Below are 1,153,433 nucleotides of genomic sequence, written 5' to 3'. Positions count from 1 at the left end.
CTTTTTAAAAAGAATATTTTAATAATACCAATGAAGCATGTAACCGTCTAACGAGGTTAATAATAATTAAAAAAAAAAAAGTACTGCGTGGATGTGTGAGGTGGTGAAGGTTGATTATCGAGGAGCAATAGTTTGGTTTTATAATAGGAAACGTAAAGGGGAACAAGGTAGCAGACGGGTGTAAGTGCAGCGAGGGAAGTTTTTAAATGTAAACGACGTGGAGGTGGTGGTGGTGGCGGCGGCAGCGGCGGTGATGGTTGCTGGCGACGGTGTAGATGCCGATCGTGGTTCAACGTTATGCTACTCTATAGTACGCCAGCCAGAAGTGGAAAGCGTGGAAGTAAAGAGACGGCGGTCGGGGTGGTAAAGAGTCGAGAGTATTCTAGGCGGGTAGCCGAGGGCATTTTGGATCAATACTCCCACTATATATTCTACCACCAACAGCAGCAGCATTTGCCGCCGCTGACGCTGAAGCTGAGACTGACTATCATACTCTGTACTCCTATCCACTCTGTATTCAACTGTACTCCTCTACTACGGCCTCTATCCCAAGAGTAAACCTTCCTCATCCACCGCTCTGATATTCTTCGTATCATATCGTACCGTGCAGTATGGTATAGTTATTCTTGCTCTCTATCTTGATGTACGGTGTATATTCTGCTGATCACCAACCTGTCTTGCCAACATAATATAATATCAGCGCTAGTATAATTAATTATTATTAATATTAATACTGCTATCATTTTATTATAATTAATATTATTATGATTGATATTGGGTCTAGCAGTATTATACAAAGAGCTGGGTAGTACCTAACTCCATTCTGTACTCGGTGTTATTCTGTTATTCATGGGGATTGTCCTCGTATTATAGATAGCACTTGTACTTTGGCATATATATTATATTATATGAAATACTACTGGACTGGTGTGGGTACGGTATTATTGTGTGGGCGTAAACGGATACGGAAAAGTACGAGGATCCTGTCTCTCGGCTCTTCTGTGTGTATATATTCAATACTGCTCCTCAAGCTCTTCGTCGTGGTGTTCCTCGTTCCTCTTCGGTTTACGTTGTTGTATGCTACAGTAGTTACCACGAGAGCGTATGAGCATCCCCGCATCGATCGCAGCAAGGACATTGCGCCGAAGAATTACGTTACGTCGATCGACACGTGCTCTATGAAAACTAGATGGTGAACTCTGCGGTGATAGTAAATTTCATATATGTGTATGTTTGTAGCTTTGTCTCTTTTCTTCGGCCTTTCGTTTAATATATGTGTACAAATATGAATGTATGTACACGCAACTGCCTGAAACAATTTTATATTGTTTGTCAATGTGAACATATTTTTTTTGTATACATTTACGTTGAAATATAATTGAATTGTACGTTTTTTTTTTTTTTTTTGGTTTGTAGATAACGATTGCTTGAAACTTGCGTTCCTCTTCCAGCTGATAATGATTTATTGGTTGTAGTTGATTGGTGAACAAATTATATTCAGCGGCCTTGGTGTTGACAAAAAAAACACAACAAGTTAGCCACGATGAGATGAAATGTGATGAGTAGAATGTGATGAGATATACAGATAGAGTAACTAGATGTTGATATGTAATTTCTGCAGTTGTGATCTTGACAGTGACCGACTAGATCAATGCCATAGTCGACTGGAGACACGGCTGATGTATCATTATATTTAATAATTATCTTTATTTATTTCATTGGATTATTAATTTCGATTATTAATTAGATCATGTTCTAAAATAAAATAAAAAAAATAATTAACAAGGCTGCGTACTTTTATGATAATTATTTAAGGCCTTGAAATCTACACAAGAGACAAAATAGTCTTTAAAAGAGTTTTAAGTGAAATATTAGGGGGCGGTACTCTACCTAGAAGCACCAGGGAGAGTAGATGGACTGTGAAAGCATTAATATCGTCCATTAAACATTGTAATTAGATATGAGCTCCAGGGAGTTTCTATGTTCAAACATACTATGCAAGTTTGTATTCTCATATTTCCACTTTGTTTAATGATTTAATGTCATTATGACTATTTTTTGTTTTCACATTTTTTTTTTTTTTTTTATTTGGATGAACATTCCGACGGCTGAAAATAGAATTATTTTATTCTTATCTCTAAGATTAAAAGCTAATTTTTATTTTAATAAAAAATTTGAACTATTAAAGTTATTATTAAATGTCAGTATTGTATTATTTGTACCCGCGTAGGAGCAATTTAATATTAAAGTTAAAATTACCACGTGAAACAAATCAGGGAGAATCCAAACAAATTGGAAGGACAAGTGTTAGTCATAGTGTCAGTGAGTAGGAAGATACTGTTTAAAGTTTACGTAGGTTTTAAGCCGCTACACTGGATATTTTGTAATAATTGCAATAAAGAAATACATAAATCCACAATCTAACTCGTAAATAAATAATCTGTCTATCTGTTTAATGCATTTATCAGCAAATAATCTTTTATAATTCAATTGTTAAAAGACAAATAAGAGTTATTATTATTACTATTGTCAGTGTAGTTCAATTATATAATTAATTAAAAATTAATCCGACGTATAATAATATATTTTTAAAACAATCGTAATAGAATTTAAAATCAGGTGATGTAATATTTAAAGTAGCAATCTGCTGTTTTAAATTGAATTTTATCTCGTCAGATTGAATCACTTGATTATAAATATTTAATAAAAAAAAAATATTTATTTTTATAGACAGCATGATTTAGTTTAATAAAAAATATTTATAAAATAAAATACTCCAATAATGAATAATTGAAATAAAAATAGTTATTATGATTAAGTATGATCATGGATTTAAGTTGACTCTGCGAGAGCAGTTTATTAGATAAAATTTTTGACGTTAAGGATTTATTTATAGTTTAGTTATTATAGATCCTGACACACAAAGTCATAAAAGTTGTTCATCGGTAGAGGTTAGGTATAGCAGCATGCCAAGAGTCCTGTGTATATGAAACAATGTCAAAATACCGTTGACGATATAAAAATAATCATAATAAAGAGCTTGAATATAAAAAAATAAATTAATTAAACTAAATTAAATTAAAATAAAATAATTGTATTAAAATTATGAATAATTAATTAAATAGGCTAACCTTTAAGCTGAGGTAGCTGTTGAAGCTCGACGTCCTGCGAATTGCGGTACCGCGACGAGCCTTGTGATTTTTTCGACTTCTTTTTGAGGGATCGCTTTGAAAATGGATCTATCCGATCAACAAACGTCGCAGATGACATGTTGGTTGTGAGATTTGAGGCACTGCGGATGCTGGATGGATTATTTAAATCACCGGCGTCACGCTCGTGCCTCGAATCCGTATCTTTGGCTGAGATCGTGGCGGCTATACTTTACAATAATAAGGACCACCCTGATGAGCCGGTGGCTGCATTCCTCAAATTAAATTACACTGTAGATAATTAACACCAGTAGTAACCGATTATTCGTAATGTTTATATTATATATTATATATTAATATTATACTATACTATATTATTATCCAAGTATTAATAATTATAATAACAGCAACAATAATAATATTACACTTAAAATGTCTGTCAACACGTTTTATGTACTACAGTGCAGGCTTTTTTTCAACAGTCAATATCTCAATATATTTTCATAAGTGTGTTGCACTAGGAAAAAGTTGTTTTCAATGACTGAAAAATGAGTCCACGATGACGATGACGACGATGATGATGAGCTAGGCGTTGTCACTAATATACAACTGCTGGCGAGATAGAGCGCCTTTAAGATTTACTAGCTCCTCTTCCTCTTGCTTTTCTTTATGTTTTTTATTCCTTTATCTTCTTTTTATATTATCTCACGTGCGTTCAGTATGTGTTTTTATGTCACAAGAGAGGTTACCTCGTGACCACGCGTTCCATCTACAAAGTATAAGGTACTCAATTAAATTACGTTGCAAGTAATAACTTTTTATAATTAAATAACCTCCTATTTGTTGATATTACTTCTAATATTATTTTTATTATTACTATTATTATTATTATTATTATTATTATAAATAATCTATCGAATGGGGTTGATTGCAAATGTTGCTACCACGCACTTCCGTAAGAACACGCTCTCGTTCACTCACTCCTTCACAGTCATCACCGAATATTAATTAATGGCCACGGTGACGTAGACGCAGAAAACCGTACGTTTAATACCGTGTTTTATTGTAGTACGTGTAGAAAAAACCAAAGTATAAGTATTATATATATATATATATATATATATATATATATATATATATATATATATATATATATATATATATATATATATATATTTATATACATATATACACACAATACACGTACGGTATACGCACACGCCCCGTCGTTCACCTTTTTTATTTTTTTTTATTCACTCGGTGAGAATTCGATAGCCGGGACCGGCTACGCGCCCGTCCGGATGCCGGAGTCCCGGAGAGAAAGAGTAAGAATTGCCAAGAGAGAAAATAAGAGTGAGAAAGATTAAGGACAAGTGTATGAGAGTAAGAGAGTAAGAAATAGAGAGAGAAGCACCGTTATATCACGCCTCGTACGGCCGTACGTTCTTCTCTGCTCTTTTTTATTACTAAATCCTTGTCCCTACACACTAGTACTAGGTCCTCCTCTCTATTTTATTACACATATACTTGTATACATACATACATATATATATATATATATATATATATATATATATATATATATATATATATATATGTATATAAGTATTTTATACTATATATTGAATTGTAATAATAATATATAAATCACAATTTTAGTTTAGACGGGTGACAATTTAATATTGTCTAGTTGAATGTGACAGATATACTGTACCAAGTATAGTTATATATACATATATATCCACAGAACATGTATATATATATTTTTTTTTTATCAACAGCAAGTCACTACTCTTGTTGGATGATGAAAAGTAAAAAAAAATCCGATCAACTGATTAAAACGACAGACATGGAGGCTCTCTAGAACAGCACTCGGCCGCCATCAGCTGCTCGTTGCGGATGAGCTTGTTTCATTTTTGTACCGCATCGAGGGCGCCGAGACCTCCCGGGACGCGTTCAACCATTGTCCACCGCGTCTTCTTTTTATTCCTACAATTTATTATTATATATTTTATCAAAACTTTAATGTAATGCTATGCTGCATTAACGTTTCTCTGCACACTGTACTGTGTATGATTATATTATACTCATCCCCTGTACAGACATAGACCGAGACACACATACACACACACAACACACGAGACGATCTGACGACAGAGACGATGGTTTTGTTAAAAACACTTGGTACTCGGTATTAGTTATAGTAATTGTTTCAATTATTCTTGGGGTATTATTTATGTCTATGATTAGGGTATTTAGCTGATACAAGCCACTATTAATGCCTTTTCTAAATTAATTAAACCAAAAAAACTGTAACAGTTCTTGCACACCCGTCGCCCTTCACTTATCAAGAAAAACCCCCGTCGAGAGGTGCCCCTTCTGTGCCTCAAAATAGTAATGTTCACTCGGCAATCATCGTACGAACTTTCACGATCATGCGCAATCATTTAAGATGGCAGCACTGCACGATTATCTTTTAGGACGTTCCAGCTGCGCATATTCCATTATTACGCCGTCGATCAGCGCATGTGTTTATTATATCAAAGAAAACTCTAAATATTTGTCTCAAGCAACGGAGGATTTCAAATTTTTTTTTTCTTACACTCAAGTAATTTATTGATGATAATACAGTTTGACATTTGATTTTATTTAAACAGAGTGATTAATTAATTATTTTCAGCTGATGGTGATAAAACTATAGTCATTTAAAACTCACTTGTCAAATTGACAAAAAATGTTTCACAATAATTATTATGATGATAATAAGTGATTAATAATTACTTAACCTACAATATTTGTTATTCTTCGAAGATAAATACTCCAATTTCGTGTCATTGATTTTTAACTCCGATATGGACGAGATCTGAATTCTGAGTTAACTGTGATAATTGGAAAAATGTTGATATAAAATAATACTGAAGTTAGCAGTCAGCTGTTAATTTAAAAAATTTTTTTATTAAATCAATTACAATAAAAAAATGCTTCTAAAAATTTTCACTTGTAATTTTTATTAATTTTTACACGTGAAACTTTTTAATTTAATTTTTTTTATAATAATTTAATTACTATAAATATCTAAAAAATTTTTTATATCTGTCAACTTCAGTGTCATGATATAAATCACTAAACCTTCGAGAGTTGGTCGATGTATGTCAAAAGCTCTAGGATTGGTTAAATTTTCAAAAAAAAAAAAAAAAAAATAATTATTATGATCTAAAATAATTAAACACAAACAATGAATTTTCTCGAGCGATGTCCGGGTATGTATTGTGGTCGAGAGTTGCTGTCTGATGGAAACTGGACAGACTGTGGTGCATGTCCACGAGGGTTTCGTACAAACTCATCGTCAGCATGTGTACCTTGTAATGAAATGCCAATTTTTTACGACTGGCTGTATTTAGGATTTATGGCATTATTTGCATTAGTATTACACTGGTTTTGCATTGATATGATAGCTTTGAGGCGTAACATACCTAAAGAAGTTATTATTATTCATCTGTCAGCTTTATTTGAGATTGTTTGTGCATCACTGATTACCTTACAAGTGACTAATCCAGTTGGAAGTTTTGAAATAAGATCATGCAGAGCCAGAAAGCTGTCTGACTGGTATACTTTGCTGCATAATCCTTCTCCAAATTATGAAAATTCATTGCACTGTACGCAAGAAGCTGTATATCCATTGTAAGTATTTATATTTATTTAAATTATTATTATTCATCAATAAATCTAATTATTTTTTAGGTATACAATGGTATTTATTTTTTATTCTCTCAGTGTTACTATTATGATATTGATAAGGCCATTAATCGTAAGAAAATTTTTACCTAAGCAAGGTAAATATTCTATTTACGCTGCTCTATATTTCTTTCCTATTCTCGCATTGTTACATGCTGTTGGAGGTGGATTAATATGTAAGTATATTTATCTTTATTATTAGACTGATAAATAATAAATTTTTTTTAATTTTACAGACTACTCATTTCCATATATCACAATCATTTTATCAGTCATATCAAATGCAGCACATTTTGCATTTAAATTAAACCAGGTAAATTATAAATTATTTTTAATTATTATTAACTTTGTTTTTTCAAGAACAAATTAATATTTCAGACTATGAAATCATTATTATTCAGTTCAATATCCGATATGAGAAACATTATTGTAATCCTTGGACACTGGTTGTTACATGGATACGGAATAATGGCAGTAGCAACATTACGTGGTGTAAATATTCATCCTACGATGCTTCTTCTAGTACCTTTACCAGCCCTTTTTTACATACTTACTGCAAGGTTTACGGATCCTCATAAACTTCATGCTGAATAATTTATTAAATAATTAAGAATAGGATTTTATTTATTATTTGTTGTGTTTTTTAAATTAAATTTAAATATATAGATTTTATATCAATGCTGTGATTAATATTTTATTATCATTTTGGCTAATTAAATATACTTGAGCCACAAATTTGAGTAAATGCATTTATGTTGTCATATGGCATTCGAATATTGTTCATGAACACTAATTCTTCTTTTCTGGTACGAATGACAGCACCAAAGTACTCTTCTTGGATAATGGAATCTTATCCGATGGATATTGTGCTCTAAAAAATAATAAAATTATATTTATTTTATTTTAGATCTTTTGCAAATAAAAATTAAATTAAATAGTATATTTAATTACTTACGAAACGTCTATTGAATTTCCAGCGTAATTTGCACTGTAAGCAATTACGTTGAGGTCTGTAGGTATTGTATCCAGCCCCGAAATGTCAATAACTATATCTTGATCAGAGCTTTGATACGCCACAAGATATCCCGGCAATCCAGACCTTACCCTATTGAATTATTTATTTTATTAAAACTTTTAAATCTAATTATCATCGACTAAGCGAATTATATTGTTTGGTGTTAGTATTTATACATTGCACATGCATGTTAGTAAATAAAAAATAAACTCACCCATTCCTAAACCACACAAGGTGCATGAAACAAGGCAAACAAATGATTTATTATTATTAAAATATAACCCTGGTATAGTCATTATCAACAATTAAAATCTAAATAGACATGAATTTTTATCAATAAGTACACAATGATTCTTTGATAATAATTGTTGATAAATCATGAGAAGAAATAACTCAGGATACATCCAATTGAGTCAATTAAATTGATTGATCACGTGATAAGAATAATTTAAATTATCACCGCCATTGCCCATAATCCAATGATATTATTTTGTTATTAAAAAAACTCCACCACCCAAATTAATTAAAATCCAACCAACAACATTAAAAGTACATTTCAATAAGTTACCTGACGTATGCGAAGACTGTTTCATTTATAACATGGCTTGAGAAATTGCCATATAAAAATTGGTCTTCGTATCGAAGGGCTGCTAATGTAGAAAAGTATTTCTTTGCTGGCAGTACGTCGTTTAATTTTAATATTGGTGTCCCTGGTAAAAGTAGTGACATCAATATGATACTGTCTGCTATGTCTGGGTTCATACGGCTCCTTAAACGCTTCTTGCCATTAATCTGCAAAATTAATTTATTTGTTATTTCAATAGAAGTATTTTTTATTATTTTAATTATCAGTCCATCAGGTCATACAGGCATAAATCACATATGATCTTATGCAATTTTAATCAATTAAAAAATAAAAATACTCACATCCCATCCTGGCCAAGAAACATTAACACTTGATATCCACGACGATATGTCAGTCTTCAAAACTTTAGCGCTAATACTGGCATCAGCTTCTCTGAAGAACTGAGAATTCTGTGGTAGATCAATAACCCTCCGGTTTTCATTGAAGATCGTCAGAGTATCATTTTTGACATCATCTGACATTGTGAATAATACATCTTTATTAGTTTCATTAGTATTAATATTATCACGCCATTGCTTAATAACTTTAATATTGTCTACATGGTCTTTAGTACGAGCGTGAGAAAGATAGTTGTAGTCGTCTTCATCAATTACAACTTGATAGCCCCGTTGTTCATCATGGCGATCGGGATCTTCAATCAAGTAACGCGTGTTACCAAGACGGAATCCTTTAATACCAATATCCAGCCAGAATTTAAAGATATTATTAAATTCCTCAATAACTTTAAAATTATTGAAGTTCAGGTCCGGTGTTGATTCGTTGAATTGGTGTAAATAGTATTGCCGACGAATATCATGCCACTTCCAAGCTTTACCGTTATAAACACTTAGCCAGTTGCTGGGTTTCAAAACCTTATTCTCAGAATCAAGTTTACCATCAGCCCACACATAGTAATCAGTGTATGGTTCTTCACGCCTAGCAGATTTTTCAAACCACTCGTGCTTCATTGATGACTGGTTGGGATCAAACTCAAGCACTACATTTATCTCTCGGGTGTTGGCTGAGTCGACCAGTTTTTTAACAAAATTAACGTTACCAACTCGAGGATCTATGTCAATGAAATTCTCCGTGGCACTAGAACCACCCTTCAAAAACGAGGAAAGTGAAATAACTTTGACATGCTCGTGTTTTAATTGATCTAAAATACTTTCGACGTCTTCAAATAATTTTCCACTGACATCCTCTGGCTCCAGTTGAACAATTGGGCTCTTTTCCCACCATTTTTTAGGCGTTGGTGCTTGACACTTTGGAGCCAGCACAATAATTGCTACTGCACCGAGCAACATTGCTACCCACAGCAGCCAAAAAGCGGCAAATAACATCCATCTTAGCTTAACCCAGAATGGATCATCAGTGTACATCATCAATTCTTCTTTACTCAAACCCGCAATTTGTTTTTTCACTTGTTTCATATCGATTTTCGCATCTCCATTTTCAGAGATAAATATTACCTAAAAATAAAAATTTATTTGTATCACATTTATATGTTTTACAAAGCGTTAATATTTAAACTTATTTTTAAATTTTAAATATTAAATACAGATACACTTCTACTTATTTTTATTATTATTATTATTATTATTATTATTATTATTATTATAATATTAAAATATTAGGTATTTGTCTTTGGTAAAAATCATTTTTTTAAAAAGATTTTTTCTGCCTGTCCAGCTTTTTTGTTAATTCCCAATACACTAATATTTTATTTTAGCTCCGCGCAAATTTAAGTTTATTGGTCCATTAAAAATAAAAATAGAGAAATTAATAATCATAAGTCTTATCGAACTTTGGTGATGCAATCAATACAGTTGAACTAAAGAAAATAACCTAACAATAGATTTATAAAAAATGTAACATTTCATAAACTTGAAAAAAAAAAAAATGTACGACTATTGATTGTGACACTGTAAAGACTTCAATCATCTATAAATAAATGTTCAATAAACGATTAAGTAATTAAAAAAAAAAAAAAGGAATTTTTAAAATTACCTCAGATGCGTTTTTCGTCGGCTCAATATTGGATTGTTCATTGAGCATTTTTTCATTAGCCCCATCTCCAACCTCACCTTCAGCATCATTTTTCCCCATAGTTACTGGTGGAGTTGTACTAGAGTTAGTTTTATCTAATTTACTATCGACTACTGCACTATCCTCAGGCAATGCCTTGTACGTGGCAACTGAACCATTGGTAGTATTATTCACCTCAGGCGCACTCTCTAAATTCAATTTCCCTCTCTCCATTATTGTATAATCTTCAAGGACACTTTTAAATGGATATATAAAGACACTGCGCTTCGCAGAGAATTATTTAGATAATAAAAGATTCCTCGCGCTCACATACGTTGATTATTTTTTTCGAGAATAATATGCTGCACTCGCAAGTGCTCTATATCGACGCTCTCACTTACTGCTTACTGCATACTGCATTCTACATTTAAACTGGTATTCATTTTCACTCACTTACTTGCTACGCCAATGAATTGACGGTTAAAATAAAAAGTAAAAAACAATAATTGCCCTTTGCGCAATTTTTAAGATTAGCAAAAAGTATTTATATTTTTCAGTCAACAATTCTTCAAAATAAACAATATTTTTTTTTTCACAGTTGTAAATATAAACCACTGAATTAATAACACTGAAGTTGACAGACATTAAAAATTTTTTTAGAATTTTGTAGCAATTAAATTATTAAAAAAAAATTTCACATGTGGAAATTAATAAAAATTACAAGTGAAAATTTTTAGAAGCATTTTTTTATTGTAATTGATTTGTTAAAAAAATTTTAAAAATTAACAGCTGACCGCTAACTTCAGTATTATCTGAATTTAATGAAAATGAAGTTAGCCGACATCTAAACTTTTTTAGAATATTTTTTTATTAATAAAATTATTAAAAAAAAATTAAAAGAAAAAATTCCACATGTAAGAAATTTGAAAAACTATTTGTGCAATTTTTTAAAAATATTTTTTTATTGCTAATTCAATTAATAAAAAAAAAAAAAATATAAATTTTTCACTGTCGGCTAATTTTAGTTTCATAAGTTTGCCCACATATAAAAATTGTTAGAATTTTTTTAGTTGAAAAAATTATTACAAAAAATTAAAAAATAAATTTTCATTTATAAAAAATTTGAAAAACTGTTAGTACAATTTTTTAGGTTTATTTTAATAAATGAAAAAAAAAAAAATTGAAAACTTTCACTAACTTTAGTATTATCTGAATTAAAACTTTCAAAACTTCCGAGTAACTTGATACTGCCTAATGATTTCGTCGTCGACGATTTACTATTTATATTACTCCATAAATGTAAATTACTCAAGAGGGGGTTATTTGTGTTATGATAAACTTAAAATTTTTCCTGTCTGCGTTTATACATGTTAATCTTTCAGATTGGTATTTGATCAAATGTGAAGTTGATAAAAAAATAGTATGAAGAAATCATAAATAACTCATTATGACACTTGTAAAAATAATTTATATGATTGTTTTAAATTTTAGTTAAAAAAAATGCATAGATAAAAATTTATTCTTTCATTAATTCATAAGATATTTAACATACTATTTTTACTGTATACGTTTCATGGTAATACGAAGAAAAAATTTATTTCTTGATAACTAAAATATAATTAAAATTATTTACTTTTGTTGTTACTCTAATTATTCGTCATCTTCATCATCATCGTCGTCGCTTTTAGGACACATTGTTTGGATTAAGCAAAAATTACTTATTATTAAAAGAATAATCACTACAACTAATGATGACCAAAAGACCCAGAATAAAAATAATCGAAATTTAATCCAACATGGTCTTGCTACAAAATAATCATAATCTTCACCTAGTTCTTAAAAAACAATTTATTAAACATTTATTAAGGAAATTTTTAAATAAAAATTATTTCACTTACCACTTTTAAAAATTTTATACTTTAAATCATCATAACACAACCGATGATCAAGTAAATGAAGTCTTTCGTTATTCCACATATTTGATTATTAAAATTAATATTATTTATTTTTAAAAGAAACTGTTAGTTGATAAAGAATAAATATTTTAATAGTCGGAGAAAAATTTATTTAAAATGAGTTTTATTAATTTAAATTAAAAATAGCGTTCATGGCGCTTCACAATTTTACTAGACACTGAATACACCCACAAAGGAGTATAATAAAATGATATCCTATCACAACATAATGCATTGATAATATGCAATTAAGAATTAAATATTAAAATTTGAATAATCCTCTCAACAAGCATCATCTGTTTTTTTTTAAATATTCCTAACAAACTCTGCCTCACATTGACTTATATGTATTTACAATCAATTATTCATTTATTCTATTACGGTTTGGTAAAAATAGTTATAATCCTTTCCTACGGACGTAAATATACAATCTGTTCTATAAATAATTATTACTTATTTTTTTTCCACTTCTTTTGTTTCAAATAAAATAAAAAAAAAAAAAAAAAAGTATATACAAATATATCATTAAAATTTTATTTTTCTGTTGATAATTGCACCCGCAGTGGAGCTAGTCAATAAATAAAATAAAAGTATCGATTGTTTACTGAATATGCAGTGGCAAAAGAGATAATTCGTTTTAAAAATGAATAATACGTGCATAGAGGTCGACAATGATAACGCTTCTTCATAAAGTTGATTACTTTAAGGTCGTATTAAAAGAGCTTAACTCAGTATAAATACTAAATGTTTAACATTTTTTTCACAATGTAAAAAATTACTTATTGCTTGTCTAAGTTTATCATTGTTTCATTTAAAAAAAAAAAATTCTATCAATTCTATTGTCTATCTACAGTAAAAAGTTTATTGCACCTTTTTCGTCTTAGGCCCACTTATACTTTGATGTATTCTTGGCACAATTTCAGTAAAGATAATAGTCCCTAAAAAGACTAAGGATGTACCGATCCAATGGTAAATGCTAAATGAATTTTGGAAGTATAATATTGAAAATAATAACGAGAAAAATTTACGTAATGTTACGACTAACGTTACTGTCAATGATGAGCATTCTGTTGTCAGCACAAACACCGAGCTGATGCACATGTATCTGATATATTTATTAAAGAAAATATATTTTTGTCATTTGTGTTGTAAATGAAATATGCCTTGTCATAGTGACAATTATTTTCAACGTGATAAAGATTATTACGTAAAAGGATACTGTGTTAAAACATTCCCAATGAGGTATACAATACTCTTTGGTGCAGTTAATCCAAGAATTGGGATCAACAATGGGTCTGATTTTAATGCCAGTTGTGCGTGGTCCCATATATTTGAACTTAGCGTCAAAAAAAATGGAAGAGGTAGTAAATGCTGTAAAAAATAAATAATTAAATTAATAAAAAATCACTCAATAGCAAATAATTGATAATTAAATCTACTTACAGTATAATACAGAGCTTCATATGGGTGTTTACCGTATTTAGCGTATAATTCTTCTTGGTACAAACCCATTCTAGCAGAAATAAACAGTGCGACAGTCAATAATGCGATTCCAACACTCCACCAAAATAAAATTTCCATTTGTGTAGGCGGGATGGCATCCTTAACCATTTTTTGGGTTGATTTAACTTCATTACCACTTACTATTGTACATATTATTATCCCCGTGGTTATCATAAATACTGAAAGGTATTTGCTGAATACGTATTTCTTCTTTAGAATAATTATACCCATTATCATGTTTGCTATTAAGGAACCCTATAACAATATTTTGTAATTATTAATACTATTAAAGTACATGACATTCAAGTTAGCTGTCATTTGACAATTTGTTAATTTTATTCTAAATAATTATTTTTAAAAAATTGCATTTTTAATTTATTAAAATTTATACAAGTCCATTTTTTTTGCCCATCATTTAGTTATTAAAAAAAATTTTTTTAATTGTGTCATGAAATTTCATTGATGAATTCTGGATCCTTACCGCTCTGAATATCATGTGGAGAGGCATCGGTATATTGAAGTCAAATGCATAATTATTGCAAACACTTGTTATAAAAAACATAAAAACCAATATCATATAATCCTTTATGCCTATTCGAGGGCTTACAGTTCCAAACTTTGATGTGAATATAAAACCTTCTAATGATATTAGAAGGAATTGTGAAAATGTTATTAGGTTTCCACTACCAGGATCTTCTCTGTAAAATAAATAAAAAAATCAAACGATTGCTTAATATGTAAATTGCAATTAATCATGCCGTATTATTGTTATTATTATTTTTATATGCAGCATAAAATTACGTCATACAAAAATATTAAACTTCAACTTATTATAAACTTGTAAATAATTGTACTTACTTTACCAATAATTCGAGGAATATTACATTTGTACAACATCCTAAAAATACTAAACTTATTGCAGCAGCTACTTTCATTTTGTAAAAATTAACTAGTATAAAAAAAGTTTAAGTATAAGCTTAAAAAAATATTATAACCTACAAATGACTCGAACACGAAGCAAGATCGCACGAGACTGACGTTGAATGTTGACGTTAAGGTCGTGACGTTAGCTCAATTTTTTTATTATTATCGCACACGCGCAAGTAAGAAAATTTTCATGTAACGAATGATATAATTTCACTTAAAAGATTATCTTCAGGGTTCACTTTGATTTCTTTATTTATTTAATTATCACAAACTAATTAATTGTACAAAATTAACGATGATTATTTTATTACATATTATTAAATTGCATTGATGTTCTAATATCAATTACTTACATTAAATACAATTATAAACAACATTATTAAATACAAAAATAATTAATTTGAGTCAACAATAAAAAAAAAAAACATTACCAACTAATTGTATACATTGTCAATCTAATTAAAGGCACAATTTACTATAAAATATAAAAATAATGCAATTACTTTATTTATTTATCTATGCAGTTCATCACCGAGTGTAAAATTATATTTTTTTTAATATATTAAGCACTTAATAATTAAGAAATTTAAAAAATGGTACAGTAACAATAAAACAAAAATTAATACTCCGATTTACTTATAAAATAACAATATAAATATTATACTTATGGTAATTTAATAATAAATTTAATCCTCTTTCGTTTTAATATCACTTTCAGATATCACGGTTGACGTATTATCATTTTGTCTCGGTGAAATTTTAATACGTATTCCATACTTATTGATAAGGACTATCGAAGAAATTAATCGAAGTTGATCCGGACTATCCACGGATTCAATTCTGTAAGCACGTAGAATGGACAAAATAGATGCTTTAACTACCATGGTAGCAAATTTCCATCCGATACAGTTCCGTGATCCTGCACTGAATGGAATGTATGCGAATGGAGGTGGTTTTTGACTATTTGATAGAAACCGTTCTGGTTGGTATACTTCAGGGTTTGGAAAATATCTTGGATCTCGGTGAAGCATGAATAAGTTTATTAATACTGTTGATCCAACTGGTATGTTATGATTCACTGTAAAATAATTAAATATCCAATAATAGTCCGACAATAATAGAAGTTGACAGATATAAAAATTTTTTTAGATATTTATAGTAATTAAATTATTATAAAAAAATTAAATTAAAAAGTTTCACATGTAAAAATTAATAAAAATTACAAGTGAAAATTTTTATAAAACATTTTTTATTTATTTTTTTTTTTACTCCATATCTCTTCTTCTTTTTAATTGTTAATTAGCTTTATTCGTTTATAACATTTTAAGTATAAAGATAATAATAATAATTGATAAATAAATATCCAATAAGATCAATATAATAATACTTACTTAATTTAATAGGATTATAAATTTGGCGAGCTACTAAAGGCGCCACTGGGTACAACCGCCAAGTTTCTTTGATGCATGCTTCCAGCCATGCTAATTTATTTAAATTGTCCATCGTTAATTCATTGTCGCCAATAATTGCTTCGAACTCATCGATTATTTTTTGCTACCGAATAAAATATGTCAATTAGTTATTTATTTTTAAATTAACGAAGAAAAAAAATAATTTTTTTAGATTACCTGATGCTCTGGATGACGCCCCAATGTATACAAAATCCAAGAAATACTCATCGCAGCAGTATCATGTCCGGCAAACATAAAAGTGTTGACCTGATCACGTATGTCCGAATCCGTCAGGCCGATATTATTTTCTGAATAATCGAGCAGCAGATCAAGGAGAGCTTTTTTCTTATTAATCGGTTGATTAAAATTACTATCACGATTAGTCTTCCATTGAATTTTGCGTTCCATTATTATCTATAATTATTTATCAACATATATATTAACTATAATTATTTTCCAATAATTCGCGTTAAAATAAATAATCTATTACTGTATAATTTACTTATAAATATTTACATTGTCAACAAAGTTGTGAATTGTTTTCAATGCTTTGTCATGTTCTTTGCCGAGTGAAGTTAAATTGAATATCGTATCATTAGCCATCCAAATATTTGTAAACCTCATTTGGATAATTGACGTCATTCTAAATAATATAATTTTATCACATATTAAATATCTTCACTCATTATTTTAAATAACAAATTTTCAAAAGAATACTGACTTCTCAACTGACGAAACATAGTCATCTTCAAAATTAACTTGTGAGTTAAGATGATATCCCATGGTCGTTTCTACAATAAAAAATATTTATAAATTAATTATCTATATTATACCCCATCTTTAGATAAATAATCAAGAAATGACCTTGTTTCTCGTGAACTATTGACATTTTTAAAGATTCAAGCTCATTCCGATGTTGCACTCTTCAAGACCTTTTATTTGAGTACCCACATCAATTTTTCATATATTTATATATTTTATATATATGTATATATGAAAAATATATCAAAATGCATGTAGATACTCATATGAAAGCTTTTGATGAGTGTAACATCGGGATGAGCTTATATTTTTAAAAACGTCGATAGTTAAAAAAGTATAGTGCAATTTAACAAAAGTCATTATTTAAAAAAGCTGCTAGTATGAGTATTAAAATAAAATAAAGATAAAATTTTTTTTTCAGATTATTACCACAAACTATATCCAACGCAGCACGTTTAGCATAAGGTACAACATCAAACACATTGTTAACTTCAGCTTTTAAAGAAGAAATCAGAGTTTTTGTTTCACGTACAACCGATTTCAAATACTGTTGCTGTAATTCATTATGAAATGTCGGTGTAAGTAATTTTCTAAGTGTTTGCCAATGGGTTCCTAGAAAAATAACAATTTAATTAATATCACATTGTTTATTTGTCACAATATAAAATGCAGTAAACAATTTACAAATATAGGAAGAAAAACAATTCAGTAAATAAATTTATTATTTTATAGTAAAATTATCATAATTGTTGTTGTTTATACTGTATTGATTGAGAATTATTTCAATCAAATACAAATTGTTGAGCAAAGTGTGACCTCAATATTGCACGTGGACTCGAATTAAAAATAAATGAACCGATCGCGTGTTGGTAATCCTAGACACTTATTAATAATGTAAACAATTTTTTTTTTTTTTTTAAGGACAATTAGTCTCCGGCTGATTGAAAAAAATATAAGCGATCGGATGAGATTTGAAACAAGCCTCCTGTCTACTGGTTTCAATTCAGGCATTGACTACTACACGCGTGGTCTAAATAAAAAAAAATATAATAATTTCAAGATCACAAAAACTCGATTTTTCTAGATTCGACCAAGCGAGACCTGATTTTTTTTTCTTCGTTGTAACAGTAATATAATGAGGATCAAATCGACAATTTCGCCAGATCATCAACATGATTATTGATAATTTTGGTAACTAAAAAAATGTTTTAATAATAATAATTGAGGTAGCCAAAAAGAAAGCTAGCTATTATCAGAATGTTCATTTGAAAAATTGATATACCGGCATTGAAAATGCCGGTCATTAACGTCTGGACACCTGGTTAACTTCCCTCTTTCTCTGCTTAAAACTCTTTTGCCCAAGGCTACGCAAAATAGTTGTCGCGATTATCTGAATGTACACTTTTGAGGTAGACGAGTCAAAAAGATCCTGATGGACAAAAAATTCTCGCAAGCGCGCCGAAAAATAACCAGTAAATTAATATATTTGAAGGACACTTAACTTGTTGAACTTCAACGGCAATCCGATTGATAAATAAGAATAAATAAATGAAAAAAAAAAAAAAAAATTTATGCATAAATATACAAAAATTTAAACAAATTATGTTTTTAAATTTCCTGCTCGGCAACCAATGATTAATAGCAATAATTCATATCATAGTTTTTTTTTATATATCAATTATCAATAACTACTGTAGACGAATGTTTTTTTTTTTTCTTTTTTCGATAAGTAATCAGTAACCATTTATTCATAAATATGTAAATCGATTTGTCATAAATCAGAAGAAAATTCAATACTAGCTTAAGTAAAATGAATTTTCTTTAAATAACTTGTTGATCAGATCGTTTGAGATAAAATTAATAATAATAATAATAATAACAAAAAGAAAAATAAGTATGAAGAAAAGAAGTTGAAGAAAAAAGAAGCTCAAGGTAATGGAGTATGACAATAAAATATAAACTTACCAGTACTCGTGACAAGGCCATAACCAAGCCAGGGTTTCAGATAAGAATACTCCAAACTCTTGTCAATGTGAATGCTGCTACTCAATAATGGCTGGACATCTTCGACCCGGTAAACAAAAACAAAAGGTCTTGTTCCAACCCACAGTAAATAGATGTCACCAAATTGTTTACCCCACTCGAGGAGTTTCCGAAAAAACTCTGTAAGTAAAAAATTATTATTATTATTAATGAATGAATGAATGAATGAATGAATGAATGAATAAATTGATTGAACTAATAAAAATTTATTTTATTGCAGATTGAAGAAATTAAGGTCTGAATAATTAAAGGAATTGAGGCTTATGGATATTGATAAGATGAAAGTGACATTTAAAAAACTAAGGGTAAAGAAGAAATGCTATAAATATATATTAATGCCGCGTGATGATGGGAACATAAGAATGCATTCTCGCTGCATAGGTCGTTGGCTTAGAATGCCTCGTGCAAGAATCCAAGGCATCAAGTAGGCCTTCAATAATAATTATAATAATAACATCATCATCAAGAACAACCTATCTCTATCACTTGCAGCAATTAGGTGGTATAAGTTACTTGTCTTCCTCCTTGGCCTCGTCGACGGTCGTCAACGCTGTGACGATGACCGACAGTAGCATCACCACCAGTTACAGCAGCAGCTTAGCTATATGTATACTGCACGTGCCATTATTCACTTGCATTCAACAATAGAGAAAGAGATGACAATAATGCAAGTGGAAAAAGGACAGACAGAATGCGGCCATTGACCGAAAAAAATCTTGGGCATTTTTGCAGTAGAACTAGCTGCATCCAAGGTCTATCTATTTTTTTTCACCGCATTTACAACTGCATGAGTTAATTTATTTTTTGTGCCTGAAAATACATTTTATTTATTGGAGTTTAGCCGAGTTTTTAATTTTAATCGGCCGTAGAATGTTAATTACAGAAGACAAGTAAACTTGAAAGAAAAAAATATAATTTTACATACCGGGGAAAAAAAAATTTTTGTGCAGAAACGAGGACACAGAAATTGAAAGTAAAAGTCGGGAGTTGCATTGAAGATACCAATGGAGACTCTGAATGAGAAGAAAAGAAAATAAAGGAAATACTTTGTAAGAAGTGTGTCTCCTCTCTTACACCGATGGTACAATATTTGTCGATGGAGAAAAAAAGATTCGCATTTATGATTACTCAGTAATGCATACCAACCGACCTCGACCTGATTCTTCATCTTATTTTCATTCTTTCTATTATTCTTTTCTTCTTCGTGTCATTTTATTTTTTATTGTCTCTTTTCTCTTTCTTTTCCTCTTTCATTTTTATTTGTATTATCATTCATTGACTCTCATTCGCCTTTCTTCCTTTGCCAGTCAATTATTACCCGTACACGTGTCTCCGCCAGATGACGATCATGATGCTGCTGCTGCTGCTACTGACGATAATGATGATCATGATGGTGATGATGAAAAAGAAGAAGAAATAAAATCGATTGACCCTTAAGGCATGTAATATGAGAATAATATTGGACGGACGGAAATTTCATTGCATCACTGCTTTGTATTGGGTGCTTTTACTCGGTGAATTGGGGCTCATCTCGTTGCAGTACTTACCACGGGTATAATTTTTCCATTTAAAACTTTCACATTTCAATTACATTAAAAAATGTGCTTACTGACTTACCTTCCAGGCTACAATTCAGCTGTACTGCATTTCCAATTAATGGCAGGGCCACTGGTGATGGCACATTTCTCAATGAGTAAAGAAATTTTGTTCTTTTTATAAATAACGACAAAAACACAACTAGTAAACTCAACAATAAAATAAATGTTACCCAAGAACCCGTAAAAGGTATAAATGTACTTATACTCATAGCTACCATATCAACAAAAAAAATTAAACAATTAATTAATGATAAAACTAACCGCAGTGATTACCAATGCTGTATTACGTTTTTTATTTCTCGAAAGTCTCTTCGACGGAAACGAAATTCGTTATCACTCGGCACGTGACAATCAAATTAACAGTAAGATGATTAATCAAGAATCACTCTTTCTTAACGTTTTAATTTATTTGTTTAAAATATCGCAATAAATAACAAACTTTTTGGTTAATTTTTAGGATACTTCCCGACAACACTTGAGAAGAAATAGAAGGTGTGTTAGTATCACTTGTCAAGACTAGACCACCGAAGACTGATGCTACTCGTAGTCTCTTCTCGCGAAGATATCGAGGATACTCTGACTTGGGATTTTTATTATCTTACACTACCCAAGTGGTGGTGTGCGAATGCCCACACCACTTCTCTTGACGATCCTCCGGGCTCTGCTCGAGAGATTGGTAAACTGAGTGAGTTAAAAGATTGCAAAGTAAGTGAGTGTGTGACAAAGACGAAGAGGAAGAATAATAAAAAAATAAAGTAATAATAAATAAATTTATATATCTTATGTATACATATATATATATATATATATATATATATATATATATATATATATATATATATATATATATATATATATATGTATATTTAAGTATATGCACACTTATGGATCAATCTACTAGTACAATATGTAATATACTTCAGCGGATACGTTATTTTGCGATGGATGTGCTAAAAGACTGCCCTTATATACGAAGAAGAAGTAACCCCCCAGCGTAGCTACCGGACGCTGGTTTGCTTCTCCACCAATAGAATGATACACGTGGAAACGATGACCGAGTCTCTGTTGTTTGCTGGTATGCTGTTTGAACTTCCAACGTCGTCGTCGTTGTCGTTGTCGTTGCCGTTGTCATTTGCAATCGCCCACTCTTGAACAGAATTTCCATATCGAGTTTGATTGGTATCTTTTTTGTCGGGTAATATTCATTTTTTATTTAACATCAAATATATATTTCATAATATTTTAAATGTCTATCATACTTTTAATACATAAATTTATTTTTAGGTATTAGAAGATGCAACGGAAAAATTGGATTTAATTTAAGATCAAGTAATTAAGCTTGTGCTAAATTTACCACCGTAGATTCTTTAAATTTGTATTCTTCTTTCGTTATAGGCAATATGTGACACTTGGAAATAGTGAACCGAGGTCGTCCAGTCTCCTAGTGTCCATCTCAAATCACCGTGTGCGTCTCAATAATTTTTTTTTTTATATTTAATACTTTTTATACGTCATAGTGAAGAGACTTGGCCGTTATCTAATTCTCGTAACAGGGCTAGCATAAAAACAAGGGACGTTGTTGCCAATTTTTTTTTTTTTTTTTTTTTTTTTTTTAATTTATTTTATCATATTACACCTGGGTCCACTAATATCACCTTGCGGATCCGATAATTTTCGGGTTTTATACATTCAATACTATAACTATTAAATTATTTTACAGCCAATAATTTAATTTATAATCTTTAAATTAATATTTAAATAACACCAGGGTATTGGATAAACCCATGGCGCCGATATTTTAATCAAGGTAAACGGCAGTATAAATTTATCTGAATCGCATGTTAAATAGTCTTCTTTTAAATTATTTCTTGTATGGAGTTACTCTAATTAGCTGTATTTTAGATACAAGATCCAGAATATAAGAAGAAAGTTAATTGAACAGTGTGAAGAATATAGGAGGGCGCTAGAAGCTTCACTAGATCTTCACTTGACCACGTGCGCGACCTTTCAAGAGCAAACCAACGCACACTTGTCCTGTCGTGTGTATAAATAAAAAAAAATTAAAAAACAATTGGTAAATAAAATGTACGACAGAAAGTCACGCGAATTTAATTATTATTTATCATTAATATTAATGTGTATTGCGTAATGGATAAACTGGTTCTTTTTTTGGAAATACCAAAAGTATAATACCGTCAATTGAGGCACACCTTAAAAATACATCACATGCACAGATGTATTTTTACTGGTACCGAAGAAAGCGGCATGTGTAATTTTCAATGAGGAAAAAGGAAATCCGTTTTATTGAAATAATTACACATAAACTTTTATTAAAGATATTTAATCTTTGGTTGTTTCAATTAATTTAAACGTCATTTATAAATTTATATCACACTAAAAATTTTTCTATTTTAGAATTATTGAGGAAATATAATTATTAATTGCTTTTTAATGTTTGAACTTTTGGATTATATAGAAAGAAGAAATAGAAAATATAAACAAAAATTTATTATTAAATTAAATAATTTTATTAATTTCCTATTTTATTATCAAATCGGTGTAATTTAATGTTTATATATTTAAATTAACGTAGATTTCAATTTTATTATCATACATCAATTAGATTTAATTCTTAATATGAGATATGGATTGATAATATTAAAGTATATAGTTGATATATATCTGAATTAGTGGGTTTGAAAAAAAAAGAAAAAAAAATTGATACTCACTTAAGATGTCTGAAATATTGAATGAACTATTTGATTAAGATTCCACGTGTAGAAAAAAATGAGGAACAAATTTAAACAGTATTTAATCTATTAGTAAGTGCGAAGAATTCTTGACACGTGTTGCCAAGTTTTTTTTTTTTTTTTTTTTTTTTTGTTGGCGGTTTTAAAAATATCCGTATTATATTTCCATTATTAATGAACTTTGATATTTCTTCTTTAAAAAAATTTTTTTTTTATTGGGACAAGACAAGACAACTAATATGTTAATGACGGTATATTATCGATATTTAAGATTAATAAAACCAATAACATTTAATCTTTTGGCTATTTTAGCGAATCCGCCATTAAACTTTAGATTAATCTGACCTTGAATTTTTGCATTCGCTTTATCTTACACGTGTAAGCTTATACAATATATTATTAACAATTTCATCAGATCAAGAGTTAAAAAGAAAAAAATTTGTCGCGTGTTACCTCAAGTATAGATATATAATAATGCGTAATTATATTATTTAATCAGCAGTCATGTGCTCGTACTTCAGGTGTTATTTAATAATTTATCAAAATTTTTGAAGAATATGTAAATTTACTAAATTTATGTAATTTTCAAGAATATAATCACATAATTATGATTGTATTGAGTTTTATTCTGCTATTTGGGACTTCCGAAGTTATAAATGATGTTGATGTAATTTTAATTCCATCATTACTCTTGGAGATAAAACTGGTTATTAAAAATTCTTAAATTATTTTATAGTTTTAAAGATAATGTTAACTACATTGATTGTATTATCAACGAGATTAAATCTTGCTTAACCCAATTATAATACAGTAATTATTCTAAATTCTGATTATAAATTTCATAATTTAATTTACTTTGATAATAATTTAAATTATATGTTAATATTTGTTCATAGCAAATAACAAATACAAAATTTATCATAAAAAAAAAATATTTATATGCGCTGGAAACTTATGTTGTTTAAATATTATGATTTAATAATTTACTACGCACTAAAAAAAAAAAAAAAAAAAAAGAAGAAGAAATATATATATATATATATAAGTATTAATCTATACGTGCTAAAATACTCATCAATGCATTTCATTTTTATTTTATCTGACATGGTTTCGTTAATACATCAAATGACCCAAGACATTTTTGCAATCATCATTCATTACCCCTTTTAATGATTAATTCAGTGTTTTATTACTATAATAAGAAAAAAAAATTTTATATCGCTTAAATGAATTGTATCGTGAGAAAATATAGGTGAAAGATTTCTTTTTATCTTCATAATGCTGAAGTATATAAAGTTGTATTATTTATTTGATTAATTACATTTTTTTTTTGATAATAGTATAATCAATTTGACCGAGTTCTCACGAAACTTTTGTAAATTAAGTATTAACCAGGTTTTCTAAATGGTTCTCAGGTATTTTCGATGTCTCTTGTGCCAATGGAACATCCTCGTGGCGCAATGATAGACAATAGCTTGTAAAATTGTCACGCAATTGCAATTTCCATGGCAGTTTATTGTCCAGTATGTATTAAGAAAGTTTAAATATTAAATTCATTAAAGTCTTAGATAGAAGAAGTTATTATACAATTTTCTTCTCTTGAATTTAATATAAAAATTAAAGTTTCTTCCTTTATAACTTCAACTGCATAAAATTTTTAAGTACAATTTTGGTATATTGAAAAAATAATTTATTACATCGAAAGCATGCTTTACAAAATATCTTTACGCTTAAAGTATATTTAATATTTAATTATACATCTCATGGCATACATGAAGTATCAATAAAGCTCCTGTAGTTATCAGTAAACTTGGTTTATCGCTGTCAATCCCGCCAGCTCGATATTTCCCTGTAAATTACACAATTTATAAATATAAATAATAGGTATTTTTAAACAAACATTGACAGAGCTAATAAGAATAATAAAAAAAAGTACTTTTTTTCAAACTTACACACAGAACCTAAGTATGAAAGACAACAGCAGTCCCTTAATCTCTCGTATTCAGCACAATTATCGACTCTTATTTTACACGCTTGTCTTCCTATTCGACAAGTATGTTCTACAAACGGAAATACTTCTGTAAAAATAAATTTTATATTAGAATTTTTATTGCCATGTCACTTGAAACTTATAACTTATAACTTATAAATAAGAAAATGTTTATATTAACAAAAATATATAAGAATAGGCCTTGTTATGGTTGTATAGAAAAAAAGTTTACGATGTTACATATACACAAAGACCCACTATTCGTACTCACAGTATCACCTTACATGGAGACATTTCCGGTGAAATAAATATCTATCAGTTATGGATAAGCTTAAATCATAAATATATCATGACAATGTAAATTAACGCGATACGATAAAAATTCTATAACATAAACTTAAATAAAATTACCATGTTAAATATTTATTATTTTTGCTAAACATTCAAGCCGTTATATTACTCTGATAGATTTATTAGTCTAAATAGAATTATAATTCTAAATCTTAAACTAAAACCAACAGAAATTAACATGATCAATGATCATCACTGTCGAGTTGGATTGATGTAATGCAAACAGTCGATCAGTATTTCAAAGACTTTTGCATTCTATTCTATTGTATTCTATTCGCGTCGTGGGTGCGTGCAATCATTCGTTTCTTTACATACATAGTATCTGTTCAATATTTTTTCTTTTTATTTCCACTGGGAGCATCTTCAATATGATAGATTTATATTTAAGATAAAGATCAAGATAAAAATAAATATTTGAAATTATACTATCACTTTATCAATTCGATGAAATTTTTATCACAATTTTTTATTTTATAATATCTCGATATCATCGATCTAATTTAATGTTATGCTGATAAAATAATAAAGTAAATTTAGTTAATCCAAATAAAGGCTTATACTTTTCATCGCAAAGAAAATACGCGTGAATTACTTTATCGCATGTAAGAATTTATTTTTTTTTATTTTCTTCAATTCAGTGTTTAACGTTTTGTTGATTTCGACTACGTGATGCTTGAATTGTTTCACGAATAATAGTTTTTCTTAATCGAAGGCTGAATTACAGGCATTAAAAACGTGATATGGAAACGCTTGACTGAGATGTCGAGGCCGAGACATTATTTGTCAATGTTATTAAATTTATATACATATATCTGGATGTAATAAATAATTTCATAAATAATTATTTGATTTTGAGAAAAAATATCTACCATTGTAAGCACTGTCACAACAACAATGATCATTAATAACACTTCCGTCTTTGCAGTAGGTCATCTCTTCGTTCGTGCATGCTTTACATCCAGGTATGGTACCTGAAAAAATATATTTTATTACTTACAATATTACTTAAGCATGTCCTTCGTTGATTTGTTCAAATGAAATAAATATTTCATAATATTTTATACAATCAACTATAAACATATATCTAATAAATTTTATATAATTAACATAAACATTAATTACAGAAATTCAGTTCCAACTGAAATAATGCATGCATCCAAGTTAATTAAAGTATCTAACGATTGCGTAACTTCTATGTAATAATATAAAGACTAAATTTATAGTAATAGATAGAAAAACTATAAAATAGTGTTTGTAAGGACGATCACCTTTTTTCATCCTATCCTTGTGATCATTATTGTCAGAACGAATGAAAGAAGGCGTCGTATTATCTTGACCGTAGCAACACGTGATACTTGATACGTGATTCGAGAACAAGACGAGCATTTACATGGTCCCTTATACTCCAGACTCGACATTTTTTATTTTTATTCTCAAAGATAAGGTGACAACAAAAGACTTAGCAGGTAAAGTCTCAGAAAAAAATTATTTTCGCCAAAGTATTTAAAATTAATTTTTTTCCCACAATTTACCTGTTGGAATAGTAAGATTTTTGGCCAATGCAATGGCTTTGTAGTACGACACCTCGTGCTCGACAACATAATCATCATCTGGGTAATGATCAAAAGTAGTAACTGCCTGAAGAATATCCAAGATCAGTAGAAAGACACAAATTTCTTTCGTTATATTTTTAATCATGCTAGCTGCGAGTCTTCGTTATTCTTCATCCTTGATTTTGATATCGCTGTTATTACATTTGCCTTTTATGATGTACTCTATTGTTTATCATTCATACATATGTAGACATAAAACTGCTCGTTCATTAAAATGCTTCTTCTTTATCTGAAAAAACAATAAATTAGTAAGTAAATAAATAACAATGGAATGGAAATTGCAATAGCGAGAAATTGAATCGCGTAAATAGAATAATAAAAAAAAAAAGTAAGCACAAAATGTTAAATAAATCTGGTGGAATTATCGGTAGACCTGGAAAGAAAACCACCAACGTGATATCGATCCAGACGCTTTTTATTGCGATGATTCATCCCACCCTCAAGTTTTGATACAATCTACCCTACATACTCTATCATTATATAAGCCTTTCAAGCAAAACCCCGAAAAGAGTAGCAATAATAATAAAAGAAATCCATCTCATTTTAGTTACTCTACTTTTGTAATTTTCATTTTTTTCATGTTAAATTATACAGGAAATGAGGTCGCGTGTATATACTTTAAAATATACATTTTCTGTCAATAAAGACGTAAGACTTGCAATGTTTAAAATTCCGCTATTTTATTCACAGTTTCAATGGTTAGTTTTATTTTGTAAATAAATATACCAGCAAGTTTAGACAGCCTTAAAATAACTTATTTCGCAGTAGTTAATATAATCTTTCATACATTCGATCACTGTATATTTATTTTATCATACTGTTTGTATTTTTTTTTCTTCTAGAAAAAAAAAAACTATTCTCGGTAAAACTATTACTATTTTCAACTAAAAGTATTATTTTAATAAAAATAATTTTTAATCTTTACAGTATTCTCGACACACTAATACTAGTGATGACTCACGTGAATTACCAGTATACTTGAGTGATCGGTAATTAAGCTCAATTAAAGACATAAACGATGAAACTTAAGCTTCCGTTGTTATCAACAAAATACAAAGAACTGAAAAAAAAAAAATTAACGATAGTTATTACACTTTTTTCTAATAAAATTTTCTTGGCCAATTACTTTTATAAATTTATTTCACTCAGAGTTAGAAAAAATAGTGATCTAATTAATTAATTTAAGTACTTTTAAATTAACGTAAAAGCGACACTTACAAAAGAGGAAATATCTTATAAAATAATGTTACAAGTCATCCAGAGTCCGAAGCGTTTTAAGCAGATAAATTAACTAAAATATTGAGAAAAATAAACTTTTACGAGCTTACTTGTAATCTTTTTATAAAAAGTGTAAGTAAAAAACTTAAAAACATATCAGACGTGTGAATCGTTTCTTATCTTCACCCGCTAACCCTTGACCCGCTCACTGGTAAATACTCGGTACTTTTTGTTAAAAATATAAATATATACCTCGACACACTTTTATATCAATTTAAAATTCAATTTAATTTGTATACGAGCAAATTAATTCAATTTATAAGAGAATAATTTAATAGAGATAATGTAAACAAATTACCTTTGAGTGTGAAGAATCCATTCAAATATTTATCACATTAATTGACTAAACAATATGATTAAGCAATAATTAATTAGCACAATAAATAACAGAATAAATACTAACTCTGGATTTGAAAAATAATTTAAAATTAAATTAAATAAATAATTATAATAAAGCCGTCAAATGTCAACGATAATACGAGCCGCGTGACACGTGCATCAACCGCCGAAGACTACGAACTGAGTGAAACTGCGCGAGGGGCTGAAAAGAGCGTTACTGAACAGTACATTTGTATATATATATAGATATATAAATACATATATACGTGTAGTCATATATACAGTATATATTGTTATGCCAAGACCCACCACCTCAGACCAGAAAGACTCAGAGTCTATTCAGCGTTTGTGTAGACTGCACGCTTGCAACCAGCTAAGTAAAATTCGTGTCACCTTTTTTATAATCTTCCACAAACTTAATCATACTTTTTTTTCTCATTAGAGATAATAATAAAACCTTATCATTATTATTACCATTATTATCTTGAAAGTATGTCGAAATTTTCCGTTTCATTCAAATCAAATCGATAGCCTGAAGGTTAATTTCCAAACTTTGGTATCCATATCTAATTAGAACAGTAACAAAAAAAAATTATTTAAATAAAAAAATGCGTCGGCAATTAAATACTTACTTATTGTTATTCTAATATCACTCGCAGGAAGTCAAAACGCATAACGACATACGTGCAATATAAATTTATTGACGATTCACGTAACGAGATCCTCTATATATTACTCATATCCCTTTGTTCGCCGGACTATTTCAGTATATCCACTGCATGCAATATAGCTGAAAGAAAAAATAATTATTTTCCTTTATAAATCCCCCGTATAATAATTTTTTTCCTCCTTACTATAACTTACTTTTTTTTTTTTTTCCCCATTTCATTTCATCACAGAAGCGGGTAAATGAATAAGACAACCATGATATGCGATGAATTGGGTCTTATTCGATCACTTTTTCTTTCTCTTTTTCCTTTATGTATTTTTTTATGTGTATTTACCTATACACACACATCCATCAACAAATACATATTTCTTCTTTATCACAACGGACCCTCTTCAGCTCCATTCATCTGTAGGGCACACACGTGTGACCAAGCGGAACATTTACCTTCTACCCTTGAAGGTATTCATCCGCAACTGACGTCTTTGAAGCTTCAATTGTATATATTATATCGTCGAATTACTTCTTAGTTTAGTTATGTTATTATTTATACACAAGTACTCTCATATGTATTGGCCTTTTTTAATTCTATGCATATACCTGGGAACATGAGTCGTCAACGAATCCGGATAAATTGGTATTTTGGTTTCATAGGTACACAACAACTCTTATATGTGTCTTAAATCCTTGGTATCAATGTGTCTAAGCATCTATGAATGTATGTGCAGTTGATACGTTAGTGTAGGTTCATACTTGAGCAGATTAAACAAAATAAAGGAATGGAAGCCCTTGCGCACATGAATTTGTGGTTTTATATGTAAGACTGCATACAAATCCGAACTAAAAACGAAACCTATATAATTGTATGTGCTGTAGTTCTATACAGTTCTCGACCGGTTAGAACCGATGCAAGAAGGGTCTTGAATCCTGATTATGTCGTATATTGATCCAGCGGACGAGATATAAATCCACCAAACAATGTAGGGGGTTCAAATTTTTCTCTGCCGTGTTTACATACGCAGTAACTGCGTCATCAAAATATCCTTGAACAGAAAAAAAAATTTATACGTTTCTGGGTTAAATCTTAGACTCTACATACCTAATTTAACATTTTTATAAGATTATCGCTCTTGTCGATGACATGGGCACCCGCATGATTACTATACTATTAACATAGATAGGTGATTGACCCTGTTTTTTCTATAATTATCATAAATTTTTTTTCATGATAGAATAGTTATGAAGAAACATGTGAAGCGGTATGGTAATGTCTAACACTGATAATGATAACAAGTGCTGCTTAAGTCCATGCTGAGATTTATTATTTTAGTTTCATGTGAGTGATGAATTGCTTATTTTATTAAAAAAAGAAGATTAAAAGTGCTTCTGATAGCTTGTTTTGAACATTAATTTTATTAGAGGACACTCCTGAATCCTTTATTTATATCATAGGTGCGTTTTGGGCTTGGTGTTATCGTAACGCTTCACATATTCTTCTCTGTACACACCTTGTTATAAATATATGTGTTTTATTTATTCTATTATTGATATTTATTACTCCCCTATCCGCAGTATTGACCCTTTGTTTTCCTCTTCTTGACCCTATTTCTAGGTTTTCAATTAATTATAATTATAACGTCTGAAAAGTAAGAAGATTTTATTATTTTTTATGAATTATTTCAAACATTAGCTTATTTTTTAATCTATGTATCATTGCACGTATAGTTTTTCAAATTTTTTGCATATGAAATTTTTTTATAATTTTTTAACAAATAAATTATAGCAAAAAAAAAATATAAAAAAAATGGACTTGTAGAAATTTTAATAAATTAAAAATGCAATTTTTTTAGAACAAATTTTTTTGTTGAAGAAAATTAAAAAATTGTCAAGTGACAGCTAACTTTAATGTCATGCTTACTTAATTTTCATAAAAATAATTACATTTTAATTTCTTCAGAGTTTATTATTTGTTTTAACAAATACTAAAGTCGACTTTGAAGCTGATAAATTTATTGCAGATGAATTTTCTTATTAAATTATTATAACAACAATCTTCTTCTATTTTTAATGCATAATTGTACCCTTTGTCATTGAGAACAATAGTATTAAGATAATAATTATCGAAATTGTGTAACAGATCAATTATTATTTTGTTATAACAATACTCATTATACGCAACATTATTGAAGTTGTCATTCTTCAACGCACATACGCATCAATGCAAAATAAAAAAAAATAATTGGGGAATTGTTGCCTTTGCAAGGATTTTAATCAATAATTGGTAAGTCTGTTTTTGACAGTTGATAATAAAGAAATTTGTCTGTAATATCTTATCAAAAGTATAGGTTAATTCTAGGTGTGAGACTTGCAGAAAATATTACACTATTAAACGTCACTGCTGTAAATAGAAATTTAGTAGCAAGTGTAAATGTGAACGAGTAAGACGCAGGACGTCTTGCCATAAATTTTGTGGAAAAAACACTGCAGTATTCCAACATATAATCTTGAATTTTGAATGAAAAGAAAATCAACCTACTTCCAGCAGAATAAACATATAGATTAATAAAAAAAAATCATGTCATCGCCAATATTTAATCCGGTAAGTTTTATTTAAACATTTGAGTAGATTTAGCTTCAAGATAATATTATGAGTAGCGATAATAATAATAATAATGACAACCGTAGAATTTATAAACGGAAAAATAATAAAATGACCGCCGAGTGTCGGCAGCAGTATTTATATACCGTTACAAGTATCTTTATTAAATGAATACCAATGCCATGATGTTTAATTAAAGTTTCTAGAACGGATTCTCACTGTACTGTCAATGTACCAATTAAAAAAGTATAACAATGAAGATTAATCAAAAGAGATTTTGTATCATCTTGATTTACTGGATAATTAAAATGCATTATTTATTACGCAGGAAATTCCATATGTCGGTGAAGTACCAGGAGGTTTATCACCAGGCAAGATGTTGAAGGTCCATGGATCAATACCTCCAGACGCTGTGCGATTTGCGATCAATTATCAACTAGGTCCAAATATAAACCCACGGGATGATATTGCTATCCATTTATCACCGAGATTTGGTGATGGTATAATCACAAGAAATCACATAAATTCAATGTCCTGGGGGCCTGAAGAGAACAGCGGAGGTATGTGGCTACAACCAGGCCAAGCATTTGAAATAATTATCCTCTGTGAGCCACTGCAGTACAAAATAGCCATCAACGGTAGACATTACACGGAATTTGCACACCGATTGCCTTATCAGAAAGTAACACACTTGGTAATAGACGGTGATGTTGAGATAAAATCAATTTTATTTGAGTCAATCGGTGGCCCACCATCTGCTAGAATTGCTTCTGCTTCGGACATACCAGCTCCTGATTTTGCACCACCTGGTATATCTTAATTAATAATTTTATCATTTTTCACTGAAGATATTTTCTAAAAAAATCGGATTAATTAAATAGTTGGATTATTTTTTAGCTCCAGGAGGATTGTATCCTAATTTAAAACCAGATGCTGGCGGCTTTGGACACTCTGGTGGTTACGGCCCACCTCCAAATGCTTATGGAGGCCCAGCAAGTTACAATCCTCCTATGCCATACGGCAATCAACCGGGTTATGCAGAGCCTGAAGAAGAAGAGGCCTTTGGTGGTTGCTTAGATAAAGTTGGTCTTGCTGTCGGAGGATTAATTGCTGCTGGAGGAGTGGCTGCTGCTATGCACGCATACAACGTACGACTATTAAAATTATTGTCAATTACCTTCAGTCTTCCAATTGATTAAAAAGTAACATCTATTAATTATTTATTTTATTTTAATTTTAATTTTAATTATAGAAAAAGAAGCATGAGCACGACGAGCCAGAGCATGAGAAAACAGAGTCTTCCAAAAATGAAAGTGAAGGTGGATTCAATTTAGGCGCCCTTGGTGCTGCGTTGGCCAGCGGTCTAGCTGCTAACGCTCTTCAAGGTGACATGGGGCGTGGACAGTCTCACGGATATCCTGGGCAAGATACTGGAGGCGGTGGAATGCTTGGATCTCTTCTTGGAGCACTTGGTACGCTTTAGAGATTATCAAAATCAGAAATAATGATGACAGTTAATAATATTAATTGGAAAATTGTCTAACCAGTTTAAGAATGTAAAAATGACGCAATACTAAAGAAATTGAAATTGTAAATGTGTCCAAGGACTTTCTTAACTGCGACTGATGGCTAATCTTCGACTATACACGTCATTATCACTTCTTATTATAATAATTACGAATATCATTCTTTTTATTAGATATTTATAGCGGATAAATAATATATAAATATATTTTCGTGATAACAGGCGGCGGAGCAGGTCATCAACCAGCTCATCAGCCAGCTCAACTTCCACCATTACCAGCTGACCCGATGGGGAGTCTAGGATCATTTTTAGGTGGTGTTTTGGGTGGTGGTGGTAGTCATCACCAGCCTTCTGGAGGATACCAACCTAGTGGCGGTTATGGAGCTCCAAACCAGGAACCAGGAGGGGATTTATTGACCACTCTTGGGTCATCTTTGTTCAGCTCGGCTCTGGACAGTTTCAGTAAGAATGTGAGTACTAAGTCCAAGAAAAAAAAGCAAAAATAACAATTATAACAATAACAATGCTTTATTACCTGTCTTCTTTTATTTTAATCAGATTTTTATTATTTTATTGGCTTTAATGTTTCTACTTACAATATTTATTTCTTATTGCTTATTGCATTAATTATCTTTTGTATAACTTTGGAATTATTTTTATCGCTTTAGCGTATTTTTATTTATGTTTGATATTTATAATTACTTTATTGAATAAAATGCATGAGTTTTTTTTATTACTATTTCTTTTTTCTTCCTTTAAAATATTTATCTAGTTAAAAATGAAAAATGAGTTTTTTTAATTTATAAATATATCCAAAAAATTATCAACTTTATTTAGAAATCTCACGATGATTATCCATCAAACCCACAACCACCACCGCCTGCCTACAATCATAATTACGGCCCTCCGAGGAATGATCCACCGCCACAACCGCAACCTCATTCACGGAGTCCTCCATCTCCACCTGCATCAGGTGGTGGAAAATTATCCGCTGCTGAAATATCCAAAGGACTTGGACTCAGTGATGATGAAGATTAAGAATTGAAAATGTTTTCTTGATTTTTGAAAACATATTATTCTTAATTAATTGTTTAAATTGTGCTTTTATGAATGACGATAAAATTTTAAATCGTTAATGCAAGCTTCGTAAATAAATATTTTATCACGAAAATTAAATAACTAAAAATGCGAATCTCGAATTTTAAAATGATCAATTTACGATTTAATTTATACATAGATAATTTTTTTTTATGAATTTACTCGGTACACACAAATTATTTATTGCTTATATAACAAAGATAGGCTTACAAAAAAAAAATGTTGAAGTAAAAACAGCTAACGTATTTTACAGAGTTAGAATTAATAAAAAGTATACTATATTTTTTTGATAGAATAAATATTGTTACTGAGGCCTTTACAAAATGTTTCGCAAGTTTGTTTTTAAAATATCATATACAGTTTATTATAAATATATTATATATAATAAATAAATATTAAAAATTTTTAAAATATGTCAATTAATGTGAAAAATAAATAAATCAAACTATCGAATATTATTAACATACAATTTTTTTTTATTAAAAAAAAATTACAATTATTCTTTATTATTTAAATAATCTTCACTGACGATATATTTGTTATCACACTTATTATAGTACTTATACACGTTAGTACAGTTTTTAAACATTTTCTTATCATTTAATAGTTAATTATATATCAGACAAAAATATGATTTTTTTATCTAAAAATTTTTTAATAGTATTTCTAATATGTATCAAGGACTTCCGTTGATGAATTCATTTCTAGACCTTGATCTTGTCTCTAAAAAAATAAATAATTAATTAATTAATTACAAAAAATGAAAACCTTCACGTTACTGCATTAAATAATAAAAATTATAAATCAAAACATTATACTAACATTAACATCAGCTTTCAAAGCTTCCAGTTCTTCTTTTTTTCTTCGATTGAAGAACCCTATTTTGACTAACACAATAATTAAAATAATCAATAAAATAATACCAAGGACAACGGAAAATGCAATTATCCAGACAGCGACGGGTTTAGCTGTAGGTGACCCGACAAACATGGTTCCTATCGCTAAATGATCTGAATTATTGTTATTTATTTGTACAATGCCTTTTGGTAATGATATGTTAACATGTCCACTGGATACAAAGTAAACTATATCCTTTTCTTCCAATATATTCTCTACAAATAAAATGAAAGTAATAAACAGCAGTAATTTATTGATACAACTTATTAAATAAACATATCAAGTTACCTTTCAAATTTTTTATTTTCAAGTCCATAGTAAATTTAATTTCTGCAACTGTTGATAAATTCAAGGATGTTTGTAGTACACAGTAAATAGTCGTACAAATAATTAACGGATTTGAACAGTTGACATAGAACGTCCGATCATTCGTAAGAACGTTCACAATATTGTCTTTGATATTAATTTTTTCAACAGAATAATTATCATCGTACTTAAACTCTGTATGATCTTCTATAGTTCCATTCGAACAAAAAGAATTGTGTCTATTAATCATAGTTTTAGGCAACGATAATTCTGTTCGATTAATCGTCGCTATATCAATCGTATTGTCACTGTCTATCAAATGAGTAGGAATCAAAACTTTTAATATTGCTTGTTCAATTGACGTAGCACCAAATTTACGAACTTCATAAATATGATCAAATCTCATTGTATCTAAAGCGTTTTCTGTATCATTAAAGTATGAATATAAGTCTTCTTGTGCTTTTCTGTAAATATAAAAAAATTATTTTTTTATACTAAAAATCAATGACAATAAAGTTAGTCGACATCTAAAAATTTTTAGAATTTTTTTTATTGAAAAAATTATTTAAGAAAAATTAATTAAAAAATTTCACATGTAGAAAGTTTTAAAAAAATCTAAAATTGTTAAACGTCGACTAATTTTAATGTCATATGAAGTTGACAGATACCAGAAATTTTTTTAGAATTTTATGGCAGTGAAATTATTAAAAAAAAAAAATTCAATAAAAAAATTTCGCATGTAAAAATTAAAAAAAAATTATAAATGGAAATTTTTTAAAGCATATTTTAATTGTGATTGATTTGTTATAATAATTTAAAAAATTTACTGCTGACAGCTAATTTCAGTATTATAAAAATCATAATTTTTTTTCTGTAATATCTTACCCAGCAACAGCAATATCAACATCAACGTCAAAGAAGATTGTTAAGTTAACTTGACTATTATCATAATTAATATTTTCACTCTGTGTATCTACACTTATCTCTAAGTTTGTTTGTTTTTGATCACTATTTACCATAACGTCTATTTCCAACAGAACAGTTTGCTAAAAAAAAAAAAATTTATCATCAAACTTACCAAATTTTTCTTATTTCTTTTTATTACTACACATACGTTATCTTTAAGAGGGTTCCCTATAGAGCAAACAATCAACTCTCCATTATTCTTAGTGTGTTCATCGCAATTGAGGGGAACACTTGCTAACGTGAGAAATATTGGTAAAAATACATTGAGGTAAGCATGATAAGCCCCTTCACCATAATTATTAACATTAATTGAAACGTTTATTGCCTGTCGTGTTCCTATAATGTATCTATTGCCCTTAAGATTGGTGGTAACGTCTAAAGTAATATTTGAGCGACAAACATCATCAGGACCGCAATCTACTGCGAATGGAAGCTTAATAATATCTTCAGTTTTTGAACGAAGTTTATTGATCACAGGACAATTATGACAAAAATTATCCCGCGATTCCGCATTCTGGTTTCCAATTTCAGGTGTGTCCAAAATAATTGATGCCTTTATCTCGATTGGGTCGAAGACATTTATCAAATTTTCCTGTAATGGACAAAAAATATCTTATATAAAAATAAAAAAAAATATTTTATAACAAAATTACCTGCAATAATATTTTAAATCTTTCACAGCGAGTTTTTCCGTAGGACAATTGATCAAAAGCATGATACATTCCATTTATTTTACGAATTGTTTGTAGATACGCACGTCTTTCCATTGGGTCAATAGTCAACTGCTTGATAATTCCTATAAATTAATAATTTTTAAGATAAGAAAAATTAATTGATAATTACTAAAATTTAATCTTACTTATAGAATCTGGCGCACGTATTCCGTCGTAAAAGCAACAAACTTTGATAAAAAATGAAGAACTATCAGTTTCAAGCTTGAAATTGTCGTCAAGATCAACATCAATATTAAGATTAATGACGGAGTGTGAGCGAAGCAAAACTGCATGGCTGGATTTAAATGCACCAACTGCAAAATCTGGGTACCCGTTACCGTCAACATCTCTGGGTTCGGAAATAGAAATTCCAAAACCGTTAAGTGTCTCAGAAAATTGATTTCCAGTTATCTTCTGACTCCAAGTGGTTGAAAGTCCCTTCTGCTGGCCGTTGAAAATAAATACAGCTCCATGGTCATTTTCATAGGGAGCTCCAACGGCAATGTCTTGATATCCATCTTTGTCTATGTCTCCTAGACACATCACCGACGATCCAAATCTTCCATTTTCTACCGTTCCATCAATAGAAAATGATAATTCCATGTAAATCTAAAGTACAAGCCAAAAAAAGACATTTATTCGCAGATACTTGACAATTTTTTGAATTTTCTTGACAAATAAATTAAGTGCAAAAAATTATTTTTAAAAAAATTGCAATTATAATTTTTTAGAGCTTCTAAAAATCAAATTTTTAAAATAAATTTTTTTTTTTTTTATAATTTATTTGTTAAAAAATTCTAAAAATTAATAAATATCTGCTAAATTAATTCTCATCTGTTGATGACATACGATTATACTATTAAACATATAATTATTAATAATATTCTTACGTAATATCTATTGTGAAAAATATAAATGCGTCCTTCATCACCATTTTGACTCCAAAGTGGTGCTCCGACAATAAGCTCATCATCGCCATCACCATCAACATCACAAGAAGTAATTGCTGATCCAAAATACTCTCCATGCTGAGTTCCAGTTAATATATTTTTAATAATTAATTTTTTTTTATCAACGTCATAGGAAAATACCAACACCCGGCCTTTCATATCGTCATTCCGTGGTGCGCCAGCCGCAAAATATCTTCTGGATAGTCCAAAATAATGACCGGATGTTACACTATAACCTGCGATAAGAATCTAGTAATCAAATTCTGTGAATAAAAAAAAATTTTATTTAAACTTGTACCTAAGTATTCGTAATTAGTGATGTCGTAAGTTGGAACAACGGATCGGAAAACTCCAGGTCTACTTTCAGTAACCAAAACAGGTGTTCCATACCAACTGAAAGCTCCAGGACTTCCCAGCATAATATTCCAACTTCCATCATTGTGGAATTCATGCACGGACATTCCCAATTGTCCCATACCGTAGTGATAATATACCTGGCCGTTTTTAGCTCTTGACGTTTGTAAATAATAATCTGTCATTGACTTTATCCGGACGTTATGGGTTCGGTTGAATGCATCTGGAGTGCCGATTATCGAGTAGTAACACATTCCATTCAAGTAGACTTCTGTTGACAGTTTTATTTTCCATCTTGGAGCACATACCTGTGTAGCAACAATTTATTTTTAGAAAATTTATAATTTAATAAATTTAAAAAAAAACTTACCACAACTCTGGGATGTATGTGATTTTCTACGGAAATAGTAGCACCCAGCCATGAAAAATCTCTAATCTGGCTACCATACATTCCACTTAATCCAGTATTTGTACTGTCGTCTACTATCCATTCTCGACATCTTCCATCAAAAGTACACTTGAAAACACTTCCAGGCTCTTTGACATGCATTGCACTAACATTAGCTCGAGGAGCTCCAACAATCACCGCTGGATTTTGATAGAACTCATCACTGTACAACGCAACAGAGTACCCGAAATAACTTCCCCGATTTCTGGGACGTTTGAATGGGTCTTTGAAGACTATAGCTTCATCAACATTTAAATTGTACCCATAACTACTTAAAAATAAATAAATAAATATAATTAATAACTTAAAAACTGGCAGTAGATTTTTACAGAACATTATTACAATTCTTTGGTACAATTAGGATTAGAATTCATGCTGAGAAGTGTTGACGTTGAATGACTAGTTAGTAAACTAAGGATGTGGTTTTCTGGAAACCACTTACATCACATACAACTCTATCTGCTTGCCCTAAGACTGAGTGAGTAATCAGCATGAAAAAAATTAAATAAACATGTGTCGTGGGACAGTGTCTCATAAATTAATAAATATTTTATTTCCGGTTAAATCATAACTTAAATTTATCTTGTCTACGTTTATTGATTTTTAATCATAATAAATTTTATTATGGTAAAAAAATTGATAAATTAATTTTTTTTTAAACTTATCATTTATTTTGTTTTATTAATCAATCAGAAGATATATAAATGTATGATTAAATAACGATATTCAGCAATTGAATATTATATAACGTAAAGCAACGACAATTAAATTTATAATTAAAATGTAGTAATAATCGTAATGATAAAAACTAAGAAATTATTTTATCTTATGTCATTTTCTCTTTTTTTTTTTTCTGTAAAACGTGAGATTTTTTCAATAAACTCAAACCAGCTCATAGTTTAAAATGACTCACGTTAAACATATATTCATTAACTATGCACAATCAATCGTTTATTTAAATTGACTGTATAATGAATCAGCGTAAAGAATATCAAAAGAAAAAATGTTGAATATATTAATATTTAAAAAAAATATAATTATAATTAAACTTTAATAATAATTTAATATTAGGACTTGATGATATATATTAATAGCTTTAATGACAGACAAAATATAACGATGATAATTACAATTTTCAAAAGATGATTTTAAAATATTTGTTTGCATTTAAATAAAAATACTTGGGACAATTTACTGTTGAAACCTATTATAAAAATATTCTCGGGCACTTGCACATCCCTATTTTGTATACAAAAAGGGAAGAAGATTGACAAATATGCTCACATAATTTTTTTTTGTTACTTCGATTACTTCAGTGTTTTATATAATTTGTATTATTATTATTTATTTTTAATTTATAAGACGACGATCGGAAGATATATTTTACGATTTATAAATTAGTTTGCTGATCTTTTACGGTACCCTTTCCGGGCAGCATCGATTTTTTTCTTAAGACATTCAAGACGTGTAAAAATTCTCTCATGATCTGGATTTTCGACTCCATTGAATGAAGTATCTGGAGTGGAATCACATTTTTCTACCGTTGATCCACTGCCTGATGAAGCTATACCGCTATCAGGTGTTGGAGGTGGCATTTTACGATTAACTTTTACAGGAGTTGTTAATTCTTCATTTTGCGTATCACTAATATTAATACTATTATTATTATTATTATTATTATTATTATTATTATTATTATTATTATTATTATTATTATTATTATTATTATTATTATTACTACTATTATTTATACATGAATCATTGATATTAATATTATTAATGTGATTATTATTAATACTACTACTATGATTATTTTTAATTTTATCACGACTCGATTTTGATTGTTTACATCTTTCGGGTTTTCGTCTGTATCCTTTGCTAGTAGCTTTCTCGCTGTCGACTTTTAAACAACGACGTTTTTTCGGAATATCTTCAGTATCATCAGAACTGGCACTAGAGTGATTGGATTCATTAAAATCACTGTCAACTGCTATTGTCTTGGCAGAGTAACGTGAACTACGTGAACTTATCCCAGCACTTGTACTTGGTTGTGCTGTATCAACAGCTAAATTATTATTGTTGTTGCTGTGATGATGATGATGATGATTATTATTATTATTATTATTATTATTTTTATGATGATGATTATTATTATTATTATTATTATTATTATTATTATTATTATTATTATTATTATTATTACTAGAATTACTTCTTAGTTCCTTAGAACGACTTTTACTTTTGGGAACACACTCTATATCACTTTCAGCATCACTAACTATTCTCAAAACAGTACATTTTCTTCGTACTTTATTTCTGGTTGACATGCGTATCTGTTTTTGTTTCGTACTTTTGACACGTGATTTAGATTTTAATTTACATCTACTCGTATACTTTCCTTTGCTTTCTCGCATCGTTTGATCTGAGTCAGAATCGTCGGCTCCTGTTAACGCGCTCGAGGGCTTCAATGTTGAACCGTTTTCTAATGCCGCTAGTTTCATCAATTTATCACGACAGCTGCCGATTAAACGAGTAATACGATTGGGATATTCAAATGGTCTCTCGGGTGCAACTCCTCCAGGAAATTTGTGTCGTGATTCTTTTTTAGCTCCTAGTACACTTCTCATTAATTGTGTGTCAGACGCAGTTGAATCTGTGCGTATTAAAATTTACTTCAGTAATAAAATAAGAAAGATTTATAAAAAAGAAATAATTAACGATAAGATAAATACAAACCATCAGAATCCGTTGAACTGTACTCAGGAGGAACAATTGTCACATCTCCAGAGTCATCCGGATCGCGCTGACCAGACGCTGCATCTGAACTCCATCCTTCGATCTCACGCTGTACTAGTGAGTCAAAGAAAGCCATCATTCGCGGATCTTCTCTTGTTGACTGATGGCTGTAATCGTGGGTCATAAATTGACCACTTCGAAGTATCAATTTTATATACTCATCGTGTGTGTATACTTTACGTTGTCTCTCTAATTTTCCATCAAATTTCTGCATAAAAATAAAATATGTTACTATTAAAAAATTAATCAAATTTTTTATTATTAATTTAAAAATATACTTACAGTCAAACTTCCCAAACATCCGTTTCCAAGACTAAATGGACTCCACACTTTGATTATTTTTTCAACACCCGACGAAGCCAGTATGCTATGTCTTGAATTGTATCTTACGTGATTTACAATTGAGCGATGCCCACGTAAAATCATATGAGCTGATTTAACCCAATTACTATCGTCTTTAGGAATTTTCCACATGTAGAGATTGAAGTCATCGGAACCTATTCAATTTAACAAATTAAAAAAAAAAAAATAATTATATTTACAAATATTAAAATTATTAAATAAGAATATAAAAATTAAATCGTTACCTGAGAGAATGTATGATTCATCGTTTCCGGCAAAGCAACAAGACTTCATTGTGCAGCTATTATAATAACCCGGTTGATCAAAATGACACAAGAGTTTTGGCGAATCGACTGCATACAAAACAGGTGGTAAACGACGTTTTAATGCTAACAATCGGGTACCAGCAGAATTAAACCGAACATTCATGCAGCTTTGAGACGGCCCTTCGGCTCCATACCGCAGCAAAGATCTACAAATATGTAATTGGAATTAATAAGAAGAAATTTATTAAAGTAAAATTTTTAAATTTAATTTCTAGTGTATGTACTTTAGTGGTTTTCGTATATCCCACATGCTGACTCCTTCCTCAGCATTAGCAGTGGCAAGTTGTCTCGGTTCCACAGGGTTGAACATCACAGAATGAAAGGGAGTTTTGTATTGCGCCAAACATAGCGATTCAGAGCTACTGTGATTTCTTATATCATACACTAAAACTCTCCCGTCGTCGCAGGCACTAGAAAATATATTATCATCGTCTGGATGAACTGACAATCCATAGACTGGCTTTTCATGAAGGAAAAATTCCAATGGATCTCCACTGGAATTAAATAATTGTCAATTTATTTTATAGAACATAAATAATAAGTAAATAAAAAAAAAAAAAAAAATAGTAATTACGTTGTGAGATCATGGACAATAACTTGATCGTCATTGCCACCTGAGAATATTTTACTGTTGCTACTATCGTATCCAAGGCAAAAAATATTACTATTGTGTTGCGCTTTCATAGCCTTAGGTTTACCCAAACCGTGTAATGCTTGATCAACTTTCCATAAAAGAACTCTTCTGTCATCTCCACCTTTGAAAAGAAAGTAAATAAATATTTATATTTTTCACTTACCATTAACAAATAGAAACATCAATCAATCAATATATAAACATAGCAAACCTGAGACAAGAAGATGACCTTCTTTGGAGAATTCAATTGCGTTTACACAACCATAATGCGACATCAAATCTTTTCGATACAAATTCTCTGAGTTTGAAAATCTTGCGTTGATAAGTTGCTTGCAATAGTTAAAACGGTCGTCAATTTGACGAGACAAAAAACAATGGAGAGGATTGCAATTGCTAGGACGAGCCATTTTTTATGAATTATTATTCGTCCTAATCGTTTCACAATCTCTCAGAATCACCTCCGGATAAAGTGCGTTTTAAAATTTTATTTCTCCTTCCATCTATAACATATACTTCCTATTAATATATTGAGCCATTAAAAAAATAATTATCTGTTTAATAAATATTTTCTCGCGACGTGACAAAATAATTTTGGCAGTAATTTTGTTGAATTAAAAAAAAAATCTAGAATAAATCAAAACATGATGCCTACGTTAAAATGTCTCAATTTTTTCCGACAGCTTTCGAGCTACGATATAATTTATATATTTATCTTTTAGGTTGAGGTTCGACGTTACGTTTAGTCTTAACTGAAAAAAAATCTACACAATAACTACGACTCAATCAGCTGATTGTTAAACTTCCCACTTCACTCAGCTTCGATTCCTGCAATATTTAGTGTATATCATAAAGAGCTTAACTGATAATTGTATACATGTAATTAAACTCAACTGTTGGTTATACATTATTATTATTATTATTATTATTATTATTATTATTATTATTACTTGATATTTTTTTTTTCGTTCAATCAACATCGATAATCATGAAGTATGTACAGCAAACTCTGACATTATGTTCTTTTTGTTGCGTGTTTTTATTTTTGTAAGTAAAAAGATAAATAAGTGAACATATTTTTTAATACTTACATACGACGTTCGCAGCAAACGATGTTTAATTAATTAATATTCATATTTAATGGAAGTTTAAAATAAAAATAGTTTTTTTTTTATATTTTAATATAGATGGATGGTTTCAGGTGATATTATTGTAGAATACAGACATTTAACAGGAGAGAAATAAAACACACACTTTTGGATTATTTTGTTGACTACATTACCACATGTAACAAGATAGACAGGACACCATTGATAATGGATACTTGCGCCACTCAACGGATATCCCGAATACTTTTAACTGGTCCACCAGGTATTTTAAATTTAAATAAATTTTAATAATTAATAAAAAAATACATTAAAAATAATATTACATTAAAGTTAGCTGTCATTTGATAATTTTTTAATTTTCTTTATCAAAAAAATTTTTTCTAAAAAATTATTTTAAAAAAATTGCATTTTTAATTTATTAAAATTTTTACAAGTCTATTTCTTTAATAATTTTTTTTTGCTATAATTTATTTGTTAAAGAAAATTAAAAAAATTGTGAAGTGGCAGCTAAATTTAATTTCAATTTTTTTAATTTTTATAAAAAATCAATAACAAAAAAAAATGCTTTTAAATATTTCCACGTGGAATTTTTTTTTATTAAATTTTTTCATAATAATATCATTTCTAAAAAATTCTAAAAAAATTCCTAATGTCTGTCAGCAGTGTCATTATTTTTTAAATAAAGTTTTTATTAAAATTCTTTATTTTTTTTTTACATGGATTAATTATAATTATAATTGTTAATTTATAGGAATTGGCAAGACAACAATATGCAAAAAAATAGTTGGAATATTTGAAAAACACAATTTTAACTATGATGGATTTTATACTGAAGAAATAAGATCTTCGGATAAATTAAGAATAGGATTTGATATTGTGCCGTTGAAAAATTTTGATCAACGAAATTGGCTTGCACGAACTGAGTATATTTAATGATTGATTTCGTTTTAAAAATGATAGAGTAATAGTTTAATATTTTTAGAGCTTCTCTGGAAGGAAGAAAACCATCGAAAATAAAAGTAGGAAATTATCTAGTCTTTGTGGATAAATTTGAAAGTGTTGCATTACCAAGACTAAAATCAAAATCAGTGAGAAATAATTTTCGATATACGGTTTATTAATTTTTTTATAAAAAGTGAAATTATTCCTTTATTTTTTCAGGATATTCTGATGATCGACGAAATTGGCAAAATGGAATTATTTAGCAAGCAATTTTGTGACTGTGTAGAAGAATTATTTTTAAAAAATTCTTCGAAGACCAAGTTCATCGTTGCTACGATTCCTGCAAAAGATAGAGTTCCACAACGCCATCGCAGTTTATTTGAAAAACTTTATCAGAGAAGTGACTGTAAAATTTATGAAGTTAACAGACAAAATCGAGATAAACTACCTAAAGAAATAGAGAGTATAATTAAAGTAACAATGAATTAAAAATAATTTTTGTTTTTTCTTACAATAATATTGTTTAAGAAAATGAAAAATAAATGGATTACATTATAAACATTATTTATTATTTAACAAAAAACAAAATATCAAATTGAAATTAATCCGTCAATCGAAAACGCGAATTTGTATAAAAGTTAATTGGTATTAATGCGATAGAAGAAACGATTGACGGTTACATTGTACTACATATTTAATTTTTTATACTGAATTCACATACGTATCAAGTATTTTATAATCATAATTAGAATTAATAATAATTTATCCTAATAATGGATAATTACAATCGAATAATAATATAATTACATGATTCGCTAAAATGAAATAAAAATGATAAAGACATACCATTTGTTTCATCCAATTAATTCTATATGCCTTTTTTTTTCTTTACTTACTCAATGAGCCGAATTAGAAAAATAATACATTTAATTTCGTAATATTTCCCTACATTTTAAGATTACATTTAATAACAAGCTCCATTATCGAAACTAACGCTATTTTACAATCGATAAAAAGATTTCTAAAAATGAGAAAGCACATTAGCTCCTTATCACGGCATTATTTTGTTTTTTGTTTGTTTTATCACTTAACTACGTTGCGAAAAATTATTCATAGTCTATCGTACAAACTGATTTTATATTTCTATTATGAACGTTGATATTTCTTCAATTTTTACCTTGATTTTTGTAAAAGTTCAAGCGTGTGTTGCTTTTTGTTTCAATTGTATCAAATATATTATGCACACTTTTATCGATCTACTTGAATTTTTTTAAATTATTATCAATATACTGTTATTGTTACCATTATCATTATTATATTTAATAATTGAATGAATTCATTGTTCTTACTAATATTAATATTATTGCTATTATAAATTAAACTTTTAATAATAGCAGTTATTTCATTAGATCATGAATTTCATCAACGAAGTTGCGTACTGCATTGGCCTAACATTCGGATGAGGCTAAAAAAAATATCAATAATTTAGTAAACTCTTTAGTAAAAATTTATTTTTACTTAAAGGGATAAAAATTGATTTTTTACATCAGATTTTTCAAATATATAATTAAATTATTCAATTGTAATAATAAAAATATTCAGAATCTGGCGTAAGTCATTCAATACGAGACTTGAGCAGAACTTTGATTGTTTTTTTTCTTCAACAATCTATTTTTGTAAGTGTTGATTTAATTAGTACTCATTAGATTGATCGTAAAACTTATTTAGATTAAAGTATAGATAAACTTTTTAGAGTTTAAAAAGAGATCATTAAAAAAAAAATAAAAAAATTTCAATTTTTAATCCCTTTTAAAAATATTTTATCAAAAATAATTAATATTTTATCTTACCACTGCTTCGTAAGATGTAAATTGCGGTTTCATGTCTTTGCCGTTAAGTGTAATGAAGGCACCACGGTTACCCATTGTATCGCTAGAGTAAAAAATAAAATTTTTAATACTTACAACATATTCAAAGAATACAATAGAGATGAATAATAAACGTCAATAAATTTACCAATAGTTGGGAGCTGAGAAGACAGTTATACACTTTCCGTCATGACTAACTTCATAGCCATCATTTTTAACTTCATGGCTTCTGACTATGTAATCAAGACCATTCAGTTTACAGAATTCATGCGTCACATCAGGTCCAAATTGTACTCCAACACCCCGTTTGCTGGGTGCTCGTCCCATCTGTGGTTGAGGATCAGACCATAGCAATTCACACATAACGCCTTCATCCGGAGGCTGTCGATTTCTGTCAGTTTCGCGGATTTCCTGGAGAGTAACATCGTCTCTTGAGAACAATCCACCGTGCATTACGAGAACTCGTTTATTTAGACAGTGGGCTAATGGCAACCAATTGTAGACTTCGGTAAACAATGCAGCCATTTGGTTAGTGTACTTAGCCTTCACTTCACCGTCAAATCCGTACATATGATTCATTATTGCAGACTCATGGTTTCCTGGTAAAAGTCATCAGTTAATATACTTAGAATTATGATTATTTAATTGATAAATAATAAATTTCGGTTTAAGTTACCTCTAGACATAAAGAAATGGTTTGGATATAATAACTTGAATCCAAACAACGTAAATATACATTCTACCGAGAATGAACCTCGATCTACAAAATCTCCATTGAATAACTGATTAAATTAATTAAGGAAAAAGATAATAATTAATATCATAATCATGATTTATAATAATGAAACTAGTAACCTTGCAGTCACTGTGTGGCTGCTATGACTTGTAAATTATAAATAAAAAAAATTTTGCTTTATTAGATAATGACTTTTGTTAAATTGCACTGTAATTTTTTAACTATTGATTTACTTATCATAATAAATTGACTATCGGTGAGAATGACCAATTTTATCATATGACTATCCTGGACACAAAATTTTTCTTATACTTTAAGTAATATAGATGATTCATTATTGTAGTAGAAAAAAAGGATACGTAAGGATTAGTTTCCGATGGCAGACCATTAAGTTCAAAAATATTCAACAGATCATAAAATTGACCGTGAATATCACCACAAATAGTAAATTTATTTTCATCAGGTATTGCAACGTCTATCAAACTAGGTTGCGCCATGAACCAGTTTTTAACGTCTAGAAGAATTTGGTAGGCATACTTCCTGTGTAATTTACATTCCTCCTTATACCATTTGAGTAAATCTTTCATGAAGTCTAACGTAACTTTACCATTCTCTAGTTTTGGTCCATTATAATCATCGTCAATTGCTGAGTAAAATAAAAAAAAAAAAAAAATGATTAATCATGCTACCGATAATAATGACTTAAGAATAATGATTAATTTAATAACTAACCCATTGAATCTAAGTTTATAGAATCAGCAATGTTTTTTTTGTTATCATCAATTGAAATGGCTTTTTCGAATGCCAACTTTTTGACAATTTTAAAACACTCAGTGTACTTAAGTTTAGCATCTTGGTCGTGAGGTCGAGCTTTTGTGACTGTTTCAAAATCTTTAAGAGCTAATTTAAATTTACTTAATGACATGTAAGCTGCAGCACGTCGCCAGTAGCCCTTAACATAGTTTTTATCCAATTCAATCGCTTTGGAGGCATCGTTTAACGCATAACCAAAACACTCCGTTTTAAGATATGCAAAACTTCGATTTCCATAGTAAGATGCCATGTATGGATTTAATTCTATCGCTTTGGTGTAATTCTCGATGGCCTCATCATAGCTCTGTACTGTAAAATTAAATTAATAAATTCAAATTATCCAAGACATTAAATATTATTTCAGAGTAATTAAATAATAAGTATATTTAAATAGAATCACATGGTGGGGTTAGATTATAACCAAACACGTGACTATGAAATAACTAGGAAAATTGATCGTTATGAAAACATGCAATTTTGATTAATAATTTGTTTTATTAATATGTAATTAAAAATATAATAAATTATTAACATACTTTTGAAATAAACATTCGCCGATTCTTTGAATTTTTCCGCCTCTGCGGCTTGTTCAGGCGACACAACTTTTTCTTTTACCGAATTATCACTCATATTGCTGATATTTTAATACTATACCACCGTAAAAGTGGATATTGAGTATTAATTATAAATAATGTTTTAATATATTCAGTAAATAATAAGGCATTAAATTAAAAATACTCGTGATAGGTATATACCTATCATAATATTATATATACATATATATATATATATATATATATATATATATATATATATATATATATATATATATATATATATATTTTACTCTACAGAAATGTGATTATTAAATTTACAGGCGTTCATTTACTTTGAAGTTACTCACTTGTCACTCATTGATCGACCGATCGACCTAAATACAGCTTTCGACTGCAAATGATAGTTAGACCTAACTTCATACAGAAGAGAAATTCGAGATCGATATATCGATTTATTTTTAAATCAAACTGCAGTAGCAGAACTTTTTATTTATTCGCTCCATTTTGTGTGAAAGTGTCAGTTCAGAAAATTTTTTAAAAATTTTTATTAAAACATAATTTATTTCTTGATTTTCTGAGCGTTAAATTAGAAAGTTCGAGTGAAATAATTTGATTTTTTTTAATTTTTTTGCAAAGTACTTATTTGGGTAAGAAGAACTGTGTTTGCTTTTTTTGCCATATTTTATTTGTTGTAAAGATTTTAAAATTATTAAATATGTGCTACATTAATTTCCTTAATCTTCTATATTATTAAGAAAATAAGCAAAATTTTAAATCATATTTAAAAATTTTTTTTATAACTGTTTTCTTTTATTCCTTATAAACTAAAATAATCATAATTTTTAAAAGTAATTTTAATTTTAGTTAAAATTGACAGCTTGGATAAATAATTTTTGAATTATTTATTTAAATATTACACTATTTAAAACAATTCTATACATAATTTATTAATAGAATAACAATAAATACATAAAATTTAGATATTAAAAATAATAACGATTACTCCAGTGGAATTTCTTTTTGCACTACCTGAAAATAAATCAATATTAGTTCAAAATGTCACAGATATAAATTGAAATATCATTAGTTACAGAAAGCAGATTATTTACAGCATGCATTTTAGTAAGTAAGCGGTGTTATCCAGAAGAGGATTAAACTAAGGAGCGTGTGTGAATCAGTCACCTGAATACACGTCCTGAGGTAATCCTGCTCGGACATTTCTTGTGCTTTGATAGGCGGGACTTTTCCCCGGCGGCGCAACTCCTGCTTCGTCTCGTTCAAATCAAATATCGTCACAGGGTCCAGTTTTGACTTGAGTACCAGGCCTGCCAAGTACTCAACGTAGTGCTGCCTGCGGGGAAAAGTGCCTTTTTTAATTTAACTCATGTTTTTACTTGTAAAATTACCTCCGCGAGATCACGACGATAATCCTCAGGATCACGTCGATACCAATTTGCGGGTAAATTTAACCCAGCACGTTTAATGCAAGTCTCTAGATCATCAATATTAAATAACGATAGTGGTTCCAATTTTGACAAACGAATTTTTCTGACTAGATACTCGTTATAATGAATCCTAGATTGTACAATTTTTTTTATAAACCATAAACAATAGTAATCTTCCAAATATTTCCAAAATATTTTTAATTTTTTATTCAAGGTAATGAATAATACTATTTTTTAATTACCTGCATAGTCCGGCGTGATTTTCCACAACATCTGAGTTACAAACGGCATCTATAACTCCAGTTGGTGTTTCTTTTTGCAATTGAACCTTGCATTTGCGATCTCCTGATAAATTTTCGGTGTTAAATTCAATGCCGTGGCCTTTCAAAAGACTTTGGAGTTGAGCTGGTTCTTTGTCACGAAGATAAAAAAGACAATTTCGTGGGTGATGAGAATGAAGACCAAGTTTTGCGCAATAGGGACTGACTGTACACTTGGCACCCATCATAAAAGCTTTTCCACAGCCACAGCAAAATTCATACTTACATTGATTACACGTGAAATGCATACAACCTTTAAAATAACAAATGTATTTACTTTAAAATTTGATGAAGCAATAAACTGTTTGATTTAAATTATTATATCGACGGTCTAATTAATAGTTGGTCTAACTGCTTATTTTTTAGAGGGTGGCTTTTTACCACTTTGATGTAGCAACAGAGTTAGACAATTTGTTAGTTAGAAAGTCGATATGCAGAATATAATTTACCTCCGCGTGATAAGGAATAACGGAATTTACATTTAGGACAATCAATTCCATTGTCTGCTAAATGCTTAGCTAATCCTATTGCTTGATTATCAGGATCATTTTCATTTTTCCATTCTTCGAATTGTTCGCATGTAATACCTTCATGCTGTTTTTCCCACTACAATTAAATAATTAAATACATTAATATAAAAAATTAAATTAGAATTTTACTTCACACAATTAAATAAACAATTTACCGGCTTTCGACAAAATGCACAAGTAACAGATCGACAATCAGGACATATCAATCGTTTCTGATTTGGATTTGCATAAAATCCACTAGAACACTGAAAAAAAATTTTTTCATCAATAATTATTTGTAATTAATAAATTTTTTTCAACAATTACCTGAGCACACCACTTAAAATTAGGATCTTGCATCAAAGTTCTATCTCTCAGCTTCCTCTGAAATAGCTCGTGGATCGGTGGATCTAATAGTGATTTTAATTGAATGTCTAAAATACTAAAGTACTCAAGAACTTCATCTTCTGTAGCATCTTTCAAGTCGGGCTCCTTGCAGAATGGACACACTGCGTCCATTATATTACGATCGCTTATCTGAATGGTGAAATAATTTTTTGCGCAGTCATTACAGCATCGATGAATGCATTTAAGCATTGAGATTATCTGGCTGACAGCAAAACGACCAGTACAGAGTTCACATTCTTGCTGAAGAAACGCTATTGCAGATTCAACGCTTGTGCATTCTTTAGCAGCATGAATCGCCTCATCATCTTGGAACTTGAGACCAATTAAACTTGCTGCTATCTCGGCTTCATCGTAGCTGGACACTCGCCCTTCTGCTAGTAAACGCCGAGCAGTTCTCTGTGAAATAAATTGAATATTTTTTCTTAAATTTTCTATTCGCTGTTTTTCTATGTTGAAAAAATAATTAGAATTTAAATTTAATTAGTTAAATTTTTTACCAATGTCTAAAAACGAACAACGAAACTTAATAACTGATGATATTTTTTACTGACAAAATAAGCGGATGCTTGATAATGAACTGCAGAAAGCATTGATGATAGATCATAAATACCTACCAATTCATTAGAAATAATTAAAATTTTTTCATTCATATTTTTTACTGTAATTAATCTGGCTAATTATGAATTAAAAAATAGATAAAGGTTTCAAGTCGTTTGTAGAAATTAGTGTTTGCCCGATGTACTATCAATGTAGCATTTATTTAATTACGTTCAGCAGACAAAATTCCTATGAAGAAGATATACGTTTAATAACTCGACACGTCTACTGACCTCCCTCTCGTTAACGGGTGATTGGTCTTGTGTAATCTGGACACTTTCCTGTTGTTTAGTTTTCGAATTCCTCCTTTCATACTTTAAAGAATCACCTTCAAACTGCTGAACATATTCGGCGACAATAGAAAACTGTTTACGTGACTCTTTTTTTTTATTTACAACTACCTCAGGTTCAGTAACGCTTACTTTTAATACTTTTGAGTCTTTTAGTCTTATTGTTTTAGACGTACTTTGAGAAACTGCATTCTCTTCGCCTTCTATTTCAGTAGATTTTCTTTTAGGCAGAGTTAACACAATCGTAGATTCAACATCGATGTCATTTTTTGTAGTACTTGGTTCAATAGGATCTTCTGGCAAGTCATTTGATTCAGATAACTCAGCTTCATCACTTCTTTCAGACTTTTGAGAGTTAGAACTAACTTCTTCACATTCTGAATCAGATATCTCTGCTTTAATATTATCTAAAGTTTTCTTCAACATTAATTCTGCATTAGTAAGTTCTTCAGTTGAATTTATTCGACGCATAATTACTGAACTCTTTGTATTCGTGTCAGTTGTTTCGGAGTCACTTAATTCTTCTTCTTCTATTTCTTCTTCATCACTAATTTCTTCAGAACTTTCTTCATCTTCGATTTCTTCAATTTCCTCAATTTCTTCTTCTTCTTCTTCATCATCATCGACTTCTTCTTCATCACTTACATCTACACTTGCTTCAGAAGAATATTTATTAAATTCATCTTTACAATCATTTTCAGGATTAACGGATTCATTAATCTTGGATTTATCAATACCTGAAATATCTTTTTCATCTTTAATAAAAGTCAACCCTCGAATTATATTTTTTGAACAATCTTTACTCTGAGCTGTCTCATTATTTTTTGATAATTTTCCATCATCTCTCAATTTAGAAACACAATTTTTATTTTCTTTTTCACTTTGTACTTTACCATTAACATTTTTGCTCACTTCATTACTTTCATTTCCACCTTCCTTATTTTTATTATCAGCTGGAGGTCCAACTAACGGCTGCAAGATAGGAATAGTTCGTCGTGGGACATTAAAACTTGAATTGGTAGGCTTCAAAACATTAACTTCTATTATTTTTTGACTAGCTACAGATATCGTTTGCCCCGTAACCCAGGGCTTCTTCTGGAAAATCGGTATTCGCGAAGGTAATTTACTTTTCAGAGTAGGTTTATTAATAAAGCTTTTATCTATTTTTAGACTAGACAGATTCATTTTTTTTTCTCTTTCAACCTTTTCTGTCTGAGAAACTAATTCTGGTTTTTTATCACACTCACCCTTTCGATTCACATCAACAACCTCAGATTTCTTAACTTGATTCACACCTCGACTAGACATCAATGATTTGGCCGCAATTTTATCAGTGCATTCTTTAGCTCTGGTCAACGCAGTGTCTTTTGGTACTCCTCCAAAATTAAAACTTTTTTTTGTTCCGACAAAGCACTTACGAGCGGGCAACTTTCTCAACACAAATGATCTCTTCACCGGTGATTTAGACCTCGCTTTCGGCTTGGGAATGAAATAATTAGTCTGAACGCTGTCAGTTTTAACCGCAGATTCGTTTATTTCAATTGACGTTTCTATCTTCGAGCTTGCGGAAAAAATTTCCGGGAGCTCAGCTTCTAAATGTGACAGAGGTCCTGTTGATTCATTTTCTAATATTTCTTGACTAGCGAACTGAAGCATTTCGGTCGTCAATTCCTTCATATCAGAAAATCGTGATAAATTTATTGTCAGCGAGCCTCGAACCACCGGAGGATTTTCTACAGGCGCAGCATCATTAACAATCAACAAGGGAAACTCTGTAATTTTCAGCTCAAATGTTTCAGGTGAACTAGAGGCGTCAACAAACAAGTCATCTTTATCTCCAGATTCATTAACAATATCTATTTCCATTTTATTTTTATTACTATCAATTTTTTCAACATTATCTACTTCTTGATTAATTTGTAAGTTTTTATAATTATTTTCAGTTTCTGTCATTTTTATTTTTAAATCTTGATCTTTTAGCTTATGATTTTCCTCATTAACTTCTACGTCTACGGTTGCTACTAACTCTACATTATTTTTAATATAGTCTTCATTAATTTTATCTTTACTAACCATCAAAGGTTCAATATAAATAGTGCTACGTTTAATATCCCGAGATTCTGCATTACTCAGAGTATTCTGAAAAAATACAGGCGACTCGTACTCTCTTGCAATATTTTTTAAAACTGCTTGATCGTCAGAAGAAGAAGCTGAATTAATAGTTTCATTATATTTATTAATACCATTAATTTTTTGAACAACCTCTTTGTTTGTGGGTGTAATGATAGCAGATGATGTAAATGTTTTCAAATGATTTTGAGTTGAAGCGCAATCATGTGAAATAATTTCGTCATTTAATTTATCAGTATTATTATGATTATTAATTCCATTAGAAGCGTGTTGGTTAATATTGTTAATAATTAAATTAGGATGAGAATAAAGCGATGAATCCATTGATTCTTTGTAATTAACTTGATTGATTCCCATTGACTCTGGTTTCTCATAACTGAGTTTCATTGATGGAAATTTAGATATCATACTCGTCAATCGATTTTTTAATGATTTTAGGGCAGTCATGCGTGATGGAGGCGCAGATAAAACGCTCGGCGTTGCTTGATTTAGTTTTTCTTGGCTCTCAAATTTTATTTCTGATTCAGAAATACGTACCGCTTTATCAAATACTTCCTCGTCTTTATTCTTGGTAATATTAAGAATGTCCGATTTATCAACTTCACTTACACTACTTACAATTATTTCTTCTTTTACAGGAATATTAGTTTCTACAACAGTTTCTTCGGTTTCTAAAAGTTTTTTTGATTCACTAGAAGCATCAATAGATAACTTAACATCTTCTTTACTAGGTATTTCTTTAATTACTTCTTGTTTTATTTCAACTATCTTTTTAGAAGAAATTTCAACGGGCAAATTTACTTCCAATTTATTTTCTTCCTTTACTATTTCTTTATCAACGATTTCGGATTCTTGTGTAGACACTTGAAGAGTTTCAATTGGAACATTTAATACTGCATCAATTTTATCATTAGAAACAACTTTTGGTTCCAATTTAGCCGAAAATTCTTCAACAGGAACTTGTTCAGGCAATTTCGTTGCTAATAATAAATTTTCAACAGCTAAATTTTGCGCAGAACTCTCCGATTGTTTTTTAATTTCTTCAGTTTGACCTAAATCTTTTTTATCTGATTTTTGTTCAGGAGATTCGATTTTATTTCCAATATCTCCATTTTTTTGAAGTAAAATTTTTCCAGATTCTAATTTGTTCAGATCAGTCTTCGAGCTTGGTGAAGTGCAAGGTATGTCGCTGTCTTTAAAACTGTTGGATAAATTATTAGAATTATTACCAATATTTTTGTCATCCGCCTGCTCAACATTTTTCAACAACTGATCGGTTGGTTTTGTTCTTGTCGAATCCTGCTTACACCCAGCCTGCAACTCTGCTAAATTATCAAGTGAAGGTATTACCTGCTTCAGTGCATCCAAATCCATCGCTCCTCCTACGAGTTCACTCAACCCCGCAACTTCAGCTTCATTCGCTGCATCTATATCAGATAATTGAATAATTTATTAAATATTTTAGAGAAATTTTAATAAAAAAATCAATCAATTTACCCTTACGAGGAGCAGCTTCATCATTTTCCACCCCAGCAGGCGGACCCCATATACGCATTAGAAATGGTTTCAATTGATTTTTTTGTAATTCTAATAACGCTAGATCTTCATTGCCTGCATTATTATCAAGTGCTTGAACAACATCAACTAATGAAAAATTACCTTTAGCTTTTATTCCGGCGACCTAAATTATTAAAAAAAATTTTTTTTTTAGTATTTATAAATTTTACTACACTGATAAAAAAATTAACTTGACTCAAGATTTTAGTTCGTGAGTCAAGTTGATTTTTTTATCAGTGTATTAAAAATTTCAAATTATAATTATCATCTTATTTTTAACAAACCTTTTGTTGCCTGAGTTGAATAGCACGAGTGACACTCATCCAAACATCACCTTTACAGGCGCGCAAAACTTCTTTCGCTTCAACAATTGATAAAAATCCAATGTCATTTTTACAATCAGGCATTTCTTTTCTCCTGGTCGAAACAAGAATCTGAACAGTTTCAATGAGATGTGGCCACTGATTTATTAGCCAATCAATAGGATTAACAGCGCCTTGTGCCAGTGCTACTTGAATGTCATCAGCTGAAAATCCTTGACGCTCAGCTTCACGTAAAAGTTCAACAATCTCCAAGCCTTGACGAGTCAAAGTTGATACACTTGGAGACACCGGTCCAATTGTTGGCGAGTCTTGATGATATCTCGATTGATTAATGTCCTGTAACAGTTTTGTTTTATTTAGTTTTAAATACTACTTTACATTTACAAACGCAAAATAATTTCTTTTTAAATCAATCTAAAGTTATTGTAATTATTCTATGATCACACCGAGGCTACGCAATTAAATCAAGTACAAACAATAAACAAAAATTTAAAAAAGCATCTACTTCTGGATTATAAATAAAAAATAAATAAATTATTAAAATAATATAAACAAAAAAGGAAAAAGAGGAATTACAGTTAAGGAAAAATAGGTCACAGTTAATTTTTTACCCTAGAATGAAAATAAAGATGCGTTGAGTCAATAGAATTTCTTCTTGTTCCATGAGACGAAGTCGGTTGATTAATATGCTGATAATGGACTCGAGGATACAAATCTGGACTATTTGTGTATCTTATTTCCTATAATAAAATCTCACTTCCAATATCAATTATAAATATTGCAAATAGTACTCTTTAAATTACTTATTTCAATAAATTACGTACCTCGCCATCACTTTCATCTTGATAAATTCCTCTTTGATCGCGAAATTCTTTGGATTTTTTTCCTACTCCATTATTTTTAGGTGGTACTTCATAAGTCTAAAATATTAATATTTTTTTATTAATATAATTCCAATAAATAAATCAACCAAAGTAATGCAAACCTGAGTAGCGATACTTTGAGGTGGAGGTGATGTCCCCCTTTCTATTGAAGCAATCGAAGGGACGGGTGAAGGTCCAATAGGAGTTTCTGAAGCTCGAATAGGAGTTGGCGACAATATAGGACCTGGTGGAGGGACATTATCTTGGGTTTTTATAACTTCAGAAGCAGTTTCTTCCAACTCCTTAATAGGAGAAGTGGATGTAGATATTGAAGCATGGGTTTTTATGTTCTCATGAACCGATGAATTTAATGCCGATTCTACCTTATTTGTTTGATTATCTTCAACAATGTTTGAATTTAATTCTTGGTCATTTTTGACTATTTCTACATCTGCAATAAAATAAATAAATTGGTAAAGGAAAATATCGACAAATGTAGGATAGGAATCACTTGAATGAATAATAAAAAAAAAAGAAATTTTCTTTGTGTTTCAATTTTTATTCGAATATTTCTTTATTATTCATTCAAGACACGTTACATAGCTTTTATAAATAAAATAAAATGATTAAGAATTTTAAAATAAATTATGATATTTAAATATATATATTAATAGTTAAATATATATATATATATATATATATATATATATATATATATATATATATATATATATATATATATATATATATATATATATATATATATATATATATATATATATATATATATATATATATATATATATATATATATATATATATATATATATATATATATATATATTAATAGTTAATCTTCTGATATTTTTAAAATAGTTAACTTGTTTTAAACTATTTAAATACTTTAGTACCAAAAGAAAAGCTTATTTTTCGTCTCGTTCTACCTTTGCTTTGGGTAGTCGCAGCGCTGTCCCCACTTTCTTCGCCATTGGACATTTTTATGCTGGAAACTTTAGTTGCCGTTTCAGGTGTGGACTCTTGAACGTTTTCTGAAGATTCTGGAGTATTCTCGGGACTGGGAGGGAGCGCACTCCGCTTTGTTTTGCAGCAGACAATACAAACCCGCTCTTTAGCTTCATTTATAAACGTACAATGTTCGCATGCCCATTCTTGATCTTCTTCAGTCTTTTCTACCGTTGCTGGTTGTTGAGAAGTTTCTTTAATCAGAGATATCGAAGATTTCGCTTCATTAATTTTATCTTGTTTAATATTTTCATCAGGCTGTACTTTATGATTTTTCTCTGGAGTTGGTTCTTTTATTGATTCTTTAGGAGTTGATTCCCTGACAATTTCTCTTTCAACTGACTTTCTTACTTCTCTCAAAGGAGATTTTTGTATTTCCCTAACAATTGATTCAGCGCGCTTATTATTACTATTATTATTATTAGTCGTAATTAACTCGCCAGTACTATCAGACGAATTGGCAAGTCTGTTTTGTGTAGTATTTGAATTCGTTTTTTTGTTTAAGACTTCACTTTCGTATTCAGCATTAGACTTTCGACGACTTCGTAATGTCCCATTATTTTTCATCAGTTTCTCATCATTATTAAAAGATTCTGTTTTGCGTCGCAATCTATGATCATCTTCAGTCTCTGAGTTATGTCGAGAGGACATTAAACGCGATCGTGAGTCTGGATTAACACTTGTAGGCTCAGTACGTTTACGGCCACGGCTATCATCAGTTTCGGAATTTTGTCGCGAAGATAAATAATGATCCATTGTATTTCTTCTTCTGCGAAGATCGTCATTCTCTGACTGCTGTCTAGAAGACACTGAACGGAACTCTAAATCTTCATAGTCCAAATTTCGTGATGATGAAGAATTTATTCCGTTGATTCTGTCCTCAGATCTCCAGTTTCTGTAAACAAAATTAAAATATTAATATTAAACTAGTAACCTTGCAGTCACTATGTGACTGCCGTGATTTGTGAACTATAAATAAATAAAATTTTGCTTTATTAAATAATAAAAAAGCTCGATAAAAAATAAATCAAAACCTACCCTCGACGACTTCGAGACATTGTCGACCTATTGTCATCAATATCATGATATCTCGTGGTTCGCCTCGACGATACACTAGGCCTCCGAAGATTTCTCGAGCTTCTAGACAACTGATCATCAAAATCAGAGTCATCAGATTCTTCAGAACTCGCGTCAGTCGAATTCGGTAACCGCCTTACTCTCGACACTACAGATTTTCTAGACTTTTGGCTGAACGACGGCGAAGCAGCTCTACTGCGTCTGCCAGACTTGTAACTTCTCGCTGGACTAGGGCACCTGGATACATTAGCTGACGGATAATGAGGAGGTAACATTGCTTGATTATAACCCATCGGATAACCCCACATTGCTGGATGATTTAAGCTCATCGTAGAACCACTGATTGGATTGTCCCATGGACTTCCTGGTGGTGGGTACCACATCATCGGCATACGCTGAGTCAGATGAGCCATCGATTGAGCCTAAACAATATTAAATGGAATATAAATGAATTTATTAATGAAATTAAAAAATTGAAAATGATTGATGAATTACCTGTTGCATTGCTGGGTTCCATAAGTTCTGAGATGACAAGTCACAAACACTCGACGATTGCATCATTCCAGTTCTTGGAGGTGGCGGAGGTACCATCAAATTACCTCTAGAACTACCAAGACTCACTGGTCTAGGACTTGGAGCTTCTCTCGGAGATTCCGGTGTGGGAATTCTTCTTCTATTTGCATCCTGAGCTCTCATAGCTTCCTGATACTTTCTATATCTCTCCTATCGAATAAATTTAATTCATAATTTAAATAAAGCTAATATTTTATGATAAATATATAAGAAATTAATTAAACCTGAAGTGTTGACATTTTATCCATGCCAGCTCCATTGGGATCATTAGCATTATGAGAATTATTAAGCAACTGGACGGACTTAGATGCAATTAACGGTGATTCTGGCGCTGATGGCAACGGTCTTCCCTGGACATTGATGTTGTTTCTTTTCAAACTTCCAACTTTATCGGAAAACGAGATGCCTCCTGGATCCTGATTAACCGACGGCCTTGCCTAGGCGCGTAAACCTTACATTTAATAGCTGAGGGATCTTGATAATCATAATTAATCTTAATTTTCAAAAGTGTGAAAGCCAAAAAATTGATAACGTAAAGCGTGATCGCCAACATTTACACTCATTTGGTTGTGATTCTTCGTGTCGATGATTATTTAAATTTATTTATGTTTATTGTTTGTAATATAAATTTATATATATAAAAGGGTTTAGGGTTTAGGAATTAAAGCAACTATTTGTGATAACTATTAGTCCTGTAATGTCCGTTCAAGTCGACTTGATTACATAAATTATTTATACAATCAATAAATAAATAATTGTCGCCTCGGTGTGACATAGAATTATTAATATTTATCATCATTATAGTGTGACTCGACTAACTAACGAAACTCTGCGTAATTTATAAAAAATAAAATTTTTCTAAAATAAATAATTTTCACATAAGTTAATTAAGCACACTTCCAATAAATAAATAAATAAAATAAATAATGCAGAATTTCGTACAAAAATATAATATTTACATATACAATTAGACTTCAAAGGATCTAAGTGATCAGGATAGAGCGCATCCTACCTGAGTATTTCTACGATTTCTTCTCGGCGGTGGTACTGGAGGATTCAGTGGAGTTTCGCCTTTTGGTGGTAATGGTGGTCTAGTACGAAAGTTCATCTGGTTATGATTAGTTACGATTCGTCTGCGTACATGACCACGTCGTTTGGGATGTTTATGATTCATGTCGTCGCAAGTCTCACAAAAATTTTCATTGCACGCGTCACATCTTGCGAATAAATTATGCGCGCCGCACAGAGCACATTTATTGACATTATTATTGTTGTTTGTTGATGTTATTCTTGTAAGTTCTAATGCTTTGCTGTTATTATTAGTCCTCGAAGTCTGCTGGGGGTTTCCTGTAAACTCGATTACTTCGTAGTCGGGATCGCCGCAGTCGCCGGTTAGAGATGGTGGCGGGATTTTAGGTGGTGTTGGCGGTCGTCGTGATTTTTCTGCTGATTTTGATTGTTCTTGTGCCTTTTGAACAAAAAATCAATCATTTTTATTATTGTTATCATTAAATTTTTAATTATTTATATTCTATTGCTAATAAATATATAATAAAAAATACCATAACCCAATGAGGCATTGAACGTGCCATTCGCAAGCGTGTTGATGGATTAGAAATGGCCATTGGCCGCCACTTTTCTGCTCCTGACTTCTGTTTCAACAATTAAAATCAAAAGACAGTATCTGATAATTTTAAAAATATGTTACATTATAAAAATTAAATTGCGTTGAATTAAGTAATGTTATTAATAAAATAATTATGAATTATGATAAAAGAATGACGATGATTGTTGTAAGTATTTTATAATAAGATGTGGGAGAGTATTATAGCGACAGAACAGGATGAGATGATCAGAATCTATTTGTGAAACTAAGGAAAAAGCATTGCTCTCGGCCAAAAATAAACTAAGCATCGTGACTACACATTCACTCGTTGAGATCTAGCTTATGGCAATGTTTCTTCAGTCAACAAACAGATCACATCTTAGTTTATAGTCTCAATACATTCTTCAACACGTTAACTTATTGAATAATAAAATATAAAATAATAAACACACAGATTTATATCCATTTTTAATGCTAAAGATCCAATAAAAAAGTATCAAAAATAAATCGAGCTTGATATATATATATATATGGACAAGAGGTATTTTAGTTTTTATAAGTGTTACTCGGGATGGGATTTAAAGAATTAGAAAAAATCTATTCGTAGTTAAGAGTTTTATTATAAACTTACGCTCATGTGGTCCAGGAGAAGTATCCAGGATGGCGGTGAAACTCTAGAAAATTATCCCGACCGCAACCGGTGGAGAAAATATTTTTCGACCGGTCTCTTCTCGTCGGTTCACAAAACTTCTTCAGGGCTTCTAAGCCGCGACAAACGTCTGTTGCACTGCTGCAAACCTCAGCCAGCAGCTAATGTAGCCATTCTATTTTGGGATTCGAAAAGCTTGGATTGCTGCCACCTTCTGCCGAGTATCCGCGATCTTGTAAATATATCGGGGTCTTTATAATCACCCGGAAGTGTCAGAAGACTTTTTTTCTCACTTTGTCTATTAAAAATAAACTTATTGTAATAAAAATGGATGTCTAGGTATACATACAAGTTGGTGGTATATACAATATATCCAATCAATTTCAAATAAAATTTACAATTTTTAATTGTTTATTGTACAATTAATTAGTTTACCTGAAGCCTGCAGCATAATTATTGTTAAATTGTTTGTTTTTTTATTTTTTTACCGCATATGTTTTTTTTTCTTCAATTAATACCAATATGATCTTCATCCAGAAGAGTTTTTGAAAAAAATAATCTTGAGGATAATGCCAGAATAAAATATAATTTTAAATGATCCAAATTTCTTTGTTTATTTTAAATTGTCATATTTTATCAATAATTATAAAAATGTTTTGACACTATTTGAAATATTTGGATCGGTTCCCCACTGTTTGTCTCTTTTCTTCTTTTTTTTTAAATGTTTTCTTTTTACAGTCATAACAAAATAACAAAAATAAACTAAAAAAATCAGTAAATCGATAAGTTACCAGTCGAATTTGCTGGCATGGTAAGAAATGTCACTCTACCAATCGATAACTTTACAATTTTTTTAATTTTCTTTAATAAATAAATTATAGTAAAAAAAAGTAATTAAAAAAATGGACTTGTAGGAATTTTAATAATCTAAAAATGCAATTTTTTTTAAATAATTTTTTTCTCAAAGAAAATTAAAAAATTGTCAAGTGACAGCTAAATAAAATGTCATATAAATATTTCAAAATTAAATAAATTAAAAGATAAATAAATCCAATAGTAAGGCATTATTGAAGACTATAAACAAGAGACAAAACTTTATGTTAATAAAATCAGACAAAATAATTATTTTCAAAGTTTCTAATTCATACTTTGGCCGGTGGTGTCGCTAGAGTACCAGTTTTAATCTAACTGGTGGGAAAAATTCGTGGTGGGAAATGTTGTAAAAGTTTGTTACCGACTCGAATAGTTTTAGTGAGCGTTCAACGTTTTTAATATTTTTGAGTCATAAGAGTTCGGTTTACTGTGTATAGTCTCCAGCAAAGGTACTATAAAAATAATAAAATACTAACATTATTGAGTATTGACACAAATAATCTGTTTACTGTCCTATAAATTTGTACGCATGGAAAAATAATAACTGTAAACTAAAATTATAAATACATTCAAGTAAAACGTTAGAATTTATTTAGTAAACGGCGTCGTCTCAAATCCACTTTATAAACATCGATTTTAATCAGGTCGATATAAAATATTAAATTACGTTCCAGTTATATGTGGATTATTTAAATAATACGCCTACTATTGTATTTTTGTGTTTGGTAAATTTTTTTTGTTTTCAAGTTTTTTGTATATATTGTGTACATTGTAATTATTGTACTGTAATTACACTGGAATTTTGTTAACTATTGTCATATAGCATATTGTATATGTGAGAGAGTGTAATTTTTTTTTTTTTTTATTATATGTTAAATGCAATAATTTAAAAATACTGTGTATTAGGTCATCACCATTGTAGTATTGCAGCATCTCTGTTGGTAGTAATTCTCATCAGTTTTTTTTTTTTTTTTTTTTTTTTTTTTTTTTTTATATCCTGCTAAGATCATTCAAAGATTATACTCAATGTAAACTTACTATTAATTAATTTATTCATTTTATATTTATAAATAACGTCACTATTTATCAATCATCAATATAATTGTAAAATTATTTAAAAAATTGTATTTTGCTTTTCAATAATTTATTTATAGTATCTCTTATTTATTATTTACTCTGGATATCTTGACAGTCATGTTTAATCATCGATATATTTATATTAATTCTTATCAAAGTTATTGTTACCATTAATTTAACGTGTTCTTTCCGCGTTGTACGTAGCAAGATGACAATTTGATTGATAAGTATATTTCTTGATTAATTGACGTTTAAGCATCGATTATTGATTAACAAATAATTATTTCTAATTTTAGTTTTGTAATACCGAATTTTTTTATTTAATTAATTTTTGAGGTTTTTATGACCAAGATAATCGATATTTAATGACACGATTTTTCATGCTAACGCCCACACGCACCGTAATTTATTATAATATTTCATACTGTTTTATAAAATTACTTTATTTCTAAATCTAGCACTATTTAAATTTAAAATTCATTTCTATTAATTAATTAATAAAATTTACTTTTACAGATAAAAGAATACAAAATAAAATAAAAATGGAGCAAGGGTTTCCAGGACAACACACTACAACTACGACGACGACGAGTACGTCGACATTTCAGCAGAATTTGAGATTGGATCTTTCATATATAAGAACATTCCCTGGGATGTTAAAAATTGGGCGAATGGTACAAATTTTTAATATTTAAATTAATTTATAAATTTTTAAATAATTATTATTAATGAGTTAATTATTCGTGTAATTCAGGTATTGGATTTATTGGGATTCATATGTGTATCAGTTTCCAGTTACGTACAATCAAGTCGTGGAGCATGGTTTAATACAGTTGCAATGATGGGATTTTGGTGTACTGGAATTCTTTTAGCTTTTTTCATATTCCACGTAATTGAAAAATTCCACAAGATCCCATGGACCACTATTGTGAGTATTGAATTCTATAAAAATATTTAATTATAATTTTTTGTGTTCACTTTTGTGTTTTTATGTTTCTAAAACACTTGACTTCATTACACAAAATATTTTAAAATAAATGCTGTCATTACACTGTAATCATTTTCATAAACAATTTATTTTTCCACTGGTTTTAACAGTAAGGATACGAATAGTAACAGTCAGGTATGTAAGTCCTCGAAATTTCCGGTATTCATTTTTAATTTCCTGTTATTGATTTTATTTAATAAACTAGTTATTGTTATTATACTTGAGCTCTCATTTAAAGTAATATAATTCATTCAATTTTATACTCTGAATATGAATCATTTATTTAGTTAGTGAAACGTTGAAAATTGCTTGACTTTGACGTGTTGAGATTAAAGCATTACTTCAAACGCATCGCGTTATGAGGTGTGCAATTATTTATCTTTTACTTTAGCAATCAATTTAATTGAATGTTACACTTAAAACCGTAGTATCACGCACCAAAATTTAAGTATGCCTATAGCTTAGTGTAATGAAAAAAATTAATTGAGTACAATTAAGACATTGAATATTTTATTTTACATAGAAAGTAAACAAATTTCAAAAAATTCATACTGATGCACACTAGTGGTTGTTTAGAACCTTCTTATCGATTTTTATATGCTCGTGTTTGATATTTTGAAATTATTTTTAATAAATAAAATTATAATACATCATTTCTTCCACAGGAATTATTTTTCTGCGCTATAATGACCCCGTGTTACCTATTAGCAGCATCTCTGGCTGCTGATTCAGGGCGAGCCATTGAAGGATTTCGAGCTGCAGCCGTAAGATTTTTATTAATGAATTAAAAAAAATATATATATTTTAATAATTCTACATTTTGTATATTTTGTTTTAGTTTTTTGGATTTTGCGCTATGTTATGCTATGGTTATGACGCTTGGCTCAAATTTAAAGCCCGTCGAAATGGAATTCCAGCTCAAGGTCAACATGAATCCCAAAAACAAGTGTCGACAGTAACAAGCCCGGCTTATTAATTGTTAATTTTGCAAAGCTAGAATTGTTATTTTATTAATTTATCGAGAATCAACAGGCCGAAAGAGTTGATTCATTAAAGTTCATCATATACACAACGATATATTATACCTACCTCTACTTATTAGAACATTGCATAATCAAATTCATGAAATGTTACATAATATCAAGTTTATTGTTAACGTTAATTGTTAATTACATTAACTACTGATTGATAATTATGGATTATAGCAGTTACTTTTGTGAAAATTTATTTTGCGTGCTGTTGATAATTGTCCGTTATAAAAATTTTAAAGTAGATGATAAAGTAAAATTAATTCGAAATTAATTTGAAGAAAAATATTTATCATAATGAAAGCAAGTATTAAATATAAATATTTATTTAATATTATGTACATATTTGTATATTATTATGTGCACTTTTTCATTTAATTTAAAATAACTATTTTTGCACGCGTTTCATTGAATGCATGCTTATTGATGACAATACTTGCTTCGTTTAAATACAATAGTATTTTTCTATAATTTATTTTTTATAAAATTGTGTATAGTTGTTGATCATTTAGAGGTATTGTATGATTATTTATACATCATTCATGTTTCATATCATTAATCATTGTTCATCTTATTCACGTTAATCAATTTAAAAGTATTAAAAAAAAAAAAGTTTAAAGTGATATATTTCAAATGTTACACAAATTTATGTTTTTAGCGTTATCATCAAGTTCTTTTTTTATATAATTATTTTACTAATTATTAATTTATAAATTGGAATTAATAAGCTATTAATCTATTAAATATTCCAATTAATTTTTGCCTTTTTATAAATTTGCACTCAGTATATTTTTTTTTTATCGCTGTACTGTTATTTTCTTCATATTTGCTTAAAAAATAATTGTATGTAGTGTAAACTATAAAAAAAAATGAATACACTATATACTTACCTAAAGAAAGCCGATAAATAATACTAATATTTACAATTTACTTTTTTTTTTCTATTCGCGTACTCTTAACGTACGGCAATTTTAATGGACCAAAAGATTTAGCCAGAATCCTTAATATTACAAGCAATACATTATTATATGTAGTAATCTACTAATTATTATGTATATTGATAACACACAATGATAATATAATAATGAACAACATTATATTGTCACGTTGACTTGTATGATGATGAAATAATTTAAAATATAATAATAATTATAATGATAATAATAAACAAACGAAAATGTATGCATTATAGCAATGACAGATGAAAATAAAAAATAATGGAATTAGCCTGAGGGTAGTAACAATAATCAATAGAATAAAATAAATATTTAATTTCTGTAAGCATGCTGCGGTCTACGTGATTGTTTTTTGCCCATGCTAGACAAGTCGATGGTTTTGCCATTGGGGAAGACTAGCTTGTTCTCTTGATAATCGACAAATCCATTTAGATCATCCTGCAGCTCCTCCTGTTCTTGTTCATCGCACTTGATACCAGTAACATATGTGTACTCTCTCTTGATACCATCTAGATCAATGTAACCATACTTACCACGTGTTATACAATCAACACCAATTACTTCTTCTTTATAAGAACCGTCATCGTTCTCATATCCCCATGTTATTGACCCGTCAGAATTGTCTTCTCGCCATCGTCTAACAACCTGCGCAACAGGTTTCTTCTCACGATACTGCGCCTTCTTGCTTGATTGTTTGTTAACTGGTTGTTGTCGCCACTGGTCTGCTTGTGGCCGATATTGCTGTGGTTGAGATATAGCTTCAGGTTGTGAATTTTGCTGCTGTTGATGTTGATGCTGATGCTGTTGTTGTTGTTGTTGTTTTCGGTGTTGTTTTACGGGAGGACGAGTTTCTTCTTCATCAATGGGTTTGCGGAATTTGACTGGCTTTGGCGGCCGATACTGGACTGGAGCAATTATTTCTTCATGAAGATGTTGAGCTAGTGTCGTTTGCGTCACTGGAGATGGGCTTGGTGTTGGAGACGGAGTTGGTGCTGGAGTTGGAGATGATTGTTGTTGCTGCTGCTGCTGCTGTTGTTGTTGTTGTTGTTGTTGTTGTTGCTGGTACTGAATTTGTCGAGGAATGAAAACTGGCGAGTTAAAACCCGGACGATATTGGAATATGGGTTCTGGTTTTGGCGTTAAAGGACTCGAGAATAAACTACCGGTCGGTTGAGGAAATGCATGTAATGAATTTAGTTGCTTAATGAAAGATTGGTTAATATCTTCCTCTTCCTCTTTGGCTTCCTCGCTCACTGGTTTTATCGGTTGGTCTTGTTGCAGCAACTGAGGAGGCGGAGTTGATAGATTCTCCGATTTCAGCGTTGGAAGAAATGTAGGCTTGGCACGTGGTAATGTTACTTGCTGGATTTCATTCGCTTCCGATGTCGGTCGTGATCTATTCATTCATAAAATGATTATTGTTGTTGTTGTTGTAGTGCAATTGAATTATGAGATTTCTAAAATAAATATAGTGCAATAAATAATTACTTTATTATTGGACGACGTAAACGTGTATTAGGTACAATAGTCGGTGTTACTGCACTAGATCGAGCAGCTTGTCGAGGAAGAAAACGTACCGATGTCCTCATAGTAGGTAATCGGCGTGTTGGTGCATTTCCTCTATCACCATCTGGAAATTGAGCTCTCGCTATTTCCACTGTACAAATAAGTAACTAAAAAATGAAAATATTAATAACTTAACTAGTAATTAACGTAATTAGAATAACTAATAGTGTTGTTATTTTTTAATACTAATTTTCTCAGTAATGATTGATAGAAATTACAGAGTGGTGATATTGTTATGGTAATTATTCATAAGAATACTTTCTTTTGTATGTATCGAAGGTTTTAAATTTCTATATAAACATGTTAACCATAAAATATATGGCACGTGCTGAGAAAAATTTACATTACTTTCTCTTAAACTCTCTTACGTTGATTCTAAAACATTCAATTTAGTGGTGACCGACCACGCCACATTCCACTATCACTATTTTACTCGACTTCCAACGCTCTTGTTCTTTCATCGACTACCTGCATCGAGCCAATGAACATACTTGATAAGAATTTTCTCATGAATTATACATAACATGTAGCATAATAATTATTAATTTATCTATTGAATGAACCATTGCATTACATTTATGTAATGAGTAATAATCAGCAAATGGATTAATCTATAATCTTTAAAAAAATTTTTTTTTAGATCATTGTTAAAAGAACAATTACATATTGATCTAAAGACCCAATGAGACATTAACCGAATTTAATATTCGTTGGTGAGATGTGAAAAGTTACACTTTCTCTTTCTCTACGTTGCGGTCACGCAATAAATACAAAGTTTTATTTTTCATTTTTTAATTCATTTTGCTTTATGCATCAAGTATATTCTCGATCTGCTCATGTAGCAAGTGTAATCTCCAGTAGCTTTACGCAGTTAACTCGTTTTGTAAACAAATGTTTCAAAATATATGACAATTTTATAATTTTCATACGACTTGTATGTATTTATGTGAATGAAAAATTGCTCTTTTTGCCGTACTTTTTTAATTACTTTTAAATTACATCACGATCTACTTTACAGCGACGTATCTCTTGCAATCTGAATTAATTGCATGGATACATATCTCGGAGCACTATTATTGCTCTAATCTCTTTTGTTAGTACATTTTCTATTATCTAGAAAAAAAAAAGTAAACTAAGTTAATTAATTTTTTTACAAGTCTACAGCGTATAAATATCAGATTATTAACTCTAATTAATAATTAAATTGCGATTAACTAGAACTTTTTATTGAAACAAAACAATCTACTGATTACCGATTAAGTCATTCTAGTTCTGATATTCATTACTCAACTTTCGTAACTATTGTCATGCATGTTAACCATAATTATTAATTATGAAAAAAAAAAAAAAAAATTAACGTAATTATAAAATACTTACAAGTAATTTTAACAGCACAGCCATATCTTTAAAACACGGTGTAAGACTGGGTGTGGTGTATTATACCGAACTATCTCGAGCAACTCCTTGTGTCCGTGTTCTTATACCTATATCCCCGTTAAATTGCTAAAGCAGTCGATGTTGTTGTAGAGTCCGTCCAACTTTCCTTCGATACAAGAATATTTGTATCGCACGATGCGTGCTGCAGAGTTTTTAAGTAAATCGTCCGCAAGAATAACAATCATTCACTTATATACATTTATGTTAACCAGTTAAAAAAGACTTAATACTATTATATCCTACTTTTGATGTTTTGTAGTTTAAGAATAATTTAAACAAATAGTTTATACCTAAAAATTTAACTATTTAAAATCTTTTATGATTTATTTAAATTTTAAGCAGCTCTTTCAGAAGATCTATTCAGTCTATTCAGCTTGAGAGACTAAATAACACTCTGGTATGATGTATGACAACCAGAGCGCAAGAACAAGAGTAAGGAGTTGCAGTCCTTTTAGCCGCAAGGTGTCAAGCCCCCGAAGATGCTTTCCGACTCCATATATCTCTTGTCTCTCACATCATGCTTCATGTCCTGTCGACGCAACATAACTATTAACCTCCATATCATTTTTTAAAACCGCAAGATTACCTTAATGCGGTCACCAACAATAGTAATGTGTAGACTGTTCATGCAATACTTGAATTATATTAATTTGCGGTGAAATGACAGACAAAAGACCTCGAAGAAATAGTCTCATTTCTTCTCTTACCATCTCAATGTCATATCAAGGTCACTCACGATCCTCGCGGTAATTGTCTTCAGCTCCATGATTATATCTTTTTATTACACCGTGCTTCTCTTGCGGAGTTATTTTCATACCTACAAAAATAAAATAACTACAATTAGCAATTAAATAGTAAATGTAAAAATAACTTCAATAAAAATAATTTGATCTGTAATATTGATCATTTATTACCTTGAAGGTCAAATTTATTAGAAAGGTACTTCAAATAATGATATATACTTTAATTCCTTAGATCAAATATCAAATATTTGGTCTAGTATTACAATTTATCCGTAAATTAAATCCTTTCATGTTTTATTAATTGTTATAACCAATTCTCGCCTTTTAATAAATTGCATAATAAGCACGTCATTTATAATACACGATTATTGGAGTAAGTGTTTCAGTGTAATCAATTCCAATCGGTTGACATTATAGAGATCGACGTAATAAGCCTTAGAGAAAGTTTATTAATAATAATAAAAATTTCATTGTAGATTAATCATATTTTTAGTGCGTCGACAGATTTATGTAGAGAATAGTGTAACAACGATGCAACATTGTTTAAAATTTAGAGTTTTTTTTATTTAAATATAAGTAAAGAAGCTATATTTTTATTACCCATTGTTTAGTGGATTGCCTGCGATATTGAGTATATTCCGCGTGTCTGCGGGTTTTTTTTCTACCGGTGAATATAGATATATAGATATAAAAGCGTATTTGTAAGCAAGGGGGAAATAACAAGTGCAGTTGGCCGTTTTGCGGATACTATTTTGTCTCACCTGCCACAAGTATAGTCGTTACAACTAAACCTGACAAAATTAACAACGAGTATGAGAGAGTGCATAAAACTTTGATGGGAACAGTGTGTGAACTAGGATCTTATTAGCAGGTGTGGCGTTCTGTTTCTTCATTTAGTTTTTTATTTTTTTAAGTTTTATTAATTTTTTTTCTAGCATTCGTAATATCAAAACGTTCTTTTATTTAAAAACTTAAGGTATAGTTTTTGTATCCACCCAACTCTGTATTGAATTGGAAGTCGAATTGAATTGTGAGAAATATTTCAGTAACATATATTTTAAATGCGAGGGGTTCTTTGTTTTATATATACATATATATATATATATATATATATATATATATATATATATATATATATATATATATATATATATATATATATTGTAAACTTTATATTAATTGTCATGCGGATAATGCTCCAGGTGTTTTGTAATCATACGATATAAAACTAAATAATTTATTTTTAATCGCGTAGAATTTTTTTTTTTTAATTTATCATCATCCTGAATAATAAATTATTGATGCGCTAATTCTTTCTATTTAAAATATATGTTAATCAATAAAATTTCTCTGTTTCATAACGATACAGAAAATATCATTTTTAGATGAATATTAATTTTATGTTCAATTATTGCAGAGATAAAAAATGTGAAGCTATGATTTGAAGTCTACGGAGTACAAAGTTATGAAAAGAATATGAATCACAAAAGATAGAAATAGAGAACAATATTAAAGCGTAAGTAATTATTTTTTTAATGACTTGCAGAATAAATTAAATAAATGCAATATTAGATAAAATGCAAAAGTAATAACAAAAAATAGTTTTCCTTTCATATCTGAAGTAAATAAATTGATGGATGATTGTATAGAAGAATTCAGGACTCACAGAAGTTAGCCAGACAGATGATTTTGCCGAGAGGCTGGAACTGCCCTCTATGAAACCGGTTCCTGCATTTTACTTTTTTAACTTTTTTTATTATTTCCTTTTTTTATTCTATTAATTTTATATATCCTTTCAAACTACAATGTAGTCGCTGAGGGCGGCCATCTTTCGCCACCACCAATAGATTCTTTAAGAAGATGTACCAACTATTGTTCTTGACTTTATTCCTTTGTTTAACTTATTCAACTTATCAATTTATATGCTTGACTACTATCCTGCTGAGCGATAATTAATTAAAACATATCCTTACCATAAATACTTTAAGCAATACATGAATATAATAATGCAGTTGTACGTTAAGTATATTTTAAGTGGAAGAAAAAAGCTTACATTTGGTTGGCTGGAAATCAACCAGACGGAAAGCACGGAGTATCCAAGAAGTCAAGGGGAAAAATATAGTCAAGGTCGCTCGCATGAATTTTGCCGGCATACTTTCCAATTCTCCTTTCAAGGGCTCCAATGGTTTCCTTCTTCTTCTTATTTCTTATTATTATTATTCTTCTTCTTTTTCCCTTGTATCTCCTTCTTCTTTTTCTGACCGCCACGACGCCGGCTTCCTTTTCTACCCTGGTCGCTCGCAGCCCTCACACGAGTTCGCGATCGTCGTCAGTGCTAAGCTTCACCTTCTACACTTCAAATACACATCCAACAATTTAAACTTTATCCATCATTAATACATACCTAATACTACTTTTACTTGCTATTATTTGAATACAATACCACCGTCATTCTAATTACATCTATAATTATTGTGCTAACGTACGTATATAATTTCGCAATACGTGTTTTAATGTGAAATAAAATTCTTCATCTCGGTAAGTTTTAAACAAATTACTGCACTTGAAACACCTTAATTATTTTATAGCTGTAAAATTATTTTTCATTTTTAAAGTATAAATTATAAATATTATTTTAAATATAAAAAAATATAATTATAATTTATAATTAATAGATTTCAAATACGAACCTTTATTCTGACTTTCAGATCAAGGTTGTACGAAAGTGAAAATTTTAAATGGAAAGCGAAGACTATATTTTCGCATCCTTATTATACTTATCGTAATCTTCATTATTTACTCAACCATTTAAATGTTTAGCGTTCCATAACAGATTCGTCAGTAACTTCATTTATATTATATTCTTCTTAAAATTAATATTTTTCAATAAAAAATAATTACTTTTTTTTTTTTTTTTTTTTTTCTAACACAAAAATTGCAAACTGGTAATTGAACGATTTATTTCTTCTTTTTCATTATTACGACGATACTTTCGTATTTTCCTGCAACAATATTGTGACAAAAATGATTTAATGTGATTATGGTATAAATGAAAGTATATAGCGCGTAAAAAATGTACAAAGAATCCTTAAGACTCGCTAGACAGCCTTACCTGGCCGCTACACACGCAGGCTCCGGTCAAGGTCGTACGATTGGCGTTCTTTTTTGCACGTTCCACACTACACAGTTCTACCTGGTGTCTCAAGTGTACTATACAAGCGGTACACATAGACGCATCAGAAGGAGAATCCTTACATGGTAACATGATACCAAATTCACTGAACCGTCGAGTGATAATAATACTAATTGTTAATTTATATTTCCAAGAGTATTGAATTTCCAGGAATGAGGCCAACGGGATAAATATATTAGAATACTGAAACTAAAAAAAAAAAAAAAATAAAAAATAAATAAATAATTACTATACACTACAGCAAAGCGTCAAAAATTGGTAACTCCACCACCGTTGGCGACGATCGACAGTCAATGGGGTAAGAGTTGCCGCTTTTTGATACTAGTTACGTCGATTGTACTATTTAATAATTTTTAAATAACCACATATAATAAAATATAATATTTTTGTTATAATTAATAAACGTTTTGTAATAATTTAAGATAATAAATAATTTTTTTCTGTGTTTTACCTGTTTTATCTTTTATTATGGAATATTTTACATAAAGAATGTTATCGCTAAATATTCCATTAATTTTTATTTTGTTCGACTTCTTAATAATCGATTATTTTATAATTTAATCTAATATTGCCGTTATTATATTGACTAATTGAAATATATTAGTAAATATACAAGTTTGATATCTTTAGGACATTCATAGTGTATACTTGACTCTCTTGAGACACTCTGGGTGAACGAAACAGATTAAATTAGAATTACTTTGTATTTAACCTAGTAGAGTAATCATTAAATAGAATCGAGGCTGAGAAAAGATTTCACTGAATTAATGCGACTTGCTTGAAGAAATATTTTAATGGTCGACCTGTAACACAAATTTATATAATTTTTATTATTGCTCATAAAATCGAATTTCAAATTTAATTTTTTTTCTTGTGTTAACTTGACATTTGAGACAATTTTAAAAATTAATATAAAGAAGATAAAATTAAAAAATTTTCAAGCCAGTTATTCGATTCAAGATAATTATCTTTTTTTCTCTAACAGACAGAAGATGAAACATGTAAAAAAGTAATTTTAATCATATAAACTATGAGGTATTTTTCAAAAACAATAAAATTAAAATAAAAAAGAAATACTTAACTCAGATGGACTTTTTTGATGCAGACTGCCTTTTACGATAGTTAGGAAAAAACAAAATTTCTGAAATACCTTCGGTACCGCCTATCCTTGAAGATAAATGTAACTGTATAAGGTAAAGATTTGTTAATTTTTTTTTTTTTTTTTTTTTTACAAATGAATACAAGAAATGAAGTTTTTTTTTTATTACAAATACATGTATTATGAATTATACATGTAATATTGAAGTTAGTAGTCAGCTGTCAATTAAAAAAATTTTTTTAACAAATTAATTACAATAAAAAAATGCTTTTAAAAATTTTCACTGGTAATTTTTATTAATTTTCACATGTGAAACTTTTTAATTAATTTTTTTTTTAATAATTTAATTGCTATGAAATTTTAAAAAAATTATTAATTAATACATCAGTATTTTTCAATTGTTGAATTAAAAAAAAAAAAAAATTCTTGACAACATGACATTAAAGTTAGCTGTCATTTGACAATTTTTTTACTTTTCTTTAACAACAAAATTTGTTCTAAAAAATTATTTAAAAAAAATTAAGTAATAAATAACTTAGATTAAAATTTTTTCATCACCAAGATACAAATAACGAAGCAATACGTGAATTGCAAATATGCTAACGCCATCTCTCGAAAAGCCGGTAATGACACTGCAAGTTTATGATATTGTAACCAACAAACTTACAATTTTTTAGATTTTCATGATGATTAAATTGTTATGAACAAAATGAAGTGAAAAAATTCCACATGTAGAAATAAAAAAAAATTACAAGTGCAAATTTTCAAAAATATTTATTTTATCATAATTAATTAGTTCTAAAAATTTCAAAAGTTTACCAATGTTTACATATAGATTATAGAACACAATAGAGAGTATAATCTCTATACTAATGTATTAATAATAACTAGCATCTCAACCATATAATAGCAATCAACACTACAGACAAAGTATGTGTATTTGCTTATATATTATATTTCAGAAAAGATTATCGGATAGTTATAAAATTCTCTCATTCATTTGTCATGGATAATTAACGTATTATAGGTACACAATGCTATCTTAATGTTTCAACATTTCATTTGTATACTTCAGCTGACATCAACAAATTTTTGAAAGCAGCTGAGACTGAGACTGAGTTAGCGAACAGAAATTGTTTGCAGTATTGAATAAACCTTTGTCTAGATCAGTCCAGATTCTTAAAATTCTTGTGGATATTTTTTGATAGTGACAAAAATATACTGAATTTTATAAATGAATAAGAAGACTTTGGAATGTAAGTAAATCTTTATGATCAATAAAAATATTTTTTATAAAATTTTTATTTTATTTTTGGAGTTTCACTTTCATTTATTTATAATTTTAAGGTTAGATTTAATAACACTGAAGCTCACAGATATTAACATTTTTTTTTTTAATTTTACAGCAGTTAAATTATTAAAAAAAAATTTAATTAAAAAGTTTCACATGTAAAAATTAATAAAAATTACAAGTGAAAATTTTTAGAAGCATTTTTTCATTGTAATGAATCTGTTAAAAAAGTTTTTAAAATTGACAGCTGATCGCTAACTTCAGTATTATTAGATTTAGACTCATTTTTAAGAAGATTAAATATTTATAAGTTTTTTTCATCGCAGCAATGGATATTCGCGAAGAATTAAACAAGAAACTAGTTTTAGAAAAACCAGCTCAGGTGCCACAATTCAAAACCAATAAAAAAAAGAAAAATAAGAATTCGGGTGATAATAAAAAACCAAAAAGTTACGCTAAAAACGAACATGTAAGTTTTATTTACGCTTTAATTAGTTTATTTTTACCTAAATGAGTTTATTGTTTGTTAAATAAATTAATTAAAATTAAAACTCTTCTTTAGTTGTATGAATCACTAGAAAGCGATATTTCTGACTTTGATACACCTGTCAAAATGAAGACGGAAGCCGAAATACGGTCAAAAATTCTTGAGGTAGTTAAAATAATAAAATTAATGAGTTATTAATTATTTCCATTAATTTTATAGATCTTAAACATAAATATAAATATTTTTTCAGATCAACGGTGGCAAACTTGACGATACTGGCATAGTGAAAAAATGGAAGGAAGCCGTTGATGCGGATAGTGCTAACAAAAGCAAGGAAAATTATTACAAAAAAAATCCACTAATGAGAGGATTATTGGACAAAAAAATGGCAAGTTTAAAAGTAGCAGATATAGAATCATCAGACTCATCCAGTGGTAAGGACACAAACAATATTGACGTGAATAATGAAGACGTTCAAATTCCTTGTTTGATGGAAAGTACTGAAGAACCTGATGTTTTTGTTCTGCGTGATACGACAAAGCGTGATAAAGATAAAGATATAGATAATGATTTCAAGTTTTCATATCGAGGTATTAAAAAAACCACGACACCTAGACATTATGCTATTCATGAACTAACTTCAGAGGACTTTGCATTCACTAAAAAGTAATTATAGTATTCTTTGATTTTTAGGAATGTTTTTAAATTGCTATTTTTTTTTTATTACGCCGCTCTAATCAATTGTGCAATTCTATGTATTTTATTTTTATTTATTGATATGTAATTGATTTTTTTAACTATTATTCAATTAAATTCAACAGTATAATATTAAAGACGAAAGAATAAAGATAAGTAAAGGCGATATTTTCACTAGTCTATTTTTTTTGTTCGTAGGTTGTTAATGGTGAAAATTCCTTCGTTAGATCATCTTATTGATCAAGCATTTGTTTTAAACTTCAATCTTATTAATTTGCACTTGATCTCATTTGATTAATTTTATGATCGCAATCAATTTAAAAAAGTGCCTTTAATAATAATAATGATTCTTTTTATTGTTCAAGATGATTATAAATTTTATAGATAAACATATTTTTAAGTCAATCCTGAAGACTGACTTACTTATTAAATAACTGAAATAAATGCATTGAAACAACAAAAAAAAAAAAAAAATTTTTTTTTGCAAGTTTACATACAAAAAAACTTCCCTTCGAGGTCGACTTTCGGTACAAGCCGATTTAAAGAGTCTCTACCAAATGTATTAGTGCCATAAGTACAATTTTTGTACCAAAGAGTATTCTATAATTCAACGATTTTCTATAAATAAGATATTTTATTTCAAAACACTGCAAGAATATATTCAGTGGAAAACGTTTCATTTTTTTTTTTGCTGAATAAACAGTTTAAAAGCAAATGAAGTAATAAATGTTATTTTTTGTATAGTTTTGAAATAAAATAAACAATTTTTTTTAATAAGTATCTCTTCTAATTATAAGAAATCTATAATTATTGTTACTTGTTATTAAAATTTGTAACTATAACAATATTTTTATGTATTCAATAAATATTGTCATGAAATAAATCATTAATCATTTAATTTTATCTAGTAGTATGATTGAATTAAAATTAATTTATTACTAATATTAAAATTATTATTTATGTTGAAAATAAAAATTAACTGATCAATAAATTTTAAATTAATAATAATAATATAATTGAAATAATAAAATGAAATGTATTTTATTAAGAAAACAGAAAATCATAAAGTTAATAGAGAGATAAAGGTTAATTTTATAATTTGCCCAAGAACTTTATCTCTCCTAGACAGTAAAAAAAATATAAAAAAGTTATGATACTATCGAACTATAATTGAATTGTTTTATGCATACTTATAAGTGATATATTAACATAACTAGCGAGAAGAGTGTAAATCCGTGAAAGTTTGGATTGTGAAATGTCAAAGCGGAATCTGGCGTTGGAGTAGTTCATAAAACCAAGGAAAGTGGGAGCGTGAGCTAGCGGCTACTCACAACTTGTTACATTACACGTGAACAGTGATCAGTGAATACAACAACAAGCAACGAGGAAGGAACAAACAAGTTTTTCTTTTTTTATACCTGATAAACCAATCATAATAACAATATATAACGTGATACACTTCTAACCACACTCGACATTTAAAAATTAATCGTTTTCCAGGCAACTCAACAGGACAATGAACACATCATCAAATGTAAGATGACTTTTGTGTCTATAAAAAATTTTTTTATTTACATAATGTAATTATATCATTGATAATACTTGTACTTTTACTAAATATGAAAGTTTTTTTTATCCCGATGTCACCAATGACCTTCAAAGCTGTCAATATTTAAATAATATCACTCATTTTTTTGTGATTTTATCTCATGATTTTAATTTTCAGAATGATCTAGCAAAAGATGATGAGCTGGAGCTTTTCAATAGCAGCTTATTGAATCGTTTACCTAATTTGCCAAAAGAAAATGAACTTTTAGTAAGACCACTACGATCTACAGATTATGATAAAGGTAATTTTATTTTTATTAATATTTATAGCACTCAGTATTGATGATTGTTGTGATAAAAATAATGTATTACGTCGTATTATCAATAATAACTGATACAATTCATCATGCTTTATTCTAGGTTTCATACAACTGCTAGGACAACTAACAGATGTTGGAAATATTACTAAAGACCAATTTTTAAGTAAGTAATGTTCATGCGGTAAAATAATTCTGTTTGTAATTATCAAGAGAAGATTCCATTGGATAAAAAAATAATTTTTCAGACAGATTTTTTAAAATGAAAACAGCTGGTGGCTACTACGTTGTCATTGTCGAGGATTTGAACGGTGGAGAGGTAGTAGGAAGTGCAACGTTAGTTGTAGAGCAAAAATTTATTCACAATTGTGCGTTGGTGAGTATCAATACTATTTATACAGCCGATAAATGATATTTAGTACAATAATATTACATTATTAAATGGAGCAGAGTTATTGACGTTGTGGATTTTAATTTTTTAGAAAGGACGTCTGGAAGACGTAGTCGTAAATTCAAAGTATAGAGGTAGACACCTCGGTAAATTATTAATCAGTACAATATCGCAATTGTCTCGAAGTTTACAGTGTTATAAATTATCATTAGACTGTCGTGATCGGCTTATTGGATTTTATGAGAGTCTTGGATTCCAACGAGAGGTTGGTAACGCTAATTCTTTAAACATGCGGTTTGAGACAACCCCCGAGCACTCTCGTTTATGATAATAGCTATTATTTTTTGTAATTAATAATCACACGGAAAAAAGAAAAATAGAAAAATTACAGTATATAATGTAACGTGGCGCTTCGTGATGAAAACTGAAAAAATTAGTTTCAGATTTAAGTATTAAAGATTTTATAAGAATTAAATTTCTAAAATGTAATATTTACATTGAAAACTTGAATGAAAATTAACATTCAAAGTTTGAATTACAAAAATGTTACTTCGAACTTTAATTTTTCTAGTTTTGAATACGACGGGACACTTATTACAATTTATAATATAATTTTTGAAGTTTTCTTTTTTCCGTGCATACTCGGGGATAACTCAATTATGAAAACAATCGTAATAAAGAGAAATGAATATTTGTACAATATGAGTAATAATAAATTAATGTGTATATTTTTATGCGATTAATAAAACTTGTTATAAGATATTTTTGGATATGTGTAAATCTTTATTTTTATTATCATTATTGTTAATAATAATAGTTCATTTTTTTCTTTCGTTTACATATTCACTAAAATCGAGTTTTATAATACAATAATTAATTAGATTAAAAAAATTAATTAAACTTTTTTAGCGGGAGCAGTGGTCCGTAATTTAGTGGCTCTTTTAGCTTCCATTTGTTTTTGGCGTGCTAGTTTACGCTCTTCGCGTTTTTTTCGTGCCTCGTCAAATTTATTGTTCGTCCCAGTGACTCCTGAAAGATAAATCAATCAGTAATTTCAATATCAATAATAATTGATATTATTAATTAATTAATTGATAACTGTGAAAAAGTATACCTGGTTGCTCTATCGTTTGAAAGTCTTCAAGTACTTGAAATTCTTGATCATCCCAACCGGATTCAGAGCCTTCATTTTTATCAGCAAGGTTCTCAGCAGCTTCGAGCTCCTAAAATCAAATTAATTTGTCATTTACTTTTGATACTTTTGGTAAAAAAATAAGTAAAACTGAATCATTGAAAGCAGACTAACCGGTTCTTCCTCTAAACTTGTCCAGTGGTCATTTGGTTTAGATGTATTAGCTGATGGTGTCACTGTACTAGCGGGTGTCGTGGTCGTTGACGAGGGTTGTTGCTCCATGTCTCCCCAGTTATCAGCTTCCCAATCCCAGTCGCAATCAGACTGAGTGTTTGCGGTGTTTTGCGAATCGTGCTCATGATCTGGATCCAAAGATGTCATGCTTGTTGCGCTGCTTGTTGTCGCTGTGGTGCTAGCGCTGCTTTGTGAGCTACTCGCTTGTTCTAATTGAATAAATATTACATTATTTTTATGCATTTAAAATAAAAAAAAAATCAGAGTAGATGTATCGAGGCAACTATACCCAGAGATGCTGGTTTGTTAAGTAAAATACGAGATGTAGTGTGAGGATTGGAAGACTTTGGTGTATCTGATTGGCTTCGATAAAATTTAGCAGTCATTGTTGTAACAGCCCAGCCAGCCCACGTTGCTGCTGCATTACTTAAGCTGGGTGTTGCAGTATTGACGTCAGCCTCTGAAAGAAATAGTTTATTCATCAGTAAATAGATGAAATCAATAATCTATATTATTGAGAGAATAAGAAAAATTTTGTTATATATATATGTATATATGTATATATGAAAAATATATGAAAATGTATGTGGATACTCAAATGAAAGCTCTTGATGAGTGTAACATCGAGATGAGCTTATATCTTTAAAAATGTCAATAGTTAAAAAATTACAGTGCAATTTAACAAAAGTCAATATTTAATAAAGCAAATTTATTAAGATTATTTATAAAAAATATTTACCCATTGTTTCTCTTAATCCAGGATCTTCTGATACTTTTTCAAGTTTAAACAAAAATCCTCGTATCGTTCTGAATGCAGTGTCACGTACTGTTTTGTCAGCATCAGTGGTAAGAGTACACAAAGCCGGTAAAATACGATTAGCAACTTCTTGCAGTAAATAATACTGCTGGGTGATTGCTAATGCTGATACACTCGCACTTCGCGCTGGAGGAAAAGGATCACGAGTTCCGCGAATAAACGCTCCTATCAGTACCTATAAAAATTATCAATGCACGTTTGTTTCAGTTGTAAAATATGTACATAAAAATATCTTATTACGTTGAAAAAAAAAAGAGACAAAATAATATACCTTTTGGCGAATTTGAGGATGAAGATGTTGAGCTATTTTACCTAAACAAACTGTTGTATTAGTTCTAATTCCACCTTGTTCATCACTTGATTGAAGTTTTGCAAAATATCTCAACACCTCAACATTTAAATTGTTATAATCAAGCTTTGGTGCTAAGTGTACTACTGATTTAATTGTTTGCTCTCGAACCGCCGGATTAGTATCCAAGAAACCTCGAGCTACCTGCGGGAGTTAATTAAATTTATCTTAGTAATTATTGTTACCCTAATGATTATAAACTATGCAAAGTACATTTAACTAGTAATACCTGAGGAAAGATAGCGTCGTTAACAGTAGACGGCTGAAGATGATTAACGAATCGATCGAGCTGTTGTAAGAGTCGTAATCTAGTAGCACGGTCATTTGATGCGAATAATTTAACGACACAAGGGACTACTCGCTTTTGATACTCGGCGTCTGGCAGCTGGTTACCCAGTTGCAGTAATGGAAGCAACACAGCACTGCCTGCATCTCCGAATTCGAAGGCTGCCAGTAGCTGGGGTAGAATTTTGTGTCTTCCAACACCTTCAGGGAAACTGTCCAGTTGACTCGCGAGTTGTGAGAAAAACCTTCCCTTTTCTCCTTTCTCCTTCATCTGAATTTCTTCTAGAAACAGCAGTGCGTCAACCAGGTCGTTTTTGAAGAACCCGCTGTTGCTGCGACACCGGGCTATCACGTCCGCTGGATTAGGTCTTCCATCAGGACTCAAACTCGTCAATTCTTTGTACACTGTCAGCAATTGCTTTGGTATCTAAACATAAATATTTTTTATTTTTACTTAATGTCTTTTGGAGTAATTAAAGAAGTAAAAATATCAAACCTGTTCCATGCTTTTAAGATTGGCTCTCTGTCCTAGTGGCCCATTGAAAGCCTCCCAGATCAGACACCCGAGACCCCACATATCGACTGAGCTGTTCATATTTACTCATCAGTATCACAATTTTAAAACCTAGATATTTTAATATACCAAAATATTTTTTTTTTTTCCACGGAAATTATTAACAATTTTGAACTACAATAATTACCATTTCGACGTCGGTTTTGCGTTCTCCCGCACTTCTGGAGGACTGTAAGTTTGTAGTTCATGTGGCAGTAACATGTATGGCGCATCAACGGTTGTCATGTACTCTACACATCCTAATTTCCACTCACCACTCTCCTCATTTACAAAAACTGAATATAAATTCACATTGTTGTGTCTTAAATTACCGTCATTATTTAAAAAACTCAAAGCCCTCTGTAAACAAATTAAAATTTTCTTCATTCAATTTTATACTTACAATTAGACAGTTTAATAATTATAATATTAAGTTAATAAATAAATATTAAAATAAAAAATTATACAAACAGTAATTTGAAATATCCCCCATGAAAAGTATAATTCTTTTTTGACACCTTCACCGATGTCTATTTTTCGTAATAATCTACTATGCAGTGGCTCTATCCTCTCAGTTGCCAAGTAGATAACTTTGTCAGTCTGAAAAATTATCAATAAACAAAACAATTAATTATTCAAGATTCAATAATCAAACTTAGGTATCGATTATTTAGATATAACACTGAAAATAATTGACAGTTAAAAATATTCATAAATTATTTTATAATATAGATAAAAAGACTTCTGTAAAATGTCCTTTAATTTATTTTATAGATGTGTATTAAAATGGTTATCAAATAATAAATCAATTGTCGATTAATTTTTTTCTCAGTGTAAATTATATCAATATAAAATGATTAAACCTCAAGGCTATCGACGTAAGTGAGTACACTTGGATGTCTGAGAGTTTTCAATCTTTTAACTGCATTCCTTGCTATCTCCAATTGTACTTCTCCACCAGCTTTTATGTCATAAACAAATACAGATACGTCATCTCCATTTGAAGTGCCCTGTAAATAAAAATAAATAAATTATTTATATTTATGTAAATAAATAAAACAATTAAATATTTTTTTTTTTTTTTTTTTTTTTTTTACAAATAAATAAACCACAAGAAGAGGTTACCTTTTTTTTGGCTCTATAAAGAGTCCAAATACTTTTACCATCAAATCCATCAACAACTTCTCCTATTTCGTAAGGAAAATCCTTAGCTGGATCTCGGGAGAATAGCGACCACATGATTTAATTCGTTGAGTATTTTTTATCGAAGTAAATAATTGGAGAATAACATTTCTAGCTAAAAAATAATAAAAAACTTTTATCTTCACTAGTACTAATGACAGCACGGCCACGCATAGACTATACGTCATTACCGACGTCTTTTAGCAACAAAATCGAATACTTCCGATGACACCCGAACAATTAATTATTGCTATTTTTTGAATTTTATAAATTATTTATTATTTACTTACTTTAAAAAATAGTCATTCGCATTCAGACTAATTAATATTTAATAATACTAGAGTTAGCAGTCAGCTGTTAATTTCAAAAATTTTTTTAATAAATCAATTACAATAAAAAAATTCTTCTAAAAATTTTCACTTGTAATTTTTATTAATTTTTACATGTGAAATTTTTTAATTTAATTTTTTTTATAATAATTCATATAAAAATAAATATCTAAAAAAATTTTAAAACACAGTAACTGACAATCTTGAGATTTTTAAAAATTGTTCTTATTAAAAAAAAAAATTGGCGCGCCAAATTTATAGAAAATTTGATTTATAAGTAGAAAATACTTAATTATAAATATTTTTAAGAAAAAATACTTGAAATTAAGGTCTAAAAGTTATAAAAAAAAATTACGTATAAAAATTTTGCAGTTACTGTATTTTTAAATTAGGCAGCCGAGAAATTGAGAACTTTAAAAATAAATTAATGAAATGTTCGATTCAATTTTTATTGTTGTTTATGTACATAAACAAATATATCACTATTGTATAGTATTTATTATTAGTTAATATTAAATTATTTTTGAAAACTTATCGTACAACTGTTTGTTATATACAAGAAAGTACTTAAAAAAAATAAAAAAAAAAATGTGCCAACAAATTGGTTCATGAAACTTTAAACTGAATTAAAAAAAACAATGACTAGAATCTTTAAAAAAAAAAAATAAATTTCAAAGATTTTTGTCCGTATAAATTTCTAGTAGCATAAAAAACGTTCATGTTTCATATTATTGTACTTGTAACATTAATTATTTAAATAAATAACCAAAAATTTGAGATTATCTTTTTTAACTCCTAGTTCCTTTAACATCCTTCTCGTAGTAACCAAGAGCTCGATGAACAACTGATTTGTCATCAGGACTTTTACGGCTCAAGTCATCAGGACTATTTATATCACTACCAGCAGCCACTGTCTCAACAGGTTTTAATTTTTCTAAATTAATTTTTTGCTTAGGGTTTTTAGCGAGCTCTTCAACCACAGTTGTTAAATATTTTATTTGTTTCTCTTGCTCTTGAGAGCTTTCATGTAACGCTTGGATGTCATCTGTGAATTTTTGTACTTGAGCTTGTCTGTCAGCTTCTTTATTAGCTTCCTTAACCGACTGACGGTTGTACTCAAAGAAAAGACATCCTCCAGCAACAGTGAAGATTATAACTTCACCCATTAAATTAGCTCCAAGCTCAATTGCCATTTGTTCGTTTAACTTAGCAACTTTCGTTGGCTTTCCCAAGTTCATCACATACATTTTAGCTTTTACTTCAGCCCAATGATAAACTGCAAATAATAATTTAATAAATTAATTATCTAATAGCAGTTTATTTGAATTTGGCTTTTTTAAAAAATTTTCATGGATATTAATTTTAATAATTACATTGAGCTGGTGGAATAATAAAATATGTCCTAAATACTGGATGATTTTTAGCTTGTGAAACAAGAAGTTTTGCTATTGGTTTACTTATTTGTTTCAAAAATAAAACTCCTAATTTAAATGCTGGAAAAACTCCTACTGCCATGATTGCTCGTCCTCACTCGTTCGTTTTTTCGGTAATCAAACTTAGTACTCTGAAAAGAAAATAAAAATTACATTTTAATAACATACCAAAAAATATTGCAAAGTTCGTGGTTGTGCAAGATAGTCTTTGATTGGTTATATTTGCATATTATTCAACACAAGTCATGTCATTGCTGATATTCACTAAAAATAAATCATCAAAAATAATGAAATAAATTTTTCATAAATAACTTTTTAAAAAATAGAAATTTAATAATTTTGTTTAATAAATACCAATATCAAATGTAAATTATTATTTACCTTCGGAATGTTTAATGACGATACCTCCGTAGAGTCATCAATTGCTCGATTTATTCTCGGTACAAATAAATTGTCAACAAAATATGTATAAAAATAAATTTGGCCGAATAAATAAAAAGTTAATTAAAAATCATTTAATTATTGTTTTACATCAAACTTTTTTATTAAAAAAACAAAATATCCGTCAAGTTGCAATGACTTTAAAAGCGTCGTTCATTGAAAACTACCACTTGGTTTCCAAGAAATCACAATTATTTTTTTTTTTTAGTAAACAAAATATTATAATTAAAAAAATTAAATCCTTTGAACCGAAGATCAATTATTTATTAATTTATTTAAGTTAATTACTGTCAGCAAATGTTAAACAATTAACAATAAAAAATTTTTTTTTAAATATTTATTCCCACCCGCGCGCTCTTGCGCCAAAAAAAGTAAGCTCAATAACAAAATGGCGGGGACGGTGTTCTATCTAGTTTTGAATAAATAATCCTTGACCAATTGCGTGCGCCGTTTTAGTTTGTGCGTTTGTGAGGCGACCGGGTATCGTGTGTGCATCCCATCACACATATAGAACGAATTAGATACTATTTTCCATCGAATAGTCAACATACCTGAAAGTTTTATTTTAATTAAAAAAAAAAAAAAATAATTATTTACATTGAAAAAATCGTTTGAAAAAAGTTCAATAAAAAGTGAAAGTGAATTGTAAAATAAATTTTGAATTTTTTAGACACACTATCGTCAGGCATCCTGGGGTAGCTTGACTGTACAATAATTTTTCGGAAGAAGGTATAGACGGCGTGAGGTTGATAACCAATAATTAGTTATACAGTGGTGGATAAATAGAAGCATAAAGTAGCCCTGAAATAATCTACTGGACAACCGAGTCGTGGTTGGTGATCTTGGTCGTCGTCGTCGTCGTTGTCGGTTGCTGCTGGCTGGTGCCGCCGCAGTCCCTTGGTCCCTCTTCTCTCATGTCGGCGGCGCTGTAGTCCGAAATTAAAATGGCGGTGTTCCGTTGAGCGAGGTCGGAGGCAAGCACTCAGACGCTCGTAGAACACACGACTGTTAACTACGCGTGGACATTATTAAATACCACGAGTTATATCTTTTAAAAACGAATGCTCGCGGCAAACACGTGAATTTTAAACAGTAAGTTTATACATAGTTTTTTTGGTTACTGTTTATTTAATAATAAAAAATATTAAGTTTAACAATAAATAATAAACGCGTGTGTTTAATAACAAAGAGGAGAGTAGTTACAGGCGGCGAGTTTTATAGTTGTAGTTGTAGTAGTACTAGTAGTAGTAGAAGCAGAGTAACCCAAAGGAGTAAAGCCAAGTGATTTTGGTTGTGCGCGGGTCGCAAGACTACTGTGTTGTTGATAATAATAATAATAACAAATAAACATTATTGTTTATTTATTTAATTCATTATTTATTTATTTATTTACTTTGTCACTCAGTTTGATAAATATTTTTAAAAATTTTAATTAAATATTTGATATATTTTATAAAATATAATTAACTAGTGTGGAAAAGTGCTCGGACGACAGTACAACGTCGACGGGTAGTGGGCAATTAGTATTTATAATAAATGGAGTACAGTATTTAGTGTTGTAAGATATACATAATACATAATACGCTGGCGGTTGATATCATACGGCTGCACTCTCGATGTGCCTCAAACAAACACGATGGAGTGTGACACAGTCAAGTGTTGACTCTTATTAAACGTTTATTTCTTCTTTTCTCTCCTCTTTTTTATTCTACTGGATAACCTGCGTTCCTTTTCTCGCTAAACTGTATACATAGTAGTATAAATACGGAGTAGTATTTGTATCTGTAACTGTTTTTGTTTTTTTTTTTTTGCAGCCTCGTGTTATTATTTTTTTTATTTTTTAAACCTGAAGAGAGTCGGAGAAGTGGCCGGTACCTCTGACTGTGAGTGCCGCGGTCGTGAGGTGATACGTGTCACCGGGAAGAAGACGCGTGAAAACTTTAAACAAATACTGGTTGTTGAAGTTGCTGCTGCTGTTGCTGTTACTACTACTGTTGGTGCTGATGCCGTTGTTGAAGAGTGTAAAAAGTGCGGTAATTATAATAACAGTAGTTTAAAAAAAAAGATAAAAAGACGACGACGAAGACGAGAAAGAAGAAGAAGAAGAAGAAGTACAAGGGCTGATACCCCATGCCAATGCCGGCGGAATACCACGAGAGCCACGGGAACCACGAGAGCGCAAATTTCGGGCTCGCGGCTAACGCCGCACAGGACGCCAGCAACATGACGGCCAACATGTATCGGGTGGGAGGTAACGTTCACCACTCAATTATTATTTATTTTAATTAATTATTTTACTTTTGTTTTTTTTTTTAATATTTATTGTAGCTGTTTTTTATAATTGCGAATAAAGTACTGAAGAGTTAAGTAGAATGAAACCGAGAAGCTGCAACGGATTGTTGTATTGTCCTCGTGGACGGACCGGCGAATTATAAACTCGTATACAGATCGGGAAACATATTACCAATGGACAGTCGTCTGTATGACTGGAGTATCCACTCGGCAACTTTAATTAGCCACTAAGAAATTAATGTTTGCAAATGGCATCACGATGGCGTCCCCTGTCCCCATTTTTCCCCCCTGACTGTTCCCCAGCTCTTACCTCTCCTCATCTGGATCTTCCCCCTCGCCCCTCCCCCCTTCTTGGCGTCCCGTACGTCTGCTCACACTCTTATTCACTCACTCACTCACCCACTCACTCACTTGCTCACTTACTCATACACACTCGCTCACTAACTTGTACAGCTATCTCCATCTCTTTCTCTCTTTAAAAGTTCCCCCCGTCGACTCCCTCGACTGTTCGTTTTTCCCAGGTCACCTCGCTCCCCCGTCTCCCCCGTGGTAGTATCGGGCCAACACACAACTTCCCGCGTTCCTCTCTTACCCCGGCAGGTCATACTAATTCTTCGAGCGATATCCATACCCATGGATTCCACCGATCGGCGACACCACACTACAGTACGCTACTATCTTTTACCACTTTCTCATTTTTACATCCAACACACGTATAACCATAATACACATCCATACAATACATCCACACATTTATAATAATCAAATCTCACTTTACCAAATATGTAATTCCAAGATATACAGAAACTAAATCTTTTAACAATTCACTGCTGTACTTTATGGTCATTAAATTCTCTGGGGTTTTATCTCGAACCCGTGAGGTCACTACCAATTCCGTTACAATCAACCTTAGACCTCGAGATGACTCGATATCAAACTGTCTAACATCCGAGTCTTTATATTTTTTTTATTCCGAATTACTACTTGCTGTCTTAAGACTAGTATCGACAAAAAAAAATAATGATAATAATAAATCGTATTGAAACTATAATAATAATTACAAGTGTGTTGTAAACTCTTATCGCGGCTCCTCATAAAGTTGGACACAGTCGTAATTGTAATTACATCGCTAACTCTGTTATCATTTACCTGACGATTGGCTTTGCCTTTTTTCTTAAGCTTTATTAATTACATACTAGATAGTACTTGAGATTAACGGCTAGTAAAAATTTTGATTTATTTTAAAATATTCTCTCCGAGTATGTACATAGAGGCATATTACATATTATATATTTGTATAATGTAAAAATAAAAATAAATATATAAAATGAGGTGAAGATTATGTACATATAAGTATGACTATTGGACGTACATAGCATTGCACATCCTTGTATTTGCTCGGGGACATGCTCACAAAATGAACTAGCGAGAGCTTCTATTCAAGGATAAAATATCTATGCCCATAAAACCATCTTCTCTCCCCTTGTAGACCTGTTTCCCCTTAATGTTATTTCTCTTATTCTTCGTCTCACTTTCATTCCCGCATTCTCGCCCTTGTCTCCTTACTTACTCTCTATACTATATTCCGTACTTTTGTCATTTCGGTGATACCTGAGTCTCCGAAAAAATATTATCTATAGTCGATGCTGAGAGCATTAGTTTTTTTTAAATATTTAATTAACTTTTAATTACAAGCTTAAATTAATTATATCCTCTTCTTTTTGTTTCAGACTATGTGTACTTTGAAACGTCATCGACGTCTCCTTATCAAATACGGAGGATAGAAGAATTGAACAAGGTGAGAAAAAGCTTAATAACATTTTTATTTATTTATTTTTTTTTTATTATTACTCATTGAATAAAGTAAATATTTAAGTAAAAAGATTAAATTATTGACGTTGTAGTGGAACGTAGTAAAATTATTGATAATTGATAGTAATAGTAATAACAATAATAATACTACTTTCACTATTACAAGATAATTAATATATCTATGAACAATTAATAAGAAAATATTTTTTACTAATTTTAGACGGCCAGCGGTAATGTGGAAGCAAAAGTGATGTGCTTCTTCAGGCGGAGGGATTTACCTTCGACCTTGATTATGCTTGCAGACAAGCACCAGTGTGAGTAAACATTTATCTAACACTATGTTGTTGTACTCTCAACGTGTCACCTACATATTGTTCTTGGCGTTATCATAGTAAGCCCAAAATTATTCGTCAAGATGTCAATATTGTAAAATAGGAATTTGAGTTCAAGTTCCTACTCTATACCAGTATTATTATTATTATTATTATTATTATTATTATTATTATTATTATTATTATTATTATTATTGTAGATACTATACATACGCATACGTGTACGTACGGATAGTACGTGTATCATTAATCAAATACCGGTCTTTTATATCCGGTCTAACAATCAACAGTGTCACAACGACAGAATTTTGGTTTCAATAGACTAGAAATTTGTTGTTAAGATTTTTACTACTCGACCGTTAGATTAATTTATATATTATCTTTTGTCATATGAATTGATAATTTTTTTTTTTTTTGATTACCTATTTCAAGTTCTCAAAATGGCGCCGACAAATTCTCACACAATCGAAAGATACGCGTGCATACAAATCTATCTATTCTGCCAGTCTTGCGCACAAAAATACCTAAATATATTTACCCCGGAAATTGAGCTCGCCTCTGAATTCAACTGTGGCGTCTCGTGTCTCGCATATAAAAACCAAAAAAAAAAATAAATAAATAAAAATAACAAACCAGTCACACTATTTTATTCTTTGTTATTTTACTTTTTACAATGTTAGTTTTTATTTTATTATATTATTTGTTTACTGTACTACGTATACAAATATATTTTTTAATGTTTATTTTTGTACCAAAACTGGGATGTATGTTCTGACTGGCTGTACTAACGACAGCGAGTGAAAAAAGTTAACCCGAGTGGAGTCTTAGCTTCTTCATCACTGGTGTGGTAGAGGCAACTGCCGAAGAGTAACAGTCACGAGGGGGAGGGATGGGGGAGACAAAAAATAGAGGAAAGTAATATATGAAACAAAACGTATAGTAATACAAAAAAAAAAAAAAAAAAAAAAAAAGTCAAAGAAAAAAAAAGGTATCACTCAGTTACGCGACCGGTGTGTGCTTACACAGCGTGTAACCACCACCGGGACTTGGCGATACTCTTCACGCGTAAGCGCGTGTATATACACCGTGGGCGTCTTTAGCTCAAGTTTAAATTCTCCATTGAATAAATAACCAACTAAAAGTACTAGATATAAATAAATAAAATAAATGTAACACACTCGTCTACAATAAGGAATATATAACAAGAATAAAAAAAATAAAAGTAAAAAAAAAAACTAGACTAAAAGAAAAACAAATAAAAGAAACTATGCGCACACACAGAGCAGAATAGTAAAAACTAAAAAATAGTGAAATAAAAAAGATGAAAATAAATAAATAAATATAAAGTTGAGAAGGAGAAATGAGTCTGCAATATAAAAGCACTCTCTTTCCTCTTTCTCTCTAGCTGCAACGGGAAAGATAATGAGACGCGAGGATTCGGGGGTGGGATCGTATAATAAGTAAAGTTAGGGGGGTGGGATGTGGGTGGAAAGCGGAAAGGGGGTTGTATCGATCTGCTTGGGGTGGCCAAGAGGGTGGTACACTCTCTCACCCAACACCCAACTCCCAGTCTCCCTTTTCAGTCCACCTTCTCGCCCTCTTCACCCACCGCCACCCACCGAGTTTCCAACCTTCCACCCTTTCTCCTGCTCCTCTCTACCACCTCTGGCTTTCTCTCTCTCTCTCTCCAGCAGAGCGAGCTGGCTCTCTTCTGGCCCCTCGTCCTTCTCCAGCCTCTACCTCCGATGGCTCTGGTTCTACCACCACCACGACTACCTTCACCATCAGCAGCCCACCACCTCCAGCTCTTGCTCCTGCTCTTGCTCCTCTTCCTCTTATTCCTCCCCAACTAAATGAATGACTGACGCAGGGGCTGCACGCGTGTGTGTCCCACGTACACGTACTTGTGAAGCTAGAGCTGGAGCAGGAACGCGCGAGAGACCGTACACCAAGACACAAACGCGGCTGAACCGTTTCATGTGTACGCTCCCGATCCCGATACCGCCGGCCAGAACGACTACTCGCACGGCTACGTATGTGTGTTTGTATTTGTATATACTGTACTAGATATACATATACATATATATATGTCCGGGTAGGTACCGAAGGGTGGTTTAGAGGGTGACCACCCAACGGGAGGGAGTTCCAAGGGGTCCCCGTACTAGCCATCTTCATTTTAAGCATTTGCTTTGCCTCATCCTCGTTCTCTTTCTCTATCACCATCACCTCATCTCCTCTTCCTCTTCCTCTTCCTCATCTGGCCTCTGACCATCCGATCTTCCTTTTCCTCCTCCTGCTGGTGCTCCACAATAACCCAACTGAGCTCTGTGCTGGCTGCCCGGTTTCGCTCGGCTCTCACGATATTTTCTCGCAATTGGAGTAAAGGTCTCTTTCGTCCCTTCGCCGTTTATATATTTTATACAGATATATATATATATATATATATATATATATATATATATATATATATATATATATATATATGCTTGATACTTTTCTATTAAATCAAACGAAACTCAGCTCTGCAAACCGGAATTATATATGTGTACGTATAAAGCCAAAGTCATGTAACAAATTAGTTTCGCACTCTTTAGGAGCCCGTGATCAATTTTACCGTAGCGCAAAGGATACTTCATGTTGATTGGAATGCCAGGGAAAACAAGTTTAAGAGAGCACGCCTGTAGAGTGTGTAGCACGTAAGAGCAACAGTGAATGAGAAAAAGAGACAGCGTATATATATATATATATATATATATATATATATATATATATATATATATATATATATATATATATATATAAATCTACGGATGTGTATGAGTATATTTATATACGTGGGGTGCAGAGAAGTAATAGGTGGTAGAAGAAAAGGGTGGTGTAGAGAGAGGCTCTATTGTTTTGGAGAATCGACCGGCGTCTCGATGTCCAAAGCCGTTGGCGACGTTATTTTCCTCTGCTCTCGCAATCGGACGCCATTTCGGACTATTTTCGGAGTCCCACCGAATTATACGATTTATTTTATTATTACCATTATCGTATAAATAAATCTATCTATCTATACGTATACATATTGCTTTTCTCTAATATTGTCTTTCGAGATATTTTCAGAATTAATCCCCGGTTAACTTATTATTATTATTAGAATTTATAATTGTTAAATTTTTAAATAATTAATACCTCCCACGTCTGGTTTTGGTATGTCATTCACCTTATAAGTAATTATAGTTCTATTATCTTATCCCAAAATAAAGTAATTTAATTATTTATTTATGAAATCATCGCGCGATCTGTTATTTATTTTATTTTATTTGCTATGAATTATTTATTACATTTTTTTTTAATCGCGCTTTTGAATTATTATCAAATGAAACGTGTCCTTCTTTATTATTTATTGTAATTAAAATTAGAATTTTATTATTAATTACTGAAATGAAAAAAAAAAAAAATATACATGCCGTAGAGAATTTTTTCAGTCTATTATTCTGTAATTAAAAAAAGAAAAAAAAAATTACAGTGGCGAGCGTGGAGCAGCAGAGGTCTGAATCCCCTGCGAGCACGCAGAGTCAAAAACTTGAGAATCCAGATCTAACTAAGGAAATGACTAGTAAAGATAGTGGAATCGGACATAAAGTGATGAACAAAGGTCCTGGTAAAGGTGGATGGCTTAAAGCGCCACTTTCAGAGGCACATGAGCCTCATGGTGAGTGATCCTGATCGTCAATTGATCAGAACTTGCGATGATGCTCTTGTACTTGTTGATATGTAGGAATTATTATTTTTTGTCGCTTCGTTTTATTTTATTTATATGTATATATACACATATATATATATATATATATATATATATATATATATATATATACACATCATATTATATTTATTATTATATATCACTGACCACTGATTCGTCGATAAATTTATTTGTTTTCATTTAGCCGCTGGTTTATCTGTTATTTCGATGCAATTATTTATAGCCTTCATTTATATTTATATATTGTGATATTAATAGAGACACCAATGATGATAGAAGGCTACTGAATACAGCAGTAAGATTTTTAAAGATCTTTGTAATCTTGGTGACTATCATTAGTTTTGATTTACTTTCACTGTAAGGCCAAAGAAACAATAATATTGCGGTTTTTAGCTCGAACGTCTGTCTTAAAGATCACGGCCAGAAGACTTGCCTAAAGACCGTACATTTTTTCTGCTCCATTTCATTCAAAAACTACAGTATGCTGGGTTTAGACTTGCACTGGATCATTTTTTATTTAATTTGATTCAATTCATTTATTTATGCTCTGACATTGTAGTTTTTTTTTTTTTTCCACAATTCATCCAATCATTCATCATTCAATCATTTTTTTTTTTTTTTTAATCTAACTGCGCTAGAAGATGATTCTTTAGTAATCTGAGGTGTCTTTTATTAAATATACATTTGCTTTTTCCACCCACGAATTGCTGGTACTATTTTAGTAGTTAATTAAAAATTATTTTCGCTCGTATACTCTGGTAACGTTCGTTACTTTATTATTTATTTTTTAATAATGCATTTCGTTAATTAGTTTCGTTAAAAACCTTAAAATAAAAAAAATATATATTCGTCTCACTGTGGCGCATGTAATTATACAGCAATGATGATTTAAATTAGCTACTGTTGTATATTATTTTTATTAGCGTACTATGTTTAGAAATTAATGACAATTATATTGTACAATTAGACAATTATTAAAATATTTATTTATTTATTTATTATAGAAGTAGTGTAATATATTTCGACACTACTGTAATCAAAAATCGATATCACGCATGTCTGTAGTGCACGTACTGTATTAATTAGAATAAAATGTAAAAAAAAGTATCGTATAAAGATAATTGAAAATAAGTAAATCTGTAGATACGTATGCGTTAATACATAAAAATAATATATATATATATATATTGTTTATTGTTAAATACAGGGGTGGAGGAAGGCGTTGCCAGTGCAGGCGGCGTTGCCGAATTAAGTACAAAGCAACGTCACCAAATGAAACACCGGGAGCTGTTTCTATCGCGGCAAGTCGAAACGATGCCCGCCACCCACATCAGAGGGAAGTGCTGCGTGACACTACTCAACGAGACTGAGTCCCTGCTGAGCTATCTCAACAAAGAGGATTCATTCTTCTACTGTTTAGTATTTGACCCAGCTCAGCGTACCTTACTCGCCGATAAAGGTGCTTATTCATTATTTTTACACCTACTTCCCCTCTACACTTTACTTGATACAAAAAAAAAAAAAAAAAAAAAAAAAAACAATGTCATTACGATTGATGGGATGTAAGAGGGTGCCAATTGATTAATTGATGGTTTTTTTTTAGGTGAAATAAGAGTCGGGAGTAGATATCAGGCTGATTCAATCGTACCGACTGTTTTAACGTCTGCTGAAAAAGAAGCCGATCCACGTAGACTGCAAGATTTAGAGACGCTTGTGTGGACGCCTCGACACTCATTGACGGATCGTCAAATCGACCAATTTCTTGTGGTCAGTAGATCTGTGGGAACCTTTGCCCGAGCACTTGATTGCTCTTCCTCTGTAAAACAACCGTCGTTACACATGTCTGCGGCTGCTGCCTCTCGAGACATTACCCTTGTAAGTATAATAAATTTTTATGATTATTATTATTATCATTATTAAAATGACTTGACATGAAATACATAATTGCGTTTGTTAAACAGTTCCACGCGATGGACACACTACATCGACACAACTACGATATCGCAAAAGCAATGTCGTCATTAGTGCCCAGCACAGGGCCCGTCTTGTGTAGAGACGAAATGGAAGAATGGAGCGCATCTGAAGCAAATTTATTTGAGGAAGCGCTTGACAAATATGGAAAAGACTTTTCGGATATACGCCAAGATTTTCTACCCTGGAAAACACTTAAAAATGTTATTGAATATTATTACATGTGGAAAACGACAGATCGCTATGTCCAGCAAAAAAGAGTCAAAGCTGTTGAGGCTGAAAGTAAACTTAAACAAGTTTATATACCAAACTACAATAAAACACCGGCCAGCACGCCTACGGGGACGACTATTTTACCTTTGGGTAATAGCAATAATAGTAATGGAAAAGGTGTTAGTGTGCTCAATGGAAGTAGTAATGGTAACATCACCGGTGATAACAGTGGGATTTTGATGATGGGAGTCGGCGGTAAACCTTGTGAAAGCTGTCAAAGCACTCAAAGTTCACAGTGGTATGCCTGGGGACCATCGCACATGCAGTGCCGATTATGTCAATCCTGTTGGTCATATTGGAAAAAATACGGAGGATTAAAGGTACATCATTATTCATTTTTTTGTTTATCATTTTAACATCGTAAGATGAACATTTCAAGAGTCTAATATATATAAATTTTTATTATTTATTCAGGTTCCATCACGTATCGATGACTCTGATTCGGACAGAAAACGGAGTAACGCCGGCTCGGACGAAGAAAGTAAAGGGATGAGTGGCGCTCACCGACCTCACCGATGTAGTATCCCATCCTGTGGCAAAGAATTTAAACTTAAAGCCCACCTAAGCCGTCATTATGCCAGTGCTCACGGAGTAGACTTACGTGGTAGCGGTGCCATAGGTATTTTTTTTATTTACTAAAAAAAATTACATATTTCAGTATATTATTACAGACTGCAAATAAAAACTTAAAAATAGCCATGCAAGTTTTTCTATAATATTGTAGGTGTTTTTGGCCCTTAGTCTCCTTGATTCGAACAGCTGATGCCAATAACGCTTATCAATAAAAAAAAGCTTACATTTTAAATTGTTAATGTAATAATTGTTAGTGGTTTTTATCAAACCTAGTTAGATTAGGTTTTTATCGAACCTGCTAGTTAGATAAAAATCTTACTAGCCAACTGAAAAAAAAAAAAAAAAAAAAATTAAATAAATCGGTACTCTTAGGTATAGGCGGTGGTAGCGGATCACCACGACCTGTCATGAAGACACGCTCGGCGTTTTACCTGCGTACATCGGCATTAGCGCGTGCAGCCCGAAGACTTTGCGCCGCGCAATTGCGCACCCGTCACGCTGCGCGTGCTCCACATCAACCAGTAAATGCGGCGCCGTTGCGACACCTCTGTGCATCACCGCAACTTGCCACAAAAAGTGCCGCTGAATTGAAACTGTTGGCACGCGCTGTGAGACCACGGCCACGTCCGCGTGTCACTGACATTGCCACGAGACTGGGAGATCATCCTGTACCCCGACAACCCGGCGATTGGGATTGGCTTATTCTCACCTCACCCGCACAGCGTAAACAACCTGACCGTGTTTCGTTTCCAAGACCACCTAAAGCACCTGGTGGGTACTAGTTAATTATTCCTTATATGTTTTGCTTAACTGCAAAAGATAGATAGATAAAACATCTGCGCTATTGATGGAGGATTTTGATAATCGTCTGCTTATTGCCCAGTTTATATCACTTAGCTTTTTAACTTGACGAAATTCATTGAACTTGACTCGAAAATATTTAAATAATTTAATATCTGTAGAAATTTATCATTTTCTCTATTAATGTAGTCAATTTGATGTTTTTAATGATTAAAATTAAATAATTAATGATTTTTTTAATTTATTTTGTTCAGATGGTAGCCTTTTGTACGAAAGAGTACCAAATAAACCAGAAGTTGACAGACTACCGCCCACGCCACCTCAACCACAGCCACCAATCCAGCCACAACAGACTATTTTGAAACGTAGCAGGCCAGCATTTGAAGAAATAAATGGGTCAGATGGTAAGTATCGTCACAATTATGTCTATTAAAATCACAGTTACGTATTTCCATATTGAATGTGATCTCTGTTTGTTGGCTTCTACTCGGATGTCGATTGGGATGAAGGTAAAATCTTAGATGAAGTCTTTTTAAATTCCGAGTTTATTTATTTATTTTTTTTTTTCATTCATTATTATTGTAAATTATAAAATTACTTGCTAATGATGTGACTGATAAAAATTTTTTTTAATTGGTTTTATAGGTATTGCCCTGAATGCAGGGCTACCAGGTGCTCCACCACCGGCGAAACGAGCCCACCACTCGCAGCAGTTACACCCTAAACATGTACTGGAGCACACACCTCAAACGATCGTTCCCTTGGCACCGCCGCTCAATGGAAGAGCTATGCATCCACATACATTTCCTCACGGAGTCGCAATATCTAGGAGTAATGCACGTAAACAAGTTATGACATGGTCAGACGCACCCGATGATGTTTATTTCCGGGCAACAGATCTTACTAAGTAAGAAACTTACCTTTTTATTTGCAACTAATTATGATTTAAAAACTTTGAATAAATTCACGTTATTAAAACTATTCTTGGTTTTTTTTTTTTTTTTTTTTTTTGATAAATTACAGAAGACAGAGGAGATCCTTGTCTTCAGTGGAGCTACGAAGAGCTGCACGCAAACCATGGCGTAAATTGTCTGTTCCAGTTTATCCCCAAAGGGCGCCTACGACGCGCAATGACGATTCACGTATGGTCGTTATACTTGACTGAATAAAATAAAAAAAAACAAACAAGGGAAATATAATATATATAAATACTATATATATATATAAATATAAATATTATAAATATACTATAAACTTTTTTTTACAAGCGGGCTATCCACGTATCAGTCAATCGATGATAACTAGGATCAGGTCATAAGTTTTAAATTAAAGTTAAAATAAATGTAATTCTTGAGAAATAAATAGCCGGTGATTGTTGCCGATAAGAATCTCAAAGATAAAAATGATGAAAAAAAATAAAAATAAACTAATTTGAGAGTGATATTCGCGATAATCGTCGTGGGCTGTGGGATGGATCTACTTTTGTGTGAGTGTGTGTGTCGTGGTTCGACGGGGATTTTTTCAAGTGAATATTTTATAAATAAAAAAAAAACAAAAAACAAAAAACAAAACAAAACAAACAAACTATTGTGGTTGAGAGAGAATAATTAAAATGAAATCGTAATAACTGCGAGATAATGTAGAATTTTCAATTATAATTGAAAACAAAAAAAAAGCAATTGATAATGAATGAAGATTTAAAAATATAATAATAGTAATGAACTGTCGAAATGTCTCAAATATGATAATTTTGTCTATTGTAATTATAATTGTACGTTGCACTGGTATTGCATATTACGTTTTATCGTGTTAAGGTGAATTTAAAATAAAGCAAGAGATAATTGCGATATTAAGACGATTGAAATTAAATCAATTAATAATGTTAAAGTTACATATTATTAACAAATCGAGTCATTCACCATGAAAATCATGATTTTTTATCGGTATTAATTATTAATTAATAATTATTGTTGTTATTAATCATTATTATTATTATTAATATTATTATGAATTATTATTATAATTAATATTAGTTAAATGTACATATTTAAAAAAGCAGACAATTGAAATATAAGTAAACAGGAAAAATATGAAAAAATAGAAAAAAAAAATGAAAATGGAAAGGACAAAAAAATTTTTAATTTAGTAACAATTATGTACACAAATTAATGACACGGTAACAAAAAAATACACGCATAAATAATTATACTATAGCCGATTTTAAGTGAAACCGTGTCTTTGATGAGTACATAGCAGCACGATTTTTTTTCTTACTGATTCGATGGACTTATAATTGAAAAAATAATAAAACAAATAGCACTGGCGTGTACGCAATTTTGTGGCTCTTGCAGTCATATTTAATGTGTTACTCTAATTAATTAATGAATGAATGCGAGTAAATGATATGGATGTATGGTTTATTAAAATTACATGAGAGATAAAGTTAATTATAATTAAATAATTAGTATATAAGTAAATGAATAAATAGAATTAAAATTAAAGAAAAAAATTTGAATAAGTCAACAATTAAAGTGAACGAAATTCATCACTGTGCAGAAGGAACGATTGAGTGAAAGAAAGCGAGAGAAATATTGAGGAATGCTCATTTTGTGAATATTTTTATTAAATTTTCAATTTTGGTGACTTCCGTCGTAACCATAATAAATAAACATACGCATCGCTCTGAATGTATTTCATTCATCCCTCTTTGAATTTGTAGTTAATTCCCATCCAATTGTGTAAACTTTATTATAAATTATTATTATTTTTATTATTATTATTATTATTATTATTATTATTATTATTATTATTATATAAATAGCGATGAAGATGTAAATTTTAAGTAGTTTTAATTTTTTTTTGTGACCACCTTTATTTCCACCTATGCATGAATATTTTTTTATTTAATGTATTTTATCAAGAAAAAAAGTTTAATAATTACAGTTTGATAAAAATAATATTTTAATGACTTTTTTTTTTTTTTAATTGTAGTTATTTAAAAATCATTTTTTATCTTTTGAATTTTCAATAGTATTTACAAATATTTAAGACAAAAAAATTAATTTTAAAATTCTAGGATTAAAAAATGACACTGAAATAAACAGACATTTGTCAATTTTTATAATACTGAAGTTAGTAGTCAGCTATCAATTTTAAAAATTTTTTTAACAAACTAATTACAACAAAAATATGCTTCTAAAAATTTTTACTTGTAATTTTTATTAATTTTTACATGTGAAACTTTTTAATTAATTTTCTTTTATAATAATTTAATTGATATAAAATTCTAAAAAAATCTTTAATATTTGTCAACTCCAGTGTTATCAATTTTTTGGATTTTTATAGCAATTAAATTATTATAAAAAAATTCCATGCGTATAAATTAAAAAAAATTATGAGAGCAAATTTTCAAAAATATATTTTTTTATCATAATTAATTTATTGTAAAAATTTAAAAAATTGTCACATGCCTGCTGATTTCAGTATCATTAAAAAATTTGTATTTGCCATTTATAGCCGTTAGAGGCGCTGCAACTCAAACTTAATGCTGAAGTTAGCCGTCAGCTGTCAATTTTAAAAATTTTAATAACAAATTAATTACAATAAAAAAATACTTCTAAAAATTTTGAATTCTAATTTTTATTAATTTTCACATATGAAATTTTTTGATTAAATTTTTTTTATAATAATTGCATAATTATAAAATTTTTAAATAATTTTTAATGTCTGCCAACTTCAGTGTCATACTCAAATTCATATTATTATTATTATGTGCAGTTACATTAGCGTTCTGATAAATTCTTCGGCTTAAGGGTGTTTCCAATAAAATTATAACCTCATAGCGAGTATAAACGTTGATGATAGCGTTTAAGTCAGTTTTGTATAAAAAAAACATATTCAATTACTTGATTATGACATTTCATTAAATTTTTAATAACACAATTATTGGTAAGTCTTTTGAATTGATCATATAATAAATAATTGTAATTTTTAGAATTATAAGTGAAATTTTTTTATTGTAGATTTAAAGTGTATTAAAAATTTATCACGATGAGTGATCCGGCAAATCCACTGCCAAGTTTGCTGAGTTTGAAAGTACCAGTACCCTTGGACATGCAACAAAACCAAGCAGCACCACCACCACCACCTCCACCACCGCTAGAATCTGTAGAAGAACAAGAAAACAATGAAATAGTAAAACTGCCATCAGCCCTGGAACAAGCGCTGGCTTTCAAAAATGAACGCGCTAAAGAACTTGGAGCCGATCCTAACGATATTTCCGTACCAGGTACGTCTCCACCGCGTGAGTTGGTCACCCGCGAAGAACCACCAATAGATTTCGTCACGGAAACCGATACGGCTGTAGTTGAAAAAGTCGATAGTAATAATAAATCCAGTAATAACAAAACAGCGAAGAAGAAAAAGAAAAAGAAGAAGAAGAAGAAGAGGTATAATGAAACTACTAAGATTACTAGTTTAGAGAAAGCAAAGAATGCCGAGAATTCGGCTGCGGATTCAGATGCTCCAGAAGTCGAGTATGTCCAGGAAATTCCTACAATAACAGAATTGGAACCAATGTACCGGCAGTTTGCTAGAGTGTTTGAAATGTTCCGAATTGTTGAGCCGGATTCAACTGGCGATAAAGATAAAGATGAAGCTATAGGCCAGTATCCTCCGCCGGTGATGATGGTGCCCAGTAAAGTGCCAATGCTCGACGATTTTGACGAAGAAGGAGGCCCGCAGCAGCAGAATCCAGCCATTGGCGAAAACGGAGCTCCTAAGTTGTCAAAGCGAAAGCTAAAACGTCTGACGCGTCTCAGTGTCGCAGAACTCAAACAACTTGTTGGTAGACCGGACGTCGTTGAGATGCACGACGTAACAGCTCGCGACCCTAAGCTTTTAGTCCAACTTAAAGCACACAGAAACACTGTACCTGTACCACGTCATTGGTGCTTCAAGAGAAAGTACTTGCAGGGAAAAAGAGGTATTGAAAAGCCTCCGTTTGATCTTCCAGACTTTATCAAACGGACTGGTATTACTGAAATGCGGGCAAGTCTTCAAGAGCGTGATGACGGGCGGACTCTCAAGGCCAAAATGCGCGAAAGAGCTCGACCTAAGTTGGGTAAGATTGATATTGATTATCAAAAGCTTCATGATGCTTTTTTCAAGTGGCAAACAAAGCCGCGTATGACCATCCACGGAGATTTGTATTACGAAGGCAAAGAGTTCGAGACTAGACTGAAAGAAAAGAAACCTGGTGAGCTGTCTGATGAATTGAGGACTGCTCTGGGTATGCCGGTGGGTCCTAATTGCCACAAAGTGCCTCCACCGTGGTTGATCGCCATGCAGCGATACGGACCACCGCCGAGTTATCCAAACTTGAAAATTCCAGGATTAAACGCACCCATTCCAGAAGGATGCGCCTTTGGGTATCACGCTGGTGGATGGGGTAAGCCTCCGGTTGACGAGACTGGTAGACCGCTCTACGGAGACGTTTTTGGCGTCGCCAGACCTCTTGGTGGTGACATTATGGACGAAGAAGTCGATCGTGGAATGTGGGGAGAGCCAGAGTCAGAATCTTCTGGTGAAGAAGACGAGGATGAAGATGGCGAGGACGGCGAAGGTGATCCTGATGGCAAAGACGTCGATGGTGATGGCAGTGGTCTGATTACTCCCGGAGCCGAGGGTCTTATCACTCCCAGTGGTATTGCTTCTATCCCTGCGGGTCTTGAAACTCCAGAAACCATTGAACTGAGAAAGAAGAAAATTGAGAGTGAAATGGAGGGTGGTGATACTCCGGCACTGTACACGGTGCTCCAAGAAAGGCGTACTGAAGGGTTGGGTGCTAGCATGATGGGCAGCACTCATGTGTATGATATGACTGGAGCCGGTGGGCAAGCCCCGCCGTCTGTCATCGCTGCGGCTCGACGAGGCATAAGTGGCTCGGCTTCTGAGTCGAGGGTCGAGAAAGATGGCACTGTCGAAGTGGCTCTTGATCCTAGTGAGCTCGACCTCGACTCTGAAGCCATGGCTTCGAGGTATGAAGAAACTATGCGCTCCAGGCAGGCTCATTTACGACGCGAAGACTTGTCTGACATGTTACAAGATCATGTCCAACGACAAAAGGTATTTTATTTATTATTTTATTTTTAGTAAATTTTTTGGAGTAGTTTGAGCTATATCATTAATTTTATTGGTTATTTTTGTTACAGAGCAAACGGAAGCGCCAGCAAGGACAATCTGAGACGAAATCATCCAAAAAATACAAGGAATTTAAATTTTAATTCAGATTTATATGTGTTTGTCGACAATTATTTATCGTGTAATAAGTTCTACTATTGAATTAAAAAAAAAAAATAAATAAATAAATAAATAAAATAAAAAAAAAATCAACAATAAAAAATAAAATTTTTAGGGGGTTTATTGAAGTAAAAAATTAAACTAGATGCTTTTTCAGCGTTTTTCGTGATGAGAAGTCAACAGTCATTAGTGGACTCGAGAGATGGTAGAGAACTAAAAAGAGACATGGAAGTGTTACTGCGATAGCGTAACGGCTTATTGCAGTGCCGATGTCTAGCCAGCTGCCTTGAGGCGTTACGGTAAATATTAGCGGCAATGACAGGCAGTCACCCAGCAGCAAAACGGCCAAGAATATTGAAGATGACGCCAGCACGCGGCTCGCACATCCGACTAAAATCAATGGAATCGCTAGTTTTAATAAAATCAATGCTGACATTGTGAAGGGTGAAAAGAGTGTGATGAAATGTTTGGTCCACATCGGGTCGAATGAACTTATGCTCGCCATGTTTCCTGTTCCGAAAAATGACAGAAGTATGTACAGCATCTGATAGATAAAATTAAGGATTAATATTTTTCTAACTTACGAGAAAAAAAATAAAATTCTTGATTGATTAAAAAATTTAAATCAAGTGAGTCTTTAAAAAGGATACGAAGTACGCAGCTGTTACGGTATCAGATGGGCTCAATGATCTTCTGCAATGCCCAGTTGATTTTAATTCCTCATCATTATTGTCGTTGTCCAGCAGTGTCATTAAATGAATAGCAAGCAGTAAATAAACTTGAGGCTCGTAAGAAGCTGAGAGTAATACCAGTGGGCAAAATAGGCCGTAAGTTACCCCAGTTAGTCTTTTTTTTACGTCATCTGCGGGGTGCAGAAATATACTGATTGGACTAGAAGCTAAAATAATCCACGACAGTCCTGTTCTACCGTCGATATCACCAGTCAATATCAGGGTTGTCAGAGCTAGGCGTAACAACTCAATTATCAAAATGTGGGATGGCAAATTGTGTATAATCAAAGCCACCGCTGCTACAGCCACGTTTATCAGTCTGTAATATTAAATCGGTCATTGAATTTAGTGATTAAAAAATAATCGAGGGATTTAAAATAATTAGTTGTACATACACTATTCCAGTCTGAGGATCTGGTTTCACAATAGGCAATGCCGGATAAATAGCAAGCGCTAAAGCCGTTAAGATTAATAGTTTATCAGAATTTTTAATTGTCAACTTCTGTATTATAGCCGTTATTACCATTGCTAAGCTAAAGAATAATTTGTTAAATAAACCAGCAGACATGGTTAATAACAATAAAACTGTACCGCCGATTATTATTCTTATTGGTTCATTTTTTTTGACATGATATACTGGAACTAACACCAAAGGCGCACAAAATCCAAGCCAGACAAATATAAGCGCTGCTATGCCGTAATATATAACTCTAGAGTCTTTTCTACCTGAAACTAAATTTCAAATAAATTAATTAGCAATTTTTATATTATTATATTATTGTAATTAAAAAAACAAAATAAAATTTGATATTTACAAAAGTGTTCAGTAATCAATGTTACTAAAGCGATCAAAAATGATAAATTAAGTAGAGTATGATATGCACTTTTGACTTTGTAAGTATTATTTAAGTGACTTCGTGGAGTCCCAGTTATTTTTAGTACCAACAAAACAATCCATCCAAGCCACATCAAAGTTAAATAAACAATTAATTGATTTTTTTGGTACTGACGATAATAATATAAATAGCTTTTGCATTTTTCAACAGTTTCTTCTGCTACTCTTATAGCTTCGACTACTTTATTGTCATGTAACAGTTTTTCAACTTTATCTATCATTTTTTCTAATTCACGTTCACGCCAGTTTGAATATGATGAGCCTTCGCCACTAGCAGACAAACGATTTCCTTTTACTTGGTTCAATAATTGTTTTATATTGTTCAATAGAGCACGTGCTCCGTATTCCTGATTGCCAGATTGCAAGTATAATCTTGGTAAAACTCCCTGTAATTAATCAATAACAAAAAATCGGTAATTAAAAATTCGTTTTCATAGTAATTAATTTTAATAGTAAAGGTCATACTTCGCTGTTGACGGGAATGGAAATTCCGAGGAGCGATGAAATAAGAGGTGCAATGTCTGCTTGCTCGATATCACGACGACCTGACAGATGACTAACCCCAGCACCCCAAGCGATAAAAGGTGTCTCAGTTTCGTCATCGGAGCCACTACCATGCGAGCCCCAGTCCGTCATTCCATGGTCAGCAGTGAATATGTAAGCCGTGCGACTGTCTCCAAAAAATTTGTCAACACTTTTTACCACTTCTTTAATTTTCTGGTCGACGAATTTTAAGCACTCTTTATACTCTCTGAATCCAAAGCACAATATAGTCTGTGATGATAAAAATTAAATACATCTATCTAATTGGTAATAAATAATTACAGCTGTACGTACTTTGAATGGGGTTTGCTGGCGTGTCCTGCGGTATCGCAACCAAGTAAATGGAAAAATAAAAGAACTCCTTTTCTACTTTTTATTTTTATTGCATCTCTATCCAGCCATTCAAAATATTTTTTGAAAACCCATGAATCTAGAGTTATAGGAGAATTGGAAGCTTTGTCAAAGTCCTGCCATTCTGCTGGATAGCTGTCACCGCGTACGTTTAAATGACTACCTTTATTTAGAAATAATTTTATAAAATTAGAATTATTAATTTTTATATAATTTAAACATTTAAAAAATTTTTACAAGTATTTTAAATAATTAAAAAAAATAAATAATCTATATTATTAAGAGAATAAGCAAAATTCGAAAATGCTCTATCTTTAAATACATAATTAAGAAATGACCTTGTATCTCGTGAAATATTGACATTTTTAAAGATATGAGCTGATCCCGATGTTACACTCATCAAGACCTTTCATTTAAGTACCCACATCATTTTTTCATATATTTATATATATCATATATATATGTATATATGAAAAATATATGAAAATGCATGTGGGTACTCAAATGAAAGCTCTTGATGAGTGTAACATCGAGATGAGCTTATATTTTTAAAGACGTCAATATTTAAAAAATTACAGTGCAATTTAACAAAAGTCAATATTTAATAGAGCAAAATTTTATTTATTTATTTTTCACAAGTTACAGCAGTCACTTAGTGACTACAAGGTTGCTAGTTTTTAATATGACATTAAAGTTAGCTGTCACTTGACAATTTAAAAATTTTTTTTAACAAAGAAAATTTCTTTCAAAAAATCATTTTAAAAATATTGCATTTGTAGTTTTTTAAAATTTCTAAATGTCAATTTTTTTTGCCATAATTTATTTTTTACAAAAATTCTTAAAATTATCAACTATCTGTTAAGTTAATTTTCATGTTTTTAATTAATTGAAAAATTTTATACCAAAGTTATTTTAGCATTTATTTTTATAAAATAATCAATCAAGTTTGCAACTATTGTCAAAATTTTTCAGATTATTTGATTATAAAAAAATTGTAAAATACCTTTGACAAACATTGGAATAATATCAGGACTTCCCCAAGCCCATGCCATAGAACTCTGATTGAAAACCGAATCAAAATCAACTGGATTTTCCTTCCAGCCTTTGAATAAAGCACTTGGATCTTCATAAAGGCCAGCAGCTATCGCCACATTCCCAGGTCGTGATTCTGTCGGCATTCTTGTGTGAGACACACCCCATGTTCCTTGTGTCTTAATGATGTTCCTAAAAAAAACAAAAATAATTAAAAATTTAATATTTTTCAATGATAACAAAAATAAATAAAAGACGCTCAATACTTGAGAAAAGGTGCCGGCTCCGAGTTGAATGTTCTGTACCGCATTCCATCGGCGACAAATAAAAACAAACGTTTGGCTGGTGCTCCTGAGAGAGGTTCAACTACTGGCAAGTCATTTAATACTGGCGAATAAAAATTGGCATCCAATACACCCCATAAAATTACTAAATGCACTATTAGGCCACATATTCCGAATAAATACCCTTCTGTAGATTGTTTGTGGCCTGTCATTTTTTTAGTTTAGAACTTGTACTCTGCTAATTCGTTGATTACTTATAAATTGACTACTTAAAGCTTTGGTTATATTTTTTTAATTTTTTTAAATACTTTTATATAAATACTTTAATACTAAAATTATAAAATTTTTTTTTTCGATAGTCGGAATTTTGTTTACATTCTATAAAAAATTAATTTAGTCTACTGAACTCTTTCAAGATGACTCTCCTATCGTAATTATTTTTTTATTTTCATAAATTTGGAGCTTTAATGCCAGTAATATCAACATTACTGATAATATTCATTGATAAAAACTTATTTCAATGATAATTAGTCATCATTTTCGATAAAAATCGTTTGAAAATAATTAAATGAGGATAACACTGAAGTTGACAGATATAAAAATTTTTTTATATATTTATAGCAATTAAATTATTTAAAAAAAAAAAAACATTAATTAAAAAGTATTACATGTAAAAATTAATAAACATTACAAGTGAAAATTTTTAGAAGAATTTTTTTATTGTAATTAATTTGTTAAAAAAATTTTTAAAATTGACAGCTGACAGCTAACTTCAGTATTATAAAAGTAAGGTTATTTTGACTAACGTTGTACACTTTTTAAAATTCTCACTTTTTTAATTATTAAAAAATTAATTATATTTATTAAAATTATTATAAATAATTATTTTAATTATTTATTTATTAAATAATTAACTAATAAATTAATTAAATTAACAATAATAACACAATAAAAAATTTTTTTGAAATGTAATTTAAAGAAATGTTTAAAAGACAATGTTTGTCACTTTTAAATAATAATAACAATTAAGAATAATATTAATAATTGAAATAATTGTAATTGACTAACGTAGTGTTAAACGTGGAATAAGTTGGTCGACGTAAACATTTTCACGTGTCAACGCGATTGCGCTTACGTTTGCGCAGATTTAGACGTATGTAGAGAAACGTCACTACAGCAGCTTACTGTTATTTTGTGACACCACCACATCTAGATAAAAAATAACACAACGACAAAAATTAATATAAGAATTGGTAAAAGCCGATAAGTGGGTAAATAGTAAGGAACAATCAGTTGCCGTAGATACGGGTGTACATATTCAATTGGTTCTATTGACCATACGACACGCGAGTGTTTAATTTATCAATCTATTAATTAATATTAAACGCTAATTTATTTTATTGCAATTATAATGGCACCTAAACAAAGAATGCGCATTGCTAATGAAAAAGCCACCAAGAACATTACTTTGCGTGGTAATGTTCCTAAATCATCGGTGAGTAACTATTTTTAATGTATAATAAGTAAGTCTAGTTTTTATAATATCATACTTAACAGCTGGTTGTCATGTGCTCTTTTTAAAATTTACTTTTTTGACTTTTTAGAATTATTTACTATTACTTATTATGTACACATGCTTTACATATATTTTTTTTGTTATTTATAATTTTTTTTTCATTTATTTTGGTTTTTTAAAAGTTAGGTTAAAACTTTAAACAACGTTTGAACTTTTTTATATTTTAATAATAATATTTATTTACTATAATTATTAATTTTTGTAGCTTTTAAAATTAGTTAAAAAATTTTTTTTATATCGAGTCAATTTTCAATAAATAATTTTATGTTGATAAATTATTGGAGTATGTATTCATTTTTATATTTTATTTGGCAGAAACCACAAGAAGAAGGATCACCAGTGGGACCTTGGCTACTCGCTCTTTTCATCTTTGTTGTCTGTGGATCAGGTAGTTTTTATTTAAATATAAACAAAATGGGTCATTTAAAATTAACTAATTTCATAAAGTATTTGATGACACTGAAGTTGAGAGACGTCTGATAATTTTTAGAATTTTTTTTACCAAACAAATCATAGCAAGAAAATTTTATTTAAAAATTTCATCTTTAGAAGCTGTGAAAAATTATAAATTACATTTTTATAAATAATTTTCTATGCTTAGTTCATTTTTCAAGAAAAATCAAACAATTGTCGTGTCTGCTAACTTCAGCGTCATAGTATTTAAACATAAATAAAATATTTATTTTTTTTACGTAAACTTCAAAGATAAATTTAATTGACTTAATTAAAATTTCTAGATTTTTTATAAAAAATTTAAATTATTCATTTTCTTCTAAAGCGTTGTTCTTTATTGTTTTTTTTTTTTTTTTTTTTTATCAAAAATGCATTTAAAGTGATCACTTGAAAATTTTATCAACTTTGTCAATATTTATGTATCTGTACAAATAGTTAATTTATAATGACCAACAATATAAACATATAATACTGTTTATTCATGTGATTCAATAGAAAAAAATTTTTTTCCTTTAAAAACAAGTATTAATTTTCAAAATGAGACATAAGTCTTCCAAGATTTGATATAAAAGTAGAATTATTAGAATTACGAATAGATTTATTGACCTAAAATTTTTAAGTACGGAATCAATAAAATAAACAATTAAATTTAAACTTCGATGGTCGATTAAGTTTGGAGTTATAATTATCGTATGACCTCTTTGATTAATTTTTAATTACATAGCTTTTGATTAGATAGTTTTCTTGTCTTTAAAATATTGAGTAAAAAATTTTTTTTTTATTAATATTTAATGTTATTTTCAAATACTAATAATTTATTTATTAATTTTATTATTTTTATCGTTTACAAAATAAATAAAATACCTTTATTTTTTTTCAGCTATATTCCAAATTATACAGAGTATCCGGATGGCATAAATAAATTATAAATAAAAAAAAATGACGAGCCAACATCGATGTTGACAACTTATAATGTTACAGAAAAGAAAAACTGAAATAATTATTAATTACCTCATTGTAACTCACAATTGACTGGAATCTAGAAATAATATTCATCAATTTTTTACGATTATCAAATTAAGGCTCGTACGATATTTTACTACCTACAAAATTACTGTATTTTTTTATTTTATTTGTTTATTGCTAATAAGCTCAAAGATTTATTTATGAAAAACCTAGCATTTATAAGCGTTTAAATATTTAAATTTTGATGAATTGTCTATAAATTTTTTTATCAATGGAAGAAATAAAGGAGTTTTTTAAACTTATTGAAATATTTAATTAAATCGAAATTATGTATGATTATTTGTAAAATTTAATTTTCTTTTATTTGATTTTTAATGTCTTTAATTCAATGGAATGTGCGGGTTTTTACGAATACATATAAATTACATCATATATCTCTGTGCTAATAATTCTTAAAATAATAATATTCATAATAATAAAACGATAATTGTTACTATTATGTTCATTATTAAGCTCTTCCATTGATTATTACAGCACATTTGTAAATATAAGTATTAATTATTTTTAACAATCCCAAGCATTCCATTTTAAATAAAAAAATTCATGTATTAATTGTGTGTTTATAATTTATTCAACAACATCTCTTTTCGCAATTTACTTTGTAATTACTTTAAGTAAGTAATTACGCTGACTATGTATTATTAAATAAATTATCATTATTACAAAAGAATATTTTGTGTTCCAATTATTTCTTGTCTCAATAGTTATAATAATGCTTGCAATTAATTTTAATAAATTTTATACAAAAATTAATTTTTGAATTGTACAAAGAAATTTATTTTTGCATCAGTTTAAAAGCACAGAAAACTTTTCTATCGATTACCGAGTTCAGCTTCTGATGTCATGAAAGGGAGTTAAAAATATTTTACTCAATCTCTACATTTTCAAAAAATGATATAAATTTATTGATTATTAATGAAGAATATGAAAATTTCAATTTTAAATTCAATTCTAAAATAGTTGTAACAATATAAGATATAAATTTTATTTATTTATCTATACTCCTAAAATTATTCATATTAAAATAAATATTATATTTTTTGTTTGACCTTTTTGTGAATAATAGATCGCAATAATCCAAGATGAGATTTTACTACAATCTTTATAGTGACATAAAAAAATGAATAAAATTTTATTGATAAAAGGGAGAATTTTATTCCTCTAAAATTCATTTTATCTCTTAAATGTTTTATCATCGTCAATGTTACGCTTAAAATCACATTCATTCATAGATTTATTAACAATAAATAATATAATGATAACCGATGTGATTTAAAAAATAAAATAAAATTGAATTAAACGGAAAATATGACAAACAGTAATTGTGTGAGAGGTTCTTGAATTTAAATTAAAATTTATTGTATTGAAAATCACACCAGTATCATTTGAAATTTAAATGCATTGACTATTCGAGTTCCATAATAAAGTGATGATGTAGAGACTGACAGTAGTTGAGGTGACGCGAAATAAACGTGTATGAGTGCGAGTCAATCGTCATGAAACCACTACCAGTATCCCACTATTACCACTATGACATTCATTTGCAGTGTAGTGGTCAGGTGAATATATCTGTTATCGACATCCTCTCTTGATCATTGTTTTGTTCTAGCATGACCTATTATGAGAAGGGCCTCTCTGTCAGTGTGACACGTTGACTTCCAATCGTCGTTCGTTGTTATATCTCGTCTACATTCAATGGGGCTTCCTTTTGTAACGCTTCAACTAGAGAACCCATCTGGAAATGACCACAAGGGCTTCATACTTGATCTGCTAATGGACTTACGATTAAGATCTCAGACTGATAAAAGTTAAATATAGAGTTTTAATCTTTGAGAGAAAACTTTATTAATTTTTGCTCTATTTTTTTTTTATTGTTCATTCCAAAAACAAGTTGATATAAGTCCATAATTCTGGTCGTAAGTTTAACAAACTTCAAAGATATAAGCGTCTTTTAAACTTTTAACACTTACTGAGTAAACCCACACATTATGAAAGATTCTTTAACTAACAACTCCTCCATTACATATTTCTGTAATTTTAGATTTTTCATCAACTTTTTTTTAAATTTTTATTATAAAAAAAAAAGTTTTTACATTTTTCACAGCAAAAATTATAAATATTAAAAATTAAAAACTGATACCTAGGCTGAATAAAATTTGTAAGATTTGTCAATTTTAAAAATTTTTTTAACAAATTAATTACAATAAAAAAATGCTTCTAAAAATTTTCACTTGTAATTTTTTATTAATTTTCATGAAAATGAAGTCAGCCGACATTTCAAAATTTTTAGAAATTTTTTATTGAAAAAATTTCAATTAAACAATTAAAAAAAAAAATTTCACCTGTAAAAAAATTGAAAAACTATCAGTGCAATTTTTTAAAAATATCTTTTTAGTTATAATTTAATTAATAAAAAAAATAAAAAATTTTCAGACGTCTGCTAACTTCAGTGTCATTAATTTTCATATGTGAAACTTTTTAATTAAATTTTTTTTATAATAATTTAATTGCTATAAAATTCTAAAAGAATTTTTAATATCTGTCAACTTTCATTAATAATTAATAGAACAAAAAGAGTACCCTAGATTGTCAATATCATCGTAAAATTGTAAACATAAACAAATCTGCAAATTATTCTAAACCTAAAAAAAAAATTAATTAGCAAAAATAAATTAATTCAAACCAAAAAAAAAAATAATAATAAAACGACAGTATTTTGATGAGAGTAATAATATAACCGCGAAAAAAATAATAAAATTACGGAGCTTAAAAGATTTATTGTATTGAGAAGTTTTATGACAGTCAACATAAACACAACGAACTTTGTCGTCTAAAAAACTAAAATGAGTAAAAAAAAAAAATTGCGCCGGCAGAGTGCGCATTGATACATTCGTTTTAATGCAACTCCCTTTCTTAATCCGGGCACCCGTTCCCCCTAAAACCTGCGCCCTCTGTCAGTACGCAGGCGTCAACCCTTGCGACAGCCAGCTTAACTCGAGTACGCTGCTCACCACCGCAGTTACGCGCTCGCGCTCCACCAGTGACTAATCTTTTGTAATTTTGTCTCTCAGCGTCATTGTCACGCGATATTACGGCAGCTCAAGCCGGTCGTTTGTTTGTTTAGTTTTTTCGCCGTAGTAATACAGACTAACAAATAGCTTTTACTCGTGTTCCAAGTGTTGTGAGTAGTGACTGTTTTTTCTCTGTACTAGTGTAATACACAAGACGTCGAGTTTTGTTTTTTATATTTTAAGTTTTTTCCTTCTATCAATTTATTCCAGTTTTAAAAGTTCAACATTTCAGTGGGATAACTATCGTCACGAGCTCTAGTGGTAAGTTTTATATTTTATGCACAATCATCTTTCTCAATATTTAGTTTTATTTTTTGTCTCCAACTTCCCGCTTTTTTTAATCAACAAAATGGCGGACGTCTTTGCAACAGTACGCGGACTTGTAATTATGTTTTCTTTTATTGCGAGTGTAAGTGTGTAATAAAATGATATTCAAGTTAGCAGACATTATATTCTTTTTCGGGTAGACATTTTTATTCATAATTTAAAATAAATTCGTGCTAAATCCTCGCGTAAATTAATATATTCCTGATTTATGACAATGAAGTTAGCAGACGTTTGAAAATTTTTAATTTTTTTTTATTAATTAAATTACAACTAAGTGAAATTTTTTTTTAATTATTTAATTGAAATTTTTTTAATAAAAAATTTCTAAAAATTTTGAAATTTCGGCTAACCTTATTTTCATCCTGATTTAGTTTTTATTAATAAATAATTTATTATTTTATAATAATTTATTTAAAAAAAAAATCATGTACTCTGATTACATATATTTATATTCTATAAATCATTTGCCATGATTTATTGATTAAAATGAAATTCAGAGGCATCGTGCAACTTGTCGACAGCACGATCGTTTATCTTAAACTTTTAAACAACATATTATGTAGTTAATAATCGTTTTTGCATCGGATATGTTGTTCGCGTGTGTACAGCATAAAGTTACTCAACGTTTTGCCGGTTCAGTTTAATAATTATGGAGGAAAAGCTCTACTCGAGGCTCGGGCCAACTTTAACATGTCATGTCATGCAAACTAAAAGGTAACATTGTTGTTTTTCCGTTTCTGTTTATCTTTTATTATTTTATTTGTATTATCGTAGGTAATGGAGTTCACATACCAGACGCACCAATCGATAAGACGGCTTTGTTGGGTCATTATGCCGCAATAAATATGCTCTCGTGTTTTATTTTTAAACATACAATCTAGCTTATAATTTACAAGCTATACATAATGTTGTTATTATTATTACTGAAGCCGTTAATAATGCAAAGTTATTTTTTCGAGATCAGATTACTAATTACCGGTTTCATTAATCAAATTCAAACAAATATATAAATATTTTAGGGGAGTTAATTTGCGACGAGTTTTTCTCCAAAAAAATTATTGAACTTTTTTGTTCGAGTAAATATTGATAGGGAGAAGGAAAGACAAACGAATTCTGTTATTCGGAAGCTATAAATTTCAAACTATCGTGAGGAAAAAAAGATTACTAACAGTATCGTGTGTCATGCGCTATCACTGAAAAAATTGCGAACGAGAACGAAGTAATCTAAAGCTTTATTTATTTATTTATTTTTTTTTTATTAATATTTCCATATCAAAATAATTAAATGAAAGTTGTAAAATTTTAGCTATCAGATTTTTAGTGTGTACGTATTAATCGTTTAATCAATTTTTTTAAAAGAGATAAATTTAATTAAATCCGATGAATTCGTTTATAAAAAGTTTAAATAAACTTAGTTTTATCTTGAATTAAACCCTTGAATTTCCCTTCTTTTTCGCTAAAATTTCGTAATTAACTTGAAACTAATCTTAGAGTGCTCCCTTATTTTTTCAAAGTCCAATTACTCGGAAATGACATACGTATTTCAATTTTATTAACGAGTTAGAGAAAATTTAAATTAAAACTTTTGTTCCAAATTTTGACAAAGATTTAATTATACTTTAGTTGGCTTTTTAAAATTATTTCTTTAATTTTTTTAAAGACTTAAAATTCAATATTAAATAAATCTAAATACAAGTTCTCAATTGATTATAAAAAAATTGAATACTATTTTCGTATTTAATAAATAAATAATTTTTATTACGTACATACTAGCAACTGAAGGAAACAAACGTACTTCTCACTCTAACGTGAGTGCGTCATACTGCAGATTTACATTTACTACTTAGTATGCTTGATAACAACAATAATCAAAACCAAAGTTGAGGTATTGACCCGTTAACTTAAACTGAGTTTTCTCACGTATATATTCATATATATTTTCATTTATTAATACATTCATATTTAAAATATGTATAATGGAGAAGTTGTCAAGTATTTGACGTTTAATTGAACCATAACATAAAGTTTAACACAAGAGTTTGATGAAGCTTATAAAAGCCAACCAAGTTTGGCAACCTTATAATAACGTCATAAGGGGTAATGAATATTTCATCAAAGAAAACAAGTATTAACCTTATATAATACGATTACACTTTAGACTTTACACTAAAATATATAAAGGCTGAAAATATGTACACGTGTATTTAACACTGGCGGGTACGTTCTTTGCCAGTAGAAAGTGAGTGTTCGTTTGCTGGGCAAATACAGTAGAAAGGTTGGTAGATGAATTAATTTGGCAAATGCTGTTTACTCGTTCAAGCTCAAAGCTCTGTACTTTCTACTTTGTGTATATGTGTATATGTGTACATCTCGGTTGGTTCTGTCTCCCAGACACACTTTCTGGTAAAGGAAACCTCATTTTACCGACTGAAAGGCTTGTCGGAATGAACTGAGATAAAAAACATTAAATAAATAAATAACTAAATAAAATTAAATGAAAAATGTAGGTGAGGGGTGAAATGACTAGGATTAAAATTCTAAAGGAAAAAAAAAAGAAAAGAGCAAGGGTTCACCGTAAAAAGAGTTCAGCAATGAGATCGTGCCATCACGTAAACGAGTTTCTTCACTTTGAATTGTAGAAATGCAATCGTTTTGCTTGACTACGTGGATATATATTGTATGTACACATTACACAGGTACTACTACATATAAACCACTTTAACAATAGGTATATTATTCCTTAAAACGGTTGAGTGTGTAATGAACGTTTAGGATGAAATATTTTATTTAGCGTTAATTTATTTTTCCATTTTTTCAATTGCATTTTTAAAGATCGGTTTAACAGATTTCGGGACTAAGAAATGGTTTTTTAAAAATAACAAATAAAAAAAAGTCGGAGTAAATGAAGTGTCAAGTCCATTGAGTCGTTGGTAAAATTTTTCTATTCCACTCGGCTTTATTTCTCGGTCCGTTTGTTCGTGATATGTCGTTGTCAACTGCTACGACATGTCTCTTATTGTCTCGGACACTTACTGACATTGCTGAGGGGATTCCCTCTCTTGGGCAAGGAGGCTGCCAAGGGTGTGAGTTGAGTGTATAGTTCGTGTGAGTCTGGTATAAGTACGGGAGCTAATGTAATGTAAGGGACGGACTAAATGACGAGACGTTCTACTGGCAAACTTCACCGACTGAACTTGGTCAATTTAATGGTATTAAGTACATTACTCTCGCGAGAAACTACCTTCTAGGTTTCATTCTAATGGCACTATACCATTTCCAACTAAATTGATACTTCCTTCGCTTTGATTTTCAGCTCAGGCTAGAGGGCTAGTTCCTTAGACGCAATATTAATTAACTGAAAGGGACTTTCTTTGGTCGAGTTTAGTTAGTATTGATTCAATGGTTTACTTTCGAGATTTTTCATTTGTTTTATTGATTGCGATAATTTATTAAGTTTATATCAAACAGACTTTTGTATAATTATTGAGAAATATTTAAGCTATAGTTGAGGTTGGAAGTAATGAAAATATCATATGTATAATTCAAGATGTGACAAAAATTATATAATTAAATAAATTTATTGTCTCTATACATGTAGAGATTAAATCAATAAATAAATTTTGAAAAAAAAAAAAATAATTAAAAATAATCATAAATTAATTAATTAATAATTATCAATTACAGCTTGATAATAAAAAGTTGATTTAATAATAAGCTTCATTATTAAATCGAGGTAAATTTAATAAAATGCAATTACTTGTAAATCATTATAACAAACATTAAATATTATTCAAATTAGCTATTATAGAATATATAATTCCTGTCACGAGCAATAACTAATTTTTTTTTGAATTATCAATATTATAGCAGTATAAAAATGTAATTATTACCAAAAAAATAGTAATAAACTTTACTTTATATAATCGGATTTAAAAAAAAAAAAATGAGGCTGATTATTATGTACGATGGTAAATATCACTACTTATTTTCTTCGTGTACATAAATAAATAAAAAGCTATAAATAGAGATTACGTGGATACTGTAAGCTTAAATCTAGTAGGTTGAGTTTAGGAGGTTCGAAACAATGAGTCGATGAGTCAGCTTGTCTAGTGCAGTTGTTTTGGTTGAAAATAGCAAAAAGTTTAGTCAAATAAAAGAGTTATAAAGAGGCGAGTGATAAAAAAAGTGTAATAACAGCTGGTGAGGAAGGAAGGAATCAAGAATAAGTAAAAAAAGGCGTACACTCGAGGTTTCCCTTATGTCCGGCATTCTCTTTTCACACCCTCTCACTCTTCTCAGTCTCAGTTATTTTTATTTTTTTACCCGTTTTTATTTAATTTACCTTTTTTATTCTTTTCTTTTCGTGCCAGCCAACCGTGATGTCTCGTCTCTCGTGTGGAGATAAAACTACACTTGCCAAGTTAATTGCCTAATAAATTTTCACGGCGGCTATCGCGTGCTCTAATAAAACTCATTTTCACTCGTGTTGATGTTAAGAAAAATTTTTTATGTCACCTACATGCATAGATCGTATGACGCATTATAGGTAGAGTTAACTTTGCTCTCAATAATCTTTTAAAAGATTTATTTAATAATTTACCACGACTCGTGTTTTATGTCAAATAAAATTTTATTTTATTTATTTAATTAGTTAATTAAAACTGATGAATTTTTCTCTTTGCGAGTCAAATAATTAGCAATAAAAATAATTAACCCATCTCACAAATTGAAATAAACGCAACAGATGTTCAAACATGTTTGTGATTACCGTAAAAACGTTGGTGAAAAAATTGAATTTTATGATTATCATTAAAATTTAATAAGCAAAATATCCTCAAATGTAATGCACCTTTAATACAGAAACCTCAGACAGGTTTAATATAAAATTAAATTAAAAATTCCCGCTTTCATTCCAGAAGTTATTACTCTGCCGAGTCTTGTCTTTTATTACTGAATATTCAAGATTAGTATTTTCTCATACTATCGATTAACCCGGGATTAATCTCTCAGCTTTCATTTTAAAGAATTTCAGCTCTCTAAAATTTTGTTTCTCTCGTAACAAGTTCACCCAATTATCCGAGCGAATAAAAAATGAAGAAAAATAAACGAAAGTTTGAATGATAAGGGCACCTTGCGTACGATTTTCCGGTTCGCTCTGTACACCTTTTAATTCTCTTGATACCGTAAATTGCAGGACTGTTTACTCAGTGAAGCGTGTTTGTATACCATAATTTGATGTGTTACGGCTGAACAATTACAGAGATATCCAATGTATACATACATACTTTGCTGTGTCCAGAAGTACAAAACGAAGTGAAAAAAGAAACACCAGAGTTTAGCCCTTTTCCGGATTTATTGTAACGCGCACCCTTTTTTTCGCCTCTTTTATCTCTCGTCCTTCCTCTCTACAATGTATATATATCCTACAATACCGCCAGTCACGTTCATCCCTTTTATATCCGTCCGTGTCTGCTATTTTTTAGTTATCATTTTTTTTTTTTTTTTTTTTAATGTATATATCTGATTTTTTCTTTTTTCAAAAATAAATTTAAAAATTTCTTTAACTTCGATTCTCGTTGAGTATTTTAAAAATTAAGATCCTGCGACTTATTTATTCAAGTGTTAAAAAAAAGATAATGAGCTGAAGGGAATAATGAAAAAGCGCGAATAGGAGAAAGGATGTACGGAGACGTGGGTGCTCATTCTCGCATTATAACTCATTGTTTAGACGCTGAAAGGAATCACGCTAGTATAGTTGAATGACTGTCGAGTGCATTACACAATTATTCACCCTAATACTCACTCATTATTAACATATATATATATATATATATATAAACAAAGGTATATTATTGTCAATGGGCTATGTATGTGGTATGCAGAATGTCGACATATATCATCAAATAATTTATAATGAGATTGAGATCTGTTGAAAGGATCCAGATCCAGAATAAAGCGAATGAAGAGCAAGCGAAAGAACTCAGCATCTCGCCTTTACAAGTATCGCAGTACGCGTATTATTTTCATATTTATTATTACGTACAGTAGTAATCTCGAATAGAAGGCTGGCATGTGAGAAGGGTAGCCAGGAAGGGTACAAACTCCGTGAATATGCATTGAATTAATTTCGCCCTCCGCGGAAAAGAGAGAGAAAAAATGGAAAGAAGTGAGCGAGAAAAGTGTAAAGAGAGACAGCAGAGGAAAGGGCGAGGTAAATTAATTAATCCGATTACTAATTGCCACTTGGCTCGTTAGCCACACAATTAAAGTTGCGCTGGTCGACCTCTCGTTATCGTACAAAAGTCTTTTGGCTACTAATACTAGGTCGTTTATTATCAATTGACGAGACTAAAATTTACGCTTCAACTATTATACTCAGATAATTGTATTTCTTTTTTTATTATGGAGGATATTAACTGTTGATTGTAATTTTTGGAGGATTATCTGGCATTACTGCGGGATTTATTTTTACGAATTTGTTTGGGGGGTGAGTGATAACTGATAAGCCATCATAATTTGATTACTTTGACAAGCGAAGGGAAATAATTATTTTTGTATGGATTTTTGAGCTTACCGAGAACGTTAGTTATGAAAATGTTCAGGAAGTATGAGCGAAGGCGTGGGGAATAGTTAATTTTGATAAGCGAGGATATGCTTGTATGGTTACGGAGGAAGTGGCGAAAATAATAACGTGAGTTGTATTATGTTGCATTTGTCTTTACAATAAGAAAAACAATTTGATTTTTATTAAAATTTTCATTTTTATGATGAAACTTATAACTATTATATCGACAAAAAATTAATTTGATTTACCTTACAATTTAGTGAGTAAATTTTTTTTTACTAAAAACTACTATTACAAATTTCAACTGATGATGATAATAAAAAAATATTATAAATTTTGTAGAACCAGCAAAAATAATATTTCTGCTCGATCAACTAGACTGTGAATTAAAATGCAAAAAAGGGAGTATCGATTGATAGCCCGGTCAACATATTACTATGCATAACCCCGAAATTCTTAGTCACGATCGCAGCCCCTGTTGGATGACCTCATCTCCGCAAAATTTAGTCTGGGGCTTCGTAGTTGGTTTTGTCTGACGGGAGAAGACGGGACGACGTTCTGGGGTTGGTTAGAGACGATAAGGGGTGACGGAGAAAATTGAGAGTGAGATAGACTTGGGGCTTGGGATGGAAGTGCTTTAAGGTTGTGAAGGGTGTTACTAGTCGATGACGTCACGTTCTCTGTTAAATTTTATTGGAATACTTGATACGAAGTCAAGTGAAGTTATAAAAGTGATGAGCGTTTCAGCTTACTTTTATAATTCGTTTTTAGTGGTTAAATTTATTTTTGTTGGTTTTTTTTTACGTGAATATTATATTAAATATGTTGCGAATTACTGCTCAGTAGCTATTATACGAGCTGCAGTAGTTGCACTAAAAATGAAATTAATTTGATTTAAGAGAAAAATTTTTTATTCAAGAAAATAATTTTTAAACTAAAAATTCTTTAACAGAGAAATTTTTTTTGGTTTCAGTAAATTTTATTTGGCTTTAGAATTTTTATCTTTTATAAAATTAATTTTTTTTTCAATTCAGTATTGAAATTCAGAGGATGAATTTGAGGAGGCAAAGCACAGATAGCATGTTAATTTTTTGTATAAATATTTGCTTGCAATAATTTAATGGAATATTTAAATAAATAAATTTTGGCGAGGCAGAATAGAGAGAATGCCGATATTGATCCAAGGAGCTCCCAAACTCTGGTAAGCTTAACGCTGAGTTGTATGGTTCGACAGCTTAAAGTGTTGAAGGATTCACTGCACATCGTGTATATATATGTATAAATGTCTGTACATATATGCATACGAACATAGTTTGTGAACACCCGTGAATATTCTTCCTGTTTGCTCATGTCTCGTGTTCGTCGCGTGTTTGACGTCGTTACGGTTGAAGGGCCAGTCGTCGACAGATGCCGAGACACTAAATACATTATTGTCATAACATCCGATTCATGAAGTATCTCTTGGAATATAATAATATTATAATCATATTTATTTATTTTGCGAAATAAAATTTTAAAACTAAATTTTTGAAAAAAAAATTATTATCTAGATGGAATTTGTTGACAAAAGAATATCAATATTTATCTTTTATACTGATAAAAAAGTTAACTTGATGAGAAGAAAAAATGTCAAACCGAGAAAATTTCTCTCTTTAAACGAGTTGATTTTTTATTAGTATAATAATAAGAAATAAAGCAAACTAGAAATTTAAATTGCGCGCTTTACCTGCGTGCTCTAATCCTAAATGAATAAGGAATCCGAACAAAAACAGTTCCACTGTAAAAAATTACGCCAAGTACACGTTCACAACTCTTGATTTACAAAAATGCCAAGGAGAAATTATCATTTTACAAAAAGATGTAAAATAAAAAAAAAACAGACCAAGTAGCCGTTATGATCTTTCATAATTGAAAAAATTTTGTGATAAATTTAACAAATAAAAACAATTTTTTAGACGTACTTGGCGTGCGTCATTGAGTACCCAAAATTTTTTCAGATGAATCGTGATAACGTGATAATACCCCTCAGGTAACTCATTGATGTCAAATATCAGTAGTTCACTAATCGCCTTATCTCCTGTTCTTTCCCTCTTCACAGCATTACTGCATGTCTGATAGAAGTTTGATTAAACATCGTTTTTAATGTACAACTTTTAATAACTTTCCAATGAATGAACTGATTTTCAAGTGGCTGGCAGCATTCAACGCCGTTTTTTAAGCCCCGTAAAGAATTTTTAAGTTCGCATTGATCGAACGTTAAAATTTAGGAGTACTTCCGAAAAAAACACTTTTTTCGGTTTTCTTTCGTTCACGATATCTTTTGAACGAATTAACTGATTTTGACTGGTCAAGCGGCAATTGACGTGATTTTTCGAGATGAAGAGCTGATTAGTACTTGGAGATAATCGACTGAGCCGTTTAAAAGTTATTCCAAAAAAGCAACTTGAAAACAAAAATTTTTCTCAAAATTTTTCACGGTTTTTTTGAGATATCTTGAAATCCATCTATCAGAATCGGTCAAAATTGTATTCAAAATCCAAGTTCGTTCATGTTTTTTCAAATGGGCCAACCACGATGAAATCGGTAAAGTCGTTCATAAGTTATGAGAGGTTTACACACACACACACACACACACACACACACACACACACACACACACACACACACACACACACGCGCGCGCGCGCGCACGCGCACGCACAGTGACACCCTCGTGGGGATACTCATGTAAGTTTTCTGTGACCTTCAAAAAATTTTCAATTTTCTTAGCGAGAAGTTAAAAATATACTGGTGGCAAGAAAAATGATTACTGAATTAATTATAAAAACTGCTTAGTAAATTAATGATCAAATTTCGTGATAAAATCCTGTTTTTTTTTAAATTTATAGTAGAAATAAATCTTACTTTAAAATAGGGCTCCGGTGTTTCTTGAACATTTATTAATGCTATATTTTCTAATGAAGTCAATTTAATTAACAGTTCATTCAATTAATAAACTTATTCATTTTTTCTCGATCTGAACGAAATGCTCGGAAGCTATTTAGTTGTACAAATATCAATCTTATCCGTGAAATAATGAAAACAAGCATGAATTTCAATTGTTATCGATTCATATGGTTGCATCAAGATGATCATCAGTAGGGTTAATGACTTGGTGAGGAAGGGCTGAAAGAATTGTCCGTAAAATCGCTTTTCATATCAGTTCTCTGGCTCAGTTGTCATAAATGAAAAAATTTTGGGTACTCAATGACGCACGCCAAGTACGTCTAAAAAATTGTTTTTATTTGTTAAATTTATCACAAAATTTTTTCAATTATGAAAGATCATAACGGCTACTTGGTCTGTTTTTTTTTTATTTTACATCTTTTTGTAAAATGATAATTTCTCCTTGGCATTTTTGTAAATCAAGAGTTGTGAACGTGTACTTGGCGTAATTTTTATAGTGGAACTGTTTTTTTTCGGATTTTACATCTTTTTGTGAAAATTTTTCCTTTTGACGTGATGAGCACTCGATTTTCGACACACGAGGTAAAACCAATGACTTCACGATTTTTGAAAATCTTCGATTTTCTTAACGGATAGTTAAAAAAATCATCAAAGTAAATTTAAGATTTTTTTTAGAAATTATATTTACATTGAAATTTTTTCTTAATTACAATTTCCGCCATTTAGAAATACAGAAATTACATATTTCATAAAAAACGTTGCATTTGTTCTTTCGTTTTTTACATTCTCACAGAGTATTTAAAATTTGTCCCTTGTAGAGACTGAAAAAAATGGATTTATCAACCATATACATAGGCAGGCTTAGTAGAGGGTTCTATTCATAATTTACTAACAAATAGTTGTTACATACATAATATCTCGCATTTTTTGTTACAATCACATCTTTTACGCTCTTATTCTCGTTGTACTTCACTGTAAAGAGAGAATGATAATAATTACATCAAAGGAAAAAAACAGAAGTCGAGAAAAAAATTACTTACTGATCATCATATTATGCACCATGTAATAAGTCACCGTACAATATTTTGCAAGCTTTTCGTGCTTGGTATATATAACCTATACTCGATATCATTAATGGTAGCCAGTAATTGTTGCGCATGATAATTTCCATCGTTTGTTAACTGCGGCAATTTTTCATAATTCATTGTCTTAATCATATTATTATTCAAATTAACACTCGAGAAATCAATAGCCTTATCCGCAAACGAAACAAAATAATGTGATTTAAAATTGATAGTAAATTTTGATTTGTACCTGGAAACACTTAAATGACTTACTGTACGTAATTTTAGTCGACTTATAACGATACAAGTCATACAAATAGTGTATGTACATCGGTATTAACAAATAATAATTATTATTTTAGTATAGCATCCTTCCCTTTCAAGGAATAAGGTTATAAATATAATAATAAAATTTTGATTGAAATTTGGAAAATTGAATTTTCGCGCGCTATTTGGAATAAAAATGAATAATTTTCTTAATAACTAATAATTTAGCATCCTTTTCTAAACAGGAAGAATTATAATTGCTATTATTATTATTGCAATGATAATAATAAAATTTCATATGAATTTTTAACTTTAAAATTTCCCGCGTTTTTTGAAATTATAACTACAATAATTTATATTAGTCGTCGCGATGTGTTTACTCATAATTCCTTCGACTGAGAGCCGGATGTTAGATTAATTAAATAATAATCTTCATAACTATAACAATAATAATAATAATAATAATAATAATAATAATAATAATAATAATAATAATAATAATAATAATATCTCTATAACAATAATTATGATAAAGACAGAAATATACAAGTATTAAAAAAAATAAAATTATAAAAAGTTTTCTAAAATAAAGTTGTGTTAATTATTTTACAAATACATGTAAAGAAATAGTCAATGAATTTAAATTCAAAATAACAGCTTAATTTTTCAGACATGCCAGGTGCATCTAGAAGCAATACAGCTTACAGCTGGGTATGTATTAGGATTATGTATGAATACAGTAAATTTGAATTAATTTTAATATAATATTTAAAATGAATTTAAATTCGCGCCTTTCTGGCACATAGTGACACCTGCTGGATACATTTAGAAGTATCCCAGTTTAAAGCTGAGAAAGTATGAAAACAATTCACACTATACATTTACATCAAATATCTACAACAAATATTCATTATTATAACAACTTTAAATAATGATAACAATAATATTAATAATAACAATAAAAAGAATCATGAAAATCAAACGTTAAATAGAATAAAATTACAATTTTAAATAGACTAGATTTGAATTAACCGTCTATTTTATCAAACTTTCAATGGGAATGGAACAACTCTGATATTATACAGTAGTATACTATTCTAACAAAATGAAATGTACCAACTTGAAAATAAAAAATCTGGAGCAGAGTAACTATCCGGAGAGGATCTCAGGCGTCAAATGGAAACGGACTAACTCTCATACTCGAAGTGGTATACTATTCGCAGAAAATTGAACAGTAACAACTTCGAAATAAAAAATTCGACCGAAATTAGTAAAATCTCTCGTAGTAACGAAAAACGGGGGAGCGAAAATTTTATAAATTAAGATAACGCTAAAAAATGAAAAAAACTATATAATTATTGCTGTTTTATAGAAAGAACTAATAATTAAACTATTCAAAGCGCGTGACAAGTGTTGACATGTATATAGTAATAAAATAAATCAAGTTGAAAATAGAGTGAGGTTATGTTGACATCTGACTCGAGAATAGAGGCACTGTAGCTTTACGCCTACACGTTCACACACATTTTACGGATGTGTTGTTGAACGTGTACTTGGCTTGAGGCACGACAGTGCCTCCGGATCAGGGTGCATTCTTTAGATTAGTATCGAGAATTTCGATAATAGACAAACTCCATTTGAATCGTCAATTTTATGTTATAGGATAGCTTAAATTAAATTAAATTTTTTGATAAAATGTAATTGAGTCTAGAAAATCACTTTGATACAAGTACAAGCTTAGGTCTTCAAAATGAATTAAATGCAGAAATAAGATTAATATAAATTCAAATAATTTTTCTCTTACAAAGTAAATTATTTCAACAGTTACCGTAAAGCTTGACAAGAAAATAAAATTAAAAGTCTTTTTTTTTCTCAAAAATAACAACTAACAGTGTCTAATTAAAAAGTTGACTTTAGTACGTTAACGAGTTGATTTATCAAAAGCGATAGTACTTATTTACCCTCTGTTTTACACTAATTATTTTATTTTTAGTTGTTATCTTCCTTTGTATGCACTTTGACAATTTATTTTTGAGCTGATTAATATCTTGTCGGCTATAAAGAGCCGGAAATCATCGTACGTAGCTTGGCTTTAATAAAATATTATTTTTTAAGGCTGATAATTTTTATTTATTTTTTTATGATCGCGATAAAAAATTTTATCTGTTATCAGCCTAGTTTTTTTCTAATTATTCGATTTTTTTCGAGTTATTCGATTCGAATGATATTCGCACACCCCTATTATATACCAATCGAATCGTTTTTGCATTCCTTACAAGGTTATTGGACCAAACAGTTGATTAGTTTATTATTTTTTTAGAAATTTAGAATTTTTTATTCTACTTATTCGCGTTTCCGTGCTGCAGCGTGTTAGGCTTTGAATTAAATGAAAAAAAAATTTTTTCCAATACAATTTTTTTTAAAGAGTATTGGTCGTGTATGGAGAAATTTGGCTGCAGGGCTAGTTTTGATATTGTGTTGCTTTGTATTTTCTATTTCGTTTCTGAAGATCTATAAATATTAAAACTTCAAATCGGGATGAAATATTAATATTTGTTAACTAAAAGAGTAAAAATATTGTACACGGTGGGTTGTAAAATTTGAAAATACTATTTGACAAAGAATTATAGGATTGTACAAGTCGTAACCGGGAAAAAGTTTGTGGAATAAAAGATTGGCGATGGTCGTCGGTGCGACGGAAGGAACTCGCCTCCGGCGGGTACGAATTCGTAACTCATGTTTCTCATGAGGGATTTCCACCGACGACATATTTATTGCTCGCCTACACTAGGCGCATCTGAGTTACGAGAATCGTTGTACTTTACAGTTTTGAATATGTATCTTTTTTAAATTCAACATTTTTTATACAATACACAAATATTCAGAACAATAAATAACTATTACCATTACTATTACTATTAGCGTTATAGTACTTGTAAACATTCACGCGTTCTTATAAGAAAAATCTCTTTATTTTTTGTTAAGTAATATATCTCGGAAAATAGAAACAGCGATGAATAAATATCAAATAAAGTAAAAAAAAATTTATTGAAGGCGATTAGAAAAAATAGTCTTTTGGTAATATCAGTGATTCCGTTAAAATTGGTACCAAAAATGTTACTTTAAGCCTCATATTTTTCGTTGTCATGATTGATTTTCAAAAACAGTATCTTTTTCTTTCATGTTTTATCATTTTCATTCTTTTCTTTATTTTGGGTCATGCTTTTCTCGAAAAACTTTTGTGTAACTTCTTTCTCAAATCAACTATACTTTCAAGACTATCTTAAGATTTTTATTTACTTCTTTATTCTCATTCACTTTTTTATTCTTTCGCTTTGATTATAAAAAAAAATATTACACTTTTATTTAAATTGCGAATAGAAGTTTAATTCTTCAAATAAAACTTACATTTAAAAAGCAATCATTTAAGTCAATTTAAAATTTATAAAAAAAAAGTAATATTATCAAAACGACTTATTTGTTATTATTAAATATTATTTTTTTCTCATGTAAATATTTTTAAATATTTGTTAGTAATATACATACACATATTTTTTTTTTTTCACCGTTCGTTTAACTCTGTTCGCTCGGTTGACGTCGGAAAAAATGTTCCATAATTCAGAATATAAATTCACGTAAAAAAACAAATAATATAAAATAAAAAATAGTAAAATAAATATAAAACACAGTATAGTATAAGTCAGCGGACCTGAATAAAATGATGGGAGTGATTTATTCAGATTTTTTTCGTTCATGATACCAAGAGTTAAACTGACTAGAATTAGTCCAATTGTCGTAGGAGACGGCCGATCCGATTTTTCACTGAAAGTTGTGGGGGAAAAGGGCTTGGGCTTATTTGTTATTGCATTTTTACCGGTCGTTTTTAACCGGTCACATTGCGCACACACCCTGAGTGAGTCTGCGAGCTCGTTTTTTCGGTAAAGCAACATACTCGATAATGTATATGTTGCATTGCACCCTCTACCGGCACATTTGTATCCGTATATATACATTTGCTTTTTTCCTCCACTACATATATATATATATCTGTACAATGTACACCAAATAAAATGGACTTACATAATGGTCGTCGTTTGAAGCGGCCAGGTCAAAAGTTCAGAACTTGTTTCTACCGTATCCCTCCTATCCCGCGATTCAGGAATTACCGCATATCGATTTTGAGAAAACGTTTTATATCGTAAATGCATATATAATAGTTAAAGCTGGTAGCCTCCTCCTCCTCTTTGCTATACATGTTTAACGAGACGCCCAGTTGTCTGACGCTGGATACGTCATGTCACGACGACGAGACGTTAATATGCATACGCATATACATATACAATAGTCTTAAACTATTTTTATTTTTACTGTACTGACATTTTATTTAATCAATACGAGGTTATTTATTAATGCAGAGTTCTCGCTGATATTCTATTTTTATAATTTTCCATATTACTTAGTTTTCTTTAGCTTTAATTGAAGTTTGTAACGATATCGACATCTTAATTAACTTCAATTTAATCATAAAACTGAAAAGACACGTTCATTTTATACAGTGTTGATTTATTTTATTGAACAGTTTTTTATTGAATTAAAAAAAATAAATTAATGAAATGAAGTTTTATCTACCGATTTGTTATTTACTTTTTTTCAATAGTCAATTTTATTCAATATAAAAGTAATTGTTGACAGTTGATTTACTATCGGGAATTGCCGGAAAATAATTTGCGAATCAAACGAATGAATTTAGTGAAGAGCGGTATACCAATTGTAAACTTTATCGAGGATTTTTACCCGATATAAAAGTTTCAGAAAGTCCTTATTTAGACATTTTATCGCCGCAATATCGATGTTTAGCTGTGTAATGTGTGTATATTAGCAACTAAAGTTGTGGATAAGCCTGCGCGGGTGTATATATGTATATTGTATAAAAGTATATATATATATATATATATATATATATATATATATATATATATATATATATATATATTTTACAAACCGCGTAGCCAGCACATTGGCATGGTTCGCTTGATATTTTCGATTCGATCAAAACTCCTATAATCGCACATAGCACTTGAAATAGAATCGTTTTGCGCTTAGGGAATCGTTTCCAGCTCTATTCAGTCTAGGTCTGCTTCTTTTGTTTTAATGGCCGTGAAGAGTATTATCGTTTAGTTATAGAGAATAGAATCGCTATTTTTAAAGTAAACTTTATTTAAACTGTGTACTTATGCTATAAGTTGTAAGTAACATATACATAAAAAATATATTTTTTCGGAATACTTAAATTGAAAAATTAAAAGTCGAATGTAATATTATATAAAAGCTTCTTGATTCTAAAAATTTTTAATAAAATCTTCATTTTAATTTATTCTAATGGAAATGTTAGAGGAAACAGTTTTCACATATTCTCGCGTTAGAGACGCGAATAGTTTCAATTCAAAGTCGCGTGTTGAATTCTAAAGTGATTTCATTTTTTTTTACTTACATTTTAGATTTGATTATAATATTTTTTTTATTAAAAAAAATTTATTCTGTCTACAAAAAATTAAACTGTTATCATTAAAAATAATAGAAGTGTAGGTGATTATTATTTAGTACAATATTACTTGAAAATGAGTTTAATTTATTTTTTTAATACCAAAATAATTTGTCAACTTTTTAGCAAATTTAATTTATTATCTCGCTCGATGACAGTTTATTTACTTTATTGACTTTGAATAACAATTTGTTAAAGGAAATCAATATTAATATAGCAATTTTATAAATATCAAGATTTTGTTACTTATCCGAGAATGCACGTTTACATGGTATTTTTGGTTCCTCACAGTCGGCTACGTAAAGAACTCACAAACGGTTATTGACCCTCGAGGGTGAATTTTCTACTAATAAGATTTTAAGTAACTGAGCAATAATTCACCTCTCTCGGCTCAAAATAAGGAGAATTATTGATTTTAGAGCGGTCGATCACCTTAATATTAAATAAATTTTTAATCTTCGTGGATCTGCTTAGCTCGGAGTTTAAATGTCATGATTGTTTAAATTAAAAATGACGTTTAATGGAAATAGATATTTCTTAATTACATTAAGCTAATATATTTTTCATACTATCACTCAAAACTTGATATTGTGTCAAATTCTCAAGATATATGAGTACTAATATAGAAATGCACGGTATTTATTTTATTATTTAATTAAATCTGCTAGAATTTATTTAAGAACGATATCCATTTCCAATAAATCCAGTTGAAATTTACTCGACGTATATAACTACAATTAAATAATAGATTTAATTTTATAAAGTTAAAAGCGGATCGAAAATTTTCCTCACACAAAAGGCTGGCTATGAATAAATCAAGAGTGAAATAACGACAAAGTTAATTGAATTAGCGGAATATTTATTTTTCGGATAAAAATATTTCACTTTGTTAAAATATTAATGCAAAAAAATAAAATAAAATTAGTCGCTCAGTGTTTAGAATGTCGATAAAAAATTGAAATAATATAGAAGAATAAAAAATTGGGGGAGTCCCCTTGGCACAATTTGTCTCTTTGACGAATAAATATTCGTGCGTAAATAATGAGCATAAAGGTATTCAGTAGGATTTTATTTGCTGTTCTCTTAATAGTTTTAAATAACCCAAATTAGCAATATATTATCTAATTAAAAATATATCAAGAAAATACATCTGACGAATTCATAAAATTTTGATTAAAAAAAAATTAATTGAATAAAAAATTTTTGTTTAAAAATGGCACATATAAGAATATCTGGTGTTAAATAAAGCTTAATTCCGCAGTCAGTAAATGTCATTAACTTCATGTATAAAACAATAGATTTTTTTGGATAGCAAAAAAAAATTAAACGTTGCGAAAATAAACTGTGTAGTTTAATCGAACAGTACAGTGGAAAAAAAGTGTAATATCCGTTATGCTTTTTCTCTAACCCGAATTGGCTTGGAGATAAAAAAAAAAGCTTAATACGAAAGTTCGCATATATACCTGTAGTCTATTCTAGTTCATTCTCAGTACCGAAACTCATGTAAACATTGGCTATAAGACTCATAGATAGGCGAAGAAAGTAAATAACCAAATAAATGAAATAAAGTAAAATAAAATGAAATGAAAAATAAAATAAAGTAAATGTATAGTACGAAAGTTGGGAGCGGCTTACTTATACTGTACAGAAATACAGAAGTACTAGTACCTGCCTGACATTTACCGGAATTGAATTGCGTTGTCTACTTTTCGTCTCGTCTTGTCTCACTGTTTTTCTTTTATCCAACTCTTATCTCGACAGAATTTTTCGAGCATAAGATTATTTTCCCCTAGAACACCGACAGTGACAATAATAAAATCACGATGAGATTTAAGTGCGTTTTGGGGAGCGGATGGATGAAGGAGTAACAAAAAAGTATGTAGTATTACAGAGTATTGTGTATACATCGTATCTACTCTTTTACTCGGGTTCGGATAGAGTTTCGTGAAAAAATTGAGTCACTGATACGGGAGAAAATTTCCCGCTGGGCAAATGTTCTCAAAGTGATACTTGAGAATACAAGGCCATGTTTGATTTTATTGCGGTTCCTTCCCCTAAAGCGGCCTTACCATTTACTTTCTTTTTTTATCTCCGGTTTTTTATCCGTTCAGAACTTTTTTATACTGAAGAAATATTAATTTTGTCGGCATTGTTATTTAAAATTTTTTTTTTGATTGTTCAGGAGGGCTTACATTTTTTTTTATGCTGTGACAATTTTTTTAGTACAGTCTAGAGGATGCCGTAAATTTCATTTATAATAGACAATTCCATGCTTATTTTCATAATTTGTGTGGATACTTATTATTTTTTCAAGTATTGTTTTGCTCAAGAGAAAAATTTTTGATTTTTTTTTTTTTTAAATAAACTGTTCTAAAAGTTTATTTTTGAAAAAATTGCATTCAAAGTTTTTACAATTTTTACATGTGGAATTTTTTTTCTCATAATTTATTAACTAAAAAAATTATGAAATTTGTTTTAATTTTAGTAACATTTTGAAGATAATTTAGTTTAAAAAAATGTAGTTTTTTTTTCGAGTTATTACGTTACATTTTTATTCAGAAAAATGTATCCAGAGTAGTAAAAAAAAAAAAAAAACAATACTATATCAAGAAAATTATTATTATGCAGAATAAATTTGTTTGCAAGACTTAAACGGTCTTATTTTTAACGGCTGCATATAAAATAAAATATAATAAAAGTAAAACGCATTTCCAGAAGCTTTATTAAATGACGATTTAATGTTGTTGGTTTATATATATCAACAAATATATTTCTCAGTTTATGTATATGTATAAATATATTTATATTTGTATTTATATGTATTTAACAGTTGAAATATAGCGAAGATCTACATATATATGCATTAGAGTTGAAGTAATATCGTGAAAAATGTGGGCCAAATGAGAGAGAAGTAGTTGCAGGGTCTTGGACTTTTTATTTTACGGTCAGCAAGGAATTTAATATAGTTTACAATGTGCGAAAGCAGCTGGAGATAGTTTAGCAGGACAGGAAAGCTTTCTTCTATTCACCATACAACACCCCTACTTCTACCGGCATTACCACCACCATCCACTACTGCACCCCGGCTTCATAATGCTCACTTGAAAATTAATTGCAGGCTCCGTCGCGTCCCGTTTCAAAAGTAATTTCTATATCTTCTGCTTGGTACCATTCTCCCGTCCACTCTAAATCCGAAATATGCGCTCATAAGAATTAATTACAGTCTTTATTCCCATTTCTTTATGTTCTCCAGGTAATAAAACCCCTTTACCTTATTCTCATCTTCCCTTTGAGGTTCATTATCTGTTTTTTATTAGGCCAAAATTGAATATAAAAATTTTTAACGAGCTGAATTAAGCTCTAATGAAAAACTTATTCTAAATTCACCCAAATTTATTTATTGTTCTATCATTTCAGAATTATTCTTTTATTATACTCTGACAATTTATCAATTTATTTTTTAATTAACTATCCATTTTTTATCAAAATAATTTTCAGCTTTAAAAATTTAGTCCTTTGATTGTTTTTATTCATAAAAAAAATTTAATGATTACAATGTACAAGTATACACTGATAAAAAAAATACTTCTATTAATTCTTGACACTAGAACATATTTAAATAATTATCAAGTATATATTATCTTGTCTAAAAAATTGGTTAAATTCGTAATAATGAAAAAATTAATAAATTAAATGGTTCATTTAAATACATTTTTTTATTTAAAAGTAATTATTACTCAAAAAATATTTTTTCTTCCTCAGTGTGAAAAGTTCGATTTATTATTAACCATTAAAATATCATTATTTGATGTTAAAGCACGTTCTTGTTTTATAAATACTTCCATACATTCATAGGTTCATATACATAGACATCTATATAGAAGTCAAGTCCAATCCATAGTAATAAATTTTCGTAATGCTGCCTCGTCGGCGGTACTCACTTTGCATTGTTGCCGGCCCACTAATTACAGCGATCAATCATAAACTTTCTCTACGTGCCGGCAAGCACCACTGGTGTATAAATGTTGTATATATATGAATATATATATATATATATATATATATATATATATATATATATATATATATATATATATATATATACGCGTGCGATATATGCATTGAGAATAGCTTGGAGAATAGAGATAAAGGAAAGGAAGAGATAAAGAGACATCAAATATATATATATATATATATATATATATATATATATATATATATATATATATATATGTATATGAATGTATCCTCTTCTAACAGAACAATATACCCTGTTCTTGTTCATAGGAGTCGTGTTGTTGTCCAAGCACGCGTACAGTTATTAGTGGCCGGATGTCCTGTGAAACTGTATTATTATAGTGACTGGTTAGGGTTGTCTGGGCCATCTCATCTCGGAAGCTACTGGATAGAAGCCGGAGTCTACTCCTGTGCGGAGAACATCCTTACTATCGTTGTGTCTACTCTGGGGATTATTTCATCCTACATGTTACGTACAACACACATTTATATAACTATAAATACTTATATACTTACATATAGATGTAAGCATACATGATAGCGACTCTGATAAAAAGGTTTGCCGGGTCTTAAAACTTTATTAAATATTAAATTCTGAAAAGTATGCCCATTAAACTTTAATTAAAAGACTGTAATTATAATAATAATCTTTAATATGGCAAGAAGTTGCTACAACATTTTAACGATTTTATCTTTTGAGACCGATAAAATTTCACTTGGCTGCAATTACCACAAACTTCGAACGGGCTTTTTACTTACTATTTGAACGGGGATCTTTGCTTTAATCTCTCGAGAGAGAGCCATAGTAATCTTTAGTAACTCTTGGTATTAGTTAGTAAAATTTTTTTCATTTTTGTTTATAGTAAATTATTATTTTTTATTTGCCCGGTTATTTTATTTCTACTCCTGATGATTGAAATCTGCTATTTACACGATCTTGTTCTGGCATTTTGTGCCCCCAAACGTGAACATAAAGCTCTAATAATTCAATTATGTGATATGATGATAATGATTATAATTCATAATGTTTATTATTTTGGTACATATTTATGATATTAAATATTGCTTTGAATTTATAAATTGAATAATTTAATGATTTGATAATATTAATCCGATAATAACTGACTGATCGCATAAAATACGCGGTTGTGCGTATTACAAATATATTATTGATTATTGAACATAAATTTGATTTAATAAAAGATTAATTGGATAAATGGCATCACATATTTTGTGGTAATAGATACCGATAAATTTATTTTTAATAGAATTGAATTAATGAAATTGATAAAAAACAAAATAATGTGTAGAAAAAAAATGATCGGAAAAGTTGATTCTAATTATTGTTATTGTTAAAATTAAATGAAAAAAAAATAAAATAAAAGTTATAAATTTTGATTTTAAATTTCAAAGATAAAAGCAAAATTTTATAAGTTTAATGTTTATATTTCAAATAATTATCGATCAGTGTTCAATAAATGTATTAAAAATAGTGAAAATAAATGTCTGATCACGAAGTAAGTATTACTACTGTGGAAGTGGTACGAGCAAAATACAGGCTTTTCAATAGATGTATATCTGATAAAAAAGGATCGAATATCGATTGAGTGCATATGCAGCTAAAGTGATAAAAAAGAACGCCGGTATAAAGAGAGAAGTAGAAACACGATAGAGTACAGGATAAATTATATTTATGCGATTACATTCAGCGTGGAACTGAAATTGAGGTTACAGCCTCATACTCTTTAGTTAGATTTATGCTTTTGATATCGCTTTATATATACATATACACATATAATATATATCATTATTATTCTATATACTCATCATCACTTTTGTTCAATCATTTTTTATTTTTTCATTTATTTATCATCCTGTCGTGATTTAAATTGAATATTCATCAACGATAAAATGAAATCAACCTGATTAATATTTTATTTATTACCGTGTACTCTATTTTTCTTTATGAGTATTAATAAATGTAGGTTACATCTATAAAATTAAATGGTAAATAAATTGCTTTTTGTCGTTTGTATTGAATTTAATAAATTATTATTAACAAATTAAAAGAGAAAGAGTGCGTTTTTATGCGGTAAAACTGCAAACGCTCTTGCAATTAATGCTGTGATTTTATGGATTTTTAATTTTTAACGTCGAGTTTTTGCATGAGTGAATAATCACGACTAAAATTTACGGGAAGGTGTTACAATACTAACAATTTTTTTTTTTTATTTATTCAAGACAGTACTTGACTATACAAATAAAAATTTGAGCAATTATTAATGAATTTAAATAAAAGGAAAAATGTTGTTGCTTGTATGAGTTATTATAAATGATTTGATTAATAACTTTGTGGAGATTAGTCGGGAGAAATAAACAAATTAAGGTATTGTTTTTTCTCGGTTTTGTTGTGGAATAATAATTTGTCAAAGAGAATGTTGATAATGGTAGTATGGAGAATTTTTCTTGATACCTCGCTAACGAGGGACAAATTGGAGAGCTGAGTGGATGCCGTTTCACCTACAGTGGGAAAACAGTGGAAAGTAGAGAGAAGGGAAAGGCGAAGAAAGAAGGTGACGTTGGCAAAAGCTCGATCCAACCCGACATGAATTTTCTCCCTTCCTTAATTACACACCCTTTTTCTCCATTCTCAATTGCTATAAGTCGTACAACTATAATCATTATTTTTATTATTATCGTCCGCTGAAATTCGTGTTTGGCATAATGCAAAGCGTAGGCATAAAAACATGGTGAAATCTCAACTGGAATTTTAAGGAAGTAAAAGATAAAGAAATTTTGCAATTTAAATTTAAGAATAATTTATTTTTATTGAGGTTATTTTAATAAATGTTAGGCTGTCATATATTGGGCGTATAATAAAGTGGGATCTTTGAATAATTACGATGAACTTTAAATTTTAATCATTTCGCTAAAAATGAGAGAGGAAGGTAAGTGATGAATAAAATGTTCTTTGAGAAACTGTCTTAACTGTGATTTTTTTTCATAATTTTTTTGTGGGCTAAAGACGCCCGGCAAAAAAGACAGGGTAGTAATTAAGACCCAAGAGGGGAGGACGTTGGGCGTTGGGACTAATTTGTTAAGATTACTAGGGTAAAATCCTTTAAAGTTTTATACAAAATTTCAACTTTTTTTCTTTTTCGTCGTGTCTCTTTTGAGCGACTCCAAAAGAAGTGACCGCTTCTTTTCTTACTTTTATCTTTTATTTTTATATATAGATATAGTCTTAAAAAGTTTTTGATCTTTTGCGTCAGACCTTACGATGAACCAGGAGTTTATAGATACTTTCATTATTCCTGTTAGTTTTATTTTTTATTTTTCTGCTTCCTGCTTTCAGATCCTGAGGAGGAGGCGACCACTTTGGGGTAAGGACACTTGGAATTTTTTTTTACTTCTGTTCACTCGAGTGCCTGAAAACAGTTTTGGATTTGCTACTTGACATCGCCGGCAAGTACTTTGATTTTTTTATCGTTTTGAATCACACTCTTATCTGCTATTCAATATGTACTCTTTAGATCGAATTTATTACAATTTACACGGTAGAAAGAAAAAAAAAATTTACTTGAATCAAGTAAATAATTTTGAAGAATTTTAATAAAATCAGATCACATGTGGTTAGATTAGAAAAGTTTTCTACGAGTAGATTTTAGTGCAAAAAAAAATGACGTGTTTATTAATTAAAAATGAACAATAAAAAAGTTTGCATAAAACGCAATAAAGTTGCTTATTAGTTCCGCTAGTTTGAAAGCTGACAAATCAAAGCGTTGAATTGACTACGTAAATAAAGCGTAACTATGTGTATTATATTTATATATATATTACATATACAACAAAATGAAAGTGTAGAGACTGCAGAAGCGTAGGCATGAAAATTTAATAAGCTCAGCCTCCGGTAGCTGAGTGACTGCAGCACAGTCTAGACTGTCTTAAATTTTTTCTCTCATTCTGTTTTTCTTCCTTCACTTTGTATGCTAGCGAAGTTTAGTATCAACGAAACAAGACAACTGAAATGTAACTAAAAGAGCTGTTAATTTGAAAATGCTCTTGCTATAAATTATTAGAGGGTTTTTATTTATTTATACTCTGGTAAGAAATAGATAACTCGAATAAGGGATATGATACTTAATATTTTATTGATATGCAGCGAATAAGGGATACATCGAGGGGTGAGTGAACTGCGTCGAGTTATTTACTCGCCTCTGGAGCAGTGGGTAGTGCGGGGGTTTGTAAGAATATTGGAAACCCGTACCGGGATGTCGGGATGAGAGTAGTCTACTAGCATAGCAATCTAAAATGGATTATATGATACTGAAAAGTTGTATAGCTTCTAGTTTAGTCGCTGTTTACTTTGTTTTCCGGGGATGTTCGCTACACACATGACGTGACTTGTATCGCAAACTAATTCTGCGCCATAATACTCCACGCTATTCTACACATTATATATATATAGAGCGATATATCTATCGCGCAGAGTAGAAGCATTTACCTCAACTCAAAGACACCACGCGAGATAATTTAATTACAGTTCACCAAGTTGGGTATCAAATATCAAATCCCATTGTTAATCAAATAAACAACCGATTAATCTTTACTTTATTTTAAATTAAAAAACTTACTTTTTCGATTAACAGAAATAAAATTGTTTATTTATTATAAAAAGAAACAAAGTGAAGACGAAAAAATCTTAAATTAGTTTCCGAGAAAATTTAACTTACGACAGGTCGTTGCACTGAAACGAAGCTAAGTAGCAATACAGAAAAAGGTTTTAACCTTTTTACAATTTTAAAATTACGGTTCTTATTACTGTTAGTAAACGTCGAAGTCGCAGTGTATTTGAAAGATCAAGAAAAAAGACAATAGTAAGGAACGCAATATATTTTTATTTTTTACTCCCCGAGAAATGTATTATGGAATAAAAAAATCTGGAAAAAAATGGTGATGAGATCCAATAAAAGGTAATATAGCAAGAACCAAACGAACATTGCGTCACTCGAGGTGATAGGTATGCACATCCAGTTTCAGTTCACGTCCGAAGGCTGGCTTGTAACTAACGCTAATGCGATTATGCCGGACGTGTTCTGCTTCAGAGTCTGATGCCCGACATTTTCTCTTCTCTTACACCATTTTCTCTTAATGCTACCATAGCCTTATCTCCATCGCCCGTTTTCTCATTTTTTCTTTCTTTTACTTTTGTTTTTTTTTTTCCATTTTTTACTTTCTTTAACTCGAAACTTTTCACTGAAATTCTTTATTTGCTCCGCAATCCTCTAATCGATCAGTCCATTTTTCTTCTAGCAATATTCACACTACCACAAAGAAATTTTTAGTCATGAAATTATGGTAATTCAATATCTGATTATATAATTCCATTATAATTTTAGATTTGGTTTAAAAAACTGATATTAAATTTTTTGTTTGTCATTTTTGTTGTAAAAGTACAGAAAATCTTTTTGTGAAAATATTTTAAACTACATTTTTATAGTTTTAACTAATTTAATTAATATTTAACCCATTTAATTTGAATTTCAATTTTTTAGAATTATAATTTCATTCTATAATTAAAAAATTGATTACTTTGAAAATTTTCACAACTAATAATTTGCACTACATACTATAAAAATGATTTTCACCGTGTAAGATCGGATGCTGTTAAAATAGGTCAACGTAAAATCACTTTTAATAATTGGTTAAAAGCTTTTAAATTATACAGCTTCAATTACTTAGCAGCGTGTATTTAATTCAATAAATTATACAATTGATCGAGAAGACAATTATCTAAATTTCATATCTAGATTTCAATTTCACGGTGTCTCGTTAAGCGACACTGTTTTTAATCAATAGTAAAATTTTTGATGACTTAAAAATTTCATTTTAATCAGTACATTACGAATTATCGACTTAAAAGTTTTCCATTTTAGTAATATAAATTTTTCCAAGAATTGAGAATATATTTTTATTGAAGTAGAAACACATATTCATATTCTTCGTATATTTTATGAAATTTAATAGCGCATCAGAAAATTCGCGTCAAGCGTTTTAGATCTCAGAGGTAATGAAAGTTAAGTGCAGCTCGACTCCTGAAATAGTAAAAATAACTAGACACATTACGAGGGTGTGATAAATGTCTTCTTGTGCATTTATGACAGCAGTAGAGTAAACTGAGTCCTGTTACGGGTGAAACGATCGTCGTTATTATTTTTGCATACGATAAAATAGTGGTAGAGTCGGATGCAGAAAAGTGTGTTATTGTACATCGGTGTAACAAAATAACATAAATGAACGAGGAAATAGTCGACAATGGTTGACACATCAAATGGTGTGCAAAGCTTTTAGCCAGGACATATATATTCATATTCATATGTATATTATATGGACGTACATCTGTATATTTATATCTGTTATAGTTATAGGTATATACCCGGGAGTGTCGCGTAGCGGGGATTTTGCGTTTATCGGCTTCATGACCCGGCTCGGTGACTGCCGCTGGGACTCGGTGATGCTATATCCCGGAAGCTAAACGATCTCACTGAATTTGTGAGCCTTCCTCCTATTCCAATCTCGTTATATACAACGTTATCATATTTTCTCGTGTATATTCTTTACTTTTCTCGAGCTCAACTATTTTCTCTGGCAGTTTAGATATAGCTTCATTTACTTTTTATCATTCCTTTAACCTATTTGTATTCTCTTTCTCTCTTTTTTTACGTTATTTAATGTTGCATTATATCTTTTATGCCAGGCAAATTGCAAATTGCGTACTCTGTTATTCTTGACTCACTATTTGAATCAGTTCTTGCTACCGACAAAAGAAAATTGAATACATATTTTTCAGTCAGTGTGTAGCTTATTAACATATTTATTCACATTGACATTCGTTATTAAAAATATTCAATTATAATTGGATCAATTATCATGAGAAAAAAAAGAACAAAGCAAATTTTTAATTACTCGTTTTTCAGTATAGAAGAAAAATAATAATCAAAATCAATTTGATCTTGTTAGTTATCAATTGATTATTAACAAAAAAAAATAGCATTATCATTGAGCTAGTACGATCGGTTTTCTCTATTTTTAGCAATTCTCGTTCTCTGTAGAGAAGAAATTTACCGGGTCAATGGAAAAGTGTCAACCAATTAAATAAATTAATGAGCATTTGAGTAGTAGAAGTGTGTGCTGAATTGCACCGACCTGATTCAGTCCTCTTAAAAGCTGTGATCAGTAATTAGTTTCAATCTGTATTCGCACCCTCTATTTTAACTCTGAATCCTGGCAATATATTGCAGTAAGATCAACATGCCAAATAACAAACCGCACCGCGTTTCTTGACACCAAGAGTGCATGCAACTTCTAAGTTTATAGGTGACTTTGCAAAATGCCTGGAAAACCTACTCAAGAGAAGTAGAAAGAGAGAGCGGATTTCCTAGTGCAGTAAAAGAGACAAAATGAGTAGCAGCTCTAGTGAGTGAGTAGGAAAACCAAGAGTCGTTTTTGCAAAAAGGAAATAATAACGTTTTGCAGCTTCTCGGAAGTTTCTCATAACATTTTCTCTGCATTATTTTTTTCCTTTTTCTGTACTTTTTTTTTTTTTTTAACTTACCTTTCTATTGTATTTTTTTGTTGTTATTTGTTACTTCTGTTCACTGTCGCACTTGTTTCCTCTGCTCGTGGAAGAAGCCATAGTAAAACGTTAAAACTACCACGACATTTAAACCGAGCATTCAATTGAGGCTGGAGACTTGCCAAATGTGTCGGGTTCTGTGTAACAACTGTGTGAAAATGCGTTAAACCGACATTTCTCTTCATGTATACGTGTATAAATAAATATTGAGTACGTTCATACATATGTACATGTATATATGTCGAAGTATATCGGTTATGTATTTTTCAAAGTGGATCGATGTGAGGGTATTTCGCACCCGCAACTTTCGCTTCCCACCGGCCCCTTTTTCCTGATTCCATTTACGATGGGGCTTCTGCGGTTTCAAGTGTTATCGTGGCATTTGGTCCAACACCAAACGCCTTTTTGAACGATGCGATTTAAGGGAGATTTAGCTTCATGTTGGCCTGCTCACAGCCCCATTTATACTTTTCATTTTTATTTTAGCTGCTTATTTATTTTGTGATATGACTTTTAACGAACGGATCTACTTTTTTAGTATATTAAAATAAAGTAAGCTCTGTTTAATTGCATTAAAGCCTTTTAAGTGTCGCTACTTAAAAAGATTAATCTTGCTTACCAGTGCATGGAGAATAATGGGTGCCTGCTTCATAAATAAGATTGTTAAAATCGTTAGTAGTAAACAGTAATTATTGGAAAATAAATTGGTTTAAGATAACCAAGGTTCTGTAATGTTCGATTTTATATTTTTTTTTGTATCTCCGTGGATTACTATTTGTTTTTTCCTCGATAAAAAAAAACTACATTGCGATTAGAAGATAAGAATGCTTTTCTAAAAAAACTGTATCATTACAGAATTTTCTGGCTCTTGGTGGAATTAGCTATAAATTTTTTTTTTAAAGACAATATCTTGTTCAGTGACCAAAAACCCATTTTTTTTTATATGATAACTTTTATTTGCGATGTACCTTGTCATTAAATAATAAACACGGTTGAGTTGTTTAGCTGAAATTGATAGACTCGATGTTATTTAAGACTGATAAATTGTTTCACGGTTTGTAAAATATTATTGAAAATTGAGTAGAGAAAATAAAACAACAAAAACTTGTTACTTACAAACGACATCTCGTCTCATTGAAAAATTCTTTAGCTTGAATTCAAGACACTTAGGAAAAAAAAGAGGTAGTAGTGGTATGCTACAAACTACATTGGATAATATATATTTTTTTTCATTTTCCCCGTGGAATTTCTATACGGTGTTGAGAATTGAATCTTTCTTGAAATGTACACAATAGGAAGAGGTTGCATTTGAACCGAAAAAAAGAATATCGGCCTCTTTTGTTAAGAAAACTATACAACGTACTCCATAGATATCTTCGCAGTGTATTAGTTGACAATGGAGAAATACTGGAGATGCAGTACACCCGACATACTTATTCGTATTACACCATCTCAATTTAGATATTTTTTTCCCTTTATTTTTGAGAATGTTGTTTTCTTCCGCAACTTTGCTGTTTGTGTTATTTTCTTTTCTTCTTATTTATTATACGGTTGATAGTATCTGTTTCTTTCACTGAGAATGTTTTTTCTGCTGAGTTTGCTGCACCACTGATTGGACCGTGGATCTTGTGGAGGATTTTCATGAAAGATTGGCAGTGCCGCCAGGGCGATTGCGTAGAATTAAATTTATAGCTCTTATACTTTTTAAACTTGCCCCGAGTGAGTGAAATGAATCGGAAATAAACCTAAAGGAGACAAACTAGTAGGCAATGAAATAGATATATAATAACTTACATTGTTTTTTTTTTCTACTAAGAAAAAGAGTGTACTCTTACGAAAAATTGTTTATCTTCAATTCAATGATTAGTAAAAAAAAAAAATCTGGAAAACGGTTGACCGTAAAGGCTATCCCTGTAACTTCTCGCTAATTCCATATTTAAGCGCTTAAAATTGCATTTATTTAATTATAAATAAAATTTTTATAATTAAGTTTTTCAATTGTAAATTAATTACTGAAATTCTTGGAAGAATTTTGTTCCCTAGTTCGTGTATTATTGCAAAAATCAACTTTACCTGTGAAGTTTAAATTATTTATTTCTTTTTTATACGAGTTTATTCAAAGTTTTCAATGAAGGACAGGTTCGTGGCGTTGATTGCTTTTCAATCGCAGTATCACATTTGTTTGAGGTGAAGTCCTTTTAATGAGGGAGCCACGCGATTCACGAGACTCGTGGCAAACAATAGCGAAAAGTTTAAAAGAAGTTTTTTAAAACTTTAAAGAAGTTCAAAGATCGCGTTCTTATAAATTCCGTGCGATCGTAATGAGAACGGTATACCGGTGCACGGTACACTTTTTTCTGCTTAGCGTAGCTTTTATTTTATTTTCTTTTGCCCATTGTGCCAAGCCATATCTTTGACTTCCTTTTTCGGAACCTCCTGTCTCAGAAGACTTCTTGAAGTCATTTACTTTTTTCTTTTTCCTACATCATTTATACTCGTGGGGTATAAATGTCTCGAGGCCGTGATTCATTGTCGGCATTTCTCACTACGTCGTTTTAATTACGTACTCCTCATCCTCTTGCTCCTTTTCTGTGTGTACCTAGTGTAGGTCATACGCTTAAAAAGAGGGGAGCTAAATGTGTTGGTATAACCGCATATTCATTTGTTAACTTTTCTTGGCATAAAGGAACAAAAGAATACTAAATTTTCATAAGATTATGTTGTTATTATTATTTATCCCTTATATTCTTTTTTTTTTTTTGGAATTAAAATTTCATAGGTGTTTCATAGCCGGATGAAAATTAAAAAAAGAAATGCTAAATTTTGCATACAAAATCGTTTTCTTGAAGAGATTTACGTAATAAAAAACAGTAAAAAGCTTAGAAGAGGCTATACGCAGTATAAAGACAAAGAGAAAACGGTATATACGCGTTTTCTTCTTTTACTATTTTTTTTTTCTCAAGGATAACATAACCGTTTATAACCAGCGAGCGTATAACTTGTTAAATTTTCTTTCCAAAATTACGGATTATAGAACGGTTTATCCAAGACTTTAAATTCATGACGTCATTTCCCGTACCCTCGGTTTGTGCAGTCACCCTGCTTCCGTTATTTTTAATTTTTTTAATTTTATTTTCTTTTACGAGGGATCAGTTATGACCCGTTCGCCATTGCCTCGCCAAAACTCTCCCAAGCCACTTCAAATGGGATTCCTTACTTGGCTGATGCTTGCCATGAACTTCGAAATCTCCTCACCCTCTTATACACATTACTTTGTGACGTTCTTCTTTTTTTTACTCCTTTATTCTCTGCGTCGGAGAGCTTCGTGACGTGGCAAACGAGCCGGGGGAGAATATAAAAATATAAAAAGTGCCCCAAGTTTAAAGAAAGGGTGTGATGTGATGAAGAAAGTCACTCGAGTTTTATCGCTATCTTAACAACTACCTGCAATTTCCCAATTCATTTTCGGGATTTTTTCACTTTATCAAAATGTTCACGGTATTTTTTTGCATATTATTATAGTTTTGTTTTTTTTTTTCTCTTTTTGTCGTCATTATTATCGTTGGATTTAGAAGCAGGAAATAGGATTTTATTTTTTAAATTAATTTATTTCAATTTTTCAAAAAATAGGGCGCTTTTATGCTTCAATATATTCAGAAGTGGATTATTTTTTAGTATTCGATCTAAAGTTACGGACTTGATGTAAATGAGTTACGATAAAATATGTATCAAATGAGGCGTATTATAGTGGTATTTTTTAGCTTTACAAAATTCGAGGGCTTAGGGATTGAATTATTGAAAATCGACAAAGCATAATTTTTCTCCTTTGAGCGAACACTTTCAAGTGGAAGTAATAAGGATTTATTAAGTCCAATCAATTTGATGGTTACCAAGTTTATTACAGAGGGTTGTAGAATAAAAATAACATTTTTTTTCTTGGTGAAAAAATTTATTTTATGTAATAATAATCATACAATATATAATCATAAACATACTTCTTATAATATATAAAAAAAAATAGATTTTCATAAAATCATCTAAAATTTAAAAAATATTTTATTTATTCGACAAAAAAATCAAGTAAAAATAATATTTATAAAAATATATATATATATATATATATATATATATATATATATATATATATATATAAAAGTAATAATTATTTAGACTGAAACTGGAAAACTTTCGGAGTTTAATTTCCATACGGTTGACCGGCATATTGAATTTGAGGGATTTCACGAGGTTTCGCCAAAAAACTTGTTAAAGTAACCGTGAAACGGAATCTTGCGACTATTGATTTGAATGTATTCACCAACTGTAAAATGTACCATTTTTAAAAAACATATATATTATGCCGCTCTATTGCATCATATGAATCATTTAACTGTTTATTCATTTCATTCTTTCGCGTTATATTTATTATTATTTTTTTATAGTTATTATTACGTGAGTTAACTGCCGCATAAATTTATCAAACATTTTTTTTTTCGGCTTACTATTTTTGCACGTTTACACAACATTTAAATTGACAACTTTTTTAAATATTTATATAGCCTTTTTTATCACAAGGTATTTTTACAACACATTAATTAATAAATACTTTTATAACTTTATGTTCGGTTTAAAAAAAAAAAATGCCGTATATTGTATTTCAGATTTTGACAAAATATTATAACTACCGCGATAAATTAAATTCCATCTTCATTCAATCTACGTTAAAACTTATTATATTAACCATTTACTTTTTTTTATCCATCTTCAATATTATGCAAAGCACTATGAAAATATTCTAACGAAATATGCTTAAATTAAATTTATATATTAAATTATAATTCCAAATTTACTGTCGGTTTCAAAAATTTATCAAAATTATAATTATATATATATAATTCTATTTAATAGTGTAATTAATAATATGATAAATAACCTTCAATAAACTGTTGTGAACAACTGTTTCTAATACTATTAAAGCACTTGTTACCGAACAATTTGAATAATTACTTAATTTGAGAAGTAGTGCTGTGTATTTTGATAGAAATTTTGAATAGTTAAATTAATAATATTCTGATGATTATTTTATGAAACGAATCAGTAGTGAGAGTGCTTGTTGCCCCAATAACTGTCAGTTCCATCACCCTTACTGCGACTTATTCGCTCGACCAATTCCTTGTTCACTTTCTTAAGATCATAAGCAAGACCAAACCACGACATAATATCTATAAATGCTGTTGTTGGATTGAGACCGTAAGCGCCCAATTCAGCTGCCTTGTAGTCCCACGGAAACGTATGCTGCAAGTGATTTTTTAAATTTAGATGTGACATTTTATTGCAATAATTTATTAATCATAGTCATTGTAAACCAAAAAATTTCTATATCAAAAGAAAATGGACTGTAAATGACTAACAACAGTGTCTAGTATAATTTTAATTAGATGAAAGACGAAATTTTAAATTGACATTTTCAAATTAAAAAATAATCATTTAAGGTTATAATAAATATATGTTACAGTAAAAAATCGTAATTAAGAAAAAAAAAACGCTCACATGGTATGAATGCCAACCCTCGCCGAGAGTGAAAAATGCCACTGTAGAGTTCTCCGTGGGCTTTGTTGTTCTGAAATAATTATTTGAAATGATAGTTAAAAAGAGAAGGCGTCAATTCGAACGAGAGTATCTCTAATATTGAATTAAATGCTGCAGTATCCAATATTTAATAGCAAAAGTTTGATAGTTTTACTCTTGAAAGTTATTGATTCGATATACAGAGTTTGAAAGCTATCAGTGATAAGGATCGCTGTGAATCGTTGAAGCTTCATTTAGGTATCAAGGGTCAGTTTCAAAACTAGCTTAGGTATTTACTTGTTGTACGGACGATTGCCGAACATGTGAGCGAAGCTGTTGACGGCGAAGGTTGCGTTCAACAACCAAACATAGCGAATAATTACTGCTCTGAAGCTTATAGACCAGCTTTCATTCCAACAATAAACAGGTATCATCGTCGGCAATACGAAGGCCGCGAAGAGCATAATTGGGGTGTAATACCTTTGCAAAAAAGCGGGTATTATGTTATTATATTACATTACATCATACTTTATTAATCAAACAAGACTATTCATTAAATAATTTTGGGCTTTAAGCTTTCAAAACTACGTACTTGTCAAAAAATTGAATGACTGGGTCGTTTTTAACGTCACTCATGTCTATTTTGCTTCCATACTTCTTCACTGCGGGGTGTCTACGCATCATTAGCCAGCCTACGTGAGAGAAGAAGAAGCCTCGGTGTGAATTGTGAGGATCAGCATGAGTTTCGCTGTAACGGTGATGAGTCCTGTGATCACGGATCCATTTGGACATGTGTGTCTAAAATAAATCATTTATATAATTAACAGAACAAAGAAAATTTTCTGACGGGCACATTTTTATTTTTAAAAATTTTCATGATTTTATATAATTTTTGGTGATAGTCAATTTTTTAAGGAAAGTCTTTGCAGCAAGTTTGAATTTTTTCTTTTGATTTTATAAAGTTTTAGTTTTATTAGTAACATCGAAAGTGAACAAACAAATACATAGAGAAAAATTTTTGCAGTGTCAGTAATTCACAATCAGTTTGATAAAAAACAAAAAAAAAAAGTTTGTAGATTTTCTTTTGATCCATTCTTGGTAAAGAACTGAAAAGTTGATCGTCCGATTTCGCAGGATCTTTCTCTCACTTATTTTATTATCTCTCGGGTCTAGTCTCACATTCGATGAAAACTTTTCAGCTGATTGCGAGTATTCTCAAAACTCGTTATCCGGCGTAACAATTTGCCAAACTTTCTTTACTTTTACAATAGCTATGCAGTATTTGGCATGTGTATAAAGCAGATATCACTTGAACATAAATATACTACACTTCACTTGTGGCTGGACGATGCAACTCCACGATAAACTGTGCGCGTATATTTACTGTGCAAGCACCCAATGACTGTTGGTCAGCCAGTAGAAGTTCAACAAAAGAGAAGCATATGAAAGCTGACCAAGTGCTTGGTAGTCAAGAGAGAAACCTTTCTCAAAATTCGCAGAAGTATTCCAAGAGTATGTTCAAAGCTCTCAAGTGGTTCGTCACATCAAACTCAGGAGGCTTCCACCCAACTATATATTCCAAACTTTAAACCTCAAGAAAACAAAAAGTTTAGAGCTATGATCTGAATTTGAATTATTTACTTTTCCAAATTCCACAAGAAAAAAACAAATTTAAAAAAAAAAAAAAACTGAAGTTGATAAATTTTTGCATCATCGTTATTGCTGCGCTCAATATCTTATTTAATTTCTTTCTACTATTTTATAGAATTTTAATCACAGTATTGAGTAAATATCTCAAATATTTCTTACCATTCGAGCAATAGGTTAGATTAAATTCTTAAGAAATAATATTTTAGTATTAAAGGTTTACTTTGATGAAATATTCACTGAAGTTTTATAAATGTCACTGCCTTTGCGTGTTGCTACGTAATTCTACATAAATTTTTTACGAACGGAGTTGAATAAACAGTATGTTTATTTAGCAACACGGAAGCGTAATTGAAAATGAAATTAATCAACTAGCAGTTACGCCCACATCTGCATTATGCATCAAGGCTATCTACAATCTTGATTACCTATGACGATGGAAATGATTAGTCTATCGTATCTATCAGTACATTGCTATCAGATTGATGTCAAAGATTTGTTCAGTTACTACATACTAACTAATACCCGGTGCTTAATGCTCAGATGTTGATAAATGTCGGGTTATAACCGTTAACACTACTTTGTTTTGTTTGTAGCGTTCTTTACTCGGAGGTAGTCGCTACTGTTTAATCGGTCTTACAGCTGAAGGCCAATTGCTGCCCATACTAAAGAAAAGGAGTTATTCATTTTTTGTAATATTAATTTTGTAGGAATTCTCAAATTTTTTATTTGTTCAATAAAGATAACTCGTCATGTTTGACAACATATTAGATCATTAAATTTGTATCATCATTTTGCTCGATCCAGAATCAATTTGTCAAGCAATTAGTACTGTACAGCTGCTATAATGAGGGAATAGCGACGGTATTAATTCCTTTAGATGCACATATGTATGTAAATCGGGTAACAATTATTGCATCCTCGCATTCTTGATTATGAGAGTGGGTAAGCATATTATATGTCAAGAATAAAAGAGGGATTTGTTCGTGCAGATCGAGTTTATACCGCGTGAGCACACGTAAGCAATTGAGGTAAAACATATCGCGGTTATCCGCCCATAGTAATATACTATTGTAACCGATATTTGTTTGCTTCGACTCGCGAAATTGCACGTACGATACTATGACTCTCTCTTGTTTCTGGTTCTGGTGTATGTGCAGTGTGTTGTATACGTTGGCGTGTACGCCGTTGCTGCCGGGATAATCCGAAGTGGACGAAGGGATGAGGTCCGGTAATTCGCTTCGGTTTGCAACCCCTCTACCTATTTCTGATACGTGTGTGTGATAGTGTCTTACGCCCTCTACTTCCCTCTCTCTTGTCCTAGATCTCGGTCCACTCGACATTTCTTGCCCCGTGACTGAAATAGCCTCCAGCTCAGATACATCTCTACTATTTCCTTCATTTTATTCATGCTACTTTTTTCCTCTTCAAATACTTTACTATACTAGGTTATTTATATTTACTGATGCGCTTACCCACGTATTGCTATTTCAGAACTTTTCAAATAAAGTGTCAAATTACTGCTTCCGCGGTTTGGATTTCAAAATACCTTTCAGTTTAATCAATAAATGAATATTCAGTGTGTAAAAGTTACATTGAACTCCAAACTTTAGTGTATAATTTTGTAAAATAATTTTTCAGAGGTAAACATTTTTTTTAATTCAAAATTAAAATTCTGACTAAAGCGTTGAAAATACGAAAAAATTTCACTTGATTAAATTTCTTACAAAATAGATTCATTTTTAAAAAAGTGTTGATTTTAATTATTAATTTATATAATTTAAACTCTATTTTTGTTTTTTAAATATAAAAATCATGGCAGTATTGATGGGTTATATTTAAAATAAATAGATCAAACGTTCAAGGTAAATATTCTTGATTGATTGAGATTTTAAAGATTACTTTGCATTATTTATTCTTGAATTTAGCGTTCTGAATTTATTGCAATTTTATTGAACAGTCTTGCAGTTAAAATTCTTTTAAATTTGTAACTCGAGCTTATGAAAGTTTGATATTAAAATCCAATGGATAAAAGATTGTATAACCAAAAAGACACCGTGAGTTAATTTTAAAATTAAATAGAAAGATTATTGATTTTTATAAAAATATAAATAAGCCGATGGATGCTATAAAGTTTCTTGAATAACTAACGATACTCTCGATACTCGAGTATAAATTAGTCTCGTGACTGATCGAATATCGATATTTAGCAGGAAGCCTTTAGAAGCACAAGGGAGATCAGGTTACTAAAGTAGGATGAAATTGCTCGATTAGTTTGTGGTTCCAGACATCCTTCGATATGCTTGCGACGAACTTTATACGTGAATGTATGTCAAGCATGTTTTTAATGTAAAAATAATTACTATTAAAGTAATTATTTAAAAAGATTTATGGTATGAAAGAATAAAAAGCTTTGAAGTTATAGAATTTTGATAACTCAAAAACGACTGCGTATTACTTAAATAATTTTTCACGTATGAAAAGATGAAAAAGGAGAAAAGTAGCAACAGATAAAGAAGAGATGGAAAAGCTGGGGAAGTAGGTGGAAAAAGTGAAGTGGGTGGTGCACGTAAAGTGAGATAGGTCGTCATGCAAATCCCAGAGCGGATAATCCAACCGCAGACTCGAGACTCGAGACTCTGGAGCAAAAGGAAAATAAGAATAAGAAGAAGTAGTGGCAGAAGTAAAATAAGTATAAGGAAAATAGGAAAAGAAAAATATAAAATGTAAGAGGATGAAAATAGTGCTTAGCAAACCAATTGAAGCATCACATTCAAATCCACTTTCTATAAAGTCATTATTGGATTTCGTTAAACACCGGATTATCTTCTTGATTACAGTATATAAGTTTTAAGATGGTGAAATATAATAAAAGTTTGAGAAAAAAATAAAATTTAAAACGAATAAAAAAGGCAAAAAAAATGAAGAGGCTAGATGGAGATAATATGGGAATATATAAGAGAACAAAAGTATGTAACTGGAGCAAGTGGCATCGAGATCTGCTTGAAGTTTGAAACTTTCGACGTTTAAAAATATAAGAAGATAGAGATGTGACTGTGACTGGCTAAAAGAGGCTGTATTCGATGGATATAATGTATTATATATAGAGATAAAAGTAGAGGAGAATACACGTAGCTTCCTTTTCTGAAAAATAACGTATTTCACTATTCTCGGGACCACACGATTGAAAAAGTCAAATGGAACTTATTCTTTTAATATTGAATTTTTTTTTTCAATCAATACCTTAGAAATGGCACTTGGATAGTTCTTGAAAAATCCTTATATTTCTTGTAGAATCTATTTTATAAATTTTGAATTATTTGTTTTTTTCTTGTTGAAAAAATTAATTTTTGAATTATTTTATTTTATTCACGAATCTTAACAGAATAATCAGGAAACATTGTACTTCTCTTAATTTTGTAAAATTTTAAACTGTGAGTAAAAGTGTCTAAGCATGACCACCTGGTCCTTCCCTCATATATCAAATTGATAACAGTGTCATAAGTACCCAAGTTCAAATGACCTTCTCACATGACTAAACTTTACACCATTCTCAAAAGTTATAAATATATGAATTAAAATAACTTTTTAAGGTTGTTAGTTAATTATGATAATTGTTAAAGTACTCACTTGCCCAGCCATGCAGTAAAGATATGCCAGCAATATTCTGAGAGGTACTTTTGCCGAGTAACTCCTGTGTGCCCAGAGCCGATGTGCCCCTCCAGTGATTCCCACACCTGCAGCTATTCCCCAAAGAGGACCTAAAAACCATTTCATAAACATAAATCATTTTTTTTATTAATTGAAACAAGCTTCAATTTTTTCCACCAACAAATCTAAATGCCGAAAACTTGAACTAATTTTGCCGAAAAATTTAAAGACATGGAGGTCAATTGGGCAGTTAAGAATCATTATAAAAATTCAAGACATTCTCGGAGATTTTCCAGCTACTCGATCACGTTCCCTGATGGATAGCTGATTGTGAGTATTTACAATCAGCTATCCACGATCTAACGTAATATAACGACAAGGCTTGACCTGTCATTGGCCCACTTATTTTATATTGACGTTCCCTCTAGTTATGGTATCGATCATTGTAACCTCGGTACATAGATAAAAGAAGCGACAATAAAATATTCATCAGTCATACGAGCCCAGCTTTGAATTTCCGGTGAAGCTTTGCATCTTATTTCTTAATAATATCGACGGTTTGCATTATTAATGCAACAATGACGTAAAGCAGAGGTATTCTGATGTAAATTTGCAAAAAGTTTTTTTCCGGTTAGATTTTTTATTCATTTGTTGTATGGATTACTAAACGATCCGACACTGCAGTTATTTATCAGTGTATCAAAGGTTGTTTTTTTATTTTCATTGACGTATATATGATTTAAAAGAATATATTGACAAAAAAAATTTCTTCAAAAACTTGAATTTTTTTCACGCCTTTATAGCACCTGTAACACGATTTGTGTGATGTAAATAAAACATTACCATGTAATTTTGGATATGGAGCCAGACTTTTATTAGTATATATATAATATATATATATATATATATATATATATATATATATATATATATATATATATATATATATATATATATATTTTTTATTCTTAAAAAGTATCTTATCTCAGCAGCATATTATACAGTAAAAGTGATGGGATATTCAAGAGCGATTTCCGGGCTCCATTTCAAGCTCTGTAAAAAAGATATTCGCCAAGATCTAGATGAAGATGGAAATACGGAAATGGCTGGAAAGAAAAATAGATAGTTGAAGTATAAATATAAAGAGCGCTGCTTTTGGTGCATCTTAAAATATATGAGATGAATGTATACATGTATATGTATTAAGATTTTGCGTATGCTGTACACGTACATGTTGACGAGAGTATTGGAAGCCACTGTGTGGAGAGAGCTTGAGAGAGAGAGAGACTCAGATAAGGGAAATTCGTGGGATCAAGAGAGATAAAAATAAGTGTAGATGAGAAAGAGAGGAGGGAGTGATACGAGTTGGCAGCCTCATTTTCTTAAAATGTATTCCTCACGTTCCTCCAGGGAATGATGTATTTTACGAATGCGTTTCTCGTTCTGCCCTCTATGCAGGACTTTAGTCACGTGGACTCAACTGTCTCGGGTTGTGAGGGAAATAAGTCGGAAAGAGTTAGTTTGGATTGATATATTCAATGCTTAATTTTATTTTCTTCCATTGTATCGTGTGTTTACACTACTGGAGAAAATTTAACAAACAGAAAAATTTTACACTGATAGAATAATTTATTTGTTAGTAAATTAACTGTTAATAAATTATTTATTAACTGAAATTTAAAAAATTTTTCCGTAAAGTTCTTAATTTTTTTCCAGTTAAACTATAGTGGACGATATTAATGAGAATAGGGGCAACGTTGCTTATTTTAGTATAAATGTATTAAAGTAATAAGATTATTTACTGAATATCCATGTCTGCCATTTCGCTTCGTGGTATCTAGTTGCCAATGAGTAAATAGCAAATGCATGAAGTAAAAAAATTCCGATAATATTTCGCCAGATTAAAGGCTGCTCGGCTGCTGGTTCATCAACTGCTGAGAGAGTTTCAACAGTGATTTCATTTACAGGTCTCTTTTTCGGAGGCTCTTTAAACTGTGTTACCGTTGATGTGTACACTGAAACACAAATTAAATATAATTAAAAACAAAAACAAAAAAAAAACATTACTATAATTCCATTTAACACGGATATACTTTTCCAAAGTAATTATTCTAGCTCTGATCTCCGCAGAAATAATTGGTTTGGAAACCAAGTTAATTGTATTGCGCGTACCAAACTTTTGAAATTATTGATAGGAAAAACGCGGATCATAATGAATTTTAATAGTTGTTTGAATCAATTGTTTTAAAAAAGTTGAATGGATTATTTTCTCAGAGTAATATCTAAAAATAATTACAGTTTTCTTGTGACTTTTTGAAATAACGACAAAACCTTCTGCGACAAAACTTTATCCGAGGAGTTTGAAATTAGGTTTTTCTTTTAATCAAGGTAAAACCATTTCTGCGAAAGACCGGAAGAGCGGAGGGTGAAAAAAAGGGAAAACTAGCAGTGAACTGTTGGACATTCGAAAAGTATCATAAATTTTAGAGAGCACATAGTCTAACACTCTGCCCGTTAAAGCGTTAACGAAGGCGACATTATGCAATCCCTCGTGCTCTTGCATGCAAGGTCTACACTGTGTAGTTCTGCTTATATTTTACACATACGGATGTCAGCTGTTATGTATTCGTGTGTAGAAGCTGGAAGCTGCTTTAGCCTTTAATGCGCCTCGAGCCTCTACTCACGTTCATCTTTACTTTTCGATATAGATATGTATTATGTACACATATACATTACGCTACGTTATGCTCAAAATGTCGTTGAGCTGTGCCCGGTCTCTCGTTTCATATCATATGTAATCTCACCTACACATTTTCACCCCGAATATTCCTGACTCAAGGGTCTCTGCGGTCTTCCGTCACAGTTTGCCCACTGGGACTAGTTAGAAGTGTTTGTTTATATCATACAAGTATACGTCATACATCTATATGTCTAACTATCTATATGCATCATCACAAATGTTTGACCTTTGGCATTACAAATACTACGGAAACTCAGGACTGGTTAGGTCATGAGTCATGTTTGTCGTTCTTTGTAAATAGTCCTTTCATATTTCACTATTCTATTTTATTCCGTCAATAAAAATTTTATATTTTACTTGTAGTTATATTTAAAAAACATCGAACAAATATTTTATCACTAAACTTTACAAATATTAATTATTAATTACTCAGCATTTGTTCATTCAAGCATTTTTAAACTCAAATTTAATTCAAGAAGTTTTTTTTTTTACATTATATTATATAAATTTTTACTATAAAATCTTAATAGTTATATAACTCGATAGAGTTTTTAATTTTTTTTTTAATTAAAATCGGTACTTTTTATTATATTTGTTTAGGGAACTTATTTCAAGCGCATTTGAGTGTCTTAGCGGGCTTATAAGAATTTTAATTAACATAAAATGCCCGTGTAATGTTTAATAAAACTTTTTAAAGATTGCAGTTGAAGCTCGCATTCACACTGGAGGAATTGGCAGATTTTTCAAATAAAAATATATATTCCTAGAGATAAACACACGTATGAAATCATAGTTACCGGTTTTAGAAAATAGATTAGATTATCAACTAATCTAATGGTTAGTCTGCGCTCTCGCTTAATGTTAGAGTAGTAATGAACCATGAACTTGCATAATTGAACTTCTTGTTCATTGAACTTTGATTGCATCTTGGAAAGTTTATTTGTCTTTACGCTTCGAGTCAAAAACTTTATATTTAACTCGATTTAATTTTATAATATTGCCATATTATAAACCACAGCGCATAATGTTTGCCGTTTAGAGATATCAAATTAATTATTTTGCTTTGTGAATTAATGTCTATCATTTCCATATCTGTAATGTCTGTCATTATCCGTGGCACGGCGCAATTAATTATTAATAATGCAAATTTGCTTTTGTTATATTGCATCATAATTGTTTGCAGTTTTCCATGAAATAATGTAAACGGGATAAAATAAAATCTAAGGTATTGAATAAATCGTTAGTTAAAAAAGTATGATGCTTTGTTATAAATACACCGAGTATTAAAAACCTGGTGAAGAGATAGAAGGAATAAAGTATGAATGCGTAGAAATATAATCGTCAACTTTAAATCCTATCGGTTAACGTAAAATAAATAAAAAAAATAATAATAACGATCGATCGACTGCCGTGAGGTACTGCAAACTGCAAGAGATATTGAGTGAAACAATAGTAGATTATTTAACAAAAAAAATGAAGCGATGATTCGGAAACTCAGATATAAATATGCCTGAATTTAGAACAATGGATATGTCCTTTTATGTGTTTTGCCTTTTTCTTCTCCGATTCTCGCTTTTATGTTCCTTTCGGCATTTACTGTGAATTCGATATGAATATAAACTGGATTTAGTCCGTATGCAATAGTGATATGAATAATTTCAATCAGAATTAAGCGAACTTATGAGTGAAATTATTATTATAGCACAACAGAGATTTGCTGCAAAGCGAGAGTAGATTAAATATTTTTTTTTATCTGCCTAAAGGTTGCATTATTAATATTATTTTCTGCTGTTTTGATTATTTGGCTTTCTAGGATTTTACTTTCGACTGTCAAAAATCGGTTAATAATTTCATCAGTTCATTATATATACTTTTATATTTATATAATTAGCTTTACTTCCTCATTGTATTTATACTTTCAGATTTTTAATCTCTAATCTCATTTTTTGGCTCTGAATTTTTTCTTGCGAGAACTGATTTAAAAATGAAAAAAAAATTAAAGTAAAATTTCTCTAAAAGATCGATAAATAATTAGTACTTTCTTGTTAATTTATCGCAACGATAATGCACATTCATAAACCACAAACCGGATTTCGCACAGTTGAGTGAATGTGTTCGTACGGGAGTTCAAGTTTGCGAACGAGGTTGCAATCTCAACGCAATTTATATTAATCGCAGTCTGCTTCATTCGTTATCCTTTGTGAACGTATTGACACACACACACACACACACACACACACACACACACACACACACACACACACACACACACACACACACACACACACACACACACACACACACACACACACACACACACACACACATATATATATATATATATATATATATATATATATATATATATATATATATGCATATTAAGTCTTTTTCAAATTATTTGCTAATACTAATACTAATATGAGCTAATGAGTTATCAATATATCACGCGAGAATAAAACAAATTGATAATTAATATTTAATAATGGTTGAAATCAAATTAATCGCCAACACCTGGCCCACTTTTACACCATCTTTTTCAAAATATCCGGATAATTCAACTTTCATCAATCTATTGTAGCGACATGACAGTACACGTAATTAATCACATACAGTTTACCAAACTCTTAACCTATGGGCTCTATTATGATCATTATTTCTGTATATTATTATATATTCTATATTGGATATTATATATTATATATTACAGCAGATAGTCGCATTATTATCGTCGGCAAAACAATATCAAATTACGGTGTTATCCGAGCCAGAATGAGTATTTTCATCTCATCAAAATTCGATTAACTCGGCCACCGAATCGAGTATATTCACACACAAGCATACCTCTTCTATAATAAATGTTATCAATCCTTTTGTTTACGTTTGAAATATCTAGTCAGTGGAATCTATTATCGCATAATTTTACATTTTTCAAAATATTTTTTTATATCATTTTCCAATTACTCCTCTGCATGTTTTATTAATTAATTGTCATTATTATTATTTCGTCTTCATTATGCAGTTTTACTCAAAATTATGTCGGAGTGAAAAAATTTTAAAGACGATTGAATAATCATTGTTGCGTAATTAGGTAACTTAAAATTGCTATGATCAATTTTATAGACAAAAATCAATTTTCGAATTTTTTTTTTATGGTTTAATAAATTTTACATTGATAATTCAATGTCTTACTCACATCTTTTAGTAAGAAAATAATTTATTCACATATTAATTATGTACATTAAAAATTATATTATTAAAAAAAAAATTCATTAGCAGCTTTTATATGCGAGATAAAAAATTTTAATTGAATTTATATTGCAAAGAGTTCATTTTACTTCGATACAAATTTTTCTCTGTTTTATTTCAGTATTTTCTTCAACAGTAATATAATTAACCAATTTCTATATGTCAAAATTGAATTTAGTATGCGAATGTTTTAAAAATAACCATTTAATTTAAATTTATTTCGAGGTTTAAGCAATTAATTATACAATCAATCATGCATGCAATGCTTTCTATTTTATATTTATAAATTCGACCTTTTTAATATTAATCCATATATTTGATAAAATAAATACAAAGTAGAATAAAAAAAAAAAAAAATTCAGCAAAGCTGATGGGAATATTATTTGGATCATTTTTGTTGAATTTTATTTTTAATACCCGGTTCTTTTCATCTTTTTTCTCCTGACTGCTCTTTATTTCCCGAGTGCCAAATGCGACGATCAATTCATCCGTGAGGTATCAGATAAAAGAGAAAAAATTCTTAGAATAAGAAAAAACCAAGTTTGTACGATTGATTGAATGCATTTCATTCGCTTTTGTCATTCCGACCGAGTAATGCAGATATTTATATAAAAGAATCCCAACAATAGTCTAAATGTTGTAATTTTTAGAATTCTATTTTTTACCTGTTAAAACAAAGTGAAAGGGAAGTTGAATAAAAATAACTATACTAAAATAAATAATAAATAATATTCATGTCTTTAATCTAAAAAGTTGAGCAACTTAACAATTTAGCCACTAAAATAGCACACATCATTAATTATTTGTTTTGTCAGTGTCAGAAAAAAAAAAGTAAATCGCTGTAATCTGTGTGTTGCAAATTTTACCTTCGCACTTTATTTTCTATAAGTAAACGCACGGTCATTTGCGAAAGCATAATAAATTGCTAGGTATTGTAAATGCCATATTGGTTTATTTATGTCTAGACTTTCAACACCACAAGTACACTTTTAACTATTCAAGGGTAGTTAAATTTTTAATAACCAAACCGCCGTTAAATAATAATGCTTCTTACATAATTTTTTTCTATAAATCTTTCTTAAATTAATGTCAATTTTCTTCATACTTAGACTTACACTCTCAAAAACATTACTTTCTATACAGGCAACATACGGGTCATATTTTTTTATTTCCAAACACTTCTTGCTATTAATACAATTTAATTGCAAAATAAAAATAATTTACTTACGTAACAATTATCATCTGAAAAAATTAACGAGGTGTTACCGTCAATTAGCATCGTTATAGTGTAATGAAAAACTTGAACATGTGTCTTAATCAACCAATTATGCTTCAAAAATTCCAACTTTTATTTTACTAGTCCTATTAAATACATTTTGAATTTTTAGATCGCGATCGAATTTAAATAATTTATTTTTTCACTGCTGTAATAAAAAAAATACAACCCGACCCTTTAATCCGCCGTTTATTATTTGTTGATGCATCAAAAAAAGTAAATTGGTGCAAAAAAACATAAACGAAATAAAATTAACGATAAATTGGTGAAATTTACTTGGAATTGAAATAGGATGTAATCACTCGTTTGCGTTAGTGATTTTTTATCAGTTGATATAGACACAGGGACGAAATGGACAATGTGATGAGCTTTTCCATTGGTTGTCCAGCGGCGCGCTGTGCTCATGGAAAATCACACATTCGTTCTGTCCATTGTAGACACTTTGGGAGAGTTAAACGGATGACGTGAGTATTCAATGAGTATATAGCTTCCTGTTTCTAGGAATGGAAAATAAAAAAATATCCGTGGTTTGCCATTGGATTCATGGTTGGTTACTGCTGTTTCCGTGCGTGAGTAGAAACCGAAGACCAATATAAATTGATTCTTTTTTTTACCTTTTGTTATCCTGATGTATTTCGCTACCGGTACTACAGAATTTACATAAAAAGTTTATTACTCTTAGTCATTTCATTTCCTTTTTTTTTTTTTTATTCATTCTTAATCCGCGCCACAGAAGTTAAGAAAGGACTATCGATTTTTTTCTATGTATCTCATTGATATAATGAAAATAATGAAAATAAGTAATTTATAACTGTTTTATAATGACTCGCTTTTCTTGAAATTTATTGTAAAACATACACCATTGTTAGTCGCGAAAGAACCCATAAAATGTGTCATTAAACAAGACAGAGTAATGGGTGATAAAATGTTATGTTTAGCTTCAGTTTCAGAATTATAATCTCCTATTTTTATAGAATGATCCAGCATCGAGATATAAAAGAAATAAATATTCATAAATTTTTTAATTTAATATTTTTGACGGTAAATGAATTTTCGCTTTTTATTTTATTTTAAGTGGTTAATATTTAAATGTCAATTCGTTTTAATTCTTATGAATAAAAAATTCAGATTGAAATTTTACATTTATGCATAACAATTTTATTTAGTTTTATTTAATAAAACCAATGTGAGCTTTCACGTTAATTCTTGATGGAAATTTATATTATATCATCATATTATATTTAGAGAAGTATTTTAGTTTGATGGCGTGTCGGTCAGTGGGCAATATCTTTCAATTTGGCCAATAGGAACTGATTGAATATACATATCTCTATAATGTAGCTTAGTTGCTAGTAAATTTGTTATTTATACAGTTATCATGTAAAATTCCGTTGATATGGATTATGTTATATATTATCAGTCAAATAGAAAATATATTAAATTTATGTACGGTTATATAAAAAAATGTTTATGCTTGATATAAAAAAATCTGTATCATGATTTGTAATTTGCAATTTTTTTCCGAGCTGGTATTTGGTAAAAAGTCGTATCATGTTTCATGTAATTTTATGTAATGATTAGTGATTAATGATACTGATAAAAGCCGTCATTCTTTAATTTCAAAAAAAAAAAATTGAGTGTAGTTCTCGAATTAAAAAAAAACAGTCTATGGATAACATGTCCGCATTCCTTTAACTTTGTATCCTAATGGAAATGCTTTTCAATCAAAACTACTCTCTAAAACTGAATTATTTTAAAGTGAACTTGGATCGCTTGATTTTTTAAATTAAAAAAAAATAACTAATGTAAAAGTAAAGTCTCTAATCATCTAATTATTTGTATAAATTTTAAAAAATTAATACAGAATTTCTGCGTCCAAACTGTCATCATTTCCATAATCGCTGACATTTCAAATCTAAAATCATTTAGCAATATATTTACTCGTCACTTTGTAAACATGTACCTCCCTTTGTGTACAAACCACATAAAAACGCAATAATGCATTTCATTATTTACATGCTAATAGTTTTTGAAAACGCATATAAAGATAAACATTCAACTTTTATTACAAATGAAAGCGATAAAGTATCTTTTTTATGATGGTCATAATAGTGTTTTTTACATTAGTTGTATGTCAAAGATAGAAATACCGACATAACATAGCAGTGAACACTTATGTCACACGTGCAATTATTAGACTTTGCTTCTAGAGAAATTGATGCTGTAACAAAATCCATATCAATTATGGTATTAATCCCGTTTAGTTTAGTTATCAGTCTAGAACTTTCTTTCATTTTTCATTACATATAATTTCACACTAATAGTGATTGCAGTAGTAGTGGTAGTGGTACTAGTAAGAGTACTTATGATATGACGCAACAGTGATAATAGGAGAAAATCAATACGTGAGAGCAGATATAATAGGGTATGGTACAGATACTACCGACTTAACTCTAGATGAGGATATGGGTGATGGTTGATGGCGATGGTGATGGTGGTTATCATGTTATTCAACACTCGGGATAATCGTGACGGTAACACGATGATTGAGGTTTATAATAATATATCTCCGCCGATTCCATATATGAGAGCGATAATGTCAGTAGGTAAGGAGGAACAGGAAGAGAAATGTATGTACTTTTCTCGGTAGTTAAGTGACCGCAGATTATAAATCCATTGCGTATATTACAGTGAACGTATCGTTCTATATTCGTAGATAACTTTCTTCTCGTCTGCAACCGGTTGATTAAATAAAAGCAGAATTATAATAATGATAATGCTATTAAAAATGTCTAAAAACTGGAGTGCTATCGATAAAATTTTTGTTACGTGATTTATTTTTTTTTTTTACTAATCCGTAATTCTGCTCACAATTATTCTACTTATAATATAATTTTCATTCTGTACATTTATTGTTCTCAAGTAATTGTTTGGGTTTACCCGCTAATTAATATCGTTTTAATCAAGTACACGCGATTATTATTTTATGTCGTGCAAAAAAAAAATAACTAAATTTTTTTTTTTTGAAAAAACGATTCTTATAAATACATTAATATTAATAGTAATTAAAATATAAATTTAGTCACTCAATTTAATTAAAAAACACTATTTTATAAATTTATTGATACTCACTTTTGTACACTATTTATTTTATTTTTCGACAATATTAAATTTTGACACTCAGATCACCACTTTTCCGGCAGTCCAAAAGCTATTCAGAAGTATTTAATATTATTATTACTAATAATATTGTCGAAACACTTGACTGTCCGATGATTTCGAGCATGAGAATATTTTTGCGGAATAAAGCCTCTTTTCCGTCTTATAAAGACTTTGAATCCCGTCCAAGGAAGGGGTATAAGAAATGAATGGGAGAGTCAACGAAAGGTGCTATTCATCAAATATATGTTTATCTAGACTATACTAGTAGTAGTAGGAATAGTAAAATGTATAAGAGAGTTTAGTCAGAGGAGGTGGAGATTTTTGAGGTGATCAAAAGGAATTTTTCATCATTCCGAGGCCGAAAGTTCGTTTTTCTTCTGTTTTCTTACATGAAGAAAGTTACACATTTCAGACTGCTCACAATTAGTGACAGTTTCAATTACTGTATTTTTTTGTTTTAGTTTTCCTCCCGTGACATTACTGTCAACACTGTTATATACGCGGCAATAAAATTATAATTTAATTATATGTGTAGTTAAAAGTAATAAAATTTGTTCACTTATATAAACAGAATAATTAAATAAAATATTAAATACAATAATATGATAAAAAATTAAAATTATTTATATAAATTTAAAGTTTTTTGTAATTTTTACGAGAATTTAAATAAAAATATCACTTAATAAACAAACTTGTGCATAAAAAAAATAAATTATGAGTTCATCGGAGTGTTCATCTGAAGAGTCTGAAGCTGAAGAAGTGCGACGAAATATTGCTGCGGAAGCTGCTGAAATTATCCAAAATTTAGCACCCTCAAAATCTGTGCAACGCTACAGAAATTGCTACGATCAATTTATTAGTTGGAAGGCTTCAAATCATATTAATTTAATCAATGAAGATGTTTTATTAGTATATTTTAAAGATTTATTTAAAACCTTGGCACCCCCGACAATTTGGAGTCGCTGGTCGATGCTGAGAACCATGATTAGTATTAATCATAGCATCGAGATTAAAAATTACAATAGATTGAAGACACTAATTAAGAATAATGCTAAAGGTCATCATCAGGAGAAGGCCAAAGTATTCTCATGGAATGAGATAAAGAAGTTCATCGATGAGGCACCGGATGAAGGTTATTTAATTGAAAAAGTAAGTAACAATTATTACATACAAATTTTTGTGCCTAAAATCGTAATTTATGTACATATTTATTTATTTAATTATTTATAACAAGATAGGTTTATTTACATTTATTTACAAAAACTTCATTCCAGGTTGTTGCGATTTTTGGTATAGCTGGAGCAATGAGAGGTGGCGAATTTCCAGAACTACGAGTACAAGACATCGAAGATACCGGCAGTCTGCTGATTGTTACCATCTTGAAGACAAAAACAGACTATCCTCGTACTTTTGTAATTGGCCCGGAATACCGCAATACAATTTTGCAGTATAAAGCTCTACGACCTCAAAACTCCAATACGGATAGGTTTTTTTTACACATTCATAAGGGTCGATGTGTACGTCAAGTCATCGGCAAAAATATATTCGGACAAGTCCCTAAAAAAATTGCTACATATTTAAATTTACCCGAACCCGATAAATATACTGGTCACAGTTTTCGACGTACGTCAACAACGTTGTTGGCTGATTCTGGAGCTTCAATGATGACAATCAAGCAACACGGAGGTTGGAGATCAGATGCGGTAGCCAGTGGATATATTGAAAATTCAATCCGGAACAAAAAAAAAATTTATGATCAAATTATGAATATTAGTCAATCCTCGGCTACAGTGACACATACATTAACTTCGACAATTCAAACAGCACCAAACTTGCAATTGAAAACTCATCCAATGACAGAAGCTCCTATGATGTATTCAACGCCTATTACATCATCAGCTGTTACAAATACAGTTACATCGACAACAATAGCTCACACAACAACAACAACAACAACAACAACAACAACAACAACAATATCATCATCATCTACTTGTCCAATAAATTCAACAGTTTTAAATAATACATCCAGAGCATCATCGGATGTATCTTCACCGCTTGAAATGGATCATGATTTGATAATGGATTATTTCAATGATGATTTCTCAGCTCCAATCGAGGAAAAAAAGACTGAGCACTCAAAATCCTCGTCAAAACCTGTCCGACCGAATACTCGCTTTTCTGATAGTGGACTGCTTGATGCGAAGCGGAGGAAAAAAATTGCTCTGAAGAATGATGATATCCAAAATATTTTAAAAAGTATTCCCGAAAATGCAAATATCAAATTTGAAAATTGTAAATTTGAATTCCATTTTCACTATCATGAAGACAAAGAGAATTAATTATACTATTTGATTGCATTAAATTCAATTTTATTTACTGTTTTAAAAATTAAGTTCTACTAATTATTGTATCAATAGTAATATTCAATGTATCAAACGTTTAATATGCATCCTATTCTCTTTACTAACAAGTATTATTATATGAAGTATAATTATGTGAATCGTTTAAAATGTTCACATTACTATTTTTGTTTTTTTTTTTTTTTAATTTATTTTAAAAATAAAAAAAATTGTTTTTTTGTTAATTGATATTAATTACTTTGCATTTATTATCTGATTTATCTTTGTTTTTTTTTTTTTTTTAACTTTTTATTTGTTTTTAGCGACTGGGGCCCCCACCCCCGCCGGGGCTCCGCCCTGGACCCCATCGAGATTCTATCCCTAGATCTCAATATTAATTTAAGATTTACTTCAATAAGTATGTTATATAAAAAATATTGAACTTTATGTAAATTTATATATTTATTTTAACCTCATTTGTCTTTATTTATTTTGTAGAATTATTATCGAACTTTCGGTCCTGGTATGATGAAAAATAGTATACGCGCCCAGGGACGATAGTAGAACATTTTCAACCCCCGCTTTTGTCACATCGCGTGGGTTGAAATGTCCTACTTTCCTCTCTAGGCACGTAATGTACTATTCCTCCTGAATCATTTACTCACTTGCTTTTTATTCATTTTGCAAATGAGAGATTTATAATATTACATATTACGTACCGTAATTATTCCTCTGAATTGATTTGAGATAGAAAATACTTTTATATTTATCACATACACATGTTATGTCTTTATCTATGTAATCCGTATAGTATATATACTTCCTGATCTGGAATAGTATGTTAATTATATTATTACATTGCGTTCACTGGAATCGCTCGTGTTATATATTTATTATATTATCGATATTGGAGAATTTTGCTTACATAAAATAATTATTTACTTATATAAATGCGCGAAGAACGAAATTTTAATTACACTTTTAATCTCAGTTTGTCACTTTAGGAAATTAAAAAATTATTTAATCGAAAATCAATAAAGCTAACTTATATTTAAGTTAATCTCCTTTCAATGACATCAGTGTTGCAAACTTGCTTAACTTGAGACAAGAATAATTGAGTTTTATCGAACATCAATATACGAGGTTCCTATATATTTAAAATTATTTGTGAAGTATTGGACAAGAGTTCAGGGCATATAAATGTATATCATGTTTTGAGATCTCTCTCTAAAGATTATTCTCTAGTAAAAACCTTTTTTTAGGGGTCACTCAAAATTAAAAAAAAAAATTTTCAAACTCGTCAAAAATTCAGTTTTTTTATATTTTTTACTTATCCTTGTAGTATTTATTAAAAATTAAAAATTATGTACATTCTGAAAATTTTAAGTCGATATTTTATTCTTCAAGGTCTCTCAAAATTTTTTTAATATTCAAAGTTAGTGTAAAAAAGAATTCTGAACGACTTATCAAAATTGATGATGCGGTGTCTGACATCTAAAGTAGAGTAATTAATTTTTTATTTAAAATAAAATTTTTCCATCCACATTTTTAATGAAACAAACAACAAAAAAACTGTAAATTGTAAACTCGTGTTTACTTAGTAAAAATTACGATCGCAATTTTATTCATGATCTAGATGACTTATTAAAAGAAGCGAACTTTAAGTTCAATGATTCAGGCAGGATAATTATTTTTTGATGATAGAATGTAAATTAATCAACGTCGTTGCGGCATGATTGAATGTTTTTGAAATTTCGTGCGAACATATAATTTATTTAAAATGTTGATTTAATCGGACTAACATTGGTTGGCATTGCTAGGAAAAAATTTGATTGCAAGTAAAAGACGTAATTCATATCTGTGTATTTACACATACAGAGCAACAGGTTGGCACGTTTGTATAAACGGAGCTGTGCCGAAGGGAAATAGACTGAGGTCTAAAAGGCGGGAATGAAAAAGTAAGACAGAGGAAAGAGAAATTAATAGCAAGTATTGTCGGTAAACGATAATTTTATTAATTTTTTTATTTCAACTAGTATTTACGATTATACATGAATTTTTTAGCTTTTAAAATAATTTGTTAATATTCAATGAATTGTTAATTCAAATAAACATTTTGAGAGTTATGTTTTGACCTTATCTTAACCCGGACAATAAAAGATGGCAATTAATAACTTTCTTTTGCAAATAAAAAGCTATTTAATATATCCAACAATTATTGAACTTAAGAATCCATGTTAGAAAAATTATCTTTGATAAAATTTTATTGCAGCTGCATATACATTGATGTAACTATGTATTTTATAGCAATTTTAACGCAAATGCCAATCAAGAGACCATAAAACGCGTTAGAGCCATGACCGTAGCATAAATCATAACTGATATTACGCATTGCTAAAATAAGTCGTTAAGTTCTATAGACTATGTCGAATACTTGGTTATTACCTAACTAATAGAGTATAATTAATTTAAACTTGCAATACATCAAAGCAAAACGATGTATTGAATAAGAAGTTAGTTGGAGTTCCCGGGTATTTTATAAACATTACTTCAAACATTTGTTTTGTTTAGTCACAATCGATTGCTATTCAACAGTCAACATAACAATTATATACTTGCGTTAAAAGCAACACTATACTCCCTAGAATTTCTCTCAGTCAAATAATTACCGATAATATTTCTCTTTATTCAATGAATTTAATTTACTATGAACATTATACTGTTTAAATACGCGATTTTTATGCACTTAGTATAACTATTTGCTGAAAGTTTCATTTCCATTGATGTCTTCAGTGTTTATAAATTATTGTGTATGCTTGACTGATGTATTGAAGCAAAACTTTCTGGTACAATTCGAATCACATTACACAAAAATAAAATTTATTTTGAAAGGTTAGTTGCGATACGAATTCAGAGCTAATTAATCCATCATTATTATTATAAAATTACTTAATACTCACACAGATAGGTAATGATAGGAAACATTCACCTGAGATATTTTTTAATCCAAGAGTAAAACGAAATCAATTTATTATTATAAAATGTAAGCGTGAAATTAATAATAAGATTTCTTTCGCAAAAATGAATAATGAGAGTACTTTATTTTTGAAGAAATCGGCCATTAATTGAACTTTAAAATTAAACGATTTTGGTTAATTGAGAGGTATATAGCTATATTGATAATGATTAAATAATGAGAAGAGCTTTCACTTAACCTAATATCAAGAATATTTTGCTCAACAAAAGTGTATTGATTTAACAGTCGATTTCTCAATCATTCGGCATCGCACTTGGTTTACCATAAACCTGGTGCAATTATTGAGGTAAACAGGTTTCGAATAAATATTTAATCGCCTTTTGTACCCTTCAATATTCCGAGAACTTGGTTCATTAACTTTTTTCTATAACTCGAGTTGTGACAAAATCTAGCGCTAGCATAGGTGTCTTCGGCCAAGCGTAATGTTACGGTACTATGCTTATATTGTTAAATTGCATGGTTGCATATTATGCATACACATTTTATTAATTAGAAGCGAGAAATTACCTTGCTGTTATGACGAGGAAGTGTTTTTTGTTAAAGTATCCGTAAAAACGTATATACGCCTAATTGCACGGGAAAAATGGAGCGTGTCAATCCGTCACGTTTACCTTTTTTCTTCTTTGAGAATATTTGAGGACGGTATGGGTTTAGAAAGTGCCAATTTGCCTTTAACCACTAATTGGCGTCATCAAAATACGAGCTTGCTACTGTTTAATAGTTGCGGTCGGTTCTAGTGGTATAATTTGTAATTTATTTTCCGATATCAATGATTAGGTCGCGCTGCTTTGCTTGCAATTAGTCTGAAGTGCCAGACTGATGGAACGGTTATTGACATTAACCTTCGGGTAAAGATGCGGTTTGGTTTTTAAAGTGTCATTGAAATATTGAGAAATCCAATTAGTTTGACACTGAAAAAAATTTTGTGGTGAAGAAATAATAATTACTAAAAAAAATACTCTATGTTATGTTATGTTAAATAGTATACTTATACTGAAAAATTGTGTTATTTCTTTCATTTAAAGTTAAAAAATTACAGACACTTTCAATTCGATTCATATGTTCATATGCTATATATTCCGTTTTATTAACATTGATTACTATAGAAAGGCTTTTAAATCTTTATGAATAAATATTTATATTAAATTTTTGATTAATTACAACGAAAATAACGTTTAGTTTGCTGACGAAAGTCACAAATACATCGAAAAGAGAAATTACTGTAGATAAGAGTGACAACTGTGGAACTGCGACAAGATTCCTTTTTAGATAATTACGGACGTGATTTGCTAACGTAGTAAGTAATTAAATGTCGCAACGTGTCACCAGTATACGTATTTCAGATCACATAAGCTTCACATACATAAATCTGTAATTTTACAAACACATTTAATCCGTCTGAATTGAACGTTACTAGACTTATAATTTTATCAAAATTCATATCAGAAGAGTGAAGTGTAAAGCAGTCAAGGTTCAATTTAAATGTCAGCGTAATCGATCCTTTAGAAAGGACTTTGCCATCAAGAGCAGACATCCAATCTCGCGCCAGCATTCAATGAGGAGGAAGGGGAAGGGTTTTACTACAACATTACTGAGACTAAGATTGTAATGTAAAGTATACGAGGGTTGCGTTACAAATAACGGTATAATCATGGATAGTAATAAAGGGGGCTCAATTCAAAGTGGTTGGGTTTGCCATTTGTGGGATGGAGAATCTGTTAGAATCGTCTATCTATTGTCTAACTCACTCACTAGATTAATACCCTCGCACTTGCTCTTTTTTAGCATTCATCTTCTCCTTTGCCCTCTGTGATCTCTACATTTTCTCTTATTACTTTTCATTTGCGTCTGTTACACAAGTTAATACCACAGCTCGCTGTTTCTCTACTCCGATGGCTTTATTCATACCCCATTCTTCACACTCACCATCAATAAGTTTCTTCGTTCCATTGATTTCATTTTTTAAATTATTTTCTAGATTTTTTTTTTATTGATGAAAAAAAAAAATTAAATAAATCAACTTTGTCGTTGAATGTTGATCGAGCTCAAACACATATGTGAAAAAAAGCAATTTATTTTATTCTATAAAAATTCGTTGTTACTTTTATTGATTTGACCACTTTCGCGGTGTCAGCAAATTTTCAAGTTGAAATTTTTTTTATTTTACAATCCCTCGACCTAATTCTACTATTTGAGCCCGTGAAACGTGATAAAATAATCAAAAGATTTTTTTAAGTTGAAAGAAAATTATTTTAGTCTTACTCGACATTTTTAGCATCACGATTCTAGTAAAAATTAATCAAAACAATATTTTTTTTTGTTTTTCAAAGACAAAATTGAATTAATTGTAAAATTATTGTAAATTTCTTCTCTAACAAAAAAGCCATCAAGAGATTTAAAATGATTTTTGTAAAGCATACCATAGTATTGATTTGACTACTCAGTGAATGGGTTTTTACAGAGAAAAAAATTTTTCGAATATTTTTAAAATATACTGCAATGCTCGTCACAAAAAACTCGACGCAAGTTTTAATTCTAGAATAAAATTTTTCCACTTTCATCGACCTACATTAATAATAATAAAAAGTGTATATTCGGCACTTTACACAGACCGATTAACATGAATATGACTCTGGTGCAATAAATACATTAGTGGAAAAAAAAAAATGATTTGTAGGTATATATAATTTTTATTCACAAAATTCCTCGGGAAATTTAAATATCGCTTTTGTTGAACGGTATCGGGTACAAGGTACTAAGCTCGGTATCTGCATCTATTTGGGTTGTAAATAATGACTTATTATTACGAAGTGTAGGTATTTCAAACCGCAAAATCTAAACAATGAGCCCGTTCCTACCGTAAATTTAAATGAAACTCACTGAATAATACCTTTATTATCTTCTCGGTATTGTATTATTTAAAAGTTAAAGTATCACGATCATCCTAAGTTAATTTTATTCGAATAACCACAGTAATCTCTAACGAGACACTTGAATAAATCGGTTTTAGTAATTGGGATTGTAATAGAACTTTAATGATTTTAAGCGATACACAAAAAATTATTTGAGAATTTTGATGTCAACGTGCTTTGCAGAAATTCTTTTGTTGATGCAGAGATGAAAGTATCTTCTATAAAAAATTTAGCTAAAAATAATGGGAAAATGATGCGGGTTGTGAAGATCAGTGACAGGCTAATGGCAATACTCGCTCCGGGGTTTTTGTTGTGATTTATCTTTTTGTTTTTAACATAATGCCTGGATGGAGTGTCATCAAAGGAAGCTGCTCTAGTTTTATTTCCAACTGGAGATCCGCAATCTTTATGTACACAAGACCATTCAGAAAATTGGTCAGGTCTTATAGATGCCAATGACAAAAGTAGTAGTATGTATATGTGCAGGTATATATCTGGTCAAAGAGCTCTCGGGGATTGTTTGAGAATGAAAGATTTGCTTTGTGTTTAATGTCCCCTTTCTACACATATAATACGCCAAATGAATCCTAGTCGTGATATATAACCTTTATTCCGCCCTCCCAAGGGTCCAGGGAACAGTATAGTGTCTGAGGAATAATAGAAACGAGGCCAGCGGATAAAAAAATCATAACAATAAGTTCGCGAATTTCGTTGATTAGAAAATCCATTGTTATATTTTTTTATGAGTCTCAATATTGAAGGTTTTATTTAAAAAAAAAAAAAAATTAAATTTTTAATTAAAGACATGCTTACATTGACTGCCTCGTGTTCGGGTTCATTATTCATTCATAATATACCGTAAAAAACAGATATTTCTTAATAAAATGGAAAAATATAGGAATTGGAAGGTGTTGTCAAAGAATAGATTGAAAATTTCAATATTATAATCATAAGTATATAAATTGAAGATCGTTATTGTTTTCATAAATATTTTCTTCAGTCAAGAAATTTTTTTTTCTCAAATGCAATTAATTGATTTCATTTTTCGTTTAAAAATAAAGTTATTCAATAAAACCAAAAAAGAAAGACATAAAAATATGAACTTATACAACATAAAAAAATACTAAATATTAAATTTTTTGAATATATTTTTCCATAACTTATCATTCGGAAAAAAATCAAAAAGTTGTTATACGTAAATAGGCTTATCATAAATTTTTTCGTAAAACGCTAGATTTCGATACCTCTATTGTCAGATAATCTCTGATCCATTAATGACATCCGACCATAATTCAAAATAACAAAGCATATCTGAAACATCACCACGGTATAACCCGAGATTTATATTTATCTGAGTGACCGTATGTGTAACTGCATAATTCACGACCAAAGATCAAGATAAGAAGATAGTCAAAAGCGGTCCATTTTATATCTTACAGTCCTTTCAATAGGATCATTACACCATAGAAATGATACAGAAGATATACTTCCATAAAAATTTATGGCTGAGATTTTATTCGCTCATAGTGGAATTCATAAATGGGGAAATTGATCGATTACGGGGTACTTGTCATCAAGATTACTTCGGGATCAGAAAGACAGAAGACTATCTGTTTAAGAGCACTTTTGGGACATAGTTTTGTTATCTTGTCCGCGTGATCGTCCATCCGAGTAGTTGCGCATACAGAAATGACAATGCTCATCCCAAAGTGTTGAGAAGTACATATAGATATATAGGTATATAGAATGTGAAGTGCAGAATAGAGTAGAAGAGGATGAGGAAGAGGAGAGATGAGAAAGCACTCTTAGATGAAACTAGACATCAGTGAATTGGGTGGGAGTTATATATATCAACTCTTAGCTAGAGTAATAGTAGCTTATCTCAGGCACGTCCTGCTTAACCTCGTGATGATGCTTTACTGGTTCCTTTCATCCTCAAAGCAATGGCTTTTCTTATTTTCTTTCATTTTTTTATTTATATCAACAATGATAACATTTTATGGCTTGGCCTTATAAGCTTTCGAGTGTTCTTTATCGGATGAATCATACCGACAAATTAACAGTAATCCGTGGAAAATCTTATGATATTTCTACACTGAAAAAAAAAAATAATTTGATTCAAGAGAAAAATTCTTGTACCAAAGGAATTTTTTTAAAGCGCTTTATTGTGTTAATTTGAATGGAAAAATTGTTGAGAATTTTTTTTTGGTTCAAGAATTTTTTCTCTTGAATCAATTTTTTTTTTTAGTCCATTTATAAAGGTCTGATATAAAAATTAGTAATATCATAAGGCTATATATATATATTATTTTTTCAACCAAATGTTGTCTTGAGAATCTCCGAGAGATGACGTATGATCGATAGATTGCCAAATAGCTATCTAGGTCATATTAAAAAATTATTCCAGGAATATGTGATTTTTTTCAAAAATTCTCCTAAAAGTTAATCCATTAAGAAGTTTTAAAAAATTATTAATTATTAAATTAAAATAAATTAATTTATCTAAGTGACATGAGATATGTCCATCATGAATAATTTTAATTATAGAATGAGTTTGATACTCATATTCAGCAAACAATTCTATAATAATATTTGTACAAGTAAAAAATATAATTAATGATATAATAATTACCCACAACGAATGTTATTAGTAAAGGAACAAAGTTAAATTTAATTATTCTAAATGAATGCATGGAATTACAGCATTAAAATGATAATAATAAATAAAACAACAACTAATTAAATTAAATTACTCAGTCATCCTCTTTTGATAATAACAAAATTTAAACAATCCTATCCGAATGTCTGAGTACAAAGAGCGTATCTTTCTGTAGGTTAATCGAAATTCATTGTAAATAAACTTTATTTATTCAATCTTATTTTAAAATAACAATGACTGCAGAGTTTTAAATAAATTCCGTTATTGGAATGAGCTTTTTTCCTTCTGCTCTAATCTAACGAATATCAGAAGGAATAAATACTGTTTGTCAAGGTAGACAAAAGTGGATAAGTGTATGTACAGGACTACGAGGTCAAAAAGTTCCGGAAATAAACGAAAGTAAGAATCAGAATCAGAATCAGAAGCAGAAGTAGAATCAGGTAGAAGGATGTAATCTTGACTAGGCGAAGGACTTCCGGAGTAAACATTTTTCATCGTTTCTGTCGTGACACTAGTACTAGAAGCCAGTCTTTAATCTTTGCGATAAGACGAGACTCGTTCATCAACCAAGTGCTCAACGGTCGCTTTTTCAGTTAAAATATTTTTTACTTTACTTTGCTCAACTCCATTCTTTTATTATTATTTCTATCAAACAACGACGACGTGTAACACTGTCTTCGTTTTATCCAATTTTAGACTTTTGTCAACACACTCTTCACTACCGAATGATTATAAATTAAAATAACTCACCAAACTGAAGAATAGCATTGATGCTTTGTCAATAATCAATGCTCCGATTTTATCCCTTCACCAATTCAGTAATATTCTCCCTGGATTATTTACAAGCTTCTGTCAATATTGAACCAGTTTCGTTGACATAATGTTGACAGTATTTGAAATCACTACTCCAGCAAAGAGTTATTTCAATTGATCAAAGACATAGAGCTCTTCAGTAATTGATACGTCATTTATGATGCACCCGAGCTTAGTTTCCAAAATCATTCAAGTCTTTGAGTAACACATTCACCGTAATTTAACCATCAATATCTATTTTTAATTAAACGGAACAGTTTGAGCAAATGTTTGCATATTCTTTCGCTTTCACTTAACGATTTGTGAGTTGTGATTGATTACTAAACGATCTATGTGCTTTTTGGTTGACATTCAGTCTCCAATTAAATACTTGTTAGTTCACCCTTTACTGAGTAAAAAGAAAAAAAGAGATTATTTTTAAACTAATTGAAGCATTTAGTGGGAAAAAATCGCGTGACTGAACACACCCATGAACAATTAAACAGCACTCGTTTTAATTTCTTATCCGACGCGTTAGCTGCTAACAATAAGTAGAGACTAGAGTTTAGATTTAGACACCCGAGTTAATCCAATTGTATGTATGTAAGTGTCGATCCCCACAGCTTACACCAGCAAGCAAGCTATACTAGATTCTACCCTCATTTGTTGCTACGATTTAGCTGTCCCACCTACGAATTGTAAATTACTTCCGGGTTTTTTTTCCTTTTTTTATGGCCACTAAAGGCCAAATCGCGCCGTATCAGAAAACTGTTTTACTTCCACTAAAACGTTTTCGTTTTTAGTTTTATTATTATTGTTTCCGTTTATTTATTTTTATTTATTATTATTTTGACGGAAAGCAGCGTAAAGCAAATCAGATATCAAACAGAGTGTTGTTTTTAGTTTGAATTGTTAAAACAAAAAGCAGGGTAGAAAAAGAGTGGGGATTCGATTTGAATAGTTTGGATTTAATTTATTTAAATAACAAAAAGCATATAGATTTTTGATTCGACGAAATGGAAATGAATAAAAGACAATGCTAAAATTTTACATCAGTTTTGACTATTTGACTTGAGTTTTTTTTTATTTTTTATTTTCGTGAACTAAAATGGTCTTGCCCCGGTTGCATCAATCAGCTGAGTGTCGAGCAATTAAATGTGTGGCGACCGCGGGTGGGTTTAAACAGTCTTGTACTATTTTAACCTGAGCAGCTTCCCTGCAGAACAGTAGCTTCGTCCTGGCCGGATCGCACATCCAGTTGAATAGAAACGACAGAAATACGTCACTAGTTTCGCTATTTCCATTTTGTTGATCCGGTGAAATTGAATAAATCGTTGGCCAACACTGACTGGTACAAGCTCTTTTGCCCTCTTCCTCGGATTCTCTTTTGCCCGCTATCTGTTATTTCTGTCGCTCATATATTGTCCCTGGTGTCAGCAGCACTCGACCAACATTTTTCTTTTGTTCCGTTTTTATTCTTCCCAACTTTTAGATTTTTTTCAATTTCGTTTTAGTTGTTTTTTCATCCGGTTATTTTACCTCAATTTATCATACATGCGAGCAATAATACCCGAGAAAAAAATATTTAAATGAACTAGGATATCAAATTTTAATAAAGTTGCTTTTAATACGCATTTATAAATCAAAAATACGCTTCGGTGCTCTTATTTATTACGCTTTTGATTTTTTTATTAACTTATTGCTGGGTTTTATTGGTACAGGCTCACACGAGCAGAAAATTTTTTTGTTAAGGGCCGAAAAAGTCGTAGACTTTTCAATCAAAATTTTTTTATGTTTTTTTTTTCTAGCTTTTCCGAAATAATTCGAAATTATTAAAATTTTTATGACTTTGTAATTGTGATATTCTGATATTAATAACAACTTCACTAAGATCTCTTTAAAGTAGCCAACTAATTTTATTTACAATAAATTTTCATTAACTTTGATCAAATTTTGGAAGATAATTTTTTTTTTATTAAATATCGCAAGATACTTTCGGTCACGACAGTGATTGTAACAAGATTACTCTGGGATACCAGATAGGGTTGGTGTCATACGGGCAATTTAGTGTTACCGAAGTTGTAACCGTGGCAACTGAAATCAGTTTAGTTAGGACGGAAAATGCCACCAGCAACAACTACCCCGTGGGAGTTCTGACTATCTCTTCTATCACTGTATATGACAATAATCACAACAATACTCTGCTAGCCTGAACACGAAAATACAAGAGCGTAGTCCACTTCCAGCGGTTTGAAAACTTGACACTCCTGAACAAAATTCAACAATGAACTGCAGCAAGTCTAAGCTGAACCACATTTTTCATAGATATAGTGTTATGTCGAAATACCAGTGTACGTTGAACCGAATGAAACATTCATCTTCCATTTAAGACACTCTCGTGTATTATATATACAAACGAATAATTACTTTGTGTAATTACTTGTCGTAGCAAGTTACTATACCAGTCTTGGGTCTTGGTTGGTGTGTCTTAGAGAACAGTAAAGACAACACCGTGTTCCCTTGTTCCATCCACACAGACCAAACACTGCACCAGATGTTAATATATACACCCAACTTGTTTATATATATACAATAGCTACAATGTATATGGCTTTGGATTCCTTACGAAAGGTTTCATCCCGCCGCCAGATGTCTGTTTATCCGGCTGTCTACTTAAATTGCTCAAGTGCTTAAATATGCGTCTTTTATCTTGTTATTCCCTCTGTGCATTATGAGCTTTAATGAAGATTAAACAATTTATACTTTTTTTAAACATGAGTTATGTTTTTTTAATTATGAAACAAGCTAACGTTGTTTTTGTTTTGCATATAATATGACACTCTAATTACTTAAACTATTCTCCAGCTCTGTTATTTTGTTTAAAAATTACCTACATATTTCATGAAAACTGTCTGAAATTTTTTCGCGTAGTGGACTACTGAACTATGTTAAAGTTTTAAAATACCTTTATCGTTACTAATGATTAGAAAATTAGAAACTAGTCATAAAAATTAAATAATTTTACAAAAATTAAAATTTTGGATAATTTAATTTTTTCCTTTCGATCTTTTTACAATTTTCTGTCAGTAAACAAAAAATATTACCTCAAAATAATATCATCAAATTAGAACCTCAAATATCTCTAAAAAAAGAACGAATAAAAAAATCTACAGAAAAGAAACGAATATTCTTAACTAATAAAAGCTTAATGCATTTGAAATTTGAGTAAAAGCACTCGACAGTTGAGCGATACGGAAGTAGTCTCGATTATTAGATATCGTAAGAGCATGAAACGTACTTTGGTGAAGACGCTTTAGCATGAGCATCAGAGCATCTGAGAGTATTCTCGAGAAGAGAACTAGCGCAAATCAATTTATCGGCATCATTATATTAGTGTACACTCCTCATTTAATTAACCGACTACGACCGCGAATAAGATTCTCTGGTTCTGGCTTTAGCTCCAGCTCCAGCTCCATAATATAACCTTTATAGCCGGTCTCATCGCTCGAATTGTGATGCTCTATTAGACTTTGAGCCGAAGAGACCCGTCTAAGAGCCCCAGAGACCTCTTTCTCTGCACAGGACCAATGACTTCCTTCCTTGTTACACTATATACACTCGTATCATTATATACATATACATACACACATATATACGTCCTTGCTGAGCTTATTACGCATCTTGGTGTGGTACAGTATACACTCCGGTGGGTCTTCCTCCTGACGTACCCTTTTCCAGACTATGTACACCTCACTTCCCAATTGCTTATGTAATGAGGCAGACACTGATGATGTTGTCTTGTCCTTCTCTCTCGGCACATTACTGCTTAATTAAAGACTTAATTACTCAAGTTTTCTCATCGGCTTACTTGACATCTACATCCATTTAAACTGTCAGTGACTAAAGACAATGTATTTATAATAAGATAATTATCCTATTTTTCTTAGCCCCACTTTTATTTTTTATCTTAATTAAATATATGCCTTTTCATTTTTTAACCCGAAAAACTGAAGCCCGGGTGTTCGCGTTTTGTATTTTATTTTTTTCGAGCGTTAAAACCAGTATTTACTTTTCTTTTAATTAAATGCTTTTTTAATTAGACGAAAATGTTTTAATTTTCTTTGCGTGTTTTTGTTACAGATGCACGTGCGGTCTGCAGTCGCCATAACCCCATCCAAGGTATGTGTGTATTTTATAATAATAATAATAATAATACCTTATTTTAGATTTTTTTTACAAGGCTGTTCAGAATTTTTAGTAGTTGTGGAGAAAATGGGAATAACTTGGTTATTTTATGAATTTTATTTGATGGTAGATTGTTTTAAATTCTTTTGGATTTTAACAGTCATTCTCATTTTTTAAATGAAATTTATTAATTTTATGTGCAGTACACATTTTTTCGCAATACATTAAAAAATTTTTTTATCGAATAATTTTATTACATTTTTAATTTACAAAATGCTCAAAATATACAAAAATTTGATTCAAGCTTTTGTCAGTAATTTAAAATGAAAACACTTTTGTTTCTCCAATAACAAATTACAAATTACCGTTGACTATAAAAAATCCTTCACATAAATTAACGTTATAAATGCAAACAAATACAAAAATAGCTTTAACAAATCGAGCGAAGATTCATTATACAACATCAGTAGCTGAATAAAATAAAGGAAATGAATGATCAGAAGCGTGAATTAGCTGATGAAGAAAATTTATACAGTTTTCTTGTCTCTTATTTATTTCCTTTTTATTTGCTGCGGCTAATACAAGCTAGCCTGTTATAAGAGTACCGCAAATAAAAATAAGCAATACATACACATATACATATATCTGGTGTATAAAAAGTGTAAATAAAAACTTACGGCAAAGCCGATGACTTCTGTTGGGTTCTCAATGCGCGACGGCAATAGTACTCGAGAGAAAGAGTTTCAGAAGAGACGCTGTTGCAAAAAAGTAATGAAGAGAAACTAAAGAAAAAAACTATAAATAAATAAAAGTTTCAATGAAAGAAGAAAAAAGCTTGAAATATATACGAATAGAAACCAACAGCAAGTGGAAAAGAGGAAGGCTGTCTAGCTGGACGTCCGCCAAAGCGGTCGGCGATACACGTCCGCGAAATATTTCGCATGCGACACAAAAAAATTTCTCTCATCTGCTACCCTATACTTTTGCGGTACATAGCGAACGGGGGAGCTAAGAATTCAGTATGGACCGGGGTGTACAATGGACGTAGATATTTTGCTCCCTTCAACCCCATTTTATACTCTCATTTTTCCTCTTTTCTTCACTCTGTATATTTCAACTCTCTTTCCCTCTTTGCTTCATTCACCTCCTACGAACACAAACACACACTTTTTCTGTTGCCTACCTACAAGATCGACCGCCATTATTGTGCCTGCTGGTGTATTTTCTTTATTTTTTAATACTCTTTCCCGCGATTCGAATCCCGTTAGTAAGCACCCCGGTTTCTTCCGTTCATTCCACCTCTCATCGTGCGATTCCACAAAACTGGACGGCATTCAAATCGAATTTCATTGTTGTGGTTGGGCTTGCTGTTGCATAATGCAATATCAAGGCGAGGCGAGGTGAGGAGTCTACGGGTTTTCATGAATCAAAGGATAGGTAGTTCGAAAAGGCATTGACTGAATTTCGTTGATTATTTTTATTTTCACTTTCACATATTCAACTTTTTTACTCCAAACTCCGTTTACCAGTAGTTATTTTTCTAATGAACCGACTAAAAATAGTACTCGGTTATTCTCGGCATTTATTGGTAGCACACAAAATGCTATGTGTAACGGTACGGAGTTTTAAAAGAATTCAAAGTTGTGGCCCTGTGAAAATGTAACTGACACGGAACAATGGGAACTCTGGTTATTTCATTATCTCGCGACAATCCTGAGCCCTTTTTTTCGCTTCTTTTTTTTTTTTTTTACATTCTTCTCTTTTCATTTTCGCGTTTTTATTTGCTCCTTTTATTTTTCACACACTGCGACACCGTTCCTTCACCCGGGTGCCTTCTATTGTCGGTTTGTCACGTTTCCTACTTTTCTCATTCTGTTCGACGTCTCAGACGGAAATGTGACAGAACGTTTTTCACGTATTTTCGTTTGGGAAAAAACTAAAAATAATAAAAGCTAAACTTTTGGTAAATAACACCTTCTTTAAAACTCATATTTATTTTGTTCAAATATTGGTCACAATTTTCACGACAAAATTTATCGCTATTACATTAAAGTTTCTATAAATTTTGTCATTGAAATCTGAAATACGTTTCAACAAACTGAATTCAATTTCTTTTCAGATGATTGTCAATACAGTGAGAAAATAATTTTTTTTTTTTTTTTTCTAATAATGTACCGAATTAATGTCAAGTTGTCCCACGTGAATTTAGAAGCAGTATTACGACCCGAGTGAGAGAGTTTGTTATTTTGCGAGCTAAGTAAATGCAAAAAGCTCCATCATCTAGTGCTAGTCGTGGTGTTGTGACTCGTAAAGGTAGCCATCCGAGCTCAAGCCGCCTCAAAACGACGCCTGGGCTACTCCGAGTCCGGAAAGGCCCCACCACATCTTCCTGGGTTTGCTGTTCGTGTCCTAAAATATACGAGGGGCTGCCACGAATAGCTCTCTGCAGTCAAGGTTTACCTGAAAACTTGCTCTGTATACTTTCGTTGGTGCATTTCCTTCCTTCCTCTTGTGTTACCTTAGAGCTTTTTTAGATTTATATTATAAATCCTCGACAAAAATGCCCCTGAGTTTTGCAGTAATTATTTCCTTTGAGGTATATCATTATTTTGAAATAATTTTCACACTTTATCTTTTAAGAAATATGAACTGTAAAATTTTATAACAATTAATTGTCAACAATTACTTTCTACACGGAAAATAAAAATTAAAAAATCACATTTTTTATAGTAATAACCTTGACATAAAAAATAACACTCGAATAATTACAACTTAAAATAACATTTTCATAAATTCAATTGTAAACACGGATTTTTTCAGATTCGAAGGTAATTGTATTTAAAAAAAAAAAAAAAGCAATTCTTACAAAATTAAAAAAAATTGTAATTTTTCATTTTTAACATCAAATGTAATTTTATGATTTTTCTTTTTTCCGTGTACGCGAGAAAAGTTCAATCAAAATATGATATATCGGAAGGAATTGACCACAAATCTGGAAAATTACGTAACAAAATCCATAGCTCACTCTTAATTTTTTTTCAAGAAATATTAGACATAGACGCAATATTTATCGCACAATTTTTCGAGGCACACATTCCCCCTGTAAAATAAAAAACTAAAAACAATAGTTATTTCTGAACCCGATTTATTAGGCAATAAAAAATATGTTTGCTAATAATTTGTGTGTATGAAAAACGTCATAATAAAAAACTATCAAAGCGATGGGTTTTATACATAATACATACAACATACCTATGTAGGTGGTTTGGACAGAGTAGACGAGATCGTTGGCGGGAATATTGGAAAAGTGATATAATAGGAAGCAGTGTCTCCTGACCTGTTAATCAATTTGTCCTCTACATTGGTTCTAGTGTCTGTGAGGGGTAAAGCTGATGGTCTACCACTTCACACGCCCGATTAAAATCTCACATTCTATTCTTTTTTCCCGTATCACTATCTCTATATAAATAATTTCAACGCGGGTCTCTGCACTGCTCTGTGGTTTATTCCTGCTCGTATTGCCCAATTTGTGAGATGGGATCTTTTCTATTTCTCTATTTCACTTTTTGCTTTTTTATTCAATTACGGATTCTATAACGAACAAGAAAATAAAAAGTCATTACACATAAAAAACTCATTTGACACTTTACTCCGCGCCTCTGTTACGCCCTCTTTATTACTGCGCTACTATCCATCCACTCGCTCTTTTTTTCGTGTTTTGTTGGTGTCACACAAAACATATATCCACACTGCAATTTATTTTTGACTTTCCATTTCCTTTGTCGTGTGACAACCCGTTCTAAGTGAGTTACAAAGCAAAGCATTAACCTGAAAGGGATCCTTGAGGTTTTACTCTCTGAAACTCGGAAAAACGTCTGCTAAATGCGGATCATTTCAAACAAATGGAAAAGCCTAGTGCTTCGTTTTTTTTTCTTTTGTATTTTTTATTCTTGGAGGACTTGGTTATACAATTTGCTTTTGTTTTCAACAAATTAGTATGTTGTAGTTGATGTTTATGAAAGAAATACTTAAAAATTTGCATAATATTTTAGCATTAATCACTTATGAAACAAAGACAGACTAGAAAGCCATTTAAAATATCACTAATAATTTGTAGTTACTATGTGACTCCCGAAGATTAAAAATAATGAATCAAAAAACTTTGGCTTAATGATTTTTTGATATTTTTAATCACAATAAACATCATTTGGATGCTCTTCATAAAGAATAAAAATCTTTTAGTGAAATAATCTGATTACCTTGGCCAAATGCTCAATGATAAGAAAAGTTTCAACAAAAACAATCAAAAATTGTTTCTCATTGAACAAAACAACATTGTCAGGTCTTTCACCTTATATCTGTGTACCCGAGTCTTTTGAGCGTCAACAGAAACTATTTCGTTTGCTCCTACATTCCTTATCGCACCCGCTCGGTCTTGGAGCGATATTTTGTTGGTAGTGAGCTCTTGGATACAGTCAAGACACCGTAAGGGAATATTAACAAACTCATCAAGCTGCTTATCTCTTCACTGGTTCCCAGCGAATAAGAAAACCACGAGCTCTTTAAGATCTCGGTCAGGATAAGTACTCTAACATTTTCTTACATTGTCGTCGTAGCCTCGTCATTTCCCAAACATTCTCCACCGAGGCACTTGATTTTTTCTGGTGAAAGACTAGGACGTATTATCCAAATATATCTCCCCATAAACGTTTACACACGGCCCCGGTTACCCGGATAAATGTTTATAAAAATAATTCTCTTGTTATCGCACCAACTTGCTACTCGTGAAATATTTAAAACGGTCTACTTCGAGCTTTTCATTCATTTCAAATGACTGAATTATTTCGTTGAAGTTGTTAATTAAATTATGTCAGAGAGCAATTATTCGCAAAAAATAAAAATGTGGAATTTGAAATTTAAAATCTTTTCAATTTTCTCATTAAATTAACTTCATTATCATTAAGCTCACTTAATTTTGTATATGATGAATTTGATGATTAATATTTGCAATTAATAATTTTAATTATACGCTGACACGATTTTATTTGATCAAATTACTATTTTATCATGTTCATAAGCTTAATTAATTATTATTGAAATGATAAAAACAATTATTTGTCTTTTATGATCAAATAAAAAAAAAATTAATTTTATAATTGAAATAAAAAATTATAAATTGCCAAGACAATATAAAATTTTTACACACAAGAGTATGGATTGTAACATAAATAATTAAATCAATAACCAAGCAGTGTGTTGAAATTTACGATGATATTTTCCTGAGGCTAATTGTCAATTTTATAGATGTAATAAAAAACTTTTATCCGTGACCTATATTTTTTCCTTCTTCTTTTTCATCTATGGCTATTAAAATAATATATTAAAAATTGAGTTATTTTATTTGACATTTAATCATAATCAAGGGACGGGTAACCCATCTGTGCAAGAGAAAAAATGAATAAATATTTTATTTATCCTTAGTTTATTGTTTATTTTTTCTTTTCTTTTTATATTATGCCGTTGAAAAATGTTGATGCCATTCGGTGAGCTTTAAATAAGAAGGAAAAAGTATGTTTATTTTTTATTGAGTATAATACTGCCTCGAATAAGCGAACAAGGATATACATTTATGAAAAGAGACGGATGTTGAAGAGCTCTGAGTTACAACGACCTCTGAGAGACTTAGCTCTAGTATTATATAGGTATTCACAAAGATTTTACGATCACGCGTACACCCATTCTTATGCGATATACAACACAACGATGTCGCAGTAAATTTTTTTTACACCGGAAAATTTACATGCGTAGATATGTGTTCCCAAAATTGCTTTTCCTTTTTAGAGAATGGAAGATGTTGAATAATTTCTCTAGATTCATATTTCATATATATCAAATTATTTTACATTATTTATTGAGAAATGAAAAACTAATTTATTTGTCACTTCACAAACTTTTCACTGCTATACCTAAAGTTATTGTTTATGCCTCCAAAATCGAACTCGGGATAATTTTATCCTCATATTACAGTTTTTTAGTAAATATGCCATAACCTTAGACTTTTGTCGCCAATCCAAGTCCAGCAAATTTATATTTTAACATATTTGTGTCTCGCATATCTATTTCACTTGAATTCGAACCAGAACTATAAATTCATCAGTAGTTCTTATTTTGTGCAATGAATTAAATTCAATTATTCCGCAAATTTATTCAATTGGATAATTAATTGATTGAGAGTATAAAGGAAACGATAGCTGCATCTATATACTCTCAGATTGGATAAGAATAGGCAAGAAAGCTAGTCTAAGAAGAGAAAAGCGTGCTAGGACGAAAAAGTAGGATAAAAGCGATAAAGATTCGCGGGCCATTAATCCGACGGCGATCTCTTCCGCACTTTTGCTCTCGATTTTCGCTCTTTTCTTACCCGAAAATCCCCTTGTTAATCCACCTTTCCTATATTTCCCCGTTTTCTGTAGATCTGCCTTCGCTAGCTTGCCTTCCGCTTTATTTCTACTTCAAGTTTATATTTTTTTATTTTATTCTTTCACTTTTACTTCCCGGTCGCTTTTTCACTTTATTTTTTATTCCTATTCCATCATTCCCGCTTTTACTCTCAAACCGGCGTGGGTGCATTATGAAGGCTTACCGAACAACTCTCCTGAGTTTTAATTGTTACGATCAGCACTTACGCAAATTTATACATCAAAGTCTTCATTTTCACTCCTCATTACATTCACTCAAATTTTAAATGTATGATTCTTCCTTCTCGTAAATGTTTCATAATTTGCGCTGTATCATTTTCGCCGTACATCATTTGGCCCTTTAAGAATGGAAAAAAAAAAAAAAAAATACATAAGACTAAAAAGACACGAAAAGAAAAATAATCCCCAGAAGAACTACACGAGTGTCAAGAATAAAATATCATCTAATTTTTTTCGTTTCATTTTTTTTTATTACTTTATTCTCGGGCATATTTTTCATACTTTCATCTCATTTTTGATCATTCAATTATTCATCTATTATATCCTAACCTGAACTTCTTCAGCCGCTTACAAAAAGGTAAATTTATGTATATATATATATATATATATATATATATATATATATATATATATATATTTATATCCGAGCGGATATTGTCTCTGGAATGTATGATGCATTTTAAAACGAAAGTATCTCAAACCAGCGAGTGTCCAGTCAGTGAATTTCTTTACACCAGATAAATGTACGGTGCCGTATAAGCAGCTTTGTAAAATCCGGAATTTTTATTATTTTCAAGGTAAAAGAGGGTGCCTGAGTACTATTAAAGTTGGTAAGCTAAGATGCTTGTAACCTCCAGTAAGCACCAGAGTATAATCGTCTAGCCAGTTCTTTTGTGAATTTTCGCAACTTGAATCTTGGGTGAATATCTTCTGTCTACTTTCAGTCTTACTATTACTATTATCCCCAGTCTCTCATATTTATATTACTTCTACTTCTACTTATACTTATACTGTTATTATCATTATTCTTATTTACGTCCATCTTGTATACTGAAACTTGGTGTTTTCCTTTTAAGCTCATTGTCGTAACTCAAGCCTCATTGTGCTCACTTTTTTTATGCCATCGTAATCGTTACGATGTTCGTTGTTATTAAATTACAAAGATTTTAACTTTCGGGTGAATTTTTCATGAAAATCACTATTAAAAGTTATAAAGCTACCGTGTTGAGACGTTCTGAAGACATCGCAAGATCATTTTCAAAAATATATTGATTGCAATCTAAAAAAGGCTACTCAGCAGCCAAAATAAAAGTAGATTTATCAAAACTACCAGAAATTTTATGAAATGTTGGAATGAATGCATTAGTAAAATTTTATCTTCGAGGCTCTTGAATGGATCACTTTACAAAATATCACGTTTTTTTATTTCTCAATAAATTGGCTCACCTTTACTGTTTTTTTACGAGGACTAATGGACAAATGCAGTAATTTAACTTCTATAAAATTCTCTGAAATAACAATAGGAACAGGAATTAAATTTTTGCCGAAAGAAAAAATGAAATAGAAGAATGAAAACCTCAAGCAATGTTACATTTATATCTTATTATCTCTCCCTGGCTTTCTTCAGCAATCTGTGTCTATATCTCGAGCATTTCTCATTTCCGTGGGATTCTTATATCCGTCGCTTTTATATTGCCGTCGTAAACTGACTCTTACGAGATTCGCTGCATATAACTATTTCCGGTTTTCACCCGACAACGGATATCTCCTGTTCCTGGACATCAGGTTAGTCGTTCGTCTGCTCAAGTCTGCTCCTCACCTATTTTCTCACCTCTTTCTTTCCTACAACTTGCTGTTTGTGCTTTTTCATTGTCTCGCTCAGTGTTTAGTGTTTATGGCAGTACACTACTGGCTGTTATGTGTTTTCTGAACCACGTGCCATGATCGGAGCCCGTTACGAGAGCAATTTCGGTGGAGCGAAAATACCGTGAAATTACTGTCGCCTGTCGCGCAAGCAACCAATACAATACAACATAAACAAGCTTTGGCTTCATCCCGTCTTGTATTCGTTGCCGCTGGTTTTAGGTTCAGTTCAATGTGTTTGTAGTGTTTGTACACAATCTAGCAAACTCTTATCCATTTCTCCTATCGAGAATCGTTTCCACCGTATTAGTCTACCGACACTCTTTTATTCGTTTAATTTCTCCGTTCTTGCGTCCAAATTACTTGACAATTTATATTTGACATCGAATTTAAAGGACGAGAAACAACACAAAACTTTAACAAGGACAATCAAAAAACAAATAAGTAAAAATAAATAAATTTAATTCAAGATAACCAATAATCCTATTTCTATGAGCTGTACGACAAATGCGAAACGATAAAATTCAAGTGCTCAACTCAAGATTTGTAGCAATAAACGTTTGAGTACGAGAGGTCGCTCAGATAATCTTATTTTTTTTTTCCATTTCTATCTACCGTTCGTTCTTTATTTCTTACCAACTCGCTTTTCCATTCTTATTCTTATTCTATATTTCTCATCCTTACTCAACGGAGATAAAGATATAAATAGTCGATAGTTGGTATAACTTATCAGTAAAACGAAATCCGGCTTGAAAATGTCGACCTGCAGCCAGTCCCAAATAAAGGATCCCGTTTAAAATCCCAAGTTTTATTAAAGGAAATCTCTGATTGCGTGGAAGAGTTTGAGGGTCAAGAACTTTCAACCTTAAATATTTTTCTAATCGTTTTTATAGTCGCCTATTTTTTATGCATTTATGTAGATCTATCTACTAGTTTTACGATAAATTTTATCTACCGGAAAGTTATTTTATTATAATATCTTTTTTGCTTCCAAAGCTTTACACGGGAAATTTATTCCAGAAATAGAAGGAAAAATAAAAATAATAAAGTATTTATAAAACTAAAATAGCACCGGGATCGATCCGGCGAGTGAGTATAGCATTGAAAGTAAGTTCAGTGTAGCTCTAGAGTACATAACACAAGAATCGGTGGTTGGACGTACTGGCAAAGCCCCACGTGGCCAATTGTCTCCTTATCCAACCTACTCAACAAGGTACTATCGAGGGTTGTGGGTTGTTGAACTTGATACAAGAGAGTATACCACTACTCAGCTCGCACTTCTCCAACTCTATAGTCTTCTCTTTGTCTTCTGTATCTGTAGATACATCTATATTATGGCAAAACACATATACAGTACATTATAGCACACATATAGATACAGACAATATGATTCTCTTTCTCGTCATGGCGTAATGTAACTTACACATATTGCGGTTGACTGCGTAAACCCAATACTTGTCATGTCACGGTGTCGATGAAATATTGCACAACATGCGAATGCGAAATTTCTACCGAGATTACTCTCTACTCTGCTGATTATTCCGCTTGTGATTACGATGTTTTGTTGTAGATGTGTGAATTTAATTTTGTATGCATTGTGAAACTATTTTTATATGATAATATTATGTTTCTTATGCTTATTATGCTAATTTTATTCGAATTATCGGTAATAAAGTAGCAGTTACAGGAGTAAATATTATTGCCATTTATGTTTAGTTGCTAATTTAATAATTATGTCAAAATTTTAATTCAAACCTCACATTAAGAGAAAAATTTTTGTCCAGACGAAGATTTCTTTTTTGGCTTGAAAATTTATTGAATTAAACTATTTTAATTTATTAATTTTTTTACAAAACAATATTAATATCTTCTTGTATAAAGAAAAAATTTTAATAGGAGTATTTTTAATTCTCAGTTGACTTTATTTAATTAAAATTTTCATCACACACTTGTCTTTTTTTTTTTCTTTTTCTATCAAAATAATCTGATTGAAAGCTTATTTAGATCCCAGTTTGTAATTCGTGAATCAATACCAATAGTTCTTCAATTGGAAATCATACTACGTACTTCAATTTGCCTTCATTGTATCAATTCAAAATACATAACGACCTACTGAACATTAACGCCCTAAAAAGTATATATTCACGATTTCTCTCGATTTATTCTATTATACTATATCTTCAAAAGAGATTTTTGTTTTTAATTTTCGATAAAAGTTCAGTAAAATTAAAAATCCAAGTAAAAGTCACAGCGCAAGAATGAAAAAAAAAAAAAAAAAAAAAAAAAATTACTTTCATTTCCATTAAACTTTTTCAAATATTCAGTTAAGACTTTCCATGACTTTCTTTCTTTACGGGTGCCAGATTTAGATTTACATATCAAACCATTTCTTATGCATGCGAAAAAACTTATTTATCATCTTCCTTACCGAGTTTTTTCTCTCACAAAAGAAACATAGCAAAATAAGTACAGTATAGTAACACTGTAGCACATTCTTCATGTTTATACATCAGAGCTTTTCTATTCTATTCCTCAGTTTCAAAACTTACCCATCTTATTTCAACTTCATCAAAACTTATCTTCATAAATTTTATTAAAAATATCTATAAATACAGTTTTAATACTTAACACCTTAAAATTAACTCTCTTGTTAGAGAAAAAATCAGAATAATATGCCATCTGTTGGAAATTTTTAACAACACGTAAACTCAAAAAATTATATATGAACGATAGAGATAGTTTTTCATAGACCAAGGATAAAGGGACAATACCACATCTTTATTTTTTGCGAATATGTCAATTCCATTCATAGTACTTGAATTCTATACCACTGAACTGACTGACCCGACTTAAAACCAATTTGTCTGACATATTTTTACGGTCATTAAACTTATCAGATGTTTTTATTATTATTATTATTATCAGTTATATAAGCGATTGAAATAAATTGACCAATTAAATTTAAACAAACAATCTTATCCAAGTATCTTCTATCTCCATCCTTATCATTAAAATCTTATAACAATAAGTGTTTGCAGTGTAGAACTCGAACAATATATTTATACCCGGTGGGAATAAAATAAGTATACCTACTTTGTATAAATAAACAATAAAGAAATACTTTTAACGAGGAGCTCGAAATTAAGCTTAATATTTTTCGGTAAAAAATATGCAATAGCTTTTTCCCGAGAAAGCTAGACTTAGACAGACGACGAGCCTCTGTTGGTTATAACGAGCGCTCGTTTGGAAACCGAGATGATGCGCTTCACTATAACGATGCGACACTCAATCTCGGTAAAATCCTGACGGACGTTTTTATATCTCTCATTCCACTTTACTCCACTCAACTCGAGTCATTTCTAATAGCAACCCCGGATTCATTGAACTCAGTCAATATTCGATTATTAACACGAATCCTATTTTATATCATTTTTTTTTTAACATTTTATTTTACGATATCGTAAAATTTTATTGCCGTTTATTAAACCTTAAATTTGTTATCCATCTATCTATCACTGCTTTATTGCTTTTTTAATATCAAAAAAACAAACCCACCTTTTTACTATCGAATAAATAGAAATTCGAGCAAACAGAAATTTTATCATTTTTTATAAGTAAATAAATCGCGGAATTAAAATTGGGAATCCATGTCGTTAGAATTGAATGACACTCATTAAAGTGCTATTTCGACGTCATAATATCGCTAGTTGAATGATAGGTTCTCTAATGTAGGTGTAGAAGTGGGTGTGTGTATTTTATACGTCACTGTTGGCAGAATTCATCTTCGTATGCCACATAATGTATACATTAGCCTCATCACAGAGAAAATTATTGTAGGAAATCTGTTTTGTGAATGTAGGGCAATCGAACATTTCCAGGGAGGAAACGGAAATAAGACGAGATGAGGAAGCTCATCAAACTCACGCTTTTTCATTATTTTCTTTCAATTGTCACCCACCACTTTATCCTCCACTTCCTCAAGCTTCTGTACTCCTGTAGACATTAAATTTTATTCGATTTGAAAATACTGAACCCGGTAACTGCACTAATCTCTCAGTAAATCTACAGTGCACACTAGATTCTTTACGAGCATATTTTGCTGAAAATAAATTTAAAAAATCACGAATAATAAAATTAATCATCCAAATATTATCAGCGTGTATAATAATAATATTCAAGGATTTAAATCCAGTTTCTTACGTACAGTAAATAAATTTTTCCGTTATCAGCCAATCGTTTTACAGCAGACTGCATTACAAAATCCTGCATATATATTTATATATTTATACATTTCTAAAAGTGTGAATAGAAGAGAAAAGAGGCATTTCACAAATTTTATGTTAAACTCTTACTCGTAAGCTCCATCGTGCCTGAGGGAAAACTGAATAATGCATACTGTTTTATATTATGTAATATGGATAGTACAGTATCTATGTAAAATGTATTTTCCAAACGAGCAAGTACAGCTGGCCACCCGTACCTGTTCTACAAGTAAGAATCCTGCCAGTTTCTAGTATTAAAGTTCATCGGCTACTATATAACTACTACATGATGTCCTCAGTCACGCATTCAAGAGTCTCTTGTCTCTTGTCTCTTTTCATTGTTTCTCACGTATCTGTCTCATCTGTCCGACTTCCGACATCCAAACGATAACGACGCCCTACTGTACTCCCTATGTATGTATACATAAGCTCCAGCTCAATTCGCAGGCATTTGTTGCCAAGGTAACCTCTGTGAAATGGAAAATACTCGGGGCTTCTGCACCCCAGTATGCTTTACGTGCGATGACGAAATAGCCGCGATCTCGATAACCGCCCAACTGATGTTCTCGCGAAATAGAATGCGAGAAACTAGAGGTGCTTTGCATGCAGACCAACATTTGGAGCCCATGTATTGTCATAAATCATTGCATAGTTCGGCTGTTCGACTGACTTATTGCTCACCGTTTTCGTTATAGTTCTCGCTGTATCACTGTATACTCAGCTATCTATATTTGTACATGCTCTCTCTTCTATATTTTCGTATACACAAGCTTTGTCTCTAACTGGATGTCGATGTGGTGTTATCAATTTCTGTAGAAGTAATTATTCTAAATTAATTGACGGATTGAAGTGGCTAAAGTGGTGCAAGATGTGATTGAAAATAAAATTGAACCAGTATTGATGAAATTTAAAGAGATTCAATATTAATCACCTGAATACTGATCATGTCAAACCTAACGGATTTAAATCGATCATTTCGAATTGTTATTATCATTATAATAGTGTAGTGTTATGATTTCTATAATCATCTCACAAAACCAAGAATCATAATAATCATGATTTCCATTTTCTGGTGAAGATTATATTAATCCATTCAGATATCTAATCTTTAAAGCCTTATTCGGTCTAATGCGTATGTTAACTCAGTCAATATAACTTGCCAATGCGCAATTGTAGCTGATTATTAGGGTATTAATGAATAAGTCGAGCTTTTAGAGGTAGCCAGTTTCTGTTAAATAAAGCATTATGGAATTAAACCATCCCAAAAAAAACCAAAAAATCCGGAGCAGAGCATTGATCGATTGTTTTAAATTGAGTCAACTATCTTGAGCTCTATGATGGTATGACGGTGCTGGTGGATAGCGCAAAGAGCTGGTGAAAGAACTCAGCGGAAAAGTGATAAATGGGAGATCGAATCACGTCTCGATGGCCCCGTCCATTCGATTCACACTCATCTTCCAATCCTATTTTATTTCTTCACTATTCTCAGTTTTGCTATCTTTATTTCATCATTCGCCCTTTTTGGTAGTCACTTTTGAAACCGTTTTTCTCATCGGGTATTTCAGTGATGTGTGCCAGATTGCCCGGAGATCTTTGGCACGTTTGCTTGCTGTTGATCCTACCCAAGTACCATTCAATCCTTTTTAATTCCATTTTATTGCTTTTTTTATCCAAATATACGTTTCTTTCTTTACTTTGGTAGCTTTTTAATGAGCGAAATAAAGTTGATGAATTATTTGAGTTTCAAAAAAAAATTACTATAATTAATTTTAAACGAAAAAAAACTCAACTACGTCTACTAGAAATTTTCTTGTTAAGATTCTCATGTTCCATGTATACGTAGCAAATTTTTTTACTCGACACTCTTAACATTCTCACAAGTGTACAAGAATGAAGGAATGTAATGAGGTTGTTGAAATTGAATTTTTCTGCGCCACTTTGACCATAGAACTTTATTAGATTTTAACATCCCAGTTCAATCTTAACTTAATAAACTTATATTTCATTTTTATTCTTTTCATACAAGAAATTCAATTCATAATGAAGTTTATTTTCATCTCCTTGGACATGAATATGAGATTCATAGTAACTTTATGAACAAATTTCAAAGAATTTTACATCAATAGTAAAAACTTCATCTGTATAATCCAAAAAATACATAGAATTTTGTCTCGAGCGTATTTTAGTAATAAAATTAATTTTTTTAAGTTATGATTTCAAGTGTCTAGTTTTGATTCGAACTTTTTCCTTCAAATTATCTTTACGAAATTAGGTAATCTAAAAGTCTATCTAAATTAGATACTACTCATTTATATAGACCAATCAAACGATACTTGAAATAGATCCTCAAATTCCAATAATAATATTAGTTAAGTTTCTAAATTGAGTTAAGCGTTAATACCTTTGAGGTTTCGTATTACCAAAAGTAAGTTGAACAACCATCATCAGAAGTGCAAGCTCTGCTATTGCAACGCTAGCAAAACCCGAAGAACTTAAGTAGTAGTGAAGCAAAACAAGCTTACCGCCATACACTTTAAAAGAAGAAGCAATTTTGAACGAGAGATGCCACCCATGAGGAAATTTCACGCGGATACGCATTTACACGACTAGTTGAGGGCTTTCAACCAGGAAGATTCTCAACCTCACATTCTCAAACGTACTCAAAGTATATATCATATATCATATATAGTACATATATATACTATACCAATCCCAATACTAATACCAAATTCTCTTTCTCTTCGTAGTTGGTGTCTTAGTATACCTAATTGAGTTTTCATGCAGCTTGACTGCAAGTTTGTTGATATATCTCGGCTTAAATTTCATTTATTATTCATCACGGTTTACTGTCACGTCAATAAATCGCTTAATTACTATTAATATAAGCTTCAACCTATTTATTTTTTGAGTTATTTAGCAGTTTTTCCAAGAATAAAATTATTTAAAAATATTATGTCACTGCTAGTTAATTGATACCAAATAAATATAAGTCCGCAATTATAAAATGCCATTCACATAATTAATACTAAAACTTAAATTATTTTTTGTGTTTGTAGTTGGTTTCCGAATATAATTTTTCTTGGAAAATAAGATTGTTAGTATAATTAAACAATAAGTTAGTTTTCAAGTTGTGTAATAAATTTGATAATTAGTTGAAGAAATAACTTTAAAATAGTTTTGCTGAAAAGTTTTTATAAATACGACCCAGTTTTTGATTAGTACAAGTTCCTTAACTATCGACTAAAAAAGTAAAAGTTTTCTTTTAATTATCGCAAAACAAAAATCATTAGTAGAGGAATAAAAAAAAAAAGAAAAAGAACAATGATTGCAATTATAATTATAGTCGTGATTAAACCACCGGAAAATTTCAAATTAATTCCATTGTTAAACTTTGTGTGCATTAATTTTGATTATCAGAATGTGGATCTCATATTTGATTTTTAAATATAAATTTTCAAATAAACGCAATATTAACTGCCTCGATAATTTAAAATGAACGTGGATAGCGATTTCACATATACAGCGAGTCGTAACTAAATAATCCAATTGGCATTTGTGGTGTTTCATCAATAACATTTGCCGGTGGTGTATGCTGAGCTAAATTTCTCACTCGGTTTACTTGCTGCCCATAAATTCCATGAAAATTCCGTTTCATCGATACTCAGTGATATAGACGAGTTATAATTTTATAAAACAAACACATCAAGTACGCTATTTATTGCTGTACATTATTTAGTGTTTAATAAACTTGGATAATTTTCATAATCAAAATTCTTTGACCAAGTACTTGTTATTAATGTATCATCATCATTTGGCAAATAATTATTTTTTAATAATTTTTTTTTTTTTTTTTTTTTTTCGTAAAAAAAAATCAGAAACTAACTGATCATTTTTTTTTTATCACACAAAGTTAAAAGATCATAAACTAATCATGAATTGACGCTAGACAGCAAAACTGCTCAAAATTTTATTTTTGAAAATTAATGCATACAACTTTATTTTATTTGTTACAAAAACGCAATAACAAAACTCTAATCTCTTCTTTGAATGTAAAAGGTCTACATGATGTAAATGGCTTCACAACACGTAAATACACTCTACTCAACTAGAATGGTTTGATAACACGCGTTTTGTTCACTCACACGTAAAGTAATGTACATCCTTTGTGCCATTTTTATCATACTTCTACTTCCCTTTCCTTGATCATCATTTTTTCGAGTCCTACCACGTAAAATGAGTTGTCTGCTTCAAAAATGACGTCAAAAAGATCCATTCTTCACCTCAGTCAACTCTCGATCCCTTGAACAAGACCCATTCATCAAAACTTAACTACAACTTGTGTCATTTGCATTTAAGTTGATTCGAAGAAAAAATCCGTTGACAATTTGGCATGAACTCCAGTTGGAAGCTTTGTAGCATTACATTACGAAGTTAACAACAGACTGTTGTCTGGGGAAAAATAAACAAGTAGACAGCTGGAATTTGAACGTGCAATCGATTGGCAATAGCAATAGTGTAGAGTATGTGTATGTGAAGTTAAGTATAGTTACAACGTAATAGTGGGTAGTAAGACATGGAAGAAGGATGGGAACTGTGAAAAGTTGCCAGAAGCTTAAAGTAACGGGGTATCAGTTTGTCCAGCCAAACGTGATGGTGGTGGTGGTTGTTCCGCGCTGTAGAGAAATGGCTGCAGAAGTGGAATCAAAATAAGGGATCGAGCAAAAAGAGAAAAAGTCTAATGGTGGTACTCGTTTATTACCCATTAGCGTGCTTTTCGACGTACCTATCTCACCACCAGTCGTATAATATAATTTAACTAGATAGGGTTCGCGCACGATCAATGGTGCGCGACTAGAACAGGCGACGTAAATTAAATTTCTAGTTTTACACTAAAAAAAATTTTGTGTCAAAAAAGTAGTTAAAAATTAACACACTTTATTTTGAAAAATTTATTTTTATAAATAATTTCAATAAATTTTTATTCAGTTAGATATTAATCATTATTATTCGTATATTGATCGAGAAAAAGGAATGATTTTAAGACACTCAAATGATTAAATTCATAAATCAATATTACATCATCATAACTAACTTATTGACACGTTTGTTGGTGTAAATTGTTCAAATTGATATTTTCTAAATTTAACACCTTGTCATTTAGAATACATCGAGCTCCAATAATTTTTTTACAGTGTATTGGCTAAAAATATTTATTTTTAACGTCATTGTTAAAACTTTATACTCTATATTTTATATTTGTCTTCATACTTCTATGTAGTTTTAAAATTTTATCCATAACTGCCACAAGAAATGTCGACAACTTGATATCAAAAAATTCAGATATAAATCTGTCAAATCCATTCTTGATTCTTGTGTCTTTTTTTATTCAGCTCTACTACCGATGTGGAATAATCTACTAGACTAAACTAGTATTATATAGAGACTAGTATAAGTCTCTTTATATTCCTCAATAAAAGAGTAATTTAAAGTTAAATCGGAACTTATTTTACAGTAGACTGGTCCTAGCCAAAAATCCTTAGCGTACGTTTTTCCAATGATTTTTGGCAATTCGAATCTTCAGTATTCTGCTCATCATTTATCTTTTTATTCTTCAAGTATTTTTACTTCAAACATCCCAGTGAATGGAGTTTGGCTGACTGATAATGTAGGACGAAAAGTGTGGTGTAGTATAAAATAGTGTTATGTATATAATAAAAAAAAACAAGAAACTGTAAATTCAAAAACTCATGAATCTAAAGGGAATAAGCGTGCATGACGAGAATTTTTAACCAGCAAACGCCTCAGGCAAGGCTCTTCACTATTATAGACCTGTACTGGTGAAAATATTTTCACGAGCCCCAAAGTTAAAGCTTTCTCTAACACGCACGTTCGATGGATTCACGGATGGATTTTCATGTCTTCTGGGAATTTCTTATTGGCCTTAGAATCTACTGTGATTATCGTGCAGTCAAGAGAAAAAAATACCATTTATCATAAGGAATACTCTTGAATCATCGTCTTTATTCATTTTTAATGCACACATACATTTTATAATTTTTATCTGTCATTTATTATAAATTATCTTCCAGAATTAAACTTGTAATTTAAATAATTAATTGTTATACTCACAGAGATCAATACTTTTTCATGATCATAAGTCATGACTATTCTATGACTGTCTTTAATAATTAATAATAACGTCCTCCATTATTCACCAATATGCCACCGCTTATTAATCAGAATTTGAAATCGGTTATTGGAATAAAGTTCGTTTGTACATCAAAAATTCAATTCATTAATAATGCCTCCTGATTAATAAAAGAACATGTGATTCTTGGTACTTACATTTCCGTCCTTAATATTTGAGCTTTATATCCTTCAGCTATAATCTTTATATTTCACAACAGCGAAAATAAATTCAAACCAAATTTATTGAAACTATTGACACGATGGCTGATAAATAATTTCAAAATCGTGGAAAATAATCTGACAAAAGCAACAGCAATAACAAACATAAGAACCTCGTTGACTCAGCGAACGCCATAAAGGGTTTCTTTGAGAAAGCAGTTACAAGTGTTGTCATTTTTATTGCTCAAGCCAATCACGATAACACCAGTCGGTCTATTTATTTGTCGAATCTTCTTTCGAACAACATTGATCTTCAATTTAGCACTCCCCAGTTCTTGTTCTCGATGCTGCTGTTGCTGCTAGTGTTGATGTTGTTGTTTTTGCATTCCCGTTCCTTACCTCAACTCGTTCTATTCCCGTAGCTCCGAGCTTTTTACCTCCTACCTTATCAACTGAAAATTTTTTATTTCATCTCGAGACTCATCCTCACACGATTCATCTCCGTCTCGGTTTTTCCCTACCGGACGTCTTTCATCAATCAATTTATTAGCTGGGTTTTTGTATTTATTCCTCTTCTTCCTATTTTTATTCCGCGACTCGTGATCAATTAACTTGTCCTCATCCCGGGTATCAACTTTTGTCTTTTTAGGAAGATTCTTGATTGCCAGCCCCTTCCTCTATCCATGCTTATCTTCCTTCTTTGTAATCCTCCATTACTATCGATTGACTTATCATTCTTTTTGGAATGCCTACATTTTTTTACCAAAATCACTATTATATGATTTGTGACCGCGATCTTTAATTAAATTTCCCCTTCTTCTGTATTTTATCGGCAATATTTTATTATTAATCAATATACTATTATTTTTATCTCCGTCAAATTTTTTTTCCATAAAATTCTTCATCCTTGATTAAATTTCTGCCGACAGTATTTTCCACTTAAGTCTCCTTCCGATTAATCGATTCTTATTTCCTCGATAAACATTATCGAACATGACGTCTTATTGTCTATGATCCTGATATTCGTCTCGAATAATTACACTTTCATGATGATAATGACAATCATTATCATTATCATCATCATAGTCTCCGTGATAAAATATCTCAGTTTTAATGACTTATTCATTAAATTTTTCCTGCTCGTTAGATTAAATTCAAAACCACCCATCACTATTAATCATTCCCGACTTCTTATTATAGTTATTACCAAATGATTCACCAGTTGACCCATTTTCCGAGATGTCCCTAGAGAATTTCAGTGACTCGTCAACTTCATTAAACTTATCGCCTCCACCAAATACTTTTTGTTTCGGTCGTTTAAACTCTCGGTGACCAGATTTATCGATAGTCACGTGGTTCCGTCGTTTACCCTCGGGCTTTCGGTTATTCGTCAGCGGAGTGTCTTCGTCTTTTCCAGCAAACTCCAACAGTGGATGTCCCTTTAGGTGGAGTGCCCACTCACTTGGCTTATCCAACAAGTTTTCTATTACTTTCATATATATTTTCCTTTCTATTTTTCATAGTTATTTTCACTACTACTTCAGAGCTTACCTTCTTTCATTCCTTTCGACTTTTTTCCTTTTCCGCCTTTTCTTTTTCCCTTAGCTTTTTCTCCTCCCAGAGCATCATCTTTTTCTTCGGTTGATCTTTTCAATTTTCCCATACGTAAGGTATTTTTCATCCCTGCATTATTATTGTTATAATTGTTATTTTGTTTATTTGTCATCCCTGCAGTGGAGACATCAAAAGCAGCTGCAATAGCAGAAGGAAAAGAATTTTCGTCATCGTTATTTTCCATTATAATTTTTTTTTTCATCCCATTTAGCAGTACGTCGTAAGGTATTTCCTTCCACTCTGTACTACTACTATCATCCTGCTGTTGGTTCTGGTCCTCTTGATGCTTGTATGTGTTCACAGGCTCAGCGATAGCTTTGACGCCCGATTGGATGCTCATATCACAAACGCATATCCGATTCCGCAGCTCCGTTGACGGTTGAAAGCTTCTAACACCCAGACAACCTGCTTCCAATTGCTTACGGCTCAGCTCAAGGCATCGATAAGGCTGACCCTCGCATGTTTCCTCTCGTACGAGAAATTCAGTCTCAGTTACAGCTTCTATTTCAGTGATTATTGATTTACCGAAATAATTTAAGCGGGTGTAAATGCTTATTGATGCCGGCTCGTTTAACTCCGAATTACCTTTGATGATGTAAGTTTTTTTCATCGATCTAAGAAAGAAACTTTTGATGAATTTCTATTTGAATTATTTTATAAAATCTAAATTATTACCTAGAAATTGGCTCGCGGGGATGGTAGTAAGTAAATAAATTTTTCATCTCCCTACGTTCATTAAGCTCGTTGGTGATTCCCTGAAAAAGTTCTGCTGTTTCAATCTCAACGAATCCTACATAGTGAGATCGATCCATTTCGATGTATTTTGGATTTTCTTTGTACACTTGAATATCGATATTTAGATTGGGTGTGTTGGTGCATTTAAAATCGGCCTCGGGAATAGAGAATACTAGTGATTTACCACGGTGGAAGTTTTGTTCTCTCTCTTCGTTATTGGAATCGTTCGATTGAACGGCTTCGTACTCTGAGTCGAGGAGAGTCCAATTATTGTCGAGTATACGGTACATTATTACTGTTTTTTTTACTATCGCTGAATCGAATACCGTCAGTTTTGGTACGAACAACTAAAAGTATACAAAGTCAATTAAAAACTGGATATAAAGATACTTTATGGTCATAAAGTATTGAATATTTTGGTATTTGTCGAATTTCACTATACTGAAAAACTTTTAGAATAAAAAAAAAAAAAATACTGAAATTAATTGTGTAAAAATAAATAAATAAAGAAACTAACCTTATCGATGACCAACTCAATCATCATTAAATGCAAGTCATGTGAAGCAATTAATGAAGACATTTTGTTTTTAAAATTTTAATAAAAAAAAATATTGACAAAATAAAATATTCAAAACTACCCCATTTTTATTTTGGATTCAAAAGTAAAAACTGTGAAGATTTTCTGCCACAAATAACCCCACAAATTTAGAATTTAGGTTAGCAAAAAAAAATACTAAAAGTATAAAGGTTATAAAACAGTCGTTTGATATTTAAATACCATCAACACTTGATATAATTCGGTAATTAGATTTTCACGGCAGTAATTAAACCGTAGTTATAATAAAAATTTTTATCTCTGATATAATACCGGAGCGATAAAAACGTGAAGCGATACTTGGTAACTGTTCTTATAAGTCTTTTATATCGATATATACATTTGAGTCATTATATTCGCATTAACCGTCGTCACTTCTTAATACTTTTTTATTTTTATTCTCACTGTACATGTAGTGAGGGGTAGAAAGTAGTTATATTTTTTCATTTATTCTTTTTTATTTTTTGCTCATCGACAGACAATTTTCCCATTCTATTCATTCTCCATCTCCAAGTCCAAGTCCGTTCATTTTTTACTTTCGATCTTCTACTCTCGTTCTCAAGTAAATTAACACAAAGTATCTGGATATTTTTTTCCTTCCTTTAATTATATATTCTGTTCATAAAATGAACATTAAGCCTCTACGTCCTAACGGTAATTAAGTGAATAAAGTCTTACTAAGCTCCAACTCTTTGCCCATACTTTTAAAGATTTTTTTTTTATTCTTTTTACATTTATACTTACACTCTCATTTATTATTCTGCTTGAAAAATTTTACTTGAGGTATGATAGTTTAATCATTGATTAGTAATTACGCCTTATAGCTTTGAAAATTATTTTAATAATGTTGAATAAGCATCAGTTAATATTAAAAGTCCAGAATAAAAACTGAAAAAATTACAAATTATAATTTTTACATATTCTGTAATAATTACATTCAAAAATTTAATTTTATTTTCTGTCAAAACACATTTCAAAATTAACTACCAACCGCTCTTAAATGTTACACATATTTAACAATTCAGCGCAATAACTTTCATGCAGGTGCTAAAATCAATATTAAATGCATCCATTTACAAATTAATTTCATATCCAATCTACTAGGTCGTAAATTCATCGGATGATAACTTACTTAGTAGTGAGATGAAGTACATTATTCTAACGCGACATTATATTTTCGAACACTAAAGGTTTATAGCATATACAATCTTCAGCGTCTTACAACCGTAACTCTTCTTGTCTAATTAGTTCTCAGTTCTCTCTAAATTATAAACATAAAATTAATCAGATCTCATAAAATAAATTCATCAATTAAAAGTTTACTAAAAAAATATGAAGCGTGTAAAAACTGCACCGAAAAAAAACGTTAAAATTCTAACTCAGAGGCGAAAAGAATTTAATGGTGTTTTGGATTTCTAGCGAAGGATCCGTTAGTAATATCAAGCCGAGTATGTGGTCGCTATCCAGTTTGGTTAAACAAAAGGTTGAGAGTAGTATCATCAGTATATATGTATGTATACATCCCTTAGAACAGAGTGAAGCTCGTAGCACGTTCATTTGTGGATAACGTTCTCCAGTGGTAACAACTGATGTCCAACCATTGAATGGCCACTTGCTCCACCAGTCGAAGATGTTGAGTGGTATTAAACCTTACAGTAACTACTATTGTAAATAGGTCACCGTGGAGTTCATTTGGTTTAACGAACTTTATCAACTTTATTGTTATCTCCAGCTATGAAAACAATGTATTATCTTTATCTTTATCTTACTGTTTATAATTTGAGTCGAAGATTCCATAGGAAGTGTGTTTATATATAGATATAGAAGCTAAGAGTTGAGATCTTCCGAGAAACTTCAGAAACGCTGAGATTTCAGGAAATACGAGAATTGTCTCCAAGTTCTCATGGCTGTAAAATTGTCTCTAGCAGTAAGGAAGTTGATAAGTCCTGGGAAATTTCATTCTATCCTTTAATTACAGAAACATTTTAAACTGTTTTTAAATCTAAATTACAATAATCATTTCAGAAAAGTATATTTTTGCGATGTGCGAAATAGTTAGATCAAAGTTGTTATTAAATCTAATAGCAAGCTAAACTTGGTGATTAAACAATCTCTTTATAGAATCCAACAAGAATGTTTGCATGCTTGAGGGAGATGATGTGGGTGCGGGAAATTCAAGACAGGAGTTTCGTGTGCAAGTTCTCTGGTATATATCCTGGATATATCCTTATATATATTGTATGGCTATATATTTATATGAAAATTTAACGTGATATCACACAGTACCCGCAGACTTGCATTCTGTTTCATCAAATATAATCCAATGTCTTCCAATCTCATTCTCCAAGACACCAAGACATTCAGCTGTTATCTTTCAGTTAGTTATCTATAAAGCTCATCGCAAAATAAAACTAATTGCTTTAATTAATTAAAACTCGGTTGATTACAGCCTGACTTATTATTCACTGGCGTTACTTTAATCGGGTATTTTATACAAACATTAATTGGGTAAATTGTGTAGATATATAGATATAGGCATACAGATTCTCAATTTAATGGTTATTTAATTAATCGATGCCAATTTAGACACTCTGCAAATATACCTCACGTTGATTAATCATTAGGAATTTATGCGATCATTCTTTTAATCAACTTAAAATTTAATTTATTTCCAATTATATTTACTTTGGTCAGTGGTTTTATCAAGCATATTTTATTAACCTTTTATCCTTCTACCCGACCACTTGAAATCCTTGAAACTTTACGCTATTTTTAGTACGGTTAACAGATAAATAAATGATTATTGAATTAACTATGGAATTGTTCAATCGTCTGAAAACGGAGTTAAATAATAGAAGAGTTTTTTTTAACCAAATAAAAGGCACATTAAACGGCGAGTAATTACTTAAATGCTAATAAGTCTTATTATATATAAAACCAAAGAAAAGATGTCTCATGAGCACTTGAACTCTTTAGCTCAATACTTGTTAAACTCACTCCTGGAATGACTATTCGAGACTTATAAACCGGTACGAGGCTCTTCAGAAAACTCAACTTGAGAGAAAAGGCGACTTCACTAAACAAAAAGAAGACATCCAAAGCCCCAAGTACGAAAAAACGTTTTATCGCCGTGTTAAAAAGAATTTAGCGGCACGAATAGTATAGAATAATAATTATTATTCTATAAAAATTTCAAGTATTGTTTCTGGAGTTTTTATTTTAAAGAAATATCAATGTATTCGATTAAATTTTCAATTAAAATTGTTTGAAAACGGTTTAGTTATTTTTTCTTAATAGTCAATACGTTTAGAAATTTTTTAATTTGTATGATTTGCTTTTATACTCTGTGCCTTAAATTATTGTGAGTATTTGCAATAAATATTTGACCATTAGAAGTTCCTTCATCTTACTTAAAAATAAATTAATAGCTTGAGTCAATATTTTCTTTTATGAATATTCATGTACTTTATTGAATTACCTAGATTTTAATGAGTATCATTTCAAACTGATATTAAATTTTTGTTTCATGTATTAACCATAGAATTTCATTCAATATAAGTTTTGAGGAATAAAGAATTCTTTTTCAATTATTTTTAATTGATTATTATATTTCATACATCTATTCAAACGTCTCAAATTCTTTGAAAACAAAACACTGATTCTACATTTCACTAATGATATTTGTAATTGATCAAAATCAATTTTGTGAGAGTTCAGATTGATGTTAAACAAAGAGATACGCTTTACCAATACATAAATACAGCCAATAACTATATTAATTACCAGAACGGTAATCTGTCGCTCTTTACTTAAGTAACTCCGTGAATTTCTCAATGTTTCAGGTAAGCCAAGTGATTTATCAAGTTTGTTGGCCAAGTAGCTTCTAGAACCGGAGAGTACACACAAAACGAAATTCAAGTTCCTATTGTACTGTGTTGTGATATTCATCTCTGAAATCATCCGAACTACGCAAGGTAATTGACTTCAGGAATGACAGTAGGTTACGTATTTACTAGAATTCTAGGCAATCAGCTATATTGGTCTTTGATGTACTTTCGCTGTGCTCTATACGGAATTACCTTTGCCGGAAGCAACCATGACGTACCTTTTCGCTCTCCTATTGTCTATTCTCTATTCTCTATGCTTCAACTCTGCGCTTTACACTCTGCGTTCTGCTATCTATTGTACAGCTTCAACAGTCACAACTTTAGTATTTTTCACGCATTTTATTCATAAGCTTGTAAAATCTAACACTGATTGCAAAAACTTTCCTAACAATTACAACAACCATAATTGATAGTATCCTAGCATAATTTGAATAGCATAAAGTATTGAATACTGCTTCTAAAATAGCTCAAAGCTATAAAGGCAGCAACAGGCTCACAATTTCGTCTTCTTTAAAATGTCTATGTATGCATTACATGTACAATACCGAGGGCATGTTTGAAATGGAATTTGTTGCTTGTATCATACAACACGGAGTAAGAAAACGTCTTAGAATATAATAGTAGCAGTACAATATAACAACACTCGAGCATACAGTCTATGGATCCTCGAAACCACGTGTAGGAGAGAGACCACCGAGATAAGGAACCAGACTGCCGGCTCTCGCGATATTACAAAAGTTTTCGCACTCATAGTTGGTTCTAGTCGTGCTAACGGGCACAGAATAGAGCTATATATATATATTAGTTTGGTCAGGTAGCACCTTGTGGGAATATTTCGCGTGTTGTAATACAAGTATATACTTTGTTTTCTCTCTCTATTCGCAGACACAACTTTTTCCGTCTTTATTGTCATCCCAAGGATGATTCGGAATATGTCACTGCATATGGCAGCCATGCATGCATGAACATATCCCAGAACATCGGTGAATACCAAACGAAATATGTAACGACTCAAATACGATAAAAGACATATAACAGATATCGAATATTATGCATACATATTGGATGTATTTATTTACTTTGCTGTCGCTATTGTTGCTCTTATTTCAGTCTTCGTTGTTATTCTTTTTATTATTACTGATGTTATGGTTACGATTGAGTAAATACTATTCCAAATTGAAATTTCATAGAACGAAAAATGGTTATTCGGGTCTGTAAATAAAAGAATCGAGCATCCGTGTGTTTGTGGATTTTGAATTTAAAATTTGTTATGTGCAAAAACGAATCTCTTTGTTATTTAAAATGATCATAATTTTTAAGGGATGATTTTTTTGATATACACTGTAGCGCTGGAGGGATTTAGAAGAGAATTATTTATTTGTTATCATGTTTGATGAGTTTTTTTTTTTCTTAAATAGTTAAAGGTACATTTATTTAATGGAAATTTGCGCATAAAACAAAATGATTAACTTATTAGTGGGAAGTTTTCATACAGTTGAAGTTTTTTTTAGTGGGTTCTAGTTTTGGAATTGAAAGGACTTTTAAAAGGCGAGTGCCAATAAATCAAATGGCAAATAGAAGGAACCATTCGATAAATAGCCGTAGAGAAAAGTTGTTAAAGGAGAAAAATAAAGTTTGTTTTATAAAATGTTTAAGAGAAAAAAGAATGAGAATATAATTGATCGAGAGCCAATTTTAGTAGTAAATTTGAGTGGTAAGCGATTTATCACTTTTGAGTTTGTAGGGGAAATAGTTTTTTAAAATAAACAACTAAAAAGACGGGTGTCGAATATCCAAGAGAACTTTAAAGTTCATTGAGACGTACAACTTGAGTGTTAAATGTAAAACTCATTAGTAATTTAATAACGACCTCTTTAGCTAGTTTTAAAAATAAATTTGTGAATATTGTAAATATGAATTTTGTAAAAAAAAAAATCTGCTAATAATTGTTTAAAGAGTAGAACCAATAAATCTGAAAGTTCTAGGACAAAAATCTATACTAAAATGAATATGCAATAAATCTATTTAATGGTCAATTATTTTTTTATAGCCTCGCGTAAGTCAAAAGTATCGCCATAAAAAAGAGCGATTATAATACTTTAAAAATATAAATGATATATATGAAATAATACAAGCGTCCAACACATGTTTTCACTGAGGAGCAGTGTCGATTTTACGAGATCGCATATCCTTTATAAAATAAAATGAAATAATACCATGGAGAGTGCAGCAGAGCTTCACTTTGTCCGCGAGATATATTATCGAAAATTGCGTTCGGAACTCAATAACCGTCGACGTATCGTCAATAAATTCGATTTGATGGCGTCTTTATGAGCAAGTTCTTATCGCAGCTTTCCCGGTGAGACCTTTGTGGGTCTTTACCAAAGGTCTTCCTGCTTTTTTCTTTGCTATCATACCTTCATCTATTTTTTATTTTCCTCTTTCTCTTCACTTATTCTTACTCTTACTCTTATTTTTTCATTCTTCCGACGCCTTTAAAAGACCGCCGGTGAGGTCGACTACGAAACCAACGTAATAAATCCGCGTGGGAGTAGTCGAGCATTTGGGAACTCTAAATCGATAGAGAGATGAAGAGCAACCGTAATTCGGCACGTAATTCTCCGCGCCCCCCCGCTATTGCTGGATCACACTGAAAAGACGAATTTGCTCGTCGTGCCGGATAATCAGTCAGATAAGTACTTAGATTTCTGCCTTCACAATAAGTAAGTTTGTTTTTTACTTAAACTTAAAATTATTCGTACACTTAAAAAAAAAAAAAAAATTATTTTGAAGTGAGGTTTATTATTTATTTTCATTCTAGATTTTCTTCTTACAAGTCGATTTCTTAGCTTGAAAAATTCTACAACTTCTTTTCAGTATACTAAATAAAAAATCAAGTAAAACGAAAAAGAACATCAATTAATAATAACTTAACCGATAGTAAGAATTTATTTTTAATTAAATTTTTTTAAAGAAAGTAGTTTACAAGAATGATTTTTAATAACCATTCACATTTAAATATTTTCTCTGGCTGATTATGATTACTTTAAAGTTTTTTCTACATTTATTTTACTAGATAAGCCTACAAAGAAGGTTATTTATCGAACAGTTCCTTAACAAAGGGCCAGGTGAATAAAAGGAATCCGACAGTCTTCGAGTTTGGTATAAACTGTCAACGACTGATACGAGAGTATAGATTTTGTTAAAGATTTGTTTCTATGGATAGGGATGAAAAAAGTACATAAACCCTTTTCTACTCTATATAAAATAGAACCCAAGTAAAACTTTTGTGATTAAACTCACGGACATACTTTGACGGGTTGATAAATAAATAGTTTTGCTGTTGTTAGTTTTCACAGACTCGTCTATCTGCGCAAATAATCCAGATAATCTCATCGCTCCTCGTAATAAACTCTCCCTTATATATAATACTTAATAAGAAGATATAATGAAGTTAAGAAGATATAATCATATTTATACTACAAATTTTTTGTAACCACTATAAAATATTCCATAAAACCCTTTAAGAAGTATTTTTATATTTTAGGATGAAAAAATTTAGCATCACATTTTATGCTTTTCGCGTGTTATCAACGCACCCCAGAAATTTCTGAAAGCTAATAAATCTCTAGAAAGAATACTCATTTTATTTGAACAAACACTCATAAAGTTTTAAAAAGTCATTATTTTTTCTCAAGTATTTTTAAATGAACAAATATTTTAAGTATAATCACACATTACAAATTAACAATTTATATATTGACAAGTAACCTCAAAAAGCTTTCAAGAAATCAGCATATCGTATTCGTGTATAATCCGCGTGCTTATAATGTATTCGTCGAGGATTTGACGTAAAGTCATATCCGGAATGGCTTTGCGTTACACCCATTATAAGTAATGTGATGTATGAGTTTTCTGTCCTCGCACTCACTTGTAGTGAAAACCAAAATCCTCAGTGCTAAAAAAATTGTAATAAAACATTAAACACAAAAATATCAAGTCGTAAAAGACTCACCTGGATTATGTATATACACAGTAGAAGCATTAGCATACATAAAACCGACAAATTGATGTGCGAAAAAGTCATATGTGTATTATTATAAAAACCAAATTTAGCTTGTGCCATTCGCATATTGCGAGTCGTCCTTCATCCGGATCTTCGCTAAGTTCAATGTACTTTTATGTTTTAAATTCAATCATTCTGGTAATTATCACTACTATAAACTGAGTATCATAAAGTATGTGATAAAAAAAAAAGGGATTTGAATTCATTATTGAAGTATTTCAATATTGATTCACATAAAATATAGAAGATTTAATACTTTGGTTTTTGAAGGCTATTACGTGGGTAAAGCCATAGTTTACGTTTTCGCGATTAATGTATTGTACATTATGTGTTAAAAAAAAGGATTAATGTGCAGAGAATAAAAAGTAGAGGGTGAAATATTCATATTAAAACATAGAACGGAAGGATTTACGTTTTTTGTTTCGGTTTTAAAGAGAGTATAATGCCAGGGCGAAATAATACTTTTCTGTTGTTTATGCTCGTGTGTGTGGTGCCTATGAATCGCGGTGATATCATAAATAATTCCAAGAGGCCGTATAATACGGTACTTTATCAATGGGGTGACATTTTCTCGGCGTTGGTTGCACCTTCCAACGTCCTTAGCTCAAAGGAAACAAGTAAAGACTTGTCTAGTAAACTTGCTGGTGGAATTAGTATTTGTGTGCAAAGATTAAAGACTTATAAGAGCCATTGTTCAGTATAAGTTTAATATGTAGTGTAGAAAGTCGAAAATTTTATTCTATCAGAAATTTGACACCTGGTTTGTATTATTATTGATGAAAGTTGTAGGTAATAAGAGGAATAAGGGTGACAACAGTCGAAAAGGGCTCTTATGGATTTTCAAGCGCAACTTATAACGATTACGACCGTTTATTCCAGATGATTGGTCGCGCTTTACAAAGTAAGTCCACGACTTCACTGACCCAGAATTTCCTTTCGGGGAATTTTCTGAGAGGATTTTAAATTCAGGCACTGAGGAGGAAAATTCGTTTCATATTTTTATCTCGTCTTCGCCAGCTGAAATCTACTTTTTCGAATCTTAAGAGAAGTTAAAATTGAAAAGTCATGTCGTTGATTTTTTTTTCTCCTTCCAATATTTAATGCTTGCAGTAAAAAAATTTATTAACTTTCATACACAATTAGGAATGTTGAATAAAGATTACGGTAATTTTTTGCCATTGTGTAAACCTTGATCTATTCCTGTATTTTAAATAAAAATTCCGGAAAAGTTAAATTATTTTATAAAAAAACTCTTGGAAGCTTTCTCTTCATCCGTGAAAAATGAACCCTTATATGTTTAAGCAAATAAGCTACTGAGATTAAAAACCCACAGTACCTGACCAAAGAGTACAGCAAGTTAATAACATCGTTTATACTAGCTGCTAAAACAAAACGATATTTAGGTCAAAAGGTATCAGACTGGGCTAATAAACACACTAACCTCAGTGTACTATAGTTATTTTTAATGTATATTGAAAGAAGTACTCTCTCAAGCACTAAAAGTACACGTTGCCCCAGCAATTATGCTTGTCTAATCTCTATCTCGAGTTCGCTCAATTCTCAAGTTACTCAAATATCCTTTCGTGAGGAAACCATGATACAAAGTTACCACTAATTGCAACTGACCTGAAGCCACGCCATGTCCTGAGCTTTCATTATACCCATAGTCAATTTGGATTCTCATTTTTTATTGTCTAATGCACTTTAATTTCCTTGTACTACCAGAACATTTTATTTTGTGAGCCCGACAATTGAAAATTTCTTCAGAAGAGGTCAATTTTTTAAAGTAACATTTTAATAATTTGATTTTACCTATTAAAAGAAAAATAAATTACAATTTAAGAATCTAAAAAAATGATTTAATAGCAAACATATCTAAAAAGTAGACGATTTAAAATCGATAAAAATAATGTTGAAAGATTTTGTTATATACACATATACAGGGATATATACTGGTCAAAGCGATTTTCTTCTCTATTCATTGAAAAAAAGTAAATATCAAAAGCAATATCAAATGCTAGAGTATGCACAAGCTATTGGAATCAAGTTATCATTCAAACCAATTGGGTATTACCAAATGCCGAATATGTCTAGCGTAACGCAAAGCCGCGTTCGAGTTAGCTACAAAGCAAACAACATCAATCAAGAGTAGTTGCCAGTAGATTGAAGCACTGCTGTCGGTATACATAATGAGAATGAGGAATGTTAATATCAGGACTCTGATGATACATGATCCCATTGGGAGACGGTCATGCCAGGAAGACGGTATTTCAACTAGAATAATATCAGCTGCACAGGTAAAGTCTGCTTTTCATTGATCCCACAATGCTTGGGTTCACAGCTTTGAATATGCTATCATATAATTTCCTCTATTCTCCCATTACAATGTTATCGGATTTAATCGTCAAGCATTTAACTGAGTATAGGGGTTAATTTTACTATTGTAATACTATTCCCGGTTTGCGATTTGCGTTTCGTAGGTTCAAAAATGTTCAAAAATGTTCAAAAATAATATAAATAATAAATTAGTATAAATGTTCAGGTAAACGGATGAATAGGATGTACTTTCAGGAAGCATTTGTTTGGAAGGAATTAAAATAACTTAGCATTGAATAATGTAGACAATTTATCTCAGGAATACCTACCCGCTGTTGTAAATTGTTGATTCAGGTCGCGTGTACTCTTAGTCCATGAAGATTAATAAAGAGCCAAGAGGAAAGAGGTAAGCTGGATCCACTTCTTAGAAGAAAACGTGTGTGTATAAGTTGAACCTAAAGCTTCAAGAGAAGATGAAGAAGCAGCAACGAGCACTGAGAAGGCGTTACGTTTACCTTCCGAAAGCATTCACTTCAAGACCGATAAGGATGCACGGGTTAAGAAGACAACCCGGAAAGGCTTCCTCGAGAAGGTTTATAATGGACCCAGGAATTTAAGCCAGTATATTTCTAAGACGTTTACACGGTAGAGGTTGGGCAGCATTAAATCTTTTAACTTTCTATATATCCACTTTTCTTAAGATATACTTTCTCACTTACCCTGTGCTTGTTGAGGTTTTTATTTTATAGAGAAGATTACTGTGTTTGTTTCTTCAACTTCCTTCAATCTGGGTCACTTTTTTTTGGTCATGTTTATGGAATATAATTGGTGGAAATTTTTAAATATTGTGAAACTTTTTCTACAGAAATCGACTTGAAGCAGAGGGAAATTTTTTTGACAGAATAAACGGGCCGGAATTATAAAAATTTAACATCAAAAGGACTCAATAAATTGGAAAAAAAAGTACAATAAATATACTTTGAAGCGTGTGTAGTAAATTTTGGATTTTATTTTTATTTGAATTGTCGAATATTTTGCGACGATATTCCGATCATTATCTGTGAAATGGGAATGAATGAAGGGGAGCCGAATATAGAATAGAAGACGCGCTGTCTATCGAACACGTCGAAATGATATAAAACGGCGAATATATGACACCGGTGCTAGCGTAATCCATTTGCTTTTGAAGGCGTTCTATCAGTGATCGATGTGCCCATCGAAGCAAAATATAGCCTCACGCTCATATCCTTTTTTTCCTCCAGCTTGAATATATATACATATTTTTTTTGCTCTTAAAAGCCTTCCTCTCTTTTTAAATTGGCGGTTCCAAGCTCTTTAATCTAATTGGAATGACAACAGCCTGACACCAAGAGAGTTGAGAGAAATTGAATGTTTTTAAGCCGATTTACTGGTACTAAATTTTAAAAGTGATACAATTATCGGAAACGATTGATGTATCGCTGACCTGAAAAACTGACGCATGTATATTGCGTAACAATAATATATATAGACGAAGCTTGGGAAAAATTTGATAGCCAGCAGATGGACGTTGAAAATTATTCTCACCGTGTTACTATCACTATTACGCTGTCCCAGTTCACAAATACTATAAATGTGCTATGTGTTGCGGTTTTTTCCAGTTCCTCATTCTCCAAATCCTTGCTAATAACCGCAAAACTTCGCGAGAATAAATTGAAATGAAATGTACCGGTTTGCTGACTTTTTTTATTAACAATAAAAAATAAAAACACAATATAAAGTATTTTCTGATACACTATTTTCGATATTAATTTATCAATCTCAATTTATTGCGGTTTCTGTAAAAAAGCTTTTTGAACTCATAACAAAGCGAAGCAAATTGAAACGTTGAAAAAAAAAGGCTTGTATTATTTCAAAATAAAATGCTTTACGGTCAGTTGCATTTATTACTAATGTTCACATCAGAAAAACATTTATTTTTAAGCCCTCAAATTTCCATAGAAATATAATAATGAAAAAAAAAAAAAAAAAAAAAAAATCTACAAAAATTTTCTTAGGATATTTTTTTCTTCTAAATTGTATTTAAATTCAATTATTATATTACCCATTGCATCTTCTTCTTTTAAGTGGCGCCAAGAAAACAAATTAAAAATTTATTTATTTGAAGAACTTTTAACCTATTTCTCCGCCGTATCTTTGGTTAAATAGACAAAATGAGTAATCAGGTAGTTTAATGCAGACAAGCATTTAGCATTGAGGGTGTTGCAGCAGGAATAGAGCTAGCTCACGGGGTGAGTTAATGACTTGGTTTTCATCTAGCAAGCCCGTCTCTATTTACTTGATTTTCCGTTTCGTCTACTACTGCGATTATCCACCTTCTCATCTCAACTCGTACAGCTCCTTTTCTTCTCTTACTCCTATCCTACTCTCTACATTTCTTTTCCCGGGATTCTCCAGCTTCTTCCATTCGTATTCCTCCCTCTTTGCTTGCTCCACAGCCTCACACCCCAGCACCCTCCACCGGGACTATAACTATAACTACCTACAGACTTTCTACCTACTACTTAGCTGCATCGTCTCAAGGTTCACCCGTCTCTCCACCAAATTCCAGCTACCTATACTGTCCTATATACTGACTGTCTACCTCGACTCTCCACTGGGGCTAGACAACTATAGTCTAGCTTTTTGCTCCCCGGTTCTACACTTGCCGGCGTTGAGATAAGGCGACGATTTACGAGCCATCCGCCGTCGTTGCTGCAGCCATTGCAACGACTAATTCGTATCCGAGACAAGTCTCCGGCTGCTTTGCAACCTTCTCTTTGATTGCTGTATTTCACTTGTTCTTCTTCTTTTCTTACTCTTTTTATTATCACCGGTTGAGTTTTATCAAAAACTTTATAAATTATCTCCACAACTACCACTTTTTATTTCTCTTATCCTCCAACAACTCGCGCTGTTTAATTATCAAACTTAATTAACAAAACCCACGGGCTTAAGTGCTCAATTTATTCGTAAAATTGATCCGCGAAATATTTTCTCTTCTCTTTTATTTCTAGCTAGTAGTTTATTTAAGAGCTAGGAGCTTGTATATGTTTATCCGTCCTATCCAGTATTTGCTGGGGAAAAGGTTACAGTTCTGAGAATGCAAATTAAAGCCGTTTGTCGGAGCGGATGACCCATCGGCAACCTTCTCAACCTTTTGAGGGTAGAATACGACTAGGGTGAATTTAAGCTTCTCTGTACCTCGGTAAATGTCTCATCAACCGACTTAAATCTCTATAGGATCTTCTTCCTTTGATAATCATCCCAAGCAAAAACCCACTGAGACTAATAAATTTATCAAAATCCCTTGCTAAGTAATTATATATTTTTATTTTTTACTATCCATATTTAACGGAAAAGGTGAAATCTGATAATTTGTACAATAAAATATTTCCGTTACTGGGTCAAAAATTTTTTTGTTCAATATTTGACATAAATTTTTTTAGATTTTGTAGTTCATAAAAAAATTTTGTGATATGGCCATTCCTAAATATACCCATATTGTTGATTGTGATGTATTTCAAGTATTATCTAAAATGATACTTTTATATTTGAATATTTTTATAAAATCTTCCTTCATTAACTGTTAGTGTTTCACCCTCACCATCAATCCAACAAATTCAATTAAAAGCAAATTACCTTGTTTCAAAATCCGTCCAAACTTTTACTTTAAACTGGCTCAACCCACCAGTTAAACAGATATCCGAGCCGTCTAAACGAAAACTTTTGGTAATTTGATAAGTTACTTACCCAGAAATGTTAAAGTACGATAAACATAAATATAAATATTAACTAGTAAACTGTGTGATAAGAGAACGAAAGTGAAAAAAATGTTAGCTAAGCAAATCCTGTAGTTACACGTTTTATTTATTCTGCGTAGCTTTCAGGAAGTTATAATTACAAAAAAGCTGCAAAAGTTAATCGGTACTAAAAGCACGACGGATCTTCATACCTTTGCTGAATCATCAAAGAGCTTCTATATGTATATTCAAACATACTTCTATATTTCGTAAGCTTGTAAATATGTAAGAGTGCGTACGTGAGTGTGTAAGTCTAGGATAAAGGCAGACATGGGAGTTTAAGGATCGATGAAGTGGAATAAAAAGTATCTGACGTCTCTTTTATCCGTTCAAAGCTGGAGTGGTTCCACTGGGATAGTAACAGGAGGAAAAGTTGGTTCACAAGAGGGAGTATAGGCTAGGTTAGTCTTTTGTGAAGGATGAACCTTTACCAAGTTGAACGAGAGAAAATCTCGGCTCAGATTCCAGTGACCGAAGTTAATCGATTGCGTGAACTGCATACTTGTGCCACTTTTAACTCTGAACCACTCGCCAGATTTAGTTTTTTATTAAAATTTACCCCACTTGGCTCATTATTCCTATAACTTTTTTTATTACCTTCATTTACATATCATACACTCAAATCCTCATAATCATGATAATTTCGTAATTATCGCTGTAATTAATGAAATAAAATCATATTAAATGAGTTTTTAGTAGAAAAGGTTCATTTTAATGTATGCTATTCTATGCAATAATCGTCGGCCTCTCTTAACATCTCAATGAATAAATTTGTTAAGTATGTATTATTTTATTGCCCATTAGTTAACTCTCAATTTACATTTAAATTTTAATTCCTTTAATTCAATGTTTCATAGCTCTAATTTTATGATTCCAATGAAAAAGAGCGTCAAATTAGCTCAATTAGAAATTTAACGTGATATTGCATTTTTAATGTCGAAAGGACATGTAAGCCATACGAAAGAGTTCTATCTGATTGGAGAGGTGTAATGTTTTACTGTATATATCAATTTGTAAACTCACCAAGTATAAAGCCATTTTATGACTTCGGGTAAGCCATAAAATAAGGTTTAACTACCGGTAAACCTTTAACCATTGGTAAATAGTAATTCCAAACTATCTCCACAAACAGAATTTATGCTTTAGTATTTTCAATCAATCAAAATAAAAAATCCGTGAAAATTGTCTCTAGTTTTAATTTCTTTAGACAAACTTCTTACTCGACTTACACAGCTCTTAGGGCCTAATAACGCATAAAATAAATTCTCTTTAAACTCCTTAATGTCAGAGCAGGTACCATCTTCCGTAAACCTGCTATACGAGTAGTGATGTTAAAATAAAGAGCAAAGTAGAAACAGAATAATCTTATAAGCTTCATTAATTTAAATTAGCATGCAATACTCTCGGTAACATCATAAAGCTTTTTTGGAATCCACTGAAATAGAGTGAGTCGTAGAGGGCGAAGTTGTAACATCGAGTAGAGCATCATAGTAGGAGAGTAGCATGTTGGCTTTAACGAGGAGCCATATAGGATTAACTACGAATTAAGGATGTTGGGGCAAAAGCTCCGGGTGAAGAAGATGCGGTTGTTGGTAGCTGTTTTGCCACTGTGCTGGTTGCCTATTTTGTTAGGAACCGCTACTACCACTATTACCACCGTCTCTGACACCATTTCTGGTACTACCATCTCCACTCCCTGAGGACTTTACCGAGAGAAACTGCTGGACTAACGAATGTTCATGAACGTTGAACCAAACGTTGTATCTCCGAGACAGCTAATTCTCTCTACTCTGGTCTCTGTGATTAAGCTTTTAAATCTGGTGATCACTCATCCAGGTAGTAGGTACTCACTCAGACGAGGAAATCGCCGGTCCATTAGATAAAGTCTCTTTGACAACTCTTTAATATTTATAATTAATCGTCTTCTTTGTGCTGGGCCTACCTGTGGATCCTGACCCTTGAATTCACTTGAGACCCTTTTGTTAACCATGCAGATTGAAAAAAAAATTAAATTGGTACAAGAGTGAAATTCTTGTACTAAAAAAATAATTTTCAAGTTTTATTGTCTTCATTTAAGTAAAAAAATTCTTGAAGCAATAAAATTTAATTGGAAAAAAGATAAATTGCCAGCTTAAGTATTTATACTTACAACAAGATGATAAAGCTCTTCAAAATGATTTTTTTTATCCAAAAATTTTCCTCCTGAATAAATCTAATGTTTTTTCAGTGCAAAACTTTCAATTTTAATTAATTCCGCTCTTATGAGAGTATTTTGAAAAAAAGTAATTTTAAAACCGCGAAACAGCTGAATGAGCTAGTAATTTTTTATTAATTAAACAGCCCTCTCTTACTCGAGTCGTACCATTTGTTTTCTCTACTATATTTTTAAATTTATGTTTTCGGCTCGGTTTTAATGTTTGCTATGTTTTTTTTTTTTCACAACAAAGGATGTGATAATTATAATTTCAAAGTATTTTATATTTTTTTGGTGCACGTTTTACTTTTGCTTTGTTTTATTTTTATTAGTATTGTGAAGAAATATAAAAAGAATAATGTGTCTTTGTAGAAATAAATGACCTTAATAACGTGAGAGTGTCAATTATCGCATAAAACTACTTCAAGAGAAGTCTTTGTTCATCAGAATCTCAAAGCTCGTTTTATGCTTCTAGATAATTTTTTTTATTTTAATTTTTTATTATAGTTTTATATTCTTTCTATCTAAACAAATTAACTTACAAAAAAAATTCTCTAAATTATACAAAAAAATCTGTAAATTAAATAATGAATACTTTTTTAAAGTGCACAATTTCTTGAGTACGGAAAAAAAAAATTATTTATGTTTATGAGAACTCTTAGCCTGTAAATATTTATTTTCTAATAACTTAGTGGAATTATTCAGTAACATTATTTTTTTATTTTTCTTGTATGATTTATTCACACAATTAAAAATAAATAATAGATTGTTTTATTCGTTACAAATTCTTAAGGAAACAACCGCAGGATATTTTAACAAGGATATTTTTGTACATAACTCAAAGCTTAAGTGGTACTTATATTCCAGTAAAGTGTTTACCAAGAGATAATAAGCAAACTTGTGTATTTACGTGGGCTTATAACAGACGTTAATAAATCACGTCAACAGCGTTGAGTTAGTGCACCTAAATACAACATAAATAATAACAATAACAATGATAATAATACTTAATTCCTGTTTTAAATATAAATAAACTCGCTGTCAATCATCTATTCGTTGTTTTATTATGCTTAAAAAAAATTTGTTATTTTCTCAACTAAAAAAAAATATCAATTATTTTTCTAATAAATTGATTATGAGATATGGTATTAAAAACGTACAATTTTAATAGAAATTGACAAGCACATTTTGACAAAAAAATTTTTATCTATTTTTCATACTTAATATTTCAATATATTAAAATTTCACTAATTTAAATTAAAAAATTAGATAGATTTATATTTTATTATTATGATTATAATAATAATCATAATACAACTATATAGAAGTAATAAAAATTAATCGTTGTATTTAAAATATCAAAGGTTGGTTAAACAAGAGCGATACGTTTGCTTGTCCTCTTCAAAGCTTTAGTTCGTTCTATTGAGGAAGTAGTAATGCCCGACGTTTAGTCAGCCGCGCCCAAGCGCCAGAAGTTGGTCTCGGTCTGCAGTCAGACTGCCGTAAGTTAACCAAGAGCTGAGAGAAACTTCTCTCAGTACAGTGGAAACCGGATTAGGCTAACTGTGGGGATTAGAGGGTCGAAGATCCTTCGTTTACAGGCTACACACTATGACTATTACAGTTCTCTCTCATCGTAACCACCTTTATCTATGTATATACCTGTACATATGCATACATCAAGCGTCTCTACGGCTCTGGGTTACTGAGACTAGTTACCGGGCCTCGGTTCCATCTTGGGGGTTCTTAGAATACCGCGGTCAAAGCGTGGCTCCCTGAGGTAATGCTCACTCTGCCCTCGATCTCTCGCTGAGGTAATCCCACGTAGTGGTTACACATACACACACTTCTTGTGATAGTGTGAGTTAACAAACCACTCGAGTTACTGCTCAGCTCTTACCTCTATTCCTCACTCTCTCAGTTAACAATCCAAGGGCCATAATTTTATTTTCATTTAAGTTCCTGCGACGCTTAAATTCAAAATTTATATTCAAAAATTGTTTGTGTAAAAATAAATTTTACATTTCAACGAATAAATTTTATTCACAACACTAAAATGATTGCATTCCTCGGAAAGTACAAAATAGCAAGTTTTAAAATAAGATGAATTGCTAATCGAAACGCGTAACGAAAAGCTCTTCTTTCATTTGTTCTTTAACGCTTTTTCGTGCATTTATGTTCAAGTATAAAGTATAAACATACACATCGATACAGAAGATGAAAAAATATAGGAAGGAGATGAAAAAAGTATGTTGAAAATCACAGCACATTCGAGTGTGCTCTCGTAGAATCACTGCCAACTTTTTTTTCACCAGTTTTTTTTTTTTTTTTTCACGTACTGAAAAGATCTAAACAAGTATAGTAGGAGTATCTAGGAAAGTAGGATACAGTGTCTGCGAAGGAGACGAGAGAGAAAGTTTGAAGAAAAAAGCAAACCGTACAAAAGACAAAGAGTAGAGTTAAGAGTGAGGTAAAAATAGTTACCAGCGACGAAACTTTCAAATTCAGTTCGCATTTCTCGATGGTTACGTTATACGTAAAAGCATTGGGAATACAACTTCTGATAATTTTAAAAGGGTTCTTGAAAATAGACACCGGTTTCCGATATTGTTGTTGACAATCTATGACTAGTTATCAACTCTGAACATTAACTTTTATCGATAATAACTCATGAAATTTATCGATAATAACTCATGAAATTTTTTGCTATGGCTTAATTTAGTCAGATGTCAGGCTATTTATAATGAGACAATTTAGGAATTATGCACCATCTTTCGGAAGTTTTCAACACTATTGATAGTCAAAAAATTATCTATGGGCATATCAAGTCGTGTCAGGACTTATCAACCCATAGACTGATAGAAAATTTGTTTGGGAGAATAAATTAATTTTGTTCAGTGATTTTTGTAGAATAAGAAATATTTTTCAAATAATATTCGTTAAAAATAATTTCTTAAATGTTGAAAAATCTTTTAAATTGCTAAAAAATCCATCTATTAAAGTATATATTCTGATATATGGCCAATTTTCATATCAGGTCATAATATAGACAGGTTCGAAACTTTTTTTCTGTAAATGATGTCTTGAATAGTCTCATTTGATTTATGGAAATAATAACTCGTGAAATATAAATAAAACATTATTGTATAATTAACTATCAATTTCTGGGAAATTGAGTAAACTGACTGGACAATAAATAAATAGAGCGAACTCTCCCGACAAATGAACCGATCGCTTACAGCAAGGATCCGGGTTATGAAATAAAAAATAATGAAAATGAAAAAAGTAAACATTGTATCAGATTTCAGCAGTAAACTGGGCAGCTCATATTTCATTCCACAGCTGTCGAGCGGGTTTGCCGCAAGCTCCCTTCCGACAAGATTTTCCCAGAGAATATTGACAAGTCTTCCTCCCGCTTCTCATTCTCTCGTTCATTCCACCCGCCCACATTGTAATGCCTACATGAGTTCACCTTCGTTCTCTTTCACATACTGCAGAATCTACCTCACTCCTGCGTAATCACATCAACACAGTTTCGGTTGTCTTGGTTGAGTATTCAGCTTCAATCTGATCCTTTTATTTTATCGATTCGCTTGGAATGTTCGAGAAATAATTTATAACTCAACAGTGGATTGCTTCGTTGAGGAAAGTTATACAAACATCAGCGATGATTACTAACTATAACTACTAAATATTAGAAATTATTATTGGAAAATTAAAATTATTTGATGTTCAATTTTTAACTAAAAAATCACACTGAACTTAAAAAATAAAATAACATAAATAAACTTCTAGTTAGATTTTATTAAATTCTTTCTTCACATCAAAATTATTATTTATTCGTCAGTAAATATAGCAGCATTTGAAGTTTTTATTTTATTAAAACTCAAATTTTTAAATTCTAGCTATGATTTCAACCGAAATTAAATTACGAGCTTTAAAATATAAAAAGATGATGGAACAACTTCACAGAAATTACTTCGCTTTTATGTGATTCCATTCTATGATTTCATTAATTTTTTTCTACTTCACTGCTATTATACTTTCTGGTATGATAAAAAATCTCTGATCAGAAAACTGAAATTAAAAATAGTTTTCGTTCAATAATTGAATTTTTAGATAATTCAATTCCAAGCAACAATAGCGAAGAAATTAATGTTGAATTAGCTCATCAAATTCAATCTTTATTAATTATTCAAATCGTCAGAAATATTGAACATTTTCATCAATACACCTTTTGATTTTCTCCTCATCTGTAAATTATTACAATTTTCACTGTACATATGTTTAAATATTAAATTCAATGAACTTTAAATACAGAATGTATCCCCCTCAATTTCAAGGAATTATTTCGACAAAATATAAAGTGAATTATATCATAAAAAATCACTTAAATAAATTCCTATATTATTAATTTGTTTTTCCGAAGAAAAATCACTTGCCTGTTAGATATCTATTTGTAAGACTAGATACATTTGTCAGTAACAAATAGGTTATGAGATAAGTTTGAGGCTTATTGAATGGAGTGACGTGTACAATATATTCTGACAAATAGACTCAATTATTTTCTCTTTTCCTCTCACAGCAGAAACAGTTACAATAAATACTTTATATATATTTCAAACGTTCCCTTACTATCATTAAATTTCTCTAGTCTTATACAAGCAATCGTTTGCCCTTCTTTAGTTTGTCAATTTGTCTTGCTACATCACTATGTATGTCTCTATATAGATACACTAAAATACTCCCTTCGATTTCGCTTTTCCAACTTTACTCGCTTTTCGCTACTCAAATGGCCGGGGCCACGTCCATTTATTTCTCCAACAAAAATACTCCATTAAGATGAACAGTCTTCTTGTATTGATGTATATACTGTTGCCAAGAATTCAAAGAACTTTGCCTTGTACTCATTATTCAATATACTCGAGTAATTTAACGAACGCAAATTTATTTAAAGTTACTCATTAAAAAGAAAAAAAAACTGGAGAAAATCATACTTTAGTTTTTTTGCACTGTCAAGTATCTAGGTAAGTTTACGGGGCAAGTTGGGAATTATAATGAAAAAAATGATAGTTATCTAAACAATATTATCGAGGATTTGAGAGCTTTCATTATTCATACTGCGATTTCGTTTCAGTGAAGGCAAACACTTGGTTTTAAATGTTGATATTCGTCAGAGAGATTACCATCAATTTTTTTGTTTGCAGTACCGATGAGTAATTGATCTAGATTAGAAGCGATAGGTAAATTTTAGTTCTAGTTTTTAAAAAGTAATTACATTTGCTATCATCGTAAAAATTAATATTTTTTGGCAAATTTCGTCGTTTTAATTCTCAATATCCAAAATTCCAATGTTAACTTTAAAATTGAAATTTTTCATCCATTAAAAAATATTTCTGCGTTTATATAAAATTTTAGTAAAAAATATAATTCCCACATTTAACATTTTCAAATCCAAGGCTTCGCATAAATATAATTTGTTAAAAAGTTATTTCTCGCGTAATAGAAAACGGAAGCGTATTTACATTAAAACATTGTCACATATGTAATAAAAATATGATTTGTCGGCAATTTCAAGCTATTTGCTTATGCATTACGAAATTACATAGGACGTGAGTCGCCTGGTTCCCGAAAATATACATCTGTTGGCCACAATCTCTAGTACCCAACAGAGCAAAGAAATATTGTATGCGGTATGCTCTGCCAAATCAGTCCATCTATGAACTGAAATCTGCTTAAAAAAAAAAAAAATAAATAAATAAATAAAATAAAGCATTAAATTGCCATTTAAAACTTTTCAAAGCACATCTCCCGTCAAACTTACAAATTAGTTATAATTACCATTAAAATTTATTGACTCTTTCAACTATTTAAGAACAGTTTTCGGTGTAAAAACAAAACATGGAAACTTTTCTATCGATATCACTTAAAAATAAAGATCTTTTGAAAACAAACGATCGAAGAGTACAGACAACCCGATAATTCACTAGGTCACAAAAAAGAATTAACGGCAAAAGAGAATAATATTCATTAAGAATTCTTCGTGACATTTCATTAGTCTTTAAAGCTATTAACTTTCTCTTATTTATTTTATTTTACCGACTCCTCCTTTTCTTGCTTCCCTTTCTCTATTATCACCTGTAGATAAATCTTTGATCGACACTTTTAATTAAGAATAATCAGACTTTTATTTACTTAATCCTGAAACAACCATTATTCTTTTAATTTTTACAAAGTAGTTTTTTCCGAGCTTTTAAATAGTTAATTTTTTTCTAGTGTCGACAATTTAAAATACCTAAACTGTATTAAATTTAAAAAATTATTGAAAAAAAAAAAAAAAACAACTAATTAGTTTCATAAGAATGCTCCGTAGAAAAAAAATATCAAGCTGTCCCTTCCATTGCGATTTATATCTAAAAGTCTGTAGAAAATTTAAGTATAAAAAAAAAAAATATTACGCTTTTTACCGAGCTGTCTTTTACGTTTTTGCGGTTGAGATTGCAGGTAAAGTACTCAAAGGAAAACCACATATGAGGTTAACATACTGAAGAATAAAAGAAAATTGCAGTATGTAAGTATTATGCAATATATAGATACAACATAGACCACATAAGAGAGCAAAAAACAAAGAAAGTACTTTCTGTTCTTGCAGTACGCATTTGAGCTGCATAATGTATGGGAGGTTGCGAAATGCAGAATAGTCGCGACGTGAAAAATGTAAAATGAAATAGAGTGAAATGCTCGGTTCACTGTGCCGTTCATTTCGAGTGGTGTAAGGCGGAAAATATAACAGTTCTGAAAATATAAGTAGCAGAAATAAAGCGAGTAAGAAATAATGTTTAAATTGTTACAATAGTAGAGGAGTAGTCTTGTATCAAACCTCCACTCTGGGTACTCTGGTAACGCATTGAGGTGGAAGAAAATATGAGGGGAGCCTTTTTAAATCTTATAAATTATATCATATTATACTACGTGAATTTGTACTTATATAAAAAAGGTTTCCACTTGATAAAACGGGGTCGAGTCTGTTATAAAAGGTAAACTTGGCGTACTTGCTTTCTTGACAAATTTATAAACTACTTAAGATTCGTACTTGTCCTACCTCAGATCGACGAATCATATTCGAGGGTATTTAAGTAAGACAACTCAAATTTAGATTCCCGGGTGAATTTTTCGCGGTACAACTTTATAGAATCAGCTCATGCATAGTAAATACACAAACCGATGCAGTGCAATATTATTTTAAAGTTTAATCATTTGAGTGAAATTTCGAATTTCTAAACTAGTTGTTAGGTAAATATTTGTTCTGCAATAACCTCAAAGACTTTACTTCAATTTATTCTTTTGTTTAAATTCAATTTTCTCCGTGTAAAGTTCCTAAGGTGGAGTGTTGTACTTTAAGTTTGCTTCCGCTGTTAGACTTTGTTCTAATTTTGTTTCTGGTAGGATACAAATTTTTTTTTTAACTTTTAATTTACGACATTTGTTACTATTTTTCAAGATTTAAATATTCAAAGCTGATACACTAAATAAAATTAAATTTGATCCCAGCGGAAAATTCTTGACTAAAAAAAATTATTTTGAAAAGCTTCATTGTCTTAAATTAAAGAGAACAAATTTTTAGCTAAAAAATTACACTTGATTCAAGAATTTTTCTCTTAAACTGTAAAAAAAACTTATTAAGGTTTGAGAGAACTAATTTGTTTTATAAAAATATAAATAGTAGTTTCATAACTCAATAATTTAATTAAAAGCTTACTTTATATTGAAGGAAGTTTATAAACCTCGAAAGGTTTTCAAAATTATTTAATTATTTTAATAGAAAATAGTTTCATTAAAACTACAGTCAGAGAAACAAACAAATAGAAAAGTTCATTCACAGAGTTGGTTACAGCTATGAAAGGAGTTTAATGTTGGTCCTCAAGAGTCGACAAAGTATTTTTTTAAGTTGAAAAAACACATTTGCAAAAGTAAAGTGAAGCTGAAGTGAAAAAAAAAAAAAAAGTATATGAAGTGTGGTTTGTGAGTAAACAAAATAAACTAATACAAAAAGTTGATTTTGTTGGACAATTTTCTTCAACAAACTTTTCGCTTTGACTAAACGACTCGGGAATTCATTAACAGTTCCAGTCGTTCTATTATTAAAACGAAACTCTATGGTAGAAATAAAAGGTACAGGTATATAGGTACGGCAAAATGGGTGTGGGTAGGGGCCAGGGGGTTTTTAAACAACACTAGCGAACGGGCACAAACATTAAAACGCAATAAGGATAGTTTGTTGGTAATGTTTACGAGGAGAGACCAGCTGTTTTCTATTACCAAATTCTCATAATAGAGCGGACAACAGTGCGTTTATAAAATGTTGGAAAACATTAACTGCACGATTCTTGTCCGCTCGGTATTTTCTACAAAATTAAATTCTGTGACAAACATCTTTATCTCCAGCGCTTAAATTAATGATATTTTTGTTTAGTAATTATTTTACTTGCTTAACTTTTCGTATTATTTTATTTAAGAATGAGTATAAATCTATTTAGTTTGTTGCTTTTGTTGAGAAGTTTAACGGTTTCTTGAACAAGTAATATATTTCTGTTCAAATTGATATTAAATACAACGAATAACAAGACTTGAAAAGTACCTTGATTAGATATTTGAAGAGATTCTCTTAATAAATTTTTAAATTATTCACTGAAGAAAGGAATGATCAATGTTTTATATTATTACTCATTGTTTCTTTTTGAATTCTTTGAGATTCCGTAAAGATATTACAACTAAAAAAAAAATCCAAGAACGCCCAAGTTATTTCAAACAAATATTTAACTTCAAAAAAACTTATAAATATTCCCGTTAAAATGTTTAAAAATCCAATTCTTTACTTTTTTGAATCCACAAATTTGATTTCCCTTTACTACTGATTTGTCACATACAACGGTGCATTTAATATATAATTTATTATCAATATTGAAAATTTTATTAAATAAAATCCAAAGCGAATAAATCGAATTTAATATTTAATATAAAAATTTTTTTCATCAAATAAAACGTAAAGCCAACAATGGTTAAAAATTGAAATCCAGGAAATTGAAAAGTTTCTCCGAGGCTTTCGCACTAACGCGAATGAGAAAAAGAGATTAGATTGACAGAAAAAAAGCGTGAGTAATTTCGTAAAGTCGTAAGTCGGAAGTTCACAGTGACGTTGAAATGGTGCTGGACGAATTCGACTGGAATTAATTAAAATTCGGCAGTTCTTTCCGTACCATTAGTTTATTTTCTTTCGTCGAAAATATATATTACTCTACCTTACATCAGACATCAACGATTAACGGTTAGTGTAAAAGTGCAGACGCCTGACAAGCCGAATAACCTCATTGATCTCACCCTTTATCCTGATATTCTTCTAAGATGCTCCTACCATAAAAACGCTGCCAAACGCTGCTTGACTACAGAACCACTAGCTCAGTTGGTACCTATCCGCTTAAATCAATCCTACTAAAGATCCTGTTTGATATGCGAGAAAGCTCATGCTTCGATTACTCACGTGCTCCATTAAACTTTAAATTGATTTCTATTAAAAAAATAAAATAAATTATTGGAGCTCTAATGAAAAAGCTTTTCCATTTATTTATTTTTTAAGAAAAAAAAATAATAAAATTAAAAATAAGGTTAAATAAACTAAGTCCAAAAGGATTTATTGTAAAAATATTGAAAAGGAATGGTTTGTAAGAGGGTACATTATTTTTCTGTTGTCAAAACGTTTTTCCAAGTCTAGTAGTTGGAAAAATACCGCTTAAAAGTTTTACCGGTGAAACAGGACAAGCGTAAAATAAAAATAAAAAAAAGTAACAAGAAATTGCAGACTCTTCTCCTCTTGCTCCTTCTCTTTACTCTAATCTTCTGGTTCTTTTTGTTCTTGTCAGTGTCCCTTGTTCTATGTTCTTGAATCTCTAGTGGATCCGATTTTAGTGCTTTTAAACAGTACAAGTGCGATCGTCCAACAGAAAAATGCTTCCATTCACCGAAAACTAAAATCGATCTTCAATGCTCTTTTGACTTTCTCGTGTCTTTATGCACTTTTATCTTTCTCTGTTCTCTAGTTCGCTGTTCGATTGTCTTCGCTCTTTACACTCTACTGTACCATACTTAACTGGTGCTGCTCTTAAATACAAAAAATATAATAGAAAAGTGTTCTCTACTCGGGTAAAGTCCGGCCCTCTGACTTTGGCTCTGACTCAAAAGTTTAAAGCACCGATTTGTCTTCGTTATTGTTTCACAGTTGTCGGCCCCTCGAGCCGGAACACGGAATTACCGTTGGCTAACGATCCACCAAGTGATAAAAGAAGCTCTCAATGAGATTTGAGCTGTGAATAAAGTCACCAGAAGAACCCGAACGAGATATACACTGGTTGGAATTTTTAGCCTTCTGCTTGGCTGGTGTGAATATTTTTTTGTGGTCAACAAAAGAAAGAAAAATTATTTATAAAAAATTTAAAATAAAATTCTAAAAAAACATATCAGAGATAATTTTTTAAAAAAATTCTTTATTAGTAATAAAAAAAAAATTATTTATTAAAATTTTGAGTGAAATATCGGTGATAAATTTGTATAGAAAAATCCTCTTTAATACTTTGTTTCATTTTCCATCGTTCAATTATCAAATTGCTAAGTTACGAGACACACAAAGCCAAATATAAAATTACAATACCGGATTTTGATTATTGAAAAAACCAGCCAGGGAATCAGAGCAGCAAACGACAAATTAACAAAAGCACACACAATACAATTACCCGGCCTTTATCGTTTTTTGGGATTGTGTAAGATCTGCAATCGAGAAGGATCAACGCCGACGGTTTATGGTTCAGTTAAGGCCAAAAGTATGTAGCTTTGCAGCAAAGTTGCTTTATCCGATTTTATTTTCTTTTTTTTATTCACCTAATTCCGTTATCCAAATCCCGGGGAGCTTAAAAATCCACCCAAGATTATTCTTCACGGCATTTTACATCCGATACTACTGGCAGAAACTTAATTATTTCTACTCACTAATTGGATAGCAACCAGATCGAAAATCCAGTGGTCGTTGCTGACTCGTTAATTCCATCAGATATATTAAATTTTTCAGCAGCTTTAGAATATTTTTCCACTTTTATTCCTCCACTCAATGACCTTAATTGAATTCCTCGCTCGGTAATTTAAAAATAACTCAACTTAATTATTTAATTAACAACGATAATAACCAATAAATTTAATTTAATCACTCTAAAAATCGCTTTATTACTTTGTACTTGACATTAAAATAGTTTAATGACAATAAATTAACATATTTATGAATTTACACCTACTAAATAAATACGTCTGTGTATCCGTAGATCCACTTAGATCGTAAAGCAAATTCAATTTAAATTCTAATACTAGCCACAGGCACATGCACGCGCTTATTCGCCATTTCTCTGAATTCACCGGGCTTTACTTTTACGACATCGCTATTTTACTTTAAGCGCAATTTCCGAATCCCATTAATATCCATCCTCTTCCTGGATTTTCATTATACACCACCCGCCAATATAATAAATCCATACTTACTTCTAGTGCTACTATATACATTACTCACAAACACCGATCTTAGAATCTTCGATACATTCATCCATCTTTGGAAATCGAGTTACTATCGACGTTGATCACTCGACACACTGTACTTTCTCAACATTTTTAAAATTGCATCTTATATTACTCCTACTGTCCCGATCCCTCCACTTTCTTGATAATGCAATGTTATTGTTACCACAACAGCAACTGTTATGATTATTATTTATATTTATGTTGATAAAAATCCTCGAGTATCGATTTTAATCAACGTAAGCTTCTCAGAAACTCGCTCAATCAATCATAAAATTGAAACTACCAATCCATTAGCCCGAGATAGAATGATTTGCAGCGTTTAACTCATGAATGACTTGATGCTCGTGTAACATTTAAATATTTTAATCGAAAATAATATAATTTTTTTTTTCTAATTGTACGAAAGGATGATAATGATAATTCCTGGATTCTGTTGGAAACAAAGCCGAATCGGTTAGTGGTAGTCGAACATCCAATAACTAGAACAATAGACCGAGGATAGACTCTAGAGGCTTTCGAGGAGCGAGGAACGTGCAATGAGGTTTGAATTATGAGATCAGTCTTAGCGATTCCCAAAGGCCATTTAATAGTTCACCGAATGTCCTTAATTCGTGTCTATTACCATACCTATTTCTCGCATTAATGCCTCTGTTCAGAGTGGCAAACGTCCTCGATTATAGCTTCCCGTTCATTCACTCATTTGAAGATCCTCAGTCTCTACTCACTACTCACAGAGAAGGATTCATTTTCACTGCTGAAATTCTCACTCTCACTATCACTTTAGAAGATAGAAGATTGAAACTAGTGGACTTCAGACACTTGACTACTTCAGTTCTGATCACTAGTCAAGAACACTGTGCATTGTTCATCAGGATTCCTCGCTTATTTAGTTAAGTACTGACTTAAATAGCCTAAGTTTGATTAAACTTCATGAGATTGACGTAAGGAATTAAATTCACAAACTCCTGACAAACTTTCTAGGAAATTTATATTATAAATTATTTAATTTTATGCAACGAAAAACTTGTCTCTAGACAATAATATCTGCAAAACTATTTTTTAGAAAATCAAAAATTTCAAGTCGAATTTAAATATTCCATTGATTTATATTTTGGATCAATTAATTAGCTGATCTTATTATCTACAGATAAAATTCTAAATATTTAATTAGATCATACTTATATTAACAAATTCATATTTTTTTTATCTTTTAATCTCATTTTTTAATTTAACGTTTCTACAGCCCTTACCGATTTAAAAGGTCCCATCTCTTTTTAGCTAACAAAAAAATCTCATGGGACGAATTCTATATGAAGGAACGTAAATATTATCCACAGGCAAACAGTGTAGATACAGATACACAATTTATATACATATATTATTCGTCATATACTTAGGTAGTAAATTAATTTACGAGCCAGAGATAATTGTACATGTTCCCGTAAGTATAACTGCCAACGGCATTTCGCAATCAAACAGATGAAACTCCGTATAGTATAGTAGTTTCGAGCTAGCGAAGATCCATCTGAGCTGGTGGTGGTGATAGCGATGGTGGTACTAGAACATTTCATCAACTGGAAGATACGTCGAGAATAGGATGAAACCTCAAGGGGAATCGTTTTCGCGCTATAATTACTCTGATTCAACGACGACATTCACGAATGTTCAAGTTGTCAAGGCGACAACGCAGCCTGCCAGTGAATCAGTGGTACATAGTCTCGATACGCAGATACTTCGACAGTACACGTTCGGTTCAACGTATAAGCAAGTTTCAAATAAGTAATAGAATCTATTTACGATATATATTAATAATAAACATACAATTTCGCGTAAAATGATAATTGATTTATTTCATTGAAATTAAGTGCTATTGTTTTATATTTAATTTTCACCGCATTAATGAACATGAATACTTATTTGTGTACACATGTGTCAGGTGCGCGAATGAATTGAAGTGATGTACGCAATTGTTTTGTTTTAACATTTGTATACTATCCACATGAGTGATTTATTTCATGGATTTCAAATGTGGCTGAGGAAATTCCGTTCCACTGTATGTGCAAATTGTATACATTTATGCAAAATAAGCTTAAAAATTACTCATTTATGATATAATACTGAAGCCAGCAGACACCTGACTTTATTTGAAAATAAATCAGTGCTAAGAAATTCTTTTTCAAAAAAATTACATTCATAATGTTACTTCTTAATTTCTTCGAGTGGAATTTTTAAAAATTTTTTCTCTGAAAATTTTCTGTGAAAAAAAATTCAATTGACGCACTCTTCAGAATGCGTTAGTATGCATTTCCTCTATTCTCTTTTAGTACTTCCTTCCTGGAGCGAAATCAACGACGATCTAGCCTCGACCGTCGACCCGGAAATGAGTGAAATAATCGACTTAGAGCTAGCGCACTCGGTGGGGAAATTAGTACTGATGTAAATGTACTCACTGCTTTATAAATTTGTCGATGTTCTATTCTCTTATTATTTTATGTTCATTTTCTTAACCGCATAGTCATTCGCGAAAATCCGCGATTTCTAAGGACATTCCACCATAAAATCACAACTTTAAACTTCTCGAGGTTGTAAACACTTTTTACTGTCCCATCAAAATTTAATTGTAACATGACCTATTTTAATAGGTCCTACAACTTTGAATTGATTTTCAATATCAGAAAAGTCTCTTCACTATCCTAGAAATTTACTTCTATTTATAATTGTTATTGTTATAACGTCACCAAACTTTAGCAAAAAAATCGTGCGAGCTTTATAAAAATAAAAACTTTTTTTATCCATCGAAAACTTCTTACCTTATATGTTATCTATGTCCATACATTTTTATCAATATTATCCACTGAACACTCGCCCAGAAAAAGGTTTTTTAATTCAAACATTTCCCTCGAAATGAAAATTAAAAAAACGTCCAAAACTTGAATTTAAATTGAAAACATGTATTCCCAGATTAAATTCAGCCGTGATCATTTTCTAATTGTATAAAACGTTGAAAAAAAAATCTTCACTGACAAGAGCGTTTTCCTGTAAATTCATTTCAATCAAAGTTAAGTATCGATTTGCAATTCCTTCCTGGTGGGTATCTAAAATAACAACCGCGCCATTTATAAATCGAACATCGAACATGTTACCTTTTTTTTTAAAGTTTGTTTCTACAAAAAAAGTGAAGTCACGCTTTTTCACTAACGAAATTGACTCAGCAACTTTTCAGCTTCGCCAACTTTTTTTCATTTATTTTAAATAGTTTTATTTCACGTTATTTATAAATAAAAGCTTCCCAACTTAACCTTTAGATCCTTGATCTTTAATCATTCTATTCAACGATTAATTGTCTTTTAAAGTGCTAATTATGTTTGCGTTTAAAAGTAGCGATTCTCGTTAAATTGTTCAAGTGGGTCAGCCAATAATCACATTGCATTATTGAAGAGTTTTCTGCAAAGCTCTTGGAACTATTGAATGCATTCAACAAGTTTTGTTCCTCGGACGGTCTTTAATATTTGTTCACCTCCCGTTGCACATAACACCAATCGGAACAATGTGGGGTTAATACTACAGACATGTGACTTTAATAATTACAATTGCTCGATGCAATTTTCCTTAACTAGCAATTATCTCCATCTTCTATCGCCAATTACTAATTACCAATTTACAAAGCACTAATCTCGAGAATCCCTATTAATTAGAGCAAAATTTATTCTTCACTTGTTTAACAATTAATTAATTAATTAATTAGCTAATTAATAGCGAGAGTGTCACAACTCGTATCAAAGTTGGCGGAATATATCTAAAATTAAATTTATTAAACAACGGGATGTATATACACGGGACTCTGACACACGAGCGGAGTATAAATGCATGATATAGGAGCTTGACATTCTTTACCACGAGGACTACGAGGACGAAGTAAGATACGCTGGCTCGGTACATCCTGTCTGTTGAGTTCAAGTACATTAGCGTGCGACACTTGAGAACAGCTGATATCTCCATATAAATTTTCTCTTCTACGGAGATGGCGAATCGCAAAATCCTCTTCTCTCAGACTAGCTTCAGCACTCAACCATGTTTAGCCTCAACGTTTCGTGACTTTGCTGCCAGATCCGGACAACTTCAAGTGCTTTCACTGACTTGATATTCACTTTAATATTCTACCCACCAGATATATATTTACGTGACGTTCTTTACCACTTACCTGTGATTTAGTTTTAAGCTTCGTCCTACATTCATTTTTTTTGTCATCACATTTAGGAGGTAATTTTTTTTTTTTTTTTTAAGAAAATTGAATTATTTTGGCAAAAAAAGTCCATCGAAAATTTTTAAATTAATTAAATACTAACTGGCGTTATCAAGTTCATAATTTTGAAGTTTTAATTTATAATCCATAGATTTTACCTAAAATTAAAAAAAAAATTTTATTTTCAAATTTGGCTTGAAATTGATGAAATTAATTTTTTTTTAGCGTGAATTGATACCGCAAGATTTGAAGTTATTGTTATTAAAATTTGTGTACATGTATTGCATTTGCGCAAGAGTATGAATATTTTAAAACTATAAGAGAAGCTAAAGTAACGAATGATGTAAACTTTCTACTCATACCTTTTAAAAATTAAAGTGTAAATTTGCAGATTTACTTCATGCTGAAGACTATAAATTCATAAGTATACTTAGACTTTTCAGAAATTTTTGTCACTAAATATTAAAATCAATTATTACGACACTGACTATGTGAAATCCCGATTAACCAATTTTACATAAAACTCAAGCGAAAATGCAATTGCTTCAATAAGTAATAATCACAAATATCTTTTTTCCGTTCTCCCCCTAGTCACGAAATTTAAAATTATTATAAATGCCTTTCCCAGAGACTCAGTAATACCGACAATAATATTTTATCCGCATATTGAATATTTAAATATAAATGAAAAAAAATCCCCGGATTTGTTTCTTTTTTTACGATCAGCGCGAGGGAACGAGGATGTCATTTAAACTAGGACCCTTTATCGTCTGAGCATCGGCAGCTATTTTACATGTGAATGCAAAGCCATGAAACACAGAATACAAGTGTGCCTGTGTAAAGCGTGTACGTATGTGTTCCGAGGGATAACAATTTCGTAGCCCATTCCTAAATCCTCTTTTCTTTTTCCGTCCCTCTGCCTCTGCCATTTAACTACGACTATTTTCACGTTGACTCTCAAGAATAAAAATATTCATGTCTTTTTTTATTTTTTCCGATGACTCGGTGAAAGCTGAAAATACTGAAATCGTTGGATCAAGGATTCCTCGTATTTTTCTAACTAAATGGTCCCGCGGAGATTAGATACCCTACCTATCAGTGAGTTATATTGCTCACAGCTCTATTTACATCTATATCAATAAAACTCCTCCTACGGTTATACATAAATCACCATCTATTTACAGTGAACTAACTCACCGTAATAAATTAATAGTCAAACAAAAGTTGTTAACGTCAACCAGACTTCGATTCGCTCTCGATAAATTAAAAACGTGGAACACGTAATGTGTTATGATTTCAATAATCTAAAACACTTCACAAACAATAAACTTGTTTATAAAAGTGACTAATTTGGTGATCATTACACTTGACTTTTTTTTTTTCTTTCAATATTGAAACTTATGACGTTGAAGTCAGTAGAATAATAATTTTTAGAATTTTTTAAACTAATAACTGCATTTTTTTTTTCAGCGTTGTTTTCAATTTAATCAAAATTTATACTTATTAATTGCATACAGAGAGTAAATTTAGTAGCGAAAATTTAGTTATTATATCCACTTATAAACAGAAATTTCCAGCGATGTTACTATGAAATTCACGTATAAACTTTGTACTTCTAGTTGTAAAATAGTTTAGTTTATTGAGGTCAATTTCTATTACTGTAAATTCTATCACCTGCGGTAGAGATAGCAGTCACACTTGGGAATCGACGGGTAAAGCTCCCAGAAAGTTGTTCCAAAAGTCAAACAATCACCAACGTCTGTCAGTTCCAGTAGCTCTAATTGGCAAGCACATTCTAGTTATTAAATTAATATCATTCATGTTTATAAAACCATTGTTTTCATGTTTCATCATATACATACGGATGATGTAATTCGGTATCACTTATTCCCTGTTTGCGATTCCGGTCACTGAATTCCGAGTTAATTAATAATTAAAATTACACCAGAACTCACTTTTCTCCGTCTCTGATTTCAAACGGCTACATCTTTATAATTTAATACTAAGTAAACATAATTATTTTTTACGCCTTTTAATAATTACCTTCTTTATAAGATTTTAATAATTTTTCAGCATTTTAATTTTAATTTTAATTTTCTTCCAGAGTTAGTAATTTCAAAAACTTATCAAGTTTTCAATAAAATAATTATTTTTATACCAGAAATAAACTTTAATTATAGCTACAATTGTCAACAACAAGATTTTGTATAATTCAATGATTTTTATTCGCCTTAGTTGCAACCTTAAACTCCGTGCGAATAATTAATTGTTGTAATAAAAAGTTTTAAGCTTGATTAGAGAGTCTACAATGTGAAACAAGGATTACAGGAGAGTTTGTAAGTAAAGATAATTTAGTATCTTAATAATTAGTTGTTACTCCTTAGTTACTAACAGTTACAAAGGATAAAACTCGGTCTTCTTGTGGGAATAACTCGGTGGTAAATACCTAGGATTTCTCGCAATCTACAAATGACCTGAAGATGCGGCAAACCACATACTACCCGCTGAAGCCGATGCACCAAAATACCACTACAGTCTCCTCAAATCCCCTCATTGTCTACTCCTAATTAGCTCCTTAAATCACTCTCCTAATCTCTAGTTATGGTTGTATAAAAACATCCCCGAAATATATTATAAATTATAATATAATATAGCCTTATCTCAATTCAGTTAGATCTAACTCAATCCATAAAGTAAAAGAATTGAAATTTAATTCAACATCAGACAAGTCAATAATTCAAAAATTCAATCAAACAGAGTAGCTCTAACTCAAAATTTGTTATTACACCGATAAAAATATATTTACAGCACTTAAACTGCTAACCAATTTATCTTACACTAGACGTTTCTCATTTTATCCGCACCATTAAAATCAAACGTCGAATTGTCATGCGATAAGTCGGTCATACATCTGAAAATAAAACTCGTAAAAGTTGGACAATGATATCCAAAGGGTGATAACTTTTCAACAAGACAACATGCGCGTTTCAACCCCACATTTATGTCTAGATGTCTATATCTATGGAACTATAATATAATGTTATACTTTCCGAGCAGCTAAGAATCGCTTACTCCATTCTCTCACTCCCAGGTTTGAGAAAACAGCGCTGACTAGAACGAAAACGTTCCTGTTTATTTTGCAAGTCAATGCTTCATTCAACTTTTTTTTATTTTTCTTACATTTTCATTATTTCATTTTTTCTCATGCTTTTGTTTTATAAATTTAAAAGTTAATGAAATTTTACTTCAATTATCACGAACATTTGCTACATTTTTTTTTTTTTTTATCAGATGTAGAAGTGATAAAAATTTTCTTTCTGTTTATCGCGTAATAACACCAAAAATTTCCAGATGTCTCTAAATTTTAATATCACAAAATTTCCAAAAATAACCAAATAAATAATAATAAAAAGCAGTCAAATGAAAGTAATAATAAATAATGAGTGTAGCAATTAGCAATTAGTAATTATCAAATGAAAGTGAGAGTATAAAAGTATCATCGGCTTTATTTCGGTTCCGGCCAATGTAATCGTGTAACTAGTAACTGGTAACGATAACTGTATTGTATGACTTTATAACGGAAGCATTTTCCCTCGGGACGTGATAATTGAAATTCAATTTCCCCGTGTGGTTGCGTGAAACGCAGGATGAAACGTGAGATGCACCCGCCCAAGAGGACAAATTTAATTACAGTATGCATGATGTTGTGTAGCGTGTGTGGATTATATGAAATAGGTATGGGTAAATACGTATGGGTACGGGTAAGGGGAAAGATAATTTACAGTTATGCATGCGTGTGTTGTGCAAACGATAAACGATACAGAATCTAGAACCTGTGCCTCAGCACCAGCGAGTGTACTTGAAATAATGTCTGTAGGAAGGAATGTAAAATACTCCTCGAGAAACTGGGTTGGATGGGTACTCTTGTACACATAATGCCTATACCGGGGCTGCGGTTTCCACTGCACGAGACAGAGTGAGTGTAAAGAAGTGAACTAGTGTGGAAGAAAAGCAAAGGAACGCTGAAGCTTGTATGGTTTTAGAGTATACGTGGTAAGAAACGATAAATTGTTCTAGTATCGCGTAATCTTAGCGAGCCAGCCAACTTATACAACGACAGGACGACGACGACGACGACATGGAAGACAAGGACGTGAGGAGGCAAGAAAAGCGAGGCGGAATGACAAGAGGAAGAAGGGTGCGAGTATGAGTATGAGTTTCGGGATAAGGATGAAAGCGACAAGGCGTTATGTATTTTATGCCCAAAGTATTAAAATGATTTTTTTTATAAGTTACGTGGGTGATAATAATAATAATTTTTTAAAAAGTCTATTTGCATTGAAAAGTCCATAAAAAATATAATTTTTAATAATTCTGTCTTGAATCAAGCAGAAAAATTATTAAATCAAATAAAATTACTTGGAGAAAAATTTTTTTCTCTCTATAAAAATGTAATTTAAAAAAAACATAAAAAATATGAGTATATAGCATCTATCACTATAAAATTACTATAAATTATTTAGCACTGTAAAGCAGTAAAAGGAAACTTTATTTTATTCATATATCTGTCCCTTGGTACCCAGAACATCTTCATAACCCCATAAAGGATGATCACAAGTCAACGGCGGTTGTTATATAATAATAATAATGATAGCAACACAGCACAAGCAGATATAAAGATATACATATACATGACCAGTAAACACGTATATATATCTAGACTAGCGTGTCTTTCGTCCGGAGCTTACGCGCAAACTGGTATAGTATACAGTAAGCCAGCTTGCAACTTATGGTTTGCGATAAGAGGCTTGAGGGTGTGGTGGCTTCATCTTCATCTCTATCTCCGTCTGACTACGGTTCACTATTAGCCTTCTTGTTGTCCCCCAACATAACAGCCCTCCTCTATTCTGAACACCTATTATACTATATATATTATATAATCTTGGTATTTATCCGTATATCTATATCTATGCTCTATCCTCTGTCCTTGGTCAGAATCTCAGAACCAACGTAATAAGAGTATTAGTAACTATAGTACCCTTATAGACCTGAGAGACCAGAGAGATTAGACTGGCTGAGTCGTTAACGAGCCCTCAAATTACAATTGATCTTATCTATGTGAATAATGGATCCGTTGTTTGTCACAAGTCTGCATTTACTGGACTGGTGTTACTTTGTACTTCAAGCGGGCTATAAATTGTAAATTTGTTTTATTTACTTACTTTGTAATTTTATTTATTTATATGATGACTCGTTTTGTAAAAAAGTATTTTAATTAAACAAAATCACAAAATTTAGTTTGATCTATTTTCGATAAAAATATTTTCTTTTCCTTTTTTTTTTTACTTCTCATTTTGATTTTTATTCACTCAATAAAATTATAATTCTATTTTATTTACTTGGATAAAATTTAAAAAATTTGAATGAATGAAAATAAATTTTTAATGTTTCAGATGCCGCTGAAATTATGGCTGCCATTATGTCTACTTGTATTACTTATTTTCATCTCTGTATCAGCAGCTCACAAAGTAAGTACAAGTATAAAAATTTTTAAATAAATTCCTGATTTAAAATACAGACATAATACACGGAGAGAAAATTATCATTATTCTACAGTAATAATAATTATTAGTAGAGATAGAGAAGCTTAATTTTCTAAACGATAAAATTACAGCAAATGTTGATTTAGTACTAATTATCATATTTTTTTTACGGTGTAATGTTCTATGAGTTATTAAAATAAATAGCAATTCTAAATGAATATAGATAAAGTATTACCAAAGTTATTAACTAGACAAACAGAGGCTATTTATTAGTTTTATTTGCGTACAGTAAAGTTTAAATATAGTCACTAATTAAACGTGAAGTTTGTATAATTTTGATGTACTCTGACAGTGATATTAATGATAAATGATGTAATAAACAGTCAAATAGCTCGCCGTAAGTAGGGCGAATAACTTGATAGCTTGTTCAATTATACCTTCACTGAAAATTTAATTTAGATCTATAACTTTTAGGTACTAAAAGCTTCACAAGTTAGACAACTATCGGTTTAAAGTTTTTAATACTTTATCATGAATCATGAGATTTATCACATATTTACTGGTTTAATCTGCTTCTACAAACAACTCTTGATATTTTTATCGCTCAAAATAAAGACAATGGTTTTTGAGCGATTAAAAAAAAAAAACAGAAAAATTTTACTTTCTCAGTAGTCGTAATAGCAGTAATATCTTGAGTAAATCTCTGGGTGGATAAGTCTTATTTCATTGACAGAACATTGCCCTAGAGACTCGACACAAGGGCTCAAGAAATCAAGTAGAGGGTTGCAGTGATGCTAGCAGTAAATAGTCGTTAAATGACGGGAATGCCTTAAGAACGCAAAGCTCAACAAAATGAAAGTGCCTGTTACTATAGGATAGGGAGTAAAAAAATCAGCGTGACAGTGAAACCGCATTAACTTTTCGCGAGAAACTTAATCGACTACCAGTCCACGGGTCAATTAAAGTTAATAGCTTGCGACACCAAGTACGAGTGCAGGTATCCCTAGGCTGCATATCGGATCTCAACTTATCGTTTGATTTACTTCAATAAATTTAAAAATTTAAGGAACTTTTGATATGACATTTTTAGAATGAAAAAATTAAAAAATTTCAAACTAATTTTTGTTGATTAAATTCTAAAACTAAGTCGTGGATAAACGTTTTTTATTTTTATTACCAGATACTTGTTTAGTTTGTTTTTCGGAATTATTAAAATCCTCGTCACAAAAAACGTCAAAGATAATAATTTTTTTTTTGTGTTATTATAATAAAAAAAAACTTTAAAACAATAGAGCGAAAATAAGAGCTTGCCGTGAAGCGATGTAAATTCTAATGTACATCGTTTGTATACAGCCTTATTTCTCATTAAAATATGTATTTACAACCGACGAAGGACGACGGTAGTGCTGATGTTGCAACGCATAACTGACCGTTTAAATTTATCTTTTAACTTTTTTGTTCTCCGCTTTTGAAATACCGCCGATATGTGTATACGTGTGCTGTGATTACGCTCGTTCAGTGGGCGCTTTGTTCTACTTGTTTTTTTTGGATTTATGATTTTTCTAGTCAGTACGTGGTGATGAAAGTTTCCGTGATCCAAAAAATAAATAAGGATTCAACAAAGTGTAAAAGTTTGATGACCCGCTGTTTGCTGATAGAAATTTTTTGAATTGGAAAAAAAAAATAATTAATAATAACAGACTACGTTATGGCAACACGATACCTAATATTTTTTATTCTAAGCAAGAAAAAACATATGTACATAAAAAAAATGTAAATAATAAATACAGCAAGCATTATCTTCACGTCTAAGCTTTTTTAGTGTCAAATAAACGTTGATGGAAGTAGAGAAAAATAAAAGATATGTCTGTATAAATAAATATAATGGACAAAAGCTTACAGAATGGTAATTCGTAGAGATGCTTTTAAGGCTTTGTGAGATCCCACCTTTTCTCAAGCTGATGAAACCTACGACCATTATCATTATTATTATTATTTTTTTTCTCTTTTACAACATAGTCTGACTTTATTAACTTCAACTCATGATCTTGTCTTTTAGGTATCATAAAAAAAAATCCCGAATAATGTGATTGAGGTATTAACTTTTTTATTAAAGATTTATATTAATTCTTGGCTTTTCTTCTCTTGATATTTAATTAAAGTTTGTTGATATATTTTAAAACTCGGAAATAACAACTTTTTAGGATTTTTTGTCATTATTGAAACACTTATCTCGGCCCCTATTTCTATCTCTACTAAGAGCTCACATTCATGAAGATACCGAAGTTGAAAGCCTTTGAGATTTTAATAGCTGAGATGAGATTTAAAAGATTTAAATTTCTTGAAAAAATATTTGTACGATTTAATTTTAATATTTGATGCTCTGGAAAATACTTTAGTTGAATTTTTATGAAGAAAAGTTGAGATTACATTTTATTTTTAAAGTAATAAAGTAAAATAAAACATCAAAAAGTGCTGAAAATTTTGAATTTTCTTTGACTATAAATAAAATTTTTATAATTTTTCATCAACTTACTCGCCGCTAACATCGCAAAAATATTTCTTGAGAACTTCATTAAAATTTTACACCGTACTTTTGAGAATTTATTTTTTCCATGTTGAATTTAACATGACTACAAGATAAAGTCGCGGTATTTTACATAAAACACATCTAGATATGTATATTTTTAAATATGTAAACTACCCAGGACAGTGATAAATATAAGATACAATTAGTAAAAGCAACGAGAAAAATAAAAGTAATATAATATTAAGTTTACAAGTAAAGACGACATTCATAATAAAGATGATGTTACAAGAGTCTGGGTAGAAACAGGAGTAAAGGAAGTGAATTGTAAATAGTTAATAGTGAATATAAAGTAGCGCAGCGGGGTCGTAGCCAATATTTCCTGGCAAAACTACTCAACTATACTATGCTATTATCTATTATATACACATATACACATGGCAGATGTAGTCACTAATGTATGTATATACGTTAGATGCGCTCATTTTCCTACATAGAACAATTTAACTCGACGATGTGGACGGACAAGTCTAATAGGCAAGGACGATTCAACTGCACGGAAAATTAGTGAAATTCCATTTTGGTAAAATGTCTGCTGCGAATAAGGCACACCGAGGGAGCTGAAAATGAGCGAGAGGGAACAAAACATTTCAGTGTAGACTTTTAGACTACTACACCCTATTCTATTTTAACTTTATCTCTGTCCACAGTGAGATTGAAGTGGATAAATTTTTAAATGTGTACCGGGACCGGGAGAGGCTAAATTAAATATAAACTTTTAAACTGGCACATTAATTTACATACGAATCCTCCAGGGGTCGAATATATCGGCAGGGCTCACGATAATCATTCTTAATCTACTCATCGCATCAGAGGGATGAAAATTCCTTGAATTCTTTATATATTGCTCGCGATAACGATAAGAAAATTGAATAAATCAAGTAAATATCCTCGAGTCTTTATTTATATTCCTTTATTTGACGTATGTAATATAATATTAGTTACATAGATTGATCGTTTGGCCAAAAACACTGATGTCATCTTTACGAAAAATTTAAATTAAAATAGAATACTGATTACTGTAAATGGAGTTTACTCAGTAGAATAAATCTCTATTTTTGTATTTTCCTGGAAATAAGTGTCAACAGTTTCATCCTTTGTAGTGAAAAGTGTCCCAAATAAACAGAAAGTTGTGAATTTTCGCCAAACCTCGGTTAAAAATTTAGCATTGTATTCAAAGTGTACGGATGACACAAAACAAATGTTTGTACGGATTTGAAAACCAAACGAGGAAACAAGCTACAAAGACGAACATTGTCCGGAAAAATTTAAGTCAAACATAAGTTTATATAAATAGAGCCAACAAATGTCATTCAAAATACTGCGTCATATATTTTCCATTGTTTATTACTTTCTTTCACTGGATTCATTTATTATAAGACAAAATTTTTTTGAACCTAGCCATTGATAGAAAAAAAAAATATCTAAGCAATGTAAAATTCAGAATAGTGAAAATTAAAAGCTCATAGCTTCAATTTTCATATAAATTTTTTTGGGCGCAACAGCTTACAAGTTATCATAGTTAAAAGTTAATTTTGAAATGAAAATTGAATTCAATATTGTCCTACCGATGTACGAGGAATCTATGATATCTGAACAACGCTATTTTGAAAAATTGAAAACGAAATCATAACTTCGTTTGATCATCGATCTCAATTTTTATCTCTATGAACAAAAAATGAAAAAAAAAAAGAACAGAAAGTGTGAAATAAAAAAGTAAAATGAATTAAATTATTAACTATGTATACACGTCATATCTGATGTAACATGCAGAATGGAATAGTAACAATAACAAGAAAAGCATGCAATGTTCCTGAACTAATCCCATTTACAAAGCGTCACGCGTCATTCTATCGCTATCTGCAGCTTGTGATCGATTAATAGTCTGTGTGACACGGTGAGATTCACACGTATCTCACATTAATGAAATTTTTTGACGTTGTCCACGACTCTGGTATAGATGTATTTGTGTAGGCATGCATATAAAGAGAAAAGTGAAGAGGATAGGATAGGTAAACGATTGATCAAAATTCCGACATCAAATCTAATGGACGTGCATCATTCTACCAGCAATCCAGCAATATACCGATCAGAGCTATTTACACTATTTCTATGACCTCTCGTCATAGAATCATAGAAGGAAATTTCTAATATAACAGAAGCAGATCCACCACACGGTTACGTGTACACGATGTACATAATCGATGTGTACCGTCTGTATCTACTGTCCCTTGAATGCCTAATTTGGATGCCATCCCAATTAACCCCAGTACGTCCAAATTAACCGGTCTAATTGTCTCACACCTATTCATGCACGCACATATATGCGCATCTATATGTCTGTAAACACGATGTAATTATTTTGATGGTTATGATAAGCAAATTCAATTGGCAAAAAGTCATTCTATTTAGCTAAATGTCATCTTGGTTTATTTTCATCATTTATTACATATATAATTTAAACATTAGAATCGTCTAGATTTTTTTAAAGACATTCTAGAATTGAGGGAATAATAATATTAACTGTCTTTTAACTTCAATAATTATTTTTTTTTAGTAATTACTATTTTATAACTTTCTAAAACTACTGAAAAATTAGTTTAGAATGTATGTACAAGAGTATCAATCTTTATTAATGAGGGAGCGAAACTGTTAGACTTCAAATAAATCATTTTTATAGAAATAAAAACTTATTAATTATTATTCGATTGAATAAAAAAAAAATAACAACAAAACAAAGCAACCGAACGATGTTTATGAATAATACTTTATTGTTAAAAAAAGCTAACGTTGAAAGGCAATAAATAAACCTCGGGGTAGCGACATTGACAAATGTATTTATTAAAATAAAAGTAAAAGAAAAATGAATTTATAAATAAAATAATTATAAATATTTGTTTTTAGTTTTAGTTGTTTCAGCATTTAAAAACATTTACGAAGGTTATTTATTAACTTTAGTATTTTATATTTACCATGGGATGTTAAAACGCACGTAACGGGTCAGGGTACGAAATTGATAGTCGCTCGCAGTACCGAGTAATTTAAAATGTAAATTACAAATGGCGCTGGGGATTGGAGTATGGAATAGAAGCCAGGAATAAAAAGGGACGCGAATAAAATGAAATAAAAAAAAAATATATAAAAAACGAGAGTAAAGCGACGCCCATGGGAACGGTCATTTTGTTCTCCTACAGAACTATGGGCTTAACCCCTGCGGTACATCTACACACTTGAGCATCCCGTGTGTGCCCACATACGAGATACTGTTCAATGTTCAATGTTTCGTGTTCTACCCGAGCCCAGTTACCAAAGAGGGCGCCGATTAAAGTACATTGTGTCAAGTAACCCCTGGTGCTTCTCTCTTATTCGTTCAAATTGTATGAGTGGCGCGTGTATTATTAATCAACGATACCCTTCACAATCTGATGTATACATCTATACCCTCTCTACCTTCGTTTATTTTGGCTATCTGTTATTTTTTGTTCATTTATACAATGTCAAAATATACTCCCCTTTTTTTCTCTACACAGTTAAAAGGATTTGTTAATAATTAATAAGTCTTATATTAATAAATGATTTTTTAATATTAGATCATTTAATAAGTATTTATCAACAGTGATAAATTATTTATTAACTGCGATTTATTTACAGTTAACAAATATTTATAATAGCTAACGAATCATTTATTAAAAAAAATTTATTAACTGTCTATTTTTTCCTTCGATTGTAATAGTTTATTTACTTTTTTATGATTAGAATTTGAAAGCGCCTTGAAGCTAAAGTAATATTGAAAAAAAAAAATAAATAAATAAATAAAAGAAAAAAGAATGTAATGTAAAGGAAAAAGGTTTCTAGCTATAGCGCGATGACGCAGTACCCGGAGTGGACACTTGTGGCGCCAAAGCTTTACAATATTCTACAACACTATTATATAAAAGCTCATTCCTCCTTTCATTTCCATGTTATTTTCCCTAGTAGACGTCGGACGTAAATTTTTCTCTCTAAAATGTACCAGCAATATGTAACAGTCTTCAACGGTTTTACTGCCGACGCAATCGAGCAAACAGATGAGACGACGTTAAAGTAATAAGAGAAAGGTAAAATAAACAAAATAAAGTAGACACGACTGTGGAGACTTAAAAAAGCTATTACATTTTCTGCTCGGCGTCTTATCGTTACTAATTCCAAGATTTTTCTAACAAATCTTACTAAATTGCCTCATCTTATGTTTAATCAGCGGATTTTTCTCCTGTTGAAAACAAATTGTTTTGTCAATAGTATCGAATAAATAAAAATAGAGAGAAGCATGGTTAACATTTAAATAAATTCAGCCAATTTTCTTAATTTTTTTTAATGGATAATTGTCTATTTTATTTGCTGGCCCATGTACAGATGAATTTTTTTATCTTTCTAGGTAAATATATTCATTAAAACTTTGTTTACTTTTTATAGTAAATAAAATAAATAAAATTAGCTTAAAGTACATTACCGCGTACTCAATAGCGTTAATTTAAAAAAAAAGTGTAACGCGCTGCCGTCATAAATAGATGATAACTTATAATAATAACTTTAATACTAACAAACTATACGAACAATGTATTCCAAATGAAATACATGTCAGAGTTTGTTAAGGCCTCGTGGGGTCGCGGCTACCCACTGTGGCTCGTAAACGAATCCACGTGACAGCGCGTATATTAATACGTACTATACTATCTACATCTCCATATCTCTCTCTCTCTCTCTCTCTCTCTCTCTCTCTCTCTCTCTATATATATATATATATATATATATATATATATATATATATATATATATATATATATATATATATATTTCATTAGCGCAGTATATAATATATAGTGTTGGCTATTATTTTGTACTACCGCCGGAAAAAAGTATATTAACCACATGCACTTATTTACTTGCCTTTTATCTGATTTTAATATGAGCTCATAAATGTATGATTAATCAGTTTAATTTGTAATTCCTGCGTGCTCACAATACTTTATTGTGATTCTATTGATTACTTATTGGTAATTAATATACGGATACAATTCAAATATTTACTGATAAACATTTAAATTTTTACGTTGATATTTAAAATTAATTTTACATAAATAACAACGATTTTAATTGAATATTTAGTGATTTATTAACAATTATTGTTAGTTCAATTAATCTCGGATGATTGATTTTTATTTTCAAGGATTTGAGGATTATTTCATCATTCGTAAAAATAAAAGATATAGTTAATAATTATTTTGCACTGCAGTTTGATAAAATTGAGTGTAGTTGTGTAATGTATGACTGAGTATTTGTGCCTACATATATTTTAGCTTTACTAATATTGGTATTGCGACTGGTTCGACAAATATTACCTAACGGGATGCACGGTAAATATCGACGTAGACAAGATGAAAATGTTGGAGAGTGGAGGGCAAAAAAGAAGTCGGTGCTAAGGATGTCGGGTAAGGAATATATATTTATCTCTATACTGATAGGAATGAAACAAACAAAGAGGTCCGACAGAAAGATGAGCAGAAGCAAGGGAGAAAAAATGAATGAGAAATACTTGCGAGCATTTTGGTTAAGCCATTCACGATCGTTGAAGTTTCTCAGAATTTAGCAGTGCTGGTGTGTTAGTAATATTGCAGGAGCTCAACAAATATTACAGATGGTATTGACAGTAGTCGCTGGAGGAAATCCTACAGATGAATACTGATGTTACAAAATCGTTCAACTTGGTTATCAAAATTTGCATGGATCGCGGACGTTTGAATATAAATAAATAAACGTAAATAAAATATATTTATTTACTTCAAAAGTTACTGGGCATTGTGTACTAGCTACAAAGCATAAATATCAAACATTTTAAACTTTAAATTTTATTCAAGGTTATTTATTTTCATATAAACACCAAATAGTCACTGACTTTTCGCTTCTTATAAAATAACTTTGTTTGAAAAGTCTTGATTTCTTTTGAGCTAAAATATGCTTGATATCAATTTAAAGTTTCAAATGAGTTTTTTTGAGATTGCTTTCAGAATTTTTAAAGATTGCTCTGTATGTATTTCTTTAAAAAAAATAACAATAATGAGGGCAAGATGATTTTGCCTTTTTTTTAGTTGAAAGTTTATTTGATTATTCGATCAAAAAAACTAGGGGGATTATATAAATGACTATGAAAAAGTATGGTGCATAAACGAAGAAAAAGTTGAATATAAAAGTTAAATTGGCTAAAAAGTACAAATATGCAAATATTGTTGTAACAGTACTTAGTTGAAAACGTCAAACGATAATTATATAAAAATAAGTAGACAGAAACTAAATTATAAAACTTTTTAGCTCTGGAGTATTTTGCAAAAACAAATTAACTTCCCGTCATAAATTATATCATTCATTCCTCGGAAAAAGCAAAGATTTGATTATTATTCATTCATACAGTTTTTAGTTGTAAGCCCTGTTCAATGCTTAAGTATAAGACTTTGATCCTCTAAATAATATTTTATTAGCTGATTAAATACAAGTACAAAAAATAATTACATTCAGAAATGGCGTTTTTTATATGTTCAAAAACTTATATTTTTAGTAGAACATCACTTGTCAATTTAGTCTCATGAAGAGAATTCAAAGATAACTTCGTAAATTTGAAAAAACTATTGTATACTTTATGAAAGCGATAAAAATAATAGAAAGCTTTCGCATTTTTCTATTAAAAAGTTTATTTGATTATTCGACAAAATTCTTCAGCAAATTATATAAATCACTGTATAAAAAAAGCGCGGTAGCGATGAAAAGGAAACAGTTGCATAGAAAAAGTTAGATTGGCAAAAATAAAATAAAAATATAAAAATGTCGTTACGGTACATAAAGTAAACAAAACTAAATGATAATTGTATGAAAGTATATAGCAGAGTACACAAATACACACAGTTAAAAGGTTGTGTGGAAAGTACAAAAGTTTTAATGGGCTATTCGGATTCCGGGTATTTCACAAAAGAAAGCAAACTGCGCATTACAACTGACGTCGTCCATTCCTCCTTCTTTCAATAAACTACCACAATTTTGTACACCACCACCATTATCTGGCTGTCCACCCCACCGGTCGCTCCATTTTGTATAGCCATTTTTATGTAGAGATTCGCCTAAAATAGTCACCCACTCCCCCTCCGAAAATAGGTCATGGATTCCAATTAAAGCTTGATCTTCATTCGTCACATTTCTGATTCCGACCGCACGTTTGAACAGGTCCAACAATACCTATTGTAAAACACAAATCAAAATTCACATATTCATCATCATCATCATCATCATCATTAGCAGCAGTGACATATAGCATAAACACATTTGCATGGTGATTAATTGCAAGTGCTAGGACTAGTACTTACCCGCTCCTCAGCGAGAGAATCAATAATAGCAAGATTTCCACCTTCTTCATTACATATCCGTCTTGCGTTGTTGAACGTAGCTCCTCGGGTGTGAAGTTTGTGTGCTCCGATTCCGGGTGTATACTGATAATCATCTCTCTTGTGTACATCATGAGTGTTGAGGTCACATGTGCAAGCCATCCCATGAATCACGACATTGCGTAACCCCTCGAGACCGTTTGTACTGGTACACATGGGAAAAACTAATTGCGGAATGCCACGATGTTCCGACAAGTCATGACACGGTACTGCTGATTGTGAGGTTGAAGGTGTCATTTCCGTCGACTGAGAATTAACTTGTTCAACACTATCCACTTCTCTTATTACCCGATTATTTGGTACGCTTAGAACTATGGGTAGAAATATAAGATAAATTGGCTTTAGCATTGCTCTAACAAAACTAATTACAAAATAATTGAAAAAAAAATCTAATATGTTATTTAACCGACGTACTGTGTGCTCTCGGAATGGAAGACTGACGGGAACTAAAAATGAATTTAGTTTTTGCGGTGGATGAAGCTACTGGAGAAGAGAAAAAAAGAAGCCCGTGAACTACCCCCCGTCACGGACATGAGTCACCGAAAGAACTTATGAATAGAAACTTGAGTCCCACGTGGGCTGAGAATAAGTAAAGCTGAAGGTCTTTTCGTCTAACAACAACATCTCTATTCTCGTGAGTTCTTTTCCCAGTACAGGCTACCTGACTTTTTGTGATACTATTCACCTTTTTTTTTTCATAAGGTTCATTTTTTTTATACATTTTTGTGGAACACTGGTATACAGTACCGGGCTGAAGATATTTATCTTTCGGAATAAACTTGAAGCAAAAAAATACGACAAACTTGAGCAGCCTGAGATAAAATGCTTAACACGGAATAGGAAAAAAAGAATTATAAAATATGTGTCAGGAACCTTTTTTTTTCATATAGATATTTATTCAACACGAAGCTTATTGATATGTGAAAATATTATGTTACAGTGGAACTTTACAAATAAATGGATGATCAACAGTACATGATTCTCGACTAACTAACTTACTTTTAGGATTTATAATTGCACAATTATAAAATCTGTACCCATCTGGTTCTTTTTTCGACCATTTCAAATGCTTCATTGTTTCTACTTCTGTGTCACTTACAGATACCCAGTCTCCCTTAAAATAGTTGTGAATTCCCAAAAATACTTCTTCCCCAGATCCTTTTAGAAGATGATCAATGCACCACTGAAAACAATTGAAATTATCAGTAACATTAATAATTTATCAAGTCTTGCGTAATATTATGCATTCATTAAAATATATTGGTATGAATACAAACTTGAGTTTCTTGTGGTGATTCCATAAATGCTAAATGAGCGCCTTCTTTGAAGCATTGTTTTCTTGCTTCATTCCATGGCTTATGTTCATCATGAAACTTAAACCATCCAACATCTTCAAGTAGAGCGTAACCTTCACTCGGTGGCTTATCAATTGTTGGCAAACACTTGTAAGTGTTTTCATTTCCAACTTTAACGTTGATCTGAGAGTCCATTTGTCTTTTATAAGAAGTATCTGAAGTTTCATATTCCCCATCACAACAACAGCCGCAACAGTCATTACTTCCATTATTACCACTGTTACCATACATGTAGTTTTGTTGAAAAGGTAATCCAAAAGGAGGTAATCCGAAATTACCAGAATCATACATTTTTAATTTTTCGTACACAATTTTAAAGGCCAAATCGGCTGCCCAATTGCTGTTTCGCATGTCTTTAGGCAGACTATTAACAATGTGCTTTGAAATAACGTAGGCCAGTTTAGTTAAATTTCTATCTTCAGCTGGTGCATCTCCATGCGATGCAAAAGGATTTTTCCTTTTTATGATATGGTCATCATCATTACTTTCGGTTTCAGGTGATTGATCATCATTTTGGTGCTTGTCGCAATTTTTCTTCTGAGTTAAACACTCTATCAAGAACTTATCACGGAAGGATTTTTTTCCTTTTTTCCCACGATGCATCCCATGTCTAAGAGCAATTGGCTCTACGGTTGTTTCCATATCTGGTTCCAAATCGATTCTTCCAACGACGTCACTTTGGTCTTCTCCAGTGTCCAGTAAACGAACGCCAACATCGTCTGAATCGCCTTGTTGAGTCTGTAGTTGAAATTTTGATGTGCCAACTTCTTCAATATTTTCTAATTGTCTATGAAAATTTTTATAACAAGGTCTATTGCAACATTTACTATGGGATTTTTTACAATTTGAGTTGGTAGTTTTACAACAGGATTTGTTACATGTAGTAGGACAATTGTTATTGCAGCATTTACGAGGTTTGTGTTTTTGTTTAATAGTTAAAATTATAGGAAATGAGGAATTATTTTTTGGGTTAAAGTTTTTGATTAAATTAACAAAAGTTATTTGGGTTTTAGGATTTTTTGGCTTGGTTAATGTCTCCCATGATTTGTCGTAAGGCTTTAAGATACCATTGTATGCATGTTTTGGTTGGATATCTGCGGCTTTGAAAGGTACTTTTGGTTGGCTTCGTCCTCCTATACGGGGTTCTCTAGGCCTCCATTTTGAAAGTACTGTCATTGGTTTTGTCGTGGTCAAACGTTTTTTAGTAGTTAAGGGTAATTTCTTTTGAGGTTTTTTAGTACTCTTGGGTTTGATTGTGGTCTTTTTAGGTTTCATTGTGGTCTTTTTAGGTTTGATTGTGGACTTTTTAGGTTTCATTGTCGTCTTTTTAGGTTTCGTTGTCGTCTTTGTAGGTTTTATTATGGTCGTTTTAGGTTTTATTATGGTCGTTTTAGGTTTGATTGTGGTCTTTTTAGGTTTGATTGTGGTCTTTTTAGGTTTCACTGTCGTTTTTTTAGGTTTCGTTATGGTTTTTTTAGGTTTCGTTGTGGTTTTTTTAGGTTTCGCTGTCGTATTTTTAGGTTTCATTGTGGTCTTGTTAGGTTTAATTGTCGTCTTTTTAGGTTTGACTGTCGTCTTTTTAGATTTTATTCTTGTTTTTTTAGCTTTAATTGTAGTCTTTTGCTGGGTCTTTTTTTTGCTGTTTCCATTTTTTTTAGGTTGTTTATAAGGCGTAGAACGTTTATTAGTTTTTAGAATTTTTGTAGTGCTTTTCTTCGAAACTGTGTGTTTAAGCAATTTTGTAGTCGATGTTTGCCCTACTTTTTTATGTGTTTCGCCTATCTTAGCTGTTTTAGGAGTGACGGTTGAAATCTTTAAGAATTTGGTGTGGTTGTTCATTAGCTCTAAATTTTTGTTCGGTTTTGTGGTATGTTTTTGTTTCGTTTTACTATGTGTATCGTCTATCTTAGCCGTTTTAGGAGTGATGGTTGAAGTCTTTAAGAATTTGGTATGATTTTTCATTAGCTCTAAATTTTTATTCGGTTTTGTGGTATGTTTTTGTTTCGTTTTACTATGTGTAATAAGTTTAGATGTTGTAGACACTATTTTTGGTAGTTTTGAAACTTTAAATTTATTCATAGGCTTTTTAGTAGATGATTTGTGTGTTTGAAGAGAGCCAGGCAATGGCGTAAGCTTTTCTGAGATGACACTCTTCGTTGACCTTGAATGATCATTGAGATTTTTGCTATTATAATGTTTAGTTGTATGTAGTTGTTTAATTTTCATATGATCAACTTTACGAGTTGTTTTTTTACCAATAGTTGTTAAGTACTTAGAGAACTTTTTAGCATTGTTGTTCCCTACGTGAGATCGAGTGACATTTTTAAGGATTTTATGTTGTGATGATTTAGAGACATTAAAAGTATGTTTAGTCATTTTGATAGGGTTTAAAATAGTTTTACGTTTAACTTCATGAGATCTAATGCGAGATGAAGATAATGTAGAAAGTTTCGTTACCCTCTTTTGACTCTCAATACTCGACCTACCTATTTGTGGTTTAGAATGTGTTTTATTTGTTAACATATGTTTTGTAATGCGATGTTTGTTAGTTACTCGGTACCCTCCTTCGCTATAATCCTTGGTAATTTTCTCCTTAATCACATATTCCGTTTTATTAAATATTTTAGTAACTGAATTGTTGATTTTAGTCGGACCTTTTGTAATTAAAAGTCCATTTTCATATAGTGCTTTAGTTGGAGAATACGTTTTGTTAGGTAAATTTTTAGTAACTAAAGATTTATTTGTATATAACTTGTTTGTAAATGAATGCCCTCTACTATATGATTGTTTGGTATTTGAATGTCTGGCTTCATATGGCTCTTTAGTTAATGAATGTGGTTTTTTACTTGATTTTTCAGTAACTAAATTACCGGCTACATGTGGTTTTTTAGTAAGTGAATATACTTTCTCTTGTAATTTCTTAGTAACTAATGGACCGTTTTCATAAATTTTTTTAGTCGATAAATGGTCATTTTTATGTGATTTTTTAATAACCACATTTCCGTAATTGAATGGTTCTTTGACGGATGAATTATTTTTCCCAGGTAATTTTTTAGTTACTAAATGTCCATCTTCAAATAATTTTTTGGAAAAGGAATGTTCTTTTCCGTGGGACTTTTTAGTAACTAAATTTACATCATCAAATGATTCTTTAGTAAATGAATTTCCTTTTCCATATGATTTTTTAGTAATTAAATTTCCATTGTCAAATGGTTTTTCAGTATATGAATGATCTTTTCCACGCGATTTTTTAATGAATAAATAATCATCTTTATATGATTTTTTAGTTAATGAATCTCCATAATGTGATTTAAGGGTTGTTAAGTGCTTAACTTTATTTGGATTTTTGGTAACTAAATCCCCTCCTTTATGAGGATGTCTAGTTATCAAGTACCCTGTTTTATTCGAATTTCTATCAATTAAATTTCCTGATTTATGGGGTTTTTTTGTATTAACAAAAACGTTTTCATCTCGCTCCCAAATGGTTGAATGTCCCATACTGTAAGGTTTTTTATTAGCTACATATTCGACTTCAGGAGAGTCTGTAATCGAAAATGGATTATTTGTCATATATTTTGCAAATACAGTGAAAAACGGAGTGAAACGTTTTTTTGTTTTATTAGAATGGTATCCTAAATAAGGAGTAGTACGTTTAAGATATTTTCCATTCGGATTAAATATTTTATTTTTTCTTTCATACCATCGGTTTCTAGTCGGTCTTGGTCTTCGTGTCTTACGTGACGTCGTTTTTCGAGTTGGAGGCGGTGGTGGTTTAGTCTCAGGTGGTGGCGTTGTGGGTGGTTTAGTTGTAGGTGGTTCAGTTGTGGGTGGTTCAGTTGTGGGTGGTTCAGTTGTAGGTGGTTCAGTTGTTGGTGGTTCAGTTGTTGGTGGTTCAGTTGTTGGTGGTTCAGTTGTTGGTGGTTCAGTTGTTGGTGGTTCAGTTGTTGGTGGTTCAGTTGTTGGTGGTTCAGTTGTTGGTGGTTCAGTTGTTGGTGGTTCAGTTGTTGGTGGTTCAGTTGTTGGTGGTTCAGTTGTTGGTGGTTCAGTTGTTGGTGGTTCAGTTGGTGGTGGTTCAGTTGTTGGTGGTTCAGTTGTTGGTGGTTCAGTTGTTGGTGGTTCAGTTGTTGGTGGTTCAGTTGTTGGTGGTTTAGTTGTTGGTGGTTCAGTTGTTGGTGGTTCAGTTGTCGGTGGTTCAGTGGTAGGTGGTTCGGTTGTGGGTGGAAGAGTTGGTTCAGGTTTTGGCTTAGGTTTTGGTGGTGGACGTGGAATTGGATGTCGAGGTTTAGGGAAATAAAAGGGATGCCAAAAAGGTTTCCAACTTGTCCAAGGTTTCTGCCAAAATTTTTTGAAAGGTCTAGCAATAAAATTAATTTTTTTTTTTAAATGATGCTTAAGCATTAAAGAACCAGCAAGCAAACAACGCCTGCTAACCTCATTTGTTATCCGCTGTTTTTCCCCTGATTGTAACTCCTGAGAATCTATCCCACCCCTCGGTTCCGTAGCATCTAGTTGATCTTGATTAATTGCTTTATCGGTACCTTCGACTTTTAAGTTATCTATTGGATTGTCATTCTTTCGTCGATAAAAAATATTTTTTTCTCCTGAGTCTAATTCTTCACGTCTGAGTGCCGCGTCAATTGCCGATCTTCGCGAATTAATCTGCTCATTTAACACCTTTTGGATTCTCTCATCAAAATCATCAATTTTGAGATCAATAGTTACCGATTTAGCATAAAAATCCGCCAATGGGTTGTTTTCACTTCGGCGAGTATCCTCATTGTTATTATCCAGTGATTTTACTTCATTGCCATCTCCGAGTGTAATTTTAATGGTCGTCGAAAAACAAAAATTAACAAAAATTACATACAGAAATTGATGACTGTTCATCTTTTTTTAATAAGTAAACAAATAAAAAAAAAAAGTATACTATTTTTAAATTACACAAATTTTTTTGTGAACTTTAACTTTATGAAGCATATCGAAAACTGACGCCTGCACATTCACATTTAAACTACACTATTTTACAGAAAATTAGTCAAAACCAAACCGAGCTATAACTATTAAATGGTTTGTATATATATCACTGTATTGATACGAGATATCATCAGTCACCGAACGTGTATGTGTGTATGAATATGTATTTCATTCGCAACGACATTATGATTGTTGTTATCATTATTCTTATTATTATTATTGTTATCAATATATGTACACACATCCATGTATATTATTTATTCGTACGCATACTCAATTTAAACCGCGTAATCGATAATTTCGAGCATTGAACCGTTAATGCAATAAAACAAGAAATAACAGCATTACTGATTCATCTATTTCAGAATACAATTCAATGCAGATATTAACGTGATAACAGAATACACGGGTGTTTTACAATTAACAATATAAAATTAAAAAAAAAAAAAAATGCCGTAACTACTATTTTATTATCGATACGCCGTTAATCATGACTAATTTTAAATTGTTGAATTCAACAGTCTCATTGCTAGTACATCTGAAAAATATTTATTGAAATAAAATAGCCGTAAAATCGGTAATTCGTCACAGACACACGAATTACAATAAAAGGATTTAATGTATTCGTAAAACATCTCAGCTGATTTAACCTGTTCAATTTACTTTTTATAAGTATTATTCACTTATAATCTTCCTCCAAATGTAGTTAAAAAATACGATCGGATTATACTACAAGAGGAAAAGTTAAACCAACTTGACAATACCGTTTTGTCGTTGTTGATAAACTCATAAAATTGCATTATTTTAACCACGAGAAAAACTATTTTTGTCTCCGCTTCCTGTCTGGCGACTTACCAGCTAAATAAGATAAAAAAGAATTATAATTTAAAAATGACGTTGTTTTAAGCTCTTTAATAATAACAATAGAACAGAAATCCAGAACTTTATGAAACAATAAATTGCAAACGTACCAATATTTAATTTCAGTAAACAGAAAAATCAACCTCTTAATTCCTCAAAAATGGCAAAAGTGATATTAAACGTAGATCAATATCTATAAAATTAATTGTCTTTAATAATTTTCTATACCATCACAGACCCTTTTTATTGTAAATTAAAAAGTTTCCTTGTAATTAACGAATTAATCCAGATATTCATCAAAGAGAACAACCAACTGGTGATTCAAAAGCCCGCGGCAAGACTAACTAGTGATATTGGTTTGTTTCTGATAAGGGTTTACTAGTCCTAGGTATATACTGTCTCTTGTATACAACTAAAATTACGAGCTCCGGGTAATGGATCCAGTGTAATCATTACTGCTTGTAATATAACTACGTGTATCTACTGATACTGATATTAGTCGGAAGATTATTTGAAATTCCTAATAAGTATTCATGCGCGGCCATTTCTATCGATCAATTTCTCATTACTTCTTATTAAACCGAGCCAACTTGCTTCTAAAATCTATAAATAGAGATCTTACCCCCAATCGATACAAACTAATTTGAATTTCTCATATACTCGCCTACTAACTACTGAGCTTTATAACTAATTAATTATTTCATAGACATTCGATACTGTAACCCTTTAATCTACCCAAACTACATCGTTTGTCTAATTATATTTTTCTCTACGAAAACACAAAAGATATTCAAAAATAGGAAACACATTAAATTAATAAATCTATCATCGTGAAAACCTCAATCCAGCTTTGTAAATTCACTACAAAAGACAATGAAAGAGTGATGCGGATGCAGTAGCAGTATTCTTTGTCCTCGATGGTACAAAAGAATGAGAATCAACCCGTGAAATAGAGCATTGAATACAAGAGCTATCTATCTGGCTATCAGCTATTTGCTCAATAGTGTATTGCTTGAAAACGAGGGATGATGGCACCCTTTTGTAAGTGAAAACTACTGCAACAAGATTTGTGTTGTGTCTATGTATAGCCATCGCCGTTCTTTCCCTTTTGTTTCGGTTTCTCTCTCCCAGGGCGTTCAAGCTTTTAGCTCCATGGTGTTAACTCAAAGAGCTTTTCACCTCAGGTTTCTTCTCGTGACATTTTATGTCGCTGCACATCAAGCTGCACCTGACCCATATTTTACCCATATTTAGTTAAAAATTCACAAAGGTAAGCTTCTGTTCTCTTAATCCACGTTTATTCCGGATTAATTCTATCTGGTGAAATTTAACTATAGAATGAAGGGTTTAAAAAAGCTCTGGATCTCAGAATTTAAACCGACAAATGCGGATTATCTTAGCAATATTTTTGTACATATAAGGACTTAAACGCTTACAAGATTTAGGAAAAATGTGTTGCCTTTTGTGGTTTTTAATTCGAGTCTATGAAATCAACAGGTTATAACTATCGTCTCGAAATCGGAAGTGGGTCGCCGTCGCCTTGGTTGTCGTCGTTCTTCGGGTACATTAAGCCGCTTAAGATCTCACTGAAGCAAGTCGAGAGAAAGAGAGAGAAAGAGAGTGCTAGGTGTGAGTGGATATTAATGTGCATTCATCCCTATAAAACCACGGGCATAAAAGAAACTACCACTAGTAACCAGCACTACTTATACTTATACTAATACTACTTTGCTTTTCTCTTACACTGCTACTGTGTGGCCTCAACTATTGCGATTTAGATTTCACTGCCAGTAACTGTAAAGCAAAAAATGTCTGGCAAAACCGAGTGGAAAAAGTTGTGAGGTACAAGAGCCTTGCTGGCAGTTATATTGTTATATATTTTATGTGATATTGCAGCGCTAAGATTGAGATTGAGTCAGTGAAAAATTACCGGCGTTGAAGAATAAGATAGCACGCATAAATACTCAACTGTGCTGTGTGTAAAATAGGACATGCTAGAAAAATTTTGAAAAATAAATAATCAAACACGATAAAAAACGTAAGAGATCGCCAAAGGTGCTGAGTACAGAACAAATAGATAAGCTTAACGAGACTTTTCTACTTGGTAGCTTCCGGCTTGGTTGAGCGTGCTATGCTTCAATCCGAGATTTCATTGCTCTTCATCACGCGAGCAACCTCTTTAGCATCTCAATGTACGAAGGAAAATCAGGTCAAATTATTAAGCGTTTATGTTTTTTAATTATCGGAGTTGTTGAAAAATTTATGCTTCATATTTATTTTCTGATCGAAATAGAAAATAGTTTGGATTTAGATGTCATAAGTTTCACTGCAGTTGTCCCTCGAAAGTAAGTTGAATGTGTTTCGAGTATAACCGTTGATTGCTTCCTTGACTTTGTCACTTTTTTTTTTATAGATGTAGGTATCAGTATGGAGGTATGGTATATAGACAAAATGTTTTTAACTTCAACAACGGAGTGTTACTCCACTCGACCACACGTTGAAAATTTACTGTTTAACTTCTATAACTTTCTTTACAATGTTTCATCTTACTTCTGTGATGAAGCACGTTCTGCAAGTTAGTTTCTTGATAAAAAGAAAAAAAAATAGAATGAAAGAAAAAGAAGTTTAAAATATTGTGATAAACACTTTCGATGAAAAACCATCTGAAATAAAACGAAAGAAAAAATTTATTAAGTAAGAGGATTGAAGAGATGATAAAAAAATGATGACTGATATCATTAATATTTTATAGAAAAAAAAAATGTGATTCAGAATCGCCAGAGCAGTTTTTAAAAGTTACAATTTGGAGTCTGTAGAGAGGAGATAAAAGTTTTGTATGATGGTTGATGGTGTAATTGAAAAATAGTGGGTAATAAAACTACATCCTAGCACGTAAGACATAAAAATAAAATTGATTCAATGTGCATTAAATTGATCAGTATCTAAATGTCTTTTTGAGCCTTGAAGTCACATAAAAAAGAGCGTTAGTTGTTGTTTCCGTAGTTGCTGTTGTCGTGTATGGAATTATGTGAAAATACACTAAAAGAATAGAAAAAAAAAAAGGTAAAGTAACGTAACAAGAAATAAATTTAGTCTATCGGCAGTGAATCCTAGCAAAGTGCCAGTGAGACATATTCAACATAGCTGATAACATTAGTCTGTGTGTGGATGGCAAGGGAAATCCATTTGCTCATGTACAAAATGGTTCTCCTAGCGATTACCAACGTGAATCGATGAAGGTGATCCTCCAAGGAAACTTTTTTATTTCTATTCCCTGATTCGTTTCTTTAGAGCCCATAAGCTCACACTGGAAAACGGATTCAACAGAACCGTTTCTGCACTCTCTACTTAATCACTTCTCCACGTATCCATTACAAAATGTCCTTTTCCATTTCCTTAAACTGTACAAACTAACTAACTCACTAACTAATGCCTGATATGTGAGCCATAGATTTGCTCATTCTGTCGAGAAGATATTATTCATGAATTACGACAATTTACACCACGATTCTACTGCTATCAACTGATTTTAATAGCACTTTCGCTGACTTTGGTATTAGTTTCAAATATATTAAATAGCTTTTTTCATTGATCTAATAACAACTATGGAAATATTAATTATTGCAAGCTACGGTACCAAGATATGGAGCTTAATAAGAACAGACATTATAAATTTCTTCTAATTCTCTTTTTAGCGAACCAGGTGCATAAGTAGGGCGTCTAATTAAGTGCAAATAAAATGGCAAACTTTTTCATAATACCATTTATAAAAAACATACTTTTTTTTATTCGTGAAAATGAACTATTGATCCAATTTCAGCAATAGCAATTTTTACTTGGGATAATCAAGGAAGATCATTAAAATAATTCTATTATTAAGTATAGGAAAGTAGTCTTCAATATTGAGATAAAGGAAATGAGGAGAAAAAATATTTCGTGGGTTTCATTGCACAATTGTGCCCCGTGGGAGTTATTTTATTCATTGAATTTATGCAGTAAAAAGACATTGTGGTCGTGAAGTAGTTTTTTTAATACCAGAACGAAGAAGTGGTTAAAATTTTACAACCAAGGGCCGCTCTGAATTGTTAAACAGTTCAAAAACTTAGTCTTTGTCTTGAAGATAGATGAATAAATTAATAATCGCTTCGTGTTAATTTATCAAACTTTTTTTTTTTAATAAACTTACTAATTACTTGATGTAATTGTTATTGCAAAATAAATTGAGTTTTAATTTTGATTTTAACAGACATTCTTATTAGCTCATTTTTTGCAATAAATATCTCATTTAATATTTTATAGTCATCACGATAATGATCTGTGGAGCATAAGACAAGAATATTAATAATCCTTCAGACCGTAATGAAAAAGAAGACAAGAGCCAATTTATGAGAGAACTCATAGACGTCGATGAACATTATTCGCCGGTCGGTATATAAAGTGCTTTACGAAAAGCGGATTCACGAGCACTAGTCTATAATCGTAAAGCGGAAAACCACCTAGTATTTTCCTCAGGAAGTTAATTTATCGCTAACTAAATTAAAGGACTTTTATTTCCCATAAAATAGAACGGCTAATTTTTATAGTTGCATTCATTTCTTACCAATCAAAAAAAAAGTTTACTGTAATTTCGAACGGAGTTTTTTTTAATTTATTATTTTTATTTCCTGCAGTGGTTTTAATTCAGATCTAATTTTTAATCAGCTGATGTTTAATTAAATTTATCTATTGTTACAGCACTCTCGACGTCATCGGGACTCGTTAATAACTCCAACTGAGTTAACTTCAACTACGACAAATAAGAGCTTCATCGAAAGTTTTCATGATAATTATGAAGTGTCTCCAACTTCTGTTTTCACCGAAGAAAAAACTGTCAAGCGTGGTAAGCACTCTTTTCTCTTTTTTTAGAACTCATAAATATATCTGGTTCTTTTTTAATTGAAATAAAATTTTCTGAACTACATTCTGTAGACAATATTTATTTTTTATTTATTTTCATTTTCGATGAAAAAAAATAAAGTTGCCCTTAGACTTTATTAACAATTATATTTTCTTATCATAAAATCAAGCAACAAAATTTTAATTAGAGTAACAAAAAAGTAATAAATTGAACTTATATTTGTCTGTCCAAAAAAAAGCTTTTCATAAAAATTTTTTCTATAATTGTATGGATTAATATAAAGATTAAATAATTTATTTTATTGAAAAAATGATCCTGCAAAGAAGAATCATTTTGTTTTATATTTTAAAGAACTAAACGGATATGATACAGAGCCTGCGTTGTATCTTTTAAAACTATATGGAGACCTCATTGTCCCTTTGGTGAGATAATGTGCGCCCTGAAAGGAAAAAAAATCGGGGTAGATATCGACTAGTCAGAGAAAAAAATTTATTAATAAATGATCTACTTAACATACCTTGCTACTAGAGTACGGAGTTAATTTAGTACCAGTCCATCCACTTCTGCATGGAGGATTACTTGAACATGAAGATGAAAATGAGGATTTCTTATAAGCTAAACACTCTATACCTTTAAATAGAAGAAATATGTTTTTAATAATGGACGTTATTTAAAATGTACATAAAAAAGTACTCAGATTCTGCTCAAGAATAAAATATAATTCCTTTTGTTCACGTTTTACTTACATACAAAAATAAAAATCGACAAAACAAAAATCAGAGCGAATCGAGCCATGGTAATTTGTAAAAATAATTGACACTTCTGAGTACAAATTGTATTTGCAGAAGCATATTTATAGTGACGGGTCCGTGCTTACGATGCAAATAGTCGGCGAGTGTTGACAAAATACGGAAGTTTATTCCTGGAATTTTCAGTGTGATACCCAATTTATAATCGCTTGGCTTGTTTGGACGAAAATAAGCGTTAATGTTTATTGTATGTTGTTTGAAAATACACTGGAATCTTTTCCGGTAGTATAAAATAAATATGATCATTGAATAAATAAAGCGACAACGAGGTGATTCACTATTAAAGTGTGCTGATAAAAAATTTAATTGATTGAAGAGAAAAAATCTAAAACCAAGAACATTTTGAAGAATTGGAATATCTTGACTCAAGCAGAAAAATTTTGAAGTAAAGTAAAATTTTATTGATCCATGAACAATTTCTTAGTTTAAAAAATTTTTACTTGATTCAAGATAGTCAAATTTTTCAAAATGATGCTCTTGGTTTCAGATTTTCTCTTTTGAATTAAGTTAATTTTTTTATCGGTGTGATACTTAACAATTGACGACTCAAAGGTCCATAACCTTTGGGTCTTCTAAATCTAGAATAGCGTAATGATATTAATCTGTATATTAAAAGTAAAATATTCAGAATTTATTTAAAGGATCGGTTGAGTAAGTTATGTAGATTAAATAATGCTACAGCGCTGATGGCTGTGATTCTATTTTGATTAAAAATAGGAGAAAAAGAAAACTGCTGATAGACTGCGGAATTATTTAAATAGAATATAATCGAATTAAACCATTATTGAAAAGCGAAAATTCGAGTGACATTTAAAGTTATGTCCACGGTAATCAATAACAATTGACATCGCATCCCAAATGATAGAATAAACAGAAACTTTCACTATTAATAAAGGTAGAAATTTAAAAAAAAAATTATTTCTGATGGATACAAAATTAAATTGTTAACAAATTTTAATTAATTTTCTTCATAACTTAATTTTATTTTTAATTAAACTCTTTGTTATTAGCTACTTTACTCAATTTTTTTAAATATTCTAGATAGAGTTTTTTTTACTGAAGTAAATAAAATAATTAAACAAAACATCATCTTTTTATGATTAGTCAAATATTTATTTTTTATTTATAAAAATTTTGAAAATTATATCTGATCATATTTATTCCCTTATTAAACAAAATGATTAGAAAATTAATTATTTTTAATCATATTAAATCAATTTTGTTTAATCAGGGTTATTACAGTTTCATTAATTAGATTGATATTTTTTAATTTTTAAAAGGATTTATTTCACCTGTTTTTAAATAAAAAAAAATTCCGAAATATGATGATAAAATATTGTATTTCTTTATTCAAACAATGAAATGTACATATTTCATTAATTAAAATAAAATTATAAAAGCTCTTAATGCAAAGTGATACTAAAATAATACAAATTAAATTTCAAACAATATCGTAAATAATAATATAATTTATTGTATTAATCATGATAATTATTATGCGTAAATGCATAACTTTCATAATGGCTATAATTTATCCGGCCAATCACAATGTTTCATAGGATTAATTAATTAGTGAAAAGCCTTAACAATCAATACAAATTGTAAATAATAAAAAACAACATTCAAATAATTTTATCGGTGATAAAGTCAACAATGGTATTACGCCATCTTCTTAAGCTTGACACAAAGCAATCGATTTTTTTCACACACTCTTTTGAATGAGGATTCCTTGCGAAGTCTTTGTCGCACCGACAACCTGGACGCAATCGATTGATGCATTGCTACAAATAAAAAATAAAAATTATGTGTCACACGTCTCATGCAGAGAGCAATATTTAATTATTATTAGTTCTCACTATGAAATTAGGGCCTTTCACGATGTCATAACACTGCGCTTCCTTGTAATTTCCACAAATACTGAGGTGCTGATTTTTATCGCAGATAAAGCTCTCTACATCTAGAATAAATCAACCAAGTAAAAATCAAAATTAATAAGTCGCTTTTTAAGTAATTGAAATTATACTTTTTTACATGATTTTAAACCAAAATCTTTTCAAGCAATTATAGACAATTAAATACCTACATGTTAATGTCAACACAGCTGACAAGAAAAAAAATACATATCGAGACATGTTTACCTGCGAAATTAAAGCTGCAAAAATATGTGCTGTGTATATAAAGACACTCGTATCAACATGTATATCAGAAAGTAAAAACTTTATGAGTGACTAAAATGCGGAACTTAATAATTCAAATTTAAATCTTATAATATTCGATATGATATAATTATATCTAAAACTAAAAAATTCTCTTCCTTTTTAAAATCTTTTATTTTTGTTTTTTATCATTTGGGGAAAAAATAATAAGATATATTATAACTGCAATGCATTTATTAATCAGTTGTGCACTTAATTGTACAAATTCTCAAAATTTAGGACCGTGGTTTACATTCTTGGACACATGTACCATCGGATTCTTTAAGGTACCCTTCTTTGCAGAAACAGCGGCATACACAAACCTACAGATAAGACACAAAATTAAAAATTCATATGTTTCTTTTGCTGTTCTACGAAAAATAAATATGAATACTTACTGCTATACAAGCTCCTGGTTGATTAGGCGACTCACAAGTTGGGACGCAAGCACTTCCGCAACTTTTCCACTCCGCATTTGGTTGGACCACAACCTCCGTCAGGATAGGCCATTGTTAAGCAAAACTATTTTTGCTGCTTAGATAAATCTTATTTTATTTTCATCATTTTTAAAAACAAACCTAGAATCAAAACAGTAAATAACACTAAAACCTTGGAAGACATGATGATTTGTATCTTAGAAGCAAACTATGATTTCAAAATTTTACTTTTAAACGCTTTTATATTTAATAATCGCTCGTATAGATTTTAATTGCTATGAACCTATGATAGAAAAAATCTTAAACGTCATATCTTTAATGAGATAAACAAGGCTGAGATGAAAATAAATAATAACAAGCTATAAATATAACAAAGCCATGAGCTGCACAGTGTTTATTCATTCAAATCCGATCTTATCCACTCTTACATAAGCGTGCATTAATTTGCTTATAAATTTTGTTAGTATTATGAAGGATATTAATTTTTATTAAAAAAATTAAGTTTGGAAATATTTAAAAAATGTTTGTTTATTATTATACTTTTTTTTTAAAGTGACTTTCAATTTATTTAAAATTTTTGTGTAATTTGAAAATTTTCTTAGTTATACTTTCTACCAAATTTTTATTTAGTTGATTTTTCAATTACCTGAGTTTCACATCTCCACAAATAATTCCAATCTTACTCGGTCTCGCTTGCTCTCTTTGCCAACAATAAAATTAATGTCATTCTACTCACCCAAGGGGATTCCGTATGGTTATCGTCGAATATCAGAACCACAAAGAAATTATAGACTATAAAAAAAATTTCTTACATTGATAGGAATGAATAATAATGATTGTTTCCAAAATTATTAAATTTTCATGACTAAAAAAATTAAAAATAAATAAAAATACTATTTTTAGAAATTAACATTAATTTTTTATAGTAAATTGTACACCGAAAGGACAAAAAAGATTGCTCCAGATATTATTAAAATTATTATGACTATTTGTATTAAAACGCACATTTTAAAAAAATATCTGTCAGAAATATGTCATTTTTATTTAACACTAAATCGATGTTCTTTTATTATCCAAATATCATTTAATTAATGAGTAGTTTTACGTAAATTTTTCGTTTCAGTAGTTTTGTTTTCTTTTAACTATTACTATTACCTTTTAACAATAACTTTAGAATAATTGATTGCACCCAACATTTAAGGTAGTCACTATCTTTAGATTTTAGCGATTGTAATGGAAAATAACAGTTTCGTTTACTTAGTCATTATAGTTAATTACCAGACCGACAATATATATTTAATAAAATGCTTAGAAATAATTACAAATTTATCTTCTTCTAAAAATCTAAATAAAATATCATTAAATATGTTATCAAATATAGAGCAATTATACTTTTTTTGTCAATTGTTCTTGAACTATCAATTTTTTAATACGATAACTCATTGCGATTTGATTACTCTTATCTATTTAAGTAGACTTGCATCAGTTATGCGACTAAATTTTTATTTTAGTGAAAATATATAAGTTGTTTGAATATAACAGTTGTTATATTCAAATATAAATACAGTTCTATAAACTCTTTAAATCAATTTCAAAATGGCTCGATCTCTGTTGATCAACATTTTTCTTTTGACATTTATTGTCGCATGTAAGTTTATTATTATAATTATTAATATTATTTTTTTTTCTACTACTATAATTTAAAATTAATCAAAATGACATTTCAAAGGTGTTTATGCCGATGAATGCCGTAACAAGTGCGGACAAAACGAAACTTGTAATTCATGCGGTAATCAGTGTGAGCTAAATTGCTCAGATATACATAAAAATATTTGTCCACTCGTAAGTATAATTTACTATCTCTACGAATATTAATTTTTATCAATCAAATTTACAATTTTTTCGTAGTTTTTTTATTTTATCAATTTTTTTAAATCATCCATAAATTATAATAATTTCTTGTAGATCTGCAACTCGGCAGCATGTGCCTGTGACCCGGAATACGCACGAGACAATTTAACTGGCAAATGCATTCACAAACTCCAGTGCCCACAGTACAAATGATTGTTCTTATAATGGCTTATAAAATATGTTATAAAAATATTATTCACCAGATATTATTTTATTAGATATTAAATTCTTGATGAAGTTATGTCATTTTTTTTTTTTTTTTTTTTTAAATAAAAACTTTCCTCCTGCAATTAATTGTTAGCGTCAGGTTATTATTTCTATCGATTATTCCTAATACATTGCCATAACTTATTATTTATTGATTATCCTTATCAATTTGTGTAACTTGCATACGTTATGCAACTGAATTTTCTTCCTATCAAAAATATATAAAGTTGCTTCTACGTAAAATTTTTTCTAACAGTTTTACGAATTCTATGAATAACTTTCAAGATGTCTCGATTTTTGTTAATCAAAATTTATCTCTTGACATTTATTGTCGCTTGTAAGTACAGTTTTGTAAATTTAAATTTTAAATTATCAAAATTATAAAAAAATTTTGATTTTGAAGGTGTTTATGCCAATGATTGCCCGACTGAATGCGGAGAAAATGAAATTTGTGATTCATGCGGTAGTCAGTGCGAACTCAAATGTTCAAATCCTCATCCGCATGTTTGCTCTTTTGTAAATATAACTTACTTACTTTTTTTTGCATAATTGCGAAATTCGGCAAAAGTAAAATTTGAACATTTTGAACTTTTGTGTAGATCTGTCTCCCACCAGCTTGCGCTTGCAGCAAAGATTTTGCAAGAGATGAGAAAATTAACAAGTGCGTTCCCAAAAACTCGTGTCTTCAGTAAAAAAGGAAATTTATCAATAAAAAATTTAATATTTATTCCCAGCACTGATTCTTTAACAAAAAATTTCAATCAATAAGCAAATATTTATTGAATTATAAATAAAATAAAATTATTATCAACATTTTTGAATATTTAATCTTGTTTTTTTTAAAACTCCAACTAAACTGTAAAAACAATATGACTAACAAGTCGATAACAAATACGGGGAAAAAGTCTTATCTCTCTTCATTTATAAACTAATATTTATATATTTGCCATCTATAAGGCAAATTTGAGTGAATAATATCTCAGTATCTGTCTGCTTTTTCAAAAGTAAGATTGTAAGAGCACGAAACTCTTATTTGGTTGTTTTAGTAATTGAGACTTGAAAATTTGAACCAAACATGTCTCGACTTTTGTTGCTCAACATTTTTATAGTGGCTTCTTTCGTTATTCGTAAGTAGTTAGTAAGTCTTCAGTAATGTATTTAATTTTTTTTAATTTCAATTAAATTTTATCTTAATTGATAAAAATAGTGAAAGTTGTCGAAGGAAAGGCTTCCTGTGAGACTGTAAAATGTGCTGGACCAGCATACACATGTAAAGTTTGCCCAGGTTGTGATCAACAATGTGGTAAACCTAAACGATACTGTAAATTGGTAAGTTATAAAAACAATAAATACAAGCTTGAAAAGTAAATAAAACATTGAAATTATTTTTCGTTTTTCTGCAGGATTGTGAGCACATACAACCAGGATGTAGTTGCAGTGAAGGGTATTGCAGGAATTCACAGGGCGAATGTAAGCTGGAAAAAAATTATCCTCACCGTAGCTAAATAAATTAACGTTTTTCATGATCGAATTTTGTTAACAATCATTTTTATTGTAAATAAAAGTTATAATAAAGTATAAAAAAATATATATCATACTTTTGATTTTATCGTTTTTTAAATTACTTGTTGAAAATAAAAATTATCAGTTATATGTAGATTGTTAAAATTAATCTCTTAACAATTATAGTCGCTTGGAAATTTATTTTTGTAAATTTTAAATCTTTCGATTTTAAATTATCGGAATTATAAATAAATTTTGATTTTGAAGGTGTTTATGCCACTGATTGCCCGACTGAATGCGGAGAAAATAAAAACTTGTAATTCATGCGGTAGTCAATGTGAACTTAAATGTTTAAATCCTCATCCGCATGTTTGCTCTTTTGTAAATATAACTTACTTACTTTTTTTTGTATAATTACGGAATTCGGTAAAAGTAAAATTTGAACATTTTGAACTTTTGTGTAGATCTGCCTCCCACCAGCTTGCGCTTGCAGCAAAGATTTTGCAAGAGATGAGAAAACTAACAAGTGCGTTCCCAAAGACTCGTGTCTTCAGTAAAAAAGGGAATTTATCAATAAAAAATTTAATATTTATTCCCAGCACTGATTTTTTAACAAAAAATTTCAATCAATAAGCAAATATTTATTGAATTATAAATAAAATAAAATTATTATCAACATTTTTGAATATTCAATCTTGTTTTTTTTAAAACTCCCGCTAAACTGTAAAAAAATTAACAATATGACCAACATGTCGATAACTAATACAGAGAAATAGTCTTATCGCTCGTGATTTATAAACTAATATTTATATATATGCTATTTTTACCGCAAATTTGGGTATATAATATCTCAGTGTGGATTTTCTTTTTCAAAAGTAAGATTGCAAGAGTACGGAAGTCTTATCTGATTTTTCTGGCAATAAGGAATTGAAATTTTGAAACGAACATGTCTCGACTTTTATTATTCAACATTTTCATAATTGCTTCTTTCTTCATTTGTAAGTACATTCAATAAGTCTCACATCTTACATTTCATTATTTTTATTTTGATAAAATTTGATCCAAATTCTATAAAATAGTGAAAGTTGCCGAAGGAGCTACTTGTGATACTGAATGTGTTGCACCAGCATATGAATGTAAAAGTTGTCCAGAATGTGATATACCATGTGGTAAAGCTTACGCAGACTGTAGTTCGGTAAGTTATGTAAACAATTAATGTAAGTTTGAAAAGTAGATAAAACATTGAAATTGTTTTTCATTTTTTTTTTTTTTTAAGAATTGTGGGCCTCCAGGATGTGGTTGCAGTGACGGGTACTGCAGAAATCCAGATGGCGATTGTGTGCAGGAAGAAAATTGACCTTCTCGTAGCTAAATAAATTAACGTTTTTCGATACAATTTTGTCGACAAACATGTTTATTGCAAATAAAAGTTATAATAATTTATAAAAAAATTTATACAATACTTTCAATTCAATCATCTTTCAAATTGCTTGAAAAAAACAAAAATTGTCAGTCATATGCAGACTCAACTTATTTGAAAATGTGAAAAATAAATAAATTTTTAATTTTGAACTGTTAAATAAATTTACCTGGTTTTATTTGAAATTTTTGTACGTATTTATAAAGTGAAATTGATGTAAAATGAGTAATGACATTATATTCAAAGATTCTTTCATTTATAATGATTGTTAATTTCAAAAAATTAAGTGTGATTATTAGAACTTACCGAATTGGTAAAAACGTTGAAATTAATAAATTTTTTATAACCGCTTCTCATCATACAAAAGAAAAATAACTATATTAATATAAAATTGAGTTTGCTTTGTCACCTACTAATTTTCAATTAACATTTTCCGTATTAAGCAATAATATTAATGCTTCGATTCGACACTGCAAACTTTGCATTGTTAATAAAATATTATCGCTGTATTATTTTTCATTTGATAATGTTTACAAAATGAATAATTAAAAGTGTAACTTTCATTTTATAGCATCAACTCTTCAATGCTATAAATCGTTGATTTCGCGCTCGTAATTGCGAGTCCGCTTTATAATTACAAATACGTCAAAATAATAATAGAATTCAGATAAAAATATATTACTGTAGATAAAAAAGTGCAGTCGTAACTTTTAAATATGATTCATAAAGTTGAAATTGCAAGAATTAGTGTTACTTTAAATTTTTAATCTCGGATTGTCTAAATTAATAAATTAATGAAATCGCATCAAATTGTATATTTGTTGTTTACTAATTTTTATTTTTCTTCGAATATTCAACTAACTTTTGGAAATAAAAGCAAAATTATTACTGGGAATAAAAATCGTCTGAATAACAGAAATCCATTGACATTTTTTTACTCTAAGCCGCTTACTAACATTCGAAAAAACGGTACCGGATTTAAGCGTAAAATCAAGCGAAGGTTACCTTCAAAAAAACCGAAAAATGGCATCCTTGGAAGACGTCACTTGAATTTATTTCACAATTTCGACTTGAAGAAATATCGTGATAAAAATTTTTCACCTGATTTTTTAAACGAAAAAAATTTTTATGACACACATGCAAAATTGAATAAAGATTTTACTAGAGAAACAAGCAATGAACTATATAATGGTTCAATTGAAAATTCTGATGAAGCTTCAACGGAAGAATATGATGAAAGTTTGATGAAAGATTTTGATGAAATATTGTCAAAAGGATCTGAAAAAAAATTAAGAAAAAAATTACGTGAATCAAATGAAGAATCATACCGAAATTTAGATGAAGCAAGAAAAGTATTTGATGAATTTGACAACAACTCAAAGAAGTTAATGGACAGAAAATTCAGTGGACGATCAAACAATGCGATTTTTAAAAAACTCGACAAACTAAAAGGATTAGACAATCCAAAAATGACTTCTGAAGTTCAAAGACGTTGTTTGCTCCTTGGTACCATGATGCTTTTAAATTATTACAACGATGACGAGGAAGAAGAAGAGTATCCAAAAAAAAAACGTCCAAAACCATCGGAGCCACCGAGCACAACAGAACCAATGGATGAACAAGCGTTATCAGACCAACCTATAACAGAAGTTCCAAGCTTATCAGAACCAGTGGCTGGATCAAACGAAGCTATAACAGAAAATCTTACTGAACAAGATTTAATTCCGTCAAAACGTAAACGACATAAGAACTCAGAAGAGTTTTATGATGAAGTTGACGATGATCTAATTGCTATGTTCGATGAATATGATTAGAGATGAACTTGTTTTATTATCATGAATCTGTCAATTAGAACAGCCGAACTTCTGAATAACAGTTTAAGTGATAGTTGGATTTACTAAATTAATTTTTTTGAGATTAATTTCATCATGAAAATAAAAAATGACATGTATAAATAACAACAAATACTTTTACGACAATACTGTATTTTTTAAGTCATAACCAATAAGAAAATTACCTACATATAGTTAAAGCAGTACCTGTAATGATATTTAATAATAAAAAAAAAAAAAAAAAAACTGTCTTTAAATAAACTTAATCGGAGAATAAATTATTATTCAATTATTAAGTATCATTATAATAATTATCTGTACATCTTTTCTATAATTTCCGTCTATTATCCATCTAGTAATTTTTATATTCATATATTTTTATTTTTGATCGATTACACGGCGCCTATAGAAGTTAAAAAAAGATTCAGTATATAAGTACCTCACAATAGATGATAACCCACAGTTTTGAATAACTGAGACATAAATAAATACACTATGTTACGATTTTCACATTTTTTTGAAGTTTTACTCATCGCTTCTTTTTTCATCCGTAAGTAATTTTTTTCTATTTATAATTTTAACGAGTTTTTGTTAATTTAAATTTGTCTTTGGAGATGTTTATGCGGAAGAATGCAGTGAACCATGTAGTGTCAATGAAGAATGCTCACAATGCGGTGCTGAATGCGAGCTTAGTTGTTCAGATACTGGACCAAAAATCTGTCCAGCAGTAAGTTTTATATTTTCTATTGTTATTGTTTTACAAGCAAATCAATATATTTATTTATAATTGAATTTAAATTATTATTTTATTAACTTATTGGCACTAAATATTATAATTTCACTTTCAAAAATTACAACAACAATGATAATAATAATATTCTCTAACTTTAAAGGTTTGTCTTCCTGCAGCTTGTATTTGCCAGAAAGGATTTGTAAGAGATAAATCTTTCGACTCGTGTGTCCGCCCAGATGAATGTTTTTACGATATTTAGATATATAAATTAGATTCAATCCACTAAGTATTGTACAAAATAAATTTCAGCAAAATTAAATTGCAATTTCTCATCATTAATATTTTTTTTTTTAATATTGTTATTATTAATATTACATTTTACAGTGAATAAAATTATGAATATTAAACAGCGTGCGAACAAGATATTACTTAATTAGATTATTTAACAATTTAGGTACATACGTATGGTGTATGCTTTAACTCAATGATGGGTCTCTCGTCTCTCAAACCCTAGACAAACGAAAACGACGATGAGAAACCCACAGATTTCCTCTGGTTTATACAGTGAATTCCAGTGCGGTAGAAACCCATAATTACCTATGCCAAATAAATATTTTTAGAGCAAGCAAAACCTTCAGACTAAATAAAAACATCGGTTGAATACTTCAATTAACATGTGTTGAATAATTCAATTAAGTCACCGTAATATTATCATAAAATAAAATAATCCAAGAAAAGTTATAATTGCTACAATGACTTTTATTTATTTTACAATAATTTTACTATTCACTAACAATTTTCTGGCTCTATACATTTGCCGCTCTTGTCATCTCTGATGTAACCGGCATTGCAACCACACTCTCCAGGACGACAATCCTAAAAATAGTTTATAACTAATAATAATGAACAATTATTTAGTTTTAAACGCAATTCTTACAGCTGTACAAGCCATCGGTCCTGAGTCGCTACATTTTGTGTCACACGATCCACAAGAATAGTATCTCTCATTTTCGCCACATTCTTGAGTCTTTGTAGTATCTGAAAGTTTTTCAGTTATTAACTATTTATTATTATTATTATTTTTTTTTTTTTTTTTTTTTTTTTTAACAGAATATTACTCACAAATGACAAAAGCAATAACGAAAATATAAATTAACGCTTGTGTCATTCTATATTTTATTTACACAAATAAAACTTGTTTGTATACCTCTGCAATTACTCAACTGATAGCTAGACAAACTACACGCGACTTTTATACGTCAGAGGATTAAATAAAAATAGATATTTAATCGCTTTTCAAGAATTGTCAGTTATGAAAACTAAAAAAAATTAACAATAGTAATTATGTTCTATAATTAAAGCTTAAATTTTGAGTAATAACGTACACATATCTACACAATATGATCTTTTATTAATTACAAAGAAACTTTTCCGAATTATTTTTTAAAGTTAAAAAAAAAATTTATTTACTCGATTTTATTTTAAAGAAACTTATTAAAAAAAAAAGGAAACTATTTTATTAATTGTATGATTATAAAAATAGTTCAGCCATGGTTATGATTAATGATACACTTAATTTAAAGGCAGTTGTAACTGTATAGTAATGATAAATAACGAGGAAACTTTTTATTAGGTAAGTTTGATTGTAATGAATCATTATTATCTGCGTTTTTTTTCCTCTGTAAACAATTAGTTGGTAAGGTATGAACAACACCATTATCGTACTTAATCATGTGTGATAGGTGATATCAAAGAATAATGAACAATAAATAATAAGGATGTGCGCCAGTTACTGCAATAAACAACGCGCAATCTCTTCGATCTTTTATTTATCGGTATCTGTCACGAACGCGTGCAAAGAATAATTCCACGCCATTGTCAAGTGCTTCATATTTTTGATCTTAAAATTTTTATTCTTTCGTCAATAATTATTTTTTTTTTTAATTTATTTCATCATCCAGAATCAAATTAATAATTACGAAAATTTAAATAATAAAATGAATATTTTTTATTACAAAAATTATATTGCATCATCACCAATTAAAATAAAAAAAACATTTACCCAAGCGTTGGAGATTTTTTTGTAAATATTATTACAAGTGATAAATTTTGAAAATATTTGAAGTGACGAATCTTTTTTTAAATCTTAATGTTTAAATATTTTAAATACTCCATATTAATAGTAGGATCATTTCTTCGAATGCACTGAACAGTTATTGTGTGAAACACATTTCTCAGTGTGATCATCTCTGTAAAGACCTTTTTTGCACACGCAAGTCGGAGGAGCACAAATCTAAAAACAAAATTAAGTAATCCTTAAAATATTTTAAACTTTTACGTACTGATTATAATCTAGAGTTTACCCTGGGACATGGTTTGGCGGGCCATTCTGAACATTTAATTTCACAATGGTTTCCACAAGGATTGCACATCTCAGGTGCGGCACATTTTCTATCGCAAGTTCTCTTTCTGGCGCCTTAAAAGTCAGAATAAATTATAACTATAAAACATTGAAGTTTGAATTATGTAAAACAAAACTAACAAAAAACAAAATCTTATCAACTCACAGATTTCAACTATTGACATTGAAGCGATTAAGAATATTGATGCTAACAAAAATCGCGACATGGTCGATCTATTAATTACTTCGATTTCTTATGTGTCTATTTTTAACGATGATAGTTTCTTTCCTTCTTGAACAAATAAATTTATTTTTGCCGCTGACTTGGAAAAATGACATGTATACATGAACAATACAACGTTTGAAGAATTTTTTTTTTTAAGCTGCTGACTTCAAATAGGTGAAATATTTTTTTGTTAAAAGTTCTGAATAATATATCTCTGCAATGCTTGTGTAGATACCAATCCAAAGCCTGTATTTATTTTCAATATATAGTAAATATTTACTGATCATATTCCCTCACAGTATTTTAATAACAAATTTGTCGATCAATAAAAACTCGCTTTATAAATTTTAAATATAAAAAAACTATAATTAAAGTTGCCAGCATTTTTAAATTTTCCACTTCGGTTGGAAAAAGAAAAAAAAGTTATTTAAATTATTTTCAGTTATAACATAGTTTATTTTGTATAATAATAATGAGACTAGCTCATATTAACTGTAACATAAATTTAATAATTACAATTTTCATTTATCCTGAAGAACAATTTTCTTTGAGGACACACTTGTTAGTTGATTTATCTCTCATAAAGTTTTCTTTGCACTGGCAACCGGGAGGATTACAAATCTGTGAAACAAAAAAATATTCACACTAATTTATGAACATTTTTATGAATAATTAAACGTACCCTTGTACAAGGTTTTTGGTGCTCATCCGAGCAAAATTTCTCACAATGATTACCACAGGGATTACAGAAGGCATTTTTACCGCAGTTTTTACGACAGCTTTGACCAGCTTCGACATCTTTAAATTCAAAAAATGAGTTATTATAATTATTAATTCAAATCTAATATCAAAATTTTTTAATTACTTACAAACGCCGATTAAGGAAAATATAAAAAATATTTTCACCAATAAAAACCGCGACATTGCGTAAGTAGAATTATTTTGCATTCGCTAATGTTAAATTAACGATAATTTGAAGTTATTTCTGTCTATATACCTTTTTTACTATCAGTTCATACACAAACTTAAAAATAATTATTCTCATAGTTGTAAGTTATAATTATAATTGCTATTTCTACGTCACACCATACGCATACATACGTCAACTCGGAAAATTTATTATGATTCACATTTTCATGATCCTTATTATTACCATCGTATAATTTATGTCACACGGAAAAATTATTTTCCTCAAGTAATTAGAGTACTTTTTTGTGTGACAATTTAATATTAATGCATGATGATATAATACCAAGAATAGTTACCGCGTGGCAGATTAAATTACATTTTTTAATTATCGTAGTTTTGTATTTTTAATCAAAATTAATAATGAATTTGATTTATCCTTTGAGACAGATAATATTTTTGAAAATATTAAACAAAGTTTTTTATTTTTGTCATTAAAATTTTTTTTTATTTCACTAGAATAAATACAGAATTTTTAAATTATTATTCTAACTGTAATAATAATGAAATATTAAATTAGAGAAGGCGAAATTTTTGAAAATAAATAACATTTAATTTTTTTTTCGTAACGGAAATTTTAAAAATTTATTTATTTTATATAAATCTTAAGAAACAATTATTAAAATAGCTGTAAACAAAAACTATATCCCAACATAAAATTGAGATGAAATATATGTGAAGCCAATTTATTCGTAATATTATTAAATTCTAGTTTCATATAAATACAACATTGTATTATTGCTTGGTAGATGATTACTTAGGTTCGAAAGGGCATTGTGATGGGGGCACACACTTTCGGTCGTCGTTTCTAACGTACCCCTTTACACAACCACATTCAGGTGGACGACAGTCCTAGAAAATTATCAATATGTAAAATTTAATACCAATCAATTTATATTTTTACTATTATAAATTTTTAAAATTAATGAAACTCACCATGGTACATATCACATCTCTGTTTTTACAAGTACCATCACAGGCTCCACATCCTTTGAGTTCTTCATTTGGCCCACACTTCGAAGTTCCAGGACAATTTTTTTCCCAAATACAGACCCCATTATTCCTTACGTAACCGCGCTTACAACCGCAAGATCCTTCTCTACACGACTAAAATTTATCAAAAATATTAAATAGTATCAATAATAAATTAATAAAAATAAAAATTATGTGATTATCAATTTACTTGCACACAACTGACTTGAACTCCACACTTACTGTCGCATGCACCGCATCTGTACCACTCTTCATTTTGGCCATTACACTTTGGGCTTGTGTTTGCATTGACACCTAAAAAAATTCTACAAATTTAATATCCAAGGAATTATCCAATAAATATTCGAATAATTTATAGTTAATTTCTTACAAACAACCAGAGCAGCTACAAGGACAACGCTGATGAATAAAAAGTGAGCCATAGTTATTCCTAACTTGAAAAGGCTTATACGAACTTGTGAATAGGTCTGATAGAACAACTCAAGTTTTAAAGTCTTATATACCATTTTCTTCCAAGTAAACAAATTGTTAGCAGCTTTATTTATGTAAAGATAAGACTGTTATTGACATTAGCTAAAATTAACCACAGAGTTGTCCTCCATATTGAGTTTTATCTTGTTTTTCTATGATGTTATTAAGTACAAATATTTTTTTATAACAATTACCAGGAACATTTTTTTCAAAATATTTTTATAAGTAACAAAACAAGCATGTGAATAAATACAATTAAAATTATCATTCATTATATTTTATTATTGAAGCGGAAAAGTTTATTTATTTATTTTATGTAAATTAACATAAACAATTATTACATATAAAATTAATAAAAAAATTGTATTTCATATAAATATGACAGTGTAATATTTCTTGGTAGATTATTTATGACACTTTTTAGGGCACTTTGACTGGGGCACACACTTCTCATTTTTTCTAACGTAGCCCTTTTTACAATCGCACGCAGGTGGACGACAGTCCTAGGAAATAATTACTATGTAAAATTTAATACCGATAGATTTATATTTTCCCTCTTAATAATTCATTAAATGAATGAAACTCACCTTAGTACACATCTTATGTGATTTTTTACAAGTACCGTCACACGCTCCGCAAGGTTTGACTTCTTCATGTTGCCCACAACTCGGTGTTTTAAGACAATGATCCGACGAAATACAGGTACCATTATTTCTTACGTAGCCTTTGATACAACCACATTTAGGTTGACGATATATCTAAAAAATAATGAATACGTAAAATTTAATACCAATGGATTTATATTTTTACTATTAAAAATTCATTACCAGCAAAAATCTCCATGTCGAAATTTCAAATTTTGCCCCAACTATTTTCTTTCAAATGCAAAATAATTTTTTTATAGCCAAAAATAAAAAAATTTAGCGGACAAAAGTGTTGGTAAAAAATTTTGAAATCGATCCCCGTTCGATGCGCTTAAAAATTGGGTTTTTGCGCCCAAAATAGAGTTATTGTTCTCTAGTTGAATCACCTAATAAATACATATACAATGAATGCCTTTCAGCGGTTAAGGTTGTATGACTCTTTAAGCGACATCGAAATTATAATGAAGACCAAATTTTTAGTGAAAAATAAACCTTATTGTCAGTACATACAGTATATATTTGAGTGACAATTAATTTCACCTATTTGTTCCACAAACAAATGGGAATATTTATTCACGTGGTTTGTAAGTGGTCTCTATAGATCCATATTTCAATTGTTGCGAGTATAAATGCAAATGATGTTATTAATTTTGAAAATGTACAGAAATATTCATTGCACTGTGAAAGCTCGACGAGTTAAACTGTACTTGTGAAGTAAGTGCCTCTAATTAATTTTAAATACTGTGCCAATATTTTATTAAGTTACAAAAAAAATTCTATACGTCTTAGTTAAGTGTTACCTTTTAACTAATTGCAACTATTTATTTAAAGCTTAAAACAAACATGGCATCTTACATTGGTAAGCGACCTACCGAGACAAAACCGAATGATCCTTTCTATGCTATGTTTCCCCAAAATTGCATAAAGAAAACGACAGCAATCTGGCTCTTAAGGAATCTGTCAATTGCAAAACCCACAAAGGAAGAAAAATCTATGTCCATTTTGAAGGTATTTCTTCTTTAGATACATAACTATCTTTAAACCTTTACCTTTCTTATTCAAGTTAACAATTTTAATTGCAGTATTTCATGTCTATGGATGAGGAAAATTTCTGATCGGCATTAGACCGCTGTCCCGACTGTACGGCCTACATTATTTTTGAATCACATACGCGGCGCTGGTGAAGGAAAGATCTTCAATCAGCCAACGCGGCTGCCCAAGAAAATGATTTAAACATAGCCATGCTATTTGAGTATAATATGGAGAACCGGCCAGGAATTTTTGGTGGCAGAAAACTACGTCGTATGTGTATAAAGAATTTTTTTAAAGGTAACAAAGTCGTGAAGAATTAAATTAGTCAGTTATTTTACATCATATGCATTTAATTAAATTAATTAACGTTTGTTTTAATTTTTTTAAAACACTACGCATTAAAAATATTCGAGCCATTATCTATGAAAAATCTAATTGTTTTAGTAAACCATCGAGATTCTTTTGAGAACAAAAAAGTGCTGACACTTATTTTTAAAAATTAAAAAATATAATTACTCACAATTTTAAACTTGAACAAATATAAAAAAAACAATAATAAAATTAGCTGCCTAGATTAACTTACGATTTCTAAACGTAAACTGTTATAGCCTCTTTGAGCTCAGCTCTTTCACACAACATTATACATCACTATATATACATTAATTCTTATCACTCATCACAATTTTTCAATTCCAAAGGATCGCACTTGGCTCCGGCCCTTTTAATCATCTCCATTATTTGATTGTCCCTTCGTTCTAAAGCAAGTTGATAGACAGTCTGCCCGGCGTAGTTGGTAGCCTCGAGATCGATACCTGGTGCCCTGCACAGCCATTCGGCGGGCTCGTAATTCCTTTCCCAAACACACAAATGCAGAGGAGTGAAACCACCGAGCCATTCCTGGCCATTTATGTCAGCCCCAAGGTTCAAGACGATTTCCATCATATCTTGCGTATAAAAATCCTTGTTCTTCACGATAATATGGATGCATTGCTCACCATCGTAATCTCTTACAGTCGAGATCGACGGGATTGGTCGATCCATCCACTCTGCCGCCCTCAGAAGAAGAGCTAATGAGCCAGCTTGACATGCTTCGTGAAAGTAGTTTCCACCCGAAGCATTCCTGGGGCTCAGCATTTGTAGAATCAGGTCGAACTCCATCTTTATCACTTTTTCTTCAATTGAGTCTTCAGTACTGATTTCGTAGAAATTCGTTGGGGGAATGATAGTTCAGGCGGGATAGAGCGATATTTATATGTGTTCCTAATCGGGAACCAACCGATAAATAATACATTAAATAGTTGGCAAAACCCACTGCCCGTTTTCCCCACTTTATTTATATTATCTCAATCAGCAACGTTTGGCGTAAACATTAAGCACTTCAATTTATTCTGATATTATGAAGCGAAAATATTTGATTGTTTGTTTGTTTATTTGCATTGAATAGTCTCCGAAACTACTAAGACTATTTAAAAAATTCTTTCACTGTTGGGAAGCTACACTCTCCCCGAGTGACGTAGGCTATATTCATATTCCTAAAAAAAAAAATAGGAATCCTTACTAAAACTCCAATTTTTGTTAAATACCCGTGCAAAGTCGGGGCGGACGGCTAGTAGCTTACAAATTGGTTTTTTTGCTTATTTTCCAGGGTCAAAAAAGTCAGGGATTTTTTTAAATTAACCCAACAATGCGATTGACCCTTCAAGTCATCATATACTTTTGATAAAATGTTTTTTATTTAAATAGTACATTATATTAGTAGTCTATATGGGAGGAGTATATATATATATATATATATATATATATATATATATATATATATATATATATATATATATATATATATATATATATATATCCCTCCTATATCTTCTACTAATATAATTAAACAATTGATAAAATTATAAAATATATTTTTTAACTATTATTTTATTGATTAATCACTTGTAAATTTTGAAGAAAATATCTGTCTTCATAGATTAAAATTCTATTATGATTTGTATGTCATCTTTATAACAGGATATACGCATATTAAAACTAAAAACTATCTCTCAACTTTCTTTTCGAAAATCTCCAAGCATTTTGTAGCAACAAAAAATAATTAAATCCAGCAGAAAAAATTGTCTTTCAAATTGGTTTCGTGTTGCATAAATGCAATTTGTATGACTCACATTTTTTTCTCATTCGATACCCATTAAGCATTCGAAAACGGAACATGATGAAAAGAATAAAATCAGTCGAAAGTTTAGTTTACTACAATTATTAATCACAATTTTAAAATTTAACAAACAAAAATAACAATAGTAAAATGTAAAAAATAGTAAAATATTTAAAAAAAAAAAAAATTAGCTGCCTAGATTAACTTACGATTTCTAAACATAAACTATTGGTCACAATATTTGAACACTTAGCTCCTTTACATAGCTTTTTGAATCACTTAGAACGTTTTAACTTAGCAATTCTAGCACTTTTTCTCACATTTGGAAGTTTGTCCTTAGCTCTGGTCTTTTTCAGCAACTCCTTAAATATAGGATCATCTCGTTCTACGGCAAGTTGATAGGCAGATAATTATTATTTGTGATTTCCTTTGTTAGATTCCTCTCCCAGTAAGACATACTCAATTACTTTGTAGATGAACTTGTACTGCTCCAGGGTGACAACACTCAAGTGTCGCATCTTTCGAATTGCCAACACACTTTCCTGTCCGGAGACTGCTTTAGTTTTTTTCAAGCAATTCAGTGCATGATCGATTGCACAAAATGTTCCGGTGCGGCCAACCCCCGCCGAGCAGTGGACCAATATTGGTCCTGGTTGGGGGGGCAAACTGAAGCCTGGCTCTCTCTAGTAACCATCCTTGTTCCTGATGTACTGTTGACATAAAACCAAGGAATTCTTTCAAGTTAGCAGGAGCACCATAGCTCGGCCAGGCACTATAACAGTAGTGGGTTACCAGCCGCGATTCTCCGTACGTAACATCAAAGATAGACAGTAGCGTTGTTATGAAACCAGGCTCTTCCTTTATCATGAGCGTTTTCACTGTATATCGGCCAAAAAGTAGTTCACAGCCTTCTACAGCGACCCAATACTCGTAGCACTTTCTATCTTCACAATCAATTTGAGTCAGCGAGACTATCATTCGGACATCTTTCTCCCAAACAAGCTTCCAAAAATCGCCAACCGTATTTGTCTTCGGGCCCTGAGTGCATATAAATTTCTTCTTATCTTCAAATCCGTCGACAAAATTCGCATGGATGTACGTTGAGTCGCTGTCTTTTTTTGTCACAACGATACTGTACGAGCCGCTTTGTGAATGATCGTACTCTTTAGTCCCTTGTGAGGTCAAAATTACACAAGAGTGATCCCAACATTGAATGTCGTAGTAACGGTTCTTAGTAACATTTTTATCTTTTGAAAATTCATTAAAGGTACCTTCTAGCGGGACGGTGTTTAGTTGCTGAAACTCCCGGCTGACGAACTCGTTAAAGTTCGGCTGCTTAATTTTCTTTAAGAAATCACTGGGGGTGAGTTTCCATAAGCAAAAGTAGTTAGCCATAGCAATTGCACTTAATTTGACTTAGTCACAGGGGAGGTAAAGGTAACAAGTGATTATCACAACAACCCCAGATTAAAACTGAAATCAAATTAGTGTCAGGGCTTTTTATAGTGAGTCGTAAAATACATTTTATGGTTACCGTAAAAATTTTAGTTGGTTAATAGTTCTTGTAAGTCTATCGACGAATAATCAATAAAATATAGCTATTAATTGAAGAACATTAATTATCAGAGGACGTTTGGCCGTCACCGGATGTTCCTACGAAATACTAAACAGAGACTTAAGAATACCGTTTTTCCTTGAAGCCAATTTTCACATGTGAGCCTAACGGTTTATCCCTAAAACTTTCCGCTATTTTTGAGTTTTTATTTTGTGAAATAGCATCCCTTCATCAGTAATCTCTCAATTTTTTTTAAACCAAAAAATTGAGAAATAAGCCTAAAAGGGCCTATTACAATTATAAAACAAATAAAAGTTTTCTTTTAACTTTTGTCTGACTTGAATATTTGTCAAATTAATCAACTTTTTTTGTGTACTCTCTTAAAATAAGTCAGTAAAATTCTACTAATTTATTTTAATCAATTTTTTTACTCGTGTAATTTGTTATAGTTAATTATTACAAACAGTTTTGGCCTACTATGAAAAATATAATTTTTCGCGGTAAATAAGGCAAAAGCTCCGGTATCCGATATGCTGAGGAATCAGTACCTGCTCACTCTATGTATTTGTATATCTATGGTCACAAATGCAGATATATATATATATATATATATATATATATATATATATTGTACACTTTTGTTATTTTATTGACAAGGAAAACTATTTTAGAATTACTGTTAGTACCTATTTTCCTTATCACGTACTATTGAAACAGCACTTGTGGAATAATACTAAATAAAAGTTTTAAATTAACTCACTTAAGTGTTTCTTTAAAAATTAATTACCCGAGCTTTAAGTCCTTTGATCAACTCAACAGGTTGTTTTTGGTTTCTTCTAGAATCACATATCTCAACACTAAGTAGCAAAACGCATATTGTTCCGGAAGGAAAACACTAGAATGCCTTTGGCTCCTAATTTTGAGAACTACATCACCAATTGAAACTTCCTTTTCCCTATCAAGTTGTTCTAGCGCGTTGTCGATGGCACAAAAAGTTCCCGTCCAGCCGGTTCCGGTGGAACAATGGACCACAATAGGCCCTGGGGTCCGAGAATCGTCTTCAGCTTGCTTCATCAGTCTGGATTGCTCTTCGTTGACTTTATTTCGTAGCTCCAAAAACTCTTCCATACCAGTGGGGATGCTATTATCGGGCCAGTCAGTGAACCAAAAATTGATAATCTTCCGTGAAGCTTCCGTAATCTGGTTAGTGATCTTCACTCGGATTTTGGTGAAACTTAATTCTTCTCTGACATCAAGGATTTTGACGACGAAACTTCCAAAGGTCGCCTCAGAGCCATTGGGGAGGGTCCAAAGATGGTAACTTTTCTCGTGATCTCTGTCTATATCTGTTAGCGACATAATAACCTGCGATTGCTGTTCCCAAATCAGCTTGAAGAAGGTGTCCCAGGTGTCTTTTATCGGCGTTTGGGCGCAGATGTATTTATTGGCTTTTGCGAAGCCGTCGACGTAATTCGCGTGAATGTAAGTATCTGTGTTTCCTTCCGACGTTTCCTCTAATCGCGAAGGATCCCTATCTCCGTCTCCCTCATCAAAAGTTAAGCTTTGCCGCCCGTTTATAATCACTAGCGAATGGTCCCAACACGGAATGATGCTGAATCTATTCTTTTTGGAGTTTTCTTTTCTTGAAGACTGAACAGTTGTGCCCCTCAAAGGAGTTTCCATCACTTTTGCGTGTTCTTGAAGGACGAGCCTGCAGAACTTCGGATCATTTGTCATCTCCAGCAGCTCTGAGGCGTTCAGAGTTTTAAAGCACGAGGTTTTCATCTTAAAAAAGGTGAAGATTGATATAAAATTAAGCACTTGCCGTCGCGGCTATGTCATTACAAATGACTTTGTATTTATTCATCCTCTTGTATATAAAGGACTTTCAATGTTTAAATAAATACCCTGACCCAAGTTTACTTGGAAAGACCAACGTAAGCGTATTCAAAATACAAGGAAAAACCAAGACATTACCTTATTTTACGTCATCATTCTAATAAACTTGTAATGATTCTCATAAAGGACAATTGTTACTTCTCCGTGCAGCTAAACAATAACAAACTTCGTCATTATTTAGATAAGAATTTACAGAGATTTTTCATTTACGGAAAATATTAACGGTATAAGCTGACGCATGAATTTTAAGTAAGAAAAACAAGTTTTGTCATTGCTTTTCTGATAGTACTGATTGGTGTATGTTTAATTAATTAATTCATAATTAAAATTAATTATTTCGAAAGCTCTTAGAACTTAAATTTTATTCGTCATTAATGCTTTATAGATATCACTATTGTAGCCAATAAAATTGCTCTATTAATTCTGTGCTATTCTGATACAATAACAAGTTTCTTCCGTGATTTCGCTGACGACTTTTTTTCCAAGTCCCTTAATTTCCAATTCGCGTACTTTAAATTAATGAGACTTACCGCAGGACAAATCGGATGTGGATTTTCACAAGTAGCGTCACAGGCTCCACATCCTTTGATCTCTTCATGCGGCCCACAAGGCGGGGTTTTAGGACAACTTTTCAACAAAATACACGTTCCGTTGTTTCTTACATATTCCTTCATACAACCACATTCGGGTGGACGACAGTCCTAAAAAATAATTAATAAGTAAAATTGAATACTTATCAATTTATATATTTACTACTATCAATTTACTAAATTAATAAAATTCACTAAGGTACACACTGCATTCGGTTCTTTACAAGTACCATCACACGCTCCACAACTTTTGATCTCTTCATGTAGCCCACAAGTCGGGGTTTTAGGACAGCTTTTCAACAAAATACACTTTCCATTACTTCTTACATACCCCTTCTTACAACCGCATTCGGGTTGACGACATATCTAAAAAATAATGAATACATAAAATTTAATATCAATGGATTTATGTTTTCACGATTATCAATTTATTAAATTAAAGAAACTCACCTTGGTACACGCTGGATTTGGTTCTTTACAAGTACCGTCACACGCTCCGCAAGGTCTGAGTTCTTCATTTTCTCCACAAATCGGAGTCTTCTGACAATTTTCCCGCAAAATACATATTCTCTCGTCATTTCTTACATAGCCTTTCTTACAACCACAAGATCCTTCTCTACATCTCTGAAGAATAAAAAAATTATATTATTATATTAGTAGTTAATAACAATATTTAGAAAGAAATTTAGTTCATTAACTCACAGTGTCACATTTGGCTGCGTAATTACATCCCTGATCGTAAGCTCCGCATTCATAAAACTCTTCATTTTCTCCACAATTCGTGCTTTTAGGACAATCTTTCGACAAAACACAGGTACCGTTACTCCTTAGGTAGCCGGACTTACAACCACAAGCTCCTTCTCTACACCCCTGACGAATAAAAAATTTAATGTAATTATAATTGTGATTTACAGCTACGATAGCCATAAAAATGATTGTATAATTCATAAACTGACTGGGATACAGTCGACGGCAGTCACACCCTTGGTCGCATGCTCCGCACGGCTTGTACTCTTCATTTATTCCACAAATCGGAGTCTTGGGACAATTTTCCTCCTTGATACAGATTTTATTGGAATCTCTTACATAGCCAGTTTTGCAGCCACAAGATCCGGGTTCTCTGCATATCTTTTAAATTAAATAAATCACTAACTTTCAATGTCAATAAGCGATAGTTGTTGTTTATTTTGATCACTGTTGTTAATTAACTTACCAAGGGACAGACAACGTGTTTATTTTTGCAAGTACTGTCACATGCTCCGCATTTTTTCCACTCTTCGTTTTGGCCTTTGCATTTATGGCAGTTGGAAGCATTGGTACCTGAACACAGATAAAAGGCTTACTTAAAAGAAGAAAATCAAAGAGGATTCTTATTTAATTTTCTTCTCTATTTATTTAAGGGTTTATTTTTTTTCAAGTATTTAAAGCATGGATTCATGAATATTAAATCAGATAATGATCAATTTCTTACCAATAATCAGAGAAGCTACGAGTGCAAAGCTAATCAATAAAAACCGAGCCATGATTGAAAACTTGATAAGACGTTTGCGAAATTCCGAAAAAGTATGGCGAATCAACTCGAGTTCAAAAGTCTTATATACCAATTAGTTTAAAGTAAATAAATTATCACCAGCTTAATTTATGTAAAAGATAAAATCGTTATTGATATTAGCCGAAATGAACCACTGAATTTTTTTTTTCTATTGATTTTTATCCTGATTGGTTACGAGTTAAGTAAATATATTTTATTTTTATTAAGACTGATGAAAAAATATTTTTTCCAAAATACTTTTATAAATATCAAGACATCGAGCTTACGAATAACATCAACAAAAATTAATAATATAGGATGTTTTGTAAATTAAGAAAGATAAAATTTTTGAGAATAAAAAATATTCATTATTATTGAAACACATCACTTTTTTTTTTTACATTTTTGTTCTTATAAATTTCTTACAAATAATCAGAGCAGTAACCAAAAAAACGGTCAGTAAAAATCAAGCCATGATTATTTTCTATTTGATAACACATGTGCGAACTTGCGAATAAACTTGATAAAACACCTCAATTTTTAAAGTCTTATATATCAGTCATTTAAAAGTAAACTAATTATTTTTAGCTCAATTTATGCTAAAAATAATACTGATATTAACATGACGAGGATAAAGTTTTCAAAATATTTTTACCTGAATCAAAGTATAAATCTTGCATATTTTTCGTTTACATTTAAATAAAAAATTTTAATCAATTCTGTAAATAATAATAATAATTCAAGTTAGAAAAACATCTGCTCAAATAACCTTTGGACTTTCCTCGAATAATTTATTTTCTTGAACAAACATTTATCTGCTCGGAATTTAAATATATTGAATTTAATCATTCGGTTCAGAAATTTTAAATAATTATTCCAAGTGTGTTACGAAAAATTGCAGCGAAAGAAAAAAACAACAAAATTGATTAATTGGAAATATATTTAAGATCAGAAGAATATTATTAAAAAAACAACAAAGCGTGCTAATAGTATATATTTTTATTAAAAATAAAAAATCCAATCAACATGTTTTATGGAATTATTTTCCAAATCTTGGTATGGAAGATTGACACTCATGGCGATGAACACATTTGTTTTGATCATTCCTCACGTATCCATATTTACATCCACATGATCCGCTTCTACAATCCTTTTAAAGTAAGAAAAACATTAATTAATTTATTAAAGATTCCTACATTGGAAAAATCATTAAATTCAATTATCTTTTTTAATTTCATACGTCTTTAATTGATATACGTACCATTGTACAAGCCATATCTGATTTGCAAGTGCTGTCACAAGCTCCACATCCGTAGAACTCTTCATTTTCTCCAGGACAGTTAAATTCTTGCGCATGAGTACCTTTCAAAGAAATCGAAAACATTGATTAAATATTATTTATCAATTATTTATTTATTACTTACAAACAACAAAAGAAACAATAAGGAAAATGCTAATTAGCATAACTCGAGACATGTTTGCTTTTAAATCGATTCGACGTCAGTTTCTTATGATACTTCAACTTCGAATCAGATAAATCAACAGCTCTAGGATTATTTTATACTCATATTCGCTAGTTAAGAAACAAATAACAAGTGGGCAAGTTACATAAGTTACGATAATTTCTATCAATACTGTCTATAACTCTAACTATTGATAAATACACACATTCTAGACTTAATCACTCCATTGCTCATTTTATTTATCTTTATTGTTATAAAAAGTAATGGCAGGATAAACTTGTTGCAGGCTTGTGACATTTATGTGATAAGATTGAACTTGGTAAATTTTTTTTTTTGTAATTCTTATTTTATTTTTTTTCTAACTATATATAGATTTTAAAAATTTTTTTTATTGTAAAAGTACGATAAATTAAATTAAAACATTTAATAATATATCTGCACAATTGAAGTTTACAGCTCGTATTTTCCTACTAATTATTTTAATTAACAGTAAACAATTCAATTAACAATAATTAACAATTCAATCGATATGTACCATTAAATTGCGTCTCTATTTTCCCAATTTTAAAATGGAAGAATCACATTCACTGCGATGAATACATTTATGTTGATCATTTCTCACATATCCAGATTTACATCCACATGATCCATTGGTTGTTTCTGTACACATTGTGTAAAATTGTAACCGTGGGGTTTTCCCAGGTCCAGTTAGCTACCCCTTTCCTCTTTAGAAAGGGCGCCACTGGGATTTTAGACACGGTGTCCCAGAAACCGGAGGAGCATGAGAAGGAAAGGACAGGGTCGTGAGAAGTCTGAGAAAGGCTGTAAATAAGACTGAGAAAATTATTAGAAAATATAAATGATTTATTCAATCAATCTACAAACTTAACAATTTCCTTAAAACTAACTTAATTGTGAGAACCTCTCACCTACGTTAAATGGCCCTTGCCAATTTTTCCTATAACTAATTAACCAATTTCTTCAACCTCGTCACTCCGACGGAATATCCCAATATCTTAATTTCCTCGTCAACCTGACGGAATACCATAAAATACCAACTAATCACCTCGTCAACCTGACGGAATACCAATTAACATAATTTACCTCGTCAACCTGACGGAATACCAGTTAAAACCTATTCCCGACTGCGCCCCCGACTCGGGCGTCTACGCAGCGGTTTCCTAACTTAATCCGTTGTACCCCCGACTCGGGCGTCTATACAACGTTTCTAAATACTCACTAAATTCCATACAAAAATCGTCCACCGGACGCTAACTTAATACACACTTTCTCTAATTACTCAAATTTCTTCGAATTACTAATTAACTAAATTCCTTGAGTTTTACGCTTAACATTTCTTTAATACAAAATACCAAATTCACTAATCTAATTCATTACCAAAATTTCTCAACTAAATTCTTTAACAATTTTCTCAAAAAATTAATTCACTAAATTTACTAAATTAATTAAATTCAGCCCAACGGCCTAGAATTAATTTTACAAAATTTCAAATTTCAAATTCTACAAGTTTAACAAGCCTCATTAAATATTCAAACTGCATATATTCCAAAGTGACCTTGACTATCTAAATTACACAATTGCTTCTACTATTTCAACTTAATCAAATAATTTTAACTAATTAATTTCCCATAACTAAAAGGCTTGCAACAAACTAATTAATTGACATATGTGAATAAATTACTTATAAAAGAACCTACTAAATTAAAAAGTGACATCTGAGACAATAGCGATCATTAATTGACAAAATTTTATTACAGTTAATTCGGCCTCTCAATTTACAAATTCCAGCTTGGCCTGAAATAATTGTAATAATAATACCTGACTTAACTTTTCCAACTCTCCAAATGTTGAGTGATGTCCTGGTGGAAACTGGCGAAATCAGCGGCTGGTTGGTCTCTTTCTCGTCTCGAATAAACTATCTGGCTCCAAGTAAAGGGTTCCCAATTCCGGATCGTATATTGACTTCCTTCTTGAGGGTCCTAAATCTTGATGACAGAATTTACTACACAGTACTACACTGACTCACTGTTTTGCCAAAAGCCTCACTGTCTCAAAGCGTCACTGGCTTAAAGCCTGGCTCAAAAGATGTTACTTGTTCCAAGGGCTGGCTCAAAAAAGCGTTACTTGTTCCAGGGCCTGGCTCAAAAAGCCTTGATGTTTCTTTTGTCGGATCTTTTATAACCCTTGACTCCGAGTTCTCGAACTTTCCTATTGTCAACCCCGCTTCGTTTTTTGGGGACAGCAGTGGGGACTTTCGATTTGCACGCCCGGTGACAAGTCTGAACTACTTGTCAAAATCGAACGGTAAGGGAAAACCCTCATTTATCGAGGCGTCAATAAAGTGGTCGATAACGACCATGAGAAGTTCAGTTTTCCCTGTCACAAAATAAAAAAATAAAATTAATCAACAATCTATATACGTGATATTAAAATTCTGAAATACATACCCTCAAACAATTCATTTCAAGGAAACACCGACTGTCACAAATGCCGCACGGATAAAACTTTTCATTTTCTCCACATGAAGAATCTTGTGCATAATTCCCTTTTACAAAAATCAAATTTATTAATAAATTCTTAAATTTATTGATTATTTATTCATTACTTACAAGCTACCAAAGAAAAAATGGGGAAAATGCCAATTAATAGAACTTGTGACATATTTACTTCTAAATCGATTCAACGTTAGTTACTTAACATAGTTTAACTTCGAGTTCTGTCAATCATTAACTCGCTAAGCAAGTAAACAAAATCAAATTGGAAAATTACATCATTTAAGATAATTTTTATAATTTTGATTATTTATTTATTTTATTAAAAAAAAAAAAAAAAATTAATAAAGATAAACTTATGACAGCCGTATCTGATTTAACTCTGTATAAAATCGTTGTTCTTTGTTTATGCTTGCATAATAAGACAAAGTTCAGAAAAAAATTTGTTAAAATTATTAAAAATGAAAATATATCGATAATTAAAAAATACTTTCAGACTGTGCGCCCTGCCATTTATTTCTAAGTACCTGCGCACAATGATCTGCATTCTGAGCACGTTTTATTAGTCTCACATGACCTAGAACATTTATCATGTCTTAAGAAATCATAAGCTTTATATTATATTTATATTTATCTTACAAATAAACTCAATGTTGAATTCTATGGAATGTATGTTTACAAACTAAGAGCAGAAAAATCCTCACTAATAGTTTTGCTGATAAAAAATTTGGCATTGTAACAGTTTTTTGTGAAATTATTCTATTGGTGTGTTACAGCAGTATGACTTAATTAAAACTAAATAACCTTTGAAAAGCGCATACATGTGATTACTTGTCATTGTCAATGCATAAAACAAAAAGACGAATTATCGATAATTACGAGGAATTTTCAATGATAATATGGATATCGGAAAAACTTTAAATTTCAATTGTCATCGATAATACGAAAAAGTTTTTACTCTGTTTAATTAAAATTTAATGTTGTTTATTATATTATTTATATTAATATATTTAGTATTGAATTTTGTATTCATTTACCAATTAAATATTTAATAATGGAACTTATTAGAATTAATTGCAGACATTTTAATGACTATTTCATTTTATAGTATAATTTTAATTGGAGCTTTAATTAGTTTTGTGAAAATGTACATTAAATTAACATATACAAGTCAATTTATAGAATCATTAATTATTTTATCACTATCTTGAAAAATTACTTTATTTCATTGAAATATATTTATATATTTAATTTAATTTGATTTAATAAATTAAATTAAATTTTATATAAATATTAGCGATTTTTATAGAGAATAATGTTTTGTCGATAAACTCAGACCGTTAATTTTTTTTTACGCAAGAGCAATTAAACATAAAGTAAAAATTAGTTCTACTAGGTTTTGAAATTGGGCTGCCGTTTAATCTTCTAGAGTATTATTCCCATGTCAGTTGCTTCAGAACTATATTACTTTAAAGGTTAATAATCTTCTGTATCCGGAAACCTTCTCCGGATTGCTCTGTTCTTAAAAATAATAGTTTTCTAACGAAAATTCATCGTAAGTTGTGAATTAGAGTAGCAACATTACAAGTAACAATCAAAATTCTTAATTGCTACTGTGTAACTTTATAATTAAAAAAAAAAAAAAAAAAAAAAAAAAAAAAATAGTTGTGATCATGAACTTGTATTCCTTTATTTTCAAGTAGTTTTCAAGCTTCTTTGGATTTTAATGCGGTTGTTTTATGCAAACCCTTAAAGTACAACGAACAAATAAAAGATAACGGTAATGCGGGTCATGAAACTCGAAAACTATAACGTAGTTTCAAAGTAACTAGCATTAGATCAAAAGTTTAACATTGTTTAATTATTCAAAAACTATCTTTAGTATTTACAGATTTTAACTATGGTATGCATGGCTTAAATTATATTCTACTGTTTTCATTTTGAGTATTAATATTTACAAGAAGCTTACAATTTTTAATCACAACGTACTAATAATTTAAAAAAATTTTAAGTATTTAGAATTTTTTATGAAAAAAAAATTAGCTACATTTTTATCAAACGGAAACAAACATTTTACAATGAAAATTAAATAAATATTCTACATGGGGATGTTGCATTTGAATAAATTTATTTCAGGTAAACAATGCAACGGAAATATGCATACAGTATTCCCAAGAGAAACATTAAATCGATGAAATCATGAACATGGTATGGATAATTGTTCATAAAAAAATATTTATTTTTAGTAGGTGCAATTAAACGTTTGCACCACATTGGGATTCACTGTGTAAACCGCACGGAATTAACAAGTTTCCAATCGCTGTTGAAGGATACGATATATTGTATACTGTATATAGAAGATCTATCATTGCAATAAACCACAAAGCATGTGTATACTAGTAAACGCCTGAGTTGTTCAATAACTTTAGTACATATCGATAGCTTAAACATATAGATAGATAGATAGATATAAACATTCTATTTAATATAAATACCGTACATATCTCTATCAATTTCCATAATTGCAAAACTGCAATTTTATATACGCAAATATATCTTGTATATATAAATACTCACACTCAAATAACAACTCATTTTAATTTTACATGCATCGATAAATTTTTTTTTACAATTTTTGCAAATTTTAATAAAATCCAATTTAAACATTAAATATCACTGACAGAATTATTCATTTATTTTCTATTTAATTTTTAATTTCATGAAAAATTCATTAATTTTTTTTTTTTTAATTATTTTATGAAAAATGTAAGAATTAGTTCATTTTAATTTTTGATTCCCGAAAAATACTTGAATTAATTTTTTTATATTACTTATTTAAAAAAAGAATTTTTTGATGCATTTTTCGAAAAATTAATAATTAAAAAAATAAAAACTATTAATTAAAAAAAATGGATAATAGTTAACTTTATTTAAATAAAAAGTACAAAATCACATGTAAGTAATATAAAACCAACGAAGGTGTAGCATAAAAAATTTTTATCATTCAATATGAAATAAATTTATACAAAACAAAGCTCGTCTTCCACCAGTTAAATAATAAAAGCACCAATAAAAAATCCAACCCTGTCACTAAAGTTAAAAAAAAAAAAGAATAATTGAAAAAAATGATGAAAAATGAATTAATGAAATGTCAGTGAAACGTATCAAATAAATTTTCTGAGTATCGTAATCGGAATCAGAAATATCTGTTACAGAGGTGGTGTAAGTAATAGCGAGTTGATAAGAAAAGATACTGAAGGATCGAGACATCTGGTAGTCACTGGACGATTACGAATTCAATATCAGGCTTGAAAGATATTAGCATAGATATCGACTCTGTGACCTGGACTTCTGGCAGTCTTGCCTAGAAATTCCCTTATACACCATTTATATCGGTACTATATTCTATATATAATACAATACCCAAGAACCGTTTCAACTCCGTCCACTCTTTCTATCACCGATTTCTACTCGGTTTCTATTCGTATCGTATTTTATCGTGAAAAATATATCTCTGCCAAATTGAAATATCGTTTCACCTACTTCTCTCGATTTTTTCGCATTCCCGATAATTCCGACCACGTTGTAGCATTCAAGCCATATACAAGAATTAAATTCCAATTTTTATTTTTTGGTATTTTAAATATCAATACAAACATTCAATAAATTTTAAATTATGGGGTGTTTATCAATGTTTCAGATCCGTGTTTTGATAAATACTGCGGCGCTGGAAGGAAATGCCGACTCTCGCCTGACGGAGGTGTTGCTTTGTGTGTTTGCATTAAAAAATGCGGAATACGACACAGGCCTGTTTGCGGAAGTGACGGAAAAGTTTATGCAAATCACTGCGAACTTCATCGGGCTGCTTGTAATAAGGGAACTCCGCTCACCGTTAGCAGATTGATGAGATGCTTACATCAAGGTACTTTATAAATTTATTTACTTCTATGACTCGCACTTTTTTCTGTTTAAAATCCGGTTTTGATAAATTATTTCCTTAATTAATTCAAAACTATTCATTGAAATAATTTTAAACTAACAAAAAAAGCTGTAATTAAAAAGAATTTTTTTTTTTTTAAATTAACGTTGTTATAATTAAAAATTAAAAAAAAAAAAAGAATCAATCTTAAATCACAATCACGTCTATTCTTGAAATAAAAATTCAGTACACCTTCATGGCACTTGTAATCCGATACATTTGTAACTCTACTCATTTTAACTTTGAGACTTCTTGTACTAACTTTAATTATCTGATAGGGTAGAAGCACCAGTTCATAATACTGTTATAGGTGTAATTAAAATACCTTTGAACGCAATAAGATTATCTTTACTAATATTTTAAAATAAAGTTTCTTTTTTTTTCTTTATATTGAACTTAAAAAGAAGTTTATTACGTTTATACATTAATTAAATTGATAATATAATTATAAAAGCTTTTAGAGATATAAAATTCTTCAAAAGCTAAGAGCTTTTTTGAAACAATGGCTATTGTGCTGATTAAAAATTAACTTAGTGTAAGAGGAAAACCCTTGAATCAAGTGAAATCTACTTTAATGAAGAAAAAAATTCTTATCTGATTTTAATTCAAAATCTTTAAAATTATTTTTTTTCGTTAATCATAATTAATTTTTTTAATACTTTATATACTTAATTATTTATTATCAAGTGTATATTTAAAAAAGACATAAGACAAACAAAGTCTTGAGTGCACATCACGCTACTATGATCACTGAACAAAGCTAATACGATATCAAACAAATAAAAGCTTCAACGCGTTGGATACTTCAGCAGAGCACAATGAACTGTTGATAAATTAATTAATAAATCGATAAAATATTAATTGTATACGATTGAAAAATTATAAATGAATGAATGAAATTTTATTGTGCAAGTGTCATTAGCGATATACATTGAACTTTATTGGAGCATAGAACGTGATTTAGAAGATATTACGTATGATATCTCATTTATAAATCAGCATTATTTCAAACGATATAACTTTGGTATGGCTCTGAATACTGTATAAGGCTTTTGGTGCCTTGAGGTTCGAAGGTTATTATTCCAAAAGTTTCTTGGCAACCACCAGCATAACTCCTGAGTTTCTGTATCGGCTTCAACCGCTACCATCACCACTCCCTGATGCTTCATTCTGCTCTATATATATTTTATATTCAAAATTCGCCAACGGCCATTTATCAAAAAAATTTACATTATCCTACTTTAATTTAATCTAAATTTATTAAACTCAATTTATTATTAAAATTACTTCTATCAGAAACTTCAAAAGCCTATTATAAGTTTTACAAATTTTTATTTTCTTTTTTAGAGTTTTCTTTTAACAAATTCGCAGAAAAACGTATAATCATTTACAATTATCCGTAATAACTAAAATTAATAAAAAAAAAAAAAAATTATAAAATTTTGAACCATCTGCTGATCAAAAATTGGTTAAATCAACTTTCCAGTAAAACAAACGCAAAACAAACAATTAAAACGTTACAAGTAATTTGAAAGCTCTATTAATTAAACAAAAGAGTATTTTATGCGTAAAAAAGGTTTTTTATAGTAAAAAAAGAGAGAATAAAGTCTGTTTCCTTGACGTTTCAAAACATTCTCAGGGGTGATGGCCTCCGTAAAAGTATTATGAAACTCCAGAAAAGAACACGTGGAAGCTTTTTTATTCTTTTCATTTTTCTTTATTTTTTTACTCGCCCATTTTTATTCCCTTGCACCGTTTCCACAGAAATTCACACACATACAATCTACGTAACATACAATGTTTTCTTTTCATAGTCTAGTCTGGTTTTTCTCCGGAGAATTTGGGTCGGTGGTTCTTTTAACCGACGCGTAACTCGATTGGAATTACGAGCGGCAATAGTTTTAAGAATTGAATAAGAAGATGTTGCGATAACGATATCATTAACTTTTCTGTCGCTTACAACTGAGACCACATACCCGAGTTTGGTTTCTCACCTCATTTATCTTTACATAAATATATTGGTGAAAGATAAATATATATTTTTGCATTAAGCCAATGTTTATAGACGTGAAGAAGTGAACTTTTATACTTTATTCTATCCTTCGCTCGGTTAAATATATAATATATGAGTATATCGATATGTATACTTTATTATAATAATAAATTTACAAAGTACACAGATAAGCCTTGTAGATATACGAATAGACCCTGAAAATAGATAAAGTCTAGTTCGCATAATTTTAAATAAACCGAAACTATTGGAGAAACGTGCTGGGGGTTGCACTTTGGGCGATCAGAGTCTAGAGTCTAGAGTTGAGTAGTGTAAGTGCAGCGCATGGCAAAAGAACTCAAGTCAGGCTCACGTAGACCAGATTAAGCTACACCAGGAGAATCAAGAAGAGATGAGAGGGATGAGACTCCGCAGGGAAACAGGCAGAGGGAAGAAAACAGGAAAGGGGAGAAGCAATTTCACAGGAGTTAGATAGTGTTCTCATGTGCGCTACCACTATACAACTTTCATTTCAAAGAATATGTGGTGAAAAATACTTGTTCCCGTTTATCTTCCTTCTCTTTAACTTTGAACTTTTTCCTCTTAATCCCCTTTCTTCTGTATTCACGCTCATTTAACTAAATTCACGGGCTTTATTTTTTAATAAATTCAACTTTTAAAAGTGTAATTATAAATGCACTTCACTTTGCTTGAGCGCTCGAGTTAAATTCATCTGATTTTTATTTTACTGTAATTTTTTTTTTTTTTTTCTAATAGAGCACTAAAAAATTCACTGATTGAAATGATTTTTTTTGCCTACTTTTATTTTGGAAAAAGTAAAAATGAAAGTTAAAATTTTAAACATTTTTTCATATGAACGCAAACAAATAAAAAAAAATTTTTAATTTACTGAGTCTACATTGAAAATTTATTAAAAATATAAATTAAGAGTACTTTGAAGATAGAAAATATAAAAACTCGGTACAAAGTAATGTAACGTAATAAATGAGAGCGGATTTTTTCAGTAAAAGTGTTTTATCGTATAGAGTAGAGTGTAGAGCAAAAGCCGATTAATATGATTAACTTTTGAAATTAAATCATCACTTATTAAACAAGTAATATACAGTACTCGCGCAAAGAGCTATGAAGGATACATACATATGGAATTGCACGGGCAGTAAATAGAGAGGACAGTACTGGTGATGCAGTTCCCAAAAAGGACAGAGTCACTTTGAACTGTGGTGAAGTTTAAATCTCATTTTTATAGCATTAATATCGCTTCTGTCGTTCCTAATGTTGGTGTTGGTGTGTCGGCGTTTGCACTGCCTTATATTTATTATATATATACAGAAGCAAAAATTAACCAACCAAAGAGGAGTGTGACACTTTACACAAGATTTTATTCAAAGGCAACAAAAATATTGACGTTTGAAATTTAATTTACAACAAATTTTAGCTGCTAGTAGTGTATTTACTTTAAATTATATTTCTTATTCCTTTTTAATATTAAATGAATTATTTATTAACTTTTCTTACATTATTACATCAACGAAATTGAAGTTCTTACTTCATACATATTTCAAATTATAATTTAATTGAGAACTGTTACCGTCAATTAATTTTATAATTGTTGAGTTAAGCAGAAAGTATGAAAATTTTGATAAAGTTAAATTGTATAATCTAAAACTAAATAGCCTATCTATTTCATATTTTGTATTTTTTTTTTTAAATAAAAATTAAATTTTATTGTTAGCAAAGGTCATCTGAAAAATTATTAAATTTGGAAAAAACTTCAAGTATTATTTGTACTTTTTAAAAGAAAGAACATTTATAATTCTTAATGTAAGTTTTTTTATTTGTTACATTTAAAAAAAAATTTTTTTTAGGGGAGTAAATTAGATTTGGACAAGATGATTGTTTATCGGGTCAGAAAATTTAAACAAAAACATTCATTTCAATCAATAATGTAGAATAAAGTTTAAATACAGTGTATCATAAATTAATTAGGGATCTAATCAATGATCATACGATGCCGACTGCAGGTGTAATTACTCAATCATTATACGCTATTTGTGTAAATATACATGTATATTCGCAGATAAATACACGGCGGATAGTCTCGAACAATGCGTGTCGCTGGATTAGAACAAAGAGAACATAGGCATAGTATAATTTGGGATAGTATAGTACAGAATTGCTTAGTAAGGGAACAAGGGGGTGAAGAGCAAGAGAAACCAGGAGAGATTAAACAAATATGGTTATGAAGCGTGTCCAGAATAATCCGAGCGAATTACGCAGACTTCGATAACCTCTCGAGAACATAGAGCTGCACTAATCGAAATCCCACGTGCTCTTATCGCGCCTACTGTTCTATATGGTCTAGGGTACACGCGCGATGTATTATATCGTTGCTTATCCGAAGGCCCAAGGCCATCTGGGTGTTCTGAAATGAGGAAAAAAATTTGTGACAATAATGCTTTTTTTTTTTTTTTTTTTACAATATTTGCTAAATCAAAAATTACAAAAATTTATTTTACAAATTTACAGAATGAAAATTTTTATTCAAATTCAGTTGAAATTAATTTCAGTAAATTTATTTAAAATGTAATTTAATTTTTGCCACGTATGTGTTTGAATTAATAATGAAACAATATAAAAAAATTGTTACCATTTTTTTTTTAAAATCCAATATTGACGTCGATGATCGTTCGTTTTTATTTTTTATCTGAAATGCTCATTCTTTTTAATCTAAAATTCGGTTGTATCCAGTAGTGTCAATAAAATTCATTTTTCAGTGTAAAAGCTTCGTATTTAAAGCTTTGATCCCCCGATATCATCGCTCTAATAAAATAAAAGCTAAATACACTATACGAAAAATAATCTGAAAGCACAAGCATTGAACACACTCACGATCGCAACTAATAGGTAGAAAGCTTGACTCGCCTGAAGCTTTCATGCCCGTTACAAGAGAATATTGCAAGCGATTTCCATGGCAAATTACACGGAGTGTACATCCCCGGTGGGCGTGCTGGTAACTTCAGTATACATATAACACATAACATGTACAACTAAAATTTGTCCGCTGTAAATTGAGGCATGGACTCTCTCTAGAATTCAAGCTACTGATTTTATTTCATTTACGTCATTATTCATATTATAAAATTAATATGTATTGCTAAAATATAAAGTACACAAGGTCACCTACGTAATACAACCGCGTGAAAATTATCTGTTAAAGTCAAAAAGCTGAAAAATATCGTGTGTCATGTGGAATTTAATTAAATTGGGAGAAAAAAAAATACCGCGAGCTTTTTTTAATATTTTTATCGTGTCACTTGAAAAAGTTTCAACATGTCGTTAAAAGGTGACGTATGTTAATAGAGGAAAAAAAAATAAAAAGTATATACGTTAAAAATTTCTGGTTTTGACGTTTCTCTGATAACAATAAAAAAGAAAAAAAAACAATTTAACGAGAAAAATTTTATAATAAAATTTATAAACTTTTAATCCGATATATTATGGATTATATATGTATATAAAAGACTCAATACCTTTAAAAGTATTGTACTAAGATTCAAATTAAAATCAGGCAGTGATTCGAGTGAATCAAAAGACCACTATTAAAACTTTTTCATTTATATGTAAATGAAGATTTTTTAACCAATAACCAGGCTTTTTAATTAACTGCAAGCATAATTTTATTTGCATAAATTTCACCTCTCCGTAATACAAACTCGATGAAAAATATTTTTTAATTAGTTGGTATATATATATATATATATATATATATATATATATATATATATATATATATATATATATATATATATATATATATATTCCTCGGGAAGCAAAACAAACACAAAGTAGAAATAAATTGGTATATGTATCAGTCAATAAATAAAAAATAAACATTATTTGATATTATACAGAAGTATATAGTAATAAATGGAGAATCCGATGAAAAACAAATTCGTTTATACGTCAATAATCGTCATAACAGACATCATCTTTTCCAACTGGCTCGTAGACTACACGGGTAATTGCCAGACATTCATTTCATAAATATGTATAGGCCAATCTAGCTGCTAACCGGACGTTGATTCAATCATACCTCCAAATTGTAGCCCTTATCCGATTTACAAATGTGTATCATTCCATCAATATATTCATAAATCTATTTTGTTTATATCAAATTTTATTGAAATTTATTCACCAGCAGAGCGTGAATTTTTCATATCAATTACTTTGTTCATTCAATTGTTTAATTTACTTCCCTTGTACAAATAAAACAAATATTATTTTTGTAAAAATTAATATTTCAATATCATATTTTTATGGTGGAAAATTGGAACGATGGAAATTTACTGTGTGAAGAGAGAAATTATTAGCTTGTTATTTACTGATTGCTTGGTAATAATTAGTAATTGTTGAGTACATTTGTTTCAATTCAATTAATTTTTTATTTTTTATTTATTTTCAATTTTTTTATCCATTATTGAATATTGAATCATGTAATATAAATTTATTTTATTTAAAAAAAATAGTTTTTTATTCATTTTCAATTAAAAAAAAAATTCCAGCAAAGATCAATAAAGATGTAAAGAGTTACTTTTTCGACTAACAATTTTGTTCCCCACATGAAATTGTATCTCTTTGAAATTAACTCCAGGAATTTCAAGCCCTTTTAAAGGGATTCCACCGTAATTATCCTGAAAAATGAGCGCTCAAAGTTCATTAAGGCAAACCGAGAAATTTTCAGAATTCACCACATTATTCAATACACAACAGGCGTGCTCAAATTTCCCACAGATTAAACAGAACAATGGTAGTTAAACTTCTGCAAATCCACCCAAAATAATTTGCAAATTTAAAAATATTCGAAATAACGTTTGTGAATCTACAACCGGTGATAAGCTTTGAAACATCTCATCAAACAAACTCAATTTTTCTTTCACATTTCTATGCTTACAAAAAATTCACGAATATTTTATATTCTCAAATAAAAACTCGGCATGCATAAAAAAGTTTCATTTGAATATTTTTGCTTTCCCAAATAAAAGCTTGGGCGAAATAAAAACCGAGTTTACTTTCATAACTTACAAATTAAATTTTTACTATGGTACCAATCACTCGAACGTATCCCGATATTTTTGAAGCACAAAAACTATAAACTTCAAACGACATATCAAATATCTTGACTGAACACACATACGCAGAAACATTCACGGAAATTTGATGTATACAATCGAAATAGTAAAAGAGAGCAATAGTTTAGTCGGATCTACCGTCGTTACTTTAAAGTACTTTCAGTAAAATAGAAGAACGCGTGTGGAATTCGAGCGGAACACAATATCCTTTCCTATCCGGTATGAGTTTGGGAATCGTGAAAGTTTAGCAGTGTGTGCTGTGATGTGTAAAAAAGCGACAAGAATTTGTCGCGTCAACAGGTGTACTATCTTTACGTACCTTCATATACACTGTACATTCTACATACATCCATACATTTATACATTCATACATATAAACATAGCCCATAAATGTACCACTACCTATATCTACATATCTACATCTACATCTACATATGTACATGTATTTCGACGTTTCGAGAATTTCGCATCTCACGAAGCAATTCAATTTATCGGATCACTGAGAAACCCCTACATATCTAACCCCACATATATGTGTAACTGTATTCTGCATCTGCATCTAGATCTGTAGGGCATTAATTAAAGTAATTACTTATTGCAGAGGATCACCAAGAAACTCCGAAGGCTCTCCCAGTTGGTGAAGCTACTGCACCAACACTGGGGCTCAAAAATGGGATTAATCATCCGGAGGATGTTAGAGATAATCTCGTGGATATTGATGCCAATGATCTTAATGATTGTTCTGCTCAAGAGTATGAGATAATGAAGGTTAAATTACATTTTAATATTTATATGATTTATATTAATTTTTAAACAACTTAATGCTACAATCTGAATTATAGTTTCTCTTTTTTTAAGTATGTAATTTTATTCAAATTACGATTTTTTGGTTTAATTTAAAAAATTAATTTATACGAGAAAAATTTTCAAGTAAGTTAAAAAAAAGTTCTTTTACCATTTTTAATAATTTATCAGTCACAAAAATTATAAAAGTCATAAAAGTAAAATCCAAAAAAAATTGTCAGACAAAATTTTTCTTATTTTTTTAATTTTAATTTTGCAATAAAATTAAGGAAAATCCTCAACAATTTGCAATAAATTTTTCAGGACAACCTTTTGCTGTATAATCATGCCCGACTGATGACACAAGACAATCATAGCAAAGAATATTTAGTTAGCATAATGTTCTCCCATTATGATCAGAATAATAATGGTAATTTGGAGCGCGAGGAACTGGAACAGGTGAGATATATAATAGAAGATAGATGATAGATTATTCAATGCGCGCTATTGAAAATTGAGTAATGTAAATTTATTAGAACATCTATGATGGGGATGGTAATGGTAATGCACTTAACTTGCAGATTGCCGAACGTGAGGACTTGGAGCAGCTGAGCAAGGGATGCTCTCTGGGACATATGATCAGTTATGACGATGCTGATAAAGACGGACGACTTAACATCAATGAATTTTACATGGCTTTTAGCAAGCTTTATAGTAAGTTAAATTCAATTATTTAACTATTACTCTTACTCTTACAACTATTATTATCATTATTATTAAATTATGCGCTGATTTTATAATCTTATAGAGAAATTCATTTATCAAAGAACGTGCTGACTTCGTACAATATTTTATTCTTTTATCGCTTTTATTAAATATCCTTTCATATTCATATTTATGACACTTTTCTCTATTTTATATTATTTATTGCTTATTACATTATTATTTTAAATAAGTAACGTGACTCAGAATACTTGATAATTAAAAAAAAAATTTGTGACAAATTAATAATAATTAATTACAAAATTTAATTGAATCGTTTGTACGTTTCCTGCAGGTGTGTCGGTTGTTTCTCTCGACAAATCGCTGGAGATCAATCACATTTCAGCACGCGTTGGTGATAACGTCGAGATAAAATGTGATGTTACAGGCACGCCACCACCACCCCTAGTTTGGAGGCGTAACGAAGCTGACCTGGAAGCACTATCGGAACCTGAAGTATTTAAAAAATATATTCATTACAAAATGTACTATATATGTCTAGTTTCGATGGTAACGATGAATAAATTTTATTTTGCCTACAGATACGCGTGTTTAACGATGGTAGCTTATATCTGACTCGCGTCCAATTACTTCATGCGGGAAATTATACTTGCCATGCTTTAAGGAACAAAGACGTTGTCCAAACTCATGTATTGACAGTACACAGTAAGTTGTATTGTTTTTTTTTTTTTTTTTTTTTTTTTCATGGAGAGAAAAAAACTTTTTCATTTTCAATTAGGTTGCTGAGTTAAGTCAATAATGATTTCAATTTTTAAATAGAGATTCCTTTCCAACAGTTTTTCGATATGGATATATTAAAATTTTTCTTAATCAAATAAATTATTAGAAAGAAAATTTATATAAAAAATTCTAAATTTTGAACTGATTTACTTTTTTTAATTAATTTATTATTTAAATGAAATTAAAAAGTTGTCAAATTTTTTATTTTAGTTTCAAAAATTATCATTCACTTCAAAATATTTAATGATTTTATAAAAAGATAAATAAATTACTGCAAAAAAAAAAAAAAATTTTATTGTGTAAAAATTGAAAAAAAAAAAAAAAAAAATACTACAATTTTTTTTAATATTTTCATTAAAAAAATCATAATTCATCTATTAATTCCAATATGATGAAACAAAGAATATAAAAAAAAAAAAAATAAATTTTTATTATCACTAAAATTTAAAGTGCTCATTCTCTTCGTGTATTTATTGAGTAAAAATTAAAACCATCAGCATTGCTTATCATCATCTAAAATTTTTTATTTGACAACAAAGCGATACCAGAGGTAAGAGTGACACCGAGATTGCAATCAAAACGTCCAGGCGAGGAAGCGATGATGTCTTGTCACGTCGTCGGAGAGCCGTTACCACGAGTCGAGTGGCTGAAAAACGACGAATCACTTCACGAGGAAGACAAGTACGAGGTTGTTGGCAACGGGACAAAACTTATCGTCAGAAATATTGGATACGCTGACACCGGAGCTTATATGTGTCAGGCTACAAACATCGGCGGACTGACCCGCGATATCAGCAGCCTAGTTATTCAGGAGCAGCCAACCCCAAGTAATGCTCTCTCTTTTTGAATTAATAAACATTACTATATAGGTTACTGTTGGTGAATCAGCTTAAGCTAGCTGTTACAGATTAACGAGGGATTATTTCCAATCAAACCCCCCTTATTGCTGACGTTTATCAATAGACTTCATAATGCGCTTTGTTTAATAGGCTAATACACACTTATTGTCAGAGCCAGCCAGCTCTGCTACTAGCTAGTGAGTAAAATGTTGTATCGAAAGCAATGAAACGCAGCAAACCCACGTTAACCGCAAACCCGGTGATCGATCGATCGGCAGTTCCGTAGTTTTGACTCTTGATCCGATCCAAATTGCGGACTTTGTGGTTATCCGCTTGCCTGTAGCTTCAATTATCCCTTTTCACATCTCACCATTTACTCATCCGAACAATAGAACAACAACATTCAATAAATAGATTAACAGTTTGTGTCATTTAAAGCTATTTAATATATTTTACCGACTTGATCACTTTGTTTTTAAAATTATTCTGCTAAACAGTTTAAAAGTCTAACAGTCCGATAATTAAAAACTAAATTTTAATTAAAAATTTAAAATATGAATTTTTAATTAAAATATTGTGGGAAAAAACTGGACTAAATACTTGTGTTTACTTTGTCCGTTCAAAAAAAAAAAAAATAAATAAATAAACAAATATACTCTGAACGGCTTCATTACGATTTTTTTTTTTTTTTTTTTTTCATTCACGGAGGTGAATAATTAAAGAACAAGTAAAAAACTAAAATTAAAATTTGAATTTTTATTTGCAGCAGCGGCTAATGAAGAGCGGAGGTTCTTTTCATTTCACGAATGGGGCATATCTGTTTACGAGCCGTCTGCTTGTCGACTTTATCATCAAATTCATTCCACGGATATCATCCCCGGGACTCAGGTACACTTTTCTTGTTTTTATATTGGTTTTTATAATTGAGCGCGTATTTGATAGAAAATATAGGGTAGTATTTAATTTTTGATTTTTTAGAGAAGGTTTTGATTAATACTTTCTTTATTATTGTGGTGATAGAAGTAATATAATGTAGATGAAAATGAAAAATATTGTTTGCCTACAGGAATATGTTTGCGGAGAAAAGGATATACCCTGCAGCTGGGGCCGCGCTATCAACGTTGCTAATCGTTATGTATACGTAACACAGCCTGAGAAAGATAGAATTTTAGTTATCAGCAAAATTCAGATGGTCGTTGTTGATGTAAGAACTTGTTTTTTTACATATTATCTTCTCATCAAAGCACACTGATGAATTTTAATCCTGGATTTGTTTTAATATCAAAAAATTTTGATAAGTTTAGAGTCAATCTTTTTAAATAAATTAAAGAAAAAATTTTTTTTCAATAAATATCTTTTATTCATAATCGAAGTCTTTGAAAAAAATTTAATTAAAATATTTCATTAAAAATATATTAAATAATTTTATTAAAAATTTTATAATATTTAATTTTGACTAGACTCTAAATTTATCGCAAGTTATTTGTTTATATTTAATGAATTAAAAATAATTCATTTAAAATTAAAAGTTCAAGAGATGAATTTAAACATTGAAACTTAAATAAATTAAATCTAGTTATAGCCAAACCTTAAAAGCTTAATAACTTAAGACGAAAATATCGTAGAAACTTTTAAGGATGAATTTAAAGTTTAAATTTATCATCAGATTTACGTTTGCCTGCATTCAAAAGGCTAAAAGCATCTCTTACCATTAAAAATTAATAGATTGATAAATGAATAGGAGTAAACTACGATTATTTAAGCTCGCGATAATTTTAAATAATCAGAAATCCAATTTACCAATTTTATTTACACGATCGCGGTTAACTGAATCATTTATAAATCATTCATTTATAAACCAATCTTATTTACAAAACCTCGGTCAAGGTTTTTGCCGTTTGTCCATAAACACAAAAGTTTATATTGATATTAAAAAGTTTTGAATAAATAATCATCTAATAAAACAGACTGTATAAATCGATTTAACCCAGATCGACGTGAAAGGAAAAATGTAAAAAAAATAGTATTTTTTGTCTGCACAGTAGAGAAATAATAATTGACAGTATGTATTGGGGAAAGTTATTTTACCAAAGCTCGCGGCACGGTCAGTTGAACTATCGGGCATCGAATCATACCAGCAGAATTTGATTTTAACCAGAATGTATTGAGCTTGGAAAAGTCGGGTGGTTAAAACTTTTGTTTCGTACAAAATTCACCGTGAAATTGATAAAAGAAAAATTCTTTTAATATACATACAGATTTCACACGTTTGGACGTTGACGTAAAAAAAAAAAAAAAAAAAAAAAAAAAAAAGATAGGCTGTGAAAGCATCCCCATTGAAAACTCAAACAGATTCATTTTTTGCAAGATTAATTGATTGGCTCTGGAGGTTCAAAGTATTGAGTTATCGGGCTATAAATAACTTTTATATTTTTTCAGGTTGTAGCTACAGATAAATATCCAGTGGAGTTGCAGTATGTGCCGGCATTAGATCAAGTTTGGGTATTGAATTGGCGGAGCGAGCGTAACATTGGTATAAAAACAATCCAAGTAATCAGAGACGCTGCGCAAAAAAGAAAACACCATACAGTACACCCGGAACCTATTGACGGGCAATTTGATTTAGTACGCGGTCTCTACATCCCTTATCTACAGGTTAATTTATTCATTCATTACTTTTACAATATTCGTTAATTATTTATTGATAATCGATAATTAATTATGAATTATAATGAGTGTTGTTGTTATTATCTGTAACATAAATTAATCAACGTCCTTTAAAACATTTTACAGGATATCGGGCACATGTTTAAATACGGATACGTCACTCACACTAATCAACGGGGCATGTACAAGCTTGATCTAGCAAACATGCGGTACACCAGAAGCGCCGATCTCGCACCATACAATTGCGTGCCAACCCACATTCAATTTCCAGCCTTGTGTAAGTTACATATTCCAATATTTTCCATACTGTACTATATAATATCTCTCCAGTGTTTATTAACGTGTTATTAATGAACTTCACACGCCCGATGCATGCAATGTTTAATATTTGATTCTCAATGTTTAAAATTGAAGTTTATCAAGCGATTTTTGCTATTAAATAATAAAATTAATTTTTACTATTTTTTTAGTACTTAAATTTAGGGAAAAAATTTTTCGGATTCTTTTATATTGATTATTTGCATGCTAATTGAGATTAATTACAATTTTTCAGATGGATTCGTAATATTACAATGCGAGGAACCAATTACTGGTAAAGCAACCGGGCAACTTTTATTAGATTACTTGACGGATACGGTTTTGTCTCACAAACCCGGGCTTATTGGGAAACCTATGGTATCACCGGATTCACGTCACGTTGTCACGTTGGACAAACAAGCCAGTGGAGTTATACTTGTTGTCCAAGAAATACTACGTAAGTTTTTTTTCTATTTATTTAAGGAGAAAAAATATTAATTTACTTGGTAATACATTCACGTATGCTTAAATGTCACGTCTATAATAATTAAACTAACATGAAAAAAAAAATAAATAAATAAATAAAAAAAACCCATGTAAATGAAAAGTAATATCTAAGTTTTAGTTTTTCTTTATACTTTGCTAAAGTTTTATTAAAAAAATAATTTTATCATTTCTTATTTATTCTTCTTGTCAATAATAAATATTTTTATTTTTTATTTCAGCAAATGGATTAAAGTTTTCATTTGACGTTAAAACAACATTAAATATTAGTGATATTACATTTTATCCATCGCAAACAACTCATGGATATGATTTATACGCTTCCTCGACAGATAAAGAAGACATATTGTTTCTTAATTTAGCTACAGGTAACTTTAATCGCTTTTATTTTTATTAAACTTACTCAAATCATAAAAATCAGTATTTTTTCAATCAATTTTATTTTAATAAATAAATTTTATTTTAAATAATAAATTCTGGATATCATGATGTCCGAAGATTTGGAATTTTTTATACGTATCTAATGCTTGAAAACTGAAAAAATTTACAATGAGTGAAGATATTGAAAAAGATTAAAAAATAATTTTGTTTAAATCTTTTTTTTAAGAAGGGATATTTCATTGTAATTTTTAGTTGTAAAATTATTGCCAATTTTTTTTTTTTTACAATGTATTGAAAATATTGAAAATTGAGTGACTTGATTAAAAAAAATTTATTCATTTAAAACGATTTATTTTTTTTTATCAGGTAAAGTAGAAATGATAACAGGCGTTGGAAAAGCGATGCCGATGAAGTTAACCAAATGGGGAAATCCGAACAGGCCAATTGTCCAAAGTGGTATATTTGGACGTTATATGGTGAGTCCATCGAACGAAGCTCTCTTTGTATTGAATGGAGAAACACGAACGGTTAACTGTGAAATCGGTGGTCTTGTACATCCGGGTCAAGTTGTGTGGGTCACAGTAGCTCTTCATTAGGAACTATCTGCCGTATTATTTAAATAAAAATAATATTTCCCGATAAATTCAATTTTATTTAAAAACCAAACAAGTGGCCTCGAATTGTCTTTTGAAAATAAATAAATAATTAATTATACTAATTCATATAAATACACAAGTATAATTATTTTAAATTATATCCTTTAAAAAAGTAAATAATAAATTATAAAGACGATGAGGATTTAGTAGCGGGAACTATTTTTTGTTCCGAATAAAATTAAATTTTCATAAAATATTAATAATGATAATTGATAATAATAATTAATGTCATTTGCCATACGAGACCATTGCCACTATGTAAAATCGTTCGTAAAAAAAAATACTAAAAGACAAAAAAAAAATATCATTCTTATATTAAATATATTATAATATAAATATTAAGACCCACCGTACACAATAACTAGGAATAAAAATGAATATTATTATGTAATGTTATTAATAACGTTGTTGCGCAATTATTGTAAGATGTAATTGATATAGCATTTTTATGGAACGAAAAAAAAAAAAAAAAAAAAAAAAAAAAATAACTACCCCGAGTATAAATTTCCGTAATTTGTCGTCAGTTTATCCAATAAAAATTTATAATTACGCGTATAAATAATTGTAAACGGTTCTCAACCGTGAAAAATTATTTACAACCGAGTAATTAATTATTTTAAGTGGATTAAATTTATTTATAATTTAATTCAGCTCCTGCTAACAAATTTTAATAATTATTTACATCTCTTTTTACAATTTACTTTGGTAATTTCATTAAAATTGTGTCATCTATTGTATCTAGTAAAACTTAAAAAAAAAAAAAAAGAAGAAAAAAAAATGAATAAAAATTGTCTAGATCTAGTAGAAATAATAATATGTAAAAAGCGAAGAATTATTTTGTTAACGTTGTCCATATCGGGATATGTATTTAAGCTGTTGTGTCGCGAGTAAATAATTTTAAATTAATTACTACTACTATTAATAATAATAATGATAATAAATGATAATAAAAGTAATTTCTTTATAGTAGTTGTTGGGAGTTCACAGTACACTTTATAATGTGAATTATTTAGTGAATGATGAAAGAAGTGTGTTAACACCTGAATAGTTACGTCGCGAAACAACAGTATTAATTAATAAATAAAAATAAAACCATTGATAAGAGATAAAATAATGATATTAAATTAGTACGGCAAAGATATTTAAATATATAATATACATATATTTATATTTATAATGGAAAGATAAAACGTATATATTAAAAAAAATAATAATATAATAAAAACACATAGCACGATTACCCACCTGCTGTGAAAATGTGAAAAGGAAAATCCGATAATAGTATTATGATAAAAAAACGAAACAAAAATATACAACAGTTGCGAATAGAACACATGACTGAACAAAGAAATAATAATAATAATGATAATTTGTATTTTTTGCATTGATTCGCCCCCCTTGTGTCAATGACCAAAAATTTTTAAAATTCTCTCAATATTCGAGATACATTTTACGAGACTCTAACTTAATTATGAACTTACAGAGATGATTTTTAGCTTTTTCATAAATCAACGGTTCAATATTTCATGTATCCTGTTTGCATATGCAGAATTGTTTTAATAATAAAAGTATAAATTTTACAGCTAAAAATTATTAATTGTCGAAGTAAAGTTTACTCAAGTTTGTCCTACGATAATTTTATTCGAGCGTGATTGACTATACAAATAGGGTCAAAGTGATCGGCGTAATAATATCCACGGGGTAGAATCATAGCAAGGGAACCTAAATAAACTCCATTAGAATAATGACTTTCATGCTGGTTCATGTATTTTTTTGCGCTTTTTTTTTTTTTACAAAATATGTAAAAGAAGTTTTATGAATACATAATTTTGTTTGAGATATAAATATTGTTATTTCTCTGATGAAAATTCATCGACAAATTTTACATTATTTTGTTGCAATTATGTAATCACAATATTGTTTTTAAAAATTCGATATTGAGAAGAAAATAAATTTACTTGGTCATTGACGTAAGAAAAAATGAAAATTATTCATTGAAAAAATTGCTTTGTAATCGGCGCCCAGTAGAGAATTATGTCTGATGAAGGCTGAATCTCCATTTCGCATGTCGAAGCAACTTAAATAAATCTAGTCATAATAATAATGAATGAAAAAAAAAAAAAATTTACAAATGTCCCACTATCATCATCATTACTGTCATTTTACTATAATCATTATCATTATCATGCTACCATTTAATCATAATCATCTTTAATAAATTTATAACACTTGGATAATGTCAAATTCACTTAATAAACAAATAAATAAATATATATGTAAATATTTTCGTGTAATTCGATAAAAATGAGACGAGATGAAAACAATTTATGACAAATAGCTATTTGTATCATATATAACAAAACAACAGACACGAAAACATTTTTTAAAACAAATTACAATGGACATTGAATTATTTAATAATAAATATAAAAATTCATCACTTAATAATAAAAATAATTTTTTTTTTTTTTTTATTATTATTAATGAAAATTTTCAATTTGTTTTCATACTTTTTTTTTTTTTTTTTTTAAATAAAACAAATTTAAATCAGAAACATACAATTCATAATAAATATAATTAGCACTTAATGACACAACAATAATTATTGTATATTCGTGTGTGTGTTTGTTGATACATTACTTGTAATAAAAATTCAATATAAATAATTTAATAAATAATACTATAAGCCCAACATTAATTTCCTTTTTTTTTTAAATGAAATCATTCAAGGTATTTTTAATTTAAAAGAAAGAATTAACATACGTGTACTATTATCATCAATTACTATTAATTATTATATTAAATATATATATATATATATATATATATATATATATATATATATATATATATATATATATATATATATATATATATATATATAAAAAAAAAAAAGACGTAACAATTGTTTTTAACAGTCATTTTTTGTTTGTTTTATTATTATCTATTAAAATTACTTTTATGAGATTGATTCTTATTTTATTTTATTAAAAATTCGACGCATTTCCAATGACTTATATTTCCTTTGCACATTACTAATCAACTTATCATTTAATTAATAAACATATTGTTTCTCTTTTCTTTAATTGATTTAGATTAAAAATTTTAAATAATAATCGATTCGATACGCATACATCAATAAAAGTATTTGCATTAATATTATTATCATTAATTAATATTAATATTACAATAATAAGCGAACTTTTGTTTTACATTCAATTAAATTGGAAAATAATAAAAACATCTTTCTAATTATCTTTGATCCATTAGTTTTTTGTTGCGACGATTCGCAGGAAGTATCACATCGATCCAGGCCTCTTGTGATCTTTATTTTACGTTACTTTAATTATGTTTTTTTTTTTTTCCTTTTATTTAAATATTTTATTTAACTAATCACTGAGACTTGAGTATTGTATGAAGAAAAAAAAAATAAAATCTCCATAACAATCAGTGAAAATATTATCAACATTCATGATGATAATAATAATTATAATTGAAAAAATTATCCTAATATTTTAGCCTGAACCAACGCCTAATTATTTTTACACAATTAAACACAGTAATTTATACGAAAAATTTCTGAATTAAAATTTCTCTTCGTTGCCATTAAGTTTTTCTATTAATTTATAAATTACATGGCTTTGAGTCTGTTTCTCGTCGGCTGTAGAATAAAATATACGCATTACTAAAATCTTCTTCCTGTGGCTTCTGTTTACTCGTCAGTTCATCATTGTAGTGATACCACACATCTGTATGAGGATTCTTCGCGTATGCTGTATAATGCCCAGCAGAAACACCTGGAATACAAAAGCATCAAATTAATTTTTCAGCCCTTATTAAATTAAATAATCACATTTAGATGAATAATAAAAATAATTACCTCCGTAATGACAAACGCAAGCATACAGATCGTACATATGCTTGCCTAGACTCAATCCGGCTAAAGGAAATGTTACTTTATCATCCAATTTCATGCTAACGCACTCATGAAATACGAATCTGTTAAAAGAAACAATAGATTAATTAATAATAACTAGCAGCCTGCAGTCACTATGCGACGGTCGAGATTTACGAATTATAAATAAGAAAGCTTTGGTTTATGATTTTTTTATATTTATAATCACACTAATAATTTGACCTCTTTTAAATAAATTTTAATATAGATAATTAAAATTTTTTTTTTAATAAATTTTTAAAAATTACCTTTTAAGATAGACTATGAGGTACTTAGGATAGCGATGAACGGTCAATGTCTTAGTAGCACACTGATTCCATTTACACTTTGGACAAAACCATGGATTGTGTTCATCTAACATTTCACTGTAAGTAAAAAAAAAAGGCCATTTAGGAGTAGATTTTATAATAAATAATTTAAAAAAAAAAAAAAAAAAACAATAGGATCGTAAACAAGAAAAAAAAAGTTTTTAGAACGAATGCAATAGCAAATTTCATAATCGGCATAGAGAAATATGATTTAATTCCGAGACTAAACATGAGTACCAATGCAACAGTTAGATTTCTATAAAATCTACTAAAAATTAATTAAAAATTTTAATCAATAAAAAAAAATGCATTGTACTTGATTAATAAAATAAATTTTATAAATTATTATAAACCTTTGACTAAATGCCTGTAAACAATCATACAAAGACAGTGGATGTGGTGGGCGCTGTTTCCTAACGCTGATATGTTCCATCGGTGGTTCAATGTCCGGTACATTTTCGGTGTAACGTATCGCTAACGTGTCACTGGTTCTGAGGTCAACCATCCCAGTTTCTGGGACGCTGCAACCAGTACAATGGACGTTGTACATACAACGAGAACAATGACGGCCCTGTTAAAAAAGTAATAACATTTATATTTAAATACAATTAAGTATTTAATTGAAAATAAAAAAAAAATAAATAAATAAATAAATAATTACCTGTCCGTCGACAAAATGCACAGTATATTCCCCTTCATGTGGTACAACCCGTCTGACGACTTGATGCAAATTCTCAGCATTGACTCTCGACGGCAATCTGACTAAATGTGGGTATCCAAAGAGCTTTGTACTCTTGCGATTATTCGGCGCCTCGTTGGTGTCGTGCCTTAGTACAAGAGGTACATTGAGTATTCGTATTGCTGGCCTGGGACGACCGGTTTGATCAATTTTAGTAAATGAAGATTTCTCCACTTGTACGTTACACACTGGACACACTCGTGATTCCGTACGGGTCTTTAAGTAGTTCTGTAGGGTAATATACACTGCTCCTTCAGTTCTTACTCTAGCTTATTTCACAAATCTTTTCTTTTAGATCAAACTTAATTTATTTAAAAAAATATATTTTCACTGAGGCCGTAATAATTTTAGAGAGCTAATAATAAATTAATTTAATATAAGACAGTGAAAATAATTATGTTATATTTGTGAAACAAACTTCAATGTAAGTCAATGATTTTTAACACCCGTCACCGTATGATCCAACAGCCCCAGCGTAACAAGCAATTTTTATATTGTTTTAATATATTAATGCAATCATAAATTATTTATCAAGTGAATTTAAATTAAATAATATAGAAGTTAATTAAAGTTTAAAAAAAAATAAATTCCCTCAGTATTGTAAGGCAGCATCAGATTAGTCTGAATTGAGTTCCGGACTTAAAGTACCGGCTTGCAGATTAAACTTATATAGCGGACCACACGAGTTTCCAATTTGACGATCGCCACCTCCACTCTTTCTAAAAGAAAATGAGTATCCCCGGCACAAAGGCAATAATCAAACTATTTCTGGTTCTCGTGCATGCCATTATGACATCACCCTGCTAGAGTGTTAATCGATCTTGTCTCAGACCTTCCCGAGGTTTTTTTTTAATTGATGGCAACATTTTTTGTGCCTTGCTTGTAAACCCCAACTGCTAGATTGACACTGCCTTTGAGTCATCATTGGGAATAATATTTTACCCTTTACAAGCTTCTTAAATAATTAATATCAAATTTTAAAAATACTTAAAAAAAACACACAAAATTAAAATAATAATTATCAAAGATTAAAGGTTAATTAATTTCTTTAAAAAAAAAATTTCTTACCTCTATACAAGGCTCACACATAACAACGGTACAATTATCACCGCTGTGTCTCTTTAAGTCGCCATCCAATTCCTCCAGGCATATTGTACAAGGTCCAATTTCCTCTCCAGAGGAAGTTCCGTTCTGGCATGGCTCGGTTTCAATTACTCTATCAGTATTTCCTTCAGGCGTCGACGTGTAAGCGTCTGGTGGATCCATCAACTCAAATGCATAAATCGATCTATTCGTATCGTTTACACATCTCAGCATCAGATTGTCGTCCTAAATAAATAAAAATAAATCAACCTTTTACTTGAAAAGACAATTAATATTATTGATTTTAATTATTTTATTGTCAAGTAAAATGTAGCCTCGTAAATATAACTTTATTCAACGAGAATGTTCTTCTACAATTTTATTGTTGGAGGGTTGTATCAAAGACAATCAAATCTTTACAATATGTCTACTTCTTGCCCTCCAATTAATAAAAATATAATTATTTTTCTAAATAAATTTTATAGAAAAAAATTTTTTTTATATAAAAAAATAACTCACCAATATTTTGGATATATGATTCTCCAGAACTTCAGCAAATGCAATATTACAACTATCAACATCATCTTTACCCAAAGTCTTCAATAATTCCTCCTTGAGTTTGCCTATACGTGACTGTTTGTTAAATGATATAACGCACCTAACCGGCGGATCATTATTAGCCGGTATGTACGTAACGTTTAATTGTCTCTCCATTGCATGGGGTAATGGTACAGATAAATACATAAAAGGTTCATAGGTCACCGACACATGTTTACATACTGAACATACAACCTGTAAGTAATTAAAATTGAAATTTGATTTTTAATCATCAACTAATTAGCAAATTAAATAATAAATTACATTATATATACAATAAATTGTACAGTACAATGAGCTTTATTTTCTGACTAGAGAAAACAAAGAGGAAATCATACTGATTTTTAATTTTGGAGAATTTTTACGGTATAACCGTCGTGTATCGGCAATACTCCGACGTATATCTCCATTTAATTTTTTTTTTTTATTAAGTACAACTATCATTGAATGATGGGTATTAAATTAATGAAAATGAAATATTAAGTGGATTGTGGATATTAATAGGATTGTAAGCTAATCTGGATAATGTTGAAGGCTGTAGATCGTATATAAATAAATATTATTGAGGATAATTATAGCAAAATAGATGTATATATATATTACCGTGCTTTTGAACTGCCCTTGAAATGTATCAACAATGATACTACGGTTGGATCTTAAATGTTTGGTCCAGTGTTTATCAGCCTCGATTTCATCTTGTTCAGCAATAGCACCATTCTCACAATTAACAAATGTTCGTGAGCACAGATTATTATCACTTGTATTGTTAATATTAATATCAATATCACCATCAATATGCCTATGATTTTTTTTTTCGTGGTCTTCTAATTTCATACGCTTAACATTGCACTTTTCTAAACCATTACTATCACACTCAGTATCCGAGTTATTTGATAGACAATTATTATTACAATTATTTTTTTGCACATTTACTTCTTTAATACGTTTGATACTAAGTGTTTTATTATCGAAATCATGATTTTCAGTTAAATTCGAATTATCTAACGCAGTTGTTCTACGAGGATTATCTTTTTGAAACTTTTGGGAATCATAACATATTTCATTATTGCACTCTTGAGGCGTTACCAAGAAATTAGCGTTACTTGTTTTAGCGTCTTTTAATATATCATAGATACCATGAAGTTGAGTATTTTTTTTCGACAGCTGAGTTAAGTCGAGTCGCAGTGGATTGTTACTGTCGTTCATCTCAGCGTCGTATACTTTGTTATAAATGAAGCTGGACTTAGTATCTAGAGTTTCATCTGAGTCTAATGTTTCTTCATCTTCATTTAATGGTGATCCTGGTGGTGAATTTGCTGAACTATCGAGATCACCCATCGGAGAGTCTAAATCTTTATAAAAAATTTAAAATAAATAAAATAAACTACAAACAGCAGCAGTAAATTTTAGAGAATACGTAATTTAAAAAAAAATAAATAAATAACTGTGCACATAATTATTGTTAAATAAAAAAAAATTAATTACCTTTGGGTGAACCAGCCATTGTAACATTTGGACTATTAGGACAGTCAGAGGATGATGAGTTGTCAAACGTATCCATGTAATCATCATTAGCATTAGTAGAGGCAGTGACGACAATATCATCAGTACTAACAGCCGTAGAACTCATCATAGGCGGCAACGACGGTACATTTTCAATTTTTTTATTGGAGTTTATCGAATTGGCAGTGGTAATAGTCGCTGGTACTTGTTGCTGCTGTAGACAATTTTTAGCGACTTTAGCTGTATTCATTTGCTCATGCAATGAATCCAACAACAGAGCGAGAAACTCCTGACAATCGTGTTGCCGATAATCTTTAAACTGTGAATGATAAGCGCCCAATGTCTGTTTAAACTCCATTGGTTTAACAACCATGTATTTACGCGACCACATTTTGGTTAACAGCGCGCTAAAATGGGTCATTAGTGAACCAGTTGGTAGCAGTTTCTCGTCGCTCTGCTGTACTTCTAGAAAGTACTGTAATACTGGCGGTGTAGCGGCAAGACACTGCAATCCTGCTGCCATAAAACAAGTGTTCCCTAAATTTTTGAGACCACAAACACCCGCCGTTGTTGATGTTTCTGTAATTAACATTTATTATCACATCAGTGATCATAATTTTATAAAAAAATATTTTTGGTCAACTGGAAAATTTTTTTTTATTTAAACTAACCAACAACAGCATCTTCCTGAATGTCCGATGAATCAGCAAATAGATTATTGATTGGTGACAAAAAAGGTCCGTGCTCTACACCTTCAGTATCGCTGATTGGATCAGCTCCTACATCCAAATAATCGTGAACTGGTGGCGGTGGTAGTGGTATCGCGATATTTGAAGCTGGTGTACTCGGTCCATCCCTATTTTTCAAATAATTTAAATTATTATTAACATATTTTACTTAAACGTAAAATTATTTATAATGATTTAATAAATAAAATAAACTAACCAAGTCTCTGCGATACCCATATTCACATCTGCAAGAACATTATCTTCTTGGATAGTAAGATTGTGATCCAAAGACGATGTAAGTGGACTAAGACTAGTTGATTCGGATACTTCCAACTCTGGAATATCTGAAGAGTCATTAATGCTCGGTGATTCGATCATCGGAATATCTCCCACTTCAGCCCCTCCTATTTGGTTGTCCATTAGATTTTTCAACTATCAAAAATAAACAATAATAATAAATAACAATGTTCAATACTTTTATCTTTATTGATTGTTATTGAAAAAAAAAAAAAAAAAAATTATTTATAGTGGATGAAACAATAAAGGGGAAAGAATAAATATATTTTTTGTAAACAAAACTTTTTAATTAAAATGCAATAATATAAACCAAGGAGTCACTTGCTGTAATCAATGAAACCAAGCAATAAATCAAATTCCACTGAACGATAAAAACTAAAAAATAAAGAAAAAAATTTACCAATTGCCTGGACGAGCATGACTTGACAAAAAATATTTAACCCCCGAATATCTAAATCACTGTGAGTCAGATGTGACTCTCGCGACTGGTTGTATATAAATATATATCAAAATGTAAAGAAAATATATATCTATAGGCGATGAAAAAAAAAAAATTTTGTTCGTATCACGCGATGAATTCAAGGAACGCCATTAAGAAAAAAAAATAATCGTCTGACTTTGATGATAATGATTGTTGATGACGGATGTTTTCTTATGCTAATTAATTTTAAAGAGGATGTTTAAGTTTATGGTAATACCTTTTGTTATAAGTAGAGTAGTCTTACCGCAACCTCTTCTTTTTTATCGTAAAACTATACCGCCATTGCGGAAAACGGCATGGCCGGTGGCTGTGCACCAGAACGACCATCGTAAAGTTCTCTTTTTCTCCCTGTCTCCCTCTATTCTTCTTTTACCACATCATACACGAACACGTACACATAAATCTATAGATATACATGCGCTTGTTTTCCCCAATAAAATTTACCGTTAGAAGTAACAGCTACTGACATCTAGATTGCCACTTTTTGTTGTCACTAATTTACTTCGGAATTTTGTCACTGTATGGCGTTGCTTTAATGTTTCATATTTTGAATTAATATAAATATCTCCAGTATTTTATGTTTTGCTTATGATTCTTTGTTTACAAGCTAACTGTTGCGAGTAAAGAAAAAAAACTTTTAAGTAAAATAAAAAAAATTAAATAAAAATGAATGAAGAAGAAATTAATGATATTGTTTATGAAGCAAACAGAAATATAATACAGTTAAAAAAATTATTGGAGCTAACACAAAAATTTCGAGGTATTTAAGCATTTGTTTTTTTTATTAAGTAACTTGACAAATTATTTTAATGATGTAATATTTGTTGTAGTTGAAGCTGTAGAGTTGGAAGTAAAGATATTACAAATGTATAAATCAACTACTGTGAAAGAGCTTCAAGAACTGAAATCAAGAGTTCAACATAAAAGTAGTAAAAAAAAATTAGAGAAAAATGATCTTGAGTTACAACAATCTTAATATTATTATTAAAAAAATTACCTAATTTTGTAGACTTCGGTTGCAATTAATATTTCTATGCTGTAAGATTTGCTGTAAGATTGCTGTAAGATGCTTCAAGATATGTAAAAAGTCTAAGATAAAACTAGTTCATACTATAATTATAAAAAATAATTAATGCTAATTAATTTAAAAAATGTATATTATCGTTTAATAATCTTGCATTTTATTTTCTATTCGTAGAACTAATTGTTTTTCTAATAAATCTCTAAAACTCGTGAAGGAAATTTAAATCATTTTTAAATTAGAAGAAATCTAAAAATAAAAAAAGCTGTAAATAATTGTAAAAAAAAATCATCAGTTTATTCGTAATAAAAAATACATCAAACAAATGTATATACTTCAAATCAATGCAAAAAATAATTTTTTTAAATCCCGTTTTATCAAATTCACATCATTTGATTATAAACCACACTGATAAGTCCCTACTTTAATTTTGATATGTGAATACAATAAATGAGTTTGATCACAATTTAATTTTTACAAATAAAAAATACTAAAATTTATTTTAACTAATTATTGTCTCATTATTGATTAAAATTTTTCAATTACATTGATTTTTAATTGACTAATACAGTCGTTGTTTTATGTTTGTACCGGCAGTGATTTTTTAAATACCGTTTTTGACCGAACTGCGCTCCACAAATATTACATTTATGAATTTTTTCCGTCGCATGAATGCGTTTATGACGACTTACACATCCACTTGTGCGGAATTTTTTCCCACAAATATCACAGCAGTACGGTTTTTCATGTGTGTGAACCAAAATATGTTTTTTTAGCTCTTGACTACGAGGAAAAACACGCTCGCAAGTTGAGCATTTATGTTTCGATGTCGTTTCTGTAAGGTGAAATTTTTTGTGACTATACAGAGCTGACTTTTGTTTGAATGATTTGTCACAGAATTGACAAGCAAATGGCCGATCACTTGAATGAGTACGAAGATGTTCATCTATAGCAGATTTTGAAGATAATACACGACCACAGAGATCACACGGATATTTTTTTCTACCACCGTGAGTTGTTTTATGTCTAGTCAATGCAGATGCAGCCTTAAAACCTTTCCCGCAGGTTTCACATACATAAGGAGTATCTTCAGAATGAGTATTTCGATGCGTCAGAAAATTATATACAGTTGACAATACTTTATTGCAATCTGAACATTTGTAATAATTAATTCCATTAATTATTATCTTTGAATTTAAAATCAAAGTCTTTTGTTCAGTAGTTCGTTTCCCACGAGTGACTTGTTTCTTCTTAATTTGTAATCGCCTTCTACCACTGGGACACCTGAAATTATATTTATCGATAATTATAATTATAATTACTTCTCTAATACAGATGATTCACTTCCGTGGTTTATACGTCTATGGTTAACTAAATAACGTTTTTGACGGAACGATAATCCACATTCAGAACACTGCCACGGTTTATCATCAGAATGTACAAGTTTATGTTTTTTTAATTCATACTTTATTCTAAAAGGTCGATTACAAATATCACAAACAAACGGTTTTTCGCCAGTATGTTTAGTAACATGGACCATAAGCGTCGGACGTGTGCGAAAAGATTGATCACAGTGTACGCATTTGAATGGGAACACATCACTGTGTGTACGATTGTGAACAAAAAGCGACGCCTTTTGCTTAAAAGTTTTTCCACATCTGTTACAAACATAAGGCCGTTCGTCCGTATGAATACGTCGGTGATCAACAAGTGTGCGCTTGGTAGCAAATGTTCTATTACAAATGTCACACGAAAAATTTTTAATTCCCTCGTGTGTCTCGTGTAAATGTCGGGCAAGGCCTTGGTTCACTCTAAATTGTTTCCCACAGAGATGACAACAGAATGGACGTTCACCGGTATGAATACGCTTGTGCCAAAAAAATGTGTATGGTGAAAAAAGGTTTTTTCCACAATCTTCACAGTGATAATAAACGCGACCATCAACTTCCATTCGAGCGTTTTCGATCATTTCTTTATCAAAGCAAGATGGCTTTTTTATTAAATCATCCATTGGTACGTCCGGGTGAATCTCAACCATGTGTGCTTGCAATAACTTTTTTCTATTACCTATAAAACCGCAGTACATACAAGGATATGAGCGAAGTTGTGAGTGTTTTACTTGAGATTCTTTTTGAGTTTTTGAATTTTTATTATTATCTTTTTCTTCCAATTTTCGCTCCATTTCTTCTGAAGAGCCATGTAAGTCTTTATCTTTATCTCCATTATTAACTCGAGCTTCATCTTCGCTAGCACATGAATCATCATTGTCTTCAGAATAATCTTCAGGTTCTTGATTGATTTGTTCAACCATGGGTCTTGGTAGTTCTTCCAGCTTTTCATGACTCGTTATTGAATTTTTTCTCATACATCTTGAAGTTATCCTTCTTGTTTGTATAAATGAAGACCTGTAAAAGATTATAATTAAGGAAATGTCAACAATCATCAATCAAATTTTTGATTTAATACGACGATTTTTCTATTAGTCCATTGACAAAATTTCAATCTTGTTAGTCATTATTTCAACAAAAAGACAATCATATATTTACTTCAAAAATAATTTAGATTTAATATTTCAATTTTTTTCTTAAACTCATGGCTGTGTTCTTAGTTTGTGGCTTACTGTTTATTTCATTGCAGTATTTACTTCTTTCCCGGCCGAATAATTAAAGTATTAGTAATTTTATACCTAAAAAAAAATTTATAAAACGTAGTATCATTTTTTACCAACCTTTTTTCACTAGGTGTCTTTGAATTTTCGGGGATAGGTTCTTTTTCATGCTCTAAACTTTGAGGTACCTTAAATTTCAAACAAGAATCAGTTATCATTTATGTACAATTATAGTTACAATACAAATAAAGACTCACTGGATTACTCTCTACATGGGATACAGATTGTTGGACAGTTTCTAAATCAGATTTGTCGACCTAAAAAATTAATATCGAGTCGACAAGATACTTTAATAAATAAAAATAAGACTGAAGTTGACAGATATTAAAATTTTTTTAAGAATTTTATCGCAATTAAATTATTAAAAATTTTCACATGTGAAAATTAATAAAAATTACATGTGAAAATTTTTAGAAGCATTTTTTTATTGTAATTAATTTGTTAAAAAATTTTTTTAAATTGACAGCTGACCGCTAACTTCAATATTATTAAATAAAAAACATATTTTACCTGTTCCTTCGAAAGTAATCGTTCTTCAATCCCTAACAGCTTTTGCTCAGCATCCAAACATCCTTCTAATAAATCATGCCAAGCTATTAAAGTCGAGGCGCAGTTGTAACACAATTGCAAGGGCAATGTGTCATTTTTCGTGACATTTATTGGCAAATACCTTGATATTTTATTAATTAAATCATGTTGCAGGCCTTCGTCTTCAAATATTGGAACCATATGATTATTTGTGTTCGCACATACTCGACACAAGTCTTGTAGATTAATTTCTTGCTCACCACAATAAATATTCGTGTCATCCAGCATTGTTGTTGAAATAGAATCAGTGATATTTTGTTGATTTAATTCATTATTAAATATTAAATATTTGTTATTTATGTTATTTGTCTCAATGACATTGGTGTAAACAATTTTTTTGACAGACGCAACTAACTCTGTCTCATTACACTGCTGATACGGTATTGAACTCTTCGGTTCCATTATTATTATTCTTACTATTTAAATACTAATAGTTATTATACTGCTATAAATAAATTATAAAAAGAATTTACACTAAATATTAGACGTTTCATATTTAGTGGATAACCATACTTTTTTGTAGAATTAACAAATTGTTTTTTATTTGAAAATTGAAGAGAGCGCTGTGATCCAATGTTGATCCGACATGTTTAGTGCTAAATCTTACAGTTGTTAAAAAAAATTATTTACTCTTAGAAAGTTTTTTTAATAAGATAAATTAAATGAAAAAATTATTGTAATTTTTTGAAACTTATTATTCTTTAATGACATTAAATTTAGCTGTCACTTCAAAATTTTTTAATTTTATTTAACAATAAAATTGATTTCATAAAATTATTTTTAAAAAATTGCATTTTTATTTTTTTACATTTTCATGTCAATTTTTTTTTGCCATAATTTATTTGTTAAAAAAATTCTTAAAATTAATAAATATCTGCTAAATTAAATTTCATAATTAATTGTGAAACTTTTTAATTTAATTTTTTTTATAATAATTTAAATGCTATAAATATCTAAAAAAATTTTTATATCTGTCAACTTCAGTGTCATTCAACTTTAACATCACATTTAAATTTCGCGCAATTAAATTATCACAATGGTGAATAATTTCTCTACCAACACTACGAATGCCAAATGAATTCCTGAATACCTGCGTTCTTGCATTAAAAAAAAAAAAAAAAAAAAAAAAAAAAGCATCGAGAAATACTCGAAGCGTCAAAAAGAGTAGCAGCGAGTGGTTGTATGGTTGTATTGGCAATTGCAGTTAGGTAGATCCTATAGTAAATACTTTTTTCATCGCCGGTCATAATCTGCATTACAAGCTCGTGAGCATTCTGAGTATCACCATTGATTTTTTTTTCTCTACATGCTAATGTAAAATAATAAAAAGATACTATCTGTCAATATTACTAGATGTTTACTAGTGCATTATCCACTATCACAGTTTAGAGTACATCGCATTTGTTGAACGTTGGGACAATTGTGTTTAAAAATCTTATAGGTCTACTAACCACCTAACTATTATACAGCACTGATTCAATACACGCTACGTTTTAAATCGTTAATTAATTATTTTTTATTTACTAATAAAGTAGTTCTTGGACTACTACTGCATCAAAATGGGTAAGAATTGGTTATTGAAATTATTATTCTAGTACATTGTCATTGTATTTGTGTATGTGTACTAGATATTTTTTTTTTTTTGAAGATATCAATATTTTCAAAGCATGTAATTTAATTAGAGTAATTTTAATTTGCAAATATTTTCCTTGGATTTTTATATCTAGCATTGTTTCAAATGTTTATAGAAGATGCAGATACTATTGTTATTGATGACATTAACATGAAAATATTGGATGACTGTGTAAGCGAAGAGGATGAGGATGTTATACCATTAAGTGACAATGATAATGATAAAAATGATAATGAGGGTGATGCAAATGATGTTCAAAACAAAGAGGGTGATAACGAGGAGAATGAAAATGAAAAACAGTCGAAAAACGATGTGGATATAAATAAATCAAATAATGAAGTCGAAGTTATTGACAGTACTGGAGAAACTGATGGCATGGAAAATCAGCCAAATAATAAAGAAGATGATGATGCTCCGGTTATTGTCATAGATGTCCAGGAAAAAATTCAGACTGATGGCGAGGAGGATGAAGATGAAATTGACTTCACTGCTGATGTTAATCTTGATCAGCTCAGTGAGCTTGATGGCATGCGTAATACAACGCAATTGGAGAATATTAATAAAGAAAATGAAGGTTCTGATATTGTTATTTTGAAAGATTCACGTTCTGGTCCTAAAAATCAAGAGGAAAAAACTGGTCCCGAGTGGTATGAAACCAAGGTATGAATCGGAGCGGATGATTATTATTTTTGTTTTATATTTATTTAAATAATTTTATTTATTTTAGCTCACAGAAAAAATGACCACTGCCAAAGAGCGTTTGTCAAAATTATCTAAAGTCTTGAAAAATTCTTATGATTGTTATAAAGATTATTTAGAAAGGATTGAGGCTGCTTCTGGATCACCAGTTTGTCGAGTAATTAATCCATGGCGTTGCCCTTTGGATCGTCCCCATATTAATCGATGGAAATTTGCTTGTGAGTGATGAAAATCATTTTTTTACATTTTGTTTTTTTTTTTTTTACTTAGTTACTTATCAATTATCCTTGAATTGTACTTGTGATAACGAAACTAGTATTGATAGTATAGTTAGTCGAACTGTATAATTAACTCGTACCTCTGTATATAAAAACTGGACGTGGACATTTCGATTGTTTGTACGCTAGTAAGCCATTTGATTATAAAAGTCTAAGTAATCAAATTAATCATGTTGATATAATTATTACTTGGACTTTTAAATGGCACTAATGGGTCAACATTCGTAAGTTTGTTGGTCTAATATTAGTATGTGGCAACACGTGATTATTTTACAATTTTAAATTGATGCATATATACAAGACTAAAGTGTGTTTATTTATTTATACACACTGCGTCTAATCAAGTGTATATGTGATTAGTTAATTCTCAATCTAGTTATATACATACATATTCAAACATATGTTTGTATGTATGCAAGGTACTTACTCGATCAACATCACAGGTGTTGCTTTCTCATAGTATGGCTTAAAAAACCATGATTGTATTTTTACGAATTCGAATCAAGTAGAATTTCTCAGTTAAAAATACAATCAAGTTATTGATGAATTAATAAATAAGTAATGATGATGATAAGCGTTTTTTATAAAGTGAAAAGTTGATAAAAATTTATCTAAAAAAATAATGCACCTATAGAGGTGTTACAAAACACCTGTACATAGGCCTGGAGAAACAAATTTATTAAATATTACATCAAAACTTAATTTTAAAGTACAAGGATCATTTTAAATTGAATGCAAAAAGAGCATAGTATAAAACAAATAATGTAAACATGATTTAGAAATCAATTGATGCTATCCACTTAAATGTTTTTTTTTTAAGTTTATTTTTTATATTTAAAGACTTTAATGTCTGTGGTAGCTTATTAAAATATTTAATTGCTACATATTTAGAGTTTTTGTGTGAAATATTTTTAGTTATATAAAAATATTAAAGTCGAATCATGATTAAGTCTTTGAGTGAATAGATCTTAAGTAAAAAGATCAGTAACTTATAAAACAGTCATGATTTTGTTTTGATTTACCCTTAAAATGTTCCTGAGCATTGTTTCTATTTTTTAACAACAACAAAAAAAAAAAAAAAAAAAAAAAAAAAAAAGCGAAAAAATTATTATAAAATTACTGTGACATGTTTAGGCACCAAAAAACCCATAGAAGAGAATCTGTCCGGCAAATCAAATAAGGAGGATGACAAGATTGATCGTGATCATCGTAATGATAATAAAGAAGGTGATGGTGATGGTGGTGATGATACCGTTAACAAGAAAATAGAAACTGTTTGGCGATTGGAACCGTGCGACGGTGGATCGACTGCGAATGCTAATAATGGCTTCCAAGCGATCCCAGATTTTGTAATGCGTGCTATCAAGGTATATTTATTCATTACCTATGTCAATGAGATTCAGCACTGCGTTACACCTACATTCACTAAATTGTAGTACAGTATGATGTCCATTGTGGACTGATTCTGTTTTTAATCTGCTGCTCATTCATTAACAATGCATATTATTATTAACGATTAAACTCTGTCGAGTTTTAATTGTTTTAAAATATGCTTTAGTTCCATCTGATTACAACAACCAACTACCGGATACCACTTGATGGATTCTGAATCCTCGAGTGAAGAAAATGAGACTTGATTGTATGATTGAATCACACGATCTACTCTTATGGCTGTCATAATATATATACTTAATTTATTAAATATATATATATATATATATATATATATATATATATATATATATATATATATATATATATATATATATATATATATATATATATATATATATATATATATATATATATGGTTTTATGAAGTCATAAAGTTTAATTGATTAATTTAAAGAAAAAAAAAAAAGCAAAAACTTATAAACAGAAATGTTTGATAAGTAATTAATTTATCGGAGTAAAGTTGGATTATTTATTGGCATTTTGATTTTTGTCAATAAAAGTCTCTTGTACTTTTCAGTGATCACTTATCACTGTGGGTAAATTGCTAATATAATTTTCATGGTTCAAGTATCGAGTTTTACATTTAAATAAAATATTTAAAACTTGATACTTCCAGAATTAGTAACCAGAAAAATAAAATTGCGTGAGATAAATACTGTAGTGCGATCGATATTTCTTTATTTTCTTTGACTGAATTGATGAATCCTATTGCTAGTTTTTAATTACTAATGTGACTCTTGGATGAATTTTTATTTTTTCGATATTTATTTTACAAATCGTATGCTTAGTAAAGTAATTCTGTGGATACAAGAGTTGTATTAGTTGAAATTATTTTTTTTTAATTAACATAATTATTTATCATTGTTTACGATTATGTAGGTGTTTGAAGAATTTATTAACTCGACAAATGAAAATCCAGAAACAAATGATAATAATGATGAAGTTCAAGAGATCAAAACATTTGAGAACAAACAAGAAGGAGACAAAGAAAAAACGGCAGAAGCGACTGAGAAAAAGAACGATGAACCAGCTAAAAAGACAGAGAATTCATCAGAAAATTTACCCACTGAAAATGTAGACCAGTGGATGTGGTTATTGGTCCGTAGTAACAGCAAAGATGAGCTCATGTTGTTCGCTGCTGGTAGAGCTATCTCCGGAGACACCATGGAGAAATTGAAAAAATTGTTTGAGTCAGGAAAAGGCAATGAGTGCAATATCAAGTCACTTTACTGTAAATCATTACTGAAGTAAGTTTAATAATTATTCGTGGTCACAAAATTATAAATATTTAAACGTGGAGTAATTTAATAATATTTACTTAATAATTTTTCAGAGTTAATAATCTCCAAACCGCCAACACAACATTTTTGGTAGGAACTGAGGCATTAGATGAAACAGTTGGTGATTTAAAAATACAGTTAGCTCCAAAAACAAACTTCTGGTTAAATACTGATGGTGCGGAACAATTAGCTAAAGCTGTTGAATTTTTATTGTTCCCTAATCCTACTATTACTGTACTTGATATTGGTTGCGGTCTCGGTTTAATTGGACTTATGATGGCATCCGTAAGTTTATATTTTTATTATAACAAATAGAAGCAAAAATATTTTTCTTTATAATCTATATTATTAAGAAAATGAACAAAATTTTGTATCCAGGATAGTCATATGATAAAATAAGTTTTTTTAGTTAAATTTAGTGTAATTGCAAAGGTCTTGATTTGAATTTGTGTTTATTTTGTTTATTTATAGTTTACAAGTCACATAGTGACTGCAAGGTTGTTAGTTGATATTAAAAAAATAAATTAATTTTCAGAAATGTAAAAATGTAATTGGATTAGATGTTTCAACAGAAATTGAAGAGGCTGAAATGACATGTGAATTGAATAAAATAAACAATGCTTCATACATAACCGGTAATTCAAATGAAATGTTGACGACTTTGGCGAAGAAATTAACAGGTTGTCGAGCATCAGCTGTTGTTAATGCCAGTACCAATATTGGTCGCAGTATGTATTCTTAGATTATTTTTTTTTATAAATATATATTTTTTTTTCGTGATATATTTTATAATAAACTTACTAATGATTGCTTTATTTAATTATAGATATTGAAATAATGAAAGGACTCCGGAAACTTCCTAATGTCCGTCGAGTAGTTATCGTAACAACACTAACAAAACAATCAGCTCGTTCAATACTTGAGTTGATTCAACCCGCTACGGATGCTCTAGGTGATCCATTCATACCCACGCGTGCTGTTGTAGTCGATACTCTTGCTACTGGGCCGCAATTTGAAGTTGTAATTAGAATGGAACGTCGTACAATGCGCCGTGTATTGAATTCATTTTTGCCTAAAAATCCATCGTTAGTTAAAAATAATAATACCAATAATCAACCATCTAAAAACAATAATCAAAAATCATCACCGCAAAAAGGTAGCTCACAGAAAGATAACACGAAAAAAGGAACACCGAAAGAAATTTCTACAAAAGAAAGTTCTCAGAAATCTAATATTCCATCATCGAAATTACCCAGAAATCCTCGTAGAAAATTTTTAGCAAATCAGCGAGCGCGTCTTGCGGAACGAGTAGCAGTACCTTCTCCCCGGGGATCGCCTAAAAAGTTGGTTAAAAATCCGTTCTTCGATAAGCCCCCGAGAAAATCTTGGCACGCTGAAAAACTACCTTCGCCGTCTGTATCGCGACCTTCGTTGGACTCCAAGGTACCTAAAACTACTCCAATACGTAATCGTCGACCACGCAATCGTAGATCAGAGCCCATAATTGAATCTAAAAATTCACCGAGACGAAAGCGTGAATGGGAAAATGATGAGTCACGAGCTGGGCGAAGTGGACCTCCCGAAAAAAGAGGACGTGATCAAGATGATGATTTACGTTTTAGATTGTCAGGTAATCGCTCTACTGAGCCTGATTTATTGCAGAAGATGAGAGATCAGCAGCGCATGCTGGAAGCTGCCAGAGTTAAGTTGACTACATCAGCTGATGATGTGCGTGGATCGACAGCTCAGCAAATTCAGGATATTCTTAACTTGGCGATAGAGCATACTAATCAGGTTCAAAGTCAATTGAGACGCTCTGTGTGGGAACGTATTGCACCACCAGATAATGTACGTCGAGATTTGCCACAAAATGAAGATGTTGTTTTCAGAGGACGTCAAGTTAAAGAAATTGGACAGCAGGATATTATAATAACAACTCCAAATCGTGAATTCTTATCGACAAATGAGATGTCACGTCCGAATTATTTGCCAGGAGAATCTAATCAGATGATGCAAAACGATTACATGCCAGAACAAAATCAATTATCATCACGTTACGATAATGACGTTGTTCATCCGCGTGATAAACGTAATGATTCGTGTTCACGAGGTAACAATCGCAAAGAAGGATTACCACTTTCACGAAGAAATTTATCACCACGTTGTGATAATCGTCGTGACAGTCGTAGATCTCCACCAAGACGTTCAATGCACTTGCCACCAAAAAGACAATTATCACCACCCAGAAGACCCATTTCTCCACACAGGCGTCCAATTTCACCACCCAGACGTCAAATGTCTCCATCACGACGCCCTATGTTACCTCAGAGACGTCCAATGTCACCACCCAGAAGACTACACTCTCCTCCAAGGCAGCAACTGTCGCCGCCTGGAAGATACTTTTCTCCATATGACATTCAACAACGTCAAATGTCACCACCAAGACATTTTTCACCTCCACGACGTCCTGTTTCTCCTCCAAGACATCGTGCTATGTCACCACCACGTCGTCAGTCTCCACCGAGACGCCAATCATCTCCCATGCGGATGCCCGGTGATGATTGGGACATTCCAAGCCGAGGCGCTTCTCAACAGCATCCTCACTGGCAACAATCACTCGACACTCGCCCGGCTGGTCCAAGATTCGATCCAATACCACCACCTTTGATGAGTAAGAATACACAAATGAATATTGGAAACGGTAATAATCGAATGAGTGGTGGTGGTGACGCTTGGAACAGTAATAACATGGGAAATATTACTCCCGAAAATCGATTTGGTGGACAAAATAATGATTGGAACCTACGTGAAAAAGAAATATACAATCCTCGTGTTGGTAATTGGGGTGATAGTAATAAGAGAGGTCAAAAGTCACAGATTAATAATTCATGGAATGCTAATGATAAAGATGATTGGAATGATTTGCCGGAAGATGCTAGGGATCCTTGGGGCGATGATGCTACTAGTAGTTTAGACAGAGACATAAGTGGTCCTAACATTGACAGAGGCATGGGTGGAAATGATCGTGGATCATTGGGTAACGACAGAGGTCTTGGAGGCAAAGAAAGAGGACTCTTGAGTGACAGGGGACTCATAAGTAACGACAGAAGTCTTGTGGGTAATGATAGAGGTATTTTGAACAATGACAGAGGTATGAATGACAGGTGGAATTTTGGAGGAAATAATAATAATAATTCTTCACAAAATAATTGGTCACTTGGCGGACCTATTAATCAGAATCCTTCCTGGCAATCTAACTTAGGAAACAACAATCCTTCTGGGAATAATTCTCGCTGGGCTGTACCGAATTCAAACATGAATATGCTTCAAGTACCTGGTAATTTGTCAGGTAATTGGTCAGCAAACAGCACTTGGCGTCCACTTGGAAGCAACATGTCCAGCGGATTTCCGTCTCGTCCTTTCAATACTTTCAAATAAATTTTAAAATAAGCTCATTTATTATACTGCTCTAGCTTTGATGCATTAATTTATCGATATTCATTATTTTTTTATGATTCGATCTTGTGCCAATTTTTTTTTTTTTTCATTCCTTTAATATCGAGGTAATTGATAGTTGTAGTTATATTGTCATATATTGTAATTGCACATTTTTCTTATTAATTTAGTTATTTTATTCATCAAAAATAAAAATAAGTTTTTCTTTTAATATATAGCTTATAGAGTAAATAATATACGTATCATATTAAACACAATAATTGATATTAATTTTACTTGAATAAAGGTAAATTTGCAATAAGCACTATGAAATGCGTTTTTAAATTTAATCTTTTATAAAAATATAGTCATCAATAAAAATACTTTAATTCAAAATGGCTGAGTTTATATTTCAAATCCTTTTTATTTAGTATAATTTTTAAAAATCAATACAGAGCACAAAATATATAAAAAAATCAATCAGTAAATAATATTTATACCCAAATAATAGGTTCAATTGTTTATTAATTAATTGCTGGTGAATAAATAAATAAACTGTCATCAATTATTAATTTTAGAAATATAAACATGAAAAGTTATCATTTATTCACAACAAATGCATCATTTAATATAATTATCATAGGAAGATATTTAATTTACAATAATTTAATATAATATACCCGTGGATTTTAGTAATAAGTCTCTAATCCATATGCACACAGTGCAAAGCCGTCATCTAGACCTTGCCCAGTCTTGAGTGGTTATAATTTTATGATCGATGAAAAAAAGAAGGTAAAAATAGTTAAATATCTCTACGATCTCGTGTATTTACCCCAGATGTGTAACATAAACACCGATGCGATGAACAAAAGAGACATAACAAGAACTGGAACTGGTCCACTGGAATCATATAATGATAATACCATCAATTAGCTATTGTTTTATCTCAACAAATAGTTTTTTAAAAAATAAATTAAAAAATGATAATTACACTTTGATGCCAGGTGAATCATCAGTGTAAAATCTCCACATTCCACCGGAGCTAGTACCAGTGTTGCGGTTTCTAGCTGACGTTGCTGGTGCTGTCTTACGTTGTCTCACTGTACCAGCACCACTTGTTCTAGGTGCGACAGCTCTGCTTGGTGAACGACCTGCAGCTCCAACATTTGTTGAACTCGGTGCAGCCGGCTGTTTATTAAAAAATTTTTTATTCACCAGCATATTAATTACATATGCTTCATTTAAAATTAATCATTTGAAGTTAAACTCCAAATAAATTTATTTTAATTATAAAATAAATTTATCAAATAAAACAAGTAAAAAAAATTCTTACCATTCTAGATAGATATTTATTTAAATGCACTTTAATAAAATAAGTGAACTATTGAATGTCACTGAATGGTTAGCTGTAGAGTAGCACGTAATCCACTGACTTATAAACTCCTAATGTCCAATAGTGTCCAGTTGGAATAAATTTACTATGGAGTTTATTGAGATTTGTCACTTACCGACGCGTTAAATGCGGATGTGTTGGATGTATACCAAAATACACCAGCGAACCAGTGGCACGACGTGTCGATTGTCTACATCCACGTGTGCTCTACTGACACGTCACCATCGTCACCAAGATGCAGCTGGAGCCACAATCAACATGGTTTTTGTTTTTAGTTCATTTATTTTTGACAGATGGCATTTGTTAAGCGTTAAAAAATAAATATTTGGTTGTTGATATTTGTTTACTTTTTTTTTATAAAAGTTTTTTATATAATATAAATAATTAAACAAAAATATTTTTTATTTGTTGGATTTTTAAGTCTAAGAGAAATTATTCAAGTTGACTAAATGCGAAAATTAACATGACACCTTCGAGAGATTTATTAAAACAAATAATACTAGAAATTAATGAACCAGTATTATTTAATGAAATTATTAATCATGATAATAATTGGAATAAATTAGAATTGAATAATTTTATTAAATTACTGGGTGACAATAAATTACCTTTTAGAGTTGGTAAAAATAAAGCGACTATTGTAATTATTTTAATTTTAGTTTATGAATTGTTTTTATTGTTGATTTATTTATTCTGTTTTTGTTTTTCAGGAACCACAGTGGGACATAAATTGTCATGTTCAATCGATGACAATAAATGAATTTATGGAAATCAGTGATGATAATAATGAGGACTGGTTTTATTTTGATTATAAATATATGCATGAGTGGTTTAATGAAAAGCCAGAAATTTTAGAAGCTGTTGATTGGAAGCTGTTTGGTTTTGAAAAGTCTGGGAAAGACTCGACCCTTTGGATTGGTAGCAAAGGTGCTCATACTAATTGTCATCAAGATACTTACGGGTGTAATTTAATTGCTCAGTTACATGGCAGGTATTTGGTGAATTTTTAATGAAAATTAAGTTAGCCAACGTTAGTTAAGCGAAGCCGCGGGTAAAAGCTAGTACTTTATAATTTATTTGATGTTTATAAATAATTTTATTATTTTTTAGAAAAGAATGGCTACTTTTTCCGCCAGATTCGGGTGCTCAGTTGAAGCAAACGAGAATACCATATGAAGAATCAACCATATATAGTAAATATAATTTTTTTTCTCCTACGAAAAGTGACAGAGAAGCGTTTGAGCGGGTAAATAAAGCCGCAAAGTATATTGTTTTGAAGCAAGGCCAAGTTTTATTTGTACCGAAAGGCTGGTGGCATTATGTAGAGTCCTTAGATTTTTCTATAAGTGTCAATGTATGGTTACCATTGGAAAGTGATAATGAGGGTAGACTGAGAGAAGCTGTTACTAAATTTTTAATGTCTAAGATGGACAATGTTCCAGCTGCTGAAGATCTTAGATCTGTTGATTTGAAAAATTTATCTGTATTAGTAAGTAACTTTTTGATGAATTTTTGATGAGTGACAATTATTTATTGTCGATTTTTATTTACTGTTTTAGATGCAGCATTGTGTTGATGAGTGTAAGAAGCTACGAGAAAAGAATGATGAAATTCCTAAAAAAAAGGTTAAAATAACTCCGTTGGTTCTATCAGACTTAGTTAATGAATATCCAGGTGTTATTACAGCAATAGGTGACTTAAATAAAGAAGAGCTGAGTAGAATTATAAGTTTTAAGAACTCGAGATTTAAAAGAGAATATAAAATTAATTTAGATGTTGATAAGAGTTTTAATGATGACAATGATATTTTAAAGACTGTTGTTGACAGGTTTTGTTCTCCAGACATTATTGATGTTATTGTTAATAGTTTGTTAAATGACTAACGTTATTTTTATTTATTTAGAATGGAAGTTTAAATTAAAAATTGTATTATTTTTTTTTTATAATAAAATATATTTAAAATTCAAAAATCATTAAAATTAAGTAAACATTTTCTGTAAATTTTTTATGGAATAATTGAATAGTTTGTTTAAAAGTATTGCAAAATTTATAACTTCAAGATTATTATGTATTTTAATTTAGAGGATTATTTAATAATTATTTTTAATATATTATGTATAAAAAAATAAATATTTAGATAAAATTATTTAATTGAGATAGGATTAATTTGTTAAAAGTTTGAATAATTATAATTTATATTAATGATTTAACAATTTTTTTTTATAAAACTAGAAAAAAATTTAAATTTTATTGCAAGACGCATGCGCGGCTATGGACCAATAGAAAGTAGTTGATTTATTGCGCATCAAGTTTGGACAGGAACCGTTGGTCGGCCATCTTTGCATTCGTTCTCGCTCAGTCATAAGCGCTGCGTCATCATTTTTTTCTCTCCCACAATTTTCATAATTTTTACGTCATTAATCCCTTTTAAAATCTCAATATTGCTCAAAATACTGATATTTACTGAGGAGAATAATAATATGTATGAATTATCGAATTTTATTTTGTAAAATCGCGTAAAAATGTATTTGAGAGAGTCGCGTTGTCCGAGTATGAATCTAACACGGTAGACGCCATTAATCTAAATATGATTATCGCCGCGGTCGAACTCTAGTCTTAAAAAATTAAAAATAAATTATAAAGTCATAATTTCTATTAATATTATCAGAAATAATTTTGAAAAAATCAATAATATTTTACAGTGTTATCATAAAAGCTCATAAATAATAAAACACTTATTTTTTATACTTAAAAAAGTCCTGATAGATTTTGACGCGTAAATAGTAGTTGTATAAAATGTAACATTAAATCGTCGTTTTCGCGATTTCGGTAGTGTAGTGTAAAAGCAGAGCCCCAGATCTTCTGAATTGAAATTAATTTTATTATTATAAATATTTCTATCTCATCGGTAATTTTTTTTTTACACAATAAAATCATATTATTCAAATCAGAATGTATTTAATTCAATTATTTTAGTTTTTTTCTAGAAATTCCTGGTCTCATCTCTATTGATCAAGTTTTGCTGATAATGGCTGAACATCGGTCGGTGAGTGATAAAATGCATGTTTTAATTTATATACTATTTTAATATATATTATAAATTGTCAAAATTCAAATGATTCGAATATACAATGGAAAGTACTCGTCGCGATACCGATAAAGAATCATTAGTTGGCTACGTAGGTTGCTATTCTTACCGAATCGTTGATTGTCAATGACAGTCCTCTCACTCAAAACAAAAACAAAAGTTGTGATTTTAGAAAGTATTTATAAAGAACAAAATTATTAAATTTATTACTAAATGATCGTATAATTATCAAAAATAATGGGCTTATTAACAGTATTAAAGAAATTGAAACAGAAAGAAAAAGAAATGCGAATCTTGATGCTGTAAGTCATTTATTGTCTTTAAAATGTTGAGTACATACTCAATTTAAGGTTATATCACTATCATTTCTCTATCTTGATTTTTATTTGAATGTATTTGCTTAGTAATGCTTAATTTATTATGTCAATTACCAAATAAATAACTGACAAAAACAATTTACAGCGGCCTAGACAATGCCGGAAAGACAACAATTCTAAAAAGATACATTGGTGAGCCCATCGATACAATATCACCAACGCTAGGGTTCAATATAAAAACTATAGAGCATAAGGATTACAAACTCAACATTTGGGACGTAGGCGGTCAGAAATCCTTGAGGTCGTACTGGAAAAATTATTTCGAGGCCACGGATGGTATAATTTGGGTCATCGATAGTGCCGATAAATTGCGACTTGAGGATTGTAAAGCAGAGCTACATAAATTGCTTCAGGAGGAACGTCTTCTTGGTGCTTCTCTGCTCGTTTTAGCCAATAAACAGGACCTCCCAGGCGCACTGACACTCGATGAAATCGCGGAGATACTGGATCTTAAGGTTATCAAAAGCCACCACTGGAAAATTTTCAACACCTCGGCTATCACTGCGGAAAATCTCCTCAATGCAGTCAATTGGATCGTGGATGATATTAGCGCGCGAGTTTATTATGGTTAATTAAAGTCATCGTATTAAGACATTGATCATAAACCTGTCGATTATTTTGTTATATTTTTTTTACAAATTTCAAGTAAATTTTTTAATTTAATAACAAGCGTTCAATGTTTCATAGCATCAAGCTTTATTTTATTTTTTTAGATTGTTTTTTAATTTTCCGTTTCTTCCTGGGCAAAATGAGCGGTGGGAGTTCGGCTGCATCAGGATATTCTTGTAAATAGAATTTTTTCAAAGAGCTTTGATCTATAGCATCCTCTCCAATTTCGAAAACATTCATTATTTCGGTGATTAAAGACTCAGATAATTTGACTTTTGCGGATTTCATAGACTTTTTGAAAGCTTCTGTAATAATCAGAACATTAGAATAAAATTTTATTCAATTTAGACAATAAATTTACCACGAGAAACTATTAGATCCTGCAGTGACATCACAAACTGTCCAAAATTTCTTTTCAATTTTTTTTTCTTCGGTTTCATGGCTTCAAAATTAGCCCTTTTTAAAAAGATCTTTCGCGAATCTGGTCCAATTATCTCATAATTACTCAATATTCCTCCCAAAGTAACATCGAAACCTATTCGGGTTTTTAAATCATCCAGAAATGGTAAGACTTCTTTATCCGCCCAAATATTCTCGAGGTCAATCATTTTAAGCCGCGAAGTCGATGTCAACCCAGTAAGTGCTTGAATAAAAGTAAAAACTTCCTTCGCTTGCACAAAATTATTTCCCAATTCAACTATTTCCAATTTTGTATTATTTATTAGAGCTTCGGCTATTTTTTCCACTGACGTAAAACTGTTATCTTGAATTAATGACATAATATTAAAATTATCAATGATAAATTCATTAATGATATTAATAATTTACCTCGGAGATCCAATCTCAAAAGATGTGGATCAGATGATAAGTATTCTGTTAAATACGGTAAACATTCTCCATTCAATCCATTCCACCTTATAATTAAGTGTTTTAACGTCTCATTAGCGGTCAACCCAATTATAAAAGTCTCCCAAAATTTACTACTGTTTAAATTATTCCAAGATAAATTAAGCTCATACAAATTATCAGACTGCATGAGCATTTTTTGAAGAATGCTAGCGCAGTTTTCACTTAAATTATTGTTAGAAAAATTGACTATTTTCATACTTGGGCTACAATAGATACCTTGAAAATTAAAATACTCCATTATTTTTCTAAAAATTAATTTAAAAAACATAAAAAAAAATTACCTTTGCCTAAGTACTGCAAGCCTTCATCACCTAAATCACAGCGACTAACATTTAAATATTGAAGTGATTCCGCGGAGCTAATTCCCGTTTCTAGCTCTTTAGCGCCCGCTTCTCCGATACGACACCCAGACAAATTAATCTCGGTTATTATGTTATTATTTATAAGAAGATCGTTCAAGTGATAACATGCGTCTGCAGTCAGCCAATTATCCTAAAAAATAGTGGTCATAAAACGACTACTTTAATTTATAGACTTGTTTAAAGTTCAAAGTTATCAGTTCAATGAATCAAACTAATATTTATCTATCACATTTAACTAACCTGAAAATTCAAGATTTTAACGGTTGTATTAGAATTTAATGCCTCGCAAATTATTTTCATGGTTCGTGGATTCAGGCCGTAGGAATTTAAATTAATTTCATAAGTTTTTAGGAACTGAGGAATTTGTCCGATAGGAAGAAGATTTAATTCCTCAGTTAACTCGATAAATTTTACGACTCCTTCATCTCTGCCTTCTGGCAATAGAGGAAACAGGATCCAGGACCCAGGTCTGAGTCCCGCGTCTTCAGACATGTTTATATCCGAACCACTTTGTTCTGATTGTAATTCATCGCTGAATTCTGAATCTTGAGGAGTTATTTCTGTTTTTAATAATTCATTCGACTCTGATTTGATTTCATTAGACTGATCCTATAAAATACAATTGATGATAAAGTGAAATTAGTTAAGTATCAAAATTATATTGACACTAATTTAAAAAGTGGCTCCTGATTCCTTATTGGTTCAGGATTAGAACGCACGCGTATTTGAAGTCCTAGTAATTATTTTTAAATTAAATTAATCATTTGTTAAAATATAAGCAGCACAGATTACCGTATCTTGAAAATTAGCAGACGAAAAAACTTGACATAAGGTTTCTTCCAGCAAATACTGGAGGATAGAATGAGTATCTTCTGCTTCGTCATGTTGATAATAGTCTCCATATTCGTGTTGGTCATCATCATTATCATCTTCTGGGTTTAAAAATAGTTGAAATTGATTATCAAGTATCTGAGACTCCTAGAAATAATTTCACTAGTTAAATTAAAGCGGTTCAACAGAGTTAATTACTTCGGTCAAGCGACTTGTGCTCTTTAATATAAAACATCCATCTTTCTCTTTCTCGGTCTGTCGGTTTGTCTTTTTCAGCGCATCTATACACATCTGCATGAGGGAGTAGAGTACTTATATTACTTAGTATCTGAATAATGTCGTCGACATTGCTAACCCGAGTGAACATTAGAGCCGACTTGAGTAGTATGAGCTGAGCGGGAGACAGAAACGGAAGGCAATTCTTTTTAACTTTATTACAAACGGCGCTCTCTTACTCCGCGTGAATCATAGGACTTATATTACTACTTATAGTCGCTGTCATTAACAAGCTCCGGACGTTTGTCGAATGCGGAAGAGCTTGAGTTTAACATTTGCTCTTGTATATACTTACACGATTATCCACGTTCATGTCTTTAAGACTTTTTATTATTCATCATTCAACTAAACTCATTAATTAAAATTGTTCTTTGGTCACATAAAAAATTTTTACAATACTAAAATTTGTTTTATAGTAATTTATAATAAAGGTTATAAAACTGACAGTTATATTAATAATAAAAACACTTTTTAAATTTACGAGGTATCTTTCGGTTATGTTGCATTTTTCTGGTATGAAGTAGCGTTATCAGAGCACAAAACTGGGAGAAATTATTTTTTCAAATTAACTTTTATGACTTTTACTGAAAAAATTAAAATTAATTTATATTATGATTAAAAATTTTCTGAGAAAATTTAGAAGAAAATTTTTTTATACAAAATTAAATGATTTGTTAAAAATTTTATTTATGACGTAAATTAAAATTTTTATTTATAATACAACGGTTTAATATCTAGAAAAAAAACATCGAGTCGATTAGATTTTCTTGTAATGCCTCAGCTTCGCAAAATGAAAACATCTAGATAATTACAGGTTGAGCTTTAAAAAAAATAATAATTATTTCACGTTTAAAATAATAATGAAGGTTAATTATTTAGTAACTAAAAAATATGAGCATCCTGACTTAAAGATCCTTTATGTCTAAATTAGTTACAGAGTCTCTTGTATTATATGCCTCTGCCAGATGACGGTTGATTTAAATCTTGCGGTGTAGTGAGATTTACTATAAGCGTCTCTCACAGATATCAACATCAGTGATCCCGTTAGCAAGTGAATATAAGAAACGTGGTCATTATGAGACAACCGTGATGTGTCTAATCGGCTGTCCTTACAGACTTACGGCACAACGAGAGACAGATAGTGAATAAATAAGAAAATTTAAAAGATAAATTTTTATCCACCACCACCACCATCATCATCAACAATATTACTTCACACATTTTGACTATCTCGACGCATCGAGACGTTCGTTACTCATTTATATCTACGTATAATAATAAAATAAACTATTCGAATCACGCTACATTTGAAAGTCGTTGCGTGACCATCAACCACAAAAGCAATCTTTTAATAATAATTCACGTATTAATCATTAAGGAGACATCAACAACGTTTAATGTAACAACTTATGCTTAGGCTTTTTATATACCTTTATATTATACCGTATTTGAATTTAAAGAATTTGTTCTTTACTTTGACCAAACTCTTTGATTGGTTGGACATTGCCCGTGCGCGTATGTCGACAATAATACAATTAAATAAAACTTTTAATGTAACCTGTTCACACGAACTGATGACTCATCTCCTGGATATCATCAGCCGAGTCAAGTTAAAAGATCACTACTCTATTGTATTTTAATTTAAAAACTCTTAAATTAACAATTATCGTCCTCTGAATGCCCTTTTTACGAATAACGAACGGTACCGGTGCTGGATTCTCCCTTTTTTATTTAACTATTTTTATCCTTTCCTTTGAATTTAAGCCGAAGACTCACTTGGTCTATCTATCTCCCGATATAATGCGAGTCGCGTCTGTCTCATATGTATAAATATCCTATGTATTTATTTTATACCGTATGTATGTGAGTGATGTTGTCGTCTCACGGGATAGAAGTTGATGAGCCCGACCTGAGCAGAGCTAAACTCAAGTCTGAGTGATGGCATTGCCGACCGCGAATTCGTCTCCTTCAACCTGTACTGGCGTTTGCGTCCCTTGTCTCTCTGTTCAAGGGAAAAAAGACTCGTTCACGTAGGTAGAGAATAAGAACCGCGACTACGTGCCCGGGTGACTGTTGTTAGTCTTTTATTATTATTCTTATTCTTATTTTTGTCATCATTATTATCGTTGCTATTATCATTATTTTTGTTGTTGTTGTTGTTGATGTTTTCCTTTATATGCTGCTGTTTTATAACGTCATACAGCTGCACTCAAGTTATTTTCTCTTCTCTTCACTCCTATCCCGGAAATCACGTTTTACGAGAGATTCCGCGATCTCTGTGATTTGAATGCAACAGCAGTTTGGCTCTGGCTCTTTTCCTCTCAGACCGACGGATATTTAAAGAGAAAATATAATTCCGCGTTCGTGGTAGGATAGGACGAGCCCTTTAAAAGATAATTTATTTTTCAGGTGAAGAAATAAAAAGTCAGCTTAGTTATTTTTATAACTTTTTTATTTTCATAATTGTACTTTTTATTGAAACTTTTTCATCATCGTTTTACTCTTTAAACGCACGGGATTGTGACGGGATCGTGTGGGGGACAACGATGGGAACTTATTTACACGCACTCTCTCTCGTTAAAATAATTCAAGACAGACACAAGTTAATTTTCAGACACCTACGTGGTGATGTCGTTTTATACTCTATCTACTATCGTCATCATTATAATCATAACCATAATCATCATCATTATAATCATCCACCAGAGACAATGATTCGACAATTGTTTATTTATTTTTGCTTGCACATTTAAATTAACGTGAGAATAAATTTTTATTGCATGGTTAATTGCCGGTTTAAACTTTTTCAATGAGCTGTTGATGAATCATTGTCTTTGACAAATAAAAATAATTATTGGAGGCAGTAAAAATGATATAATAATAATACAATAATCTATTATAATTTTTATCTTGTTGAATTTTATCTAATATATAAATCCAAATAATATTTAATTGTTATTTGTGATTTTTTTTTCTTGAGTGTTTTTAAAACTTACAAGTTAATGAAATACGGACATAAATCTAGTATAAAATTATAACGCGTAATTTATTAAAAACAATTTTTTTTTAGACCAAATAATAATATAAAACGTTTAAAATTGCACATACATTATCATATCAATTATTATTTTTTTAATTATTTTATATTTATTATTATTTTATAATTATAAATGATATATAAAAAGTCACATTTAATTATCATTAATTTTTTTATTATATACAATTAATTCGACACATAATTTATTAAAGTATTTATTAATCATAATTTTTAATTCAATTAAATTTTTATAATTTGTTTTAATTGAGAGCTTAATATTATTATTTTATTTAACGTAAAATTTACAAAATTTTACGAGTATTATCTTCACAATTATTGTGAATATTTATTTATAAAGATTAACTATTATACAGTACATAAAAATCTTTTCACTCGCTTCATTCTATTTATTTATTTATTGAATTAAACACGAGCCATTACAATCAATCATACATTAATTTATTTAATTTAATTAATTATTACATAAAATAAAATAGTAAAAACAAAGTACAGAATATAAACGCATAATAATTATAAAAAAAATAATAATTGTAATAATTTTAAACACATACGATATTAATTATCATAATAATAGTAATATTTATCTAATAAAAATCAATTAATTAATAATAATAAAAATAGTAATAATAATTAATAAAATAATAAACTGTCGTACGTGTGATTTGACGGTAAAATGTCATCGTACATGATTATCACAATGTTGTCTGGAGGAATGTACCGAACTGCTGCTAAACGTTACATTATCAGACGTATATTATGTCATATATTTATATTAATATATATATATATATATATATATATATATATATATATATATATATATATATATATATATATATATATATATATATATAAATGTGAATGCTTGAGCGTATCACAACCCTAGAGCCTATAGTTACGGTACGTTAATCTTAAATAACTAAAAAGTACCCTTAAAGTTTATTTATATTTTATAAAATGTTCATTAAAAATTAATTACATTTTCATTAAAATTAAAAATTATAAAAATAAAATAATATATAAAATATCAAACTAAAAAATTTCTAACTATGAATTCTAGCATTAATATAATAGGAATGGAAAATAGTAGTATATAAAGGTTCAGGATACCTTCCAGGAAGACAATCCACGCTTAATAAAATTAATAAGTACAGAATATGTACATATGTACAACGATAACAATTGTGCATTATCATTATCATTAATTATAATTGTGTGAGAGTTGAGTGATTTATTGTCACGTCTTAGCGTTTTATCGGCGAGTATTATTACACCCTACGGCACACCGCGTGCTGTAAGGTACATTATACCTTTTTGTCCACTATTTTATTTTACTGATATATACTTTATCATTATTTTTATTTCTAAATTTATTATCATAACCATTATTATTATTAAATACGATTATCATAATTATTATTATTATTACTATTTCTGTTATTATTATCGTTATAAATTTGAAGTACTTTCTTGGACATGCTGGTACTCTGTACTCGGATTAAATTGGGCGTATCATTCACTCTCCGATTCTGTGTAACGTTAAAACAAGTGTCAGAGACTTATTAACCACTATCATATATGCGCAGTGCAATATTATGTAGAGGAAGCAGTACACTCGGCCATAAATGAACAAGTAAACCCAAGTACAACACGACAGGCACGCGGCAACGGGAATATTGGATGATGTGTCTTGTAGTTAGACCCCCGTGACACAAGCCAACAAGGCCATCCTTTTGATATAAACTTTTAAATGTGCGTACTTTCCTTTGTTGTCTTCCTCTCATTTTGTTTTATCATCTCATAATCTCTCTGATGCTATCATATATATCTCTTATATCTTATACCTATATATTTATTTATTTATATATAATATATTCATATATTTATTTATTTATTTATTTATATATTTATATAGACTTCTATGTATAAATTTCTCTGTATCGTTCATTTTTTTATATTATTAATACTAAAATCTATATATTGATGGTCGTTAACAGTCGTACCTTTTATTAATTACTAATACAAGGTTTAAAAGGTTGAATTGAGGGCCAAGCAAGTCTTTTATTATAATATATACGTTGAGGCGCGACTGTGGATCCGGCCACTCGACTACATGTCATTTCATATAAATTCAATCACTCGGCATTATAAACACCTCGGCACGATGCAACAACCTCAAATATATTACAGTCGTGCGGGAATAATAATTCATCATATATATCATATAAAATCACGATACTCTTGACTAAATCATGAAATAAATGTCTGATTAAACGTGTACAGTTAGCACCTGTCGTGGAACTATTTGAGCGCTCGTCCCGGGTTGCTGTTGGGGCGTTTGTTGGTGCGAGTAAGCCGGCTCTTGAAGACGCGGTTTCGTGTAGGGTTTATGGAGGCTCTCTTCATACGAGAAACTCGCCGTGTTATTTCTCGCCTCGGCGCTCGTCGGTTTGTAGAGAGGCGGTAATCTATGTCGTCCTTCCTCAGCAACCATCTCCAGGCTCTCTTCAGCGGGCCCCAATGTACCCAAAGACATTCCGGACAGGGGTCTCACGATAGACACCCTCGGTTCTCCAGTATCCGAATCCTTTAGAGGGTTCGCGTATCTCCTGAGGTTTTCTTCGTTCTGAAGATTATTAGACTTTTCATCCAAATCGCTGCGATGCCGATGCAGCGACGTTTCGCTGCTCGTGGTAGCAGTCAGTCCTGATCTCTGTCTCGATCTCAAGTACCAGAGACCGCCCAAGAGCGCCAGAATCAGAACGGTAGCCAGCGCGCCTCCAAGAACCGCGACATATCCGCTGCTACCGGGACTGTTTGACGCAGTTATTGGATCCGTCAGCAAAGCCGTCTCGACTTTGACTTCTAGCACTGAGGCCAGAGTCAGAGGCCTGTTTATGGGTCTACTCAGAGCCTCCCCTAGGTCACGAGCCGCCTCTACGGCTGCTTCTGAAAATATTGTCACTTCAATGGTGTCGTTATCGCCGGGTTTTAGGTCACACAGTAGCACTAACGATTGCGGTCTTCGCGGGTCTGCTAGCAGCCTTCTCAGTTGTCTGCACAAGAGCTCTACGGAGGTTCCAGGAGCCAGAGTGTCTCTTCTGAGTAGAATAGTCAGTCGAGAGCAAGTTGGTCCCGGAATAGCTTGGCCAGGCCAGCAAGTAAGTGGCGCTGGAAGAGCAGGTGGACCAACTCTCCTGCCAGTTTCCACTGGCCGACATTCGCCCCACGGAGAGCAGGGAGGCGCGAGACAGCTCTCGCCTGGTGATGGTACACAAACTTCGTGAGCCAAGCAGGACGTACCGTTGAGACAATTGCCCTGGCCACACCAGACATTGCTGCATTGATTTTTAGCGTTGCGACACTCACAAACGTCGCAACCATTGTCCCACGTAGTTGCATTGCAACCGGCTCCGCTGGCAGTCCTTATTTCACAGTGAATACCTGTTCTACCGGGTGGACATAGACACGAGTAACTGGCGATACCGTCGATGCATGTAGCTCCACCCATACACGGATCACTTGCACACTCGTTGACATTAATCCGGCAATCTGGTCCGGTAAATCCTGGAGCGCACTCACATCTGAACCAATTAACACCGTCTACGCACCGACCGCCATTCAAACATGGTAATGGTTGACAGTCATCCACGTCTTTACGACAGTTCGGACCTTCGAAGCCCTCGCGGCAGATGCACCGATAACCCCCGTCCGCGGTATTTACGCAGGTGGCGCCGTTCTCGCACGGAGAACTAGCGCAGGCTGGGGAAGCTATGTGACATGCAGCGCCTTCCCATCCTGGGGGACAGTGACACGTGAACCCATCACCGTGATCTTGACAAGTGCCCCCGTGTTTGCAGGTTCCTGGCTCGCAGTGACCGCCTCGGAGCGTACAGGTCTTGCCTTTCCAGCCGCCACGGCACTCACATGTAAAGTCCGCCACTCCGTCTATGCAGGTTCCATTGTTGCGACAAGGCGCGTTGGTACACTCGTCGACGTCTGAAATATATAAGGATTATTATTATATTGGTAATTAATATTTATTTGAGTGGATGGAAAATGTGTCAGTGCTAATTGGTCACTTATTTTTTAACGGGCTATTATTTTTATTAGCAGGCGCGAAAAGGTGAGCGTGAAGAAACCGGTCAAGGGTCAGCTATTTATTGTAGAGTCAAGAAAAATAATTGATTATTTTAAGTTATTAGCGGATTTTTTAAATGTCATTACATTTAAGTGTTAGGTTGTTGTGAAAGATTGAGTGATTTAAAATTTTTTTTTCTTTTTACGTAAGAAATTGATCGAAAGTAATTGAACAATTAATTAATCTGATGTTAGAATGTTAATGAATTGTGTTTCGGATTTTAATATACATAATAATAGTCTTGACTTATTTTAAAAATTAAAAAATTTTAATTCAAGTTTTAAAAAACTTGATTAAAAAATTTTCAATTCATAATTATACTTCAGACACTTTTTAAGAAAGTGTAAAAAATTATATTATGATAATGAGTATTATGCAACATAAAAACTGATGTAGATAAGAGCTTAAGAAAGTTGTAAAAGATGAAAAAGATAATTACCTTCATCGCAAAGGTCACCGGTCCAACCTTCTTGGCAAATGCACTGGAACGAATTAATGAGATCTACGCAGGTACCACCATTTAAACAAGGATTCCCACGACAGTCGTTGATATTCTCATGGCAGCGTTGACCGGTGTATCCAGGATCACAAATGCAAATGCCGTTGCTGCATCTACCGCGTCCATTGCAGGGCGTTCCTTCACTCCCACATCCTGGACTCCCGTCGTCCGGTCGAGGATTGTCTACTGCCAGCTCGGAGCAGTTTTTACCCTGCCATTGCACTGGACAGTGACAGTAATAGTCACTTTGAGTGTTGAAGCACGGAGATGAATTTCTGCAAGGGTTGGGGGTGCAGTGATCCTTTACAATTTCACACTGGTGGCCCGTGAATCCCACGGGACAAACGCACTCATATGTGTTGACAAGATCTCGACACTCGCCGCCGTTTTGACAGGGCTTGGATGCACACTCGTCGATATCTACGTCGCAGTCCTTCCCAGAGTAACCGGGGTTGCATGAACAGTGATAGTCGTTCACCAAGTCGATACACAGTGCTCCGTGTTGGCATTGACCCACGCAGTCGTCTATATTTTTCGTGCAGTTTTTCCCGGTAAATCCGCTTCGACATCGGCATCTAGAAAATAATTGTATGTTTGTAGAATCGATAAAAAAAAAAAAAAAACAGTCAAGCATTGAAATTTTTGCATCAACTCAATTAATTAAGTAAAGAGAATCAGTTTTAATTAAAACTGATAGATCAAATCTTAATCATCAATTTTTTGACTGTGTTTTGATGTGAGAATAAAAAATTAATTTAAATAAATAATAAATTAAATTTGTAAAGTAAAATCATTTCAAAAAAACGGATCACGTTTAACAAAAAATATTTTTGTAATTTGCATAAATTTAAAACAATTTTCTCACGACTATTAAGCAAAAACAAAACAAAATAATATATAATAATAAATCGTAAAGTTTATCAAATTAATTACAACTAATGAAGGATAGTTAATTACAAAGGATAAAATGATACTCCAAGAACAAAATAACAGATAATGATTCAGCGGTTATTAATTACCTGTAATCTCCAGCAAGGTTGACGCAGGTAACAGAGTTTTTGCACGGTGACTCTTTGAGATTACACTCATCAACGTCAAATTGACATAGTGTCCCTTGCCATGCAGCCGGACAATGACAAATGAATTGATTTTTCTCATCAACACAGGTACCGCCGTTCTGGCAAGGCTGGGACGCACATTCATTGACATCCGTCGCGCAATAAGGCCCCGAAAATCCCGGGGCGCATTGACACTCCGCGGTTTCACCCAGTTCGACACACGTCGCGCCATTTAGACAAGGATTTGACGCACACGGGTTGTCAACTTTTTCGCAAGTTGACCCGGAAAAACCGTCCGGACACGTGCAGCGATACTGATCTGGAGCAGTGTTCTCGCACGTCCCGCCGTTCTGACAAGGCTCGTGTGTGCCGCAATAATTTAGATCTTGATCGCAGAGGATTCCTCCCCAATTTGTGTCACATATGCACTGCCAGCTTGACCCATTGCAGTACCCGTGTTTACATCCCGGGTACGGTGTGCATTGGTCGCAGAGGTCCCCGCGCCACCCATGACGACATTTGCATTCACCACTCGCGTTACAGTGTCCGTGAATTGGATGACATCCCTCTTTGCATACCGCTGAAAAATAAAACAAACACTTGTTAAAGTTTGCACTCCTACTATTCCTTGAATTAAGATTTATTACAATTGTTACAATTTTTTCATCAAAATAACAATAATTTTTTTATTTGTTCAAATTATCGGATTGCTTTTATAAGATCAGCCAAAAAAAAAATTCGTGGGAATATTTAAGCGAGAAAAAAATAATATTCACGAGTGTCGGTTGTTTCTGTTGATGAGGATTAGCTCAAATTAATTCATGACTCAAGGGTTTAATATATTAATGAATACAACGGTAGTTTTTTCTTTCTTTCTTCAGAATAATAATAATAATTATTATTATTAATATTATCATTTATATGAATACAGAAATGAGATCGTCGCGGCGGTCTTAGACGTCTATAAATTTTGTTTTAAATTTATATACGAGTTTTTTTTTTCTTCAAAGAATATGCCTGAAATGATTCATAAAAAGCTATCATATGTAGAAGAATTTATCTCTACGCTTAATAAGAGAAATGTAGTTGATAATAATAATTAATAATAATAATAATCATCATCATCGTCAGGTATTTAATAATAATTAATAAAAAAAAGTATTAATTTGAGAGACACATTAAATTTAATGTTTATTGATATGGTTGTCCGTGACATGAAACTAAGTTATAATGATTATCAGTATTAGCACACTCGAGCAAGTATATAAGTGATGATTTGTACGTAGTACATATTCTTGGAAAGAGCATAAACATAAACTATTATTTTAATGAGGTTACTTTTAACAAAATAAAAATATAATGCTAATAAAACAATTGGAAATAAAATAAAAGTCTATTGAAAGAAAAAAAAAAATAACAAAACCCGTATAGTTAATTTCGCAAGACTTTAAGGTTGAAGGTTCGAGTCATGAAACCAAGATTAGAGTCATCGTCAAGATGAACGAGAAACATTGACGTCAAGTAATAAACAATAATGCTTTGCCGTCCTCTATCCGTGAGATAGAATTAAAAATTATCATCGGCAACTTAGCTTTGCTTTTCATACACAACTTCTGAGTTAATAAAAATCTTCGTTTCAAATAAAATACACTGAAAATGATAAATAAATAAATAAATAAATAAATAAATAAATAAATAAGTAATATATAAATGTGCTTATAGATATTTATAATTTACAATTTATATATATTTATTTAATTGCAAATAAGAAATAGTATATACATGTGCTCTTTTTACCGTTACATCACATGCTTTAGCAGCGCGTCTTTTGATTAATAGTACAGCCTCTAAATGCTATATACTATACACCAGGTATTTTTTTATCTGGATAACAGACATTTACAGATATTTATACGACTGCATAGTGAATACCCCAGTCAAGGTAAACTAAATGACGGTGCATAGAAATTTAATCAGTGGATATTATAGCTTTAAATTTCAGATGCCTTTGTGTCTAGCTGGATATTAACTATCAACTAAACGCACAGTCCGAGATCCGAGAATCAATCCCGTCAACTTTAACCTTAGTCCTCTGGTATTTGAATATAAAAGAAGTGAAAAATAGGAGAAAATAAAAAAATAATTAATCACTCATCACACTCAGATGCTCCACATTCGAAACCCGGTTGGGAGATCCATTGGTAGATGGTTTACGGTTGATGGCTGATGGAATGAACTAGCCGTAGATCGTAGAGTAATTTGGTCCTTTCGATAAAGCATTTATAAATGCCGAGACATATAACAAGTGAACGTTGACTAAGACCGACATCAAGATGACAGAAAGTGATAAAAAAAATAATACAAGAAATAAAATGAGCGGAGATGGGAATAATCCTTCGTCATGGTATCTATATTCTATATGTGTGTATTATTATTCTCATACGATCTTTATCCCCACGACTATTAAAACCGATTCAACGTTAAGCGACGAACGGCAAGTGTTCAGTCTTCGATTCTCATAGAAGTGAAACTGCAAAACATACAACATACAAACATTTATAAATATATATATATATATATATATATATATATATATATATATATATATATATATATATATATATATATATATATATATATATATATATATATATATATATATACACATTTATATATCAGCATACATTAGTTGATAGTTTGCTAAAGTCATAGCTGAAACCGTGCGAAGAAGATGGCTGTTGTGGTGCGCTGTTGAAAAGTCGTGGAGTGAAATTTACCAGCGACCTTTCAATGACAAAAATGCTGAAGCCAGTTTTCTCGCTAGGTACATTATGTGTATTTATATACCATACCGTGGTTTATAAACATTGCTCTCTAGCTCCTAGCGAGAGGTAAAGAAATATATGTATACAAAAGTATTGAAGATTTTCCCTTCCCTTCTCTGTACCGACTGTCTTGCCCTGCCTTCTCTTCTCTTCCCTTCCATTCCATTCCATTCTCTCGCGTTAACGTTATATGTCTGTGTATTATACACATTGTATGTACGTATAATATCATATACATAGTAGTAGATTGAAAGGACGATGGGAATCTTATCCATGAACCCCCGGAGCTATGAAGAAGGTCTGCTAGCCTACTTAAAAATATTTTTAATGTTACAACGCTTACAACTTTTAAGTATGAGCATCTAATTGTGAGTATAAAAGATTTTTCATAATCTTCAGCTTGATGACCATCATCATTATGATCATGATGGTTACGAAGGTTTTTGCTTTAGCACAACTCTTATCTGGAAAAAGTATTGTAGAGACAAAAGAGAATAGAACAAGAAACAGCAGCTGGTGCGTGATGCATTTACGAGGAGCCGGAAGTAACGATTAGCAAAAGAAGAAAGAGCTTTTATATTGAATCATCGTGGATGGCCCATTGTAACTTTACTTAGGCGTTGGTCATGTCAGACGTCGTTAGTTTAGTTGTCGTGCATGGATATCACAGGGCAGCATGTTATGTAGCGAGTATGCTTGAGGTCTGTGGTGGAAAGACCTCTCATCTCGCGTGATACGCACGACGGTCAGCTGACCTATACCTTTATATGTTGAGAATCGTACGATATAATATATCGTCGCTCTACTAACTCTTATCTCCTTCTATTCATTTTTATGAGGCTTATCTTTATAGATGATATATATTTGATACTGAGCATTAAGATACATACTAGAACACATGTTTAAATAATTCATAGGTTTTACGAGCGACTTCTTTTTGCTTGGTCGTTCTTCTTATTCTTTTATATTGCTCATGAACGCGGTGATAAATTTTGATATTTACGTGTAATAAAAATTAATGAAATTTTATTGCAATTATTCTGCTGTCGAAATTAGAAACTTTGTTGAAGAAATAGTAAAAGATTAAAGAAATGAAAAATGGATAACCATTTATTTGATTATGCACATAATATTCATATCAAGGAAGACAGATTGAGATTAGATGGTATGTGAGATGAGTTTTCTTTTAAAAGTGAAAGGTCAACGGGGGATTTGGTATTTTTTCTCACGCCGACGGCTACCGTTAAGCAATTTCTTGTGAGAGACGTTAGTTGCGCGATCTGACAGCTTAAACTCACGTCTATGCTAAATATTATAATAATATCAGCGAGCTACTATGAAGGCCAGGCGTTCTCTGGTTGAATTACTCGCGTTTTAGACGACATTTAGGATTCTCATATTATCTCTCAGTTTAATTATTATTTTGTTCTTCTCGTGACAAAAGTAATTATTATCAATTTTTACTTTATTCATCACAATCAAGGACACTGGTTGAATTTTTTTAATTATCGCAAATGACTGGTTATCCCGAGAAATATATTATTATTTCTTGAACTAAAAATGTAAACTTTAGTCTAAAAATAAATTTTAAAAATAAACTCACCTGTCTCGCAGTCGGCTCCTTTCCACCCGTGTATGCAGACTTTATCACCGTTTTCGTCGCAGGTGTAGTGCCCGAATATGTCGTCGCGCGGTCGACAAAATTTGGTGCAGGTTGCATTGTAGTAATGATCTGCGCACTGAACCCTTAAACGATAAGTTAGATGTGCATTTCGTCCTTGATGATTTAGGGTGTGCCACGTAGTACCAGGAAGGACGATTCCGCTGTAACTGGCCTCTTCTATTACTCCGCCGTTGGGCTCGTCTCGTGCCTGAAGAATCAGCGTGAATTGACGCTGAAAAAGGTTAAGATCAATTAGCGGTAATCGATTATGCCCACTTGGGAATTGTCGTACAAATATCTATATTTATTTAGTATCTGTTATTTAATTTATTTCAAATGTCCTAACATAGTCAGTGTCCAAGCATGGAAGATACAGCCTTCCAAAAATGGTAACTGCTGTAAAAAAGTGATACATATGTTATGTTATTTATTTTTTTTTTTTTATTTGTCTTCTGGTTACAGTTTAATTATCACAAATCAACTAACTTTTATTATATTATATTTATTATTATTTAATGATTCGTGTTTAGTATACTATGTAGTAGGTATTTTCACAATCACTACTCATTTCTGTCTACTTATTATGTTATACATACATATAATCTGATACGATAATGTCAAATGACAGATAATGAAGCAATCTTAACTTGACAGTCGCTGACAATTTAACTCAAATAAAAATAATTATAATTATTTTTATTTTTAATGTTTGGCTTGTAATGTCAACAGTCAGTCCCGCGGTTAAAAGTACATTCAATGCCGGTATGAGACAATACATTTGTTTGCAAGTAGCATTCCGTACTCCATGAAATACCTATCTGATGATACGTTGAAGAACGCATTGAATTCTTGAGTAAGGAGTTCCGGATAATGCCTTTTTATAACATTATATTATATTATATTATATTATATTATACTTGTACTACAATACCTAATATTTTTTATTATTTATTATTCTGAGAGGTCAATGTGTGAATTTAATAGTATTATATCTACTGTAGACTGATACATGAGTGAAAAGCAAAGACTGGTCAAAGAGTCGAGAGTATAAAGAGTGAAGAGAGAATAAAAATAATAATAAAAAATAAAAAAGAATGAGCGACTTGGCGGACGTTGAGACTTTAACGACCAGGTTAGATTGCCGCGCCTGATCGAAGGAGCTATGAGTGACGGTCGGTTGATGCAATAAATAAATACCGATGGTGTGTGTACGTGTACATGCTCAGGATGTCTTTTGTGTGGTTGGCGTCGGCGGGAAGATAGGACAAGCCGGTGTAGCAAACATCGTATATCGTACGCAATGCGTTGTTGCTTTTTTCGCGCATTAAATGCTACGCGAATCCGTCGATCCGTGGCTGTTTGTTTCGTTTGAATTTGCAACACAAGTGAGTATTGGGACTGTAACTGGGACTCGGATTGGGCGGCATGGGGCATCAATGCGATGATAAATACTCTTCCGAGCTAATGTGGGTACTGAGAATGTGAATAAGATACGTGATTTGAGATTGGAGTTTTAGTCTGGAGTTTGCAAAGACGAGTCGGAGTTGAGACTGCAAGTCTGAAGCAATCGCTAGTGGGAGATCTCTGTGTTCTCCATAACGAGTCGAGAGGAAGTAAACTGCGGATTCGGTACTCTCTGGATAGGATAACAATCGAGAAAGTAATGTCGGAAATTTCAGACCGATGTACGATATTTTATGCGTGGGTGTTTACTTATATACTCAGTACTCTGTCTATATAATGATGATAATACACAAAGACTTTGTTTAATGCTGAATGTCGGTAGTCAGTAGTAGTGGTAATGCACGGCCAGACAGACGAATCACTATAATATGTATGTATATGTTTAAATGTATAAATGTTCGACAACGTTGTCGCTGTCGATGAGCACGTAGAAGTAGTAGATGAGAACTAATTGGTGTTAATTGGTGGCTCGCTCGAAGCTCGGGTTTCCCACGCCCGCGACTTTAGCGCTCCCATTTATTTAGTTGTTGCCTTTTTTTCCTGCTTCGTCATACCCATTTACTTCTGCTACTGTTTGAGCTTTCTTTTTTTATCTTCACACCTCGTATGCTTACATGTTAAGATTATTCTAATTTATATTACTTATTTAGTTGTGACGCTTTAGAACTGAATGGAGAAAAAGAAGACGCAAGAGTATAAAATAAAAACAAGAAGGACAAAGAGAAAGATAATAAGAATAATAATAAAAAATAAAAGAAGAAGAGCAAATGTAATACGTTATGTAGTGAGTAGTGTGTTTGAAGAATGGCTTTGAAACGCGCCCGGTTTCGCTAATGTAACCCAAACGATAGCCTTTGTCGGTCCGGCAATTTCTCTACCCTTTTTCTCTCTTGTCTCTTATTCGATGTTAGTTTTATTTTAAGCCATACACTAAGGCTGTACTTTCCAATACACCGTGTATCTTCTATAGTATCCTTATCCTTATTCTTATTCTTATATTAGACTCTCGACTCTACTCTGTCTTAGCGAGAGGAAGAGCGCAGTGGGCGGTCGCGATCGGTGTACGACACGCTCGTGAGCCATAATCGAGACTTAATTTTTTATCGTCTGCAAAAATTTTGACTATACATAATATACATCATTGATAAAATATTGCCCGTTGTTTTTAGTTTTGCCCTTTTTATTTGTTATTTATTTTTGGTTCTTGGGCTTGAGTATATTTATAGAGAGATGTTTAGACGGTCCGGGAGGTCGCGGAAGAAATTCCCAGTGTTCCGCTTCCGTTACTGCAAGATCTGCTGAGAATACTAATGGTTTGGGTTTGTTGGATCTCCCGAGGCTCATCCGGTTCTATTGCGTAGGTACAATACAGGAACCGTAATAATCAGCCGTTTAGATCGATTGTACTATACGCGCAAGTTCCGGCGAAAGCCTTCCTTCATTCTATTGCTATTGCTATTGGTGTTATTATTGTTTTTATTTGCTAATCTACCTCACCTCACCACTTGAACGTCTTTTCGTCTTTTCTATAGAACTCTGCTCCTCTATTAAGGACATATTATGCATGAGTGTCTACATATTAATGCAAAAAGAATATAATGAAACAACGAAAAGGAGACTGGACTTTTGCCTGAGAACAATACGGAGCAACTTCCTGTGCTAGTGTACATTTTTAATTGTTACAAATCAACAATTCTTAAATTCATTCTTATATTTATTTATTTATCTTATCTAATAAAATTAATCATTTATATTTTGCGTTACATGTGTGATCTAATTAAAGTTTGGAATATTTTACCGAGACGCAGTTGTAGGAAAAAAAAAAAAAGAAAAAAGAATACATAATAAAAAGCTAAGTGTTTAGGTCATTGCATTTAGTTTAAATGAATTGCTTTTGAGTTGATTAAATGAGGGAGTGCTACTTTTGTCAGGTGGTTATAACGAGATTGTCGATGTCGCCGGAGGGAGTAGTAAAAAATTGTCGCGTCGTCGAGTCAGGCGTCAAGGCACGTAGCTAATACCTCATCGACGACGGTATATCCACATAGTCTACGGTCTACCCGTAATCCGGAGAGACCAAGATGACATGTTGTGTGTGCGTGAGAAGCCTGATGTGTATGCCTTTTATTTATATATGTATACAATATACAGTATTATATATAAATATATATACGTCTTGCAGGCTGATGACTAGAACACCGGAGTTAAGAGTAAGTCTGAGTCTGAGATCTCAGTCTGTTGTCTCTGTGTCAGTCAGCAAGTGTGGAACCTCAGCTCACGTTTCGCGGAAAGGATCGGACAAGTTGTACGTGAGGACGCGTACAAACTCTTCTACTACTTTACTAACACTGTGTTTATATTTATTTATATATTTCTTATACGTGTAAAGTTGAGGCCGATAGGTAGAAGTATAGAAAGACTCACGTCGTGAAGGAACGATGACTCCCTCAAGCTCTCTTTTTTCCTTTATGGCGTCCTAAATCTTAGCCGCGGCATCATCGGAGATTCAAACGACTTCAATCAACACAGAATAGAGTTGAATAGCTAATTTAAATTTAAGGAAGCTCTTTTAATTTCTCACGCCGTTTTTTTTTTTTTCTCCTTAATTCGGTCTATTATGTATTATTTATAAAAATATATAGTCTATTTTATAGTACACGAGGAATCAGATCCCCAATGAATAATAACAATGATGATGATGATGATGATGATGATGATAATAATAATAAAAAGGCAGAAGGTCGATGCTTCAGCTACAAAGGGTCCAAGGACGAGCATATCTTCTCTACTCGGAGGTCTCTCGAGAGTTCTTCGATCGAGATGATGCACACGGGGATTCTGAGAGGAAGAGAAGAAATGAAGAATATAATTGCAAAGTTGGATGAGCTAAAATGAAGAAATTTTTTAACCGCTTTTTTAAATTAACAAATTTTAATTACTAACTTTAATAGTTGTGTTTCAAAAATATTAACAACTCGATCGGAATGAATTAACTTATCGTTTTTTAGTTTGCAGTGATTTAACATTTAATTATTTCGCGGAGGTAATTATTTTTCGCTTAATTTTTGTCGGAGCTGGATAGCGAGGTGGATATATATATATATATATAAATATATATATACAGTGAAAAAGGTTTACGTGATTGCGTGTACTTAATACTCGAATGTTTAAAGACAAGTAATATAAAATACGGGATGTATATTATATATGTACAATGGAAGATAAAATGGTGAATCTTGAAAGTTTGCTCGGAGATGCGAGCTTAAAAGTATTTTATATACATTATTACATTATTATATTAGTCCGGTTCAGGTTCTTGTCTGATGTGAGTATAAGTTTGAGTTGTAAAGAACGGAGAGCCTCTGCAATTCTCCGTTGGCTGGTCTTGGTCTTAGTCTTACTCTCAGTCTTGGTCTTGGTCTTGGACATATATACTGACGAGGGGTAAGGCGAAAAGCCGAAAAGAGGTTTGGTATGCGGCTCGCGGAGCAAGTTCACACACGTTTAAACCTGAGTGAGGTAGAATGAGACTGCGGAGGAAGCAACGGAGAAAGAGAGTTTCTCTGTTAAAAAGATGTAAAAGAGTAAAAAGGGATAAAATGAAAGAGGATAGAGATTAATGTATTGAATACATATAGTTGTACATACAATATACATAGATACATACACACACCAAAGAAAGGGAGATAAGACGAGAAGAGATGAGAGTAAAAAACAGAGAAGCCGTTGCCTAAACCGTGGCGACATATCTTCTCATTTACATACGCCATTATACACTTGTGATGCACATCTCTTATGTATACAATACACACGAGTATATACATGTATGCAAATATACACACACTCACCCACACAGTATTTAAGCGTATGCATACGTCAAGTGGATGAAAAAATATGTACAACTCGTACTCTTTACATATTACGTGTGTACAACCTCGTCACTAATGTTCCGATGTGTGTTTGTGGATGTAATGGTTTTACTTTTTATTTATTTTTTCTTCATTATTCTGGTTCAGGTGCTTTTCTTATTCTTCAACTAGATTTTTGTTTTCAATTTATTTTTATGTCTACCTTTTAAATCCGTATTGTGAGTCGAGTATGTATTGTATTTAAAAATTTACAAGTTTTTATTATAACATGTTGCCTTTATAACATTTTTCTCACTTACACACAAATCTCATATGCCACGATTTTGAGCGGAGATGCAGGTATGTATACACCTGTTGGAGCGTGAGTCACTTGCTCCCCTGCGGGTTCTCAAGAGCTCGTATGGTTAAAAAATAAAATTAACAAATGTTTGAAAATAAAAAATTGCAACATAACACAGCATCGGAGATAAAAAAAAAGGTTAAATCCGGTTTTGTTGATACTTAAAATTCTTCTTTATGTATTATTTTGTTTCGCTGCATGGATATTAATATTATAACGCTTGAGATTTTGGTTTTAAAACTACCGTATTGATGATATTTCGTTATTATAGTGAATAGCGGCGGGTCTTAATGAAGATGCCGATACAAGTGGAACCGATATAATATGATATCGGGATTTGAATTTGAATTGGGAATATTATTATTATCATCATCTATATTATATAGTACAGTAAGTGTGATATAAAGGGTTGGCGGTGTTTTGAGTACTTTGTTTATGTTTATGTGGCTGGATGCATGTGTGTATCTGGCAGTGCGCCACACATGTGCTACGGCCACGTGGGTCCTCGAGCGTGACGTCATATCATTGATAGAGGCGCCCACATGCACGCATGCAACCCGCACATATAACACGAGACCAACTTTTACTACATATCTTGTGTTACTGTTACTGTTACTGTTACTATTTTAGATTTATCTATTTTTATTTATTCACTCAATATTTCACAGCAGTCACTTAATTGTGCAATCATTTTAATTATTGATTAATTTCATAATTTCTTTAAAATATTTTTAATCCAATAATAATAATCACGACATAAGAATCAAAATCAATTAGCAGGCTTATATTCAAAGCAAACAACTTAGCAAACACAAATATTTATAATTGATACAAAGTAACAAAAAATTTCAATTAACTGCGTTACAGAGGCATGCAACTTGTTTTATTAGCATTATCTATACCAGTATCTTAGTAAGCCATCTAATTACCGATGATTCAAACAACTATTTTCCCTTCACCTCAATTCTTCAAGAAAATTCTTCCATCAGCATCAATATCAACATCACTCTGGCATTACCTGTACCAGTAACAGCAACAGCACCCCATTGCCGTTAAATCCATCAATTTAATACATTAAACATGACGCAATTGCCATAATATACTTAATGTAATCAATGCGATTCGCGCGGGTCTAATATCATACACCTTTCAGCCCATTTATCGACACAGTCGTAGTAATAGATAACTATAAATACATATGAGTACTGCGGAAGCAGTACCCATTAAAGAAGTTCTAGATTTTTAATTTATTTTATCATTAAAATACCAAATTAATACTTAATTCAAACAAGCTACGGATTTATATGAAAATCATTAGTAAGAATGATAATGAGGGATGTGCATGAAAGTGATAAAAGATAAATAAAGGAATGCATGTATGGTTAAAAATAAATTACGGTATGCAGACATTTAGTCGTCATGATTTAGATAAAACAATCTATTATACCCTAGTTGTTGATGCATGTAATTTTATAAAAATGACCGATAATAGATAGAAGATGATAATTTGAATAAATGATAAAGATAAAAATGATAGCAGCATAGGTGAGGGTATTTATGTAAAAGAACAATGGATTATTTTAGCTTGGATGAAATATAAAAGATTTAATAACGTCAGTGTAGGCGTATACTGTACATAAATAATAAATATAGGTGTTTGTAAATGTATATGTATATATTTGTAAGAGAGACTGTAATGTAAGGATATGGATTGTGCAAAGTTGTATGGTATCCTCTCACCTATCGTGCATTCTATTCCCTCACGGCGTTTAATTCTCCCAATGCATAGCTTACTGAGTAGAGTACCGATGTAGATGCGAGCAACAAGTATAGCCAAAGACGAATGAAAGAGTCTCGACAAACTTTATAATACTTGTCTTCTTTGCGGAGATACAATATTGCATCGCATTGCATTCGGTTTTAAGGATAGAAGCATCGCACGACTCTCTTTACGAGAAGAGGTATACTATTAGACATTACCCACTCTTGAATTCCATTTGTATTTGTATGTATAATATTATATGTATGTTTCTATACCATCATGTCATGTAATGGTGAAATGTAACTCTCAGTACCAGCACAGATGCTTTTGCTCTAAACTGTACTTATACATATATATATTATATATATATAGTGTAGTTTTATGTGTATATAGAGATAATATTCGCGATGTAATGGAGAACGGCACCGTTTATACAACCGCCGTGTTCCCCATGTGATTCGGCACGCTTTTTCGCTGATGATGTTTAAGTTGCTATTTCTCTATATTATATTGACTTTTATTCTCTTATTCCACTCGTTTTATCTGTAGTGTTACATGCTTTTAGCTACTCTCTGACTGCTGGCATCTGGCTGGCGTTTAACGCGCGCTCTTTCTCGTGGGAGCCAAACACCGTTTATGAAAGACATCACTGAGATGGTTTAATGAGTTGCCGAAGGCGCGGGATCAGGTTAAACCTTTGGGCTAATTTTTTTTTATTCTTAACGTTGTACTGACCTTACTCACTCTTAATTCAAATTGTTTATCCATTCTTTTCTTTCAATTATAACGCAAGTATTGATCTCATTTTTCTTGCTAAAATGAGCGCGTGAGAGATTGAGAGTAGTTCGATTTTTTTTTTTTTTTTGAAAAATTAGGTTGATTGAATAAATAAATTGAATATGATTATGATGCAGGAAACACAAAGAGAGAAATGACGAGTTATTATAAGTTGATTATATCCGGGAAAGCCGGCGTGTGGCGAAAGGAAATTCAGTAAATGATGTTGATGAGGATATAAATGAACCGTGTGTGAATTTAGTGTATTGATGTGTGAATAAGGTAAGTTTGTATTAATATGTGTCTCTTGTGTGCTTTGACCAGATAGCTAAACTTCCGGATGTTTACTATCAAGCAAAAGAGTATCACAACGAGCTCGCGGATGAGAGCATGAGGCGCTCAGAAGGGAATATATATATGATGTATTAAATAATTGTGTGATTTTATAATATAAAATTCATGACTAAGTTGAAGTTGGTTAGTATCGAAATATATCGAAATATCGAAAAAATATGGTCCCCGATTCCTTATTGGTCGAAATTAAGGCGCGCGCGTATGCGCGCAATTTGAATTCCTAGTATACATGAATGAGCATGGTATAAGAAGAGTTGGGAGTAAAGTAAAGTGTGTAAAGAAAAAAAATGTAAAAGAGAAAAGAGATGGGTTTGAGGAATAAGAACCGGAACATACAAGTAAGCAAAGTGTGTTTACTTTTCATAATCAAATTTAGTGGTGTTTAACAACTATGAACAGCTTGAGACATTCATAATTGAATTAGCCTCAAGGAACGCTAAACGGAGGCGAGTCCAAGACGGTGTTTTAACTCTAAAAGCCTAGACTTTATCGTGAGAGTTTTTGCTCTACTCCAGCTTACTCTATGTCCAACTGGATACATAATATAATTAATATAATAATAAAAATAAATGATAATAGCAAGTAAAGAAACAATTTAAGGGCTCGAGCTTACGGTTTATGACTCGTGTGTTTTGTTTAATTTTGCTGGGATTTTGTTAGATGGTGGATTAGAGATAGTAACGGAAACCGAGGTTTAGTACGGAATAAAAATAATGTTTCAGTTAAAGAGTTTAATTGGTGGAAAATAGTCGGGGATTGAGGTTATTTATAGAGAGAGGAGGGAATTAAAAAAATGTTTGAAGAGAGGACAGAGGAGATGAGTGATGTAAAAAAATTAGGATGAGAATAAAAAAGAGATAATTTAATGGTTGCTGGCACTTGATGTTAATGAAGATGATTGAGGCAGGATGGAACCTCTTGTATGTCCACAAACGAGTTTAAAAAGTTATGAAATATGTTTGTATATATATTTATAGGTGTTCATGTACATATGTGTGAGTGTGTTTATATATATAAACATTTAAAAGGAGGAGTAGGAGTAGGAGAAGGAGAGCCCACTAGAGAACATCTTCAATAAGTACTTGAACGTTTTAATGTACTCGTTTATCTTACGGTACACATCAGGTACTAGAGAGAGTTAAGAGTTTAACATCGCACAATTAACTTGCGTCTTTGTTCGAGCAACAGCCGAGTCAGCCGTAGCCACGGGTTACGGGTTTATATAAAACCCTTGGGGTATGTGTTTACGCTAGGGCTTATGTATTTATTTGGCTTAAAATATAATAATATTATGTTTATGTATTATGTATGGTATATAAGAGACAAGAGACAAGAAAGGAGAAATGAGGAAAAGAGAATGGATGATAATATGAGAGGAGGTGAAATGAGATCCCTGAACAGACGATTGCACAACGCGCATGCACACAACACGGGTGACAGGATGTGTTGTCGGATATGCGTGTTTAGGACATGTGTCTCGTCGAAAACAAGGTAGAAGGGGGCCAAGGAGGAACAACAATCTTGACCGAGGTATTTTGGAATGAATGATGCTCAGTCTTTGGAACGAGACTGAATTGCTGAAGAGCAAGAATACGTAACCCGACTAACGAGCGTACGATCGTCGGAGCGGAAATTATAAGTCCTATTTTCTCTGCTTCAAAAGCTTGCTGCTGTGCTGGTTTGGTCGAACTTATATACTACCGATCCAGACCCAGACAAGCCGGCATTTTCACGTTTAACTACCCTGGAATATTCTACGCGCTCCAGAGAATCATCTGCTATTTCAGTACTATATGGCATTTCAATACGAATAAAACATGATTTTTATTTTCGAAAATTTTATACCACTCCGAGTTTTTTTTTTTTCTGCTTTTTATAGGCTTTTAGTATTCTCGGGTATTTTTATAAATAGTTTTAGGTTTGGAAACTATTTTGTTTTTATTGTGTTACAAGTTTTTTGTAAAGATTTATGGGAATATTTTTAGCATTCATAGAAATGGAATAAATTGTTTTGGTGTTTTTTAGGTTTAAATTTAAATAACACAGACAGACAATAATGATAATAATAGTAGAAAAATTTTTCTTTGGACGTGTTTATGATTTCTTGGGGTCTGAGGAGATCTAAATAAAAATTTAGAACATTAATGAGTGTTTTATTTGATGAATGATTAATAAAAATAATTATAGTAGACACTTACCGTCCATCTGAATGTGAAATGAAGCTGAAGTGTGACAGGTTCAATAAGAGTAAATGTATTTTGTCCAAGCACCTGACTAGATACGTTGCCAAAGCTACAGGAGCCGATGGCTGTTACATTTGACTGATACTCTTTAAGACACAGCCAAAAAGCTGTTGTGCAAGTTTGAGAACAAGGGGGAAAACCACCCCGTCCGCCGGAGTCACGTCCCCCACCGCAACAACGACCGTCCACCAGTGTGCCCCTGTTGTTTGTTAACGACAGTATCTGCACCTCGAAATATCCGCTACCGGTTGTCGCCTGTCAAACATTAAACACAATAATTATATCCTTTATGTCTACAGCCATCATAAACATACAATTACCGAGCCAAGCATAATATATGTTTATGTATGCTTAAAAAACTATATATATAGATATACAGATACAGATATAGATATAGATAGTACAGTAATTGTAATTGTATATTAGGAACGTAAAAAAAACTCCAAACAACCTGGCGAGCTTTCGAATTATCATTAAATCCGGCACGTGATGATATTCTTATTTTTTAGTGATTCAATATTTTTAATCCTTCCATAGATTAATTTAAAACTCGCAAGAAAGATCCCACGTTTTCTAATTGCCAGGCAAAACGATGTTTGACCGGTTAAGCAATTATGGAATAGAAAAAAAAGGCACTTGATTAGCGAGTCTTATAATGGCCTGTGGTTTATACAAGTCTAATGACTATGACAAAGAGTCACGTGACATATTATATTAAAAGAGAGATCAAATTAAATTAAATAAATAATTATAGTAAATAATACTATCAAGATATTGAGTGGGTTATTATTCATTTTTTTATTGGCCTTTTTTAATTATTATCATCATCACTGATTGACCACCAACGTCAATGCTCTATACATTATACATATTTAAAAAAAGTGTGTCGTAGTAAAAATTAAATCCAAAATTTTTAATTAAAATATTTCCTTATAATTCTTACGATAGAAAATTCAAAATCATCAATTTGTGATTAACCAATTAAAATTTATTATCATTATTATAATTAAATAAAAAAGAATAAAAATCGTTTCTTATTTTCTGCAAGTGATTAATTTTAGATTAGTTTAAAATCTCGGCTGCATTTATTAACATTTAATTAAGAAAAAATGATGTGAGCCGAGCCGAGAATACAAACTCGAGTACGGTTTCGAAATAGCTTAATATACTCCTATCATATCCGTAATTTTGTTTTATTTTAGTGGTGAATTCTCTAGTCGTCTCGATTAGGACTAAACATGTAGATATATATGTATATATCTGCGTTTCCCGTTATTCGGTTTACGCGAGTTCATGTGGGTTACCCACACATACGTATATAAATAAACATATATTTAAAGTGTATTCATTGAACAGAGTAAAAGACTAGAGACTAAGGACTACGGAGTGGAGACCAGAGACTACTAAATAGATATACGGAGTTGAGGTAGAGAGGTATCCCCGCATCAGCAACTAACTTTTAAAACGATAAAACTCTTTCGGAATACCACCATCCTATGTATATTGAGTCGCGGTTTTATATATAAACATCAGTACTGTAGTACTGTATGTAGATAATACTTAAAACTCTTATATAGAGTCAGAGTTAAGTTGGACTCGCAGAGTACCAAGCACATAATATAATATGCACGAGCAACTTACATAGCCTACATAATTGCCGTAGAGGAGAGTGTAAGATCGAAGGTAGAAAGCGCAGCTAGAGGATCGTCTGCTGGCCTTTGCTTTTCACCACAAAGCCAATATATATATACATATATAATATAAATAAAATAAAATAAAGAAGGATATATATTTACTTCCTCTCCTTATTCTCATTCTCTTTTAAATTTATATACATATATATTGTAAGTCAGTTTTACTATATAAGTTATATAAGGTGATGGGTGATATACCCTCATTTAACGAACCAGTGACATTTCCCCGAGGCCGAGAGTTGAGCTTATACTCAAGTAATTGAAACGACCGTGGGTATATCGACAGGATCGATCATGTACTAGAGAGTTTCCACGCTTATTATCATCACTATATATATATAAATATATAAATATATAAATATTAATATAAATATATTAAAACATTTATATAAAACAAAAAATATAATCGCACGCTCTTTTTCACGTAATTTTTATTTATATTAACATACAAATCAATTATGATGTTTGTATGTATGTTTTTAAAAATACTAAAGGTGAATATATAAATATTAATGAAATTTTTTCTAATGGATGAATAATTTCAATTAGTAATAGTAATAATTATTATTAACAATGATATAATACTTTGAAAAGTTTATTTTTATGCAAGATTTTATTTAGATAAAAGTAAATTCCATGAATTATTTATTACTCAAAATAATTATTTTAATAGTTGTGTAATTTTTAGTAATTGCTTTTCTTTATTTTATTTTTTTTTTTTTTTAATGAATGTTGACGTTTTTTTCGGTGATGAAAAATTCGCTCTGGGGAGATTAAAAGGTCACGACAATTTTTGTATTAATGACGATAAATTTATCACTTTAAGCCTCGAGTGTTTTGACATTTTATAAATTCAATGTTTTTGTATCTTACATTAAATATAAATATTGGAGTGATTGTATTTATTATAATTATAAAGTTATATAAATTTATATCATTAACTCTAATAACGCATTTTCATCTAATTAAATAAAAGTAACGATGACTGTTCGATTGTGGTTTATTTAAAGAACGTTAAAAAATAAAAATATCTCCGTCGTAATTATCCCGCTTTAACGTCTTATCTTTGAGAAGTCGTATAATTAGAAAATGTACGCGCTAATGTAGATAAGAGAAAAGCTTCTAATTGAATTTAACGGATCTCATGGCAGGTTCCATGTCCGATATAAATTTCTTGTAGATTTTTTTTTTATTTATTTATTTAACAAACTACTAATTCTCATAGGCTCTTCTCGGCAGTGTACATACCTGGTACATAGTGAGGCAATAATGAGATTTTATGCCGATACTGCTATACATAACACTGAGCTATTAGCTGTTAATTTTATTTTACATCTCATATTTTTAAAACTTTTATTGCTTTATTGCAAGTAATTAAATAACATACACCTACAAAACGAAAGAAATAATTTATTGGGATTGTGACTGGGACGGCACGTGTGATGTTGCTGTTAAGAGATCTCCATTAACTCTCATTTCTCATTTTGGAAAGTAATAAGTTGAGTTTTAACTCCATACAACCATATACATACCATACTCAGTCCAACAACTTAATATTCGCTCAAGTTAACGCGTATGTCCACATTTAGATCCCAGATCTCTCAGCAAACAGAAAGACTAAAATGTTAATCGCTGAGTAATCGAACGTGCTCGACCAACACGACAAAAATTACCAATAACACATAACAGAGGAGCTTAAGTTTGTACAACTGAACAAAAATAGTTAATCAAATAACAAAAGATCAAAGAAACAAAAAATAATGAAGTGAAATAATGTAAAATAAAAGGAAGAATAACTAAATACTATTTGAAGTTTTCATAGTCTCCTCACGTGTTCAAGTCGAATTACAGAACAGAAAAGAATGACTCTTAGTATCGCTGTGTGATGTTATGTTTTCAGTACGGTAATATAAAATAAAAGACGAGGAATAACGATCCATGAACTGTTTTGTATACTGTAAACATTATATTCTATTCTTCCAAATTCATGAATGTGTAAAGCTCAAATCGGTGACAACACGCGATGAATTTTTTACGACAACCAAATTTCAAATTTTAACGTAACATTGGGCAATATAATCCTGGATTTATTATTATCGTATTTTTGTCTGTATATTGTATGATATTGTACATTTAAATGGTTAGGGAAAATGGCCCATTGAATTTTTATTGCTTCAGTATATAAAATAAATTATCGAGACGCACAACAATTTTTTTTTTATCGGAATAATAAAAGTGAAATCAACTACAAATTAATTATAAAAAAAATTTAATTAACTAGCAAGTGCTAGAAAGCTTTTTTTTTTTTTACAAATCATTACTCTTTTAGCGTAATAAAAATTCATTACTCGCTTTTAATGAACCAATAAAAAAGTATTAGCGATAAAAAATTCCTAAGTATTATTATACTTATAATTATAATTATATAGTTATTTACATATCGTGCAGTAGCGGTAAAAAGTGAAACAAGTTGCCTTAAAAAAAAAAAAAAAAAAAAAAGTAACTAAATAATAACAAATTTATTAGCCTCGTTAAATGTATGATAAATACACATCTATATATGTAGAGAGAAGACAAATCCATAAACTACTGTCGTGGAATATAAATCATTACGAAGAGTGAGTTTCTCACGCGATGAGGATGCATAAGCAATTCGTTCCGGGCAGTTCGTCAATTGATTTCCGGACTGGAGTCACCAACGACGTTTATATACGCGATTTATCCATGGGTCGCATATAAACATTATTTCTTACAATGATAATAACGTACTCCAGGGCGCTGTTGTTTATACCACACCGTGTGATATGCTGCATCTTACTACCCACAGAACATAACTTAGAAGTACTCGTAGACACTAATAACAACAGCAACAAGTACAAACACAAGCACATGCGTGTAAAGATAAAAATAAAAATAAAAATACATTTATATTATTTATATCTGGTATCTGTGGATGCTAAGTAAAAGAAGAAGACGCGAATAAGTAAGGGAGTTTGTTGTAGAAGCGTTGCCAGCGAAGAATAGGCTTTCCTTTCCGCATAGTCAAGGTGCAGCGAGCCATACCTACTCGCTAGTTTCATTCGCTTATATACGTGGAACTTACCGTGGAGTTAATATGAATAATTTGTTGGAACAAAAAAGACCCGTCCAGCATAATCTTGAACGAGTCTACCGTGTCCTCCTCCTCCTCATCCTACTTCTACATCTACTTATACTCCCTCGCTGCCTCCACCTTCACCCGCATCTTTTTTGTCTCTATTTTTTATTTAACTTCTGCTACTTGTACTCGTCTCATCTCTGTCATAAATAATTTTTTTAATCTCTCCACAATATACAATTCCCTTTTATTCTAACTAAACAACGAGGCATTTTAAAACGCGTGAAAGTTTTATTCGTGGAATTTAAAATTCAATAAAAGAAATGAATGTACGTGTGTCTATGATGCACATAAATTTATTGTATCGTATGTGTAAAAGCAATAAATATAATTTATAATATTATATGATATGATGAATGATAATGTCTTTTTTTAAATGCTTTCAGGTAAATTATTTACGAGATGTAATTGTTCGAGGATTTTTGGATGGTACCAATCTTAAACATCAGAATAAGTTTCAGGAGATCTGAAGACAAAATTAGCTGGTTGGAGCTAGGTGAGTTTGAATTGATAATTGAAAATTGAAAATTAAAAATTAGTGTGTAAGGAAATGAATGCACCGAGTTGTGTAGATTTTTAAATAATGTATTAACTACACGTGATTCACACGAAACCCACGCTAAATTCGCGTGAGCAATGAGGCAGCTGCAAGAGTAGAGCTTCAATCAAATTATTATAATCGTTATAGACGACTGGACAGAGCGAAAGGAAGAGAACGAAATATAATAAAGATAAAATGAAAAAAAAAAAAAAATAAGTAAAGAATGAAAATAATAATGATAATGATAATAAATATAAAGAAGAAGACGGGGTTCGGAAGAGCGAGGCGGGCTCTGGAGGTCGAAAGAGATCGGAACGTCGTTCCAATTCTCCTGGCTCTTATTATCTTAATCTGACGAGAGCTGACCACTGTCATGTATGTAATATATGTGTATATAGGTATATCCAGTATATATATGGTTATCGAGTGTGTCTTATTGCGAGTCCCGTGTTGTAAGCTTTAATTTTTTGTATACGTCCAATGGTAAAATGTTTAATTTAATTAAATTGACACATACGTACACAGGCTCCGGTAGGTACGTCCGTGAATTTTTGAATATAAAATCATGTCATTTTTTTATCGAGGAATAGTATGTAAAAAATTATATTCTTGATTCGCTTGATATTTATTCGAATTTTATTTAAATTTGCCGTGAGAAATTAAAAGTTTTTTTTTTTTTTTTTATAAAACAAAATTATTGATCGTTTTCAAAAGAAAAAAAATTCTTGATTTAATAACAAAGTAAAATAATTACTGTAGTTTTAATTAGTTTCTCCGTTTATCGTTTATCGCCGATTGTCTCATAAATTAGAGACGGACAGTGAGTTCAAATCGAAAATAGCTCCGCGAAATAGTCTGCGTTGTTTAAAAAAAAGATAATAAATATATATAAATAAACCGAAATACAAAATAAGTAAAAAAGGGATGAACGGCTGGGAGAAAAAAATAAACGACGCTCGTAAGTTTTATCTTCTCTGCTCCAAACTCGTCGCAGGTAGTAATTACCAGTGGCCGCTACCTGCCGGAGTGAAATAGACCTGCCGAACGCCATTTAATTTTATATCATGTGGTACATGTACATATATATGTGTATATGTGTATGTTTTATATATTCTTCCTCTAAATTGTGTGTCGGAGTACGTGTGAGTGTAGCGACTAATATATAATCTAATCCTAGGCTTGTGCTAGTCGCACGTGTAGACTGCTTCACTCAATAACCGCTTAAACGGGTTACTCCAACCACATATAAAATATATAATATATAATATACAATATATAATATATATGTATGGATCTTTTCGATTCCATATATACACCAGCTTCTTTACTGTATACTATATGTTATATACTGTCTTGACTGGTGGCAAAACCTATACTTAATATTTACTATATGGGCATCGATTCGATGTGAACTCACCGCCTTCGAGCTTCGAGCCATTGCTAAATTACTTAAATAATTAAAAATTCCGGCTTAACGAGATGCGTGGGAAGTTATAATCGAGATAAAGATTTACTTGTGTGATTTGTTACGTGATGTTAATGACATACGCGTCACTGCTATTAATTTTTGCATACACGAATGACGACTACCGCCGATTTAATGTGATATTTTTTTTTTCTTATTTTGATATTCAAGAAAACAACAACAGAAATAAAAAAAAAATAATATAGCAAAAAATAGTCGCTTAATGAAATAGTTGCATGAAGACGATTCTTGGGTACGCCTACGTGTTTTAGAAGGGTGTAATTGTGGTTTATAAAAAACTTACTGCGCTGGACGAATGACACTTTTGCGGTCAATTTGTTCTGGTTCATTAATCTTAATATCTTCTTCAGTAGACGGTGAAAAATTAATTCCAAAAGTAGCTTTACATTATAAAATATAAAAATTATTATTATTACTATATTATTGAAAATAATAAGCTGTCTTTAAATTTGAAACGAAATTCTCATGCTTAAATATAAAATTGTAGATTTAATTTAAAAATGTCTCAATACAAAATTAACTTGTTAATTTAAATACACGATACGATAAGAACAGAATTCATTACTAAAATTATCACGTATTCACTTTAAATTAACACCTAATTTATATTAATTTTAAAAAAATATGCAAAATTTAAATTACAAAGTTACGCGCGCGGTGTATAATAAAAATAAAAATAATTAAAAAAAAAAAATATTTAAGAAGAAAACGATTCTTGTCTCATGATATCTCGTGGCAAAAAAGAAAGGTGGATAATTTTCAATATAATAAACATACTTGCGAGTTGCGAGGGAAATTGAGTTTGCTGGGTAATGAGCCTGCCCCTTTTTCACCCGGTTTAATGAACTCATTTCTGGCGCCGTTATCAGGGCCATTATGGACGAGTTATACTGTGGCTTTATATTCGCGTATAATGTTATAATAATCTGAGTGCATATTTAATAATAATAACAATAATAACAATGATATTAATAAAAATAAAAATAATCAAGGTGTATGATTATATCGGGAATCTCGTGTGAGATTATTGCGTAAATGGTGCACGTAAACAGACGGTGAGATGACGATGACGGTGAAGTTGATGGTGATGACGATACTCTTCCATTCTTCAGATTATGCCCATGGGCAGCTCACTCTATTACCGTAATATATATATATATATATATATATATATATATATATATATATATATATATATATATATATATATATATATATATATATAACAAGGCGCAAAGTGTCGTATAAATAAATTAAAAGGCGGGTAACGAGGTAGAGTAGTAGGGACGATCACATAATATAAACCGAGTGGATCTCAGCACAGAGCACTCGGCACGCGGATAATGAGACGCTTGTTTGATCGCGATTGTGTAGTTAAGTGTGTATGTATACATTACGCCCCTATATATCTTACGATCATTACCCGAGGGCGATGTAGAGTGAGTCAGGCTACTGCTCGGTCTCTGCTTGCCGATGTTGGGTATATGCTATATAGTAAACAGGGAAATATTAAGATCAATCTCAGTCCCTAGCGATGACATGCTTTTTTTCTTCTCCTCCTTTATCCATATTTTTTTGCATCGGCTTAACTGACTCGTGGGTAACCATGTAATAATTTTTATAATCACAATTATCTCCCAGAGGATCATTTTGAGTATTTTGAGTCCAAAAATTAATTAACGAGGCTTGCAGTTTATTTACTTTTTTTTTTATAATTGAGACTTTATGATTATGAACATTATATGAGCTGGTTACTTTTTTTATGTTAGTTACGGTACTTTTATGAATGAAAACACTGACTTGTTTAATTTTTATAGGCTTAAATTTTTTTGAGAATTAAATTTCAATTATTTGATTTGAATTTTTATTGTGCAAAACTTTTTAATGTCTCTAATTTATTAAATTTTTTTTTTTAGTAATTACTTACGTATAAGTCATTGGAATTATGTAATTTAAATCAATGCTCGGCATAGAATAGCAGTTGGAAGATAATAAATTTATAAGTAAATTAAATTATATTCATAATTGATTGTTTTAAATCAGAACAATCATTCTCGATTTGATCCGTCATTCAAGTCAGCATGTTGTATTATAGAATAAGGAGTCGTTTCAAAACCAGAAGCTTCAATAATTGATTCGTTAACAGCTACCCAAGTAGCCATACGTCTAGCGCTTTCGTAAGCACAGTGTGTGGCTCCCATGATATGTGCTTTGCAAGTGTTATATATAACTTTGTTATCATCAGACCAGCCTAAATTCTCTAATACGGCTATCGGTTGGCGATCACCGATCAATTCTGTCAATATAGCTTTAGCTTTTAGGGTACACACATAAATACCGGTGGTTTTGAATAAGTCGTCAATGATTGCGGGTATTATAGCATTAAACTCCGTGACACCATACTCCCATGCAATTCCATGCTCGGGAAATCGTTCTATATAAGTTTCTTGAAAATCGGGGTCTAATAATTTCCATGAATATGGTGGTCCGAAAGTGTAATGTGATGAATACCAATAACCATCTTCACTTTGAAATACATTCCACATGGCAAATTCTTTTAGTGCAAATGTATTATTTGGCAAATCGTATGTTATAAAATCAACAGTAACAATCATTTTTGTTTTTTTACAACACTGATTTTATTTATATGATACTCGTTTGCTTCTAATATATATGACTAAATGATTAAAAAAAATTATTTTTCATTCTAAAGAATGTAACATTTTTTTCTGTACAAACTTTATTTCTGTTGACTAATTAATGACTTTGCGTCATTAATTAATTCGTGTGACTAATATTTTAAATTGTAAAACGATAAATTTTTCAAGACTTTTCTGAATAATTTTAAAGCTTATATATAAAAACTGAAATATGTCATAAAATATATAATTGGTCACGGTTTGACGTAAATCCACTTGAATTGTCAAGTAAATTAGACATGACAAGTAATAAATAACCCTTACGAACGTAAGTAGATCGCGAAATAAAAAAAAATTAGAGAGTTAAACATTATGACTAATGTCCTCAATCAAATAATGTTTTGTTTGGTATTCGGCGGAAGGTTAAAAGTTACCTGGCAAAACTCACTGACATACTTATTTTTTTTGGTTCTTATTTTCAACAATGAAACGCAATACCAAGCAAATCAGCCACGACCGCGTTTCACTGCACCTGCTTCAAATGCGGTTACAATAAAATCTTTGTCATATTTTTATATCGTTAAACTTTTTACTTAAATTACCGCTTTGTACTTCTCTTAACCGCTAATATTCATCATACTAATATATTAATTCTATGCTATCAACTCTAAAGTACTTGTTCATATAATATGATAATAATTTTCCAGTACATTTAAAATAGTATAGTATATAATGAACAATCCAGCCTACAACGGTACATAAATTAGACCTTGCACTTTTAATTAAAATACCTGGCCATATATTATCCGACTCGATAAATAAATTATCGAATACTTTATTAACTTGAGAATTTATTCTGGGAACTCGTAAACTGTAGGAAGACGAGAGTTAAGACTGAAAGGAAGAATGAAAGCCTATTGTATTGCATAGTGTTTTTTTATTATTTTATTTGTGTTGTATTGGTTGTGTCTGGAGCTAAAAATCCTGTCTAGTTTTTAGGAGGTCGCACCTGTTTATTTTCTCAGATAAATATATATGACAATTGACCATTCGAGAAATAATATTATCCTAGAAAAAACTAGACTCGAGTTAAGTCCAGTCTGAAAAAGTCAAAGTCTGGCATATAAGTACATATATTAAGAGCAAAAAAAGGAATCAAGAGTTTAAAGATTTAAGCACACCAGTGAAGCTAAATAACAAAGCCAAAGTTAAGTCGTGAGCAACAAGAAGAAGGGCCCAGTAATTTTTACAGTGAGTTCGCGTGACCGGTGTCTAAACGTTGTACCTTCCCGCCCATAAGACTGTAAGACTGCGCTGCTGTTGATGCTGATGCTCCTGCTTCTGCTGGTTCTACTGCTTCCACAGCATTATATCCCGTCTTCCGTATTTCTGAGGATTCTCGTCTAATTCGCTGCACGCTAGACCCACCAACGGGACCACAACCTTTGCGAAAACAACATTTAGCGTCTTAAAACTTTCTTTCCTTTGATAGTTTTTTTGTTCTTGTTCTTCTTTTATTATTAATATTCCCGCAAAACAGCTTTTAAAATCTCCACCTGATCCTAAACTCGAAGAAAATTAAAAACAGCATTTACATGCAAAAGTTTACCGTTTAATGATCCCAGTTTCTTTACCCGATCAGAATATTTTATTATACATATATAAATGAAAAAAAAAAAAAAAAATTAAAAATTAAAACACGTGTGGCACTCGGGGACTGCCTGCCACGGTAAAGCTATTGCATAGCTTTTTTTATCAACTTATGCAATTATAATTATTTGTTTATTTTATTCATGCAGTATTAAGCTATTTTTTTTTCTTTGATATTAATTTAAGTTACACTTTTTGAGCGTGGTGACCGATAAGAAAACAAATTTTTTTCTTTTATTGAATAAATGAGAAGTTAATATTGTTCAAAATATTTTTATTATCTTACAAAATTTATATTCATAAATTTGAAGTTGTTGGCTGTGAAATTGATTTTCTTGTAGCGTTACATTTTCTATATTTTCAACAGCCCTACATTGCACGACATTCTTTTCATTACTGTCCAATTTTTGTGTTTTCCTGTGAAAAAAATGAAGAAATCGTAAAGTTGAATAATATTAAGGCATATATTACAATTTGTTTTTAAATATTATTATTAAATCAAATTACATATCCACGTAAGATTTTTCTGCATTACGTTGACGAAATTTCCTTTGACGTTCAGCATTTGATTTTGGTACTGGTTTTTTTATTTTTTTTTCATTTTTCTTCAAATCTTTCTGACGCTGATAATATGCTCTTTGACGTTCACAATTTCTTTTTCTTTTCAGCTCTTTAAGTATTTCTTCTCTATAAAACGAAAATAGCTAGGTATAAATAATAGGTATAAATAATTAGGTATAAATAGTGTAATTACATACCAAAACAATTATTCATTCAAAAAATTTGAACAAAAAAAACGATACTTTTAAGAGTTTGATCATCGGATTTCGCGCGATGAACATTTATATAGATATAAAATATCATATATACTTTCTCTGTGCGGCATTAATGTGTATTACCTATACACAAAAAACAAAGGTACTAAATTAAGATCGCTCATTTTAATATCAAATATTTTTAGGTTATTTTTATAGCAGTATTATATATAAATTCAAAAAATACTGCCTTTGTGATTATAATAAAATTTATGTATATAGAGTACTCACTCATTTTCTTTCACTATTTTTTCATCACTTTCTTCATTAATAAATGCACTTTGTTTATTCATATTCAAAACAATTTGTACACAAATTTTACGCGTACAGCTATTCACTGTTGTACATAGATGATAGATACCTATACAGTGTAGACTCTACACGCATACGTATAGTCGCACGCACACAAACACCGTGCCGAAGTCTACCGAACTGAAACGACGTTAGACGATTGTTAGGTTTTTTTCGTTACGGAATTTCTTGGTTCGGTCGCCGCGCTCAAAGCCCGCGATAAAAGCTATGCAATAGCTTAAAAAAGATAAATATAAAGAAACAACTTTTTAAATTTCCATTTAAATATTCCCAAAGCACGTTAAAGTCTTAATCATCGGCATTATTATGTAAATTATAAACAAGTGATGAAAGGAGAAAAATAAAAAGCGAATGCGCATTGTCAAGAAGAACTCAAGTGTCTAATGTACAATTTATATATTTGTAATTTAACTTTTTTTTTTGTATTCATTCAAGCACACAAGGTGCGACACACCACAACGCAGGGTAATATTTATACGTGTACGTGTATACTTGTTAGAGAGTGAAAGAGAATTAAGTATAAGTGTGTACGGTGGGAAATATCGTCTTTATTATTACGAACATGTGTGACGTGTCCGACAGAGTTGTCGTCGCGTGGATTATTATATTGGTTGTATTGAGTAGAGTATATACACCGTATACACCATATACACCATAAAGACCCGACTGGTGTTGAATTGAGTTGTGTGTGTGTGTGTGTGTGTGTGTGTGTGTGTGTGTGTGTGTGTGTGTGTGTGTGTGTGTGTGTGTGTGTGTGTGTGTGTGTGTGTGGTATTGAATCAGAGAGCGTGCTCGTATCCAAGGTGTGACTCACAAGGGCTGAAGTAATTCTCGTGGGAGAAGGTGCTCATTGACAGATATTGCTCATATGTGTTTACAAGCTTCATACTAATATAAATATATACGTATAAAACTTCAACTCTGTAGACAGCAGACTCGATTATTGTATAAAGGTTGAAGAAAATAAAAAGTAAAATATAGTCATTAAAAGAGAAAGAAAATCTGATTGATTCCGAGAAGTTTGCAACAGATTTGCCAAGGCGTGTACGGCTTTATATTCCGTTGATAGTTTTTTGCAACACGGTTAAATAAAAGTATTCGGTAGATCTCGCACCCTGTCAGCGGGAATCCAACTTTATGGTTCCTTTTCCCGTGACTGGGGTCTCTTTCGCTTCACTCATGTATCCTTGCCAGTAAACAAACTCGGTGGTTCTCTGTCGTCCTCAGAAACCCCCGTCTATCGTGACCAATCACCGAATTAAAGAGCTCTACTCTGCAAAAGGGAACAAAATGAACTGAAAGAGAGAGGGAGAGAGAATGCGGTGCGATTCATCGCGAGGGCACGTCCGCCTCGGGTAATTAAGCCGCCACGGTAAAGGATGAATTATTACTCGCCTGCCGATAAAATTGCTAAAAAGAAAAGAGAAGAAATAACGTATAGAGATAAAGATTGAAAGCTTTAAGAAGCTACGGGGGTATTATATATAGCATATAGGTATGTATGTTGGTACGTTAATACGAGCTGTGGATGCTGATGAGAAGAGCCCTTGATCATCAGAATGAGCGAGAGCCAAGTAAAGGTGGAAGATGCAAAAAGATGAGAAGCGCAAGGGCATTTGAATAAAGAGTTTCCAGGCTTAAACGATACGGGGTATGGGATGCAGCATTGCCAGCACAAGAGAAACAAGGAGATCGATCTGAATTACTTGAGCACGTCGTAACGGATTCACGATAATTATTGTCCGGCATCCTGCAATTTAAAGTTGAATACTTAAAGCTCTCGTTCATCGTCGTCCGTCGTTTTAAACCTGATGGCTCTCTGGGCTCCGTATATATCCTCAGACTACTCTGTCGAGAGTATCGAGAAGTGGACGACAACTGGAGTACAGGACAACGATCTACCGCCACCGCGGAAGTTAAATATATATATACATATATATGCATGGATAGATAGATATTTATATACCGGCATGAGCCATGACTTTTCTTATTTACGTCTTTTAGTTAACTTTACTAGTGATTCTAGTCCATGTATCCTTATAATGCTTGCTATCTGCTTCTTGAAACAACAACTGTACGTATGTACTACTAAAACAACTTGAGAAATTCCGTTTATGTATACATATCTTTTGAGAGCAGCGACTAATAGCGACTGTTACTCTTGGGTATTGAACGGCTAAACAACAACAGCAACAGCAACAACAAAAAGAGAAACAAGAATGAGAAGACGAAGAGAAGAGCGGACGGAAAATCGCGATGCCCACGCTATACTACTTCTATTCAATTACCGACCACCGGGCTCTTCGATCCACCGTAAAATCCCTCTTAATTAAAGTCCAGTGAGACCGGTACATAAATGTACTATGTGCTAGATGGTAACATCATCAGAGTTTACTTATAGAATTACTTAGTTGTTGGCTGTTGCATGTGTAGGCGGTCTAATGAAAATTACTCAAGCTGTATTTTACATTATTGTGAATTCCCAATAAATATACCCGGGACTTTTTAGCCTGACTTTTGTATACTATACACTACATCACAGATTACAGATTGCAAGATAAATTACAGCCTTTTATTGTTTTGTAAAATCAAAAATATCTTAACAACACTTTGTCACTTTCGATCCTTGTCCATTGTTCTCACTACTCTGTCACCGTGGGTTTAGCATCCTGCTTAACGCTGTTTTGTAGGTGAAAATATTGAAATTATTATTCGATTGTTTTGTAGTCTGCTATTCTTTCATTTTTTTCATCGAAGGTTTATTTTACTCGAGTTGATTAATTGATTGGCTTTTTTACCTCTGATGATTGCGTGTTATGCAATAAAGGTATTACTGAATGAAGACGGACGGTTAAATTAATGTATTTCCATCATATCATTTTATTTTATTTCTTTGTTACTCAAGCTTGGTGAAGAGTGGCATAAACAATGCTTTTCTTATATTATTATATTATTAGTATACGACTTTGAAAGCATCCGACAATACGTTAACCGTTTATCTGGAGAGTTATTCACAGAATGGTTTAATAACACACTAGAATAAATGTTTGTGAGAGAAATAGTGGCAAATGTTTTTGTAGGATAATGTCTAATATAGGATGTAGAATACATTATGTTGTTATTCGAAAATATCTAGTCGCTTAAACGCCGATCATAACTCGCTCGCAACTAAAAACTATTTTATATTTCTGCATCAACAGATATTACACGAACATGCGTTTATTTTGCTATAAAAATTTCAACTCTTAACATTTATATATATATTAGAATATGAATAGAAGAAGAGTGAGTTATTTTTATTCATCACTTAAGTTAAAGTTTTAATAATTATGTTCAACAGTGTTGCCCATTTTATGAATATAATTAAAATATAATACATTTAAGAGTTTAAAGTCTAAAGTCTAGTAAATATATGGTTCTAGCGTAAAGCTGTATTATGTGTAGTCCCGCTTATTTATTGTAGTGTATTAAATATATTTAATACGATAATAAAAAAATGAAATGGTGGGTTATTTTCACCATGACACAGAGAGTATGGAGGAGTCTGATGTAGCTCGACAGCTCGTTAATTTTATGGGTTTTAAGCGATGTATTCCGCGTGGCTGTCCGTCACATGAGAGAAAGTTTCCACCGGAATATAATAATGAGGAAGAAGACTCGTCTATTGCTTTTTGCTTTTACAGGCTTACTGATCCTCCGTAGGAAAGATTCGATCCTTGTTGTAGTAGCCGAGCTGGTTGCTTTATTTACATTTGAATTTGTATTTGTATTCGTGTTTGTAGAGATACTTTACTGGTACGGAGAAGGATTTTGTTACTGATCTTGCATGAAGATTATATTCGTTCAATCGAATCGCCGATCGCTGTCTTAGAAAGTTATTCATCTTTTTTAACCATTTTTTTTTTTACGCGCAGTCTATTTCAACATTTTTTAACGCGGATATTTACTGGAATTTCTCAGGCTGAGGAAAAAATAGGCTTTGAATAATGTTTAGGCTAGTTGTTAAGTGTTTGAAAATCGATTTAGAACTCTGATATTTTAAACATTCATTTTAATGATCCATAAATTTATCAGTAATTAATAAATTTCTTAATAGAATTTTTCCGTACATAAACTTTAGTAATTTATTGATGAAATTAAATGTTTTAATATTTTTAATTAATGTCGAAAAATTTTTCACTCATAAACTAAGATGTAAGGTATTGATAAAAAAATACTGCAAGAAACTTTTAATAATAACAAATGATTCGCTGATAAAGACATAGAAACTTATAAACTTTTCCATTGTATACTTTTTAAAGTTAACCAGCTTTTAAACAAGTTTGCTTACTGCAAAAAATTTGCAGAGTCGATGATTTTATATTCATTCGATCCCTCGGGAGTGAAACTAACTATCAAGAATTCAAAAACTATGAAAAATTGAATTACAGTTTGGTAAAGTTAGATCGAAATGTTTTTACTCAAGTTGAAAGGAGACTTCTGTGAACCGAAAAACTAAAAATTCACAATTTGCTCCAATTTACTGATGATTTGTACATTTAATAATGAAAAATAAATAAACGCTCTGAAAAATTTGTTGGATGAGAAAAATACCGGTGTATGTATACAAACATAAAACGTATTATTATAACCCATAATTCAGGTACAATTGCTTGAGTGTACAACTCGTGAGCCAACGGGTTATGAAATTGAATAGACTAGTCCCCCACAATGAAAAATAATAATGACAATAAAAAAATTTCTACAAAAGCTAAAATACAATAAAGAGTAAAAAAGATTAAGTATAAGTATAAAGTATACCTGTATGAGGTGGGCAAAAAACAGGACGTAAGCAGCGGCAGCCCTCATGGCTTCCCTCGTGAATCTCGCGACTACCGCATCACCACACTTGCCTCACCTCTGTTTTATTCAGCCACTTTGTCACACACAAAGTGCAACAACGGCTATTCCAACAATCAAAACTCGATGTATAATATTATATTCTCACTCCTTATTTTAAAATCCACAGTATAATTTTATATCATCTAAATATGTATCCTCGTCATACACAATGCGTTTAAATCCACTATTATATATTATATTATATTATATGGATCCTGATTAACCACTCACTTTATCACAATAATTAAGATAATAATTATTATTATTACTTTTATAAAATTTATTTTTAAATAATCATTTAAATACACTCGACTACAAATCACTAGTTCTCACATGATAAAACAATAACACATCCAAATAAATAAAAAATAATAATAAATAAAGACAGTACTTGGTCTTTATCGTGACTTTCGTACAATTAATATAAATAATTGCTAAATATTTTAAAAACAAAAGGGTGTCACGTTGGCTCGACAGGTGAATTACCACACAAACTTTTGTTACAATACATATACAATAAAATGTATATGTAATGTATGTCCGTTATAATAATACGTACTCGAACTAAAAATTAAAAAACTTTTATTTACTTTTATCCACAACAATTATTTAACAATTTATCCAGCACACAAAGAGATAAACACACACACAATGAACGATAAAACAAAAAGACGAGCACTTTTAATCGTATAATTGGAATAAAATGTCGTTTCTTATTTTCGCACGTCAACAGTACAGCCAAGACGACTGTTTTGTATCCTCGCCGACAATTTTGCGTCTTTCTTGGGATGGAACGCGTTTAATTATCTCCCAAGCTCAAGCCCGAGTAGTCCAAGTGTTACTTTACTTAACGTTTTTTTTACAATTTGCAATAAACTGGTGGCTCACAGACACAGCACACTAAACTCAGGTCGGTAAAAAAGGCCAAGTAAGCCCTGTAATTGATGGACATTTAAGGACTATGCTCTTTTATGCACAAGTTACTTTTTTAGCTCCAAAAAACACGTGCGATCACCACGTGCTTTTCTTATTTTATTTCACTTCAATTGATCAATAAATAATTTAATTAAAGATTTGTTATTACAAGTACAAATAACAATTCAAATAACAATAAATAGTTTATTATTCCCAAAATTGACTGATGTAATCACGAGGTGCGGCCAAGTTGCCGGTTGTAAGACGATGCATCCGACGCGACGTGAGCATGTGCATGGAAAATCTCGTCGCCAATTCTCTCCCACGACCTGCTGGCTTTATCACTTGCTTCGCTTACATTTTTTCTCTTGTGTCGTCGCGCATTGCCGGTTAAACGACGGCACAGCCTCCAGGCTCCACTCAAGAGAGAGTTATTCGGATTAACCTACAAATAGTCCTTTCCGCAATTGTCGCTCTCTGATAAAACATTAACACCAAAAATCGATAAAAGCTCACAGTATTTTTCAATGAAAATCAAAGTTTTTTAAATTTAAAGCGAAATAATATCGGAGCTTTAAAAAAATAGACACCCCCGAAGTTAGAAAAAATAGACAACAGAGGTTGTCGACCGTTTATTGAAGATCTCTTGCGTAGCACACACCTGGAACTTCTTCTTGTTCCTCTTCTTCTTATTCCTTCTACTCTTTCTACCCATCCACGGCGTCCTTGCCGCGGGGACTGTGGCAAATAATCGACTTATGATTTTAAACTCCTTTTTCACTCATAAATATATTTATTCACCTCATCTCGTCTCATCTGAGCGATACACACATTTTTCTGAATCAACAATCACTCCAAATAATAAAATTCACCAAAACTGATAAACCAAAACAAACCAACAGTAGAGTCAGCTTGTCAATAAATTATTTATAAAAAATAAATTTAAGAAACAGTTTTATTTATAATTTTATCGGCACAATAAATTATTTCCGCGATGGCAAGTTAATGCACGAAGGTATTCCACTTGATATTTATTTGAAAAGTGTACACGCGCGCGAATAAACTTTTTGAGTTTGTAAAAGCTCGGGCACTTGCTTTGAGTACACGTGAGTCGGTTGCTTCGGGGATACTGAGCTAGAGCCGCGGGCCGGCCTTCAGGCCTCCCCCCCTATTCTCGCGGCCCCTACTCTGGTGCCCTCGTCCTCTTCACGTTATGTGGACGACGAGAAAAAGATAAAGAGAAAGAGCCTGAGGAAGAGAGACAGGTAGCCGGTGAAAGAGTATGAGCAAGGGAAAGAGCAACACCGCGACTATTTATTGTGGATAATGTTGCCGAGAGAGAGAGAGAGACCGCGTTCTAGTGATTTTTCAGGGCTCGAAAGAGAGGAGGCGAACGAGAGCAACAGAAGAAACAGAAGAACAAGATGAAGAAAGAGAAAGAGCTGAGAGTAGACCCCGTGGCCCTCGGGCTACCCTCTAGATCCCCTTCGCTCTTCCCGCCTACCTCCGGGGGATCAAGTGATGCCCTATCCTCTTGCTTATGTTACTTATACACATAGGTAGCAACCACCATCAGCTTGATCCTTGTACACCCGTGCCGGTTCGGTAAGGTTTTACCTGTGTTATGTTATGTGTTTCTGGATTTTAGAGTCTGTATTCATTTCTCCTTTACACACATGCATTACTTATACCTGTGTGTATTGATTGTGATGCTGTATCTGTACCTGTTCTGTATGAATAGATCGTCGAGTTTAAATGTGAGGAGATTCTCTTAGAGACTTTACTCAAGTTATGTTAGCGATCTTCGGATCCAGAGTCCACCTCTAGAGGCCCCTCTCGTTACACCTATGGACACTATCCTACGCCTTTCTATACACTCTAACACTATACAGTATGTAGTATATAGTATATAGTGTATGATATATAATACAGTACAGTGTTTGTACACTTGCACCAGCCTGGATGCTGGCTGGTTATGGTATCTCACCAAAGATTTAGCGCGGTGAATTTTATTTTTTATTGACCGTGTAAATATTCCGCATTGCTGTTTAAATATAATTTTAGCCGCTTTTTACTTATATTACGGAGGATTTTATAATTCAAACAGCCGAGAGACGAGTAGAGAGCTTTATCTTCAGCTCAGCTGAGGATTTACTTGCTGAGAAAATTTTCTTTGTTTAGTATTATGTGTATACACACGCGTTATTAGATTTAACCACGAAACCATCTAATGTAACAAGTCAATTTAAATTTATCCAAGGGAAACTGAGGATGTAATTCAGCGTAAAAAATTATTACTCAATTATGATTAATCAATTGGAAAATTGGAGATGAATTTTTAAATTGAAGGCTCATTTTGAATTCGAAGAGCTTTTTTTATAGTTGGTTATGTAATTATATGCACTGTAAAAAATTTTACAGTACAAATGTGGAAATTTTTTCTACATACTTTTTAAACCGTGTTATTTACAAGCCAAGAAATTTATTCTTCACAAATTAACGAAATCATAAAACTCTCTTAATCAATATAAAATCATTAGCACCAAGACATTCATACGTTTAATGGTGTAAACATTTGAATATACATCACACGGTATCCATTAAATTTTTGACAGTATATGTCTGTTTTTTGTTCATCAAGATTAATTACTCATGAGTACTCATTTAATTACAATGAAAGATAATTGATAAATTTATGTCTGATAATCTGACATAATTGAAGTAATCGGTTATTTAATTGTATCAGCACGATGATATGACGGGGGCTCATTGACAACAGACGAGCGATGAGTATCTGAGACTTCACTAAAAGATCCTCGCGACAAATAAATGTACAAGCGTAGAATATAATATCTGTCTGCGGGTATTTTCATGGCTGTCAACGTCATGCGTCGAGCGTAATGGTTATTGAATCGGTGGTTGATAATGAACTCCGGGTCTCATTCGTCGGATAAAGGATCTTGATGAAGAAAAATGTGTTTGAGTACAGTCTTAACGATAAAATTCATCAATATGTCTTGCTGCGTACCCTCTACTATCGTTCCCCTTGACTTTGTTATTATTATTAGTAGTATTATTACTTATTTTAATCTTTTCTTTTTATCCTCATTCTCATTTTATTATACTTTTTTCGGAGCTCTTCCGCTCTGGTCTCTGGTCTCTGTTCGCCGCTCAGAATAAATATGTGAATTCAAAGGCGAGGAACAATTTGGTAGGACATGAATATAAAGGCCCCAGAGAAATAAGATGAGGGAGTTTGTCTCTCGAGCTATGAATAATGGATGCTGGTTCTGTCGCGTGTCTTTCGCAATTATCAAAACCCATTGCTAAAATCTTTCATCGACAAAATCATTCAATCTTATCCGTTATTTTAATTCAAATTAAACAAAACAAAAAAAAAACATTTTATCTTTTCTTTGATCACCAAATTATTATCGTTTTTTTTTAAATTATAATAATAAACCAAACAATTAATTTTACTTTGACTTGTTATGAAATTTTTTGATCACTAGAAATTTTTATATAGTATCAAAAGCAATGCAATTAAAATTCCTGATAATTCATATTAAAATTTATAAAATTATAAACCATCTCAATAGCAACTTTATTTACTGAAGGCCGAATAAAATGATATCATTGACAATGGGGGATGCAGTAACGAATGAAAGAATAGCAGCGATATTCAGTATATCGATGCGAAATACGAAGGAAATAAAATAATTACGAAACAAAGCAAAAGTAATTACAGTGACCTGAATTAACGTATTAATAAAGAATTGAATAGAACAAAGCAATTGCCGGACGGGTTTACTCTGACGCGCAAATTGCCCACCGCAATCTACTCCATTTCACGAGTAGAGTTTAAGTACAGGTACTATACGAGCAATACGTACAGAGTAAGAGTAAGAGCTAAGCATGTACCCCTCGGCATATCTATCGCATAGGTGGTGGCTGTTATGCTCTCAGCTATACAAGAATACCTACTCTCTGACGGACAGCCCCAGTCCCACAGTAGTGGGATGCTGGGGGCCTCCTTTTTATTCTCCTCGCAAAACAAAATTTAATCTTTCTTTCTCTCTGGTTATCCGGGCTCTTGAGCTGGAAACTCACTCCCACTCCCACTCCCAGCCCCAGTACAAACACACCAGCACACAGATAATAAGATTGGCAACACCAAACACTAGTGGTGCTCAGCGTCTGTCTTCGTCTGGGCCTCAGGGTCCGGCTACTCAGGGCCCGCCGGGCATCATGGTGGCTACTCAACTCGACTCGGTCCCAGCAGCAGTCCAGCACCACCACCAGCAGCTAAGAGAGTCAGAGAGAGGCCTCGAGGGTCAAGGAACTCCCTCGGGAACAGGTTCACCGTCTTCTCTTTTCCCGAACCGTATATATGTATACATATATATATATATATATATATATATATATATATATATATATATATATATATATATATATATATATATATATATATATTTCTTTAGCTGCCGCCCTACGGCTGCTCCCCTTGGGCCTCTGAGGCCCCTCCAGCCATTTCTACTGTACTTGTGTACTGTATACTGTATATATATATTTGTACATCTTATATACCTCGGGGCTCAACTTATTTTCTCTTATTACTCGCGGGCATGCACCACACTACCGCGGTACCAATAACACACGCGGTCGTCCCTCAAGTCTAAGAGTTGGCAACATCGGACGAAGGATCACACCAAGCGTTCGTTGGTTGGCCCGTCGTACCGTGTACTGTGTGTTATGTAGTGAGTGCGTATATATGCTATACATATAGCTAATATAAAGTACGGATCTCGTATTTTTATACTTTACTTTTACTTTGCTATTCCTTTATTATTCTTGCCTCTTCACACTTTACACCTTACTTTTGTATTTTGTCTGCCTCGTAACTTGTAACTTGTAATTTATTTTGGTTTAGTTTTGTAAAAACATAGAATCTTATCTGGCGTTATTGTTGGTCACAGTACGACTAATCTGCCACTTTACCCCGATCAACTTTTGTTAAAACTAAGCAGAGGTGAGGCGATTAGGAAATCCGCAATCTCTGATACATTATCGCGACCAAGAATGCCGGAGAGATTAATGTCCGACTACTTGGCTGATGGCTCGTGCATGTGAAAAATAGCTAGTATTTTGTTGAGAATTTTTTTTATAGTCTTTTTGCTTTTATTTCATTGGTTGATTGTTTCACTCAAAAATACATTTTTTTTTACATTATATCGGAAAGAAAAAAATTTTTCAATTAGAATAAAATCTTAGATCAAAATTTTTTCTTTTAAATCAAGTTAATTTTTTTATCAGTATAGTGCATGGAAAAAAAAGTAAAGATTGTTTGTCGATGGTTATTTTTTAGTGGTAAATATTTTTTAGTTTTATGCAGGTTTCGGGGTCGTCAAGTTGCTGAAAGAGGTCAAAGACGAGCTTACAATCCACATAACAGTGTAGTGTATAGTAGTATAGCGATAGGATAAAGATTACGCGGTTTCGACAGTATACGGCAAACTCCTTCTCTTCTTTTCCTTTTCCTTTTCTAACTCTCTCGCAAGATAAACGTCGGGATAAAGAGAAACAAATTTGCTTTGTAAGGCTTATAAAAATTAAGGATTGCAATTAAAATAAAAAAAGTATAAATTGACAGTAAGATAGAACATAATATACAACACATAGAACACGAAGAGGACAGCCGGGATTTATTATTTAATAACTAATAGTTATTAATGAGGATAAAAAGTAATAATTAACGTGGAATAAATAAAAATATAAAGATAAAAAATCAACAGTTATCTCTTAACACGAGACATTAAAAAACGTATTTTTTAATTCGTTAAAAACTCTTAAATAAAATAAATAAGAGTTTCATAGCACGAGGTTAATTAGTGTCAGAGAAAAAAGCGAAAGCTAAGATAAGCCGTCACGAGTGCGCGTGTGCGTGGATAGGAGCTGCCGGCCAGCTCGGAAAGCATCGCACGCAGATCTTCCTCGTATTCATACCATAAGGCCCAATGTATGTACAGAGAAACACTCCACACTGTATACTATATACAACTAAACCAAATAACCAACAACTCCGAGGACTAAAACAACATACCCCAGACCCAGCCGTAGACGATATGTATCCATGTGTATCCAGACATGCAGACAGAGTCAAAGAGCTCTGCAATTACACAGAATAATCCTCGCACCGATCAGATATGAGAGAGTAAGAATTTGAGTCAGCTCTCCATCTGTTATCTAATCGAGTGGGTATTGGTCCCTACACTATAACAAATATCACACCTTGCTCTTTATTTTTTGCACTCTCCCCTTACCAAAGCCCCTATCCTTGCTGCCATTAAACTTGATCCTGCGCTTTATTTTCTTTTTTTTAATTAAAAAAAATCTAATTTCCTTTTTTTTCAATTCTTTTTCTAAAAAAACATAATGAGCTGTTTTGTTGATATAAAAATAATTATGTGAATTTTTGGATAAAATTTTTAATTAATTAAATTAATTTTTTACTAATTTTGAAAATAATGGATGAATGTCTAGGATTCTTTTCGAAAAGTACGATCGGTGAATGTCTGAATTTCTGTATAGTATACATTTCACCAAAAATACTGATAACTTCAGCAATAATTAACAGACAAGATGTACACAATGTTATTTCATGAACCTGGTAGAAACAGTTTATATAATTTTTTCTCATGTTTGTTTATTTATTTCTTCTGAATACAACTGTCTTCTGGTGGGAAAACCAGTTGTACAAGTTAAAATTAAAAATCGTTAGTTAAAGTCCCATTAGTAAAAATGCTTGCTGACGTGTAGGACCATCAAGATGTCACCAAAAATGTCATCATGATATATTGAGAGTGAGAGTATAGCAGGACCCACGATCTTTTATTTTCGGTATTTATATATACATGCCCGGACAAGTAAAGGTAGAGGTGAATGTGACTTTAAAAAGCGAGAGCGAGAGCGAGATAGCTATTGAGAGGGAGACCAAAATCGAGAACGAGTAGGTTTATATTTTAACGACAAGGCGGTAGAATAAAATAGGCAGGAGTGAAGAAGAATAAAATTATTTTTTAACTCGACGGACAGATTAAGATTAAAACAAGTGGGAGTGAGACAGCTGAGGGAGATGTATCATCGGCATGGGTGAGGACACTAAACCATTTTGGGTTTCAGGTTTGGACCGAGATTTGTGTTGGTGGGTTTGGGCAGTACCACGTACCAGTCGACAGTCGAAAGTCAACAGGTGTGTAGATGTGCACATAACAGAGGACAAGTGACAAGACAACGGCGCCTTACACTAGATTTATCAAAATCCGTTTAGCGAGCGACAGAACACTGGGTTCTTTTTTACCCATACCCAGAAATCGTCAGCTTGAGCTTCACCTTCACCACCACAGACGCTGCTATCTAATCTAATCGCGATACTGTCAATTAATGCACCGAATAAGTCCAAAATGATATTCTATGGGTTCGTTTAATTTATTTTAGGGTTATTGTCGATTGTTATTTGTTGAATTTTCTCTGGGGATAAAATTATAAATTTATTAAACTTGTGTTTTGGTTGATTTGTTTTGTTGCAAGCCCGGTCTTTTTATTCCCGAGGTTTTTAATTTAATTCCGGTGAGGGTGAATTTAATAAGCGGTAATTGTGTGTGTGCCTTCGGTATTAGTAAGTACAGATATATCGAGGCTCCTATTAATATATCCGAGAAAACAGAATTCTTGATTCTTATAAATACCTCGAGTGGTACGTACGTGAGGAGAATATCGAAGGCGTCTCAACGACCACTGTCATCAGGCACCAATCAAAGAATTCCATTAAATTGCAGGAATTTCTTGCAAACCTCAACCGGATTTTTTATCCCACTCTTTTTCACTCATTTTCTCTCTATCCTTATCTTCCTCTCTCTTAATATTTATCTCCATTACTTTTGTACAATACATACATACTAGGGTGGGTCAAAAAAATCGAATAATTTATTTTTGATTTTATACTCTGAAAAATAGGTTCGTAGACACCTAAAAAGAATTCTCTCCAAGTATAAGCTCTTAATTATAACGGGAAGGTCCTCCGCTTTGCGGGTTTCTATTTTTTTCGAATAATCAGATAAAAAAATTTATATCTCGCTTCCAACTGCTTGGAAAAATATTCCGTGGCATAGATTTTGTGAGAAATTGAATGCTTTACAAAAAGGTCTCTTATGACTTTTTCAAAAACTCAACCGATTAAAAGATATTCATAGTTGAAGTTTGGCTATTTTAAGGAAAATATTCGTTTTTATTATGAATTTTATAAGTCGATGAAAAAAATTATTTCGGATTGCGGAACTCATGATTTTGTAGGAAATTTACTGCTCTACAAAAATGGTCTCTTATGATTTTTTGATTAAGTGAAGCCGTTACGAGATATTCATCGTCAAACATTAACGAATATCAATATTTCCAGTTTTTGATCAATAATTCGATAAATTTTAATTTAAACTATGAGTTTCAGGAAAATTTACATAAATTTGAGTTTCGATCGATAAAGAAATGTTATAATAAGTTAGATAAAGAATTATTGGAATTATCATTGATTTTCCTTGGAGAAATGCCTCAAGAAAAGATTTCTTTCAAACGTCCTGGTGCTGTTCATCATGCTAGATGGATGGCTAAGGCCATTTATAGTTTGAAAATGTATCTATTCAGAGATGAATTCAAACTCTCTCAGAAAGAATTGCATGGTCTTCGTCATTTCTGTATTTTTATAGTCACATTGTATTTAAAAGCTTGGTTTTCATCAACTTCTGCAACAACTGCTGCTTATCATGACTTGCAGTTTATGAAAAATTTATTGGAGTACAAACATATGAATCCTTTGATTTCTTCAGCTACGTGTGAAAAAATGATTTCGCACTTATGGTATTTGAGCGATGAACTTGCCATTTTATCACTGTTTGACGATGGCGTTCCATTAGAAGTAAAAAAAGTATTGTTGAAGCTGTTAATACTCGTGAAGGTACAGATTCTAAAGCTAAAAGATTTGTAATTGCTAAAAAGATTTGAATTCATTGGCGCAGAGAACTCTGAGTGACTTTGTGTCTAAAAAGTCATTAAATCTTTTCAAAATCTTCGATCTACCGTATGACTTTCTTGATGTCGATGTTGAATTATGGCCTACTAATGAGAGTTATCTCGAAAATAAAGAATACTTTCAACAACTAAAAGTTGTCAATGATTCAGCAGAGCGAGCTGTTGCATTAGTCAGTGAATATAATCAATGCTTGACAAAAATGAAGAACAATTCCAGTACTTATTGCAAGTTGTCAAAGAACATCAAAAACATTCCCAAATTGTAATAAAAGAAATTATTTATAGTAATAGCGTACTGTTATGTTAAAAATATAGACAATTATATTGCAATTGATAATTCAATAAAAAATTTATCTATAAAAAAGTTAAATACTGGTTGTTTCTCACTTGATTCAATACTTTTCATATTAAATTTGACAAAGAAATATGTCATTCACTTCAAATTAAACTAATCATTGGCTATATGTCGAAAAAAATGCTCTAATTTCTTGTTTTAATGCAATCAAACAAGCTCAAGACTGAAAACAATATTAAAAAAATTGTTTATAACATTTCTTTATCGATCGAAACTCAAATTTATGTAAATTTTCCTGAAACTCATAGTTTAAATTAAAATTTATCGAATTATTGATCAAAAACTGGAAATATTGATATTCGTTAATGTTTGACGATGAATATCTCGTAACGGCTTCACTTAATCAAAAATCATAAGAGACCATTTTTGTAGAGCAGTAAATTTCCTACAAAATCATGAGTTCCGCAATCCGAAATAATTTTTTTCATCGACTTATAAAATTCATAATAAAAACGAATATTTTCCTTAAAATAGCCAAACTCCAACTATGAATATCTTTTAATCGGTTGAGTTTTTGAAAAAGTCATAAGAGACCTTTTTTGTAAAGCATTCAATTTCTCACAAAATCTATGCCACGGAATATTTTTCCAAGCAGTTGGAAGCGAGATATAAATTTTTTTATCTGATTATTCGAAAAAAATAGAAACCCGCAAAGCGGAGGACCTTCCCGTTATAATTAAGAGCTTATACTTGGAGAGAATTCTTTTTAGGTGTCTATGAACCTATTTTTCAGAGTATAAAGTCAAACATAAATTATTCGATTTTTTTGACCCACCCTAATACATACATACATACGTACAAACATAGATATGAATGTGTTCTATGCTTTATTTTAACTATCTGTTAATAAAACACCCATTAATACTCATTTTCATTTAAATGTTTTTCGATACTGTGACATTTTATTTTACTGTCCAAGGAAAAATGTTTGAGTGAATAATCTTTATTATACATGATTTTCGGTTTTTAAATTAATTAAATATTTTTAATACAAATGTTTGATCAAGTATTGCATTCAAAGTGAATATTGATTATAGATAATACACTAAAAAATTTTAATTGGACAAAATTAAAATTCAATTAATCTTTACTGATACTGAATTTTTTTTTACGATCTTTGGTACTCAAGCTCGTATTCAGTGGAACATTTTTGAAAATAAAATAAAAGTTTAAATTTTAAATAAAAAATTTTATAACTAACGTTATATTAAATTCAATCTGACAAAAACGGTTGATGAATAATATTTTTTTATTTTTATTTTCCTCAACGTGTATGTAACTCTTAAATTTTAATAAAAAGTCTATAAAAATCAACTAAGAAAATAATATACTGACTGCAAACTATAATTTTATGCAGGCAAAAAATGAATTCTACGAATATTTTTATAAATAATAAAAACCCAAACATCTTTCTCAGGCATAAAAAGTGTCGTCTTAATCTGAAAATAATTAAATTTAAAAAATAAATCCATATATAATAATATTAAAGATACATTATCCTACATAATATATATATATATATATATATATATATATATATATATATATATATATATATATATATATATATATATATATATGTATAAATAAATGTATACAGAGTCCGGTGTAACTTGATTTTAAAAATGTACCGTTGAGTGACCGCAGAGTAAGATGAATAAAAAGGAAACATCCAGACAAAAGAATACAAAAGAAATCGCGGGGCATTGATGTGACAATGTTACAGACACACGACTTGTTCCGTGGATTTTACGACGTACCAACGTCGTCGTCGTCGTCGTTGTCATCGTCTCTGACCGTGGTACGTCGAGTGATCCATTGAAGGATTCAAAACCCCCACACTGCACACTAAATAAATGTTTGCGAGTAGAGTTGAGACGAAGAGCGTAAAACGAGGGCTAAAGATAAAGAAGAAGCGGTCAAATAAAAGGAGAGTCACGTTAAAGTGTAGAATAAGTATTTGAAGTTGCGTGACGTGCATTTGGAACAAGAGGATCTGATTCTTGATCTTGTCGAATCTCATCGCCGGTCCAGGAATTCATTCCGCGGTTATAATTGCTCTTCGGCATTTATTTCAAGTACATCAAACATACGCGGTGGTCCTTTATACTTAATTTTATAACGTGACTCGATTGATATAATAAGACTGCCGATCGCCGGGAATCAATGCACTCGTATATCAGCCAAAAATTCCGGTAGTTGTCTGACATCGCTCATTTTCACTACTACCGCATCAAATAAATTCCACGCGCTATAATTATTTATGACCATGATTACTTATCGCTTTATTATTTTATAAAATATTTTTTTGGGGTAATACAAAATTTTATTTCAATGCCCACCACATGTAAAAGTTATATTTAAACAAAATTTCACTTTTTTTTCTACGAATTTGATAAGACTTTTTGTGGAAGAAAAAAACATTTATTCATTATTCTTTTTTTCACTCAAATCTCAAGCAAGCTTCCTCCGTCTTACACCACCTGTGAACGAAATTAAAGAACGGGCTCATTGTCCTGCATATCGTCGTACGTGATCTCCTTAGATACTTATCAAACACAAAAAACCATGTAAAAACAAAGTAAAAAAGCACTCATCGATCAATAATTACATAACGACGGTTATAAGAGATAATTGCCTCCTTTTGTTTGTATCGCACGGATCTTCCCAAGCTCGAGGCGGGTCTTTACTGCACGCTGGTCACGTCAGTGGTTCCATTACTCCCTTGGCCTCTCGCTCGCTCCTAAAGAGACGCTCTGTTGAATTTTGCGTGCACTTTATATTAAACCAGATTATGTCATGAGAATGCGCGGAAAAAATTCATTTTTATACCCAAAAAAAAATCTTTTATAAATCTTATTTTATGACGACTGTGTTATGATTGATCATTATAATTAATAAGGCGCTAACTTCATTTTGAACAGGTGATTTTTTTAATTACCAACTCGCGGAGGAATTAAAAGGAAATGAATCATTTTTTTCATTAAATTTTAGCAATATTTTTTAATAATTACTCCATTTTTAAGCTCGTAATTTATTTTTAATTTCAAAATTATCCAGACTCATAAATCATGACTTTTTTGAATAATTATAATCCATTTTTTATTAAAATAAACGGTAACTCTTAATACTTATAATTATTTTTACAAAAAAAAAATAATAACTATAATTAATTATCTACTGATTAATAAATTTTTATCCTTGGTCATTGATGCGTATAAAATTATCACTTGTCCCTATAATTTTTCTCAACAACTAATTACTCGTATTTACCCGACAAGTATTTTCAATGCAACATACATCTATAAATAAAATATAAACACACATTTATACTATGTGTATTTATTTGTAACATATTTAATACAAAACATGTACTGGATGCATTGCAACGGAAGTAATTGAGTGTTTTTCATCGGTATTAAACGTTGTAATCCGTTCACATATTGCCAGTACTACCGAGAAAAGAATTACCACCGGTCAAGTGACTCTCCATTCAGATCGTATTGGTTGCCGATGGCAAGCCTTTACTTTTATTTACTCACATCAGCATTAAACACATTTTTATATTTATGATTCTTAAAATAACTTACGAGCAGAACAGAACTTAATATTAAGCTAAGTCTGAGAAAATAACTATTTATATTTTAGATTTTATATTCTAAATGGGTGGTATTTTCAATGTCTACATTAACGGATTTTAAAATGTGATAATTGTTCGTTATCCACTGGCATTAATGGAGCAATAAATAACGCAATAGTCCACACATAACATCATAATATACATACATACATACATTAACTCATATTAATAATGTTAAATTCACGGGCAATCACATAACATCAGACGTAATTAATAACCTCGGAAATGAAGTGATTATATCGATCTATAAACCAACAGCCCAGCGTGAACGACATCAACAAACTGCTAACAACCAGACGTGCCAACCAATGTCGTCATATCGATGTAATCGACAGTCTCTATATCTGTTTATTTAATAACATAGTAATAGTAATAGTTAGAGTCATGAAGGCGCGGTTTCAATACCAATTCCCGCGTTATGTTATGTATATTATAAATTATGACTTATAACTCTTTACTTGACCAGTTGAGTTAGTTGTCGGTAATAAGAGACCAGGGACTCCATCAAGACTGGATAGTTCAAGTTGCAAGTATTAAATTTTATATTGGACTCGGTCTACTATACGGTACAAGGATCGTTTCACACAATTCTTCGTGGTCTGTAGTATTATATTGAGTAAACGGCAGTGGCAGGAGTAGTTAATAGTGAAGACGACCACTTTTTGTCTCAATTAATATTTCGTCATGGTGACTGAACCTAGAAAACAAACCCATCAACCAATTTACCGATCTTTAAATATTGTTATTAAATTATTAAGCTAAACCGATGTATAAATAACTGTTATTAATCGCTAAGTAGTTTTGTCGCTCTCTAAGTAGTAGTATTTTGTATTAATAATAATAATAATGATAATTATCTAGTGACAATTTATCAATTTATATATAAAGTATATCTCTATAATATATCTGTATCTCAATAATTATATAGTAACAATCTCATCCATAAATTCAGACTCATAAGCCGATGACAAAGTGCCGCAGATATCAAAGCGATTTTTAACAAGCTAGTTTTTAAATTTTTTTAATTCGTTTATAAGCAGCAATTTACTGGGTATCTGAGATACCTACGCCTTTACACTGTCATTTTGAGTATAATAATAATAGCAACAGTAGTAAAGCCTGAGATATGAATAAATCTAAGCCAAGTTGGAGTCTATCTAGAGCAGTATGTGTGTGTGAAATGAGTGCCAGATTGGATTATAAACGCGTATCATGTCGGAAAACTAGTTAATCAATGATTAAAGTCGCATCCACTCGTACAAATAGATTCATTAGAAACTTAATCACTCTTGATTGCGGGACATTCTTTCTTAGATATTAAGAAAAATATTTTTACCGCTTTTAAAGTCTACCGTAGACATTTGTCTGTTGTATTAGTAATATCTCACGTCTATAGAAGCTTCATAGCCGGGTATAGGTGTAGCTATGTATTTAATAAAATATACACGTGTGTTATATTTATTTCTCGTAGGCGTTTTCACCAGCGAGCAAAGTTATTACCGGAGCCTTAGATCAGATGAGAGAACTTTTGCCGGCGTTCAATCGTCTTTTATTTCTCCAGCTCCTTCTATTCATAAATTTTTTTTCCCTCGAATAATAACAATAACAATGATAATAAAGCAAAAGCAACGTAACAAAGTCGTTCTTGGTCTTGGGTCTTGGTTGTGAGTTTACTCCGGAAGTCGTGGAGGAGAACAACCTGTCGCCTTGGGCACTTGTCCACCCGCGTCTCTCGCAATAGACCCGAAGAAGAGTGATCTGGCGAAGAACGCCCGCTTGTCTATAGTTATAACTATACCTGCTTCTATAATACCTGTATGTGCTCATGACAGCAGGACGACTATCATTGTGTAGCTCCACACGTACAACAATCTAAGACTACTTATACTTATACTTTTGCTGTGTAATAACGAGTGAGTGAAGCTCTGGACTGATGACTGTCAGCGCAGAACTTGGTCTTAGTCTTGGTCATGTCGAACAAAAAGCGTAAGAGTATAAAAGATGAGATCGCACATACAACTACCCACTGGAATTGTTACAGGTACACAGTAGCTACCGTCCAGAGTGGACGAATATAAGTACAGCAATATAAGTAGGAGTTTTCTGGTGTATTTGAGGTAGACATCAAGCATCAGCCATCAACTTGTACATATATTGAGCAAAAAGAGATGCGTATAGCACCGAGTTGGGGTATTTTTTCGTGGCTGTACCAACTGTGTAAGTGTAGTAGCTATCCAAGGGGAAATAAAGAGGAGAGGAGAAGAGAGGGTTAAGTAATATAAGCTGAGGGCCTTAACTACTGAGCCCTCGGGGCCTTACACACGTCTCGAACGAGGTCGCCGGCTCAACCAGTATTGTACTCCATTTTATATGTTATATATGTGATGTTTTATACTAGTTTGTAGTCGATACGATGTTGTGTAGGATCTAGGATATTCAATAGAGAAAATCTAGTACTCTAGTTACCTGCTCGATGGCTCCGAGTGTTTGTGCTCACCTATTTACACACATGAGAGGATTCTTACTCATGTGTGAACATAAGACGTAGATATGTGCTGCCTATGTCGGCTTACAAATGCAGTTCGCGATGTATTTATGTTACTTGCTCTAGGCGCTCGCAAATAAAGAGACTGCATTTGAATAACAAGTCATTCCATTGCAAGACCTTTTTTATTTGTTTTGATAAAGAATTTCTAAGTCATTAATTTATGCAATGATTTTTTTTTAATTAGACTTTTTGCATTTATTCACTGGTATTTTTTGTCCTTTGTCATTATTATTTTTATCAAAACCTGGGATTTGTATAGGTCAATTTAATTGCGTGTGAACAGGTATTTTTTGCGGATTAATTTATTATTACCTTTTGTCCGGTTGTTTGTCACAGGTGACCTGGCCACGGTTTATTATTGCGCCATACTATCGTGTCATTTACAATAAGTTCGCTCGCGAATCTTATTAACATCCCGGCTGTTTTCTCCTTTTATCTCACTTATATAGGTATTTATATGTGGATACATTTATATAAGACGTGTATAGATATAGATATAGATACAAATATATAGTCCTTTCTCTATTTAACTGGAGGATCTTTAGCGGTGTAATCTCCCACGCTCAGAGCTCCTCTTTTTTATTCCGTATAATATATATCTGTATCTACATATATATATATATATATATATATATATATATATATATATATATATATATATATATATATGCTAGCATATTGACCGAGTTTTTATTCACATGTTCTTTATCGCATCATCAGTTTTTTACGCGTCGCGATTTTAAAAAGCACCCGGGATGAGATGAAACTAAATTCGACATTGAAGTTAATCCGTTTTCGTTGAAATTTCAATCGATAATAAAAAATTCACATGAAAATTTTTATTATTCTAATTTGAGGAATTTTTAAACTCACTCTAGTTTATAAAGATAATACTTTCATAAATTTATAATTAAATCACTAATCATAAATGTTGGCAGCAAGGTTAAAATAAAACAATAGTTTTAATTTTCAAGGTATTATATGTAAAGTGTTGTATAAAACTTACGTAATTACCTATACTATAAATTCTTTATAACACATGTAATTAATCGAAAGTATTGTCTCGTAAATACTTGAGAAAGTTGAAGTAAAATTAGAACAGTGAAATTAATTAATTACCAACAATAATTGGGTTCTTATATTTCGACTTTTCAGATTAATCAAATAGTTTTAATAATTATGATTACAATTTTTGGACATTGAAAAAATAAAAAAATTAGCAAGAGAAAAAAAGGGGTTGGAGCTGCAGTAGGTAATTAACCAGGCTTCTGAGCTGTTGAGTTTAAAGATCAAAAGCGATGGGGTGAGATGATTGGAGCAGATGACAATGACGATGACGACTTGTCACGGTTTTAATGGCTAACGAATTGAGGATTTGAATTTGCGTGAAACACGTTGGGAGATCTGGGATCTGGCAGAGGTTCTTAGGACACTGGGAAGGTGGTAGCGTGTGGTATTATAGCTCTGCAGTGAATCGAGGATTGAATAAGAGGATCGCAACAGTAAGAATAAGAATAAGAAGTTGAAGAAGTTGAGGAAGAGTTAGTGCTGATGGTGACTGTGTGGACGAGAAGGATGAGGAGGATCGGGTAAAGACGCAGGTACTCTCATGGAACTACACCAGAACTCTGAGAGCTCGGCAGCCTTGAGCCAGTGAGACTGTCTTCTGTTTTTGCTTCCATATAGTTTCATCCTTCGAGACGCTTCGGTAGTCCATCCTTCTTCGATTCTTTCTCACTTTTTCGCTGATGCTTTCCTGCCCCTCACCCTCCGTCTTTTCAACCTGCCTCCTGGCTCCTCTTTTACCTTCATTTTTTGATTACTTTTTTGATTACTTTCTTTCTCCCTTTCTTTCTTTATTTCGGTTTCGCGTACGTACAATCCCGGATTTCTTGTCGCACTACTATTCCCTTAACGACTAAACCGCCAAAAAAAATTTTTATAAAACAAACGACAACAATAACAATAACAATAAAGTATAATTAAAATTAACCAAGTTGAGATAAATAAAAGAGTTTTCTCAAAATAAAATGTCCCCGGGTTTTAAATTAAACCCAATAGATTTTCTTTCAAGATAATTCTTAATTAAATAGCGGAGAATTTTTTGCGAAACTCCTCAGTTGAGATGTGTTAAAAGAAATTTATATTTAAATGTATAATATAATGAAAGATATGCTTGAAAATAAAATACCTAAATGAATGAAATAAAAAAGGAAGGAAAAAAAAATAAATAATACAGTATAATATAATAAAATAAAAAATTATACGATACAAAATTCACAGATTGTAGATAAGACAAATCTAGCAGCGGAAATACCTAGACGATCTGTCGTCTGAGATTTTTAATTGCGGACCACGCAAAAGGTCCTCAGGGTTGACGACGCACTAAAAATTCCTCAGAGTCAGGCAAGCCGCGGCAAACTTCTTGTTATATACTTCTCTACCTATACACTGCTATTATATTTAATTTTATATAGTATTAGATGATGGCAAAGTGAAGGTGATGATGAAAAAGGATAAATGTGGGTATATATATGTAAGAATAAACGGTGACGACGATGGAGTGCCATAAAAATTTCTTCCGGCGTTGAATTACCTCCATAGCTTTACATTAGTTCCATTTAAGAATTCTCTGTCAATCACACACTCGCTATACGTGTTTTTAGCCACACATATGTGGATATTAATGTATTTTTGCGTTTTTACGCTCTACCTATAGCTCTACGTAATATATTATATTATATTATATTGCTTTTTATTAATAACCGAGGAGCTGTTGCTGGTATTATTATATCGGTGTTACTGTACCTCCAGCGGCGTTAACTACGGCTCTCGCTACAAACACTAATACCGATAGTAATAAACACCCCGGGTATAGTATTCTATATTGTATATTGTATATTGTATAGTGAAAAAGCATGTAGCAAATGTGTACCGCTTACACACAAGTAGACTCTTATAGACTCTTAGAGTCTAATTCTTAGAGACTAATAATCAGTTTTATTTATTTTTTTATTCATTTAAAACTTGAGACGTTGTAAAATAAAATGCCAAGCCTAAATTTTGACTCACCAGCCTTTTCGGCGTCTAATAATACCAATAAAACCTATCATTATACCCATTTCTTTACAATAAATGACAATAATAATCCCTCCCTAATGAATAATTAACGTGTCACCTCAATACAATAAAAAAAATCGTTAAATTTTATTTTAAAAAAAAATTTTTCTGTTCCGCTTTTTTATGATTGAAGAGGCAGCCTCTCAGGAGGGAATTTAATTAAAATATTTTTATTCGGTAAATTTAGTATTTCCGACTTGGGATCTGCCTCTGAAATATTTTATAAAATATCTGGTCACCAATCGTCTCGTAAAAGAACATCAAAAAGAAAAATAATTTCCGAAGCTTCAGGTCGGATTTTCCAAAGATCCTAAACTAGGAAGTTTACAAAACTGAAAACTCTAAAAAGTAGAGTCCCGCAAATACAAGAGGAGTAAGATTGTATAGAGGTCGTAGCCCTGGGTAACATTATACCTTGACCTCTGTAGGTACGAATGAACGATTTCCCTCTCCTGATCCTTGGTCTTTTCTTCGAGCATCGTTGTCTTGCTTTCTTCCTTTTTTCACTTGCCAGTGCTTCGTCCTTCTCTTTTTTCACTCATCCATTCGTTTATTCCATCCCTCTCTCGCTTTTTCTCATCCTTAACTCGCTTATTCGTTCATCGTATCGTCCGTCCGTCCATCGTTCCTCCGGTTCGGTGGTATCTGCACACGCCGGACAGGTTGGCGCTCGTATCGTATCGGGCTTTTTCTCTTTCTCCTACCGACAACTTTGCTACTCACATTCATATATATTTATACATACAGATACGTATATATATAAATATATAGATCTCACACAAATCCACGCATTCCAGATTCTTCCCTTGCTTCTTTTCTTCACTCGAATATATATTGGGACACGATCGTTCATACTCCGTCTTTTTAACCCGCGACGTGTGCGATCTGACAATAGAAACGAATTACAACCGTGACTAAATTTCATACCCAGTATATGTATTAATACATCACATATAACATACAATAATAATACACATATTTAAAAAAAAAAATAAAATAAAAAAATAATATACACTTTTGACGAATTATCGGTGCTTATCCATGGATAACTTTATAATGAATTAGCGTGAGTTAATTGGAATAATAATTTTACGGTGAATGCGACCGATTTAAAAATAACGGGGAAATAATCAATACACCAATTATTCATATTCATTCCTATATACACATCTATAAAATTAATAATATAAAAGTAGGTATTCCTTGAGAAAGTCGCCGGAATAACCATTATTAAAGGATGACGGTACGGTTCGCGGTTCAGTTGAACGGGCCTATGCAAAACAGTAAAATTATCTCTTTCTACAAATCTAAAAAAAAAGAAAATTATAAAATAGAAAAAATAACAACAACCAAGTATTTAAACTCTCCTGCGTATCAGTGGCACGCGGTAGCAATTGCTCGTGGTCTGCAAGCCATTTTGGCGTAATATATCCTCGCTCATATCACATTATATTTTATATTAAAGAACGGGCAAAAGCAGCCTTTAGCCGTTTTTCTCCGAAGAGAAATTCTCATATATAAATTAGCATCTGTACGATAATCGAACGCAAGGTGAATTATAAATGTGTATATATGCATAGTATATAGAGTTGAGACTTAACTTGATACCGAGCAAAGAGTTGGAACCAAGAGTGAGTACCCAGGAGTAATAATAGTCGGGTAATAAGTATAAATGTGTGCGTTATTTCGTAATGGCTTTTTTCCTACCTCCAACCTCCTACCTCATACTTTTTAATGTTTGTTTATTTGCATGTATACATATATACATATATATTGTATACGAGCATGAATAGTTGCAATGTAAGTAGCGAATGAGATCTCTAAATGGACGTATTTTGCTTATATTGACTTCTTGTAATGTGCAATGATCCTCTACTCCACTCTTTACTCAGTAGGACGTGTAGTAGATATGTATGTATTATATATTTATATATCTACAAGTATATACGCAGACGTCAAGAAATATAGTTAGTTTAGAGTTTTATTCACTTATGAACTAGCTTTAGCTGTTTAACTTCATCCACTTCCTCTTGTCGACACGTTTGAACATGCATTTTCGCGATTGGTTTCGTGTGATATTAAATATTGTAACGGTTATACACTCGTTACATGCTGACTATTTAAATTAAACAATTATTTATTAATATATCTGTATCCATATCTGTTTATTTATTAATTATAAAAATATATTTAGGAGGCAATTTGTTGTTCGACGTTGGGTTAATATTTAGTAGCTGAATAAAAATTGTAATTAAAAAAACTCCGCTGTATACTGGATGGTTGGTAATAAGAAAATAATGATAATAATAATAATAATGATAAAATGAAATGAATGCAGAAATAATTTCCCAGCTAATAAACCAGATATTTTATTGAGATTTCCGAGTAGGGGGCTTGCAGAGGTGAGGCGGCCCGAGTTGTTCTCGGTGGCGTGCAAAATATCTTCCGTTATTCGCGTTGGTACAATATCGAGACTTGAAACGCGAGCCCGATATGACGCAACATGAGAAACCAAAGGAGTAAGCACTGTGCTCTCGGTACCAACCAATCTGTGGCAATCGATGATTTCAGCTTTACTTGTATTGTATCATATATATTTTATGTATATATATTGGGCCTACACGGCTTTTATTTTTAAATAAAACTTCCCTGTTTTATTTCGTGAGTTTTATATAGAGAGCACGGATTTATGTAAACACCGCGATAATCGATTCAGTTTTGAAATCGAGACAAAATTTTTATTATATGGTAATGATTTTTTTGTTAAAATCGAGTATTAAAATTTGATTTTTATTTTGTGTAAAGATTTTTTTATCGTGTGTATACTTATCGGTTAAATTTGATACTTTTTTTAACGACCGATATTCAATAACTCGAGGTGTTGAGGATTACAAATGAATATGTTTGTTTTCTTGACATTTCTCATTTACTTTTTATTTAACTATAGTGTCATAGAAATAAATTTTTTTTAAATCGTCACATTCGATTCTATTTTTGGTCATTTTTTCGATAAATTATTTCTTAATAAATTTATGCATCAATGACCTGAAAATTATAATTATTTTTATAAATATTCATTGAGTAACTTCACACTTAAAAAGAAAAAAAAATTCATTTTAGTTGTACTAAATATTTCTTCTATCTATTTTCTCTAATCAGTTTACATTTAAAGTCCCGGTGTTTAGTGTCTTTTAACTTAAATTTCTCCGAAAGAAAAAAAATTTTCTCCGATAAAGCAACTCCTTTAGAGATTTTTATTTACAATCAACTAAAACAAATTTACGAGCCCATCGGCCTATTAACGTCAAACTAAATCCAATTAAATAAAATACAATCTCGAGAGCAAAATAATCTCTGAGTATAACTTAATCTTGAAATTAAAAAAGGGATTTATTTTAGTGGATGCACTAAATTACAACAACTCATTTACACACGGGATAAAAAAACGGTTAATATATAAAAAATAATGACTACTTACACGGTATCTAATGTGTCTTAATGAGACTCGAATTAATCACAGATGTATACATATATGTCTGACTGCGGGTCCACCCAATTATCTCCATTTTCTTGGGGCTACCCTCCACCTCTTTTCCATCACATCTCGTGCATTAATTAAGTTATTCTGATTAACGATCCAATGCTCAATAGCATTACGTTATCCATCTCAACCGGAAGCTCAACTCGCTGGTATTATATAGGAGATGTACGCAGTAGACATCATCTTGTCTCCGCTCTTGATTAAATACCAACTTGTATTCTTTACTCCACATACATCTACCTCGCGCGCAATTAACCATACTACGTGGGAACCAAACGTATTAACTTCTTCAATTACCATTCCCATTAACAATTATTTATTTATAATTTCGTTCCGTTAAACCATCAAATAGGTTAATTCAATTAAACTCCGGTCAGTTTACATTTAATACGCACTCCAAATAAACCTTTTCACTTCAGCAAAAAATTAGTAATGTGTATTAACCATCGGTTTCATTTTTGTATACTTTTTTATGCCCGTCGAGAATCAAAAGAACCAGACACAACACCGTAATATACACCGTATATACATGCGTGTATAGTTATCAAGAAATGAAAAGAGTAATTTATATTCACCAGCGATCGGAAACAATTAACACGTGAGAGTCAGACTCTATCTGGGTTTTATTTACCGAATTAAGCTGAACCAGCTAGTGAATCTGAGAAAAATAAAAAATATTAAAATAATAATTGTCGGACATTTGCAACACTAACTATGGTCGAAAAATTACAGTCATAAAAAAATTAACTTGATTCAAAAGCCAAAATCTTGAGCCAAGAATACCAATTTGTAGAAAATGATTTTTTTAAGTCAAAAGAATGAATTCTTGAGTTAAGAAATTATTTTTGGTCTAAGAAAACTTTCTTGGTGTATAAATGAAATATATGACCAAATCAGACCATACATATGGGCTGATCAGAAAATTCTTTCATGTTAATAGAAAAAATTTAAAAAAGATTCACAGCTTATATAAACTCGGTCTTGTATACATGTATCGATAAAAAAAAGTTTGAACAAAAATATATTGAAGTAATATTGTAACATAAAAAAAATAAAGAGATCAAAAAAAGGGGTACGATAATTAACGCCCCGACTTTACACGTCGGTTCGAAGAATTATAACGGTATGTCGGAGTGGATAAGGATAAGGAGGTGCCGGGGTATATTCTCGTTAGCTTGCGGGTTCTTTTGTCTTTTTCTTACTTATCCAATCGAGAAGTTATGCTCTCCTCCTTATATTCATTGCACGTTCAATGGTGATCACTTAATTCTTATCTTGACATAATTATTCATTCGGGTTGTAGTTATTATTTTTATTATTATCACAGGTTCGCTTATATATATTGTATATCAAATTTTCCGGAAATGTTACTTGTTCGTTAATAAAGATTGACCTTTTTAATCGGATTAAAGATAATAAAGTGCCGGGTAGTGTTGGTGTTAATAAACCAGCCAGATAAAAATTAACTCGGGTAGTAATTATTTACAGCAGATGCTTACTTTATATATTAAATATCTTTTATATGTTATGTTCTTGGTATTATAATATACAGAAAAAGGATGTGTGAGAGTTTAAAAGTTAAAGGTATGGTTATATTATATCTGTTGTAAAAATTTTTGGTTTTGGCTTGTTAGAATAGATAGTTGAGACCGCGTATTTAACAGCCAGCAGCTGAGTATTTGTTCTGGAGAACAACCTGGACATACATGAATTCCAACCGTATAAAATATTATTGTATTGGGCTGAACCGAAACAGAAACTGGTCATTCCCTTCCCTAATTACTGATGAGTGTATCTTTTAAATTTATAATTTTAGTGGTTAGACAACGGGCCAATATCTTTTAACGACCATTCAACACGTCATTGATGTTTCTAGAAATTTTTTCGATGAGTACGATTATTAGATTTATATATGAGGATATATCTCGTGAGCCGAGTAGAATGTCCCTGAAAGAAGACACATTCTTCTCAACTTGAGAGTAGACTAAAAATCTCTTAGTCATGCTTTGCAATGAGCCCACAATTTTAAATCCCTGGTGGGTGTTCTCAATATATTTATTAATATCTATATATCCATCTATATCTCTATACATCCATATAAATTTATAATCTTATTAACAAATATAACGTCTACATCTAAATCTCTGCGTCCATACATTGTAACTATGTTTAATAAATCCCGAGTAGAGAGTGTCAATTGAATAATCGATAATTGTAAGCCCGGATTCGGAGAGGGTTATTAATAGAAGCCCAGATTTATCATCGGGAAATGAGTGTTGAGTTGATGTTTTGACCGTAAAAAAAAAAAATTACCATAATTTCTATTGAGGATTCTACTAAAAAACCGCCCAAGTAAAAAACAAAATTTTTCTTGTGAACTACTAGTAGGTATAATCAATTCTACGAATGTTTACATTATCTAAAATGTTATGATAAAGTCTCTTTAATATAAAAATTTTTTTTGTTCCGACAAAATCTCTAATAAATCACGTGTGGAAATTTGTATAATATATTAATCCATTAATCAATAGTTGAAAGCTTGAAATATTATTATAATCCCGAAGAATAATAAATAAATCCAGTAGTTGTGTAAATTTATTCCATATGCGTCCCATATGTATTTTAAAGATCCTCCAGCGGCCCACTCGAGATGGATGAAAAAAAGCAACTAACAAAAAGCAAAAAAAAAATAATAATAAAAAACCAGTGCTGTGAAGGGTCACGATAAGCTTCAGTGTTTGCACTTTTATGTCAGCAACGGTGTTTTCAATGAGATGATAGAGAGTAGATGCGTGGGTTTTAGAATTTGTGAATGAATAAGTGCTGATGAGGGGCTGCACGCACGTAAGAGCCATACTACTAGTACTGCTATGCTATACATTTATGTTTGTATAATATGCATGCATGAATACTTATGTGTAAGTGCGTGAATACACCACACTGCACCGGTACATTCTCATTCTCACCAGAGGCATACACTAAACATTTAAAGAGGGTGCAAAGTGGTTTTAAAAGACCGCATCTGTCGCAATCGGCGGTATTGTCATCGGGACTCTTGACAATAGTGTTGAGATCCGAGGCTTGTTGAGAGGTTCAGGTCCTTGTCGACAAGCTTTGTACTCGGTTTTAGGTGTCGATTTTAACAGACCAGCTGAGGACCAGTTGGAGAACCATAGAAATCACTCATAGCACGTGCTAAAGATGTACATCCTGCCCGTAAAAATTAATTAAAATGTAACCTGAGATCGAAATTTACCCTAGGTGTTTTTTTTTTTTAAGTTTTATTGTATATCCTGTCCCTGTCTAGTTTGGTGGTGCTTTTGCCAGCTAAAACTTTTGTCTTTTTGCTTTGTACTTAGCTGTAGGATTTTCGTCATCGTGTTCACGTTTCAGCATCTCGGTGGTAACGATGAGTATGAGCATGAAATGTTATTAGAGGCCTACTCGGTATGACGGGACAAAAACTCGCGTGGATAAGTGTCGTGACATGAGAGTCTTTTATCTTAAGAGTACTTTTTTTTAAATTCTGAAGTAATGATAATAATGATAATGATGATGATGATGAGAAGAAAAAATTTGCTGTAAGGGAAAAAATGACTGTGAGTTGATTAATTAATTATTAATTAAAAATGGAAATGAGAATTGGAAGAAGGAGGAGGTGTAAACCCGTAACGAGATTTAGATGAATTTTAATCCCAAGCATAAGTAATTGGATTTAATGAGCTGTGACTGTGATTTTATCGGCAGCTCGATAATCGTGATTATAATGCCTTGTAATTGATAGTTTAAGATATATATACTTGTCGAATATTCAAAGTGATTAATAACAAATAAAAGGATTGTTAAGTAGGAAGTGATAGTAGCGGTTGTTGCGCCGGTGTTACTTCGTGGTTGGATGAGCGCGTACTCTTGATATAATATTCATGCGTATGAGAAAATCTAGTTCTTTATTTTTAAAAACCTAAAAATTTATTTCTCAGTTAATAAATTTTATTTGTAAACATAAAAAGCTCAGGAAATTACATACTGCATAACTAGTCTAGTCTATAATTAACGCTTGTTAGATTCTGTACTATTATATTATCAAAATATTTTACTGACTATGTAGTTAGTTTGAAGAATTCCACGAGATCAGTAATTATCATATTTTATTACAATAAAATTTAAATTTTTTCTATAATATGTATTTTCTATATTTAATTATAAAAATATTTTATATTGATAAAAAAATTGAATCAAAATAATTTTTTAGTTTAAGAATTTCTCTGATTTAAGATGATTCATGTTTTTGGTTCAAAGTTTTTTCCCTTGAATCAAGTTAATTTTTGACTTTGACTAATTTTTTGAGAATTGACTATATAAGTCAATTCTCGCCAGATTTTTAGCATCCATAAACGGCTAAAGCCGTTGGAATCAGATTTATAGTTAAAAAGTCTTTGCACATATATCCATCTAAAAATAAATAAATAGAATTAATAAAACTTAAAGAAAAACAATTTAACCAAACACAAAGTAATAATACAAAAATAATTTATAGCGAATAAATATAAACATAAATAGATATTCCCATAGTAGTTGCATTATATTGTCTGACTTTAGCTGACCATGGCTTGAGACCTCCCGCCAGAGTGTGAGATAGAGGAGCCGTGAAAAAAAATAAAAATGTATATATTTTCGCTTCCGCAATGCAGCTCGGCAGCGACCGTGACATCGGAATAGCACACCACACACTACACTACTACACCAGAACTCCATAGGGAGCAAAGCGCCAAGACGAAAGAGATAGTGCCCATCAATTCGACCTGCCGAAGTAACGACGCGTGAACCCGGAAAACTATTCGTACCTACTACTATCGTAACGGAACACCATCTCAGATGATTTGTTTTCTCGCTCTACGTTTCTACTCCCCATTACACTTATAGGTATATATAAATACCCGTAACCCGTACCGCGAGAACAAGAACAGGAACAAGAACAAGAACGAGAACGAGCAACTAACAAACTAAACAGAATAACTATAAAAAATCAAAACTAAACATTTTAAATCAAGTATACAGATGTTCATAGATAATATATAATGCCGCTGGATTATCACGCGGTATATACATTTACATCGACCAACCTTGACGTCTATTACTCTGTATACATCCTCAGATCATTAATTTCCTGTGATTTCCTCAGCGGCAATACCGAATCCATCATAATCCGTGCGCCGGATCCCGACATTACCTTCCAATAATTTCGCTCCCCTATCGCTTTTGCTCGTTGATCTCTAACTGATGCTCTATTCCTCGTGCTTAGTTCCATTGCAAACCATCAACTGAAACACATCCACTGTTCTGGCCAGTCTCTCACGGGGGCCTTGTAAATAAACATACATATGCCATCATATCATCGATTATCTAACATAAGCGGGATCCGGTAATTCTATAATAGAAGCCAATAATCATTGGCCTATAAGATAATACAAGAACTTATGTGTGTATAAATTGTAGATATAAGAGTACTACTACTACTACTACTACTACTACCAGTACTAATACCGCTAGTTATATCACAGAAAACAGTGGATTATTGAGAGAGAGAGAGAGAGAGAGAGAGAGAGAGAGAGAGAGAGAGAGAGAGAGAGAGAGAGAGAGAGAGAGAGAGAGAGAGAGAGAGAGAGAGAGAGAGAGAGAGAGAGAGAGAGAGAGAGAGAGAGAGAGAGAGAGAGAGAGAGAGAGAGAGAGAGAGAGAGAGAGAGAGAGAGAGAGAGAGAGAGAGAGAGAGAGAGAGAGAGAGAGAGAGAGAGAGAGAGAGAGAGAGAGAGAGAGAGAGAGAGAGAGAGAGAGAGAGAGAGAGAGAGAGAGAGAGAGAGAGAGAGAGAGAGAGAGAGAGAGAGAGAGAGAGAGAGAGAGAGAGAGAGAGAGAGAGAGAGAGAGAGAGAGAGAGAGAGAGAGAGAGAGAGAGAGAGAGAGAGAGAGAGAGAGAGAGAGAGAGAGAGAGAGAGAGAGAGAGAGAGAGAGAGAGAGAGAGAGAGAGAGAGAGAGAGAGAGAGAGAGAGAGAGAGAGAGAGAGAGAGAGAGAGAGAGAGAGAGAGAGAGAGAGAGAGAGAGAGAGAGAGAGAGAGAGAGAGAGAGAGAGAGAGAGAGAGAGAGAGAGAGAGAGAGAGAGAGAGAGAGAGAGAGAGAGAGAGAGAGAGAGAGAGAGAGAGAGAGAGAGAGAGAGAGAGAGAGAGAGAGAGAGAGAGAGAGAGAGAGAGAGAGAGAGAGAGAGAGAGAGAGAGAGAGAGAGAGAGAGAGAGAGAGAGAGAGAGAGAGAGAGAGAGAGAGAGAGAGAGAGAGAGAGAGAGAGAGAGAGAGAGAGAGAGAGAGAGAGAGAGAGAGAGAGAGAGAGAGAGAGAGAGAGAGAGAGAGAGAGAGAGAGAGAGAGAGAGAGAGAGAGAGAGAGAGAGAGAGAGAGAGAGAGAGAGAGAGAGAGAGAGAGAGAGAGAGAGAGAGAGAGAGAGAGAGAGAGAGAGAGAGAGAGAGAGAGAGAGAGAGAGAGAGAGAGAGAGAGAGAGAGAGAGAGAGAGAGAGAGAGAGAGAGAGAGAGAGAGAGAGAGAGAGAGAGAGAGAGAGAGAGAGAGAGAGAGAGAGAGAGAGAGAGAGAGAGAGAGAGAGAGAGAGAGAGAGAGAGAGAGAGAGAGAGAGAGAGAGAGAGAGAGAGAGAGAGAGAGAGAGAGAGAGAGAGAGAGAGAGAGAGAGAGAGAGAGAGAGAGAGAGAGAGAGAGAGAGAGAGAGAGAGAGAGAGAGAGAGAGAGAGAGAGAGAGAGAGAGAGAGAGAGAGAGAGAGAGAGAGAGAGAGAGAGAGAGAGAGAGAGAGAGAGAGAGAGAGAGAGAGAGAGAGAGAGAGAGAGAGAGAGAGAGAGAGAGAGAGAGAGAGAGAGAGAGAGAGAGAGAGAGAGAGAGAGAGAGAGAGAGAGAGAGAGAGAGAGAGAGAGAGAGAGAGAGAGAGAGAGAGAGAGAGAGAGAGAGAGAGAGAGAGAGAGAGAGAGAGAGAGAGAGAGAGAGAGAGAGAGAGAGAGAGAGAGAGAGAGAGAGAGAGAGAGAGAGAGAGAGAGAGAGAGAGAGAGAGAGAGAGAGAGAGAGAGAGAGAGAGAGAGAGAGAGAGAGAGAGAGAGAGAGAGAGAGAGAGAGAGAGAGAGAGAGAGAGAGAGAGAGAGAGAGAGAGAGAGAGAGAGAGAGAGAGAGAGAGAGAGAGAGAGAGAGAGAGAGAGAGAGAGAGAGAGAGAGAGAGAGAGAGAGAGAGAGAGAGAGAGAGAGAGAGAGAGAGAGAGAGAGAGAGAGAGAGAGAGAGAGAGAGAGAGAGAGAGAGAGAGAGAGAGAGAGAGAGAGAGAGAGAGAGAGAGAGAGAGAGAGAGAGAGAGAGAGAGAGAGAGAGAGAGAGAGAGAGAGAGAGAGAGAGAGAGAGAGAGAGAGAGAGAGAGAGAGAGAGAGAGAGAGAGAGAGAGAGAGAGAGAGAGAGAGAGAGAGAGAGAGAGAGAGAGAGAGAGAGAGAGAGAGAGAGAGAGAGAGAGAGAGAGAGAGAGAGAGAGAGAGAGAGAGAGAGAGAGAGAGAGAGAGAGAGAGAGAGAGAGAGAGAGAGAGAGAGAGAGAGAGAGAGAGAGAGAGAGAGAGAGAGAGAGAGAGAGAGAGAGAGAGAGAGAGAGAGAGAGAGAGAGAGAGAGAGAGAGAGAGAGAGAGAGAGAGAGAGAGAGAGAGAGAGAGAGAGAGAGAGAGAGAGAGAGAGAGAGAGAGAGAGAGAGAGAGAGAGAGAGAGAGAGAGAGAGAGAGAGAGAGAGAGAGAGAGAGAGAGAGAGAGAGAGAGAGAGAGAGAGAGAGAGAGAGAGAGAGAGAGAGAGAGAGAGAGAGAGAGAGAGAGAGAGAGAGAGAGAGAGAGAGAGAGAGAGAGAGAGAGAGAGAGAGAGAGAGAGAGAGAGAGAGAGAGAGAGAGAGAGAGAGAGAGAGAGAGAGAGAGAGAGAGAGAGAGAGAGAGAGAGAGAGAGAGAGAGAGAGAGAGAGAGAGAGAGAGAGAGAGAGAGAGAGAGAGAGAGAGAGAGAGAGAGAGAGAGAGAGAGAGAGAGAGAGAGAGAGAGAGAGAGAGAGAGAGAGAGAGAGAGAGAGAGAGAGAGAGAGAGAGAGAGAGAGAGAGAGAGAGAGAGAGAGAGAGAGAGAGAGAGAGAGAGAGAGAGAGAGAGAGAGAGAGAGAGAGAGAGAGAGAGAGAGAGAGAGAGAGAGAGAGAGAGAGAGAGAGAGAGAGAGAGAGAGAGAGAGAGAGAGAGAGAGAGAGAGAGAGAGAGAGAGAGAGAGAGAGAGAGAGAGAGAGAGAGAGAGAGAGAGAGAGAGAGAGAGAGAGAGAGAGAGAGAGAGAGAGAGAGAGAGAGAGAGAGAGAGAGAGAGAGAGAGAGAGAGAGAGAGAGAGAGAGAGAGAGAGAGAGAGAGAGAGAGAGAGAGAGAGAGAGAGAGAGAGAGAGAGAGAGAGAGAGAGTTTGAAGTAGCCTTGGAGCTTTCGATAACTAAAGCCAGTATTATTAATTATCGTTATCTCCTGTTGGCTAGCGCGGCTCGCTTTGTTCGAACTCCTCAGTACTGACGATAAGTAGCTTGTATGTGTAAGTAACCTGACGGATATTATATTATATATCCTACACGAGGTGAGTTCATATATATGTATCTACAGATGTATAAGGATACCGGTAATTCCGATGGTGATGCTGGGAGTAGTAGATTCCGAGTGAGTAGTTCTTGTAGGAACAAATGTTGGGAGTTTAAACAACGCAAACGGGAATAGAGAGGATTCTATACTTATAGATTGATGATGAGGCTACTCGGACAGACTTTACATGAATTATACACGTCACTCCTATCGGGTTTAATCATCGATCCATCTTGATTTAGTGCCGGTGTATTTGTACTGACATCTAACAAGCGAATTTTAGATTTATCGGGGCTAGATAATATTTGAATAATTGAATATTATTGCTGGACTCTACTGGGATAACAGTGTACTTGACAATGGTACTGACTTTATCATGACCTTGTTTGTATTTTTATTTGTATTTATTTTTAATGAGTTTGTGCACTTAAAATCTCATCAAATGTCTTCCATGTAAAAATAGTTTGAAAACTCAATAAGCTGGAGAAAAAAAAATAAATAAACTTTTATTGAAAGATTTTATCACAGCATGAGTAATGTACAATGAACGTCAGCTCGGGACTATTTAAATTAATGAGGAAAATAATTACAAAGTAATCTCTATATTGATTACAAACTGGCGAGCTAAAAAATGACAATAAATCTTCATTGAGCAGGCTCCGTAGGGTTTTATTATAATACATCATGATATCCACGATGATTCACGTCCTTGGGGACTGCACGTCTACAGTAGGGTGTGCTGGGGGCGCGTACTGCTCTCTGTGGTTCACCGCATGTCCAACATGCTCAGTACGCGCCGCATCCCGTCGGGCAGAACCGTCATTACGCTAGTATATACAAGCTGATCTTACATCTTGAGTCGGTTAGCTTGGTATAAAACCCAACTACCATTTTACCAACACAGGTTTACCTTTACTTTAACATTTTATACACACATATAGTATAGGTATTTATATCTACAGATTGATCCAAACAATGTATGTACACGATACACCATAACCTTATGTATGGTGAACCGTGACCATCGACGAGAAATTTCCGGCCATGTTTCCGGCTGTTTCCAAGACAACCACTCGATTCCATGGTTAAGGATGCGGTTCATCATCGATAGTAATCTTATACACAACAATTCTGTGTCGAATAACCGAAGAATACACCAGACTTTGTGAATGGATCACATATTTTCTTGTTTTTTAACTTTAACTTTACGATCGCCCAAAATGATTAGAGAGATATTCGGGCTTCGATACCCTTCAGAGATCATCGATGTTTAACTTAATTTTATCCAGAATACACAAATTCGAGATCCTTAAGATTAGATTGAATTATTGAAACTTTAGGTATTTAATTAGAATTAGCGATTTGATTAATGCTATAAAAATTAATTTGAATTTATTCAATATAATTTAGATGAGGCCATTAAATGGCGCCGATTATACTGTACTGATAGAAGGGTTTGTTAAATATTTAAAAATCTTATTAATTAAATTCTTCTATCACTGTTACGTGGAATCACGAGCAAAATTAGCGGCAAATTCACGGCGTTAAATTGGATATTAACTTTTAGTATACGGGGTTTTTATTTTAAATTGTTGAGTCTTTTGATGACGAGTCACGGGTTTTGTTCTCATGTCTTGAGGCCTCATCGATCTGACGTTCAATAGAATCAGCGGTGCCTTGGCTCGAGGATACACGAGACATTAATCAATAAGCCTTGATGCCCAAAAAAAGTACTCGGCTTTTAGTAATTCATTTTGGTTTATTATTTTTTAATAAGACCAAGTGTGAAAAAGAATTAGCAGCTTGGCGTATGCGAAAATTGGCAGTTTTGCTCGCCCGATTCTGATGGTCGGGAGTGAAAAAAACGAATTAACGAATTGTTATTGGTTATTGACGTGTAAAGGTGAAAATTTAATAAAAGCAATGGGTTGTTGTTATGTTTTTTTTTTTTAATTTTTTTATTAATTATATTTATTATGATGGTATTATTTTTTTGCTAGCGAATAACAGCAAGAAAGAACCCGTCAATTACTGAGTGAACTTCTTAGTTCCGAAAATTAGTCACGGCGGGACCTTAACTGTTCGCTGTTAGATACCCACCATGAGCGTGTCATTTGTTCGATTAACAGCAAACGTTTTTTATATATTTAGCTGATCCTGTATACAAGTAGATCGCCCGAGTTTATTAATAACAAATTGAAAAAAACAAAATTAAAATAAAAAACATTATTGCGGATAAGTTAAAAGATAAAAAATAAAACTAAGGAAAAGAAGAAGAAGAAGAAGAGATCGGTGTCTATCTTAAAGAAGTGTTTCGAGTCTCTTATTCACGGGTGATGTAGAACAATAAGCCCGCCCACCACGAAAACACGTGAGATAAAACGACTGAGAGAGATAAAGGCGAATAAAATATAAAATAAAAGAGTCCCAGAGTCGCGAAAAATAAAAAGGTCATATACCTACCTCGAGACGCGTACAACAGATTTAATTGGACTCCCGGACCTTGCTATTGTCGTCACGAATTTATCTTTTCTTCCTCTTCTCTCTCTTTATATCTCTTATTGTCGACTACATTTGTCTATTTGTATTTTTCGATCAATTAAATCTTTGGTTCTACACATTTTTATGAAAAAGAAATCCAACGATTTGAGGTGTTCATCAGGTATACTATGTTGTCAGTTAAATATAGGCTAACTGTTAATACAAACGGTGTAAGTCTTAAAATTTGAAAAAAGTTAGAAAAGAAATTATCAAAAAACGTTACCTTTAAATTTTTAATTACTATCTTATCTACATTGACAAAAAAATTAAGTTGATTGAGGAAACAAATTCTTTAAAATAATTTTCTTGATTTAAGGATTTTCCTTTTTAATAAAGTTAATTTTTTCATCAGTGCACAGAGCTTTTCATTGTAGATAAAAAATAATTCTTGTCCACGGTGCAAAAAAAATTTTCCATAAATAATCTTTGAATAGTGACATTTTTAAAAATAAAATTCCTTGGTTATATTTATTGGAATAAATTTAGCATTGTCAACGTGATTTATCGATAATTAGATGGTAAGGATTAATTAAGGCTTCTGCGTATACAAAAAGCTCGCAAAGACCCCAGTAAAACTGCCATTGAGAAAATCTTGGCTCGAGAATTGTAAAAGATTCAAATGTTTCGCGATGTTGATAAAGCAATATCGTTATGACGCGGCATAATGTAAGCATATAACCGCACAAGAGCCCTTTGATTTATTGTCCCGGCTATTTTTTCGCTGCTTCAAAGTATTATCGTAAGCATATGCATTTGTATTTATGTATGTGCGTATTTTAAAGCGGATAAAACTAATGCTCGGCATCTTGCTGTCGTTGGCGATTTTTTTTTTTCACTTCATATATTACTCAATGAAGAATATACATATGTATGTAATAAATGTACAATAAAATAAAATAATGAAAGAGACAAACTGAAGGCTGTTAGCTCGCGTTAAAGCGCGATGAGGATGATATAAAACCGAATAACGAAAAAATATCGAGACGATGAAAATAAAGATGAGGATGAAAAAGGAGGTCATTCGTCGTTTGTTGGCTGTGCCCGGAATAAATTGCGGAAGATGAAAAGCCACTGGACAATAAAACTTTTTCTTATCCCCCTTAAGCTTTTTTTTGTAGTTTTTATTGGTGTTGATCTTGTTGTCGTCTTTTGTTTGGAACCTTAAGATTACTCAACCCGTCCTTAGTAAACTCTCAAGGGAGTCTCGAGTCCAATATATAATAATAATAGAGTAAGAGGTAAGGAGTGAGGTGAGTGGAGACAAAATAAAATATATATAGGCGCTGATTGGAAATAAAACAAGTTGGGTTTGACGCGGGTAGAAAGATTAATCCTTGACGTCTTTGTCAGTCTATCTTCAACTTTCGGAATATTATTCGTTAATAATGTCTGGCTGTACTGTGTGCATGATCAATAAAATCCCGTACGCAGTATTATATATTGTATACATGAAAGGAAAATTAACGGACAAATAAAATAATTAATTATTATTTGTTGTTGTAATTTATTATAAATGACGGAAAAGGAAATGTCAATGGTGAACTCAAATGATTTTTTGAGAAACAATTAATAACTGAATTTTAAAAAATAAAACTAGAGAATGATAGTGATAGTGCTAAATAGTTTCCTCATTGATAAAAAGTTTGTATCTTTGCTACCAAATAGATGGCAAGCTCATCCTTCCTGTCGGTGTTACGATAATATCTGAAAAATAGTCGTAAAAATGATATAAATTATTAACAATAAAAAGCGTAATAAAAGATATAAATAAAAGAACCGTTGAAGCGATTAATTAAATGACAGCCCGAAAATACCTGTTCACGCGACACTTTCTTCCTCTTTTATAAATGACCCAATCGACATAAGACATTTATATACAGATGTAAATCCTACGTTTTCGGCATTTGTTTATCATTGAGGATAAAAACCTGTACAACTCACGCCGCAGGTAATCGGATAGATTACGATGTCTCTTTTATGATTATTATTTTTTTTTTTTTTTTAATATACATACATATATGTATAATATTTATTTTTATTTTCATCTTTATCCATCAGCGAATTGACTTCTCATTAAATAGTTACAAATTATACTCAACAGATACTAACGCGTCAATCTTTTATCATTTAAATACATAAATAAATATATACTTATACTCATACTTGTATACATCTTTATTTATATATCTATATGGATTTAATCTCGTATCAATTCTAGTCTCCACGATTAAATCGGTAATCCATAATTATCGAAAAAATATTCACCAAATTCTCCCCGATAACTTTATTTGCAGATAAACGCCTGCTAAAATAATATTTATGCTTCTGAGTAATAATTAAGAGCTAAAAGACACTATTTTTATCATTATTATTATTCCTTGAAAATGTTAAAATTTTTTCGATGGCTTAATTTAAATGAGGCAAGCCCAGTTACTGATGAAATATATAATTAAATTGATGAGATCGGCATCCCAGTAAAAATAACACACAAAAAATGATATTATAAAAACGAGAATCTTATTTTGATATTTATAATAATAATCATAATAATAGAAGTCAAAATATTGAATCAGAAGTATAAAAATAATAATATTAATAATAATAGGTATAGGTATTATGAAAATTTATTTTCAAATTCGAATATTAAATTGATGATCGCGTATTGTCAAAAAATGCGTGGGACCTTGTTATAAAAATTTGATAGAAAAAAAAAATTAAACTCATAAATTAAATATTTAATAATATATGTATTTGAATATATATTTGTTATTATTATGAAACTGGTACTTCCGGCTAGAGAAATCGCCCACAGTGATCACCCGAGTTGATATACAGCAATCAAATCAGGGCTGTCAGTGTCACTGCTGATTGATATATAAAATATTAAAATTGTTCAAATTTTAGCTCGTCTGTATATTTTAGATATTTAAGATGTAAAAAAGATCAAACGGAGGATTTTTTAGTACCCTCGGGCTCTTTTCATCTCGTTTAAGGTACAGATCTAAATTATTTGATTAATTAAAATTACGTGTGCTCGAGAAGTAAGTTTTGATCGGTAGTTATATTTAAATTTATAATTGACAATTGATAATTATGGAAATAAATTGAGCGGGGGTTTTGTTTGACAGTGTAGTTGGCGGATCCGAGAAGAGATCGAGAGTGAGAGGATGAACTAAACGCAGGAACGAGCGTCAGCGTTACCGAGATTTGATCAAGGGACGGTAGGTGGTCTGTCGGACTCTTGTGCTGCCAGTTAACTCGCACTCTGATATCGGGAGTGAGAGAGAAATAAAAGTTGAGCATCTTTACTCTTTACCGGTTATCTTTGCCAGGAGTCAGAGCCCTTGGTCGTTGTCGTCGTCGTCGTCGTCGACGTCGTTGTCCTATTCTTGTTGCTCGGGTACACGGTCCCTCTTTTCATTCTTATTCTATAGACTTACACTCTAGCCCGTGCATCCTGACAGTTCCGTGTGTTGCCGATGAGTTTGATTCTGCTACAGCAGGAGCAGACCCAACAACAACAACAACGGCAACACTCCACCAACAACAGCACTCGGTCCAATCTCAGAAGCATCTTAGTGAGAATAAACCACCGGGTATCTTTTGTTGAGCTTATTTTATTGTTTGAGATTGTGTGAATCATTTGCAATGAAATAATAGAATTTACATTTAACATTTTTATAAATTTTTTTATTATTTATTTACAATAGATGTTTTATCTTTTATGTGTGTCTTTGATCTCGATCAAATTTTTTTAGCACAAAATTAATGCAAAGGTCAGTGAGCTAGTTAATTCAGCTGGAACTTGATTTCTTAACGGTTTCTGTGTGACAATTTATTGATAAAATGTCGGTCGTTGAATGAAAAATGACACTTCTGGATTTGATCATCACTACCTCATGAACCAATTATTCTGAGGATAATAATATAAGATGTAACTGGCGTGAAAAAAGAAAAAAAAAGCAATTGAGTAAAATATCTCAAAAATAGACGATTTTACTTTTAAAGAAAGAAAAAAATTTTAAGTTTAAATGATTTTATTTTGGAATGTTTCAGGCATTAATGACCGCCTAAGATCAAAATAGTGAGCAAAAACGGAGGAGCAGAGGCGACTAAAAGGTTAGTGACACTAAAGCATCAATTAAAAATTTATTTAAACTGTTAACTGTTGATCTTACCACCGCCTATAAAATTCTCATTACCGATGTCCATTTAAAAATGAATAATTGACAATCCGTTAATTCAAAATGCCCGTTACCAAATGTCTTATTCATATATAATACGCGTTAAAATTGATGAATAGTTAAACTTTAATTTATAATAAATAACAACAACAGCAATAACAAAAAAGGTATTAAGAATTAATGACTGTGAAAAATGTTTGCACACTTGATGGGTTAATGTGAAGGACACTCGACTGCGGTAGACAAAGTTCGAAGGGATAAATTGATCAAACGAGCTCAACTCGGGATACTGAAAGAAAGAGATTGACTTTTAAAATAAGACGATAAATAAAATAAAGAAGTTGACGATGATTAATGATAGACTCAGGATTATATTTACTTGATTACGTAGATAGACAGCCGGCTTTTATCAAGATTTTCCTGCGTGGTCACGAGTCTCGTCATCATCATCAGCATCATAATCATAACCATAATCATAATCATAATCATAATAACAATAATCATAGTCCAGGTCTTTAGCCAACCTACACTTTTATTCCCCGAGTGAACTCCTGAAGCTAAGCGAGAAATCAACTGACAATTGTCCCGCAGCGTTATCCTCGACCGACTTACTACCCAGTATTATATACATTACGGTTTAGATTTACATTCGCTTCACATACTTGCTCACCGGGCAATAATTCAATCCGGCTATAAACTTATAAATCACCATGCATAGGTATATTTTGAATCTATGATTATTCGGCTGTTTAAATGAAGATACACCTCTAACTCTAATCCTGGATAAAGACGTTAAATTAAATAAATTTATCGCAAAATTCAAATATAATAATATAATATTCAGAATCACGCCTTTTTATACATATTTATTTATATTATATACAAATATTCTCAATGATTAAGTTTAGACCCGGCGAATCATGACCGGGTCCGGTCTATCAGATCGCCGGCTACCAGAAACCGTCGAATCGATTGAGGTTTTTGTTGAAAGGAAAAAAAAAGAAAAGAATAAAAAAAATAATAAATCCAACAGTATTTCAAGCATTTTAGATTTTTATTTTAATTCAAAGTTCTCAAGCCGAACACCGAACATAACTAATCGAAAGGGAACCAAACCTAGAGAGTAAGAGTTAAAAGTGTGGATAGAAATACCATGTGGATAAATATTCTCTTATGAATCATCCTAGAATGCCTGATGCGTATTCACACTCTCATTTCTCTTTTTTACAGCATATATACAAACTATCAGCTAGCCATCCAGCTTTTTCTTGCTCATCTGGTTCTGGTTCTAGCAAACCGAGATAATGCCGACAGTGTAGGGTTAACTTAAGTCTAACCGGGTCCAAGCGGCAGTTTACTATCGGTCTTGTCTTGTCTCTCAGTGTTGTTATGTATAGAATTATACAAATAATAATATAATATAATACATACTAGTTTTATAGAAGCACACACCTCGTGCTGACCAACAACACTGAGATACTACACGTTGAAGGACGATCTCTGTTAGAACAGCATAGAAATAGCCAAGGCGGCCCTGGATTTGAAAACATGAAAGTTCTGGCTTGCTCTCAGCTAATATATTTATATTTTCGAGCTGAGATCTCCCGGAGAATCGTCATCCCGAGAATGTAACACAAAGTCTACCTCATACCCATACCTATTTTATAAAATTAATCAACTGCCACCGTTGTGTGCTGTGTGTCTGTGTTTCGGTTCGTTAGTCGTTAGTTTATCTTCTATGTATGAGTTGAGCCTTTTTTTATAACCCTATATTTCAGTTTATAGGTCCCGAAGCGTCAACAAATGTGAGAAAACAAAGAGTTCAAGCTGTGATGATTCACTGAGGCAGGATCTCACAGTCAGTCGTAAATGCTAGATGAATAGTGAGAAATCAGGGTATAAAAATAAAAAATTAGGATGAGAAATTGTGATGGTGATAATGGTGGAAAAAATTGTTACGGATGGCACGAGCTGTTGAGGCGAGTTTCACGCAGTATCTAGCAATTAGTTTCAATCGATTTATTATTAACCACGTACAAAAGAGAATAATGAACTCTCATCAGCAGTATTATCTGGTGGGCAGCACTTGGTTGTTATTATACAGCTTACCGATCGATCGCCAGCCCAGAGCGCTCTTCTGAAGGAGTTTTTTTATTTTGTCGGTTGTTGCTGGGCATTAGTTCTTGTAGGCGATCGAGTTCCCACCCTTTCTGGTGCCCTCTACGTGACCGTATGTTTGAGTTTCTTGCATTAACCAACTCTTTCACGGTAGTTATAAGTTGGTAGGATGTAAGTACCATCAGCAATAGGCAGAAAGTACTAAGCAAAAGGCAGAAGCAGAAGGCATGAGTAGATAGGTAGTTCTAGGTTCTAAGCAATTGAAAAGATGCTACTTGGTTTTACGTTTGTTTGTGGTCATTATATGGGTACATTGAACCCCGGTAATTCTTGACGACCAAGACGACTCGCGCTAAGACCAAGACGACAAAGAACCAAATGGATGAAGGACCTAAAGAGTATAACCGCTCACCTACAGTTCAAGAATGAGAAAGATTATGATAAACGAATAAGTCTCCAAACAGTTATGCCTATTCACCTGTTGTGGCTGAAATGCTTTCGTAAGAATACGCTCCTTCTTCTTCTTCTTCTTCTTACTTCTTTTCTTAATAATTTTAATCCAAACAAACCTTTTTCGAATAATCATTTTGTGTCTTTCAATTCAAGATTTTTTACTTTCCCATTATTTTTTACAAGGCTTCAACAATAAAGAACTCACTAGTAGGTACATATAGCGCCAGCAAAATGTTTATCTGGGTTATCGATAAAACCGTACGATCAATGCAACACAACGACTCTGAAGAATTCGCGTGACACGGAAGAAGCCTACGAAGATACTAAACAAAGTCACGTATACTTTAAGAAAATCACGTGTCTCAGCATATATATTTTCTCCAGCTATTTTATAACATACAGCAACAATAACAACAACATATATATGTTGTATAGATATACATGTGGAGTGTGGAGGCATTGTTGATGCGAAAAATATCCAGCCAATTGACAGAATTACCGGCTTAGCTGCAGAATAATGATTCTGAGGAAGAATAATGGAACCGTGAATGGGGTTATCGATAAACATATTATATTATAGAATTGATTGATTGTCAGCAGCGTATTCGAATCCTGCAGACGGCTGTATCTTTCTTGGTTTATATGGATAATATATGGATTTATTTGTGTATATATAGATCTCGATGCTCAGATTCAGATAGATAAAATCCTTTTTGTTGGTTTTAATGTATTCCAAGTGACTGGTTATAGAGACAAACTAGCAACTTTTTCGACAAGGGTGATCTCTCAGGACCAAGAAAGACGTAGACATTTTTAAGGGGTGAGAAGTGAGGCACCGGTTTGGCACCATGTAGCGATCGTTAAACGGAGATCAGATTAGAACAAAACGATCGAAATTCTTTAGGTCTCCGGATCATCGTAACAGAGAACTTGTCGTTCAACAGAATACTGAATTTGGTTATGGTTACTGTATCCAAAATCTGTTTCTGGTGGTTCGCTTGCTTCTTCATTGTCTATTAATAAAGAAGATAGTAACAACATACATGTATATCGAGGAGAAATAGGTTATAAAGCAGATTATATTGTATATTATAGACTATAGATATGTAATTTATTAGAGTTTTAATTGTTACATGATCGAGTAATAATGTACTCATTGTAGTACATGAACGGAAGTCATGATTATTAATAAATTCATTTCGAATGAGACAGATCATTAATTCTCATGGGGATTATTAGTTTTAAGGCTTATTCGCGAGGATGAAAGGCGTTTCGAGTGGCGAGTGTGCCTGTAGAATTATATATATATATATACATATATATAAGTGTTAGTAGTCTCTGATATATGTATATTATTGTAGAATATATAGCATAGGCGCGAATAAGCTAAAGAGAACGATTAAATAAAGAGTCTGATGTGGAAGAATTAGTATATAGTCGTCGGAGAGTTGAAAGTTGTTTTTGATCGTTGTACAATGATCATCATATATACACACAATAGCTCAATATCAAGTCGTTTCACTTGTCAGGTTAACTCATAATTACTCGATTAATCATCGGGTCATGGATTATCATTATCATTATCATATTAATAATAATAATTATAATAAATATGATCATGATGAGTACATTTATTCAGTTATTCAGTCTCTGGGTTAATGAAAAATTCAATACCGCTGATAAATGCCTTTTCAATTAACCTTCGTTTATTAATTCAACATATCTATTTGATTATAGTCTTAATACTAATAATAATAATAAAAAAAAAATAATGATAATAATAATGATAATGATGGTGGAGTATCAGGCAGGGTCTTTACGTATAAAAATAGATTTGGATTCGGAAAGCGAAAGGAATTTGTTAGTCGAATGGAATTCAAAGGATCTCTCGACATGATCCTCTAAATTTCTCTTTGGTAGTCGTTCTTTTCTCAGTGTTTAAGCTTTGTCTATGTGGTAGTAATACGAGCATGATGACAACGACCAAGAAAAGGAGCATAAAGTCCGATCGTTAAACAAAGATCAGATTGGAACTGAAGGATCCGTGGAATTCGCAAACGAGTGAGTTTTCGTTTGGGACTTTTGGGTCCGGATCTTTCTACTTGTGAGATGGGTCTCTCGGAGAATGAAGCCAAGTGAGATGGAGATGGAGATCTCGAGGATTCTGACTCTCAGACAGAGGCTTAAGTCTTGGTATAATGATTGTATGAGTATTGGTGTTGGTCTGTGTATAAGTATAAATATATGGAGTGTGTGAATGAGAAGGTGATGGTGTTTTGGTGACTGTTGCCCGCAACCGAAACCGAGACAGCCGATAAATCGCATTCAAACGAGACAAGGAAGCCGAGTGAGTGGTTGGCTTTGGCTTTCAAAGGGGGTTAAGGGTTGGTAGTTGAGCCTTAAGGAGAATGAGGATCAGTTTTGTGAAAAGGTAGTAAAAGGGGCTTTATAATTAATTGCGTTTATCGGAGTCGGTAGTCAAGGCGTGGCTCAATGTTGCTGAGGAACGTCTTTTAGTTTGCCAATTTCTTATTTTTTACAGTAGGTCTCCGCTGCTCTCAGCAAAGGGAAGATATATATTAAGAAGAAACTTTCGGGGATCACATTTAGTCTTTGCTAAACTACTATTATACTTTTATACTCACCAATATCACCATTATCTTGACTAATACTTGGATACTCACTCGCTCGCACACTTTCGATTCAACGAAAAACTTTTACGAGTCCAATCGTGCTTAATTATTGAGGTCTCTGCTGTGGCCAATGTTGCACAAAAATACCGGTTTTCTTAAGTCGAATCAACGCACCAGATATATATATATATAAAGATTTATATACGATTGCGTGTGTGTGTGTGTGTGTGTGTGTGTGTGTGTGTGTGTGTGTGTGTGTGTGTGTGTGTGTGTGTGTGTGTGTGTGTGTGTGTGTGTGTGTGTGTGTGTGTGTGTGTGTGTGTGTGTGTGTGTGTGTGTGTGTGTGTGTGTGTGTGTGTGTGTGATTCTTCTATCTTTCTTCGTTAATCTTTCTCACTTTTTCTTTCTAACTACGTGGATCAAGCGAACCCTCTGATTGTTAATGCGCGGTATACTTTGTGAGGATCCACATCCTGTGTGTGATGCTTCAATGCCTTGTATAATTGTTTACAAAAAATTCAACAACCATTCAGCTGAATTAAAGGCAATATGAAAAGGTATTTATAGAAATGGTATTTGAAAATCGATGATAATAATGATAATTGCGATGATGGTAATGATGATGATGATGATGATGATGATGATGATGATGATGAAATAAAAAAATAACTGCAGCCGGTAGGTAAAGGCAACGTGCAACGAGATCTGGGAATAAGTTAAAAATGTATTATGGGAAAAATAATTTAACTGGTACGGATATATATATATATAAGTATATGTATATATATATATATATATATATATATATATATATATATATATATATATATATATATATATATATATATATATATATATATGTTTGATGGATTCTGAAAGAGCCGAATCGAGAGAAATTGCTATGGGCAGCTTGACTTGCCGGTTGATAGGTTGGTTAACTGTTTGGTTGGGTTGCTTGCCGGTGTAGATTGCAGGAGAGTAGGGTTATGACCCGCGATCTCGATATTTCGAAACGATCACAACGATCGGGCAACACGAGAGCAAGACTACTCTTGAATCCGGCGCGCCTCTCTTTCGAAATTGCCAACGAGTGAATTTTGCACCACGGGATACCAATAATACATTTCTTTTGTATGTAAGATGTTATTGGTTATTAATTACTCAAAATAAATCAGAGTTGACGTGAAATTAAATTACATTAAATTCACATAAAATATTAATCATAATAGTTTTTTTTATAGATGTACTCGGTATATTCAAGTGGTATTATTAATAATAATTACTGTTTAGCCTCACACTGGCTAATCATTTTTTTCTACCTCTATAACTTTACCGTGAATCTCGCGATCAACTGAATACACGTTGAATCAATTTATTCATCATTCCGCAGAGAATTAGTCAAAATTAATTATCATTTTTTTTTTTTTTATTATTCTCAAGTTTATAAATAATTTTCTGGATAATCGGGTCGATAAATTAGAATAACATAAACGTCTTCTCGATTTGTTTGAATTCTCAATGATATCGATGCTGGTGCAGATGTTAAATTGGAAAATTGTTACTGCATATAACGGAATTGCGTTTTAAAGTGAGAGATAAAATAAAGTCAAATAAAAGACCGAACCAAGGAGATGAAGAAGAAGTAGAAGAACAAGAACAAGAAGTAGAAGACGGAGTACAGGAGAAATAAAAAGGGGAAAGAGTTGAATAAATTGATACAGCAAAGTCTCGGTGGCCTCAAGGTCCAATATATACCCTGGCTGCTCGTAAGTACAGCAGCTCACGGATAATTGGTATCGTAAAACTTAAAAGAGTCTGCAAAGCACGTTGTGAAACGGGACAACACAGTGACGTTGAATAAACTTTCTCACCAATGAATTTATTATTTTCAATAACATATATTAGCATTATATGCCGAAGCTATTATCTAATCTACCGTTTTTTAGTGTAATGGTTAAATTAATCGGTATCTTAGATGAGGACGATTAAAAAATACCGGGTACAAGGGATGGTGTGAGAAGAAATAATTAAGAGTCTAATTAACGTGGAATATTTGTTGTTGGGTGAATTTTAGTGGCGTCCTACAGAGTTATCATAACGAGGAGGCAAGAGCCAACTCGGAAATGAGAATAAACTTATGTTAGTAGTCAGAATGAAAAGAGCCTTGGCCTCTTCGGGTTATGCAGCAGCTTCTTCTTCTTCTTCTTCTTCTTCTTCTTGGTCTCGCATTCGACTCATCTTGTTCTTTTCCTCTTTCGCCTGTTCTTCAGCCACGATTTATCTCTGGCTCTCTTATACCCGTTTTGCTGGCAATCTCGCGTGCATTATTTTTCTTCTCTTCACTCTTTCCTCCTTTGCCTTTGCTTTTATTCCCTTTTACTCATCCTCTTGAAATATATTTATATACATATATATGTAAGTATGTATGTATTTTTATCTGAGTCTCTCTGTCTTTTTCCCGTGATGGTGCCAGTCGCAAAAGGCGCGGTGAGTGTACCTGCTGTCTACTTAAACCAGCCCTGCTAGCTGTACAATATTACATTTATACCTACTGCATATTCTAAGCCTGTAAGAGTCGTGTTGTCTGTATCTATACTAAAATCGTAAAACTAACTTTTACGAGCCGTCTCGGAAATTAATACATGTGTCTCAGCCCGGTTGAGAATTCGGTAACGATGTTTATCGTCGTTATACGATCGATCTTCGTTGCTGCTTTCTTTTTAATATTACCACGTTTTGTTTTTTTTCTTTTTTTTTTAATTTTTTTTTCCATCTCATGTCATTTTTATCTTTTATACTTTGTGCCGTATTTTTAGATTCTCTCTAACAAACTCCTCGCCATACTTTGAATTCTTTACAACTTTAATTATTTAAATTTTTTAATTAAAAGCATACTTTACATAATAAATAATTCAGTGTCTCAACCATTTAAATAATTAATATAAATAAATATAAAAGACCACCAAAGTACCGTTAATTGATGACGAGAAAAGTAATAACGCCTTGATTGGATAATTATCAAAAAATTCAAAATCTCAGCCATGCGTTTGAACTCTGCTAAGAATAATATATATATTTAATATCCAGATACAAATGTATGCCCGAATAATAATAACGTGGGGCCTCGTTTGGCGTGCGTCTCACCCAAGGATATATAACCGATATAAGAAGAGGTTATACCTCTCAAGAGCATACCCGACGTCTATAGTAGATTGTATCGGTGGTAAGGATCCCTGCTGGGCGCCCATGATGTATCGATCCCATACGCTCCTGAGAGCAAAACTGTTCTTCTTTTGGTCCTCTCAGCCCTCAACTCTCGAAACTCCTCTTCTATATACTCCTGACGACCATCATCATCATCATCATCATCATCATCATCATTATCATCATCATCATCATTATCATCATCATCATTATCATCATCCGACCCCGCGGACTGCTCACTTAATTTTTCGGTTAAGCCTCGCGGGTACTTTTTAAAAACACGAATCTCAACACCTGGTCAAAATTTTCGAACTTCTTGATCTCTAAACGATTTATTATTTACTTTTAATACTTTGGTACAGAGATTGAATTAAAATATTCATTTACTTCTTATTCTCTCTTAACTTAAGTACATCCATAATGGAAAGTCTCTACAATCAAATGTTCTGCAATTGAGCTGAGAACAAGTAAATTTCTTCTTTAGAAAGTAATTTGGCCAAAGTAATCCTCAGACCTTAAGTTCACCAAAAAATCACTGTATTAATAATCAATAATTACAAATAATAACAATAATTAATTCGGCGTAATATAAAACTTAAACGGCCAATTAAATCAGCAATTTGATCGATTCACGAGACAAGACCCATCTGGTTAAAAAAATTATGTAAATAAAAGCGTGTTCCCACCGTAAAATGGCTTGAACAATTATCATAGCAAGTAGTAGTATACCAGCAACAACTGAATATTTAAAACAAATTTTTAATTTATAACTTCTTCGAGATTTAACCAGTGTGTACTTAAAAGTATAAACGGAAAAAAAAATTAATAACAACGTTCTGAAAAGCATTAAAAAAAGTTAAATTCCACTCGGCAATTGGCAACTCCTGGGTGCTAATTATAACGAATTATCCAGCTTCCTAGTGAGAGTAACAAGACCCGTCGTTCTAAGACCCGTCAAGTCCGGAGTAGAGCTGCTGTACTGAAAACACCACCGGTACAGGATTTATTCTTTACTCTTACCTATACCGAGTAGAGTACATACTTGGCCTCTGAACAACATCTCTAAGTGGTGTACAAAACACCTATACATCCTCTTACATACTCACACACTCAGACATCATATGATGTTTAATACGCCACCAGACGTAGACGATCTCACTACCTCCAAGAGAGTAAGTAGAGGAATATGATAAATATATATATCGCCCGAGAAAAAAGTGTAAATCTGTGGAGCCCCTTCCAATTTCCTCCAGCCGTTTACGCAGCATTTTGAAACGCGATGCCCACGGTAGTCACGCATGGTCGGGCCTGCTAATGGCACGCTAATAGGGCCCGTTTCTCCTAGCTTTAATTTATTGCCAAGTTGGCAATGGCCATGATGACTGCGTCGCGTTACTTGCTGGTCGTACTTTGCCCAAGTGTACGTAATCATATACTCTTACACCTCCGATTTATACGTGGATATTACTATATATGTATTTATAAGAAGCAATACGATGACGCCAGCACAAACAACCTAAGGAAACACATGAGCACGTGAGTCGGCGTGACTCGATGAATTTGTCACGGGGCTGCGGCTGCCGCGTGACCATACCCCTTCGTTTTGCGGCTACTCACTTATTTCACTTGTGTTGCTGTTATTGTTGTTGCTGCTGTTATATATTTCGCAGGCCAGCTTATACTCGGGGACAATATAAATTCCTTGGGAGCGAATCTGTGCAGAAAGGGAATGAAGCTCATGCTAATTTCATCTTTAAGCTCACAAGGGATTGAAAAAGTCAGTGTGAGTTTAAATTTTGGGTTGAGGACCATCAAGTGTTATGAAGAGTAGATAAATCGATTAATAATTAAATTTTCTTGTCATAGAGACTCAGGCCAGCTAAAGACACTTAGACAGCTCAACAATGACTGAACAAGTAGACAACAGACGGCCAAATGGCCAAGTGTTAAGGCGATAAAAAATAAAGAAAAAATTAAAAAAATTAAAAGGAAATAAAAATAAAGAAAAAAAGGTGGCGCGATTTTTCAGAAGCAAGGGCATGCGCGAGAAGCCGCACTTAATCGTCGGTTTTACGCTTTTTATACAGCCTAGCCTTCTTTTGCCCTGAGATCATTTTCCCACAGCCGCGGGTCTCATCGTCGATTGGCTTCGTTCAAGTATCTCTCCCAAGGCGTCTCTCAGCTGCTCACTCTGAAACTCTGTCCTGCTCTTGCATTCTGATCTCAACAGCACGTCCTCCATCACCAGCACTACCACCACCAGCACCAGCATCACCTCCAGCTATACCTTCTTCTTCATCTTCGTCTTCTTCAATGCTCACCTTCTGTTTCTTCTTCTTCTTCTTCTCGGATCGCTTCGGGCATCGCCTGCCGGGATCGTTCCGCTCTTCGCGATTGCGCACGAAACCACGCCAGGGGCCCGTCGCTAGCTGTTGCTCCTGCTCCTGCTTCTGCTCCTGACGCTGCCGATGCCCTCTTCTTACTGATTCTGCATCGCCACCACCACAGACAAACTTCCAGTTCGCTGCATCAGTCGCCCGTATACTCTGTGATAATTACCAATTACCTATCCTTCGATAATAATGATAACGAGGTACTCTAAGAGTATACACTACCCTCTGCACTAAATTTCTGTTCCTGTATCTCAAATGTGCCATAAACTCATATTTTTTTTTAACTATTTCTTATCCGATTCATTCTTCAGAGATTGAAGAGCGTCAGCGACATTAAGAAGAGTTTCTTTGTACTTAGGGTTTCTGAAACTTTTTTTTTGATAGATTTTTAAAGCGCTTAAAATTAAAATGTCCATAGAAAATATTTTTCAATAGGTTAAATAAGTTTTAAACTATTGAATTATTAATTTAAAGATGGTTAAAAAACCTTAAAAGTCTTGCTTAAAGAATGATGTCTAAGAAAATTATCTGGGAGCAATGTAAATTTTGTTGGACTTACAAATTATTTAAAATATTTAAAATTTTTTATCACCATTTTAGCATTCAAATTTTGCGCTACAACTAATTTTATTTTTTCTCAAGAAATAATTTTTTCAATATATGCATGTATCGGTATTGAACGTATTTTCAAGACTCGACATCTAAAGTAAAGGATGTAAAAGTATTATATAGAGAGTATGAAGAAACGTGCGAAGCCCTGTCGCGATAACAACGCTTAAGTCAAAGAGCTGAAGGTACTTCTCATGTGTATTTTCTTAACATCCACACCCGTATCCTTATCCCGATAATACATTCACGTATACCAGTCGAGGGTGGTGCTGGCCAGCACACACTAAACGATGATATAAACGCGATGCTATCGTTATTGGAGGAGGTTCCGTGTAATCTATCCAATTATCGTCCGATCAGACCCGTACTAGAGGCTGCCAGCGCCCTCTGTACCGGGTTAGCCTGCGGAAGTATATATATATTACAATACAGTGAATACCAAGGCCCTGAGAGGTGGCCAAACCGAGGCGTACACGGAAGAAGGACTCAAGTAGTTTCATCGTTAAGGGCCAAGTGGTAGAAGGGCGGTTTCAGCCAGACAACGTTTACATACTCTTTAGATTACTAAAACTTATTACTTATAACTTATAACTGGTAACTTGGAGGACTTATGATTCCTACTAGTATTTCTCCGATAGAATAATTTATTCTAGAGTTATAAACTAGAGTTTTTCTTTTAATTAAATATTATTATTCAGCCAATCTTTTAAAAATTTAATAGTTAGAACAACAAAAAAACAAACTGATTCGAAAGAGAAAAATTCTTGAACTGAAAAATTGTAATTGATTCAAAATAATTTTTTTGGTTCGAGAAATTTTTTCAAAAATCAAATTAATTTTGTTTTCAATTTATTGTAGGATTTTTTCAAACTTGATAAAGTCTCAACATTTATTATAAACACCCGTAATTCTTTTTATTGATTAATTATTATATTCTACATATATTTTTGTAAGTTCTTCTATCAATGTAAAATGTAAAGAGAATTTAAACACTCGGTAACTTTATTTTATGATTAAAGTTTACCACGATCTTTGCGATTTTTAAAATAACAGATTATTGCTTCGAATTAAACGTTCGAGAACACGATGAGTTTGTTTGTGATGTTGCTGTTACATTATTTAGCAACAGCGAGTCGGTGTTTAGCAAATAAAAGGAATAGGACGGGCTGAGATGAGTAGAGCAGAGCAAACCAGAGAATAATGTAATACCTTTTTAAGAAGATTAAATAACAAAATAATAAAAAATAGGAAAGGGAAAGAGGATGATAAAATAAAAATAAGGAGAGTAAAGAGCGCGGATCCATCGGTGTATTGCATACTGTATATTGGTGGTTGGTTCTTGACGAGGAGGAAGGTACATAAGGCCCATCACGAGTGGAATAGCCGCGGGCCTTTCACCGGGCGCTGGGCCTTCGGGCTACGGGTCGTGACCTCCCAGTGGTCCACTCCCTCGCTCGACTTTTTCCCTTTTTACATCTCACTCCTTTTTTCATCCTCTCCGGTCAGCTCTCACTTGCTCGGTACTTGCACCTCGTCTTGCTCGCTTCAGTGCATCTCCAGCTTGAGCTCGTCTTCTTGCTTTCTCTCTTGAATTTTTATCGCCTTATACTTGTACTATTCTATAACTGAACTACAGTAGGTCTTTCTTCTTCTATTCGCTCAGCTGAGTCCTTATAGTCCTCGCTCCCTCGGATACTCCTCTGACCAGTGAGAAGTACGCGCAACTCCTATCTCCGACAGATACCAGATAGACGGATGATCACGATCCTTGTTACACTCTATACATTCTGGTGCATAACTGGCCCCTCGCGATCGACTTCTTGTATATTGCTCCGGATTCTACCGATGTATATATATATATTTATACACAGCTCTACTCTCTTGTGATTTATATCTTTGATTTACTTTTATTAGATTCATCGTCACGACGAAATTGAGATACTTTTTTTTTATTGTCATTACCACTGTTTTATTCTCATTTTTATTTTATTTTATTGCTGCTGTTTGATTTTATTCATTTTTTTACATACTATCTATCAATCACTCGCTTCGCTGGGCTTGAGTTTAAATTTGCTAAGTAAAGATTTCTTCGTAAAACAAAGAATGAATTAATAAAAAAAAAGATATCTTCTTTTATCAATATAAATATCAGCTCTATTTTATGATTGAAGTAATAAAGTCAAAATAGGAAAGTGACGAAAAAAAAATTTTTCCAAAAATAATATAAAATTTTCTCGAGAATTATCAAATAATTCACTTTCCAGCTGATTTTTTCTGTTTCGCCTTGAAACTTTATTTTCAACCTTACCTTTTTTAAGGATACCTTGATTTGTCCCCCTCTTATCCTAATTCATTAAAAAATAATTTCATCCAACAACAAACAACAAATATATACCCCGGTGACAGTTAATTAATAATTAATTATCATAAACATTGATTTCTTGTGAGTCCAAGGAGTATTTATTTTAATTACAATAATGAGGTCATGAAATTGATATAACAATATTTAACAATATAATTTAATTACTTTACAATCAACAACAATGAATCCATTTGATTGGATTCCCATAAATAATTTATAATTCATTCATAGTTTTGTTAATGAAATCAATGTAACTATAAACACGAGTGTATGTATCTGGATATCCTATCCCACAGACTATTGAAAACGAAACAATGCCAACAACAGTTCCATCATAAACCAAAGGACCACCGCTATCACCCTGAAAATAAACATGTCATGTTAATTAATTTCCTTGATATACATTCAATTAGTTTATTATTTAATTGGATAATTAACTAATTGGTTTATAAAACTTACATTACAGAAACCTTGTCCGCGACCATTGAATCCACACAAATTGGTTGGCAGAACATCAGCACCCCTCTTATTACACTCTTCGTTAGAAATTACATGAACCATCATTTGTTGAAGACGGTCTGTCTCTGCACCTCGCAAAGTTGTTTGTCCCCATCCACCTAGTATCGCTATTATTTCACTTGGTGTGTCTACTGTTGGCAAAGCTATAGGTTTTTCATATGGACTGATCGTTATGTTTTTTTTCAGCTACAATAAAATAAGGGCAGTTGTAAATTTTTAATTATTTTTAGTTAAAATTATTAAATTTATCGATACAGTTAAAAAAAAAAGTACTTGATAGAGAAAAATTTTGAAATTAAGTAGAATTTCTCAGTTCAAAATTTTTTCTATACTTAATCGAGTTAATTTTTTTTTTAGTGTATACTTGAAGTTTAAGTGAAAAATTTTTAAAAATAATTGATATTTTTACTCCAATAAAAATTTTTAAAAGCCTCTTTTACCCAAAATTAAAAAAAAAATCACCTTCACAACAGCGATATCATTGCGCCATCGGCTCTTAGTCCCCCTTTCAAAACCACTATGAGGCGTTACTTTTTCAACCTCATGCATTACTGCACTATACCGATTTAACGCAGCTTTTCCTACGACCACAAGTCCTTCCGTATACGGTGGATCAGCACGTCCAACGAAACAATGAGCCGCGGTAAGAACATAACACGGACTGATGTAAGCCCCTCCGCAAATATGTACGGTCCCTCTTATTAGCGACACCATATACGAAAACTTTTCCGGCTCAGCATCAGTTCCCTCCAATATTTTCGCCGGTGCTCGTCCGTCTACTCATTAAAAAAAAATTATACATAAATACACTTATATTATTATTATGATATAATAATACAAATTTAAAGTAATAAAACAAATAACTTACCGGCAGTATTGATGGTAATAAGAGCAAAAACCAGCAAGTTAACAGTAGTCGAAATTAGTGATACCATTTTGAATTCCCACTGTCGTAAATATATCTGTATAAAATAAAAATTAACAACAGATTTTTATATACACAATTTTCATATCAATGTATATCTGTATATCCAATACGGATAAATATATACATTTGTGATATAATTTATTCAGTGAAATATATCACCTAATTACAAATGTATAATGTAGTATACGCAGCTGATAATATGTTTGCTCAGCAAATTAAATTAAAATTTTTATTTTTATTTCTTTTCATATACCTGTCATCACGATTCTTATCTATTAAATTACTTTTTAATGAAGTATTACATTTAAATATTATTACAATCATAAATCGTTAAATTGTTTTACTTAATCAAACCTTAACTTTGCCAAGTTATAATTTATTACCATGCATAATCACAATAACAATAAAAATATTATCAATATTATTTTATTCTGACTTAGTACCAATTAATTTTTACTCTCATTATCAGTATTACTATTTTTACTTTTTAATAAAAAATTTTTCAATAAAATTCAGTCCCTGCAATCTCAGATTTTCTGATGAATAAAAATAAAAATAATAATAATAATAAAAGTGGAGTAGAAAGCAATAATACAAGACATTTTGTTTATTTATCAACAACAGCATACATATTGATTTATATATAAACCATAAACCCCATGGACTATAACACAAAACAATCCAATACAATACAATAGATGACACATCGATTTCTGATACGTCAAGTATAGGAATTGACACGAGTTTATTATATATATCCGGGCGATAACCAGCTCAGCTATTGCAATTGAAACAGTTTAATCTTATTGGCCATTGGCTTACGCACTTGTATTATTACGGCATTACTTGAGTACATTTATTCGCACTCACATGTAATGCCGATCCACGCACCGTTGTACATGTAATATCGACAGCGTATATAGCTTAAAGCCAATACATCACTGTAACGTGTAGTTGGTATGGTATATGATGGAAAGTTTTATGCAAAAAAAAATCCCAGTAGAAATTTAGATTGAGAGAGACCGAGATAAAATAAACTTTTGGTAAAAATAAGTAAACAACCGTGAGTAAGTAACTAATAAACGGTAGACGGTAGGAAGAATTATTGCCAGGACCAATTGAACAGAACACCATTCACCGTTTACCTACTTCGGGGATCCTAGTTTCGTACGGCATACGGCATACAGCAGCGGGATAAGAGTAATAGTGTATATGTATTTATATGTATATATATAATAGAGACTTTTCTCTCACACAAGACACAAGACGCTTCATACCCGTTTACACGATAATAACAAGCCACGATGGCTAGATCTATCTCTTTGGCGTCGTGTGCCTCGCGGCTTACCCCACATCGCAGTATATTTACGCTCTCGATTTAATATCGTGACTTAGCTTCATTAACTTACGTCTCTCATCTTGTTCTACTCATACTGCACCGTCTCTCTCTCTCGCTCTCTTTTTCTCTTCGCCGGTCCTCTCTATAAAGAATAGATATATATATATATATATATATATATATATATATATATATATATATATATATATATATATATATATATATATATATATTAGGGTGGTCCTTATGTTGGGTTTTTTGAAATTTTTTTTCACGATAGTTCAAAATCGGTTCAAAATCTATAAAAAAAAAATCATGCCAAGTTATAGCTCTTAATTTTAATATTAACCCGCGCCCCCCGACGGTCAAAGTTTTAAAGGAAAATAACATGGGAAAAGTTATATTTTTACTTTGGAATTTTTTACGTCATAAACTAACCAACAAATCACATCAAAAAATATTTTTTCTAATGCAAAATTTAACGGTCTACAAAAAAGGTCTCTTATCATTTTTTGATAATTCTAACGGTTTTGAAGTTATTCGAGGTCTAAATTGAAACTATAATCTTTTTCATAGTTTTTTCTGGTCATTTAATAATTCAACAATCATAGACGGGTTATTATTCATATTAGATTACTTTTTTTACTTATGCATATAATTTTGAACTATAATTTACGTGAAAAGTATTAATCAATTAAAGAAGTGTATTATTAATATTTTAATGAATCGAAAATGTACAAACATTACCATTTTTATTTTTAATTACAGATACTTTCATGAAGTTTTTACATTAGTTTTTTTAAGTGCGTCAGGAAACATTTGACGATGATCTTTAACCAATTGTAACACGTATTGCATTTGTTTTTCATCCTTAGTATAACGATTACAAAAATCTTGCACTAGTTTAACTCCTCTTTCAGCACAGTCATTCACAACCGATAGTTTTTTAGCGAATCGTAATGCAGTTTTATAGTGTTCATTATGAACCCATTCAGAAGGATGAATCTTTAAAAATTCTGTTTGTAACTCGAATCTATTGAAAAAATTGATCGATTCTGCAGTTACGAAAAAGTCAATATCATTATATAATAATTCAATTATGCTCTTAGTTTGAAAGCGTTTAACACTATATTTTTCACTAGTATAATCCAAGTCTTCTTCCGGAATATCATCAATCACAATTGTTTCTTCTTCTTTACGCAGCTTAGCGACAATTTTTAATTTTGTTTCTTGTGAAACTTCCTCATCAAAAATAGCCATGATTGCTAATTCTGGTGATAAATACCACAAGTGATTCATAAATCTACTAATTGCCACAGTAGCAAGATTACTGTTGATTGCCTTAAAGTTGTTGAGTTCTTTTATAAACTGTAGATCATGGTACGGAGCTTTGACACTATTTGACGACGTAAACCAAGCTTTTACATAAACCATTGTCACAAAAACACATATTTGCCGTAGTTTATTATCTTCACCTTTTTTCAATGACAATTGCTCCCGAAGCATGTACATTTTCAATATATAAATAGCTTTTGCCATCCATCGTGCATGGTGACAAGCTCCTGGCTTACGAAAACTAAATTTTTCGGGGATGACACCGATAAAAACTAAAGTAAGCTCTAATAACTCTTTGTAATCATCACGAGGCAGTTTTGATGCAAGAGTTTCAGTTGCAAAAGTTCTAATAGATTCAATTTTTTCATTTGTCAAGATATTATCATTTTTCGGATCATCTAAACCTGTTTTGTAACTGAGTTTATTTAAATCTCCCCATTGCTTTTGGAATCGGATAAAAAGTGGAACATTAGGACCAACAGTATTTGGAAAAACAGCTTCGAAGACATATCTTAGGACTATTTCAAATATATGATGCCTACATGGAAGATACAACAAATCTCTTTCTAACAATTTTTCCAGTAATGCAGCAGCACCATTACGAAGGCCTAAATTTGAAGGAGTAGTGTCACAGCATATTGCTTTTACAGATATGTCGAATCCCCAGTCACATAATGTCTTATGAACTACAGAAGCTTGTGCCATTCCAGTTCCATCTTCACTCGTTGGTACACCTAACATAATTTCTTTACTTTCTGAAGTAATTATTACAGGCAATCGATGAACAATTTCTGTATTTAACAAATTAGGTAATAATTTTCTATCCCAATGTACAACAATAGATGATAACTTTAAGTCTTGGAAATGTTTTTTTATTTCTATTGATTTTGACTCTCGCATAGTAAGCCGACATCGGCGAATAGATGATCGATTGACAATAATGGAATTAATATCCACTTCTAATAATTTTAAATCGATAAGCGACTGACAAATAGCTGTAGTTATAAACACAGCATCTCTGTCGCTTACTTTACAACGGTCAAAAGTAGCTACAACTCTTTCGTTGAGAATATTGTGAGTTCCTCTTATATTTCTTGATTTAAATTGGCCGGCAGTAGTTGGAATGTATACTTCTCCACTAGAGACTGATTGAGCACTTCCTTGGCTTGATAAGAGTTCAACGTTTTTGTCTACAAAAAAGGATAATGATAAGACAAAAAATATCTTCACTATAAAATAATAAAATATCAATGAGTAAGGTGATTATTATAATTTACCAAATAATGATTTTTCTTTTTCACTTTCCAATTTTCGTTTTTCGAAATCCAATTGTTTCTCTAATTTTTTAACACCAATTTCATCGTCATCGTATGTCGTCTTAATATTTGTAATAAAACCAATTCGTTCATCTGATCTCTGATTATTCAAGAATTCTTTGGAATTTTCATCAACCATTTCAAATACATTTGACGGTGCGATGTCAAATAATTTTTTTAATGAACAGGAAAATTCATTTTGTTTTTTCACAGCAACTTCACTCCGATTTCTATGTTTAAGAAGTATGCGCCACTCATCATACAGTTTTTTCAACTTATCTCGACATCTTTGCACATCTTGAACGGGAATTCGAGCTTTCTTCCAAAACACAATAATTTCATCAATCACTGCAGCAACACTATCTGTGATAGTATTATTTAAAATACGTGTATAAAAAATAACACTTTCAAAGCTTGCAATTTCGATGGTAATTTGTTACCTACGATTTGAACGTCAACATCACCAATCAAAAAATGTTTTGACGTAAACGTGATAACTCCATATTTAACTGATTACTTAAATATCGGATAAATGAACTCAAAAAATTTATTTATATATCAAAAAGGCATCAGTACTAGTAATTGAACGATTTTGATCAAGCTGAGAAATAAATGTAGGTTATGAGTAATCTGAGAATTAATTTTAGTGTTAGAGATTGAAGTAAAATCTAATAGATGGCGGCATGATCGGTTTCTAAAATGTTTTTAACCAGAAATCAAAATTTGAAATTGGAGTTTGCTGATATTTGTACCAATAACAATAAAAATCGAAACAATAGGCCCCGAATTTCTTTTGTATCCAAAAAAAGTTAAAAATCTTTAAAATGTTCAACAGTTCAGGCTAAAAAAATGAATTGGTGTTACTATTATTCCAAAGTTACAGTTACTTTGAAAATTTTCTAAACAAAAAAATCCAATGAGATTATAAAGAATAACCGGTTCATGATTTATGAACTATTAAATGACCAGAAAAAACTATGAAAAAGATTATAGTTTCAATTTAGACCTCGAATAACTTCAAAACTGTTAGAATTATCAAAAATGATAAGAGACCTTTTTGTAGACCGTTAAATTTTGCATTAGAAAAAATATTTTTTGATGTGATTTGTTGGTTAGTTTATGACGTAAAAAATTCCAAAGTAAAAATATAACTTTTCCCATGTTATTTTCCTTTAAAACTTTGACCGTCGGGGGGCGCGGGTTAATATTAAAATTAAGAGCTATAACTTGGCATGATTTTTTTTTTTATAGATTTTGAACCGATTTTGAACTATCGTGAAAAAAAATTTCAAAAAACCCAACATAAGGACCACCCTAATATATATATATATATATTTGTATCAAAGCATAAGACGAGTTTTAAATTTTTATTTAATAGTTTTCAACTCCAATTTAGTCACGACAATTCCCGTATCCTCATCGAGTGGAAACTTTAATGGCATAAAATTAAGCTGGTGAATATGCTCGCTCTGCTGTATGTCGGTCTAGCTAACCCGAGTAGAGACCCCGAGTACCTACATAACAACACAACATCCCTCTTTGTACACTTTCAAATAACTATAAGTACAGCTACATATGTTGCTGTAGATTTATTTATGTTTTATACACCTATATATTTATAAAAGTATGAAGCGCATGGTAATAAAAAGCATTGAACCGATCGTGCGACCGGACATACCGGTCTCAGAAAATTGAAAAATAATTCGAGCGAAGACACGAGAAGGAGCCATATTTTTCGTACTACCGTACCGGCAAGCTGATGTAATGCTTGCCGTGCAAAGTTATTCTTCTTCTTTTTCTTTTTCTTCTTGAGTTTCAGCTTCTGCTCTTGCTCCTGCTTCGGTTCGGTGTGTAAACTCTCATACTTGAGTTTATCGTACCAGTAGACTGGTACTCGTACTCGGATAATTCACGTTTCTTGCGAGTGTCTTGTCAATCTGCGGTTACCTGCGCCAACCGAGTGAGCTACAGACTGCACATTATATAGATTATTAAAGAATGAAAGAGAAAGAGGTTAAAAGTACTCTGCTGAGGATATGTTATACCCAAGTATAAAACTTTAGCATGCATCCAAACCCATATCTTGGCTACCTCATTAATAAGTACACAGTCCCGATGAATCAAGTATAGTACCACACACACTAATTTACTCCACACATGTTTTTTCTTTCATCTTTCTTTCCCTCATTTTCAACCTCAGCCTTTCTTACTCTTGCCAGGATATTTGAGTGTGTATTAATGTTAATATGAATAAGGATGTGGATCCTAGTATGTATACATGTAGAGAAGAGCGCACATAATAGTTCGCATATCCCTTCAAATTGGATGAGTAAAAAATCACATTACGCTTGCGGATAAGTCTCAAAGAAACATGCTGATGATACACCTTTGCTTCTTTATTCGTATTTTTTAGGTTGTACCTGTTGAACCTGTACCGGTGCATTTCTGCTGGTTCTGAGGATGCTGATGCTTAGATGAGTTCGCGGAACAAAATTAACTTAAATTATTTTTCGCTCACCGCAGGGAAAAAAATATTTGTCTCAAGTAAATCAATTTCTTCTTACATTTTTTCAAACTCATATTAGTAACAATTATTTTTTTTTTTTTTTCAATTTCAATATTGAGGAATTATTAAATTAAGGAATGTCCAGACTAGTAGAAAGACCTTCTGTAGATGGAAGCAGAAAAGGGAATTATTTTCGTGTTTAGTCATGGGATTCAATGGAACATTTGTGTAGTATTGAGCCAAGAAAAGGTAAAAGCTGCATCGGTATGTAGGAGACGCGGATAGTAGTGTCTTATTCTTATTATTCTTTATCGTAACCTTCTTCGTTCTTCTTAGTCGGTCTCCTCCAAGTCCAAGAGCCAGCATCCCAGTACCGCTATCGCCCTCTGACCTCACTTGAGAAGAGCAAGCCAACCAGATACAGAGCCAAAGCCTTTGCCTTATAGAAGATCCTTTTCTCTTTATCTCTCTCCTCTCCTTTCTTTCTTCTCATCCTGGTAGTCCATGGAGATACGGTAATTCCTATTTACAGCTTCCTGGTATGCTTTTGTCTCCAAATGTAGATCACTAAACGTACTCGAGTTATTAATTGTTTGGATTAATTGTTCGGATGCTCATTCGGTATCTCTAAAAGGTATGCAATGCCGATTATTTAGAATCGGTAATGGGTGTATTGTGTAAGTGGGAAATTTAAGCTCGATTACTCCAACGGTAGGAGAAAATTATTTAAATGGCGTGTTACGTGTGTTTAAATCGCATTTATGGTTCGTTACGTATTATGGATGCTTTTAAGTATTGTATTTATTTTTTACTACTTAATATTTTTATTTTTCATCAAAATTCTATGAAATTTTTACTTGGAAAAAATTTTTAAAAATAACGTAAAATAATTGCATTAATTTTTGCCATTAGAGAGATAATATACATTTGTATTTGCAAATAGTAAACACCAAGTACTACGATATACTCTTTTAGTGTATGTATATAGATATTTATACCTATAAAAAGTAAAGAGTATTTCGTGCGACGACACGGTGATGTAGAGGAAGAAATAATGTCGTGGGATATAGCTCGGTGCACGATGAAAGTTTCACCACGGCGTTGAGCTCTTCTCTGTTTAGTGTTGTACGTACTACACATTACTATAACCTATAACTATAATACCAGTAATGGTAATAGTAACAGTAATAGTAATAGTAATAGCAATAGTGTACACAGCCCGAGAGGATAAGCAGTACAGTGTAAGATGTAATGGTTGATGGTATTATATAGGTTTTTAGCGTGGCTGTTACTGTGTTTAAGTTGTCGTATCGTCCCGTTGACGACAGGAGAAAATCGTTTCGTGCGAGACGAATTTGGGTTAGGATGCAAACTTGCTGTTGAGTTGTAAATGTCGAGCTATTTAATTATCATATATTATAAATTATAAATTATAAATTACAAGGTAAGCCAAGTTTAAGTAAATAAAAAAAAAAAAAACAGAGGAACAAACTTGTTAAAAAGCAAACATATTAATTAAATAAATAAAATCGTCATTGATATTAATTCGATGGAGCTGATTTCAAGGAAACTTTTATTCAGCCTCCAATCCTAAAATTTAATCTCCTCTCTAATCTCGTCTTGCTAATTAATTAATGTAACATATAATATATAATATATAATATATAATATAAAATATAAAATACAAAGTTTTATAAAATGAATCATCGGGGTATAAAATACTTTTTCCAGTCGGATGGAGGCGATTGTCAGCAGATGTATATATTTAAGGTGGCATATAAGTTGGACTGCCAGTCTTTGGAGGCTTTGTCTCAACTCCGTTGGGCCGCTCCTCAACAACTACTCGAGAAGCTAAGGGATCGATTCGTTTTAATCGCTAATCACCAATTAACTGAGCGTCCACCGTCCGAAACCCCCAGAAGCATTTTAACGAGCCGCCGTGTCGTCGTACCTCGGAATTTAACTTCGGCTTTTGCTTCCCTTTGCCACCAATTCCAGATGAGCCTTTACTGTATACTTCCAGTCCATACATCCAAGTATTTTCGTACACACATGTGTATTATATACATTTTTGTCTTTTATTTCTTCTTCAAAACTTTTCTAGCTAAAACTTTAGCCGGTCAATATATCTCTTCATAACAACATTTCTCTAAATTATATAATATATCTGAACAGTATAAATCCCGGGCTATATGTTTCATCAATAAGCCGGTACGCGTATTCGCGTGTTTCTTAGCAAGGGTATCGAGAGGCCTTACCTCGTACTCGGCTGTCTGTGTCCGAGTGACCGCACCAATTAGTGCATACTTCAGCACGTCGAGACGACTGTATACATACTCATTCAATACATATGTGTGTACATATGTGTCTTTTTGTGTGTCTAGCCTCTTCGTGTATTTAAAGATTCACACACCGGCAGTCAGACACACAAATACACACTACATACGTGTAAATAAAATAAAGCGAGAAAGAATACCGGAGTAATGGCGGCAGGTTTTAGGTACCAGCTAAATCTCCCAGAAACTTTTAACTTTCAAGGTGACCCTTATTTTTAATTTTAACATATAAATTTATACTCTTATTTATTATTATTATTATTATTATTATTATTGTTGTATGATTTATAAATTAATGCGCGGATTTTGCTTCAGAGACAGTTTCATATTTATATTTATATTTATATGTATAATAATAACTGGAACTCGTCTTATATTAATCGGAGAGAAAGAAATCTGGTGAATCTTGGCCTAAGACTAAGACTCCTCTGGATCATTGTTGTTATTAAATTTATAACGGAGCATGGTGTTGTGTACGCCAGACTTGCTGATCGCGGGTACGGGTTAGATCAAGGGGACTATAGGTATAGGGAATAGAATGTAATGTGTACAGATCTTATAGCTGGTACGGTGAGACTTCGAGCGAAGAGTCGTCTCCTCGTAACCTGTCGGTCGTGCCAGAAAGAATAAGGAAACCTTGATCGTTGTCTTTTTCTTCTTATCCTTACATTATCCATATCTATATTTAACTCTTCTCTTTCTTATATTCTTAGTCTTCAGATTGCTATTATTATTATTATTATTATTATTATTATTATTATTATTATTGTTATTATTCTGATTCTTGGGCTTTAACTTAAATTAAACGCTCAACTGGTGTATGTATGTCGATTGATAGGATCTACTTGCCCGGGTTTTTCGTGAGACATCGATCGCGCTTAGCTGCTGTTGCTCCTATCCAATGATTCTGATGCCGCTGTACTGACGTTAATATTCAAGATAAAAACATCCTACTCTATCTGTAAGACATGTATTATAATATAAAGATTCACAAAAAGAGAAAGGGATGCATTTATGCATTAGTGTTTGTATGTGTGTGTGTATGTGTGGAGGTTTATTGATAAATACAAGAGATGGATCATCACCGTGTGATCGATATTTCTGACGAGAAAATACTTTAATGTTAAGCGCGTCTATTTATTATGTTGCAATTCAATATTAAACTTCATTACTGTTATTATATTTTATATAATGTATGTACTCGTAAATGTCTTAGAGATCCATACCATACCATACCATGGATATTCAATTTCAAAACCCATAAGCAAGAGTTTTATTTTATTTTACTTATGCGGAAGGATTATTCATATTAAAGATTTCTTTTTTAACTCACCTTAAAGTTGAAGTCATTTGTTTTTTTTTTTTTTTTTTTTTTTTTTTACGTCAAAATTTTATAAGTCTGAGGTTATTAATTATTAAGATAGATAAATTTTAATTATAAATTATAAAATGGAAAATATAAAAGAAGAAATATTATATTTAATAGAAGTAGGTGTCCATGATTTAGAATTAACGAAAGAAAAAATTCACGAGGCGACAAACAAAGATTTTCTAGTAAAAATAAAATTTCTGTCATTGCCGGTACTTGTAATGTCACTGAATGACTTTGAATCTATTTTAACTCCGAGTGAAAAAGAGAAAACAGACGATGAACAAGGGCAAGTGCAAGAACAGAAAAAGCAACGTGAGACTGAAGATGGGAACACAGTATTTATATACGAATCCGGTAAATCATGTGTCTTTGGCAAACGACCGCGTGATCTTCTCCGTGAAATGCAAACGACGCCGCTGAGAATCGGTGTGTTTTGTAATTGTGATATGTATCCGATTGCCGAGACGACTGTACTATTTACCGGTTGCATATGCGATCAATTCGCAATGTCTATGAATGATAGCAAGCATATGCCAGAACCTTATGCGCTAAATGGCTGCTGGGATCTAAAAGATCCAGGTGGTAATCCAGCTGGCAAAATAAAAGTTGATTTTAAAATTACCTGTAAAGGTAAATTTATAGTTACAAATTATCAGTTGAAAGGAAAGTATTCGTCTCCTGTTCTTATTCCGTCGGTCCCTCAGCCAGATCGAGAGGAAGGTCAGACAGTTGATCCTGAAACTCCTGAAAATCAAGAAATTAAAGTCAAAGCCCCTCGTAAAAGTAAGAAAGAGAAGAAAAAGAAGAAAAAGAAATAAATATTCAACAAATAATATCTTAGTTCGGCTCTCTAAAAGACAGCTCGCGCCTCATTGAGGCAAACTGAGGAACCAATTACTTTTTTCACGGCTCAGTCGATGCTGCAGAAATCTCGATGCGTTGTCATGACAACTGAATTTAAATAAAATAAAATAAACTAAATTTACAATAAAAATATACAATAAAATTTTAAAAAATGTCATAAATATTGTAACCTCTTTTGTAAAAATTAAACCATGATAAATTATTGTGTAAAATAAAATAATGAATAATGAATAAAAAATTATCCTTCACTCCCGATGAAATAAAATTAATAAAGTCACTGTTTAAAGTACCAGAGGCGCCAAAAATCGGTATAAACGATCCGGAATTTGAAAATCTAACGGAAGCTGAGAAATTAAACGACAGCCAGTATCGGCGTCTAATTTATCAGTTGTATCCAAACGAGCGAACATGCGGGTGCTGTTCACCCACGAATGCGGAACGGTATGGTGGTTGGTGCAATAGCAGTAATAATAATGGGAATATCGATAGTCGCAATCACAAATCCAGTGAAATACGCTCGGACTTCCCTGTTCGGTGTGGTGGTTGCGCAAGTTCATGCTGTTCTAGTGCGTGGACGACTAGATGGCGACAACGACAACAACAACAAGGACAACAACGATTTGAAACACCAAGTACTGTTGAAGAAAGAAAAAAAAAAAAAGGCTTGAACAATGGTAACGATGACAAGGTACTACACTTTATGTCTCGCTATTGTGTTGAAAATCAACCAAGCAATGAACTCTACAATGGTACCTACTGTTCAGACGAGAGAATTAGAGGCGGCGGTGGCAGTACCAGAGAAGAAGACCCTGGTAAACCAGCCAGAGGTGTCGAGGAACTCAAGAACAGTGAGTGGCCAGGTCTAGCATTGAATGAATGCCCCAAGAATTCCACATATCCAATGAGGTATGACGATATCGCTGCGAGCAATCAAATTCAAACTTATTATTTGTCTTCAAGGTTTAAAAGTACGTGCCCAGGGTCCAGTGACGAGAGGAATATTTTGAATTCACGTAAGAGCACCAAGCATTCAGATACATGCAGACGGAAAAAGTGCCCACACATCGACTGTCTCACCAGGGCATTTGAAGAAGCTCAAGAATTTGTGGATTCACTGGGCAAAGTCCCGGGTCTACCGGGCCTGGGGTTGATGGATCCTTCAGCGAGTCCTTATTATCGCGCCCCACGAGATTTTAAGAGGGTCAAAGATGAACTGCAAGACGAAGGAAATCCTTACACATCAGCGTCAACGTTACCGTGGACTAAAGCTACACCTTTTACTATTGCAGTGTCGGGCAGAAATGGAATTGTTCGTGAGGCAACTGTATCTGATAATGATAATTATAATTATAAATATAATTATAGTAGATATAATTATGGAGAAAAAGATAAATGTAACGACGAATTAAATACGGTTGATGTGATTGGTCCTTGTGGAGAACGTCAATGCAAAGCGAGGCGTAAAAAAGTTCATCGTGAGACTGTAGTGACTGAAGGTATTGAAACTCCCGTTGAATATGCTGATGAACCGAAGAAGAAAAGTTATCTGATGAGAGCTAGACATCAAGATAGAGATAGAGATAAAGATAGGAAATATAAATTTAACAGACATAAAGCTTACCATGCGGGTCCTCGAGGTGACGGGTTTAGAAAAAGTATCAAGAAGCCCAAGAAGAGAAAGATCAGGAAAAGAGTTAATCTTGATTTTGTAAGTCGTTCGCACTCGGAACGGCTTTACGGCCACAAAAATTGTAATGATCGGTTAAGGAGAGTTCCTGCGCACATGGGCTGGTTCTGGACTGAGTATCAACCTACCGGTAGACTGAAACCGAGAGTTGGTTGGAGACCTGGGGCGATTTCTAAGCAAATTCGGGAGATGATTCAGGCGGCGAAGATTGGGCTGATTGAAAAACGCAATCGACCTGCTTCAGTGCCTTCTGCGATGAGAATTGGAAAGAAATTGAAGACCAAGAGTTCGACGATGCTGAAAAAAAAACAACCGAGGAAGTTTGACTTCAATGCGGATTTCAAAGCACCTCCAACGTTGTATATACAGAGAAGGGATGGAATTTATTACTGTACGATGTACCCGGTGAAACAGGAGAGCGAAAACACGCCTGTTCTAGACGAACCCATGAAACCGCTACAGTTAAAAATTGCTCCGAATAGAGATGACGCTTCAGGTGCTTCTAGCTCGGTGGCTTCTGATATGGATATTGAATTTTCACCCCCCGCGGCTCTTAATCGGGCTAAGAAAAAACCAGATGTTGTTCATGTTGACACTCAAGTTAGACAGCAAGATATTTTAGATGCCTTTCAACCGTTAGTTCCGGAGGTTAAGAAAGTTAAGTCACGGAAAAGTAAGAAGAAAAAAAAGAAGTGAATTTATTATAAATTAATTGCTTTAATAAAAAGGCTGATTTTTTTCGCATGTATATTTTTTGAATAAATTTTCGATGAATCATGGCAATTTCTTCTTTAATTAATATTGATATTTATTTCTTAAATTTTTATTCAGGATTGTTTCAAATGAAAGTTTTCTTTCATCGTAAAAAAAAGTTTGATAAAAATTCTATGTGTAGAAATTTTAGAAAACGATTAATGTGATTTTTATGAAATGTTTTTTTCGGTACTTATTTATTTTTTAATAAAATTAAAAATCATCAGATGTCTGCTGATATTTGTACCATTTATTTAATTTTTTTTTACATTTCCCGCGGAATTATTTAATGACAAGTTGTAAGTTTTTACCGCTCGCGGTGTTATAGTAAGGCCAGTAGAGGATGCTGTAATAACTAACCTAAAGTCTCTGGTGTTTTAAAAATTTGACAGTGTGTGGGGTGTGTGTATCGAAAAACAATCAAAAACATCGTGACAGCTACATACATAGTCGTCAGGGCAAAAACAAAAGTATAATATAAAATATATTGTATTATATAAAAAGTAACATTGATTTTAATTGACAATAAATTAAGTCATAAGTTAAAAAAATGTCGGACAATAAAACGCTAGAGGAGCGTAACACTGTCATACGCAGGAAAATGTTAGACATGCAAAACTTGAAATTAGAGCCAATGCCCGCGGATTCGCCGTGGCTAAGACCAGCGCGAATGAGCTTTTACCAAAACGGCGAGAAAAAAAATTGGGACCTGTCACGAGTCCACGACAGCGTGTCAATAATAATATTTAATGTAACACGAAAAAAACTTGTGTTTGTACGGCAATTCCGTCCAGCAGCTTATTATGCTAGTCTACCAGAAAAATTCCAAGATATTGACATTGCTAAGTACCCACTAGAACAGGGTCTGACCTTGGAACTCTGTGCGGGTATCGTTGATAAAGATTTGCCGCTTATCGAGATTGCGGGGATTGAATTACGCGAAGAATGCGGATATGAAGCACCATCATCAGCTTTTACTCACATCATTACTTACCGGTACACGGTTGATTACTTTTATCCAATTTAATAATCCATAAACAATCTTTATCTTTTAAATATTTTAATTTTTATTTTATTTTATTAATAAAATTTAATTTAATAATTTATTTCTTTTTTACAGTGACATCGGTAGTACAACTGGCAAACGGACGATATTTTACGTTGAAGTGACTGACGAAATGCGTAAGCATCCTGGTAAGTTGTTTTAAATTTATAATTATTGAATTATTAATTATACATTTCATTAATTTTTATTTTTACATTTCAATAATTTCCAAGAAAAAAATTTTTTTGGGAGTAAAAATTTTTACACTCTTATTTCATAAAAAGCAAAACTAGCTTTTAATTTCATTATCAAAAAAAAATCTTTTTCTTTAAAATCAACCCATTAAATTTAATAATGATAATTTATCTATAAATTGTTATCATGAAAGTAAATATGAAACGTCATAAATGATTAGTGATTAGGATTAGTTATCAGTCTGTGAGCGATAGTTGGTGTTAGTTGATTGTTTGTTTTTTTATTCAATGAATCTAAGTATACAGTGACTGCTGATGTCTGTCGTATGAGTAGAATGTTGATGAATTTAATTAATCGAGGTTGAAGGTTAATATTATTGGTTTGATTTTATTTTCATTTTCTGAATAAAAGGCGGAGGAGCTGAATCAGAAGGCGAGTTAATCGAAGTAATTGAAATGTCTCCGGAGGAAGCAAATGCTTACATATCGTCAGGTGAAGTTCAAAGTCCAGCAGGTTTTCTCTATGGTGTCATATGGTTTTTGAACGCTAAGAAGGATCGTTATAGTTAGAGCACTCTCTATACAAGCTAAATTTTTTCTGATAAATTTTCTTGTTAAATTAAAATAATTACTGTTTTTTCAAGATAATTTATTTACAAAAATGTTTATTTATTTACAGAGGCTTTGTAAAAATTAAATATTTAAAGTTACTTAAGTTTAAATTACACTGTAATTAATATTTAGCAATAATTAATGCTCAGCCTCGTCTTTTGAAAATTGCGAGCTGACCCAAGCCAGGCCCCACTTTAAATTCGTCAACAAAAATTTTAGTGCCTTGGTCCACTGCTCTTCAGAATTGAATTGGATTCTGAAATAATAACAATAACAATAATTATTTTTAAATCTAAATAATTTAAATACTAGCTCGTAATTTAAGTTAAATATAAATAAAGTAAGTTTCTTCCAATAAATTTATCTTTGCAATAAATAAACAGCAATGATTTAAATTACTTGACAGAATATGAGTTTCCAGTAGCCGAGTCCTCAATTTTCCCTCGATCCATCTTATAGGGCAGACAAAATCCACTGTCACCTTTTTCCACTTGCTCCTTGAACTGCTGCAAGCAATCCAAGAACGCAACCATAGCAGCGTCAAACTTGGTGTCCCAGAGAAATTTAAACCCTCCGCTTCCATAGAGTGGTAACTCCTTTTGCTGGTCAAGGACCTCGATGTAGCTGTGGTTACCGAAAGGCACCAGACGAAAACGTTGGAATGTCAAGTTCATCTTTCTTGCGAGTGCTGAGAGTAATAGTGTGGTTTGACCCCAAGCAGCGTTTATTTCGCTCCAATCTACAGGTGCACTTGGCAAACGACCCAATCTAAATGAATTAATAGTACCAAAGTGACCTGAATGCCAAATGTGAAATGTGGCATTGAATACGTTCATTTTTTTCAGTCTTTCTAGTTGGGATGATGCATAGGCTAATTGACATTCCAAGCTATAATTATAAAAAATTATTCATTCATTTTTTAATTAATTTTTTTTTTATTTTACTTTTCTTTTTATTAAAAAGTAAATATAATTTTAAAAATTATTTTTAAAAAATTTATTGAGTGATAAAAGTTTTTGACTTTTTATAATTAGTTTATAAATTTTTTATAAACAAAAATACGTCAACTTTACAATTATTACTAGAAAAATTTTTTAATAACTGAAAAAATAAAAATTTTAATAATTACTTAATAAATTAAAATTGATTATTTTTTTCCATTTTAAAAAATAAATAATAATTTTTTACTCATAAAAAAATTTCATTAGGTCAAGTCTAAAATTACTCAAAGTATATATCATCTCATAAATACCAAAATTATTTATAAAATCATAAAAAATGTGCAAAGGTCAAAAGGTGGGTCGTCTATACTTCATCGTAATTTTTAATTACTCAAACAATGAATAAAGAAAATAAAAAGAAAGATACCTTCGACATTCCTCTTCAGCTAAAATTAAATCTCTCCTGTGCCTGGAGTACTCTTTCCAGTACCTCTCCTCCTCGGTCTCCAACCTCTCGCGCTCGGATTCCTGTTCAGCGATAGCATTTATCGTGGCAGCTTCTTCCTTCCTCAAGGCCTCTAACTCCTGGATCATACGTTCCTCCTCAGCTTTAACATCAGCCAGCTCCTTAGCCAGCATCTCCAACTCCCCGTTATCATTGTTGAGCTGCTGCTGCTCAGCTTCAAGCTTCTTTAGGTACTCGTTGTAATCGGACCACTCGCCCTCTGTCATCCGGAGCTGCTGGTCTATTAGCATCAGGAGACTGTCAGTGCATTCATCGCATAGAGGATGATCTGCAGCGCTGCTGCTACTCAGGATGTCGAATAACGTCGCTCGCACCTGGAATCATTTTCTCCAATGAAGAATTTTTTGTTTTTGTATTTAATTGTTAGGATAAAATAGTTTGTAGTTAATTATTGTCATCATAAATCAGTAATAAAAATTATAAATAGTTCTAAATAAAATATTAAATATTGAATTATTTTATCTATCATAATATTGACAAATTTACCCTCAAATGATGACTAAGACTTTCGGTTTCACCAGAATCCCCAACCAGCATAAAACCATTGGTACCATTTGCTGATTCCGTAAGTCTAAATGGTGGTACTAAATTTTCTAGGCTACCACTTTGTGGTTCTATTTCACCTACAACTTGTTGTTGAATTGGAACTAAAAAAAAAAAAAAAAATAATATAATAAATAAATAAAATTACTACTGACTAAAAATTGAAAAAAAAAAAAAAAAAAAAATTTTTTTTTAACAATAAAGCATTAAAATATTTTTTTTTTCTTGAAAAATTTTCATTTAAATATTTTTACTTGGTAAAAAATCAATGATCTATTAAAATTATTTAAATGAACTTGATAGGGGAACTGGATACAGATAATTAGAAAAATTAATTACTCATTTTTTATTATTGACATTAATAAAATAAAATTTTTGCATTAACAAATGAGTCTAAGCAAAATATTTAATTCGATAATATACAATCGAATGAATGTTTTTAGAAGTTTACTGTTTACTGTCGAAAATAGAAATTACCTACGTGATAATTCAGCTAGTGTGTGTTCACCAAGGTGATCAAAACTGGGATCAAGTTTTAGTGGTTGTAAACAACGTTGACACGCAAAACTAATATTTGTCTTGATATCAACCATTTTAATCCGCGTGATTAGCTAGATACTGAGCTAAATAATTTTTTTTTAACGCTGTCACGTACGAACCTTTTGTACTCAGAGCTAAACTTGATAGCAATCAAATGTTTTTTATTATTATTATTATCACTTTTTTTTCTTTGTTTTTTGTTGTTATTTGCGTAGTACAGAGGTGGCGCGCGCAATAGATGAGCAGACAACTTTTTTTTTCTACGTATTGTAAATATTACTAAGAAATGTATTGGAGTGGTACCTAGTTTGTACGGCTTGAAAGACTTGGTAACTTGGTAGTGCTGAATGGTAGTCATGTTTAGTTTAAATTCCGGCGCATGCGCAAGGTTATTTTAGTTTGGGCAACCCAGCAAGACTCTTGATCTCTGAACCAGAAATTTTAATTAAATTTTTATCCATCACATACAGCATCACACAATTTTTGTCTTTTTCTTGTCGTTCAATATTTTGATACTTAATAATTTCAAAAATCTTCTAAAGAAGTTTGAAAATTTTTTGAAATTTAAGAAATTATTGCTGTCTGACCAAAATCATTCTAGCTAAAATAAAAATTGTGAATTAACTTGAAAATAGTTATTGAAAAATATTAATATATATTGTTAGTTTTCAAGAATTAAAAATTTTTTTATGATAGAAGATTAACATTTAAAATTTATTTTAATTCCAAGTACAGTCCTAAAATAATTTGGATCACGCTGAAGGTAAAATCATTTTAGATATCCGGCAAAGTAATTTTCTCTCTTCAAAATTGCACCGATAAAAAAGATCCCTCTGATCATTAAGGAGCGCAAAACATTTTACAAACCTTCCAGTTCCTCTATTAACCCCCAGATGTAGTTGCAAAAATAGCGACAATCTATTCAAATTAAACTAATACTTTAATAAAATTAACATACAGAATGATATTTGATTAGATACACATCCGAGATCAGGTTTTATTTACCAAGAACTAATTTTATCTTAATTTACGACAGTATTTGTTGGTTAATTATATAAAATGGTTTCTTATCAATATCTACTGATATTATTATCACACTTATTAAAAGGAATTTCACTATGGATAATTAAATAATTTTAGTGTAATTAATGTCAATGAAAAAAATATATTTAAATCAAGTAATTGAGTGTTTGACTGTAAACTGGGAATCAGTGAAGTATTCTTAGTTTAAAAGCTTAAGTTCAGCTGCACATTGAGTAGCATCAACACATGCTAAGTAAATTTTTTGTTCGAGTAAAAAATGAAATATCAGTATGTCATCTGAAGGCATGAAGAAATGAGCGTAAAGGAATGAAGGAAGAGGAAACTAGAGAATGTTGTCAGTGTGTAAGTGGCAGCAACGTGTTAGCAATATGCGGTACAAACGGAACCCACATCCGTATCGCATTATTCAAGCACTCGGAACTGTGAATTAGTTCAAGATCATCATCTCCAACACCATCAATTCACCCATTACCATAACCACCACTAGCGTTTTAGAAAAAAAAAAAAAAAAAAAAAACTATGCATACATAATCTGTCTAACATGCATCAAAGGGACAATTTATAAATTCAAGCATTTTAAAAGGCAGCTGACGTGTCTGTAGTGTCCAAAATGATTGATCAACTCAAAAATGTGCCGACATTATACTTAATGTCCCCTTGACAGTTACATCCCCGTGTGTATAACTTTGTTTCACATTCGTCTACATTATGATAACTGTCATACAAATGTATCATCATTATCATAATCATAATCATGAACATGATCATCAAAAATACCCTAAGAAATAAGAGCAAACTCTATTCGCAAGGAAAAGAAGAAGAAGAAGAAAATAAAGGAGACGATGAAAAAAATGGCATTTTAACACTATACCATAAGAGCAGACAATCGAAGAGATCTCTGGACGAGTTTAATGTCTCGTCTCAACCTGACACTATATAACTGACTCTCGAATATTTAAAATGACTGTAAATCCTATATCTCCACATACAATCTCATCAGAAGGATCTTTCGAGCACATTGGTTCGGATACCTGCGGATACATCTCCCGCGGTGCTCTGGCGTGTCCACCCTCAATGGCAACCCTCGGCTCGCCGATACGAGTCATTCCTATCCCGGTATCCCGTACACGTATACGTACTCGAGAATCTTCAGAGCCCGATCACCAGAAGCGATCGGTTCCAAAGTAGACCAAAAGATCCCCTTTATCTCTTTGAAAGATCAACTCCTCGACATTGGAGATTCGAGGACGGAAGAATCGAGAATCGAGACAGAGAGATGTAGATGGACGAGACAAGTTTAAGCTTCAGGGGACTCTGATTCCCCGGTACTCCAGTGTATCACATACATACTTTGTATATACTCGCTCACTGTCTGCACGGATATTAAAACCTTCTTCGTTAAATATTCACCCGAGGTTTATGCTAATGTTATCAAATGTTTTATTCCGAGATATTTCTCCGGAGTTACGGGCAATAATTGTGATGTACGTTTTATTTTAGATGACTCAACAGGTGGCGCTTAATCTTATTGGCTGTTCGTCTCACTCTCATCATCTTCTCTATCCTCTACTATATCTGTACTATTTATATTTATACATTACTCACAATAATAACATAATTCAAGAACCGTAACCAGTAGCATTTACATGACGCGTCTTGCTGCCTCTACATTCTTACACAATAATACTAGCTCCGGATTGACAGCATGCAAATTGAATATTAACACCCGTTACGTTTATTACTAAGACTCTATAATAGTCTACACAAAGACTATTGTCTTATAGAGAAGGTACATACGACCTGTGCCCCTACGTCTCATAAACATCAGAGTCTACATCCATAGAGTGCTGCATTACGCTCACGTTAATTTTTTCATGATTTTGCTTTAGCATCAGCGCGTCAGGGTATAGAAGAAGAAGAACATTATATTATAACGTACGGAGTGTATATAATGCTACTTCACCCTCTACCCACGCATCTGCGGTTAATAATATGTATGTCCTGTATTCCTGATGCTGGATCTGGAAAAACGTACTATGAACTGCAGAGTATTAGTGTGATATGCTTGACGAATTGAATACGTTATGCATCAGCCGAGCTGTCATATTCCAACGAAACATTTTGCACCCGCGCCCTCTTACTTCTCCCCATCAAACTCATACTCATGCTCACGTTTACCAGTTAGCATTAAACAATATAAGTGTGAGCATAAAGCGTGGGTTTGCTGATGCAGGAATAATCCTTCAAAAGCTTCGTCAACAGATCTCAAATTCAAACTTTGACTACAACTGATATGATGTGGTTACGGTTCCTCTCATCCTTTCGTTTTCATTTTTATTTTACATTTGACATTAATCCCGGGGTGGTTAAAACCAGTTCGATTAGCATCTTAACAACAAAGTATATACTTACACTCGGGATTATTGTCACACGAAAAACGATTCGATGATTTCATCGCTGCATTTGAAATTATAAATCCGATCTGCTGATGACTGTCTTATTTATTTCTTCTTATTGCAGCGCCTTATCGGCTATCTGGTGATTAACAGGTTCGGAGTTTGAGAATTTTGACGGGTGATGACGCTCATTGCGTATAAGAGCGATATGATAGGAATCGTGGTAATGCCATGCTGCTCCTTGTTTTCACTGGGTATCGTATCGTATTGCTGGATGATATGATATGTACATCGTATCGGGTGAGCGTGAGGGTGAATGCGTGGTATCAGTTTGACGTTTATGTATGTATGGAAGGTTGGTGAGGTGTACATACGCATAGCACGTGAGACGTTGGAAAGGTGAGAGCGAGGGTGGGCGGCAACCGAGTCAGGATCGGGAGGAGTTGCCGTGGGCAATAAGTGAAGTGAGTTGAGTTTGAACTGTGGCTGAGTGAAGCGCGGGCGTCACGGCGACGTCGGCGTCGCGATTTGCCTCCGCCAATCCGTCCCTCAGCGGCCATGTTGCTCGTGTTCCTGGGGCGGAGCACACCAGCAACACTCTTTTCTTCTTCTTCTTCTTCTTCTTGGTCTTGGTCTTATATTCTTCTTCGTACATATTCGGTGATAGTGGAGAAGCTAAGATTCACTCTTCCAGGTCACACTTTTGCATTTCAGTTATCTTCAATGTTGAGTTACAACAATTTTGCTTGGTCTAGTTTTCTTCGTTTCTAGTTGATACAATTTAAAGCCTTGGCTACAACCGCTGACAGAGCTTTGAGTGACAGGTTGCTTTACACTTTGCACCTGCGGTTGCTTTCATACTAAACTTTCTGGTCACTGATATGTGGATTAGATCATATTAATGAATGCATATCGATTTTCTATACTCCGCTTATTTCGTTGGTATTTTTAGAACTATTGATTAGTGTGAAGTTATTTATTAAAGACTTTTTTTCTTCGTAATTTTTATACTGATTTTGTGACTATGAAAAATTTACTCTTTTTTTAGAATTTGAATTATCGTCAATACTCATGAAAACTTGAACATTTTTTGTGTGATCTAAATGACTTGATAAAAAATTTCAAAAATAATTTTTAGTCGAATAAAATAATTCAAACATATTACAAGACAAATGGTCTTGTCATGTACTCTTCATTATATTTCATAAAAATTTTCGTTAAACTAAAAATTTTCCATTATTTCCCTACAAAAGAGCAATAAATTATCAAAGAAATAAATTTATACCAGAATATATTATAAAAAAAAATTAAATGATTGACACAGTAACGTATTTTACATATAAATTATTTTTTATGTTCATATACATATATTTGTTTGTTAGCTGTAGGCGACGGCTGTCATATACCAAATGAGTAGATTTAAATGTTTCAACAAATTTACATACCAATGAATATTTTCCGTTAGATAGAAAAAAATTTCATTTAACTTTTTACCCCAAGACTAAAATTTAATAACATTGATTTAAAATAAATTATATATCCCCGTGTATAGTTCTAGAATTTTATTATTATTATTATTATTAAAATGCATGAGAAAATAAGATGCGTGACTAGTGACAAAATCCAAGAGATCGTGTACCTTAATATAGATATGCATCCTCTACTGGGAGCGACGAATCTTTTCTCTAATTAGTCAGCTTGCTAATTTGTCTATCTCACGCCTTAAACGTGCGAAATCGATTCGCCGAACCGATCGTAAGAAATAAATTTAATGCTTTAGCTCCTGCCTGTATAATGTATAACGTATAGTGTGTATAATACTGTATATAATCTCAACACCGAATGAAAAATAAAAATTAAATAAATAAACGTGTGTCGTGATAATGTTGACCGTATTTCAATCTCGATACACACATAAATCATTGATCGAGCGAAGACGCACAAGTGCTAAATAAGTCAGCCCGTTAATAAATGCATCCAAATAAATATTTAATCTATATATTGGTATACCAATGTGTGTTCTACCGATGCCTACATATTTATTTATTGATTCATTGAAAATTAAAATTTTAAATAAAAAATAATGTACATACATTCATACATATAAATCGTACATGTACTTACTGTGTATTGGAGTACATATTAATTTAGACATTATTAATTGATATTAAATCTTAAATCAACTTCTATGTTGGTTGCAATTACAATCAAAGGCGGTTTATCTTAGCAAATAAAATAAATATTTAAAAACATAAATTAATACTGAATTATTATTATGATGAGTATAAGCACTGTAATGCAGATTAAATAAAGTGATTTTATTTTTAAAAAATTAAATCGTGCAAATGCAATTCGTGTAACAAAGTTGTGCTGCAGCTTCTGGCAATATCAAGTTTATTTGAGGTGAACTTGTATGAAAGATCGCGTACCAGCTTTCCCCCCTGTATACTGTATATATATGTAGTTATACATATATAGGTATATACAAAACATCGGTATCCCGTGTTTACACCCAGAGTATTTATGGGATCTGATCCGCCCACGGTCTATGGAATTTCAGTATATATCTCGATGAGATTAAAAGGAATCTTCTATTCTCTCAACACACCAATTTACCATTTCATTTCATTTCTTTTATCCTTGTTGCCTTTTTTAACTATGTAATTTCAACGTTGAATTAAAGAAAAAAAAAAATTAAAACTGTCATTATAGAGATAGAGGGGTCAAAAAATAACATTTAATAATAATACATTGAATATAAATATATAAATGCTAGCTGCAGGTGCTGGATCACTGTGTTTTATTTAATATGATACTATTTAATTCGTCGCTCGATGTTAAACGTTATAATTGCATGTACCAAGTTACGTGGAGAATAATTTCCTATTCAAATTTCACTGATAGACTATCTAGACTATCTTTCAACTAAATTATGGTGCTTATATATCTAGCATATATTTATAGATATTTCTATTGCACTTTACGTTTTTTGTTATAAAAAATCTTTATTAAAAAATTATTTAGTTTAAATTCATCAAAAAAAAAAAAATAAATAAATAAATAAATAAATAAAGTGTCAAACTATAAAATCACAAATTTTACAGCATCAAGTTAATAAAAATAAAAAAAAATTTTTAAGGTGAATAAAAAAGATAAAACTGATTATCATAAAAATAATAAACCAGCTCATATGTACGTCAAATAAATCCCGGCTAGCGTATTTGATAACAAACAGAAACAATAACGCGTATAAATCTACACGAGTAGTGCAAAACGAATTGTATAAAATCTAATCGTGATTTCATTTGATGGAAATCCGTTTCAACTGTGCCGCAATGGAAATAATTAGCTCGGTACAAGTGGTGAGACACATGCTACATACCTTTACGACGATATAATCTAAAAGTATAATCTTTTAAAAATCGAAATGCCAAGTAGTGTAGTAAGGAGGAAAGAAATAAGTAACTTTAAAAAAATAAAATAAAAAAAAAAATTTGTCGGCGGTTTCCTGGCATCACGTCTGCCATCAGACTTTACGATGCTGTGCAAGTAAATCCGATTAAACACTGAATACCAGTATACCAAAAAGATGTCGGTTAAATCGCCAAGGGTTTAATATTATATATTACGCCATATATACATCTAGTATAAGTACAAGTACAGCACTACTTTACCGGTTGCTTATACTTGCACTTAACTCATAATCGCCTAGATACAAAATAATAATAAGAAAACAAGAAAAATTATTTTTATTTACACTTCTGCTCTACGGGACGTGAGTTTCTAAATAAAAATAATGATTACCATTGCCATTGCAAAGTATTACATTGAACATTGCATGAACGCGTCCAATAATTTTATTAATATATGACTACTCTGTACTCAGTACTTTAGTATGAGAATACCGAGTGTTCATATATAACACTATTAAAATACTAGTGTAATAATATGTCGCCGTTCATACACTTCATCTGATTCACCAGTGATATAAAGAACAAAAATCTTCTTATAAGACTTATTTATCGGTTGACAATCGTTCGAAAGGAGTGAGCATTCCGCCACGGGAGTTCTCTCGCCGATTTCACAGTTAATTTATAGCCAAAAAAAAATAATGACAATGATAATAATAATAATATAATATTAAATCCTTGCTTGGTATCTCTTTTTATTTAAAAAAAATAATTTTTATTCTTGTTAATCTTCATCCTTTTCTATAAATATTGAAGCGACAAAACGACGAAGGTCGACCCTTTCAGGTAAAGTTTTGACATCGATGTAATCGATACGTAGCATACTTCAAGTCCTACTTAGATCAATGTATATATGACACTGGATACCGGTATGAAGATACCGGTTAGTCCACGGGCTTGATCATATTGCTACACAACATACAAATAAATATATAAATAAATAACTAAGAGCATGTATTTATATATTTATATTATAAAGTAAACGGTATTGAACCCCACGGGACAAAATTCCTCAGTTACAGTGCATTTAATAAAATAAATAACAAAAGTTGCCTAAGCTTCATTGGCACAAGGAAGAGATACAGCTGCAGATATAATTATTACTAAGTTGACAGCACTCAAGACGAATGTTTAATATATTTGCATGAACAGTTGGAGTTGGAAGTTACAAGTGAAATAAATGAAACGAATCGACGAATGATATGACCATTTAACCATTAAAAATAATAAACTTTTGTAAATTCACTCCCAAGATATAGATATTCAAATGTGGTATATGTTTATTCGATAAAATTAAATAAAATAAAATGAGAGGTATTTTTCATTAGGGCAATTAAAATAAATAAAATGTTGTTTAATTGTGTACATACATATGCTTACTTTATTGCACTTTGCATCATTTTATCGTTACTGTGTATTGCTTCCTCAATGTTTTATTTTTTTTTTTTAATTACATACACCGTGTATGGGTCTCTAATGGCTAAAATACACATGCTAAATATTCATACACATCCGTGAAAATTTTTTTGTTTACTCAGTATCACATTGAGATCATTTCAAATAAATTTCTAAAGAAAAAAAAATTAAAACTACAAAGGTATCAATTTACATACATCTTTAAATTTTTTTGGTGGTAATTTTAAAATTTTTACATCACTTAAAAAATGACATGTCTTTTTCATTTCAAAAAGTAGAAAAAAAATAAATATTTTCACCATTAAGGACGCGACATATATTCGTGTAAACAGCTGCGTCACGGCGATCGTCATCGAAGAAATTACCATTTCTTTATTTCTTAAGACGATAATCGATATGTAAATTATCATTCATTAGTGCTTAATGTTCGGTTAACTTTTGTCATAATTGTACGGGTCACTTTTTTATGGACAAAAAATAATAACTAATGCGGGTGATCCATTTATCAAGTATAGTTTTTTGCTCGATCTTGATTCTAGTATTACATATCATCGAATTAAGGTAACCGGTAATTTAATCACTCATGATAGTTTATTATTTTTCGATTTTGTTTTTGTTTATTTGTTGTCGTGTAATGTACCTCATATGTGTTATTGAATATCACCATCATCATCATATGTATAAATTTGAAGAATCTTAATGATACGGGCATTATTAACGTATTTATATCGTCCATTTAAATTTAAATATTTCTACGCACGCAATGCAATATTTATACTCGATAAATAATGAGATACGCACTAAAAGTATTAGGCTGGAATTTATTGATTGCCATTGTAGAATCAACAACGCGAGGACTTAATTGAGCATTTGTCACAGAATTGTCATTATTATTTTTGATATGAAATAAAAAAAAAAAAAGTAATGATAATAATTAATAATGAAGAGTAATTGGCGTGAAAAAGAGGTTGATGAGAAGAGTAAATTAAGAGCATAAAGTAACATCGGGCACGAAACTCGGATCATTTACACTCAACACTCACCTGTCGTCGTTAGCGCATCAAACAATATAATACTTTTTTCTTCGTTTAGTTGATGGCTATTCAAAATGAAAGATGTATATTGTATGAGTATGAGTATAAGTATATATCCTGGGGTATCGCGCCAATGGAGTTGTTTACGTCACGACAAATAGCGGATGACATGGCTTTTCAGTGAATCTTGTAGGAATCATTAATCACCAGAGTAGAAAGTATTTTAAAGATAGATGATATAACTCTCTTGGTTATTTTATATGTCTATTATACATGCTAAGTATTCTGTTGTATCACTTTTGAGGATTATAATTTTTGATTTTATATTTATTTCAATATCTACAATTTTGAGTTGATAAAATTGTCAATTCTGAACATTAGAAACTTTTTCAGGATGGAGAGAAAGCCTAAACTTTTTTTTATGAATTAAACGAAAAATTTGAAGTATTTTAATCAAAATTTTAGATTTTTTTTTAAATTTAACTGATCAAATTTAATAATACTGTTGAAAAAATTATGAACCAATATTAATGGTACAAATATCATTACCTAAGAGACTGTAAATTATTTTTTTATAATTAATCATGGACAACTTCAAAACTTTTAAACATTTCTCATGTTCTCATCACAGTGAAAGTCCAAATATTTTATAATGAACTTAATAAAGAATTCGAACAATTCAAAATACGAAATATTTTTTCCAGAAAGTATTATTTCAATAAATAAAGATCTTAACTTGTCGAAATATTTGAGGATAATTTAAATATTCCAAGAATATATACAGCAAGAATTAAATAAAAGAAAATATTTAGGTATGCAGAGGCACGAGAAGCGTGGGTAAGTGTTAACGGGGTTTTAGCAAAAAGAATTTAAGTCTAAGTCATAGTTTATAATGAAAGGATCTTTTTCAGTTGTGCATGGCATTATAAATCTAAAGAAGAGGCTCGGGATAGAAACAGAGTATTAGTGAAATTTAAGGGATAAAAATTGTTAAAGCCAATAGAATCCAAGACTCGGCAGGTGAAATTTAGATATTTGATGGTTGTGGGTTAGCTTTGGCCACCTCTGACTAAATCTCTCCATTTCTTTGTCGCTCCTTTTCCTTTATATTCAAATATCCTCATCCTGTTTTCTCATACTGTTCGGATAGCATGATGTATAATAACAAAAAAACTAGGGAGAGAGTGAGAGTGCATGGCAAAGAGCAAAGGGTGGTCTCCGGCATTTTACCGGGCATTATTCGGCCCCGCGGGTGATCGTCAAACCTTGTACACTTTTTCCCGACTAGGCTTTTTCTAGTTAAGTCGCTTCAGCATCTCACCTCGAGGAAAGACTTTTTACTTTTTATTTATTTATTTATTTTTTTTTTTTTTTTTTTTTTCGAGCAGAGCCTTGTATCCATATATCTGTATCTATATGTCTTTTATATTATAAAAGAACAGAACAGCTCCACACTCTAAAGTAACTCGTTGTAGCTTCCATCGCATTCCCTTCGATTATTCTCATCCTCATCTGGCCTTCTACAAACAGCCAGAGCATCTTGGATCACTGATCATGATCATGGCTTGCTGGTTGATGCATTCACGGCATACACATATAATAATAGAAATTAAAATGAATATCAAAAGGAGATTCTTATTCTGAATCAAGGCACGAGAACTACGTCTTAGTCTGTCTGATACATTTATATATACTTTCGGCAGACGTAAATCAAAGGAGCTGGAGCGACTAAAATATATAAAGTATTCATCGTAGGATTAATGCTAGTGGCGTGGAAAAAATTAAGAGACCATGAATAAAGACTCTAGATTAAATAATAGAATCTTTTTTTTTTTTTTTTTACGTGCTCTTTTTTATTTGGACATAATTGAGGATGCTTTTTTATATGATTGATGCCGTTTTACTGCGATTATCATTCCAGAAGATTTTTATTAGTTGACTCTAAAGCACTCCCTCAACCGCTTTGCGTTATGAGGCGTGCAATAAAATAAGCAACAGATACACTTCAATTTATTCGGAATAAATGAGATTATTTTACACTCAAAAATTCTCAATTTAATATTCAAAAAAGTAGTTCATTACTCCCAAATAAATCTTCGGTTACATAAAAAAAAAAAAAAAAAAAAAAAAAAAAAAAAAAACACTTCGTTAAAGTAGGATGAGGACGGGACGGAATAGACGAAAAGGTCTCATCTATTTGATTCATCGGTGCTGGAACCTGTAATTAGAGATTACATGCCGTCGGGACGGTAATTTTGACGATTCGTTTAATGCTCCTCACTCCAGCTCGATGTCTAAAGTATTTTCTTCCTTGTGGCTCTTGGACACCTGTTGAAAGTTTGCCGCCGAAGTGTCTAGAAGTTATATATACACTTATACACTTGGAATTTACTTGGATCTATTATATATTATATATTACACATTGTATTTTATCAAGCGGGGCTACTTCTGCATTCTGCTAGATCGTAACAATATAAAACGATGAAGTGAGGATCTACTTATGAAATTTCAGCCAGTCATCCTGTGGAATGAATCATCCTAAATTTTTTCATAGTCGATTACTGTTAAGTCATCAATGACGATGTCTCATTACTATTGATTAATTCTCAAGAATTTAGTAACACTTATTTATCAAGATTTTTCATTCTTGTTATTGTAATTGTTCGGCTAAATCTTTTTCCTTTTTTTTTATAATAAAATATTTTTAGTATAATTGAATTTTAATTTAAATTTATACGTTTCATTAGAACCAATGAAAAATGAATTTTTAATTTAAATAACAAAGTTAATTTTATTGTTTTTTGTTATCATTCTTATCAGAATAATTATTAAACACATTAAATATACTTATCAGAGATTCAAATGTGAATAATAAATATGTGTATATTTGTATCGTTAGTTAGAGCCACTAGTAGTATAGTTTTGAGCTTATCCACTTAAAATAAATTCACTCGATAGCAGCTTTACACGTACGAAGCTACGAACAAAACTATATTACATATATAGGGTACGTATGTATATCCTACTGTGTGGTGTTTGTTGTATCTGGACTGTTTTTGCGAACTGTATATATGCATATGTATGTGTATTGTGGAGCATAAAAGCAAGCAAAACCCTAGAGGATATAATATGTATTCAGAAAACTTATTACAACCCGAGTAAAGTCATATGCACGAAGAAAAGCCGTATATGCGCCGCACATTTACCCCAGTTAACACACACTACACACCGTAATCAATAATAATAGAACGTTAATCCATTTTATAATTCGAATTGCCAGCTCTACTCCCTTTAATCCGATATCATAAAGTTAAATTTTTAGACTCACTGCATATAGTTTACTTTTACATTCAAGGACAAATATTGTATTACAGTAATAATCATTATTATCTTCATTGGGAATGATTTTATTTATAATATAGTAAATATTATCTGATGATTTTATAAATTGATATAAATAATTTTTTAATTTGAGTAAAAAATGAGAAAGAAAAATTTTTTTACCAAATAAAAATCGTTATTTTCATTAAATTTATAATTATTTAAGAATTTTGGAGAAAAATTTATTATTATTCACTGTATTTTTAATTAAATTTATATTCATGAAAATTTCTGTCAATTATGCAAAAAAAGATCAAACTTCTCTTAAGATTAATTTATTAAATATATTAAAAGGCAGCAAATTAAATTTTGCAATATATATAATTAGTTTTAAAAACAATTTACATATAAACACTCTAATCATGCGACTAACAGTAAATACATAACCATTTATTCTTACATAAGTTCTAATGACTAGCAGGTATTAGTAAGACTTGAAATAATTACAAAAATTGTGCAATAGTCACACTATGTGTATTTTAATTTTAAAATCAATATTATTGATTACGGAAGAAAGATTTCTATATATTAATATATGAAGTTTTGTTTGACGTGTGTACCAGGAATGAATTATTAAATTGTGTGTATAAACACTCGGTGGATATCGAAGTAATGAATGATGTTTACGTGTTCATACGCACCTTTTAAATAAAATATAGAACAAGTTCAAAGTCGTGACGGGTGACAGCGTCATCAGAGGGGTTGTCACCCAAAAAAGTAAAATAAAAAAGAGCAGCAGTAGTTTGTGCTACGACAGAATGCAACCCCTCTGATGTGTGGGGATCCCCGGAGAGAAAATGAGAGAAAGAATGGTTTATATATTCTCCACGCGACGAATTCTCTCAGTTATTCTTCTCTCAGTTCTTCTTTTCCTATTCGCACACACTACACTCACCCCAAGAGACATTCAGGACGACACGATCGATCAATCAAGAAATACGTAACCATGAGATGAACGCGTGAGAAATTTCGGATGAAATAAAGTTTGCATCTCGAGTTTTCTGATACATACACTGATTTGTTTCATAATTTTTATTTTATTTCGCTTATACACGAAAACGAAAAAACCAATTGACTCAATATGATATTTAGGAAAACGAAATTTTTTCTTGGCTGAAGTAATTTTTTTTTTTGACCAGAAAGATTTTATTTCAAAACAATTTTTATCTTTCTAAAAATTTTTTTAAGTTCTATTTTTTAAGTTCTATTTTTTTAAGGCTATTACTCCAAATTTTGATTGAAGATTTCATAATTATGTTAGAAGTTACTTAATTTAAAAAAAATTCTATTTCCATTGAATTTAAAAATTGAAAATGCATTTCAATTTTATTTATCATAATACATTGATTGATTTATTTACTTCAATTAAATCTACAATGAAATTAAGATTTAATTATTCAATAACCATTAATCTTAGGTGTCAAAATCAATGAAATAAATACTAAAATAATATACTCGACATTAATAACAGAAAGAAATCACATTAGAGTTTTCCATCTGACAGAGAATTATATCTCGTGATATCATGTGGAGTAATATTCTACAGTCGAGAGTTTGTTGCTCCAAGGCTAATGGTTCTGGTAATCGGCAGATGCGTCGTTCAATGAGGGTGAATTTCTTCTCTCCGCACGAATACTGATGTCGTGTAGCAGTGCTATGAAGACAGAGAGACAACATATCATAATAACAATAATAACAATAACAATCATAGAAGGACGTAGATTTGAAATTACATTACTATACACCACGAGAATGTGTGAGATAGATGAACAATAAATAAAGATAGACGAACCGCTCAACACATACTCCACGGTGGATTTGGACTACTGATGCATCTATCCGTCTATATATCCACAAAACACATAATTCCGCCTTTTTCAGAGTTCCCTTTATTTCAGAATAAAAGCGGTGGCGCAATTTCGTTCTCTCTTTGCTCAACTTATTTTGGTCCGCTCTCTTCTGTTCAGTTCGATTTGGTTGATCCTGCTACTACACTCCATTCGAATGGTCCTCGGTCTCGCCGCGCGATCAGTTTGATTAATGGTCCACGAGCTACGAACTAACGTTATCGCTAAGGGGACAACGTCGAGGTAGCGCCGAATCGCTTTGGGTTTTCGTTTGCGGGGCAAACAAACGGGGTTGCCAAAAGAGAATACGTACACAAACACTTACACATTTACAATTCATACATCTGTCTCTCTTTAATCTATCTTTCTTTCTCTATTTATCTTATCATGAATAATCGTGACTTTGCTCTGTTAGTTCTCTTTTCATCAGAGCAAGCAATTTTATTTCTTTATTTAATCATTTTTTTGGGCTAGACATATTAAGACTAGACTACAACCAAATAGGGATCTAAAAATTTATATAAATTCATCTCTGCTAGGAATTCTTATTCATTTTTTTTTTTTTTTTTTTTTTTATTCGAAACAATTTTATTTGATAAATATTTTTATAAATAGGGTAGAAGTATCACTATTGCGTCCAAATTAGCGTATCAATCATTTTAAATGCATAATAATGTTATAAATTAAATTCATATTGAAAAAAAAAAATGAATTTTATAAATCCAAAATATTTTAAAAATAATCTAAAAAAAAATTTATAATTTATCATTTATTCAAATGAAAAGTTTTTATTCTCAACTATAAAAAATACTAAAGTAGGTGTTAAAAAATTTTTTCAATTTTTTTATTGCTACATATAAATATTTGTAAAAAAATTTTAATAATTATTTTTTACTTGTAAAATTTTAGCAAAAACAGAAAAAAAAATTCTGTACAGTTAAAAGTAAAAGTATTTAAAATATTTATAACTCTAAAACAGAAAAATTTGCTTAGTTTTCTTTAAAATAAAATTAAGCATTCATATTTTTCGGAAAAGTATTTTAAATATTTTATTTCCCAAGGCCACAGTTCTAACAAAAACCTTTACTTATTTTCATCCAGTTATACGGGGTTTAACTTAACTTCTCAAGTAAATAAGTTGTGAAAAAATTTAAATATGCGTGAAGTATGAATGTATTTGTGAATTGTAGGACTTAACTGCAAGAGTCAAGGTTTTGGAAAAAATATCCGGGACACAACACATTTACAAATCGCATGAATATCCTTATCCTTATCCCTCAACAGCCGAACCGACTTCAGGTAGCAGATCTGCATATTAAGATCCTTTTTGTGATGACTTGAAGCTAAATTGTAAAAACATGAGTACACAAAATAAATACAAAACAGCAATTACAAAGTTCTACTGGAATCTGATATATCGGTTGTAATTCAAAAATAATCCCTAAATTTTTCTAATGTTTGATCATAGAAGTTTACGATCATGGTAACCCTGTAGAAAAATTTAAGTCTGTAAACTCATAAAATTAAAAACTCAAACTTATTGTTATGAGTAGGCGATGTTAACACAAATGAGCCCTCAACTTCAATTTTAAAATTTAAAATTTTAAGCACTTTACAGTGCATTTATAGACAAAGTCTTTTTATGGACTTACCTAGAAGATAATTCTTTGTGTAAAATACTTTACTTTGAATATTAAAATTAAAATTTCCAAACTATACTATCCCAAAGTAATAATTAAGATGTAAATAATATACAATGTGTTTACCCCTATACATAACTCAAATTTCATACTTCTAAAACATGCCATAATAAATTATTTTGTTAGAAATTTTTTCTTAAAATTGTCTCTTCTTTCCCGATACTTTGTTAAATCGCATTTACTTTTACTACTTCTACTTTTACTACTACAGCTACTGCTTTTGCTACTTCTGCTACTGCAACTGTACACGACGACAGAGTGCAGCTATAAATAATTCAGCCAATGCAATGACATTTGCTTATACGCTTCCACAAACTTCCCTTCTACAATTGAAAGTCAATTATGCAAATTACTAACTTATGATTATTGACTATTATTATACGCGTTATTATTTATTGCTGCTTGTAATTCCACTTACATATAAGTTTGTTTATTTAATTACACCCCGGAAAATTACTTCAGTGTTCTTGCTGGTTATTTCTCAAATTTTTTGAGCCATAAGAAAAATTATTATTTTCAATAACTCAACATAATGTTTTTACTCCTCTGTAAATACAATATTGCTTATTATTACAAAGAAAGAGGCAAATTTTTGGTGAGTCAAGAATTTTACGACATTTGTCAGCAAGGAATACGGGCCACCGTGGGTTGTGTTGGGGCAACACGCGCATCAACACCGCCAGGGGTCACATAATTTTCTTTCCCAGTCACACTGGACGGCACTATTTCGCCTCAGGCTGTTCAATTTTATTGCGGGCCCTTGCCCAGGATAATAGTCAAAGTTTAGTCGGAGCTAATTTAACATTAGGGTTCACATTGTCAGATAGTTGTGCAGAAAAAAGCCTACTCCTTTCATTTCTTACGGTCAGGGTTACACACCATTGTACAAAATGCCCAGCACAACAAACTATGTTATTTTTACCATTCGAGCTTTCACAATTTACACACGATTTGTCAGGACGATTACAGGCTCATAAATTATCCAGACGACGGTACTTAACAGATAGGCCACACGTTCCCGAACGTCAGTTAAGTGATAATCTTAATATTAAATCGGCTTCATCATCATGCTTCATCACCCATTATATAAAACATATTCATTTTGTATCATGAATTATTATACATATAGATTCATATGTACATTCCAGACAAATTATAATGCTAATAATAATAATTAATATCAATTCATAACAATTTAATTTTTAAAGCCAAAAATCATTTCGTAATTTAGGGACAAAATAGGGTACCCCAAAATTTTTGTAAAATATTTGTTTTCTCTCAAAAGTTTCTAAAGTTTTTAAAAATTTATTTAAATATTTTTTTTTATTATTCGAAGAAAAGAACAAATTTTTCTCATTATCTCAAAAAAAAATTTTTTTAAATATTCCACGTGGTTTTATTTTTTTATAATTCAATGAAATTCCCGATGCCGTATTTACATCACGGATCATTTTTATACGCTCGATTAAATGCAGAGTGAATCCGACTTTTTGTTTACTTTTTATCTCAATTGATTTTTTTTTCTTTTCATTATTGTTGTTGTTATTGTTGTTGTTGTTGTTGTTGCTTAGTCAAAGGGCACAAAAAGGAAAACAAGAGAAGTCGTGGTTTGAGGGGTTACAGGGTTACTTTCTTCTCGAGAATCTTTTTACGCTTCTTTTTTCTCTGGTGTCTGTACACATAACTCGCCGTCAAGTCACGGCAATTGGTCCCGGGTCACGGCTGTCGCACACCACGGCTCAGTTCCATTAAATTCCAGCTTGTAGATGCCTGAAAAATCCCGAGATTTGGTCTGTGTCCTGAGAACAGTTCCAGTATCAGAATCATCGACGAAAAATCCTGAGTTCAGGACGTTGACTGAAGGGCAAGGGTAAAGTCACATAGAAGTATGAAAAAAACAAAGAAACAAGAGGATATGGGTATGGGTGTGGGGTGGAATGGGTCATGGGACGAGATACCATGGGATCGCACGCATGCGTCTTGTCCGGGCCAGCGGGTGGTAACCGTTTTCGTTATTTTTTATTCTAAAGGAGAGAGCTCTTTTCTCCCTTACACGTTTGAGTTTTAGAATTTTCTCTTCTCTCTTCTCTCTTTTCGTTCAACATCGGCTCCATATCCACAGCCCCAACATCCTCTCATCTTCTCATCTGTATTGTATGGTTTACTCAACAGTACAAGTACATACAAGACACCACATATACTCGAATCCCTCACCAATTTCGGGCTATCTCAGATTTGCTCTCCCGCCGTCTGCTCCTCTGGCAACCGATCCCGCCTGCTCACATCTCACATCTCACATATCCTTCTCTCCGTCGTCGCGGTTCTTGGGATCTCGTTGCCAGTCTAAGTCAGTTGTGCTGCTTTTTTATTTTTATTGAAACGTTTTTTTCTAAACTACTTCCCTCCTACTTATATATCCATTTCATTTTTGACCAACCATGTGTTGCTGGATAAAAAAAAAATACACCGCTGAGAAATTTATAAATTTAACTAAATATCAGATCCTTTTATACTTTTAATTCGTCATCTCCGATATGGATATGGATATGAATATGGATATGGATACGGATAAATAAAATTTATATTTATTCATTTCTGAGTTTCTTCGTCACGGATCGAGACAAGTTTATTGCGTCTGAATGTTTCTCAAGCTAGACAGAAAATAAATAAAATAAATTTTGATAAATTCAAATCAGTATACATGCCTCTTGAATCAGTTGAAATTATCAAAAAATACATGAAGAAAACAAAATAGTAATCGATAACAGTCTACATAGTAATCGTCCTTATTTTTTGACAAGATATTTTAAAAATTACAGTACAAAAAATTGACGATGGGTTTTTGAAAAATAAATAATTTAAAAGTCATTGAATTTTTTTTACTGAAAAATCAAAGTAATAATTTTCATTGTACATCAAGAATATTTCAAGAAATATTTTATTTTTTTTATTTAAATTGTATCAATTGAAAAAATCATAAATTTCTATGCTGAAATTTTTTTTACTAAATTCAAAAAATAAAAAAAGAATTGTAATTATTCAGCGAGCAGAATTTATTGAAATTCACGATCGATATATTCCGTCCAGATATTCTACGAAGGCGTGGGGTCGGAATTTAAAGATCGAGACCGCGTCGTCGCTGATGAAGTCTCAAGTCCGGTAAAAATAAATAAAATGAGCTACTACCAAATAAAAATAATCCAATGGAACTAAACAGAAGAGATTCAGCGACAAAGGTGTGAGTCGCGGCTTTTATCCAGACACGACACACCAGGGACTGAGTAAAGGACTGAGGACTGAGGACTGAAGACCGGGGACACTATAACCGACTCAAAATAAGACCAGGACAAGCATAATTCAGAATTACCAAAAAGAAGGCGGTACCTGTCCGACATATATCATACCCTTGGTACCCGAGGGTTTATCGGGGTTAAAGAATGAGTATCAAATAAGCTTCTGATATTTAGTTATCCATGCACGACAGAGATATACCTACATATATGTGTATATATTTATGTATAATGACGATCGGATAGGAGAGGAATAACTGGTTGAAAACTTTCACCGAACTTTTACCACCAAATTATACTTTATCCAATAGATCTCAGTCACTCTTCGCGGAGATATTTTATTTACTGACGTAACTAAACCAATAATGTATAGTGGGTGTATGGTTACAAGCTTCTTCCCAACTAAAATCGTAAATCCCTCCAGCAGGTGTTACCCACCACCTGTCATCTTGAATTGCGTACTTCTTATCTCCATGTTGCTTCTACGAGCTGCAGCTAAGTTGCGCTTCATCCTCGTAATAACTAAATTCATAATAAATGTCTGTAATATATGTAATGCAATGCTTCAACATGTGCTAAATAATTTCAACATTGCTAAATATAAATTTTCATAGCTTGACACTTTTGATCATTTTAAAAATTCACATTTTATAGTTTATATTTCAGTGATAAGAAAAGAATCTTCTCAAGAGGAAAAAATCGTGAAATTAACTTGATTAAAAAAAATTTCTCAATTCAAGAATTTTTCTTTAAAATTACATTTTTGGTTGTGGATTTTTTCTCTTTAATCAAATTAATTTTTTTTATTAGTCAACAAGTGATTTTATTTCAATTACAGTACTTAAAATGTCTTTAAAAAAATTATATTTAATCCACTTGCAAGTATTTATTATCCTAATTAATCATCACCACGATAATTGGTTTCTTTACATTGAATTAATAGCGCAATTAATCAATATTAATTTATCATTTAAAATTATATTATCAGTCCAGAAAAGTTATATCTCAATAAGCATTAAGCAGTTACAGTATTTAGTATAAGTACCCCGACTTGGAACTTGTAAGTAAATACTCTATTAAAATAAATATATACATATCCATTAGACGTTAATAAAATAATATCAAATGGCTCATAAATGTAACCGCAGATTTTATTTTATTTTATTATAAAAACTAAGAATAAAAATTTTATACGTCACAGTTTGTTAAAAGTTTAAAGCGCTTAAAATATTGATCCATAAATATTTAAAATTAGCAAATATTAAGAGTATATAAGCCCAGCAAAATCACTTAAACGTTAGTTATAAGTTGTAATTATAATTTATATTAAGACTTTATGTATAGTTTAATGTTATTGATACTCCTTATTGTTATTGATATTGTTATTTTTATTGTTATTAGTATGTACGATTTGGTAGTTACAGTAGATGTTATAACATAATACAAAGTTGAAATATTGATAATTAAAATTGAAAAAAAAAAAAGACATTAAAGGGAAGGGGAAATAAAATACAACAACACATCGAGTTGCAGAGGAGAGTATGTTGATACGTGTATTCTTTGGTACTTAAACACACACGCGGCGAAGCAAGTCGCGACAGTTTTACAGCACGTTGTAAAACAAACGTAATCCCCCGTCGTGCTACCGTGCTCTCGCTATCTGGACGGTTATTTGCACGTGGGTTGACGCTTCATATGTGGTACAGATGCTTCTTGTATTTTATACTACCGTACTATGTTACACAAACTTAAACTCTTTAATTCAGCATCTTATTAATACGATTAGTGTCAATCTATTCATTTATTCGTGAGATGTCACATTTTTAATTATTCTCTCTCATATTTATAATAATATTTTAAATTATTGACTACTTTATTCAATAATTCACATTACGATTCCCATTTTCGTAAATTATTGCTAATTAGCTATTAATTGAGTGTCCGAAAATAATATTTCTAGCGTTGATAAATTAAAATTTCTCCATCTCATTATCTTTTATTGAATTATAAATAAAAATAATTTTAATATTCGATCATTTAAATACTGTATATACATTTGATCGAAATTTGTTCAGAGGATTACGAGAGGGATAAGTTGTCGAGATTTATAGGTTCGTGAAATGAAGTAAAAAAAAATAAACTAAAACGTAATAACGTTGAAAAATATATATAAAGAAATAAAATTAGCGTTTAGTTTGTTTCTTTTCCGAAAATTTATCGCTGAGGATCGTTAAAAGTTTGTTAAAAGCTCCTCGGTTAAGTGATAATTTAGCTAATTGCACTTGCCCATTGCGGGTTTCCATCAGTGTAATCGCCTTCGCCTCATTATTCGCCGCGCGATTAAAGAGAATAACGATCTATTCTATTCCCGCTGTCGCTGTGTTTCACGATTCCAACTACACTGGCATGTACTTTTATTCTTTCTTTTACTCCTAACTACTATTTTTCGCTCTATTACTACTCTGGGATTTCTTTCAAATCTATTTATTTCTTGTATTCCTTTATCTTTATTTTTATTTAAAGACCAAGAGATCAGTCTTCCCAAAGCCCCTAGATACGTGCGAAACTCCCGGGATTAAAACTTTTCACGAGCAGCCTTTCCTTTTTTTTTTTATTACTTTATTTATAATTCACACTTTTTCGACCCAATTGTCCTTTTTTTTATGCACAATTTAATAATATCTATTTTATACATCATATTAAAATAAAAATATGTTAAAGTATATCAACAAGTTTCTTATAAGAAGTGAGAAGAGCTTCCTGTCTGACTACATACATGACAGACCGATAGCCTTCGACGTTACACGACGTCCAGGAATTTGCACGATTAGTATTCTTAAATTTGCATATTGACGGGTTTTGTAAAATGTTATGAATATTTTACGTCTCCCGCAAGCTTATATTATACACATAAGCATATTATATTTCTGATATCCCTAAAAAATATAAAATAAAAAAAAAAGAGAGACAAGACCGCTCATTTCAAATGCCTCAACATTTTTTTACATATCACAATCATAATTTCTAACCTAGCTTTCATATATTTTACCATAAAAAAATCATATGTGATTGAAGAATAAACAGTAACTAATAATTAATTAATTATACATGAAGAAGATTATTTTTATGCCATATAAAAATAAATTAATGTGCCTATATGTAAGTTATAGTTGTCTAGCAAGTGTTTACATTCCGTTTGACAGAATTTAATGTTATCCGAAGCTGATATATCCTGACGGCCCGTTGACGTTTGACGCGAGAGATGATATGTTGTTTCTTATCAAGTTATCGCGATACGGAAAGGATCATTTGGGAAAAATCCTCGCAGTGATAAGGTCGTTTTCATCGAGTTTACCCTGATAGCCAGCGCTTTCTCAGTAAGTGTTGACTTCCAGCAGTTACGGTTAATTTATACATCAAGTTGGCGGTAATTCTTCTTTCAACAACAGTTGTAAGCAAATTGACGGAAATCTACGGCCGCAACTTGAATACAAGTTAACAATCAAACTTGTAGTTAAATTTCCTTTCAACTTTACTACAATTTGACTGAAATACTTGTACAGCAAGTTTTGACGTCTATTTGCAGAGTAAGTTATAGGTAACTAATAGGTAATCGCTCGCTTTGCCAACTCTTTCCGTCAAGTTTGCTTCAAATTGCGGACGTAGATTGACAGTAAGTTATAGGTAAGGTGGTTATCAGGGTAGTTGAGGCAAGCTTGTTAAGCGTCAATCCGCTACTCGATGCCGACGGTGGGATTGGGTTAGTTTTGCTTCGCGTCAATAGATGGCGACTTGTGCTCTCTTTTCAGGGTGAAGGTGTGATATACTTTATAAAAATTGTAAAATTCAGTTCAATTTTTTTTATTAATTATTTGTTTTTAAAATTTGAATCAAATGTTAAAAATAAATTCGTCTAGATAATTAATAAAATTTTCTCTATTTAATTGAATAAATTAGAAAAATAATTTAGATTGTATAACTCGCGGCAACCAATAAATGTCTTAATTACCGATAATTACGGAATTTCATTATCGAACCCGTAAAATAGCTATTACTTATAAAAGTTGGATTAATTAATGCGAGGAATAATATATATGTGTGCAAAGAAGTACGAGAAAAAGAAGAGTTGAGAAAATATATATAAGTAAGAATCAAAGTCTTTGCGAGCTGAAACTACGAGAAGAAATTTTATTAATAAGGATTGGGGAATATTATCGTGTGAATGTATGTAGCTTTTGGAAAGTTGAAAGCGATAATTATTAATGGGACTTTCTTCTTTGTCATTACCGCGGAAATTTAGCTGCCCCGTAAAAGTTGCCAGACTTTGAGATGAATTTTCACGGGAGACTGAACTACTTTGCTCTTTATCCTACAATTGCCTGTTTACTGATGTTAGAAGTAGTGGTAGTAGTAGTTATATTCTCAGACACACCCGGAAATACGTCTCCAGTCGATAATCTTAGCAGCAGCAGAAACGCTGGACGTCAATTAACGAAACAGGGTGTAATCAAGTTCCGGACTCATTGTGTCAAATTAAAACCTCAGAGATAATCGACCGGCTCTCAAGAGTGACTACCTCATTCACTTTATAGACTTTATGTACTCTATTCTTCGGTAAAGTATTATTCTATTATTTTTTTATCTGCGATTGATGCACTTTCATCGGATAAAAGGTAAAAAAAGTCCCCATTGTTTTCCGATGTTTCAATAGTTGGATGAAATAAAATAGAAAATAATCAAAGAAACTGATGATAAATAGTGTTAAAAAATATACAGATAAATTTTGGCCAAGCTTTCTATTTTTATTTTTAAACTGATGAAAAATGTTTATTTAAATTCACTATCAAAATTTTTAAAATGATAAAAATTTGGGATGAAGAGTAGATTGAACCAATTATGTCTTATTTATTTTAAATTATGTTAATTTTTTTCAGTCTATAAAATTAAAATTAAACGTGATAACATTAACTATTGAAAAAAAATTCAATCAATGTCAAAAATACACATACATGAGTAATGAATCGTAATTTACGTAACTGGTGTAACACTGAGGCACGTGTTTATGAAAGAAAACTGCTGAGAAAAGAAATGGTTGCTGTCAATATCAGTTGTATCATCCCAAACAAAATACAAAAATCATCACTACATACAAAACTATTACAAAAAAGCGATGGATTGTCTGTTTAAAAAATAAAGGGATTGAACTGACTGATGAAAAGGGTTCGTAAAATGCCCATTGACGTGAGACGTGACAAAAAAAGTTAATAATTTATATTATATTATATATTATTGTAAATATAAGATGAAATATGACAAAGGCATCGCGCGTGCCTCGGCGGATGGACGAGTTTCTCATTGGACATTAATTGCACCCAAAGGAATCAACGTCAACGGGTAGAGGAGTATAGTACAGTAGATCAGAGCTGCGTGCAAAGACCAGAGCCCAGAAACCAGAGAATACAGATATATTGAATAATGAAGAATGAAGAGGAAATTAAGTTAAGCAGCAAAGACTCTCAAAGGTTGGTCGCACGACTGACGTCAGATTATTTCTCCGCATGACTCTGCATCTTGGTGAGCCGATGTTGGTGCACTCGGACATGAACGACGTCGATCTGATTTGATTCACGGGATAGGAATAGAAGCTGAGATCAGTACAGGTAGTCTTGGATCTCTTAAAGGACCGGTAGACTCTATGCATAAGACCAGAGAAAGATGTAACACGTGTTTATATGTTATATGTTATACATTCGTGGATGTAGATAGAATGTGTGAGTGGAAATAAAGACTCGGAGGTTCTGAGGTTCAGGGCGGAGCAAAGTCCATCTACCTGCTGCCGATGGTGACGGTCAGACGCATTCTATTTTAATAATTGTATGAGAAGCTTTTAAAGGCGTAGAGAAGAGTATTGGAGTGACTTCTTAGCTGAGAGCGGAGTCAGGGGCAACAAGGCGGAGAACAGCTCCAAAGCGTCGCTAAGATAATAATAACAGAATAAGAATATCTAAGAATATCGAGGAATTGGAGGAGCTTAACCTTAGATAGCCTATTATGAACACAGCAGGCCGCTAGGTTCAGTTTAGAGATCAAAACATGTAGTGAAGTTACATAGAAGACGATACATTGATATACTAAACTACCTGGGGTGGTAGATAGATACAATATGCATATAGACTAAAGATCAGAGGAATAGAACGCCTTTCTAAATTTAAGCTGCTCGGGAAAAAAATTTTTTGATATGGCCTGATATGTGCAGATATAATTTTTTCATATGACTGTATATGTCCTGATATGTCTTGATCAAAATAATTTTTATATCGAGACATAGATAGCCATATCAGGATAAATAATAATATATCAAGACATATCATGCCATAAATAGTTACATATCGAAATATCAATTCATGTCATAGGGCTACTTTCCATATAAATACATGCCTGACTATATATGGCATGTTAGACAATTTTTTCACGGGTGTATAATAAATGTAAAAACAATTGTTATATGTATTTAGTAGACACATCTAGATATTTTTAAGATTCCTATTAAGGATTAGCTCTGTTGTTGGTCATCGATTTATTATTTTAAAAAGGATCGATCTGAACCGCTACGTGAACCGTGGCGAAGAGTTAACTTGCTGAAAGCCGGCTGTCGATGTTTGACTTGATAACGTCTCACCACGTGTGACCAAGCGCGTCTTGACGGCTCTGGGCTTACTCTGACTAATGTCGCTCGACGAGTAATAGGCTTACTTGTTCATGTCGGTATGGGTGTAGTGCCCGCTGTGATCACCAAGGAAACAAAAGTTTCGTCGATTTTATCGGGACTGTTCTTCTGGCCTTAACTCGAGATCTACATTTCATTTACACGTATGAATCCAGATCGGATTGATTATGATGGAATTAATTGGTGATCAATATCAATGTTTGATATGATGTGGAGGTTGGTAGACTGAATAGAGACTTGAGGTTTTTATTAATTTCTCTCTTCAAGATTTATTTCTTGAATCAAGTTAGTTTTTTTCAAAGTAGTCAACAAAAATATGTGATGTTAAGAATTACTTTTCACCCAAAAATTTTTTTTTGGTGATGATTCTTTCAATATGTTCTTTTAATATTTTTATCCTTTTTGAGTGATAAGCAAATATTTAAAAGAAAAAAAAGTAAAAAGGCATATAATATTTTTTTATCCTCACGGTAGTAGAACGATGATTTATATCTAAAGAAAATCTTTTGAAAAAGCCACGGGTTAATGTTTAGAACAGTAACTTTCAATTTTATCTCTATGAAAAAAGAAAAAAAAACGTGTTTGAGTGAATGATTAGAAGCATTGGAGCCGTTTGTGAATAATGGGTTTTCATGACGCATCATATTTTTTGCGCGGGGTCTAAGTAGAGTCTAGTCTAGAGTATAGGGTTTACTTGTTAACTGTGAAGGTGAGTAAATATATAATATAACAGTGAAAATTATATATGTATGGTGTATTATGACTGGAAAATTTTCCCCTGTCAGGAGTGTAGTATGTAGTTAATAACTACTGCGTCTAGTCAGGGTAGTGTTGCTCACGCCTATTCGTATTCATAATTCTTGCACTAAAATTACAATTTTCACTACAGACTAGTATCAAAACTAAACGTTTGACGTCGCTTGTATGCCAGCTTAAAAACCACTCTTTTTTCCTCCCCTCACACTCTCTTACTTTCTTACTATATACTTTCTTCGGATTATTTTAGGACTTCAGGTAGTCGAAGGCTCAAATTTTAAGGGTCGCTGACGTGTTTCGGGGGGAAATTTGTCAACCTTACCGCCCTATTTAAATACACTCGACTCTTCTTGCCTTTGACTTTTCTTCGTCAGTCATTGTCCGTTTGGATCCGTAGATACTTCGTCGGTTCTTCAGACCCGAAAGTTTTTCCGGTTTGGCACTTACAGTTGATCTATCGGTGCTAACGCAGTAAATAAAGTGGCCGTAATTTTACTTATTATTTTCTTTTTTTGGTGATAGTATGATTTAAGTGATATTGTGATATCGTATTGGTGATTGTGCGATTTAGGTTTGATAGTTGATATCTTTCATTAATCATTTAGTGTATCCTGCCAGATTTACTTTCTTTCATTGAATTGAGAGCTATCGACTATGGATCGTTGGAAAATGGAACCACCACTATCAGGCGATGGAAGCTATGTAAGTCTTATTTTTTTTTTTATTCAAAATTTGAAAAAATTTTTGGATTTGAATGAATACATTTTAAATTTTTATCACAAAACACAATTTTTAATAAAACAAAATCTACCAAAAATCTTACAATTTTTTGATTTATTCAAAGAAATAAATTATTAAAAAAATTACTGAAAAATTTCACTTATATTTTTTCAATTTTTGCAAATTCTAGCAAAACTATGAGTTTTAATAATAATCAAAAAATAACTCAAGATAGAGAAATATTTAAAAATCATTGATTTTTTTTAAAAATAAGTTGTGAATTTTTGCTATTTTATAATCATTGCTTATTTTCATAAATTCATAGAATTTTCTTAATTAAAAATCTTTGAATATCTTATTATTTAAATTATGTTTGATTAAAATAATCTCCCCTAATTATCGATTACGGAGTCGAGTTGATAAATTCACGACTTCTCAAAAATAAATTAGTAAGTTTATTAACTAAAAACAATAATAAAAATTTAAGTCTTAATACAAAGTTGTAAGGTCATAAAATGTAAAAAATATGTGATAATTCCCGGTTCTTATAATCACTAAAAAAAAGCTTTAATCTAAGGTAGGCATTGCATTAGCTGATAGGTTAAGAATATCGACGCCACGCTTAGAGTTTAGCGTTCGATTGATGGCGACCTAACCTCAAACGCGTGTCAGCAAAAAACTCTACTTATTTTGTTGTTAAAAAAACAATACCACCAAAAAAGATATTTATTCTCTCTGCACACAACTGATATACACATTTGTGTATCAATACGTACTTAGAGCACTAGACTCTCGCTGAGATTCGTGAATGCGAGTGGGATTGACAGTAATAATTCACATGAACGAAAAGAATCGGTATCGAAAATCGCTGATCCACAGTATCAGCAGGAAAAGTATACTCGACGTGCTTTTCCTCTTTTCTGCTTTCTCTTTTCAGCTATCACTCTCGTTCTCTCTTGCGCTTCCAACTTTTCGCGAGTCTCCTCTCTCGGTCGGCTCTTGTATGGTCGGTTAGTTGGCGTGGGCACGATAAGCGCCGCGCCATAACTCTCTCTCACCCCTTACCCTCTCTTTCTCTTTCTCACTTACACTCTTTCAGCTCAGCTCACTACCCTCTTCCATCCACGCCGCTATAATTACAGGGGTGTGTGTACGTATACCGCGGATACTACTCTGCACATGAGTTGCTACCTATCGTTGCCTCGCAACTCGCAACTGTTGTGTTATAGTATGTTGGCCACCGTGTACTTACAATCAAATTCAAAATCATCACGCTAATCAGTCCACTTTTATTACCTCTGGATCACATTTTTACTTTGAAAAATTTGATAAATATATATGATGACAAAAAAAATTTTTTTCGAAATTTTTGCACTACAAATAAGTCAAAAAAAGTACCATTTCTAAATTGCAATAAATAAAGTTAAAATAATTTATTATTTTTATCTTAAAAAAACAAAAGTATACTTTTAATTTTTTAAATTTAAATTTTGAGTTTAAAAATTTTATTTAACTAATTTTCTAGCTAAAATTTCACATGCTATAGTATTAAAAATTTCAAAAATAAGTTCAATATTTTTATTATAAAAAAAAAATTCTGAATTTTACAGATTTAATTTTCAGTTCTTTGTTTAACTTAAAAATTTTTTAATAAATATCTTACAAAGAGTAAAAATAATATAAACTTTTCAATAAAAAGTTTCAGTTGTTTTTATTAATTTAAAAAATTACTTTGCTTATAAAAGTGCTCAAGGCGCAGATGGATATTCAGATTTACCAATTTTTTATTAAAACAACCAATGACTTTATACCTGAATCTTAATGCTTGTATATACACATACACACATACATATATAGAAGCATTGGTCTCCCTGGATAAGGCGTCGGATAACGACGTCAGTTATACTCCGTAATGGGATGTCTCAGGAATGTTTTTCTTCTACACTTTTTGAATGGTTGAACCGACCGGGCGCATTTGCATCGCTAATGAACGAGGACTACGAGCTATCCAACTGGGTTCATGATATCGAGCCAATGGCACATTTAGATGCCCATCATCATCATCGAAATCAAATTATATCGTTATGATTATTTGTAACCATCGCCAGGTTTACCGTAACATCCAACATTAAACCGGATTCTATAAGTTTAACATTGAACCGCGTTTATTAAAATTAAAATTAAAATTAATACCTACAGAAAAACTTATTTTTCTCAAATAATACTACTTAATTTAAATTATAGGTATTTATAATTATTATTACCGTTAATTAACCTTTATTTTTCTTGTCTCCGACCCTTTTTATCTCTTTTCATTTGTTAGAAGAAAAAAAAAGTTATTTTCGTTATACTATTATTTTCCACCGTAATCATCCAGCAACACCCGGGCAGATGATGCATCTACGTCTTTATACTACACAATCTCGCTCTAAAACCGTCGGACTTTTGAAAAATAAAAGAGATGTATAGATATAACATAATATAAATACATAAATAAAAAAAGATTCTACGAAGGTGATACTGTAGACCGCAACCCCTCTATAAAATACCGCCTTACACGCAACCCAACCTGTCAATCATCCACGGACTTTAGTCACCGTGGAATTTTCTTCAGAGATTTACTCAACAAAAACTCTACCATTTATTCTTATACTATGCCTTACATATTATATTATATTTTTACAAAGATTCCACAGCTTTACATACATGACCTACCAACTAATAGTCAGATAATCTGACTAGGCTCTTAATGTTATTTCTATAAATATAATTTTTCACTTTACATTAATATTATTTTTACTCAAATTCTGCTTTAATATTGCTGTATTTCTTTTTAGTTAGTAGAAAAAAAATTATAATATTATATTATATTATTAAATTATTGAGTACGGGCTCGCGACTTGCTCTGTACGGTGTCGCCACCTCGGGACGGCTAGTCTTATCTCCGCACAATATTCAAGCGATTGCTGTTATGTACTGAGTATTTAATTCAAAGAAAGCTAATGTGATCAAAGTCTGTAAGTCTGTATATTGTGTATGTATTATAATATAATAGTACATTTTATATTTGAGTATTTCTACACTTTAACAGACAATATAACTAAGCATAGCACATTTATTCTAAAATTTAACATCTGGATTCATACATAATATATATACATTTATACAAATAAAATCAATCATCATATTTCAACGCATGTCATACCCGATTAATTTATAAGTCTCACAAAAGATTTTAGTTTTTTATGTTTGATAATAACAATTATCATTATTCGTGGCTAATGATACCAACTGCGATCAATTTGCCGGTAAATTTTTTTTTTTTTTTTTTTTAAATAGAATTTGTTTTTTTTTTTCATCAATATTCGTACATTAATGGGACTTAAGTATTGAAAAGAAAATTTTATGAAGATTAATTGGAGCTTAACAATTTTTGGATGAATAACAATATTGCATTTTTCTTAGTGGAATAATAGACTGATAAAAAAATTAAGTTGAAACAAGAAAATTTTTTCGGTTTAGAACTCTATCTCTTAAATCAAGAGAATTTTTCTATCCTTACAGAAAATTTTTTACTTTAGATAAAAAGCAAAAATTCTTTGGTAGAACACAAATCTTATCTCATAAAAATTTTTATGATAACGAAAATTCTCTTGGCTTAGCCAAAAAATTTTCTTCTTGCTCAAAAACAATTTATAGGTCTTCCAAAAAATTTTTTTTTGTGTAAGTAAATTTTTTTTTCCGTGTACATAAATTGTAAAATGTAAAAGAAAAACAATTTTGAGCTTTATATGCATCATCCTAGCAATTTTTCATCTACTCAACTGTTTATTTTTCTCCAAGAACGTATTACAGTGTAATCGTTAAGTTTGATTGCTCACAATTTATGAGTGAATATTGAACATCTGGATGTAGACGGAAAGGATTGTCTCAGCTGAGACGAGCGATGTCTGGAGTATTAGGCATACATAGCACCGCACTATCAGTGAAAGACAATGACAATAAGCACGAGGCTAGGATTGAGAGAAAGACGAAGCAAAGTAAATTGAGAGAGAGGGAGAGAGGAGAGAGGACAGTTTCAGCTGAAGCAGCATCAGCAGCAGCATGAAGAGAGGGCTCAGCTGTTTCGGGGTCTAGGCTTTACGGTAGGTGCGCGCATGTCGACCGTAAGGGTGGCTTAATGGGGCGCGGATGTGTGCTCCTGGGGGTGTCGCATTCACCGACGGTGATCGATCACGGTACATCCACCCTTGGCGTCCGTTATAATAGCCAAGCTCCTATCCGACGTATAGACGACGACAACGACTATAACGTTCTCCTTGAAATACTACTACGCTCCGCACATTACACATTGCATGGATGTATGCTAGCACAAAACGCAATCCACTTTTCTTTACGCCTACTCGGGTCTGTACGCGCATATCTATCAGTTTGCCACTTGGCAGTTCTCTTCTCTTCTCTTTTCTTCTCTTCTCATCACGGCTCTACTCGTCTAAATATAATATTATTATTCAACACGCTTCAATCGCAATAATATTTTTAAACCATTGATATGTCTTCGGGCACAAAAGCTTCATTATTCTCCGGATAGTATATATATCCACTGGAAATATAAGTCAGAACAGAAATAAAACTGCGTAATATTAGAAATAGTAAAATTATTAAATAATGAGAATGAAAAAGAAAACCCACTGAAAATAAATCAGTTGATTCAATAAAAATATTCTCTCCAAAATCTTACTCTCGTTTGAATTAATTCAAGAAATTCATGGTTTGAATCAAATGTATAAACTATTAGATGAAGATCAATTATTTTTTATTCAAGAATTTTAATTCTAAATAGAGCACTTTACTAATTCCCCTGCAAAATAATTTATATTTTTCTCAGAAATTTATATGTATTCTATTGAACGCTGAAGAAAAAAAATTAAACTTGATTCAAGAGCAAATTTTTGCATAAAGTAAAAATTACTTAAATCGAGAAAAATTCTCAGTTCAAAAATTTTTCTCTTGAATCAAGTATTTTTTTTTCTAATGTGTGAATGTAAAGAAGCTCGTGTCTCTAATAAAAGCTGTTACAGATGAGTATTGTTGGTATATTTATAGTGTAGAGTCTCTTGGATCGTCGGGCAATCGACAACCGCCTAAAATGTAATTTCACGCGACTGATTAAGGACGTGGTAACGAGCGAGCCGTGAAATTCACGAATTCTCGCGGCGTTATATCGATTCGCCTGGTGATAATGTTTCAGAGTTGAGCGATGTTTCAAAGGCGTTTATAACAATCATGGGAAATTCTGGCTATCGACTCGACTTTGCATGAACAAATATATAAATATAAATACAAATATTAATTTAATCTCCAGCGGTCTTGAAAATTAAGGTCGTTAAAAAATATTCGTTCCATTTATCCATGGAGCAGTTATTCACAAAAGCTAGAGTTGTGTCTGTTGAAATTCCAATCAACACAAAGCTATCCGGTTTGTTTTCTTTCTCACGCTCGCATCTTTAAATATTATTATTATTGTTATTATTCTATACTGATTTAAATGTTGAATATATTTTTTTGTTAAACTATAATAACAATTAGAACAGTCATCTATTTCAATTTAATATTCAAATTAGCCGATCTTACTTGATCGTAAGCGTTTACTTTATTCATGCATATTAATATAACTGTAACACACATTTTAGCTGAAATAAAATTTACAGGTCGCTTTGAAGCCTTTTAATTGGCTCTCAAGTGGTTTTTAATAAAAAAAATAACGATACTGAGAGTTAATACGCCAACATTTGCTATATACGGAATACGGGAGGAAAAATAACAACTATTGGTGTGGTCGCGCTCGTTAGCTTCTGAAACACCCTTATATATAATTTATATAAATATAAATTAAAAGAAATGAAATGAAATGTTATTTTTCTTGTTGGCATGTGAATCAAACCTAAAAAATATTTTTCAACAGTAAAAAATAATTATTTTCCAAATAATAATTAGCTGTAAAAGTAAATTTACTGAAAGTAATTTGAATAAACATAAATATAATTAGGGAAATTTTCGGACAAAGAAACTCGAGGAATTTTAAAATTCAAAATATGCATTAGCCATCAAAGAGTAACGTTTGATTTCAGTATAATTGTCATTGACAAAACATGCTGGCAGTTATTATAGAATTAAGATTGTCTTAAAAGATAATAAATATCTATAATAGTAGAAGATATGACTCATTACTAATATTTAAATGAATTATAAATTACGCCCCTTGGGATTTAACTTTTGAGTTAAACATTAAACTGGAAAAAGGTTTAAGAGCTACTTATTCATTACAAATAATTTTAAATTTCCATTTCTTTTGTGCATTATATTTACTTAGCTATGTGTTGATTGTGTACGGTAAAGTATTATATTTGTGATTTATAACGTAATAACAGGGTACTGTATTTGTTCTTAGGTAGCCGAACAGATGACCCTTGTCTCCTCATTCTATTTCTTAGTCTGTAGACCTTGGTTCACTAAAATCTATCCAACAAAAGTTTGTATAGATCAGGTAGAGCGTTGAGCGTACCCCTATAGGGCCCGGATCGTTCAAAGTTAAGCCTAAAGTTAAGCTTGCTAATTACAAGTCAAAATGTGTTTCATTGTCAGCCTAGTCCATTTTATCTGCTAAAAATACCCACACTAAAATACTCAACTAAACTTGTTGTGCCAAACAAAATTAAATATTTTTTCATAAGTACATAGATTAGATCTATCTAATGCCCTATGTTATGACAAGACTCGGACCATAAGTAGATCACTTGCTAGTTAATTATTTCCCTAAATGCTCTACTTAAGTGCTAGTGATTGTCACCTTCGACTTACAATTATCCATTGTTAGGCTCAAATAATTGGTGCATAAATAATGCAGAAGGTGTTTGTAAATGATGAGTCTGACAATGTTTCCTCAGTAGTAAACCAGACCAGACTTTGTGTTAGATAACTGTAACTATAACCATAACTATAACTTTGTATTTGTATGCTCATATAATATGTTGGTCTAGTATTTCTGCTCGGATATTGAAGAACGTAACTCAAAGCCCCTTTGCTCCCTAAGAGCTGGCGGGGTGCCTTATTCGGGTGACTAGCAGGACTATTATTCACCCGAAACTCGAATACCATTCAAAGTTCAAAACCGCACGTTCGCGACCCAATTCTCTCGTCTATATCTCGTCCAATCACCGAACCTGCAATACAAGGAATAAGATACCCTTAAGTGAGCGATTTTCACCAAGATCGAATCAGCTGTTTTAATGTTCCAATGCATCTACACACGGCTGATGCTAATGTAATATATAATATCTGTTACACAGTGTAACATAATGAAGATTGAATGGTAAGAGGTAAGAGGTTATTGTTATGGATTATATTATATTATGTGATATTTATGTATGTATGAATATATATATAATAGAATATAATATGTATAACATAATGAAGAACCCCATGTAAGACAGACAAAGTGAATTAGAGCAACACTTGGATTAATCTGTGTAGACAGTCTGTCATGTACTGACATGGAATATTACAAACGTGTAAAATGTTCCTGTATATTAAAGAAGACATTAGACACGGGAAATTATGAGACTCATCCAGTAGTCCGTCGGATAAGTCTGAACCCTTCTACACCTTTCACTCTTATGTGATGATATGAAAAAAAAGTTTGGCTGAGCAAAAAAAAAAACTTTGGCATGATTTTGTTTCTAAAATTGTAATAAGCTCGGAAAAGCAAAAAGTGGAAAATGAACGGCGGCAGATTTTGCCCGAGCGGGAAAAGATGTACCCGAGATGAGAGCGCCGGAGCAAAATCGGAGCCGAGTAAAAGCAAGCTCACAATCAGTTTGGCTGGTAGCGCGCGCGAACCGTGAGTACTACGCACAACCAACAGACTGGTAGAGGGAGAACCCGGGAGAGAGTGGCGAGTGATACGAAAGCTCGGGTGGGGGATATCGGATCGAGGAGTGAGTGCTCTTGATTCCTCAAACCGCGAGTCGAAGAAGGATGCGAGCTTGCAGAAAAAGAGAGGGAGAATAGAAAGGATGAGCTTGTGTGTGTGTAGCGATGGCGGAGGTACTGTTAATGCCGAGCGCGGCCGTCCGCGGCGCTAGCCGCGTTTGGGCGGATTGAATGCGGATTGGTTGGCTGAAGGGGGCGGGGCATCTGGACCTCCCACTCTCTCGCGGAGTGTCCGCGGTGATTGACAGTTGGCGAACGACTGCGGACCGCGCAGGATCTAAACGCTAGGCGCTTCCACGTTCGCTCGCTTCTTCGGTTGCTCGACGGCGTATGGTCGCACGCCCGGTGTTAATACTTTTTATCACTGAAAACGTTACACGCGGCATTTTTAATCTATTGTTGTTGTACTGAGCTTGAAATACACCCACTGTTAATTACCATCATCCGCATTTTTTACTGTTTTAACTGTTTGCTTCACTGTTTTGGAGCCGTCAATAAAAGTTTAAAAAGGAAATAAATATAAATATTTCTACGGCTATTTTGCCAACAGTTTTGTTTTTGTTAACAGTAACGTAACGCATTCGAATAAACGCGCGCCAATCGGAGTGGTAAGAAGCGCTCAGTTTTAAAATCAAAAGTTATTATAATTCCCGCGTTTTCGGATTTAAAAGTGTCTCGTTTTCGCGCGCGAATTTCGAGAACTCGAAGATATTATGTGTGTGTTGATTTTAGTTTTTGAAGAGTTTTCTATACTTGGTAGACAAGATTATTATTGAGACAATAAAATCCAAATAAAGTCCTGGATAAAGTCCAGATAAAGTCCTGGATACTCGCATACATACTTACATATTTATATATATTTGTGTATACGTATATATATACATATATATATATATATATATATATATATATATATATATATATATATATATATATATTATCAGCAGCCCCGCGTGCTCAACCGGCTACTTAAAGCCAAGGAGTATCATTCCCCCACCATTGCAGCACTACTATCGACAACGACCTCAACCCCCCTCAGAAAAGTTAGTTGTTACACATCACGGATCCGAGGATGTATAATAACTCGTGCACAGTGACATCGTGATCTTTGTAATATATATTTGGTGATGAATGAGTGAATAAATATATTTCCTCGCGTTTAATTATTTTTATTATTATTATCATTATTAATTATTATTATTATTGATATTTTTATTATTATTGTCATTTTAATTATTATTATTATCTTTATTATTATTATCATTATAATATTTATATTTATATTGTTGTTGTTTTTTAATTTGAGCAAGCCAACATTGTTGAGCTTGTCAATAAGTTTGACAGGTAATAAATATATATATAAATTAATAAATAATAAATATACAAGTACGGTGATTAGTAGTGCGCGGGACAAACTTTTAACGTGTGATTTGTTAAATGGAGTATCTCTCAAACGGTCCAAAGCAATAAAATAATATTACCATCCACGATATCAAGCATCTGATGGTGTCGATAAAATTATCTATTAATTTATTGATAATTATTGAGTTTTAATTTTGATCTGTCAGTGAAACAAAGTGACAGGTGTGTTGATGCGTGAAACTGAGATCGATTTACGTTAATAAAGATTATTTATTTATTTGGAAATTCGGAAGAAATTGTTTGGAGTGGCAAGGATGAGACACCACGGGAATACTGTCGATAGTAAGTGTTCGACGCACTGCTGACGTCGGCGGCCCTATCAGCCGTCAGATTAAAGGTCAACCATTGTTTTTGACAAGCTTTGAGTCAACTAGTCGAGTGTTGCTGCCCGGAGGAGGGCGGGATCGCGCGGAATATCTGCCGCGAGGATCTCACTATCCTGATAAATCATTTCTCTCCTGGTCATCAGTATCCAGTGATTGACTGGTCGAATATCATCATCGGTTTGCTGAGATATCAGTAAAAGCGCGTTTTGTTGCTAGACATTGTTATTTATCACGTGGGAATTTTACTCGTTTGGAGTACTCGTTACTAGACAAAATATTGCGGGAAAATATAAGAGAGTAGTGTGCAGGGAGTGTGAAGTGTGAAGTGGAACTCGTCTTTTATTGTGAGAAAATATAGCCGCTACGGTGGCTCAGCACGCAGAGTTCCCCGGCGCGGCCAGGGCGTTCATGGCGCAGCCAAGGGTACGTTTCAGTACTTTTATTCTTAGTATTTTTTCAAATTTTAGTCATCAATGCAATCTTAAGTATCAGTCAAGAGAGTTTTGTCGTTCGTAAAAAATATTTACGCCTTTATTTTATAAATACAATGCGGGTATTTTGTTCCGAAAATTTTTGAATGGCAAAAGAGGAGCTTAAGCTATTGTCTGTTGGACAAATTTAAACAAATTTTATTTTGAAGAACTCTAGATGAAAAAATAATAAAATTATAAGTTCAAATATAATTGCTTCAAATTTCAAGGATTTGAAAATAATTTTAGAAATTATTGTCTCAAAAAAATAATTTTGAAAGCTCTCATTTTTTCAATTTTACGTTTGGAGTAATTCATTACAAAAAAAAAACCATAAAGTAAAAAATGACAAGATATTTTTTATAAAATATTCAGTCATTTATTTTACAAAAAGTGTTTTTCTACATAAACTTAAAAAAATGTTAGTCAAAAAATTAAACTTTTGATAGTTTCGAATTTACACTCTCAACACTTGATAATTTAATTAAAAATCAAAAAAAAAATCTCTAGATATAAATACACACCTTATTTAACTTACATAAAAGTTTGTTCATTGAACCGTCGGCAGACTGGATGTCACTTGACAGAACTGCAATTAAAAACAAAATTGTAGCGCTTGAGTATTTATTAAAAACAGATGGTAACAACAATTCGTGTAAATAGTTTGTTGGTATTCTAACAAAATGAAACGTTAAGCGTCGTATATTATTATCGTCCTCATATATTAATGTTTTTTTAATGCACGATGATACGGGCGAGTGAATATGAGTTAATAATAGGAATTACAATGTAGTGTGGTTTAGAACGGTCTTTAATTTTAAAATGCTGTGTTTATACGACAGATTCATTAAAATGTGTTATTAACATCAGTCGTACGTTTTACAAACTGCTAATAAGTACAATGTACATATTTTATTACATTTAATACTGTATTACGTTTTTTGGATTAGGAATTGGTGGTATAAATAGTTAAAGTAAATTAAAATGGACAATGGTGCTTACAGACGCACGTGCTTCCGTTTGCTGTTGTGAATATGTCAAAAAGAATTACACGCAGATTTTCAATAAGACCCGATCTATTATCATAATCACAATGATAGTCATCAATCATTAATGAGTACATATTTTTCTAATCGAGAAAATAAAATAAAATAAAAAAAATTTTTTATTACTCGCAAATTGAAGATTCTTTTTTATTTACGAGGATTATCGAAATGCATATCTGATTTAGTGTGCTAATAAAATCTATAGTACGTGTTATGTGTTTAATACACTGATAAATTTTTATTATAGGCAAAGACAAGTGTTGTGATGATAACTTAATACAAAATATAAATAATAATAAAATATGTGTAGTGAAAAATAAGCTGAACCGATTATCGACATTTGCGATTCACTGCGTTGGATACTTGTCATTGCAAGCACGTTTTTACTTTGCAAAATAATTTAATTCTTGAATCGCGTTTTAAAACTTAAACTCTCTGGTTGTTGTTCGTTATACTCTGCCTTCTGTCGATCCTGCACTCACTTTTATCATCGAGAGTCGCGTTCTGAGTGACGGGAATTTATAAAATATAAGGATAAATTTAATATATAATATTGTCGAGGGAATACTCGCCGATCGCTTGCCGTCGCATCGTGAAACCTACTGTCTGATAAAAGTGAACACCAGGTTCTTCGCAGTTGCTTTATTATAAATTTTTTTTTTATTTAATTCAATATTTTTTAATAATTTATATTTATTGTAAATAATTATTTATAAAAAATGTGAGAATTAAAATAAATGACGCAATAAATATAAAAGACTACCGATATATGTATATACTTACAAGTAGACGATGTGAAAAAAGTTATCGTGGTATGTTATAAAAATACACACATTACATGCTTACATATACATTTATACTGGCATATGTGATAGTATATCAGACATGAGCGTGATAAAAAAATTTACACAAAATTATATTTATCTAAAATCAATGATAAGACTGAATCTTTTATTATTGACGAGAGAAAGACTGAGGAAATAATAAAGATGAAAATTGTAAATTGTATTTCTATATATTATTGTATTTGTTATATTACATTTATTATTGGATATATGTTCGATAAAATTAGTAAACAATAAATTTTACGTCATCAATTACGTGGATTAATAATACAAAAAATATATATGTGATCACTAGAGTCATAGACTAGAATCAATATAAATACATTTATTTACGTTTCGTCAAGTACGTTCATAAATATGAATGAATATTTCTTAGTTTATCTATTATTATCTCAGTGTTTGATGTTTGAAGACAATTATTGGAGCAGCGGACAAAATATTAGTACTAGTGCTAGTGTTAAATAGTAAATTAAAAAAAGGTGATGAAGATTTGGTCTAGTTTGAGAGAGATAATAACCGCGATTAACGAGATCATAAATCAAATGCTGTTGGGACTGAATTTATTGTCGAGTTCGATCGTCATCGCGAGATTCCTATTCTGTCAGAAAATTGTTATTAGTTTTTTTTTTTTCACTTAACTCATGTTTTATTTATTTGTTTATTTATTGGTGCTAAAAATTGATAAGTCCGAAACTATTTTTGAATTTGGAGTGATAAAATTTTATTACAATTTTTTAATGACTATTTAATCTTTTATGTAGTCATAAATTATCTGGTCATAAAATTACTAAAAATTTTTCCAGTGAAATGTGAATATTTATTTTCTTTCAAAGAATTAATAAAAAATTTTTTCGTATCTTACCAAAAGATTTAAAATTGTTAAAAAGTGCCAAGTGTAATTTTTTTCACCACCGAGAATAATTTTTCACATAACTTAAATAAATAGGATTTAAATTTCTAAAAGATTGAGATATCAATATTAAAATAAAAAACAAAAAAAAAATGAGCAAAACATTTTCTCTTTGAAATGAAACTAAAAGATTAATAGTACAGCAGTAAAGTATTTGACACGAGTCATTTGACATTGAAGATTTCACCGCTTAATTTGGAATCCCGTTGGAAAATATCTCAAAACGTTCCATTACATACTTTTATATACACTCCTATATATATAAATAAATAAATAAATATAATACACTTAACTTGTATTACGTGTATTTGTGGTTTAGTTTCGAGCGTGCGTGTTGTATGATCTCGCGTGTCTGTGGTTTTACGGATTTCTTCTCAGTATTAGAGTCTGAAACCGGGCGAATAGCCATCGAACGAAATGTGTGTATACCCTGCGGGATAATCGCCAAAGTTTTTAAAAATTTATTATATATCGCATACCATGCCATACCACATACATTCACAAAAATACACACACATACGTATCCAACTATCCATTAGATGATAATATAAAGCTACAGGAATAGCCGGTGTATCTTGTAGCATAAACTACAGCATCAGCCACGAGAGTTCGATGTACGTGACAGCTCCAAGCTGAGACAACTTCCTTGCACGTTCTTATTCCGCAAATCCAATGTATCAGTATAAGTATGAGTAAGGAAACTTTCGAGTCCCTTTTATTTACGTACAGTGAAACCATGTCTCTAAGCGTCTTTATACATTACACTACAAATAATGTCCAGCGAAACGTGTACCATTGATACAATCCTAAGCTAAGCTTGTGTCTGTTTTCATTTTTATTATTATGAAGAAGATAAATTTATAATTATTTTACTTGTTGTCAGTGCATTTTAATATTGGAATATTTTATAAAAAAATTATTGGTCAAAATTTTTTTCTTAATCTACAAATTGTCTTCTCTAAACTTTAAAGAAAAAGTCAATTCTCAGTAGAAAAAAATTTTCTCAGCTTAAAAAAAAAAAATAATACAATTTTTTTCTTCAAAAAAATTTATTAAAGCAAAATAAAATTTTTCTTTTAAATTTATTAAAGCAAAAACTATTCTGATCTTCCTCATTGATTTTTTTCGTTGAGAAAAAATTTTTTTATCTCTTGTCATACATGAATATAGAAAAATTTCACAGCTTCCGTCGGCGGTCCATTAATTCTTTATATCACTTCAAACATAAAATATATATAAAAAATAAAATACTTTTGCATCGAATAAAATACTGAATTTTCCAAGGCTGATAATCATTAAAATTTTCATTTAATTTTCGTTAAAAAAATATTGAAACATTTACGACAAATACACTGATGAACTTTCTCGCTCGCTCCAATGGCCAGGCCCCTTTAAAATATTCCACTTCATGTGTAGTAGTGGTGCCAGTTGACTGATATATCTCTATGTCAGTGACCATGTGAATTATCTTTAGCAGCTATTTATTTTTATTCCGGTATCGAATCTCTCGGAAGACTTTCGGGCTTTTTATATTAAAAGATTCATAAAATATTTAGAGTTTAAATAAAAATTAACTGCAGACCAGCTTTCAGCTTTCAGTTAAGTGCAGTCCTCAAAAAAAAAAAAAAAAAAATATTTAACGACAATCATGTGTGCATGTGTGTATTATGTACATAACATATACATGTGTGTTATTATCCGTGGTCACGACTATTAGAATCCGGAATGATAATTAGCATCACGCCACCATCAGAATGTTATTCCCGCATCTATGCGTCTATCCGTCAAAAGCTCTTTATGCAAATATGCACATCACATATGTGTATGTATTGCCGCAAGAGACAACCAGCTAACTCGATGCCCGTCTGTGTCCAGACACACAAACTAAACACATATATTACACAATATGTAACGTCGAATTGTTCGGTAGTTTGTATCCTGTTTAACCAAAATCCGTTTGCAATCTGAACAATTGACATAATTCAAATAACCATAATTACCGTAACCAATACAATTATTTAAGTTGATAGCTGTCAAGTTTATTGTTGCGAAATATTTAACATTTACGTTTTTCTTATACGCTTATTAAATTAATTAATTCATTAATTACTCAATTAATTGGTGCTATAATATTAATTGTATTAATTATATGTAATTATTACTTAAACAGCGATTTCAAAATTTATCGGATACAGCAAAACGGAAAATTCGTTTTACGTCAGGATATTTTTTGGTCTCTGGCCACCTGTGGGTCGAACAATAAGCAGCAGGAAAAGGAAAAGGAGTTTTATTTTTTTCGCGTATATAAAATACATATCATTAATTCGGATGTCGGCTTGTATTAGCAAACTACAGCGGATACTTTTTGTATGTTATTATTTAACGTGTGACAAGGAGGTAGACGTTTTGATGTCCCATGTGTTGCGTCCGTGTGACCCAGTTTGGATCGACATTCACGCTTACATATCGCACACAACACTACTCTATATTACTATATTACAAACTACGGTGATAATAATATCGACTGACTCAAGTGTCGTTTATGAAGAGAGCATATCGTCATTATCATCACCGTCTGTCGCCCCACGAACTTTGCCCCACTATCTGTCTTGCGACTCCGAAAATCGATGCTTCAATAATTATTCATTCAAATCTAAAACTCTCAATTAGAAATAATTTTTTAGTTTGATTAAATAATAAATAATAATTGTTATAAAAATGATTTCAGTATGATGATGGCGGGCTGCACGGAAACTATCTCGAGGGCGCCGGGGGTGGTGCAGGTGCAGGAATGTACGACCCCCACGGAACCGGGCGAGGGATCTCAAGTTTGCACCACGGCCCTCACATGGGTATGGCAGGAGCACACCCTCAGTACCCGCCACCTCCGCCCCAACCACCTCAGCACGTTCTTGCAGCGGCAACAGCATTAGCCGCCTCGCAAGTGACTGATGTTCACAAACGTGACAAAGACGCCATTTACGGGTAAGTAACATATATGTTAAATATTATATGTTCATGTATATCTTTATTATGTTTCCGTTTGTCATTATTTGATTAATACCTCCGACTGTATAATAAAAAATAATAATAAATACCGTGCAGTGGTAGCGTGTACCACTGCATATATACCGCCCAATCCCGCAAGGTACTCGAGTTAACTTCCGACACGAATGCAGAAAACTATAACTATAACTGAGACCATCTCTGCTCTTATTGGCGTACATTATTTCATTTGTATTATTACATATTGCATATTAAATATTACATTTAGTATTTCCCCCTTAATTGTTAGTCGTCCTTTGTTCGCTTAAACACCCGCTGGTATCAAGATGGAGGAAATAAAATGGCAGTTTGTTTAATTCATTAATCAAGTATTGTAGATCGTACATATTGTATGTCGTATGGGTAAAGTTTAAGTATAGTACATTCATTACTTACATGAGAAAGATTAAGAGTAAGAGTAAGATTAAGAGTGGCTGAGAAATATATATATGTATGGGAGGAATGGAAAGATAATGAGGAGAAACGAGTAGAGTAAAGTAAAGCGGCCTCTGTGATTTAAAATGCAATAATTAATTCTTCAGCAGAAGCGTTAATTGACTTTTTTATTCTCCCGCGCTGTTATGTGTGCGTATACGGGTGTGAGTGTCATGATGATAGAGACATCGTGTGCCACGACGACAACTACTAAGACGATGGTGTGATCCCTCAGACGAGCGGACATATCACCCATTGAGGTGAGTTTTCTAATAAGGTATTTCCCCCCGTACACGTTGTGTTAATTAAAAAATTGCACAAAAAATTTATATATAACATTCCAAATAAATATAAAGAAATATAATATAGATATATTTGTTGATGTGTGTAAATGTATTTATGTGGATAAAGAGAATGCAGAGGGGCATCGCGTCCGGTAATCTGCATCCGAGCGTAGATCGACTTCTGATAAATTAATTTTTCAATTAAAATTCCTACTTGTTTGCGCTGGATAGATATATTTTTATCCATGGTAAGGTATGTGTAGGTATTCATTGTATATACGATGCGTAATTGAGAGGCTACCGGTGGCCGCATGAGTTCAGACAAGGGCAAATTCGATGCCTGTGCACCTGGCGCAGTGAAAAATAAGAGCACACTTTTGTTTTGTTATTTTATTTTACTTTTTTGCTACTCCTTTATTTGATGCCAAGGTATTATATTTTATATACGTTTATGTGACGGCAACTTTTTCTTTGGGCTGGCTGCAGAAAGAGATGATATGATCGTCGTGATGAGTCGAGAATAAGATGAATTTTATGGATGATTTTGGCCTTTTTTTTTATTTTGTAAAAACGCGACATACTTAAATTGAAAATTTTAAATGTTTGAGGATAAAATTTCGTGATTTATTGATAGAGATCTTGGGATCTTCCCTCTATTTTAGTTGTAGATTATGATAATATATAATATAGTATTATATGTGACCCTCGCGAAACAGGAGCTTATAATTTTAAAGGTAAACCTACAATTTGTCCAGTCGTGTGCCCGACCTCGTAACTGAGTTTATTTATTTTTTTTTTTTTTTGAAGAACGCCCGAATTTAAAAAAAGCAATTTTTCAATAATTTTATTTTCCAAATATTTATGCTTTTTTTAATTAAGTAATTAAAGATAAACATAATAATGTTATCGATAAAACGGGTAATAGACGGTTAATTGAGGTAATTAAAAAAAATTAGTGAAATAATTAATAACGAGAATGAACGATAATTATCGTGAGATAAGGATAAATTGTTGTATTTGGATTTTTAATAAATAATTTATTTATTCAAGTGAAAATCGATGATCGATTAAATGAACCGTAATATGTATGTGAATATTTAAAGTGAAGGTAAAAATTTCTCTTATTTGGTGACCGGCTGGCGGGTAATTTTGTTATTATTATTTTTATTTTTTCTATTTATCTTTGGCTGACTTTGTGGCTAATGGAGGTATCGGTCCATGCTCGAGAGATAATTGATAAGCTTTGTGCAGTTTGTACCGTGATGAGCATTCGTCTCTTTTATTTAATTTTTTATTACAAATTTAGCTTTTTCGTTTTCTCGTGACTCGAAGCTGTCTGCTCCGTGAATTTATATCCTTTGTCCGACAATGAATCCACGGAAATCATTGTATATTGATTTGCTCGGGTGCCTCGTGGCTTCACGGCTGTTTTTGCGATTAAATAATATTTTTCCACCCAAATACGTCCATCTTAATCCACAGCATTGCCAAACTATCTTTGGAAATAAAATTTTTTTATAAAATTCAGAACAAAATCTCAACATTTACCGAAACAATCTAATAATACGCGTGACATAACAGGTAAATATCATCAAACAAAACAGACAGGGGGAGGACAATAATCCAGCCGATGAATTGTACAGAGCACTGAAAACCGCAAAACCGCATCATTCCCTAAATAACGTTCAACAACCAATCATATCATTACTTCTGCGGTCGTATTACTGACACCTTGTTTATTTACCAACAAAGGTCCTTCGTTTTTCTCTTAATCCATGAAAAAATTTTCATACAATGCTATGTTTCAGAATAGAACAATAACTTATTATAATTTTTCATTTTTTCTAAAAACTTTTTCATCAGTTAACATATCATTTTAAATATAAATACCAGTTTTATATCAGTGATAACATGCCCTCTATTGGAGTTTATTTTCATAGCAACAATTATTAATTAACAATTTTCACCGTAAAAAATAAAAATGAATACAAATCCTTGCATTACTTTTTGCTCGAAAAAAGTAACACCACAATCCAAGTGCGCAAAAGAACCATCTAGCATCCAAAGAGTTTTTAGCCGGCAAAACGCAAAGCGCCTTGATACAACGAAGAGTATAATAGCACTGGGGGCAGTATTGGTAGTAAGGTTTTGCCATCCTCCAGCTCATTTCTTCGGTGTTCACTGCTGGTACGTCAATTTGTCGACATTCGTTCCGAATCGTTTTATGCCCTGCCGCCACTATACTCGTGAAGTTACCTACCAGACCTTTACTACTCACCAACAGTAGTGAGCCAGGGCTTAAGGATCTTTGAGCACATTACACATGCTACCATCCGCGACTTGACCCCAAGTCCTCGTTCTGATTACTTGCGGGTCACTGATTAAGATTAAGATTCTCTGATGGCGAATCGCAAACATTCTTTTTACTATTTCTAATATTAGATTTCTTCAATGCATCTGTATTAGAATAGGAAAGCAAAAAAATATGCATGCAGATTTTGTCCAAAGATTAAAATATTTCTTGTTTTTGTTATTATTATGTATTTATTTGTGAGAAGATTGATTGTGATATTGATCTGTAAGGTCGTTGCACTGTGTGCGATACTTCACTGGTGTTATGAAGATTCAAGTTACGTTCAGTTGTTATATTATACATGATACACATATGAAGCTCTGAACGCGTTGCATCGAGGCTAATCTTATCTTATCCCCCAATCCTCTCTAGGGTACTCAGTTCACTCTCTTTATTGCCTTTTATTTTTTTGACTTTATTATATTTATCTACAAACGTGATTCTTGTTATAGTTATATAACACATTAAAGCCCTGGATGATGTTCAAAAATACCTTGGGGAGAATTTAGGGGAGAAATGATTTTATTTATAACAAAAATAAATATTTACTCTGTTATTTTCCATAGATATTTATGAGAATCAGAAAAGACTTTGGGATTTAATTTTTTTATAGATATAGCATTGTAGTGAGATGAAGCGACATAGCTAAATACAAACGGCAGGTCAGATATAGAGGACCAAACGATAAACAGCTGCTACAATATTCCTCGGAGCAGCCTGGCCAAGAGTGGCTTCCGTCGGGCCGCGTAGGGTCTCCTATTCTCGACAACTTTTAGAAAAAAAATTTATGTATTAGTATTTATGTGAATATGCGTGTGAGTATGAGTATTTATAATATAAGCGGGCAGATACAGAGCAAGAAGTTTGAGAAGAAAAAGTTCTTAGCAAGAAACTAAGAAAGTTTTTCGTTCGGATGCTTCACGCTAGATTTCATTTCTTGCGCGATGGTTGTCCGCGTTTTAATCGTGCCCGCGTTGACCTTGCTGATGTAGATACCAGGCAAAAACATCCGGTGTTTAGAAAAAATTTATTCCACTGACTATATTAGATTATGTATCATTATTTTATAAAGATGTGAAGAAAATAAATTTAAATGGATTTTATTTTTCTTTTTCAGACATCCGTTGTTTCCATTACTCGCATTGATTTTCGAGAAATGCGAATTGGCAACATGTACACCCCGAGAACCTGGAGTAGCGGGTGGCGACGTTTGTTCGTCTGAAAGCTTCAATGAGGACATTGCAGTTTTCTCTAAACAGGTAAGAATTTTTTTAAGAATATTCAATTGAAATTTAAAATTCAAATCAGTGATTTTTATTATCATGGAACACTTGAATTCTCACTAGGACACTCTCGAGTCCTGTTAAATCAGAATCCAATTCCCTTATTTTAAATTTACTCGCTACATTTTTAGTGTATCCATCTTATTCTATACTCTATACAGTATGCTATATCTAGTGAGCACTCCACAGCCTCTCGGCATTATTTCTCACGTAATCTTTTACTACTCGGTTTTCTATAAGCTCAAACTCTCTTGAGGTGCTCCCCAAGGACACGTAGGTAACTCGAGCTCCTCGCCGTGGTTTCGGGCTCTTTTTAAAACCTATACCCATTTTTACCGTCTACATTCCAGTGAGCACACGTGGCTAAATCACGCGTTTACTGAATCCATCAGAATGCAAAAAAAAAAAAATATATTAACTACATATGTACGCTGTAAAAAATTTGTGTAGTGATGATTTTTAATTGATTGTATCCCTTACTTCAAGAAGAATTTTATTAATACTGTCAATAAAAAAAATTTGCGGAATAAATTCTTTTTTTTTTTTTTTTTTTTTTTTTTATTCCATAAGATAAAAATAATAAAATAGCTGTTTCTTTATTCTTTTGGATTGAAATCTAAATTTACTCGTCATTTTTTACAGTGTATTAAAAACAATTATTCTTAAATTAAACAGTCATAATATTTATTATTCACTTTATATTTCGTTCAAAAAACGATACTTATTTTAATATCACACCCAACATTAATAATTATCATCAGAATTAAGAGATGCAATCAAGAAGTTTTATTTTCATTATAATGACTCATGACGCGTTCTAAATCCACATAGACACTCTGTAAAAACAATAGTACACATATATATATAGTAGCTCGGGGGTAATTATCGTTAGATGATATGTACATAAAATCTAACAAATAAAATAAAAACTGATGTAATTCAGGTAGCAGTGGTATGACTTAAATTATAGAAGAAGGTAGCATCGTTGTTTGATAATAGTGATAAGACCCACATCACTATCATCTCACTGGATTACTCATAATTACATTGTTAATGTGTTTTTCAAAGTTTATTGCTGGTGTATCAGAGATGTTATTGTTGTATAATATACATTCACATACTCACATTCCCATATACTACATACATAGGCACAAATGTTTATTAGAAGAAAATAAAAGAAAAAAAAAAAAAAAAAAAAATAAGGCCACGAAAAATAAAGTTCAGAGCATGGCATGGCATAGCAGAGCTAAGTTATAACGAGATTCTCGTTCTGTCTAATAAAAACACCCAGGCATATTAACCCAAAAATACCTGAGAGACGCGGTGACGAGAATTCAAGATAGACGATATTCTTCAAGGCACAATATATAATGTGCTCGGAGTTCAATGGGTCCGTAGGAACCTTCACATTATTTTATTTTATTTATTTAGATTTTTTTTCCCGTTTTTTCTCTCGTTTCTTCTCGGTTCTTTCTCAGCTAGCCCGGGACTGAGACTGAGACCGGTACCGGTACCTACTAGGGGACAGGTAGAAAATTCTCATCAAAGGGTTTTAGTCTTCGGCAACCACCGGCTGTATCACGTTGCTAGGACCTCGCGTCTTTTACTCTCCCACCGAGAAAAAGCAAACCTCAATACAATCTGCCTGGAGATAACATTACTGTTGGATATTTAGCGTGTTTTTGATGCCCCTTGTCGCGGCTCAGCAAACGGACACACAAACACCCGTCTCTATAATTGCAGACGAGATTCCTATCCGTCGATATCTTGAGCTGAGCATAACTTTCCTTACACTTAACTTTGCATACTAACATGGAGCATTTGACCCCAACAATTATTTATTGCTCTCACTGAAAATAAAAGATTTTCTTGCATCCATCCCATCTCCATTTGGTGTGTATGTACGTCGGTGATGGATTGCCGGGTGGTGCTTAACACATTACTTGGATATTCCAATGGGCATCCTTTTCTTGGCTCTAGCTGGTAATCGTCAGCTTCTTAAATGCTATCTATACATCATCAATTTGTCATATTTTCACAAGTACCTATCACGTGTAGAGTGATGGCTATTTATGTTTATATAAATGGCATGTACATTCAAAGATAAAGGAGTAACAGGTGACAATCCTCTTGCGGGAGTTTTTGGATACCGCTAATCCGTGGGCAACACAGCAGAACTCTTAGTTGGCACAACGACTAAGAGAACTACTCAGTTCTCAAATGTATGTATTCATTATTGTATTATTGTATTATAGAATAAAATACAGCAAGCATTTACTGTGTAAACTGTGTACAGAACGCGTGATAAAGTCGACGATGGAATATATGAGATAGGACCCTAAGTTGATAGGACAAAGGGCCGCATGCTGCGGACGGATTATTTCGCGCGCACCAACTGCGCACATCCATACGTCATGCATACATATATTTATTTGTATGTACATAGATTTGTGAGGAGAAGGACAGAAAGAGACGGTGATGGGAGTGCAGTAGTTGCGATGTTGTCGAGAGGGAGACAGACGGGTGATGTGGAGAAGGGCGATGCTCATTTTGTGCCATTGTAAATTGATCTATTCAATAGGCTCTACCATTATCCCCCACGATCCTCATACTTACCCGTGCATTCTACATTCTACAGTCTCCATATACATATATACAACGTACAGGGCATAACACAAGTTTGAGACAACGCAGGAGGGCTTTAGGCAACACACACGATTCTTCTTTCACGGCATGGAAACTTAACTTGGTTGGTTGGTGCATCGTGCCGTGCCTAAAACGTGCCACGGGTGTATCCTGCTGGGTCCGGCGGCTCTCATTGTTGGGGCCCTTTTTTTCGTATCTTTATTTCCACTCTTTTGCCCTCTGAGCTCTTCACTCCACTCGTTTCAGCTTTTATCTTCCACTTCTATGCTGTTCCACTTTAAACTCGCGGTTGTACTGCTGTTCTGTTCCAGTCTTGTGTTTAGCTAAGTACCTGATGGGTGGCACAACACTTTTAGGTTAGGTTGCCAAAGCCGCTGCGGGATCTCCACGGCAAAGAGAGCAGTCTATTGTTGTCCATTTTCGGCCTCTTTGTTTACGGGATGCACAGCAAAATAATTCGGACGCCACCATGCGGAGGGAAAGTTAAATTTTAATTAAAACAGAAGAAGTTGTCTTTTATCGAATCGAAACTGAGTAGACTGGAGTTTACAGGTTATAGTTATAGTTATAGTGGTCTACACTGGAGATCTCGAGACATCTTTTTCGGTTTGTCGTACTACCTGCGAACGGTTGTAATGTCGCTGGCCTGTTGGGATTTATTACGGCAATTATAATGCAACTTGGGGGCATCAAACCCTCATAAAACGTTATAAACCAAAATGACAAGACTCTCAGGGAGCAGATGGCGCGCGCTTATCCTTATATGTGTCTCACGCGTGTGGATTTTACTTTTTACAACTATTTCATTTTATATTCATATTTATCTCTACATCCACATCCACTGAATTTATATTTTTATTTTATTTACTCAAAACTGTCACGAATTCCCGAAACTCGTTGAGTGAAAGTAAAATTTGATGTACATATTTCGGAGTAATATAAACTCTACTACAAAACTTGTCCGCGTTTTGATTCTCGTAACGATAAGAAATGACCTCTTCACGGCCTTTCGATTTCGTTTCACATTTATAACTCACATTTTTCCTCCCAACCGTTACCGATTAATAAAAAGTGCTTCTACTACAACTACAATTTATTCTTTTTATCGTTGTTGATTTATTTATTTATTTTTTAATTATCTTGAGTCTTATAAGAAGAAGGCATCAAACAGCAGCATCTGTTTCTCTCAGTTTTTGTTACTTGATGCACCAAGGCCAAGAGGAGGCAAATGTTTATGCTAAGGAGGCAGGTTCGTTACTCGTCAATTTTATGGGGTTATTTCTTGCGGAACGCGTTTCACCGTTAGAGAAACTGGCCAGTTTACATTTGTATATATTAATATGTCTGGCTTTACTTGCAAATGTCTACATATCCATATATATATATATATATATATATATATATTTGTATGTATAATCAGAATGTTATGTTATGTGGAGGATGGATGGATGGATGGATGGACGGTAAATGGTTAATGTACACATCCACAAATAATACGTATACAGATGATATATAAACAGATGACAGAGATGGAATAACCTTTCGGAAATTAAATTGGGATTCGTGGTAAATCAATGATATGACACGAGAATTATAATAATAATAACAACAAGTAAGAAACAAACTACCAATGTTTAGTATGAGAGATGATAGAATTTAAAGAGCACCAACGCTGATTATCATGGCTGTTGCTGTTTAGTCGATCCAGTAACCAGTAACCAGTTTCTTTCACTCATCACTTCTGGCATATGACGTCACATCCATACATTCCCCTCGTATTATTTTATTACAATACGAGACATTAATATTTAGTCATAGCAATGTATGACTGGTTCAGTTATAGGCTATATTGCCATTAGTCTGGCTGCTGTGATCAAATTTATATATCAGTATTTCCCCGTCAATCATCGTACCACGCCAAGAAAAAATAAATGTCTACTGTCAGAATTTAATAACAAAAAACAAAATAACTTAATCTGAATCCTCACTTTATTTTGTTTTATTATTTTATTAGTCATTACCAATGAATCGTAATGATAACAACAATGATAAAAAATTGTAATTATTAATAACCCTACCATTAAATAGTAACAATAATCTTTAAACATTTTAGGGTTTCGGTTTATTACCACTACTGTTGTAGTTTTTTATTGTATTTATCAAGATACTTATACTGTATAACTATGTTGGGATGCCTGTCATATTATTTTATTATATTGTAGCCAGCGGTGTCTAGTTAAAAGATAAAATATTACTCATTTTATTTTATTTCTAAAATTACAGGAAACTATTTATTAGCTATTAACCTGGTCTTTAAAAAATCAACGTTCTGTTATATACTAATATTACTTTTGACGATTTCATTTTGTTCGTTTGTTGTGACATCTGACAACCCCGGAAATTTATGAGTTATGACTTGAGTTTTCGCTGAAGAAAATTAAAGTGAGAAAATAGGGAGTACTGTAGACGATTCCGGTATTTTTTGAGATGAGAAGAAATAAGTTACCGGTGGTGTGCGTTCTCCGAGGGGAGCCGGAATTTTAGGGGATACGGACACGCTGAACACAATTGAAACTTTAAAGTCAATGAGACTATATACTGTGACTAGTCGAACTACCATGGGGAATAGAAACTCTATTTATATTTCTGTACCTATAACTACACCGACACTTATACCCTTGTACGATATAATACAAGACCTTTATGTTAAGGTCCTCTCAAAACAGTAAAACTTTTTTGACCTCGAGTTTAGATAATTTAAATTTTTTTTTGTTTTCACAAATACCCCAGCCTTCAGCAATCCGCTCCTTTTTTTATTGCGCTTTTTTTTACAGGAAAAAATCATCTGCTGTTATTGCTCCTGCAAATAGTTAAAATTTCCGTCCTTAAGGGTGCTGTAAAATCGACGTAACATTTCTTACTGCATTGTACTCGGAAAATGTTGTGTAAAAAACAACAACCAGCTTACAAAAAATGTGCCTCTATATTTCCTATACACAGTATTAGCAGAGTGCAGCGTATTGCGGGTTTAAAACCTCGCTGTAAAAATCGCTTTTTATTTAACTCAAAAACTCAACTCTCGAGCTCTTGGATTTTATTATTATTATATTTTATTTAAAAAAAAAAAATACAATCCGAATTTACTTTACTTTGTTCATCCATGTGCTGATCCTGATGAAGGGGTAAAAGTTTAGCAGTTTGTGTATCGAAATGAAGGTAAAAGCCTCATGGTCTTGCTGCTTTTAGTGCAACGACAGCTGCTTGCGTATATCTTTCACCAAGATCTCTCACACATCGCGTATAAACCCGATGATATCCGTTTACTCGTATACTTCACTACCCTTTTACTTAACTTTGGTACATACTTGTACTTTACTTTTACTTATACAGCCACATCCTCTAATAGAAATACATATGTACAAATTGTATACAGAGGATTACATTTATTTTTTTTTTTTTTTATTTAATAAACTGAAAATTTTTGAAATTTTATGTCAATATTAAATGTATTAATTATTAATAAAAAAAAAAATGTCAAATATGCCCAGACATTTGTAGTGGTACATTACAAATAGCTTCTCGACAACTCGAAACTTGAAAATGATTATCTAAATATTATCGGATATTATTTTTAACATTTCCTTGACTTATACAACGAATACATTTCACCAAGACGTCATAGAGATACACATTTATATATCTAGTATGTAGTATGTAGTATGTGCGTGGAGTTTATTATTCTTTTCCTTGTTTCTTATTCATCTATTCGTCTGCCTCAACATCCTCGTATCGAGCAAATAATATTTCTGTAGCGTTTAAATCAACACTTATAGTTTTGAAAAGGTATTTATACCCGATATTTATAAATCTTTATTATTAATTTATCATTTTTCTTATTCTTATTCTCATTTTATCTGGCAACATTTGTTAGAACAAATATTATTACCACAATAGATAATATTTAGGAAAGGCATTAATTAACGAAAGCTAATATTTGGATAAACTTTTAATTTTCGAGCTAGTTTTAATCTTTACTTGCATTGCCGTAGAACACCACAATTATAAATATATACAAGTCTTATATACAATATATAAGATCGAGCTGTTTACAATTTGTAATCGGGATGTCTACCTGCTTGGCGCTAGCGGTCGCCGCTCGGGGACCATCGAAAAACAACAGTTGACCAGAATAAGAGGAGGCGCAAGAACTAGTCCTTCTTCTCTTTTCGTCTTTCCTCACTTCTGCTCTTGATACTCTTCTTAGTGGATTTCTTCTTCAGTGAGAATATCACCAATACAAATACAAATACCAGTACCGATACCCGTTTTATCATCGTCTATACCCTAATGCTAACCTCAACCTCTTATTCTACTTTTTATTTATCTTACTTGTCTCACGGTCAAGTTGACAGTATTTTTGTCTGGGTTTGGTACACGAGACACCTTCATTACTATACACTGGATACTACATACCTATATCTATATTTATACCGCGAGAAGCATGAGGCAAAGGGAAGTACCTCCATTCAGAATTCAAACTCATGAATACCCGCTTCTCGCTTTTATTACATTAACTACGAGCATACATACGCCGAGAGTTATTCTTTATATTCATGAAGGATACATTGTACTGACCAATTGATTTTACTCTTTGTATTTAATTCTGTTACTATGACTATTACCGTTAGTTAATTTATCATTTTAACAATACTGTAAACCCTTCTCTGTTTTTTGATACAGAAATTTTTTATTCAAGGACTAAAAAATTTTTTACAAGCAGATTTTGCTTAAAAAAATTTAATTAAAAAATTTTAGGAATTTTAGTTTGATGAGTTGTAAATAGTTTTGTACAAATTTTAATTTACTAAACTTTTGGAAACAAAACAAATTTAATAAAATAGTATTGAGGAAGTAATAATTGCAAGGAAGCCCTGAATTAATTATTAGAATGACCCGAAAAAAAGTATACAATTTAATAGACAATATCAAGTAATCCCACTTAGATTTGATTATCTTCCGGCGTATTTCCGGGCGATAAAGCGGCTATCTGAGTCTTGTCTAGCAGTTACACCGAGCTATACAGACATAGAGACATACAGACATACGTAAACTCAATCTCAATCTATGCACGTACGAAATCCGAAGGCGGAGGGGCACACCAATTAAGTAGAGGCACGCGAGGAAAATCGTTTAAACCACTACCGCGATGCTATCATCCTTTCCACCCCCCTTAGTACTCTAATTACCGGTAGATCTAATTATTTAAGTATTTATGTGAATTTCTGTTGGGTGTTTCAGATCAGAGCAGAGAAACCTTACTACATTGCTGACCCGGAGGTGGATTCCTTGGTAAGTTTTTTTTTTTTAATCATACTGCTATTCGTTTTATTAAAAATTAACAATTACTGGTCTTTACAAATTCAAAACTGGCAAAATGACATCTGTCATTAATTAATTTTTTAAAATTAAGTATCATTCGGTTTTTAATAACTGTCAGCTTTGTGTTTCAAAATTATCATTTATATTCAATTTTATCAAAAAAAGTTCTTAAAGTTTTCCCAAGACGTGTTTTTTACTATTTTCTAAGAAAACTTGATCGAAAATTCTCTTTGAGTATTATTTTTACTGCGTATTACTTCAACTATACGAAATGTAATTTTTCAAGTGAGTTTTTTTCCGTACTTCGGCTGCTTTTTAACTTTCCCCGATATAAAATACCGGGATATGATTTAATACATCTTGAAGTTGGCTCGAGATTTACGGCGGCCATTCTTTTACCGTACTATAAAGTAGTTTGGTACTGAAGAAACAAAAATAATAATAATAATAAAAAAAATAATAATAATGTAATACAACTAAACTAAGCCGAGTATATATAATAGTAGAAGAAGAAATATTATATATTTAAAGATCTTCTCGAGTGGTTCGATCTAAAAGATAACGCGTGGGAAGTGGGCCTCTTAGGTTATATCCACAGGTCCTTAGACTTTATTTTGACTTCGTCATCTCCTCAACGCGGGTCGTATTAATTTTCGACTGATTCAAAAAAAGATAGATTGTCTTATCGGCAGGATACTTACACGAACTGGGATCTCGTTAGCATTGTATTGAAAGAAAAAAAAAAACAGATGAATTTCGTCACGTTTTTAGAAACCTTTTTCTTACTTTTTTTTTTTTTTTTACTTCGTTCGGTGAAACTTTGTGAGGAACCGATGAGTCTGAACTTGTGTCGCCCACGTGAGATAATCTTTGGTGTGTCACGACTGTCAGCAGCTGCTCGGGACATGAGAATGTCGGGGCTGTAATAAATAAAATGAACTAAAATAAAATAAAATGTTAACAAAAAACAAAGCATAAAACATAAAACAATTTATAGTCAAAAAATAAATAAATATTGTGTGATTTGCCAGCGTCTTACTTATGCTCAGGAATATGTTTACCATAATGCATCTGTACAGTGCAATATATGTATAAGTGATGCGAGATGCGAAGATGCCACTGGCACGTCTAAGGAAAAACAGATTCCATCTAAATTGTAAAGAGAATAACAGAAAAGAAGTCCTGGATCTGCTGAACCGAATACGAACCAAGTGTCGCGTTTGTTTATATAGAGAAGAAGACCTAACCACTGCACGGAGAAGAAAGAAGAAGAAGAAGCAGAAGAAGATGGAATCTCGGGGTTTTTATATTAACGATTCGAGTTGAGATAAAGTTAACTGGTCGAGTAGTATTCGAGAGAGAAACATCTCAAGTAAAAGTATCAATAACTGGACACTTATGTTCTGATATCGGACATTTAATGCCGGGTATATTCGTACATTTTTAATTGCATTCATTATAAATTGACGATGATGATGATGGTGAATAAATTGATACGAAATACTTATCAGCAGATAACTTTTTAAAACCACTACACAGATATAATCCATTATAAAAAAAAAAAAAAAAAAAAAAAAAAATCGTTTTACGACTACTTAAAAACATACTTTTATTTGCCGCTGTAAATTACTATTTAATTTTAATGACTAGTGTGACACAATATTGCGACAAATTTTGACCAGAGTCAAAGTCTTTTTTCAATTATAAAATATAAAATTGTTATTGGCTAATAAAGATATGAATTAGCATTTAATTTATAAAGTTCGAAGATTGTAAAAAAGTAAAAAGTGAAATAGGTATAATATGAATGAATGAACAAACGTAGAAATAAAATGGTTTTATTGTAAATTTTAATGAGATATTGAGACATCTGCTGGGAATGTTAGTAAAAATATAATGAAGAATAAATTCCGGGTCATAAAAATTGCGCCGCTGACGAATTTTAAAGCTAATGTTTTTTAAATGGAGCTAAAGTACTTTTTTAAAAGTGTAGATGTGTACCGGTGGTTGGTTTCATTAGCTCCGTGGCAAATCGCAATCTGCTTGCAATGAGTTTCTCTATCGTTAAAAGAAGGAAGAGTATGAGCCACGTAGACGCATTTCTGCCTTTTTTTTACCAATGAAGTTGAGTATTCTTCAGCTCAGTGCTATACCTATCCCAACACTAACCAGTGTGAGTGCACCGAGCTTGAGAACTATAGTGGTGAAGCGTGCAGCACACCTTTTCATCCTCCATCTGCTCATTTTCTTCCTGGTATGACCCCTGCTCTCTTTTTCTAGAGGCTCTCGCTCGCCGACCTTGTTCATTTCTCTGGACTCAGTAATACGAGTGTCACGCCAATCGAACAAGAACAACTAAACAAGAGCTACTAAAAGACAACAACAAGGATACCTAAAGCTAAGAGTGTATAAGAGAATAAGATTATTTTTTGCTCTATTATTTCGCGGAATGGAAAAGTCTACCGGCAAGTAGATTGCTTCTCCGTTTGCCAACTGATCCTATTCGGAAATCCCATTACAGTATGTGCCAGTTGAATTCCTGGATTCTTTTACGGACACTCACCAATACTTAACTCATCTTCGCTTTTCTGTACCTCCACCACCACCAGCATCAGCACCATCCAAGCTATTTTAGTTTTAGTGTAACTTTTTTTCAACGAATGACGCATGAGAATATCTTTTGACCAATATGGTGTCGTCGGTATCGTCGTCAGCAGCGTGACAACCAGATCACGCTGGATAACTTGTTGTCGATTTTGTCAATAACATCTTAAACTTGTCAAACAAAATAAGCATCAATGCAACAGCTAGAATGGATAATAACTGATCAGTAATTTCAAAGATTTCGGAACTTTAAATGTCACTTCCCTCCGACTTGACTAGCACGCGGTGAATCACACATCAAAGTTAACATTACACCACACTAGTTTCAGTCTGCAGTATGTAGTATGTAGTGTGGTTTTAAGTATAAGCTGTAACAGATGAAGCTGGCAGGGTCTGTGGCCTCACGAGGATGGTACTCGAGGCGACACTCGACGTGGGCGTATAAACCAAGTCGTCTTACTTCTTGTTCTTGTTCTTGTTTTTCCTCTTGAGGTTCTTTCTCCAACTCGTAAATACATACACATGTGGTCTCTTTTCTCCCATAAGTAATTCCTCTCTTCTTGGTCTTTTCATCCGTGTAGCGACGTCGTAAACGAAACGAGGGAAGCCGCCAGGAAAGAGCAAAACGATTGGGACACACACAACCTGGTATCTGGTATCCAGATCCTCAGTGCTCAGAGAGACCGTCATAGTAGTAAAATAAGAGTTTACTTGGATGAATAACTAAATAAAACAACAAAAGAGCTCGTCTTAAATAAGATTCCTATTAGCATACGCGAGAAATTACCCAATGAGATGCTAATTGTCGGTCTTAGGCTGTAAAAATAATTGATCCTGGGACCTTCCTCATATCATCATCCTGATAATATTTCTTGCTCATAAAATTCTTGTAATTAGTATTGTCATTTAGATTTTTGTTAATTTTTATTTTCTTAACGAAAAACTGCTTTTGATATTAAATTTTTTTCAACATATTAAAAAACTGGTTGTTGATGACGTTGACGAACTCTGGGTCTGGAATTCAATGTAACTATCCAAAACAGATTTAAGATGCTCCTCGTTAAATTTCTAGGGACATATCAATTTCGATAATTGACCTCTGACTGTCTCATAAATCAGTTGACGTCTCTTCATCCAGACCTCTTTCATTTACATTATTATGATCATTATTATTATTTTTTTTTTGGCTCTCAACTTTCGATTCTTGAATCTTGACTCTTTAGAGTATACGGTCACGGGATACCAGGGACAAAAAAATTTAGTAACTGATAGAGAGTCACAGTAACTTGTAACAGTATCCTCACACTCAAGGATATTCAAGAGCCGGAATAGCCACACATACGTGTGTAAGATGAGGGCGATATTGATCCAATGAGCAGCACGACACAATCGGTTTTCACCGATTCAAAAGTGTATGTATCGGATGAGTTTCAGTGTCATGGTAAAGGCCCAGTTCCTCTCAGGATATATGAGTAAGAGTATGAGGATGAGCCAGAGCCAGAGCCACCAACCAGCAACTGATGAGAAGGAGATCGATGAAAGACCGCGATGGACATGTCGAACGACAACTCGGGTGGTCCTCGCGCCAGGACTCGTTCTTCGGTCGCCTCTTCGCCGAGAAAAAACGCCTTGGGATTCGTCTCAGCTGGCGCAAAAATTAACGTCTCCGTCTTAACTTGTGCTGCTAGCTGATAGACTCTGCTTATATATGTTATGTGTGTTATGTATTACATTAAGCTGCCCGGGACGTCTGCTGTCTCTTAACTCTTATGTTTTTCTCCTCTCATTTGCCATTGGGACCATCGCAAATAAAAGATACATGGATGCACAAGCACACACATATTCATACATTCAAGCTAATGAGCGAAATCAACGAGTCTCCGGAGTAAAGGGTGGTCCTCACCTCGGTTATAATTTCAAAGCGACGGTTTTAGTGGCTCTCTTTCTTTTCCATCAACCATAATACATATTACTTTTGGCTTAAATACTCGAGGGCTTAACTAGCATAACTAGCATGCTGAGTGCAGCCGACCGAGCAGAGGGAAAGAAACTAAAGCCTAAACCCGTACCGGTTTAGGTTATGCACTGCAGAAACTGAAGAAAACAAGTAAAGAGACAAGAGACTTAATTGTGTATGTAGAAAACAACTTGCACAAGAGTACCAGGAGAGTCTCCTCCTTTTGGGCTTGTTATGGCCCTCGTTAAGACGTTAATGTCGCCGAAAATATTCATAAAAATGCAGGTGCATACCACACACATCCACGTGGTTCATCAGCGTCTAGTGTTTAGTTGGTTTATTTGAGTACGAGTCTCTGCGCCATTCTTTTTGAAGCTCCGTTCGTGGCCCGTGTAATAGGCGCGAAGATGCTTCCTCTTTTCTCTCTTTCAGCTGACGCTTTGTACTTTATTTTTTATTATTTGAAATCCAAAATGATGCAGCTAGTCTCACAAGCAGAGAGGAGACTTTATGACCATAAATCTCCGGCTATTAAGACACACTGCTAGACCGGGGCTTGATGGCCCGTACAAATTACCTCATGTGGCGTGTGTGGCTTTCTCCTTTACGCTCAACATTCAACGTTGCTTCAGTATTAATATTCGGATTCCCTAATTTCGTGCGCAAGAGTTGAGTTAAATATTAACTATTGAAGTAATAATAGACATATGCCGGTACCTGCATTGCAGAAAATTCTCTTCGAGAAATAACTTGTGCAATACGAATGATTATTATTTTCCGTGCTCATTTCAGTGTATTTATAGTTATAAGAATGAGTATGTAAAATGAGCGTTATTCTATGTATGTGCAATACAGACATAAATATTGAGTATCGAAGTGTAGCATAATACAGTACAGAATACAATAAATATAAATGTGAAATAATATAGAGACGAGGACAAGGCAAGTCGTAAATCACCGTTCATCGATAAGAGAATAGTGGTCGTGGCGATTCGCGCGAGCCAGTCACCCAGCCAGCACTCTCTACTGTCTCTTCCTCATTGATAATTGATACAATTAACGTTCATTCATTAAGCGACGTCTATCTCGCGCGGCCACGAACGACCTTTTCAGCCGATCGTATAATAACCGGCTGAGAGAAGACTCAGGCACATAAACTTTCAACCGTCTCTTTCTCTCGAGCTAATTTACAGACTCTTTTTTCCACACTACTATACAACTATTGCTTTTATATAATTATGTACATATATATCTATATATACAGATGTTAATATCAATGTGAAGGTATAGTACACAGCAGTAGAAATCGCTTAAATAAAAATTAAAACATCTTATTTATACTGTAAGGCACACGCGATGTGCGAATTTATTGCGCGATATTTAAGCTCGAATCGACACTCTGAGGAAGCTCGTTAATTATTATATTATACTTACTACTACTGTAATAGTTTATAACACCACTTATATAGAGAAAGATTTATTTATTAAGAAGTGAGACAGTGAATAGAGAAAACGACAAATGAGGAGCGTTAATATTAAATAATCCAGCTAAACATAACAGCAAATGCCACTCGTTGAATTGGCAAATTGGTTTATCTGTAATCGATTTTAGTGATTGTTTTTGCCGTATATAAATAAATATAAACCGATAGCCATTCAAGCTCAGCTTACCAGTTTATTACTGAATCAATACCACATATTATTTTATTTTATTTTTTGTTTTTGATTAATTTTTCATTCAACTATTAAAAGACTAGTGCAAGAAATAAATATATATTTATTATCGCCTATTAGCGCTAGTTACAACTATTATATTGATTCTGCGGAGTTGCCTGAAGATGGATTTACGACGTCGTAGATTTTCAAGTGTCTAGAAATCGTACGACGTTCACGACGATGCACTTATACTTAATACATGGACATACACATTCATTTATGTACATATATGTGCAAATATATTTCAATGAGAGTGTATAAGTATAGAAAATCATCTAGCTGTTACCAGTGCTCAGATCAATCGACAAGCGTGTTAACGTATAAACATAAATACTGAGTACAAAGTATTGTAAAAATAAATAAAAACGCTCAGACATTGTATACAATTACAAGCAGAGAACGCTCCAGCTTTCATTAATTGCCACACATCTCACCTATCGTGTAATTAACGATCAAATCGATGTCTATTGCGCGACAATAGACGGCGTTCTCCAACACCCGTATATAACATTTTTATTAAAACATAACATCGATTTATAAATATATATATCTGAAAGATATGGACGAAAAAAGTGCCAGGGGGAATAAATAAATAAATAAATATTGAATAAAAATAAAATAAAGCAACAAATTGACAAGAAACATGACACATTCTTCAGCTTACACGTCAACAAAAATATTCGCTCAGCGTGACTGGTAGGCCTTATAAATAACACCATCTTAATTTTTATCTTTTTATATTCTCTCTTCTTCACATCTTCAGTTAATTAATATCACGTGATGACCGATCGTGGCAAAACCTCTCGATTACGCCCGGGCGCCTTCTGTTCACGATTCACATACTTCGATATACATTTATATATAGATATATGTATGCCTACTCATACAATCTAATAAATATACATGATTATGTGTGTATATTTATGCACATACGAGATGCAATACGCCCCCAAGTATACGAGAACACAGTGAAGACATTGTACTCGATGCATCGAATAATCTCGGCTCGAGTCCCGCCTGATTCGCGCCTCGGAGAATTCAATATTAAACTATTTTCATTTACGACGCGAAAGAAACACTGTTTGTTAATTACGGGCATATTTATGTGCCATATCATAAATAATATAACTATAATATCATTGGGAGTGTAAGAAAAATTATGAGGAATAGAGCATACATCAAAGTCTTCGCGGGTGGTAATTCTTACAGCAAGTACTTTTTGAATTAGGCAATCGAGTTGATCAAGTGGGATATCAGGGTTTATGTTCCTCTTGATAAATATTCTATATGTTTTGCCAATATAAAATACAACCGACTACTGGCTGCATTTTTAGTGATCATAATTATTTTATATTACATACATTATAATGGTATGTGTACTAGAGACGTTGGATATTAAGGATAAATGATAAACAAAATATACAAATATACAAATGTGTACTTGCTAATTGATAATTAAGATAACTGGCGTCTAATTGAAGACTGGGATTGGCTGGGAAAAAAGCCAGCACTAATGTCTCAGGTCTTATATCGAAGCAAACTATGTTGTATAAGATAGATAATGACTCTGCTGAGCAGAGTAACCACCAAGACCGGTTAGTTATTAAGCAAAGGGTGAATCTCGACTTTGCTATGCCTTATTAAACGTCACGGAGAGTTGGAAAATTATGCAAGTTATTTCTCTGCGCATAAGGATACGCCAGTTTTGTTTTATAATTTTTTTTATTATTATCATTATTATAATTTTTTTTTTTTTTTTTTTTTTTTTTTTTTTTTTAGGAGAACATACATGTATGATTCTTCGATACATGCGTATAAGGATTTTGTGTGTACGTGTGTGTGGAGACTTACGCGGTGTCTTTGTTCTGTTTGGTAGCAAAGCGTCATGGAACCGTATCGGGCATTCCGCTCGTTCTTTCCGGCGCGGATGCGAAGTCAATTAACGCCGCGAAAAGAAATAAATCGGCAGCAGCGTCATATTTAAGGGGTTTTAAATCGGGTAAAAAAACTCACCGACTTGTATTGGGCTAGCACAAGTTCGGCTGAGAGAGAAGAAAAATTTGTAAAGACCATAATTTTTTTTATTAAGTTTAATTTTAAAAATAATTTTAATAATTGATTTTTTATTTTACAGATGGTACAAGCTATCCAAGTCCTCCGGTTTCACCTCCTCGAGCTTGAAAAGGTAAATTAATAAACTAATCAAATAATTAGCAGTAGTAATGATAAGAACAATAGGACTTTGATTCAAGAGGGCGTCATGTGCCTCGTTAATCTAAAACAGATCGTAAATTTATCCTCAAGAGATTAGACTACCACCTTCGGACGTAGATTGCACTAGTTAAGCGTAAACTATACCTGATATCTCGGAAATATCTGTGTTAGACATGCATTAAACGTTTATTCCCCATAACTATTATAGTGGAATTTTTATTTCCGAAGAATTAGATGTAGGAAGTAGAGTTGACTGTAAGGACATAGTCTGAATATTTGTAATTTTATTTGGTCATATACGTTGGTTGGTTCTATGGAAAATGAAGAAGAGAGAATATCGCCCTCGCGACGTTTAACACCTGGGATTACTGTTCAGACAGAGCACCATCTGTCATGACCAGCAACTCATGAGAAAACTAGTAGAGAAGCCATTTTCCGTAATAGCAGTGAAAGCTCCCGAGATTGAGAAGTTGTTGTTGGATGCTAGATGTTAGATCCTGGATTTCACAGTCCACCTAAGTCTAACTGTTGTGTAGGCAACTCAACTCTTTCGCTTTAAGTGCTGTGATTTAGCTGTCCAATGCCCGGCAAAGAACTTAAATTACTTGCATTACTTTGGATCAAACATTTTTATTCAAGTCGGCTCACATTTTTCCGTATTTTCTCCAACAACTTTATAAAAAAACTTCCGCGAATCTGAAGACTATCACTATGACGATCCACCAAATACGGTAGAGTTACGAGGAATGATTGACGGGTTTCTTCGCTCAATAATAATGATTTAAAGCTGAAAAAAATCCCGTAAAATATTCCAGTAAATTAACATACTCGTACATGTTTATTCGTCTATAGATTACACTTAATGGATTGTTATTTAACAATGAATAATGTTTATAATGTATAATAGAGACCCGGCTGTTATCTATCGCGTTTTGATCGAAAATAATGAAAGCCTATCTACTTGTTCACCGCTACAAGAGTTTAATCATAATAATAATCGAGAGTATCGAGAGCAGCACACACTGTACCACGAAAATAAGGATATATAAGGCAGGATATGTAATCGACAAAGCAGCGAGCGGGGATTCAGGAGAGACAGGCTACTGGTCAGCCCGGTTTTATCAGCCAATTTCATACCAATTTTCCTCATTCACGGTGATTATGTTATAAACTGGCGCTGATACCCGCGGCTAAATTCTCTCTATTCGTTCTCTTTCAACCAGCCAGCCAACCGGGCAGCCAACAGCCAGCCAACCGATCGACATCCAGCCTGACAGTGAGGGCCATTGATGGCGATGAATCTATGGGTTGGCTTTCAAATCGTTTATATTATATTAACTTTATCATTGAATTACCCATTTCCCATCAAATTACTCGGTACCTATTCTATTGCATAGTACTCATATTTCATCACCCGCTGAAAAATATCGCAATATACTGTAAAATGTACATATATCTAACGGATAATAATATCTACTGGAGTGATTACCGATTATCATTAAATTCACCGTACAGTTCCCACGTTTTTAAATTTTTGCAATTCGTAAAAATAAGGAAACTTTCTCATTTTGTCTATTATATTCTTTGTCCTTCGTCTGATTGCTGAGTTAAATCCAACTGTCTAAGCAATTTGTCACCGTGACTCAGGACAAATAAGGGTAAATTCAAGTCGATAATCCAAATAATAAAAATGAATTATTTCCACTCAAACTATCGACAAAATTTTGATTTATCCTGATTGAGAGTTCACAGTTTGCAATAAAAATTTTTAAATCTTGGAACTGAACTACGGCGTGTAGCGTAAAAAAAGCACCAATCAGGATTGGTACGTGTCAGTCTCCCCTTTCGCGATAAAAATGGTTTTTTCCGAGCCAATAGTGTATTAGCATAATTACATTTGACCGGTACTAACCAAGGGGAGCGCCGGCCACGTCGATGCGCTCCAGCGACGTCGTTGGATACTAAGAGAACTTTTGTGCTCCTGGTTGTTCTGATGGGCTCCACAGACCGTGCAAATATCAGACTTTAAATTCTCTGGGTTGGGCCGTGACCGCCCTGCCGTACAACGCCTCGTCACAAATACTGGACTCTTATGAGTATAAGTACAACTATAACTCTAGAAACATTAAAATTATTAAAGTATTTCAATTCCTCAGTTGGTCATACCCGGGACGGATCCAGACTTGCTTTGGAGCTTAGTCCAGAGAAAGCAAGAGATATTATTTGCTTGAAGACCCAAGACTTGAGAGGCTCTACTTTACTTAACTTAGCTCATATATACAAATACAAACACATATACATACGTGTATATACACTTCCTTCTCTCGGTCAGTTCCGCGATGCAAACAAACCGGTTTTTGATGCTAAGTCTCCTCTGCAATTTTGCGGTTTACTGTTCAAATGCATGCGTCACGGCAACTCGATCTCCTGGAAAATCAACCGTAACCAGTAAATTTGTACAACAATGTTTTACTTTTTTACTCTCCTGATTTATCAGTCTTACATTTTTTCCCTGCTTAATCCTGGGGTTTCATTTTTTTTTTTTTACGTTTTTTGGTTCCAAGCAAAATTAAAAGTAAAATGGTTGAAACATCAAACTGTTGGATCATTTTTATAGCGTGACAGAAATTTTCAGATGATTTACTTCTTGCAAAAGATATCATGTGTCCTCTTTGCCACTATGTGTCGGTGTGCGATCTTCATACTGTAGTATCGGCTGGACTTGACCAGAAGCCATTGGGGGTGTGTAACAGAGAATGCATAGAAGATCCGGATCGTGTAACTTAAGGTCGATACTATCGTATCATAAGTATTGAATGACGAAATAGTAAAGTAGTCTATATTACACATCGTCAATACACTTTACTTTAGGCGCCAGAAAAATTAAAAAAAAAAAAAAAAACTTCATTGAAATAAAAAAGTAAATGCATGTCTTAACATTGACGAAAATGAACATACTTCTAACAGACAGTAAAGTAATATTAAATATAATGAAAACTTTGGATTGGTAACAGTCTTAGACAAGATGGCCGACCTCTATTATACATAAACACCTGCCTAATAAGAATAGCGTCGTAAGTAACCACCGTTCTACATAGGTAGCGGATAAATAATATACATATTATGTATATATATATATAGACATACATACATACATATATTTATACATATTATATATCTAGAGTTGCATATGCAACAACAATCGACGTGGACGAGTACGCCAAGCGGCGGCATATCATATACTTTGAGCCTCAATCGACTTTGACCAATTTACATATAACAAGATACCTTTTTTCTTTAATAATTTTTTGTCTTTATGTAATAAATTTATTTCTAAGCCTCAATCGAGCTCTCCGGCTGTTGGACGAGGCCAAAGGGACGAAGGCGGGTCGAAGTCCAGGGATATGTCTGTATATATTCGTTCTATAGGTTCTGCTTCGCTCATTTGCATACATAGCATTATGCTCGGCTGGACACCGGTCAAGCCTCTGCTCCTGCTGTTAGCTGCTCTTCTTCTTTTTCTTCCTTTTTTTTAGTCTTTCTTATCCTTACCTTGTTTGCCTGAATTTAAGTCCTTCTTTTTTTTATTCGGGAGAATATTTATATATATATATATATTTTTTTTTATTAAATTTGGAGACGTTGAATATGTTTTTTTGTCATTTTTGAAAGTGGCTATTTTGACTTCATAAATTCGCAAGGATTTAGAGATTAGTTTTCAACTTTTTCGGGCAGATCATCGAGCAGTAATTATTTTGTTGATAAAATAGGTCTCTAAATCACCGAATTGAACATTTAATGATGAAACTTTCTCAAAAATTGACGATGATGATCTAATTTTTTTTTTTTGTGTGTGTTCTAGGTCCACGAACTGTGCGACAACTTCTGCCACCGGTATATCAGCTGTCTGAAGGGCAAGATGCCGATCGACCTGGTAATCGACGACCGAGAGAGCTCGAAGCCGCCAGAGCTGGGAAATGGGCTGGATGGCGGACCCCGGAGTACAGCAGACAGCACTAGCCACACAGACGGTGCCAGTACACCAGACGTTGTGAGTACCTCACCATCGTCAACATCTTATTATCCGCACGACGCGATCACCCCCCACCACCATCACAACCACCATCACCATGCCATCGGCAGTACCACCCCCTTGCAAATGAGCCAAAACCAAAGCCAAAATCACCCGTCGCAGCAGTCGAACAACAATAACACCACTACCCCAAGTAGCGCCGCCACAACTCCCAACTCCCATAAGCGTTCGCACCAACAGATGATGATGGCAGCCGCGATGGCCACCTCGCCGCACGCCACCTCCGCGCCCCCTGCGCATTCGCATTCGCACGTCGCCCTGACCGCCTACTCATGCCACTCTTCGACCGTTGTCTATCCGTGTTCGTAATAGATAATTTTATACTTTTTATTTATAATTCATTATTACGTCTTACATCTTGGAATATTTTATGTTAATTACATCTCATTATTATTATTATTCTTTCTCAACACCGTCTTCATAAAAAAAATTTTTTGTTATAACTTGAACACTCAAAAAAAAAAAAAAAAAAAAAAAAATTAACTCGATTCAAGACTAAAGAATCTTGAATCAAGGAAAATTTCTCAGGAAAGAAGTTTTCTTTTAAGTTAAATTAATTTTTGTTTCTCAATAAAACAAAATTCAATACAATCTGCAATCCTAAATAAATAATTACTTATGATAAGTTAAGTCATTTTATGATTAATACGTGAAACTGACGCGGTACAAATCGTACTAAGAAAAATGTTTGCAATTGAAACATTAACAATTATTCACGTATTAATTAAAATAAAAAAAAAATTAACAATGTTGTAACTGAATAAAAATTTCTAACTTTGAACATCTTGCAACAAAATGAAATTTTTTACCTCAAAATATGATTTCACAACAAAAAATCGCTGCATATGTATTTCCTTTGTTAAAAATTCAAGTTATGACAAAAAAAAATTTTTCATTCAGTTTTGCTTTACATAACATTTAGCTTTTTTACATCTGCTCTTTTATTTTCAAAATATCATGTCTACTTTTACGTCTCTCGGGTGTCTCTAATCTTTTTCTCTCTATTTTTTATCCTCTCTCGCTTACTCCTGTACCAATTCAAAAGCTTATCAACGCAACCACAAACCGAAAAAAATTCACAAAAAAAAAATTATCAATTAAAAAAAAAAAAAAAAATTAAACACGGTTGCGTTAATAAACTCTTGGAAAAAACCTAATTAATCACCAATCATGACCATCATAAATTATCCCCTGATTTTTATTTATCCAGTAATAACTCCTTAGATAAATCCTGCTACAGTAAAGCTCCCAACAAAATCCATTAGTATCTATTATATACCTACATCTTTGTCTGCTCACTGGCGATTGCATTCTAAGCTTAGATCCTGTCTCTCAATACTTGACACTATTTTTATTAAAATAATATTTAAAATAAACAACAACTGGTCATTATTCTTGTCTTGCTCAACAGCTGAAAGGTAGTCACGGCATGGAATGAGATTATTCATTAAACCATTATAAATCTTTTAATTATATTTTTATTATTATTATTATTATCATCATCATCATTATCACCACTATTTTTATTATTATTATTAATAATATAATATATCATATAAAAACAATAATTAATTATCAAAACATAATAATTGGTATGGGGCGGTCGTGCCGCGTTGTTAACAGGGTGGTAGTTGATGAGGCGTCGGCGGGAATTTAACAATTATTTAAATATTTATAAGACGGTCGAACGCGTAGGAAGCATCGAGTCTTTCTTATATGGGAGTATATTATAATTAAATACATATATTATCAATCGAGCAACGAGTTTGTTTTATATAGACTTTGATTTTGTTTTTACTTCATTTATTATTATTATTAATATTATAATTATTGTCATTATTATTGATCTAATGAATATTTTAACTGTTAACGATCTCTTGATTATATTAACAACAATTACTGAATTATTAATTGGTTATTATTATTATTATTATTATTATTATTATTATCATGATTATTATATTCTAGATTGTTAAAGTTTATATATTATATATGTTAATAATTTAATGTTAAATTTCGTTGCTCGGTTATTTATTACAGTCGATAAAATTATCAATTAATTTTTTGTGTATAATTATTAATCGTTGACGGGAATATGGAAAATGAAAATAAAAATAAAAATGAGTGGCGAGTCGATTGACATTTTAAAAGTTTTATAATAATGAAAATAAAATTTCATAACAAGTGTTTTGAGACCTAGAGGCATAAAGGTAGACATTATTAATTGATAAATAAATAAATAAATAATTATCATTATTTATAATACATAGCAGATTCCGTTGCAATGTTCACTACCACGGTTAGTTATTTTTTTTTTTTGCAACGCTGCATAATACAATATGACGTTCAGCTCAATAAGAGACGCTTTTAAATATATAACCGCTGAATACAATCGTCTGGAATTTAATTATTAAATTAATTAATTAATAAATTAAAATCCACTTTTAATTAGGTAGACTTCTATTCTGTTAATACCAAAGACGATTTTCAGCCAATCGTGATCAAAAATACGTAATAGATTTAAGATAAATAACGCGTCAAATAAGTAAAAGTTAATAAAAGCTATTTTTAAATAAATGAGACTCAAGATAAAAAAAAATATATAAATAAATATATTGAGAATGAAAGAGAAAAGGGCCACTGAATTATTTCTATAGATAAATTATTAAGTGATTAGCGTTACCAATTAATTATGGATGAATAAAATGAATGGTTATCTTTATGAGAATGTTATTTTTCTTTATCCATGTGGAATGAGTGGAACGAGAATAATCAAAATGATTTATAAATATAAATATATAAATATAAATATTTTATTTTAAAGTAACTAAATAATTAAAATGACATTGCATTTAATTTTTTTTTGTGTATATATTTATCCTACAAATAACGATACTTAACTAAGAGAGAATTGCGAATAAATAATGATTGTATAAATTAAATAATAATTATAAAAAAAAAAAAAAAGCGGCCCGAAACTGCGTATCCATAAATGTTATTATACTAGGTCTCGGTACTCGTAACTAGGGAGTTGTGTGAGGTACAAGTCCTGGCCGGCAGGGCGCGCGAGGTCCACCCCCTTCCCCCGTACTTGAACCCCTTGACTTGTAGAATGAAATCTAAATAAAAAATGTATATTTAATTATTAATTAATTAAATATTGCTGAAAATATTTAATGTGATGCTGCCAACCTGTGGTGCCCCGTGGTTTATTAGATAATTATTAATGGTAAATAATATATTAATTAAAAAATATCAACCTGCACCCCCGAATAAGTTTCCATTTATTTTAAAATTATTTCATAACATAAGCTACTTATATATTTTTACATTTAAATACTATTGATTTGTTTCGATTTCAAATTTATGTGGTTAAATTTTGAGCATGCTCCTTCATGTCATGGAGGAATTGTTAAATAAATGGGGTGCAGGATTCGGGGTATCATGGAGCAGCAATCAGGGGATCACTTGCGTCTATTTATACTTTATTTATAAATATTTTTTTTTTTCTATAATTAATAACTAATTTAAATGAGATAATTGTTGTTTATTAATTTAAACAATAAATATCGGTAAAGCAATTGCGACGCAAGGCCCCGATTTCTACGAGTCGATGCTTGGATCAAGTACGGTGTTGACGGGGTGAATCTTGGGCCTCTGGAGGCTGGAACCCTAGTTACGAGTGCCGAACCTAGGGCCGAGATTCGTCTCGGTTTGATGTTTTATTAAATTTAATTTTATTATTATTATTTTTTATTATAATTATTAATTATTATACTTGTAATTAAACTTTATTTAACCAAAAGAATGAAACTTACAGCGAAGACCGATTAGACTGTGAATAATTCACTTTTTATTCAATATTGTTTTTATTTTATTTATTTAAAATTATTTGTAACATCGGAATTCAAAATTTAATATTTAAAAACTAAATTTTATCTTGTAATTTTTTTTTGTTTTTTTTTTTTTATATTATTAATAATCGATAACATGAGTTACGTAAAAATGAGCGCCTGCAGCGACGATTAAATGAAAATATTAATAAAAATACGTGAATACTTAGTGCCATAGGTTGCAGTGGGCATCATTGCCAAGACTGTACTTAATTAAAATTAGATATTGCGATGTTTTAAGACGAGAGAACGGTAATTATGTTGTATATTAATGATGATTTGTAAATCGTAAAAGTGATACGCGTACAAACTTTGTTTTGTTTCCAATCACATTTAATTATTATTAATTATTTTCATTTTTTTTTTCTACTCGTTCTCTCGTCTCGCATTGTTTTACCTCTTCACTCAGTAACTCGCTCAATATTAATAAAACATAAATAATTTTTTAAATGCATTTACACTTATTGCTACTTAATATGTGCAGTCGTGAACTGTTATGTGTTGTATTTGTAATGCAAAAATATTTTACGAGTGAATTGGACGAGTCTTTTATCTTAAAATATATTCAATATTTTTTTCGTTATATCAGATGAATTTTTTTTTAAATTTACTTCTGAAAAATTTTGAATTATTTTTAAATAATTGATCTCGAACAATGCGATACAATCCGTGATATTTTTTTTTCTTTTATTTTAAAAAATATTCCATTTTAAAATCAAAAGTTTTTTTTTTGGAGCTGTGGATATTTTTTAAAATAATTGGTTACATATTTATAAAATTTTTGAAGAATAAAAATTTTTAAATAAGAATTATATTTAAAAAAAATTTTATAATTGTGTAACCAGAAAAAAAAACTTAATTAAAAAAAAATTAATGGTTATCGAAAGCATTTGTTGCCGAATTAGTTAACGTTATTTTTTATTATTATTATTATTTCTTGTTTCGTATAGATATATTGTTTGGATAATTTGTTATAATGTTTAATAATAATAATTACAGTTAAAAATAAAATATACGTAAGCGATTAATTAATAATTATTATTAAAGGCTCACATACAATACGTGATTAAATAAAATAATAAGTGAAGAGATTATTATAATTATTAATTATTAAAATTTATTCATTAATTAATTATCAATTGTTGTGACCGTACTTCCAGGCTCTGGAATAATTTATTGCTAAATTTAACATGATGAAAAAAATTGATAAATAATAAAATGGATTTGCGGATACCACGAGTAATAAGGACTCGAAATAAATAAAGCTAAAACGGGAAATATAAGCGTGAAAATTGTACATGTGTGTGTTATATACCTTAAAATTTAGTCGTAAAAGATAAGATAATAAAAAGCATTATAACAATAATAAAATAAAAAAAGGAAAATTATAAAAAAGATAACTATTGAAATAACTCACTTGGACATTGTATACGACTAGGATCATAGTGATATAATATATTACCTTAATAATAAAAATAATAATAATGTTTAAACTATTGTCTCAATCAACCTATTTTCATTATTATATATAAATAAATGTTAGCCTTGTTGAGTTAAAAAAAAAAAAAACAAATGACTACTTACTTTATTTTGACAATCGACCGCACTCTCATCGTTATAACAACGTTTCCTTATTCATATATCCTGTTGGCATGCAATATTTGTATACATATATATACTGATTCGCATTACTAATTACTAATTAGCATAAGAGTCCGTGATATTTTTATTATTTATTGCTTTCTTCTTTTTAATTAAAACTAAAAACTCAAAAGTTATCTGTCATTTTTAATCCCAGGGGCTTATTTTTACTTTTTTGGTGATTAGCGATCAGTAATGCGGATTTTTAATTAAATCATAAGTTACTTTTTTAATTACTTGCTAAATAATTTTAAGTCAAAAATAAATGAATTAATAAGTGGATCGACTCGTCAAAAATTCTCAAGAAAGACTTGGATGCTCCTACTTCGTAATTTTGTTGTTGGCTGAACTCGCATTTCAAATTTTAATCCATAAATTAAGTTAAAAATTTTTATTTATTTATTAAAAAAAAGTTCATAAATTTTTGTCAAATCTTAAGATGATCTTGACAAAGTTTAGACTTTTTAAAAATAATTTATTTGTAGATATTTTAAAATAATTAACCGACTGCGTGTGATTCCCCAAAGGTACTAGGGACTAGGTGAAGATTTTAATAGTTTTATATTTTAGCTCCGGACTTGGCAATTCCGCGGCAGCGCAGCGCGGCGTGTAGCCGGCAAGTCCGTCCATAAATCTCGGTTAACCCTCATCTAATAAATATTTAACCCTTTAAATTTGCAACAACCCTTAGCGTGTAGCCATTTGCATAGGACTTCTATTTCATTTACACATCGCATAATTGAATATTTAAATTCAATTGCTGCCCGTTACGCGCTCGCAGTTTTGAGCCGCAAAACTGCAGTAAAACTTGTTACCGGGCCACTTTCATCCTCAACAGCGTAGCGCCGATACTCCCGAGTACTCTCAGTCTTTTCTCCCCCGGGTTTTGTTATTTCGTACTACACAGTATACACACCAGCTCCACCACCGCCACCAGACCAATGTCTTAGTTCCGCGCCCCTTTATATTATTTTCTCATTATTTTGCTTCACCTTTACTGGTTATTTTTTTAATTTTTATTTCAACCCCCTCTTCGTAAAATCGAGAACTGTCGCTTATTCTTATATTTAATAATAATATATATCACATATCACATGTTTTTTACGTTCACTTCAATGGGACTCAAGACAATTTTGATTAAATATTTACACACTTGCCTAATATTTGTCATCACATACTAAACTTAATGTTAATTTTTTCAAATCAAGAGATCATGGCTAAAATGAACCTCGGAAATTAGAAATCAAACCTCATATTTGAGTTTTTTTAACTTATTGACGTCATTGTATATTGTCCAAAAAAAAAAAAAAAACATATCTTAACAATTTAAAACATTTTTTTTGAACAAAAATTTATTTAAAAATAAACATTTAAAATTATTGTAATTTTTTTAACTTTAAATAATTTCTGCTTACTAAATTTTGTCTTTATTCTGGTGTTAATGTTAAGCCACAGAAAATTTGATACATGTAAAATACTTGAAATTTTATAAATAAAACATTCTTAGATTTTTGATAATTTAAACGATTTTTTGTTAATAACCCTACTGAAAAATTTGACTGATTAATAATACCGTATTTTGACCATATTTTGAAGACCATCTTCAAAACTAACTACATTATCAAAAATAATTTTGATCCAGGGGCTAATAATAATGAAAACAATACCTATAACGTAACCGCTAATACCTATCCGATTATTGCTGTGTCACAAAATCAAGAAAGTCATTGTGCGAGCGACATTACTGACAGGATAATAAATTATCCGAGCGTGGATGGGCTGTATTATATACATCAACAGCGTGTTATACACGATATTAATAAATCGAGGATGCGGTTCCGTGTCTGTCTTACTCATTAGGAAATTGCCATAAACATATATCCATATCAATATTAAATAATAATTAGATATTAAAATTTTTGAAAATTATTTTTCTCAAATTATTTGATCGGCCGATGAGGAGCGATTATTATTTCTGATAGTGTAGACATATTTTAACATCTGAAATATATAATATGTAATATATAACGCCTCAAAGTCTGGCAGTATTCTCACCCATACATGGATGGGTGTACAACCAGATCGACACAAAAAGAACGTTTAATCGACGTCAATGAAAAAATAAATAATTATCTATAAACATGAGGTGGTTTCTTTATAAAACCATATTTAATATGTCAGCAAGTTATTCTAGTCTAGTGTCATCCTTATTCTCGATGAATATTTAACGTTTAAGTACACACGATAATAATAACGGGCACGCTATTATTGGAATAATTTATTCCTCTCTTAAACATACACTCATACACTTAAAGAAATTTTCTTTAAAAGTTACCGTTAAATTCATGGTAATTGTGGGACGGATGACACGACCTAATCATTTGTCGATAAGTGAAATAATTTTTAACTTTTTTTAACAAATTTTATAAGATTTTCGATAAATTTAATAAAGTTTACAATAAAATAAATGAATTTTTTCGTAACTTTTATTTAAAAAATGGTAATGAATAATAAATAAACGGACCGCATTTTGTCCCACGATTACAATAAAATTAATGGTAATTTTAATGGTACCCATACACTTATACTTATCTATTTAAGTGTACGTATATTACTACATTGATACATAACATAGGTTCAGTGCAAAATTTTATAATTTTATTCAGCTTATACATTATATAAATAAATATCCAGCGTTAAAAATTTTAATAACTTTTTTTTACCTCTACTATCGGCGGTGCCGCGACAGCACATACTCTTCTACAGTTTGCATTACACATAGTTCACTGAGTAACGCGATAAGTGTAACGACTCAGCCAATTGGAGGAAGCGATATTACTGAGTGTAAGACCGCCCATTTGTGTATTTAATACCGCCAATGTGCTTCGTGTCTCAACCACCGATTACGTGTCTTTTACCGGCACTTGCTAAACACTTACTGCCTTATATGCACAATATACAATACCATCTATAATCTAATACTTTTTTTATATTTATACTTAACTATAAACTCTATTTGCGTCCATTAACAATCAAATCACTGTTTTATCGCCCTCGTTAAAATAACACTTACGCTAAAACCTGAGATTAATTATTTTTACCGACCAGTCTTGTTATTATTTACTATCAATTCCCACGGTCTAGTGACATGTTTTTCTGTTCGATTATTTATCGAATTTAGCTGTTATTACTACACATTGCAAACACAAATATTAAGATTTTATTTTATAAATGTAAATATTAAAATTATGTGAATGTATGGTATTTTATTTTACTTGCCGGTAAATAGGAAAAGATATAATAATAAAAATAATTATATACAGTCAAAACCGGATATAACGACATTGAAGGGACCGTATACTTCGGACGTTATGTCCGATAGTTGTTATAAGAAATATACACATATTATACACAAATTATACACATATTACACACACAAGTACATAGTCATAAAAATAAGTTTATTAATGAAAAAAATAAAGTTCCTACAATACAGTTTACAGAATTCACTTAGTTTTTAAAGTAATCGGTCATTTTAGTCTGTTTTTTTGTAAGCTGAGTCTCAAAAATATTTTGGATTTTACGTTTCATTGTTGTCAAGGTATCATCAGTACTTGAATTGTCGTCAAAGGCAAAAAATTTTTGTAAAACTGTTATAGCATTAAGAGCCTCGTATATTGTTGTTGGTTGAAACTGCTCTAGACAGTCTTGCTGGTCTTCATTTTCTTCGTCAGCGTTACGATTGTTACTTTCAGCTTCTGCAAGAATATCTTCCTCAGTAGCTAAGGCGCACACGGCAACATTGTCATCTATTCCAATAAAATCCTCTATTTCAAACCTTGGTTCTGTAGCAGTAGATCTGTGCAACTGAGCAACCAACTGAGCTAGTGGTACGTTGTTATCTTCATCTGTAGGAGATTGTATCATTCTCGCTAGCGAAATATCATCATCGTCCACTGCTTGCGATAAAGAAAGATCTTTAAAACCTGCATGGCGAAAGCAGTTGGCTATAGTGGTCTGTTTGACGTTTTCCCAAGCTTCTGATATCATTAGAATTGCATCTAGAACGCTAAGACTTTTTTTACCTTCGCTGGTTTCAATATTCTGAAGCATTTGTAGTACTTGAAGCTTTCTGTACTGTGATTTTAAAGATTTTATCACTCCTTGATCCATGGGCTGTAAAACAGAGGTGACATTGGGCGGTAAAAACAGAAGTTTTATGCATTTTAGATTGGAGACTACAGGGTGAGCGGGACAATTGTCTACTAGGAGAAGAATTTTTTTTCCTCCAGATTTCAATTCTGCATCCCAGGACCGCAGCCATTTTTCAAAAATTATCGATGTCATCCAGGACCTAGTGTTGTTTTCATATGTTACAGGCAACGAGTGAATGTTCTTAAAGCAACGTGGTTTTTTAGCTTTTCCTATCACTAAAAGTTTTTTTTTACACGATCCAGTCATATTCGCAGCAACCAATACTGTAATCCTTGTTTTAGACAACTTTCCACCCTTGCATTGCTCACCTTTGAATTTAAGTGTCTTGTCAGGGGTTAAATTATAAAACAATCCAGTTTCATCCGCATTAAAGATTTCTTCTGGTTTGTATCCTTCGCAGATTGCAGGCCACTTATGAGAAAGCCACTCTTCAGTCACACCTTCAGGAACGCCAGCCGCCTCCCCGCAAACTTTTCCTGACACAATATTATGACGAGCACGGAAACGTTGCACCCAAGACGACGAGCACTCAAAATTTTCCTTCCCCATAAGACGAGCGAAGTCGTTGGCTTTTTGTTGCAGGATCGGACCACATATTGGAACATTATTTGCCCTCTGATGTTTAAACCAAGTTAATAAAGCCTCTTCCATAACTGTTCAGATGTTCAGATGTCCTCGATCGTTTAATTTTCAAAGAGTTGGTCTCGAAAAGAGTTTTTATTTTATCTCTATCCTTCCAAATCGTTGATATCGTAGAGTGTGAGACTCCACATTCTTTTGCAATTTCACTATTTGACTCGCCATTTTGTAATCTCCATATAATATGTGATTTTTCTTCAATACTAAAGCCTTTCCTTTTTCTTTTTTGCGACATAGTAACGCGTAAACACAAAATCTAATACAAAAGTTTTAAAATCAACCTGTAATTCACGCGGTCAACTATCGCACTGAATAAGTTATAAAACATGAATGGTCAAATGGCAAAGAGTGGGAAATCGGTTCGGATAAGGTAGAAGAATAATCCTTCTTAGGCTTAATAATAAGCCGATAGCAAAATATTCTTTCATATTATTTGTATAAAGCTGAAAATTGTTCGTAATGTTTTGTTTTGCTAGAATAGGTACACGTTTGGTCGTTATAACCGATAAATATCGATAAAGTTTCGTCATTTAAACGTCGTTTTAAGCGATATGTCGCTGTATCCGATGTCGTCATAGGCGGTATGTGTACTTATTAGTTGATATAGAGATTCGGCCGGGACCTTGCCATTCGGTTGTTATAACCGATCTGTCGTTATAAACGATGTTGTTATATTCGGTTTTGACTGTACAAGGTTTCGATTATATGGAAACGAAAAATCTTTATCAAATATTTACTTAATTTGTTTTTATTTATTATAGATATTGCTTAAATATATTTAACAGCATTTAATTTATAAATATAAATATATAAACATCGGTCAGGGTCACTAAACTATTAACACTTGATAAAATTGAATTAGCAAATATTATTACCGCAGCTTTACTCTGATAATAAAAAATTAAAAATTAAAAAAAAAAAAAATAGGAAGTTGTTTTTCATAATTTAATTGGCACCGCAACCGATGGGGTGGTATATTTTTATAATGTAATATCAGTGTACCGGGTATAGAGTAAGGGGTGTCTGAAGAAACGGAAAGAAGGTTAAATTTTCTTGAAACATTATTATATATACGCCTATACATATATTTATAACAAACCCCCGCGAAAACACGAGGGTAGATTCTTTAGTTGAAGCGAGAAAGAAATAAAATGGAGGGAGGCTAGCGTGGAGGGTGTTTTGCTGGTAATTGGTGCCAATTTAATCCTACCCCTCGTCTGCTATAGTCTGTATTAACGTTATAAGGGTGAATGGTGTGTGTCTATAGTTTCAGCGAGGGTGCTTTTCCGTCTCTGTACTTATATGCCACTCTTTGTCCCTCGCGTGGACTATTTCCCTGGATAATGCGCTCTCTGTCATTCTTTTGCAATTTCACACATTTAAATACAGAAAATTGACGTATGTATGTGTATATGGAGTCTCATGCTGGATAGAAGCTACTGAGACATCTCTTCTATTTTCATACAGCGAAAAATACACATATGATGTGTAATATGTGAGCGTGTGTGCATAGTACACTAGGAAAATATAATTAACGGTAATCGTTCGCGTATATGCTCTGGATTAACTTCCTGGCCAGGGGAAAATACGTCACGGCCCTCAACGTCAAATTTTTGGGGGTTATCGGATCGAACCGGGACACGTTTGCTCCCTTTACCCTCGAGGATTACCACACACACATACGTATTAACATTGGCTAATAATTTCGGCAAAAAGACCGTGAGCTGGGATGTAATTTCATTCGATTAATTTTTTTATGCTTTAATTATCACAATTGCTTTTTCGACCAATATATTTTTTTTGATATTTAAAGATAAATTTAACGTCAATCTGATTTATCAAATTCAAATTCGGAATGTTGTTTTAAAAATATAAACAAAAAATGTCGATATAAAAAATAGAAAAAAAAAAAATCTTGTATGCAAATTCCTATGCGCATCTCCGTGGGATCCTACTGAGGATTAACGGTGGTCGGCTCTCTTGAAAAGATTTCGCGACCAAGATGGACATACCAAGTGAGAATGTCAAAGACGGAGAAATGTTGAGCATATATATAGAGAAATCGGAATAAGGGAGACGAGGATGAGTAGGAGGAGAATGACAACCACGACAACGGGCACTACGAAAAAGAAGAGGACGAACGAAAGATGGTGAAAGACTTGATGGTGAGCACTCTTTCTTCTTGGTCTTGGGCTTGGGCTTGTTCTCCAAAGCGGTTCGATTGGTCGCCAAATAAGCCCGAAGCCTCCGATCCGCAATAACGCGGTGGAGAACAAGAGACAGGAGACAAGACCGAGTACCAGAGACTCGAGAATAACCTGGATGTGGATGTGGATCTGGATGGACGCGAATCACCAGAAATAAAACCAATACAAGTAGTATGTTGTCTGTCGCGTTGTAGGAAGGGAGTTGAGACTCTGTATAAGAATAAGAATAAGAATAAGAAATGAAAAGCAGCTCGAGAAACTACGGGGACCTGAAGCTCCAGCGGGAATGGACCGAGAAGAATTCCATTGCTGCATCACCGATTTTGTGGAAGGAGAAGGTTTCAAACTCTTTTCTCTCTTCGTCTTCTCTCTCTTTATATATATATATATATATATATATATATATATATATATATATATATATATATATATATATATATATATATATCGGTATATAAATACATTTGCAGAATGATGATACACTCAGAGCAGAAACGACGTGTAAAACCGAGCAAACTTGAAGTAAAAGTAACAGTAAGAGGAGAATAAGAAGAACGACTGAAAGACGTTAACAACGAGGACTTTAAAGGACGAGACGAGTCAGGTAGGCGCGAAGAAAACTATTTGCTCGGACATTTTTGACGATCAACGCGATATACGATTACTAAAGAAGTCATGCCGTACGTGATTCGAGTACGAGTACGAGGACGTATCTCGGAGTTAAACTCTCATAGAAATTTTATCGTTACCGCGGCAGCCTATAAAAGGACTGTAAATTAAAATTTTTAGCGTATTTTACCTTGTTTTTTATTATTAAATTGCGCTTTACTATCCTTTTTACTTGTCCGGTCCTTATGACCATTACGCGGTTTATCCAGGTTCTTTTGTCACCACTCCAATTACCCCTCGTTCCATAAACTCTACATACATCTGTATCTGTATAAAGTAGAGGAGCTAGTGGTGTGCGTGTGAACCCGATACTGCTCAATAATAAACAGCAATAAGGGTGCTTGAAATTAGCGCGGTAAACGTTTGCTGAGCGTGGGTGCTTCACTCGGATCCTTCACTGGAAGTAATCGAGCTCATAAGCATAAATCCTATTAGAGGATTAGAGGGAAAGCTACAAGTATTGTGTGTACACTGGGAATTTACTCCGTGTTAAATTTACTCTACCAATCTTATTCATCGCTATATACATACTATTCTAATGTCAACGTCGATGTGAGTATGTTTGATAGTGGTTCGCGAAAAGCTCATGCAAATATTTTCTACGGTCCCTATTATTTGTCGACACCCTCGTCTGGTTATTAGGACACTGCCCTAGGCCGTATGACTGACTATTTACCAAACAGTTTTATCATTCAATTCAATTCTATACATTTGATATATTTAAATTTGAACTTTGAGTTTCAATTTAAGCATCACAACAGCCATTACATTCTTATAAGTTTGTTCCAGTCATAAGATGTCGAGTTTAAATTTATCAGAACTGAAGTAACCCAAAACAGAATAGAAAAAAAAAAAGACTTTAATTTAATTTAAAAATTTTATTTATATCCACTAGATCTTTCACCCCGTGAATATCGATCAGAGAGAAAAGTGTTGGCTAGAACAGCATAACTGGCGTGTCTCTGGTGGCGATACATCTGAGGGCAGAACGCGAGTGTTAAATACGTGACTGGCCTCTGCGTCGTTCTGTCTTGTTTTCCACGACGTATAGCCTTTGGACGCGAGCAATGTTTCACCGGGTAGAGCAACTGGCACTGTTCTCTGTGTAACTATTATATGTATATGTGAACGGTGACATCAGCAATGCCAGCGGCTCTCATCAGCGAAGTGCGGGCCGATTACACACCAAAAAGCACCAACAACTAACAAACAATCAAAGTGCGTCTGATACTCGGTACCCGGATGCTAACGTTTGCGCTGCATTAAACATTTGATTGCACTCAAGAGTAATTAGTCAGTCGGCAATTCACACGCGTCTTATTTAGCTTCCGACTCGACAAAGTCGTTTGAGGTGCTCAGTTAATGATATGAACCGATGAGCGAGTAGAGTCGAGTGATTATCTCCGTCATCGGAATGATCAGGAGCGAGGGAATCCGCGATTAAACTCATCCATGCATTCACTGCATCTATGTACAGTGTGTTGAAAAGTTTTGTCTTTTGTGCATTGCTAAAATTCAGATCCCATCAACGGGGTTTCTTTGATTTGTCATTCATCGATAGAGTTGACTGAAGACCACGAGGAAGACCCACTTGGGTGGTCCTTGTCGTCGCGTCGACAAGACTAGTGTATATATATATCTATATATCTATATATCTATAGTGAGTGCTGGTGGTAGTGCAGGCGTTGAGGAGATGTTTGGAATATATATAGCTAATGTAAGAAAAGACAGCTTATCTTTCTCGACAATGGCTCGAAGATCTATACTATACTGCTATACCTTCTTCCTTCTTATTCTACTGGTTCTCTTAACTCTCTTATACGACATAGCACTCCGCGACATAACACTGTCGCCAGAAAGACCCTCTAATTCGAGATACTATCGGTGGTTCCCACATGACATTCTTTTACGACCATAACTCTGTCTCTGTCTGACTGAGAGATCTACTTCAGCATGGATTTATAATTTCAATCTAATAGTACTCTCTAAAATTGAATTAGTGAAAAATGTCTAATTGATATCAGTTAATTTTTTACTTATTAATTATATAAAAGAAAATAATTCATTTTAAAATTACTTTTCAATTTCCTTAAGTAAAAATTGCACTAATTTAATTTTAAAGAATATACTGCAGAAGTATAGAAGAATTAAATTAAAAATATTTAGACTTTAAAAACAATAACAGTAACCTGTTAGTCTCTGAGACCTCAAATGCCGGGCAGGTGTGCGAACAAACAAGCTAAAGGCGAGAGAACCAATGACACGCGTTCTTCCTTTCTTATATTTTCGCGAATCTCATCACTCTGTCCGGCTGTGCTCGCCACATTATTTTATAGGTTTGCACCCGGTGAAGATTTAAGTTTGTTAGCTCTAGAGAAATAAACTTTCATTTGTCGTCAAGAGCTATACATGTTAAGAACCTGCTGTTTGGGTGGCTGAGACGCTAGCCCTGAGATCATTGATAAGACTTATTCCCTGCGCAGTGAAACATCCGGCAATTTAACTCACGCTTGCCAGAGCAACTTGCTGTGACAATCGACGGCTCGTTTGCCCCAGTTGTCTATTCATGCTGTCTCTTCTACAAGAAGGTTGCTTCATTATTTAAAGTCTAGTGTCCGTTTGTTGTCGTAACATTGCTGCTTTTTGAATCAATTTAGATGGACTGTAGCTCATCTTGGGACTTTCGAGCATTTAAAAGTGAGGTTAGAAAGGGAAAGTGAGATGACGATTGCGGCATAAATATGTTTCAAACTCGCCGAAAAATGATTCTCTCATCTATATCTCGGGCATCTTTCTCGCTCATGTCAGAAATAGTGGCACTTCCCTGTCTCCGCACACCAGCTAAGCGTACCAATATCTATTCCGGCATTACAAAACAACATCTTGGGAGCTAACCAGCATATATAGCGTGGTACACGCGCTTGCGCATTCAAACCACAAACTCTTCTCAGCTCTTAGATGAGCACATAAGGGAGCTCAAACTGTAAGCACTCTCTCATTTTCTCTTCTCTCTCTCTTCTCACACGTAAATGTGTATGCGGGACAAGCAAATGTCGGAGAAGGCTATTGGATTTATTTATAACCCCGGAATTTGCTTGTAGGGATTCAAGCTTTGGGATATACTCAGACGTTTACTTTTTTTACTCTCGGAAAATAGCTTTTTCAATTTTTAATGCCACCATCACCATTATCTATTTTATTATCTTTTACATCCTCTGAATGTTTAACCTACCTCGACTCGTTTTAAATTTATCAACAGTTGTACTTTTAATCCTCACTCCTTTTTAAAAGTTTTGCGCTAAAAATTGAACTCTCAAATTTAGCCTCTAAAAAAAAAAAACACTACCTCTGAAAAATTTGAAAATCAATGTCATCAATTGAATTGAAAATAAAAATAAAAATAAAATCAATTGTTTTTTATCAACTCGTGATGGCAACACTCGCGATGCTCCACTTGGACGTAAAAATATCCCGACAGTGTCATCATCCTCGCGGGTACACTTCTCGCTTTTTGCGTCGAGTTTACTTTGCGTCACATGATCTCGCGTTAGATCTTCCAAGCTTAAAAAAAAAAAATTAGTTTTGCATACATTAAAATTCAAAATTATAAAACAAGTAATACACGTACTCGATACACGGCAGAAAACAATGTGGATACGTAGATATTTAACATATAACCCGGTTAAAGTTATGTTCGTCATAAATCATAGGGACAAGGATCGACGCTCGTAAAGTCATCGCGATTTCCTATCGCATATAATAACCGAAGAATATATAAAATATGTATTGCATTGAAAATGTATTAGAGTATTTATTATTTTTGTTTTTCTTATTAAACACTCACCTGACCGAAGAGACGACCGATCTTCAAAACAAAAAAACATAATTAGACTCAACAAAACAAAACAAAATTCATGAATAAATGAACATTGACTAATTCACACTAGTCACAGTCATTAAACCTTGGGTATTTTCGCGAGTAATTAATGTTTATCGTCACAGAACAGTAGCCGAGTAGATTTATGATCAACCTGAGATCTGAATGAATATATAACATAACTATGCATCAAAACCTAGGATTTTATAATCCAAGAGAATTGTTAGTTCTCATTTTTTTGATACCCGTTCTGTGAACAGGCATCATAGATTTTATATTACATTAACGATTTATGATTAGCGAAAAGACTTAACATCTTTTATTTTACTAATCCGAATAACGGACGGGATTGAAACCCATTAATGAATCGTGTAGATGACAGTGCTTTGAATTTAGATATCTAAATATCTCCGAGAGACCTATCGCTAGATTAACCCGCGAAATAGTATCTCTTTCTTTGTCAGTAATTCTCATGACGCCAAACTCTTCTCTCGAAACTGTCTTGCCTTGCCAACGAATAGTTTAGCATCAATTCCTGACTACGACTACGACGTCTTATTATATCGTTATTAAAATAACCGTACTACTCTCGTCACTGGTCATCATTTTCTTCTTCTTCTTCTTCTTCTTCTTCTTCTTCTTCTTCTTCTTCACTTTAATACATTAAATATAAATATAATATAATGTAACATAGCATAAATCTTGCGTAACAATAAAAACACTCATCATCTTTCTTCAATAAACGTCATCAAAAATTTTTCCGTTAAAAATTTCACCAAAATTCAAATTTATAAAAATTATTTTAACACTTGCAATATAATAAAACTATTAAAATTTTTTTCATTTAAATTTTCCTCTGTGTAATCGCTCGGTGTTGTCACCCGCGATATTGTATTACGGTGTTGAATATTTAACGAGTCTGGCGAGGCTTCTTTGTCAAGGTTCACTCCTGAGGATAAGGGTGTACCTCATGTTTTCCCTTACATTAACCGTCTTCTCAATACAATACCTACCAGCTAATGGGATAAACTTTTTCAGTGTGATGATCACACCCCCTTGATCCTCGGTACGACGATTTTCGTCGCGAATAACGATCTTCCTGAGACGATAAAATTTTCGTGATACAACGCCGTATCCACTTACCACAAGATGATAATGTCTTTTTATACATTCATATACATATGAGCGTATATACATTACATATTTATAAAATTTTTTTAGTTTCCTAGCTCATATGTTTCACTTTCTACCCGCGCATTTTTGATAGCACGTGGATGAAATTCATTCCATGCATTTATATATATGTACGCAATAACATTAGACCGGAGGAAGCGAAAAAGGATTAAAAAATGTATTATCGTTTACAAGATTACGAGATTATAATAATAAATAACCAAAGAAAAAAATTTTAAAGTAAACGAAAATAGTTTTGGGGAAAGATTTAGAATCTCAGACTTAAAATAGAGGAGAAATTTTTAGCTGAGAAAGTTCCGAAGAATGCGATTAGAAATAATAGCAATAATAATAAAAAATAAAAAAAAAATGAATGATGAATGATGACAATGCCAAACCCAAAGTATTGAAAGGAAGGACTTGTACCTGCTACCGTTGCAACATCCCTAGACTCTGCACTCACTGCAGCCTTTCTATCCATTGTTAGATTAATAAAAAGCGAGGAGCTCCTATGATAGGTATTTGAAAGAAAAAATATAAATTTTATTCTCTGTTTGATTTATTCTGTAGAATGATTTATTCGATATTCAAAAATGTTTTTATTCAGCTTTTTTCCATCATTCATAAATCACGTTTGAGTAATTTTATTATGACTTTGTGACCTATTTATAGTGCAAGCGAAACGATTATACACGAATGATGAATCTGAGGAAATTCATGAATGTACCTCAGCATCCAGTGTTATTTAATTATTTATATCAGCTATCAGATATTTATCTCACCGGCGTGTCGAACACCTTGCGAATCCGTCTACTATTAAATAGTTAATGTTTTCCGTTGACTATACTCAACCAAATTATTTCCGAAATAACTCATCTTCATCTCCATTGCAGAGAAATTGTAACAATATACATATTTCATCGTATTTTCAAATATTTATTTTATAAATGCTTGTACTTCAACTTCCACTGAACTTTTTGAATAAAAATAAAAATAACAATGATTGCTGATTATTCACGATTGTGGTTTTATAGTGGATTGTACTTTCAGTATTTAAATTTAACGTCACCCGCGCATTTAAATTGGCATAAGGCAAATCTTAACTACCGAGCTATTGTGCGTTGTCATTTGTACCAACCACTCTTCATTTTTTTTTTTTAGTCTACTATTCTCATTATAATATCATAATAAAATTTTTTTTTTCAATGCTGTGATGTATAGACATAAATTTTAGAACATAATGCTTCAGATCTGTAGTTGGTTTAATTTAATTCGTTCAGCTTTCTTCATCAGCGCATAGCAGTAGTCACAATCACAAAGTAAATGTACGCACAGGTAATGTGTAGAATGGCTCTAGTCGGTTCTGGGTGAATGTAGTTAGAGGACAAAGCGGGCAAACAAAGCCGAGAGAGGGTGAAGTTATGGGGTGAGTCCTGCCAAATGAGAAGGAAGATCCCGATGTAATGTAAAGGTGGTTGAAAAAGCGGGACAAAATGAGCGTGGGTGCAATACTGAGCAGAGGTAGAGGTTGAGGTGTAGTATTACTCATTCAAATGATTCTCTCAGCTTTACAGCGCGCTTTTAATCCAAGCAGCATTCAGCCACGGCTTAAATAAAGAGTAGTCGTAGTCACCGTTTACTTGTTGTATATAATAGTGCTCCCATGGAATACACACATACGTCAACTCTTGGTCTACTATTTGGAGAATAAATGCCGACTCATACACGTGGCGAGGGAGTAGTTTATTTTAATGAAAAGAGAGGTTAAGGAGCAAAGAGTTCTAATAACTTTCGAATAGAACAAATTTCACCCCTTTAGTTTAGATTCTCGAATTCGGGGTGGCCATACAAATATTTCATTTCAAATAATAATTCATTTCTGTTTGTCACTGTGGGACTCAATCTTTTTCCTATTATCATCTGTCAGTCATGCAAGTGTGCAAGTAATTTTCACTTTAACCCATGTGCTCAAAAATGGTAAAAACTCACATCTCAATATAAATACAAATTGAAATTCAAGGTTTAGAAAATTAAGATTTTTTGTGATAGCAATAATTGACACTTTTTTCGGAGTTAAATAATTTAAATTTTTCTCTGAATTTTATGGTTATTGTACCGCATGCAATAAACAAAAATAAAAATTCAAAGACAGAATAGGATTTACTTTAAATCTCATGATTTAGATTTGTAAGTTAAATTTTCGGGATAACTTTTATTTCGTTGACATTCAACGTCACAACACACTCAGAGTCATAGTTTGTTAAAACTGACATCAAGAATCGTCAATCGACAATCGACGAGCTGACCAAGTACTAACACAATAATAGAAACACCGACACGGTTATTGGTTCACCTGAGATCCTGAAAAGCTTTTAAACGGATTTAACAAAGCGCTAATTCTATTGTCATCAATTCATTCCGAGTCGGCAGCTTGCTCCGGATCCATAATAATGCTTGCAAAACTAAAAACTGGGAAAATTACTAAGGAAAATATAGCTGTCCTTGTTATATGCTAGATCTGAGGAAACGACCTTCTGAGCAAACACTGTTGCCGTTTAAAATTCTCAGAAGGACTTTTATTTTTTCCTAAAACCCTAACTATGACTGTAGTCACAGATATAGACCCAGTGGTCTAGTCTTCATACAAAAAATAGAAAGAGAAAACTGAGTAAAGAGCCTTTCGGGGCTTATAACTGCATACCGAAATCTCTTTTGCTTTTTGGGACAGAGCACCGCCCTGCTGAGTTTTCCTTTGTTGTCTAACAAGCATCAGGCAAACCTACCATTTCCTCTCAATACTATTACGCAGAACACACACATAGACATGGGCATATACATGCATTTATACTAGGAATAGCAATAGAATATAGAATATAGAATATAGTGTACCGTTACCTTGTGACGCTCTAGGACAACTTACACTAAACAGTGATACATAACAGACCTGGCTCCATAACCCAAAACCTATAAATGGAATCTACTCTTCCCATCACATCCCTCCAGTTGATAGAATCCATCACCGTTTCTGCGAAAAGGTTTTTTCATTTCGAATTCCCAAAAATTAAATTATCCATGGAAATAGAATATTTTCTAATCGCCCGTTCGCATCGCCGCTAAATGAACAAAATAGAATTTTGGTTAAGGAATTTCACTAAAATCACAATACTCGGTAAACATTTGGACTCTTTGTTGAAAATTTAAAATTTCTAGCATATGTATGCGTGTGTGGTTAGATAACCATAAAGCATGCTGGTGATGGTGTGCAGCGACTATTGTCGAGTGAGAAATTACGGAAACGCAAATTGGCCGGTGTGACCGTGACGGGTGTGGACTGAGGCCACGTGCTGTTGCTGCGGTTGTGTAATCAGAGTATTTCGGGGGTTGAAAGTGAAAGGGACTGACTAGCATGGTGACGAGCGCGAGATCAGGGCGGGTAGAACGCATTCTACCAAAACTACTATGTGTAATAAAACTTAAGCTTTTCATTCAACACCACTCGTTTGCAAACACTATTTTGATTAACGTTTCCATCCAATTCACTGGATCTGCAATGACAATCATTTCCGATTATTATTTTCTTTCCCATTAGCTACCAAATTAAAACATAACCATAAAAATAAATGCAGAACCGGTTTGCTCGCTTATAAAGGATGGACGTGAAAAAAAAAAAAAAAAAAGAGTTACCGGTTTCTTCAATTCAATTCTTCTGGATCAACTTTTGGACATCGAATTTAAATATTTATGCAAAGCCAGGGCTTTTATGCAGCCTTGTATATTCATTGTCTTGTTGCCAGTGTTTACAGAAGTCACCACCAGATGACAGGGGTGCTGCGTAAAACATTGCAGTCGCTTTCATCAGGACAACTTTCATTGTTGTTATCACGGTGGTCCCCCTTTTCTTTGGTATTCAGCACACACATCCATGGGATGGGATAGATCAGCACCCTCTTGGGCTCCAGTAGCTCGGCCACCCCGCATTGTGGCAACTTTTCAGTTCAATAATCCAAGCGAGATGCCCCAAAATTTATCCATACAAAATTTGCTGTTTAAAAGTCGTGCCCTTATTTAAAGGATTCGACTAATAGGGATTCACATTTTGCTTCCAGCGTTGAGCATTGATGATCAGAATGCTTCATCCGTAATTTATTAATATTCGTAGTATATTGTCCAAATCCAAAAATAACAAAAATATTTATATTTATATTCTTAACTCTAATCTGTTTTATTGGCTCAATACAATAGTACTCAGTAGTTAGAGCAGTAATAGCGCATTTAGCTTTTAACATTAAACAACTGAGCCCATAGAACACAATGCCAGTACAGAGAATAGAATTGAAGAGAAAGTCAATAGCGTTCGAAACAATAATGAACGGATATATTTCGATTGATGCGGTTAGACGAGACGATAACGCAAGACAGGTTAATTCTGCTGATTATCGATTCGAGTATTGCAGACACTAATTGCAGACTATTGATTATCTTGCTTTCCCTAATGCTTCTCAGTCAGTAGTTATGTTTTAGTGTTATATTTTTAGCGTCTAGCCTCATAATGGGTATTTACGACCCACTGACTAGAACAAAACAACAAGTAAACTCTTAAGATCTTAGTGCATAGCAATTGAACCGATGCGAGCAGAACAAGAGTAAGAGGTTCTTAATACAATCTTGGATGTATTGTGACCGAACTGATCGAAATAAGCGGCTCTGTTACGCCCACGCAACCTTTTTTCACCAATACTTACAACTTCGGATTGTACCTTCCTGTGTAAGAGTACTTGAGTCGCTGCAAAGCAGTCGGCAACATAAAAGCGTGCCGTGAAATAAGTACGATTGTGCTCCTGAGAGAATTTAAACCAACATAAGAAAGAATAATAAAGAGCAGTACAGTAATACAACTGAGAAAGAGATTAAGTGAGAGGCGAGAGGGCAGTTATGTTTTTACAATACAGTCTATACTAGTCGATATGCGTGCATTATTAAAAGGACGGTTTGTTTCATATCACCACGCTGAAATGTCCTTAATTTATTTCTAATGATATCTTTGTTTAACTTTATTTATGTTATAAGTTATAACAATTGTTAGTCAGAGGCTCACAGTTGAATAATTGTGTCCATTGTGCAGCTCTGGTTCCGCGAATATATTAATATATCAAGTATATGGCAAGTTTTTATTAAAATAAGCTATATTATCTTTCTAACACCAAAAAGGTTCGTTTTTTTTTTCTCTCGTTCAATCTGAAATTATTCCAAATAGATGTCAAGATTTTTTTACCATTAGAGTCGCAACACAATAGAAGAAAAGAAAAATTCCTTTTCCCTTCAGATATGTTTTGGCGTGGAGTATTTATGTCCTGATTTTTAATTAAAGAATGTAATATTATAGCTGGTACGTTAACGTTGATTTATAGCGACTACATTTATGCTGTTAAAAAATAAACATTAAAAAGGACGAGTCCTTTATCCAGTAGCCGCCGTCGAAAGGGTTCTCAATCTTTAGGCGTTGTGTCCAATGCGCAATATCAAATATATATATTATTGTTTTTGTTGATGTTGGTGCTGTTGTTATTATGAGTAGAGTTAACAACAATTGTCTTTAGTTTTAAATCACCTAAAGTATGACGTGACTGCTAGGGAATGCCGGTTGTCGTGCTAAGAACTGTAACACGATCACATTATACCGGATATAAAATAGAAAGAGTAGAGCTAAAGTATATATACATATATAAAAGGAACCGTAGCCGTTGACCACTGTGCTATCGCCCACACGTATTTCAACTCCGGCTGCGCTGGAAGTACCTTTGCACCTTCGTCCTGCTGGGTCCTACCGAATTAAGGATGAAGAAAATAGTTAGCGGGTTGTAACTGTATCAAGTTGACCGTGACACGACTCTGCATAAATCACTTCTTCTCATTTCTGACAGTCATTGCTAATTTACTGACAAAATTTAACTATTTTTTTTTTTTACTTTGCTAATTTTTTTTTACTTCACACCAGTTAACTAATAATCAACTTTACCGTAGATGTCTTATTCAAATAAATTTTCGGATCGTTCAGCCCAATTTTAAGATGATTTATCTTGACGTTTTTTTGCGGTCAAACGCCCTTTTGCTTTACGTATTTAGAAAAATTACATATTCCGGATTTAAGATTATAGAGGGACAGAAGAGGGTGATGGAAATCCTCGCGGCTGATTCAATCATGATAATTCCCCGAATGAAATTTACCGGCAAGCATCACGCACGCATACTCCAGACTCGACATAGGATTGTATGAGTGTGGTTGACGTAGCGGTTCGGGGATGCCCGGGTAAAGCCACTGGTTAGGCATAGCAGGGGTGCCAATCTAATAACGTCAATTGACTCGAGCCGACCAGCAATGCAAGCATGAGCACGAACGCTCGATTTGCGGTTAACTTACCTCGTACCTTATTCAATCCTCAGTAATGTTGACTTGAGGATACTTTTTTTTTTTTTTATGATTTCTTTCGTGTGAATATCACCCTCGACATTCATACATATATAATAAAAAAACATTATTAAATTCCTGTTTAAAACACTTTGAATTCCTGGCCCATTCACTCGAAAAATTAGTTCATCCTCTGTATATTTTTACAACAGTCAAACTACAGACACATATGTTTTAACGTTCCTCAATACAATGACTTTTCCCAGAAGCACATATGCATATCTACTAAAAATTACGCAACATGTCATAGTTTTTTTTTCTTTTTTTCCAATTCGCCGTATCTTATAAAGTATATTTTGTAATATTTTTTATTATCCATATGACTTTGTGAACAAACATGTCAAAAATAGACACATGATTCGCCGTTACACACACACACACACACACACACACACACACACACACACACACACACACACACACACACACACACACACACACACACACACAACTAACAATACACACAAGCTAAGTTCAGAGATCTATATTTGGACAGGTGATGTTTAGACGCGTCGTCATTAAATATAACCATGTAACGAAAAAAGCAAAAAGTATCAATTTACCGATTAATATCTCCTACACTTATTAATTGTATTCACCGATAAAATGAATACTTTCTTCAAATAAAAATCTGTAGCATAGGGGATGGTTAATTTTGTTTAGCATTATCTTGGAGTATCGGTTGCTAACTCAGCATCAGCCAAAGGGCTTTTGATTAATTTCCGCCAGAATCACCCACCATTCTCACTTAACTTTGGCTCTGGCCGTGTAACACAAGAGTCTACAGGGCTATCTGTCCTTATGGCGATAGTGACGGTGATGCTCAGCCCCTTATTCTCAGCATATTGGACTCATTGTCAGCAGTAAAATTGAGCTGACTGTAACAGGGTACGGTTGGATGGACCAGCCGAGTGCCAGATGGGTGACTGATGCGACAGATCCACTCTGAATGCGTCAATCAACACACTTTTCATCAGAATCCCTTAAATTTTTATTCATACCCAGCAGTCACACCAACACAACTGCTTCGAATTTCTTTATTCTGTATCCAGTATTTCGTCCCGCATTATCCGTATCATAGACCGAAAATTAAACAAAAGTTGCGAGTTAACCAAAGCCGAGATCCATATCCTGCACAAAAGTACAAATTGTCCAGGAATTACGCCTTGAAAGTGTGTAAACCAACACCGGTACAAAGATAAAGCTTCAAGCAACGAATAAACTTAAAAGAGGAAACGATCAAGTAATAAAGGGCGCTTCTAAGTCCTCGCTTTACTTCCCCAGTTACAGTGCAGATACAAGGGCAAATAGAGCTGAGAGCAGAGGGTCCTAAAGTCCTGAATGACGCAACAATATCAGCCACTGGCCTATAAAAACACGTCATTGTAACCGTCAGTAGTCACCATAACAGCAGGATCTGACTACTACTCTCTATTCTGCAGATATAAAGCCTTTCTGCCCCATATAATATCATCGACAGTCATCCGAGTTAACGATGTTTTCAGAGACAATATTTCTCGTCAAACAACGGCCCACTTGCGCTGCAAATATGTCTGATATTAGGCATAGATGCTTGTAATATCTTTTGAGGTAATGATGATGATATTTATTCGCGGTAGAAAGTCGGGTAAATCAAGTAGTCAAGATGTTATGACTTAGTTACAAACGTATTGCGGTTTTTGATCTATAATCTCTCTGTTGTTATACGCTACATGCTGCACACTGTTGTTATGTATACTGTATTTGATTTTATTCTAAATCCGGCGCAACAAAAGTGCAGGCAATTAATTTTCAGAATGTGACGTGGGTACTTGAGCGGAGAAAGTAAGACTGCAATAGAGTGACGTAAATGGTTTTATACATGTCCATTATCAATTTATCATGAGGATGATCATCGTGGCAATCATCATCATTATTAATAACCCGTAGTTGAGAGAAGCGAAGCACAGGTGTCCTTTTGAGACAGAGTGCATAAAATGAATATACATTTCACGTAGTTAAAACACAATAGACGTTTTTTATGTTTAAGAAAATCCGACATAAAGACAACGATAAACGTCGCGTTTACATTAATTTTCCAGCTATTTAATCGAGTAATTCATTACTTTGCGTACGTGAATTTATTTATTCTTTAGGATTTAACTTATTTATATTTTTTCGGTCGTTGTGTTATTCATAACTTGGTTTTAAATGTATGTATAACGAATATACTTGCACAAGGTGGACGTGAATCGCGTGTCAGTGATGCGAAAGCGTGCTTCAGGACATTGAAGCTGGGCATTTAGTAAACAGGCCAGCGAGCGAGCATCGTCGTGAGATGGACTAAGATTGAGTGAGACAATGACACGTGATATGAATAATAATTACTCTTGAGTCTTAAGTCTTGACTCTTGTTTATTTTTACTTATATTTTTATTTTTTATATATCTTGCAAAACTAAATTGCATTCATCCAAAGTTCTCACGATTTTATTATCCGTATTTCATACTTAGTACTTTATTTTTGTAATAATATTTTACTACCGAGTTATAAGTGGTAATTATTGATATTTTGTTGCATTGAGATGTTTTATATAAAATATCAAGTGGTTTAATACCAAAAGGCCACACACGTTGCCGTAAATAATTTATCTTTTAATGCGCTAACATAAAATGAGAATGTTAAACTTGAGGCATAATAAAATTTGGATTCCAGTGATCGAGGAGTATAACTCCTCCAAGAGTATTACAACTACGGTATTAGTATTTGTGTTAATGCTAGTATTGGTATGGCTTCACTATTCTATCCCCGGGTGATTTTAGTTTTACGCAATGTGAAAACAAACGTTACATATACAAACTAACTTAAACTTTTATATCCGCGCTCTTCGCGGAAGCTGTTCTTATCTCGGCCATTACATTCCCGTCTCTTCGATTCTAGATCAATAAACATTTATCCCAGATTATCTCTTTTTCTCTCTCTGTTGATTTATTTTTAAAAATAAAGCTATCAAATTGAATGAATGAAAATCAGATTAAAGTAAAGATACTGAATAAAGGAAAATAACCCAAAAAATGTAATCAAAAATAAAAACATGATTGTAATAATTATTCGAGCCAAAGATTTATATTAACACAACATAACATAAATATATATTGCATAAACCGTGTTCGATGTTCGATGAGACGGTGGAATGCGCGAGCAGCGGCACCAAAATTGACGCGTGATGATTTATGATGGATGAGTTATGCTGCTGAATTATCAGCGGGCCAGTAATTTTATTAATATTTATAAATTTATGTTTAAACTTTCAGCTCACATTGAATTAAATATTTATATTTGTTACGGTGCATTATTATTGCCTGTAATAAAATGGTACGGTTAACGCATGTGCGAGTTCTATAACTCGAATTAAATGTCAGGCACGCTTCAAATACAAGTAAAGTAAACCCAATACACAGCTAAACCCGGGTACGCCATAAGAGTGCTTAATTCGTGCGGTGGCCGCGTGTACTATGTAACTATGTAACGGTTGTGGCTTTTTTCGAGTGTAATAATAATGTAACCAACGCGGTTTTATTTTTTGACAATAGCGTACCGTCCAACATTGTTGCCAGATCCCCGCGGGGTTTCCCTGCTTTTATATACACATTAAAAGACACACATGTCTGTACCAGCTAAATGAACAATATCATCAAATTTCATTATCGATATTATAATGCACGGTTGATTTTTTCGGCATTATCTCGCGTTGGAGCTATCATACACCCTTGTGATTTCATTCATATTCACTCCCTCTCTTTTATGATGCGCATTTATTTCTACGGCAAAATTAATGCTCTAATTTAAAAAAAATTCAATTATAATTTGAATTTAAATTTAAAATTCAATAACTTGAAACTCGGTAACTTATTGAGTTAAATAATAATTAAGCAAGTTATTATAATAATAACTGCCTTTAAGTAAATTTTAGAGCAAGATTTACATATTCAGTATTCCGTGGTGGTTATTAATTACAGTTAATGCAGAGAAATGAATGAGAGAAAGAGAAAGGGATGGAAGTCTGTAAGAAGAAGTGTTATAGTTAGTTGTGGTGGTAGTTTACAGACGATAAGGTGGAGAAAATTTAAAAGGGGGATGGAACAAGGAAGACAAAGTTAACCCGAGGAACTGTTGGGACTGTTTGCCTTTAGCCTTATTGCAGCCCCAGAGGCATTCTCATGCTTACACACGAGTAAAGATGAAGTAGTGTGGTCTCAGCGGCTGTCAACCAGGCATCACCCTTGAATAAGTATTACTGCGTATGAATAATCATGTCAGCCAATCTTATATTCATATTCTGTGGAGCTAAAGACCAGGGAAGGGTCTCTCTTTCCTTATTCTCATACTCATGCTGATAGACATTGCTATCCAGTGTTTTTCTCGATTATTCATGATCGCTTAGTACGTCAGTTTACTTCCAAAAAATGTATCACGATTTTTTAAAGAAAAAAGTCTAAAGTTATGAATCAAAAAAGTTGAGAGTTTGGTGAATGGTCCTTACCTTGAAAAGACAAAATCCCAGTAGACTAGAAATCTTCAGCTGCTTTGTACTTCTCGCAAATTCAACCCTCGGGATCATCCAGTCCTACTGCGTCTTCATCCATCTGTACTGAAAATAAAAAAAAAAAAATTATATAAAAACGGATAGGGAGCGATTGTAAGCAAAGTCCCGCATTGCTGTTTAAATTGATTCATCTCAGTTTTTCCGGTTCAGGTAATTCCTCAAAAGTGCTCTGTAGAAGATATGTACATACACTAATGCCGAACATTTGTCAACCAATTTTTTAGTACAGGGCCACTTGAAGAGTCTTCAACCCGTGTATGTTTTTAAACATGAAGAATCTGTTGTTAAATATTTATTCTGAAGCTCAAATTCTTTATTAACGATTTCTAAAATGATTGTTGGGAGTATAAAATTATTGTGAAATTTAGAGTCATAGTTGTAACTTATAGTATACATATATTTATTATAATATAACATTAACTAGTGTGTCCTGTCTTCTGTGTGCTGTGTACAAACTCAAGGTTCAACAATTACTTGTCGTGACTTGCACTTTGGAACCCCAACGACACTTTGAGTAAACTGTACAGCAGAGGTTATAACCTACCCTCGAATGAGTCGCCGGTGTTCGGGAACAAGGAGTACGTGTGTTAGCAGAATGAATAGTTGGGAGCTCCGGACAATTTCTTGTACTTGGGTCTTCCTGAATTTTGGTAACATGAATTGAAACACTGTTGAAAATGTTATGTCGGGCGATCCGTTCCCTGATAGCCAACACCGTGTTTTCCCATCCGCTTGTCACGCACAATGACTCGCCTGCTTTTATCGATCCTTGTTTCAGGACCAGGTCCTTTAAGTAATTATATAAATAGTATTATTACAATGATGTTTTATTTTTTTAGTAAATTCAATTAAACTAATGTAATGTATTACCGGATAAATTTATTTTATTTTATTTTAGTGAAAAAATAAAAGTAATCACTAACAATAATGGGCTTTATAAATATTTTTTGTGCAAACAAAACTGCGGCAAATGCCGTTAAAATAATCAAAATCAAATGATGTGTTCAAAAAAATGTTCTGAAATAATTCTCAAATTTTTAAGTTCAAAAATAAAATAATCGATCAATTTTTTAAATAGAAAATGAGGAAAAAAGCCGTCAGAGTCAACTTACATTCAAATTTTTTTTATTTTTCCAATTATTTTTATGCGTTAAAAATATCAGATAATCTTAAAAAAAAATCACAAACTTTTTTGATGTTTAAACACGGCATATTCCCCTATAAAAATCTTTGACCTGGGCCTGGGACAACATTTTGATTTTTTAAGACTCGAGTTTATATAAACGAGTAGAAGTTAATGAGCCGTAAAAATTTTATCGCGTATATAATTTTCCTTTCTCCGGGAATTCTCTCTCCACTTAGTATTTCCTTACGTTGGTACTACTGTGTGCAGTAAACTAAAACTACTGGATAAATTGTCAAAATATCGGATCTTTATGTGACTTTTACAGCCTGACACTCGCTCGCCGTTCGCCGTTGCCCTTCGATACGTTACGAGCAAACCGTTAAATCCAAAAGCTCTTCTCGTGTTCTAGACAATTTTATTATTTTATTGTCGACTTATTTCTTTATTTTTATTTATAACAAACCTTCTCCTGAGAGAACATTTTATTTTTGGCTTTTCGCTAGTTACTCGAGATTGAGGGACACATTTTTCTAGCACATGGGAACTTGTGTGACCGACACATGCTTTCTTAGCTGCTTACCGAGTACAAGAAAGCGCTTGATTTTACCCCATAAGTGGACCCCACATGCCGAAGACTACACATTGCTCCTAGTATTTTTCAACGTCAAAAAAAAAAAAAAAAAAAAAAAAAAAAAAAAAAAAAAATTCATGCACGAAAGAAACAACTATAACGATTCTATTCCTCTCTACTCGTCAGTTTAAACGTCTCCGGTTACTTTACGCTTCCTTCGCACATCAGACCAAGAAAATAACACACCGCTAGCTTAACTTTTTGAATTTTAAATACTAGACTTCCTGGAACGAATTTCGATGTCGCTCAATGCTAAATGGTTTCAAGTTACATTTTAATTTGGAATTAGAAAAAAAAATATCCTCACTTCCAAAATTATAATTAATAATCAAATAGTTAAATAAAAATAAAAATATATTCTAAAAGCAGGCAAAAATTTAAAACACGTGTTAGGCAAAAACGCGACCAAAAAATAATAGAAGAGAAAGGGTAAGGATTGAAGACCTTCATCGGTGCAATTTTGGACAAACTACAAGGCAACACCCCCAAGAGTATAGTTAGACAACTAAAGATTTCATTTCTTCTCGTCTCTGGTTAAAGTTTGTTGTATTGTAGCTGATCATGTCGGGTTTCATTTGTGGTCCTGTTCAGACGGCGTGTGTCGGGTTTTTGCGAGCATCCCCAGTGCTCACTGACGGACCACAGTCTACATATAAAATATATAAATATATATATATATATATATATATATATATATATATATATATATATATATATATACACTTACATTGGATCACTGTTAGTTGTTTTCGTTGTGGAGTAGAGACCTGTTATTATCGCGTGACGGCGAGTTCAGCTGAGAGACATAAAGTCGTGGCACACGACATCACTGAAAGAGTACACAAGGTCGGTCCATGAACTCGTTAAAAAAATACATTTATTTGGTATTAAAGTAATGAAAATAAAAATAAAAAATAAAAAATAAGCGAATGAGAAAAAAATGAAAAGATATTTAGGATTTTAGTTAATAAAAGGCTTTGAAATCGAAACGTCGAAGCCTTTCAGGACTCGATTAGCCACGCAAACCGATTAGATAAGATCCGACAGGTGAATAGTATTCATTAAAAAGTCATTAATCCTTCAAGGTTGATGAACGCAACATTAAACTCTTTTATATTTATTACCACGTGCCTCGTCGCCTTTTTTGTTGTTTAACTTACACTTCTGTTTTTTATATTAACTTAAATATTACGTAATAGTAATAATATAAATATATGATATATATTATTATCTGTCATCTAGGTTATTTATATTATATTGTATCAGTCTGTCGAGACTCATTCTTTAGAATTATCATTACTTCCTGGCGTATTATCATTTTTTTGTTAATAATAAAAATTTATTACTTTTCGTTGGTTCACATCAGATAGGATCCTTCTGTTAACACCTCGCTGCAGATTCTGAATGTCCTAAAATAAAAACCGAGAAAACGAAAATACTCTCTACTGGTTCTTGCGTCGAGCATCTTCAGTATAAGGAATATAACAAAACTAAACGGGGAGTCTAATGAGCGAGGAAGCAGTCAAGGGTTCAATTATCTTGATGAATCTTTAATTATAGTTAGCCCACTCTGTTTTTCTTTTTCCTTTTTCGTTTAAATTAAAAACTACTGATTACTGGTGAGTTGAGTCAAGCGACTACGGAAGTTTAACGGCGTTCATTTATTTAATGAGAAAAAAATTCAATTTATATTTCCTCAATGTTTTTATTTTTTATTTTTTTTTTTCGTCCTGGTTTTAATGAAAGACTCATTTTTTGGGATTGAGGATATTTTTTATCTATAAATCACTTCACGGTGACTAATAAATTTGTTTGGCTGTGTGGAAGATACGAGATGTGAGAAAAGTTTTGTATGTATAGATGTAGACAATAAATAAAAAGGCTACTTGAAATTTAAAAGTTATACTGCTGATGGAACCAAACGACCTCATGCTAATCGCACATCAAATTCATTTTATAACGTGCCGTAAACGTTTATACAACGTTGAGACAGGTGCTAGAGCTCCTGCACGTGCTGTCCGAGTCCTTTATTACGTTAGACTTTATTTTATTTTATTTTTAATTGTTATTTTTTTTTAATTCAGAGTTTGAATTGATAATAATTTTCGAATTTTCAATTTTGAGAATCTTTGACTATAAATTAATAAAAAAAATTGTGGAAAAATTTTTCAGACAAAATTAATCATACATTGCGAACCCTAAACATTATTAGAAAATTTTTTTAATATAAAATTTTCTGGATTATTTACTGTAAGCAAAAAATTAGTCATTGAAACAACATCATTTTTTTTTAACAACATTACGACTAAACTAAGAAGAATAAAATTTAATTCTAAAACAAGATACGCGATGATTTAATAAGTAAATACATAATAAAACCAGGCGCCGACTCTTTGGTAATATTAAAGAATTTTTAATTATCTAACATTAAATTATGACGTGTTATTTTTTAATGGATTATCCTGCAAATATGCAGTTGATAACGTTTATAATTTTAATTTAATAAAACAGAGAGCTAATAATAGAGCAGAGTACTTGTTAATTATTTAACTTGAGTGAGACATAAAAGGCAATTACTTTATTTTTAAATTATTAAATGATGAGTAAGATGTTAAAGTAAAAGAAAGATAAATACATAACTGAAAAATGAAGTTTATTCTCTCAGCACTCGCAACTTTCCGTAAAGTACTCGATGGCTCGTTAGACACCGCTTTTTTAATGATTTCTTTTTTGTGACAGCTGTAACTGACAAAAACATTATCGTCATGAGCATGACTCTTGTATTTATATTTATATTTATATATTTAATTATAAATAAAATGTATTTATGCATGAATGTCTGGAATGGGCAGACGGGTGAACAAAAATCCAACGGTAAGACGGCGTAAAAATATCTGAAAAGAAATATGTACTCGTGTGGGTAAAAATAAAACTATTAATAGAAATCACGTTAATTTGCATCGCTCATTAAACAAACAAGCTTTAGCTTTTGCGGCTCTAATGACGGTCATACCCGCGGTTTTCTGTGTGTGAAGTACTGCCGAGTATAACGATTATTGTGCTGGTGTTTATTTAAAACGAGACACCGCTTTAAGATGAACTCATGCCATGCAAAATGTGCATAGATACTTTTAGATATGGACAGTATTAACCAGAGGTTAAGAACTTTTTAAATGCATTTTTTGTCTACTCAATTGCTCTGAGGTTTGAGCTTTAGACAAGCTCTTTTGCCCCCCCGAGTGTCTAAGTACATCACATTAGGGTCATTTTCCACACGATTTCACTCTTAGATGCAGTAATTACAATAATAACAGCCTACAGGTCAGCTCGCGGGGTTTTCGCGTTGTGAGGCCGCAGTATTATAAAAAAAAATTATTAACTGAATTAAAAATTTTTTTTTACACCATAACAACAATTTAAATTGAAAATATATGTTATGAAAATATATTAAAAATAAATTTATTTTTATATTTTCATATTTTAAATAAATTCATTCATTAAAAATTTTTTTCATGAAAATGTTTTACATTATTCATAGACGATTAATAACTGTCATAATAAATGGTTTAAAATTTTTTTACAATTGAAACTATTCAACATTTAATTACCGTGAAGTAAATTTTTTTTACTTATTAATTGTTAACTTCATTTTTATCATCAAATTTAAATCACGATAAACTTCTTTGATAAAATACGCTTTAAATGAATTAATGATTTAATTAAAAAAATAATTGTCTCATTACAATGTGTGAGAAAAGTGTTTACAGAAATCAGTATGTTGTATGGGAAAAAAGAATTCCTTTACCGGATGCAAACTATTACAGAATTAATAGAAATGCAAACACTATAAAAAATATACACAAACATAAATAAAAAAAATATTGTAAAGAATGGTTGATGTAATGACCGATGGCCAACCTCCAGCGTGTCATTTGGCGTAAAAAACCAACAACTCGGAACGCGTACCGCCTCCTGACTTAATTCTTCGCGCCCTCTTCATACACGTATTATAAATAATAAATAATAAATACATATTTTCTTTATGAGGCAGTGAGGGTAACAAAACCCTTATAAATAAATTAATACCTTCGAAAAAGGTGTACTTTTTGAATAAAATATAAAGGCAGGGAAACGGGTAAGTGCTTCCTTCGGACCCTGTCTTTACACTCACACACCTTACAAGTGTAATATAAATTAATATACATCTATATGTGTATATAATTAATACTTCATATCCAGGAATACGAATAAACAGAATGTATGATTGTAATAATTATTATGTAAGCTTCGCGACCGTCATGCTTTGACTTTGGTGAATTCAGCCGCAGGTTAATATATGACACAAAAATAATTAAAAAAAAAAATTAATATTCAAATTTATAATCAATAATTGAAGATTTAAAATTTTTTACTTTTTGTTAAATTTCACAATAGAAGAAAGTAAAAAAATGTAAAAACTATACAACTGCCTTAATTTGATAAATTTTTATAGAAAATTTTATTATAATCCTTATCAAAATTTACGGTATGAGTTTTTGAAAAATTACCAGTACATATTAGGAAAATTCAGAGAAAGAAAAATAAATTTAGACACCTGTCTACACTGGATTTGTTACTAACAAATTTTCCATAAAAAATAAAATTTATTATTGCTTAATGTAATATAATGAGCTTTCACAGAAATGAATAAAAGAACAACATGTTCCAATTTCATTTTTTCCATATAAGTCTCCTTATTTCGGCAATGCTTGAGTCGCCAACGATTGTCTAGGTAGTATTTCAAATCCTCAAATACCTTATACACACTTTATCGAGAAAATCTTTCCAACGATTTGATATTTATTATTACAATTAAAATAAGCTTATATGAAAAAGTAAAAATTAAAAAAAAACAATTAAATTTGTTTAAAATTATCAGCAATCTACTGGTAGGTACTATATTATACTAGCACAAAAGCACAGAATATAATAGCAGTAATATAAACAATTAAGCCTATGCGTGTAGTTAAACATCGAATGTAACGTCATTTAACCGATACAAGTGTATGATACATGAGTATTCATCGGGGAGCGCCGAGTATGATAGATCTGTTATTAAGATTAAAGATTAAAATCCGCGTAGTTCTCAATGTCATTATAATATATGCATTCATTACTCCCTCTACTCTTTCATATCTTGTTCTTGCGTTTCTTGCTGTCTGGATACTAAAAATTACAATAGACGTTAATTGGATTTCGAGGAGCAGAAATGATAAATCGAGCTGAATTATATTACAAATCCAGTATCTAAAAAAATTAGATTCAATAGAAATTTCAATACAAACAAAAAATATAAGTACAAATAGAAATAGAAATACAAATGTGGTCCAGGTGGTTACTGATGTATACAGCAATTCAGCAGCACAGCCTTCAGACGGCGTTCAATAACCGGAAGTACATTACTCGACGCATCCGCCCAACCGTCTAATGCGTACGAGCGTCCCCCAATTCCATCTCGATTATTATTTGCCTGTATACTGGTGACGTTCTCGATTACGAATTTTTTTTTTTGACATTACAACACTGACACTCAGAAAAAAAATTATTTTGATTGTAGAAAAAATTTGTTAAAACAAAAAAATCAATTTGAAGATTTTTTTTTTTTTTTAATCAAGACAAAAAATTTTTAAAACAAGTAAAATTTGTTTCTATCATGAAAATAAATAATCTAATTTTTATTAATACTTCTTCTGATTTTGAATTTCACAAAAAAGAGAGAAAAATTTTCTTCACTTAAAAAAAATATTTATGAAGATAATAAATTTTTTTTTTGGCAAAATTAAATTTTTTTGAGCAAAAAAAAAGTAAATCTTTTTTTTTTCTGTAAAAGTTTTTACAAAATTTTTTGTTAAGTACTAATTATTCTCTAATTACAAATAGAAACCGGCTTATTAATTAAGAGTAGTAATTATTGGTCACTATTAATTCTCCAGCACATTCTCTCTGCTAATTGTATGACCTATTGAGCATCACGATTTAAGCTGTTACATTCTCATGATCACCGGAATCTTTGTAGAACAGACATGACTCTGATCAAGCCGCACCTTTATATTTATACATTTTTTTTATAATATAATTACGTTGAGTGTGTGCAAATACTAGTGTGAGTACATAGGGTAAGCTAGATAGAGAACTAGACTTAACTTTACTTAGCTCGCGTGTAGGCGATCGATATAAATTGTGTTAAGCAAATTAATTGTACACAAACGTTTGTGGCACGTAAAACCCGGAATAGAATTATTTTAAACGTTAAAAAAGGTTAATGGTAATAATAATTGATTTATTTTTAAACGCCGCTGGTATTGTTTTTAATTAAGACCTGCCGGTAATGCTTTTTTAATTCGATAATTATATTGGATAACGATCATTCCTCAGTAACATAACATAATATAATGCCAAGCGCGACAAATGAATAGAAAAACCGCGATCTTGTGATAAGTATAAAGTGATAAATATTTTGCTTAAAATAATAAGACTGACGTGGCAAATGTTTCTCTTCCTGACATATTTAGGCTCTTTTTTTTTATTGCACTCTTCATTTTCTGTAATGGAATTTTTTAATTTACTGTATAGTGATTATACGGTGAATTTATTATATCTAGCGATGGAAAAAAAATTAATTGAATCGTGGCCTAGTGGTTTGGTGTCATTGGGTAGTTGAGGCAATTCAGTAACCCCGGTGCATGACCTAAACTGAACTGACCGTTTACGCACTCACGTGGTAGTTCACTCACTTGCTAGTAGTACATAATATGAAGGTTTCATTTAATTATTAACTTAATAAAAAAAAATTTATGTGTGGAATTATTCTGGGCGAGATTTAAAGTCGAGGAAACGAGTACGAGTTAGCCGCGCGTATCAAGAAAACCGTCTAGTCCACTAAGAACATTTACTAATGAGAATAAAGAGACCGTTTTAGCGATTCAAGGTTGTGCTCGTCGATCCGTCTTTTATTTGTAGTAGGTGATATTTTGTCGAGTTTTAATTACTGTAAATTTTTTTTTGTGAGAAATTTTGTTAATATAATTTTAGTGAATGTTAATTCTTTACAAAAAAAATTTTGTAATATTTTTTTCACACAGAATTTTAATTGAAACATTTGAAATTTTTTTTCATCATCAGATTTATTGTAATTTTCTATTTTTATCGTACCGTCAGGTGTAGGATTATTTATGCACACCTCAAACCGAGGCAAAAATTTTTAGCGAGTACTAGAATGGATTTAGACTGAGGTAAACTAGAGTATCGTGGTATGTAGTATGGATCTGAGTGAACATAAAAAATAAGAGTGAAAAATACTGGAGAGAAAGTAAGATGGAAAAAATGGCTGGCCCACCGACCCGCAGGGAGTGTAATAACGACGTGGCGTGCGAGTGTTGCGTGTCAGAAATGACAGACGCATGGACAGGAGGTAAGCGAGTCGGCTTTTTTACTCGGTAAAAAAATTAAATACAACAAAAACAAAGAATAAAATTTATATCGTTGAGTAGTCAAAATAACTCAAAAAATGTATAATACTTACCTTAGGCTTTGAACTTGTACTCCTTATTTATCAACAAATTATATTGAGGATATAAATATCTCTAATGATCGTGATGATGAGTTATTTGTCAGGAGTATTTTTTAAGAAATTATTATTTAAATGAAACAAAAAATTTTTAGTTTTATTTTTGACATGAGACATGACGAATAGAGCTCGAGTATAGAGTATGAGGTTGAGGATTCCCCATGTGGAATACCGTGACCTAAAAATGACTGAGAATTGGCTTCTATTCGCAGCAGCGTCAAGTCCCTAGAGCTTTAGTTGGCAGCATGCAAGACCCGTTGTGTTGCGAGTTGAGAAGACGCGAGACACTTTCATCCCGTCCCGAATATTCGACGGCCACGTGGGCATATATATTTTTTATCACACATGGGATATAATATGCGGTGTCGAGCCGAGGAGCCAATATTGCTGATGGCGTGTCCCCGCGCTGGGTTCAGGAAAAAAGTTTACGGGAAAAAAATGATAAATAAATATGTGTAAAATATTTAAAAATGAGAGTCAAGTTCGAGTGGATAGGATCGAAAACACGAGGGACCAGTAGAGGGAAAGCTGAGCAGGCACGACTAAGCTTTCATAACAATTTGCATCTGCGAGGTTTCGTCATCTAGCTATTAAATATGGATGCGTTTTATGGCCAAAGGATGAGATGGGATGCTGGTACGTTTTTTTTTTTTTTTTAGTTTTTATTTTTACCCTTGTGGTTTTGTCAATCATCGGTGACATATAGACACACGAGGTCGAATATTTTCATCATTTTAAGGAATAAAAAATCGAGGAAAAAATTGTTCCTTTTTTTTTTTCATTTTCTATAATCTGGGCTTTGAGTTATCGTATGCGGAATATAAAAAATATAAAATAAAACAACATCGTCTGGTTTCTCAGCGGTTCTCATCGCGTTTAATTTTTTAAAATCAAAAAGGTACGAGTTGAAATATTGAATTTTAAAAATAAAAAAAAATTGTCGTCAATTTTTTAAATAAAAATTAACAAAATTAAAAATCTCTTTAAATAAATTTTGCAAGAGTTCAAAATAAGATTTATAAAAGTTTTCATGTTTATTCTGGAAAGTTTTCAAAAACTGTTGCAGAAAGTGATAAAATTAAGACAAAGAAGGCTTTTTTTAACATTAAATAGATTTTTTTGAAATTAAAAAACAAAATTAATAAAATATTAGAAACATTTCTAATCAATTTTTAACATACTAGTGAATTTTAAATAAAAGCGACCTAATTGTCTTGGGTGACTCGGTAAACTTGACTCTTTATATAATCCAACGTCAAAAACTCGTTTCTCGATTATATTACTTTTCACTAATGAAAACATGGACTGGGCGTCACTGTTGGCTAATGCGATTGCAGCTCTTGATAAGAACGCGAGCGGTGTACATACTACTGTACGCGGTTCGGCTAAATTGTCAGCGTTATTTTTCCGCGTTCATTGTATTGTGTTGCTACACAACTAAACACAGAATAAGTTAACTAAAGTTCAAATATAATATCCATAGACCCAGCATATGAATGTGTGTGTATTGGTACCAAGTCTCAAGTCCCTTTCATTTTATGTTTAAAACATAAAATATATTACCTTCATCACATCATTTGCCGTTGACACGAGTGTTTGTGGAGCAAAAAATATAATTGAAATAAAAGTACAAAGCCTCATTAAAGTTAGATATTTTTTTCCGAATAAATATTTATTTATTTCTTTGTCGTATGTCGTATCGTATATAAAGTAAGAAACGGGTGTGCTTTCAGTCAAACATGCATGTGTTACACGAGGGTGATAGCCAGGATATCATCCAATATATTTATATGTATATATATGTGATATAAATAGTGTATGAACGAAACGAGTGTGCGCTGAGAGGTGAACCGGTGCACCGGCCTTATCCCTTGGGAGCAGAAGCAACACGGGAAACCAATTAGCCAAGAACGTCGTCGCCACCGTGGCCATCATCGCGGGATATGAGTGGTCATCCCATCTGTTAACGCGAGTCTTCTCTCTGCGTTCGTTTATCGCCAATCGTACGGTCCCGTTTCTCTTTCCTCAGCGTGAATACATTACGCTCCTATTTTTTATCTTTTTTTCAAAAATTTATCAACCAGTAATCAATATAATACAATACAATTAAATTAAATTAAATTCAACATGAAATTGCTGTTCTTTCACGAAATTTTCTAATAAATTTACACGTAAAATATTTTATTTTTTCTTCAACTAGTCTACTGTAATACAGAGTAGAGTGAGTAGAATAATATATATGTATATGTATATACTAGTAAAGTTATTCATAAAAAGTAGTAGTAACTCTTGCAAAGAAGCAATGTCGGCGGCATGTTTTTGAGGGTCGTGATCATTTGAGAGTCTAATTTATCGTGCGAGTAAATTAAAATAAATGCGGGAGTGAGATGCCAGTGAGTAGACACAAGACTCAACACTGACGACTATGTATATATATATATATATGTATATATATATATATATATATATATATATATATATATATATATATATATATATATATATAGATATATACAAATAAGACGGCAATAAAACTAAAACGAGACTATGAAAGAGAGTAAAAGTGTTGTAAGTATTTGTAAATGTATGTGTATGTATTCATCTACTAAACTTAAATTCTTACTCTTGGAGTGATGCTTTGGAGCCAGTGTGATTAGGGAGGAATGTTGATTAGATCCATCAAACTAATAAGAATCAGGCCCTTTTAACTTGAACTCTTAAAACTCAGTGAATAAAATTTGATCATACGATATTTTATTCACTTTTATCAAATATAGAAAACACCAAAAAAATTTTTATGCAAAAAAAAAAAAACGTTTTCCCAAGATGTCTAATACAAGATTAAGATTTTTTTTTGAATAATGGACGTGGTAGTATGCTGATAAGTACCGAGTGTTTCATTGGAGTATTGTATGGCGCATTAAAGTCCATTGATGGACATTTGCACAAATAAATGGCAGATGTATGCCGAATACCAACGAATTCTGAGTAAAGAGTAACGACATGTCGTCAATCGAGACATTGCTCGCGTCATCGCTCAGACTTTTACGTAGCAGACTCAACATTACGTCTCACATTTGGCGTAAACTCCACTCTGGTTATTCTAAAGTCTGGATACCTTCAGTTTAAGTAAAATCGTATGCCGTCGATATACGTAATCGCTCTGACATTTGTCACGCGTCACGGGGACTTATCTCCCTTGTCTGTCTTGAAATCCATTTCCCCATACACCCATCCAGCGCCTACGTACTACTTTCAAGACATGCACCAACGTTATAATATAAAGATGTGAATGTTTGTATATATGTACACACTTCTCAACTCCAGTGCGACGTCATTTGACGGGTAGGACGCCTGAGAAAATCTAAAAGGTTATAGGCCCGGAATTTTTCCTCACTACTTCAATGATAATAATAATGATAAAGTATCAAGTATGAAGTATAAACCATAAACTACAGATAAACATTTTAATATTTAAATACGAGCCACGATTTCTCACGTGTGTAGAATTGTAAAAGGAAAAGGCTTGAATTTAAATACTTTCTCAGCAATGAGTCCTGAATTATTGCTGAAGTTTATGATTATATTTATGTTTGAAGATAAATAAATAAATAAATTTCACTAGTATTTATCAATAGATTGTGCTACATGTTCTTGGTAAATATCAGAAGTCAGCGGGAATCGAGATGCTCTCCTGAGTCTCATCAGTGATTTGTCCTTTACTTGGAAGAATCAGAAAAAACTCTTGTATCATACAGAGCTTTTTGCTTCAAGAATTGAACAGCTATCGACGTAATTGCTCTCGTACTCGATCTAGTAGTCATTAGACACTCATTGAGAATCTAAACGGCGTAGAAATCTCATGGCAATGAAATTTATCTGTAACTACTTGTCAATTTAGATAAATAAATTTTCTAAAAATTTTTTTCGAGTGATTCGCGAAAAAATCGTTGAAATTTAACCAAAAAAGCAACTTAAAGATTCAATTGTAGATCCAGCCATTTAATTTATCTTCAATGTAAGAATTTAATTGTCTCTCTTTCTCAAGGCGTCCTTCTTATGACGGACATGTCTACGTGGCAACAATAAGCGAGTCCAGATGATGAAACCGTGAATGCTTTCGGCGACCTTGAGCAGCTACTAGACCAGGGTCTTATTCATTAAATTAAAAAGCAATAAAACTAAATCTAAATATACATCTGAGAATAAACTAAATTCGAGGATGTGAGTGTGAGTGTGAATGAAAAAAGGGAATTTAATTGCCTGGAAAATGCAAATATAATTATACCACGCTGACATAACAGTAAGATAATCCGTCGAGAGGCGCTGTCTCAGCAATAAATCGTAATTTATGGCCCTGGAGAACCCCTTAGCCTTAGCCTTAGCCTTAGTCTGTGCGGTGGTTTTATTTATATTAGTATTATATACACAGTAGTATATTGTAGTCTTCTTTATATCCTCCGGCTGATGATCATTGTTTGAGAAATTCATTAGATACAAATGAAACTACTGCATCGATTTTCAATATTAATTTCTGTAGCTGTTATTGTGAATTTGAGATAGAATAAAATATTATTTACTGTATAGTATTTGTGTGGGCAATCTTACTACTGCTGTCTTATGTCTAGATTATTTGGACATTGGCTCTCTATCACACTCTCGTACCTTTTATTCTCTTCCTCCTCTGTATCTTTTTCTTTCTCTTTCCCACTCGGCATTACATTACATCGACTGCTCACTTTTGCACGACTTATGTATCAATAAATTAATTGCTGAGATTTAACGTATCACGGCCGTAAACCAGTTAACGCTGACTACTCACTATCCCGTTTGTACTAATTGCATAATTACATATTACGTTTTATAATAAATATCAAATTAATTTATTATTTAATTTATGTCTGCATGTATAGTCTGTATGTTGCATTTTATGTATGTACTACAGACAATATCTGACGATTAGTCATAATTCATAATCTTAATGCAATTTTAATAAATATCCGATCTTTTCACGTGAATATGCAATAAAAAAATAATTAAAATTAAAACGATGTATGGAATAATAAAAATAAAAATAAAAATAATAAAATATGTAAATGTATTAGAGTGTGAGACGTGTGAAAAGCTAATAGGCTTTTTCACACGTTTAACACTATTTATATATTTACACTTATAAAATAATATAAAAGCAAAAGTATTAATAGGTAAATATCTCCAGATATTTACGACGATCAAACTAGCCAGAGCTGTAGTAGCTGGGGGCTTCCATGTAATTTATTGTCTTCCGTCGTTGGATGACGGCTGGCGCACGCCTTACCACTCTTTCTCTCTCAAGTCATCCTCGTAATCAATTTATTATTCTTCTAACACGAATTATTCCCACGCATTGATTTATATGTCTCGTTAAATATATAATTATTCGATATCTTCCTCGATCAGGCTATTAAATTTTTTTCTTCACATTTTTATGATTTATTTGTTATTTTTTATTTTTATTTCAATCACAGTCAGTAATTACTATATCATCATTAGCACTAGAGCTTAGATTAATATTCACTGAATTTATCGGCGATGAAAAATATGACCAATGCGGGCTTGTTGTATATTATAGTTCAGTTGATTTTTAAGGGCCCGGTACCAGACATCCGGTTTTAGCTTAATGTGTCAAACAGTGATTTGAGAGCTTAGCTTTGTCGAGTTTATTGTAAGTGTAATATGTCTATAATCATAAGTGTGACTATTAAATGGACATGAAGTTATTAAGCCTAAATAAAATAATACAAAGACTCAATACTATTACATTAATAAACACCGAGTTTGGTTTTGTTGAGTGGTAGGTACTTATAACTCATAATCGAGCTTAAAAAGTCAAGCCTCTGGTCAATATAAAAAATAATAATAAGTAATAAGGATATGCTCTTGAATAAAACTAAAATGTTGTATTGAGTAGATATGAGTGTGTATGTGTGTGTTGATTGTACAAATTAAATATTAAGACAAAACTGGCTGTAATTTGTGCTATACCAACATAACATGTAGATGTGTGATCATATATGAGCGTACGAGTTTAGTTGATGCGTCAAATAACAGTTTATCACTGCATCGACACAAGTCACGTAGCAGTGGGACCCCCTGACCACTTAAAAAACGTTGATCCAGGCGTTTAGTAGGAAGTGACGTCAGTTGTTCAGATCCGCGGCGGTAAATAGATGCTCGAGCCCACGCGTTGTCTATGTCTGATGCTTGATATCAAGGCCACTGGGATAAGACTGTCACTTTTATTTCATTTTTGGAGTTTAAAGTGTATAAATACATACATTACAATATAATAAGTCTATCAATCCATTACATCTTGATCTCGAAGCTCACTCAACACAATCGCGATCGATTATTCACTCATTTGCATTCCCCGGTTGTTTAGCTGATTCAAGTATTCTGCTTTCAGTTCAATTAAATCGCGAAACCGCGACACGTTTTCTTCGGATAAACGTGCTTTGATACATATGTTGGTACAGTTATTATAAACTGTAAGTAGAGTAGGCTAGTTTACGATCAAGACCAGTTGAGGCTGAGATGAGCCAGACTACTGTCTGCTAATGTAATGCATGTGTGGGAGTATGTCACTCATTGTTGTTCATTCACGCGAACCTCTTCCCTTCGAACTTTGTCGCGATGTTTTGTTCCTTAACGTCATTGTCGTCTTTTAATTTTATAATTGATTTTTTAACTTAGAGACAAGAGATACGATAAAATTGATGAGAACCTTTTTTTTTTAGAACACTAAATTTTCTACAACAAAATATTCTTATAATTTTTTTGTATTCTCGATACTTGATCCAGAAGTTGAACTTCAAAGTTTTATAAATTGTAACAATGTTTATATTTTCGGGTAATTAATATTTCAGAGTGTAACATTGCTCAAATGTATACACAAACAGCAAATGAGCAAGTAAGAAGTGGTACGCGTGCGACATGACGATGCTTTGACTCTCGTAAAGTGATGACGAATGAGCTGAGCTTAATAATATATTTTATATTCTAAATGTATGTTTAATTTTCGTTACAGAGGCCACCGTCCTCCTCACTTTCGTATCCCGGAGCGGGCGCCAATGACGACGCACGTAGTCCAGGAAGTGGCGGAACACCTGGACCACTCAGTCAACAAGCACCTACTAGTTTGGACTCATCCGATCCTGGTAAGTAGTCTTTACAATTATCATTTATCATTAATCAAGTTAATCACACATGCATGAGCAGTATGAAGTAGATGATAGATACTTTTGACGATAGCAGTTTAAGATTGAGTGATTGCTGTTACTCTAGTGAGATGTTTCTTATTCGCGGAACAGTTGATGACAGTTGATACTAATTCACCTTTTTGATCTTATTTTTTTTTTTGTGTTATGATTTAATAATTAAACAAATAAAGCAGACTCACATCGAGTTGGACGTAAACATTAAAGTTACTGTCGCGCTATCGGAGCTAATGAGCGGTTTGTATCCAATGGACATACCAGTGGCGTCGATTTATAAATTATATACTTTAAATATTCTCATGCATATTCATTAATTACTCCAATTATTTTAATCCCACGGGATTATTAAATCAATATGTTATTTATTGGTTGATGTTTTTTAATTTTCAATCCCGATAAGAATAAAAAAAAATTTTTATTTTTATCTTACGGAAAAATTATCGAGTAATTGAGTGGGCAAGTTTTGCTGAGAAAAATACACAAGTGTTTATATAATTAAAATAAAAAAATTACATACCGGTTAAGTTTAAATGGAGATTGCGCCACTGGTCAGTAGACAGCCTGTCCTGTCGAGATGAGATGAGAGTTCAGTCAGTCATCGGAGGGAATACAAGTTCACGACACTATTCTATAAAGATTCATTAAGGCCTTCACTCGGTCATGACACATTATTATGATTTTTTATCTCTGATGGTGCAATGCTGTAACAGATAAAACGTTAATTCATATTAATATTTAACTAAGCTTATATATTTTTCTCGAAAAAATTAAAACTCATTCGCATTTTAATAAGTTGAGTACCACGGAGTAAAATGTGCGATCAACAAATCGAGTTCGTGAGCGATAAAATCAAGCTCGGCATGCTATCCACTCGTCAATTCTCAATTATACTATTATTTATATTTTTTAAAGATCCTCGATGACGGGTTCACCACACATTTGTCGGCTTATCTGACTGTATACCGTGAGCAAATTGTTTGCTAACTTTTACACACATAATACAATGAGAAAAAAAAATTTTGTATAATATGTAATTTTTAAAAAGTCGCCGTACTATATCGCAAAACAGTACTTTCGACTATACCCTATTGCTATTACCCATTATTATTGTGATTATATATATTGAATAACCAAGGTTAGTCTGATGTGAAGATAGCGATCGATCGTAGGGTTGTCATTGCGGCATTTCAGTCTTTATTACACGCACGTACATTTTTTCTATCAATAGAACGTGTAAAAGTTCACCTTTCAAAAGTGAGCCAAAGGTAAACCTCGATGTTCTAACACACACTCCTACTAAACTTTTTTTATTCATACAATACATACATACAGACATACTCGCACACTTGTTTTTGGTATAATAATAAGATCCACTCCCTCTTGCGCCTGAAACCCTCATTAACGCACTAGCCTGTTTGCATCAAGATAACTATCTGTCAGTCTCCGTTTACCCGCTCGTGTTTGGTTTCAGTTATAAAAAATAGCCCGGTCCTTAAGCCTTAATTTTTGTATCTCTGGTACATAAAATAGCATAACATATAATGGTATTATTTACAAACGCATTTCCGTTTATATCATGGGAATTCTTATCTGACGTGAGAAAGAAATAATTTTTTTTTGTATATAAAGTTAATTAATTAATTAAAGCCTTCCATTAAAGTGCACTTGTACATTAAAAATGCAAAGGAGACAAATTTGGAGGTCACTCGAGGACATTAGTGAGAATCTGGACGGTCAGTCGCCGAAATCGCGTCCCACGCGACAACTTTGGCGTCTCTGGGTGCCCTGACTTGTGAGGAGCAGCTGTAGCTTACTTTCTGGGCAAACGGGACGAAAGATCATGGAGGAGGATTCCTGGAATCGGCGGGAGGTTTAAGATAGAAGTAATGAGGCTGATTCCGTGTTTTCAGTGTTTCGAGAGTCCCCGTATCGGCGGGTTATCGGCAGACTCTTCTGCCCCTCGGATCCCTCATTCTTCCTCAGAGTATCTGTTCTGTTGCCGAGGTATAATGAGGCCTTCATGTCATGAACTCCCTCACCTTGTATCACCAGATTTTTCTCAGTTTCTTTTTTTTCCATCTTAGCTTCTACATTTTTTTTTTTTGATGCTTTGTTATTTATTTGTATATTTTTTGTCGACGGGTGATTTTCGCCACGAAGGCGCGTAAAACGTGGTAAGAACAAGCCACGGTCGAGCAACCGGCACCCTTTATTGGTAATTTTGTGGCTACGCGGACCACATTCTCCTGGTGACAACTTTCGCACGTTATTCTCTTTCGCGGATTTCTTATTATACTTAACTTAATAAATTTTATTATTATTTTTTGTTAATCAGTTTTATTTTTATTATTATCTTTACTCGGGTATTTTCGATCCCTGCACACACTGATTTTTATCAGTTTGAGGTCGTTAAGACCGTTCGCTGCTTCTCAATGGAACATAAAAATAAATTTTATGATCTTTTAAATATTTATAGTAATTAATGTCCCGTTTTCTTCCTTTTTTAATTAAAATATTTCCATTAAGATCTCATTAGCTTTTATTTTATTTTATAATAAAACCACGAGCATCTATTAAAAATATGTTTCCCAAACAATTATATATTTTATTTTATTTTGTTTTATATAATCATTTCTATTGCTAATTATTATTTTATTTAAACGAGTATGCATATGTATATTTTTATTCCGCAAAACAATTAATCTCGAAGTCCATTGATTCGTCTCGGTCGAGTCTTATCTCTTCGAGATGATTAGCTTCTTGTTAACATGACGTTATACTCGATATAATATTGCCGCTAACAATCCGAACTCAAGTGATTGTTAATAACATAACCTCCGCAGATACCCTACATCTCGCTATTTATATCTCCATTATTCTCTCAATTATTTTATTCGATGAAAATATAAATAAAATAAAACAAATTAATACTTTTTTCACGTCAAATACATTTCATCGTTATTCTCATAAATGTCAGAGTGCGTGGGTGATAAAAAATTGACCATTTATCTGCGTGATTATTTTCTCTATTTATTTAACTGTTTAATTTTTTTTTTTTTAATATTTTTATATCGTCCAAGAATCACTGTATTGTGATAAAAAATTTTTGAATAAAAAATATTATTTTGAAGAAGCAAAAAAATTTTTAACTAAAGTAAAATTTAGTCAATTAAAAAAAAAAATTTATTACTGAATTAAAAATGATATTTTTGGTTCAAAATTTTTCTTCTAAAATCAAATTATTTTTTTTTTTATCAGTATATACATTCCGGAGCCTCATAATCATTAGGTAATTTAACAAAAAATCCAAAGGAATGTTAAAGACTTGACCATTATAATTTACAATAACACAAGCTCAACGTCCTGCTCTATTCTAGAAGATTAAACTTAAAAGAACTAGATAATATGCACCGACTCGTAGTAAATACAATATAAAGGAAGAACGATTGTGTAGTGGCCTCTCGGATCATCGCATGCTGTAAATTTCCTTGTGCAGGTTAGCTTACAATTTACAGCTTACATTTTACATTATGCTTGAGCTAGCTGGATGCCAACTGGATCACGCAAATCCAAACATTTTTATTTTTTTCACTTTGGTTTTTTAAAATACTCCTCCGGGTTTTCGAGGTCACTTATCGCTCGCATGATACCACGGAGCATCAAGCGTTAGACTAAAGCTAGCCGCAAGCCTACTACTATGATGTGTGTGATCTTTTATTATATATTATTCATATTTATTTATGCTATTATACACATTGTACATCAACAATCATACCGGCAATGTTAATGTCAGACTCAGCTCCAATTTATACAAAATATAATGCAAATTATTTTTCTGTCTGTAATCAAATGTTAATTTTGAGTCATTGAGCCATACAATGTATAGAGGAGAATAAATAATGACCATAAGGGCCTCAAAAGTTGAAATATATATAAATTAAGACGACACCAGTTGAGAATCCCTGATTGACAGCTGTTCCGAAGCACGTATACTATAAAGTAAGATAACCTAAACTTCACTCAGCCATTACATGGCTTATGCTACATATATAGTTTAGTTTGCGTGTATTGTGTAAATATATATATATATATATATATATATATATATATATATATATATATATATATATATATATATATATATATATGTATACATATAATGTTGCTGAGTAGAGTAGAGCGTTTATATTTTTTCAACCCGTCCATGCATAAATAACCCGTGCTTGCTCTAGAGCTCACTCGAAGATAGGGATTGGAAAAAAATGAGATAGTTTTTAAAAAAGTTTCTTCCTTTGGTTATCTTCTAAGAATCATAATTTAATTCCGCCGTTTTATTATGTATTTTAGCTTCTATTCTATTCCGTAATCCTCAGCAAAATATACACAATTCAAAAGCTTGAATTATTGCCGAGAGAAAACTTAAAAGTTCTTTCAAACGGCATCTTAAAGACTGTAAAAAAAAATAATCATTAAATTTATCTGAATTTATCAGATTGAATTTTTCACCCAAAAACTGAAACTCCGAAACAAAAGTCACCGGATAAAATCGATAAGGAAGATAGTTTCAGATAGTCTATGCTAGAAGTCGCAGTCTTTTATGCTCCAAAGACATAGAAGCTAAGAGAAAATAAAAGATACTTTAAGTTTGGAGGAGTGCCGCCGTAAACACCATTTCATCCGACGAAAGTCTAAGTCTCGGAGCTTTTCCGCAAGGATTCACCATTTACTGGTGTATAGGCGGAAAGCCACCCCTTTCTAGCCGTCCTAGCAAAGAACAACCAATACAACTCTACTCTGACTTTAATATAACGGGTGGCGGTGAGTAGAGGTATATAGAGGAATCTTGTAGCACTATCCTTCCATCTTCGTGCATTCCTTGGGGTATTACGCCCCTGAATATTCTCCATTTTGAGTCTAGAAGATGCTTCTTCTTCGTCGTCTTCAGCTTTTCCTCATTCTCATGCTCATGCTTATACTTAGACTTATACTTTGGTTCGACAAGAATAAGCTACACGAGGGAAAGTAAAAGTCAAAGGGTCTTTGACGATTTTTCCCTCCAGCAGAAATCTCCGTTTATAACAACGTTAAACCATCATGGATTCATCACATACAATCGTTCGAGCAGGGTAATTTTTAATTCCCAGCTTTTTCCACGAGCCGCTTATCTTATCACCCGCAACACTTTTTAACCACATTATTAATAGTCATTGATTTTCTCTTTAGAATTTGCATCGAACTTGTTGTCTTTTCACTCGATATATGATGAATAATAAATTAAATATCACGATACTTCCCGGAATCGTTCAGAGCAATGATTCCACTCTATTAATCGTGAATTTACGATAAGTTAGCAGTGCAATATTGATGTATTCGATGTAATGGAGCTTTCGTTAAAAATCGATTTCAATTTTAAAATGCATTAATGTTTTTTTTTGTCTGTTTGAAATAATTTATTAGCTATTTTCATTAAAAATACGTATTACTTAAATTAAAGGCTGCATATTTTATTTGAATTTAAACTTTTCCAGCAAACTGTTAAAGTTGACGTTAATATCCAGTACGAAAAGAATGTAAAAAGTTAAGATTCAAGAGAGTAGTCTTCGCTTGGGATGAAATTGCTCTGCGACATTTCGGAGGCTCGGTTTGGGTTTTCAGAGAGAATTTAAGGATTTTCGGAGTTTACTCTGAGCGAGAGAGAGATAAAGAGTAAAAGGGATCCATCTCCGGGTGTTGCGACGACGATGGAAGCAGGAAAGTGCAGTCATCCGGAATAAACGAGGAGGAGAGCCAAAGTTCTTGGTTCAAGTTCGAAACCCGTGGGTTGGGAATGAGTTTGCGTCGCGTCGGTGATGAAACTTTCCCGTGACAAGAAAGAGGGATTGTCACACCGTTTTCCCTCGCTATCTCCCGTAAAACCGCCATGCCACACCCAGCCCCCTTCACTCCTTTCCTCCCTTCAATTCGCTCATCATTTTCGCAACAGAGGCCGCACTTTGGTGAAACACGAAAAATTTTATAAAATTGTGTCATTTTTTGTCTTTAAATCGTATAATTATTTATTTCTAATATAATCGGCGGGTTAATTTATTCGAGCGTGTGTTAGTTGTGGATGAAAGATTTCTGGCTCGAGACTCAAAGCTAGCCAAGAAATGTTTCAGTAGTTTACAAACACCGATATAATAAATGCTTTAACGAGAGAAGGCCATCGGGGTAAAAGAACACATCTTACATATTTCTTTTTATATACAACCACACAAATATGCGTATATATATTCATATTATATGTATTTATAAAAGATAAAGATATGAGGGCTGTGACATATTTTTGCGAGTGCCGTGATGCTAAATATAACGCGTGACTCAGGGTGAGTGAAGAGTTGTCGGGGTAAAAATACTTCGGAGAAGTAGTAAGTGGTCGACAGAGAAAGTAAATTAGACACGTTCGCATGCGAAGAATATGTTACCGAACTAACGTTTAGTTATCATAATCATTAATGTGATAAATTAATTTTTACATTATACATTATATATTATATATTATATGTATTTATCACAAAAGATTATCAATCATATTACAACTACAAAAAACAACGAAAGACAAAAATCATAATTAAATCGGATATTTTTTGGACTCTGATATGAATTTAGGCTGTGACTGACGAAGCCATCGCTGGAAATTCGAGGACCGGTCTTATTTGACGAGGAAAGATTAAAAAAAAAATAATATTATATATATATATATATATATATATATATATATATATATATATATATATAGGGAGAAAAAAGATAAAACATAAAGTTTGAGTGAAATAAAATATAAGAAAAGACGAAAGCAGAAGAACGTGAAGAGATGTCTTTTTTTATTCTGCCGGGACGAACAGACTTTGCTCTTGGTTTACAAGCATGTGGTCTACAAAGAGGTTGCCACGTTGTTAAAATAACCACGGTGAAGCTCGCGCACGAAACCAATCTTTCTCTTTTCTTCATATCTCTCTTTGTCTCTGTCTATCTCGTCTCTCTACTCGCTTTTGAATACATACTTTTGAGTTAGATCAACCTAGTTCAGAGACCAGAGCTCAAAAGTGACGTAGAATGTAGAATGCATCTTTAATGTATTTTTGAAACGCTTAAAAAAAATTTTTTTTTTCTTATATCATTTAAATCTTTTGAAATTTAAGACATTAAAACATTCTAGGAAATTAATTTGAAGAGAGTTTATTAGTTTACATTAACGAAACAGTAATGTCAGATAAAAATTGTCAAATTGTTGTTTATGTTGTACTGCAGCAGGCAGAGAAAATGATAAGTGTATCCAGGCGAACTTTAGTGCGTAAATTTAACCGCTAACTGGGTAGCATTTGATCATCATAAAGCTCCGGTAGCCGAGAAAATTTATCGCGCTCGCGCGAGTTTTCCTTGGACTCGCGACAGGTGCTGATACTTGGACTAAACGAACCAGCTCACAGAAAGTCATTTCGCTTCTTCCTCAACAATATTTCTTCTTCTTGGCTAGTACGGTCTATTATTGACACAATACTAAGTACTCAAATTGTTGTTTTACTATCATATTACTTTGACGCACTAGAAGAACCTTTTCAAATTCAGCAAACAAACATTAGCACACTTGACACATGTTCTTTACTTTTTTGGTACTTTTATTAATATAAACTTTCAGTCATACCAGATGAGATTTAATGCGCTTGCTGTACGCGACAAAGTTAGTTTTATTGCGCGTGCCACGTAAATGCGTCGTTAAACGTCGGAGAGTTTAATAATTTACGATAAGATTTAAAAACGGCTGAATATCGAGAATGCTTTTTATAAATAGTTTATAAAACTTTACAGTGTGTTTTATTTTATTGTCTGAGATTTATTTAATTCTCACGCCCACGGATTTGTTGCTAATATAAATAACCGAGGATTTACGATCGAGCAATAAGTAATAAGTGATTGAAATAAACTAATAGACGTCGTTGTTGCTGGTGACTAATGTCCCGCCTGGAGGTGCCGCTTGAATAATTACGTTGTCAAGAGTTGTTAATAATTATTAGTTGTCGGTTCTTGGTGTCTTGTGGATTTGTATGCTCCGTTAGTTTTAGAGTCATTGTCAAATGTTTTATAGAGTGGGTTTGCAATTGTAATTATTTTGATATCAGAAGTTGCCTAGACTGTAGTTTGTTCATATCACTGTCATGGACAATGTCAAGGGTAATATAAGAGTATAAATATTATTTAATATCCTAAATGTTTTATAAAAAATTATCATTTTTTTTTTTTATAAAACTAAATTGAATTTTTTAACATTGATCAAATTTTTAAATATTGAAATAATTTGTTAGAATAAAGAAATAATAAAAATAATTTCTTTCTCCGCTCTTTCTCTCTATTTTATCTAAAGGAATAAAAAAATCGTTTAATTTATTTTTAGAATCGAATGATTTTTAAAGAGACCGGTATTGATTACTTACGCAAAAGTTGTTATTACGGAATACAGCAAGAAGTTTCAGGCTGGGAGTGAAATAAGTTAAGACGATTGGGGATTTGGGGCTGTCGAAGAGGTAATGGCGAGAGTAAAGATCAGTTAATACAAGACTTAGTATATTCTATAGGTATAGTGTATAGGTATTGTATAAACGACATGCTGTAAGAGTATAAGAGTATGAGAGAGAAAGATTGTAAATAAGCTGTGGTGAAGTGGAATGCCTTTAAATTCGGTAATAATGAAAGTCAGTGATGTGTATGATTGAAAACGTGGGGAGGCAATGGAATGGCTTAAAGGGTCGTCGTTACTAGCCAAGGGAGAACCTCGATTTGAATTGAAGGCTCGTCCTTTTTTGATGACACCTAAAATAGTTAACGTTACTCCATATGTGTCCTACATACTCTCCTTTGTGTTGCTATTTTAGCATTCGAGGGGTGAATCAGATTATGGAATACACAATTCATCTACCAATTATGATTAAAATTAAAATCACGATTAATTATTCAGGCTTGACATATATTTAAATAAATTTATAAAAACCTTAATGCTGGAAATAAATTGGTCAATAATATAAATTATCGAAATCCAGTAATTTGTCGGTAATTCGATTCACAGCGGAATAAATTATTTAAAAATATATATCAATGTCATTTAATGTTAAATTAACCAGATATTAATACCGTTAATCTCACTATTTTTTAATAAAAACTACATTTCATTTGCATCACTAAACTAATTAATCACGGTTTACTTTAACCCAAAATTATATTATATTATATCATTATGACAGACGAGGAGGCATTTATACCATGACAATGCACGTAATGAAATCCTCAAAGTTGACGGACTGTTAATGGGATAAAAATCCATAAATAACCTCTTCGCTTCTCTAAATTGATAGGTATCTAAATCATTAAGCTATTATTACCAGTATAAAGACAAATTTTGTTACTATAAATTATATAAATTCCAGTAAAAATAAAACATTACTTGGTTAGTTCGTCTTCATCAGCGAGTATATTTAGTTGCTGTTGATGATGATGATGATGATGAGCAAAATAAAACAACGAGACGTGAAATCAGGAGTCTGTAAATCTGTACCAGGTTATTATACTTATACTTATCGAAATAAACTCGCGGTTATAAACGAGTAGTCCCGTTGATTATCTTCTCGTACAACTAAGAAGCCGGTTTCAACAACTATAACGTAACTATTTATTATTTAGCACACTACATTATTACTAAATCTTTATTGTTATGAATTATTGAAAATACCACCGTATTATTAATAGTGAGATACATTTTTGATTTTGATTAATGTTAAATTCCAAACTAAAATATTTTAAAAATGAATTGAGCTTTTATGATTTAAATTTTATATAAATATTATCATAAATATGGATGCAATTTTAATTCTAAATCTCAACCGTGAGAAAAATAATTATTGACATATTCTCCCACGATTAAAATCAAATCAACAGATAGACCACTGCAGAGATATAATATAATATGATATAAGAGACAGAGATCACTCAAGAGCTTCGGTAACGTTTACGTTCTCTCGTACTATTCAGAGCGATCTCAATCACGGGGAAATATAAATAACAGATAAAAATCCCACCGAGGGTTAAAGCTCTCCCCTGCTACGTAATGTTAGTGTTGGTAGTTTAAGTTGAATAAGTTTGTTTTCTCAACATAACACGGCTGACCAGAAAAATCCACTTGAACCGGCGATGCACGCGGCAGGCAAACATATTACATCACCACCATTCTCAAATCCAAATAATAAAACCATTGCTTTAACCGGTTAGGCTCTCAAGTGTAATTTATAAACAGATCTGCCAAGATAAATATCAATTATAACTTTCGAGCAATCTTTAATCTTAAATCTAAAATTAAAAATCATGTTGAGATAAAAATAATTTCAATTTATCTCGCTCAGATTTGATCTTTATCCGAAAATTCGTTCACCGGTAGAGGTACGTGAATAAGGCCAAGCTTTGACAATCGTTTCGCTACGCAAACCGACCGCAAAATCGGGAGTGAATGAAAAAATGACAATGCGAGACACAGATACACGTTTCGAGCTCTTACATGTTTCATTTTGTTTTCCTTTATATTTAGCATTCTAGGGTTTTTTTCTCGCGACTCCTGTCTTTATCTTCCTCGCTTGCTCGGCTATTCATTGATGTTGAAAAAAATGAAAATAAAATATAAAAAAAAAAAAAAACAGGTCGGTTTAAAGAGCGCAGTGATGCGTGTTGTGTCCGGACAGGGTGGCTCTGTTGTCTCTCCCCTCAGTCACATTGTGTCGTGTGTATATTCCACCCCGTGTAGATTCGTGTATACGTCCATAGTATGTAGGATAGGCATAGAATGGTATCTGCCTATATACATGGCGAATTGTTGTATACACTTCTGCTCTATTCAAACTGCAGACGATCCACACTAAGAGTCACGGATATACGCCATTACAACAATAAAAACTATAATAATCAAAGTACAAAAAAATAACTATTCTATTCTTCAACAATTGGACGATTCTATTGCTACCTTGATGCACACAGGGTTTCTGAATTATTTTAGTCTTCATTACTTAAGTAATGTAGTTAAAAAAATTTTTATCAAATCAATATTTTTTTTCATTATTTTATATGTTGAAATAACCCTCAGGGAATAAATATATAAAATATGGATGTATATTTTTTCATGTTTTTTTTTTGGTAGGATAAATTGAAACTTATTTTCAAGCCCTCGAATTTTTTCATAATTTATGAAAATTTCTTAAATAAATTTAATAAAAAGTCCCTTTTGAATTAATAAAATAAGGATAAAGTAAATGAGCCGATGAAAGATGTGTTTACAGTTATAGCAGTACCGGAAGCAACCGGGTGAATCTCGTTGACAATCTCGATCTTCATTTACACCCTTGGCCTTGCTTCTATTCACCAGTGGAAGAAGCTTTTTCCAACCCGAATAGACTCTGGTACCGGTGTGGGCTGTATACACAAACCACCCTCAGTGCTTCTGCACTTGCTCCCGTGCGCTCCATCTCCATCTCGATCTCGATCTCCATCAGCATCTCTATTTCCATCCCTTTCTTCATCTACTTCATCTCTAACTCGAGAGTAGAGTGTAGCTCGGTGCGGTGCTTGAGCGATAAGAGTGAAATGCCAGGGTACAATGAAGGTGTCGTTGCAGGAAATTATACAGCAGTTATAAGAGCGTCTCGCTCCGCTCACTGAGCAATTGTCTCTCCTATATACCGTACACCATATACTATATTCTGGCTTTCGGGTATTGTCTTTACTTTGTACCTTGTCTCTTGGTTCTCGAAACTCGAAGCTGCGAGACGAGTTCACTCATTTACTTCTCTCTCATGAATACACACACACACACACACACACACACACACACACACACACACACACACACACACACACACACACACACACACACACACACACACACACACACACACACACACACACACACACACACACACACACACACACACACACCACTTGGCTGACACCGCTAGCACAATAAGAGAGATCTAATCGCGGGTAAAATACTTAATATCTTAAGGTCGCTCCTCCGTTCATACAAGACACGAGCGAGAGCGAGCATAGACACTTTGCTTCTATTCCGTCAAACCACGACTTCGGTAGAAAAAGACAAGGAGCGTTATAAGAGGGTGGATCTTCATATCGTTGTGTATCTGCATGACAGTAACGCGAATACGTCTTACTTACGCTCTTTATACTCGATTTGAATGCCTTTGGTATAAATGGTTAAGCTCCTTTATTTGGCAGAAATTAATATCCCTAAATAGTTTTAATAGAGAATGAATTGCTTATCGTTAATGCAAGCATTCATTATCAATTTTGAAAAAATTTTCTATTCAGGATATATATGATAATATCAGAAAATTTTTCCAAAGGTATTATGAAATAAATCAAGGTACGACATCAATACAGATAAATATTGAATAATGGCCTCAGTAGAAAGCAGTCCAGAATATATGAGTATCTTCGGTAAATATGAGTAACAATATAAATAAGTAATCGAACACTGAGCACTGAGTAATGAATAATAATGACTTGGACTAGAGTTTTCGTTTTAGCGGTAACTGAGAAAGTACACCCTTAACTTTTGGGGTAGCGTTTCATCCCATTATGTGTCAAATATCGAGGCGGAGTAACTGGATAATTCTTATATTATTTTTCTCCCGACATTTTTCATCTCGAGCATTACGTTATTATTTTTTTTTTTTTATCACCTCTCACCTCTGCTGTTTTTCCGTCTCCTTTGTTGCTTTTTGGTCTCGCTTGGTTTAATATCACCCAAACACAGTTTATATCAAGCTAAGTATATAGAAAAGCGGCTTGTCTTGGCTACCCTTACCCTCACCTTAAGGATATGAAATCGAGGCTTAAATATTCCATGGAGTTGTGTGTCGACGGGATACTACTTTCGTTTCGCGACAATGCCATTTCACGTCGTTATAAACCATCGTTACCGCTACCAAAAGTTATTATTGTCATTATTGTTATTATTGTATACTTTATATCGCTGTTATAAGATCATTCCCTTCTTATATAATACAATCTTAACTTTATTAACGGCCTTATAACACGGGAGAGCTCTGGAAGGATGAAAACGTATTTTCTTACTTCTTCATTTTCACCTTCATCTTACACCTAAAAAAAGTTACCATTTTTGCATTATATATTTATTTAGCAATTCAACAACAATTTTTTCTTCTCCATCACACAAAACTTTTTTTTTTTTTTTTTGTTAGCTACCTTTTCAAGCGAGTTAATTTTAAATCTAAATGGAGATATATATTGTGTCGCAAGGCGTCCTACGAATTCATGAGTTTTCCGCAGCAAGTAATTTCTTTATTTACCTCTACTGTGACTCTCATGGGATAGAGAAACAGAGAACGTGGAGACACTTTTACCCTTCCGTTTTTCTGCACCTTATACCTTATACTTATATCAATCTATCTACAGAGTACTTTTGTTTTCTCACTCTCTCTGTTTATCTCAAGAGCCATTCGTTTTTATCACACAACTCCCACGGGACAGTATAGTGGGGATGTCACCTATCTCGACTTGAGACTAAGACTTATTTTTCTCAATGTATATATTTGGTCTTATTTTATTTATTCTTATGCACATATACTATTCGCGCCTCGAGTCCTGCACCACCCACGGGATGTACTGAAGGATAGCTGTTCCAGAGACAGTAACAGCCCAAGAAAAAAATATACATTTATGCACGCATGTCACACGTGACACCTTGTGATTACGTTATTTCCCACAGACACCCTTTCTATACTATACGCTCTTTTTTAATATTTTTCCCTACATTATTTGTAGTTTTTTACCGCGACTCAAGTAGCTAAGTTCATTCGTTATTTAGAGACCTGTCGCAAAAAGAAGTTTCTATTCCTCGCTCTATGTCAGATAATATTTTTCATTTCATTTTTTATTTCTCTATATCGCAGAAGGGGTGAATTTTTTCGTATTTTTATTATATTCCCTATACATAAAAAAAAAAAATAAAATGAGAATTTGATATCTATTTCTTGTACATACTGTAAAAATTATTAACAATCAATACCAGTTTTCTCACGACCTATTTGTTATCCAGAATCGGTGTTGGAAATTAAAATCCTTTGGAGTCTTTTATCTAAAGATTTTCTCTCTGTACCCAGAAATATATATGTATAATATACATTAAGAGGGTGGTAGGATCGAAGTCGGGTCCATTAGGAAGCCCCGAGGGCCCACGGAGTGAGTTGTGCAAAGCGAAAGAGACTTTCCCTTATATTACTATCTTAAGAAGTGTCACCGATGATGAATAGTTGGCATGAACAAAAAGAATACCAACCGCTTCTTTCTCTTTCTCTTAGTTACGTTTTTAACCTAAGCCATTTACATCTCAGTATCTGGATACCTTCTTCTTACCAGCATTTCTTGATTCCGAGCATTACCCTTGATACTTTTAAGGTAATATACCACGGTCTCCCCTTCGACGTGCCCCCAACTCTTCACGATATCATCTTAATTAAAAGTTACCAATTCATTTTGCTTACTTTTTCACACTACGGCTCCCCGCTTTTTACATTCTTTTGTTTTATTCTGTCACTTAGGAAATGGATAAAGAAAAACGTCAGCCCTCTAAAACACACGATCCAGAAACGGAGAGATAGCCAAGAAATTGCTTACGTTTTCCACCGAGAACGGAGAAATTTAATTTTATCTCGGCTGTTGAAAATTGTTTCATTAGCAGAAACACGACAACATTATCGTGTGCAATTACTGTAATCATACACTGACATTATTTTTCGCGGATCCTTTGCTGATATGTCTAATCAGCAGTGAAGATTTTTCTTTCACTCTGTTCTATGCTATTCGGATAGATTTGTAGTTTGTAACAATGCGGGTTAAGGTATCTAGCTTAGTTTCTTCCTTTGCGATTGATCTTGAGTTTAGAATTATGGGTACCCGCACTCAATATCTATTTCACGTATGTATAGTCCATACTATATGGTTTCGTACAGTATAGTATAGTACAGAATGGTTCTTCCGATATTGCCCTGATATTATTAGTCAGCATACTGCCGATCGCAATCGATCCTGGCTCATACATATGCCAGGCAATTATACGGTTCTCTCCGACGACCGGTGTTTATCTGAATTTATAACGAGCATTAACCACCGCGTCTCATTTATATTCACGCTGCTGTCAGCCTCACCAGTCTTTCCAATTTTGTTTTTATTATTTCATCAAAATGTACATCCATACATACATATTTATATCATCCACATAGAACCTACATGCCTATATATTCATGTAAAAATCGTGTTCAATCAATTAAACCAGTCTTGTATCTCCCCGTTAACGAAGCTCAAGACCGTGAATAAGTTTGCTACATACTCTTACATTCAAACAAACTCTTGACTCTTGGCCAACACCATACTTATATTTTTTTTTCGATTGTTTTATTCATTCGATTGCTATTTTTTCTATACCAAAATTAAAAATTTTTTTTACTAATATTTGAACGAAAGCCGAGATATGAATAATAGTTTAATTATCGTTTTTAAATGTCGGTAAAAAATTTCTATCAATAGACTACGATTAAAAATTTGCATGATTGTTAATCATTAATCATAAAAATTCAATAAAAAAAAATATCTATTTTATCAGGCTCGGAAATAATTATATGGATATTGCAAGTTGAAAAGTATCTCGCTCGTAAAACTGATTCCTGTATAATTTTCAATCGTTGGAGGATTTGACGAGCTCGTCATTGAACATCACGTCGGACTTACAGTAACCCTCTTTACACTCGGTCTTATATTGCAAGTGCTGCTGTAAAAGATAAGAGTGGAATGACGAGGTCACAACGACCGGTAAAAGGTGATCTCTTTTGGATAATGCTCGTACTAGTAGAAGTGTAAGAAAGTGTAAGATCCCGCGCATAAGATTTTCTAGGTATAGGGAGAGATAGTACAGTAAAACACGGAAAAAAGAAGAAAACAAATATAATAGCGAACAAAGAGGGTAGATACTTGCTCGAGAACAGACCGATCTCTGTGAAGGCCGTAAAAAGACAATACCCTCCTCACTCCCTTTCCATTTCCTTCTGAAAACTCTTTTTTATTGAAGAACCTTTACTCGGCTCTTTGAAAGCTATCAGGGTACCACCAAGTGTACCTACAGCTGCTTTACCAATTGTCTTAAAAACATTTTCTTACAATAGTTTTTCCATCCTACGCTTTACTTATTCTTATTCTATTCCTATTTCTTCAGTATACTTCTTACTTCAGTCTATTATTGTCTTTCACCGAACACCCAGGGAAATTTTATTTTTCTTTTTATTTGACGAGGAGTAAAATTTTATTGAGTACCGACTAAACTCCGGTTATTATTACATTTTATTAAATTAATCTCATCCTTCTCCTCATTGTCATGAATTTAAAATATTCTTGTGATAATTCTGATTCTTATTGACGTTTTCGAATGTCTGCATCCGTTTCTATACTCGATTACCCAATCATCTTCACGTGAACTAAAGTAACTTTTGAAGTAGAATTAAATAACTAGCTCTTAAAATAACCTTTTTATGGTTATGGTTATCATTATCCTCTCACCACTCACAATCACCACTCTAATCAACCAATCACGCAGCAGGTCATCAAGTCTTAAGTAATGATACTTGACCTTTAAAACTTCTTCAGAGCTTCACTATCTTTTTTTATTTAATAAACCTCTTAATTGCTCAGGTAAAAGTATTTGCGAAACATCGCTGTTAATGCTAATTTATCTACAGTCATTTTTTAATAAATTCATCGACTCCTGAAGTTTAAAATTGTTTTTTTATCTCACAATAGTTATAGCTAACCCGAAGATTAATAATTATTATAATTTTATAACAAGTAGATATTTTTAAAATTTAACTAAATTCTCCAAATTTTATAATTTTTTTGGAAAAAAAAAAAAAAAAAAAAAAAAAAATGTAAAGATTGAACAAATAAAAAAAAAATTTAATTCTAATTGACTTTTGGAAAATTTCAAAGTTTTTTTCATTTTTCTGACACTAAGAATTATATAACATAAAATTATCTATAACTTTAGAACTAAATAATTTTTCATAACATTTTTGTTAAAATAGTAGATTGGATAAAAAAATAATTATTGTTTTTTTTTCTATATTCATATTTGCTTTCATGTTAAGTAAACATCTAAATTTTTTTGTGGGAGTCATCGTATCGTCTAGCAACCATAAGTTAAATAAATAACCCCAGAATAATAAATAACGATATAAACAACAAGTAAAGTAATAAGACTAAAACTAAGACAGAATAATAAATAATAAGAAGTGATCGAAAATAATGACAAGAGCACGACCTCGATCGACCTCTGTTTGTCACCCAAGATCGATGAGCTCTCGGCGCGTCGTTAGAACCAGAACTTCGGCGTATATCTATACACACTTAATTCTTTTATTTCCTCGTTTCAATCTAGAGTATTACAGTTGATGCAGATTTTCCGAGGTCTCTAATGTATCTCGGAAATTAAAACGATTTAGCCACCCTCGAGGTGTGGCTCTGAGGCCTTACACCCCTCCCGGGAACTGCTCAATATACTCAGCGTTCAACGTTCAGCTCATCGGGGGTCGACGATCGTGTTTTACTTCGGCACGCATCCATTGATTTCATTAGTCGATACTGCTTTCTCTCTTTTTTTTTCTCTGGTCTATTCATCGAGTCAGGGTGTGAAGACGTTAAATTGCGAGGGGAGGGACTAAAACTTGCGTCTAATATGCAAGTTGTCTTGTGTTGGCGCTGGGGAAAATAAAAACCTCCAGGCTGCAATATACATTAATGGGCACTATAATGACGTCTAAGACTCTGTCTCTCTGTCTGGGTGAGAAAACTCTAAGTACATTTCAGTACTCACAGTTGTTGATAAAAAAACACATTATTCACGCAATACCGCGATAATTACGTGGGCTCCCGGTGTAAGCGATTGCAAGAATTTGAATTACTTGATGACTTTTATCAGTGAACTTACTTATTTTTCATACAAATATTTCTTTTAAATTATTCCTTAATGACTGTTTACTGAGTTACTAGTTGGCGAGTAAAATAAATACAAGGATAGAACTATCATAAAACCTCAAGAGAAATCTCTAGGTAATCATCAGACAAATTGATGTCTTACTTGCGGTCTAATTGACTCAGTAACAGAGTAAATAAAATGATAATTAATAGATATTAACGAAAGTATTTTTAGTGAAACATGGCATTTAAAAGTGCTAAATAAACATTTAATTGGTATCACTTGAAAGTCTGATGCACACAAACACATAACACGTAACAGTCTCAGGATAAATGTATATGCATTGAATCGTAGCTCATAAATAATTCCAGATGAAATTGCCTCAGACTCGTCTGCACCAAGTGCTAATTTAATTAGCGCGAGCTTTCTCGAATCGAGTTAATCCTTGAATTATCGTTCCACCAGTTTGTAGATTCAAATATCGTATCGGTATCTTATCTTCGGCTTGGCTATAATTTAATTATACTTCCAAGTACTTGTACTTGTACTCATACCTTTGGTTGATCTCTATATCGTACATCGATTTTTGATTTATATTCCACTCGATCATCGCTACTGTGTCACCAAGTAAACCCACAAAGAGAAGATTCCGTCAATGATAAGGTACAAGGTATATTTATATGCAACCGAAACCAACCCATCAAGTTGACTGCTATAAAGTGAAGATGCTTTCAATTTTAATTTCCACGGTTCTACGAACTACCGATCTTAAGCTAACTTATCCTGACCCAAATAACCTAAATTAAATTTCCATCGATCAAATTACTTAATTAACGTCCAATACAAGCATCAACTATCAGCTCTTCCAATTAGTCTTCCAATTGTGCTATTTTTTCACTCTCAATTACACGCTCTTATTTTTTTTTTTTTTTTTTTTTAAATAAAAGAAGCGGAAGAAAACATAGCCAGTAGTTACTCAACGTCAGATCTATCTTAATCCACAAGTACCGGTATTATCAGAATATTGGGTCTTAGTTCCCCGAGTCGTAGACCTCAGCCACATTTTACTTAACGTCCATACACTACCAGCCACTGTCTAATGTATAAATCGGAGAAAAAAGATAAAATAATAATAATAGAAATACGTGATTCGTCGACGGGGTAGCGCTAGAAGACGAAGCACATATGTCAGGCTTGCAGAGTTAATCTGACTCCCCTAACAATGTGCACGCGTCGGAATCTTCTTACATCCCTTGGTTGCTCGCCCTGCGTATATACAAACAATATAAATATAAATACAGATATAGATATTTAGATAAGGACAGGACGATTCTGTGACCGCGTTTATGTTGGTAAGGACCGTAACCATCCTCTTGATTGGTGTGGGTATATATGGATTTTGGATTTGCCACCTCATGTAACCAACAATCCAAACGCGGATTCACGTAATCTCTTGCTAATAACTGCGATTTATCGTTTCCCTTGTATTTCGTCTCGACTTACCGGATACTTATGGATCAACTGGGTTTTTCTTTGTCCAAAAATGAGGCTAGTTCGGGTCGAATCGAAAAATTCAATCTAAAATGTTTTTAAGGTTAAATAATCTTGCTTTGAACTTTTGATAAAATTTTACACTTTTTTGGTAAATAATTTTATAAAAAAAAAAAAGTAAAATTAAAATTTATTGTTCGAAAAGTTTTGATCCTTAACATCAATAAAGACAAATTAGATTGAATTTTTAGATTATAGTTTTGATAATAAATGTTTCCATTTTTTTTAAAGATATATAATATTTACTAGCTGTTGCCCGCCCGCTCCGCTGGGCACTTTATAGAATTGTAGTTTTAGATCTAGACTTGAAATTCAATTGGAGTATTATTTTGACTTGCACAGGTTCCACATTCCATCGAATCAGAAGTAGAATTTATTGAAATCCGTATTGAGATGATCTCTGCATGACAAATAAAAGATCCGTACCAAATTTGCAGCTTTTTGAAGCTATATTTTAAAAATTATGATTTTTTATTGTTAACACCCACCCCCGCGATCTTTATTGGAGGTGATTCGGTGTAAAATCCATTCTTAGATCATTTTTGTATCACATGTAGACGACTTCTATTAAATTTGGAGTCTATAGAAGCTATAGCTTGGAAATTAAAAATTTTCATTGTTAATACCTACCCCCGCAACCCTCTGTGGGGTGAGATATCGTAAAATTCATTGATAGATTATTTCTACATCTCTTACAGAAGATTCCTACCAAGTTTGAAGTCGATAGGAGCTATAGTTTAAAAACGGGAATTGTTCATTGTTAACGCCCCCGCAGACTCCCTTGTGGGTGGAATCTCATAAAATCCGTTCTTAGCTGACCTCTACTCCGTGAAAGGAATATTCCTGCTAAATTTCAAGTCTCTAGGTCGTATAGTTCCAGAGATTTCGTGATGAGTGACTATATCTATAGAAGTAGATTTTGAGAAATTTGAAAAAAACTAAGAAAAAAAACATTTTAAAAAGTTGTTTTTTCGAAATAACTTCAAGATAACTCAACTGATCACTTCCATAAACTGATTGGCTCTTAACATAACAGAATTACGTTGATTAGTGCAAATCGGGTCAAAATCGGTTGATCCGATTATGAGAAATAGTTGTAAAAAGAAAACCAAAAAATAGTTTTTCTTACATAACTTCGACACTTCTCATCGGATCGTTTTCAATGAAATAGAATAATTTTTAGAACTTTAAAAATCGCGTCGATTGCCGTCAAAAACGTATAAATCGGTTCATCTATTCAAAAGTGATTGCAATTTAAAAATTCAACATGTGTGTTGGGAAGTATGTAAACCTTTCATCACTTCCGAACGGATTTACCGATCCGATTATAGTAGGTGGCATTCGAAAGAGCTTCAACAAAATAAGATTTCTTAAAAATTTGGATCGGTAGAATTTGAGAAATTTAAAAAAACTAAGAAAAGAAAAATTTTCAAAAGTTGTTTTTTCAAAATAACTCCAAGATGACGTAACTGATCACTTCCATAAACACCCCCGCAACCTCTCTTGTGGGTCGAATTTCGAAAAATCCGTTCTTAGCTGACCTCTACTCTAGGAAACAAATATGCATTCCAAATTTCAAGACCATAGGAGTAATATTTGAAAAATTCAATATTTTTAGGTTAACACCCCCGCAACCCCGCTTGTGGGTCGAATTTCGAAAAATCCGTTTTTAGCTGACTTGGACTCGGGGAAAAGAATATGTATACCAAATTTCAAGTCTCTAGGTCTTATAGTTTCAGAGATCTCGTGTTATGTCAGTGTATTTAATTTCTTTAGGTTAACACCCCCGCAACCCTCCTTCTGGGTGGAATTTCGAAAAATCCATTCTTAGCTGACCTGGACTTCGGGAAAGGAATATGCATACCAAATTTCAAGACCGTAGGAGCAATATTTGAAAAATTTAATTTTTTTAGGTTAACACCCCCGCAACCCCCCTTGTGGGTGGAATTTCGAAAAATCCGTTCTTAGCTGACCTAGACTCGGGGAAAGGAATATGCATACCAAATTTCAAGTCTCTAGGTCTCATGGTTCCAGAGATATCGTGATGAGTGACTACATACGTGAGAATCTCTTATATATATATAGATAAAGATGAACATACTCTTGTTGTTTTACCTTTACTTGTATTAAATTAGTCAAACGTCTAACTAAACAGTTTTGACAATATTGTAGTGTAAGAAATCAAGTGCGACGCAAACAGAGATTAGATTGTGACATCCTGGAATTACGGAGAAACAGGTATGGAGAGGAAGTGAACGAGATACTACGTTATTATTAAGGTGTTTTATAAAAGAAGGCTATTTATTAATTTAAGCTTCGTGAGATACTTCAACATTAGTTAGTATAGCACAACATTACACACTGGTTGTCATTTGAATTAACCTGGTCTGCTGTTTAACATTTAACAGTGTTATGTGTTTAAGATAACACACGGGTTCCGGTTACAAATATTTGACTGGGTAACTGACTGTCTTAAATGTTTATCCTGTTATATTACTACAGTTCCTCAGTACCTGTGTCACTCTTTTACGGTGTTCGCACGCGCGTTAAACACTTCTTCTCTTTGTTGTTCAACAACCACTTTGCTTGTAAAAAATGTCCCTTTAAATTCACTTCAAATGTCGAGTTTGCTTACCGGTTTAACATATAATAATATTTGTTGTTAATTAATGGAATATTTATTTCAATAATCATTATAATTAGCTTCCTCATTTTTTTACGGACGATCCATGCTAGGTTTACTCACGAATTTGAATAGCAAAAAATTCGGTTTTTTTAACGGAAGTCAATGACTTGTGTAGGTAGCCAAAAGTTGACTTATGTAAACTAAACCAATGTGTATAAAAGTATATATTTATTTTTTTAACTTAAAAAATTTATCATATCTTCTTATAATTATTAAGAAAAATTTTGAAACATAAAATTTCAATTTTTTTTTGTCAGTGGAAATTTTTTTGAACAAACATAAAAAAACGATGAATTTTAACGACTATAATTAGAAGATATAATTGCTGAATAGGAGTAAAATATTTTTGGACTGAGTAGACCTTGCTCAAATCGGTAGCTTATATTTAGTTATTCACGAGCAATAACTTTAGACCGTGTATACACATATACATTCGTCCAAGTAAACACATTTATTAAACACAAGTAACGTCCGTACAACACATAGAAGACAAATCTTTGTTAGTTTAACCCACCAGCATCTCCCAACACAAGTACCCTCTAGCGTTCTTCATATATACATACATAAATATCCTACTCCTTTGGTTGGCTCTCAAGAACGCGTTGAAACGTACACACGGGTTGAACTACCGTAGCTGAAGCTGGTGTGTACACAGGTCTCGCGTGGGCCTCATCAAGTGTCTGTCCATAGGTACACACAATATTTCATTGAGTTAACAGCTCGAGCAGCGAAACTGCCACTCGCGCTCTTCTGCCAATAATCTTAAGCAAATTTGGGCAAAACCAAACCAAAACTCTCATTATACTTTTTGCCCAAACATCTCCACATGGATATTAAAAATAATACGACTGGATAAATAAATTCCGTTTTATTCGTATTAGTTTATAAACCATAAACCGATATTTGAAGTAAGTTCGTTGGTAATAAATAAAGATGGAATAGAGCGGAGAAGTAAGAGGTGAATGGAGTATAACATATAACTTATAACATTTAGCCGAGGGTTGGCCGTACCAACCTATCTTTTAACACTCACCTTAGCAACTCAGTATATTTATATACTTAAATATTAAACCAATTGAACGGATCAATAAACATAAAGCATCACGCACATGTACCATTAGAAACGACACCTCGTTCATCGATACCTTAAATATCTTTCTCGTCTTTTACTTACTACAAAACTCTCTAAATTGCTGTTCATCACGTCAACTAGAGTAGAGTAGTAGGTGTCAACCGTTATTATCTTCAATGATTAATTGATTTCGAGCGTAACCACAACCTTTGGACATCTGAATCTATTTATGAACATGCAATCAACTAGAACAACTATCATGATTAATATTAATAAAATATGTTCCTCACTTCTCTGTTTCCACATCGATGTCCAAAAAAAGATAAAATAATGGCTCCAACCACGCCCCAATTAAATTTCCGATATGAGGTTGGAAAAAACTGTTCCCAGCACAACATATTTATGATGAGACTGTTTGCACCTGCGTTGACAGTCGTCCGCCCTTTTCCTTCATGTTCAGTTTGGTCTCTCTTTTGTCTTCCTTTGCTTGGTCTTCTGTTTGCGAGCAGATATCTCTCTCAGTATGTACCCAGTGTTTGGTGTACGATATACGGCATATAGACATATACAATTCGGCAGAGGACTTTACTCTCCCTCGCTATACTATCTGAGTGTTTTATGGAGCGTAGATAGCCTCACGCACATCTCACCCGGCATTAGCTGAGCCAGGTGATATACGACGTGTATATTGCTGGCTGCTGGAGAGCAGTATATACCGATCTTCTTGGGAAATCCACCACGTATATTGACGCACACGTGCTTCTTGCTTGGTAGACAACCAAGAAGGGTATTGGCTGTTGTTGGGGATGAAGAACGGCTTTAAGGTCTTGCTCCATGCTGATGGATATTGGTTACTACTATATACTATACGCTGCACTGTGTTGGACAGTGGATGGGATAAAATGAAAAATCTTACGTGTTGAAGGAAAATTAAATTATGGTATAGAAAAGTTGAGAGTTATTTCTTTTACTTGGGCTGGCTGAAAAACGTCTAAATGATTTGATTCTTCAAAATTCTTCATCTTTGAGGTGTTACATCATGTCTGATGCAAGTTTATCAATGCCAAAAGTGAATTATGTAAGACGCCTGAGATTATTTTTAATATTATTGTAAAGTATAGCTTTAATAAAAAAAAAAAGCTGACTGATTTTTTGAAAACTTTTTTATAGTAATAATCGAAGTCTTTGCTGATTGAAATTAGGGAAAAATATACCTCCATCTACTATTGAAGATTTAGTAAACACTTAAGTTGAGTTAACTAGCCAACTTTCAGATTGGGCAGTATCAATAAAATTTCTCTTAAGGTTAAAAAAAAAAACTAAATTACTGGCAGTGTCACTGATTTAAATGTCTGATAAATAACAAGATTGATAGTTAAGTTTATTGTAATAATTTGATTTGAGAAACGTGAGACTGGAGAGTCCGCCTTGAAAGTCGAGTGGGTGTAAATATACGATACACGGGGGATTGAATTCCAATTATTAGATTTTGTGGGACAGTATCGTGTCTGATGGAAGGGTTTCATACACAACAGACTAATGGAGGGCTATAGAGACAGACTCGAGTGGAGTATCGAGTACATATATATAACAGTGTGCCAAATATAATACCTAAGTGGAATTAGCTCGAAAATCCACGTTACCGACCAATGAATCACGCAAATGCCGCCGCAGGGGTAACTCTCGATATTTTCTATCCTCTCGCTTATTGGAATGGATACATTATAAGTTACGATTCGATTTAGAGCAATCGTACCTCTTGTATGCTATACTAAGCAATCCACTGAGTTTTATCATGCCCGAGGCTGATATCCTCTCCCGCTCTCTCTCGTTCACTCGCGGGTTTTATCTCTCGCTTTAATCGTATTCAAATGCAATGTTGTGGAAAATTTCATTTGAACGGAGGATTCGACGTACAAACGGGGGGTAGTTTCAGAGATAGAAACAGAATCCCGCTGTGACTTTGTCTCCTCGGCAAGCCCCCGCAGTGCTTCAGTCGCTCATCCTGATCCTGATGCAAGAGTTATACGCTGCTCTCATATATTTGCATAATTTTCACGCACACACGCGTCATTTCATTTAGTTTATTTCATTTTTTATTGCAGTATTTCTCAACAGTAAATTTTTTTTTCATCACGGAGATCCTTCAGTTAATAATTTGTAATTTATTGACAAAGTAATGAACTTGTATTGATTTTAATCCAATAAAAAAATAATATTATTATATTTAAAATTAAAAAATAGAAAACTCTTATGTTTGATGAAAATGAAAGTCGAATTAATTGACTTAGAATTCCGGACTCCTACAGTACATTTGTACATACTGAATAAAGCTCCGTTCCCATTTACATTTACATTTACCGAGACCGATTGAATCTTGATTGGAAAATCCACTTAATTAACGATGCGCCATTATGTTTATTGCCCCTTGGATCGGCCACAAGTGGGTTCGCTTGCGGGAGTGCCGCGTGAGCTAGTCGTTTCATTTCTCCTCCATATTATACACGTTCATTTATACATAGATTGGTATTATATCGCGCATGTGTGATATTTGCCATCATCCAGCTATCTCGCGTGCCCCGATGTCTTTCAGTCCACTCCACTCCAGTCGTGGGAGTTAATTGGTTACTAATGTAACTTAATCGATCAACGAACCCTGAGGAAATAAATCAGAGGGGTCTTATTTATTTATAAAAAAATAAACGGAAAATATCGGTGATTTAATCATCGTGCCCGAAATCATCAAAATTTTTCTACCTTTGGATAATTAAAATAATCTAATTTTAATTATACATTAGAACTTGATAATCAATAATAGAGATTATTATATTTTTTAATAAAAAACAACTCGTACTTGTTAGATAAAAAATAAGCAGTAGTAATAAACGACGTGTGAATAAAATATATTATCAATAATTAGTCTCAGTAATTACATCTTAACATGACGCCACACCCAGCACTGAATAATCTGCTCATCACTTCTTATTTATTTATTTTTAATTATTATCATACCGTGGATGAATTTACAGCTAATAATAAATAACAGATAATTAATAGAAGTGATGAGTGAAAAGCTACGCGAGCGATTACGATTTAACTTTGAAATAATAATAAATATAAGGATACGGATAACGCGGTATACATCGGCATTTTATCGAGTTCTAAATTGCGTCGTCGAGTCAACAGCGCAGCAAGAAATATGACAGCGGATCGGTTCAATCGGAATAAAGAATTACACAGGTACGGCGGAGGAGTTGAATAAAGTTGAAATGAAAAGACATATAGGTGGATTCACGTTCGAACGACAGGTGGTACGAGTAAAAAACATTCACGGTCTTTTATATATACGCTGCATTTTTATTTGTTTTAAGTATTATTGCTACACCAGGTACAACAGAGACGTTTGTATTAATACCAACAACAACAACAGCAACAATAACAATAACAATAGTAATAATATATAATACAATATTGAATCATATATAAAACTATTGCCATTTCCATGATCCACGATCGATCGTAAGATTAAACGACACAAGACAAACTAATGACTAGATTTTATCGTCAATTAAATTTTCATCGACAAATTAGGACGACCGGAGATTGTACCAACATTTTATTTACAAGATAAATCATTTTTAAAAATGTTAGTTTATAGTTTTCATGATGCTGGAAGACTTTATTTTTATTTTTATTTTTATTGTTATTTATAATCTGATATAGTCAAGATGTAGTATTAGTGTGTAATAACTAGTAGTTTTAACTAAAAGTAAAATAAAATAAATTCAATAGCAATTCAACTTTACATTACTGGAGATGCTGTATGTTAAATTTTAACTTGTTAAGATTTCCGGGTTGTGTTGGATTTTATTATTCAATTCGTAGATCGTGAGTATGTCGAATGAGACGAGTGAACGTCATGGTTAGAAAACGCGAATCATGGAACCAGTCGCATTTACTGTACAATATACAATATATAATATATATATAAATGAATGTATGTATGGATGTATGTATGAGACTCAGACTAAAACGAAAAGGATAAAGATGAGGATGAACGACGAACGAGGATGTATACAAGTGAAGTCGTTTGGGACCAACGGCCGCGTTAGGAGAAAGGCATGCATGAGAAGAATCCACCACGTATATATATATGTATATGTATATATATATAGATGTGTACGAACAAGGTACCCCAAGTCCACTCTTAGGACTTGGCATGTATGATTGGCTCTGTAGATGTCATTCGTTATGTAAATGCCCAAGTGTTTACGAGCAGACACCTACGATAACTAGGCTCTTGTGAGGAGAACTCTCTCCGTCTCAGTCTCTCCCAGAAGTTTTAAAAATCTCTCTGCTCGTTGACTTGCTATCCAGTTTAACGATCCGAGATACAATCTTATTTGCTAAAATGGGGAACGGTTTTAGTTTATTTTATTTATTTATCTGTTTAGTTTTCAGTTATTTTTATCTAGAAACACTTTTTAAAATTAATTGGCTGAATTAGATAAATGTTTAGCCGTTTTCTGAATAATTCCACCTGGCATTTACTCCAGTAGTGAAATACATAATGCAAGGCACTTTTACAGTTTAAGTTGTTCTACATGCGCTAAACCACTCGATCCTCTATTGTTTTAATGTCACTCGATTATTTACGGCTGACCAATTATGAAAGGGCTCTTGATACTATACACCGCTGCCTTGAGAATAATTATGCAATGCTATGGACTGTATACATATATACCTATAATAGTAATAATTAATTATTTAATTCAATTCATTGATCTTTAATTACATTTAAATGAGGCATTTTTATTTTTACTAAGGCTTTAGTGGTTAATGATATTTAAATTCAGTCAATTTGAAATTTTATTATTTAATCAATTAGACTCGACATTAACATTCAATATTCAATTAACTTTTTTGTCCTGTGTAACTTTAATCGTATTAATATTTATGCAACAAGAGATCGTAATTATAATAACAAAAAAAAAATCATCGTGGATCAGATTTAAAAATACCTACTCAACTATAATTATTGTTAAAATTATTAGAATGATATTTAAAGACTAGCTCGACATTTCACACCATTCAAATTACTCCTTACTCATATAAGTTTGAATAAATTATGCAAACCTTTAACTATTTATATCTTCCACCAAGTTATTATTAACCAGATAATTTTTTTGGTTTATTTATCAAGATCAGCGACCGCGGTGTCGAATTAAATATTAATTATCAATTCACGAATGTTTTTTGTCTAATTTGCAGCTATTGCTTGAATATTCACTCATTATTGATTTATTTAGAAGCCGTAAGTTTAAAATGTCTGAGAAATGTTTTAGCAGATTGAACAACAAGCAAAATAAAATAAAAAAATAAATAAAATAAGAGATGATGCTTTTGAGGCAAGAAAACGAACGCTATCTTACACGTATTGTAGCACTGAAGCGAGACTGCGTCTAATTGCGTTAGATAGCACTCGGGCTTATTAATAACTTGAGATTTCAAGCCCTCCGTATAAATATATACATATATGTTCGTATATATGGTATGGTGAATTTTTAGCGGCTGGAAAAGGCCACGACCGATATCTCTCTCACCTGACTTTAAACTAAGGATGGGAAATATTTTTATACTTATACACTTATTCTACAACTCTGTGTATAAATATACGTTAATAGCAGCATATTTATATTCATATACATCCAACTCTTGTACGGTAAGCACGGTACCATACCAGGAGACGGGGGAGGCAAGACGCGAGGCGTGTATGTCTGTATATGAGAAAGAACTCGTCTTGTCAACACGAGAGAGGGCAAACTAAAGCGAGAGGCGGAAGATAGTGGACATGGCATTTCACTTAATGATAAGACGAGACTTCTTTCGCGATGTCCTCGTCTCTTCTCTTATTCGTAATGTTGTTAACTTCTGACGTAGGACTTTTTCACTTTATCAGAAGGTTTAATCTCACCGACGCCGGTGAGACAAAAATATTAAGAGACTATGTCTCACTATTTTTACCTTTTTTAATGCTTAATATTTTTACTCCCGTATCAAACATGTGGGTTGAAAAAAAAAATCGATACTAATTCGTACAAAAACTCAGAAATTTACTAACATCATTTAAATATCAATCAATATTTATAATTCAAATTCAGAGTGATTTTATCGGTACGATAGATATTAAATACCAATAATTTCCATCTATATTATTTTTATTTATTAAATGTGGCTTAGTAATACTTAAACCGAAAGTAGGCATACAAATGGTCCATTAAAAATCGTACATAAGGATGTGTAGTGTATTAAATATATAAAATAATGGAGTAAGATCAAAACTCATATCATCGTAATGGTATTATTAGGCGTACGATTATATTAGGCGTACGGTTAGCGTACTGGTGCACTACTCGATACTTCTAGCCTCTTATAGCTTATAGATATAAATATTTAGATGCTGGATAGAGACAGTTGCCCTCATGTGTGTTTTTATGATGATAAAAAATCTCAGCAGAGTTTTAAATAAGAAAAATATCTATGCTAAGGAGAAAATAGTTCCGCGTACAAAGAAAATTTTTTGCTCAATAAAAGACCAACTGCAATATAAATAGTATGGTCATAAAATGTTGAGCAAGTTTATCACGGAAGATCGCGTGGATTTTAGATAAAAAAAATACCGTCAAGTGATTGTAATTCACCGGTGCTCGACTAAGCTCGAGATTAAGGCTACGGCTTGTAAATGTTAGAGAGAAAGAGGAATGACGGTGCAAGTCGCGATGACCATCGGTAGCTAGACAAGTACACACAAAGTCAAGACGTTATATTGTGGATGGTAGTCAGAGAGCTCAACATGACGTCGTTTTATTTTTCTGTACTATTACTATTACTATTGCTGGATCGTCCATAAAGAAGAAACAAGTCGAGTGTGTAGTCTGTATTTGATTTTTAGCAAACTCTATTTATCTCTTTTGTTTTCGGACATTAATGTGTATAGGTATGTTCTCGCTTACGTGGCTCCTTTGGACCACTGGCTATCTGGCTACCTTAACTTGACTGGCATACTGCTGGTTGCTTGTCAGGAATGCCTTCGGCTGAAGAGTCAACCAGAGCAGTAGTATAGAAGAGTAGCGAGAGTAGTAGACTCGTCTTTGGAATGCCGATATGAAAGTCCCCGATTAAATCAACAACTTCTTTTGTATCGCCGGTCAATTTACAATATTTCAGACGCATATTACTGCTCGCTGTTTATTCATGTGGAATATTTAAAAATTGAAGGCATGCATATGGATACATTCATATGTATTATATAGATTATGTTCAACTAAATAATTCCACGTCTGTCGGCAACCAACTTTTTGCCTTCTTTCTATTCATTTCCTTTTCATGCTTTTTAGTCTTCAGTATTTGCTCCATCGACATTTTGAGAGTCATTATCATCCTGCTGCTCCATATTAGTCTAGTCAGATAGCTGGGTTATTGTCGCGAGCATCCGTGGGGGCTACATCAATGTTAACCGTTAATTTTGACTTTTAACCGTTAATTTTGACTTGGTCCAGGAGTTTTAATAATTCAACTCTAGTGTCTGTGGCTTTGGTTCGATTTTTGGACTTGTGATCTCAAGACTTGTGAGTGAATATTCAGAATACGAAATTAAACTGGTGGGATGGAAATCAGAGAAAAAATGATGGCCTCCCATCGTGATACAACTTTTGACCTCGTCACGATTTAACCAGCTCGTGATGTTATATTTTTGTTGATAATGCAGAAATGGTTGGTGAATCCAAATATGCATGCCTTAAGCACGTATTTTAAAAAAAAAAAAAAAATATGTACAACGAATTTAATTACTATAATAAATAATTTTTCGACCTAAATCAGTGTCATAAATATTCGACAGGTGGCGTATGATCGTTAAATTCCGTCTTTACAAGAGAGATAACTTCTAAAATATATATCTGACATTGATTTTTAAATTTATCAATTTTTATTTTAAACGTCCTATTAATTAACGTAAATATTTTTTAACAAAATAAAAATTATAATAAATTATTCTTCATCTCATCATAGCTTAATATGGCAACATATGAAAATTTTTTCACGTATAACTATAAAGAATAAAACGAAAAAAGTTACGAGCCTCGTTCTGAAAGGACACAATTATGGTCTAGCTTATTTAAGGAACGTAGAATGAAATGCATTCTCCTGAGCTAGAGGTAGTTGACTAACAACCCCGCTGTCTTATTCTCACCGGAATATTTCATTAAATAATATCGAACCTAAATGCTGAGCATACCTCGAGCCTTGAGAGCGAAAAAGAGCAGAGAAAAGAGAACCAGCACAGGTTTTCGAGCAGAGAGTGGAGATAATCGTGTGGAATTAACGTGTATGTTTTCTCTGGGTGTCGTATCATCATCCATGTTACCCATCTTGCCTCCTCATCTTTCAGATGTCTGTCCCACAGATCGTACGGCTATATATAATGTATATTCTTTATCACCAGTGGGCAGGTTCCCAACCTCTAAGCACATTTAGGCTTAAAGATATATGGCTGACCTGATGAAACTGATTTTCCGAGATAAAGAGTCCCCGTACTAATGTAAGCTGCACCTAATCTCCTTGTCGTTGATCTTCAACCCGGCTCAAAATGCTGTTTCGTTGGACTTGTTTGCTTGGGATCAACATCTCTCAAATAAAATTTATTAAAAAATGTCTGTATATATCTGTAGATATGGATATTTAAATGACTAAGAAGAGTATAACGTAAATCCGGTCGTTATGTTCCTTGAGAATTACCTGCACGCAGAAACCATCGACTTCGACATTTCCACCTGCTTTAGTGGGATGATGATGTAGCAGTATCCGGTCATTTCGAAATATATATTTATTGATTTTAACAATAATAAATATGTTTAGAAACAACGGGGTATTTATTTGTCTATTGATAAAATTTATCACTGATCTGGAGGATTTTTAAATGGCATATGTTAAATTTCATGTAATTTTGAGTTTTAAAAATTACTTGATGGAAAAATAATTACTCTTTTTTAATAAAATAAAACTAAAAAAAAAAAATCAAATGATAGAAACATAAAACGAATGATAGAGAACTATTGCATTTCTGATCGGCGAAACACGTAGTAGCACGGTGTTTGTGTCACGCACATACAAGACCCAGTGGAACGTGTGTCTGCGTCAAGTTGAGGACGCTCTGGGAACGGCAAAAACCATACTGAGTTAATCAACTATTTTATAATTAAAATTCCTGAATGGAAGCGACCGAGCAAGGCTTTCTTTCTCTTCCATCAGCAACTTGACTGCACATTTAAAGTCTCTTGTACACGGTCTCAGTCTTTTCGTCTGGTGGTTCTCGGCTCTGGTTCTGAATCCAAGTGAGTCTCTGCAATGTCGTTATAGTTATAGTTAGGTGGTTCGTTCTTCTTCAGTTCACTGATAGAACCAGAGGAGCAGGAGCTGAAGCAGAGCAGACAAACGGAATAAAACGAACCGCTAAGGAGAAGAACTTGGAGAATAAGAAGAAGCGGTTGTTGGTACTGTCTCTGTGTCTGGTGGCTCGCGAATTCGCGGTAATCTCCTTCGAATTCATAGAACACCAATTAACCACTCGACGCCGACAATCTTCTCTCTTCACGCTTTAATTTCTTTCTTCCTTCTTTAGAAATGCTACTACACACTTCTGTCTTTCTTTTATTTAATGCTAAAAAAACTATCGACCTAGTTCGCCAGACATAGTATGCGGATGCTTGCCACCTGTCTTTTGATCTTTTCACTTAAGCCTACACGACACCTCTCCTCACACCCATTTATATTTAATTATTCAAAATTATACTTTGCTTTATATATTTTTTATTTTTATATGTATTAGCTTAAATTATTATTTTCATTGCACAGAATTTAAGGAAAATTACTTCTCATATGCTAAAATGAACGTGCTTTCTTGTTCAATGAGGAAGTCGTAATGACAATGTTACCCGGATATTTACGTTGGATTGCGTGACTTTTTGATAAAATAGCTCCAAAGTCACGCCATTTGTGTAGACCTACATACAAACATGCATAAGTTTCTCAATTAAATATTTCAGTCAAAGTATCTCAAAGAACATGTGAGCTTACAGTCAAAAATTAATTGCTGATATTTATTTATTATCTTAATAACACAAATAAATTGACTTGATATTTTCCATAATGATCGAAGATCAATTTTCGACGGAGATAAATTTCTAACTACCAGAAAAACCCAAACCGGAATGTCAAGGTCCCGGTCTTCTCCAGATACGATCGCGTCTATTAATAATAATTAGCAGTGATGTAGAGGAAAAAGCATTTTTTGCGATACGCGGGCGGTAATGAAGCGATAATGCAAGGATTCCATGCACTTACACCAATCGCCGATGAGACTGTTGTCATGGCCGAATGGACACGTTGCGCAGAAATCGCATTAATAACGCGTATTAAATTAAACGTTAGTTACTTCCCGCGAAGTTATTACCTACCGTCCATACGAGAAAATAAAATAATTTATTATTATAATTGCTACTTTATTTTTTTTTATTAACTCTGCATGTGTAATATAATCTGATGCCTGACGTACGTTATACGTTATTAATTCCGCTGTCGATCATCATCTTTTTACGTCTTATTTATTTTTTTAATTATCTCTCTTCACATCGATATCAATGCAAGTGTAAATTTATTGTTAATTTATTTGCTAATAAAAAAATCGATTAGATAATTTAAATGATAATAACTATCACCAATCAAAATGTAAGTTTATACAAATATTAAGCAAGATGAAAATTAAGAAAAATTTATAATAAATAATTTTGTGAACAGAGATTGAATAAAACTAAAAAGATACGCAATGAAGTTTGAGTAGATGAACGACACGAATTCCCTTTTTCGAGTAAAGACGCGACATGCCCAGTCACCAGTCTTTGCAGATAAACTTAAACTTTTATAAAATTTTTTGTCCTTATTTATTTTATTTGTCGAGTGGACGAAAACCTCCAACGATTGCGGTGAATTCCACCGCTGCTGTTGTTGTCGCCGTTCTCCCGAGTTTAAATTAATTAGGTAGGATGTTTTATCGCGCAAAAATCGTGAGCGCAAGAACAAGACGAGGAAGAATGAGACGAGCAGAGAAAAGAAGTACCAAGATGGACCGTATCAGGCTTGGGGCTCTACTCGGGGCGCCGTAACGATGCCGCCCAAAGTACTCACTAACTAACCCTCTTTCCTCCCCCCACTTAACTCTCTCATCACATCTCATCACACCAAGAACGTGCTACAAATTAAAGTAGATCCTCCCAAGCAGAAACGTCTCAAAACCTCATATTTTTCGAACCCTAATTTTAACCTTAACCTTAGCTTTAGACCCACTGCAATATTTCTCGGGAAACAAATTACTGTTTAAATTAAAAAAAAATATAATTAGATTACTGCAATAAATAACGGTGACTGAGCAATTCAACACCTACGTGGAAATATTTTATTAAAATCAATAATTATTTTTATTTTTTCATGTCTGGTAAGACTAATTGCATTTTTTCTCCTGTCTGGTATGTTCCGATCTAGACTAGATCGGCACGCAGCAGTGCACTGCGATTATTTATCTCACCGGTGTTGAACAAAAAATATATAAATAAATAATTTAAAAAGCGTGTGAGTTCCTCACAGCTCTGGTGTCTGCATTTAGATTTATACTTGCGTTTATATATGTACATTGTATATAAATACATAAATATAAAAGACAGTGGCGTTAAAAGTAACCGCCTAAGAAGTGATAAATAGAGATAGACCAGGAGAGATACCCTGAGCTGAGTTGCCAGGATAGCTGAGAGCTGAGAGCAAAGAGCTCAGTGCAGTTCGCTGTATAGTGCCCACGCCATTAGATTATCTCGTGAAATTATGAGGGAATGCTCTTTCTACTTGGCTTCCACATATTACATAAAATACATTACTTACTTACTTACTTACTTACATATATATTTATAAATATAAATTGGCGTCTTTTTCCCGGTTTAAGAGTGCACGCGCTAAGTAGTCAACGATCCATGAAATTTCTTCGCTTCACTTTTTGCTTGTGTGTGTATGTGTAAGTTAAGATACCTATACCTATACTTGTATTTGTATGAGAGAGAGTATTTTGTCTGTGTAATCGCCTGACGCTTAAATTTTTAGACTAATAGCACAGACATTTATGGTATGTGTAGTGTAGAGTAGTGTATATTGTGCCGGTCGGGTACTTTGCGTGACGCTAAACTCTCCTGTCGAGACTAACACATTCTGTCTTTCTTTTCTGTTTCAGACGCCATGGGTAAGTTTGCTTGATGGTAGTGAACTTTTGGGTTATTCATTATTTAAGTGAGATACACACTTGTATAACCGCGGTAAGATCTATCATGGGCATCAAATATGGACCTTTTTAAATATATTAATATAAATGTAAATATAACTATGAAAATTTACGTGAGCTTTATCTTGATCGACTTAAGACTAACTACTAATCTGGTGTAAGATGCTAATGTTAGAAAAGCGCTATATTATCAATGCTGAATAATTTTTGGCATTCACACCTTGGATAATTGGCTTACGGTTTTGTTATTTAAACTCATTACTTAACTAAAGATACAGAGCGTATCGTCTGCGTGATTATTATATTATAATTTTACAATGTTTTAAATATTTATTCTTCTTATTTTTTCATAATTAATTAATTGTTAATTATAAATAGAATTCATTTCATCAAACACGTTAAATAGACCTAGAAATTTTTTTTTTTTATTTTTAACGAAGAAATCGGGACAAAGATTTAAAATTAGTGTTCAATATAATTTTTATAACCTTGAGAATAATTATTGAAAACTTTTAAAAATTATAAATTGAATTTTCGAACGAAACAGTTGCGGTTGAAGTAAAAAAATAATCTAATAATTTCTAAGAATAATAATGATTTGAATGCATTTCTGTTGGACTCGTTCTGGTGTTTGGCAAAAGGTAAGGTTGGACATCAGCTGCACGCCGTGAGGTAGAAGTGTCTGGTTTACCAGCCGACTATTGGCTCGTTTAAGCCGAATGAGAAAAGAAGGTGAGCAAAAAATGATCGTAAGAAATAAAATAACAAAATAGTGAAAAATAAAATGAAAAGTGTGAGACCAGAAAGAAGAAAAAAAATATATATATATATATATATATATATATATATATATATATATATATATATATATATATATATATATATACTGTAGTGTCGGTGCGATCTTGAGCACACGGTAGAATATAAAGAATAACAAGAACAAGACTTTAGTAGCTTAAAGGCATATATAGATATATGTATGCTCTTATTTTTTTAACAATATCTTCTATCTCGCTTTTTGCACAACTCTGAAAAAAGTTTTCCCTCGAGAGTTTTTACTCGTTAATTAGTTGCATTTTTTTACGATCTGCAGCGAAACAAGACCGAGTACATCTGAGGAAAGAAAAAACAACCTGAGCTAAAGTCCAAGTAAAAAAATTTATATGTATATCTATATATCTATATAGTCTGCAAAAAATTATAAAACAGTCAGCTAACTCTTGATCATCGCGCGAGTAAAGTAGAGGAGTTTATTTTCAAATCTACTGGTATATAATGTTAGCCATTGTGCTATTGAGGCCTCAAGAGCCTTAAACACATGTAGTCTGACAAGAAATTACATACACGTTGCCGCGAACTATAACTAGCGCTATGTTGTAGACATTCATCGGTACGATAAAGACCTAACAGGATTTCTATTTTTTTTTTTTTAATTTCAACAATCGACAATTTTAAATTTCAAATCAAAACACCTAATTTTGATATTAATATCAACATAAATTTTTTTAATTCAGTTCACGTAATAATTTTGAATAAAAAAAATTCAGATGTGACTTAATTCAAACTTTGTTATAATAACAATTAGAATGCAAACGTCCACAATCTCACGGTGGTTGAATATTTACACGCACCCGTCTTTTAACATAAGACATAATACAAATAACAATAATATTTTTCGTTTTTCTGCCACCCATCTTCAGTAGTTGATGGTTCGTCTCCTGCCTACGATCTAGCCGGATGGCCCGGCCCGCGAGATCTGCGTTAATGCGTTTTCGGTCCTGGAAGCGATAAAGCGACGCCTTTTATAGCTCGTTATTCCGCGAAAACCAATGAGAATGAGCATGCATGAATGACGTAGCTTTTACATACATTTAAAGTCAGCTCCTGGTCTCATGTCATCCTTATTTATATAATACATGCATGCAGACGTTACATCTACCAGTACGGTGTAATAAACATTTCTGAATAATTTAAAACGTCAACAATCAGCTTCCGACATAAGAGCAAGCCGACTGGTTTTGAAAGGTTAAAAAATGAAATGAAATAAAATAAAATAAAGAAACAATAGATAATAAAATAATGCAAAGGTAAGAGTAAGGGTGGAACACCCTCAACAGTTCCCTTCGTAATTCACGCCTTATAGCTACCCCGTGCGTAGAAACGCGAATGAAGTTGCACCCGTTGCGGTCTCTCGACAAATAGATTACGTGCTGCCGACTAGAGGGTTTTCGGGCACCCTCGACACACTCCTCGGTCTCTTTTCTTCTCTATGTCTGTCTTTCGCGCATACCAGGCTCATTCGCCCTCATCCTTTTGGAAAACCGGGTAGTGGTGGAAAACCGGCCTCACGCATGCCACTCACGTACTCATCCACCGAGTCGAGCTCCACTCACGTTTCTCCTCATCTGTCCTCTTCTCTCATTACCTTCCTCTGAACTATCTGTCCTTAACGCACCCCCAAATTCATATATATATCTCCGGTCACATATAGATACAGATAAAATAGAATTTCTGGTAGAATTATCCTCTTCATGCCCCTCGGAATCGCGTTATCCCCTGTTATATTTATTCCTCCGCGAAATTGTTACGCGTTAGATATCCGACCCCCGCTGAATAGAGAACATGTATGTCTGTATATGGATGGATACTCTTTCCCTTTCCAAACCATTCTGTTATCAAATCTACGTACGTATTACAGAACCGTCGACTTTTAGGACCCTCCGGGAAGGAAGTCGAAAGACGTCATTAAAATTCCTCCCTCGTAACATCCATCAGAAAGTACTACCGCTGCTACTTTGTCTGCATGGGAGTATAAGCTAGAAAAGGGACATCTGAGAATTAAACCATAGAAACTATCGTCGTTAGTAATTAATCTTTGTACATCTAACGTACAATCGTTAATTTGTGTTTAACCCAAGTGAACCAGTGACCTGAGGGCTGTCGGGCGAAACCCAACCACAAAACACGTTTAAGATTTCCATTTGTGATTTTGAGATCCACTCTCAACTCGGGTCCTGATTCTGATAATGATGATGATGAAAAAAGCAAAATTATTAGAATAATTTAGGTACATTTATAATAAATAAAAGAGACGATGATGGTTTCTTTGTGATATCATTTGGATGAGTAAAAAAGGGTATACTCCCTGTTTGGAATTACTCTTTCAGAGAGTAGTCTCTGAGAGAATGTTCTTCTATCGCTTTTACATCACGATCCCAATAAGTTAAGTCTTGTGAGAATGAGGAGCATCATCTTACCAGCGGATATAAAGAAACCGATTCCGATCCCGATCCAGAGGATGCGCGTGACGAACGGGTGACTAAATCGTTCCTTAAATGCTATCACCCGAGATTCAAAGGTTCTTGCAAGTTAGTCAGAGATACCACAGCAGAGGTGTACAACTTGGGGGAAAAAAACTCACTAAAACTAACTCTGTGTGATGTTTACCGCCGCGGTGCGAGGATTTAAAGTTGTTTATCTACTTATTATGTCAGAATCAGCTAATTGGGCATATTTGGGATTGGTTATTTGCCGGTAGTAGGGTATAAGCTCCAATACCAAGAGCTTTTGTCTTAACACACATCAAATGTCTCTTTTTATCAATATTATCCCTTGTCTTACTTCTTTCCTCTCTTGTTTCTTATTTCTTACTTTATCATTCTTTTTATTTCACTTCGCACCGTTTAATCCTCTTGGTGGCATCCAAACTCGAAGGTCCTGAGTCGACCAGCCAGCCAGCCAACCCGGAGAATTACTCTCTGCTGGGATATAATATCCGTTCACAAGAAAATCCACATAACTCTCTAGTCCGTGACTTTCATTCGTCTTTAGGGAACTCTATCGTGTCGTCAGACATCACGTTTCATTTCTCACTCCATACAATTATTTCATTGCATCCCATCATCTCATTCCATTCCATTCCTTCCTTTAGATTTAATTCTTTCTCTCAACTCCTGGATCAATTTTATTTATATACCTACACATACAATATCTTAAACACATATCACTTAACAAAAGATACATTGCTTAATTTAAAGCTATACTTTTGTTGAACGACCAACTAAAAGATCGTTGTCTTTTTAAACAGCTTTAGCTTGCGGTTTATACACTTTTAGATCTCGACATCCAGCCGAACGCTCAGGATCAATTTCCTACTTATATTATACACAATAACAAGTATCTCTGCAGTACACTTTACACTATTACACCCAACCATTCACTTACTTATATACTTATATCCACACCACACCACACTGCAGACATACAAAACAAGTTAAGTGTAAGAACGGGCCATCAGGTCTTACAAAGAAGCACGTGTCTGCTTAAGATGTCGTTTGACAGACTTTCGGATGCCAATTCCTTCCAAAGAGTATCAAAGGAGCCGCATCTTCTCAAACCTTATAGTCTTTGACTCCATTTAAGTCCATGAATTTTCATAAGAATTCCCTTCCAATCGACCAGTTATTAAGTTACAATCATATATTAAATAAAACTCCTATAAATCGATCAATAAATATTAAAACTAAGTACATAACTGTACAAATTAAATACTCTAGAGAATATTAAGTACTCACTTAATCGAGCTTTCTTAGATAATAAATCCACCAGGAAATAAAGTCAAGTCGGATCCCAACGAGTGTTTACGGGTCGAGTGCATAAAATGTGAATGGTTATGCTGGCATAAAAATCCTATTTATATTTATACTTATAATTATATTTATTGAGCATACAGATTGCATATGAGGTTGAAGAAATATTAAGCTTTGGCAATTTGTTTAAAGCGAAACCCGATAAGGAGTTGTTTCTTAGTAAGTGGCGCCGGATGCGCATCAAGCGCTCTTTAGCTCGCAATTTATTGTACAATTAACGCTGTTTATTCTAGTACGGAACGAATAACTTGAGCTATAATACCCGACCGGTTCGATAGCACGCGATGTATCTCTTCATACTCTGAAACGGGAATAATCTTGTACCATATACCGATGTTAACCATCTGAAGATCGGTAACTACTGAAGATCGACACTTACACTGATACTTAAACTTACAATCATTTTGCTCGATGCTCATACTGTCTTCATTTTCATCCTCATTCTCATTACAAATACGACACTTTTTGCCGGGTTATTTTCTCTTCATTAATGTTAATGCTGATGTCAACGTCGATCTCTGACAATTGCATCTTTATTCTTTATCCGGTGTGACGAATTGTCTGATTAAAGGTTATTAAATATTAGCAGTCTATTATGGACAGAGTTGCATGGGACAGGAAAAAGTTATAATAAATTTATGTGAAAGCTACTACGTGTATGTATATCGCGTATGTACATATAGGATAACATTTTAACAGACATTGACCGGTGAGTGGTCCATAGTTGTTGCACGTAGTAGGGTCAGATCCCAAGGAAAGTGCTGGAATACCAAATTACTTGCTGTTCCATGCAAGCATGTATTCCCAAAGATGCCCGACGCTGCTGAACCCAGCCCGGTCTCGATGTCACGTCATACATAAGGTATGACCGGTGGTCAGCCTCCCCCCTCAATTGATTTGTTCAATAGAAAGAAAGATAAAAGTAGTGGTGATGACCCACTGGGGTGAGCGACGCAAATTGAAAATATCCTGACGCTTATTTATTTATATTTTTATTCCGGTCAATTCCTTGCCCGTACTGGCAGCCCAAAGTCCCACGGGAGTCAATTTACCGCGTTTCTGATCAAAGGCCAATGAAAATAATATTTCACGGGCTTTGTCACGTGGTCTTACGGGAAATTGTGCAAGGGCAAAGGCTTTGCCGATATATATATACACATATATATAAATTTGTGTGGTACACATACATGTGTATTAATATTTTATAGATGTATGAGGACGGGGGATACAGACAGGAAAACGCTCTGGTGCTAGTATAATTGCGGAAGACACGATTCCCGGTGTACACGCGAGGCAAAAGATAGTCTACGGTTCGGTGTAGAATACACAAGATGGTTTGCTGGTTAAAAAAATATAACGCCGTCGACGAGGTGTCCGTACGGTTCAGCACCCTCCAGACAGGCTTATCTTCTCTATACTTTTAGTGCCTGCACGAGAGATCATTCTTTCTTTCTCTCTCTATTTCATTTTCTCACTTTTTTGCCTGGTTCTTCTGCTCCTTGCTGCTGCTCTGTACGAAGCGCGTACATGTCGAATAAATTGCACGCATCGAGTACGCCCGTGAATAAGAAACGCGGCAATTAACGAAGGTCGTCCTGGAGCACTCACCAGTTCAACCAGAACTCACCAGTTCCGCCCTTTACTTAATGCTGATTATCTTCAATTCGTCTTTATCTTTATCATTTAAATAATATATAACATTTGTCTAAAACTATTCCTCGGGTGCTTGCTAATAATTTATTGCTATTAGATACTCGTGTTTGAATTGCTCGTTTAAAACTGTACTCGTACTTAAATTCAAATTAATGTGTATTTACTTGATAATGATAATAATAATGATGATAATGATAGTAATGATAATACTGGTGCTGGCGTGGAAGAATAAAAGCGGATGACAGAATAGACGACGGGATGCTTTAAATTCTCCGACTCGCGGAATTCCAACGGTCTTATGCATAAATCAGAAAATAATGAATGAATTGCTCGGGAACGAGTGTAGACGCGAACCGTATCAACTCCACTCCGTATAATTGCAATAGTAGGATACATATACCACATTAATTACCATCTAAATCGTATTATATTTACATTGTTTTACGTAAGTTAAATGTTTGACTACACTGTTTTAAATAATTGAAAACTTTGCTGTAAAAAAAAAAATTAATAATATTTTTTGTGTATTAATTTGAATTTTAAAATTTGTTTTAAATATCTACCAAATTTTTCATAGCTTGATTTAATTAGAGGGGTCTAAACCAGGAGTAGAATGATGATTCATATTTATAGAAAACGGAAATGAACAAAAAAAATTACAATATTAGAGATGGGGAGAAAAACAAAAGGCATTAATGATTGATGTTAAGCCTGGCTGGTCTAGTTAGAGACAATAATCTCGTGTGCAATGACATTATATCCACGAACAGCGTTGTTTGTATTGAGTATGCTAATTAATTCGATGGAGATTGAGCTGGCGATAAACATATAGCATATATAGCTTAACAGCGTGTGTACGCTGAGTACTACTTGATACAATACCATTCGAGGGACCGAGAAAGTCCTGGGTGAATATTTTTCGTCCTTCACCAAGTACAACGAACTACCGTCATGCTAACTTAATTACACAGAATTTTATAATTTTTAAATTTTAATGTCATGCCTAGATAATATTCAACTTGTTTAGACTAGCTTTGTAATTATTAAATTTTGTATCCTGTAAATCGAGATGTAATTACGCGTGCGCTGACTATTCTGTTTCTCCCTAAGCTATCTACTGTGCTGGTACTGGTACTTGAATTCACCGACCATAATTAGAATTAGGTTAATGTAAATGTCTGATGCACGTTCGATCGGCGTTTGCATCACTGGTGTGCGGCAATTGCACTGAGTACCAACAGCAGCAGCAGCATCAGAAGCCTTCCTATCCCTATTCCTATGAGTGTTTAGTAACTACGTTATGTATGTTAATTACTATGGATGTTGTATGTAGTAAGGTAATGGTAATCGATCGTTTGCCACGTGGAGATACTCAATACTCGAGTTTAATCTTTTTACCGACTAATAAACGCATGATTGCTTTTTTATCATTCTTAATTGCATTAGAATTAATTATGAATTATTAATACTTTGACAAAAAAATTTTGTTATCATTATAATATTATCATATAACATAATGTTATATGATAAAATAAATAAAGAACAAAATTTATCCCTAGAGATTGCTCCATTCACTCAAAAAATAATATTAAACTCGACTTTTATTCTCTTCTCTTATTTTTATCTTTTCCCTGAAGAATTTCATTTAAATTCATGAAACTCGTGCAAGTCAACGCTGTCCGGTCTCTTCTGTCTACCCTACACTCAAGACCTGGAACCAGAGACTTTTCTACGCGGTTTAATATAAAATACAACGAGTCACTCTTCAGACAAATTTTTATTAAAAATCATCAACAAAATTAATTAAAATTGATTGCAAATAAATGATAGTATAAAATTGTTATTGGATAAATTTAAAAGTGGACCGAACCAACTGCGTTAATATAGCGACGTCCATTTGCCTGGACTTCCTCGTTGAGATAAACGGGACTCGGGCTTATATATTACTGTCCAGGTTCCAGGTATACTCAACGATAGGTTAAATTGCTGTCATCAGAGAGGTCTTTTCTCAAATAAAATCCTCGAGATTGAAGTGCATTCGGCAATTCATTTATTTTTTGTTGTCTTGTATATAAATTTAAACAAATGTTAGGAGTAATGTTGAGAGTCAATGCATTAAAAACGCAAGAACGGACAACCGATTGCCGTTTAGTAACAACCGTCGAATGCAAATGACGAAAGACATATCTCTGGTGAATAGTACTACGCTAGCAGTACAAGGTAAGAGATAACTAAAACCATCAGACTCCCACGATGAGCATCGCCGGTTGATGACGCAGCAAATTTCTGCATAAATATAATATAGATACGTCTATCTTTATCTCTTAGTCTCTCGTTTTTCTACATACTACATACATATATAAATATATAATAATAAATATTCTCGTTGTTAGCTTTGATGAATCCCAACATGGTGAAACGTAAAGACTCGCATCAATGTCCAATCTTCTCTCTTGTCTCCGCGCTATTTATTAAACCAAGTCTGCCGAGTAGAGCTTGTTACGCAATCTCCACGATACAAAAATAAATATCTGATGATCATAAATATAAATATACCTTCATATCACATAATATAACTTTCAGTTTTTTTTAAATTTTATTTATTTTGCCCGCATTATACTGATGTACACTTTTTAAATTCCGTCGATGTGCGTGAGATCGATAATCGCGTGGAGAATCGATTCCTAAAGACGAGCCTACCGAGAATGGTCCATCTAGTGCTAGACTATAGTAGAATAGTCGAATACATATTATGGGCTTATTTATATGTATATGTATAGTAGCCTTCGTAAATTCACGGCGGACAAACTACGGCGAGAATAGTTCGCATAATTCTTCAAGGCCTACCAGTTTTGACGGCGGCGTCAGGCGGCCTATCTCACCACAATCTTCATCTCTTCTCCCGCGTACTCACCTTCACCAACTTTAACAGTATCCCTCATCCTTATTCTTCTTTATTAAATTATTTATTATTTATTATCCATTATTTGATACATTTATCAAGTTTCTTTAAATTTTTAATAAATTGATAAATAATAATTAATAATTTCTAAACTTAGCAACACAAGTTGGCGCCACAGTAATTTCTCTTGGGTGCATAATTAATGTACAATTAAAGATCTCGGTGCATCGACTCGAGTTATCGCGTCTTAAGATATGCTAAGTGATTTTGAGTAACTGGAGCCATATTATGGCATATGGGTGTGCGTATGTGTGTAAGTGTGCAAAAGACTAGAAAATGAGAAGAGAAAAGAATCCGTTGGATCCGGTGTCACTGATTGTGCAACCAGCTGGGAAAAGATCTTACTGTTAAATCTATACCAGCCGATCACACTCTCTGAGAACTAGGGTTACTTTTTATTTAATATATAAATTATTTTTATCCACCGATCTTTTTATTAGAATTTAAATTCCTCTATGGTTGGTTATGCATTAGGAATTTTGTACGTAAAGTAATCGCGCGTAACGACATGTGTACCGAGCATTTAATTATTTATATTTATATTTCTCAATTAATTATTTTTATTTTTGTCTGTTACATACTACTACTGTTCATTATTATTGCTATTGTTATTACATATTATTATTATTACAGTAAAGTTAATTCGTTTCTCAAACTATCGTTAATAATATTTTTTTTAAATTTTCTCATCGCCTCGACCGCGAAACGGCACTAGCGCAGGAAGCACCATGTCTAATGCGTAACTCCCTTGTTATTTTCTCACCGTATTATATTTTGTGGAGTGCATCTTTCAAGTCATTCGTTGTAATAAGTCTCAAGATTAACAATTAAATTAAATTTTTAATTGCAAACCTGATTTGGAAGGATAAATTTAAATTTTATTGAATTATTTAACTAAAAGCCTCAGCTTGATAATGAAAATATTCGATAAAAAGTATTTTTAAAGCCATTATCTATTTAATGGCAACTACTGGAGTAGCAGTTTAGTTCTCATCTCTCAGCTTCTTGGATCTCATATCCACTACTAATTTTTTTTTGTTTTTTATTATTTATTTTTTGTCTTCTCTTGACCCCCACCCCTTTTAAAACTAAACGTATGTGCTCCTGTATGGCTCGGGATATCCCAAGATCATGGATAACAGTTATTAGGGGTTTTTTATAATGTGCATGTTCTTCCTCTCTCGCTTTTGCGGCAACCAACCAGCCAACCAACCGGCTAGCATTATACTGTACGCGAATAAAGGTGCCTCTGCTGTACCTAAGTGTATATAAAGAGGACAGAAGACAGAAAATACTTGAATGTGAGTAAAGTCGAGAGGAAAGAATGAGACAAGTGTTGTTTTATGTTGTAGGATACCGACTATCCAATGTAAAATGTATAATGTATATATACATATATAAGTATAAGTATATGCAGAGGACACTCCCTGGGCTTTTGATTATATGTAATTATCGGGATTTTAATAGCTAATCATTTTAAAAGTTCCACCGTGCGCCAAATTGAGGAGGAGGAAGCATCAACGTTGCTATAAAGAGAAGAAGGAAGCCGGCTTCTGAGAGTCTATATATAAATTCAGTCGCTACCGTGTCGCCATTTGTGCTTTATGATTATCATTTTATTTCTATTATTATTTTTATAAAAATCTCTTAAATAAAAATAATAATAATTAACACAGAATTTGTGATCAATGATGTGAAAAATTGTTATTAATATTAGATCGATTATAATTATTATGAAAATAACTAATAAAACAGTAATTTTAATTAGTCTTGAAACAATAAAAAGAAGATAAATAAAATAGGTTTAAAGGGTATTAAAAAATAAATGTTGGTTCTAATAGCCGATTGAATGGGCAATTATTCTTGGTTGAAGACAAGCAGAATCCTGAAATTTTCTCGCACCCTCAGCTCTCGCAAATATCCCCTGGTAATTAAAAGCTATCGATTTGTCGTAAGCCGGGTAATTGCACGAGTTACTACGCGCTCGGAATAATCGCTCGCCTGTGCTCGTTCTATTGCTATGCTGCTGGGCTGCTCTCGACGGTCCAAACTTCGGGGGCTGCTATGCGGCGGGCAACCGGTGATAACGGAATATTTACATATTATCACGATGCCACCTAAGCGCAAAAGAGAGTGAGAAGAACGACCGGGAGCAGAGAAGTAGAACTCTAATAAGAGCAAGAGTAGTGAACTATACGGGTTTTAAAATACCAAGAGACGTAGACATTTCCTATTTGAGCAAACTCAAGAGCGACGTTAGACATTGAATTCCATTTGAAAACTTTTCAAAACTTTCGAGATCCGTATAACTCGCTAAAACTTTTATCTCGTCTCTCTTTTTTTCATATATTTATATTTTCTGTGAACGGGACTACGTAAATTGTTTTTTTAAAAGTCTCTTGGTACGCTCGAGGCCCCCTGGACGCTTTCAAGAATTTCCATTTTCAACTATATACACTCAGATTTTTTTATTTTCTTTTAAATTTTGTTTTCCCAAGCGGCTAGTTCTCCTTACACCACAATACACTCGGAATATCTTTTGAACAAATAAATAAATAAATATATATATATATATATATATATATATATATATATATATATATATATATATATATATATATATATATATATATATATATATATACAAGTTAGTTACTTTGTTTTCTAACGCTAGATGGTTTCTTATTGAGAATAAAGAGTAGACGTGCCCGAGGCCCTAGGGAGATGAGAAGAAGCCGAGTGTTGTACCGAGAAAGATGCCTGTCGCTGATTAGACTACCTCGTCAGTAGTGAGTACAGGAGTCAATGTAGTTTCTCTCATTGCATACTCTCTTATTCTTTCCATACCGTATGATACTTGTCTTTTCCACACATAAGACTCGGTGGTAAAATCGACTCGTGGCATCGCGTGACTCTCGTTTATTTTTTCATTGCACATAACACATCAGCCGTAGAAACAGAGCCGAGAATAAGGATGTCTTTGGTATCCACAATCATGTGGTCAATGTCTTGGACTTCCATTACCTCGAGCGTTAGTATATGGCCCTCATTGTCTTCGTCTTATTTTTTTTTTTCGACACTTAACGCGGTACAATGTACACATATTTGTGTCACCGCACGTACATGCACTTACAGCCGACATTTAAAAAGTAAATTACGTTTCTCTATTCGCACATACGTGAGCATAAACATAAGCATAAGCTTTAACATGAGATCAAAGTCGGTGATCCAAAAACTTGCACGTGTGCACTCTCCGAGAGATCTTTAATAGATAATATACGCATGCTTGGTTAATGTAGATTGCACACCGATTATTTACTACGATTTTAATCATTCAATGTACTTATTAGTACAATTAAGATACCGCATAGTTTAAGTATGTTTTTTCGCGGATGAAAAAATTGAAAAATATTTATAATTAATAGATTTAATTCCAGAGTGAAGGGTTCCGCAGATAAATAATAGCAATGCAAATAAAGTTTATGGTAAATTAGCAGTTTAGTTAAGGCACTGAAGGAAAGGAGCCGGATCAATTTACATATTCCTTAATGTCGAAAGTCCTTGGAGGGATCGAGTTAACGGTCCATTCAAACAACAAAGTGGCCCGAGGTTTATGAAGCACACGGTAATGGTTACGCGATGCAATTGAGGAGTTAAGAGGGTTATGGAGTTGTGTATAGTTTGTTGGTGAACAAGAGAATGTTTTGGTTGTATGATAGACCCAATATCACCCTATCCACCTCCAAAGGAAGAAAAGGAGACGAGAGTATAGTTTGATATTGAGTGCTCTAGTACTACAACTCTGAGTACTCAAAGAGGGTATTGACATATAGACAACTAAACTCAACTATACTCTACTCTATATATGGGAAATTGAGAAACCAATAGCCTGGACTTCCCTTTTATTGTGCGCTCATTCCTTCCTCTATTTATACTATTCGTATAAATAGTTGTATTGGTACTCGCATCAGGGACATAAATTTAAAAGCAAACTTAAATATCACCTCACGTTTTGTCGTGAATTTTATATATTCACGCGGTTAGGGATAAGGATAACTTAACGTACTTTTAAGTTAATACATCATCGCGTTACACACTCACGTGGATTTCGCGGAAGTTTTAAGTGACGGAAGGGAACAAATCATTTGGCTGAGTGAATGCAATTTTGTTTTTTATTCTCGGTGATTTGTATCTAAAGGCGCCACGACAAGTTTCTAAGGCGATAATGATAAGGAAAACAAAGAAGAATATCCAACGTTTATTATTATCACGTTTTTTGTATATAAAAAAAAAAATAAAATAAAATAATAAAGAAGTCGTTTTTCATGAAATCAATTAGCGAAAAAATGATTAAATTTTCCGGCTCTGTATTGGATGTCTGGTCTGAAGACAAAGTAACAGAAGATCCTACGGAAGACAGGGACTGGAGCGAGGGGTGGTAAATATAAGCACTAAGCCATTTTCCAGACGATGAGGCGTGAAGCCCCGTTCTCTGTCTTTTAGCGTGGATAATCCTTATCTCACTATGCTACACAAGAAACAGTCTACATCTTTATGTGTATATATATATGTGTGTGTTAAACAGAGCAGTGGAGACCGAGAAGCCACTCTCAGGTATGAGCTCAGGGGCTTCGTGTTGCTCATATTTAATACCCACGTCTTACACTTAGTTATTACGTCTCGGACACATTTTATCTTTGAGATTACGTCCGAAACATTTATGAAATTAATTTACGGTTTAATAAATAATCCATCGATTTTTAGTGTTGATGCTTTTTCTTTCTATCATTTAATTACTTGCACGCAAATGATATTTTTATTGTCGTGACTGCTTAATGTATTTTTCATACTTCTATATAAATTTTTTTCATATGGACTATCAGCAAAAAAATTAAATATAAACCAACAACAGTTAGCTATTAATTAAATATACAAAAATAATATGCTGACTATTATTATCTAATTATTTTATAAATATTTATAAATGAATTTATTAAATAAATAAACGTTTTATAACACTGGATACATTATCTATCATCAAACGACTAATTTTCGCGATGAATATTTTACGGCAGCCATTATGGATACGCGCTCGCGCACATCAACAATATATATACATATATATAAATATACAAAGCAGGAAAGCAAAAGGATGAGTGAACATTTGGAACAGAGAGAAGGACTGGTGTACAAAGAAGAGAATGAGGAGGCGTTGCGGTGGTGAATACCCTTGAGGGACGTACGAGCTGAGAGAGTGAATGAAGGGGGTTAAAGTTGCTGCCGTTAAATTTTGGCTCCCGCTTGCGTCATTATACAGTTTAAACGACACTTTCCTCATTGAAATCTGTTTAGGTACTGTTTAGGTTATGTGTATTGCCTACGTATATACAAATATACAAATATTATTGCAGAGGATGTTTCTCCCGCGAGTATAGTATTGTAGTCTCGAATCAAGCATCAAGTAATGGTACCGAGCACGCGACACTTGACTGCTTAATTATTTTTTAAAAGTCAAATGAACCTTTCAATTAAATAATCATCAACAGTGAGATTTAGATTGAGAAATTAAATAGAGAATTGTTGTTTCGGGTAATTAATTTTGCAAAAAGCAGGAGCTCGTTGATCAGACAGGTGCCAGGCCTCGAAATGGCGTCACCAACATAACAACTAAAGAGCATAGCACAGCGTGTGGTGTTATGGACGTCGACCGGTCGATTGTCGCGGCCGCGGCCTTCCGGGCACACATAATAGTGTCGTTGTGTCGCTACGCACCATATTACGCCGCGCTAATTACGTGGCAACGCTCTCAATGACCGAATAACGTCTGTTTAAATTAGACTAATGGTCAGCAACGTGTTTCCCGGACCTGTGCGCTCTATTACTATACCTACAAGCCTTTCGCGACTCGCTGATAGATGAATTGTCTGTTAATCGAGTCACAAATATTTTATTTGCTAAGTAATGACAATTATTACCTGCGAGTTTTATTTATTAAGTTTCTTACTTGTGAGAATTTAATCATTAAGATTTTATTGCTACAATTTATTAGAAAAAAAAAAAAAAAAAAAAAAAATGATTAATTTGACTCAAGAGAAAAATTCTTGAACTAAAAAAATTTTCTAGATTTAAGTAAATTTTACTTGGTTCAGAATTTTTTTCTTGAATTAAGATAATTTTTTTTTTTTTTTTTTTTTCAGTATTATAATAAAAAAATCATAATAATTTTAATAAATACGATTATGTACAAAAGAGAAGATTTATTCAGCTTGATAACAATTGGTAGCAAGCATAGGTATATATGTGTTTTAATTTTTATTGTACATTCATTAAATGCTATTAGTATGTAAGTGTTACATTAGTAGATTGTCGAGAGCAAATGAAAATGAAAATGAAATGGTAGGTCACGCGAGGTAGGCATTATCGGATTTGTGTTTCGCGACAACTACCGTACGGTATTTATGTCTAGTCGCTCGGGAAACGTTTCATCGGCGCGAAATCGGAAAGGGATCGTTTCGGTAACGGCGACATCACGACATTAACACTCTCTACTTTGATATAATACGATGACGACAGTAACAACTTGCCGAGTAGAGCTGAGGATTGAAGAGGGCGAGATCGAGACCGAGACCGAGACCGGTAACCTACCAAACGGAAGTTTACTGTGAGGTATTATCGCACATTTGTGTCACTCTGATGTAGCTTTTCTCTTCCTGATAAATTTCTGATAGTGTCGTGCATAAATTCTTTCCATGTCTTACTTGATTTTTTTTTTTTTTATGTATAATATAATAATATCCTTTTTACTTTAATTAATTCATATATTAAATATATTATTTAATATTATGCCACCGGAAAATTCTTAATCTAATTATTAAAAATTCATTAAAGTTTTCAAAGTAATCAAATTAATTTTAATAATTTCCGGTCGAACGATCGTCAAGTAAATAAAATAAAAATTATTAAGTCGATGGATAAATAATTCAATAAATTGAAATTGAAATAGACTTTTATTTACGAATGAGAGATGAATAAAATAAAATATTTATTTACCGTTATATATTTGTAACAACAAATCGACTTTCCTTCAAGTAATAAAATCTTCAATTCATTTATTTATATTTAAAGAATAAAAACTAAAAACCGTATTGGTAGGTATTAAATTATCAGCGACTGTCAACAATGTCAACGAGCTATTGACTTTATCCTTCATTTAATTTTATTGCCGTGTTTAATCGATATCGTATAATCAATTAGGTAAATCCTTTATAGGATGAAGGGACAAGGGAATACTCTCATCGAGACCCCGAATTCATTGATCCATAAAAGAGTATCAAGACAATAGACAATAGAGACTAGACAATAGCCGCCGTAAGTTAATTGTCATTTTATTGAAGAATGTGCTGTAAAATAAAAGGGACGTCATCAAAAGGACTAATTACGTCATTACATTGCTAATTTGTTTTACTGAAACAAAATAAATTACTATCCTACAAGTAGAGCTACGAGATGTCGACGAATGACGTAGAGCTCCACCAGAGGAGGCGTTGGTGGCGCTGGGTTTCGGCTTCCACTGTACTGGCTCACTGGCAGTTGTATCGATTCCTCGATGTTCAAGTATACAGAACATAATCCCCCACGCTTTGACCAGCCTCTTAAGTCACCCCCGGGCTCAGGTCCTCTACTCGCCTGCGCGTCTATGTACTCGACGTTTCCTTCATTCTCTTATCCCTTTGTCTTCATCTTCGTCTTTGTCTTTATCTCGGGCTTTTCGTCCTATTTGCTTTAGCTTTAACTTCAACTTCAACTTCACCTTCGTCCTTATCCTTATCCTTGTTCTCACCAGAAACTCGTCTCCCATCTGGAGCGTTATTCACCCTCGTGATCCACTAGAGAACTTCCCAGATATGAATTAACAGAGTTACGGAGCTTTCGCGGGTGAGTCCGGAGTTATGCGGCTTACCAACTTGAAAATGTCTGCGCGTCGTACAATCTACGTCGACGTTGATTAGTCGACGGGTGTGTTATCTTCATTTACTTATATATCTGTCACTTATTATTATTTTATTTTAACGTCAAATTAATACTTTATTATTTAATAACAAACTTTTATTAATATTGTTACGTTAAAAATATTGTTTACGTCGCTGATTAATCACCGTTGAGAATATCAAACCAAGTACATATATTTTTTTTTTTATTAATTTTTTTGTATTGAAAAAAAATTTTTATAAAAAATGTAAAATTAATTTATATTATTTTTGCGTAGAATTTACTGTTCTATTAAAAATGCCCTGGTCAATTTGTTTGTATCTTTGATATTTTACTCAAAATTTTAGAAAAAATTAAAAAATTCCGAAGTTCATGTGTAAATTTTTAATATCTAAAATTTTTTACAATCACTGTCAATGGCTGAGGGCGGAAAGTGAAATTCGATAACTAAGGTTATAAAATTAGACGGCAGGAAGATTTAATAAATAACAATAATGTTACAAACTCGTAACAACCGACGCGAACGAGAGTAACCGAGGGGCAAAATGTTGTGAAAAGAGACAGAGGGGAGTATTAAATCATAGACCCGAGAGTAGAGCGCCTGCCGCCGGTTTACTGTCGGATAAAACGCAGTGACTGTTATGTTATGGACCACCTGTATGCCTCAGCGACCGTGAACTCGAGCCCCCACTGGAAATCCGCAAACCCGAAAATTACGCGTCCCACTCCTTGGTCACGCTGTTTTTGACTTCCCGTGTTAGTGTATAGTACACATAATAACAACATGATTAATAATAAATTTATGAATCGACAAAATTGATACGGGATGATAGACGTATAAGAATCGTCTTCTTATGTTTATTACCTTACTATCCAAAGAATGAAGAGGAAAATAAAAAATAAAGGAAGCGAAGCAAAGCAATCGGTTCTGCCTTGGAGGTATATCTAAACTCATGCTCATGTACGAAAGCCCACGTATCTCTGTACTGAGTACTTGTATCGAGTAGAGACAAGAGGCAAGAAGAGTCGGGCTTATCTCTTTACTGCAGTGTACCGAGAACCCGGTTCTTAAACTGCTCAATGACGAATTAATACAATAAAGACATTAACCGATGAATTAATCAGATGTTTACTGCATCCGTGTTTAAACATTATCAGTAACACGTATGTAAATAATTCCTATCATCTCTATCTTTATCTCTTCATTTTTAAATTAGGAGTATTAATAAATTTCTATTATGTCACTGAGGAATTTAACTATAAATTTTTACAAGTAATATATTTACACGCTAGACTAAAAAACTAGTATCATTAAACTTTTCACTCCGGTGTTGACAACGAGTTTTGCGCTATCGTGGTCAGTTAAATGTCATTATCCAATTTAAATAGCAGCTAAGTAAGCTAATTATCTACAACCTATTATTACATATTATCCACAACATATTGTCGCTTAAAATTGACTAACATTGTTGATTACTAAAAAGAAATTCTGCCGTTTTAAAAATTTTACGTGACAATTTTAAATACAAAAAGTGGAAATTTTTAAAATTATTATTTAAGTAATAAAATGATTTAAAAAAATTTTTAATTTAATTATAGAAAATTTTATTCGATAAAAAAAAAAATTTTCAGTTAAAAAATTTTTTACTAAAATGAAGTAAATTTTTTTATTCTTAACAACATATAATAGGAGCTTTTGAATGACATTTATTTTCATTAAATAAATATATCGAGTGGAAAGAGAGATCGCGACCTGCCCTAACTAGAACGTTACTGCAAACGACATCATAAATAACGTACGTCTTAAGTGTGTAGCAAACCCCTTAGTGTACTTGAACTATCTAAACCCCCGCGCAATCAACCCTTGTACATTTCTCTCATACACCTACTAGTATAGTAGCTACTAGCCAGTAACGAGACTCATGTACCTTAAAGATTAAATAAATAAATATTTGTTAACGTTTTTTCCCTTAAGGGGATGTACAAGGTGAATTGAGAGCGTTATCGTCTGTAGAGGGCGTAAGTTGAAGAGGAGGTGATGCAGGGCGTCTCGACGTCTGTCAAACTCCACGGCGGTTGGTCGACGAGGTCAGCAGTAGACGTACGGGGATCTCTTTACTCTTTACTTGGTAACTCATACACTCGCCCGCTCGCTCACTCACCCACTTGGGCTCAGGATGAAACAGGACAGCCAGTAAATCGGTGGTAGAGCAGGGTCAAGGAAACGCGCAGACGCGGCTTTTCGCAACGTACATCGTCCTCGTAGTATTAGTTCCCTCTCAGCAACGAGGGCTCCAAACAGCACCAGCAAACCCCGTGAATGGCGACCCGTCGCAAACCAATCGTATTCCCGATTTCATCCCTCTTACCGTCTAACTTTTCTCTTTGTCGCGACTCCTTCATTCTCACTCTCTTTGATATTTTTTTTCGCGAGTCGATCCAAGAGAGATTAATTTGTAAAAAATAATTAAATATTTATTTTTAAAATAATTTTAAGATTTTATTTTTAATCACTTTAGTTCGAATTAATTTAATTTAATTGAATCTAATAGACAACAGATTGAATTTATGTCTTTAAATTTGGAGTCAAGCTAATTTACTTAGTTCAAAAAAATTTTAATTTATGCAAAATATTTTTTTCTTTATAAATATCCTGTTGCTTCATAAAATTTCAAAGTTGCTCTATATACTCAAATAATAAAAAGTAACATATATTATACGCTAATAAACTTAGTATCTTGATATGCATGTCGACACAAACGGTCAACGGGCCACAATTTAAAATTATCGTTTGTGCTGTTATCGACTACGAGTAGAGCGACGTCGCGTGAACAAACTGATAGATTCGTCCCGGTAGCAACTACGGTCACCTCATATAACATATATCAGACATATGGACATACACACATATGAATATGGAGTGCACACTACATTCTACATATGTAAGCTTTTGCATCGGACTCTGTTGCTCATTCACCTACGACTCTCCTATTAACATTACAGTAACTCTTTCTCTATCATCGTCTCCCGGAGTGTCTGTTCACGCAATATAACTGTATACACGCGGTGCTCACGTGACGCCCGTTTCCTCAATCGGGAATAGCAACACTTGGCGAGACCACCGGCTATTATCGGTGTATTATCTTAATTACATGGAATTCCGCTCATTTTAAACGTTACGACTTTACACATTTACGTTTCTCTCAATACTTGCATCTAATGTTACAACTTCCCAATATTATATTATCCTATTTTATATTATACGATTACGATTAGGCAACTTATCATTATCAATTAATATATTAATGCTCTACAAGACACAGAGTACCGCCGAGGTTCGCGATTGCCCGTGACCACCCAACTGATAACTAGTAACTGATAACCGATAAAAAACCAAAGTAACTGTTAGATTAATATTAGTATTAAATAAAATCTATTGATTGTCGAGTAGTCGACGGGATTAAAATCGTATTGAGTGAAATCGGGCAGGAGTAAGAGCATGTATATAGATATATGTATAAAATAGGGACGCCAGAGTAGAGTTTCCGGGCAAGAAATAAAGAAACGAAGCGCGTCCCCGGGACAAAACAGCTGACGCCATGGCTGCCGAGTGGAGACCGGGAGAACCTACTCGTTTCGTTTAGTTCCTTCTACATTCTGTATTCTCTATATACGTACCCACCGTCACCCATTTCTTCCACCCTCTACAGATATATATGTATATATATTATATATAAGGTATACTATGTACTGTGTAGGTACTTTTTTCCTCTGTTCTCTCTTTTCTCTTCTCTTTTCGCTTTTCTCTTGGCTCTTTTTCCGTACACAGTGTACTGCCGTCAGAGGGATTTAAAAACAATTCGGTAAATTGCATCTCAGCGAGGCGAGGGAATGCAGTCGGACGCAATATCTCTTTACTCTCTGTGCTCGGCACACCGGCAATGCCGTACTGCCGTACATACACTCTCACCAGAGCACGCTTGGGTAATGTTAATAACGTCCGGAACTACGTGCAAGTTCCTTCTTTTTATATTTATATTTTTAACATTTTTTTTATTCTTTATCCTACCCTCTCTGTCTCACGCTGCTTACTAAAATATGAAATAAAGCTGCACTGCACATTGTACACTCTACTTTTGTTTTCCCCATCCCTTTTATTTATTTTTCTATATTTTTTTTTAAAAAGTAGAGTATTTGCTATGGAACACGGGCAATATGCGAGCAGAAAAAGTAACAAAAAAATTGTTATCATTTTTTTTTCGTTATACATATATCTTTTTTGAATAAAGAGGTGAATATAGTATGTAATGTATGTAACATATATGCATGTACACAGTACGATTATAATAACTAGCGCGACGAATTCAACTTTGAGTACGGGTGGGCCTATATACATACACATAATAATACATATAAATGTACGATATAAAAGAGTACAACAGTAGCCGTGTGATTGCAACAGCGGCTGCCTTTGAGTCTCGCGTTTTAACAACCTACGGTGCATAAATTAATCCAGAAGTCTGATATCGTTTGATTCGCCGCCGTCGCGCGCTCTCATTCTCATTCTCATTCTCATTCTCAGTTTGCGCCCCTTGCGGTATGTGTATTAACCGATACCGATCGTGACACAGGTCTTTTTTTAAACGTAGGTGCAAGCCTTCTCACTTACATACACACGCAATAAACACGCACACACACAGAAGAAATATAAATCTAGTGTGAGTCCTTTGGATTCATTCAATCGCAAACTGATGCAGGAGAGCAAGGTATGTACTACACGCCTTGGCGAACCTTGATACACACTTTTTACAGCTCAATGGTGCTATTAATTCCCTTTGACGAACCGACAACCGCGACACAATCTCACAATGTCACTTATTATTTTCTGATCCCATAGAGACTGTTCAATTGTTATTATTTTATTTTATTCTATTCATTTATTCATATGAAAATTTATTCCGCTGCTAGTTTCGATTATTTTACGCTCCATTTAGTGTTTAAGCTGTTGAACTTTAATTTAATAGCTTTTAAATACTCGTGTAATAAAGTAAGAATTAATTTTTTAAGGTAAAAACAATTAATGTTATTGATAATTTTAGTTATTTATTTATTTATAAATTTTATTGAATAAGTACCGCCTTTTTCCCTCCTCTACGCGCAGACTTTTCTACTCTATACTTAAGTATCGCGAGGCGGGAGAAAATTTAGAGCTTCTCTCGCGAGTCACCGAGCGCCGCCACTATCAGGTTCACGGAATTATCCCCGCAAGTTGCGTATAGTTACACGGAGATCCACGAGTTTGCGCCACCGGTAAGGCGACTTTTCTTCTCTTGCGTATTGTTCGTATGATCTCGATATTTTAAAGTTAAAATTTAAAACTTTCAACTTTTTACAAAAATTTTATTTTTCAACACTTTTAAAATTTTTGGCAGCAGTACAACCGTTCCAAGTTTAGATACACTCATCAGCCGGTTATTTTTTTTTTTTTTTTTTTTTTTTTTTTTTTTTTTTTTTTGGTTAAAAGACACAACGGTCCGCGAATAAACAAATAGACAGGAGACACGAGACAGGAGGCAAAAACACAAAGTTTATTACCAAAAATAGTATTATATAGAGTTAAAATAAAATGTCGTAACGAGGGTCTAAAAAAGACGTTGGGAACGTCGATTAACGAATTGAAACGATGCCAAGCTTTTCTCGGGTCTCGGGCAACCTCTGATTAATAGCTCCACATTTTCGGAATCACAAAGGACTAAAAAATTTGTTGTATTAGACGTATGGATTTTTATAAATAAACCAAAACTTTCAACAGTTTAAATACCAGGGTCAAAATGTTATGCTCAATTACAAGAGACTAATAATAAAATTTATGTGTGTTTTATGGAAAAGTTTGATAAAAAAAAAAGAAACCTACACATACAAACTTTAAATCCGTACGCAATATATTCGTGGGTGTCGTAGAATATAAATTGAAGCACGTTAATAATTTGGCATCGGTCATGCGTTATTTCGATTCCGATGCAAAATGCCCATGTAAAAATGCTATTAATGCTGGATAATCATGTTTTATGCATTTTTATGGGGCTATTTGTAACCAAATCTCTCTAGGGGCAATTGAATGGTGTTGGTGAATAAATGTACTCAATGTATACCCAATACATTTGTACATTCATACTTTCATACATACTCACTGAGCTTGAAATATAAACAGAGTGTGTATTTGCATATTTTCTGGATTTAATTAGCACCGATGCTGCGCTATTATTAATTGGATAAAACGTGGGTGGTGAGTCGTGTCCCTTGCCGATATAGCTAGCCCGATATTTACTATTTCTCTTGTACAGATAACTCGTCGATTTAGCTCACCACCGGATTTTCCATGAGAATGGAGAAATTAAACGGCAATGAAATTATCTTTTACCCTTTTAGTCATTTGAACATACATTCGCTCTGCTTCATTCCACACACATGAACACATTTTTATTATTATTATTATTAACATAATAAAAATAATAACAACAATTATCATGCATTTTTTTGTAGTACAGGCATAGATATTTATCATTTTAGCAGAATCGCGTACGTGTAAACTATTTTTTCTGTCATGTACGCGTAAAAAACATGGAAAAGTTTACCGGTCTTGCGAGTTCGGGAATTCTTTACCTCACGGCAGACTTTGTACGGTGGTTCATGCCATTAGTTGTTGTTTTTTTATAAATTCTTTATTTTTTATTTTGGACCGTAATTCAAGCTGGCGTATGGGTCAGTTAAACGGTGAGACGGGGACGAGCCGACGAGATAGTTTATCATCATTTAGTTCCACGACCTGCCCCAACATTTTAAATCTCTCCTATCTCACAGTCGTGTCATGGGTTGCTGGTTGCTGGACGTCCTTCTTTCGCCGGCAGCTTTTATACCTATATCCATACCTATACTCTGTACATACTCATACTCATACTCATATGTGTGATATTTATTTAGTATTACACATATATCGCATACCGTAGACTGGAATCAAGCTTCAACTGGACACCAAATCCCTGTATCCGGTCAATATTCATGCGCTATCTAACAAAATATTCCATTCATTTTTATTTAAAAAAAAAAAAAAATAAAAAAAAGAAACTAAAAATTCACGATTAAATACATTACACGAATGCAACAAGCTCTAAAAGCTTTTACTGTCTATCTCTCAACACACGGCGATAAATAATAAAATTAAACGCTTACATATGACCGAGCATGATTCGCGTTCGCAAATTTGAATCGGTTTAGTCAGGAATTTACGCTAAGTGCACAGTGCAGTCAGACTGTACGGATCGGTAATTCGGAGAACGTGGTCTCGGGGTCACAGGGGTTGATAGGTCGCCCGGCAGTGTGCCAGAAAGAGAAAGAGCTTTAGGCGTACCCCGGTACGTGGTTACACACATACGTCTCGTATTTACCTCTAGTTATTCTCAAACTCTCTCTCTACACATACATACAATGTATACAGTATACAATATACAGGGCTCACTCGATATCGACGACGGAGGTGGAGCTCGCGCCATCACCCGACGATTCAGTATTGTAGCGCTAATTAAACCTCACGCGTGTCACGAGTCACGATTCGCCTGCCAGTGACGTCACACTCGTGATTTCTGTATCCGAATACATATCTACTGCACAATACATTCTGTACATATGTACAACAATGTTACATACTGGCACCGACTCACCCAATCTCTTGTTTCTCTCAGTATCAATCTATACTGTACATACCTACCTACAATACACAATGCTCAACAGTCTGCAGTCTACACTACATAAACCAAACGAACCCATCAATCTTTACTTGCGATGACATTCTCAGCTCAAACTTTTTTTTTTTTTTTTTTTTTTTTTTTTTTTTTTTTTTTTTATAAAAACTTTATTCGCCGGAGAGGACTTTTATGTAATTTATTATTATTCAGAATTTTTCACACTCAAGTTAAAGCTTGGGGTGAATAAATAATTATTTAGAGTTTTAAGTATTTGTTTTTAGCAATGACATGTTAATTACATTAACAACGGGATAGGAAGTTAAAGTGACGGTTAACTTATACAATTGAAGGGTTTTTACGAGTTTTAAAGGCTATTTTAATACATTGTGTGTCGGGCATATCTGAACTGGAGATCAGATGCCAATCATTGACAAGCGCTGAATAAATTACGCTGATGTTTACCGAGGATATTTATACATGTATTATGTATAATGTTGTATGTTGTAGATTGTATATTATATATTATACAGTATAAAGAATCAGACAATGACATTGTGAGATTAAACCCGAGGATGAGAAAAGATGAAGAGCAGGTGCAAACTTGGTCTGTCAGGAAGTCGCTTACAGCTTGAGGACAAAAGCATCCCCGGGGACTCGTGTATGCTCTCTGTCTCTTCTTCCTCTTTAAGGTGAGAAACAACTAGCAAAGAGGGTAACCACCCAAGAGTAGTTGATAGAGGATACTGGAGGAAAGCTCCAAGCTCTATGTATATATTGTATACAGTGTACAAGAGACAAAGTTAAACAAAAAGACGAGGGATGTGAACACGAGTAACAGGGTGTCCTGTATACGTTCCTACTGGTCTCCTCTACGAATAGGAGTTGTCGAGCGGAGGCAAAGCAAGTCACTCCCTCTCAAGAACCACGAGAGGTTATTGATTTATTTATCCTCAGACTCAAAGTAAATCTTACAAGATATTGGGTTGTTGAGAAACTGATACTTTTTAAAGTGAAATAGACTTTATCTACAAGATTTAAAAATAAAATAATCTTTTTAAAAATTTGAATCAATGTTAATAAAAAAATTAAATTTTTTGAAAAATGTGATTAATATTTACCGATTTGAACTTTAAATAGAATTTTTAAAGTATTTGTTAGTAAGTTGGCTTATAAAACGTGTTTCACTAAAATAAAAAAATTTAATCTTAAAACATGATGGAGTTGAAATTCACTCCCGATTTTTTTACAGTGTAGAAGCAACATGGAAGATAATTGAGTTTATTATTATATTATATGGTAATTTTAACAATCGGTATGCAAATGAAATTCGTGATTATGATTGTAATTATTATTGTTTCTTATGATTGGCTGGATAAAGAGAAAATAATAATAAATGTGGAGTTTTGAATAGAGTTGAAATGGGCGGAGTAATATACTTCAATTTATAACTGTCAACAGTGTTAACTGAGTTCAAGGGAAAAAAATGAAATAATACAAAAAGATACAAGTTGAGAAGAGCGAAGAAGAATATCATAATATAAAGCGAAAAAGAGATAGGTATACACATGACACGGTCATCGTATTCACCGTTCAACAAGAGTATGTAAACGTCAGCTCGTTTTACAAACATCTTTTTTTAATTTGTTTTTAGCTTCTAATTCCTTTTTATTATTTACTTTATTTAATACTTGTCAGTTAAATACTGTTACGTTATGACAACTTTAAATTGATTTTCTCATTTTTATTATCCTGATGAATTATTTCGAATTTAATTAACTTTACCATTATTATTATAATAAAGATAGGGAGGAATATTTTTAACTTTTAATTTAAAACTATTGTGTTAATTTGTACGAGGAAGTAAAATTAAATTTCTAGAATTATTCAAGGAATTTATGGAATTTGTTTTAATAAACAACTTGTTTTAATTCCCACGGTAAATCAGTGATACTAAATTGACGGGTTGATGTGTTTGATTACAACCTGTCGCTTAAGGACGATAAATCGTCTCTACACTAAATAATATTACACGACCCACAGAAAACACAATCCTTGGTTATTTTCAGAGACTAGGATCCAGGTATACACTTTTATAAATACATATTCGATTATCTAAATGGTATAAAATGAGACAGTTATACTTGTTAGTCATATTTAATTGAAGATATACGGTAATATATATTTATAATTATAATAATAATTGTAAATTATGTACAACAAAATGTAGTAATTTAACCGTCATTGAAAAAAAATTTGATATATATTGTTTTTTTATTTAAATTTAAATTTAAAACAACAAAAAAATATACAAACTTTTTGAGCAGTTGTCATTAAGATAATAAGGGTTATTCCGGTTAAAAAAAAGAGTCAAATAAAATGGAAGGAGAAGCGAGAAACAGCGAGAGAAAAGTATAAAAAGAGCGGTAGTTGAGATTACAATGATTACGCGGGTATTTACTTATTTTGTAAGTTTTTATCGCAAATTAATGGACCGAGTGGACACTCTCCTCACTCGGGTTTGAAATGTGAAATGTGGAGTGGATTCGGTGTTGGTGTCTGTCTCAACTCAGTCCTTTTACATCGAGCGTGAACGTGTAGTGTAAGGCATCTCTTGGGACTGGTCATAATTCATTTTTTACGAGAGCACAGTTTCAGGAACCGAAAAGAAGGTAAAAGGTACGCGTTTGATTTATAGAGTAACGATGAAATGCACCCGAATGGACAACTCAAAAGCCTTGGGCTATATTATTTGACAAAGTTGCTAAAGTGACATCTAATTTTTATTTATGGGAAGCTACTTTGCATATTTGTAATTACAAACTATCTTTTTAAGCTATTAAATACATTTTACTACTTCCTTTTACTCGGTATTTATTTTAAAAATATTAAACTATTTTATTACGGAGAAGAAAGATGGAAATAGAGTAATAATTACTCACTGGTATCGCAACAAGACAAACATCTGCGACAAGATAACGACAAAAACAACAAAGACAATCTTTGAGAATATAATTTTCTCAGCGTAAAATTCTTAAGGACTATGCTGGCTGGTTACACCCTCAGATAAGAACTTGCCACGGTTCTACCTACAGTCTACGGCTACATACTTTTTTTGTTATTTTATTTTAGTTTCTTTTCGCATCTGACGGTTTTACTCTATTTTTCCGTTACACATGGGGCTTTTCCATCCTCCGGGTTCTACGGTGCTCTGAAAATACCCTCGCTCACCCGTGTGAAATTACTTCGCTCGGCGGCTTACTCAGATATCCCCGGCTCCCCGTGTATCCTCATTCTGTTGGGATCTTCGCCGAGAAATAAAGTAGATACCTTTCCTATTTTCGCATCTGGGAAATTGCAATACTGCCAGGACCGAGTTACCTTTTTTTTTTAGTATCAGACACTACGCTATATATTACACTATAATATACAGTGTACAAGAGACTGAACCGCTTCAGCAACAAAATGGATTATGATTAATAATTATTGCATGCTTTGACGGATATACTCCAGGTTTTTTAGATAGATTTTTTTAATGTTTGACTCACCGAATTTTTTTTTTCTTGTATTCGTAACAATAATTATGATGATGCTGCCGCTGGAAATGATAATACTGCTTCAACTGAATTTTCAATTTTTTAATCTAAAAATTAATAACATTAAATATTATTATGGAGTTTAAAATTTTGATATCATAATATTATCATGAGTAAAAACGTAGTAGACATGAGATAATTTTTAACAATTATATATTTTACTTATTTACTTTAAAAATTTTTTAAAATAAACAACGTCTATTATCTTTGTACTTATAATTATGTAAATTTGAAAATTGGTTGGTGTTTATTCAATTAATAATATGTTTTGATAATAGTTGAATCATTCTAAGAAGGATTTTCAACTTTTTATGTGTTTATCTTATCAAGAATAATTTAATTATTAAAAAGAAAAAAAATTGTGAGATGTCTGCTCCTTTTTAGAACTAAAATTATGACTTGTATAATTATTTAGTTTACTTACGCTTCATATTTTTACTCCATTTACTTCGAATTATTTTATATCGAAGATAATACTATGACACAAATACTCTGAAACAAAATAAATAATTAGTACATTCTATTCAATGAAATTTTGAGGTTATGTTGACAACTTGTACCTGTTGATGTTCATGACAGAATGATGAATCCTCTTGGATCGAACTGATTGAAAATACAGGACTTAAATCACGATAAATCAATATGTTGACTTGTTACTGCTGATATCACTAACAATTTCCTACCCAACTCTACACTGCACTTAACTCACTACTAAATCTAATATCTACAACACTGACTTTACTTTTTTTTATAACGCAATTTAAATTTGTACTCATCACGAAATAAAAATTAAAAAACGAAACAAAATCAAATGTTTACTCCGCGGTCTGACGTACATTCAAAGACAAAGACAGTAACCGGCCGTCACACGTTGGTTACAGCGACTACATAGATCGAAATACGACACCGTGCGAGTTCCGCGAATTTCTTGTTTCAACTCTTTCCCGGAATTTATCGATTGGCTAAAATATGTCCGACAGTTTATTTATTCCATTGTCCCGAATATTACTGACCAGTTTATTTATTTACCGCACTTTATTTTTACTTTTTTTTTTATATCAGTATTTGTCAGATAGACTTTCGGACGTTGAATTTTATCAAGTCAAATTTAGATGCAAATAAAATATTTAATGAAAATAAATTTAACAGATATTTAATAATTTTAGAATTTTTTTTTAACAAATAAATTATGGCAAAAAAATTAGAAAAAAAAATTGACATTTAGAATTTGAAAAAAATTAAAAATCCAATTTTTTTTAAATTATTTTTTAGAACTAATTTTTTTGTTAAATAAAATTTTTAAATTCTCGAGTGACTGCTAATATTTACTGTCTCTTTTTTTGGTATTTTTAATTGTTTTTATATTTAATCGACGATATTTTTAATATTTGTTATTTTTTTCAACGTTAATCACTAATAATTTAATAATTATTAGCAAGTAACTTTCTGAGCAACAATGACGCCGCAGTTTTAGAACAGTGTGAAGTTAGCAAAAAATCAGTTCCTTTGTTCTTTATCCAAAAATTCTGATTAGTTGAAAATTTCCCTAGGACCAATCAGATTCAAAGTTACCAGAATTGATTAGCCAATAAAATTCAAATTTTAGATCCTAGCTCAACGGTCAACCTGCGCAAACGCTACCTAACGGTCTTACTGACAATCAAGCTGAAGTTAGTGTCATGAATCAGTAAATTTCCATTGTCGTGTCGTAGTTCTTCACTTTTCTCATTTTTGCAATTAATTATTGAAAAAAAACATTAATAAATATTATTATTTTATCCGGAATAATTAAATAATTACTTAAAATAATAAAAGAATGTATTTAAATAATTAAATTAAATCGGACAGTGTTTAAATTCGTACGCAAAAAATATGCCGGCCAACGACGTAAATAGTAAATAAACACATAGAAGCTAGGTCAGTAATATTCTGTTATACAGACAGTGTTTACTTTCGAACACATTGTTTTTTTTTAACTTGGAGGTATGCAATAATCGAGTTCGTCGAAAAATTGAGAAAAAAATTCCGGTGTCGTATTTCATCCGTGAATATATATGTCAGTTTTTTTCTTTTATTTTAGTTTTATATTTAAAGACGCGTTTAAAATTCCGTGTACTCGGTTTATTTTTATTGTTTTTTTTTCTTGTTATTCGTGATTTAGATTAAATTGAACAAAATGTCGACAGAATTATATTTGATGTAAATTAAAAAGTTTAATCGATTATTTTAAAATAATAAAACGCATTCAAGAATATTTGTAATGTACAAATTTAAGAATTCAATAACTTCAAGATCATCATTGTTGTCAGTCTAAGGCAAGTGTCAAAATATAACTTCAAAATTCATTTTTTAATTGGATAATAATTGTATGATTTAATTTTGTTTCAGGTATTCTTTTAATTTTATTTTTATCATCATTGTTATCTAAAATCATGAGTCAAAGGTTTTTGAGTAATTATGATGATAATAAAATCAACAGAGATTGGGTAATTTTGGGATTTTTTTCAATAAATCAATATTGATAGAAAAGTATATTCACAAAATTCGATTTATAGGTTATGAAAATTTATTTTTTTAAAAAATTATTTTAAAATTTCTACAAGTAAAATTTTTTTTTTAAATAATTAATTTGTAGAAAAAAAAACTGAAACGTGTCAAATTTCTGATAATTTCAGTTTTAATCGTAATTAAGATATAAAAGTTAAAAAAACTTCTGATAAAAAATCTGATATTGAATTTCATGAGAAAAAATTTAAATATTAATGGATTTAATTAAAAAAAAAAAAAAAAAAAAAAATTAAATGACGATAAACGATGAGTGCAAAAATATTCACATTTAATTGCAAGATAAAATAAACGGGGCAAATAAATATTTATTACACATCATGATCATTAAACATCATTTACCAGATGAAGTTACAACAAACTTCGACTTCTTCAGAAACTTACTTCATTTCTCAGAATCTATTTCTTATCTATCAATATAAATAAATAAAAATTCATGACTATAAACTCGGAATAGCCGCTTTTTTATCAACATAATAAATAATTACAACTTACAACTAAAAACTAAAAATATTTATCATCACGCAATTCTTATCCATTGCGATTTCACATTAACAATCTCAGCGCACTCATGTCATCACATTACGTTGACTCGATGTGACAGCAATATATCCAAACAAACATACAAACATGGATATATACATTTTTTATTATTTCAAATTTAAATTTAAGTGCATACGATATTTTACCTCAATTCACGTGTTTGCATCCACACAACTATTTATTATTACATTTTTATCAACATTTTTTGTTGCTTGCAAAATTACCATAATTGTGCAATTATTTCCGTCAAGTCAATATTAATTTAAAACAACAATAATGACATGAAACAACCGTTGAAATGTAGCACGCGATACCAATCTACATTTATGATTGACATCTATATGCAAACTTTTATTTTATTTTTATTTTCATCTATAATTTGTTTATCAATATTCACCCGTGTATATTCTCTCTAACAATTTATTAAATGAATTATTTTCATTTAATTTTACAGGTAAATGGTGTCAGCGCAGAACGGAGTGGAATTCGCCTCCAGATGCGCAAAGAGCGGCAGCAACAGAAGCTGCGCGTCGTGGTGTCCTTTATTCCTCGGTATTTCTCGGCAGTCCTGGTAAGTCTAAAAAAAATAATTAAATAAAAATGAGAAAATCATTTATTATAATAATAATTCTAAATGCATACATGATAAATATCATATCTGATAGTTTATTTACGACATGTGTAGCGTCAAAATAGCGTGTACTGAGGATGAAGAAACGTGTATGTTTACACGTGAATGAATGAATAAATGATAATAATTATGAGTGATGTATGCGTGTTTGTAAACGTTTGAAGGCCTAATATTCGTTATTTGAGCGAGAATAGTCTAGCTTCACTCCAATGTGCAGTCTGACTATCATACATACATCCATATGTATGCATCATAGTTTGGTTGGAAGAACGTTTATAGCATAAACCACTTTTAATCGTACCCCGGGTATTCGTCGCGTTGAATAAATATTGATATCGAATGACGCGTCCACCAATCACAATCACGCAACTCTATACGTATGTTTACTCTCCATAGGTATATATATGCATATGTACATATATTTGTACACGATTGGATGCAGGCATATGGTTGTTTCAGGCGCGAAATGGAACAACAAATACAATTGACGTTGATTAAACTTTGTTCACCAAAAAACCATTTTTTCCGAATAAACTTTTTTTTTTTCTTGATTTATTCCAACAGGAATTATGATTATGATGATTGTCACTAACATTGACTAAATAAATAATTATAATTATTTAGTAGTAGAAGAAGATAAAGATGAAGAAGACAGAGCAGGAGAAATATACTGGGAGATTGGCGCAAGCGAAATAAAATGCGAACGCCGTAGAGTATCCATAGTAACGTGGTGAGGCGGGAATGTGACGGTTTCCATGGTAGCGAGTAGAGATTCTCTCTAACCTGTCCATCCTCTTCCTACCTCCGTTCTGGTGTCTTCCACACATGTCCTCTGCCTTCCGCCCACTCGACATATATGTAACATGTGTGGATTTTTTTAATTCCACAGGTAAAAAAAATGAAATTCAATTTTTTTTTTTGGTAAATAAAAAATCAGTGAAAAAAATTGGTTTTAGATTTGTGAGGAAGGCAGAGGTGTTGAGGTTGAATTATGGAAATAACTACGAGTTTAACAACCGGGTAAAATAGAGCAAACTGGTATGCTCAATCAGACAATCTATCAAATAAATATGTTTAAAGTCGTTATCGGCAACCTCGTTGAACTATCTTGATGTATGTCTCTTTCGATAAATCACCGTGCAGCACTCTGTTGTACTGTTAGTTTATATAGATTTATTTGTATTGTATGAATGTATCTATGAATTGCTGCTTATGAAGCCGTCATCGTTGACTTGCTATTTTAATAATCGGTCTGTTCACACGGTGGATATCATAGACACAGACATAGACTGAATACCGGTATTCAATGCGCAATTACAATCAGCATTCTTTTCCCATTTTATTTTTATTGCTATTAAATAAGAAATAGTTTTATTTAATTGAATAGAATAAAGTATTCCATTGATAACTATACATAGAAAAGCCGATAAATATTTTAATTTCATTAAAAATACTCGGCTATTTAAATGCTAATAGTGACATAATTTTTCGCTTTGATAATTAATCATAAATATTCATATAATTTAAATACATGTATAAAATATGCAGTGATACAAAACTTCTATAATACAATTTTTAAAGCTAAATTTATATTCAACAGTTGATCTCTTCAATGACTCATCTCATCAATTTAATGGTCAATCTTAAACTATTAATTAAATTATAAAATAGGATCTTTTTTTTTTTTTTTTTAATATTATTTAAAATGAAATATTAAATTACACGTGTGATTGTGAGTGTATGCGACCGTGAATTAAAACAAGTCACCGTGAAGCATTATAAAGCAGGTTGACAGTTGTGGAAGTGCCGGTACGAAAGGAAAAGGGAGTGCGAAACAAATTAGTAAAACGCCACAAACAAATTTGCTGAAATTTTCTCGAGTAACAGATCTCGTTACTGGACACAACAGCTTACACATGTGAGCCAAGTAGATGAGACAGACAAGAGAAAGAAGTATAAGGACGAAGACAGAGACAAATAGAAAATAGCAGATACCAGTGAGCACCGGAAAATGACTATGTAGAATACAGACCGACAGAGTTTACCGTACATAGACCTGTACCACACCTAACTGGCAGTAAGGGTCGTTGGAATTCGCTTAGTTTGGTTTTTCGTGGATCGCACGTCATCCCTTCACCTCTATTCCTGTCCGTTTGAAATTTCTCCTGGTCTCATCTATACTCTCGTACACATACTAGCTCTGTGTAAATGTATATTATATATACTTTGGCTGGTCTCCCTCGATTCGCGCGTAATGTAAGGGTTGCGCTTGGCGTCCGTTTCAGAGGGTGAGAGTTTAAAACCCCTCGGGGCTTGAGGTCCGGGCCGGTTAGATTTATCGGATGTTTTGGTTGGCGGCCATTGTTAACCGCCCTCGTGTATCTCTTTCTCTTTCTACTCTCTTTTGGTTTCTCTTCTGTATACACTTGGACAATTCACCGGCATGGCGTAAGCCTTCAAGCCTCAAACCACTATCACTACCTCCATCTCCTATATTTCCTATCCTGGTCATTGTAGAGCTGGAAACCTTTTTCGGATTCGCATTCCACTCCACCCTGTGCTGGCTTTTCCAAGCCCTAAACTCTTACCAACTCAAACAAAACCAAAATGTTCACTATGTTGATAACTTTCAGCCGTTGTACTCCATCTCTCCAACCGTACAAACTCAATCACACACTTGTACTTGTACTCAACTCGACACATAATATAATACAATACAAAATCTTAAATAAATAACCGGTACCATTTAATGTCACGTAGAATAAAATCTAAATCCATTATTTATCAGAGAACAAAATCCAGCACATTGGTATCCAAATTTATGAGCTTTTTTTTTCTTTATTTTTTTTTTTAAATGAGGAATGCAATTGTTCAGATGGTTGCCAGGTTTCTTTGATGTTTGAATTACACAATGGCGGATAGGAGCGAGCCTCAGACTGGTACTCGGAAGAAAGAGAACCCGTACAGTATATACAAAAAGATAAAAATAAAAATAAAAAAATAAAAATATAAATGAAATGAATAAAAAAAGTAAATAAGAGAGGAGAGGATTTTTTCTTCGCCACAACGTGTTCTTCGATTAGCGGGCAACCGACCCGACCATGACCTCCACTCTCCTTTCGTCTCATATCCACTGTCCTGTATAGTAGTATACTATACACGGAGATGAGCCAGTCGAGCCGCCGTAAGCATAAGCCAGAGTAAGAGCGGGTCCACTCACTCCAATCCTGGCTAGGCGTACTCTTTCCTCATCCTCATCCTCGTGCTCCATCTCGCGGCACTGATTGGACGATCCATCACCTCGGCATCTCTCTCAATCTCTCGTCTGGCTTGGTTCTCCCTCGTTCACCTTCTCCACCTCATCTCATCTCTTACTCCTCTTACTGTACTATAGATATATACACTCTGATATTCTTTTTCCGAGTCCTGTCGTCCCCTCGATCCGAGCTAAGCTGGACACATCAGAGTATCTCGTGTCCTCACGCATCGTCAATTTTTTCTACTCCACCTTCTTCACGGATAATTGCTAAGTCGATTAAGAACCACGTATCCAAAGAAACAACAAATTCCATTCAATTTTACTTTTTCAATTATCCAGAAGGGAAAAACTTTTTTTAATTTTTCTGCACTTTTTATTGTATATTATTATTTAATATTATTATTATTATTATTATTATTATTATTATTATTATTATTATTATTTAGAACAAAAGAGAAAATGATGGACATGATGAAACACAATCCACAAACTGTTAGCTGATAAGCCGTACGTTAAAAGCGAAAAGGAGGGAGCGAGAGAAATAATGTATGTATGTATATATGCATTAGTTTGGCGAAATATAACGCGCTTTGGTGTATACATATAGTGGCGGGTTCGCGCAGGTATATTCATTAGTTCCTTATTCAAAGGCAGCCGAGAATAGTTCTGGAGTTACGTATATAGACATAACTAAGGAGTGAGAAAGAGGGATGAATAAAATGATAAAGAAGGAAAGAGAGTGTTCCATAGAGCACACAAAGCACAAAGCTTCGTCCTGGAACAATGAAAGCCGCAGATTTCATGAAGCCCCGCGAGAGCCCGAGATAGGCACAATGGTTTAGCCAATGTACGTGGATGGCTTTCACCCACCACTCTTTACTCTACACTCTATACACCTCTTTCTCGGTTAGCTTCTCCTTTGTCCGCCTCTACCTCTTCTGACTCTACCTGCGAGCTCCGAGCCTCCCTCTTCACTCTTCCGAGCCTCTCACGTGTAATATTCATGTGTGTTGAATATATTAATGCCTAGAGAGATATGTAAAGCACCGGTATCTATATTATACATAAATGTATGTATATAGTATATAGTATATAACTGCTGCCGCCAGTGCAATATTAGTGAAATGTGTCTCTGAGCGAACCATGTGCGGCACCAATATTAAACACCACTCGTCGGTGCATCTGTGACCTTTTATCTCGTTTTTTCAATTCCGAAAATTTTTCCATTTCATACATTCACACAAACACACATACATATATCCGTATACTAAACTCTTCTTCATACATATCTCGAGCAACTACTGTAGTACCTATACGCCATGTATGCATGCATGTACTCTTCATATTAAACCCACGATATTTTTCAATAGATTAAAAAGTATTTTCCCTCATATATTTGATGGAATAAATTTTTTAAACATCATTTATACTTATATTAATACTGCAAATAAATATTCAATATCCGGTGCTCGATGAAGGATGAGTAAAAGCGTTTGAAGGATTTTTATCCAAGTTTTTTACTTTCAATAAATTTTGTAATTACTTGAAAATAAATCCTGTCATCAGTGTAGTCCTATTAGTAGAGAAAAACAAAATAATAGAAATGGTAACTAACAACAAAATAAAATAGAATAAAACTAAAACGATGGAATAATTAAAATGCGGTATATTTACAAAGTAGAGAAACGGGAACACCCGCTGGTTACGATATGGCTGTTACGGGGATGTAGATGAGGATACCGTTTGGTAGAGCAGAGTAAAAAATGAGAGCCAAAAGAGTGAGGGTGGAGTACGGTAGTTTAGGGTGTACATTTATATATGAGGATGATGACGGTGAACGGGCATCAGGACACGACACGGGGTTACAAGGGGAAATGAGATAGACAAACAGTGAGCAGTGTACGGCCGAGTATAAGTGAGGAGTATATACGGGGTATAGTAGGATAGGATAGAGGGTGGCTCACGATGCTGATGCTCCCAGTAGGTATTATAGAAGTAGTAGTAGTAGTATACGTGGGTATAGCCATATTATATCTCTCTTCTCTTCTCTTCTGGTGCGGTACTATACCCGGTACGTTGGAGTTTCCAGAGTAGAGCCTAGGTCCTACTAGCAGCACAACCCAGACCCTGCAGCTGTCAAACGCAGCCAGAATCTTCTTCTGCTTGTGACAGCCTGAAAATGAAGATAGTGCCCCGCGTACCAGCGTACCACCAGTCTATCCTATATCGTTTCTCTATACTACGGAATCATGCTCTTCTATATCTATATCTATATATGTATGTATATATGTGCGTGAAAAGTGTGTATTGGTTTTCAGATACGCACTTATATTGAGTCTGGTATCCACGTGCAAGCAATTGTCTCGTGTATTCCCATTTTCTCAGGCATCAATGTTAAATTTTAACTCTCATACGCTCAAATAACTATTGTCCCACACAATGGAATCAAACTAACATAAAACTACTATAAGTACAACCTATTATTTTATTTTTATTATGTTTAACTTTGCTTGTTCGTTTACACACCTTTATTAGCTCAATTATCGCCTTCACGAACAATGAAACGTGAAACTATAAGATGTGCCATTGAAAAAGTCTTAGATAAAAAAAAATGTAATAACACAACTCAACTTGGTACAAAAGACTTTACTTTCTCGGTAATAGTAATAGAAATAAATAAAACAATTTAACTTGATTGATCAATTATAGCTTGAGAAAATTTAATAGTGCTTTTACGATTTCTCGTCAATACCTTCTATTTACTCATACTAATACTCGTAGGTATACAAGATTATAGTATGTAAGGAAATGTATGGTAAGGATTTAGTACTTTTTTTCTTTTTACAAAAGTACATTGTGCTAAAACTCGAACAGACCGTATAAATATGTACAATATTTTATGTGTACATTGAGAAAGAGATCATAAAAAGTATTTTTTAAAAACTCACCCGGTCATAGTCGGGTATTATAAATTACATAAATTTAGCGTTTGTCGCTTTGTATATAATAGAAATAAAATAAAAGAATAAGAGGTAAATAAAATGAGGAGAGTTTATGTAGCAAGCATAAGCATAAGCTTCAGGCAATGTATGAATTTATATGTTAAAAACATGCCGAATGTCGCGAACGTGAGAACAGCCATCGATTCGTTATCCCCGACATTTGCCTAAGGCTGGTTACATTATTATTATCATCACTGCTGGTCGCTGGTCTATATACATTATAGATATGACTATTATCATTATTAGTTGTAGGAATAATAGTGTTATTTAGCGATGCAACGAGCGTATTGGACCGGTTCGATCACCTTCTTATTCACTTGTACTTATGGATACAGTATATACTTATACGTAAATCTGTTTGGTTCGGTTCATTTTGGTTTGGTTAGCTTCTTCTTGCCTTGCTTCAGATGGTTGTATTGCTACAGAGCGGTACATCACCGGTGCGTCGAATTGTGGGACTCGGGCAATGGCAATGGCAACGTCTACTTCACGTTGTTGGCATTATATGGAGAGCTCTTGTATTGTATACCAACCCGCAATATGTCATTCGTTCTCTCTCTGCACATCGTTTCCTCTTCCCCATCTTTCTCTGTTTCGGGAGAGAAAGCGAGAGAGCAAGTACAAAGAGATATGTCTATTAGCCAGTTCGCTTTACTTGATGTGTTCGCTTTACTTCGGACTTGAGACTTGTGGTTTCATTCTCTCAATATAATTCTCGATGTGGTATTATGTTGCCCATTTTTGTGCCCGGCTACACAATATCTGCTAATATAATGTAACATACAACATATAACAGGTTAAACATTGTCGTAATAATAATAATAATAATAATAATAATAAATATGCAATGAATAAAATAAAAAAAGTTATTCATCGTCGAGTTATAAATCGTGGTAATTAATAAACCGCTAATGAACGTCTGTAATTTTAATCAGAGGAAGTGAACAACTATAAACAGAGGAGGGAAATTTGGGTACGGAGCCAGCCGAACTTTAAATAATTGAGATGTCTTGGGAGTTAAGAGAATGACACTGGCACAAATTATTATACCGGACCTCCGGGGGCCGTGCTCTTATCTGTTAGTCGGCTTGTTTCTTACTCCGCCTATTAGTTCCTGTGTCCCGAGAATCGCTATTCTTGCTCGTCCTCTTGACTTCTACCTACTTGAGAACGGGAACGGAAACGGCAACAACAGGGCTATCTACGGCTACGGCAAACTACATCTTACCGTGGTTATTCTCTGATCGGAAGCCGGCACGAGTATCGGGCATGACCCACCGGCATCTCGTGAAATACTGCGACTCGATTTTAACACCTTACAGCTCGTTAATTAACACTCGGTCTCTTAAACAGCGACAGTGCCTATAAGAAGTTATCCTCTTTTTGCTCACCTTCGAATTAATCTCGCGATTCTTTGAATCTGCTTTTTTTGTTCTTCAAACCAACTTAAGTTTTTGGTTTTTTTTTTCAACAAATTAGTTATTATTTATGATCTATAAGTAGAAAATTGATCAAAAAAATTTTTTATACACCTAAAATTTTGTATATCCTAACTTCAGCGTGATAAAGCGGTTTTAATTAACGGTGACTTCAATTTCCAAAAAATTTTTTTTTTTATCAGGAAAATTTTTACTTCAAAAATCGACAAAATTAGGATAATTATTATACGGCATCTGTAAATATAAATATCCACAAAAATCCATTTGAGAAATTGACGTTTTGACGGAAAAGATGTCAGGGAATGACGGTCCGGGTGAATACCACCATACGCACTAATTGTCATTATTATATAGACTGTGGATCGAGATTAGGGCGTAAATACGTAACGCGAATAAAGGGGTTGTGTCTCGAGGGTGATTGAGAAGTTCAAACACTCTCTATACTCTATACTCTATATTCTGTGCCGTATAAGCAATGGGGAGAGACACCAATGAGTGGTGTAGAGCGGGATGGTGGAAGGGCACACATGAGAATGCTCTCAAGCTGAGAGAGTCGAGTGCCCACAACAGATTGCCGCGACCAGAGAAAACAATGCGATACTACTACAGAGCTCTCACTCGCGTGCCCACAAGTACACACTTACTCTACATATATAAACACACATGTGCCGCAAGACGAGTTGAGTCCACTCTACTCACGGGAACCCTCTCGAGGGAATTCACCCAGTAAAGGGGTTCCGAGTCGAGGTGTTGAGATTCTCACTGGCTCTTTCTAAACACTTCAACTCACAAGCTTAACACTCAACTTTACTCCAACAATTTATTTATTCTCAATCCCGATCCCAATCACTTTACCTTCTTCACACTTTTTTTCTACTCTCGTGTCCTTCTATACTTACTTTGTCTTTTATTTTATTTTATTAAAAAAAAAAAAAATCATATAAATTTAAAATTACCGATAATCGGGATTAAAAAGCCCAGAGCGTTTAATTTTCTCTGAATCGTGCGAGAGCGAAGAATTTTATAAAATTGCATTGGCAATAGATGCCTCCGGGGTATCAATCACTTATATAAATTTTTATATCCATCAGTACCGATCAGCTCTGGGATGGTTGGCAGTTTTCATTGGATTTTAACAGTCTGGAAGACTTTTATGTACGCGTACGGTAATATGCAAAGTATGGATGGATATTATGTATTTATTATAAATAATGCAAGCGTATCAGAAACAGAGTTCGAAGAAAAGGGAAAGAGGAAAGGAGATAGCAACCCCACGTGTTTATCGATCCATACATGTACGCAAAGGCTTCTTTAAGACGAATGAGGAAAAGGATAATCAATTTATCACTGCAGGTGCTCAACGCATTACCATACTCGACAAGTCCTCCATCGTGTCTTTTATCCAAAGCGTCGTCGACGTCGCGACGGTTACTGTATTTATGTACAGCACATATAAACAAGTAGAGTAACTAAACTAAACTAAACCGAACTTAACTATATAAACAAGAGAGATCGCGTGTTATGTCCGAGAATGTGCGAGAATACAAATTGCAACAAGACGACAGTTCAGGGACCATCGTACGTCTTTCTTCTCTTACTTAAACTTGGACTTAGATTTTCTCAGTAGGCTCTGGATTATCTTGTATGTCTTACCGTCTCTGCACTTCCGGTTCTTAGGATTTAATACCAAGACACTAATTGCTGCAAAATAAAACCATTTATTTTTGAGCTTCTGTCTGTCTCCTTGAACTTAATGTTTTTATAATACTAAATACTTAACTTGATTAATAAACACTAAATACCTAGAACAAGCAATATATTATCTGGATTATAATCCGGATTTAAATTTATTAATCGATATAATAACAATAGCTATAATATATTTTGAATGATTTTGACTTTGAGGATTTGCATAAAAGGTAGTTTATGTTTCTCATTCTGTTTCTTTTTATTTTCATGTTTTTAGTTTTATTTCATTTAAATAAATTACCGGGTGATGGTTTCAGGAGATTGAAAAGTCTTTGTATGTGTGAGAGAAAATGTTTAGGGGAAATATGCTGATGAGATCTATCTATATCTATATAGATATTTATACTGTATATAAGCAATAAAAATAAATATGTAAAAGTATATATATGTATGCGTTGGTTGGCGTCGTCGTCGAAGCAGCTGCTGCTGTTTTGTCTGAGCTTTATAAGAGATGTCTCTTCTCGCTTTTACGTTCAATGTTACAACTCTAAATGCCTTTGGGATACGCTATTTTAGTTGTGTTAAAAATGCATCCATCGAGACACGTCAACGCACCTATTCACCACTCGCGTTGCGATGTCGAGGACGTCAGTAGTCAGTATTAAGGCGCCTAACTTCAACATAACAATATTTTTACATTTTTTCATTTTATTTTTTTTCCATTAACCATGCATTTACCATTTCAAACTCAAACACTTTTACTCTTCATCTTATTCCGCGCTTTTCCTTTATTTATAAATTACCCTCAACAGTACTAATTTCGCTTCATATCCGTCAAGTAATTTTCACCAGTCGCCAAAAATCACAACATAACAACAGCGCCAAAATAAAGATAAAAAAAAATACAAAAACAAGAGGATAAATTATTGAGTTCTCGAGTTTCGGGTCTCCATTGCAACGTGCCAACCAACACACCGTCCGTTCATGCTGGTGTCGATTCTCCTCCTACGTAAAAAATAAAGGTGCTCACAAAAAAAAATTTTTTAGCCTTTAGAATTTGTTTTTTACTACAACGAATATTTTTTATTCGTGGTCCTTACATCTCTTCGGCGAGAGAGCAAGAGGTGATACAAATCAGTGACGTGATAGCGAGAAAGATAAGCGAAGACTCTACTCAGCAGAGTTAAGCCCGGAGGGTCAGCGGTTGGATAAGATGGAGGCTGGTTTGATGGAATGTTGCTACCTCCGTCTCTACAACGTCTGACCCCTCAGACCCTCCTATCCCTTCCCAGCCCTTTGCTTTATAATACAACATACAACATAGTAAGAGACTGATTCTTTCACGGTACATATTACGTCGCCTACGGGCGAGCACGCGTGTGATGCAAGATCTGCGAAACTGGAGGTTGAGGTTGAGATCTAAAGAAAAATCTGTTTATAAAATAAAATTTCCATAGATGGATAATTTTAGTCATGCATCCTTCTACAAATGATTATCATAATCTTGATGGATAAATTTCCTTACTAAGTAACATAATCTAGCTGGATATTGACCAACAGCAACAGCAAGAAAAATCCATTTACGGAGTGGCTTATACTTTGAAAAATCCCGGAGTTTTTACTATAAAAATTCAGTCAATCATTATTTACGTAATATTGCACGGCTTGGGCGATTGACATAAAGAAGATGCGATTCAGTCGAGAGGGAATTTAACTCGAGTAGAGAGAAACGTGACCGAGGAAGAGCAGGGGAAGATTTAGATTTAGAAGGATAAGATTGCCCGGATGATGCATCACCGTCGATCGGGAACGATCGATGTGTGTTCCTGCGGTTCTTTTTCCTCGCGATGTCCCGATAAAATAGTAAGATAGTGACACTGCTCCTATTCGATTTGACTGGTATCGAACATCATCTCACTCTGATCGGCTGTCGAATCTGAGTCATTATTTCATATAAAAATTCCTTCTGGTTGATGTCTTTGTCTCTATTTATTCGTAGCAAATTTCTTTTATATTTTATTTTGTTGTTTTTTTGCTGGTATATATGGTAAAAGTTTCCTTAAGAGGCACCGCGAGATCTCGGTCACGCCCTCTTAGCACACCCTTCGCCCTGAAAGATGTAAGTCAGCGGAGCACTCAAGGCAGGGTGGCGCCGGCTCTAAATAACTTGAGTACGTCGAAAACCAACTTACACACTCCTGTACACAACTATAACCCGTATACACACTACCTACCCTTTTTCTTCCTCCATCTCTTGCATTCGTTCCTTAACGTGAGACCGATCCGAGATCCGAGCCCAAAAAATATATAACTTGAATAAAAAACTGAAAGAAAAAAGAAAAAGTTTGTTTCAAAAGAAGAAAAGTTTCACCCCACGGAGCCTGGTCTTTCCACACGCGTTACTTCATCTTCTCTTCTCTTCTGTTCTATTTATTTCGTCTTACTCAGCTTTAGCTCGTATCGCCCATTCTACCACTCGTCGCAGCAATATTTCTACTCAGCACGTAACAACTTCCTTGTAATGCTGCTAAAACTTTTTTTATACAATACTTACATTAACAATATTTGCAAACATGCAAGTAAGTAACTAACTAAATAAGTATTCGTGCGTATAAGGATAAAAATAAGTTCATAGTATATAGTATAGCGTAGTAAGATATACGCAATATAAAATAATAAGAAATAAAAATGGAGTGAACCTTGTGCCAAGTTGTGTTGTGTATGGCATGCACGAGTATATTATTACCGGTGTCTCATCTCTTGGTCTTCTTTTTCTCTCTATCTCCAACTTGATTTTCATCTGTCTCTTTTCAGGATGACTTTCGATGGCTTGCGGTTCTTCCGTTCGATCCACACAGCTTTTTAGCTCTTGTAACGACACGGTTCGTTGAGTCCGTTTATACTCGCCAGCGGAATACCCGAGTTCTTGTAGGCAATTCGCCGTTCCGTAACGCGAATCCCCGTTTTCTATTCCCAGGAGTTTAGCTCAGCCTCCTTACTCTTACTTCTTATTCTTACGCTGCATCCTTCACTCCTTACTTCTCTCTACTTCGACATACATCAACATCAACATCAACATCAACACAGACCTAAACATCCTCTATCCACCATCCAGAGCTCCGTCTTTTCCCTTGACACAATCAAGTCGAATCGCGTTTACCGTGCCCGTCATCGATTAATTTATCGCTCGTTTCCATCGTCGTTATCGCCACTACACAGCACCAGTTGATTGAGATCACTACTCGGTGATTTTTTGCAGCACTACGTCAACACACTGCCCAGTGACGCACCACTCTCCAGAGAATTTAATGGAATAACATTAGCAACCCTCAACCGTGTAAGAATACCGTCTGTACTCAGTAGGAATACTCAACTCAATTCAACTTGATCCTTTATTTTATTTTAGCTTTCTCTCACCATTTATATTCCTTGACGCTTTTTGTCCAGTGTGTGTATTACAACACGCTTGACCGATCGTATCGTGGAATGTACTTTACAGACGAATACCTGCTTATACTTACGTGCATTAAACTTGTTGCGATGGATTATATATACAAGACAACGTACGTCTCTCTGTAATATGTTTGTCGTGCTATATACGAAGTGGACTTAGCCGATCACCATCTCCATAAGTCCGGTAACACTCGGTAAAAAGCATGTCTGCATACACGAACATGTTCGTGTCCATCAAAGAAAGCCTCAAAGCCTCCGCTCGCTCATAAAAATCCAATTCACACAATCTTTATGCTCAATAAAATAAACATTCAGCATCAAAATGAGAAGAGCTTTCGTTTAATAAATTCAAATTCTTCACGCGTTTTCTTATTAATAATTAGTTTGGATCGTAATGTTTTGAACAACGTCATTGAATAGAGTCGATATCCGCAGACATGCTGGGTACAGTAGTCAGAGGGTGGTTTTGATCGTGATTGCCAAGCGGCGAATTTGTCGCCACGTGTTTTATTGTATGATGAAATTGAAGGGTGAGCTTCTAGCCACCCGCCGGCAGCAGTACCAGCAATAGCAGCAACCAGGAACTGCTGGCTGGTGGCGGTCGCGACTAAACGGACAAGCTTAACTCACCGTGTCACTCAACGTCAACCACGGGGTTCGTATATTTTGTATCGTATTATACTGGATACACGCATGTGTATATTTCTATACACATACATATGTGCATACAGATATTATGGATCTCAGCACTTTTCTGATTCAATGCCCTCGTTGTTGTGGTTCTTCGGATAATATTTATTTCAATTACGCTCAATTACATTTGCTTAACACCTACGTGACATTAATATTTAAATATTGTAATTTTGTTTTATGATAATTTGAATTTCTCGTGATCCAAAGTGAATTAATGAGCAATGCTCAGTTCATTTTATTTTATTTTTAATAAGTTTATTTTTAGATTATGAAATTTGAATATTATCAGTGATAAAAAAAATATAGTTTTGTATTGCTAATGATAATGATAATGATAGAAAAGGTAGAACGTAGGATAAAAAAAGTAAAATGAAAAAAGTGCGTGAGTTGACACGTCGAGTGCGCATGAGTAATGTCTGCTCATTATTCTCCAGCGGGATTTATCAGGTTGCTAGTAGCGATAACGCTTTTCGTTCGTTTCATACCCCAGGGAGATGCGACGAGCAGATAGTGCCGTACATTTATGCTGCATCGTTGTTGGTATCCCATGCCTCTGTGTAATCCTCATACTGTGGCCTGGCGATAGAGTAGAGAAGCATAGAGTATGGTATGAAACAAGAGAGGAAGAGAGAGAGAGAGAGAGAGAGAATAACATTCGCCACACCATCATTCATTTCTTGTATTTTTAAAAGCTCTTATTTGGATGAGATGTAACGAGTAACGTCTCGAGCAATATATAATCATCTGTGTGTTCGCGTTTCTTAAGTCTTGCACCACGGTCTTGATGGGCTTCATTGCTACCAACTTGATGCGATATAATAGCGATCTTATCACTCTTTAAAAACAAAATAAGAGACTATGTAGTTACTGATGATGATAATGATGATGACGAAGGTTAGCTACAAGCGCTAACAAGACAGCAATTTTATTAGTGAGTTATAGGAGCCATCCCTATTTTCAACCAGCTAATTTCATTCCACCCATACGTATCTTAGCGTGACAAAATAATTATTAAATAAAATAGTATCTAAATAAATTACTAGAGCCAACGGTTGTCAAAACCTCGGTTGCCATTTGCTCTAAAATTTTTTTTTTTCGTTCCTAAAACAATAATGAGGAATAAAACTAATAAGACCAAAAATATGGCTCTTATTTTCTTAAAATATCCTGTAAATTAACGCACAAAAAAGCTAAAACTATTTTTTGTCGAAAATGTTTTTTGCCGGGATGACAGTATCGTATTTCCGGCAGAGATTTTAATTACGAAGTAAACGAGAGGGAGCGTGAATTCTCCGGGGAGTAAGAGGCGGTAGCAGGCCACAAAAAGCAACATCCTACCCGCAAGCTGAGCACGCAGAGACTCGTTTCGATACTAATATATACACAGGCACGTGCTCATCACATGTCGACGAGGATAAATAAAAAAGTTTATTAAATAAAGAAAGAGCTACGCAAAGTATACATATACAACATCTACAATGTTACTTGCATGAACACGAATCACTGTTACTGTTAGTGCTTCCATTAACCCTTCTGGATGCTTGTGCCACTGGTAAGAGCCATTTTATTGGCGCTTTCGCGCGTAAATGTCATATCTTGACGACCCTCGACACTCGTTAAATACGCGATCATCCATTAAAACGCCATGAAATCAATTGCCTGTCCTTTTATTTTTAACAAGTCTATTTAAATTTGAATTTTTATAAAAATACTCAGATAAAATAAATTTATAATAATTAAATCTCAATGCACATAACATGTACCGTCTAATTAAGACGACTTCTCACGTTCAATAGCTACAATTATCATACTAACGGCGACACATCACCGAGCATACATAGCAGAGCAGACTCAAGCTCTGGGTTTACCTTTAGCACGATGGACCCAGGACGATGGCATTAATTAGCACAATCTTGAGTACGTGCTCTAGCAACGTATACATACATAGACATGAACATGAACATCTACACGATACGGGATATCTCAAGCTCAAGGCCTGTAGACTTTGGTTAGCTCCACCCGGGCTTCCCTCCACCTGTCTCAGTAGCCTTAGCCATTACAGAAGGTAAGGCAGGTGAGCCTGGTCTTAGCGTTGATGGTATGTTGCTCTCTAGCCCTCAACTCACTTGGTTATACCTCTTATTTGCATAGGACGATAAATTGCCCGCTCGTGTCGCGGCCTCCTCTTTTTATCCCGCGATATACCACTCATATGTTATAGTTATAGTTCTAGTTATAATAATAACATCGTGGTATGTTATATAGAAGTTTGTCTTCCGGTTGTAGGTGTCGCGTAACAAGAGACACATTTGACTGAGACCGAGCCAAGCTTCATGACTGCACTCTCTAGCATATAATGTAGAACATATAGTACATTTAACTGCAAACTCTGTCCTAGCATCCACCAGTAGTCTCAGCACTAAACTCTGCTCAGTATAAATGACACACGACACACAACAGGGGTTTAAATGTCAACGCGAGTCAAAGGTGCAGCTATAAACTGTGTCGAGACATCAGTCATCTGCGCTCGTGTCTTTGTTTCAGTATTAATGTATAGAGTATTCTATATTGTACACTATGTATGTATGGAGATAGATATATAGAGTACAAATAACTCCGTGGCGTTATTAATTGTTACTGTCACTGAAATTACTGGCCGACTGTTATTTTGTATGACAAACTGTGGTGAATGGTGCAGAGAGTATATTACACGGTAATGAGAAATTATAGACTCGTATAGAATCTAGAGTAGACATCATACATCATACATCAGACATCAGACATTATATTAGTATGCATGCATAAGTTAATAATGGCTTAACAATTAGATTGTTAATGTTTCTGCGGGTGGAAATAAAAGACCAATAAAACGATTCGTATCGCTCTTTGTAGATAATAAATTATGAATATACCAACTAGATCTTAATAGTAATTGATATGTATGAATATGTTTACGTATATGGATCTAGACATCTGTGTACTTATTATATTACATATGGAGCGAGTATGATCTTTCATTCGCTTCGAGTCTTTGTCTCAGTGCTCAGTACCAGTTAGCAGGCGGCTGGAACGTTGCTTTAACCGTTTAGCCTGTGTACTGGCCCCCGCGGATCGATCGATCTGTATTCATAGGTCGTACGGCATTAAATACACTCGCCATGTCCATGAATCAGATAACTGTCACGGGTACTACGACGTCTCAATCATCGGCAACTTCGTCTTGCTTATACTTATTGTATAACATGTTCGCTTGCTGGAGTGTTATTATCAATTTTTTTGACAATACTTTAATATCCAATCTGATTTTCAATCTCTGCTATTTATTAATAAGCTGTTTTATTTATCTGTAATATTCAAATTAATTATCCATGACATGTTTTTCCCACGTTATATTTGAAATATAACGATCGAGGTCTGAATTTTTAGCGTGCAAAGAGAAATAGTTATTTTTATTTGATGTATATCGTTTCCGTGGTGATGTAGATCGGTATTTCGGTCTTTCTTCGCCTTGTCACGGCGACACGTCGTGCGTCATCGGGATTACGAGAACCCGATGGAATGTGGGTAGAAGTTAGTGATATTTTGTTAGCGGATTACCCGAAGAAAAAAAGGTTACAAATGAGAACGACTATAGTACAAATGGAATTAAAGATGAGCTAAAACTGAGTTATGTACATCATCGTCATCACGAATATTCTATCGATCTAGAGATAAAATATTCAGAAGTTTCTTTTCTACTTTATTTATTAAAGTCCCTTCTTCTTCCCCTTCTTCTCTGTCTTTTGTAATCTAAGCTTCGAAAATTTTATTCATTCTCTACGATTTATTTCTTATTACTACGTTTATTTTTTCTTGTCTCTGTTTTTTGTTGTCCTGATACCAAAAGGATCCTACACTATAGCATACCTCAGCCTGTTCTAGTAGTACAAGAAACTTTGCGTGTCGACCGCAAGCCGACAGTCGACAGTATAGCCAGTACAGTGACATCTCCTGAGTAATGGACAAGTGTCGCGACACTATAAAGACCGTCGATTGATCGAATTGAACCTCCACGGCATAAATATACGGCATAACCATATCATACCATGATATACTGTGTATTTATAGTACAGGGATAAAATACGTCGGGCAGAGTGTCTTAAATCAAGTGTAATCAAGTGAATGGATAAAAGCTTGAAGAAAAATGAATAAAGCGCTGCAGAAGGGGTGATATTTATTGGCTGGTGAGCGTAATAACGAAAATGTAACTAACCGCCCACACTCTCGTCGTACTGCCAAAGGTTAAACGCATCGCACAGCCACCCAATCGGCATCAGAATATATATTTATGTGTAAGATAAAGAGTTATATGATTATGATTATTATTGAGATGACGATGATGAGAATGAGAATGGGAATGAGAGAGAAAGAGCAAGGAGCCAGCAGAGACAGAGTGTGGTGAGTGGAGACCAGCCGCGTACTAAATCATCGGCGTCGCGCGGCTCATTTGTAAGACAAACTCGAGTCGTGGTTTTGCGTACTCTCTTCCTCTCTTAGCGCCGTTATACGTTTATCTGTTTGTTTGTACGTATTGTATGCAGCATTTTACAGTCATATAATTCCTCAGAGTCTCCCTCAGCGAGCGTAAGATACGCAGAGAAAGAGTATGAGTCGAAAAATGCCCTGCTGTGATTATAAAGCTAATTCACTGCGGTCCATCGCGCCCACAATCATCAATTAATCTCACGGCTAAGTAGTCCGCGGATTAAATAGATGGAGAGCAGTTATTACGAGTATTTGTTGTACCCAGAAGCTGAAACATCAACACCGAGGTGATATAGGGCCCGGAGACTTTGTTGACCGGTGTATATCACTCGTGAGAGCAATTTACTTGCAATTGTTTTTAAAAAGCAAATAAATTAGGGGTGTATTTATATTATATGTTCATGTTATTTTTATGTTTATTGAAGTATGAGTTCAAGACAGAACGAATGAGCGAGCGAGCGAGTGAGCGAGTGAGTGAGTTGTTGTATATTCTCAGTGGGCTGTATTTCATCGCCAAAAATAGTTGGTAGAATCGTCGAAGAGGCTCCGGCACTCTGCGGCATCCCGACACCACTCACGGTTTGGTCCAATGACCCTCGATCTTTCTCCCACTCTCTGTCTCGCTTTATCTTTTGCTCAAAGAGATGCTGGTGTTATATGTGGTGTAGTACTCATCACTTATGTGTAGGGATACTCTATACTTTTAAGACATTGCGTGTCATGATATCCTCTCCATCGGTCCATCTCCATCCACGATCCATACCAAGCAACCATGGATTATGGCTATCAAGATTGCTGCAGCATCCAAATTCCACGGCTTCGACTCTGTGAATCCTTTCCTTTCATTAGCCCACTCTATCAGTGAAGACATCACCATTTTATTTTATTTCATTTTCTGTTTTTTTTTTCTTACATGTTTTTTTGTAGGCGTATGTATTTTTTGCTAGATTTTATTTTTCAATTCGTAAACCTTCTCTATAATTTATATCGCTACACTAATTCGTCGTAATTGGTGAGTGTCACGCGAATCCACTGTTGTGATGTCTTATTTTTTTTATTTATTTATTTATTTTTTTTTTCGTGAGGCTAATTACCTAAATAAATTAAATGCAATATTTATGAATATTTTAAGGGGGTAAATTACGGTTTATTAGGGACAATAACTTGAAAGATGTACAAAATAAAAGTGAGTCATGTAGAAAAATATTCAGTGGTTTTTAACTCGAGTTATGTGAATTTTTAATTTGCAACACATTCTGTCGCAAGATGTATCTATCTCTTTATTCTATATATTTTATTTGTGTATTTCTCTTTATACATCCGCGGGTCCAGGAGGAACAAAACGTCCATCCGGTTGTCACTTTATTCTTCGCCATCGTGTTTTTCCTGATGGCATACTCGGTCTAGTAGCTCCGCATCTCGCAGCTAGTGCTTTCAATTTGAGTCTCTATTCGCCCGGAAAGTGTCGCTGTGAAGAGTGAGCATTAAAAAACAAAAAATAAAAAAAAAAAAATAGCGTAGCTGAAACAAACAAAAAAAAATATAAAGTACCGAGAGACGTCGCGACACTCACATGACGCCGGACGGAATTTAGTAAATATCATAAAGTAAGAGAACTACTCTTATTCACGCTCGTGAAACGTGATACAAGCTCATCCTTCCCTCTTATCTCATGCTTTTTCACAACACACTTTTTAGTTTTTTACTTTTCATTTTTTTCTAATATTTTGTATTTGGTATATCTTGAGTATGAGCAGCAAATAAATGCCATTGCCCACTCTTGCTTTCTCAGTATCTGGTGCGGAGACTCCGTGTGTATGCAGACTGACTTCTGTAAGTTAAGCATTATAAACGCATGTTTCGACATTTCTTGATGCCAACGACGGAAGGAGGGAACACTAAAACCAAGGGTGGATATAACTTTTATTTTTCTTAACTTTTTAAAATCCTCTTCCTCCAGTCCCTCTCAGACTCTAGACTCTTATACTCAGTTTTAGTTCGACGTGATGAGTATAAGGAGTTTATTTTTGGCTGCCATATGCGAGGTTATTTCGACTCTCCGAGATCCCAAGTCGTCGAGAGCAAAATAAAGAGAATGAGAGAGTAAAGTTGAGGGACGACAAGACATAACCTTAAATAGATACTCCGTTCCAGCGGCAGTATTAGCCGTGGAAAAACGATTCGGTGGATGACATTGTCAAAAAAACAATACATTTCCATTTTGGGATTTTTGGTTGTCAAAAGCAATCATCTTGATTGAAGCTTCTCTATTCCCTATTAATGAATAGACAATAATTCATATTCCCACAATTAGAGTGTTATCTTACACGGGAATAGAATGGGAATAGCACACGTGTACATTGAGTTGGCCCAATGCCTCCTCTCCACATTGGTCGACTATGTTCAGACTTCGATTTTATTTTGGAAAATAAAGAATAGAGAATGAAGAGAAGAGAATACACCGGAAATCCATGGACCAATCTCGAAATAGCTGATCGTCATCTTTTGAACGACTTTTCTCGGCAATCTCCATCTTTATCTTAATCTTCTGGTGGATCTTTCTCTCGCTCACTCACTATCTCTACTTTCTATAAATAATATCACCATTAAAAAGCATCTCGTCTATTCATCGTGTATCTTAATGTTTGCACATGTAGGTGTTTTTAGCTGTTGAGCCAAACGTCCGCTGAAAATCTTCGTGGATGTTAAGACGGTGGTGATGTGTGTGAAAGCGAATCTCTACAAAAAGAGCAATAATGATAATAATAATAATAAACAATAAAGTAAAATAAAAGGTCATGAAGATATAAAGTGAGTAACAGACGTAAATGAAAGTGCGAGTGAATAGTCATGGAGGGCAACAGAACGACACATAAACGTATAATTGGGTGCACTTAAATCTCTATAACGCAGCAGTAAAAATGCGTATAGCGCCACGTAAATCAACACAAGTATGATATGCCACCCAGTTTTCTCGCTCACACCATCACCACAGCCCCCTTTTAACTATTCTAAATGCTGTCGTAAAAATCCCTCAATGGGATTTTTCAACGTGTCACCCGGATTATTACACTTCCCGGATGTGATGCTTTTTGATGGCGCTCTTTAAATTAATCTCCTCGTCAATTTTCATAGCATTATTTTTGCACCACAATTGTAATTATAATTATTATTACTCGTGCTGAGCATATCGTGATCATGATCACCGCGTAGATCATAGCAGAGCTTAAAGAGTCATTTTAACACACGGTACATTAACCCGGTTTATCGGAAATTAACTACAATCAGAGAAACGTTCCGGCAAGCCATTACGACAGTTCAACTGGACCAGTAGCCTCTCGACTCTAGCACATTAAATACCATCAAGTAATGCCGCTTTTTGTCTCTTATCCAGTCTTTATAGATATAGACATAAAGAACCACTGGACTCGAAGTCGAAAATACTGACTACCGACTGGCCAGATGAAAACGGCGACTGTACAAAAACAAAGACGCCAATGTTCTTCATGCCCGGAAGCATTTAGCTTTTTCAAGCTCATCCTCATGCTGGGTTTTATATTTTGACTTCATTTTTTAGATCAAAAGTTAATCTACACTGGTGATGTTCAGGAAGGTCTTACGTATAAACATAAAGAAAGAAAATACATATACCCCGAGGCAAGCTGTCATCACGAATCCCTTGAGAATGAACCCAGCTACTTTACTGATCTCTCTTCTCGCTAGGAACCTTCCGGCCTTCGATAAGATTCGGGTCATTTATAATCCGACCTGATTTTTTTTTGTTGCTCCCAAATGTACGTCCGTGGATTGAAGTAAAAAGCTGAAAAAATTGTCATCGTTATCCCGTTGATGGTCATCCGGATTTTACTTCAAGTATTTTTGTACTTTCGTTGAATGAGTGTGTGACTGGATGAAATAAGAAACAACCGAGATGATGGAAGTCTCTAGATTAGGGAGATAGTGAGAAGCATGACAAAGTTGCGGATAATGTTTTGAAATTCAAATTACTATTTTAGTCACACAACTAACAAAAGTGAGGAGCGTAATGTAATATAGTGGTGAGACAGAGCTTAAGACAGAACTAAGAGATAGTAAGTCATCTTAATATCGCTTATTAACGTCGCTCGGAGCTCCCCGATGCCCATGGGAGTACGAGAGAGCAAGCAATTAAAAAAAGTAAGATTGATAAATGACGGAGAATTAATGCGCATGGGGATAGAGTAGGGTTCTAGGGTACTGAAAATTGTAGACTACTGTGAGGGCGATTGTGGGTGGCTTAATGGTGTTTGTATGCATAGGAAACTGCTGGTTGGCAAGAGGGGTGAAAGCTAACCCTTGTTGACGTCACATGTACCGCGAATGGATCCACTGAAGGGATCACTAAAGATTCATTCCATCTCTCTGCAATGCCATTATTATTATCATAATCATTATCATAACAATTAGCATTAGTATTATTATCAATTGCGTAAATCTATTGATAAACATTTTCCAATTAAAACTATTATTATTGTTTCAGGGGATGCGAGTAATGCCAGTATCGGAAGTGGTGAAGGTACGGGAGAAGAAGACGACGATTCGTCGGGCAAGAAGAACCAAAAGAAGAGAGGTATCTTCCCAAAAGTCGCTACCAACATCCTCAGGGCGTGGCTGTTCCAACACCTTACGGTGAGTTTTTAAAAATTTTTTTGCATGAGTTGAATTTAATGAGAAACAATTGTCCTTTCTTCAATTTCCAATCATAAAAAATTAATTTTTTAAAATTAAAATTATCCGTGATAACACTTGTGATGCAAAGCTACAAAAAGTGGACAGAGATGTAATCTCTTAATGTAGAGATAAGGAGCTAGTGTTCATACATCCCCCTCAACTGGCAACTGTTCTCCCCCTTATCCCGTCTAATGATTCACGGGTAATCTGAGCTGCAAAAAGCACAACGCGATTAGGGACCCCAGTCTAATACACCAGCGCTGGTGATAGTGTAGAGTGTATATATACATTCATCCAGCATCCTTGTTAGATCGTCATCCTGATCATATATTCGTCGTCGTCGTTGTTCCTTGGTTTCTGCTATCCAACAACTTGGTCCTAGTTTAGATTGTATTGGGTTCTAGCTCCTCTTGACGTCGTGCGCCCTCGGTCTACTAGAACTACTGGCACTACATAGTAATAGAGCGCGTTAGGGTGTGATCGGGTTACCTTGCCAAGCGGTAATCATATTGCAGCTCGGTTAATGCCATTACTGCGTTCGAGGAGAGATTGACACCCCCTTGCGTGTGTTACTTCCACCATCCCGTCCTTCCGTCATCGTCCGTAGGATGTGGATGGGGAATCACCATCATCATCACTAAAACCACCTCCTGCATGCCCAACTGTATGTGTTGTGTATTGGATATGACGTTGGCATAGTGGGCTTTACGGTTCGATGCATGAGTTCCGTTAACCACCAAACTTTTCTCATTCATACTCCGTGTGTTCTACACTTCTACCGAGGAAAAATATGAACCGAGGAAAGAAAAAAAATATAACCAAACGTCATCCGGAGAATATCGACCTGACGGAAGCAAAATTTGAGGGTGAAATTTTCGATAGGGGTTCTATTTAGATTCATTCAAGTGCTATTACTAATTTTTTTTTTACTATTATATTAATTAAGTTAATTTTTTATGTATGTAATTTTCGTGATACGTAATTATTCGTCATGAATTGTTTTTTATTTTAACCCTGATATCTTTTATTAGTTTAAAGCTATTGATTGCATTGGATTTATTGCTGTTATCAGGGTTATATCTATAAAAAAAATCGACAAATACAGACATTATTGACGATTTTGTATCAACAAATACGATTTGTCCATAATAATCTGACGATGACACTACAAAGTGTTTAATCGATACAACCGCTGACTTGAGGCATAATTTCTTGAAGTTGAGTGTATAAAGCTTTTATTTTTGTCGAAACGGAATGTCGTGATGTCTGCCAAGATATATCAACACCGAGCATTACTCGTCTGCTGTTAGTTGTGTTTAAGCAATGAAATAGGATTAAATATGTATTTTTTTTTTGGTATCCGTTCAAGCGTTTAAATGCTTGAAATGAGCCAAAGAATTAAACCGAGTGCCAATATGTGTTGTCGTGTGGTAACATGCCGCTTTCCATTAGATTTGATTTGCTTGCCGTCAAATAACAAGGACGAGTTTTAATTTAATTGGAAATCCACACTGGCACTATCAACAAGCATTTTTAATTTTGTTGTTGTATAAAGTAAGAGCAGAAGTTTAGGGTGAATGGAAAACAAAAATATTAAGTATACCGAAAGTATCTACAACCACATCTCGGAATCGTGTCTGACAGCTAGATATAAATTTAATTAATTTGATGGAAGTGAAAATCCGGTGGTATCTATCCGAAACTACTACAATTCTCCTCCCTAACGCCAACGTGTGTGCCTGCATATTTGCGGCTGTGTTGTATCTATCCGACACACCAGTTTGATTAAATTTCGTTCCAGTTACGCGAATCGCTCGCGTCGACGGCAAACATCCAATATACATACAGACATCCATACATAGATCCTTTTATATGTGGAGCTTGGATGTTCTTGGGTCAAATTCCGAGGAAACCCACACAGTGTATCACATTGTCGAGGCATCAATCATGCCTTTAATTTTATAAATTCTTTAAACCATTAGCCACATACTTTTATCTAAATGATTGATACCCAATTTCGTTGATTTATTTTCGAATGATTATTTATTTTCTGATATAATATGATAAGATAACCTAGTTATCCGTTCAATATAAATTTAAAACATTACTTTTTCCTGCATATGCTAAAAATTCAATGCACTAGATTCAACATTTTTATTTCCACCATCAAAACTTTCAATTTAATTTAATTCTCTGGAAATTATTGTCGTCTGTAATAAAGATTGATAAGTTGGTAAAAAATGAGAATATATCTGGTAGAAAAATAAAGATAGAGTTTGACATATATTTATAATCCATTTTAATTTAACGTTGAAATATATCCAGTTTATAGTTTCCAGTAACATGCCATCCATTGCTTTTATAGTATCGAATCCAAGATTACCTTCTTTCATTATTCCAACTCCTTTGGCACTACTTCATTGGCTTTTACTTTTCATTTCGTAAAAGATAAGAATAATACCCACTAAAATTTATCTACACGCGCTTTTCAAAAATTATTGTTACGTTTCTATTAAATTAAAAATCAAAATTTATAGACGATAAATTGAAACATTATTTGCAACATAAAAATCTTCTTTCAATAAAAGATAAACGATATATTTTCAGTAGTTGAATTTTGATTGATATTACGTGTACGTAGTACGGTAAAAAAGTAAAAAATCATAAAGGTTTTATTTTTACGATTCAGCCATTTAAACCCCGAATCCTCAGAACCGATTTCAACAAAACCGTTACGGTCTTTGAATAACATTGACGATCAAACGTAGGTATCTGGCTCGTTGGGGAAAAGGGAAACGCGTGCTTGTCGTCGTTTGGATATCTTAAACAATTTGCATAGAAAATCGTAGTAGCAGTTTTTGTCGGTCATAAAGGATCCCCCAGAAGGGGATTCTCAAAGCATTCAACTAAACTCGAGTCACCTCACCTCACTTACATTTACCCTTACCCTTATACTTGTTCAGAAAAGCACATCTCGCCTGGCTATGCTGTATGATACTCTTCTTATTCGTCTCCCCTTTTACAGCGGGCATACCGCGGAGCGTTTTATATGACAATAACCATAGTATGGCCCACTTAGATCCACTATCTTCTTCCCATCGGGACTAACACCAACATCCGACAGTTTCTCAAGCCCCTTGATGACTCCTTGTCTTTCACTTTCGTCCGTAACTACTGTAGGTCCACTTCATCCTTCCTACAAATAGAGACATTTAAATTGATCCATTTTTCAGTGATGTTTTTTTTTCTTTTTTTTTCGAAATAAATAAGTAAAACATCCCTATTATACACCTTGAAAAAAACAAATTGTTTTTATACTCAATTGAAGAGATAGGAAAAAGATTTCAGTCAACTCTGGCGCTCGTTGTCACCCCATCGACTTCTAGTCGAAAAAGCTAAAAAGAAAAAGAAACTAATGCCATAGAAAACGTTTGCATACATCGAGTGACAGTTTTCCGCTCCGACAAATCCTTATGGCATTTTTATTTCCACGGCAAGTCAATTCCCTCACGACCTTCTTCTTCTATCCTGTCTTACGTTTTATTTCTCTCTTATTTTATTTTTATCTCCACCTAATTTTGTCAAAGGATATAAAAAAGCTCATACCGGTTGAAACAAATAAAAACATTACGAGTTATTTTGGATTTTCAACAATTTCAGGGCAACTTTGCGTCAAAAATTGCCGTTCTATTATATCTTAAAATTTTTTATCATCATTTCACAGACTATCAGTCCGGTATCAATATAATACAATAATTTTCAAAGGATGCAACTCAGCTTGGACTATGGCGCCAGGTCTTGGTGCATTTGAATATAATACTTGGCCGCAAAAGCATGGTAAGCGAAGCAAACTGTAATTATGTTGATGCTCGGCATTGTGCGCCCACGCCATCAAATTGAGAATCATCTAAACTTTTTTTGGTTCTCCGTTCTCAGCAGCATTCACGTCGCTCATTATTTTATTTTTTAATCTCATTATCTTTTTCTCTCTATAAACTTTTCTTTCCATGCTTGGTTTCAAACTCGGAAGAATCCTCACAAAAATTCATTTAGCTCATCCATAAAATCAAGCGTTTACCGATCCGCGAAAGTTTATGCGCTAGGTCTCAAGTTAGACGGAAGGAAACTCGTACAAGTTCCATCGACTCTCGAGCAAAAGCTCTTTCTCACTATCTCTATCCGTTGATAAGTTTATGGGTACCTAGGCGGCGAAGAAGGAAATAAACTGTGGTATATGTTGTAAGGTAATTAAAATAAAATTCCTATCTTACCGAACTTGGAGCTTCTGGATCCTCGATACGAAAATTTATTAGTGTAACTTCGCGAGTAAATACATTCGGTTAGAACTATTTGTACTTTTACTTTCACAGTCCACAGACTTTAATTACAATTTTAATAATAAGAATAATAATAAAACCAGAAAAATATCAGAAGAAATGTTGATCGATTTCGTAGATCGGTATGTTCGCTTAATATATAAAAGAGTTAGAGTAATCCTGCTGTCCGACGAGGATCATTACAAAAAACTTGAGAGCAGTAGCAGTAACAGCATCATCGCCTAGAATTTCGGATACTCTGTAATATTACGGGGGTAAGAGCGGGTTTCCCCGGGATTAGACTGTCGTCCCGCCGACAGTGTAATCCCCTATTTTTGCGAAATTTATCGCCGTTAATCCAACGTCCCCGTGCGCTTGTGGAATCTATCCTCTTTTTATTCCCAAGGATTTCACTCCCTCAGCTTTTTTTCTCTTTTAACTTTTCCTTTTTTAATGCGACTGCGACATTCCCTCGTCGATATTAAAAATAATAAAATTCAGCACCGGACCCGGGCTCGGGGAAAAAAAGTTTCACTGAGTTGAGTGCGAGGACGTGAAACCAGACCCCCGAGAATAATGCTGAGCTAGGAGCTGGGTTCAGTCTTTTTGCGTTACTCTAGTCAGTAATCCAACCCGGATTTAAAATATTCGTATCTTGAATATGCATTCGTTGGTTTACCATTTAGATCCACCAAAATATCTCGTCAGCTCAGACCTCAGCTGGACTAAACTAGACGTCACTCCGACACCGCACGATCTCAGTAATTACAATTACCATTTTAGCTTCGTCTTTTTTTCTCATTTTTAATTTACCAACACACAAAAATTTTATTCAATTCAAGAAAAACCTATTGAAAAATTAAGCAAAAAAACTCGACCCAGTAAATCATGAATCATGACAATTAAAACTGCTCAGACTGGTGTTTGGTGTTATATAATATCAGGGAGCTATCCAACCGCCCTTAGTAGTTGTTGGCATTTGAATTAATCCAATTACACACGGTAGGGGTATCTCACGGGGTTGGACATTAGCGGTACGACTTTCAGTCTAAGCCTTAATGGACGTGACACTGCTACATCATCCATATGCAAAAGCAGTTGAATGCATTCTCGTGTGTGTCGAAACCCCGGAGGATTATTCATGGTGATTTCACAAGATCATCGTCAGCCCAATGTACTCTAATGTACTCCTCGGGTTTCTCGTTCTTGTTTTCATTCTGTCTTCCTTTAATAAATCCATACATCTCTCTTCCATTAGACAACTCATCTCCTCCAAAACTTACCGATCACCATAATAGAGAAACAAAAAAAAAAAAAAAGACCAACTTATTTTCTCAATATTGTTCGAAGAAGCAATCCCATTACTATTCCCACCAGAGCACTAAACAAAACTTAGATATTCGCGGGTGAGAACCGAGTAACCGAGGATATCGGTAGCACCCCATTAAGGAGAGTGCCGGACATCTGGGTGCTTTATGCCAAAGTACGAGCTGCTCTTTGCTCTACCTGCTTTGCTACTACACCGTTACATATTCACTTACTAGTACAAGTGTTATCTCCTCGTATGTGTGTTCCATACGTATACATACGTAGGGATCGAAGTGCTAGTGGTCACCCGAAGTGGCATCAATACTTGATGGGCTCCGCCCTCGTTTCTATCTCTCTTGACTACACCCTGGACCTACATCGCTGGAGTTCGCTCAGTTTGTCGTTCCAAGTCGGTGGTCCTAAGGGTTCTTTGGGATGACTCGCGGATTACATTATTCACAATACATTGAGCACTTTCACAGTGGCCGGCGAATTTAGGGTAGAATAGGGAAAATTCTCCGGGAAACTCTTCTTCCAGTCTATTTAAATTTACAAAGAAAAACTTCAACTTTTTCCTCTAAATTATATTTTATTTAGATTAAAATAATTATTATCAAGTAATCGATCGCACACTTAATATGTCAGGGCACGCGATACGCCCTGGCGATATACACTTAAAAGACGAGTACATTAGTATGATCTTGGGAGCGCACCTTATGTACACAGTACATTCACCCCTGGACAGCGTCGTGACAAGGTTTGCTTTTCCTTATTCTATTCCTGGCAGCTCCTTCTCCTTCGGACTCGTCTTTCACTTGAGTAAATATTTGTAATGTGCAAATGCATTCCGGGTTGTGTGATGTCCCCCTTTTCACTGTCGGCCTTATATTTGAAAATACACTAGATCAACGAGGTGCGGCACACTCGGCCTCAGCCTGCACTTCCTTCTTCCTTATTTCTCATTCCTATCCGCGCCCTGCTCTGCATTTAACATCTCCCATTCCCTTTTCCTTTCTCATTACCGCTATTTCTATACTCTTACTGCTGATTACTAATCAACTGACCTGTTTTCTGTTCTCTATTTACATACATCTTACTCTCAACAAACAAACAAACAAACAATCCATCGATCTCTCAATCGCCATTAATTTACAACAGCTAATTCATTAACCGCAGATAGCAGCTGAACAAAGAAAAGAAAAAAAAATAAATTGAATCGATATCAATAATCCCGAGGTTTCACATTTTATTTATAAGTGCATCAAACTTAGGATCAAAGCAAATGGCGCGAAGTAATAATTTATCCTTTGGGTATTATCTCTTATGGCAGGATTACTTGACCATCGAACCTCCCGGTGGCGTTTAATAGTCTCTCGTGAGGGGTAGGATCCCTTATACGTACATGTATACCTACATACAATACAATACTTGGTCATCTATATATGGCTATCGAAGTTTCACAGCAGCAATCGGTAGAATCTATCGCTTATATAACGCTTTACCCGTGACAGGATCAGTTGTTTCTCTTTCTACTCGGATATGCGATGCATTAAATGCGATTGAGATCGCCGCGATAAATATCTCATAGTGGTCATACCCGGTAAATATTTAAAATCACTTCTCGGCCAGCTCATCCGTTCCCAATAGCTGCGGTTTTTCGCTTATATTCATCTTCATCACTCATACTAACATCAAATAAAAATACAAAGCCTCGGGTGATCAAAATGTAAAAATGTACAAATATGTGATGTAAATTCAAATGTTTCATAAAAAAATTCTTATCTAAAAATAATAAAATTTTTTTTTTTTAAAAGCTACAATTTTGTGATGTACATATAAACACATATGAATATGCTCACTGACAACACAGCAAATCGGGAATAATAAATGTTTTTGATTGGGTAGACGCACACAGTGATATTGATGCGTCGATTATGTCTAGTCGGATTCAACGCGGCTAGTTCGCCTAATTGACGTCGGCTAACCGAGCGAGTCATCTTTATCGGCTGTGTCGCTCGATAAAGATGACTCGGTGCGTGAAACGCGTCGATTGGGATCGCGATCGAATTACTCCCCGTTCGCTTCTGGCTTAATTGTAAATCCAACGGAAATTGCTCTGCGTCAGGACAGGAGCAATCAGCGGGAAAGGGAGAGGGGATTGAAAATAGAGAGTATGGAGGTTGAAATAAAATAATGTGATTTAGTGGAAAAATATCAATACAATACAATGGAATAATTATTTTTTGAATTACACTATCACAATTGGCACTATCGCAGCTCGGTTTGTGCTGTGTTATCTGTGAAATATCAATTAATTTTTAATACACGTGGGATAATTAATCACTCAATCTTTCGCACACGGTTGCCAATTGTAATTTCCGTCCATCCAATACAATGTTAATTGCACACTTTATCATCAACAACATTATAAAAATTTATTTATAAATTTTAATTATTATTTTTTTTTTTTTTTTTTTTTCATTTATTTGCAATATTTATGTGACACTGTAATTTAATATTTTCATTCTAATAATTCGTCATTGAGTTACAATGTAATCGAACGTTAAATTTTCATTATATGCAATTCATTCAATTTAATTTTTTTGATTACTGACCTTATTCATTCAAAAAAAAAAAAAAAGAAAAGAAAAAAAAACAGAATTTATTGCTACCAGCATTTTGAGTCCATTATTAAAAAAGCAAGAGTTTTTTTTCTCGATAAACCGTCTAGATTCTAGACCGAGCTAAAAAGCATCATCGTGTATTCCGTACCCGAAGAAACGCTCTCTTGGTTTCCAAAAATGTTCTCGGGCATCTTTCGTGAGAAACGAGTCTCCTGTGGCGCAGTCTCTTTCTAAATTTTCTGCTTTTCTTCGTACTTCGTACTCGCAGTTTCTCATTCTCAGATAGAAGCACAAGCCCAAGTAAAAGTAAACTCTTCTCCAGCGAATAGCAAAGGAGATCTTGGATGTTCCTCTGTCGTTACATACAGTAGCAGACGCTAGACTACTTACTTCAACTTCTATCCAGAAGACGGTTCAATTGGTTCAAGAGCAAAGTGAGTAGCGTCTCTCAGCTGAGAGGCCGGCGCGACCCGACCATCCTTTAATTCAGGCTGACAGGTGGACCCCATCCCCTCTGGTGGGTATCCCTCGGGGTAAGATAGATCCGTTCCCGGAATTTCCTACGGGATCCTCAGATCTTATATCATGGATAGCCATCTCTATCTCCATCTCAGCTCACATACATTCATATATATCTATGTATACATCTATCCTCTGTCCTCATACATTAATACATATCCAATCCTCCATCTCCATCTCATTCCATCTCTCGTTCTCTCGTAATACCTAATGCCATCTACGTATCCTGAAGTCTAATGACCGAGCCAACATTAAATAGCATTTTTATTCATAACATAACATTACATGCTAAGCACTTAAAGTATTTGAATAAACTTTCATTATAAATTATAATTTTCCTGGTAAATAAATTGCACAACATCTTGAAGAACTTCGATACGAAATTTTTCTATGCAAATTCAATATATTGAAGTTCTTGGCTACTATAACTAGAAACCTGACTCCGTATGATATGTTAGGATATGATATTAATATACAAGCGAATAGATAAAGATCTACCGAGGATTAAGATTTAACAAAGTGCTTTTGAGATTATAGTGCAGATATACATTAAACCTGAATAGACATGCTAGCAAAGAGTTTATATCGGTCTTGCACGCGCGGCTCGGGAACCATTAGTCATGATTAGACCGTCGATATTGACACTCGGTACGCATCAGCCTCAGTCTGAGCCGACCTGGACTAAGACTACGACTTCAACTGGACAGATCGGGTCCTTTGATACTCGATCTCAATCTTTTCTTATCTACCTTTCTTGGCTTTATCATTCCACGTCTGTCCAGCTTTTAACACACTTAGCTTTCTTCTCCGTAAACTACTCCAACTTTTATAGTATTACTATAAACTAATGCAAAAGTATAAATAAATAATTATAATTAAAATCATTTGTTTCACATCGAGGTTTAATTAACAGATTAATGATCGATTTATAGCTATTGAATTATCCATGTTTAATTATAAATTTCCAGCGATTAAAATCTCTGTAAGTCTGCGTAATGAGATTGAAAATGTACGGCTTTTATTTTTTTATAAGATTCATTTAATTTCTAGACTGACTTTGGTGCGCTACTTAACTTTTTTTTTGCGGCAAGAGATATTAGAATAACCTCAGGTTCAACATTAACCGCGAGAACTCGCGGGCATTCAATTACCCGTGATCGTTACGCACGGAATATCACTTGGCAAGTTCCAACGTCGATTACGCTCCATCGTTCATCCCTCGCAGAGCGTAACAACTTCACGTTTTTTATTTGTTTTATTTTCATCATCATCATCAACATCATTATTATTATTATTATTATTGGTATATTTTCTTGCTCGTGAAAATGCAGACAAGCGAGGCCGTGATGTTGATGTTCATGTTGATGATAATGATGATAATGACAGAGAAGCGTTTCACGCCGAATAGGGTAGCAAGTAAAAATGTTGTAATAGTTGGGACGATTATGTCCTCGCACATATCTCAAGTGTCCGCGGCTACTTGCCACTCAGCTTCAATTGCGGTGTTCCATATAAGGTTCAATAAGAACGTTCTATCTTGAAGAAATGTTACCGAGCAAATGAGATAGACCAATGGGCATGGGAATAAACATAAAGATATAGATATAATTCTCGGATTTATCCAAGCCCAGGCGTCTCTCGGAATTGACATACCGAGATTGACGCTAATGAACCGTGTATTAATGACTAGTTAATTCTCATGGGATCATTTAAGCTTGAATTTATTTTTATTAAAACGTCTAATCTTAAACCTCTGATTAGTAAGGACGTGAGATTGTATATTTGTAAATTAATTTATTTACAAGTTGTGCACTTTCTAATGGTAATCTCATGCATAAACAGATCCTAACCCGTCGTCTGTTTATCTGGGATAATTCTAAGCTAAAACGAATAAATTCAACTCTTGACTCTTAACTCCTGATTTACAAGCATTGCAAGTAAACTCTTAGAATTTTTATTTTAAAATAAAACGAGCTAGTAATTCTATACAGTTATACACACTCGACACTCTTTTTTTAGCTTGTTTGATTATTCATCGTCTTCTTTTCCGTCTCAGATTACCAGGTGATCGGTGTTATTTTACCTCTCGCTTCCTCGTTCATATAATTTTGTTTTTACTCAAATGGTTGTATGCTTGTTTAGTTGATTCGAGCAAGACAAGAGAGGAACAAAAGTGACAATTTTTTTACGATCTTATAGTGATAGAACCCAAGTTGCATTCCGGTTGCTCGGATGGTGAGAATGAGTTCGAGTAGATTGCAAGAGAAAACATTCAGGAGACGCGCCGGCTCATCAACGCCTTGAGGACCCCACCAAACTCATTGGCGCCCTTGACAATGCCATCTACGCATTCCGATCTTCGCGAACAACTTGCTGAGTGCCGACTACTCTGTCTTTCTCGTCTTTGGGTGTTTCTTACCATCGAAACGCGCTTAGACCGCTTTTTGCGAAACCATCATCTTGATGATTATGTGTTCTCACATTTACAGAGAAGATGGGTAGAGATACCAAAAAATTAATTAAATTAAATAAAGAATTAAGGATAAAAAAAAAGAAAAAGAAAATTTCTTAAATGTGATAATAATTAAATTATTAAAAACAAAAACGTCAATTAAAAATGATACGTGAATTGAAATAAAATTTTAAAGAAATAAATAAAACAGGAATGAATAAAAATAGGCGAATAAAAGTTTAAGCAAAAAGAAAAATTGAATAGAAATGAAGAGTCGGTTGCAGAATACGGGAAAAGGCTTAGAGGAAAAGGAAAACGAGGAGAAATGTTGCTGCTGGAGGATAAAAGAAGAGGTCGGAGGATCGAAGAGAGCTGGAGGGAGTGTATGCGGGGGTGGTCGATGGGTGGGTGGGCGAAGGGATGGGGCGCCCGCAGAGATTTATGACAGGCGTTAAGCAGTAATGAAATTGCTCGTTGCTCGTTTCTCCTGGGGGGTGGGAACTTGGTACACCGAGACGAGAACAGAGAGCAGAGAGCCAGAGGACCCGGAGCTGAGAAAACGAGGATGAAAGAGAATGTAGTAAGGAAGTCCGTGGTGAAGAGACCCACGGAAAAGGAGAAGAGAATGTACAGACGAATGGCGAATGGCGAACAGTGGATAGAAGAGACTAAGAAAGAGAAAGAGGGAGATATAAAATTGAGGGAGTTGAGTGAATGAGTAGAATGCAAGCAGAACATAAAAGGGTGGAGAACATTGCTGGTGGTACTATACCAACAATCACGTGGCGCAATTACCTCTGCCAGCTGTGTAACCTCGCTTACAACTCGCGATGGCGGCATCCTCTAAAGACTTTTAATCATTTGGCATCTTTGTTGTTCGCTTGTCTTAGCGTCGTTTAATAAGAGTTTCGATCTTCGATTCTTCTGATGACTCGTCACTACAACGGAGTACAATAAAATTTACAACAACAACATTAACAATCTTGCTTTTGTTCTTTATTATTGTCTTTGTAAATTAAAATAAGGAAAGACAAGCAAGAACAATGCGCGTCTTGATTGTCAAGTTAAATCGAAATCGACATGACAATCTAATCACTAATCACGATAAAACACCATCCAGTTCCAACAGTCGCCCTCCGGATATCAAAAACTCTTGTGGTTAGGTGAAAAAATAACAAAACTCATACAGACTGTTACAAAAAGAAGCTTGTAAGCGATACATAACGTGTAAACGAAAAAAAAAAAAAAAATGTGCCAAACGAAATACATATCCGTATCCGATCGCAAGCTCCCATTTCCGGTGGCTGCCGTCGGAGGCCACTATATTTCCTGGACATTTATCCCAGTTTATCCTGCTGGTCCAGGGTATAGTATAAAATCCAACAGAGCTGTAGAAGAACTACGGAAGGGGGCTCTGGAGACGCGACGGTCGATATGAGGATGTTTAGAGACGCTGTAATAACATTCATAGCGATTTTTAATTTAAAATATAAGTTCTGGTTAGATATATAAAGATATCTCGTTTTGTTGATAATTTAGTACGGGTGTTTTGCATGAACAACGCGTTGTCACGAAACGTCTACGATGTAGGAAGATAAATTATACCGCTAACTCTGAACACTGGGAGGGAACACGCGGAGGAATCACCAAGTTATAAGATAAGAACCTCTACACTAAGATATAATACGATATGTGTGATATGTGATACGGGAAAATTTTATGCATCGATTTAACACGGGAGCTATTCGTGTGATTCTTCGAGAAGTACAGGTGCTTTTCGCTTTCTGGTATGGGTGTCTCAACTCGACACGATCTTGACTCCGTGACTTGACGTCTCCTTTTTATTATCTCAGTTGTGAATTTTCTAAACTTTTATGCTTAATGTAAAAAAGTTTCGTCTTTTAAAACTTTTGAATGTATTCATTCTGATTTAAATAATTTTGAAATAATAATAATAATAATAATTAATATATTATTAAATTGAAACAAATCCTATCAGTGTCTAGTTCACACACAGGATAATAAGATATATTGGATTATAACAAGGGAGCTTTTTATCGGGAACTAGCTCGGCAGAACAAAATACAAGAGAGCTAAGAGGAGAGAAAGCAATACATGGATAGGAATATTTACAGGGTGGTATTATTTAAAGGGTCATCGGCTCTAGATAGTTACCGTATATGTTTAGTGTTAGATACTGTAGGTAGGAAAAGGAAAGCCGGGTAGGCAGACTGAACGAAACGAAACTGTCGAAGACGCGGGTAGTGTTGTAGCAAGGGTCGTCGGTTCCATTTTGTTTCTCTGCCAGCGTGTGGCGGCGCGATAGCAGCAGCACTCTGTCAGAGCATGACGTTATCACGCCACCCCTTCTCTACCTAGCTCGGAGGGACGGGTAACCACCCAACCTCATTGCTTTCTCTCTCAATTTTATCCGAGCTCGGTAACTCTTTCACGCACACTCACCAGTACCCAGAACATGGAACAGAAGAGAACTGAGTGAGAGAGAGCGAGTAGAGAGCAGAGCTACCCTCTGGGGTAACGGGTACGTGGATCAAGACTTGCCTGACTGGCTGCTATACTCGCTTTAGCTTGTTCGCTCTCTGCTCACTGCTATCGGTATTTTCTCTTCTATTCGCCACTGGGTTGGTGGTTGCTTTTATTTCTCTACTCTTTCTCCTGAGAAGGCTTACATCCAAGAAAGGAAGGGCGAGTCACGGCAGAACGCCGATAAGATTGCGCCCAACCCGAACCCAGGAGTTACAATATCTCAAGAAGTGAATTGTGGAAAATGTTTGCATCTCAAGTTAGCTAAAGTTTAAAGTTTTATTTTTCATTTTATTCGAGAATTAATTTGTATATAATTGAGAGATAAGTAATTGGTAAGGTGGCGAAATCACTGGTAAATTGCCGGATTAAATATTGTTTTGAATATGCTCCGGATGGAAGCCAACAAATATTTGATCCAAGTCGCAGTAGCTTGAAAGCAGGTATGCAGCGGGTTGAAAATAAGCAGCGACACGCCAGCAACATTAAAAAAAAAAGAAGAGATTCGAATAGTATAGAGGGAACCTTTGTGTTTTACTTTTTTGCCAGCTGGCAGACTTTTATAGCGGCAGATGATCTTTGAATTTAGTCTATACTCTACCGGCCTCTCGGCCATCAGCCATCTTAATCATTTTCTTATTCGTATTTTTTAATGTTTCTACTTGTGGTAGCCAGCTAGACGCCCATTTTTCTATTCCTCGTCATTTTAATTTACCGTAGCATTCTTCATTTACATTTAATTATTAATGTTTTATTTTTATTATTATTATATAAATATATAAAAATATATCATGGGAATTATTGATAATTTTGATTTTAAAAACGGATAAATAATTAAATTATTGTTAATGATAAAAAGCATAACCGTTTAGTTAATTCGACTTTTACATTTTAAATTTTATCCGAGGATTTTTTTTTAGAAAATTTTAATAAATACTTGAGACAAAAATAGAAAATATTTTTGCCACAGAGTTATTTCTATAGTAGATGGTTTTTATTATTGATTTGATTATCATAAAAATTATAAAAGAGGATAATAATTTGAATTTGTAAATTAAAATAACTCTGATGGATTCGTTGGGTCGGATCGAATAAGTAAAGGGACAGCAAATCGACCGCGGTTGTAAATAATTATAATAATATGTATAAAAAATGAAATATATTGAGTCGAAGGACACAAGAGCGTCAAATATCGTCAAGAATAGTGTTCCGAGAAGTAGTCGAATGAGACGAGATGGGCTCGGGAATCGAGAATGAGACTTGAGTAGGAACCAGGAGACTCAGCCGTGGTTCGCGTTTGTTAGTTTCGAGGCTCAAACCGAAATAATTAATCAGTCGGGCAGTCCTGCCGGCGTCTCCGTCGTCCGGAGGTATCCATTACATTATACATCACCGCAGATACTCGAATTCTAATTTATTCACGGTTACAAAGAGAAAGAGAAAGAGATAGGAAAGGAAAAAGAGACCGAGAGTTTGGATAAAATGTTACTGAGAGCGAGAGGGATTGATACTCAAAATAATATATAAGGGAGAGATTGAATCTCTTTCATCGGAGACACAAAACTTTTGTGAGCCATCAGACTCCTCTTTTCCTATAAATCTTTCAGGCATCCCGTAATTGTCGCCGATCTTCTTCAGTTCTTAGGGAGAATTTAAACTATACTAAAATTATACTACACCCGCTGTTTCTCCTCGATCATTGTGTACTTTTATGCTCGAAATCTCTCTATATTTACCCAACACACCGCTAATATTTTATTTTACTCTTTATGATATATATATATATATATATATATATATATATATATATATATATATATATATATATATATATATATATATATATATATATATATATTTTTTTATGGTGGGGTGAAATTTAGAGTCCTGTGGCCCAGTGTCTCTTGATACTGAGCGACAGGTAACATGTCGTTCCGGAATCGAGGATACTTTTTAAAGACATCAAATGTCCGATTAACCTTTGTCCAAGGGGTGGACTTAGTGATGTTATTCCGTCATGACTAGACAGCTGAGTGATTTAACTTTTGTAGAACATCATTTCCAGACATAAACACTTTAGTATGCTGAAAAAGTAAACGTTTGTTCCAAATCATCTCGATATTTAATAAATTTTTCAATCGCGCGTATAGCCAGAAGTTGTAAATAAAATAAATACCTAAATTTTTTACGGTTTATTGTCTGAATTTTGGATAAAAAAAAAATATTATATTCTCCAATTTTGAGAGCATTTCCGATCGATATTCTACGACATTTTACATGCGTACGCATTTGATGTACCTATGAGAGAAATAAATAAGTGTGTGACCGGTGAAATGCACACAAGGTCGCACGGGTGTTCGCACACGGAAATCCGGATTGGATCGGGCTACACGGTTGAGCACGCGCATCGATGATGATGCACAAGCTCGCGGAAATTCGGACAGAGAACATTTCTACTCCGCGTGGAAGCATTTCCCGCACGTGTGCTCGCGTACAAAGCTGCGAATCCGCTGGCACTCATCCCTCGGTGGGCTTCCTCCTGGCTCCCGTGCTATCAACTACAACACACCCTCGCGTCGTGATCAAGGCCCCCTGCTCCTCTCTGCATCGCGTACTCGGTCTCTGTTGACCGCATCGGTCGTTTGAGCGAATGCGAAACAAGCGGCGCCCGGTACGCTCGGCGGTAGCCACGTATATCAAAAGCCCATAATAAATACAACCTCCGATATTAATTCCGTTAATTGTAAAATGCATTTGCCGAGTGGGTGGAAATAAAAGTTGCCCGATGGTGTAGGCGGCACAAAAGGAAGGGAAATATTGCGCACGTGGTTTACTGTATATATGTCTACTGAAGCGGCGTGAATGCTTTTCCAGAAATATATATGTTCGTTATATGTTATATATCCACATATATAGAAAGAGGTTCGTATTACGGGCTAATGGGTGCCACTACCAGGGGTTACTGAATACCAGCCACCTAAATGAGAGAGATGAAAGCGGTTTTCGTTTATAAAGAGGGCATGGGAGTTGAGAAGAGTCTGGGTTGTAATTAAAAGAGAAATGTTAATTACTCTTTACATTACCGAAAAACGAGTTATATGCCATTGCTGGTGAAAAAATTGTTATGGTTCTTTCTGCTGTTATTATTGTTGTGCTGTGTATGCTGAATATGACATTCTTTTGAAAAATATTATGCTAAGAAATAATTACATTTTAAAGTCTCAAAGCTTTGCATTTATTGTTCCGGTAAAATACTCAATTGAAATTGACTTATTAAAACTTTGCATTTATAGTTTTTTTCTATCCCTAAAAATGTGATTTTTTTAATAAATAATTTAGTTGTATGAAAAAATAAAAAATTATCCGATATCTGCTGATTGCACTATCATACCTAAAAAAAAAAAAAAAGTTTGGTATTTTAAAAAAAAATTAGTATTTTAAATATTACAAGTCACAACATACACAAATATGCAACCAATAATTATGATAAATTTTTCCGTTAGATGATTCAATTACATATCACGATCATGATTTATGCATCTAGTGCGGGTTGAGAAGTTGTCATCAGTAGTATCAGTTATAACGCAGTAGGTACTTGTATGGGTTACAAAACTCGTATTGCTTAACAAAAATTAGATACACATAAAAGACAGGGCGTGGTTTCGAGACTTATTTGAAAGGCTCATAAATACAAGGTAACTATTTTGAGGGACTGAGAATGATTTATAGAAACGTATAACTTCCCTGAGGCCCGCGCAGTTTGTTGTTTGGGACTACGTATCAATGTATGTATATATACAGACATTTTAGCTTACTTCGCAGCCTCGGGTTCGCGCGAAATCCGACGACTTTGTGTCTATCTCAGACTTAACATGGCTACAAACTCATAGTGAGGCTCGAAAAAGAATAAAAATTAAAGAGAACAAATAAAATAAAATAATAAAACAAAATGTAGAGAATGAAACGAGTCCCAGTGATTCTTAGGAGCGAGCGTCGGGCCCGAAGCCAGCTCGGAGGGCCATGGCCCCTTTGGAATATTTAATTACAGCTTTAACGTTCCAGCGAGAAGAAAATAACGCACACGAGAGCTCATTTTATTCTGAATAAAGCCCCATTGGCTGCTCGTGAAGGGATAAAGGGAGAACCGTTGTGAGTATATATACTTATATACTCACTCTGTGTTTACCTCAATACTTCTAATTGCTCTCTTGGACCTGGGGGGGCTCTTCTCTGTCGGTCATTACACGCCAGACCAACCGGTAGAACTGTTTAACTCAACCAAGCTCCACACAACTGAGCAATCCACAATTTGCAAAATTCTGATTATTTCATTCGATTTTATTTAAATTAATGTTTGAAAAAAATAATATTTATAATAAGATTAATCTTTAATATCTTGTGCAATCTCCTCGTCATCCTGCATTAGCTTTTTGTTCTATAAATATAAAAAATCAATTATTTTATTGTTGATTTTCTGACAAGGAAACGCATTCTCATTCACCTCAATTAATGACCGCTGGGTGGTTGATTGAAATTCCCTTTCCCTGAACAACAGTAGGCTCTTGTATTTGCTACTCTTGCCTACGATCCACCGCAATACTATTTCCGGCATGATTTTCAAGATTAACCTTATCGACCGAATTTCTCATTGTTGTTTGCACCGTGAGTGAGCACAGATATTACAAAGCTTGCCTCCCTACACTATATACTATATACTACATGCTGAGAGATCTAAAAGGAAAGTAAAGGGTGAAAAGTTGCCGGATGCATTCTATTCGGGGAAAAGAGTGTATAACACACTCACACATAAAGTACCGGCCATGTTGGCACGAGGTGGCCAATGGCGGGCGGAGCACCTGCCTCTGATGGGTTCTCCTCGCGTGCTGCTTGTATCGTCCGACGGGTGGTTTGTGTGCATTTCGCGAGGCGTACACTACGTCGGAGGAAACGCATGGTTGAGCATCGTCTGCTCAGAAAAGGGTATATAACATATATATACAATATATAATAATAAATATACATGTATACCTAAAGCTCATATTTACATGGAGTATGCAAAAGGCGGACATTTGCGGGGCGTATCTGCTTGGATTTAGCTACTGCAGAAATCATCGACTTGGGCCCTTGCATTATCCATTATCCATTTATTACTCGAGAATCGATTGAATTTTCATTAACACTTGATTAAACGTTTAAAATTAATGTTATGTACTCTTCCATCCACTTGTATTATATTACCGTGGAGTGTGCAATGTGTAGTACGAAGTATGAGCATGTATGCATGTGTGTGTGATTAATGCAGCAACGAATTGGTTCAGGTGTACGGTATATCTTAAATCGTGTGAGTGTAGTCACGAGTTGGTGAGGAATAATTAGAGAAGCATTATCTCTGTTACTCTCTTTGAGTCTTTCCATCTCGGTGATGCCTTGTCTCTAGTGTGTGATGTCCGCCGCTCGATAATTATGCGAGACGAAAAGTGCACCACCAGTCGATGTTGAGATATCGATGTGCTGCCTCGGATTCACCAAGGACGAAATTAAAGAAAGAAAGACGCAGGATTCCGATGAGAAGCGTCTGAATATCAGTGGTAAGAGAGCCCTGCTGACAAGGACGACCTCCAAGCGATGACAATCGCCTGGCCTCGATGCCTTGTGCCAATTATCCAGCAATTTATGCATCTGGTTTCAATCCTCCTCCTCCTCCTCCTTCTACTCCTGCTCCAGCTCCTTATCTTCTTACTCTCCTTCTCGTGCTCCCTTTTACTTTCTAAATTCACACACCGGATAATATCAACTCGTTTAAGGCTTCAAACATTCTTGACTCGGTTTTGTCATTGAACATTGAGCATTACTTGCAGACCTCCCTATACAAATACCGCGATCCGTCCAAAAGAAATGAGGAAAACAAAATAAACAACTGCTGGCAAATGTGTGGGTACAAGTTTAAAATCTTCATTGCGGTGAGCCATTCTTTGGCTAAGCGCTGCAGCAATATTCCTTTAGCTCTTAACCCCGTCTTCATTTTCTCCTCCTCCGCCTCTTTCATCGCACACTTCAGCTCATTGCAGCACCGAGTACCACCCAAGGGCAGTGATGCGTGCATGTGAAGGTCAAACTCTTCCTCTTACTTTATTATTTATATTTTTATTGCTCATTTATTCTGCAACAACTTAAATGTGTATGAACACACATGCTTTGTTGTGTATCACAAATTTCCCACGATGATGATTATAAACGCGTCTCGGGGTTACGTTCCACCTTCATCATCCTTCAGCGTCATCATCATTATCATCATCATCATCGACATTATATTTCTGTTCTCATTTCTTCTTCTCCCCCGCGATCTTCACAGTCTATAAAAGTGTACAACTCGTCATCCTTATGGCTATGGCTCATTTTCTTTCTTGGAGGAACGCGAATTCCAGAGCCTCAACGTAACCGGAGGACAACTCTGGACCCACAAAAACAAGTGGCGTTCCGAGGCGTTCATCCTTCAACGCCATCGGCAATGCCAGTCTTACAGAGAAGTAAAGAGAACAGGACAAACCGTAACAAAGCGTTGTCATTTCACAAGTCTTAACCAACCCAAGTGGAAATGCTTTTTACATCGACTCATTCACTCCTGTTTATGTTGTTTACTGGTATCCATAAGAGGGATTATTTCTTCATACACCTCAAATAAGAGTGAGTTATTTCCATCGTATCGGCTGGTCCGTCATCGTCGTGTTTCCGTCCACCATAATAATTCCCCTAGTGATTTTTATTTAGTCGCGTTTGATTGCTCAGCGATGGCCTATGGGCAGTCGGCACGGTATGTTATTAGCGTCTGGTGATGCTCGTCGTTATTGCTCTGGGTATATGCCTGCCTTAAACTCATATACGTATTCACTCTCTTCCATAACATTTTGCATGAGTATCCTTCTTCCTCTGAGTCTTTTACTGCTTTTACTGCTGGGTGTGTTGTATGCCTATATCTATCTATCTATATATCTGCAGTTGGTTATACACGGCGTAGTGTTGTTTCACTCGCGCCAGAATTGCTGGTTGATGGTCGAGGTGGAGAAGATGAACAAGAGAATAAAGAAGAACGAGAGTGATTGGACGAATGGGAATTCATCCTGGAGCGAATAAGAGACCGCCATACTGGTGTGCTGTGTATTGAGAAGAGTTGACTGAGTTTGTTCTCCTCTGGCTTACTTATACGATCCTTTTAAAGAACCATCTCGTGAATATTCCTTTTTCTTATTCTTTATACATCCCACAAAACTCGATCCCATCTATAGATGAAATGAATAAACCCGCGATACTGACGACTGACCCAGAGAATACTTTGACTCTGCGCTTCTATCCATCCAACTCGTAGTCAGTCTCTTTATAGTCCCAGTAATCTGAATAAAATTTCATCGGTCTCAGACCAAGTAATGTCTCTGTTTAACGGTCCTATTAAAATTCGATTTAATTACCTTCAATTAGGATTCAAGTGGGCGGGTATCTGTTTCAGAGAACCATAAAAAATAATGTTTATATACTGATTTATAATTTTTTTATTTTCTTTACTGCTACATCCAGTCCATTACCGTTTTTATGTAACGAAATCCGATAAATTTTACGAAGAGAAAGAGAGAAATGTAAGTGAGGAAAAACACGTGCTGCATGTCTCCACAAATCAGCTAAAAAAAAGCTCGTAAAGACGGTTTACTACCCTGTTGGCTAACTCTCGTCGTACGAGAGTTACAATACGAGAGACGCCCAGTGAATGAACGAGTGATTGATACCCAGGGATTGTGTGATCATTCGCCATAACTCCAATGGAGCAAGGCTTACCATCTTACCGATCTACTTGGAATTGTGCCTGTTACTTCATCAATCCCAACAACAAGAAAAGACCTTGACCGAATGACTCACAAATAACTTTTTCATCAGTGCCCATTTTACCTTCGGCTAAGAATAGCTTTCTATTTTTTGAGCTTAGACATAAATGATTATTCGCATTGCACAAAGGGCTTCAAAAATTTCTAGTATACTTTGATATGTGTCTGAATAATTGCAGAGTTGCATCTAACGCTAGCTGGCTCGCTATTGGGAAGCTGGGGTTCAGTATTGCGGTAGGAAAGGGTGTCACCACCACCAACACCATCATCTATACCTCTACCTCCTCTCGGTGTTCGTCCCTTGTACCACTAATCAAATTCAAATGCATATACCCAGCTTCCAGAGCGAGCCAGAGCACACATGCTCGTCGTTGATGAAATTATGGTCTACTACACACTCTCACCCTGCTGTGTGCTATTCTCTATCGTTTATATGCTGGTTTAATTGTGTCACCGGCTGAAAAATAGTAAAGTCACGTGAAATATATTCTGCTTTGCGTAAAATTTTCATGAAAACGAGTAGACTAGGTTTTATAGGTAAAATATGGCTTATGACCAGTAGATATCAGCGCTGAGTAGACGCAAGCATGTAATAGAGAACATGTACGAGACATGCACTTGCCGCAGGAGCCAATTATTCGATACCGGGGCCTCTGGTACGTGCCATCACTATCTCTCGAGCGCATCGAGTGTATAAGCCCTTGGCTATTCGCATTTCGTCATTTCTTCTTTGTGCTGTTATCCTTTCTTCTCCTTATCTATACCTCTGTCTTTTTGGTTCTTTCGCATATACACCAGCGGTTTGGAAATATAGAAACCGCGTGTGGATCCAAGTCTGAAGTCTAACAACCAACGATAATATTCCTTTCTATCCACCGATCGATCCTAGTCGAAGTTTTACTGGTGTTGGTGGATATATTCTGAACGACCAAGCCAGAAAAAACTAAAACAAAGTCTCATGGTCTGTCCGCAAGAGGTGCGCGATGAGACGGGGCCATTACAATACCAAATGTCCGGTCGATCGGCTGGACAATGGCTAAAGCCTTCAAATTGTATTGAAATCCCGAGCGAACAAATGTGCAGCTAAATTCGTCAATAAATCTACAAGTCAACCAGTCGACTGCTGGTACTCCGAACTCCGGGCCGACTCCCGACTCTCACTGGGTCCACAAACCAACAAAACACATTCACAACCAGCATCACCGTCATCAGTGTATAAAATCACTATCATACTTTATGATACGAGAAAATGTTTAAGAATCAGCGTGAAGAATTCACTCTTTTGCGCTCCTGGGCCATTTTTGTACTCCCTTATACCGCCATTTTGGCCAACGTTGAGACGCCAATTTGCTGAGGCACCTGGTGAGCGTGCAGGCCCGGCAGGCACCCGGTTTAGTTCTTTACCTTCTCATGCTCATCCTTATACTCCTTATACCTCTTTCGTTTAGTCCTGAGTAGTGTAGCGAAGAACGGGCTGCTGTAATTGAGTAAACGAAACAACCAAGCTCGTTCCAGATCGCGAATTATAAGGACGACTGTAATTGCAAAGGTATTCCTTCAACGATCTTCTTCACTCAAGACCAAGACTAAAACAGACTCACTCATACTTATACTCATACTCGTTAACTTAACTTGCTTCATTTTTATTTTTCTTTTATTACTTCCTTTCTTCTCTCGCTCTTTTTCATCTCTTCACTCATTGCACCAATCGCCATTGATTGCACCAGCCATCAGACATCAGCCATACTGGGACGTTAAATTTAAAGGCGTCGAAGAAGGCTCGCTAAAAAATGCATCGCTGGTAATCGTTTAAATGTGTCCGGCAGGACTCGACCTCTCTGGAGATAAACAGCCGATCGTTTCCTAAGAGTTTGCTTATACAATTTTTATGATCATGTCTCTCTTCCCTCAGTCTAAGAATCGACGATTCCTTTTTCCTATTTCCTTTCCCTTCATTTTATTTTAACCCACACAGAAATTCTTCGATGCATCCACAACCCACCTGTTTTCTTTCTCTCTTCGTATCTCCACAATATTCCCGGCGTTTCCAATCATTGTAAAACCCCAACAGAAATATAAAACCATAAACCGATCAACCAAACGATATGGACTCATATATAATGCACAGTCAATACTTACACACACACACACAAAATACATCGAGACGTAATGGCGGTGATGGGTTATCGAGAAATGGTTTTACAAGGGCGACATCCCATGGCATACATAAACTTAGCATATTTCATGAACAAAAACCAAACCGCCCAAATATAAGTATCAGTATAAGTGTAAGTATGTTTTCTATAGTCAAAAATGTTTATTTTTTTGTCGTTTTCTCTTTCCTATTACAAATCTGAAATCCATTCAACTCACACCCTGTTCCCTGTTTGGTAATGGTAACGGATCCGCGAAACGACCTTGCAGTATTTCTCAACCCCATTCTTTACAAATAACTTGGTGTGTCGTTTCCCAAACCACGAGCGGAACAATCGCTCCTTACGGACGCGTAAAAATGTCGAATCTTGCAAAGCATACGGGACCAGAGTGTGCGAGTATATTATAGGAAACTTTCAGAATGATATATCGAAATGCGAACGAATCTTGTGGGCAATCGACTTGCATGAGTTACTACTCAGTAGCTTTGATTTGTATTTCTATAGGTACTTAAATCAAATAGCGTTGAAACTAAATCTCAGTGGATAGGCCATTGGACATATTCTTTTTGTTTTTTGTTTCTCGCTTTGTATCCTTTTTTAACCGTCACAAATCACCAGCAGACCACAATGACAACGACAATGGTAACAACTAACTAGTTTATGATCTAGTTGTGTGTCGTGCATAAAAGTAAGAGGCTGGTTGATTGAATACGAATATTATGAATACATATTATGAGTACAACCACCACCACCATCAATGTGAATGGAAGAATGTACATATCTCTGAAAATAGAACTTGACTGGAGAACAAAAGGTGATCAATGATATTAAAAAAAGTAGTAGCTTATCACAAAGCCAGTACAAAGCTATACTCCTCGGTCGGTTGGTTGGTTGGTCGGTAGTCTGAGTCTGTTGGTCGGATGATCTGCATGTCGTGTCATCCGTTTCCTTCGTTTTGCTTCCTGAGGAATGAATAAGCCGGCGTTACACCCTCTGACTGAGCGAAGAGACACCCTTCTTCCTTCTTCAGTAGTCCTACAATAACAACAACAACACCGGCAACAAAGCCTTCCTATAGAGAACCTCGCGACACCGGAAAGTTTCCGCGTCCACGACGACGCGTCTAGGTGACTAGTGTTGCTTCGAGAAGTTACACAGCACTACACTACCTTCTGATTTACTGATGTACTTTAGTCTGTCCTCTAGCCTCATTCATTTCTTTACACTCCACACTCTTTTGCATAATCCTTTTTTTATCGCCATTTTTAACTTAAACTTTAAACAACTCTCCCGATCTTCATAAACTCCTTTGTGCTTTTTTCCATTGTTTCTCATTTGAATTCAAACATCTCAATAAATAATCATTTTTATTTATTTCACATTTTACCGTTCTCAGTTAAGACTTGTCATAATGTTTTTTTTTATTTTTTGTGTTACAGGTAAGTTATGATCTCATGAATCCGTAGCAGATATTTTAGCAGAAGGATGAAAGATGGATTCCGGGTGTTTTAAAAAACAGGGAATTTTAAAAATAAAGAAAATATGTCAGAGGAGACAGAGAGGTAATCGAAAAAATATCCGATTTTATGTGACACCGTAGCGGGCGAAAAAATAGTGCTGAATCCATATTTTTTTCTTACTATCACGGAATATGCAATCTAGGATGGGAATGAATTTTCGTTGGGAGGATTCTGTATAAAATAAGGTATACAGGAGCACGTCTATCAGGTTTATGTACTTTCAACTCGGGTGGTTGCCTGTCGGGATATTATTATATGGAATAAAATGGGAAGGAAAGCGAGTCGTATGGCTGAACAGAAAGAGTAGGCCTCGGAGGCCCATAACCCCATCAGGTTAGCTCCCAGGGGTGGCATAAATGGGTATTCCCGAACCGTTGTGTTCCAACCCGATGGCTCCTGCGGTCTCGGTATCATCCTCCACGTGTGTCTTTCTCGCAACCCACTCATTCCAATCACTACACCCACACAACCCCGCCATACATCTATTTCTACATTATATCTACCATACGCTTGGCAGATACAGATACAGATATAGGTATAGATATAGGTTATTCCAAGGAGGTACATGAGGATTGTGGAGATATCGGCGTAGAGTTATTCATGAGAATAAAATGAAATCGTCTTGTCGTTTGGTATCTCCGGCACGGTTATTAACTCCCTCCCGTCACGAACAAGTCATGGTATTCACTGATGCATTTAGTCGGCTGGCTCGGATGGTTACTTTTCTTATTTCTCCCTCGCACGCCATCGCCATCGCGTATACCCAGTCCTCCATCTTCCGGATTCTCTTTGATCCACACTAAAACTCAGACACTATCCGAGTCCTCCTTTTATAAATTCTCCTCACTCTTACTCTCTCTTTTTCTCTAATTATTTTCAGATGCTCGCGTGTAAACTCACAACTCAAGTGAATTATTTTTTTCCATTCGAGTGTACCGACTATAAGATGTAAGATTGTAAGACTGCAAGACTTGTCGGGCTCGAAACTTCAGACAACCAACGTTACATTTTTTCACTTTGTTTTTTTGTAATCCTCAAGCGTATCAAGGCGACCATTTTCGGCGTCAAGTGACGAGTATAACGAGACGAATTTCGTAGTTGTTGTCGCTTATTTTCATATATACATTTATACATACCCACGTGCAAAAGCAGTCTTCACTTTTGGGTCCGTGTTTGAGCCGAAAATTGTCACCGGTGACAATCGCGAATCCTTCGTTAGTGCATCGGCGATCCAAGATGTCGATACGATTGATAAAAAATCGGAAGATTTAAATTACACCGGGCCTTGTCATAAATTAACTTTAAATTTTGAATTACAAAATACTCGTTAAATCCACTTATGTATAAAATAAATACACGAGAGATGAGAGACTAGAGTAGTTACGTGAGCTGTAGCAATTTTTTTATTAAAACCGCTTGGGCTTGACCTTTAACCGTGAGGTTAACCCCGATCGGTGAAGGAGTACTGTACAAGAGACTGAGGGTGATCAAACTTACGAAGAGACTTGATTCCAGACTATCAAGGTCGAGTGCAAAAACCTTTGATCGATCGACTTATAAATATCACGTGCATTTAATATTTTATTTTATTTTTCATTTTTCTTAATATTAATTATTGAACATCAAAAATAATTAGCTTCAAATATTTAAACGTGATGATTTAAAATTACATACTGCAACTGAATGGTAAATAGTGGTGCTGAGTTGGGGATCGGGTATAAAATTAGTTTATTATTGATAGCCATCATCGCAGGAATCAGACGTGATGATATTTGATTTACTCAGTATAAACTAACACGATTCTTTTTTGGTTTCCCGTCAACGCGATCTCGAGGATTTGGACCGCGTAAACGCAACGTCGACATGATTAACGGGCATGTAAACAGATATGTTAAAACACGATGCGGACGGTGGTGACACGACTAGCCAGCGTGTCGTCGCAATGCATCAAGACGTACACGGTCTCCTAGCATTATAGATGACAAGTTAGAGTCCGGGCTGATGAAATCTTGATATTTCCGGTAAATATTTTCATTTCCAATCTTAACATCAATCGAAGTTTGTTAGCAAAAAAAAAATCATTTTTTTATAAAATTTAATTCAAAAGATTAATTTTAAAAAAGGCACAGATAGAGCCCGATAAAAAATTGACAAATCCATATAATTTATTTAGGTAAAAAATATTGGTCGATGCATCTCTTTCTTTGGTTCTCACGTCCGCTCATCCTCAGCGATCATCCGTGAATGCCTAACGAACCCGACGTCCACTTAGGCCGTGAAAGGATACCCTTAACGAGACTGCAGCTCGAGACTGCCCTTTTTCAATTCTTTATTTTATTTTATTTATATTTTATCTTCTCGTCCTCCCCCACAGGATATTTTAAAAGCCATAATCTTCTCTTGGAAACCGATAGCACGTAGAGTCAGGCCTACGAACAACATTCTGCGTGGATTTATTATGCTCGGGGGTGACCCAATATTTTAATAAAGAGCGCGATGACTGCTCGTCGAGGGTAAACGCTGTCGCGATGATCTACGGCCAATCAGCTGCATTAATGCACAGCATGCTGCAGCCAAACCCATAAACTATACATTTTTGCCAGCAGCCAGCTTGACATGTTGTATTTTTCTAGTTTTATAATTATCAATGCATCACCGTCTCTTTCTCTCTCTCTCTCTTTCAGCAAATCAAATATTCCGACTCAATTATAAAAGCGAACTCGTGTTTTCTGCACTCAAATCATTAAATTAGCCATCTAGAGATTTTTATATTCACTCCCTTCGCTTTGAAACAAAATTTACATACCAGGTACACAGTGATATAATAACCATCAATTCAAATAATTTAATGCCGTGCGTTTATTCTAAATTGATAATCAATAGATGCCCATAAAATAAATCCAGACAAATCATATTTTATTTTTCTTCTATCTTCCATGTTAGTTGTTTTGTTTTATTATTTGCTCTTGTTTGTTTATTTCGACGCACGTAACGCGACAAAGTACACTGACTTTATTAATGTGTGTTGAAGGTGTGACAGTATAATTTTGAAATAACCCACGATACCAATCCTGATTGCATCTGAATGACACGCCGAACCAAAGCCAATCGTTGTAGATAACGCTAATCACACTGAATCACACTCTGTCTATTTATACTTCCACATATATGCAGTCTTCGATGCATCATGCAACGCGGGGGTTCATATCCTATCCACACACACACACACTCACATATGTATAGATATATATGTGGATAAATATATAGCTAAGAAACGTGTGTGGGCCCCATTGAGATCAGCGCCGGCGCTCATGTTCTGTAATACACAACCACATGCATTATTATTCATATATTCTATATCACGTCTGTTGGTACAAACCTACACATCGTGTGAAGCAAGTTACAAACTATAACACCTCAAGATGTATATAAGTCAGTAAATAGTTTCAATACACGTGATATAACCACCTTATTTATTAACTCAACATGTAATATTATATTTATATCAATGATAATTGATATAATATCTATTCACATTTTTTTCTTATTTTATTTATAGCCTATTTCATTGTTTCGTATTTATTGCTCGCACTCGATATTTGATAAATTGTTATTGTAGAATCATGAAAGCCTATTTATTTTTCCTATTAATAATTCAAAATTATTCATATTCTAAATTCTTATCTAAAAAAAAAATTATCAAATTTATTTCGAAACAAAAAAAATTTTTATTTTCCAGTTTCATTTTTCAAAGACTTTTTTTCTTCTAAAAGTTTGATTATAAATCATTTAGATTAATAGTACTAAAAAATTTTCATTTTCTCATCAAACAAGTAAATATTGTTGAACATATGTATATTGTTGCGCAAATAATTGATAGCTAAATTTATTACCACAAACGTAAAGCTGATAAATCAAACGCATCCATCAGACTGGGAGAGACAGAATTCTGTCTAGAAATTAGAGGCTGATCCCAACAAGTCTCGAGAGGTAATAAGATCAGCAAAATGCATTTGTGTACGACGTGTGAGGGTGAGGGAGTGGGTGTGATGCAATACGATGCTACGAGACCAGAGAATTGACGTATATAACCAGTATATATATTCTGTTCTCCATTCCCATAATTGCTCTAGTGCAAGTGCAGAGTCTGTCTAGGCATCAAGAGCTTCAATCGTGCGTGCTTCTCAGTAGTCAGCTTTCGATGAATTAATAAAATATTCCGGTCTTGAAATTAAAAAGACAAAATTAATATGCGACGCAACCATAAAACAACAAACGGATTACACCAGGGCTTCACATACAAATATCTGACTGTCAATTTCAGGCTGGATGCGTTGAGTTTCTATCGACCTATTTCTCCACACGTGTGTAGGTAGATTTTTTTTTTGAGTTAAATTACGGGGCCCGCGCATATTTATCACAGAAAACTTTACGACATGAAAGATGATTGAGCCATTTATTGCGTTCATTCAGGTAACGATCTCAATCTGTATCGAGGAGGCTTTTTAGCAGCCAGTTCCATTAGCTAATTTCGAGTTATAAGTTATATTAGTAAGGGCAAAAACCAACTGGGACCTAAACCGTGATATAAACACTTTTTAAGTAGCACTAGGACGCGCTAATGACGAGATATTAAATAACGATAATGATCGGATGTCGTTTTATGGTTCTTAAATTGTTTTAAATGCGTGTGTCACATCTTTTTGTGTTAGCTTGTTTCATCCGGTGCCGGCAAGCCTACTTCACTTAACTTACTAACTTATCTCGTCGTCTGAAGATTGCTCTTTTTATTTGCTACTAATAGTAACTCTACTCTGATAAAAAATTATAATTGCACAAAGAGTTCCTGAAATTCTTTGAAAATAAATATTAAAAGCGTAATTTCATAAATGAATACTATTCCAATGATAAATAATGAATATGTCAAACTGTTGGACTGTAACTCGAGGGTACTTTCAAATTTTTATTGCAATTTATAATAATTGTATCTCAATAAATGTTGTGAATTATTGGGTTGTTAGCCAGTAGTTTAATTTGAATATTTAAGTACGCGAGAGTATCAATGGTAGTGAATTATTTTTAATTTATTTTTAACTTTGTCAAAAATTATAATCGGACATTAAATTAGTGACAGATTGTTTGATTTTACAGGCCACGGGGATGAATATTATATTATATTACCATATTATTATAAAACAACGAGTAAAACGTGTTATCTGCACGATTTCGATACGTTGAATTTTGATATCTCTGTAATGACAGATTTATTATCATTATAAACATCATTTTATCCTATTTCGTATCATCCTGTATACTTAAAAAATGCTGCTTTTCTGTCACTGACAATTTCCGATACGCAGATATAAAATGAAAAATAAATATGTTACGAATGATGCTTAATATAACGATTCCTTCAATCCTAGTTACCCTTCAGGTAATAATGTATAAATAATTGACTGCCAAATAAATGAAATAAAATAAATTAGTATTCAAAAGTAGGCTTAGAATATTTCTAAACAAATTATCGTAATTTTATTATAAAGCAACTGCTTTAACCGTAAAATAAATAAATATATAGTCATTGAAACTTTCTGTAACGACAGATTTATTTACGACGGAATCCAAATTTTCCTAACAATAAACTCCAATCATAATCGATTCCTTCATACCCGCGGGCAGTTTGTAAACGTTAATCATTCTTGTGCCAAGTTATTTTATTGCAAATAGAAATTTCTGTTGTTCATACATTTTATACACATAAATGTCTATTCGCGGTACACGAATTTCACAATCTTTTGATTAACGTACTAAATGTTATTTTATGATCGCAATAGAATTACAATCTGCCTGTCACTCTACCTAATAAATAAAAATCAAACGGAATGCATAAATTTTATTAAAATAAATATAGTTGTGACAAAATAATATTTATTATATTAATTACCGAGAATAAATAAATAAACTATATTTATTACATATAAAAGACAATAAAGAATGTAGAAGCAATATGGGTTATAAGTATAATCTTTGGATGGCGAATGGCGGATGGCGGTCGATCTAATAATCTCTGAGCCAAATTGCCTGGTGTCGGGATACCAGTCTCTCGAAAGATTTTCCCATGTAACGTTTCCGTATATAGGCTATTTGAAGCTCGCCGATCTATAAACGAGTAGGGGTGAGATAGTCTCCAAGTTTATTTCATTCCAAAGGGTGTGTTGTAGGGTTCTGTGCGTCACACGAGGGCGCGTGTGGGGTTTACAAGACAAAATAAATACAATATTATGCAAACGGGCGGTAGAGCTGATCGTACCAATTGGAGAATGGGAAAAACCTTGGGAATCTCGGAAATCCCGAATAAATTGACACTAAACGGAAAGTCGAAGGTGTGAGTATGTGGATATTTTTTTTTGCTCCTTTTATTGAGGAAGAGGGACAAGTGTGACGGGAAAACACTGAATATGTACTGATCGTGAAATTCCGGACTCTAAGGTGTGTTGTGTGTTGGAAAAATGTATGTATATAAAATAAAATAACATGCTGTTGGTATACGCATCGACGATCCCTTTACACGCCATAGTCAATATCACTAGCAGCTATTTCTTTTATAAGGGTTAAGAGGGTTGCTGATCGTTTTTTCCCCAATAAGGCGAGGGATTCACCGTGTAATAGGCATTTTCATTTCATTATTTTTACGAGGTTATTTCTGACAACTTAAATATTCACATATGTTGATGATAGTCTCATTAAAAAAATTTTCTGTTGAAATTAAATATTTTTTAAATCATTTTTTTTTTTTTTTTTTTTTTTTTCAGTCTTTTTAAGATTTTGAGAATACCGCAATTGCAATAAAATGGCAGCTTTGTCAAAAACCTTGTTTCAAACATCACTTGACATGAACGAACAAAATTTTTAAGGAAAATCTAGACTTTTAGTCACCAAACTAAACAGTTTAAAACTAAAACATACAAACAAAATGTAATAAGATTCCCACGCTAGAAAGTTTATGTCTAAGGGTTTATGTATCTTCGGAACGTGCGCTCACCCCTATGACGTACGCCGTGTAGAAAATTATACGCTCTAAATGGATAATTAAATAGTACACAACAGAACTGACTGAAAGACTGACTGGGGATGATTGCTAGGTTCTGGCGTGCGAGCATGAGTTCGAGAATAGCTGCCGCGGGCAATCGTACTCGGCACTCGGCACTCTCGACTTGTCCGCCCCGTAACTAAACTACTTCGGACGTTATAATTATCTCGATTCCTACAATTGCGGGGCGGCGATGTAACTCGATAGAGAAAATTAAAATTACAAGGAATACACTAAATAATAACATTTACTTCTATCTTTTCCCTTCTACCTTCGGAAATCATCTTATTCCTTTTGTCATTTTGCTCTAACAGTTTGTTTCTCCTATTCTCATACAAAAGCGATACGTCTAATTTAGCCGATGACAACTTTTGTATCTCCTCTCTCCAGAGTGCAATAACTTATCAGCTTTCGTCCTCGGAGTGACCCTCGGTCGTTTCATTAGTGCGGCACAATCGAACGCCGGACCGAGAAAGAGAATGAGGACACCGCAGGATAGTAGACTGGGAAAACAACCAAACCGAGATAACGGAAACTCGCGAGCGAGATAAGAGGGCGGAAAGGCCAGTCTAATCAATGAAATTGGGAGACAAAGCCGACAAGGTCACAGATCCTTGATAGCGCTGTAGATCCTCGTCTTTGTCTCACTTGAGATGCCGACTCCTATTCCTTCGAATTCGCAGATCCCACATCTTGCTAATCCGCCTGGATGAACTTTGGTCAACCGGAAACGTAATGATTGGGCGTCGTTCTCCTCCTTCTCACATATACACAGTGAGGATGTCAGATTGGAACACAGATTGTCATTTAGGACTCGGAACCTCAAATCGTCACGACCCGGTATTGGGTTTTGACCTCCGACTCGTCCATAGTCCATACAGTAGTCAAGCTAGAGCCAGGATCGCCTGGTATTCATGTAGACGCTGGATAGACAGGGTCGCGTGATAATGACAGCTCTGGGCGTCACGCGGTGATTGAGGTGGCCGTGTCATAGAGACTGGGTTCAACCACGCCCTCGATCTCTCTATTCTCTCCTTCTCTTCTGGCTCTCTCTCTCTTTCACTTTGCTGAAAAATTTTCAGTAGCTCACATATCATGCAATCAAATTTCAAGGGTGTCTCTGAATTCAAAACTGGTTAACAGTGAAGACCATGACGGTGATGATGATGATAACAGTGTTTGAATCCAACAATTGATATCTTGAAGGTACAATGACGAAGCACTCGGTTTATCAGTGATAAAAATATTTAAAAAAGCTAAATGTAAGTGTATTTTTAATTTGTTCCCTATCAGCCGAGTCTGACGACCATTAAAATGTTTTAGGAATATGGGATTAAAAGGTAACTTAACGTGTACGCAATGACGCGGCAGATTCTCCGGAAGATAATGCCGCCGACAGATGGAACCCGGTCTCGGCTGGGTGACGAGTTAGGATCTCTGGTTGGCATACCATCTTCGAATACACGTAGCTGTTGCTTATCTATCTCGTATCGAGGCAAACCCTCGGGCGTGTTGGTACGCATACCGCGTGGCATTCCACCATCCACATATGTATATCCACATGCATACAATACACATATCTGTATCTACATATGAGCCTCACAATCTCAACTTGCAATTACACACTACACCCGTCTCGAAGCGACTTAACTCATGAGTTATCTCCTCAACCCGAGACGCTCATTGTCATTTGTAATGAAAATTATGTTTATAAAACAGCATCAATCATTTTCATTTCTTTTCTGGCATTCGAATTGTGAGTGCTCAGTGAGGTTATTAACTGTCTCAAAGAGGCTCCTCTTGGATATTTAAGCCGCTCATTGGAGTACGCGAGAGCTCAAGCGAAAAAAAGGTTCTAAAAAACGGGGAACCCATTATCATCCCTCTCGTTACTCAAGTGACGGTAATAACGGCATATTAGAGGATTTTACCGCGAAAATTGAATAACCACAGGGTAATGAGGTTATTGCCTATGGAAATGCTCGATCCTGATGGCAAGCTTGTGCCTCTGGAGCTGCTTCCGACGACGACGAAAGAGAGGACAGACGGAATGAGGACTTAAGGGTGAGTGACATGATGACGGGTCTGCTCTAGTGCATCCAAGTCCTTGCTCATCGTCAGAAGCTAGCTTGCTCACGAGCTCTCTTCCGTCAAATCGCTCGACCAAGGCAATCCCGTTGAGATCCTTTCGGCGGAGACAACCCCTAACTATCAGAGTGCTCCTCTTGTCTTTATTCCTCCCTAAGCTGGTGTTCCTTTATCAATATCTCAACGTCTCTCACTCTTTCTCTTCCCTCGATGCTTTATCAAGCATATTCGTCTCAACTCCCTGTTCGCATCCCTTTCTGGGTCTCGATCGAATGTGGAGGCGCATGATGACTAGGCGCGATCTCCGGTGGCGCCCACGCCCCGCTCGTTAGTCGTTACTCGGAGTCAGCAGTCGTCGTCATCAACGTGTCATTCAGCGCGGCATGAGTCCTCGTCGCGTTTTGCCTTCCCATCATCCCTGTTCGGTTTTCTCCTCCACCTCGTTCCATTTATCCTCAGTCCCCTTTTGTCCCCGCGGGCTGCAAACGTGCACCACCAATACCCATCACCCAGCCCGACATCGATGTCCTGACACAGCAGTTGAACTCTGCATCGCTAAACGATTCTCGCAAATTGACGTCGGCCCACCCATGTCGATAAATCGCTGTACGTCAACAGATTTTTACCCACTAAACTGATGATAATAATTTTTGTCGAGCGAATACTCTATTACATTCGGTGGAAAAATTTTCTGATATAAAAATTGGCCATATCAAGTTGGATTGTCAGACATTTTTTTCACAAGACTTTTCAACTACAGTTATAAGTAAGTTAAGATAGAAATTGAAGAGAAACAATAATACATACATTTGATTCACAAATAAAATTATCCAAATGATAGGACAGTAGGCGTGTTAAGGTTTAGTTAGCGATCTGCGAATAAGGGTAGTCGTCTAGCAGGCAAGCAATCGAGCTAAAGTACAGACTTATTTACACACTTTGCCACATTCACCCAACCCTCGACACTCATTTTCTCGCTTCCACACCACCAGAGTCCAACCTAACCCAACCTAAATGGTTTTCATATTGTCTTTTTACCGCTCATTTTCCTTTTATCGCTTGTTTAGTCGACCACCCTTCTACGACTATTCAAATAGGTTAATTTTCTTTCCGTTTTCTCTTCAGCCTCTAACCGTATCTTCATATTCCTTCCTCCTTCTTTCTTTTTCTTTACTCCTCAATCCAAAAAAAAAAAAAAACAAAGCATACACCAGGCTTCGATTTCAAGCCCAATGCGCTAGATATCGACGAATATCTTCTACTAGGGTTGAATCTGATTCCCCAGAAAGCGTCGACGTCGCCGAGTACTAGCATACCAGCACTTAAGACTATTGTTTTCACTGTAATTGGATAGCTCTTTCCCTTGCTTGTTTTCCAAGCCCTTTCTTCTCCTTCTCCATCTCCAACTCTGTCTCTCTTTCTCTCTTACTTCGGACATTGTGTATTCCCTGGGGCAAGACATACCTCGTGCCTCTGGGGCAATGAGCCTTCGACAATTATCTTGATTGTTTTATGCATACAACAGAGCATGGTGCCTCCAGAGACGGCTTCCTCTCTAAACTCTGGAAGCGTTAGTTCAGATAGACCAGCCAACGCTTACTTTCATCGTTACTTCCGTCGAGTTTACAAGTTTGGCACACCTGCGCGTTATTTACTGCGTCCAACTTGCACCCCGGCAGACTTCTAGCTCCTATATATCGGACCTAAACCCCAAAGTCTCCGGTCTATAGGTAGAGCTAGAGGTTAGGTCTCAGGGCGAGTCCAATGCGAGCTATACGACAATGACAGTTATACGAGTGTTGACCCAGTCACCTGTTCCACTTAACCATGATAGATCGACCTTTATCTCTCAAAGAAGAAGATGGAAAAGAAAAAGGCAATCCTTCCGACAAGTACTTTCTCGTAACACTATATCTATCTCCTGACTCCCTTACGCGAAAATAAAAATGAAAAACCAGTTGACGTTTCAATTATTCAAAGAGCTTTTTATTGTACTTTATTTTTTTTAATAAAACACACAATAGCTTAGTCTGATTTAATTAGGATAAGAATGCCGTTGCGGATCAGATCGTTCTGGTGTAATATAATGTAGACTGCTGCAAAACAAGGGAGTGGATCGTATACAGTATCCTGTATAGAGTGTATTTACCGTAGTACAGTAACAGGGTAAAGAAGAGTGGATCCAGACAAGCTTATACACATTTATAATCCCTTTGTATGGATGTATGTGGGTATAGAGAAACAGAACCGATGGCGATGACTAGCGTGGCTCGCCTCCAAGAAACATGATATACCGGCGCTGGGGTTTTGTGGGCTGCGGCCGTAGCCGCGGTTTCCAAAAATACCGCAGGGCTCTCGGACAAAAAGTCGCGCGTCGCGCGCCACCGGCAGACCAACCGTTTCCCCGTCGACAAAGGGTGTAGTGCCAGCAGTGATCCTCGGTACTGGAGAAGGAGGAACCTAATACTCACCAGCGCCACGTGCTAATTATGCAAAAATATTATGCGGTACCGACACGGTGGTCGCCGCTTTTATGTGGCCGACGATCCGCCCGACTGCTCGGCTTTTCCGACTATATCGGTTTCCCTATTTTTGTTCCAGTTTAGGTTTGATGGTATTTATTTTATTACATCCCTTTCCGTTATCGAACTATTAGATTTTTGTAAATAAAAATCGATTTTGTCAATTTTTAATACGACCTGTGGAACAAATTATTTGTCATAAATTTTTAATTTTTACATAAATTTATTAATTTCAATTTACATTTCAAATCAATTGACAATTGGTTTAATTATTGATCAAATTAAAATAAATAAAATCAGGCATAAGATAGAAGACCCCACTTTTACCTTATACCATCTTATTGGAAAATTTTTTCACGGGGAGTAAATTTTGTCAAAGTTTGAGAAAATGTAAGCTAATTAATTATTCTTATTTTATTAAAATATATATATGATACGCTTAATTCGATAAATTTTATTGGAGTATCGTGATCTTTATCGCCTCAAGATACCGAGAGACTGAATATTGTATACCCGGTTCCATCGATACTGTCATCGCAAAGTATCATTCGATCCTATCTGTTGTTGGACGTAGACACTATTCATAAAGAGACAGACTAAGATGACTAGTTGCAAGTAAAGGAGAACCGTTTGTTGGAAACAACAACCAACCTACATCTGCGCGATGTGGTTTCCTGATAAAACTCAGCTATACTCATATTTTACTATATTATGTATAGAAATATTTTTTCACCCTTTTATGTACACATACATATACATAATAATATTTTTTTTCACTATTTTCTGTCTCCATTTTCTCGGCATTTTACTGACGACAACGACGACGACACATTCACTCTGGTGCACTCGTTTTTCCCGGGCGATAAATAATATTTCGCAGGTGTGCTTCGGGTATACAGCGGGCTTGTAACGCCGCGAACATAGTTCCATCTATAACTATATGGGCTATACAACGACGGCTTATTTTATTTTTTATTTTTTTATTTTTTTATTTTTTTTTCACCTGTGTGCAATGCCATATCGTGTCAGAGAACAGTGGTGGTGAGCATGCTACCGCAGTGAAATACGGAATCCACCTCTATCTCCACTTTTGCGCCGCATTGCCGGCATGCTATGTACATCAGCGGTGTTAAATTAATTTCATACGCTTGTCAACGTTTTCGAGATAATTGAATACTTTGCTGAAAAAATATGCTCTTCTATTATATCATTAAATTTTTTTTTATTAAATATGATAGAACATAAATATCAATTAGTAATAATTTTATTTATTTTTTTCTATTTTTAGCATCCGTATCCCTCGGAAGATCAGAAGAAACAGCTGGCACAGGACACGGGGTTAACAATTCTTCAAGTCAACAATTGGTGAGTCTTTTTCTCTATATTTTTTTTTAATAACTGCAAAAATAAAAAATTCGTGGTGCAAAAATGATACAGATTGTAATTTTTAGAAGTATACTAAAAATGAGTTAAATTCACCAAGTATAGAAAATCTCGACGCTATCTCAGCTCGATTAATTATTACACATACCAGCAACAATTTAATTTTTTACCCGCGAAACTTGTAAGTCGGTGAAACACTTTCAGATAGCAGACGTGTAAACATTACAGAGGCACTTTATGCTCGGCTAATCTCGGGTTGTCTCAAGTGCCGCTGCGTACACACGGCCAGTGAGAAAGGGAATAACTTTGCTGGAAGCCATTATATTACCGAGTTTATGATTTTTCGTATATATCTGGACCGAAAAAAGTTTAATAAAGTCCAGAAAATCACGAGCTGAGATCTCTATAAAATGATAATGCAGAGAGTTTATTTTCTCGATTAAACACAATTAAATAATTCCTTCAATCGTTATCTTATTGCCGATATTTATACTTAAGATTGTTGGACATTCTTTGAATTAATTCATGAGCTCTCGTTTTACATTCACGGTCGTTATTTCGTAAATGTAAGACACTTTAAGTGTAATAAAATGTATAAATATCTGCTATAAAATGTTGCTTTCGATGGTGTAAAAAATCGTGCAAAAAAGAAAAAAAGTTACCACTGAAATATATTAAACACGAGTCTAGAGTCTTGAGACGGCTGTCACTAATCCTGTGGATTCAGTTGTAGTTTAGGAAGTGGAAAGGGTTAAGATGAGTCTGGTTAAGAGCTTGCATTAAAGGGCTCTTATGTTAACGCTGCAATACCAGTACAAGTACTATACCGTAAAAGAGAATTGTTCGAGTTTGTTGATCCATTTGAGCTTTTACTATCGTATCCTGATTAATGTTTTCTCGCAGCACCTGCGTCATCATGACAAAATTAAACTCAGACATATTTTTGTTCATTTTCTTTGTCTCTGCTCTATCTTTGTTTACAATTTTTTTTTTTTTTTTTTTTTCGTAAACGGGACAATAATTTCTCGGGGATTTATTAAAAATGTTATTCTACGAATTTAGCCAAAGGATGAAAATGTTTTCGGTTTATTTTGTTTATCATTATAGAAATGTCTCGTAAAGCATTTCATTGTTTTTTTTTTTTAATTTTTATTTATACTCGTATTCTTATTCTCATTCTTGTTTTATTCTTATATTCTCGTATCTCTGGGTTTTCACGTGGATTATTTCACGCGGATATAAAGCAGCGAATGGATGGCCAAACGAGACAGAAACGTTGCGCCGGGAGAACCACGGGTGGTTGGCGTATAAATAAAATTGTGACGTTATGCTCCTCCTCTGCGCTTCTCCTTATACTTAGGTTTATAATAAGAGAATCATCGACGCTGAGAAAAGAAACTGGCAGTCGACATGGAGGCAAGAATGAAGAGGAAAGAGATGCAAGTATTAAACTTTCCGACGCTATCTTTTACAACAGAGTGAATAGAAAGAGAAAGAGGGATTTAAGAAGAAAGAGGTAGATGCTCATACGCGGGTGGATGAAGGCCGACCCAAGTAGATACGTAGTAATTGAGCACAAATCAAGTTTAAGGAGAGCTCCTGTGTCGAGTTAACATCCCTACGGGATTTGTGATCCTCCATAGTATACTATGGGTTTTTGTTTGTTGTTTAACTGCTGCTTGGTTGATTCTCTCTTGCTTCTCCTCACCAAAGTTATTCGCCTACGATAGTCTGCAATTATCCTCACATAAGATCTTAATTGCATCAATTTTACAGTTGTAATCTTCATATATATTTCACCGATAGGTAATTAGGATGAAAACAAAAGACCTTACTACTCCAATAGTACAAAAGGGATTCGCAAAGTATATTGTAGTAATTTAAATTTTTAACTTTTTAGATTAGATGAGACTAGACCATTTCATACCATAAATACCATTCAATTAAACCGTATTGTTTGCAGTGTTTGGAGAGTCGTTGCAATTTCTCGGTCGAGCAGTTTAACTCGTATTCATGAAATATTTCATTACAGAAACTCATGTTTCTGTAATGCAATTAGAGCGTGTGGGATGTGTGCGTTTAGCTCTAGTGTGTTGTTATTTTTCGTGTGAATATGAAGCTAAATAGAAGTAAAGAATACCAAATCACCGCGGACGGCTTAGAAATAACCTCGCTAATTGGACAACTCGTATATAGCAGAAAGAAAACAAAGCAAAAGATAAAAATGAAAATAACATAATTTACGGATAAAATAATTGCGAAGAAGCTCTGCTCATTTCCATGCATGAGTATATGGTTGCATATATTTCCGATGTTATATATCTCTAACGCAAATTCCTTATTGCCAGGCTTTCGCTTTAAACCGCGGTTAGCTTTTCTCACTCCTGCTCGCTTTCGCCTACAATTTTCCGTCACATATATCAACCGAGACAGTAGTTAGAAACGTTGCCAGCTTGTTACCCGCATATACCCACTACCCAGTACGATGTAAGTTAAACATTGCACGTGCTCGTTCATGTTTATCCGAGAAAATCCCGAGCACTCGGTACTTGAATCAATTTTCTTGGAATACTCCTTCATTTTTATCATCCTTCGTCAACTGTTAAGAAAAACGGGCTTTTGATTGACCGAAACTCATAAATTTTTTTCTAAATTACTCTTTTTAATATTTTTTTTTCTCTTATTTTTAATTATATTTTTATAAAAATATAATTCGGTGCAAAGAAATGCATCAATCTTATCAAGTAAAGTGTAAGACAGTAATGATTCATCAAGACAACGGTGTATGTTATTTGATATGTAAAGGCACTGGTGCGTTTTGCAGATTCAACAAGCGAGAAGCTGCAAATTTGTACTAATACTCTTGGTAATTCACCCCCGCGATCTCCAAATGTCATCCTCAGACGTAGTAAGCCGCGGGGCTAATAAACCAGAAGTTATTTATTGGCATACTGAGCAGTCTGCGTCGCGATACTTGGCACAGCATCTACGGCAGGTGCCATCTCTTCATCTTTTCGCGGATGAAAAATATCTTCACGTCAGACGGAAAACGTTTAATTGATTGAGCTCTTTCTCCATAATGATACACTGTATCTCAGCGACATACATTCGTACATAGTTATTCCCTTAACATGTTCGCAATTAGAATGTCGGCAAAAAATCGGCATCTCATCTAGTAAAGAGAAAATAATTTCTTTAGTGCAGAATATTTAGCAGGGTGACGTACGTCCACCAAGAAAAGATATGAAGTAGGTAATGGGTAATGCTGCCGTACAAGTTAATGAATCGCTCAATCAATGTCGAAAAGTGTTCACGCACAAAGACAAACGATATCGGGGATTGAAATTCTTCGGTAGATTCTTCATTCTTTCTCACCAGAGAAACCTCAGTGTGCTCTGAAACTTAATAGCGAGTAAAATAGAGCTCCTGGAGTTCCACAAGAGTACTAATGATTTAAAGACAAATTACCTAGGGCTATATTTTCTCATTTTCTCGCGGATGATATTCTATGTTTGTTGGTTGCTAGTTGCTGCAGGAAAATTGCATCTACGTGTTGTTGTAAATGTATGTGCTCCAATGGGGAGTTCAGGGGGATGTAGTTCGCGGCCGCAGGCACACTGTTACCTCAGCGCTCGTGAGAGCGTATTATGCAGTGTACGGTATATAGAGGATATAGTGTAGAGTCGTTAACATCATAACTGTGGATCCCGGTGTAATTTAGATCGTTGTAAAACCACGAACGATGGGACAGCAGGCACTTGCGCACGCGCAAATCACCCGATGTAACTGACTTGCTAACGAGACATTCCGTTTTGCAAAATCACATGCCGAACTCACCGACAAGCAAAATACCGGTTGTAAATTTTATCGTCAACCGGATATGTTGTTTATAAATTTACAAAATTGCTAGTCATTACAGTTTAAGTGATGCCTTATTTCGTAAATTAAATTTTTTATTTATTGATGTATTTAATTTCAAATAATAACTTTAACCAAAAAAAATTTCAATTTTTGTTTGCGTGTTATTAGTTATTAACGCTTGTAATAATCAGAGAACTGGACATCAATTTTTTCTACTTCATCAGCACATGTTGCCACTCAGAAACGCGTGTGCTTTCACCCACGATCGCACCTAGGCTTAAGCATTGTTAAGAGGAAAAATAAAGAGAAAATAGGACTAAGCTTATTGGTTAGTTCCGTCAAACAATCTCATTTGCCGGCACACTTCTCTCGGGTGCTTTCATCCCTTTACCCAATCGCCGACCCTCTTTCTCTTTCCTATGTGTGTGTGGGTATTGGTAAGCCCTAGAAACTCCGACTGGTCCCGCAACGCTAGAATACAAACCCTCAGAGGCCTCCAGGGTAAGAGTCAGATATCTAATTAGTGGGGGCTGATCGGTAATTACTACGATTAATCAATCCGTTTTCCATTTGTGCTCCCTGCATACAAACCCAGATATAATCCAGGAACAGAAACGTACGGGGAATTCGTGAGCAATAATTTGAGTAGATTGAAAATGTAAAAAAGTAAACAAATAAACAAAATAATTTAGTTTGGATGGTCATCTTCTCTTATCTCACAATCAGAAATTGTACACATTCAATGGGATGAGAATCGAACAGATTATTTAACGTGTTTATTGCCAATGAGAAAGTCAACTTGTTAAACTCGTTATCTTTGTAAGCGATTGGCGAGGGCGTACCCTATTTTTTTTATTCGGCATCCGGCATTTGCATTCGAATTACACCATCAGAAACTCACAATAAGAACAAGTGAACAGTAAGTTGGACAGCAAAATCGGACCGTACGACACTGAGACTTACTTGGATCCCGGGAATCGAATTAAACACGTTCCGGTCTGCACCTACGTATCTCTGCGTTTCTTTTCCTCCATAGGAGGATCATCACTAGTAGCGTTAGGCACAATATACATATATTTCCGACCCACTCGGTGCTCCAAAACAAAGAAAAAATAAAAAAATAGCATCACCGTGCTTGCACACATCTGCTGACACGTAGTTGCCTCTTAAAGTTGTTTGTTTGTGTGTCCCGTGGTATCTGCTCTTCAGCTCACTTTAAGCTCGTTGAATATTCGTATTATCACACTTCAGCGTAGGTTGAAACAAGTTTGTTCTTCAGATAATAAGATTACCGAATAAATTTGCTAATAAAACACATTTTGTTATTACCATTACCCCATGAAGGGTATCAAACTATTCTAAATCAATTATTATTCCCTAATATTGATCATTATTTTTTTCTCAGTAATATATTATTTAATAATAACGGCTAATAATACTCTGTAGAAGAAAAGAAACAAATTTCGGGATTAGCTGACACTGCGTGGAGAATCAGGTTGGTGGGTTAATGCAGCTCGCTCCGACGAGGATCAGAATATAAGGGAAGGCATATGGAAGCTAAATCTCTTGATGCCATTAGCCCCGACTTTGTAAATAGTTTTCGCCGAAGGAATAACAATCAAGTTGTGCTCGCCGTAAAAGGGGAACCATAACCCTAACGCGCTTTTCCACTTTCTTATGTCGGTCTCTCTCAGTCGAGTGTTGGACCGTGTCAGCACCAGATCGGATGTTGGCCTGGTGATGTCGTATTGGTGTTCACCCTTATCCGTAATGACGAGCAGCGACAACGAAATGAGCAGACGATGACATGGAACACACACGAGCCCACTCACTCTGACTCTCGTCCGAACCCTTTAGTCAATCATGATCGATCATTGGGGATTGCGTCGGCAAGAGTTACCCTTTTGCCCCTGGACACAACAGATATCCGGTATTTATTTAGCGTGAGCGGATTATTCTGTTGATTATTGCTCTGGCATGAGTCAAGGGTCGGGTGAGCTAGTTGAGTACTTCTGTATAACTGTATCTATGAAGGGCCATTCAAGAGCAACCAAAACACTTTTACTCTTACAGCAATTGCGTGATACAAAAGCTCGGAAAATAGAAATTGAACATCGCCCTAACAACAGAAGCTGGTGAAAGAGTCTTTGCTCAGAATGAACCAGCCTGTCGTTTTCATCTTTCAACGAAAGCACTGTCGGCGCTTCCGGGAACGGAATAGAAGGTTTTCTTAAGCTTGAGTGCAACAAAGAGGCGTCGAGCAAGTGATTTTGAGGTTCGTGGGCGCTAACAACAACAGAAGGAACGAGGGGCGACGTCGGTTATCGTCGGTTCCGAGATCTTGGGGGTTAAAAAAATGAGCCGTCTTCTCATTCGGGGGAAGATGCCCTTCTTTTCTCTTACCTCTAGTTGGAGCCTCCTTCTGTTGAGCTGGGACAATGCTTTCATCATTGCCGCTCTTTATTTTATCCAACCACACCGGACTCCTTTCTTTTACGGTTTTTGTTCAGCCAAAGGATCTATTGTCGCTGGATGTAGGTCCCCTTCCTCATTTAACGTCAAATGGGGTAACTATCAGAGTTCCTCTCATGCAAAGGGATGCCTTTACTCTGCTCACAACTCTTTCAATCTTCTAGGACAATCTTTTTCTCTGTTTTCATCTTCTTACAAATGAAAATTTTTACACTTTGATCACTGTGCTCTACATAAATAAACACAAACTCATAAACATTAATCTCCATTGTCGGTATCATCATTTATAAAATATATGAAACAAAAGATCTCATATAAAAAGTAATGTTTAAATAAACTCAGTTATATTATAGGCTTACCGATGACTATATATAAATTTTTTGATAAGAAGTCCGTAAATCCATCTTGTGTCATGTGGTGACAGAAACCCAGCATTTCTCTCGTCTCACGAGATGGAGACATCTCTCGGGGCATTACCTCGCACGATTGTAGGATGATTGTCGTTTGGGAAGCCCTGCGGGAGGCTGCCAGATGTTTTGCTGCGACCTAATCAGACGACCCCCGAAGCGGTATGCGTGGTGTGGCGTCACAACGACAACTTTGTACGACCACAACTAAGCTCTGCCATCAACACTGTATAAATATATCCATACAAAGCCCACCCTTGTTTTGTCCAAAAAACACTCTGATGTTCTTTTCGTGTAGAAGCATATGCGTACCACCAAACTCTTGATTATTTTTCGCTCCACCATTCAATCCACCACCAGACAGACTACAACCATCAAAAATTCCATCAAAATCTACCCAACAATGCACACCATCAATCAATTCTGAACACCATCAAATTTATCAATTCCAAATACATAATTACAATGATAAACCCTCAAAATCATTCACTCAGTTTTCGTCTTGTCAAATTATTCCGTCCTTGAAGGCTCTAATGAAATGATTATCGAATTTGGGTGCCATAAAACCAAATGGTCCAAATTACCGGGAGGATACCGAGGGGTAAATAAAAGGATATGAAGAAAGCTGTAAAAGTAAACGAGAGGAAAAATGCGTGGAGCATCCTGCTCCAAATATGGTGCGTCTTAGTAACACCATTCAGGACCGGGTTGATGGCTCGTATACTCTTTATTGTCTGGAGTTCTGTAACCACACATCTGATAAGGACGCCGACCCGAGAAAATAGTTAAAAACCATCCGGTTATCCAACTACCTCTTGTTAAACTTTACTGCCTGGACTCTGGACTTTCCGAGGACGTTTTTTAGTAAATTTTTTTTAGTTATCAGGCCTCTGTTCTACTTGAGCGATATGGGATAGGTACAAGTAGGTAGATAGGTAGGTAGAAACAACATAACATGCCCAGTCCAACAATTACTTGAGCCGCTCGAGATAGTGAGACGGGGATAGGGATAGAGTTTGTAAGTAAGTAAGTAACCAAGTCTAAGTATAAGTATAAGTAAGTGAGTGTAAGGGATAGAACAAGCCGTAACTAACTTTTTATTAGGTAGTATATTACGCGAATGCTATAGCTTCCGTCTCGGCAGTGTCTAAGGTAAACGGATAATCGTATATTTCACTGTAAAAAAAGTAAAAGACCTCCTTACCTTTCCTTCTTTTCTCTTTAGCCTCGTCTCTCCCCTCGCTAGCATGATCATCAACTTAACTCAGCTTACCTTATTCCATTTTACTTTTAAAATACTTAAAGCTTCGCTAGTTGATGTGCCTTTTCCTTCGTATTTTATCAAAAATAACTGGTTAAATTGATGTTACACTAGGTAGTGGCAGTAAATTGTAATTTTAATTTCAATCATGATATTAATTGTAATTGTAATTTTAATTGTAATAACAGAGTCAAAAGTTTTTGAGGCAAAGGGTAGAAAACAATTCACGCTAATTACGACGCCTGGCTAATTATACAGCCACGACCTATTCCTTTTTAGAGAGTACAATGATATAAAGAGAAGAAGGAAAAGGAAAAGGGTTTCCATTTCCAACAGCTTCCTCAATTTCAGCTAGTCAGGATTTTCAGAGGCGTTATAAGCGACTTGGCCAGCACGAGAAACAGGATTTATAATTCATGAGGACTAGAAAGCTTATGTACCACAGCTCTCTCTTTCTCTCGGTTTCGGTTTTCTCGCCGGAGGTATTCCAGATTCGAGTATAGGTTAGATATTTCACCGGAAAGATATATAATTCTTGAATTCCATGTTCCTGGTCACGACCCAGTTTCACCCTTTCAATTATCTTTAAATTTTAAAAGAATTCCTCACCTTCATTCCATTCCTATCTCCTCTTTTCGGTTCTTTAATCCAATTCCATCTTCTGGATTATAATTTTCGAGTTCGAGAATTCAAATAACTCGTGAATTAATTCCTCTAACACTTCCTGGTGATAGTAATTTTCGATGATTAAATTAAAAAAATAAACAAACCTGACAGAGTTAACTCGGTGGATAGTGTCTATCGATCCCCCGACGATAGGATCGAATTATATTACACATATCGCTCAGTATATCGCACGACACCCCACGTGACATGGATGTAACCGGAGATATGCTCATGTTCCCTCGGGAGTCTCCTCGAATTCGCGAATCTGAAAAATATTCCAATGCAAACTATAAACTCTATCCGTCTTTGCCTTCCCTTATATTTTGTTCGCTCCCGTTTATAATAAAACACAATATCCGGGGATTTTCTTAAGTTGCATATTCAATGATTTCCTCAGAGACTTCTCATACTGAAGGGATACCGTTGAATTGGAATCTGAATCGCTCGAAAGCGAACCATCAGTCAAGATTCGTCAACCGGGTGGATAAAAAAAGCAAACATTAAATAATATAATATAATATAATACAAACATGAAATGAATAAAATGATCATCCTAATAAACAATGATGATAATGATAAAAATAATTTATAAATTTAAATTGAACTAAAGTGAAGTTCGTAAAATATTATTAACAGTTAGAGTTAGTGAGTGGTCCCTCTTGTCACCAGACAAAACAAAAGAGAGTGGGTGGCACCGGATCTCCAATTGAGACTGCTACTGCTGTGATAAATATTTAAGCATTGACGGTCTGGACGGTGTTAAACACGCTCATCATCACACTTTCGAGGTGATCTTTTATTTTTTTCACCAGATGTAGCTATCGGGTTAACTGTCGACAATAATAATCATTATGGTTATGATTATAACTTTTACGTTTGAGTGAGTGATGTTCTTTGGGTGCACGCGCGCCTCCTGTCACTGTTCAGATGCCCAGGCGCAAAGGAGAATAATGATGACATAATGACATCGCAGTGGGCGAGCAATAACTAACATCCGCCACCAAATATTCTAAATCATGGATCATGATTGTGGACCACGGGCGACTTATTTCCTCAGCTTCCTACTTACTCAGATTTAACTGTCTGAGCGTAAGCAGAGCACTTCTACTTGATTCGTATCGGGAATTAAAAATTATTTGCTGTTAAATATTAATGGGAGATTTCTACACGTTTGCGTTAAACTTTTTTTGATGATATAACGATCGTGAAGCGAAAGGAAAGAGCGAGTGAGTTTTTTAAAAATAAACGCGCCCTTGTGAAAGCCATTCCCGTTACTCAGAACAAGGGTGAAGTCTATGAAAAATAATGACGTAGCGTTTGTGAAAGAAATGAAATCCGAGACTAGAGAAATAAAAAGGAAAACGAAGGCAAAAGTAGAGAATGAGTTTGGAGTTTTTTAAAAGAGTTTTAGTTTTATTTTTATGCTTTTACCTTTTTATTTTATTTCCTTTTTCCATCGGAGCTTCATCTTTTATCGATAAAAATACCGGCTTTGTTGGGTCACCTATTTTTATGAGAAAACAACTAAATTGTCTTGCCCCTGAGCGTAAATATCAGACTACAGAATGAAAAAAAAAAAAAAAAAAAAAAAAAAAAAAGGAAAAATATTACATCAATTTTATCGGTTTTGATTGCGCAAATAAATAATGATTTATCTATCGATCATTTAATTTAAATAAAATAATTAAATCAAAGCAACCTTCTAGCTATAAAAGTGGAAATTCAAAGTTTTAACCTTGTCACTTGGTCCCTCTTTGGATAGGATCGCAGTTCGCATTACAATGAGTAGAGAGGCACGAGTTTATCCGACAAATCGTTTCTCCTCGGGGATCATTCTCTCTTATCCTCTCTCCGTTGATCTCCTGGCGTGAGTCGTCTAATTCCCCGGAATGTTTTCGGGCCGGTCTCTCGCTGGGCCCAGCTTGACTCCCACTCTATAAAGCACGCGATTCCACCACTTTTTTTTCCTCCTATCTCAAACTTTTTTTATAAATTTCTGTCAAATGGATCCCGTATCTGATGCCCGAATATATCTCACTTAAAATTAATAAATAGATAAATTTTTCACGGCTATTCCTTTGTTTACACAGCTGAAAAATTTACAATTAATCATATACACTGAAACTTTTTTTTTTTTTTTTTTTTTTTTTTCATTTTATATTTATTGATAAAATAAAATTTCACTCCACAGTTTGATTTTAATTAACAGAAAACTTGTCCAATAAATAAATAATTTAAAAAAAAATTGTTGGTTGAAAGTCGTAACGTCAATTAATTTTTAATACATTTATCATCCTCGAGGTCTTATGAGCAGTGCTCAATTTTCGCTGACTTGTAGCTGAAATCTTTTGTACCAAAGTTATTTCCTCTAATAATTACCTTCGATAAGAAAACTTTTAGGCGGACGGACAAAAGTTGTTACCTGAATTTACTTGAGTTTTTTTTTTTTTTATTTTATTTCTCCCGAGCGTTTCTCTTTTACCCGTTTATTTCCGCACACAGAGCATGGACTGAGAACAATGCTTCTAGCGTCAATAAAAAAACTTTTGCTGAAACTCAAAAAAAGTATCATATATTTATACATATAGGTCCATAAAATGAAATAAAATAAAAGTAAAAAGATAGATATAAAAAGAGTTTTAAAAGCGAAATAAAGACAAAGAGTGAGTGAGAGACATAATAGTACCCTTACAGTTGTCGTCTTCCCCATTTTCATTTCCCGTTGCTATAGTTCATTAAAAAGGTGTTTCAGGGGCAATTCTGTGAGCTATTAGGTAGCTTCTATCTCCCCCGCGGGGGCTATTTCTACCCCCAACTAGAAGCTCCGTACCGGGACTTCGGATTCAGCACCGACATTACAGCAGTTACCAGACCGCCCATTCGCGAAAAATACTTTCCAGACCAAAGTAACTGTCTCTATAATCGGTGGAGCCTTTTTTCTCCTCGACTTTTATCTTTCATTCTTTCCAGTTTCCAGTCTCCAGTCTCCAGTTTAGTTCTTTTTCTCATTTTTTCACTTCAGTTCTCCTATCTTCTGTTCTGTTGCTTTTACCTCCAACTCGGAAAATTACCGGTGATGTGATGTTGTGACGTCGAACGGAGCTCCCAGAGGGTGAGGGACGACGGATCGTCTGTCCGGGAAAAATGAGGTCGCCGAGATGAGAGGCCAGAGATAGAATTCTCAAAGACTTACCAGAGACTGGATGTTCCCATAAAAGACACAAAGAACTTTTAAACTCAAAACCCTACAGTTGCTTTGCTTTGCTTTACTTTTATGTGATACAAGTACCGTTTACTTCGACGTGAAATAAATTTATTATCCTCAAAATAAATAGACGCTTAGCAGATAGATAGATGGTCAATAATTTTTGAAATTAATTTTCAACTACAGATGGGTCAAACGGGTGGCATATGAATTTATTTAAAGAATTTTGTAAAATTTTAGCCTTAGGCAGGTTGTTATTTAGCCGAGCAAAAGGTCGGAAGGATAATTATACGGTAGCTGGCACGCGGCACTTCTGAACTCTCATTTTCAAAACTTGTAGTCTCCCAGCTACTGGTCTTGTTATTTTCTACATCCTTATAAACCAAGGATAATGATAAAGAGTTTTACAAGCTGTCATAACTCGTCCTTTGTAAAATTAATCAATTTCTTACTTTGAAACGTTGATGGTGATGGTGGTGCTAAAACCAGACATTTTAGCAATATAATCATAATTAGTAGCCATTATATTACTTTAAATAAAACCCGTCGTCATTCATAATCATAATCATAATATCGAAGATTTATGTTGTGACTATGTATCTCTACACGAAAAAAAAAAAAAAAAAATATATATTTGAAAAATATGAAAATGGTCAAAATTACATTTTATGGAATATTTATAAAAAGTAACTGTCAAATTAACTCGGAAAGTAAAATTTATATAATTGTGCAAAACTATATATTAAAAAAATTTTTCTATAACTCTGACAGACTTTTTTTCGTGCACCTATCAACTATCTAGAGGATTGTTTATTGACCTATGAAAAAATATAAACATTTGATTGTGAGATCTGGCGCCAAAGCAAAACTAACGGCCTCATCACAGCACCCTTGGGTCTTCCGTATTGTTGTTAACTATTTCCGTCTCTTGTGATCACTTACGGAGGAAACGTGCAACAGCTGCACTATCTATCACCAACAATGATTCAGTGATCGTGAAACATTCATCCGCGTCTTGGTTTATAAAGTATAAACATCACTAAATGAGAATTGTCGGTATGCCATCAGCTCTGTTTCTAAAAGTTGCAATCACAAGTTTACTGTAGACCAAAGTCCTCTGATCTTTCTCGGATATAGATCCCGAGCTTTTATATTTACCATGTTATACTAGCTCTTTGGCTTCAAGCCTTTTCATCGGCACCCAACCAGAGACCGAGAAACATTTACAAGATCCAATGCTTATCAATCATCCTCCAGTCTGGCTCCTCGCTCAGCCGAATAATTCACCGCTGTATCACGAAAATAGTAAAACATTATACTTTTGCTCCTCTGACACTAAAAATCATTTTTATTGCACAAAGACAACGCTTTAAAGCTTCTATTCTCTTTTCTCTTTATGAGTCTTTATGACGGATTTATACAACGAAAATAAAAGGTTTAATCCGCGTCTGACCATGCAATGCTCCCGCGAGTATCTTGTTTTTACAAAAAAATAAATAAAAAAATAAACCCAAGCAAGGAAAAATAGTTTGTAGATCTCACCGGCATTATATTCTCATTCTTATAATAATATAAAATAAAGACACATATTTCCGGGCGACTTTTCTTGGTGTCTTGTGATAGTAAGCTTCTATCTAACTTTGTGCCTTATAAACCGGCAGTTTAAAATGCTTCTTGTGTATGTACTGGATACTTTATATTTACATCCACTTTATATACTTCCACGGAAAATAGTACTACGTAGACTATTTGTCTCCTCTACTCGGAGTGCAGTTGTACTCCTAAAGCCTCGTAACCTTCAACTTACTCCTCGAGGATAATAAATAAAATGCTTGAAGTGTATTTCCGTAAATATTATTTGACAGATAGTGGATACTTGATATTCAATATGTACAACATCTGTAAAATATATGGATTTTAAATTTAAAATTGTCAAGTTGTGGATATTATTTAACGCAATACGACGAGCTGGGACAGAAATGTCAGGTTGGAATTTCTTAGTTCTACATTTATATTTTTTTGTTCAAAAAATTTCTTGTTAGTTTTAAATTTATCTCAATATTAAAAAATTTATAGGAACACTCAGAAAAAAAATTCTACTACGAAAATTTAAATATATTATAATAATTTTTTTTTAATTAAAATTGAGGTATTAAATGGTTCATCTGAATAAATCATAAGGCCAAGAAATCTTTGTCTAGACGATAATTTTTTTTCTCTCAGTGTGAATGATTAAATGAATTTCATTGATAATATAGGTTAATTGTAGCGTCACTTGTTGTTGACATTTTGAAATTTGTTATAGATTTACTCTAAAATGTCAATTACCCAGAGAGAATAAGAACAAAAAGGATATTGTGACTGCTTATTGGCATTAATTTTTATTTATGTGGATTGAACTTTAGTTATTGTAAAGTTAAAACAAAAGTGATAATGAAGTTTAAAGTGCTAATGTATTTATTGTCAATGTACGGGAATATATTTCCAATGTATTTTCTCTCCACTTAACAGTACATAATACTACACTAGAAGCTTTCATGTCACCCAGAATAAGATTACGTAATTTTGTTTGTGTTTACAATAATGACACCGCCGCCTCTAGGCTTGACATTTCAGTCTCGGTTTTCTGTTCGTCTCTCTACACAGACGAAATGGAATAAAGCGAGAAAGTGTGTCATGGATGGATGAATTAAATAGAGAAAGAGGAAAGTAATATACACAGGTTTTAGTAATTGAGTAGGATTGGAAAATTGGACGCGAATAGAGATCCTAAATTTGTTTTCTCTGAATTTAAAACCAGATGTGGTTTGTTAGCTCGATTATTTCCGACTGGAAAGGAAATTGATAGCGAACAGCGAGTAGAAAAAACTCATTTGTTCAATAAATAAACTGGGGTAGGAAAAATAAAAGCATTCCAGGCAATAATAGGAATTGTAATCGAATCAAATCTCCTGTGTCTTGGGTCAGGATATCAAAGATTCCACGTGGCCTTTCATAAGGATGTAAACGCTATCATTACGAGTCTGTACTGCGGTCGAGGGTACTTGTGCTTGTCTCTTGTTCTTGTTGTTGTCTCTTGTCTCTTCTTAAAGACGACGGCGACGTTGCGTTTTTGCGTAGACCATGCTCTGTGAACAAGGACTGTGTGGTTTTACACATGGCAATGAGCTCTTAGTGACCGAGAGAGAGAGAGAGAGAGGGAGAGGACCCTTTTTATGCTCACTAAGTACCGCCCGACCGCATTGCAACCGTCAATGGACGAGCGCTTTCACAACCGCAAAGAGGGAACTATTCACGGGCTATTTTTTACAGGTGCCATTAGACGTTTTATGCTGATATTACAATCTGATTGTAATTACCGTCATTATCATAATTATTTTTTTCAATGGGTAATAAACTTACTATTAAGAATATTTAGTTCAATCACTTTTCATTTTAACTTCTCTATTTATTTATCGATGCAAATAATATTGACTTTATTATTTATTAAAAAAGAAGCATTTATAGTTTTCAAATTTATTTTTTTAAATAATTTTACCATGGAAATTTTTTTAAATTTTAGAAAATCATAATTAAAAATAAGTAATTAGGATGAGTAAATATAAAAAAGTTGATAACCAGTCAAGATATTAATTTTCATCATAGAAAAGATAAAGTTTCATGGATAACTATATACAATCGCTGTGTAACCGCCATAACTCTAAAGTTATGATGCACTTTAAGAGATGCATAATCGCGTTCTCTTCTTATTCTTTTTCTGCTTCTTCCTCTTCAGCATCTCCATCTTCATCATTCTCTTACTCTTATTTTTCTCGCAGCAAAATACAGTATCCACCAGTGGATCTGCAGTGCAATCTCACCACGTTGCATCGGAATCCAATCTCATCCACCTAAAAGACCGCGAAAAATTGATTCATACATACAAAAATTTCTTAAAGAAATGAATAAAAATAAAAACCGCGTCCTGATGCAGCAGGAGGTATCGCTCTTACACGGCGTTCTGTGTTGTGTTAAAATCACCCTCTTTGGTTTGGGTTCTCACCTTATATTCGCCTTGATATCCATACCCAGCAGAGACGAGGCGTCTCATCAATAACCATTAGGCTCGCGTGTAATTATATTCTTATGTTATGTTACATTATATTCGCGGTATCCGTCGCTTGGACGAAAAGGATATTTTAAAAAATGAGGAACAATAAATATAAATAAATAGAAATGCAACAGATGTTGTTAATGTGCGTAGCATTAAATAAATCCCACCAGGTTGTGACGTGTGTCCACATTTAATGTTTACAAGCAAGACAGAAGGCGAAGGCTTTTCTTATTCTTCAGTGATGGGTTTAGAGGTTTTACGTGGGTGAAAAATTACTTTTTTTTTCTTTTCATACTTTTTTGTCACCGGTACAACAGTGAGACAAGACCAAGCGAGTAAGCTAACTCAAGGTCGTGGGACGAAGATTCTCCAGACGTGTGAATCATCTTGACTTGCCGGAGGCATTTTTAACGTGAATCATGGTATTTATTGTCTTTGGATCATAAACTTTAGGTAATGTCTTTTTACGCGACAAACAAATCAGTTGTAGTTCATGTGAATCCTGGAAAAAGTTCGTATTCATTGCATCAGTAAATAAAAATTCTGATCATTTTAATTTTTTTCAAAATTAACCCAAATTTAAGATTTACGCATAATTTCCCGTTAAAAAATTTCTAATATGTATTTATCTGGTCATTTATGACCATATTAGTGGTTGTGTGCCCTCTGTCGGAGGTTTTCAACACTACTATTGATATTAAGACACATAAAGCTATATCAGGTTATGTAAAAAATTATATATGGACACATCAGACCACATCAAAAATTTTATCATGGGATTTTATTAACAAATGAACGTATTTATCATTAGAAATTAATCCGACTGATTTGTTGTGTCCTTTTGTGAAGGTATCATCATCATCCAGTCTCGAAAACACACATACACATAAATACACCCATGAAGATATTTAAAAAAATTCTTTTTGTTAGAACGCGAACCTGGGGAACAGTAAGCATCGTTAATAAAGAATACCATAGCACGCATGCCTTCGGGTTCCCGAGCATCTCGTTATTCGATATTAATAACGAGCAAGACTGGTCTTAGAGAAGTCAGAGAGAGATCTGTGATGTAAGAAAAGGCCAGACCGAATAAAAGATATTATATTATAAAGATTAAGGGAGTCGAGAAGGAGAAGAGGCTGATTCGAATCATTATAATGACTCCGGCTGGCTACTGCTCGGACAAATTCCTCAGGTACAAGAATGAAGCTCGTGTGCTGTGTGCTAGACACTGAAATTCTCTTGATAAAATTCTTTTTCCTCATATGACGCCAGCCGGCATTATAAAATTATAAAAAACTCTGATAAATTCTCATCGGCGTCTTGGCGGTCACTTAAGGCCTAAGCTCCGCGATCACAAGATGTTTAACATCCTCGGTTATTCTGTTTGAGAGTAACCACAATGATCTTCTCTTGTGCGACTTGTGACTGTCCACAAGGCAGAAGGTGCAGATAAAAGGGTCACATTCCTTTAAGCATTATTTTCCTCTTTATTAAATATATTTCTATCCTTATCGTTCTTTAGCTTTGCTTTTATTTGCTATCAATGTGTCTCAACCTCAACAAAAGACTCTTCAATCTTTGTCTATAAAATTTCTCGTTAATATCTCCGTATTCATTTCTCTTACAATTATTTTTATTGTCTTCCATTGAATGAAAGAATCGATGATCTTCGCGAGATGAAAGATCAACTGTATTAACGATCATTTTAGCGAAACATTGTAAAGCATTGTATCGAGGAACTAGAAAGAGTTAACCAGCGAGTGTTTAAAGCCCGACGTGAGGCTTAATGACGAGCTCGTGGGCCCAGAAGTACTTTGAGCAAGGGGTACACCCACACTGTACAGCAACGGGGGGTCAAGTGATTTGTGGCTGCCCAGAGAAGTCACACAGCGGCTGATATATTTAACGGTCAGTTCTCCACCTCCGCTCAGCTGGTGTATCATCACCACACACTCATTCTAGAGACTCAGAACTCCCAGTATCACGACACCACAACACTGTCTCAGTAATTCTCAAATCAAGCTTCAGAGCTATTTCTGTGTAAGTGATGTGATCAAGAATACGTATATACAAAAGAGACACATCAGCCAGCAGTATATACACGGTCAGTCGACTTTACACGAGCCAACATCGTATTTACATGAGGAAGGAGTCGTAAGCTTTTTGCCGTTTGAGTGAGTCCTGCTTCTCCAGAACGCGGTGTAACATCACCACCCCTTCCCCCATCAGCCATCACCTATCCGAGATCCCCTCCTGTGTAAACACGGCTCATCATTATCGCCAAGGGAGACCCGATATATCTCGACGTTAAAGTTGAGCTCTTTACGCCTGTCCCAGTACACTGAATTTCGACACGCTCTTCTCCGCGATACTCGGATCGAATTCACTCGAGCTGCATTATTCTTACCTTGAATACGTCTTCTTTCTATAAAGAGGTTTCAAATAATTTAAACAAAAAATTATTATAGCCGCTCCCTGATGGTTCGATTCGCTCTTTACTTTTTAAGACTGTGTATTTTAACGCGACATTTATCTTTTGCAACGTTAAATTCATGATACGGAGATTCTAGAAATTACACATAAAAAAATTATCACATGTGTAAAAAATTGTTAACATTTTTTTATTTTTTTTTTTTAGCAATTTCAAAAATTTTTAAGACTTCTATTTCTAAAATTGTAGTTAACCATAATCAGGCTCAATATGGGCATACCGAGTCATAGCAGGTCATGCATAGCGATACCTAAAAATTTTTCCATGGATTAAGATAAAGATAACACTCATGTGTTTCTTTTTTCAAACTATTCAACCCTCCGGTAAAAAAATTGAAACTCTGTAGCTTTAATCAGACGTGGCTGGATAACAGAGAAGTAAGAAATGAAGTAAGAAAGAAATGGAGGTATTATCGGTGGTTATCTAGAGGGCAGACAAGTCCAGGCAGAAGACAGTGTTGGAAAGACAGGTTGGTCGCTGCGGGATCTCCGTCGATGTGCATGGGAATGAAAAAAATAAGTAAAAAATAAGAAAGGTAAAAAGGTACCTAAGAAAATAAATAAAAAAGGTAAATAAATAAAAGAGAAGAGAGAAGAAAAAAGAAATGAACTCGAAGAACCATCGAGGGATAAACGTGCGTGTATATGCACTTGCATTTTGCCTTGGCGCTTTTTTAATGCTTTCATACCCACCGCGAGGAGCTATCGAGGATCTCGCGTCGTAAGTCTAGAACTTTATGTCCGCGCGGCTAACCTTCTCCTTCGCCATCACCCTAACTTACGATAGCCCGACTCACATGCCTTCACTTATTCGCTCCCTGCTCCCTCTTAGCTCCACCAGCGTACCGTTCATACTTAACTCCATTCTACCACTACACGGGCTGGCTTTTTACTTTTATTTTATTATTTTGATTTCTACCTCGGTTGAACTCTGCTGCTTGAGACGTCTACGTCGCAGCGATCCTGCCCTGCGCCAGAGGAGCTTATCTTATTTTCTTACTCTTAACTTTTATTTTTTAAACCTCTTTTTCATCCGCTCAGATTTTTTCACTCGCTGAAATTTTCTTTCAAGCATAAATTCACCTTCAAAGTCCGCCATCTTATTCTTCATCGCACACAAAAGCCCAAGTTGCGGTTTCTTTTTTAATCTTTATTTTTTTGCCGAAGGTAACCTTTTTTTTTTTTTATTTTTATTCTTCTTAAAACAATTCACTTATCTGCAACTCAACTATTAGGTACAATAATGAATAAGTCGTTCGCTTAGCTGGCTATTCTACAATACATCCACACACATTTATTTATTTATTTATGTATTTTGATAACGAGACGGTTTAAATGGCTGGTGATTTGCCTTGGATGATTTAGCATCGTAGCAACTTTGTACAAGACTCAACTATATGACAACTCTCAAGTCGTTAACTCTTGGAATGCAAGTAATCCGGGAACGTTGATACTCCTATATCTCTAGAAGCCAGCCTGCATGGATATGTGAGTCTAAGTCCAAAGACTTCTCAAGTGGTGCTTCTGACTTCTGGGTACCGAGCAATAATTATTACATGAGGCTAGGTCAAGACTCTCAGGCATGCTAATAATTTATAAGCTCCATTCATTCTGAAAGCTCAAGTGTCTTCTCTTCCCTTCATATCCTCTCTTCTCTCCATGTCTGTCTCAAACTCATCCCACTCAAGTCCTACTCCCATTACATTTAATTTGAGCTCTTTCTCTTTCTCTTTACCGGATCGAAATAGAATGAGAAGTAAGCCGCAGCGACGCCTAGCTGTAGACTCTGGATATCGATATCTCGAGAAGGCTGGAGGCTAGAACGAAGACCAAATAACTTGCGGATCTCAAGTCAGCCCACTAATGTATATGTAATTGATCTATTGTGCGATGCATTAAGCTTCTTCCCAGGAACCGAGAGATATACCGACGAATTAGGGGAGCCGAACCACCGACACCAGCCAATGAAAATGGATTCTCTTATTAACTCTCTGCGGCAGATTAATTCTATGGAAATCCAATCTCACATTCATTTCACTCTCTTCACATCCATTTCACTTTCATTTTTTTTTAACATTTCAAACCACTCAAACATAACGCACTTAGCTTTTTCTGTCTGCTTATTTTCTCTTGCTTTAAAAAAAAATAAAAGAAATATTATTCAGTCATATAAATGAATTTAATCAAGCAAATTGAGCTCTGCTCATCAACTTCTCGTTGAGACTTAATATACATAATATATAATACATAATACACTTGAGTATTTAGTTTACACTCAATAAAGCGCCGGGTCGTTATTACAGGTTACCGAACGATAAATACGAAAGCAGAACTTCCGGGTGTAAGGCCTTTTATAATCAGAGTTCCTTGTCGTCACGTCACTTCGCATGACCATCGTCCTCACCTCAAACACGACGTGTCTGCCCTCGTAAAACACCAGCGCAGCCCCTTTTCTAGCCCGCCACCAGCACTCATCAAGTTATATCACGCGGTTTACCACAGTCGAGCCATTGACATATTTTGACTTAGCTTCTTCGTCAATTTAGCTCCTCTTTCTCTCTTTATCGTCACCATCATCATCATCATCATCATCATCATCATCATCAAAATCACCACAACTGTCGCTGTTATTACTTCCAATTATTTTTTACTTCCTCTGCGGTTTAACGGCAAATTGCCCAAAAACAAGTGCAGCATTACTTCTCAAAAATATTTAAATGTCTGCAAACAAAACTTTCATGTGATCAAAAAATTTGACTTAGTTTCAAAAAAAAGACAATGCTAGCTATTTTTATTTTTATTTATATTTATAAATATGTTGGCTTGATTTAAGATTAAAAATTTTTTATTTCATAATTTTTTTTTTTTTTTTTTTTTTTTCATTGATCCTTCAGCGAATATAAGTAAAATTGCATATCCCGTATAATGTTGATCATACACAATAGAATGTAATAATAAACCCGGAAATAAATTCTTGGACCGCGCCCTGCTGTGTGACTAATTGTCTTGGTGCGCTGTACGAGATTGCCTAATTATTAGCTCGCAGCGATTCCAATCTTACATGTACGTGTATTATATGTATATATAATAATAATAATAAACATCAAGATAGACCTTGACCGATGACCTGGACGAAAGGATCTACTCCTTCATTGGATGAATGCTCGGTCTATCAATCATTCCAGGATATACACCATCTACTAGATACATTTGTATAAAGAGAAATGAAATGAAATACTCGTAATGTATGTGTATATAACAGAGGCCTACATCTCTTCTAGCTGATAATGGTAACGGGCAATGAGAGTTACCGAGGGGTCGCGTGCGTGCTGCACCTTATATTAAAGAAAACTATTATCCCCCTGATTATGATTGCATGACTGTGAAATTGCAGACGGCGATGAACGCAACCAATGTTGTATGCACTGTATCGAGCAGAGGTAAAACCAAGGGGAGTTATAAGTTTGCTTCCGAGTGGTATGCATGTACGAACAACAAATGTGTTGCATGACTCGGTAAGTTTCTGGAGAATCGTAACTAAACTAGCTTTCGGTGATTGTTGGTATGCCCCTAACCCCAACTGACGAGTGTTTGATGATAATAAAGGGAAAAGGATTTAGGATTGGTGCCAAAGGATGGAAAGAAAGAGAAAACACACGTGGGTCTTCCCACGTCAGATTGAGTGACAGCCGGCGAGCTCACTTGACAGCCTTAAGGACGGAAGAACGAGTGGATCTACAGACCGGTGGCTTGTCGTTTATTCAACCCTGACGAACAATTACTAAACTCTCAGGTGGTTCTTCGTATTTTGAAACACACGCATCTAAAACTATACAGTCTTGAGGAGTATGCTTGATGGTGATGGTTTTTGGTATTTTATTAGAGCTCAGAGTCCAGAGAATGCACCCGAGCAGGATAAGTCATCGAGGATAATTACGACACCAACGATGCGAGACCACCGACGGCTTCCTCTACTCTATGCTTCTTTGTCATTATCTTGATTGCAGATCCGGTCGCGGGTTCTATGATGTTAACGATACTTCGAGTTTTATTTTATACTTGCGGGGTATATGTTTCGAAATTATAGTATGCAAGAATTTTATTGAGAAAATAGCTATTTTTTTGTAGTTAATTTTAATTAGAAGTAATTATATTGTGATGAAGAGAGAAATTTTAATTTTTTAATTGTAATTATCAAGAAAAAGTAAATTTAATTTTTTCATACTTATGATTTAATTACATCATTCAGATCGGATTTATATTTTTAGTCTGTTAGACTCGTTAGAGTTCCAAAATTAGTCTTTTGTAAAAGCTCGAAAAGAAGAAGTGAATACTAATAGTAGGGAATGTGACAAATATTTTTTTATTTCCCGGAAACTTTTGTCCTGACGAAACGCGTGTCAGAGTTGGTTTAAAATTCGTTCGGACGACATTAGCATTTTCTATTCTTCGGGCTCATACTCGTCCTCAGGTTGTCAAGATGATAATAAAGACCCGAACAAACGTCGGTATACATAGAATATATATATATATATATATATATATATATATATATATATATATATATATATATATATATATATATATATATGTAGGTGAGCGTAAGTACATGAGCTTAAAAAAAGTAAAAAGCTCACCCCCATTCTTACGTCTCGGCAGATCTCCATCCTTAAACTTCCTCGGTGCTCCCACATCGCATTCTTCTATTTCATTGTCGAGAAAACCAATTTCCTGGTACCTAAATTACGCGCCGGCGAAAAAGCTCTCTCACTCTGTTCTGGTTCTCGTTTTCGCTCATACACTCCCACGCTCTCACTGGGTGCACTCCCACCGGCAACCCCCACTGTAATAACGCAAGTTTCCTACCTCACATCTACTCTACACTCTCGGCATACCCAGAACGAGAACGAGAACGAAAACGAGAAGCATACCCGGTGTATGCCAGCCAGTCATCCCGAGCGAGGGCTCACCAAATCAAGGGATGAGAGAGCGCGAGCTGCGCAAAAACGTTAATTTGAAAACGTCACAGTTTAATTAAAAATTACGTAAGTAGGGGGCTCTCTCGCCCCTTTCTATCTGTCTAATCGCCGCCCACTCCTCACTCTTCACTTTCTCTTCACTGTCTGCTACTTTTTTACTCTTCTTTCATTCCGTCATTTTTAATTTCATTTTCACGCAATTGAAGTAATCTTATCCCCGAATCCGAGCCTATGCGTCTTTTTTCCTCTCCATCAGATTTATTATAATTCATTAATTTATTATAAATTATAAAATATAAACAGCAACAATAACAACACAAGACATTAGTTCTTACGAAATCCATCTATGAGAATGAGAGGCTCAAAAAGAAAGAGCCCTTAATTCCGAGAATGAACGTCGTTACTCACGATCTTGGTCGTCGATAAAGAGTGAACGAGGTTGCGCATAATGCTAACCGTCAGGTCGTTCATCTCTTAAGTTATATATCGTCTTTGCCCATCGACGTCTTTCAAACGCGTGTTACGCGACCGATTACTTCCAATGAATTATTACTATTATTGTAATTATTATCATCATTATCTTTAGTCTCAATACTAACTTATTCCAGTTATTCTTAACAATCCCAATTCCACGTACTCGAATGGATTGAACTAACAATCAATTAAACTCGCCATTCAACTTACACAAGTCTTGAGAAAATTTTCGAGTCATAGACCGAATTATAAATAATATCTCAACTTGGTGAATACTTAATAAAACGTCAAATTTTGATGAGCTATTAAAAGTTATCGACTACATTAACAAATTCGAGGTAGCAGAGAAACTTTATTTGCATTTTAATATATTTTAATCTGACTACTTCATTGTATTATTTTTAAATTGATGAATGTAAAACCTTTAAATCAATGTTCAAGACTAAAATTAGCTTCTGCTTTTGAATTAAAATTTTTTTTTTTTTTACTTTTTATGCATTTACATTTACATCAAAATACGTACATCATGTATCGCTATGAATATAATTAATTAATTCGTTTGTGTATGAACCGTTGGAAAGTGATAGCCAAAGCAAACATGTTCTTTATCCTGAGCTTGAGATCTCATCTCGCTGGTGGCCCTCCAGGGTTACTTACCTGGCAAACCAGTTTTAATATTTCTAAAGTACGCGTACAGGGCGCGATAAATTTTCAGGCAAACACAGTTGAACGCGCACGACATAAGTCTTGGGGTTTCTTGGCGAACACCACCAGAGGCGTCTCATGAAATAAAAAGTTACATTTTTACACCACGAAATTTTCACTGCAGTAATAAAGTGAATTATTAAAGTATAAAATATGATGTTAATTAATTTGTTTTTTTTTTTTTTTGTTTTAGGTGAGTACCCAAAATCATTGGACATAAACTGACAAAGCCTATCCACGAGTATTCGGTAAGCTCTTTGATTTAAATCTTGCGTCCATCTGCTGAGGAAAAAAACAAAAGAAAAAGAAAGGGAGGAAAAAGCAGAGACTTGATGGTCTGCAAAGAAGGATTTATGAGAGTAGAAGGGAATAAAAAGGGAATGGAAAGAAAAAATTCAACTTGTCTGTTATGTCGACTTAGAGAAGCGGAAAAGACTGACCGGAAGAGGTGCTTTCTTACTGACCACTCGCTCTCAAAACACGGGTTTTTCTATTACATCCTGCAGAGCAAATCGATCCGCTATTTTCGCCTTATAACTTTATCCCTCTGTTTCTGCGCTGTCTCAAGAGACTCTACATCATAGTTTACTCACTATTACCTTAATAGTCCCTAAAAAAATAATAACCACCGGAGAAACTTTCTCGATGCTTCCGAGTAAATATTTCCTCAAATTAAATTAATTTTTTTATCATTCTTCGCAGTAATGGGTAAAATAAGATAAATCATTTAAAGAATTCGATTGTCTTGATTTATGGAATTGTTTCTTGGCTTGAGTAAATTTAACTTTACTCAAAACCCTTAAGTCGTTTTTTTTTCTTTAAGAATTTTTTCCTTAAATCAAATTAATTTTTTCATCAGCGTATGCATAAAAACATTAAACATCTTCAAGTTCTATGTCTTCTTGCAATAAAATGTATCCAAAAATGACGATACACACATATCATACGTGTATCTCAACAATAAATGATTTGACAAAATAACCGATGACATGTTGCGGAAACGATCACCAGCACATACGGAAACGCCGGTTCGACAACGCTGCGACGATGCGTGGAAACAATATTCCATGGTTAACCACTATTCTTTCTCTCTCGCTCTCGCAACTTGAATTCACAGAAATATATGAGAACCAATATATCGCGCAATGCAACAATGATCGTTTAATCGGCCGTGTATCAAACAATTGCCGTCCAATGTCCAATATCTACCCCGCCTTTCTCGCTGAACTCACATCCATCCTCATTCCTCATATGGCTAGCGCACGGTGTATATCTGGACCAACAGAACTGTAACCGAGCAGCAGGCCAGGCAGTTTAAATCCACGGATTGTGCACCGAACCTCGTTTCGTCTTCCGCAGAGACAAATACCACGTTACGCTTTTGCGAGCATTTGATTGTCCGTGCTATTATGACTGACGTTTTCGCGGTCGCCTCACGCTAGATTATATAATCCTGATTTCGATGCTGATGCCAACCTCACTTTCAAATGAATCAACAAATAACAGCGATAGATGATAGATAATGCCTACTAGATAATAGATAAACTATCGGCCATTAAACTTGACAATAACCCAGTGGTTCAACCGCCGGCTATATACAGCTATATATAACTCAAACTAAAATTATTATATGAGAAATTACGAAAACGGATTGTCAGCTCTTCCGACTGGTGTATCGCCGCCGTCAACAAACCGTCCTCACTCCTCACCTATCGAAGATATTTATCATCATTGATATTAATACCTCTTCTCTGCTTTGTATGCATGCTCGGTTTCTATCCGCTGTTTCAATTGTATCGTAATCTTTTGGTGTGATGAATTAGCTGCAACCAATTGCTTCAGAGTATCCGCCAGATTTACTAAACATACTCACGTACGAAATTCACCAATTCATTCTATATATATATATATATATATATATATATATATATATATATATATATATATATATATATATATATATATATATATATATATATATATATATATATATATATATATAGTTGCAAATGTGTTTTATAGTTTCGCTGGTGGCGCGAGTTGAATACGCGGATCGACGATGATTCAAAGATATTTATGGGGTGCGGACAAGAGTTGTGCGGTAAGAAGGCAAAACTACACTGGGTTCGATGCATCACGATTTTTCTTTTCATATGTATGCAGAGAGTGGAAGATATGAGAGATCTTTCGCGCACGCACGGACAGCGGTAAATCATTTCATCTGAAAGCACAGTACCACTGACGATTTTTCAGCTCCATCTTGCGAAAATGGAAATCATTTGATAAATCATTCTCCGGCTTCTCAAATGTAAATATAAACAAATTCCGGCTAGGATGTAAAGCACCGAGTTTTAAAAACTTGACGGTTATGATGGAAAAAGGTGAATGAATAAATGATAATAATAATAATAATATTGTAAAAAAAGGTGACGAGAAATGGCAAGAGAACTCGAATTGGAGAGTTCTTTTATCGACATTTTGATACAAAATGGCTCTTCGCGACAGGGAGTCGCCGCGTAATCTCTCTCGATTCAAATTAACACACGCAGCGCACGACGGGCGGTCCATGGCACGCTATATATAAGAGATAATATCATAGCCGTACGTTTCGTTGGATTCAGTGTAGTAATGTAACAGTACGAATGGACCTCAACTTTCATCCTCTGCTCTCGGTTCCCTGGTCGTTTTAAAAAGCCCACCGGTGAGAAGACTTCCCTGTCATCGTTTTGCATTTTGTTCCCACTTTATCTTCTATTCACTTACTCAATCTTCAATTACTGTTCCCTCTACTATTAACAACTCATTGTTACATTAGTGTTGATCTTGCCTCGATTTAACTACCATTTAATTTGCATAATCGAAATTTTGGACATTATAGTTAATAAATGACACTACATTAGTTTACTGAACATTAGATTAGGTATTGCGCTGGAAATTATAAAGCTGAGTAAAGCCTCCAAGGGAAAATTTTAAATCCCTCGGTGTACATTTAATTATCAAGATAAGTCAGAGGTTATTTATATTTCTCAGGCACTATTTTCACGGACTCTATCTTATGTTTTTCAAACAATGGCAACAATGCCAGCTTACCACTAGAAGAATACAGACAGAGGACAAAGTCGCGTGCTCTTCAAATATTCCCGCGAAACAATGTTTGTATAAATCTCAACATTCAGCTTTACTTGCTTCTTTCATACTCTAGTCAGCGTCTCTGTACTTTATTATTTCTCGCCTACATTGAGTGCCTCCGTAGACCACTAACTCAGACTACACCAGTTCTGCACAGCGTCTAAGATAAAACTGAAACGTATGGTCGCGTAAATATCTTTATTGCTATTTTATTTTATTTATTTTTTGCATCTTTCGAGACTTGAAAAAAATGTGAATTTCTTTAATAAAAATGTCAGAGCATAAAACTGTCGATAAGTCCGGTGACCCAAAGTGTAATTTTGTCGCCGGGAATACAGCGTCTGATTCAAGGAAACGAAATAAAAATAAATAAATAGAGGGAATCTGTAAAAAAAATTCCATCTAAAATGGAAAATTTAAGCTCAGGAAAAAATGAAATGCCAGAAATAAATAAAAATAAAATAGTAAAAAAATAAAATTGAGAAAAGAATGCGAAGCGAAAGGGAAGAAAGCTCAAGGAATAAGGGCGAGTAAGATAGCTGAAAATTCTCCCGTGATGTGCTCGGGCGCCTCTGTCGGGGTTATATGGAAATGTTGGTCAAATATATCATTCCGGCTTGACAGTGCAATTCTCTTATCTGCCGTGCGCCGCCTGCCGCTACCCCGAGCCATCCCGGTTTTCGGGGAGAGGACTAGACTGGCTTGGGAATGGCACGGGGGTGAAACCGTCCGATAGAGGATCTGCAAACACGCTCCCTCCTACCCTCGATTCTCATCCTCATCCACCTCTCTTTCGAGACTCGTTCTCTCTGCTACTCCTGCTGCTATACCCTCTGCATCCCTTTTGGTCCACAATGACGAACTGCCGGCGAAATAGAGACCGGAATTCTCAAAGAAACATTTGAATAGAATTGTGCAAAATTTTAAGCGAAAATTCCTATTTTTTATTAGAAATTCTTACAGAATTAAAATTAAATTTGTTTATCATGAGCTAAATTTCGGCTAAACCCTCGGTACACAAAATATACTTAAATATTTGATCGCGTCTTCCAAGTGAAAATGTCTTGACACGTGCAGACACACGTCCGTCCGTTCAGATATTGCTAAAGGGTGCTGAAGCGTGAATAAAATTCTCTAAATTTGGAATCCTCCAGGGTAACTGTTATTCATTTAACTTTATTTTTATGCATTACGCATATTTATTCATAAATAGTGTGTGTTTACTTTGCCGATCATTCAACATTGCTCATACAAAAGCTAATCCAAGCTGTGCCCCAATAACTTGGTATTGCATAGCACTAGTACTAGCATTCGGTATCACTGTATCGCCAGTATTTGCAAAGAGAATATGAATACAGCGACGGATAAACCGTGTCGACGTGCACGTCCATCAATCAGAGTGAAACCGTTTCTGCAATAAAATTATTGCCCAAAAGAATAGTCACCAAAAAAAAAAAAAAAAAACAAAAAAATCTCTTGATTTTTTAGTTTATTTTTGTCCGTAAATATATCCAATAATTTTTCCTCGGGCATTTTCCAGATGAAATTGGTGATCCAGAGAATCTGAAAATGAGAGATAAATAAAACGAGTAGAGGAAATAAACGTCTTTTCTTTATTGAAGAAAGATCAACTTTTATCAGCTGCTCGGTATCTGGTTTTTTGCTACCCCAATCGTCCTATAATTGCTTTCTTTGCTAAGATTCGGAGATTCAACTGTTTTTTTATAGTACTTCCCGGGCTCTTCTCGGTACTCTCCTGTCAACGGGACCAAAAGTCGCTCGGAAAATTTAGCGAGATAAGAAAAAGAACCGAATGCAATGAGGGGTAACAATAAATACTTTTTCTTTTTGTTAGAAAGTACGCGGTACTCGCAATCCGATTTTTAAATTGGTTCTTATAACTTTAAATACACCCGAGAACTCCAGGGGCGATCACGAATAAGAATCCCCTGAAATAAAATCAAAACCATTTTAAAAGTTTCTTTCTTTCAGCGTTGTCGCGCTTATTTTCCCTTTCATTTTCTCAACCACCTTCTATCTCAGTCGTATTTGTATCTTATATTTTCCCCTTATATATCTTATCATTGTTTTTCATCTCTGGTGAACCAAATCTCGCTTAATTCTATCAACAACAAGCTCATTATGCAAACTAATAAATAAATATCATTCCAGCAAAGCTCATTCGTTATTACAAAAGCTGAAATCTTAAAGCTCCTCTCAAGGATGCTTTACAATTTAATGCTAATGCCTAAGTACAACGATAATTTAAAATAAACAAATAACGCATTGCTGAATGGCATTAAAAGTAGAGAGAATGAAAAAAGCTCGATAAGTAAAAATACGTAGGATTATTTTGGCAGTATTTTACCAGCTAAATCCCAACCCGGATTCCAGGAACTATCGTATCGATTTCGAGCGGGGTTCAGAAAAGACGAGGGTGGTACTGTGGGTGGCGACGAGGGCGAGGACCTCCGGCTCGGCCAGGCGCTTTTCCTGCGATGCAATCTTTGAAAGGAGAGCCGCGTCATTACGTCTTACCGGTGGTTCACGGGTCATTGCCCTCGCACCCCATCTCCTTCTCGATATTTCTCGAATCGCCATCATACATGCTTTTTACTTTCACCCCCTTCCCCCTTCTCCATTGCTTTTGCTTTCTACTCCAAGCACTCGCGTCCTTACACTAAAATGTATACACTGGTATTACTTCTTTCATTTTCCTCCTAGTGCTAGGTAATGACACGTGACGGGAAACCGAGTGATTGGTTCTTTTTAGTTTTAAAAAATGAGCAACGTAAAATTGACGATCCTTGACGACAGTTTTTGAATTACTTTCAGCATAATCATAATTCCAGACTCTGACATTGTTTGCAAAAAATTCGAAGGCATCTGTTGTTAGATTATATAGGTCGACCCTCACCAGGGCTCATATATAAAACCAGTATACATATATAGAGCAAAGAACAGCAAACCCAATCGGTTTTGCGTTCCCGGTATCTCGGATAACTTAACTCACCTACACATGTCGGCGTAATAACAAAAAACGGAGGATCAGCCAAAACAAAATGAACGAAGGGGTATCGTATCCCAATACGCCTGTACTTGTTTTCACAGTAATTCAATGAGAAGCCATTGTGAAACGGTAGCGCCGGGCGATTTATAGTCGTAAGTTATAAAGTAATACTCGGTGGCAAGGACTATTTTATTATGTTCTTTGGTTTTAAAGCCCGGCCACGCGCTCAAGCTTTTATTTTCGATAATGAAGCCGAGGCATATCCACAACGTCTCCAGTTTCTGGGTGGTAGAATAGCTGCACTAACAAGGTCCACTTGGGTGGCAGGATCTCGCTTGAGTATCCATTGCACTCGAGTAATATTACCATCCTCAGAAGTTACTGCTGCAGAAAATGAGTGTCGGGCTTTAAGGAGAGAGTGCGCGCTATGCTATGTTGTAAAAATCGTTGTTATTGAACTTGTTTTTGCACAAGTTTTTTTTTCTTGATAGTTGGTACTTTGTATACCGTAACGAGAATCTTTTAGTCTTGTTTTTACTGGCCTTTTTGTTGGGATAATTACTTAGTGAAGATGAAGAACTAGATGATGAAGGAGGAGAAGAAGAAGAAGAAGAAGAAGAATAAGAATGAATATATTTTAAGTGGAAGAAATACATCTTGAGTAGTGATGTCAGGAGTGTGTTGGTTGTATGAGAATGGGTTTATTACCAGGCCTAGGTTCCCAATTAAGCGGCAGCAGCTGTGAAAATTAATGGAGCACGGCTTTTAAGATGTAATTGGGCACATTAATAACTCAGGGGAGGTGAAAATAGGGTCTACGATGGAACCCAGTAGCTGTAGAGAAGGTAGCTTGTCGGAGTATAGACGGTCTGAGGATCTACCAGTAGTAGTAGCAGCAGTAGTTTCACCAGAAGTGTGAATAGAAGGAGTGTGAATAGCGAATAAGGACAGAGTCACGCAGTTCAATGAAGAAGGGTAGTTGTTGTAGAGAAGATACACTACTAGGCAGTGTGTTGGTTATGTTACAGTCCAGTTCTATTCTATTGCAGCGCCTAGAAGAGCAGGATACTAGAAGAGCTAGGGTAGTAAGATAGTAGCAAGTTGAATCCGTGAGGAGGACGTAGATAGTGAGGTTGTAATAATACCAAATGACGCGTCATTTCGCTCAGCCCTGAAGCCTGAAGGGTGAACGAGAAAAAGTGAAGGAGGGCTAGGATGAGGATGAGAGCGAGCAGAAGAGAACAAAAGCATGCCTCCTTCAGACGCTCGTAAACATTTCGTAAATTTGCTCCACAGGTGTGCCATCGCGACTACTAAGCCGTCCACGCCTCGGCGAACTCGTCTATTTACTCTGAGGTTATAACAACCCCTTCCAGTAACTACGCTCTAGTATTATTATTATATACTCTGGTGAAGTTGTTTACAAATAACACTTATGAATTAAGTTTACGAGTTTGAAATATCAAGAAGAAGAGCTTTTAGTTTTTCGGATGTTTAGGTCTTGATTTTTTTATGCTTTGTCATTTGAGTGAATGCAAATGTCGAAGAGAATGATTTAGTTTGTAATTATGCTAGAGAATTAACAAAAAAATTCAAATAAAACCAGTGTAGCATAAACAGCAAACCGAATTAAAGAGTAGCGTCAATGAAAATGGTTGACCCTCGGCGCTAGAATGATGAAAGACATTCGTGCCCAGGCTACTGGTTTCCGGTCGGGTTCTTGGCCGATAATCTCGATCAGTTCACCACCTGCGGTCCCTCTAGCATATAATTTCATCCTGGTTAGCTGCCCAGCTCATCTTCACCTAACAATCTCAATCCATCTCATTATCTCTTCCTCTTGCTCTTCACTCTTCATTCTTGACTCAGTGTTCTCTATTTTCTTCGAGGCTGATAAAAACAGTGATAAATCGAAGCTCAAGCAGATAAATTCCCGTCAGTTTATAGAGATTCTATGCAGCTACTAAGGTAATTAGAGTCGCCGGGATATATATATGTGGGTGTGTTACGTGTACTGGTTATAGCTTACAATAAGACGAATAACCTGGAGGTGAAACAGCGCGACCAATCTACCGATTGGTAATCCCTCTCCAGATTTGTCCGTCTTAACTTTCAGTGGAATCGCCATTGAGATACACTTTTGCAGCAGTTAGTTTGCCGAACTTCTGGTCCGGGGGTGAGAAACCAGAGGAAGCTCGATGAGAAAGGAGAAACACGCGGTATGGAGCAAAGAGTGGAATCGAAACTCTCTGGTGGAGCAGTATAGTACCGCCCATAAAGCCACCGAGGCCCATCCATCCGTTGTTCCCTCGCGGGCTCTATTAGCAAAGTGTGATGGAGTTTTGCGAGCCCGATTATATTCGAATGGGTATTACCCCTCCTCCCCAGATAAAAGAAAAGGGGACGCAACCCTTTTCGCGTTACACTCTGATGATGTCTATTTTTGTTTGTATTGCGTGTTGCTGTTACTCATATACACAACTTAATATCTAGATCAGAATGGTGGTGGTGTCCTTTATCCTCTATTTACTAATCTCGTGTGTAATAATGCCCGAGCATTGCTTTCGCGTTACGACAGCTCGAAAATTACTTTACAGCTGAAGAAATTACAACCTGATGAAATAATGGAAAAAGTTCAACGCTAACGTTTATTTAATTGTCCATCAAGGTGTTATATCTTCAGGCTATCATCTATTTTTTACTTTGTTTTCAAGCATTAAGATACATAATTCTGTCCCGTGACAAATCGCCCCAGATGATTTGGAATTAAAGAAATAGGTATCAAAAAAATAATGAAAAAGACCAGAAAGTAATAAAGGAATCGAAATGGCTTAATGCATAACTTGAGTTGAGTTAATTTGCGGAGCGTATGTACTTTATTAGCAGGTTATATAGTGACAATCTGTGGTGCATAGAAACGAGGGTTAAGTAGCCAATAAAGGCAGTTAGTGGATGGCTGGTGAGTCCGAGCTCATTGCCCAATTTCATCAGATTCCGGGAAACAGTTGTCGGTAGGAAAGTGGATAGAATAGGAGTCTGTTGACTGTGCGGTAGGAATCAACAAACAAAAGCCGAGAGATCGACGGCTTACATCCAGTCCAATCTTTGGTCTCGTATTTGGTCTCGGTCTGCTCCTCATGGAATCACCCACCTGATATTGTTACACCCTGTACGCTGTATTTAGTATGTATGTATGTATGCCAGAGGAGCTCTCTTTACAACCCTGTGGCCTCGTCCCCCATTAACTCCCTACGTGCTGTGGCGGCTAAATGCGCCCCTTTATGCCGAGATAATGAAAATTACAAATAGCCCCGCCATAGTTGAGCACTTTCTAGTCCCCGCTAGTGAGTTGTGAGTAGTAAAGGAACGTGTGCGTGCATGGACGTGAGTCCTGGATTTTCTGCTCCAAATTTCGCTAGTCATCTTTGTTTCTTTGGTTATATATTTTCTTAGGGAAATACAACAATTGACTGCTGTAATTCATTTTATCACAATATTATCATTGCTGGGCCATGAAATTAATTACTTTTTTATCAAAACAAAAGAAACTTTGTGGATTGATAATAGGATTGCCTAAAAACAGGGGAATGTTGGTTAGGAGATTCAAATCATGAAATGTACGGTGTGATAAATTGCTCATGAAAACTCGATGCTCTTCCGGGAGCTCGGCATTGAAGATGCGAAAGAGAGGAGGAAAGATATAACTGATGCACGACTAATCATCTTTCCCAGCTTCAGCCTCAGCCTCATCTTCTCCCTTGCTGATGCTGTTGTTGTTTCTCCATCCATGCAGCAGTTCAGGACTCACTTTCTACTGGTTCTGCAGCAACAATGCGTTCAGTTCCCTCGTTCTTGTTCTCGTTCCTCGACATCAGCCAGCTGAAACCCGCGGGAGCCGGAGGCAACACACGCGCTCTCGCGAAATTAGTTTTCCAGATAATCATCGCCAGGGTATTGTGTTACCTTATAGCAGTTTCTAGGGACGCGGGTATATACACAACATTGCTGGTAGGTTCGTTCGTGTTCTTGTTCTCGTTGTTTCTAACCGAATGTATACGAGTATAACGTGCACGTGTCATACCCACCACAGATCTAGCGTGTTACATACGACGCTCTGTTCTCTATATTACTACTTACGCTTTAAATGTGTATTAATTCCACGTTCTCGTGCTCAGGTGCGTTATCAGCCGATTTACGAGGCTGTTTCATAATTCTCAATATAAATATGAAATAATTTCAGTAATTTTGTTGTACAATTTTCTATACATCTATTATCACAGTATAGTAGAGTGATAGTAACTATTGATTTTTTTTTTAATTTAGTAAAATATTACAATCTAACGCTTTCGGTCTTTAATTAGAATGGAAATTAAACTAAAAAGTAGAAAATAATTTTTAATATATTTAAAATAAGAATATTGGTCATAAAAAATTTTTATTTTGTGATGAATTTGTAATCTCTAATTTTTAAAATTTCCACCAACAAAATATTTACGCGATTATTAATATTAAACACCCTTAGCTTTTTTTAAATAAAATAAATTTTTTTCATTTGGTTATTTGGTTTTTAAAAGTATAATTTATTATTAAGTGAGTGCATATTTGGTTCAACTTTTTATCATATCTAGTCGATGCAAAAAATTGACAAACTCAAGCTCAGATGAGTATAAAAAATACAGTAAAATAAAAATAAAAATAGTCTGGTTGTAGAGACATTCAGCGACGTCCCCGGCTTTCATCCGGGCCGACACCCCCCGGGACTCAGTGGGCCGTCGGTGATTAATGTTGCCGAACAAATTGTCTAGAAAAACATGTCTCCCTTAGCGTCCCTCATGCTCAAACTCACGCTTACGCGTACTACACCCTTTATCTGGTCGGGTCGTGCGCCCTTATTTTCCCGGGAGCGTCCTTGCTCTTTCGGCCACCCGCTCAAAGCTCCCAGCCCCCATTACATTCATGAGGCCAATACACATTCGCACCAAAAATCCCTTGTACACGCATCCGCATACATACATTACAGGGATGATATCAAGTAATCCGATTTACTTCGACTTCGCTATCAACGTTTCGGATTCACCCACTCGGGCAATTATTCCGTCGGTTCTGATCGTTGGCAGTCCGCCACCAGAGATTAGGCCCCCTTGATTAGAAATTAAACCTCCATTTATTGTTTTCCAATCACTCTCTATTCCCTCGTTTCATGTCACTGACTTTAATGCAAATATCGACTTTTAAAACGCTTTTTTTTTTTTTTTTTTTTTTTTTTTTTTTCAGTTCTTCAAATAATAATTATGGTGATTTAAATTGCAAAAAGTAAAACTTTATTTGAATACTCGTTATTATTTTCGGTCTGTCGTCCTCAGTCCTCAGCGTTTTTCATATTCCACGCGTTTTGAGAGCTTCGCCAGAGATACGCGGAGAATAAAAACCGTGAATATATAGTGTGTAGTGTAGTAGATGGTTCACAGTAAAAGAGTTCAAGTTGAGGAAGGAGGGAGTAGATATAGAATAGAAGGAACAAAAAATAAAAAATCTGGTTGCGATTTTGCAGCATTATTTACATCGCGGTTGCTATATAATGCCGAGCACACTCTTCTGGTTATTTTTATTCCTACACACATTTATATATTTATCAAATCCACCCACCCTTATTCCGTTGCATATTGTGCAAACACTTATATATATATCTGTATTTTAAAAACTCACAACCAAACAGGTACGTTTACCTCTACCTCTATATCTGCATGCCCGACTGAGTTGTCGCATAAAGCTGAGATTTTATTACGAGCCGATTCAAATTCCGTACACCACGACCACGACGTATACCTGGTATACATATATATATATATATATATATATATATATATATATATATATATATATATATATATATATATATATATATATATATATATATATATATGAAGCATGTATGTGAGGGTATGAGGAAGGTAAAAGAGGTAAAAGACTATTCCTCGGCAGAAAGTGGTTCTACAAATATAAAAGATCTCTGGACCCTCCGCTCGACTCACCTCTCAAGCATTCTCCTCTTCCATATCTCACTCCACATCCTCCCCTGAGTTAAACCCATAAACCACGGCATATTCTATTTTAGGAATAAAAATTCCGATTTTTTATCGCTCCTTGCGCGAAAAAATCACGAAAAATATTAAGTCGTGGAGAATGAAAAATAAAAAAGAAACAAATGTTTTAAATATACGGATTCGTGAATACGAATGCGCATGTGAATGTGAGAGTAGAGCTGTCCAAGAATAAGAAATGTTAAGGGAGAGATTTGTTGAAGATCTCGTGAAGATGGTAAACGCGACGCTTTAGGGCCATCCAGCGTCTGAGCGGTCAATCTAAACGACCGTTATCTAAACCAGAAGAGCCACTTCCCGGCGAATCTAAATAACGCAGTTAGTCCTTGCCTTTTTACTGGCAGTTTACTTCCGGCATACCCTACAGCCCCGGTGGGGATGACAGCTCAATCATTTTCAGGGCTCAAGTAAAAACTTAATCCAAAAAATTTAACACGATAAATTCGGTGGAACATATCCATTTGCAAAATACCCGTGACAAAATTTTTATATATGACTTCATACGATCATATGTGACCATTTCGGTGGATTGATAAAAAAAGTTTATAAAATTTTTTTTTAAAGTTTATAAAATTTAATTAAAATATTTGAACTTACTTAAAAATTTTTTACGTCAATTTATTAGACCATTTTTCTGAAATTTAATTCTTGAACATTTTAATTTCTTTAAAGCAAAACAACTTTGACCCTCGGAAATTTTTAATACTCTCTCATCAAAAAATTATACATGACATTTTTCATCAGAAAATTTTATCACGAGTAGAATAAAAACTTAGCTATTTTCTTAAAAACAAAAGTAAAGTTATTTATTAAGTGATACAGTGATGATACATCTATCACGAGGCGTTAATACCCTTGGTTGAGTATATAAAGCGGTGTAAGAAGTAGTATACCCTCGACACTTAATAACAGCGTCAGCAGTTGGTACATATAATACCGTAGGTTGCGATGGAGTTTAAGAGACTCCGGTACAAGCTGACGCCAGATGAGAAGTGTAAAGAGACGTGGTTCCCTTCTATTCCCGTCTATTCGAGGGTTGCTGCCGCCGTTAGTGCAGGTATGAGGGAAATGGAAGCACAGCTACGACTAGGACGAGATGAGTCTGACCCCGGGGGCAGCCCAGGAGGTAGTAGCCGGTGACAATCGACTGTTGCTACTGCTACTGCTCTTGCTACTGCGACAGCTGTGGACTCAATAAAATAACTTGCTTGGGACTTGAGCAAAGAGAACCAGAGAACCAGATAAATGTCGAGAAAGAGGGTGAGAGTAGGAGAATACGATTGCTCTATTACGTCACGGTGGACTAGCGAAATTAGTTGGGTAATAGTAGCGCAGCCTGCGCGACACGGGCTCAAACATCTCAAACTCTGTTTATCTAACTTAGTGTGTTCATTCTGTTGGGTGTTATGTTTATAGTAGTTGCACTTGTACTTGTGTGTAAACTCTTTGGTCTTACCGCGAGAACGGTATCTGTCGACAACCCTTCACACACACCCTTGGCCTTCCCTTCTGTTCTGGCGGGCCTTTCCCGCTGTCCACCAATCATAATTTTCCCAGGGCACATTCATCACGCGGCATGTGCCGGTTATGCACGTGTTGCCCTTAATTATTGCTAAGCGTTAAATGACAGTGACCTGATACCTACTGCCACTGCATCAATGCTTGTTTAATTTTTTTTTTTTTTTTTCATTTAATCCGGTGCTACCAATTCGCTGGAAAAAAATCGCCGTTTTTGTGAGCGTAAATTTAATTTCCGTGGCAGGTTTGAATAAATAAAATGAGAATGTGAATTAAAAATGAAATTAACTTTAAATTTGGAGGTGGAGGATGAAAAGTCACGTTTAGTTTTTCATTTTTTTTTTTTTAGTCGGTTGTTTTAAATAGTCCATCAGATTTTTCCATTTATTGCGCTCCTGGTTCACGAGGACAAGTGCAAAAATTTAGTGTCAGTCTCATGCAAAACAATTATATAAATTGCAGACCGGAATTTTAGACAAAATACAATAAATAAATATTTATAAAAACAGAGTGCTGGTCGTAGATTAAATCCATGACTCGCGGTGTTTGTCAGTTCGATCACGAGTATGTGAATTTTTTTTTTTTTTTTATGAAAAAAAAAATATTTTAGATGCAAGCTCTCATAAACTTGATTCTATATTAAAATTATGGATGTTATTATTCTGGTAGATGAGTTTATTATCATTGCGACATTGTAATGAGGTTATGATGAAAGAGTGAAGAGGATAGAGGAGAGAGCGAATGAGGGAAAGAGAGAAGAGGATAGAGGTGAATAGATGGAAATATATAGAGCTTAGATAGATATACCGGGAGGAATATCGACTACTGTTAACTAATGGAAGCTCTCCGATAATTACGAGCCTGGTACAGCCTCGCCGAGTGCAGAGAGTACAGAGCAGACTAAATGTTCTCTACCGAGCGACAGTAATCATCGTTATGCCGACGCACACCCGTTCCCTATTTACGAAAAGTTATTTAGTACACCGTTGTTCGACGGACGTGTAGCCCTGCGCAATTTTCGTTGTAATCAAAACAAAGATTAATACCCCCAGCGAGTTAAGTTTATTGCGATAGATACGCTGGTAATATCTGCCTCGTAATTATCTTCCTGTTAAGGAGTTAGAGTAATGAAAAAATTACCTTGATTTAGGAAAGAAAATTTCAAACCAGAAAAATTATTTTCAAAAATCCTTAAATTGAGTAATTAATAATTTTTATTTCAATTGAATTTGTTGTTTAATATAATTAAAATTATTTAATAAATAATAAAATTTGTGTTCGCTTTTTGAGAAAAATTTGTTGAATTTGTGGTAGATGTTGAGGTAGTAAGGGGAAGGTAGTAAACGATCCGTTGATAATTGAATTTTGTAAAAGGAAATTTTTACTCTTATTATTATTTCTTTTTTTTGAAAATAATAAAACGCGATAAAAATGACACTGCGAATTTCTTTATCCTTAGGCTTACTTGAAACCGTTACTGTAGGGTTATTGTATGGCCGTAGGTCGTAGTACTCTCTTTTATAGAATAAGCTTGTATTAATACGAAAGTGCATTAAAAGGATGATGAAAAGTGTCGGTCATCGTGTTGGAGTTGACATAAAAAGAAGTGTAACGTCACGGAGAATTGATTAATGCCGATGCCATTAGATCCGCCGATTAAGGCTACGGACTCGGTTAAATAATTCTTTGTAAGAAATAATGCTTCATCCTCTCAATATCCTTTTTATATTATTTTCATCTTGATAGCGAATTCAAGTTTTAGCTGTGCATAGACTTTAATTTAACCACTTATTTGACTTTCCCAAGAACATTTGCTGGCCCATTGAGGCTCTGTTTCATTGAAATGGACCAAGAAAAATTGAGGCTAGGGAAGCGAGGGTAGAAAGGTTACCTCTGTGAGGAGAAACTGAGAAAGAGAGAGCCGAGAGAAGAGAAAGAGTTGGGGCAGATCGCTGATGAAGGGGTAAGGGAATTGTGTGTATATATAGCGAGCAGCCATTGTTCGGGTGATATTTTAGCCATGGGGTGGCTTGCCGGCGAGGTGGGCTGGGGGCGGGAGTCAGCTGGCTGTGACATGCCGCCTACACCGCCAAAGGGGCAACCGGCAACGCTTAGAACCACCCGAGGTTGGAAAGGGACCTCACGTTTGCCAATGGATATTATACATATACATTATACGTTTTACCTACAGTATAATATACTTGTGTATATGCTAAATTTATTCTCATATGGACTACTCTTTCATCTAATGATATCATATTTGAGGCCTTGACTTTGAACATTGAGTTTATTGATTAACTTATATGCTTGTTATTTTCTTTAGTCTTTGTGTTTGAAATTCATTCGACATTTGATTTGAAATATTTTAAATCTTAAAATAAACTCATTTTAAAAAAAAAATTCACTATAATATTTTTAATAACTTCCATAAATCTTATGCTACAAAAACCATAATCATTACCCAACAAACAAAAAAGAAAAAAGAAATTTAATAATTCAATCAATCGAGGGGTGACCGAATATCGGTGAATTTAATCAAAACTTTTTTATCAAACACTCGGGTGGAAAAATAATTTTTTAGCAATAAAAATTTATTTGAAACTCGGTACAGTACATTTGGCAAGTCCATCGACACTAATCTGCTGGGAAGTTTCTTACCACCCCGTTAGACAAATTCTCAAACTTACTACCAGTCCTCACACACACACATACCTAAATATATATACCACGATGTAGATGTAAAAGTAGAAGCAAACCAGAATTCTTAGTCGTGCAATGGTATCGGCGTGTGGCCCGTACGCGGGAGAGACTTTAATAATTATTATTCATAAGACTCTCCCGGGAGTCGGCCAGGCGTGAGACTAAGCAAGAAAGATGTGCCGCAAAACAAGGGTCTCGGTTCTCAGTTCTCGCGCTCGAAGCTCCGGCTCTCACACCCCCGCTAATGTAAGTAAGTCCTGTTCCCGCTGTACTGGTAAGAATCTTCTTCTTCATCGCTCGAGCAAGAGCAAGTCTTGAATCGCGGTTATATGAGAAATATAGTACCAGCTGAATAAGAAGCCCAAGACCAAGGCCAAGACGGAGTTGGAGGTGGAGGGTAAAAGCGAGGGTGAGATACTCGAGTCAGTCGAGTAGAAACCCAATCACTTCCGGCGTCTGCGCCCATTAGAGCGCCGCGACGCTGACGTCGGCTGACATACACTTCCCACCCTACTTTTCGATTTTCTTCTTCTATTCTTGCTCCATTCCTTCCTTGTTTCCTCGACTTGATGCTAGTTCTGTATCTCCTTCTTTCAGCTTCAGCGTGTCCATGTCCATCTTAGATTTTTTCGGTTCTTCGTCGTCGTCTTTAGCTTCACCCTCTTGCTCGTGCTCCAGACTCTAGACAGGCTGGAACCAGACGACACTGGAACCCCTTGGTCTTGGATCTCTTACTACACCGCAAAACAGACCACGATTCTATTGTTCGATAAGCGCTCGTCCATGAGCGTTTCTCCTTCATCGGAGTTAATGACACGTCACCATCGACATTGTCCGTACGAGTGTTTTCTATTCGTTTCCGCCCTTATTATTTTCGGTTTTTATCAACAGCAAGAGCTTACCGAAAATTTCCGATTCCAAATAATATTATCTAATTATCTTGATTAGGTTTGTTTTGAATTGTCATTAACGTTGGTTTTTTAATTGCAGGTTCATTAACGCGAGACGCAGAATCGTCCAGCCGATGATCGACCAGAGCAACAGAGCTGGTAAGTCAAGATCTGAGTTACAGAGTTCATTTTTACACTGACATAACAGTTTTATTTTTTATTTAAATTTTAAAGAACACTGAGAAAAAAAAATTTTTTTAATGAAAGAACAAATTCTTGATCAAAATAATTTTTATTTAATTTGCATAAATTTATTCGTATGATCAATAAGAAATATAGATATTTTTTGTCAAGATTAATTAATTTTTAAATTATAAAATCATTGAATAATATTTTTTTTCCCAGTGTAAAATATAAATTTGATTGATAGAAAAATTAATATGCTCGAGAAAAGTAAAAGATAATTGCGTTAATCACGAGAATTAGCATCATTCAACTGTTAGTAAATCTCCAATAAAAGTCAAATGATCATGACTCGCGACTCATGACATATCAGCATCAGTAAAGTTTGATGCATAACGGGCCTGTCATTTCAGAATATCTAAAAAGTTAAAACTTCACAAGTCTCATTATCTCATCGTGTGAAATTATTTTCATTTGTAACAGAAATAAAATAATTACTGCCGTACATTGTACGTCGAATTAGTGCTGTCCATTACACAGCTTATGTGACAATGTCATATAATAGTTTAAAAATAATTTTAATTGTCTATCACATGGAAATGCCAAACTAATTACCGAAGACATTTATTCCCGCGTTAAAACGATTCTATTTGTCAAGATAATCTTTATTATCAACGGGATAACATTTATTTTACTTCACCAACATCTTTATCTTTATCTTTTAATTCATTTATTCAGCAACTCGTCTTTTTGCTTATAGTTCAGATATCTTAATAATTCAACTAGTCTATTTGCAAGAAAAGTCATTGAATCTTTACAATGTTGCCAAAGTTTTCATCAATTAATCATCAATCATCACGGCTATAAACAAAATTAAATTCAATATTCATTTAAATATAAATTTAAAAAATTTTATCTAACTTTAATATTTAATTTGATTTAAAAAAATTCAATGTCACTTTTCGAAAGTAATAAAAAAAAATTTTATTTTAATTCAAAGACTTCAATAACTATCTTAATCAGTGATGACAATTAAGCTTACGATAACGTTGGAATTAATGGTTTTATTTGTCCACATAAAAGAGTCTTTGTTCCTGGTTAAGAAGTCCGTGGCGTTTTACGACTAAGGAATCACTTGGCTTGCAGTAAAAGGCGAGAATAACAGCAAGGGTGGATACGATTGCTAACAGGGTGTCTGATGATGTCGATGCGGGCTTGAACGGGGTAAAGGGACCCGGATAACGTTCTGGATAACGGTCGGATAATTGGTACCGGTGATCAGACTTAGTTTTACGATCTGCCGACACGCTTCTTTTTCAATACAATGCTTCCTTCATTCACAGTGTCTCTCTTTTCACTCCTTCGGAATTCGCTTTTTCTCACTGTAGTCTTATCGAGAAGACCCGCAAGCTCTCAAGGAAACAAGCGTACGTGGGTCCAGCAGAGGGTTGTCCAGCCCAATAGCCGAAACAAGAGGTGATTCGCGTACGGTTTTACGACTCGACTACTCATAAACACTCACCGAGTTACGGGTTGTTTGCTACCAAATAACTAACCCTCGACCCTCTTACACCTTCCTTTTACGCAACATTTACTCTTTCCATTAAAACTTTTTCTAATATAAATAAAATACTGCTTTTTTTCTTTTTCTTTTTTCTACAAAGTAATATTTTATCGATCGGTAGATTATATTAAATACGACTTGATAGATTTGATGATTTTTTCGATGACGTGTACAGATTATCAATTTACCGAGTGTATAATATAGACACATATGTGGGCTAAAATATATATGAGATAGCTAGTGGACACGAGAGAAGAGGGCACGACAGATAATGTGCAGCAATGTTGTGTGTCTCTGGATGGTTAAATGTCAGTCGGGTAAAGTGGAAATTCGTGTCCATTCGATTATCATCCCGAAGTCAATCCTGATCGCATTTACACCCTTATAATTTACTCAATATCTAGTTATCTTTGTTTATTCAATATTTTTTATTTTAATTGTAATTTTTAGCTTTTTTGTTCATAAAACAAACAATTTATAAATTTGAATAAATTATTAAAATTACGGAATTAAAATAACCTGATCAATTATGTTTTTAAAAAATTTAATAATTTTATTATCATAAATTTCTACGAGCTTTAATATTCATTCAAAATATTCCTTATTAAAACTGAACAAATAAAAAAAATTTTATAAATTGTCTCATAACAAATTATATGTGAAATATTGAATAAAAGATAAGATTTAATAAAACTCACAGATAAAAAATAATAAAATAAAAAATTTATTATCAATATCTTGAAATATTTATTAGACTTTTTATTCAACTATTAATTACAATATCAATAAATAAAATAAAGTATTACGATCAGTTTTAACTTCAAATAAACAGGATAAATAAATACTAACAAGTAGAAGATAAAAAAATAGATAGTTATATTTTTTATAAAGCAAATTAAACGCGATATCTTTTTATTTCATCATAAACGTCTCGTTAATTTATTTAACGGCTACTACAAGAGATTTAACGATAAAATGAAATAAAAAAAAAAAAGGAATGAGATTAAATGGAAAAAGGAAAAATATATCTATATATATACATGTAAGATATGTGAGGAATTATTTTATCTTGCAAATAATTTAAACAGTGATTGACGACAATTAACTGTTGACAAATCATAATAAGTAAGTACATCCTCGGGACATTAAACATTAGTTGTTTAACATTATTGTCTCATATTTCTGGGTATATGAATCCAGCGGTGTTTCCTCGCTATCTCGAGATTACATTAGTGCATAATGTGTTTAAAGCCGACATCTACTGTACCCCTGACAGCGTCGGTACTAGCAACAGCAACAGCAACAATGACAATGACACCAAGAACAACGCAACGCAATGCAGTGATAATAATAATAATAATAATAATAATAATAATAATAATAATATACACGTACGAGGAGGATCGCATTCGGCTAATGATGCCCGACCCGTGTGCGTCATCAATCACACTTTCATTACATGAATTGCCTACAACTCAAGTGTATACTCTACGCCCACTGCTATCTTGTATTTACACACTCTACTTTGCTCTTGAGCTTTTGCCTCAATTGTCTTATTACTTATTTTTCTATGTACAATACTTTATCAAACAGTACTGACAATTAAAATTTTAATGGATTCTTAATTTTTATTCACATCTTACTATTCCTATTTATTATCTAATTTCTCATGAATAATAATTACCATTAATAATTTAATAACAATGAGATACTGCATTGGAGATATTATATTAAAGCAAATCATTTATTCGTGTAACTTGAAACAGCAATTACATTAAATAATAATTGTTTGCTAATAAGTAAATATTTTACATAAAATTTAAAGTTATATTGTAGAAATTTCTTTAACAATTTATGATAAAAAAAAAAAATTATCATTTACTTTGTGACGTTCTATTTAAAACTTTTTCTTTCTAAATCAAATTTCCTCAATGTTTTAATAATAAGGATTATTTAATTCACTTATAATTACAATTTTTATCATTGAAAATATCAATTATTTATTTTTATTGTTGAACACTTAAACAATTCTCAAAAAAATTTTAAGTCATGAAATAACTGATTAATTGTTAGATTTAATTCAAAAAATTAATTATTGTTAAAGAAATTAAATCGATAATTTTCTAAAATTTTCAGTATCATTGATTAAATTTGTCAGTTAAAGTTTTAAAAATAACATACTAATAATTTCTAGATAAAATTTAACCATCATTAAATTAAATCTAAATAATTACTTCGAGCAATATTATTCGATAAAGTATTTACAAAGATCCCCATCAAATTAAATTAATAATGTCACCTAATCCTAATAAAAAAGCAATCTTTTTAAATTCCCCTCAAGCAAACTGCTCACCAGTGCTCCAACTATAAAACTATAAACTATAAAACTGGCAGTGTATCATTTTATGCGGGCAAATTTACTGCTGTCTCTTTATCCGTCATCAATCCCGAGTCTTTACAATCCATAGCGGTTTTTTTATCGAGTAGGGCATAAAAACAGAATCTTCAAACTAACCCGTTGCTTTCAGTACAATTAATCCCCAACTAGTATAAAAAAAAAAAAATAATACCTCCAACAGGTATTCAGGTATCCTAAATACTAAGTTAACTAAATAAAAATTAAATAATTATCGAGTCGTTGAGCAGTGGTCGATGAAGCCGTACTAATTTTATTTACAACGGAAAAGCCTCTCTACTCTTTCCTGTAAGCGAACTCCAGCCACGTCTTTTCACCACAATCTTCTCTGCTTTATCATAACATCCGAACGCAGACATACACAGACACAAACGTAGACATAGTCAGTAAAAGAGCCATAGACATTTGTGAGCTCAAGAGGGTACACAGCTTCGGTAGTTGAAATCGCCTCTTGTATTTCCAGAACGACGTAGTAAAAGCATAACAGCGCCCTGAAGTACCGTAAAGCTGTGTGACCGTACGCTGCATCCTCGCAATAAAATGATACTACGATAACCTGGTTGCCTACATTTATTAATAATATTCTTTATAAAAATTTAACTCTTGAATTATCTCTGTTGAACCTTCTTCGGTCTATTAATTTTCCGACATCTCATAAAAGGCAAATCTTTACCTCTATCTTTACCCTTAAAACAATCAAATTAGAGATGAGATTTTAATTGTAATAGTATTTGGGTATTTTTAAATAAATAACCTCTGGATGCAAGGAGGCTGTAAATAACAGCGGTCGTGTAATCTTAATAAACATCGGTACGCGTATATCTCATCAGCAGCAGGAACAGCAGCAGCAGGTTGAGCCTTTGTGAAGACCGAGTTTTATTGCGCTCTGTGTGAGGCATCTCATTTGGCTTTGGCTTTCTCTTAACAACGCCACCAGTATTTCCATCTGTTACAACATAACGGAACGTCATAATTGTTGGTGAGGTTTCGCTTATTACCCCGACATTCCACGGTAGCAAAAGGTCATTTCGAGATCACTGGCTGTAGATCATCCGGATGCGGCTGCGTTTGAACTGACACCACTCACGACCTTTTCTGTAACTTCATTTTGCTATCCATTTACACCACTAAAGAGTTCAAAATCTGTCAATACTGATTGATTGTCAATACTGCCCGACAGATGGCACACAATCGCCAAATCTTCTCACTATGAGAGAGTTAAGTTTCAGGTGCTAAGTTCTAAAATATAAATCATTTTTTTGACTCTCCTGATAGGTTTATTTGACATGACAGATCAAAATAAAATTCACAATAAATAACATGAGAAAAACACAATTAAGCTAGCAATAAACGACTTTACATCGCGTAAAAATCAGTAATCTGATTTCTGAAGTAATATAACTTTATCAGATGACCTAAAAAAACAATAAAGGCGAGACAAATAGCGGTTGGGTAGGAATAACCATCAAAATATCCGATAAAATCCAATCGTCTTAAAAATAAGATCGTGCTATTTTTTTAGTTATTTGTCCAGCGTTTTTTGTTGATCGAATATTCGGTGAGATTTCGCGACGGACCATTCGTCACTTACTTGCTGAGAGTCCTGAGTTCGATAACGCGATCCCTTGGATCTGTAGCTCGATAGTCAAGAGAAGACTACAGTTTCAGTTTAGGTTGGATGAAGGTTCGCCTATCTCTGACCGTAGCAAAAGAACGGGCTGGTACTCTATCTCAACTCTTATTCCCTAGATTTCCAGGACTGGCTGATACTTTTCTTCCTTGTAGATCATCTGATCCCCCGGCAATCCGGGAATCGAGCTATCTCGCTTATTCTCTCTCAGCAAGAGTACTTTTCCCCTATTCAACAACGCTGGCCATCAATCAAGCTTGTCAATTTGTAATGGCGATTCTCAGTGTCCATCTTGGACCAGGGCCTGGCACCCTCGTCGCCCCGTACCACTAACTTATCCTTATACTTATACTTATACCAGTAGTACGAGTACAGACTTTTATTCCTTCCTTTTCTAACTCTAGTACTTTACATTTTCGACTTGTCTTTCCTCTTGCTCTGGTTGAAGGAAAAGGATCTTTCTCAGCAATATAACGGGCTTGAACCACGCTGATGGGATATCACCGTAAAGCTACCGAACGCCCGCACCACCCTCTACTCACACACCACCACCAGAGTCGAGTGTATATACGTACAGACAAACTTTAACGGTCCCGATGTCTTTGAGCTAAATAAAATAGATGTCCCGGGGTCAGAAATTGGGAGAAATTGCGCCAGAGAGCAATGTTCCTGCTGTGACTATTACTCAGCTCGTTTAGAGAAGTCCAAACAGCACACCACCAGAAGAAGAACTAGATAAAATGAAAAGGATCATTCCTTTTTACCAATCTCTAGAGACTCTTTCGGAATAGCTCTGCCCATACTCGGGGTATTAAATTTTCAGCTGGGAAACTATAATGCATGCCCGAAAAACTACTGATTTATCGGTGTAGTCTACTTTCGATGTAATTTTAAGCGGGTAAAAGGGTGTCGACAAAGAGGTCAATAAATTATAGTTTAAAAATTAACTTAAAAGTAGAAAATTTTTTTTAATGTTTTAAATTTTTTGAGAATCAATTATATTATATTAATCAAACGTCTTAAAATTAGTAAACATATCTACAAGTCAAACTAATAAAAGTATATTAAAAATGTACAAAATTCACAATATTTCAGCGCAAACAAAAATATCACCCATAACATATTTTTACCAAAATTTCAGATGTTCAGTGTAGAAAAATAATGCATGTATCTATCGAAAAAATCACATAATAAAATGATTTACCGGGTGAACTTTGGATATTAAGCGGATAAAAGGGTATCGACAGAAAAAGGACATTTTTCTAACGTTATAGTTCTTTGTTATTTGGCAGCCCTTAACCCCTCGACGGAATATTGTGTCCGAAACTCACGTCACGTAGCAGTGATGTAGAGTTACTTAGAGTGCCGATCCCCGGCGCATTACAACTTAGCTTTGAAAGGTGCTGCCACTTGGATCCTTGTACGGCATAGATCATACGTTAATTGAAATGGGGCACCCTGGCCACGTCCTCGAATACAAACGACCGACTTATAGAATATTTCACCGTTGTTATCATTATACCGTGCGGATGGATATTTGAGGCGATGTAGAGGATATTACGCGATCAGTAAAAGTAAAAGTATAACCGAAGTTTCGACCTGGGCTTACTCAGGAAATTGCGTCTCGTCCCCATTACCGTTCCACATGTGAAACACACACATTTAATACATACAAGACCAACCAGCAGAGCTTCTTCACGTGTTTATATCCTGGAAGAGGGACCAAAAATATTATGTCTCCTGGATCTGTATACTTTACTCCACAAACATGGACTTATCGCCTCCATTGACGTGGGAATGGTCTCGGGCTGTTGGCCGTTGGCTCGTGGCTGTTGTCGCAAGACAGTATCGATTTTCCAACCCATCTTCTGTCCAATAATATATATGGAAGGCCTACCTATAGATATACATATTATATTAGATATTACCTATACATACATGTAAACGAGAACCAGAAATCAGTATCGTCCATAAAGAGAGAGAGAGAGAGAGAGAGAGAGAGAGAGATAGTGTATGGTTGTCGGTTCCGTCTCTCTCACACCAGTGGGAAGACTATATAAATAAATTGGTGGTTATTCGTGGTGGGCTTGCCCGCGGAAATAGAGTCTCGCTCACGATCGCCATCAAACGATAAGCTCGAAGCTCCTTGTATACCAGTGAATATCTGTGTATCTGTATATCTGTAGCGAAGACACCATAAGAAGACTGGACACTGAAGTAAGGACGGTGCTCCTCCAGCTTGGAATGATCTCCGGCAGGAACGAGATTTTTCATCGAGAGATCGCGTCCGGTGTATCAACCTCGGGCTTCGGGCTCTTAGAATCCCACAATAAGAGGGTGGACCTATCTTATCGTGCCTCGTGCCTCATAATGGCCCTCTCTATCTCATCTTCTGACCAGTAACCTTCCCCAAAGGTTTATACCCTCTTCTCATCTTACGCCTTTATCTCCTTTATTTTACTTTAGTGATCGAGTTTAACAAACTTTTTAGCGAGACTATAATTTTTTGTGAATAAATTTATTTTTATATGAGTAAATTTGAAAATTGATCTCATTTTTTAAGGTTTTATTTTATCGTAAAATTTTTAAGATTTTTGGTAAAATTATTGAGATCCTAAAAATTTTTTTGCTGATACGAACTTTGTTAAAATTTTTTTAAATAGTTATAAAATTTTTTTATTTTTTCTTAATTTTAAATTAGTCGATAATTTGCTAAAAAAATTCCACCATCATATCAAATATTGAGTATTTATACCTCTATACTATGCCTTTAGTCTAAATCTGACACAAGCAATATAATAATATGCCTTAGGCATAAGTTGGAGTCACGAATGATAATCAGAGTACATACCAGGCTGTTTGTATTCTTGATAGAGAGCAAAAATGAATAGCTGGGGGCGCCCCCCCCTCAATTATCATAATTTATAGCCGATAGGTTAATTAAAATATCTAAATACTATACGCGCAAGCCTTATAAGTATAAACTCGAAAGATTCTTTTGCTTTTATCATTCACTCCGCCCAATATACAAGTGGCTTTTATGTTTATAAATGTATATATATATATATATATATATATATATATATATATATATATATATATATATATATATATATATATATATATATATGCTCCTCAAACCTTATAAATATTAAGTGGTTTATGGACTGCTCTCATCCATCTTTCTCTCTTTCTCAATCATTAATTATTTATCGCGTCAACGTTAAGAGTTGACTGAGAGTCAGGTTCGGTTCGATTCGTCCACCGGCTGATGGATTTTCGTCAATCTTCTCGCGTCTCAAGATCCTCAGGCTCTCGATTCTTCATTTCTTTCTCCAGTTCTCCAGTTCTGGTTGGTACTGCATGTTATACACATACTTACACCCCTTTCCTTAGACAGGCTAATATAGTATAGGTACTCGCATTATAATTTCATCTCATCTTATTTTGTACCCGCTGGTGAACTCCTGATGTATTTATGTGACGGTTGATTAAAAGGGGGATAAAAAATGCATATTATATACAAAATGTAGACTGAAGAACTGGGTTAAAATATTCATGGCTTAAATGCTCTGACAAAGCCGTTTCAGAATAAAATTAATGTACGTTTTATTTAATAAGAGATACACATCCATAAATGTAGCAACTTCTTATTGTCTGTCTGCTATTGCAACTTTTATTTACGGGAAAACAAATTATTTTTCACATTCCTTTGCTTAGGGTCTCAATTTTAAATTGTTTTGTTTCTTTTAAAAATTATAATTTTCTTTTCAAGGATCTAGATTAAAATTATCTATCGGATAAAAATAAAAAATGTGAGGTCAAGTATAAGTGCTTTGGCTACAAAACGATATCTTAAATCAATAATTTAAACTTTTAAAACTAAAAAAACTCTTAAAAATAATTTATTACAAATATTTTTCCTCAAGAAAGTATAAAATAAAAGAAAGTTTTAAAAAAGTAGTAAAAATTACTTATACATACTTATACTTAAACGAAAACTTTTGAAAAGTCAATGAAGTGGTCAGCATTGATTCCCGATACTATTCAACTGCTACTCACCAGAAGGATAGACGTTTCCAAAAATATGTACATATATAAGATAAAGTAGTGCACCGATTGTGGAGTAAAAATAGTAATGGAATATAAGAACGGAGCGTTAGCTAGCTAGCTCTATTGGTAACTTGGGAAGGGCAAGTTGGTTGCTGGAGACAGCGGAAGAAAAATAGCGGAAGTCATCGACCTCCAAGGGGCGATATATCACGGGGGTTGTAGAAGAACCTAGATAGAATAACGCCGAGCGGGGTTTGTAAGAGCGGACAAGTGGAAGTTAAAATAAGAATAAAAAACGTAACCTGTACTATACTGAGAAAACGCGAAAATGGTGAAAAGTGTATAGTATGCTGGGTAAAGTAAGGAGAAATAAAGTATGAGAGACGTCTGTGAATTTAGGACAGTACAACGTGCTTTATCATACACGTTAAATGTTTTACGGGAAAGTTACTTCGGGGCTTTTATTTTCTTGCTCGAAAATTAAGTAATTTTTAGATTAAGTTAAATGGTTTTCATCTGAAGGTTATGGGCCCGATAAACAGAAGATTAAACTCTTTTTCTATTAAGTAGAATTAGGTTCGAATCTTGATAAAGTCAAATTATTTTTGAAAGACTTTTTTGCCTTCCATGAAATGATAAAAAAATATATTTTGTATAATTGTTTCAAACGTAAAATTTTTGATTCGTTTTTTTCATATAACACAACTTTCTCTGATGAAAAGTGAAGCTGATGTAGAAGGTTTATCTCAACTATAACACCGAGGACTTAGCGAAGCTTTTAGCGAGCTTGCTTCTCAGCTCGTCTGGCCTCCTCGGGGAACCGAAGCAACGTATATACCTGATTGATTAAATTCACGCGATTACACTGCTGCCGTTAAATCACCCAGTGGGATCACGGTGCTTACTAATGCCGGCTTTGCTGGTTACACTTCTTGCGGATAGGGACATAGACAGAAATGACTCCTTGTGGGGTCGCTGAGAAACGAGCCTTGGACTTTTGGAATCCGGGAATAACTCTTACATAAATGAAGCTCGAGCTAGAAAAAAAAACTAACCAGATGAAAAGACAGACCAGAAGCCAGATAAGATGAAATGAGATCGAATCAGGATTAGGAGAGCAGGCTTAGCCTTAGATCTAGTATCGGACCTACAGGAGGTACAGATGTAGACATTGATAGAGACGGAGACGTATTCATTGAGACAATCAGGGTCGAATAAAGCTTTAGGATAGAGAATGAATTATGAGATCCGGTGTATCCGGTATTGCGTCGCGGATGACCAATAGTTTCATCGAGGGATTGTTGAAGCTTCCGGAGCACATTTCCGTTTTCCGCAACGGCGGATCGACGTCTTGGTATCGGGGGCTGACAGTGTCGTCCTCGTCGTATTCGTTGGCATCCTCGCTCTCCGTTTTCCATCAAACTGTAGTCGTAGCTTGTAGTCGGGTAGCAGGGCGAATATTCTCAGCAAGAGGATGAGGGCTACACGACTTCCATCACCCATCACGTTCCCTCTTCTATTCGATATTACTCTGTCTCAAAATTGCCTAGCGTAAATGATACTGGAAGATATTACTCTAGACCCTTTCTACAGTAGTAGGTTATACTTACTGTTACATTATATAATATACCGTGTTATATCTAGGGATCTTTTACACGTAATTTAGCTTTGGATGTTTGGATAATTGTTCTGTTTGATTTATGGTTAATCATCATTTTCGAGGACTGTTTAAAATAGAATTAAAGGAGAAATAATGATCTACATAATTTTTCAATTAATTAAATTTAAAAAATTCTGAACTAAAAAAATATTAGAAAGTTCGAATTTTTTGAATGTAATTTCAAACTTTTATAAAGACTAATTTTAAAGTATCGAAAACTTAAATCTTGGAATGGTGAAACGTCAAGGTTAATTTCTTTGAAACTTTTAAACTTATCAAGTTTCAATAATTAATTTATAGAATAATAAAAAAAAAAATTTACTCTAAATTTACAAACACTCGGTCATAAAATAATTCGTAAAAATTATCAATGTAGTTCTGAAATTAAAAATTTTTAAAGGTTTTTAAATATTTTTTATTGAAACTTAACACGAAATGAAAAAAACTTTAACAATTTTATTTTTAGCTGAAAAATATCTTGCGGTATAAATTTAAGGGTGACTAACGGTTATGATTTAATCGACACTGTACTTGTAGGCTGTCTAATCTAAAATAAAGATCTTTCTCGAGGCGTTTTATCACAAGACATCTTATATCTAACATTAGTTGATCCCAACGCCGACATTGAGCATATCCTTATCACAACTCTGTTATCCCCGGTAATTAAACCGTCAATTTAGCAAGTCGCCGCGGGGAAAATTAAACGTACAATAACTCGACAACAGTTTGCTTAAAGTCTAAGTCTAAGATGTTATAAGTTTAGTAAACTCTACTCTTATTCCCCGAAAACTGATGGCTGGTGGTAGTATCTAGACTGTTGGTATCTATCACTCGCAAAACCCGAGTCTAGTTATTCAGCTCGAGGAAACTCCGAAACTCGCGTGGTTTAGGTGAACTGAGTTGAGAGATTAAGACAGGTAGACCGTAGGAGCAAGGAAAGAGGAGTCATGGGGGGGGGGGACTAATGTAAGGGAGAGAGCCAACTTTGGCCCAGTGCACCAGAGTGTAAAGAAAACACAGAGTCGGTATGTCGCCAACTAACTTTGAGAGTGCACACGATGGCTTGAATCTTTAACTGAAATCCTTCTGTACAGTGTAAGCGCATACAGAGTTGAGGCTCTGCTCTCATGATTTGACTTGGCTACACTTACTTAGCACCGGCTGGTGCCTTTGCCGGTTCTTCGTGGCCTCCTCTTAATGCCAGCCAAGCCGCAGCCATAAGTTACGCGTAATGTTGTTCTCATGTTCGCTGGTGTTCTCTCAGGATCTGATTTCCTCTTTGTGTTATCTAATTTTAAAATTTAATTAGCTGTTCTAAATTGGCTTATTAAACTCTCAAGTAATTGTTATGTCTCAATTTAATTTATATTTTAATTAATTACCGTAAAAATTCTTAAGTTGCATCAACACAGCCCAAATTTTATTTAGTTTTTATTAAAGTTAAAAGGGTAAAAGTGATGATAAGTAGCTTTCATTTAATTATAACTTTCATCAATAATTCAGGCGGCTTATTGATTATATCCGAAAGTTAAAAGATACTTTTAACAAGATTTCCGGAGATTTATCGCGTCTACATCGAAATTCAGTGAAAATCTGTCGTTTCCATAGTTTATAAATCTATAAATAAAAATAAAATAAAAGCTTGAAGCTAAGTGAGGACAGGGAATTGGTGGGATTCAGATGTAAAGTTGTCACGTGAAAGCATTTTAAAATGGTTGGCGTACCTCCACATGGAGTAAATACTGTTGGTCGGTTGTTCGCCAGCTGGCAAATGCATTACCGTAACTTGGCTTTTCCCGAAATGAATCTTCTCCTCTTTAATTCGGCTTTTCTCATTCTCTTCGCCCCGGAATCCATCTCTATGTCTATATCTATGTAATATATTTCATTCCACGCAGGAAAATCGTTCCTCAGAATTACATTTTCAATGCCCATGCACGTCTACCACGCATTATTTCAGTAAATACCGGCTTGAGTGAACCGTAAAAATTCCCATCATCTTATCGTTCTCACACGCCCTAATTTCGGCGTTAAAATATCCCATCGGTGCTTTTTCCGAGTTTAGCACTCGGCAATTAACCGGTAGCTTGCCCTCACTCGGTAAATAAATTACCGGAGCTGGGTTTACGAATACCAGACCAAAGGTTCAATTCGAAGGCCCAAGGGTTCACTTTTAAGGCTACAGATAAATTGAGAAAACCGGGATCAAGCCCTACAAGAGGAAAATGTTTTACTGAGTTTATTGCATTACACTCTGTTTTTCCTGTCCTATCCTTCTGGAGTTGTCCTTCTATTAGTGTAGTGTTGGGGTTTGCCTCCTCGTCTCGGTCGTGTCCAATTCACTTTCCTGTCCATCTTACTCTTTATTGCCACGTGTACTACCTTTTTAAATATTCAATAGCTTTAAAAATCTAAAACCACACACTTTATTTTTCAATATTAAATTTTCATTTTTATAAAAGACATTTCTTAAAAATTTTTTTTTCAGAAAATAATTTTCAATGTAAATAATAAAAGATGCAGCAATATTAAAAAAAAAAAAAAAAAAAAAAAAACAAGTCGAAAAATTTAATTATAAAATAACGGCATAAACGCTAATTGCATGAACTTTAAAACTCATTGCAGTAATCAGTCATCCCACACTATAATATCATAAAAGTACAAGCCTAATGAAATGAAAATAAAATAATAAAAGGTTAAAATAAATCCCACAATGAAATTCCTTAATTTCCCATATAATACTAGCAGTGCAATCCGGACCCCCGGTGCGCAATATACCGAGGCTTAATCACACTACAAGCACATCTCTCGTTAGCGAATAACGCTCACAAGTGGCCATATAATACGCGACTACATTCCACAGCGTGATCTGAAGAGAATATAGCGGACACTCAAGAAACCCGTGTAATTTTTCTCCGGATACTTTTAGTCTCCAGCAAAAGGAATATACCATCCACCATTAGCTCTCTTATTTCCTTCTCTCTTTTTCTCTCGGTGTAACTTTTATTTTTTCCTCCTCTTTTTACCGGACCCTCTATTCTTATAAGATACACTAAAAGAAATAAAAGAAAATAGCTACGAAACTATATAGTCTCATGGATTGTTCCTGAAAAACACTCTTAAGGGAGGGAACGCTGGCAATAATTGTGATTTACGGTCGCGGTCCCTGTAGAGTGGGTAAAGCTAAACGCGCACGACTTTTCGTTCTTATTACTTACTTTTTTTCCATTTATACTTTTTATGTTTTTCATAAACGGCACTGCATCGGCTCTATATTTTACTGGAAACTCTGCCCTTTTAATTATTGCTAGAAATTTTTTTAAGCTGAATAAACATCCATGCTTACTTGGCTAATCATCCATTTCTTATTACTCGTAAAAAAATTTTCTAAATAGGGTAATTTTCATAAATAGCTATTTATGAGAATTAAAAAAAAAAAAAAAAAAAAACAATTTTCATTTAAAAACTTATTACCTAAAATTTGTATCTTCTGTAATGAGAGTATTTAGCGATCATGCGCCTTCTGTTGGAAATTTCTAACACTACTTTCAATAAAAAAATAATGTATAACTACTTCAGACCTAATATAGGTATATTAAGTCATATCATGACGTATCAAGCCTTATCAGACAATTTTTTTCTCAAGTAAATGAATAAATAAAAAATTACAATTATCATTATAATAATAAAATCTAAAAATATCGATATAATACAATAAAAGAGTACGTAATAAATTTATTCAGAGTGGGATAGGAATATCGAAAGTATTGAGTAAAAAAAGCATGAGTCGATCACGATTGATGGAGTTTAGCATAAGAAAGGCTTGGAGCCATTGCATAATGGCTATATCTCTTCTCCGGTTGGCCCCTTCCTCTTCATCTCCATTAGGATCTCCATCCACCTCCAGCTGAACCTCCTTCACCTCCTCCTTTGGCTTTAACTTCAATACACTTTATCTCTCTTTGGCCTTTGTACTCGTCTGTTTGCCCTTGCAGTACACAACACTGGGGTCTAGCGTCGGCAGTGAGCATAGTAGGGTGGGATGCAATCAGTGCCCTTGATTTATCGAGGCAATATACATTAAGATACCAACATTAAAACTACCGCGGGGTAGTTCCCCTCCCAATGCGGACGGCCGGCTCCATTACCGCCCTGCCGATGACAGAGTCGAGGATCGATTGAGGAAAGCTGCTCCTTTTACTTTTTTCACTCTACTTCACTCCGGCATAACTCTAATCTCTCGATCCAGTTGCTGGACTCTACAGCTAAACTGGAATTAAAAACAGTTATAAATTTAGAAATGACAGATTATTTTATCGACTTTTTATTATTCATTTATTTTATTTTATTTTATTTATTTATTATTTATTATTTATTATACACACATACACAGCTCGTCAAGTGAGTGCCTCCGAGTGGGTGGCGCAAAAAGAGTTACTTGACGAGCATGTCGCATACTCGCTTGCCAATTATGGAACAGAGTTCTAACCGTAATAACGTGTAGTGTTTCCGCCTTTGTCCGCAGGTCCAAGCGGGGCTTACAGTCCAGAAGCTACAATGGGTTACATGATGGACGGACAAGCCGCCAGCATGATGCACCGACCCCCTGGTGACCCCACCTTCCACAACCAGTATCACTATCCTCCAGAATACTACGGCCATCACTTATAAAGGTACATTATTTTCATTTTTTTTACTTACAAGATTGTCCGATGGTTCTTTTTAACAGATAAATTTATTTTATCTTCATTTTTATTTTTATTGTAGTTAATAATTTTGTTCATTAATTATTTTACTATAATTTTTTTTTTAATTTACATTGAAGACAATAAATTTTTTTACAGACGATAGATTTTCAAGTGAAAAAGCCTGAATTTTGTCAGCCATCAGACAATCTAAGTAAAAAAAAATAATAAAAGAATTTAGAAAATTTTTTATACTTCAATTAATTTTTAATATTAATTATAACTAGAATTAAATAGTTTTTTTTTTTTTAATCAAAATTGTACTAAGATAATTTGTTTTCACTTGATTATTTTTAATATTGTCATAAAATAATTTCTTTGTCGTCATTAATTTTTTTTTAATATCAATTGTAATCAAATAATTATTTTTTATTGTTTAATTAAAGTAATATTATTAATTGTATAAGCAAATTTTTTTAGAATTAATTTTCAATGATTTTTTATATTAATTTTATGTTAAAGGAGTTTTAATAAAAAAATTTTCTAAATAATAAATAAATTCATAATCAATGTAATGATTGTTTCGTCAAATAAAATTAAAATAAACGAAAAAAAAAAAAAAATTATTTTTTGTCAAAATAAAAAAATCAATTGTCAATATTTATATTAACAAATTGTCAATTATATTGCAGTTGAACGCCTAGATAAATGAAAAGCACCGTGAGCAAAGTAAAAGAAACAACAAATAAAAAAGGAATAATAGGATGAAACCTGGTATCTATCGATCGACCGGAAATGACGCACGTCTCAGGGGTTTGTTAAATCGAAAAATAAAAATACGAGAGCTTGATAAAAAATTAGCGACTAAAACAAAACACAAGAAGAGAATGAAGAAATAAAAGAAGCAAGCCAAAACTCAATTTACCAGACCCGAGAAAATCTCAAAGATTGAGACAAGATAGACCTAAAAACATAAACATCAACTCTTGGTCTACTATTCCGAGTCACATTCAACGATAAGATCCATTCACTCATCCAAAATCTGTACACGAATGGAACATCATCATAGAATCGGAGCGTCACAATTTGGCGAGCTTCGAATCTTGAACCTTCGAGATTAAAAATTATCGACAAAAGTGATGTGTTGGTTCGTGGGAGGAAACTTCATGTGATTGTTCTTTGTACAAATATTGCGGTGTAATATTGTAGTGATTCAAGATATTAAATTAAATCTTTAATTTTAATACTATCGCAATCGAGAGACTATACAACTAATTATAAATAAATATAAATATAAATATATAAATAAATATAAATATATATATATATATATATATATATATATATATATATATATATATATATATATATAAATATGAATATATATAGGCAATTAGCGGGCATGTACATTACCTGGTGTTCGCACGAGATATGTCTACGCTCGTGGTCGCTTTGAGTGTTGCGTTGAGTTTATCTGGAAAAAAAAAAAAAAAAAAAAAAAAAAATTAATAAGAACAATCATTAAATCGATTAATTAATCAATCAATTAATTAATGATGATTATGGAGATGAATATTGATAATAATTGACATACTCGGCGTTAATAGTAAAAATATTAAACCGAGCGTCGACATTCTCAAGACTTAGGTGACATTAAAATTTGTACAGATTAATAATTTTAATTATTAATATTATTGACATAATGATTATTATTATTACTATAATTAATATTATTATTATTATTACAATTATAACTATCGATAATGGATGAATTATTATTATAATAATGGATATTATAACTATTAATAAATAAATAAAGTAAACCGAAGTAACTATAAATATAAATACGCAGGATCCTCTCGTTGTAATATATAATTGATAAAATGATGAATTTAAAATGATAGACGGTTTTAATAAGGAGCTAAGCGAACGCTTGGGTAGATTAATAAAAAATTGAATGATTATAATGATTATTATTCATAAAAATTGATAATTATTAATAAAAAAAAGTAAAGCTAAATAATAATGATAATAAAAATGAAAATGAAGGAGGATAAGCGGTTATTAATTAATTATTTGATTAATAAATAAAGGCTGAAGGGAATAATAATTCCCGATCGTCTCGGCTTCCGACTCAGCTAGACGAAACAGCAGCCATACTGCTCGTCCTAGAAATAATAAATAATTTAATAAAATAAATGGATAATTAATTAATCAATTAATTATTGTAATTTTAATTATAATATATTGTGTATAAATTAATAGTTAATTCAAATTGAGCTCGAGGCAAAGATGACGCGTCGATGAATGATATAAAATTATAGAGAATGAGTTTTAAAATTTATATTAAATCTGAGCGATTATCATTTTAATTATTATGATGATGATAATTAAATGAAAAGCAGTGTGTTAATATTATGTACGAGTGAGCGGTGTGAAAGTAGTGTTAATGATTGATGGTTGATGATAATGATTATAAATGAATAAATGTTTTGGGCGAAATTTATTCGAGAACGTACAAAAACATCATTCATTATTCACGAACGATCCAACGGATATTTTACGAATTTAAAATTTTTTATTTATGATTTTTTGGATTTTAAACATTTTATCAGTAATTGAGTATCAAAAACCGGCATATCGAAATTTTATTTAACGTATGAAAATTTTTTAATAATAATAATAATAATATTAGTGTTCGTCCAATACAAATCCGATAAATTTCCTACATTTGCCCAATCACAATCCGTTCCTTAATATTATTAACGATTATTATTATTATTAAACAGATTTCTTCTCGCCTCAAAGATATCCAAGTATTTGTATATTTATATTTATAATAAATAAATAAGTATAATCATGCATCAAGATATACGTAAAGAAAAAAAAAATTATAGACGGAATTTAAAAGTTTTAAAAATTCTACTTAAAAAAAAAATTCGCTTATTTATTTATCGGTATAAATAATTTAATAAATTTAAAAAAAAGTAAATTTATTCTTCATAAATAGTTTTTATATTTTGATGTTCGACTTTTGTTGACGAGTTGATATCAGTACACAGAGAAAATGAATATTTTCAATACGCCTACATGACAGGAATTATTAGTATAAAGTTTTAATGAGAAATATGAATCAATAATATAAATATAAATATATAATTAAATGTTTTTAGCCGACGGTTTGGTAGAGTCACATTTTGGACTTTATATCGCTGATTTTTATTAGTCAAATTTTTATGGAAAAAATTGTGTTCTTTCCAGATTATCTTCTTTATTCTGTGTGTTTGTCTACGCGTATACATGTATATTATTTTATCTGGATATTTATAGTATTGACAAGAACGCTCGACTCTGCGAAACCCGTCGGCGCTTTAGTGAACTAAACAGATACCCCCGTATACTAAAAGACTCAGGTGCGAATATCTATAACACTGCTCATGGTTTTTTGATTAGTTGGCGTTAATCGTGTCCGTCGTTCGGGTCGTCGTCGTTATTGTGTATGCCGATTTATTATGTTTTAAAAATAGTTGCAATAAATTTAATTATTGAGTTTTTAATTATTATAAATAACTAATAAAAATTATTGTACTGTCAAAATTTTCTTTTTTTTTTTATTTACAAATTTTACTCAAAATTTTTTTAATTTAGAAAATAATATTCCCAGATTTTTCACAGAAAAATCCAACAGTTTTTATTGTTTGAAAAACAATAAAGTAATTAATTAAACAGAAAAAAAAATTTTTTTAATATTTTAAAAGTGAGTATTTTTTTTTTTTTCAAAGGTTTTTTTATTGTAAAAAAGTGAAAAAAATTTTTATTCAAAAATTTATGGAGTTTAAATTGATCTGAATAATTTATAAAATGCAATGTTTATAAAAAAAATAATAAGTTTCATCTTATTGTCAAGTAACAAGAATTGACATAATAATTTTTTACGAATTGTATTTGTTGATCAGTAGATTGTTTAATTTTGTTGAAAGTTCACTCTTGCGTACTTGTTCAATGACATGATACTTTGAATAATAATATCATTTAACAATGATTCAAAAAATTGTCGGTCATATTTATAAAAAAAAATCGTAATTTTATAAACTTAAAATTCTCAACTCACTGTAACTAATCATAATCATTTAATTTATATTACGCGGGAACTTGATGAGTGTCTTGCATAATTTTATATCGATAACTTTTTTGAGATTAATTGTTATTAGACTTAGCGATCGAATCTAGTTGAGCTGCTAGTCTTCGAGAGTGCGTTGATGGATTTTGTGCAATTGATACGGTGGGTTGAGAATTTTTTCGGCTAAAATTAAGATCAGGAGAAAAATATCGACCGGCAATTTTTGAATTAAAAAACAAAATTTATTTCATTTGATAATTAATGAATAAAAAAAAAACCGGCATACCCAGAGACGAGTGAAAAAATGTACGCTCGACACATTGGCTGTTCGTTGATAAAAAAATGAGTTCATACGATTGAATCATCGCCTTAAAAATGTATACGAAATAACAAGTAAGTTATTCTAAGTAATAATCACGTTAGAGGATTTTAAAACAAGTATAAAGTTTAAACCGAGTTTTTATGCGCCGCGATCTGACCGAACAAGCGAAAATGCACTTGTATATGTATATGTATATGTTTATGTATATGTATATGGATGTATGTACTTTGATGTGTGTAAGTATGAGAGTAAGTAATAAATAAAATATTTGCTTGTACTGATGAGGATGATTTTAAATAGTAAGCACGCGTAAAAGATGATAATGATGATCATGAGAATAATGTATAAATAATTATTGTATAATTACGAATGATGATAATATTATTATGAAGTTTATGGTAATAATGATGATGATAATTATTATTATCGTTATTGACACAATGATTAATGATAACGATGATGTATAATAAGCTAAAATTTATTGTATCGGTATGGAATCAGATTTTTTCCACTGTTTGCGCATTGATGACTATTGACACCTAAGTAAAAAAGAATGGCAAATAAATTAAAAAAAAAAAAAAACCATCTTTTTTTTTTTTCCATTATTCACTAACTCATAAGCACTGAAATATATTTATACACAATATGCAATATAAAATATCGAGATAAGAGGTGTACTAACGATTCAGAAAATCATTTTTTTTTTTTTTAATTAATTAATATTTGGAAAATTATTTTTCTGCCCAAATTTTGAACCATTTCCTTTTATCTTTTCCGTATCACTATCAATTTATATTTAACATTTATTCTTGATGACGAAGCTCAAAAGAGAGAGAGAATAGGGATGAAACAGATACCCGAATAAAACTGAATAGTGACTGGCGCCATAAATAATATCGTTCAAATATTTGCTTTAAAATAGACGGATTTTTATTTTTTATCGTTACTTCAATAATTATTAATTAACGGGATAATTTTATTTTTTATTTTTGACGTTAATTATTTTTGATATTTTATTTATACAAAACATTTATTCAGATTGGTGATTATATCACAAAAACGGGCATAGTGTACCGTAAAGTATTTGGTGATGTGATATCTGTCAGTGGGCGGAGGATTGTTAGATATTAAGCTTTGTTATTCATCCCCTTTTAGCTTGGTGTAGCTTGCAAAGGGTATTGTGGTCTCTGTATAAAACACGCGTTTGCTGCACGCATTCTCGAGAGCTCAGATCGTTCTCTATTATATATATATATATATATATATATATATATATATATATATATATATATATATATATATATATATATATATATATATATATATAATATACACGTATACGATTTTGGTCTTTCTTTTTCATATATACATATAGATGTATATATACGCTCGGTCTCGGTCTTTGACTTGGCTTTGGTGAGCATTTTAACAGGGAACCCTGAAATATGATAGGTTGGCAAGGATAGCACGTTGCCCGGGACCGTAGGTGCCAATTACCACTGATGGTTATTCCATGGAAATGGACCTTGTTAACCGGAGTCGAGAATCGGGAAAGACACCAATTATTTTCGCCGTCTCGATCCTTGTCAACCTCTCGTACTTAACGATCCTCGACTCTGTGTAGCTCGTGTCATACTAACGCATGATAAAATTTAATTTGTCCATTTTTTTCTCACACAGCCTCACTCCTTAGACACAACTGTCTTAATTCCTATTTTTGTTTCTTAATAAGTTATAAAAAAAATTGTTACTTAAATAAAATTTCTATTGGCTGGCTAAATTATTTAAAAAATTAAATTTCTATTGGCTGGAAAATTATTTAAAAAAATATGAAAGTAAGTAATAAGAAAAATGTAACTAATAATGAAATTGGATGAATTAAAATGCCGAGCTTTTGCTGAAATCAGTTCACGTCATGTACGAGGCGGAAAAAATCCAACGAAGTAAGTAAGTAAGTAAGTAAGTGTGCACCCATATAGATATATCGACGAACACAGCTGAGCAAAATGAATTAAAGATTGAAGGGAAAAAAAGTTAGTGAGTTTAGTGGAAATTGACAAGTCGTGGGATAGCGGCGATATATCACGCAGATACGGTGCCTACGAGCAAACAATCTCGTAATGGCCAAGTAGACTGACTGGTGGTTACCAGTAATGAGATATTAGAGCTAGGTGCTGCTGCTACTCCTCGAGGGAGTGCCCACTTTAGGGAGATATACAATTGTGTGCTCCAATGAGTATAGTGAACTTCATTCTGCCTTATATTTTAGTCTTTTGAGGTATATATAGATACTATTTGCTGTTGCTGTATTAGTGATAGTGTAACACACTATCGTTATATTTCCTCACGCAGGGGGTGTTACGAAATACCTTCTCAGAGTATCATTTTCCCTCTTGGGACGTTATTATAACCATGAATATCATCTAATGTATCTTTTGAAAAATATTTCTGGGTCATTATTATTACCGATATTTTTTCAAAAAAAAAAAAAAAAAAAAAATTCATTAATGAGACTTATGTTAGAAAATTTCATGTTATGGCTTTTTATTCAAATTGTAGGAAAAATATTGAAGATAGACAAAAATTAACTGATAGAAAATTAAATTTTTTACAAAAAAGGCGCCCAGTGATTTTTTCGTATTTTTAATATTTTATCCAAAATTTAAATTTTAAATTACAAAAAATTTGTTTTTGAGATGAAAGCTTTGAAAAAATAAAAAAAAATTTTTTTTGTGTTTAAAATAACTTTTAGATAACAAAAAAGTATTTTTATGATAATTAAAATGATCGATCATTGAACGAAGATATATTTTAATGATAAAATTCGGGTGGTAAGATAAAAAAATGAAAAATATTATTGTATTGTATTAATGGTTATTCACAATCAGAAGTGCAGTAGGCCAGAAAGTAAGTCCGAGGACTAGAGAGTAAGGGAGAAAATGAGTAAGAGCACGTTGGAGTAAATGAGAGAAAGACGGAGTGAGTGAGAGTGAGCACTTGGGTTTGGGTCCTCTCGCACCCCGAATGGACAAATGGGTGTCCCTGCATATGTAAAAGCACCGTTGTTCAGCTCACCCTCGGCCGGCCATTTGTCAATGTCAAGGCGCGAGCGCCGTATCCATGGCAACACCCCCGGGTACGAGAGCGAGGGTTGCTTGGTGCCACTACCCCCGAGCCGATTCAGTGTCTACGCTCGCGACTACCCCTTCTAAGAGCTCGAGGCTTGGGCTTGCGCTTTCAGGGCTACGGAGCTTGCGCCTCGGGTCGTTCAAGCTCTGGGGGCGCCTCCATACGACTTTTGCTTTTCTTGCCCGCTGTATCGCTTCACCGGTCGTTTCTGTTTATATATATATAAATATATTGTATAAAGATACGGAAAGATAGAGTTGTTTTTTTTTTTTGGTAGAACTTTTTGCTGCACTTTTTGGAGTAGAACGAAATAAAATTCTCCGTGGAATTAAAGTTCATTGTCTAAATGGAATCGATACTCTGTGACGCGTGGGTTCGTTGCCAAACCGGCTGATAGAAACTTGATATTTCATATGATTTTATGGTTAAGATATTTATAATTGCATTGAAGAAAATTTCACGTGTAAGAAAAATATTCAATTTTTTTTTTTTTATAATTATTTCGAGATCATGAGCGACTATTTAAATTTATGCAATTAGTGAAATCATCTTTATTGAAAATTTACAACATTTAATTAAATTCAACTTTTTTTTTTCTCATAATTAAAATAGAATAACAATATGTTAAATGTAAAAAATTTTTAAATGAAAAAATCAAATAATAAAAGCATAAATTATGAAATTTTTTTTTTTAAATAGTCGATTGTTATTTTTTGAAAAAATAAAACTCAATGATAAAAATTTTTAAAGCCAAAAAAAAAAAAAACTAAAAACTAATTTGTCTGAAATATTCTCAGGTTGTAATAAAATTTTCCATTACAACAGAGCGACAATAGGCTGTAAATTTACAGGAAAAAAAGTTTCTACAACAATGTCAAAAAAAAAGTCACGTATCTTCCACTATAAAAGTAACAAATTTTTTATTCTGTGGTCGTGTGTTCTGAAAAATTATATCCGAGGATCGTGTCATTTCCACAAAACGACTCATTCGACTTTAGTTGACGGGAAAAAGAATGTAAATCTCCCGGCGGAGTTCCCAGTGTCTCGTTTCAATGGGGAAGCGCAAAATTCTTTATCACGAGAGAGCAGCATAAGCAGGAACAGCAACAGAAGCAGCAAGTAAAGAGCAGTAACAGCAACAGAAACAGAAGCAGTAGCAGAATTTGCTTGAGGGGATGGACGAGCACGAGGATAACAGGACACAAGAGAAGCTCAAGCGAGAAGTATCTCTACTGGTCTTCTCTCTCTTGGCGTTGTCAGTGTAGTGTTTGCTTCTATTTCTCGATTCTCCAGGTTGGTACTGTTGCTGCTACTGTTACTGTTGCTGTTGCTGGGAATATACTTACGCACCCATGTACACGTTGGTGTAACGATTGCATAGCAAGACAGCTCGCTTAAATATGCAGGATGGGCGGAGGAGGCGAAGGAGGCGGCATTGTAGCGTGGTTGTACCACGACGTGTGCAAGGGGTGAAATTCGCAACTGAGGGAAATGAAGGCACTAGCAGTAGCAGAACCAAAAGCAGAACCAGAAGCAGAACCGAGCGAGCGAGGGCGAGGAAACAAGCTGGGAGTAGGTGTGAGTGGGTGGCTGTAGCGATCGAGGATGGTGGTGGATTTGAAGGAAAGGACGAGCAGAGAGGAGACGCCAGAGGAAATTTAGAGCTTGTACTACTCTGTCCTCTATATTTATATACATTGTTGGTACGAGCGCAAGCGCAGCTCGTAATGATTGACTGGCTCACTGGCAGCCAACAGACAGACGTTCACCCAACCACCTACCCGAGGACTACCGCCCTCGCTCAAAAAGCTCCCTCACGATACAATGCATTTCGCTCTCCTTCTTCGCGATTGTAAGCTCTCACTTTTTTTTACTTTTTAACTTTTTTATTTTAAACTCTTTTTTTTTTTGGACCACCCCGACGCCGGGCCTCAAGTGTCCGAATCTTTTTTATTTTAGTTACGAACCCTCGAGAAGATGTATGTAGTGCTCTCGTCTCATATCACGCTATTCTTTGCATTATATAGCTCTTTATCGGTTGAGTCTTAGCTCGCTATCAGGCTATCGCTGATTGATCGAACTTTTGGGGAAATTGAATAGCAGGGATTTTTAATTAAACTGATTTTGGAAATAGTATAGTGGGGAGAAATAATTTATTTTCTTAGAATTAATAAAGTTAAAAATTGGAATGAAAATTATGAAAAATTAAAAATAATCACATTTTCTTTAAAGGAATTTTTAAAGATATTTTTATTGAAATTTTTTTAGAAAATTACTGTCAAGTTCAAATTTTATTTTGTAAATTTTTGGACAAAATTTTCGTTACTGAGCGTCACTTCTGTCCACTTTATAATTAAGGTGTATTATTTTTGAAAAAATTATCAAATAATTACACCATTTTATTAAAATTTGAAACTCATCTCAGAGGATAAATTTTATTAATACCCGAAAAATTAATTAAAAACTCGAAAAAATTTAATAACTTTATTAATTTTTTTAATAAATATAAATTCCAAGCAATAATTATTGCCCGACGCAGTTATTGAGTTCAATTACAGTTACAATTTAATGGGATATTGGTAAATTTTATCGATTCTAATAAAAACTGATGAACGATAGCAGGCGAGTAATGTGAAAAAATTTCGAAATAAAAATTCTTTTCACGGCAATTATTCACCAAGGTTTTAAAACTAAATACCACGATGTCCATTTCCGTTGGAGTGTTTCTGGTCTTCTGTCAGCTGGATAGGAGCCTCAAAAAATTTTTCCGACGTTTAATCCAATAGCGGCCAGGCGTCCATCAAGGCAGACGCGAGGTAAAGGTTTTGTCCGAGGCCACCGTGCTCTATCTCCTTCTCTCTCTCTCTCTCTCTCGAGCTTATAATTTCAGTGCTTATGAATCTCCATCCGCTGTTTGTCCTCTCTTTTACTCTTTCGCTCTCTCACTCTCTCTTGCCTGGGTTCATATACCGTAAATTTACGAATGCGCGTGTTGTGCGCGTCGCATAAAGCGTGAAACCAACGTGAATTACGATAGTATCGTGTTGCATCCCTCGTGGCAGTTGCCGTTCGACAATTCTCCGTGTCCTTTGACCTTTTAAGAATTTATTTCATTTTTTTGCTTTTATCTGCACTGACAATTTCCTACGTGTATTATCACATTCTCTATTTTATTGTGGCAGTTCACTTATTGATACTTTTGTTTTATTCTTTCAATAAAAATAAATGTTTGATATTATTTTTAAATTTAATTGAAATTGAAAGAATTTTTTTTAAAAAGACAATTTTTTTTTTTTATCGTAAAGTTTTGACATTTTTAAAAAATAATACAGAAACACTCTAACAAAATTTGTAAGTTAATAATTACAAAAAGTATATTAAAATCACTTTTTTTTTTTTATTCAAACAATTTTTAAGATTGATCAATTACACAGAAAACGAGATTTATTTGAGCTAAAAAAATTCACAACGAAGATCAAAATAATTGATCCAAATAAAATTTTTTTTTGATCAAAAAAATTTTTTCTTCCGAGAGTTTTATTGTTTTTAAATTCAATAAAATTTTATTCACTGCTATAGAATTGTTATATTTTTCTATAAATTTATTGTTTTCTTGTATGTAAATTGAACTAATAAATAGCAAATTATTTTATTAAAAAAATAAATTCAAGCCAAGTAATTATTTTAAATTTTCACTTCTATTATTCATAATTTATAAAATGAATTTTCTAGAAAGAAAAATCAGTGAATAAGTGGAACGATGGAGACATTTGTTCATTAATAAAACGTTACCCCTTAATTATTGAATGAAAAAAGGAAAAGGGTTACGTCTTGGGCAAATAGAATCTGAACATTCTCAACGAAGCAAAGATCTTTTCCTTGTCGCCATTACAGCTCGTTCCTAATTGCCATTAGGTTGGCAATGGCTTTCAAGTACATAGTATCAAGAAAAAAAGAGAGTACAACCACTGCTATTACCCGTATATATAAATATATTAAACCTTGCACTCCTTGCTCTCGTACACGGAATACACGTCCCGTGAGAATGGAGAAGAGATGTTGAGGACAATTGGTTCCTCCTCCGTCGCTCTTTTTCAACTAAGGGAGAATTAGTTAACAGGCTGAAGAAAGAGGAGGATGTCTTGCCATGCTCTCGGAACCTCGAGGACACACGCGAGCTAACTTAGTTCCGTGTGTGTCACGATGGGGTTGCGACTCTGTTTTCTGCATTTGTATATTTGTATATTTGTATATTTGAAGGTGCAATATATACGTGCGCCACTGCTGATATAAATTTACAGAGGAATTTAAGTGTGAACAAATTTGTTGTGCACGCTTACACGGTCAATGGCATCACAGCTATAAATGGCAGCACATATACATACTTGTATAGCTCGTGCTATAAAACATTAATTAATCACTTTAACATTACACCCATTTATATTTATTTATTTCATCGGTTTTTAATTTATCCATTTTTTGCTTGCTTTTAATTTATCTAGTTCCATCCATTAATTACATTTATTTTTAGGTGGACCACAAGTTCATCGAGAAAAATAATTAAGAAGCTATAAATACATCATTTTCGAACACGGTAGGGACCCAAAAAAAAATTATTATTTCCTCGAATGGCGAAAAATTTTCATCTCAGAATTTTATTTATATCAATAGCTAAAATTTAAAATTATCTCTTGAGTATAATTATTTTGATAATCTCAAAACTTCCGCTAAAAAGAAACATCAGACCGACATAATTCAAATAAATCAGCAGCAGTTGGCCATAAAGATGAAAAAAAAAAAAAACAAAACCAAAGTGACAGGCGAAAGAATAAGAACAAATGAATAGGAATAGGAACAGGAATAGTATCACTATTGAGGCAGATGGTGCGTACCGCAAAGCTCAGTTCACTTGAAGCCACAAAGTCTTGGGTGTGTGATTACCCGAGAGCAGTCTGGTCTAAACTAGAAGCGAACCTTCATCAAAGTGTATTTTCCAAACATACATAACAGCGGCTAGGCACTAACTGAAAAGCAACAACAACAGCAGGTGCCCGACACCTCTCAACAGCCTCAGGCAATAGATCTACGGCTACAAGCTACAAGCTACAAGCTAAGACTGTACGCAAGTCTTTTGTGTGGCGTTGAGTAACACTGAAATTCTCCGCTGCGATTCCAGATAGATTCTGGTTGTAGGTCCGGTGGGATCTTTACTGCCCGTGTAGTGACTGAGAACTTAAACGTAGAAGCCAATCTAGTTTCTGCTCCCTTCTCGAAAGAAGAGACGGACAATCTCAATTCTAATGTTACGTCGCGATATTACTTGGATCCCATATGTTTCAGGTTCACCCCTTTGCTTCTATTTCTGTCCGTCGTTATCCGTATGCCCGCTTCCAGCTCCGGCTACCAGCATTTGTATTAATACATATGTAAAGTTTAAAGTATATGTCTATGTCTATGTCTGTACGTACGAATGCTGTACTGGGGGACATATAGAAAGAGACCGCGAGCGTAAATTAATGGACGAGTGTTTGGAATAATCCCATCGAGAACGAGGACGGTAAACTGTACAGGCCCAGGCCCTTCGCGATTCTTACGCAACGATAAATAATGATGTAAGCTCGCCGGGATCTAGCCCACGGCCTGCGTGGATTATCTACCCCCTGGTGTGCTCACGCTCACGCTCTTTTCCGCTGGGCGATGCGATGCTACTGCTACTGCTGCTGATGGTGATCCTCAGACTGAAGGTACGAGGGGTAGTCTACTGGATAGTGGATTCACCTCAGCTCACCTCTCCTCACTGAAACAAAACTTCACTCTGAATCTCATTCCCATCCCCCAACAGACCCTTCTCTACACCGACAACTACTTCTCTTTCATTATTATTTTTAATCGAGAATTCCCTTCCTGTTGTGCTGCGTGCTGATGAAATTTACCACCTATGAAAACCACACGAATCTCCTGGATTACTTTCATTTATTTTATTCTTGTGTTGTGGAGTTTAATTATGTTTTTAGAGATAAATTTTTTTTAAGTTTTTATTCTGGATAAATTTTGAGGAAATTTATGAATTTTACGAGATGATAAATAGACTGGATATGGTTGGTCTCGATTAGAAAATAAAATATTACAGAGAACAAGGTTTGAGAATTTAAAAATTATATTTAATGTTTGAAAAAATTGTATCTGCATAAAATTAAAAGAAAAAAATTACACTATCACGAATAAAATTTTTTTGAAATAAATTTCAACGTATTTTATATAAATTTTTGTCATTAGGGAGTTTTTATCTAAGATATTTTTTTAAAGGAAAGTTTTAATCATAATTCACTTTTAGCTAAAAATTGAGTAATTTTTTAGCCAAATTTTTTAGAAAAATTAAATAAATAAAGATCTATTAAAATTAAACGAACAGATAATAGAGCAAATTTGTCAGTACCCATTTGAAAATAAATGAAGTTGGCGGGTACTTGAGACGTAGAAAGATTGAGTAGGTACTAATGAAGTCTTCATAAAGAAAAGAATTACAGATGGACTCTTTATTTACTCGATAGCTGACACGAGCGAATCTTGGAGACGATTATGTCATTTTGGTAACGAGGATGACGGCAGGAGGTCGCTGGAGTCATTTGTAACGTGACTCGACCGAAATCAGAAGTGACGGACGGCTCGAATCACCGAACCAACTGAACGGGAATCGTATACTGCTCACACAACATATAACACAACACACAACACACAACTCATCACCCTTTTGCCGTGCTATACATACTGGGAGTACCCAGTCCAGCAACTGATGCTATTAGTGTCATTGCCAGATTTCATATGTGCTCAGTAAATATGTAGATATCGATTCGCTGCCCAAAGGGTTGAGTTATTATTTCGGGGTCCGCTCTCCACTCTCTCTCTCTCTCTCTCTACGGTATCGTGTAATGTGTAATGGAAAAATAAGAGTCTTAACTCGTATTTCATTTCAGGAACAAAATACTCCACAGTGTAAGTATGAGACGGCTCAGCTGGTTTAGGTTTAGTTGATTAAACTTTAGTAATTAATTATACCTACTTTTATTTTTATATTATTTTTTATTTTAATAGAAAATGAAGACGGTGCTCCGTAAACTGTAAAGTGCATTTAAAGTAATAGGTATTTATGGGGATTGTGGGATTACTCGTGGGAGAAACTCTTTTCTGGTGAGTGTGTGAATAAATGAAAGAGCTGTAGAGACACCACTTTGTTATTCTGACTGCAGACAAGAGAGTATCAGAATGGTAAGTAACGTGCCCACCATTAATCACGCTTATGGCGTCGGAGCGACGCAAGTCACTGTGCTTAGCAGAAATGGACACGCGTGTCGAATATTCTATTGTTGGGAATCAACAGTTTCAATTGTATCGACTGACTCTACTTTTAAAACTCTCATAATCTACTGATAAGTAGTATCAAGTATCAAGTATTTGCTTTTAAATCAAAATTTTATACAGTTATTAAATTAAGGATATTATTTTAATTTTTTACTAAGGGAAGATAACTTTTAGCCCTTCTAAATATTTATAGGAATAATATTATTCGGTATGAATAGTTTGTAATTAATTATCAATTTTAAACTGAATATTAAGTAACTTTAACATGGTCAGAACGTTAGAAACGGATTTAAATAGAAAATTTGATCCTTTTAGAAACAAAGATAGTACCAAAATTTATAAATTTTTAATTTTATCTACTTTGGATTACTTTACGGTACATAATTTTCATTTAAAATTTTATTAGATTAAAAATAAAGTTTGCTAATTATACGATAGTAGAGCAAACTATATTTGTGAGTTAGTTAATTTTTAATTTTGTTCCTAATTTTTTAATAGTTTCAAATTATATATAAGTTGATAATGTATTCAAGTAATTTAAAAAATTTATTAACTAGTTTTTTTGATACCCAACCATATGTATATAAATTATATGCAATCCAGGTTCTAAAATTCTTGCAATCTAAAGCGTGAAATATTACACGTGATGCTCGATGTCATTCTAATATTATAGGGCTGTCAGTCGCCGCTTTGTCGAGGCGTTAAGACCTTGCGCCACTTGTTTTATTAATAAAAATTCATAGAACACGTCAGTAGTGACTAGTGACTAGTGACTAGCGACTGGTTCACCCCTCACCAGCAGCAGCAACGTGTCGTAGCTCGCGAACGAGGTGAAAGGGCGGATATGGGGATGTGGGGCGACAAGCTAAAGTCAAGGAGTGTGAGGACGATTGAGGATAAAAAGAGAAAAAAGGAGAGGAGACTCAGATGTTGTAGTCGTAGGACTATAGAATAACAGTGCGACAACTCAGATTCAATAAAGCATAATCTCTGGACCTTGTCGTATTCTTGTTTTGCTGGGGGAACGACCCGGGGCTTTAGGCTTTAACATTGATACCAACATAAATCACAATAGGAATTTGTATTACTGTTACTGAGGCTAGTGGATGCGAAATAAGGAATGTAATAAAGAAAATGAGCGAGGGATACTTTTTGGAAGGGCAGACTAACAAAATAATGTAATAAAAATGAGATTCTATTCATATATAGAGATGTTAAAAGATTTTCATTTTTTACTGAACTTTGTTAATTATTTATGATGAGACGGTCAAAATTTAGTGACAAAAATAGAGATAAAATTTATATAACTTTTTTTTTTAATAAATAATGCATTAATGTAGAAAAAAAAATCTTGATCAAGAAAATTATTTTGAAGAATCTTTCTCAATGTTTATTTCAGCAGAAAATTTAAAATTAATTTATTTTCACACAAAGTAAAAATTGTAAATCTCATACTTTAATTTTACCAAATTTGAAACAAATACATGTTAAATATTTGTTTTTATATGCTAGGTAAATTTTGAAATCATTTCAAATTTCATATAATTAGATATAAGATTTACACCCACAAATTTGATTTAGTGTAAAAAGAAGCTAATGTTAAATCAGTTCTAAGAATCTAAAATAAAAACAAATTGAATGATCGAATTAAAAAAAAGGAAAAAAACATGAAATTAAACTTATATCACGGTAAAAGCTATCAAGGATAGCGGAAAAAATTAAAAAAAATCAGAGCAGCATTGAATCGGTCCCGCGACGACGGGTATTGCAATTCGATTGCCACGAACCTCTACTGAGTATCAGGTATATACGAGTATATATAAGCCTGCGGTGTAGTATCGTGTCGCCGTGCTCTCATATGTTTTCTATTTTTCTCAGGACTTAGCTCTCGTATCCGTGGACTTTTCCTCCGAAGGTATCCTCTCTGCTTGCAGTTGCTGGTAATCCCTTGGGCGTACCGTCCAATGTTTTATATTTATAAAAAATAAAAAAGAGAACAAGGAGAGCAGAGGACGGCGCGACCTCATATATAAAGATTTATAGTGGCTGAAGCCTTACGTATCCGTATATTGGTTCTGGACCATACCGATCTTGTTCCATGTTACAGTTCCCCCGATTCGAGATTCATTAAATCTTTTTGTCGCTGATTGTCAGTGAATGTAAGTTGCGCATTAATATATTGCAAATTTAAAACCTTGAAGATGTATCTATATGTATATATTTTATTTTATTACACAATAGCTACTGATGGTAACCCTGTGACATCGCGAGTGTCGTTTTACCGGACTTACATTCCTTATTTGCCATTCCGATTATCCAGTGGAACGCGTTTAACGGAACGTGGAATTTTGTCAAGAAGGGATTCGACGATAAACGAGCTGGGAGGTCGAGAGTGCGCTACGTGTACGGGAAATCGCAAATTCCTGGTAGGTGCGGCACCTACTACTCTTCCCGGTCTCTCTGCACTTTGACATTCATGAAGGAGTAAGAGACTTACACTAACCAACGAGCAGGGGAATAAGGGACTGAGTGTAAGAGCAAGAGTAAGGTGGATCCGTACCTACCTACTACCTACTACCTACTACCTACTATTCACTGTCCGTGTATGTATGCACTCTAAGCCAGATATACATACTCGGTTAAGCATTTACTCACGGCAACGTCGTTAGTGGCATACCTTATCGTTTCATGCACACAGAACATTCCAAATGTGTAAACATACACTTGCTAGGACATACGGACCAGTCACTATTGCTTCTATCTTGTATAAGTTAGATCTTTTCCTGTAACAGTCATCAGGCTTAATGACTGTCTTTTAGTTTTTAGCATTTTTTGAGGAACAGAAAGTAAAATTTTTCACAACTTGAAAATAAAAATTTTGAGTTAAATGTGACAGAAAAAAATTACTATAAGTATTTTTTTAATCTTACATTTTCTAAAAGTGCATTTAATGTTAAGCTTTATATCTTTAATTACATAAAATTAATAAAAATATATAGTAAGAATTATACTTTTCAAAAATCATAACAAAAATTTAGCATGAAATATTGAAATAAAAAAAAAAAATTTTATTTAGAAAAGAATTAAAATTTTATTATTAAATTAATAAAAAAATAATATGAAATACAAAAATTTAATTGAGATTTGAAACAGAAGAATCATAAAGTTTTTCTCGGGATTTGCAGAACAAATCGCTCTAAAGAAATCTTTTTTATAATTCTTTCGATTACAAAAAGTATTTTTATTGGCATTAGAGTATCAGTATTACCCCGAATCGATGAACAAGTACCGCGGGGGTTGATGATAAGCGACTGCGCAACAGGAAAAATAAGGATTGGGAGCCCGCCGGTGTAAAGCGGCTTTTAGTAAAGAGAGACTGGGTTCTATCGCAGTTCGCGAATTCCGTCCTGTCATTTGTAACTGTCAGGTTGCTCATTACAATTCTCCATTCCTCGTCGTCTCTCCCTTCATTTCGCCCATTTCCCATCCCGCTACCCGTGGCTTCTCTCTCGGGCGGGTCTCTTACTTGTATCCCACCTCAAAACATTTTACATCTTTCTCTCGCAGTCTCTGTCAGCCTGAGCTTCATCCTGCGCCTGAACCTGAGTCTGAGCCTGAGTCTGAGTAACGAAGGGTTGTTGAGTTCACATTTGCGCTCTTTCGCGCACGGAACCCTCTTGTGTAACAACTTTTCCCGGATCCCACAAAAGACAGAAAGCTAATAAAAGTATTCATTCCGTAATTACAATCGCACCATTTTATCCTCTCTTTTTAAAACTCTACTCCCGACACTCTATCAACTTTTCTAATTTTATTTCAATCTTGATAAAAAAAAGTCTTTTATAATTGATAATAATAATTGATAGCAAATCTCGCAATTAGATTCATCTAATTGTTCCATCTGAATTTAATATTCAATCGATTCAATTAAGCCATAGCTGTTAGAATAATTTGAGCTGGTATAAATATTTAAGAGAGATCTATTTTTCACTCTTTAGTCTAATGATATTCAAATTAACACGACGTCTAATAATTTATTTCACTAGTCAAAGTTACCGAATAGAGCGTACAATGTTTTAAAATACTTAACATTTAATTATTAACTAAAATCATAATTCATTAATTTATAAAACTGCTTTAAATTTTCTAATGTAAATTTATTCAACGTCTTACATAAAAACCGATAAATTATTCTCTAGTAATTTAATTATAATTCTGCCGTATTTAACTTTTCTATTAAAAATTTAATAACTACTGTATATTCAAACTCAAAATAATAAATTTGTGACTAGATCAGCTGTCAAATATTTTTAATAAATCAAAACTCAAAGCTTTATAAAACTTTAAGGTTGTTGTTTGATACATATTTATTGTCTCTTATTTACTTTTACTTATGAGTATTTTTGTAAAATTTTACTACACAGAAAAAAATGATTTTTAAGAAAAAAACATTTTTTTGTTGGCTCAATAAAATATTTATAAAATCAATAATTTTTTTTTAAATTTGTAGCTAGTAATTAAAGTTAATTTTCAGAATAATTAACACTCTAAATGAACAATAAATTATTGGAATAATTACCAAAATATCAGAACAACAACAAATATGAAACTAGACTACCATTTTGTCCGGAAGTGTCGGCACACAAAACAACGGGGAATTTTTGGAATGAGAAATGATCGGGCTGTACAAAACGGCGTCGAGTACAGCAAATCGACATTGCAAAAATCGGGACAATAATTATCGTGAAAATGGAATATTTTGGAGTGGATTCTCGTGTCTCGGGTAGGTGTTGGTAGAAGGCACTAGGAAGGAGGAAGTACGTAGGGGGTTGTTGGCAACCGGATGCCATTGCCGGTCGCGTCGGACTCTGTACTATACATCTCTGCGTCTATATAAAACACAACATATATATGAAAAGAGAGAGAAAGAGAGAGAGAGAGAGAGAGAGAGAGAGAGAGAGAGAGAGAGAGAGAGAGAGAGAGAGAGAGAGAGAGAGAGAGAGAGAGAGAGAGAGAGAGAGAGAGAGAGAGAGAGAGAGAGAGAGAGAGAGAGAGAGAGAGAGAGAGAGAGAGAGAGAGAGAGAGAGAGAGAGAGAGAGAGAGAGAGAGAGAGAGAGAGAGAGAGAGAGAGAGAGAGAGAGAGAGAGAGAGAGAGAGAGAGAGAGAGAGAGAGAGAGAGAGAGAGAGAGAGAGAGAGAGAGAGAGAGAGAGAGAGAGAGAGAGAGAGAGAGAGAGAGAGAGAGAGAACATATAGAAAGCTTTGGCCGCCGCACGACGCGCCATTGTATTCGTTATAATTAAAAACGCGATTTGAAATTGCAAATTGGAAAATGGGGAAGAGCAGGAACCGGTCACACGGCGAGCGTTGTTTATGGCCAGTTCATTGATTTTTATACTGAGGAAATTAACGGTCGTCGCGATTTCATTCAACTCATTCCCGAGTCCCTTCCACCCCAAGTAAATATATAAATAAATATGCATGGATTGTTATACAAACACGTATTAATATTGATAATAATATTAATATATTTGAAAATAAACGGAAGTGGATGAAGCATTTTATCGTTTGTCTTATACCACTGTCTATTTTATCCATTAAATTTTCACTGGTTATTAATTGTTATATTATAATTACCCAATTATTTAACTCGATTCCCGTTACCGACTGTCTGCTGGATTTAAATGTTAAACGGAAGTTTAAATATAAATCTCTGTGTATAAAAGTCGTTATATATCCGCGATCGACATATCGCGATGAGCTAGAGGTATAGTCGAGGTAGAGGCGAATGAAATCCATGACTGGGCAGGGCTGGCGGATTGGCGGGCTGGCCAGACCCCCGATCAGGGGCTGAGGAAAAGAGAGCGAGACGAGAATTCTATTCTAGGGCGAATTATATTGGAAAATTGAGAAAAGAGAAAAGAGAAAAGAGGAGAGATAAAAAATAAAAGAAGAAAAGCTTCAGACCATTATAACCACTCGACCGGTAATGCGATCGCGGCTAATGGCTGCCTTTACTACGCTGATAGCCACTAAATAACTCCCAAACTGCACCTAATACGTATACGCTCAAGTGTGCAACGAATTTCAGTCTTATCAATTCTGTACACTCATTCTATTTTGTCATTTTTGGTTAATTCTTCTTTTTCCTCAGGAAGTTATTAATTTTAGTGCTTGGAATTTTAACGAGTGATTCAGGACATTTTAATCTTAAACTAAGGAAATTATCGTTAAGTTATTGTTAATGTAATAATTTGAAAAGTGAAGTCGATTACTCAGAGTTATAAAGAAATTTAATTTTAATGAAATATATTGAAAATTATAAAAATAAAAAATCTTAAACAATTTTGAATAATTTTAGGAAAAAAAAAAGTTATACTGTCTGAACGATTTTAATTTAATTTTAAAATTGGCTAAAAATTTTATCAATAAATTTACTGTCATGATTTTACAACACGAATTTCGTTTAACGGGAAATTTATCAAGGTAAAATGATTTCGATCTTAGCTAATAAAGATTTATGATAACCTTCATAGGCTAATCAAAAGCTAAAAGATCTAAAATTTTAGAAAAATTGTTCTTTGATAAATCATTTCATAAAATAAAAATCTTATTATTCAATAACATATTTATTAGTGAAATAAAATAATCTAACGGGACCCAGAAATAAAATGTCACTGAGTATTATATCTCCTGACGTCTATCAATCGAAAAAGCCATAGGTCAGTCTGGTTACGAGGCTATAAAGCAAGTCATTGCCGGATGGCACTTGGATTCTTTTTGAGTCCCTCAACTCTTGATCTCGAGTCCAGAAGATAACATGAATCCACCTTAAAACACACATCATAGTGAAATGATCAGTAGTGTCCGTGTGGGTCGAGAGCTGGCTCGCAATCGTAAAGACCGGTCATCCGTAAGACGTAAATTCACAAGGTAATGCTTGGCCTATGCTCACGTGGAAGATGTTGAGCGAAAATACTATTTGATGACGTATACAGAGGCTTGTTTTCTTGTACTTTAATACCACTAGATACTCTTTACTCTGTACTCTGTGCTCTATCTGGGAGTTGAGTTTAACTATCAGTATCCACCATACGTCTTTTATGACATCGTTTGGATTTATATATCTTGGGATCAATACCTACACTGTGTTTGTATTTCGGATTGACCATAAAACACCCTTCAAATCCAGTCTAATAGAATTTTAAATCCATTGTTATCCTTGCGAACAACCATCGTTTAGTTGACGGAATTTTTATCTTGTAATAATTAGTCAAATTCGTTAAAGTCAAATTAAAATAATTTCTTTTTACTCTCAAATAAATTAGATCTTCTGAAACATTTTCTTACTTTAAGTAAACTTTTTTCTGTATCGATAATTTTAATTTATTAATAGAATATAATTGTTGATTGTTATTATTAATTATTTTAAAAATAGAGATTTTTTTATTTTTATGTCTGAATGTCGTATAACTTGAATATTCCTTAAAGACTCATCGTCCCTTGGCGTGGACATAAACCAGTGTTGAAGAGTCGGACTGTACCAGTGTTTATCCAAATTTATTAGCAGTTTGACAGTAAAGTTTACAGAGTAGAGTAGAGGGTAGAAACCCAAATAGAGAAGATAGGAGACTAAAGGGAAAGTACGTAACGCGAGAAAGTTTCCAAGACGTGACCACTGTGATAGGAATTCTAGTGGCAAATGTCCCGTGACGGTAAACGGCTACTACCTCCTATCCGGCGGTACATTTATATGTCCACCCCTAAACAAATTTACGTCCAGCAGTACGACGGATATACGGATATATATGTATACAGAGTGTGTATAGATACCCAGAGTCCTCGATAACGCACCCACCAGCTTCAGGGAAGAGTATAAAAAGGAGAGTATCCGGCGAGGTGCACCAGCCATACGATCGTTTACTCCCTTTACTTTTTTTCCAATTAAAGTCTCTGGATTTTTATACCGAGAAAAAATAACATACCACACCCTCGGTACTGTCGGTTTAAAGTTACTGCATGTGGAATTTATCGCCGGGAATTTAACAATTGATGGAAAAAAAATTATTTATTTTTTGAATGGTTAAATGGGAAACCCGTAAATTACGAGATCTTTAAGTTCAACCCGGAAAATTTGGGCACTGTCCAAATTTTTTATGCATAAAAAAATAGTCAGTTGATTTTAATTTAATTTAATTTAATTGTTATTATTATTATTATTATTATTATTATTATTATGGAGATTAAATATTGCAATATTTTATGTAAAGGCTCGGCGTGTTTATGAGATGACTCGAGGGAGCGAGATCAAGCGGTTGGTGTTTTCTCTGGTATCGAGTACCCCCTGCAAGGAATTATTTGTCCAAAAAAAAAAAATCTTCCCTCGAACCTTTATAAATTTGTATTTACTATGTATATATAATATATACATATAATATATTGGTAGGTCTACTCGTTCTCATGACGTCACCGCGAAGATTTGTTCGTGTTTAGCGCGAAGATTGCACGCCGCTTAATAATATTCTCACATTGAGACGAATTGCCGTGTCAGCGGCAAACTCGATGAAGACGGGTTAATAAAAGACTCCATTGACCAGATAAGGTATCGACGATTAATATAAAAACTTACCAGGGGGGCTCTCGCTATATTCTGGCATCATGCCCTTTCGTATTATCATACATATACCGATATATAGATATATTTATATGTATAAACATAAATATTTATATTTATATAAAAAATTACATGATTTCATGACTATCGTGAATCTTGTAAACGTCATAATTTATCATAAATTACTTGTAATATGGAATAATATTTTTTATTTTATGCTTTACTCATTCATCAATGAAAAATTTTTTTATGGATAATGAAATTAATTTTAGAAGAAAAAAATCTGAATGCATATAAAAGGATTTTTGCTCAAATTTTAAGACTACGTTCAAAAATTTATTTTAATAGCGAAGTTAGTAGAAATTATAATTAGAAATTAAAAAAATAATCACTTCCAATATATAAAAAAAAAAAAAAAAAAAAAAAAATACAATTATTTACTTTTAAAAGAATTTTTCGCTTGGTCCATGAAGTTATTTATTTGAGTGAAAGCAATTTGAAAAATTGACAATTCAATAAAACATTTGTTAAAAAATATTTCGACAAGTTGACATAAAAAAAAAAAAGTAATAAATAAATAAAAACTTCAATTTTTTAGACAAGCTTTTGAATTTTCTTTCATTTAATTGATAGGCTATCCTCGAATCTAGGCAGTAGACATTTTAGACTGACATAGTAATTATTATTGAATCAAAGAACCTTTCAGAATGTAAAATAAAGTACATACATAGCCAAATAATATATATATATATATATATATAGATATAAATGTATGAAAAATGAAAAGACACCACTTTGATGTATCTTTGGCCTGTTAAAAATCCGACGCAATAATCCAGGCAATTTTATTTTCTGAGCCAGTCCTGTCTACTCCGGTTCTTTCACTCACTCGGTCTACAGCAAAAAAATTTAGTTGTTTTATCGTTTCGTACTCTATGGCTATGATGAATTAATTAAATCTTTGTCAAGCTGATTTTTCAGAACGACGGTAGCGGTAGAGGCATACGCAGAATATAACTAAACGTGTAACGTATAACGTACAGCATGATGTCGGTCTGCCGTCGTTCTCGTGAAGTCTCACATCACAAAACCCGCACTACTATTGGAGAATTTTACATTTCCTCTGTAAAATTGAAAAACAGCCCTTTCGTTCGCGTTTTAATAATGACAGCTGTCTACCGCCAACATTATAAAGGGCTCACATCACGGCTAAACGTTTTTAAATCTACGATATTACTGTAATAATAATAACTAATCCACTTCATTTTATTCTATTATTATTTATTTTCTTCTTTCATTTACAACCGTGTAAATTTAATTTGGATAATACTATTTTTTAATAAAAATTTTAATTAAATTTTTTGCTTATAATTTGTACTTTTTGATTAATAAATAGAAAAGTGTTACTTCCATAACTGAAGCAAAATATCAAAAATTTGTTTTAATAAAGTTTCATAACTACGAAAAGTATTAAAACTTCTTGTAGTAAAGAAGAAACTTTACGGAGGGTAAGAATACTTCACTGATTATGAAATTATGTTTACTTGAATTTAAATAAAATTAATTATAATTTTATTAATAAATAAATAAAGTACCAGCGGATAATAAAGCTTAGCTGACACAGAAAAAAAAATAAATTATTAAATATGCTCGGATTATATCAAAGTAATTATTATCCATTGATTATTATTTATTATAGTCTATTTTTTGTTTTATCTTGAATCAAATAAAATTATTTGACTTTAAAATACAATTTTTTTATTATAAGTATCTCAAAAAATATTTTATAAAATTAAAATCCACATTTTGACGGTATAAAGTAAAAATAATTGATCATTTAATTTCACAATCCAGACAAAAATGACCAGCAATAATGTTGTTGTATTTACAACTTGAGTAGTAATTTTATTTATTCATTTATTTGTGTTTTGATGAGAATAGGAATATTTTACCAAGAATACGAAAGAAAACTTGAAAATTCGTCACATGCACAAGCTACCGGGAAGCAGAGTCACGTTTTGCATCGCGATGCAATTGTCCGCCGTATGTCAATCATCCCGATAAGTAAGTGAGCTGCATCTGATCGTAAAGTACATCTCGCGCGAGCTGCATTTCATATTACATCAAACAAAACTCCTCTTTCTGCTACCAGCAAGTAGCAGCAACAGAAGAAGCAAATGTTGAAATAACAATAAAAATAAAATAAATAATAAACGTTGAATATGAAGTAAAGGCGCTTTCGGTGATGGAACGGATGATGGAATTATCTTTTATTTACATTACTGGAGCCGGTGTTTCCCGCAATATAAAATATGTAATATACAATAAAGAATATAGAATACAGAGAGCAATAAAAATCCTTAGCGCATGATGCAGCCAATAATAATAATTTCCTTTGTATCCAAAGTAACTCGCGCTAAAGGGAGACACAAAGCGGGCTGCACTAGTCGAGAGCCGGGAATGAACAGAAAGGAGAACGAGTATGAGGAGGACACTTGTATTGATAGAGAAAGAGGACTCGCGGACCACGCAAACGTTGGAGATGGTATCGGGTTGCGGGCAAACGGAACGTTGTTACATTCAAATTAGAGTGGACGACTAAGACGGTATGCGTATATATCCAAGCCTCCTTCTCAAGTCTTCCTCGTCGTCGTTGTCGAGCACCGTCTTGGCTTATACGGTCGTATCGTGGGACAGTCGACGCTTGGATCCCGGTATTCAAAGCAGCGGGTGGGAGAAAAAGACTTTAGAAGAAAAGGAATATAATAAAAGACGTTAAAGAAGAGAAGGAAAAAGCAGAAGAAGGAAAAGGAAAAGAGGTACAAGAAGACAGATAAAAAATAGTGAGCATAAAAGAGAGAAAGAAAGAAAGTATCGAACCCGTCATACGATCTTGTCCTTCCACAACGAGCTCACGTCCTCGTCGGCTCAGTCTTCTTCTCCTCTTTCCATGCGGAATTTCAATACACTCGTATATTTAACGAACACTCGGGCGAGATCGGATCTCGTGTTGCTCCTTTTAGTTAATTTTTTTTATATTTTAAAAAGCACGTCCTGGTCTTCTTCTTCTTCTTTTTCTTCTTCGTCTTCTTCTTTCTCTTCTTTTGGGCACTTTTTATCTTTTTTATTTTATTCGGAGTTGTTTTGTCCTTTTTTTCCGGTTACAGGGCGTATTTCTTCCTTTTATATTTCCACGACCGCGAGAAACGGACCGGGAACCAGGACGGGTCCGACTGGAATCGGGAATTTATCGTTCCTCGAACTTAAAGAGAGTCCTGAGGAGGATGTACGAGGAGAACCGATTCCTCGTAGCTCTTTTTACTTTTATACTTATATATTTATTTATTTATTTTAGTTATTTTGGTTCTTGTTCTTGTTCTTGTTGCGTAGCTGCCGCCACATTGATGGTGCCCCGCTGATGCGGCGCCGATCACCCACCGGCTCTATCTACTGCCAAATCTGTCCCACAGTTTAATTTCTTTTCTACTTGTGTTACTGCTCATGCCAATCGTATTTATTTTGATTGATTCAATAAATTAGCTTGAGAATCAGATTAATTAAAAACTGAATCATCCTCATATAGATTTTGTTTCATTTATATAATAATAAATAATAATTAATTAATTGCTTAAATTTATATTATTTTATTTTATCTCTGCGGTAATTATTGACGATTTATGTGAGTGTTTGTTTGTCTATTCGTCTGGCATAAGTTGTACAGTAGGATGATGTTGTCTAGGACGGAAACTAATCAGACGCCGGACGTCATTTACCAGTAGACGGAACGTAGTCTGCAGGGTGCACAGACCTGTACAAACGACCTTGTCGAATAGTGAGATTCTACCCGCGTAAAACTATTCGCGGAAACTTCTCTGTGACCGCACGTATGGTATCTTCGCGACGCAACAACAATGAGATACTCAATTGCCCGAAGTACGCGACAGGAATTTTTTCAGATTCACTGATCTATTGTATTGTATTGTGTAGACGTAGACAGTCTTTATATTTTTTTTTTTTTGATTTTTTATTTTATAAATAGAATCTGATATAATTGATTCTAAATTTAACTCTAAAGCTCGCGCTGTGTTGAATACTAATTTAGTTGACTTTTACTAAGTAAATTGTATTTATACAATTAAACATATAAATAAACTCCTGAAGAGAGAAATTGGTTTAAATGAGTTCAAATATTTTTTTTTTCATTCATAAATTCTAAACTTTTTTTTTCTAGTTAAAAAAAATTTTAAAAGTTTTAAAACAAATTTTATTCTAAGAAAATAATAATTTTTAAATTAATTACAATAAAAAATTTATTTGGCTGAAAATCAACAATTTTAAATTGAGTTTTTAAGTTCAAATATTTTGCAGATTAAAATAACTTGAATCGAGAATAAATATAAGATGAATATGACGTCAAAAGTGTTTACACATCCCCCGATATTAAAAGTGCAACTTGTCATCAATAAAAAGGAAACCAATAAGAAAAGAAGCCTCAAAATAGTTGGTAAAAAGTAGCGAGCTAGATATTTTTGGATACGTTGAAAAATAGTTATTGTCCAAGTGGTTGAATTTATGTATTCGTTAAAGGGAAGGGTGTGATACGAGAATAGTACGAGGATCCCGATGAGGACGAGGACGAGGAGGATAGTTTGGGGTTGCTGGTGATGGAAGTGGTGGATGAGAAAGGTTTGCGGTTGAGGGAAGAGGGCTTGGTTCGAAAGCAAAGAAGCGGAACTGCGGCGAAGGAAGAGTGACGCCCCTCGAGTAAAGTACGACTCTGTTTACCCGCGAGCTAATGGTCGCTGGATCGAGCTTGGTCCAGCGTGTAACTCGAATGACTCTTCTAACCCTCCGGAGGTACTAACAGCGGAATCAATACCGTTCAGAACAAGAACAAAGGAGGACACCACGTGGTACTGCTCTAAGTCAAGTGCTCACATTCAATGATAACTTTTATTTTTTAGCAAACTTAAATTTATGCCAACCAACGCCGTTTCTACATACATCAAATATTAAATTTCATTTTTTATTTTCATATTTATTTATTTTAAATGCTTCTCTTGACATATTTATAAGTCTCGGTACGTGGCTCTCGACTTTATACACTGATTTGTTGGGTAATAAATTGAAATTAAAACTGATTTGTTGAAAATAATATTTTTCGCGATGAGAAAATATTAAATTTTTTTTTTTTTTTTCATTTGAAATTTTTTATTGACATTGGATGATTTTTTTCTCAGTTCGTCAGTTTGCGACTGGAATAGCGAATACAAATGAAAGTATTATGAATAAAAAAAAATAATAAAATGCAAAGTATTGTAATTTAAAATAGACCTTAGTGATCACAGCGACTCTTGAAGAAGTATTACTGTCGCGTGACGAGATGCATCAGGATAAGAATGATACGTGTCTCATTTTCGTCATTGGCTCGATAAAAATGTACGACGGCTCTTAGCTGTACGCAACAGCAACAAACAACAAACGCAACTCTTAATTATTCTCAGCAGAAGCAGAAGCATCAGTACCACGACATTTAGTTTCATTCGGGAGTTATATAGCAGAAAAGAAGAGATAGCAATGCAGTGGTATTAGTTGTTGGTAGTTGGTAGTCAGTAGAATGAGATGGTATAATATAACCCACAGAATGAAAGTTAAGTAGCAGTGTGCGAGACACCCTTTTGACGCCGTCTGACATTCTCGAGGATCTCAGCTTCAATCTTTTTACCGAGACTGACCGTCGTAACGCCTAATCGAGGAGAGCCCCTGCTAATCTGATTGAAATAAAAACCCATGGTGGTCCTCATTTGCATTTAACTTTCCTCAAATGATAATAAATAAAATAGTATAATAAAAAATTATACATACATTTCTTCTAATTAACCGCGGCAATAAATTTTTTATTCCCTTATACCTTAAATTTAATTCTATTCCGCTCGGTCCTATATTTTAAATTAATTGGAATTATAATAACTAATTATTTAAATGATATTATTTTTTGCTGTGGAACTTTAAAATGACAGAAAGAATTTCCGAGCAGGTACGAGTAAAAAATTTTAAATAAATGAAGATAATTAAAAAAAAAAATAAATGATGTATATCAAAGGCTAAGGGCTCGGTGATTTTTATGTGAACAAAATATACGGAGGGCTACAAGGACACGATAGTGGCAGAGACAAAACGAATGAGAGGAAACAGAGTCGCTAAGAGTGAATCAAAGGAACTGTTCTCCAGTGAGTGGAGCAAACTTTAAGTATAAGGTATAAAGTATAAGGTAAAGAGGTATACCTTATAGCTCAGGAAAAATAAAACGAGCAAGAAAAGCCTCGAGAGCGAAGGAAGGATCGGATATAATGGCACAAAGCCTCTTTGAATCTCCAGGACGTGCCGCCAGCCTTTGCTATCGGGGATCTGCTGCATCGTATGCAAATCTTCCTCCTTATAAATACATCAGCCTCCTTAGATCTTTAGGTGCCTAACTCCTCTTGTCCCTTCTACACACCGGAGATGTCACGCACTTACACCGGTCAAGTTCTCCTTTGACTGGACAAATAAAACCAAAACCAAAACCAAAACCACAAATAAATAAATTTTAAAAGTGGCAATCGGGAGATCCGCTGCACTGAGCAACCCAACCAACGTAACATGCTTTGTATAAAATGACACCCACATACACACACAGAAATGCATGCATGCATGATGCACATGTTGGTCAGAAAACAAAAAGACTGGAGTAGAGAAGAGATGCACTTGTGGATCTTGTTTTCCCCGGCGGCAGTCTATGGCAATTAAGACTCGGCTAATTAACGAGTGACACTAAGGAAAGGAGACGTTCGAGAATACAACCGAGCGCCCCTTTTTAAAATAGCTCACCCGTTTATGCCGATCAGCCGCCGATCATTATCCGTAGCTTCTTCTTTCTCAAACCTAAACAAACTCTCCTCGATTGGCTTGCTAAAGTTTCCTCTCGTATTTCAGCGCACCGCCTCCCTGTTACGAGCTCCTTAAGCCTTACAATTCAACCCCCTACCGCGGATGCATTGTTAATTGTTTGATCGACAAGATTACGCCGCGTCTTACATGTCCCGGTTACATCCCCGGGCTGATCATCACTTCCTTTCTACAAAGCCGCTATCAGCCTCCTGTTTCCTACTTTCAATCACTCCATCGTACAAAAAAAATAAAAAGTGGCAATAATAAATATGTAAATAAAAAAAAATTGTATTATTTGAAATGAAGACTAGAGACTGAAGACACCTGGATCTGGATGCAAACATAATTAATCGCCCTGCCGAATAAATTTAATACGCCAATTTAATATCCTTGATAGATAAAGTCCGGGAGTAGTTACTTTATACAAAGCGTACGGTCAATTAAGTGGAGTGGCATTCGCTGCACCTCACTCACTCATTAAGATATTTCCTGAGCCGACTATTTATTTATCCTCATTTTATTATCCCTTATCTCGGGTGAAGACAGCGTTCACTCAACAATCAGAGCAGTGCCTTCGTGTTGTCAATCACATACTCTTCCACTCTTTCACTCTTTAGGGTCTCTTAGCCTCTATGAGCCTCATTCACTCACCCTTGATGTCTCGTCTCTTGTTTCTACAGTCTTGACTCCTCACTCTTCACTCGTTATTTATTTAAAGCCTTTTATTTTTCCCTTGACGTTAAAAATCTCCAGACAGGATAGATCGTATCTACCACATCTAATCACCGAGTAATTGATACAGATAAAGATATCCCACTTGTCGTGTCTCTTGTTCTTAAAGCCTTCATGTTGCCTCCAATCCAAGTAGAATTTAATTATATTATTATTATTTCATTTTATATTATAATAGTTACAGTTGAGGAAGTATGAGTAAAAAATAAGCAAGATAATGAAGCGGATTCTTGTGAAAAGTATCCGACGAGGCAATTTAATATTCCAAGACACTGAAAAGTTTATCAGCTAAAACTTTGGTATCGAACATGACAGCTTAGAGGAAGTAACTGATGGTCAGCCTGAGGGAGTTTCCGAAGATCCGAACCAAGGTTCCAAGAGTTCCGTTCTGTTGTCATGAAAACTCCTCACCTATAAGGCGTAAGTAAGCCTTACGCCAGTCAGTTATCAGAGCTGCAGAACAGGGGAGCTTAGTTGCATACCAGTTGGAGCTCCTGCTTTCGTTTATGGCGTCACATTTCTCGAGTTTGAGATCAAATCTAAAGTAGCTAACTAACTATACACAAGTTACGGCACCTGAGCGGCGTGGATGAGCAAGAAGAACCAGAAAACGAGGGTGCAAGGAAGGGATAGAACTGCTGCTACTAGCTCCTACAGTATACTTACTGCCTACCCCGTACGGTACAGTTGGGAAGTAGCGTCGAGACGCCGTAACTTCTGGCACCCAGAGGACCAAGTGTATGTACCAGTAGTTAAAGGTGTGTACGTAAGTTTGCTCCCGGCGACACGGCACTCTCAAGACGACGGGTTCACCCCTTTCGTCGAGGAGCCACCGGTGTCCTATCATATCCCATCTTATCCTATCATATCACATCGTATCCCACCGTGTCATACTTCGTATCTCTTCGTTCGTTATACTTTTGCTCCCTAACCAAACTCGAATACCCGCCATACCACTCGCAGTAGATCCTCAAACTACTTCCAAGCCCATTCTCCTTCCGGCGTTTCGCCAAGTCACGAGTTATCACTGCCTTACAGGAATTACTGCAAATTGGCTTGAGATTTTAAGACTTTATTTTTTTTTTAAGTTCTTCTGGGGCGAGGGGCTAAATTTATCGATATTTTTATCCCTGACTCCACGCAGAAGAGAAAGCGCTGGACGTCTTCGGAAAATTTTAACTTTTTGATAAGAAAAAGATTAATTAATAAGAGAATTTTTTTAACTTGATTCAAAAATTTGAAATTTTCCAAAATTTGAAAAAGTTTTTATCCAAGGAAATTAATTTTAAAAAATTTTGTTTTAAATCAAGCAAGAAAATTCTTGAACTAATAATTTTTTTTTTGATTTAAATAAAATTTTCAGAATTTTTTATTCAATTGAACATTGAAATTTTTCAAAATGATTTTCTGAAATCTATTTTTTTTTCTATCAATTTTGTAATCCACTAAATGAAAGGCGAAAATATCTTTATGATGATAATGTTTACGTGTTTCAGTGAATCCCGTCGTGTGGTCAGACATATTTCGATTCGTAAATAAAGTTGGCAAGGGCCAAACTGCGATCGTGCACGCCCACGTAACTTTCATAATGGCGCAACGATTCCGGACAAGAGTAGTCTCTACCACGAGGAGTAGTTTTAGTTGAGCTGGTAGTGGGCGCACTACTCCCGAGGAGGGTAAGAAGAGAAAGAGATATTGCGGAACAGCATAATGATTGCGTGTCTCGGAGCAATGAGCTGGCTAGTAGGTAGTATAGGTAGTAGGTAGGTTGGTAAAGTCTTCTTACAGCGATACTTGGCCACGCACAGCTAACCGAGCTCGCGTATCGCAAGGCAACTTCCACTCAACAAGGCCCGTTACTCGGCAAGGATCTTGCCGAGGGGTGTCGGAGAATAAAGTGGGAAAACGGTGCCGAGCATCGTACCGGCACAAACCTCATCGCCTGAGGGTTAACCTCCTGCTGGAACAAACTTTATTCACGATAGCGAGCCTGGACATCACGCTATGTTCAAGTTTTTGATATTCATGCTCACTCTTGTCTTGGCTTTTGCACTGAGTCCAACTGATTTAAGTCATATGGATAAATATGTAATATCACTATAGATGATTATGTTATTTTACATTGTATATAAATTTGCTGGATTTTTAATGGATTTTATTACAACTTTGTCCAAAAAAGAAGAAAATAATTCTTCAAAAAATTTTTTTTGATGTCCAAGAAAATCTTTTTTGATTTTTTTACAGAAAAGTTTGAAGAAAGCAGAAATATTTGTTAACTGAAAACTTATTTTAAATTCAAACAAATTTTATTTGATTCAAAAAATGTTCTGCTTGGTTCAAGATGACGTTAAAGGGTCAAAATGTTTTCTTTTAAATTATTATAATTTTTTTTTATCAATGTACTGATAATTTTTATGTTATTAAATAAAATTGACTCACCCAAATTGTTTCAACCGAGTCCCAAAATTTCAAGCTCGTCTTGATTCATCAAAGATCTAAATAAACAAAAAAATTAATTTGAAATTAAACAAAATTCTTATAAAAAAATTTGAAATAATAAATGTGCAAAGCATTCAATTAGAACTTCTAATATTTCCTAAAGATTAACCTAGCTAAGGAATTAATCGCGACTGTTAAAACTCCTCTCAAACGATATAACACTGAAAGATAAGATCAGAAGTGATCGCTACATTCCAGCTCAAAAGGAAACGTCTCTCGTCTCTAGACTCTGCACTCGACATGATAGGAGACTTTGAGGAAAATGCGAACCAGGTGGTGTGGAAAGAAGACCAAGATAATAACCTCCCTGTAGTTATAGGTGCGAGGAAGAGAGTACGTGAATTTCTTACACAGTCGGGTACATCTAGTAGAAGTACACTTAACTATGCCAGACTGCCGGCTACACGGGTTATATATAGGGGTTGGACTAGGTCTGACTATTCGAGGCACGCGAAGGACCCGCTTGTAAATTCTCCACGAAATGAGAGTGTCACCGCTCGCTCTCCTCGGCTCTAATTCCAACGGCCGTACCCTCCTTCCTAAATACGTGTGACGGTCCCGTATATCAGTAAGCTAAGATTATTATTGAGGCCACAAAGTCGAAAAATAAATTTTTTTCGTATTTAAAAAAATTATTATCCAAATTAATTTTGTTTAAAAAATATGAATTAATTTTATACTCATTGGAAACAATGATCATCTAGAAAAAAATTTTAAGGTGTCGGAACCAAGCCAGGATTTGAACCAGGATCTTCAAGACTACAGCAGTCCCTTTAATTAAAAAAAATTCTCATATAAATAATTTTATTTCCAAAAAATAGCAATTGAGATTGGAGAAAAATTTTTAAATTTGAATTTTTTTAAAATTGCTGAAATATAAGTCGACTTTCGATGCATATACATCATGTTTGTATATATGAATATTATATATATATATATATGCAGCATATAGATATATAGCTACATAGATGGTGGAGAGATTCAGTAGATGGTATATAGGAAAGCGAAGACGCTCTTTTGCAATTTCAGCACATATCCTCCTCGCGATTCAGTATTCCCGACGACTAGAAGCGGGTATGTGGAACGAGCAAACAAGTTTCTCAAACCTATTTCCCTAACTCTTGCCTGGTCCTCTCGGAGGAGTCATGGATCACCGGGCTGCCGACACGTGCTGGCGTAGTACTGTTTCAACATATATATATATATATATATATATATATATATATATATATATATATATATATATATATATATATATATATATATATATATATATATATATGTATATTTATATATTCCTCTACTCCCAACTCCCAACTCGTGATTGTGTGAGAAAAGAGATAGAGTTTAATGGGGAATGGGGATCGAGAGTAAGACCCGGCTGGCGAGTAAGCGAGAGAAAAAGGGAGAGGGAGAGATTCATCGGGGTTAATGCTCATGTCGAGAAACAGAACGAGAACGTTGCGACGCATAATTGTGAATCAACACGCGCTGTGTGCAACCAACTTGATAACACACTGTGATGAATGTTCTTGCGTGACACTGTCAAACTACTTTTTTTGGTTTATGTTTTTTAGGTTCAATACTTATATACATGCGCACTTTCAGAGGATTATCTGGTGATAACGCTAAATTACCAGGTGACAAAGTATTAGGAGTTGTCAAATTATTTGGTTCAAGTCAAATGCTTTTATTTTATATATTTTTTAATTTAATTGTTATCCTTAAACATCTTCAAAAATAGTTTGATATTATAATTTAATATGTTCTCAAATCAAATAAACTCTCATCTTGAATTAAAATTAAAACTACCAATACCAGTAAGAAATCCCTTATTTAATCTCAGTAGATAAAATCCCATAAACAAGGATAATTTGAACCTGATATCAAAACTCTTTATCTTAACAACTAAATGAAACTTTTCCACTCCCAAGCAAAAAGCAAGTTGAGTCTACTTGTCTACGTCTACTCCATATAAGCTAACTAACCAAGTATTCTTGTACGTAGCTCGTACGCATATCTTCTTACCAATTACAAATAAAATTTATTAATAAAAAAAAAAAGTTCAAACTATTACACAATTTCTATCCTAAATATAAACCACACAACAAACTTCTCGAATGAATAAATTAAATTATCGAAATGAATTCTCAGTACGATGATTAGGATTGCAAGCCCATTACAAATGCATACACATAAGCGTATATAATAGACACCCACACACATCTAACTATATATACGAGGATGCAAAATGGTTATTCAAGATACAGAGTATGAACATCCAATAGCACTTTACTCGCAAATGGATTCGCCCGGACTTGGTGTGTTAGGTAGCTGAGCTCCAAATCAAATTCATCTCTCGCGACGATCCATTATTGAGGGATTTCTCGGTCTCTGGTATTCCTACACAGTAATGTAAGTGAAATAAAGCAAAATAGGTTGTGCGAGAGGATGCATGGAGAAGTAAGAGATGGAGGAAGAAGTAAAAGGGGTTTTCACGATCGTGTGGCGCCTAGAATGTATCTATACACACATATTCAGGTAGCACACGTCCTGACTGGAGATGTGCCATGCATTATGTATAATACATCACGTTATTGGTTCCCTCAGTGATTCCACCCTCTTTGCACCCCTTATCGTGTACTACCGCGGTACAGCCCGGCCTAGTAAAACATAAGCATCGGGAAACGATAAATAAGGGAAACGTGGCCCGCATGCCACGTTTACATTTTCTCATCTCCCTTATACTCATACTCGTCGCATCCGATGCCTCAAATGCTGCCGTTACTGTGCTTACACTCTACTGTTTTCTGTTTTGTTTCACCGATAGAACGAGTAGAAACTCCCTCTGTCTCTATTCTACGTGTTGTGTTATCCGATTGACGAGAATGTTACGTTAAAATATCCGAAGATCCAAAGCCCTCTACATTTTGCTACCTTTTATTCACGTATCCACCCTCACCGCTCACATCTCACGGATTCGAGCCGCCTCCTGCTGACTAGCATGCTCACATATGAGTTTTTTTCTGTTGTGCTGGGTGTAAATATTGGCTGCCGGGGTGAAAGCTGAAGAGCAAAGGGGGTAATATGGTATACGGTAAGTGGGTGTGGGTGCGATATATGTCTATAGACGTATGTAGACACCCCCTGATCTTTCGTCTACCTACGGCAAATTGTTTAGCTTATTTATATGGATTTACGCGCATCCCGAATCAACGATTGATTTCCTCGGATTTTAAAGAATCAAATAGGCAATAGAAAGTCACGACCTGCACCATGTGACAAATATTCTCGCCGCTAGGCTGATGAGTTGATAAATTGGAGATCAAGACTTCACCCGTGGTTATATATATATATATATATATATATATATATATATATATATATATATATATATATATATATATATATATATATATATATATGCAACGATACTGGGAAATAGAATTGATAAAAATAGAGAGAAATAATAAAAAATTTTGAGATTGCTGATTTTTGTGTAATATAAAATTTTCTTGCAGTTTAATTGCTTATTACATCGTCTTCAGGTTACCAAATAAGATTTTACGAGAAACGTTAACGGGCCAATCAGGAAAGATTTAAAGGAAATAAAAATCGATGTATCAATTAAGAGGTAATAGAACCATTACTCTGTATTAAACTAACTACTTAGATCGTTCATTTACTTCCGGTAACTATCGGTTTTTATGTACTCTGAAAGATTTACTCACTTTCCTGCATAAACTATCAAAAGTAAAAAAATGAATTAAAATTTGTCTAATAATAATAAAGAATAATAAAAAGTTAAAGCTTGTAAAATATTTCTACGCGTCACAAAATTTGTTATAAACCAGAGGACATCAACGTCATCAAAGTAAATTTTGAACAGTATCATTGCTTGGTTGGAAGCTCGTTTTTCGTGTTAGCTCTCGCTCCCTTCACCATTCAATAATAAATGCGAATAGTTACGAACAGTACTCGCAATATTTTAAAAGTTGCATCATCGTTTAACTCGTGTACACGAGTATGTACTGCAGACAAAAATTAACCTCGCATTTTTTATTTTCAGCCTCCTCTCACCTATCTCTTTTGTCCTCACTCATCTCCTGGTTCTGTACATACACCATACTCTGTATAACTCACCCGTTTCATTTTATATATCTGTTTTACTTTGTATTTACATTTTTATTTTTTAAATTTTATTTTTCCTCTTGCTCTTCTGTATACTATCGGTCTTTCGCAACGCCGTGTTGTCGTTTACTCTCTAGTCGTGCTTGGAATCATCAGATTGTTGCCTCAAGGAAATTGAAACATCCAAATGCCGCGAGCCCAACAGAAACCATGATTTAGCGAATGCTTTAAATTATGGTCTCTCTTTTATATATAATATTCTTATTATATATATATATATATATATATATATATATATATATATATATATATATATATATATATATATATATATATATATATATATACAACTGCACTACATATACAAATATATCCATAAATGTGAATGGCAACGGAAATATACTTTCAGTGATGCAAAAACTATTTTAAGTCATTAATTTTATTCTATTGAATCTCAATTCTACTTTTTTTTTTCTATATTGAAATTATTCTTCACATTTGTTTCATACTCTTCCAATCTTTGCAGAAGAAAATATTATTCAAAATCACGATTTCTATCTTAGGTAAAAAAATTAATTCGATTCGGAAAAAAAAAATCTTGAACCAAGCATATAGTATAATTTTGAAGAATTTAATTATTTCTTTCTTTCTAGAAAATTTTTTCTTTGCTTAAAAATTCTATAAACAAATTTTATTTCTATTTTAAAATAACGCCAGAGTAAACATCAAATTCCTTAACGATTTTGACAGAAAAATCAATATTTAAAAAAACAAGTTCAGATAATTAATCTCCATGAAGAAAATAAATTCCCATAAAAAATTTATTGTCAAGTGTTTATCATTTAGAAGAGGATCATTAGTGTAAAGAGTAGACACTTTTAATCGGTATTATTTATTTTACCAAAAGATGCGACTCAGAGCGAGTGTAGTTGTACCAGCATTGGGCTTTCAAGTCCAGAAAAAAAGTAAGAGAGCGTAATTATAGAAGATTGCCGGCAAAAAGGTGGACAAGGGTGTGGAAGACAAGGGACTTTCGTTATAAGGGGCTTAAGGGGGTAAGGGTGCGAAAATAGGACTAAGAAAAAAAATAAGTTGCTTTCCCTTAGCTAACTAAACCGGGAAGCCGAGAGTTTTCGCGCTCGGGAAACACAACCGTTTTTTCCATTCCCTTGATTACTTTTTCTCATTTCAGTATCTAAATAAATAAAATATTGGAATAGCACTTTTCACGGGGAAAAATAAACTAGAACCTAGAGCGGAGGTAGAAAAGAGTGCAGAGAAGACGTACGAATGTTCTGGAGAAGACTGTCTCAAAGTTTTCCGTCCGTAACCGACAGATAAGGGGGTAATGGCTAAAGCACCAGACGACTTTATTTAATTACAGTATCTGTTATCCTTGTCAAGACAAGATAAAAAAATAAAATTATAAAAAAGACAACTGTTCTACTATCTACAAGTTCACCGAGAATTTTTTTTTATTAATTTTTTTTTTATCAGTTTTTTATAACTTAGTTTTGTGCCATTTAATGAGTGTCATGTACTTATTAAAGTGTTTTATTTCAATTTAGATTTTAATTATAACTTACAGAGCTGACGAAATCGTTCGATGTATACTTTAGCAATCATTTAAAAACTTTGTCAAACATTAAATTAAATTTCCAAAGTTATATTTTTATTCAATCAGTTTTAAATTAATTATTACGATCGAAGTCTTTCTGTTCAGTCATTAGCTATTCAGTTGAATTTTTAATTTAAATCTCACGCTCAAAATTGACTCGTCAGATAAATTATCGATGCAGCAGATAAAATTATTAGTTAATAAAAATTAAATCACGTGATTTACGTAGTACTAATAATAATTTTTATTAATTGACAATCATATTAATAAATTATTATTTCTATTGTTTCTCAAAATAAATTAAACCGATGATTAATAATTAAAGAAAAGAAAATCTAAAATTTTTCGTGAGTCTGATAAATTAATTTATGTTAATATTTAATTAACTACCATACTGGCTCATCGGACGAGTAGTTTCTTGTGCTATTCCGAGACAAAAAGATGCACACCGATGTGGAACTTTTCATTAGCTACAGTGATGCATTCTGATGTGACAGGTTTTTAATGTTGTCGCGAGGCGTATAGAGTTCGCACGGTGGCTGAATAAATGAGCAAGTGAGCCAGCCAGCGAATGAGTGAATGAGTGAGTGAGTGAGTTCCAGATACAGAGGGTGAGACTTGCCCATAATATAAGAGTGAAAGAACTCACGAGTGACGAGAGAGCGGGGCCAGGGGGTCGCTAAAGAGAGAGACATTTTTAATTACCAGCCGGAGGTACGCGCCATATCAGCTGCCAAATATTTCCGGCCCTTGTCATTCTGATGAGTGCTCACTGTGGTTACACTGTATATAACACGCAGGAAAAAGAATCGAGTGTAAAGTAGAAAAGAGTGCATCTCTGCATTCATACTTTTGCTATTTTCTGTATAATACCGATCTCACTCAGCACTGTGCTTATAATTCCAATGTGAATATAAATATCAATAGGTTCTGATTTCATTTTATATTAATTTCCGTCAAGAAAGTTATAGATAAAACTATTTTTTAATGTTATGCTATTTTTATTATGAATAAAAAATATTTTGATTTTATCAAAAATCATCATAGAGAAAAGAAAAGAGTTAATTTTTTAATTTTGAACTTGATTAAAGAACAAAAATTTTGAATCAAGAAGAAGAATTCTTTAATCAAGTAAAATTTCTTCGCTCAAGAATTTTTTTTCTTGATTTAGATAATCAAACTTTTTAAAATCTAATTTACTCTTTATGAGGCCTTAATTGTGATCTCTATTTTACATAGTTTAATTAATTATGTTTTATATATTTTTAATTCGATAAGTAATGTTCTTGAGTCATAATAATTCATTTAAATTCATTTCTTTGTTATTTAAAGTGAATAATTTAATCACTTAAACAATCGATCAATAAATTTTAAGAGCAAATAATAAACAAATGTGGAAACTATTGAGATCCGAGGTATGACATTTAAGGCCAGGGTCAATGAATAAATGCAAATTTGTGACGTGGATGACAACTGACGAATTTAATACCCGATGGACCGCGTAGAAAGAGAAAAGTAAAGTGTGTGGGACATGTCCAGAAGTAGCATTAATATTTGAAAGCTAAAACCACCAACATTGCACTCCACAATTCGCAGCTAGGTTTTGGGTTTTCCATCTTTCTCACATCAGTTGTTCCAACATTTAGGTGTAGATATATATAAATCGTGATCCTCGTTTGTCCTCTCTCTCTCTCTCTCTCTCTCTCTCTCTCTCTCTCTCTCTCTCTCTCTCTCTCTCTTTGTCTTCCATTTTATCATCTGATTGTGATACGAAGGTCTCTTCTCTTCTCGTACTCTGGTGTGACGCAGTGACGTCAAGTGACACGTCACGGAGCTGCGAGGAAAACCCATTTCTCTACCCATACATCTACGTACCTATGTATGTGGATGGATATATACCATGGTGTGGTTTTAGAGAGACCAATCTGCCATTATTTATTTATGGGCAAGTGAAGTGCAAGTACCCGTCGTTAATTGATGGGCTCTCAGTAGCCGCCAGTCGAGAAAGTGACGTCTATCATTTTAATTTAACGGCAGGTTATTAATTCTTCCTCTTTCGTCACATACGTATTAAGATAATCTTAGTTATATTAAACGCTAGTTACTTTACAAGATTTTAATTTTTTAAAATGTTACACTAATTTTTTTCATATTATGAAAAATTTTATGATAATTTAAAAATAAGTAAAATTTTAATAACAAAATTATCTTTGTCTGAAACCCGTCGAATATTAAAATAGAAAATTTATTCATTTATAACAAAATTAAAATGGCTATTTATAAGCAAGTATTCGCGATCAGACGTTCGATCGTGTCACGATTGATAAATCTGTCAATTATAATGAAAACTGATAATATCAAATCTTTGAATAGATAAAATGACACTTGTGGTATTTGATGATTTAAAAGTAGTTTTCGTATCGAGCAACCACAATAAACTAAATAAACCTCAAATTTTATTACTATTACTACTTTTATTATTATTATTATTATTATTATAGTTATTTTTAAGCACTAGCATCAAACATACCTATTTAAATGATTAATTTTTGTTTATCTGAAATTCACACCTGCGTCATAAATTAGCACAGGTGTATCTCTTTAGACTCGAGTTTCTGGCTCGACGGCTCTCGTAATTGTAACTCAAATAAATTTTACGTTCTTGGAAAAACTTAACATAATTAATTAAGCATATATACATTTCACAACCAATTGAGACACTTTTGATTAGAGTTTCTCATCTAAATCAAACTCAGCTTAATTAAACATTAAACTTTTAAATTTCACGCAATCTCTTTTGTTGAAATAATAAAAGCGATCGTTGTAATTTTTATTTTAATTACAATTACAATAATAATTTAAAATTATTCTCAAAAATTTTGAGTACAGTTTAGCTGATAAATAATTTCGTGTATAAATTTTTCATCATCAATTTTTTTTTTTCAACAATGAATTTGAAAAAATATACACAAAAACTAAAAACGAGCTTTAGTAATAAAGAAAATGGTTTAACGGGTGGGTAAAAAATAAATAAAAATGGAAGAACCCAAACTCGTGTAACTGAGCTCCAAATAGAAGTTAGAGTCGACGAGAAGAGAATAAGGAAGAAAAATGTTAAAAGAGCGTATAGTATGAGCAGCAGCAGCAGCTACTCGAGTACTTTTTAGAGAACTCGACAGAGAGGGCTCGCCCAGTTGTTTTAATTACTTTTTAATTTGTTTCTTAATGGCGAGAGGCTCGTGGCTCCATAATTTGCCCGGATATTTCTCGTTTTTCATAAAAATATAAGCAGAGAGTATAAGTACCAGTAGCAGTAGCTCGGATAAGTCGAGAAGAGGTGAGCTTGAGCATGAAACCAAAACTGCATCAAAAGGTGTATTATAAAACAAACATACCTCTGCTAACTGAGACTCTGGAGGCAAGTACATCACTGTAAAGTTCCTCTTGCGAAATTAGTCTAGCTTTTGAGCAGCACAAGAAATAAAAATGAACTGAAGGGAGTAAAGAAAGTAGAATAACAAAAAACGGCAACTAATAAACTTTGAATAAAAACAGTGGTAAAAAAATGAAACGAAATAAAGAAAATGTTCTCACCCTCGCGTTAAACTCCTTAGTCCTTGTTTTAGTTCCCTTTTAAGCGGAAGAAAAAGAGGCAATAACTATAATTAAACTCGGAAATATTTCAACCGTACTTAATTGAAAAATCTAAGGTTTCACTCAGCTGTTTATGTTTTTAAGTGCTTGTGTTTGTGAAAAATAGAATTAAAATGTTTATGGTCGAGAAAAAGAGAAGGAATAAGAGACGAAGAGAGAGAGAGAGAGAGAGAGAGAGAGAGAGAGAGAGAGAGAGAGAGAGAGAGAGAGAGAGAGAGAGAGAGAGAGAGAGAGAGAGAGAGAGAGAGAGAGAGAGAGAGAGAGAGAGAGAGAGAGAGAGAGAGAGAGAGAGAGAGAGAGAGAGAGAGAGAGAGAGAGAGAGAGAGAGAGAGAGAGAGAGAGAGAGAGAGAGAGAGAGAGAGAGAGAGAGAGAGAGAGAGAGAGAGAGAGAGAGAGAGAGAGAGAGAGAGAGAGAGAGAGAGAGAGAGAGAGAGAGAGAGAGAGAGAGAGAGAGAGAGAGAGAGAGAGAGAGAGAGAGAGAGAGAGAGAGAGAGAGAGAGAGAGAGAGAGAGAGAGAGAGAGAGAGAGAGAGAGAGAGAGAGAGAGAGAGAGAGAGAGAGAGAGAGAGAGAGAGAGAGAGAGAGAGAGAGAGAGAGAGAGAGAGAGAGAGAGAGAGAGAGAGAGAGAGAGAGAGAGAGAGAGAGAGAGAGAGAGAGAGAGAGAGAGAGAGAGAGAGAGAGAGAGAGAGAGAGAGAGAGAGAGAGAGAGAGAGAGAGAGAGAGAGAGAGAGAGAGAGAGAGAGAGAGAGAGAGAGAGAGAGAGAGAGAGAGAGAGAGAGAGAGAGAGAGAGAGAGAGAGAGAGAGAGAGAGAGAGAGAGAGAGAGAGAGAGAGAGAGAGAGAGAGAGAGAGAGAGAGAGAGAGAGAGAGAGAGAGAGAGAGAGAGAGAGAGAGAGAGAGAGAGAGAGAGAGAGAGAGAGAGAGAGAGAGAGAGAGAGAGAGAGAGAGAGAGAGAGAGAGAGAGAGAGAGAGAGAGAGAGAGAGAGAGAGAGAGAGAGAGAGAGAGAGAGAGAGAGAGAGAGAGAGAGAGAGAGAGAGAGAGAGAGAGAGAGAGAGAGAGAGAGAGAGAGAGAGAGAGAGAGAGAGAGAGAGAGAGAGAGAGAGAGAGAGAGAGAGAGAGAGAGAGAGAGAGAGAGAGAGAGAGAGAGAGAGAGAGAGAGAGAGAGAGAGAGAGAGAGAGAGAGAGAGAGAGAGAGAGAGAGAGAGAGAGAGAGAGAGAGAGAGAGAGAGAGAGAGAGAGAGAGAGAGAGAGAGAGAGAGAGAGAGAGAGAGAGAGAGAGTTGACTAAGACTTAGTCCCACAAAAGTCTCGAGTAGTATAATCAAAGTTGTCGCTTCGGGTCGAGAGTTAGCCTCCGTAACGGAGTACAGAATTGCTGTCCTTCGCGGCTCTGTTACGATGATGGCCCGAGGGGTGAGTAAGGACTAAGGGAGTAAGGACGTTTTGGAGTACACAGTAACAGGGGTTAACTCTCTGGTGGTCGGCATCGCTACGGGAGAGAAGATACGACGAGAAATGGCTCTGTATCTGTACATGTACCTACGGCTCGGGATAGAGGACGCTCTCCGTCGGCGAGTAAGCTCTAGATTTATGGCTGCGTCGCGACGTCCGTCTTCACTCGCCGTGACGCCCTTATAGGTATATACCTATCTTCTCCTCGGAAAGTCCAAGTGAGACTGCTCAACTTGAGAAAACGCCGTGTCCAAGTACCTTCACGTTCTGGAGTTTAAATTCTTAATATACTAGAGGCTTTGTCACTCTTACTGTCTTCGTTCCTGTTCCAGTTTACTCTTTCGAGCTAAATATCATTCGAAAATATATTTTCGACGGTTTATTATTTCAAAGTTGCTGTTGTGAAAAATATTGTTCAAGAATCAATTAGATATTTAAAAAAATCATATTTTGTTTCTCGATCCTGGGGTTGAATTTTGACATATGACCTTATCAGCTATTCAATTTCGGAGAATTAAATGAAAATTTATACGCCTGAATTTGAAATTTAAAGTGTAGCTGAGAGTCTCTGTATCGAGAAGAGGAAAATATTTAAATAAAGCATTGGGCTTTGAAGAGTAAGAATAAAATACTGTAAAAGTTTAAGTCTTTGTCGGGAAGGAACTCGTGAATGTTAAGAGTCATAAAATCCTCGGGAGTCGCGATCTTTAGTAACTCTATGGGAATAGAAGTATATCTCTCGGTGAGGAGAACGCAGCAATGAGTTGACTGCACCTAAAGATTCACTTTCTTGCAGACGATGAATTTCTGACTTTCATGAGATACCATTTTACCGTTATACATCCATCTACATTCCTTCCTCCCGTCGACTTTGTCTTTCAGGACATAACACTCCGCCGTCTCTTTTACCTCCATTTACTTCTACTTGTACTTTAGCTCATACTCTATCGTGGTTCTACTTGACATATATATCACATCTCTACTCTACTCTTGTGTTTTCTCGTGCGAGAACATTTTTTCGCGTTATTTCCGTCGAAAAATAAAAGCAACATTATATTATTTTTTACCTACCACCAATACAAATATATATGTGTATAAATAAAAACAAACGTGTTGACGAATTCTTCATGTCTGGTGCTTTGGAAGAGCAACCAGCAGTATATATATCTATATGTATACATATTATACATATATACGAAAGGATATCAGTATGCGAGATGCGATTCGGCCACATCTCGCACTCATCCCTCGACTTATTGCGGCTTAACTCTCCCTCTACACCTCAACCGTATCCTCTAGCACGGCAGCTTCTCACCCAGGCTTTGCTCGGTCTCGTCCTTACAGTCGAGCAGCAGCCACCCTGGATCCTGAACACGAAATCCTCCCTGCTGTCCTCGCCCCTTCACTCTCCTCACCCACCTCTACTTATTCTCATCCAGTATCCAGTATCTCGGCTCGTATACACACATTTGTACCTAAGACTTGTATATATAGATATATACATACAGTACTGAGTGGTACACACCAGTGCGACATTCCCCAAAGCCGCTAAATTGTTTCCGTCATAAGTCCAGATACTCTTGGCGCATATAGCCCAGGATAACCCGGAGCCTCTACTCCTGACACGAAAGGTAGGCGGGTATGAAATACGTCGAGTCTTTTGCGCCATTAACCCAACGATGATAACGTTTCATCCAGGGATGAAAGGCAAACGAAAAATAAGATGCGACAGATTAAGAAGGACGATTCTTATATACATCCCAGGTATGTAGGAGAGCTTTTATTTATACTTTTAGAGCTCGGATTTTTTTTTTTTTTTTTTTTTTTTTTTAACATTTAGTGGATATAGTGATTCAAAGAAATTAACTTGATTCAAGATAAAAATTTTTTACCAAAAGAATCATTATGTAAAATTTTAACATTTTAAATCAATCGGAAAATTTTCAATTGATTTTTAGAAAATTACTTTTTTTGTAAAATACATTTTATTCAATAAATGTCTCCGAATATTTCTCAAAGACTGCGTATTAATTTTTAAAATTAAAAAACAAATATTAAATATTTTTTTAAATACTAAAAGAAATTTTAAAACTTTTTTACAAAAGTTATTAATTATTAAAAATGAAAAGCGAAATATTTATCATCATAAAAAATTACTGCAATCAAAATTCTTCTCACTAAATATAAAAAATGTACATAGATAAAATGTAATTGAACTGTTTATGAATGAATATCTTTTTATTTACAAATTAGCGTGGGATCTTGACGAGTCAGACGTAACGTAAAAATATAAATATATATAGAGTACAGGGATAAGGTTTAGTACAGAACATCATAGTCATAGCAAGGTAGATTTCAAGAATCAGATTTGCGGTAGTGCAAACAATACACGTTGTAGGCAAGCCATGTCCATGCATAATTCAAATAGTCGCACAGCCATCCGTAGAACCGCGGAACCGAGCGAATTCTCTCTTCCGTTCAGCTCGCTCGTAGTAAATACGTAATCAGACCTCGGTATCATCGTGTACTGTGTACACCTCATGTGCGTCTCAACCCTGTACACCGCGAACTCTATTCCATTTTACTCTTCTGTGTCGCTTTCTTCACCCGTCTGCTCTCCAGTTCGTCTCTTCTCCTCTTGGTACTGCACTATACTACACTAGACCAACTGCTAGCGAAGACTACAAGACCTCCACTCACGAGTTTTGCACGTCGACCTTCATAAAACGCGTATAAGATCTTGTGTACCGCAATGCGACACTTTGCTCTGCTATCTGCTGCCTTAACATAAGTAATCTTTAAATTTGTCAACCTGCATTTTGTACAAGCCTCCTAGATCCTTTTAACGGCACTTGAAACATTTTAATCTTGTATCTTATTTGTAAAGATTTAAACCATGGCTCCAGACCCATCAATTTTTTTAGAAATTGACTCAGATGAAGTCAAATTTTTTTAGAGAAAATTGTCCTAAGTTAAAGTAATGTTTACATTTATTAAGACGATTAAGGCTTTTGTGAAAATAAATTAAAAAAATTTTTTTTTGAGTAAATTCTCTAGAGTTCGATTTTTTTTTTGGCTTTTACTGATGGCTTTTACTATAAGCTATAGTTTTAAATAAATTTCAACAATTTAATTCTAAAAACTATAAATTTGGTGTTAATAATTGATGCTTTTACTTAAATTCAAGAGCAATTTAAGTTTAAATAAATAAATTAAAGCAAGTCGAAAAAAAAATGTAAATAAAGCATCTGAGAAAGGATGCAATGGCAATTTAGTAGGATCCTTATGAAGATAATAGTCAGATTACCGAGTTCTAAATCCCATTAAAACGCAAAGCAGACTGTGTAGCTGGAGAGGTTACCGAGTGGAGGTGAATTGGTATATAAGGATATGGAAAGAGGCCGGAGGAGGGCTGCCAAGGGGTTTACTTTTTTTTAACGAAGACCAGAGTAGAGGGTTGGCGTCATCGCGGGTGCTGACTGCAGGGATGCTACCCTAATTACATCGAGTCCGATAAAAAGGGAAAAAAGTAAAGCTGGTGTAGTAAGTAGATAGGTGGATTGCGAGAGATAAAGAGAGAATAGAATAAAAAAGTAGACAAGGAGAGGGCGAGGGCGAGGGCGAGGAAAAAAAATGAATTAAAGAAAAGAATGAGGCGGGACGAGGGTGGGCTGTTCGTGACAGCCTGCTAATCGGGGTGTTTTTAAGAGTCTACACTGATCGTCAGGGGCCTGCTCGTTAAAAAAATAAAAAATATAGTAAAAGAATGGGAGAATAGAATGAGAGCGTGAATATAAGAGTCAAAAACGGAGGACGGAGACGACGACTTCTAACGTATTTTTACCGCGATATAATGGGGGAGGGAGGGGTGGTGTGCAAAAAAAAAGTGTCAAATCTTGTGCTATGATTTACGACTAGACTCTGCTCGGTTGTGAGAATGGAAATAAAAAATGAAGATCGTTTTCTTATTTTGCGGCCGAGGCTCTGCATCCCCGGTCGGGTTTCGGTGTTCGCGTGTGCTGGAATAGAACTTTGAATTGAGAGGGAGTGAAGAACCAATCGCGAGGTAATATGCATCGTTATCGAACAAGTTGAGGGGATGCCGCTTGTTCGAACCGATATGCTGTAACGAGCTAGTGGATCTCAAGGGCGGGCTATTTTGCTTCCTCAAACACTGCTACCATGTTTATTTATACTATTATCTGACCGGAAGACATTTATATTCATCAAGCTAAATATTTATTTATGTTATTTTATTATTATTAAATTTTTTAAAGGTCTAAACAAATATTCATTAACAGTTAACAAATATTTATTAACTAAAAATAAATATATGTTAACTGTTAATTGAATTATTTATTGTAAAAAAATAATTTAAAAACAATTAATAAAATTTATAAAATATTAACAAATCCTTCAGTCTAAAATTTATTAATTTTTTAGAATTTCATTAAAAATTTTTTTTTAATTTTAACAGAAAGATCAAAATTTTTTTAAAAAGTTTTTCAATAAAAATTTTAATATTTAATTATCTTAATTATTAATAAAAACGCTTTTTAAAGGAAATTATACTAAGTTTAGATGTGCGAATCATTCTAAATAAATAAATTAATCGTAAATAGACAAGCAACGCAGACAGAAGGCAATTTATTCAGGGAAATTGAGCAAGCAACAATTATTTGGAACTAGTAGTAGTCCAAGACATGACGTCCGTCAAAGTCGACATGTCACACAGCTGACAAGGGGTTGAATGAGCAACGATAGTGTCCTCATCTCTTCCTACAGTAGTTTAGTTTAGTCCAGTGTTCAGTAGAAACGTAACACAATGGAATGCATTGCAGTGATAGTGCAATGTATGGTACAGTAGAATATCGGTGAGAGCGAGATAGGTGTTCATGTATCTACTCACAATGTCGGGTGGTCTGTCCTCCCGTAAGTAACCCGTAACGTTGCCCGTTAGGCAACCACCCTGAAACATTAGGCCAAACGTGAATGATGCAGAGTCAGTAGTGACGTCATTAGCAATTCCGATCTCGTCGGGCGGAAATTATGTCCAGCGCGACGCGAGTCGCTCTCAATATCCTCCCTCAGTCCTTCATCATTACACTACTGTACTCTAAACTATCTATCTGCATGGTATGGGTGGTACAGTGTGGATATAGGACCACTAGATGTTGCTCTCCACGATCCACACTTCCACACTTATACTCTGGTAGCAACGTGCCGAGAATCCGACTCTGTCTCTGTGCAACGCGCCTCTTCCACGCTAGCCCCCGGGAGATTCCTTAACTTCCGGTTTCCGGCGCGGAAACGGCTTCTCTGTGATTGGCCAGAGTCAGCTGGACACCCGAGTAATATCACTGTCTCGTCGAGAAATGACGATGTCTATTCTCAACTTGCGGAAGTTTTATTGTCTTTCGCTAATTAGAACCTTTGTTTGTTGTACCAATGCCTTTTGTTGTAATTTATAATTTATAATAACATAAATTAATAATATATATTATAATTGTTGATTTTCTACTATACTGAAAAAATATGCGTACTTGAACTAAGAGAATTTATTTAGTTTAAAAAATTTTACTTCATCTAAGATAAATTTTTTCTTTCTAAATATTTCCTACAGCCAAGAAAATTTATACTAATAAATATTTTTTTTCGTAATAATGACACATACTGTTACAAATTGAGCTTAAACCGAATTTTTTTTGGAATTTTGAATTTTTTTTTTAATTTATAAAGTGGATTATTTTAATAAATATCATTTTACCAAATTTAGATTTACAAAAAAAAATACCAATTCAATACTTGGATTATCACGTGATTTAAATAAAATCTTTTTTCTTGAACAAAAAAACTAAATGACTTTTTTTATAGGAAGTCGACGATTCGGCTTTAACTTTTGTGATGTTATAAAAAGAAAAAAAAAATAAAACTGCGTATGTCGTGACCTGACAACGGATCGCACGCGATAAGAATACCTGGTGTTAAACAAACCCCCTTTTTTTATTCCTTCCTTAACATTTTATTTTTATTTTTACCCTCTACTGCTATTATTATTTGATCTATAACGTCGCTATTTTCACACCTCCAAGGTCGTAACTTACCAGCAATATATATTTTTCTACTTTTGTTCTATTTACATCTATTCAAAGACAAATATTGTTATGAAATAATTAAATTCGATATAAATAATAAAATAAAATAACAAGAATATTCGTTTAATTTTATTTGAATTGAATTATTATTTTTATCGAGTAGCGAATATCTCCTTCTGAACGTTTTCTTTTTTTTTTTTGTACAGTTTTGTTCTTTCTTTATCCTTTTCTTTTTCTTTCCCTGGTCGATGGCGCCGCGTTGGGCCAGGGATGGCATGTTTAATCATTCGCTAGATTGAATTCAAGAGCCCCGATCTCTCGACGGTGAATATTTTTGCATGGTACGTTCCGCGAATCACCGGGCGACGGAGACCGATGGACCCCTTGAGAGTTTTCCATCCTCACGGCGAGGAAAAAAAGAAGGATGAGTGGAGTTGAGTGTAGAGAAGCAAAGTCGACGGTATCAACAAAAAATAAAATATACCATAAAATAAAATTATTTTAAATAAAAATATCTTTTTACGCATACAACAAATAATATAAAAAATTCTATAGTTGCTGAGATTTTACCGAACAGTTTCATCATTTTTATATCTTCTTTTCTTCATACAAATATATATATCATGATTTTTACTTTTTAAAATACAATTTTATATAAAACAGAGAATTTAAATAACAAAAAATGCGTCTCGCTAAAATATCTGATGCTATCTTCCCAGCGACGGAAATAACCAATTAAAAGTTTCTGCTGTACAAGTTACCTCGAAACGAGTAGTTGGAAATGAAATGAATTTTTTAAAATATTATTAAAAAAAATTAAATTATTATAATGATTATAAAAACGACGAAAAAACAAAATTTCTTCGAAAAAAGAGCAAAAAGTCAAAGGACATAGTGAACGGGCAAAAGGTCACGTATATCTCAAGCATTAAAATTTTCTTAGGTTCTCTATATCGTACTTACAATTTGTGCATATAAGTATATGTATTTGTTGTTGTTAGTCGTTTTACTTGAGACTACACGCAGTAGGAGCCGCCTGTTCGGCAGCGTGTTTCAAAGCATAAGCTTCGTGGTTTGCTCGCTCGCGACCACAGCAGGATGTCCTCTAATTATTTACATAACATTAAATATTAATGAATACTATAATGTTAAGTAATTGTGATTCACCTGGACACAAAAACGTGATTTGTTTTTCTCTAGAGTTTTTTATTTGGAAGAAAAAAAAAAACCGATTTATGCTAAACCAAATTTAATATTTATCATTTGTGACTAATTATTCTTACTTTGAATAATCAATTAATTTATTAAAATCCCCCGTCCTTTATCATGTTATTGCGTAAATTTTTCTCGATTATTAATTTATGATTGATGTTTTAATGGATTGATACAAAAATAAACTCATATGTAAATCTTAAATAAATCTTTCGCTTTTTTTTTTAATGAAAAATTTTTTTAACCTATCAAAGTACTTATTTTATCTTCATTTATATTACAGACTTAACATAAAATGTATATATCTATGTGTATGTAGATATTTATACATCTGGGAGGCATGGATCGACATCCGATTGTCGGATAGTTAGCGCTTGGTCTTTCGAGACTGTGAATGCATTGAGTTACAACTCGGATAGAAAGAGAAAAACCCCCAGGTATTATTATAGTTTATATATCCGAAGAAAGCCGCGGAGCTGCTGAAGCGGCAACAGCCGCCACCGTTACGCTGCAAGATTCTATCCGCAGATTGCTGACTAATCTTTTATCTTCCCTCTCTCATTTTTTAGTCAATAATTCTTGAAAAAATTACCGATTAAACGGAGTAAATAATTATTAAAATGATTTTATTTAAAATGAAGTTAATTTAAAAAAAGTTAAGATATATTTAATTCCATCTCAACTTTAGTAGTAAATGTATATATGTATATGTATTTAATACTCAGCTAAAGTTTGTCTACCACACAAATAACAACAACAACAATAACAACCGAGTGTTTCATGACGGCATCGTGTTCGCTTACAAGATTCTCGCGGTTTTAACGCGGAACGCGAGTCCCTTGTACCATACGTTACATGACACATTGAATTACACAACGAGAGTGTGGCAGAGGGATATGCGATGGGTTACATGGGAAGCCTCGTAGAAGGATTTGCCAGGGACGTGTTCAACGATGAGTATTAAATTTAAAACAATTCATTAATTTATTTTCCCCTATTCTTTTTTTTTTTATTTTTTTTGCCTAAGTTTATATTTTTGATTATAAATGTACCCCATACATGAAAACGGGTAAAATATTCATGCGAGAGGGCCTAAAATTCAATCGGGTAGTTTTCGTTAAATAAGACACAAAATGAAATAAAGAATAAAATGTCTAGCCTCTTTGAATCGGCACTTCTGGCACTCGGACCGTACGTGAATACATTTAAATGGTAATCATTGAAACTCTGGAGCAGTCTTGCAAGATACCAAGTGAGAAAAGCCACCATCAGCTACCGCCAACCAGTTTTGCATTGAGAGCCCAAAAAAATAGGCAAAAAAATAATATGAGGAATAAAAAATACGAAGAGCAGAAAAAGAGAAGTAGAAAGAAAATATTTTATAAGGTTTATAACAAAAGGAAAAATAATAATAAAAGAGATCTACCGAATCGGCAGAAATGAAGACCGCGCGCACAAGTGATAGCAGAAAGAGGTTAGATAGAAATGAGAGAGGATGAGGTGACTTGCGGTGGTTGCTAAAGATGACTGCTAAAGAAAAAAAAGAAGCAAAAAGAGGTGAACCGTATGTCTTACGAACTGGAAACTCGAAAGCTCGGCAAGAACACGGTGAAGGCGGAGGCAGGAACACCGTATACAGCTTGCTGAGTAAAAGAGATAGAAATTGAGGTAGAGGTAAGAAGAAGTTAAGTAAGGGAAGAAAGAGTGTTCTAGTGGCGCTGGTGGTGGTGGTGGTGGTGGTGGTGGGTAAAAGATGAGGAAGAGAAGAGCCAACGAAGCGCATTCTCGTAGAGACGCATAGAACTCGATCTAACTGGAGATCTTATCGAGGTAAATGCAAGTGACTCGAAAGAATCTACTGGAGAATGAACGAAAGAATGAGCTTGTGTGGATACATATGTGTGCTATAGAGATATAGAGTTGAAGATGTAGGATGGAGGGAAAAAAATAAAAGGGTAAAAATAAATAAATATAAAGAAGCATGAGAAAAATAAATAAACGTAACATCCTACAGAATTAACTTGACTGAGCAATATTGTACGAGAATTGTACACGCTTGCTACACGTCGAGATAACGTGGATGCGGGTTGACAAAGTCGTGTCTCAAGGTGACAGAGGACACGTTGATGCTGATGCTGATGCTGAAAGGAAAAACTCATGATGTAGAAGAATAAGAAGACAGTATTGCTTGGTTGGTTATTAGTTGTTACTTTTTTTTTCAGCTACAAGTAGACGGATCGTAACTTTTGAGTACGTGAAACGGGAATTGTTAAAAACAATGAATTTAAACTACTGTAAATTTCAGACGCCTGAAAGTTATTGCTCACTTTTGGGTTCTGAAATTTTGAAATCTGATAAATTTAACGAAAATGGGTAATTAAAAGTTTTCAGAGCAAAAAAGTATCAAGTTAAAAGCATGTGATTAATATTTTAGCAGTATAATGCTGGGAAAAGTTGGGTCAATATTCTCAGGACAACGGACAGGTTTCAAGCCCAAGACTAATTTCAATGTTTAACTTAGAGGGACACGCTCGTTTTTGGACGTTATCGTCCAGGCGCCAGAACTCGAGGAGAAAACATAACAGTTTCGAGGAGATCAAGTAAAGGAGAGAGAGCCCGCGGCAGTAACCTTCTCCTTGCTGACTCCTGAGATTTACAATGAGTTTCCGGTACAAGCTGAAAGGAAGTTTGCTCGTGGCCTCTACTCGCCATGGGAGAACACTCTAGACCTCCGCGTCTGCACCAGCTACGGCAATGGCTAGTGTTGCCCGCTACAGAATATTAAATACAGAACAGGGTATACTTAAACTAAATGGCGAAACGGTGGTACGGGTAGCTCTGGTACACATCCAGTCTTATCTCCTCGTATCGCGTATTCGAATCCCACGTAGACTTCCGTTGCTAACCCAGACCGAAACAGTCAAGTTTAAGATTCGATAGTTTACGGAAAGGGATGCCTTTACAGTAAGTACTAATATTTTGGGATATTTATGTCTTAAAGTTTTGATATAAATTTCGATCGAGTTTTGTCTTATTGAATTTTTTTGTTTTTGAAAAATTGATAACATGAAATTTGTAAAGAAAATATTCAAAATGTAAGCAATAAATTTTTAGAAATTAGACTTCACTAACAAAAAAAAAAATTTTCTTGACACAATAAAATATTTCTTAATAATTGTCGAGAATATAATTTTTTTCCTAAAACATAAAATTGATTAATATAATCTTTATTTAATAAACTGAATGAAGCACTTTAATAAATTCTTAAGCTAAAAAAATTCTTGTCTCCATAATATGTCTCGATAATTCAATAAAACAATTTTCTTATTATCAACAGCTGTTTACAGACACTTCTGTATCCCCTTAGTGAGTAAAAATGTAGTCATCTTTTAAACGACAAAGATCTCACGATCAAACTATCCATGTTACCTAGAAAGCTCCCTCGTTGAATTTTATTGAGCAGAAAAAATAAGACGACTGTTGCTTCACCGTTTTTCCCTTAACAGTTGACAAGAAACACAGCATGACGTCTTCAAAGCATCGATATCAAAGGGGTTTTATTTTATTTTTATTACTAACTCATACTCATAATATAACAACTCCTAAGAATTGTTTACTGCACATGTACAGTCCAAGTGCCATAAAAAAATTTACGTAACATCCCATAAATAAATCAGTGGCTCTATAAAGTATCTGACCCACTAGACCGATAAAATCTAGATGAAATAATTTAAAAATAATTAAAACAGAGATAAATAACTAAAAATTTTTATTTCATCAGTTTTGTTAAGCACGGCCTGGGTTTGTGTATTTAAAACTGATAATTTCCAAACTGATGCCCATTTATCGTCTGGATAACCCCAAACAACAAATGAATGCTAGTTATTCATTGGTTGATTACAATTTTATACGCTTGATTATAACAACCACACACAAATTTCATCAGATATATATATATATATATATATATATATATATATATATATATATATATATATATAGACGCGCATATATATTCGGCACCTCTCACTCTACTTGATTTGGAAATTTATATATTCAACAAAGGCCTCAACATTGCACCCAACTGACAATGAATATTAAACCATTCAAACATATTCCGTACATTTTGTTTGTGTTTCGTGCCTTCATATCCATGCTGCTTATCAAATAATCAATGAACCAATGTTTAATGTTCTTCTCTCATCCACCTCTCGATTAATCGATTCAAAACACTGCTCTGTGAGTTTTTGAATTATTAATTCACCCATTCATACCCTCACTGTCTCACGTTTGTACAGAATAATTAGAAAAAAAATAAATTTAAAAAAGAAGAAATAATAAATTAAATAAAATAATTTAACGGGCGTCTGAGTCGTGTCCTGGAAAACCGCGCGAGGAGACGCCTTGAGCTTTTACGAGTAATAAAACCAGTCATGCTTCTCACGACCTTCACAGGAGAGCGTTATTCTCGTTTTCTAGTCTACGATCTCTCCCTCAAAGTTACTCTTATTCTTTCTCGCCCCGTTGGAGGCCCGCGCTGCGAGCTAACTGATAATAATGCCACTTTTATTGTACAATAACCCTTAAACGGAGCGATAAAAAAGCCTTTTATAGCATTAAAAATGAAATAGATATTATAGATATTATAGATATATATAAGACGAGGATGAGAAGCAAATAAAAAGTATCAGTTTGACTTTTCCTTCTTGTGTATTCCCCGATACCATCTTATTGCTATTTCTATTCTGTGTGAAGGAAGAAATACAACTTGAAAGTATTGTGTTTAGTTTTACGAGAATAGTCGTGTGAGAAAAGATTCACAAAGAAGACATGAAGCGACATCTGACGCACAACGCCTGAATCTCGTCGACACATGCATTGAATTCGATGAATAAAGCGATGGTTGGCTCTACTACTGCCGTAGTATTGTAGATTGTAGGAATTACATCGTCGCCCTTTTACCATCAGTGATCGAATTAATTTTATAATTGTTCCAATGACTGACTATTCGGCTACATATATATGTGTACCGTACAATCTAATTTATGCAGTAGCTCCGTTAATACGTAATGAATATTAATTATTCGCCGAGGAGTTCCAGACCGGGTGTATTGTAATTTGTAATTCACAATGTTTTAAAGTTTTTACCTTGTTTTGTTGTAATTACATCAATCAAACGCACACGGTCGTTGAAAATTTTATTATACATTAATTATCATCGTATTTTTAAACTTTAATTAAAAAGTTTTGATTAAAAAAAAAAAATTATAAAATAAAATACGTTTGATGGGTAAAACTTTTCAGAGTTTGGCTGAAATAATAATGGATTATACCTCATGAACAATTACTGAAATTTAGTATTTAATTCGAGCTTCAGCTGGTTGGAAAGAATAAATTTTTTTTTTTCATCTTCTTGCATTTGATATTTTTTTCGGGATTCTCTTCCGTTTCAAACTAACAGACAGCACTGGAATAGCATCCAGTTCCTAAATACTAATCATCTTGCAACCAAGAGAAACGCGTGTGCAGAAAAAGGCCGAGGGAGAGAAAAAAAAAGAAAAGAGATGTACAGCTTAACTGTTGGAGCTCAGCTGTATTTTAATTACACACGGGCTTGCTGGAAGAACCTCACACAACCTCGACCAATCTCGTTTTATCCACGATTCTTAGCTTAGCCCTCGGCCTCTCTTACGCCCTCCAACCCCGATCCTCTCTTCACTCTTTCAGTCCAATATGTAATGTCGAAAAGCGAGTAAGGAAATAGGATAAATAAAAACAATAATGAAAATAAAAGCCACGCAAACTAAATAGGCGAAAAGATAAAGAATTAGGAGATAGAAACGAAGAAGAAGTTAAAGAAGAAGATGTAAAAGGAAGGAAGAACGATTTACAACCACCACTTCAGTTTTACTTCAGCCCCCAAGCGCTAATATCTTTGTTCCTTCATTTGTCTCAACGAAAAAATCATTTCTATTTTTAACATTTTTACTGCATTTGTTCTTTTTTATCAAACCTTCAAAAGTTATTTTTTTTAACGAATTATAAAGTCCAAAAATTATTACCGATTTTTATACAGTCGAAGGTGATTTTTTATAAAAAAACTTCCTAGAATTGGACACTATTTATTTGAATTTATTCGCTTTTGGTTGGTTATTATTTTTCGTACAAGAGGTTTAGAGGGCTTTTTTCCAAGCACGTAAAATTGAGAACGAGTGACAGGCTACAAGAGCAAAACGGCTTTGAATTTATTCTGGTGAATATTGTCAATTACGACGCGAGAAATTCGATATGTTATTTATTTTTCAATTGTTAAGACCATTATATTACCAGAGTTACTAAATATGCAGCCCTGAGCGCTGGCACTGATACTGATACTGATACCGATATCGATACCAAAGGTATTTTTTCTTTGAAAAAGGCAAAAATAGACAAACAAGTTAATGATTTTACTTACTATACACCGTTGCCAGAGGTAGAGGACAGTGCATACGAGTTTAAACGTCACACGATTGAAAAGTACATGCTGATATGAGTATCAATTACGGCATGATACTCGTCATATATAAATTGTTTAATAGCCGGTTTGCAGTGTAACTTTTTTTTCGGTGCTCATGTTGCTGTTGTTATATTGTTGTTACGTCCGCAGGGCTTTTTGTTACACTCATATTAAGTGTAGTTTTACGATCGACAATTGTTATTTTTTTTTTTTAGCCCGACAATAAATATGGATTTTATTGTTGTATTTTTATTTTTATCTTTTTAAAATCACAGTACAATTGCCCGTTACATTATTTAGTGCTTTTTATTTTAGAGTCTCCTGTCTGTCAGCGAATTACAATTTTTATAAAATCAATTATCGTCATTTGTATGAAGGGTTTAATTATTTTATTTCCATTCGACGTTAAATTATATTAAAGCGCTGAAAAATAACTAAATAAATTATTCGAAGTTCTATCTTCAATGTTTATTTATAATTTTCCTATATCATTTTTTTTTTTTTAATATTTACTCAGAGAATTTCAATTTTTGTCTTCGATTTTTTCAGTCTAAAATTATTCAGAGAAATGTGAATAATTTATTTAATTATATTTACAATTAATTTCTGTTTTGAAAGTAGCGCGAGTGAGCATTAAAATAAAATCTCGTATGATTAAATTAAATGGATTATAGAAAATAATTTAAATAATCTCCATGAAATGTATTAACCTCAAGCGCAGCAGGCAGCTCTTCATGACAGACGGAAAATAAATTTACTTTGAGTTTACATCAGTCGAGGTATACTAAGCATAACTACATCTACGGCAACCGAGATTTCACGTACATTTTATAACTTATAACTTATAATATAATATAATATAATACAAACAAGTAAAGAATAAGATATACTAAATAAAAGTTTGCCTGAAGCATCTTAAAAGTTATTATTTCACTTTTCTCCTGCATGAGTGCATTTTACTGACACTTAACACGAGCACATGAGTATATCGTCTATTCTATTAACACACTCATACGTCCATGTCATCATAGTCATACAATATCAGACATAAAATATGCATGTATGTATTTATTCTCTTTTAATACTTAATACACATTATTATTCCCTTGTTGTCCAGAACTACTTGCATTAAATGCGAAAAAATAGTAGACGTGAACGAAGTCCATGACCAATAAGACGTCAAACGCAACTTCACCCCTCGGACTTGACAAGTAAGTCTTGTTTACCCACGTACCATGCACGTACTTCATACATGTTACATATGTGACTCACTATCTAAAATCCATGACTAATTGCGTATGTATTTTACTTTATGTTATTTTATTTTTTTATTTTATGTTAAAATGATTATGCTCCGTAAAAAATACAAAAATTCAATCAAGTACTTATTACGAAATTTCTATAGAAAAAAATAATAATAAAAATAAATTATTTTGTTCATCAAAAAATAAAATATTTTGTCTTGTTTTAATTGCCAGGATTAAAAGATCAGATTTAGCGATCAATAAATTTGATAATTAATCACTCGATTGATTTGCGTGCTACTGATAAGTGATACGCTATTTTCCTTTAACGAAAAGAGATGAAAAAATGAAGAGATGTTACGCGTAAAAGAGAGATGAAATGCGCATAAGGCCAATAGGTTTTTGACCAGAAAAGAAACGGTTACGCCCTGAACGCCTCCTGTCTATCTCCGTTGGCTTTCTTCTCATCTTAAAATTTTTTTATTCTGGTTATTTCATTGTTTCTTTTTAGTGCACTACTTTGTTCGTTTCTACCTGCTGATAATTATCGACGGAACGCCCATACAAAAGTATACATTCAAAATAAGATTTAGTTTCTTGAATCGTTTTTCCGTCTGTCGCGAATTCATTATTAAGAAAAATATTTTTCACACTTAATTTTATTTTTTTTTTTTTTTTCCAGGTCATTTAGAATTTTAGGATAATTATCGCGGGCCGACAAAGGTTCAAGTTATTTCAGAGTTTAAATTTTATTTTTTATTCATTTCGGTTCTTAAGTTTTTTTTAACATTTAATTAAATATTTTTTTGGTAAATAAATTAACCCAAGTATTTAAATAAAACCCGCTGATTAAATAACTCGAAGGTAATTCAAATTAATAATAATCATCAGTGCAATAACAAGTACAATAAATTTTTATATTACAATAATAATTTAATCTAATCTATAACAAGATAAATGTTTAAAGTACCGTTTACAGAAATCTTTAAACCGTATAATCAACAATGAAAAAGTCTTGAAATAATAAATACATACACTACTGGAAAAAATTAAGGGATCAAAAAAAAATTCCAAATTTTTCGGTAGTTTTCAACAGGCCGTAACTTTGAGAGAAATGGTCGTACAGGAAATAAAAAAAAATGGAAATTGTAGCTCCAAGTGTCTAGTTTTTGGATTAGAACTTCAAAATTTTGTAGCCTCCGCGGTTTCTGAGTAATCGTAGAAAAACCAGCAACAAAAAAATTCTCAAAATTTTTTAGTTTTTTTTTTTGGTCTACGGGCGTGGAAAAATTTTTTTAGCTTAACCACCATAACGATCGGATACTTTGTTCATTTAGCTTTAATTTCTTTTTTAAACACCCTGATACGTCCACTCCTCGCTGAGATATCGGTCTTCAAATGGAAAAGGATCTTTTTGTCTTTGATTATCGATATCTCAGCAACCAATGATCGCACAGAAAGTTAAAGGTGGGTTTCAAGAACTTGAATGAATTCCCTTAACGACTGTCCATTGTTTTTTCGAAAAAAATTTTTTCTTTCCGTCACTTGAATTTGAAAATGCAACAAAAAAGGGCTTTTAGTGGTTTTTTGGAAAATCAAGCGCTGGATCGAAAATATTGAGGAAACCACTAATGTTAAGTGTGCCTTTTACAGTTCAATATGTCCACAAAAACCCTACAAAGAATCAAATTAATCCAGCCAGCCGTTTTTTTGTTTCACTTGATCGAATTTTTGAAAAAATTAAAGGATCACGTTTTTTGCTCTGAAAAGCTCATAATTTTTAAAAATGAGAAAAAAAATTGTTTTTTCGAGCTTTTTCCACATTTTCGTTCCAGAAAGTGCTTAAATTGAAAAAAAAAAAAAATTAAAAAAAAAAATTTTTTTTGAAATTTTTTCTCTTGAAAAGTTTAAGAAAACAATTACCGCCGGCATTAGCGTTATCCAAAGCGTACCACGTGGAGGTCGCGCGGTCGGATTTACGCTTCTGTGTGTGTCTGTCTGTGTGTGTGTGTCTGTCTGTGTGTGTGTGTGTGTGTGTGTGTGTGTTGTGTGTGTGTGTGTGTGTGTGTGTGTGTGTGTGTGTGTGTGTGTGTGTGTGTGTGTGTGTGTGTGTGTGTGTGTGTGTGTGTGTGTGTGTGTGTGTGTGTGTGTGTGTGTGTGTGTGTGTGTGTGTGTGTGTGTGTGTGTGTGTGTGTGTGTGTGTGTGTGTGTGTGTGTGGTATTTCAGGAGAATTGAGACCCGGTGGCTCGTCAGTTCCACCGTATTTAATGACTCCAAACTCATTCTCTAAAGGTTTTTGTTGGTTCAATACCGGGTATTACCACCCCTGTTTTCAATAACGGCTCTCAAACGTTCAGCCATGTTTATGCAGACGGTAATTTGAGGCTGCGGAATGGTATTCCAAATGTGCTGAAGCGCGCGCTCCAAAGCAGCTAAGTTCTGCAAATTTGGATACTCTCTGCGCAACCGACGGCCCATTATGTCCCAAACGTGCTCTATGGGGTTGAGATCTGGACTCATTGCTGGGTGTCGCAACAATGTGATGTCATGCCGCTCAAAGAAGCGCCGGGTAATGTTGGCTGTGTGTGGACGTGCATTATCTTGCATAAATATGAACGACCTCAGATGTTGTCGTCTGCGCAGAACAATGGGCCTTAAAATTTGGTCGATGTAACGTCTAGCTGTCAAATTTTCGCGTACAATTACCAAAGGTGTTCTCCAATTTCGTGAAACGCCGCCCCACACCATAACTGATCCACCGCCGTAGGCAACGACTGGACGGACAAAGTTCTGGCGAAAACGTTCTCCACGACGGCGCCAAACGAGAGGACGTCGATCGTTGCCATACAGATTAAAACGAGACTCATCAGTGAATAAAACATTTGTCCATTCCCTCAAGTTCCAATTTCGATGATCGTAAGCATACGCTAAACGAGCTCGACGATGTCTTGCTGTCAACAGGGGTACACGATTAGGATGTCGTGCGTGTAACCCAGTTTCACGAAGACGGTTGATGATTGTTCGAGAGCAAATGTTTCGCACTTGATGCCGTCGTCGCTGTTGCTGTTGTTGTTGCTGTTGTCTGCGATTGGGGAAGTTTCGAGCGACAATATTCGCATTGACGAAAGGTTGTCGTCGAACTTCTCTAACAATTGTTCGATCATCGCGGGCATTAGTGACTAGATGGCGACCTTGTCCGGGGCGACGATGATATTGATTCGTCTCTTGGTATCTGGTATAAGCTCGAGATACGACAGATTGACTTACACCCATCCGGATAGCAACTGCATGTTGAGTGTAACCTTCGTCGATAAGAGTCACTAACCGAGCGACTTCCACCTCCGATAAATGTCGTCTAACCATGATTAAGAATCAAAAGTCAGAAATTTTCAATTTTGACCAAAAAATTAAAAAAAATTTTTTTTAGCGCAGAGGGATTAGTTTTGAAAAAAACTGTTGAATAAAGCGATTTGCTAAGGATTCACAAAAAGAAAAGAAAAAAAAAACTCCGAAAAAAATCGAAATTCGATTGGGGGTATTAACTTTTTTTATTAATTTAATTAAAAGGAGATCAGTAGAATCAAGGAATGCAGCGGTGGAAAGGTGATAAAAATCATTGGGCGATGGTTTTTTGAGTTTCCTTAACTTGTTAAAAAAAAAATTTTTCCAAAAAAAATTTTTTTTTTTTAATTTTTTTTTCGAAAAATTTTTTTTTTTGAAAATTTTTTTTTTTGAATTTTTTTTTTTTTGAAAATTTAAGCACTTTTTGGAACGAAAATGTGGAAAAAGCTCGAAAAACAATTTTTTTCTCATTTTTAAAAATTATGAGCTTTTCAGAGCAAAAAACGTGATCCTTTAATTTTTTCAAAAATTCGATCAAGTGAAACAAAAAAACGGCTGGCTGGATTAATTTGATTCTTTGTAGGGTTTTTGTGGACATATTGAACTGTAAAAGGCACACTTAACATTAGTGGTTTCCTCAATATTTTCGATCCAGCGCTTGATTTTCCAAAAAACCACTAAAAGCCCTTTTTTGTTGCATTTTCAAATTCAAGTGACGGAAAGAAAAAATTTTTTTTCGAAAAAACAATGGACAGTCGTTAAGGGGAATTCATTCAAGTTCTTGAAACCCACCTTTAACTTTCTGTGCGATCATTGGTTGCTGAGATATCGATAATCAAAGACAAAAAGATCCTTTTCCATTTGAAGACCGATATCTCAGCGAGGAGTGGACGTATCAGGGTGTTTAAAAAAGAAATTAAAGCTAAATGAACAAAGTATCCGATCGTTATGGTGGTTAAGCTAAAAAAATTTTTTCCACGCCCGTAGACCAAAAAAAAACTAAAAAAATTTTGAGAATTTTTTTGTTGCTGGTTTTTCTACGATTACTCAGAAACCGCGGAGGCTACAAAATTTTGAAGTTCTAATCCAAAAACTAGACACTTGGAGCTACAATTTCCATTTTTTTTTATTTCCTGTACGACCATTTCTCTCAAAGTTACGGCCTGTTGAAAACTACCGAAAAATTTGGAATTTTTTTTTGATCCCTTAATTTTTTCCAGTAGTGTATATTCTCATGTATTATTATAAATGCATCAAAATATATATATTTTCTTTCAAACCAAAAGCAACGAAGATCGACGTACAATTTTTAAAAATGAGAGGTTGTTCCCCGTCCAATTTTAAAATCCTAATAACAACTGTTATTCTCGTACTCGTATTATATAGATATATCTGTTATGTATTACATTATTACTATATCAAAGCAGAAAGCACGTGAACATATTTTGAAGATGAGCATCTACAGATAGAGCGTGCAAAAGAGATAACTACAAAAAAGAGCCAGAGGAAATGAGACAAGGCAATTTGGTAGGATGGTAGGCACAGCTGTGCTCACCAGTTATAGAGTCCAGCTCACATTTTCAAACGTTTTTTCGTGTACCCGCGTGTAGTGTGTGCCGCTCGCCATAACACCGTCTACATCTCTGCCTCCATTCGATAATGCGTAGGTGTGGAAATGAATCGTAGGGTCGGCTCAGTCATTAACGAAACTTATGGAGCAAAAAAGTCTAAAATAAAATTACCTCAACAAAAAAATCACAAGTATTGCATTAAAAACTTTATCATTTAATGATTTGATGTTTGTGTTGAGGGTATTTTTGAGTAATTTCATATTGATACGTTAATAAAAAATAAATTTAATTCATGAACAAAAATTTTGAAGAATTTTTCTTTTGAATCAAGTTAATTCATTATCAGTTTAAAAGCTTTAGTCCCTTTTTTCTTAAAATTAATGAGAAAAATAACAATATATTTATAGCAATATTTTAGTCTGAACTCGATCTTGGTGTATTTGATCTTCTAATGTACCACGACAAATAATCGATAACGAGGCTATTGTGAATTCTCATCTACGATAATCTAGATATTAATCTTTCATCATGAATTCCGTATACCGGGGAACGAGATATCGAAGAAATTTCATGATTGCATTGTATGATCATTGGCTTGGTTGTAGAGATCTCGTATTTATATCAACTCTTTTTACGTTTAAGGTCTTGCTCAATGTATCGTTTACTCTTCTTTTCATACCTGAGGCTTTCTTACTATATATATACGTTATACGTACATTAGTTTATATATTTATGTGGAGGATGAAGGATATAATCCATGTATAAAGAGTAAAGTCAAAAGTCTATACAGTGTATACTTATAGTGAGTAGAGGTATATGTAACAAAACTGTGCAGATCGGTTTCTTTTAAAATATACCGGAGTAAGAGAAGGATAAACATTACGTGTGTGTATGAAATGGTACGTATGATCAGGTGCCGGCGGGGGATCAAAGATATTCAACATCTAGAGATAGAGAGAGAATAATGGAGAAAAAGACAGAGAAAAAAAAATCGAAAATATAATACTGGCTTTGGTGACTATATGTATGTATATAACATAAGCTTGGGAGGTGAGGCGACAACCCATGACCAATCTGACACTAAATCAACTGACGTTCACCGCCGACGCTCTCTCTACCTTGAAACTTTTTCTCTTGCGGCGGATTCGTAACGCCACATTATGATTACATTTTGCATCTTTCTTTTCTCCTCATGTATGAGTATATGTATGTATATATGTATATTTTTTTATTATTATTAATATCATCATTTTAAATATAGTATGGTGTAAATTAAAAAAAAAATTATTGTTTTTATACGAAATCAAATAAAATGATAATTTTTAATGCGTATTTGTCTCAATGTTGTTTTTCTATTGGAAAATTATAAATGAGAGCCAATATTTGTGCTCATAATTTGGAGTAAAAGTAATATTTATTATTTGACTTTCCAAAGTGTTATAATTTATAAAAATAGTGTACGATGCTAAGTAATTGTTGCAAGTTATATTTGTTGACTATTGTAGAGCAGTTGTGTGATGTTAAATATAAACACGTTGATCTAATAATTACATAAATAATGATAATAATTAAAATGAAAAATAATAATAAATAAATATAAGTGGGTTAAACAAACTAAAAGCTAAAATATAATAATACAAGTGCAAATACACGATACAATATATGTATATAGAAAAGTATAAATCGATTTTCATGCTCGTTCAATCGACAACTGTGTAAGTATTAACAACATTTACAACAGAGATATGATTAACGGTTTATGTTACAAACCCAACATCGGTCCATCGTACTTATACTGTATACGCTGAGCTATATAACGTATGAGATACGACCGACTAACGAAGCATTTAACGATGACAATGACATTAAATTAAAACGATTTCGTTAGCGGGCTCTTTTTGTACACGTATGCACCTCGACATGAAAGCAATAATGATAATGATAATGATAAATGCAAAATAATAATGTGCATAATAACTGCAATAATGTATGTAGGTACCCACGAATGCAAGACCAAGAAGTTAAAAAATATATAAGTATAAGCGTAATGTAAGATAAAATAAAATATTACACGAGCTTCGCGGAGACACAATCATACGACACATATTCGATGTACTAGATTTGTTTTACTCATCGACATGTTCACGTTCACACCTGAGGGAGACAGATATATTATGCGATAGAAAAACACTGTTTTCACATCAAACACTTGGCAGCGTGAAATTCTCGGAATTCTATGTATCGACAGGTGAAATAACAGAGTGCGAAATGAAACGAAATTTTACATACACATAATAACGTTTAGCGTATGTTTATTTATGTATATATATATATATATATATATAGATATGAATATAAATGCGGAGGTGTGTGTCGGTATATGTGGGTGTATTGGAGTATATGTACAAAGAAATTTGCTATCAGTACGATCCAAAATTGGTTATTCGTGTGTGCATACGAGAACGATTGTTACGCTTGATCGATAGCCAAATTAATTTAGTTCCTTTTGATCGTAAATCAAGACCGCGGTTTCAATTAGACATGGAAGGAGAGCACAGCCGAGTTTGTGTCACCGTAGATTCTATACCACACTGAAAGTATTAAATTCAAGTGATTTATTATGTTCTTTTTTTTTTTATTTTTAGCTTTAGTGTTTTGCTAAACTACATGTGTCACTCATCACGTTAAAAGTTTCAGTGAATTTTAAGTTTTTAAGCTACGGATCATTTTATTTTTATTTTTTATAAAATTTTTTGGATATTTTAGGGAAAAAAAAATTTTTTTAACTAAGAGAAACGAAATTTAATAAGTAAATATCGATTGTAATTTTATGAACAAGTTTAAAAGTTTTCAACTCATTAGATAAATTTCAACTAACAGTGAACTATTTAATTTTTTTAATACAATTTTCAGAGTTCGATAAATATTTCAGTAATTTAAAACTTATTAGAACAAAATTGTAACTTACTGAAATAAAATTAAAAAAAAATAAATAAAGAAAATTCTGACTTCTAAAAGCTCGTCATTTACTACATTTTATTATTGTTGATAATAAAAAATATTAAAGTACACGCATTAAAAAGCGAGATAATTTTTTTTTAGTAAACGCGATATTTGCAAACTTCAAGAGGAAGACTCGACAAATTCTTAAGCAATTTCGACCAGAACAACGAGTCCTCATATGATATTATCTTCGGATTCTGAAACACGATAAACAACATCAGAATGTATCCACAGACCTCCTTCCAAGGAGTTAGAAGTTAAGGCGAGCCCATGGCTGCAACGCGTCTCATAAACATCCCTCTTTATTACCATTCCTCGTGTTTCCAATCCGCTTTTATAATTTCCGCTTGAATGAGAAAAAAAATTACAAAAAACAAAATTCCTTTTTGTATTCATTTTCTTGCGTCTTACAACTGTTTCAGTTTTTTCATTCTTTTTGTTTTTGTTACTCCATCACTTTTTGTTCGTCTAAGTATCTTTAGTCTTCTTTTCGATTACATAAATGTATTCTCAAGGTATTTTAATTTACATTTGTATATTTAGAGGTATAATTTTGATTTGTAGAATTTTTATTATAAATTTTCTCGGTGCTGCTGTGAAGTTGAATTTCAAGGCGAGAAATATTCATTGAATCGCTACGGGGCGTGCCGACGGTCAAATGCACCTGCCAGGAGCCCTTTCAATTCAGCTATCAAATGTAATCTACCTCGGTTCACCGTAGATCGAGAATGTGACTGCGATACAAAGAAAAAAATTAAAAACAAAGAAGTCTAAATGAAATGGAAAAAATATAAAACAAAGAAAAAAATAAAATGAAATAAAAAAAAAAAGTAACTAACTAGAAAGAAAAGAAAGAGACAAGGAATGGTATATATTTCTGGCGCTACCAGCCGTCGCCTGGAGCACTTTCCAAGTAACTCTTCATCGTGATCGATGCGCCTACACCGTTTACTCCTTTGGGACATGAGAGACACAAGTGTCCAACAGAAACTTCTTCATCTTGCCACAAATTCACGGGCCTTTAAGCATCTGTCACATGAAGAAACGATACACGACTTGATGGATTTCGACTAAATCAGATTCTCGCTTACTAATTGGTCAGCAAATAAAAAACTACCCAACATCTAAAATAACATCTTGAAAAAATAAATCTTAGCGAGTTAAGCTCACAAATTTATTCCCCATTCCCTGTTTTAAAAATAAATTTCCCTTATTTTTTTCAGTCCCCTTTTATTTTATTTCGTCTCTTCACTTCAAATCAAAATTTCGGGCGTTCAATCCATTTTAATAAATAATCCTACAATTAAAAATTTTTATCGTTTTGAAAAATTATATTAATTGATATTTTTAACTTTATAACTACGGAAAATTAAAATAAAATATCAACATTCTGAAAGTTTTCTCATTTTTGCGATAGTGTTAAAATAAATAAAATAAAATATTTAATGCATCAAAAATTAAAAAGAAATAATTTTTCTCATTTAAATAAATAATAACAAAAATTGTTTTGCTTTCAATTTTATAATTATAGAAAATTAAAAAATATATTTATACTGGAGAAATTTGAATTAAAAATTCCAAAAATTTTTCAACGATCGCAATATTGTAAAAATAAATTAAAAGAAGTATTCAATGCATCAAAAATGAAACAAAACATATTTTCTCATTAAAATAAATAATAATAATAAAAATTTTAATGGCTGATAAATATTATTAAAAATTGTCGACAAGTTTCGTGTTAATTATCTGCTAATTGAAGTGGTGAAAATCGATGACCCACCGCATAACGATAAGTCTTTGATATATTTCATATTTATGATGTTGCCCAAACGTATAAAGTCTCGCGAACTGTTTTGGGTTTAATGATCTTTCTCTCTACATCCGTGTATGCTATGGTGTATAGTTGACTACACACACATACACATATCCACGGATATTTATATATTTAAGAAGTATATCCGATATAGCAATGGATTAACATATAGAAACGTACGGTTGGTTTCGAAATAAAAAGCACGAGTTAGTAAATCAAGCGATGGTGAATCCTCGAAGAATATAACACACCACACGGTTAAACGCTGATGCGGTGGTATATAAACTGTTGGCAGAAATTAATACTCCGCCTTCGGTCTAACCTGATTGAGAACTCGCGAATATGTGAGCATATAGCATACAAAGAGTCTCATCCTCATCGGAGATTCCAAGTCGGCCTTCGTTAGTCTTAATGTCGCTCATTTCATCTCATCTCGTTTCGTCTTGTCTATACTCCTCTCTTTCGACTCATCTACTACACTGTCGTTATACATACTAACTAATATAATAAAATTGGGCAACTTCTCAGAACCGAACGATACTTTTTAAGCTTAAGTCTCACTCTATATCTGTTTTTATATCCACATGTACACATATTGTTGCAAAGAACCCCATTGGCTTATTAAGTGTTCACATTATGACTAAAATTTTGACGACTTAAAACTGTCTGCTGTGAGGTCAGAATATATTTTTTACGACGATGGGATATTACATTAACGGTTTAAGTTTTGATTTTTTATTATTTTCATTTATTTATTTTTTTTTCTCATCACTATTAACTTTCAAAAAATTCATTATATATATTGACGGTGCAAAAAAGAATTATAATAATAGTTCCCGTAAATTAATTTTCGCTGATGAAATATTTTTACAGCCTATTGAACCACTGAAATAATTAAGTTTCTAAATTAGCCCGGAGTAATTCAAAATAAAAAAAAAAAAAATAATAACAAATCTGGCAATTAAAAAAATTTAGTTTAATTGAAAAATTAACAAAACCTAAAGTGTCAAAAAAACAGCATAATTGTATTGAGCAAGAGTCGAGTCTGTAAGCGAGCCGAGGGCGGATATGAGTCGAATGATAAATGATATAGGACTCGATCGAGTAAGGCCGGCCCTAGACCTGAAGACCCACCGACCCACTGGCACTCGCCAGAGAAAGACCAACGCATCATCAAGAGAAACAAATATACGTATATAGCATATACATGTATAGATATAACCCATATTGTGAACCTTGTCTCACCAGCGCATATTAATGGACAAACATATAATCCCCGCATATATCGCAGCGGGTATCATCTTCCTCGTCTACCTTGTTCCTCCAGGCAAGTCCAAGTCCAAGTCCTCGCAATCCAAGTCCGCAGTTCTTCATTTGAGCCCGAATAAAGACAATCTTACTTAACTATTAAACCTTTTTTTCTTTTATTTTTATTTTTATCAGTACAGTTGATAATAAAGTGATATGTGAAAAAAAAAATTTTTGTATTAATATATATAATAAGTGAAGTGAATAATAATAAAGTCAATTGAAGTGGTATGAGTCAATATTTAATTATTTAAAAAAGTATCAAACGCTACTCTGATATCTCTTATTCAACACTTTAATTACCGAGTACATTGAACTCTACTCATCGTCAATAAATGATAAAACGACCTGCCGGATTAATTCGACGCGGAAGACGGAAATTATGGCGGCTTCACTATCCACTTTTAATAAATAACTGTCTGATTTTAATTTTATAATATTGATCTATTAAAGAATATCGAATATCTACAATAAAAATAATTATATTGTTATAAAATAAATGGAAATAAAATACTAAAAAAAAAAATTATAGATTGATTTCTACTTGTCTGACTTTTACGGATTTATCTACTAGCATCAGTACTACTTGATGCAATACAAAATGAGTTTTGAATAAATAAAACGTAATTATATTGATAGCAAAGTACGAAATAATAATGAAACTTGAAATATAAGTAAATGGCAAGTGCCATTTGATTACGTGTTCACTATCAGCTTCAATAAAGTCTCGAGAAGGCGGCGTTAATGCCGCCTCTTGGATCCGCCCCGGCCTCCTGTCCGTCGAATAATCCACCTTCTCCTCTACTCAACTCAACTCAACTCATACAATTTAACTCAGCTCAACTCTTTTGCCCGCCGATAAATGAGTATATACGATATACACATATGTGTATAATGCAACGAAGATAATATAAGTAAAGTGGGCTTGGGAGTCTTGGGCGATTGCTACTATACCCTACAACCAACAACTGTGAGCTAGTGTTATGTATTATGTTGTGTGGTATGGATATATTAATGTGTACCTGGCTGGTAGTCAAAGGTGTGCTACTACCAACGTAGCACAGGTAGTGGAGCCACACACGTACCACCACTGCCGCCAGTAACACACGGGCTTCGGGCTTGCAGATAAACTCAGCGGAGAAAGAGATAAAGAGAACGGGGAATAGAAATGAGAATGACCGAGAGGGCTAATGATTGAGAGGAAAAGAGAAAGAAAGACAGATCATCACTTACACCTACGATTAAATGAGTTTGCGAGAGAGAAAGATGTATAAAAACGCGTGCGTGAGTGTGTGCATACATGCTTTAATGGTACCAGCTAATGACTATTGGCCAGCAGACCTGGGCGGGACTATACGCTCGCTAGTTTCACCAACACACCACGGAATATTACATATGAGATATTTTTTTACATGTCTGATACTTGATGCTAAATAATCACATGATCTTTTTTTGTTAGAAACTTTTTTAGTTTTTATGGTTATTCAATTATTTATTTAATTTATTAGTTTTGAAATCAAATGAGTGAAATTAAAATTAATAAACGAATTTTGAAAAAAAAAAAAAAAAAAAAGCTAAAAAAATTGTAAGCTTATAATATTAAAATGAAATAATTTTCATTGCAATTAGATTTTAATTATAAAACTTGAAAATATAACAAACTATTATTGCATCAAACCAGATTGAATAGATTGAAAAATTTTTGTAAATTATCACAATAAAAATTTACCAGTATTTAAATCATTAACGATTTAATTAAAAATGAGGCGGGTTATATTATATAAAACTTAAATATTACTATTTTCTTATCCAACACCCAAAAAAATTATTAAGATATCTCGTGTATTTATTGTTGACATTTTAAGAGACTCTTTAAATTTCCTATGCCTTCACTCGGATATTCGATAACAATACAATATTTAAAAGGATTAAATTAAAAAATGACGAAGGAAACAACACATGTTTCTAGTCTGGCACACAGGGTCAGTCGATTGTTGAATATATTTTTCAACGGTCGTATATTTTATTTATTTTACGAACTGGGATGTTTCTTAGCTCCCGCGGATTTCGCCTTGTTCGGGTAAGCGCGACGTAAATTTGCATAGAATGGCGGCAGCGAAGCCGCATTAGGACAGCGGCGTGTCGGCGATGTGGCTGTTGGGCCCTTTTACCTACTCGTAAGTCAGTTAATGCAGGAGCAGAACCACCAGTAGAAGAGCAGAAGAGAAGACACCGAGCAGACGCTGAAAACATCCATCACCATGTGTTACAGGGCCTACTATCTTGAGACGCGGATCGCGGCCTCATAATTACACTCTCGCCAGGTTCGACTCTGCTCGGTCTTGCTCTTGCTCTTCTTCCTCACAATGTACAATACATTACATTACTTTTATCTGCACTACAAACTTTAGCTTCTGTCGAGTCTTGACTTTTATGCATCTTTTGTTGGAAATCGATTGACGCGATAAATATTCAAGATTCCGATTTTATTTCGTCGTAAATGCGCAGGTAAACTGACGCGGTGAAAATATTTTATAAAATTGAATAATAAAATATTTATTAGTTATATTTACCGACGTTATTGTGCGATTTGTTGTTTCAAGAGCACTTTATCGAGTTCATTAGGGTCATAGGGTCGAATAAAATCACACAGCATGCCACGGGTTGATCAATTATAAATCGATTAGGTCACTATTGTTGACCCTCAGAAACATCATCCATCATTTATCCCATGATCCGCAATCTTTCATTTATTTATTTTCTCCTTAGAATCATGATAAATCAACAGCCGGGATTAAATAATTAATTTTTTGTTGAATTATAATTATTATTTTTGTTATCTAAGCACGTAATTTAATTAATTAATTAAATATAAAATAGGATTCTTAATTGAATTTTTAAATGAAAGCGTAAAATTTCTTATTAAAAATGTGAATTGTATTAATATTTATTTTGTTTTATTCAAGTGGCGTGAGCGGCAGCCATCGTGGGTCTTGATGAGAGTCCATACAGAGCTACACACGAAAAACGAAGGGGTGCAATTTTTATATTTGCAAGAATATTTATAGCCGTAGGGTAGATTACCATAAACAACGCCCAGCGAAGAAACTCAAAGATTACTGTATTTAAAAGGCGCGAGAGGGAGAATAATTACCAACGCTACGAGACTACTACAAGAACACCAGATTGGTATTCAACAGCAACAACAGTACAGCAACAACTGAGAAAATAAAAAGACGGTGAAACAAAAAATAACAACAACCGCTAAAAAGCTAAGATACATTGCCAATATGTGCAATGTAAGAGTTGTTATAAGATACAGAAACCTAAAATATGTTCCCCAACAAATTAAGTCTTTGCAAAAAAATTTTAACAAAAAATAAAATAAAGTTTATCTCTCGTGATTCAAAAATTCATCAATTATTTTTTTCATTTTTTTACCTTTATATTTACACAGTGCTATTTTATTTTATGGAGTATGTATAATACTAATATGTGAGAGTTAAACTCAATTAAATTGACCATAATGAGTTGGATAGTCGTAAAAAGTTTAAAAGTTGTATTTATGTATTTATTTTAACAACACTCTTGATTTCACGACGATGATAATAACGAACATCAATGGATTATAGTCTACCTTAGAGCTTGATTTATATTTATAAGTATTTATTTGTCTCATAGAATTCAAAATGATGTTTAGTACTGCATAATTACAAAAATATTATGAATAATAAAAATAAATTTTTTTGTTTTTATTGTCAATAAAATTAATTTAAAAAAATCTATTTGATGAGACTTTTATTGATACTCAAATTGAAAAAAAAAAAAAAAACTAACTTTAATGATAAAACTTAAATTTAATTGAAATAAATTTTTTTTAAACGCTTAATAAATTATTTTAAATTAACTTTTAGTGTTAATAATGATTACTCTTATTATTGTTGTTATTAATTATTAATTGCATAGAATTGTATTTTGTGGATGAAATGAGGTCCTTTGTCCGGCATAAATAAAAATGAATGTATCAGGAAATCAAATCGAAAATTGAATGCAATTAAATTGGAAATAGGAGATTGCAAGTGAAATTTTTGAAAGCAACATTCTCTCTACTCATTTCCATTAGTATCCTATTGTACGGCAAATTGGTCGTAACGAAATTTAATTAAAAAAGACAATGGTAGCTGTTGAGTACGATTATTCACGCGTATATGGAACATACTCTGCGTATGTAGCTTTTACTGGCATGGGCGACAGCCGGTACTAGTGCAAACATAAATGTGTCTAGCAACGGATTTTGTTTACTCCATATCGCCTGGATAACAAATCCACGCTCACTAAATAAATGGAGTACACGCTGATAATTATTCGGCGGATGTAAACAAATTAAAAAAGCTTTTAAAAAATTTTTAATGCAAATTTCAGTTAAATCGATTCGAAAATTTCAATGAAACGGTATTACATTGCATTGTTATCCATATATATATATATATATATATATATATATATATATATATATATATATATATATATATATATAGTCAAAAGAATTAAAGCATGAGAGTAGAATAAAGAGTAGACAGCAGAAATGTCTAATGTAACAATAGAATCAGAAAGTTTCTTGCATCTTGTCCTTTAGAATCTCCTTTTCACGTCAGAGCTTACACGGACTCAAGTTAGGATAATAAGCATCCTATCCCCCGAAGTCTCGTAGGAACAATCTGAATCATCCGACGACGACATCGCGATTTGTATAACGGACGGATTTCGAACTCTGCAGAAGAGAGAAACCGAGGAGGCTACGGACGTTATATTAGTGTACATACACAGCAGCGTGAAAGCTTCGAGACTGGAGGAATGTAATCATAGGATTCCCTTGTGATCCTTCGTAAGTCTGTTGGCCATGTTGAATTCTTAGTCTTCCACTCATTCTATTCAGGCCGTCACCCTTGCCACCCCGACCTAGGAAGAGCCTGCAATACCCCTTACATCCGCTCACCCTTTCCTCTCTTCCTTTGCTCTCTCGCGCCTTATGTATATTGTTCATTAAACGTTGACAGTGACGACGTGGTTGCTGGTACTTGAGTATTTCTAAGCTTTTCCTTCTTCCGTATTCTTGTTCTCTAACTCCCTTCTCATTATATTTTATCCTGTCACCTTACATTTTACGATCAGCATATACTAAATGAAATATAAATTATTTCACTATCAAAATCATATTTTTATATGATTTAAGTTAAGTATATTCATCTCAAGCCTAAGATTAATGTTCATGAATAAGAATTACACATTGTAAAAATACTTGCAATACTCGACAACGAATGATGAACCGAAAGAAAAAAATACCCACGCATTTGAATACCGAAAAAAGGCGACAAACTTGAGCCATAACTCGCCGGATTTTTCGGCGATCGTTAAGGCTCCTTTTCTTACAATGTCCATATAATCCACCGGTTGTTCAATTTTTTTCTTATCCCGAGCCGAGATCCGAGTGAGAAATACCATTTCACGGGGCGATAAATTGTTGCCGAAAATCAAATTACTCAAAGTTTAATTGCAAGCATAATTTTGAAAAAAAAATTATAAAATAAGAAGAATTAAAGAATGAAAAAAATAAAATTACTCGGTACGAAAGTTTTATACTAAAATTGTTAGAATTGCCTCGGCGAAAAGTTTTGATGATAAGGTATGCAAAAAGAGTTTGGGGTTTATATTGCCGGTGTCAACGATAAAAAAATAGTAGTCCGTCTGTCTGAAAGCGTATAGCACTGACATCACGAGTTAAGGGACTGAATCATTTCGTTGTTGTCTTGGTAGTTGGGGCGCGAGAGAATTCAGCTGTGAAAGTGTAAACGGTTACGATAAAAAGTACAGTCGTTCATCTTAGCCCTCTACCTCTACCTCTACCTCTACATCTACATTTGACTCTATACTAGTGTGTCTTAACATTGTATTTGAGCATACATGTATTATTTGTGTGCCGATGTTGAGACAGAGCCTCTGGAGAAGAGTAAGGCACGTGCCTCGACTTCGGATAGTATCGCAATATTTTTCAGCAATTGTAGCTTAGAAGTTAACAGTTTATACTTGTAACAAAGTATTCGACCAAAAAAGTTTTACAAAATAAAACAACGAGTATATCAGGAAGAGAAGTTTAGAGTTTTAGAAGAGAACAGAAGAAGAAGTAGACCGAAGATATCCTACGGCGATTCATAACGGTAACAAGATTAGCTGCACAACCCCATCCTGGTCTTATTGTTTAAACAGAGCTTCTTATCCCTACTTCCTAACCTTCGACCCTCGTTTCTTCTTACTTCTCGAGTATATATTGTTGCCTCTCTCCCCTTCACCCTCTATACATTCTCCTCATTACCCTCCCGTCTCCCAATCATCGTTTATACTCCCTTTCACCCCCTTCTTCCTCCTCCTCCACTTCCTCCTTATTCTCCTGGTTGCTTACTCCGACAAGAAAACCCTTCTCGAGCCTAGCGTTAATTAGTTTCGCTCGAGTTAATGACTTTTTCCCTCCTAATCAGGTAATTCCGTATCTCTTTAAAATAATCTAGCCGCCCCTACGGCTAATGAAATTCCGAACTCGTTACTTACACTCGCGGCGATGGCGGCTCTGATCTCGTTACAACTTGAATAAAAATATAAATTTCATAAAAAAATAGTACATACACCTTATTTTCCCGTATACTTGTATATTGTTTTATTTTATATCAACCTGCTTCAATCAAATTAAAAAAGTAAGAGAGAAAAATTAAATTCAATTTTTCCAGCTAATTTAATTTAAAAACAATATTTCTTTTTAATTATTAATTTAAAATCCTTTTTCCGTAAAAAATATTGCTTTTGACGATCGTTGATATCAACATTGTTGGTAAAATAGCCTGGTATCAAGTCATGAAATCATCCAATGAGCAAATATGTAATTACAATTCGTGCTTAGTGCGTACAGCTACTGAATAAGTAATTAACAAATTTATGTACCAGCTGTAAACAAGTGTATAATATATTTATGAGCATATTGTAAGCATATTAGAAGTAAGCTTGAACAGTATATGTCGTGTCATTACTAAATAAAATATTATTATTATTGATAATGATGATAATGATAATAATAATAATAATAATTGTTATGATTACTATTAACATATGAAATGAGAATCTGTAAAGCGTGTCATGTTTTGAGTATATCGTAATGCAACGGGAGTAACGACATGAACGATTACAGGAGCTACAGGCTACATGAGAGTTTTATCTTTGAAGGGGGTTGGAGTAATTGTTTTTATAATTAATTATTTACGCATTTAGACTAAAGTATATATAATATTACAGCATTAATCATATAAATACTGCTAATGAGCGTTTACCGAGGATGATAATTGCGTTTATTTATTATTTATGTTGAAGAAAAAATAAATATATATGTACGTAAAAAAATATGTTCCGTTGAGTAATTTTTCTTCAACATAGTATCACACGTATTCACGCAGTATGATAATCTTGGCAATAAAATTTTGAATTTATTGTTAAATTAAACATAACCAGTTTGGCGGCTTGCTCATATGTAAAATAACTGCAGCTTGTGATAAATAAAAAATATTAAATAAATAAATATTTAAGCATTGCTGGATTATTATGATACTGTTATATGTTATATATGATAAATATTGTTATTTATATTTATTTTTTTATTTTAACTTCTATTTAAATAAAAAAAGTTATAAAAATAAAAATACGTTTAAACGGACTGTCTTGAACTTAAACTTTAGCGTTCTGGTTCGCGTGACTTGGAGTGTGTGATCGATACAAAAGTTGCTTCGCGGTTTCATTTCATTTACTCGTCTGATGGTGTTTTATATACATATATCTGTGCATATAACATCGCGGTGAACTCAGCGCAATGTGGTATGCTCGTTTATCGCAACAGCACGTGGGAAACGAATTTAAAAAAAGTAAATAAAGTAACAGTGAAATAAAAATATAATGAATGAGATAAGAAATGTACTGTATACCTTTCGCTATCTTAAATTCAACTTCCGTTAATGCTTCAGTAGACTTCATCATGTTAACACGATTAATTACATAACTTACTTTTATTATCAAATTCTTGTCTATATTGCACAGAGTCAAACTAAATAAAACTATTGTAAGTATTTGTTCATAATAATTTTTTTTTTCGTCTTGATATCTGGACATCTGCTCGGAATATTTTTTCCACATTTTCTTCGTTCTATCTTGTCTAGATTTAAAAAACATTCCAGCCGCAAACCGACCGGCAATAAATACGCGTCCGTCCGGAAAGTGGGTCGTGAAAAAAAAGAGATTTATATTCTACAAAATGATTCGCCGGCCGCGAATTCTTTGGTGATGCATGACAACGGAAAAATCGATCGATATTTAACAAAAATTCCATTATTGTACCTTGTACCGCTCATTTTTTTGTACACTAAAATAATTTTTTTTCATCCTCAAGTTTAAACGCAATTATAATAAAATAAAGCGAGAATAAGCAAAGACAATTAGCTAAGTGATTCGTTTTTATTAATGTGATCTCTTAATAAAAATCGTATACAATATTTAAAAACGAGACAGCTTGTACAGTAGCAAAGCGAACGCAAGAGATATGAGATCCCTCAAGAGTCTCTTTTACGATACCAGTCACATCGAGAACCAATAAAACTCTATTTAATACTGGACATAACATTTTATTAGCGGACTTTTTCGATAATCCTACAAAACGTTTGTGACTTCATTTTACCCAGCGGAGTACTCCCCAAAGTCACCATAAAAATAAGACATATCATCGTGAATTCGTGAAGTATTTTTTTGGCTAAACGTATTGCTCCCATGATATTTATCTGGCTATGAAACTCGTAAGAAATAAATTAAAACACTGATCTACTATTTATATTTATATTCATTTGTAAAAATATTGACCTGTATCCTGTCAAACAAATTAATCCTACAAAATATCTACTAGCATAATAGGCAATTCTGTGGAAGTACCAACGAGCTACAGAGCACGTAAAGGTAATATATATAAAGCACAAGAGAAGTAGCGCGGAATTTCCCGGGAACGAATTCCGGGATTCCATGACGACGTCTTCGGCGACACGAAGAACGGCTCCTCTCTCTCTTTCTGGTCTACTCTGATGTACTGTACAACACGTAGTGGGTACGAGAGACGCGTCCGGAATAACCGTTTACCAGGTACCAGGTTAGCAATATATCTATATAGTTATACGTCAGTATAAGTACAACACCAGAGAGTAGAGAGCAGAGCTGGCGTACCGATATGTGCTCGTGTATATAGTGTGTCGTGGTCCCGAGAATGTTACGAGCCGCGTGCCCAGGAGAGACATGCGGCGAGGAAGGTAGCCCAAACACGCCGAACTCATGCAAGAGTGTTGCTACTCTGGAAGTAACCGAGTAACACACGAGGCCGGATATGCCGAAGAGACGCTCGCAAATTATTCCTCTGGTGCTCGGGCCACTGCTCCTAGTTCCACCATGCTCTAGAAATTTCCCAGAGGGCTTACCGCTGGCTACCCCTCCAGAAGAGGGTGTAGTATGCATGCCGGCCACACGCTCGGCATACCGAGAACATCTAAGTAACACCCACGGGGCTCTACGACTTCGGGCGACTCATGACGGCGACTTAACACCTCTTACTCTTACTCACACTTACTCTTATCAATCACACACCCTTGCTCAAGCTCAAACTTAAGACCAGACCCTCCTGTCCTGCCATTGCTACTGCTAAAATGTCCAACATCACACGCTCTAATATTTCTGGTATGTCTTTAAGATGGATCTCTTGTGATATGTCCGCTGGATTGCTAACATTTTAGACGATAATTTATTCTTGCCTCGGGTTGCTCCTGATGCAAATATACGGGGGAAAATTTTTAAGGTTTAATCATTGTTGCAACACATGCTCGGTGGATATTTTTTAAAAGATCGATAGAATATTTTTGGACAGAAAAAATAAATTTTTTTGAAATTTTGAACTTATATGAGGTCAAAGATCTTGAAAATATTGTTGCATGAGAATGAATTATTTAAGGCGTTCTTAAATGGATGACAATGAAATTACGAAATGAAAATAATGGATTTAATATTATAAAATATAAACTTCTTTCTTATTAGACCAATTTTTTCTTAATCTAAGAAATGTCAGTTGCTGTGTTCAACAAAAACATTCTTAAGAAAAAATAAACAAAATTTTTCTACAATTACGAATTAATTTATGTTAATTCCTTTATCTACCTGATAAACTCGGAGTTGCATTTTATTAAGACATAAGTTTGCAGGATAAAAAAATTACGGTTGAATTTTATTGATAAATACCAAGAAATTTCGGTGGCACACGGCTGGATCGAGATAATCATTTAGGATTTTGCGTTCAACTAATCGAGGCGAAGAATTAGATGAATATCTTACCTGGAAATGGCGAGTGACTCGAGCCTGCCCTGACTACTCGGCGGCTTCTCTACTATACTACTATACGTAATATAGTGGCCGGTTCGATCGCAATAACTTACTTTGAATAAATGAATGCCGCACAGCGGTTTAGTCAACAACAGCAACAACAACAGTAGTCGCAACGACATCGACCAAGTGAATTTAAGGATAGACAACAGGAGCAAAAGAACCTAAAGATACTCCTTCAAGATGTTTAGAAGTCAACTAAATAAACGACATAGACTGAGCGTTCCTTCTACTCTGATACACGTCCTCGAAGAAAAAGGAAATGCCGACGTGCTTTTTTATTTACATAAACAATCCATTGCCTTCCCTTTACCATGCACATCTAAATTTATAAACAAATGACTATTTTTATAATTTTTATTTTTTCTTACATTCAAATAATTCCGTTTGGTCTTGGTACTAAAATGGGTATTCTACAACATCTAGTGTTAAATCAATGGAAAAAATAATTTCTTGAACAAATAAAACAATCGTAAAGGTTTCCTTCAAATGATAAGCCACCAGATAAAAGAGTCACCTGAAAATTTATGCCGGAAAAATCGTATAAGTATCAAGGCAAACAGAACCAGTACGTCCGCGTTTGTATATAGCAGTAGTAAAAGGATTCATCGCTTCAGTCCACGATCCGTGACGAAATCACATATACGTATACGTTTATTTTAAGCTCTAGCATCTCTTTACCATTAATGTAGGATATATCAAGTAGCAATGGCAGAATAAGAAAATACAAATGAAAAAATATCTTCAAGGCAGTATCAGTAGCATTAACATCAATATCACCATCAACAAAGCCTATATACATACATAGATATTATATGGGATATAGTTGGGCCACTATTATACATACAAGAGGGCATATAGTATGCATAGTATACAGTAACATTTAAAACATAGTACGTAGGAGAAGTAGTAACAGGCTGGCGGTCCGTCCACCGACACGGTTAAATTTACGAGACAACGGGGCCATCTTTCACGCGGTCGCAAAGTCCGTCGTTCCCGAGTGGATATTCGAGCCCCCATTGTATCGGGGAGCGAAGCCTACCTTTGACAAGTCGGAAGCACGCTAACGAACGCCGACACCGCTGACATTTTTCACCGGCCCCAGGAGTCACTATCCCGTCGCTCTTCTCAGCTATAATACCCTTTCTCTCTTTCAGTTATACCCACCGATACCCTGCAGACCCCCGCCCTCTATCCATCGGCGACGTATACCCAATGTATACCCGTACCTGTACCTGTACCCGGTACACGGGATTTATAAACACGGACAGAGACACACACAGCACACAGATGCCAATGAAGAACATGCTTCTTGAGCTCGGCGTCCTGTTGTGTACCTCCGACGGGCGTCACCCCGTGTCTTACACACCAGTATCATTCGTACGTCAACGTTTATTTACGTCTTTTCAGTGTCCCGAGTCATTCACCAGAGATTTATTATTTTGTCTGTGTTGTCTCGGGCCATTTTCAATAATTACCTTCCATCAACAACAAGCTACCGGCTGGTAGAGGTGCTTGCTGCATAATAATAAAAGTACATCAACAATAAGATGCTTTATTTACGGCTACTTTTAGTTTGTTTCTTCTAAGAGTCATTTTTTTAAATATAATTAAAAATAAAATAATCATTAGCTTGTGGCTGGAAGATCCGCTATTTCCAATCAAATACTTATGTCTATTCAATTAAAGTTTGTTAAAAAAATGACTCTGAATTTAAATTGCGCGCGCTTGACAAAAGTGATGAGGACAAGAGTGATTACGCGCTGAGCTGCTAGAGGTCTTGGCTTGCTCGCGGTTATTAAATCACTTGCGTCGTAAATATAAGCCCGCTCTTGTGTGTATAGACATTAAAAGTCACGGGATTTCTTTTATTGTGGATCACGAGTAAGAAAAAGAGAATTGGTCCTGCTCACGTATGTATAGATGTATAGCTTAAGACTTGAGGCTTTAAAGTGCACATTGGTATATCTATAATCGCGCAGAGTCTCGTTCCCTTCGTTGCTAATTATTTTAATTGGCCGGCGCACATTCAAAAGGAGATCTGCGACGTGAAGACTGCTGAACGAAACAGAGGGAGGGTCTATATAGTCTTATACAACTGCCGGCTATAGACGATTGTCGATCATCTCGTTTTTTCATTTATTTCTTTCTCTCTCTCACTTATTTTTATCTTTCTTGTGTATATACATATCGATTCTCTCACTCACTCGCTCTTACATATTTTTCGTTTTTATTTATTATCATTATTACACGGATATACCGCGGTTCTGATATCACGTTTTAGCATATTGATTGGCGATGACGAGACCGTATATAGTAACTCTATATCCAGGTGAATCAAAAATCTCCAATCAATAATTACTTTCTATATTCTTATTTATTAGTCTTTATTTTTGGTCGTTTATTTAATGTTAATCGTGAATGTATAATTTTTTTTTTATTAATTATTTATTTATTTATTTAGTATTTAAGATGAGTTTTTTACTGATTAAATCTGCCATGTAATTACAATCTTTTGATTCAGTTCACATTTCTCGTCTTTTATAAATATTTTATTTTTTATATTAATCTTTTGTAAGTCATTTACTTCTCGGGGATAAAATAAAAGCGAATAAACTGTACAAGTAACTTTACGCGAATTATTACGATCCTTTTCTGACAAAGATGAACATAACCACAGACCACAACAGTGTGTCGGAAGGAAGGAAAGCTTTCGAACAATAATTTTATTATTATTATTATTATTATCATCATCATTATAATAATAACAATAATAATTGTTATTATTATTATAGTTATGTATATATCTGTAAGAGACGACAAGAAATAACAACCAGGACGGATCACCATCATTATACAAAACCCAACTCGAACGAAGCTCTCCAACCAAGTACTGTCATTATTGCCAGAGCAATTTAACAGTAGTAAACTTAAATTAAAAAGAAACATATTATTTGGCCAGGTCAAAAATACCTTAGGGCAATCAAATATACCTTTTCAAACCCGATGAGTTTACTACTGTCTCACATAATATTTTAAAACCCACACTTTCTAGATTTCTCTAAACCTTAACAATTTAAAATTCCATATTTCTCTCGCATTCAATTATAAAAATTACCCTAAAGATTCGGATAAAAAATTTAAATCCATTTAAAATAAAACAAAACTAAAATAAACAACGTAAAAAATAAAAAGAAAAAGATTTAAACCAGAAAATGTCAGGCTTCTTTGAGGATTCGGTCTCTGACAGAACAGCCATTGAGCCAAAAGAGTAGCCAAGTACTTAAAAAAAACTAAATATAAATCTCTATGTATACATATATATCACGGCTTCTGTTTCTCGGACAAGCAAAAACATCAACGTGCGCATAGTAGCCTTTATATCGCATTCAATCTCACGCAAACGTCTGAAAGACACCGGCATAAATCTCGGTCGGATAGAAAGACGACGGGGAGGAGGACGAGTACGAGGGCCCGCGGAAGACAAGAAAACCCTTAAGAGTCTTTGCTAAGAAGAGTAGAATGGGGTCGGCTCGCTGCTCGCTCCTGGGACACATCAAGAGGGACGACCAGGGGAATCTCAAGAACACGACGACCAAAGACGCAAACGAAACGCATTTGCCTTTTGCGGTGAATATAAACGACAATAGAATAAAGCTGCAAGTGCGGGTGACGAAAGGATACAGCAGCAGCAACCACTACAACAACAACAACAACAACAACAACAACAACAACAACAACAACAACATCAACAACAACAATGTATAGTAGAGCGGAGTTGACTTAAAAGAGGCTAAGGAGAGCCAATAATAACAAGGGTGACGAGGGAACGACGCTCCGCCTACGGACGATCGTCGTCTTATCCGTCTTTTCTCTTTTCTTAAATAGTAACTGCACCATCAAAGGCCTTTCTTACAAGCAAACCGTCCTATCTGTATTTAAGGAGCACTAAATATCACTAGTGAATTTAATTCCTCCCCTTTAATTCCTATCAACAAATCCACGAGCAATAGAGGAGTTAAGTCTGACCAAAAAGCTCTACATTCAAGTCTTGGCTGATTCTTGCCGGCTGTTTTGTCTCCTTCGTCTGCTTGTTCCTTCTCAGTGTCAATTAATGTCCCTCTGACCGGTCGCTTCCTCCCACCTACTTCAAGTCCAGATTGATCGATGGTACCACGCGATGAATTGGCTCCGCGCGTGGTGTCGTGGTTCCTTTGTATTTTCTGTTCTTCCCCGAAACATTGGATAATATGGTAATACATTACTCGAAACTTTTTCTGGTGCATTAAACTTTTTCTGATGTTTGATGTTAATTAATGGGAATGCTTATTTGTATAGGTATTTTATTTGTGTTATGATGATGATGATGATTTTAATTAAGTCGTAGCAGCTTTGCTTTGGGGATGAATTTGTGCTTGAAATAAGCGGAGCGATGACGCATAGAGCCGGCATCGGTCCGCACGATTAGTTTCCTCACCTCGTGTCGGAAGTGTACAAGATAGACGAGGGTTTTAGAAAGTAGGTGGTGGTGATGGGAGTGCTGGTGGGAGAACTGACTTGAAAGTCTCTATCCAACCGGGACTTTACTCCTGGGCTGTCTTCAACCGACACCCGGTTCTCCACCTAGTGATTTATACCCTCTGCTCGTCCATAAATTCTGGATACTTGAGAAAATTCAAAACCCTATCTTATAGATATATACCTATTTATTCATAACTTTACTATTGATAAAGCGCGAGTATTGTTGAATACCGTGAATAGAATTGTGTTATCAAAAAATAACGATAATATAGAAATAAATAGCAGCATATTTTATTATATAACAAAATAAATTCATTTATTTGTTTATTTATCGAATAAAAGTATTTTCCTTGCATGTTGATGGTCTGAATGTCGATTACTTAATCATTATGAGAGGGTATAGTTCTCCTAAAATCTAAGATTGACAGACTGGGCGAGAAAATACGACAGAGATCTTGTACCGATGCCAAAGACAAGAAGTTAAAGACAAAAAAGCTAAATAACTAAATAAAAAGGAAAAGAAAGAAATGAGGCTATCGAGAGTTACATTCGCGAATAGCCGAAGGCTAATGAGGCAGCTCGCCCAGCGTCAGTCCCGGTTATATTTCTCTTTGACGCAGAGCCCCGGGCTGTCGGCAGAACTGTCCTCCATCCATCCGTCGTCCTGCTGTTACCGCAGATCCACGGTGGTGTAGTATAGATGCTACCACGAATGAGAAGATCCAAGGCACTAAGATACTGAGCAGCTCAGCGTCGAAGAGATTGACGTGGCACGCTGTCCCCTTTGACAAGAATGTGACAAGAACCTAACTGACCTTACTACTTTGCTGATTTTGTTTGCCTCCTTGTATTACTTTTGTCTGATTTTATACCCCCGTTTTCGATTCCTATATCTTTCTTGACGTACATTTTATTTATGTGTATTTAAACACTTGTCAAGGAGAATGCTTTTTAATTTTTTATTTATTTATCCCTAAATAACTTTTAAATTTATCCCGACATGGATAGATTTTCAGAATAAATATTGAACAAGAAATATAAAAATTAATTAATTTACAAAACTTTAATCTAAATAATTTTTTTTATAAAGTTGAAAATGATACAAATAGTTCTATTCTTTTAAAAGTAAACGAAATCGATAAATCGATATTTTTTGTCTCAATTTGGTATGAAAAGATAAATTTATTAACATATTTATTTATTTATTAAAAATAAAAGAAGAGGTATAAAACGCCTAAACCCGAAAATGAATTAAAATTTTTTTTTATTAAAAACAAATCAATCTTTCTCTTACGGATGAGATTAGAATCAGTATCCAAGGATCATGTTAAACATCCCTCAGAATCAGAAACTATGATCCTAAATCGTTGAGTGTCAAAAGTCAAATGATTTCGACATCTTACAAACATTATACCGACATAATTCTTATTAATCTTAAATCTTAATATTTAAGTTTCTTTTTATTTTTATTTCCTTTTGTGAAGAGAGTGGTCGCGGTAATATTTCTAATGCTTATAAGATAGCTCGATCATTAGCTCAGTTCGATGAATCAAGAGATTGATCTCTGACAAAGATCAACCAGGATACCTATCTCTAGTGAGAGATTAACTGACAGATCGACAAGGGAATCTCATCGTCATCTTACTCAACGAATCAAGGATTCCTCAACGATGACGTATCGATTTATTATATAAAAAAAATTAATTTTCTTTTATTAAGTTAAATACCTTAATAATAGGTAATATAAATACTGTACTAGCCGCATAAATTGTTTCGTTAATAGTTATTTCTATATATCTTTAAAAGCACTATCATTATATTTAAATTTCTTTCTCAATCAGTGAAAGTAACATGATAATTTTCGACAAGCTATTAATGATGAGTAATATAATTTTATCTTCATTCAAATTTATAAGTATAAATATAAATATAAATATGCTTATCTGTAATACATGTGTGTATATATTTATATATAGACTGTCAGAATAAAAATTAACATAAGAGTAAAATCGATTAGTGAATATCGCTGAGAAGTGAGAATGGATAATCCTACAATCTGATGCGAATTCATCACATATATTATAATAATATACATTAACATCAGTCATACATCCATACATGTAAATGCTCATATTTATGATATTTGAGTTTAAAACAGGAATTCATGAATCTTGATTTGATTCTACCCAAGCTAAAAATGAAATAGCGAGAGCATGGAGAAACCCGTTTAGTTAAAGTTGGGCCTCATCATGTCTATCGTCGCGAACCGTATCAAACAAGTTTACTGTCACTTTGTATTCTATCATCCGTCCAACAACCCACTAGCTAAAAATCTGATTATCATTTTTTACTTTTCCTTTCTCACAACATTGTCAATTAAATTTACACCTAAAAGTAATTCCAAAACAAAAAAAAAAAAGTCAACAAATTAAAAAAATTTTTGCTTTTGGTTTAATTTTTTAAATTAGCCAATTATTAGATGAAATCTGATTCGGATAATATGAGCGACTTGAGTTGTTTAGTGTTTTAGGATTGGTGGTAAAAGATAGACCGAGTATCGCGAACCGTCCAATGGTGATGGGTCGCAAGTGATTACTTTGGGTTCGTCTGATCGCTCATGCTAATTTTCGTAACAACAGCCCTTGCACCAATGGGCTTCCTCGTTTCGTGCACGAAAGCCCGGCAAATGTGAGGGAAGGATCGGGTTTAAAATGAGCGAAAAGGAGCAAAAAAAATCAACAACTACAACCGCTTGAGCTAAGGGCCAATGAAGAGAAAGAGTTCTCAAAATGAATAGGTAGATCGTAAAAACGAGGATTGGCGTAAAATGGCAATTAGAGTCCTCTTTTCATTCTCAATAATTTCAATTCATTAAAACGGTATATTTTTAATGAAAAAAATAAATTTTTGAATTAGGGATTCATGAAACCGATTATGATAATGATAAAATAAAAAAAAATTTTAATAATCGATTCAATGTAAAATTAGTAATGGAGTAAAAGAGAGAAAATGTATCTCATCTTGGTTATTTAAATGTCTGTCTTTGTTTAGTGCTTGAGCTCGGGGTATTAATTTGAAGATGAGACGGGACCAAAACAACAACGTAAAAGACCATCTATGAGATGAGAAAATAATAATAAAGTGGAAATGAGGAGAGCCCGTCCATAAATTGCTGCGCTCCTTGTTAATGGTCTGGAGCCCGAGGGCGACCTCGGCTAAACGCGCGGCCTGTTCTGACCCTACTGCTATTCCATCTTCTCTCTCTCTCTCTCAGCTCGTTCACATTGTACCGTGTCTCTCTTTATCGTATTCTCATTCTATCATTCTGTTGCGAGATGCCTCGCCCTCGGCAGTGCGTCTACTCGTCGAGCCGCCAGTCTCCCAGCAGTTGAATCTGGTTGAACTTGTTCCAGGACGCCTCGCCTGGAAGCCTCGTTTCTGCATCTAATGGACGTCTAGCGATGCCCACCGCAGCTCTATACCACTCACCCGGGCTATATACAGGCTCACTTAGCCGCATGCACACCAGACCAGAGAACTATTATATATACGATTCTCTCACAGAAAGAGTATACGGGAAACAAAGGGATGTGTGGGAGATCCGGGTGATTTGCGACCGACTGTAGTCCTATTTACTTTCTCTCTTTTTATACACTATTGCTCCGAAGATACGTTTCATTTACGTTTATTGAAAAATAGCCTCATCAGTTTACATTATTAGAGACTTATTAGCTAATTACTTCTTTCAATCTTAATTATTTTATGAAATTGATACTAACCAGAAAAAAATTTTCAATAAAATTACAAAATATATCGCACTGAAAATTGCAACTGCCTCAAAATTTTTATTAGAATTTTTTTTAAACTAAAAAAAATCTAAATATAAGAATTTCACAAAATTATTTATGAAAATAATTTTTAGAATTAATTTATTTATCAAGAAAAATCAAAAAATAGATGCCTGCAGATGTTAATATCATAAAAATATCCGAATTTTTTTAAGCAAAATTTTTAAATTATTAAATTTGAATTTTTTAAAACACAATAAATGGATCAAATTAAAAGAAAAAAAATCATAATATTAAAATGATCAGAAACTTCGTATATTTAAATTTGAATAAATCGAAATTGGCGCTCGAGGGCAGCACTTACAGCGCATGATAAGTAGCGCCACCTGACAATAACCGGCGAAGCTCAATACCACATCGACGCTAGCTAACTGACGGAACGAAAATTTTTACTATTGCGTATTAAAGGAAACTTTGTTGTTGACTCAAGGCAATACCGATATTCTAGAATAATCTTACGGGACTGTACTGACATTTGAAATATTTTTATCATGATGCTCGAAATTAATAATAATGATTTATAAAACATGCAACATATATTTGATGTTTGACTTACATTTGCTGCTTTTGCTATCTCTTTCTTAACATACTGCATGTATTCACATCTATATCTTCATCCTGAAAAATTTTTTCATGTCAATTTTTTCAAAGTACTAGAGCAATTATGAAGAACTCAGTGCTAAACGCTGACATTATTCAAAAAAATTTATACTTACACAAACAATTTTAGTATTATTTTTCATTAGGTGTGAAATAATACCGCGAAGTAATAATTATGGAAATCGCATAAACGAATTTTTTAGTTATATGTCATTTTACTATTACTGTATTGTTACGTCGCATTAACGAAGTAATTATTATAGATTTTTAATTAAAGAAAATTGAAAGAGTTGAAAAATAACTTTAAGCGATAGGTATTATGAATATTTATTAATAAAAGTGAAAATTTACTGAAATTAGCACGGACGACGCGGAAATTGAAGAAATTGATGTTCACCCAAAAAGCGAGAGTCATCTAATGGCCGGCCGGTCGGTGTAACGCGCTGGCGGGCTCCGAGACGCGAACCGCCGAACTTTCCCGAACGCTATTTTGAATTTTTTAGCGCGTAATTTTTAAATCATTCTTGAAGGGAAAATTCGAATTGTTAGAATAATACTATAATTTTGATTGGCAATTTAAAAAATATTGAAAAATTTTTTTAATAAATTAATCCAAACAGTTTAAGTATCTAAAATATTTAGTTGATATTTCGCAATTTTATTTTTAAAATTTAAATGTCGATAAAACAGACAATAAAATTCACCTCCGACAGATTGCGCTTTGCAAAGTACAAACTTCTCGATTAAAACCCTTTGAGCACGTTGCACTAGCGTCTTCATCTCATTCGCTGAAAAAAAATTCTCCCCCACAGCATTGCAATTGCCAAAAATAAAAAAAAAAAACATCCCCAAAAAAGAAGTGTATAATAAGAGCGGAGCAAGATTGATTTGAAAAACAATATCCTCTTCTACAGAATTATACATTATTAATGGTCGTATGTGTAAGTATATATATATACACATGCATACACATCTATGTACTATACTATCAATAAAAATTATATACATTGTGCTCAATCTACACTGCAACAGCAATACCTATACGTCCTAGACTCAGTTAATCGTTAAAAACAGGCGTTATGTACACACATACAAACTCATGTACATACTATTGAATCATAACTAAAAAAAGTGTACGAGGATACATTTTAAACCTTTTCAGTATAACATACTGATATTAATACTCATTATCAGTTCTTAATTTTAACAAGTGAACAACTAATATCAAATGTTAATCGATTACTTAGTAATACAAAATATTATGTGGTTTTAAATTTAATAGCTTGCAATGTTTTGTGATAATAAAATAGTGCAATCGTCTGTTAGGTTAGTAGAGCGACATTTATGAGTTTCATCCCGTCGACCATTGAAAACTATCGCGAATAATTTTTTTATTTATCTAAATATAAATATAAATATAGATAAAAGTGAAGTATAATTTATCAATAATAATAATAACAACAGGCCAACAACTATATCATCAGAGATAATTCACTCTGTGTATAATAACAATGTCATAAATGGATTTAATGACTAAAAAATAAATATCAGTATTAAACAGCATCATTATCAACATAGTTGAAAAAGTGCAAGTTGAAAGTGGACATTATTATTTATTAGTGAATTTTCTTTTTTTTTTTTTAAAGTCATTTAATTCTCGGCATTGCGTGTCTTCAGAAGCCTACGATATGCAATATCTATAAGTATGTGTTGCAAGGTGTTGACCATCTATATATTGTCATCCATCTACGCATATATATCTACTTGTAGTCATAAAGACCGCATACACTAAAGACATTTTAATAATTGTTATTTCAGGGCACAATTTAATTGGACAGGACATTTTAATTTGTTACTTTGTGATAAACATATTTTTTGCACACTATCCACACATAAAGCAAATAATATATATGACAACGCATATAACCAACAAACAACAGAAAATCAATAAATACATGATAAATATCAACACGCAAACAGTTAAATAGACACATGTTCAAATTTTTTTTTCATAATTTGTTCAGTATGTTTTTTAGTTTTTTATTTTATTTTAATCTACAGATAATGTCATTTATTAATTAATTATATTATCTATTAATTTGATTATTTATTTATTTTAAATGATTAGTAATTTTTATTTTACTTTTCAGATCACTGAAGAAAAAAAATAATAAATAAAGAAGAAGTATAATGATCTCAAAATCCGAGTTCTATCAACAAATGTGCAAACGTTTCATTGATATGCGATGAGTGGTGGTGGTTTTCGAGGACGAGGATTTGGACCACACGGGGCACGTTACTCCAGTCCTCAGCAGTCTAGCAGACATGATGATCAGAGGAATACGCCTCGAGGACGTGGTAATTATCAGCGAAATAACTTCAGTAGTTCATCGAGACGAGATGACAATTGGCAGCGATCGTCACAACCGCAAAGATATACGCGCTGGGATCAGGCATCTCATTCTCAACAATGGGGAAATTCACGTGGACGAAGTGAGCACTTTCAGAATTCTGTAAGATACCCGTATCAGCAGCATAATTCATCCTACCAGCAAAGAAATAATCGTCCATATGGACATGGCAGAGGAGGAAATAACGATGGTTACGGCTATTCCGGATCACGTGGCTCTTCAAATTTTTATTCCCCTTATTATCCTGCTCCATTTAGAGAAAGAAATTATGACCAGCCGTTTGAAAAGGAGTCAGAGGAGCCAGCAGTGCCTTTGCTGGGCTCCGAAGAAGAACGTCAGCAAAAGATAACAGAAGCTGCTGACGAATTAAAAAGAAAATTATTGTCCAATCGTTTAAATTCTCCGATTGAACCAAATTGGTATGATGATTTTAATTTAGATACCCCAAATAAAGACGAGGATGAAGAAAATGTTGTAAAAGCAAAACCTGAGCTTAAACATGGTCCACCCGAACTAGATTTAACCGTCAGTGAATTAAAAGACATCGGTAGAGTAGATTTTGATAATACAGTTAACTTATCAAATGCGTCCGATAATAATTACGATGAAGCACCAGTTGAAATAGTGGATGACTTAGGCTCATGGAACAATCTGTCAGCAGAACCGCATGGTGATGTCGATGAGCAACCAGCAATTGAAGATGACTGTATTGGTGCTTCTGAAACTATTGATGAACTGTCTGGTACCATTGTTGATTCATTCGATGATTTTCAATTGGATAATTTCGAGATAGCGACTCTTAAAGTTCGTGACCCTCTGACTTACGACGAATCAACAACAACTGCGTTATCAGACGCTGCTTATACAACAGATGCTGCAGTTCTGGAGCCAACAAGTGTCACTGACACTTTAACCAGAAATGATTCATTGAATAATTTCGGTGATAATGATGTAACAAGTGATAAAAATGAAACAACGCCTGATAAGAGTGAAGTAACGGATGAACTTAATGACTCAATGCAATATACCGTCCAAATATCATCAATACAGTCACAATCACCAGAGCATCATGAATTTTCAACAGATAATACAACTCGAAAATTATCTGAGACGATTGAAAGTGAATCGTCAAGTCAGTCGAAGTCCAAGACTAAGTCTAAAAGAAAACCGATAGATGTTGGTCAAGCGCCTCTATCTTCTCCATTGCAATCACCTAAACTGACTAACGACTTAAGTCATAAAGAAGATAAAGTTGATGAACCTAGTTTGTCAACAAGTTTTGCAATAAATGATTTTAAAAATGACTCGAATAAACAAACAAATTCGCCAATTAACAATAAACCTGGAGAAAGACAACAAAATAAACAACCGGCAAAACGTAGTGGAACATATCCAACTACTGGAGCTGAAGAATTCCATTTACCAGCTGCATTTGATCCAAGACGAAGCAGTAATTTATCACTTTCAACGATGGTACCGGAATTCGATCCGCAATTACCTCCACCTATGTTAACTCACAACGCTCATATGTCATCAATGCCAATGATGAATCCTGCGCTGAACATGCAAGCTCCGATGGCTAGTTTTCCACCACCACATTCAAGCTTCACGCCAATGGTACCTTACGCAGCGCCAATACCAATCTCATATCCACCTGTAATTTCACCAGTTGAATATTCATCAGTTCAATTGTCTCAGGTACCTTTACCTCTTTCACTGGCTGATAAAACAATCGATAATCAAGCTTCTAATAAGCCAGATTTAAATGGAGACTCTAATGTCAGTGTTGATGATTTACTCGGTGATATGCAAAAAGCTATGGAATTTGCTGAGCAGTGTTTACATAGTAACTCAAATGATGCTATCGAATTTCCTACTTTACCAAATCTGCCGGAACTACCACCATTGCCGGAATCAGAAGCGCCAACAACTAAAAAGAAGAAAAAGAAAAAGAAGAGAAATAAATTTGAGCCACCTCAAAATTATGGACCACTTCAAAATCCCAATCTTGATGGTAATAATTTAATTGTTGCTAACGAGGAAACTGTGATAACAACAGAAATTCCAATGGAAGTTTTCACCACTACAACAGAACCGATAAAAGCGATAACAACGCCAATAACTACCGTAGCAGCAATTACGTCAGATACAACTCCAGTGACAAATTCTCAGGAATCTATGACGACATCCAAAACCTCGATAACATCTAAAGCACCTTTAACATCAAAATCATCAATCACAACAACAAAGGCGTCAATAAAAACCACAAAAACTCCAGAAACAACAACAAAGACATCAATAACAGCTCCAACAGCAACAACAAAAATTCCAGGAGCAACTACCAACATAACAACCACTACAACAACAACAACAACAACAACAACAACAACAACAACAGGAACAACGAAAACCTCTATAACATCATCAACAAAATCTTCTGATAATAAAACTACAGATGAAGACGTAACAGATGATCTGAAAAGACGAAAAGTTATGTTTAATTTAAATTCAAAAATTAAAAAGATAAGTAATAAAGCTGACGATTGGTTTGGTAATGAACCTCCAGAAGAAGATTCGAAAACAAAGCTCAAAAGACTAAAAATTCTTTTACAACAAGAATCAGACGCTGATATCATGGCTACAACACTCACTACTCCAACTATTGCTGATAATGATTCAACTGGTGGTAATTTTAAGTCAAAACAATCATATCATGAAAGTGATAAAGTAAACAATAAATCCGGAAAATCAATAAGTGAATTTAATGAACGTGATCATAAAAAGTCTAAAGATAAAACACGTAGCAAATCAGACAGGCGTGAAAGTCGTAAAACTAGTGACAAAAGTGAAATTTCGCCAGATAAAAACAATAAACATGTATTGAGAAAAAATAGTAATGATAACAATTGCAAAACCAGCTGTAGTAATAGCAGTAGTGCCGGTCAATCGAGTACGTCAAAGCCTGAAAAGGTGAACGATCATAGTCATAATGATCAGCACAATACACAAATTGAAAGTAGTGATTCGAAAACACCACACGCGTCGTTATCAACTTGGAAAAATCGTGTAATAACTCGATTTTTACGTATGAGTAAAAACGACATACAAAATATGATAAATAATTCGAGCTTGCGTAAATTTGACATTGCGATGCAGAGTCTTGTTAAAGAAAAAAAGTCGTCATTGTCATTGGAAATGCGTTTGAACGAGGATGAAAAAATGAAGAATAGTACTAATGAAACTTATGAAAATGAAGACTTTATGAGCCAGTTGCAGGCAATACTTGATCCAGCAGCAACAATAGACATTACCAACTTGCCAACAACATTTGTTCATCAGCTAAGTGAAGTTCTTCATCTAGACCCACTGCCTCCTGACAATGATGAGTTAAATGATAAGGCAAGTTTACGTTTGGCATTGAACCTAGATAACCCTTCGACGTCAAATAGTGAAATCGATTATAATGCAGCAGGTGTAAGTAGTGGTAGTACCAGCGTCAGTGAATCGTCACGATTTGCGGGAGCAAATACACCTGCTAACGTTGCTCATATTACTACAGCACATGATGTTACAGCAAAGCAACGTAAGATCGATAGTAGGGTGAGTAAAGACACAACTAAAAACTCAGTTAACCCAACGAACCCCACACTATATACTATTCGAACTCGTGCCAAACGGACTGATGTTGATCCAACACCAAGTGGTCAACAACATTATAGCAATACTCCTTCTCCGTCACAGCCAGTGTCAACATCATCATCAACATCGACTTCTAAATCAGTTCCAATTTCTAAATCAGTTCCAATTTCTAAATCAATTCCAACTTCTAAATCAGTATTAATATCAACATCTAAGCCAGTGTCAACGACAAAATCATTCTCTTCAATCGTGCCAGCAGTAACAGCAACAGCTTCAATTCCTACAGCTCCATCAGCCATATCAACGATACTGACAACAGCGCCAATATCATCGTCAAAAGTAACGACTCACCATGCAGAAAACTTCAATATGAATGACCTAGATGATATATTCAGCGCTGGTATAGCACGTGCTAAAACAGTTAAATCACAAGCGGCAGTAGCAGCACAAGCATCGACTGTAAAATCCGTACATCAATCCAGTACTGAACGTTTAATGCCAATTGCGGAAAAACAACCAATACTTAGGCGAATTGAAACGCCAATTGTTGAAAGAGTTGAAAGACAAGCAGTGGAATTGGATAAAATATTTACTGCTGGTATTGCTAAAGCTAAAGCTGCGTCTTTAAAAAACGCGGCTTCTTTTGCAAATATGGTTGATGATCTACACGATATGAGGGAGTACAGAACGCAACGTGAATCTTCACGTGAATCAAGCAGCAATTCTGGTGGTGTGTGGAAACGTAAAGTTATTATTGACGATCCCGACAACTTTCGTAATTTAACTAAAGAAGAGTATGAAGCTAGGCACGGAGAGCCGCCTTATGCGTCTTACTACGAAGACGAGTATAGAGATTTTGCAGCAGTACGGGCACGCAGACTTGCAATGAACGAACGTGAGTCTATACCACCGAGTTACGGAGTCGATAATTCTTACTTTAACTTTTCACCTCAATTCGGTAATTCACAACATATATCCAATCCAGATGAAAGCGAAGACGATGAACACAGTTTGGCGGGCAGTGAATCGAGCAGTTGGAGCAGTTCAAGTTCCGGTAATGAAGACAATGTTGAGTTAGATGTTTCAAAAGTTTTGAGGTTTATAAAAGAGCGTGAAAAAATCGCTAAAATAAAATCAATAAATGATGAAATAAGGGACGAAGTTAATGCTGAAATTGAAAAGAAACGTCGAGAAAAAAATGCAAGACACAAATCACACAAGTCGCGTTCCAAGAAGCGAGATAAGCGCAAGAAAGACAAAAAAGGTAAAAGAAAAAAGCTTAAGAAAAAGAAGCGACGTAGGAGCCATCACTCATCACCAGTCACTGATAATCCGGAAGAACGCCCGCTCTGGTTATTACGAGAGGATGAAATTAAAAAAGAACCTAAAGAAGATGAAATTTTCACTAAAGAACTCGAACCACCACGTGCTGATAGTTTTCCCAAACAAACAGTGACAGCAGCAATAACTAAAACAGCTCCACCAGTGAATGTAAATAAAAATACACGAGCACCAGTGTCTGTATCTGCTGATATAAATGTACAAAGCTCATCAGCATCTACGCCTGCTTCCATGACGGCTGTAAGTAAAAATATACATACCTCATCAATATCCACGGCTGTGACTACGCGAATATCTACATCGATAGCTACCTCGACAGCTAAATCTGTTTCAATTCCAACTCCTTCACCATCACTAACAACACATAAACCAATATCTACTGACTCTCCTGTGACATCATCATTAACGAACTTAAGTTCTGGGGTTACGAAACCTACTACCTCAGGTCTTATTAAAACTGCATTGACAACAACTTCTACGACAACATCTCCATTGAGAGTAGTTACAACGTCTTGTACGTCATCTAATACTAGCTCAGCACAATCTCCAGTAACGTTCACTAAAACAAAAGCTCAGCTTAAGCAAATGCCCGAAATAGTACAGCAAAATAATAAATCAACATTATCATTAACTTCAATAGAACAACCTGTTGTACACTTGACCTCTGACAATGCAGCGACAAGTTCAATAAATTCAACAAATGTACAAACACCATCGCCAGCGTCTTCAACTTCTTCAATGTCGTCAACCTGTAACACCACGACGACGACGACGACGACGACGACGACGACGACGACGACAACAACAACGAGTAGTTTGAAAACACGCAAATTAGACATTAAAGCGTACAAAGAGCGGGCGTTACAGCGTAAAATCAAGGAACAAGAAACAATGAGACGTGTTGCTGAAAATCCGAGTCAATTGACGCAGAATTTACTTAATTTGCCAACTAAAAAGAAGTCCGTAGTCATAGAAAATTATAGCCAAGTAATTCCTCAGGTAAAACCTACTGTTACTTCAGAAGTAAATGTTACTCAACCAACTAAAGTCAGCAGTTCAACAGATATTGTAATTAAAGAATCAATTAATCCTGAGACTGATACCAAAAATGCTAAAACTTTGATGTCACAGTCAAAAAAGCAACCGGTTACTCCAGAAAAGCCGGCAGCTGATGCTTCCAAACCTGTTATATCAACAACTCCGCGTAAACTTAAACGCAAGACCCCATTGATAACAGACAATCCACCGTACGTAGAACCCGTAGTGTCGGGAGAGGTTAATAAGTTTGTAAATATAAAATCAGAAGGTGGAAAAGAACTTAAATTAAGAGAAAAAGTTAAAAATCGTCCGTCAAAACCAGCAGCTGCTGATACACAAGAGGTTGTTCCTAAAAAAATAACACCAGCTGCGCGTAAAAAGCGCAAGAGTTCTGCGAATTTAGCTACTGTTATACCAGAAACGACTGCAGATGAGTCAATGAAAAATAATCTGAGTGAGAGCTCTCGGAAAACAACACAATCGGCGGGTCCTGAAACCATTAAACCATATGACAGCGATGCTATTGAGTCTGCTAAATCTGATAACACTGAATCAATTGAAAAGAAAAATGCGTTGCAGCCAACAAAAGTTTCTATAGACACAAAGACAACTAATAAACGTAAAAAGTCGTTAATAAATATTGAAACAGACGTATCGAGTGCAAAACAAAAAGTAGAAGCTGAACAAAAACAAGAGAAAAGCGGCGCTTTTCAACAAGGAAAAATTAATTCATTGAATATTAGCGCTGTTGATAGCTGTGAGTTAAAAATAAACAAAAATCCAATGGCCTCATTCTCACACTATTTCAAACCATCAAAACATCTAATGAAAGATGATTTACCAAATTTAGTTGCTGCTGAAAGAATGGAAATAAAAGATAAATTAACCGTAAATGCAGAACCACAATTATTAATTACTAATAGTGATGATAATAATTCAACAGTGAAAACGGATGTTACTTATGTGTCAGAAGTACCAAGTATAAGTAAATCGATAAACATTGAATCACAACAACCTGTTGAGAGTACGGTTAACTTATTGCCTTTGTCAGATAAACGGATAGAGATAGAAATTTCTGGTGTAAAGGAGACGCCGAATAAAGGAAAAATTTTGAGAGAAAACGAGTTAGCTCTTGGTGATGATAAAAAAGAAGAAGCTACCTGCAGTGTTACTAGTGCGGAAGTGCCTCCAATGAATGATCAAATAAGTGACATAGATGGAAAGGTTATTTCAACGCCTGTAGAGGAAATTAATCAAACGAAGGAAGTCTTGACAAAAATCGATAAACTTGGAGATGCAAGTCAAGGTACAGTTAAAATAAACACCGATTCAGATCAAGTTGAGGACCTTTTTGGTGACAATTTACTGAGTAATCATGAACCAGAAGAAGATGTTAATTTTGTGACCAGTGAATTAAGTAACGACTTATCAAAGACAGAAAAAATAGAGGCTACATCATCGGTATCAACAGTATGCCGTACATTGACGCTGATTGGGGTAGGTTCTTCATCTCTGTCAACTGAAAATCTTACTACTATTCTTTTAAATCCTCAAGAAAGTCCTGTAAAATCATTAAATCCTGATGAAACTGAATGCATATTGAGATCCAATGCTGCTGCAGTTGATCCAATGGAAAGTATTGGCGACGTAACAGGCGCAACTTTATCAGAAATCTCAGAGGACTCATTAAATTTTGAAAAATCATACTCGCAAGGTTCATTGGCAGATGTGGATCCTTTGTCTGAATGCGCAAATAAGTATGACAAAATAGACGTTATGAGCTCTAAAGAACCCGGTGGTCTATGTATTTCTAATTTATCAGGCGATGTTTCTCTAGCAGATCTCAAAGAAGGTAAATTAAGTGGAAAATTAACAGATACTTGGAATATACTGGACAATACGGATGAATTGAATGAAGAAGGACTTGGTTCTATTGGTGATACTGATAAATCATTCATTTCAGATCTACCACTTGACGCTCCTTCGTCGCCGGCTACTGACAACTGTTTCAAAGAATACTCGTCGCAGTCGGTGGTTCTTCATGATCAGGTGTTGACAGCAGATAATCCAAGAAGTTCATTTTTGGAAGACCCGTTGGTCTTTTCAACGACTAAAGACTTTCCTACTTCAGACGGACTGGAGTTTGAAGTTCTTGAAGACACTGGTGTTATGGTAGAGCCTATTTATGAGAATCAATTGGCAGATACATCATCTATTGATGCTATAGAGGATGTACCGTCTGATCAACCATTCGTTGAAGACGAAGAAGTTGGAGGTGCTCTCACTCTGACGGCGCTGGACAATCCTTGTCTGTCTTCTGTGCTGGAAACGGACTTTGTCACTGACCAAAATACTGCACAAATAAGCATTGAAGGCAGCGTGAGTCCTTCGATTGCTGATAAAGAACTGATAAAGGTAATCGAAGGAACGTCTCCTGAACGTTTGCCGTCGCCGATATTACAAGGACAATCCTTTGTTGAGGATGAAAATGACACTCCAGCGATTGAGGAAGCTCCTGTCCCAGAAGTCTGTGATGAAGCAGCCAAAATCGTTGAAACAGCAAACGATCAACCTGCTTTAGATGACAATCTAACCGAAATTGATACTGAAACATTCAGATCATTAAATAATCTTAAAAATTCTATTGCATCTGATGCAACCGTGACTGATGATTTTAATTCGGTAAGAGACAATTTAGTTTCTCAGCTAGATGATGATGCAGCTGCATCTAAAGAAGATACCACTACTGTTGCTGAAGCAACTGTTGAAACGACTGAAAGTATTAAATTAATTGAAACTCCAGCTACTGAGCAAATAGATCTTAAGAAATCATTACCTGAAACTTCAACTCCCAGTTCATTACCAAAAGAATTGCCAGTAACAAAATCCGACAAAGACGAAGATAAACATTCATCAAGGAAAAGTAACAGCAGTAAGTCATCAACGCCTCCACGTGAACACAGGAAACACAGAAAACACCATCATGAACGTAAAAAACCTAAAATAACTATAGAGAAAGTAGAAGAAGCGATTGCTGAAAATATTGTAAAATTAGTACCAAGACCAACAACTAAAGACGAAGTGATGACCAGAATGCAGGAGATAGATATAACTATTCAAGAACTGATGAACGAGAAAATGAGGCTTTACCAAATGTTACAAACTGACAAATGGCCCATTACTCAGCCGGCAGCTCCAGGACCTAAGTCTAGTAAATTAAGAGCTCAAGCAATTTCCAAGAATGCAAGAGTAATAGTTTCAAGACTTACGGATAATAAAATAAAACAAGTCTCACCTGAGACATCACCACTTAAACAGGACACTAGTCCTTCTAAACCAGAGACCACTTCGACGACATCCAGTTCTGCAACGACTCCTAAGACATTAAAGATGGATGATAAAAAATCTAAAACTGCTGACGAGAGCTCGGTTGTTAAATCAGGAAAAAAAAGAAAACACCGGGAAGATAAAGATCACGCTAAGAGTAAAGAACCACGGCTGGAAGTAACATCAGAGACAAACAAAAAACGTCATCACTCTGATGCATCTCATCGCAAGCAAAAGAAAACAGAGCCTGCTAATGTGGTAGCTTCTGCTGCCAATAAACAGCGGGAAGAATCACCACGAAAACATGTTAAATTAAGTCAAATACTTAAAGGCGATGTGAAGCCAAAAAGCAGCAAACGCAAATCTCCGAGTCCCGTTGAAGCTCATCCAAAAGAACAGCCAGCTTCAAGCCGTAAATCACGATCAGTCAGTGCTGAGAAAAATGTACAGAAAGATCTGAAAGCTAAAGTTGATCGAGAAAAATCTCCGATTGATGATAATGCTAAAAGTACTCACGCTGAAAAAATAATACCGAATCATATTGAAGAAACACCCTTGAAGTCTCATATTATTACGGGACTTAAAGATCAAAGCTTAATTTATTCTGATGACAGCACTTGGGATACATTTGATAGCGCGATGAAACATGAACGACCAACTGGTTTGATGCTGCTGGAAGAAAGTATGAAACGTGAAAAAGCTGCTAGAAAAAACAAATACATTGAACAGAAGAAGAAACAGTTAAATAAGAAGACTCTGGATGCCCCAGCGCTTTCTGAAGAGGAAGAAGAACTTCCTCTTGCTGAGCTGATGTCCAAGAAGAGGTTGCAGCGCAAAAAAATGCAACAGGCTGTTAAAAAGAATGTCAGCAAGGCTAGTGAATCTTTAAAGAACGAAAATATTGTCGATGCTAACAAAAATGTCAGTAGGGTCGAAGAAACATCTTTAAAAAATAGTAAAGATGATGTTCCAAGTAAAACAAGCAGCATTAGTGGGGTTGAAATGTCTACTAAGAGTAGTGATAATTATATTAGTAATGAAGAAGTATTTTCAAAAGTTAGCAGTAGTTCTACTGCCCAAATATCGACTACTCAAAGTAAAAGTCTTAATAGCAATAAACCATTAAAAGATCATCTACTCGAAATTATTGATGCTGTTGCGGAGAACCGTATTGACGATCTATCTGACAGCTCGAAGAAATCAAGAAAAGAATTAAAGCAAAAAGACTCTGAGGTAGAAGATAGTGTGATTGTAGCGGATGAAAAAGAAACTGTTGCTATTACGCCAAAGAACGATAAGATAGAGCAGACTGAACCAAAATCGACATGTAGTGTTAATCCTGGTCCAGTTGTTGACTCTTCGGGATCATTGCCTGAAAATTATGATGACTGTGATGCTGAAGAAAGTATTCCAGAGGAAGCTGAATGGACAACGCTTGATTCTATTGGATTTGTGGACGAAGATAGCCAAAATACTGCTTCAACTGTTAGATCTGTTGTTAGTGAGCAGGATAAAAATAACAAAGGTGATGGCGCTTCTTTGGATACTGCGAAGGAACATGGTACGAAAGAAGTAACGGTCAATGATGACAAAGAGAATCAGCAGGTAAGTAATTTTTTTGTTAAGATTTATAATAAAAGTAAAAATAAATTAATGAGTTGTATTTTATTTTTTAAACAGAAAAAGTTACTTCAAGACTGGGACGAATTATCAATTATTTCGGATAAAGACTTTGATAATGATAACTGTGATATCAATAAAAAAGATGATGAGTCTGAAGAAATCATCGATAAAAAGACTGGCGAGAGTACGACCATGAAAATTTCAGGTGAGGATCAATCCATGACGACGGAGGATCTAGTGCAGAAGGAGAGTAATAAAGACTCTGCGATGAATAAAATTGATGATGATTCTTTACCCACGCGATTTGATGAGAAGGTTGAAAGGCCAAAGTCTACTGTTCAAGAATTGTTGAGATCTAAGACTCCTCTTCCGACTGTCAGTCAAAAATCTTTATTGGTTGATGATGAAAAAGACGAGGATAATGTTGAAGGTCAAGTTGAATATGATAAGAATGATCTGCCTGAGGAAAAAGAAGAAGACAGTGTACAGACAATGGATAAAAAATATAAGATAGTTGAAATTAGATTGCAAAGGTCTAAATCTATTGTTAAAGAACCGCTGAAATCAAAAATTACGGTTAAAAGTGTCTTGCGAAATCCTCTGTCATCTAGTGATGAAGATGAAATTGAAAAAGAAATAATTTCCAGTAAAAAACACAAACGAGTAGAAATTGAAGAGAGACCGAAGTCAACAGTGAAAGAATTAGAGAGACCGAAGTCAACAGTGAAAGAATTGGAGCGACCAAAGTCAGCAGTGAAAAAATTGGAGAGACCTAAGTCTACTGTCAAAGAACTGAGATCGAAAACTCCAATACCTCGAAGGTCTTTGATAAGTGATAATGAAGATGATGAAGACGAGGATGATGTTGAACGTGAAATAATAAATTATAAATCTGAAACTGTCGAAATAAATGAACGACCGAAGTCAACAGTTAAAGAACTTGGAAAACCTAAATCTATAGTAAAAGATTCGTTGAGGTCTAAATCTCCAATGCCAAATAACAATCAGAAATCTGTATTGCATAACGAAGGTGAAGATAATGATGATGCAGATGAAGACGAAATCGTATTGAGTAGAAAGCACAAGAGGGTAGAGATTGAAGAGAAGCCGAAGTCTACGGTGAAAGAACTAGAACGTCCTAAATCTACTGTTCCAGAATTTTTAAGATCTAAAACACCGCTTCCGAGTCTTCATCAAAAATCTTTTTCCGACAACGATGAAGACTTCAATAATGATGATAGAGAAGAAGAAAAAGAAGAAGATTATGATGACGATGAGGATGATATTGATCGTGAAATCGCAGCAAGTAGAATCCAAAAAGTAGTCGAGGTTGAAGTAGAGAGACCAAAGTCAACGGTTAAAGAATTATTAAGGTCCAAAACTCCAATGGCAAGCGTCAATTTCGAAGAAGACAATGAAGATCTTGAAGATGAAATTGTGTTAAATAAAATACACAAGAGAGTGTCAATTGAGATTGAGAGGCCAAGGTCAACAGTCAAAGAATTGGAACGACCTAAATCGATAGTTAAAGAATTATTGAGATCTAAAACTCCAATTCCAAGTATTGATCAAAAGATTATGTCATATGACAGCGAAGAAGATGATGTTGAACGTGAAATAGAAAACTTAGGTGAAAAGCAAAAAAGAGTAGAGATTGAAGAAAGACCAAAGTTAACTGTTAGAGAGATAGATCGACCAAAATCTACGGTGAAAGAATTGCTGAGATCTAAGACGCCAATAAAGAGCCTTGATATTCAAAAGTCTACAGTTGATGATGAAGATGAAGAAGAAGAGGAGATTGTACAAGCTTCGACCAAAAAACAAAAGAAAGTAGAGATAGAAGAGAGACCTAAGTCAACTGTTAGAGAGCTAGAAAGGCCAAAATCCACGGTTAAAGAATTGCAAAGATCTAAGACCCCAATAAAGAGTCTTGATGCTCTAAAATCCATAGTTGACAATGAAGATGAAGAAGAAGAAGATGAGATCGTTAAGGCATCAACTAAGAAACGGAAAAAGAACCTCGAGAGACCCAAATCAACGGTAAAAGAGTTGGAACGACCTAAGTTTACGTTAAAAGATTTATTCAGATCAAAAACTCCAATGCCGAGCTTCGATGACCAAAACTCTTCTTTCGAAGATGATGAAGAAGAAAATATTTTTGAACCAGTAACTAGGAAACGCAGGAGAAATGATAAAAATGTAGAGAGACCTAAATCAACCGTACGAGAATTAGAGAGACCCAAGTCGACGGTGAAAGAGTTACTGAGACCTAAAACTCCTGCTAAAAGTTTCAATGACGAGAAGTCTTCTGCACCTGGCGCTGAGGACGAAGATGAACCAGTGACTAAGCGACGTGGTAAATTTGCTAAGAACAAAAAAATGGCGTCAAATCAAAGAGGTTCTCGACAGTCTGACGACAGCAATAAAACATCATCTCGTTCCAGGCGTGTTGGCAAATCACCCAGTTCTCGTGACGTTTCTCCGCCTCCTGAAATTGACACTGCTGCGACAACGATAGCTACCACGGCGTTAAATAAAAAGCGTCCTACATCTGGTGGATCTTCTAGCTCAGTGAACAGTAGAAAGCGAGGAGCAGCTGCATCACCAAAAATCCAACAACAACTAGATAATAGTCGTTCTAATCGTCGTGGTCGAAAAAGAAGAAATAATAAATTAAATTATGATCCAGCGGAAATGATGAAGTGTAAAGTGACACTTGTTGATTGTAAACGTATTTGTCTGAGACCTGAATCACATTCAGATTTTTTACAGCAGTATGGTGTTACCAAAATAAATATACGTAAATTATCAACGTCATCTTCTTCGTCGGCGTCCTCGAGGGAAGAGGTTGATCGAGTTGTTGAGGAGCAACCAGAAACAGTTTGCAGCAATGATGACAGTAAAGTAGCCGAGGTTTGCAATCTCAATAAATCGGTTTTAAGGAATGAAGAAAAAAATTTAAGTGATGATGAAAAAATGAGCGATGAGGATAAAACACACAGTGATGATGACTCTATGGAATTTATAAGGGTTGAAGAGACCGAAGACACTTTAGGGTCATGCTTGAATATTCAAGACTCCAGGGGATCTCGTCTTTCGTCGATGAATGATTTTGTGTCGTCACCGCATGAAAATGATGAGCTGCCGGCATCTGACTTTGAGGTCATCAATGACGACGATGACGACCACGAAGCTTCAGACATCGAAGTTCTTGAAAAAGAAATTCCAGTACCTAGCAATACCATCCAGCCCTCACCCTCGTCGTCTTCGTCGGTGCCCGAAGAAAAAGAAAGCAGCTCAGAGCCTCGTAGGACACAGTACACCGTTCACAAGGGACCTATTCTTGACATAAAGGTAAAAATACTAAAAAGAAAAAAAAAATAAATAAATAAACAAGATCTCAAAGCTAAAATTAAATAATTAATATTAACTATATAATTAATAAAAGATTAACACTTTTTTATGTAATTATAGTGTGCAATTAAATCATAAATACATTTAAAAAAAAAAAAAAAAAAAAAAAAAAAAACTTGATAATATTTATTACTAACAACTCATTACTATTCTTATTATTAATTTATTTAGTCTTATTAATTTTAAAATAAAATTAAACAGTTAAGAGAAAAATTTTATTTTAGGTTTTCGGTGATTCATTTTTGGCAGCAAGTGAGGATGGGGCAATATATCGTTACAGTCAGAGGTCAAATGGTATATTAAATATCTATAAAGGTCATGAAGCGGCAGTGACATGTCTCTATGTCCACGAGGTCCCAGTTCCTGGCAGTACCAATAAACGATGGAATTTATTTTCTGGCTCACTTGACGCAACACTCAGGTGTTATGATATTATGAGCGGTACACTAGACCGAAACGTTGCTCAAGTCGGAAGCCCGGTACAATGTATGGATGAAGCATGGGGAAGTATATTCATCGGTACAAAGTCTGGACATATTTCACGCTATGACATTAAATCTGGGTGTTTGCGTGAAGAAAAATTAGACTTCTCTGACAAACCTGTGCTGGCGCTTCGCGCATCCACTGAGGGTATCAGAAAAGTTCTGATTGTTGCGTCCCGTAACCAGCCAATTACTATTAGAGATGCACAAAACGGTTTATTTTTACGTACAATATCTGGACAAAGGAACCACACAGTTTATAGTTTGCTGAGAGATCGCAACCTTGTTTATTGCGGGACTAGTAATACATCTATACCCGTTTTTGATTTTATTGTAAGTTTATTTTTAATTTTTTATTTTTTAAATAAATATAAAAAAGTATTTATTTATAAAACAATTTTTTTTTTTATTTTCTAGAGTGGAGAACAAGTAATGCAGTTCACTGCTGGTGTTGGCATCGTTTGTATGCGTCTTTATAAACAGTTGTTGTTCGCTGGTTGTTATGATGGAAATATTTATGTCTTCGATACAAAGGTAATTTGATAATTGATAATTTAGTTTGATTAATTTATTCAATCTTAATTTATTTTTATAAAATTTTTTATTTTAGGAGCCTAAATTATTATGTAGCATTCCTGGTCCCGGTAATATGCTTTTAAGCATGGAAATTGTAGATGACGAGGTAAATTTTTTTTTTTTTATATTAATTTTACTCAAATAACTGAATAAGAAATACTTATAAATTTTTTTTATGTGTTAAACAGATAATAGCAGGCAGTAAGGATCGACGATTGAGCGCATGGCAAATGCCAGAGCAAATACGAGTAATCGTCAGCGAGCGTACGTAAAATTAAAATGACTGTGAAAGAAAAAAAAAAAATATACAAACGAATGCTCCCATCAAAGTGCCTGGAACATCTAGTCAACAAACGATCACTCTTGTTCTTTCTCATATTGTAATCATTATTACTTTAAATATTCGTACAAGACGATCTATTCCGCAAATAAGTGAAAAACTAAACTAAGTAATACAAAGTGTAATATTGTACATAAAAACCTTATGCACATAAGACATTTTAATCTTTGTACAAAAAAGAAAACAAACGTGTATAAAAAGTTTTCTAGAGAAAACTAATTTGACCCTAGGACAATTTTATCAACAATCAGTTGATGCAGTATTTGTTTTCAACATTGTTATTTACTAATTATTATTAATTAATTCCGAATTACTCTCGTCATAGAATTTTTTATTATTATTATTAATGTAATTGATAACTGTGACTATTATTACTATTACAATAATAATAATTATTATTATTATTATTATTATTATAAAATATTTAACAGTTTTAATTGTTTTATAAAGTGTAATATACTTTCTCTTTGGCAGTAAGTAGATTACAAAGAACATAAATAATTAGATAATTTAAAAAAATATATAAGAACAATAGTAAAATTTCTTTAAAATATTGTTTATATTCTTTTTCTTACTACAAATGCGCTTAAATATGACCTATTTGATACGTAAATAACGTACAAATATTGTTTGATCGATAGAACAATGTCCTCGTAAGATCTTTAATGCTGCTGTATATTTACTTATGCAAAATTAAATTATATATTTAACACTTTTAAAGTAAAAAATATTTTAAGATAAAATAAATACAATTATGTGTTTGTGCCTTGGTCCCGCTAAGTCTGGAAAAACTTTACTGATGAAAAGATTGCAAGGTGATGAAAAAATAGACGATGCATCTCATACTGTACCCACTAATGGAGTTAATCTTTTTACAATAAAAAGTGATGATGGACATTTTGATATTATTGTTAGAGAAATTGGGGGCAGTATGGCGCCTATTTGGCATCATTATTTTGACAGGGTAAATTGTTTATTTAAAATATTATTTTAGTTATAATTTCTACGGCACTAAATTAATAATTAAAATTTTTTTAAATTAAAATTTAAGTCATTAAAACTTGTAAAATTTTTTCAATTATTAAATAATTTAAAAAATTGCTTTTGGGCTTAAAATAAAATTAGTGCTGTGGAAAAATATTTAAGGTTGATATGAATAAATTAAGGAAAAAAATTCAACAGGTACATAAAATTATTTATGTAGTAGATGCAAGTAATTTATGTCAAATAAGCGCAGCCGGTGTACTTTTATATTCACTGTTAGTGGAACCAAAGCTTCAGCACGTTAAAATTTGTTTTGTACTTGGCAAAATGGATTTATCATATCGACAAATGCGTAATGAGGCATTGTTAATGCTACATTTTAATCGTTTAAAACGTGAAGTGAGTCAGAAGATAACGGTAATCGAAGCTAGTGGAATGACTGGCCAGGGTATTGAGCTTTTACGCAATTGGATTTTTGATCCAGAAACACTGAAAGCCGTTGGATCAACTGGTAACGCTGCAGCTGCGGCTGCCGCTGCAAATGCAGTTTTTACCACTAAAAAATAATTATTGTATTATGTGATAATTTTATAATTATAAGCAATTTTCACCTTTTAATAATGAATTATATGCTCAATTTTAAGTAATTAATTTTTTTAATTTTTTTACAGTTTCTATAAGTTATAGAAAGGTATAAAGCTAATAATATACCTTTGTACCAACTTTGTACAACGGTCTTTTTTTTTTTTTTAATTTTTCTGACTTTTTTTACTCACAAAAACAACATAATCATTTATCACACACCTGTCTTTTCAGTTTATGTTCTCATGTTTTTTGTTATAAAAAAATGTTATTAAATTTAGTATTGATTTTTATTGTAATTAGAGGCGTATCCACATTTTTAATTAAATAGTTTATTTTATTTTATTTTTATTAATTAACTTTATAAACTTATTTAATTGAGTCTTCAATGTATCCTTGTCAAGTCTTCGACTATTTTTACCAAATCGTCTACCGTTGCTTCTTTCTTCATTCCACTGCCATCATCAATCTGTAAAAAATAAAAAATAAAACAATTAATAACAATAATATATATTAATGTGTAATAAACCCGTACTATGTATAAACAAAATAACTATGTTACTTAACAATTTATAAATTATAAATATAAGTTAAATAATTAAAAATAAAAATTTTACATAGAAATAAAAAAAAAAATTATCAAACTAGTACACTGAATAATTGTTATAAATAATTAATTTAAAAATTTACCGTAAGACCCATTGCTACTTCAGCCATTTTTTCTTGACTTAAATCTAAGAAACTTTCAATCAAGTCACCGTCAACAAAACCTTCGCAAGCTTCAACTTTTAATTCAGTATTGAAACTCCGCCAAAAATTGTGTTCTATTTTTCCTACACTCTTGATAACAGTCGTCAGTTTGTCCTCGAGATTACGTAGAAATTCGTAAAAACCGGGTGGTATTTGTGTTACCAATCCAATAGCCCCGCAGACGGTGCCAAAGAGAACGCAGCCTTGAGTAGGTGTGCTGGATTCCCCAAGATGTTGCATCACAAGCGAACCATGACGGAAAACATTCACCATGTCCCCAAGATGAAACTGTCCAACCTCTTGCATCTGCTGTCGTTCCTCCTCCGAAGCCGCAGCACTGTCTTTTTGGCAAACAAACAAGTTATAGCTGTTTTCCGCACCCAGGAAAGTATCATCGTCAAGGATTTCAATAGCAGTCATCCAGTTAGGATTATAATCTCTAGCAATCTCTTCAAAACTGCCCTCCATTGTTTTATACTGCAATAACGTGAAAGATCTCATTAAATCTCCGACTAACACAAAATCGCCTTTAGTCTTTAAAAACAGAGCGATTATATTATTGAAATGACTGCACTCAAGTCTTAATTCTTTCTCCGCAGTCCACTCAAACAGTCTGACAGTGCTGTTGATACTCGCAAGTAATTTCCCATTGAATTCAACCAACGAGTAGCAAGATCCTTTTATTTCTTTTTCAGCTACTTGTTGTAACTTTCCATCATTCCAATGATACATTAATATTCTGCCCATCTTAGGTTCTGTTTCATCAGGATTTACAAGAGCAGTTCCTACGATAAAGTACGATGTAGGATCTTCACCCAATTTTGTTGAAAGCAGCGACATCGCGTATTCATTGGGTATCAAAGTATGAGCATGAAGAACCTCGAAAGTGTGTTGATCAATAATCAGAAGATTGTGAATTTCCACATCTTGACCGATTTCACTCGCTGAAGTATGACCGGGTTTGTTGTGAGGCACCACGTGGTTGCTGTTTGACATCGAAGCAGCTTGAGTAGAAGCTGACGGACGTACAATACTCACACCGTTGCTTTCTTGAACGTCAACACGCATTGTCACGACACCGAATGTCTGGGAAGACTCTTGATATGTGATTCGTCTGGGGGACTCACCTAATGGGACTGTTCTAATATGTAACTTTTGAATTTCATCGATGGTGCCAATAGTAACAGTACTGTCGGTAGCCAGAGCCAAGCTGTCTGGATAAGACTCGGCATTTAGTGAACACATGTGATTAACTTCTTTCAGATTGACATTACTGAACACCAATTTGTGGTTCGACGAGTAGATCACTGTAGGACGATCAGAGCACGCAAAGACATTAGTCGTTGAAAGCGATCTAAATGTACGCAGTACTGTCGGTTGGGTACCTAGTGTTACTTTCTTCTTGTCTGACAGCAAGCCTGTGTCCTTTTGCAAGGTAAAGTAATACATACTACCATCACCCAGAGCACAAAGTAAATAAGTGTTTCCTTCGAAGCAAGTCATTAAGACAGACCGAGGAATTATTTCACCGCCCAATAATTCCTTGTTAATCTCCTCCAAAGCCGGCAGCGTCAGAATTCTTATTGATATATCCGTCCATAAGCCGACAGTAGCAATAGTGGCTTCGTTGCAGCCATCCAGTGGTGAAATATCCAGACAAGCAACCTCGTGCTGCAAAGTACTGAAACCTTTGGGTATTATCTTATCGTTAACTATTTCCATGTAAAATAAGTCATTACCAGTCGCGCAGAGTACTTGTCTGCCGTTGCAAGCTACAACGCTTATTGTGCGTTTATTTGTAGGCTCCCACTCAGATACCACCGACTTGGACTCACTGGAGATGAGCCGCGCGGAAGATGGAGTTATCTGGATAAATAAATCATTTGAAACATTTCCCGTGTGGAATGTCTGTTCATCAGCTACGAAACCAGGTATATCTGTTTCTTCAACTTCTTCTCCATTGAGCATCAATATTCTCGTTTGTCCGACGAATGAAAGAACCAGGGTATTATCAAAATTACCACCACCGACTTTCAGCGCCCACATCCCTTTTATACCTGGCAAATCGATGCTGGCGTGCTCTTGAATACCTATACCATTTCTGATAATCCTCAATGAACCCTCTTTAAAAGCTCCCGAGCAAGTAACCATTTGACCCTGACCTTGGCGTTCCAAGTCGACAATAGCCATGTCGACAATCGGCGCCAAGTTGGTAAATGTCTCCATAACGACACAGTAAGAACCATTTTCATCGGCTTTGGTGATTAATTTAATCAATTGGGAATCACCCATTCTGCTGCCAACGAAAATGACTCCGTTGTCAAGATAAGTTATGCAGTCAGGTATACTAACTTCACCCAGTAACTCAACCTTGAGATCTTTAATGACAGACGTACCGTCTGGTCGTTTCTCTTGTTCTAAAAATAACATGAAAAGGTGACCAGCTAAATCACCAAGTAAATATCTCAGTCCTTGCGCGTCGACTCGTGCGTAGCAAGTTATTGTGCTGTATTTAATAATTGGAGGGACAACTGCTACATAAGCGGTCCCGTCGTGGTATAGGATACTTTCCTGTCCTATAACAATAGCCCCACAAATTGGCGATGGTACAGGTATAACCATCATTGCTTCACGCTCAACATTGTCCTGTTTCCAAGGAGTCTTTACGAACTCTTTATCTCGCAATGATATTTCGTGGGTTTTAACGTGACAACCGTTGATGTCCTGGTGGATTATAATAAGCGTTGGATTGGCACAGCCATGCAAAAAGTCCAGATCTTGTACACTCTGCTCGTCCATTCTAATTGACGAAGCTTTTAGCTCGGGATTATCCTTGTCCAGGGGAATTATTTTAAACAGCCCATCGTAGAGTCTTAAACCGATTACTCTTGCCTTTGGGTCAATAACAGCTTTTATTCCGGTGTCTGATGGACGTCCTATTCTGTCAGCTACGTTTCCATGTGCTTTTGTTATTATTTCTATGTCCTCGCCTGTGCCAATGCATTCCAATATCATCGCATTGTAGCGATAGGTTAACAAAAACAATAAATCTTTCTTTTCATGCTGGAAATAATAAAAATAAATATTTAATTAGTGAAACAATTTGCGAAAATTGTTATTAGTTATTTAGATTTGATAATTGAGTTTAAATAATAAAATAAAATTACAGGAGGACGAAAAAATTTAATCTCTGCAATTTTGCCATAAATTCCGACTTCCTTCAGCGGTCGCAAACCTTCTGGTGTTACTAGATAAATCTCCAGTCGCATATTTTTTGCGAGAATCAAATTTAAATCTGTTGGAGATGTGAAATTGCCTGAAATAAAATAATAATAATTTAATTTATTGTCATTAAATATCGTTGAAGGTAAATTGTATATAGATATAGCTATTTGAATTGAAGGTTATATGGGTAATTTTTTACCGGTAACACAAGCATTTACTGCTGTGGGTTTGTGTGCAGTCACAACGTAATGATGAGCCATGGTTTTTTTTTAAATAATATTTTATTTATTTATTTCAAATTATATTTTATTAGAAAATTATTATTAAAAGTAAACAGCCGATTTAATCCACTTATTCACTTTGTACAAACTGTTATGTATGGGTTAGTAATTATGTAGGTAGGCGCTACTCGTACACCACATACTTTGAAAATACACAAGCTACGAAGTTGGTTACGATCAAGTTTCGGAACACGCGCACGGCCAACTCAAGGAAATAATAATATAAAAATTCCCACGTGGTTGAAAAATATTACAACAAAAATTTATGACAATTTCTTTAGCAGATCTTTGATCATTTTTTTAATAAATAAATTATGGCAAAAAAAATTGAAATCTAAAAATCTTTTTAAATTTTAAATGCAATTTTTTAAAACAAATTTGTTTTTTAAATAAAATTAAAAAATGGTAAAGTGACTGCTAACTTTAATGTCAAGAAAAATTTTTCAACTTAGAAAATTGCTGAAATTCCAAGTTCTATTATTTTAAAAAAATTTTTTAAATTGACAGCTGATCGCTAACTTCAGTATTATGACATTTTAGTGTAAATATCCTTACTAAATTTTTTTAATGAAAATCTTAAATTATTTTAATGATTGATTTCTATAAATTTTACATTATTTTATTTAATTTAATTTTTATAATATTAAGTACTATTCTATGATAAAAATATTTATTTGGTTAATCAGTGAACTATTTCTATTTTGAATTTCATCAAATAGCAAACTTCAGGGCGCTATTTTGTTAACCTCAAACAAAGCGATGAAATTATTCCAGTCTCAGAAATTTTTCCACATTGAAGTTCAACAGGAGCGAACTTGTACATGTTAATTATTATCATAAAAAAAACATCTGTCAAATTTATCATCCAAAAGGTAAATACAGTAAAAAAATTTTTTTTGTTAATTATAATAATTCATAAATGATTTTATTTAATGATGGATAAAAAATAAAATTCTAATGTTGTTATTTTTTAATTGTCAAGTAGTGATTCAAATTTACGTTTTATATTTAATTTAAACATACGTATAAACTCTTATCTGTGTAATAATAACCTTATTATATTACAATATTAATTATACTCATTATCAATTAGCTTGATATATAATTTATTTTTGAGTTAGTTTATACGAAGATAAACTTGTAGCTTTACTCAATAATTTTGTATGTCTATTCAACAGGTTCTCGGAGAAAGTAAGCTGTTTGTAAAATAAAAAATATACCGCAATATAATATAAACAATAATGGATAAATTGAGGAGAGCATTAAGTGGTCATGATCAGTGTGACGAGGAGAGTGGAATTATGACTCAGGTATGAATATTTTATTTTATATTTTTAAATACTACTATACTCTAAAAGTGTATTTGTATATTATAAATTGTAAATTTTATGCTACTAGCATGAAAGTGACTATCTGGTGAGTTTTTTTCTCCATAAATTAATAATTATTTATTTTTAATTTATTAAATTATTAACTTGTATATATTTGAAAAAAAAAAACTGTAATATAATAAAGTATTTCATTTTTAGATATCAGATGGTACTACTTTAAGTTGGTCTACGCGAATAAAAGGATTTGCGATATGTTTTGTCATCGGTATTCTCTTAACTCTTCTCGGTTCATTTGCCTTATTTTTACACAAAGGCTTGACTGTTTTCGCTGTTTTCTATACACTTGGAAATATTGTTTCACTGTTGAGGTAAATTATATAATAATTAATTATCATAGTAATTTAAATATTAAGTATCAATAAGTCATTATCAATATTATCAGAAAAAAAAAAAAAAAAAAAAAAAAAAAAAGTAAGAATTTCCTTGTTGAGCAATTAAAATTAGAAACAAATTTTACTTCATAATTTTTAATATTTAATTCACTGTGTTAATGAATTATTTTTTAAAAAAATATTTTTAATTATTTCAGTACGTGTTTCTTAATGGGTCCGGTGAATCAATTAAAAAAAATGTTTGCATCAACAAGAATAATAGCTACATTGATAGTATTTATATCTTTAGCGATGACACTATATGCTGCTCTAAAGGTAATTAAAATAAAAATATAATCTAATATTAATACACAAATTAAATAATATATAAAAGACTGTTTGATAAATAACAATTTTTACTTTTTTAAATTTACAGCTTGAGAAGGCTGGATTAGCACTTCTGTTTATAATTATACAGTCATTAGCAATGACATGGTATTCATTATCGTACATCCCATATGCCCGAGATGCTGTCAAAAAAACCGTCGAATCTTGTATCACGTGAATTTAAAATTAATTCTATTCATTCATTTTATTACGACGATTAATTATAATAGTTATTATAGTTATAGGATACGAGATGCTAAAAAATTTCACCTGAATAGAGACAATAATTATTTCATAGCTAAAAAAAGTCGATAGTAAGTCTTAAAAACTTTAAGAACAACATTAAAATATAATTCTTCGTATTAATTATAGTTAACTAAGCTACAATACTAATAGTTAATTGAGAAATATTTTGCTTTTACATCACAAAAAAATAAATTATATTTCTTGAAGTAATTATATTCTGAGCTGTTAGTTTATTAGAGCAAATTCAAAATAACGACGTAGATACTTATTGTGTAATTTTTAGTTAAAATTTATATTTAAATGTTAAATTAACATTGCTTCGATTTACGCACACAGATAGGATATATTATAGTACAATTATAAATTTTTAATAACGTATACTTATTTTGATCTAATAACTATAAAAATATCAACTACTGTGCCTTATATATATTATATTTTGTTATACAATTTTCTTTGCATTTACTATAATATTAGTAAAACAATTACAAATTAATAATTATTAATTTTTCAAAAGATTATAAAGTTAACGCGGCTTTATATCAAATTTGACTTAAGTATGTTTAATATAAATAATTATTTTTTGATACAAAACTAAGTTGCCAATCTTTAAATCAATGTATTAAATATTTAAAGTAATTTTTAAATACAAATCCTTCTGAATTGAGTAATTAACTTTTTCTATTGTACAGTACTTACTAATTTATAAATAATTTACCGACTTCAGATATTTTATGAAATATCAGATGTCTAATTGTATTGTTGATTAATATTTAAAAAATTATTGTTTAATCATTAAATACTCATTTAAAAATTATTATATATTAGTTATAGAGTAATTGTAACGATTTACAAATACCAATAAAATATTTACCTGAAAAATTTACGTCTGCTTAATTTTTATTTAAAAAAAAAAAAAACATTAATTGAAGGATTCATTTTTCCAGATTAATGAATTTGTTCTAAAAAATTGCATTTTTTTATACTATTTCTTCTGTAACAAATAAATTTTTTAGAAATTATTAAAAAATTAATAACAATTAAGTTAGCTGACATTTTTAATTTTTTTATTTTGATTAATTTATTAAATGTAAACTAAAAAATATTTTTTTTTAATTGCACTTATAGTTTATAAACTTTTTGACAAGTGAATTTTAAAAAAAATTTTTTTTATTTTTTTAATAAAAAAAAATTATGAAAATTTTAAAATGTCGGCCAACTTTATTTTCATAAAAAATTACCAGATGTCTGCTAAATTCACACTCATAAATGATAAATTTTATTTTTAAAAAAATGTTTTTTTTTTTAGGAAAAATTAAAAAATTTTCAAGTGTCTGTTAATTTTTCTGTGTCATATTAATTTTACCACGCGACTGATAGTTATCCATCTGGTTTATGAAAGCGAAAGTTCTAAAAACGACAGATGCGCTGCTTCATAGTATAGTTTGTGCAAAAAACGGCTACAACAGGGATAGAATAAAGTGAACTTGGATATAACGCAGAAAGAGTATTTAGTAAACGGCATTTATTTTTACTTCTGACAAAAATTGTCTCAAATAACGTTATTTTGTCAATTTACAACAAATAATTATTCATCCAACAATTTAATTATTTATTAACGGTAAATATTACTTAATCATCTTTTTATTACATCATACTACTTATTATAAAACTGCATTTATTAACGCACAATGAAACGTTTTTTTTTAAATCATGGTCATCGTGTCAACCGTTACAAAATTCAAAGATTTTTCTTTTTCAACTTTAACAAAAAATAAATATTGTTTTGGATTATTGTTATACTTGGATCTATTTAAACAATTTAAACTAAACTAATTATTAATTGAAAACAATTAATTTAAAATTATAAACAAGTTTTGATAATTGAAGAAAAATCATCAATGTAAATTTTTTGTTACATCGAAAATTATTTTGTTAATACTTGTTGTTATTGGAGTTTTTATCAATTGATGTCATACTTTAAATAATAATTATTTATTTTATTTTATTGAAATGAAATATAGAAAAATATAACCTTACAAAGCAGACATTTTACTTATAATTACCCAACATACACACAGACATCTTAATAATATAAAAATTGTGTAGGTATTGTTGCCTGAATTTCACGATGCCAGCTGCAGATCAAGATGCCATGAATGCCAGCCGCCTGGCTAAATTCAAATATCACAATAAGTCAGAAGTAAGAATTAATATCTATTATTAAACTATTAATCATAGTTTTTACATTTAAATTAATAAAAAATTTACAAAATTAATAAATAATAGTATCATGACTTGATTATTAATTTATTATAAATTTTCAGGATGCCAGACGTAGGAGAAATGAAGTGTCAATTGAGCTCCGCAAAGCGCGTCGTGATGATCAGCTTCTCAAGCGTCGTAACATCACAATCGAGGCTATTGAGTCATCTCCGAAGTCTCCAGAATCATCAGTACAGTCGCCAGTTGGGATGACAATTGAAGAGATTGTCAATGGCATGAACAGCAGCGACCCCCACTTACAGTTACAAGCTACCCAGAACTGCAGAAAAATGCTGAGTCGGGAGAAACATCCGCCAATTGATACTATGATCAACCAGGGCATTGTTCCACGTTGTGTTGAGTTTTTGAGTTACAACAACAAGTATGCCTATCGACATTCAATTAATTCATCCATTTTATGATAGAAAATTTATTTTTTAATGTTTATTTAATCACAGTCCAGCGCTCCAATTCGAAACAGCATGGGCATTAACAAACATAGCATCTGGTACATCAGAGCAAACTCACATTGTAATTAATAATGGCGCCATCCCAAAGTTTATTGAGTTACTTAAGTCGCCAGCTCAAAACGTAGCTGAACAAGCTGTCTGGGCCCTTGGTAACATCGCTGGAGATGGACCGACTACTCGTGACCTTGTTTTGCAAAACGGGTGTATGCCAATTCTTATTTCGCTGCTCAAACCTGAATCTGGAGTACGTATAAGTTTTAATTTTTATTATTACATTTATTATTTATTTAATAATTTTACTAGCAGCCTTGCAGTCACTATGTGACTGCCGTGACTTGTGAACTATAAATAAATTAAATTTTGCTTTATTAAATAATGATTTTTGTTAAATTGTATAGATGACTTCATGAGAAAATTAATTAATTTATTACTGTTACTCAATTACAGCTAAGCTTAATCAGAAATATCGTCTGGACTTTATCAAATTTGTGCCGAAACAAAAATCCACCACCACCGTTCGAGATTGTTAAAACTGCACTGCCAGCTTTATGCGCACTTTTGGATACTAGAGATACTGATGTTCTTGCTGACGCTTGCTGGGCATTGTCATACTTAACTGATGGAAGCAATGAAAACATCCAAACTGTATTGGACAGCGGAGTTGTTCCAAAACTCGTTAGATTGTTGGGTTCGGATGAAGTTACCGTCCTGACACCGGCATTGAGAGCCGTAGGAAACATTGTCACTGGCAACGATGTACAGACAGACGCTATTATTCTTGCTGGTGGATTGGAGAAATTGTGTGCTCTGTTGACCCACAAACGCTCCAACATCGTTAAAGAAGCTACCTGGACAATTAGTAACATTACTGCTGGAAACTCTAAACAAATTCAGCACGTCATTGATGCTGGTATAATTACACCATTGGTTCACGTTCTTGCTTATGTAATTAAATTTTTTTTTATGTTTTCAATTAATTACTATAATACTAATCTAGTTTATCTAATATTCATCAATGTGTGCTTATGATGTAAATTATTATAATTTTAGGGAGATTTTAAATCTCAAAAAGAAGCTGCCTGGGCAGTTACTAATTTGACATCCGGTGGAACCATAGAACAATTAGTTATCCTAGTACAAAACGGCGTGCTTACACCATTCTGTAATTTATTAGATGCTAAAGATTTTAAAACTGTTATGGTTGTTCTTGATGGATTAACAAACATCCTCAATGCTGCTGACAAAATGGGTCAGATTGAGAGCATCGCAATTATGATCGAAGAAAATGGTGGACTTGATAAGTTGGAAGCACTTCAGAACCACGAGAATGAGAAAGTTTATCAAAAGGCTGTAGCTATGATTGATGCTTTCTTCAATGAAGGGGTAACTAATTTATTTATTGTGTTATTTATATTTATTTATAATTCGTATTCTAGAGGTAACTTAATAATTGTAATTTGTTACAGGATGATGAGAACCAACAGATTGTACCGCAAGAAAATGGCAATCAATTTAATTTCCAAGCATCCGAAAGTGCACCACAGGGTGGTTTTCAATTTTGATTAGTAGCTAGTATTAAATAAATAAAATTAATGCTACATAAATTAAGTTTAAGATATAAATTTTACGTTGATCGCGATTTTACACGTTTATATCGTAATTTTTAATGAATACAAATACGAATAGTTAAGTAAGAATAAAAGTTTAATGCAATGATTGATTCATTGTATTTCTTTCTTTTTTTTTGTTCTGGTTCAGTATAGCTAACCGTGATCAAGTACTTTCTCATGTTTCCATTAAAATTTAAATTCACCGACTTATCCCATCTCAAGTTCAATGATTGTATTTCTTTTTAAATTTCTTAATTAGCTTATATTTTTTTTTTTCTATTATTTAATCATTTTATGTCATATGCCATCTATCATAATCATTGTACTTATAGATTTTTTTGATTAATAAATGAAGTTTTTGATATTCGTCTGTGTTAAATATTTTTTTATTTTAATTAAATTTAATAAATAGTTTGAGTATTATTTGTTGCTCATAACTTCATTAATAATGGTTCAATCATTTTTTTTTTTTTTCAACATACTTTATTGTATGAACCAAATGAAAACTTCAACATCTGGTGTTTGAAAATAATATTAACATTGTAATACATTACTCCGATATCATGTATTGTTCGATATGATTTTGTAATTCATGACATTCCTACTTTTTCAGATGCATTTTAATATTGTAAATTCTTATCTTCGTAAACTCTATTCTGTGAGTGTTTTATTATTATTATTATTATTATTTCTATAAAACGTAGTATTTATAAAATTTATAAATACTACGTTTTATAGAAAATTTAGAGGTAACTTGTCACATAAATAAGGTCGATGATGAGCAAGTGACCTCATTTCTTTTTTAGTTCTTCATTAAATATCATCAATAGTTCCATTAAATTTAAGCATCAAATTCAAGTGATACTACTATTTAATTTTTTTAGTAGAATTTTTTTTATTACATTTTCTTTTTATAGTACTTACATTAAAAAAAATTTCTGACGTTTGTCAACTTCAGTGTCATTATTTATTATTTTTTTTTTACTCAAAAAATAAATTGTCTAATAATGTAATTGTGTCAAATAAAAAAAAATTTTTTTAAAATTATTTGTTGTCTGTAAAAAAAAAAGAAAATTATGACATTGATTTCAGTATCAAAATTTGAACAAAAAAAACAAATGGTTGCACATGACAACTGTAATAATTGTGAAGCCTTCTCGATTTCTCTCTTTAAAAAAAAAAAAAAAATTTACAAGTGTCGTACTTACCAACTCATGATAAGAGTGTGTTGAAATAAAAAACTAATAAACATAAGAAATAAAAAGTTTTTTTTTCATATATATATATATATTTATTTATTATGTCAATATTTTCAATGATTACTTTACACACATTTAACCAAAAATATTTTTCTTACGGAAAATTCCACGAGTTTATTAAGTTAAAAAGTATTTTGTTACTTGCATAGTGTGTAACTAAAAATTATATAAATAATATTGATATAATTATGATTGGATTAAAATGACGAGAAAAAGTGTACAACCATAAAATCAGTGAGGGTTTAAAATACTCCTATTTTTACCCGCTAATTAAACGTGTTTATTATGGCACTCCAGCTCCTGTCAGAGTTGTGTATTAAACTCCACGTTATTTTTGGTTAGAAAAACTATTATACAATTTTATAATTAATTTATTTGATTTGCAAAAAACTATTACTTAATTAGATAAAATCTAATGACGTTTACCAGTAAGACGTCAAAGTATTTTACACTGAGGTAATATTTATTTCAACTATTTACGTATATTTACTGTTTTAATTAAAAATCCTTAGTCGTAAATAAGATTTAATTTTCATTCATTTAAAATAATAATTAATATTCTTTTATTATTTACAGATTAAAATGTCGTTGTTTAACATAGCATGAACCACACCTAGTCAAATTATTTTTACTGTCCAGGTAAGAAAAGGAATAATAACAAGAAGATAATTAAAATATATATTTTAAGAATATATATTTATCCATTTATAATAATATTACATCAGTTAAATATTAGTGAATAGTGGATTATTGAGAAATAATAATACCAACAATGGCTTCACGTGAACAAATATCAATCGTTCAATCAAAATTTACCTCTGGTGAAACAGTAGTAATTGTATCCTTTGTTTATATACATACTTATATACTTACGTTAAAAAATTTTAAACCATTTATTTATATTTTTGAGTCCTTAATTCACAAATTGATGTTTAATAATAATAATAATAATAAAGACGATGGAAGCGTCATTGATGCAAGGATGGGTTAAAGCTTCAAGACTTCTGGCTCTAGTCAACAAAGGACCTACTCACGCTTTAGTTATTTTACTTACGTCTAGAAATCCACCGCAAGTTTACAGTGATCTTACTATTGAACGAGTGCTTCCAATTGATCAAGAATTCAAATGTGATATTGGTAAAAAATTTTTTATTCTGCAACATAAAATTAATCATTCACGTATTTTACATCTATATAAATTTGAGTACTAATTAGTTAAATAATTTAAAATAGACACTGGAAGCCAACAGCAGGAAGGATTGGATGTGTTTTTAAACGTGTCCTCAAGGAAACAGAGATTAATCTTTGAATTGAAACCAGGAGTAGGAACCAGTGCATTGGTTTCAGAAATATTTCGTGCTATCGAAGGTTTTTAATTTTTTATTTTACTGTTTGTTTAAGATAGTAACTTGAAATTAATAAACCTAATAATTTATACAGCTGACTCAGTCAATAGCTTATAGTATAGTATGCTACAGTAATTTTGTAACATTCGCTACAAATGATTACGCGGCTAATGATGAAAATTTAAAGCACGTTGATAATGATTAGTCATTTAATTTTTTTTTTTTTTAGTTTATCAAAAAAATAAAAATTCGGTGGTTGATTTCTTGTGGATACAAAAATTGACGGGTAGTACACGAAGCTTAAACAGCGGTGCTGGTGATTTACGCGAAATGGCTGATCCAGTGAGTAATTTTGCTTATTTTGTTGAGTGTTTATGAAGTTATGTCTAAATGATTTATTTTTACAGTTAGTAGAACTCGAGAGTCCAGATTTGGTAGTTCCAAGAAGAAACATTGCTAGTGGTAAAACTCCAGTAGCAGCGAGGGAATCAGTTGTGCGTTATCAGATGGCATGCAAGGAAGATGATTACACGTACACTGAAACCTTGAGGTATTTATTAATTTGATAATCGGAATAAAAAAAAAAAATTGAAGTTTTCACTCAAACTTTTGAATTTATAGAATTTTTATTGGCACATGGAATGTAAATGGACAATCACCAAATGATGTTGCATTAGATGAATGGCTGAGTAACGATCAAGTACCACCAGATATTTATGCTATTGGCTTTCAAGAATTAGATTTAAGTAAAGAAGCTTTTTTATTTAACGATACACCTCGTGAAGAAGAATGGAGGTATTTTATTTTCATTATAATTACCTATAATTATTTAAAAAATTTTAATGGATAAAATTTTTTTTTTTTAACAGACAAATTGTTACCAAATCTTTACATCCTAAAGGTGTTTATAAACAAATAGCAATAGTACGTCTTGTCGGTATGTTGCTAATTATTTTCGCTCAGGAAGCTCAAGTACCATTTATAAAAAGTATTTCTGTTGACACTGTTGGTACAGGCATAATGGGAAAATTGGTAATTATTTTTTTAAATAATTTGATTATTTCAGAAAAAAAAAAAAAAAAATGGTAATTATTTACAAGTGGGGTCCACCATTTTAATTCTCATTTTTTTGAACGAAATTTCTAGTTGATTTTATTAATATGTATATTTTTTTTTTAATAGGGTAATAAAGGTGGAGTAGCAGTGAGTTGCTTGATTCATAATACATCTGTATGTTTCGTAAATGCTCATTTAGCAGCTCATTGCGAAGAATATGAGCGGCGAAATCAAGATTATGCTGACATTTGTACCAGACTTTCATTTTCAAATCACGTTCCAGCGAAAAGCTTTAAAGATCACGAGTAAGAAATAATCTACCGCGTAAGGGTTTAAATAATATTATTTACTAAGTGAAATAAATGTTACAGTCAAATTTACTGGTTGGGTGATTTAAATTACCGGATAACAGAAATGGATGTTTTAACAGCTAAGCAATATATAACCATTGGAAATTATGCGCCAGTATTGGCGTTAGATCAATTAGGACAGCAGCGTAAATTAGGGAAAGTACTTCAAGGCTTTAAAGAAGCTGACATAAAGTTTAAGCCTACTTATAAGTATGATCCTGGTACCGATAATTGGGACTCGAGGTTCGTGACAAATTTACTTAAAGTCATAAATATTGTTGACAAATAATTTACGTAATCTTTAATTGACGCATGAATTACTTTAATTTAAATAGCGAAAAAGGTAGAGCGCCCGCATGGTGCGATCGTGTACTTTGGAAAGGTGATGCCATTACATCCATTGAATATCGTAGTCATCCAGAATTACGTATTTCGGATCACAAGCCAGTTAGTGCTATTTTTGATGCACAGGTAAAATAAATTTTCATTTTTATTTATTTATTTATTTAATTAATCTATTGACTAATTTTATAAAAAAATATTTTTTTTTTTCAACTGAAGATACGTGTTATTGATATGACAAAGTATCGAAAAATTCACGAAGAAGTTATGAAAAAATTAGATAAATTAGAAAATGAATTCTTGCCACAAGTCATGGTTGATACTACGGAAATAATATTCGACGTTTTAAAATTTCTTGAGCCGAGCAGCAAAGAACTTATAATTGCCAACACCGGACAAGTACCCGTACAGTTTGAGTTTATTAAAAAATTAGATGATACCAATTATTGTAAAGATTGGTTACATATTGAGCCTTATACTGGGTTTATAAAGCCAGGTATTTACACATTACACTATTGTAGTACAATGAGTTATAATTTTTATTTTTTAATTTTAATTCAAATGTTTATTTCGTTCAGGTGAAAAATGTGATATAAAGTTAGAAGTTTACGTTGACAAAAAATCAGCATGTAAATTAAATTCCGGTGAAGATAAGCTTTACGATATTTTAGTTTTGCATCTTGAAGGTGGTAAAGACATTTTTATCACTGTGACTGGTGTTTATGAGCGAAGTTGCTTTGGTTCTTCCATGGAAGCTTTGGTACACATACCTGTGCCTATCAGAGAAATTCCTATTGGCCGTATAATGGAATTGGTATTTTATTACTATTGATTAGTAATTTTTGGAAAAAAATTTTAACGATAATAATTTCAGGAGAATAATAAAAACCCAACTCAAGAACCATACCCGGTGCCCAAAGAAGTCTGGTTACTTGTTGATCGATTGTATCGGCATGGTATCAAAACTCCTGGATTATTTGAAACTCCAGGATTGCACAGTGAATTAATTTTAATTAGAGATTGGTTGGATATCGGAAGTCAAGATCCTATGCGTATCCTTTATTATAAATAATTTATTATTGTATCTTATATATTCAAAATATTTATGTCTTAACATTATTTAATTAGCTGGAACTGTACACTCTGCAGCAGAGGCTTTATTATTACTTCTAGAATCAACTGCTGAGCCTTTAGTACCATACAATTTACACAGCGTCTGTTTATCGGCAGCTACGAATTATCTCCAGTGCAAACAAGTAAACAATTAATTTAAAATTTTATTATCAATATTTATTTCTGAATATTAATTTATTTTATTACAGTTAGTTATGCAATTACCTGAAATAAGAAGGACTGTATTTCTATATATTTCGGCCTTTTTGCAAGAACTTTTGAACCATTCGCAGGACAATGGATTAGATGCGAAAACTCTTGGTATGTATAAAAATATTTATCATTATGATTCTATTAATTAATACTTTTATTTTATCATTTTAGCCACATTATTTGGCTCAATATTTTTACGTGACCCACCGCGCAGCAGAGAAGATCGTAACCAGAGAAATCGCCTTACTCAAGCAACATTTGATCGTAAAAAAGCAGCGTTTGTTTATCATTTTTTGGTAAATGATCAAAGTGATTTTCTTGGACGATAAATTTTTCCATATTATCAATTTGCGTCGGACTTTATTAATTAAAGTCATTTTTGACGTAAAAAATCACGATATTGATTATTTAAGTTAACTAGTGCCACAGTTTGAAAACGAACCAAATTTTTAAACAAAATTAATAGTTAAAGCTTATAATCGAGTGCATTTTCAAATGAAAGTATGTAATCTAAAGTTTATACCTCATAACTGCATAATATTTAAGTACATGCTTAGATTAAATCATTCAATAACCAGTATAATAATATATGAATAGAAATTTATGTAGAGCTTTTCAGTAATGTTTTTCATTTTTTGATTGTTAATTACTAAATACCACAAACAGGATTGTAATTTTTATTGTTTTATTGTTTAACTTATTAGACTAAAACAAAGAATCTCAATCAAGTAGTTGGATTTAATCTCCACAATTAATAAATAAATAATTAGCTTAATAGTTTATTATAGTAAATTATATAATTTTATTTAATGTAAAATTTTTAAGGATAAGTCTATAATATTTTTATAATTTTATACGAGAGTTAGTGAATTGCAATTTTAATGATCTTACATACATTTAATTTGATTAATTAATTAGTATTTTGGGCAACGCCATCATTGATGAGATTTAACAGTACAATTATTATTTATATACATTACACTTATTATTTTTAATTAATTAATATGTGCGTTAGAGTGGAGTAGACATTTCTTCTATCATACATGATTAATTTAATTATTATAAGAATATTGTTAGAAATTTTTGCATTCTTTTTTTCGAATCAGTTGTCTTAATTATGTAATTAAGACCTCTTTAATTTTAGTTTTGACTCGTATGAAAATTTATACGAAAGTAAATATTGCTTATAGAATGTTAGATGCAATTTAATCTGTTAATTGTGCCAATTAAAAATGAAAATGGCTTGAAATTAAAAAAAGTAATGTTTAGATAGTAAAGTTAATAAATCTGCATAAGCAGCAGAATGTTAGAATATGATTAAATTGCATGTTAATGTCAGATAAAAATTGTTAATATGTCTACTTTGTTATTTATTATTAATTATTATTATTATTATATGTAAACTAAAATTATCTTTATATTTATTTGTGTATTTATAACTGAATATTAGTACGCAAACTATTTTTATCTTATAATTAATTAAAATAAAAATTAATTAACATAGTAAAGTACCAAAAACTATTTATTAAACAAATAAATTTATAAGTACATGGCTTTTATAAATAAGATGACCCGTCCAGTTCAATAATAACTTAAAGTAAAAAATTCCTTGAATTTAATTTTTTTTTATTAATTTAACACTTAAAAATTTCATGAATTCATTAATGTAATTATATAGATTAATTGACCGTAACGCATGCAACAATAATAATTTTTTATCTATAATTAAATTAGAAATTATAAAAATCCTCAAAAGTAGTTTATATCTAATTATTTGCCTTAATCTTTTTAAAATTTAACTATCTTTACTTTTTTTTTAAACTTTTAAATACCACTCGAATCTTTTGATAATTATTTTCTGAACATAAGTACATATTCGGTAAATAAAAAATATTTGTTTGAAAAAAAATTAATTAATTCTTTATTTATCAATAACTATGTTTTACATAGATTATTAATTTTAACGATTGTAAGTAGTACATAAATTAATAACTATTTTTAAGCTCTAAAAACTCGGAATGTAATGAATAATGACAAAACTTGACAAGTTTTGACGACTTGGAACAAAATAAAAAATAATAAAAATTGTAATAATTATAAAAATAATCATAATAACTTCAGTAATAAAAGAAACTCGGAAATGAAGTAATAAATGGTTAAGCCACTGTATGAATAATTAAACTGCTTCTTCATATCCATAAACACCTTCGATTTCAATTTGATCAAAGCTCGAACAAAAACTGCTTGCAGATCCTGGACGTAATCTACGTGAAAGTAGTATGTCATTCTTCTTGTGTTTCATTTCATCCACTGTATGGATTATGCCGCGTCCTGCTCCAGGAGCCACAACTCGGTTGAGGTTTTGCGAATTCAACACTGAAGACATTTTAGAACGACGAGGTATCGGCAAAAATTCATTAGCTGAAGGTACAGTTTTCATTGGCGAATTTTCTGAAGGCTTGTCTTTAGTTATTTTCGCCATTGTGCTGTAACTTGATGATACACTTGATGGTGTAATTGTTGTAGACACTAAAGTAGATTTTTCACTAGAATCTCTCAAAACTGGTTTAACCTTGGGCTTAGAGTCAATTAAACTCGAAGCAGATGCGGGCAAAGGTTCATTTAATTTAGAATCATCGTCAGACGAAGCCAAGTGAGAAAATTTAGACTTTTTCAGGGAATCAATCATATCAGCTGGTGATAATCCAATCATTTCTATAGTTTCAACTGTTTCAGGTGCTATCTTCCACTGAGTACATTGCTGAGATGAAGAAACTTTTTTAGATCTTGTCATTACTGTCCACGGCGTTGATTCTGGCGTTGTTGAAGTTTCCCTGAGTGTAGCGACTTTATTCCACGATGTTTCTTCATGTGCTGGTGATATTTCTCGAGAATTACCATCATTCAGCGATTTTAATTTTAATGTTGATGGTGCCTCTTTTTGTGCAGCTACTTTTGGCCAATCTTTGTGTTCTGATGATGGTTCATGTAATTTTTCAACATTCAATTGTATTGATTCAGTTGTTGACAAAGGTTCTTTTAAATCATCTAATTTACGCCAGGATTTAGTTTCATGAACTGATGATGAAATTGACTGAGTTTCAGAGCTCAACATCTTTTTTAATCCAGTTGCTCTACGCCAAGCAACTTCAGGGATCGGCGAAGATTCTCGTGATGTTTGAAGTTTTCGAGTTGAATCTAATAAAGTTGATCCTTTTCTTGACCGAGAGACAGTAGTCCACTCTGATGAATTTTTTTCAATCGAAGGAGTTTGAGTCGCTAATTGTGCTACAGGTTGAAATATTGGATGATCCACAGGAACTTCCGCTGGTTTTGATATTGAGATGTTTGAAGTGGTTGAACTATTCGACGAATTTAATTTACTTTTGGTAACAACATTCCATGCAGATGATTGAAGATGAGATGATAGTTCGAACGCTGCTTTTGGAGGGTTGTTAGTTACAACATCAGCTAATTTTACATCAACTTCACTTTTAACAGGAACAAAAGATCTTTCTAATCTCAGTGGATAACTTGGTTTATTAATCATCGAATCATTACTGTTGATCTTGAAAGGATTTCTATTATCAAATTCATTACTTTTTTTTTCTGAAAGTAATTCGCTTGTAATTCGGTTTTGAGTAGCATGTTCCGACATTTTCTCCAATAATGCTCGTCTTTGTCGTTGAATTTCATTTTCTTTCTGAGACAACAGTTCAAGCTGTTTTGCAATATCATCAATGTCATTTTCAACTGATAATTTATCGAAATTACTAATGGGATTCGATGATTTTTTTTCGATTGTTTTATCTTCAGTTCCATTTTTCATCTCTTCTTGACCATTTCTCACTTTTCTTTTTTGTGCTTCATTTTCATTCATGCTTCCTTGAGGACGCACATCGTCATCAGCTTTAGGATGATCATCGTCTGCACAAGCGGCTAGGACACTATGGCTTCGAATCGGTTTGAGCTCACGCATTGGACGTTCTTCTTCTGGTGTAGACTGATTTAAATGTAAAAAAAAAAATGAATGTTAAATAAATAAACAACTGTATATTAATTCTAAAAAAATAAAAATTCGTTTAAATAAATTACCTCAACTATTTTTTTGCTTTTTTCAGCTTCAATTGCTGCAATTCTTTGTCGCTCTTTGAAACGAAACTCTTTTCTCTTTGATTTAGACTCGCAGTTGAGAGTACGGAAGAGCGGATTGTCTATATTAGCTTGAATCGGATCGTAAGCTGGGGTATCGATGGTATGCTGTAAGTAATATTTTAGTTTAATTATCAAATCATGAAAAAAATAATTATTACACAATTATTAGTCTTAATAAAACGTACTTTGTATTCAACTTCGTTACTAAAGGAACCAAAAGCTGCTTCAAGTTGTCTCATTGCTTCTTTTTCGGAAATAACTCCTGAGAAACATTTTTGGTCGTTCCGATCAAATCTCTGGACTGCGATACTGGCGTTACTTTCACAAACAGTCATGTGGTGCTAATAAATATGAAAAACAGGGCTAGATTTAGAATAAATAATTATATAAATTCAAATACACAAAAAAAAAAATTTACTTGAATCAAGTAAATAATTTTGAAGAAATTTATCTTCTTGATTTAAATATAAAAATTCTTAAACTAAAAATTGATGTCTATTGATTTGCGCATCACTAAGTTGTCAGTTGGTTACTAATTTTAATATCACACAAAAGAAAAATAATGTAACTTTACTGTCATTTCATTAGGGTAAATTATGTGCAAAGGATTGAATGGACATTTTATTTTATCCATCAGCTTGTGATTCTTCAAACATCTGGTCAAATGACACTGCATACGGCTCTTACGAATACGATGGACCTCATCCAGTGGGCACGTTAAGTACGGATCTTCAAATCCAGTTGCCATTTTTCTTCAATTCCCTAAAAATTATAATTATTTATTTACAATTATGCATTATAAAAATATTTACTAGTAAATTAAGTCTAATTATTTACCTCAAACCTTCTAAGAAGGTAGCTGTCCTCACGAAGAAATACCACGGTCCTTTGTTCTTTTATTTTTAAACAGACAATGCTGTTTTTAAACTTTTAAACACAATTCAAATCTTTTTTTTAATTATCACAACTGAGAATTATATATTTTCTATAATTATTTAACAACACTACGTAATTGCAAATGATTTTAGACAATGAAAATTGTAATAAAATGGCTGCGACGCAACTATACTTTCCCGGTGACTTAAGACACATGAATACCATGCGTAGATGGATGCCGATTCGGAAGAAGTAAGAGCACATTGGTCGGTCTCCCCACAACACAAACACGAACGAGTATACTGATCACGTGACTTGATACCGGCGTTTCGTCTCAATACTTTGGACCAATAAAATTTAGAGACAATCTTTCAATACTTCCGGCGTCTATTTCTTTTTATGTGTATCATGGAAGCACTGTAAAGTAACAATAACAACAATAATTAGTAAAGAATAAAAGAAAACCGTATGTATGTATGTATGCAAATAATTCGATATTTAAAATTACTTAATTGTTAAACTACAATGAGTCAGATGATTTATAACTTTAAATTTTATCATTAAATCTAAATTTTCTAGCATCTAAAAATTTTTTGAATTTATACAACAAATAAATTTTTATTAAAAAAATATTTAGGGCCAGTTTTTCAATCTAGGATAAAATTTTATTCAATGATAAAATATATCTATATATTTCATAAATATAAATATACTGGCAATAATAATAATACTTTTATCCTGGATTGAAAATCTGGCTCCTAAAAATGTTTTTGTGATCACCTGATTGGATTTTGTTTTTCAGCTTTTACTAATTACGTTTCTATTTTTCATTTACAACCCATAATTAGCAGTTATTGAATTCCGGGATTAGAATGAATGTAACCAGTAGGTTGACGGGCATTTGGTCACGCTTACAAATTTCAACAAGCAGGTAAACGAATATAATTACCTTAACAAAAGTTTGGGTTTACTAAAATATCCTCACTATTTTTGTTTTGATTTTCATTTTACAGCTTAATGTATTTTCTAAGTATTTAGGATTTCCTTGACTCAAGGCTTTTGTATACGTGTCAAGTGGTTAGTTTACAAATGAAAACTTCAAATAAATGTCCTTGGACTGTTCATGTATGTAAGTTATATAAGTACATATTTATACAAGTATTAAATTATGATAGTCGTAATGCTGTGGATGCATTGTTATTTGACACCCTGCTACGCTTATCTCATCTTCGAATATTTAGACTATGAATCGTTCGTTTCAGCTGTTGAAATTATTCATGGAATAATGAATCTATTGATAAAAATTTTTATTTATTTATTTTACAAACGTATTAAATAATTAATAATTTAATTATTGACATAAATTTCAAACAACGAATAGAAGGGAAAAAAATAGAAGGAAAGGAAAAAAAATTGTCTGTTTAAATGAGAATTGAAACAGAGAACAAAGCGAATAGTAGAATGAAAGAAAACTGAGAGGAAAGTCCAAGTAAATATCTTTTTATTTAACTATACTCTATTAATATTTAAAAATTATTAATATTTTAAAATTCTAAAGCCTATAGTTAAACAACCTTGCTTGTATACACGCAATAAACGCGCAAACTATTTATAAATTGTCAGAGTCCGTCGCTAGTTTTATTATCTCAAAATAAAACACATGAAATATGAACCGGTCAGATTTAAAAGTAAAAATTATTTCAAATAAATTACAAAAAAAAACTGACCAATTTTAATTGTTATTTATTATTATTATAACTATTAATAAATGTATTTTTTTTAGATATGAACATAAAAATGAAATACAACGAGAAGGCATAAATTCACGCGGATTGTTGACGCAAGTCAATAAAGTATACATTCCAATAGATTTTAACTCCAATACAACGTTGGAGGCTTTAAAGATAAATTTATACTTTTATAATATATCCAGAAAGTGGAAAGACGTAGACGTTGAGTGCACCAAAGAGTTTAAAAGAGTGAGTCTTTTAAAAACAAATATTATAGTTTTATTTCAAGCGTTTCTTCGCAATGTGTTCACATCGCGAATTACATATCTATCTTCACTCATACTCCAGTTACTTTTTTCAGTGTCATAATTATTAATTATTCTTATTTCTTTTTTCTACATGAATAAAGCGAAGTAAACGTCTAGAAGAAAAATTTATTACAATTTTTTGTTATCATTTAATTACGTGATATCCATAAAATCTATCAATACTTGTGTCGAGTTTTTATGTTATTATATATTTGTATTCTGTCATAAATGAGTGGGGATCTTGAAAGAAAAAGTGGCAATTATCACACTTGGTAGATCTGTTTTAGTTAATATACATATGACTTTGGAATGAAAACATTTTAGTTGTGCCACCTCATTTAATTTATTAAATGATTGATTTTTAATATTTACTGTGAGTGGTTGTTTAAATTAACTAATTAAATAATTAAATGACTAATCAACGGGACTTATGATTTATGACTAAGTGAATTAGTCAAGATGCACCGTGTTCTGAGTTTTCAAATGGGACGAGGTTTTGGAGAACCGACTGAATTTATAACAAAACGCATGTGTTGCTCTTTATTATTTTCCATAGGATTTTTATGTTTACTTTGTGGCTTTCTCATTGGACGTTTTGCCGCAGGACAAGTATTTGAAATACGTGCTGAAAAAAAAAAGATTGAACTGTTTGGCAATGGCCTTGAAAGTCGGGATTACTTGAGAAATGAATTAGTGCAGAATTTAAAAGATTCAAACTTTACTGAATCTTCCCTTGATGTCACGTATGTTTAATTTTTTATTGAAGGTTTGCATTTATGTTTCATAACAAAATTATAATTTTTATTGTTTATTTGTTATTTATAGACACCTGAGGAATAATAAAGCCTTGGAGACCGTTGAAAAATCACTCTCAGGGTTGAATATTTTTAATAAAGTCACCGGAAATGATAGTTGTGTTATTGCTACAGTGCGAGGATCTCAAGAGCCAGGTATTATTACATGTGATAAAATATTTATGTGCATATATACATGTCACCAATTATTATCTAGTGTACATTAATTATTATTTATATTCTATTAACAGATAGATATGTTGTATTGGGGGCTGACAGCGAAAACATTGGTATTGGAATATCGATAGCTAAAGCATTTCAACGCATATATAATGAGCACGAATGGATACCAAGGAGAACTTTAATATTTCTCATCTCTGCTGATTATATGGACTCTTGCTTTCATTCCCTGTCGAATTATGATCAATCAAAGATTGTTGCTTACTTGGCAATCGATAAAAATCCTATTGATGGTTTGTTAACTAAATTTTATGTATTTATATAAATTATAAATTAACATCTAGATATAAGTAATTTTTTTGACGACAGGAGACGGTTTTTTTCAAACTTCAGGATCTGACATGGTACTTACAACTGTTCTAGAAGCATCTCAGGATTATTTAACATTTAAAAATAAAAATAATCATGTTAAAAACCTGCAACGTTTAAAACTTTTAATTCCACATACTTTGTTGTCATTTCATCGAATTGATAATACCTCAACTTTAAAAGACAATGATGACATCAACAACTTGCATCGTAGAAATTTAGCCCAAGTTTTGAGTACAAGTGTGTGGAGGCTTTCTGAAATGACAATCTTCCAATGGGATCCACTAACTCTTAATACAAATATAAAAACTCTAGACAAATTTGATTCACCAGACTCACAAGTGTTAAAAGGTAGATTTTATTTAAATAAATTAATGATTTTATTTATCAAAGTAGTTTCATTTATTTTTACTCAAATAGATCGCATCAAAAACACAATTAAAAGGATAATTAACGGTGGAATTCTCCTTAATAAAAAAATTGACAATCTTGATAGATTAAAGTAAGTATAAAAATTATTAAGAATAATATTGTACAAAAATTAAGTTAACAATTTATATTTACTATAAAATTATTTGTTGTAGGTCATTAGATATACGAATGATGAATGATTTTCTAAAAGATTTAGAACAAGCTTTACTGTGCCCTGACAAAAATAATCAATCACAAACAGATATAGCATTATTAGAACAACGATCAATAGTTGCAAATAATAAAATTGACGACTATTTTCAAGCTATATTAGCATGTTATGAAGACGCTGATAAAATATTACAAGATATGACTTGATGAAAAAAGTAATTAATTTAAATAATTAATAAAAATAATTAATTGGTACTTTTCAACAAGGCACCTCAATTGACTTATCACAATTAATTACTCATTAAAATAAATAATAAATAAAATTAACATTCATCTGGAATGAACTGGTACTCCAAAGCCCATTTCTCTCTCCAACTGTTCCATATTGATAGTACCTTGAATTGCTTCACAGTTTGGATTAAATACAGAATAAGCGCTAATTTCACCCTTTTTCTTTGGTCCTGATCGTGTGTTTTTCCATATAAAAACTAACGCTGATAAAATAAAGTAAACTGCACCAAATTCAAATTGTATTGCCACCATATACAATGTTGCCCATAGTAAAAAATACAGAAGATAAATTAGTCGGGTCATAACAGGATTTTGTGGAGGTGATATGTCAATACTCTCTTCAGAGGTAACACTCTCAATTTCATCCTTGTCCTGAAATCTTTTAATTCTTAATGTTAAAGTATATTTTAAAGGTATTATCTAATTTTGCAATCCTTTGTTTTTGCATTTTATCAATAATTAATTAATTATTTATTTATAAATAGATTATTACCTCACGACGTGTTAAATAGGCACGAGATTTATCTTCCCAGGATGTGAGAGTTTGATGAAAAGTTTTTTTAGCATTCTCAACCATTGCTTGACGACGTTTTTGTAATCTGTACGCCGCAAGCTTTGCCTCCATCGGATATTTTTTTAATTACTATTGTTATAATATTTAAATCATGACATGTTTACAATTCTCTTATTCGTAGCAACATTACAACAGCTGTTTCTTTTATTTTTTCATATGACAATGTCATTTCAAACATGTAATGCCATCTAGAATTTTTTTATGGAATCAACTTGTTATCAATTTATGATAACGTGCTTGGTGCTTCTTCTCTAAAATATTTATTTGTTCATAAGAATTTATATGACACTGAAGTTAACAGATGTTAAAAATTCTTTTAGAATTTTATAGCAATTTAATTATTATAAAAAAATATTATTAAAAAGTTTCACATGTGAAAATTAATAAAAATTACAAGTGAAAATTTTTAGAAACATTTTTTTATTGTAATTGATTAGTTAAAAAAATTTTTAAAATTGACAGCTGACCACTAACTTCAGTATGATGAATTAATAACGAGAAATAAAATAAATATAAATAACAGTTGATGTAAATTGTTAAATTAATTCTAGTATTAAATTTATATTGTAAATCATGTATTAAAAAAAAAAAAAAAAAAAAGGCGATGTATATTCGTTTCGCTATTGATCAAATATGAAAATTTTAAAATTACAACTAAAAACATTCAAAGGTTTAGAGAACAAATTCAATGAAGAAATTGGAGTGTAAATTTGATACTAATGATAATTAATAAAAATAAAAAAAAATTAGTAAGTAGTATATTAATTTTTTATTATTTTTTTTTAAATTATTATGAACGTTGGAGGATTTATAAAAAAAAACTAGCTATAAATATCATGAAGTCAAAAAATTACTTATTATAACTAACTAATTATTTGTAATAAAGAAACAAAATTATTACAAATATATTTTTTCAATTAATTATAGAATTAATAAGTTAAATTAATTCACTCAAGCAATACTAAAGCGTTTAATTCCTTGAATTTTTCAATGTATGTATTCACAATGTTGGAATGAAGAAAAATGTCAATAGTTATCGGGAATAACTAATAAAAATACTGAATGTCAGTTGTGAAATTTAACTTTGTATTGATCCCGATAAATTGCAAGAGGTTAAGTGTCAATCTTCATCAACTACATGACACCTTCGACTTGTGACTTCTCACGTATTTATAAACAATAATAATAGCTGCATAAATATTGTCAATTTCGTTGATAAGTTAATTTATTTGAACTTTATTCTTTATTTTCAGTGATTGCGAGAGGAATATTAATAATTATTGTTTATGGGTAATGAAATCAAAATGATGTTAGAGTACACAGTATTTTAGTCTAGTGGAGTAGCATTTATTCACAGTACAATTCTGAAAATAAACCGAAAATCTAATACTGTACATACTTGTTGATAATTGCGTCAGTTAAACTGAAGCCGGCTAGTGTTGAATCGTTTAATGTACGGTCATTTATTTTAGTACAATTTAAAGAATTTCTTATTTAGCAATAAAAACTTCAATTAATTATTTTGAAAAAATTGTAGAAATTAACAGGTTTTTTTTTTGTTTATTAATTGTTAATTTTAAATTGAAGTATTGTGGAAAAATTAATTGTAATTGAGTAGGAAAAGTGATAGAACAGACACGTAAGTACGATAATTAGAAAGAGAAAGTTTTCAGTTTTATTAAAAATGGAATGCGGGAAGTTGTAAAAAATATTAATAATTAATATTTTAATTAAATTCGGTAACAAAATAGTTTAATGTAAGTAATAACAATGTAAAATATCATTTTGAGTAATTTTAATTTATTTCATTATCTTTAATAAGTTTATCACCTGAGGAAATAATATGTTTGATTATTTATTTAGATAAAGATATCATACGTGTTCTATTAAGTATAAACATAAATTACGACGCATTCAGACAGTTTGAAATGCATCATATACTTCCTCGACCCTAACTTCTTGATCGATTTTTCTAATTCTTGTTGAACCATGCGCGATGTTATTTAAAAGTTATTTACAATTCATTTCAGCGCAGTTGCTTGTATCGCGTACATTGTAATAGAGAAAATATTTTGAATTCAAATTGCGATTGAAGAAAACTGATTAAATTTGTCAGTAATTGAAGAAGAAATAGTAAAATGAATGGAACAAAAATAGTATTGAATAAAAGTGAAAAAATAAATCAAAAGTCCCTTAATGGACACTTAAATCATATTAATGGTGAACATAAACCTGAAAGAAGAGTTTTAGTTATCTACACAGGCGGTACTATTGGAATGATAAGAAATCCACAAGGAGGTAAAGATTTTTTTCAGAATTAAATTTTATGAAAAGTTCTTTATTAAAACCATTTTTTTAAAGTTCTAGCACCATTACCTAATGCGTTTATTGAAACAGTTAAAAGTTATCCTCATATGCATGACCGTAATTATGTAGAAGAATTTTTAGGATGCTCGGACTCTCTGGTACTGCCGTAAGTTGTTCAATTATTTATTTATTTATTTTTTTTTTTTTATTATTAACAAACAATCAAATCTTTCCTCTTTATAAAATTAGTGTAGATTAAATTTTATTCTAGATTGAAAGGTACAGATAGTCGACGAGTGATTTACAATATTGTGGAATATTCACCTCTTTTAGACTCTAGTAATATGACAATGGATGATTGGATAAAAATAGCAACTGACATAAAAGTAAAATTATCTTCTTTATCGTTTTAATAATCTACAGATTATTAATGTTATTTTATTAATTTTCCTTTTATTTTTATCTCAGGAATCATATGAAAATTACGATGGATTTGTCGTGCTACACGGCACAGATACACTGAGTTACACTGCGTCAGCACTTTCATTCATGCTCGAGGCGCTCGGAAAAATAGTCGTGATAACTGGCTCCCAACTACCGATTTTTGATACGCGCAGTGATGGCCTTCACAATTTTTTGACTTCTCTAGTAATTGCTGGTACTTACAGCATACCAGAGGTTTGTGTATTTTTCGGTTCGTATCTTATGCGAGGTAATCGCACCAGTAAAGCTGCTGCTGCATCATTCGAAGCATTTACATCTCCAAACTGTACGCCGCTCGCTGTCGCTGGTATTAAGATCGAAAGTAAATATTTAAAGATCTGACGTATTGAAAATAACAAATTATCTTTCGATGATGTAGTAATTATCATACTACTGATAAATTAATTATATATGCCTATTGATATATTTCAGTCAATTATCAGTCAATCTTTCGACCTTGCGCCTTGGAAAAATTTAATGTGCACAAGACATTAAACCGTAACGTCGGGTTACTTAGAATTTTTCCGAGTATTACAACTGACTTAGTAAGGGCATTTGTTCAGCCACCCATCGAAGGAGTTGTTCTTCAGACTTACGGAGCTGGAAATATTCCAGGAAATCGCGAAGATATACTTAATGTATTACGAGATGCTACAAAACGCGGTGTTATTATTATTAACATCACTCAGTGTCACAAAGACGGGGTTACAGATCTTTATGAAGCTGGAAAAGTATTACTTGACGCCGGTTAATAATTTAGTTTTTTACAATTTACAAATAAAAAAAAAAAAACTTTTTTTAATTTAAAATTTTACTTAGGTGTAACTTTGGGCTATGACATGACACCAGAAGCAGCTTTAACGAAGCTTGCATACGTATTATCAAAAACAGAATGGGATATTGTCACCAAGAGACGCATGATGGAAACAAATTTACGTGGTGAAATCACAACTCATCACAGTGTCAGGATACAAAATCGCAAAGTAATTATGCGTATGCTTGGCTTAAATTCGGAGGCTGAGCTTGATAAACTCGGACCGATAATATTTCCTGCGCTGATGATTGATGCTGTAATTAGTCAAGATATAGAAAAAATCGCATCATTAAAAGATAATGTACTTACAATAAGTGGCTTGTATTAAAATAATATTGCAATTATTATAAATATAAATTTTATTTTTATATGTAGGGTGTCGATGTATCTCAAACAAACGGAGACTCTCGGACAGTTTTACACATCGCTTGTTGTGAAGGCGACATCAAATTAGTTAGAGTTTTATTAGAAATGGGTGCCAATGTTCATATAAAAGATAGATTTGATCGCACTCCACTTACTGAAGCTGTAGAAAATGACCATCATGAAGTAATTTATTTTTTTTTATCATTTATTAAATCAATAAATTTATTAATTAAATTCGCTTTATCATTATAGATAATTAAATTACTTCGCCAATGTGGAGCACACCTTCATGAGAGTCCTCTATTAATAGGACAAAAATTATGCAATGCAGCTGCTTTTGGCTGCCTTAAACGTCTCCAGTCATACAATATAGCTGGTGCAGATTTATCGCAACCAGATGTTTCCGGTCGTACGGCCCTTCATAATGCAGCGCTTCATAATAAATCCTCAATCGTACGCTTTCTAATGGAGCATGGAAGCGATCCTGAGTCTACAGATATGTTAGGTCATACACCATTTGTGCTAGCAAGGATTGTTAGTGCAAAAAATGTACTTAAAATTTTAGCAAATACCAGTTTTACAAATAATTCTAATAATATTACGACGTAGCATAATTTTACTGATGATTTTAACATTAATCTAATAACAAGAGAAAGTAAAAAATTTTCTTGACAATTTCTCGATGCGTATCTGGTGTCTTTACGTCTCTATAGACTCCGATGATAAGACATTTTTTTTTACGCTGTGCGCATCTGAACAATGAAAGTAAATTGTCATGTCGTTGGTGGTTATTACAGAAGTTTGTTAATATTACTAAAAAAAAACTGATGTAACAACTAAATTTAAATAATTTATAATTTTATTTATTTTTAACAAAGTTTATAATCTTAATTATCCTAAACTAATATTAATAGTAGGTACATATTTTTAATTTAAATCAGCAGTTAAATGTGATAGTTAATACTATCAATAAACTCCTAACTCATTCAACATTGTCTCAAGAGTATCTGCAGGCATTTTGCATCCTTTAAACAAATAAGAACACCCAGAATTGGATTGTCGGCCTATATCGATCGCTTCTTGTATCGCTGTACCATGGGTAACGTTTTTAAACCACCCGAGGCTGTTAAAAAAAATTAATTAATTAATTATCACTTCATACTGAGATTATAGTAATATAATTTAATTACTTGGCTATTCCGTCAATTATTTTATCACTGCTTGATAAAACTCTAGCATGATTAATTTTAGCAACAGCACTACAAACTGCGTATTGAAGACACGGTGTCACATAATTATTTCCCAACATTAATTCATTGAATGCTTGGCCCACTTCTTTTAATCCAAACTCATCGTTCCGGCCTGTACTAATTTAGAGCAGTAAAATAAAATGTATTAAATTAGAAGTTACAAAGTATAAATTAGATCAAACTCACGGTACCGATGTTCAGCGGAAGGTTTGTAGAAAAATAATGGCAAAATAAATGCCGACACTCCGGCTAAGACTCCAGCAATAGCAACAGATTTCAAATTGACATTTACCAGAGGTTGTGGACCATCTGCTCCTTCTTCGTGATTTAGAGGTATTGATAGAAATGGAATTGATAAATCCAAATTAATCTAAAATATTATATTATTAATTTAGCTATTAATTACTAAACAAACTTAGTACTTACATCTATTTTTCCTTTGTCAGAATTAAATGAAATGAAGCGCGGTTTTCTTCGCAGTAAATCCGGAGTGAGCTCTGCCAAGGACATTATGAAGAAATTATTTAAAAAAACTAATAATAGTATTGTTAATACTGATGAACTCATGGTTACTGTATGTTTACTTCGGTAAAGAGCAAAATTTTGCCAGTTTTAGAGAATAGCGAACAAGAAGAAGTTCAATGCAGTGTGGGCTCTGCAAAAAAATTTCCGACTATGTATATAATACCCTCCTATACTTCCTCGGAAATAAGAACATTTTTTTCCGTGGAGAAAGGTGATAATCATTATCAGTAATGTTCACCTTGTTTAAAAGTAAAAAATTTATTGTTAATAATAGCAAAGTAACTCCCCTAGTTAATTAAGTAATGGAAGTATAATCTTATGGATGGTTTATTTCCGTTGTGCAAAAAAAAAAAAATAAAAGTGCTCGGTGCTTATGGCTTTCGTGACATTTTTCTTAATCAGTCGGCAGAACGAATTCCTTAGAACACTCGACTTTTAACGATGGGATTGTTTTCCAACGCTCATTATCAAATTTTCCTTTTATTGCTTTAAATTGAATGTTTACTTTAGATTCTAATGAGGTGATTCAATTTAGAGAAGAAAGTTTTTTAATTTTATTATGCTTATTGTTTCCACATATGAAAAATAAATAAATTTAAATGTTACAAGATTATTTTAAGTGGTGTGTAGTAAAAATGTCACTTTCGTTTTTTTTTTTTTTTTTTTTAACTTTTATAATTAATTCATATAAATGAAAAAGATTGCTAGAAACAATAATTATGTTTATCAAGTTTGATTAATGTGAACAAAGTAGTATATTTAGTAATTACGCTCTTTATTTTTCAGCTTTGAGGATTTAGTCTACTCTGAAGCGTTGAATAGTAAGTACGCGTATCAAAAATAATGTGGAGGTCGCAAAAAATCCCCCAGAAGAAGAACAATGAAGAAATAGGTTATGATTTTTAATTAAAACTATTAGAAAAAATGATTTTCTTAAAAAACTAAGCTGTTGTAATATTTTAATACTTATTTTAATTGTTTAGTTTAGCTAATTTTTTACTAAAAAGTCTTTCGTCATGACACGCAGGACCAAATTTTTATTTGTTCAAAATCATTCTTTAGAAGATGAGAGTAAAAGTCTTTTGGCATGTGCGGAGGGGATGTCACGGGCTGCGACTTTGTTCTATGGAAATCTACAAAGACGAAAGCGAAACTAGGAGAGCAATTATCTTTGACCGTCGTCGTCATTACCCTCAGTACCTATATATTTACCCGACACGTACTTTTTACTTCAGTTGGAATAAATTTTTCACACAGACATTATATTTTTGGAGATCCTCATAAATAAATGTCAAGGTACGTACTTTAAACTATAAATATTGTTTCTTTTCATTTCTTCAGAAGAAATTTTATATTTTATTAAACTTTTTTCAGATGAATACTGTGAGCTTCAAGATTTTAGCCTTAATGGCTGTTTTTTTAATTAATAGTGTTTATTGTTCACCAAAATACGACATGGGAGGGTAATTAATTTGTTTTATTTCTATAAAATTTAACAATAAAAATTATTGATGATTAATGATAATAAATATTTTAGATTTGTACCAAGTTCTATAGACTATCTTGATAAAATGGAAAAATCTCAAGATCAAATGGCCGTCGCATCACAACAGAAATATCAATCACCGTCGCAACATCGTAGTGAAAACGCTTCTTCAGTATCCAGAAGTTCTTCTGGACCTGACGGATCAAACGTTCTAATTGACCGCAATCAAGAACCAAGATTCGGATTTACTGGAGTCGGCACAAGCTCTGTAAGTCAAAAACTTAACAATAAAATTCTTTTTATCAATAATTTACTAAAAATAAATTAATACTTATCAGGGCTATGGAGTATCTTCTTATGCACCAGGAAAAGTTGATCTAGGCGGTTTAGTACTTGGCGCTGTAATTGGAGTGGGAACTATTTTGATTATTCCAAAGTTATTACTTCTTCTCAGTGGAAGCTATGGACAATATGCAAGAAGTAACTACTCAAAATAATATATTTATTTATTTCTTCTTAAATAAGATAATTATTCTAAATAATTGCTAAATTTTTCAGGCGACGAAGGAGGATTTGTTAATTCAATGACGAAAATTGATGACGTTTTAATTCGTCACGGAATTGACACCACAACTTGTATGCAACGAGCTGTCTGTACTTACTCAAAAAGAGCTGCCGAAACAACGCGGTCAGCTAATGACATTGACGATGAAGAAAAAGTGTCTTCATTTGACCGATTAGTAGATACTGTAACGACGAACCAGGTATTCCGCACTGCAATGCGTGGAACAGCTATTCAAGAAGCTATCGAGGCAGGAAGAAAAGGACAAAATTGTTCGAGACTTTACCGACAATGTGGCTTTTCAATGGATTCCATAGCACGTCTAGTTTCCAATCTTCTCACTACTGTTAACAGTCCAGATTCTCAACCTACTGCACCATCGGCGGCTGCTTAATTATTTTTTATCACTATATAATCAAATAATATAATATAACATAACAATGATTTATTAATTATTATAAATAGTTGAAGTAATATGATACAATAATCTTAAATGTGCCCTATGCCATTGAAAGCCATCGAATAACAATATAATATCCACTTAATAATCATATTTCTCAATATAAAAAATAAAATAGTTATAGATAAATATAAATATAATTATGAAAAAAAATCTACTCATGAATTATTATCAGTTTGTGTTTATTGAATATATAAATATATACTTCTTTTAATTATAAACTTTGTCTAATAGTCGATAGATTTTTAAATACAATAAATAAAAATAATTCACAGTATGAGAAAAATATTTAATAAATAAATATTCATTGGAAGATAATAGTCACAATATATATATATATATATTAATATTTTTTTATCTTATACTTTGTGCATCAAGTGTATTCTATACAAATATAAAGATATTTAACATCAGCACACAAAAGTGTAAAATATACTTATTAGATCACAATAAAGTTTGTGTAATTTATTTATCATCTCAAATCACAATTATTTATATTTATATAAGAGTGTTCATCACTCTCATTCATCCAATGCTTGTAAAAACGAATCACTCAAATCACATTCTTGATCAAAATCGCTGACAACGGGTGAAGAGAATGCACGAATAGCTTCGTCGCAAGACTCATAATCGTTGTCCAGCGATCTCCGATACTATTTCATATGTTTACGCTTAGGAAGAAGTAAAACCACACTCAATGCGATGCAAACATGCCAAAAACTGTGAATAATATGATAATTACGACGCGTCTGAAGAAATGCGTAGCAAATTAAGCCGACAGAAACGAGACCAAGTCCAGTTGGAAGATAAACATTGCGGTATCTTGATGCGGGGTATCCAAAGTTTCGTTGTCTTCGACAGCGTAAGCCCCAAGATACTCCGATTAAAATGGAGCCAGTGATAGCAGGCAGCAGAAAGACCCAGAGAGCTGTACGATCTAACTCAGCACCCAGAGCAAGGATAATTGCTCCACTAATTTGACAGAAAGCCGTGAGCCTCGGTCCAAATGACGCCATCGCTACCAGAGTCACCCAGATTGACAAAAGAGCATTGTAAAAATCGCAGAACTGCAGTACGCTGAGCTTCGTGATACAGAAACTCATAATATTTTCTCCGGCTTCGCAAGCATGATAAAATGTTGAGAAGAACATCACCGAGACGTAGACGACAGCTTCCGTGTAGTATTCTCGGCGGAACGCTACATAACTTGATGCTAAAAATGCTAAATTACTCAATGTGAGAAGCAATAAGCGCACAAGAATACTTCCACCAGTTAGAACGTAAGTGTCATCCGCGCAGTCGAATCCGCGATATCCACCATTGCAATAACATGCTGAGAATACAGATCCACCGTTCATGTAATGAAGACACCGACCATTTGAATTGCAATGTCCCTCGATGCACGGTGATGAAGCTATATTGGTTTCTACTTTCGTCGTCGTTTCATTCATGCAGCTGCATAATTTACACCCAGTTGTACGACATTCTTCAGAACAATTGCACTTAGGTTCTACGTAAAAAGCTTTCATACTCAGATGCCAAGTGCCGGGCTCTGGATATGGAATGTGAATAATTGTTGGTTTTGTATTGTTTGACCACAAATCGGCGGCTGTTATTGAATTTTGTCTTATACATCCTCCGCCTGCCGTGATTCCTGCATAATATCCTGAAAAAAATTTATTTTAATTTAATTATACAAAGAAGAGATTGAAGATTCATTTGTCCTAATTATAATCACTGAACCTGAACATAATTTAAAAAAGAAAAATAAATACCTAAAGAAATGCATCCGACTACAACAATATTGTTGATTTTCTTAACTAATTTAATACCAATAGAAACAGTACCGCCGACGTCATAAACTGGTGCTACTTGGTAACTTAATACTGTTAGCTTGTCAACCGTAATATTAACGGGTGAAGGTTTACTAGAATTACCCAATAAATGCTCATAATCAAATAAAAAAAAATCTGGAAGAGATTTTCTTGTCAGCGGTACTTTATTCACAGCCACAACGTCATCGTTGATGTCATAAGCATTGTCGCTTAGTGATAAGTCGTCCAGTGGTAATGCGATTGAAATGTTAGTTGCATTACCCGATAGAAGACGAAGAGTCAAGTAATGTAAAGAATTAACATAAGGCTTAAAAACTAGAGGCGTTTCAGATTGATTAATCAATGCACCGGTTAAAGTTTCCTTCGTGATAACATTAGCAGCAACTTTACACTCTTCACATGATGAAATCAACGAAATATTTACTATTTGTTGATCTTCAGGTACAAAAAATTGAATAATCGCAGTATCCAATGACTTATCATTTAATGTTACTGTATTGTCATCGTTTTTCTTTGCAAATAACGACTGCTCTACTCGTTCTACAAATAATTCAGCATCCAGAACTGTATCGCATGCTGTTCCAATACCTTGAAATAATTATTAAAATAAATTTACTTCTCATTTGGATGTTACACTCATCAAGAGCTTTCATTTGAGTACCCACATGCATTTTGATATATTTTTCATATATACATATATATAATATATATAAATATATGAAAAATTTTGCTTATTCTCTTAATAATTAAAATTACTTCAATAGACTACTTATTAGCGCCAATAATTGTTCTGATGAGTTTTACCTTGTTGAGTAATTTTTTCAGAGTCAGGATCGGTCCACGATCTAAATGCAATAGCGTACCAATCACCCGAAGCCGGGGACGTTGCCGAAATTTCATATTGATCGCCAGCGCTTGTCAAATTAAGCTCATAAAATGATCTTCGGTTTTTTAACAATTCTGCGCTAATTTTAGAGCCGTCCGGATGAACTAATGGAATACTTCCGGACTTTAAGTAAACAGAAACATCTCGCGGCGAACAATTACCCAATCCTCCAGTCTTAGCTTCTTTAGCAGTGAACCTGTAAAATAATAAATTATTTTTTATTTTTTTTATTATTTGTTTGATAAAAATAATTATCATCTTACTTGAAGACCGCTTTGATAACATTTTCCGGTATAGTGAAGTGAATAATAGAAATATGACGATACCCGAAGAAATCTTCAAGGACGTTAGATGGTTGTTGCGAAATTTTAGTTAACTCGCCGCATAAAATAATATTAATAAGTGACCAAATAATCAATAGTAAATTTATTTTACGCTTCAACATATTAGAGCAGTTTAATTCAGTCTCATTCCACTTTACCAGAAGTATTTATTTATAAACCCAAGGTAAGCAGTACATTTACCTGTAGCCACGTTAAATAAATATATATGATAAAAATACAAACAAATATTAAACTATTTTTAATTGATAAATTACCTCAATTTATATCGTGAGCTGCATGGTTGCGAGGAAGAATACAAATTCATTCAATTTATTTATTTTGGAATCATAACTGTGCATTTTAAAGTCCATTTCACCGACAGAAAATCATCTTCATAACAGATAATAGTGTCATTGAAACCCTGGAGGTATAAGATAACTTATCAATCAGTGACGCATAAAGTCAAACCGATATAAATATAAATCTAGATATAAAAATTAGGATGAAAAGATAATTGCATGAACTTCGGAATTAATTCGCGTGAAAAAAATAAATAAAAATTTAATGATTTAATTGATATAAGCATAAACAATTTAAATAAATTTTAATCCCAACAGTTTCAAATTTCTTTTACTCTATTCTAAATCCAAGCGAGTCATAGAACTGAGTGTTAGATAGAACTCCGAGCGGTCTATTCATTGAATTAATTTTTTAAAAGTTTTATGAGATCATCCGTTGCGTCACTTTGACTGCATCAGCTCAATATACTACTCTAATATATTGGATTCAACACTTACCTTATAATGTTTTTTTAATATTCATAAATCGTCAATATTTATTGTATTACTTTTTTTTTTAGCTGATAGAATGACAAGAATTTTTTTTTCTTATTGATTAAAGTTAACTTTCCAAAGTAGTTTTTCATTACTTTTAATTGATCAATCAATTATTTGAAACATGACGTAAATAAATTTAGTTATTTTAAATTATTAAACGAAATTAAAATATAAATGGGAGAAAAAAGTGGACAATTGATTTTGAATAATTTAGTGTATTGATTCGCGCAAAATCACACGCGACTGTCACTGTGAATATTTACCTAAAAAAAAAAAAAAAAAAAAAACAAGTACCACATTGGTTTGTTGTGGTATTAACTGGTTGATTCTCAGCTTCTTACTGTTTTATTTAGCTAGTGCTGTTATTCTCTTTTTTTTTTTTTTTTTTTTTTTTTTTTTTTTTTTAATCAGTACACAGCGTTGAGTATCAATTTAAAACTTGTTAAACGCACGATGACCCTTTTTTCATTAACTATTATATCAGCGCTAGACTTAACTTGTGACGTTTAAAACGTGGACACTGCTACTAATGAAGTTCCAGCTAGCTAGCAACAACAATCTACAGCTGATACAACTTTGCACCTGCGCGTCTTTTCATTGAACTTGACGTATATTATTCGTCGCAACGGATCAATTGATTTTTTGATACATTTATTTATATTTGTTTAATGAGATAGAATAACTCACGTCTATTCACATTCTATAGACTTAAATTAGAGAGAAGAATTGTAAAAAAAGTTATTTTATTTCTTTTATAAAAGTATAAAATATAAATTAGATTTATCAATTTGTACCTATCTCTTCAATAATCTCATAAATTTTTTTTTTTTCATTTATAATTTTTTTTGTTTAGAATTCCCATGAGTCGAGCCAGCGTAGCCCAAGCATAGGATTAACGACAGAATCCGAATTTGATCCGTCCATTCCGTAAGCCAACGGCGAGAATAAATAGAAGCTGAAGAATAAAGTTATAGATTAAATATTAAACATTACACTCTTCGGAATAAAAGAATATAAAAAAAAAAAAAAATAAAAACCTGTAGATAGTCACGGAAGTAACTGTTCCAAGAATAAGATGATAAATAGTGTTTGCGATTCTCTGTGGGAGTAAAAAGAATAGCGAATCGATGATAAAACTTATCGTTATACCGGTGAGCATAGAGCTATACATTAAAGCCGGGAAGTAATGATGAAAGTATAGTACTCGTCCCATTGCCCAAAAAGGAACGTAATGTAAAAGCCATCCAATGAATAACCAGCTGCCTGCTGTTTTTAATTTATCTATTTCAGCAACAACTTTTGGGTCATCTTCGCAGCCTCTTTGCTCTCTTACTGCAGTATATAAATATATCAGGGCAAATATAAATAGAAAAACTATATTTCCCCACCATATAATTGGATTTCCTAGCAAATAAACTCGATGATTATTTGCTGAGAAAAATTGCCCCTAGAAAACATTTTAAAATTTATTAATAATCATAAAAAAACAATAACTACTATATTATCATATTATCATAATTGTATTTTCTTACTCTGTAATTAATAGGCCATTGCCAAGGACGAGAAGTAACTTCACCCTCTCTAACTTTTAATTCTGAATTCCCTTGAAGCATTACCGCATGCGATTCGATAAATCTAGCAAGAAATCCTGGTGCGTATACTTGAAAACTAACGTTAGGTAATTTAGGATACCTATTATCTTCAATATTCCACAAGGCATTTTTGTCTCTCATATTAGGATTACATGAGACTTCTTGTTGACTGTAAGCCCACTTAGGTAGAGTTTTACCACTACACGTTAGTGCACAGTGATGGAGATAATGAACGAACTTGAGTTTACTGGTAACTGTCTGAATAATATCACCATCTTTGCCGTTAGATATCAAAATTTTCCATACGTCATTAGCATCACCTGTACCATTTTCACCGTAGCCTGTTACTTGATAGTGTTTTTTTGAAACTGGAGCTATTTCTTTGTGCGAGTGTAAATTGCGACCTGTGATAACGTGCTCCAAACGAACGAGGTCTCCGTGCTTTACCAGCTCAGGTTCAGCCGGTAGTTTATCAGTATCAAATTTCTTGACAAGCCATAAATTATTGTCGTCTTTATGGGAGTAGGTTGTGATTTGTTGTTGTCGAGCACCAACACCTTCTGGATACAGATGCCAGTGCGAATGTAAATATCCACCACCTGTACGATGATTTTTTAGTGAAATCGTAGCACCGTATGAGAGCTCTCTCGGCATGGAAGCGTTGTGAAGTGAATTGCCTTGTAATAGAGACTGAAACTCGGAGCTGTAAAATCCATCACCACTTCCACTCTTGTTCAAAACAATCAGATGGATGAAAAAGAAGACCATGTATAAAATAATTGGCAAGATTATCAAGCACAAAATCCTTGCTAGTAAATGTTTGCCTACATTTGTAACAGGTTGTGACAAATCACCTAGTTCTCTCCAGAGCTCGCTTATTGTAAATAAACCGACTAATAGTACGACAAATAATCCGACAAATTTAACTCCCATTGTACAAGCTAGGGATATTCCAGTGAAGGACAACCAACCCCACCAGATTTTTGTAAATGCTTGATCCTTCAGAGAACTGACTCGCGCCATTCCCCAAGTTACTGACATCATAAAACACAATAACAACGGATCCAATAAAATGTATCTGTTCAGAGTTACCAAGCCGACGTCTAGAAAAATAATTATTGATGATTTATAAAAATCTTTTGCATTTAAAAATAAATGATTGGAGATTCTTACCAAATAAAATAAACATTGCTGATAATGCAGCAGCACGGATTGATTTGGTTAAATCCCATATTGTTAAAAACGCTAAAGGTACAATCGTTGCTCCCAAAAACGTACAGAACTATAAATTAGTTTTATTTATTTATAAAGTTACTCATAAAAGTATATTTGAGTAATAAAAAGAATAAAATAATTTACCACTCGCATTCCTGCGTATTTAGCATCTCCGAATTTATCTCCAGGTTTTTCAAATGGAAATGTACCATCATATCCGGTTAAGTATCCAGATAATGCAATTAACATCTATGTTTTAAATAAAAAAAAATTAATTATTTAATTAATTTGTCAATAAAAAAAAAAATAAAACAAAATACTTTTCCAAGAGGTGGATGAACATCAAAGAAAAACGTTCTGTTGATATACCAGCTTCCCATTTTTCCAAAATGTGTCTCGTCCCAGCTGTAATTAATAATTATAGCATTAAATTTAGTAATACAAATAGTAAAATTATTATTATTACTGGTAAACATATTATTTACTTACCAAACATGTTGAGGTTCAGTGACATTATAAAATCTAGTTATAAGAGTAAGAAGAATAATTACTCCAAAAACTAACCACCATCCTCTGTAAATAAAAGATAAATAATTAATTATTTATTTTTTATTAGTTTATTAAATTTAAATAATGTACGTACGTGTCAGGAGATTTTTCCGCATTATTCTTTGATTTTAATTTACGATCAGGAGTAAGTACTTTTTTTGAATTAACATTACTATTAGAGCTTGTCATGCTTATAAACTATATAATTAAAAATAATAAATAAATAAATTATCATAAAATATTTAAAAAGTACTGTTTTCTTTCACATAAATTCATCTTGGTATACACTTTTTTATTTGAGTCTAACGGTACATGATTAGACAACTTGTTGACTGGTTTTTTTAACTCTTATTACGTGGAATGGAATGTAAACGTCAAAGTAATCAAACGGTAACTTACCTACAGGTACGACTAATTACCCAGGTGAAAAATTCGAATGAAAAATTAATGAAAAAAATTTTTAAGTAATTTGTTTGTTAAAAAAATTGAAAGTTATAGTTAACAAAAAATGATCCAACAGAAATCAATAATTTTTTTTTGTTTTACACTTTTTGCATATTTAGTATAATTAAAAATTACAATTAGTAAATTTTTATTTCAAAAAGTTCCATTGCAATCATTCGAAATTCATATAATTGTTTTTATTATGTGTCAAGTGCAAGAATAAATGAATAACTACTATATATACGCCATCTTCAGTTATGAAGTTTGCTATGTATAAAAAAAAATCATAACAAACCGAAATGTCAGTGTCATTTGTTGTGTACTAGCAGATGGATGCCGAAAATCATAACAAACCTGAAAATCAATGTCATTGACACCATTGACTTAGTAAATGAATATTTCAACTTCTAAACAGTACTCCGCAATAGTTATCATTCAAAATTTGTTGTTGCTATTCGATGTTTGTGTTAACTCATTTTCCAGTTTTACTCGATCTTATCCAGTAGAACTTTTATCTCTCTACATGTAAGTAATTCTTTTAAAATATTTTTATAAAATAATGATGACATCAAAGTTAGCTGTCATTTGACAATTTTTTAATTTTCTTTAACAAAAAAAATTTTCTTTTAAAAATTGTATTTTTAATTTATTAAAATTTCTACAAGTTTATTTTTTTAATAATTTTTTTTTGCTATAATTTATTTGTTAAAAAAAATTGTGAAATGACAGCTAAATTTAATGATATAAAATAATGAAAAAAAATTTTTAACTAACGTTTATAAATGATAATTAAATCATTTACCTTTATTCATTTTCAGAATTCAGGATTTTTGTTTGATTGTTGCTTTAACATTGTTGTTGGTCAATTTTTTCGCTACGTATATTTTCCAGGTAAAATAATATTCAATTTCACTTTACTCTTAAGGAGCTCAATCAATATTAATTTTTTTTAGACAGGACTTATTCAACTGTTGTACGTCAGATTTCGCACAACTTTAGTACTATGTGTTCTTTACATAATATTGAGTATTATTCTCCACATATGGCATATGACCATTCATTGGAACTACCCTCTAACTCATTATTGGACCAGAGGTTTTCATTGCCTTTATTCAATACACAGAACAGGTAATTTAAATAACTATCACGTTAATTTTACATAATTACCCACCTTTTCACTCAAAAATCACTTGGAATAAATTCACTAAAAATTATTCTATAACAGTTGCAGTAATGTACTATTACTTTTACAAAAGAGCGTCTCTTAGAATTGGTGATCCAAGATTTTACGAAGGCTCATCTTGGATGGAAAAACAACTAAATCTCACTTGAAAAATTACGTACAAAAAAAAAACCAAAGATTAAATATTAGATTAAATTTTTTATAAATTAACGTATGTCATAAAAAATTACTTTATACTTTTGACTTCTGTTTAATCAAATGATTAATTCTGTCTCACATTTTCTATACAAGTAAGTAAATTATCTTAATTTTTAATTCTTTTATTTCTTAAAGTAGGGTCAAAAAACAAAATAATTTTCAGTACAGCCAATATATTTTTAACTTGAAAATTATTTTATATTCTTCAAAACACTGGTTTACTAAATCTAGTTATTAAAAAATATCTTAAATATATTGTATTATAATGGTATTGAATGAATGTGTCGTAATTTTGACATAAGTTAAATTACAGCAAGTATTTAAAGTGTTAAATACTATAGTTTATATTTGTACAATGTTGTATTAATAATTTAATCTTATCATAAAATTAGATAAAGGCGATCATTGAAAACGTAGACTTTAAATTTAAATAGATCTAGTGTGCAAGCAAAAAAATGTATCGATTCATGATTAATCTATGAACTTACCAGTATTTACAAATAAGCATTTTCAAATAGAAAAAAAAAATAAGTAACAATTATAAATCAATTATTGAATAAGATACTCAATCAACTTAGAAAAAAATTTCTCAAGAATACATTTGAGGATATAAAATAAATCAAACACTTGGGCTAACGGTGTGATTGCAATTAAGAAAAATCATCTTATCAACAAGATGAGTTGGTATAGCCGCGCGTTTTAAATTATAAATAATTTGTGCGTCTGGATGAATGCGTGTTGACGGGGCACAACAAACTGGTACACAATTATAATGTGTTGCGAGTTTATAAAGGTATGGACACTTGGCTGATAACTTTGTCCACCACCCAATTGGACATGATCCCAATGGTTCGCCGGATTCACCTTGATACTGTACCATCTCCAATTCTGCTTTATCCGAAATCGTCGTTCGCGTTTTCTTTGAATTAAAATCCTTGAAAAGATTCTCCATGCCTGAAATTATTTAATTGAAATACAATAAATGGAATAAATTATATAAATAATATGACAAACTAATTAAATTTAATTGAGTATTACCAGATAATCTACTCTTTTTATTAGCCGGTTCTTTACTCGCTGATTTTCTCTCATCGACATGAATATATTTTTTTATCGTTTCTTTAATTTCTTTCATTGATTCAGCTTTTTCTTCTTCACTAGCATACGGTAGCTGTTTAAATCTAAAAATAAGTGTTTTAATTACTGATTTATTTATTCCTCATGTGAAATAAAAATTATTAATCTATCTTTTTTACTTACCTTGGATCCAAAGTAGTGGCGATTTGCAACATATTTATTATTTCACCGCTTTCATAGCGATCATTGAGCTTTTGACTAATTTGATATTTAAAACCTCTTACTAGACTACTGTCTGATGGCTTTGTACCCAAATGAACCGACTCAAGTTGCCATAAAATAGGTTTCAAAAGTGAAATCATAGGAATTCTTTCTTCAACTAGTGTCAGTATTATAACTTTTAATGGCTCAAGAGCCATTACAAGATCTTCCATTGTACTCCAATCTTCAGGAGCAAACTTTATGCCCGTCCAATCAAGTTCACCGCCTTCCGATTCACTTTTAGACACCAGCAATGTCTCAATGTAGTTTTTCTTCGCTATTATTTGCTGCAGCATATTGTGTGTTGACGTCCAAATTCCTGGGTAATCCATCGTCAATGTATTTTCCTCAACTTGCTATAAAAAAATATATCACCGTTATAATTTTTATAAATTTAACAAATAAAAATTAATTTTAATGAGCTCATGATTATAAATTTACCTCATAATACGTTTCTTGTTCTTCCAAACTCTCTTTTTCACCACCACCAGTTTTTGCAGTCATAACTCCTACGATTATTCGACAAGCCACCAAGATCTCTTTGACTCTAGGGTGTTCAAAGCATTCTTGAGCACACTCTTGTAACGTATACAGTAAACAGGGTATCAAAATAAACCCTCGACTGGTTAAAGCATTGAGTAAATCTTGAAGTGTCGTCGCAACAACAACAGCAGTTATTTTTTCTTGCGTTAAATTCCACTCGTATAAAAATAATTCAATAAAATTGTCCCACTGACCAGTCCCCCATTCTCTGGGGGCATGTACTGTCGTTAGTACTTTTGTTTCCATCGCAGCTTCTTCTGAATTCTGATAAAACATTGAGATAGTTATAAAATACTCATCATTGCTTGACTTCCATTCTTCTATAGTCAATCCTATGTCTGTCGAAACTTTATTTAAAACATTGACTAAATAATTTTTATATTTATTATACATGTTGGGTATTAATTCCGTCTCAAGTTTGCTTTTACTAGGAATGTCATACGTAGAACCAAGCATAGTCATAAACCTTGAAAATCCAGGTCCCTCTACAAAATTCGGTAATTGCATGTCCATCACAGCTACCTCGGTCATTAAATTATTAATATCCCTGCTTTCCGCGTGCTGTATGTCGCCGTCATCTGAAATAACATAAGACAACTGCTGCTGTTGCTGTTGATCTTTACTAGTAGACGCATTTTTCATTGCTATCCTGAGCGGTGTTTCAAGACTGAGGTCATCTTCTAAACTAGCAAAACTAACATTCGGGTCGGTAACATACTGCAAATTACCATCAATCTGTACAGTACCATCAATGTTAGTTGTATGAATATACGTCGTCGACTTTAACAATTTTTTCTGCGCTCTTCTCTCTTTCATGTTCTGCTGAACGTACTGCTGTTTGGGAGGCCTATTAGCCTCCAATTCCATCAGCTCCGATGAATGTTTATTTTGCAAATGCATACGCAGGTTGCTGGTGTTACGGTTGTAAGCAATTTGCGTACGACATAATATACAGACTATTTTTATTTTAGTCAATATCTCACCTTCTTTAGTTGCTGGAAAACCAAAATATCTCCAATACTGACTTCTCATCGACATTGGTACGACGAGTTTTTTATAAGTGTAAGTATGTTTTTCTTCCATGCTGTAAGCCAACTGTACTTCATTATTTTCCTCTTGTTCGTTGTCAGTTGCTATCACCTCATATGATATTATTGGCTTAACACCGGCCATATTCACGCCAAATTATTTAATTTTATTTTTATTGCCTGAAAAATATAAAAACATATAAATATTCATTGACTAAATATTTTATTTGTTTACTTATTCCATATATGTATGTTTATGTTTATATTTATAATTATTCTACTTTTAAAACAGAGGAAGCAAATAATATGTCAACAAAATGGAGGTGACGCAAATTAAACGTAGAATACTTACTTTGAGAATACTTGTTTTCCTGTATATTGTGTAAATATTTAAAACCAATAATACTTAATAGTTGAAAAACAAAAAAAAATAAAAAACACAAACAAACAAATTTGCCGCTATTTGCAGCCGATATCGGATAATCGACCGTGATCGAACTTTATTATTCAGAGATATATCGAACTTGAATTTCTCGTTTATTATAACTTTAGAGTGTATATAGCGTTGTGTCGTAGCATTAGCCAGTTGGTTATCGACTTTCTCCTTCCTCGAGAAGTGAGAATAATCGATCTGATTCTCCGTGGTATAATTACACACATATATAAACTATACTAACTACATATATTTACTCTTCTTTAAGTAATTCATATTTTCAACTAATAGGAATGATTTGTTTTTAGTAACTATATTTTTGTCACTAAAAAGTTAAACTCCCTTGAATCTTTGTGCGCGGTAAAATTCAAAATTCACTCAGAAAACTGATGCGCATGCGCGATGCATGACAGTGAAAGAGGTTATAATTAAAGAAATTATATCTACTCTCAAGTTGAAATAAATAGCTTATAAAAAATAAATAAATAAGTAAAAAAAATGAATTTTGCAAGTGTTCTTAATAATTTAAAAAAATCAATCAGTCCTCTTTTGAACAAAACGCCAGGAGTCGTAATCCAACAAACCAGGGTAATTATTTTTATTTTATGCACATAAATGTGTTTACATTGACTTTTGTTAATAAAATTACTGATTTTTGAATTATAGAACACATTTGTACTGAAACGACAGTATCAGCTTCCTCATCTTAAAAAAGGGGCTAGAATTAAAGAGTGGAAAAATCGATACTTCATCTATCAACTAGTTGAAAACCGAAATGCTCGAAAGAGAGAACCCATTGATGTTATTCTGAAAACTTTTGTTGAAGGGCTTGGTGTCCGTGGAGATAAGCTGTCCTTGCCTCCGTATTATGCGTACAAGCACTTACTACTTCCCGGCCTGGCAACATACGCTACGCCGGAAAACATTAAAAAGTTTCAAGAAGACATTGGTAGTCTTCAGCAAACGTACTCTTCGCCGTTTGTACCACAAACTATGAGACTTCTCGGTGAATTTTTACTCCAAGTTAACATGTCAGCTGATAATCCTTGGACATTGGCTACTGAACACGTATGGTCTGCTTTTCGTGAGAATACAATTCATATGAGCCGAGACAGTATCACGTTGCCCGAACGACCGATAAACGGTCCGGATCTTGAGATGGAAAATAAAGAATTTTATGTAACTGTCATGATTAATCAAAGGGAAAAGGTTAACGTTAGATGTAGAATTAGATACCGCAGTAATGATCCAAATAAATTGATGCCAGATCCTGATGCTCTTTTCAAAAGATCTGAGCCAATTTACCCCGAATTTAAAGCTGTTTTGGACACAATACCCATTCATTCTCAACTAAAGCAAAAATTACAACAGGATTCTAGTACCCTTAGTACTCATAAGAGAAAATAAATGTATTTATACTTTTGTTAAAATAAAACTTATTTGTAAAATTTCTCAAAATTTTCAATATTGTTTTGTTCTTTAAATTATTATTGTTATATATTTCAAAATAAGACTTGAATGTGTCAGTAAATCGGTTGGTATGTATTGGTACAATCAATAGGTAGCTGCAACTTCATTTGGAACAACTATATATGTGTAAACAAATTTTAATTTTAATTTTATTTTTTTTTAAATGCAAGAAAACTTTGAAGAGGATGTACATTTTGTGTGGGATGATTTTCACAAAGAATTGGCAATGTTTGGGTAAATTCATTTTATATTTTTTTATAAGTTTTTTTTCATTAATTATTTGTGATATTTCAGAGCTCATGAGCAGGAGGATCAAAAAATAAAATACCGAAGACAGAGAAAGAAAATAATAGATAAATCAAAAATTTATTGTCCCCATGCGTATTTAATTTTGAGTTTCTCAGATATTTTGAATTCTAATCAAAAAGTATAAAATTACTGAATTTTACATATTTTAAGACATTTATATGAAATACTAATTATTAAAATTTAATTTCAAGTTAAGATACCGCAGGCATTATCTTCGTAAAGTAAGTCCTAATGAATCAGATGTTATAATTCTCCAAGACATAAAAAATCTTGTTTTGTACTTATTGACAACTCCAGTGAGTCTTCAGTTTATAAATTTTTTTCACCTTCGTATCGTCGATCGTCTACTGCGAGCACTTATAATTTACTTCCAATCGTACACTCAAATATGGGAAGAGAAAATAATAAAAAAGCGAACTGCAGTGATTAAAAAAGCACGCAATCAACTAGCCAAAAGTAGCAGACTGAAAAAAGCTGAGGAAATGAGTGCTCTAAGAAGTATTGTAGCTCAGGAGTACTGCGAACTGTTGGTTGGGTGTGAAGAAAGTGCCAAGTATCACCATATGCTGGCTGGTTCGTCCATTGAGTCTCATGGAGAAAAAGATCTGAGAATTTTTGAAGCGTTTATCCAGGTTGCTCATCGTGTAGTTTGGATTGCGTTGCAGAGAAAATATTACAATTTGATTGGTAATATACTTAAATCAATATCGCTATTTATATTCCAGATTCTTGATCCTATTTTAAAATATTCTATCTAATAATATCCGGCAAAAGTTAAAACTTTACGAGTATTAAATTATTAGACAAAATATTTTTGGAGAGAATCAATAATTGTCTAGTTCTAAAAATATTTATGGATAATTGATTCAATATTAAATTTTGTTTTTAGAAGTTGAACTCCACAGATTGCTGAGAACTGATGCTTACAGTATAGCTGATCGTAAAACTGGATATGAAACCAATAAAGGGATGGATGAAGAAGAAAAATTTATTCTCCATGGATCTAAAATGTTACCACGTAGAAAATTATTAATCAATTCACCATTGTCTTATCAATTACTTAATGAATTCAATGACTATAGACTAGTTTCTTTGGGTAATAATAAAAAATTATTATTGGATAAATATGGCTACTACTAATTATCCTTTGTTAATTATAGGACTGATTAATTCAGAATCAAAAGATCCAAGAATAAACTATTTAAAAAATGCACTCCTTGCTGATGAAGAAAATTTACAGAAATTAAGAATTAAAGTTGGAATTTTAGGACATCAGCGCTCTAACTATGACATTACTTTGGTTCCAATAGATGGTGAAAATGAATTAGATAGAGAGGATTTATGGGAACGACGCAGAAGCTCATTGTCTGATAAACGAAGAAAGAGTCTAGTAATAATAAAAATATTCTGAATACTTATTTATGAATCTCATTGCTTAAATAATTTAATTGGTATAATTTCAAGAGTCTGGAGCAAGAACCATTGGAACTTCCAGACAATGGAGACGACTTAGAACTTTCAGATGTTTACAACTTATCAAAAGTACAAGAGGTGAAAGGAAAGTATGATAAATATCGAGAGGAAGCGAGGAAAAAATGGATAAAACGGGAATTGAATCGTCAGTCTTACTCGTCATACTCAGACGCAATCTCTATTATTACTACTACTGATTAAACGCTTATCATCGTTATTATTTTTTCTTACAAAATGTGTGGGATATATTAACATTATGAAGTAGCTAAAAAAAAAAAAAAACATTATATAATTTACATGAGGAGATCTTATACATGAACTGGCTATTAGGTGAGATAAATACAAAGAGAGCACTAGAAGGCAATGTAAAAAATATGCTTAGTATAATTATTACTGCCTAATTAATTAATTAATTAATCAAATAATAATAATAATAATAATAATAATAATAATAATAATAATAATAATAATAGATTGATAATTATAATAATAATGACAATATTTTACAAGAGCTTACACAAATTGGACATTTACAAAACAGCAATGCTAAACGCCCAAATTACTAATTATTTAGAACTTCGCAAAACTCCTAGGCGAGTTTACTGTTTATTGAACTTATTTGTGTTTGTTGTTTTTTTTTCTTTTTTGGTTTTTATTAAACATCTTAATTTTAAATCACCAAATTTGCTGTTAGCTTTTTGAATCTACAATTTAAATCATTAACTAGCACGATTAAACAGTTGTACTAGCAGATTATTTGTTTGTTTTGCACTTATTTCTTAATAAAAATTCACTTAAATAATTTCACTTATTATGAATGAAATATTTTTTTTTTTGCTTTGTTATTATGTTTAAAGAATACAATCAGTCAACTTTTGTCTATAAACTTATTATTGTTCGTGTAAAATATACCCGATGTCTACTCAGGTGTAAACTACGCAGGTGATGTTTTTACGATTATTTCAATATTTTCAATGCTCTTTCTTTATTATTAGTAACAGTTTGTTCGTATTTATTAATATATTTTTTTTTGCAGATATATTATTTAAATATAATTTTTTTATGAACAATCAAACGCGAAAAAATTCTACCATGAACGACAATAAAAAGTTGTTACCCATTCATTATATTATCATCGTTACGTAACTATAATTTATATGTATTAAATCAGTAAAATTTTGTTTTGTATTTTTTTTTGTTTTCTTTTTTTTTTTTATCGACCAGCAATATTTACAAAGCGACATTCAAACGTACAGACGACAAAATTTCCACTGAAATACCAAAATTTTTCTAATTTAACATTTACAAATCAATTATTTTTTTTTTTACCTTTTTTCTTTTCTTTTTTTAACTTATCATTAAATTATAAATTAATTGACGAAGTTCCTATGTACTCATTATTCAATACAAAATCTCAACGATCTTAACTACTATCATCAGTTAATTCAATCAACTAAATGGTTCAATGACTATTACTGTTATTAATTATTTATATTATACATTATTGGAAAAAAAAAAACATCCAATGACTTTTCTTCGAAACCTTAATAGACTTTTGTCGTAGTTATAAAAGTAATCACAGTGCATTTTTTATTTTGCTTTTTCATTTTAAATTTAAAAGAACAATGTACAATATCGCGAAAATAATAATAATAATCATCATCATCATCAATAATAATAATAAGTGCTGTTTTTATACATCTACGTTGAATATACGAAGCAACTCGCATACTACACGGCAAAAATATTAACCCAGTATATCTTTAAAATAATAAACTTAATTTGTTTACATTTACCAATTAACTCGAAAAACTAATGTTTTTTTTTGTTTGATAGAAACTTTTAACTTAATATCATTTTGTATTTTTTTTATGTTTCATTTGACCTAATAAATCTTAAATTAGTATATTATTACAATTACTTTTTTCGACCGATAAACATTTTTTTTTTTTTTTACTCTAAACAAAAATAAATTGAGGTAAACACTCAGCCAATTGGTTCAACTAGCAAAGTTGTCTAATTTTGACTGATAGAAAATTTTCTTCAGTTCTGTGCGGACGGAGGCTACGATGCAATATCTGACATCAACTGGGCAAGAAGAGCTGGCTCTAAAAGGCCGTGAGTCGGTTCTAAATTTCGTTCTAGGAGACCGTGATTCGATTCTAAGTGTTCGAGATTACGTCCTAAGAGACCGTGTGTTTGTTCCATTCTTTCCAAATTACGCTCTAGCAAAGAACGGGTCTGCTCCATTTGTTCAAGACTTCGCACATCTTTATCAACTTCTTCCAAAGCCCGTTCTAGCTCCTCGGCTTCCTCTTTTGAGGGCTGTTCATATTCACCATTGCGACTTTCTATAAAAAAAAAAAAATTCCAATAACATAAGCATGAAAATAATGATGAATAAATATATTTATGTAAAATAAAATACTTACCTAAGAAAAGCTCATTAAGATCAACAGGTAGAGTATTAAGAACATTATTAAAGTCATGTTCATTTGGATCAAGAGCTGCAAATACTTCTTGGTCTAATTCAACTCTCAAACCTGTATTTAAACCGGGGCCAAGACCCAGCGATCCAAGTCCCAATGATCCAAGATTAAGGTTATTAGTTATTGGATTAGTTGGCATACTTTGCGCCACAATATTCAATGTCTTGTTATTATTACAGATATTATTAACCGGTATGATTGTCGGAGTGATTATTTGACTCGAATGATGATTATCTAAATTAATAGTCTCTTCTTGCTGTTGACAATGTCGTATATTTACATTAGGCTTTATGTCAATAGGTTTTACAGAAGGTGGTCGTTTTCGTTTTTTCGGACGTGATTTACTACTGCTACTGGTATTCTTGGATCTTGGAATGCTACTAGTTGGTGATGTTGGTTTTTTACGTGATTTTTTTGGTTTGGATTCCTGAGCTTTGCGATTATAGTTATCACGTTTACGTGCGTGCTCTGGGCACAATGGTAACTCGTGGGCTACATCAAATACAGGCACACAGCACTGAGTATTGTCGCTAAACTTGGCAGTACAATGTTCAAACAACAGTTGATCACCATTAAGCATTATGTGACGAGAACAATGACGTGTGCTGGGTAGCGACATATACTGACAGCCTTCAGCTAGACAGCGACTACCAACGAGGAGATGATCTGTATTGTCTTTTTTGTGGATACTTGGAGATGTCAAGTGTCCTTTCAACTGCCGTGAATTCCTACACGCTGCTTCCAGTAGCCGTCGAGTTCTCTTATAAAGAAGCGTTTCAGACTCTTTGCCATCTTTGTGAAGTTGAATTAAACGCCGACGTAACTGTGATCTCAGGAGAGTCAATCTGGTGGCTCTTGGAACGTTACTTGTATCACCGGAAAACCAGTGGCGCTGATAAACTCCTAGTTCATCGCTACTGCTATCGCTGTCGGGAATTTCATCGCCAGCGCGTGGGTAGTAGAGAAGAGTGTGATCTCTACTCAATCTTCTCACTGGTTCTCTGCTAGGATCCTCCTTGACTCGTGACCCATGACCGATTCTAAGTTCAACACTCCTCAAGTTGCTATTATCTCCGACTAATCTCGCATTATCCAAAACAGATGCAACGTTTTCACTAGAGCTAGCATTGTTTTCAGCTTTGATTCTTTTTCTTGAACACTTTCCTTTAGAACCGTTACTCTTACCTCCACTCATTCGAGAATTCTTGATGGACTCGGCATTGTTATGTTTACCCGCACCGTGAAATGGCTCTGGTTCACTGAATATATAAGGATCGATGTCTTGACGTGGGTCTGTTTTCAACAGAGCTTTCAGACGATCCGAAAATTTCAATTTATTGTCCATCTCAAAAGTCTCCTCGGCCGGGATCTTCATCGATGACAGGTTTGACTCCCAACTGTTCCACCTGCATTCTCAAAGTCTTACAAATCAACTTTTAACAAAACACCATTCTACTACAGTCATACTTATTACCAGGATTCCCATTATTTACTTATTTTACTTAATTATTTATAAAAAAAATTATATAATAATTTTAATTATAACAAATTTTGTATATGAACCCTAATAACTTGTATTAAAATTTCTATTTACAGTCATTTACAATTATTTTATTAAATAATTATTCATCAGTATTAAAAAACGTATAAATCAATATGATATACTCGTTTATAGATTGAATTACTTAATTAATAGTTCAATAAATAATGAAACACAATCTATCTGGGCAATCAAGGCAATCAGCATGACTGAATATTATTAAATCAAGGAAAATAGTAATCCTTGCCTTGTGTATCCATTCATTATTAAAACCAAATAACCACAAAATCAAATTTTCATAATAAACTAATTAAATAATTTTATCTGAATCAGATACACGTGACGTAGTGAACATTGGTTTATTTATTTATCACTCCAAGTTGACAAACACCAGCCAGATATAAATCAGCGTTGTGGTTATGTTTGATCGACATCCAACCTCTAAAATAGTATCAATTCAAGCATGTTTCATATCAAAATATTTAACTAAATAATGTCACTTTTAAACGACGAGTTATATTTACGGAATTTAAATAAATCAATAAGAGTATCAATGCATTTTACTATTTAAATCACTTAATTACATATCATCTATTTTTCTGAACCCTAAAAGCACCAAGCACAGAGGTTGGGTTAATTGTTATTTTTTTTCAGCTTCGTTTTTTATTTTTATTTTGACGTACCACTAAATATTGTTAATAATGTCCAAATAAATAATAAATATGTGTTACTGTAATTTTGATAAATATTATTGTCCTACTATTGTATCGGATCACATTTAAATCCGTTAATAAATTATTGATAATAATATTAAAAAGACATGTCAGTTGCTTATAGCAGAAGATGGCGGCTGCTACACACAACAATATATACTATATACGCCAAATACAACTTCATATAATTGCAATGCATGCGCTTCTATACATACACACCTATAGTTATGTTACAGTCTTCTATTTACACATATATGTAATTCGTGTACATATATATCGGATTAAAGTTGTATATCACGAACCGATGAACCATTTGAGGCGAGAAAAATTGAATGATCACGCAAGTTACGGCATTAATTTACAGTTATTATTATTAATAAAAACAATCATAAAAATTATTATTATTATTAATATTGCAATAAATAATTATTGTTGTTATTATTATTATTAATTATTATTATTATTATTTGCAGTCTTGGAGTGTTTATATTATTGCTCACACGATTATTTGAGTTAATTTATAAAATTTTATGAGGATGAACAGTCAAAAAAAAATTTAATTATTACATGAGGTTAAAACACGTCTTGCCCAAGACACTTCCTTTGACGTATTTGATTCCCACGCTTGAATCAACTCCCACGAAATACCTGGAGCTCAACAATCTTGCTTCAATTTATATATTATATGTGATTATTTTTCAAATAACTATACACTATTATCTAACTAACATTTCCAGGTCTTGATATATTATTTAAACCACTTAGATCTTTTTATGAATTACGTACACTAAGCATTTATGATTCGTCAGAAAATTTACGTACCACTTTTATCATGAAGAATGATTCATATATTTGTTAAAAAATGTATATCATTTTCAGCATCACGTGTAATTATTATTATCATCACTAATAATTATTTTATTGTTGATTGATGTTAGCTTGTTATTGTGTGTTATTTATTATTGAATGAACTATTTTCCCGCTCTTTTAAATTTAATTTAAAAAAATCTTTTTAATTTCATTAATTATTTATTTGATTATTTTTTGATGGCCAATAAAATATTACGTATAATTACTGTAAATAAATAAAAATTGGATTAATATTTTAAGTACAAATAATTAATAAAATTGCAATATTTTGTTGGATATTTATATAAATAAATAAATCAACAGAATAATAATAATTTAATTTTTTTACCTAACTAGTATTGTCGAGGATATATTTCAACAGATATTTTTAAAAAGTTATTAATAAAATTGTAAATATTTATGTAATTTGATAATAAATAAATTTATATAAACATATCAACGAAAGGCAATAATCAATCAGCTGATTTTGACAAGTAAGCAAACATAACCTGAAAAGTTATAAATTACATGAATACAAAAATCAATGACCTCTTATTATCATCTCAGCAGCTTTTGATATTGATTAAATGAACTTATAACTGTATGTAAACAGATTAAATATTTTTTCTTCCGATATTTATAAAATAAATCTAATTGTTACTTTACACTTTGCTTTATCAACTAACCAGTTACGAAGAGGAAAGGTAAATTATCATTAATTAAAGAGTCATGAGAATGTTACTGTGAATATTTATCTTTTAACAAGACTCTAAATAACAAACAGTGTAAACAAGACACTTACAGGCTCAATATTATGAGCATTTACAAGTATTGAACCGCCCGAACTTGTCGATTTCTTATTTTTTTCTTTGAATTATTTATTATTGTAATCAATTACTTTTTTTGTTTTAGTTATTTTTTTTTACACACCAGATATTCCAGATGACAAAATAAACTACCGAAATACTATTATAAAATTTTTTTACAATTAATGTAATGACAATTACATGTTTTTATGATTATCATTTATATTATTATTATTAATATTATAATAATAATAATTATTATTACTATTATTTATATATCTGGTGAGATTTCAGTCGTTAATCATGATGGAAATACATTTTTTTTTTCGAGAAGCTCGTATTGAAAATAGATATTGGGTAATTTGTTAAATTTATATTTTAACATTGAATATCTATTGTATATCTGACAGAAAATACAATAGTATTTTTAATAATCACTTCAATAAATGCTGCTTACTCACAAACATAATCGTCAAATATACATATATTTATCCTTAATAATATTGTTATTATTTTTTATTATTAATATTATTATTATATTAAATGTTTAAAAAAATCTCCAGGTATTTACTAAGTATTGTTATCTATCACTTGTAGTTTGTATTCATAATTTAATAATTTTTATTTTCACATAAAGGATATACTTTTATAATTTCCATATTATATTGCTCACAGTATATTATAATCAGTATATCCTTATAAATATAATTATAATTATTAAGCTTATTAAATTAATTATAATTTTGAAAGTTGACGATCAGTTTGCATCGTCATATTATTGCATCGATGATACGTATTTACGAAATACAAATGTTTTATTTCAGTGGTCTAAATGTAATTGAACATATTAAAGTTTAATTTTTTTTTATTCATTTATTTATCAATTTTTTTTCATTTTCATTTTTTTTTTTCGGAAATATACCGTTTATATTTAAAAAATAAAAAATTATAAACAACTGTAATAAAAACTTTTTTTTTCCGCAATAATTCTATAGTACATCGAGGCACACTCAAAATTATTAAATTTTTAATTGAAAAAGGTTAATTTCCATTTTTATTAATTATTAATAATTAATAATTTTATTTAATTAAAAAGGGACGGTGACTTGACTTATTGACAAAAAACGCCAGAGGTGAGTGAACGAGGTGCCAAAAAGGAGAAAAATGATCAAGTCTTGTCAGAAATTATTTACATTTTAAACGGTCGTTCTTCTTTGAGGTTTTTGTCCTTTCACCACTGTCGGTTTATTCTTGATTATTCCCTTCTTGCGACGTGTCGTCTGAAACATCAATGCCGGCCCCCCCAAAATTTTAACTACGCTTGAAAATAATATTTTGTACTTATATTTGATTAGAAACGATACGATTATAACGTTAAAACAAAAAAATAACAATAATTATTTTTGTTTGTTTGTTTTCGTTATTATTTTTTTTTTTTTGGTTTCTTTTCTTCTAAACAAACAAATAAATAAATTTAATCAAATACAAACCTTTTTATTGTGGTAGGAACTCGTTGATCGTGCAATCTTACGTTCCGATAATGGAATCCTGGGTCGATTGAACTCATTAGGCTTCTTCACCCTATAAAAATAAATAATATGCTGTATAATACGACTTCACACTAACACCAACACTTGTTATCTAATTGACATTTACAGTACAACAATGTCGTACCCAACAAGCTTCTGTTTACGAAATATAAGCAATTATTATTACCTGTAAATTCTTACGAGCCAATGTTCAGTAGTGTAGGCCTCATCGAGATAAGTTAACTTGAAATTTTTATTTCCTATTTCAGCTTGCCTCGTACGATCAAATCCAGCTGACATGCGGTAGTCCAGTACTACTTCGCCAAAACGATAATAACTCAATTTGTACATAAGACAATTGAGAAGGGTCGGTGAACCCTCGGCATCAACTCGAAACTCTCCACGCTCAGTAAAGTAATCACTCTCGCGAATATCTTGAGGATGCTCGCCTTCAGCAATACGGACCATCCATAAAAATTTGTTTATATCATCGCCTGAATAACCAATCATTCCTCCAAATATTACTAGAACATAATCGACATCTAATGACGTCATTATTTCGTAAGCCTTTGGTTCTGTTGAGCTCATAGCCTTTCCTACCAACGCAATATGAGAATTGTTCCAAGTATTATTGTCTACGAGTGTCGTCCTGTTAACAATAAAAATTTTATTTAAAAATTTGATTTTTATTGTTGATTACAAAATAAATAAATCAAAAATAATCTTTTAATTTACCTATTAGCCATTCCGGCTATTTGATATCCGTAATCCCACCAGCTCATTATTCTAGCGTCAGTTGGAGTATTTTGTGCAAGCCAATAATAAGCTTCACGGAAGTCATCAAGTATACTGCGGCCACCGTCATGAGTGTAGGAAGCAAGAACAATAGATGGACTAGAGTATGCATTGCTAGTGACCCAAGTGCAGTGAACCGTAAACATCATTAACAGCATTAAAACACCAATTACAACTCCGTTGCGAAGGTTTGAGCCAAGTCCATCTCCGTTGCCTTTAGGTTTTTCGTGTTTCATTCGCCTTAATTTTCCCGCTTTGTCGTAGAGTCCTCTTCCTGGACTACGTTCGCCATCAGTTTCACTTTCGGCCTCGCTACTGTCCACATTTTCCCTGTCACCAGATTCACGGTCTTCATCTTTCAGGTACATTTCTAAAAGTCCGCTGAATGCGACACCAGACAACATGCATACTACTGGAGTCAACGTCAGCATCAGACGAACCATCACACCAGCGAAATAAACAGCGCTCAACGCGTAAAGGACTATGAAGACGCGCTCATCGTTAATTCGCTTGATACAGTACCATAAACCGACTGGGAAAGTCGATACGAGAATATGAAGATCGAAGAAGAAACTGAACCAGGTTGTCGGTTGATGCTCAGAGACCGATGCAATGATGGGAATGTGAATTTTGGCGTACCCAGTATCCCAAAGACTGTAAAATCTTCCACTCCAGGGCGCTACGAAACCCAGGTACGTTAAAAGAACGAGTCCTAGAAGAAGAACTCCCGCAATTATGACGACTATTCCTCCAAAATATTTCATCTCAGATTTTGTGAGTATTGTTCGTAGGTACCTAGGACAAATAAATAAATAAATATAGATCAAAAAACAATTACTCATTTATGTATAAATTACAAAGACTTTTCTCTCGTTTTTTCATTAATTAAATTCTAATTAACTTTTTTTTAATTAATGTTATTTAATTTTAAATACTTTCTATTGATGTATATTGCCGATGGGCGTACGTTAATTAATAAATAAATTTTAATACTATATATTAATTTAGGTAAATAAAATTAATGAAAGGTTTTAATTACCTCAAAGTTCCTACAAAAATGAGTAATGCAAAAACTCCACCAGCTGCCATATGTTCAGATGTTCTTATTGGTTGAAATCCTACAAACGGAATCTGCATACTCAGCAGCAGTCCCAATATATAGAAGGTCGTATAACTCACGAACAACCGATTGCTGAATCGATTCATCAAAAGAAGCAGGAATACGTGCAACGGTATTAAGTTTATAATAAATACATAGCCACCCCAGGCGGAGACCATGTAGAAGTACGACAATGCCGTCAATGCAGCCCAAAATATAGATCCTTTTTTTACAGACTTAACCCATAAGTAGTAAGTAAATTGTAGCGCAAATATGGCTATCCCCTCGTTATCATAACTACCAGCTACTGATCTCGATATATATCCGGGTACGATGGCGATAAAGCACGCTGCAAATAAACCTGCACCTGCGCTCCATAATTCTTTAGTTAAGAAGTATGTTGATATTGCGGTAAGACCGCTGAAAACTGGTGCCAAAAATACACAAATGTCCCGAATGTGTACTGGAATGTTTAATGAATGAAGAATGTAATGTATAGAGCCAGATGTTATCATAAGTCCTGGATAAACGGTTCCACCGACGATTCGGCCAAGTGGGTACCAGGCTCGCTCGTCAAACCAGTTGAGAAAATTGTAAAATCCATGCTGGACCATGTATGCTGTCGCTCGGTAGTTGAACCTGTTAATAAAATAATTTATAAAAAAAAAAAAAAATTCACATTATTTTACTACAGCACATGTGCTTTGATGATGCTGTATTATATAATGTATACGTATAAATATGTTAGCAGATAGAGAAGTTTTTGTCTTTACCATGGATCAAATTCATGAATGATAGATTCAAATCGTATAATCGCAAAAAGCCTTGATGCGAATCCCGATATCCATGCCAATAATAAAATAGTGAAGGTGATTAATGAGTTGAGACCAGCAGCATTTGTGATCGTCGAAGATTTCATTTGTTTTGAGGAAGATGATGACGACGATGATGGTGGTGAAGACTTTTTATCAGGAAACATGACTTTCTTAGCACCCGTGTTACTTGGCTTGTTGGACTGCATTGTTTTACTTTTTGTAAAACCGGCCAAAATTATTAGGTTAATTTATTATAAACCTTATTATTTATCATTTGCTGTACGTTTCAGAACTATTCATCACTGCTTACTGCATATCACACCGAAAGAGGAGACACGTAGCAAACTTTATCACAACCTCAAACAACACCCACCACCGAGTCTCCGTCTACCGCACCAGCTAGGCTAGGACACGTCAAAAGCCGGCTGCAGATCGCTCAATCCAGCCAACCAAATACTCTGCAATTTAGTTACATTTTTTATAGTGATTTTGTGGTTGGTTACTTTTTGTAGGAATATTTATTTTACGCGGCAATTTTTAAATTTATTTTTTCATCACCGAGATTAATTATTTTATTAAAACATTACAATTATTTATTTATAATTCTATTAAATAATTTAATGTATAAATAAATATTATTTGAGACATAATAAAACAATTGAATTATAAAGACTTGAGAAATTTTATTAATACATTTATAAATAAATATTAGCTTAAAAATTTCTCAAAATTATTTATTTTAACTGTTACTAAAATAAATCCCTCACCATTTTATTACATTTAAGAGTTATAAAATGTAACGTAACTCATTCAATCAATCAAGACCTTTTTTTTACAATAAAAATTTATAAACTACCAGTTGTTAATTAATTAATATTCAATACTAATTAATATCACCATACTCCAACAGAATGCCCTATTTTTTTTTTTGGACTTTTAAATATATAAAAAAATACTTATTCTTTTAGTTTTTACAATCGTTAAATAAGATGTACACAGTTAATAAAAAAAGTCTAAGTGAATCTTTGAATAGTATCACGATCTTGTACCTTGTGCAGACTATTTAAATTGTCCCACCACAAAGGTAATCTATGTGTAAGAATTAACTGAAACCAAGGAGTAAGAGGTGCGTGACAATTGTTGAGGAAATTATTGATATTTGATTTAGATACCCAGCGTATTTCGCTGACCTCGTCGGGATTTGGATCTAGTGTTACTTTGTTTTTTTGTAAAAACAAGACATAGTCAATCTCATGTTCACCCCACGTACCATCGCCTAATGCATGGTAATGAATTCTCGTTAAATAGTAAAATTCATTCAAGTTTATTTCACTTGTAGGAATTCCTAGTTCATAAAACAAGCGACGACGAGCTGCTCTGCGTACTCCAATTGCATCAATCTCTTCATTTTCACCAGGAATTTCCATCAGTGGATGACTGCAGCATGTATTTGTATAATAATTGGGAAATGTTATCTGAAGAATAATTTATAATAAATTATTTAATGAATAAATTTGCAGTAATTAAAAATTAATATTAATATTTTTACCTTATTCGCAGATCGTTTTTGTAACAATAAATCTCCAGAATTATTGAATAAAAATACACTAAACGCTCTGTGGAGTAGTACATCTCCATCAGCATTTACTTTATGACAATTTCTTTTGGACGCACCACCGATAGGTTTATCAAACTCGTCTACCAAAATACAACGCTCTTCTAAAGCAGCTTCTTGTAGTGGTGCCAATTTTGGACTGGCATTTCGACCTGATGACGACGTCAGCATTCTCACTGCATTCTTTATTCTTGCTCCAATTTTAAGCATTTTTATAATTTTTTACAATACAACGTTCAAAAGAAACTCCAATCCTCCTCCAACACCTTTGTTAGTCTCTTGAAACTTGACAGTTACAGAAAAAACTGCAAACTATTTTTACTACAATACTATTCTTTGCGTTCACCTCAATCTCCATATTAATACTAACATTTTTGAATGCATAATCTGAAACAATAATTATTCAGCCACGTCAAATAACTTCCAACATAACAAAAATTTACGCGCAATAAAAATTATAAATATTTACATTAAACGTTGTTTTAACAATAATAAGGAATAAAACCACAACTTAATAATATGAAGTCACTAAATAATATGAAGTTACAATCTGATATATCTCACATAAACATTGGATACTTACAGTCTCAAGGTCACCAGATCTATGTCAGAATGCAAAGAATTTTCGTCAGGTGAAAGTTGTTAATATATGTAAGTATCTATTTGCAATCTTTAAACAAACTGCAACAGCTGTGATTAGTTGGTTTTTATTTCAATGTTATGAAATTAATATCCCCAGAGCTCCTAACCTATGTGTCACTACTCACATAAACCTATAAAATAAATTGATTCATTTCAACACTTGTATTTTTATTTTATATTCTATAATTTATTATATACCAACACTTACTTACTTTCAAAACATCCAATCAAATGTACACACTTTCAATTAATTCAAATATTAAATTGTATTCTCTGTTTTCTCTTTATTCAAAAATCATTTCTTCAGAATGAAGCATTATATTTTTCTAAATTATAACAATAATATTTGTTGACTTAGAACTAATAAATTATCATAATTTCTTACATTATTTATTTTATAATTATTTATAACTCATCAATCACTAAGCACTGTGTAGTTCACCGTGCTTTGGTAAAGCACAAGTAAACAGTGAAGAGTACGTAATAAGTTTATTACCTGGAGGTACTTATGTGAAAATCTAGTGAGATTAAATTAATTTATAATATTTTCAACTTTATTTGTTTTTTAAATTATATTTTATTCAACTATAAATTATCTTATTTTAATTAAAATTTATAATGCTAACAATAATAAATTCACGAGCTCTCTCTTAGCACTCATATTTAAAAATACCTCACAAACACTAGCGCCGCCTAGTAGCAAAAAGTTCACATTCGATGTCCTGTTGTAAACAGCAAACAATTAAATAAAGATGTAATTTGAATAAACTTCTTAATCCTAAGATTCTAACCAAAAAATTCACAGACTGTATAAACACAAATATATATTTTTTATTATTTAGAAACATGACCACAAATAAATTATTGTAGTATTTATAAATGTTTAAACTTTACTTTAATTTATTTATTATAATTACTATAAAATATTAAATATCATCGCAAATTGTGTCTTAAGTTTTAATTTTTTAGTAAATAAATAATTGATATAAGACAATGGCTGAATCAACATCAACATGTTATGAAGACATGACTAAACAAATGTCTCCTGATATATTCTCTGATTGCGAAGATAAAAAAGAAGAACCACAAAATATGAGCGAATGTAAATGAAGTTTTATCAACTAATATATTTATTAATAATATATTTTAAAACACATGACATATCATTTTTTTAGCAATGTCTATTGAAAAGCCAGAATCAATTTATGATAGTCTAGGATGGAAGGGAGCAAGTATGAATAAAATTTTCGAAGGCCGGAATATTTTTTTTCATAAGCATCCACCAATCCGTTCATCTGAGAATCACGCCGTATTATTTAAAGTAAATATTAAATATACAATATCATTTGTATTTTTTATTAGTTGGGGCCAGTTTTTCAATCCAGGATAAAAGTGTTATTATCATTGCCAGTATATTTATATTTATAAAATAAATAGATACATTTTATCATTGGATAAAATTTTATCCTGGATTGAAAAACTGACCTTTAGTTGTTAAACTTGAGATAAATTTTTTTTATTATTTTTTTAGTTATCAATTCCTCACAGAAGACTACTAAAACCGTTTTCATCTCAGTTCGTTGATGAATGGTCCGAGCATTATGTGCGAATGCCACACTCACCAAAAAATTTTTATACTACCCAAAATGTAATCACTCAAACATTTTCTAAAATCTTAATATGTATTGACTTAAATACTTATAATATATTCATTTCAATTTTAATTGTTCCGGAAACTAGAATACTGAAGATCCCAAGGTCCGAATTAAATGGGAAGTGATTGAACAAGCATTGCTACAAAATTTTAAATCCTCTATGCAATTAGAAGCAGCCATTTTATCGTATAACAATAAATATGCTTCCCAATGGAACTTCGCTGCTTTACATTCTTTTTTTGAAGAAGTATGTATCGAATAATTATTTTTTCTATTGAACTCATTATAATTCAAACATTTATTTTTCAGATAGATGATGAAGAAACTAGAATTTTTTTTGAACAATTACTTCCTAAAATAATACGACTGGCTCTTGAATTACCAGCACTTGTAACATGCCCAATACCTTTATTAAAAAAACATTCAAATCAGTCAATCAGTCTTAGTCAGCTCCAAGTTGCCTCATTACTCGCTAATTCCTTTTTATGTACGTTCCCACATCGAAATGCTGTTACATCGAATTCAGAATATGCATCATATCCTTTCATCAATTTCAACGGGTATACTATTAAATAAACATGTATTTTTTTGCATCTACGGATGGATGACTACAAGTTGATTATTTTTTTTTCAGATTATTTTCGGGTCACACTAGAAATCCCCGTAAATTATCAGTGAAAATTGAAAAGTTAAAGTGTATAATCCACTATTTTCGAAGAGTTACAGCCTCTCGTATGTGAAAAAAATTTTTTAACAATTATTTCAAGTATCTATATAATTTTGTTATGAATTATGTTGATGATTTTTTCCTTAAGTAGATCCAGAAGGAACTATTACTATTCAGCGACAATCCATTTCAAGAAATGATTGCCCAAGATGGGATAGAGTAAAGTGTCCATTGCCTCTATTGCACATAAATAGTGAAGGGACCATTGAAGATCAAGGCGCTGGACTTCTTCAAGTCGACTTTGCCAACAAGTAAATAGTTATTTTTTTTATATAATTAAATTTTTTTGAATTTAATAACTCTACTATGCTATTCAAATTTTATAGATTCGTCGGTGGGGGAGTATTAAATAGCGGTTGTGTTCAAGAAGAAATTCGTTTTGTAATCTGTCCTGAGCTTCTGGTAACGATGTTAGTAACAGAAGTACTCGATGATACAGAAGCATTAATTGTCATTGGAGCTGAAAGATACTGTAATTACAAAGGTTACAGCGATACTTTTAAATTTGCGAATAATCACGTTGACAATACTCCTCGTGATAGCAGTGGAAGGCGTAAAACTTCTATTGTTGCCATTGACGCTTTATTTTTTACTCATGCATATCGACAATATCAAGGAAGGAATATTATTCGCGAATTGAATAAGGTAACTATGCACAAAGCTATATATATCCTGTATATCCTGATCAAATTAAGTAATCTCTTATTAAAAAGTTGATAAGGGTTAAATATTAATGAGTAAAATTTATAAAAATATTGATTAATTAAATTGTCGATAATGAGCATTTTGTCAGAAGCGCGCAAAGCGCGTTCGATTTTCTAGTATTTTTAAATTTGATTTTTTTCATAGGCATTTGTTGGATTTATCCTGAAGGAAATGTCTAATACCCAACCGCTTGGAATAGCAACGGGCAATTGGGGATGTGGAGCATTTCGAGGTGATCCATATCTTAAAAGTTTAATTCAACTAATGGCTGCGGCAGTTAACCGACGACCAGTTGTTTACTTTACTTTTGGTGATAAAAAACTCCGGGATGATATCGCTGAGATGTATTGGCACCTTGTAAAGCATCAAGTCAACGTTGGTGAGTGGACATCAGTAAAAATTAATAACTTTTTTTATAAATATATTTATACATATATATTTTCTCAGGTCAGCTATTTACTTTACTTCAATCGTATGAAAGTGAAGCTAAAAAACATCAAAGTCTTTATGATTTTTTGTATAAGCGTGTTCAAGTAAAACCCCTTTTGAAATACTTTTATGCGCGATCGCCAACGTCGAATAAACCACAAACAAATTCAAAGAGAGTAATGCCCAAGAAATATGATACAAAGCCCACAATAATGAATAAAAAAAATGTAAGCAGTCAAAAAAATAAATCACATGAATTGACGAAAGAAGAAGATGTACGAGATATATTAGAACAAGGTCAGGATGATGATTCTCATGAGAAACAGAATACTAAATATGACAGTGAATTAATTGCTACATATATCTCCGAAGAAAAAACTTCTGAACACTTGGAGAATAAATTGAAAAAAGAAACTGGTAATAATAGAAAATCAATATGGAGTTATTCTGCTGAAAGAGAGACTCAAGATGATAGATCCCGAATTGAATCTGCAAGAAAAAGGCGATTTAGTTTTGAGGAATTTAACAAACGATCTGGATTTATAGTTAAAAGTGAAGATGGGTTAACGAATTACATTTGGACGTCTGATTCCAATTATGAACTTTCAGAACCTTTTGAAAAACTAAAGAATGATACGACAAATAAAAAAACAGATCGAATTGCTGAGTCACTTGTTAATAAACAAACAGACACTGGCAGTGAGTCAACTAACACTACTAACAATCCTCAAGTTAATAAATCTCCAAGTCTACAAAAATCTGAAAATGAATTTAATCATCGAAAGGGTGTACAAAGAACAATGTTTGATTTTTTTCAAAAGGTAAGTTAATTATTAAAAAATCATTGTAATATATGGTCGTTAAATTAACAATACAAATTAAAAATAGTTGAAATTACATATATTTTATAGTAATTAAATTAACTTCGCCTTATCTTTATTTTTAATCACCCATAGATGTTTCTTGACAGCAGACAATGGTATTCTTTCAGAACTTTGTTTCTTGACAAGCTGTAAAAATAAACATTATTTGTACAATTTAAAAAAATTTGTAACAGTCATAAATAAACTAATTTAAAAAATAACGATTAATAGTTTACCTTAGATATAAGATCTCTGGCTTCTGGTGTAATATGAAGAGGATATATTATATCAGCCGTACGAATTTTTTTATAAGTCTCGTGTTGATTATCGCTCAAAAATGGTGGTTCACCAACCAAAAATTCATAACACAAAATTCCAAGGCACCAATTATCAACAAAAATGTTGTATGATTGTCCATTTATCATTTCTGGCGGTAAGTAATCTAATGTTCCACACATAGTGTTACGTCTAAAAAAAAAAAAAAAAAAAATGTTCTAAGATTAATAAACCCAGTACAATTATATAAGATGAATTAAATTAAACTGATCTACTTACTTTGATGTTGGTGCATGTACTGACCATCCAAAGTCGGCTAATTTAACATTTCCATCGAAATCTAGCAGTAAATTTTCAGGCTTCAGATCTCTGTGAATTACATTATTTTTGTGACAATACTCCAGAGCGTCAGCAACTTGGTAAATAAATTTAGCTGACCTATAATAAAAAATAATCATAAAAAATTTTTTTATTCAAACTACGCTCAGGGTAATTAAAATAAAATTGTTACATACAGAGGCTCATTGAATCTTCTACCTGGCTGTTTTTTCATATAATTGTACAATTCACCTCGAGCTGCATATTCAAGAACTAAATATATTTTTTTTTCATCCGAAAAATACGTCAACAATTGTAGAATATTTGGGTGTCGGAGATGGGACTGAATTTCAATTTCTCTCAATACTTGTTTTTCTACGCGCCCTTGAATTAATTCAATTTTATATAATGTTTTCAAGGCAACGATATACTTGGTCCTCTTTTCTCGTGCTAAATAAACCCTTCCGAATTTGCCACGACCCAAGGGAACTCCAATATCAAAGTCTTTGAGAGACCATTTGTACCTTAAAAATGAAAATACACATTAACAAAATATGACCCATGATAATACTGAAGTTAGCGGTCAGCTGTCAGTTTTTTTAACAAATTAATTACAATAAAAAATGCTTCTAAAAATTTTCACTTGGAATTTTTATTAATTTTCACATGTGAAACTTTTCAATTAAATTTTTTTTTAATAATTCAATTGCTATAAAACTAAAAAAAAAATTTTAATATCTGTCAACTTCGGTGTTATGACCTATGACTAATAATTAATTAAAAAAACAAGTTAGTACCCATTAGGATGACTTTCAACATGCTCCTCCATAATATTTGTTGCCTCTTGAACACCACTTTGAAAATCAGTAGGAACATTTTTCGGCATAACCATAACATTGTTTATTTTAGCCATGTTACTTAAATTATTTAATTAACTATTTTTTGCAATACGTTTACTTAAAAAACAAATTAACTTCACCAAAATCAACTGACGCCTCTTTCCCGGCTTGAGCCCGCTCGAAAAATAAACGTTAAAATGTTTTAAATTTATTTACAAGTTTAAGGTTAGTTTTTCATATACGACTGTGTCGCCAGTTGTGGTTAGACTTAAAAAGTTATCAGTATGACGTCTATATTATTTTGTTTTGATATTTTATAAAAAATAATTAAAGACAAATCAGTAGTAAAAATAATTTTTTTTAATTCAAATTTAATAAAATGTTTTTAAAAAATTTACTTCATAATTATCTCTTGAGAGCGAATAAAAATAATCCATTGGTCAAACGAATCTCAAGATGCGTTTAAAATAACCAATCAAAAAATAGCTTTTATTTAAAAGTGGACGTGACGTCAGAAAAAGTGAAAAATATGGAGACATTTGACACTTAGGCGCCCTCTTTTACAGTGATTTTATTTCCGGGCGTGGAAAACGTCTTTCACAATAACCTGCCATGCGAATTGGCTAACCACGGGGCAAAGTGAGTAATGTGTGTGTAGGCTCGGCCTTTGTATACTGCGCCTCTAGTAAATAACCGTTGAAAAATCATCTAACACACAATAAATCATAATTTCTTACAATAATTATTTCTATCCAATCAACTGATAATGATTATAAACTTTTCTACTGACTGTGATCTTGTTTAAAAAAGTGCAATTGTTCTAAAGTACATTGTTTACCAATTCAGTTATCTTGAGGTAAGAATTTTATTTACTACTCGCGCGCCAATACAAGTTGACGAGGCACATTACGTGAGGTTGTGAAATCGCCTTTTTTTTTTTTCTTTATTATTATCTAAAATGTCAATGCATCTAGTGTTTATGTGTTGTAATATGTATAAACCTATATAAGACACGTATATATTAATGTAATTGTTATTTACATTTTTGTTCAGGTGCAAAAAATAAATTTTAAGTGATTTTCGAGATGTTTGGACAATCAGGCAACACGTCCTTTGGTATGTATTATAAATTAATAAAATTATTATTATGATTGTGATTATTTTTATTTATTTTTTTTTTTTTATAATAAAAAATAACCTATACGTATTATAATTGTAATATTTATCAACAGGTGGATTTAACTCTGCAACCCAGAGTAGTCCTTTTGGTCAATCAGCGTTTGGTAAGCCAATTGCCACAACAAGTTTTGGCACAGGATCAACTTCTGTCTTTGGGAGCAATAACACCTCATTATTTAGCGCTAAGCCTGCGGGTACTACTACCGGAGGTTTGTTTGGAAACACAACAGCTACTCCAGCATTTGGACAACCAGCTACAACACAATCATCTTTTGGAGGTTTTGGAACTACTGGAACCAATACTAATTTATTTGGAGCTCAACAAAATGCTAATACAAACCTATTCGGCAGTAGTAATACTACATCGGCATTTGGTCAAGCAAACAAACCAGCAGGCTTTGGTTTTGCTTCAACTAGTGGAACTAGTCTTTTCGGGCAGTCCCAACAGAACATACAGCAAACTACGCCATTTGGACAGACAAATACTACTGCTAATACCAGTCTATTTGGTACTCCGGGAGGATTTAGAACAGGCACTAACACTGGGTCAGCTATCGTTGGAACTCCGATAAAATTTAATCCACTTGTAGGTTCAGATACCATGGTTAAACAAGGAGTTACCCAAACCATTGCAACTAAACATCATTGTATAGTGGTGATGAAAGAGTACGAGAATAAATCATTGGAGGAGTTGCGTCTAGAAGATTACACCAATGGTATGAAAGGTCCGAGTCAAACAGGTCAGACAACCAGTCTCTTCGGAGCTACGGCTCAGCCGTCACCTTTTGGCAGTACTAACACCATCGCTAGCACTGTTTCCAGCGGTTTTGGGTCTATGACAACGGGATTCGGCACAAACACCCAGTCAAATACAGGTGGAGGTCTCTTTGGTAAGCCAGTAACTGGTTTCGGTACTCCAGCTACCACTACTAGTGCTTTTGCGTTTAATCCCACAACATCGTCAAGCTTATTTGGCGCAAACACTCAACCGAAGCCATTTGGGACGGCTGCTCCGACAACTTTATTCTCCAACACAACTACAAATCAACCCGCAACTGGATTTGGAACTATGAACAACACTCAGACTCCAGGATTCGGAGGTTTTGGTACTGCGCAACCGAATCAAAGTATTGGATTATTCAATCAAAAACCAACGACGTTTAATATGGCTCCAGCTACATCTAATACTGGTTTTGGTAGCTTTGGGCAGACTGCGCCAGCAAATACCACTACTAACTTATTCAACAAACCCATTACTACAGGTTTTGGAACTGGTTCAGCATTTGGCGCCACACCAGCTCCTGCTTTTGGAGCTAACACTAGCTTTGGTACTACCCAAAACAATAACGCTTCATTATTTAATTCGTCATTTAAACCCGCTGGCCAGACAAACACTTTTTCATTCGGTACAACACCCACTGCTACATCAACTCTCGGTGCCAACGCTAATTTGAATTTAGGAGGAACAAATTCACTTTTCGGAGCACCTAAACCTGGCGGGCTCTTTGGTAATACCAATACTGGTACGACATTTAATAGCTCAGGAACTTTTGGAGGTACTGGAGGTTTTGGCACCAACACAAATACAAATACTGGTCTGGGATTAAATTTACTTGGCGGTGGAGTTAATACAAATCAAGCTCAGCAAAATTCAAGTTCAGTTCCCGTTCATCAGCAAATTTTGGCATTAGTGTCAACTCCATTTGGTGATTCGCCACTTCTCAAAAATTTGCTTCCTGCGTCCGGAAAGTCTGAAGAATTAATAAAACCAGCCAATGCAGCATCAAAAACTCTAAATGGATCACAATTTAAAGTATCCACGTCTAATAACTCACCAAAAGTGAAGGCCCGAGTAGTAACACCTGTACAATTATCGAAAAAATCGCTATTCGATGGCCTAGAAGAAGAAGATCCGACATTACTAGAAGCATTCCAACCTCGTCCAAATGCAAAACGTTTAGTTTTACGCCCGAAACGACGGTCACTCAGTCCTACACCAAGACCTACCGAAAATGGAAAAACCACGCAGAATAATGAAGCTGTAGAGAATATTGAAGCCTCTTCTTCCTGTAACAACAACATCGAAGCAGTTGACAAAGAAAATAAACAGCAAAGCAATCGGCAGTCCATTGACAATAGAAGATTATCATCGACTTCTTGGTTGAAGACTCATATTCCTCGATCAACAAAAATGCCGGAGGAAGAATTCGATGGTCAAAAATCTCCATTTGATTCTTTGGATATTCCAGAGGAAGCTTTAGACAATACTGTAAATGATTTTCGTCCTCATGGAGGAGTAAGCAACAGTCCAATTGCCAAGTCAGAATTGAATCAAAGCGCTTCGCGACAAAGGCGTAGCAACAAGAGCGCTAATGATTCCATGACATTTAATGATTCTAGCCATGGATTACATGAAAGTTCAATGTCAGTATTACAGTCTGATGTCGAACCAAACTTAGCTAATGTAACATTGAAACGTGTCGGATACTTCACAATTCCTCCACTGGACCAATTGGATAATTATGTCCGTGGTGAAACTTGTATTGTGCCTAATTTTACAGTTGGCCGAACTGGATACGGTAATGTCTACTTTGCAGATTCGTTTGATATTTATGGATTGAATTTAGATGAAATCGTGCATTTCCGTCATAAGGAAGTAATTATATATCCTGATGACGAGAAAAAACCACCAGTTGGTCAAGGATTGAATCGCAAAGCTCAAGTGACACTAGATCGCGTTTGGCCACATGATAAGACTCAGCATGAGCCAATAACTGATCCTGAGCGTTTGATTGCTATGGATTATGAGGGCAAATTACGACGAGTTTCAGCAAGACACGATACACGATTCCTCGAATATCGTCCTGAAACCGGTTCTTGGGTTTTTAAGGTTGATCATTTTTCTAAATATGGGTTGAGTGATTCGGATGATGACGATGAAGTACCAAAAGATCAACAGGTTAAAATGGGATTAAGAAAAACTGCTGATCGTTTGAATAAGTTGGAACAGAAGGGGAAGGAACAAAAACAAATTTCTGCGAATGAACCGAAGGCTAAAATGCGAGCATTCAATGGACCAGCAACTGAAGCTGAAAAAAATACTGAACAAAATGTATTTCGCATGGACGAAGATGATGAAGATAGTATGAGTAGTAATGAAGTTCAACTTGAGCCGAAGGGTGAAAAACAAACAGCCCTGAGCCCAACCTCTGTGTACGCTCGTCTTGTTGGAACAGACAGTCACAAACTCCAATTGATGAAAGCTAGTTTTTTTGATGAATGTGGTGATGATTACAATGATCAGCCTATGTATGGGAATTCTGAAGCACCACTAAAACGTCTGCAAAATTTTGAAGCTCGTGAAAATAATTTGAATAGTTTAAATTACTCTGCTAAATTGCGATCGAATTTTACTGTTCATGATATGTTTACGTTACCCAATGAATCTTTCTCTAGCGGAAAAGAAACTAAAGTTAAAAAATCTCATCAAACTAAAGTTGAAAAAGTTTCAAGTATTAACAAATTTTTTCCATCACCAATTATTAAGCCAACAACTCGAGTTTTGAAGTATCGTTGTGAAATCATTCCACTGAAAAAATCTATTTGTAATCGTTTAAAATTCAATACAATTGCTGACATAAGTATTCAAATGGGTAGAAAATTTAAAGCTACTTGGGGACCAGGTTTAACTTTAATTTCACTATCTACTCAAGAACAAGCATCTGTAGTGCCATTACAAAATAGATTCAGTCACATAGAAACTTATATCTCTGGACGGTGTAAGGACGAAATTTCACCATCAAATGTCATTCAACGATTACAAATGTTGGGAGGTAACCGAGCAGATCGTGATTACATTTTAGAATTCAAAGAAAGTATTGAAGAGCACTTAAGAATTCAATTAAATCACTGTGTCATTGGAGAAGAAAATAACTGTCGTTGGATTCGTGTTGGCGCAGGAGAAGCTGGTATCTCCGCTCTTCATGACCACTGCGGTTTGTCTCAAGAAATCGCAAATAATTTAACTAATGACCACTTGTCATCTTACGCAGCTGATTTATGGCAACTATGTGTCGTTCTTTGGGGCAACTTACCTGCATTGCAATCTGATTCAGATAAGGAAAGTCACAGCCACGTTATGATAAGAAAGGAAGCGTTTAGTGATTGGTTAAAAACCGTTGTAGAGGAAATTGTTCAACGAGAATTATCAGAGATCAATAGTGAGGATAAAATTATGTTTTCACTTTTGTCTGCAAATAAATTGGAAGAAGCTTGTGAGATAGCAAGAAAAATTGGCGATTATACACTCGCGATATTCATATCACAGTTGGGTGGTTTCTCATGCGTCAAAGAATTAGCACGACAAGCTATTGGCCTCTGGCAATTAACTGATGTCGTAACAAATATGTCAATGTCTAGATTGAAGATTTACATGTTAGCTGCCGGAGAAGAGCTCATTAACTTAACAAGTAACGATGATATTGTTAACGTTTGTGAAAATTTAGATTGGAAGAGAGCTCTTGCCGTTCACTTGTGGTATTTATCAGAACCTACAACATCTATCACTGATGTTTTAGAACTCTACGAAGCTTCATTCAATGGAGATCCAGCAGATATTTACGCTGCTGCGCCTTTACCGGATTACAAAGAAGAAGATTTTGAGCCTGAAGTTCTTGGAGACAAGAAAACTTACGATCTCTGCTACCATCTATTAAAACTTTATTGTTTGGGTAATCATTCTCTTGAACAACTTCTTAATCCGCTGACCCACACCGCAGATCCATTTGATTATCGACTCAGCTGGTTGCTGCAACAAGTAATCGTTGGTCTTGGATATTCTCATCTATCCGAACATGTATCTTCAATGACTCATACAAATTTTGCAGCACAATTAGAAGCTCATGATCTATGGCATTGGGCTATATTTGTAAACTTGCATCTGAATAATACAACGATTCGACGAACAGCTGTTACGGATTTACTTGCTCGTCACGTTCAAATTGACGAAGATCCGAATTATGCTCAGCGAGAAAAGTTCTTATTGGAGGAACTGGGCATTCCTTCCAAATGGATCAATGAGGCCAAGGCTATCAAGGGCTGTGCTTTTAAGAGATACGGTGAAGCTGCTTGGTATTTACTTCAAGCAGAACAATGGAATAGAGCTCATGAGGTCATAATTGAGCATCTAGCAGCAGATGCTATAATTAATGAAAACTATGATTACTTGAGATCTTTGTTGAGTCGATTCGTTCCACCAGAATGTAATGGTCTTGTAAATGGATGGTCATATCAAGGACAGTTACTCTGGGATTATATGGAAATTGCTGTGGAGATTGAGTCATTCTTGAAGAATCCTGATTACTCTAATCTCGGATACAAACTTGAACTTCTTCAACCACAAATAAGTTCACTTTGCGCTAAAATTAATCAATTCCCATGCCCTTCTGCGAAGCACAGGTAATTACTTTTTATTTAATTTATTTATAAATGCTTTATTACTTAACTAGCTATTCATTTAATTATTGATAATATTTTTTATATTTTTTTTCTAGATTATGTCAAGCTGAAATTGCCAAACGAACGTTCAATCTCGCAAAAAGTATACTTTTACTCCAACCAAATGAAGAAAAATCGACATCTGAAATTTTAGTTCGTTTAGTTACAATGTTACCACTTCCTGAAGATTATGCACAACAAGAATTAAGACCCATTATTAATATGTGCGCTAATGAAATTATTGGCCATTGATGTTTGAAAAATAAAACATAGGCAAGTTAATATAAAAATTATTTGAGCGCAAGTTTTTTTTTTTTTTTTTTTTTTTGTTATTTTTTATAATATTTGTATTGTACGCATATAAAAAAAATTTTTAAGAACTTTTTTTTCCGTAAATATAACATTTAATACTACTTGTGCTTAAATATTTTCAGTAGATATAATAATTATTAATTTTATATATGCATTAAAGTTAGTTGTTAATTAGAATAAGGCAGTAAAATATATTCTTAAAAGCAAAAAATGTTAAAAATCCAAAAAAGTTGGTAAAAAAACGTGATTGTGTTATTTAACGTTCGAGACAGATTAGACTAAATGATAAAATAATAATGAAAATAAAATACGGATTCATTTTTTAATTAATGTAAAAAAAAAAAAACATGGTATTTATATTAGTTTCTGTAAATAATAAATAACTGAATATTAACATTGCATAAATTGACACTTCATTTTGTGATAAGTATTAGTTAAAAATAAATAGTTTCTGATAAAGTGTTTAATAAGTATTTACTCAAACGTGATTTCTTGTAACGAGAATAATAATAAATAACTCTATGTTAAATGTAATAATGAAAATTTTTTTAATAAATTAAAACAAAAATAAATTTTTACAATAATAATTATAAGATTAAGTATCTAAACAATAAGCAATTAACACTTGTTTATTTTATAATTTAATTTAAATGTACACTAAAATGACTGTCACAACACATTATGCTCAATTAATTAATTAAAATTCTCATTATAAAATATTACAAATAATTCTCATGCCGTTAAAAATTTTCAAAAATATTTAACAAATTACAAATAAATTTACGATTTTAAATTTTATATACTTAAGCGGGTTGCTTCGCCTGTATTAGGGTCGACAATTATTTTTTCAAAATTATTACCATTTGTAACAGGCAGTGAATTAGTAATAGCGACCGGTAAATATTTTCCATCATCACATTCGCGAAATATAAGTTCATTTTCTTTATGTTTATCATCTTTTTTACTAGTAGATATTTTTTTCATTGTTAATGATAACGAATCAATAACTAAATAAGATTCTGGCTTGTAAAGTCTAGTAAAATGTACTTTAATATGTTCACTTATATTTTCGTCTTTACGTGGCACATAATTGCAATGTGGACAAGGCGGTGTAAGTCTATCAATACCATGCCGACGTTTATGAGCATCAACTGTGTCTTTATCAGCTGATGAAAAAGGGCATTCTGTACAACGTATGAGCGTCAATGGTGTTAATGTATTGCCTTTTTTTTGCATGAGTATAATCGACTGTTTATCTTGATTAGAAACACATGAAGCAGCATATTCAGCGCCAGAAGCATTATTTGCTAATGTATTTGAAGAAATTGTTGATTTTCTACGTGACTTAGAGGTACTCATATTCAAATTATCTTCATTATTATCGTAATCCATTGATGTTTCGTCTTGACGTTGTGACGCCTGAGCTTCAGCATTGGCTTGATGTTTTTTCAGATGTTGTACGTAATTTGCATAATACTTAACTGAATAATCACAAGTATCACATCGATATCGTTGTTTAGCACCATGTAATGACAAATGTACTCGATACTGTTCACGTTTTTCGAATCCTGACGGACATTTATGGCACTTGTAACGCTTTTCTTTCATTTTTCCATTTTTATAATATGACTGATAAATAAAATTCGGATTACCCTCCATTAATGGGCTGTACGACGGATCTTCATTTAATTGTAATAAAGAAGCAGATGGTTCATTTATTTCAGTTTGTCTTCTGTGAACAACTTGATGCTTCATTAAATTTTGTCCCGTTTTCGATGAATAGTCGCATTCTGTACACTTGAATCGATTGTTAGAACCGTGAAGAGTCATATGATACTCAAGTGCGTCTAACTTAAAATAACGTGCTGGACACTTTGAACAAGTAAATACTTGATTAGTTAATCGTTGTTCTTCTTTTATTTGATTAGAAGAACTTCCCACAGAATCTGATATTTGAACAACAATCCAAGCGATATTTTTCGCAGTATTTCCAACTTGGCTGTTTGTTTCAACACATGCTGTTCTAGGTGGTGGAAACTTTTGCGAGTGACCGTATAAAGATAATAAATATCTTGTACGATCTTGATATTCTGAAGTATGTGCTCGTTGATGTGCTGATAAATGAGATTGTTGTCTTGAGCCATAAGAACACCACTCGCATGAATACGCTAAATCGCTTGAATGATATTTCATATGAATTCGTAATTCTTTATCACAAAGAAAACGTGCTGGACATTTGTTACAGCAATATACCAAACGTGGGTCATTCAAATCTGGCTCTGGGCCCAACAAAGGTGTTCTAGGTAAATCTAAAAGAGTTGTTAAATCATCAAGTTGTTGTGCGTCTGAACGGCCATCATCTACGAGACAGTGAATTGTTCCCAATGATCCTCGATGCATATCTGAATGAGCATCCATTGTTTCTTGTAATAAGCACCTAAAACTGCAGTCTGGACACGCCATTTTACAATCATTTATTGAATTCAACGTGTGCATTGTTTCGTGATCACGAACCTCAGCACGACGAGTTGACACGTGGGGACAATGACGACATTTCAACATTTTTGCAAACGATCCGTCTGGTCTTGATACCCAGACAAGCGGTGTATCTGGTAAAGCACGTGTATCTAATAGAAGTGGTGGCGCAGTATCTTCATTAGTTCCTGAAATAGGTGATGGAGCATGCGATACTTCTTCCACAGAAATATCTAATTTAGTTGATTGATTCTCAAGTTTCATTTTAATTGGTGAAATGTCAACATTTGAGTTTAATTTATGCTCAACAGCAAGCTCTTGGCCATGTAAATGCCCGTGCTCCAAAAGTTCCCTGTAAGTTATTTCACCATTAATTAAATAATTTATAAGTATTTTTAGAATTGCAGATTAAAAAACAAAATAATTACGCTTTTGTCCGAACATAATACGGGCAATGATAACATTTGAAGATTTTATCTCGATCTGGACGATGATTGACTTGATGTATTGCTAATACAGCTGTATCTTCAGCTTTGAATGGACATTCGTTACATGAAATTACATTCTATAATTAAAAAAAGATTACAATTAATTTAGCTTATTTAAATAAGTTGAGGAGGAAGAAAATATATAAAAAATTAATTTTACTTTTTGACTACTTGATTGTTCAGCAGACTCATAATGAGTTTTAACGTGTTGCAAAACCTTATCCTTACTACTGTCACGAAAATTGCATCTTTTGCATTTCCACAATGTTCTTTTAGACTCTTCTACTGAAGCAGAAGTCGATGCTACTGAGTTAGGATTCGAAGCATATATTGAAACGGCAAGATTTGGATTATTAGCTTGTGGATTTACTTTTAATAAAGATTGCCCTTGACTTCTAGCTGCTTGAAGTGGAGGTGGTGGACGTGGAACACTACTGATAATTGCAGAATCAGATTTTCCATAGTTGTTATAACTACTGGGAGCTGGTGTTAAATTTTGAGGTGTTGGATAATTTTTAGATTTACTCATAATAATTAATTTCTTTGATGGCTCTCCTGAGCTAGTGTCAACGACTCCATGATCTTCATTTAGATCATGTGGAATTTGGTGATCTATCTGAAATTACAAACAAAATAAATAAATTAATTTGAATATTATTTATTAATGAGATGATTTTAAATGATTAATTAAATGACTTACTTGTGCTAAATACTTATTATACTTGGAATAATTTCTTCTACCAGTTTCATCAGTCATGAGAACTCTGGCATTGGCATGAGCTGCATCTCTAGCTGATTTAAGTTTAATATGTTTGGTGATGTCCCATCGCCAGTTTGATCGGTATGCACAAAAAGAGCATTCGAATGGTTTGCGATTTAAGTGACCAACTATGTGAACATGAAAACGGCTAGCTGTTGATGCCCAAAATGGACAGTGGGGACACTTAAATACTCGACGGGTAGATGGCTGAGTAGCTCCATCAGCCTGTAGATAATGACGATTATTTTTTAATTTATCTTAAAAAGATTAATTGTTATCATATTTTACACGCGAGCTAAAATATTTCAGAGGAATTGAATTGAAAGAAAAATAAAGAAATAAATTAATAGGAATGTAAAAAAAAATAGATAAATAAGTAGTGAAAATTAAGCAAAAAATATAAAATCATAAAATAATAAATAAACCCCGTACCGACGATCCGGAAGAATTCAGCCCACCAACACTCCCTTCCCAGTCCACTTGTAAAGGAAACTCAAAATCATCACAGTTGGAGGTGGCTGTATAATTTGAACTAATAACAGTGTGCTCCTGAATGTTATTGCTAAACATTAAATTATTGCTCGGTGATGAACAAAATTTCATGTGCAATTCAAGATCTGTCGAACTTTTACAATTTCTTTGACAGTTTGGACAACGCGTTATACTACAAGTTACACTGAGTGCAGTATGATGAGTTTGTTTATGTTTAGCCAATTCTTCAAGGCTGGTTGCTTCAAATGTACACCAACATTTTAAATCCTCTCGACTACTTACAGCTACTTGTGATGAAGCTGAATTGGTACTTCCTAACAGTCTTTCCTTTAGTCGATCAAAGAATGAAGCGTTCCTTTTTTCAAATGATTTTACAGACACTTCTTTCTTTCCAGTCGTCTATTTTGTTTTCAACAAAACAAAAAGTAAAAAAAAAAAAAAAAAAAAAAACAAATAAACTAAATCGAACAAATCATAATTCAGTTAAAAAAAAAAAAAAAAAACATATTAAAATAACATATACCTCACGATTATTAATTAACTTCGCGATTTCAGTATCTCGTGCAATTTTTGCTAGCTCTGGGCGCACTCTCACCCGAGGAACTTTGAGTGTGTTAGTAGAACCGTTGGGCATGCTGTTATTAACCTTGCCTTCAGAACTTAATGGAATGAGCATTGGCAATGGTTTTCGGGCTTTATTTGGTAATTGTGATGGTCCATGTGCCTCGATCAGGTGCCGCTGCATTTCAGAATCCCACGCAGTAATAAACTGGCAGCCTTTCTCGTCACATTTAAGAGCTATACACTCCGCGTCAGCAATAACTGGATTTGGAGTTTCTTCCAGTAAATTTTCTACGATATCGGATGCTGGAGATTTTGATGGGGTTTCTCTGAAATCACTTGCGCCAACCTAGACAATGAAAAATCAGCTTTAAGATAACAACGTTAAATTAATTTTTTTTATCGCAAAATAATTTTAAATTTTAATATAACTACCTGATTGTAACGTTTCGGACCGTTTCGTGGTTTACGATCAAGAGGATTCATTTTTTTACTGCTAACTCCAACAGGAGGCTCATGATGATTAGTTTCATGTACAGTCAAACTCTGGCGTATCTCAGCAGTAAAATTACATGCTCTGCATTGAAATGCTCCGCCTCCATTGTGACTGCGAGTATGTCGATCTAAATTCCACTGGGAAACAATAAAAAAAAATAAATAAATAAACAATTTTTTTTTTTAATTACAAAAGTAAAAAAAAAATCAATGTTTTTTTATATTTTCAATATTTACTTTGTATGGAGTACGAAAGTCACAATCGTTACACTTGATCATTGGCATAGAATGATACTTAACGTGTTTAGTGTAACGTGCACGTACGTGGGTCATGTATGAGCACTTGGTACATCGAAAGAATCTTCGTTTGAGGGGATAAATTTTTTGATGGCCGCCTAGGCCGGATTGATCGGAAACTAAACAAATCATATAATAATTTTCCATCAATTATCCTCATTAGTTATACAAGTAAATATATTACCTTCTATGTCCTTGTGAATTGATAAAAGATGACGTTCCAATCGCTTTGGATGTTGAGAGATGAAATTGCAATGAGGACACTCGTGGCACTTGGGCTAGAAAAAATATTTTTTTTTTTTTATTTATAGATAAATAAAAAAATTTTAAGTAATAATAATAATTATTATTAATGCAATTGTAAACCTTTTGATGATGTTCGTCCTTTAAATGTTGTAAATATTCAACCAATGAAGGAAACTCAATATGTGGTTCACATGATTTACATTCATAACCGCTTTCGGAAACAACTTTTTCATCCGTTATATCATCCTCGGGTTCTTCCTTGATAGTAAGTCTAGGTTCATCATCATCATAATCATCATCATCGTCATCGTCGTCATTATTATTATAATCATCCTCGTTAATATTTTCATTATTATTATCATTATCATCTTCACCTTTCGAATCATTTAAAGCTCTTAAATCAGAAACGTCACCTATTTCACTTGTTTCGCCGTCCACTTCTTCTCCTTCTGACTCTTCATTTTCCTGTTGTTTTTTACTTGATCTCACTTTATGCTGAGTCCTTGGCCTCAGTGCCCGTAGAATAGGTGAAGCTTCAGACATTTTGTCTCGTTAATTTTAAAATACTCCAATCATATATACATATACATACACTTGAATATATGCATATATTTCCTGTAAATTTTATTTACTTGATTTACTTTTCACTCCAAATGGTAATATAAAATCACATAAATATTAAACAATTATTTAAAAACAAAAAAACAAGTTTTATAGTATTGTTTCTTAAACAGCGAATTCAACAGTTAAAGAAGTTAATTGATAAAATAACTATGAATCATTTCTTCATCATCTGCGTGACGACATTGAAGTTCTTTACTTCCGTCATAATTTTTCTATTTACTAAAAAATTCTTATCTTAAAACTACCACTAAAATATCAAAGAAGAAAAGAAATAAACTAACAGTTATAAAATTGATAATTAAATATCAATATAGTAGGGGTAAATTTTTGATGAATTATTTCTTTTCCAAAGTACTAGAATAATCCCCCAGACTTCCGGTCTACAAGACCGTGAAAAGAAAAAAAATTGCAGATAACATTAGAACTCACGGTTTCAATAATATCATAAATATAAATCTTAAAAATAAAGAGACACGTAGATACAGTAATTAAAACAACAATATTGATATTAAAGAGCAAAATTATCAAACCTCAATTGTGTGTTATCCTCGTTTCACTTCTTATCATCTAGAGCGACAACAGCCGGACGGTCATCACACACCAGCAGCAATGGCGACGTACACACTAAAAATCTTTTAAGTATAATATTATGCTCCTTAACTTCTTCTATTCTATTCTCTGTACAACTGCTGTCCGTCGCAACTACTGTGCTTATTACTCTGTAATATGTAACCAGTAGTCAATAGGTATATTTGAAATATATGTATACAAGAGTAATAACAACACGATGACGTATTTTTTTGTTAATGCCGGGGCTGGCCTGCTGTGAAACAACACACACGGCACAATAAAGTGTGCAGACTAGTCAGCAGGGAATAATATAAGCAAAAGTAAAATATAGGCAACAACAGTAGTAGTAGCAGCAGCAGCAGCAGCAACAGCAGTAATATACAACCAGCTATTGCGACAACTGCACGAGTAGAGTAGAGTAGAGAACCAGCGTTCAGAGTTGATATTGGTATATAAGTATAAGTATAAAGTATTAAAGACGAACGGGCTACGGCTACGGGCGCACAGTCACCTCCTCTTGTATAATATCGGAATAGAGAGTGGTGTGTGGCGATGGTGGTGGATACAGCGAAGCAAGCGGAGTAATTCTGAACCACTGCAGGCGGTGTACTGTTTGGGGGCGACGAAGAAGTCTCCTCCACGATGACGATGACGATGACGATGTATATCCAAGATTTTCTCTTCAGTTTTCTTTTTATCTTGTAATATTTCTGTATCCTTATATTTTTTGTCTTGTATCTTGGTCTGCTCACTAATAGTACACCCTAAAAATTATTTATTAAAAAAAGAAAATTATAATAATAAATGACATTAAAAATTTAGCTATCACTTCACAATTTTTTTAATTTTTTTAACAAATAAATTATAGCGAAAAAAAATTATTAAAAAAATGGACTTGTAGAAATTTTAATAAATAAAAAATGCAATTTTTTAGAACAAATTTTTTTGTTAAAGAAAATTAAAAAATTGTCAAGTGACAGCTAAATTTAATGTCATTAATAATAATTGTTATATTGCGTGAAAATTTGAGAGATTGGAAAGAAAAATTTTACACATTTATTTCTTACCTATTAAAATTTATTTTTTTTCATAAATACTAAAATTGTCGGATCTCCGCTATTTTTAGTATCATGTAAGTGTGTTTAAGATATTTACCTGCACTGCTGATAAAGTGCAGAAATAAGATAAGCCTTAACTGTTTTAATTAAAGGCAAAATACTAAAATAAGAAATGATGTACTCCAAAATATAGATAAGAGCGAAGAGCGGTACGAAGCACCGATGATGATGGTAATGACTAATGGAATAAAGCAGATTGAAGCAAAGAGAAGATTTAAAAATGAAAAAATAACAACAGATATAATATCCGGTCAACCAGGAGGCAAGAGGCCAAGGCAGAGGTAGAGGAAACAGAAAACAGCCTCTCCCTCCGACCGGATGATATGACTCGATTGGTGGCCCCATGATGTTGATGTAGCGCAGTTAAGCGCCATCTGCAATTCCAATTCTGATTCTGACCTCTAGTTTCTCTACCTCCCGTCTTTCCGCACTGCCGCAAAATCTGTGAACCACTTCCCCTACTTCGAAGTCGCAAATGTAGCATACATCCCTCTCTAAGCCGAGCTGTTATTCTGTCGCTGCACACTTCGACACTTCCTTGAGTGTACCCCTCCTAATGGAAAACCAAACTTTTGTTCCTGTCGATGATGTCTAGGTTTTATAACCTCTTTTTATTGTTTTTGTTCTTCGTATTGAGGTAAATTGTCTTCTTTGGTAATAGTAACTGCAAATAATTGCAGAACAGCTCCTTTCTCTTTAGATCTGCAAGAATGATACTGAAATTGACTTCTCTCAATTTTTTCGACTTAATTTTTATTTCAATTATATGAAAATTAAATTAGCCGACATTTAAAAATTTTTAGAATTTTTTTTTTAGTAAAAAAATTAAAAAAAAAATTACACTTGTGAAAAACTATAAGTGCAATTTTTTAAAAATATTTTTTAGCTCTAATTTAATGAATGAAAATAAATCAAAAAATTAAAAATGTCGGCTAACTTTAGTATTATTTAATTTATTATGAAAAAATTTTAATATAAATTCCAGGTCTAGAAATAAAAAAAAATAATAACAAATGCAAATTTCTTAATAATAGATTTGTAATAAAAATTTAAAAAATTTTTAGATGTTTGGTGATTTGAGTTTCATCTGCAAGAGACTAGGCTTCCAACTTCAGTTGATGATTTTCAAAGAGATTCGTATTGATTTTGAAGCTACTATTGCTCTGCTCTGGGGTCGAGCTCTCCTACTCCGTTACTTCTTGCATGTGCGCATCAACTGCTTTCTTGTGCTGTGTTATTCTTACATATAATATATATGCTCTATATTTTTCAGGTAAAATAATATTTGAAGAAAATAAATGAACGACTCTAATAACTAGAAATCCGATCTAGTTAATGGTTTTATTTTGCAATAAGTCAGAGGTGATATTTTATGTTTGTACTTCCGGCAGATTAAGATATGAGTAATCGTAAAAAATTAAAACCAACAGCCACAGGGATTTATATAGAAATTGTTGAGTAAGAGTAAATATGTTTTTTAAATATTCCTTGGCATGGTATACTCTATACGTACGAATAAAACTCATAATTATTAATTTTATAAATATAGCTACATATGTATACAGTTGATGAGTGTATAAATATTTCCAATAAGTCTTGGGATGTTATTCCTAATAAAGACTAATGCCTCTACGTCTGTATGTCAATCTAGGACACAGTCAATAGATCCGAAGACCTTGTAGTTATATAGAGTTGACGCGTGCGTCCAAGTCTGCTCTTTATGAGTAACGCTAATGTCCGTGTAAAAGACACTCTTTTCCTCTTGTAATACGATGCTTCAAATGATATTTATGCTTTTAATTGTCATCCTCGAGGTTTATGCTTATACTTACTAGAAAAGGAAAAAAAAAAAAGAAAAAATGTTACAATATCTGGCTGTTAAATTTAATACTTTTATGATCTGAATCTTTTAACTCTATTTCCGCTGTATTAAAGCCACAGAAATATATTTATTTTACTCATCAAATATTACTATCAGCCATTGACTCTAATTTTTATGCTGTTTCGTAATTTATATATACATAAGTGTCCGTTTAAGTATGTAGATCCATATATATACAGGTATACAAAATAGTAGAAGAAAATTTTTACTGTATGATATGTAAAGATAATTTTAATAAGTATACATTTAAATGAAATTGATTATTTGACTGTACTTGTAGAAAGTAAAAAATCAATATAGTAAGTATATTATTAATGAATGTGATTATTAATTAAATCTTTGTAAAATAACAAAAATTTCCACTTTTTTAGGGTATGGCTTTGTAGTTGATGTTTTATTGAAAAAAGATCATTTTAATAATTACATATTATGTAACGAAGAATGATTTGGAGTAATAAGTCGATAAATAAAAGAACTACTTTGTAATGTAGCTAGGTAAACGCTAATCACCGGAGCGACTTCAACAGATAAAAAAAAAAAATCGAGTAATTGTCAAAATAAAAAAGCAGCATTAAAAGAAAAAGAGAATAATTGCTGCTATTATCTTTTCCAGCTCTTGAAACAATAGCAAATCATGGATCATGAAAAGACCCTCAATCTTACTGCTGAGCAGTCATCCTTGTCGGCGATGACATAAAAAAGAATCCATCAAGAGGCATACAGTGTTACCAACTTGTTGAATTACATAATATTTTTATAATCATTATTTACAAATTGTTGCTAATTATTTACATAATTAATGACAGCTGTTTATTTCTTGTTTTTGTAGCTGCGCCTGAAAGCCAAAATATATTTTTTAATCATCATTATTGTACGGTTTAAAATTTTTATTTTTTTAGTGTCATCGTACCAATGAATGAGATAAACAAAAATATATTATAAACACGTGGTTTGATGTTGTCAAGGTCAATTATCTTTAAGATTACATAGGTATATTGCTCGATGGCAGCTAGTGGCCGTGGGATGCCGCCAAGTAAGTATTCTAGTGACAAAGTAAAAAAATAATATGAATAAATAAATAATGGAAAATATGCATGCAATAATTCAAGGATCTATAAATAAAATGTAAGGTATAAAAATTAATTAAGAGTGTGTGACAATTTTTTTTTAAAGGTCATAAAAATCCAAATATTGTATAATTAGGAAGTTGAAATTATCACTAGTTAACTGGTAATTAAAAATAATAAATCGTTTTTTCAGTTTAGATTTTATTTGCTAGGAAAATATGACAACTCAAATCAACTCTGAGGCCTCTGACAATTTTCTTTTTTTTTTTTTTTATATATATATTAAATACAAGTATTAAGCGTGATAGCGCTTTCAGTAATATAACCATTGTCTCTTTAATGCACAACAGAGTTTTACATTCAATATTTATACTAAAATTCGTTATAAAAAAAAATTATTTATTATAAAAAAGAGCGCTTGAATATTGCCTGAATTATATATAAAATACACAATAATAATTGTATTACATTATAATAAAGTATTACAAAGTCTTAATAATATACAAAAAAAGAAACTGACCATTTAACGACTGTCTAAAATTTTTACAACACTAGGTAAACATTTTTTTGTTTTATTTGTGCCACCATATTATCATCAATAACATGTTTATATTGATAATAATAGATATTTTTTCGCAGTACGTGTATATTTATTTTTTAGTCAGTATCATCAGAATGGTCACAGATTATGAAAATGCAGCCATTTAATTCAAATAAAATTTCAAAATGAATAAACTCAAAATTTAAATAATAATTTAAAAAAAAAGAAAAATAATAAGAAATAAAAACAAAAATCAGGAGCAGTGACTATCGTGACTAGAATGAATCACAATTCACTTTTATACTGGGGTATTACTTATAACATTACAATAATACAAATAATAAAAGTAACGTGTAATAACGAGTAAGCTTTGGTTTACAGCGTTTTTGTTTTTAAAATTCAGAATACATTTTTTTTGCTGTTGTTGTTTTTGTTCTCTATTTTTACACACAAACTGTTCATGGCTACTCCAATGATCCGTATTAAATTTCGATTTTTTATGGCAGCAATAACTACTAATATTAATTATTAATTTATAATTAATTTTTTTTAAATTACAAATTAAACTTCAAAATTTGATAAAACTCTCAATTAAAATTAAAAACCCGATGACTGTTAGTAATTCAATTAAAAATCAAAGTTAATTTTACATTTATATATATAACTTATTCTATAGTTGTAAAATACAAATTAACATCTGTGAATAAATGCACTACTTTTACTTATAAAAAAAATAATAATGATGATACACAATCAAGTGTTAAGTGATGTGTGTCAATAGCTTGATTTTAATCAGTCATATATGGCTTATGAGAAATTTTAAATAGATGACTCGATAAATCTCTATTTTAATAACTATTTGATCTAATTTATTTATTTTTAGATTTATATCTCTTCGGCACTATTTCATATAATTCTAAAGGTTTTGGGAAGAGCACCAAAATTCGATTTTTAATGGCTGATATTCTCTATCAATTAATGTTCAAAAGCTATTTAATAGACACTGGTATAAAAGAAATATCCACACTTTGAATAACTAACTCATTGCTTACTATCAATATGGGAATTAAAATTAATTATAATTTAAAGAGAAAAAAATATGTAAGTGGCTTCAAAAGCCAAAATTCCAATAGCATGTTTTTTTTTTGTTATAATTTAAGAGTTGGTAGTAATTAATTTTTTGAAATGTTATTTTTCAATTGAAACATTAGTAACAGCCGATGAAATATTGATTAAACATATTGGAATTCAGTATACACATTTTCTATGCTACATTATATACATTTAGAACGCATCATTGTGCCTTAATGAGTTGTCTTTATAATATTATTTTTGTTATTTAATTTTTTCTTAACTCTTTTTCTCATCTTTATAATGAAATTTTCGATTTTTAATTAATTTGATTTTATGTTTATACATAAGCAGCATAAGATTTTATTTCATATTTGATCAAGACAAACATTTAGGACACAGTAGTCTTTTTAATGTTTGCTTCTATAAGTTTTTTCACTTGATTTACTTCTATTTTTTTGTTTTAAATATAAAAAATAGTATGTTTGCATTACAGGTGTATTAGATTACTATTAATTATAAGGTACCTGAAAAACTATCTCGAGCTTTCTTCGTCAATACACTTTAGTATTTAAGTTATTGTTTTTTCTTTTTTTCATTTTTATATTTTTTTGTAACAATAATATAATGTCTGAGCTCGGGTTCTAGCAGAGACCATTGAAAGATTATTAAATCAGATGAACTATTAAACGAGAATTTTCTCCAAATCGTTGTATCTAAACGTAAATTATTGATATTGTTAAAAAAATGCAAATAATTTACTTATAATTTAGAATTTAATCGTTGTTTAGTTAAATGTTAGATACAAAACCCAACGAGAGATTGTCTCAAGACATAATATTTTGAAATTAATATCTATAAAGTTAGTTATTTATAATAGTAATAATCTCAAATTGTTCGAGGTATTTTTTATGGTGCTTAAGTAATAATTAATAATATAAATTTTTAAATGGTTTGAGAAGTGTCAAGATATCTTATTGACAAGAATTATTTACGTTGTAGTAGTCATTTGATTTGTATGATTTTCTAATATACATTACTTGGCAGTTATGCTCATCCAAATACAGTCTTTTTTTTTTCTTTTTGTGTATTTTTTTTTTTTTTTTTTTTTAAATACAAAATCAATGTTCTAAGTAGAATTTTCTCTTTCAATTCACTTTATATGTAAGTAATAAATAATATCGTTGAATATCATCCAAGACATTTAATGTTTGATTTTTTTCTTCATTGTTATGGCACCTAGTAATAAGGATAAGATTTGAGTTCGTCGTCTGTATATATAAAAAAACTTCAACTTATGGTTGCATTGAAAAAAAAGTAACATATCAAACAAATTCTAGTGAACTATCGATCGATTTTAAGCGTCGTATAAATATATTTAATATATTAGTTTCGTTGTGTACGAAACTCATATTTAATAGTTCATTAAATAAATAACGCGAGATTCTGAATATCATTGTGTAAAGTATAGTAAAAAATTGACTATAATAAACTTTTATCCAGTTCTATGTGCTTTAATGCCTAAGTTAAATTAATAAGATATATACCTGAACGATTTAAAATCGTATATTAATATCATTTTTATAAAATATTAATAATATTGAATTATAAACTGTTTATTAAACTAAGATGAATCAATTAGAAATAGCTGCCGAATTTAATTCGAATTAAATCATGCCTTAAACTCATAAAAAAATTGTATAATTATTCTTTGTTGTTTCTAATATCGATCAAATCATTAAAAATTTTTAATACCATCGTTCTCTTTTTGATATAAAATATGCTAACTTGTTTTTTGTGTGCTTACTCCTCGTGTACCTTACAGTAGGGTACATCTTCTCTGACGACGTTTCTGAGGTTCAGGTCGCAGTACGGCACGTATTGCTTCATCAAAAACTTGTTTTAAACCCCTTTGCGTCAACGCTGAACACTCCATGTATTTGACTGCTCGTATCTAAATATTATACATTGATAATATATAAATGGTTATATTTAGAGATTAAATAAGCTTAACTAATGATAGTAAGAATTAATTTTATACCTTATTAGCTAATTTTTGTCCTTGTTCACGCTTGATGGCACTTAATCCTTGTTCAGCAAGTAAAGTCAATGTTTCACGATCATCACGTAAATCAATCTTTGTACCAACAAGGATCATAGGTGCATCAGGACAGTGGTGCTTTATTTCCGGATACCACTTGCTAGTAACATTTTCAAATGACGATGGACTTGTTACCGAGAAACAAATTAAAAATACGTCTGTTTGTGGATATGACAATGGTCTTAATCTATCGTAGTCTTCTTGTCCAGCAGTATCCCACAGACCTAAGCTGATAGGAATTCCATCGACTACCATTGGTGCTGAGTAATTATCAAATCTGAAACAATTAAACAATACATTATGATAAAAATACTATCGTGAATTTTATTGTCATGGTTTTTTATTATACTTATACAATCTGAGTCTACTTGAATATAAATTATTATATTAGAATGGATAGGATTCAAGTGTCAGTAATACTGTAGCAAAATGACTATTTATTAAAAAAAAATAAAAAAGGGATATTGAAAAAAAAATTTCCTGTGAGTAGTAAGATGTTCTTAGTCTGTAGAACTATTATTAGCCACCCTAGTTTACTGTTCTTAAGAAGAATTATGAGACACAAAAAGAAGTTTACTATATCTATTTATATCAAAGTTGTACTTACAGTTATTAGCATTACTTTTTTTAATATGGATAAAAAACTAAAGATAATTATTGATATTTTTAATAGCCAATGATTGTTACTTACACAGTAGGCACATATTCACCAGGAAAACTATCTGTTGTATAAGATATCAACATACAGGTTTTTCCAACTGTCCCATCTCCAACCACGACACACTTAATTGGCCTACCTGAACTCATAGTGCTCTTTCTAAAATGAATAAAAATAGAATAAATAATGATTTAATTAAATCTATTTATCATTCATATATTTAAAAATATTTCCTTTTAATTATTTACATTAAAACCGAGTAAACAATTGTTTAAAAACCAGTTTTCAATTGACAATGATATTTAAAAATAAAAAATAAATTATTTATAAAAAAAAAGCTCATAAATTTAATGTCAAAGTATTAATATACCGGGATTATTTTAATTAAAATAATTTAACAAAAAAGAACATTTAAATTATTGGAAACATTTTAAGAAATGTCGAAACAGTTGGTGAAAAAAATGAATCACTCCAATAAAAACGAATTAATTAAGTCCACTTACATTTAGGTTAGAGAAAATTATACAACACTCAACCGCGACGTTAGAATATAGCCTATACAGTACTCCAATAATTTACACCCAATAAATAGAACAATTGCTTCAAGTACACTGATAGTAAATAATATTTGAACAGTAATTGTTGGATTGTAACGTTATCAATAATTATATTATCGAATAGAATTTAAATGTTTGCGCATTGGCGATGATTTATTTAATGTTATTTTTAATTAAAAATTAATATAAAAAAAAATTCACGCAAGTTAGTTCAGTCCCATCGCCATGATGGTTTGATCACAGTTTTCAAGAACGAAATGAACGTAGCCCCAGTTCATGACAGATGTTTCTCGACAATCAAGCATTTTCTTTTTCCCCCTTTGCCGCCGCCGCTGTCGTTATTGTTCCTTTTTGTGGTAGTGGATAGTCACCAATTGTTGCCACCACACATCAGCGTCAGAGCAGTATTCATAGTGTTGAATGTACATACTTTAAACAAAAATCTTACTATAGGTAATAATAAAAATACCTCATAATATGGAGCAGTAAATAAAAGGAATTACATATAAAAATCCCCTACTATTATCATTGTTAGTGTGTGCGATTTGGCTTTCTAAGTGCACCAACAAACTGAAAACACAACCAATATTAATAAAAAATTCTGATCAAACAATAGCGCCGGATAAAATAAATTGCTAATGATAATACCAGTGCCTACATGTCTCTGTATGTATGTATTAGTACTTTGATGATCTTATGGTACATCAGATAATTATTTTGGGATTATAAAATAAATTTGGAAAAGTAAAATAAATAATGTTAATGACTTGTTGGTGTGTGAGCGAGCGCAGTCGTAGATCTTATCACGGATAAATTTGATAGTACAACTACTACACACGGTACCGTCATTTAGGCTGGATAGTTTCGGCTTTTTGTTGCAAATTCAATACACATCTGCAAAAATAAAAGCATTGAGAGAAAAAAAGTGAAACACTGGTGAAAAGATTGTCATTAGCAGTACGACACTGTACAAAGATAAATTGCCTGAGAAAATAAGGAAAAAAATCTAAGTACAATAGTTGATAATCATTTGTATTTGCTGAGTTGCCATGAGACTTGGACGCAACTTCGTTATGTTAAAAATTAAAAAACACATTCTATAGCCTTACCTTGTATTGCAATTTTTAGTTGTCAGTGTTCACTGATAGTGATATATGTATTTAAAGTAATAAGTGTACTTTAGGACAATGGCTGCTCACAAGACAGGTGGGCAAAATGCTCGGAAAAAAGTTCAGGTATTTACCATTTATGTATTTTATTTCCATGTTTGCATTTCTATCAAACGAATAAATATAATTATATTATTACTCTATCATAGTTTCAGACAAGTAACTCTATTACATTGATAACAATGATAATTAATTTGTTATTTCAGGTATCAATGGTTATTCGTGATGAGGTAGAAAAAAAACACAGAGCGGGTGTTAATTCTCTTCAATATGACCCAGCACTACACAGGCTTTATTCTGCCGGTAGAGATAGTATTATTAGGATATGGAACTGTAAAAACATGAACGAACCTTTCATTCAGTCGATGGAACATCATACGGACTGGGTTAATGATATTGTACTATGCTGTGGAGGAAAAAATTGTAATTATATTTTTATGTTATTATTTACATCGATGTTAATATAAGTTTTAATATAATGTCTTATTTTTTAGTAATTTCGGCAAGCTCAGATACTACAGTAAAAGTTTGGAATGCTCACAAAGGTTTTTGCATGTCAACATTGAGAACTCATAAAGATTATGTAAAGGCACTTGCGTATGCCAAAGACAGAGAACAAGTAGCGAGTGCTGGGTTAGATAGACAAATTTTCTTGTGGGATGTTAATACACTGACAGCTTTAACAGCGAGTAATAATACAGTCACAAGTATGTATTTTTTTATAATTATTAAATGAAGAGGGATAGCCACTGTGAGGATCGAAAAAATAAACTTTGATTTAATAAAAAAAATTTTTTTTTTTTTTTCTTTCAAATTTCACAGTGGCTATCCCCCTTAAAATTTTAAATTGTGAACATTGTTATGTAAACAAAAAATTATTTTTCTACAGCATCATCTTTAGCTGGCAATAAGGATTCAATTTACAGTTTGGCGATGAATCCTCCAGGCACAGTAATAGTCAGTGGCAGTACTGAAAAAGTATTGCGAGTATGGGATCCAAGAACTTGTAATAAATTAATGAAATTACGTGGCCACGCGGATAATATTAAAGCATTAGTATTAAATCGTGATGGCACTCAGTGTTTATCAGCAAGTTCTGATGGTACGATTAAATTATGGTCCCTTGCTCAACAATTGTGTATACAAACATTCAGAGTACACACTGAGGGTGTTTGGGCGCTTTTGGCAACAGACACATTTAGTCATGTAATATCGGGTGGACGTGATAAGAGGGTTATTATGACAGAATTGAGGAATCCAGAAAGATATACTGTGATTTGTGAAGAGAGTGCGCCGATATTAAAAATGGCAATGACACCAGATCAATCGAGTATTTGGGTAGCTACTAGTGAATCGACAATTAATAATTGGTGTATCAATCAAAGAGACTGGCAATGTGGTGATTATAGTGTTGAAACAGCGGGTAGTGGTAATAGTGGAATGGTACCTAAACATACAGAGCCTGCTCAAAAAATATTCGGTGGTCCAGCAATCAGGCATCACGTTATTTTAAATGATAGACGTTACGTTCTTACGAAAGATACTGAAGAAAATATCGCGCTTTATGATGTACTTAAAGCCTGTAAAGTAGAAGATCTTGGATGCGTTGATTTCGACCAAGAAGTTAAAAAAAGAAATAAAATGGTTTACATTCCAAGTTGGTTTAATGTAGATCTTAAAACTGGTATGCTGACTATTCATCTTGGACAAGATGAAAACGACTGCTTTTCGGCATGGGTTTCCGCAAGAGATACTGGGATTACTGATAATGATAATGTTGATCAAAAAGTTAACTATGGTAATTTATTGTTGCAAGCGTTGCTTGAGCATTGGTGGAAACCTATGCATGCTGACGATGAAAATGAAGGTAACAGTAATGATGGAAGTGGTCAAGCTCGTGTCAGAGATGGAAATCTTTATTTCCCAGTACCTGGTCATACACCAGTTATATTCAGGTAAATATCGATGATTGTTGTTTTATTAATAATGTAATTTTATTAATTATTAAGAAAATATTTTAATCGTTCGTTTAATTTATTTTTACAGTGAAGTTGGTGGAAAAACACTGTACAGACTATTGGTACGAGACGCAGTTGGTGAAACTGAACGAGCTCTTTTAAATGAAACAGTACCTTCGTGGGTTGTGGATATTGTTGTTGATAAAAATCTACCTAAATTTATAAAAATTCCATTCCATTTATCTCCACACCCATCATCAGGTTTTAAAAATTTTAAAAAGTATGCTATCATTTTTATTATTATTATAATCATCACAAATTAAATAATTATAATGCTTACTCAATTATTTTAATTTTCAGAGATCGATTGATTGCTAATGATTTTATTCAAGTTCGCAAAGTTATCGAGCACGTATATGACAAAGTTTTGGGTGCTGGAAGTGACTCGGGATCAGTAGCTGGTGGTGGAAATACAGTATCAAGTGGCTCACCAGCAGGTGATCGTGCTAATACGGACTCAAATGCTGATAATTCATCTCTAGCTGAGGAAAAAGTTGAACTTCTTTGTAATGATCAAGTATTAGATCCTTCAATGGATTTAAGAACAGTAAGAATCATTAATTAATTAAATATTATTTTAAAGTTATTGGTACTTATATTATAAAATAAAAATTATTTTAGGTGAAACACTTTATTTGGAAGAACTCAGCGGATTTGACACTTTACTATCGACCTGTTAAATAGTTAGGGTTTCGATTAACAAGTAATGGACCTCTCAAATGTGCCTGGTTTTGTGCCGCGGCTAAATAAACTCGTCCTCACGAAAAAATGTTATTTATAAAAATTCAATTTTATTGCGCCTCAATGCTACGTTGCCAAAAAAAAAAAAAAAAAAAAAAAAAAAAACACCATTAGAATGATTGTAAAATGTGGATTGAATTATAACATATAATTAATGAAATGAAAAGTAACAAGAGTCGGTGAAACGGGTTTAATTCACAGAATATTGATTTATTTTTCACGAATGTTTTGATGAGGCTACAAGATAAAAGATAAGAAAATAAAATAAAATAATACATTTCGTGTAAATGTATCAATATTAGAAATGATATTAGGTGATATTTGATTATGGCATAGTAATAATATTTCCATCGCCAAATTTCATCGTATATATTTATAAATAAAGATGTTTTGCCGGCTCATTTCATACTTATAAAAAAAAAATCATTCGTACGTCAATGATAAATATTTTTATTTTAATTAGTTCATTCTTTGTCTTCCTATGTAAAGAGGACATCAGTAAATATGTCACGACAGCATACTGTTCATAAAAGTAATCAAGAGTTTTAATTTGTAGATACCTCAATTGATTGTATATGTATATGTATATTTAATGAATTTCTTTATAACTCTTGATTGTAAAATTTAGTTGAAATGAATTTTGATTGTTGTTTAATCTTATGTTTTTATGTTAAACTTATTCTTCTCATTAATTTTATCCTATATTACTTGGTTACTTTTCAAAAAATAATTTTTCTGTAGGTAAAAAAATATGCGATAATATATAAATTAATTTTGATATTCTTAAGTGTAATTTAACTTAATCAACTTATACTTGGCCTAAAATTTTATTTTAATGGTAATGACTTTCTTATAAAAAAAAAAAAAAAAAAAAAATTGCTTTAAGTAGGAATATCGATTTGCCGTTAATTAAATATTTTGGTCTACTATTTAAATATTAATTACACTAACTTTATACATCATGTTCATCCATCTAATAATAATTATAATTACAAATAAATGAAAATGTATATACATAAAAAGTAAAAATCCCTTCAAATATATCTGTCGTCTTGTAATCCACTCATATAATAATAAGCGTTGTCATATTTTCACTTAACGATAATTGGATTATTATCGATCAAAATCATTTATAATCCCAGTACAAGGGGTTAATTTAAAACTTCATTAATAAATCAAAATGTATAAATAAGTAAATACCAACCGTATAACAATTATTTAATTGTTAGAAATGTGTGCAGTTATTATAAATATAAAACTATTTCAAAGCTGTATAATAAATTTTAAATATTCTATCTTATTTTTTCATTTTATTATTTTTTTCTACACTAATAAATTAAAAAAAAAATATAGAATACAAGCTTTGTTATAAATTAAGATAAAATAATTGACTCTTAAATTCACATTATATGCTATAGTTTCTTATACTCTTTATATTATTTGCGTATGTATAAAAGTTATAATTTCGGCTTTAATAAGACTTATTAGGAAGGTGCCAAAAAATTTTTTAATAACTATAATAAATTAGATAAAAAAAAACTAATGGCATTAGTATAGTAATATAATAATTATATTTTTTGTCAACTATAAAATAACTAAGCAATCATTAATAAATAAATTAATAATGCATACGTAAAATATAAGTGTATTAATAAAGATGAATTATTATTTTAATAAATTAATGTGGATTAAATTAAATTACTTTTCTAGTCAACTTGAATTATAAAAAAATTAATTTGTTTTAAACATAAAATACATACATATTCATTATTATTTAATACCCAAGTACTTAGTAAAAAAAAAAAACCGATTAATTCGTTGGAGCAAATTATTCTCATGAACAATAATCATTGAATTTGATTGACAAGTTTAAAGTCAGTTGTCAGTCTATGTGTAAGTAATAACTAAAATAAGTATGTAATGACACTATCGTAAAATGACCTATTATTGTAAAATAATGTTCAACCTATTAACATTTAAATAAAATATTTAATTTATTAAGTAAATATTTTCAATACTTGACTTAGATAAAGTTATAATTATACTTAGTTAGTTGATCTTGAAATAGTTTTCCAATTCATTTCATATATAATTTCATTGACAGCTTCAACAAACGATGAAACAACTTTTGTTGGTGGTGGTGTTATTAGTTTTTCATCGTCAGGACGATATTTTCCAGTTTTTACAAGGATACCCCGAATTCCAACAGCTTGTGCTCCACCTATGTCATCTCTGATATCCTAAAGAATTTTTTATTTGATCATAAAATCTAACATGATATTAAATTGATAGAAAATAAAATCAACTAACATCACCAATCATTACTGCTTCGCTTGGACTAATTCCATCTAAAGCAGTTGTGAAAAATTTTTCTGTCGGCTTACCAACTACTTCTGCTTTGACATTAGCTGAATATTCAAGAAGCTTAATAAATCCACCGGGTCCAAGAGCTAAACCATCTGGGCGTTTATAATAGCGGCCTTCATGAATTGCTATTAAAGAAGCTCCTTTCATTAATAGTCTACAACATCAATAAATTATCATTAAATTCATGACACTGAAGTTGACAGACATTAAAAATTTTTTTAGAATTTTATAGCAGTTAAATTATTATTAAAAAAAATTAATTAATAAGTTCCACACGTGAAAATTAATAAAAATTACAAGTGCAAATTTTTAGAAACTTTTTTTTATTGTAATTGATTAGTTAAAAAAATTTTTAAAATTAACAGCTGACCGCTAACTTCAGTATGATTTAAATTCTAATATTTTAAACGTGCATAAGAATAAAAATATTTACCGAAAAGCTTCGTTTAGTTTTTCATAATTAAATTTATCTGGTGCTAATCCAACCACTACGGCATTAGATTCTTCATTAGTTTTAATTAAATCTTCAAAATCTTCCATTGCCGCCGGGTCAATTATTAAAAATGGGTTTAGTTTTTTGGCAATAACAAGTTCTCTTGCAGCAGCGAGAGAGCTGAAGATTTCATCTTTCTTTATATCGAAACCCAGATTAATTAAACGATTATGTAAAGATGATTTTGATTCTTTTGTCGTGTTCGTAACAAATTTAATTTTTGCACTAGTACTTCTCAACCTTTAAATAAAATTTAAATTAAATATAAATATCCGTTCATATGCGTATTTTGAAACACAAAAATAGTTGAAATTTTTTTTTTTTAAACTTATTAACTTACTTTTTTAACGCTTCAATAGCACCGGGAATAATATTATTGTCAATGTGGATTGTACCACTTAAATCTATAAATACTGCTTTAATTTTATTAGCCATGATAATTATTTCAACACAAATAAATACTGTCACTGAGAATTTTAGAATTTTTATAAACTTACAGATGACAACAATAGTAATGGAGTGCGAAAATATGTAACTTCCGGTGAAATTTAACTGTAGAGTAAAAGAGAGAGAGAGAGAGAAAGATAGTTGTGGTGATTGTCATCTATTGTAAACACGTGTGGTATGGCTCTTTTAGCTAAAAATGAAAATTTAAAACTTGTACCATGGTTTTCTCTGTAAGTAAAATAAATATTTTAAGAAAAGTTCAATTAAAAAAATTTTTTAATTACTGTATTTTTATAATTTTAGTGCGGAATGGCATCAAGTTTACAAACAAATTTACTCGAACGATACCCAGGCACAGACAAAAGGTTATGAGACCTTACTTGTATGGAAAGCTCGGTAAGTTATTTTATGAATTAAAATTAAATTAAATAATAATAAATTAAACATTAATAAAAAATTATTTAATATTTTAGAATGCCAAAGCTGCCCGTCGGAGTAGATTGCACGCTGTCATTAATGCAAGTTTGTCTTCGTGACAGAGATTGGAGTCCCAAAATAAACAATGGAGAATTGCCACTCTCTTATGAAAATGACTTGTGTTTGTTGTACTCGACGACAATAATGAAATTTTTAAATCACATTGCTAATATTGGCAATACAAGACATACTTCGTTGTTTAAAATTGCAAGACAATTAAATATTCCTAAGTGGATTGTTCATTTACGACATAATGCTGCTCACGGTCATGAACTTGCGTCAATAGAGTTACTGAGAACAGCAGCTAACGTGTTATTAAGTTGGGTTCACGATGAATATTGGACAGCTCAAGGAAAAAAAAGTATTGACCAGCAATGTTCCAGAGATTTTGAAATTCCTGACAGTGAAGAAACAGCAGAAGCTCGAGTACTTGTTGATCTTATTGAGTTGTGGATTGCAGTTGGTCTCTATATGGCGGTAGATTATCATTCAGTGTCAGATTTGCCTGATGAGCATCTTCGAGATACATTGAATGATTTAAAAAATTACTCCAAAAAATCACGGAATAATTTAAATGAGAAAAAAGATAATAGTGATAGCGATTATCCTTTATCCATAGCACGTTTATATTTATTGACTGATATTTTTACAATTCTCAGTCGTTATAAAACTTCATATGACAAAACACAAGTCGTGTTGAATATTTTATTCAAAAATGAGGCTTTTTTACCAACGTCTGATTTTCTTAACTTGCTTATTAGCAAATCTGAATCGACAGAAACTACTGACTATTCATGTTTACCAGAGGTAATGATAAAACTTTGGCAACCCTTTATTGCTATGCTACATGAAAGAAAAATGCTTGAAGCTTTGACATTAAAATTAATTGACTTTACAAATTCATCAGTTGATAACCATAGGAGATTGTGTGCAGCATTGTGGATTAATGCTATTGCTCAAGGATTGATCAAAATAAAAATAGCTCAAGATAAGATACAAATATTTGAGCATTCCATGTTGAAGAATAATAAAAAAGTTAATCCAAAATTATTGGAAATGAAATTGAAAGAAGAACTCAATAATTCACACCCAGAATTGGAGCATGCTTTGTGGTTGAACTTTATGTCTGATATTCCACCGATGTTTATTAATATTAATTTTGCTTCTGATTTGGCAATTAATGCCAATGAATTTACTATTAAATTTATTGAACCAATTTTAGACTTGGTTGAACCACGTATTGATGCTGAGAAAAAGACTCAATTACTATCTATAATTCGTATTCATACCAATACTGACGTTGATAAAATTGATATTGACAATGATAGAAATTCTCAGCATAATTTTAGTAAAATTTACACGATTGAAGATATTAAGAAAATTACTGGGAATGAATTTAATCATATTGGTTACAGCAGTAAAAATAATGTAACTTGTGAAAAGATAGATTTAGCTGATATGAAAATTCGTAATACAAATTGGGAATTGGCTTCAGATAAGTATAATTGGAAAAGCAGTGATTTTGGTATTCTGCCATGGCAAATTGACAATTTAGAAAGGATTGAATCTAAAGATGTTACTCCAAAATTACTTTATCCTTCAAGAGAGTCTGATATTATTCCTGGAATAATTGACAGTAAAACGATAATGTCATGCAGTCAGATTGATTGGGATACAGTTTTACTAAAGAAGAAACAACGAGTGAAACGTAAACGTAAGAATAATGATGCAGATGATATGATAAATAAAGCCATTGAAATTGTAAAAACAAAAAATAATAATTAAATTTTTTTTAAATAAAAAATAAAAAAATATTTTAATAATTTAATACAAAATTTTTAAACATTTATAATATATATTTGTTTTTATTTTAATAATTATAAACTAATAATTGCACCCCAGATATAATTCTAAACTAAATACTGTAATATGTCGTTACTAAAGATTAGCTAATGGTATAAAAAATATTAACTATCACAATATGTTCTATACGCACCATAAATTAAATTTAACATTTTTATTAATAGATATTTTTATTATATTTTCGTCTGTAAGTTTAAAAAACATTTCAATTTAATGAATATAATTTTTTTATTCATTAATTTATTTAACGTAGATTGGACGGTTATTCGTTGTGAACGTTAGTATGTATTTAACAAAGGTAAGTTCTATTTTTTAAATATTTTTATAGCAATTTTTTTTAGTGAACTAATTATTCAATTTTAAAATGCATTCAATATTTATATCTTGACTTCAATTCTTTGGTTTCAATCTTTAAATATAAGATTGAGTTGGACCCTCATATATTTACTTTAAAAATTCATACCCTAATATATTGTTAAGGCTGTCAAATTGCTTTTAATAATAATTATCCGATGAGTACCAATATTGTTTTAATTTTTTTTCTTCTGTATTTTTTTACGAGATCACTTAACGCTTTTCATGATGATAGATATTATTGATTAATTCAAAAGAAACAATACCAGATTAAATTTAATTAATGTATATCCTAGTATGAGTATGGAAAATAATCTGTGGTATTAGTTTTTTTCATTACTTCTTGGAGATGTTTAGAAGTTTCCAATCCAAATTGATCGAGAGGTGTACGTGACATCGCAGCCACTCTATAACAATGAATTGATTTTAATTAATTGATTTTTAAAACAAAAATAAATAATTAATATTGTTACCTTCCACCAGAAATAGAGCACAAAAATTTCCAATAAGATCCACGTAAATTTTGTGGTTCAATAATTGCCACGTGAAAAAGTATAGCTGTACAGAAGCAATAGAAGAAAATATTAAACCACTTTACTTCTGGTAATATTCCATCATCGACTCCACTGTTCCACAGAAGCTGAAATTAAAAATATAATAAATAGTAAACGTAAAAATAAAAAGTGCTACATTATATTTTCACATACTTGTAAAGATTTCCACATAACATACAACGCTATTGTATTACTCGGATACATCGCAAATGATACACTTGCTAATAAACTTGCAGGTATAGCGTGAAATTTCGAATTTTTATTACTTAAATTTCTCAATAAACATGATACTAACTGTTGGAAAAATAAATCAATTAATTTCATACACTTTTTTAATTATTATATTAATTAAAAAAAATTACCCGATAAATTCCAGAAAATCCTCCAACAAATAGTGCCAAATTAAAAGTACTTTTCTTAAAAAGCTCTTCTTTTAACAAACTAGGCTTTTTCATAAATTTTCTAAACTTAAATATCAAATTCAATCCTAATTGAATAGATAATCCAAAACTGAACATTTTACAACTACCTCCTAGAATAAAATGCAAACAGCTGTACGGATGGGGACACGAATTGTGTCTAGCAGTATTTTTAATCCAGTTTATAAAATTTTGATAAGCTCGTATTGATTGTTGTATAAAATTGTAAGAAGACTTTTTTTTACTTCTATCAACTGAATTTTTTATTTGACTATTTATATTTTTGCTAGTTGATGGTTCAGATATCAAAACTCGGTGCTTTGCAAATTCAGGATCATCATAAGGACTAACAACAATTCGTAGTAATTTAAAAATCGAATCTGTCTTTAAACTTTTGCTCCGATAAAAATAAATCAGTGTGGCCATACTAGCTGCAAATATATAAACATTTCCGTACGGTATTGGCTTAACAATGCCTCGCCATTCAGCCATCCGAAAAACTGTCTCTGTTGCCTATTACAAAAAAACTACTTAAGATACCGTTAAATATTTAGTTATTTTTGCTATGTCTTATTAACGGATACATACGATATTGGCGACATACAAACACAAAAGTGTTCTTCTTGAAGGCCTTTCAATTACTATCGCAGCTAGACTCGAAAGAAAGGATGGAAGAAAAGATACTGTTATAATATTGAAATTTCCTAATAGTTTTCTGTAAAATTAATCATAAAGTTAAATGATTTATATGTTTGATAAAATATATAGTAATGTACCTGAAAGTACAAATAAATATTGGATATGTATAAGCGCTCCAAGATAAAAATGCAGTTGATTGTAAAATACCAAGGATCGCTTTTAGTACATCGTTTTTTGAAGGTACTTTTCCTCTCATTAATAATGCTCCCTATAATTAAATTTGAATAATATTTATTATTAAAATTAAAATATTAGATATTTTATATTATACATAAATTTTTTTTTATATTGTAAGAAATATAAATTTGATATTGACATATAAATAAATAAAATAAAATGAAAAAGAAATTAGCAGACATCTGACAATTTTTATAATTTTTCTTATTAAAAAACTTGTTTAAAAAAAATTTAACTTGTAGAAGATTTGAAAAATTACAAGTGCAATTTTTAAAAAATATTTTTATAATTTTAACTTAATTAATGAAAAAAATTTTTAAACGTCTGCTGACTTCAGTATCATGAAATAAAATAAAAAACAATTTTCAAAACTTTAATTTTACAGTAAAAAAATAACATACCAAGTAAACAGTTGAATATATTTTAAAGGATTCTTGGAGAGCATGAAGCCCAAGTCCAACTTGTGCTGACATACATGAATCCGTCCAAGGATGTGTAAAATCCTTACAATTATTTGTGTTAATAGCAAATTTACTCAGTTTGGAAGGCATCTTCGATTATTACTAAACCACTTCTTAGAAAAGTATTAAATATATTTCTTGAATGATTTAAAAACGTAATATCATGACATGGAATGTTAATTAATTCGTTATTGTGCAGTTATTTTAATTATTAATTAAAAAACCAATCAATTGCACCTGTATAAGAATTAAAAGATGAAAACTGAGTCCCGTGCAAAAAAGTAATAATCTTTTTCGTACTTTGACCGCTTCCTGTGAGTTTCATCCTATGTATGATAATTTAAATGTTGTTATCTGTCTTTTTAACATTACGCAATGAATTCAGACTGAATAATAAACTGGTTTTTGATATAATATATATTGAACAGTGTAATATGGCCTTGTTTCAGTTCATCGTTTATTATTATTAAATAAATAATCCAATAATCCATACGTCAATCCCGTTCAATTTATTTCTTTTTTTTTATCATAACAATTATTAAATTTTCTAAAATTAACACTGACAATTTATGAAAATCCACGTGAGCTTGGATTACCTTTTCATTTTATCATCGATTGTATGTATACATACATATATGGTTTATTGTCAAGCATGAATCAAACAACTGATCCAAGAAAACCAAATAAAACAACTATGAAGTTGTAGTCCATTTTTAAATACCTCCCCTACCTTCGCGTAGATTTAAATGGCGCGAAATATTGAATTCTTTCACACATTAATAACATTTCTCATATTAAATTTATTTTTAATTTTTAAACAAAAAATCGTTAATCAAATTTATTAAAATAAGACATCAATAAATATTTATTAATTGAATTTATTATAAGATATTTTCAATATTTAACATTAGAATTAAAATTACTGCTTAATGTTTAGTTAATTAAAATATACATCTGTTAAATGTCAACACATTAAGAAAAAATAAAATTGTGTTATTAATAATTAAGGGAAAAAAATTAAACATAAAGTTATATCAAATTCAAGTCAATATTTTATTTATATATTGGTAATATAACATTCATAAAATAGATTAACTAAAATAAAGAATGAAAATGTATTTACACTTAACGTGAAGAAAATCAATGAAAATACTTTTTTTTTTATAGTTTTTAAATATCATGTCGATACCAAAATATCTCTACACAGGTAAGTAATAATTATACCTATAATAATATTACAACCATATTTAGCATTTAGGAGTATTAATAATAAAAGAAAAGTCATATATTAAAGTAGTTTCAATAACTAGAACGAAAAATTGTATGTACAAGGTTTTTGTAAATAATCTTTACGTTTTAATAGCCTAATCAATAGATTTTTAACTATCTATTACGTCAGTAAAATAATAAAAATTAAATTAAGCTTTGTTACAAGGTAAGATAGGGCAATTGAGTGGAGGAGGAGGAACTAGTAGCGGTAATGGAGTGGGAGGCGGTGGAGCCTGGATACTATTCGGCGATGATGTTCCTTCAACAGGACGTAAAATTGCGCTATAAGCAGCTAAATAACTTGGCCAAAGATGCGGAGGCGGTGGAGATCCTGGTGGTGGTGGTGGAGGTGAACGATCATCCATATCGTCCGAATCATCCATCAACATTGATGTCAATGGTGTTACTTTTGGTTTCTTTAATTTTATTATTTTTACCTGAAAATAAATAAATTTTAAATAAAATTTCCCTTTATTTATACTAATCTTGAATAAAAAATAATAAAAGTTATTTACCTTGACCTTCTTCTTAATTTTCAAAGGTTTGGCACGTTTAACCTTCTTACGATTCTTCCGAGACCTTGATCTTCTGATATGTTCATGTAGAGGATCATGTAAAGAAATGGGGTTTGGTGGTGGTGGAGATGGCATGTCACCCTCACAGCCACTTGGACTCGTACCTTCTCCTGGTTTTATACCATCAGCAAACTGCACTGATTTGCGTGATCTACGTTGTTTTGGTATCCGTAATTTTTTTTCCTCTGGATCTACTTCAGTTGATTTTTCTTCGCTTACATTTGCTATTGATGGTTTTCCACTATTAGCTTGTACCACATCAGCAGTACTGGAAGCAGTATTAGAATCATCATCCAACACACCGTTTGCTAATCTTTCATCCCATAGACCAGGAGGAACGAGAATTCCTTTTCTAGGTGGTGGAGGCAATGGTGCCGTAAGATCAACATTAGTGTCTTCATCAATATTTTCATTAACAGTAGGTACATCAATGTCAAGTGGTTGATCACTTAAATTCACAACGCGTGATTCATCATCTTCAATTTCTGGCTCAGGTTCTATTTCTTCCTCATCTTCCTCTTCATCGTCTTCTTCAACATCTCCTTCGTCATATTCTTCTTCTTCATCTTCGTCTTCCGGAGGATTTTCATCTGATTGCGCAAGCGTCGGAGGGATTTGATCATCAATATCTTCGTCATCAGCTGAGTGTCCAGGCTGTACACTAACTGGTGCATCTTCTACTTCAACTTCGACAGTAGTATCAGGTTCAACGGGTGATTCAGTAGTTACATGACTACTAGACTGCCCCAAAACACGTTTAGCACGGCGATGCATTTTTTCCAATTTTTTACGTTCTTTTTCACGACGTTTTTCGTCACGCAATCGTTTTCGCTCTTCTTTTTCTTTCTTCCTAACTTCCATGATAGCTTCATAATTGTAAATTGGCTGAAGAACCGGTGGTGCTTTTGGAGGTTCAAGTTTAGGAAGTGCTGCCATTTGCGTTGGTCTTGAAATCGGTTGAATGTGGGTGACTGGAGGGACTGGAACGATCATTGGATGCGAAACTGGTGGTACACTTGAAATTATCGGCATTGGAACAGGAGTTGGCATAGGAACAGGAACTGCCATTGGCACGCTGCTCATTGGTAATGATGATGTGGATGGTATTGGTGCTGGTGGAGGTACAGGTCCACTCCAATCTAATGTTGTAGATGGTACAACTTGCACGACATTGCCTACACGTACCAAACGGTTTGGATTGTTATTACTAGTTGACGATGGTGGTGTTGGCATATCACTTCTGATTCCGACAGGAGGAACTGGACCAGTATATTCAGCTGGTACGACTTGTAGAACATTGCCGACTTGGAGCACTGTAGGCTGTTGTGGGCGTGCATATGGACCATGAAGAGATGTTGGAATACGTGGTTGAAGAACTGGCACTACCGATGTTGGTGGATATTGCATGGTTTGTGGATTATACTTGGGAAGATGGTAAGGATGAGGCGGTGGTGGTGGTGGTGGTGGTGGCGGCAGTGATGATGGTAGAGGTGATGGTAAAGACTCTTGACTTTTCTTAATTCCTAGTTCCAATTCCAGCCTTTCATCCAGAGAAAGACGTTTTGGCGATCCTGCAGGTGGATTTATAGTCACAGCTGCCATAGTCGGCGTAGTTATAGTGGTGGTCTCTAAACGTGGTGGATAAGTCAAGTTATTTCCTGGATAATACGAGTATTCAAACTGTTGAGTAGGCACTGGTATATTATTCGAATCGTTAATTTGTGAAATACTTTGAGGTTTTTGATGGGACAATGAACTTATTCCCGGCGGATGAATGATTGTTTCTATTTGTTGAATTTTTTCTTTACTAGGGCTTCTTCGGTAACCCATACCACCAACTGTGTTTAATTTTCGTTGTTCTGGAGAAAATGATCTTGAACGCCGGGATCTATCTAATGATTTTTGACCACGATCCGAACTTCTTAATCCTAATCTTGACCTTGATCTTGAAGATGATCGAGATCGCGACCTAAATCTTTGCATTGACCGTGATCTTGAACGTGAGCGACTTCTTGATCTGGATCTAGTCCATGATCGAGATCGAGAGCGACTTGAGTATCTACTACGTCCAGATCTCAGCGGAGAACCTCTTGATCTCGGAGACAGTCGTGATGATTTTCGAGTGTCCAAAGATCTGCTACGAGATGAGTCAGGTGATTCACGAGATCGATCCCAATCTATATCACGATTCCGTCGTTCTCTACTTCTACTTCGGCTTCGGCTTCTACTTCTGTAGCGAGATTTATTTAAATCACTTGAAAATGGAATGTTAGTATCCAAAGAATCGAGAGGTCGATCCAAAACAGCTTGTCGTTGTTTATCACCACCATGAGCAACACCTCTTAAAATTTCCATAGGATCATAAGCTTTCTCGCTAATTTTTTCATGACTCCAATCTCTGTCACGACTACGATCACGTTCACGACCTCTTTCGTTTTCATTGCTTCTATGCAATCTTCCTCGATGATCTGGACTTCTTGAAAATCTTTCTCGTCTATCATCAACACGACCCACACGTTTTTGACGGTCCCATGATAATTTGTCATCTCTTTTAGAAGGAGTCCTACTGCGACTCCGGCTCCAACTACGGCTTCTACTGCGACTTTTATTCCATGAAAGTGGAGAATGGCGTTTTTCTTTTAAGCCGCGATCAATGAGAGGACTAATCTTCTTTTGATCAGCACTAAGGGAAGATCTTTTTGAGTCTTTATCATCAACTTTTTTACGATCTCTAGAAGCGTCTTTGACTGAACCTCGACTACTGCTGCGATAGCTTGAACTACTTGCTCTGTCTTCACTACTGCGAGTTTTAGATTTGTCAATTCGGGTAGACGAAATTCGCTTTGAATCTTGTTCTGGAGATCTTGAATATGATCTAAGTCGTACTTCTTGGAAGCTTGCCCGGAATTTTCCTTTTTCTACAACAGTATCTGACTCACGTGTTTGGGTAACAAAACGAGTATCTTCGAATATTGGTACGGAGATATCCGCAGATTCACCCGACTTGACTTCAGATTTTGCTAATTGTAATTGTTGAGGACTTAATTTGAATGATGATACGTTTGAATCGATTTTCTGGTCTGAAAGTTGAGAAAAGTTGTCTGTAGATTCACGTGTCGCAAACTCAGCAAACATATTCATACGTAATTTCTTCATTGCATCAGTTTCTACAGCCGGACTTGAATTTTTAGATTTTTCCAAAGAATTATGCTTTCTTTTAACATTTTCAGTATCACTATCGCTACTTTCGCTGCTACTACTAGAGTCACTACTATCACTACTACTCTCACTAGATTCTTTTTTATTCTTTGATGTCTGTACTGATTTAACACCAGTAATTAATGATGACTGGTTTTCCCAATCAATTTCTTCTTCTTCCCAGTTTACAGGCACAAGATTATCATCTTCCAACTCTTCTTCTTCTTCTTTTTCTTCTTCTTCTTCTGTTTTTAATAAAACTGGACTAGGTTCAGTCCATCGCGTCGTCGTCGGCATTTGTTGTTCAGGTACAATTTCTACAGCATTATTTTCACACTCTGGAATATTTTCTACCCAGTCTAAAGATTTTTCTTCTATTGAAGTTTTTGCTGCTTCGTCTTCTTTTTTAACAAAGTCTTCTGGAATATCATCAACCTTTTTCTCTTCTTCTTTTTTCTCCTCGATAATTATTTGAATAGGTGATGTAGTAGTTTCAATTTTCGGTTGATTATCCGCAACTTGTAATTCATTCTCAATTTTAATTTTTTCTTCCATCAACATTTTCGCTTCCCGTTCACCTTCTTCCTCTTCATCTTCCCAAATTCTTAATGAACAAACTCTATTAATCTGCTTCTTTTTATTTTCTCGCTGAGTTTTGTTCTTTTCAACAGGAATATACATATCAGATTTACTGTCATATAATAATGCTTTCTCTACTTTTTTATCAGATTTTTCTGTAGGTATTTCTTTTGTCGCATTTGTAATGAATTTCTCTACAGCATCCATACTGTCAACTTCCCAATCATTGATAATAGGTAAAGTTTCAGGATTCTCTTCAAGTTGTGTTAAAGATGGAAAATGTAAAACGTCAAAATCCAGTGATTCTGTTAATTTAGCACGATATTTTTTAAGTTTTTTAATCAACTCCGATTGACTGGGTGAGCGTCGCTTTGAGCGACTTTTCTTTTTCCGTTTTTCACGAGATTTCTTTTTACTGCTGACATCGTCCGATGATTCACTGCTATCATCGCTTGATGTGCTAGAAGTACTAATACTGCGACGTTTCTTTTTAATTTTTTTTGTCTTTTTATTTCTTGAACTATCTCTTTGACTCTTTTTATCACTTTGATTATCACTTACTGTATCAGTAGTTATTTCAATAACGTCGGTAGCTTTCTCAGTTGGTAAATGATGCACAGATTCAGTGTTTTTGATAGATTTTTCTTCATCTTCTACAGCAGTAGGATTTTCATTCACGACTTCACTTTTTTCACTTTGCAATTCTTCAATTTTGGATTCTTCTGGCTGTTGATCATCAAGCGGCTGTATAATCTGTGAATTTGAGCTGTTGTCCCATACTTCATAAAGCTTTTCAGCTGTCGCTGCTTCTATGATTACCTGTGGAATTGTTTTATCTTCTGAAAATTCTTTAATTTGAGCAACTTCAGGACTTACTTCAATGCTAACATTAGATTTTTTAACTTCAGTTTCCCAGTGTGGTGATTGTGACACATCTTTTTTAATAATAACTTCGAGATTTTCGTTTTCTATCTTCTCATTTTTACACTCATCAGCAATTTTTATTTTTTTCTTCTCAGCAGACTTACATCGTCTTTGTTTAGATGTTTTACGATGTTTTGAATCTCTTCTTTTCTTACGCTTACGCGTTAATTCATCAAATTCATAACTTGAATTTGAAACTGTACTTTCCTTTCTTGAACGTTTCTTCTTATTTTTAATTCGCAGTTTCTTTTTCATTTTTCTTCTCCTTTTCTTTTTCTTCGATAAATTAATACTCTCATCACTAGAAGAAGCATCACTGTCACTACTAGAACTATCAGAACTTGAATCTCGTGTACGTTTCTTCCTTCTCTTTCTTTTGCGTTTTCTTTTACGTTTCTCAGCTTCAGAGTCCGATGAACTAGATGAAGAATCACTGCTTTCACTAGACGATACTTTTTTTCTATTTTTCTTCTTTTTACGTTCTCGTCGTTTTCGGGATATCGATGATTTTCTATGTTTTATTTTTTCTTTAATATTTTTCCAACCACCTAATTCAGAATCTATTACAATTGTTCCATCAATCTTTTCAATTTTAGCATCAGTAATATCTGAAGTATTCTTAGAACGACTTAGAGATTTATTTTCCTCCACAGAATCTATAATTACTGGAGTAATCTTAGTGTCTTGATGGGTATTTTCTTCAGTAAATTTATTAGTTATTATTTGATTAATAACCTCTGGCTCAACGTCAACTTTGATCACTGAAGGATTTTCAAAATTTTGATCAACAGCTATAGAATTTTCTTCCTCTTCATCATGACCAACCATCTTCAGAAATTCTTCATATTCTGATACCAATTTTTTTCCAACTTCAACTTTTTTAATTAAGTTATCATTATCGTTATCTGTAACTAATTTTAATGTTTCAGCTTTTATTTCACTTGATAATTCTTCAGTAGGTGTCCCTTTTTTTCGTATCTCTTCATTAGATACTAATAAATCTGATTCAACTTTATTAGATAAGTCTTCCTCGAGTATTATTTTATTTGAACAAGAAGATTCAGAAGTTGAGTCTAGTTTTTCCAGCAAAATAATTTTTTCATCTTCAGCTTCTTCGTCCTCTTTCTCCATTTCTTCATCCTCCTCATTTTCCTCTAGATCTTCATCTTGTACTTCTTCTTCTTTTTGTATATCACCATCTTCTTCTTCTTCTTCTTCCTCCTCTTCTCTGGTTTCCAAACATTCTTTTGTTACAGATTTTACATCTTCTGCATCGTCTTTCTGTTGTACTTTTGTGACTTCATTTTCTTCATCTGAATGTTCTGAATGAACCTGAGAAGAACTGCACGAAGGAACTTCAACTTTTGCGATAGCCTCATCTCCACTGTCCCATTTAGATTTTGATTGTTTCGACTTACGTACTGAAGACTTAGATTTTTCAGTATCTTTAACTTCATGCGTTGCATCTCTCGATCTAATCCTGTGCAAATGTTTGTACCATGTCCGAGGACCTTGATCGTATTCAACTTCCTTTACAGGCTCGGCAGTTCCATCGGCTATTTTTCGCATGTTATTACAGCGATCTGGGGGAAGTATTTGATAAAGTTGCTGACAGGGAAGTAGAAGAGACAGTTTCGGATTTTCACTGTAAAATAAACTCGGAACATTAAATTTCTTTGTAACACGAATAGATTCTGGTGGGTACTGTTTTTTAACATCATTTATTCCATCAATAGTGACACAATTTCGTTTCACATGATGATCTCCAATCATTAACATGTGTTCCAGTTGTGCATTATAATCTTGTGCTGTTTTAAACTTAACTTCTCTATCTGCAAAAAAAGTCGAATCTTTATTTATTTCTAACGATAAAGATCTTTCTCGTATTCGACCATTTTGCGCTTTAAAATTTTTCCAGGGAGTTCTTATTTTCCGCTCAATGATTTCCTCTTTTTTCTCTTTTTTATGATCATTATAATTCCGATTTTTGTTGAAATGCTTATTGTCGTGTTTGTGTTCTTTCATTTTAAACTGCTGATCCATATCGAACAAATTACGTCGAGATTTTTCTCTGTCCTCTCTTTCTCTTTTTTCTCGATCCTCTTTTTCTCTTCTTTCTCTACTTTTAGAACGATCACGAAAATGTTCATTGTTAAATGTTCTTCGTCTATCATTAAATTTTCTGTCACCATAATTTTGATTGAAATTACCCCGTCGAAAATTGTCATTTTGAAAATTTTGACTACGACGATTACCCCACTGCTGATGCCTTCCAAAACTCTTATTGCGATCACTTCTACCATTATTACGGGGTAAATCATCAAGATTATTTTCTTCTTGTTGTTGTCTTGCTTTTTGCTCACTTAATTGCATGGCTAATAATTCTTTTTCTTTAGCGGCTTCACGAATGATTTCCTCGATAGCCGAAATTTTCGGTTCAGCTCTTTTTTTAGTTTTTTTACTTGATGATTTTGTTTTTAGTGTTACTGTTATATCAGGTTTAATTTTTTCGGATAATTCAAGCTCAATACTTGTTTTATTTCTCGCTATATTTTCTCCTCCCATTGAATCTTTCAAACTGCTTAATTTTTTCTTATTTACTTGGAATGAATTTAGGTTACGACTTTTAAAACTAAAACCTTTATCAGGACTCTTTTGTATTAATGGTGCAGTAAACTTACTAGCAAATGCCATCAATCGTTTCTTAGCTTGAACTTTTCCGAGAACAGGTTTTGTTATTTTAGGGCTGTCAGCCGCGGATTCATCATCAACAGGACCACGATTGCTGTCTGGGGTCTCTGATCTATCAACATTAGCAACGCTGCTTGAACTCTGAGACATGTCGTCTCGAGATTGTTGTGGATCACTCAAGCCCGGTGATTCCATGGTGATTATTTTCCAATACTTAGACTATCTTCTACTTCAACACCTAAAAATTAAAAAATATTTCAGTAATAATATAAAAAAAAAAATTAAGATTAAATTAACGCAAGCCTTATATAAATACATATGTTATTATTATTAAATATATTTACCGGGTGTACTTTTGTAATAGTATATTATATATTTACAAAAATATATACATACAGTCAACTGAATGCATTGCACTCCACGTTAAATATCAATTTTTATAAACTTTAAAAATTAATCTATTGTTTACAGCAATCACAATACAAATTATTATAATTTATGAATATAAAATTTGGCAATACATAAATACGACGGTCATTTTGGTTAAACTAACTGTTGCCAATATAATGACCATAATTTTTTTATCAATGGCGGCAGCACTACTACCAATTCGAACCGGGAAATTTGAAATTCGAAAAAATGAAATTATAAAATTCAGTATATCATTTATTTGAAAATTAATTATGATAATTAATTTAGCAGATATTTGGTAATTTTCAGAATTTTTTAACAAATAAATTATGGCAAAAAAAAAAATTGACATTTAGAAATTTTAAAAAATTATAAATGCAATTTTTGAAAAATAGTTTTTCAGAAAAAATTTATTTGTTAAATAATATTAAAAAATTATCAAAATATTTATCTGAAAACAGTTTTTTTTAATAAAATTAACAAAAATGTATGTCAAAAATCCATTTTATTTTTATTTATTTTATTTTTTATACTTGTACAATTAATACTTTATATTTTATCGACTTAATATTATTAAATGAAAATTTAATCATCTAAATCTTCAATTTCGGAAGCATCTCCACCCATTGCCTTCCAAAATGCTGTTACAAGTTGTTCCGCCGCTGCTCGACGATTACTTGGAGACAACGCAGCCGCATGTTCTTTCATAGCCATTAGTTGGCCAAATAATTCACCAAAATCTGTATTTTCTTCTCCCATAATACCATCTAAAATATAGAAATTAATAATTGAGAAATGTTTATTAAAACTTAGGATTTAATCAATTTCAAATGATCTAATTTTATAATACCTAGTACACTGTTCATCAATAAATTATCTGTACCATTACGTGAAGCATTCAGTTGAATATTTTCTAGCTGATCTTTTATTTCATTTACATCTGGCTCAGTTGATGTTGAAATTCTACCATTAGGAATACCTATGTACAATATTAAGAGATATTAGTTATTTTTTAATAATCAATGTATGTGTGACAAATATAATTTACCTTTCAATATTCTATTAGGCCAAGTATGAGTATGCAATGCTTCAATAAGTCTTTCAATACCAAATTTTTCCGGTTCCAAGTCATTGTCCATTGAATCCGATGTTGCATCAGAATTTGTCATTTCAACTAACTCAAACTTATGAATATGACACCATTCAGTAACTAAAAAAAAAAATTCATTTAATAATTAATTGAAATCAGTATTAGAGCAGCAAATTTATTTAATTTAAGCTTAAAGAAATGATATTCATTTTTTATACCTTGATCTTTACTATGTGCATTGGGAAAAGCTTCACAGGCCAGCAAAAAAATATCAGCCTCACTGAGAGACTGAATCAGTGAAACGTACTGTTCCAAATGCAATGGTTCTTCTCCCTGAGTCAATTAATTTACATGATAACATTTCAGTGATAAAAATAATTATTACTAAGTCCCTTAGGATTTTTAAATAATAAAATTGCCTTTGGTTCATAATGAAGTATCACTGCTTCGACTCCATCAACTGGTATTCCTAATGGTAATTTCTCTGTAGCACATAATACTACTTTTGCTGAATAATATTTATTGTCGACATCCCAAGAAAAATATTTAATATCGTCATCATCACCCATAAGCTGTGAATCTAAATCTATGTAACAATAAATAAATAATTTCATTAATTATATATTTAAATAATCGAATAGAATACTCACTTTTTAACCTATAATATTTTGATAGTTACCTTTAGCTATCGCACTTGCTTTACCACTTTCGGTGCTTAAAATAAGAACTCTTGGTAAATCCATTTCTATAAAAAAGTTTTTTTTTTTTTTTTTTTTTTTTTTTTTTATTTATTGTAGTATTTATTATTATTTAATATACAAGTAATAGTAAAATAATGAAAGTAATTGTCAAAAAAAATATAGCATCAATACAAAGTGACACTAGCGTTTTATTTACTAAACACGCATACTATATAATATAAAATTAAGAAGGGAGAAGAAATATTGTGTTTTGAAATAAATTGCAAAAAATTTTAGAAATAACTAAACGTCAAATTTAAAGCAAATATTTATCTTTTTTATTTGTATATAATTAGTTATGACAAATTAAATTTTCCACAGTACAGAGGGATGTTGTAAGTGATATCAAAATTCGAAAAAAAAAATCATGATTGAAAAAAAATGTTGAGACAAAGAAAAAAAGATTGAAAAGAATTGATTTTCTAGTCGATCCAATTTTTTTCAATACTTTTTTCTTTGTCTCAATACTTTTTTTTTATTCAGAGAAGAGAGTACATAAGCGTCTACATTAATAATAATATTAATAAATTATTTGTAAAATTCATGTTCAGATTCGTCTTTCTTAATATTATTCTTGTATCCTTTCTCAAAGTCTTTAGTAAGAACAATGTAACGATTTTCACGTACAGCGTGCATACCGGCTTCTTGACAAATAGCATTAATGTCAGCACCTGAAATTCTATCAGGTCGTGCGACGTAGTCTTCAAGATCGACTTCCTCACTTAAATTCATTTTAGTAGTGATTGTTGAAAAGATAAGACGTTTTTGACGACGATCGGGCAGTGGAAATTCAATTTTACGATCTAATCTACCAGGACGCAAGAGAGCCGGATCCAAAGTATCAGCACGATTAGTTGCCATGATAACTTTAACATTAGTTGTTTGATCAAAACCGTCCATCTGGTTAAGCAATTCCAATAGAATACGCTGAACTTCACGGTCAGCACCAGTTTGAGCGTCAAAACGTTTTGTAGCGATGGCATCAATTTCATCAACGAAGATAATAGCTGGAGAATTTTCCTTAGCAAGACGGAAGACATCTCTCACCATTCTTGGACCTTCACCAAGATACTTTTGGACAAATTCAGAGCCAACAACACGGATGAAAGCAGCTGTTGTGTGTCTAGCTACAGCCTTAGCAAGCATAGTTTTACCACAACCGGGTGGTCCGTACATCAGAACACCACGTGGTGGGTCAATACCGATTTGCTTGTATAATTCAAAGTGAGTCAGTGGTAATTCAACTGCTTCGCGAATTTCTTGCTTCTGCATATCCATACCTCCAATATCGCTGTACTGAATGTCAGGCTTTTCATCTAGAAAAAAAATTATAAAATGAAATTTCGTTAATTTGAAAAAGTGGAGTGAAAATAAAAAAATATTATCTATTTAAATTTACCAGCTTGAAGCATGGAAATGCTAGAGTCAGCTTCGGGTGGCAAGACATCGACAAGAGCATTGCTGTGCTTATGAAGAGCAACACTAGCCGAAGGCTTCAACAACTCGCGGTCAATAGTTGACAAGATACGCACATAATAATTAGATCCTGTTGTTGAACCAACGATACCAGTATTTTGGTCAACAGCCTCCAAAAATTGTCCAATTACAAGCGGCACACTCTGGATACGCTTAACTTCTTCTTGAGCGTGTAAGTATTCTTTTTTCAAATTGCGCTGTTCATCTTTAATGTATTCTTCTTGAACTTGAAGAAATTCGAGCATCCGTTGTAATTTCTAGTAACAGTTCAAATATTCATTATCTATATTATTAAGAGAATAAGCAAAATTTTGTGGCCAGTGTAGTTTAACATAAGTCATTATTTAATAAAGCAAAATTTTATTTATTTATATTTCACAAGTCACAACAGTCACATAGTGACTGAAAGGTTGCTAGTCATTGATAATGTAAAAATATGTCTATTCATATTACATATTTAAGAATTAACAATATAAAATTACATGGTAAAAAAATATTCTGAATTTGACTTTTAAAAATTCTTTAAATGAATTGTTACCAAATTTTTCTTAACATGCATTTAATTTTTTTTTTTTTTTTTTTTTTTTTTTTTTTTTCAAACAAAAAAGTCGGATGTTTGGTACTTTCTATATTATCAATAAAATTAGTATACCTTATATCTTGTGTAAAGATCTTCAACATCTAAATCATCACCAACGCCTGAGTAATGGCCTATTGCAGGCTTAACATCAATTTCAGAGACATCCTGTTGAAACAAATAAATAAATATAAATGAATTTCATTAATGAGGATGGTTATCAAGTAGCTAATGACAATGGAGCCTAGATTGTGTCAATGCTGTCATTATTTCATTTAAATAAACCACAAGCCCAGTGTTTATTAAAGAAATCATTTAAAGTGAAAATATTTGTTTAATTTATTGATTACTTACTTTATCGGGTAAAATAATTCCAAGTTCTTCCATTGTTCTATCTTAAATAAACTTTTAATGTCCAGCCAAAATAGTTTTTGGTTAAACTGAATGACTTGAGGAATATTCACTCCCAACTTGAACTATATAAATTGATTTGAGAGATAATGTTAGGTGTCACTGTGTGAGTTGTCCGGTTGATAAGAAAGAAATTTATGTGAAATAATTATAATCAATACAGTCACTAGATGGATCTGTTGTCGTTTTAACTGTTGTGAAAAAACATCACCCGCAGGACAAATTTACAGGCGCAAAGCCGAACTTTTAAAAAGTTTATTTATATTATTACAAAATGTTGATATACGATGTTTCGGATAAAGAAAAAGTGATAAACTCAGTTACAAGTCAATTACGTAATTTAGGAATAAAATCACGTATTAAAAGACACGTGAAAAAAGTTGATAGCGATGATAAACAGTGCGAAAAATTGAAAAAAGTTTTCAATGTGCCGTTGCTAAATCAACCGTTGGATGTTGTACAATTGTCGTCTGGAGCAATTGTACAAGTACCAATATTTGTAAAGCATGCTATTGTTTTTATTGAAAAACACATTAGTCAGGAAGGTTTATTCAGAAAAGCTGGTTCTCAAGCGCGACAAAAAGAGTTAATAAATCGGCTAGATAATGGCAATGAATTAGGAGAAAAATATCATCCACTTGACGTTGCTAACTGTTTAAAAAAATATTTTCGCGATCTTCCGGAGCCAATAATACCATATGATTACCATGAAATATTTGTACGTTGTTTTATGCTCAAATGCTCCAAAGTTGAAGCAATACTGATGGCTTGTTTATTATTACCGTCACTTCATTTAAATACACTGGCATTTTTTATGGATTTCTTAAAGAACGTATCCCAGCATGAGGGTGATAACAAAATGTCTAGTGATAATTTAGCTAAAGTTATTGGACCTAACGTCATGCCATTACGCGAAACGACGATCACTGCCATGCAAACGAGATTGGAAGCACATCTTTTTATCGTCAAGGTTTATAATATTTTTTTGTTTAATTATATAATTGCATATTTTTCAGGGATTATTGATTAATAATTATCATTTATCATTAATGTCTTTAGGTTCTGATCGAGAATGCCCGTTGCATAGGAGTTCTACCAAAAAATTTAATTGATGAGCAAAAAGAAGCTTACTGTATGGATATTGACATTGATCGTGGTATTGAAGATCGTTTAAAGGAAAAAAGGAAAAAACATCGGAGTGGAAGTCTTACCCGTAAGATTTTTTAATTAAGCCATATAGTTTATTCGAATATCAAAAATATTGATTAATTTTTTTTTTTATTATTCTATAGGAATGTTTAATGGACTTAAAAAAATTGTTGGCAAAAATGGATCACCTGAGCCTGTTCCATTAAATGGTAGTCATTCGAAACTTATGCCTTATGATTCATCTCAAGTTTCACCTAATAAAGCTGCTAAAAAGCGACGAAATGGCGATGAAGTATCTGCGCAAGCAGTGAGTTCAAAAAAGAAACGAAACTCATTAGACAATGATTTAAGAGCTACAACTTCAATTCCACAAGTGGTTCTAACTTCACCAAGGGATGGAAAATCATCCGATAAATATTCAGCCTACAAATCATCTAAAGTTCGTAAATATTTGACTCATACTGTGCATACTGGACACAATCAGAAACCAGAAAAGTCTAGAAAATTGGGAATAAGTTTGGATCGTCTTGTTTCACGCAGTAAGCAAAAAATAAATGAACTTGAAGCAACAAAAGAAGAAGATTATCCTGATTCTTCAGTTGAACGGCGTTGGAGTACATCCAGTGAGGCCTCTTCAAAGAAGAGTCTTAAAAAACAACGAATGCAGAATTGGAGTGCTTCGTCATTAATGAACTCACCATCAGTAGCGTCGAAGCAAAGAGAACGTTTTGTAAAAGCTACAATGGGTGATCAATACGAAGATGTATTTAGAAACGCAGATGTAAACTTATCCGATGAAAATGAAGAACGTGATGACATTAATTCAACTAGTCAACGTCGTAGATCACAACGTTTATCAAAGATGAACAAGAGTAATCAATTATCTGATGATAAAGGTGATGAATCATCCGAGGAATATGTTAAAATACCGAAAAGAGAATACGAAGAAATTAAAAATCGAGTATCGGCTATTGAATCGCGGATTTCCCAAGAATTTGGTATGGACGGTATTATTGACCACAGTGTAAGTAAAAATATAAATAAAAATTCTGTAAATGATGTACAGAATGAATACGAAAAAACACTTGAAGAAGCTAGTATTGAAAATATTGTATCAGCTGATCATTTAGCAAGACGTTTGTCCAAGGAATTGAAAATAAGAAGAAGTTCAGAGCATAAAGTCATAAGGTCACCAAGTGCTAGAAGAATAAGTAGCTTACGAAGACGTTCTCAAGAAAAGCCTGTCTCTGGACGCCGGCGACAAAGTCTTAATTCACCATCTTGGCAAGTTTCTGAAAAAAATAAAACAAAAAATTCAACTACTAAAACATCTGAGAATAATAATGATGATGCTACTTCATTTTGTAGTGATGAAACAAATGCGCGGTTGATGTATCTGCAACAACAATTAAGCACACTGATTAGTCACACAGCGGAGCATACTGGTGCTACTCTCAGTGACGATGAGGCAGCATTAAATATCATCAATATGCCAAAGTCATCTATAACTGGTGTACGTCGTGCTTCATCATTTCATGGCAATGAACTTGTCAATGAGACTCTTCAGTTCAACAGTCGGATCGATAAATTGAAAAAGACTAATAGCCAGCGAAATATGATAAACGATCAAGAGCAAATTACGCATTGCAGTGATTCAAGAGTGCTCGAAATAGTTACAGAGAAAAAAATATCTTGGAAAAATGCGAGCTTTTATTTTGAATGTGAAACTCCGGCGAGAACTACTACTGCAGCGGTTCAAACTGCGCGAGCGTCTATAGCAAAATTACGTACTCAGAATGCGGGAATGGTGTTGGCTAAAGCAAGGTTATTCGATCTCAATGAGAATAAAAATTCCCAGGAATCTTTAATGGAGCGACAAAAACGGAATAATAATAGACAGCAAGAATTAAAAGATTCTAAATCATTGCCAGTAGATAATAATATACGTAAGAAAAAAAGCAAAAGCCCAAAGAGTGTTGGTTCTCGACCAAAATTATCTAAATCTCCAAATGAAATAACTGTCACACCAAACAGCAGTCGTCAGTCTTTAGATAAACGTACGATTCGTCGTCATAGTTTATTATCTGATCAAGAAAATAGACAGCGGGTTGTAGACGATCATCAATTTATATCTCCAAGTACTCGAAGAGAAAGTGGTAGACGTTTAAGTTCATCAACAAATGCAGCAATTCCTAAAAGTGAAAACGATTTAGTTAATCACGCGGCTCAGTTTGTAGATGTGAGTACTATTAATACTCCACTCATAAAGAAACCACTATCTACAAAAACACCAAAAAGCGCACGGTCCCTGGTACGAAGACCTGCTATAGATTCTCGAAGGACGCCGCTAAAAGCCGTACCACCGTCTTCCGGAACACCAAAACGTCAGAGTCCACGATATACTTTAAAGACACGACAATTATCTCGACACGTCAACTAATTAATTATCCCTTTTGACACTCTATAGCATTGTATTTTTAACCCGTTTTATTATCATGAATTAAAATGATCTCACGAATGATCACCTTGATGAATATTTATAATATTGATAAATGAATTGATTTTTTATATATATTATTATAACTAAAAGTAATAATAAATATAGTTTTTACAAATAACTGAGTTTACAACAATTAATAATAGTAAATACATTTTTAATTGTTATAGCAGTTTATTTTCATTTTTTTAAAGGTTTAGAGTACATAGGCATTTGTAGTTCATTCTTTATTTATTTCATAATTTTTTTTTAATCTTGATTCATTGTGTTACTCTTATTATTATTATTATTATTATTATTATTATTATTATTATTATTATTATTATTATTATTATTATTATTATACATTTTACGTAAGATCAGAGAAAAAATTCAGGTTACAATATATATATTTGTATAGTCTATAAATAAGACTATTAATCAAAATTTATTTTTTATTTTTATTTTTAAGAACCGTGCTCAGCACTTTAGTTCATATTTGCCCGCATCCAGTGGAACAAACTCCTCTCTTTTAACACCCTTTAATTTTTTATTTATTTTCATTTATTATCAATTTATTTGTCTACATTGCTACGAAATCAATTAAATTTTAATCCGATTAATTAATTTTTTTTTGTTCAATATCTACAATTATTCACAATCTGTTTTGTTTTAATAAAAACGAAATCTACTGGAATGCATGGAATTTGTATATTAATATAAATATATATTGTATATGTATACATATATTAATTTTTTTTTTTTTTTTTTTTTTAGTACACCTGATAAATCGTAGACATTCACGTGTTGTACAAAATCGAGTTTATCGTCACAATATACAGTACCGCAATCGATATGTTTCTGTCAAAGTAAATAATCTTACAATTCATTGATTAAGACAGCTGATAATTCTATATTGTTTTTTTTCCGCTTAATTAATTTTTTACTTTCAATTAACTATTTTATTATCAATTAATTATTAATATTAATTAATTGGATTGCTTTATTAATCAGTACGCAAAAACAGAGCGGATGCTTAATTACTCGAGAAAGATAAAATACGTGAATCTCTACGGTAGCGCCGTTTATTTAATTTGCCTATCTTTTATCTTTTATTTATTTTTTTTAATCCTATATTGTTTATTATATATTAATCTTTTTAATTAATAATTATTGCAATCAATTTTCATCACGAAAAATATTATTTGTTTTTTATGAAATATGCATCGCAATTTTAAAATGATTTACTTTGTATTGTGAGGTGTATGTATACATGTTTGAAAATGGAAAAAAAAAAAATACTTTATAATTATAATAATGAAAGTGAAAAATAACAATTGTTTGTTTAAAAACATTTATGATTAACAACATAAGTATATGATGTATTTTGTTTTTAAATTTAATGATCAATTGACCATTCTATACATGAGATAACAAAATTTGTTATCGAAACAACATTCCTCACATTCCCTCCAGTAATAATCAATCAACCGTGCGCAACATCCAAAAATTTAATTTGTGCAGATTTTAATCAATTATTCACTATACGTATTACAAGTAAGCAACTGTATTATTTGCAAATTTATATATAATATTAATTAAGAAATTAATCTTTTTTAATCGTATTTGTTTGACAAAAATCTAAGTTTTCAATAATAATAATAACAACAAAATATATCGCAATACTATTGGCGATAAATTTGTTTTACAATAAATGCAATCGAGATTTAAAAAATATTTAATTGTATTAAATACATATTATCTATCATTCGTTTGGATATTATTCCATTTTATTTATTTATTTTTTTTTTTAAGTTTACGATTTAATTAAGTAAAGTAATACTGGAATTATTAAAGATTTTTTTAATCTAGCTACTGAGTAATTATTAAGACAAAAATATCTAATTATAAATATGAATTTTTTTTTCTGGATACTTCTAAGCTAATTAAAATCTCGAATTGCACATTGAGGATATGATTGATGATGCAGAGAGCGCGTTGAATAAATCCAATTTATTCGTACAGATTAATTTAGCAAAAGGCGGAACTGGGGAATAAAATAAATTTTATGTATGCCGGAAATATTATAAATATTTATTTTCTTCTTAGTCAGCTTATTTGAGTAGCTGATGTGCTCGTTCGTTCGCCACTTGTATTCGGGTTTCATTAGATTCACCCTGTGAAGAAATAAAAAATTTTTTTTTAGTAAAAGAACAGTTAATAAATGTATCATAACGATAATAATTTTAATTAATAATTAATGTATTAAAATGATAACATTAATTTAAAAAATTACCTTTCGATTAATCCTATCAATTTGGCGATTCTGATTTTCGAGCTCACTTCCCATATCAATAGCCATATTTCTCAGATTACCAATCATTGTTGAAACTTGACCCATATTATCTTCCATTTCATTTTCACGTGCGTCGTTATTAATTTTTGCAATGTAGCCACCCTGAGGTCCAAGTCCGTTACGGTCATCCATTACCCGTTGTGGTTGATTATTGACAACTTTTCCATCATCATTGCCCTTCCACGTTCCTTCATCCTCCTTGAAACTTGCTCCCCTTAAAATATCCAATATTTCATCATATATATATATATGGAAATCACTTTCGTTTTATTATATTTTTTGCTGTCGTTTCATTATCCGTTGTATAAAAAAAAATAAAAGAAGGATAATCGATATTGTTCCATTTATATATAGATATAGATATATGTTTATATGTATATTAAAAAAAGTATTAGATAAAAGTATACTTGTTGCAAGGCAGCACGCAAATGCCACAACATTTTTCCATTCCCGTGAGATTCTTCTCTGCTTCTCGCATGTCTGCATTTATCTGATCCATCCCCTCCTCGATTCGGTCCAATTGCTCTGTTAATTGGCAAAAAAAGAATAAAACAAAAGTAAATAAATGATCCTTAATTTATAGGTTTTTAGTTTAAATTAATTGCCACTATTATTGAAGTATTAATGAAAATTCATGGCGTTTTTACACTACTTTATACTTTATACAAGTCTACATCCGATTGTTCAAATGATTTTGTTTAATTGAATTTTAAAACATAAAAAATGTTATTTTAGTTTATTAATTTAATCAAAAAAAAAAATTTTTAATTGTGATAAAACACAAAACAATTAATGATAAAAATACTAGCAAAAAATAAAAAATGATAATGTCATGATTGTTAATATATTAATATTACATGACTGAGTTATGACAAAAAACGTTGTAAAAAAAATGATTGATGATTGGGTTTTAATTTTTTAATACGTACAAAATATATATTTTTACGTTTAGTCATAAAAATTAGGACAGCATGTTAAATGAAAGCTGTTAAATATATTATTCCAATTTTATTTGGTGCTCATAGTTATTGTCAAGGATATATATATATATATATATATATATATATATATATATATATATATATATATATATATATATATATATATATATATATTAATTTACTTTCAAAACAAATGTATCGTTATTTAATGAATATAAATAAAAAATATTAGCATATATGTTAATTTGAATATTTTAATAATTGTTTTAACAAAAATTTTATTGTAATTAGAGTAACAGTTCGCTGTTATAAATGCGACTGTGTTACACTGTTTATTGGGCGGTTGGTTGGCGGACTAGATGATTGGTTATTAGTGGGCATTTGTTGTTATTACTTACTGCTCTTAATTAATCGATAAATAAATTAATTATTAATTACTAGTGTTTTTTAAATGTAAGTTGTTAGTTTAACATATATATTTTATCTACAATAATGTTGTTATAATAGGCATTATTAATAAACGTTTAAAGAATAGTCTCTTCGTCATAATTGTCTTAGTCATACAGTTTTATACATTATTATAAATAATAATAATTCCTGTATCAGATGGTCAGTGTGCGATGAAAATATTAAAATATTTCATTAAATAATACTGTATGGTGTTGTTTCATTTTACATTTAAGTAAATGCTGGTATATATAATAAATATAGATCGTTATTATATCTTGAAAGTTGTTGAATATAAAACTCGTGTCGATTGTAACTATAAAGTTTTGAATTTAATTTATAATTTATTGTTTAAGTTTAAGTTATGATCTAGTTAAATGGCTTACCGCCTTGTTCGTCCAGCATAACAAGAGATTTCATCCCGACCTCGTGGCTCTAAACAGGCAACCGTTCAATATAAAACAAATTTTATTAACAACATATTGTATTTATATGACGATAAACCGTTGCTGCCGCCCAATTACCGCCGCTGTCTTGCATGTCTCTCTTTCATCTATCTAAGAATTAATTACTATAAAAATAATGGCAATAATGATAAATAATAATAATAATAATAATAATAATAATAATAACAATAACAAACGGGCAAAAAGCACTTCCATTCAAATCCTTGATTGAAGAAGTGAACTGAAGAAGCTAAGCGTCGTTGATGTTCAGTATCTGATGGCGAGCGGGCGGACGGTCAGCTGCACGTATATTTTTTAAATAAAATAATATACATATATCTATATGCTCATTTTATCATTATCATATCAACATAACTAATCAAACGGTTCAATTAATCTTACATTACTAAATTTATCTTTACTTTGTTTCATCTTTAATTAATAAACGATCGATAAACATTATTATTTATTAATTTACGACAGATGATCAGCGCGAGGACGCTACGTGCGAATGCTAGTACGAAAAAAAAAAAAATATATATATATATATATATATATATATATATATATAACAGCAATGACAAAGCCATCGTGTATTTTATTGCGGTATATAAAATATTACTTTTTACAATTAAATTCAATAACAAGCGGCACGACGTCTTTTTTTTTCCCCGAATGTGCAATACATATGCGCATAATTAACACGGACATACATCAACTAATCTATTAATTAATTTATACCATACAACTATAAACTAACGCATTAGTGCCTAGAAGGATTGCTGAATATGGTATTTGTAGGTAAAGTTGGGAAAACTATATCTCTGTTGTTAAACTATACAAGTGTCTGCTCCTAAAACTTTTATTTCAAGTATTTTCTTATTTTATTTAAACTTTGGCTTATATACTTATTATTTATACGAGTTTATTGTATGTTTGTGTTGTTTTGTTCTTGTTAGACATAGTTTGAGTGTGCTACTCAAGTTTCACACCATTTATTTATGTGAAAATTTCGATCAATACGCTGCACTGATTTCATTCTATTCAATAGAACAGCGCGCGTAAATTTATCAAAATATTCAATAAATAACAGGTGTATAATTAAATTCTTGAGTTACATTTATCAAGTGTCTATTAATTAATAATTCAGTATCAGTCCATCGGTCTTTGAAGTAAATAGAGTCAAGTAAAATTTAATTATTAAAACGAGAGTTAAAAAAAAAAATCTTAATCGGTTGAGAAAGAGCTTACCGCCTTGATGATCTAACATCATCAGAGTATTTGCTCCAACGTCCTCGCTCTAAGACGCCAACGATGCAACCGGAACGAAACATCATTCAGTGTGAGATTATACTGCGAAATGAATGAAAAAAGAAACGCCCACCGTGCTGTATGCCCTGAGGGATATGTTTTGGCCAATAACCCGCCCAATAAATAGGCCAATGTAAGTAGTAAAGGACCCGAAATTGAGTTATATATCTCATAGGCACAAGTATTCATACCAGAAAATTTTTAAATAAATAAATAAAATAAATGAAAATAAAGTAAAAGGTTAATTGAATGATTAATTAATCTATACATAAAATTTATATCATTGCAGTGTATACATTGTGCACAGACACAATCTAAGCCCATCTATAAATATATTTAATAATGTATATATACAAATTTATAATAACTCATTCGTTTAATTGCGTCCCTCATGGCAGCAAGCACAGTGGTCAAATAATCAGCCATCAAGACAAATTATTAAGTTTCAATAAATATATAATAAGTAAAACACGAATAGTTATTACTTTGGTGCTAATTATATCACGTAAATAAAACATTTATCCATCACCGATTATGCATTCCCATAAATAGTTTTATAGTCAGACGAAATAGTTTATTTATTTATTAAAGTTTTTTTTTTTTTTAATTAGTATTATTAACATCAACACGATTTCGAAGACATCTAGTTAAGGACAACAATTATTTTATGCAATGACGATACGATTAAACCAATTATGTATGAGATAAAAGAAGACATAAAGCGCTTATTCCGGATCACATCGATTTATTAAAATAAAAAAAAATAAATATTTATAATAATAATAATTTATATATAAATTATTAACAGTAATAAGTAGTATAGTAATTATAGCAGTTATAGTAATATAATAGTATATAGTAGTGGTAGTAGTAGCAGTAGTAGTAGTAGTTATAGTAGTAGTGATTTAATAGTAAGTATGTAAGTCGTAGAATGATAATTAGAGGTATATATAGTGGATAGAGTATATATTTTTAGGAAACTAGTGATGCAAACAAGAGTAAGGAAGGGCACCTATTTAATTTATAGATACGTAGACAGGCAGGCATTATTCTGACAAGCACAATACAAGTAAGAAAAGCCCGTATATTGTATTTATCACGAGAATTTGCGACAAATTAAATTCTCGCGTGTGGTATTGCTTGTTAATATATTTTTGATAATGATTTAAGGTACCAGGGTGCTAGCACAGAGTTAAGACTACAATACTGCCATCATCTTTAACATTTAATGTTCCCGCTATTTTATTTATGAGTTTCCTCCGGAATTTCCCTCTTGTAATAATAATAAAAGAAAAATTTTGTATGAAAGAGTGAAAGAGAAATCAGAGGATAAAGTTTTGTGACTCAGTCAAGGTTTTTTTATCAGCAAGCATCCTGGCCCCATTTTATGATGCAAGACGACACTTTTGTTATATATAAATATGCATATAACAGTGAATAGAATATTGAAAAAAAAAAAAAAAAAAAAGATGGTACTTGTCGAAACTAAAAAAAAAAAAGATATGTATTTTTGAAAATAGTTTTTTTTTTTTTTTTTTTCCTAAATGAACCCGATATTTTGTTAAAAATATATAATATGTATATATTTAAGGTATACATAGCAACATTCAACTACAATACTACTTATATTACGAATTGCACGACTCGTGAATGAGTTTTATTAATATATAAAAAGCGAGACAGTTAAAAAAAAAAAGCTCGTTTTTGTAAGCTTTATTTATAGTGAGCATATAAATAATTGTCGACTGTATACATTATGTTAATGTTATAAAAAAGTGAGTATATATAGTTATCTGTTGATATAATGCCCGTGTATATATAATAGAAAAAAAGAAATAAAAGTATATATAATTAAAAGAATTGAGAGATACAGTGGCGATATTAGAAAATAGAGAGCACAGAGATGATTTATGTATTATTTATAATTAATTTGATTTGTTTGATCACTTAACAATAAATCTAAATCTATATTTAAGTTTATTATCTCGTTTATGTTTGTAATTTGAATTTATAATAATGTATATGCTGAGCATTTATCATGAAATTTATTTGCATAGGGTAATGTCGGGTTAACAATCTCTATCTATAGATTTATCTGTTAACTACGATAATAATAATAATAATAATAATAATAATAATAATAATAATAACCACAACAAATAATAAATTATAAATAGATAAGTAATTACTTGTATTCAGCCCGATTTATCCTATGCATCCATCAGAGAGCTGTGTGATACTTGTATTGTTGAATATATATATTAATATTTTATCGTTTAATTATCCTGTCTAATAGATCATCAATTTATATATATATATATATATATATATATATATATATATATATATATATATATATATATATATATATATATATTTTTTCTTGTCAATAATTATTTATAAATAAATAAATAAACAAATAAATATATATATTTTTATCAAGTTAGGGTGACAGTGGAACGTGGCGTTGATAGTGGTGTGGTGGTGGTGGTTGTGGTGGCAATAAGGATGGTTTAAGGAACTTGGAGGTCATGGTAAAACCAGTTTATATAGTCATAAAGGTTTAATGAAACTGTCACACAACAATACAAAAGCGCAATCAGTTTAAATCGTCTCTAAATAATATGTATGTTGTAAACTATGTTTTTACTACCCATTATTATTTTAATAAAACAAAAATAATAATAATATTAATGACCCTACTTCTCTTTACTTGTTTTTTAATAGTTACATTTTTTTTTATCATTATTATTATTATAAACTATTTTCTTTCTTAAAATTTAACCCACCAACCAACCTATGGACCAGGATGACAACAAGAGCATTTTTATTTTTTATTAAAAGAAACTAGAACGCGTTGATATGTATTTTTTTTTTTTTATATACCACATTCTTTCTTTATAATAAAATCTTACCTGACCGTTATGACAATAGCTTGAGTATACAATAATAGTAATAATAATAATAATATTTAAATAATTGTGAATGGATGTTTTGATAATGTTTATGTCGAAAAAAATGACATATTTTTTTTTAAATATTAAAAAATCTTGATTAAAACAAAATATGAAACAATCGGGGAACAATCATATTTATGATTACAATGTTATATTTAATAAAGCATTAAAATGTATGGTCTCATGACGTTTGTCGACTGAATAATACGGTAATTAAGCATTAATTAATTAATCAATTGATACATAAAAAAAAAATAATAATAATAATGGAATGTTATATATCAATCATATAAAAATCGATATTAACGTATACGAAATACATTATATATTATAAAAAAGTGTGAACGCGAAATTAATGACTTAGTAGTAGAGCAGTTAACTCACCTCCCTGGTCATCGAGAGCGACCAGAGTGCGGATGCCGGCCTCCTTGCTCTAATCGACAGACAGAGGCAGCACAACACACACAACCACCACGAGTGTTAAAGAGTCGGAGTATTAAATGGTTTAGTATAACAGTATATTTAGTATTAAGTATATATAGTATATATTGTACATGATACATGATAAATAAATGGATTTTTAATGTAATGGTAGTTTCTTTAATTAATTAATTTAATCAATCAATAGACGCAATGTCAATCCAATTAAAGTTCCATAGGAATTTTTTTTTTTTAGAAGAAATTTAAGTGATATTGATTAAAAGTATTTTTATTTATCATATATCATCGTTAAATTGAATATTATTTAATTTACTTAAATTTTTTATTTATCGTTTTATTGCTTAGTTATATTATTGCATGTATTTATATGTTATTAATAGTAATATGGTTAGCGAGTAGATATGAAAAATCAGATGAATGTAAAATGATTGGAAAAAAGTAGTATAGAATATAGACACTGCAGGAGTTTTTAGTAGAGAGGCAGTAAGGGGGTATAATGTAAGTTTAAAAGTATTTAAAAACGGTGTATGGAATTTGCAAAAGATGTTGCTTAGAGGTTTTTTTTTTTTTTTATTTTAAGTGAATTATTATTCCATGCACATTACCCACATTTAATATTTTAAAGTGAATATATTAAATTCTTTTACACATAATTAATTTTTTAAGGTTGTGACTCGTAATTAGTTGATAATTCTAAAGTTCAATATATATTAAATATATAGATGAAAATTTATTATTCCATGTAATACAAGAGCAGCCATATACATTTATGTATAGATTACAGTGTCGGCGATGTGCAAGCTCTCGGGCAGCCAGACAGGCAAAGTTAATAGACAAATTATATATGTATAGAGACAAATCGTAGTATAGGTATACAGACAGACAAACAGACAGAAAATAGACAGACATATTACACATACGAATTACATGGACCACGTATTTGACACGCGCAAAGACAGTAATATAAAGCAAGCTGACAGAGACTGACAGACAGATAATACAAAATATTAACAACATTCATAGGACGGGCAAACGATAATAATAATAATAATAATAATCATAATAATATATTTATTTTTAATAAATATATATGTATATTAATTGACAACATTCAAACTATTTCGTTAATATTCGCGATGCATCAGGAAGTAAGCATTTTACAATCAAGAATTTGCTGTGCAGCGTAGTCGATACTTAAACTATATAGACAGTAAGTACATATATATATATATATATATATATATATATATATATATATATATATATATATATATATATATATATATATATATATATATATATATATATATATATATATATATGTTAATATATAGATATATATATATGTACAACAAAAAGTAATATTCACGGATTAGCTCAAACTTTTTTTATTATACATATTTATTTTATTTTATTATTTTTTTTTTTCCGTTTTATTAAAGGCAAATAAAAAAGTGGTTAGTGCAAGGATACAACGAAATTTTTTTATAACTTTTTTTTATCATCATAACCATTGGAATGAATGTCATAGCAAGATAACTATTAAATTATATAATAAAACGCTCGGTAGCTTGACCAAAAAAATAAAATAATTTTTCAGCTACGTGCGTTGTTTTATTTACCTCGACTACTAGTTAAGTGCATGGGGCTTGAAAATTCACATATTTAAATTAAACGGGAGTCACAAGGATAACTGGGTCATCAAGAGAAAAAAAAATAATAAATAAATAAATAAATAGACCAAAAAGTAATTAGTGCAATTAGTACACAGATTTCCATCCTTGCTGCCTCAACGTCGTTGCAATGGTTTAGAAGTCGAGAATCGACTTTGAAGAAAAAATGCAATAATACCTTTTTTATTATTACCAATAACATTACTATTAACATTATATCTTGATGAATATATATGTACAGAAGTCGATTACGATCGAGGGAACGTAGAGTAATTTTATTAATATAACCAACGCAATGACAGACCGTTACAAGGGGAGAGAGAGAAAATAAAGAATATATATGGATAAGAGATTAAAGAGGGTAGAAGTAGTCACGCAAACGATTTTAACAGATATGGATAACCACTTACCTCCTCGCATAGCGCTAACATACGCCTAGTACTCTCCAAGGACTGTAACATAAAAAAATCATTATTTAGAAACAGATCTCTCTCTAATTTCTGTCATTGATTAATCTAGACATTAGTAAATTTATTAAGTCATTCTTATAAATGTATATGTAATATAATGATTAATAGTTATTTGAAAGGAAAAAGTTAATTGACTTGTTTGAAAACGATCGTGATGATTTAATGACTTACTTCATCAGTTGTCTGATCAGCCTTTAACTGTAATTCCTGGAGTTCGGTACGAGGTGGACCAGCTCCTTCTGCTGGTCCAGCTGCATCTGCTGTTGGAGCTGGCATTGTTTCCTAGTTTTCTTCCTGCCTGAGTTTTACCAAAGGACTTCTAGTTTTCTCCGATTGTCAGTTCACTGTTTCTGGAGCCAATAGCTCTGGGTTGAATATTGTCCTTGAGAAACTGAAAACATCAAGATACTTTTGTCAATGTCATATGTGATATATTTATATATATATATATTGAGTATACATATATATATGTAAAATTTCAAATTATTGCACAATTGAGATGAATTTTAAAAAAATATCTACGCGTAAATATTTCTCTTGTAAAATCACGACAGTGAGTTAATGAACGATTTTGAACAAAACAACAAATTCAAATTCAATCAGTGAGAATAAAAAAAAATTTTACCAATAGTTTAACGGGATGAAAAAAATGTCAATGTCACCACGACTCGATACGATTGAACATCAGACAGGGACTGGTCTGGTTTTTCCCGTCGACCGCCAACAGTAAAATCAATATAAGCGAGCATGGGTCATTACGTTGCTGCGCCGCGGAAGATATCATGCGCAGCTACCACCTAATAATTCTCGTTAAACGATCTACTTATATATCTATATATTAATATAAATAACTGACATTTTCAAGGCTGACAACTGCAGGAGTAGTAGGATTTGTTTTGATTCACCAATCACAACATATATACACCATCATTAGCTTGCATTTTCCGTATCAATGCAACAATTGATCTATCATTTATTAATAACTTACGTAGTATGTAGATATAAAAATAAATGGTCTGACAGGTCCGAAAAAATTTTTTAAGTTTTTCCTATCAATACATTGTCTATACATCTAAAAGTATATTATATCATTAATCGATTTTTACGGTGACACCAAACCTCGTGACGACAATTGTTATGTCAGGTTCTTTTTATAGAATTGAGTAATTAATAATCACCAACCTCGTTACTGCTGTCTTTACTCCTTAGGCAGTGTCCTAAATATATAGATGAAGTATTTTTTCAATTTATTTTTCGTTTAATTTTTTATGTAGTTTGCACAGCGGTAAGTATATACAGTTATACGGTTAACTATATTACTAACTACTTACTAAATGCTATAATTACTTGTTAAGTATATATAATTACTTTGAACTTACCTCTGATATATGTAATTGATGACTGGATCCTCCGAGAAAAGTTGGTTTGAATAATTTTGTTGTTCTTTCACTCGATATGTTAAAATGTCAAATATTAAGCAACAGAATAAACTCTTCGTTCTCGTCAGAAGAGCGTTCACGTGATGTGGGCGAGATATAAGCTGCTGATCAAACAATAAGTTTTATCCCGCTCTGATGATAAAGTAAATTTTACCGAGTGTCTGTAAGAACGGAACAGAAAGTATTTGTGGCCGGTAAGAAAGGTTGAAAATTATTGCAACTTACCTAGGCAGTTGGCGTTGTTTTGTTGTTACTAAAAATTTCAAATCGAAGAATAAATAAGTTTTTAGACTCGTACAACTAATTATTTATAATTGATAAATATAAATGAGTGAATCCAGCAGACAGATAATTTTTTAGAATTTTTAAATTAATTTGAACTTAATGGTTGTAAAAAAAATCTAAAAATTCATATTTATTATTGTTAAATTTGAGTTATTGCGCGCTAGAGAATTAGTGACGTCATATTCCATTCACACTGCCCAAAAATTCAGGAACAAACACAACGGTCGGTGCTTTGAGTTATTGGTTGATATTTTTGGTTTTATTGTTGTTGTAATGTCTAATTTTTTTTGTTTTAATTAAGTTTTTTTTTTATTAATTCAATAATATAAGTTGTTATAAATTATTTAGAAAATTTTAATTAACAACATAACTACGATATCAGTTAGTTTGTTTGAATAGAAAATAGTTGATGATGTTCGATACGTTCATCAGTTTTGGAGTTGTTCCGAATTCTTAAACACCATCGTCGTTTAATTATTTCGAATAAGTAGGGGCATACTATCTGACTATCAATCTAGAAAAAAAAAATAAAAAAATTATTGATCTTAAAATATGCACCTGTAGATTTAAAAATTTTCTAAATCTGCCATTTTTTGCTATTTAATCATGATTTAATAAAAATTTTTCGGGGATAATTTTTGAGTATTTGTAAAACAGAGTATTTGTAAAACAATAGCATTCATTTTTTTTTTTTTTTTGTTAAAAAGTATAATTAAAAAAAAGTTTATATTTTTATTTTTACGTTTTAGGCTCTAGGAAAATGTTCGTAAGTATCAATGCGTATTGTTGTAGCCAAAGTTGGTGAATAAGCGAGTTGATGATGACAAGATTATTAAAAATATAATGATAAAAAATGTTTACAGAAACAAGGATAAAAGTTTTGGAAGCCACAACAGGGTTTAACTAAATTGTCGCGATGCGATGCAAATGATTCAGTAACAGCTTCCCCTCCTGGGCATCCACTCTTCCGCCGTATTAACAATGTTGGCGCTGGTTTAACTCAAAATCACTATACATATTTTAACACGGGCGTAACCGCAAGAAAATTGCCTATTACGTATACATATAAAACGATATGTATATAACTCTGTATTTACCACGGACAAGGGTATAAAATCATCAACTAAACGCCAGCTATGCGGTATGTATATTTTTGTTTTCAAGCCATTACTAAAAAATAAAGGTAGCAATTTAATTTTTTTTTTCTTATTTTAACAGGCATAAAAGGAATGAAGGGCTTCTTCATGATTTTATATAACAAGTGTTGGAAAGAGGGTAGCCTCAGGCAAAAGCTGAACGTTGCAGAGGCATATTCGATAGATAAATCAAAAGGTAAAGTAAATGCTCGGTTACACCAGAGGCGAAAACTTTGCATGCTAATGGATGTGTAGATGCATCAATAGAAAGAAAGAGTGAGACAAAGTTTACTATTCTGATAAATAATAATTATGGCAGTACTACTACTAATAATAATTACGGGTCAAGTTTTTATCAGTAACATTACGCAAGTTAAAAGAGATAAAATAAATGAAAATTGATAACAGGAGAAAAAAAAACAACTTAAGATTTGAGAACTCGATGAAGAATAATTAAGAGGCCCGGTCGTTGGCTTAGCCTCCTCTCTGAACAAGTGGTTTCGGTGTTTCTTGAGCGTTCCTTTAATTTTACAACCCAGCCTGTTTAATTAAACTTGTAACTTGTATTTCCCAGGATACAAGCGCAAGTGAGATACACTCACAATCTTGTTATGCGTCTGGCGTAGAGAGTGTGCTTTTACTTGGTCTCCTATCACGCGCACGATCGTAAAGCCTGATTGCCGTACCAGTTTCTCCGTGTTTCGTATATAAGTGTATATAATACACCATCTACGAAGCGTGTTGCATCTTTGTATATTCCTGCTTCTTGTTCTTCTTCTTGTTCTGCTTCAATCTTACGCTCTTATACTCTATGTATATCTGTATCGAAATTTATATAGGGTATAATAATATACAGTGCTTTCTTATCGTCATGTGAACGTGAACGTGTCATCTGCTTTGGCTAAGCACTCTATATTATATAACGGTGTACTCTTTATCTTTCTCTTTCAACTTTGCTTTTCATAGACACTTAAACACGGTAAAAGTCAACTTGCCAAGACATTTATCGGTTAAATGAAATTTTGAGAAAACAAATTGTTGAACTAGCTCTGAGTTTGCGACCCTATCGTATAATGAGGCGGTTTCAATGCGGCCCCCAGGCGTCCACGCGAAGGATATACATATTCCATATATAGATATATATTTATATTTATTATGTAGCTGGAGTTTTGTAGGAGAACTTGAGATGAGCAAGTTTGAAATAATAAAAAAAAATAGTTCAAAAGAAAACGTATATAGCTATCATTCGAGTTCGAGATTAACGGCGATTGTGCTAAAATGAATGTTTGCCGTTATTTGAAGTGAGGCAGTTTGGCTAACTAGTTTTCACAGGTTCTTTTACAACGTAGACAATGTATAACCATCGTTGAACTACTGAGCTCCCGGGCATAATCACCGAGCGGCAGTTGTAAAACGATCCATCGTAAATGGTCGTCGAGAAAATTACTTTATTGCGATTATTGGTGTATGACTCGTACATAGAGAAAGAGTAGCTCTTTGATGGCATTGGTATAATAGTCGTGGTATATACATGCATGTGACAATGAGTATGTCCATTTACTAACCCCGCCAGAATGTCGGAATATTGGCGTGTAAAAGAGAAGAGTTGCTGGGACGACGACGACGACAACGACGACGACGACGACGGCAACGACGCCCATCGCTTCTACGAGAGGCTTTTAGAGATTGAACCCATCTATTCTGTTCCCTGTCTCTCGATCATCTCGCCGACACTTTAACCCAGTACCCATAGATATATTACTATTATTATATATATCCTGTATGGTATAAAACAATCTCAAATCTCGAGTGTAAGTATATAATATAAGTATATCCATGATATATAAGAGTACGGAAGTAATCATAATATAATAACAATCACTGTTGCAATATCTTTTAATTCTGTAATATTTTATAGGAAGTCAGAATGACTGTAAGTGTGAGTACTAATTGAAATTGTGGCTTATCAGCTATTTCTGCGCGATTGCATATCAGGATCGGCAAGTAAAGAGAGAAGGTTATATTATGATGACAGTAGAGAGCGTTGGCTTATCGCGAACAAGAAGTTATACAATTGGCGAATCGGCCCGATGATTCTCTGATGCCCTGAAACTCGCTCCTCGGGTAAATAGAGAGTAAGTGGTATAAGCAGAGATTCGCGGGCATGGATTTCTCTCACTACTACCGGGAGTATTTTCTCAGATTGAAAAGCTTTTGCTCTATGAAATATGGGTCAGAGATACGCGATGAGTGAGTGTAGTATAACGGGGAATATACCAACCCTTCCTTTCTGCCGGTGCGGCTATAATGGAATTAGTATTTAATAGTCGAAGGGGGACTTGCGGATAGTGAGATGGAGGAACAAGGGCTCTAAAAAGTAAGTGGATTCGGTTCGGCCGATTTCACTTATTTTTTTACTTTTTTATCCTGATGAGTAGATATAATATCTTCTCGCTACTGTTAAATTATCATAATAACTATTGTAATAATGTAAATTACATTAGAATAATAACAATGATGTATAATAATATTAATGACAATGATATTAACACATGAATAATAAGAATGATAATGACTAAATAAATAATTTCTAGACGTGGAACGAGTCGAGTTGTCGCTTCAAGAGATAGTCTGCACAGCTTTACGTACTCCGGCACAAGAGCCCGCAGGAAGCGTGTGCTTTGCTAACGATGACAAACGACGGCCACTTCGTCGTGCAAGGCGGAGACGATATTTATGCTAATCCAGTCTCTCTCGTGCGACAATAACCGACAAGAAAACAGAGAGAGAGAGAGAGAGAGAGAGAGAGAGAGAGAGAGAGAGAGAGAGAGAGAGAGAGAGAGAGAGAGAGAGAGAGAGAGAGAGAGTCATATAACTTTACTTATGTAAGTATATATATTTTTATTCCACGCAGCTTAAAATAAAAGATTTTTTTTGGCTTTTTCTTTCACATATCACACACACACACACACACACATATTTAATGTTTACGTTTCAATTTCAATGTAAATACATTGTCATGGTTTAGTCCTAAGTAATAGGCATTCTAGCAGTGGTCCATGTATAATCAATCTCAAGAAAACTTGACAAAAAAAATTTGTTAGATTGGACGATACACAGTTTGGATAATTGATACATTCACACATAAATCTAAACTACTTATACATACAGATATGTACGTCATAAATATATAGCTATCGTGGGTAAAATGAGAATCGTAATCGTCACTACCCTTCATTCTTCGACCTACGTTCTAGTCCCCCATATTATAGATATATACTACTGGGTGTAGAGGAGATGAGTGTCTCTCATCTCAACTCTCCAGTCATATACACTTTTTTTCTTTATCTTTCAGATTTCTCGGTTATGTTGCTCGTAGCTGATATGAGAGAGTGCTATGCCGCACCTACTGGTTTACTACTACTGGATAATACTGTACAACTCAACTGTACTACTCCACGGTAAGCTGGCACAGCTCTATTTCCCCCTTGCCAAGAATATGGATCGGTTCTATAACAATATTGCCGTACGCGCCTTGGCTACATCAATATGATATACATATATATTCCATTGTTTCCAAGTTTTCGGGATCCATTTGTAAGATTAAATTTGTAATGCTGAGTTACTCCGGCTGTTGTGTGCTGGCATGAGACGACGTGTCCCCGGCAGTTGCATATGGCTGCTTGGTCAATTTTCTACCCGGCGTTATAATAAATATATGTGTGGTCACTAAGAGTTTTCACCAGACACTTTTAAATAATTATCTCGGTTCTCCATATGTCTTGTGTTTAAAAAGGTAACTGAAAAAATTTATATAAATATTTAACATATTAAATTAAATTAAATTAATATTAATAATACTGTATAAATTATTCAGCAGCTTTTTATAATATAGCGCTAGGTGATAAAACATATATAACAATAAAATTATCATCATCATTATTATTATAACAATAAATGTATCTGTATTCAATTTTACAGAGAATTATAAAAGGGACCATTTCATAGAAGAGCTTCCGGTCCCATGGACGCCACATTTGTCGATAACACACGGGCTGTATAAAATAAGCACATCGTACGTCTAGGGACCAAATCCGATACAGTTTATACCCGTTCGACCGCATATAGTTTTCTCTGGATCTTAACGATACGCTGTACCCTTTTGATATGAGAAATGAGTACGAAAGAGACAAGAGAGGATACAGAAGAGCAAGTAACCGTATACGTACCAAAAGGTATACGTAATGTAAGCATTATATGTATAGAGAGGAACAGTAACCAAGCCCGTGTAGCTCTCATCCCCATGAGCTTCACTTCCCGAAGGTTCCTCGCATTGTTCGTAAAGTTTTCCCGTAACTCGCTCCTTTGTACTGCGATTACCATATGAATTAAAATAATGTGAATTAGACGGGAGGAGGAGTGTGTTCGTGAAGTTGAGTGCAGACCGCTTGTTCGCTTGCTTGCCGCCTGCTACCGGGAATCGTCGATTGTTCAACTTGTCCACCAGCATAGCACTGAAATTACCGCACGTCCTGTCTATTTTATAGAATTTTTTTTTATTTTTTTATTTTTTCATTTCATTTATTCTTTTTACTTTGAATTAAATGTTTTTTATATTGGCCTGCTAATTACATAACGAATAAAAGTTTTGCGTTGTGGTGGCTGAGTTTTAGGTGGTTATAGTTATGTCAGGTATATAACTCGTGGTCACGTTTATTTAGTGGTCCAGAGGTTAAAGAGGAGGAGGAGGAGGAGGATGGTGATAAAGAGAGGGAGAGAGAGGGACATGTTAACGCCGTTGTTATGCCCCATTATATCGTGTCCCATTCTCCGTGACTAGTGTACGTGGGTACGAAGGGGACGAGAACATGAATTCATTCTTTTCTTTATGGTACATGGACGTATGTACGTATATAGATATTCACACACGCTTTCTCAACACCTATTACATTATTTGTAACGCCCGATTTGAAATTAGATATCGAATTACTATTATAAATGAGCTCGTGCATGCTGTATATAAATAGAACGATATCAATCGTTTTTTTTTTTTTTTAATTTAAATTTTTATTTTTCAGTTTTGTATTATGTTACATTATATATGCATCGAGGTTCGGGACGAGAGGATGTTTATCGGTGCACCATACGAATCACAGTGAAAATTGATAAAATATCATTTAATCCCCCTCTTCGACTATGGCAGGCGCGTACGGAGATAGCATTACTAATTTATTTAAATGGACTTATCTTTACGAAAGCCCCCGCGATAGGAATGTAAATTGGAATGACTCTCACCGCATCACCCCCTCCCACTGTACCCCCCAAGGCGCCCCCTCTCACGGCGAATCAAGGGGTAATGGCACGAGCAAGATAAAGGTATTTTATTGCCTTTGCGGTTGGACATATTTGAGCAGGCTCAAAACTCACTCGCTGCTTTTTTCAGTATCATTTATCTCTCCCTAAGTAAGTGTGTGTACGTATGTATGGGTGGATGTGGGTGATTTCATAAGAGATTTTATGTGACGCCTCACTCATAGGGTTACTACTGATTTCTTTTTTTATATTGTCACATGTCCTCTCTATTATGCAGATCTCTCGAGTTTTGTAGCAACCGCGATTTTTGTTTATTAATCTCGACTTTGGTTTATACTACATTCCCGCTAGAAAAAGAAAAAATTAAACAAAACAATCGTCAGGAGATATATTTACGCGGAGCGGGCAAATAAGTGAGTGAGTGAGTGAGTGAGGATAGGCTCATATATATAACAGCAAAATATTATAACGAAATGAAATGTCAAGCCCATTGTCAGGCGTGTACCAAGTGAGGAAATATCGTCCAGTAAATCAAGGTGCTTGCGGTAGAGGTGTGCTCTTCCGTGTCCAGTAGTACAACACTACACCGAATAGACGCGACGAGTACTTCCGTTTTTAATCACTCCACGGCGAGTTCACACACCCACGCTCTAGTATTTACCCTCTTTTATACATACCGTACATATATCTATTATATTCTATAGCGTAGGATTTATTATTATATTGCCGAGCTAATAAATAAATGAACCAAAATTATTGTATGCCAGTGACTTTTGGTTCTAGCGTGACAAAAGTGACTAAGTACGTATGAGTAGTTATCTATAGATATATAGAGACATATAACATGTTATATTCACTGTACGTAGATATGTAGGTTGTAGAAGTAGGTAGGTAAAGTTTGTACGCTGAGAGAATTCAAATAGAGTCTAATAAATATGGCATGAAGATCTATCAGTTACAATAGTGTTTTTGGCTTGTAAAAGTCAAATCGGTGAGTTTACGGCGTGCAGTATGAAAGTTAATGTTTTGGAACGGGCGCCATATTAGCATGTCCGCATCCAATCCTCTTGGGCACGTGGCCTGCAAGGCGAGCGTAGCGAATCCCGGGCCGGGCCCTGGTGACATCGTCATTATTTCGGCGAGAGAAGAAGCATGCGCGATTCCCAACAATTCGATACACTGTACGGTTCGCGTCGTCAACAGTCACGATGATGTGGGAAAAAGTGTTCTGATGTGTTCATGTCTTCCTCGGTTTATGTACTCTACTACGTTGGCTTTAAATCCCTTTTTCTTCCAGATCTGTATTACATTTTACATTGTAACGTGGTACAAAGCTAAATTCACTCGACAATACATCTAACTGGTTCACGAGACTATGCTCATTGTTGCCTGTCAACTCTTTTCGTTTCCACTTATACTTGCCAGTTTGTCTGTTTAACAACAATGTATATCTATGTACAGCTATTATATTCGTGGCATAATCGGGTTGCCAGGATGCAAGCATGTCGGGGGTGGCAGGAGTGGGTAGAGGGGTCGCTTCATCTTATTTATCTTTATGGAGCACGGCCAGAGGGTAAGTATACTTACTCAGAGGCCAAGCTGAAGCTTACTAACCGTACCGTACTCCATACTACTGTCCTACGCTTTCAAGTGGACCATATACTCTTACCCCGAAAAGTATAACATAAATGTTCAACATTTGTTGCGGTCTCAAAGCTATATACACCACTCATATAAGATTAGATATCCGTTTAGTGGAATCCTGTTTAAACGGATTTTTTTTTCAACACGGAGGATATTTCTACCCACTTGTCCTCCACATTTTCAAAGTTAACAGCACTTGCGACAATTTATTGATATAATAATTTTTCTTACCAGCCTTCAAGTTTCAATATTTAATCGAAAAATTTTATTTTTAAAAATCTTTTATGCCCTTTTTTTATCTTTCTTTTCAGAGCCAATAGAACCACAAGCACAAGCCCGCAAAACGGCACGAAGAAGATGGAGAATGGTCAGAAATTAATATCTGCTTTGGACGTAATCGGATTGTCGGTGATTTAACGGTTCGTGAGAGAACTGTCGTCGGAGTATATAAGAGTTTTTATTTGTGATTTCTTCTCCTTTAACCGAGGTACAAAAAAACCTTTTTTTTTCTTTTTATTAACTTTTATTGTTATATTGGGCTTAAAATATATATATAACAAATACTCTAACTTGTTAGTATCCAAAAAGAAAACGAATTAATTATATTTAATTATTTATCGACATTTTTATTTATTTTAAATTAATTAACAATGAAGATTTCTACATACATACACAATATGTTTAATTATTTACAATGTTTATAGTATTTACATTAAAAATTTATAATAATAATAATAATACATAAATGGTTAATGTCATATTAATCGATTGAAAAATAAAATATTTATAAATATTCAACAAAAAAAATATAAATAAAAACAAAATAAATACAATTGATGTATCTAACATATGAATATACGCTACATAATATTATACCTAATTAATAGTAAGTAGATTGTGTCGATAATGTTGAGGCGATGACAGCGATTGGAAAAGCGACACACAGTCGGAGCGTGTGATAAATTATAAAGGTAATAGGAAGTCACGATTAACTACTCACATTGAGTATTAAGTGTTGATAGTAGCCGATAGAAATGAGAAAGATAATGGAGAACAATAAAAGGGAAAGAGAGAAAGGATAAACATGCGAGGGTGCAGCAAACAGGGTCGCAGAGGTCGGTATACGTATTTAAAACGCGAAGAGACCGAGTAACGCAACGCGGGCCGACCGATTCAACGTTTCAAGTTAAATGGGGTGCGAATGGCAGATAACAAACCGGCACTGTTTCCGATTACGGCATTCATTGTTTCCTACCATTATGCGTACTCGGCTGGTTTACGTGTGACGCGGTTACGCTTTACGATCAACGATTTATCGACGTTGTTTAGATTGTCCCGCGTGCGCGACGACCGGATACTCAGTGCTTCAAATTCTATAAGAGAGAACCCGTTTTGATGGACAATACATTAATATTTATATCATTCATTATTAATTTAATTACTATTATTTCAATATAATTGATATCTCAACTAACATTTATATTATATTAATTATAATTTTAATTTTAATTTTAAATGCTTTCTTATCCTAATATTGACTAGCGGGAGAATTCGCGCTTTTGTATTATTTTTAATAATACAGTCCGTAAAACTAAATAATAAGTATACACTATTAACTGCAAATATACTGCATTGATGATCGTAGTACGTAATTATCCTTATTGATTAATTTATATGTGTATGTGTAATTTTTTAATTTATTAATTTTATTTATTTCAAGGTCTTGTGACGGTCTATTGCTGAATAGAGAATGACGACGAGACCTTACGTCGTCACTTAGCGGCTCCGTGGACCATAGACCCACCAGTACTTCTTTTGACAGCTGGTAGCGGATGAATTTGTGGTTGCTGCTGCTGCTGTTCGACAATAGCATCGCTCTCCTTGTCTTGATGTGCCGTCATATGTCTAGTAAGATGATGTCGCTCGCGGAAGCTTTCATCGCACACTGGACATCTAAGTTTGTCTTCACGGCGTCGTCGTGCCGCCTCACCGACACTTTCATTCTTGTGATGTGATCTCATGTGATAAACGAGATCAGAAGTCATGCGGAACGATAAATTGCACTTGGCACATACATTTTGGGCTGGTAGACTAAGCGCAAATGACGGCGGCAAAAGCCCAGCAACACCTGTCACTCCAGATACGCCAAGAAAGTGCCGAGGTCGGACAAGAGCTTCAGGCATCGGCGCGGGAAACACGGAAATTGGTGAGTAAGACAGATTTGAGTACACTGCTGCAGCTGCTGGTGATAATTCATTAGAAGCTCGGTAAGCTACTGATGATGATGATGATGATGATGATGATGGTGATGGTGATGACGATGGCTCGATTGTCGTGTTTATTTTTCCCCCGATTTTGAGATTTTCTACTAACCCGGTCGTGGGGATGCTTGTCTGGACGACAGATTCACTGGGGCTTGTCGAACTTACGAGGAAAGGAAACGGTGTAGTCACAGCGGCTGCTGCGGCGGCTGCAGCTGCAGCGGCAGCGAAGGTCCCGTACTTGAAGGCTTTGATCGGCGGTCCTCCGGGTGGACTGACGCTGCTCCGAAAACTTGGACGGTCTGGCGAGATCGAAGATCGTGGAGATGTTTCCGAGACGTGTGAATCATCAAAATTGATGCAGCTGACCTTGGTAAAAGCACTTTTTGGCAACGGACCAAGGGAATCTTCTTGATGATGAGTCGACGAATGAAGAGGTCGATGTTCTTGGAGATGAAGAGAGTGTCCGAGTCTTCGAAAAGCAGCAGGTGGGCTTGCTGATGATGAACCTGGACTTGATCTATCACTTCCGGTAGGCTGAACAGGCTGCCGTAAATCAGCGATAGCTGCGCTGGCCGACATATATCCCGGACTTTGACGATTTTCAATGCTATGCCTGTGATCAATCACTAGTTGTGAATTTTGGCGGCGCGCTAATTTTTCATCTGGTGCGACCAGAAAGGCCACATCAAATGAACGTTTGTTGGTATTTCCGTTTCGACGAATTGGATATGATGCGTCTGAGGGTATGACATCGGTTGATGCCGTTTTTAATTGAGTTGTACAAGGATGAGCGGTTGATGCTGCACCGTCTGCACGATCGATGCCTGGTCCCGAACGATCTTCCATTGTCATTGTGAGGCCAGCACGTCGTGGCGTGATAACGTTTTTACATGCGTAACCTGTGGCAAAAATTAAAAATTATAATTAAAAAATTGAAAAATTTGATTAATACTGACTAACAAGAAAGTTGAAAAAATTTTTTTTTTTTTTTTTTTTTTTTTTTTTTTTTTAACTTTAGAACTAGAAAATGATAAACAAATTTACCTTTTGATGGACAGGACACTACAGGTAGCAGATGTCAATAGATAACGTGGAACAGTTTCACCAGCTCCAGCAAAAATGTAATGTATATGCTGTACGACGTTCGACCGCGGAGAGACCACGTTCGAATGCTGGAGCGCGCTCGCGCAGCTCAGTATTTAGCCGGGACTTTGGCCCTTTCTCTCTGGAATCGGATCGCGGTTTCGTAGAAGCGTCAGGTGGAGGCGGTCGAGGGTGGCTCAGACCAATAGTAGCTTCACCGAGCCCACTCGAGGGTGGAGCGTTATCGGGGGGTGAACATATTCAGCAGTCGAGATGCGTCTGCTAGCTCCAGGAGGCCACGCCTACATATTTCAGGTTCGACACATGTGCAACCACCAGCTCGCGGAATTCATTGCGCCTTCTATGCTGCGCAACGAAATACTCTATTCGTATACACTTTGCCTTCCGGCTGCCCGATGAAACACACAACTACTTGTTCTCATCTCATTCGATCTATTATCTCACTTTTGCTCATAAACTTCTCTATATACTGGTACAGCCTTCTTGTATATTCTCTCTCGAGCACCCGGTCTGCACCCACTCGCCGAATCCCATATTTCATACTGACGAACGATCGAGAATATTTTCATCGTTGCTCCCGGCCACCCGAGCGACCGACCAACCGAACCAAGCCAGCCAATTTTTTTATTTACTTTTTTTCCATACCGCGTATTAACCCGATCGTATTTGCTATTCCCAGCGTAATGTACTGTTGGCGTTTGTGGTCATCATCACGCGCTCAGTGCAACTCCTGTCAAGTTTACTGGCCCTTTCCGCCAATCAATCATTCTGACTTGTGGCACACATCAGAGTATCAGAGGAAGAGAGAAAGATTCAAATAAACTACAACACACTGCCCACTATTCTTTTTTTCTCATCCTTATTCTTATCATCTTCTTTTTCGTCTGCTCTTCTTTGATTACATATACTCATTTCTTCTTCTTCTTCTTTCTCTTATTCTTTTTTTTCTGATAGCCTCGAGGCTAAAGCGATCTCTGTGGGGAATAGAAAACACATCAATGTCTCCGAGTGATCGGTTACAAGTGGAAAAACTTTTAATGACTTAAACCCGTGAAATCTGATGAAATTTTATCCCAAGTAACATTAATTATCTATTCTCATCAAGTATATTTTATGTAACTTATATAAGTGTAATAATAAAATCAAGCTCTTACACTTATATACTCGGTTAAAATAGTTAAATATAATTCAAGCTCTTACAATGAAACTTGAGTTATAAGAACATTAAAGTTAATGTGTTATCTTAACCACGGAGTCGCGGTTAAGTGGAATGATATTATTATGCGTTGCGTGAACGCATAATAGCTGCCGTGTACCAGCTAATCGTCTATCGTGAGTGAGTGGAGGCCGCGCGCAGTGGCACGTGCTCCCGATTACAATGTAATGTGAATGCTGTATACATGATTGTACTCCACTTACTGACGTAAAGACAAACACAAGGAAAATTTAAATACCAACTGGGAAATGTTAACTTTGGCGGTAGAGCTCACATTGAAGATAAATACACGGATACATGTGCTTATATACATACGGAATATTCGTGAATTTATAAATATATATATATATAAATATATCATACTGTATTATATACTGTATATCTGTATCTTAGAGCGCCTTTGCGTGGATATGAGAGTCTGAAAGTTATTAGAATGTCCCGGAAAAGATGGCGTAGAGTCGCTCCGTATTTTTATACTGTATGGCCGGTGCTTTGCATAATCCCGCACTTAGCTCGCTCGTCGCGAAATGCCGCCTGCTCTCACTATGCGGATCTTTCTCCTCCGGTGAGCAACACCCTTCCTCTCTTCGGGTGAGGCCACGTCGTTGCTGTCGTTTCTACCGACCGTGACCGCGCGTTAACTCTCCGGGCCAACTTTAACAAACCCAATAACTACATACATACAAATTTATATTTATATAAGTATAAGTATAAGAATAAAAATAATACAAGAACAAGAACATAAAAAATATGTAATAGGTGTAGAGTGAAGAGAATTTTGGTAGTCGTGACACTGGAAGTCGTATCACAGCCCGATTCGCGTCGTCATCAATCTTGTAACAAATCGATCGGGGCAACGCTCGTCTCTCCTGCGACATCCTCCGCAGATGTGACTTTGATTTTCTCTCGGAAAAATCCCTCGAGATATCGAGACGCTGCTCGATTAAGACGACTAAGACTTTAACTTCCTCCTCGAACTTCATCCTCGTTCTTGTCCCTCGACATTATTCCAACTTATATACAGCAAGCAACTACTATTTGTTATTTTCCCTCGATTTTTCTAATGCTATTTATAATACACTATTTATAATAGACTAGTGCACCTGATGCGTCGCTTTGATCCCGAAAGCCGATTTTGTATGACAATAATTAACCTGCTATTATTAGTTCATTCACTGTTAACTTTTATTTTTTTTTTTTATCCTTTCAGGTCAAAACGACCCCCTTGGAATCATTTGTGGAGAGATAACCGGGGGTGAAAAACGCATGGTATACATATACACGGCATGCGGCTACGTCGGACATATGGTCGTTGGTCCCCAGTGATCCAGACAGAGTCCTCATGAGTTTTCAATGAGATTAACGGGCCATCTGTGCAATCCGGGTATAAGCGTATCGACGGCACTTTAACAAAGCAACCTGTTATTAAAGGTGTATACGCAATATGTACTTACATATACGATATATAAATTACATGTAAGAATAATTGTGTATAAACAAATTTACTGGCGGACTAACAGGTATTTACAGTGTCACGGCGATTAAAGGTGTGCTGATGATAATAAATGTTGCAGGTGACAAATGGAGCTGGAGCTCAAATGAAAGCAGAGTAAATACACAGTGAATTGAATAGAAGGGGAGCAAAGTCGATCATCATTGATTGTATATGCGTACATATATCTAACTCTCCGTTAGGGCTATCGGTGTGTATATTTGAGACCCATATGGAGCCTGCCGTCCGCGCATATGCCACGACAACACCGCTAACGATCACACTATGACCGAGATCTAAGCCTCAAACTGTATCGCAAAGTCGATTAATATTTTCAACAGTGGTGAGTTTTTTAAAAATTTAATTTCGTTTTATTTTAACAATGATTTGATGCAGAGGAAATGCTGCGGACAGCTGGCGATTTTATTTAATCTACTGCTATTATGTATTTATATAACTGCAATATATCATCGATTCACTTGATATTATCAGGCTGTCCCTGAATTAATCTTGTTTGTTAAATCCAGCATTTAATCATCGCAACATTTTCCGTAAATCCTCGAAACAGATTTCGGTGTGATATTAATTTACATTTATTTTAATTAATCATTTTTACTGGTACACCAAGTACCACCATTAATTATTTAGCTAGCGTGCAGACACCGATTGCGACAGTGTGATGTGATGAATTTATTTATGTGCGAAATAAATAGTAAGGAACAAAATTAAATGTTAATATAAGTAAAAGAGTAAGTGAACGTGGGTATAAAAAAAAATAATAAATGAGGGTGGGACACGGGTCGAGCTAGTGCGTAGCCTTTGTCGTGGCAATCTTCATTGTATATGACAAGGGTATGGTATAGGTACCCTTATATCCACTATACTACTACTGTGGTGCACTTCGCCCCAGCTTCTCGTGCATCTGTCCTCAATCAGCGAGCCACGAAAATGGGATTTACGCTTACAGACTGTCGAAAAATTATTGACCCTGCGTCAATACAATACTCATTATAATTTATTTTTTAAATTTATCTCGTAAATACTTGAACAAACTTTTTATTAAATATTCTAATTATTAGAATTTGCATAAAATATATATCTTCGGTATAGTATTTTTAGTGACGATGGATGAATTCATTGGATTTATATGACGACAAGTGAAATTGGACAATAAAATTCCCGGAACCCAAGAGCATACGGGGGACACAATAAGCAAAAGTAGTGGTAACGCGGTCGAAGCATCGAAAGAATAGAATGGGCGCACACTTAACTCGACGCTGATGCTTAAACAGTTGTTTGATCGGCATTATGTATTAGCATGTGGCTGGTGCCAGGGGTTATTACGATAGAATTGTTGACGAGGTGAATGAGTATAGTGCCGACGGCTCTTTAAAATAATTACAAAATAATACTCCATACTGGTTTATATGAACATATCATATGTATATCTTCTATTATACAAGATCGTTTTCAGATTTGATTTCTATTGAATTTATTATAATCATTTTTTTTTTTAATTCTACGATTTTTTAAACTTTGGTGATTTGAAAACTAAAAAATATTCATAAAAACTACCGTTCAGATTTAAATAAAAATTTAGATAATGAAAAAAAATAATATACTTAATATTTTCAATAATTTAAAGAGATTCAGAGCATGTCATAGTAATAATTAACTAAAAATTAAAATTGGGCGCTCTAATCTCAACCAATAAGGAATCGGGGTCAATTTTTTTAATAATTCAATAATTACAATACTAAATAACTTCAACTCAATCATGAATTTTATATTATAAGAATAAATAACGAATTATTCCTCTCTCTCTTTCTCTGTTGCTCCAATGCTAATTTGGATTGATAAATCTACTACATAAATCACACAAGACTATATTTGACATTTGTAAGAAAATTTTTATGTTGAAAATATATTCAAGAAATACGAGATTATTAGAGCAGGCTGAAATTAACTTAAATAAATAAATAATACACTTAAAATTTGACAAATTTTGTATGGACAGTGTTATCTTAAATTCAAACTTGGATTAAAATGTGACTAAAACGGTATTCGGAAAAAACTATTTTAATGAAATAATATGAATTTTTCATAACTTTAAAATTTTTTCCGGGTCTATTTTTTTCGGGATTTGACTAAAACAGATTTAATTAACATTATTTATATCAGAAGACATTAAAAAAATCAAAATTTGATGCATTGTCTATCTCAGCATTGTGAAAACTCGAGATCTTAAAATCTAACTTGAAAATTTGTAATAAAAATTATCTTTGAATGATAAAATCGACATTCAGTAAAGCAGACAAGGGTACTGCTACTTACTAGATATCATGCATGTATGATATATATATATGTTTGCAGTAGATATTACACATTAGACATACATCATCGTGAATGAAGCTATGAAAACTGTTAACTAAAAAGTTTTGATTTATGTATAGGCTGGAATTCGTCGCAGTGGATATGGGAATCGCTTTTAAATCGGCTTAGCATTAACCAGTGGCACTTTAAGCTGCCTGGTGAAATGATTATCGGTAGTAGCCAGTCCGTTGGGCCCGGCTAGTTAAGTCGTCGAGTAGAGAGACGTATAGAGTAACCTACTACTCCTACATATATATAATAACTCTAAACTATATATATATCTATATAATATGTGGTGCGAGGACGAGGAAGGACGAAACTGTCCCCACAGTCGTTGATTAATTGTTATGCAATATGACGTCACTGGGCCGCTAGGATTAGAGCTCTATTCCTATTTCGTCCTCGGATGTACGCTAGGGCGTCAAGTTTCTGGCTAATCCTCGAATTTGCTCGAGCCGAACATAGGACGCTGATGAATATTGATACAGCTGGTGAGAGATACTCTCTCTGTCTCTGCTATGCAAGCATCAACCCGGAGGATATGTCTCGAGAACTTACACATATTTTTACCTACTCATCTCTGTTTTTACTATATCAATTACTTATCCTATTTCTTATTAATGGAATTATTTATGAGGGTAGAAATAGATATTTATGTTAAGAAGCTTTTGCTGTTAATTGTGACGTCAATAGGTTTAGTTTTGTTTCATGCCTACTCAAAAGTATTCAATCGTTGATTTGAGTAGTCGAAAATATTCAGCTATGCTAAAAAAAATTAACTTTATAGTTAAAGGAAAAATTAAGAAAATAATTTTGAAGAGATTTATCATCTTTAATACAGGAAATAAGTTCTTGAATTGAAAAATTCATATTGATTTAAGTAAATTTTTGTTGATTAAATAATTTTCCGCCTAGATTGAAGACGATAAAAAAAAATACTCTTAATAATTATTTTTTTTTAGTTCAAGAGAAAAACTCTTGAATTAAATTAATTTTTGGTAAATATATAGAACTGGGACTCCATTTATTTTAATATTATTTAATAAATTTATTAATATTATTTTGCGGATTAAAAATATATTTTTTATTTTTCAAAAAATTAAATTTCATAAAGATTTTTATATTTTAAAATTATTTTTATATTATTAAACTTTTAAAAAGAACTAAGAGTATTATTTCAATTTATAAAAATTTATTTTTAAACAATTTTCTAATGACAATTATTTTAACATAGTTAATATTGAATATTTATAGTTCATATTAATATAAATCGATTTTTCATACAAAGAAATATTTTAACTAAAGAATTTATCACATGCTCAGTATAGTGATGCATTTTTTAGCCTTTTAATTTTTTTAAAATGATAAAACTGTTAAATTTTTAATTTAATGTCTTGAGATGCAAAGTAACGAGAAAAAAAAAAATAATAATAGTAGCCGAGCATTGTCATTCTAGTGACTTGATTTGTCAATGTCTAAAGATAAATATAAGAATTTAAAAGGCGAAAAGTCGAGAATACAATTGCCTGGAAGGAAATGATAACAAGAAGTTTATACAGATATGTATATATATATATATATATATATATATATATATATATATATATATATATATATATACATAAATGTGTGTAGGTTTGTAGAAGAAAGTTGTAATAATGCATAAATTTAGTTGAAATCGGACACTGTCCGGCTTTATAAGACCCAACACCTGATTGCGTGATGCCACACATTGTGACAGTAGCGGCAGCAAAGCGCGAAGATGTTATCACTAAAATTGGATTCGATTTTTTGTGGTCGGGGGGTGACCGCTCAAACGTATAAGCACTCGATAAAATATTTTTTAGAGACCCTCCGGCAGGCTTGACGATGATGCCGCCCATGCGATTTCCAAGGGATTAGTTTTATGGTAAGATAAAGATCGGTGAAAAAAAAAAAAACCCAGTCTATATAATACTATCCTCTGTACCACGGAGGCTATCCGTAATTGCCCAAGTGACACTGTAGCTTCGTTCCCACATTATTTTTTTATGCTCACGATACGATACGATATATCCTTATATTTATACTCAGTAGTGTCCCAGTGTCCCCTTTCCCTTCTTTTAATATATACTGCGAGATATATATATCGGATATAAGAGGCGCTAAATTTTATTTCCCGGGGCTTCAAAAGCCATTCTACGTAGACCAATAGATCAATTGCCGGACGGATTGCCTTATTGACGGACAAAGTGGCCGTCTGACGGGCAACACTCACCGGAGGGACACTTTCGTATATAGTCTCAGATGGAACGCGAAATTGAGTTAAGCCCTCGAGAACCGAGTGCTCTCTGATAGTTTCAATAACCAAGCACACCTATATATGTATATGTAGAAGAAAACTGATGATTTTTACTATGTTTTAGAGGGCGAGTGTCGAGTTCGATAGAAATACTAAATAAATGTAACATTTGACAGCTATCAAGTAAAAACCCTGAAGCTAAATTTTCAACGACAAGTATGTGACAGTATACAGCGTCTTAAAAAAATGCTGATTTGCAGGTATTTAACTCTATCATTACTTTTATCAATTTTACAAAAAAATTTGATCTAAATTTAACGCCAGCGTGAATATGTGCCGCTGCAGATGTTATAGGCCACAATAAAATAATACATACAGTTGATATGATGTAAGATGATAAGATATAGAAGACTAGACAAGAGGCGAGTAATGTAAAACCCTTAATCGCGTTTGCTGCATCGAATCGCCTGCTGGATATAAAATCGTTGAGCATATAAATTTATCACAGTAAACACTCTTAGATGTTACAAAAAATATTAATTGAATTAGAATCAAAACGATAATGGTTTTGCCTCGATCTCCTCATCCATCAGTTTTACACGCGGTGGTGCGACCGCTATGGCAGTGTCGTGTAAGGGGAGAAACTGAGCGCTGGCAAGTGGAAGAGACAAAGAAAGAATAGTCCAATAAGAGGGATGATAGAAAGAGAGAGAGAAAACAAGTAGAGGGAGAATAATCCGGGGCGAGTGATGAGATTAAAGGTTCCAGCAGCGGAACGTTACGGAGAACGGTGGACTGGGGCCAGCACAGCTCACGACTCGCCGTCGTACACACTGCTATTCCGGATGAAAGAGGCTCAAGTGCATCGCGCCGTAAAATAACATTGTCCCACGAATCATGATCGCCACAACGACAAAACCCTCGCGTTGCTCTAAACATCCAAAGTAAAGAGAGAAGAGAAAAGAGATGAGAGATGAGATGAGTGTGATAGGATATTTTATTGGAGAAAAAGAGAAAGGAAAGCGTGCTCTACTCTGTAAATGAGTTGAGGTAAAAGAGCATCAGAGAGAGGATGGGAGTATTATAAGAGTGGTCGAGAGTCGGCGCCGCCCATCAGGATTGCAACTTTTACACAAAAGCGAAAACTATATGTATAGATGGATATTATATTGTGCGGTAGATACAGAGAGTATTATTCTAGGGGTTGTTCGCGGTACATAGCTTGGACAACTTTTTACATCGAGCGAGACAAGACTATAGACTCTATCTAACACAATCACCGGCACTACTGCCGGGAGTTGAGAGTGTCAGAGTTACTGCGGTCCTGGCGGGTCATAATGCTCGAGAAAAGAGACAATAGCGATGGCGTGCGGGCCGATGGGGATTAGCGAGATAGAGCAACGCGGTGGCGTTGTTCCGTGAAATTGATACACGGCTTACACACAGAAATCGCAGGTACACGGGAGAATGGACCACAGAAAGAGAGAAACGCTGAGAATTGATGTACATACGAATATGACGAGAGCATTAAAAAATTGGCAATGACTGTAAGCACACAGTAAAACGATAAAACGAGATGTGAAAAGAACCAAAAAATAATAATAAAAAGAAGATGGAGAAGAAAACTAACCGAAAGAGAGAGAGAGAGAGAGAGAGAGAGAGAGAGAGAGAGAGAGAGAGAGAGAGAGAGAGAGAGAGAGTTAGATAGAACTGTGGAAGAAAAAGATACGCTTATTTTTATCGGCCGTGACGGCAGTCAGTGCTCGCTGCATATATTTTCATATTCGAACAAAACGACCTGGGAATATTGTAATTTGCATTGGAGACGGTGGAAAGACTCGAGAGTCACGCTCGGTGAGGAACGGCCAAGGGAGCAGCCGATTCGAATCGTCGTAATATGCAAATCTATCGCCCATACTAGGCTTTCTATATTTTTACTTTTACCGATTCCACATCATCTTACTACTGACAGTGCTCACGCAAATAACGTAAGATGGGGAACGTATTATTCACATCGTCAATCGTTAGGAGTGGGTGAGAATCAGAATAAGAACTAAAACCAGAAGAAAAAATAAAAAAAAAACGATTTTATTAATTTGGCGAAAGACTATGTCTGATGAGCGCGTAGCGAAAATAATGTTAGAACGTGGATCATGAGAAGTAACGCGTGATTCTGATATACAAAACGATGTGTGGCTCTACTGCGTAATAAATTTCTAATCGAGAGAAACACACACTCAGCGCGCGATATATGGCCGCCTTCCGGAACGTCGACGGCTTTTACTAATAACCGATAGCAGCGAACCATGGAATATTATAATTGATTTATTGCATTGAGAGATCCGCCAGTAGTGCGTGGCGCGGAGGTAGAGGAGGTGGGATGGCCCGAGGCCGCGATCAAGGGGAGAAGGGGGAGGAGGAAGAGGAAGAGGTATGGTGTATGTTGTACCAGCGGATTTATCAGAGAACACGATCGAACAGAGGATATTTAGCCATTTTGCTTCCGCCTCGAAGTAGGTATAATAATAACTATCACGACACAGACAATGGCACTCTGCGTCGTCGCGCATACACTCGTTCATTCGATTGGGAGGCAAGGGCTGGGTAGGGTGCACCATCGCTATAATATCTATATAGACATTTATATATTGTATGCATATTTGAGAGTATGAGTTAACCCGAACCCGAACTCGAACTCGAACCCGCGAAAGGCTTGTCGCCGTTTGCTAAAATTGTTGGGGACCCAACGAGAGAGCTTGCAATCTGTGATTCAGCCCCATTAACCCGGAGATTCGTCCGGACTTGTGCTCAACTTCCCCTTTCTCTATCTCATGATCCTGCTTGTGTATCGTCTACGTCTATCGTCTCTACGACTATTTTATCAATTAAAACTACGAAAAATTATCGATTTTTAGTCATAAATTCTGTACCGCTACTCCAATCAAAAATTATTGTGTTTCGGTTGACTCATCAGTATTTAACGATTTGTCTCTCGTTACTCTACTCCCTTTAGCACAATAATTATATTAGAATAAAAAAGTTAAAGAAGAAACACCGACTAAATCTGTATCGTCATTATCGTTGAGTATTTTATTAAATATTTTACAGATCGGTTGGTCATTCCGTTAATGAGAATACAAGTAGATAAGATAAACGATTAGAGCCGGATGGATTAACTTGGGACTTGGTCATCTTCTTCGCAAATCCGTCTGGCCAGCGGCAGGATCTCCTTCTGAATACCAATTGACTATTCGTAGTGGCATATCGACTGGACACTCGAGGGCGTGACACAAATGCCAGATGCAATCAGGCAAAAGAGGAACGTGCAGTAAAAGAAGGTTCAAGTGTAATGCCAAACTCCCACTTGCCGTCAGCAGTACTACTACACACGTCTTTAGGAAAAAAAATCTTTTTCCCTTTTTTTTTCTCTCTCTCTCTCTCTCTTTAGGGGTGGACAGATAAATCCATGGCTAAGTGTAACGAATCTTCTCAATTTTAGTTATAACAATCATAACATAAATTATATATCTTTATAGATAAATATCGATGAAGGAGCCGACCGCACAAATTTTATATGATGACTAGCTTGGGTGCATAAATATGTTTAGTTCGTATGCGTCACTCAAATATATCGGAGGGGCCAAGCAACACTTCCGTTTCACGCATAATCATCCCGATACATTTGTACAGATGTAACTTATCTTATATATATAAAGATATTTATGTAACCCCACAAAGTCTTATACATCAGCACTTGTTCTATCTTAAGAGTGGTGGCCTTTGAAAATATTCAATGAGAACCTAATGCAAAAGATGGCTTTTATCCGTGTGAGGATAAGTGTCTGATAAATTAAACTAATAAAATATATCACCAATTCACACAGTCAAGTAGTATAAGTAGTTGAAAAGAGTCGTCGTTGTGGTTGAATCCTCAGAATTTCTTGCTCCTGTGTAAGGGAAGAAGAATCTTTTGAAAGTTGACTACCTCATGTGGGTAAAGATATAGAAGAAAAAAAAATGAAGGAAAAGGAAAAAAAAAGAGGGCGAAATTACGTCAAAAGTCTGTAAAATTTATCGGCGCACTTTTTAAACTCCGCCTTTCCCTACAGGATTAGCATATTATTTCTATGGAAGATGAGCGAGATCGAGTCTGAGGTGTTGGTAGTCGTTGCAACCAAAGAAGAACTATATACTACTAGAGCGTATTATATGTATTATGTGGTAAAGGAGTATAAAGAAGAAAGAATAAAATTGAAAATGAAGAAAAAGCAGCTATATGCTCGCTTTTATAACGCTCAAGACCATATCAAACGCGGTGATAAATGATTGTTATCCAAAAGTCTGAAAATTATTCAACGCTTATCGATCAAAATCATGTAAATATCTTCAGTATATTTTAAAAAGAATTGAACAAATATTTATTTACATATTTGTGGCAAGAAATTACACTGCGAATACATAAAAAGCTAACGGAAATGTATCGATTTCCGGTAGGTCAATCAGACATTCGAGTTCTTTTGTATCATTTATATACCTAGTTACAAGGACTGGACAAAGAGATGTCATTGTTTGAATCCTTAGATAAAAGGGAGATAAAGTTAATTTTTCGGGCGGAAGGATGTCTAGTGTATCTATATCAATTTATCCAGGATGCAGGATATCAGTAGTCGGAAAAAATACAAAATATAAATTTTGACGGTGTCGACTGCGACAAGAGAGAATGGCAGTAGATAAGGTACCAGTTATAACAGATTCAACGTTTGTACTACTGCCGGTAAAAACGTCACCAGCGTTACCCCGTCTGAGCATGCAGCTCACACACACACACGCACACATGCTCACATACGAAGGAGGAAAAGAAGGACATGAAATGAATAAAATAAAGAACGCAAGCGTATGTGACAAATATATACATCGACCTGATATTTATAAGGAGAAAACGTTGGATGTACATTTGAGGGGACTCTTATTCTTTTCCCAATCAGGAGTTAGAACGTTCGGGTAAAAAGAAAGACAGAAAGAGAGAGAGAGAGAGAGAGAGAGGAGAGAAAGAGAGCCTTGGTTCTTCCCGTTTAGGATGTCACCGGTTGATAAAAAAACCACCTGGCAATGGGTATCCGAGCAGTTTGATTCCCAGTTGATGCATCAAAATACAGAACATACAGCTCTCTCGAAGCTTCAATATACAATTTCTCAAGAAATATATAAAGTAAAGATCCATTTTGACGTATAGAAGAATAAATATATTTGTCCATTTAATCTTTATTATTTTTTCTTTCTTTTGTTGTGCACACAATAGACGTAGTTATAGACGCGGGGGTGAGAAATATAAGCGAGAGTAAAGCTTTCACTGAGGGTAAATAACTTATTCTCATCCCCCAAAGAGAGTCGTCTCGATTGGATGCGGACGGCGCCAACAATCTTTACGATGTCGGAGAGTTGACGACGCCTGGCGTCGTCGTGGTTTCGCGTCGCCGACGCCGACGCCCGTAAAAGTCCAAGATGAGTTCAACCGGGGGAATAGCACTCATGGTTGCTGTTGTTATACGATGGACGTGTGTTACACATGGACATAAGGCCACACACTACGCATCAGTTAAATAAATCGGTGGCGTACACATAACACAAATATACATACACATAGAAATAGAGATACATCAATATGGACTTATGTGTGTAGAGGCATAGTTGTGGGTGCGACCGCCCGCCACACTCTGATTGTCGCGATAACAATTTCTTCTTCGGTAATCACCGCGACCCGACGTGAGGGCATAAGGAATCGTAACGGCGCGTCAGAATAAAAATCAAGTAGAGTAAGGAGTATCATATAGAGAAGAAAAGAAATACAAACTAAATCCATACTATCCAAATCAGAAATCTATATATTTTGCTCTCTTTCTCATTCATCTCTCATCTCTGATACTTGTGGCTTTATTCTTTCTCGTTACCTATCGTTCTCTTTCTCCCATCATATATCTCTCTTTATACATATAAATATCTTTTTTTATTTTCCCCTCGCAACTTTATCCCTTTCTTGCTCTCTGACAAAGTTGGTTCGCGAGTTACCCAATATAGCAGGCAGGACAAATATCCTTTTAAGGCTCAATACCATTGGCGGAAGAGGCGCGTCTGAACTTGCTGGCGGTCTGGCGCGAGCGAGTGCGGCATCAACTTTTCTATACGAAGTAGCTCGTACTGTGTGCATCATTTCTCGTCATCCTCATCGTATCGTATCATGATGATGATGATGATCATCATCATCATCATCCAAAACTAGAGTAAAGATGAGCAATAACACATTGCCATATCATCAGGACATACATATGTGCATATTCAAAGGGAGTTGAAATATATCCACAACATTTATACATATATATAATATACAAGACATCAGTAGCTATATAGATGCAAGTATGGATGTATGTGATGAAAAATCCATATAAATAAAGGTGTACAGAGTAGAACATGACGGTAAACGTGGTCATCATCGTCATCATCGTAGTAATCGTATTAGAGGCTCTCTCTTTTCTTTCCTGGCGGAGCGTACAAAAGACGGTACAAACACGATGATGCCGTTGAGTAGCAAGAAGCTCCTTTGGCAAGTTTGGTTGGCGCGCAAAATGCAGCGCGACAACGAAAGGAGATCACGCCAAGGAGGTAAGCCCTTGTAAAGGCAGTCGGTAGGCTCTTGATATGTCGCGCTACTCTTTTTCTCATCTCGATTCCCGACCAGCTACGATGCACCGATGCACGCACGCATGCATGCACGCACATCGCCGAGACGAGTTTAGTGTATACACAACAAGTACTCCTCGTATATCGGTAAGTATATTATAGTAACAACAGTAACAGCTAGCAATAGCAGTAACAGCTAACAGCTAACAGCTAAAACAGCTGTGCCCGATGATATTCTCATTACTCCCACGTTTTTAAATTTTTTCTACAGACCAACAATTACTTGGACAAGTATTCGCAATAGTATCTCACGGTAGAAGAGATACGTACAGAAGCTGCCGGTGTTTACCCGAATTAAATCAATTGGGAAGGAGACAGAGCCGTATGCTGAGGGGCTGAGGATCGAGGGGATGCAGTTGCCATCAGGAGAGCAGCTTTACACTTATATGGAGTTATGGTGAGTTCGCCCTTGTATTAGCCTGTTCCAGTAGTACATTGGAGACTCCAGAGGTGTACCGCTACCCGGTACAGAGCCATTGTTTTGTGCGATCGTCGTCGTAGTCGTCGTAATCGTCGTCGTCGTCGTCGTCCTCGTCATCAGTATTAATCCAAAGTATAAGACCAAAGACGAAGAGCTCGGCAAAAGCAAATCAAGTATCAAGAATATAGTATATACCCCAAGGCAGCCAGAAGTAGTAGCTGGTAGTTGGTAGCTGTGTCAGTAGCAGCCGCTTAGAGTCCCAAAGAAAGACCAACAGAGAAACCACCACAGTGCCGCCGGTGACTGCATTAGCAATTCAAATTGGCGGCAATTTTTTGAGTGCATTTTTGACCTCCTGTATCAACGTTCCTCCCTGTCCCCCCCAAGAGCCCCGCGGGTTCCCTGTCCCCTTTCATCCCGAGTCTGATCGTTGGATCCACGCCGAAAGTTTGGCTCCTTATTAAGCCCGCCCGCCCGCCCGCACCATATTAAGGACTCCTTTTTCAATCGATAGAATAACTATACTAGCACAATCGATAAAACCTCCACACATCGATCCGATCTTAATCATAATATATTTAACCGACAGACACATGTTTATAAAGAGGTATACGATGAAATTGTTACTCAGCCAAACGTCTGAGTCAGCCGATAAGTGAGTGGGACATTTATTATTTCGGGGTTGGATTTAAGAGTAGAAACACAATTTAATTTATTCTGCCGCGATTAAATCATAAAATATATTATTTTATTTTATATACTGTTTAGCTGTAATCGAAGAAGGCATCAAAAAAATATATATGTATACATATAATCATAATCATAATCATAAATATATTTAAATTTATGTCTTTATCGATCGGCTAGCACTCTTTTAACTAAATAACTCTGACTAATGTCACTTGGCTACTGCTACCTGAGACGGTTTACTAAATTCTGATACCTGCTATTAGCTGTATTAATACCTTTTAATCCGTTCAGTAGAAAGGATATTATTGGTATGATAAATATATTTAAGTTTAAATGAACTTTAAATAAAACAACGTATGTACACATAACAGAGCCGCCGATAAATGATTATTTAACGAATGAATAATGGAACCGATGAGTCGATCACCAACACAACTCTCCTATTCTTCATTAGTCTCATTTCGCCTCTCAACAATGAGCCGTGTATTTGTATCTGTGTGCGTATAAGTATATATATAAATACAAATACCGTGCACTTCTATTTTTAAATATGCATTCGCAAGTGGCACGCGGGTGGCCGTCGTGTTTTCCTAAGCTGGCGCAAAATTACACACTGGCTGCTTCGCCAACCGCTTGGTCGTCTTTTACCCTATATAAACTTTTTGTTATTTTGTTATTGTTTTTTTTTTTTTTATTCTTGATTCTGCTTTTTTTCACATATTCTTGCTCGACTTTTTACCTCATTTCACATTTTTTGTTCTCATTTTTTCCCGCTCACTTGGGGACTATATTTATGTATATAGACACGCAAGTGTATACTACAATATGTAAACAAAATCGTCACTCTTTATATATATATATATATATATATATACATATATAAGAGATATATAAGATATATTTGTGTATGTTGAAGCAAGAAAAGAAGCAGAAGAGATTGGTTAGTATGTAGAGATAAAAAAATAAAATCAAGTATCTCCAAAAGATGTGGGTTTTATTTTTCAAGCGGACCTTTATAGCCCTCATCCCCTTGTACGGTGCACCGGCGAGGCGCCTCAATCAAAAGCAAGTAAAACGTAAAAAATCAGGCAACAAAATTCGCGGAGGGGCTTTTACTCACGGTTCGAGAGAACAACCAACAACGAACAACGAACAACCAACTAAAATCTTCAGCTCCTTACCTCCATTCTGTCGACTATTGTTTCCTGTCTCCGTTTATCTCACGCAACAGTTTCCAACCAGTCGATCGTTATATTCCCTCGCTCTTTTAACTCAGCTAGGACACGTTAACGAGCCAGTAAATATGTTGACTGGTTGACTGAGCGAGAGGCGTTTGGCTTCACCAAAGTGTATATACGCGCCCGAAACATAATGATTATAATAGTAGTTTGTTGGTAACCGAAGAGAGCTGCCCATTTTAGAGCCTGTGTAAGCCGCCGTGTAATTTTCCACCCACTAAAATAGCCATCGGGCCGGCTACCCTCCGGCTCGAAGCCCGAGCCCAAGCCCTCAATCCGACGGTGATTATCGGCAAATAAGGTACAGACCGAGCTACAAGTATTATATTCAAACAAACATTATAATAAATAATAATTTACAATAAATATAAATAATATTATTATTAAAGTAATTTACAAAGTTACAAGTTAAGTAATATATAATATGTATATAAATATTTGCTGGAGCTTGAGTGGGTCAGGTGGCACTTGTGTTAAATCATGGGAACTTGACCTTTCGCGCGAGTTTTACACTCGACGACTACCGACCCAAGGTCGTGCTCTCCAATCTATTCACATACACTTATCTACTTATTATACTTATTACATATGCTTGCACCTACTATCTCGTAGTCTCTCGTCTCTCGTCTCTCGATTCTCGTATGCGACAGGCCTAGGGGGTGGTAGCGGGACGGGCGGGAGGGAGAAAGCTGCGTAGGTAACATGATTCAACGTGGTATAGGTCAGATTTAAGCCGCCTTTGATATTTAAATCGGCCGTGTGAGTCTCCCGACCACACGCAGGAATTTACACGTTTTGTACCTTTCTATACGGCGTTCGAACACCGAACGCCGAACACCGCCGTCTCTTACTCTACCGTGCATACGCATAACATACAATAACTAAGTCTAACTAACTTACACACCAGCCAATATTTTACCTGCTAAACAAAAGATAATAAAAGTACAAGTATTATTTATATTTATATTATTATTTATACAACAAATAAATTTACAAGGATACTTAACGTATTTTTAAAAAAGAACTCCAACAGTCTTGAGTTTTGAGATAAATTAATGAAAAAAGAACAGGACAGAGTGCGTGTATGTCAGCCAATCGATCCGGCAGTTATTATCCGCTTGGTTTCGACACACGCTCCAATATTATACATATAGAAGATTTTTATGTACCTGAGAGGAGAGATGCCCGATTAACTCATCACTCCATTGACTCGGACAAGCTTTTCGCCTGGATTGTATTGCTAATAAGGCATAGGCAGTTAGTGCGAGAGAGTAGCCAGGCCTGATCGTACCGGTCATGGGACGGAGGGGTGAAGGGACCCAAGAGGCAATAAGACCGCCTTGGCCACAAAACTCAACTCAGCTTAGCTCTACTCGGTAAGACTGCACACAGACCGTTGGGTAACGCTCGCGCGCCAAAAACTCAAACTCCTCTCCTCGAGTTCCCCGCGTCCCTTCAAAATCGCGGTAGGCAACTCCTGAGTTGGACCACCCGAGTTCCGAGGTGAGTGCCGGGTACCCTGTAATCACGTGCAGCCGAGCCGCGAGCCGACAAACCAAACGAAAAGAGATAAAGATAAACAAAGATTCGGACCGGGCCCCCAGCGAGTGACTCCCCCTGCCCCCGATCACTCCCGGGTCACTGCATCAGGCACACGGCACACCTCTTCCCTTCTAGCTAATTCTCATTCCAACTGGGACAATTCCGTCTACTCTCATTATAATTACCATTTATTCGAATCCGCTGATGTTGCTATGTTGTATGATGGTTATTATAACTCTCAACACACTCAAATAATTTTGTATTGCTCAATATAGTGTTATTATTATTATTATTATTATTATTATTTAAAACTTTACTGCAACGTACGCATGTATGACGACTATAAAATATGGGACGGGGTTAAAGAAAATGTTTGAGATTAAGAGAAAAGAGAGCAAGAGAGAAAAAGAGTCAGTTTAAGTAGGGAAGGGAAAGAAGGAGCATACGCGGGCCCACGGCACGTGCATGCACGCGATACGGAAGACGAGAGTCTCGTCTGATGCCCTGGCTGGTGCCCTCCACCATCACCACCACCACCACCACCACTGGCTGCTCATACGTGGACTCCACCGAGCCAGTAGACTAGACGGCGCGTGCCAGGTGCTCGAACACCACAGTACACAGTAACAGTCCCACACTCGTCGACCCAGTTGCATGCAAGCCCCTTCAATTGCTGCCCACTATTTCTCGGCTCTCAAGTGAATGAGCTTCAAGATTCGAGCACTTGCAGTGATATCAGATAGAGATTAACACTGATAGATACTGATGTTATACATATTAGTTGGTGGCAAACTAAAACTCGTTCAACTTGTGAAAGATCGAGAGATCAAGAGATCGAGAGAGGCTACTGGATAAAAAGTTACTGGAAATAAATAGAGGGACTATCTTACTCTGATTGCTGCACCAACGGCAGTCCAGTATTTTAAGTATCAGTATAAGTAGTATAAGTAGTATAGTGGATAGTGGATAGTGCCCGTACTTACTCCAAAAGAATTTACTTAGAAGGAGAACTCGAGTGATAAAGAGCGTGAGCCAGATAAATAAGAAACGCGAAGAGGGAGGAGAAAAGAGAGAAAGAGATTGAGAGACGGAAAAGTTAATACGTGACGGGCTTGCCGGCGAACGGACGAAGAGGAAGGATGTGCGCGCGCAGAGCCTCGACCGGCGCCCACTAGGAGTCACTGTCTCTGTGACCGAGCTCTGTAGTCTGTAGCGGTACGATAGCAGCTTGCTCAGTGCTCAGTCTAATTTGAACCGCCGCGGAAGTTGTTCGACGCTCGAGCACCTCTCTCCGACGTCTCTCAGCACGCCTCTTATTATCGTGCTAGATTCTCACCCTTTTAGCGGCTTAACCGAGTGTGTATGCGCCAGGAGGGCTAAACACATTGGAGGCCCGGAGACCGAGATCCAGAAGAAGGATAAATAAGAGAGACGATAACGCAAAGCTCCTAAAAATAAATCCCAAAGTGTTTATTCAGCGCTAAAAAAATATCTCGTGCGATATTTAAAATAAAAAAAAAAAGGCATCATTTTTTGCCATCGAACATTTACACTCGCACTTTACAGAATGTGTATTCTTTTATACACATACGTACACACTGAAAAACAGAGTACTGTAAATTGGAGCAGTAAATGAAAGCTGGTGACTCGTGACGAGCTAACACACGAGTTTTGCACACGGTTAACGCGCGTATTGACGATAAGAAATGTGGCGAAGGAGCTCGCCACGTGGGCGCCTGTGTTTATAAATCAACGAGTGTGTGTATAATATATATCTACCAATGAGAAATCTACAATGATGAGACTTTATTACACCTGTTTTCAGCAACAGCAAGAGCAACAGCAACAGCAACAGCAACACCCGCACCAGCTCCAGCTTATAAACAAACTTGAGCAGCAACAGCAACAGCAACAGCAACAGCAACAGAACCAAAACCAAAACCAAAACCACCACCACCACCACTACTACCACCATCACCACCACTACCAATACTATCATTATCATCAACAGCAGCAAAAATATCATCAACTCGAATTTGACCACTGTCACCGCAACTATCATAATAACTCACAGAAATTGGAATTCACGAGGAATATTAAGAAAATTTTTATCAACTTTAACGAGGAAAAAAACAGTGTCAGTAAAAAATAAAAAAGTACGATGGAACTTGGGATTAATGTCTCGGTGTCAGGCAGTGTGGTTGTTCATCGGCTCGTTGACAACAACGTTATTGTACCGACATTTATTTGGATTTGTTAAATGAGCGGATACAGAGTGACGGAACTTAATGGCTCATTATTGTCGGGTGTCAGTGAGCGGATCCAAGGATGCTCGGATCTGGGGCTCCCGATTCCGAGCCAGCGATTGCTGGTAGACGATTGCTGGTAGTGTCACGGTGCGGTGCTGGTGATTATGAAAAGAACAAGGTCCCGTGGAGTCCAAGGCTCGGGGCCAAGACTACCATCGTCAATCGGTGATGGGAAAGGGATGGACTGAATCCATTGAAATAACTGTTACTAGACTTGAACTAGTGTCGTTTTATATTGATATTTATGGACGTAAAAATAACGAAATAGATATTGATATTTACGTGAGAGTGAAGACCCTTGAGATCCTGATCCTCGTCCTCGTGTCGGCTTTAGCCTCGTTTAAGAGGAGAGAGACCTGGACGAGCGAAGGGGTTACTGTGGTAGCAGATCGGATAATGCGGGCTTCCTTTATTTTATCGGGAATCCTTACTGGCTGGTGGTGCATCCTCACGCTCATAGCGGCACCCCCAGCCATCAGTTTACAACTTCAAACGGGACCGGACAACAATTTTTATCCAAGAACGAGCAAGTGGCTGTCGCTGATCGGGACCGGGCTGAGACAGAGCTCGCAGCCAGAGGGCGAATCCTTGTCTTCTGGGTCTCCTGGATTCGGGAGTTTCCCCGCGAGCCTCAGAGCCAAGTCCAGAGCCGGGAGGTCCAGCGCTGCCAGTGCCGGTCGCAACAAAAAAGACTCTAAGCGGGAGCAACGAAAACGGTGCCGTCGAAAAAACGGAGCCCCTTGTCACTCTCGCAACTGGTGTCCGGACATTGACGTGGGGAATCGCGCGTACTTGGCGCCCACCATCTTCGAGGGCAAGGTAAGAAGCATGTCGTCCTCAAGGAGTCCCGGCTCGAATTACGCGGTGACCTTTGAGGTCAAGCAGATTTACAAGAGTCAGGCTGGATTCCAGCCACTTCGTAAGAATGACAGTGTACGACTACATTTTCGCGACAAGTCGGGTAAGAGAACAGGGGGAGGAGGAGGAGGAGGAGCTGGAGCTGGAGGCACCAGAGGAACAGAGGGAGGAGAACCAGGTGGCAAGTCCTCGTTGTGTCGTAACGAGGGAACTAACGAGCATCAGCAGCTACACGAACTGCGTCAGCGTGATGACAATGCTCGAGTGGTGCGCGCCGATATTAAACGCGGTAAAGTGTATCTAGTGTTTGTGAATCGTGTGGGACCTAGAAACTTTACAATCCTGGGTGAACCAGTGATACGGAGCAAGAAAAACGAGCAGGCGGTACAGGCAGTCATTCGACCCGATTACGGTGAGTCAACTAAACACATCCATACATTTATATACATACAGTCAACTATTTTATTCTCTTTTATTCCATATTTTTCTCATATAGAGTGTCCCGTCTTGGCTAGCACGAATACCAACACTTGATCCAAAAAGCTAATCGGTACTTTGCCGATAATCTCCACCAAATTTCTTCATCCGAATAAATAACCCATTATAAATTTATTTAATTGTATCTATCATCGTATACTTAATCCTGCTAATTTTGTTGTTTCTGATTATAAGAGATGTTATCGTTAACGTAGAGCCCGGGTTGTCTTTATTGGCTGACGTCACCTCGAACATCTAACATCAAACTCCCATCTCGTGAGCCGATCAATTATCCGAACGACCAATTAATCATTCTAATTACGATTAATCGTTTGCTGAGAGTCGTTATATTATATATTATACTCGAAAGTATAAATTTGTGTGAGGATGACGTTAGTTATATTCTTGTTTTGTATTTTATAAGACAGTGCACTACATATAAACAAGATATACATATATATGGATAGTATAAGTATATAAGTATCTATATCGGTATGTGAGTAACCCAAGCACGTACGGCCCGTGACCATACTGGGCTACCGGCGCTCAGTGGGCTCCCGAGGACAGATAAGACTGGATCACCCGCAGATTGACGAAATGCAAGTGGGACTCTCTCATCGTAAACGACTACATGTGGATAAATAATAATAAGTATATAGATATATGTTTGTTTGTGAGTGTGAGTGTGAGTGTCTACATACAAGAAGAAGCAAGGGGGCAGTCAGTAGACAGCACGGCGGCTCACAAACCCATCACCACCGAAGACCAAACATCCAAGATATGTAATATAATATAATACAATACAAGATAATAAAATCGAAGGAGTAAATTATAACGATCTAACGATTAATAACACCCGAGGGTTTTTGGTACACTCGTTGACCGCTTTTATTAATTAATGCAGCGATAATTATGAGAGTCTAACGCTCAGTGGGATACTGATTGCGGTGGTGGTTACAACTTGTACCAACTTAACCAGCATTTAAGTGCCAAGAGTAATTAGCTCTCGTTATCGCGTTGATCGCGTCTCGCAACAACATTAACCGAGTTTACCGGCCATAGAGCAGTTTGCCGATCTTCGCCGACGGCTCTCTTCCTCGAAAGTTCGTTCCGCGAACTCGACGACGCACGATGCGAGATGCCGGTCACGATCTCTCGCATCATGGACGTTTTTCTCCCTCTTTTACCGCCGTTCTCTGCTCTTTGTATTACGCTCGAAATTCATTCCGAGCAAGACGCGCCGTGCTTTTCGATTTTTTTATTATTATTTTATATATATATATATATATATACATGAATATATACATTTTTTTTATTTTTTCATATATATATATATATATATATATATATATATATATATATATATATATATATATATATATATATATATATATATATACGTATGTATATATCTACATATGAGAGAAATACTCGCGACGTAGAGTCAGCTGAACTCGAGAAATGCTCAAGGACACGCATAGCCAGCAAGTGCAGCTGGAATGACGATTTTTCTTCAGAAAAAAAAAAATATACACACATTCGCGTATATATATATATATATATATATATATATATATATATATATATATATATATATATATATATATATATACTTGTATGTACACATATGCCCCTTTTCTCGTTCACATGCCTGCGTTTACCAGCCGCTTAACTCGTTACTTTCTTTAACGGCAAACGCAGTAAACGCTCGAGCACGCCTGCTTACTCACGGTGTACCGAATCGTATAAGGGAAAAACGAGCAGCCGGATTGGGCGAAGACCAGCGGGATTCCGTCTCTCTCGATCATGTCGCTACGTTGCCGTTTCATTTCGTCGGTTCATCTACTACGGAAGTACCGGGTAGCTAGATCTCTCTAGCTCTAGCTACTACTCTGTAATGCACTCTATATATGTATCTATATGGTATAACTATATAGATACAACATACACCATACACCATTCTCCTTTTCCTCCACCCAGAACCCAGAACCCAGAACTGCGACTATTCAACTCGTTAAGATCTGTTGAAACCTGTTGATACCTGTGCTAATACTATTGCCACGGTTGTCACTCAACAAAACTCTATAGAAAACAAACTTACTATTGCCACTCACTAGCTCATTTTTTAACTCGATATTCAGCTACATGACAATTTACAGCCCAACTATCTGACTGTATAACTTAACGTTACTTGCCAGAGCCAGATGCAGCTATTTTATCACAAATACTATTTATTTTATTGTGTACTAACTATTCAATCGTTTAATCATTTCAATGCTATTTATTATATCACATAACTGTGTAATGTACGTAATTGATTGATTGTTGTTATTTCCACTTTATCATTATTCATTAATATTATTATAAAGCTCGGTTATATCATTATATCATTGCGTTATAATATAACTTTACCTAGCCGAGTTGAATTTAAGTGTAGCTTCTTCTACAACTTGTACTACTATTTGATGACAAAAATATTGTATGTATTTCGAAATTCTATTTGTGTCTACGAGCAGCCAGCAAAACGAGAAAAAACGTTCGAGAACGTTGACAACACTCGGTTTAATTGACTCACAACTCTCAATTACCATACAAACTTGTCCTAATTTCTAAAATTTTATTTTAAATACAGTATTTATTAATCATTTTTACAAATATAAATAAATGTTATTTAACTCGTCAACAATAATTATCTATAAATAAAATAAGAAGATTAAAATTTAGTTTTTTTTTTTTATATATAGATAGAATTTCAAATAAATTAACTTGTTTATTATTTTTTCGTCGCGAAAAAAAATTGTCGTGAAAAAATTAAATTAGGGAGTGCAAATTGGAAGACTTTATGGACGAAAACCGTCAGATAAATTTCCGCAAACTATTTATAGATATCATTTTCGTAAATTTTATTACGAGCGGCTGTGTTAATAACATTGTTACGACCAGTTATGTTATCTTCTTGATAAAAAAAAACCCATTATTTCGATTATCATTATCGAACAATAGACATTGCACATAACACGTATCAATTACCTTTACGATAAAATTTAACGACTGCAACTTTGTCAACGTTAATCAAGTTCCGTTAAATTTTTTAACTAAAAATACTGAATAAAAATCTCCGCAATTACAAATCAAAGATTTTATAAATGATAAGCCAAAGTATCAAGATACTTTTTAAATTTATTAACCAGTCGCTGGTCCATGGCCGCTTTTTTTTTTTACAAATATATTATTAGTATTTTTATCTAAAAATCCCGTTAAATAAATTAAATAAAAAATATATGTATTTGATAGAGTATGTAACAAAACATGATCCATCTAATAAATATTAATATAACGAAGTGAAAGATTTCCAAGTTTGTATGGTATGCTACTGCCGTCTCATTGCTTTCTACATACCGAACCAAAGGAGCCTCAATTCGAGCTATTTTTTTTGGCCCGTCTCTAGAATGACAATTAACTTAACACAATGTATCCTCGGTTGAAATCCAAGCCAATTCTTCGTGTGTAGGCTGAATCAAATATAATCGATTACACGATGTGTCTATACACCGATATCACTTTCAATATACCTACATACAATCATACAATATAAACACTGTATTAACTTTTAGTTGTTTAATTTTTTTTCTTACTATTATTATTATTATTATTATTGTATACATATACTCTCATACTATTACCAAACAGCGAGCACAAAGCATCATCTTATTATTGTTGTGACTCGTCTCTCATCCGGTGTTTGATTACGTGTCTTGTTATTATTATTTAAACAACAATTCTAGACGCCAGCATCCATCCCAATGCGATCGATCTAGTAAATAATTTATTGTCAGATAGAGACGTTTGCCCTCACTCGCGGTAAGTGTGATAGATGGTATTATATATCGAGTCGTGGATGAGAGATAGCGAAGCTTAACAAGTAGTAGTAACAGTCTAGAGTCAGACATACTTGACAACATTCCCTTTACTTAGTCTTATACTTGTACTTGTACTTACTCAATTTATACACATATATTTTTTGTTCAATTTTTTATTAGTTGTTATTATTATTATTATTATTATTATTATTATTATTATTATTATTATTATTACTACTATTGCAGTAATAGTAGTAGTAGTAGTAGTTGTAATAGATAGATTGAAGCTGATAATCTTAATGTGACCTTAATCGAGCAATTATAAATTATATTTAATTGACCGGCACAGATACGTTAGTTATGGTGTTTTTTGATTAGCGACGGCAGTTAAAGCACAATAAGGTGTGATAGTCGTGTGTATCGATTGAGTAGTACCGAGATGATCTAATTATAGTTAACGCCTTACCATGACTTCTCAGTGTGTAATCTACGAGAAGTTAAAATAGAACGACGAGATGCGCTTGTTCATCCTCGTCTGTGTGCTTTTCTCTTACGTTAGTAGTAACACACTCCAGCGTTAAGAGTGTCTTAATTTTTCTTAACTTAACTCAACGTTTATTTATATATTTAACTTGTTATTATTATTATTATTTAAGACTTAATAATATTTTATATTTTTAATAATAACAACTGTTGGATGTTGCAGTACGAGAAGTTACGTTGACGGAGCTGAGGGACTCGGTGGCAAGAACGAGGGAGCGAGTTAAGCTTGTGTGCAGAACAAGAGGTTCGCCACCACCGAGAGTCCACTGGCTCAAGGACGGTGCGCCGCTGTATCCACGACGGGGCCTGAGAATTCAGCACAAACGGTGAGAACGATTGTGTCGAGATTTTTCGGGTGATTCTTTGAGAAAGAAAGGGCGAGTAGAGTTTAAGCTGAGACAGAGGCGGTGAGAGAGCCGAATAAAAAGATCAGAAAAATAATTCTTAAAGACGGTGGACCGAGGACCGTGGATCGGGATCCGGAGAAAATAGAGAGAAAGATAAATAAAAAAATAATAAAATAAAGTTAAAAAATAAATAACTGAGGCAACCACAGTCGACAGTCGACAGAGTTTCTAATTTGGTGCCGAGGAAAAATCGACACTCCGTCTAGACTAGCGGCACTCTCGGCTCTCTTTTTCTCTCTCTCTCCTGTTCATCTTAAACTTTATTTCTATTTATATAATCCACCTCGTTCATACAACTCGCTCGTTTTTCGTTCTTTCCTTTCATCTCGTTACGTCTCTGCTCTCTGCCTTAAGCCTCTCTTATTCTCTTCTCACCACATTGGGGATGATGATATATCAAGTACTAGACACACTCATCCGTGATTATCATTATATATATATTTTATTTCATCTATTTTTTTTTTCTTTGCAGAAGACGATCCAAAGTGGTAATCGCGGCAGCGCGCCCCGAAGACAGCGGTAGGTACGAATGCGTTGCCCAAAGTACCTCCGGCTATCGGGCCTCACTTGCGGCCCAACTTCTAGTCGTTAATGACATCAAGGTTCCTGAAACCAGTAAGTTTTTTTTTTTTTTTTAAATTAATAAATAAATTAATAAAATTTACTTTCAGCAACAGTTGCGTGGCCTAGACAAGAGCAACCGTGTCCCATAGCAGGAGATTTTTGTATGAACGGCGGTACCTGTCTCTTCTTCGAGACCGTCGGCGAGCCAGCATGCAGGTGAATAATTTACTCTTTCAATTGATATTATTTAACGATAATAAATGTAGTAGTTATGTTGTACCGATTTAATAATAGATAAAAATAAAAATAAATCGAGATTATTTTCGTCTGGAGATACCACGTGAATAATCCAGACGACATTGAAGTGGCCAGTAGTACACATGAGACTACCAGCCATGTGCCAGCAAAATCCCTCGGTAGTCAAAACATTGACTGAAGACAGCGACAAAAATGTCGTGGCCCGCTAAAAAAGTGACACCTGGCAGGGTCAGAAAAAATATTAACGGATATTGAGAGCTTTTTGGGCCACTGGCCAATAAAATATATGTATATATATTTTATTTGTGTGAATGTATGAATAATGCGTGGTGTGTTCTATGTCCTCGAGTCGCTGAATCTCTGTCACTCTTGACTTTATATATATATATATATATATATATATGTATATATATATATATATATAATAAAGTCTCAAACATTAATATTAAAATCTGGTAAATATCAAACATTAAGTGGAGAACAGCTCCAAAGATGCTGAAAAATTTTCGCAACACAACCGTCGGACGAGGTTGGGCGTAACGTTAGCTAGGACATCGCTCGCGCACTACACGCGCACCCAAGAGATTCTCATTTCGAAAGCTTATAAATAGAACGACCAAATTATTTTCCAGAGAAGCGTCTCGAGTTCCGTGGCTTACTCGTAAGCATAAGAGAGAGCGATGAATTGCCTCACAAGTCGACTCATACTATACGACTGTTGATTAATATATATATTTATATATGTATAATATATATCTATATGTTCTTGTGTGTGCGTATACGTGTTTTGAGTAGCTATGTGAATATGAAGTAAATTTTATAACATAATGATTATGGTATTACAGATGCGCGGAGGGCTTTACCGGTCTACGATGCGAGACCAAGGACGTAATCAGCACCGGAAGTGTGTACAACCGTCATAGAGCGCCATTTTCATGCAAGTTGGGTCTTTCGACCTCGTATTACTGCTAACGATAGTGACGCGGAACCCAATTTGGTAGCTGCTACTTTTTTTGGCGTTCCCAACTTATTTTTTATGCCACATCATCATTATTATTATTATTATTATTATTATTATTATTATTATTATTATTATTATTATTATTATTATTATTATTATTATTATTATTATTATTATTATTATTATTATTATTATTATCATATATCATTATTATTATTATTATTATTTTAGTTGTTATTAATTAATATTATTATTATTAATGTCATTATTATAATTATTTTAGTTATTATTAATTATTATTTCTATTATTATTATTTTTAGTTTATTTTTCAATTTACATCAGTTTATCATTAACATTCACTTACCATTTTCATCGTAAATGATGTTATTACAATTATGATTTACAATAATCCATTTATCCTTGCCTAAAACTAGACAACTTGCACGAATTACAATTGCATTTTTTTTTTTTTTTTTTTTTTTTTTTTTTTTTCCTTTAACAGATATCCATTTTTATTAATAGACAGGCACTCGCTCGCTTGCTCTCTCTCGCTCTAATTTTCTGTCGTTTTTATTTTTATTTTTGTTTTATTTTATTCTCTGTAGGTATACGAATACATTCTATTTATATATCTAGATAAATATCATTGATAATACTTTCAACAGCGATCCTTCATTTTTTCCCGTGAATTATACCAAAGAAGTGTCTTCCAAACACTACCAATCACCCGAAGAATACACTTAATATTTTTTTTATTTCTCAATAACCAAATGCTTTTAATGTTCTTATTATGATTATTATTATTACTATTATTATTGTTAGTACTGCTATTATTATTGATATTATTATTACTATTCTACTGAGTAAACTGAGAATAATTAAAAGCATCTCTAAGATTAACGTATCAGTAACTACATTGTAATAATAAATACTCAAATTATAAATATTTTTCTACCAAAAAATGAAAATAAAAAAAACAAAGTATTTTTTTTTACGTGAGTTTTTTTTTTTTTTTTTTTTTTTGAGAACGTGATCAAAAAAATGTTGACTGATACGTTTGTCTGTTTAAAAAATTAAACCACTCATTGACACAGAGAGAGTATAAGTGCCAGGCTATGTCTATATCTTGAAAATCTATTTGTTTTATACAGTAATTATGTTGTTATTAATTATTATAATTATCTTTAATAATATTATTATTATTATTATTTTATTTTATGTATAATTTTAACGTGTACATACATGTATACATTCACGGATTTAAATACAATAATACATGTATAAATAAATTATGTATAAGTAGAATGCGGTTAACTGCATTGAGCTTTAAAAATGAATTTTTATAATAATCAAATATATATAAATTAAATTAATCATAAAAATTCATTTTTAGCATAAATAAATTTTCATTTAATTTTTTTTAGAATTCAAACAAACTATTTAATTTATTTATTAATTATTAACCGTTTAAATTTATTAATTTGTAATTAAAAATCATCTTTATCATAGCATTTTATTGTTTCATAATTTTTTTTAATTACTATATTTTTATTTTTATAATTATTATTGTTAATTATTATTTTGTTGTCTTTTAATTCCATTTAAATTAAAAGATAGTAGTACAACCAACAACTTAAACTCGTTCCTCGACGACTGAATCTATTTTTGACTACATCTCCCGCGAAAATATCGAGCACACGAGCTATCATTCAAGAATTAAAATACTATTATTTCTTTAATGATTAATTACTGAGTTTTATTGTACAATATTTAAACAGTTGCTATTGTACATACATCGATATGTGTAAATATTTATGTATGTCTAGGTTTATGGTATATATGTATGGTATATATATAAATACAAATATAAATATATATATATATATATATATATATATATATATATATATATATATATATATATATATATATATATATATATATATATATATATATATATATATATATATATATATATATATATATATATATATATATATATATATATACATAAGTATAGAAAGTAGTTTGAAGTCACTCTCGTAGTAGCTTTGACGCTTGTGTCCGGCTGGTGGCAAACGACGTTGGTGACGGTAAAATCGTGCAAGATAGGTGAACTCGGATGATTCACGAGAGTCGGAAATAGAACTAGAGCCGTTTGCCCTCAAGCGACTCTTACTCCCGTCTCTTGATTCAACTTAAGCCGAGGAATTCTTGCGTAGCACTTACTTTATATATGTATATATTATAAATGTACATATACATATATTGTAAGTGAGTTAAATACTCACACGGCTATTTATTTAATTTAGTAAGATGGTGTGTATATACCATATACAACACTAAAATATAAACGTATAATTTACAATATTTACAACTTATGAGTACTTGAGATGCTTGTAGATGCTAGTTAATAGCTTGTAGTTTTGTTGCATCACGCTGGAGGAAGTAGTGCAGCTTGCCAAGTAGATACGATGGCCATGTTCTCGCTTCAGTGGTTGTTTAAATTACCACCGCATATGTGCTGTTATCGTTTACGTTTATAAAACTCTTTTTTTTCTTAAGATATTTTTTGTGTATCGAAACTAAACAGCGATACACTAGTTGGCGGACCAGGCATCACCCCAAATCCGAGGTAAGTTGGTTACGTTATAATTATACATGTGAGGGGACGATGCACCGTCGACTCAAGACGTCGACCTCGATAAAACACGACGCTTCGCAGTAGTCTTCGTCGTCATACAAATTATCATCCTCATTTCTTATTCAAATATACTGCTGAATCAAAATTTTGTATTTTAGCTAACATTATTAATAATTTAAAACTAACATTTATTTATAATTATAATACTTAACTTGATGCATGTATTTTACTTATTTTTCAGCAGAAACCAGCAAAGATGGCCACCAGGGTAATCGTCGTATAAAGCAATGATTATACAGGAGAATATTAAGTATGCAATACTTAGCCACAGCGGCTCAAAGATTGCCACTGAGAAAAAAAAAAGGTCTCACCTCAAAGGGTCGATGCTGAAAAAGTTGGCGAACAGCCGGGCGCCTCGACAACTAACCCAAGACTTGGCGACGAATTTTCTCGCCCGCGCCAAGATAAACCTAATGGTTTAAAGTAATTCGAGACTTCCGACAGTTAATACGAGGGCTCCATCCTCTTGGCCATTAACACCGCTGCTTTTTAAGATTAATTACTCCAATAGATCTCTATTAATTTTCTAACGCTGATTTTTTGATAATTAAAAAAAAAAAAAAAAAAAAAAAAGACAAATTTTTGTTTCACAAAATATAAATTATATTTGAGATTTACCAAGCTTAAATAAGTACCAAGAATATTGTGCTAATCTTATATAAAAAAATGAATAGTAAAAAAAAATAACTATGAAAAAAATAGACATCATAATTTGTAATTAATGACTCACAAATATTTTTACGTATTTCTATAGCTCACTATTGTATCCATTTTATGTATAGACGTAGAAAATGATCTTAACTGCACTTCTTGGCTGTTAGCAATAAAGACTGGCTGAGTTTCATCCCATTCCTTTGGTATTCCACAGTCTGGCACGGTGTAAGTTAATATATCAAAGGAGCAGAGACAGTCCAGAAGTGGTAGAAAGCTTACAGTACCTATTTATAAATAACAAATAAAAAAAACGTAAATAAATAACTTTGAATAAATACCTAGCTATGTATATTTTAAAGTCAAATAAAACATTATTGTCATGCCTGTTATTTGTCGGATAACTTCACGAATCTCCTTCTGTATACTAGGTACATCTTTAGTTCCAACCTCAGGGAGAGCAGATGGATTATTCCCATCAGTAGACTCAGCTTTGCCCTCGTAGTCGACCTTGAAATCCCACTTCTCCAATACTTCCTTGGTATTTACATTTGTAATAACAAGAGTCACTTGCTGTACTTTGCGTTGGAGCAGCCACTCTTCCACTTGAGATAGAACCGTATCGAGGAAGGTCTTGATCTTGTCATCGGTAGACATCAAAATAAACATACCAAATTGTTCAGCGGGCTCGAATGTTTCAGGAGGATAGATACCCCGTTGATAAAGTATACTATTAACGCCGTACTCTGAAATACCCAATTTTATTAATGATATTTAAGTTAGCTGTCACTTGACCATTTTTTAAATTTTATTTAACAATTTTATTATTATAATATTTTTTTTTATAATAATTAAACTGCTATAAAATTTTTAATATCTGTCAACTTCAGTGTCATTGAAGTTATTAAATATCAGCTAAATTAATTTTTATATTTTATTATTATAATTTATTAATTTTTTTTATCATTAAATATAATAAATGTGAAAACCACTCACGTAAATATTTTTTAACAAGTTCAGCGGAGCCTTTCAATGTAATGCACTTAGCTTTTTGCTGTGTTCCCATTGTTAACTTTAATTTTATAAATTAAAAATAATAAATTGAATCATAAAAAGATTTAATTTAAAAAAGTCGACTCAGTTTCTATCAAATTGTATTCACAAATAAATTTTAAGGTTATGCGTTGCTCGTGTTGTTCAATTTCAAAAAACGGTTGAATTTAAAATGATGACAACAGCCAATCGGAAGTTACTTCAGTTTAAGCGTTTAATTCGAATAATTAGTTCATAATAATTGCAAGTGAGGGCAGCACTTGACAGATTTATTGCCGCCATCTGAATGAAATCGAAAATAACTTGGGAATAAAATAAGTATGGGGTGCCTCTTACGGGGAGAAGATATACTACAGTTTGCAGTCTATTGCATTGAAGTTTGCCACTATTCATTGAAAAAAAAGTCTTCCGTAGTTTCATTCCAGTCTCTCTACTTCGCCTGCATCCATCATGGCATCCACGGACGATTTCGTTATTTCTACCTTGGTTTACAATTATTTATTGAAGAAAGACTCGTCAATTGCTAAAGTATTTCAAACAAAAACACATGTGGTAAGTTTAATTTTTTATTAGAACATTTATTGTAAATTAATTGTAATTAGTACGATAGCCCGCGTAAAATGCCGGATCCATGCCACGATTTTCCCACGTGGTAATGGCTTCGTCGTAATTCGAAACTTCTTAATAATGATTTTTAGCTAATGTTTGCTCATAATGAGTAATTTTATTGTTATTCATTTATTAATTAATTATTGTAAATGTATTGTTGAAGCATCAACAATTACACTTGTAAATATTTTGATTGGCTGGTAAATATTCTTAACTGGATATTTTTTTTTTTTTTATAGAAAACACGTGCTAAAATTATAAATTAATATTCTTTTCGCTATTATGTTTTTCTAATTAAACATTTATTCCAGGTTAGTTTTTTAATTTAACCACAAGTCATTATTGATAATAGATTATATTTGTAAATACACGTGTACTCATGAGAATTTAGAAACTAACCCTTGCAAATTTATTAAAATTTAATTTTTAACAATTGTAAATTTTTTTTCAACGAACTAAATGAATTTTTATACTCAAATAATTTTAGCATTAACATACAGTATCGTTTTTTAAAATAGTTGTTGAATTTTCAATATTTTAATTATTATTTTAATAAAACTCTTATTGTTCTACGAATAAAATAAATCCAAATATTCATTTAATACTCCAATTTTTATTTTTTTACTCAAAAATTTAATTGTTCAATTACAGAATCCATTACCAAAAGGATCACCAAGCATCGAAGAAATTGTGCAGCACTATCAAAAAAGTTCTCCGAAAAAATTAAACATAAAAGCTCCAGCTAAGCCAGCTAAATCGGATTCGAGCTCAGATAGTGAAGAGGAAGAAGTTGCAAAGAAGCCATTAGTCAATGGAAAAGCTAAGGCACCTGCAAACAATAAAGCTGAGTCTTCGTCTGATGATTCAAGCTCAGAAGAGGAAGCTAAACCGGTTGCCAAAAAAGCTGTAGCTGCTTCAAAGGCCACACCAGCTAAAGCTCCTCCTAAAAAAGAGGAATCAAGTTCAGAAGAAGAGAGTTCTGAAGATGAAAAACCTCAAGCTAAAAAACCTGTTCCAGCAAAGGCTGCTGCAAAAAAAGAATCAAGCTCCTCAGATTCTGATTCTGAAGAAGAAAAAGCCAAGCCTGTTGCTGCAAAGGCTACTCCTGCTAAAGCTCCGGTAACCAAAAAAGCAAAGTCTTCAAGCGAAGAAAGCTCCTCCGATGAAGACGAAAATGAATCTAAGACAAAAGCAGTCACTGCTAAACCAACACCAGTTGCAGCTAAAATTCCAATGAAAAAAGACTCGAGCTCTGACGATGACAGCAGTGATGAGGAGGCACCAGTGAAAACTGTTGCACGTAAACCTGCTGCTCCGGTTACACCGAAAGCTGCTCCCAAGAAGGCAGAGTCCAGTGACGACTCCGATGATTCCTCAGAAGACGAGAAACCAGTTGCCAAACCGGCTGTAGCTAAAGCAACACCCGCGAAAACACCCGCAAAGAAAGAGTCCTCAAGTGAAGAAAGCAGTTCAGATGATGAGCCACCGGCGAAGAAAGCTGCGCCACCAAAACCAGCTCCAGCAGCCCAACAAAAGAAAGTAGCTGCGAACAACGGGAAAGCACCCAGTAGCAGTGAAGAAAGTAGTTCAGATGAGGAAGAGTCACCCAAGAAACCAGTAGCTAAACCAACACCTGCTAAAACTCCAGCGAAAGCCAAGGAATCGTCGAGTGATGATTCAGATTCCTCTGAAGAAGAAACTAAACCCACGGCTAAAGTGACACCCGCTGTAAAGAAACCAGCGGCCAAGTCGTCGAGTGACGATTCCGATAGCTCTGATGAAGAAACAGCTAAGCCAGCAGTGAAAGCAACGCCCGCAAAACAGGCTAAGCCAGCCGAATCAAGCGAGGACTCTTCCTCCGATGATGATGAAGAAGAAAAGAAACTGAAACAAGCTCCTATTGCTAAAACCCCTGCTAAAAAAGAATCTAGCTCAGAAGAAGAATCTGACGAAGAAGGAGAAAAACCAAAACCTAAGCAGAAACCAGCTGTCGTAGGCGAGAAAAGAAAGCGCGAAGATTCTGAACAGAATGGAGTAGCGACACCGGCCAAAAAAGCTAATTACAGTAATTTTGTAAAAGCTGGCAACGACGGAAGCACAGAAAAGGTAACGTGATGTTTTTTTTTTTTTTTTTTTTATTTTATTGTTTATTATTTTTTTAACAGTCCTTAAAAAGATTAAAAATAGGATTTTGAGAAAGCATTGATCATTAATGTACACTTTATACTTTAGTCACGAACAAATATACCTTTCCGACGTGTCAAGGATGAAGAGATCAAGTTGAGTCCACAGTTGGCTAACAATTCATTTGAAGCTAAGGTAAAAATGAAGATTGAATAGAAAGATGCAATGAGAAATACAGGTCACTCACTGCCCCGTGAAAGTTGATAATAATTAAAAAAATTCATAATTACAGAATATTCCATACAGCGATGAATGCTTTTTCACAATTCTTGTTAATTTATTTATTTACTAATAATATGATACTTTTTTTTTTTTTGTATATACTTTCACAGAGACAATGATTGACCTGTTATTTCTCTTTTGTGTTCTAGGATGGAGATGGAGAATCGAGTAACAACTTTGATAAACAAAACGGCGGAGGTCGTGGACGAGGCGGATTTGGTGGTAGAGGCGGCCGCGGTGGATTCGGCTTCCGCGGTGGCAGAGACGGCGATAACGGCGGATTTAGAGGCAGAGGTGGCGGATTCAGGGGTAGAGGAGGTGACCGTGGTGGTCGTGGGGGTGATCGCAGCGGTGGTCGCGGAGGACGTGGTGGTTTCGATAACAATAGAAAGTCTTGGGATAACAAAGAGGGTGGTGGATTCAGAAAATCATTCGGTGGTGACGGTGATAGGCGCGGTGGTGGCAATAACTTCCGTGGCGGTCAACGAAAATCATTCGGAGGCGAAAGTAACAAGTCATTTAATTCAACACCGGCTCAAAATAAAAAAATAACATTCGACGATTAAATAAATTAGCCGTAAATTAATTATTGATCAATTAAGATAAAATATATATAGATTGTAATTTTTTTTTTTATTAACTCACAATTCTCCTCGTTATACTAGAACGCAAAAGTCATTTTGTGTTTAGTGACATTAATCTTTATATATATATTTCTATAAGTTATATTTTTTTTAATCATTTTATAAATATATATATGTTGTTTTTTTTTTCTCACACTCAGCGAGGAGCACGAGGATCATGGGGAGAAAAAGCAAATATAGATTTGAAACATACGAGAGGTAAATCATTTCGTCATGAAAAAACTAAAAAGAAACGCGGTAGTTATCGAGGTGGACAAATAGACATGGCTGTAAATTCAATCAAGTTTGATGACTAAGTTTGTAATAATATAACTTTATACATGACTTCGATGACGAACACAATAGCAACATTAAAAATATTTTTTATCACTATCTATTAATTTAAATTAAGTGATATAATCTTTTTTTTCTTTTCTTTTACTGATAGATACTTTATTACGTATATTTAACAGAACTTTATAAATATAAAGTTGTCTTAGAATTAAATTTAATTGTATTAAATAATAAATAGGATTTTGCATCTTCTGTGACTACTGATGCAACACATTCAACAATTTTATAAAGTTGTCAGTAATTAAAATATTGTAAGATTATTCGTTTGTTTGTTAAGTAATAGTAATAATGAATAATTATAACAATATTCTTATCTTAAATGCATCTTATTAATTATTTTTGTAATAATTTTCTCAATGAAAATTTTATTTAAAAAAAAAAGATGTTTGAGAAAACCTAACGATGACTATAAATATGAATGACTTATACATTATAAAGAAATTACATTAAATATAAATAAAAATAAAAAAACAAATATACGAGCGTACTATAAATAATAAATTTCCTTTTGTTAATTTAAGAATTTAAGAGGGTAATAAAAAATAAAATAATAGAATGATTTAGTGCAAAGAATTCTTCGGGAGGATGCATCGCTGGAGAAAAAAGAAAGGTAATATAACAAGAAGTGATATATCCTGCCAAACTGCAGAGAGTTGATTCCCCTACTATGACCATCCTTTTTCACCTTGATTCTTGGTAGCTTTTTCACTCACACAGTCGTCGAGAGATAGCAACCACGGTGTTCCTTTACTCACGGCCGATCCTACAGTCAACCTCTGAGTATCCACCTGCACGGACGGAGGTGCTCGACCTCACGGTGATATCCGGTGTAGTGACATGAACGGCATTGCGTGATTTTTAATTTGTTTTATTGCCTTTAATTTTGTCAGGCATTAATTGTTCTCAACTCTAATCATCTTTAATTTTTTACTGAATTTTTATAAATTTGTTAATTTATTATTTATCAGATTGTTTCATAGTTGGTAAAAAAAATTATTTATGACAATGTTATATTTAACGGTGAGTTTAATATTTTTTTAATATTAACATTCATATTAAAAGGAATAAAAGCTAATTTAACAAAATAAAATCCAAGTAAGTTAAGACAGTTATAAATATGCATGAAGAATAAATTTGGGAACTCTCGCATAAGAATCTAAAGAATGCGGGGGAAGAAGAATCAGCGCAGAATTTGAGGGTGGGTGGTTTTATTATTCACCAGTAAAAGTAATGACACGGTTAAAGTAACTCTTTAAAATATTTGACTAATATTTTTTACTTGTTGGATAATTTTTTAAAAATATTTTTGAATATTCAAAAAATTAAAAAAAATATTTTGATGGTATCCCGTTAGAAAGGTGACCCGTTGATTCGAGTTAAGAATTGTCTAGTCGTACCGTTAGTCGTTTTACTTACGGCCACGTGATATAAAAAAAATATAAATAAAATGACTAGTTTAAAGGGGCGGATAGTTTCTGAAGGATGTAATAAGTACATATCAAGTTAAAAAAAAAAAAAAAAAAAAAAAAAAACCCGACATATAACAGCTCTATGATTTTTTTTTACAGATCCAGAGTTTGCTCAGGTTTTTCCTGTTTGCTTTAGTATGCGGGTGTTACACGCAAGCTTCGAAAAAATGTTCTGGTGGAGGACTAGACCTCAAATACGTAAGGGGAGATGCATTGATCGACTCTGCTGATTGTCTTGGCCCTAATAATGCACCGTATCCGTCGTGAGTAAACAAGATATATAATTTTAGATAGTTTACTTGTTCAAACTATTATATCAGTGATAGTAAACATAGTACCCACATTTATTCTTATCTTTGGTATATTTTCATATTGATTCGAAAAACTTTCTTCCTATGTTCTGTTGTTGATATTTCAAATTTAAATATTTATTCATCATTTTATTAATTTATGAGTTATTGCAGTTTTTTGTTAATAAAAGGGTTACTTCATAGGCGAAGAAAAACTTCTACAGCAATTTAATTAAAAAAAATTTTTTGATTCTAAAATATTTGAATTATTTCAAGTTCATTGACCTTTTTTATGATTCAAATATTTAACTTAAAATACTAAAACAAAATTTTCTATAAATTATTTATTTATTTATTTATTTAAACGCTAATCGGCATTATATATCAATTAAGATATTCTTTAAATTATAAATTTTTAAATTCTAGCTCGAAATTGCTCAAAAATAAATTCTTATTTAGTGATGCACGGAAAGAACAAGATGACACTAGATATCATCCCAGATTATATTGAGTGAAAAAAAATTTCAGATAGTAGCTAGTATAATCCAGATTACAATGAGTATAATCCAGATATCACCCAGTATAATCCAGATATCACCCAGTATAATCTAGATATCACTCAGTATAATATGGATTATACTAGTTACTATCTGAAAATTTTTTTTACTACGGATATCACTGAGTATAATCTGGGATAATATCCAGTATCGTCTTGTTTTTTCCGTGTGCCGAGTAAAAATTAAGAGTATTGTTAATAATATTGCAAAATTTGTTTTTTGACATTGGTGCGGAAAGTCTGGTAAGAGTCAGCAAAAGAGTTCACTGAGTCATACAGAGAGTTCACTAAGTTGGATATTCTGTTAACTTTTTTTTTTTTTTTTTTTGTAAATTTGGAAGAATACATAAAAAATTATTTACAAATATAAATGTTCACTTTTCCAAATTTTTTAAATAGAATCAGTAATAAAATATTTCTGACTCACATTATTTTTTAAAAAATGCAAATAATTTTATTTAATTTCACGCTTTTTGACATTAATGAAGAAATGATGATACTGCAAACTGCAGATGCTTGACAATTTTTTTTTTCTTAAAATAAGTGAAGTAACTGTTAATAGAAAAAGCCATTTAAAAATATAGATAAAAATTTTATGAATCTATTTAGATGTATTTTATCAAAGTAATGTTATTTTTTTTTTTTTCTTTCAAAAAAATTATTGAATATAGTCTAATACAAAATTGACAAAAAAATTTTTTTTGAATGAAAATTCTTACAAATTCTTAAAACTCTAAAAATTATCAGAGTTCTATAAATAGAAAATGTTTGTTTAGAATTTGTATAAAAAAAAAGCCATACATACTATTGATACAAATAAAGTAGGGTATAAATTCAATGTAACTATCTATTTGCTGAAGGAAGTAATTTTATTTTACTGTCTTAGGACTTTTCCGTAAGATACGGTGAGAAAGAAATAAAAGTAAAAATTTTATTACAGAGCAGCAATTGAAAAAAGTTTGAAGAGCTTCTGGGGAGGAAGCAGCCGAACCGGAAGGGCATATCATCAAAACCGAGTAGCAGATCCCGAGTTGACTAGACAAAAGCTCTTACACAATTATAAACTATCTCACGGTGATTACACCGTCTCCAGTGTGCGGAACGGTAAGTAAAGCAAAATAAAGTAAAGTAAACTCGATGAGCCAGGATGACTCTGCTTGTACGTAACGGTATTGCCAAATAACCAAGTGATGTTTGCTTGATCGTACGTACCAGCTTACTACACACTACAAACTACATACTACTCTCAATACACATAAGCAAAGTATTATATCTTGGCAATACAGTTATTAACTCGAATGCTGGAGTCCCTCAGAAAATAACGGGATGCATGAGCTGATGCTGGCTTCTGTATTCTGTATTGCTATTATGAGTTTGCTTATCCGACATATCATATGACAGCTAATTAGAGAACATACTTACCCCATTAAACACATATAATTACTGTATTAAATAAATAAAGAATAATAATAATAACAATGGGGGTTATTTTGCAGGTCGGAGCTTCAGCTCAAAAGAAACATGCGGATCACCAGGTCGGCTTTGTAAAACCCGGTACAATACAACAGCACCGATGTACGGGGTCAGTCTCACCAGCGGACAACCAGTTACCATTGTACAAAAATTTCCCGACCTACTGCAGCAAGTTGTCTTCGAGGTTTGCGAGTAAGTGTGCGCTTATTGCTCATGTTCCACTTTATTTTTACTTTAACAACCAATATTGAGATTCTTATCGTGGATTTGCATTTACATTTGCTTATAGATCCAAGGAATGTGACGTGGTACATGGTGAGTGTACTCAAACTTATGTCCCATATTTGTTCTTGGTGATACCGCTTGGCCCGGTGACACTCACGGGTCAGGATTACGTGCTCGTCGAAAGTGGTTGCGTGTGCAAGCCCAGAAATTCATTGACCACCAGCTCCGAAGCACCCTTAGTACCTAACTTGTAATATAATTTATTAATTACTAATATTATTAATTAATTAATAATAATTATTATTATAAATATATATATTTATAATTTTAAATTATTTAAAAAAAAAAAAAAAAAGACAAGGTGGCAAAGGCCTTTCTGTGAAAGGGACACTTTAGTTTTGACAAAGGCTGTTTTTTACTCTCTTTTTCTTTTCTTCCCTAATCTTGAGATGATTGCTTTTAAATGGTCGCGCTTAACTAATGTCTTTGTTGGTTTACAACAATGTTGTGTAGTTGTTGATGACTATGATGATAGTCGTAATGATAATGATGATGATGATGATGATGATGATGATGATGATCTTGGTGATAGCGAAGCGCGGTTCTTGACCCAAACAATCTTCAGAAGGAGGATCACCGACGCGTATTTCCCACGTTAAATTTACTCCTCTATGAATTGCTTTGTATTATAACTTATAACGGTCCAACCGTGGAAATTGCAGCGATAATTCGCAACAATATAAAAGTATAATAATAATGATGATAATAAAAGACCATGGGAAGGTCAGAAAAAGAGAGAGAGAGAGCCATTATAATTTATTTATCTTTGGATTAGATGATTCTTGTAAATTCTAAAATGAGATCGCATAATTTTAGTGTTGAACAAAAGTTAAAAGGAAGAAGATGAAGGAAGATATGAAAAAATGGAAAAAAAAAAAAAAAAAGGAATAGAAGGAATGCATGATGGGTGGAATACAATTAAAGGTGATTGAATAAGAAAACGCTGAATGTATAAAAAAAAAAAAAAAAAGGTAAACAAATAACAAGACTGCGATAGGTAAAAGTTGAATTGTGTCAATAGTATGGACAAAATCATCAAGTCAGGTCACATGTACGCTACTGGCCCGGTTATTCTAAAACCGGATAGTTGATGAGAATGCGGGGGGACTATTTCTTTAATTGTGTGACGATACCGCGCCTTTGAACATTATTTATTATAGATTATAATAAAAAGTAAAGGTATTAAAGGTAATAATATATGACTAGACATGTGTCTCTTCTGTGCCTCTTCATAGATTTCTGTGTAAGCCTCGAATGAATACATATCGTACTACGAATTCCAATGAATGTAATCAACCGTTAGTTTGCTACGGGATCGTTCACCTTGACTTACGCATCAATGCGATTCTGTGAATCATCTGGAGAACGTGACATTCAAACAATTATTAATATTTATAATTTACAGCTCATAAATATATGTAGTCCACCCTATACATATATATATATATATATATATATATATATATATATATATATATATATATATATATATATATATATATATATATATATATATATATACAGTTTATATTTGATACTTTTATAAATTTCTTTTTGATGTATTGTATTGTAAGAATTAATTTAATAATTAATATGTTTATTGTCTAATTAATAGAACTATAAAACTTTTTTTTTTTGTAAGTATATTTATTGTATTGTTGCAAAAACATGAATTTATCTTTTTGCGATATATTTATAATTAAACGAATTAATTGTGCTGGCGTGTTAAATTTTTCATCGTAATTATTTATCATTTTGCACATTTAGTATAATAATAATAATAATCATAATAATATTAAGAATTAATTAATTAATTAATAATAATTATTAGCTAAAATTATAATTTCAAATACGTTAGATGAGTACTTTATTACAATCAAGACTTCATACAACTTTTGATCGAATTTGTTTTTGTTTTATTTTTGTTTTTATTTATTTGTTTTTTTAATTAATATAATTAATAAGCGATACTTTGTTCTTCAAACGTTCAGGGATCATTAATAAAATACTATTTCGTACAAAAATGTAGTTATGATATTATTGATATAAATATAATTTTATATATTCACCTAAAATTTTAATGAACATCAAAAGTAGTTATTATTTTTATTTTATTTTTCTTTAAAGTAGTTATCTAATCAGTAGCGTCTAGTTTATTGCGACAAATTATGGACTGAATTGATTATTCTTCCTTTATCTCAAGTCTAATTTTTTTTACACAAAAACGATATATAAATAAATAAACATGGTACAAATATTATTAAACGTTTTAATTAATATAATATTAAATATACTCAACGGGATATAAATTGACAGGCAAGTTAATTTTTTTTCTTTCATAATCATATAAAATTAATAATGAATATAGAAAATAAAAATAGAAAATAAACTTGCCAAAGTCGCACCTAAATTGTTTGAACAATAATAAATCTATCGGTATAATAATAATAATAATAATAATAATAATAATAATAATAATAATAATGACAATTAACAATATTGAAATACAATCAAATGCAACAATTAAACATTCGCGATTACGCGCGCGATCGCTAGTATACGAGTCCAATGACTTATATAAATCTATATATATAATATTAATCAATAATAATTAATAGTAATTTAAAAAAAAAAGTGATAACAAGCCTCGTGTTTACATATTAGCTCTATAATTACATCTTTGGAAAGATAATAATAAAACGCGATTATACTATTGAATATAACTGGCTGTCGATTAATAATAACACCAACGACAAATTGGAACCACAGATTTACTTTTTTGAGCTGCCTTTGCAGTTATAACGAATAATAAAACCATAAATATTGATATACAATAATATATATATATATATATATATATATATATATATATATATATATATATATATATATATATATATATATATATATATATATATATCGATTCCGTAATGTACGTGTACTAACATGTATATTAGACTAGAATAGTGTTTGCTATTAATTTAATATAAGTTTAACTGATAATAACGTGTCGATAAATAATTTATCGGTGATGACTAATTTAGCTTAAAAATAAATTCAAACAAGTGCTGATTTTTTTTTTTACTCACCAAAACAATATTACGTTGACAGAATAATATATCAATTAAACAAATATATGAATAATAGTAATAATGTATAGATAAATAAAACAGATAAATTATTATCTGCTATTTGCTTACATGAATCCTATAGTAAGTATGTATTGTACACGTACAAATGATAGTAAGTGCTAGTATATGATGATATATATTATAAGATGATGGTAGTGATATTATTCGCGTCGATTATTTAATGAATATTAACTGACAAATACGCCCCAATAAATTTTTGCACCACTCGAGGCACGTACATGATTACTAATTATCGATCTTCTATAAAATTAATTTTACGTACTCGTTTATTCTTAAATCTATTAGAAACATAATCAATGTATAATTAATAACTAATGACAAAATTTGAAACAACTCGATTCACTATTTACAAAATGATAAACACTAGAAACTTAATAAACCGTATGGCTTTATGAGAAAAAAAAATAAAACAGAAATATAGTTCATCATGGCACTTAGACAAATGAATATAATTATTTTTTTGAATTAATTATATCATTAAATCCGCCTGCAAATGGCACAATTTTAATGATACCATTTTTTTTGCTTATTATTTTTATTATCATTATACTGTATATCAGTTATCACTTTCAGCATAATCATCGCTATCTCCGCTGTCGTAATTTTGATTTTTCGAATCACGACGAGATTCACCGGTGTCTTGATAATTTTTAGTGTAACTGTCACGTTTCTTATTTCGGTCATTTGACTCCTCTGGTAATGTATTTATAGTTGTAAAACCATCTTCATCTATTCCGTTATCATACATCCTGTAATCATGAGAAATTTTAGATTGTTAAATAATTTAATATTTTTTTTTTATATTACAAATATAGAATAAGATAATTTACATTTGATCGTTTTGTTCATTTCCGCTTTCCTCAGCAACCAGTAACTCATACTCATCAGCAGCAAATCGATCCCAATCTGAGAGCTGAAGACAATAGAAAAGATAAGAGATGAGATAAGAAATGAAAAGATATTGATTATTTTTTTTTTATCAATGTTGTATTAAATGTTCTTACTTCATGGCCTTCAGCGTCGTGATCTCTCGTTGAAGCAAAAGGATCTCGTTGTTCATGATCAAGATATTTTTCGAGATTAAAGAAGGTGTCAAAAAATATCGAAGTCATTTTACAATTTTTTAAGTCACTCAATGAAATTTTTCCAGGAATTTTTGGCTTTATCATATCGAGCATCTAAAATAATTGATATATTTATAGGATTAACATTAAAAACTAACAATAGTCAATAAAATTGATAATAAATTTGGGGACTGTCCGAATTATTTTTTCATTTACCGAAAAAAGTTACACTGAGTAAAAATATAGTATTACGTAAAGTAAATTACCTGACAAAGACAATCTTCAAATGGTAAAGTTTCCAATCCAATGGCCTCCATACGAAGTAATTGTTCTTCGTAGAAATACTCAAGTTCATACATAGAAAGGTATCCATCACCATCCAGATCCATACATCTATTGCAATAAGTCAAAAATAATAAAAAAAAATTTATTATAACACTCTGTTCTTGTTTGCTCTATTTATTACAATCTATTAATTAAATAAAGTTAAAACAACGATAAATACCTAAACCAATATTCGATGGCAGTAGGATAATTTTTATCCTCCTCACTAAGTAGAAACCATACAAACTCGGTATAACTCATTTTTTCTTCTTGCAAACGTACTTCACCATTTTTGCCTCTACCTCTTGTTACAGCACCGCTAAATATTCTTTCTATCAGTCTCGTTGATAATGCTTTAAAATAAATAATAAAGATATCATAATTTTATTCATAATAGCATACTCAGATAATGTCTACTACAATTACAATAATAAATGGCAATGTAATCATACCGTGATCATTGTGCCGAGTTAAGTCCATTTTGTTGATAAATAAATCGTGGTCACGATCAAGTTCCCAGAATTTGCAGTATATAACGTAAAAGTGTTCATAGCTGAAGTAGGACGTCACCTGGTTTATATCTTCTTCGTGTTCTAGAATACCAATAACAGCTAACAAGTTGCTACGTCGTAATTCCGTAACGGATATTTTCCCGCTCCAACTACGATTTACACAGTAAAATATTCTAGCAATTACTGTGTGGACATAACGAGAATGAAATTCCGTAGCTTCTTTAAGGAAAGTTAACCCTGGATGAGTATCAACAACATCTTGTACCATAGCAACAAGATCTTCTGGTAGGATATAATTTCTCAGACCACGTGTGGTTATTCTTATAAATTTACTGGCTGGGTCGTGATACGATTTGTTAATTCTAAAAAATTACAAAATATTCAATGAATATAAATATACTTAATAAATATTAAAATATATACTATTGCAACATTAAAATAATAAATATTCTTACTCTTTCCAAAATTCAATGAAATTATTCATTTCAACAGAAGTTGTTGCGTCTCCACCTGCTGCTAAGAAAAGCGGAACTTTCAAGTAAAGTGGCAGTTCACAAGCTTTTGTAATAATATTAAATTGTGAGCGTGAAGCACGATGTCCTGGGAGATTTTCAAAGGCTTTACTTATTTTTGCAATCGTTGCTTCCAGTTGTGTGGGTGGAGTAGGCTTACCTCCGGGGAAATAAAATCTGCATGAAAGTAAATATTGCATTACATCTATTGTATAACTTTCATCAAAAGAATAAAAGATAAATAGCTTATAGAAAAAAAAACAATTACCTGGGTATACGGACGTTTTTGTTAGCCTTAACATGCCGCTGTAGAGTTGTATGAGGTGGCAAGGCTCTCAATTGTTGTTGTTGTATTCTCTCACGCACATAAGAAGACTGTGGTTTGCCATCATTGGAATTGTATCTCGAAGACGGGCCTCCAGGCTGTCGTGGACCACGTTTATCAAGTAAGAGTTCACTTGGACACTTTTCAAAAATCAAAACTCTCTCCGCGACGGATCCTCGAGTAAGAAAAGGTCGTACAGGATTGGCATTGTTTCCCGCTGAGCTTGAAGAATCTGTAGCCGCAGCGGCAGCTGCAACAGCTCGTATGTGTTGCTTTTGTTGGTTCGTGAGTTCAGGATGAGGTACTTGATCAATCCTAGGTCTGGGTGACGTGATCCGGGGACCCCATTTAGACGCGACTATTTGAACTTCACGATCTTCTTTAACATCCTGCTGGGACTGTCGTTGTTGCTGCTGCTGCTGCTGTTGTTGTATAGAATGTTTTTCTATTTTTTTTACTACCGTGTTGGTAGTTTTACGTTCGTCAATTTTTTTGGCTTGTTGAATTTGCTGTATAAATTGCGACGTACGCTCAAGAACAACACCATTCGTCATGAGCTTAGGTTTTTCTTTTTTAATAGCGGGTTTTTGTCTTACAGGAACTGGCGAACTTCCATCCTCATCAATAACAACTCCTGTCTTCAAGGCATTAATAAGCCTCTCTTCTTCACGCGCAACTTCATCAAGATAGGAGGAAGCTACGTTAGCTTTGGAGGCATTGACCCGCGCCACTACGGAAGAGTCGGTAAACAATTTATTTTTAAGAGGCCAGGTCGTCAAACCTGAACTTTGATTCGGCCTAGACAATTCTCCGGCAGCTGTATTGGTGGGCGTTGTTGTATTTAGTAAAACACTTAACGGACGTTTTGGCTGGTTTGTTGTACCATTTCCAGGCAAGTCTGCCGGCAGTATAGTTTCAATAGTCTCGCCAAGCGAGGACGGTGATGCCAACGACGACGACAAAGACGACTTAGTAGCTATTTTCGGTCTTGTCTGCTGCTGCTGCTGCTGCTGCTGTTGCTGTTGCTGTTGTTGTTGCTGTTGCTGGTGTTGCTGCTGCTGTGTATGCCGAATATTATTTGTCACATTACCAGGTGAATTACGCTCAAATCTTTCCAGAGCGGACTGTATGGAAGACGGAAGATTCTTACTTATATAAGAGGATGTACGTTGTTGCCGTGCCTTGTCCTCAACGACAAAATTATTAACTAATTTCTCCAGAGTGTTATTGTTATCCAGTCTAGGTGGTGGCGGACTGTAAGACTGTCCGGCAGCACCTACTTTAAGAATATTTTCGAGTTGAAGTCCTCGCGAATTCGGCGACAATGTCGGTGTCAACGCACTATCAAACTCGTCAGCGGCGGTCGCGCTGTTGTGACAATTAAATATTTCAGCGGGCGCAAGTCCACGACTCTTCCACGACTGATAAATCGCTTCTGCGTGATCACTTATCTGTTTAGCAATAGCAGCAATGTCTTCTTCACCCGAGGACTCGCCCGGAAATTTTTGTCTTAATTCATGCTTGGCTGTTGCAGCCATTCTTTTATTTACGTTATCAATTAGTCTCGATTTTGAGCAGCGGTGCACTCTCTAAACCGATACGGAGTTGCAGTACCGAGTAACTGGCATACTCGCCAGTCACTCCACGACGAGGACGACGACAGCGTAAGCATCAACAATGACGCGTTCATTGTCTGTTTCATTTATTGTTGGTAGTTTTTTTTCTTTGCTCTGCTTAAACAGCGCAAACAGCTGTCCCACTCTGTAGCAGTCTATTTGAGCAGCATCGTTATGGACCTTTAAGCTCTTTCCTCATTTATCATAATATCTGAAACATACAACAATGCCATATTTTAACTAATAGTCAACGCATACCAACACACTATTACCTTAACACTACATTACGTTATATTAACTTATAGTCTTTACAAATAGTATCTTTACAGATACATGGCCTCGCCTCAACCTCAACGACATATATATAAATATATCAATACTAGAATGTGTATGTAGTAAAAGAGTGTCTATACTAACTAAAAATAGTACTCTCAACTATTCGTTCAAGCACCGTGTGAACAGGCAGATAAAATGGTGCAGTTGCAAGTCACTCAGTTTTTGTTATTACTATTGTTATTATCATTTTGTTATTGTTGTTATTATTAACATTAAACATAGCAACTATAATACATATATCATGAAACCAGTACCTAGTGGTACTACTTGTTTTCGTCAATAAATTTAGCCTTCCTTTTATTTATTTTTTATTATATCTGCCTACCATAAAGTATACGTTTATGTATTATTATATTTGTGTAGGCAGAAAATTGATCGCTGGTTAAATTATCATTCATGTTGACGTGATATCTAACTCTTCTCTTTCTGTGTCTTTCTAGAAGTATATACACAACTACTTGGTTAAATCCAAGAGGGAACTTATGTCCGGGCCAAATTTATTTCTGGACGACACTCGTGTTTAGTTTCTTCTTTCTTTGACCCCGTCTTTCTTTCCGTATTGCCTTTTTAAACATTTTATTTATTATTTTTATTCTATCCACCACGTGTCTATCAACAAATGTCTAACGATAGTCAGACATTCTCAAACATGTATATATTGGGTATGATTTATAAGTCATAGAGTAAGTTTTTATTATCAAAACTCATTGATATTCCCGCAGTGGCAAGATGGATTTTCGCAAGCTAACTATAATATAACGTGGGTTGATATATGAAAGAACCTTTTACTCTATACTGCATAAATATAAAAAAAATATATATATATGTCTTCCTATAATAATGTATACATTTATATATTATGAAATATTTAATTAATATTAATAATGTTAACCGTGGGTCACTGTTATTTGCAATACGCAGCGAACGTGGAAAAAAGATAGAAAGTGAAATTGATTACCAAGTTTGCTACATACTTTTGCTTACTTTTTTTGTGTTAAAATTTAAAAAGAGGCTTTCCATTTCCTTTTTAAATTTAAACAAAAAAATTGTAACTATTTATATTGTCGTAATTTTTTATTATCTGTATCGTAAGCGGGATATTTATTATGCCTAGATGGTAAAAAACCTCGAGAGTGAATTCCCTTTCTTCGTATATACTTCCACCGTTATGATCATGTATAATCAAGCAAACAACTCGGCAAACTCCGTGTAACGTCGCTCGTTTTCGAGCCTCCTGTCTAAGAATAAAACTACATGCCGCCGTATTTGGCAATGCACGATACGATGTTGAGGCCAGAGTACCATGCCACTGAGTGCCACAGTACAGTAGAGAAAACCAAGAGTCACGTCGTCCCCTTCATACTCGTTATCATCATCAACAGTAGTCACTCACTCACTCTGTTTCTATGTCTTCTATAATTCTATATGCCTATGCCTTCATCTCAATCTTTATCTCCATCTACATCTACATCTACATCTATATCAATATCTAAGTTTACATCTTTATCTTCATCTTCGTCAATGTATCTGATCTAGAAGATCTTCACATTATACATACTAATACAATAGACCACTAACAACATTATTTTCAAGTGAGCATAGTTCGACAGACTGACAATAATTGACATCTAATGTGGATTGATACATAACAAAGAATATACACGATAGAATAATACTGGTATGGTATAGATTACAAGTAAAGAGTAACACCATCAGGCATATAGCGGCATTGATCAACGTGTTGAGGGAGTGGCTCTACTCGGGCATCGATCGACTGTCATTTAATGCCATTTAACAATTTAGTTTCTCCTTACTCAACTTTTTTATTAATCTGAAAATAAAAAAATTTTAAATTATAATAAATCTTTAATTTGTCCTTAATATAATAATGATATAAAACTGAGCGTAGTAAGTAAATAATGTAAAATGAATGGGCGTAGAGAGCACACGCTGTTGGATCAATACTCCTAGATGCATTGCTGATGAGATGCTAAGGCCAAGGCAACCAGCAGCTTCTTGTTTATTCATAACAATCTCCTTCAAGGCTTATACCTTATGCCATACCTTTTCGTTTTTTTTTCTTTTCAGTGTACTTGATGTCTACTGTACGTCTTTCACTTTTTAATCTTTTTACAGTTAATCTGAAATTACTGAGATTTTGAGATATTTAATTGTTGTTGTAAAAAGTTGCCCTCGTATGGAATGATGATAATAATAATAAAGATACAATAAATGAGACTTGACAGCCTCAACCTCACGTTTTCATTGAAGAAGTATAAAAAGGTATAAAAGAATGTCATTTGCCATATAGATGAGAAAGTGAGAGCTTATTTTCTCGGCGAGTTTTGTTACGTACATACACAGTAAAAAATTTTTCGTCAATGTGTAGAGTGTTAAAATTTGTGTATAGAATTTAAAATTTAGAATGTTAAATTCTACATACTAGTGTGTAATATTTTACACATAAATTTTAACACTCTATACAATGACGAAAAATTTTTTTCCTGTATACGCTTCTTTTTTATATACGTACAATATTTATGTGTATGTAAGTATGTACATATTATATTCTTGTTATAGAAAAAAATAGCGAAATATATAAACGACGAGTGAAACGGAGCTTGCCGAGCTTTTTCGTCAAACGACGAGAGAACCCATTATATTACATTGAAACATTGGGATCTTGCCAATTTTATAATCTATCTCTCTTCTTGTCGGTATCTTTCACATAGATTCAATGTTCTATCGGTTTATACAGCCAAACAGTATCTATATAAATATATAATATATAATTTATCAGCACGATTTATAAATTTATTTTGTTATTTGGCCTTTTAGTTTTGTCATCGCTAAATAGGACAGAAATAAATTATAGGTGTAATTTAAAGATGATGATGATGATGATATTGATGTTGTTGTTTTTTTTTTTTCAATAATTATCATGATGACGATCAATTTTTTTTAAATCTTACGTTGTAATTGGATGTTGATGAATACGTATTAAAGTCGTACAAGTATAAATGTTAATGATCCGAAACCAGTTTGTAATCATTATTAAACTAGAACTAGTTTTATATAGGTATAGGTACGTAAGAACAGACAAGATATGTTCTAAGGCTCCTGCAAAAAAAATCGATCGCATACAATTCTACTTGGAATCTTGAGATGTTTAAAGAATATCAAATATTTTTGACGTAAAGTTTCAATAAGACACTGTAGATAATAAAAATTAAAAAAAAAATGAAACAATAAGAATTAAAAAAATGAATATATTAATAAAATAACTTGTGTGACAGAGTAAATTGATAGAAGCTTATTTATACTCCAATAAACTTACCAGATAATAATTAGAATAAATTTCGATGATGGTGAATTTACAACAGCTAACTCAACAAACTAAATCGACGATGTCACTGTTTAGTTAAGTGATTAATTAATTAAAATTCACAAATGAGTTTTTAATAGAGAAAAAAAATTCACGTGTAAAGAAATAAATTTTTAATTTCTTTAGTTTAAATAAATAGATATTTATGACACTAAATTATTTTAATTTAACACAAATTTTATTGATAAATATTTAGAGAGTTATGTAAACAAAAAAATAAAGTAAAAAATTAACAGGAAATAGAGTTGATTAGATTATGAATTTATAAACGTAACGTGTAATATAACAAAGTCTCTACAAACGACACTGGTAAACTGAGAAAACCGCTAATGGTTGCGAAGCGCGAAGCTCTTTCTCTCGCTCTCGCACGTAAAAGAGAATCGAGGGGAAAATCGAGACGACCAACCGCTACGACTCATTGGCTTACGAGATTCCAGTTGTACTATTGGCTCAAGTATTTGGCGGCTTTTAGAGTTATTTTTTGAAAAGGTACACATTTTTATGACACTAAAATTAGCAATCACTTGATAATTTTTTAATTTTTCTTTTAAATCAAATTTTTTCCGAATAATTATTTTTAAAAAATTTTTTAAAAATAATTTCTTGGAACAAATCTTTTTGTTAAATAAAATTAAAAAATTGTCAAGTGACAGCTAACTTAAATGTCATAATTTTTTTTTTTTAATTCAATAAGTAAATAAATCTGATTTGTTTTTTTTTTCTTACCATAATATTTATTTTATAAAAAGGAAAGGGAAAAAATGGATATTTAAAATTTATCGATTAATTGTAGAATATGTTGTTGTTCTGTTTCTCTCCACTCTGCATCTCCTGCTTCACCGAGATTTCCTGCGTACTCTGTAAAATAAAATAATAAATTATTGTTAACATTTTTAAAAGACTAAGTTTTTTAAAATCAAATTAATTATTTGCTAACTAAATACCTCTCATTATATGCCTGATTGTTTTAAGGGATGCACGACGTTGGGATAATATTCGGGTGACACGTTGTTTGACTGCTGGAAGACAACCGGCACAAGCTTCTAATAATATATAATCAACTAATTGTAATGTATATAATCCATTTTCTAATCTTTTCAAATAAGATTCTTCTTCATCGTCATCTTCCTGAAATTCATTCATTTTTATTAGTGGACATTAATAATTAAAAATTTAAAAATAATTTTTAAATAAATAAAAACTTACCTTGGCGTTACTTTCAACTTCTTCAACTTTTTCCAAATATTTAAAATGTAGTTCCATCAAACGATCAACTTTTTCATAATCATTTTCTGTAAATTTACTGAGCAATCTTTGACGTTGCGGACCTTTACAATTTTTTAACATACTTGCAATTATAGAAACAACATGTTCTTCGTGTTCCTCGGCAGTAAAAATTTTTTTGCGATTTTTTGAAGGCGTTTTCATAAAGAGAGGAAATATTGTGCGGAGGCCAAGAATATCAACGAATTTAGAACAATTATCTTTACCATCTGGGCCATTCATAGCGTGATCGAGAACTTTTAATGATCCATTACGGGACAATTTTTTTTCTCTTAACATTAAATTCATAAGCTGTAAGCCCTCACCCCGTAGAAATCTGTCTCTATTAACAGTTTCCATCAAACTTGAGCATAAAACATTGAACAGATTTTCCATCATTTCTTGTTCTTCGGCTGTTTGTGGATCATGGCGCTTGTAATAAGCCAATTGTTGTAGTAAAACATCGATTCCATCAAGATCACCCAATAATAATTTATTTTCAGAGCTATTTTGCAACAGTATCGATAATATTTCACTGGCATATAATTTATTAACATCAAATGGAAGTTTGGCTTTAAGACGGCGAAGCAACCATTGCAACAGTCCTTGTTTGCCAGCATCGACACACAATTCTGGCCTGAATTCCAAGAGATTCTCAAAAATAGCTGCAAGGATATTTTTCTATTAATATTCTATTGCTAATAAAATTCATATATAAATTACGACATTAATAAATTACTCAACAAAACACAAGTAAATAAATGAATTAATTTATAAGTAAAATTATTACCTAAAGTATTGAACACGCCGTCACCCTCTTCTTTAACCGTTTCATCAAGCCTATCGAGATTTTGTACCAGCAAAGCAGAAACTTGTTGGTCTAGAAGAGCATCAATTAATGCATCAGCTCCTTCTTGGCTCTCCTGTAAAACATCAACGTCCGTTAAATCTTGCAACAGATCAACTACCCCCACAGCAATGTCGGTATTTTCATGAGACAGTAATTCGAGTAATGAAGGAATTGCTCTCAGTTCAACCATCATTGGATACAAGTCTGGGTTAGTTGAGACTATATGAAGTTCTTGAAGTGTCTCGTGTAATTCAACTTCCGATTCCATGAATCTAAAAAATAGAAAACCAAATTAAATACTGTATAATTAAGATAAAAAATTTAATTATTTAAACGCTTTAAGACCATATAATTTTTTCAGTATTTTTTTTTTTTTTTTTTTTTGTATTCTCAAAACATTAATAAACTCCTTTTAAAAAAATTTATACTAAAAATATTTTTGGTTTTTTATTTATAGCACCCGAAAAAACACCTCAAATTCGTGCTTCTACACTCGAATACCCCCTTAATGGCTTTGCTATAGAATTCAGTGTATTGTTTAAAATAAAGAAATAATTAATTAATTACTTTTCCGGTTGATCGGGAAATTTAACGCGCATTTCCTGATTTCTAAACGCTCGTTTTTCAAACAGTAGAACCATCCGTTTGAGATTGGTTTCATCAAGCGCTTCAAATTCTGGGGTTTCAGTCTCAACAAGTTTCAGAATTTCAGCTTTTTGTTGCTCGGTTAATTCAGGCTCCACCATCTCCTTAGCATTTGATTCTCCTGCTCGTGATGGATTACGCGTCGGTGTAGGAGGTTCAGGTTGACTTCTCACAGGAGTCAGTTCAACCTCACGAGCATAACTTTGTCGTGGATGATATGGAGTTTTATTTATTTTTTTCTTCTTGCTATTTTCCCACTCATCTTCATCTTCATCTTCGTCTTCATGATTACGTTTTGTCGTTGACGGAGGCTGTAAATTATTAAAAAATAATTATCAACATTCACAATTAAGAGGTTAAGTATATCGGCTTTTTGTTTTCAATAAAGAATAATAAATTACTCACTTTATAAGACAAGAGTTCTCCTACGTCCATTTTAGATCAAAATTATGTATGGAGTAATAAATAGCGAACGTAAAAATTTGTTGTAGCACTTTTATTGATTGTGAAAATGATTTGTTTTTCAATTGTATATAAAATATAATTGTTTTGGAACTTAAGAGTAAAGAATAAATACAACCAGCTGTTTTTCAAGCTTTCATGAAATTCCTCAAGTTTAATGATGGCGCTATTAACGTTTGCTCCGACTGCAAGAGCATGGCAATAGATAGATAATATTACACGTCACTAAAACACCACCTTATTAATTATTTTTTAAGTGTGAATAATAAATTAAACTTTTATATTTAGTAATCAATAATAAGCAACGAAAAATGGAGGCACTTTATCATCAAACAAATAAATTAATCCAAGAAACTCAGCATTTATTCACGCAGCTGGACAGACCTTTAGCCAATGTTGATGTAAATATCATTGAAAGTGATATACTTGCTAAAATAAATTTAATAAATAGGTAACTAATTATTATTTATTTATTTACTTACATCTAAATAATTAAAATCATTTAATTAATAGTATTTATATGTTTATTATTTTTTTTTTAACTAGTAATTGTGAAAAATTGGACGTACTATGTATGAAAGGCCCAATAACCCAACGACAAAATGCTAAAATGAGAGTAGATCAATTGAAATATGACAGTAGGCATTTAAATGCTGCTTTAAATTCATGGAGAAGTCAACAGTATCGTCGTAAACAAGAGGAAGAAGAAAGAGAGGCACTTTTATCGCGTCAATTTACAACCAATGATCATATTGATATTATGATTGATCACAATATTCAACACAATGTTCAAGTTAGAAATGCAAACGAGGGTATTGATAATTTAATTCAACACGGTTCGGGTATTCTAGAAAATTTAAGATCACAGAGAATGACTATCAAAGGTGCACATAGACGTTTAATCGATATTGGTAATACTTTGGGTTTATCAAATACGACGATGCGATTAATTGAAAATCGTGCACGTCAAGATGGTTTTATCTTAGTCGCTGGTATTATTATTACATGTATAATAATGACACTTGTTGTATTGTATATGACATGAACTTTAACTTATTAAATTAAATATTACCACTATTATTATTATTATTATTATTATTATTATTATTATTATTATTATTATTATTATTGTTATTTATGTATATTATTGACATTCCTTAATTAAATTATAATCTTTGTACATATTGCATTAATTTAAGAAGAAGAATAAATTTAAAATGATGAATTTTTCATCTGAAATTTATACAATATATTTTTATATTATGATTGCTATTTAATGTTATTGTTATTATTATTATTTTATTTAAGTGTATGAAATAAATAATATTTAATTAAGTTTTTTGAGATTCTACCGTTAATTGTGCAAAACAGGGAGACAATTGTTCCTGCTCATTTTCAGTTTGACAGGAAGTATTTGGATCACAAATAATCTCGTCTAAAGCTCGACGCACCTGTATTCGTAATTGATTAGCGATTTTTTTAACAGCCAAATGATTCTGTTTTATTTGAGTGACGCAGGTGATGAATCCATCCCAAGGTGACGCCGAGGTGTGGCTTAAATACAATTCTTTCCATAAATTAATACTGATTGGTGCTACACTAGGCCAAATAATTCCAAGATTGGGCTCGTACAATGGATTCATCCATTTTTCCAATGACTCTGATCTATTTATATAAGTCCAAATACTGGTAGTACGTTCAGCTAAGCGTAAACTTACTCTATCTGATTCACAATCGCCTAAAATAATTAATTCAAAATTTTTAAACAAATTCCACTAAACATTACCAACAACTATTTTGATAACTTTTCCTTACCTAAAAATGTTCCATATCCAGAAAAGTAAGCATGCTTGAAAAGTTCAATAAGCATATCAGTCGTATACTCAAAACTAGATTGAAATTGATAGTGCAATTGATAAAGACAGTCAAGAAAGAGAAGGAAAGTTGGAGCATGAGGTGAATGTTGTGAATTTGTTGGGTAATACGCTCCATGTCGTGTTCTTGTATAAAAAGGATGTCCTGCTTGAAGCCACTCACGTTCTACAAGAGCCTCAAAGCCTCTTATAGTTCTACAATCAGGATTTAAAATAATTTGTGCTATACTTGTAATAACAAGAGTCGAATCACGACCAGCGCCTCCTAAAAAATTTAAATCAGTATTTTTATGTTATAATAGATTAAAAATTATACTACAGATTAATTTACCGTGGACTAGCACAGCTGCTAGCTCTTGATGAAGGCACTGCGCGGCAACGCAGGCAGCATTCATAGCACTCTGAACAGTTGATAACCATCCACTACTTTCTAATCTAGACAGCCATTGACTAGTAGAGCATGAAATATCATTACAAGCCTCTATTAATTTGCTAAGACTTTCAGCCAAATCTGAAAGACGGGGAACACTTTTGAATACTTTTCGCCATTGGGGATAAGCAGAGTCTATTTCTGTTCCTCCACCTCTTGCTCGAGCACTTTGCGCTTGATTAGAGGATCGTGTGTCAATTATATATCTAATAAAGTAAAGAAAAGATAATTAATACTCTTTGATAAATCAACAATAGGAGCTATTAATTTACAAGAATAGCAAACCCGCGTCTTCCAGCACCCAGGACAACATTTAACAGCCTCTCATCTTCTTTACATCTCTTTCCTGTAGCCCCACACAATGGTTGGCCACTTCTAAATAGAATACTCTGTAATTAAATAATTAATTAATAACATAATTCAAATATAGGTAAAATTATTAAATAATAATTTATAATAATACTGAAGTTAGCGGTCAGCTGTCAATTTTAAAAATTTTTTTAACAAATTAATTACAATAAAAAAATGCTTCTAAAAATTTTCACTTGTAATTTTCATTAATTTTCACATGTGAAACTTTTTAATTAAATTTTTTTTTATAATTTAATTGTTGTAAAATTAAAAAAAAAAATTTTTAATATCTGTCAACTTCAGTGTTATAATTTATAATATGAATAGATAACATACTCCTCCCTCATGTCTGTAACACAACACTGGAAATCTTCCTCCTTCTCTAAATGCTGCTGATGATATTATCATTTGATCGTCAATTAATCGAGGTACTACCATTGTCGATGGATATGAGTTACATACTTTATAGTCCCGATTAAGATAACTTATTCTCCATTCATCTCCATGAGATGCCAGTAATCGAGACCATTCTGATACTGGAGTAAACGCTGTCCAACCATTTTCACTTTGGTTTTTATCGAGATTTAGCATTTGTGGGCGAAAAAAAAATGGATATTGTAATGTTTGATCTTGAAATAAAAATAATAATAAAGTACTCGAGATAAATAAATAAATAAATAAATAAATAAATAAATATTTACCAAGTGATGACAGTTTTTCTAAAGATGTTGCGATATTTAATAAATCATCAGTAGAAATAAAATCAAGTTGTAAAATTCTAAAATCTTTACACTTCAACACAATACTACCACCAGGGATTTGATTGTTAGTTTTTTTTTCAATAACGTCAATATTACGGTAGAGTAACCAAAGGTCTTTGCGAAACTCCTCTCTGAATGACAACAGAAGGTGGTGATCACTAAGACAAAGTGTTCCCTCAAGTCTTGATTGCTTTTCATTTTTTTTTTCTGTCAGTACTACACAACCGACTTTAGGGACGGGTATCATATCAAAAAATTCCATCTTTTATAATTATTATTTTTATAAAATAGCCTTAATTATTACTATGTTAATTTATTTAAATAATTTAATTTATAAACACACATTGACAGTAACATTTAAAATCATCGTTGGAATCAAAATATACAAAAAGTAAATGTCAATATTTCCTTCGATTACACACTGGCCTGCTTCTCTGACAAAACATATGCGGCAAAGATTGACAAGGGTACAAGGGGAAAAGAGAGGAAGTATATATAGGTATAGTAGTTTAGTTTTCAGCAAGATATTACCACGGGTACATTATTTTCGTGTGATAAAACAGTTTTACCTAATACTTACTAAAAGATGGCAGTAACTGTGCAATTAAAATTGCCGAGACAAATTTAAAATAATTAAATTTTAGCGGGTATATTTTACCCATATCTCGATGATACATATTATTCATGGGATATAAGTAAACGATACCTACTCTTAAATTTGGACAAAAATTTTTAATTGTTAATTAAACAAATATTACTTATTGCTGTAAGCATATTTTCAATGGAAATTTTATTTTATGAAAATTAATAATAGACAGAGAGCCTCCGAATTTTTAATTAAGAGAAAAAGTACTTAATAGATAGAAATTTTCATAATTAAAGTCATTACATTAAACATTATATTTAAAATATTTATAGATGTAAATTTTTTATTACATTTTACATTTGAAACGTTTCTGTTTTATAACACAACAAGTCTACAATTAACATTTAAAATTATGTAAACATATTCATTACAATATTATCCCTTTTGTAATATATGTCGTTTTATTACTATTACTTAAAATTACTTTATAACAAGATTTTATTATTTTAAATTGCGCGCACTTGGTGAAAAATACATCTCTTTTTTTTTTTTTTAATAATTCCTCTTTATAATGTAAGTATATATATGTATAAATATAATTTTGCATTGTAAAATGGCCAACTACAATTTTTACCAATTCCAATGATTAAACCATTTTATAAATAAAAATTTATGATATTAATATTAATGCGCGAAATAAAAATTTTTTTTTGTTATTTTTTTTAAAAAGCAACATTTTTCGAGTTCACTATTAGTGTCCTTTTTTTCGTCATTTATACCTTATTAGTTCTTACCCTTTTAAACAATTATAATTTAATTATACTTCAAAAACAAATTATATCAGGGCAAAAAACTTAAATATGATTATAGTTATATCAAATTTAAATTATTCACCCAATTATCTGTACAATGGAAATGAGATAGTTAACTAGTTGGTTATTTAATTAACTAATCAATAATAAAAATAATAATAATAATTTTATTGATTAATTCTGCGGAGATTCATTAGCATTTCGAATCTACGGTTAGATCTAACTCCTTTCAATATCGTCCGCTTCTCTGTTTTTTTCTCTTCACTAAAATAAAAAAAAATAATAATAACAGCAATTCAATAAATGAACTACAGTATTTAATTTCTTATAATAAAAAAAAAAAAAAAATATATATATATATATATATATTTACCTAGTTTTAGTCGGCAATTTTTTATTGACTATTTTAGTAGCTTCTTCCTTTCGTACTTTATACCCAAATCTATTGAATACACCATTAACGGTATCACCTGGACTAATACCTTTGTCTGTAGCAGCTGGTGCTTTTATCTGCCTACTTGCCGTTTTTAGAGTATTAGGTGTAACTAGCTTAGAAACACTTGTCGATGCTACTTGAAGATTGTTTGTCAAGGTATTGTGACGAGTTTCAACTCTTTTCTTGGCATCTACAACAGATTCCATTTGCTCAAATTTTTTCTGATGTATTTGAGCAAAGTTTGGTACTTTTCTAGCAGACATTGGTTTTACTTCGGGTTTTTTATCCGATTGCACTGAGTGTCTAGCTCTGCTTAGCCTATTGACTGATTCATTTTGCAATGCTTTCTGAGCAGACCTGGACAAATCAATTGTCGAAAGCGAGCGTTTATTGGCACTAGGTTTTGGTCTAGGTAGATTCGATAGAGAACTAGTTCTTCTTCTAGGTGAAATTTTATTTGTTTTAGTTGGATTACGGATCGTCACAAAACCAGTTTTTTTCAATGTTGCTTTACCAGGAGTAGCTGTTCTTGTAGCTATATCTTTAGTTTTCTCAGTAACAGCGGAAATTGAATTTACAGATGGACTGGCAAATCTTACTCGACAGATTCTTTTTGATCCTTTTTCTTCAGCAACATCACCAACAATAATGCTGGTTTCTACTGCAATTCTTTTTTTGCGTAACGCGGGTGTTTTTGGTTCGTCCAATTCGTAAGTATTATTCCCAGATATTTCCTCTTCTTCTTGCTTCTTCTTCTTTTTCTTCAATTCTGGTGTTTGGGGCTCAGCAAGTTCATACGTATTGTTAAGATTTTCACTGTTGTCTTCAGATATCAATGAATCCTGTTTACCTGTCACAACATCTTGTTGTGATTGCTCGACAGTCTTGATTCCACTCATATCGAAAGATTCATCATCAGTAATCAACGGATTTGTTTCGTCAGCAATTTTAGAAAAGGTTGAATCATGAATACGAGTGGATGTTCTTGGTGATATCTTTCCATAAAATGATTGCACACTGAATGGAGTATCACGTAAGTCTACAATTTGGTCAGAATTTAGAGAAAGATTCAACGACCGGCGGATCTTCTCTCTTGGAGTCGATGACATCAGTCCTGAACCATGTTTCATTGCAAACAATGTTAAAGGTGTATTTGTGTCACCGACAAAAGATTTGTGAGCTGATTTTTTGGAGTCGTTGTGTTTAGGGGTCGGAATGGGTCTCAACGGTGTTCCTGAAGTTGTAATAGATGAACGTTTAGATGCTGTCGACTTCGACCGTCGAGGAGTAGCAGGTTTTTCAGGCAAATTCTCTAATATACTGCTGTTGGAAATTGGTGTTTCTAAAACTTTTTCTTGTGTTTTACGAGGTGATAATTTCCGAAGAACCAATTGTGGAGACCGAACTTTATCATTGATCTTTAGAGGTTCAATTAATGCTTGTTTACTCGGTGATTTATTTGGAGACGGAGATTTAACTGGCGTAGCTGGACCATTTTTTGGTGATTTTATTATTTTATTTGAAAGTACACGAGGACTTTTTGACTTTTGATTAATTTTAGGTGATTTTGGAGACTTCAAAGATTTTCTAGGAGATTTCGGTGATTTTGGCAACAATTTAGGAGACTTTGGAGACTTCAAAGGAGTTCCTGGAGATTTCAAAGAATTCCTTGGAGATTTTGGAGACTTCAAAGAAACTCTCAGAGCTTTTGGTGATTTCAATAGCACCCTAGGTGATTTTGGAGACTTTAAAGAAAGTCTAGGAGATTTAGTTGATTTTGCAGATTTACGAGAAGACAAGCTTTTTGATAAATCAGTATGAGGTGTTCCAAGGTTTGATGATAAATCTGATGAAATCGGAGAATCATTCATGATTGATAGCTTCCGAGGAGTCTTAGACAATCGTTGAGGACTAAGCGTATGTGTTTTTGGTGATCCAATATTAACAGGCGATTTCCTAGGTGTTTTTGTCGCACGATGAGGAGTAAGATGAACAGTAATTGGGCTACTTTCGGGAGTGACGACCGTAGTTGGTGAATTAATGTTACGGTTTCTAAGCTGACGAGTTCGAGGATTTATTGGAGTTGCAGCTTGTTTTCTACCTCGTTTAGATACCGCCTTAACCTCAACATCTTCATTTGACTTTTCTTCTTGATCATTATCAAGTGTAACTTTAGTATCAATGCTTACAACATTCTCCGCTTCACGCTCGTTATTTACCGTATCATCAACTTTTTTATCATCATCAGTATCAACATCAGCTTTTTCAGCCACAGAACGTTTACGGCCACGTGTTTTTTTAGCTGAAACTGGTGCTTTTGTGAGGGTCTGATCAGCTAAAATAGAATTTTCAGTTAACAAAGTAACATTGTCATCTTTATCTTTTCTTGTTTTTTTTCTACTGCTCATTGCCACAGATACATTTACAGAATCATCAGCTGTTTCAGCAGTTTTTTTTCCTCTAGGTTTTCTTCTAGGTCGTTTAGATTCATTCAATTGCGGCGTGCCGTCAATTACATCAGACTCATCGGTATTTTTTAATTTTAGTTGGCGGCGTGTTCTTAAGATACGATTACTGTCGTCTGGAGTCTTTGGGATTATGCTGGTATCCTGTTCCATCGTTTTATCGTCTTCACCGTCAGTTTTTGTGCCTGTAATTAAATTCGTTAATTTAAAGAATTGAAGAAATAAAAATAATTGAAAAAAAAATTTTTAATTCACTATCAGTAAATATTAATTGAATGTTGTTGTTAAATATTTATTAATAATAATCGTGAAAATTTATAAAATAAATATTTTTTTCGTAAAATATTATATTTAAATTGAAAGAAAAAACAACATATATTTATAACTTATTAATAGTTACACTTAATATTTGATATATAAATAAATCAACTGGTGTTTTGATCCGAGCCGCCAAAATTGACGCCATATCTGACTCTAGCCCGCCCAAATAATGCACCAGGTGCACGCTTTATCATTTAGTAACCACAATTTTTACACATTATTTTATAAAAATTAAATAATTATTAAACAACAAACCTCTTCGCACTTTTCTCAGGGACATTATTGTCCCACACCGACAAGCGTTAACACGTTAAAATAATATAAAAATTATATAAAACACAATGATCCTTTAGTTTTGCACCTAAAAACAATTACGTGTGTACGAACGTTGCAGGAAATAACACGACCGGTCACTTTTAAAATGACCGTTGGTGGCGCTCTCTCCCCCGTTGTATTTTAAAATTCTTTTTAGTTTTTGTAATCCACCACTAGAGTAACATATATCGAAAATATATATGTATAAAACATAATATCGACTGTCGACATCATTTCCAACTCAGTGTAGTTTTCTTTACGTAACTCAAAATTAACCTACGCCTGAGAAATTATATCAAGGTAATAATTAATCTAAAAATTTATTTTATTAAAAAAATTAATTAATTAAAAGTTTCTTGATTATATCTGTGTTTAATTATCATTTAGTTTCTGTCACTTGTTTGAAAAAATTAGCTGTTGATTAGATGTCAATGTTTAACCAATAAAATAATTTTTTTTTTATGTAATTCACAGTATTTCATTAATTAGTTCTGATGGTTTAAATTTATAATAATTTCAGTAATCATGGATGTAAATGTCCCCAAAGATCGGATGATGAAATATCCGTACACTTGGACAGCTAAATTGCAAATGTTTCCTTACAAATATTATTGGAAACACGCCTGGATGACCAAGTACTGGGTTATTGGACTCTTTTGCACCATGCCAATTTACTGGAAAATTCAAAGAATGGGTAAGTCTTATTTTATTTTAATTTACAACATAAACGTAAAAAAAAAGAGTTAAAAATTTATTGATTATTTTACTTTCAGTAAACTCACCTGAAAATGTTGAAAAATGGCGTGAGATCAGAAGGAAAGAATTTTCAGGCGAAAGCCATTAATTTTTCTTGGTAAATAAAATATCAAGAATGTAGCTCATTGCAGATGATTAAAAACATCTATGGATAATTCGTAGACACTCCAATGAATTAAATTAAAAAAACATACTTATTGTAATTATTGGATATGCAATAAATTGAGTAAATTAATTGGTCAATTGTTTAATTTATTATTTATCAATGATATATTTAAGTCATAATAATAATCAATGTTAATAAGTAAGGATTTAATAAAAATAGTTGCGCTTTTGAGGCATTTATTACCAAATTAATTGTATAAAACAGAGATTATTACAAAGAATTGGTTCTGTTGTGCCGTCAAATCCTCTATGATCGTTCTATTTTTATTTAGTTTTTTTTTGTACCTTAAAACTCTTGCAGGTCCAGCCTAAATTTAAACAAGTTCTTTCGGAATTAAATAATCTTGTTTAATTAATTGCTGGAACGAATAAAAATCCTATAAGTACTAACGATGAGACCACCTTTTCACCGATTAATTATAAACGAGTATTAATTAATTAATAAGTTAACGATGGATATATATTATTATTATTATTATTATTGCTGTTGTATAAAAATCAACAGCCGAAAATAATTACGATTCTAAACAAATACATTTATCTATATACTATGTCATAGGTCTCTCGAAAAATAAAACTAATCTAAGAATAGTATTTATATAATAACTAAACGTAATAAATAATTGAGTAAAAAATATTTCCTTTGTTCACTAAAAATTAACAATTAATTAAAAATTATTAATTATATTTTGCTTAATCAACTATGAATAATATTATGCTAGTTTTTTTAATTATTTTGTCTTTTTCATCCATTTTTATTTTTTATTATTGAGATTACGGTGTTTAAATCAATTAAATAATATTATGCTTTTGAAATGTTATAATACTGTGTAAAAAAATTATTGAGAGAGCAAACTCTCGTGATGAGTATTCGTTTGTTTTTGATTGGTGATCTCGCATAGTAATTTTTCAATTGGATGAATTATTATACTGACATATGTAGTATGGAAACAAAATTATTTCGCGAAAATTGTAGACACACCGATTTATCTCATGATAAAAATAAGGTACATTCTATTATAATTATCATTACAATTAATATTTTTTTTTTATACCATTTAAATTTAAAAATATTACATTGTATTTTTTTCTTTTAATTGTTTCTCTGTACCAAAACAAACAAATAAATAAAGTGCAGTCTTTATCTTAATTATCCCCATTAACTTTAGTCTCTTCTGTGCCATTGTCCGCAAGAGAACTCAACTTTGAAGTTTCGTTAATATGATCACCATCTCCGTTTTCTAGTTTTAGTCTCTTGACCGGAGGTAATTTAGAAGTTTCATCATCGTAATTAAAGCCCATTTCTTTGCTCCTCTTCTCAAAAAACTTGGCTAGCCTCATACCAGCTCTGTAAACATAACTATTTTCAGGAATGTATAACTGAATACTTCATGCATATAATTAATTTAATGTTCGGAGGCCAAAGATTTTCATATGTTGCATCATTCAGCGTTTGGTTCTCCGAGAAATATTTATTACATAAAAACTAAGGCCTTGGTTAAAATGATTTATGATTTCGTATTATCAATCAATAAATGAATCGATCATGCAGTTGTAATTACGTGCGAAATGTAATTAAAAAATCCAATAAGAAAACTTTCATGCAAGAAATTCGAAAGAGTTAGATAAATAAAAAGAACAACTCATTTTTCATCATTGAATTAAAATCACACAGTTCAAACAGCAGTAACCGTTTATTAATAAAATAAAAAAAAATGTGTTAATTACATTCCATGAATCTCTGGCATCCGAACCTAGATTCTGGATTTAATAAAATAAATACTCACTTGTAAACAGCGCTATTTTGTTGATTATAAGTTTGACAATTCTCAAAAATAAGAAGACAGTCAGAAAAAAATAAATGTGAATTATTTTCATAAAGACCAGCTTCTAATTTTTTCTTTACTGTTCCAAAGTCCATCGGATGTTTTATAAATTCATGATAATCAGGCACTTCATTAGCAGTGACAGGTGATAAAAATGGCCAGGATTCTTTGTGATGCATTACTTCTTTCAAAAGCTCGTGCAATGTTTTATCTTGATCAGCAGCAGCTCGCTTGGTTGCACGTCTTGTTTGACGAGGTAGCACATCTGTTTCCTCTGATGCACTACTATCTACTCAATAAATAAATAAATAAATAAATATGATAAATTTTCTACTCTATAATTATTAGTAACAATTAATAATTATTTTTTCAATCAATTATTAATGTATGATTTAATAAAGCAGTGTGAGTGAGATATCAATAAATTTATTAGAGCAAAAAAAGTGTGATTAATATTGTAAATTATAAAAATCTAGCGTGTAAATGTTATCGACCAATGTGTTGAACCGAATGATTAAGTGATAATTATTTTAATAAATTTTTAATCAGGATTATGATGGCTGCTTCAGGATAAATACAAATACGGGTTGTAAATGAGTAGTATATGGTATATAAGCTGGATGCTACTCGGGTTTTTAATACAGACCATCCCAGTTGTAAGTTTCTGTACGAAGAAGGCTCTTGGCAAAATTGTGGATGCGGAAACGTGCAGCTGCCGCACACGATCGCTCTCTGTCTCTCTCCCTCTCGCGACCTCGCGCTAATAACATACTCAATGCTAAACCCTTCGAACTTTTTTATCTACGTTTTATTTTGACTCTAACTACTTCTGCGCCATGTTATAAAATTAATTCTGATTTTATTATTTTTCAATAGAATTCGATTTTTTTCTTTATTTAGATATTATTTAATAAATTTGAGTAACTTACCGCGTCTAGTTGCATTTTTCCGTATATTTCGACATTCGTAGCAAGACCATCTTCCACGGGGTGCCCTCGAAAGTGGTGGATCAAGGCAACCAATGTGATATAATTTAACGCATGTGTCGCAAGCGATCACACTACCAGAATTATTACAAATCGCACAAAGTTCTCGGAATTTAGGTCTAAAAAAAAAAAAATAATTTTTATTAAAAATATTAATAAAATAATTACTATTATTATTATTGTTATTAAATATTCTTACTTTTCTTCTACAGTCTCTTCACCTGGAGCAGCTTCATCTTCAGCCTCATCATCACTAGACAAAACTCGTCGTGAACGAGCGTGACGTGTATCTTTGGTCAGGGCCTCTTCTTCATCTTCCTCGTCAAACTTTCTTCTTTTTTTATTTTTTGGTTTTGATTTTGTATCAGGCGGCTTACACGTTACACAGAACCAGTCACCCTCGGGTACGCAAGTAAGTTTAGGTTTGAGACAGTACAAATGATGGCCTTTATTACATCCATCGCAGAGTAGCATATTTTCAGCGTCGCGGCATTTTCTGCAGATACGACACCGAGCATTCAGTGCACTTCTACTCCACGCGATACTACTCTCCAAAGTATTTATATGAATAAATAATTGAGACCAGCTCGAAGACATCATAAGAGAATGTTCCCATCGTTCTTTGCCCTCTTCACCTAAATGTTTCTTATCCTTATCATCATGTCCCAATGGCTTTTTTAAATATTTATGCTCTACAGCTTGTGATAATTGCAAAATTGCACAAGCCATCTGCCGGATTCGCATTTGTTGTTTCGAGTCAACTACAAGTTCATTTTCATCAGGAGGACCCAAATATTTACCCGGATCTTGATAAGTTTTTCCGATTCCACTGCCAACTTCAGAATCTGGTGTTCCTGGCCGACTACCTTGCCGTGTTTCACTCTTTATTTTATCTAATGTTGAGTTTATCGGAACATCTGCTTCTATTTCGTGCTGACCGTAAACAAGTTTATCGCATTGTTTATCGTACTGACAATTAGTAATTGCATTTCTCCAAGCGTCACGATCTTTTACTTTAAGTGCTCCAAGACAACCTACTTTTATTTTATCTTCTACTTCGAGAATGAAGTCTCGCAGTGAGAGCTCCATAACTTCATCGATTGGAATATCTGGAGGGTAATTAAGATTTGTATTTTCGTTCTTAAGTTTTTTTGATGTCCTACTGTTGGATGCCTCTTGAGACGTTTGTGGAAATAATTTTGGATTGAGTTTGTGCTTCGGGCAATTGTTTATGGCAGTCTTGAGACTTTCTAGTTCTTGACTAATATTATGCCGGAGTTCACCTTCGCGTAACCCACGTATACTTAAGTTATTCATAACTTGTTCAATATCCTCGGAGGAACCGTAGAACTTCCATTTTGTTTCCGGCCTCTTGCAATGGACGGGACACTCTTTGTCGCCTGTACAAGCCATTAATTTTTTTCTCATATCATTTAATTCTCTCGTAGACAATTTATTATTAATGCCATTAGTATCGGCGAAGGTCACTGTTTTTTTAGTAACTTGTGACGTCTTTGCCTCATTAATATTATTTTCTTTATCACTAACTTCATCTTCAAATTTATTTTTGAGGTATTTATTGGCTGAATCTTTATCTTGTAATTCAGGCAGATAAGGCGTACCGTCAGTAAGGCACGAGCCTGGTGTTCTATCGTCATTCTCGACGAATAAACCAGGAATTGAGAGTAAACGCCAGTATCTACGATGAGCACGATCAGAACCCAAGTAAAGCATCATCTGATCATCTTTAGACGCTTGTTTTAATTTTGATAACTGTTGTTCATATTTTTCACGAAGCTTTTCTTCTTCACGACTTCCACGAGTTTTTTTCGGTTTGTCATCGGTTTTATCGTCCAATGTTTTATCCCCTTCTACTTTATTATCTTTTTCACGTTCCTTTATTCGCTCCTTTTCTTCTTTTTCCTTCTTTTGCTCAGCTACTAAAAGAGACTTGAGTTCACGACGTGCTTGATGAACCTTTTCGTAACGTTCATCAATAATATCACGAATAGCAGCAAAAGTCAACAATTGATTAATAAGACAAGTAGCTACGCAAAGTCGATCCTCGAGATCAAACTCGCACACACTGCGATGTCCAAGAAGTCGAAGAAGTCGTGGCTGATTTATCCTTAATAGAAGAGCTGGGTCATCGTAATTAGTATAGCCACCACGTTCAGAATATCTCCACTTAGATGCTGCTTCACCGATTCTACCACCAGAGCTCAATAGATGCTGTCGTAAGATTTCACTTAGTGTGACATGATCCAGGGTAAGTTCTGATAGCTGACATCCGTGATGTGTTTGACACCAAGCTGATGCTCTTGTAGCTAATTTAACAGCCTCTGCCATCGAAGAAACACCGTGATCAAAATTTATGGTGTCATTTTTTGAATTAGATTCATGAATTTCATCTTCTTCCTGAGCTTGATATTTAAAAATATTAGCCAGAAGAAATTGAATCAAGTCACTCCAAGGTCCGGACACTTCTTTAACCAACAATGCTTTTTCCAAAGTATCAAGAGTCAGACCACCCGGAAAATACGAATTTACTTCTAGTTCGTCATAAAAAAATTGTAAAAATTCAAGAATCATAGCAAAATCACCAAAGTTTTTATTTGGTATCGCACAATCTACGGGTGTTGCCTCTAAAATGGGTCTTAAATCTTCACATTCAAGATCCTCACGAGGTTTATTCCATTCCCTAACGTAAGCAGCAAAAACAGCAAGTTTTTGTTTTTCCTCTCTCTTACGTTCTCGAATTTCATTTCGTTGTTCTTTGCGTTTCTCCTTCTCCTCTTTAACTGTAGCTTCACTCTTAAATTTCCCATTGGCTCTAGGTTTGCGATGTTTCTTCACTTGAATACTTCCTCCAGAACTTATTTTATTAAGTGGATCAGGTTTCTCAAATGCTCTGTGCTTACTAACATCAGACGTAAGAAATTTGTCCAACGTAACTTGTTTTTGTTTAACAATCGGTTTTTTCGGTAAATTAAAATCTGGCAGTGGGCCTGAAAATATTGTATCAAAACGTACCTTTGGAATTGAATATTTTTGTTGTATTGAATCTTTTACAATCCAAACACCTTTACTATTTTGTTCACACAACATCCGTAAAAATATTTTATTACGTTCTTTGCTGTATAGAAGTTTTTTACGTCTAACTTGTGAAGCCTCAAGAATAGCTATTTGATTAATATCACCGTCCATTTGTTCAACTTCATAACGAAATAATTTTGCTGGTGGATAATACTGTCTCTCCTGAGAGTTTTCCTTAGCATACTCTTTTAATTGTGCCTCTGTTGGTTCGATAACTTGTAAAATATGGCAGTCACACCATATGTCATTTACTAAATTAGCTTCAACCATTTCACCAACAAAATAACGGTCTCGAGCATATTGGTAAACATCGTCTGTCATTTCACTGAACGACGTTCTATGAGTTTTAGAAGCCAGGTACAGGATCGGAGTTCTCAACTGTAAATTTATTGAAAAAAATAACATTAATAATTTTACTTTTACACTTTAAAACTTTAATAAAAAATAAATAAAACAACATACCTCCATAGGAAATTCTTTGAGACTCTTTTTAGCATTTTCCTCACAATTAAGAGCCTCTTCATATGTCATATTAGTTTTTCCTGTGATACTACACGACCAAATTGTCGAATTGCATAGTATAATTCTTTCGCAGTATTCACTGTAAACAAAAAATGAATTTTAAGAATAGCAGTTTAAAAATCATTGCTGTGTTTTTTAAAAAGACACACTACACGTTTAAATGTCTATTATTTATTAAAAAATTAAGCAAAAAGATTATTGAGGCGGGAAATAAGTTCTATTGCGTGGCATTGAGAAAGTTTTTAGCTATTTTACGTTCGACGCGTCACGACAATCTCATCACGTCAGAAACTACGTATTGAATGAACGCGAGCCATGAATCACATGAATTTCGATAAGACTTGTAACTTTATTTTAATAATTTTGGTACATTTTTCTAAAAATTTAGTGTTTACTAATTAATTTAAAAACAAAAATAAGAGCTACGAATATTAATTGCTAAAACTTACTTGTAATCTTTGAAGACTTCACTCGTAACCTCACAGTGAAAGACTTCATCGTCATCCTTGTAGTCCGATGATACATGAAGCCGTTGAAACGGCTTCTTCCTGAGGTACGGCATGTCGATGTTAACTTGATAACTATTTTAATTATTCACATCCAATGTTCAAATGATTATCACAACAATAATAATAAGATATTACAGATTTATAAAATGAATTTAAATGATCAACAGGACACAGACCGTTGTCTAAATTCAGGTTGAGTTGTATGTTGAGTAAGTAAACGATGAGAATTGGTCGATTTGTATCTCTTGAATTCTTGTGGCCTAATACTCACTATTCTCCCTCTACAACACACAACACACTACTATATCCTCACTCATTCTATCCTCGTTCCTTGGACTTTAATTTTTTCACATTTAATATATATAAGTTATTATGACGACACTATTAAATATATTAATGACAGCTTCATGGATTAGATAATAATATATATAACAGTTTTAATATAATTTAACCCCAAAATAATTTATAAGCTCATGACAAAGCACGTTAACGGTGCCCGGATAGTAAAAGAAACAACGCGTATACACACCTGGCACACTCTTGTTCCTCTTTATACTGCATACAATTACAAACCGGAAATTACGGCCTATTCATACATAACACTCACACTATCACATTACACTACCAACTTTTTAATTCTGAATTTTTACCGCCAGCTTTAATTACTTAAATCTTGGTCGATTAAATTTCAAGAAAATTTTCCAAGATTTGTTTATGACTTTTCAATTATAAGTGCTGTTTTTGAGTTATTTATTCGCTTTGATACTAAATTGTCTCTTGTTTACTTTTATATTCAATTTGAATTAAAATAATTGCTAGAATATAAAGATATGTTCATACTCTGGTAATGCTGACATTTTTTATCAATAACTCGATAAAAAAGTTGGCAGCATTTACATTTTTACCGCCAGTTAATTTTGGCGGGTAACAATTATTGACCATTATTGTTATTTACGCGGGAATTTTTTGTTGATATTTCAACAATAGGTTCATAATTATTCATATGAATAATTAATTATTAAATTTATATTGAAAAAAAATTATTTTATTTATATTTATAAGAATTTATTATTAATATATATAACTTATTGCATATTTATTATTCTATTGTTGTAACAGATAGTATAAAAAATTATTATGTGTTTATTTTAAATGGTATTTGCTAAAATGCTTAAAAAATTAAGCAAAATTATTTATTATTTTACAGCAACCATTAATTCAGTCACTAAACAATTTTATACTTATAATTTTAATGACTCAAATTTTTTATAAAATTAATTTCAGGTTGCTTATAGTCTTGAACAATACACAGTTTGTTTTAATTGATAATAAATTAAATATATATTGTGTAAGTCAATATCAAGCATATTTTCTACAAAATTTTTAACCATTTTGTATATATTTTCAGCATATTGAAAACATCTAGGAACCCATATCAAGCCATTCATTAAAATATGAACATTTTAATGGAGTTACGTCTCCTAGGTCATTACAATTCCTTCGAACCTGAAAAGAGTAAATAAATTTGAATTATAGATTGGAAGTTTTAAAAATTAATACTTCTATCATGCAAGAATAACATTAAAATTTTACGGGACAAAATCCACACGGAGTTTTCATCAGTCCTGGCGTAGGGATTAAATAAGGAATAGCACCATATATAATATCACCATGACCATTAACGCTTCTGTCAACTTTCCCATCATAGTACAGTGAATTTAAAAGGGAAATTACTTCTACTTCGCTTAATTCTACCTGAAAAATAATTATTTGAATACGTAATTTATTTAATCACAATTGGATCTTTTAAAATAAAAATAAAATAAACAACTATTTACCTTGCTCACGTTTAAATCAGAAATATACTTAGCTACTTCTTTGTGAGAAACATAAGACATTTTTCTCAAAGCAAGTGGACCAATATCCAACTTTTCAGCTTCTTCTCGCTTTTTAGTCAAAAATAAATGAGATTGTTGGGTCAAAATATCAACATATTCAGTTTCAAAATCACGACCTTGATAAAACGCGCCTCCGGTGACAGATCTATGTGGCTCCAAATTATACAACATATACAATTTTTTCTTACCGCCGGCAGCAATTGATTTTATTTCTTTGATAAGTTTTTTTGAGTCCAAACTCTTTAATACTTTATCAAGTTTTGTATCATATAATTGACATTGTTTTCGTATATCTCTAACCCAAACTCCTTTGTTTCCTCCTTGCTGTATTATCGCGTATACTACTTTTTCCTCGTTATCGCTACCTTTCAGAGAACTTCCTACTACGGCATTGTTAAGCAATATCAATTGATTTTTCCCTCTGGTTACAAAAGTAATTCGGGAAGTTGATGACAATTTGTTTATGATGATTGCTTGCTCTTTTTTTTCTAAGTCTGAAAATTCTTGCGATATTTCGGACATAGTTACCCCTTTGGGTTTTTTCTTGATGAACTCAATAAGTCTAAAATTAAAAAAATTATATTTTTAATTAAATATGATAATACTCAAGTTAGCCAACGTTTTTGATTTTTTTCTAATTTATTAAATTATAAATAAAAAATATTTCTAAAAAATTCCACTGATAGTTTTTCAAGTTTTTTAAAAATGAAATTTTTTCAATAAAAAAAATTTTAAATATTTTTAAATGTCGGCTAATTTAATTTTCATTTAATTATGATATTAGAAATAGCAAACAGCCTGTAATTTTTTGACTTGTCAAAAAATTTACATTTATTTCATTATGTATATTTACATATATTTATAACCTTAAAAATTTTTAAATCATTTTTTAATTAATTATAAATATTACTTTTGTTCATTTTCGGTTAGTTCTGCTCCACTATTAGGTTTCATTTTTCCAACAGCAGGTTCCATTTTTGTAAATTTATTTTAAAAAGTATTTATTTTTTTTATAATAACAAAAATATGTATATACGAGTTTACGTCGAGTTATTAAGCACGTTGCACTATACTTTAAGAAAGCAGATGGAGTTCTGAAAACTAAAGCATGCTTGTTTACACTTGCAGTCTAAAAACACGTCCAACTATTAGAGTAAATATTTAAATACTTGTTTTTCACTTTTCATGGAGAGTATCTGTCTATGGGAATTTTTTTCACTCAAAATTATAAAATATAGTTCAATTTTTAAATACACAAAAAATAAACCATTTATAATTATAATAAATAATGATTGACTCTAGCGAAATAGATGAAACTTTAGAAGTTGCTTCTAAAACATGGACTCGTGTCATAGAAACTGCAAATAAAGTAATTATTTTTATATCAAGTATTATATTATGATGACATTTAATTTAGCTGTCACTCGACAATTTTTTAATTTTATTTAAGAAAAAAATTATTTTTAAAAAATTGTATTTTTTATTCATTAAAATTCCTACAAGTTCATTTTTTTAATAATTTTTTTTTGCCATAATTTATTTATTAAAGAAAATTAAAAAAATTGTCAAGTGACAGCTAAATTTAATGTCATACATTATAACAGATCGAGCATTAATTAATGAATATTTTAGACTGGTTTCAGAGAAGGTGTTGATGTAGGATCAGAGGCAGTTCTCCAAGAAGATTTTGATAGAGGTTATGTTGATGGATTTAAAATAGCTTATATTCTGGGAAAGTACAAAGGTCTTGCTAATTCAATATTTAAAAATATCGAACATCCCAAAGAAATAAATGACATTCTTGAAAAAACACGCAGAGGAGCTTGTCATGTTTGCGAAAGTCAATATTCTGGAGTTATACAAGACCAAGCCAGTATTCTCGCAAAACACGAAGAACATACATTAAAAATATGTAAAATTTTACAAGGATATTTTGAACCTTTATTAAAAAATTTAGAAGTAGATATTAATGATATAGACCTTAAGTAGTTTACAGTTAATTTATTTTTCGATATTTGATATCTTGAAAAAAATACAAGCATAAATGAATAGATTGGTAATAAATGATTCAGTTTAATAAAAAGACAATAAGAAATATTGGCTGATGTTTTTACAAGTAAAGCCCTTCTGGCGATCCTTCTTTCTTTCTGTAAAGAACGCTTTCTTTAGATTTTTTAAAGTCATCATTTGTGACTTTCATTCGACGTTCACGCAGTGCCATTAAACCGGCTTCAGTGCAAACAGCTTTTATGTCAGCGCCAGAAAGATCATCCTTTGACATGATTAACTCTGATAGATTAACATCTGGCGCCAAAGTCATCCTGCTGGTGTGAATATTGAAGATACGTCTCTTGGTCTTCTCATCTGGAAGTGGGAATTCTATTTTCCGATCGATACGACCGGGACGAATTAATGCAGGATCCAAGGTTTCTATTCTATTTGTTGCCATGACAACTTTTACATCACCACGACTGTCAAATCCTGGAAAAAAAAAAAAAAAAACAAAAAAAAAAGAAATTTTATTAATTAAATAATTAATAAAATAAATTAGAATAGGTTATTCATAATCGTTAATAATTACCATCGAGTTGATTCAATAATTCCAACATAGTTCTTTGAATTTCTCTTTCACCACCACTGTTGCTATCATACCGTTTTGTGCCAACAGCGTCTATTTCATCAATAAATACAATTGATGGTGCATGTTCTTCCGCGACTCTGAAGAGCTCACGAACAAGTTTCGGACCATCTCCCAGGTATTTTTGAATTAACTCAGATCCAACAACGCGTAGGAAAGTTGCGGAAGTTTGATTCGCTACAGCCTTTGCGAGTAAAGTCTTTCCTGTACCAGGAGGACCGTACAATATAACACCTTTTGGTGGTTTTATTCCCATTTCTTCATAGTACTCAGGATGAGTTAGTGGTAATTCAACCGACTCCTTGATTTCTTGAATTTGTGTATCAAGGCCTGCAAAAAATAATATATGTTATTAAGAGAATAAGCAAAATTTTGTCAATATTTAAGAAAGTAGAGTGCAATTTAACAAAAGTCATTATTTAATAAAGCAAAATTTTAATTTTTTTACAGTTCACAAGTCACAGCAGTCACATAGTGACTACAAGTTTGCTCGTCAAATATTTATATTTCAAACTTATCGAGTCATTATTTCGTAATAAAAAATCAATACAATCACCTCCAATATCAGCATAGGTTTCTTGAGGTGCCTTTTCCAATTTCATGACAGTAACCATAGGGTCTGTATCATCTCCGAGAACACCAACAACTGCATGAACTTTATGATTCAGTAAAACGGAGCAACCCGGTTCCAACTGATCTTTATCCACGAAGGAAAGAATTGATACGTAGTGTTCAGAACCTACAGATGTGGATACTATCGCATGATTGTCATCAATAATTTCTTCCAACGTTCCAACCGACATTGGAGTTCCTCTCAAGTCGTCAACTTTAGATCTTTCTTCTTCATTTTTTTCTTCCTGGGGTTTTAGTCTTTCTTGGTTCCTAATGAACTCCTCTTCCATCAATAAATAATCCTTTATCCTCTCTAATTTCAAAAGCTTCAGCCTACATCTAGTGTGTGGAGTCACTTGCGGTAGTTTAACAGCCACGTCCGGGCCTTTAGTACGACGTTTCTTTTTGCCAACTCGAGTTGGAATTGGAGGCTCATATTTCTTTTTTTTGTCTTTATCATCTTTTTTATCTCCTCCTGAACCACCTGCTCCTGATTGATTTTGACCCTGTTTAAATTTGTTTCCATTGATTAATTTTTAGAAAAAAATTTAAGTTTTGTATCAATAACCTATACTTTTTGTTGTTTTATGTGTATCAATGAATTTGTTTGTTTTAATTGTAATTTTGCGATTATTTTGTAAGTAAATAATCATAGCGATGTTTATTGATGTGGCTGTCAGTAATTTTTAAATGTACGTTTCTAAATATATTGAAAAAATACGTACCATCTATACTTAATGCTTTGACAATTGCTTGAAATCACAAGTCACTCCAAACTCTAGGAGGCCGCCATCTTGACAAGTACAAAATAATAATTGACCAATAAAAAATCGATAAAATAAAAGGCTAAAAAGCGGGAATATTTGAATAATATTAAATAAAAATTTTAAACTGTAAAAAAATTAATTTTTTAATTAATAAAATAAACGTAAGATTTTTTTTTTTTATGAGTGAATGAAATTTTATTTTACTTCCATGTTGATACAACTATAATATAAAGATTAATTACTCGTCTACAATTTTTAGCGCTTTTTAATTAAAGAGATGTTAAAAATTATCGAAGGTTGAAATTAAATAAATACTAAAAACGATAATTGAGACTACTAATAAATGTCGGATAATTTTTATTATTTTTATCTACGTCTTATATTTGTAGACGAGGGAACTGACATAAAATACTGAAGAAGTATCATTTACTTTTTTAAAATAATAAATATATACGTATTCAAGATCTTACTGAAAAAAAAAAAAATAAATAAATGTATCATAAGTAGTTTTAGCTTCAAAATACGTATTATTTTGGAGTAAATCTCACAAAGTGATGCTTTTGTAAATAAAGATTAAAATTAGATACTCTTCAATAATCTCCATTCTGCTCACAACGTAATAATTTTTGTTACAATTATACATTTATACATTTTGGTTTACGCAGAATAGTTCTCTTCAATAATCTAGAAATATAATCACAACGACTTGCCCATTTGCCAACAATACGATACTGTTAATTAATATTTTTACAACTTTAATAAAATGAGTATTTAACGAAAAATAATTTAATGAAAACAATTATTCAAATATGAGAAACAGAAAAACGACAAATGAATTAAATTAATATGAAGGTCAATGTATTGTAGTTAAATAGAAAACCCCGGCTGTTATTAATACAACATGATGTTATCCATAAATTAACGGGATTGTCAATGTATGAAAATTTAAATTATATTACATGTTTTTTTTGTTTATACAATTATGCAAAAAGTTGCAAGGCGTTCTCGTGTGACGTGATAATGTGGATTAATAATTTAAAGACCAGCTAAAACTATTCTTGGATCTTCAACCGCATCCTTTATCTTACGCAAAAACATAACGGCTTCACGTCCATCAATTAATCGATGGTCGTAAGTCAGAGCAACGTACATCATGGGACGGATTACGACCTATAGAAAAAAATAAATTTATATAAAAATTTAAGAATACAATAGTAAAATAATAATAATAAAATAAATAAACATCAATTAACCTGTCCCTTAACAGCTACTGGTCGATCGAAAACACCGTGCATACCGAGAATGGCACTTTGTGGAGGATTGATAATCGGTGTTCCCATCAGTGAACCAAATACTCCTCCGTTGCTGATTGTGAAGGTACCACCATCCATATCTTCAACAGATATTTTACCTTTTCTTGCTTTGTCACCGACTGCAGCGAGAGCGATTTCAATTTCGGCAAAGTTTTTGTTCTCTACACTGCGTAAAACAGGCACAACAAGACCTTTAGGTGTAGCGACAGCTACACTAACATCGACATAGTCACGGTAAACGATGTCTGTACCATCAATTACCGCATTAACCACTGGCTGATCTTTAAGCGCGTAAGCGCTAGCTGCGATGAATGGACTCATAAATCCCATTTTAAGACCGTATTTTTTGGTAAAGGCTTCTTGATTTTGTTTACGGAATTCCATAATGTAGCTCATGTCGATTTCATTGAAAGTGGTGAGCATAGCATTGGTATTCTGAGCGTCCTTTAGACGTTCGGCAATACGAAGTCGCATACGATTCATTTTAACCCTTTGTTCAGTTCGAGTGCCGATAATCTCACGCGCGTAATCAAGAGGAGGTAATTGAACTTTGGCACCCTCCAACGATTGGGCATGTTTAATGGCAGCTACGGGCATTGAGGCAGTGGGTGCTTGAGGCGGTGGCGGTCTGGCAGCTGGAGGTGATACAGGCGCTGCTGATGGTGGAGGCGGCGGTGGTGGTGGTGGTGCACCAGCTGTTTTTGGAGGAGATGGTGGTGGTGGTGGCGGCGGAGGTGGTGCTGCAGCTGCTTTAGGAGCTTCTGCTGCTGCGGCGACATTTCCACCAGTAGCACCGACATCGAGGCTACACAATTTTTGTCCGGCTTTCACGGTATCGCCATCTTTGACAAAAAGCTCTTTAATCACACCAGAACCAGGGGCTGGTACAGGTACGGAGGTCTATAAATAATATTATAAAAAAAAAAAATAAAATATTTTTTCACAAATTAAAAAAAATGTATTATTTAAATCATTACCTTGTCAGTTTCGATCTCACAAACGACTTCATCCTCTTTTACCTGGTCGCCAACTTTTTTTTCCCACCTTACATCACCTTCGCTGACACTGTCCGCAAAAGGTGGAACTACGACATCTTTCAGCTCCCCTTTAATGTAAAAATTAACATTTTTTTATCAGCTAAAAAAATAATTATTTTAGTTTTTTTTTATCAACTTACATAATACTTGAGTCGAGCGTATGTGTCTCGTCTGAGTCCAACAAATGGGACTTTTCTTGGATAAACTAAAATAATAAAATTCGTAAATATTTTATCGAACTATCTTACTTTATCAAGCTAAGAAACTAATGGATAAAAATAATTTACTTACTGATGAGATAATTCATTAGCTAGGCACCTTGTTTTCGGTCTGAGAACACGCCCTGTGGAATAAACACGTCACATTTGTTATCACATATTAATAAAATGATCAAAATGAGCTATTTAAAATTAATAACTACTATCAACTTTACCTTCTAGATGCAGAGACCTCACGACCTGTAATGAAACAAGCAATCATTGATTATAATAATGATAATATTTTTACAAGCAAAAATATGACAGAAAATTAATTTTTAGAGTATTTTTGAGTATGTCGTTGCATAGAAATATCTTTCAGCTATCAGAGGACTTATCGTATAAAAAAAAAATAAGTAAGATAACCCATAGGTGAATTTTATTTATCATACCGGCCTTAGTGATCATTTACAGTGGATGATATGACAGTGTGAATACTAATACAATATTCCAAAAGGTATAATCGTGATTATGTAATGTAAAATCTTTAGGTTAGAACGATTACTTCAAGGACACCTTCACGGACTTAATAATTTTGCAACCAACACAATTGGTATTTTTATTACAAACGAAAAAAAAGCGCAAGGCCATTCGCGAGGAAAGACATTAAATTGTGTGTGAAAAAATTATTATAGCCTCTTTACGGATAAAAATAAATTACTAATAATTCTTACCTCAGCACGTGATAATGATGTTAAACGTGTTAATGTCCGGGGCGCGATTCGAGAACAGTTGGACAGCATCATAGCGGCCATCCTAGGGGCTAAGGAAATTTATTCGCGGTACCCGTGTATCCTCGTGATGACAGAGATTGCGGGAAAAATAGAGAGGGGGAATGAAACAGGGACAGAGATGGACGGATTCGAACAACCACGGCTACATATGCTACATACGATACACGCCACTAGAAAATGGAGAAGAGAAGAGTTACTTACTGATAAGCACTTAAAAAGTACCAATAATTGTCGCTAGATGTCTAATTATTGTTGACAACTAATGCCATCTTTTTTAAAATAATAATTACATTTAAATTGATAAACTATTGTAAATAATTACAATTACTATTTTTATGATACCTAGAACATAATTGTTCAATTTTTTTCTTTGATGTATTATTAATACTTCAATTATGATTATTATTATTTCTATTATTATTCACGGACGTGATGATAAAAATTTCTATCAATTTAGCTCAAATGAATAATGACAATAAGTGTTAAAACTGCTGAATAAGTAACTCAGTTAATTAGCACATTACAATAAGTAATACATATTCCAAATGATGACACAATGAAATTTCCTATATTTATACATACTTGTTTAAAGATCATTTCTTTGTATAAAATAGCAAACTTGTTGTAATATTTAAAATAATAAATTTATTTTATTTTTAGTAAGTATAATACGCAGTTATAAATATGTACATTTTCTTCTTTATTCATGTAATTATTTATGTAAATATCAATATTTTTTTTTTTAATTTGATTTCATGATCAAGGAGCAAATAAATTTTCTTTGAAAGCTGTTTCATCATGATGAGAATTAAACAAATATTAATTTAACCTGACATTAAATTTAGCTGTCATTTCACAATTTTTTTAATTTTCTTTAATAAATAAATTATAGAAAAAATAATCATTAAAAAAATGGACTTGTAGAAATTTTAATAAATTAAAAATAATTTTTTAGAACAAATTTTTTTTGTTAAAGAAAATTAAAAAATTGTCAAGTGATAGCTAAATTAAATGTCATTAATTTAACTCTTTTACTCTACAAATTTATGGTAAAAAGCAATAAATTTATATTGAAAGAATAATAAATTGCGTGTTTGTGAGCATTAAAAATAAACATTGTAGATGTGTATCTTCAGAGAGTCCTTGCTTTTTTATTTTCTATGTAGGTAGGAGTCATGTCATGTTCAAGGCACAAGCGTATATAAGTGTATGTATACAAATATAGTAACTGATGAACGCATGTACGTATATTATTATACATTCCTTCTGTGTCAATTGCAGCCAGTTGATTGCGCAGAGCTATATGACAAAGACGTTTTAAAAGTTGTGTTGAAAGGATTAAAGTATAATTAACTTAATTGAAACAAGAGAAAAAATGGCTGGCTCCAGCACAATGCTGGATTGCAAAAAGCTTATAATATTATTGTTTTGTTCAATTTTTGTTGTACAAGTAATTGCAACAACACCAATAAATGTATCACCTCAAAGTATATCAGATTTATTGGTGCAGAGTGCTTTAAATTCTCTTAACGAAGACTCACCAACTCGTCATACTTACAAAAGTGGAAATGTTATCAATTCACAGAAATTGGTAAATATATATACTTATATGTATTTTTTAATTTTGTATAAAACTTACAATTTATCATGATGTCTGATAATGTTGTATTGTAACTTGAGTAAAAACACCAGATAATATTATTATTAAAGACATATATCAGTTGATTAAAAAGGTAAATTTTTTTAGATGTTTTATTGTAAATAAATTAATTACACAATTTCTCTATTTATAAATATTAATATTAGAAGTAAAAAAAAAAAAAATAATGAGGACAGTTGCAGTAACATAAAATTTGTAAACCAAAACAATATTATATCAAACTGATTAAAAGAGATAGATTAAGCAGTAGGGTTATCAACAAAGATTTTTATTGGAATATAAAAATAAATTTATCTACAAACTTAAATTCAATTATATTTATTTATCAAATTGTCTTTACTAATATAGATTTTTCTCTGATTTTATTTTTAGGTACAGCCACCATATACTATCTATCGGTTGACACTAAACTTGGAGACAGATTGCCATGATTCATCATGTCCACGTGAAGTTTGTGCTATTGACGTAAAACAGCACGAAGTTGGTGTTATCGAAGCTGAGAGTAATTCCAAGCAATGCATGTATTTATATCCTCAGTTAAAACAAAATATTAATCAAGTTTCATCAAACAGTATGCAAGATATTCAAGAGCAAGAGATTGTCGAAAATGTAGAAAAACAAATAGTAAATGACAGCGTAAAACTTTATCATGAAGATCAAGAGGTACTTGATCAAAATGATAAACCTTTTATTGCAGTGAGAGCATCTCAATATTGTCCGGGATGTCCTTATGAGCTTAATCCAACTTTACCAGGTCTCGAAGCTTTTGGAGAACTTGCAGCTAATTCATTAGATCAATCGAGCCGTGATAATTTTAAATATCGAGTAGTTAAAATTGTACGAGTAACTCGATCTGTTCCACAGGGATATAATGTCGTTCGCTATGAGTTGTTGTTGGAAATGGGTCAAACAAATTGTCTTAAAACAGTAGATAACTTACGGTCAGAATGTTCTTTGCAGACTAATCAACCTACCATGATGTGTGCTGTAATGATTGATGAACGTCCGTGGCTTAAAAATAGCCGTCAATTGATTCGTAATAATTGTACGGAAACTCGTGATCAAATGAATAATCTAAACGGTAATGGTAATGTTCAATCACATTTGGCTGGAGAATCCTTGAAGAGTAATATACCGATTCAACAACAAGGTGAGGACGTTAACCAAGCAGCTGAAAAAGGTCAGATAAAAAATCTTGCTGATGAATTGTTAGAGGTACCTGTTTCTACATCTGAATCAGGAAGTAACAATGAAGAAGAATCAAAATTGACGGAGCCACCTTTCACGCGAATTGTCTTGAAAAAAGATGATATAATAAAAAAACCTGTCAAAGGATTTGCTGATAAATTTAAAGAATTTGATGAATTTTTAAAGGACTTTGATATTTCTGAGAAAACGACTAAGCAATCAGAACCCAGTGTTAATGGAGCTGAAGTTATTGAAGAAATAATTCGCTCCGAAAAAATTGAAACTGACATTACCAGTGAGAGTCAAGAACCCAATGTTAAGATATCACGGAAAAAAAGGTCTTTGAATTCAGAGCCTAATCTCGTCAAGAGCTTAGCGCAGATGGCCGTTGATTATCTCGATGAAGTTGATACAGACGATAAAAAACGAGTAGTAGTAAAAGTTATAGAATCAAAAGAAGAAGAAAAAACGAAAACCAATAAAAATCTTCATAGTATTACAGTTATGGTTGGAACGACGAATTGCCTTGAAGAGAGACAAGATGATCTTGAAGATTGTATCATTAAATCCGACAAACCATTGAAAATATGTAAAATTCATATGGTTACAGAAAAAGATAATCCATTGAAGAATGCTAAAGTTTTAGATGTTCAGTGTTTTGACAAAAAGGAACAAAGATTTAAGAGAGATCAAGATCATATTCTTGGAGGTGTTAGTTCAACATCAACTGATGACCCAGAGATAAAAGAATTTGTACAGAAAGGTTTGAAAAAATATTCGTCTGGATACAAAGGTACAAAAGAACCCGTTGTTGCCGAAATTGTTAGTGCTTCTCAACAAGTTGTTGCTGGAACTTTGTACACTATTACCGTTAGATTTGGTGAGAGTGATTGCTCTAAAGGTCAAGTAGCCGAAACATGCTTACTAACTGATAACAGTCCAATTGAAGAGTGTCTAATTACCGTTTGGTCAAGACCTTGGTTGAAGCAAAATCCAGAGGAAATTACAGTTAAATGTGGTGAAGAAAAAAATCGTAAGAAACGAAGTCTCAAAGGCGCTAATTATTCAGCTAAGATGTTGAAGTTGGCACAAGAATTAAAAAAAGATCAAGCTACTGAATCAGTTGAACCAGAAAATAAAAATCAAGAGAAACGATCTCTCAAAGGTTCTAATTACTCATCAAAAATGTTGAAAATGGCTCAGGATTTGAAAGATGAACGAGCTTTTGAATCCTTCCAAAAAACTTATCAACGTGTTTACACTTCTGAAAAAGAAAAAGCTGCGCGATTCAAAATTTTTAAAATAAATATGAAAGTTGCTGAAACACTTCAAGAATATGAACAAGGTACTGCATTATATGGACCGACGATGTTTGCTGACATGACAACTGATGAATTTCGCTCATACACCGGTTTAAGATCAGATTTAAGATCTGAAAATCAAATACCTTTTCCTATGGCTAAAATTCCTGACATTGAATTGCCTAATGAGTACGATTGGCGTCACTATAACGTTGTAACACCCGTTAAAGATCAAGGCCAATGTGGATCCTGCTGGGCTTTTTCTGTTACTGGTAATGTTGAAGGACAGTATGCTATCAAGCATAGCAAACTCTTATCATTATCTGAACAAGAATTGGTGGATTGTGATAAATTGGATGATGGATGCAACGGGGGATTACAAGAAAATGCTTATCGCGCTCTTGAAGAATTAGGCGGACTTGAGTTGGAAGATGACTACCCCTACGACGCTGAAGATGAAAAATGTCACTTTAAAAAAAATAAAGCTATTGTTGAAATTGTTTCTGCAGTTAATATCACATCAAATGAAACTCAAATGGCGCAGTGGTTAGTTAAAAATGGACCTATGGCTATCGGTATCAATGCTAATGCGATGCAATTATACATGGGAGGAATATCACATCCTTTCAAATTTCTTTGCAGTCATGATAATCTCGATCATGGTGTCCTTATTGTCGGATACGGAGTTCACAGTAAGTTTCAATTTGCTTGTTTATTTAGTTTTTTTTATTATCTATCATTTGACGAAAACTATTTTAGAAATTAAAATTTTTTATTACAGCTTACCCATTATTCAAGAGAGTTATGCCATTTTGGATAGTTAAAAATAGTTGGGGAACAGGCTGGGGAGAACAAGGATACTACCGAGTCTATCGAGGCGATGGGACATGTGGTCTCAATACTGATGTCTCTAGTGCTATTGTTGCTTGAAGATATTTAATACTGAACAAATTAACTTTAAGAAAAATTAAAAATTATCATAAGTTCTAAATACAAAGAATGTTTATCATTTAAAATGTGATGTCAAAAGCAGTAAAATAATTAGCTTTAAAAATTCTAGATGATATACAATATACGTAATACTCTTTTTCTGCATGACTCAATATAAATTATTTTTAAGTTTAATATACACTGGTTGTTATAAGCCCAAATCAGTTATTATATAAATTTATATGTTTTATAAACAAAAAATGGGAATAATATTTCGGATTATAATTTTTATATTTTAGTTTTTATAAGAACAAAGTTTTTAAACATTTATAAAGTGTTTGTACTGTTTTTGATTAACTTTTGTGTTGCAAATAAAAAAATTATATTTTTTCATAGTGAATTAAAAAATATATAGATAATAAAAAAATAAAAATAAAATCAGTTGTTGTTTTATTTTTGTAGAAATAGATTTAAAAATGATCATTTTAGAATATTCATATCAATAATTCTACTAGAATAAAGCTTAATAAAAATGAATTCGACTTTCTCTCCATAAAAAATTTCGCTAGCTTAAAAAATTTTAACGAGAAAGTGTTCTTTAAATGATGAAAGAATTTTATTGTTATTTATTTGTGATAATAATAAAAATATTTGCGTATCAATATGTATTTTTAAGACTTCAATTAATTACATGTATGGCGTAAGAAAATTTTCAACAATCAATTTACATATGAAAACATACACAGTATGACAATGATAAAAATGAATTTTTTAATATTGGAATTAAATGAAAATATTAAAATTAAAAAAAAAAAAATAACACCTTTGTACTTAAAAATTTTTGCAATAAGCTTGTTTAATATATTCATCATTCGTAATCCATTTATTTTATAAAAGAAAAATATAATTTTAACGTTTAAACATTGTATGTAACGTAAATAAATAATTTTTTAGATTAAAAAAAAATTTATTGATATCAACAAAAAAAAAAATTATTTGACAAAAATATAAATGAACTGATCAAACTAATAATACAAATTTGATTGTTTTAATATTTCAAAAATTGATTTCGAAGATATTAAACAGCACACATCTTTTATGATTTTCAAAATATTGATCCTCCAATTTATTTGCTTATAAATGAATACACCTAGACGACTATATTTAATATTTAGCTGACATAAATGATCATTATGAACTTATAATGATTAATATTATCAATTAAAAATGTAAAAATTACCGGTTTTGTAATTTTTAAAAGTAAAAAGGTATATTTTTTACGGTTCCAATATCATCAGTTCTTTAATAAAATTCATTATAGGCATTAATAATTTTATTGATTTCGTTTTTAATATTAAAACTCTGATCTAATAAATTATCAAGCGTTAATTTTGTTAAAGACTGTTTTGTGTAGGAAAATCAAGATTAGAAAAAGTCATGTTTCGGAATATCAATAATAGTTATCGTCACGAGATAATTAAGAATACATAAGAATTAATAACGTAATTATGTATATTTATAAATTATCTCAGTTATTTAATTTTTTCGCGTAAATTGATGTACTGTGTACTCATTAAAACACACGTTGAATTATTAAAATTTACAGAGTTACTGTATCACTTGTCGAAAAATTATTATCAATTATTGAGGAGTTCTAATAATAATTGTAAGATCCCCACTGATTATAAGGTCCGTAAGCTTGCGGCCCACTTTGACTGTACTGCCAATTTTGATAGTTCGCGTAGTTTGGATCTGATGGCGGCGGATATTGCTGATAACTCTGCTGATATCCGCTTTGGTTGGTATACTGTCCACTTTGGAATTGTTGTTGGGATGGATAAGCTCCACTTGTTCCACTGCTGTACTGATAAGTCGACTGTGTGTTGGCAGTGGGTGGTGGTGGTGCACTAGATGGATCCGTCGTTTTTATTTTTTTTGGTGGCGATGAATCACTTAATAAAAAATCAAAACATTTATTAATATTTTTTTAAAAGAACGTGTTAAATAATTTATTATAAAATAATACTTACATTTTACTGTCCTCGTTCTTTGTCTTTTTACGTTCTTTCGCTTGTTTTATGCACTGCTGAAATTGTTCATGAGCTTGAAGTACTTGGTTGATGTCGGAGCTGAAATCTTCAAGGAATTCAACTTTTCGTTGGGCAAAGAGAACCCTCTGTTCAAGATCTACATGCTCTCGTTCAATGAACATGTCCATATAGCCAATAATTTCCTTGGTATCAACGGGATTTCTTTGCAATCCTAAATCAATTAATTGAAGATAGAGTCGTGGATTTTCCTTATCTTTATCTGCAGCTTTAAGTAAAACCTTAACAGCCTTGTCAATGTCATTTCTAAATTTACAAAGAAATCTTGCGTATTTCACAACAATATTATTAGCTATTGTTCTATTTTTACTATTACTTATGTAACTTTCATAAAGTGTGCATGCTTTGTCTAGATCACCACGACGGCGTTCAAGATTTATTCGACGATATGCTATTTGTAACATATTGGGTATAACATTGTCAATATTTTCAAGAATAGTAGCAGCTTTATCGAAGCAATTTCGTCCTTCTTCAAATGTTGCCCATTGAAGATGAAGATTTGGTTTTTTCGGATGATGAATCTCACATGCTCGCACATAAACATCCCTTATCTTTTCAACGTTGTCTCCTTTTAAAGACTCCAAATAACGAATGAATCGCAGCCAAAATTCATCGTACAGGGCACAAGCAATTAAACAACGTTCAAATAGAATAATTATACGCTTTTCATCTTTCTGCTCAATTTCAAAATCAAGATATTCTTTCCAATTTTTTAATTGACAACGCTCCAGTGGCTTGACATGGAAATAAGGTCGTTTAATACCTTCTTCAAATGCCCATCGAGCAGCTACAGCATTCACATTAGCTTTATGCATTTTACGTCTGCTGCTAATTATTTTTTCACGAATGGCACGTGTCTCCTCATCAGTCGGTGGAGCTTCATAAGGCGGTAATTCTTCACCAGGTGGGGCGTCATCTGTAGGTGTTGCTGCTGGTGTCTCTTCAGCCTTAAGCATAGCTTTAACTTCGGCCCTTAATGCTAGAAAATCATCTACATTTAAAATCCGGTTGGGACTGTTGACTGATACGAATTCTTGAAATGATTCAAAGTGTGTCATGTAACCGAGTGTTGGCACACAAAGTAACCTGTCATAAAGAGCTGTGACTCTGCTAAATCGTTTTCCTTCAGTTTCCCATTTGATATAACTTTCCCACAAACGATCGGATCTAAAGAAAAGAGAAAAAAAAAGAACAAATATTTTATACATAGTTGTTTAATTTTTCAGTTAAAATAATAGTTCAGTAATTAATAATTGAAGCATTAAATTTACCTAAACTCCAAACCACAAGCCTCAATAGCCCTTTCATATTGTTCACGCATTTTCTCTTCATCTTCTTCGTAGATACTCTTACAGTGATTGATGTAATGTAGCCACAAGTCAACACTGAGAGAAATAGCTTGCAAACCATTGTCGAATACCTGTGATTAATTGTTGAAACGATTAAGTTTATAATTATAATTGATAAATATATTATCTGCAATTTATATTATTTATATTTTTAATATTATATAAATTATATATTTTATATTAATTTGTAAATGTATTAAACCGATATATATATATATATATATATATATATATATATATATATATATATATATATATATATATATATATATATATATATATATAGATGTATATAATTTGATAGCTTGTGTTAAGCATATACTTATCATAGTAACATGTACTCACATAAAGTTCGCGTACTGTAAAAAATATAATAATTAAGACAGATTGCAGAGCATTGTGCATTCACCTTATGAGTCAGGGAGTGTTCCAAATCAGGCTGCCTCTGTTTCTTCAGCCCATATTTTCTCTCTGCTTTCCACCGTCACGTGTCACCGCCTGTCCTAAGTCTCAGACTTTGACTCAACCGACCGAACCGATCTTACTTACAAATTGTGTATGGTATGCTTTGTATTTTTTTTTTATACTATTATAAATATAATTATATTTATGTTTATATAAATCGCAATAACTTAAATAAATGCTTAATATTTTTACAATACTTCGGTAATAAGCTATGTATAACAAATGCTTATATTATTAAATTATAAATAACACACACACACATAATTGCTGTCACTCATGTTATTCTAATCAGTGACAACAAACGTATATTGTGACTTACGTAATTAAGCTCATAAAATAACGATAATAACGGTAATGATAATAAAACAGTATTACGTAATCGCATTTGAATAAATTTTTTAAATAATTTAATAATAGTACTAATCATAATTAAATAATTAGCTAATTCGTAAACGAAGAGAGCTGAATGAGTGCCACAAGACGTGCTAGGCTGTTGGAAGGGAAAACCATATTTACGTGCGTGCACACTGCCCACGCGTCTTCCTAACTCGAGCTAATTTCATTAGATTGCGTTAATTAAATTTTATTATTACCATATTGAATAAGATTTAGAAAAACTACCCTAGCAATTGTTTATCGTCATTTTTACTCACCGTCTGTACATTATCGGGATTGCCCTTTTTCTTCTCATAATCGGCGTATTTTCGCCAATATCCATAGCAGTAAGGGTAGCGTTCCAAAAATTTACTATAGGCTTCACGGGCTGCTTCAGCATCATTCTAAGACAAACAAGTTAATTAATTGATTTGTAATATTTTTTATTACTATCTATTAATTCTTAATGTTACTAGAACATAATTACCTCCTGATCAACATATTGAAGTAAATATGTCCATCCAGTAAAATCTGAAGGATCTTCAATAACTGCTTTCCAATATTTATCTAATTCAGGTAGAGTTTTTTTCTTCGGTGAAGGTGGAGCAGTTTCTGTTTTTTCCTCAGTTTCATTATCTGTAGCCAGTGCTGCTTTTTTGGCCGGAGTTTCTTCATTAGTTTCTGAAGTTGGTGAATTGGGATCGTATTCACCTTCAGCATTTAATTTTCTTTTCGCTTAAAAAAATTAAAAATTTATTTAAATGTCAATAAAATAATAATATTTAAGTTATTTTCAAAGATTTGAATAAGGAAAATAAACTTACTGCCAGCCTCTACTTTAACTTTTTTTTCCCGTGTTTTTTCTGACACTTTAGCAGCTGCTTTTCGTTTTTTCTCACTCTCTGGAGGTAGCTCATCCTCAGATACAGATTCTGTTTCACCGAGATCTGCTGGTGGTGCAGCAGGTAATTCTTCGTCAGAAACTGCTTCAGTCTCTGGTTCCTATTTAAATGAACAATCGTAAATTAAAAATTCTTTATTTAAAAATAATAAAATTGATAAACTCATGTTAAACATATTTTTATGTAGAAATAGGAATAAATAAGGATAGGGTGGGTAAGTATACCTCAAGTAAACATTCACCTAAGGAAAAGTCATCGTCAGACACATCTTCCACGTCGTGAAAATACTAATAAAATTTCAAATTGTGTGAAATAAATAAAAGGAAAAACAATAAAAGAAAGTCAGAAAGCATAAAAAAAAAAATCTGATGTATTTTTTTTTTATCAAAATGTACCTTAGCTGCAGCTTCTGTAGGGAATTCATCTTCGGATACAGCTTCAGTATCAGGCTCTTTTTTTTCACCTTCTTCGTCTTGAGCTGGATCAACTTCTTCAGTATCAGGCTCTTTTTTTTCACCTTCTTCGTCTTGAGCTGGATCAACTTCTTGTTCAAGTTCATTTTCAGGCTGAGGATTCTCAGCTTGTTCTTCAATTTTTTCTTCGTTATTATCATTGTCACCAGCATCATCTTTTTCTTCAACTTCTTCCACTGTATCATTAATTTCCATAGGCTCATCTGTTTGTTCCTGAATGGTAACATCTGTTTCTTCTTCTACAGCTTCGTTTGATTTCATTTCATCAATCACTTCATTGATATCATTGATTTGATTTTCTTCCACATGGCCACCATTCATACCTTCATCTCCAGGATTACTATCCTGCGTCTCAATAACATTGTCTCCGCTGTTATCTTCTAGTGTGATAACGTTACTCTCGTCGTCCTAAAAAATAAATAATAAATCAATAAAATAAAATTATATTAATTTAATTAAATAATCGTACCGTCATTTGTACAGATTCTTTTACACGAAGAGTTGATGAAATTGGAGTAGAAGCTGTTTTGTTGCTAACAACTGGAGGTGGAGGAGCCTCTAATTCGGGTACACCTTGTGTCTCTTGATCTAAATGATCGTATTGTGTTTCCTCTTGAGGATCAATAACCTCTTCAGAGTTTTCAAATTGCGCTGATGATGCGCTTTCTTCGTTAGGTTCAATTACTACTTGTTCGAATTCTTGCATTCCATTTCCTGGGGCAGAATCCTCTTCTAACTCTTCAATCACAGTTGTACATTCCTGAGATATAGAAAAAATTAACATAAATAAATGTATGATTACCAATTACTTATTGAGCAATTAAAAAAAAAAAAAAAAAAAAAAACAAGTAACAATAAATATAATCATAATAAAAAGTAACATTACCTCAACAGCTTCTGTTTCTACAACGGCTTTGCCGCGAGCCCGCGTAGTTCTAGTGGCAGGTTTTTTGATAGGCGTCTTTTTAACAGGGGTCTTCAACGCACGTCCGGATCTCGTTCTCCTCACTGTAAAAAAATTAGGTTGGCGTTACCCTGACAACGATAAAACGTGTAACGTTTGAGGCGTAATAAATTCAATAAACTATCGTAATTATAATAATCATGATGGCGCTTTATCATATTAAAGTTATGATAACGAAATACATGCCGGTTGATGTAGCGTTGTATATATATATATGTTTTTCAGATGTTACAGTCTAACTTGCATTGAAGACCACATGCAAAAGCGACAATTGATAAGTTACTTCTACCAATTATATCTTCAATCTACGTTATTTTTACAACTTAAATACCTGATTCATTTTCTATCAATTCATTTTCGTCACCACTCATCGAAGACATTTTATTTTTTATCACCAACTATACTTTTTTTTATCGTTATCGTTAAATACACACAAGTAATAACTTTTTGTATAAAATTTTAAGTCTATCGGTGGGGTTGTGTAAAGCCAAGCACACACGATATACAGAAAATCCAAATGGCGGCCTTTTACATAAACTTGTACGGCTTTATGAGTATGTATAAGTACCCTGATAGCCAGCGCTTTCTCAGTAAGTAGTTGGCTTCTAGCAGTTACGGTTAACTTGACATCGAGTTAGCGGTAATTTTTTACATGACAACAGTTGTAAGCAAATTGACGGAAATCTACGGCCGAAACTTGAATACAAGTTAACAATCAAACTTGTAGTTAAATTTCCGTTCAACTTTATTACAATTTGACAGAAATACTTGTACAGCAAGTCTTGACGTCTGTTTGCAGAGTAAGTTATAGGTAACTAATAGTTAATCGCTTGCTTTACCAACTCTTTCCGTCAAGTTAGCTTCAAATTGCGGACGTAGTTTGACAGTAAGTTACAGGTAAGGTGGCTATCAGGGTACTTATGTATGAAAATATGTGTATGTGAACATGTTAAAATAGAAGTCTAGTCGTAACGAGTGCTGATAATAAAGATAATCCATCAGAAAAAAATATGACACTGAAGTTGACAGACAATAAAAATTTTTTTTAGAATTTTATAGTAATTAAATTATTATTAAAAAAAAATTATTTAAAAAGTTTCGCATGTGAAAATTAATAAAAATTACAAGTGAACATTTTTAGAAGATTTTTTTTATTGTAATTGATTTGTTAAAAAAATTTTTAAAATTGACAACTGACGGCTAACTTCAGTATGATTTAAAAATACATACTCATTACAGTCATTACTAATTACACAGAATTATTTTTAAGAATTTACACGCATTTTTTTATATTGATTTTTTATTCATTAGATTAAAAACGCAATTTTTGGATCATTTGAAAATGGCGTCAAAGCTTAGTTCATTATTGCGCCTCAGCGCTGCGTATCATCCAGTTAGTTCCGGCGGTAGAAAGGACGCTGCTGCTCATAATTGCCGACGCTCCTCTTATAATATCGAAAAATTAATAATTATCTTCAATAATTAATAAAAATTAGCATTTAAATAATTGCCTGTCAGTATTTAGCGTAAATTGATCGAAAAATTAGCAAGTCTTTGGCTAATTATATATAAAAAATATTGGTAAGACAAATGGTAGCTATAATCTATACAGATATAAATGGAGGCGTCACAATGCCGAAGAGAAAATAGAAAAATATTCTTTTTCTCAATAACTGATTTTTATTAATTATTAATTATTTTTTATCTTGTTAATCAATATTCGAATTTTATTTTCATCGATTTTAATTATTATCAATATATATTTTGTTAAAAAATTTTCTTTTGTTCGCGCTTAGTTCTAAATTTCGCCACCTCCATGAAGAAGCGCTGCTGTTACATTTTGAAAAAAACCGTTACACCCGACAAACGGCTCGGATACGTTTCTAGCTCTATTCGTTTAAAAATATTCTTCAATCGCTAATTGAAATTTTTAAGTAAATTTTTTTTTTTTTTAATATTTCTATATGAAATAAAATTGGAAACATTAATTCATATATAAAATGTGCTGAAAAATCGAAATTCGCGTGAATATACAAAATCCTTAAATTAGTTAAATATATTCCGCGTAAACATAAGACTCGATATTTACATTGCGCGATATTTGTAAAGTCTTTCACGCGATATAGATTAACCAGAAATATGCTTACAATAAATAGTGAGTTCTAACAAAAGAATTGAGTTATTACTAATCGATTTGAATTTTTGCAAAAATAAATTTAAATGATTCCGGTGAGTCAATAGTAGTGTAGATCAGATATGAGCAGTAGTTTTTTCTGATTCGCCGAATTATTGTATAATCGTGTATCGCGAAAGTGATAATGTAAAAGTGATGAAAGTTTTTTTTAGTGATTATTCAAAGTTTATTTATTTTTTAATTTTTATCATAAAAATAATAGAAGTTTTTAGTGATTATTAAAAGTTCATTTATTTTAAAATTTTTATAATAAAAATAATAGAAGTTTTTAGTGATTAATTAAAGTGCATTTAATTTAAAATTTTTTTTAACAAAAATAGTAACAGTGGTAGTTGAGTGAAAGTGTTGTGAGTGTAAATTATTTATTTTTAAAAGAAAATCCTGTTAGCTTCTGCCAGAACAACAAGAAACTCCTTAAAACGTAAGTCTTTTGTTATTCTACTATAACATTTAATAATTTTTTAAAAAAATGCACACAAAATTTGTCTTTATATTTTAACAACAATTGCATAAAAATCGAAAAAACACATAGGCAGTCTGAGAACTGTGTGCATTAATGATAAAGACATATTCCGTAGACAAGACACCTACCGTAGGTTATGGAAGCATCTGTAATTTACTTACCTGTCATTCGTAAGTATGCCGGGTTGTCGGCTTATGATTCATAACCTTTTAATACTCGTGTTTGTTATTGTTTACAATTATTCAAAAATAAGTTCAGTTATCAACTGTTTATAAATATTTTTTATATCAATAATCGCTAAAAGCTAGGTATTTGTGAAATAATTAAAAACATTTTTTATTATACAAAAGTAATAATGAATACATACGACGAATTTATTCAAATCCATAAAGCTCAGCTTGAATTATCAGGTATTCCAACAATTTATTGGCCAACATTATTTATAAAATTAAGTAAAGAAATATTTGACGCTGGTCTCGTTTTTCAAATTGCTAAAATCGACTACACTGATTCAGTAAAAACTGCCCAGGATCCAGGTTTTAAGTTATTCGTAGCAGCCGAGGAAGGTTTAGTATGTGATGATCCCAATAATATATTTTTAATAGATCATGCTTGGATGTACGACGTCAACTTTGCACATCAATTATCAGAAATTCCGGTTTTATTAGATCGTTTGTGCAATTTGATGTCTTATGACGGCCCAAATGATAAAAGTACCAAAGTTGAGTTTGCTCTCAGAGAAATGTGGAGGTACAACCAGTTTTATTCATCGAACAAAGGGACAATTGAAGAACGCCTGCCGCTTTGGTACATAATGGACGAAGTTGGATCCGCGATAAACCACAGTGATGATCCCAATTTTCGTACTGTTCCTTTCTTGTATCTAAATCAGAATACTACTTACTCGCTGCTGTTTCCTGTAAAAGACGCTGAATTTAATGACGAGGTTACCAGAGATTTTGTTGAAAATCAAACTAATGATCCAGAAAAAAGGCGTGCCTTATTACTTCCCTGGATTGATCAAGACTTTACTGATAAGAGTTTCACTCAAGTTGAGCCAGACGTACAGTATTTTTTATCCGGTCGGATTCCGGAGACTTTACCTCAAGAAAAAGGCTCAGCAAATGGTCAAAATGGTGACATAAAACCGGTTAAGTTGAAAGTTTACACTCAGTATGACATTGTAAGTCAGTATCTAACTGATCCAACTTTTGAGCTCGTGGACAATGAACATGAAGCTGATGTACTTTGGTTGATGGTTCATTTCAAAGACTATAAAACGCTGAGCCAAGAATCTCCTCACACATTCGTTAACCAATTTCCGTATGAACATATTCTGACTAATAAAGATTTATTGTCGATCGTTTGTCGAAGGAAAGCTACTGATAAGTTGTATGACCCCGAGACCCTAGACACTTATCCGTCATGGTTACCGACGACTTTTAATCTCAGTACGGAGCTCATTGAATTCGTGTCGTACTTCCAAAATAGGGAAGCTAGGGACTTGGACAATCATTGGATTTGCAAGCCGTGGAATTTAGCCCGAGGATTAGACACTCATGTAACCAATAATTTATTCCACATCTTGCGTTTGCCAAGCACTGGTCCTAAGATTGCTCAAAAATACATTTCATCTCCTGTGTTATATACTAGGCCTGGTGTAGGAAGTGTTAAATTTGACGTTAGGTATGTCATTTTATTAAAATCGGTAAAACCTTTGATGGTTTACACCTACTCGAATTTCTTTTTGCGATTTGCTAATAAAGAATTCGCGTTGAACAATCTTCATGATTACGAGCAACATTTCACGGTGATGAACTACTCGGAGGAAGCTGAGCTTTATCATGTCAAGTGCGCTGATTTTGAGGTCGAGTGGAATAAAATATACCCGGAAAATGAATGGAAAAACAGTGTCGAGATTAAAATATTTAAGATGATTAAAGAAGCTTTTGAGGCCGCATCTGACGCACCTTTGGGTAAAGGAATCGTGGATAATCCTCAGAGCAGAGCTTTGTACGCGGTTGATCTAATGCTGGAGTGGAAAAATAATGAAATGAATCCTGTTCTACTGGAAGTTAACTTCTCACCTGACAACAAACGTGCGTGTGAATATTATCCTGACTTTTATAACAACGTTTTTAAATTTTTGTTCCTGGATACTGATAATACTAATGAATTTATTGAACTATAATAAATGTATTTTTTGTTTAATTTACTTTGGTGTATTCTTAAAGAATTAAAAGGGTATTAAACAACGTAATTAAAACGTGAATTTAATTTAAATTTTACTGCTTAACACATTGTAAGTTTTATAGATGTTCATGCTTAACTCAAGTGATTCAGCTATTTTTAATGTATGGCTATAAACAGAAACGTGCGAATGTACACATACATCAGAATGGCATTTATTGTCTGGATATAAATTATTAAAACTTGTCTTACTCCTCTTTATTATCATGTTAACAGGTTCCCGTTTTTTTTTTTTTTTTATATTTTGTTTAAACTATTTCTTGTTTTATTATTTTAATGATTGACGATGAAAACATTTATCTTTTATTACATAATTTTCAAATAAAATATTTTTTTTTTTTACATAAATTTCAAGATAAGTTTATAATTAACTTAAAAATAAAACGGAACAATTATACATAATTAAATTACTAAAAAAAAAAAGAAAAAAAAACAATTTTTAAATGGAGTAATAAATAGTTTATTAGAATGAATGTGATAATATTTAAAATAATATTTGCACATCATCTTGAATACTATTGAGAAAATTCTGTGAGGTTTTAAAGATAAATATTTAAACTATTTACCCTGTTCTGCGAACTGGCTTTTTCCGTTTTTTTGTTTATTGTTAGATAGCTTTCTCTTTCCATTTTTTTTTGTATGTTTTATTTCATTAACTTTTCTCAACTATTTCTGCATTAATACTGATTAGAGATAGCCAACTTTTACACATATGGATTTTACCGAAATGTCGTTAAAAAATTTATTTCTGTCAATAATTTCAAGAAATCAGGTCTACGTAGTGATATTGTCTACTAGCTAAAATTGTTTTCATGACATAGAAGTTGACGTACATGTTTTTTATGAAAATTCTACGACTTTTGTTCTATAATAGCATTCAGAATTTATATTCTTTATTAAATACTATTTCTTTAAATTCCCATAATTAAATTTGTTTTTTCAACGGATTATATTTATGACAATTCGGTTTCATTTTTATTTTTATTGTTATGTATAATTTACGATCACAGAACAATGAAAGCTGAATTATTGGACGATACATAATATTAATAAGCGAGCAATAATAATTTTTATCATTATTATTTACTTATTAACAAAAAATAATCACGTATATAAATAAATAATAATAGTATTGCATACTATTGTTAATATTTTTTTAAATAAATTATAATATACATTTCTATATGCGGATTATATAATTTTGTCGGGATACACGAATAAGCGTGTACAAAACTATCTCATTCTTTGGTTGAATTTATTACCCTAGTGTGTAAGATCAAAAATTACTTACGTAGTATATTAATTATAATATTATTATTATTATTATATACTAAAGATAAATATGGACGCACAAAAAAATATAATAAAGTTCATCTCAAATATTAATTATCACAATGTCCTTAATTCTTTTAAATATTGGTCTATAAAAACAACGTGATTTTCCACCAATTTAAATTCAAATATCGAATCTATCTTAATCTAGCTTTATCACAAAACAAAAAAAAAAAACAAACATCATTAAAATTGTATTATTAAATTTATAAAAAATCTTAAGGACATGTTTCTTAATTATTTTTCTCTCAGTATCAATTAATAATAATAATTAGCTTAAAAAATAATACTTATCATTTACCACTAATCCAAAATTATCTCACTTGATATTACATCAATGTATACTTTTTTTCATAGTCTACCTAAAGAGATGAACCTCTGACTTTTTTTTTCTTCTTGTAAAAATTTCAATTTATATGGCAGATTATTATTTATTGATGATATACTATTCAATAAATTGATTTGTCTGTTATATTTCTTTTTTTAGCTTTGGTATAAGAAATTGATTTACAATTATTGACTCAGAATACAAATATAAACATTTTCATTAATTTTAAATTTTAAGTAAAAAAAATTTTTTTTTCATTAAAAGATTAAAAAAAAAAAACTTAACAAAAATTATTCATCGTGACATTGCACTTAATCTTACTGATGATGAAAAAAAAAAATAAAAATGTTAACTTATTGTGAAAATATAAAATCGACGGAATGATGTGAATGATTTGAATTTCGATGCTTATCTTTACGATGATTAGTCCGTGTAATACTGCTTCTAGTACCACCATTATTATAAATCGTTGTACCACCGGACGTATGATGACTGTAACCACTATCACTACCAAAACTACTGTCAGGCTGTCCTTGGTAGAGTTTACCGGCAGAAGTTTGTTCTGGATCGCGCGAAGTAAAGTAAACAGGTTGGGCGTATCTATCGTCACTGTAGTAAAGTTTATCAGTTGGTTGGGCGTAGGAATCTGAATAGTCATTACCAACTTGTGTATAAATTGGCGTCACCACCTGATTGTGTAGTCCAAAGTATTCCGAGCCATACTGAGGATATTTATCGTAATCATTGACTGTTGACACTTTACTCGAAGATTTGTCTTTCGGATTTGTTTTACTTTGACTTGAATAATTATGCAGCGGACCTAGAACTGGTACACTCTCGTACGGATTTTCTTCTTCTTTGTTGTTCATTTCTCTGTTTAATGAGTGAAATTGTGGAGGCATTTGCGGCACATAGTATGGAAATTTATGTGCTACCGTGACAGCAGGTTTTGTTCGTTGACTAGAATTAGTTTTAGTTCCTGCTATACCTAAGCAAATATAAAACAATAGTAATTATTATTATTATTATTATTATTATTATTATTATTATTATTATTATTATTATTATTATTATTATTTTGCAATTATAAAATTATGATAAATATAATAATAATCATAATAATAATAATTACCCGGAACATTAGGATAAAATTGTAGCAATGCATCAAGAAGCATTCCTTCGTGAAATTCGCCAACGTCATGAGTTTTATTTTTCCTGCGTCGATCTAAGCTTCTAGGGCTCTTGCCTCGTCTTTCACGTGAAGTTCGTGAGGACCCGGCGGGACATGTGCTCCATGACACTGGCCCTGGGGATGCTGAGGTTAACACCCGTGACTCAGAAGGTTCGCCGACAGATAATTCATCTTCTGCGAATTCATCTTCGCTTGCTGATTTTGAATTTGCTGATGCACGGTGGTGCAAACGATTTCGCCCATTTATTTCACCTTCTTCGTCTGTGTCAGGTTGGTTATCACCTGCAATAATTTTTTTTCGAATCAATTTACAAATGCGCAATCATTCAGTGACTTAGTTTTAACGTTTTTTTTTATTTATTTATTTATTTTTTTTTGATTGATTGTAATTATGCTATTGATAATTACCATTACAAAGCTCTTCATAAACTGGATTATAAAGATCTTGTGATCCGTACGGATCTGGTCCAGGGCTGCTACACACAAAGCCTCGATTCCCATTCTTCTCCTTATTGACATCAATCATCTGTAGTCAAGGTATATATTATTTTTTTTTTTATTTTTTATTATGGTGTGTACTATTATTTCCATTGTCAATAGCATCAGCGGTTAATTCAAAATAAAGCGATTGGTTAAAGCGGTTTTGTTGATGTCGATTTATCGTGATATTTAGCACATTATTTTTGCACGTCGTAGCAAGAGGCGGAAGTGTTTTCGATTCGCTCATAGTTTTTTTTTTTTTTTTTTTTTTTTTACGTGAAATGAAAAAAACAAAATAAAATAAAACAGCAAATAATTTTATGTATAATTTAATTTTATTGCACAATCTTTTTTTTTTTTATTTAAGAAAAATTTTTTTTTCTTTATAACTAGATCTATTTTAAAATTTTTTATTTTTCGAATGAATTGAATAAATAGTTTTACAATTAAATAGTTTAAAAAATATTTTTAGTCAATTTTTATAGCCTTGAAAATTAAATTAAATTTTTATTTTCATTTCATTTGAATATATTTCTTTAAAATGATTGTCAAATAGATCAAATATTCATATCACTCGATATAAATTCATGCATATTGTAATAAAATTTTTTTTTCTCATGAATATGCATTTACTGAAGACTGAATGAAGTTTGATCACAGAAGTGGTTATCCGCAAACACTATTTTAAATCTTAAAGAACATCAAAATAAAAACTTTCAATAATTAAATTTTTTTTCCAATAAAAAAAATTTAAATCAACTGACTGATTTGAATAATTAATTAGTATTACAAATAGATTTTAGTTTTTTATATATTTTGGGATGGGATGATGAACCGGGTGAATAACCACTCCTTGTCAAATTTTCTCAATAAAGTCGTTTTTATTTTTCGATAAGTTTTTTTTTTCAAAATTGTCTTATCATTTTTAAATAAATAATAATAAATACTTGATGTACAATGATTATACTTTCTCTTAATATTTTTTCGTTTTATTTCATACACATTTACACAAACACGCATACAATCTCAGTCTCATTTTAAATATTATATTCCTTTAAAAAGTTTACTTAACTTTTATTCTATAAGAAATAAATAATACATATCATTAATAATAATAATAACTTAAAAAAAAAATAATAATACTAATTTTAAATTATTTTTTGACCTATTGTCGAGTGACTAAGTCACCAATTCATAGCCAGTAACAGATATGTTTGACCTGAGTATTTACTCAGATATTTATTAATATTCACAGCATTTAAATTATAATAATAATAAATTAATAATAAAATATAAATAATAATAATAGTAAAATTGGAAATTGGTCGGTTTTTCTACTTCGCTATACGTGAAGTTAATATATGTATATATATATATTTATATAATATAGACGTTGATTAATTGTTTACATAGATTTTACTTTTCGAAAAATCTATTCCGAGTACGATTATCATTATACAAATTTTGTACTACAAAAAAATACAAAACAATATTTAAATTATTTTTGATTAAATCAAATATAGACTAGAAAAAAATAAAAGGCTATAAAAATAAAAGCATTCTAGTTAAATTCTCGCTAAAGTATTTTTTAAATAATTTGAATGCTAAGAATTTTGTTGAATGAATAAAAATATTATCGTTTATGCATTAGAAAATAACGTTATCTTATTAATGCGAGTGCAGCTACTCTATATAAATAGTATTGATTATTCCAGCCACTAATTATCGTGAATTTGAATGATATAGGATTCTGATTGCTTTGATAGAAGACGATCGACCTGCGATTAATCTGATTTTAAAAATTTTGACGTCGGGGATTATTTCATTAAATCAGCAAACGGAAACATTTATAAAAGTAACCCCTTTAATAAATAAAAACAATAATAAAATGCTTTTAAAGCTCACGTTATACGAATGAATAAATAAATAAATAAATAAATCAAACAGTTAGCAAAAATAATCATTCAGTTTTACTAATTGCAAGATAAATTATTGGTCTGATCAGGTAACGTGACAAGGTGATGAATTTGTTGTATAGTACAAAGAGGACAAATTTCCTCATTAGTGCCGTCTACAGAGTTACACTCTGTTCTACTGATAGTAATTCCTCGATTATTGCTACAAGATCGTTCAGAATTACGCTTATTTTTAACTTCAACACTAGGGCTCTCATAAACAGCCTCTGTATTATCATTAAGGAGTCTTTGACACGATTCGTCAATATTATCGCCCCCATCTCGGTCAATGTTGCCATCAATACGATAATTACCGCGCGTTTTTTCCATTTTATTCAGATAGTAATCTTCGATATCAATGTAAGCGTAGCCCTCAGAATCCACAGATAGCCGTCGTTTCCTATTAACTTCGCAGTTACTATTTTTTGATTTATCATTTATTGTTTGTGGCGACACGATGTTACTGTTATTGCTAATGTTACTACATGTTGCTTGAGACTCAAATAGCTGATCATTAGTAGGGGTAAAACGCAAATTATGTATCGAAGTTATTAAATCATTTGGTATCGAGTAATTTGATGGAGGTAATTGGTTAGAATCTGCGCAACAGTATCTGTTAACATTTGTTTGCATTGAAACGAATGACAAGCCCGGTATAATTGTTGGATTTGTCATAATGAATGGATTTTGATTGTTCAGCGTTAAGTTATTTATCAGTAAACTATTATTTGTCGCAGTATTAGTATGAATATCAGTATTTTGTAGATTTATAGCATCAGTAGCTCGCTGCTGCTGATGATTATAGTCATTGATAAAATTTCGATGTAGGGTAGTAATTGGTGATGACATTGTCATTACACCTTGTGATTTTTTAGCTAAAAGAGCCATTGGTGTCCGATAACCACCAAGTATTGCTTTAGATGGCATTTTATTAGTGCTAATAATCGTACGTGGATCACGATAATCGAGATAGTCGAGGTAGTGCGATGCAGGAGTGCACTCATCGCTCACCTGCTGCCTCGAGGGATCTATACCTCGTACCTCGATTGTTGGTTGCATCCTAAGTTGAGCTGGCAAGTGATTGTGGATTTGAGAATGCGGTACGTGCTCCATCATATCCTCATAGAGACGGGCTGTGTTATTCCCACCCATCATATTACTGCTGGCAGAAGTTAAAGCTTGCCCATTCGGCAAGACCCGGGTACGCCCGGTTGTCGCTGTTACTGATACTGCGCTTTTGCAAGGAAGGAGATTCTGCACTTTTCTCTTGTGTCTGTAACAAATTTTAGAAATTTTTTTTTTTTATTAGTTGAGTGGCTTTTATCCGGAGGATTATCAAAAAATTCATACGATGACTGTCATTGTTGGATAAAATAAATTTTAATGGATATATGAGTATTCGTTTAAAGAATAAAAAATTAAACTTACTTCCAGAATACGACGGAAACGATCGCAGCCATTAACAATAAAATAACAGTACAGGCGATTATTAGAGCTGTATTCTGTAATGACGGATTGGCGTGATAGGACGCATCGATCATCTGAAACATATAGTTTATATTTATTATTAAGTGACATTTTATTAGATTATTATTTTTATGTGTGAACTGTAATAGGCTGACAACTGTAGGTATAAGGGTAGTTTATTAATATGTTATTAACGGGGAGCAGTAACCTACAACGAGTAAAGTCGATCAATTGGAAATGATAGGTTCAGTCTAAATGTCACGTATTTAGTCTATATTTGTAGTAAACATCGTAATGTTAACCCACATAGTTGTAAATGAAACGTCACTGTCTATATTTACCAGAAGCATTACGTCATAGATTTAGTTCATTATGTACATAATAATAGCAGTAGTATGTACAGTATTATATTATAAAATAAAGGAATAAAAGATAATGAAGAAGTTGATGTAAAATGTTCCATAAAGTAGTTTTTTATGCAAAAGAGTTATTATAATTTCTTGAATGTTAAAACGATTTATCTTTTCTCTTGCCCTTAAGTATATACATACTTGTCATTGTTTACACATAATGGGCTCATTTAACAAATTCATCATGTATGCATACTCGGTTAAAGACATGTAGGAATGCGGTTAAATAAGGTGTGTATTATGTTCTTAAACCACAAAAAGATCCAGCGAGGATGAGTATTAGCATTAATTCAATTGTTTGCAAGGGATTTATCTCAAGCGTTGAAAGTTAAATTGTCCGAGTATGATAATATTTACAGAGTTTTTTTTTTTTTTTTTTTTTTTTTTAAGTAGGTGCTGCCTTATACATACTAAAATAAACTTTTGAATTAATAATTTAATTATGTTTGTTTAGAAAGTTATTTAATTATGCGATGCATCAAATTTAACGAAGCTCATACTAGGTGACTGCTTTCGCCCCATCTCACTCCCATCGTATAGAGACATCTTAATAATCAATAAATTTAATCCTCGGAGAATAGAAACTCCCGAGTCTCATACCAAAAGTTTGTCATACAGCTCGGGTTTATGGTGTACTGTTTATTAACTAATAGATTTAACCTATATGTCCTAATAAGCAAAACTTTTGATTGTTTTTAATTGATATTAAAAATTAATGGGAAAACATTTTAATAAAATTAAATTTGAAAACAGGTTTAATCTTTGAATATATTTAGAATTTGCGATAAATATTTACCGGAAAAGCAACACAATCCTCAAGCTCGGCTAAAGGTGCTTCCGAGCAGAATGCCGTTTCCGTAAGGAACGGTGGCCTAGGTGGTGGAGGTAACCGAAATATCGGTGGTGGTCCTGAACACTCTGGGCAATCCATGTTATCCAATTTGTCGAGTTTAGCCATTCTCCTCTTGAACGTACTAGAAATTGAAAATATATAAATTGAAAATTATTGATTTTTTTTTAGTTTTATTTATCGGACACTTGAATTTATTTTGTTCAAGTGTAAATTGTTATTTTGAAGTAGACAACAAAATAACTAAATTATTTACACACAATAATGGAGTTTTTCATGAGTTTGTTTAAATCAAAAATAGGATTTATATATCATTTATATTTATGTGTCTTGTCTCACTAAATTTTACCGGAAACTATAAAACAGCCAGACGTTTTATGTAGTATATATTATCTAAGTCATATTATACGTGAAATTACTTGTTCATATCTTTTATTTACCGTTTTATTTCATTCTTGTATAAAAAAAAAAATAAACTTGAGAAAACTATTTCAAATTGAAAATAGTTTTACGGTTCTTTTAATAAATGGTTTTTCAAAATCAATTTCGAAAGGTAAATAATAAAAAGAAATGAGGACAGTGATAGTACTAAAAGAATGTCGTAAAAAATAAACATTTGCATTGAATGGTCCAGTTGATTTCCTGTTTCCAATCCAATGAATATCATTTTCACGTAATCTCATCACTGGATAGTGCTTTTATAAGGGTGCATTCAAAGAAAGTATTGTAATGTTAGAAATAGTAATAATAAAAGGACCCATGTGATTATTGCCGGGTTCGTTGTTGTGAAAAAATAAATTATCGGATGAATCATAGTAATAAAACGAAACATGTTGCTCTTTATTAATTTAATTTGTTATTTGCCTATTCATAGGGTGGAGAGCACTGATTAATTTAGACAAGTTTATGAAATTTTAAATGACAATAGCATCCCATTAGAAATGTCATAAAATAATCAGTAATAACGTTAGTGAAGCAAGGGGTGAAATATATGTAAGATCAATACTTGCGCGCAGGCTCACGTTTAATTATTAAATCTCTAATGTTTTTACAAATCTTGGCTTACAAATTTATTAGCTAATTGTTGAATATTATAGCTATTAATTGATACTGTTTCACATTATTCAAGTTTTTGGTGAATAAATTTTAAATTTAAATGAATAAAGTTCAAAAATCATATGGTGCGCGCCCTTGAAAATTCTCTATTTGAAATCTGACTTTGACAACTTTTTCCTTATAATTTATCAATGAATATTCATGACAGATTATTTGTACAGGAATACGACTTTAGCTTTTTGATTGAAAAATACAGGGAATAGATTTTTTATTATTGATGCTTTCAAAAGTTTTAATTCTGTTTTTTAAAATTTAATATTTGATTTAACTTGTTGAATGTTATTATTGTAGGCAAGCCATTAGTGTTTTTAACAATCAAAACATTTGTACAGATTCATCATTCAAAGCTGGCATAATACAAATGTTTATGATACGCATATTAAATACATACAATAGGACATTTAGCGATTGAGTGATGTGTGATAGTGACATGAGGACTTATATGACTCACGGTGTTGTGAAATGCAAAATCAATAAACACGTTTTTGATAAGTCTCCAATTAAAAAAAAAAAAAAAAAAAAAAAAAAAAAAAAAATAAGCACCTTATTTTTATAAATGAAAAAAAGCGCGAATTTATTTTGAACGGTAAAAACTACTCATATTATTTGATACAAAATAATTGTTTTTTTTTCTTTTTTTTGTAATTTGAAAGTCACTGACAGAATATCTTACCTTAAAAATTCAATCATCATCATATCAGTTTGAAATGAAAACATCTCGATAATTTTATAAATCTCGTAGTTTAAATTCAATCCAATTATTTATTTATTTGTTTTCATTGTACATATGAATAAATCAACATTATTTGTTTGCTTTAAATAATATTGGTATTAGCGACTCCAAAGTGATAAAATTTAAAATGTTTATTGGCATTATTTTTTCACAGTCAAAAAAAATATTTTCATTGTCAAAAATTTACAATAAAATCACTTTTTTTTTTTGGTAATTCAAATAAACAACTCCAAAAAACACTGTGTACTCCAATAGTGAGTATTGACCAGTCGTGATACATAGATAACAAGTATCATAGTAATGCTTAAATCAATAATACTGTGCAAAAATAACAAAACTATATTTAGTTGCAAAGCAGATTCAGATTTAAAAAAAAATCTGCAGGATATTTATATTTTCTTTATTTTTCATTGATAAACAATTTATTTAAAAAAAGTTTATCTTAAATAATATCCACACACATTTCACTTTCAACAGACGTTCACATAACGATGACGTGAGATACACTGTTGCTACGGATCTGCCGGCGGAAACATCCCAGCAACTCAGTAGTTTAGTATCTCCCCACCATTTTATCCGTGAAACTCTCCTACCCTTAAATGAATTTCTCCCTCTACAATACTACTTTTACTATACAGATATGTGCATAGTCCTTCGCAAATGTTCATTCTATATTCTACCAATAGGTAAAAGCTTCAATATATACATATATACGAGTATTGAGATATATAGAGTGAATCTGTTATTGGGAAGCACATAGTGATGCTAAAGAGGGGAGTATCGACCTCGTCGGAGATAGCCAAGCTACATACTATATATATATCTATGTATGTACCTTTATACAAGTACCATACATTACTAAACTATACTAGTGAGAGTTAGTAGAGAGAAGGTCCCCTGGTGGATAAATTCGCAAATAGACTAAAAAATCCCTTCTTTAAAGTCTTTAGAGTGTAAGTAGAAAAGAGCAGGAAATTGTCACATTGCGGGGGTCAGGATAAATTGGTGAAAAAATTCCATTACGAAATGAATCAGAAGAGAGTCTGTAGTAGTTAAATAAATAAAGACGGTCTTGAGTTTGGATAAGTTGTGACTGAGATAAAATTAATTACCGTGCAGTTTATTTTAACGCTTTTCCGAAATATCGATTTGTATTTTTTTTATAAATAGTAATAATGTTATCCCAGGGCATTTAGTTATTTGAATAAATTTGTTGACTCTCAAAGACTCGGGTTGTTTTATTATGCTTTTATTTTTGTTGTAGAATAAAATCTGTGAATTTCATCTTAAGTTTTAAACTGTAATTAAAATTGATCAAATACTGCGAAAGTTGTTCAATCATTGATTCAAATAAATGAGACGAAAATTATTATTTAATTAAATCTATAATAGATTGTAAATAAATTGTTAATTGAGGAGTTATTGAATGATATGGGTTTAGCGTTGAATTAAATATCAAGTTGACTTACCGCAAACTGACGAATGAATAATACAGTCAATGAAGTTATGCTGGATGAATTTGTCACGATGAAATGACTGGCCATTTTATCATAATAGTTTTCATAGTACCTAAACAGAAAATTATTGTTTTAAACATATAAATTTCTAGATAGTTACTTTGAAAATATTTTCCGTAAATTAATAATTTAAATTCTGAGAGATCGAATTTTATGACACTGACATTTTGACTTTCTTGACATTTATGGTTTGTGTTTATGGTCTAAAAATATATGTCTAGTCTTATTGATTAATCTAAGCGCGTATAGCTTGGTGAAGAACAGAATTTAAAAGTTCAAGAATATTTAAATTATATTTTTATTATGTTAGATATAACTTTAAAATGTCTAAAACTTTTCAAATTTGGAATTTATCAATCTGTTTAGTAAGTCTATTTTTAGAGGCCATAAGATTTCCTTGAAAGTATTCTTTTAATTTTATCTTTTATGTATTGTGAAAACTTTAGGCACGGTAGATCGTTTTATCAGATTTTTAATAAAAAAAATTAAGTTTCAGCGTTTAACTAAAAAACTATCTGACGGATAAAGTTTTGTCTTGGGCTTTTGTGTTCAAAATTTAATGTCTTTCAACGCCAGATGATTGATAAGTTAGAAATTGTTTTAAATAAAATATAAGATTTAACAATGACTTCTTTTTTCTTTCTTTTGTATGCCAAATATTGAATTCAGAGTCGATTCTTGAAATTTGAAACAAAGGCTACGCTTTATTCTTCAAGATTTTTTTGTATATCTATAGAAAGTGTTTTACAGTAAGCGTGAAAAATGGTTTTACGATACTTCCGTCAAAAAAATTCGATTGTAAGAAGTTACTGTTCCCTTTTTTTTTTTTGCATTGTTAAGTAAGAGTAAATTTTATAAAGAAAAGAAAATAAGCTCCTTCAAGAACAATTTCCAACACTTTATTTTTGACTCATAAATTTTTATTTATTAAAAACTATAAGGATTTTAATTTACCTTCCATTTCTCCACTTTAATAAATATCAAGCTAATTCAAAAATAAATTAAAGTCTTGATTAGAGCTATAAATTTTTTATAATTAAATATCCCTACGAATTTATTTACCACGATAACTTATTTTTATTACATATACATACTTGTAACATAAATAACAAATAAGAAAATAAGAAACATACAATACAGATACATATATGATAATACAAAAGCAAATATCATTTGATTTTATGAGTTGTTAATGGGATATTCATAGGCAGGTGCACAAATATATAATATCGAATATTTGTATGTCCATACTTGTATTCGAAAGTTTATGTATGGCCTGCGGACATTGCTATTTAGTTTTAGTTGCGTCAGTTGGCACGCGAGTACTCCATGATAGCTTTATATCTATATATTCACCCGAGTACATGTGTGTATACATGTGTCGGCCTTTTGTCGCGGCGTAGACCCCTCTTACGACCGGATTCATTATAAAAGACGAAGGATGATATCTAAATTATCCTCTCTAATACTCTTAGGTCTTATAGGGATCGAGACTCTCTGACCGTGATGGCACAAAAAAGGATAAAGTAGACGTGGGATACATTAGTGCTGTCAAGTGAGCGTGAGAGAGATAAATTTTAAAATAAGAGAAGGAAAACTAAAATTACTGGCAAAACAGTAGGGAGCAGTTGGGTGAGATGCGAAGATAATTGTTAGGTAGAGAATAAAAAAATACCAAGGTGTATCTATGTATACATATATACTTTTATACACGTCCGAGCGATTGGATCCTTCTACTTCAAAGTTACTCTTCCATGCACACTATACTTTTCTAAACTCCGCCCTGAGAAATATTCGAAAAAATCCAATATCTTAGTTATTTCTTCATTTTATAAATTGAGCTATCTGTACACTTAATTGTGCTGTATCACTCTCGCGGCAGCCGTGTTATTATAGGTTTTTAATTTTTTTATAAAACCGCTTTTATCTATACTGTATATTTTCGGGGAAAAACTTATACTTGTAATTTTTTTAAGTATAGATATTTTTTACATTTACTTCTACCAACTGGTCTACGTTTTAGAAAGGAACATAATATATATTTAAAGGCTACCTTATATACCCTTTTACAAGGCTAAAGAGGTCACTGTAAAAGAGGTATAAATATAAAGAAAAAATTTACTTTTTAAACTTTTCTTGGATGATTATTTTTCCACAAGACTAAATTTTTTGTATACGTTAGATTTTTTTACTTAAAATTTTACACTTGTTATACGTTTATTCTCTTTGCCGGGAGCCTTTGCTAAAGTTGTAACATATATTATTTGTAAAAAATTTTACCTTGTAGAATAATTTTTTTTTTTCCCCGCTGAAAACTCCTTCACTTGACGACAAGCATTTTTTTTGTTGACAATAAATACTTTTATTTTGGGTTATAAAAAATTTCAGTTACTTTGATTAAGACACTTAGCTTCGGAGGGTAATAATTCTTAGATACACGTGACAAATCGCTCCAAGTTCTCAAGGAACATAATAATAAGAGCCCTCGAGTAGTAGCTGGAAAAAGAAAAAGAAAATAGCAAAAAGTCGGAAGAAACCAGTGACCCTAATTAATTTTTCAGTGGGCTTTAAAAAGTTGAGGTAGTGAGATATAAACGTTGTTTTTTTATCATTTATTTTTAATATATAATTGTTTATTTTTTCTTGGGATAGTATAAGTTAACGACGCCTGTTTCCGCAGTGTATACATTATTAAGGTGTTGTTTGTTTGAAATAAGTATAGGTATAGAATCTGGCTGTTGAATCTAAGGAATAAGTCAATAGTGTTGTAGTCTGACGTTAAATGTCCGCTTGTCTTGTTTCTAGTTGTATATATAAATCGAAACGTAAGAATAACCCGCAGTTAAATCTAGCAAAAGACAAAAGAATCAATAGGTTGCCAGTGGAAGAGAATGGAAAGCGTGAGGAGGGTGCGATAGCAACAAGGGGTGTGATTTAGGGGTGCGAGAGCTGACGTACTCCCTTGTGAGACTACTGCCACATGCGCGCCGTTGAAATTCAGAAAAGAGAGTGAAGGAAAAACGTTCATAAAACCGAAAAACACGTGATTTCCCCTAGGAGAGAGAATATGAAATATTATTTTCATTTCATGTATTTTAGTCTAAGTTATTTAGGGGTGGAAAAATATTCAGGAAAAAGCTATTTATAAAAACGCATTAAACAGAGCGTTAAAAAAAATTTTATAATCATTTTCATCGCTTTCTTCTATTGTTATTATCGTACAATAGGAAAAAAAATAATTCTCTACAGATAAAAAAATCTATTAATTTTTTTTGCTTCAAGGTAATTTATAATTCTCGTAATAACTTAATAACTTCTCTATCATTTTATAGAATTAAAAGAGGAATTATTATTATTATTATTGTTATTATTCAACATTAATACAATCAAGGGACATCAGAAAATGAAATTGGATTTTTTTTCAGACTTAATTAGCGCGGATTAGAAGTTAAAGATGTTCAGTTTGACGATAGACGGGAGAAAGTATATTCATATTTTTTTAAAAGGGATCTAAATCACCCTGATGAGGCCAAAGTAACACAGGTTGACGGCAAGATTAGGGTGGGTCAAAAAAATCGAATAATTTATTTTTGACTTTATACTCTGAAAAATAGGTTCGTAGACACCTAAAAAGAATTCTCTCCAAGTATAAGCTCTTAATTATAACGGGAAGGTCCTCCGCTTTGCGAGCTGTTGCATTAGTCAGTGAATATAATCAATGCTTGACAAAAAATGAAGAACAATTCCAGTACTTATTGCAAGTTGTCAAAGAACATCAAAAAACATTCCCAAATTGTAATAAAAGAAATTATTTATAGTAATAGCGTACTGTTATGTTAAAAATATAGACAATTATATTGCAATTGATAATTCAATAAAAAATTTATCTATAAAAAAGTTAAATACTGGTTGTTTCTCACTTGATTCAATACTTTTCATATTAAATTTGACAAAGAAATATGTCATTCACTTCAAATTAAACTAATCATTGGCTATATGTCGAAAAAAATGCTCTAATTTCTTGTTTTAATGCAATCAAACAAGCTCAAGACTGAAAACAATATTAAAAAAATTGTTTATAACATTTCTTTATCGATCGAAACTCAAATTTATGTAAATTTTCCTGAAACTCATAGTTTAAATTAAAATTTATCGAATTATTGATCAAAAACTGGAAATATTGATATTCGTTAATGTTTGACGATGAATATCTCGTAACGGCTTCACTTAATCAAAAAATCATAAGAGACCATTTTTGTAGAGCAGTAAATTTCCTACAAAATCATGAGTTCCGCAATCCGAAATAATTTTTTTTCATCGACTTATAAAATTCATAATAAAAACGAATATTTTCCTTAAAATAGCCAAACTTCAACTATGAATATCTTTTAATCGGTTGAGTTTTTGAAAAAGTCTTAAGAGACCTTTTTTGTAAAGCATTCAATTTCTCACAAAATCTATGCCACGGAATATTTTTCCAAGCAGTTGGAAGCGAGATATAAATTTTTTTATCTGATTATTCGAAAAAAATAGAAACCCGCAAAGCGGAGGACCTTCCCGTTATAATTAAGAGCTTATACTTGGAGAGAATTCTTTTTAGGTGTCTACGAACCTATTTTTCAGAGTATAAAATCAAAAATAAATTATTCGATTTTTTTGACCCACCCTAGGCAAGATATTTATCTTAAAATATTAATTATTATAAACATGAAATTAATTAAACTAGCCATACTTTTTTTTCATGGTAAATAATTACTCATAAAAATTTTCATTGACGATACTTTGATAAAATAAACTGTTAGCAGTTTTGTGGCTGTTAAAAAGTTAGCAGCGTTGATTAAATTTAGCGATAAATCAGCTAACTTTTGAGGTTTTAAAATAATACAATTCAAAAGACTAAACTTTTAAAATTTAATTTTTAAATATCAAAAGTTAACTTGTTCGATTGATTTTAAAATCGACTTATCTTCAAGTTTCTATTCTTTCGATTACCGCGGGAATTATCTCAAGTAAATCCTTCGACAGAATTTAAGAATTAAAATTTCTATATTTAGAGCTCTAGAATAACTTGATGTTTAAAATTTTTAAACTTTTTATAGAAACAATTGACAATTGAATAAAAAATCAATAAGTGATTTATTATTTAATCCATTAAAAAATAAAGATGTCAGTGACCTAAAAAACTTAAATCTTAAAATAGTTAAGGGTTGGTGAGCACGACTATAAATCAGATGTCTTTTGACTGTAAATAATAATAGTATAACAATAACTCGGCGATTAATTTGAATTTAAAAAATTCCATGTTTAATAAATCAAGTCCCACCATAAGTAAGCTTTAATATAATTTATTTACATTTAGCACTTCATCTTATCACTTTGGCGAGGGAATTACGTTTCTGATTCAAATTACTTGGATCCTTAAGACTTCTTAACTCGTTCAACCGTTTATTCTGGAAAGATCAAAGAGTATTTGAGTAAGAGATTGATATCTTTCAGAAACGCCTTGTGCAATGTTGAGCGTGCAATGTCGAGACAGCGATGACAGCGAATGTAAATAATAGTTGCTTCATACTTTTTTATTTTCTTTTCTTTTCTTTAGTATAGTTATATTTATACGCTATATGTATGAGTATTTACTCTTGAGTCACATACTTTTTGAGTGCCTCGGAATTTCTGTTTTCAAGCTCTCTGAAAATCTTTATCATTTTACTTCAACCATATATTTTGTGTTTATTGTCAATATTTTATACAAACATTTCAACATCAGAAATTTATTGTAGCTCAAACAAACTTCTCGTAGTAAAAATTTTTAATAGTATAAGACTACGCTGTATATCTACCAACGTTATCTATTTTAACAATTTATTAGCGTTAATAAGTTATAAAAAGTACAATAAAGCTTAGCGCAAAAGCTTTTTAATACTCGAGTGAATGTACATTAGTGATGAGAGTTAATAAGTCATAACTGAAGTTCATTGTTCGATTTAAAGTTTTTATATTCCATCTGCTACTCGCTTTTATTATTCATATATAAGATAATTCTGTAGCTTTTATCCTCATTACTGTTCAACAGACTAGAAATAATTGATAATGGATTGTTCAAAATCCGCCGAAAACAGATTTTATCCTTGGAGATTTTTATAATTGTCTCATTTGGTATTCACCACATCTCTCTCGGGTTTAATCGAAGTGCTTATAATTTATTTTTAGAAATAAAATAGTTCTAATTACACTAGAACTTTTAAATAAAGAAGATGAGTTTTCCATAGTTAAATGGACTCCTCGAATTTTTTTTTTCTTTTCAAATAAAGCAAGAGAGCAAAAAATGCATCGTTGAATAAAATTTTATTCAATAGACTTATACGTTTAATTAGATTTTCCATTCATACGACGTTTACTGTTAATATTTTGCTCCATATCATAAAATTTTTGCTGTAGAGATTAGGTGGGATTTAAATTCACACTCTTTTTATATCAATAGATTAATACTCTATTACAGCATATAGATCTTTAGAAAAAACTAAATTGAATGTTGAAATTGAAAGATTAAATATTTGAACAAATTTTATGAAAATTTTTTAATATGAATCTAATAATCTGTTATTCAAATTATTAAATTTGATGATCAATAGAGTATTATAAATTCAATTTAATCTTACCTCGATACTATAAATTGGGTTTATATATAATCCGTCTATCGTGTAGCAAGTTCAATATTCAAATAATTATCTGTTTCGAAGGATTCAATTTATCTTTATAATTAAATTTCCTTAAATGTATATTTTTCGTTACACCGTTCAAACTAGAAGCTGCAACATAATCACGACACTATGAATGATGTAAAATAAAAGATACACACACTGTTATTTAATTTTCATCAAAAAGTTTCAATTTATTTTTTTTTTCAACAAGAATAATGAAGTAACTTTGTGAACAAATCTCTTTAACAGAGATTCGTTAAAATGTTTTTAAGTTATTTTGCTGATAAAATACTGTTTATTTAATAATTATAATTTACTTCTTAATGAAAAAACTTGACATAAAGTTTACTTATTAACAACACTAATTAGTTGCTAAAATCCAAATTACTCTTCTCTTACTGTAATAAGGATGAGATTAATTGCAAACAGCAAACTTTATTCCGTGCAAGAAACTCGAAGATTTTGTATATATCTCTGAGATATATATACACATAACGTACATCCTTTATAAATGCTGGCGTACGTATAACTGAAAATGTTCACCTAAAAATTATTTTATCTACCATTTTTTTTTCTTTGATAAGCCGATTATATGTTTAATGATATTACTCACTATGTTAAATATTAGTTTTTGATGCTCTACATTTTTATATCTCAACAACTGTGTCATTATTTATGAGGATTATTTTTATTAGATTTCACTTAAAAACTATTTTATTTTTCAAGTAAAAAATTCAAATAAAACAGTTATTTTTCTGTAACTTTTTTATGTGTTAGCTCATGTGAAATTTTTTAAATGAACTGAAATAAAAAATGAAAAAAATTTTCTACAGCGTTAAATTTCATTTGAATTTTAAAAAGTTATGTGGATTAAATATTTCTTGTTCAGCAGTGCAGAAAAAAATTTTTTTTGTATGTATCTTTGTTTTTACGATAAAAAAAAAAATTTAATCTAGCCCCATCAATCAGCGAGTTTATAGGACATAAAATTTTCGTCACAGAGCCCATTGAGGCGGGTCTGTACGTTAGGTATAATAGTATAATACTAAAAGGTTTATACTTAATATCTGGGTTTGAAAATTTCGACAAAAACAAGGGCTATTATTAAAGTTTTAATGTATATTGCATAAAAAAGTTATATTTTTCACTTTATCAAATTATACGTTGACGATAAGACCAGAAAAATAATTTTAGACAGTAAACAATAACAATCAATGTAAGGACATTATTAGTATTTTTATTTGCATCCTAAAAAGCAACTGTTACAAAATTTATCGTGATCTTATAAAATTTGAATTAATGGTAACTGGCAGTGTCGGAAGTCTTTCCAAAGTGCACTTAAAATCTTCAAATAATTGTGATCATCGAAATAGGGAAATACCGGTGCCAAATAACATTTTTTAATGCATTCATACTGAAAGAAAATGACAAATTAAAGTACAAAATATAAGTATAAAAAAGACTCTTGAATGTGCAATTTAAACGCGACAGCTGAGCACGCGCTTTTCTGAGGATCAATACAGGTAGAATAGAAAAACAATCGTATCAATATTTCAATAAAAATAAAATAAATAATAAAGTTGTGTTTATTTTTATGATATTAGATAACTTTTTACCAGTAACATCATTTAAATATCGATATACGTCGAATGAGTGTCTGTCTGAAAGTACGCCGTCTGGTGGGATTATCTTTTACCCACTATATCTACCTAAAAACCACTCGAATTCTCTCGTCTTTTGTACATTGAATTAAGGATACCTCGTAAGATCTCAACTTGATGTAAATAAAAACAGTACAGTCTACATCATTATTGTTTTTACCCTCAGCCTTTTCTAGTTGTTTTTCTTTTACGAGTCTTAAATTTTTTTATTCTCGCAATCCAAACATCTTGTTTTTGCCGGTCATTGTTAACTGAATTCTTTGATTAGAGGAAATGATTATTCTACATGACAGAATGTTTTTTTTTTAATGCATAATCAGGAGTTTAAATAAATAGATTCTCATTGAAAGTTTTCCTTTACCAAAGTAAACTTTGGAATTACCTTCATTTACAATCCCGATTACTTTCATAATTACCCAAATTATACGCATCTGGTAAATGGTAGATTATTCACATCTGTGGACATCTTGTCATGTGCTATGTGTACTTAATTATATTACACATCCATGTCTTGAATATTAAATACTATTTCATTGGACACTTTACTCCGTAAATATAATTTCAAAAGTTGTTATTTAATATTTCGTAATTTGAGTTTATATTTGAGAAAAGGTTTAAACTGAGACATTAAAGTATTAACTCATGGGTTTAATTTATAATTTAGCTTATCGTGGCTTTACATCAGTCACAAAATCCGAATAAAATCTATTTTAATACTTTAGTGAGACATTAATTTTTTTTTAATTAATATTAATTTATTTAAAAACTTGAATTAAGAATTTTTATTAAAATATTCAAAGCTCGGATAAATTTTTATATGAAAATGTTTGAATTCTAAAAAAAAAAGTTTCTTATATTGTTAAGTATTAAATATTTAATTTTAAACTTATTTTAGTTTGGAAATATTTAATTTAAAAATTATCAAAAAAAAAAAAAATTGTAATAAATTAAAACGAAAAATTGAAAACGTTATATCAAAATGAAGACAGTTACTGGAAATTTGTGAGTTAACCAGTTCATCCATGGTCCGATTTATGTGTTGCTAAAGTAACCAATAATATATAGCAGACATTACGTATTAATCTTCAATTTAATATCATACGAAAAGTTGTCAGAAAGTTAACGCAGAAGTCAATGTAATAGTTTGCCCATACCTGATTTGTAACTTCCGAGTAACAATTAATCTAGGCAAAATTTGTTTTAAAAAAATTAACCAAATAATTATACGTGAACCCGAAAGAGACATTACATTTGCCCACGCTTTTTTAATGAAAGAGCGCAGTAAATAATTGCAAGTTATTTAATACCATTATTATAGTATTTCAAAAAGTTTTTGGGTATCTAATTTCGCCTTACCCTTTTTATGGATCGTACTTTCCACTGCCGTGCACAGAGTACCAAGTTGAGTTTTTATTCTAGTTATATGTACTAAAAATTATTATATACTGTAGCGGAGAACTGGATAAATTTAAATAAAAAGGAAGTAAATTAAATTTAGTGATGTAACTTCCGTCGAAATTAAGGACTGAAATTTTTCAGGAAATATTTTTTTGCTTTCTGGGACCAATTTAGAAGTGGAAATAATAAAAATTCTAAAATAGTCAAAATAAGGACGTTCCTAAAATATAGACATCAGCGTATATATGTATATTATAACGTGTATCTTGAACGAAGAAGAGACCCAGGATGCGCACGAACGATCACGTTTTGTAGCATTGGAGTTGGAACGTCTCCAATATCCCGGGTGTTGGCAGTCGTAAACGTACGCTAAAGAAATATAGTATATGTTTCAGATCGTACATCTACATAGAAAATGTGGAAATATAAATTAAATCTACATACTATTGCAGTCTTTATATTATGAAAATAAGGTTAAGTATTTAAAGTTACTTTCAAGTTATTCAAATGATATTAATATTTAATCATTTTATAACTTTTTGTCCTTTAAAGCTCCAAAGGGGCCGTTATATAATACCTTATATCTTAATTCTGATTTAACCCACGCACGAACGCACTTATTGAGAAAAGCTCCCATATTTTTTCCTACATCTGAAAATGCAAATATCTTATGGAGATGAATGAGGATTTCCTTTCCTTTTTTTTCTCTCTATTACTTGTAGAGTATTCATAAATAATTTTCATCCATAAAAAATTATTTTTATTGTTGGAAATGAAATAAAAATTCTCGAAAATTGAAAGCCTTTTTTTTAAATCTTTACGTTTTAGTTCCAAGTATGTATAGAATATAAGTGAGCGTAATGTATATAATATTAGCATATTTATATACTTTTTTTATGGTAATATAGAGAAAAATTTTACACCATAGTGTACTTTAGATAAATAGTAAAGATAATACTAGCATTGTCGAATAAGCAAAAACTAGACTACTGCTTCAAATGAAAAAATAAAATATTATGTGTTGAAGATTTTTATCTGACTTTTCTAATTATAGAGTATAGTTAGCTAAGTGATAGGTGAAAGATGATAAAACATATTTTATATTTCTCATGTTAATTCATTATCTTGTAATCACACGTCACTCGTCGACACGTGTGTTGTACATACGTCACTTGTAGTTCATACCTATCCATGCCAGAAATTACCACAACTTGATATAAAATTAAAATCCCATTTAATTTTTAATTTATATATGTTAAATTAATTACGCTCTAGGTGGACCTGAAATATAAATTTTATAAATAAATATATACTAACCAAAGGTCTTCTCTATTTTCATGTACAAAATTTTGTTGTGACTTTGAGGGTTCGTGTTTTTTTTTTTTTTTTTTTTTTTTTCCAAGCGCTTGTTTGAGCCGGCGGTTAAACGAATGAAACAATAGTGAAAAATTTTCAACTTTTTTATTGTTACGAGGTTTAAAATTGAAAAATGCTTCATTAGCGTACCAAATAATCGGCGTTTTATTTTTACCTCGAGCCTTTTTGTTATACTTTCTTTTTTTTTTTTTTTTTAATTATTTACAAAATAAGAAAAAAATTTTATTAGAGCTCTACTTCTGCATATTTATTAGGAACTTCATAGTACTACAGAGGAAAATTAGTAACATAAAGATTAAAGCTTAATGTTTTATGAATTAAATTATCATAAATTATGATTTACTTTTTGTTATATGTAAAAATGTCCTAGCTAGAAAACGTGTACCTAAGCACAGAGCTGAAAAATGTTTTGCATTGCCTATATTTTTTCGTAAAACTAAGTGTCACGTTATGATTTATGACCTAAATAGAATTCAGTAAACCTTCCTGTAGGAAAAGTCATACATGTACGCAAAGCATGTACTTTACAAAAAAATATATATTTGATATGTGTAGAGTTTACATACATCAACATACATAGGCTTTATATTTTTGCATTTGCTACACGGTCTCGTGCATTTTTAATATTAAATATAAATATACATGACATACATATGTAATATATTCATAGAAAATTTATTTTTAAGTACCATTTTTTTTATTTCGTAATAATTAATTTGAATATTTATTAAAGCCCGCTCGAGGCATTGATGTAATTTATCTTAAAAAATTACCATTTTTTAAATTATTTTTCCGGCTTTTTGACTCCGTCAAGTAATCTAAAAGATGATATTTACACATTATGTGTACCATGCAAAACTTAGATTTTTTTTACTTTTTAAAAATGTTAAATATATTTACATATTTCTGATATTAAAATTCAAGTACTTTTTATGTTAAGAAAAATGATCAATACGTTCAACGATTAAAGATTTGAAATTTCCCTTTTCAGATGGAGAGCAGGTGTTTACAATTAGAGTAATCAAGAAAATAAATGGTAAGTCTACAAACTTATAATCTATATATATACATATACACATACATAATATACGTACACATGTGTAAAGTTTACCTCCTGAATACGGATGTAGCTGCTGGTCACGTGCGTCGGAACTGCATTTTTTTTCAATCGGTTTGACGTAAAATGGATCACTTTGTCGTTTGCTTCATTTTTCTTTCACTTGTTTTTTTGACAAGTGTCATTAAGAACTACTCACTCAGCGACTTGAATCATTATGTTTTAAAAACAGCTTTAAAAAAATTTTTCTAGTTTTTACTTTGAGTTATTTTTACCCAACATTCTCGGTAATGAACCAGACTATTTAAATAAATGTATTTACTTACTAAAGAATAAATATTTTATATTTATCTAGCAACCACTAATGATTTTTCAATCGACAATTATGCTCTAATCAATCAAATTATTTAAAACAAAGCTCTTTGAAGTAATGTCACTTTAAATTTCGTAATATAAATAAACAAGTACCACTGGTTCACTGTTTTGTTTTACTTAACCGCAACGTTACGAAGAGTGACAGCAAAACTAAGCTAAAATGTCAGCGCTGATTTTTGACATTAAATGTTTTAAAAATAAAGTCAAAAGCAAATTTTAAATTTCAAATAAAAAATTTAGGAAAATGACAGTATTATTGTAGTTAAATAAAAGTCAAAAGTTGGGCAGAAGGGACCACCTTAAGAGCTGGCGGGTTCTCGACACAACTGAAGCTCCTATTTCTCGATGTCGAGCTTTGAAAGTACGGATTGCGCAGTCGCTAATGTTCACATATATATATACTCAGTCATTTATTACATTAATTATTTGTGCTAGTATTATATTTTCATTTTCTTCTTTTACTATTTCATATTCAATTAAATAGATAGAAAAATAAATGCTACCCTTTATAATTACATTACCTTTTACATCTTTTCATTTATGAATTTATGCTCTAATAAATACAAGAACATCTCTTGAAAACAACCCAGATACTGCCGCAGTAGGTAAAACAAATAGGACAAGTACATTTTCAAAAGTTATACATAAAACAGAGTTTAAATTAATTAGCAGAATAACCTTTTTTATGTATCCCACAACAACAAACTTTCGGTTAGTATGTTATCGTTATCATTATCATTTTTTGGATCATTAATAATTTAGTAATGGCAGTAGACTATGGTAGTAGTTACTGGGTTAATAAATGATAAATATTTTTTATATTAATACTTTTTTTGAAGTGAAGTTATAACTCAAGAAAAAGTCCATTTACAAAATTGAACGATAAAATAGTTTTTCTTATGAATGAATTTTTTAATCGCCATTAGGCCAGAGTATACGCTAATCGGTTTTTTTGATTTATAGGCGAGTACGTAGTATCTCATGTAAATGCTGTTTTTAAAAAAAGATCCTTCTGGATGATAATATAATTTAATTAACGAAATAACTAAATCTGTTAAAAAAATTAAGAAATTTATTATCAATTAAACGTGAAAAAATAATTCAATAAATTTCAAGAGATAGCGTGGATTTGATATATCTGAAGCCTGAGTTGAGTTTAATCTTGAATAATTCAGAAACTTTGGGCGAAATTAATTTTGGCGCGATACCAACTCAACAATACAATTCAATTCAATTCACGATTTACGTTATGTTGGAATATCTATCGATATGATAATATAGTAAGATAAAAAATTTTTCATTAGAAAAAAAAAATTTTTTTTTTTCTCGAAACTACGGATTGAAAACTTTTTATGGTTGTAATAATTTACGTGTATTTGGTATTTCTTTGACTGAATTTCTTTGACAGAATTCCACGAATATTTAAATATTTATATTAGAGTCACGTAAAGTGATAAAAAATGACTATCAAGTAAGTTTAATCGCACATGACAAAATTTCACTTGGAATTATTAGTAAAGGGTTAATATATATATATATATATATATATATATATATATATATATATATATATATATATATATATATATATATATATATATATATATATATATATATATGTAGCCTGGGCTTGAATATAGCCCACTCCCAGCTCCATCGATTATCCCTGCGGGTAGCTTTATACATTTGCTGCCCTTCGCTCTTCAACCAGCCCTTCCTATTTTACCCGCTTCAACTTCAAACTATAACTATATCCTTTGCTCACTTTTACTTAAACTTTTTTAATCGAATAAATTACTCTTAATGGTAGCTTATTATAAGCACAAGCCATAAACATAATAATAATAATAATAATAATACTTTTATAATTTGGTTATCATTTAAATTGAATACACTAGTGTTACTTAATACATAATTGTATTGATCGAAAATCAGCAAGTTTCTAATTAAATTTGATAGGATCGGATTGCCAGTTAACATCTTGGAAAAAAAAAATGATAATTATAATCAAACGAAGTTGATCATATTTTCTATTGGAATTTCTTTTTTTCTATAAGAAAGATTACATTGAAGAAAAGGTATAACTTATACTGTGTATAATAGTCGGATTAATTGAAAAATTGAATGCAGAAGTTTTATTAAATTATTAAGAGTGAAATCTTTGTACAAATGATAAAGTAGATTTTATTAAAACGACAGCAAAGGGAGTTATTTAATTCCTTTTATAAATGTCAATATTGTCAATAATAAAAAGAGTATTAAAAAAATTATAATTCCTCGTCAACTTGTTGAAAGTGCATATACTTATTTTATTGTATTATATTTTTTTTTGTGGGATTCAATTGTGCGTAAACTTTAATAGGATCTCGCAGTTAAATGTATCTTTGTCACATTTACAATATTAGTGTCAAATGACAATAAATAAAACGAGATTAATTTAATTGTTTGACGACTGAATGAAATCCAAGAGAGTTCTTCATGTTTTTCATACTAAATTCATTTAAATCCCCGACAGTTTAGTGTGGTTATTCAGCATTTTCACTTGGTATTCCGTTACTAACAATAACCCGTCGATCAGTACTCGGATTAAATTCGCCTCTTTTCAGACCATTTTTAAAGGTCCATTCGGTCATTCTACATCGACACACACTAGTTTCAACCAACTGCTGCTATCGTACAATAAAGCTACGTTTTTAGAATGTGAAAATAATGTTTTAGTGAACAAAAATGTGCAGAACGTAGCTTCACTTTTTATTCTGTCTTTATATAAACTTTTTCTTGTTTTTTTTTTTATTTTATTTTTTTTTTTAATTCATTTTCGCTGATAAAAGCTTTGTATCTCCTCTATATAAAAACCAAACTCTATATTATAATCAATATCATATTTGATATACAATAATGCATCTATACACTTATCCAAATATGAACAACTATATATACATGTTCAATAACTTTTAACTGCATTATTTTTAGTACGTCCCCTGCTGTTGTTGCTATATATTTACGTTCCTGAATAATCAGTTGATTTAGTTCGTTTCAATGAATTTTATAAATACTTAAATTAGTTATTTACCACCTATGAATATATTTTTTACTGTGCAAAATAACATTTCGAATAAAGGGGCTTATATACAGAGTATAAAACTTTATTATATTTTATTATTGGAAAATATTAATATTTATTATTGGAAATTTTTTATGAGATTAAAAAATTTTTTCAGAACCTCGATCCAGGTCAGCTAGATGTAGTGCAGAATAATTGGAAAATTTATCAGTGTTATTTATAGATATAGTTTAATAGTTAAGCTCCTTTATTTATGAGAAATAAATAAGATAACCGATAATTGAGATATGGTCAATGATTGGTGCATTCACGTGGATACAATATTTGTTTAAAAAAAAAAAATTTTTTTTTTTAATTATAGCGACATTATTAATGAAATTATTACTCATCAATGAAAGTTTCTAGTAAAGTAAGCTTTTATTGTATTTTAAAAATATCCACAAGTGTAAACAATGGGTCGAATATGAATGAGGATAAGCTCTCAACTAATAGTTCTTAGACCGTAATTTTTCTCTCTAAATACAAGGTTTCAGATGTTTGACTAAAATTTGCAGTTATAATCTCGTTTAATTTTTAAAGTCATTTATAATAATAATTAACTGTGGAAAACCAGTCATTATGTTGTCAATAGAAAACAGTTGTAAAATGACTGTTGCCGGGTGTCAGTTGTTTTATGTCGGACACGTGTTAGGGACGACCAAGTAGACTTTCAAATTTAAAGGGAGAGTCCTCTTAGGCTGTCGAAATCACAGCGCTGAAAACCACCTGTCTGTGATGCATGCTGAGTGTTCTATGAGATCTCTCTTTAGACTACTCGGGACTCTGTCACTGGGGATAGAGATGGAGAAAATTTCAAATTCAGAGAACTTCGTTGACATTTTTAAATTTTAGAAACAAACCAGACATTCTACATTTACATTAATATATAACGTATACATGACACGTGAAAAAATAAACATCATGTTATCTATGTATTTATTTATTTAGCATTACGTGAAATTTGATTTAAAACTTTTTAAGCAATTTTATATATTTATTTTCATTTCAAATATTTTTCTTAGCTTCTGGGAAAAAGATTGAATTATAAAAAACAAAGGATTCATCGTTAAAAAAATATTAAACACATGTTCATTTTTTATGAATACTTGAACGTTTTTTGGAAATACTTTCATTAAAAAACCGGTTATGAAAAACATTCTAAGTATTTTTGTAGAGAATTCGAATAATTAAAAATATTTTTATAAATTTTCAAGTTAATTCTTTTTATTAGTGTCTGATTCGAGTAAAAACAAAAGCATATATATATATCACAATCTTGATGAACCTGTTTGATTGCGACAGACTCATTTAAATCGATTAATTCGTTCAAGTGATACCCTACGACAAAAGTAACTTCCTTTTGTCTTGCGATTTCATCCGAGCAAATGAATAGATTTGAATTAATGACGCAGCAATCAAAAGGCTTCATCAAATCTCAAGTCTTCTAAATTTATAAGCTAATCGAATTAGTAATTTGTGAATACATAGTTTTAAATAAAATAATAATATAATTTTTTTTATTATTAACATAAAATTTTTTCATGAATTAGTAATAACAATGCACTTAGTAAATGAGTCGAATATTAGTTATTTGAAATTTAACCGGATATTATATCAATAATCGATATTTTCCGTGTATTTATATGTAAAGGAAGTCAGCACGGTAACCGACTTAAATTAATTCGTTAAAAATTAACCAACCAATATAAAATTTACGAGAACAGTGTGCTCGTGTGTTATAATATATACGCAAAGTTATTTCAGCAAATTCAGTAGCATAAATATTCGTACAATGACTTGACAATAAAAATTATCTAATAGCGACAGCTTTGACAGGAAACCGTAAAAGTTATTGCAGACAATTATAAAAAAAGAAAAAAAATAAAGAAATAAAATAACAAATGAGCCAGATAAAAAATAAATAGCCACACCCCATATAATCAGTGTACAATATCGGTTTTTTTCTTTAACAAGGTCTTCGCATGCGCGGGATAACATAGATGTTTTTATTCAACAAAAGAGGGTGAAGGTTAATAAAAGGAAGTGAGCCGACACAAGGGCTGTGGCCAGTTACAGTACGTAATTTGAACGTCACAGGAAGAAGGTACGAACGAGCCTAGGATTTTAAAAAGCGAGTGCTCCACCTCCAGTATCGTTGATGGGACGGAACATCACGTGTATGTACCGTGCGGTGTGCCTCTACTTCATCCACGTCTATGGCTATGCCTGACAGATGCTGGCTCTGTTCTGACTTTTCAGATGTTGACATATAATGGTACTGCAACTGAAACATGATTTATCGTAAGCATTTTTCCTAGGTACGCTTTGCAATAAATAAATAAAAAGTTAAGTCGAGTAGGTGTGTCTATATGATCTGTAACATCACCCTACATGATCAGTAACCACCAAACATCACTGTGATCTATTGTTAATGTTTAACTTTTATGTCTTTTGGGGTATCCAATATTGCTCTGCTCATGTATTTTAGATTGTAAATCTAACCAACTGTATATAACTATTAAAATATCGTTTTCTTTTTTATTCTTATCGACTACAGAATTATTACGGGGCGGATTTCTCTGCCTTCGACTAGAACTACCTTATAGGGGATTTGGGGTAAAATGAGACACCGCGTGGAAGAAAGAATTTCTTTTTTTGTTCAAAAATATTTATTGATGATGAATTACGATGGAATATGTTGTAGAGGGGAGTTTAGTGCCAGTTCAACCACCTCGGGTATTTTTTTTTACATCAAAAAGAACTTGAGTAAAACAAACACATATGTACTCTAAAAAATTACTGGCACCAACGCCAGTGTGATATAAATAGTTGGTGAGAAAATTTTAAACATCAAAGGTGTAAGCTTTTAGTGTTAAGCCTTAACACTAAATAAAGTGTCTAATTTTTTAGTTGCAGAAAATTGTCTTAAATGATAGAAACTTTTTTATAAAATTTGAAAATTTAAATTTTGAATATAATATTGATAATACTAGGAAACGTTATTTTGAAAATGGTTTTAAAAGTGGAAAATTGAAACAATCAAATTACAGAATTTTACTCTGAGATGGTCGGATAAAATTTTCTGATGGGAACTGTTTTCACACCAATTTTATGCCTGTAAAACACTGCAGTGAGAATAGAACAAATGCCATAACCAATCGATTTGCTGAAAATATAAAGGTGTCTTCGAATATTTTATAAAAACTTTAAGATAAAATCAGACGCTATTTTAAAAACTGAGCTGATTATTTTATTGACAATCTATGATATTAAATTTTCTCTTGTATTTTTTAAAGGTAAAATTATAATTTCTTTACTTTACAATGTAATAAGAGTTTTTTTTATCAAAGTTTTAGTAACTTTGATATTTGAATCACGAATAATCTAATTATTATTTACAGAGTAATTTTTTTGGTTCGTAAATAGAGCAAATAAATTTATCTAATGATAAAAAAATTCTCGTTGAAAGATCAAATAAATTTTTTTTATATTTATAACTATAAAGATGTCTTCATTTTATCGCAAACTTTTTTATACTATTCTTCAAAGAACCGTAATAATGAGAATAAAAACTTTTTGAAGTATAATTTTCTTCAACTCTAACAATTTACTTTGTTTGTAAATACATACTCCAGATAAAATATCATCGTGTAACTTTTATCTAAGAAATATGAATTAATAATTTACGGTGTTTTGATCTTATATTATAGTTTTATCGTTCATACAAACTCTCGTTATGTATTTCTAAGCGCTATTCACACAGTTTCGTGCACATAGACATTACAGATATAAGTACAGAAATACAAAGATTTGTATATATTTGGCATTGTCTATGCAAACTTTTTCTACACATCACGTACTGAAACACAGCTCATAAACCTTTGACGGCTACAATTATTCACAATGTTTTATCTTCATATACTCTTTCTCACTTTATATTTTGTTGTTTCGTAAATGTATGTCTACATATTATATACCTAACTACAAAATAACACGAACGGTGTACTAAAATGCATAATAAAAAAAAAGACATTATTATTATTATTATTATTATTATTATTATTATTATTATTATAAAACTTTTTTTTACATTGTATTTTTTATGAGCTCCATTGTCTGTTATCATTTCGCTTTGGGATTTAATAATTCCGCTATTATTAAATTTTTACAATTCAATAAACATAGTTCTTTATACAAAACGCTGAAAATAATATTTTCTTTGCAAAGTAAATTTAGCTTACTATATACATTTATTTCGTTATTATAATCTTATCTTTATACTTTCCTTTTTTACATAAAATTATTTTAAATGTATAGACATTAATACGACATAAATGATTACTATTAGTACTTTTGTAAATTTAAAGTTTACAAATTTTTATTGATTAGATCGGATAATTGGAAATATATGTATTGTGGTGCATCAAATAAGAGACGCGGGAGTAAAGAAAATTTAGTACAATAAAAAGTTTCCAGTTGGACCCCTGTGGACTAATGGTACGATTCAACAGCCCATTCCCTCTCGTTCTTTCTTTCTTTCTCTTTTTTTTCTTTCGCTCTTATTTGTTACCCTATTCACTTGATTCTCCGAGGACTCCTCCCCTTCCGTTTAAAAATTAAAGTCTTGCAGCTTCACTTTATCGGGTCACTTTTATATATATAAGAAACACATTCCATTTTGTTTGTACGATTTGTTTCGCTCATTCTCACTTATAAATTTAATTATTGACAAACAAAATTTGTATTCTATAAAAAATAATAAATTACACCCGAAGCGGTAACTCCCTATGAGTATCATCACAAGTTTCTCATTTTAAGAAAAAAAAAATTCTTTTTAATATAAATACCTCCACGAATGAAAAATAATAAAAATATTACACTCTTTTTACATTAACTCATCTTATTTATTTTTAATTCTGAAGCTCCCATTACTTACTTTATTAGAAATAACGTAAGAATGCATTTAAAATATAAAATTGTTTAATAAAAAAATTTCAATGAATAGCAAATGATAAGAATTTACAGTATTGCAAGAAACTGCAAGCATTTAGAACCGTTGTTATCATTATTAATGAATGTTAAACAGTACATATTCTTCAGCAAACTTTTATATTACATAATAATGATGAGTATCCCTCTCACTGAGAACTCTCGAAAGATACTTTAGCCCGTTCTTTAAATAATTCATATTTATTTTAAATATTAAATTTAATAAATTTCTTATTAATTATTCGCTTTTCTGATAACTTCATTAACGCTAAATTATTTAATCAAATATTTCATCTTGTACTGTAAAAGATGAAAGGATTTTTTTACCTTCGTTTCAATAGAAAGTGCGATGAAAAAATTTTTTCATCCGCTTATCAAGGATTTTTATATGTAAGGATCTAACTAACTACTCGGAAGTCGTATCTCGGATGTCGTGATTTACGATCAGTATTTTATTTATTATTTTTTTTTTTATTACGAGCTGCTACCATCAGGCGATGACCGATATGTCCACATGGTGTAAACTTGAAACTTCCTCTTAAATAAATTAGGTGTTAAGTCGAGTGGGACGGATGTGAAACGTATACGACACTGTAATAACAAATTATCGTAACGTATTAAAACCTTTTTTTTTTTAACACTACTTCCGATATCAGACTATTAAGAACTAATAATTGCTCTTAAAAGTAAATAAAGTTTTTACCACGTGTCTCAGTAAGTGGTGGGAAAATTTTGTCGATAAATAATGTAGATGCGAGGGTAGGTGTAAAAGTATTTAAAAAGTACTGAGAACTTGAAGAGGGTTAAATTATTTTTTGGAATCCATCCAGATGTTAACATTTAATTTTAGTGATTTTTATTTTAATGTTTAAATATTAAATGTTCATTCGAATATGAATCTGGACGGATTATAATGATACATCTGATTATTCATACTTCCATTATAATGTATAATGAGTTTATGAAGGATGATTCAATAATATGAATACTTCACAACATAATTAAAAACCCTATTTATATATTTATTAATTACGACAATTTCAACAACGTGATGGTTATAAAATTGTATAAGCTTATTTATATTCCAAAGTTAATTAAATAATTGTTAATAGATTAATGTGATTAACATTTTTTTTACTAATTTTTAATAACAGAAAAAATTTTTAAGTATAGTGAGAATTAATTTACCAAATATTACTGTTGAGTGGTGAATAAACCTAAATTGAGAATCCCAAATTACGGTTTTTCATTTATTTCAGGTACAATAAAATGTTATAGGGGTAGAATAGGGACCCTCTATAGTTTTTCTCATTCTATATTATTCTGAACTATGTGTGGATGGTTTTAATCTTTATTAATTTATTAGGTACATTTCAGGGAGTTTCGAAGAGCTCGGAATGTCTAATTTCGGCCCTTCCCTCATTCGGGGTAAGATGCAATGTTATACGGAGTAGTAAGGATTTGTTATTGATTTTTTTTTATGTCGAACATGATTTTTGATAATGTGAGAATTGTTTGGATAATCTTCAATAGGGTCGCTTGTATTCTATTTAGGATTAATGAATTTGATGCTACAAATACTGAAAAACTTCGAGCTTAAATGTATCTTCTTCTTTTTGTATTAAATATGATAAATGTTCTTATAATTATTGAAATATTAATTTGAAAAATAAATGCAATAAAGTTGGAGGAAAGTATTCGCCTGTTTTTGATTTCAAATGAAATCTAAAATCTTAAATGAATAAAACTTGGAACAAAATTATAATTAATATATATTTAAGGGGACGAGGAAAAGTTAACTAATCAGGCGAACGAGAAAAGTTAAATTATGAAATAGCATATAATAAATATAAACTAGTGTGACAAGTAAACGAAAATGAGAAAAAACAAATAAAAATTATTAAATAATAGTACGAAATAAAAATTCAGTATTCTCTTTCTTTCGCATAGCAATATTTTTATAAGAAAGTACTGAATGTATACCATAGAGTATTCACTGTACATATATATTTTTCTCATTTCTTTCACAAATATATTCTTGGTATTTTTGTGCACAGTTTTATTTCATACCAGCGGTTTGCTGCGGTAGAAAAACTTTTTGAACTCCACTACAATTATGATACAAGCTTATACCGTATACACTATCTCCTACAAAGCACTATGAGATGAATTTTATAATTTATCGCTTCACCCTTATAGATATACTACTATCTCACTAGTAAACTTTTTTCTGTAAAAGACGCTATCATTTTTCATTCTTTGAACTTTTACTTCCTGCACACGTTTAAATTTTCTGGATCAGCTATTTGTTAGCTTTTATTTATTTTATTCATTATGTTATCTCTATATATTAATTACTTCTTTCCGTAAATATTTCATCTCGAAAATAAATATTAAACACATAACTACCGTGGTTATACTCGCTTTTTATTTTCTCTCGTTTTACTCTTCCATTTAAAGTGATATATATATTTTATAAAATGTTTTATGTTTTAATTAGTTACAATTTTTTTTATAAATATTTCAATGTTTAACTTTGACTTGTTATAATTTACGTTTTAATATTCTTCTAATAATTTATTTTGAACTAGTTCTCTTTGAATTATATGATTACACTGGCGTAAAAGAAAAGTTGTCTTTGCAAGACAAACAAATTTCAGATTTAGATTCAGTGGAACAAAATACATAGAAATTATGCCCAATCTGAATTCAAAAAATTTTTTTCATGTCAAAATACGTTTCCGTAGGTGGATCCGATCAAATGAATTAACAACTTTCTTGTGTGCCGGTGTTATTATATACCGGACTTTGGGAAAAAAAAAAAAAAAAAAAAAAAAAAAAAAATTGGATCCTTATTAAAATTTAAAGTAAGATTATATTTTAACATGCTCGCGTACACTAAAGAGGGTTAAAGTGTGGTCGAATATTAACTCTCACGGTTGAGATAACAAAGGGGGTGTTCTTATTCATTATTACTTATTGGTTAACAGCGTAAAATTGGACGACGAGACGGTGGCTCTTTATATATTTTAGGAAATAAAAAAAATCTCACTACCAACTATTTGAAGCGTAGCGTTATTCGATTCCGTTTATCTATGTGATGCGTGAAGAACGAAGACGCTCTTGGCGTGTTCGGGCAGATGGATTCAGGGCTCCATGAGATTCGCGTTATTTTCACGTGGCTAAACCTATACAGTAGCTACTGCCATTCCTGTCGCAAAGATGTATGATGAATAGCTCATGCTTGTATATAAACTATTATTATTAATCCGGTGGGTATTCATGTCTTCCGTAGTAATGAGCTAAAGTCGTTCCTAAGAACTTGCATTCAGAAAATATGTCATTTATTTATTTTATAATATAAATTATAAACAATCGCTAATTTGAATTTATTTTATATTAAGATATAAATAAATTAATATATCGAGTAAAATAAAATATAGAAAAATTTTCTGGCTTAAATCGTAAAATATGATATCATGTTTTGATTTTCAATTATCTTAGATTCTATTATTATTATTTCAGTTAATTTAAGTTAATTTTTTTTAGTGTAGTATTTAAAAATTTTATCCTGCATCAATAAATGCAGATTTATTTGAAGATTAATATATATAAATTTAAAAACAATCCTAAGAAAACTCACTTAGAGAGAGTACTACCTTAAATAATGAGAATGAAACTTTTGAAATATTTTCAAATTTTACAACTCGCCTACAGGTATCTTGAGAAAAAATTCAAGTCGTATTCTCCAGGGTAGCGCTGAACAAAAAACTTGAAATATAAACTACCCGATCTATAGATTTTTTCATTTAAAGAGTGAAAATAGAAACCGCAAAAACAGGAAAGATAAATATTGAATTTTTTGTACCTAGTCTGTTTATTTGAGTAAATAATTATATTTAATGCACTTGAGCGATATAAAAAGTTGGGATCCGAAGAAATAAAAACTAACATTACTCACTGGGAGAATGTTAAATTATATTTGTGTCAAAAGTAGATTCAAAGTCCGACTGGATATTCTCAACAGGATGTCGTTATTGTTGTGGCCAGGTGTCCTGTCGACACTTATATCAAAAAGAACCGACAGACCGCTTTTTTATTTGTGTTTGCTCGTGGGTGTCATATATACATATATGAGGAGAAAAAAGAAACTACAAATAAAAAAGAATATCGGCGCTTCACTTGGTGGCTTCCTCGATCTGTCAAGTGACTTTTGTGTTCTCGAATTTCAATGTAAGCACAACCGAACAATATTTTAACTCATATGTTCATTCCTCAGATACAATATTATTATGGTCAGAACGATTATTATTGATATTCACATGCATACAACCTATGTGGTTTGTATTTATATACATTTTATCTTAAATCTTAAATCTCAAATTCATCATGAATTATTTTATTTACGATATTTAGCAATAATATTTATCTAGTGACTCGGGAATAAAAGATGTACGCCGCAGATTAAAAGAATTGATCCTATTGGGCGACAAGTTTGAGGCAGCGGTCAGTATTCATAGCGGTATGGTCAAACATTTACCAAAGCTCTAGATATTCCTACCTGATCGCTCGTATGTCTATTACGAATTTTATTGAAGTGTATATATATATATATATATATATATATATATATATATATATATATATATATATATATATATATACTCATATTTTATTCAATACGTTGCCTCTCGAAAGTTATTTTTAAAGCCCTTGCAATTTACTGACTATATATTTGTTCGATCAATTTTTCAGTAATACTCAAAATCTACGTATTTATATATACACATAATATAAAACATAAAATATATGCATTTATGTTTGAAGAACGTAATTATTTGAATTTTAAAATCGGTCTTGTAAAGTAAAAAGCTTTTGCACTCGATAAAACAATAAAATAAAACGTAAATTTTAGTTATTTTAAATATAAACATTTATGGGGATGTAGAGTAAAAATAAAAATCCATTTAAAAAAAATTTTATCGATTTTTTATCCATCCGTCTCACAATATTTGAGGATGGTTTTATTTGTTTAATAGTTTTGTATATTTTACACTCGTCAAAAGTCAAGTGTTCTATATTCGATTAAAAATTTTTCTTCAATACACGAAGATGTATATAAATAGTGTATTTATATCATTACCAAGAGGTGTAATAAAGAATAATAATTATAATTTTCGGGAGTACGTATTTAATAGAAATAATTTATTTAGCGCGAGTTTTATTGAAAACTCGAGGTTACATTGCACTCTTCGGAAAATCGTTACTCGAATTGACGTTATTTAATTATAATTAATAAAAGGATCGACAGTTTTATTTCATTATTCACTGTTTTGTTTACTCTCCGTTGAATATAGGCAACACCACGCACTAATCAAATTGATTAGCATTTTTTCTTTCATATGTGCATAAATAGTTCGTTAAGTAGAGCTTTTCAGTAATTTATTAGCTCAGAGATGTTACAGATCCATTTGTATAAATTGAATTTCATTTATATTATACAAATTTTCGTTGCTATATACTTTCTGGAAATAATGATATTATTATTATCATTATTGTGTTTTGAGCTCGTGTGAAAAAGTATGTTTATGATATGTACATCAAAATTGACTATTTAGCTTACTTGAAAATATGTTTATTTGTGTATACATAACATAAAAAATGTATGTGTAGAATATCATTTACCGAACTTGTTCAAACAAATTTATTTGCTTTTGTGTTTTTTTTTTCAAATGCATTTTATTTGTGATTGAATTTACACTTGATAATTTTTTTGTATAATTGTATATATTTCTGTATGAGTAAGCACTTTTGACAGTTACTAAGCGAAAAAGCTTTTGAAAATTGAAGTTATTGAAATACGCTCAGAGAATTGAACTTTAAAAATTTAGAGTTGGATAAATTTGGACACTAAACTTGTATGAATTCGATATTTAATTTTGGAGTTTGAAAGAGAAAAGTTTTTGCGATATATCTATTTCCAAAAGATAATTTCCACAAATTAAAATATTCAATGGTTGTCGGGTCACTTACGTTAATCGAATTGATTTCACAAAATACTAAATTGAAAACGAGCGATATTAATTATTTAATTGATATGTGCGTGTCTTTGGAAATAATTTTCAATCGATAATTAACTGTAACCACTTCAATTCTTAAAAGTTTGTAATTCCTTTGAGTACGTATAAATAAATAATATTTTCTATCGGTAAATATTTCATAGAAGCTATTAGAAATAACTTATTTGGAAACATTTTTCATGAACATGAGTACGAATATACAAGTGCTTACGTTTGAAGTGACCAAAACACGAACAGCTATCACGCAATATTTGTACATTTATTTCAACGACTACGTTTTTTCAATCAATGTTTACACAGTATTCATCGCGGCAACTATGTTCTAGTTATTTACAACAATTTTAAGTCGGTTACAATTTGAGAAACCGAAGAGATGATTTCAAATAGTCCAAATTTTGAATGTAAAGTGGCATTAAATATTTCATTGATCTTCACCGTAAATACATGAAATTTATAATTATCGATCAATGAATATTTTACTAAAGCTTAATTCTGCAGGGTATATTTGGATCAATGACAGAGATTACTAGCCAAACTCAAATGTGGCATTATCGCGTGTTATAGCTCGAGATACATAAATTAACATTTAACTTTTTCATTTAGAATTAAAGGGCACTGAATATCGGTTATTCAATTCAGATTACTCTATTTTAAGTATTCGGTATAAATTAATTATTTCAGTCCATTAGCTTCACTTTATCGTTTCAAAATTAATTTATTCAATAGTGTAATTTATTCAATGAGTATAAATATGCATAGTTGGGTGAAAAAAACAATATCATAGCATTTATAAACTAAAAAATGTATCCATATTATTTTTTGCAAGTTTTATATACATTAAAGCATTAATGTGAGCACAACTAATGCTTTTTATTGATATATAATTCATAGAAGTCATTAAAAAGAAATTCATTTGAAAAAATTTAGTAACAGTTACCATGCAAATGTATTTATATATGTTTGAGGCAAACAAAACACGAATAGTCATCACGCGACACAAATTTTTTCTGCTACAAACCAGGTTTCTTGAATTGACATTTACACAGCCTTTGGTATGACCGTGTCAGCTTTAGTAAATTGATGTATGATAGCACAGAATATTCAAAAATTTATAATCGTAAAAACCAAAGAGAGTTCGAAAAAAAATTTTCAAGTACCATTTTGTACACTCATGCAAATCTTGTTCTATTTATTTGAAATTGAGCTTTATCGAAGCTAAATGAGGTAATTTAATTAAAGCTCAATTTCTATAAATATTCTGATATCAATGACAGTTAAAATCACTGGCTATATTCAAATGTGACTGAGACATTACCATACATATGAATAAGAGTAACATTATTAATTTCTTATTTCGAATAAAATAGCATTAAATATGTATTATTATAGTCGACTGAAGTAAAGCATTTTCAATTCACATTTAATCATCCCGAAACGTATCGGTTTTCGGTAGTGAATATTATATTTATATTTTAACTTATGAATGATCATCAGTTAATAATTCAGTTGTAGAGTAAGTAATCATTATTGCGACTACTATTCAAAAGTTACATCAATCCATAAATTAAAATGATAGAATTGAAGAAATTATTAAGTCACTATTAAATATTTTGAGAAAGCTAAGAACGTTTCAATAGATTGTTACACTTGTCGCAATAGTAAAAAATCATATATTTTTTTATATACGTTCTATTTCTTGTATTTCTGTACATATAACATAAATAAATAAGTTGCAAGGTTTGAAGATTAATTTACGAGTTGAAGAGTAGGTCAAGACCCGAGCGTCTTATACTCTTTTGTGCTAGATGTACACAATAGTTTTTGTCAAGAGTGCTTAGAGAATACTTTGAAACATTCTCCCAGATTATTTATAGTGGTTTTTATCCACGTTTATAGTGATTACAGTGATATACCTTAACAGTTATATGATGTCTTATCAGATTGTCAAGAGGAACAGATAATTGGTTTATTGTATGACAAAATATTTTTAAACCTTACATGCAAGAGCAAACATTTTTTTTTTTTTTTTTTTTTTTTTTTTTTTTCAAGAATTGGTACAGTTGTTACTAATCTTAATATTGGAATTTAATTGAGTTTTTACAAATCTAGTCACAGTAACTCCTTTCGAACATCATTAAAATGCTTGCAAGACTTTATAACTCCAAATAATTTTATATCCGTGAAATGTGACTATTGATAAATTACTATTTTCGGTAAAAAGTAATGGGCTGTTTTAAAACCCCGAGAGCATTATTTCCTCAAAATACATGAACTTAAATGATAGCAGTTTCTAACACAGCTTTTGGTGCATTACCATTAAAGCACATGTGGTTGTTAGAAAAATTACTCTCTTGATACACTTGTTTTAAGGGTGTTGAGAGCATCAGCTAAAAAATTTACTACTGATGAAAAACTTTTCTTTTGATCATTTACTTTGAAATTGATAAATACTTGAAAAATATTAATTTGCTCAATTTGCAGTTAAGCACAGAAGATATTTTTGCAGTAGTGAAACTAGCAAAAATATTTTAAATTTTCATCGAGAGATTTTTCAATTATTTTTATGACTCTTATTCAACAATGTCAAAGTTATTAATAAAATTGCAACTAAAGTTGATCATTAAAGATTTCATTAAATATAAGTATATTTACTCTTGTAACGATTAATAGCGAATTGGGTACGGTTTCAAGGCGTTAGTATAGATTTTCGTGAAAGCTGTTTTCTTAATAAAACAGTTTTATGTTACCTACTTGGTTATTGTTGGTAAACAACTTAAACTTAAATTTTTAACGAGTAGTCGTTGGTTCAGCTCAAAAATAAAATGATTTTACAACACTTAAATTTTTGTTCTTATCAATAATTTCTAAAAACAATCAAAGGACGAAATATATAATTATAATTATCAACCAATTAATTAGTCGATCATTACTTTATTATTTAACATGTAACTTATCTAGAACAACACAATAATTATGCGATAAAGGAAAATAGATATTGCATCGAAAAATGTTACCGAGATCGTTATATTCATTAGTCTCATTCTGACATTGTTGTTAGCACTTTAGTTTCCGATAGTTTTTCAACAATAAAAACCAAGTAATGGAACTAATAAATTTAAAGCTGAAGAACAAATATTTCTGCGATCAATATAGGTCAGGTTACAATCGATATTTTATTTTTGTTCAACATATTTTTTACAAAATAATTGAATTGTCGCCGTGGAGCTTGGACATGTCTAATGTTATTTTAAAAAAGCCACCGAACGATAACGATCAAATTATTGTGTGCAAACTTTCGTACTTGGGATCATGTTATAATCTTTTATTATTTTTATTTATTAGTTCAACAAATTTTTATATTTTATATAACTCAACATCTCCTTATTTTCTATATGACTCAATTTTAACGTCAACGGTAAGAGCCAAACTTAAATTTATAGCAGTGCTGTGTATTACTTTTATACCACTGATTTATATTTGTCGGCAAAAATTAATGATCGGTGTAATCAATCGCTTGAAAAATGTCGATATAAAATTGCGGAATTGTCATAGCTACAAAGCAAAAAAAAGAAATTGTTATACTCATTTTATTTTTATCATGAATTTTTTAAGTTTTATTAGTCACATAGTCATGGTATTTTTTTATTTTTCAAAATCTTCAGTCATAGTTCACCTTATTATTTTATTTCCTGACGTTATCAGTAGTTGGATGATAATACAATTCACCATATTATTACAAAAAATTTGTAAACGATTTAAAAGTATTAATTCTGCCATATCAAAATTAGACATTCGAAATAAATTCAACACGAGTGATAAAAATGTAACACTATTAACTGAATCAGCGATTTTTGAAATAAGAACTATTAAATTTGCTTTCATTGAACTGTGCGAAATATGTCAAGACTCTGCTGATTTTTACGGATTACTCATTATCATTTCGATTATTCATTACGTCTTGATAATCATAATTCGACTGTACTTTGTAATTTTGGCATTACTTCAAATAAAAGAACCTAACAATATGATCTACGTTTGTGCTGGAATAGTCAATGGGTCGATTATTTTCTTACTTCTAGTGTTCACTTCTACTGTCACCAAAACAACTAAAGAGGTAAAGTGATTAAAAAGTCAATTACTAATTAAATTTAAATTATGGTAAAATGGTAAAATTATTGTGGATTTAGAAAAAGAGAAAGATAAAACTATTTTGACAAAAGAAATTAATGATAAACTTGGAAATATGGTTGACGTCACAATTGTTAGTAAAAAACGACCAAAAATAAAGATTATTGGTATAACTAAAGAGATTTTTTCAATGGACCAAAGTATTCTCACGGGAAATATTTGGAAACAAAATAATTTATTAAATTTTGATGAAAAAATAGATATAAAATTAATAAAAAAATACATGAAAAATGATAAGACAGGGTCGATGATCATAGAAATAAATCCAATGATTCATAAACTGTTATTGGATTCTGGTAGAATAAAAATTGGTTGGATGAGTTTTAAATTATATAATTTCATAGATGTAAATAGATGTTTCAATTGCTGGGGATATAACCATAAAGCTGTAAACTGTAGAAGAGCTGTCGTTTGCAGAAAATGTGGGGAACAACATAAGGAGTCAGAATGTGAGAATAGTGTTAAAAAGTGCATAAACTGTTTAAATTGGGTAAAAAAATAAACTTGGCGGATTGGAATATAAACCATGAAGCGACGGATATAGAATGTAAGTTTTATGCAAAGATGTTAAAAAATGAGGCTAATAGAATATTACATGTAATACGTGATAATTAACAATTAAAAATAGTTTCGCTAAGTATTAATGGACTAATCGGTAAAAAAGATATTTTAATAAAATGGATAGAAATGGTTAAACCTGACGTTGTGTGCCTAGGTGAAACACATATTAGTGAAGATATACAAGACCATGAAATATACATTCATAATTACAAGTTTCTACGAACAGATACATTAAATAACAGGGCAGGAGGAGTAATTACGTATGTGAAAATAAGTATACAATTTAAATTATTAAGTGTTAATGAAAAAATATGTGAAGGAACATGGATCAATATTTGTAAACTAAAATCTGAAGAAATATTATAATAGTTAATTTATATAGGTCTCCAAATAGTAATATTAGTGATTTTTGTTCGAATATTGATAAATTCTTACAAAGTAAGAATATATTAGATAAAAATAAAGTACTAATTG

General features: G+C 32.5%; 113 protein-coding genes, 8 long non-coding RNA genes and 1 other non-coding gene across 227 annotated transcripts in view; 50 read left to right on the top strand and 72 right to left on the bottom strand.

Annotated features, from left to right (window-relative positions):
- The window catches only part of LOC141531105 (uncharacterized), a 5,151-nt gene extending 2,414 nt beyond the window's left edge, over positions 1-2,737 (bottom strand). Inside the window, exons 1-3 of the long non-coding RNA XR_012479865.1 lie at positions 1,390-2,737; positions 813-1,309; positions 1-672 (exon numbers count right to left, since the gene is read on the bottom strand). The exon at positions 1-672 is cut by the window's left edge and continues 2,414 nt beyond it. This is a non-coding gene — a long non-coding RNA (uncharacterized LOC141531105). The remainder of the gene's footprint in view (positions 673-812; positions 1,310-1,389) is intronic.
- The window catches only part of Wdb (serine/threonine-protein phosphatase regulatory subunit widerborst), a 10,925-nt gene extending 7,304 nt beyond the window's left edge, over positions 1-3,621 (bottom strand). For all 3 annotated transcript variants that reach the window (XR_012479854.1, XR_012479855.1, XM_074248610.1), the window contains exon 1: positions 3,132-3,621. Coding sequence is in view for 1 of the 3 variants with exons in the window: in XM_074248610.1 (XP_074104711.1) it covers positions 3,132-3,270 (139 nt within the window). In the remaining 2 variants the exon portion in view is untranslated. The remainder of the gene's footprint in view (positions 1-3,131) is intronic.
- Positions 3,622-3,777: 156 nt separating this feature from the next.
- On the bottom strand, positions 3,778-5,564 carry LOC141531102 (uncharacterized). The gene is made up of 2 exons (XR_012479856.1): positions 4,864-5,564; positions 3,778-3,918 (listed from the first exon to the last, which is right to left on the bottom strand). It is a non-coding gene; the product is annotated as an uncharacterized LOC141531102 (long non-coding RNA).
- Positions 5,565-5,691: 127 nt separating this feature from the next.
- On the top strand, positions 5,692-7,563 carry LOC141531099 (JNK1/MAPK8-associated membrane protein). 3 transcript variants are annotated; one of them, XM_074248615.1, is made up of 5 exons: positions 5,692-5,757; positions 5,830-6,830; positions 6,891-7,060; positions 7,121-7,197; positions 7,245-7,563. In XM_074248615.1, the coding sequence occupies exons 2-5, from the start codon at positions 6,385-6,387 to the stop codon at positions 7,476-7,478; spliced, it is 927 nt and encodes a 308-aa protein (XP_074104716.1). In that variant the 5' UTR covers positions 5,692-5,757; positions 5,830-6,384; the 3' UTR covers positions 7,479-7,563. The 3 variants fall into 3 exon arrangements, with proteins under 3 accessions (XP_074104716.1, XP_074104717.1, XP_074104718.1); XM_074248616.1 differs by lacking the exon at positions 5,692-5,757 and having other exon boundaries at positions 5,774-6,069; positions 6,256-6,830; XM_074248617.1 differs by lacking the exon at positions 5,692-5,757 and having other exon boundaries at positions 5,774-6,830; positions 7,263-7,563.
- On the bottom strand, positions 7,548-10,932 carry Cd98hc (CD98 heavy chain). Its single transcript, XM_074248598.1, has 5 exons — positions 10,535-10,932; positions 8,827-9,996; positions 8,468-8,691; positions 7,840-7,989; positions 7,548-7,755 (listed from the first exon to the last, which is right to left on the bottom strand). Exons 1-5 carry the CDS (start codon positions 10,784-10,786, stop codon positions 7,674-7,676), a joined length of 1,878 nt encoding a protein of 625 aa, XP_074104699.1. The 5' UTR covers positions 10,787-10,932; the 3' UTR covers positions 7,548-7,673.
- Positions 10,933-12,614: 1,682 nt separating this feature from the next.
- Positions 12,615-15,064, bottom strand: Efr (ER GDP-fucose transporter). Its single transcript, XM_074248614.1, has 5 exons — positions 14,869-15,064; positions 14,492-14,708; positions 13,951-14,265; positions 13,727-13,878; positions 12,615-13,612 (listed from the first exon to the last, which is right to left on the bottom strand). The coding sequence occupies exons 1-5, from the start codon at positions 14,943-14,945 to the stop codon at positions 13,369-13,371; spliced, it is 1,005 nt and encodes a 334-aa protein (XP_074104715.1). The 5' UTR covers positions 14,946-15,064; the 3' UTR covers positions 12,615-13,368.
- Positions 15,065-15,142: 78 nt separating this feature from the next.
- LOC141531091 (cytochrome P450 4c3) lies at positions 15,143-21,058 on the bottom strand. The gene is made up of 8 exons (XM_074248601.1): positions 20,811-21,058; positions 19,116-19,313; positions 17,580-17,762; positions 17,110-17,179; positions 16,905-17,031; positions 16,566-16,802; positions 16,329-16,491; positions 15,143-16,015 (listed from the first exon to the last, which is right to left on the bottom strand). Exons 1-8 carry the CDS (start codon positions 21,007-21,009, stop codon positions 15,624-15,626), a joined length of 1,569 nt encoding a protein of 522 aa, XP_074104702.1. The 5' UTR covers positions 21,010-21,058; the 3' UTR covers positions 15,143-15,623.
- On the top strand, positions 17,600-23,197 carry LOC141531104 (uncharacterized). Of its 5 annotated transcripts, none has more exons than XR_012479863.1 (9): positions 17,600-17,728; positions 18,072-18,341; positions 20,533-20,745; positions 20,818-20,978; positions 21,058-21,546; positions 21,663-21,986; positions 22,076-22,120; positions 22,187-22,598; positions 22,694-23,197. It is a non-coding gene; the product is annotated as an uncharacterized LOC141531104 (long non-coding RNA). The 5 variants fall into 5 exon arrangements; XR_012479862.1 differs by having other exon boundaries at positions 20,501-20,745; XR_012479864.1 differs by lacking the exons at positions 17,600-17,728; positions 18,072-18,341 and adding an exon at positions 19,182-19,315 and having other exon boundaries at positions 19,414-20,745; positions 21,058-21,153; positions 21,249-21,546.
- A 1,626-nt stretch (positions 23,198-24,823) lies between these two features.
- Positions 24,824-29,320, bottom strand: LOC141531217 (uncharacterized). Of its 6 annotated transcripts, none has more exons than XM_074248832.1 (7): positions 29,072-29,320; positions 28,714-28,786; positions 28,457-28,555; positions 27,415-27,724; positions 26,752-26,853; positions 25,494-25,619; positions 24,824-25,390 (listed from the first exon to the last, which is right to left on the bottom strand). In XM_074248832.1, exons 4-7 carry the CDS (start codon positions 27,578-27,580, stop codon positions 25,290-25,292), a joined length of 495 nt encoding a protein of 164 aa, XP_074104933.1. In that variant the 5' UTR covers positions 27,581-27,724; positions 28,457-28,555; positions 28,714-28,786; positions 29,072-29,320; the 3' UTR covers positions 24,824-25,289. The 6 variants fall into 6 exon arrangements, with proteins under 6 accessions (XP_074104933.1, XP_074104936.1, XP_074104932.1 ...); XM_074248835.1 differs by having other exon boundaries at positions 28,466-28,555; XM_074248831.1 differs by lacking the exon at positions 28,714-28,786.
- Positions 29,321-31,919: 2,599 nt separating this feature from the next.
- On the top strand, positions 31,920-35,470 carry LOC141531214 (uncharacterized). Of its 2 annotated transcripts, none has more exons than XM_074248828.1 (6): positions 31,920-32,060; positions 32,125-32,378; positions 32,707-33,187; positions 33,276-33,526; positions 33,631-33,850; positions 34,126-34,636. In XM_074248828.1, exons 2-6 carry the CDS (start codon positions 32,355-32,357, stop codon positions 34,407-34,409), a joined length of 1,260 nt encoding a protein of 419 aa, XP_074104929.1. In that variant the 5' UTR covers positions 31,920-32,060; positions 32,125-32,354; the 3' UTR covers positions 34,410-34,636. The 2 variants fall into 2 exon arrangements, with proteins under 2 accessions (XP_074104929.1, XP_074104928.1); XM_074248827.1 differs by lacking the exon at positions 31,920-32,060 and adding an exon at positions 34,741-35,470 and having other exon boundaries at positions 32,138-32,378; positions 34,126-34,373.
- Positions 35,471-35,499: 29 nt separating this feature from the next.
- LOC141531211 (integrin alpha-9) lies at positions 35,500-40,218 on the bottom strand. 2 transcript variants are annotated; one of them, XM_074248823.1, is made up of 11 exons: positions 39,978-40,218; positions 39,558-39,903; positions 39,132-39,495; positions 38,774-39,069; positions 38,030-38,492; positions 37,824-37,966; positions 37,319-37,762; positions 37,090-37,250; positions 36,187-36,668; positions 35,824-36,113; positions 35,500-35,724 (listed from the first exon to the last, which is right to left on the bottom strand). In XM_074248823.1, the coding sequence occupies exons 1-11, from the start codon at positions 40,007-40,009 to the stop codon at positions 35,668-35,670; spliced, it is 3,078 nt and encodes a 1,025-aa protein (XP_074104924.1). In that variant the 5' UTR covers positions 40,010-40,218; the 3' UTR covers positions 35,500-35,667. The 2 variants fall into 2 exon arrangements, with proteins under 2 accessions (XP_074104924.1, XP_074104923.1); XM_074248822.1 differs by having other exon boundaries at positions 39,558-40,218.
- Positions 40,219-40,678: 460 nt separating this feature from the next.
- Positions 40,679-44,967, bottom strand: LOC141531212 (uncharacterized). Of its 2 annotated transcripts, none has more exons than XM_074248824.1 (8): positions 44,822-44,967; positions 43,945-44,233; positions 43,674-43,854; positions 43,324-43,593; positions 43,019-43,245; positions 42,714-42,928; positions 42,372-42,639; positions 40,679-42,288 (listed from the first exon to the last, which is right to left on the bottom strand). In XM_074248824.1, exons 2-8 carry the CDS (start codon positions 44,138-44,140, stop codon positions 41,033-41,035), a joined length of 2,613 nt encoding a protein of 870 aa, XP_074104925.1. In that variant the 5' UTR covers positions 44,141-44,233; positions 44,822-44,967; the 3' UTR covers positions 40,679-41,032. The 2 variants fall into 2 exon arrangements, with proteins under 2 accessions (XP_074104925.1, XP_074104926.1); XM_074248825.1 differs by lacking the exon at positions 44,822-44,967 and adding an exon at positions 44,386-44,526.
- A 1-nt stretch (position 44,968) lies between these two features.
- On the top strand, positions 44,969-46,270 carry LOC141531215 (nucleoside-triphosphatase THEP1). Its single transcript, XM_074248829.1, has 4 exons — positions 44,969-45,101; positions 45,591-45,762; positions 45,822-45,927; positions 46,001-46,270. Exons 1-4 carry the CDS (start codon positions 45,047-45,049, stop codon positions 46,268-46,270), a joined length of 603 nt encoding a protein of 200 aa, XP_074104930.1. The 5' UTR covers positions 44,969-45,046.
- A 58-nt stretch (positions 46,271-46,328) lies between these two features.
- Ppd3 (protein phosphatase D3) lies at positions 46,329-49,947 on the bottom strand. Its single transcript, XM_074248826.1, has 7 exons — positions 49,735-49,947; positions 49,118-49,507; positions 48,745-49,031; positions 48,326-48,431; positions 47,798-48,248; positions 47,632-47,713; positions 46,329-47,246 (listed from the first exon to the last, which is right to left on the bottom strand). Exons 1-7 carry the CDS (start codon positions 49,826-49,828, stop codon positions 47,187-47,189), a joined length of 1,470 nt encoding a protein of 489 aa, XP_074104927.1. The 5' UTR covers positions 49,829-49,947; the 3' UTR covers positions 46,329-47,186.
- Positions 49,948-50,638: 691 nt separating this feature from the next.
- Positions 50,639-63,398, bottom strand: LOC141530509 (uncharacterized). Of its 4 annotated transcripts, none has more exons than XM_074247651.1 (19): positions 63,108-63,398; positions 62,433-62,522; positions 61,883-62,338; positions 61,095-61,307; positions 60,793-61,020; positions 60,259-60,719; positions 59,142-60,115; positions 58,320-58,648; positions 58,159-58,254; positions 57,946-58,074; positions 57,296-57,670; positions 56,952-57,135; positions 55,992-56,881; positions 52,357-52,833; positions 52,206-52,295; positions 51,970-52,126; positions 51,443-51,773; positions 51,162-51,330; positions 50,639-50,784 (listed from the first exon to the last, which is right to left on the bottom strand). In XM_074247651.1, the coding sequence occupies exons 1-19, from the start codon at positions 63,111-63,113 to the stop codon at positions 50,755-50,757; spliced, it is 5,685 nt and encodes a 1,894-aa protein (XP_074103752.1). In that variant the 5' UTR covers positions 63,114-63,398; the 3' UTR covers positions 50,639-50,754. The 4 variants fall into 4 exon arrangements, with proteins under 4 accessions (XP_074103752.1, XP_074103751.1, XP_074103753.1 ...); XM_074247650.1 differs by lacking the exon at positions 51,162-51,330 and adding an exon at positions 50,938-51,106; XM_074247652.1 differs by lacking the exon at positions 51,162-51,330 and adding an exon at positions 50,938-51,106 and having other exon boundaries at positions 62,433-62,519; positions 63,108-63,394.
- A 906-nt stretch (positions 63,399-64,304) lies between these two features.
- Positions 64,305-68,317, top strand: LOC141530518 (CKLF-like MARVEL transmembrane domain-containing protein 8). 2 transcript variants are annotated; one of them, XM_074247676.1, is made up of 5 exons: positions 64,305-64,447; positions 65,592-65,749; positions 65,830-66,003; positions 66,729-66,827; positions 66,902-68,317. In XM_074247676.1, exons 2-5 carry the CDS (start codon positions 65,618-65,620, stop codon positions 67,037-67,039), a joined length of 543 nt encoding a protein of 180 aa, XP_074103777.1. In that variant the 5' UTR covers positions 64,305-64,447; positions 65,592-65,617; the 3' UTR covers positions 67,040-68,317. The 2 variants fall into 2 exon arrangements, with proteins under 2 accessions (XP_074103777.1, XP_074103778.1); XM_074247677.1 differs by lacking the exon at positions 64,305-64,447 and adding an exon at positions 64,498-64,723.
- Positions 68,318-68,356: 39 nt separating this feature from the next.
- Positions 68,357-76,180, bottom strand: LOC141530516 (uncharacterized). 13 transcript variants are annotated; one of them, XM_074247663.1, is made up of 11 exons: positions 76,069-76,180; positions 75,438-75,789; positions 74,906-75,175; positions 74,484-74,795; positions 73,847-74,381; positions 73,460-73,731; positions 71,965-72,227; positions 71,637-71,867; positions 70,991-71,579; positions 69,536-69,720; positions 68,357-69,443 (listed from the first exon to the last, which is right to left on the bottom strand). In XM_074247663.1, exons 9-11 carry the CDS (start codon positions 71,012-71,014, stop codon positions 68,360-68,362), a joined length of 1,293 nt encoding a protein of 430 aa, XP_074103764.1. In that variant the 5' UTR covers positions 71,015-71,579; positions 71,637-71,867; positions 71,965-72,227; positions 73,460-73,731; positions 73,847-74,381; positions 74,484-74,795; positions 74,906-75,175; positions 75,438-75,789; positions 76,069-76,180; the 3' UTR covers positions 68,357-68,359. The 13 variants fall into 13 exon arrangements, with proteins under 13 accessions (XP_074103764.1, XP_074103767.1, XP_074103774.1 ...); XM_074247666.1 differs by adding an exon at positions 72,394-72,584 and having other exon boundaries at positions 75,438-76,173; XM_074247673.1 differs by adding an exon at positions 70,590-70,726 and having other exon boundaries at positions 75,438-76,173.
- A 957-nt stretch (positions 76,181-77,137) lies between these two features.
- LOC141530517 (uncharacterized) lies at positions 77,138-79,033 on the top strand. The gene is made up of 5 exons (XM_074247675.1): positions 77,138-77,341; positions 77,703-77,845; positions 77,939-78,028; positions 78,114-78,529; positions 78,758-79,033. Exons 1-5 carry the CDS (start codon positions 77,320-77,322, stop codon positions 78,855-78,857), a joined length of 771 nt encoding a protein of 256 aa, XP_074103776.1. The 5' UTR covers positions 77,138-77,319; the 3' UTR covers positions 78,858-79,033.
- A 701-nt stretch (positions 79,034-79,734) lies between these two features.
- On the top strand, positions 79,735-81,577 carry Gnpnat (glucosamine 6-phosphate N-acetyltransferase). The gene is made up of 5 exons (XM_074249082.1): positions 79,735-80,093; positions 80,286-80,409; positions 80,528-80,590; positions 80,673-80,800; positions 80,907-81,577. The coding sequence occupies exons 1-5, from the start codon at positions 80,076-80,078 to the stop codon at positions 81,141-81,143; spliced, it is 570 nt and encodes a 189-aa protein (XP_074105183.1). The 5' UTR covers positions 79,735-80,075; the 3' UTR covers positions 81,144-81,577.
- Yata (N-terminal kinase-like protein yata) lies at positions 81,575-85,533 on the bottom strand. The gene is made up of 12 exons (XM_074249079.1): positions 85,311-85,533; positions 85,049-85,195; positions 84,657-84,785; positions 84,334-84,545; positions 84,129-84,219; positions 83,577-84,059; positions 83,270-83,491; positions 82,921-83,173; positions 82,471-82,641; positions 82,122-82,390; positions 81,930-82,038; positions 81,575-81,844 (listed from the first exon to the last, which is right to left on the bottom strand). The coding sequence occupies exons 1-12, from the start codon at positions 85,422-85,424 to the stop codon at positions 81,711-81,713; spliced, it is 2,334 nt and encodes a 777-aa protein (XP_074105180.1). The 5' UTR covers positions 85,425-85,533; the 3' UTR covers positions 81,575-81,710.
- A 646-nt stretch (positions 85,534-86,179) lies between these two features.
- LOC141531334 (putative OPA3-like protein CG13603) lies at positions 86,180-87,798 on the bottom strand. The gene is made up of 3 exons (XM_074249081.1): positions 87,511-87,798; positions 87,070-87,260; positions 86,180-86,972 (listed from the first exon to the last, which is right to left on the bottom strand). The coding sequence occupies exons 2-3, from the start codon at positions 87,209-87,211 to the stop codon at positions 86,485-86,487; spliced, it is 630 nt and encodes a 209-aa protein (XP_074105182.1). The 5' UTR covers positions 87,212-87,260; positions 87,511-87,798; the 3' UTR covers positions 86,180-86,484.
- A 228-nt stretch (positions 87,799-88,026) lies between these two features.
- Positions 88,027-102,217, top strand: Mta1-like (metastasis associated 1-like). Of its 4 annotated transcripts, XM_074249078.1 has the most exons (14): positions 88,027-88,662; positions 89,385-89,821; positions 91,593-91,660; positions 91,895-91,988; positions 95,521-95,706; positions 96,965-97,216; positions 97,361-97,632; positions 97,719-98,321; positions 98,416-98,620; positions 98,947-99,345; positions 99,630-99,777; positions 99,853-99,884; positions 100,021-100,282; positions 100,399-102,217. In XM_074249078.1, exons 2-14 carry the CDS (start codon positions 89,701-89,703, stop codon positions 100,538-100,540), a joined length of 2,784 nt encoding a protein of 927 aa, XP_074105179.1. In that variant the 5' UTR covers positions 88,027-88,662; positions 89,385-89,700; the 3' UTR covers positions 100,541-102,217. The 4 variants fall into 4 exon arrangements, with proteins under 4 accessions (XP_074105179.1, XP_074105178.1, XP_074105176.1 ...); XM_074249075.1 differs by lacking the exon at positions 99,853-99,884 and having other exon boundaries at positions 88,029-88,662; positions 99,630-99,779; XM_074249077.1 differs by lacking the exons at positions 98,947-99,345; positions 99,853-99,884 and having other exon boundaries at positions 99,630-99,779.
- A 965-nt stretch (positions 102,218-103,182) lies between these two features.
- Positions 103,183-105,783, top strand: Sf3b2 (splicing factor 3B subunit 2). The gene is made up of 3 exons (XM_074247889.1): positions 103,183-103,323; positions 103,398-105,501; positions 105,588-105,783. Exons 2-3 carry the CDS (start codon positions 103,426-103,428, stop codon positions 105,657-105,659), a joined length of 2,148 nt encoding a protein of 715 aa, XP_074103990.1. The 5' UTR covers positions 103,183-103,323; positions 103,398-103,425; the 3' UTR covers positions 105,660-105,783.
- On the bottom strand, positions 105,779-110,055 carry LOC141530655 (GPI ethanolamine phosphate transferase 1). Its single transcript, XM_074247888.1, has 8 exons — positions 109,494-110,055; positions 109,199-109,419; positions 108,139-108,358; positions 107,767-108,052; positions 107,222-107,687; positions 106,802-107,138; positions 106,326-106,725; positions 105,779-106,219 (listed from the first exon to the last, which is right to left on the bottom strand). The coding sequence occupies exons 1-8, from the start codon at positions 109,721-109,723 to the stop codon at positions 105,812-105,814; spliced, it is 2,568 nt and encodes an 855-aa protein (XP_074103989.1). The 5' UTR covers positions 109,724-110,055; the 3' UTR covers positions 105,779-105,811.
- Positions 110,056-110,666: 611 nt separating this feature from the next.
- LOC141530542 (stress-associated endoplasmic reticulum protein 2-like) lies at positions 110,667-113,236 on the top strand. Its single transcript, XM_074247710.1, has 3 exons — positions 110,667-111,006; positions 111,403-111,475; positions 112,421-113,236. Exons 1-3 carry the CDS (start codon positions 110,923-110,925, stop codon positions 112,456-112,458), a joined length of 195 nt encoding a protein of 64 aa, XP_074103811.1. The 5' UTR covers positions 110,667-110,922; the 3' UTR covers positions 112,459-113,236.
- Positions 113,237-115,614: 2,378 nt separating this feature from the next.
- Positions 115,615-313,311, top strand: Fstl5 (follistatin-like 5). 10 transcript variants are annotated; one of them, XM_074249118.1, is made up of 20 exons: positions 115,615-115,898; positions 139,721-139,748; positions 181,174-181,212; positions 206,957-207,088; positions 240,708-240,782; positions 262,775-262,919; positions 296,124-296,345; positions 304,144-304,310; positions 304,650-304,784; positions 304,907-305,039; positions 305,383-305,543; positions 305,630-305,753; positions 306,368-306,655; positions 307,434-307,555; positions 307,734-307,871; positions 309,107-309,322; positions 309,461-309,611; positions 309,888-310,088; positions 310,357-310,503; positions 310,883-313,311. In XM_074249118.1, the coding sequence occupies exons 5-20, from the start codon at positions 240,708-240,710 to the stop codon at positions 311,110-311,112; spliced, it is 2,655 nt and encodes an 884-aa protein (XP_074105219.1). In that variant the 5' UTR covers positions 115,615-115,898; positions 139,721-139,748; positions 181,174-181,212; positions 206,957-207,088; the 3' UTR covers positions 311,113-313,311. The 10 variants fall into 10 exon arrangements, with proteins under 10 accessions (XP_074105219.1, XP_074105218.1, XP_074105213.1 ...); XM_074249117.1 differs by having other exon boundaries at positions 139,721-139,830; XM_074249112.1 differs by lacking the exon at positions 206,957-207,088.
- Positions 147,987-165,404, bottom strand: LOC141530917 (acyl-CoA Delta-9 desaturase). 2 transcript variants are annotated; one of them, XM_074248306.1, is made up of 7 exons: positions 165,262-165,404; positions 156,667-156,879; positions 154,844-154,974; positions 150,159-150,364; positions 149,864-150,046; positions 149,549-149,618; positions 147,987-149,293 (listed from the first exon to the last, which is right to left on the bottom strand). In XM_074248306.1, coding segments are annotated over exons 1-7 (1,005 nt in total). In that variant the 5' UTR covers positions 165,263-165,404; the 3' UTR covers positions 147,987-149,092. The 2 variants fall into 2 exon arrangements, with proteins under 2 accessions (XP_074104407.1, XP_074104409.1); XM_074248308.1 differs by lacking the exon at positions 149,864-150,046.
- Positions 165,414-167,737, top strand: LOC141530916 (uncharacterized). The gene is made up of 2 exons (XM_074248305.1): positions 165,414-166,440; positions 166,566-167,737. Exons 1-2 carry the CDS (start codon positions 166,006-166,008, stop codon positions 167,631-167,633), a joined length of 1,503 nt encoding a protein of 500 aa, XP_074104406.1. The 5' UTR covers positions 165,414-166,005; the 3' UTR covers positions 167,634-167,737.
- On the bottom strand, positions 243,116-256,879 carry LOC141531493 (uncharacterized). Its single transcript, XM_074249341.1, is given in 6 exon segments — positions 243,116-250,373; positions 250,375-250,644; positions 250,773-251,330; positions 251,797-252,033; positions 252,128-252,943; positions 256,637-256,879. Coding segments are annotated over 5 exon segments (2,028 nt in total). The 5' UTR covers positions 252,848-252,943; positions 256,637-256,879; the 3' UTR covers positions 243,116-250,130.
- LOC141531361 (uncharacterized) lies at positions 263,001-263,839 on the bottom strand. The gene is made up of 3 exons (XR_012479912.1): positions 263,684-263,839; positions 263,455-263,567; positions 263,001-263,376 (listed from the first exon to the last, which is right to left on the bottom strand). It is a non-coding gene; the product is annotated as an uncharacterized LOC141531361 (long non-coding RNA).
- LOC141530733 (uncharacterized) lies at positions 265,201-265,916 on the bottom strand. Its single transcript, XM_074248025.1, has 3 exons — positions 265,830-265,916; positions 265,603-265,703; positions 265,201-265,527 (listed from the first exon to the last, which is right to left on the bottom strand). Exons 1-3 carry the CDS (start codon positions 265,876-265,878, stop codon positions 265,369-265,371), a joined length of 309 nt encoding a protein of 102 aa, XP_074104126.1. The 5' UTR covers positions 265,879-265,916; the 3' UTR covers positions 265,201-265,368.
- Positions 267,871-268,530, top strand: LOC141530735 (serine protease inhibitor 1-like). Its single transcript, XM_074248027.1, has 3 exons — positions 267,871-268,026; positions 268,108-268,220; positions 268,344-268,530. The coding sequence occupies exons 1-3, from the start codon at positions 267,975-267,977 to the stop codon at positions 268,440-268,442; spliced, it is 264 nt and encodes an 87-aa protein (XP_074104128.1). The 5' UTR covers positions 267,871-267,974; the 3' UTR covers positions 268,443-268,530.
- On the top strand, positions 268,664-269,319 carry LOC141530736 (chymotrypsin inhibitor-like). The gene is made up of 3 exons (XM_074248028.1): positions 268,664-268,833; positions 268,900-269,012; positions 269,096-269,319. The coding sequence occupies exons 1-3, from the start codon at positions 268,782-268,784 to the stop codon at positions 269,186-269,188; spliced, it is 258 nt and encodes an 85-aa protein (XP_074104129.1). The 5' UTR covers positions 268,664-268,781; the 3' UTR covers positions 269,189-269,319.
- LOC141530734 (uncharacterized) lies at positions 269,437-270,093 on the top strand. The gene is made up of 3 exons (XM_074248026.1): positions 269,437-269,623; positions 269,704-269,825; positions 269,900-270,093. The coding sequence occupies exons 1-3, from the start codon at positions 269,572-269,574 to the stop codon at positions 269,999-270,001; spliced, it is 276 nt and encodes a 91-aa protein (XP_074104127.1). The 5' UTR covers positions 269,437-269,571; the 3' UTR covers positions 270,002-270,093.
- Positions 270,225-271,576, top strand: LOC141530737 (uncharacterized). The gene is made up of 4 exons (XM_074248029.1): positions 270,225-270,380; positions 270,464-270,997; positions 271,079-271,194; positions 271,276-271,576. Exons 2-4 carry the CDS (start codon positions 270,946-270,948, stop codon positions 271,354-271,356), a joined length of 249 nt encoding a protein of 82 aa, XP_074104130.1. The 5' UTR covers positions 270,225-270,380; positions 270,464-270,945; the 3' UTR covers positions 271,357-271,576.
- On the top strand, positions 273,631-274,286 carry LOC141531360 (chymotrypsin inhibitor Ani s 6-like). The gene is made up of 3 exons (XM_074249132.1): positions 273,631-273,801; positions 273,866-273,978; positions 274,145-274,286. The coding sequence occupies exons 1-3, from the start codon at positions 273,747-273,749 to the stop codon at positions 274,241-274,243; spliced, it is 267 nt and encodes an 88-aa protein (XP_074105233.1). The 5' UTR covers positions 273,631-273,746; the 3' UTR covers positions 274,244-274,286.
- Positions 274,451-275,263, bottom strand: LOC141531357 (cysteine-rich venom protein 6-like). Its single transcript, XM_074249129.1, has 4 exons — positions 275,107-275,263; positions 274,922-275,022; positions 274,779-274,860; positions 274,451-274,581 (listed from the first exon to the last, which is right to left on the bottom strand). The coding sequence occupies exons 1-4, from the start codon at positions 275,150-275,152 to the stop codon at positions 274,466-274,468; spliced, it is 345 nt and encodes a 114-aa protein (XP_074105230.1). The 5' UTR covers positions 275,153-275,263; the 3' UTR covers positions 274,451-274,465.
- LOC141531359 (uncharacterized) lies at positions 275,503-276,991 on the bottom strand. Its single transcript, XM_074249131.1, has 3 exons — positions 276,552-276,991; positions 276,348-276,460; positions 275,503-276,277 (listed from the first exon to the last, which is right to left on the bottom strand). The coding sequence occupies exons 1-3, from the start codon at positions 276,610-276,612 to the stop codon at positions 276,173-276,175; spliced, it is 279 nt and encodes a 92-aa protein (XP_074105232.1). The 5' UTR covers positions 276,613-276,991; the 3' UTR covers positions 275,503-276,172.
- Positions 276,462-277,824, bottom strand: LOC141531358 (chymotrypsin/elastase isoinhibitors 2 to 5-like). Its single transcript, XM_074249130.1, has 3 exons — positions 277,481-277,824; positions 277,294-277,409; positions 276,462-277,232 (listed from the first exon to the last, which is right to left on the bottom strand). Exons 1-3 carry the CDS (start codon positions 277,557-277,559, stop codon positions 277,137-277,139), a joined length of 291 nt encoding a protein of 96 aa, XP_074105231.1. The 5' UTR covers positions 277,560-277,824; the 3' UTR covers positions 276,462-277,136.
- LOC141531355 (serine protease inhibitor swm-1-like) lies at positions 278,248-279,098 on the bottom strand. The gene is made up of 4 exons (XM_074249127.1): positions 278,941-279,098; positions 278,761-278,864; positions 278,514-278,684; positions 278,248-278,429 (listed from the first exon to the last, which is right to left on the bottom strand). Exons 1-4 carry the CDS (start codon positions 279,074-279,076, stop codon positions 278,331-278,333), a joined length of 510 nt encoding a protein of 169 aa, XP_074105228.1. The 5' UTR covers positions 279,077-279,098; the 3' UTR covers positions 278,248-278,330.
- LOC141531352 (cysteine-rich with EGF-like domain protein 2-A) lies at positions 279,319-288,161 on the bottom strand. 4 transcript variants are annotated; one of them, XM_074249122.1, is made up of 8 exons: positions 288,130-288,161; positions 287,873-288,044; positions 287,619-287,786; positions 287,367-287,540; positions 287,094-287,282; positions 286,857-287,027; positions 279,629-279,799; positions 279,319-279,544 (listed from the first exon to the last, which is right to left on the bottom strand). In XM_074249122.1, exons 2-8 carry the CDS (start codon positions 287,933-287,935, stop codon positions 279,446-279,448), a joined length of 1,035 nt encoding a protein of 344 aa, XP_074105223.1. In that variant the 5' UTR covers positions 287,936-288,044; positions 288,130-288,161; the 3' UTR covers positions 279,319-279,445. The 4 variants fall into 4 exon arrangements, with proteins under 4 accessions (XP_074105223.1, XP_074105222.1, XP_074105224.1 ...); XM_074249121.1 differs by lacking the exon at positions 288,130-288,161 and having other exon boundaries at positions 287,873-288,101; XM_074249123.1 differs by lacking the exon at positions 288,130-288,161 and having other exon boundaries at positions 287,124-287,282; positions 287,873-288,101.
- LOC141531356 (NF-kappa-B inhibitor cactus-like) lies at positions 281,090-282,220 on the bottom strand. Its single transcript, XM_074249128.1, has one exon. It carries the CDS (start codon positions 281,873-281,875, stop codon positions 281,387-281,389), a length of 489 nt encoding a protein of 162 aa, XP_074105229.1. The 5' UTR covers positions 281,876-282,220; the 3' UTR covers positions 281,090-281,386.
- On the bottom strand, positions 282,609-284,267 carry LOC141531353 (tyrosine-protein phosphatase non-receptor type 9-like). The gene is given in 2 exon segments (XM_074249125.1): positions 282,609-283,543; positions 283,545-284,267. Coding segments are annotated over 2 exon segments (981 nt in total). The 3' UTR covers positions 282,609-283,285.
- LOC141531354 (tyrosine-protein phosphatase non-receptor type 9-like) lies at positions 285,219-286,323 on the bottom strand. Its single transcript, XM_074249126.1, has one exon. It carries the CDS (start codon positions 286,210-286,212, stop codon positions 285,235-285,237), a length of 978 nt encoding a protein of 325 aa, XP_074105227.1. The 5' UTR covers positions 286,213-286,323; the 3' UTR covers positions 285,219-285,234.
- On the bottom strand, positions 289,432-290,029 carry LOC141530873 (serine protease inhibitor swm-1-like). The gene is made up of 3 exons (XM_074248245.1): positions 289,872-290,029; positions 289,709-289,809; positions 289,432-289,597 (listed from the first exon to the last, which is right to left on the bottom strand). Exons 1-3 carry the CDS (start codon positions 289,921-289,923, stop codon positions 289,487-289,489), a joined length of 264 nt encoding a protein of 87 aa, XP_074104346.1. The 5' UTR covers positions 289,924-290,029; the 3' UTR covers positions 289,432-289,486.
- Positions 313,312-314,129: 818 nt separating the features above from the next.
- LOC141530617 (uncharacterized) lies at positions 314,130-321,208 on the bottom strand. Of its 4 annotated transcripts, none has more exons than XM_074247819.1 (12): positions 321,081-321,208; positions 320,303-320,517; positions 320,029-320,213; positions 319,340-319,936; positions 318,458-319,206; positions 317,777-318,049; positions 317,243-317,503; positions 316,097-316,402; positions 315,789-316,006; positions 315,376-315,492; positions 315,053-315,171; positions 314,130-314,969 (listed from the first exon to the last, which is right to left on the bottom strand). In XM_074247819.1, the coding sequence occupies exons 2-12, from the start codon at positions 320,503-320,505 to the stop codon at positions 314,797-314,799; spliced, it is 3,201 nt and encodes a 1,066-aa protein (XP_074103920.1). In that variant the 5' UTR covers positions 320,506-320,517; positions 321,081-321,208; the 3' UTR covers positions 314,130-314,796. The 4 variants fall into 4 exon arrangements, with proteins under 4 accessions (XP_074103920.1, XP_074103923.1, XP_074103922.1 ...); XM_074247822.1 differs by having other exon boundaries at positions 315,819-316,006; XM_074247821.1 differs by having other exon boundaries at positions 316,097-316,390.
- On the bottom strand, positions 317,570-317,688 carry LOC141531603 (small nucleolar RNA snoR104). Its single transcript, XR_012479960.1, has one exon. It is a non-coding gene; the product is annotated as a small nucleolar RNA snoR104 (small nucleolar RNA).
- Positions 321,209-321,490: 282 nt separating the features above from the next.
- Positions 321,491-322,436, top strand: LOC141530880 (uncharacterized). Its single transcript, XM_074248261.1, has 2 exons — positions 321,491-321,623; positions 321,694-322,436. The coding sequence occupies exons 1-2, from the start codon at positions 321,530-321,532 to the stop codon at positions 321,837-321,839; spliced, it is 240 nt and encodes a 79-aa protein (XP_074104362.1). The 5' UTR covers positions 321,491-321,529; the 3' UTR covers positions 321,840-322,436.
- Positions 322,437-323,062: 626 nt separating this feature from the next.
- LOC141530879 (uncharacterized) lies at positions 323,063-325,656 on the bottom strand. 3 transcript variants are annotated; one of them, XM_074248260.1, is made up of 5 exons: positions 325,341-325,656; positions 325,063-325,262; positions 324,750-324,809; positions 324,613-324,680; positions 323,063-324,289 (listed from the first exon to the last, which is right to left on the bottom strand). In XM_074248260.1, the coding sequence occupies exons 1-5, from the start codon at positions 325,540-325,542 to the stop codon at positions 323,203-323,205; spliced, it is 1,617 nt and encodes a 538-aa protein (XP_074104361.1). In that variant the 5' UTR covers positions 325,543-325,656; the 3' UTR covers positions 323,063-323,202. The 3 variants fall into 3 exon arrangements, with proteins under 3 accessions (XP_074104361.1, XP_074104359.1, XP_074104360.1); XM_074248258.1 differs by having other exon boundaries at positions 325,063-325,656; XM_074248259.1 differs by lacking the exon at positions 324,750-324,809 and having other exon boundaries at positions 325,063-325,656.
- Positions 325,657-326,366: 710 nt separating this feature from the next.
- LOC141530501 (uncharacterized) lies at positions 326,367-334,298 on the top strand. Of its 2 annotated transcripts, none has more exons than XM_074247633.1 (8): positions 326,367-326,703; positions 326,889-327,433; positions 327,501-327,690; positions 328,885-329,117; positions 330,085-330,452; positions 330,539-330,770; positions 331,021-331,213; positions 331,312-334,298. In XM_074247633.1, the coding sequence occupies exons 1-8, from the start codon at positions 326,700-326,702 to the stop codon at positions 333,921-333,923; spliced, it is 4,377 nt and encodes a 1,458-aa protein (XP_074103734.1). In that variant the 5' UTR covers positions 326,367-326,699; the 3' UTR covers positions 333,924-334,298. The 2 variants fall into 2 exon arrangements, with proteins under 2 accessions (XP_074103734.1, XP_074103733.1); XM_074247632.1 differs by having other exon boundaries at positions 326,868-327,433.
- Positions 334,299-334,408: 110 nt separating this feature from the next.
- Sec61beta (Sec61 translocon subunit beta) lies at positions 334,409-335,451 on the bottom strand. The gene is made up of 3 exons (XM_074247637.1): positions 335,254-335,451; positions 334,912-335,108; positions 334,409-334,820 (listed from the first exon to the last, which is right to left on the bottom strand). Exons 1-3 carry the CDS (start codon positions 335,254-335,256, stop codon positions 334,733-334,735), a joined length of 288 nt encoding a protein of 95 aa, XP_074103738.1. The 5' UTR covers positions 335,257-335,451; the 3' UTR covers positions 334,409-334,732.
- A 168-nt stretch (positions 335,452-335,619) lies between these two features.
- Positions 335,620-337,283, top strand: Hspbap1 (HSPB1 associated protein 1). Of its 2 annotated transcripts, none has more exons than XM_074247634.1 (4): positions 335,620-335,953; positions 336,024-336,304; positions 336,424-336,802; positions 336,873-337,283. In XM_074247634.1, exons 1-4 carry the CDS (start codon positions 335,777-335,779, stop codon positions 337,194-337,196), a joined length of 1,161 nt encoding a protein of 386 aa, XP_074103735.1. In that variant the 5' UTR covers positions 335,620-335,776; the 3' UTR covers positions 337,197-337,283. The 2 variants fall into 2 exon arrangements, with proteins under 2 accessions (XP_074103735.1, XP_074103736.1); XM_074247635.1 differs by having other exon boundaries at positions 335,808-335,933.
- A 404-nt stretch (positions 337,284-337,687) lies between these two features.
- Positions 337,688-421,509, top strand: LOC141530835 (uncharacterized). The gene is made up of 4 exons (XR_012479809.1): positions 337,688-338,221; positions 338,290-338,359; positions 371,056-371,165; positions 421,447-421,509. It is a non-coding gene; the product is annotated as an uncharacterized LOC141530835 (long non-coding RNA).
- Positions 338,544-339,467, top strand: Arl2 (ADP ribosylation factor-like 2). The gene is made up of 2 exons (XM_074247707.1): positions 338,544-338,703; positions 338,864-339,467. The coding sequence occupies exons 1-2, from the start codon at positions 338,639-338,641 to the stop codon at positions 339,348-339,350; spliced, it is 552 nt and encodes a 183-aa protein (XP_074103808.1). The 5' UTR covers positions 338,544-338,638; the 3' UTR covers positions 339,351-339,467.
- Positions 339,461-342,119, bottom strand: LOC141530540 (uncharacterized). Its single transcript, XM_074247708.1, has 5 exons — positions 340,899-342,119; positions 340,578-340,788; positions 340,216-340,512; positions 339,738-340,150; positions 339,461-339,678 (listed from the first exon to the last, which is right to left on the bottom strand). The coding sequence occupies exons 1-5, from the start codon at positions 341,148-341,150 to the stop codon at positions 339,475-339,477; spliced, it is 1,377 nt and encodes a 458-aa protein (XP_074103809.1). The 5' UTR covers positions 341,151-342,119; the 3' UTR covers positions 339,461-339,474.
- On the bottom strand, positions 345,670-385,158 carry Ser (protein serrate). Its single transcript, XM_074248190.1, has 6 exons — positions 382,913-385,158; positions 365,774-366,073; positions 354,950-355,241; positions 350,483-351,101; positions 349,404-350,038; positions 345,670-348,822 (listed from the first exon to the last, which is right to left on the bottom strand). Exons 1-6 carry the CDS (start codon positions 382,958-382,960, stop codon positions 347,093-347,095), a joined length of 3,624 nt encoding a protein of 1,207 aa, XP_074104291.1. The 5' UTR covers positions 382,961-385,158; the 3' UTR covers positions 345,670-347,092.
- LOC141530699 (uncharacterized) lies at positions 373,951-375,375 on the bottom strand. The gene has a single exon (XM_074247968.1). It carries the CDS (start codon positions 375,309-375,311, stop codon positions 374,745-374,747), a length of 567 nt encoding a protein of 188 aa, XP_074104069.1. The 5' UTR covers positions 375,312-375,375; the 3' UTR covers positions 373,951-374,744.
- Positions 377,220-378,696, bottom strand: LOC141531022 (uncharacterized). Of its 2 annotated transcripts, XR_012479847.1 has the most exons (4): positions 378,032-378,692; positions 377,744-377,884; positions 377,493-377,672; positions 377,222-377,402 (listed from the first exon to the last, which is right to left on the bottom strand). XR_012479847.1 is itself a non-coding variant. In XM_074248488.1 (3 exons), the coding sequence occupies exons 1-3, from the start codon at positions 378,091-378,093 to the stop codon at positions 377,249-377,251; spliced, it is 396 nt and encodes a 131-aa protein (XP_074104589.1). In that variant the 5' UTR covers positions 378,094-378,696; the 3' UTR covers positions 377,220-377,248. The 2 variants fall into 2 exon arrangements, 1 of the variants encoding a protein (XP_074104589.1); XM_074248488.1 differs by lacking the exon at positions 377,744-377,884 and having other exon boundaries at positions 377,220-377,402; positions 378,032-378,696.
- A 13,912-nt stretch (positions 421,510-435,421) lies between the features above and the next one.
- Positions 435,422-451,435, bottom strand: LOC141531182 (chymotrypsin-2-like). Its single transcript, XM_074248778.1, has 5 exons — positions 451,296-451,435; positions 436,734-436,827; positions 436,328-436,641; positions 435,806-436,051; positions 435,422-435,707 (listed from the first exon to the last, which is right to left on the bottom strand). The coding sequence occupies exons 2-5, from the start codon at positions 436,798-436,800 to the stop codon at positions 435,561-435,563; spliced, it is 774 nt and encodes a 257-aa protein (XP_074104879.1). The 5' UTR covers positions 436,801-436,827; positions 451,296-451,435; the 3' UTR covers positions 435,422-435,560.
- LOC141530744 (uncharacterized) lies at positions 438,387-441,152 on the bottom strand. The gene is made up of 2 exons (XM_074248037.1): positions 440,745-441,152; positions 438,387-440,657 (listed from the first exon to the last, which is right to left on the bottom strand). The coding sequence occupies exons 1-2, from the start codon at positions 440,920-440,922 to the stop codon at positions 438,907-438,909; spliced, it is 1,929 nt and encodes a 642-aa protein (XP_074104138.1). The 5' UTR covers positions 440,923-441,152; the 3' UTR covers positions 438,387-438,906.
- LOC141530379 (uncharacterized) lies at positions 446,976-450,368 on the top strand. The gene is made up of 2 exons (XM_074247438.1): positions 446,976-447,761; positions 448,136-450,368. The coding sequence occupies exons 1-2, from the start codon at positions 447,075-447,077 to the stop codon at positions 450,242-450,244; spliced, it is 2,796 nt and encodes a 931-aa protein (XP_074103539.1). The 5' UTR covers positions 446,976-447,074; the 3' UTR covers positions 450,245-450,368.
- Positions 450,669-452,169, top strand: LOC141531183 (uridine diphosphate glucose pyrophosphatase NUDT14). The gene is made up of 3 exons (XM_074248779.1): positions 450,669-451,297; positions 451,422-451,495; positions 451,953-452,169. Exons 1-3 carry the CDS (start codon positions 450,852-450,854, stop codon positions 452,108-452,110), a joined length of 678 nt encoding a protein of 225 aa, XP_074104880.1. The 5' UTR covers positions 450,669-450,851; the 3' UTR covers positions 452,111-452,169.
- Positions 452,170-452,172: 3 nt separating this feature from the next.
- On the bottom strand, positions 452,173-454,889 carry Atg6 (Beclin-1-like Atg6). 2 transcript variants are annotated; one of them, XM_074248776.1, is made up of 5 exons: positions 454,644-454,889; positions 454,106-454,266; positions 453,521-453,933; positions 452,552-453,040; positions 452,173-452,408 (listed from the first exon to the last, which is right to left on the bottom strand). In XM_074248776.1, exons 1-5 carry the CDS (start codon positions 454,753-454,755, stop codon positions 452,291-452,293), a joined length of 1,293 nt encoding a protein of 430 aa, XP_074104877.1. In that variant the 5' UTR covers positions 454,756-454,889; the 3' UTR covers positions 452,173-452,290. The 2 variants fall into 2 exon arrangements, with proteins under 2 accessions (XP_074104877.1, XP_074104878.1); XM_074248777.1 differs by having other exon boundaries at positions 454,640-454,788.
- Positions 454,890-490,713: 35,824 nt separating this feature from the next.
- On the top strand, positions 490,714-758,176 carry Hth (Meis homeobox homothorax). 4 transcript variants are annotated; one of them, XM_074248773.1, is made up of 15 exons: positions 490,717-491,192; positions 491,786-492,646; positions 498,223-498,479; positions 502,729-502,870; positions 510,839-510,889; positions 519,331-519,381; positions 523,273-523,461; positions 569,298-569,427; positions 605,192-605,200; positions 637,390-637,506; positions 660,145-660,293; positions 698,634-698,710; positions 740,793-740,851; positions 756,703-756,871; positions 757,576-758,175. In XM_074248773.1, exons 2-14 carry the CDS (start codon positions 492,632-492,634, stop codon positions 756,867-756,869), a joined length of 1,413 nt encoding a protein of 470 aa, XP_074104874.1. In that variant the 5' UTR covers positions 490,717-491,192; positions 491,786-492,631; the 3' UTR covers positions 756,870-756,871; positions 757,576-758,175. The 4 variants fall into 4 exon arrangements, with proteins under 4 accessions (XP_074104876.1, XP_074104874.1, XP_074104873.1 ...); XM_074248775.1 differs by having other exon boundaries at positions 490,714-492,646; positions 756,724-756,871; positions 757,576-758,176; XM_074248772.1 differs by having other exon boundaries at positions 490,717-492,646.
- On the bottom strand, positions 755,828-847,408 carry LOC141531184 (uncharacterized). The gene is made up of 5 exons (XR_012479891.1): positions 847,107-847,408; positions 846,947-847,008; positions 790,527-790,582; positions 758,297-758,357; positions 755,828-756,468 (listed from the first exon to the last, which is right to left on the bottom strand). It is a non-coding gene; the product is annotated as an uncharacterized LOC141531184 (long non-coding RNA).
- A 688-nt stretch (positions 847,409-848,096) lies between these two features.
- Positions 848,097-865,602, top strand: LOC141530745 (uncharacterized). Of its 3 annotated transcripts, XM_074248040.1 has the most exons (9): positions 848,097-848,693; positions 848,809-849,013; positions 849,141-857,271; positions 857,383-860,351; positions 860,427-863,723; positions 864,008-864,598; positions 864,683-864,799; positions 864,876-864,947; positions 865,030-865,602. In XM_074248040.1, the coding sequence occupies exons 3-9, from the start codon at positions 849,237-849,239 to the stop codon at positions 865,111-865,113; spliced, it is 15,165 nt and encodes a 5,054-aa protein (XP_074104141.1). In that variant the 5' UTR covers positions 848,097-848,693; positions 848,809-849,013; positions 849,141-849,236; the 3' UTR covers positions 865,114-865,602. The 3 variants fall into 3 exon arrangements, with proteins under 3 accessions (XP_074104141.1, XP_074104139.1, XP_074104140.1); XM_074248038.1 differs by having other exon boundaries at positions 849,141-860,351; XM_074248039.1 differs by lacking the exon at positions 848,809-849,013 and having other exon boundaries at positions 849,141-860,351.
- Positions 865,603-865,742: 140 nt separating this feature from the next.
- Positions 865,743-867,125, top strand: LOC141530775 (ADP-ribosylation factor-like protein 16). The gene is made up of 2 exons (XM_074248091.1): positions 865,743-866,145; positions 866,364-867,125. Exons 1-2 carry the CDS (start codon positions 865,936-865,938, stop codon positions 866,730-866,732), a joined length of 579 nt encoding a protein of 192 aa, XP_074104192.1. The 5' UTR covers positions 865,743-865,935; the 3' UTR covers positions 866,733-867,125.
- On the bottom strand, positions 866,803-871,138 carry Pic (DNA damage-binding protein pic). The gene is made up of 4 exons (XM_074248044.1): positions 870,922-871,138; positions 870,665-870,813; positions 867,438-870,560; positions 866,803-867,216 (listed from the first exon to the last, which is right to left on the bottom strand). Exons 1-4 carry the CDS (start codon positions 870,980-870,982, stop codon positions 867,133-867,135), a joined length of 3,417 nt encoding a protein of 1,138 aa, XP_074104145.1. The 5' UTR covers positions 870,983-871,138; the 3' UTR covers positions 866,803-867,132.
- Positions 871,139-871,749: 611 nt separating this feature from the next.
- Positions 871,750-874,059, top strand: LOC141530777 (vesicle transport protein SFT2A). The gene is made up of 5 exons (XM_074248094.1): positions 871,750-871,875; positions 872,182-872,313; positions 872,533-872,702; positions 872,924-873,041; positions 873,142-874,059. Exons 2-5 carry the CDS (start codon positions 872,245-872,247, stop codon positions 873,268-873,270), a joined length of 486 nt encoding a protein of 161 aa, XP_074104195.1. The 5' UTR covers positions 871,750-871,875; positions 872,182-872,244; the 3' UTR covers positions 873,271-874,059.
- A 743-nt stretch (positions 874,060-874,802) lies between these two features.
- Pen (karyopherin subunit alpha) lies at positions 874,803-878,047 on the top strand. The gene is made up of 7 exons (XM_074248071.1): positions 874,803-874,959; positions 875,448-875,541; positions 875,666-875,985; positions 876,062-876,317; positions 876,521-877,018; positions 877,124-877,456; positions 877,540-878,047. The coding sequence occupies exons 2-7, from the start codon at positions 875,470-875,472 to the stop codon at positions 877,633-877,635; spliced, it is 1,575 nt and encodes a 524-aa protein (XP_074104172.1). The 5' UTR covers positions 874,803-874,959; positions 875,448-875,469; the 3' UTR covers positions 877,636-878,047.
- Positions 878,048-878,916: 869 nt separating this feature from the next.
- Ocrl (Oculocerebrorenal syndrome of Lowe) lies at positions 878,917-885,100 on the top strand. 2 transcript variants are annotated; one of them, XM_074248046.1, is made up of 18 exons: positions 878,917-879,398; positions 879,519-879,581; positions 879,679-879,780; positions 879,899-880,079; positions 880,176-880,310; positions 880,518-880,630; positions 880,696-880,838; positions 880,910-881,083; positions 881,158-881,320; positions 881,471-881,649; positions 881,716-881,937; positions 882,030-882,165; positions 882,256-882,532; positions 882,615-882,850; positions 882,911-883,088; positions 883,165-883,292; positions 883,359-883,470; positions 883,534-885,100. In XM_074248046.1, exons 3-18 carry the CDS (start codon positions 879,715-879,717, stop codon positions 883,689-883,691), a joined length of 2,601 nt encoding a protein of 866 aa, XP_074104147.1. In that variant the 5' UTR covers positions 878,917-879,398; positions 879,519-879,581; positions 879,679-879,714; the 3' UTR covers positions 883,692-885,100. The 2 variants fall into 2 exon arrangements, with proteins under 2 accessions (XP_074104147.1, XP_074104146.1); XM_074248045.1 differs by having other exon boundaries at positions 879,668-879,780.
- Positions 885,101-885,255: 155 nt separating this feature from the next.
- Positions 885,256-888,495, bottom strand: LOC141530753 (uncharacterized). The gene is made up of 5 exons (XM_074248051.1): positions 888,355-888,495; positions 888,092-888,279; positions 887,703-887,858; positions 887,458-887,622; positions 885,256-887,365 (listed from the first exon to the last, which is right to left on the bottom strand). The coding sequence occupies exons 2-5, from the start codon at positions 888,263-888,265 to the stop codon at positions 885,539-885,541; spliced, it is 2,322 nt and encodes a 773-aa protein (XP_074104152.1). The 5' UTR covers positions 888,266-888,279; positions 888,355-888,495; the 3' UTR covers positions 885,256-885,538.
- Positions 888,496-888,761: 266 nt separating this feature from the next.
- LOC141530766 (uncharacterized) lies at positions 888,762-892,696 on the top strand. 6 transcript variants are annotated; one of them, XM_074248080.1, is made up of 10 exons: positions 888,762-888,867; positions 889,242-889,324; positions 889,407-889,522; positions 890,177-890,372; positions 890,533-891,174; positions 891,257-891,381; positions 891,477-891,698; positions 891,775-892,125; positions 892,195-892,276; positions 892,359-892,696. In XM_074248080.1, exons 5-10 carry the CDS (start codon positions 890,891-890,893, stop codon positions 892,561-892,563), a joined length of 1,269 nt encoding a protein of 422 aa, XP_074104181.1. In that variant the 5' UTR covers positions 888,762-888,867; positions 889,242-889,324; positions 889,407-889,522; positions 890,177-890,372; positions 890,533-890,890; the 3' UTR covers positions 892,564-892,696. The 6 variants fall into 6 exon arrangements, with proteins under 6 accessions (XP_074104181.1, XP_074104177.1, XP_074104179.1 ...); XM_074248076.1 differs by adding an exon at positions 889,656-889,882 and having other exon boundaries at positions 890,177-891,174; XM_074248078.1 differs by having other exon boundaries at positions 889,407-889,518; positions 890,177-891,174.
- Saysd1 (SAYSVFN motif domain containing 1) lies at positions 892,482-893,478 on the bottom strand. The gene is made up of 2 exons (XM_074248095.1): positions 893,141-893,478; positions 892,482-893,019 (listed from the first exon to the last, which is right to left on the bottom strand). The coding sequence occupies exons 1-2, from the start codon at positions 893,270-893,272 to the stop codon at positions 892,687-892,689; spliced, it is 465 nt and encodes a 154-aa protein (XP_074104196.1). The 5' UTR covers positions 893,273-893,478; the 3' UTR covers positions 892,482-892,686.
- Positions 893,479-893,783: 305 nt separating this feature from the next.
- On the top strand, positions 893,784-898,068 carry LOC141530760 (L-asparaginase). 6 transcript variants are annotated; one of them, XM_074248067.1, is made up of 9 exons: positions 893,784-893,970; positions 895,252-895,519; positions 895,583-895,694; positions 895,800-895,914; positions 895,997-896,333; positions 896,444-896,758; positions 896,831-897,126; positions 897,201-897,374; positions 897,444-898,068. In XM_074248067.1, exons 2-9 carry the CDS (start codon positions 895,360-895,362, stop codon positions 897,798-897,800), a joined length of 1,866 nt encoding a protein of 621 aa, XP_074104168.1. In that variant the 5' UTR covers positions 893,784-893,970; positions 895,252-895,359; the 3' UTR covers positions 897,801-898,068. The 6 variants fall into 6 exon arrangements, with proteins under 6 accessions (XP_074104168.1, XP_074104166.1, XP_074104164.1 ...); XM_074248065.1 differs by lacking the exon at positions 893,784-893,970 and adding an exon at positions 894,573-894,860 and having other exon boundaries at positions 895,257-895,519; XM_074248063.1 differs by lacking the exon at positions 893,784-893,970 and adding an exon at positions 894,573-894,860.
- Positions 898,069-898,157: 89 nt separating this feature from the next.
- Positions 898,158-899,008, bottom strand: LOC141530773 (uncharacterized). Of its 2 annotated transcripts, none has more exons than XM_074248089.1 (4): positions 898,868-899,008; positions 898,628-898,811; positions 898,382-898,553; positions 898,158-898,314 (listed from the first exon to the last, which is right to left on the bottom strand). In XM_074248089.1, the coding sequence occupies exons 1-4, from the start codon at positions 899,006-899,008 to the stop codon at positions 898,158-898,160; spliced, it is 654 nt and encodes a 217-aa protein (XP_074104190.1). The 2 variants fall into 2 exon arrangements, with proteins under 2 accessions (XP_074104190.1, XP_074104189.1); XM_074248088.1 differs by having other exon boundaries at positions 898,382-898,558; positions 898,633-898,811.
- Positions 899,009-899,777: 769 nt separating this feature from the next.
- Positions 899,778-901,582, top strand: LOC141530767 (uncharacterized). The gene is made up of 6 exons (XM_074248082.1): positions 899,778-899,858; positions 899,950-900,262; positions 900,341-900,429; positions 900,504-900,720; positions 900,791-900,932; positions 901,011-901,582. The coding sequence occupies exons 3-6, from the start codon at positions 900,341-900,343 to the stop codon at positions 901,406-901,408; spliced, it is 846 nt and encodes a 281-aa protein (XP_074104183.1). The 5' UTR covers positions 899,778-899,858; positions 899,950-900,262; the 3' UTR covers positions 901,409-901,582.
- A 116-nt stretch (positions 901,583-901,698) lies between these two features.
- LOC141530756 (transmembrane protein 8B) lies at positions 901,699-905,759 on the bottom strand. Of its 3 annotated transcripts, none has more exons than XM_074248059.1 (5): positions 905,649-905,759; positions 904,794-904,939; positions 904,114-904,391; positions 903,250-903,897; positions 901,699-903,140 (listed from the first exon to the last, which is right to left on the bottom strand). In XM_074248059.1, exons 2-5 carry the CDS (start codon positions 904,841-904,843, stop codon positions 902,128-902,130), a joined length of 1,989 nt encoding a protein of 662 aa, XP_074104160.1. In that variant the 5' UTR covers positions 904,844-904,939; positions 905,649-905,759; the 3' UTR covers positions 901,699-902,127. The 3 variants fall into 3 exon arrangements, with proteins under 3 accessions (XP_074104160.1, XP_074104159.1, XP_074104158.1); XM_074248058.1 differs by lacking the exon at positions 905,649-905,759 and adding an exon at positions 905,316-905,607; XM_074248057.1 differs by lacking the exon at positions 905,649-905,759 and adding an exon at positions 904,459-904,719 and having other exon boundaries at positions 904,794-905,281.
- Twisted (Protein O-mannosyl-transferase 2) lies at positions 905,717-909,123 on the bottom strand. 3 transcript variants are annotated; one of them, XR_012479792.1, is made up of 9 exons: positions 908,805-909,048; positions 908,651-908,734; positions 908,482-908,566; positions 908,306-908,410; positions 908,120-908,228; positions 906,887-908,049; positions 906,392-906,801; positions 906,149-906,309; positions 905,717-906,061 (listed from the first exon to the last, which is right to left on the bottom strand). XR_012479792.1 is itself a non-coding variant. In XM_074248056.1 (9 exons), the coding sequence occupies exons 2-9, from the start codon at positions 908,897-908,899 to the stop codon at positions 906,204-906,206; spliced, it is 2,157 nt and encodes a 718-aa protein (XP_074104157.1). In that variant the 5' UTR covers positions 908,900-908,908; positions 909,110-909,123; the 3' UTR covers positions 906,081-906,203. The 3 variants fall into 3 exon arrangements, 2 of the variants coding, with proteins under 2 accessions (XP_074104157.1, XP_074104156.1); XM_074248056.1 differs by lacking the exon at positions 905,717-906,061 and adding an exon at positions 909,110-909,123 and having other exon boundaries at positions 906,081-906,309; positions 908,805-908,908; XM_074248055.1 differs by lacking the exon at positions 905,717-906,061 and having other exon boundaries at positions 906,081-906,309.
- A 177-nt stretch (positions 909,124-909,300) lies between these two features.
- Positions 909,301-911,123, top strand: LOC141530776 (transmembrane protein 138). Its single transcript, XM_074248093.1, has 4 exons — positions 909,301-909,679; positions 909,973-910,045; positions 910,108-910,282; positions 910,380-911,123. Exons 1-4 carry the CDS (start codon positions 909,546-909,548, stop codon positions 910,484-910,486), a joined length of 489 nt encoding a protein of 162 aa, XP_074104194.1. The 5' UTR covers positions 909,301-909,545; the 3' UTR covers positions 910,487-911,123.
- LOC141530754 (E3 SUMO-protein ligase ZBED1) lies at positions 910,710-914,068 on the bottom strand. Of its 2 annotated transcripts, none has more exons than XM_074248052.1 (5): positions 913,797-914,068; positions 912,315-913,624; positions 911,796-912,229; positions 911,574-911,716; positions 910,710-911,489 (listed from the first exon to the last, which is right to left on the bottom strand). In XM_074248052.1, the coding sequence occupies exons 2-5, from the start codon at positions 913,587-913,589 to the stop codon at positions 911,155-911,157; spliced, it is 2,187 nt and encodes a 728-aa protein (XP_074104153.1). In that variant the 5' UTR covers positions 913,590-913,624; positions 913,797-914,068; the 3' UTR covers positions 910,710-911,154. The 2 variants fall into 2 exon arrangements, with proteins under 2 accessions (XP_074104153.1, XP_074104155.1); XM_074248054.1 differs by lacking the exon at positions 913,797-914,068 and adding an exon at positions 913,726-913,772.
- Positions 914,069-914,261: 193 nt separating this feature from the next.
- On the top strand, positions 914,262-915,342 carry Mrpl9 (mitochondrial ribosomal protein L9). The gene is made up of 2 exons (XM_074248083.1): positions 914,262-914,465; positions 914,544-915,342. Exons 1-2 carry the CDS (start codon positions 914,376-914,378, stop codon positions 915,282-915,284), a joined length of 831 nt encoding a protein of 276 aa, XP_074104184.1. The 5' UTR covers positions 914,262-914,375; the 3' UTR covers positions 915,285-915,342.
- A 153-nt stretch (positions 915,343-915,495) lies between these two features.
- LOC141530764 (protein phosphatase 1 regulatory subunit 36) lies at positions 915,496-917,789 on the top strand. Its single transcript, XM_074248074.1, has 6 exons — positions 915,496-915,581; positions 915,642-915,774; positions 915,848-916,343; positions 916,546-916,752; positions 916,817-917,046; positions 917,121-917,789. The coding sequence occupies exons 1-6, from the start codon at positions 915,511-915,513 to the stop codon at positions 917,328-917,330; spliced, it is 1,347 nt and encodes a 448-aa protein (XP_074104175.1). The 5' UTR covers positions 915,496-915,510; the 3' UTR covers positions 917,331-917,789.
- On the bottom strand, positions 917,558-922,939 carry L(3)l1231 (zf-C3Hc3H domain-containing lethal (3) L1231). Of its 2 annotated transcripts, none has more exons than XM_074248069.1 (3): positions 921,406-922,939; positions 919,562-921,024; positions 917,558-919,480 (listed from the first exon to the last, which is right to left on the bottom strand). In XM_074248069.1, exons 1-3 carry the CDS (start codon positions 921,420-921,422, stop codon positions 919,194-919,196), a joined length of 1,767 nt encoding a protein of 588 aa, XP_074104170.1. In that variant the 5' UTR covers positions 921,423-922,939; the 3' UTR covers positions 917,558-919,193. The 2 variants fall into 2 exon arrangements, with proteins under 2 accessions (XP_074104170.1, XP_074104171.1); XM_074248070.1 differs by having other exon boundaries at positions 919,562-921,015.
- Positions 922,940-923,454: 515 nt separating this feature from the next.
- Positions 923,455-928,157, bottom strand: Stt3b (catalytic subunit 3B of the oligosaccharyltransferase complex). Of its 2 annotated transcripts, none has more exons than XM_074248050.1 (6): positions 927,723-928,157; positions 926,890-927,588; positions 925,791-926,645; positions 925,243-925,704; positions 925,017-925,107; positions 923,455-924,841 (listed from the first exon to the last, which is right to left on the bottom strand). In XM_074248050.1, exons 1-6 carry the CDS (start codon positions 927,968-927,970, stop codon positions 924,815-924,817), a joined length of 2,382 nt encoding a protein of 793 aa, XP_074104151.1. In that variant the 5' UTR covers positions 927,971-928,157; the 3' UTR covers positions 923,455-924,814. The 2 variants fall into 2 exon arrangements, with proteins under 2 accessions (XP_074104151.1, XP_074104150.1); XM_074248049.1 differs by having other exon boundaries at positions 923,455-924,806.
- Positions 928,158-928,472: 315 nt separating this feature from the next.
- Idi (Isopentenyl-diphosphate delta isomerase) lies at positions 928,473-930,651 on the bottom strand. 3 transcript variants are annotated; one of them, XM_074248086.1, is made up of 4 exons: positions 930,230-930,651; positions 929,963-930,152; positions 929,314-929,766; positions 928,473-929,239 (listed from the first exon to the last, which is right to left on the bottom strand). In XM_074248086.1, the coding sequence occupies exons 3-4, from the start codon at positions 929,587-929,589 to the stop codon at positions 928,778-928,780; spliced, it is 738 nt and encodes a 245-aa protein (XP_074104187.1). In that variant the 5' UTR covers positions 929,590-929,766; positions 929,963-930,152; positions 930,230-930,651; the 3' UTR covers positions 928,473-928,777. The 3 variants fall into 3 exon arrangements, with proteins under 3 accessions (XP_074104187.1, XP_074104188.1, XP_074104186.1); XM_074248087.1 differs by having other exon boundaries at positions 929,849-930,152; positions 930,234-930,651; XM_074248085.1 differs by having other exon boundaries at positions 930,234-930,651.
- Positions 930,652-930,797: 146 nt separating this feature from the next.
- Positions 930,798-934,621, top strand: LOC141530750 (poly(ADP-ribose) glycohydrolase). Of its 2 annotated transcripts, none has more exons than XM_074248047.1 (11): positions 930,798-931,123; positions 931,197-931,342; positions 931,553-931,669; positions 931,762-931,923; positions 931,986-932,236; positions 932,311-932,408; positions 932,492-932,654; positions 932,730-933,048; positions 933,253-933,487; positions 933,556-934,358; positions 934,494-934,621. In XM_074248047.1, the coding sequence occupies exons 1-11, from the start codon at positions 931,015-931,017 to the stop codon at positions 934,551-934,553; spliced, it is 2,463 nt and encodes an 820-aa protein (XP_074104148.1). In that variant the 5' UTR covers positions 930,798-931,014; the 3' UTR covers positions 934,554-934,621. The 2 variants fall into 2 exon arrangements, with proteins under 2 accessions (XP_074104148.1, XP_074104149.1); XM_074248048.1 differs by having other exon boundaries at positions 930,800-931,123; positions 932,495-932,654.
- A 3-nt stretch (positions 934,622-934,624) lies between these two features.
- Aurb (aurora kinase B) lies at positions 934,625-935,907 on the bottom strand. Its single transcript, XM_074247437.1, has 4 exons — positions 935,792-935,907; positions 935,192-935,518; positions 934,956-935,114; positions 934,625-934,868 (listed from the first exon to the last, which is right to left on the bottom strand). The coding sequence occupies exons 1-4, from the start codon at positions 935,905-935,907 to the stop codon at positions 934,625-934,627; spliced, it is 846 nt and encodes a 281-aa protein (XP_074103538.1).
- Positions 935,908-936,442: 535 nt separating this feature from the next.
- Positions 936,443-943,290, top strand: Nup98-96 (nuclear pore complex protein Nup98-96). Its single transcript, XM_074248042.1, has 4 exons — positions 936,443-936,689; positions 936,887-936,949; positions 937,066-942,469; positions 942,565-943,290. Exons 2-4 carry the CDS (start codon positions 936,919-936,921, stop codon positions 942,758-942,760), a joined length of 5,631 nt encoding a protein of 1,876 aa, XP_074104143.1. The 5' UTR covers positions 936,443-936,689; positions 936,887-936,918; the 3' UTR covers positions 942,761-943,290.
- A 203-nt stretch (positions 943,291-943,493) lies between these two features.
- LOC141530747 (uncharacterized) lies at positions 943,494-951,033 on the bottom strand. Its single transcript, XM_074248043.1, has 12 exons — positions 950,896-951,033; positions 949,789-950,592; positions 948,755-949,249; positions 948,573-948,666; positions 948,329-948,507; positions 948,032-948,229; positions 947,559-947,945; positions 946,976-947,434; positions 946,484-946,768; positions 945,944-946,399; positions 945,724-945,860; positions 943,494-945,647 (listed from the first exon to the last, which is right to left on the bottom strand). The coding sequence occupies exons 3-12, from the start codon at positions 949,175-949,177 to the stop codon at positions 943,616-943,618; spliced, it is 4,650 nt and encodes a 1,549-aa protein (XP_074104144.1). The 5' UTR covers positions 949,178-949,249; positions 949,789-950,592; positions 950,896-951,033; the 3' UTR covers positions 943,494-943,615.
- A 325-nt stretch (positions 951,034-951,358) lies between these two features.
- On the top strand, positions 951,359-956,628 carry LOC141530779 (uncharacterized). 3 transcript variants are annotated; one of them, XR_012479794.1, is made up of 4 exons: positions 951,359-951,583; positions 952,011-952,151; positions 952,220-953,127; positions 953,200-956,628. It is a non-coding gene; the product is annotated as an uncharacterized LOC141530779 (long non-coding RNA). The 3 variants fall into 3 exon arrangements; XR_012479795.1 differs by having other exon boundaries at positions 952,011-952,410; positions 952,496-953,127; XR_012479793.1 differs by having other exon boundaries at positions 952,011-953,127.
- Mtl (Rac family small GTPase Mtl) lies at positions 954,077-959,075 on the bottom strand. The gene is made up of 4 exons (XM_074248090.1): positions 958,770-959,075; positions 958,300-958,425; positions 957,549-957,885; positions 954,077-957,461 (listed from the first exon to the last, which is right to left on the bottom strand). Exons 2-4 carry the CDS (start codon positions 958,413-958,415, stop codon positions 957,327-957,329), a joined length of 588 nt encoding a protein of 195 aa, XP_074104191.1. The 5' UTR covers positions 958,416-958,425; positions 958,770-959,075; the 3' UTR covers positions 954,077-957,326.
- Positions 959,076-959,262: 187 nt separating this feature from the next.
- LOC141530757 (WD repeat-containing protein 48) lies at positions 959,263-963,411 on the top strand. Its single transcript, XM_074248060.1, has 7 exons — positions 959,263-960,058; positions 960,199-960,415; positions 960,487-960,699; positions 960,882-961,947; positions 962,039-962,230; positions 962,311-962,557; positions 962,632-963,411. The coding sequence occupies exons 1-7, from the start codon at positions 960,011-960,013 to the stop codon at positions 962,692-962,694; spliced, it is 2,046 nt and encodes a 681-aa protein (XP_074104161.1). The 5' UTR covers positions 959,263-960,010; the 3' UTR covers positions 962,695-963,411.
- Positions 962,827-966,136, bottom strand: LOC141530769 (haloacid dehalogenase-like hydrolase domain-containing protein 2). Its single transcript, XM_074248084.1, has 4 exons — positions 965,952-966,136; positions 965,552-965,851; positions 965,062-965,272; positions 962,827-964,991 (listed from the first exon to the last, which is right to left on the bottom strand). The coding sequence occupies exons 1-4, from the start codon at positions 966,044-966,046 to the stop codon at positions 964,797-964,799; spliced, it is 801 nt and encodes a 266-aa protein (XP_074104185.1). The 5' UTR covers positions 966,047-966,136; the 3' UTR covers positions 962,827-964,796.
- A 38-nt stretch (positions 966,137-966,174) lies between these two features.
- LOC141530758 (uncharacterized) lies at positions 966,175-968,347 on the top strand. Its single transcript, XM_074248061.1, has 3 exons — positions 966,175-966,288; positions 966,362-966,454; positions 966,532-968,347. The coding sequence occupies exons 1-3, from the start codon at positions 966,236-966,238 to the stop codon at positions 968,318-968,320; spliced, it is 1,935 nt and encodes a 644-aa protein (XP_074104162.1). The 5' UTR covers positions 966,175-966,235; the 3' UTR covers positions 968,321-968,347.
- A 36-nt stretch (positions 968,348-968,383) lies between these two features.
- Positions 968,384-971,717, bottom strand: LOC141530763 (transmembrane protein 135). Of its 2 annotated transcripts, XM_074248073.1 has the most exons (8): positions 971,363-971,717; positions 971,003-971,299; positions 970,502-970,632; positions 970,314-970,440; positions 969,669-970,238; positions 969,460-969,600; positions 969,226-969,392; positions 968,384-969,159 (listed from the first exon to the last, which is right to left on the bottom strand). In XM_074248073.1, the coding sequence occupies exons 2-8, from the start codon at positions 971,150-971,152 to the stop codon at positions 969,045-969,047; spliced, it is 1,401 nt and encodes a 466-aa protein (XP_074104174.1). In that variant the 5' UTR covers positions 971,153-971,299; positions 971,363-971,717; the 3' UTR covers positions 968,384-969,044. The 2 variants fall into 2 exon arrangements, with proteins under 2 accessions (XP_074104174.1, XP_074104173.1); XM_074248072.1 differs by having other exon boundaries at positions 971,003-971,717.
- A 403-nt stretch (positions 971,718-972,120) lies between these two features.
- Positions 972,121-980,832, bottom strand: LOC141531107 (uncharacterized). Its single transcript, XM_074248622.1, has 3 exons — positions 980,643-980,832; positions 972,847-980,536; positions 972,121-972,768 (listed from the first exon to the last, which is right to left on the bottom strand). Exons 2-3 carry the CDS (start codon positions 980,491-980,493, stop codon positions 972,481-972,483), a joined length of 7,935 nt encoding a protein of 2,644 aa, XP_074104723.1. The 5' UTR covers positions 980,494-980,536; positions 980,643-980,832; the 3' UTR covers positions 972,121-972,480.
- Positions 980,833-981,208: 376 nt separating this feature from the next.
- Positions 981,209-982,679, bottom strand: LOC141531119 (alpha- and gamma-adaptin-binding protein p34). Its single transcript, XM_074248648.1, has 6 exons — positions 982,479-982,679; positions 982,219-982,385; positions 982,018-982,132; positions 981,758-981,919; positions 981,560-981,688; positions 981,209-981,476 (listed from the first exon to the last, which is right to left on the bottom strand). The coding sequence occupies exons 1-6, from the start codon at positions 982,540-982,542 to the stop codon at positions 981,295-981,297; spliced, it is 819 nt and encodes a 272-aa protein (XP_074104749.1). The 5' UTR covers positions 982,543-982,679; the 3' UTR covers positions 981,209-981,294.
- A 114-nt stretch (positions 982,680-982,793) lies between these two features.
- Positions 982,794-985,095, bottom strand: Rpt3 (26S proteasome regulatory subunit Rpt3). The gene is made up of 4 exons (XM_074248647.1): positions 984,947-985,095; positions 984,668-984,760; positions 983,939-984,272; positions 982,794-983,855 (listed from the first exon to the last, which is right to left on the bottom strand). The coding sequence occupies exons 1-4, from the start codon at positions 984,977-984,979 to the stop codon at positions 983,068-983,070; spliced, it is 1,248 nt and encodes a 415-aa protein (XP_074104748.1). The 5' UTR covers positions 984,980-985,095; the 3' UTR covers positions 982,794-983,067.
- A 109-nt stretch (positions 985,096-985,204) lies between these two features.
- On the top strand, positions 985,205-989,243 carry LOC141531109 (uncharacterized). Its single transcript, XM_074248627.1, has 3 exons — positions 985,205-985,973; positions 986,063-986,216; positions 986,296-989,243. Exons 1-3 carry the CDS (start codon positions 985,278-985,280, stop codon positions 988,590-988,592), a joined length of 3,147 nt encoding a protein of 1,048 aa, XP_074104728.1. The 5' UTR covers positions 985,205-985,277; the 3' UTR covers positions 988,593-989,243.
- A 134-nt stretch (positions 989,244-989,377) lies between these two features.
- On the bottom strand, positions 989,378-1,001,204 carry Snap25 (Synaptosomal-associated protein 25kDa). Of its 5 annotated transcripts, none has more exons than XM_074248654.1 (7): positions 1,001,050-1,001,204; positions 999,842-1,000,061; positions 999,611-999,652; positions 997,471-997,519; positions 991,392-991,509; positions 990,925-991,198; positions 989,378-990,805 (listed from the first exon to the last, which is right to left on the bottom strand). In XM_074248654.1, exons 2-7 carry the CDS (start codon positions 999,944-999,946, stop codon positions 990,743-990,745), a joined length of 651 nt encoding a protein of 216 aa, XP_074104755.1. In that variant the 5' UTR covers positions 999,947-1,000,061; positions 1,001,050-1,001,204; the 3' UTR covers positions 989,378-990,742. The 5 variants fall into 5 exon arrangements, with proteins under 5 accessions (XP_074104755.1, XP_074104752.1, XP_074104756.1 ...); XM_074248651.1 differs by lacking the exon at positions 997,471-997,519 and adding an exon at positions 994,070-994,118; XM_074248655.1 differs by lacking the exon at positions 997,471-997,519 and adding an exon at positions 992,759-992,807.
- An 8,963-nt stretch (positions 1,001,205-1,010,167) lies between these two features.
- Positions 1,010,168-1,012,905, bottom strand: LOC141531117 (uncharacterized). The gene is made up of 2 exons (XM_074248646.1): positions 1,012,796-1,012,905; positions 1,010,168-1,012,650 (listed from the first exon to the last, which is right to left on the bottom strand). The coding sequence occupies exon 2, from the start codon at positions 1,012,601-1,012,603 to the stop codon at positions 1,011,260-1,011,262; it is 1,344 nt and encodes a 447-aa protein (XP_074104747.1). The 5' UTR covers positions 1,012,604-1,012,650; positions 1,012,796-1,012,905; the 3' UTR covers positions 1,010,168-1,011,259.
- Positions 1,012,906-1,032,636: 19,731 nt separating this feature from the next.
- On the top strand, positions 1,032,637-1,044,358 carry Vn (membrane-bound neuregulin protein vein). 9 transcript variants are annotated; one of them, XM_074248644.1, is made up of 7 exons: positions 1,032,637-1,034,422; positions 1,039,054-1,039,216; positions 1,039,770-1,039,912; positions 1,039,969-1,040,077; positions 1,040,965-1,041,023; positions 1,043,675-1,043,716; positions 1,043,970-1,044,358. In XM_074248644.1, exons 1-6 carry the CDS (start codon positions 1,033,321-1,033,323, stop codon positions 1,043,683-1,043,685), a joined length of 1,587 nt encoding a protein of 528 aa, XP_074104745.1. In that variant the 5' UTR covers positions 1,032,637-1,033,320; the 3' UTR covers positions 1,043,686-1,043,716; positions 1,043,970-1,044,358. The 9 variants fall into 9 exon arrangements, with proteins under 9 accessions (XP_074104745.1, XP_074104736.1, XP_074104746.1 ...); XM_074248635.1 differs by having other exon boundaries at positions 1,043,647-1,043,716; positions 1,043,967-1,044,358; XM_074248645.1 differs by having other exon boundaries at positions 1,043,967-1,043,978.
- Positions 1,044,359-1,044,364: 6 nt separating this feature from the next.
- Positions 1,044,365-1,045,647, bottom strand: Mad2 (mitotic arrest deficient 2). The gene is made up of 3 exons (XM_074248657.1): positions 1,045,433-1,045,647; positions 1,044,823-1,045,182; positions 1,044,365-1,044,723 (listed from the first exon to the last, which is right to left on the bottom strand). The coding sequence occupies exons 1-3, from the start codon at positions 1,045,500-1,045,502 to the stop codon at positions 1,044,524-1,044,526; spliced, it is 630 nt and encodes a 209-aa protein (XP_074104758.1). The 5' UTR covers positions 1,045,503-1,045,647; the 3' UTR covers positions 1,044,365-1,044,523.
- Positions 1,045,648-1,045,893: 246 nt separating this feature from the next.
- Nopp140 (nucleolar and coiled-body phosphoprotein 1) lies at positions 1,045,894-1,049,801 on the top strand. 3 transcript variants are annotated; one of them, XM_074248630.1, is made up of 4 exons: positions 1,045,894-1,046,041; positions 1,046,750-1,048,204; positions 1,048,654-1,049,011; positions 1,049,289-1,049,801. In XM_074248630.1, the coding sequence occupies exons 1-4, from the start codon at positions 1,045,940-1,045,942 to the stop codon at positions 1,049,348-1,049,350; spliced, it is 1,977 nt and encodes a 658-aa protein (XP_074104731.1). In that variant the 5' UTR covers positions 1,045,894-1,045,939; the 3' UTR covers positions 1,049,351-1,049,801. The 3 variants fall into 3 exon arrangements, with proteins under 3 accessions (XP_074104731.1, XP_074104732.1, XP_074104733.1); XM_074248631.1 differs by lacking the exon at positions 1,048,654-1,049,011 and adding an exon at positions 1,048,331-1,048,417; XM_074248632.1 differs by lacking the exon at positions 1,048,654-1,049,011.
- Positions 1,049,802-1,050,278: 477 nt separating this feature from the next.
- Positions 1,050,279-1,054,182, top strand: LOC141531120 (uncharacterized). The gene is made up of 5 exons (XM_074248650.1): positions 1,050,279-1,050,501; positions 1,051,050-1,051,213; positions 1,052,737-1,052,900; positions 1,053,293-1,053,461; positions 1,053,559-1,054,182. Exons 1-5 carry the CDS (start codon positions 1,050,481-1,050,483, stop codon positions 1,053,746-1,053,748), a joined length of 708 nt encoding a protein of 235 aa, XP_074104751.1. The 5' UTR covers positions 1,050,279-1,050,480; the 3' UTR covers positions 1,053,749-1,054,182.
- Positions 1,054,183-1,056,477: 2,295 nt separating this feature from the next.
- Positions 1,056,478-1,065,346, bottom strand: LOC141531110 (uncharacterized). The gene is made up of 9 exons (XM_074248628.1): positions 1,064,733-1,065,346; positions 1,059,387-1,061,270; positions 1,059,062-1,059,295; positions 1,058,547-1,058,968; positions 1,058,276-1,058,447; positions 1,058,037-1,058,163; positions 1,057,711-1,057,884; positions 1,057,537-1,057,619; positions 1,056,478-1,057,455 (listed from the first exon to the last, which is right to left on the bottom strand). Exons 2-9 carry the CDS (start codon positions 1,060,979-1,060,981, stop codon positions 1,057,263-1,057,265), a joined length of 3,000 nt encoding a protein of 999 aa, XP_074104729.1. The 5' UTR covers positions 1,060,982-1,061,270; positions 1,064,733-1,065,346; the 3' UTR covers positions 1,056,478-1,057,262.
- Positions 1,065,347-1,065,491: 145 nt separating this feature from the next.
- LOC141531115 (beta-catenin-like protein 1) lies at positions 1,065,492-1,068,121 on the bottom strand. The gene is made up of 6 exons (XM_074248634.1): positions 1,067,944-1,068,121; positions 1,067,461-1,067,849; positions 1,066,834-1,067,165; positions 1,065,987-1,066,708; positions 1,065,725-1,065,908; positions 1,065,492-1,065,638 (listed from the first exon to the last, which is right to left on the bottom strand). The coding sequence occupies exons 1-6, from the start codon at positions 1,067,971-1,067,973 to the stop codon at positions 1,065,550-1,065,552; spliced, it is 1,746 nt and encodes a 581-aa protein (XP_074104735.1). The 5' UTR covers positions 1,067,974-1,068,121; the 3' UTR covers positions 1,065,492-1,065,549.
- A 52-nt stretch (positions 1,068,122-1,068,173) lies between these two features.
- Membrin (Golgi SNAP receptor complex member 2) lies at positions 1,068,174-1,069,077 on the top strand. Its single transcript, XM_074248656.1, has 2 exons — positions 1,068,174-1,068,451; positions 1,068,547-1,069,077. Exons 1-2 carry the CDS (start codon positions 1,068,312-1,068,314, stop codon positions 1,069,043-1,069,045), a joined length of 639 nt encoding a protein of 212 aa, XP_074104757.1. The 5' UTR covers positions 1,068,174-1,068,311; the 3' UTR covers positions 1,069,046-1,069,077.
- Positions 1,069,078-1,069,140: 63 nt separating this feature from the next.
- On the bottom strand, positions 1,069,141-1,071,983 carry LOC141531113 (myotubularin-related protein 9). The gene is made up of 6 exons (XM_074248633.1): positions 1,071,357-1,071,983; positions 1,070,992-1,071,284; positions 1,070,590-1,070,693; positions 1,070,206-1,070,510; positions 1,069,816-1,070,139; positions 1,069,141-1,069,738 (listed from the first exon to the last, which is right to left on the bottom strand). The coding sequence occupies exons 1-6, from the start codon at positions 1,071,676-1,071,678 to the stop codon at positions 1,069,332-1,069,334; spliced, it is 1,755 nt and encodes a 584-aa protein (XP_074104734.1). The 5' UTR covers positions 1,071,679-1,071,983; the 3' UTR covers positions 1,069,141-1,069,331.
- Positions 1,071,984-1,072,313: 330 nt separating this feature from the next.
- LOC141531111 (uncharacterized) lies at positions 1,072,314-1,076,450 on the bottom strand. Its single transcript, XM_074248629.1, has 3 exons — positions 1,076,292-1,076,450; positions 1,073,188-1,075,900; positions 1,072,314-1,073,078 (listed from the first exon to the last, which is right to left on the bottom strand). Exons 1-3 carry the CDS (start codon positions 1,076,314-1,076,316, stop codon positions 1,072,982-1,072,984), a joined length of 2,835 nt encoding a protein of 944 aa, XP_074104730.1. The 5' UTR covers positions 1,076,317-1,076,450; the 3' UTR covers positions 1,072,314-1,072,981.
- A 68-nt stretch (positions 1,076,451-1,076,518) lies between these two features.
- On the top strand, positions 1,076,519-1,077,342 carry Roh (reduction of Rh1). The gene is made up of 3 exons (XM_074248658.1): positions 1,076,519-1,076,651; positions 1,076,872-1,077,045; positions 1,077,125-1,077,342. The coding sequence occupies exons 2-3, from the start codon at positions 1,076,877-1,076,879 to the stop codon at positions 1,077,193-1,077,195; spliced, it is 240 nt and encodes a 79-aa protein (XP_074104759.1). The 5' UTR covers positions 1,076,519-1,076,651; positions 1,076,872-1,076,876; the 3' UTR covers positions 1,077,196-1,077,342.
- A 90-nt stretch (positions 1,077,343-1,077,432) lies between these two features.
- Positions 1,077,433-1,084,717, bottom strand: Acf (ATP-dependent chromatin assembly factor large subunit). 3 transcript variants are annotated; one of them, XM_074248624.1, is made up of 7 exons: positions 1,084,152-1,084,717; positions 1,083,643-1,083,781; positions 1,080,284-1,083,558; positions 1,080,028-1,080,203; positions 1,079,745-1,079,858; positions 1,079,060-1,079,387; positions 1,077,433-1,078,620 (listed from the first exon to the last, which is right to left on the bottom strand). In XM_074248624.1, the coding sequence occupies exons 1-7, from the start codon at positions 1,084,262-1,084,264 to the stop codon at positions 1,078,419-1,078,421; spliced, it is 4,347 nt and encodes a 1,448-aa protein (XP_074104725.1). In that variant the 5' UTR covers positions 1,084,265-1,084,717; the 3' UTR covers positions 1,077,433-1,078,418. The 3 variants fall into 3 exon arrangements, with proteins under 3 accessions (XP_074104725.1, XP_074104724.1, XP_074104726.1); XM_074248623.1 differs by having other exon boundaries at positions 1,077,433-1,078,632; positions 1,084,152-1,084,716; XM_074248625.1 differs by lacking the exon at positions 1,079,745-1,079,858 and having other exon boundaries at positions 1,077,433-1,078,632; positions 1,084,152-1,084,715.
- A 616-nt stretch (positions 1,084,718-1,085,333) lies between these two features.
- On the bottom strand, positions 1,085,334-1,087,204 carry Polr3f (RNA polymerase III subunit F). Its single transcript, XM_074248112.1, has 4 exons — positions 1,087,020-1,087,204; positions 1,086,050-1,086,671; positions 1,085,805-1,085,966; positions 1,085,334-1,085,717 (listed from the first exon to the last, which is right to left on the bottom strand). The coding sequence occupies exons 1-4, from the start codon at positions 1,087,082-1,087,084 to the stop codon at positions 1,085,634-1,085,636; spliced, it is 933 nt and encodes a 310-aa protein (XP_074104213.1). The 5' UTR covers positions 1,087,085-1,087,204; the 3' UTR covers positions 1,085,334-1,085,633.
- Positions 1,087,205-1,087,256: 52 nt separating this feature from the next.
- LOC141530793 (uncharacterized) lies at positions 1,087,257-1,088,349 on the top strand. The gene is made up of 2 exons (XM_074248113.1): positions 1,087,257-1,087,478; positions 1,087,742-1,088,349. The coding sequence occupies exons 1-2, from the start codon at positions 1,087,398-1,087,400 to the stop codon at positions 1,088,096-1,088,098; spliced, it is 438 nt and encodes a 145-aa protein (XP_074104214.1). The 5' UTR covers positions 1,087,257-1,087,397; the 3' UTR covers positions 1,088,099-1,088,349.
- On the bottom strand, positions 1,088,096-1,090,150 carry Rpt2 (26S proteasome regulatory subunit Rpt2). The gene is made up of 4 exons (XM_074248111.1): positions 1,090,085-1,090,150; positions 1,089,304-1,089,865; positions 1,088,691-1,089,077; positions 1,088,096-1,088,590 (listed from the first exon to the last, which is right to left on the bottom strand). The coding sequence occupies exons 1-4, from the start codon at positions 1,090,085-1,090,087 to the stop codon at positions 1,088,220-1,088,222; spliced, it is 1,323 nt and encodes a 440-aa protein (XP_074104212.1). The 5' UTR covers positions 1,090,088-1,090,150; the 3' UTR covers positions 1,088,096-1,088,219.
- Positions 1,090,151-1,090,453: 303 nt separating this feature from the next.
- On the bottom strand, positions 1,090,454-1,093,633 carry LOC141530692 (dihydrolipoyllysine-residue succinyltransferase component of 2-oxoglutarate dehydrogenase complex, mitochondrial). Its single transcript, XM_074247959.1, has 7 exons — positions 1,093,408-1,093,633; positions 1,092,910-1,092,934; positions 1,092,768-1,092,819; positions 1,092,617-1,092,681; positions 1,092,417-1,092,544; positions 1,091,380-1,092,339; positions 1,090,454-1,091,296 (listed from the first exon to the last, which is right to left on the bottom strand). Exons 1-7 carry the CDS (start codon positions 1,093,486-1,093,488, stop codon positions 1,091,162-1,091,164), a joined length of 1,446 nt encoding a protein of 481 aa, XP_074104060.1. The 5' UTR covers positions 1,093,489-1,093,633; the 3' UTR covers positions 1,090,454-1,091,161.
- A 1,000-nt stretch (positions 1,093,634-1,094,633) lies between these two features.
- Positions 1,094,634-1,095,486, bottom strand: LOC141530694 (uncharacterized). The gene is made up of 2 exons (XR_012479782.1): positions 1,095,107-1,095,486; positions 1,094,634-1,094,766 (listed from the first exon to the last, which is right to left on the bottom strand). It is a non-coding gene; the product is annotated as an uncharacterized LOC141530694 (long non-coding RNA).
- LOC141530687 (uncharacterized) lies at positions 1,094,757-1,098,987 on the top strand. The gene is made up of 3 exons (XM_074247949.1): positions 1,094,757-1,095,058; positions 1,095,500-1,098,308; positions 1,098,398-1,098,987. Exons 1-3 carry the CDS (start codon positions 1,094,843-1,094,845, stop codon positions 1,098,544-1,098,546), a joined length of 3,174 nt encoding a protein of 1,057 aa, XP_074104050.1. The 5' UTR covers positions 1,094,757-1,094,842; the 3' UTR covers positions 1,098,547-1,098,987.
- Positions 1,098,988-1,099,352: 365 nt separating this feature from the next.
- Positions 1,099,353-1,105,727, bottom strand: Prp39 (pre-mRNA processing factor 39). The gene is made up of 10 exons (XM_074247948.1): positions 1,105,514-1,105,727; positions 1,105,105-1,105,226; positions 1,104,688-1,104,978; positions 1,104,141-1,104,626; positions 1,103,668-1,103,845; positions 1,103,331-1,103,578; positions 1,103,122-1,103,247; positions 1,101,926-1,102,074; positions 1,100,577-1,101,821; positions 1,099,353-1,100,498 (listed from the first exon to the last, which is right to left on the bottom strand). The coding sequence occupies exons 1-10, from the start codon at positions 1,105,560-1,105,562 to the stop codon at positions 1,100,201-1,100,203; spliced, it is 3,192 nt and encodes a 1,063-aa protein (XP_074104049.1). The 5' UTR covers positions 1,105,563-1,105,727; the 3' UTR covers positions 1,099,353-1,100,200.
- Positions 1,105,728-1,108,053: 2,326 nt separating this feature from the next.
- On the top strand, positions 1,108,054-1,110,105 carry Ttll12 (Tubulin tyrosine ligase-like 12). Its single transcript, XM_074247955.1, has one exon. It carries the CDS (start codon positions 1,108,195-1,108,197, stop codon positions 1,110,028-1,110,030), a length of 1,836 nt encoding a protein of 611 aa, XP_074104056.1. The 5' UTR covers positions 1,108,054-1,108,194; the 3' UTR covers positions 1,110,031-1,110,105.
- A 146-nt stretch (positions 1,110,106-1,110,251) lies between these two features.
- On the bottom strand, positions 1,110,252-1,134,343 carry Pxb (putative Hedgehog signaling attenuator pxb). 3 transcript variants are annotated; one of them, XM_074247957.1, is made up of 8 exons: positions 1,133,701-1,134,343; positions 1,121,422-1,121,521; positions 1,118,050-1,118,227; positions 1,116,805-1,116,917; positions 1,116,418-1,116,649; positions 1,113,350-1,113,467; positions 1,112,882-1,113,223; positions 1,110,252-1,112,737 (listed from the first exon to the last, which is right to left on the bottom strand). In XM_074247957.1, exons 3-8 carry the CDS (start codon positions 1,118,209-1,118,211, stop codon positions 1,112,103-1,112,105), a joined length of 1,602 nt encoding a protein of 533 aa, XP_074104058.1. In that variant the 5' UTR covers positions 1,118,212-1,118,227; positions 1,121,422-1,121,521; positions 1,133,701-1,134,343; the 3' UTR covers positions 1,110,252-1,112,102. The 3 variants fall into 3 exon arrangements, with proteins under 3 accessions (XP_074104058.1, XP_074104059.1, XP_074104057.1); XM_074247958.1 differs by having other exon boundaries at positions 1,133,718-1,134,343; XM_074247956.1 differs by lacking the exons at positions 1,121,422-1,121,521; positions 1,133,701-1,134,343 and adding an exon at positions 1,119,893-1,120,481.
- Positions 1,134,344-1,153,433: the final 19,090 nt, after the last annotated feature.

This window comes from Cotesia typhae, unplaced genomic scaffold (genome assembly GCF_013202065.1).
Source record: "Cotesia typhae breed Kobodo isofemale line unplaced genomic scaffold, CoteBio_Ctyphae contig_5, whole genome shotgun sequence".
Taxonomy (NCBI): Eukaryota; Metazoa; Arthropoda; class Insecta; order Hymenoptera; family Braconidae; genus Cotesia; species Cotesia typhae.
The sequence above is the reverse complement of the archived record's forward strand: the minus strand, read 5'-3'. Positions and strand labels throughout refer to the sequence as shown.

What these genes read in the sequence shown, in the direction of transcription:
- LOC141531215 (XM_074248829.1), top strand. Translation starts at nt 45,047, where the DNA reads ATGGATACTTGCGCCACTCAACGGATATCCCGAATACTTTTAACTGGT. An exon ending in ACTTTTAACTGGTCCACCAG is followed by an intron (nt 45,102 to 45,590) that starts GTATTTTAAATT and finishes GTTAATTTATAG; the next exon opens with GAATTGGCAAGACAACAATA. An exon ending in AATTGGCTTGCACGAACTGA is followed by an intron (nt 45,763 to 45,821) that starts GTATATTTAATG and finishes TAATATTTTTAG; the next exon opens with AGCTTCTCTGGAAGGAAGAA.
- Cd98hc (XM_074248598.1), bottom strand. Translation starts at nt 10,786, where the DNA reads ATGGAGAGAGGGAAATTGAATTTAGAGAGTGCGCCTGAGGTGAATAAT. An exon ending in CGACGAAAAACGCATCTGAG is followed by an intron (nt 9,997 to 10,534) that starts GTAATTTTAAAA and finishes TTTTATTTTTAG; the next exon opens with GTAATATTTATCTCTGAAAA. An exon ending in ACAGTCTTCGCATACGTCAG is followed by an intron (nt 7,990 to 8,467) that starts GTAACTTATTGA and finishes ATAATTCAATAG; the next exon opens with GGTAAGGTCTGGATTGCCGG.
- LOC141531217 (XM_074248832.1), bottom strand. Translation starts at nt 27,580, where the DNA reads ATGATTAAAAATATAACGAAAGAAATTTGTGTCTTTCTACTGATCTTG. An exon ending in AAATCTTACTATTCCAACAG is followed by an intron (nt 26,854 to 27,414) that starts GTAAATTGTGGG and finishes ATATTTTTTCAG; the next exon opens with GTACCATACCTGGATGTAAA. An exon ending in TTGTGACAGTGCTTACAATG is followed by an intron (nt 25,620 to 26,751) that starts GTAGATATTTTT and finishes TTATTTTTACAG; the next exon opens with AAGTATTTCCGTTTGTAGAA.
- Ser (XM_074248190.1), bottom strand. Translation starts at nt 382,960, where the DNA reads ATGAGGGCTGCCGCTGCTTACGTCCTGTTTTTTGCCCACCTCATACAG. An exon ending in TTTTTGCCCACCTCATACAG is followed by an intron (nt 366,074 to 382,912) that starts GTATACTTTATA and finishes AATGTTTGACAG; the next exon opens with GCGACAACCGGTAGCGGATA. An exon ending in ATTTCACATTCAGATGGACG is followed by an intron (nt 355,242 to 365,773) that starts GTAAGTGTCTAC and finishes AACCTTTTTCAG; the next exon opens with CGTCAATTCACGCTGATTCT.
- LOC141530542 (XM_074247710.1), top strand. Translation starts at nt 110,923, where the DNA reads ATGGCACCTAAACAAAGAATGCGCATTGCTAATGAAAAAGCCACCAAG. An exon ending in GTAATGTTCCTAAATCATCG is followed by an intron (nt 111,007 to 111,402) that starts GTGAGTAACTAT and finishes TTTATTTGGCAG; the next exon opens with AAACCACAAGAAGAAGGATC. An exon ending in CTTTGTTGTCTGTGGATCAG is followed by an intron (nt 111,476 to 112,420) that starts GTAGTTTTTATT and finishes ATTTTTTTTCAG; the next exon opens with CTATATTCCAAATTATACAG.
- LOC141530916 (XM_074248305.1), top strand. Translation starts at nt 166,006, where the DNA reads ATGAGTTCATCGGAGTGTTCATCTGAAGAGTCTGAAGCTGAAGAAGTG. An exon ending in AAGGTTATTTAATTGAAAAA is followed by an intron (nt 166,441 to 166,565) that starts GTAAGTAACAAT and finishes ACTTCATTCCAG; the next exon opens with GTTGTTGCGATTTTTGGTAT.
- Rpt3 (XM_074248647.1), bottom strand. Translation starts at nt 984,979, where the DNA reads ATGGAAGAACTTGGAATTATTTTACCCGATAAA. An exon ending in GAATTATTTTACCCGATAAA is followed by an intron (nt 984,761 to 984,946) that starts GTAAGTAATCAA and finishes TTGTTTCAACAG; the next exon opens with GATGTCTCTGAAATTGATGT. An exon ending in ATCTTTACACAAGATATAAG is followed by an intron (nt 984,273 to 984,667) that starts GTATACTAATTT and finishes AACTGTTACTAG; the next exon opens with AAATTACAACGGATGCTCGA.
- LOC141531182 (XM_074248778.1), bottom strand. Translation starts at nt 436,800, where the DNA reads ATGGTATCACTAATTTCGACTACTGTTAACTTGCTGGTTTTTGCTCTT. An exon ending in TATTACCATCAATACTGCCG is followed by an intron (nt 436,642 to 436,733) that starts GTAAGTTATTTG and finishes TTTAATGAGTAG; the next exon opens with ACGGACGAGCACCGGCGAAA. An exon ending in GCGGACAAGGTTTCTGTAAT is followed by an intron (nt 435,708 to 435,805) that starts GTAAGTTTTATA and finishes GTTTATTTTCAG; the next exon opens with GGTGATAGCGGTGGTCCTTT.
- LOC141530379 (XM_074247438.1), top strand. Translation starts at nt 447,075, where the DNA reads ATGGAAAATATAAAAGAAGAAATATTATATTTAATAGAAGTAGGTGTC. An exon ending in CTGAAAATCAAGAAATTAAA is followed by an intron (nt 447,762 to 448,135) that starts GTCAAAGCCCCT and finishes AAATTAATAAAG; the next exon opens with TCACTGTTTAAAGTACCAGA.
- LOC141531107 (XM_074248622.1), bottom strand. Translation starts at nt 980,493, where the DNA reads ATGGAATCACCGGGCTTGAGTGATCCACAACAATCTCGAGACGACATG. An exon ending in AAATTAAGAAGAAGGTCAAG is followed by an intron (nt 972,769 to 972,846) that starts GTAAATAACTTT and finishes ATTTATTTTCAG; the next exon opens with GTAAAAATAATAAAATTAAA.
- LOC141531111 (XM_074248629.1), bottom strand. Translation starts at nt 1,076,316, where the DNA reads ATGTCCCTGAGAAAAGTGCGAAGAG. An exon ending in CCTGAGAAAAGTGCGAAGAG is followed by an intron (nt 1,075,901 to 1,076,291) that starts GTTTGTTGTTTA and finishes ATTTAATTACAG; the next exon opens with GCACAAAAACTGACGGTGAA. An exon ending in AAATTGCCGACTAAAACTAG is followed by an intron (nt 1,073,079 to 1,073,187) that starts GTAAATATATAT and finishes TTTTTATTTTAG; the next exon opens with TGAAGAGAAAAAAACAGAGA.
- Sec61beta (XM_074247637.1), bottom strand. An exon ending in GATTCACCTGGCATCAAAGT is followed by an intron (nt 334,821 to 334,911) that starts GTAATTATCATT and finishes ATATGATTCCAG; the next exon opens with TGGACCAGTTCCAGTTCTTG.
- LOC141531119 (XM_074248648.1), bottom strand. Translation starts at nt 982,542, where the DNA reads ATGGATTTACCAAGAGTTCTTATTTTAAGCACCGAAAGTGGTAAAGCA. An exon ending in AGCAAGTGCGATAGCTAAAG is followed by an intron (nt 982,386 to 982,478) that starts GTAACTATCAAA and finishes ATTGTTACATAG; the next exon opens with ATTTAGATTCACAGCTTATG. An exon ending in TACTTCATTATGAACCAAAG is followed by an intron (nt 982,133 to 982,218) that starts GCAATTTTATTA and finishes TAATTGACTCAG; the next exon opens with GGAGAAGAACCATTGCATTT.
- Mrpl9 (XM_074248083.1), top strand. Translation starts at nt 914,376, where the DNA reads ATGAATTTTGCAAGTGTTCTTAATAATTTAAAAAAATCAATCAGTCCT. An exon ending in TCGTAATCCAACAAACCAGG is followed by an intron (nt 914,466 to 914,543) that starts GTAATTATTTTT and finishes TTTGAATTATAG; the next exon opens with AACACATTTGTACTGAAACG.
- LOC141530776 (XM_074248093.1), top strand. Translation starts at nt 909,546, where the DNA reads ATGAATATTTCAACTTCTAAACAGTACTCCGCAATAGTTATCATTCAA. An exon ending in TCGCTACGTATATTTTCCAG is followed by an intron (nt 910,046 to 910,107) that starts GTAAAATAATAT and finishes AATTTTTTTTAG; the next exon opens with ACAGGACTTATTCAACTGTT. An exon ending in TTATTCAATACACAGAACAG is followed by an intron (nt 910,283 to 910,379) that starts GTAATTTAAATA and finishes ATTCTATAACAG; the next exon opens with TTGCAGTAATGTACTATTAC.
- LOC141530753 (XM_074248051.1), bottom strand. Translation starts at nt 888,265, where the DNA reads ATGGCAACTGGATTTGAAGATCCGTACTTAACGTGCCCACTGGATGAG. An exon ending in TTTACCCTAATGAAATGACA is followed by an intron (nt 887,859 to 888,091) that starts GTAAAGTTACAT and finishes CATATTTATTAG; the next exon opens with CACCACATGACTGTTTGTGA. An exon ending in GTAACGAAGTTGAATACAAA is followed by an intron (nt 887,623 to 887,702) that starts GTACGTTTTATT and finishes TATTACTTACAG; the next exon opens with CATACCATCGATACCCCAGC.
- LOC141530750 (XM_074248047.1), top strand. Translation starts at nt 931,015, where the DNA reads ATGGCTGAATCAACATCAACATGTTATGAAGACATGACTAAACAAATG. An exon ending in ATTTTTATACTACCCAAAAT is followed by an intron (nt 931,670 to 931,761) that starts GTAATCACTCAA and finishes TCCGGAAACTAG; the next exon opens with AATACTGAAGATCCCAAGGT. An exon ending in CAAGTCGACTTTGCCAACAA is followed by an intron (nt 932,655 to 932,729) that starts GTAAATAGTTAT and finishes CAAATTTTATAG; the next exon opens with ATTCGTCGGTGGGGGAGTAT.
- LOC141531360 (XM_074249132.1), top strand. Translation starts at nt 273,747, where the DNA reads ATGTTACGATTTTCACATTTTTTTGAAGTTTTACTCATCGCTTCTTTT. An exon ending in CATCGCTTCTTTTTTCATCC is followed by an intron (nt 273,802 to 273,865) that starts GTAAGTAATTTT and finishes TTGTCTTTGGAG; the next exon opens with ATGTTTATGCGGAAGAATGC. An exon ending in GACCAAAAATCTGTCCAGCA is followed by an intron (nt 273,979 to 274,144) that starts GTAAGTTTTATA and finishes CTAACTTTAAAG; the next exon opens with GTTTGTCTTCCTGCAGCTTG.
- Ttll12 (XM_074247955.1), top strand. Translation starts at nt 1,108,195, where the DNA reads ATGAATACATACGACGAATTTATTCAAATCCATAAAGCTCAGCTTGAA.
- Hth (XM_074248773.1), top strand. An exon ending in ACCCGGAGGTGGATTCCTTG is followed by an intron (nt 510,890 to 519,330) that starts GTAAGTTTTTTT and finishes TTTATTTTACAG; the next exon opens with ATGGTACAAGCTATCCAAGT. An exon ending in GGTATTTCTCGGCAGTCCTG is followed by an intron (nt 637,507 to 660,144) that starts GTAAGTCTAAAA and finishes TTATTGTTTCAG; the next exon opens with GGGATGCGAGTAATGCCAGT.
- LOC141530734 (XM_074248026.1), top strand. Translation starts at nt 269,572, where the DNA reads ATGTCTCGACTTTTGTTGCTCAACATTTTTATAGTGGCTTCTTTCGTT. An exon ending in AGTGGCTTCTTTCGTTATTC is followed by an intron (nt 269,624 to 269,703) that starts GTAAGTAGTTAG and finishes TGATAAAAATAG; the next exon opens with TGAAAGTTGTCGAAGGAAAG. An exon ending in CTAAACGATACTGTAAATTG is followed by an intron (nt 269,826 to 269,899) that starts GTAAGTTATAAA and finishes GTTTTTCTGCAG; the next exon opens with GATTGTGAGCACATACAACC.
- LOC141530758 (XM_074248061.1), top strand. Translation starts at nt 966,236, where the DNA reads ATGGCTCTTTTAGCTAAAAATGAAAATTTAAAACTTGTACCATGGTTT. An exon ending in CTTGTACCATGGTTTTCTCT is followed by an intron (nt 966,289 to 966,361) that starts GTAAGTAAAATA and finishes TTATAATTTTAG; the next exon opens with TGCGGAATGGCATCAAGTTT. An exon ending in TTACTTGTATGGAAAGCTCG is followed by an intron (nt 966,455 to 966,531) that starts GTAAGTTATTTT and finishes TTAATATTTTAG; the next exon opens with AATGCCAAAGCTGCCCGTCG.
- LOC141530517 (XM_074247675.1), top strand. Translation starts at nt 77,320, where the DNA reads ATGAATAAGAAGACTTTGGAAT. An exon ending in GAATAAGAAGACTTTGGAAT is followed by an intron (nt 77,342 to 77,702) that starts GTAAGTAAATCT and finishes TTTTCATCGCAG; the next exon opens with CAATGGATATTCGCGAAGAA. An exon ending in GTTACGCTAAAAACGAACAT is followed by an intron (nt 77,846 to 77,938) that starts GTAAGTTTTATT and finishes ACTCTTCTTTAG; the next exon opens with TTGTATGAATCACTAGAAAG.
- Mta1-like (XM_074249078.1), top strand. Translation starts at nt 89,701, where the DNA reads ATGCCAATGCCGGCGGAATACCACGAGAGCCACGGGAACCACGAGAGC. An exon ending in CAACATGTATCGGGTGGGAG is followed by an intron (nt 89,822 to 91,592) that starts GTAACGTTCACC and finishes TTTTTGTTTCAG; the next exon opens with ACTATGTGTACTTTGAAACG. An exon ending in AAGACCACCTAAAGCACCTG is followed by an intron (nt 99,346 to 99,629) that starts GTGGGTACTAGT and finishes TATTTTGTTCAG; the next exon opens with ATGGTAGCCTTTTGTACGAA.
- LOC141530757 (XM_074248060.1), top strand. Translation starts at nt 960,011, where the DNA reads ATGGCTGCTCACAAGACAGGTGGGCAAAATGCTCGGAAAAAAGTTCAG. An exon ending in ATGCTGTGGAGGAAAAAATT is followed by an intron (nt 960,416 to 960,486) that starts GTAATTATATTT and finishes CTTATTTTTTAG; the next exon opens with TAATTTCGGCAAGCTCAGAT. An exon ending in CTTCAATGGATTTAAGAACA is followed by an intron (nt 962,558 to 962,631) that starts GTAAGAATCATT and finishes AAATTATTTTAG; the next exon opens with GTGAAACACTTTATTTGGAA.
- LOC141530699 (XM_074247968.1), bottom strand. Translation starts at nt 375,311, where the DNA reads ATGATTGTTACTGTTGATTTTATAACATACGATTTGCCAAATAATACA.
- Atg6 (XM_074248776.1), bottom strand. Translation starts at nt 454,755, where the DNA reads ATGGTTGATATCAAGACAAATATTAGTTTTGCGTGTCAACGTTGTTTA. An exon ending in GCTGAAGAGGAATGTCGAAG is followed by an intron (nt 453,041 to 453,520) that starts GTATCTTTCTTT and finishes TTATAATTATAG; the next exon opens with CTTGGAATGTCAATTAGCCT. An exon ending in GGAAACTCATATTCTGTCAA is followed by an intron (nt 452,409 to 452,551) that starts GTAATTTAAATC and finishes TTATTATTTCAG; the next exon opens with AATCCAATTCAATTCTGAAG.
- LOC141531214 (XM_074248827.1), top strand. Translation starts at nt 32,355, where the DNA reads ATGTCATCGCCAATATTTAATCCG. An exon ending in CTGCTATGCACGCATACAAC is followed by an intron (nt 33,527 to 33,630) that starts GTACGACTATTA and finishes TTTTAATTATAG; the next exon opens with AAAAAGAAGCATGAGCACGA. An exon ending in TGGACAGTTTCAGTAAGAAT is followed by an intron (nt 34,374 to 34,740) that starts GTGAGTACTAAG and finishes AACTTTATTTAG; the next exon opens with AAATCTCACGATGATTATCC.
- LOC141531113 (XM_074248633.1), bottom strand. Translation starts at nt 1,071,678, where the DNA reads ATGGAATTTTTTGATATGATACCCGTCCCTAAAGTCGGTTGTGTAGTA. An exon ending in GTTACAGACATGAGGGAGGA is followed by an intron (nt 1,070,694 to 1,070,991) that starts GTATGTTATCTA and finishes ATTTAATTACAG; the next exon opens with AGTATTCTATTTAGAAGTGG. An exon ending in CTGGGTGCTGGAAGACGCGG is followed by an intron (nt 1,070,511 to 1,070,589) that starts GTTTGCTATTCT and finishes TTACTTTATTAG; the next exon opens with ATATATAATTGACACACGAT.
- Twisted (XM_074248056.1), bottom strand. Translation starts at nt 908,899, where the DNA reads ATGACAAGCTCTAATAGTAATGTTAATTCAAAAAAAGTACTTACTCCT. An exon ending in ACTGAACCTCAACATGTTTG is followed by an intron (nt 908,567 to 908,650) that starts GTAAGTAAATAA and finishes TATTAATTACAG; the next exon opens with CTGGGACGAGACACATTTTG. An exon ending in ACTTCCGTGACTATCTACAG is followed by an intron (nt 906,310 to 906,391) that starts GTTTTTATTTTT and finishes TTTATTCTTCAG; the next exon opens with CTTCTATTTATTCTCGCCGT.
- Vn (XM_074248635.1), top strand. Translation starts at nt 1,033,321, where the DNA reads ATGGGAAAGGGATGGACTGAATCCATTGAAATAACTGTTACTAGACTT. An exon ending in CTGAGAATTCAGCACAAACG is followed by an intron (nt 1,039,217 to 1,039,769) that starts GTGAGAACGATT and finishes TTTTCTTTGCAG; the next exon opens with AAGACGATCCAAAGTGGTAA. An exon ending in GTCGGCGAGCCAGCATGCAG is followed by an intron (nt 1,040,078 to 1,040,964) that starts GTGAATAATTTA and finishes ATGGTATTACAG; the next exon opens with ATGCGCGGAGGGCTTTACCG.
- Stt3b (XM_074248049.1), bottom strand. Translation starts at nt 927,970, where the DNA reads ATGCAGTCCAACAAGCCAAGTAACACGGGTGCTAAGAAAGTCATGTTT. An exon ending in TGGCTCGTAAGAATTTACAG is followed by an intron (nt 925,108 to 925,242) that starts GTAATAATAATT and finishes TTATTTTTATAG; the next exon opens with GGTGAAGAAGCCTAATGAGT. An exon ending in GTTCCTACCACAATAAAAAG is followed by an intron (nt 924,807 to 925,016) that starts GTTTGTATTTGA and finishes TTGATGTTTCAG; the next exon opens with ACGACACGTCGCAAGAAGGG.
- LOC141530744 (XM_074248037.1), bottom strand. Translation starts at nt 440,922, where the DNA reads ATGGTTGATGAAAATTCCAAAGAATTCTTGAATAATCAGAGATCAGAT. An exon ending in AAAAGAAAAATCATTATTTG is followed by an intron (nt 440,658 to 440,744) that starts GTAAATTATAAT and finishes CCTTTTTTGTAG; the next exon opens with ACAAAAACGTTGAACTCTTA.
- LOC141530747 (XM_074248043.1), bottom strand. Translation starts at nt 949,177, where the DNA reads ATGTCTGAAGCTTCACCTATTCTACGGGCACTGAGGCCAAGGACTCAG. An exon ending in GTCCGAAACGTTACAATCAG is followed by an intron (nt 947,946 to 948,031) that starts GTAGTTATATTA and finishes TTCATTGTCTAG; the next exon opens with GTTGGCGCAAGTGATTTCAG. An exon ending in TATTATGTTCGGACAAAAGC is followed by an intron (nt 945,648 to 945,723) that starts GTAATTATTTTG and finishes AATAACTTACAG; the next exon opens with GGAACTTTTGGAGCACGGGC.
- Ocrl (XM_074248046.1), top strand. Translation starts at nt 879,715, where the DNA reads ATGGCTTCACGTGAACAAATATCAATCGTTCAATCAAAATTTACCTCT. An exon ending in CAGGCATAATGGGAAAATTG is followed by an intron (nt 881,321 to 881,470) that starts GTAATTATTTTT and finishes TTTTTTTAATAG; the next exon opens with GGTAATAAAGGTGGAGTAGC. An exon ending in TTGGCCGTATAATGGAATTG is followed by an intron (nt 882,851 to 882,910) that starts GTATTTTATTAC and finishes TAATAATTTCAG; the next exon opens with GAGAATAATAAAAACCCAAC.
- Membrin (XM_074248656.1), top strand. Translation starts at nt 1,068,312, where the DNA reads ATGGAGGCACTTTATCATCAAACAAATAAATTAATCCAAGAAACTCAG. An exon ending in AAAATAAATTTAATAAATAG is followed by an intron (nt 1,068,452 to 1,068,546) that starts GTAACTAATTAT and finishes TTTTTTAACTAG; the next exon opens with TAATTGTGAAAAATTGGACG.
- LOC141530769 (XM_074248084.1), bottom strand. Translation starts at nt 966,046, where the DNA reads ATGGCTAATAAAATTAAAGCAGTATTTATAGATTTAAGTGGTACAATC. An exon ending in AAACTAAACGAAGCTTTTCG is followed by an intron (nt 965,273 to 965,551) that starts GTAAATATTTTT and finishes TTGATGTTGTAG; the next exon opens with ACTATTAATGAAAGGAGCTT. An exon ending in AAGCAGTAATGATTGGTGAT is followed by an intron (nt 964,992 to 965,061) that starts GTTAGTTGATTT and finishes AAAATTCTTTAG; the next exon opens with GATATCAGAGATGACATAGG.
- LOC141530736 (XM_074248028.1), top strand. Translation starts at nt 268,782, where the DNA reads ATGTCTCGATTTTTGTTAATCAAAATTTATCTCTTGACATTTATTGTC. An exon ending in CTTGACATTTATTGTCGCTT is followed by an intron (nt 268,834 to 268,899) that starts GTAAGTACAGTT and finishes TTGATTTTGAAG; the next exon opens with GTGTTTATGCCAATGATTGC. An exon ending in ATCCGCATGTTTGCTCTTTT is followed by an intron (nt 269,013 to 269,095) that starts GTAAATATAACT and finishes ACTTTTGTGTAG; the next exon opens with ATCTGTCTCCCACCAGCTTG.
- Yata (XM_074249079.1), bottom strand. Translation starts at nt 85,424, where the DNA reads ATGTGGTCGCTATTCTCCCGAGATCCAGCTAAGGATTTTCCTTACGAA. An exon ending in TTTATAGAGCCAAAAAAAAG is followed by an intron (nt 85,196 to 85,310) that starts GTAACCTCTTCT and finishes TTTTATTTACAG; the next exon opens with GGCACTTCAAATGGAGATGA. An exon ending in CTTACGTCGATAGCCTTGAG is followed by an intron (nt 84,786 to 85,048) that starts GTTTAATCATTT and finishes ATAATTTTTCAG; the next exon opens with ACTGACAAAGTTATCTACTT.
- LOC141530733 (XM_074248025.1), bottom strand. Translation starts at nt 265,878, where the DNA reads ATGTCTCGATATGTATTTTTTTTCTTGTCAGCTGTGTTGACATTAACA. An exon ending in AGCTGTGTTGACATTAACAT is followed by an intron (nt 265,704 to 265,829) that starts GTAGGTATTTAA and finishes GATTTATTCTAG; the next exon opens with ATGTAGAGAGCTTTATCTGC. An exon ending in TGAAAGGCCCTAATTTCATA is followed by an intron (nt 265,528 to 265,602) that starts GTGAGAACTAAT and finishes TTTTATTTGTAG; the next exon opens with CAATGCATCAATCGATTGCG.
- Mtl (XM_074248090.1), bottom strand. Translation starts at nt 958,415, where the DNA reads ATGAGTTCAGGTAGGCCAATTAAGTGTGTCGTGGTTGGAGATGGGACA. An exon ending in GGTGAATATGTGCCTACTGT is followed by an intron (nt 957,886 to 958,299) that starts GTAAGTAACAAT and finishes TAATTGTTTCAG; the next exon opens with ATTTGATAATTACTCAGCAC. An exon ending in GACAAAAATTAGCTAATAAG is followed by an intron (nt 957,462 to 957,548) that starts GTATAAAATTAA and finishes TATAATATTTAG; the next exon opens with ATACGAGCAGTCAAATACAT.
- Idi (XM_074248086.1), bottom strand. Translation starts at nt 929,589, where the DNA reads ATGCTTAAAATTGGAGCAAGAATAAAGAATGCAGTGAGAATGCTGACG. An exon ending in AAAAACGATCTGCGAATAAG is followed by an intron (nt 929,240 to 929,313) that starts GTAAAAATATTA and finishes ATTATTCTTCAG; the next exon opens with ATAACATTTCCCAATTATTA.
- LOC141530655 (XM_074247888.1), bottom strand. Translation starts at nt 109,723, where the DNA reads ATGACAGGCCACAAACAATCTACAGAAGGGTATTTATTCGGAATATGT. An exon ending in GAGCCGGCACCTTTTCTCAA is followed by an intron (nt 109,420 to 109,493) that starts GTATTGAGCGTC and finishes TGTTTTTTTTAG; the next exon opens with GAACATCATTAAGACACAAG. An exon ending in CCATTCCCGTCAACAGCGAA is followed by an intron (nt 107,688 to 107,766) that starts GTATGACCTTTA and finishes GATTAATTACAG; the next exon opens with GGAGTTTTACCAAGATTATA.
- Roh (XM_074248658.1), top strand. Translation starts at nt 1,076,877, where the DNA reads ATGGATGTAAATGTCCCCAAAGATCGGATGATGAAATATCCGTACACT. An exon ending in CTGGAAAATTCAAAGAATGG is followed by an intron (nt 1,077,046 to 1,077,124) that starts GTAAGTCTTATT and finishes TTTTACTTTCAG; the next exon opens with TAAACTCACCTGAAAATGTT.
- Saysd1 (XM_074248095.1), bottom strand. Translation starts at nt 893,272, where the DNA reads ATGGAGGCAAAGCTTGCGGCGTACAGATTACAAAAACGTCGTCAAGCA. An exon ending in CCTATTTAACACGTCGTGAG is followed by an intron (nt 893,020 to 893,140) that starts GTAATAATCTAT and finishes AAAAGATTTCAG; the next exon opens with GACAAGGATGAAATTGAGAG.
- Snap25 (XM_074248654.1), bottom strand. Translation starts at nt 999,946, where the DNA reads ATGCCAGCTCCAACAGCAGATGCAGCTGGACCAGCAGAAGGAGCTGGT. An exon ending in TGTTAGCGCTATGCGAGGAG is followed by an intron (nt 997,520 to 999,610) that starts GTAAGTGGTTAT and finishes TCTGTCGATTAG; the next exon opens with AGCAAGGAGGCCGGCATCCG. An exon ending in TGCGTGCTGCCTTGCAACAA is followed by an intron (nt 991,199 to 991,391) that starts GTATACTTTTAT and finishes GGATATTTTAAG; the next exon opens with GGGAGCAAGTTTCAAGGAGG.
- Fstl5 (XM_074249110.1), top strand. Translation starts at nt 233,311, where the DNA reads ATGCATTTCCTCTATTCTCTTTTAGTACTTCCTTCCTGGAGCGAAATC. An exon ending in GATGAGATGCTTACATCAAG is followed by an intron (nt 296,346 to 304,143) that starts GTACTTTATAAA and finishes TACTTATTGCAG; the next exon opens with AGGATCACCAAGAAACTCCG. An exon ending in ATATCATCCCCGGGACTCAG is followed by an intron (nt 307,556 to 307,733) that starts GTACACTTTTCT and finishes GTTTGCCTACAG; the next exon opens with GAATATGTTTGCGGAGAAAA.
- Nopp140 (XM_074248630.1), top strand. Translation starts at nt 1,045,940, where the DNA reads ATGGCATCCACGGACGATTTCGTTATTTCTACCTTGGTTTACAATTAT. An exon ending in ACGACGGAAGCACAGAAAAG is followed by an intron (nt 1,048,205 to 1,048,653) that starts GTAACGTGATGT and finishes TTTGTGTTCTAG; the next exon opens with GATGGAGATGGAGAATCGAG. An exon ending in AAAATCATTCGGAGGCGAAA is followed by an intron (nt 1,049,012 to 1,049,288) that starts GTAACAAGTCAT and finishes TCTCACACTCAG; the next exon opens with CGAGGAGCACGAGGATCATG.
- Efr (XM_074248614.1), bottom strand. Translation starts at nt 14,945, where the DNA reads ATGAAAGTAGCTGCTGCAATAAGTTTAGTATTTTTAGGATGTTGTACA. An exon ending in TCCACATGATATTCAGAGCG is followed by an intron (nt 14,266 to 14,491) that starts GTAAGGATCCAG and finishes ATATTGTTATAG; the next exon opens with GGTTCCTTAATAGCAAACAT. An exon ending in ATTGGGAATGTTTTAACACA is followed by an intron (nt 13,613 to 13,726) that starts GTATCCTTTTAC and finishes TAAATATATCAG; the next exon opens with ATACATGTGCATCAGCTCGG.
- Pen (XM_074248071.1), top strand. Translation starts at nt 875,470, where the DNA reads ATGCCAGCTGCAGATCAAGATGCCATGAATGCCAGCCGCCTGGCTAAA. An exon ending in TTTTTGAGTTACAACAACAA is followed by an intron (nt 875,986 to 876,061) that starts GTATGCCTATCG and finishes ATTTAATCACAG; the next exon opens with TCCAGCGCTCCAATTCGAAA. An exon ending in TGCTCAAACCTGAATCTGGA is followed by an intron (nt 876,318 to 876,520) that starts GTACGTATAAGT and finishes ACTCAATTACAG; the next exon opens with CTAAGCTTAATCAGAAATAT.
- LOC141530737 (XM_074248029.1), top strand. Translation starts at nt 270,946, where the DNA reads ATGTCTCGACTTTTATTATTCAACATTTTCATAATTGCTTCTTTCTTC. An exon ending in AATTGCTTCTTTCTTCATTT is followed by an intron (nt 270,998 to 271,078) that starts GTAAGTACATTC and finishes TCTATAAAATAG; the next exon opens with TGAAAGTTGCCGAAGGAGCT. An exon ending in CTTACGCAGACTGTAGTTCG is followed by an intron (nt 271,195 to 271,275) that starts GTAAGTTATGTA and finishes TTTTTTTTTAAG; the next exon opens with AATTGTGGGCCTCCAGGATG.
- LOC141531354 (XM_074249126.1), bottom strand. Translation starts at nt 286,212, where the DNA reads ATGAAAACCTCGTGCTTTAAAACTCTGAACGCCTCAGAGCTGCTGGAG.
- LOC141530745 (XM_074248039.1), top strand. Translation starts at nt 849,237, where the DNA reads ATGAGTGGTGGTGGTTTTCGAGGACGAGGATTTGGACCACACGGGGCA. An exon ending in GACCTATTCTTGACATAAAG is followed by an intron (nt 863,724 to 864,007) that starts GTAAAAATACTA and finishes ATTTTATTTTAG; the next exon opens with GTTTTCGGTGATTCATTTTT. An exon ending in TGGAAATTGTAGATGACGAG is followed by an intron (nt 864,948 to 865,029) that starts GTAAATTTTTTT and finishes TGTGTTAAACAG; the next exon opens with ATAATAGCAGGCAGTAAGGA.
- LOC141531115 (XM_074248634.1), bottom strand. Translation starts at nt 1,067,973, where the DNA reads ATGGACGTAGGAGAACTCTTGTCTTATAAA. An exon ending in GAGAACTCTTGTCTTATAAA is followed by an intron (nt 1,067,850 to 1,067,943) that starts GTGAGTAATTTA and finishes AATAATTTACAG; the next exon opens with CCTCCGTCAACGACAAAACG. An exon ending in TTTCCCGATCAACCGGAAAA is followed by an intron (nt 1,067,166 to 1,067,460) that starts GTAATTAATTAA and finishes TCTATTTTTTAG; the next exon opens with ATTCATGGAATCGGAAGTTG.
- LOC141530735 (XM_074248027.1), top strand. Translation starts at nt 267,975, where the DNA reads ATGGCTCGATCTCTGTTGATCAACATTTTTCTTTTGACATTTATTGTC. An exon ending in TTTGACATTTATTGTCGCAT is followed by an intron (nt 268,027 to 268,107) that starts GTAAGTTTATTA and finishes GACATTTCAAAG; the next exon opens with GTGTTTATGCCGATGAATGC. An exon ending in ATAAAAATATTTGTCCACTC is followed by an intron (nt 268,221 to 268,343) that starts GTAAGTATAATT and finishes AATTTCTTGTAG; the next exon opens with ATCTGCAACTCGGCAGCATG.
- LOC141530516 (XM_074247663.1), bottom strand. Translation starts at nt 71,014, where the DNA reads ATGGCTGTGCTGTTAAAATTACTT. An exon ending in CTGTGCTGTTAAAATTACTT is followed by an intron (nt 69,721 to 70,990) that starts GTAAGTATTTTA and finishes TTCATTTTTTAG; the next exon opens with TTACTTATTTGTACAGTGGA. An exon ending in TTACGTCGTCCAATAATAAA is followed by an intron (nt 69,444 to 69,535) that starts GTAATTATTTAT and finishes ATGAATGAATAG; the next exon opens with ATCACGACCGACATCGGAAG.
- LOC141531109 (XM_074248627.1), top strand. Translation starts at nt 985,278, where the DNA reads ATGTTGATATACGATGTTTCGGATAAAGAAAAAGTGATAAACTCAGTT. An exon ending in CACATCTTTTTATCGTCAAG is followed by an intron (nt 985,974 to 986,062) that starts GTTTATAATATT and finishes TAATGTCTTTAG; the next exon opens with GTTCTGATCGAGAATGCCCG. An exon ending in TCGGAGTGGAAGTCTTACCC is followed by an intron (nt 986,217 to 986,295) that starts GTAAGATTTTTT and finishes ATTATTCTATAG; the next exon opens with GAATGTTTAATGGACTTAAA.
- LOC141530760 (XM_074248067.1), top strand. Translation starts at nt 895,360, where the DNA reads ATGAATGGAACAAAAATAGTATTGAATAAAAGTGAAAAAATAAATCAA. An exon ending in TCGGACTCTCTGGTACTGCC is followed by an intron (nt 895,695 to 895,799) that starts GTAAGTTGTTCA and finishes ATTTTATTCTAG; the next exon opens with ATTGAAAGGTACAGATAGTC. An exon ending in AAATAGCAACTGACATAAAA is followed by an intron (nt 895,915 to 895,996) that starts GTAAAATTATCT and finishes TTTTTATCTCAG; the next exon opens with GAATCATATGAAAATTACGA.
- LOC141530617 (XM_074247819.1), bottom strand. Translation starts at nt 320,505, where the DNA reads ATGGACAACCAAATAGGAGGGGCTGAAGTGGGAGATATTCCGATGATC. An exon ending in AAGGGCAGTTCAAAAGCACG is followed by an intron (nt 318,050 to 318,457) that starts GTAATATATATA and finishes AATTACTTACAG; the next exon opens with GTTGTATGTTCAGTATGTAA. An exon ending in TTGCGTTTGTCATTACGGAG is followed by an intron (nt 314,970 to 315,052) that starts GTAATTATTTTT and finishes TTTGTATTCCAG; the next exon opens with GTGTTTCTGCTGGGCATTAT.
- LOC141531022 (XM_074248488.1), bottom strand. Translation starts at nt 378,093, where the DNA reads ATGAATAAACAAAGTGCATTTATTAATGAAGAAAGTGATGAAAAAATA. An exon ending in AAAATAGTGAAAGAAAATGA is followed by an intron (nt 377,673 to 378,031) that starts GTGAGTACTCTA and finishes TTCGTTTTATAG; the next exon opens with AGAAGAAATACTTAAAGAGC. An exon ending in GAAAAATCTTACGTGGATAT is followed by an intron (nt 377,403 to 377,492) that starts GTAATTTGATTT and finishes TTTTTTTCACAG; the next exon opens with GAAAACACAAAAATTGGACA.
- LOC141530687 (XM_074247949.1), top strand. Translation starts at nt 1,094,843, where the DNA reads ATGGCTGGCTCCAGCACAATGCTGGATTGCAAAAAGCTTATAATATTA. An exon ending in TTATCAATTCACAGAAATTG is followed by an intron (nt 1,095,059 to 1,095,499) that starts GTAAATATATAT and finishes TTTTATTTTTAG; the next exon opens with GTACAGCCACCATATACTAT. An exon ending in TGTCGGATACGGAGTTCACA is followed by an intron (nt 1,098,309 to 1,098,397) that starts GTAAGTTTCAAT and finishes TTTTTATTACAG; the next exon opens with CTTACCCATTATTCAAGAGA.
- Mad2 (XM_074248657.1), bottom strand. Translation starts at nt 1,045,502, where the DNA reads ATGGGAACACAGCAAAAAGCTAAGTGCATTACATTGAAAGGCTCCGCT. An exon ending in ACTTGTTAAAAAATATTTAC is followed by an intron (nt 1,045,183 to 1,045,432) that starts GTGAGTGGTTTT and finishes TGGGTATTTCAG; the next exon opens with AGTACGGCGTTAATAGTATA. An exon ending in AGTTATCCGACAAATAACAG is followed by an intron (nt 1,044,724 to 1,044,822) that starts GCATGACAATAA and finishes ATTTATAAATAG; the next exon opens with GTACTGTAAGCTTTCTACCA.
- LOC141531120 (XM_074248650.1), top strand. Translation starts at nt 1,050,481, where the DNA reads ATGACAATGTTATATTTAACG. An exon ending in CGTCTCCAGTGTGCGGAACG is followed by an intron (nt 1,052,901 to 1,053,292) that starts GTAAGTAAAGCA and finishes GTTATTTTGCAG; the next exon opens with GTCGGAGCTTCAGCTCAAAA. An exon ending in GTTGTCTTCGAGGTTTGCGA is followed by an intron (nt 1,053,462 to 1,053,558) that starts GTAAGTGTGCGC and finishes ATTTGCTTATAG; the next exon opens with ATCCAAGGAATGTGACGTGG.
- LOC141530777 (XM_074248094.1), top strand. Translation starts at nt 872,245, where the DNA reads ATGGATAAATTGAGGAGAGCATTAAGTGGTCATGATCAGTGTGACGAG. An exon ending in AGAGTGGAATTATGACTCAG is followed by an intron (nt 872,314 to 872,532) that starts GTATGAATATTT and finishes TTTCATTTTTAG; the next exon opens with ATATCAGATGGTACTACTTT. An exon ending in AATATTGTTTCACTGTTGAG is followed by an intron (nt 872,703 to 872,923) that starts GTAAATTATATA and finishes TAATTATTTCAG; the next exon opens with TACGTGTTTCTTAATGGGTC.
- Acf (XM_074248623.1), bottom strand. Translation starts at nt 1,084,264, where the DNA reads ATGCCGTACCTCAGGAAGAAGCCGTTTCAACGGCTTCATGTATCATCG. An exon ending in TCAAAGAATTTCCTATGGAG is followed by an intron (nt 1,083,559 to 1,083,642) that starts GTATGTTGTTTT and finishes ATAAATTTACAG; the next exon opens with TTGAGAACTCCGATCCTGTA. An exon ending in CAAAATAGCGCTGTTTACAA is followed by an intron (nt 1,078,633 to 1,079,059) that starts GTGAGTATTTAT and finishes TCCTGAAAATAG; the next exon opens with TTATGTTTACAGAGCTGGTA.
- LOC141531357 (XM_074249129.1), bottom strand. Translation starts at nt 275,152, where the DNA reads ATGACACAAGCGTTAATTTATATTTTCGTTATTGCTTTTGTCATTT. An exon ending in GACCGATGGCTTGTACAGCT is followed by an intron (nt 274,861 to 274,921) that starts GTAAGAATTGCG and finishes AACTATTTTTAG; the next exon opens with GATTGTCGTCCTGGAGAGTG. An exon ending in ATGTATAGAGCCAGAAAATT is followed by an intron (nt 274,582 to 274,778) that starts GTTAGTGAATAG and finishes TATTTGGCATAG; the next exon opens with GTAATTATGGGTTTCTACCG.
- Gnpnat (XM_074249082.1), top strand. An exon ending in TACTAAAGACCAATTTTTAA is followed by an intron (nt 80,591 to 80,672) that starts GTAAGTAATGTT and finishes ATAATTTTTCAG; the next exon opens with ACAGATTTTTTAAAATGAAA. An exon ending in TTATTCACAATTGTGCGTTG is followed by an intron (nt 80,801 to 80,906) that starts GTGAGTATCAAT and finishes TTAATTTTTTAG; the next exon opens with AAAGGACGTCTGGAAGACGT.
- LOC141530509 (XM_074247651.1), bottom strand. An exon ending in GGAACCCAGCAATGCAACAG is followed by an intron (nt 60,720 to 60,792) that starts GTAATTCATCAA and finishes AATATTGTTTAG; the next exon opens with GCTCAATCGATGGCTCATCT. An exon ending in ATCTTTATTTTCATTCTAGG is followed by an intron (nt 57,671 to 57,945) that starts GTAAAAAATTAA and finishes AAACTGTTACAG; the next exon opens with GACATTAATCAATCGAGATA.
- Prp39 (XM_074247948.1), bottom strand. Translation starts at nt 1,105,562, where the DNA reads ATGTCTTCGATGAGTGGTGACGAAAATGAATTGATAGAAAATGAATCA. An exon ending in AAGAATCTGTACAAATGACG is followed by an intron (nt 1,104,627 to 1,104,687) that starts GTACGATTATTT and finishes TTTATTTTTTAG; the next exon opens with GACGACGAGAGTAACGTTAT. An exon ending in AGTTAAAGTAGAGGCTGGCA is followed by an intron (nt 1,103,579 to 1,103,667) that starts GTAAGTTTATTT and finishes AATTTTTTTAAG; the next exon opens with CGAAAAGAAAATTAAATGCT.
- Polr3f (XM_074248112.1), bottom strand. Translation starts at nt 1,087,084, where the DNA reads ATGGAACCTGCTGTTGGAAAAATGAAACCTAATAGTGGAGCAGAACTA. An exon ending in CTAACCGAAAATGAACAAAA is followed by an intron (nt 1,086,672 to 1,087,019) that starts GTAATATTTATA and finishes TTTTAATTTTAG; the next exon opens with ACTTATTGAGTTCATCAAGA. An exon ending in CTGATTTAAACGTGAGCAAG is followed by an intron (nt 1,085,967 to 1,086,049) that starts GTAAATAGTTGT and finishes ATTATTTTTCAG; the next exon opens with GTAGAATTAAGCGAAGTAGA.
- LOC141530767 (XM_074248082.1), top strand. Translation starts at nt 900,341, where the DNA reads ATGAATACTGTGAGCTTCAAGATTTTAGCCTTAATGGCTGTTTTTTTA. An exon ending in CCAAAATACGACATGGGAGG is followed by an intron (nt 900,430 to 900,503) that starts GTAATTAATTTG and finishes TAAATATTTTAG; the next exon opens with ATTTGTACCAAGTTCTATAG. An exon ending in CTATGGACAATATGCAAGAA is followed by an intron (nt 900,933 to 901,010) that starts GTAACTACTCAA and finishes TAAATTTTTCAG; the next exon opens with GCGACGAAGGAGGATTTGTT.
- LOC141531356 (XM_074249128.1), bottom strand. Translation starts at nt 281,875, where the DNA reads ATGGAGTTCGACCTGATTCTACAAATGCTGAGCCCCAGGAATGCTTCG.
- LOC141530518 (XM_074247676.1), top strand. Translation starts at nt 65,618, where the DNA reads ATGGAGCAAGGGTTTCCAGGACAACACACTACAACTACGACGACGACG. An exon ending in TGTTAAAAATTGGGCGAATG is followed by an intron (nt 65,750 to 65,829) that starts GTACAAATTTTT and finishes CGTGTAATTCAG; the next exon opens with GTATTGGATTTATTGGGATT. An exon ending in AAGGATTTCGAGCTGCAGCC is followed by an intron (nt 66,828 to 66,901) that starts GTAAGATTTTTA and finishes ATTTTGTTTTAG; the next exon opens with TTTTTTGGATTTTGCGCTAT.
- Arl2 (XM_074247707.1), top strand. Translation starts at nt 338,639, where the DNA reads ATGGGCTTATTAACAGTATTAAAGAAATTGAAACAGAAAGAAAAAGAA. An exon ending in GAAATGCGAATCTTGATGCT is followed by an intron (nt 338,704 to 338,863) that starts GTAAGTCATTTA and finishes AACAATTTACAG; the next exon opens with CGGCCTAGACAATGCCGGAA.
- LOC141531334 (XM_074249081.1), bottom strand. Translation starts at nt 87,211, where the DNA reads ATGGCAGTAGGAGTTTTTCCAGCATTTAAATTAGGAGTTTTATTTTTG. An exon ending in TATTATTCCACCAGCTCAAT is followed by an intron (nt 86,973 to 87,069) that starts GTAATTATTAAA and finishes TATTATTTGCAG; the next exon opens with TTTATCATTGGGCTGAAGTA.
- LOC141530501 (XM_074247632.1), top strand. An exon ending in CCGAGTGGTATGAAACCAAG is followed by an intron (nt 327,434 to 327,500) that starts GTATGAATCGGA and finishes TATTTATTTTAG; the next exon opens with CTCACAGAAAAAATGACCAC. An exon ending in TTGGACTTATGATGGCATCC is followed by an intron (nt 330,771 to 331,020) that starts GTAAGTTTATAT and finishes ATTAATTTTCAG; the next exon opens with AAATGTAAAAATGTAATTGG.
- Hspbap1 (XM_074247634.1), top strand. Translation starts at nt 335,777, where the DNA reads ATGACACCTTCGAGAGATTTATTAAAACAAATAATACTAGAAATTAAT. An exon ending in ATTGCTCAGTTACATGGCAG is followed by an intron (nt 336,305 to 336,423) that starts GTATTTGGTGAA and finishes ATTATTTTTTAG; the next exon opens with AAAAGAATGGCTACTTTTTC. An exon ending in TGAAAAATTTATCTGTATTA is followed by an intron (nt 336,803 to 336,872) that starts GTAAGTAACTTT and finishes TTACTGTTTTAG; the next exon opens with ATGCAGCATTGTGTTGATGA.
- LOC141531091 (XM_074248601.1), bottom strand. Translation starts at nt 21,009, where the DNA reads ATGGTAGCTATGAGTATAAGTACATTTATACCTTTTACGGGTTCTTGG. An exon ending in TTCACAACTTTGTTGACAAT is followed by an intron (nt 16,803 to 16,904) that starts GTAAATATTTAT and finishes AAATAATTATAG; the next exon opens with ATAATAATGGAACGCAAAAT. An exon ending in GGCGTCATCCAGAGCATCAG is followed by an intron (nt 16,492 to 16,565) that starts GTAATCTAAAAA and finishes TTTATTCGGTAG; the next exon opens with CAAAAAATAATCGATGAGTT.
- LOC141530879 (XM_074248258.1), bottom strand. Translation starts at nt 325,542, where the DNA reads ATGGAACCGAAGAGTTCAATACCGTATCAGCAGTGTAATGAGACAGAG. An exon ending in GATTACTTTCGAAGGAACAG is followed by an intron (nt 324,810 to 325,062) that starts GTAAAATATGTT and finishes TTAATTTTTTAG; the next exon opens with GTCGACAAATCTGATTTAGA. An exon ending in CCCATGTAGAGAGTAATCCA is followed by an intron (nt 324,681 to 324,749) that starts GTGAGTCTTTAT and finishes TTGAAATTTAAG; the next exon opens with GTACCTCAAAGTTTAGAGCA.
- Nup98-96 (XM_074248042.1), top strand. Translation starts at nt 936,919, where the DNA reads ATGTTTGGACAATCAGGCAACACGTCCTTTG. An exon ending in ATCAGGCAACACGTCCTTTG is followed by an intron (nt 936,950 to 937,065) that starts GTATGTATTATA and finishes ATTTATCAACAG; the next exon opens with GTGGATTTAACTCTGCAACC. An exon ending in TGCCCTTCTGCGAAGCACAG is followed by an intron (nt 942,470 to 942,564) that starts GTAATTACTTTT and finishes TTTTTTTTCTAG; the next exon opens with ATTATGTCAAGCTGAAATTG.
- LOC141531352 (XM_074249122.1), bottom strand. Translation starts at nt 287,935, where the DNA reads ATGAAGAGTACAAGCCGTGCGGAGCATGCGACCAAGGGTGTGACTGCC. An exon ending in CAAATCCAGCGTGTACCAAG is followed by an intron (nt 287,283 to 287,366) that starts GTGAGTTTCTTT and finishes ATTATTTTTTAG; the next exon opens with ATATGTCGTCAACCCGAATG. An exon ending in CACATAAGATGTGTACTAAG is followed by an intron (nt 279,545 to 279,628) that starts GTGAGTTTCATT and finishes ATTATTTCCTAG; the next exon opens with GACTGTCGTCCACCTGCGTG.
- LOC141531183 (XM_074248779.1), top strand. Translation starts at nt 450,852, where the DNA reads ATGTCGGACAATAAAACGCTAGAGGAGCGTAACACTGTCATACGCAGG. An exon ending in ACTCACATCATTACTTACCG is followed by an intron (nt 451,298 to 451,421) that starts GTACACGGTTGA and finishes TCTTTTTTACAG; the next exon opens with TGACATCGGTAGTACAACTG. An exon ending in CGAAATGCGTAAGCATCCTG is followed by an intron (nt 451,496 to 451,952) that starts GTAAGTTGTTTT and finishes TCTGAATAAAAG; the next exon opens with GCGGAGGAGCTGAATCAGAA.
- LOC141530880 (XM_074248261.1), top strand. Translation starts at nt 321,530, where the DNA reads ATGAATGAAGAAGAAATTAATGATATTGTTTATGAAGCAAACAGAAAT. An exon ending in GCTAACACAAAAATTTCGAG is followed by an intron (nt 321,624 to 321,693) that starts GTATTTAAGCAT and finishes TATTTGTTGTAG; the next exon opens with TTGAAGCTGTAGAGTTGGAA.
- LOC141530692 (XM_074247959.1), bottom strand. Translation starts at nt 1,093,488, where the DNA reads ATGGCCGCTATGATGCTGTCCAACTGTTCTCGAATCGCGCCCCGGACA. An exon ending in CATCATTATCACGTGCTGAG is followed by an intron (nt 1,092,935 to 1,093,407) that starts GTAAGAATTATT and finishes GTTTCATTACAG; the next exon opens with GTCGTGAGGTCTCTGCATCT. An exon ending in GAGGTCTCTGCATCTAGAAG is followed by an intron (nt 1,092,820 to 1,092,909) that starts GTAAAGTTGATA and finishes TTTATTCCACAG; the next exon opens with GGCGTGTTCTCAGACCGAAA.
- LOC141531359 (XM_074249131.1), bottom strand. Translation starts at nt 276,612, where the DNA reads ATGTCGCGATTTTTGTTAGCATCAATATTCTTAATCGCTTCAATGTCA. An exon ending in AATGTCAATAGTTGAAATCT is followed by an intron (nt 276,461 to 276,551) that starts GTGAGTTGATAA and finishes CTGACTTTTAAG; the next exon opens with GCGCCAGAAAGAGAACTTGC. An exon ending in CCGCCAAACCATGTCCCAGG is followed by an intron (nt 276,278 to 276,347) that starts GTAAACTCTAGA and finishes TTTTGTTTTTAG; the next exon opens with ATTTGTGCTCCTCCGACTTG.
- LOC141530917 (XM_074248306.1), bottom strand. An exon ending in GGCAATCGTCCGTACAACAA is followed by an intron (nt 149,619 to 149,863) that starts GTAAATACCTAA and finishes TAATTATTTCAG; the next exon opens with AACAACAAAGCCCACGGAGA. An exon ending in AGGGTTGGCATTCATACCAT is followed by an intron (nt 149,294 to 149,548) that starts GTGAGCGTTTTT and finishes AATCACTTGCAG; the next exon opens with CATACGTTTCCGTGGGACTA.
- LOC141530754 (XM_074248052.1), bottom strand. Translation starts at nt 913,589, where the DNA reads ATGGCCGGTGTTAAGCCAATAATATCATATGAGGTGATAGCAACTGAC. An exon ending in GCCACTACTTTGGATCCAAG is followed by an intron (nt 911,717 to 911,795) that starts GTAAGTAAAAAA and finishes ACTTATTTTTAG; the next exon opens with ATTTAAACAGCTACCGTATG. An exon ending in TAAAAAGAGTAGATTATCTG is followed by an intron (nt 911,490 to 911,573) that starts GTAATACTCAAT and finishes AAATAATTTCAG; the next exon opens with GCATGGAGAATCTTTTCAAG.
- LOC141530766 (XM_074248078.1), top strand. Translation starts at nt 890,891, where the DNA reads ATGCACCGTGTTCTGAGTTTTCAAATGGGACGAGGTTTTGGAGAACCG. An exon ending in GCGAGGATCTCAAGAGCCAG is followed by an intron (nt 891,382 to 891,476) that starts GTATTATTACAT and finishes TTCTATTAACAG; the next exon opens with ATAGATATGTTGTATTGGGG. An exon ending in GACAATCTTGATAGATTAAA is followed by an intron (nt 892,277 to 892,358) that starts GTAAGTATAAAA and finishes TATTTGTTGTAG; the next exon opens with GTCATTAGATATACGAATGA.
- LOC141531211 (XM_074248822.1), bottom strand. Translation starts at nt 39,971, where the DNA reads ATGTTCTGTAAAAATCTACTGCCAGTTTTTAAGTTATTAATTATATTT. An exon ending in TTTTTCACAATAGATATTAC is followed by an intron (nt 38,493 to 38,773) that starts GTAAGAATATTA and finishes CTTGTACTTTAG; the next exon opens with ATTTACATGGAATTATCATT. An exon ending in ACGTGCGCCAGATTCTATAA is followed by an intron (nt 37,967 to 38,029) that starts GTAAGATTAAAT and finishes ATTAATTTATAG; the next exon opens with GAATTATCAAGCAGTTGACT.
- LOC141531358 (XM_074249130.1), bottom strand. Translation starts at nt 277,559, where the DNA reads ATGCAAAATAATTCTACTTACGCAATGTCGCGGTTTTTATTGGTGAAA. An exon ending in ATTTTCCTTAATCGGCGTTT is followed by an intron (nt 277,410 to 277,480) that starts GTAAGTAATTAA and finishes TTGAATTTAAAG; the next exon opens with ATGTCGAAGCTGGTCAAAGC. An exon ending in ACCAAAAACCTTGTACAAGG is followed by an intron (nt 277,233 to 277,293) that starts GTACGTTTAATT and finishes TTTGTTTCACAG; the next exon opens with ATTTGTAATCCTCCCGGTTG.
- LOC141531212 (XM_074248824.1), bottom strand. Translation starts at nt 44,140, where the DNA reads ATGGCTCGTCCTAGCAATTGCAATCCTCTCCATTGTTTTTTGTCTCGT. An exon ending in ATTGTCCATGATCTCACAAC is followed by an intron (nt 43,594 to 43,673) that starts GTAATTACTATT and finishes ATTTAATTCCAG; the next exon opens with TGGAGATCCATTGGAATTTT. An exon ending in TGAATCATACATTCTCTCAG is followed by an intron (nt 42,929 to 43,018) that starts GTAACGATTTAA and finishes TAAATTGAATAG; the next exon opens with GTTCCGATGACTTCAATCTC.
- LOC141530873 (XM_074248245.1), bottom strand. Translation starts at nt 289,923, where the DNA reads ATGTCTCGAGTTATGCTAATTAGCATTTTCCTTATTGTTTCTTTTGTT. An exon ending in TATTGTTTCTTTTGTTGTTT is followed by an intron (nt 289,810 to 289,871) that starts GTAAGTAATAAA and finishes TTTCTTTGAAAG; the next exon opens with GTACTCATGCGCAAGAATTT. An exon ending in CAGATATGGCTTGTACAATG is followed by an intron (nt 289,598 to 289,708) that starts GTACGTATATCA and finishes TTACTTTAAAAG; the next exon opens with GATTGTAGAAGCGGATCATG.
- LOC141530764 (XM_074248074.1), top strand. Translation starts at nt 915,511, where the DNA reads ATGCAAGAAAACTTTGAAGAGGATGTACATTTTGTGTGGGATGATTTT. An exon ending in AAAATATTACAATTTGATTG is followed by an intron (nt 916,344 to 916,545) that starts GTAATATACTTA and finishes TTTTGTTTTTAG; the next exon opens with AAGTTGAACTCCACAGATTG. An exon ending in ATAAACGAAGAAAGAGTCTA is followed by an intron (nt 917,047 to 917,120) that starts GTAATAATAAAA and finishes TATAATTTCAAG; the next exon opens with AGTCTGGAGCAAGAACCATT.
- LOC141531355 (XM_074249127.1), bottom strand. Translation starts at nt 279,076, where the DNA reads ATGGTATATAAGACTTTAAAACTTGAGTTGTTCTATCAGACCTATTCA. An exon ending in TTCAAGTCAGTTGTGTGCAA is followed by an intron (nt 278,685 to 278,760) that starts GTAAATTGATAA and finishes GATAAATTTTAG; the next exon opens with TCGTGTAGAGAAGGATCTTG. An exon ending in GAGATGTGATATGTACCATG is followed by an intron (nt 278,430 to 278,513) that starts GTGAGTTTCATT and finishes ATAATTTTCTAG; the next exon opens with GACTGTCGTCCACCTGAATG.
- LOC141530773 (XM_074248089.1), bottom strand. Translation starts at nt 899,008, where the DNA reads ATGAGTTCATCAGTATTAACAATACTATTATTAGTTTTTTTAAATAAT. An exon ending in CTGACAAAGGAAAAATAGAT is followed by an intron (nt 898,812 to 898,867) that starts GTAAGTACTAAG and finishes ATAATATTTTAG; the next exon opens with ATTAATTTGGATTTATCAAT. An exon ending in ATAATTGACGGAATAGCCAA is followed by an intron (nt 898,315 to 898,381) that starts GTAATTAAATTA and finishes TTTTTTTAACAG; the next exon opens with CCTCGGGTGGTTTAAAAACG.
- LOC141531099 (XM_074248615.1), top strand. Translation starts at nt 6,385, where the DNA reads ATGAATTTTCTCGAGCGATGTCCGGGTATGTATTGTGGTCGAGAGTTG. An exon ending in CAAGAAGCTGTATATCCATT is followed by an intron (nt 6,831 to 6,890) that starts GTAAGTATTTAT and finishes ATTATTTTTTAG; the next exon opens with GTATACAATGGTATTTATTT. An exon ending in TTGCATTTAAATTAAACCAG is followed by an intron (nt 7,198 to 7,244) that starts GTAAATTATAAA and finishes TGTTTTTTCAAG; the next exon opens with AACAAATTAATATTTCAGAC.
- Pic (XM_074248044.1), bottom strand. Translation starts at nt 870,982, where the DNA reads ATGGCTCATCATTACGTTGTGACTGCACACAAACCCACAGCAGTAAAT. An exon ending in TTAAATTTTTTCGTCCTCCT is followed by an intron (nt 870,561 to 870,664) that starts GTAATTTTATTT and finishes TATTATTTCCAG; the next exon opens with CATGAAAAGAAAGATTTATT. An exon ending in AAGTAGCAATGGGTCTTACG is followed by an intron (nt 867,217 to 867,437) that starts GTAAATTTTTAA and finishes TATTTTTTACAG; the next exon opens with ATTGATGATGGCAGTGGAAT.
- LOC141530756 (XM_074248057.1), bottom strand. Translation starts at nt 904,640, where the DNA reads ATGTTGAAGCGTAAAATAAATTTACTATTGATTATTTGGTCACTTATT. An exon ending in TGAAAAAATTACTCAACAAG is followed by an intron (nt 903,898 to 904,113) that starts GTAAAACTCATC and finishes AATTATTTCAAG; the next exon opens with GTATTGGAACAGCATGCGAT. An exon ending in AGTCGGATGCATTTCTTTAG is followed by an intron (nt 903,141 to 903,249) that starts GTATTTATTTTT and finishes AATTTTTTTCAG; the next exon opens with GATATTATGCAGGAATCACG.
- Sf3b2 (XM_074247889.1), top strand. Translation starts at nt 103,426, where the DNA reads ATGAGTGATCCGGCAAATCCACTGCCAAGTTTGCTGAGTTTGAAAGTA. An exon ending in ATCATGTCCAACGACAAAAG is followed by an intron (nt 105,502 to 105,587) that starts GTATTTTATTTA and finishes TTTTTGTTACAG; the next exon opens with AGCAAACGGAAGCGCCAGCA.
- Pxb (XM_074247956.1), bottom strand. Translation starts at nt 1,119,936, where the DNA reads ATGTTTTCATTTCAAACTGATATGATGATGATTGAATTTTTAAG. An exon ending in AGGATTGTGTTGCTTTTCCG is followed by an intron (nt 1,116,918 to 1,118,049) that starts GTAAATATTTAT and finishes TATATGTTTCAG; the next exon opens with ATGATCGATGCGTCCTATCA. An exon ending in GGATGCAACCAACAATCGAG is followed by an intron (nt 1,113,468 to 1,116,417) that starts GTACGAGGTATA and finishes CCTTGACTACAG; the next exon opens with ATGATTGATGTCAATAAGGA.
- LOC141530775 (XM_074248091.1), top strand. Translation starts at nt 865,936, where the DNA reads ATGTGTTTGTGCCTTGGTCCCGCTAAGTCTGGAAAAACTTTACTGATG. An exon ending in GGCATCATTATTTTGACAGG is followed by an intron (nt 866,146 to 866,363) that starts GTAAATTGTTTA and finishes AAAATTCAACAG; the next exon opens with GTACATAAAATTATTTATGT.
- LOC141531110 (XM_074248628.1), bottom strand. Translation starts at nt 1,060,981, where the DNA reads ATGGCTGCAACAGCCAAGCATGAATTAAGACAAAAATTTCCGGGCGAG. An exon ending in AAAAACGTCCGTATACCCAG is followed by an intron (nt 1,059,296 to 1,059,386) that starts GTAATTGTTTTT and finishes ACTTTCATGCAG; the next exon opens with ATTTTATTTCCCCGGAGGTA. An exon ending in AACTCGGCACAATGATCACG is followed by an intron (nt 1,058,448 to 1,058,546) that starts GTATGATTACAT and finishes TTTATTTTAAAG; the next exon opens with CATTATCAACGAGACTGATA.
- Ppd3 (XM_074248826.1), bottom strand. Translation starts at nt 49,828, where the DNA reads ATGAGTGATAATTCGGTAAAAGAAAAAGTTGTGTCGCCTGAACAAGCC. An exon ending in TATAAACTTAGATTCAATGG is followed by an intron (nt 49,032 to 49,117) that starts GTTAGTTATTAA and finishes TATTTTACTCAG; the next exon opens with CAATTGACGATGATTATAAT. An exon ending in TTACATCTTACGAAGCAGTG is followed by an intron (nt 47,247 to 47,631) that starts GTAAGATAAAAT and finishes TATTTTTTTTAG; the next exon opens with CCTCATCCGAATGTTAGGCC.
- Rpt2 (XM_074248111.1), bottom strand. An exon ending in AACCTATGCTGATATTGGAG is followed by an intron (nt 1,089,078 to 1,089,303) that starts GTGATTGTATTG and finishes TATTTTTTGCAG; the next exon opens with GCCTTGATACACAAATTCAA. An exon ending in ATTATTGAATCAACTCGATG is followed by an intron (nt 1,088,591 to 1,088,690) that starts GTAATTATTAAC and finishes TTTTTTTTCCAG; the next exon opens with GATTTGACAGTCGTGGTGAT.
- LOC141530540 (XM_074247708.1), bottom strand. Translation starts at nt 341,150, where the DNA reads ATGTCTGAAGACGCGGGACTCAGACCTGGGTCCTGGATCCTGTTTCCT. An exon ending in CTTGCAGTACTTAGGCAAAG is followed by an intron (nt 340,513 to 340,577) that starts GTAATTTTTTTT and finishes TTAATTTTCAAG; the next exon opens with GTATCTATTGTAGCCCAAGT. An exon ending in TTTGAGATTGGATCTCCGAG is followed by an intron (nt 340,151 to 340,215) that starts GTAAATTATTAA and finishes CATTAATTCAAG; the next exon opens with ATAACAGTTTTACGTCAGTG.
- LOC141530763 (XM_074248072.1), bottom strand. Translation starts at nt 971,152, where the DNA reads ATGCCTTCCAAACTGAGTAAATTTGCTATTAACACAAATAATTGTAAG. An exon ending in GATTTTCTGGAATTTATCGG is followed by an intron (nt 969,601 to 969,668) that starts GTAATTTTTTTT and finishes TTTTTCCAACAG; the next exon opens with TTAGTATCATGTTTATTGAG. An exon ending in TTATGTGGAAATCTTTACAA is followed by an intron (nt 969,393 to 969,459) that starts GTATGTGAAAAT and finishes TTTTAATTTCAG; the next exon opens with CTTCTGTGGAACAGTGGAGT.
- LOC141531117 (XM_074248646.1), bottom strand. Translation starts at nt 1,012,603, where the DNA reads ATGACAATGGAAGATCGTTCGGGACCAGGCATCGATCGTGCAGACGGT.
- Aurb (XM_074247437.1), bottom strand. Translation starts at nt 935,907, where the DNA reads ATGGCTAAAATAAACAATGTTATGGTTATGCCGAAAAATGTTCCTACT. An exon ending in GTTGAAAGTCATCCTAATGG is followed by an intron (nt 935,519 to 935,791) that starts GTACTAACTTGT and finishes TTCATTTTTAAG; the next exon opens with GTACAAATGGTCTCTCAAAG. An exon ending in AGAAGATTCAATGAGCCTCT is followed by an intron (nt 935,115 to 935,191) that starts GTATGTAACAAT and finishes TTTTTATTATAG; the next exon opens with GTCAGCTAAATTTATTTACC.
- LOC141530793 (XM_074248113.1), top strand. Translation starts at nt 1,087,398, where the DNA reads ATGATTGACTCTAGCGAAATAGATGAAACTTTAGAAGTTGCTTCTAAA. An exon ending in TCATAGAAACTGCAAATAAA is followed by an intron (nt 1,087,479 to 1,087,741) that starts GTAATTATTTTT and finishes TGAATATTTTAG; the next exon opens with ACTGGTTTCAGAGAAGGTGT.